Below are 900,324 nucleotides of genomic sequence, written 5' to 3' on the forward strand. Positions count from 1 at the left end.
TATTTTTTAAATCAAATTTCATAAAAATTCACAAAACTGTGCAAATGATATAAAATATGTACATATTATAAAAGCAGTTAAAAAACATACCTACCTACATATTTTTGAAGTAGTAAATTAGATAATGTTAATTTCAGAAAATAATTTTGGGATACATAATTATTATAATAATCAATACCTTAGGTTTATTGTTTATTAACTATGTTCGTAAAATTACATTATAGTGTTCAAATTTTCCAAAATACACATCAGAGCTCGAATTTTAATTGAATTGACCATTTAAATGACGTCATAGAGTAGGCCAAAGTATAACACGTGGTTTCATTATAAACTAAGACTCAGTATCGATTACAGAATTAAGAGAATCTCATCTCGGTTAAAATATGGCACAATGACAAATATAATAATATTTTTGGTATTTACGAAAGCCTGTCAGCCGTTCTTGAGATTCGGGTTCTTCTTTGGCCTGCAGTATTTATATTTTCACACAAGTTACATAAACCCCATATGTACATAAAAAGTTCAAAAAGAGAGCATATTGGCAAGACATCCATGCAGAGTCCAGAGAGCTAAGTTTAATTCTAAAATTTATTTTTATTGTACACAGTCTTCAAAAGGTCTCATATTTGAGAGGATTATACAATTTGTTACGTTAAACTACTATTTAATGTTACACAACTACTGAAATATGTTATACATATTTTATAACCTATCGAATATTATTAATAGTGAATACAAGATTTTCAAATGAAATTCGTTTATAAACTCGCCTCATGTTTTAATAAAGCGCTAATAATAGTTTTTTCAAGCATTATTGGCAATCAATTTAAAGGATAAAGTCGTCAATCATCATTCCACAGTTCACCGAGTCTGCCGGGCTGGTTATTTCAAATAATGATGTTATGCTTCATATTAAAACGTTTAGGCTCGGACTGCAAGCATCAGGTAAAGAAACTTTAAAATCTAACTCCAGTTTACCGTTTTATAGTTCGCGCAGCGAAAGTTGAGGCGAAAACGGTATTCACACTAACGAACACACACAACACGTTACACTTCAAGTTCAAATATCGAATATAGATGACCCACGCTGAACTGTCCCACCAAACTCAATGACAGGGGAGCGCAACCATAGTTCAACTACATGGTTTCCAACATGGCAAAAATCGGAACCAGCGATCCGGTATTGACGGTAGCGCCCCGCTGTCAATGTCATGGATAGGACAGTTCAGTATATTGGGACTATACACTAGTTTCCTCGCTCTCGAAGTATGCAAGCGAGAAATAAATCATTTGTTAGTCAGAATTCGCAAGACGTCAGCCCAGCAGCGAGCGTATACAGTAAAAGTCTTTGCTTGTGTTGAACGCCTCAACTCTCGATGCGCGAACTCTAATTCAGAATGCTAGCGTCGCGATTGGCCATACTTGCTGTTTTTTGTGTATTTTATTTCATTCCCACCTAGGGTTGCCAGGCGTCCGGCTTTAGCCGGACATGTTTGGACGGTCTTGTCCGGCCAAATTTTGTCTTGTCCGGCCTGTCTGGCTTTTTATTTGGCCTGCTGTGCCAGGCGAAAGTTGAGCCACAGAATAATATGAAGCGCACGCATCAGGATGTTATGTTGGGCAAACGATGATACGATGACAGTACTCACTCGTGAGTTATGACTAATTGCACCGTCACATGTCCGGCTTTTAGGGTAAATGTCCGGCCAAATGAAGCACAGAATCCGGCTTTTTTGATTTTGGACCTGGCAACCCTATTCCCACCATTCCCATCAGTTGTATAAGTATCCTACTAATATTATAAATGCGAAAGTTTGGATATCTGGATGTTTATTACTCTTTCACGCAAAAACTACTGAACAGATTTTATTATTGTTACCCAGATTGACATAATAGGCTATAATTTATGCCGATCTGTGACACTAAATTTCACGCGGGTGAAGCCGCGGGTAAAAGCTAGTTTATCAATAAAATGTCTTTTCTTTATGACCCTTGTTATTATTTATATTATGATGCATGCTACTTGTAGTCCGAGCCTTAGAAACAAAAGTAGTTTCTTTCAAATTGGTCCAAAAAGCGTGGATTGGACTGTGGTGACACAATTCACAACCTTAATATCTTAACAATACCAGCTATATGATAGCTTAACGTGATAACTCTTTAGCCAGCAGTTCACACCACTGCTGTGCTTTAGGGGATCAGACACTATTCACTTGTTCCTTGACTTACTAGTAATTCATATGAAAAGCTTTCTTATTATCGTTTATTTGTTACTAGCGACCGCCCGCGATTTCGTACGCGTGAACCTCGTTTTACCCCCGTTAGATATCATGTTAATAGATGGCGTTTCAACGGCTTCTCCCGCATGAATATTGATTGATGGCGCTTTTTAGACACGTCTTATTTATTTATTGAAATTTATTTGTCACATATCGTCATAAATTATGGCCTATATGTTAATTTTTTATAAACAACAATACTGTAAAGTTTCAACAAAATCCGTTCAGTAGTTTTTGCGTGAAAGAGTAACAAACATCCAGACATCATGACATCCAAACTTTCGTCTTTATAATATTAGTAGGATATTAGAATTTAATGGACTTGAAATGAACAATAATTTGCTGAGTTTTAAAATAATGTCCAAGTGACGCCAGACTGTTATTTCCATACAACAGTTCGTAAAAAGTATATCAAAGGTGTTTGATCCCCTATTACACTCCAAGCAAGCTATACTCATCCTACGGGCAGTGAGCCTGGCATAGTTAAATGTTTCAAATTGTGACCTTTATCACCTAATAAATTATTACTTTACTGCCCGATATACCACTCTACAACATCTTTATGGCCCCTTCAATAAGTTTTAATATCACTGGGCTACTTTAATCTATGTTTACACTACTATTATAGAACTATATTACATTAAACAGACTCAGTTTGTACCAGTAGAATTCATAATTTAGCATAATTTATAATTGTAGCATTAAGTTTTTGGCATAATTCCATCTTTGGTAAAGTAAATTCTAATTTCTGTGCAAGAAATGTAGTCATTGTACATGTACAGTCAGAGACAAAGACATCAGTATACATTGAGTAGTGCTCTAATTGACTGTACATAACTCTATAATCTTTTATTTTACATGATCTACGAAATTAAGGCCCCGTGAATGCATTTGCACTTAGTTATAAATTGATACATTATTAGTTATTAATTAAAATGCTTTCTGATAGCAATATTATAAGTTTATCCTAGGGCCCCAAATACCTACGTTCAGTTCGGCCAATTTAAGTAAATTAATAGATGTAAGTACACTTTATAAGTTATTTTCATGCACCAAACAAGTATAGTCTGCATCAAAAAGTACGGCTTAAAAATCCAAATCTAATCACTTTAAATAATTGCATTTTTTCCTTTGGAAATAATTATAATTTAATAGCCGACCATTCAATATAAATAAATAACTTTTGAAATATTTGTGCAATCCATTACCATTGATGCCGACTGTACAAACGAAATAAATAAATAAATAAATAACTATACTAATTAGAGATCTACATTATTGTAAAGTCTAAATTATGACTGAAATTATGTTGGGCAATACAGGTACACAGTATGGTACAGTATTCTATTTAAATACGAGAAAACTTGATAAAACACACAACACGATTCAAATTTTAACTCAAATAAAACAAGCTATATTAAATATTAATACTTATTCAGAGCATAGACTTTATAAATTTAAATTCGTAATTTTTAAAATTTCAAAAATAAAATAATAGTTATCACAACCAAATACAAGTAAAACTTCACAACAAGTTAAGATAAATTCAATAAAACTGATAAAAAGGAGTTAAAATTTAAAATTGTCAATGACTTGACGTTCTAAATAGGGTTAAGTTCCAAATTAAAATAGACCTTTCTGTGCTCATAATTTAGTCAATGGTCAACGCACATTAAATAAAACCATCGAAATATTAGCAATATATGAAATCGATATACCCCATAGAATAAACTCACTAGTTAACTACTAGAAATCGCAAAATAAACACGAAAAACAAACAGCGCCTACCTTTGAGGTAGATCACCGAAGCGTTGAAGTTTATACACAGTCGGTGTACCACTAAAATATACGAGCATCTATCCATATAATGGTAAATACTAATGCTGAGTAAATATATAAAAATGGTTATTTATTACAGTTTATTTACAGCGCGATACAAAAACTTACGCGCAGGGTTACTTATAAATTTCTAAGTAACTTAAAATAAAAACTTTAGTATAAATCCGAGAGTAAAAATCAATGTAACCCTGTCATTTTGGTAACTGAGTGAAACGGTACCCACCCGCAACGAAAACCATATGTAGGCGGAATGAGTACCAACTACCAAAGAATATTCAAGTTAAATCTACTCTTCCGCTAGTTGAAATAGCACATGTTAGATATAAATATACTGGTCATCACAAAAATCGGCCCACCTACGTTTTACAGGAAAACTCATTTCTACTGACACAATCATGGTGCCCCAACAATATTGGTGTTATTTGAAAGCCCAATAAATATCCATAAAGAAAACACATTTAACAATTAACATATTGAAACATACAATAAATGTGACTTGAAAAAAGACCTAACTTTGGGCTCACCTCTGGGATCAATTAGACCAATTTTTATGGTTATAAAACCAAATAATGATCTCGCGTGTCCTCTTTAACAGATGGATAGCGATTAATCCCAACTTAACAGTATTAAAACCATAAAAGTTGGCTCAAGCCTAACTACCCATTTTTTGAAGAAGTGACTCTGGATCCTTCTAAATACACATTTTTGGGGTAAAAACCTTTCTTTTAATGAAATGAACTTTAGAACTAGGCTTTCAAATGGTGCCACCATTTGTGAGAAGTGGAAATGCATACGTTTGAAAGTCCTTGTCGCGGGATGGTCGGTTTTTGTGATGACCAGATTGACCAGTGTACATCTACTGTAACTATTCATAAAAATAAAACGAAAAACCTTATAAACCGCAGATTCCTGTGAGATTCCTTTAGCAGTTTTCAGATCTTAATGATACGCTTTAGTCATCTTTTTCTTCGACCGCCGACAGGAACAATTTTTGGCATGTGTGTGTGAATTTTGCTGAAATGAAAAAAAGGTTGTATCAATAGGCAATCTATGATTGCAATAATATCAATTGTATGTCACAGAATATTCATAAAGAAGGTTGATTCGGGACTCCCTTGCTTTGCAATTCGGCGCCCATTCACATTCACTCTTTTACTCCTTTGATAGCCACTCATGCATTAGGCTCTCACTCACTAGCATGACATTCATTCCTTTTTGAGTGTTCATTCATTCGCGCGATTAGGATTTCACTCGCTGTTCAACATTCATTCTTTCCGCACTAAATCACTTGTACTTCACTCATTCAATCGGCTTCACTTTTCTATTCATAACTCACTTTTTCATTTGTTCATCATTCGCACGGGACATTCGGACGACACTCACTCAACTTTTAAACATTAATGATATCATTCACTCTCAAACGTGCGAGTTTACATTAAAAAACCGCATCAAAATCTGTTGCGTAGTTCTAAAGATCTACTTAGATCTTTAGAACTACGCAATATCCCTGTGTATACTTATACATAGGGACAGCGAAAAGCGACTATGTAGTGATACCATAGAGATATAGAGAGATGCCAACTAATGCGCTGAGTTCGAAACTCAGTGACGCTATTGAAATTCACACAAAGAAATCAAAATATGTGCTTATTATCCACTGCGGTATCAGTACTCAACGTTCGAATAATCTTTAGTACTACGCAAGCAATGTAAACTGTTTACATTATGACGTTGCTGCTGTCATCATTTTCTTTCTTTCTTTCTTTCTTTCTTTCTTCTTTCACGAGAAATGTGTTCTGTTTTTGGGCATATTGCTGCGACACCGGCCCCGCCCCCTTGGCACATCTCCCTTTAGTTTCTGTGATCTATGAGTGATACCAGGCCTGTTCATCTCCACGAGTTTACATCGAAAACAAAACACGCACGATGGCCCCCTATAGGATTACTATTCGACAAGGCCTCACATACGAGCGAACATTGACTCACGCACGCGTATTCTTGTGTATGATGGAAAAAAATAAAGAAAATTGTGTACTAAATACTGTGCAGTATTTAACTGCCTAAATAATAATAAAAACACAATGTACTTTTTTAAGTTGCCTCAAGACACTGAGAGGTAAATAAGTAGTTAATATTATTCATGATAATTCATGCTAAATCATGTATTTCCTCCGCCATTTTCCGCAGTTTGGCACCTCACGTCACATCATTTTACCGAAGTCAGCCCTTTGCTTCGGCGCAGTACCGATCACTGACGTTTGTCAACAAAACGGTGCTCTTGAGACAAGCTAAATTACACCATATTGTTAATGACATTGAGCATACATTTTTTTTAATACCTTCGCGAAGTAAAACTTCTGTACGTAGTACTGTGGTGATACTCACTGGACAAGTCGCGCACGACGCGCGGTTTGGCGCGCACAAACGCCCAGTAGACGGGCACGCCGGCGAAGGTGATGAGCGCGCCCGCCACCACCGCTACTGGCTCGCTCAGAATGGGCACCACCATCAGGATCGTCGACACCACCACGAACGTCACCGGGATCCACGTCTGGACCTGGAATTGGAGGATAATGAGGGCTATTGTACGGTACGCACATTCAAAGAAAGGAATGGTGGATGGAAAGTCACTGGTTACTATGACAAAAAGTTAATTGCAATAACTAACACTATTACAATGTCTAAACTACTTAAGTTAAAATGGTGCGAAATGGTGAAAAGGTATGAGTGATTACTATGCCGAGAGGTCCCGGGTTCGATTCCCGGCCGGGCAGAAATTGAAATGATGAATTTTAATTTCTGTGACGGGTCTGGGTGTGACTATGTATAATATGTATGTATTTAAAAAAAAAAAGTATATAAGTAGTATATCCGTTAAGCTAGCACCCATAACACAAGCATTGAGTTGCTTACTTTGGGGCTAGCTGGCGCTGTGTGAAATTGTCCAAAGATTTATTTATTATTTATTTATTATTTATTACGCGTGGTTGGTTTGGTGACCGAATAAACACTAAATGTAAAATCAATGAAATATCGAAATAAAGTTTGCTGTAAGTTGATGCCACCGCGCCGCGGTCGGCGCGTATTGCTGACATAAACAATCTAAATTAATTGTACGTTCAAAGATCGTACAGCTATCGTTTTTATACTTAACAGTTGGCACCCCTGGCGATTGACAGGACCTTACTCTACAGTGGCGCCATCTTGATGAGTGCAAATGCAATAGTCCTCCTACCACTTTAGCGCTCACCAGTTGGTGCCACTGTCTTCGCTACTAGCAAGTGACAGGACCTTACTCTACAGTGGCGCTAACTGGTAAGCGCTAAAACGATAGCCCTCATTAAAAAAAATGTTTTTCCTTTTCTATTCTGCTACTTGGCAAAGTTGGCAATCTGTTTTCGTGAAACAATAATCCAATCATTTGTCTGATTCCAATCCGGTTCTTGAGGCGTTCAGTAAGAGACTAGTCCAGTGAGTCAATTCTTTCACTGCGTATCTTTTCGCTAGGCTTTGAATGCTATGTCTCTTCAGTTTAGAAAAGTGGAGACTGCCAGTTCTTTGCAGTTGAGAGGCGAGTTCGTTTCTGTGACTATCCAGTCTCAGTTGGTAACTTTTACTGTACTTATCAATTTGCTGTTTCACTGTATACAGCTTGATATCCATGTACAGTCGCAGAATGAAAAGGTTCGTCACCTTAGTGTCGGTTTTCGCTTGCACTAGGTACTGTAAGAGTCAAACCTGCCAACATAACAGTGCAAGAAACAGTGCTGCTAACATTTAAATAAATATGATGTTTGCTGACGAATAACGTTTTGCATGTTTATTTTTCTATCCCATGCAATGTTACAAAATGTAGTTTTTTTTTATTTAATAGAAATAATAATGGCAGGCTGAACCAACAAGAAGGTTTTAGTTTATCAATCATAATAATCTTGACAAGATAAATCGTCAAACAACTTTGATCTGAATAATTTTGAACTTTACTGACGAACAGTTAAAGATTATTTTCTCTAACTCGAGATTATTCTGTAACATAGTTTCAAAAGGTAATATGTGCTCGCGATTCGTTGAAGGAATCAATTTGAAAACTGACGAACCTTTTCATTCCGTGACTGTACATAATGTTGTTAGTGTTACTGACATAGGGAGGTATCTTAAAAATGCCTCTAGTATAGTAAAAAATAAGAAGAAATGATTCAATAAGCAAAGGCTTCAAATCAAAATTGAATTTGAAATTGAATTAGTTCTTACAATCGTCAAATGCTCAAGGAGTCTTTACAAAGTGTATCTCTCTGTATAAAGTGTGTAGATACCTATATTGTATGTCATAATGTTTTTTTTTCTTTCTTCTTTTTTATTTCTGTTTTACCATACCATGTCATATTATCCTGAGGGTGCTATTTTATCCTACTTTTGGTACTTTCTGTTTGAAATGTGTGTTTCTGTTGTGCAAATAAACGTTATATCTATCTATCTATCTTTACATGTCTCAACCAGCGCTTCGAAACAAACATTTGGCAAGTGATGAGAAGAAGCGCCGCAACAGACTCAGTCACCACTGTCTGCCGGTTTAAAAGTAGGAAGTTACAATACATTTAGAAGCAAGTTCCTTACCACGCGTTCCCGTTGACTCCCGTTGGCCACTTTCTGGCCTTAAGACCTTCATCTAGCACGAGACCGCGTGGCAGTTTTAAGTTGTACTCGTATAATAAAAAGAAAAAAGGATATGGATGGATACAAAAAGAGATCTGATGAAATCCAAATGTCTGGGGAAATAGAGTTTTAACCACCTCTGTCGTCTAGTGCCTATGGCCGGTCTGTTCAAGTGGCAAAAACTGGCTCATTCAAAGTTACTGGTTTTAAGAGAATTTTATGGAAGTGGCACATTCAATGGTGGAAAATAGGCAGCTGCAGGTGAGCGTGGTAAAGGTTATGTATAGGCGTGGGCAATTGCTCGCGGTATTAAACTGGGGTATGTATGTCCATGAGTGTCAATGCCTGGACAAAATGCTGCCAATATCATGATAGGGATATGTGTCTGTGGGATATGCTGCTCAACCACAACAAGGAAGCTAGATGTTAGTGCTTCCTTCCGAGCGGGTGTTATGCTCGGGGACCAAGGTCCAATTTACACCATCTTGGTTTGTCTATATGTACTTGGCAGGGTAGAAAACTCCGTCACCGCGATGCAGGTTTGTATGAGCGGCGGAGTGTGCCATAGTGCAGTCGTAACAGCGCCATCTGTTGGTACACGTTTGTAGTGGCGTACCGTAGATGTCGCCACATGTCTGTCTGTGTATCTTTCTATGGGTCAGACAGTACCTTAATAGGGCGCGGCAGGTCGGGCTTCTTGTACCGCAGCCACAGCACGGCGCTGCAACTAAGCGTGGTGAAGAACGACTCCACTACGGTGCAGTACGTGATCAGCGTCGTCAAGTTGTCGGGGATCAGCATCACTAGCGAGACCAGCATCTGAAACCATACACTATTTGACACCATTCCCCAATAATTCGAAATCACAACTTTTCTAAAAAGACTTTAAACACCTCCTATGTTCTTCTGATTAGTTTCGTTGCGGGTTCAATGACAGTTTAACTTTCCCCCGGGACAAACTGGACCTTCACTGGTTGGGTTGTTATTGGCGGTCAAGCTGTAGATCCTGGCTACACAAGAGTTGCTGCGGTGGGAACGAGAGGTGGGAATAGTCCTGTATTAGCAACCCGCGAATCGGCAGTTGTAATTCGACGGCATTGGGCTGATGATGAAATTATTGGGATAAGATTTGAGGTTACATGAGTAGTATGCAGAACTGAGCTTGACGTTAGGATCCGTAAACCATGTCATACTATTTACCTAATAGTTTTAGACACATTATCATTTAGATTGTGGTTTAATTCTGTATCCGATTCACCCGATCCAATAATCGGATACTGCAAGTCAATCTGTCTACAAGTGAAAAAAGAAAACGGAGAAACCATAACAATATGAAGACCACACGGTAAAAACAATAAATGTCACCTTTTTTGTGAAACTTACTTTTTAATGCCATCTGTTAGCTTTTTAGGGAAACATTCTATTTCAAAAATCAGAATTGGGTAAAATCGTCGTGGTCAACTGTAATAGTTCAATTTGTGTTTGTTTGTCCATGGCAAGAAACGGTTATATTATGGACCATAACTTAAAACTTATTTAAACAAATCGAGTTTTAGAAGTACAGGCAAAGCATATGTTAACACAGTAATAAGTTTTATCAATCCCAACTAATATTATAAATGCGAAAGTAACTCTGTCTGTCTGTCTGTCTGTTACGCTTTCCCGCTTAAACCTCGCAACCGATTTTGATGAAATTTGGCATAGAGATAGTTTGAGTCCCGGGAAAGAACATAGGATAGTTTTTATCCCGGTTTTTGAAACAGGGACGTGCGCGATAAAGTTATTCTGTGACAGACAAAATTCCACGCGGGCGAAGCCGCGGGCGGAAAGCTAGTATCTCACATAAAAGAGTCTAAAATGAAAGAAATATAGACTTTCAAACTACCTTTAAAAACTGTTTTTCTCTTAATTGTAGTTTTTTGACATTCTTTGTTTTTCCCGTGTGGTCTTCATATGGTAAAAAAGCTCACCAGAAAGATAAGCGAGGGCACCGGCGTCATAGATTTCATGTTGATATGCGCCAGAAGCTCAGGCATGTGTCCATTCCTAGCGCCCGCGAAGCACATGCGCGATGACGTCATGATGTGCACCGTCAGCCCGCCCATGGTCGCCATGGAAACCAGTACGGGCATCACCCACCGCATGAAGCCGAGGATCGCGATCGCAAAGTCCTGGGAGATGGAGATATGGAATTTTAATTATAAGGTGTTATATCACAAATTTTTATATCATTAGGCCCGGTTTCCAACAAAGCGGAGCGGAGAAGTATCGGGCCGTCAAATCCTACTAATATTATAAATGCGAAAGTTTGTATGGATGTCTGGATGTTTGTTACTCTTTCACGCTAAAACTACTCAACGGATTTTGATGAAACTTTACAGTATTATTGTTTATAACCCGGAATAACATATAGGCTATAATTTATGGCAATCTGTGACAAACTAATTTTCACGCGGGTGAAGCCGCGGGCATTTTCATACAAAATAAATTTTATAAAATCCGATGTGTATGAAAATTAAAATAATTAAAATGAAGATATCAATTTTCTGACTTCACCATACCATTTATGTATATGCCCATGTTAACATGGGCTAGTGTCGGCTCATATACCCATTTACCTAACACCCTGTATAGAACTTGACAGCTGTGCTGTTCTGAGACGAGAAGTGGAAATAATGAAATCTGATTGGTTATTCAAAACACTTCTACGCTCCGTTCCGCCCTGCTCCGTCTTGGTGGAAACTGGGCCTTGCAGAGGGGAATTTTCAACGTTAAAACTTCTATTCTGTTGTTGAGCCTTCAAATAAAGTGCAATTCGCTAATGTAAATATCTAGCGAATGATGATACTGCTTTTGCCAAGAACTCGCCAAGCCATTTAAAATATCTTCGCTATAGCAAGTCAGAACACCACTATTGCATTCTTCATTGATTGCTTGATCAGATTCAAAACTCTTAGGCCCAGAACAGACGGTGAAACGCAACTGCAACGAAACTGCAACTGCTAGTTACTTTTGAATTGCGTCTAAGTTTCTGCCATAGCGTCCGTTGAGAGACCACACATGACGCGACCAGTTTGAAACATTCAAACTGGTCGCGTCATAACTAGCAGTTGCAGTTTCGTTGCAGTTGCGTTTCACCGTCTGTTCTGGGCCTTATTTGTAGAACAATTAGAGAATTCTCTCATTCATTTGTCTCCATACATAACCTTCAAGGAAATCTCGAGACTACTTAATTGTGATCTGCATCGAACAAATTCGTGGAATTTAAGTCATCAAGGTTATACTATAGCAACAAAGTATGTTGTGTGAGGTTTTTTCTGATTTGGTCCAAGTACATGAGTAGGGGTTGCAATTGTAGTTTTTTACACAAATATTAATGTACTTTCCATTTGATTTTAAACATAGTTTCAAAGATGCAGGACTGCAATCCCTACACACGGGCTTAGACACGGGTTTATCTATATTTGAACACCCTATAGTATATTTCCATGCAAAAGATTTCGAACTCTACAAGATAATGGTATGTACTTCAGTTCCATCAGGCGCATACATACCACAGCGATGGCTTCGGTGGCCCTCACTCCGTTAGGCCCAAGCACAGCCAGGTAGGACACGTTAGCTAGCAGGTAGATACTGGTCACCAGAGGCAGGGACACGTAGATGGCTCGGGGCAGGTTCTTGTACGGGTCTCTTAGCTCTTCCGTCATGAAGTTCAAGTAGTTCCTGGGAAATTGTTTAAAGATAACTTCTTCTGGTTTATAATAATAATAAATTCTTTATTGACATAAAATGTTACACCAAAACATACTACACAGTAATGAATGTAGATTACAACAATCTAGACAGGTACACAAACAGTATGTTGAGTGAATCCTGGTACCCAAGCTAAGATTTAACTTGTGTTATGGGTACCAAGGCTCTCTCTAATATGAAGATGACGCAGAAATATTACAAGTTAGCTGGGCAAGTGAGCGTTACATTTTGATGGACAAATGTTTTAACATATCAATCTTATTTATAGTTACATAATATTTTATTACCGATATCAGTAGACTTAGCCATAATTGTTAGTTTAAAAGTTTATGTGTGAGCTGTAACGATGGTGTCCAAGTTCATGGCCCATCATCATCATCATCTCAGCCATAGCACGTTCACTGCTGAACATAGACCTCCCCCAATGCTTTCCATGTTACCCGGTTGGTAGTGACCTGCGTCCAGCAACTCCTGCTACTTTTACGATGTCGTCGGTCAACCTTGTGGGTGGACGCCCCACAGGCCATAGTTCACTCATATTAGCATTGACGTGAGCTAAAAAGTATCTGTAGCAGACAGAGAGTACGGAGATCCAATCTGAAGCCACGGGCAATGCTAATGTAATTAATCTCGAAAGTTCCATCCGGTTAGGCTAAATTCTGAAAGGGGCCATCCAATAGAAAGGAAAAGGCTAAGCATGACCTAAGAAATGAACATGTGGACGATAACAATCACCAGTGATAAAAATATTGACTTACCATCCAGAGTAAGCAAATATTCCAGAGTATATGCCCACAGACCAATCTCCAGCCGATGTTGCAGTCCCTTCCCAACCATCTTCAAAGTGCTCAGTTCCTCCTACAAAAACAAAGTAAGGTTTTAAAGACTTGACTGGTTGAATTAAGCTTCCAAGTATTCTTACTCAATACTCAAGAAAAATTCAGGCTCATTCTGTTATGCTCATGTTTGAACACAGATGAGTAACAATACGTTTTTTATTTACCTTTACAAATGTAAATGATCCCCGCGCCTATTATGATGACGAGAGCCGTGATCTTGGTGAACATAAACACATTCTGTAGCCGAGTTGTGAACCTCACGTTGTAAGCGTTTATGAAAGTCAGGAAACCTGTAAGAGGGAATGTGTATGTGATATCTACATCTATACCTATCCTACTAATATTATAAATGCGAAAGTTTATGTGGATGTTTTTTACTCTTTCACACAAACCTACTGAACGGATTTAGATTAAACTTTACAGTATTATTGTTTACTAGCGGCCACCAGCGACTACGTACGCGTGGATCCTGTTTTACCCCCTTAGAGGTTGAATTTGGCGAAATCCCGTCTTAGTGAGCACCTACGTTCTAAAAGGAACCCCCATGCAAAATTTGAAAGTCCTAGCACTTGTAGTTGTACTTGTAGGTGAGATTACGTGATGATGTGAGTGAATCAGTCAGTCAGTCAATCAGTGACCTTTCGCTTTTATAAATATAGATAACTCAGAATAACATTATACCTATGTATGTATAGGTTATAATTTATAACGATCTGTGACAAACTAAATTTCATGCGGACGAAGCCGTGGGTTAAAGGTAGTTCTAAATTTTATTATGACATAAACATAGCTTTTTGTTTATTTGAATTTCCTCTACTTATCTAAAGCAAACACATAAATAGATGAGACTATTGCTGTTTCCTGTATTTACAGCCAATGTCTAATATTTAATCCAATTATCCCTTTCAAATAACAACTGTGGTTATTAGTACTCATTTACAAAGATAAGGCAATTACTCTTATAACTACTCACATATAGTGACGGCAGCTAACAGCTTCTTAGCCATTTGATTGATGGGACACGTTGGAAATATTGGGCTCAGGATGTTGTTCGCAAACGTCAGCGACATGATTGCATTCGTGCTTGGGCTGCAACAACAAGAACATAGATAAAACAAGTATCCATACCACTATCATTGTTGTAGGCCATAATGTTCTGTCATAATGGATGAGATTCAATGTTGCACAAAAATAAACCAATGTCAATATTGCACTTCTCTCAATCATTAAAAAAATATCAAAAATATAATTAAACAGATTTTACTCAGTACACTTCATCAAAATAAGAAAAACCCCAATATTTAATTATATTTTTAACAACTTCAAAGAATAGTACAAATCATTCATTGTCTGGCAATGGCTTATCTAATAAATATTTATCTCTAATCTTCTATCCACACAAACAAGTGTGATCCTAAAAAGCCATAGGCAAAGTGCCAAAAACCTGTCCTAGAAAAAGGTGATCATCCCATATTGCTCAAATAGACATTTCAATTCTTTATTACATTGAAGTAGACAGTAGCCATCTAGAAACTCCAACTATTGATTTTCAGTCAGTGCCATGGGATCAGGTATGGGAGTGGCACGGGAGTAGGGTTGCCAGGTCCAAAAACACAAGAGCCGGACTTGTGCTTCATTTGGCCGGACATTTTACCCTAAAAGCCGGACTGCACTCAGGACCGGGTGCAATCAGTGTCATAGCTCACCCTAGTGCTGTCATCGTATCATCATCGGTTGCCTCAACGTCCTGATGCGTGCGCTTCATATTATTCTATGGCTCGACTTTCGCCTGGCGCGGCAGGCCAAAATAAAAAGCCTAACAAAAGCCGGACAGGCCGGACAAGACAATATTTGGCCGGACAAGACCGTAAAAAGCCAAACATGTCCGGCTAAAGCCGGATGCCTGGCAACCCTACACGGGAGGGTGTTTTTGTAATGTCAGCGAGACTTCAGATCTCCTTCAGATTAATATGCTCTATCATATTATGAGACCCCTCCTGTGCGATTTTCATACCTCAGGCACTGACTTAAACACTATACTATAGTATGTAGGCCCTTTTCAGGGCACTTCACACCCCAACATAGCTAGCCCTACCACCACTACCTCACAACATATAGCTGGTGCAGTATTCATTAGTAAAACACCATTTTGCCGGTATTTACTTTTGCAACTATAATTCTTCAGTACTGCGCAAGAAAGACAAAGTGCTTGAAAATAATCATGAATTTTCTTTGGGAAAACGTTTAAATAAGGAATCTTTGTAATTGATTTAGAATTATGATAAAACTTTTTTCATATGGTTCAAAGTATTGAACATTATAACAGTACTGTCTCCCATAAATGTTAAAGCTACAAAATAATTGCTATAGTACACGACAACCCTGTCTTTCATTAGTAGGCATAAATCTGACAATAGATCATGATAGTTAGTAATTTACTCACACAAACACGAAGATAGCGTCCCAAAGGTACAGAAAAGCAGGCAAAGGTCCATAGGCTTCATTGATGTAGTGGTAGTCGCCACCACTCTGCAGCAGTGTAGTCCCTGCGTTAAATTACACTCATTGAGCTCTTCAATATTCAAATTTATGACTTAAAAAGAGAAGATAAGCATTTCTCATTCCTACCAATCCATCTAAAAAGTCTATAATTGCATTAAAAACACTGATTTCTTGTTTTAGCCAGAAAAATGTTGATTTTGCAACAACTTTAATTGAAAAATATTTCCAGATAGTAATCATAAATGCTAACAAAATTAATGGCTGAAAAATCTTTGTTCAGATAGCAAACATGTTTAGTAACCAATCATGTTCAGTCATCTATCCAAATTATAGTTATCTATTTCAAATCAATACTCAACTACAGCTTGCATCTTAATATTAGTTGAAGCACTTACCCAATTCTGCATAGGATAAAGCTCCTAGCGTCGCCATGCCTCCGCACAGGGTCCACACCGTCAGAGATCCCCATACCGAACCAGTTTTCTCCAAGACTTCTTTAGGAGTTATAAAAATACCACTGCCAAATATGATCCCCAATATTATTGCCACCCCCTCTAGGAGCCCTAACTGTTTCCGCATTTGCACTTTTTCATCTCCCATTTTGGAAGCCGTTTCAGTCTTCTTTCCTTTGGTATAGGTATACTACTACTTGGGTAACTATGGACCTACCAAGCCCGCTAACCTCTATTTAACGACGTCTGATCTGAATGGTAATTGACCCTTCACATTTCTAGTTAGCTATAAATTAAGCGGCCTTGCACAAATTAACCGCTGATTATAATCAAGCTAGATGGGCCCATTACAAAATAAATAAACGACAAAGTAAGATCCCCTTGGCACATGCACTGCCTGCAGCACCTTTCAGAACCGTATTTTTTTCTGGGATATTTTCGCGCTGCAGCGATTCAAAGACCGAGGGAAGTGCCAAACATGTAAAATTAACATAATCGAGTAGTATCGATTCTTATAATTATGACATTTTCCTAATTGACTTTTTAGATTATTATTTTATAGCCTGACCAGGAACATAAAAACCCTCGCCATGTTGCGGAAAACTAATGGTACTAATTTCTTTTAATGGCAACAGTAACTGAAAACTTCATTGACATGTCACCTTGCATGTCAGTCTATTGCTGTCAAAGTGTAAACAAACTTTATTTTAATGTGTGCAATTGATTTTCAACCGACTTCAAAAAAGGAGGAGGTTCTCAATTCGACCCGTATGTTTTTTTTTTTTTTCTTTCTATGTTTGTTACGCGATAACTCCGCCAATTATGAACCGATTTGAACAAATCTTTTTTCGGCGTATAGGTAATACCTCAAGGGTGGTCCCATTTAAATTTAATAATAGAAAAAACAACCCCCAAGGGTGGAAAATTGGGGATGAACTTTTTTATACGCAATATCTCCGCCGATTATAAATCAATTTGACTGATTATTTTTTTGTTGAATAGGTATTATCAAAAGGGTGGTTTCATGCGAATTTGAAGAAAATATTTCACCCCCAAGGGTGGAAAATTGGGGATGAACTTTTTTATACGCAATATTTTTAATTTTTAGTTTTTTTTTGTGTTCACGCATTTGAAGTCGGTTTTATTTTTTTTAAAAGTTAATTATGTGAATTAAAATGCTAAAATATTTTTATAGTCGTGAAAGAAAAGTGGTTCACAATGTGTTAATGTATTTGTCGAAGAGAAATACTAAGGGTTTGGACAATATTTTCATTGAATAATGTTTCCGACAAAGGTTGTCAAATTGACTGACATGTTTATCGTATAGTACAGTCCACTATGAAAATTAGCTGTAGTTTGTTTCAACTACCTATTTTAAAGTTTTTTGTCACTTTCTAAGTTTTGAATTTTATGGAATTGGGAAAGAAGTACCGAGTTTAAAGCGTTCATGAGCAGACATTGCAGTTGAATATTCAAGTTCTGAATTTGATTTTTGATGAATAATAAAATAAATCCTACTAGCTCGATTGATGGTTTCATTTAATTTATTTAAACCAGGTTACCTTTAATAATATTTTTTCGTTAATTTATGAAAATATCAAATTAGCCCGTAATCCTGAATCCTGATACATAAATTTATCCTATTAATTTAACACAGGTACGACTGTACTCAGTATTGCACTATCAAATGCAATTGAGGCGCCTCTATGCCAGGGTTTTTATGTTCCTGGTCGGGCTATAAATGGAATGATGAATAACTCATTGAAAAGAAAGATGGAAGAAAATAATATGATTTGAAAAATTAGCATCATAATAAATCGAACTACACGTAACAAACATGTACTTGCGCATTCGCGGGTTCCGTATCATTTTTAACTTTTGGTCATAGCTTCAAGAATATTTGAGTGAACTCAAAAAATTATAAGTACAACCCGATCGAGCTAACTGCTCACCTCGCTGGAATGCAACAAGCTGATTTTCAATTTGACTGTTGATGGAGGCTGAGAATGCGCCTTCAAAGTTTATTGAGAGAGGTTGAAAAAAAGTTGAGATGAGCACTTACCTACTCGCAATTGAAATATATTATGCAAGACGTCAACGCAAAAAGCGTATGTGCAAAATTAAATAAACTACAACCGGGTCAAGTTAACTGCGCACTGACAGTAATGACGTCACATCAACGCTCTGGTACGGACAAGGTGAATGCGGGCAGGTGTGCGTGTGCGGGTAAGTGGGATGGAGAATCGCATTCCAGCGAGGTGCGCAGTTAGCTCGATCGGGTTGTAATTAGTGCAAATCTTTGCATGTGTGATGACTGCAATCTCAAGTTCTTAACTCTCATTGCGCGCGACTTCAACTTTATAGATTAGTAGAGGGAATAGATAGGTAGGGTAGGAGTAGAACAGGTTAGGAAAAAATAATGTAAGATATCAAACGTTTATTTCAGCTCTTTATTTTAAAACATGTTTAAAACAGTTTGGGGCTTATTTCTGGATCGGGGTCAGGATAATATTGCAGCAGATCTGCTACGGGTGATTCTTGGTCCTCATAAAAGTCACACGCAAGCAGAAACTCTCGTTTAGAATAGTCGTCTCCCTTGCAAAACATTTCACCTGAAACCAAAAATGACTGTTTAAATGAAATCCTCTATTAAAACTAAGTGTATTATTTTGTTACATAATAGGTAGGTACGAACCTTCAATATCCATAATGTGAACTGCACTTTTAGACTCGAGTGCCCCGACGCAATAATGCTCTTCGGTAAGGTCAGGATGCCAATACATTATAGCATCTCTACAAGATGTTCCAGCAATGGGCAACAAAATTCTATCCTAACGTTGAGAACAAAGCTTTTAGTTAATTATTTTAAGAGTAAAATAAGTGTAGGTCCTACTTCTATTAAAGGTAATAATATCATTGTGCTCACCTTACATATTACTTTATTATTCACAATGGGTTCCTTGACTTCACTAGTGCAGAAGAATTTCCTTTTTTTCCTCATTATAACTGTACTTACTTCCAATACCGTTTTAATGCTGTTTCCTGAATAAAAGAGAAATAATGCTAATTAGGTATTATGAATAGCCCATAAAATTAATGCATAAATTCCTAGTCAATGACTTCATTATTTATTTCATTTTTTTTTTACTTAGAGAATGAGTCAATTTTGAATACTTAACTTCGAAAACTTTCGGAAATTTAAAATACAGATTGGATTTGGTTCGTTAATATTTGGCAAACTTAAAAAAATAGTAAGTTAGTAAGAACCTACCTTTTTCACCGTTAATTGCTTCCAGTTCTCGCATTCCTCTAGCTTGTGTCTCACGACTGTTTTGTTGTTTCATATAATTTGCTAACCTGTACATAGCATCTACAAACTCATCTATGGGACCTAGAATATCATAATTATTACTAAGAAAATGATAATAAAGGCTCACATGTTGTGAATTGCATTAAAAAATCACCAACCTGTTCCAAAACTACCACCATCTAAATAGTTTAGAAATTGGTAAAATCTTAATGCTTCATCTGATTCTATTTCATCCATAACAGGCCTCTAAAAATGTTTAATACATTTGAAATAGGCTTACACATAGATTATTTAATTTTAGTACTAATTGTAAATAACATTACAAATTTGCCGCTCCAAGCCCCAACATCGGAGTATAATGAATTAACTCGGCTGGGCATCCAATCTAGAGATGAACGAGCCACCAAAACAGGATGCTAAAAATAATAAAGATTTTAATTAAATACCTATGGGTGCCCACATACTCATAATTAAAGTTAAAAAAAATATATTTACTAGAGATGGTAATTTTGAGTATGCATTATGTGCTGAAAATATTAGAACCAAAATTAACTTGAATATTATATTATGAAACATTTCTACAGCAGTATTGAAAATATTGTAATGCGTATGTAGCGATAACAGCATTTTATACTGCAGTGTTTTTTCTGTATTTGATGGTTTTACTCGTAACTGCCAATTAATTATTTTTTATTACAGTAATAAAGTCAAGAATTGGTATAGTTTTCATTTCCTTAATGTATATATTTTTTTAACGCCAAAATAATTTTATTCAATTGTTATCAAAAATATTGTATTGTCTTGTTTTATGTGTGTTAATAAAGTTATTTATTATTATTATTATTTTCTATATTTTTATAGGCACGGTTTCCACTGGAATCCGGTTTTTAATGTCGTTCATGAGCCGAAACTTATTGGGTTTGTTCACTTTGAAGAAACCTGCGTACTATCCTACATAATTATTATCAAGTTTTATGATATATTGATAATAATTATTTTATAATATAAATAATCGATTCACTATATCGATTGTGACTGTACAGTTTGTGTGAGCAACACTATTTAGTAGGAGGTGGGGTTGCTATGCCAAATTATTGATTTATTCAATGGGAGTTTAGAAATTATAATCAATCTTGTTTATCTAGTATTGTTTTTAAATAATTCAGAAAAAAGTGAACAAATAAGAGTAAAATGGTTACAGTACCATTTAAAAAAAACTAAAGCCCTACGGATACAAAATTAAAGAAATCTACGATAGAAATGTTATCTGCGGCATAAATGTCTTAATTATCTGTGCCACTCACGTATTCGCGCCATTTTATTTGTCAAATTTGTCAATGTCATTTTCATTTACAACACACAGTGCCTATGTATTACTTTTCTCTATGCACAGTGCGATTTTCTGCGGAATTCTGTCAGGTTTCGCATTTTAATTCAATAAAAAATAAATGTTCACAACATGCACGTGAGAGTGAGAATATTTGGCAAACCGGACACTATTGTCGTGGTTGAATCGAAGCTGACGAAGATTGAACAGTTTCGTAAGATAATAAAAGATAAATTCGACGTGCAACCAAAGTTACAACGTTTGCTGTACGGCGGCAAGTTGGTAAGTCTCAATAAATGATCCCGAAGTAATTTGCTTGCTTAAAAACACGTGAGAATACACGTAAAGGTTATAACTTTCGTCAGTACCTTTTAAAATCTAGATTGAATTTTAAAATGGTTCGTTAGCTAGTAGTATTGTCACGTATGAATCATACGTACTGCTGAGACGTACTGTAATCATACGGTATGATCCTCATGTTTACGGGCTTGTGCGTCAATAAATTCAGCACTGGTTGAATAAATGTAACTCTAAAGCAATGGATTAACATTTCAAATTTATTTTAATTCAGTATTATTCTTGTATGGATCAGGATATTGAGGTTAACAACATGCAGACCTGTGGCATACGTAGATGCGTCAGTAACATTAATAGCAAACCTTATTTTTGGTCGGGCATTGTTAAGCTTTGGTACTATCAGCCTGAGTGTTAACTATCCATGTCTGTTTTTGCTCTCGCTCTCATCAAATGGTGATTCTTTGCAATAGAACGAGACAGGAATAAGTAGTTAACACTGTGGCCAATAGTACATTGGGTCCACTGAATAATTTATGATCTTATTTACACTTATAAGCTGAAATTATTATGGCTTTCACACCACATAGTAAGTAAGGTGGTTCTCTGGTTGAGTATTAGTGATTTTCATGCTCTGGTGCATCAGGCCTCATATCAATAGTGATTTAATAGAAAATATGTTTTAATATTTAGTCAATTGATTACTGTGAAATGTATTACATATTAAGGCAAACAGACAACCAACGTCTGGCTAAAAATTTCTAATTTAAAAGAGCATTTAGGCATAACATGTAGGCATTCCAGAGTTGCAGGCAGCGCAGGACCGTGCATTGTGGAAAACCTTGGAGGAGGCCTTTGTCCAGCAGTGGACGTCATTTGGCTGAAACGAACGAACGCTACCACAAGCCTCAACTGTTCTGTCTTACTGTCTGCTAAGCTTTTAAAATTATACACTAAAAATATATATTTATTTTCAGCTAGAAAATGGTTATACATTCCATGATTATAACATCAAGCTCAATGATGTTATCCAGCTTATGGTTAAAGTGCAGGCAGAGGACGTACCTAAAAAAGAGAAGACTGATAGTGAAAAAAGTGAGAAAAATGTAGATAGCGAAAAAGATAAGGATAAAATTGAGTACAAAGGTTAGTATATTGCTAAGTATACTATTAATTCAGTTACATTCCTCTTTCATTAAACATAGGTAATACTATATGAAAATCTTAATATTTTAGATGCTGAAAGCAGCTTGTATGCTGTTGGAGACTTAGTAGATATGAGGGATATGGAACAGGGTGCTTGGTTGGAAGGAAAGATAGTAAAAATAGTGTATGACCCCAAAACCCACCATATATCTGACACAGTTAATGATAAGCACTCTGAGACTAAAGATTCTAAATCAAGTTCAGACAAAGAAAGTGATTCAGAGAACAATCCACCAGAAGAAGCAAGTTCTGAGAGCAAAGCGAAAAAGAAAGGAATTGCTAAATATTTTACTAAAAGCCCGAAATCGGTGAAGAAAAAACCAATTGATAAAGACTTGAAGATTGAAAATTCAAACAATGTCACTGACGCTAACCTATTGTATAAAGTTCAACTGGATTCTGAGTAAGTTTCACAGTTATTTTTTAGCCTTAACTAATTAATTTTTGAAGTTCAAACTTATTTTTACACTACTTAATTTAATTTGAAATTATTTTCAGTGAAGAGGATTCAAATCTCTATTGCAAGTTAAAAGACATAAGACCTAGGGCACGGAAAGAAATTGACGTTGCTGACTTGAAAGCTGGGCAGAAAGTTATGATCAACCATAATACTGATGAACCTTTAGAAAAAGGTTACTGGTAAGTATTTTTCTGCAGTAAGCAAATGGAATAATTTTTCAGTTGACTATAACATGATGATAGGGATTTGATACATGTAATTTTGGCGCTGACCTGATATCTAGTTGATATTGTTGATAGAAGATGTCCTTTAGTCCACGTTCGTAACTGAAATTTGATAACCAGCTACGAAAATGGATTTCTTTTCAACCGACTTCAAAAAAGGAGGAGGTTCTCAATTCGACCCGTATGTTTTTTTTTTTCTATGTTTGTTACGCGATAACTCCGCCAATTATGAACCGATTTGAACAAATCTTTTTTCGGCGTATAGGTAATAATATACCTCAAGGGTGGTCCCATTTAAATTTAATAATAGAAAAAACAACCCCCAAGGGTGGAAAATTGGGGATGAACTTTTTTATACGCAATATCTCCGCCCAATATCTCCGCCGATTATAAATCAATTTGAACGATTATTTTTTTTGTTGAATAGGTATTATCAAAAGGGTGGTTTCATGCGAATTTGAAGAAAATATTTCACCCCCAAGGGTGGAAAATTGGGGATGAACTTTTATATACGCAATATTTTTAATTTTTAAATTTTTTTGGTGTGCACACATTTGAAGTCGGTTTTATTTTTTTAAAAAGCTAAATATCTTGCTTGATAACCAGTTATGAAAATGGAATTTACTTGTCGTTTTTGTAACCATGTTTCATAACCAGCTACTAAAATGGTTTATGTTTTCTCTGTTCATAACTGGTTATAAGATCCTTTGTGAGTACTCTGTTGTATCATAGATACAAGATAACTAAAGTGATTCTTACACAGGCCACAGTGAGATGCAATTTAATGTAAAGGGCAGTAAGCTTTGGTATGCAACAAGCTAATCCTTTATCATAATTATCAGGTATGACTTCAAAGTAGATGAAATAAAGAAGCTTAGGACAAGTTACGAGCTGATCGGGACACTCTACTTGGGTGCTGATGCTGTGCCTCAAAACGACACCAGGGTGAAAGTACACGACAAAATCTTCAGCGTCGAAGAGGTGGTGCCCCTTGACCAGAGAACTGAAGAGTACAAGAAAATGATGGTCACGCCACCAGAAAAAAGTAAGTGAAGTAATAATTTAGGATTATTTTTTTTTATCCACAACGAGGAAGCTTTTGGCCTGTATCTCACCTGATGCTAAGTGACGATCAGGCCGAAGGTGGAAGCGAGCTTCACCCGGAATCCTCAACCACGGAGGAAGACGGATTAAGATAAAAAACAAGTGTGTTCGTTATCTTCTCAGTGATTGCATGATAAACACAAAAAAAAATTGAAATTATGTTCTTTCTTATAAGCCAATCCAAATTTAATTTTGAGTCTACTTTATCTATACAAAAGTGAAAAGTCACTAACGGACTCACTCATCATGATAAATAACAAGGAGTCTCAAATCTTGCATGGGGGCTCCTTTTAGAATGTAGGTGCTCACTAAGAAAATAACGGATTTAAAACGGGGGGTAAAACGGGATCCACGCGTAAGAATTCGCGGGCGGCCGCTAGTCAATCATAAATTCGTAAATCTGTCGTAAAAACTGGTGTTCAACTGTCAGGATTGTTGAAAGAGTGAGCCAAATATTGTTTATTTTGTATATTTTGAGTTTCAGCACTCCCACACTTGCTGTTTACTCCAGGAAAGGGACCTCAATAAATATATCATCACAGGTACAAGCATAGGCATTATAGGCACAGGCAGTACTTGATATGTGCATATTATTGACTAGATTTTGTATACTGTCTACTGGTGAAATAATTTTTAAAATCGGTAGTAGCTCCAGATATTATTTTTTAGAAACTATAGCTCTTTATTTATTATTACACTAGCTTTTGCCCGCGGTTTCACCCGCGTGAAATTTAGTATGTCACAGATCGTCATAAATTATAGCCTATATGTTAATCTGGGTTATAAACAGTAATACCACAGAATAATAATAAGTACTACGTACAGAAGTTTTACTTCGCGAAGGTATTTAAAAAAATGTATGCTCAATGTCATTAACAATATGGTGTAATTTAGCCTGTCTCAAGAGTCAAGCACCATTTTGTTGACAAACGTCAGTGATCGGCACTGCGCCGAAGCTATAGGGCTGACTTCGGTAAAATGATGTGACGTGAGGTGCCAAACTGCGGTAAATGGCGGAGGAAATACATGATTTAGCATGAATTATCATGAATAATATTAACTACTTATTTACCTCTCAGTGTCTTGAGGCAACTTAAAAAAGTGCATTCTCTGTTTTTATTATTATTTAGGCAGTTAAATACTGCACAGTATTTAGTACACCATTTTCTTTATTTTCTTTCATCATACACAAGAATACGCGTTCGTGAGTCAATGTTCGCTCGTATGTGAGGCCTTGTCGAATAGTATCCTGTAGGTGGGCCATCGTGCGTGTTTTGTTTTCCATGTAAATTCGCGGAGATGAACAGGCCTGGTAATACTGTAAAGTTTCAACAAAATCCGTTCAGTAGTTTTTGCGTGAAAGAGTAACAAACATCCAGACATCATGACATCCAAACTTTCGCATTTATAATATTAGTAGGATAGGATTAGTAGGATATATTTAGCCGTTACATCTTTGATTTAAATAGTGTCTTAAATCCTCTTGAGGTTATACTATAGTGTTAGTATACACAGTCCTATGATTTAAGTTGGGAGCTCAGTAGGTATCATGAATAGGGTCCAAAACCGATGAAAGAACCTTTAAACCTTGACTTTTTTCAACAAAAATATCTCGTATTAAAGTCTACTGCGCGTACGCAACGCCCGTAGCGTTAGTTACCACAATAACCGACAATCGAATGAACGAAAAACACAAACGCGAGCAGGGTACACGAAAGTATGGGCGACCCACAACGAAACGACCTGAAACGCGTGTTTACATTTGATTCAATCAAGTTCGCGCATAGTGTAACTGCGCCATAAAAGCTGTATGAATGGATGAACTAGCAGCTTGCAAGAAGGAATTAAGGCGCTACCTCGTAAAAGTTTTCGGCCGACTGAATGCCTCGCACACAGAGGGATAGAAATATGATTTCTCAGTGCGAGGAAAGGGACAGCAATAGCGCGCGCGGCGCGGAATAAAATAACGTAAGCGACAAATCGGAAATCATGTATTTATTGAAAAACCAAACACTATTTAAAGAAAATAACTCGACCAGTACTTAGAATATGTTATTACCTTACCAATATACAAAATTTGGTATTGAAATATTAGCCTATCTGCTTATAAAACGAAAAACCGAGTAATAGAAGGGTCATCTTTGGATTTTTTTTCTATCGAGAAAATTGTTTCCATTCATGTTTCGGCTTCGACCAGACACTAGATTTATTAGTCAACTATGACATATTTCAAAATAAGAACATAAGTAATAAGAAAAGTACGATTAAAACTAATTCTGCGCTTCTTTAAAACGCCCAATATTCGCAAGGCATCACCTTAAATTGTTTACCTAATAACTTTCCAGGAGCTCTGCCATTGAATTGTCTGACGTGCCGAGACGACGAAGACGCGCCGTGCAAGGACTGCGGGTGTTATCTCTGCTCTGGGAAAGAATTTCCTGAGAAAGTAAGTGTAATCTAAGCAAGAAAGGGCGTTATGCCCGTTTTCACCATCAATCCCTAATTTTTATACACATAACAGGAATTTTGGTAACACATAACAGGAATTTTGTTTTCATAGGGGTCACTTAAAAATTAGGGATTGATTTGCATTAGTTGCCTATTTACACAAAACATTTTTATGCACGACGACGTTAAATCAAGCTAAACACGCCATAGGAGCTATTATATTGTGATGATACTACTCGAGTGTCGGGCAGTCGCGCGGAGGTGGGGTCCTCATTGCGATCCGCCGTGACCTTGTAGCGCACGCGCGCCCCGAATGGCATTCTACGGCGGAGGATATTTGGGTTTCTCTTGATATTGGTGCGAACAAAACAAATAATTATCCTTTTACATTACATATTGGCTGTATATATTTATGCGAACAAAATCAGGGTTTATCTCTCGCCACGCAATTATCTAATTTTTCTGACAAAGTCCTTTCTGCCTGTGCTAGTAGTCCTCATGACAAATTTTTTATAGCCGGTGACTTTAACCTGAGCGATATTTCTTGGTGCTCGCTAAGTCACACTACTCATCTTACTCCTGCATTTCGCGGTACTGATATCAATCATAGCGAAATACAAGACCTATTGAATATTTGCGACCTGAACCAATTTAATAACATTAGGAATCATAGGAGCGAGTTACTTGACCTAGTTTTATCAAATAGTGATGTGTCGGTTTTCCACTGCACTGAACCACTGGTGGAGGAAGATGCTTACCATCCAGCCCTAATTTGCCACTTAAACTCCATTGAGCTACCTGATTTAAAGCCTCAACCTAGACCCAAATATCTTTTCAACAAGGGAGATTTTACCGCCTTATGCACTGATCTTGACAACCAGGACTGGGATACCCTTCTGTCCTGTGGGACGGTGGACGATGCGGTCGAGTCATTTAACACTTTACTATGTACCTTAAGAGACAAGTATATACCGTCTAAATCTGTCCACCCGGGTCGATACCCAGTGTGGTACTCTCCTGCGTTGAAGAAAATCCTTAAAGAAAAAAATAAGGTTCATAAAAAACTTAGGATATATGGTAATAGGGCCGATTATGTCACATTCAAAGTTCTACGGGAGCGAGTAAAAAGGGTGGAACAGGAATGCTTTGATATTTATATAAAGAATACTGAACTTTCCATTCGTGATAATCCTAAAGCTTTCTGGTCCTACATACATGCTAGCTCGAAACATAGCTCGTATCCCTCCTCTATGACTATTGATAATAGTACCGTAACGTCAGGTGACGAGATCTGTAATGCCTTTGCCGAGTTCTTTAGCTCTAACTTTCTGAAACCGGGTTCTGAAACTAATGTTCCTCCCAGTGATACTTCGTTGTCTGATGTGACACTCTCGATCTCTCCCGATATTTGCTCTATCGAAATCGTTGAAGAAAAAGTGTACAATATTCTAAAATCACTCGATTGCAATAAATCGGCGGGACCAGACGGCTTGCACCCGGTCCTTATTTCAAGATGCGCGGAAAATCTGACTTTTCCTATTAGTTATTTGTTTAACCGTTCTATAAAAGAAGGTGTGGTACCTAGGATCTGGAAAACCGCGACCGTCACTCCTATTCATAAAAAAGGCCCTAAACGTGAGATTGCAAATTATAGACCAATATCCAAACTCTGTGTTTTAGCTAAAGTACTGGAAAAAATAATTCACGAACAAGTGTATGTTGCCCTCAAGCATGCTTTCATACCCCAGCAACATGGTTTCTTAAGAGGAAGATCTACAGCTAGCAATCTCGTGGATGACGTATCTCATGGTATGCAGTCCGGAGGCCAGATTGACACAATATATACAGATTATACCAAAGCATTTGACCGAATTGATCACGCGATCCTGCTCACTAAGCTACAGTCCGCTGGAATTCACGGGGATCTCTTTAGATGGTTTCGATCCTACATCGCGGATAGATGTCAGACTGTAGTTCTTAATGGTTTCTCTTCTAATTCACGTTTCTCCGCCATTCCATCAGGCGTTCCACAGGGTTCGATCCTGGGTCCACTGTTATTTATACTTTTTATAAATGACATTCATAAATGTTTCATTCATTCTCGGTATCTATTATTTGCTGATGACATGAAGGTATACAAAAAAGTTAGCACTTTGAGTGACTGTATTCACTTGCAGCAGGATCTGGATAGACTGCACCGTTATTGTATCTTAAATAAACTTGATCTTAACATTTCCAAATGTAGCTGTATGACATTCACTAGATCCCGAAATGCAATATTCTACAAGTACACATTAAACGGGCAAGCGCTTCAGAGAACCGAATATATACGAGATCTTGGCGTCATTCTGGACCCTAAGCTTCTTCTTGACAGGCATATTGACTCAATAACTTCTAAAGCCACAAAAACCCTTGGATTCGTAATTAGACTCACGAAAAACTTTAAAATGGCTAAGTCACTTAAAATATTATATTGTTCACTGGTTAGAAGCCAGCTTGAATATGCATGTCAAGCATGGAATCCCCAATATGATTATTACATACAAAGAATTGAAAAAATTCAGAAAAAGTTTCTTAGATTTTTAAACTTCAAACACCGGATAATGGGCACGACTTACGAGGCTGACTGTAAGCATCATCATCTACTTCCATTAAAACTGCGAAGAGAAGTCGCTGATCTTACCTTCCTCCATAACCTAATTAATGGTAAAATAGACTGCAGTGAGCTTCTTTCGCGAATCAAGTTACAGGTGCCAACTCGTGCCAATGTCAGGAGAAATTATCTTAGACTTCACGTTGATGCATGTACCACTAATTATGGACGCAATTCCTTCTTTAACAGAGTTTTCAAAACTTTTAACAGCAATTATTCTGAAAATGTTGACCTTTTTCATATTGTGAGACCAAACTACTTCAAAAATCAAAGTAATAAAGAATTCTTTGGCGACACTACTTAGCACTCTCCCGGTGAAAAGTTGAAGTATCTGTTTACTGCTTAATATTCTGCTATTTTGGTATGGCTTTAGTAGGTATTTTCTGTATTGTTTTAACTTTTTTCATATATTGTAGTTATACTGCATGCTAAATGGTTTTGTTTTGGATTGTATCTTGATATGCTATTTGTGAAAACTATGTAAGGCATTTTTGATCTTAACCGCCTCATCTATTAATAATGCATATATGCTGTTTGTTTTCCATAAAATAAATAAATAAATAAATAAATTATGCAACGAAAATGTATAAATAAACTGGTGTGCTGTCCTGTACAATGGTGTTTGTAGAAATATAAATCTCTATCTACTACAGACATAGAGCATAAATAAATCGGTTTCTGCAATAGTGGCGGGACATACGGTATACGTCACAAGCACATCTGAAGTCAGCTTAGCTCATGTTGTGACGTAACAAAATTATCAGCCTACACCGCTTTATTACCGCTGTACCGCAGGCGTTATACCTGTAACAGCAGTATCATACCACGTCCGATTCAAATCCGTCTAAAAACGGATAGTGGACATAAAAAATAGTTATAATTTTCCGGACCATATTTTCTCAGATTCGGATTGCATAGTCCGCTCTAAATAATCATGGATAGTTAGAGCCAATCTTTTCCAAATTACCTGGTAACCCAAACTTTTTTCCAGATTGTCCTATGTGACGAATGCAACAACGGTTACCACATGAACTGCCTCTCGCCGCCGCTCAAAGAGCTACCCGAGGAAGACTGGTACTGCCCGTCGTGCAAGCGGGACCCAACAGACGTCGTCGCTCCGGGCGCGGCCAAGCAAGCCAAGAAGACCAGCGCTTCCAAAACTAGCCGGGACTGGGGACGAGGGATGGCTTGTGTTGGTAAGTTCGTTCGTTCGTTCGTTTCAGCATAAAGACGTCCACTGCTGGACAAAGGAAAAGACAAAGATGTGTTGCCAGTGATGGTATATGGGTAGACGTGGTCGCTTACTATAGGCCTCATAAGAAGGTTCAAGGTCACCCAAAGGGCGATGGAGCGTGCTATGCTCAGAGTTTCCATGCATGATCGAATCAGAAATTAGGAGATCCGTAGGAGAACCAAAGAAGTGACTGACATAGCCCGCAGAATCGCTAAAATCAAGTGTTGGTAAGAATTATTTGTTTGTAATTATTAAGTTGAGCTTGGCGAATTTAAATATTGTAAGGATGGACTGCTAGAAGCGATTGACTGGATGAAAATTTGCCTTATAACATATGTGTGCCAAATGCGAATAAATTGCAAAAGCATATCGGTATTACTTTAATTGTAATTGCATACAGTACATTATTAAAGCAATCCTGTGTGGATCGTATCGTATTTGACGAAACTTTGCAGTAATATTGTTTATACTTAGAATAAGGCCTTAATTTATAACGATCTGTGACAAGCTATATTTCACGCGGCCGAAGCCGTGGGCAAAAGCTAGAACATGCCCTTCGTTGACACGTGCTCTAGTACCATGCAATATTTCCATGCCTTCCTTTATAAAACGTACAATCGCACCATACGACGAAGCGTGCCTGTGTCATCATCACCTACTATAGAGATAAACTAGATTCAAACTACAAAATGTCACAAATATGCAGTGACTGAAAAAAGTTAAGCATAACATGAATTGGACGAGGTGTATGTCCTGAAGTGCACTGGCGAAATAAAATGATGATCTTTGGCTATGATAGTGCAAAATGTAATTAAAGTACAGGCTTGGGCTACAGGGTTACTAACTATTGCAGCAACAGTAATAACAACACAAGAAACTCCAGAGTTATTTTAATAGTTTAAGTTTTTGGTAGAGGATTTGATTTCCATCGAGTATTGATAATATCAATATGAACACGTGGGCTTCAAGCCAGAATCTCGTAAAAGCAATACTAGGGGTTTTGCATAATATACGACACTGGCTTGACGCCCGAGGGTCGTTTGTTTATACGGCAGTCTGGCTTGAAGCCCGCGACATAGGTTTTTACACTTACACATACGAATAGATTGCTAATTGCAACTGTGGTTCATTTTATTTACAGGCAAGACGAAAACATGCGCCATGCCCCCAAACCACTTTGGTCCCATCCCAGGCATTGAAGTGGGCATGTGTTGGAGATTCAGAATACAGGTATGCTTGATCATTTGTTAATGGTACAAGGGACATCTTATAATAGGGATGTTTCCTGGGTCAAAAAGCAAGAGTTTTAATTAGTCCGTCAGTTGACTTATCAAAAAATACTCTACACGTATTTTTCACTTTTTCAAACTAATGAAAATTTAAAGAGATAAAGCGCGCCAAAGTTCATAAGAAGAGGCTCGTGACGTCAATGAGTGCATAAAAGTGCCGCACTTTGTGACGTCGTGCGGAACTTCAACGCACCATAACTATGTAATTATTTGTTAGATTGACAAATAAAAATATAGGTGTCCAGTATTTTTTGATATTAAACGTGACGAACTAAAAAAATTTTTTTAGGAAACTAGCCTATTCTGAAATGGGTAAGCTCTGTGGACGTGATAATCAGTGTCTTCTGCCTTGCTTGCCGTCTAATTTGTTAACTTTGTAGCAGTTTTTGTGTTGTAAAATTGTGGCATAGAGTAAAATCAAATATTAAGTGGTTGCGATACATAGGGGTATGCGATAGAATTGCCTGACGTTTTTGCTTTTAACCCTTTAACTGGTATAGAGAAAAATATTTTGAATTAGTTTTGTACCTTATGTTTTCTCAATAAGGTTCAAAATATGGTGGCAACAATTCTGTCACTACCAGGTAAAGGGTTCACTACTTACAATGTGCGCACACGTCTCTGTGTTTTGTAGAATTACATTGAGTGCGTTTTTAATTTGTGCCTTTAAAACATGTCATTGTATTAATCCTTTGCTTAGTTTGAGATTAAATGGCGCAGTTTCAAATTATAGCTCACTTTGAATTCATGGTCAACTGTGTCATCAAATACGGCGTTTGGTGTAGTGGTTCAGAACGGACTACTATGCCGAGAGGTCCCGGGTTCGATTCCCGGCCGGGCAGAAATTGAAATGATGAATTTTAATTTCTGTGACGGGTCTGGGTGTGACTATGTATAATATTTATGTATTTAAAAAAAAGTATATACATAATTAGTATATCCGTTAAGCTAGCACCCATAACACAAGCATTAAGTTGCTTACTTTGGGGCTAGCTGGCGCTGTGTGAAATTGTCCAAAGATTTATTTATTATTTATTTATTATTATACCCAATTAAATCTCCAACGACTCCCATTCCAGCTGTCCGAGTCGGGCGTCCACCGGCCCCCAGTGTCCGGCATCCACGGACGGGACGTGGAAGGCGCTTACAGCATCGTGCTGTCCGGCGGCTACGAGGACGACGTCGACCACGGCAACGAGTTCACCTACACGGGCAGCGGAGGCCGAGACCTGTCCGGGAACAAGCGGACGGCAGAACAGTCCTGTGACCAGACTTTGACGAGGGAAAACAAGTGAGTTATACCAGGCCTGTTCATCTCCGCGAGTTTACATCGAAAACAAAAGACGCACGATGGCCCACCTACATGATACTATTCGACAAGGCCTCACATACGAGCGAACATTGACTCACGCACGCGTATTCTTGTGTATGATGGAAGAAAATAAAGAAAATGGTGTACTAAATACTGTGCAGTATTTAACTGCCTAAATAATAATAAAAACACAGAATGTACTTTTTTAAGTTGCCTCAAGACATTGAGATGTAAATAAGTAGTTAATATTATTCATGATAATTCATGCTAAATCATGTATTTCCTCAGCCATTTTCCCGCAGTTTGGCACCTCACGTCACATCATTTTACCGAAGTCAGCCCTATAGCTTCGGCGCAGTGCCGATCACTGACGTATGTCAACAAAATGGTGCTTGACTCTTGAGACAGGCCAAATTACACCATATTGTTAATGACATTGAGCATACATTTTTTTAAATACCTTCGCGAAGTAAAACTTCTGTACGTAGTACTTATTATTATTCTGTGGTTATACCACAAATTAGTAACATAAGACAATCACCTATACAGTGTATAGATCGTTTCGTCCACGAAGACGAGCTCCACCATTCTTCCGCTGTTTGAGTTTTATCGGTACACGCTAAATTATCCATGAGTGCACACGCACACTACTGGGTTGTTCGTCATCTCGCACCTGTCAAACTCGCTAGCAGGCGCGAGTTGGGAAATTCCGATTTTACCTATTATTTTGTTCGTCAACTCGCACCTTTTCAAAAGTACAGTCAAATAAAAACGAATTGAAACTAAAAACTTTCAGTGTGTCGGGCATGTAGTGATCAAACTTGAATCAGTGCATTTTCGCATGTTAACCGCGCTATGGAACCACTGGGAAGGGGTATCCTTGTTCAACAATGACGTCGAAACTAAAAGACCTAGACTAATAAATGTACATTCGTTTTGTAGAATATCTGGTTTTTCTTACGTTGTAAAATAACTGAAAAGAAGTGAAAATGACATATTTTTTCTACTTAAATCCATTCTTACTCCTTTAAAATGAAATAAATAAATCAATATCCTTAAACATTTTACGCTACGCTTCTAGTCCCAAACTAAGCAAAGTGAAAAAAACAACGGATATTTAAACATATTTTTTTTGTATGAAATGTATGAAACTCGTGTCTCTTTTCTCTTCTACCAAGAGATAATTTTATTTACCTATTCAAATTCAAATTATTTGTTTGCAATAAATAGCCTTTTATTAGGAATTATTTATACTAGTTTCTTACTTATTAAATTAGCGTCTTGTAAGAAGAATTTTACGAAAATTGATAATTTCCATACTAACATTTTTTGTGAATTTTTAAGGAACCACAAATTCAAATTTTATTAAATTTTGTGGGTAGATTAAAACAACATTGTCCTAACCCTAACCCAAACTTGTCATCTAATAATAAATTATGGCAACTATTTCCTCATAGTTTGAAAATGTAAGGCAAAAATGTTTGTTTTACAAAACTTTGAAGAGCAGATATCTCGAAAACTATACAAGATATACAAGAACTTGTCTTACAAATTAAATTAATTTTAATTCTCTAGAAGTATTCATATCGCTAGGATGCTTGGTTTTTTATTTAGATAGTTTTTGACATGCGAAAAACCCAAAAATAGGACCTTCAAAGGCTGCGGTGGAGAACTTTTGATAATGTTCATCCCCTAACTAGCTAATCCAAACAAAGTTACAATGTTAAAAATTATGTTCCAAGCATTTCCCTCTGTACATTTTCATTGCCTGGCCATTTTTCATGTTAAAAGAATACGAATGTATTATTTCAGAAGCTAAATTTATAAGATTTGATGTTCTCTAGTTCAAGCTTGAACTATTTTTTTTAGGATTGTTTGTTAAAGCTGTACAATGTAAATTGTTAGTTAATTGTAAAATTGGTAATAATAATTGTTGTTCTTCATTTGACACTTTCTTTGGGATATTTAGGTGGCATTTAAAAGAACGCGAATTAATATATTTGAAGCCTTTTAATATCCCTTGGCTTAGTTATAAAATCTGAGGTTAGATGCCGTGGCAAAAAAAAATATCTGCGGCTTGACTTATTATAATTTGCCATTACTAAATAGCTAGAAATCTAGCTTTGTTTTTAAATATACCTACTTAAATATTAGTAGACAGTTAACATACTAGGTATTAGGTATCCTCAGGACATTGTGATATCCTACTTCCTATTAATATTATAAATGCGAAAGTTTGGATGATGTCATGATGTCTGAATGTTTGTTACTCTTTCATGCAAAAACTACTGAACGGATTTTGTTCAAAATTTACAGTATTATTGTTTATAACCCAGATTAACATATAGGCTATAATTTATGACGATATGTGACCAACTAAATTTCAATAAATAAATAAGACGTGGGTAAAAAGCGCCATCTATCGTCACTGGTTAAAATCTACAGCGCTGGACATAAAAATTGACGTTCGTAAATAAATTATTCATGCGGGGGAAGCCGTGAAACTCCATCTATCATCATCATTAGTAATTAAACGAGGTCCACGCGGCCGCTAGTTGTTGATAATTTGTTTCTTCCCGATTTATATTTATTAGCATGTTCTTCTTCTTCTTCTTCTTCTTCTACTCAACTCATTGCAAGTGGCTTACACATTCCTTTAAGTCATTTATTAAAACATTTTTGTAGATGACTATACATAAACACGTCAGATTTCAAAAAGGTGCGAGTTGATGACATAAAAAACAGAAGGTGCCAACTAGCATCTTTAGAGGTGCGAGATGACGAATAACTCCTTTTTTCAATTACAATGCGACCAAAAATCGTAATTTACAGGTAATTTAAAATTAATTAAGTTTTTAAGATCGGAATGAAGTGTCTTTTTAGAAAAGTTGTGATTTCGAATTATTTGGGAATGGTGTCAAATTGTCTATAATGTAAACGTCCCGCTAGTGCGCTCACTGGTGAGCGCGTTAAAAAATTTTAGTTCTCGAAAGTTTCCGCTTGGGATGCTGTGCAATCCGTCACACATTTAATGTCATTTTTTACGCGCTCAGTGACGACTTTTGATATAAACTCACACAGCCCTCTGTTGTTAATGTGATTAAGAGTAGGCGCACACCGTTGATTTTTAGTTGGCCGATAGTTGTGCCCGATTTAATTTGTATGAAGAATCGGCCAAATCGAATCGGCGTAGTGTGCGCACTCCCATACATGCCCGTACTGATCAACTGCCCGACTAAACTATCGGCCAACGAAAAATCAACGGTGTGCGCCTACTCTAAGGCTTGATTTCCTTTTAGGCTGACATCGGTGACCGACGTCAGCGGCGCGCACGATTACACACTAGTTCTATGTATTCATCTGCCGCCGACGACGGCGTTGCAGTGCGGTGCTTCATAGAACATTGTGTTTATTCGTACGCTCGACCGATGTACGCGACCGACGTCAGCGTAGGAGGAAATCAAGCCTAAGTCAGGCCTGTTCATCTCCGCGAGTTTACATCGAAAACAAAACACGCACGATGGCCCACCTAAAGGATACTATTCGACAAGGCCTCACATACGAGCGAACATTGACTCACGCACGCGTATTCTTGTGTATGATGGATGAAAATAAAGAAAATGGTGTACTAAATACTGTGCAGTATTTAACTGCCTAAATAATAATAAAAACACAGAATGTACTTACTTTTTTAAGTTGCCTCAAGACACTGAGAGGTAAATAAGTAGTTAATATTATTCATGGTAATTCATGCGAGGAATCATGTATTTCCTCCGGCATTTTCCGCAGTTTGGCACCTCACGTCACATCATTTTACCAAAGTCAGCCCTATAGCTTCGGCGCAGTGCCGATCACTGACGTTTGTCAACAAAATGGTGCTTGACTCTTGAGACAAGCTAAATTACACCATATTGTTAATGACATTGAGCATACATTTTTTTAAATACCTTCGCGAAGTAAAACTTCTGTACGTAGTACTTATTATTATTCTGTGCCTAAGTGTTGTTCATTCCGGCGTTTGTTGTCAGAGCACTAGCGCGGAACTGTGCCGTGAAACAGATCAGCGAGGAAGGCGGCGACGCGGGCGCAGACTGGCGAAGCGGCAAGCCGGTCCGCGTCGTGCGCTCCTACAAGATGCTCAAGCACTTCCCTAAGTACGCGCCCAAGGAGGGGATTCGGTAAGTCAATAGGAAATACGCAAGGTTTTTTACTTTTTCATTTCAGTAGCTTTGGCATTATTATATCAATCGGTGCTTTTCTTTAACAAAAATTTCAAAAGATTCCTAAGATATAGACGTTAGAGGTCATTGGTCATGTTAGAACGACACGCAGAGTCCCATACAAGCAATACAAGTTACTATGGGTGGGTGACATTTGACGTCACACTCAGCTGTTAAGCACTTGTAACTTTTTTGTTTCCAGTCCGATTTTAATACTAGTTTTTCTGAAATTCTATGATATAACTAAAAAACTCAGTAAAAACTTACTAAAACTTATTTATTTCTGTAAATAGGCTTAAGAAAACCACTTTTACACGTCCCAATATTAACCCTACCACTGCTTCGGGACAATAAATGGGCCAGTGCTGAGAAGAAGCTTTCTGAAGAAGAATTCTTTCTTACGTCCGTATTCACAAACGATGCTTGCTTATGTGAAGCAGCAAATCGAACGCACAGCGGCGAATAGAGCTCTGTGATTGGTTCATGTGACACCCTGTGCGTCCACGCGCACTGTGAGACCTCATAGTAATGTTTGTGAATACGGGCGTTAGACTAATAGCTAGTGAACGCCAGACCTACGTCATTATATAAAAGCTGAAAGTTTGTCAGCGTATGCTCCCAATATAGGTTAGAATGTTGGCTCATCAAGGAGGCTTGTGTATGGCCCCATACAAATCTAAGAGAGACACTAATCTCTCTCATATCTATAGATACGCCATCGCGATTTAGAGTCTCGCCCACGCCGCGGCGGTGTCTTGTGTATGGTCCCATACAAACCCATAGAAGACGCTTATCTCTCATATCTATATAATACGCTGCCGCGATGTAGAGACTCGCCTTAACCGCAACGGGGTCATGTGTATGGGACCATACAAATCTAAAGGAGACACTAGTCTCTCTCTCATATCTGTAGATATCGCCGCTGCGATGCATAGACTCGCCGTCGCTGCGCGTAGTCATGTGTATGGCCTCATACAAATCAGTGCAAGACGCTTATCTCTCTCTCATATCTTCTGTAGACACGCCACAGCGATGCAGACTCGCCACCGCCGCGTCGGTGTCGGTATGGCCCCATACAAATCCAAAGGAGACAATAACCTCTCTCAAATCTCATCTTCTCATCTTCGCAGCATTTTACATGAAAATGTCTTTGCTGGCAATTCACATTGTAATTTCATATTTTTTCATGACCAGGTACGACGGTATCTACAAAGTGGTGAAATACTACCCAGAGAAGGGACTGTCAGGGTACCGAGTGTGGAAGTACCTGCTGCGAAGGGACGACCCTAGTCCCGCGCCCTGGGAACCAGACGCCAAGCAATTCCCTATCGTCTACCCTGATGGCTACCTAGAGGCTGAAGCCGAAAAGAAAGCCCTAAAAGAAAAGTCCGGCAAGAACGGCAAAGCAAAGACGACTAAGACCTCTAAAAAGAGAGCGCTTAGGGAAAGCAATCAGACAACGGAATCGGAGGGCGAGGCTTCCCCACCTGTGAAGAAACGGAAAACCTCTCAGGAAGATAAGCAGAAGAAGAAAGACAAACGTAAGTGTAGCTGTTACTATGGTATTTCTTGCGCGTTTACCTGCAGGGTCTTTTGGGTAACTTATAAAGCTGAAGAGTGTGCTAATCTCAGGAACTACTGGTTCTTTTAGTGTTAGATAGCCCATATATCGAGGAAAGCTATAGACTATTATACCATCACGCTATGATAAGCTGACAAAGTCGCGGGCAGAAGCTAGTAAATGTATAAATGTTACAGAAGGAATTCTTGAACTGCAATCGAAATTGTATATTTTTTAAGCAAATAATGAATATTGATACTATTGATCTAACTAAACCGTGCCGTGGTTCCAATGAGGGTTTTCGCGTATGAAAAATCCGCTAGATGGCAGGACGTGGATGTGGGGTCTGACTGCTGCGTGATTGGTGGATTTTGACACATCTGTCAATGTCATGTCAAAAATAACCAATCATGCAGCATTTGGACATCGCGTCTACGTAAATTGCCATCTGGCGGAGTTTTTATACGCGAAAACCCTCATTGCGTAAAACCAAACCCTTGTTCGTTTTGCACAAAGCTAACAATTTTTTTATTTCCAGCTGCAAAGAACGCCAGCATAACAGAGAGTCCGAAAGCCAAGATACCAAGCATCTTCAACATCAAGAGTCCGAAGAGCGCGAAGAAAGCCAAGGATGCGGACAGCGGGCTGTCTGCTGAGGAGAGGGACGTCGTCAAGGAGGACTCGTTGAACGTCAAGCTGTGGGAGGAATGCATTGAAATCTGTGACGCCAAAGGAAAGAAGGTAATGGTTAATTACATAGTTTTTTTTATCCACAACGAGGAAGCTCTTGGCCTGTATCTCACCTGATGGTAAGTGATGATCTGGCCGAAGGTGGAAGCGAGCTTCACCCGGAATCCTCAACCACGGAGGAACTGGCTATCTTACCTCTAACTGCCGGAACACAACAATGCTGTTAACATTGTTGTTATGGCGACAGACTTAGGTAAGATGGTGGTAGCTAGCCAGGCGGACTTAGAACAAGCCCTACCACCAACCAAACCGAACAGAAAAATCTGCCCTCACTGGAAATCGAACCCGGGACCTCTGCGTCTGAATCAGGTGGTCTTACCACTAGACCACAGCCACAGAGTCGATTAGTAGAAGCGATTAGTATAGGTCGCCTACTGGAAAGCGCAGCGTAGGACGTCCACCCATAAGGTGGACCGACGACCTCATAAAGGTAGCGGGAAGGCGCTGGATGCAGGCCGCCACCAACCGGCCATTGTGGAAATCATTGGGGGAGGTCTATGTTCAGCAGTGGACGTCCTATGGCTGAAAATGATGATGATGATAGGTTGCGCAACGAAAGTTGAATCGATCACATATTCATACCGCTCTAAATTTAAATACAGATCACACGACACATTACACATGCAAGTTTATACGTATATCGAATAAAGCTGTCTCGCTTTTGCTAAATATATGCAAGCAAGACAGAAAGCACTTGTCACTCGGACTACACAAGACGTCAGCACGACATGCGTATACGTGTATAGACATCTTTGTTTGTGTTGATCGCCTCAACTCTTGCTGCGCGAGCTAGAAACGATTAATTTTCAACTGTAAGAAGTAGAAAGAACGCGAATGTAATTCTATATTTTATCCAAATTGTTTTTTTTTTCTAGGAATTCGTGGAACATGTGACACAGGTGTTCTTGTGCATCATTTGCCAAGAGGTTGCAGTCAGCCCGGTGACCACGCCATGTCTGCACAATTTCTGCATGGTAAGTAGTCAGTAGAACATGATATACGAGGGGCGGCTGAAAATTTCGCGGCCTAAGGTAGGTACTTAGCGATGAGTAATTAGCTTGTTACTCATATCACTAGTTGCGACACTCAGTAGTATTATAAAAAGCAATCACTAATTAAGTTTGCACTGATAGTTCAATTTCTATCGAACAAATGACATCACCATGTCCGCCGAATCTGGAGATTTGCGGAATTTCGACACCGCGCGCCGCGGACATAATTCCTCGTAAAGAAGGAAAATAGACCGAAAGACATTTTTGAAGAGATGTCATTGGTTCTTCAGGATTCTGGACCTTCATATACTATGGTTAAAAAATGGGCCCGACTATTTCAACACGGACGAGAGACCTGTGAAAACGACCCCCGCCCTGTCACGATACTGAGTGAAGGAAACGTTCAAAAGTCGAAAAAATCGTTCCGGCTGACCAAAGAATTAAATCGTGGCAGATAGCTGAAGAATATTTCTTTATGTTCGCGAGGCTATTGTACAGAAATGACGGGGGAAACTGACACGCGGATTGCTCTTTCCGCAAGACAACGCGCCCGTTCACGCCGCACGTGTTGCGAGGCCAAGCCCTGAAAGACACCGGGTTCTCAGAGATTGACCACCCACCATATAGCCAAGACCTATTACCTAGCGATATTTTCCTGTTTTTCGATTTGAAAAAGGACTTACGGGGCCGGAGATATGCAGATGACAACGAAATTAAAGCTGCGGTTGGTCGTCATTTTGAAAAAAAATTTTTTGGGTGGGTAAAAGGCATTGTATGCGAGATTTAAGAAATGTATTTCTTTTGAGGGAGATTATATTACAAAATAAAAAATAGAAACCATTTATTTTATTTCATTAAGTACCTTAGGCCGCGAAATTATCAGCCGGCCCTCGTACATGTCTTGATGCTATGCGAGGAAGGTGCAACAAGCGAAACTGAAACATCATTGTGCAAAATCGCTCTATAAAAGATCCACACTGGATGCGTTCTGAGGGCCGAGTGTAAGTTTACATCAAACGCGCGTTTGTTTAGAAAATATGAAAATTTAAGTTTTTGAACGTTTCCCGCTAGGGGCGCTGTACAATCCGTCATACATTAAATGTCAGGTCAAAGTGAACGCAGCCCGCATCATGTATGACCGCTGAACGCATTCAGTGTGGCAAATCCTACAGGGTTGTATTGCACGTAGAGTGATAATCTCAAATTGCCTTAGAGAGCTCCCACACTAGCGTCTTTCAAGCGTCGTCATCTTGCCAGTGTCTGCGCAGATATCATAAAAACTCATTTATTTATGCAAGTAGGCTTTTAAAAAGCACTTTTACATGTCCCAGTATTAACCCTACCAGGGGCAATGGGCCAGTGCTGAGAAGAAGCAGCGCAAGAAACTCAGTCACTATTGTCAGCCTCTTTTTCAAGGGTTTACGGACTTTAAAATATACATAGTTATAAATATTATTCGAACTAGGCAGTTAAGCATCCCAAACATTGCCGGATCTACGCAGCGCTGGCGTCGAGTCTTCCATTGTCACACTTATTGTACCCGAACACGCAGGCTCTAAAGTCTGGTCGCCGAGCACGTAGAATTTTGCCCAATGACCCCAAGCTACCCATCCTTATCGCTCGCGCGTAATTATATTGCTGTCGCGACTGTGCGACAGGTGGCAGCAGTGAGTGTGTCAGCGCGACTGCAATATAATTAGGCGCGAGCGATAAGGATGGATAGCTTGGGGTCATTGGACGAAATTCTACGTGCTCGGCGAGACTATAGCAAGACGAAGTTCGCAAGACGGTAATGTGGGGAGGGTCCTTTAATTTTACTCTCTAAAGGTCTTTGATTACTCTTCGTAATGACAATATTTTACTCGCTAAAGGTCTTTGATTACTCTTCGTAATAACAATTAACTTCTTTGCAGGCCTGCATAAAGCTAGCGTTCAAATCAACCGGTTCCCAGAGCTGTCCGTGCTGCCGCCAGAACCTGGCCAAGTACGAACCAGAGCCGAATGAGAAACTGATGGCTGCTCTCAGGAGTATCCTCCCAGGGTACGACTCGGGGAAGAAATGACGAAGGAAATTTATGTACAAGGCGACACAATATCGCGTACGTAGACAATTTACGTTACTCTGGTTATATTTTAAGCAGAGTAAATACAAATGAGTAGGTGATCTTCATAGAAACGCACCAAGCGCGGTTTGTATGTGAGCGCGCCAATACGTATGCGGCGTAAGATAACCTACTCATTTGTATTTATTCTGTTTTAAGGCTAAGGTTACATTTGCAAGTGTTTTTTGATGATTCCTGTATGGTATATTGTTAATATTCAACGTTATTGAAAACGATTTTAATATTTCAAATTACTTTTAGTGTGCAATGTTTCTTGATTAATAAGGTACGATTTTTTAAACAATTGTTAGCCTGTAGGTGGGTATGTGACCACAGTTGAATTAGCCACGGCTAGCGGAAGGTTTGATTAGACGAATTATAGATTCAAAAGCCTTAATTTTTTGTTACATTTACAATAAAACACCATTTCCGGGGATTTACTACTGCCTGAGTGCCTATTTGCAGGCGAGGCTCTATTTAGGTGGTCAAAAAACATTGAAGTAATGTGACTAGAGTGCAAAAATTTTTTGTCAAGATTGTGTTGTCCTGTTCAATTATGTGTGATACAAGTTCAGTTTTAATTTAGTTGTATGTCCCCATAAATAACTTGTAGCTAGTGATTCTTGATGAATATCAACAGTTGTTACGTTGCCACAGCTTGTATGTGATATTCATAACTGATGCATTATTTTAATTTAGGTGACGTTATATCACTTTATTTTGATTTCTTTGTTAATGTCTTGAATTAATATTATTATAATGTGATTATGTAATGTTTAAATGTTATTGAAGTATTTTTATAATTAAACTTTTAAGTATTAATGACTTATCTTGTGTTTGTAAGTCCAATCATGTAACGTTAAAACAAGTACAGTTTGTTGATGTATTCTCCAAAACTTATAATTTTGTAGAATTAAATTGTGCCTATCTTTTTAAAACTAATGACGCGTGTCGTTTTCCTGAATTTCCGAATTTTCTTGATTTCAATTACATTTTATCAATGCTCATCAGTTTACTTTGTAACGGTTGAATGACCAGGCTTCCTGGGATTGGAATTCACAGTTTCGAAACAATTGATTCAGTTAATACAACAAATAATGATGAAGTTTATTCGTGCATTAAATTCCATTGTTAATAGCTGTCGAAAATAAACATTGTAGTGAAGGCAGACTTATTTACCTGCCCATATGAACAATGCTTATCGTTTTAAATGGATTTATTTCATGACATGCGATGCGATTTTTTTGTACTTTGTATTTTTTATGAAGTAAATTAAAGCTGTTTTAGATGAAAATACTAATCTACCTCGATAATACCTAAGTTCCGATAAGTTTCAAGTTTTGATAACTTCATAATTTAATATTATTCAAACTCATCTCTTTAATAATGTTGATTGTTAATCCAAATTAAAAGACAGATACTTTCAAACTAAGTAAAATAGTTCATGATGCAAAGAACTTCACAGCCAAGTATGATCAGGGTAGTTATACAGGTAGGTATAGCTCGTTTCATCCACGAAGACGCGCCCCACCACATTTTGGTCTCGGTCGCGCGGGGTGCGGGGAGTTTTAACCGACCAATCCGAGCGGCATTATTGTAGTGTGCGTGTGCACTCATGGATAATTTAGCCTATACCGATAACTATAGTGGAAGAATGGTGGGGCGCGTCTTCGTGGATGAATTGATCTACGTATAAATAGTTTGAGTTATTGATTGTTGATGTCAGTAGATAGATCTAATTAGTATTATTAACGCTCATTACTGATGGTTTGTTTGGAAACAATGGCCTCAAGTTTTCCATATGCTCGGTATATTTGTAACTTAGTAAACAATGTTATCTGCATGAAATTTAAAAAAGTGAAAAGGGAAATACTTTTGTGGCTTAGATCTGCACATCTTTTTTACCGGTCTAAAGATGCATTCGAAACATATTTCATAGTGTTAATTTTAATGTATTTGATGTAGTACAAATGGTAGATTTAGATTATTAAGTATTTTTAATGCTAGTGCTGTGTAAAAGTAGCGCATATCGTATTCAAAATTTTTCTATGATAATAAAAATAAAAACAACGTGAACAAATTTTCTCACGTATACCGTACGTTAGTATTGTAGTGTAGTGTTGTACAATTGGCCGACTTCAAATATTCGATGGCGTTATTTTACACAAAATGTAGCCTTATAACATAAACGTTTTTACAACCACAGTAACTAAATGTAACTGTGTGCTAGTTGTATTAAATTTTATTTTGCAACAAAATATTATAGTCGGATGTGCTGTTGCTGTACTTGTTTTAAAACACAAAAATTGCGAGTAGTTTTAGTTATTTTGATATTCATTTAAGCATTCCTCATTTTAATTGTAAGTAAACAGTTCTATTTTGTATTTCCGAATCATGGTTGTATTTGTACATTCACTATTTAATGTAGGTTAATATTGAACAGTACTTAGTATAAACAGGCTTTTAGTAAGGCTTTGGTTCTCGGTTAATTTTATGTTAGTGACAAGTGATACGCGGAAAAGCGACGCCTGGTTAGCCGATTTTTCTTAGGGTTAATTATTGGTTAGTTGACTGACACCATACTATAATTACATAATTCCAAGGCACAATTTCCCCAACAACATAGACCTGAAAACCTAAAGCTTTGAAATAATAAATCGAGTTCATGTCATAAGTTCTCAATGATATACGAAATCTATAACAGAGAATCTCCTGTATAAAAAATAAGAGTTTGGTGTGTCAACTAACGAATTCTTAACGTGTGTCATAGTGTAAAGAACAATAACTGTGGGTTACATTTATAACTTTGAAAGAAATAACATGTAGAGTCACTCTTTACTCTATTCCTACGACAGCGTTGCCATTATTTTTGTTCTTTTCACTGTGATTGTAAATACTGTGGATGTTCACCAAATGTTATATTTGTTTTAGTTTTATTTTTGATCTGCGGACATTATTGTTATTTTAAGTAGGCATTATATTTGCAGTGTTAACCAAAACATTCGGGCCTAAGCATTAATTGATGTTGAGCGAAATAATTACATAATCTATGTTTTGTGGTGTGGAATAATTAAAATATTAATTATATCGAGGCGAAGTATTTCTGTGAAGCAATTATTATTATTTATGACATTTTAACAGTAATTCAGTTCCCTGATTCGGCTGGATCACCTTATCCCCTAAAATGTTGTAGGTTGTTTAATTTTTAGATGTGGCAACAAACTTTAATTAATGCACTTTTACGGGAACCTGAGAAGCGATTATGTTGATTTGATTAATATATTATTTTTTAAATTACTCAGCTGTTGTTTTATTGTGAAAGAGTTATGGAGGAGCTCCTGTTATTGTGTATCTCATCAATACTTAAACTTACAACTATAAAATGACAAAAAGATTACAATAAAGAGACATAAATACTGTGGAAAATAAAACAAAAAGTAAATTAATTTATAATTTATTTAATAATAATAATAATACGGGATTCGACCCCTTAATACATCTCTCTGAGCACAATATCACTGACGTGTGAAACACATCGCACATAGTAACACAGTTAACCAAAATTAGTCCTAAAAATAAAATAAAATAAAATATATTAACTATTAACATCACAGATTGTATTAAAAAGAATATTATAACGACCGGATATGTTTTTGTAAAATTTTATACACTGCATGGAAATTAGGAGCGAATCTAAATGATGGAACTTATATAATATTGTAATTAGGTGGCACATAAAATGTTATAAGTAAATGCTCCAGCTCAATCCGGTCTTCAATTGCCACTTCCTATGCCGTGCCGGCGCTCCAGTTCACGCTTGATATCCACGAGCAACTAACAACTGACATATTTTAATATCCAACTGTTAAAAATCTGTCTCCTACGTCCCGCACCGGCCACCATATCTCGCGAGGTCACACCTACAGTCCCTACTGTTATACATTATGGGAATTCACTAATAGTGACATATTTCATATCATTGTACTTAATTAATCTTACGCTATCAAATGCCATTCTTTATTCGACATAGAATCACTTCCTATTGGATAGTAAGCCAAATTCAAATTCAGCGAGAACTGGCCCTTTTAAATATGGCAACTTTTGAATAGGTGTACTGTTTTGTTTCGAGCTCATAGTTGTTCCTGCTCAGCAAAGACGCTTCGTTGCGCGTACGCGTTTGAAACTTGATAAACTATGTAATGTCTTTTTTAAGTAGTTCCGACCAGCTCCCTTAAGCTGTACGATACGTTCCTGACAAGACTACAACGACACCATAACTACTACTACACATACAAGTAACATATACTTAATACTTTTTAAAACATAGAGGTCACTTCTCTGCAAGTCGACTATTCTAAAATCACAACATCTAGATATTTAAAAACATTTAAAAGTCGATTTATTAATATTATAATGGTAAAATACGTAAGTCAATATTGATTAAAATTGATGATTCTACTAAACTACACATTCAGAACAGCTACGACGAGATATTAAAAGTCGCCTACGCATAGGCTTCGGGTAAGTATACTGTTTCGAGTGATGCATAAAATTATTAAAATAAATTCCCTTTAGGGTAGCTTGAACTTTAAAGTCAACATAAACCTACTCACTGATAACTGTACTATGGAAACCTTTCACTAAATTATGCTTAATTAAACTAAAATAACAATAGAAACAATCTTAAATGAGCCCCTAACGTTGATCATCGCCGCCCGATACGAGTACCTCACTCTGGCGTGGTGGTAGAATACCGAAAGCAGCGACGGACGGGTCTCCTCGATGGCACTGTCAAAACTAAATTTAAAGCGAGCCCAGCTCAAGGAATCTAGTGAAATTGGAAATCAATTCAATGGGATGCAATCGTGGCGTTGAAGAAATCGGCGGCTTCGGTGGCGTTGGCGCTCAGAGGGTGGTCGTGTCCGCCGGAGAACTTGACGATGATGCCCTGAAGAGAGGTCCAGGTGCCGACGACCAGTCCCAGGATGCCGAAGAGCACAACGATGGCGTTCTTGATGATCATGCGGATGCGCTCGGAGTCCGACACGTAGTACCAGTAGGTGCAGCTTTGGATGAACGCGGGGAAGGCCAGGCCGAGGGCGGAGAGGCAGAGGGCGCCGAACAGGGAGATGAACAGGTCCAGCTCTGGCACAGCAGCGGCGATTCCAACTGAAACAAAATAATCATTGTTTACTTGGGTCTTGGGTGTTTATTTGGGTCACAGGTTAACTACAAAAGGGACTATTTCCACCTCTCGTTCTTACCACTGCAACTCGTGTTGCCAGTATCTTCAGATTGACCGCCAATAAAACCCAACCAATCAAGGTCAAGCTAGTCTCGGTGAATAGTTGAACTGTAATTTTTTTAAGCTAGTTAGAGAAAAGTAAATTTCTAGATTCACTCACAGGTGATCAAAACAACAACAGTGCGGAGTAAGTATTCCCAGATGCCTCGGTGTTTGCTGTTGAGCAGCCGGCAGCCCAGGTATTCGTTCCACAGGATGTCAATGGCGACATAGCAGGCCAGGCCGTGGGTGATGTAGATGGCAAACGCCAGCAGGCATTGCACCACGCTAGCCAGGCTGTGAAGGAAGAACATTACTTAGATTAAAATATGTGTAAGTACCTATATTTTCACTCAAACTAAACCCCGTTACTTTTTATTCTGGCTGTTGATTAATCTGGCATATGCATCTGACGTGTCTTAATGGATATCATCGTCATCATCAGGTCATTTAGTCTCTATACTATATCATAGTAGTCTGGCCTATACTCTCCACGCTGCACGCTGGCCAGACGTGTAGGAGGTTAATTTGATGTGAATCAAATTAGACCAAGGTTGCAACTCCACTTCAGTTGCTACTTACATCTCCGTCTCAGACGGTAAATTGAGGGTGATGCTGCCTTTAGCGTTGTCACCGTACTGCAGGTAGCCGAACAGTCCCATGCCAACGTACAGGACGATGATGCTGATCATGGCCTGGTTGAGCACGCCACACTTGCCAACGAAATCCTTTGGGCTCTTCATCTCGTTCTCCAAAGGTAGAATCTGGATGAACAAATGGAAGATTTATTTTAAAGCGAACTCTGCGACGAATTATGAAAGGTCACACTTCTAACCTGAGTAAGGTTTATCCCAAAAAGTGGAAGCTGTGACAAGATAAATGCACACACTGAAACTACTGAATGATGTTCCTTTCGATGACCAAATTAAATTCGGGTCCCAGTCAAGGTCTACTTTGGTTTCTTAATTAAGTAGGCATAAAATGTCATGAAAATTATAAATAAGTACGTGGCCAATGTAGAAGCAGACACTTACAACACCAATAGCCTCCAAAGCGAACAGCACAGTTCCGAAAAATAGCGGGAAACGGGAGAGTTGTCCAGCCGGTGCCTTGCCCTCGAACGTCGGGGGCTCCCTGAAGACGTAGTACAGGATGATCGCGAAGCTGGCCACAGTCACAGCGTTGGCCACCGCCGAGAAGGGAGCCAGGTACTTCAGGTCTCGCACGTAGTTAATCATGATCAGGGGTAGCAGAATGATTCCCATGACTTGGATGACTTCAATCTCCAAGTTAAACTGCTTGGTCAACACATAATGGATGTTCTCAGCAACAAAAACGACGTATACGCAGCAGGTCCCGATTTGATATATCAGCAGAAAAGCGTTGACGACATGGCTGTAACAATAATGTACCTACATAATAATAATATAAAAAAAATAATAAAATCTGGGAAATATACGTAAACGGTATGGCTTTCTTAAAATTTTTACTAAACATTTGAAGCGGAACTTGTAATAATTAATATGTTAATGGGTATTAGATGTAGGGTAGGTACTCGTAATTTGCGATACTTTATTTTGATTGGAAACGACACGGGCACGAAGAAGATTATCTTCTAAATTGAGGCACCCTTCGTTCATATCTACGTCCGTTTCAGACGCCTATATCCATGGAGGAGCAATGGAACTAGATACATATAACAAATTGGACCAGTCACTGCAAATCTTCAATTGCCTAATGATTTCAGATCATTTGACTGTAAGTATATTAGATTATCTTCACTGGGAAAACAACAAAATGATAGGTAGGTAGGCACTTCTTGCGTCCGGCAAACAATCACAGTCGAGTGCGTCGACATTGTAAAAAGTGGTTAAACAAAAGGAATACTTGTACAGAAACAGAGCAAGTATTTAGTTCAAGACCACTGCTTTGTTTGTCGCAGATAGGAGAAACGTTTAGAACAATTAACCGCCTGACAAAGAAAAGAGGGTAATGGTTCAAAGTTTTTGTCACCAGAACAACTGTTTTCAAGTACTTAAGTACAAAATCATTAGTTTTAATAAAGTTTCGCAAGCTATAAAACAAATTACCTACTATAAACGAAGGCGTATCTCACATATGTCATATAAGTAGAACAGGTAAGGTAAGGTCAATCCTAAAATACTTAATTATTTTTGAGTAATTTACAGACAATTTTCAACGAGCTGCGATTATTTCTAGTTGCTATCGTACAACACTCTTACGAAATTCTCGTTTGAATCAACTTGATAAGGTGTAGGTAAAAAGTCAACAATTTTGATATGTGCCAGCAGGAACTTTTTGATTCGTGTCACACTCCTGTTAGTATAATATTGTCGCAAGTCTCTCAAGTCAACTGAAAACAAAAAAAATCCAAGAAGTAATCCGATAAATGACGTGGAATACTCACGCAGCATACGGGGCGCAGGCTTTGCACCAGGCAGGTCCTTCCAGCAGTGCCGCTTCAGCCGCAGCGGTGTAGGTCAGCGACGGCACCCGCCGCCGCTTGCACAGCGCGTAGCACGAATCCAGCAGGATGTGAATGCAATAAGTGCACAGCACTCCGATCACGATCGTGCCCACCACGCCCACCACGTAGCCAGAGTTGGAAAACGCGTGCGGCATGGCCAGGATGCCCGTGCCCAGACTGCCCTTCAGGAGGTGGAGGAGAGTCTCGATATTCCTAGAAAAAGATGGTAGTTATTTTTTTATTTATTTGCTAAAAATTCATGCAACGATACCAAATGCTGACATAGACAGGAATTTCAAAACATAGCCTCGTGACCTAACTACAGTGGTAAAATTACAAGCTTAACATTTTTAAACAGAAATTAACATTTCACTTAATGATACCTTACTGCAACAAAGTATGTGTGCGTGTGCTTATGTGTGAGTGTGTATGATTGATACAATAACCTTAAGTTTCGTTTGTTCCGCGCTTACCCGTAGTACCCCTTTTTTACCACGGATCCAAGTTTCACATCACGGACAAGTTATGTGGGACTTGAATCCACCAAAACCACGGCGCGGCGGAGCGTAGTGTCCAAGCATCATGGCTAGCCTAAAAGACACGAAGCCAGAACTTCCTTCGCAAACTTCTGTTCGTCAAACGTCAAATAGTTCGTGACACCCAAAGTGGCCAAAAGCCAACACAACCCTATTTCGATTAGGTATTTTAACAAGACGTGTTGCGTTAACTTTATGGCTAGTCACTAACTATATGACGCTGACTGTACCAGTAGAATTCCTAATAGTACCACGGGTAAGCAGCGCGAAGACCCAAGATTGCAGGACCCTGATTTAATTTTGAGCTATTTTAGATTTTGTGATCCAAAGTAGGTACTTATCCGAAGAAATTCACTTAAGGTGAAGTCCCGCAATCTTCGTTTACAACAACCTTAGATGAGACATAACTAATAAATAAGACATAAATAATAATAAATGTCAAATGAGAGCACTTAATTACAATAAACACTCAAATGTAGGCAAGTAGTTAAGTAGGTATAATAAGATGGTAAGGAGATAAAGAATAAGGATCATGATGATTGAGGGAATGTTAACAATACTTTAACTTAAGCCTGCAAGATATCTATCACCTATCAGTGTAATTTCAATATTTCCTATTCGGTTATGATGATAATTCCTCCTAAACTAACATTCCTCCTAAGTGATGTCAATATAATAAATTGGTAACCTGGAAAAATCCCGCTTTTCGTTCCCACCACTGTATCGTACTTATCTCTGGTTCCAGAAAAGTTCAGAAAACCCAACTAGTGACGGCTAAGTTTTACCCCATAAGAATATTAAAAAGCCATTGAACCCCCCATTGCATCAGAAATAAGTGTAAGTTCAGGAGACCGACTTCCTTCAACAAGTGACAAACAAAGGTAAGCTTATAGTAGTTTTTACCGCATGTTTGTTGGTGAGTCAGTTCGAAATTCTTATAATTTTAGTCTCGTACGTTTAAGGTAATAAACTACATTGCCCTAGTGTGTCCCATGAACGTGGCCGTGAAGAATATTTTGGCAAAACATGGAAACATTTTCCCTATACATATTTCAATTAAACGCGATGCAAAGTTAAGCTAGAGAATAATTTTCCTCCACACAAACTAGCACGACCTCATGTAGGAATAGAAATACTATAAGAAAAGATTGCAAATGTTTTCAATGTACTATAATTATAACAAATACTATAACCAATGGAAGTTAGCAGGTAGACGCTTTAACTTTGCCTTTTATAAGAATACTTTCCACAAGAAAATATCCTCATAGGCAAACGACTGTTGGCGCTCTTCGGTATGCGTATCAAATATCAAATAAAGCACGTCTTTCATGCTGCGTCTTGTTTCTGAGCTCTAGCCTAAACCTTGAAAATATATTTTTAAACTACTGTATTTCTACTCGATATTTTCTCTTAACCTCCTGAGACCCCCGGTGTCACTCGTGACACTTGAGTATATGTTACGGTTAATGTGATAAATTGAAAATTATTAATAATAACCGGTTATTATGAATAATTACCGACAGTCGCGGTAAAAGTGATAAATTAATCACATTTAACAGTGATTATTTGATAATTCAACATTAGTACTAACAAATTTCATAAAAGAGAACAAAATCTTGTGTACGTGCTCATGCACAGCCAAACTTTTGAACGTTTTGATATCATATATTAATATAATTTGGCATAATGACTTTAGAATGTTTCTTGCATAATATTACTTTTCCATGATGCCTATAACATAATGTTTTGATTTAAAGTGAAAAATAGGTTAAGGTGCGGCGGGGGTGGCCCTTGGGCCACCCCTAAGCCGCCTATTTAGTTTTATACACACATAAATGACCTCATATTAATCACATTTACCAAATCATGCGGTAATTATTCATAATAACCGGCGATTATTCATAATTTTCACATTTATCACTTTGACCGTAACATATATATTTTTTTTACAGCGCCATTTATTGGTATTTATGAAAATTAATAAAAGTGTGTGAAACGTTGGAATATGTCACATATCCAAAAAATTGCTATGCCTCGTACGAAAGGGTTTTTGATTTTGTAAACATTAATTGATATTTTGAATTCGCGCGACCTCCGACATGACACATTCCAGGAAAAGAAAATATTATTTAAAATAAGTTTTTTGGTATTGTTTTGTGTTTTCTGTGTGCTACGGTAATATATCTCTCAGATTGTGTGATAAAACTATTAAAATGTTTCTATTGTAATAAGTATTTTCGTCAATTAATTCGAGTGTCACTGGTGACACTTTGGGCACTCGTGACTTGAAATATGGTCCTTTTTAGGATTGTCTGATGGTAACGTAAAGTGAATGTTATGCAACTTTGATGAGACAGATGATGAAAAAATTGATGCTCCATCCTCAGATCAGACCGTGGATATCATCCAAGACCAGAGTACTTGTCAATACCAATCAAATGAGTCAAAACTCGACAGAGTTACATCGTTTAGTCACAGAGTTTCTATGGCTACCTTCCGTCTCCATCATCAGATCAGCTCCATGACCTCATTATATTGAAGTTTCATCTGAGTTACATGTCTATGCAAAATTTCAGCTCAATCGGTTGGCAAGAAGTAGCTCTAATTCAGCTTCCAAGATTTTACTCAAACACAAATCACACATTTATTGCAAGTTAAATTAAAGTTTGTAATAACAAGTTCAATAAAAGCTGTTAAAAAGTAAATCTTATATGATTCTAAACAATTGCAGATCAATTTGAAACTAAAAACACCTATTTTACCAGACCTGAAGTAATTGAAATATTAATTAATTCAAGCCCGTTTTAATGTCTTTGAAACCCGTAGTGTCACTGGTGACACCCCCCATTTTGACGTATGTAGGGGGGCTAGATTTTTTTTCGCATTTTTTGTTAGTTGTACATATGAAACTTAGCCTGCCTTCCAAAATTCAAGACAATCCGACAATTTTGAGGGGTCTGGGTCTCAGGAGGTTAAAAAGTATGTAGGTACAACCAATTAAATTTAAAAAAAATGCTGTGGTTTATACACAACAAAAAGATATCAGGCGAGCCGTTTTCAAGTGGTAGTTACCCAAATATTGTATCAATTGAATTATTTATAATTAGGTTCTAATTCAAGAGGCAAACAAGTTATATCGTCACACAAATATTACCCAAAGCTTGTAAATAAAGCTTTTAGAGATTTAAGCATAAAAGCCACATAAATGGTATTACGATGAATTCACTAACGCATTTACAAAATTCAAATTCTATCTCAAATGTGCGACGTTGTTGTGTTGTTGATACTCGTATAAGTCCTACAGATATCTCACACTATATTTAAGAGTCCTTCCACAATGTCGAATGGAAAAATATTAAAAGGATAATAATATATGTAATATTCAGTCTGGCTTTCATGAAAAGAGCCTTCAAATGTGTAATCTTTTATGAATGCTTCTGTAAATCTTCACAAAATGACTCATTTTAATCGCTTCATTAGGTACCTATTGGTAGTTAATAATTTGATGCAAAGAATACCTCTATAGTACCTACTTAGGTAGGTAACTAAGTTTCTTCTTACTATAATAAAATGAAATTTTAACAGTAGCTTTTGTGGCTGACGAAATATGGATATATGACTTCACCATACCATTTATATGCATAAATGTTAAAATGGGCTAGTGTCGGCTTATACAACGTGTCCCAAAATTCAAGGATAAGCCGACGCCACAGGACGGACATAGTCATGACTACTTTAGGAAAAATAAGGAAAAAAATCTATCTCAATTATTTTTTTACTTACACAATAAATTATGAAATTCGACGAAAATTGACACCCCTTATGATATTTTACATTACCACGACCACAATTTTTCAAATATTCCTGTTTTTCTGTTTATATCGACAACTTAAGTAGTGTTGCTGTTCACCCCAACTCTTAAAACCCCCAGAATCCTTGCAGTTTTTACACAAAAGTTAATCAAAATATGTTATTTCCTTAAAATTTTCAACGATTTTTACTTTCACTCCACTTTGACTCACCGTTTTGTAAAAAAAAAGTATGAACACTACTGCGGCAAGTTTTTTATAAAGTTGACGCAACTATCCAAGATTCCAAAATGGTATAATACTCTAAGAAACCTAGTTGCAAAAAAGATATGCGTTCCATTTTTACAAGCACTTCGCTTGTTAGTTAGTATGGGATAAATCTTGCAACTGAATTTAAAACCAGTTCTCCTTAACCAATCGAGCTAAAATTTGGTATACTTGTGTAAGTACGATGACAATGCAATATTATGGTACCATTGAGCTGGATGGAGTCTGGAGGTGGCCATAGGAACTCTTAACGAAACGTGTAATTGCATCTAGTTTGGGTTCGTTGGACTTGTCTTTTAGAGCACTTTAGTGCTAGATGATGTCCAGGGTCCTGATAATGAAGTCAAGAGGTGGCAGAAGCTGGCCATAGGAACTCCTAAACGAAACGTCGGAAGCTTATCGAGTTTGGGTTCGTTGGATTTGTCTTCCCGAGCACTTGGGCCATGAGATTGAGAAACAACTGAAAAGTTTAAAATAAAGTTGTAATAAAAAAAAACTTTTTTTAAAAACAAGCTTGACTTCGTTTGAAAATTATAACTGACTTCATCATCAGGACCCTGGACATCATCTAGCACTAAAGTGCTCGAAAAGACAAGTCCAACGAACCCAAACTAGATGCAATTCCGCCGTTTCGTTTAGAAGTTCCTATGGCCACCTCCAGTCTCCATTCAGCTCAATGGTACCATAATATTGCATTTTCATCGTACTTACATAAGTATACCAAATTTCAGCTCAATCGGTTGAGGAGAACTGGTTTTAAATTCAGTTGCAAGATTTAACCCATACTAACTAACAAGCGAAGTGCTTGTAAAAATGGTACGCATATCTTTTTTGCGACTAGGTTTCTTAGAGTATTATACCATTTTGGAATCTTGGATAGTTGCGTCAACTTTATAAAAAACTTGCCGCAGTAGTGTTCATACTTTTTTTTTACAAAACGATGAGTCAAAGTGTAGTGAAAGTAAAAATCGTTGAAAATTTTAAGGAAATAACATATTTTGATTAACTTTTGTGTAAAAACTGCAAAGATTCTGGGGGTTTTGAGAATTGGGGTGGACAGCAGCACTACTTAAGTTGCCGATACAAACAAAAAAACAGAAATATTTGAAAAATGGTAGTCGTGGTAATGTAAAATATCATAAGGGGTGTCAATTTTCGAAGAATTTCGTAATTTATTGTCTAACTTAAAAAATAATTGAGATATATTTTTTTCCTTATTTTTCCTAAAGTAGTCATGACTATGTCCATCCTGCGGCGCCGGCTTATCCTTGAATTTTGGGACACGTTGTATACCCATTTACCTAAAACTAGTGTCCGACCGAAATTTCGGTTTCGGTTTCGGTTTCGGCCAGTTTCGGCCAAAAAATCAAGTTTCGGTCCGAGTTTCGGTTTCGGCCAAAAACGGCCGAACCTTTCGGCCGCGCCGAAACTTACAACATCGTACCTACCTTAGGGTAGTTAAATTTTCAAACAGAACCTCTGTAACTGTGCTGAAATTTCATTGTGATAAATCTTTGAAAGTAGAAACCTGTAATTATAGGTCGGCGAGATGTTAATTTTAGAAAAAAATGGGCTTACTATAGGTCTACCAGAATCTCATGGCAAACAAAAATATTGGAAAAGTGTGTTTTTCATATTATGGCAATTGTCTATGGTTTAATTGTCACCTGTCAATGAAAATTATGAAATCTGTCAGCCGCTGCAAAAAAATTGTAATCTCTTCTTGACTATTTCTTATTTTTGTGAAAAAGTCGAAAAAGCTCAAGCAGGTCATATTGTTTTCAATGTGAATTGTAAAATAAGGCATAATTCAAAGTCAATCTTTGATTCTAAAGCGCGTCGTCGAGTTGACAATAAGTTGGACTGAAATGTTTTGATACATTTAGTTTATTACCCAACTGCGTTAGAAGGAGGGTTATGTTTTTTATTATTTATTCTTACTTAATAGCTGCTTTATCGGGGTTTTCAGGTATATCTCACTAATTAGTGCAGAGGAAAATGTTATGACCATGTAAAGAAAAATGAAAAAGATTTCATCAAGCAAGATTGAATAATGGAGAAGTTTTTAAATAAACTTGAAATAAATATAAGTAAAACTAATAATAATTGTGAAAGAATCATGAAAATATCTCTACAAATGAATAAGTTACAGGGCCCTAAAGTTGCGCATACAAACAGTACAATACAAATAGTACAAACAGTAAATCACCCCTAATCCGGTGCTGTTGACAGATCCATTTTTTTTAAATCTAGCAGTTTTTAATTTTTCAGCTAGGGTCACTCAAGATTCTTTCTTAGTAACATTTGGTAACCTTTTTAAATATCCCAGACCTGGCCATATACAAAAAGAACGGCACCGCCTGTTTCAGTTCCACGCGAAAATATGTAGGTAATTTAAATAATTAATTTCCCAGACATATCTTGATCGATTTAAAAAAAAATTCACCGTCTTTTTAGTTTTAGTATATATTTTAATCCCATTCAGAGAAATATAGTGTTTTTAACATCAGGAAACTTCTCCATTGAAATGCTGGAAGAGCAATTTATTTACAATACCTCTTTATCTTGATCATCTATTGAAGAACAAGAAATGCAATTGGAGTTCTTAGAATCGTTTTCTAGTTTTGAATGAAGTGATAAGTTAAAAGTATGATTCATAATAAAATTAGTTACCTACTTAAAGTAATATACGATTTATTTATTTTTCAAGACATTTTCCTATGTTAAAAACCCTATGTATAACAACATTCTTCATACACATTCCTACCTAAAATGTATACTCGTACTTCATGTTCATTAATATTAAAGTCATAAAAGTAAAAAATTAAACAATATCAAGATCGTACTTTATTCCAATTTCCCCAGTATTGCTCTCAACAAAGTTTATTTTCCCTATTTGCCATGAGATTCTGGTACACATAACTTTTTAAGGACTTTTTTTTTATTCTATAAAAGGTTCGGTTTCGGTTTCGGTTTCGGCCGAAATTACAATGAAACCGAACCTTCGGTTTCGGTTTCGGTTTCGGCAAAATAACATGTTTCGGTCGGTCACTACCTAAAACCCTGTATACATACAGCTCACGCTCAATCAATTTGTGTATGTAGTTTATAAGCATATTAAGTTTTGATAAGAGTTGTGATACACATCATTGTATGCTCATTCTGGGTATTTTTATCGATGGTTTTCCTCTTACTTCCACAAGGACAGTTTAAGGATGGTAAGCAACAGAGAACGTAAGTAGACAGATTTCTAGCAATCGAAATACATTCAGATGGCTCAGACTTGTCCAGTATCTTACACTTCAAACATTTTAAAAAACATGACAGACTCCCACGTCTAAAGACAAAATAAAGGTTGTTTATTGACTGAAAAAACATACGGGTCGAATTGAGAACCTCCTCCTTTTTTTGAAGTCGGTTGAAAATAACTTAAATCAAATAATGACGGTAGGTGTAGGAAAATTTCGACTGCCAAAGACTCCAATGTATACTTCTAGACAAGCTGTTCAGAATTTAAATTACTCGCCGGTTACCAAAATAATTTTTAACCCGAATATGGTGACAGTGACATTATTTTATGACACTAACATTTAAAGATATGAGTGTTGATTTGTTTACTATAACATGGCGGACGTAACGGTTTTCTGCTCCGCTTGCTCCAATGAATAGTAGACTTGTAAAGATTTGACCGTAACCTAGTGAGTAATTCTCTACTTAACCCGACCTGTCTAGTCGAATACATGTACTCTTCAGAACTCGAGGATGGCAAGTTTACAACAATCAATTATTAACAACAGTTCTACACACTTAATTTAGTTTGTTGAACTTTGATACTTTTACCTTCGATTCTCCATGCTAAGGTGGTCCCTACTGCAAGATATATACCGCTCCTGCCCATCGTCATGGCCCCTAGCCGTGGAACCCCGCGTATACCGTGAATGCATGCTTCATACTTCCACCCGACTGCAAAAGGGTGTAGTATTTTTCAAATCATTCATAACATATTTTTATTTCTATATACTTGGTATGTATTCTGCAGGGAATAGACCTCGAAATGCGGAGCTGTCAGGCTAATTTCCCATAACAATGACGTATATTTAAAAGTTAAGGGCGTCCAAAAGCCTTAAGTATGTGCGGTAAATTTTAAAAATTTCCGTCTACCACACGCACTTATATGAAGCAAACCCATTGAATCTTTTTCTATTAGTTGTACTTTTAAGGTGGTTCGTGATAGGTTTGCTAAATCACGCATCCTGATGCTAATAATATGTGCAGTTTCATTAATGCTCGCAAGACATGTGGGTGAGTGGGTTAATGAAGGAGTTAATTTAATACGATTTGAATATTTATTTTCCATGCTAACGAAGAGCAAAGCAAATGTAATCGTAGTAATTTCAATCGAACACGTGAACACAAAGCTTTCACTGATTTATTTGTGTTGTCTAACAATTTTACATTCGCCTATAATATAATTAGACACTTGAACAGTATTAGGATGTTGTTTTGTTTTCTTATAATGCTACGTGAATAATTCTCTCAACAATGTGATTGTGATGTGAGAATACTTATGTACTTTTTTGTTTTGAATGTTACGGAAAGTTAAAAATATTTTAGTAATAAGCTTCTTAAATATTTCAGACACGATTTAAGCCGTTCAGGTGGGTGGATGTTAAGGCAAAAGTAGAAAAATTGTTCTAAGTTTGTTTACCTAAAGTCTAATGCATGTTGTTGTTGCAAGCCCGGTACACACCATATAAAGCCAAGTAGATTATTGTAAGCTATTAGTGCCGCCGCACACTAAGCCACCTGTAGAGCAGCCGGCGATATTTTCTGGCTAGATCACTACAACCTGCTACCTGTGAAGTGTGTGAACAATGTTGCTCGAAGTTTGAGCTGATTAATGACTTGTGACCACATAATTTTTAAGTGACCCCTATGAAAACAAAATTCTTGTTATGTGTTACCATAGGGGGTCACTTAAAAATCAGGTATTGATGGTGAAAACGGGCAATAGTAACTCTACTTCTTTTCTGTAGGAAGTAATAAAGCATCCCACAGACGGACTGTCCAAGGAAGCCGGTCTATATGTGTCAGATAGGACGAGAGAGAGCCTTGACCATCGTGTGTAATCGACTGTTAATGTTCGAGGAATGTGCTTCCTAGTCCGACTGCGTGGCCAGAATACGGCGAATTTTATTAACGGATATCGGATTCGCTTGCGCTGTACAGGAAAGTGGCTAGGGCAATGTTACCACCTCTACGGTCAAGGTTAAACGATCCAATTTATAATTACAGTGATGAGAGATGTATAATACCAATTATAACAGACAATTAATATATGTTCAAATTATGTAATTACATGAAACGCGAGACTTATCACAGGTAACAATTTCATTTCAATACTTTTTAACAACGCTCGTTTGACCGGCATTCGATATTTGATGTCGAGATATTTACCTAATAACTGACCCAGATAACTAAAAATATCGCGACTCAATTTTAAACCATGTTTGTGGCAATTGTAAAAACAATTCACACAAAAGCCGCGAATAGCATATGGGGATAACAATAGGAGTAAATGTAGAATTGTTATTTTCAACAACAAACCCCAATCAAGCCGCAAACCAAAGTTCTCGATAGGATTATTGAGTTAACATGTCATTAAAAATCCAGTGTGACAATGCTATCCGTAACAATTCAATGTCAGGTCCCGTTTTCGTGCTGCGTTGCAGGACATGAGCCGGGCGCAGTGCGTGGCCAGCCTTCAACAGCCACTTAGCCTCCGGCTCCACTCGTCTTGTTACAACATTATTATATTCATGAGCGCAATCATCATAGTTCAAAATTCTTAATTGTATTTTCTTGCACATCTACAGGAAATCAATTAATACAATATGGCAGCTTCATTTTGGTCTGTCTCATCGGGACGGGGGGCAGTGGGCGAGCAGGTGGGACGGTTCCGGGACGGGTGGACGCGCGACATCCCTATTGTTTGTAACCTAGACCCTGACATTTGTAATTAGGTTCTCCGCAGCCCGGCTGTTTGTCTGTCTATCTCTCTCTGTTTGGATTCTAAGGCTGGGTTGCACCATCGTACTTTAACTTTGACAAACCTTAAAAATCCCTGAAACTCCATACAAAAACAACCAGGTATCGATAAATAGGGTTTTCCAAAGGAAAGAGAAGGTCTACGCCAACAGCCAAGCGTCGATTCAAGACGAAAAGATGTAATTCGTGAAGCTATCGACTATCAAGGACATAGGGCGGCCACTTTGCGATTTGGTTATGGAAAATTTCATGAAAAGGATATAGTCCTGTAAGCGTGGGCGTGGTGGTAAATTGCCTAATGTTATCTTCCACTATTAACGGCATATCTTCCTCTTTATAATGAAATAAACATCCGATCATTTATGTTAAATTCTTTGAATATCAAAATGATACCTCTTATTGGAAAACCCTATATTTACGGTTAAAGTTTAGTGGTGCAACTCAGCTTAACTGATGAAAATTATCGGGTGGGCGTCAAGATCATTACAATATTGATACGATGTACCTATGTCTTGCGATTGATTTGTTGGAGATGATAAATACGAGTGCTAGATGTGAATATATACTAAGTAATGAAAAACATTTCTGTATACGTACATATTTATGCGTATTACGTCTCACATTTAGTTTCCCAGTTTCAAAGCCTTGAGACAGTTCGGGAGCTTTTGTAATAATTCTCGGAACTGAGGTGCATCCTCCGTTACGTTGTAAATTCGTATTAATACTGAAGTATTTACTCAAAGGGAAATGTCCAAGTGATTTTAAACTCGATACTACTTTTAAATTGATTGCCGTTTTAATGGTAGAGCTTCAAGTAATAATATTAGAACACTATTTTTATTGTTTGTTCTGTACATTGAAAGGAAATATTCCTTAAAACTCCATCTTTTATTCAACATTAACTCGGAACAACTTTCTGGAAGCGTAGAATGTATATTTTTAAACAAAAGTTTATTAATACGTTCATTTTAATCAAATTGAATTTTCGCAGAAATCATTATTTTCAGTCGGCCATATACGGATGTCAAAAGCAGAAAATACGTGCACAAGTATTGTGGCGGACGGGTTTTCGGGAATCCGCTTGATATTCAAAACTTGATGGAGTTTTTATATTATTTTGAACTATCCGTTACTTCGATGTAGCTATTTCGGCTCAGACAGGGTTTTGATGTTTTTTTAGGAAAAGTTGTAATAGCCTAGTGTTCCATGCACCACTAGGCTACGCATCTGCTCCTCTTGCTTTTTACCAATATACAGGGTGTTAGGTAAATGGGTATATGAGCCCACACTAGCCCATGTTAACATGGTCATATAAATGGTATGGTAAAGTCAGAAAATTGATATCTTCATTTTAATTATTTTATTTTTCATACAAATCGGATTTTGTAAATTTAATTTTGTATGAAAATTAAAAAAAATTAAATGATGATATCAAATTTCTGACTTCACCATACCATTTATATGCCCATGTTAACATGGGCTAGTGTCGGCTTATATACCCATTTACCTAACACCCTGTATAAATAGAATAAACTTTCTTGACACTATAGGATTTGCACATTCCAATAGGCAAATACTTCAACATTTGTATTTTGTAATTACTTACACTGTTGCAACTAAGGTCTAGTGAGCGGAAAAACTAATGAAAATCCGAGGTTCCGTGATTGTATCGCTAGATAGTTTCACACTTGTAAATTAATCGAGCTTGTATCTACCATCACAAAAATCAGTAAGTACCTACATCATTTTTCCCATCAAATATTTAGAGAGACCGGCCGCACCTGTTGCCCGACCGCGTGCTTTGTGGAGTTCCAACAACTAGTTAAACTGTTTATTTCCAAATAAAAGGCGATAAAAAGTTCATTTCGTTTGTGACAGATTCAATTGCAAAAAGTAAAAAACTAACAATTTGTATCTCTCGGGGACTGCTCGCACAATCGTGGCACACCTTCTACGTAACTAAACAAAAGTATAGTTAAGTATAGTGATGACGCTCCTTCTTCTCAGCACTGGCCCATATACTGTCCCGAAGCAGTAGTAGGGTTAGGACGTGTAAAAGTGCCATTTGGGAGCCTACTTGCATAAATAAACGATTTGAATTTGATTTGATTTGAAAAGTAGTGTATTGTTTGATTTAGGTACTCACGTGGTAGGGTGCTCGACCACTCGGTTGTCGTACGGCTCATATTCCTCTTCCACCACCCCTTTGTCCTTCATGTTCACTAGGAATATCCCCTTATCCGGCCCCGGCTTTATTTTTTCGTCTTTCACTGGAGACAGGCTGAAAAGAAAAATAAATTCAGTCAATCATCCCTCTAAATCACAAGATCACACAAAAATACACAGAGTGATCCCAAATAAGTTTCCTAAGGCATACACGAGACTCTATTCTAAGAGCCGTTAAAACAACTTTAGAACGCACGAAGAAACCACAACATTACACGAAAACACCTAAAACCTGCTCCTGAATGTTCACATATACGATTGCCACATAAGGAAAACAATCGCTAACTGATCAGATTGCAACGCAAAGCCTCCAACCGAATCCCTAACACTCATGAAAGCTCTAAAGTTACACTTCCTCGCTGTGAAAACTGAAAAAAGCTCTAGCTATTCATCGATAACTGGGTAAATAAGGATTAAAAACCATTATTACTTGACTTTGAATCCTACTTATTTTGAAAATTGAAGTGCGACGCAGATGTAATTTTTCAGTTTGGCTGAAACTGCTGAAAACCGTCGAAAACGGCTTTAAAGTTCGCCATGTTACTTTTTTATTACAGAAATTAAGCTCTCAATCGTAATACTTAAAGATTTCATTACATTTTTCCTCGTTAGGAACTTCCGGAGAACATAAATGAAACTCTTTCAGCAGTTACAAAAATTTCGTCTGAACCCACCTTTCGGTGATTTGATCGTCCTTTATCTCCTCTTTGGCTTTGAAACTAAATTCGGCGAGCTCGTATGTTTCAAACTCGTCGTCCATGCCTAGGAGTTTGAGCTCCTGCTTGGTGAGTCTCTTAGCCCGGACCATTTCGATTGTGGCGCGAAAGTTCGTGTGCACGACCTATCCCGCGCGGAGTCCTGGCCGCCAGTGTCGCTCGTCAGCACGGAGCACCTGCCGCGACGCCCGCCATGTAGCCAGGTAGCGGTGGGATACGGCGTCTATCGATTGACGTATCTAGAATTTTCTTTTATTCTCTAGAATTTTCTTTCACATTACAACGACATAAATTCGTCTCTGAGAACTGAAGCTAAATCTACTTTGATGCAGCGGACAATTACCTACTTTGTTTATAACTTTTCCGCTTTTGTTTTTGAAACGGTTCTTGGTAAAGTTGAAAAGTTCATCTAATTTAAATGTATAAAAGCAGTTTTCTATAGCTCTCCGCGTTTTGTAATAAGATAAATTATTTCTTTCGGTTCGATTTAGGTAGGTACTATTAATTAATTTATTGCACAAAGTTTAGGCGGTGATGCGTGTTTGTAAGGAGCTTAATCATTACTAGTTACTGTATATTGTCAGGCGGTTACATTGCATAGGATATGTAACGATAGTCTTCAAGAAGTTTCTCATATGAGTTAGTTCTAGAAACTATCATCTTCAAATCAGTAGCCCAACATCCGGGGGCATTGTTTGTTGAATATTTTAACTTATACCTCAACGTGACTTTTAATTAAGCATTCAACTCATTAAATAATTGTTTCAATGTAGGTAAGTATCTAATGAAGTATTCTCTCATGATAAGTGTGGTATTTTGTTGAATTAGAGTATCATTTTGTACGGAAAACTACAGTGTCACATGTACCGTGCCAAGATGTTTCATATTGCAACCGTCCTTGTCTTTTTCAACCCCTCTGGCGAGACGGTTGCAATAGATAAATCAAAATTGCCTCATCCACGGACTGCGTACGTCGATGGGCGGAATGCAGCTTTGATTTCCATGTACTAAAGCTCCGGAATTAACACAAGAGAAATAACATTTCGCTATAAATTATTATTTTTAAGCTACGTATCGAGTATCATTGAATAAGAAATTAAATACAGTGATATATTTAATCAATATAACCGATACAAATTAATCAGTTGGTTTTCGGGGAAAGTATTATTGTACCTATTGATTCAATGGATAGACCTACCTATAGAAGAGACACTTTAAGGTTGTTGTTGTTGCTTTACAATTAATATCTTTTTATTATATTACCTACATATCGTTTTCTTTACCGAGGATGGTATAAAAAGGTGTTTGAAAACTTTTTTTTGTACCTACTTAAAATTCAAGTAGTGCTTATTACAATGGATGAGGTTTCACTACAAAACATTTTCCGGAACAAAAGCTCGTCACATTAGTTAATTATTAACATCAAAATGTTAACATTCAACTATCATGTTTCATTTCCAATGGGTGTATGAATACATTGTCACCTCGTTCCGATATTCAGACCGCGGACAGCGTGACGTAGTTCCCAGTTTGTAACAAATATTATTTACAGGTTGTAGTGAAGCCACAAAAAATATCTGCTCTTAAATTTTGTGGAACTTTGTTAGGGAATGTGAATAAATACCCGACAAAGTTTTACAGGAACAGGAACTTTTTGATGTTTCATTTCTGTGTATGAACTGAGCGTCGCAAAATGTTTACGAAACCAAGTAAATAAATAAGCATTTCGTAGATGCGTAAGTGCAATTTGGAATTTGTTGTAATGTTGACTGTCAGGTATTTACTAATTTTACGATTTGCTTTGCATTCATGACTTTAAGTTTTAAAAACAACAAATATGTCATAGGTAGTTTTTAATTATAGTTTGGCTTGAGACATTCTGTGCATAGCCTTTTGAACTCTGACGCCGGCTTACAGGACTATTAATTAGTAATAGCACAGAATAATATTATGTACCATCTCTTCTTCTTGGTGCCATCAAAACGGCCACCTGTTGTTCGGCAGTTGGTATTCCTTGTGCGTGTCCGTGTTATGGTCACCATCGGATGACTCACAATGGACCATTAAAAGTGACGCAAATGCCGTAACTAGTGGACGATGGGACTGGTTTAGCCGTAGTTCACAGTAGTCTTGTATAGTTAGTTTCTTCATAGATTTTGGGACACTTTCAGGTAAATGCGTCGCAAAAGCAAAAAATAAGAGGAAAATTTTGTAATACTGATAATAGACGAATCGTAATGATACACATGACTTAATCTTATACAATTGAAATCTTCAACGTAGGTGTCCAAGTTGTGTTGATTCTATTTTTATTTTTGTCTGGATTTCAATACAATGTAAATCGGTGTGGGCTTGCGATTAGGATTATATTTATTATCTAAAATCTCCCGATAAACAAGTATTGAGCTTCTTAAGAAAAGCCGGTGCAACCTATTTACGTAGGGATTAAGAAGACTAGGCAATTATGACAACAGCCCTTGAAACTAGTTAGTATAATACTCCCTACTTACCTACTTACCTCATCCTACTCTAGTAGTAGTGTGGGTTGGGACAGAAAAGTTCTAGAGTGGCGATGTCGGATCGGAAGACGTAGTGTGGACCGGCTCCCAATAGGTAAATGTAGCGTTAAGCACCTGGATGCGGGAGGCGCTGGACCAGCCGTTGTGGACATCCTTGGGGAAGGCCTTTGTCCAGCAGTGAACATCGTTTGACTAAAACGAACGAACGATGTTATATTTACCTCTGAGGCAAGAAGTCGTCGGGCTCGAACGAGGGGTTGACCATGGGCCCGCTCTGCCGTCGCGCCCATTCTTCAGCCTCCTGAAACAAACAAATGGAAAACATTTTACAATGTTATTGTGAAAAACACTCCAAAGAACACCGACTTGTAAGAAAGCCTCTCAACTATAAAACCTTACAGAGCGCAGATAGAGAAACACTTGAAAGCGCATTTGAACTCACGTGAATCATTCAACTTCTTAAGTATATTTCCACATAAATAAATACTTATAGTCAATCGAAACAAACGATATCAATAAGTAGTAAATAAATAATGTTAATAAATAAGTAGGCATATAAGTAAATTAATAATGGGATTGGAAAACAATACGAACGCGGGAGCCGATGCCATGGAGCCGGGATAATGCTTACAAAGAACTTTAATCTCATCTAGCAAATTAATCGGATATTATCTCATTTTGTTGACGCCATCCGAAAAACAGTGTTTTATTAATTTTATTACTTATGTCATGGTGAGTAAAAGTAGGTACATGAGTTTAAAATTCCTGTGGAATTTGGTCACCCACTGGTGAGATTGTAGTCTGGAGCTAATGCTTAATTATTTCAAAGGTTATGTTGGACCAACATAATTATGGCCACATATTTACACACCTGTAATCAGAGAAATTGCTGATATATGTATTGATTGTATTAGGGATGACCGTGGCTTAGTTTCGATAGAACAGTGCATTAGCTAACCGTCGTAATCATTTAGCGTTACCCCGGTTCCAGGGCCAGGTCAGGGTGAAGCCGGACCTCTAATCTGGTCGTGTCAATTCACTTTGTACTCATAACCCTGGTGGGAAGGACCAGAGGGACGCAGGGACCAAGTTTTCGAGGTCTATGAGACTCTGAGACTCGTGCCATCTACCTACATAGTAATTCACGCGTGATTCAGGAATCATCTTAATAAACATAAACTATTAACATTAACTTGTAAAAATAAGGTATAAGTTTAGAAGTCATCACGGGATTTCCTCCTCAGACGATTGCCAGGTCTTGACATAACTTTAATGTTTTCGCTGTCTCACTGAGAGCTTTGGGCCCAAAGATGGTGAAATAGTGGGTGTACATAATGTTGTGCATAATGCATACTGTATCTATGTAAACGTGCATGTAAATCGAAGCTATTGTATGCTTTTGAACTGTGATTTGAATTCACTAATGATATACACGTGGCTCACATGTGGGCGGTGCATCTGATTAACTGGATGCGATGAGTCCAGCCAGCAGCCAGCCCTGCCTACCGGAAATTTTAGTTTTACCTGTACGTGCCTGACATATTTCAACTCTGCATAATTTTCTGTGGAATCATCAGGCTCTAACAAACGGCATAGTCCTAAACAGTTGTTTTGTAAACAGTAGTCAGCTTTTCATTCTACGGACAGTTTTTAGATGAATCGAGAGTTCATATTATGTAGGTGGGCTTTGGTGGCTGGGATTTTTGACATATACTCGTATCCATACTTAATTATAACTCAAGGACTTCAAAACAAATGCATATTACTTTAAATAAACCAATGAATTAATGATTGGCCTTGCTAGGAGACGTAGGGGGCTTAAGTGTTAGCCCATTCGAGTTGAGTGAAGAGTTTGTATTTGAAATTGATAACGGACTCGCTTAAGTCTGTAATCAAGACAATAATGTTGCATAGCAACAAGTCCTTCTAACGCAAGAAACACGTCTACCCGCTTTATGCTTTTACAAAAAAGAGCTTTACGGGCTCGAAACCTTCGCCTTTGTGGTCCAGTGGTAAGACCACCTGTCTCAAACAGAGGTCTTAGATTTGATTCCCAATCTGGACAATGTTTTCTGCTCAATTTGGTTGATGGTAGAGCTTGTTTTAATCAATCATCTTATGAATACCTATATCTTGAATCACCTCTATGGTCTAGTGGTATACCACCTGACTCAGACACAAAGGTTCGATTGATTCCGGATTGGAGCATTTATTTTTAACTTGCCGAGGTTTTAACACGAAATAATGAACATTTTACTAATTATTTTATGTAATGGTTCAATGTACTCTACATTTTGCGGAATACATTCGCGGAAACCTTTCATGTGAATGCCAGTAATTATTTGAAATGAACTGAAGTATTAATTCATTGTTTTAAATCATATTATGCTTTATTAAGGCTTATTGGGTTCATTGGACGTCTGTCGTCCAGTAGGCAGGTTAATACCCTGATAAACCTCTTAGTTGGTAATACTCTTACCTCAAAATTGGTAAACTTATTTTGCAACCAAATTACACACTATGGCTGAGTTACACCACCTAACTTTAACGGTTACTATGACGATAACCGGTGCTTTTTGTATGGAGTTTGACAGATTTTTGACGTTTGTCAAAGTTAAAGTAAGATTGTGCAACCCAGCTTAATTAATACAAATACTTACGAGTATAAGTACTAACGACAGTATGTACATCAAGTACAACACGTATCTTTTACTGTTAAAATACGTGCTCTTTTGCAACAAGATTAGTCTCATGTGCTGTCAACTAAGTATGCATGTACTCGTAAGTACCATACACATTTCCGCAGACTTCGTAGCGTATGGTCACCCTAGTCATGACCTGCAGCAGCAGTGGCAGCAGTTCCAGTGTTTATTGACGACTAAGAAAAGTTACTTACACTCGTATTCACAAACGATACTTGCTTAAGTGAAGCAGCAAATCGAACGCACAACGTTGAATAGAGCTCTGTGATTGGTTCGTGTATAACCCTGTGCGTCCACGCGCACTGTGAGACCTCATAGTAATGTTTGTGAATACGGGCGTTAGGCTGGGTTGCACCTCTTACTTTTTTACTAACTTTGACAAACTTCAAAAATCTGTCAAACTCCATACAAAATACACCGGTTATCGTTATATTTACGGTCAAAGTTAGGTGGTGCAACTCAGCCTTAGTATGCAGAACTGACGGCCGATGGAACAGCAAGATTCTGGAGTGGAGACCACGTACCGGAAAACGCAGCGTGGGACGTCTAGGTTTACCTTATATATTTTGCATTCTTTAGAATGAAAAATATTTTGTTCCTGACCTTTTTCTGTAGCCAATTTTGTAGTGTTTTTGTTTATCGTTGCTCTAAGCAGTTTACGTTAAGAGTAAAGCATCAGGCTGTCCAAAGATGACAGCATTTCCATATATTATAGCCGTCGTTGGCCAAACAAGCGGTCGCAAATATAAGTTGGACTGATGCCATGATGATCATCAAAATAAATAAATAATCTACATCCATAATATAATACAACGCTAGCAAGTGTTATTCTGTACGTAGATTATAAAAAAAATGTTTTTTATTTGGGAAGCAATCCAAAATATTGAGTTTTCATTATGTTAAGTATGTTTTAATTTACTTCTATGTAGCATAATCAGTACACTTCGATACAGCCATGCCTCATAGGTGGGTACCACTCATCTGATTATATTCATTAAGTAGATCATTATGATAGCTTCTCGCTCTTAATAATTTTCCTTAAGATATTTTGAGACTGAGTCATTGCTTGCGTAAAAACGTTGTCAATTAATACAAATTCTGAAAAACTCTATGATGTTCCAAATGTTTAGCACTTGATATTTATTCAGTGTTGCGCAGCCCGAGTTTGTTTATATTTCCCGCTACATTTACATTGTATTTGTCGTATGTAATGACAGAGGTATTCCATGTTTGTCATCCAAGCCTGCGCTAGCGCAGTCGCTGACGCATTTTTGGCAATGCCGGGGAAACCTGCCCCATCAGATCAGCTGTTGGCAGTGCGACTGACAGAACACTCCTCACTTAGTTCACAAATGATGCAAACAAGAACTTAGATGTTGTTCAATGGATGACACATCCGACAATCTAAATTAGTCTCGTGATGGAACACCCTATTTTTATGCATTGAAGTATCGCAATGATTGAAGACCAATCAATAGTTTATTGATGATTGTAATGACTCTGTGGCTGCTTGGCCTGGTGGAAGTTTATGTGGTGGACTACAGCGATCGCGGGTTTGCATTTCGCAAGAGGCGAAGTTAGCATGAGTCATGATATTTTTGTGGTTATAGATTATCAATTTCAAAAAGTAAAATATTGAGTAAACCATTAATTTTACAAGAGTTGTTTTATGTGTGCTTATTGTGTTTATTGGTTATCTTATCGCTACAAGGGTAGGTACATAATATAAACTTAGTTGGTTTTAGGGCTAGGTATCCAATGTGATAAGGCAAATGATTTTGCGATTGGTCGCGTACTGCACACTTAAATAGACATGAAGGTAAAAGACAACAGCACTGCAAGCCGACGTCCTGATGATAGAGAAGCCCTACAATAACGAGCGATGATGCTTGAATGAACGTAATTTCGTTGCAAAGCCGTTTTGTAAGTCGCCAGACGCACGCTGAGACGTTTAAGGACGTCGCACATTTATCAACCCGGAAAGGGATCGTAACCGTATCAACTCGAGGCGGTCAGTATTTTTTGTATAAAACTCCGTAATGCAACGCACACTTATCCGCACACCGTAACGTAAACGCCTCGCCTCGCGATTGTCAGCGCGCGACAGGCGATGATAGCTCGCGAACGGCGATACGGTGTTTTTCCCTTTCCGAGTTAATAAGTCTGCTATGAGCTTTATACTGCACGCAAACCATTTCCAGATATAACGCATTAGTTTCTGGAATCAGTTTGTTTGTGGACGACTATTTGCACACGTCAGCTTTCACTTTGACGGGGCACTTGCAACTTCCGGTGGCCTTAACATTGGTTAGCTTTGATGTTCCTATTTATTCGGTAAGTCGTACTTAGTTGTGTGAACACACACAAACTTGACCTTTACTGGCTGGGTTTCTACAGCTTCAGATCCTGGTTACACAGAAGTTGCAGCGGTGGGAACGAGGGGAGGGAAAAGTACGTTGATGTCAAGATTAAAAACAAATTAAAGTTGCCAAAGAGACGTTTCGAAAGACACTGGTGTAGGCCGTGGTGTAGGTTTGCGTACCAGAGTAGGTATTAAGTTAAACGTAAGTGCCAGTTCGAATCTTATTAAGACTAAAATATTAGTGTGATGCCGGTAGTATTCATACCGGACGATCATTCAACAATCTATTGAAATCCTTTACTCCACCGCTACATTCATAGAGCGAACTCTACCAAACAAATCCAAAAGCGGATGCAACAGGTTTCGCGTTACAGGGGTGGCTACCAAACCGCCCGCCCGCCCTACAAGCACATCAAATACTTTTGTAAGAAATGTCACTATAGAGAATTAAACTGTTTACTCTCTGCATTCATGTTCTTCTGTGTACGTGTATCAAAAGAAATTTAAAAAACATGATTTCGGGCTAATAATGAAGCAGTTTTGCGTTCCAAATCCTGCTGACTGTTTACGAGCTTAATATCATTAACAAAACATGTACCGGTGTATAACGTTTGTATTGCTTAAGTGAGAATAACTGTAAATTATTCAACCGTTATTAAATAATGGTTCGTATATGTACGTATATTATCACAAATAAACAAGTTGCAAAATAATAAATAAGAAGATTAAACTCAATTTGAAATTGTGCTCAGCATTGCACTTGTCCTGAAGAGAACCAATTACGTGTTTACGTAATTGGTTCTCTTCAGGACAAGTACGAGTTGATAGTTTTGATAACGAAGGCAACAACAAATTACAGCATGATTATGTGCCCCACGGCAGCGTACTTATCTGTATTGGAACAACGAACGACTTTTGATTATACTAGATTTTGCTTGCGGCTTGTCTACTTCGATCAGTCTGTCACAGGAAGTTTTTTATAGCAGTAGTTTTTTTTATGGTCGTAAAATTTTATTATTATGAGCCACTTATATTTCTTACAAAAGCATACCTCATGCATGATCAATAATGATTTCAATCAACTTCAATATGTTTTGTTCTTACTCGTATTTTGAAAAAGTAAGATACCGAAAAATTTAACTTACATCGAGACCAAAAACGTAGTACAGTAGTTTATTGTACCTTTGCAAAGGCTATCCGCATTAGCTGAAAACTAACAATAGACAAGAATCCTAGATCTTGCATCCGAGCACTTTCTCTGAAATTACTAATTTCTAGAATTCCCGGAATTTGCAAAAAGTCGGACATTGATATTGTAAACAAACGTAATTAAGACTGCCTAATAAATGAAAATACATTTCGGGTTCTCAGATTTGCGATAATCTCGAAGCTTTTCTTCGATTCTGGAAAATAACATAGGTTTATCGTAGTGTCCGACCGAAATTTCGGTTTCGGTTTCGGTTTCGGCCAGTTTCGGCCAAAAAATCAAGTTTCGGTCCGAGTTTCGGTTTCGGCCAAAAACGGCCGAACCTTTCGGCCGCGCCGAAACTTACAACATCGTACCTTAGGGTAGTTAAATTTTCAAACAGAACCTCTGTAACTGTGCTGAAATTTCATTGTGATAAATCTTTGAAAGTAGAAACCTGTAATTATAGGTCGGCGAGATGTTAATTTTAGAAAAAAATGGGCTTACTATAGGTCTACCAGAATCTCATGGCAAACAAAAATATTGGAAAAGTGTGTTTTTCATATTATGGCAATTGTCTATGGTTTAATTGTCACCTGTCAATGAAAATTATGAAATCTGTCAGCCGCTGCAAAAAAATTGTAATCTCTTCTTGACTATTTCTTATTTTTGTGAAAAAGTCGAAAAAGCTCAAGCAGGTCATATTGTTTTCAATGTGAATTGTAAAATAAGGCATAATTCAAAGTCAATCTTTGATTCTAAAGCGCGTCGTCGAGTTGACAATAAGTTGGACTGAAATGTTTTGATACATTTAGTTTATTACCCAACTGCGTTAGAAGGAGGGTTATGTTTTTTATTATTTATTCTTACTTAATAGCTGCTTTATCGGGGTTTTCAGGTATATCTCACTAATTAGTGCAGAGGAAAATGTTATGACCATGTAAAGAAAAATGAAAAAGATTTCATCAAGCAAGATTGAATAATGGAGAAGTTTTTAAATAAACTTGAAATAAATATAAGTAAAACTAATAATAATTGTGAAAGAATCATGAAAATATCTCTACAAATGAATAAGTTACAGGGCCCTAAAGTTGCGCATACAAACAGTACAATACAAATAGTACAAACAGTAAATCACCCCTAATCCGGTGCTGTTGACAGATCCATTTTTTTTAAATCTAGCAGTTTTTAATTTTTCAGCTAGGGTCACTCAAGATTCTTTCTTAGTAACATTTGGTAACCTTTTTAAATATCCCAGACCTGGCCATATACAAAAAGAACGGCACCGCCTGTTTCAGTTCCACGCGAAAATATGTAGGTAATTTAAATAATTAATTTCCCAGACATATCTTGATCGATTTAAAAAAAAATTCACCGTCTTTTTAGTTTTAGTATATATTTTAATCCCATTCAGAGAAATATAGTGTTTTTAACATCAGGAAACTTCTCCATTGAAATGCTGGAAGAGCAATTTATTTACAATACCTCTTTATCTTGATCATCTATTGAAGAACAAGAAATGCAATTGGAGTTCTTAGAATCGTTTTCTAGTTTTGAATGAAGTGATAAGTTAAAAGTATGATTCATAATAAAATTAGTTACCTACTTAAAGTAATATACGATTTATTTATTTTTCAAGACATTTTCCTATGTTAAAAACCCTATGTATAACAACATTCTTCATACACATTCCTACCTAAAATGTATACTCGTACTTCATGTTCATTAATATTAAAGTCATAAAAGTAAAAAATTAAACAATATCAAGATCGTACTTTATTCCAATTTCCCCAGTATTGCTCTCAACAAAGTTTATTTTCCCTATTTGCCATGAGATTCTGGTACACATAACTTTTTAAGGACTTTTTTTTTATTCTATAAAAGGTTCGGTTTCGGTTTCGGTTTCGGCCGAAATTACAATGAAACCGAACCTTCGGTTTCGGTTTCGGTTTCGGCAAAATAACATGTTTCGGTCGGTCACTAGACTTTATCGTTATTTTTTTTTTCAGATAAAATCAGATGGTACGACTTATTGCTCATACTATTTCAACAATAACAATCACACAATAAAACTAAGAAATAATTATGTAGGTAGGTATTAGTAACTTGAACACACTCTGCCATCGCGATTCCCGTTGCTTGGGTCGATACAGGGTTTAACTTATACTTTAATATCAAATATTAAAAAATATCAAAAAAAAAAATATTAAGATGAAAGGACATAAATTAATTTATTTATTTGACTTGCCCTTGCCGTCTAGTCTATTCACGTCACGGCAAGGTTAATTCGAATGTTATTGAAATCGTCGTCAAATCATAAATTCCCGATTAAACATTTCTCTTCAAAGATATTAGAAGCTGCAAGCTGCAACCTTTCCTTGCAAAGCAATAAATTAAATTCACTAGAATCCCACTCAATGTTAGATCAAGTTACTTTTTCTTTGATATTTTAAGATTTAGTTTAAACAAGTTGTTGTTTACGATTACATCTGAGTAGAAAAATGACTCAAATGACTCCACCCAAGGCAATTAGAATCAATATCTTACTGAAAAGATAATGATTAAATTCAATATTGAGTGATTTTCACAAACACTGGAATAGTTTTTTCCGAATTTAAATGTTGATCACTTTGCATGTTTTTACAACAATGTTTTCGAGAAATCAAATAATCCAATATTTGATTTAACCATGAATAATCAGAAGCGTTGTAAATAGGAATTTATAAATGAATTCTTGTGTTATTGAATGTGACAAATGATTCTGTGTTTCGGCACCTAGGCTAGAGATAAAGGTTTGCCCCCACGATTTAAGATGAAGAATTTGTATCTAGAGACGACGTGCCTAACGGGCCAGTGTAACCGAACTTTCATATTACTATCAACCTTAAAGATGGTTAAGATATAGGTGACCATTATAATGACAATGGGAACAAAACCGCTATGGCATTTCGCCTACGCATTCACCAAACAACAATGATATTATTGGTACCGAGCGAAATGTATCACTCCCTATAACTTTTTTGATACATCACCTCAATCAATGAAGTGTGTCAATGTCCTGATCGTGATCTATGTAATGATAGTACACATAAGTAATATACCCTACCTACTTTCAAGTTTGGTTTGTGAATAAAATTGTGGCTTGTGGTAGTTCCTTGAGAAAGATTTTAGAAAATGTTTAATACTCATAGCTGAGATAATTTTAAAATCATAATCCAAAAATTTCATTTGTTTACAAAAGTTTACAGTCAAAAACACATCAGTCTTTACAATTTCGTTGTAAATTATCACTTATCACAAAAGTATAGGATCACCATTAATATCTACACAATTATCATTTGGAGAGGTAAATTTATTTAGGACTAGCTGTGCCCGCGACTTCGTACGCGTGAAAATAGTTTGAATAATATTTTCTGTTTGTGCAACATTTTTCTTTACTACTCCGCCCCTATTGGCTGTAGGGTGATGGCCTAAATAAAGCCTTCCTCGATAACCAGCTTCCACCTTCGGCCTGATCATCACTCTCCATCAAGTCAACTACTTCGAACTCCTCTTATGTTCTTCTGATCAATTTCGTTGCGGATAAAATGACAGTTTAACTTTCCCCGGGACAAACTTGACCTTCACTGGTTGGTTATTGGCGGTCTAGCTGTAGATCCTGGCTACACATTAGTTGCAGCGGTGGGAACGAGAGGTGGGAATAGTCCCGTCAGGTGAGTTGCAGGCCAAAAGCTTCTCGCGGGTAAAACCTTATCTTCTTCTCGTCGTGTCGACAACAAACCTACATACACAGTTTCAGCCCTAAACTCCGCCACGAGAGTGGCGTTGTCAGTAGCCTTCATTAAATCTTCCTGCGTGCAGTTGTTTGGGCACGCAGGGCATGACATCATGTGCTTCGTCGACTGGGGAACAAAACCACATTTGCACTCCAAGTTTAATCTGATTGAGTCTATTTTAAGACTTTCAGGTAAACATCATAATGTCATTTATTTTAATAGTACGGACCCCTAAAATCGAGTGAAACTCGTATAGTCACAACATTTCTGTTATTGATTTTTCTAAAAACATCGACTGTGCATTTTATTGGAAACAGATACGCAAAAACCGGAAATTACGCTTATAAAAATGGCTATTCCAGATAGCAACGGACGCTTCCGGTGCTCCGGGGTTCCGGTTTTATGCAATTGATCCTATGTTCCGTTGACACATATTAGGCAAATACAGTAAATTATGGCTAATAGAGGCTTTTAAAAAGCACTTTTACACGTCCCAGTATTAACCCTGCCACTGTTTCGGAACAATAAATGGGCCAGTGTTGAGAAGCAGCGCAAGAAACTCAGTCACTATTAAAGTATTTATTTAAGTCAAACGTATGGTCTATCGAGTGTCAAAAATGACTGATAGAAATTCCTTTTACTTTTTTATCACTTTCCACGCCCAGAAGGATTTTCTTTTGACTTTTTTTTCCATGATATACCTAATATCAAATCTATCTATTATCACGAAATCTCAGAAACTACAATTGCTAGGAGTTTAAAATTTTGCATGGGGGGTTCCTTTTACAACGCAGGTGCTCACTAAGACGGGATTTTGCAAAATTCAACCCCTAAGGGGGTTAAACGGGGTCCACGCCCACGAAGTCGCGGGCGGCCGCTAGTCTTACATAAATTCAAATAATAAATAGGTAGGACATAACCCACAAGGTCGACCAAGGACATTATAAAGGTAGCAGGAAGGCGCTGGACGCAGGCCGCTACCAACAGGGCAGCATGGAAAGCATTGGGGAGGCCTATGTTCAGCAGTGGACGTCCTATGGCTGAAATGATGATGATGATGATGATGTCGATAGACTGAATTCATTACGTTTCGGCAGTCGCATACAATACCCGGCGATAAATATTGCACATCGACCTTTAGAAAGAGACAATCGGCTAATTTCGGTTTCGTAGAGCGTTATCACTGTCGCACTTGAACAACGACTGACAATGACGTTTTGTCAGTGTAAACAAACTTTATTTAAACTAGCGGCCGCCCGCGACTTCGTACGCGTGGATCCCGTTTTGCCCCCTTCAACTATCTTACGCGGTTTAGATTTTTTCATACAAATGTTTTTTCCCGCTAACTCCGGTTCCTACATGCCAAATTTCAAGCGTCTAACTTAAGCGGTTTAGATTTTTCATACAAAAGGATTTTCCCGCTAATTTCTGTTCCCGTGGGAATTTCAGAAATTCCTTGTTGTAACTAAGCTTTAAGTTTACTAAGGTACCTACATGCCAAATTTCAAGCGTCTAACTTAAGCGGTTTAGATTTTTCATACAATAGGATTTTCCCGCTAATTCCTATTCTCGTGGGAATTTCTAAGTACATATACTATAACCTGCCCATGAGTATGAAGAATGATTGTACCAAGTTACGTTAAAATCCGTCTAGTAGTTTTTGTTTCTATAAGGAACATACAGACAGACAGACAGACAGACAGACAGACAAAAATTTTACTGATTGCATTTTTGGCATCAGTATCGATCACTAATCACCCCATGATAGTTATTTTGGAAATATATTTCATGTACAGAATTGACCTCTCTACAGATTTATAATAAGTATACAGGGTGTTAGTTAAATGGGTATATGAGCCGACACTAGCCCATGTTAACATGTGCATATAAATGGTATGGTGAAGTCAGAAAATTGATGACTTCATTTTAATTATTTTAATTTTCATACAAATCGGATTTTATAAAATTTATTTTGTATGAAAATTTAAAAAAATTAAACGATGATATCAATTTTCTGACTTCACCATACCATTTATATGCCCATGTTAACATGGGCTAGTGTCGGCTCATATACCCATTTACCTAACACCCTGTATAGATAGATTAATGATTCGATTTAGAAACTCGTATGTCCTAGAAGAATGTGCTAATGAGACAAAAATATCAACCAGGTATTAGAAGTAGGTATGCAAATTTTGGAAAACTGACTTATAGTCATAATAGTGCGGCCAAATACCTGCCTTGCTATGCATAAAAAAAGTCATTGCTTCTCTAAGATAGAAACATTCTATGGCTTTAAGCCACTTCTAGAAGTCGAAAATGTCAGGCTGCCAAAAATATTATAATCGTTAAACGGTCAGTGCTATTTAAAGATTGCTGCTTATATTTTCCTACCACTTATGGAAAATACCTCTGTTTATATTAACACGAGTATTTAGACTCGATATTTATATCTTTCACAGAATATGGTGCGTTAGTGTATTTGTTATTCGTGGCTGGTCCATTCACATTACTTCGCACATTTTGAGTATTACAATTCGCGAGTATGAGCCACATGCTTGGTGTTTTGGCGGGTGTTAAGTAGTGACTCAAGACTAGGATGTGTTTAACCATAAAGTAAAACGTGCAAAGATTTCATTCATGTAGGCAGGTGCTGCAAATGGCGTAGTCAGTTCAAAGAATCGACGAAGAAATTAAAAAAGGTTATCTTTCAGTTTGCCAAGGTTTTGTCATATAAGTATAGCTTCATTAAAGGATGTGAAGAAGATATGTAGTTCTCTGTAGTAAACAGACTGAAAACTTAAGAAAGCAAACTCCTTAAGAAATATGACGTGACCGGAATAAGTAATACGAACAAATTACTAATTATTCATCTTAGGTAGAGCTATAAAGAATTGCACCGTAGCACTTTGACAGACCTCACAAAAACAAAAGAAAGCGTTTTCGCAAGCCGTGTGCTGCAAGCGAGGATATCATCTGCATATCTTCACTGCATCCTATATTATTTAGTATGTAGGTACTTTAACATCCTCTTCACCAATCCGAGTGCCTGCTGACCTTTTGTGAGGTAATCCTCGCTTCCCACGGCTGATTGGCGAGCTATTTGCGACAATCGCAGCAGCCACTCTTCATATGATGCTCAATCGGGAGCGATGATAGTCCACTTACACAACTCATATCCTCTTATAGGGTTGCCGCGTGGATTGTTAGTTGTTGCAAATACGTTTGTAATTGTATGGATCACTAGCAGCCGCCCGCGACTTCGTACGCCTGGATCCCGTTTTACCCCCTTAGGGGTGGAGTTTCATAAAATCCTTTCTTAGCGGATGCCTACGTCATAACATCTACCTGCATGCCAATTTTCAGCCCGATCCGTCCAGTGGTTTGGGATGTACGTTGATAGATTACTATGTCAGTCAGTCAGTCAGTCAGTCAGTCAGTCAGTCAGTCAGTCACTCAGTCTACTTTGAGATATATATATTTAAATTTCGCGAAGGATTGAATGGAGATTTGGAGTCACGTTTGTCCATCAGCCGTGTGTGTTATAAAAAAACTCAAATAGGTAACAACATTGGTAAGCATCAAAATTAATTTAACTGGTTATAATTTAAAAAAAGTACACGTCAGGTTATTGTATGTAAACATTGCCTTCCAAACGCTGCGTGAGTTGGCAACAAGCCTTGTCAGCATTTTGCTCTGTTGCTTGCTACAGCCCCGTCTGACTGAGAAAGTTTAGAAGGGATGTTAAGGACAATTATGAAGTTTCTGTTATGGATACGGTTACGGATATTAGAATAATATTATATCGGATTCGGTTACGGTTACGGATATGAAATCATTTAGTATTATCCGAAAGTTTCGGATAGTTTCGGTTACGGATATTACAATTTAAAAAATGTTATATTTAAATAGCAAGATGCTGCCCACACAGCCACTTTATGTACTACTAGCGGCCGCCCGCGACTTCGTACGCGTGGATCTCGTTTTACCCCCCCTTCATCTATCTTACGCGGTTCAGATTTTTTCATACAAATGTTTTTTCCCGCTAACTCCCGTTGCCGTGGGAATTTTCCAATATCCTGTTGTAACTAAGCTTTAAGTTTACTAAGGTACCTGCATGCCAAATTTGAAGAGTCTATCTTACGAGGTTTAGATTTTTTCATACAAATGTTTTTTCCCACTAACTCCCGTTCCCGTGGGAATTTTGCAATATCCTGTTGTAACTAAGCTTTAAGTTTACTAAGGTACCTGCATGCCAAATTTCAAGCGTCTAACTTAAGCGGTTTAGATTTTTCATACAAAAGGATTTTCCCGCTAATTCCCGGTCCCGTGGGAATTCCTAAATATCCTATAACCTGCCCAGGAGTATGAAGAATAATTGTACCAAGTTTCGTTAAAATCCGTCTAGTAGTTTTTGTTTCTATAAGGAACATACAGACAGACAGACAGACAGACAGACAGACAGACAGACAAAAATTTTACTGATTGCATTTTTGGCATCAGTATCGATCACCAATCACCCCCTGATAGTTATTTTGAAAATATATTTCATGTACAGAATTGACCTCTCTACAGATTTATTATAAGTATAGATATAGATGACGACACCTATGATAAAGGTAAAACAGGCGGGGATATTAGATGGTGCCAGGGAATGCCAGACAAGTAACAAATATTTAAAAATATTAAGATTTAGACTCCGCCTTGATCTGAAACTATCCGAAACTTTTGAATCGGTTTTGGTTACGATTACGGATATTTTTTTATTTCGGATATCCCATAGTTTCGGTTACGGTTACGGATATCCTTAACATCTCTAAAGAACTGGAGCATGGTGTCTCGCCAGCCCTGCTGACCGTTGAGGTAGGTCATCGCCCCGCAGCATCAGCGCACGGCGATCTTGACACCGATCCGCAGACACTTCCCTCTTGAGGCAAATCAGACCAGCCTTGGTTTATTTCTTACTGACAATAATTATGTACTCAGACAAGCACTTATTTTATATTGACAAAGCTGTGCACGGCACGCACTTGTACAAGTACCTACTTATTCGTTTGATAAAGAATAGCAAATAGGTACCTTAGTTTTTAAAACTGGAGTTTTACACTCAAACAACTTTTCAGTGAAATAATTTTGTATTTCACTTAGTTCCGACAATCGATAAATACAAGGCCAGCGCATCAAATAAATGTTCTGCGAAATTGTTCAATGCAAATAAATTCATTTTCCAGAACGGCGATACCTTTTCGATGTTTGTAATTATATTTATTTTAGCTTCGGTGGGACCATACGATACATCGTTCGGTTATGAATTCTAGTCAGGTCAAAATATTAAATATTTGGCGTGCCTATAGGAGTAATGTAAACACCGCCCTTTGCCTTAGTTTAAAATTTAATTCTTTTCTATTTTAGCCGCTTGTGGCGCCACTGCATTCTCGGTTCTTTTGTCCTTGTGGAGTTGTGGTGACAATAAATCGCGTTCTAAAATTATCACGCCCGTATTTACAAACATTAGTATGAGGTCTCACAGTGCGCGTGGACGCACAGGGTGACACACGAACCAATTACAGAGCTTTATTCAACGCTCTGCGTTCGATTTGCTGCTTCACTTAAGCCAGTGTCGTTTGTGAATACGGCCGTTAATCTCTTTTAATAGTATTTTTCAATTAGAGCGGTGGAAATTCTCAACTTTTCCTTTGTAATAAATAAAAATTAAAATAACGAAGTCTGAAAATGTCCTAAAACGTTATCGTTAATCATGTGCCCACGTTTGTGAGCGAATACAGACACTTCCCGTACATCACAAACATTTTATCAGATTTTTTATTGTCCTATTTATATTGTAGAAACGTTAATGACCATCGCAGCGTCGTTATAGACACAATGTGGTTCTGAATAATGAATAGTGTAAAAAATAGAGCGGCATAATGAAGTAGGGAATCAAGTGGTCTTTATTTTTTATAATAATAACTTTTGAGCCGGCTACATAATCCGGTTTTTTGCGAGATAATTTATTTTCAGTTATTAATAGCTTTGTTTTCTATAAAAAAAACTATTAATTAAGTAGAGACAGACTCGCATAGCTACAATGTGTCTTTGAATGTTAGGTGTTTTCAATGCCCATTGTGCATATTTCAGATGTTTTTAAATCTAGACTATTTGCGTGTTTATGTACTGTACAATCATGTTAAACATTTTTATACTAGCAATGAAGGTGATCCATCTTCTTAGTAGCTTATTATTGGCTTATATTTTCTCATAATTATCTTTCTTTGATTCACATAGCTATCTGGAAACCAATAAAAATGCAGTGATAGTCAAGATAGTATGTTATTAAATCGTTAATTAATCAATGATTGTAGTCAATCGCGTTGCTTTGGTCAATGCTACCGTTCTTTTAGTTTCTGTATGTTTCCATGACTACTTCTAAGTACCTTAAGACTCATATACCTACATGTTAGCTAGTACCTAACCTACCACAATACATTTTTACAGGTTATTGCTACATCTAAATAGGTATATTAACTCAAAGCGAATGACTGACTGACTGACATAGTGATCTATCAACGCACAGCCAAAACCACTGGACGGATCGGGCTGAAATTTGGCATGCAGGTAGATGTTATGACGTAGGCATCCGGTAAGAAAGGATTTTACGAAACTCCACCCCTAAGGGAGTAAAACGGGATCCACGCGTACGAAGTAGCGGGCAGCCGCCAGTTTAGAATAAGAGGATAAAATGTGCTAGGGTCTTAGTAAGTGAAAAAATGTTTGTTTAAGTTATGATACTTACAACTAGCTTCGACCTAGATTGAGATGAGCTAATGTCAGATCTTTCATAAACGAATAAATCATAAAGAAATATCAGAATCTTTTTTAAACGATGACTTTGAATCGAGTTTTTGCGTCGTTTTATTAAACTTTAAAATTTAAATTTCATCTTAAGTGTACTCTACCATGAGATATAGAAGACTATATTACATCCTGATGAACGTACAAGTACCTTTTGTATTCTTAAGACTACTTTTTACACTATCAGTGCGGTAAAAAACTACATGTAAAAAGTGGCGATACACAACTTCAATACCAGCTTTAGATCGCCGACTGAGTTAAGTTATTCGTACAAGGTCTTAATTTTATTATCTTCTATTTCATACATTATTTATGTCATTCAAATAAATTATGAGGTTGTGTATAAAATTGTTTCATGGTTAACATAAACACATTACTGGATGGAATAGAATGGAAGCAATAGGTAGTACCTCACTGTAATTTACTTGGCAGTAGGTAGTAATCCTATGAAAATAGTTGTTTACTGTCCAAGATATAGGAAATGACAATAAAATAGCAGACGTACTAGACTAGTACTTAAGTGAATAGTCGTTCTCGTAAAATACTTTGATTAATAATAATTCTAGACTGCGTTTGGAAAATTCTTGATTCAATTCATGGGGTATAGTGGATTTGCCACAGTTTATACTATAAAATAGTAGGTACCTATTTGTTTTCAGTTTAATTATAACGTTTAGGGCTTGAAAGTACCTGAAAAAATATGATTATCAAAAATCTGAAATCAGTGTGGATCTGCAAAAGTTTCATTCAGGGCACTTAACACGTGCCAAATATAATAAAAGTTAATTTAGATTATACATATATGCATAATGAAGAAAGAGGATAAAATAAATATGTAATAACAAATCACAATTAGTGCCTTCGTAGTTTTAATTCCTTGTATAACGGTAATGCTACGTGGGTTTATTTCTGAAGAGGATTTGCAGAAGTATCGCCTTCTGAAATCTTCTTCCCACGTATTAACCTTTGTATACTAAGCTGAATATAATCGCCTCTTTATTTTGATGAAAACTAAATAGGTACCTAATAAAATGCCGAAGGAAAACAAATGATATGCAACCGACTAGGATTATGAAAACTTCATGACGGCTAAACTAAGTTTGTTTGTATTTCAGGAAAGGAAGAGTTACTCGTGCATTGAGGGCTCTTAGCTGGAGGTACCTATGTAGGGCCCTAAGAGTCTGAATTCCTACATAATACACAGAAACTAGGTGGACCGACGATCTGGTAAAGGTCGCGGGAAGAGCCTGGATGCGGGCAGCGCAGGACCGTTCATTGTGGAAAACCTTGGGGGAGGCCTTTGTCCAGCAGTGGACGTCATTTGGCTGAGACGACACAGAAACTGAGTAAGAACTTATGATTGTATCAGAAATGTCCTTAAGTGTCTGATAGAGTTTGCTCCAAAATGATTTAAAACAATCTCGTAAATAAGATAAAAATTTTAGATAATATCTTCGTAATCTCTTACTACTTGTAAATTTTAGTGCGCTTTATATTAGATGTTTCGAAGATTCCTAATTGAATAAGTTCGTTCTGGGCTTGAAGCAAATTGCGAGCAGGTTTTCGGATCTGAAATATGTCACCTGTTACTCGTTTATGCGCATTGTAACCCTGTGTTTTTGTCTCTCCGTGTGTTAAAAACGAGCCAGTGCAAAACTTGATTGGTTATGCCGAAGGCGCACGTTGACAGTGACTTGTGGAAAATCACCAATTACGCACAATATTGTTTACCGATCTTCGGTGGACTATTGACACAGCAATTTAGCTTTTATTTGTCTGAGTGGTTCGCTATCACTGATTAGTCAGGTTTAGAAGAATTTACATTTGCCTATCGACTGATTACTTTTAACATTCGTTATACTTGTTTTTTGCCCTAAGGTGTTGACTTCTGTCTCATATCTCTCACCAAGTTGATGATGGTGACATTCATAGGGATTTTTTTCACCATACACTGATTTTACATATTTACTGAGTCTTTGAGTTGGGACTATTTTTGTACTTGATTTCTACGTAACCGTACGGTACCTACGGTAAATCGCAACTGCCGAAAATGAGCTGCTATTTACCTTACCGAAAAGTGAACCAACATGAGCTCAAATAAAATAATTCCAGTATTTCCATGTTAATTTTACGTTCTGCATGAACCGGTTAAAGAACACCGATGCTTGCAGACCATCCTCAAACGGAAAAACATTTTAAAACCATAAAGTTAGCTAGTAAATTATACATTCGTGCAGATAGAGTGTTAACGGTGTAAGGAGGCAGCTAGGAGATTCCACGTGCGTATTCGTTTCGGGTTGACTCTACAAGAATTACCTTTACCAACTACCAATGGCTCTATTTTCCAAATTTAATTAAATTAAGGCTTTATGTTGGAACAGTTGGTTTTCGATGTGTTTATGAATGTACCTTGAAGTAAAAAGTGTCGCAGACTCGCGCATCCGCATTCTCTTAGAATAGCGGGATTTGATACAACAGTAGGTGTATAAACAGCCATTATAAAAATGAAAACGTTCACTCTGAACAGAATACAGTTACAAAATCTGAAGGTTCGTTTGATTCGTACGAGAGACGAGCAAATTCGTCAACTATGGCACGTGCGTTGCAGGTAGGTCGGTGTGCGTTCACCTTAGCGCGGCATGCGCAATAAATCGGCGCAGGAGTGTGCCGACAGGTGGCCGCGCAAGCTCCGAACCGGTTACGACCAGATCTGATGTCCCGTCACTCACACTCAGACATGAGGTTCGGAAATCTAGGTCCATCAATCATACTGGATTCAATAACCACTATACGTGTTATAGCAAAAAAATACAGTTATGTACATAATAAAAACGTGTTTACATACTGAATTTTAAATTTGTAGATAGCAATAATATTGGAAATGGTCCTGAATTTACCAAAAATATTTTCAGGATGTCGAAAAATAGCTACATATTTGTATTTTTATATACCGGACGTGCGTGCGGTAATTCAAGTTTACCTTTTTATGTTACACGTTTATTTTTGGGTAGGTACTGTATTACTATTCAACTTTTTATAGTTTCACTTTACAACGATTAACACTTTTCAGTAAACCACTAAAATCAACTCTATAATATTTACCTATGAGTTTTAACTATCTTCGTTTTGGACTGCTTTGTAACCAGTTCTTACTACACGTATGTATTTTAATTTCGAATGGGATCCCACAGGGGTCTCATCCGGGTCCACCGCTCTTCACTGTATCTATAATGACACTAATAAAAGTTAAATAAAATGTAGCATGTGCTAACAAGCATCGCCGATCAATTACGAGTAATATGGGAGAGCTATTTTTAAATAGTTGGAACACTTTATGCAAGTAGTGGTTAGGAGAGTGAAGTTCAGATGAATTACAATTTGTCGATTATGATTACGCATTGTCAACTAAAGCAAGGCTACAATTATACTGGCCTTTCTAATTCAGCAGGCCAGATTGCACGCCAGGTGACTCATCGGCTGCATGTGTCAGTTACTACATCTTAAGCATTGTGTGTAATCGCCAGGTACTACTTCTGTAATACCAGAATCAAATACTTTATTGAGGTGGTCACCGTCGTTTCGATTAAACATTTCTATTATTTTATGACTGGATTGTTAACCAGAAATTAACCGATTCTATATTTCCTGAAATGATTCATACTGCTCTGAAACTTCTTGTAACATTCGAAGTAAAGATTTACCAAAAAAGTAATGGTGCGTTTATTAATAATTAAAATGGTCACCCGTAGTTTAATGACAGCATGTGTTTCTTAATTTCGGTAATCATTACCAAAATGCTACCTCTGCTACATACAGCACCCAATAATTGTAGTTTCGAAAATTATACTTGTTAATTTTATTTTGATGTGGACGCACCTCAATTTGAGTGAACCAGTCGCAACCGGCTGGCGGCGGTTCAGCCGAGCTCGCGCTGCCAATCAGTCGGGCCGAGAGGGCAAATCATTGCTTGACGACTATTCTCAACTTTTATCGCAATTAACTGGCGATACTTTGTTCAGCGAATGATGAAGCGCATTGCATCGATCGATTGAACTTAATCGATAAAGAATAGGCTTCTACTAGAACATCTTAAATAGCTTTTGATAAGAATTTGAAGACCATGATGGCATGCCTAGTACCTACATCAAATTACTTTGCATACAACAAACAATGATTCAAGACTCAAGAAAGGGTTTGCCTTTCTATTTAAAATAACTTCTTTCTAATGTTCAAAACAATTAGATTTTCACGTTGAAAGATTGTTTGTCAACTTTTAGATAATATTGCCAACAAACTACGAGTATTGTCAGAACGCCAATTTGCGTCTTATTTTTTTTGGAAGTTCGTTAGTACAAAATACAATACGTAAGACTTTTTTCTTCCTGACACACCCACAGCACAAAATAGATATTTAGTGCTCACAGTCATGCGAAAGGCAGGCGCCATCTTCTTTAACCTTGCCAAACGTTTGTTTGCAGGCACTGAAAGGGGCTAAGGAACCAAAAAATGAAGACTTCGGCCAACTTTTTCTTTTCTATTTAAATCTTGCCTTGTCCCATATACATAATGTGTCACACGTTTTCGAAGTAGGTAATTACATGTGGGCCTTTTTTACTTTTTACATTTCAGGAAAGTACAAATTATATTTATTTACAGTTATTTACAATTAATTTACGATGAACTAAAAAGACTTAAGTAAAAAATATGGATAAAAAACCCAAACTGCGTAAAAGTAACTAAAAAAAAATAAAAACAAGCCTCACAGTGTTCACAAATGCAGTCGGAGTCATCAATGACAAATTTTTTTGTTGGTGATATGTATTTGATGCCTCCGACTGCATTTGTGAACACTGTGAGGCTTGTTTGGTTGGGTTTTTGTTTATTCAATAATAATTTTATTTTAATCTTTTTAGTTAAATAACATACATTTTTGTAAGCTATTTAAAAAGCTCTTTATTTTGATACCCCACTCGATAGGTTTTGAGAAAAAAAATTTTTTTTTGAAGACATGGCGCCTAAAATCCGCCATTTTGCTTTTTTAAATTTTAATATAGCAAGTGTCACTCTCACGATTAAGACGAATCTAACGACACCTCTCACGCTAAAATCGGTCAAGCCGTTTAGGCTGTAGGCCGTGTCAAAGAAATATACATACATACCCACATACATACTCGAAAAACATAACCCTCCTTCTGGCGCAGTCGGGTAAATAAAATAGTTGTATCGCCAAAAAACCCACTATCTCGAAAAATATTCTAAACGCAAACCGTTTTATTTACGATGGAAGCTCGTGAGACCCATTTGAATTGAAAGGAAAGATTTATTGAGGAAAATTTATTTTAATACGATCAATTAGATATATTGAGAAAGAATTAATTTCCTTATCGCCTTAAAATGCTGTGTACTTTTCCTTATGGCGGTGCCAACACAATCAAGTTATATTTTTTTCTTAATCAATCAAGAAGAAAAGCTAATAAAAAGTAGCCAGAAAAAAAGCTTAACACAGTGACTTTAATTTAGAGGTTTTTGTATTTTCTAAAAAAAAATCAGAATAAATCTGCCCCACCGAATAAGCCTTGCGATAATTTTCGGGTAACCATTATAATACCGGTGCCACAGCGCCCGCGCAGCTATCGCACGCAGCTCACAAGGGTGTCCAAGGGATGAAAACGAAATCAAGGATGTAGGTCTTCAAGTGTTCATTGCTTTTAAAATCTGCGACTTATGTGAGTTTTAGAAGGACTAGATAGACCTAGTCTTAACCGGGTTTAAAACCAAAATTAGGTGAGGTCTCAGACTTATAATGGTAAGACGAAACTACACCAAACCAATCCAAATGATAGGATTTAGTGGAAAAGTTTGAAAACAGTGATTTCAACAAGTTTCTATCATGATTTCTTATTGTTTTAATTAGATTTATGTTATTTTACATCATTTTGGTTTTTGGTGAAAGAGATTGCACATCATGTTTATGAGAGATAGACTTTCATAATCAAAATAGTAATGTCCCAGCAAACCCAGAGATTTTGCTCTTCATACATGCGCGACTCTCAAACGTTTAATACTGCGAAAAGTGCGCAGGCTGCCCAAAATGGTTTCCTTCAACTGGTTGCTCACCACGGCCATAAATCACAACAGGGGTTGTTATTCAGAAGGCACACGTCATCAAAATCACTCCTCGCTCCTGGTAGTAGGAACGAGGGTTAGGTGTTACTGACGCTAGGTTCTGTAGCCTACGGTGTAGCGTTTGGACTACTAACTGGCATCAAAATCAAAAATCAAAATCGAAATCAAAATTATCTTTATTTGTTTAGACTAATTAAATTACTCGTAGTACCTACTTGCAAATCGTCAAATGCTCTTAAGGAGCCTACATGTCTCATTCTCAAACTCAATCACCACTGTCTGAAGGTTTAAAAATATAAAAAAGTAGGAATTTACAATACATTTATAAGCAATTTACCAACTTACCACGCGCTCCCGTTGATAGAAAGAAGGTGGCCTTTAAGATCGCATTGTAGACTATAAGCAACATCACATGAGCTCACAAGTACTGCAAAGTTTGCGTAAATAAATAAACAGAAATTCAAAGCGTATTCTAGAAGTTTGATGGTTTCTTGTACCCTGAATCTGGTGGCTTTTCTCAGCAGATTCAGGTTTAGACGCGCATTGGTTGACGACAAAGTAACCACAGTGACAAGCTTTGTCAAACCAGCCACTGAAACCTTCTGAGTCCTTTTCCAGTATGCTGTGGCCGCCAGACTGCCTGGTATGGAAAGAAACAGGGAATTCTCGTTCGCCGGAGGCGTGGCGAGCGACGTCATCGAGGCTCCTTAGCGGGTAGCTTACGGTTCCCGTGTGGGTCAACGCCTCCGTGCTCATCATTTTAGGTTGAGCTATAATAACGCGATTTTTACACGCGAGCTCAGTAGGTATTACACGCCTTGTTTGTACAGTTATTAGTTCATTCAGCATTTTGTAAACATTAGAAGTATTTACTTAACTGAATTTTTTGTCTACTGTGCTAAATATACGTTGGAACTTGGAGGTAAGTTTACGAGCCGTTCTCCTACCTAGTTGTTGTAAAAGTTGCACCTATTAAACTAAATTCTGAAAAGCAAAAGTTGATTGAACCAGCTCCAGTCACCGTACAACTGTAAAAGCTCAGACGTTATCATAAAATTCTTTAAATTCTGTATCTAGGTAAGTGGGCAATGCGCTTTTATTGAAAACCAAATAATTTGTATTTGTATATGTAATTGGTGGAATATGCACAATACGGAGCAGGCATCAAGATCCGAGGAAATCTCCGTTTCTATTTCAAATGTGTGGGTGTTTATTTATTCGTAAGCACCTTGAGCAGCTTTTCGTGTTTCTATAAACAAATCACGAGCTTGTTTCCTATTGATATCTACTGATGTTTCAATCAAAGTGTTACAGATAATGATGAATTGGTTTTGGTCTATTTCATGTTTGACCAACATTAATTGGTATTGACAAGTACGATAATCGAACGACGCGCTGTTATCCTTTTTAGTGAATGTGAAATTCATTTCCATGTTCGAGTTCTCGGATATTCCCAATAGGGAACATACCTCAGTCCCGACATTCATCAGTAGACGACGCTATACCGCGATGAATTTCTTGGAATACAAAGTTCGATGACAGGGCGAACCAATCATGGGAAATAAGGATTAATTTTATGCAAACGTAATATCAGGGAAGTATCAAAACGTAGAGTTACTACTCTGATACTCTCGTAGTCGGTCGTAGTATCATATTATTTGTTTCTACAGTGATACAGGGTCATTGACTTATTATTTTATGACTAGGTACCTAGTAGTTTTTCCTTTTCAACTTTGCCTTTCCCTCTAATCTCTTCAAGCTTCACCATTTAACCTACCTAATATTCGTTTTTGATTTCTTATTATTCTCTGAAACTCTCGCCAATATAGTCTTGTCAATAGTCCCTATGTGGATTTGAAAAAAAAAACTACAGAAAGAGATTAAAATTTACTCGTCACGCTCTGGTGCAAAGTATTTCACTTAGCAATGAAACATGGGTTTATTCACATAAATAAAGACAGAAAATTTCCTAAGTCCCCAAGATCCAACCGAGAAAGAAAGGGACGTAGGTAAATAGTAAATACCCATTGATGAGTAGTGTAGTGAGTGACCATTGAGTGAAACTTCGCGGTGGACTGATTTATGTGTATGTGTCAATCAGGTGCTGACGTCATCGTAAGCGCAGCACAGTGATACAGACTGATTATTGAACAGTGCCTAGGGTGGACATACGAGGAAACTAGTCAATAAATTGTACACGTAAATAATGGGTGTAATTTACTGCACGTTTGCGAAACCTCTGCCAGCTCGCCGGCGATTGATATGCCGCGGCGCGAGCCGGTGCGGCGGTAGCTGAACTGCTAATTTATCGTGCATCGGTGATATAGGTTGCATTATAGATAAAATATTAATAAAGACAGATGCATCCTAATACAACATGTTATTATAATAGATTGAAGCATTATCAGCCAAGAATTGTCTGCGGTTCTGAAACGCGTGCGCAAGATTGGGCAATTAGCTTCACGTGCTTATGACACGAAGGAAATAAATAATGTTGTGATAATAAACTATCTATGAATTTATTTTGTGAAAAATATTCTAGTCGATTAATTTAGGGAGACTTGACATGCACGATGCGAATGTTAATAGCTTTTTAATAGTGGAATAAAATGGTGGCGTTATGGATAAATTTATTGCAGACTGTTCAAGGTTCGAGCTTCTGACAATGCGCACTTGGCACCCAATACCAGATCAAGGCGGAGATAATGATAAACTGCAATATGTCTGTAAGGGCGCGGTCATGTGCGCGTACGCCGCATGTAAGGTATGTGAGACCAAAGTAATTTAAATTAAAAATCAAAGCTGCTGCAGTGTCCCGTTGCGAAAATTATCATTGGGTGGTAAACTACGAGTAAGTACTGAAATTTAATTTAAACAAAACAATATAATACTTGTCTGAACAATTAGGTACTAAAATAGAAGGTATAAATTGTAAAACCGTTTCTTTTCCCCACTTTTATATTTTTCTTTATTAAAAGTATAGAATTAAGAGATTAAGAATAATACAAATAATTAACCTACATAGACTAAATATTTACAAATATTTACAAATAAAAAATATGTCCCAAATCGCTGTCCAAACAACGCGACATGGTGCCCAGAATGCTGGCTGCATTTCCACGCTGAATGGCCAAACTGATTCGTTGGCCAAGAAATGCGCCAGCTCTTCTATCACCTGTACAGTCAATCAGCCGCTTGGCTAATTCCCTGTACAGGCGATGAGCACTTGGTCCCCACGGACCTAGCGTCTCGACCCCAAATGGCTCAAACATGTAGGTACTACTAAGACCTACATATTTGCGTCGTTTGAGGGATTCCGCTGATGCAGCGGCAGTACCAGCCCCAGACGAGGTTTGCGGAAGATGAGACGGTGCCAGTGTGTCTACGCAGGTTGCATCCCACACTAGTGGCCGTCCCACCTTCCATGGAACCAAAGTCATACCATCAGGTCTCTTACCATCACTTCGAACCAGGCCATTTGGTTCAAGAATGGCCGGTACGGAAGCGCTAGAAAGAGACCTGCGTATGATGTCATTGAGGCTGGCGTGACGGGAAAATCTCCCGGCACTTCTGCTGCATGACAGTCCGTGATGACCAAGGGAGTCAACCATGTCACCGCAGGGACAGCGATGGGGGACAATGCATGGTGCCCCCAAACGGAGCGAGACTGCTAAATTAAAAGTGGTATTATCCAAAAGTGTGCCAATATGAGGAGAAGGTAGGGAGTGAAGCCAAAGACCTGATTCCCACTCGGCTACAGCCAGAAGACGAGCTCGATCTGCAGAACTGGAAGACGTGTTTAATAAGTTATTCCGTACAAGTCTGCAGAGCGGCTCGTCCCACTGCCTTTGTGAGATGAGAGACAACGGCAAATTTTCAGAGCTTAACTGCCTCCAAGCGCTAATGCCTTCGGCTAGGTGGATGGTAGTTGAGTCAGAACACTTACTCAGTATTTTTGAAACCAATCCACTGGTGCTATGAGCCGAAGACAAAAAAGCCGGTAGAGCAACACTGGAAATTTTGCGAATACCCAAACCTCCAAACCTAATAGGTAGAGAGGCTTGGGTCCATGATCGATCATCTAAAGGAATATTTAAAACGGAGGAAATAATTTGTTTTATAGAGTTATCTAATTTGGCAGTTAAGCTAGGGTATTTCCAAAACTGTGAAGAACGAATGCAATATGTGAATTTAGGAACAAAAAGACAAAACCGAATAATTGTGCACGCCATGTGTGTGTTAATTTTAAGTAAACGGTCCGAAACATTTTCAAAGCTCTGTAATTTTTCGTCTGTGAAAGAAGCAAACGCTTCCTCCAATATAGGAGACCCAAGGAGGCGAAGGGAATCTCTTTTGATAATTTTAATATTGGGAGCTATGGAATTAAAATTCGAAATGACCCTATCTGAATTAGGGCAGGAGTCGGGTACAAACAATTCACATTTTGAAAAATTTAAATCTAAACCGGCTTTTTCAAAGTTTTGTGTTAACATATTTAAATCGGCCAAAACTGTATTAGGGTCTCCTCCAAGGGTCCCGTCGTCTAAATACCACACATTTAATTTGGAATTTAGTAAGGTTATGAAAGGATGAATTGATAGGCCGAAAATAGCTGGACCAAGAGGGTCACCTTGCTGACACCCGACAGCCGACTCAATGATATTATCCTTATATAATAGTTTGCTTGGGGTGCTATAGCACTGCCAAAGGAAAGGATAAATCATCGGAGCCTGCTCTTTTATTTGTGTCAGCAAGACGCCCCTATCAACTGAATTAAAAGCATTTTTAACATCCACTTTCAGCAGGACGTCGCTGGGATTACTATACAAAAAAGAACGGACTGAATGGATGGCGGCTTCGCAACCGCCTTTTATGCCAAAGCCCAGCTGGACAGGTTCAAAATAAGCTGCAAGGCTATCGGAAACAGCCCTACAGCAAATTTTGGCGGCTAGTCGTCTCAGAGTTGAGCCAACAGCAATGGGTCGAATGCCACCATCCTTTTTTTTGAGAGCGCAGAGATTGGCTCCGTATAAAATATTTATAAATTGAGGGTTGACGCCACCAGATAGCATCAAATTTGTCAGGGCAACCAACTCCTTCAGGAGGAGGGTACCGGCTTCGCCACAGTTAGCACTTACTAAGTCTTTGAGATGCTGTGGAGTAAGGCCATCCAAGCCGCCCGCAGAACCACTCGCAAAGGAATTGATTGCACCTAATAATGCTTCTGGTGTTGTCTGGAGGCAGGACTGTGCAGGATCTGGTTGTTCAGGGTATACTGTGGTGGTTGCTGAAAGTGGATGTTTGCTTTTAAGGGCCGAGAGGGTATCAGGGGTATTAGGGGCTATAAGGTCGTCGGAGAACATAATGCGCGCAGCACCTTTAATGTCACCGTCACTGATTTTTGATTCTACATGTTTTATGAAATGTTCACAGTTAGAATAACGGGAGTTAGGTATGGAAATGTTATCAGAGGTTTGCCACGGTGTACTACAATTTTGCTTAATTCTGTTTGTTAATGATTGATGGTTATTTGGTTCCTCAGAATACAGAACAAACCAGAAGGAGTGTTCGATAACATTTCTACGCGGCAACTTGTGTCCAAAATACTTCCCCTCCCGCGCCCCTCTACCCCCTTTAGTGTTACTAGCGCCGTGTGACACCCCCATTTTTGGGGTAAAATTATGTAATTTTTTAAAGAGATGTTAAACAAGTAAAAAATAAGTAAGTGAAATAAGTACACACGGCCAGTGTTAACTATCCATTTCCGTTTTTGCTCTCGCTCTTATCAAATGGTGATTCTTTGCGATAGAACGAGACGACATGACTGGCCATAGGCATAGATAGTACCTACCTACCTATGAATTTAATTTTTACTCCGAAGTAACTAAGTGTAAGATGATTATTTATTTCTATTAAATAGTGTAATATATGTACTATATTTTATGTAGGTATAATATGTTATTTAAAAGTCAATTACAAAAGTCGAATATAAATTTTAGAATGCCAAGTAAAACAAAAAAGAAACTTAAGGTTCTTTATTATGTAAACATATCGACAACAAAACATTTGTTTACGGCGCAGTAGTGCTTTTAGTTTAACTTTTCTTGGAGTCAAAAACAGAATCCAAATCAAAAACATCACCAATACTTAAATTTGATTGCGAGGCAACTCTGGCTGTGTATCCTGAAAAAAAATCAGAGTAAGTATGTAAGCAATAATTAATTACTTAAAATTATTATTAAATATACAAATATTGCTGCTGCTGATCTGTTGATACCAATGCCTTACTTTTGAATAAATGGGAAAGTATGAAATTCACGATAGTAATTTATTATCTCCTCATTATTAGGGAGTAATATTATAAATTAATTCAATATATTGAAATCAAATCAAAATCAAAAATATTTATTCAGTTTAGACCACAAGTGGCACTTATAATTTAATTAATCAGGTTGTCATGTCATGGATGAAATTACACTAAAAACTAATTAAAACAAAAAGGATGGGGAAAATATTCCATTATTCTGTGGTAACGCTAACAAAATTAACGCGTGAATTTTTTATAAGTAGACAAATGTAATTCAATATAAAAAAGTAGGGTAAAATATTCCGTTGACCTGTGGCAACACTTACAAAATACAACCGTGATTTTTTTTGAAAATTATTATTTAATTAAAATGAATTGGAAATGTGCTACTTACGGATAAAACATGATCCCATGCACTTTCTTCGTAATTCCAGTAGCATTCTTACATGTTGGAACGGCACAAGACGGCATAATTTAATTATAAAGTGTCAATCTGACGGATATGTAAACAATGCGCGCGCCGGCCATTGACTGATTGCTCTAAAGTCAAAGTAGTGCGATTTGGAGTACTTTATATGAATACACATTTACGCCCGTTGACGGTTTCTGGTTTGTTCCGTATTCTGAGTTTGGTTCATATTTTATGTGTAAAACTCTATAAGAAAAAGTAAACAAATGCTCCCAGGCCTCAACAGAGTTGCTTCGAACTACATGGGATATGGATTGACTTAAGCACTGTGCAACTGAGGCACGAGCGCCACGAGGAATCCGTTTAATAAGAGGATGAGAATGTTTAAGGTGACATAATTTTTTCCAAAAAGGACAAGTGGACGGTGAGGGTTGAGATGGAGATGGATTTGGTTGGATGGCATCTGGCACTGTACTTGGGTGAATACGACTGAGATGAATTCTCAGGCCTCGTTGGCCTTTGAAAAATCGAGGCTGGGAGCATTTGGGGCAACGTATCAAGTTCTCCGACGAAACGTTATCTCCGTTTGAAGGCACTGCACTAATAGCGGAAGAAACACTCATATGATTTTACTTACAAAAGAACAAATCCTAAAATAGTAAAAAGGCATCCAAAAAAACATTGAAAATATAAAAACACAAATGTCACAAACATATTGTCATTATAACGATGACGACGAAAACGACACCAGGTTGCTAGGCAGCGGCGATAATACCGGCCTCCTATTGGTCACGGTTGCAGTGGGCGCCTAGCAACGGTAGCTGCTGATGAGGCGTCCTTAGAAAAGTCGAGTAGAAAGCTCAGGGCTGCAAGTTGATGGGGTACTTTCGTCCAGTCTTGCGATATTATTATTTTTAAAATTAAAAATTGAACTCGACTGACACTTTCTGTCAGAAAACGGATTTAAACAGCATTGTGTACGTTATTTGCCCAATTGTTGCGAGTGATTTATTCGGTCAGCATGCGTCAAAGCACCACTGCAAACAGGTTAACAAAGTGATAAGTGATAAATTGTGTGTACATAGGTGCAGCTGTAGGAATGCAATGGTGAACTCTTCCATTAGCAATACAGTATTACTAGCATTATTCACGAACCTTTACTCGAGGACCTCTAGTAAAGGTACAAAGATTACGCTTTTTGGCTCAGATTGTACCCCCCTGGACAAACTTGACCTTCACTAGTCGGGTTTTTATTGGCGGTATATGTATCCTGGCTACACAGGAGTTGCAACGGTGGGAACGAGAGGTGGGAATAATCCCGTTTATGTACGAGTATGTATCTATGAGTCATGATCTGTCATTAATGAATGTGTAGGTGGGTACTATCTGTACGTTTAGGGTAAAATATTGATTGTTTGTTTCTCAGAGCAAACGGAATTCCCTCTTATCTTCTTGACCGCGTTATTACCGTTTTCTTGCACTCCATCGTGTTTGTTGTCTTACGAACCCACCTATTATTCTTCTATCGTGTGACCCTGCTGCTTTTCTCTTTACTTCTTTTGACTGTGCCACAATATTTTTATAATTTTTTGCTTTTGCAAATCTAGTTCACGGATACTCAAAATTAGTGTATTAGCATAATCCACCTTTGTTATACACATTACGATGCAAGGCGTGTCTGCTCTCTGGTCGGGGTCAACGTCAGCAGGTTTTTATAGCAGTACTGTGACGTCATACTGAATGTGGTACTCGAACGTGTCTAGCAGCAATTGAACGATAATAAGATATAAAAAGATAAAATTACTTAGCTTAAGATTTTCAAGTACCCAACCACACTATGTAATAGTACAAGCAACATCATGCTTCTTGCATTTGCTTGTACTATAACATGTGCCGGCGTCACTAAGCGAAAATCTTAATTTTATCTTTTTAATATCTAATTATGTATAAGTAACGCCTGATACTATTATTGAACGATAATAATTTTTATGCTGATTTCTTTCTTATCGTAGAAGGAAGTCAACGCCACACCTGTGCCAACGCATCGTGTGGGCTCGCTCTAAGTTCTAAACATTTCCGAGTTCCGATATAACAACGAACATTGTTTATTCTGATTAGTTGTCTAGCGTTACAATCGTGCATGTAAACAGACCTCTTGACAAATCTATTCGAGCAAGGCCTGAGAGATTTTCAGAATATTCTAAGAAACGTATTTCAAAGAAACTAAAGAACTTTCCATCCACATCCATCTATCTTTATACTTGGAAAAGAGACCTTTGAAATAAGTAAGTAGTAAAAGAAACGAATACAGAGTTTCTACGAATTCAGAGCCCTTTAGGAACCTAGACGTAGTCGAAGAGCATTTCATATGCATTCACAGTCGTACATTAGTATGATTATTTAAATTACATTGATGCGAGGAAAATACCCGGCAATACGGAGTTTTCTTCGAATAGATCGATTGAGATCGAATGCTAATTATATCTCGGTCTAGGACTTGGAGTGCTATGCGCATACATTGTTGTTGACGAATAGGGCTATCATTGCGAATATTCAGTATGTATGTTAAAATTCACGGATAACGGAGGCCTTCAGAAAATGTAAAATTTGAGCGACATAACCTTTGAAAATTATCAGATTGACAGAACTCCATGTTTTGTACATATTTTATTACTATGCACATGGAGAACTGAAATCTGGTCTACTCTACCCACGTCACTAAAGTTGATCACTATACAAATTCAGAATGCTTAAGAAAATGAACCCGAAAAATTATTCTATCTGAAAATAAAAGTCAACGGAACACCGATAGAGAGGCTAATAGACCTTACTTGCTTTTTATTACCACATTGTAATATTTTTTCCAGTTATCGAGGAGTTTAGTACATGACCTAGAAAATTACCTATCTTACTAATATACTCGTAATATAGTAAAATAAAAACCTCGTGATGTTGTGAAAGATTTTGGTAACGCCTGGACCATATTTAGAACTTAACTTTGAATAAAAGCGTTTTATAATATTATTTAGGGTTTGTTAGTTGTTTGTAATTCTCTCAGCCCTATTCCCGCCCACACCCGGCGCAAGCGCATACTCACGGTCACGTGACTGCGGCACGTGCTCAAAGCTCGATTGTTTACAACTGCACGTTACATTTCAATTAACCGAACTATATGTCGGAAATTCAGTTTTACATACCGTAACATAAGGTTACTGTATACAGGGTGACTGGTAATTAGTGGCTAAGCCGTTTAGTGGGAGGTAGCCTAGAGTTATTCTGACAGATATCACTATGAGACCTACCGTCCTTCAAATAGTAATAAATCCAAAAAACGTATGTGGTTTTATCCTAGGTACTTTGTTTTGTTTTGCAACAAAGAAAAATAAGTAATATTAATTGTTAAATCTTCGTAACTGTCAATGTAATATGCAAAAACTGCTAAACAAAAACATAAATAAGAGCGGTAGGTCTCAAAGTGATATCTGTTAAAATAACCCTAGACTACCTCCCCTTGACGGCTCCGCCACTTATTACCAGTCACCCTGTATAAACTGTTTACTATACCTACTTCCTGAATTACATTATTGTGGGCAGTAAAGCACTAGGGCAGACTATGCAACGCCATAGCCATAGGGAAGGTTCAGTCAGGGCGGTATTTATGCCCTCTGAAGTATTAGTAGTTTAAGTAGTACTATTTATGTCTCAAAATAGGCATCAAACTTAGAATTTCCAGGTCCAGGTTTCAGTAGTTTTCCGCCTCTTTACTGCTTGATTATTGCATGCATTGTTGATCAGCACAAAAGTATAAGCTTGCATGCAGTGACTAAATAGAAAAGAAACTGCTAGAGTGCTGGTCATTTCTGCTTACAAATTACTTACTTGTTTGTCAAATTGTAGTAACTTGTATAATAATTTGCTCTAACAACCTCAAACCAGCACTTACTTGTAAATGCCATCTAATGACTATTACAACTATTTACTGAATGTCATAGGTACCTGCTACTAATACTACGAAATACGTCTAATAGGTACTATCAATATAATTTTCCCTGTGATCGGTATGTGTGGTAGGTACTACCTACTACGTTTACGTTCATGACTTATGTGTTATTATGGACACGCACGCGCAACGTAGGTAAATACTAAATACTTAGAACTATTATGAAATGAAACTCTAACATCAGTCCATATTCAAGAATCGATTCAAGCCTTTGATTTTAATATTATTAAACGGAATATAAAAAAGAAATTAGAACATTAAGAAGTATTAGAAAAGCCGTTTTCTTCTAAAGTAAGATAATACGAGTACCTACCTACATAAGTAAGGTAGGTAAATTAATCATTTATTTCAACGTTCGTTCGTTCGTTTCAGCCAAATGACGTCCACTGCTGAACAAAGGCCTCCCCCAAGGTTTTCCACAACGAACGGTCCTACGCTGCCCGCATCCAGGCTCTTCCGGCGACCTTTACCAGATCGTTCGTTCGAAACGAACGAAACTATTTAATTCTTTAAAAGCAATCTTTTTTATCCGTCTACATGCCACCACATGCGTCTGACATGGCTCAAACATTATTTGATCGTTGATAGCTACATCGATCAATTTATTTATAACCAGACATGACTAACTGTACTCATCTTATCGGGCATGTTATGTAGCTTTAGAATAAAAAATCAATTATGGATAATTCACGCGAAACATCTCGGTATAATCCTCGTAAATGTAAATAAATTTATTGGCTTGAACTAGAACTGCTTGACCTCCAGACTTAAAAACTATTACTGATTTTATTACGATTTTGTACTTGACCTACAAATTAAAATCATTCGTATAAGGGCTTGATAAATATGACGTTGAAATTACACCTAAATACTCTGTTATGTTAACTTCAATGAAATTTTCAGAAAAACCGAAGTTTTCAGTTTCAGTAACACTTCCTAACACATTAATTATTCTCAGTAGTCTCTACTTCGCGTAATTAACTAAATGTTTTCCCAAAAGCCAATAAGCCGGCGTGTGATGGACGATCCGCAAAGTATGAGGACGCGGAACACGACACTTGCGCCCGCGCATCGGAGCTTGGCACGCGCGGACGTCGCGCTAGTGGAGCGTACATGTAGTAGATACAAAAATCTTCATTGACTTTAATCGCAAGTTATGCTATGCTATTTATTATACCAAATATTTTAAAACTTGTGCACGCTGACATACTGCCAAAGACTTAATTTCGTCACATTCATTTTCCTTTCTCAAGTATCTTCACCTTATCGATGCAGTATCTTCACCTCATGTCTAGTCTTCTAGCATGTTACACATTCTAGATAATGTCCCTCTTAACTTGTAGTTTTGTGCCACCTCATTTTAGTAGTAACCTCCTCATTCCATCATCGTCATTTGACTTCAGCCACAGGACGTCTACTACTGCGGAACATAAGCTTTCCCAAATGATTTCCAAATAGGCCCATTGGTAGCGATCTTAATCAAGCGCCTTCCTACCATCTTTATAAGGTCATCTTTCTTCTTCTTTGCTGAGTTCGAACAAATCTACTGCTCTCGTCATCTCTTGTGCCACTGCGCCTGCGCCGCACACACATTCCGGCTGCCAACTGGTCTACGTCAGATGACATATTTTTGCATTTATTCCAAATTGCACAACGTGAGTAGCGCACTAATGTTGGCAAATGATAAACGTTAATCCAAATTACTTTTCAATGATGAAGACAGTAATTTAGTACTTTTAGGCGACGTAGGCTCTTTTGAAATTCCTTCGAGAAGAAAACTAGTCTCGAATACATGATTAGTCTAGTAGAATTAGCTTTTAAATCGGAAATAATTCCTACAAAAGATTTTATTGTTTTAATGGCTTCATTGGTTGCCCATTAAGACTCTCCTAAGTTTTCGACTTCAACGGAGTTGTGCTTAAGTGGTGGGGGCCCCCGAAAGGGGCATTTTTTCGGTTTTCCGGTTATACCGCGTAAAGGACTTACCCTATCAAAAAGTGGTCTTCATGACGGTTGAAGGGCACTTAATCCTGCATTGAATAAGACCAAATTCATATATTTTGGACAAACCGTTCTCGCGCTAAAGTTCGGCAAAGTAGAAAATATACGTATAATTAATGACCCTCTCCATGTCCAATGGTTTGTTACCCACAGGCTTCCAAGTCTTGAAAAGGGCCACCTCAACCAGTGTAACCCTATCAAGGCTTACGAGCTTGATGCGCCTATCCTTGTTCGTCCCAGCCGTTCCTTAACTGCGGTTGCTGCACCTCTTCCTGGCACTCACCTGAACGACTCTGTGTTACCTACTGTGGCTGCCCCTCTTCCTTGTATCCTCCTGCATGACTACGTTGCCTAGCCGTATGCCTGGTCTAAGGTTCGACGCCAAAAATCAACAACAACAAGTTCATATTAAAACGCTGAAGAGTTTTTTGTTTGTTTGTTTGAACGCGCTAATCTTAAGAATTACTAGTTTGATTGAAATCATTATTTTTGTGTTGAATAGCTCATACATTGAGGAAAGCTATAGGATATATACAATCACTCTACGACTAATAGAGGCGAAGCAGTAAAGAAAAATGTTGCAAGCACGGGAAATAGTATTTAAACTATTTTCACTCGTACGAAGTTGATTTTGTGGCGTCGAACCTTGGACCAGGCATATGGCTAAGCAATGAAATCGTACAGGAGGGTACAAGGAAGAGGGGCAGCCACATTAGGTAACACAGAGTCGTTCAGGAGAGTGCCAGGAAGAGGTGCAGCAACCGCAGTTAAGGAACGGCTGGGACGAACAAGGATAAGCGAATCAAACTCGTGAGCCTTGTTAGGGTTACACTGGTTAAGGCGACCCTTTACAAGGCTTGGAAGCATGTGGGTAACAAGCCATTGGACGTGGAGAGGGTCATTAATTATACGTATATTTTCTACTTTGCCGAACTTTAGCGCGAGAACGGTTTGTCCAAAACATATGAATTTGGTCTTATTCAATGCAGGATTAAGTGCCCTTTAACCGTCATGAAGACCACTTTTCGATAGGGTAAGTCCTTTACGCGGTATAACCGGAAAACCGAAAAAACGCCTCTTTCGGGGGCCCCCACCACTTAAGCACAACTCCGTCGAAGTCGAAAACTTAGGAGAGTCTTAATGGGCAACCAATGAAGCCATTAAAGCAAAAAAATCTTTTGTAGGAATTATTTCCGATTTAATCAATTTTTGTGTTTAATTCTACTGGCCTAGATCGGGACATGGAAGAATGAGAGATTCAAAATAATATAATCCAGAAATTTTTAGGCACATCTTGGTCGCCATTACTTCTAACAGAGCTGAAAACCTGATTGTGGTCGACATAAAAACTTGTTGATTACATATTAACATATCTTGAATGACGTAAACGTTAATTGCTTTTAAGAAATAGAAAATATTAGGTAGGTACCTAAGTATGTTTGTGTTCTTATGAACGCAAATTTTTTGATGCCATGGGAACTTGGCTTTTATTGTCTGCAAAACAACTTTTTAGGTATGTTGGCTAATTAACTCTTCACTTTGTGTCTTATTTCTAACGATCGACTGTATTAACAGTACCGAATGCAAACCCAGATATTGTCAGCACCAGATTTAGATCGGCTGGCAGCGAGAAGTTAGTGGAAAGTGGATTCGTTGGCAATACGTCCACTATAAATCAATCAACGACTTTTCCAAGCATATCCATGGGTCACATCTGAGAAAATAATAAAAAAATGTGATAAACTTGACTTTTATTTCTGAACTGAACATTATGTATTGTATTTTGAGTGGTAATCACCAAATTACTAGACTATTAATAGGTACTCAAAGAAGTGTAGGGTTTGACACTGTCAGAAGAAAATAACTGCACAAGAAATACGCAAAGAATGCAAAAGTAAACATACACCACAACAATAATAACAAAATAGCCGTTTTATGTTAAAAAAGAATGTGTTTTTTTGCTTATCAGATATGATTTAAGCAAAGTCTTCCATTTGCCTGAATTAGAGGGTCATGATGCTGTTGCAGTGGATACTATATGACCTAATGATGATGATATGATTAATTAGCGTCAAGGCCAAGACAAGTCTAGCCTATATCCACTGACACGGGCCCCAAGAGCAGTGGTCCTGAGCTGAGGAGCGGAGGAAAGCTGGGGATTTTCCACGGACCGGTCCGCAGCGCCAACCGGACTGACGCGTGCGCATTTTCTACGCACATTGACGCACTCGCAGGGCTGGCCACCAAGAAAATTTTTAATCGATGGAAAATCACGGGCTGTTTTAAAAATAAGCATTATTATTAAACTACACACACACACTAAGAGTGTGTTGACGGGAAAGAACATCGAAATCCACTACGTTTAAGTTCCAGCCTACCTACTCGTAGATAAATATTTATATTCAAGTAATTGGAAATTTTAAGTTACCTAAATGCTATGCTATCATACTATGTGATGTGATTATGTGTATGTGTGTGTGTGATATGGATGATTTAATCATTTTGTAAACGAAAGGAAACGAATTTCTTTCAAAGAAAAAAGAGAAGATCAAGGAAAGCGTAATAGCTGCTAGGCAAAGTAAGATAGGACCAGCCCTACGGAGCACTTAGGAGTGCTCAATCGCAGCCGACGGGCGTAATCGCAGTCCTTGGACGAAACGAAAGTTGATTTATCAGCCTCGCTGCGCCCGCGCAGACGGCGCTGCACCTGCGGAATGTAGAGATCGACGGGACCCGAGCTCATGGCGATTATCGGACTACTGATACACTACTCACTGTCACAATAATACCTAAATTTTAACTTTAGACGCGCATTATGCACACGCCAAACTTTTAAATACATAATAGGTAGGTACATAGAAAAAACCCAAATAGATAAAGTTCATGCAGGCAATAAATGTTAGACTGTGCAGGGATTGTACCCGCCACCTCTGGCACGGTAGTAATTCGCGAATCCCTTATCATTATAAAATAACATAAACAACACAATATCATGACACTTTGCAATAAATTAACGAAACAAGTGTTACAGCACTAATTTTGACTTCTGATAAGACAAACAAAGAGCTCGGAGGATAATATGAATCAAATATAGATATAAATCAGCCTTGATGAAAAAATATATGCCTTAATTCTCATGACATAGCGTATAATACAGTAAACAAAGTTATCCTGTATGCTAATCTATTGCATAGTCCGTATGCTAATTCAGTCATTATCACGTTAAGAATTGTCATAGTAGGAATTAAATTGCATACATAAAATAACAATCAAATTATCTTAACATCTTTTTATCTAAAACATTGTGACGTAAACGTATAAATCAACCTAGTCATTAAATCACACTCAAAAATGTGGGTCACAGAGCAATGCCTTGAGTAACGCCTCTGCAAAAAACGGAATCGCTATTATTAGAATGTTGCTTATTGCGTGCGCATGCTCCTAGTCATACATATACTCAAAGTACAACAATGGTACTCAAATATAGTGCAGTTAATAGACTACGTTAAACCGTTTCCCGTTGGAACACTGTGTCAGACGCCTTCGCTTAATCGACAAGGCCGCAAGGACCAGTCTGGTCACTAATAAAGAAATGTCAAGTAGGTACTTCATTGTGCACTAGCATCACATGTTTACGATGAGCTACATCGTAACGATAGGAAAACAACAATTGATAATAAACAGTAGTACTTATATAGTTTGCTCGAACGAATGATGCGTTTCAACAAGTCTATGAAGAAGGCTGTTAATCACGCAACTTAACCTTGAAGCATAATTTGGTTTTGCTTATACATTATCGCTATAGTTTATTGTTGAAACTAATATATTGGATTTCATAAAGATCGCCAAAAAAAGTGGTTACATTGCGTTGCATTACAAAAATGATGTCCCAAATAAATTCACCGAAATGGAAAGGTTAATATTACGATATTATCTGAAAAAGGATGTTGGTAACGTGTGAGCATTAGTCCACGCTACTAATTCAGACCAAGTAATTAGTAACCATTAGGCAATGAGCCCGTGTTAGCACTGGTCTAACTAGTTTTGCCACAAGCTCAAGGAACACGTGGTTTTTGTTGTTGAAAAGCCAAACTTTATGATTTGTTATTTTGCATCTCACGCATAGGGATTTTCAGAATGAAAAGATATTAACAAGTTTCAATACTCATCTAAAAGTAGTACCTACTATTAGAGGCCGGTCGATCTATTCTCATAAATAAAACACTGGATACTCATCTTTCACATTATATTGCCTTATTTTAGTTACAATTCATCAGTTAGCACAAAAGCGCGCGGAGTCGTCTCCGCGCGTCCCTCTATTCTGACGTTTGATGCTAGCGTTACATTGACGTACTGTCAATGTCACTATGACAGCATCTCATTGGCCACAACGATACCGTTATTTTAACGTTTTAGATTTTTCATAATTAACACTACCCATTTTATATTAACTAATAAGTTAATAATATAACACAAATTCGTTGTTTTGGACGCGAATCTCACTCAGGAGATTACTCTAATTCAAAATCAAACCAGTCAGTGATACTTAATTAGAATGAGCATGTATGAGTTTCCCAGCCTACAGAAGATTTATCATGGTAGGTCTTAAATTAGTTTATGAACTATCTGGACACTGGAGAGTTGGAACCAAGTTTGTAGAGAGTTTGTAGAGTTAATATGAAAATGATCCACTGTTCTGCCTGCAGATTTATGCGAATAGTCTAAATCCGCCGAGCAACCAATTACCTCCTTGACACAGATCATTGCAGAGGAAGCGCGCGCGCCGGTGCTGTCAGTCTTTATAACTAAGTATCCATTAGGATTCATGAACTTGTTGGTTATTATTAAATAACCAACAAGTTCATGAATGCCTAGGATGTACTCTGCTAAGAGTCAGATACTAGTATAATCCCGTAGAATTAAAGTCTCAAAATTACAAGTACGGAGACTACACTATACTTTCAGGTAGTCTATTGGTCAAATATCGAAAAATTTGCCAGTATCTCAGTTTACAAATGGACAATTTAGTTTAGAGACACAAACTGAACAGCTCACCTTACAACAAGTTGCAAATTTAACGCGGTCGATGACCCTGTACATACCTACTGACGTCCTGCGTTTAAATTTTAATAGTTGTGTGATAAATAAACACGACAATAAACGATTTAATGCCATGAACAATTACATGGTCGCTTGAGCTGAATAAATTATATGACAAAAGTTAAAAACTTTTAGGAGCAATTGCAAGCACTTAAATGTGAGATAATGATGACGCAAAAACGTAATCATAAACTTATTTAAATCAGGGTGTTTGAAGCCTAAGGTTTTAAAATAGTCATTTTATTTAATACGCATATTTTTTTCATAGTAATGATAGGTTTTATTTATTAAATCGTGGAAAAGGCCCAACTCGCAGCTTTAGATCATTATTGTAAATTATAAATTGACTAAGTACCTATTACCCACTAAACGTAATAGTAACTACGATCTGTGAATAATTTTGTGATGTTGGAAAATGTATTTGAAGCACTTTTTAAAATGCATAACCATAAAATTGTCGTCCTTCCGATTAGGCATATCGTTTCTGTTCCAAAAGGAAGGAGAATATACGAGTAAACCAGTTAATCCAGTTTTTCAAAATGCACTGCAGCCAATAATACTAAACTATTGAATGTTAAGATTTCCAATCCCACGCCAAACCATTGAAACCATGAATAATGATTCGATGTTTTCGATGTTTTTTTCCAATTAGTACCTACACTAATAAAAAGCAACAGTGCCACATTATTTGTCCTCATTCGGTGCGATTTTTTGCAAAATTATTCAGATTTATTATAAGCAACACTACTCGTTTTGACGCTTTTTAAGTCTGTTTCCGTTTTTTTATCAAAATTATTGATAGGCTACTTATACAGGGTGGAAACGATAAGTGATCGCACTCGATTATTTCTAAACTATACAAGATATCAAAAAACTGGTTACTGATCCTGAAAGTGCTTGACAAGCTCTTTCAAACGATATCGTGTGTAGTTTTTACTATTATGTAACTTTACCAAATGTATGGAAGCTGGAAACATTGAATTTTCGGATAGTTCCAGTTTATTCTGTAACCTATTATTGGTACCGTTTGAAAGAGCTCGTGAAGCACTTTCAGGATCAATAAACAGTTTTTCGATATCTTGTATAGTTTAGAAATAATCGAGTGAGATCACTTATCGTTTCCACCCTGTATAATTAAAATATTGATTTGAGACAAAGATTTCGCATTAATTAGCATGTCTACTTTTATACGGGTGCGTGACAGTTTATATAAGTTTATATGATATAAATTCATTTCAATAACGTTCATATTGTATAATAAACGTATGTTATAATAACACTTGATATAATTTTTTAACATATAATGTTTACTTCATATAATAAATCATTTCTAATAATATCATTTCAGATACCAATCATAACGCATAAAGACATTTGATATAAACCTTACTTAATCTAAGACTCATTTGATGTAATTTTGTTTAATATAAATATTATTTCACATAACCATTACTTGTTATAAATATTATTTGTTATACTCTTTAATTGATATAATTTCTGATAGATATAACTTTAAGTAGGTATGTTCTTCTTTAGCTTGACTTATAAATGACTTTAGTGACAAAAACGAATCGCCGTAAAACCGACTCCACGTAGTCTTGTCTGCCCTACCCCTAGAGTGTAATTTAGAAGCGCGTAGGCACGGAGGGGCGAGGCGGCCCGCGGGCTGAGGAGCAGGTGGCTGGAAGCGAGGCGCCGCGGCTGAGGCTGGCCGGCGAAGCCGGCCAGCAAGCCGAAGACGCGGTGTCGAGCGAAAGCCATCTGCGACGATTAGCACGCGAGGGACCGCCAGAGCCCCGCAGTGCCGGAGCCGTGACAGAAGTCTCAAGTTTTTAGTCAAATTTGCATGCTGCATGCCTGCATGCCTGCTTGCTTGCTTGGTTGCCTGCTTGCTTGCTTGCCTGCTTGCTTGCCTGCTTGCTAGCTTGCTAGCTTGCTTGCTTGCTTGCTTGCCTGCATGCTAGCTTGCTTGCTAGCTTGCTTGCTTGGTCGCTTGCTTGCTTGCTGCATGCAATGCTTATTATAACAAATGAACTTTATATAAAATTATTATTGTTATATGATTTAAGTTTTATAGGAAAAGAATTTTATCTCATTTGATTGTTCGACATTTTATTTTTATATGATTTGAATGTTATTTGTTTTAAATAGTATACATTGTAAGTTTTATAGAAAATATTCATTATATCAAACGATTTTATATCAGTTAATAGTTATTTGTCTTAAAATTATACGTTTTAAAATTATATTATTCGTTTATTATAGTAAATAATTATTATATTAAACGATTTTATATAATTTGATGTTATATCCTCTAAGTATTATATGATATGTATTTATATCATACATTACACACCCCTTTTATACTTCCAGTTCTTCTGGTATACGAGTATACGTTTTCTAACGAACTTGTTGTGTTACCCAAGTGTATTGCGCAATACGATAGGTAATGTGTTAACGTCGGAAGAAGGACTCCTACTAATACAAAGTTCATAGTCATTATGATTTATCTTATTAGAGATATTATGATACTTACACAAAGACAAATGTAGGTAATATCCCGGAAGATACTAAATTTCTGAGATTTTTCATTAAGATGAGGAAACCTCCAAGATGAGTGCAAAAAACATGTTTTAAAATTACCTACCTCATTTTGTTTAATTGACAACAACTTCAACAATACGACTTTGTGATGCACATTTTTAATATTTTTCCTTCTTAGATTATGTCTTCAAACTTTATTCCTATCTAAATTTTTCATGTTTTCATTCTTCTAATCTAAGCTCAATTAAAATTAACTATGTTTTTCTTTTGAAATGTAAAGTATTTTATTACTATGTTTTCCCACGGTCTGCTTGGGGCTCCTTTAGCAATATTCAACCAAAAACGCATGTCCATTCCAATTTCGTCACTGCTTTAATCCATCTGAAATAGACTATCAGATATGTTCAAGTTTAATGAAGTAGTTTCGCCAAAACGTGATCGAATCGATCCATAAGAGCGATTGAGTGCAAAAGCAAAGCAATGATTGTCAGCCCGGGGCACGCGGAACCGAAGCGGTTATCCTTCGGCGCCGGCGCAGGCACCGCGCTTAGCATACACGAGCTACTGGTGCAATGTTATAATCAATGATAAGTACAGAATCAATACTCGAACATATCACCATGAAATAGATTACAACTTATACCTACTACACGTTCACACTTTTTGTTGTTATTACACGTATAGTAACGAAAAGTACTTGCTTTAGAATAAGGTTAATAAAGATTGAACTTGTAAACTACTTCACACGAAGTGGTTCCTTTGTTACTAGTCATCTATCAATATTTTCAAACATGAAGACTTAGTTACTAATGCTGCTAGCTTTACTACAAAACTATGACAATATTTAGCCCTGATTTACATAACTGTGCTAGTTATGAGTTATGACAATTTAACGCAAAATTGTTAGCAAAGCGGAAACTATTATAAAACGAGTGTTTTGATTTGAAATCAGCTGATCGCCGCGCGTGCGCGACGTTACAATCGACACGCGCAGAGCCATCATGCCTTGGCCTGCACTTAGGCCTGAATGTAGAATAAAAGGTACCTAACATAACAAACGACGTAAAATTCCTAAAACTTGCGGTTGCTCATGAGTAATACGAGTATTTAGGTCATTCCTACGCGTACCTAATATGACGTAGGTACGCACAGAACTATTTTTTCGGGTTTCAACTTTTTATCTGTTGAACACTATACAATGTTTTGAAACCTCTAAAACTTTGATGCTCTGCGTTCAGCCCCTGTACTTGAGAGTGAGAGCCAGCCAACGTTTGCTACACCCATGTCGAAACCTGACCGAGAATGTTGCAAAAAAGTAGAGCTAAAATCCATTGTGTTAAAATGTATTTCTGTATGGAAAGCAAGAAAGAGGGGCATTAGGGTTTGCAAAGGCTTGTTTGGCTACCTACAGCCCGTCTTGAAATAAGATCCCCCTGCTGCTGAGAAAAATCCATTAATAAGATTTTAGAATGATGAAAAGGCATATTTTAAGAGGAACTTTATTGGATATTTCATTAATATTTTTACGTTGGTATCTTCTCTGTTGTTGTGATTTTCAATTTTCAATTCAACTTTTTTAAGGAAAACTTTGCGTATGAATCATCTCATCATAGTACCTAACGTTTATTATGAAAAAGAAACCCTAAATATAATGTATTTACTGTATGGAGAGCAAGAAAGAGGGGCATTAGGGTTTGCAAAGGCTTGTTTATGACTACCTTACTGCCTGTCTTGAAATATGATTCCCCTGGCTGCTGAGAAAAATCTATTAAGATTTTAATTTCCAGTAGAGTAGAAACAAATTCAATTTATACGGCGCGGTATCTTCTATCTACCGTTTATTTCGATGCATGCTGTATAACGAGCTGTTGAATCACGATGTGCACCAATAGTAGCATTCAAAGGTCAGTGTCGATTGCAATTTGCACGGCGTCCGACTAGACCGCCTGTGCGTGCGCACAATTGGAGCATAGGCTGCGTCTACACTGAGGCACATGACGGCTTCATTGCTGTATTTCAGCAGTTGGAGGTAAGATTGCTAGTGGTCAAGTATTTATTACAGATAAAGTTCGTTTCTACATTCGGTGATCATCAATTTCCATCAGGTGAAATGCAGTAGCTTTTCCGTTTTGACTACACTTTTCTTAAGTTACTCTCACCGTAAAGAGTCAAAGTCTTGAGTAAAGAGATTTAGTTTGGTAGGTTCTCTCTCAGTTTTAAATTTCCTACAACAGTGTGTGCGCGGTAGCAACGTGAGAGCGTGCGCGTGAGTCGGACTCAGCTTCAAGATCAAGGCCGGCGCGGCCAATGACAATCACTGCCCTGCCATTCACTATATTGATTGGACAAAAAGTATAGGCACTCTAATTACTTTAAAATGAACTTTAGAGCGTTGGTATTGGTTAAATTAATAGACGGTTAAAGTTGTAATAAACTAATTTAACTAGGAACGTGGTGTGATTAAAGTACATTACAAGACAGGATAAATTATAATATATTTAATTTTGGATTTAGAGCACTTATTTTAAATAATTCTTAGATATTCAACGATTTGCATTTAATTTTCTTTACATGTACCTACTTGAATAAAAAAAATACGAGTACAAAACACAATGCCCATTTTTTAATGATTTTGTTTGTAAATTAATAAAGGCAATAATAGGATAATATGAAACAATACCAAAGTTTTAACTTTACATAAAAATAATGTCTTATCAATGTTTCATAAGAAAAAAAAACAAAAGGCATCAACAACAACAACCTGCAAACAAAGAATTTCTATTTTTAGTTAAAACGATTGTCATCTGTCATCTAAGTTTAGAAAAGACATCAACGCGCACATTTTGGTTTTCCAAAAACTTAACAAGTGGTCAAAAATTTTGAATCTCTTGAAAGTTATGGTGGTTTTTACTTTAATATTGTTTCCTAAAGCCTATTCGTTGAATTCATTACATCTTTGGACATATTTTTGGAATTGTATTTCTAATAAAGTATGAGTATAATAGTTTTCTAAGGCTGAGTTGCACCATCTTATTTTGACTTTAACAAACGTCAAAAATCTGTCAAACTCCATATAAAAAGCACCAGTTAATATTAAAGTTAGTTGGTGTGGCTTTTTTGCTTTTTGCTCCTAATATTTTATTTAATCACACAAAAAAATCATCAGCTCTCGGTCGAGGTTGACTGCTACAATATTTTTTCGTGTTTTTGTCCGTTTCTATTATTTGTATTTGACAAATCGCAAAGCCAATTCGCACAGCAGGTAAACATTCGCGCAGCAACGTAGTAAGATGTTGGCAAATATTCACCAACTGTCTCATAGGATTTATGTAACATTTTACTTTATGTAACATGGTAAATCCTTTAAGTATTTTTTTAAGAAAAAATACAATCATTCTACATATTTTTATTACTAGTCATTAAACAAGTTAGATTTGCATCCATTTTTATTAACTTGAACATAATGTAAAACATGTTATTCACATAACATGATTAATTTTTCCTACAGATTAGATGGATTTTGTGTGTCAAAAACAAGTGTTAAGTAGCTACCTGCAAGTTTAGATTTTCATGTCTTCTTTATAAATAGATACTTATTAGAGTTTTTATAAATGCTTGCATACAGTATCTAACCCAATAATGTGGATGGGTAGTTGAGGATACTAAAACCGATCTTAAGTGTTACTATCCATTGTTCCCCTTCAGAATTGTAGCACATATATTTTCCTTAACAAGAATCTGACGTAGATCACAGGCCCCGCATGTGAAGCGATCGTTTATGTTTTCCCTGACGTAACTAGACGTGCAGTTATTCTAAATTGATTGTAGTTTTTAGGTTATTCTACTGTTACGAATTGTGAATTCTTCGATTTTTCTGCTACTTCTTGAAATTGAGGGAGTTTTAGTTTCTCAATTCAGATTAAAACGAAACTGCAAAAAGTTAGAACACTTAAATAGTCATGTTTTAAAATGTTAGTGGTTACGGCGGTAAGCCGTAGTATGGGCAGACTCCCCATTAGGTGGGGGCGATCTGGTGAAGGTCGCGGGAGGCGCCTGGATGCGGGCGGCCCAAGACTGTCGTTGTGGAATCCCTTAGGGGAGGCCTTTGTCCAGCTGTAGACGTCATTTGGCTGGAACGAGAATGTTAACTCTCACCATCGTATCCTTTAGAACCGAATCGCAAATTATCTTATTGTTGCACAACGACCGTTGCATTGTCGCGCGACATGATCCGTCTTTGTTGACACGTTGCCGCGAGACACGTGCGAGAAATTATAGATACAATCGAGCATTACATAAACCAAGTCCGGTAATATTGGCGAAGGAAAGGATCTAGGCGTGTGTCGGTGTAATAACTATAGACATTTGTAAACTTTAGCGTTCGCCTAAAGCGAATCGCCTAAAGTGGGAATCGAACCCATAATTCTTCGCTTGCCGGACGACTACTCAGACCTCTGACTGAGCTTCTTAGACTAAATCCCTTAATCTATTTATTCAAGTTATCAAAAATGGTAGTTCATGTTCAGTTTGCAACCAACACAATTGATGGGTACTGCATGATAAGCTACTGACACGAGCTACGAAAGTATTTTTAATTAATGATGTATTCAATATCAATATTCATCCGGTATTGTTCTCAGTAAAATGACACGCAGACGGCTGCCATGCAACGTGAATGGAAAATGCTGAAAAGGCATAATTTTAAGAGGAACTTTATTGGATATTTCATTAATATTTTTACGTTCGTATCTTGTCTGTTGTTGTGATTTTAAAATTTTTAATTATTACTCGAGTAAATAGGACTTTTTTAAACGGAAACCTTTGTGTAAATTTTCGCCAGAATGAATCATCTAATCATAGTAACGTTTGATATGAAAAAGAAACCCCAAATAATCAAATTGCTAATTCTAAAATAACATTAGGTATTTGGAAGTCATGACGCGATGAGAATGATCTGAACATGAACAAAACTTGACCGGTTTATAAAGGACACGGTATGTTTTTGAAGGTAATTTTAGCAAAAAGTTTATAATGCATTTAGGTATTAAACATGGTTTAACACTTAAAAATGGTTAAGTAACAAACACTGCACCGCTTACTGACTCGAGGTGCTAATTGAAGGCGCGGTCGATGTGCGCATGAGTGTTGGTATTATTTGAAATGGTGTCTAAGTAAATTATATTAAAGCCATAGATAGTATTTTATCATCATATCTTTTTGTGAATTGCTAACTTCAAATTCCATAAAGGGTTTCTATTATTGACCAAAGCAGTCTATACAAACAAGTGACATTTATTAAGAACAGATTTTCGCATAAATAATGACTGAACACCAAACCGACGCGCACCATTCGAGTTTGGCACGCCGTTTATTTACGAGTATATTTACATTCCGTCAGTCGGCAAACTAGTAGGTGTAACTGTGACAAAAATCACTGCCAGCGGCGAGCCAAAAGCTATTCTAATTATAGTAATTACTAAAGATGTCTGATACTAGGAAACATTCCCAATCACGTGGCGCCGTAAGCACGGGACGCCAAAAATAACGCCATACAATAAGCGATGTAGTATTTAATGTGATTTGGCAGTATGCGCGCGCGCCGCAGGTGAAAAGTCCACAATGCACATATGCAAGCACATGCACTATGTAAAGTTATGAATGTATTAAAAAACTATATTAATAGACTGAATCGGAGGGTAGTAGGTCAGTTTTGCGACCACCTAATGTCACGAATGTTTTTAATTCAATAGGTGCAATACCATTGTCAATATGTAGACAAAATATATTATATTGTTAAAACTGATTCGAAATTCTAACGGAAATAAGCGTAAAACATTGAAATGGCTAAACAGGTAAGTATTTAACCCAATCTGATACACACACGTTGTCATGAAAATAGCAATGCAGTATGCACTTTCCGGTATGGGTACAATTTTGCATTAAGATTATTATTATTGATTAGTAATTTTAAGATTATTTTGAAATCGGCGTGGTTAAAATCTAAAAGAATATTTACCCAAAGGTTTTAAAACAAGGTTTTCAGATCATAAATGTTTGTATTTTTCATAGACAAAGTGGGTTATTTTAAAAATTCACAGTGATTTTATCACGTTCCGCGGCCGTGAGGAGTGACAGCGGTGTCGCTGATGCAATTCTGCGCCGGTGATTAGCGCCGCCACTTCCAGCGCTCGCACTTAATGAATCATTATATCATTATCGAAACAACACTTTAAAAAATACTCAATCAGAATCATTTTTCCTTCATTTTTTAATGGGTAAAATTTTTTGTACCTACAAGCGGCGTATCTACATAGGTATTACTTGTATACTTATCTGTTACTGTGAAAGCCCATGCTATGGTGATTTTTTTTAAATCCACAACGAGGAAGCTCTTGGCCTGTATCTCACCTGATGGTAAGTGATGATCAGGCTTCACCCGGAATCCTCAACCACGGAGGAACTGGCTATCTTACCTCTAACTGTCAGATCATCGTAAATTTCTAAGTTTTACCATCTAAAACTCGGTAAAACTTAGATTTAGCTCAGCAACATGGTAATTGTTTCAATTAAGCAATGAGATCATGAAATATCAGACATTGCAGACGTATTTATAGTGCCTGCAGAGCTTCCACTCGGACGATTTTAAAAAAACTTTTTCGAGGCCAACACACATTAACTCCCTTACAAATAAAAAGTTAACCGCTTGTTGAACTGTACTTTCAAATGACATTTCCATACTAAAAACATCACTTTTTTTAACTAGGTTTCAACACACGTGTAAGGGATTAAAGCTTTAAGTATTCGCTGCCATTTCAACCAACAACTGGGTAAGTAGCAAAAACACTCAAAGAGGCTTTGATCGATAAGATAATTATGGGTGTTAATTATTTAATGCGGTAAATTGATAATATAATCAGGGTATTTATCCATTTCAAACCGCAATAAACTCATTTGCCTTAAACAGTCATTTGCATAACACACAATAATAAGTAATTTGTCTACTTCCTATAAAATTATAAATTTCTTTAAAAAAACACTTGCTAGTAACAGTTCTGCAGAATACACTTAAAAATCTTTTAACAGCAGAAACAAACATTTCATTTTATACAAAGAATGTTTTATCAATTGTAGCGTTTCCCCATAGTTTGCAAATTGGAATAAATATATCACATATTCTGAGACGGCTGAAAATATCCAGTTGTGTAATTTGAAATATTTCAGTGATTTTTGCATTTACGTTGAAAAAGAACAAAAGCAATGACCTGAAGTAACCTGTTACAGAAGAAATAGCTCGTTGTTACGAGGGAATATTTTCCCTGAATTTCATTAATAAATACTCGTAAACCATTTTTTTGCCTTTTTGATCAAATGTTTTCAATATGATATAAGCATAAAAAAGATAAAAATAGCACTTCTACTTAATAAAATGATGTCCTAGATGTTTATTAAATACTTATCTAAATGTATAACTCAAAGGTGACTGACTGACTGACTGACTCACTGACTGATTGACTGACTGATATAGTGATCTATCAACGCACAGCCCAAACCACTGGACGGATCGGACTGAAATTTGGCATGCAGGTAGATGTTATGACGTAGGCATCTGCTAAGAAAGCCACCCCTAAGGGGGGTAAAATGGGTTCCGCGCGTACACGAAGTCGCGGCGGCCTCAAGTTCAAAATAAAGTACCTACCATAGCATAGGTAGACTATTTTTCATTTACACATGAATAAAAGGCACTGTAGCACTTCTACAGAGTGTATAATATAAAAATTATAGGACGCAATAAAAAGCTTTTATAGACAAAACTAGATAAAAGTTGGGGCTGTGCGAATCCAAAACGGTGTCAGCGAGGTGCGCCCGCGCAAGCGGTCCGGGCGGCCGTGACCCACAGTATGCAGAATATAACTAGGTATTTGACTATTTTCCTCTATCTAGCTAGTTAATATACTCGTATTCCTCTAAGACTCGCGGACTATAGCTTGGTCGGCTTCTAATTTTTATGAGGAATTGACCAACAGGTTTAGGTACTAAATCGGTCTATCAAGTGTATATTTTCATACTACATCAGGGATGTTATGGATATCCGTAACCGTAACCGAAACTATCAGATATCCGAAATAAAAAATATCCTTAACCGTTACTGAAACCGATTCAAAAGTTTCGGATAGTTTCGTATAAAGACGGAATCTAAATTTTAATATTTGTTACTTGTCTGGGATTCCCTGGCTCAACCTAATACCTATCCCCGATTGTTTTACCTTTTATCACAAGTGTCGTCATAGTACATAAAGTGGCTATGCGGTACGCGTAGCATCTTTGAGCATCTTACTATTTGAATTTTACATTTTTAAAATTCTAATATCCGTAACCGAAATTTTCCGAAACTTTCGGATAATCCGAAATGATTTCATGTACGTAACCGTAACCAAAACCGGTATAATATTATTCTAATATCCGTAACCGTATCCACAACAGAAACTTCATATCCTGTACTACATGTTCATTGATCAGCTCGACCGACCGACCAGACTGAAGTCTGGGAGTCCAAAAGCACAAACCAATCATCTCTTATGTGCAGTCAAAATCACATTAGATTTATACATTTCTGTTGCAAAATAGCACCTGTTACAAGTACAACAAAGGTTAAAGCATCTTTTTAGCTTGATATGCCCTCGTTTGCACGGAGCGGAGATTCGAATCCACAACCATCGCTGGCATTATTGTAGACGTTGTAGTCTAGCAGGTAGGTACATACTACGCAATCAACTTTCAGTGTTCATTTGTGTAGCTGTGTAAACTTAAAGGTACTTGTGCATAACATCGACTTGCTTTTCATATTTCAATAAAATATAATAACATTTGAAAGATAAATCCTGCCATAAAGCCTTTTAAAGGTAAACTCATGTTTAAAATTAGGTATTTTAATTAAACGTTAGAAAACGTTACGTTTTTTTCTTGACAAATATTTTGGACGGGTTTTCCCTGTTAGGAAACGTACACAGTGACATAATGTTAGAACCGCAAGTACCTACTCGTAGGTATGTGACAAATCAATTAAAATTGTAGGTGTAAACAATAAGTTACTTAGTCGCTCGATATGTAATTATCGTTGTAAAATAATCTACTCATACGTTAAATGTAAGTTAAATTGCAGGATTTTCGTGATGATTTGTCTCGACAAATTCCAAATTTGATGATAATTTTTCCTAAACCCAAATGTTAACTGAGGCAAAATGCACTATGTTATTAAATTCACCTTTTGAACCTCGTTTTATATGCAATAAAGTTGTAATTCAATAAAAATTCAATAGGATATAGGCACGAGTAAATGTAAATCAAAAGTGCCGGCTGGAAAATCTGTAATGGCCTCCCTCTGTTAATTTTAAAATGAATCAACGTTCTGAAGGTTGTGTGGTGGATGCCATTGACATTAAGAAAGAACTTAACACAATCAATCAAGCTTTGCATAATTTGTCTTTTTATTGATATTCATGGATAGTCAATTTCCGAATAGTATGTATCAATCTTGTTTATTATAACTGTAAACAATAAAATATTTGCTATTGAAAAGAGGCGGTTACCACCAGTTTCAACAATGCATTGAATAGGTACCTACGTATTTTAAGGAAGTAAAATAAATAAGAACTGGTTTTGTGCATAATTTATGCATTGGATAAAGTGATTATCTTCTTGATTCATTAATTTATAACTTCCTACAAAAGTCACGATTAAAGTGCATACATTTCCTAAATATTTTAAAGTCTTGGCTTGCATAATTAATTATTTGTCAAAGTACTGTCATCGTTCTACAAGACAATTGATTGTCAATTGATTAAATTAAGATTATCAACTAAGTATTTTCAAGATTAGGTACTTAGTATGTAGCTACACAATAATAAGAAATCTCGTTTCTCTCAGAAACTAACGCCCGCTTCCCATCCTTGTCCAAATCCGGATTTCAACTGTCAAATTACTTAAGTATATTCAGTTTTAGATTAACTATCCACAATTTTCGTTGCGTTTACACTTTAATATTGTTTAAATAGTCTTATAAAAACATGAAAATTTAAAAACATCGAAAACCGCAGATATTTTGACCAAAACATATTGAAATTTGACAGTTGACGGATGGATTTTGGATTAGAATTGAAATAGAAAACCCGCTTAAATAATGGAAGATGCGTACGCGGAAGTGCTTTCATTATTTTACAAATTGTTTTCAGCTGTTTTGTTAGTGCCATTAAAATGCGTTCTGGTGTTAAATAACATCGTGAAAAAGTACAGTCAAATAGGAAATCGCTGGCTCGGGGCCAACACGCGGTCTCGCGCGGGCTCCATGGCGTTTTCTGACCCTGGGGTATTTCGGTAACTATCGCTGCTCCTCGCCAACACTTTTTACAAGTCTGCGCGAAAACGATTCCCGCAATCACCGCGTATCGGTGCGCTATTGACATTGTACTACCGTGACGTGTAGGGATATTTCGGGCCGACCGTGATCGCCGAGACCATTCATTTGGCTCATGGTTTATTTTGAACTATTTATACGCCAGCATTGATTCCATGTTATAAAACCATTTCTGGATTTTGGGGAAATTCGCGGTTGGCAAAAAAATAAACGAGAACTAACCTTTTTGTTTTGTCGTGCAGGGGTGAGCCCCACTTGGGAGCCCATCTCGGCGAGGATGTTCTTCGGCATGGTGCACTGGTCAGTTCACGTCACGTCAAGTCAAAGTTCGCGGCTCGCGAGTGAGTGCGGTGACGCGGGGCCGGCGAGTGCGCGGCGGAGCGAATGAGCGCGCGCGCCTGCGCAACCACTTTTATGCGCGCTGCGGCCGGCGCGCGCGCAGCCTCCCGTCGCGAGGGTGCAAGGCAGATCCACAGGTACCACAATCAGCGTACTTACCTAGTTATTGAATTTAGGGTGTTCTCATTAAAAAATATTACTTATCTAACTGCATGACTGTCTGCCATTTACAAACAAAGGACAATGTTCGTTCTCCATACATTGTTCGCCTAAGAACCAACAATTTTGACATATTACTACCCGAAAGCGAAATAATACGATTCTGTGTGTAAGAACAATGATTCCTGATGGACACTTGCCATAAAATTAATGATTAAGAATATTAAATCACTGCGATTTTATAATATGTCGTTTATGACAACATGGCGTCTAATGTATTGTGTGAATGTATGAACACCGATTCGCGAAAAATGTTTTGTATTGTCGTCACGCCGAGTCGCAGCCAAATAGTATAAAATAATAGAACAAGTTTTAGAAATACAACTCGGCATTCCACTTTTATAATATGCCCACATATTGCACGTAAATAAACAACATGAATCGTAGGTTGTTTCCACCCTTGTCATCTGACACATGAAATAAACTCCTATTGTATTATAGATATCGAAGCCGAATCGTATATAATAATAGAATGGGTTTTGGAGATCACTCGGGGTTCCACTTTTATAAAATACCTACATATTGCATAAAAATAACACGAATCATGAGTTTTCTTTTCACCATTTACATCTGACACGAGATAACAAACTCCTATCTCCATGACTACCGTCGTAGTCTATGCCAAAGACTACAATATTTTAAGCAAGAAGTTTCAAACCTTAGCGGCTACGGTAACCCCTGGGCCACATACATCATGATAACATTCGGTCGACACCGGAACGAAGTCTTGCGATTATGCAAAAAAGCATCGTATTCTAGTGCGGCTATATCACGTTCAACCGGGGTTTTAATTCCACTAAAGTCCTGACTAAAGACTGGAAGAAAATACGCCGCATTGTATGAGCACTTCGTGTTCGTTAAAGCGGCTTCAGATCTAGAGCCCACATAGTTTTCTTTCCAATAATATCCGCAAGTAGCGCTGCATGATCTTTACAACAAAAACGGCAATAGTTATTAAGGTGCCAAAATTATATGATTACTTTGGCACGGTATTATACACGTTCGAAGATTTGTCATTTTCATTCATTTCATCATCATCATCATTTCAGCCACAGGACGTCCACTACTGAACATAGGCCTCCCCCAATGACTTCCACATCGCACGGTTGGTAGCGGCCTGCATCCAGCGCCTTCCCGCTACCTTTATCAGGTCGTCGGTCCACTTTGTGGTGGGTTGACATTGCAGAATATGACTTTTGATAGGTTCATCATAGAATTCGGCGGGGATATCCTCACGGAGGAAGTTCGTAAAAGGGCTGAACAAGATCTTATAATAATGCAAGGCCGAAGCTGTAACGCGCGTGCTCCTACGTGTAATCCGGCGAGTATGCAATAAATAGTAATGTCTGGTAAATAGTGGTAATACGTATCGTTCGTTCGTTCGTTTCAGCCGAAAAGAGGTCCACTGCTGGACAAAGGCCTCCCCCAAGGATTTCCACGAAGACCGATCCTGCACCGCTCGCATACAGGCACCTCCCGCGACCTTCACCAGATCGTCGGTCCACCTAGTGGGAGGCCTGCCCACGCTACGTCTTTCGGCTCGTGGTCGCCACTCAAGAACTTTCCTGCCCCAGCGGCCATCAGCTCTACGAGCTATGTGCCCCGCCCCGTCTATGTCTATATGCGCTACGATTACAGGGTATCATTTTGCATAGTCGCAAGACTTCACTCCGCTGCTGTCAAATCAATGTCGCATAATGTTATCGCAATGTGTGTGGCCCTTGGCCAAATCACAGAAGCCTATGCGAAGAAAGAGCACTTGAATGACAATGAAAATCAGGGTTACCATTTTATAAGATCTCCTCACTATTGAGGGTAACAAAGTAACATTAATAATCTAGCCATTAATTACATTTATTACCTATACGAGAAAGTAAAGCAACATGCGGTTTTATTTTAATTTGTAAAATATTTGTAACAGTTTGTTCCAAGTTTAGTTTTACAACAGTATTGCTGTTTCAGCTGTCACTGTGAAGCTTTGGGAAAATAAATAAATAGAAAAAATATTAACATAAATATTTATTTAAGTTTTTATGTTCATTATCATAATATGCCAATTTAAGTTACACTGTGTGACAGTCTTTGACACTAAACAAACTCTTCAGCTTAATAATACCTACCTACAGGGCGTTTTTATAGTTACTCTTGCTGATGAAACAAGAAGGGTTGATTCTATTACTGAAATACAACTACTTTTCTTACAGGACCAATATCAAATTCTCAAAAAAATTCACATCCTCGTGATGGTGATAATTTCTATGGAGAGGTTTTTTTTTATATTCGGTCTCTTGGGATAAGTTATTCCATTTGAGCAGTAGAATTAATCCTTTTTATTTGATCACATATAAAAATAACACAAGTGTTTAGGAAAACTTCTTCTTTGGTATGGTATCACTACGGAGTTATAATGTCGGCAACTCTGTATCACTGACTTGTAACTTTCAAACAGTATGAATAATAAGGGCACCACATTGGTTTTCTTTCTGAAAAAAGGCTTTCACTTTTAGTACTAACCCTTTAGCACTATTTCATTGAAATAAAAATACAATAAACGCACAGAAGACTGAAATTGAGTCAACTGACGTGACATTTATAATTTGTTGACATTATGACAGTTTGACAAGACTAGGGATTGAAAAAGTTTTAATTGAAAAAGTAAAATGACAATTTATTAAAACGATTCACAAGGATATAATCGATTAAAAATATTTATAAAATGTTCTGATACTTGCCTATAGCGATTATCCAATCCTGGTTTCTACTGAAAAACTACCTCGTGGCAAGATTTTAATAAAATAATAAAATCTTTATCTTCTCTTTCACAATCTATAAAAGTTCATTTGGTCTATTATTATACATGTGCTATGAATGAGGGTTTTCGCGATTGAAAAATCCGCGAGATGGCAATACGTAGACGTGAGGTCCAAATGCTGCATGATTGGTGGATATCTGTCAATGTCATGTCAAAAATAACCAATCATGCAGCATTTGGACCTCACGTCTACGTATTGCCATCTGGCGGATTTTTCAATCGCGAAAACCCTCAGGTTGATATATGTTTCTCACACTTCAACTGGCATTGGATTCAACATCGGATTCTGACACTTTTACAGTTATGATACCATGAATATCAGTTTATGGTCCTAATTATTTTTATTTTATTTACGACCTTCTACCAGTTGGACACTTTAGATAGCTTCTTGTAATAGTGTCAATATCTTTTTAGCTTTTAACGCAAATCTAGTCTTCCAAGCAGTTTAATCGATTTATTTTATTTACAAAATCGATATTTTATTTTCTATGATGGCCGCAGGAACATCACTATACATGGACTCCCAGCAATAAAGTACGGTAATGCCTCGTACAGATTTTATCGGCAAAAATTATGGAACTTGATAGGTTTTAGACCATGCCACGCACCAAAACGTCCGGAAGTTGTAATAGTATTATAGAATAAACGTTAAAAGACTTATTTATTTAATTTTTCAATGCTTAAGTGTCCATTAGAATGAAAGGGTGCTTAATGTATTAAAAAAAATAGAAAATAATTATGATGGGTTAATGTTTTTGGGCGGTTTTTAGGCGGTTTCTGACAATGTCCTTTCTCAGAAACTAGTTATGTGGGTAGACTTACTCGATGGAAGGAACTTAAGGTGCCAAATATTGTGCTTAGTTTGTTCAAACAAAGAAGGAATAATTATTGCGTAAAAATTTTAAAGTTGTCTTTTCCTTTCAAATTAATAAGTACCTACCTACCTTTACTTCAAATCTAATAGCCTACTTATAAGTTTATTTTTTTCGTAAATTTTACCATGATTAGACAGTTATACGGCAAAAAACCGAAGTCAATTAAAGTAAACGAAGTCATCTACCTACTACTTACCTACCATAATTATATATCTGAAAAAAAAAGGAATCTAACGTATGCAGCTCATATAATCTTAGCTCTTCCTCATTTTTTATTCACTGCAATGTTTTCTGGTAGATAGTTGAAATATAGAGTTAGTCGTAGGGTCAGCTTGATTTGCGCCTACCCACCTGGGAGCTGATAACCAACGGACACTCCTGCCCCCCTAGACAAGTTGCACTTTTTGATCGAATCGAAAATTGAATCCGTCAAAACTCCATACAAAAAAAGGCCTTTCCACCATTCTTCGACTGGTTTACGATTATAATGTGCACTTTGTCTAGACCCACTCCTGTTTTCATATTGATATTGTCACATCAAACATTCCTGAAATTGACCAATTACAGAGTAATTTTCTAAATTTTTCTTTGTGTAAGAACCTTCTACAAAGTATTAGTAAAACATCTATTATGGGTTTTGTTTTAATATTATGGCCAAAGGAAACGTAGTCAATGTATTTTCCTTACGTACTATATCAAAATAGTGCCTGTCACAAATCGTAATTTGGACCGGGCATGATGCCTAAACTTTACTAACGCAATTTAGCTTATGTTGGTTCCTGCTGGCCTCATAAGAAGGCTCAAGGTCACCCAAAGGGCGATGGAGCCTGGCTATGCTCGGACTTTCCCTGCGTGATCGAATCAGAAATGACGAGATCCGCAGGAGAAACAAAGTGATCGACATTTTATATCGCAGAATTGCTAAAATCAAGTGGCAGTGGGCGGGACACATAGCTCGTAGAGGCGATGGCCGTTGGGACAGAAAAGTTCTCGACCACGGGCTAGAAGACGTAGCGTGGGCAGGCCTCCTACTAGGTGGACCGACGATCTGGTAAAGGTCGCGGGAAGAGCCTGGATGCGGGCAGCGAAAAACCTTTTTCCAGCAGTGGACGTCATTTGGACGAACGAAGGTACCTGCTGCATTAAAGTACCCCATTTCAAAAGCCGGGATAAAAACTATCCTATGTTCTTCTTCTGAAACTATGAAACCTTCCTCTCATCATCATGACTTTTATCATTATTAAAATAGTAAGAACGCGAAAGTTTAAAATCTTATTTTATCATTATTGTTTATGGTGCTAGTTACGGGCACGGCTAAGATTACGGCTGACTGGTAATTTTTAAGACACACTGCAGACTATAGGTTTTTTGTCGGCTGGTTGTTTGGTCGCGCTGAATCAGTATTAACATGTATGGAAGTGGCTCCGCATACCCCGAATTGGTAGCGGAAGTTCCTCATACAAATTAGAAGCCGACCAAGCTGTCGGCAATTATCGGCCAGTTGAAAGTGTAGTCCGCGGGGAGTCTACTTTTAACGTCGGCCGTTTGGTGTATTGGTTCAGAACGGACTACTATGCCGAGAGGTCCCGGCTTCGATTCCCGGCCGGGCAGAAATTGAAATGATGAATTTTAATTTCTGTGACGGGACTGGGTGTTACTATGTACAATATGTAAGTATTTAAGTAGGTATGTTATATCCGTTGTGTAGTTCCCATAGTACAAGCTTTGCTTAGTTTGGGACTAGAGGCGCAGTGTAAAATGTATAAGGATTAAATGATAAGAATTAAAAAAAGCTGTACCTACCTACTGCGAATGTTGCTTAGTTTCTTCGTGAATTCTACTCATAAAATTACTCATTAACAGCGATGGGTTTTACTGATTTGTGACATCACAGAAATAGCTAATACTCGTACGATTAGTTATACAATTTGACGTAAATTTATTGTCATATTTACACTGAATCATTGCGATCACTTACTACTTACAATTCGGCACAAAAACAATCGTCATAGATCGAATTTTCCTTAATTAGTTTAAATAATACACAGGATGTAATAGATAGCCAATTGTTTTGTTACTGCTTTTATCAGAGGTGTTGTTCATGCAGCGTGTGTGACGCTGCGCCTGCGACTTATGACGGTGCAACGCAACGCAACGCAGCGCGCTCGCAACTTTGACTCATTTTCCGCTCTAAAATGAAGATATAGAAGATAGCTTACGCTTGTTTCTAATTGGAAATAATGGAACCAACGAAGTAAAGTACAGGTGAGCAAGCGTGTTTTGGTTAGGTTAGGAACTAAAAAATTCAAAAACTACTGTTAGAAACATAAACCTTATACATGGGTACTTACTTTACTTATTTTATTTGTCACTCCTACTACGTTTAGATATATTATTAGAAGAAACTTGATCGGATTGCATTCTTTAGTGATTTATAATAGCTTAATGTGCAAATAATTAATAATCTTTTTTAATCTGCACATGTGGGTGGGAACTGCAATTACTTATTATTTATTCACCACATGATGTGGCCAGCAGGGCTCTGTAGGTATTACTTAGCCCAATACTGATTGACATGTGAACCATAAAGAGATTTTTATTTAGCTCTGGAATTATCTTCAAAATAAGTCTAGATAAAAGAACATTATTATTATAACCAATTCCAAGAAGGCACCAACTATTCTTACTTTTAAGTTTGATTTACGTATATACTACACCCAATTACTTTACATATTATTACTCGTACTTGCCATTGGACTTATGGGCATGGGACATAACAGGACGTCTACATAATTAAGTAATTGTTTAGTACTCGTATACATACGAGTATGTCCTACTTACATACGAGTAAGTGTTGATCTACTACGCGAAAAACATGATGTTTTTAAATAGCCCATTGGTGTCGCGGCGATCGGTGTGGGGTCAAAACAAAAGATCCGAGGAACGCGGGTTCAATACCTGCCGCGCCCGCGGACTATATTGTGGTGAACCTGCCACCACAACAAGCATACTTATTGTAGCTTACCACGAGGGGTTAAAAGGACTATTTGTATATTAAGCTTAATATTTTGTGTATTTGAATTTTACTAACATTCTTTTAAAAAAATCTGCATTAGGGAGTCTCCCTTTGTGGCCACTGTATCTTTTGGCCACTTTAGTAAAATTTAAATTACCTATTTCATACAATTTTGTAATTCTCTTTTGCTTTACATACTTCCCTATTAGGAAAAAAAAATATGACCATAACCGAAACTGCCCCTAATTAATATCAATTATATTATTCACATGACGGTCTTGCCGAAGAAGATTGGCAAGCCTTGGAGCGAGATCAAACGCGAAGCTCAAGACCGAGCGCGATGGAGGACTGTTGTGGACGCCCTCTGCCCCATCTAGGGACCTTAAGTCAAGTAAGTAATTCACATGACGGTAGTCCCGCCAGTAGTTCCCTTTGACATCATTCGTTCGTTTCAGCCAAATGACGTCTACTGCTGGACAAAGGCCTCTCCCAAGGTTTTCCACAATGAACGGTCCTGCCTGCATCCAGGCTCCTCCCGCGACCTTTACCAGATCGTCGGTCCTAGCAGGAGGCCCACGCTAAATCTTCCAGCCCGTGGTCGTCCTTTGACATCACAATGATAGAATGCCAGCTCAAAGCTGGTCAACGGTTTCGCCACCTGCGCGGGCGCCGAGAATAGCGACGCGAACCGGCGCGAGGCGGATCGCGCGCGCCCCAGGTCGGGGGCCAACTGGAAGCGCGCCCCACTGCCGGCGGGGCAGATCGACCTACGGTCATTTTTTTTATTAAAAACCTTTTTTTCGTCACCTGTCATCCGCTTTGCAATGGAGGGAAGTCGAACCTTAATTTTGAACTCCTCCTACTCGTATGTTCTTTTAATTAATTCCGTTGCGGGTCCAATGACAGTTTAACTTTCCCCCGGGATAAACTTTACCATCATTAGTTAGGTTTTTATGGCGGTCAAGCTGTAGATCCTGGCTACACAGGAGTTGCAGTGGTGGGAACGAGAGATGGGAATAGTCTCGACTCTCGATCATTGTTTTACTACAATTTCCTGCTGAAACATAAGGATAGAACCCTTATTGTTTGTTAAGAGCGTTGTCACATTTTTCATGCAGAAATCGAGAATTCGGCAGATTTCGAAATGATTTTAGTCATATAATTTATTGTTATAGCTTCTTTTAACTTATATCATCGTAATTATCATACGTTTTTACGGAATGTCTATTGACAAAATCTCGTTCAAATTGGATTTTTGCCTACGAAAACAGCGAATTTCGAAAGCTCGATTTCCAGGTAACTCGCGAAGGCACAACTTTGAACTAATATTACAAAAAATTTATTTCTAAGTAAGAAGATAGAATATATTCATTAGAATAAGCATACCCTGAAGAAGAAAGTGTATTGAGAAAATTTTGATGTTTAATTCATTAAAATGCATTTTTATCATATCTAAGATAGTCAAAATTCAAGAAAATTACTGCAAGAAAACAGGTCACATCTCATAATCTAAAAGTCATTTGGCAACATAAACTACTTTATACTTAAGAAGAAACATAGTACTATTATTGTGTGAAAAAGAAAAAATATCTATCTTCAATCTTCAAATGAAAAATTAATTTGAAAATACTATAAAATCGGGTGCATCAAATGGCATAAATCAGTCGTGCTTTGGCACTCGTAGACGCCGGGTCTATGTCAGTTGACTGCCCACTGACGTATATGCGTCACGCGTGATTTTTTTGTAAATTGTAGTATGATTGAGTACTTTTGATCCGCAAGTATTTTTAATTTATTTGTTTAGGTAAATCGGACTTGTAATTTCTTTCTTTTCAAACTTTTTATTATTTTACTTACAAAATATGGGTAGAATAGACAAAAGATATTATTATGGTATCTGTTTGGTCAGGAAAAAATAAATGACTAATAAAATTTTTAACAGGGTGTCAAAACATTAGTCTATGCTATTGTGTTTCTACCAACATAAAATATACTCTTCCTTACTAATAAAAGTTGAATAGCGTCTGTATGGTCACACAATGCTTCGTCATGTTTTTCCGAAAGTTCAATTACTGACGATTGAATGAAAGAAATTGGTGCGTAACTATTCATCTGATATTAAACGTTTAGTAATAAAGGGGTAGGTCAGGTAAATGGCAAATCCACCAGCGGTCGCTCGATGACACTTAGACAAATAGTTTTATAAAACGTCAACTAAGTTGGTTAGGTATTTGTATTGTAGATACTTATACAAATGAACGTATAAAATGAGTTTATTTTTAAAAGTATAGGTACAGGGTGGAAACGATAAGTGATTTCACTTGATTTTTAATTATACAAGATATCGAGAAACTGTTTACTGTTCCTGTAAGTGCTTCATGAGCTCTTTAAAACAATAACAATAAATAGGTCAAAGAATTAAACTGGATTTATGCGAAAATTCAATGTTTCCGAATTTCATACGAAATGTATGCCGCCAGCCATACCTACCATATTAGAAGTGTTAATTTTTTAAATTTAAATTTTTAATTGAGTAATATATAATAATCACACAACAAACTCGTTAATTGCATTCTTATTTAAATTATTTACGGAAAACATGATTTTAGGTTTAACTTGCTACAATATCATCAAAAGATACTAATTAATAAATACTAAATAAACAGATAAAGGGGACGGCATTAAGGCACTCAGAATTCTCAGAAACCATTGATTTCGTGTTTGTTTGTAACTGTATTAAATGTATGAAAGCTGGAAATATAGGTTTTTTGAATAGATTCAGTTCGTTCTTAAACATATTATTGATGCCGTTTGCTAGGTCTCATGAAGAACTTTTTCAGTAAGTAACCATTTGTTCGACATCTTGTATACCCACTATAAGAAATATTCGAGTGACATCACTTATCGATTATTTTCGTCATCCTTATTTGTATTAAATTTAATTAAAATACATTAAGGCTGAGATGCACCACCTAACTTTGACCCTAACTGACAATAACCGGTGTTTTATGTTAGACAGATTTTTGACATCCAAAATTTTGATGTCAATGTTAAAGTAAGACGGTGCAACACGGCCTAACAAATGTATCGTAGACAGTACTTTTTATTTTCTTCATAAATCTTTCTTTTCTTTGTAAAGCTATCTACAAGCTTTTATTTTCTTTGACATCTGGAGTTGTAAAATCTTGCAACTTAAAATTTACTTACTTCCCGTTTTCCCATTGAGCTGAAATTTTGCATGTCTACACAGGCATGCAAAATTTCGTTTCATTTCGCACTAAATAATTACACGTGTTTTCATGTGATGGCCAAGTCAATATATTTATGTAAATGATTTCCTGGACTGGACTTGGTATTACATGGATCTCACAACTTTTTACCGTAGAACAACTGAGTAGTGAGACTTGGTTTTTTGACAAGTATTGTTTTTGATGGGTTTGTATTACAGAACGCATATGTACCTAATGGGATAACTGTTTAAAAACACGATTAGATAAATTTTGCTCTATGGATAAGAATCTTAAAGTTACCTCTGATTTTTTAGCATTATACGACCGTGGTTTATAATAATAAATTCTATAAAATCACAATGATATCAGTATTTACCTCTTTGATTTCCTGACGGTTTACGGTTTAAGAACTTTATTTCTCATAAGAATTAACAATAATTCACTTCCTGAGAAACATTTCAATTTAAATTATTTAAACATAATGAGTGTTTAAACTTGTTCCTGACTTGTTTAGATTTACAAAAACAAACTTTTAGATAATAATGTGAATGGCACTTACGATGTTTAGTTACGAGCTCTTTGATGGACACAGATATTATAGAATATAACGTTTAAAAAATGGCACGCTCGTTTTCATACATTTCATTCTATTTATTTAACCTATCCATATTTATGTGCGGAAACGTCACAAAATCAGAATAAATTTTAATTTTTCCATCCCGCATCATAAAAACTAAAAAGTCAAAAGTAAAATTTAAATAGTAAATATTTTTCATAAACAAGCTTTTGATGCTGTAAAAAGAATAAAATAAAACATAAATTCTTTCAAACCCATCAACTTATTACTTTACTCAATTTAAAGATTAAAAACTTGTCTTGTGGATTTACTAGTTTAAAAAATACATTAATTACGTAACTTGATTTTGCTAAAAGTCTGATCTGAGAAAAAATCAAATAGGTAAATTATACATTATTTCTTTATTATTATGTATGATGTACTGTCTTAGGTACGATACAACTACGGATTAAGATCGTTTAGTCGACGCAGCGTTGAAATTGTACAGATAAATGCAGTTTGCGCACTCACTACGCGACGTCAAGCAATAAAAACCTAAAATTCGAACGCCAACTTTTTGCTACAACGCTCTTAAGAGCGTTGTCACATTTTTCATGCAGAAATCGAGAATTTGGCAGATTTCGAAATGATTTTAGTCATATAATTTATTGTTATAGCTTCTTTTGACTTATATCATCGTAATTATCATACGTTTTTACGGAATGTCTATTGACAAAATCTCGTTCAAATTGGATTTTTGCCTACGAAAACAGCGAATTTCGAAAGCCCGATTTCCAGGTAACTCGCGAAGGCACAACTTTGAACTAATATTACAACAAATTTATTTCTAAGTAAGAAGATATAATGTATTCATTAGAATAAGCATACCCTGAAGAAGAAAGTGTATTGAGAAAATTTTGATGTTTCATTCATTAAAATGCATTTTTATCATGTCTAAGATAGTCAAAATTCGAGAAAATTACTGCAAGAAAACAGGTCACATCTCATAATCTAAAAGTAATTTGGCAACATAAACTACTTTATACTTAAGAAGAAACATAGTACTATTATTGTGTGAAAAAGAAAAAATATCTATCTTCAATCTTCAAATGAAAAATTAATTTGAAAATACTATATAATCGGGTGCATCAAATGGCATAAATCAGTCGTGCTTTGGCACTCGTAGACGCCGGGTCTATGTCAGTTGACTGCCCACTGACGTATATGCGTCACGCGTGATTTTTTCGTAAATTGTAGTATGATTGAGTACTTTTGATCCGCAAGTATTTTTAATTTATTTGTTTAGGTAAATCGGACTTGTAATTTCTTTCTTTTCAAACTTTTTATTATTTTACTTACAGAATATGGGTAGAATAGACAAAAGATATTATTATGGTATCTGTTTGGTCAGGAAAAAATAAATGACTAATAAAAATTTTAACAGGGTGTCAAAACATTAGTCTATGCTATTGTGTTTCTACCAACATAAAAATACTCTTCCTTACTAATAAAAGTTGAATAGCGTCTGTATGGTCACACAATGCTTCGTCATGTTTTTCCGAAAGTTCAATTACTGACGACTGAATGAAAGAAATTGGTGCGTAACTATTCATCTGATATTAAACGTTTAGTAATAAAGGGGTAGGTCAGGTAAATGGCAAATCCACCAGCGGTCGCTCGATGACACTTAGACAAATAGATTTATAAAACGTCAACTAAGGCCCGGTTTTATGATTCGTGGTTAAAATAACCAATAGTCAAATTTGACAGATGTCAAATGACAAGTGGTTAAATATCAGAAAAAAATGTTTTTCGAACAATGGTTAGCTTGACTTTTAGTACATTTTTTAACTATTCGTTAACATTTTATTAGTATTTAACCATTAGTAGCAAAATTTAACAATTAGTTATTTTAACTATGAATCAAAAAACTGGGCCTAAGTTGGTTAGGTATTTGTATTGTAGATACTTATACAAATGAACGTATAAAATGAGTTTATTTTTAAAAGTATAGGTACAGGGTGGAAACGATAAGTGATTTCACTTGATTTTTAATTATACAAGATATCGAGAAACTGTTTACTGTTCCTGTAAGTGCTTTATGAGCTCTTTAAAACAATAACAATAAATACGTCAAAGAATAAACTGGATCTATGCGAAAATTCAATGTTTCCGAATTTCATACTAAATGTATGCCGCCAGCCATACCTGCCATATTAGAAGTGTTAATTTTTTAAATTTAAATTTTTAATTGAGTAATATAAAATATAATAATCAAACAACAAACTCGTAAATTGCATTCTTATTTAAATTATTTACGGAAAACATGATTTTAGGTTTAACTTGCTACAATATCATCAAGAGATACTAATTAATAAATACTAAATAAACAGATAAAGGGCATTAAGGCACTCAGAATTCTCAGAAACCATTGATTTCGTGTTTGTTTGTAACTGTATTAAATGTATGAAAGCTGGAAATATAGGTTTTTTGAATAGATTCAGTTCGTTCTTAAACATATTATTATTGATGCCGTTTGCTAGGTCTCATGAAGCACTTTTTCAGTAAGTAACCATTTGTTCGACATCTTGTATACCTACTATAAGAAATATTCGAGTGAGATCACTTATCGATTATTTTCGTCATCCTTATTTGTATTAAATTTAATTAAAATACACTAAGGCTGAGATGCACCACCTAACTTTGACCCTAACTGACAATAACCGGTGTTTTATGTTAGACAGATTTTTGACATCCAAAATTTTGATGTCAATGTTAAAGTAAGACGGTGCAACACGGCCTAACAAATGTATCGTAGACAGTACTTTTTATTTTCTTCATAAATCTTTCTTTTCTTTGTAAAGCTATCTACAAGCTTTTATTTTCTTTGACATCTGGAGTTGTAAAATCTTGCAACTTAAAATTTACTTACTTCCCGTTTTCCCATTGAGCTGAAATTTTGCACGTCTACACAGGCATGCAAAATTTCGTTTCATTTCGCACTAAATAATTTAATTTACACGTGTTTTCATGCGATGGCCAAGTCAATATATTTATGTAAAACGTTAATGATTTCCTGGACTGGACTTGGTATTACATGGATCTCACAACTTTTTACCGTAGAACAACTGAGTAGTGAGACTTGGTTTTTTGACAAGTATTGTTTTTTATGGGTTTGTATTACAGAACGCATGTGTACCTAATGGGATAACTGTTTAAAAACACGATTAGATAAATTTTGCTCTATGGATAAAAATCTGAAAGTTACCTCTGATTTTTTAGCATTATATGACCGTGGTTTATAATAATAAATTCTATAAAATCACAATGATATCAGTATTTACCTCTTTGATTTCCTGACTTGTATAGATTTACAAACACTAAATATTTATTATTAACTTTTAGATAATAATGTGAATGGCGCTTACGATGTTTAGTTACGAGCTCTTTGATAGACACAGATATTATAGATAACGTTTAAAAAATGGCACGCTCGTTTTCATACATTTCATTCTATTTATTTAACCTATCCATATTTATGTGCGGAAACGTCACAAAATCAGAATAAATTTTAATTTTTCCATCCCGCATCATAAAAACTAAAAAGTCAAAAGTAAAATTTAAATAGTAAATATTTTTCATAAACAAGCTTTTGATGCTGTAAAAAGAATAAAATAAAACATAAATTCTTTCGAACCCATCAACTTATTACTTTACTCAATTTAAAGATTAAAAACTTGTCGCGGGATTTACTAGTGTAAAAAATACATTAATTACGGAACTTGATTTTGCTAAAAGTCTAATCTGAGAAACAATCAAATAGGTAAATTATATATTATTTCTTTATTATTATGTATGATGTACTGTCTTAGGTACGATACAACTACGGATTAAGATCGTTTAGTCGACGCAGCGTTGAAATTGTACAGATAAATGCAGTTTGCGCACTCACTACGCGACGTCAAGCAATAAAAACCTAAAATTCGAACGCCAACTTTTTGCTACAACGCTCTTAACGCTAGAAACCCATACAAGAAGTATTTAATTACCTAAGTGATTATGCCTAATTTTATTAGTTCTCATTGAAGATATCTTTCCAGGCCTGAAAAAATACTTCTCCAAAGAACAGCATTTAAAATAGAAATGACCATCGCTTTACTAGGCATTTGGACATCTCGCTATTTTTCTGAAAAAATCGGAGAAGCTTCTCTGGTCCTGGATAAAGTTGACCAACCATGGCTGGTATTGTGAACGATTTAGAGAAAATTTATCGTAGAACCCAGCAACGTGCCTTGTAGTAAACTTAAATTTAGGCAATGGTATTTTTCCGTAACAAAACTTCCCAAACGGATATGAATTAAACTAGTTTGAGTCAAACACGACTACTGGATAAGTAATTTACTATTTATGTTAAATACCTACCTAAATAATGTCCCAAAAAATTGTGATTGCGCTGCAAACTGCCCTGAAGCAGTGCGAAGTCAGGCGTGGGGCAGAAGAACGTTTTACTATTCTTTTATTTCATGTAGGTAATTAACGCAAATTGCTTCATTTGTGACTGCATTGTGTGCAGCGGTTGGCACCTAAGTATTTATTTAATTACTTGTGAAAAAGACAAATTGTAGATAGGCACTTAGCTGACCTACTCCCGTTATAATACAAAGAAAACAATTAGTTGATTCACTTAAAAAGACAAAACACGTAAGTACTCGTACCTACGCGTGACCTTAGAAAGATAGATAATACCAATACGTACCAACAGTTTAGCTTGAGTGTTGACTAATTCAATCATAGCAAACATAATTACGGAATGTTTCATCAAGTAAAGAATCTTCCTCTTGATTTATAAAACTTCCAATCAAACAAGCAATTTAATTTGAATCAGAACATCTGTGCATTTACCTTACATTACAATAATTCGTGGACAGAATTGTGTCATGCTCTGGGGCGGGACCACCTTAACGTAGGTACATATAATATATACGAAAGAAATGTATAAAATATGTATATAATTGTAGACTTAGTTAAAAAAAATGTATATCTATAGTTTTGTTGTAAACATTAATTCAAAGTGGTCCCGCCGGAGAGCATACTCCCTAGCGGGACCACCTAGAAGATTTCGTTACTGAAGGTTTCTGAATTCGTTTATAAGACCATAAAAATGTATATTAAATGTATACAAATCTGCTATACTCAATTTTTTATTTGATTTAGTATAAACCGATTTACGGCAAATTTAAAATTTCCTTTCGGAACATTTAGGGGAGACTGGCCCAAAGCGGGCACCTTAAGGTAAAATAGGAAAAAAACATACAGATTATGCAAAACGAAATAAGTTTTTATGACATAAGCTCAAAGTGGCACAGCGTGCTATGGAGAGGGCTATGCTCGGTGTTTCTTTACGAGATCATCGTTACATTCCCTCTAATTATGGTCGCGTGAAGCGATGGCTGGTTCACTCGTCATGTCTGTGAACAGGCGCTGCTTTCGGGGACTGGTCAATCCAAGTTATTCAAATTTATTAATGCGAGTCATTTCTACTAGTATTTAAGTATCTTAATCTGTAAGTCTAGATATTAGCACGTTACTACCTTGTTTAATATACCACGCAATTTTGTATACCCATTCTTGTAAGATACACCATACAAGAATGCGTGGTAAATTCAGTGAACTGCTCCTGAATCAAATGTTCCTACTACTGCTTTTTCTATTTATTTATATTAACCGGCAGACAGTGGTGACTGACTGAGTTTGTTGCGGCGCTTCTTCTCAGCACTTGCCAAATGTTGGTCTCGAAGCGCTGGTATAAAAAGATTATGAGACATGTAGAGGCTCCTTAAGAACAAAATGACGATTTGTAAGAACTATTTATTAGTCTAAACAAATAAAGAAATTTTGACTTTGACTTTGAGATCGAATCAGAAATGAAGAGATCCGTAAACGAACTAAGTAAAGTCGCTGACATAGCCCGACGGATTAGCAAGCTGAAGTGGCAATGGGCAGGGCACATAGGACGCAGAGCTGACTTGCAACTTTGAGCTTGTTTATAAGGCCCATGTTGCGTCTTACCCAGTTTCGATTGGGAGCTAGATTCTCAAGATTGTTGACAATATATCTACCTCGCACAAAAGATTCAGCTACGTAGATTCAATTTCGAGAAAGAGGTCAATCGTCGCATCCAACTCGGCTGGGCAGCATTCAGTAAACTACGCAACATCTTTTCATTCAAAATATCTCAGTACCTAAAGACGAAAGTCTACAACCAGGTGTGCGTGTGCTATCAATGATGATAATAGGTACGGCTCAGAAACGTGTCCTCTCACTATGGGCTGTTGATTAGATACAAATATTGCCTTTAAAGTTGGTAAAAAAGGGAGTAAAATTAAAATAGGGGATGAAATTTTTTGTGGAAATTCCATTTCACATAGCATTCATGCTCATGAGATTCGCTTCACTCACTCACTTCTCATTTCACATGTGTTTTTTTCTTGGTGCCCGCTTTGGGCCAGTCTCCCCTAAATGTTCCGAAAGGAAATTTTAAATTTGCCGTAAATCGGTTTATACTAAATCAAATAAAAAATTGAGTATAGCAGATTTGTATACATTTAATATACATTTTTATGGTCTTATAAACGAATTCAGAAACCTTCAGTAACGAAATCTTCTAGGTGGTCCCGCTAGGGAGTATGCTCTCCGGCGGGACCACTTTGAATTAATGTTTACAACAAAACTATAGATATACATTTTTTTTAACTAAGTCTACAATTATATACATATTTTATACATTTCTTTCGTATATATTATATGTACCTACGTTAAGGTGGTCCCGCCCCAGAGCATGACACACAGAATTTACCATAATCATCAAACCCTGATTCTCCCGAAATTTTCCATGACCTCCTACGCTGCCCTCATCCAGGTGCTTCCCGCGACCTTCACCAGATCATCGATCGCGTACTTTTCCATTGCAATCGGTGTGGCTTATCGCTGTCATAACCAAGACACCGCGCGGTTGTTGGACAGTTCTCATACATTTGCTTCAAACCGTAACCGCACGGTTACAGCGCCTAGGTGAATGCAATAAGAACCGCTCAGAAACCGCGCAGTTATAGCACATATAGCGCTTGTGTGTCTGATACAGGCTTAGAAGTAAGTAGATTTGTAGGATTATCGTGTTCTTTCTGTGCTCGCACTCCGCGCGCAGTGAGGCCGCAGCCTTAGCGCATTGCTGATTGACGCGTTGTACCTACGTTTTAATAGTGGTTGGGAAATGTCGCCGATTTATTAACCTCGCGTGATGACTTTTATTGAAAAGTATTTCAGTTCAATTAACAATCTAATAATAATAATGTTTCAAATTTAAATTAATTTTAATATTTATTTCAAAGACCATACATAGACTAATTGCTAATACTATTATGATGAAGTTATTTTAGACTTCATACTCGAGATGAGAATCCATAGACCCATAGAAAATCTGTTGCTGGACAGCAGAATCATCCTTTCGGATTTTTTTGTTTCTAAATAAGTATTCTACTTATTATTTGCTTGGTATTTGTCGCAATGGAGGGCCTTTTGTGGCCATGTGGAAGGCTTTTTTACAAACAACCACGCATTATATGCTGCCTACTTAGTCACTTTAGGAATTAAAGCTAAAGCAGTTTCACATTTGGGCTAATATTGTCACCGTTTGATTCCCACCACTGCGAGGAGTAAGCGTTAAAGTGTCTATTTTTATAGATGTGTCAGTCAGTTCAGTACCCAACGTAGTCCCGAGTCGCCACAATCATTTAATATCGGCGCAATGCATGCACAATGGTGGCTCGCTAAGGGCCGGCGACCGGACGACAGCGATTTTTGATATCAGCTGAAGGTCAGCCCGATCTAAAGAAGTGGACAACCGAGGGGAAGCACTGAGGGGCGGCACGGAGGCCTATTACAGACGTGGACCGAAACGAGAGCTATTTAGAACAAGTGATTTATCAACACCGTCTATTGAAACATATCGTAATGCCTACAATAAGACCCAGTCTTACAGGAAATACTACACGATAAATAACACCTTCCCATTATTTTTAATACAAAGATTGGTCAACGTCAGGATGACACAAAGGCTCAAGGTCACCCAAAGGGCGATGGAGCGGGCTATGCTCGGAGTCTCCCTTCGTGATCGAATCAGAAATGAGGAGATCCGCAGGAGAACCAAAGTAACCGACATAGCTCGCAGAATTGCTAAAATCAAGTGGCAGTGGGCGGGGCACATAGCTCGTAGAGACGATGGCCGTTGGGGCAGGAAAGTTCTCGAGTGGCGACCACGGGCTGGAAGACGTAGCGTGGGCAGGCCTCCTACTAGGTGGACCGACGATCTGGTAAAGGTCGCGGAAAGAGCCTGGATGCGGGCAGCGCAGGACCGTTCATTGTGGAAAACCTTGGGGGAGGCCTTTGTCCAGCAGTGGAAGTCATTTGGCTGAAACGAACGAACGAACGAATAAAATAAATCCTATTAGCTCGATTGATGGTTTCATTTAGTTTATTTAAACCAGGTTACCTATGTTAAAATCTTTTTTCGTTAATTTATGAAAATATCAAATTATCCCGCAATCCTGAATACTGATACATAAAGTTAGCTTATTCATTTAACACAGGTACGACTGTACCTACTAAGTGTTGCACCCGTGGTTGCACTACTTATCAAATGCAATTGACGCGCCTCTATGCCAGGCTTTTTATGTTCCTGGTCGGGCTATTTAGGAAATCGGAAGTGGGTCATAATTTATTCAGCTTGCAAGATTCCACCCATTGGCGGTCGTCAGAGTAAATAATTATATTCTTTCGTTATCTTATCACACTGCGCTGCGCTGCTCCGCCGCGGAGCGCGTGATTTCATATAAAAAATCCCGCGCTCAGACGCGTTGTCAGTGTGTTGTGCCGCGCGTGTTTTTTGTACAAACTGAGGTACAGTTATCACACTGCGCCGCGCTCCGTCGCGGAGCGCGGGACGACAGATTTAATCATTGTATGCAAGTACCTCAGTTTGTATAGAAAGCCGCGCCGTGTGGTAACAATGGTGGTAACCGCCTGAATTTGTCGTCCCGCGTACCGCGGCGGGGCGCAGTGTGATGATAACCGCCGTACAAATTTGAGCCAGTCACTATATTATTACGTCACGCGCATAAAATGGCGGGCCGGCCGCCGCCCGCACCTTTAAAATTCAATATCTTGGAAACTAATTGACGTATCGAAAAAATTCTTTCACGTGTATTTTTTATTTTTAACCTTATTTTTAACAGAGAATACAGAAAGCTAAACATTTAGCAGAACATTCTTCATTCTAAGGCCTAGGCGCAGCAGACCCAGAGGAATTAATTCTCCAAGGCGCAGACCACCAAGACCACTGATTTTTCGTAAAGTAAAGGGTCACTTAGAAAATTTTATATAACTTCAAAATCACCTGACCCAGTTTTATGAAACGAAACATATTGCCAAAACTAGGTACGCATTTTTATTTATTTGTTAATTGTTAAAAATAAAAACTTGAATTAATTTTGTCTTTATTTTAAGAAACTATGTCAGCCACCTATAAAGACACCGAAGACTTTATCAAAGCAAGACATATCCCCCACTGCAGCACTGGTAGGGATACTTGGATTTTTTCCAATTATAGCTACCGATCGATAGGGAGGGTTATTAAATCTTTTGTTCCATATTATTATCTCCGCCGGTTGAACTGGTTGGGATAGTTGGATTTTTAGGATTCCGTAGCCAAATGGCAAAAACCGGCCAAGTGCGTGTCGGACTCACGCACAAAGGGTTCCGTACCATTGATTTATGAAATTAAAATTATTATTTTTTAATTTAAGTTATTTGTAAGAAAGATTACGCGGTAATAAGCGGTTTACGATTTACAAGGTTTAAAAAAAAAACTACTTACTAGATCTCGTTCAAAATTTTCGTTGGTAGTTTTTATAGTAATGTACATCACGTTTGTTTTACATTTTTCATTTTCTTATTTTAGAAGTTAGAGGGGGGACCAACTTTTTTCCACTTAGGAAGCGTCTGTCACGCAAACTATTCGGTTTAGAAAAAAAATATTATATTATAAAATATAATATTAATATTATAAAAAATTTGAAGACCTATCCATAGATACCCCACACGTAGTGTTTGATGAAAAAAAAAATTATGAGTTTCAGTTCTAAGCCTTGCGTTGAGCGTAAATAGTGCTAGCGACGCGTGTGTCCAAAAATTACCAATTTTGGGATGAAATTTTGAGTAGCTTTATTTAACTTTTTTTTTGCATAAATAGGATCAGTATCAATAACTCATTACCCAGAATTTTTTTTTTCGTTGATAAAAATGTAGTGGTGTATACAATGTAAAAACTTGGTATGTATAATGTATTCTGTGAATTTTTACACAAAATCAGAAAAAAAAGAAAAAAGTAAATTTTGGGGATCCCCACACTGAAACTCATTTTTTTCATTCAGTCATTCATTACCATGAAAACTACCAATGAATATTGGTTTGAACAAGATCTAGTACTGAAGTAGATTTTTTAGAATATTTTTATTTTATTTTTAAAGTTACCTCTCCTTTTCTCATTAACGCGTAGAGGTATTAAATTGAAATTCTTATCAAATACTCGAGGTCTATAGTACCTTTAAGCTGTAACAAAATCAAAGATATATGTATGTATTACAGGGTTTCCCTTTTTTTTTGCCAAGGAACCCTAATTGATTATACTTTTCCTAGCGGAACCCCCGTACTACTCCGCCCGCACGCCCTGCCCCTCCCTTGTGCGTAAACAAGTCGGTGCGAGCGAACAACGTCGGTCACGAAACGAGGGGTAATATTTTTTACGGAACCCTTGCGGCCTTTCCACGGAACCCCAGGGTTCCGCGAACCACCATTCGGGAATCGCTGATGTATTATACCTACAGGTTTGTACGGAACCCTCGGTGCGCGAGTCCGACTCACACTTGGACGGTTTTTATTTCCATTTATCACTACCAGCAGGGATAAGTACTATTCTAGGGTTTTTATAATATTAGGGCATATTAAGGCGGTTATCACACTGCGCCGCGCTCCGCCGCGGAGCGCGTGATTTCATATAAAAAATCCCGCGCACAGACGCGTTGTCAGTGTGAAGTGCCGCGCGTGTTTTCTATACAAACTGAGGTACTTGCATACAATGATTAAATCTATCGTCCGGCGTACCGCGGCGGAGCGCGGCGCAGTGTGGTAACCACCTAAGTGTTCATAAAAAAAACGTAAGTCACGAAAACAATTTTAATACAAAGAAACTAGTACACAGAGAAACCCTAGAACAGGGTTTCCCAATTTTTTTTCGCCAAGGAACCCTAATTGATTATACTTTTCTTAGCGGAACCCTACTTTGATAAATGGAAATTGAAATGAAAAACAATAAAGTTTTTATGCAATTATTTGTAAACAAGTCGGTGCGCGCGAACAACGTCGGTCACGAAACGTGGAATAATATTTTTTACGGAACCCTTGCGGCCTTTCCACGGAACCCCAGGGTTCCGCGGACCACCTTTCGGGAACCGCTGCCCTAGAAAACTCATCCCTAATACTGGTAGCGATAAATGGAAATAAAAATCCAATTATCCCAACCAGAGCAATCGGTGGAGATATAATAATATGGAGCATAAGATTCCATACCTATCCTACCGGTACCTACAATTGAAAAAAAATCCAAGTATCGTCCTTACCAGTAGGGATATGGTAGGGATGGTAGGGATATGTGGAATAGGTGGGCTTTCTGTGGAAAACGCACCGTGGAAAATGCTCAAAAACCCATCATATTCTCTAGATGTCCTTTTTAGGCCTTTTTGGAGAGTCAAGAAAATCATCCATCAGCAGTGACCAGTGGATGGTCGTGGTCAGGTGAAAGTGAACTTAAATGATTTTTTTACCAGTTTCTAATTAAGCTGCCTGCCCATTTTTTTTTCAGATTTTTGTCATACTAGAAATATCCCATTCTCATTAGGTACTTTCTGAACACCCCTCGTATAACTAACAAATGAGTAGAAATTCTTTTTTTTACGGCACGGGGGTCTATTGTAGAGACGGTAGAGACCTAGGCCGAAACGAGAGGTAATTAAGTAAGAACACAACTGATTTATCGACACCGTTTATTGAAACTAAATCATACTGCCTACAACAAGACCCAGTCTTACAGGAAATACTACATGATTATAACACCTCATTCCTATTATTACAAAGATTGAGTCTATAAAAAAAGAGCACTGCTTATAGGCGAGGCTGAATGAGCGTAATTATGTGAAATCGCGATTTTTTGTTTATTATTATTAAATGTGGTAAAATTTCTATTTGCAAACGCTTTACAGATTAAAAGGAATCAATACAATCTACAGATGCGCCGGAGTCACGCTCGTTTAGCCAGTGCTCCCTAATAATTATAATTTAAGCGAATTCAGACGAGTAGATAACATTTATCTAATATTAACAATATAAATAATATATACAATAATAACACGAAAGATTTTTTATTTTTCATATAAATCAATACTTTTGTGACAAGAATACTAATTTGGACACATAACTGAAAATATTTTTTTAAACATTAACAAGTCATAAGATTCAATACATTTTGGCCACGTTTAGTCAAGTACTATAAATGTATGTAATTAATTACTTATGTATAGATTGAAATGCGCGTTTAAATTGACTTATTTAATTTCAGTTCATTTAATTACTGAGACGAATTCAAATTATAAGTAAATGTATTTACCTATATTGTATAAGTAGTACGGCAGTTATGTGTGGACGCAATAATGTATTTCTTTCTATTTTACTTTGTGGGGTGTTGGTTATGGTGAAAATGAAGAGTCCATCTAGATAACGCACGACATATAACTTGAGCTCTTCACCAGCATAAATTAGGTAAAAATGGAATGTGTAAATGTTTATACAAAATGCATAGGTTAGATACTTACCTAGATTAGATAGACGTATCGAAATGTTTTAGGATATAGTTAATAATTAAAGTTGGTTTTGGAACACCAATACAATATACCAATAACTTTCTTACTCTTATTACTGAAGTTATGGTTAATGTTCGTTTCTAAAGCGAATGTTCCGGGCTCTACGTGACATAAATGAATCTACTTCAGTTCTCAAATCAGAGGTTCATTATCAGGTATATGATGGTACTATACGTCTACCTAAGAATAATTCTTGAAACTTACGAGTGTCACCAGTGATTTTGTATCCCGCACCAGTTCTAGCGCTTAGTACCTTTCTAGCGCTTAGGACACAGCGAAAACTACGTGATTCATTACAAAAAAATAAACAAAGCCCTATGGGTCTTACAGGTTATAACTTTTTGTAATAAGCCCCGTTTTTGAATGGACATAATCAGTGAATAATACAAATCCAAAATACATAATCGAATTTATCATAAATTACTTAAATAAAACGTAACTTTTATATTAGGTACTTTCAACCACGTAGATTTAAATAAATTTTACTATATGCAATAAATTGAAGTATGTTATAATTGAATAAATAAATTAAACAAGTATTTACTTATATTATTTACAGTATAGGTATACCACGAATTTAGTCTTAATTGTCTCTCACTTTAATACAGTTTTGAAAAAGCAAAATACTTTAAAAAAAATATGTAAGTATGTATTTACATTTATACAAATCACCCTTCTTCGTAATAATATTGTGCTTTACATTAGCGAGATAGATTAGCGTTTGACAAAGACTGGTGTTTCTAAAATTATTTTTTCATATAGTGAGCCAATCTTTGTCGGCTGTTGTTGCGTGTGCAGACGTTGAATTATTTATGTGATCAATCAACCCTTTTAAAATACATGCAATTATGAAGTAAATGACGGTTTTTATTTATTAATGTAATAATAACAAACACTTTAGACAATATAATTAATTTGTAACTTTGTAAGCTGCAGGGAAAAACCTAATGCAGTTTCTGTGCACCTATCGATCTCACTCGTGCATACCGGTTCGGATTTATTGACCGAGCTATGTAACATCAGTCCACACTACAAACCTTAACATGTTTAAAATAGTACAATGAGACTTCCACGAGGAGTGCGGACAGGTCTTAAATAATTGATTAACATTAAATGATCACGCATAACAACTTTATAAGTAAGTTTTGTTAATAATAATTTAACAATTTTCATAGGTAGTAAGATAACGATAAATTCGAAACTACTGTTGCATCCCCGCAGATTGCAATTTGCAGTAGTATCAAGCACATTTTAACAATCTATAAATATATTTCTTTATACCAGACCAATTCTATTTCAGTTTAAATCGATGTTAAATAGTGCACATTTATTTAATTAATTGACTACAAACAATAAAACCTTTGAAATTGAATCGCAGATAAGGAACAGATGAAGAGAAACAAATTGCCAAACCTTTCTATAAATATCAGGATCAGATGGCGCCACTAATGAGTAACTGTCACTCGATAGTGACTATGACAGTTGCGCCAACTAACGAGCGCAACTACGATAGCAAGACTATCACATACCTATAAAAGACAATGCCGGAAAATGGCGTCTTTTTTTTTCGCGCGGCCATCGACCAAACCTTGTTTTTTGATTACAAAATAGTGTAATAAACCAAACTTACTATGACATGTATACCTCTAAACTCAGTCTGAACTGAGTTACGAGCATTAGAAGTTTGATGATTTTACATACTATTTTGCTTTTTGCGCGTAAGTTTGGTAAGAAATTGCAACATATGAGAGTAATAAGCAAGTGACAAGAGAGAAAATTACGTAACTAACATTTTGTTTATTTTTTCTATACTAATTATTATAAAGAGGAACGATCTGATTATTTGTTTGTATTGAATAGGCTTTGAAACTGGTTGCTACGGTCCGGAAAAAAATTATCAAGAATAACAATACGAAGACAAGTTGTATGGTATGTACAATCACAGCCATTCAACAAATTCAATTTTACATAAAGGAATAATTATATTTTTTTTTTATGTCATGGTTAATATTTTTAATTAAGTTATTCAGACTCTTATGTCACACCGAATGGTAAATTGTCACTATCGCAGATAATATTTTTGTCATATCAATAATGTAGAAGTAACATTTTATGCCTTGGATGCTCAAGTGGATACAAGGCTTTACAAAGAACCACATCAAGCAAGAACTATGTTAGTTAAGATTACTTCTATCATTTATTAGATCACCTTTGGTTTCTTGCCATATTCTATTTCTAGTAAAGAATGTTTTACAAAATATCTTTACATAATATCTAGTCTTTCCGTGATCGACAAATATTTTAGTTTCTACTTTTCATAATTTTTGTTTTGTTTTCTAATTTTTAATCGATAATCTGATGACGGTCCGATGGAACATCAATTAATATTATCATGGAAGTTTACTTGAATGAAAGAAATGTTAATCTTGAAATTCTATGACAAATAATGTATTATGTTATGTTTTACTGACTGGACTTCGAATACTAAAGTTTTCGGACATGTTTTTACATGAATGATAAGTTAATTGAATACATTCCTTTTAAAATACATATCAAATTATTTTTTATATGTCCTTTATTCGGTTAAGGACAGATTCTGTTTAGGACAGATTAGGTTTACGACAGATTCTCTTTATGACAGATTCGTTTTATGACGGATTTTGTACAGTCAAGAATAAAATGTTTTTTTAACCAACGCAACATCTCATGAATAGAGTTAACCAATTCCCCCTACTATGTAATATAAAATTATGGAAAACTTCTTTCTATATATGTTACTCTGGTACCTATTGTGTATTTATTTTAGTCGTATGACTGCTTATGAGTTGCCAAATATTCCATTAATAGCGTCGTGTATACGACGAGAGCACAAACTGAATATTTTGAAAATGTTTTTTATTTTAATTTAAAACGTGTGACTGAAATATTATGATGTGATATTATGTAACTAGCGGCCGCCCGCGACTTCGTACGCGTGGACCTCGTTTTACCCATATCGTTTCATGTTGATAGATGGCGTTTCACGGCATGAATATTTACTAATTTCAAAAACAGTAGTTTGTCCAGCGCTTTTTTTTATTTACTACTTGCGCGTGTACTACATATTTTACGGAACCCTATTTTTTTCCAAAATAATATTTAGCCTATGTTACTCGTGAATAATGTAGCTTTCGAATGGTGAAAGAATTTTTAATAACGGTACACTAGTTTTTGAGCCTATTCATTACAACCAAACAAAGTTTTCCTCTTTATAATATTAGTGTAGATATTTTGACGTTCATAAGTGCCACCTGTGGTCTAAATTGAATTAAATATTTTTATTTTGATTTTGCTGTAGATTTTAACCAATGACGATAGATGGCGCTTTTTAGACGTCTTATTTATTTATTGAAATTCATTTGTCACAAAATCCGTTCAGTCGTTTTTGCGTGAAAGAGTAGCAAACATCCAGACAATCATGACATCCAGACATTCAAACTTTCGCCTTTATAATATTAGTAGGAAGTAGGATTATATTATAATCTACATCTACACTAATATTATAAAGAGGAAAGATTTATTTGTTTGCATAGAATAAGCTTCGAAGCTACTGGACCGATTTGAAAAAGATTTCAAACTATTGTGCAAAGTATAAGATGCAATTAATATTTTAATTTTTTTTTTGTTCAAAACTAGTTAGCTAAATAAACTTTTTTTTAAATAATCTGTCTTTTGAATTTATGTACTCAATTGTATTTCTGTCTTAAAACGAATCTGTCATAAAGAGAATCTGTCGTAAACCGAATCTGTCCTAAACAGAATCTGTCGTAAACCGAATAAGCCCCGTATGACACTTCAAGGTTATCCATATTACGCATACTACATATGCAGAATATTTTTGAAAAAATATTTGTATTTCATTAGCAATATATTAAAAAAAATAACTTACTTGTCTTGAAATATATAGTAAAATCTGAGTCTATTGATTATATTTTAATTAAATACGATGTAAAAATATTTTTTATTTAATGTACGCAATGTGTGAAACGGAATAGATTTAGTGCTGGGGTATTTGTTGTATAACAAAATCGATTATTTTTGCGGTTCACTAATAATAATAATAATAAATTTCTTTATTAATTGTAACATAATACAGAGACTTTAAAAGAACTCTGATTTCCGAACTAGGTATAGAATACCTGTATCTCAGAAGATCAGCGCCCTCTTCCACAGATCATAAACAAAGAAAAATTAAAAGTGTTAATAAAGATTGAATCTTAAACAATGTTCACAAACAAAAAACTGATAAAATAGTACATTGTGAGGTGTATCGGTGTGTGTGTGCGTGTGTGGTGTGTGCGCGCGCGCGCGTGTGTGTTTGTGTGTGTGTGTGTGTGTGTGTGTGTGTGTGTGTGTGTGTGTGTGTAAGAGCAAATTAATTCTGTGTGAGCTAAAAACGTACTTTTAAAAGTTCCTCAGTCTTCTGGTAGTCAAGCGTAAGCAGCCAGTTTGTTACTTTAATTTTGCATTCATATACAGTACCAGGATAAAAGTTCAGAAGTTTGTTGGCTTGATTATATAAATAAATGGATAGAAAGTAACTTTGTCGACTGGCCAATGCAGTTCGACACTTGGGCACTTCAATTACATTCTTGATTACACGCCTCCCACTAGTTCTCTCAGCGATGTATGGAGTGAAACGATGTTGTCTGGTAATAGTCCGCAAAAAGAATAGTTGCCTTACAGTTAGGACAGAACACTTTTGATACAAGGCAACAGTCGAAAATCTGAAGGGGCTAAAAGTCATTGTTTTTAGCAAGGATCTCTGTGCTCTTTCAATTTGGATCATGTGAGATTTGCAGGCGCCTCCCCAAACGACAATACAATAGCCAAGAACTGATTGTGCTAATGCAAAAAACTAATCGATTGCAGTGAATACTTAGTTATTAAAAACATCACAAAAATCAACTATATTTTTCGATTGTTGACTTTAATAAACGCATTGAAAATAAATTAATAGTTTTTAATTTAAATAAATAGAACCAGTATTTTTTAGGAATCGTTTTTTTGAACACGAAGTCCATGGAATTTGAATATTATCAATAAAAATTGTTACAAAAATATTTGTAATTAAAAAAAACATGTTTTTTGTTAAATGACACCTATACAAAATATTTCTCTAAAAGTAGGTTTACTAACTCTTAGAAAAAAATCGATAGATAAATCGCTATGGTTTAGTTATGTGACATCTCTATAACTTTCAAATTCGAAACGTCATACGGATCATCTTACGTGAAAAAGACTATAGAGGGGGTTACATCATTAGCACAATACATAAATCTATACAGTATTTACGGTAACCGTTTAGTGAAACATTTTATTGTTTTTTTTACTGAAAATAATTTAGATGGTTTTGTGCGCGTGTAAATTGGGTATTTGACACCATTCACAAATAAAAGCACATTAAAAACAAAACACACTTCATTTTGGTCTTAAAACTCAATAATTTTTTAATCAATTGTAAATTAATATTCTTAGGTGCTTTGTAATCGATATAATAGTCAATTGAGTTGGCAAAATAGTGACGTTATCAGTTTGTATTGTCGGCGTCGAATAGTTCGTGACACCCAAAGTGGTCAAAAAGTTGACAACACGACCTTATTCCAATTGTAACAAAGACGTGTTTCGAACTTATTGTTCACTTTGGGTGTCACGAAATATTTGACGCTGAATTTATTGTCCTACAAATCTATGGGAGTCTCGTTTTGACAGTTTTATAAAGTACGTCAATAAGCTAGTTTCCTAAAAAAATTTTTTTAGTCCGTCAATTTTAATAATAAAAAATATTGGACACGTATATTCTTAATTGTCAATCAAACAAATAATTACAAAGTTATAGTGCGTTGAAGTTCCGCGCGACGTCACAAAGTGCTGCACTTTTAAGCACTCATTGACGACACGGGCCTTTTCTTTAGAACTTTGGCACGCTTTATCTCTTTACATTTTCATTAGTTTGAAAAATACGTGTCGAGTATTTTATGATAAGCTAACTGACGGACTAATTAAAACTCTTGCTTTTTTACCCAGGAAACATCCCTATTGATGGGTGGTGTCAAATACTCTATTCGGGCGCTGTCAAGTCAGAGTATTGTATAGTGGCGCTAGTGTGATGTTGGGATATTGTGTGGCGCTAGTGTGAAGTTGTAGTATTGTGTTGGCGCTAGTGTGAAGTTGTAGTATTGTGTTGGCGCTAGTGTGAAGTTGTAGTATTGTGTTGGCGCTAGTGTGAAGTTGTAGTATTGTGTTGGCGCTAGTGTGAAGTTGGGATATTGTGTTGGCGCTAGTGTGAAGTTGTAGTATTGTGTTGGCGCTAGTGTGAAGTTGTAGTATTGTGTTGGCGCTAGTGTGAAGTTGTAGTATTGTGTTGGCGCTAGTGTGAAGTTGGGATATTGTGTGGCGCTAGTGTGAAGTTGTAGTATTGTGTTGGCGCTAGTGTGAAGTTGTAGTATTGTTGGCGCTAGTGTGAAGTTGTAGTATTGTGTTGGCGCTAGTTTGAAGTTGTAGTATTGTGTTGGCGCTAGTGTGAAGTTGTAGTATTGTGTTGGCGCTAGTGTGAAGTTGTAGTATTGTGTTGGCGCTAGTGTGAAGTTGTAGTATTGTGTTGGCGCTAGTGTGAAGTTGTAGTATTGTGTTGGCGCTAGTGTGAAGTTGTAGTATTGTGTGGCGCTAGTGTGAAGTTGGGATATTGTGTGGCGCTAGTGTGAAGTTGGGATATTGTGTGGCGCTAGTGTGAAGTTGGGATATTGTGTGGCGCTAGTGTGAAGTTGTAGTATTGTTGGCGCTAGTGTGAAGTTGGGATATTGTGTGGCGCTAGTGTGAAGTTGTAGTATTGTGTTGGCGCTAGTGTGAAGTTGTAGTATTGTTGGCGCTAGTGTGAAGTTGTAGTATTGTTGGCGCTAGTGTGAAGTTGTAGTATTGTGTTGGCGCTAGTGTGAAGTTGGGATATTGTGTGGCGCTAGTGTGAAGTTGTAGTATTGTGTTGGCGCTAGTGTGAAGTTGTAGTATTGTGTTGGCGCTAGTGTGAAGTTGGGATATTGTGTGGCGCTAGTGTGAAGTTGTAGTATTGTGTTGGCGCTAGTGTGAAGTTGTAGTATTGTGTTGGCGCTAGTGTGAAGTTGTAGTATTGTGTGGCGCTAGTGTGAAGTTGTAGTATTGTTGGCGCTAGTGTGAAGTTGTAGTATTGTTGGCGCTAGTGTGAAGTTGTAGTATTGTGGCGCTAGTGTGAAGTTGTAGTATTGTTGGCGCTAGTGTGAAGTTTTAGTATTGTGTTGGCGCTAGCAGGCCTGTTCATCTCCGCGAGTTTACATCGAAAACAAAACACGCACGATTGCCCCCTACAAGAGTACTATTCGACAAGGCCTCACATACGAGCGAACATTGACTCACGCACGCGTATTCTTGTGTATGATGGAAAAAAATAAAGAAAATGGTGTACTAAATACTGTGCAGTATTTAACTGCCTAAATAATAATAAAAACACAGAATGTACTTTTTTTAAGTTGCCTGAAGACACTGAGAGGTAAATAAGTAGTTAATATTATTCATGATAATTCATGCTAAGTCATGTATTTCCTCCGCCATTTTCTGCAGATTGGCACCTCACGTCACATCATTTTACCGAAGTCAGCCCTATAGCTTCGGCGCAGTACCGATCACTGACGATTGTCAACAAAACTTCTGACAAACTTGCTTGACTCTTGAGACAAGCTAAATTACACCATATTGTTAATGACATTGAGCATACATTTTTTTAAATACCTTCGCGAAGTAAAACTTCTGTACGTAGTACTTATTATTATTCTGTGGCGCTAGTGTGAAGTTGGGATATTGTGTGGCGCTAGTGTGAAGTTGGGATATTGTGTTGGCGCTAGTGTGAAGTTGTAGTATTGTGGCGCTAGTGTGCGGGCGCGTCCGTCTTGATCTTGAGCAGCGGACAGAGCTGTTCCCGCAGCGTGTGCGGCGCGTCGACGAGCTCGCAGGTGGGGCAGTAGCGGCGCGAGTGCACGTAGTAGCGCAGCTCGAGCCGCAGCGGGTCTCATAACAGCGGGAAGTGGTGGCCGCTGTTGTGGCGGCAGGCGGCCAGCAGCGCCGCGTGCAGCGCCAGCGAGCGGCCGGGCGGCGGTAGTAGCGATAGTACGCGAGCCTCGCCGGCGCCGGCGCCGCTTCCGCCGCCCGTGCCTGCCTCCGCGCCCGTGTAGCGAGCCACGCGCGCCATGGCCGCCGCGCTCAGCTGCGGATTTTACGATGTTAGACTTTGGTCTCATATAAATAATAATAATAAAATAATAAATAATAAATATCCTTAGACATTTTACACTGCGCTTCTAGTCCCAAACTAAGCAAAGCTTGTACTATGGGTACTAGACAACGGATATAAACATACTTAAATACTTTTTTTTTTGTAAATACATACCTACTTATTATACATAGAAAACACCCAGTCCAATACAAACAAATATTTTCATGCACACAAATGTTTGTACTGTGCGGGAATCGAACCCGCTACCTCCGGAATAGTAGTCCGTTTCGAACCACTACACCAAACGGCCGACCAAATGACCAATATAACCAAAAAATGTTGTGAACGAGATGACGTGGACTGTATTTGTGCGTGCGACATGCGAGATCAAACAGAAATATATTATCACGAACTTATGTTTACAGGATTTTGTAATGCCACCTGGAGGAAAAGTACTCTTAATACTGTAGATAGAAAATTTTACTCAAAGAAAACATTTGTTTATTTTTGAAAAGAAACGGAACTGCATTCAAAGATTTCCGAATTTATATCGATAATTCACCAACACACCATAAAATTTTCTATAAATAACACTGGTCAACACATGTTTTTTTTCCTTTGATTTTTTTTCTGTTATTGGGTATTTCTATGGCCCTCATTATGAAAAAAATACTGGGAGATCGCCAACAGCTTTACTTTTTAAAATATAGAGTTTTATTATTTTGACAAAAAATTACGAAAAATTATACATTGTGCTAATAAAATTTCTATTGAACACTAGCAAATGATCTTTTTTAAGATTTCCTTGAATAGGCAAGTTTAAGTAGATCTCGTTGCAAACTCCAGCAATGGTCTGCCATTCATATATGAGCACCACGCCCCTGATAACCTTCTCCCACTGTCAGAAAATTCCAATGAAAACTTTTATCCTGCTCCTCACTAAAATCACCCACATTTTGTGGAAATCGATGTTAATGCGAATACATGAAGTGTATTTTTATGCCCATGTTGCACCCTAGCTCTTGCAAGTTGGATAACATGCGCTCAACAATCTCTTTTTGCTTAGGAAATTACTTATAACAAAAAAAAAAACATTTTAAGCTTAGGACTGGACTTCACTCATTGATTTGCGAGATGCGAGATCAAACAGAAATATATTATCACGAACTTATGTTTACAGGATTTTGTAATGCCACCTGGAGGAAAAGTACTCTTAATACTGTAGATAGAAAATTTTACTCAAAGAAAACATTTGTTTATTTTTGAAAAGAAACGGAACTGCATTCAAAGATTTCCGAATTTATATCGATAATTCACCAACACACCATAAAATTTTCTATAAATAACACTGGTCAACACATGTTTTTTTTCCTTTGATTTTTTTTCTGTTATTGGGTATTTCTATGGCCCTCATTATGAAAAAAATACTGGGAGATCGCCAACAGCTTTACTTTTTAAAATATAGAGTTTTATTATTTTGACAAAAAATTACGAAAAATTATACATTGTGCTAATAAAATTTCTATTGAACACTAGCAAATGATCTTTTTTAAGATTTCCTTGAATAGGCAAGTTTAAGTAGATCTCGTTGCAAACTCCAGCAATGGTCTGCCATTCATATATGAGCACCACGCCCCTGATAACCTTCTCCCACTGTCAGAAAATTCCAATGAAAACTTTTATCCTGCTCCTCACTAAAATCACCCACATTTTGTGGAAATCGATGTTAATGCGAATACATGAAGTGTATTTTTATGCCCATGTTGCACCCTAGCTCTTGCAAGTTGGATAACATGCGCTCAACAATCTCTTTTTGCTTAGGAAATTACTTATAACAAAAAAAAAAACATTTTAAGCTTAGGACTGGACTTCACTCATTGATTTCTTAAAATTACGATCATTCACCAGTTGCCTAATGTGAGTCCCATCAAAAATTACCAGCTTTTAAGTTTTCTGTGCTTAATCCTGAAAAACTGCGTGAAAGAAACTTAAAACATTCGTCACTTTTGTCAAGCGCCTTCACAAAATGTTTCAAGATGCCGAGCTTAATATAAAGTGGTGGAAGTACGGTGATACGGTCTTGGCTAACTAAAGAAACGTTTATAAAATTGTTTGTATCAACTTTAGCTGAAGATCTAAAAGTTGTGTGTTCGGGAAGCCGCACTGGTCATTTTTTTTGTAACCGATGCTATTGTTTGTTACGACTATTCCAGAGACACATGGGACGGGAATTTTGTGTAGCCCCCTTGTTGGCCTAAAAGATGTTACCTATTCTCAGAACACAAATGATCCATTTGTGGTCTTGATTACTTAATTTCAAATATTTATATGAAAGTGTCGATGTTACGCAGTTTTCATCAAGTCCGATAGAGGTTTTCGATATTTTTTAAATATTATATTTACCACAAACACAGCAGAAGCCATCTGGATTAAGCACACAACATCTTCATAACGAAGCAATATCGAAAACACCAATAAAATATATTTTTTTGTCCAATTAAATCAAAAATTTAAGTAAAAATATTAAATAAGGGTAGAGAGCTATAACTTAAAAACAAAAGCTGTTAGAGAAAAACTGTTGCCATATTTAAAAAATATGCGTCAATTCGAGATAGAAACAGAAAAAAAATCACAGGAAACAAACAATTTTATTTTTTTTGTTGACCAGTGTAATGTAAGATTTCATGATTTTCCTTTCATTTGATTTATCAAGTTTGTTAGAGAGATTTCACCCTTATACTTAACCCTAACCGTGACCCTAACGATCGATACAAGGTGTATTTTTTTTTTACAAATTTTAACTGGTTGGATTCCCGGGTGCGGCAAGCAAATTTTTGAATATCTTTGAATGCAGTTCTATTTCTTTTAAAAAATAATAAAAAGTGTTTACCTTATAGGTTTTATCTGGAATTAATTATCTATTTCTAGATTCTACAACCGCATTTTCGAAATAAAGACTTTCTACACCAGACCATAATCCACATGGACAAGTCTACAGCTAGTTAATATTACATAGCTAAACATTTACCTGATATTCATCATCTTCGTCCACCCGTGACTCCGTCATTTTGGACACCCGTCTCTGTGTCACGCAAAGCTAAAACAACACGTCACCAAGTCAGAACTAAACAGTAAGAACGAAAAATTTTTAAAAAGAAAGGATTTGACATGTCATGAAAATTATTTGACAAAACAGCATGTTTTCTGTAAATTAAGTGGAAGTCTCGTGATGCAAGATTGCAAGCGCGCGGTCGAAGTTTACTGCTCAATGAAGTTGTTTTCCCTGACGCTGATTGACGCAGTCAGAGGTCAGAGGGCACAGTAAACCATTTATGTATGTAAGCATAATTATATTTGTTCAGTGCCTAAAAACAGTACATACCTATTTGGACCTGTGTGTTTTCGATCTCATAATAGGACTCCAAAAAGGTATGGAAAAGACATTATCGTCATATCATTATCTATACGGGTCCTTATCCAACATATACATTGGCAATTAAATATAAACACACACAATAAGAATCGCATGGCAGTAATGCTTATCATATATCATTCTTACTTCCGCACGTATATGTTACGGTCAAAGTGATAAATGTGAAAATTATGAATAATCGCCGGTTATTATGAATAATTACCGCATGATTTGGTAAATGTGATTAATATGAGATCATTTATGTGTGTATAAAACTAAATAGGCGGCTTAGGGGTGGCCCAAGGGCCACCCCCGCCGCACCTAAACCTATTTTTCACTTTAAATCAAAACATTATGTTATGGGCATCATGGAAAAGTAATATTATGCAAGAAACATTCCAAACTCATTATGCCAAATTATATTAATATATGATATTAAAACGTTCAAAAATTTTGGCTGTACAAGAGCACGTACATAAGATGTTGTTCTCTTTTATGATATTTGTTAGTACTAAGGTTGAATGATTAAATAATCACTGTTAAATGTTATTAATTTATCACTTTTACCGCGACTGTCGGTAATTATTCATAATAACCGGTTATTATTCATAATTTTCAATTTATCACATTAACCGTGACATATACATGCATTGACACTTGCCCTTAGGTCAATAGAAAATCATTAGTATCACGGGCTTACGTACGGCCGTCAATCTAAATACGTAATGCACTATATTTCTACATAAACATACATGAGTCATACATTTGCAGCCAATAATTTGTCATTCCGACTGGTTACTGCGTTCAAATCGTTTTGTTTGTCACTTACCTCAATAATAGGTCCCTGGTACGGGCCGACCGTGCAGAACCTAAAGTCAATCATTTCGACTATTTTCTCCGTTTCTGGATCAGCCACCACGAGGAACTGCAAATGATCGATAAGGGTTACATAAACATTCGTTTTATGGCAAAATAACGAGTTTTAAAATGACACTAAAATCACACATGTAACTAAAGACGATTGCGGGAAGAACTTTAAAGTAGACAGCGTAAGACGGTAATTGTGGAAATCCTTGGGTCCAGATTATGGACAAAGGCAAAATGGACATAAAGACGCTGACTTACGTTACGTTTATTAGTTACGGCTGGTTGAAGCTGGACGCATTGAGTTGAAAAGTAGAGAAAAAACTTTCACCTTGATGACATGCCGCTGTCCATACAGTGGTTAACCTATGAGTCATTGTTGTCGTATTCTTTTCACGTTCGCCTAATGGACTCTCTACTGCGATTTATTTTTGATGTAAAATAGCATCCATTGCAACTACAAAAGACGTATCGATGGCTCCTACGTATAAAGGCGAAACTGCCGCTTACGCCTTTTTCCAATTATTTAAGCAATGATTTCATTTTGCTCTAATCTATAACGTCAGTAAGAAAAAAAAATTTTTTTCCATTAGATACAAAATAAAATTTCAGGCAAATAGGCGTATGTGCAAAACTACGCCACGTATAAAGCCCAATCATACGATTCGTCAATCTATACGAGTAGTTGCTTACATAAATATATATTTTTTATAATCCAAATCTTAAATAAAGCCATGAAAATATTTAGCAAATTGTTTTATTTATAAATTATGACACATTATAAAGTTATTTAATTTTTAGCGTTAAGAGTCGCATCTCAAACTAATTTGAAAATTATAAATAACTTAAAAAAATGGAACTGCCTAAGGCATCGTGGGTTCAATTCCCGCCTTAGGCAGTTCGATTTTTTCAAATTATTTATAATTTTTAAAAATATGACACATTATGTTAAAAGGCCTAACTAAATCTCGAGCACAGAATATGGGCGTATTTGCGTTAAACGTAATAACGATACATTAAACAACTTTTTCTTACTGATTTATTATTGATATAGCACATGATAACAATTAAAGTAATTACATGCATAAATAATGAGAGTAATCGCTTAAAATATTATATTTACGTTGTCATTTAAGTCTCTTTACGTTGAAAAATATACATGAAATTATAGAAATATGACGACGTAAAAGGGCAAAGCGTAAAATCTCAAAATATATAAGAAAAATATAAAAATTGATAACAGCAGTAGCAAAAGCATTACATGTTAAGGCCAGGTAGCAGAGAAAATGGCGAAAATGAGGTTTTCATTTTTCATTTTTGAGGTACTAAACAGTAAAATTAAAGGCTAAGATTTTCATTGGGCATAGTTGAGGATATTTTCTAGGGCTATTAACGGATGGAAACACGATTTGATGAAGTTGACTCGATAGAATAAATTCCCAAAGTTACCTCTATTCGTTTTCTATTTATGGTTTTATTTTTAAAATAAGCGATTTGAGATTCTAAATCTTTTACTAAACTAAAGTTCAGAAATAACTTGAGGGCTTTTAACGGATGAAATTTTTATATTGCGTCTTATTTAGTTACTATGTTAAAAAATGTGGAAAAAATCGTCCATGACGGCTTGGACAATCTCAATCAGTCGCGCGGTGGCGCTTACGGAGGACGGACGCGTGTCAGTTTTTTGGCCGTGACAGTTCGCGATTTGTCAATATTTTTGACAATGATGACTTTGATGAGTCACAGTATAATAATATCAGTGTTACTGGATAAAGCTTAAATTTTTGATAATGAAAAATTATCAATTTTGTCTACCTATTGAAATTTAAATCGTTCGCATCCTTTTAAACGAAGACTCTACTCATGATACATAGTACATTCCTCAAATATGAGACAAAACCAATGAGTTAAAATTACATTTTAATAGTACCTACATACAATCGTCTTACACTCTTTAAAAGAGCACACTGACATAAATAAATAATAAAAAATACTGTCTAAGGTCTGTAGCTAAAGGTCTAAGCTGTAAGATAGAAGAATCTTCTAGCCAAAAAGATGGCAGATGCAGCAGATGTCAACGGATTTAAAACTGGAGTTCATATGACTCCTTGTAGACTTGAGTCTCTAGAGCGTCCCTTCCTCCACCATGCGTAAGAATGTTTCAAAAATACTGTCTAAGGTCTGTAGCTAAAGGTCTAAGCTGCAAGATAGAAGAATCTTCTAGCAAAAAACATGGCAGATGCAGCAGATGTCAACGGATTTAAAACTGGAGTTCATGTGACTCCTTGTAGACTTGAGTGTCTAGAGCGTCCCTTCCTCCACCATGCGTAAGAATTTTCACAAAAATACTGTCTAAGGTCTGTAGCTAAAGGTCTAAGCTGCAAGATAGAAGAATCTTCTAGCCAAAAACATGGCATATGCAGCATAGGTATATCAACGGATTTAAGACTGGACTGGCACCACCTTGCAATGTCATCCTCTCATTGTTATCTGTAATGTAAATTATTTTTAAAATGTATTTAAAAAATAAAATGTTCGTTTTATTATTTCAATAATCTGACCTCTCAACTCAACTACACTACACAAACACCTTTGTTCGCAACTGTACTGACGAAACCTCGATATCATTAATGATGGCAAGCCTTATGTATGGAACGGTCGCTTTTTTGTAACCTTTATAATTTAGTCGGCTTACAGAAAAATTCCTGATATTTTTTTGCAGTTCGATAACTTTCTTATAAGTCGTAATATAAAGCTGAAATTAACAGGATAGCTTATTCAAGGAACATTTTAATTTGTCCATTGTATGCCATGATCCCTTGTTATAAGGGAATCGCGTATTCGGCCACGAAAGTAAGACTGTTAAAATAAATTAGATTTCTTGAAATCTCTCTTTTGCGCAAAGCCACATCATTTATATTTAATGTGGTTATAAAGGTGTACCAAGGGTACATGCTACACCTTTTTATTCGATTGTAAGAGTACTGGTTTACTCACAAATCCGTTTTATCTGATTTTCGAAATCTTTTAATTACACTGGTGTTTATCATTCAAATCAATGACTAATGTTTGAACTAATTTGGACATTCAAGGTCTATCATTGGTATTTTTCTTTCAAACTTCTGCGTTGAGCCATTTACGAGATCTGGGACATCACAAAACATTACCCCAGCAAAATTCTAAATAACTTGAGAACCAGAACACAAACAAATTTGACAAATTACTACGCAACAAGAGCTATCTATCCATGTATTTGGTACCGGGATAGAACGACTTTCAAAAAAAAATTTTGCCAGGGTAATGTTTGAAACGTTACCCCAGCAAAATCTGTTTTTTCCTAATAACTTTAAAACTATAATTTGAACGAATTTTGCTATTAGTGGACAAATTTCTGCTCACGATGGACTAATTATCTGCTATACTCTCGACTCTCTAAAGCACAACATTTATAAAAATTTTGCTGCGGTAATGCACTCCAGGTAACCGTGTGTGATGCTTATTGCTCATAGTGATTTTCGATATATATATGCCCCGTACATAAGTTATACATAAATTATGGAAAGAAAACACCCAGACCAATACAAACAAATATGTATGCAATTTTAGTATGATATTTTTATCCCAACTATAATATTATAAATGCGAAAGTAACTCTGTTTGTCTGTCTGTCTGTTACGCTTTCCCGCTTAAACCTCGCAACCGATTTTGATGAAATTTGGCATAGAGATAGTTTGAGTCCCGGGAAAGAACATAGGATAGTTTTTATCCCGGTTTTTGAAACAGGGACGCGCGCGATAAAGTTTTTCTGTGACAGACAAAATTCCACGCGGGCGAAGCCGCGGGCGGAAAGCTAGTTAATAATAAACAAAAAGACTGAACAAAATTGATGCGTGTACTGATTAATGTAATTAACCACATGCAAAGCTTTGTGAATTGCAACAACTATAATTTATTATCCAAGCTCTAAATAATCGCTACTACGAGTAACTGATCATAAAATGTTTTTCCAATCGCTCAAGCTCCCGAGGATCTACCGATAGGTCGGGTGACGTAATCTTGAAATTCTTTTAGCCGGCGCGGAACTTCTGGAAGGACGGGTGACGCCACGCCTCTTTGAACCGTGTTTACTTTGGCAGTTATATTCTATATTTATTCGATTCTAAAATATTTTATATTCCCAAAAATTTTGAAAGTTGTTTTAATTTGTATCACTTGGATATGATTTGTATTAGAAAGTGCTGTGAGTGTGACGCTTGAACGGAAGGAAGTCAACCTAACCTAACCAACTGCGTATTTCTAAACTGCGTATTTCTATACTGTGTAGCCGCGAGAGCTCTTTGGCGCGCTGTCTTCGGCGAAGTATTGCGCGCGCAGATTTTGACAGCGCGAAATACCTACTTTAGCAGAAATACCAAGCCTTAAGGCTAAATGTGAAATTTCATTAAATTCGTTTTAGTAGGTCAGAAGATATGACCCAAAAATATGGTTCTGGCCACTAAAATGGCTCTCCTGTAAAATTTACTTTTTTCACTTACGCCAGTATACGTAGGAGCCATCGGTATGGGACTCTCCCCGTCAAAAGGGCGGGGCCTACCCACTAAAACTAATTACCTTGTGCGTGAACAGAAGCCTCGAAGCCGGCCAGCGCGGTGATGTCTGCTGTAGCTCCTGCTGCAACTGCACGAGGCGCTAGTTGTACCTTGTGCGTGAACAGCAGCTGCAGCGGCGCGCCGTCCAGCAGCACCTCGAAGCCGGCCAGCGCGGCGATGTCTGCTGTAGCTCCTGCTGCAACTGCACGAGGCGCTAGTTGTACCTTGTGCGTGAACAGCAGCTGCAGCGGCGCGCCGTCCAGCAGCACCTCGAAGCCGGCCAGCGCGGAGATGTCTGCTGTAGCTCCTGCTGCAACTGCACGAGGCGCTAGTTGTACCTTGTGCGTGAACAGCAGCTGCAGCGGCGCGCCGTCCAGCAGCACCTCGAAGCCGGCCAGCGCGGCGATGTCTGCTGTAGCTCCTGCTGCAACTGCACTAGACGCTAGTTGTACCTTGTGCGTGAACAGCAGCTGCAGCGGCGCGCCGTCCAGCAGCACCTCGAAGCCGGCCAGCGCGGAGATGTCTGCTGTAGCTCCTGCTGCAACTGCACGAGGCGCTAGTTGTACCTTGTGCGTGAACAGCAGCTGCAGCGGCGCGCCGTCCAGCAGCACCTCGAAGCCGGCCAGCGCGGCGATGTCTGCTGTAGCTCCTGCTGCAACTGCACTAGACGCTAGTTGTACCTTGTGCGTGAACAGCAGCTGCAGCGGCGCGCCGTCCAGCAGCACCTCGAAGCCGGCCAGCGCGGAGATGTCTGCTGTAGCTCCTGCTGCAACTGCACGAGGCGCTAGTTGTACCTTGTGCGTGAACAGCAGCTGCAGCGGCGCGCCGTCCAGCAGCACCTCGAAGCCGGCCAGCGCGGCGATGTCTGCTGTAGCTCCTGCTGCAACTGCACTAGACGCTAGTTGTACCTTGTGCGTGAACAGCAGCTGCAGCGGCGCGCCGTCCAGCAGCACCTCGAAGCCGGCCAGCGCGGAGATGTCAGCCAGACGGAAGGCCCAGCGCACGCAGTCGCGCCGCCAGCCCGCCGCCGCGCCCGCGCCCTCGCCCTCGCGCCACCAGCGCGACGCACGCGGCTGCGACCGTAACAACCATAGATATACAGGGCGGAAACGATAAGTGATCTCACCCGATTATTTCTAAACTATAAAATTATCACTTCACGGGATTTATTGCAACAATATCTATTTTAACGGTAAATAAAATATTTACCCTCCCGACGTTTCGGCTCGGTTGCACGATTATTATTTATTTACCGTTAAAATAGATATTGTTGCAATAAATCCCGTGAAGTGATAATTTTATAGTAAAAAATGCAACATAATAGTTTAAAATATTATATTTCTAAACTGTACAAGATATCGCACCTACGGTACAATAACGTCACTTATGCAATTTTTTTCAAAACTTAACTGATTATGAGAAATACTCCAAATCTACCTCTTTACTTGGTTTACTTTGATTCAGTTAAGTTTAAAAAAATTGCATAAGTGACGTTATTGCACCATAGGTGCGATATCTAAAATCTGGTTACTGATCCTGAAAGTGCTTTCCGAGCTCTATTCAACGGTACCAATAATAAGTTACAAAATAAACTGGATCTCATCGGCGCGCAAGTAGAGTTCACTTCTCAATTCTGTTATTAAGTTCTGGAAAGTTTCTAAACTAAATCTGTCCCTCAGGATTGGGTGCACCCAATATTTTCTTTCCTTGACTTTATTTCGTCTTCTTCTCAAATAATAATACATCACAACTAGAGCTTCGTCGACGTCCATCGTGTACAGTCGCCTCCCGTAGAGTGAAAATGGCACCAACCAGCTTAGGTCGTGCCGATATCCGATTTAAGTGTGAACAGAGGCGCTGACAACCGATTAAAATCCGGACCCGACACCCGATAAGTGAGAACTAGAGTTGCACTATTATAAATACTACCTGCGGAACAGGGTCCCATCCAGTCTGCGTGAGCAAGCCGTGGCCAGCATACGCCACCAGGTCGGCGGTGGCGCTAAGCGGCTTCGTTAAAGCGCCGAGGATGCCGCGCCGAAGCGCTGCGGCGCCACTAGACTCACCCACTGCCACGCCCACCAGTGGGTGGTGGGCCAAACCACCAACGGCACCTGGTACAAAATGACACAAAGAATGGAGATATATTCTAAAATGGTTGGTAAAGAAGAACGGTCACGCCCCATACAAAAAAAACCCAGACCCGACAGAAACGAGACATATCTCAGTTTCTTTGTCATGTCTTAATTATTTAAATTATATATTTTTTATGTATAACACCAAAATATTACCCTTTGTTTTTGTTCAGGCGTTAGACAAAAACTAATACAAAATGCCTATTTATCACCAAAATTAGTAAATGTATGTACCTAAATGTCTATTACAGCTGCTATGGAATGTATCTAGGTGACCTGGAGATACAGCCGGATTATACAGGGTATGGGTACTAGACAACGGATATAAACATACTTAAAGGTTCTTACCAAGGATATTGATGGCGAAGTTAGTCAGCCCAGCGCTCAAGCCAGCCATAAGACTAGGCGGAGGTTTCCTCCTGGCCGCGGCGGCTCTCCTAGCGTGCTCCTCGTCGCCAGCCAGCAGGTCCAGGTTCCTGGCAAGCGAGCCGGCCCAAGCGCTGAGCGACCGCACCAACGCCGCCGCCGCCGCTGAGGCCACGCCCCTAACGCCGCCTGAAGCCCCGCCCACGCGAGCCGCTAGGGCTCCCGGGGCGCCTAACAGCTCTAGACCGCCTACTACCCAACCTACACCCAAAAATCATCATCATCATCTCAGCCATAGGACGTCCATTGCTGAACATAGGCCTCCCCCAATGATACAACATCATCATCATAAAGGTAGCAGGAAAGCGCTGGACGCAGGCCGCTACCAACCGGGTAACATGGAAAGCATTTAAGGACAATGCTAATGCTAAAATATCCTCTCCCAATGATACATCATCATCATCATAAAGGTAGCAAGAAAGCGCTGGACGCAGGCCGCTACCAACCGGGTAACATGGAAAGCGTTTAAGGACAATGCTAATGCTAAAATATCCTCTCCCAATGATACATCATCATCATCATAAAGGTAGCAGGAAAGCGCTGGACGCAGGCCGCTACCAACCGGGTAACATGGAAAGCATTTAAGGACAATGCTAATGCTAAAATATCCTCTCCCAATGATACATCATCATCATCATAAAGGTAGCAAGAAAGCGCTGGACGCAGGCCGCTACCAACCGGGTAACATGGAAAGCGTTTAAGGACAATGCTAATGCTAAAATATCCTCTCCCAATGATACATCATCATCATCATAAAGGTAGCAAGAAAGCGCTGGACGCAGGCCGCTACCGACCGGATAACATAGAAAGCATTTAAGGACAATGCTTATGCTAAAATATATGCGGAATTTCTATATAATTTGTTACTTTATTAGTTGTAATTATTGTATTTTAAATAATCTTTTTGATACATTAAAGGCCTATTCAAACCTGAGCGATACTCGCTGCCGCTGTGGGTAGAGGTACATGCCACGCGGGTTTGGCTCAGGTATTTAGTATCAAGTACCGCGGCTAGAGCGTTTTCTCTGCCGCAGAAGGTAGCGAATACCGCTTAGGTCTGAACAGTATTATTACCGCATACCCACTGGGTTTTCTCTGCCGCAGACGGTAGCGAATACCGCTTAGGTCTGAATAGGTCTTTAAGTGAGTACACGTCTTTGTGGGTAATTCTTTGAGTTGTGTCAAAGAGGTCCTTTGAGGTTGAGGATTCTGGGAAAAGCTCGCTCCAACTACAGCATGATTATCACATTCCATCAGGCGAAAAGATAATCAGGCATGTGTTGAATAAGACTCGCGATGTTAAGAAACTCTGAAGTTTCTACAAAGGTCCTATCAAGTTCGTATCCCATCATTGGTTTAGGACAAGAAGCGTAAACTCACCGGCACCCAAAATGGCGGCAGACAAGTAGTGCACGGTCAGCGCATGCGTGAGCCGCTCCGCTGACGTCATCACGCGCTGCAGCCGGAATGCGCCCAGACGCAGCGGGCTTTGGTCTAGCGCAATGTACATGCGCACCTACAACATAATTCGCTGTTGAGCGTGACTATCAAAAAGCTGATGTTCTGAAAATGCATTTTTTTAAAGCACACACTAATATGTTGTACTCATGAATGAACACTCTGTTTATTCGTTAGTTCATATTGGTGTGTACAGGGCATATACGGAATTTCCAAGTCGGTCCGACTCGACTTGGAATCGCTAAACGCTTGTGCAGGACGAGTGTTTGCATTTTTAAGCAGTGCTTCGAGTACTACAGGAGTGGTGTGTGTGCAAAGACTTCTATGTTATTATCTTATCTATCTTCTGTGTTATTAGATAGACAATTTCGTCTGTATAGCTTGTGGAAATCGAAGATATGTGTGAGCGTGAGTCCCCAACCTATTTAACCTTTTATTTATTTGCTTCTGGTAAATTTGAGAGAATCGTACTCATGCAGTGGACATCAAATGACCTGAGGTGGAATTGTGTAAAGCAATCGTAATCATTTGACAGTTCATAACGTACGATAAAACCGTTAAACAAAGCGTTTGACAGAATAATCGTATTGCTTTACACAAATCCACCTCTGATGATGATAATAAAGATGACGTGCGTGACGTGTACTCACAGCGGTGTGGAGCGTAAGCGTGAGATCGAGCGGGCGCAGATGCAGCGCCTGCAGCCTTAGCGGCGCCTGCAGCGTGTGTAACTCAGCCAGCGCGGCGCCGGCGTCCCCCACCGGCGCCGGCGCCGCCGCCAGCCGCGCCAGCGCCACCAGCGCGCTCACGTACGCATCCTCCACGTACAGCGCCAGCGGGCCCAGAGATATCTCCACCTCGGTTAGCTCTGTTCACGTAATTTTTAGCTATTCAAATATCCGCCTCGGTTATCTCGATATACAATTTTGCTATTCGAATGCGGTAACTGGTAAGTAGTTATTTAGTAACTAGCTTTCCGCCCGCGGCTTCGCCCGCGTGGAATTTTGTCTGTCACAGAAAAACCTTATCGCGCGCGTCTCTGTTTCATAAACCGGGATAAAAACTATCCTATGTCCTTTCCCGGGGCTCAAACTATCTCTATATCAAATTTCATCAAAATCGGTTCAGTGGTTTAAGCGTGAAAGCAAGACAGACAGAATTACTTTCGCATTTATAATATTAGTATAGATTGCAAAGAGGACGCGAGTGAAACACAGGGCTGCTGTCAACGCATTGTTTTATTATCAAAGTATGAGCATGGTGCGTCCACGAATCCTGTATCTATAGCTACGTAACATTTTCGGTATGTAGAAGACGGCCTGATAAGTAACAAAATTAAAGCTAACACCAGATATACCGGCGATCACAATAGATAGATACCGAACGCATTGATACTGAAACTCCATTGAAGTCGAACAGACGTCCAACAAGTAAAACTTCCCCTTGAAAAAAAAAGACTGACTTTTTCAAAGGTATTTTTACTTGTTGAGCGGCTGAATTACAGGAGGGAGTTGCTACTTAATAATTAGCACCAATAATTCCAAGATACAACTTCTATAAGAAAAACTTCTAGTTTCTAGCCTTAAAGTTGGCTATAATTAAATATGTAACTTTGAAGTCATAAAAAGTTAACTTAAAATCTTAAATACTGGCTGAAATGTTACTCATTTTTAATTCTCACACGTTTTGTCAGATCATTAAAAGTATATCAATTGACTATGATGTCAAGACAGAGAGTTCTTTGTGATTCTTATAGTGTTCTATTTTATTTGTCTTTAGCCACTTATAATAGAGATTTATTGGCTACCATCGTCTGTAGATGATCGCTGCGTTTTCCATCCCTCACTCCCGGCTCTGCTAATTCGGTGTAGTTAACTAACACATAAAGTAGAAGAGATGGGAACGAGAAATGGGAGTAGATCCGGTCGTAGTCTTCTGGCTGAAATTGGACCGTAGAGATCTGGCCTACACTCAAAGTGACGCCGACAGCTTGGGTTCGGCGGCTTTATTTCAAAAGAATCATGTCGACGTCTTGTAGAGAAGAACTACACTGAACTGTCCTTTTTTTGACACCGACAGGTGGGCCACCGTCAATAGCGGATCGCTAGTTCCGACTTTTGCCACGGTGGAAAACATGTAGTTGAACGAAGATGGTGGCGCCCTTCTGTCAATGTCGTCGGTGGAACATTTCAATGTAGTTCATCTTTACTTTCAATTACTTCTGACAACATGTCAAAAGTCGACGACTCATGTCGGCGGGTTCGGTGTGTAGACTGCATTAAGAAGAAAGCAACGCTTTGGGCGAGGTTTATCTTTAACTTACCCGTGCACTGGGTGTCCATAACTGGCCACGTATAGTCCCAAAATACTGAACTGTCCTATCCATGACATTGACAGTGGGGCGCCACCGTCAATACCGGATCACTGGTTCCGATTTTTGCCATGTTGGAAACCATATAGTTGAACGATGGTAGCGCCCCCCTGTCATTGAGTTTGGTGGGACAGTTCAGCATGGGTCATCTATATCTTGCTTAACTTTCTATGACTTTTGACAAAATGTCAAGTCGACGACTCATGTCGGCGGGTTCGGTGTATAGACTGCATTAAGAAGAAAGCAATGCTTTGGGCGAGGTTTATCTTTAACTTACCCGTGCACTGGGTGTCCATAACGGGCCACGTATCTTGCTGAAGCCGGACCAGGACCCTCGCCGTGTCTTCCCTGACGTCGAAGGCGTTTCGTTCCACCAGCATGCTCCACAGCGGCGGCCAGCGTTCGTCGTCGTTCTCTTTGGTTTCTGCAGGCGTTGACGCTACCACGCCGAAGTCAAACTGTCCGCTCTCGTATTGGAGATTGTCGACTTGGAAGCCTGCTACGGATAGCGTCGTTTTTGTCCTCTGTGAAACAAGTTGAGTGTTTGTTGTGACTTTAGGTTATTTGTTCATAACAAGATAAGACAAACGAAGATGGTCTTATTGCAGTTTCTAAAAATGTTACACACCACGCCACGTAATTTATTTGTATTAGAACTATAAAAAAATATTGTCTTGTCGTCTCTATCTTAGTCGTCTATTTCTGCTCTAAGTAACCACAAAAATTGCTAGAATTTTCTGCGTCAGTTTCCGGGGAAAGGGAGGTCAGCTGCTCCCCCTGGAAATTATAAACCTCTACATACCTTTCCTATGTTTCTTTATTAAATGTGTAAGTCTGCGGGCACGAAACTGGTGACGGCCGAGCGATGGGCGGGACAACGCGACGCGAAGCGGCGGCGATGAGGAATAGTACTGCGATCGCCTCGCTTGTTTTGTGCGCGTCACCATAAAATACTGTCATGATGTTGTATGCATTGCCCCGCTGTCGCAAACGCAGTACCTGCAAGCTACCTCGGCATCCAGGAACCGCCCGCTCGCTTGTCGTTCACTGGGTCTCGACCAACGTCGACTCACCCGGTGGGCTAGTACCGCGCCGAGGGCGGGACAGTGGTGCCAGGTAGAAGCTACAGGTCAGACCGTCGCCAAGACTTCGTCCCAACCACCAATTGGCAGTAGCCAGTCGAGAAGACGCACAAGCCATGAGCACCAGCTCGACACCCGAACCGACTCAAGGAGTCAACGTACCAGGATAAAAAGTTTCGTGCCCGCAGATCAAGGCCTCAGCCTCAAATTTAGCGGGCAGCGGCGCGGGAGCGGGGCGGGCAACGCAGACCCGTTCTCGAAACAAGCGGGCAGCTCGCGCGGCGCTTTAGCGGCGAAGTGTTGTGTTCGGGGTTGTGTTATCGAGATATTTGTTTTTATTCGCAAACGAAATGTCTGAACAACAGCGACAATTTTATTTCGATTCAAATTTATTCCTAACGCTCGATTTATTGTGGGCAAAAAACTCAGTAAAACTCATTTATTTCTGTAAGTAGGCTTTAAAAAAGCACTTTTACACGTCCCAAAGAAGGAGTGCGCTGCCCGCTCGTTGCCCGCTCCCGCGCCGCAGCCCGCTCGTTGCCCGCTCCCGCGCCGCTGTTTTCGAAAACCGGTCTATTTGATTTTATGCATAAGATCCTGCCGCTCCCACGCCGCTACCGCCGCCGCCCCGCTGCCCGCTAAATTCAAGGCTGAGGTCTTAGAGCGGGGAGTCTTTCTAACAATCTGTTTCCCCCTGGCCCAAAAGCTGGGTACACCTATAGGTGCGTACCTATGTGAGATAAGCTAAGCTGTAACTATTTTAACATCTACCTTGTTGTATTAGGTACTTTGTTTCGGTGAATAAATGATCTTTTAATCTTAATCTTTTTCTCTCTTTCGCCTTGCTTATACTGTGCAAAGTTGTTCACCTCACCCGAATGTTTTTAATTCTACCGTTAGCAATATTTAACGCCAGCGTTAAACGCAAACGCACGCATTGCAAAATGTACCTTATGCCTAGGACGATTTTATCATTACCTTGCCGTAACACAGTCTTGTACTAGTACGGAAGGTAAAGGATTGTGTTTCTGTACCTACCTACATTTTCCTAATAAAACTGTATTGCTTTAAAATTGGTTTTAAGTTAAATAAGTGCTGATTTTTCAATCGTCAGATAATTTTTAACTGAAGAATAAGTTGACACATTGACAGTTTCAGTATGGGAAATATGTCAAAATGACAAGTTTATTCTTCAGATAAAAGATATATCACGATTGAAAAAGCAGCCCTAAGAGATACAGTTAGTTATTTAACTATTTTTCGGTTTGTACAAATTGTAACATTATGCACAATAAACTTATTTGTATTTTGTATTTGTATTTTTTTTAATCTTACCTTGAGCTCGCTGAGCACGAGCAGCGCCGCGCGGCACACGTGCAATGCCAGCAGCGGGCGAGCCTCGGCGCTGCTCGCCAGCTCCACGCCCAGCGACGACACCACGAGGCGCGCGCGCTCGCACGCCGCCCACGGCGCGTCCTCCGACCAGCCTGCACGGAACAATTGATAAGACACGCACGGCGTCAGATACGACCACATCATCATTTCAGCCACAGGACGTCCACTGCTGAACATAGGCCTCCCCCAATGACTTTCACATCGCACAGTTAATAGCGGCCTGCATCCAGCGCCTTCCTACTACCTTTATCAGGTCATCGGTCCACCTTGTGGGTGGACGTTCCACGCTGCGTTTTCCGGTACGTGGCCTCCACTCCAGAACCTTGCTGCCCCATCGGCCGTCAGCTCTGCGTACTATGTACCTTGCCCATTGCCACTTCAGCTTGCTAATCCGACATCACATACAACCACATCAAAATCATACCATACTAATATACGTTACGTTTACCAATATTTTATCGAAGTTTTTCATTCTTACTTGATTATTCGTGTAACATTACGTACTTAGGGACCCCTACACTAGCCTACGCAGCGCTGGCGTCGCGTCTGCGGTGTGAATACCTACAATAATTATTTACACTAAAATCTATCCACTATGTACCAATTATTCAGTATTCAATCTGCACTAGTTTATCGATGCCCAAGTAACCCTACAGCATTTTGATGCGTACGCGCAGACTGTTATTATTTAATTTTATACTTCATTGTGCTATATCTTCGTTTTCCTCGGTCATCTTCTTGGACGTCTTCAATATTATTGAGGTACTACTTTAACTTACTTATCGTTGATACATTAGTGTCTACTTATTTACTACTAACCACACGTTTACAAAACGTTTTACGGGTAAAAACTATCTAATTTCCTGTGTGTGCCAAAATACTTTTTTTAACTAAGATTAACTACTTTAAATTAAATCATACCCTACATAATGAGGTAAAGCCGGTCGTATACACATTACCCTGCATTTCAATATCGGGTAATGATACCCAGTCCACGAACCTGGCGCGCCCACTTCAGGAAATACGAAGGACATTTCCGAGGCAAGTAGCTCTCCCGAAGGAGCTATCAGGCGAACCGGCAGGCTGTCAGTATCTGAAGCGAATTGCAAGTTGAACAATTTGTCCTGAAAACTTTAAACTACCTATTTTCTCGTTCATTAATCATTTTAGATACCAATCAACCGTCAGTATCACATCCTATTTATTTAGGCAATATACATTTTAATTTCTTCAAACTACCTAACGTCTTTCACTCGTACAGTAACCATTTAAGCAATCATCAACCGTCAATCATTCCAGTTAGCACTAGTCTCATAGGCAGTTTCTTCTCAGCAGCTAGGCTGTTCCAAACACATACATATATTTAGCGCCATCTATAGAATGTTTGTAAAGCGCCATTATATGATTCTTTTCACGTTTACCGAACTAACAGGAGTACCGAACTAATTCACTTAATGAATCATAGATGGCGCTGAACTACGTCCGTTCCGTGCTGTTTGCACGACCATTTTTTTTTCTCGAACGTAACAATACAAACTACCAAAAACGTCTCATGAGTTTCTCTTCAACATAGGCTGAATAGATATTCCAATGTAGCGTTAGGAGTTAAAGTTCGTTGATTGGGCTTTTAATGTTTTGCCAGCTTCCAAACTACAATCATCGTCAAACTTCAAATTCGGTGAAACCGAATTATAGATGACCCACGCTGAACTGTCCCATCAAACTCAATGACAGAGGGGCGCTACTATCGTTCAACTTTAAGGTTTTCAACATGGCAAAAATCGGAACCAGCGATCCGGTATTGACAGTGGCGCCCCGCTGTCGATGTCATGGATAGGACAGTTCAGTATTTTGGAACTATACGTTACGTCTAACGCTTACGTTATGTCAAAAACCTTGTCATGTGCTTTCAGAGACACTGACATGTTAAACAGGCAGGCACATAAAAACAAACAAAAGCAATGATTACTTACCTATATCGCCTTTATCTTCCGACAGCTTCGCTTCCTTGACGACTTCCAGGTTGTCTGCCGACGTGCCCGCCACCGGCTCTTGGTCTAAAGGCAGTATCGGCACAGACACTTGCGTGCCGGACGCCTGTTTGGCCAGCTCTGTGGCTTCGACTAGCGTTACCGTGTCTGCTTCTATCACGTCCAGAGCTGACTCGGCCGTTTCGTCGGGGGCTATTGCGGTGTCCAGTACTGTAAATATGATAAGTAATTCGGTTTAAACGTGTTAGTCAGTGAAGAAGATTTAAATAATGATTAACGACAGTACTTACGCTTTTCATCTGCCCCTGTACGTGTCAATTTATGTGAACTTGTCTTTTCTATTTCTTTGGTTTCCTTTCTCTGAAAGTATTGCATTTTAATAATGAAAATATAAAATAAATACCCATAAATGTGTTTAAAAACATTATATTTTTCTCACCTGTATAGATACAGTTTCTGTCGATAAATATGGTTCAAGTAGTCGTTTTCTGATGTCACTCGCTGATATGTCATTCTGAAAGATATAATCACAAAATTGCAATGGAGGATAATTTTTATAATTTATTAAGGTTTAAAGTGAGATTGATTTGGAGTGTGACGATTACACTCAATAAAAAGCTGGTGTTGCCAGTCTTAACCAAACATCAGGCATTCTGAACTCATCTGGAAAGCGAAGGTAGTGTGTATCCTCCATTCTCTTGGTAAATAAAGACGGCGGTGCTTCTGCAGTGGAACCAAATGACCTGATGACAATGATGAGAGACGTGTGATATGACGTCACACCCTTCATTTACACACAGTCTTACAAGTACGTCAATGAGGACTATCACATTTGCGCTCATTGTTGGTGAAGGCATACTTTTTAATCCACCACTTATTATTGTATTCTTTCCCACTCCTGAAATTCCTAGAAGTACCTGGGTGCTGGCAGTGCAGGACCTATTATTGTGGAAATTCGAATCCTCCTCTAACGACGTCCAGCAGTGGACGTCGTTTGGCTGAAACCAACAAACGAACCAACTGACACTTCTGTAAACCAGGATCTACAGTTTGGCCTCCAACGAAGCACAACCAGTGAAGGTTGATTAGAAGACCAGTGGAATAGCTTACTGTTATGGAACTCAACGAAATTAATCAGAAGAACATGCGAGGAGTTCGAAATATAGTATCGACTTTTCTCCATTGTAATAAAGGATGCTACGTATGCCTTAGGCTGATTTAGGCCTGGTTCAGACACAGAGATCAGGCAGTTCTCGTAAATTATCATCAAACCTACCGCCACCGCCTTAGTGCCTCGCCAATGAGAACTAACCAGAATCCGCGCGGTTATCGCGCGTATCTGAACCAGGCCTTAAAACTTGAAACAGTTGTGGGTCCAAATTCAAAACTTATGGAGATCGATATAAAGTTGAAAATAGCTTGATCACCTGTTGCACGTCGTGAAGTTCGAGCAGAGTAGAGTGAGGATGCGATCGCACGCGCGCCTTGACCGTGAGTCCGGCGCTCAGCTGGACTAGTTGCTCGCCGTCTATCGGCGCAAGCGCTAGCGACGCACTCCAAGCGTGTACGCCTGACTCTGCACACGCGAAAATGAACTTTAAATACTTGGTCCACTGTCGACTTACTATTGGCTGTTTTTTCGCTCAATAAACGCAAAAAAGATGTAGAAATGTGCCAATTAAAAAGGGTAATAACAGTTCCAGCAGAGAACAATAAGACCATTGTCGGTATTTTCCTGGATAATCTAAGAGTAAACTAAAGGACAAGTTCAAAGCCTGTAGTCTCTCTCTTTTCTCATAAAGAATATAAAGTATACAGGGTGTGGTTTTGTAAAACAACGCCTATTTCAGGGGTGGTAGTGAACATGAAAGTAGTTACAATAAAAATATAAATAAATATTTAACTGTTACTTTATTTATTAGTAAAAAACTTTGTTCAAACGGATCCTAAAACTTTTCGAGGCGCTACACTACCGAGCGTTTGCGGCCCCCGCCCCGAAAGGCCGGGGGGACTGACCGAAAGTTCGCCGGCGTAATAATACCATAATTTCCTGATTTCATGGATTTTACCATGAACATTGAAGGTTTTTTTTTTAAATATTTTTTGGGTATCAGTGCCGTGTATAACTATCACCCCTGAGGTGATCATTGTTTTACAAAACCACACCTTGTATATCAAGTTTTTGCAACCCATCTATCTAGGGTGGTGAGCATAGATTACAGTGTGCCTACTTTGTACTCAGTTAATTATAAAATATGATGGCATCATTCTTTATGCACTCATCACACCATGTATGTACCAAATATTGAGGACAGATTAATCATGTTAATAACTTTTCTTTGTCTTTTGCACTCAGCACCAATCCCTAATTTGTAAATAAATAAATAAATATTGTCTGGTGTTTTATCTACGTATCTCCTACGAAGAAGCTCTACCTACAACAATCTAAGTTCCAACTCTTCACAAGACAGACTAACGAGTCCTAGTCTTGAAAATAGACTCTCAAGTCTCGGAATTTAGACTAAAAGACTCGAGTCTCCTACAACTCTGTTCTGTGCATTGCGAGTGTCCCACCTGTGTCCCGCGCCAGCACCAGCAGCGGCAGCGAGGCGGGCGGCTCGGCGCCGGGCGGCGGCGGGTAGCGCGCGCAGTGCGCCGGGCTGGAGTAGTGCGTCACGCCGCCCGCCGGCACAGTACAAGCGCCGTCATAGTAACGTTGGGTGCGAGTGTCCCACCTGTGTCCCGCGCCAGCACCAGCAGCGGCAGCGAGGCGGGCGGCTCGGCGCCGGGCGGCGGCGGGTAGCGCGCGCAGTGCGCCGGGCTGGAGTAGTGCGTCACGCCGCCCGCCGGCACAGTACACGCGCCGTCATAGTAACGTTGGGTGCGAGTGTCCCACCTGTGTCCCGCGCCAGCACCAGCAGCGGCAGCGAGGCGGGCGGCTCGGCGCCGGGCGGCGGCGGGTAGCGCGCGCAGTGCGCCGGGCTGGAGTAGTGCGTCACGCCGCCCGCCGGCACAGTACAAGCGCCGTCATAGTAACGTTGGGTGCGAGTGTCCCACCTGTGTCCCGCGCCAGCACCAGCAGCGGCAGCGAGGCGGGCGGCTCGGCGCCGGGCGGCGGCGGGTAGCGCGCGCAGTGCGCCGGGCTGGAGTAGTGCGTCACGCCGCCCGCCGGCACAGTACAGGCGCCGTCATAGTAACGTTGGGTGCGAGTGTCCCACCTGTGTCCCGCGCCAGCACCAGCAGCGGCAGCGAGGCGGGCGGCTCGGCGCCGGGCGGCGGCGGGTAGCGCGCGCAGTGCGCCGGGCTGGAGTAGTGCGTCACGCCGCCCGCCGGCACAGTACAAGCGCCGTCATAGTAACGTTGGGTGCGAGTGTCCCACCTGTGTCCCGCGCCAGCACCAGCAGCGGCAGCGAGGCGGGCGGCTCGGCGCCGGGCGGCGGCGGGTAGCGCGCGCAGTGCGCCGGGCTGGAGTAGTGCGTCACGCCGCCCGCCGGCACAGTACAAGCGCCGTCATAGTAACGTTGGGTGCGAGTGTCCCACCTGTGTCCCGCGCCAGCACCAGCAGCGGCAGCGAGGCGGGCGGCTCGGCGCCGGGCGGCGGCGGGTAGCGCGCGCAGTGCGCCGGGCTGGAGTAGTGCGTCACGCCGCCCGCCGGCACAGTACAAGCGCCGTCATAGTAACGTTGGGTGCGAGTGTCCCACCTGTGTCCCGCGCCAGCACCAGCAGCGGCAGCGAGGCGGGCGGCTCGGCGCCGGGCGGCGGCGGGTAGCGCGCGCAGTGCGCCGGGCTGGAGTAGTGCGTCACGCCGCCCGCCGGCACAGTACAAGCGCCGTCATAGTAACGTTGGGTGCGAGTGTCCCACCTGTGTCCCGCGCCAGCACCAGCAGCGGCAGCGAGGCGGGCGGCTCGGCGCCGGGCGGCGGCGGGTAGCGCGCGCAGTGCGCCGGGCTGGAGTAGTGCGTCACGCCGCCCGCCGGCACAGTACAAGCGCCGTCATAGTAACGTTGGGTGCGAGTGTCCCACCTGTGTCCCGCGCCAGCACCAGCAGCGGCAGCGAGGCGGGCGGCTCGGCGCCGGGCGGCGGCGGGTAGCGCGCGCAGTGCGCCGGGCTGGAGTAGTGCGTCACGCCGCCCGCCGGCACAGTACAAGCGCCGTCATAGTAACGTTGGGTGCGAGTGTCCCACCTGTGTCCCGCGCCAGCACCAGCAGCGGCAGCGAGGCGGGCGGCTCGGCGCCGGGCGGCGGCGGGTAGCGCGCGCAGTGCGCCGGGCTGGAGTAGTGCGTCACGCCGCCCGCCGGCACAGTACAAGCGCCGTCATAGTAACGTTGGGTGCGAGTGTCCCACCTGTGTCCCGCGCCAGCACCAGCAGCGGCAGCGAGGCGGGCGGCTCGGCGCCGGGCGGCGGCGGGTAGCGCGCGCAGTGCGCCGGGCTGGAGTAGTGCGTCACGCCGCCCGCCGGCACAGTACACGCGCCGTCATAGTAACGTTGGGTGCGAGTGTCCCACCTGTGTCCCGCGCCAGCACCAGCAGCGGCAGCGAGGCGGGCGGCTCGGCGCCGGGCGGCGGCGGGTAGCGCGCGCAGTGCGCCGGGCTGGAGTAGTGCGTCACGCCGCCCGCCGGCACAGTACAAGCGCCGTCATAGTAACGTTGGGTGCGAGTGTCCCACCTGTGTCCCGCGCCAGCACCAGCAGCGGCAGCGAGGCGGGCGGCTCGGCGCCGGGCGGCGGCGGGTAGCGCGCGCAGTGCGCCGGGCTGGAGTAGTGCGTCACGCCGCCCGCCGGCACAGTACAGGCGCCGTCATAGTAACGTTGGGTGCGAGTGTCCCACCTGTGTCCCGCGCCAGCACCAGCAGCGGCAGCGAGGCGGGCGGCTCGGCGCCGGGCGGCGGCGGGTAGCGCGCGCAGTGCGCCGGGCTGGAGTAGTGCGTCACGCCGCCCGCCGGCACAGTACAAGCGCCGTCATAGTAACGTTGGGTGCGAGTGTCCCACCTGTGTCCCGCGCCAGCACCAGCAGCGGCAGCGAGGCGGGCGGCTCGGCGCCGGGCGGCGGCGGGTAGCGCGCGCAGTGCGCCGGGCTGGAGTAGTGCGTCACGCCGCCCGCCGGCACAGTACAAGCGCCGTCATAGTAACGTTGGGTGCGAGTGTCCCACCTGTGTCCCGCGCCAGCACCAGCAGCGGCAGCGAGGCGGGCGGCTCGGCGCCGGGCGGCGGCGGGTAGCGCGCGCAGTGCGCCGGGCTGGAGTAGTGCGTCACGCCGCCCGCCGGCACAGTACAAGCGCCGTCATAGTAACGTTGGGTGCGAGTGTCCCACCTGTGTCCCGCGCCAGCACCAGCAGCGGCAGCGAGGCGGGCGGCTCGGCGCCGGGCGGCGGCGGGTAGCGCGCGCAGTGCGCCGGGCTGGAGTAGTGCGTCACGCCGCCCGCCGGCACAGTACAAGCGCCGTCATAGTAACGTTGGGTGCGAGTGTCCCACCTGTGTCCCGCGCCAGCACCAGCAGCGGCAGCGAGGCGGGCGGCTCGGCGCCGGGCGGCGGCGGGTAGCGCGCGCAGTGCGCCGGGCTGGAGTAGTGCGTCACGCCGCCCGCCGGCACAGTACAAGCGCCGTCATAGTAACGTTGGGTGCGAGTGTCCCACCTGTGTCCCGCGCCAGCACCAGCAGCGGCAGCGAGGCGGGCGGCTCGGCGCCGGGCGGCGGCGGGTAGCGCGCGCAGTGCGCCGGGCTGGAGTAGTGCGTCACGCCGCCCGCCGGCACAGTACAAGCGCCGTCATAGTAACGTTGGGTGCGAGTGTCCCACCTGTGTCCCGCGCCAGCACCAGCAGCGGCAGCGAGGCGGGCGGCTCGGCGCCGGGCGGCGGCGGGTAGCGCGCGCAGTGCGCCGGGCTGGAGTAGTGCGTCACGCCGCCCGCCGGCACAGTACAAGCGCCGTCATAGTAACGTTGGGTGCGAGTGTCCCACCTGTGTCCCGCGCCAGCACCAGCAGCGGCAGCGAGGCGGGCGGCTCGGCGCCGGGCGGCGGCGGGTAGCGCGCGCAGTGCGCCGGGCTGGAGTAGTGCGTCACGCCGCCCGCCGGCACAGTACAAGCGCCGTCATAGTAACGTTGGGTGCGAGTGTCCCACCTGTGTCCCGCGCCAGCACCAGCAGCGGCAGCGAGGCGGGCGGCTCGGCGCCGGGCGGCGGCGGGTAGCGCGCGCAGTGCGCCGGGCTGGAGTAGTGCGTCACGCCGCCCGCCGGCACAGTACAAGCGCCGTCATAGTAACGTTGGGTGCGAGTGTCCCACCTGTGTCCCGCGCCAGCACCAGCAGCGGCAGCGAGGCGGGCGGCTCGGCGCCGGGCGGCGGCGGGTAGCGCGCGCAGTGCGCCGGGCTGGAGTAGTGCGTCACGCCGCCCGCCGGCACAGTACAAGCGCCGTCATAGTAACGTTGGGTGCGAGTGTCCCACCTGTGTCCCGCGCCAGCACCAGCAGCGGCAGCGAGGCGGGCGGCTCGGCGCCGGGCGGCGGCGGGTAGCGCGCGCAGTGCGCCGGGCTGGAGTAGTGCGTCACGCCGCCCGCCGGCACAGTACAAGCGCCGTCATAGTAACGTTGGGTGCGAGTGTCCCACCTGTGTCCCGCGCCAGCACCAGCAGCGGCAGCGAGGCGGGCGGCTCGGCGCCGGGCGGCGGCGGGTAGCGCGCGCAGTGCGCCGGGCTGGAGTAGTGCGTCACGCCGCCCGCCGGCACAGTACAAGCGCCGTCATAGTAACGTTGGGTGCGAGTGTCCCACCTGTGTCCCGCGCCAGCACCAGCAGCGGCAGCGAGGCGGGCGGCTCGGCGCCGGGCGGCGGCGGGTAGCGCGCGCAGTGCGCCGGGCTGGAGTAGTGCGTCACGCCGCCCGCCGGCACAGTACAGGCGCCGTCATAGTAACGTTGGGTGCGAGTGTCCCACCTGTGTCCCGCGCCAGCACCAGCAGCGGCAGCGAGGCGGGCGGCTCGGCGCCGGGCGGCGGCGGGTAGCGCGCGCAGTGCGCCGGGCTGGAGTAGTGCGTCACGCCGCCCGCCGGCACAGTACAGGCGCCGTCATAGTAACGTTGGGTGCGAGTGTCCCACCTGTGTCCCGCGCCAGCACCAGCAGCGGCAGCGAGGCGGGCGGCTCGGCGCCGGGCGGCGGCGGGTAGCGCGCGCAGTGCGCCGGGCTGGAGTAGTGCGTCACGCCGCCCGCCGGCACAGTACAGGCGCCGTCATAGTAACGTTGGGTGCGAGTGTCCCACCTGTGTCCCGCGCCAGCACCAGCAGCGGCAGCGAGGCGGGCGGCTCGGCGCCGGGCGGCGGCGGGTAGCGCGCGCAGTGCGCCGGGCTGGAGTAGTGCGTCACGCCGCCCGCCGGCACAGTACAAGCGCCGTCATAGTAACGTTGGGTGCGAGTGTCCCACCTGTGTCCCGCGCCAGCACCAGCAGCGGCAGCGAGGCGGGCGGCTCGGCGCCGGGCGGCGGCGGGTAGCGCGCGCAGTGCGCCGGGCTGGAGTAGTGCGTCACGCCGCCCGCCGGCACAGTACAAGCGCCGTCATAGTAACGTTGGGTGCGAGTGTCCCACCTGTGTCCCGCGCCAGCACCAGCAGCGGCAGCGAGGCGGGCGGCTCGGCGCCGGGCGGCGGCGGGTAGCGCGCGCAGTGCGCCGGGCTGGAGTAGTGCGTCACGCCGCCCGCCGGCACAGTACAGGCGCCGTCATAGTAACGTTGGGTGCGAGTGTCCCACCTGTGTCCCGCGCCAGCACCAGCAGCGGCAGCGAGGCGGGCGGCTCGGCGCCGGGCGGCGGCGGGTAGCGCGCGCAGTGCGCCGGGCTGGAGTAGTGCGTCACGCCGCCCGCCGGCACAGTACAGGCGCCGTCATAGTAACGTTGGGTGCGAGTGTCCCACCTGTGTCCCGCGCCAGCACCAGCAGCGGCAGCGAGGCGGGCGGCTCGGCGCCGGGCGGCGGCGGGTAGCGCGCGCAGTGCGCCGGGCTGGAGTAGTGCGTCACGCCGCCCGCCGGCACAGTACAAGCGCCGTCATAGTAACGTTGGGTGCGAGTGTCCCACCTGTGTCCCGCGCCAGCACCAGCAGCGGCAGCGAGGCGGGCGGCTCGGCGCCGGGCGGCGGCGGGTAGCGCGCGCAGTGCGCCGGGCTGGAGTAGTGCGTCACGCCGCCCGCCGGCACAGTACAAGCGCCGTCATAGTAACGTTGGGTGCGAGTGTCCCACCTGTGTCCCGCGCCAGCACCAGCAGCGGCAGCGAGGCGGGCGGCTCGGCGCCGGGCGGCGGCGGGTAGCGCGCGCAGTGCGCCGGGCTGGAGTAGTGCGTCACGCCGCCCGCCGGCACAGTACAAGCGCCGTCATAGTAACGTTGGGTGCGAGTGTCCCACCTGTGTCCCGCGCCAGCACCAGCAGCGGCAGCGAGGCGGGCGGCTCGGCGCCGGGCGGCGGCGGGTAGCGCGCGCAGTGCGCCGGGCTGGAGTAGTGCGTCACGCCGCCCGCCGGCACAGTACAAGCGCCGTCATAGTAACGTTGGGTGCGAGTGTCCCACCTGTGTCCCGCGCCAGCACCAGCAGCGGCAGCGAGGCGGGCGGCTCGGCGCCGGGCGGCGGCGGGTAGCGCGCGCAGTGCGCCGGGCTGGAGTAGTGCGTCACGCCGCCCGCCGGCACAGTACAAGCGCCGTCATAGTAACGTTGGGTGCGAGTGTCCCACCTGTGTCCCGCGCCAGCACCAGCAGCGGCAGCGAGGCGGGCGGCTCGGCGCCGGGCGGCGGCGGGTAGCGCGCGCAGTGCGCCGGGCTGGAGTAGTGCGTCACGCCGCCCGCCGGCACAGTACAAGCGCCGTCATAGTAACGTTGGGTGCGAGTGTCCCACCTGTGTCCCGCGCCAGCACCAGCAGCGGCAGCGAGGCGGGCGGCTCGGCGCCGGGCGGCGGCGGGTAGCGCGCGCAGTGCGCCGGGCTGGAGTAGTGCGTCACGCCGCCCGCCGGCACAGTACAAGCGCCGTCATAGTAACGTTGGGTGCGAGTGTCCCACCTGTGTCCCGCGCCAGCACCAGCAGCGGCAGCGAGGCGGGCGGCTCGGCGCCGGGCGGCGGCGGGTAGCGCGCGCAGTGCGCCGGGCTGGAGTAGTGCGTCACGCCGCCCGCCGGCACAGTACAAGCGCCGTCATAGTAACGTTGGGTGCGAGTGTCCCACCTGTGTCCCGCGCCAGCACCAGCAGCGGCAGCGAGGCGGGCGGCTCGGCGCCGGGCGGCGGCGGGTAGCGCGCGCAGTGCGCCGGGCTGGAGTAGTGCGTCACGCCGCCCGCCGGCACGCTGCACCACCAGCGCGCGCCCGCGCACTCTGGGACCACCTGCGGACCGGGCTTATAAATAAATATCCTTAAATAAATATCCTTGGACATTTTACACTGCGCTTCTAGTCCCAAACTAAGCAAAGCTTGTACTATGGGTACTAGACAACGGATATAAACATACTTAAATACTTTTTTTTTTGTAAATACATACTTATTATACATAGAAAACACCCAGTCCAATACAAACATATATGTTCATGCACACAAATGTTTGTACTGTGCGGGAATCGAACCCGCTACCTCCGGAATAGTTGTCCGTTTCGAACCACTACACCAAACGGCCGACTAAATTATGTACTTGGGATAAAGGCTATTTTGAAAAAAAAAAATAATTAAGGAACACCTTATGACTGTACACACGTCCACACTTTTAACTATCCATTTCCGTTTTTGCTCTCGCTCTAATCAAATGGCGATTCTTTGCAATAGAACGAGATGACATGACTTTCAATGGGCAGTTAACACTGTTGGCGATAGTACTTGGAATATGCTATCTTGAAATCGCGCACTCTGGGACTAGTGGAGATCCGGATGATGACTGGGTAATGAAATCTAAATTCTATTTAGTCCGTCAGACAGATAATAAAAAAAATTTGGACACATATTTTTTTTTATAATCGAATTTTTTGCAGTATTATATTGAGTTGAAATGTCGCGTGACGTCACTTTTGAGTAAAAAAATCTACTCAAGCGTGACGTAATGCGCCATTTCATTTAATTATGAAAGAAAATAAAAAATATGAGTCTAATATTTTCTTATTATCTGTCTGACAGACAAATAATTGAAATTTTGTCATCTAGCCTATTGCAGACTGAGCTTATGTATTTGGAATAAAGATTATTTTGGAACTGCACACTACGTGCCTTTTCACACGTTCCGGTTGCTGGCTATCCGGCGCCGGGTACCCGGTGGTGAAGTGTATGGGCATAGTACGGAGCTTTCACATGTTCCGGCGTAATTAATCCGGCAGGCCCATACATTTGACGCCGGGTAGCCGGCGCCGGTTAGCCGGCAACCGGGACGTGTGAAAAGGGCCTACAGGAACAACTTATGATTGATTTTAGAATATACTATGTATTTTGAAATCGTGAAATCAAATCTTGAAAATCGAAATCGTACAGGCCAACCGGTACTTGAAACAAATGCCATTTTGAAACTGCAGTTGGCATATATTATGCTATTTTGATAAGGCGCACTCTGGAACCATCTACGGGATCGGCCCGCAGCAGAATCTTTACCCGTTAGCAGTTGGCACTAATCATCATAAAAAATATTATTTAGATAGCTACAATCAGAGCATTGGCAACAAACATACGAATAGAATACTAGATGCGTATGCGCCGCACTATATCCCAACCTCTCATGAAACTAGCTATAGTCTGGTCCGGAAGCAGGACCAGGACCAGGAGCGGGAAATTCTACGTGCTCCCGTACCAGACTTTAGAAACAAGATTTATTAACATTAGTTTTATAAGTGTAATTTAAAGCAAGTGTCGCCCTCTTTGTCTGTTTTAAGGTGCCCCTAAGGGGTGTCATGTGTGCCAGGTACTTAAATTTGTATTTTACCACCATAGGCAAGTAGAATTAAACACAAAAATGAATTAAATCGGAAATAATTCCTACTAAAGATTTGCACGAGAACGGTTTGTCCAAAACATATGAATTTGGTCTTATTTAATGCAGGATTAAAATGCCCTTCAACCGTCAGGAAGACCACTTTTCGATAGGGTAAGTCCTTTACGCAATATAACCGGAAAACCGAAAAAGCGCCCCTTTCGGGGGCCCCCACCACTTAAGCACAACTCCGTCGAAGTCGAAAACCTAGGAGAGTCTTTATGGGCAACTAATGAAGCCATTAAAGCAATAAAATCTTTTGAAGGAATTATTTCCGATTTAAAATCTAATTCTACTGGACTACCAGTATTTACCAATGATAAGCAAATAAATAAAATAGAAATGTGTGTATATTCTCTTCGTCTCTTCTGTCGTTATTGATGCGGCATCATTTATGTGCCGTTACATGTTATGGGACGTCCACCCACAAGGTGGACCGACGGCCTGATAAAGGTAGCAGGAAGGCGCTGGATGCAGGCCGCTACCATCCGTGCGATGTGGAAGTCATTGGGGAGGCCTATGTTCAGCAGTGGACGTCCTGTGCCTGAAATGATAATGATGATGATGACATGTTATGGATTAACCGCTTAGTTTCTTTTCGCCTCTCCTTTTGTCATTGCTGCAGCAAAACATCTTCAAGGTCCTAAAAGGTTATCTTTCGTACTGACCCCCGGGCCTCCCTCGACGGGCTGCGCGACGGCGAGCGGCGCGTGCGAGCGGTTGTGCACGAGCAGCTGCGGGCACGGGTCGCGCGCCACCGCCACCAGCCAGCGGCCCTCGTGCTGCATCTGCGTCACCACCACCGCCACCTGGGGATAGTCCAGTAGAATTAGCTTTTAAATCAGAAATAATTCCTACAAAAGATTTTATTGTTTTAATGGCTTCATTGGTTGCCCATTAAGACTCTCCTAAGTTTTCGACTTCGACGGAGTTGTGCTTAAGTGGTGGGGGCCCCCGAAAGGGGCATTTTTTCGGTTTTCCGGTTATACCGCGTAAAGGACTTACCCTATCAAAAAGTGGTCTTCATGACGGTTGAAGGGCACTTAATCCTGCATTGAATAAGACCAAATTCATATGTTTTGGACAAGCCGTTCTCGCGCTAAAGTTCGGCAAAGTAGAAAATATACGTATAATTAATGACCCTCTCCATGTCCAATGGTTTGTTACCCACAGGCTTCCAAGTCTTGAAAAGGGCCACCTCAACCAGTGTAACCCTATCAAGGCTTACGAGCTTGATGCGCCTATCCTTGTTCGTCCCAGCCGTTCCTTAACTGCGGTTGCTGCACCTCTTCCTGGCACTCACCTGAACGACTCTGTGTTACCTACTGTGGCTGCCCCTCTTCCTTGTATCCTCCTGCATGACTACGTTGCCTAGCCGTATGCCTGGTCTAAGGTTCGACGCCAAAAATCAACAACAACAAGTTCATATTAAAACGCTGAAGAGTTTTTTGTTTGTTTGTTTGAACGCGCTAAACTAAGAATTACTAGTTTGATTGAAATCATTATTTTTGTGTTGAATAGCTCATACATTGAGGAAGGCTATAGGATATATACAATCACTCTACGACTAATAGAGGCGAAGCAGTAAAGAAAAATGTTGCAAGCACGGGAAATAGTATTTAAACTATTTTCACTCGTACGAAGTTGATTTTGTGGCGTCACCTTGGACCAGGCATATGGCTAAGCAATGAAATCGTACAGGAGGGTACAAGGAAGAGGGGCAGCCACATTAGGTAACACAGAGTCGTTCAGGAGAGTGCCAGGAAGAGGTGCAGCAACCGCAGTTAAGGAACGGCTGGGACGAACAAGGATAAGCGAATCAAACTCGTGAGCCTTGTTAGGGTTACACTGGTTAAGGCGACCCTTTACAAGGCTTGGAAGCATGTGGGAACAAGCCATTGGACGTGGAGAGGGTCATTAATTATACGTATATTTTCTACTTTGCCGAACTTTAGCGCGAGAACGGTTTGTCCAAAACATATGAATTTGGTCTTATTCAATGCAGGATTAAGTGCCCTTTAACCGTCATGAAGACCACTTTTCGATAGGGTAAGTCCTTTACGGAAAACCGAAAAAACGCCCCTTTCGGGGGCCCCCACCACTTAAGCACAACTCCGTCGAAGTCGAAAACTTAGGAGAGTCTTAATGGGCAACCAATGAAGCCATTAAAGCAAAAAATCTTTTGTAGGAATTATTTCCGATTTAATCAATTTTTGTGTTTAATTCTACTGGCCTAGGAGACATACTGGTTGAACTCTGTTTGCTGTTGTTGTTGTTTCAGCCGAAAGACGTCCACTGCTTGACAAAGGCCTCCCCCAAGGATTTCCACAAAGACCGGTCCTGCGCCGCTCGCATCAAGGCACCTCCCGCGACCTTACTATGTGGTCGCTTACTATGGGCCTCATAAGAAGGCTCAAGGTCACCCAAAGGGCGATGGAGAGTGCTATGATCGGAGTCTCCCTGCGTGATCAAATCAGAAATGAGGAGATCCGTAGGAGAACCAGAGTGACTGACTTGCCCCGCAGAATCGCTATAATCAAGTGGCAGTGGGCGGGGCACATAGGTCGAAGAGCTGTTTGCTGCGGTGCATTCAAATTGAGTAAGGTATTATGATTGTTGCCACCTAGGTCATACGTCATAACTTCAACATTTCTCCACCGGGCGACCGCGCGCGGCCGCCGTTCGTGCCAGTCAATTCGGGCACGCGGTGCGTGGTATACTAAAGGATCATCGACCTCTCATTTCTACTTCTGCAACTCCAACTCCAAAATAGAACACGAAGCTCTTTTGAGAGTTCATTATTTGTTCGTATCCGTGGGTAGGCCTTTGTCCAACAGTGGACGACGGAATTTGGTTGAGAACTCTCATCATCATCATCATTTCAGCCACAGGACATCCACAGCTGAACATAGGCCTCCCCCAATGACTTCCACATCGCACGGTTGGTAGCGGCCTGCATCCAGCGCCTTCCTGCTACCTTTATCAGGTCGTCGGTCCACCTTGTGGGTGGATAAATAGCAATGTAGAACGCCGCCAGCGCAGACGTAACGAAACTTGTGTGTTCCACCCACTTACAATTCTTATCGTTGTTATTTGATACACACCGGCTCGTTTTCCACGTCTGTGAGCGACAGGACCCGTCTAAGCGGCGTCTCACCTAATCTGAAGAGCACAATCGCTGCCGCCATCCGGTAGCGCCACGCAAAGCAACGCCGCCAGTTCACGCGTCATGAAACTTGTATTGTCTCACTCACGTACCTTCTCTATGGTTTATATTTTAGAGTCCTGGTACATACCGGCTTGTTTTCCACGTCAGTGAGCGACAAGGCCCGCCTCAGCGGCGGCTCGCCGAGTCTCACAGGTAAGAGAGCAGCCACCAAGTAGCTGTTCATTAGCGCCTCGCGAAGGAACGCTGCCAGCTGGGATGTCATCCGAGATACAAAACTTGTGATCTATGATCCTGCTTACTTACAGCCCCCTGTCGACCTGAGCTATTGTTTTTCTGGTACATACCGGTTTATTTTCCACGTCGGTGAGCGACAGGGCCCGCCTCAGCGGCGGCTCGCCGAGTCTTACGGGAACGGGCACAGCCGCCGGGTAGCCGCCATCCGGTAGCGCCACGCAAAGGAACGCCGCCAGTTTGGTGTCATGAAACTTGTATTGTCTCACTCACGTACCTTCTGTATGATTTTTATTTTGTGAGTCCTGGTACATACCGGCTTGTTTTCCACGTCTGTGAGCGACAGGGCCCGCCTCAGCGGCGGCTCGCCGAGTCTCACGGGCACGGGAGCGGCCGCCGGATAGCCGCCATCCGGTAGCGCCACGCAAAGGAACGCTGCAAGCTCAGAGGGCGCGCCGCCGCCGTGCCAGCGTCCGCGCAGCCAGAAGCGACATAGCGGCATGCCGTGGATGCTGATAACAAATACATTTATTCAATTCACCGTATTTTTTAAAACTATCAAAACAAGACTCATATATTTTGTATGGCAATACAAGCAGGCGATGTCATTTGGTCAACTCAATGAAACTACTTTTTTCAATTACAAAGCAACCAAAAATCTTAATTTATAGGAAATTTCAAATTAATTAAGTTTTTAAGATCAGAATGAAGTGTCTTTTTAAAAAATATATTGGCAAATGGTGTCAAATAGTCCATTGTTTGATAAGTAGATTGACATTTCCAACAAAAAAAAAAAGAGTTTATATGAAGAGCCTATGGGAACCAAGAAATGGTATACTTAGAAGAAAGACATTACAAAAAGGGATAGGACAAAGGTCCTTACCTCCCCTCTTTGGTAGGTTCAACCACCTTGAACGTCTTCGGGCGCAGATCCACATTCATACCTGGTTCTATTGGCACCGCCACTGCTGACACCTAAAACAAAGCAGTCGTTCAGGAAAATTCATCATCACAGCAATCTAAATAACTCAAAGGTGACCGACTGACTGACATAGTGATCGATCAACGCACAGCCCAAACCACTGGACGGATCGGGCTGAAAGGCATGCAGGTAGATGTTATGACGTAGGCATCCGCTAAGAAAGGATTTTACGAAACTTCACCCCTAAGAGAGTAAAACGGGATCCACGCGTATGAAGTCGCGGGCGGCTGCTAGTATTAACATAATAGACTCAAACTCACCAGTATGTCAGTGTTTAGACTGTTGATAAGCACGTACGTAGGACTGATGCCGAGCACGTTAATTTCGTGTTTGATTTCGTAGTACATTGTTAGTAGCGCCACCTGTAAAGTAATAAGAGTGTAGAACATGGGTAGAATACATTTGTGTGCCGTGTGGTGACGGCAGAGTAGAATACATTTGTCACAAACCCCTACTCTTCCCGCGGGTGTCGTAAGAGGCGACTTAGGGACTACACATCAAACAGAGAACGGGTAGCAGCGCTCTTTGAAAAACATAAATCTTTTAAACTGCGATCTCCAACCCGCCTGCCAAGCGTGGGGATTATGGCAAAACCCTCCACTATATTGGAGGAGGCTCATAGTCCAGCAGTGGACTGTAAAGGGCTATTGATGATGATGATGATGAGAACATGGGTATATTTAAGACTTGAATTAATGATCTCATCATACACATTGTCCATGGCGCCGTTTTGACAGTTCATAAAGATTTCATAACTTGTACTGGTAAAATAAATGATGCATAATCGACTGTGATTCCACGTGTATCTTTCATGGTAACACCAGCATAAACGGGAGGTCTTCTCAACTAGTCTGACCAAAGTGATAGGTTTGGAAACGTCTTGGAGGTGGTGATCACTTTCGGTTGATCGCTAGCTGAAGGCTGTTTCATTGAGTTTTTTACAAATGTGACGTATTTGCAGAGGGGTGGAGTACGTTACTAGCAGAATGTTTGGGTTACTGTGAAAATAATCGCATCTGATTTATGTACTTTTCCTAAATTAAGTTAAGTTCAATTGTTTATAAGTACTTAAATGTTATTCTGAGCTTTGTTACGTCTTGTTTGAATAGTGTAATTGGTACTACCGTTCTATTCATGAATAAATAAATATTTTTAAATATTGAGGGTTTTCAGCTACCTTGTGGTTACAGTGGATGGCGAAGGGACAGGCGCGGTCGAGCGTCACGTGACCGGGAGGCGGCGAAGTGTAGCGGCCGGGCGGCGCGTCGCTGACTAGCAGCTGTCCGCTGACAAACGTCTCGCGGCCAATCTCCACTGACATGAAGAACGGTTTCTGTAAACAGAATGTCATGTGAACGAATGAACGCATTGTTCCAAACCCATATTTAACGCCATCTATAAAATGTTTGATAAGTGCCATCTATGGTTCTTCTTACTTTTTTACCGAACTAACACGTGTACCGAACTAATTCATATAAAGAATCATAGATGGCGCTACACATTACGTCCGTGCTGCTTGCACGGCCATTTTCACTTTCCGTTTCGAAACACTGTAAAATAAGGCGTGACAATACAAAAAATTTACCAAACGTTTCCTGATTTTATTTCGCAACACGCATAGAATACAGATATAGTTCCAAAATACTGGACTGTCCTGTCGATGACATTGACAGTGGGGCGCCACCGTCAATACCGGATCGCTGGTTCAGATTTTTGCCATGTTGGAAACCATATAGTTGAACGATGGTAGCGCCCCCCTGTCATTGAGTTTGGCGGGACAGTTCAGCGTGGGTCATCTATATTCACAAAAATATCTCATGACGTCATTGGTCATGTTAGAGCAATGGTTCTTAACCTTTAAGTCACGAGGGACCATTTTACTAATTTTTTTCTTGTCAGAGACCACCTATTTTTTTTTTAAATCCTAGGAAAGGGGAGGTCGATTTCTCGCCTACTGTGCACGCCGTTTGCGTGCTCATCACGTCACATCACTTGTTTATAACGATGTCTTCGCGGACCACTTGGAATGCCTCCAGGGACCACCAGTGGTCCGCCGGTTAAGAACCACTGTGTTAGAGCGACACGTAGAGTCCCAAACAAGTTACTATGGGCAGGTGACATTTGACGTCACTTTTTTGTTGCCAGTCCGATTTCAATACTAGTTTTTCAGAAATGCTATGTTTTAACTAAAGCGTTTATTTATACATAACTAGCGGCCGCCCGGGACTTCGTATGCGTGGACCTCAATTTACCTCCGTTATATACTTATCAAAAATAGTAGTTTGTCCAGCGCTGTAGATTTTAACCAATGACGATAGATGGCGCTTTTTAGACACACGTCTAATTAATTTATTGAAATTTATTTGTCACATATCGTCATTAATAAATTATAGTCTATATGTTAATCTGGGCTATAAACAATAATACTGTAAAGTTTCAACAAAATCCGTTCCGTAGTTTTTGCGTGAAAGAGTAACAAACATCCAGACATCCAAACTTTCGCCTTTATAATATTAGTAGGAAGTAGGATTTATTAACTTTAAAAATCGATGCGTATTCCTTCCACTTGCCTTGAGCACGGCCGAGGGCGGCGAGATGGCCGTCCCTGATTCGAGCTTGCACAGCGGCGCGGCGTCGTGCGCGCGCAACGTCAGCGCGATCGGCGCCGCGTTGCACAGCAGCACCAATGGACACAGTTGCAGTTCCAGGCAGCAGCCGCCGCCGGCGCGCACGGCTTGGTAACGAACCTAAAAAGTTACAAAAAAATAGGAATACGACAAAATAAAGGTGCTATTCGTAAGCGAGCTATTTCATGACTTTTATGGTCAGAAACGAGTATGTGAATGATGACGGAGATCCTGACGAAAGAAAGAGGGAAAGAAACATTTATTACGATGAACATCACTTAGTTAAGGACAGAGAACGTATACGGAAAAAAAAGACAGATATAGCACATAAATATTACAAGGAAATACAAAGTGAACTGAGCAGTGCTATCCTGTCGCAACAGCGATACCCATCGCAATGGGACCCCACTCAGCATATGCCGTGGCCCGCGGTGGGGAAGGCCACGACGCTGGTTTTCAGTGGGCCCCATGCCGAGTGGAAGTCACGTACAACTTTTATAATGTCGTTTACAATAAAGAGAGATGACAAAGATCGATGAATTAACAGTATGTATTCTCAGGTCGACGGATTATCTCAAGTCCCCGCCTCATCGCTGAACTTTGCGTCGTAGACTCTGTTTGTACTAGGTAGTCACTAGATGGCGCTATACCAATATTTTGTTGAAGGTCATGATTTCACTATCATTTTCGACAGATGCCGCTAGCGTACCGCCATCTTGTTGAAGGTCGTTATTTCACTACCATCTTCGATAGATGGCGCTAGCATTCTACTATCTTGTTGAAGGCCGTGATTTCACTACCATTTTCGACAGATGGCGTTGACATGCCTCCATCTTGTTGAAGGTGTTTCCGTGTGACATTTACCTTAAGCTTTTGAACTGCTCGGATATTCAGATCAAACATAATATTGTTTAATTATAATGAAATAGTCTTGACTGTATATCGTGGTGATTCAGCGGCAGTTGTGATTTTTAGTAAAAGGACAGTGGACTCACCGTGACGTCACAGCGCGGCTGCATAAGCGCCGGCTGCCAGGCGGCCGGCCAGTGCTTTGACACCAGCGAGTAAGGCCACTGGGACGTCGCATCTCGTCCCGAACGCTCCAGCCTAAAAACAACGAAATATCTATTATACTCGACGCATTCGCGGCAGATGGTGCCGTAAATCACTTTTGTGTGATGACTTGTGTGAGTGAAACAGAGATGCGCACGCACCCGCGATCATGTGCACGTATTTTTTATCTGCCGCGAATCTGTGTTGAGCACTGCAAGGCTGCGTTAAAAACGAGAGCAAAATATTGGTCAACATGCAAGGACGTGGAAGATTGATCATTCTTACCATTGCAGTATTTCATCCGTGACCTCGTCGATGGTGGTGACGGGCGCGCGTTTGTCGAACACCGACGCGTCTGTCACGCCGTAGTGCATCGGGACTGCTTCGCGAGTCACTGGGCAGTCGATGTTTCTAGAACAAAAGAATATAAAACAAATGAAGCAAATGAAATAATCCGGCTCGAAGGACCTGTACTGGAAGGACAGCTCGTGGCGTGCAGCCGTGGTGCCCGTGCGACGAGGTGCGTGCTAGTGCCGCGCCCCGGCGCCGTCTGCACCAGCGGCGCCGAGTTCGTCTCGTCGGCGATGTCTTGGTACGACACTGTTGCATCTGTTACCATCAGGTCGCTAGTGTACCGACCTGTACTGGAAGGACAGCTCGTGGCGCGCGGCCGTGGTGCCGGGCGCAACGAGGTGCGTGCTAGTGCCGCGCCCCGGCGCCGTCTGCACCAGCGGCGCCGAGTTCGTCTCGTCCGCTGTCTTGGTACGACACTGTGGTTCTGTCACTATCAGGTCGCTAGTGTACCGACCTGTACTGGAAGGACAGCTCGTGGCGCGCGGCCGTGGTGCCGGGCGCGACGAGGTGCGTGCTAGCGCCGCGCCCCGGCGCCGTCTGCACCAGCGGCGCCGAGTTCGTCTCGTCCGCTGTCTTGGTACGACACTGGCTTCTGTCACTATCAGGTCGCTAGTGTACCGACCTGTACTGGAAGGACAGCTCGTGGCGCGCGGCCGTGGTGCCGGGCGCGACGAGGTGCGTGCTAGCGCCGCGCCCCGGCGCCGTCTGCACCAGCGGCGCCGAGTTCGTCTCGTCCGCTGTCTTGGTACGACACTGTGGTTCTGTCACTATCAGGTCGCTAGTGTACCGACCTGTACTGGAAGGACAGCTCGTGGCGCGCGGCCGTGGTGCCGGGCGCGACGAGGTGCGTGCTAGCGCCGCGCCCCGGCGCCGTCTGCACCAGCGGCGCCGAGTTCGTCTCGTCCGCTGTCTTGGTACGACACTGGCTTCTGTCACTATCAGGTCGCTAGTGTACCGACCTGTACTGGAAGGACAGCTCATGGCGCGCGGCCGTGGTGCCGGGCGCGACGAGGTGCGTGCTAGCGCCGCGCCCCGGCGCCGTCTGCACCAGCGGCGCCGAGTTCGTCTCGTCCGCTGTCTTGGTACGACACTGGCTTCTGTCACTATCAGGTCGCTAGTGTACCGACCTGTACTGGAAGGACAGCTCGTGGCGCGCGGCCGTGGTGCCGGGCGCGACGAGGTGCGTGCTAGCGCCGCGCCCCGGCGCCGTCTGCACCAGCGGCGCCGAGTTCGTCTCGTCCGCTGTCTTGGTACGACACTGGCTTCTGTCACTATCAGGTCGCTAGTGTACCGACCTGTACTGGAAGGACAGCTCGTGGCGCGCGGCCGTGGTGCCGGGCGCGACGAGGTGCGTGCTAGCGCCGCGCCCCGGCGCCGTCTGCACCAGCGGCGCCGAGTTCGTCTCGTCCGCTGTCTTGGTACGACACTGGCTTCTGTCACTATCAGGTCGCTAGTGTACCGACCTGTACTGGAAGGACAGCTCGTGGCGCGCGGCCGTGGTGCCGGGCGCAACGAGGTGTGTGCTAGCGCCGCGCCCCGGCGCCGTCTGCACCAGCGGCGCCGAGTTCGTCTCGTCCGCTATGTCTTGGTACGATACTGTGGCTTCTGTCACTATCAGGACCTGGTGAATCAGATATTATAATAATAATAATAAGTCATTTATTTCAACACACTGTCATAGGTTTAAGGTTACAGTTAATAATTATAATAATAATAAAATATTTAAATTTCATTTCAATTCACAATATTAAAATGAACACGAGGCCCAGAATCGCGGATACACTTGATTTGGATTGAAAGAAGAACGGTCATCTGTGACCCAGGCCCGACAGAAACGAGACATACCTCAGTTTTTTTGTCATGTCTTAATTAGTTAAATTATATATTTTTTATTTTCGAAATCGATGTATAACACCAAAATATTACCCTTTGTTTTTGTTCAGGCGTTATACAAAAACTAATACAAAATGCCTATTTATCACCAAAATTGGTAAATGTATGTACCTAAATGTCTATTACAGCTGCTATGGAATGTATCTAGGTGACCTGGAGATACAGCCGGATTATACAGGGTGGAAACAATAATAAGTTACAAAATCCAAAAATTCAATGTTACCAGCTTCCATAATCTGTACCTTATTATTGCTCAGAATACGGAACAAACCAGAAACCGTCAACGGGCGTAAATGTGTATTCATATAAAGTACTCCAAATCGCACTACTTTGACTTTAGAGCAATCAGTCAATGGCCGGCGCGCGCATTGTTTACATATCCGTCAGATTGACACTTTATAATTAAATTATGCCGTCTTGTGCCGTTCCAACATGTAAGAATGCTACTGGAATTACGAAGAAAGTGCATGGGATCATGTTTTATCCGTAAGTAGCACATTTCCAATTCATTTTAATTAAATAATAATTTTCAAAAAAAATCACGGTTGTATTTTGTAAGTGTTGCCACAGGTCAACGGAATATTTTACCCTACTTTTTTATATTGAATTACATTTGTTTACTTATAAAAAATTCACGCGTTAATTTTGTTAGCGTTACCACAGAATAATGGAATATTTTCCCCATCCTTTTTGTTTTAATTAGTTTTTAGTGTAATTTCATCCATGACATGACAACCTGATTAATTAAATTATAAGTGCCACTTGTGGTCTAAACTGAATAAATATTTTTGATTTTGATTTGATTTCAATATATTGAATTAATTTATAATATTACTCCCTAATAATGAGGAGATAATAAATTACTATCGTGAATTTCATACTTTCCCATTTATTCAAAAGTAAGGCATTGGTATCAACAGATCAGCAGCAGCAATATTTGTATATTTAATAATAATTTTAAGTAATTAATTATTGCTTACATACTTACTCTGATTTTTTTTCAGGATACACAGCCAGAGTTGCCTCGCAATCAAATTTAAGTATTGGTGATGTTTTTGATTTGGATTCTGTTTTTGACTCCAAGAAAAGTTAAACTAAAAGCACTACTGCGCCGTAAACAAATGTTTTGTTGTCGATATGTTTACATAATAAAGAACCTTAAGTTTCTTTTTTGTTTTACTTGGCATTCTAAAATTTATATTCGACTTTTGTAATTGACTTTTAAATAACATATTATACCTACATAAAATATAGTACATATATTACACTATTTAATAGAAATAAATAATCATCTTACACTTAGTTACTTCGGAGTAAAAATTAAATTCATAGGTAGGTAGGTACTATCTATGCCTATGGCCAGTCATGTCGTCTCGTTCTATCGCAAAGAATCACCATTTGATAAGAGCGAGAGCAAAAACGGAAATGGATAGTTAACACTGGCCGTGTGTACTTATTTCACTTACTTATTTTTTACTTGTTTAACATCTCTTTAAAAAATTACATAATTTTACCCCAAAAATGGGGGTGTCACACGGCGCTAGTAACACTAAAGGGGGTAGAGGGGCGCGGGAGGGGAAGTATTTTGGACACAAGTTGCCGCGTAGAAATGTTATCGAACACTCCTTCTGGTTTGTTCTGTATTCTGAGTATTATTGGTACCATTTGAAAGAGCTCGTGAAGCACTTTCAGAATCAGTAACTAGTTTTTCGATATCTTGTATAGTTTAGAAATAATCGAATGAGATCACTTATCGTAGCTACTTACATCAGTGTCGAGCGTCAGATGCGAATGCAGCACGTACAGCGGCCAGATAGTGGCTAGGATACGGCCATCGCTGCGCGCGCGCACCACGCGGCACCATACCGACACGTACGGGACTTCGCCCTGGCTCGGCACTGGGAAACACCAGAGTTATTATACAGGGTGTCCCAGAATAGATGAATCAAACTGATAGGGGAGGTAGCTCTACTAATGTACTGTCCCTAAAAATATGAAAAAAAAAATAAAGCGCATAAGGAAACAAAAAAAAACATGTTTTTGAAAAAGTGAAAATAAATCAGCTTTGCCTAAGTATCTGGCTATAATTGCTGCGTTTGGAGTTTATTTGTACTTTTTTCTTACTAATATTAATTGTACATGATCGCTTCGTTTATCTGTAAACAAACTTTGGAAAATAATAACTAGATTTCGAGTTTAGGGCACTTTATTTAAAAAAAAAATCCGTGCTCAAAAGGACATTGTCAGAAACCGCCTTAGATTCCTGGGCACAGCAGTAAAGTATCAAAATTAATCTCTTACTTTTTGAAAACTTAAATATTAATTAGATTGTAACGGACACTTGAGGATTAAAAAATGAAATAATAAAAGTATTTTATATGTATTCCATAATACTATGACGACATCCGGACATTTTAGGGCGTGGCCTGCTCCATATCCTATGAAGTTCCATAATTTGTGTCGATAAAATCTATGTAAAATCGGCACAAGGCAATGCCGTACTTCATTGTTAGGAATCCATGTAATAGTGATGTTGACTGCGGTCATCATAGACAATAAGATACCGATCTTGTAAATAAAATAAATCATCCAAATTGCTACAGTATGACTAGATTTTAATTAAAAGTTAAAAATATATTGCACGATACTACAAGAAGCTATCTAATGTGTCCAACTGGTCGAAGGTCATGAATAAAATAAAAAGAATTGTGATCATAACACTGATATAGACAATGACAACAATATGGGATCATCTTTAATATATCTGCCCCCCTAGACAAAACGCACTTTTTGATCGAATCGAAAATCGAATCCGTCAAAACTCCATACAAAAAAGGGACTTTTCGACCACTTTTCGACTGGTTTGCGATTATAATTTGCACTTTGTCTAGACCCACTGTTACAGTTTCAAAATTCGATGAAAAATCCAATGCCGCTAAAAGTGAGAGAAATGTCTAAAGTTCTAATAGAATTGAAAGTTTTATTCGCTCAAAATGCTTATAACAATAATTGGTAATACATTTCAAATATTAAGTACCTTTATAATGTATCGATAGAACCAAAATGATATCCTCTCAGCTTGGAAAGGGAAAACCCAGGATTGGGGGAGCGCTCCAGGCAATTTTTAGAACATTTCATAGGTGGTAGTAAATAATATTTATTTTATTATTAAAATTGAATATTTTGATATTGATAAAATTGAATATATCTTTCGATTCAAATACCGAATATTTTTCAATCGATAATAATTATCGAGAATTGTTAATAATATTCAATTAAAAGTTGTTCAATCCCTAGTCATGCATAGACTAAGACGGTAACCATGGAGATAGTTAGTTTGGTAAGTCACGTGTTAAATGTCAAGAGTGGAAAGTAAACATAGGATTCATGTTATTTATTTACGTGCAAAATGTAAGTAAGTAAATCATAAAAGTGGAACGCCGAGCTATTTCCAAAACCCGTCCAATATTATAATACAATTTGGCTGCGACAACTACAATACAGGACATCTCCCAAATCGATGTGCATAAAATAATATAATACAATACTAGTAAGTAAGAGGTTATGATAACAATATTGCTATCAATAAGTTTATAGAATTGGTCCGCCAGGAATAATTGTTCTTACATAAAGATTTGTGTCATTTAGAACCTAGAAAGTATTATTTCGGCACTGTTGATCTAACGGCGAACAATGTATGGAGAACGAACATTGTCCTTTTTTTTCATATTTTTTTGGGATAGTACATTAGTAGAGCTACCTCCCCTATCAGTTTGATTCACCCATTCTGGGACACCCTGTACATCGTTTCATCCACGAAGACACGTCCTACCACATTTTGGTCGAGAGAAGCGCGCGAGTTTGAACCGAGCAATCCGAGCGTCATTATTGTACCTAGTGTGCGTGTGCACTCATGGATACTGTCACGTCTCCATAGAAACACATTGATTACTAATAAAAAATGATGGATTAGCGGAATGCTGTATTATTTCATAATTGGCGACGTTGGACATGGAAATAAATAAATTAAAACGAATAAGAGCAGCCCTGAAGGGCAGCCTTACATTAACACAGAATATTGTAAGTACAGTGACTGAAATCTCCGAAGAAGAGTTACATTACGAAACTCCCCGCACCCCATAAAACCCTTGCTAAGTATAACGACTGTTTTTTTTATTTCAAGATTTATTTTTGATTTTAAAAGACTACTCATTAAAATGTTACATTTACAAGAATCTACTCACCTTTGACTAACCAGGGAACATTTTCTTTAGGACACTCCTTCAGGGGTATGTCCCCTGACCATCCAATATCATGGGTAGTGAACTTGATCCTATGGTATAAAACATAACGGTAAACCACAGAGTAACGACCTACATATCAAAATACAATGTTGCAAATGTTCAGTAAAGGTTTTGCATCATAGAATATATTGGTGCAAGATGGATACATATTCAATTCAAATGTCATTCATCATGGTCGATTCAGAAGATTGAATGGAGGCCTGGATTGATAACTGCTCTGTCACATCACTAACTATATGTGATAATGATAATGATATACATTAACATTTCTTCCTCTTCACCGAATTCCCCACCCATTCCCCAGTAGCACGAGAAAAAATTATATGTGATAAATTAAATAATCATTATCATCTGGACTAGGGGGAAGACGATCTAATTTACCAATGGAAAAAGGGACGATTTGTCCAAAACTCCCCACGCTCGAGTGGTCCTATCCCACTTATTTTACTCACCTACTACACACTGTATCTACTTTGCCGAAACCACATGGCCAACTCTAATCAAAACTTTATGAAAAGCCAAACCTGTCATTATGTTTTGACAGAAAGTTAAAACTGATCATTATCTCACTATTTATGATGATGTTGAGGATATTCAGTTAAACAATAGACATCAATCAACACCAACCAGGCCTCCACCACCCACAAGTGTAAACCAGCAGGCGTCAGACTTACTTGAGCGCCATCTCGCAGTCGGCGCCGGCGATGACGCTGCGGCCGACGCTCTCGGGCTCTAGCTCGCCCGAGCACACCGTGCCCCAGTGCACTTCTTCGGGGCAGCGGGCTCTCACCTGTGTTACGAGACAAAGTTAATATTCAAAATCAAAATCAAAATTTTCTTTATTTGTTTAGACTAATTAAATTATCATAAGTGCCACTTGTGGTCTAAACTGAATAAATATTTTTTTGATTTTTTTGATTTTTTGATTTTGATTAGTTCTTGCAAATCGTCAAATGCTCTTAAGGAGCCTATACATGTCTCATTCTTTTTTTGCCCTACCAGCGCTTCGAGACAAACATTTGGCAAGTGCTGAGAAGAAGCGCCGCAACAAACTCAGTCACCACTGTCTACCGGTTTAAAAATATAAAAAAGTAGGAAGATACAATACATTCAGAAGCAAGTTACTTACCACGCGCTCCCGTTGATAGAAGGTGGCCTGTAAGACGCCCATCTAGCACGAGACCGCGTGGCAGTTTTGAATATATTTATTTAGTGCCGTGCTAATTTCTAGGTTAATTGTTGCGTTTTGATACATATATATTTTTTAATATTTTTTATATTAGCAGAATGTCCGGACTTCTCACAAAGATCGTCAATATTCCTCCTGTGATAATAAAGTGCTAAGTAGCTTTGAAGTTAAGCCATCTTACCTAAGTCTGTCGCCATAACAAAAATGTTAACAGCATTGTTGTGTTCCGGCAGTTAGAGGTAAGATAGCCAGTTCATCCGTGGTTGAGGATTCCGGGTGAAGCTCGCTTCCACCTTCGGCCTGATCATCACTTAACATCAGGTGAGATACAGACCAAGAGCTTCCTCGTTGTGGATAAAAAAGAAGTTCCAGAGATCTTCTGTTGATTGCGTCAAATTGCGTAGATAGATCTAGATTCAGAATTAGACCCCATTCATGCTTGTTGTTTTGACAAGGGCAGGCCCCGTCCTTCTCGGTCAGTCCAGGACTGAAGATTTAGTGAAGGTCGCGGGAAGAGGGAATGTCTAGGTGGAGGCAACGCAGGAGTAATGGTCGTGGAAATCCTTGGGGAAAGCTTTTTGTCCGGAAGTAGGCGTCCTTTGGTTGAAACGATGACTTTGTACAACTGACTGTATTGCAGCATATTCATCAGTCAGTGGTACACTTAACTCCAAGTTACTTCTCGACGATATTACGGAACCACATGCATACGCCGCTTCGCCAAGACTTGCTTTGAGACTAGGTGTACACAGCTATGTATACCTAAAAGTATAGTTAAGCACACACTATAAACCTTGTTTTCTTGTTAACTGTACCGCAGCGTTTATCATTGATTCCTCACCGCCCGCCCTACTATTCAAGAAAGAAAGAAAGAAAGAAAGAAAAAATGTTTATTCAGTATCATCGACAATACACTTACAATACTTAACATTATTTAATGAGTAGGTAATTACAATGATACTGAAAAGGTATCCACTCAGCACGGTGTCGTAGCATCTCAGTAGATAATGCCACGACGCTGGTCTTCCGTGGACACCCAATTCAGTAGCCACACCACTTGCCTTGTACAACAGGCTATACCGCAGCATATTGGCCAGGGTAAGCCGTCCAGCGAGCTGCATGTTCCTCCTCGCGCCGCATTCCTCCACTTTGACGTGAGCGTACACGCCACCACCAGGACTGGACTTGCCGCCGAGCGCTTCGGCGTCTTCCAAACGAACGCGGTACGTGCCTGCCGTGAATGGAACACCTGGGAAATATAGTTATGATGGTACCGTCAAAAAAAAAGTCAATTTATTTATACATTTGGTGAAAATATTTAGAGATGGCAAGGGCCAGAAAGCCACTGATCATCATAAATGAATTTATCTGAAAATAATAATGGTCTTGGTTGAGTCATGTCAGAATCCTGTGACGGTTAATTTTGTCTGACACCGCGGCGATGGAGGACAATGATGATTGAAAGATATGGAACAAAAAAATATACTCACTGCTAGACCAATGCCAATCAGCCGTCGGGCCAGCTAGCGCTAGGCGTATTCTTTTCGGTGCAGTCGGACTTCGCCATCTGCATCAAAATAATTTAATGATACTTAAAATTCTCTAACATTTAAAAAGTCTAATCAGTAATGTGCGGTATGAAGTGGCAGTGGTAGCCTTAATGGAGGAAGGGGATAGCCTTAACGTGGGGAGGGGGATAGCCTTAACGTGAGGAGGGGGATAGCCTTAGTGGGGGGAGGGGGATAGGCTTAATGTGGGGAGGGGATAGCCTTAACGTGGGGAGGGGGATAGCCTTAACGTGGGGAGGGGGATAGCCTTAGTGGGGGGGATAACCTTAAAGTGGGGAGGGGATAGCCTTAATGTAGGGAAGGGCTAGCCTTAGCGAGGGGAGGGGATAGCCTTAGCGGGGTGAGGGGATAACCTTAATGGGGGAGGGGGATAGCCTTAACGTGGGGAGGGGGATTGCCTTAGTGCGGGGAGAGGGTAGCTTTATTGGGGAAGGGGATAGCCTTAATGGGAGAGGGGACAACCTTGATCGGCACATACTTCTATAACTGCTACGAGCAGGGCCAGACAGAAAATGCTGGAGAGTCTGGACAATGATCTGTGGGGAAGACCGTTCAGGGTTGCAGGCAATAAGCTGCACCCCATCAGTCTTCTGCAGAGTGGGAAGTGGTTCTTCAGTCTATACGTTAATTCTATTAACACCGGCATAATTTTGCCTCGCACTCCTGCACTTCCTTGGGAAGAAAACGGCGCCGGGCTCGGATGGCGAGTCAATCAAAGCTGGCCATCGCGACCAGGCATTGCAAAAGTTTCAGGACCTTATAGAGCGCAGCTATGCTACAGGGACGTAGCAGTTATTAGCTGGTATGTGATGTGCGGGTTGCAGCGACTCGTCTGAGCCCTCCTGGCCCAAGCGCAACGCAGTCGCACAGCTGTTGTAAATCCATAGAGCCAAGCGGCCATCCAGGGCTGCTGTCGTCACCGCCGCCAGCTCACAATTTGTGTAAATGCTGCCAGGAGACTCATCTAGCGACTTCATCGACGCGGAAACGAGATTAACTCCCAGGTGATGTGCTATGTCGGTAATCACCTGTAGGCCAGTCGTGCGCCGGGTTGCAGCGGCACAATCTCGTCTGAGTCCTCCTGGCCCAAGCGCAGCGCGGCCGCGCAGCTGTTGTGGATCCATAGCGCCACGCGGCCATCCAGGGCTGTTGCCGTCACCGCCGCCAGCTCACAATTTGTGTAAATGCTGCCAGAAGACTCATCTAGCGTCTCCTAGGTGATGTGCTGTGTCAATACGCACCTGTAGGCCAGGCGTGCGCCGGGTTGCAGCGGCACAATCTCGTCGGAGCCCTCCTGGCCCAAGCGCAGCGCGGCCGCGCAGCTGTTGTGGATCCACAGCGCCACGCGGCCATCCAGGGCTGCTGCCGTCACCGCCGCCAACTCGCGATTTGTGTAAATGCTGCCAGAAGACTCATCTAGCGACACCATCGACGCGGAAACGCGGATGTAGCAGTGATCAGCTCCCAGGTGATGTGTTGTCAGTACGCACCTGTAGGCCAGTCGTGCGCCGGGTTGAAGCGGCACAATCTCGTCGGAGCCTTCCTGGTCCAATAGCCGCACAGCTTTTATGGATCCATAGCGCCACGCTTTTCAGGGCTGCTGCCGTCACCGCCGCCAGCTCGCGATTTGTGTAAATGCTGCCAGAAGACTGATCTAGCGACTTCATCGACGCGGAAACGCAGAGATTAACTCCCAGGTGATGTGCTATGTCAGTAATCACCTGTAGGCCAGTCGTGCGCCGGGTTGCAGCGGCACAATCTCGTCGGAGCCCTCCTGGCCCAAGCGCAGCGCGGCCGCGCAGCTGTTGTGGATCCACAGCGCCACGCGGCCATCCAGGGCTGCTGCCGTCACCGCCGCCAGCTCCCGATTGTTAACTACGCTGTCTGTCTCCTCGTCTGACATCTCCGTGGAAGCAGACTCGCAGACGTACTGCAAAAGAAAGAATAACATCGAAAAATTGTTTATAAATGACTAGATTTTGCTCGCGGCTTTTTCCACAGCCGTAACACACGCACCACTACGAGGCTAGCACCGCCGTTCATTTAGTTAACATTACATTTGGGTGGCTAGCTGTAACATAAGTCGTGCCAAGGCATCATAGTGATTGTAGTATCCATACCGCGCCAGCCGTCTGGAATACACGACAAATATCTGCACATAGGCCGATGGGGCAGCAAGGTTCTGAAATGGAGGCCGCGTACCGGAAAATGCAGCGTGAGACTTCCACCCACAAGGTGGACAGACGACATCATAAAGGTAGCAGGGAAGCGCTGGACGCAGGCCGCTACCAATCGATCAACATGGAAAGCGTTGGGTGAGGCCTATGTTCAGCAGCGGACGGCCTATGGCTGAAATGATGATGATGATCTGCAAGAGTATGGCAAGTAGCGTAAGAGTATTTTGTTTTGTTCAATAGTGACTGAGTTTTTTGCGCTGCTTCTTCTCAGCACTGGCCCATTTATTGTCCCGAAGCAGTGGTAGGGTTAATATTGGGACGTGCAAAAGCGCTTTTTAAAAGCCTATTTGCAAAAATAAATAGTACCTGATCCATGGCAGTGCGCCAATCAGTGGCCAGCGAGTGTAGAGTTCTCAGCCGGGGCACGTGTAGTGACACATGCACGGCAGTGGCACAGCTTCGGAACCGCGCGCGCTCGAGCTGTCCCAGCGGAACCGATACGGCCCCTTGGAAGCGGAACTCGTCTACGAGTTGTTCCATCGTCCCGGTCGCACAATCTAGAATGTCGGACCTGTTAAAAAGATAAGGACTTTCTTGAGAAATCACGGAGCTTGAATTGATGACAGCTGTCATAAATTGAGTGACGTCTTCCTTTCATATCATTCTGTAATCAAGCGATAAAATGTATTAGCATCATTCGATTGCAATATCATCTGCATACGTAATGTATTCCCAAAATTCATTCAAAGTGCCTGATTTTCTAGCGTCTTCTGTAGGTTTAAAAGTTGCTCATATTATGTTCTGGTGAAAGGGCTAACTCTATGGTTATGTACTCTTTACTGCCCGCACTAACATCCTTTATAAATTGCAATTCCAAGAACGAATGATTTCGTAGCCGACTGCACGCAGCAGCAGCAAACGGCGTGTCGCCGCGACATATCACTTTCTATGTATTTTTATGAAATACTTTCAGGCGACGTGTCGCTTGCAACGAATGCTATTTCATAGAAATACTAAGAACAATAGTGTTGCGACAACATGTCGTCTCTACTGCTGGATGCAGTCGGCTACGAAATCATACTTTAAGTACGATAAAAAAGAAATAAAATACTCACGAGATGCCGGCGGCCAATAGCGCGGTGTACCCGGCGGGCGAGCCGAAGTGCGCGTGCGCCGCCGCGTCGCGCGCCAGCAGCGTCAGCACGCGGTGGCCGCGCATCAGCGGCCGCGACACGTAGTAGCCCTCCAGCGACGTCACCTGGCTGCGGACACATCACGGTTCAGCCGTGGAACGGGTAGCAACAGCCCAGTAGCCTTATTCACGTATTATTATTATTATTGGTTTTGGGCCTTCATTTGCGCCAGCTCGACCAGGTTTGATCTATTGTGGCAGCCCTTGTCTTTAGAGTTCACTGCTTAGTCCCGTTGAGTCTATAAAGGACATTGTCAGAAACCGCCTAAAAAACCGCCCAAAAACATTAACCCATCATAATTATTTTCTATTTTTTTTAATACATTAAGCACCCTTTCATTCTAATGGACACTTAAGCATTGAAAAATTAAATAAATAAGTCTTTTAACGTTTATTCTATAATACTATTACAACTTCCGGACGTTTTGGTGCGTGGCATGGTCTAAAACCTATCAAGTTCCATAATTTTTGCCGATAAAATCTGTACGAGGCATTACCGTACTTTATTGCTGGGAGTCCATGTATAGTGATGTTCCTGCGGCCATCATAGACAATAAAATATCGATTTTGAAAATAAAATAAATCGATTAAACTGCTTTGAAGACTAGATTTGCGTTAAAAGCTAAAAAGATATTGACAGTTTGACACTATTACAAGAAGATATCTAAAGTGTCCAACTGGTCGAAGGTCGTAAATAAAATAAAAATAATTAGGACCATAAACTGATATTCATGGTATCATAACTGTAAAAGTGTCAGAATCCGATGTTGAATCCAATGCCAGTTGAAGTGTGAGAAACATATATATTTTTTTTTTATGTGACAGGAGGCAAATGAGCAGACGGATCACCTGATATCAACCTAGTATAGTTGCCAGTCTCTCATAATCTATGCCAATGAGGGTTTTCGCGATTGAAAAATCCGCCAGATGGCAATACGTAGACGTGAGGTCCAAATGCTGCATGATTGGTTATTTTTGACATGACATTGACAGATATCCACCAATCATGCAGCATTTGGACCTCGCGTCTACGTATTGCCATCTCGCGGATTTTTCAATCGCGAAAACCCTCATTCATAGCACATGTATAATAATAGACCAAATGAACTTTTATAGATTGTGAAAGAGAAGATAAAGATTTTATTATTTTATTAAAATCTTGCCACGAGGTAGTTTTTCAGTAGAAACCAGGATTGGATAATCGCTACAGGCAAGTATCAGAACATTTTATAAATATTTTTAATCGATTATATCCATGTGAATCGTTTTAATAAATTGTCATTTTACTTTTTCAATTAAAACTTTTTCAATCCCTAGTCTTGTCAAACTGTCATAATGTCAACAAATTATAAATGTCACGTCAGTTGACTCAATTTCAGTCTTCTGTGCGTTTATTGTATTTTTATTTCAATGAAATAGTGCTAAAGGGTTAGTACTAAAACTGAAAGCCTTTTTTCAGAAAGAAAACCAATGTGGTGCCCTTATTATTCATGCTGTTTGAAAGTTACAAGTCAGTGATACAGAGTTGCCGACATTATAACTCCGTAGTGATACCATACCAAAGAAGAAGTTTTCCTAAACACTTGTGTTGTTTTTATATGTGATCGAATAAAAAGGATTAATTCTACTGCTCAAATGGAATAACTTATCCCAAGAGACCGAATATAAAAAAAACCTCTCCATAGAAATTATCACCATCACGAGGATGTGAATTTTTTTGAGAATTTGATATTGGTCCTGTAAGAAAAGTAGTTGTATTTCAGTAGTAGAATCAACCCTTCTTGTTTCATCAGCAAGAGTAACTATAAAAACGCCCTGTAGGTAGGTATTATTAAGCTGAAGAGTTTGTTTAGTGTCAAAGACTGTCACACAGTGTAACTTAAATAAATATTTATGTTAATATTTTTTCTATTTATTTATTTTCCCAAAGCTTCACAGTGACAGCTGAAACAGCAATACTGTTAACAAAACAGTAAAACTAAACTTGGAACAAACTGTTACAAATATGAGGGGTTTAATATTTTACAAATTAAAATAAAACCGCATGTTGCTTTACTTTCTCGTATAGGTAATAAATGTAATTAATGGCTAGATTATTAATGTTACTTTGTTACCCTCAATAGTGAGGAAATCTTATAAAATGGTAACCCTGATTTTTATTGTCATTCAAGTGCTCTTTCTTCGCATAGGCTTCTGTGATTTGGCCAAGGGCCACACACATTGCGATAACATTATGCGACATTGATTTGACAGCAGCGGAGTGAAGTCTTGCGACTATGCAAAATGATACCCTGTAATCGTAGCGCATACAGACATAGACGGGGCGGGGCACATAGCTCGTAGAGCTGATGGCCGCTGGGGCAGGAAAGTTCTTGAGTGGCGACCACGAGCCGAAAGACTTAGCGTGGGCAGGCCTCCCACTAGGTGGACCGACGATCTGGTGAAGGTCGCGGGAGGTGCCTGTATGCGAGCGGTGCAGGATCGGTCTTCGTGGAAATCCTTGGGGGAGGCCTTTGTCCAGCAGTGGACGTCTTTTCGGCTGAAACGAACGAACGAACGATACGTATTACCACTATTTACCAGACATTACTATTTATTGCATACTCGCCGGATTACACGTAGGAGCACGCGCGTAACAGCTTCGGCCTTGCATTATTATAAGATCTTGTTCCGCCCTTTTACGAACTTCCTCCGTGAGGATATCCCCGCCGAATTCTATGATGAACCTATCAAAAGTCATATTCTGCAATGTCAACCCACCACAAGGTGGACCGACGACCTGATAAAGGTAGCGGGAAGGCGCTGGATGCAGGCCGCTACCAACCGTGCGATGTGGAAGTCATTGGGGGAGGCCTATGTTCAGTAGTGGACGTCCTGTGGCTGAAATGATGATGATGATGAAGAAATGAATGAAAATGACAAATCTTCGAACGTGTATAATACCGTGCCAAACTATTGCCGTTTTTGTTGTAAAGATCATGCAGCGCTACTTGCGGATATTATTGGAAAGAAAACTATGTGGGCTCTAGATCTGAAGCCGCTTTAACGAACACGAAGTGCTCATACAATGCGGCGTATTTTCTTCCAGTCTTTAGTCAGGACTTTAGTCGAATTAAAACCCCGGTTGAACGTGATATAGCCGCACTAGAATACGATGCTTTTTTGCATAATCGCAAGACTTCGTTCCGGTGTCGACCGAATGTTATCATGATGTATGTGGCCCAGGGGTTACCGTAGCCGCTAAGGTTTGAAACTTCTTGCTTAAAATATTGTAGTCTTTGGCATAGACTACGATGGTAGTCATGGAGATAGGAGTTTGTTATCTCGTGTCAGATGTAAATGGTGAAAAGAAAACTCATGATTCGTGGTATTTTTATGTAATATGTAGGTATTTTATAAAAGTGGAACCCCGAGTGATCTCCAAAACCCATTCTATTATTATATACGATTCGGCTTCGATATCTATAATACAATAGGAGTTTATTTCATGTGTCAGATGACAAGGGTGGAAACAACCTACGATTCATGTTGTTTATTTACGTGCAATATGTGGGCATATTGTAAAAGTGGAATGCCGAGTTGTATTTCTAAAACTTGTTCTATTATTTTATACTATTTGGCTGCGACTCGGCGTGACGACAATACAAAACATTTTTCGCGAATCGGTGTTCATACATTCACACAATACATTAGACGCCATGTTGTCATAAACGACATATTATAAAATCGCTGTGATTTAATATTCTTAATCATTAATTTTATGGCAAGTGTCCATCAGGAATCATTGTTCTTACACACAGAATCGTATTATTTCGCTTTCGGGTAGTAATATGTCAAAATTGTTGGTTCTTTAGGCGAACAATGTATGGAGAACGAACATTGTCCTTTCCAGATTCTTTGGAGCGTGATATCTGCTATCTCATCCGGGTGCATGATGTGTCGCCCGAGATGGATACTCTTATTCACGTAACAAAACTTCAACGACAAAATACGCTGAGTTGCGATTCTATCGAGTAATCGTTCTATCAAAATGACCCTTGTGAGTACGGATTTAGAACTGTTTTTCAATGGGATGACTTCTGAAAGTCAGCGAGATCTTGACCATCTTGACTGTCAAAATACGTGAATTAGGCCACTGTTCATCTCCCCGAGCAGGCAACGAAAACAAAACACGTACGGCGTACCCGCCCTCGGGATAATCCACAAGGGATTCAAGAGCTAGTAGCGAGTGACGTACGCGCACGTATTCTTCATCAATTGTAAAAACATTATTCGCTATGGAAAGAAGCAAAAATACGCGTGTGGTGTGCTAGATGGCGACACAGTAACTTCTTGTAGCAGTCAGCCTTATCGTATTGGTACAGTACCGTTGGTACCGTTCACTGACGCATGTAAACGAAATGGTCCTTGACTTACAGACAAGCTAGATCACATCATATTGTGGTATTATTTATTGTGTAAATCACACCACATAAATGTCGTCAACAATATGGTGTGAATGCCGCCGTTTCGTTGGAGTTCCTATGGCCACCTTCCAGTCCCATCATCAGACCAGCTCTATGGTATCATAATATTGTATTGTCATCTAATCTACACATAATTGCCAAGTTTCATGATGATACAAGAATGCGTGTAATTCAGATTCTAAGATTCCATTACATAGTTACATACACGACGACCCAATAAAAGCGTGTTAAAAACATACGATTCCAAATATCCGAAGACTGCACTTAATCTGGGTACATAAAATTATTTTAATTTTATAAAAACGGGAAATATTATTCAAAATTTTTTCATGCATACGAAATCGCGGGCACAGCTAGTCAAAGATGCAAAGTTTATTTGAATATAAATAAAATAAAATCAAACCTAAAATCACAATTACATTTTGAGTTAATGTTATGCTGATGGCTAAATTTACTATTTCCAATTATCTTTATCCAAATGACGTCTAAAATGTTAATTATTTCCCTACTTTGTATCTTTTCTATACGATTGTGGACAAAACTGGATAAACTGGACAAAGATATAATAAGTAATAATAACAAACAAGACAATTTCTTAGTCCTACTACAATCTGCGTATTGTAGGACTTTCAAAAATTCTATGATACAGAAATTCTAACTACGGTTCTCCAGAAACTCCAGATAGCCCGCTGGGTAACCTGAAAACCTGAAAAAGATTAATAGCTAAAGACGACAAAGCAATACTTAAGGAACTGAAAAAAAATTTTGATATCGCGGTCTACAAATCAACCTACAGAACAGACAGCGCCATCTATTGGCAAGGGTAGCTTGGTGGCACCAGTGAAACTTGTCGGAAACTACGTCACATCGGACGCCAGCGCTCCCTGTCGGCGCTCCACAGTTTTGACGTAGTAGTCGACGGAACGCGGAGCTAAGTTTTGTGGCAGCTCAAACAGTCAACACATGCACGGTAATACTATCTATACAGTATTCCAACTCGGCCATATTTTTGAAATAAATGTCAACAGCCCCGCGGTACGTCACGGTATGACAACATGCGATAGGGCTGCTCACCTACAGTACCCATTCTAATTACATCTGTCTACTTAGAATTTCTATCTAGTTTTGTGATTGTATTTTTTTTTATTTAGACGAACAAAATACTTGGTGAATGGAATAGGATAAAAATGCGTGTTGTTTTGTGATTAGTAGATTTAATTAAAAAAAAAATATACTAAAATAATTTTGAATCTACTAATCATAATGAGTACTTAATGACCCGTTACTTTAATTTCAGGCGGGCGAAATCGTTGGCAAAAGCTGGTTTTATACAATATATAATTTTCATTTCAAATCAAACTGACCGAAAATGACCATTTCTGACAGTTAATGACTAGTTTTTGACAAATTTGACCGTAAATGACGGTCAGTCAAATTCAATCACCTTAGTAATTTTCAACACTAGGCCATCGACGTCCGTTCGGCACATTCGCGACACCCCTAATTTTTTCATCTCGATCGCGTCCCGAGATTTGAAATTTGAAGGAAAGCTCGCGTTTCATCGGTTTATATGAAGTTACAATGATATTATTACCGTGACACATGTCTATAAAACTTGCGCGTCCTATAATAATTTGCGATTGGAATTACACTTTGCATAAATGTATGTAGACTTATATTTCAACGAAAACTACCTCACGTGCGTCCACTTGATAGTTAATTATAGCCGAAGATATAACGACCCTCAGTTACCCTCATCATCATATTTTTCATCAGCCCACAAGGGGGCGTTATCGCCCACTTTGGGAAAGACTGCTTTAGAAGATGTTTCCACGCGGAGATGAACAGGCCTGGCACAGCTAGTTACCTGGAGAGGAAGGGCAGCGAGTTGTGCGCGTGCAGCTCGAGCGTGGCCAGACGCGCGGCCACGCGCAGGCGCGGCAGAGCGCGCGGCGCGAAGTAAGAGTCCACGCGCACGGCGCACGACAGCTGCTCGGCGGACACCGGCACGCGACCCACTGGATACTCCATCTCTGGTTGGTAGTCTGACAGCTGAAACGAGAACATTTATTTATTTATTTTCGTTCGTTCGTTTCAGCCAAATGACGTCCACTGCTGGACAAAGGCCTCCTCCAAGGTTTTCCACAATGCACGGTCCTGCGCTGCCCGCATCCAGGCTCTTCCCGCGACCTTTACGAGATCGTCGGTCCACCTAGTAGGAGGCCTGCCCACGCTACGTCTTCCAGCCCGTGGTCGCCACTCGAGAACTTTTCTGCCCCAACGGCCATCGTCTCTACGAGCTATGTGCCCCGCCCACTGCCACTTGGTTTTAGCAATTCTGCGAGCTATGTCGGTCACTTTGGTTCTCCTGCGGATCTCCTCATTTCTGATTCGATCACGCAGGGAAACTCCAAGCATGGCCCGCTCCATATCCCGCTTATTTATTTTATGGAAAACAAATGTCATTTGTTCCCCAGTCGATGAACCTGATGTCGTGCCCTGAGTGCCCAAGCACCTGCACTCAGGAGGATTTGATGAGTGCTGCTAACAACGCCACTCTTGTGGCGGAGTTTTGGGCTGACACTGTGTAGGTTTATTGTCGACACGAAAAGAAGAAGATGGAAAACAAACAGCATATAATGTTATAATTTTATTAATAGATGAGGCGGTTAAGATCAAAAATGCCTTACATTTGGGCTGAATAACTTGCAAAGATAATAAATCCTACTAATATTATAAAAGCGAAAGTATGCGTGGATGTCTGGATGTTTTTTACTCTTTCACGCAAAAACTACTGAACGGATTTTGATTAACTTAACAGTATTATTGTTTATAATCCGGAATAACATATAGGATACAATTTGTGACAAACTAAATTTCACACGGGTGAAGCCGCGGGCAAAAGCTAGTAATTCATAAAATTAAATAATAAAGCTGTGGCCTTTTAATTTTGGCAGGAATGTACGTCTATGGAGCCACTACACTTATTATAAACCTTACAGATTCGAGACATAGGAAAGTTGGCTCCTATACCAGTTTTTTGAAAGGGGCGAGAAAGAGATTTGAGAAGTTTTTGTACAAGAAAACGAGAAGTTTGGTAATTCTTCAGGTTACATCGGTTACTACTTCTCTTATAGATTATCTCATTTCTGATTCCATCACTGGCGAGTACACTTGAAGGTAAAAACAAATGTAATTTTATATATTGTACTCACCAAAGGGTCTTTTTTGGGCATGTATTTGTATATGTTGAACTCAAAGGGCCGGTTCACGGGTTCGTTCTCGACGCAAGCTCGAAACCGCCACATTTGCGCGAACACAGTGTCTGTAAAAACAAATGAATAGTGATAAAGTTTTGCATTCAAAAGTGGTTTTGATTAATGCACTTTTGCCTGGAAAAATCAGTCAAAAGCGATATTGACCAAGGGCACTTTTGACTGATTTTTGCAGTCAAGTGGTTTTGACCGATTATGAGTTTTGACTGTAACATTTGATATTTACGTGTAAATGTTCATGTTCTTGTTGTAGCTAGTCAAAAAGTTTTTGTTTGTTGTCGTACCGACCTGGCGCGCTGGTGCACAGCTGGATCTCCCGCGGGCCCACCAGCGGCAGACGGAAGTACGTGTGCGCGTGCCAGCACTGCAGCATCGGACTGTACAGCTCCAGTACGCACTCCACCTCGCTCTCCTGTTGTTGTACCGACCTGGCGCGCTGATGCACAGCTGGATCTCCCGCGGGCCCACCAGCGGCAGACGGAAGTACGTGTGCGCGTGCCAGCACTGCAGCATCGGACTGTACAGCTCCAGTACGCACTCCACCTCGCTCTCCTGTTGTTGTACCGACCTGGCGCGCTGATGCACAGCTGGATCTCCCGCGGGCCCACCAGCGGCAGACGGAAGTACGTGTGCGCGTGCCAGCACTGCAGCATCGGACTGTACAGCTCCAGTACGCACTCCACCTCGCTCTCCTGTTGTTGTACCGACCTGGCGCGCTGATGCACAGCTGGATCTCCCGCGGGCCCACCAGCGGCAGACGGAAGTACGTGTGCGCGTGCCAGCACTGCAGCATCGGACTGTACAGCTCCAGTACGCACTCCACCTCGCTCTCCTGTTGTTGTACCGACCTGGCGCGCTGATGCACAGCTGGATCTCCCGCGGGCCCACCAGCGGCAGACGGAAGTACGTGTGCGCGTGCCAGCACTGCAGCATCGGACTGTACAGCTCCAGTACGCACTCCACCTCGCTCTCCTGTTGTTGTACCGACCTGGCGCGCTGATGCACAGCTGGATCTCCCGCGGGCCCACCAGCGGCAGACGGAAGTACGTGTGCGCGTGCCAGCACTGCAGCATCGGACTGTACAGCTCCAGTACGCACTCCACCTCGCTCTCCTGTTGTTGTACCGACCTGGCGCGCTGATGCACAGCTGGATCTCCCGCGGGCCCACCAGCGGCAGACGGAAGTACGTGTGCGCGTGCCAGCACTGCAGCATCGGACTGTACAGCTCCAGTACGCACTCCACCTCGCTCTCCTGTTGTTGTACCGACCTGGCGCGCTGATGCACAGCTGGATCTCCCGCGGGCCCACCAGCGGCAGACGGAAGTACGTGTGCGCGTGCCAGCACTGCAGCATCGGACTGTACAGCTCCAGTACGCACTCCACCTCGCTCTCCTGTTGTTGTACCGACCTGGCGCGCTGATGCACAGCTGGATCTCCCGCGGGCCCACCAGCGGCAGACGGAAGTACGTGTGCGCGTGCCAGCACTGCAGCATCGGACTGTACAGCTCCAGTACGCACTCCACCTCGCTCTCCTGTTGTTGTACCGACCTGGCGCGCTGATGCACAGCTGGATCTCCCGCGGGCCCACCAGCGGCAGACGGAAGTACGTGTGCGCGTGCCAGCACTGCAGCATCGGACTGTACAGCTCCAGTACGCACTCCACCTCGCTCTCCTGTTGTTGTACCGACCTGGCGCGCTGATGCACAGCTGGATCTCCCGCGGGCCCACCAGCGGCAGACGGAAGTACGTGTGCGCGTGCCAGCACTGCAGCATCGGACTGTACAGCTCCAGTACGCACTCCACCTCGCTGTCCTGTTGTCGTACCGACCTGGCGCGCTGATGCACAGCTGGATCTCCCGCGGGCCCACCAGCGGCAGACGGAAGTACGTGTGCGCGTGCCAGCACTGCAGCATCGGACTGTACAGCTCCAGTACGCACTCCACCTCGCTCTCCTGTTGTTGTACCGACCTGGCGCGCTGATGCACAGCTGGATCTCCCGCGGGCCCACCAGCGGCAGACGGAAGTACGTGTGCGCGTGCCAGCACTGCAGCATCGGACTGTACAGCTCCAGTACGCACTCCACCTCGCTCTCCTGTTGTTGTACCGACCTGGCGCGCTGATGCACAGCTGGATCTCCCGCGGGCCCACCAGCGGCAGACGGAAGTACGTGTGCGCGTGCCAGCACTGCAGCATCGGACTGTACAGCTCCAGTACGCACTCCACCTCGCTGTCCTGTTGTCGTACCGACCTGGCGCGCTGATGCACAGCTGGATCTCCCGCGGGCCCACCAGCGGCAGACGGAAGTACGTGTGCGCGTGCCAGCACTGCAGCATCGGACTGTACAGCTCCAGTACGCACTCCACCTCGCTCTCCTGTTGTTGTACCGACCTGGCGCGCTGATGCACAGCTGGATCTCCCGCGGGCCCACCAGCGGCAGACGGAAGTACGTGTGCGCGTGCCAGCACTGCAGCATCGGACTGTACAGCTCCAGTACGCACTCCACCTCGCTCTCCTGTTGTTGTACCGACCTGGCGCGCTGATGCACAGCTGGATCTCCCGCGGGCCCACCAGCGGCAGACGGAAGTACGTGTGCGCGTGCCAGCACTGCAGCATCGGACTGTACAGCTCCAGTACGCACTCCACCTCGCTCTCCTGTTGTTGTACCGACCTGGCGCGCTGATGCACAGCTGGATCTCCCGCGGGCCCACCAGCGGCAGACGGAAGTACGTGTGCGCGTGCCAGCACTGCAGCATCGGACTGTACAGCTCCAGTACGCACTCCACCTCGCTCTCCTGTTGTTGTACCGACCTGGCGCGCTGATGCACAGCTGGATCTCCCGCGGGCCCACCAGCGGCAGACGGAAGTACGTGTGCGCGTGCCAGCACTGCAGCATCGGACTGTACAGCTCCAGTACGCACTCCACCTCGCTGTCCTGTTGTCGTACCGACCTGGCGCGCTGATGCACAGCTGGATCTCCCGCGGGCCCACCAGCGGCAGACGGAAGTACGTGTGCGCGTGCCAGCACTGCAGCATCGGACTGTACAGCTCCAGTACGCACTCCACCTCGCTGTCCTGTTGTCGTACCGACCTGGCGCGCTGATGCACAGCTGGATCTCCCGCGGGCCCACCAGCGGCAGACGGAAGTACGTGTGCGCGTGCCAGCACTGCAGCATCGGACTGTACAGCTCCAGTACGCACTCCACCTCGCTCTCCTGTTGTTGTACCGACCTGGCGCGCTGATGCACAGCTGGATCTCCCGCGGGCCCACCAGCGGCAGACGGAAGTACGTGTGCGCGTGCCAGCACTGCAGCATCGGACTGTACAGCTCCAGTACGCACTCCACCTCGCTGTCCTGTTGTCGTACCGACCTGGCGCGCTGATGCACAGCTGGATCTCCCGCGGGCCCACCAGCGGCAGACGGAAGTACGTGTGCGCGTGCCAGCACTGCAGCATCGGACTGTACAGCTCCAGTACGCACTCCACCTCGCTCTCCTGTTGTTGTACCGACCTGGCGCGCTGATGCACAGCTGGATCTCCCGCGGGCCCACCAGCGGCAGACGGAAGTACGTGTGCGCGTGCCAGCACTGCAGCATCGGACTGTACAGCTCCAGTACGCACTCCACCTCGCTGTCCTGTTGTTGTACCGACCTGGCGCGCTGATGCACAGCTGGATCTCCCGCGGGCCCACCAGCGGCAGACGGAAGTACGTGTGCGCGTGCCAGCACTGCAGCATCGGACTGTACAGCTCCAGTACGCACTCCACCTCGCTCTCCTGTTGTTGTACCGACCTGGCGCGCTGATGCACAGCTGGATCTCCCGCGGGCCCACCAGCGGCAGACGGAAGTACGTGTGCGCGTGCCAGCACTGCAGCATCGGACTGTACAGCTCCAGTACGCACTCCACCTCGCTCTCCTGTTGTTGTACCGACCTGGCGCGCTGATGCACAGCTGGATCTCCCGCGGGCCCACCAGCGGCAGACGGAAGTACGTGTGCGCGTGCCAGCACTGCAGCATCGGACTGTACAGCTCCAGTACGCACTCCACCTCGCTCTCCTGTTGTTGTACCGACCTGGCGCGCTGATGCACAGCTGGATCTCCCGCGGGCCCACCAGCGGCAGACGGAAGTACGTGTGCGCGTGCCAGCACTGCAGCATCGGACTGTACAGCTCCAGTACGCACTCCACCTCGCTCTCCTGTTGTTGTACCGACCTGGCGCGCTGATGCACAGCTGGATCTCCCGCGGGCCCACCAGCGGCAGACGGAAGTACGTGTGCGCGTGCCAGCACTGCAGCATCGGACTGTACAGCTCCAGTACGCACTCCACCTCGCTCTCCTGTTGTTGTACCGACCTGGCGCGCTGATGCACAGCTGGATCTCCCGCGGGCCCACCAGCGGCAGACGGAAGTACGTGTGCGCGTGCCAGCACTGCAGCATCGGACTGTACAGCTCCAGTACGCACTCCACCTCGCTCTCCTGTTGTTGTACCGACCTGGCGCGCTGATGCACAGCTGGATCTCCCGCGGGCCCACCAGCGGCAGACGGAAGTACGTGTGCGCGTGCCAGCACTGCAGCATCGGACTGTACAGCTCCAGTACGCACTCCACCTCGCTCTCCTGTTGTTGTACCGACCTGGCGCGCTGATGCACAGCTGGATCTCCCGCGGGCCCACCAGCGGCAGACGGAAGTACGTGTGCGCGTGCCAGCACTGCAGCATCGGACTGTACAGCTCCAGTACGCACTCCACCTCGCTCTCCTGTTGTTGTACCGACCTGGCGCGCTGATGCACAGCTGGATCTCCCGCGGGCCCACCAGCGGCAGACGGAAGTACGTGTGCGCGTGCCAGCACTGCAGCATCGGACTGTACAGCTCCAGTACGCACTCCACCTCGCTCTCCTGTTGTTGTACCGACCTGGCGCGCTGATGCACAGCTGGATCTCCCGCGGGCCCACCAGCGGCAGACGGAAGTACGTGTGCGCGTGCCAGCACTGCAGCATCGGACTGTACAGCTCCAGTACGCACTCCACCTCGCTCTCCTGTTGTTGTACCGACCTGGCGCGCTGATGCACAGCTGGATCTCCCGCGGGCCCACCAGCGGCAGACGGAAGTACGTGTGCGCGTGCCAGCACTGCAGCATCGGACTGTACAGCTCCAGTACGCACTCCACCTCGCTCTCCTGTTGTTGTACCGACCTGGCGCGCTGATGCACAGCTGGATCTCCCGCGGGCCCACCAGCGGCAGACGGAAGTACGTGTGCGCGTGCCAGCACTGCAGCATCGGACTGTACAGCTCCAGTACGCACTCCACCTCGCTCTCCTGTTGTTGTACCGACCTGGCGCGCTGATGCACAGCTGGATCTCCCGCGGGCCCACCAGCGGCAGACGGAAGTACGTGTGCGCGTGCCAGCACTGCAGCATCGGACTGTACAGCTCCAGTACGCACTCCACCTCGCTGTCCTGTTGTCGTACCGACCTGGCGCGCTGATGCACAGCTGGATCTCCCGCGGGCCCACCAGCGGCAGACGGAAGTACGTGTGCGCGTGCCAGCACTGCAGCATCGGACTGTACAGCTCCAGTACGCACTCCACCTCGCTCTCCTGTTGTTGTACCGACCTGGCGCGCTGATGCACAGCTGGATCTCCCGCGGGCCCACCAGCGGCAGACGGAAGTACGTGTGCGCGTGCCAGCACTGCAGCATCGGACTGTACAGCTCCAGTACGCACTCCACCTCGCTCTCCTGTTGTTGTACCGACCTGGCGCGCTGATGCACAGCTGGATCTCCCGCGGGCCCACCAGCGGCAGACGGAAGTACGTGTGCGCGTGCCAGCACTGCAGCATCGGACTGTACAGCTCCAGTACGCACTCCACCTCGCTGTCCTGTTGTCGTACCGACCTGGCGCGCTGATGCACAGCTGGATCTCCCGCGGGCCCACCAGCGGCAGACGGAAGTACGTGTGCGCGTGCCAGCACTGCAGCATCGGACTGTACAGCTCCAGTACGCACTCCACCTCGCTCTCCTGTTGTTGTACCGACCTGGCGCGCTGATGCACAGCTGGATCTCCCGCGGGCCCACCAGCGGCAGACGGAAGTACGTGTGCGCGTGCCAGCACTGCAGCATCGGACTGTACAGCTCCAGTACGCACTCCACCTCGCTGTCCTGTTGTCGTACCGACCTGGCGCGCTGATGCACAGCTGGATCTCCCGCGGGCCCACCAGCGGCAGACGGAAGTACGTGTGCGCGTGCCAGCACTGCAGCATCGGACTGTACAGCTCCAGTACGCACTCCACCTCGCTCTCCTGTTGTTGTACCGACCTGGCGCGCTGATGCACAGCTGGATCTCCCGCGGGCCCACCAGCGGCAGACGGAAGTACGTGTGCGCGTGCCAGCACTGCAGCATCGGACTGTACAGCTCCAGTACGCACTCCACCTCGCTCTCCTGTTGTTGTACCGACCTGGCGCGCTGATGCACAGCTGGATCTCCCGCGGGCCCACCAGCGGCAGACGGAAGTACGTGTGCGCGTGCCAGCACTGCAGCATCGGACTGTACAGCTCCAGTACGCACTCCACCTCGCTCTCCTGTTGTTGTACCGACCTGGCGCGCTGGTGCACAGCTGGATCTCCCGCGGGCCCACCAGCGGCAGACGGAAGTACGTGTGCGCGTGCCAGCACTGCAGCATCGGACTGTACAGCTCCAGTACGCACTCCACCTCGCTCTCCTGTTGTTGTACCGACCTGGCGCGCTGATGCACAGCTGGATCTCCCGCGGGCCCACCAGCGGCAGACGGAAGTACGTGTGCGCGTGCCAGCACTGCAGCATCGGACTGTACAGCTCCAGTACGCACTCCACCTCGCTCTCCTGTTGTTGTACCGACCTGGCGCGCTGATGCACAGCTGGATCTCCCGCGGGCCCACCAGCGGCAGACGGAAGTACGTGTGCGCGTGCCAGCACTGCAGCATCGGACTGTACAGCTCCAGTACGCACTCCACCTCGCTCTCCTGTTGTTGTACCGACCTGGCGCGCTGATGCACAGCTGGATCTCCCGCGGGCCCACCAGCGGCAGACGGAAGTACGTGTGCGCGTGCCAGCACTGCAGCATCGGACTGTACAGCTCCAGTACGCACTCCACCTCGCTCTCCTGTTGTTGTACCGACCTGGCGCGCTGATGCACAGCTGGATCTCCCGCGGGCCCACCAGCGGCAGACGGAAGTACGTGTGCGCGTGCCAGCACTGCAGCATCGGACTGTACAGCTCCAGTACGCACTCCACCTCGCTGTCCTGTTGTCGTACCGACCTGGCGCGCTGATGCACAGCTGGATCTCCCGCGGGCCCACCAGCGGCAGACGGAAGTACGTGTGCGCGTGCCAGCACTGCAGCATCGGACTGTACAGCTCCAGTACGCACTCCACCTCGCTGTCCTGTTGTCGTACCGACCTGGCGCGCTGATGCACAGCTGGATCTCCCGCGGGCCCACCAGCGGCAGACGGAAGTACGTGTGCGCGTGCCAGCACTGCAGCATCGGACTGTACAGCTCCAGTACGCACTCCACCTCGCTCTCCTGTTGTTGTACCGACCTGGCGCGCTGATGCACAGCTGGATCTCCCGCGGGCCCACCAGCGGCAGACGGAAGTACGTGTGCGCGTGCCAGCACTGCAGCATCGGACTGTACAGCTCCAGTACGCACTCCACCTCGCTGTCCTGTTGTCGTACCGACCTGGCGCGCTGATGCACAGCTGGATCTCCCGCGGGCCCACCAGCGGCAGACGGAAGTACGTGTGCGCGTGCCAGCACTGCAGCATCGGACTGTACAGCTCCAGTACGCACTCCACCTCGCTCTCCTGTTGTTGTACCGACCTGGCGCGCTGATGCACAGCTGGATCTCCCGCGGGCCCACCAGCGGCAGACGGAAGTACGTGTGCGCGTGCCAGCACTGCAGCATCGGACTGTACAGCTCCAGTACGCACTCCACCTCGCTCTCCTGTTGTTGTACCGACCTGGCGCGCTGATGCACAGCTGGATCTCCCGCGGGCCCACCAGCGGCAGACGGAAGTACGTGTGCGCGTGCCAGCACTGCAGCATCGGACTGTACAGCTCCAGTACGCACTCCACCTCGCTCTCCTGTTGTTGTACCGACCTGGCGCGCTGATGCACAGCTGGATCTCCCGCGGGCCCACCAGCGGCAGACGGAAGTACGTGTGCGCGTGCCAGCACTGCAGCATCGGACTGTACAGCTCCAGTACGCACTCCACCTCGCTCTCCTGTTGTTGTACCGACCTGGCGCGCTGATGCACAGCTGGATCTCCCGCGGGCCCACCAGCGGCAGACGGAAGTACGTGTGCGCGTGCCAGCACTGCAGCATCGGACTGTACAGCTCCAGTACGCACTCCACCTCGCTCTCCTGTTGTTGTACCGACCTGGCGCGCTGATGCACAGCTGGATCTCCCGCGGGCCCACCAGCGGCAGACGGAAGTACGTGTGCGCGTGCCAGCACTGCAGCATCGGACTGTACAGCTCCAGTACGCACTCCACCTCGCTCTCCTGTTGTTGTACCGACCTGGCGCGCTGATGCACAGCTGGATCTCCCGCGGGCCCACCAGCGGCAGACGGAAGTACGTGTGCGCGTGCCAGCACTGCAGCATCGGACTGTACAGCTCCAGTACGCACTCCACCTCGCTCTCCTGTTGTTGTACCGACCTGGCGCGCTGATGCACAGCTGGATCTCCCGCGGGCCCACCAGCGGCAGACGGAAGTACGTGTGCGCGTGCCAGCACTGCAGCATCGGACTGTACAGCTCCAGTACGCACTCCACCTCGCTCTCCTGTTGTTGTACCGACCTGGCGCGCTGATGCACAGCTGGATCTCCCGCGGGCCCACCAGCGGCAGACGGAAGTACGTGTGCGCGTGCCAGCACTGCAGCATCGGACTGTACAGCTCCAGTACGCACTCCACCTCGCTCTCCTGTTGTTGTACCGACCTGGCGCGCTGATGCACAGCTGGATCTCCCGCGGGCCCACCAGCGGCAGACGGAAGTACGTGTGCGCGTGCCAGCACTGCAGCATCGGACTGTACAGCTCCAGTACGCACTCCACCTCGCTGTCCTGTTGTCGTACCGACCTGGCGCGCTGATGCACAGCTGGATCTCCCGCGGGCCCACCAGCGGCAGACGGAAGTACGTGTGCGCGTGCCAGCACTGCAGCATCGGACTGTACAGCTCCAGTACGCACTCCACCTCGCTCTCCTGTTGTTGTACCGACCTGGCGCGCTGATGCACAGCTGGATCTCCCGCGGGCCCACCAGCGGCAGACGGAAGTACGTGTGCGCGTGCCAGCACTGCAGCATCGGACTGTACAGCTCCAGTACGCACTCCACCTCGCTGTCCTGTTGTCGTACCGACCTGGCGCGCTGATGCACAGCTGGATCTCCCGCGGGCCCACCAGCGGCAGACGGAAGTACGTGTGCGCGTGCCAGCACTGCAGCATCGGACTGTACAGCTCCAGCACGCACTGCACCTCGTTCTCCTGGCGATGCACGCAATCAACTGAGCATTTCATTTCGCTAACAAGAGAGACTTAAGATAAGAGAGAAAGATACAATATTTGGAATGTTTAACTGCCCAGCTAACATCAATACTTATGACTATGTATATTTTAAAGACTGTAAACCCTTGAAAAGGAGGCTGAAAATAGTGAGTTTTTTGTGCTGCTTATTCTCAGCAGTTAATACTGGGACGTGTTTTTACAAGTGTGCCTATTTGCAAAAAAAATAAATGAGTTTTATGAGTTTTTAGTTTTTATCTATCCACTAAGCAGTTGATGAACCGTCCAACCAAGATTTAGCCAATGATGTGTCCCTAAAGAGATAGCACTCAAAGAACCACTGTTGCAAGAATGAGCCTTCTATACCAAAGGTCTTTGAAACCCCTCCAGGTCTCGCATACAAACCATTGGCCTAAAAGCTATAACATTTTTAGAATAGCGCGAATTTTATATTCGTACCATTTTGTTGACATACAAATTGACATTTTCATTTCATTACACGCCTTCAAACCAAACAAAAAAACATTAATTTTTTATTTAAAAAAAATCGTTGGCTTTTTTATTATTTATTTATTATTTAAAGTGCTCGAAAAGACAAATCCAATGAACCCAAACTCGATGCGATTCCGCCGTTTCGTTGGAGTTCCTATGGCCACCTTCCAGTCCCATCATCAGACCAGCTCTATGGTATCATAATATTGTATTGTCATCTAATCTACACATAATTGCCAAGTTTCATGATGATACAAGAATGCGTGTAATTCAGATTCTAAGATTCCATTACATAGTTACATACACGACGACCTAATAAAAGCGTATTAAAAACAAACGATTCCAAATATCCGAAGACTGCACTTAATCTCGGTACCGTTGGCTAAATAAGCTAATATGCTTTTTAAAACATATAACATTACCCTACGACCTATAGGGGCGGAGCAGTAATGAAAAATGTTATAAATTTAATTTTATAAAAACTGGAAATTTTATTCAAAATTTTTTCATGCATACGAAATCGCGGGCACAGCTAGTCAATGATGCAAAGTTTATTTGAATATAAATAAAATTAAATCAAACAAAACTACCTAAAATCACAATTACATTTTGAGCTAATGTTATGCTGATGGCAAAATTTACTATTTCCAATTATCTTTATCCAAATGACGTCTAAATTGTTAATTATTTCCCTACTTTGTATCTTTGCGTATAGCAATTACGCGATTGTGGACAAAACTGGATAAATACAAAGATATAATAAGTAATAATAACTAACAAGATAATTTCTTAGTCCTACTACAATCTGCGTATTGTAGGACTTTCAAAAATTCAATGAAATTATACATGAATTCCAACTACGGATCTCCAGAAACTCCAGATAGCCCGCTGGGTAACCTGAAAACCTGAAAAAGATTAATAGCTAAAGACAACAAAGCAATATTTAAGGAACTGAAAAAATTCTTTGATATCGCGGTCTACAAATCAATCTACAGAACAGACAGCGCCATCTATTGGCAAGGGTAGCTTGGTGGCGCCAGTGAAACTTGTCGGAAACTACGTCACATCGGACGCCAGCGCTCCCTGTCGGCGCTCCACAGTTTTGACGTCGTAGTCGACGGAACGCGGAGCTAAGTTTTGTAACAGCTCAAACAGTCAACACATGTCTATAAAACTTGCGCGTCCTATAATCATTATTGCTATTGGAATTATACTTTGCATTAATATATGTAGACTTACATTTCAACGAAAACTACCTCACGTGCGTCCACTTGATAGTTAATTATGGCCGAAGATAATAATATAACGACCCTCAGTTACCCTCAACATCATATATTTTATATTGTATTTCTGTCAAGACCCTTTTTTGAGGGAACACTTGGAGTAAAAACATTTTGTATGACTACATAATGGTAATCTTGGGAACATTATACCATTATGTGTCATACGTTGAATTTCTATATTCAATCCTAATCAAAATCCGTCCCTCAACTGTCAAATTTCAATATGTTTTTGGTCAAAATATGTGCGGTTTTTGATGTGTTTACATTTTCATATTGTTTATAACACTATTTATACAGGGTGTCCCGTAATGTAACGTCAAGCCGGAACTGGGTGTTGAGGCAAGTTGTGCTGGTTATCAGAAAAATATAAAAAAAAATCTATGTGGCATATTTTCAAAATAATAGGCATTTAAAAAAAATCTAAAAATTCTACTCCCGGTGACGGTCTTTTTACTCGTGTTGCCACAAATCTTCACTTTTTCCAAATTTTTTTTTTGTTATGTAACCCTGAATAATGCTTCTCTAAATTGTTATCAAAATTACAAAACCAGCTGCTCCAGCTTGGATGAAAAAAATATATTATTCCCAAAAAAAATTTCAAAATAAAAATTTTGCCTAATTTAAACTGACTGTACTGAAAAAAAAATGTACTACGCGAGTGTGGCAAGTGACGTCATAATTTGGCGCATTTAGTAAGGATTCCAAAATGGTATAACACTTGGTAAATTTTTGCTGTAATTGTCGACAATTTTTGGTTTTTTGGAAATAGTCCCGTTTTTAACTTTATCTACCTTGGTTAAAAATTATTATTCTAATATGGCCAAAATTCAAGTTTCTGTGACTGACTACCGTACAGTCAGTCACATAAACTTTTGTCACCATGACAGTAATTTATTAGTAGTTGACATACCGTGACAAAAGTCACCCGTGCGCGCGCGCCTTTACTACCTGCTCTGCCTGCACTTGTACTTGGTAACAGGGATAATAAGGATATGAAGTTTCGGTTATGGATACGGTTACGGATATTAGAATAATATTATACCGGTTTCGGTTACGGTCACGGATATGAAATCATTTCAGATTATCCGAAAGTTTCGGATAATTTCGGTTACGGAATTATTAGAATTTCAAAAATGTAGGTATAATTCAAATAGCAAGATGCTGCGTGACCCACATAGCTACTTTATGTACCAACTAAGACGACACCTACGTATGATATAGGTAAAACAGGCTGGCATATTAGATGGTGCCAGGGAATGCCAGACAAGTTGGTAACAAATATTAAGATTTAATGTACAATTCCAAAACTGCAAAACTCTATGAAATCGGCAGCGTGGCATTGCAGCTGCGGCGTGTACTGCAGATTTCATAGAGTTTTGCAGTTTGGAATTGTACCCTTAAGACTCCGCCTTTATCCGAAACTATCCATAACTTTTGAATCAGTTTCGGTTACGGTTATGGATATTTTTTTATTTCGGATATCCGATAGTTTCGGTTACGGTTACGGATATCCATAACATCCCTGCTTGGTAAGATGGCCCTCTTCGTTCCGCTCATACCTTTTAAAATGGCTTCTCCACCTCACTTAAGCCAGAAACTTGAATTTTGGGCACATTAGAATAATAATTTTTAACCAAGGTAGATAAAGTTAAAAACGGGTTTATTTCCAAAAAAACAAAAATTGTCGACAATTACAGCAAGAATTTACCAAGTGTTATACCATTTTGGAATCCTTACTAAATGCGCCAAATTATGACGTCACTTGCCACACTCGTGTAGTACAATTTTTTTTCAGTACAGTCAGTTTAAACTAGGCAAAATTTTTATTTTGATATTTTTGTTGGGAATAATGTATTTTTTTCATCCAAGTTGGAGCAGCTGGTTTTGTAATTTTGATAACAATTTAGAGAAGCATTATTCAGGGTTACATAACAAAAAAAAAATTTGGAAAAAGTGAAGATTTGTGGCAACACGAGTAAAAAGACCGTCACCGGGAGTAGAATTTTTAGATTTTTTTTAAATGCCTATTATTTTGAAAATATGCCACATAGATTTTTTTTTATATTTTTCTGATAACCAGCATAACTTGCCTCAACACCCGGTTCCGGCTTGACGTTACATTACGGGACACCCTGTATAAATGCATCGAAAATAGTGGATATTTAATCTAAAATGAAATCCGGATTTGGACAAGGATTGAATAATGGGAAACGGGCGATAGACATACGTTATCACTGCTACGGGATTTTGCAACATAACACTTTTATCCCGTAGCAGTGATAATTTATAGAAAATGCAACATAATAGATTATATTATAGTTAGAGGTTATAACATACTAGCTTTCCGCCCGCGGCTTCGCCCGCGTGGAATTTTGTCTGTCACAGAAAAACTTTATCGCGCGCGTCCCTGTTTCAAAAACCGGGATAAAAACTATCCTATGTTCTTTCCCGGGACTCAAACTATCTCTATGCCAAATTTCATCAAAATCGGTTGCGAGGTTTAAGCGGGAAAGCGTAACAGACAGACAGACAGAGTTACTTTCGCATTTATAATATTAGTTGGGATTATTCTATTTAAAGCAAATTTCCTATAATTTTTCAGTATTTACGCTAATTAATGAGATTAAATAAATTCTGTTTTGACAGCGAAATGTTCCGTTGCCATGATAAATGGCTTTAACAGTCCGTTAGAGATTTAACAACACATTCACTAGCTTGTCAAACTGCAGGACTACACCGAAACGCTGTTTATGTAGATTTGGGTCTATCTGTCACCGTCGCTCATGCTGGCATCTCGCTCATGCTTGAGCGATCGCAACTTTTGAAACTTTGGATAGCGTTTTCCGTAATGAGGGCTATCGTTTTAGCGCTCACCAGTTAGCGCCACTGTAGAGTAAGGTCCTGTCACTTGCTAGTAGCGAAGACAGTGGCACCAACTGGTGAGCGCTAAAGTGGTAGGAGGACTATCGCATTTGCACTCATCAAGATGGCGCCACTGTAGAGTAAGGTCTTGTCAATCGCCAGGGGTGCCAACTGTTAAGTATAAAAACGATAGCCCTCATTCCGCTGGGTCTTACCATCTCTGGCAGTGGGAAGGCGACGATGCGCGTGATGGCGCGCGGATGCGGGTAGCGCCACGCGACCGCCGGCCCGTGAAGAGTCACCTGGTACGCCATGGGCAGCTGCCCGCCGCTCACCATCTTGAAGGCGCCACTCCTGAACCAAAATTACACATTATTAGAGATGAGACGTATTTACTAGAACAGATCCACACACTAGGTATTTTACAGTACTAGGCGGCACCTATTCCAATTTTTTAAATATTTGATCCACCTAGTATTTTATAAATTACACGATTTCCGACCCTACCATCAAAGTAATAGAGGTTGTTATTGCGTAATCCGTAGTCGTCTATTACGCGCACCGAGTATTTCTCGCTAGGCTTATGTGCGAACGTAGAGATTCACTCCGTCTCTGTCTGACCAAACAAATTTGAGCGCGACAAAGCAAACGCACACAAACGTAGTCGAACCATATTCATGTAAATTCATGTAAAAAAGAAAAAAATATGTAAATATTTTTATGAAATTGATATCTTTTAAATACGCCAACTTTTAAGTTGACATGACAGTCCTAAACCTGTTGAAGTATGAAGGGAGGAATTATTATTCATACTACGGTTGTATCTTTTCAAAGAAAATTGTATTTTAAAGTCATATTACGTGGATTAGTCCGCACTAGTCGCGTCAAGTATGCTAAATTACTACGTACTAGGTGGAATAGGTAATTGGATCGAGTATGTAATAAATACTAGGAACAGATGCACCTAGTATCAAATTTACCTAGTATAACCCATCTCTACACATTATAGTGTTTTTGTTCAGGCACACATGCTTTCAATGAGCACGGTATTGCGCGGGACCTATTTAAATCTGCCGCCAACTCCGTCCCGCCAAAACTTACACGGCAAGCGCGCGCGACTACAGCAGCGCCGCGCTTCACGACGGCAAACGAACGCAACCTACGCAACGCGCTTTCTCGCGTTTGGGCCGGCATCGCGAGTGCCACGCTTATTGTGTGCTCCAACGGAAATGTGAAAGGTGACTTTTTGGAAATGTTTTGTGTGTGAGGCCTCTACCATACTGTGCTTGAAGTCAGTGACTCAAGTGAACCACCGAAGGCACCGGGCGAAGCCCTAACCACCGGCCGGCGGCGTCCTACAGAGTACCTACCAGCAGCGCGGCGGCAGACAAGGTACCTGTTCGGTTGTTTCTGTGTTTTATTGATTGTGTTGTGCCTGGACGACACTGGGGAACTTATATTCGGTTAAGCTATCGAAGTAGTTAACAGTTTTTAACACAGATATTTTTGCCAAGTACTTAACAGCTCACGTGATTAGGTCACCATAGTAAATGTGTTAGCGCTAAACATTATAAATAGCCGTAGCTTGGGTCTCCTTGAAGCTGAAGAGCTGAAACGGAGCTGCGGACGCATGTCCAAGAAGTTAGGACAATAACTCGTCGGGTTTTAGTGGGCAGGCCCCTCCTTTCAGGTGGGGAGACTTCCACTGATCGTTCATCATCGGCTGGTGGGTATGCGCAAAGCTAACGTAAAGCAGGGTACTCATCTAGCCGTGTAGCATGTGATGTATCAGATACTGTATGCGTGGTTCGCAGGGAGATCGCAGCGACCCGCCGACTGCCGGTATCACTGCGAGCACAAAGGAGGCTCGCAGTAGGATACAGGAGCTCGCAGCCAGATACGCGATGACCGGGGACGAGCCATACTCACTTGAAGGTTGGTTACGTAACATGCTACGTTACGTGCTTGGCAGGTGAGTACCCTGCCTAAGAAAAAGGACAAACGTACCTCAAGTCATCTTTATAGTAGTGGTCGCCGGGCTCCGACTCCAGAGCGACGCCCCGCAGGTGTTGCTGCGAGAAGTTGAGCGACGACGACTGGCGCAGGCGGCTGCTCCTCTGGCGGTAGAAAGTGTCCGCACTGTTCGCCGGGGCCGGCGGGATGACCTGAAGCAGTAGTAGCAGGCCTGTTCATCTCCGCGAGTTTACATCGAAAACAAAACACGCACGATGGCCCACCTACAGGATACTATTCGACAAGGCCTCACATACGAGCGAACATTGACTGACGCACGCGTATTCTTGTGTATGATGGAAGAAAATAAAGAAAATGGTGTACTAAATACTGTGCAGTATTTAACTGCCTAAATAATAATAAAAACACAGAATGTACTTTTTAGAGTTGCCTCAAGACACTGAGAGGTAAATAAGTAGTTAATATTATTCATGATAATTCATGCTAAATCATGTATTTCCTCCGCCATTTTCCGCAGCTTGGCACCTTATGTCACATCATTTTACCGAAGTCAGCCCTATAGCTTCGGCGCAGTGCCGATCACTGACGTTTGTCAACAAAATGGTGCTTGACTCTTGAGACAGGCTAAATTACACCATATTGTTAATGACATTGAGCATACATTTTTTTAAATACCTTCGCGAAGTAAAACTTCTGTACGTAGTACTTATTATTATTCTGTGGTAGTAGTTTTAATATTAGCCAGGTTGAAAGCTTGCGCAGGCCAGATCCAACCTGTACTGTAATTTTCTTGTTCCCTCGTCATCTGGAGCTGGTAGTGTCCGTTGTGGAATCACAGGCGTGCCAACGGACGGCCCCACAGGTTGGTTTGTGCTCTCAACTACGTGGTCGGAAAGCAGAGATGGTGTGTAGCGTAGAGCAGGGTTTCCCAATTTTTTTTTTGCCAAGGAACCCTAATTGATTATACTTTTCCTTGCGGAACCCCCGCACTACTCCGCCCGCACGCCCTGCCCCTCCCTTGTGCGTAAATAAAGTTTTTCTTATCTTATCTTATCTTAACAAGTCGGTGCGAGCGAACAACGTCGGTCACGAAACGTGGGATAATATTTTTTACGGAACCCTTGCGGCCTTTCCACGGACCACCATTCGGGAACCGCTGGCGTAGAGTATCAGAGGTCCCGCTGCGCCTCGCAGATGCGCCTGGTAGCAGCGAGCTCCGCGGGCCGCTACGCGATCCACATCTAGCCAGTCAGTCCAAGTGGTTTCTGGCTCTGCTTCCCGTATCAAGTAGTTGACCTGATCGGGAAGCAGAGCTGGTGTAGTGTGGATTCACGATTTGCTGATGGAAAGGTCTTGCACCGCTGCTGCAGCTGGTAGCGGTTAGCTACTCGGGCCGAAGGTTCACGGTCGCGAGGTCCAAATTCACCCCGCAGGCTTTGCCCATACGCAGTATGCTATCAACTACTAGTGCAGTGTTTGAGAGTGAGAGGTCCCGCATAGCCTGGTGGATGCGTTCAGCTGTAATCCAAGAGTTTTGTCAACTGTCAACTACGTCATCAATCATCGTAAGGAATCAATAGTAGACTCACATCCGTGCCGACGGCGAGGTCCCTTAGCGCCTGCCTGATGCGGCCCGCTGCAGCCAGCTCATCAGGCCGCAGGTCCACGGTGACGAGGTCCAGGTTCAACCCAAGAGCTTTGTCAACTGTCGACTACGTCATCAATCATCGTCAGAAATCAATAGTAGACTCACATCTGTGCCGACGGCGAGGTCCCTTAGCGCCTGCCTGATGCGGCCCGCTGCAGCCAGCTCATCGGGCCGCAAGTCCACGGTGACGAGGTCTAGGTTCAACCCAAGAGCTTTGTCAACTGTCGACTACGTCATCAATCATCGTAAGGAATGAATAGTAGACTCACATCTGTGCCGACGGCGAGGTCCCTTAGCGCCTGCCTGATGCGGCCCGCTGCAGCCAGCTCATCGGGCCGCAAGTCCACGGTGACGAGGTCTAGGTTCAACCCAAGAGCTTTGTCAACTGTCGACTACGTCATCAATCATCGTAAGGAATGAATAGTAGACTCACATCTGTGCCGACGGCGAGGTCCCTTAGCGCCTGCCTGATGCGGCCCGCTGCAGCCAGCTCATCGGGCCGCAAGTCCACGGTGACGAGGTCTAGGTTCAACCCAAGAGCTTTGTCAACTGTCGACTACGTCATCAATCATCGTAAGGAATGAATAGTAGACTCACATCTGTGCCGACGGCGAGGTCCCTTAGCGCCTGCCTGATGCGGCCCGCTGCAGCCAGCTCATCGGGCCGCAAGTCCACGGTGACGAGGTCTAGGTTCAACCCAAGAGCTTTGTCAACTGTCAACTACGTCATCAATCATCGTAAGGAATGAATAGTAGACTCACATCTGTGCCGACGGCGAGGTCCCTTAGCGCCTGCCTGATGCGGCCCGCTGCAGCCAGCTCATCGGGCCGCAGGTCCACGGTGACGCGGTCCAGGTCCAGTCCCACGCGGACCGTGGGCTCGCACGCCGCCGTGCCGCCTTCGGATCGCCGCCACGACTCCCACACCGCTTCCATCTCACAGCTGGAGACGTAAAGAAGACAATTCATTAGTAACAACGTTTTGATTCTAGCTGTTATAGCCCACTTTGCAACAGAAGTCATTAAATCCTGTTGAGTGAGGGACTCAACTGAAAAGTCATGGGCTGCAGCAATGTCAGTTGTTACACCACAGTTACAGAATAGAATTAGTAAGCCCGGTGACTCGCGACTTACTTCTAGTGTGACGGGCTGCAGCGCCACGTGATGCCAGTTGTTACATCCCACACTACAGAATAAATGAGTCTATCGGCTGGCAATTCACCCCAGCATCATCCAGCTGTACGCTCGGCCGGCGCGCTGTGTGCTGGACTCACCCCAGCGTCACGGGCTGCAGCAGCACGTGGCGCCGGTCCCCGGGCGGGCCGGCGGCCAGCAGCAGCGCGGACAGCAGCGCGCGCGCGCACACGCGCTCGGGCCGAGCGCCCGCCGCCAGCTGCACGCTCGGCCGGCGCGCTGTGTGCTGGACTCACCCCAGCGTCACGGGCTGCAGCAGCACGTGGCGCCGGTCCCCGGGCGGGCCGGCGGCCAGCAGCAGCGCGGACAGCAGCGCGCGCGCGCACACGCGCTCGGGCCGCGCGCCCGCCGCCAGCTGCACGCTCGGCCGGCGCGCTGTGTGCTGGACTCACCCCAGCGTCACGGGCTGCAGCAGCACGTGGCGCCGGTCCCCGGGCGGGCCGGCGGCCAGCAGCAGCGCGGACAGCAGCGCGCGCGCGCACACGCGCTCGGGCCGCGCGCCCGCCGCCAGCTGCACGCTCGGCCGGCGCGCTGTGTGCTGGACTCACCCCAGCGTCACGGGCTGCAGCAGCACGTGGCGCCGGTCCCCGGGCGGGCCGGCGGCCAGCAGCAGCGCGGACAGCAGCGCGCGCGCGCACACGCGCTCGGGCCGAGCGCCCGCCGCCAGCTGCACGCTCGGCCGGCGCGCTGTGTGCTGGACTCACCCCAGCGTCACGGGCTGCAGCAGCACGTGGCGCCGGTCCCCGGGCGGGCCGGCGGCCAGCAGCAGCGCGGACAGCAGCGCGCGCGCGCACACGCGCTCGGGCCGCGCGCCCGCCGCCAGCTGCACGCTCGGCCGGCGCGCTGTGTGCTGGACTCACCCCAGCGTCACGGGCTGCAGCAGCACGTGGCGCCGGTCCCCGGGCGGGCCGGCGGCCAGCAGCAGCGCGGACAGCAGCGCGCGCGCGCACACGCGCTCGGGCCGCGCGCCCGCCGCCAGCTGCACGCTCGGCCGGCGCGCTGTGTGCTGGACTCACCCCAGCGTCACGGGCTGCAGCAGCACGTGGCGCCGGTCCCCGGGCGGGCCGGCGGCCAGCAGCAGCGCGGACAGCAGCGCGCGCGCGCACACGCGCTCGGGCCGAGCGCCCGCCGCCAGCTGCACGCTCGGCCGGCGCGCTGTGTGCTGGACTCACCCCAGCGTCACGGGCTGCAGCAGCACGTGGCGCCGGTCCCCGGGCGGGCCGGCGGCCAGCAGCAGCGCGGACAGCAGCGCGCGCGCGCACACGCGCTCGGGCCGCGCGCCCGCCGCCAGCTGCACGCTCGGCCGGCGCGCTGTGTGCTGGACTCACCCCAGCGTCACGGGCTGCAGCAGCACGTGGCGCCGGTCCCCGGGCGGGCCGGCGGCCAGCAGCAGCGCGGACAGCAGCGCGCGCGCGCACACGCGCTCGGGCCGCGCGCCCGCCGCCAGCTGCACGCTCGGCCGGCGCGCTGTGTGCTGGACTCACCCCAGCGTCACGGGCTGCAGCAGCACGTGGCGCCGGTCCCCGGGCGGGCCGGCGGCCAGCAGCAGCGCGGACAGCAGCGCGCGCGCGCACACGCGCTCGGGCCGAGCGCCCGCCGCCAGCTGCACGCTCGCGCCGTCGCAGCCCGCCGCGCCCTCCGCGCCGCACACGCTCAGCTGGCTCGTCTGTATCGTGATGCTCTCGATCGCTTGATGGACTATACACAAATACAAGTTTGAAGTGAGAACGTAGCAGGACAAATTAAAGGTCTGCAAATCAGTGTACCCTCGGCTCTGACTCATCATTATCATCATTTCAGAGTAGCGGCCTGCGTCCAGCGCTTCCCTGCTACCTTTACGATGTCGTCGGTCCACCTACATCGTAAGCCGGTCGGCTCTGTCTGGCGAATGCTAATACTTGTCATCATCTCCGGACGTCTGACGCAGGTTTGCGCACGCTAGCAGCATGCGCTTACTCGCCACCCCGCGTGTACTGCACTACGCCTAGTTTTGACGCACACATAAACAAGCCCGCACGAAATTTAGCGTAGACGCTTACTCGTATTGCTCAACGGGATCCTCATAGTGGAATGGTAAAGTAGTTTGCCAACATTATTTTGCAATTTTATTTGTCTTCCATGACTTTTGTCTAATGTAAGAGTATTCAGGTCATGGAACTTATTTTTCTCAAAAATAATACTTTGTACTACGTGAGACAACGGCATTTCTTACTGCTGACAAACGAGAAATGAACTAATGAACTTTTCTCGCTAAATAAACTTCATGCCCGTCAAGTTGTCAAGTAAAACGTCCGATAGGTTTGTCGTAAGCCGAGCGAGTGCACGATTTGACTGTTGAGTCGAAAGTCAGATAGAATATCAGCACTGAAATACAAATCACGTATATTAGACTACAAAGAAGATACGTACTCATAAACCGACGCAGTCTATACAGGATCGGCAACTGCACTACTGGAGTTTCGATATCCTCAGCACGGGAAACTTTATCTTGAATCTGCAAAAAAATCAAACACATTTTTGTTACACGCGTTGAAAGAAATGTATCAATTCCGAAAGTTTTGTAAGCTATTGGGTTAGTTGTTGGGTTTTGTGGGCCAAAGTTATGTGATCTCTTGTAAATGTTATGACTTGAAATGATTGGATCATAGTGTCATAGCATACTATTAAAGTCCGGTCGCCGAGCAGATATAATTTCGTCCAATGACCACATGCTACTCATCCTTATCGCTTGCGTGTAATGATACTGCTATCACGCTCGCACACTTACTGCGGCCGCCCGTCGCACAGTCGCGACAGCAATATAATTACGCGCGAGTGATGGGCAGCTTGGGGTCGTTGGACGAAATTCTATCTGCTCGGCGACCGGACTTTAGCCATTGATACGAACCAGTGCCATGATGCCGCGAAGCCGCCGCAGCCGGTCGGTGCACACCTCGAGCTGCACCGGCCGCTCCACGTCCAGTCGGATGGTGCCTTTCGTGTTGCTGCCAGCTAACAAACATACACAGATCATTATCCATCATCGTGATCATGTTTTTTAGAATCCACAACATAACATAAACTAATTTACCAGGAGCATATAGAGGATTTGGCTTACACACCACCCTTGCGCAGACGAGATGGAGAAGCCTGTTTTCACATTTATCACGTGGTCGGCTTTTACGATACGCACAAAAGTAGGAATAGTTCTTTTCTACTTGGCCGAAACCACACTGCTCATTATTATTTATTTATTTATTTAATTGATTACCGTTGCGCAAAGACACCCGTAGCACGGTAATAATATCTATACAGTATTCCAACTCGGCCATATTTTTGAAATAAATGTCAACAGCCGCGCGGAACGTCACCGTATGACAAGATGCGATAGGGCTGCCCACTTGCAGGCCCTATTTTCATTACATCTGCCTACTTTGAATTTTTATCTAGTATTGTGAATGTATTTTGTGATTGTAATTTTTATTTTATTTTGACAAACAAAGTACTTTGTGAATGAAATAGGATAAAAATGCATGTTGTTTTGTGATTAGTAGATTAATTTAATTAAAAGAATAAATAAGAAAGTCGGCCGTTTGGTGTAGTGGTTCGGAACGGACTACTATTCCGGAGGTAGCGGGTTCGATTCCCGCACAGTACAAACATTTGTGTGCGTGAACATATTTGTTTGTATTGGACTGGGTGTTTTCTATGTATAATAAGTATGTATTTAAAAAAAAAGTATTTAAGTATGTTTAAATGTTTATATCCGTTGTCTAGTACCCATGGTACAAGCTTTGCTTAGTTGGGACTAGAAGCGCAGTGTAAAATGTCTAAGGATATTTATTATTTAATTTAAGGATATTAAAATATATTTGTGTTAAGATTTAGTAACAAATCTTATAAATTTACGATCGTAAAATTTATGCGTCTCGACTTAGGCGTATTATTGATTATTATACAGGGTGTTTAGGTAAATGGGTTTATAAGCCGACACTAGCCCATGGTATACATATAAATGGTATGATGAAGTCAGAAAATTGACATCATTATTTTAATAATTTTCATTTTCATACAAATCAGATTTTATAAATTTTATTTTGTATGAAAATTATAAAAAATTAAATTATGATATCACTGACTTCACCATACCATTTATATGCATAGGTATGTTAATATGGTCTATAGTCTATCCAATATAGCTTGATTAGAATGACAGCTGCCATCAAAAGTAACGACATAACTTTGTAGTAGCGATCAATGAGAGCTAAATATTGGCGGACAAGAAATAATTCACGTCTGACCTACAAACAATATTTTCGACGACAGTGCTTCCAATAAAAATGTTAATTTCGTGTAAATGCAGCGTTAAATTACACCAATAACTAGTAATTCGAAATTATAAAAATCAAGCTAGAGTATTAACGACGTCTCTACAAGGTTATCTCGAGTTACAAAAATGTTAGTGTTGGGACATATCGACAAATGTCATATTAAATTAAAACTAATTTTTTAACATATTTAACAATTTTTTTTTGTAACTAATTTTTTAACATAATATTTAAGTCAAGTTATACGTTTTTCTAAATGTTCACTATTAAAAACCAAAAAACATTTCATTCTTAAATAATCAAACATCGGAAATCAATCACCGGTAATTTTTTGGGTATTCATAGCACCGTTGCTCTAGAAGAGATGCCCACCGCCCTCTAGCGACAGGAAAAAACCACTGAAGAACACTGATGATAATGACTACGACTTAGGTTGTACCATGAAGCTAAAGATAAAAATGGAGGGCAAAGTTGGAACAAAAACTTGAGTCAAATACCTACTTATATCTATCTCGCTCTCTGCGGCCCTACCTCTCTTTTTAGTGTGAACTGTAGTATTGCTATCTTCTGATTTAAATCTCCTTGTAAATTCTTCGAAATAGCCAATTCATTCACTAACCAAATCAGAAGTTAAACAAATAAATAATTAATATTTGAAACTAAGATTACCTAGTTAAATAAAAAATCACAAAATTGTCGGCCATTTAGGCTTAATGTGTTGGCGAATCAGGGAATTACAATCCCAATTCCTGGGTAATCGGTACCATGTGGCAACATCGGCCCAATCCGGCCCATCATGGCGGTTGTTTACTATTTTGTTTATTAAGCAGTTAATTTCGTTTGAGATTGTTTACAGGAAATAATCATTGTTTTATCACAAGAATTGGTGCAAAATTTTGTAGTGCGTGGTGTCCTGGAAGTGACATAAGATTCCACGCGTAAGTGTTTATTTCGTGATTTCCGACATTGGATCATTGTAAACATTTTTCACATTTTATACAGTAATTTCTTCCTAAAACGTTTTACCAGTAATTACACTTATCATTTTTAATGATACCTATGTCAAGAAATAAAGATTTTACATTGGTTTCATTGAATTTGAGCAATTTTATATTTTTTGTTTATTTAGAAAGAGCGAGTCTGCCCACAGAGAGCGAGATTTCGGAGTGTGGCCTCCATTTTTATCTGTAGCTTCATGGGTTGTACACCCTTGACATGAATTTTAAATTTTACTGTCTTTAAATTTAAATCATAATTGTCATTTTTATGAATAAAGATATGAAGAAAAATTGGGTGCATATTTTTATATAATTTTTTCGAAAACTTATCGATACGTCTATGTGAACCGTACGAAACATACACAGCACTAGTCACATTCGTTTGACAGCCGTCATTCTAATCAAGCTATATTGGATAGACTATAGTGTTGGCTTATAAACCCATTTACCTGACATCCTGTATAAATAGGTACTTATAATTCTTTTATAAAAAAAGAGCGCTTACTGTTTAAAAAACAAAACATCGTCCGATTGGACATTCGCGACACCCCCGACTTTTGCATGTCGAGCGCATACCGAGATTTGAATTTCGAAGGAAAGCTCGCGTTTCGTCGTTTATATGAAGTAACAATACTGTATGATAATATTACCGTGCCCGTAGTCCCGGGGCCGTTACAAGTGCTTACATGTTTTCCTTTAAATTAAAGTAGGTGTCATGTAGATCATCATCGTAATCTGGTCATTTATTCTCCTTTGTAAGAATACGGCCTCTCTGTCTGAACGTGGCTTTATGGTACCACCGCCAGGTGAGTGAAATAATCTAAGCTCAGACAATCTGCACGCTGGATAAAGACATCTGACAGACTCTTCTGGCAATACATAGCTCTTATTTAGCAGCAGGAGGAGTTGTAGCCGTTATGGCTTCCGAATTTGACGTTTTGTCCGGTGAGCTCATCAGACCAGCGCTCAGTTCTTACCATATTCATAGAGAGAGAGAGAGAGAGAAAAGAAAGAGAGAGAGAAAGAGAGAGAGAAAGAGAGAGAGAAAGAGAGAGAGAAAAAGAGAGAGAGAGAGAGAGACAGACAGAGGGATTTAGAAAGAGTAGTACCACAGAATAATAATAAGTACTACGTACAGAAGTTTTACTTCGCGAAGGTATTTAAAAAAAATTATGCTCAATGTCATTAACAATATGGTGTAATTTAGCCTGTCTCAAGAGTCAAGCACCATTTTGTTGACAAACGTCAGTGATTGGCACTGCGCCGAGGCTATAGGGCTGACTTCGGTAAAATGATGTGACGTGAGGTGCCAAACTGCGGAAAATGGAGGAGGAAATACATGATTTAGCATGAATTATCATGAATAATATTAACTACTTATTTACCTCTCAGTGTCTTGAGGCAATTTAAAAAAGTACATTCTGTGTTTTTATTATTATTTAGGCAGTTAAATACTGCACAGTATTTAGTACACCATTTTCTTTATTTTCTTCCATCATACACAAGAATACGCGTGCGTGAGTCAATGTTCGCTCGTATGTGAGGCCTTGTCGAATAGTATCCTGTAGGTGGGCCATCGTGCGTGTTTTGTTTTCGATGTAAACTCGCGGAGATGAACAGGCCTGGTAGTACTTACTAGCTACAGGAGCCGTGGCCTTCATAGTGGCGAGAGCAGGAGGGATGTCGGTGACAGGGTCGGGCGCGCCCTGCGCCGTGCTAAACAGCGGCGCGTTCCACATCTTCTCGTTAAGGCCCGCGCCGAGCCCTACCCATGCGTTGAATAGGGACACCTGGAATACACTTAAGCATTGAAATGCCTAGCCCAGGTAGGTCATGTAGCAATCCATACAAATAAGAGCTAAAGTCCGATCGCCGAGCAGATAGAATTTCGTCCAATGACCCCAAGCTACCCATCCTTATAACTCACACGAAAATTACTGTCGCGTCTGTGAACGAAATTCTATCTGCTCGGCGAACGGACTTTATCATTGCCTGTTTAGAAAATGACAATTTAAACATAATATTGGACTCTAAGAAGTCGTTAAATAAATAAAAGGTCCCACAACTCCCACATTGTATGATAATCAACCATTTTTTGGATATGAGCACCAAATCAAATGGAAAAAAGTTGAAGGCAATGTGCGTGTAAAATCGCACATTGATTTTATTTTATGGACACGACGAGGGACCATTTATTTGTCATTTTAACAAACGTATGCGGTTAAATATGATGATGATGAATAGAATACAATATGTTTTACGCAAGCACTACAAATATACATATTATGTAGAAAGATAAATAAACAAAACAAAAAAACATGAGCATCAGGTGATGATGATTGTAGTGACATAATCGTCACCAGGTCCTTTAATCTCCTCAAGAGGACGATCCTCTTTGTACAACCTCCATATGGAGGATTTTGGTGAGTGATGGGTTGGTGAGGCTTGATGTTTACTGTTCACATATTCCTTCTTCGCTTGGTTGCTTCATGATATCTACGGGAAGAGTGGGGGTACTAAAAGCAGCTGATCGTATTACCTGCAGACTCTTCTGCGCCTTCCTTCGCCAGTAGTAGAGGTTGGGCTGGTGCAGTGTGACGTGCAGTAGCGGCAGGCAGCCATCGCCGCGACGCTCGCGTGCCAAGTTATGCTGTAGGGAACCAAGCATTAATTTAATGAAGTACAAGCAGAAATAAAGAAAATTTTTAAATACTAAGGGCTGATTTTTCAATCGTCGGAACTTTTAACTGAAGAATAAGTTTGACATACTGACAGTTTCAGTACGGGAAATATGTCACAATGACAAGTTCATTCTTCAGTTATGATTGGAAAATGTGCCCTTAATGAGACCTCTAACTATTGATTGAAAGTACATGAAGTAATAAAACGGTTTAAAAAATTTGGAACCATTTACTGTCTAGTGGTTCCTAACTGTTCCAATCTTTTTCTGATCTCACAATGTAGTTCAGGGTCAGTTGTCTCGATCATGTGCAAGGGCAATTTTGTCACAGGACCATTCGGCCGCTTACCACATCCACGATGGACTTGGCGGCCTCCGCGTGGCGAATGGTCTCCGTGAGGCTCCTGGTCTTGCTGTCGTCGGAGCTTAGGTCTTCCGGGTTCGGCACGCTTTGGTCGAAAATTACCTGCGACATATCATAATATTGCTGTAGGCCTATACTTTTAACAGGTAACAGGTAAGACACGTGTAGCGTGCGTGTCTTACTTTCGTATGGAGCTAATAGTTTCTAATCAAAACAATAGCGTGTAAGGGACTTGGTGGAATTCACTCAATTTAACAACAAGGAAAGGCGATACATCGTACGGCGAGCCAGATTCGCCTGCAAAAAATCATTGATGACCACGTCGAGCGTCAAGCGAATCGTCCACGCGTGTCGTCTCGTTTATTCTGTAAATCAGCGTGAGTACTACTTAGCGTCACTTAGCTCAGCGTGAGTTTTCACTATGACACAGTACAAGGCATACTTAGCTCGTGGCCCGCGCTGCATACCATCAGTGCCGGCGAATGCGTGACTGAGGCCCAGTTTACACCAGAGCGGAGAAGTCTTTCGAATAACCAATCAGATTTCATTATTTCCACTTCTCCGCTCTGCTTCGCCTTGGTGGAAAACTGGCCTGAAACTAGAATGAGAAGTACTCACATTGACTTGCACGGGCTCCGGCGGCGGCGGCGAGTCGCTCAATGGCGGCGGCCGCAGCGCGATGACCTCGGGACTGCTGTCGTCTTCCGTATACAGCGACACCTCGATGGTGCCCATCGTCACGAACACCTCCAGATAGTCCGAAGCTTCGGCCCTGCGATTACAAAGAATAGTTAGTGAGTTTGAAACGACATGTGTTGTGATTTTAATCGTTGTGGCTGATTTTGTTCCCATAGCCTGTACAAGGATAGATGACCCTTGTAGATTCTCAGATACTTATACGGTTCTGTAGACTTGTAGCCATGAATTACAAACTCATCAATATTATACAACAGATAAACGGGCATTATGGTGTATGGGCACCACTTTTCATTCTACTTCTTACTGTCATCCTATTTTACGTTCCATTTCCCCCTACTTTTGGTTTTCCTATACAAGTGTCTACCTAGGTTTTATACGTGGCCATTCTGAAGATCCTGAACGATACACTAAATTGCACTAGTAGGTATTTTGCAGGTAGGTACAAGAAGTAGGTATTTTGCATGACTATTTTATCAACAGACTGCAATCTGCATGAAGCTTTCCCCTAGAATCTCTAGTATAAATTAAACCATCCACTTCTTTATAACATTATTTTCAATGTAATACTTCCTGTGTTTTAAAATATTATCATGTAGAGAAATGATTCCTCGACCGAACTATTAGCAACGTTAGTGGTACTTACAAAGGCCAGATAAGCAAGCTGAAATCACAATCAAGATTTTATAATGGAGAAAATACAGATTTCACTGTGTACCCCATTTGGCATTTCATTTTTATGGCAAGATGGAGTAACCGTTTCTAGTAGGTGTATACAATAGTAAATTTGGCTCACAAACATGTAAGAAACTGAATTTCTAAACTCCCATGAAGTGGTGTTTTTACATGAGAACAGAGGCTGGTCTTGAACGACGCCACGGCGCGTTAACTTACACACCAGAACATCTCTTACTTACAATATACATCATACAATATAGGATTAACCATTGCAACCAACTCTATCTTTATCAAAGGTTACATTATTTATTTTATGTTATAGCCATAGCGGCAATCTTAATGGTTAAATATGTACTAATTAATCTACTCTATCGCATTGGGGTAACCTGTAATGTTAGAGCTAAGATTGTTATTAAATAAATAAATAAAATCTTGTGTGCTTATGTATTCATCATCATTACTTGTTACTGATTGGTTTGCGACCTAGGCGAAGAAACAGCAGGCACTCCATCTTAACTCCTATTACCACCCCCATCACACTTAAACAATGTTGTACTCAGTAAATGTAGATGCTGTCGAGCAGGGATGGCGAATCTTTATGTATAAACGTGCCACTTTTGTCAAAAAATGTTTGATGTAGTTCATAGATGTGCCATCAAATAACACTTCATGTTTCCAATGAGGGGTCTCGTACGAGTGCCGCTGGCGAGTGACGGACATTCCTCTACAGTGGCACCAACTGATAAGCGCAATACGATAGCCCTTATTCAAAACACATTTTTAAGTATTTTATTTCAAAAGGAATTTTCGCGTGTTCGCCATCCCTGCATAGACTGTAGCCTCAAGATATGGATGAAAGCAGGAAATGTATTATGTGGACACTTTGTGACATTGGCTGGATAGAGCTGCAACATCTACAACAGCGAGCAGCGCCATCACAGCTCAAGACAGAAGAAAATCACTTACATGTGGTCCGCAAGCGCGACGGGTTTCTTCGATCCCACGTCGCACGCGGTGGTACTTGATGTTATGGGGTCAATTTCACTGGGACTCCATGATAGCGAAAGTAGTCACGTCAGCAAACATATTTGTAAGCTCTTTGCTCCGTCATGGCGCCCCAGTAAAATTAGACCCAGTGCTGTACACACTTCGCTATTGCTGGTAGCTGCTGGTTTATAAAAACAACGTATAACCTGATGACAAGGCATGAGGAATAGGCAAGGAATCATAAAGCGTATCGGTGTCTAGCGTATGTCTGCTTCTGTTATAAAATTATCGTATACATTGCAAATTAGAATCCCCTTACCTCATAATCTGGCATTTTATTAAGTTATTGTTTGTATCTGCTAATGGCCAAATACCGACTACCTTGACGGTTATAATGAGCTGAACTGTGATTAGGTATGTACAAATGAACCAAACCCGTAAGCAAGCGCTAGCGCCTAAATAAATGTCATATACAGTGGTACTACATCGTGTTTGATAGTTTGCTGAAGAAAGAGGCTTAAAATAAGTAACTATCAGGTTGACACCTGGCCTGACTTGGTGTCTTTAGTGTTAAACGTTGCTCACAATCTCGCCCGAATGTCATTACTAGCTGCTTTCTCAATTCTAAATACTTTATTGCAACTCACAGTTTTTGATCTAACACTTTTTACAACTGAATATGTTAACTATTCTGCATTCATATGGTCAACATAAGCGTGTTGGAATAAACGAATATACCAAACAATACACGAATAGATTCCATTTCCAGACTTTTATACGTTCACAAACACCTTAGATTTTTCATTTATGTATTTTTATAATAACAGTTATATTTTTCGTTAAACTCTTAGGCTGGGTTGCACCATCTTATTTAAACTTTGACAAACGTAACGAAATAAAAATAACCGGTGTTGGTAAAACTTAGGTGATGCAACTCAGCCTTAGATAATGATTTGCGACTATTTTACACTTTGCCATTGCCCTCAAACTCAACAAACGTATATCCCTCATAATGCGAATAATACAAATCAGTAAAACAACTTTTCAATGTAGACGCAGGTGAAGTACTAATACCAAACAGTGATTTTCATTATTAAAGTGTCCTTAATAGGTAATCGAGGTAAGCTTCGAATGGCTTCTCCAAAGAACTGGTGACCATATTCGTCAGGGTTTCGTTTGAAAACATTGGAACTTTTATTTGGCCAATGTAATGGATACATTCTTTGCTAACCAAGTCTTGTGTACAAATATATCAACACAATCTACGTTTTACCGAATCATAAAATATAATAATACATAAATGTATACTTAAAAAAGAATATTAGTAATTTGTCTTGCACAATTTATTAAAATGACGTAAAATAGGCGTCCAGTAGGCCTAAGATGCGCGCCGTGATAATTTTTATCGACGTCAAAATGTATGGGCAAAATCGATAAAATGGCGTGATAACCGCTTATCGCGGCGCACATCTTAGGTCTACTGTAGGCCTAAGATGCGTGCCGCGATAACTTATATCGACCTCAAAATGTATGGGCAAAATCGATAAAATGGCGTGATAACCGCTTATCGCGCGCGCATCTTACGGCCGCGATAAGCGGGTTACTGGTTTGTATAGTACTTCATAACTTATTGAGTTGGCGCGCTTCCAACCAACTAACCGATGTTGAGTCTTCCTCATATCTGACACCAGCCCTCTTGCAGAAGAAGACTGCTAGGAGCGGTAAACTATGAATACGAATACTTACAAATGATCCACGAAACTGCTTATGGGTATATGCTACTGTTATTTTTGAGAGAGACCAACAGGCGTACGAACGCGTATGCTTGGGCTGGATTATAGTAGACCGCATAGTGAAGATTTGCAGCTCACATCCTAAATATTACTATGTATTATAAGTGATCCCAGACATCGTACTGATTGACAATCATTATTGTGGTGCCCCTCACTTGCAAGAGATCACCTCATGACTTACAGGTGGTAGCGTCTCACGTAGCGACGGAAACGGACTTCTTGATGTTAGTGGGCATGATCGTCGGCGCACGCGCACGTATAATCACTATTGACCGCGCACCCAGCGGAGACATTGTTGCAAGATTTGCAGATCGCATCCTGACTTCTGTTTTGTATCGTAGTGTTTCTAGATTTCGTAGTGTGGTCCCTTCCCCCTAATTTACTTACAAGTGATTCACAAAGACGAAGTAGACGGGCTTGTTGACGTCATTAGCGAGGTGACCTTCGGTGCGTGCGCATGGGCTGGATTATACATAAAAACATTTGACTAGATTCCAAGTGGAGTCTTACTTGCATGACTTGCAGAACGCACTATGACATTCTGCTATGTCAGACTTTATATTGACAGATGGAAATTATTGTGGTGCCTCTTCTCCTAAGTTGTCTTCCCGCTAAAGATCAATGACTTACATCTTTTTGTCGTCGGCGAGATGATCGTCAGCGCACTCGCATGGACTCGATCATACTGACATATCACCACCATGAGCAAGAGTCAGACCGCAATTTGTAGAACGTATTGTGATTTCTGCTATGATCCCGGGCATCCAGCGGAGTTATATTTGCGAGATTTGTTCCTTTTGTGTTGCCAGATTTTGGTAGTACTGTTCAATTCATCTCCAAGTTCTCGTTGCTGATAAATATTGATAACAGACGCCCCTGTCGTGAAATCTGAGAAAATTATTTACAGGTGGTCGACGAAGGCTAAGGAGAGGGACTTCTTGAGGTCGGTGGAGAGGTCGGAGCACGCGTATTAGTTGGATTATAGTCACAAATAAATGGGCTCCCAATGGTCTTGTTTGCAAGATATGCAGGCTACGGCCTCCGTTATGACATATTTTATATACACATACCGTTACATATGTAGAAGTTTCATATTCGCAGATCATAGACTTCGTACTGACAGATGGATAGTAGCATTGTGGTAGCTGTCGTCTCGCTAAATCGCTATTCCGAAGAATTCCGCAATTCTTGAGGCCGGCGAAATGATAACAGTCGCGTGCGCATGGTCAATGTGATTTCTGTTATGTAGGAGCATTGATCCCAGACATCGTATTGACAGATGACAAAGAATGACTGACATAGTAATTCATGGTATGGACTTACAGATGGTCGACGAAGGTGATGGGCTGTTTGCTGTCTGAGCTGAGAATATGGCTTACAGGCGGTCCACCATACCCACAAGGCGACGGGGAAGGATTTCTCGAGACCAGCGCTTGACTTGGTTGGCGTTGGACTTGGTATAATAACTATTGATCGGGCTCCTAGCAGTCTTTGCAAGATTTACGGGCATTCTAATATTGTTATTGACGAATGACTAGTATTGATGTGCCCCCCCCCCCCTCGTCCCTCTCCAGAAGCTGTCATATAAGGGTGTAGTCTGAGCTGAAAAGATGACTTACAGGTGATCCACGAAGGCGACAGACATGGACTTCTTGAGGCCGGCGGAGAGATCGGCGTGCGCGCGCGGACTCGACTTGAGCGTGGAGTGCGACGCCGCCGTGTCCACGCCGGAATCCGTCGCGCCGCTCGTGCCCGCGACGCCGCCGCCGGCTTCGCTCTCTTGGCCTTTTAAGGTTTCTGTTGACAACCAGTCCGTGGTGCATAACCTTTCCTTAAGGTTTTAAACCTTTGTTTGTCACCTGTCATCCGCTTTGCAATGGAGGGAAGTCGAACCTTAATTTCGAACTCCTCCTATGTTCTTCTGATTAATTTCGTTGCGGGTCCAATGACAGTTTAACTTTCCCCCGGGACAAACTTGACCTTCATTGGTTGGGTTTTTGTGGCGGTCAAGCTGTAGATCCTGGCTACACAGGAGTTGCAGTGGTGGGAACGAGAGGTGGGAATAGTCCCGTAACCAGTGAACATGTACAGTTAACAGCACATCAGACAACTTTTAAGGTGCGATTGGATAACAAAATCTATTTAATAGGCTGGAGTGAATTGATATAACTTACCATCATTAGATAGTGAATCGCTTTGTAACGAAGGAATGTCTTCGAAACCGATAGACTGCATCAGCAATGACGCGTATGGGCATTTTTCATCTTCTTCGTATATTACTAGTCCTGGACCTCTGAAATAAACAGAAATATTTTTCATCAGAAAGAGAAATTCTTATTAGGCTCAAAGTCGTGGATAACGTTACAGGATTACCTACTCACAACTTCGGCGGTCGTCTATTGTGTCAATTTGGAACACACGAGAACCAGTTTGCTGTGCACTACGATCCATACTCGATCTAAATGTGTATATTACCTAATTTCTTTTGAACATTACAGTCTGAAAGAAGGATCCCCTTATTATCTTTACAGGTGCTGTCGGTACTGGACTTTTAGCCGTTTGATCGACCTAGGTTAGTTGCTTAACAACAGAAGACTCAATTTATCAATAATGAGGGTTTTCGCGAATGAAAAATCCGCCAGATGGCATTACGTAGACGCGAGGTCCAAATGCTGCATGATTGGTTATTTTTAACATGACATTGACAGATATGTCAAAATCCACCAATCACGCAGCAGTCAGACCCCACATCCACGTCCCGCCATCTAGCGGATCTTTCATTCGCGAAAACCCTCATTAAATATGATTTCACGCTTCAGAGATCATGTTAAGTAGGCTGTCCATCAGGACACTCACTTGTGCGCGTGCAGCGCGTGCGTGACGTCACCCAGCACCCGCTGCAGCAGCGCCAATTGCTGCACGCTGACATCCAACGCGCAGTCCGACACAAGATTCAGTTCCACGGCCGGTCCGCTCGCCAGCGCGCCAGTCACGAACACCGCCGGCGCGAGCACGCAGCCTATGTCCACCCTGGGAAGGAAGATACGAGTTAGGGGACTCATTATCATCATGATTTCAGCCATAGGACGTCCACTGCAGAACATAGGCCTCCTACAATGATTGCCACAGTGGCCGGTTGGTGCCCTGCCCGTTCCTGTCACCTTTATGAGGTCGGCGGTGCACCTTTTGTTAGGGGACTATTCTGCAAGAACATCTACATGGCAGTTTCGACTAAAGTGTATATGAATTAATAGTAAAACTGGTTATGTCGTCTCTTGACTACGATGCACGCGCTGACGTTATGACGTAGCGGGGAGTGGAGATACAGCCCCTCCTTTGCGCACTCTACTTACGGCTACGGAACGAGATGGACATACGGTGCATCTAATAATTTAAATATTTTTAACTCCTGCCACTTGTTATATTTGCCTAACGACACAATATGAACATAATCTTGGGATAGCGCGTCAAAGCTCAAATATTTCGTAACGAATCATTGACAAAGTATGAATGATAGACTTACGGGTGTAACATAGACGTGATGGTCGGGGACACAATCGGCTGGGTCCACTTCAAAGCTGGATTTTCTCCCACGGTACCTTGCATCATCTCTTTTTCACTTGCCTGCAATAACAATACATAAGAAATAAATAAGCGAGATCACAAGAGTTCGAGCGGGTAATCGAGTAATCCCAATATGTAACTTTAATAAAGCGCCATCTATTGTAACGAAATAATTAATTGTAAAGCACTATCTATGGTTTCACGTGGTAACTACTTAATTCTTACTAAAATGTTTGTCCTGTGTATAGCACGAACATTTTGGTAAGAAATAAATAAGACAAGCGAGTTCACACAAAAAACCATAGATGGCGCTATTTTGAACCTGTCGATAAAGAGGTCGACCCTGTGCTGTTTCGTATTCATAGGTACAGTCAGCGTGTCATTATGTGACCCAATGTTATAGTTCGTTTCATCAACGAACACGCGCCCCACCACCTTTAGGTTGAAGGAAGCGCGGGGTGCGTATAGCCAATAAGTTTACAAAATGTATTTGTTACAATTGGAATAAGGTTCAATGCAGATTCTTTTTTTTCGCAGCCACACTTTTGTTAGAAGGTCATGGTCGTTACATCTGAAGTGCTGAATGAGGATATGTAAGTGTATCGTAATAGACATGTGCTACAGGCCTAGTGCTGCTATAGTTACCTCTTGGAAGACGAGCTGACTGAACTGGGCCGAGCGCACGCTAAAGTTGGTGATGAGCACCTCGTACTGACGGCCCTCGAAGGGCCCGCCGCTGCCGACCCAACCGCTGTCGTTCACCGCGCCCACGGCACGCCTGCCAGACATACATTTTGATTTACTGAACAGCTATTCCAAAGTCCGGTCGCCGAGCAGATAGAATTTCGTCCAAAGACCCCAAGCTACCCATCCTTATATTGCTGTTGCGACTGTGCGACGGGCGGCAGCAGTGAGTGTGCGAGCGCGGCAATAAAATTACACGCTTTTTACTTGCTAATTAGCTTGGGGTCATTGGACGAAATTCGATCTGCTCGGCGACCGGACTTTAGTTCAAGAGATTCATAGTATCACTGCGACCGGTATCCATGTACTGTGATCGCCAGTATTTTCAGTTCACCTCCGAGTCCTGCGTCTATTGGATATGCAGTATCTTTTGGGGGGCGATATATTTATCTATCAAGGATACTATCATTGATACCTGGCGTCCAGATCCTTTACGTGAGCCCTTCGCATGGGTGTTTATAAAATAGCATCTGGTACACATTGCTTATTTCTGATTTGATATGACATGGAGAATTAACACTGGTTTCACCTTTTGTATATTGAACAGAAAATATTATAGGACACTTACCTGCATATCGGGTTCTCTGGGTGCGGATTTACGGTCACTTTCCCAAGCTGAAAAGAAAAAGAAAGTTAATCGAAAGTCCAACCACATATATCTATGTACTCATTGGTGTAATTTACTAACGACAATCATGAAAGTGTCGTCTGCATTCGTATCTTCATCTTCACTGGTGATGAGTAGCCGCAGCCCGCCTGCACTCACGTAGAGGAACGGCCACTGCCAGTTGCTGGGTCTGTGTGAGGAAACAAAAACATTATTGTGCTATACAAGATACTTAGACACTCTTGAAACTTATCAACTTCCCCGGCAACTTAAGGAGTTTTTTGAATATTTTTCTGTGTCTACATTTGGGACTATTCCCTCTTCAGGTTTAAAATTAACTGCAGCTCCTATGTAGCCAATAGCTGTACAGCCAATTAAGATCAACCAAGGCCAAGATTGTCAGAGGAAAATAAGGCGGTCATTGGACCCGCAACAAAATTAATCAGAAGCTTTATAACAAGTTAGGTAATAGCTGATAGCAGCATAGCGTGGGCAGGCCTCTCACTAGGTGTACCGACGATCTGGTGAAGGTCACGGGAGGTGCCTGGATGCGAGCGGCGCAGGACCGGTCTTTGTAGAAATCCTTGGGGGAGGCCTTTGTCCAGCAGTGGACGTCTTTCGGCTGAAACGAATGAGGTAATATAGAATTCCCTTAACCTTTGTGCGACCTCCGCGCTGAGAGGGCAGAAGGACCGCGGTGCAAACTCTTGTATGAGAGAAACAACATTCTCCAGGATAGTCGGCTGGATTACCGCCTCGAGCGGCGCCACAGTCGCGTAAATCTCCCACATACTGTCGATTCCCTAGACAGAGGAATGATGTAAGCGTAGTGTAGATAAAAGAACAATAAAAGACTAGTCTGATTTATTGTTCAGTGAGTTGCTGTTGTCGAGCCAGCTCATTTCGTTGTTGCGTTCATCAGCTCCAAATCGGTGATGGATGTACATTTTTCATAATTGTGTGCAATTTTTCATAGTAGGCCTTTTTGGTAACATGGAAAACATTGGGGGAGGCCTATGTTCAGCAGTGGACGTCCTATGGCTGAGATGATGATGATGAGGCCTTTTTGGGTACCATATCGCACGATACCTAAAGCTCAGTGTAGCTGGAATAACTATCAAGACAGCTCATGGTTGCGATGGCTGGCTCTAAAGCGATGATTGGCTCTAAAGCGATGATTGACGTAATGTCAATTTCTTTATTACTATAGTTAGCCCTTTTCAGGGCACTTAGACTCGTCCCAAACACAGCTTGCCCTTTCAATGCTTCAGGACAACATTTCGTTTATATTACAATACCTGAATGAAGCCCAGTGCAGGATGAAGAATAAATAGTTTTCTAGTGTGATTGACTAGGTATTTCGAAGTGATTTGCTGCTATCTGGACTGCACATGGTTGAGGTCGCTGGCTCTAAATCGATGATGCACGTAGTATAGAATCCATAAGAGTAATAGGCCCTTTTCAAGATACTTATTATACATGTCCCTATAGTTGCTTGCCGTCTCGCTATTTGGAGACAACATATCGCGTATGTATAGTATACGCTACTTGACGGCCAGTGCAGATGAAATTAAGTTCTGTTTCTATTTTATTGTCTATTTTGTAGTTACCTGATGCTATGGTTGCGGTCGCCAACATTAAATCGGTGATAGAAGCGTCACGGTAATACTATCATACAGTATTGTAACTTCATATAAATGGACGAAACGCGAGCTTTCCTTCGAAATTCAAATCTCGGTATGCGCTCGACATGCAAAAGTCGGGGGTGTCGCGAATGTGCCACAGTAATAAACGGACGATGTGTTGTTTTTTACACAGTAAGCGCTCTTTTTTTATAAAAATAATTACAAGTACCTATTTATACAGGGTGTTAGGTAAATGGGTTTATAAGAGATTTGTATAAAAATTAAAATTATTATAATGATGATATCAATTTTCTGACTTCACCATACCATTTATATGCACATGTTAACATGGGCTAGTGTCGGCTTATAAACCCATTTACCTAACACCCTGTTTAAAAATCAAGCATTTTGTACGCCTCAGTCGAGGCGCATACATTTTACGGTCGCAAATTTATAAGATTTGTTACCAAATCTTAACACAAATATATTTTTTTAATTAAATCTACTAATCACAAAATAACATGAATTTTCATTCACAAAGTTTTGTTTGTCAAAATAAAATAAAAAATTACAATCACAAAATATACATTTACAAAACTAGATAGAAATTCTATGTAGGCAGATGTAATAAAATAGGGTCTGCAGGTGGGCAGCCCTATCGCATGTTGTCATACCGTGACGTTCCGCGCGGCTGTTGACATTTATTTCAAAAATATGGTCGAGTTGGAATACTGTATAGATAGTATTACCGTGGAAGCGTCGTCAAATCCCAACTAATATTATAAATGCGAAAGTAACTCTGTCTGTCTGTCTGTCTGTCTGTCTGTCTGTTACGCTTTCCCGCTTAAACCTCGCAACCGATTTTGATGAAATTTGGCATAGAGATAGTTTGAGTCCCGGGAAAGAACATAGGATAGTTTTTATCCCGGTTTTTGAAACAGGGACGCGCGCGATAAAGTTTTTCTGTGACAGACAAAATTCCACGCGGGCGAAGCCGCGGGCGGAAAGCTAGTTTTTAATGAATGTAAGCGCTCTTCAGGGCAGGGGTGGGCAGGGCACATAGCTCGTAGAGCTGACGGCCGCTGGGGCAGGAAAGTTCTTGAGTGGCGACCACGAGCCGGAAGACGTAGCGTAGGCAGGCCTCCCACTAGGTGGACCGACGATCTGGTGAAGGTCGCGGGAGGCGCCTGGATGCGAGCGGCGCAGGACCGGTCTTTGTGGAAATCCTTGGGGGAGGCCTTTGTCCAGCAGTGGCCGTCTTTCGGCTGAAACGAACGAACGAAGCCCTCTTCAGAGCAAGCAGAGCAGAGCCCGTCCCAAATATAGCTGGCCCTCTCACCATTTAGAGACAATAACATAAATCGTTTATATGCTAAAGCTCACTGTAGATAGAATAATATATTATAAGCCCGTGCACGTGCGTTGCTGGCAGCGCTCAGCGCTGGACCGGTCTTTGTGGAAACCTTGAAACCTTTGCTCGCCAATGATAAAATCTTTTGGTTAGAATGAAGGAATACATTCCAAATACAGATTGTCCTTCCTCTTCATTTTCAGACATAATATGACTATTAAATCATATTCAATATGTGTCTCGGGGTTAATATGCAAACTATTAACTAATACATTAATTTTCCCTTCTGTTTATGTATCATCTGATTTCAGAAATAATAATTAGCAACCATCACCAAAATATTTATAATCATAATGTAATATTTTGAATATCCCTTACCGTTTTCTGCTCCAATAACTTCGGATGTAACTCTTCTTTCCAGTTTGAAGGCAGATTGGATATTCTAGGCCAAAAGTTGTACATTAATATTAATTCATTAAGATTCGTGGGGGATGATACCTGACGATGTTAAAGTTACACGGTTTTGGATACTTACTGTGCCTGGGTTATAGTTACGGACATGAAGTAGTTTTCCTCTTTCGCGTTGGTTGGTTCTCTCGCTTCTAGCACTCTTCCGCCCAACACGCCCGCTGTCCATTCGGTACTACCCGTTCTACAATATAAGAAACAACACTAAGTCATGACGTCACACAAAAAATATCGGAAAGAATTTCTATTGGGCGTGATATGATATGACACTGGCTGATCCAGAAGAAAATGCTAAGATTGTAATTTGGCAAGTATCGTGGTTCGAGGAAGTTCTCAAGTAAAACGGTCAAATTAAATAGTCCATGTACTACGCAAAAGAGTTCACATCCTTTCGTTTTTACAAGCTTTATATTCAACTAGCTTTCCGCCCGCGGCTTCGCCCGCATGGAATTTTGTCTGTCACAGAAAAAAAAATATCACGCGCGTCCCTAAACCGGGATAAAAAGTATCCTATGTCCTTTCTCGGGACTTATATTATCTCTATGCCAAATTTAATCAAAATCGGTTCAGTGGTTTAGGCGTGAAAGTAAGACAGACAGACAGAGTAACTTTCGCATTTATTATATTAGTATAGAATTATAGTCTATCCAATATAGCTTGATTAGAATGACAGCTGCCATCAAAAGTAACGACATAACTTTGTAGTAGCGATCAATGAGAGCTAAATATTGGCGGACAAGAAATAATTCACGTCTGACCTACAAACAATATTTTCGACGACAGTGCTTCCAATAAAAATGTGAATTTCGTGTAAATGCAGCGTTAAATTACACCAATAAGTAGTAATTCGAAATTATAAAAATCAAGCTAGAGTATTAACGACGTCTCTACAAGGTTATCTCGAGTTACAAAAATGTTAGAGATGGGACATATCGACAAATGTCATTGTGGGGGGTCAGGTTCGCTCCGATGTAAAAATAACGCCTTTTTAAATGTTCACAAAACAGTTTATTGCGAGTATTTGCAAGTTTAGTACACTTTTGGGCAAACACGTGTTTCTTGCGCGCGGTAGGCTAACGCGGTGTCGCTCCGAGGGCGTTTGGCAGCAGACTGGGAGACGCGAGAAATTGTGTACGAATAAAACTGCCGCGTCGCGTACCAACGACACCGAGTTACCCTCCAATAGAAAATAAAAATTGTTCTTAAACTACCGTTACATAATACAATAATATTCCGTCGCTAACACTCCCCACCCCAGTGCTGGCACAGCACTAATCAATTAAAGGGATCCTTGCGACGCGCGCTGCAGACCTCTTCAGCGTACCTGACTTGGTTCTTAGTTCAACCACCCTTACTCGACCGTCTGCCCCTGGAAACACCTGCTGAACTACTGCCTTGGGCCACACGTTGCGTGGCGCTCCTGGATCCACAATTAGAACCAAATCACCTACCTTCAACGACTGTTGTTCCTGGTTCCACTTGCGTCTCGGTACGAGGTCTGGGAGAATTTCGTTGATCCAGCGTTTCCAGAACATATCTGCAAGTAGTTGAGACTTACGCCACTGTTTGCGCAGGTACAGGTCATCGCTGCTGAACCTTCCGGGAGTTGGAAGATTCGAAGAAGTTCCAAGCAAGAAATGGTTGGGTGTTAGTGTCTCGTCGCTGCCAGGTTCCACAGAGACATGAGAGAGAGGACGACTATTGACGATGTTCTCGACTTCTGTAAGAAGAGTACTCAAAACCTCGTCCCTAGGTGCACGTTCCTTCAAGATGATTTTAAGTGAAGTTTTGATGCTTCGTATAAGTCGCTCCCATGCCCCACCCCAGTGTGGACTCGCAGGTGGTATGAAAGTCCATTCAGTTGCGTTGTTTGCAGCTTCAGTGCGGAGCACTCCTTCGTCCAGTTCCTTGATCGATCGTTTGAGTTCTGTGTCAGCTCCTCGCAAGTTAGTCCCGTTGTCTGACATCAGATGTCGCGGCCAGCCGCGGCGCGCTGCCATGCGCCTGAGTGCCATAATCAACGAATCTGTGCTGACTGAATGGACTATTTCTAAGTGGACAGCGCGCACCGTAAGACATGTGAAAATTACACCATACCTTTTCTCATGTCGACGGCCAACTGTCACGGTCATTGGGCCAAACAGATCAATCCCACAATGAGTGAATGGACGTTGGTGGTGAGCTACGCGGGCGGCAGGTAAGTTACCCATCCTTGGTATTTCGGGCTTAGCCTTCCTTATTCTGCATACCATACATCGCGATGAGACATATTTAACAGTTGGTCTCAATTTTATAATCCAAAATCTTTGTTTCAGATGGTTGACTACCGACTCTTGGTTGCCGTGAGCAGCCTTCTCGTGGTAGTGTTTCACTATCAGACGAGCGACGTGATGTTTTCCATCTAAAATTACAGGCCTTTTAGTTTCAGGTGAGACTCCGGTGGCGGCGTCAATGCGGCCTCCGCAACGCAGCACGTCGTGTTCATCGAGCATCGGTGACAAGGTAAGTAGTCGACTGTTATTTTCTATGCGTTTTCCTTTCTTTATTGCAGATATTTCCGAGGCGAAACTATCCAACTGCGCTTGTTTAATCAGAAACCGCTCAGCTAGGTCCATGTCTGATAACAGGCTCGACGATGCAACCTTCCTGCATTTATTAATAAAGCGCAACACGGTAGCCATCACTCTCACCAGTCTCAACCATGATGAAAATCTACTAACGTCGAGTATAGGTAAGTTGTTACTTTCCTGTTTAATTAAATTTATTCTCTCCAGGTCACTGTCACATAAAGCAGTGAAATCACGGCGCGGCCAAGTAGTCTCATCTCCGTATAAAAATGAAGGTCCCGTGAACCATTCATTTCTAAACACCGTGACGTCATAAGTTTCCCTAGTACCAACGTCAGCGATATTCAACTTCGTAGGCACATACCTCCACTCAGTAGCTCGCGTTAAGTCATCTATTTCGCCGAGCCGGTTTGCTACGAATGTTTTATATTGCCGCGTGTCATTGTTAATCCACTGTAGCACTGTGGTCGAGTCGCACCAAAAATACCTTTGCTTGACTTTCATGCGTCCGTGCTCCTCAGCGATTGTCTTTGCGAGTCTAGCCGCTAACAAGGCGGCCTGCAGCTCCATTTTAGGTATCGTAGTTGGCTTTAACGGAGCAACGCGGCCCCGGCTGGTTATAAGCGCGATGTGTATGTTTCCATTGTGTTCCCATCTCCAGTAGGCTACGGCACACATCGCCTTCGATGAAGCATCGCTAAAAACATGCAATTGCAAATTATTATAATTATTACCAGTCGTAGACCCGTTCGTAGCATGGCCCGTAGCACACTCGTTATCCGTAATGCGTTCACTGACTCGATGCCGCGTAGAATCTCGTAGCAGCGGCGTAGGCGATGCACTATCGGTCTCCCTCTCACTCGTAGTAAACGCAGACTCCGTCTCGCTCGCACCGGCCCTTACGTAATAACGTGGAATGCGTATACTTGGTATTTCTTTTAATAGATCAATCCAGCTGCACCATTTTTGATAAACATCGTCTGAGATTATTTCGTCCCAGCCAATGTTATGCCTCCAGGTATCCTGAAGCATTATTTTGCCCTGTATGGTGAATGGAGTAAGAAAACCAAATATATCAAAAATAGACATAACTACCGCAAGCATCAGACGTTTAGTCGGTCTTTGTTTACCTTTTACAATGCCGTCGGGAATACGTTTCAATGAAACGTCAAAACCTAGTTCATCTTGGGCCGGGTACCAAATCATTCCCAGCGTTCGCTCGCCTTGGTATTGTTCGTTAGATTTAAACTTAACGGCCGCGTCACCTAAAGTCTTCTTTGGTAAGCTATCTAACACCTGTAGGCTATTACTAGTCCAGTTGCGGATCTCAAAACCACCCTTCTTGTGAATATCCGTTATATTCCGTGCCATACTTATGGCTGTGGTTTCATCCGGTAGACTATCTATATAGTCGTCCATGTAGTGCTGCGTGTAGATAGCGGCTGCGGCGGCGGGCTGTGATGACTCATGCAGCTGCGCATTTTTGTTTTTAATAAACTGCGCGACGAACGGCGAACAGTTTGCTCCAAATATCAGTGACGTCATTGAATACGTCTTTATCTCACCTGAAGATTCATCCCTCCATAAGAACCTTAAAGCCGATTGGTCTTCAGGTTTTATTTTAATGCGTAGGAACATGTCTTTAATGTCCCCGGTGACTCCAACTTTATTTATTCTAAAACGTAACATTATGCCAAATAAAGAATTTAGTAGGTCAGGCCCTGTGAGTAGGAAATCATTCAATGACTCACCATAGACTTTAGCGGCCGCATCGAACACGAGTCGCAACTTTTTTTTATTAGGATTATTTACCCCAAAATGGGGTAAATACCAAGTTCTTGGCGACCGTTCGGAATTTTGCGTTTCTTGGGCAAAATTATTTTCTAACAAGTGTTTTACACGCTCCCTGTACCTACTCGCGTACTCCTGGTCAGCTGACATTTTCCTCTCAACGCTGTGCAGTCGGGAAAGTGCATTAGGGTAACTGTCAGGTAACTTACAGTTTGGGTCCTTCCACGGCAAGTTGACGTGCCACCTGCCGTCAATGAGCTGCGCACCCTCGTCCAGCATGGCCACCGCGCGCACCTCGTCTTTGTTCTGTCGTGGTTTACCTGTCACTCCCAAAGCATCTATAGAAAAGGAGCGCCGCACCTCATCACTGAGGTCCCGAAGAGCGCGTTCATCATCAGACGCTGATGCTGAAATGAGTAAGGTGGTGTAGGGAGAAGAAGAACCAGCGCACGGCAAGTGCATTACTCCGTGCACGCACCAGCCCAGGGGGGTTAGTGTAGCTGACGGCTCATTGTTTTTACCAACATAAATCTCTAAAGGCATTAACAAATGATAATTGTCTTGACCTAATAATATTTCTGGCTTACACAAATCATTACAGTTTATAGTTACATTTTTCAAATGATCATACTCTTTACATTTAGCTAGTGAAAACTCTTGAACAGGCAAATCTAAGTTATCAACACTTCGCAAATTAATTGTAAACAATCTGTTATCACTTCCCTTACTAGACAAGTCCAGAGTGAGCGCTGTCGACGCACACACAAGCGCATCGTCGCCCCACGCGCCGCGCACGCGCATGGGCTCGCTGCGGCCGCCGCGCAGCCCTGCGCGCGCAGCCAGCTGCGAGCTTATCACTGATATTGTAGACCCGTCGTCTAATAACGCACACGCACTTATTTTACCGTTAGGACCGTGAATTTCGACCGGCACTACTTTTAACAGCACTTTTTTGTCCGTAACACTCATATGGGCCACAGTCTCGGTAGTTGACGTACTCGATGAGGTCTTCTTGCTCTCGGCGGTCGCCTCGGCCCCGTGCCGCTGCGGAGGGTTGTGTAACAGCCGGTGATGCGCCCCGCCGCAGTTGTCTTGATCACAAGCGGGCGCAGTACAGTTATCTCTGCCGTGCCGCGATAGTAGGCATTTAAAACATAAGCCGTATCGCTTGACGTGGCGCCATCGATCTCTGCGTAATGCTTTCTTGAATGATTTGCAACTTGTCAGCTGGTGTTCATCTTGTTTACAATAGTTGCATTTTTCACTATGCTCGCTCTTAGCGTCGGAGTGTTGAAGTAGTATACTTTGTGAGTATCTAGCGTTACTTTCGTGCTGCCTGTATTTGTTTTGATTGTAACGTTGAGCTGATATAGTAACGTTGGCCGTGGTTGACATTTTTAGTGCCTCCTCGTGAAGGAAATCGGAAATCATGTCAATTCTTGACTTATCAATTTCTCCTTTCAATCTAGGGTAACAATAATCCGCCCATTTGGAAACTAGTACAGTGGGCAGCTTGGCCAAAATAATATTCGCTAGGTGAACACCGCGTAGGTATTCGTCACGCCCCACTGCACGTACTGCTGTTACGTAATTCTGGATTTTAACAGCAAAAGGCACTATTTCACTTTGATAATCCAATGGCAACGGTGGTAACTTCTGTACATCTTGCGTGATTTTAGTCAATATAAAATCTGGGTTACCAAATCTGAGCTCCAATGTAGACATCAGCTGATCGGGTGACGTTGCACAAATCAATAATGCAGATACAGCTTCTTTTGCAGGTCCTCGAAGACATTTTCGAAGCCTCCAGACGTTTTCCTTGTCGGTAAAGCCGCATATTTGTGTTGACTCCTCGTAGGACTGTTTAAAGTGAAGCCACTCCAGGGGGTCTCCAGCGAACTCAGGTAAGTCCTTTGGGATGCTCATACGGCTCAGTAGTTGCGGGTTGGGTCCATGAACGGGAGTAGTGGCTAGCTGCTTCAGTGCGCTCGTCAGCATCTCGATGGCACCATTTTGTGGATTCAGCTCGCCCGGGGTTTTACCATTGTGGGGGGCTCGCTGCTCCTTCTCCATCTCATGCTGGCTGTGGTCCAGCCACTTCTCGACGTCGGTGCGAGTATGAATGCTCTCGCGGTCTCCATTTGGTGGACTGTATTCATCTTCCAGGTCAGCTAGGTCTGCTTCTAGCTTTTTATCGATCAACTCCATCTGTATCCTGGCCTTTTCCTTCGCTGCCTCAAGTTCCAACCGTTTTCGCCTTGCTTTAGCTGAGGATGACGTCGATATTCGTGACGTGAGGTCTCGTGGTGCTTCCTCAGGAGACAGGTCCAGTTTGTGAACTATAATGTGCGACGGTCCTGCCTCTGCGGTCGGTTGACGTGTCGGGTGTGGCCACTGACACGACGTTGCATGCTGCGGTGGCACTTGTGACGTTTTCACGGGCTCGGATTTTACACTGCCTTTGAGATGAGTATCGTTCATTGTCTCGGTATGCACACTTGCGGACACCAGTTTTTTACGATCACTACGCGTGAGAACCATTTTACTCGTACAACGTGGCGAATGATACATCGGACTGATCCGGCTCGAAGGACCAGCTGTGGGGGGTCAGGTTCGCTCCGATGTAAAAATAACGCCTTTTTAAATGTTCACAAAACAGTTTATTGCGAGTATTTGCAAGTTTAGTACACTTTTGGGCAAACACGTGTTTCTTGCGCGCGGTAGGCTAACGCGGTGTCGCTCCGAGGGCGTTTGGCAGCAGACTGGGAGACGCGAGAAATTGTGTACGAATAAAACTGCCGCGTCGCGTACCAACGACACCGAGTTACCCTCCAATAGAAAATAAAAATTGTTCTTAAACTACCGTTACATAATACAATAATATTCCGTCGCTAACAGTCATATTAAATTAAAACTAATTTTTTAACATATTTAACAAATTTTTTTTCTAACTAATTTTTTAACATATTTAAGTCAAGTTATACGTTTTTCTAAATGTTCACTATTAAAAACCAAAAAACATTTCATTCTTAAATAATCAAACATTGGAAATCAATCACCGGTATTTTTTTGGGTATTCATAGCACCGTTGCTCTAGAAGAGATGCCCACCGCCCTCTAGTGAGAGGAAAAAACCACTGAAGAACACTGATGATAATGACTACGACTTAGGTTGTACACCCTTGACATGAATTTTAAATTTTACTGTCTTTAAATTTAAATTATAATTGTCATTTTTATGAATAAAGATATGAAGAAAAATTGGGTGCATTTTTTTATATCATTTTTTCGAAAACTTATCGATACATCTATGTGAACCGCACGAAACATACCCAGCACTAGTCACATTCGTTTGATAGCTGTCATTCTAATCAAGCTATATTGGATAGACTATAGTATAGATTAGTCTCATTTGCGAATATCGAATGGGTTATAAATTAATTTACAGATTCATATACTCCCAAGGGATACTAACATGATATGTAACAAGTTTTACATTAATTACTCACCTTTCATAGTGTCTCACAGAGGCAGAAGCAATCTTGATTTTGAGCTGGTTATAATGTGATTGGAGATCCACAGTGGACATGATGTCGTCGGCGTCAAACACAAACTTAACGTTCTGTGTCGCCACCACTAAGGTCGCCCTGCTCACCACCCATTGGAACCAGAAGAATGTCTTCATTTTGAAGGTGTCTGTAAAATGAACAAAAAGTTGATTAACAAACTCAAAAAAAAAATTACAACTTTCTCGGCAACTACACTCGACATCAAATAAATCGCATCTCCCGCGACAAGCACTTTCAAACGTATGCATCCGTATGTATTAAGTATTGTGCATACCGGCACACATCCCCTTTTCCCACCAATATTGGCACCATTTAAAAGCCTAGTTCTAAACTTCATTTCATTAAAGGAAAGGTTTTTACCCCAAAAATATGTTTTAGAAGGATCCAGAGTCAATTCTTCAAAAAATAGGTAGTTACGCTTGAGTCAACTTTTATGACTATAAAACTGTTAAATTGGATTAATCGCTATCCATGTGTTAACGAGGACGCGTGAGATCATTATTTGGTTTTCAACCGACTTCAAAAAAAAAGGAGGAGGTTCTCAATTCGACCCGTATGTTTTTTTTTTTTCTATGTTTGTTACGCGATAACTCCGCCAATTATGAACCGATTTGAACAAATCTTTTTTCGGCGTATAGGTAATACCTCAAGGGTGGTCCCATTTAAATTTAATAATAGAAAAAACAACCCCCAAGGGTGGAAAATTGGGGATGAACTTTTTTATACGCAATATCTCCGCCGAATATAAATCAATTTAAACGATTATTTTTTTGTTGAATAGGTATTATCAAAAGGGTGGTTTCATGCGAATTTGAAGAAAATATTTCACCCCCAAGGATGGAAAATTGGGGATGAACTTTTTTATACGCAATATTTTTAATTTTTAGTTTTTTTTTGTGTTCACGTATTTGAAGTCGGTTTTATTTTTTTTAAAAGTTAATTATATAACCAAAAAATTGATATAATTGGTCCCAGAGGTGAGCTCCAAGTGAGGTCTTTTTTTAAGTCACATTTATGGTATGTGTTAATCGTTTATTATGAAATTAAATGTATTTTTCTTTAAGTTCATTTATTGGGCTTTCAAATAACCACCAATAGACAATCATGGTGCCCCATCAAGGCACCATGATTGTGTCAGAAGAATATCTTTAAAGTTCGCGTCGCGGAAGGTGCGATTTATTTGATGTTGAGTGTATTAATTATTGTTTCTTCTTGTGTACTCACTGTCTGATCGCGATTGTGATTCATATATCGAAATCAGTCCAGATTTTTCTTCGCTTGGCGTGTCCGATTCACTCTCCACTTCTTCTAACTCCGACACAGACCTTTACAACAACAGAACAATAGTTAAATATAATTAAAATATAGACAAAACCCAACTCGAGAGCAGATTGTGACCACAGACTGAGTTCATAAACTGGACCGCTATGACGCAACTCTAGGCATATTTATTAGACATTGTCTAACGTCTGACATGCGCAGTGGTAGTGTGGCGGCCATTACATTATGGTGGGTCTCTATGATTATGCCATGGTGGGTCTCTATTATTATGCCATGGTCGCCAAACGGTCATTTAGAGGCAGAACTTTAGAAACAACATGTTGTGGCTGTATGATAATTATAATGGATACTAACTTAAAGACAACTAACGAATCTAGAAGGAACTTTGAAAATACGAAATATGATAGCACGATATTTTTTGCTTTTAAATATTCAACCACTGTGACTTTAAGAATGGTCCAAAGTCTTTACAGCCTTCAAGGTCTAAAAAGGAATATAAGCTGGGTTCGAATGTTCAAAAGACACAAAATGTTTAAGTTAGTACCTGATGAGTGATCGATGCGAGCCCCCGAGGGATGAGTAGGAGTACTTAGACGGGACTATAGGTGGCCGCTGCAACAGCGTCACGATGTGCTGCAGCCCGTGAAGAGCTGACGCGACCAAGTGTACCTGTAAACGAAACAAATATAAAGATAAACTATTGCAAGTGTATGTAGTGCTCGTAGGTAGACCTCGGGATTTTGTATGCACATTTTTATATTAAAACCTCTCATAAAAAACAAAAAACCTAACTGCGTAAAAATGAACTAAAAAGATAAAAACAAGCCTTAGCCCAACAATGACTAATTCTTTTGTTGGTGATATGTATTTGATGCCTCCGACTGCATTTGTGAACACCAAGGCACAAAATATAACAGAAGACAAACTCCATACTGAACGCGCTCGAGCCACGCACACATAGACACCGCTCTAGCAAGACTGTCTTGGACGAGATGCGAGCGCGACGTGGCGCGACAGACGTTCGCCACACGTTCGCTGTGGTTCGCTTGAGTCACGCGCCGGTCAACCGCCTGTGATATTATTTTGTTTTGCGAAATTGACGAAAATGAGTGAACAGAAAAAGTCGTATAGTCGTCGTCGTCATATTATAATTGTTCGATATTTGGTTGCTTAAACTCATCATTAAATACCGAATTTTCATTTTTTAAATTACCAGTTGATTCGGGGAGGTAAGTACCTAAGTTATTTATTTGAATTTCAATTGAAATTGAAAGCCAACTCAATTATTAGGAATATCGAATTGTTTTAGAGAGGTTTTAGGAATTATTGGATGACTAGCTTTTGCCCGCGGCTTCACCCGCGTGAAATTTAGTTTGTCACAGATCGTCATAAATTATAGCTTATATGTTATTCAGGGTTATAAACAATAATACTGTAAAGTTACATCAAAATCCGTTCAGTAGTTTTTGCGTGAAAGAGCAACAAACATCCAGACATCCAAACTTTCGCATTTATAATATTAGTTGGATAATAGTGTCAACCACTCAACTAAATACTACTTCCTTCTCGTGTATTTGTTTGCGAACTATTACTATAATAACGTACTAAATATAAGTAAGTATACGTGGATATCTGTTATTGTCTCTCTTGCATAGTATTAAGAGTAACATTTTTCTATCGTAACGAAATAAACGCAACACATGACAAGACAACCCTAGCGCGACGGCCGAGCGTGCGAGCGAGAGAGGTATGCAAAGCGAGGTACATACATGAGTTTACCTTCTGTTATATTTTGTGACCAAGGCTTGTTACATATTTGCTGTCGAGGCGCAGCTACCACGGGTGGTGTGTCAGCTTGTAGGTGCACTCTTTGGGTGCACAGGAGTTGCAAAGATGCGAATACGAATGGTACTGGTCAGTACATAACCAGTTGAAGCTGTCGAGTCGAGCACGGCCGTACCATCCTTTTCTCGAAGCAATTCAGGCCATTTTCGACCGCCTGTAACTTCGTTCTGGATAAAACTAGAAGGCTGAATTTTCATTAGCTATGCAGGCATTGTAAAGACACGGTATATTTCAAATTTCATTCAATTTGAACCAGTAGTTTAAGAATTATAACGGGTCAAAGTTACTTAATTTTGTCACTCACTGACTCACTGACTGACTCACCGATCATCAAAACTCTAAGGCACTTCTAGCAGACCTAGAAGCTTCAAATTTGGAATATAAGTAGTGTTTGGTGTATGAATCAAGGAAAAACTAAAATATTTGGGGGCACGGTAGTGCAACCGCCAAGTCGAGTAAAATTTTTCATTTTCGGTCCAGTTTTCTAGATACATAACTGCTGTCTACAAAATACAAAAAGAAATGAGATTTGGGGGCACGGTAGTGCAACCGCCAAATCGAGTAAAATTTTTCAATTTCGGTCCAGTTTTCTAGATACATAACTGCTGTCTACAAAATACAAAAAGAAATGAGATCCCATCAAAAACAATACTTGTCAAAAAAACCAAGTCTCGCAACTCAGTTGTTCTACGGTAAAAAGTTGTGAGATCCATGTAATACCAAGTCCAGGCCAGGAAATCTTTAACGTTTTACATAAATATATTGACTTGGCCATCGCATGAAAACACGTGTAAATTAAATTATTTAGTGCGATGGCCAAGTCAATAATTTATGTAAAACGTTAAAGATTTCCTGGCCTGGACTTGGTATTACATGGATCTCACAACTTTTTACCGTAGAACAACTGAGTTGCGAGACTTGGTTTTTTTGACAAGTATTGTTTTTGATGGGATACATATATTAGATCGTTTCATCCACGAAGACACGCCCCACCAATTTTTGGTCGAGGGAAGCGCGGCGTGCGGAAAGTTTGATCCGAGCAATCCGAGCGTCATTATTGTAGTGTGCGTGTGAACTTATAGATAATTTAGCGGGTACCGATAACACTCAGACATTAGCGGATAAATCTACTATATAAAAATAAGTCGGGTTTTCCTCCCTGACGCTATAACTCCAGAACGCACGAACCGATTTCCACGGTTTTGCATTCGTTGGAAAGGTCTCGGGCTCCGTGAGGTTTATAGCAAAGAAAATTCAGGAAAAATTTAAAGGGGATAAAACGGGATCCACGCGTACGAAGTCGCGGGCGGCCGCTAGTGATCTATACAATGTTACCTGTTCGTGGTCGAGGCGCAGCACCACAGGCGGCGTGTCAGCGTGCAAGTGCACCCCCAGCGACACCACCGGCCCGCTCACCGTCGTCGGCGCCGCCGGCTCCTCCGGCTGGGTCTCCTTCGGCTGAAAACATTAACCTTTAAGGCCTATTCACACCTAAGTGGTATTCGCTACCGTCTGCGGCAGAGACAACCCAGTAGGTATGCGGTAATAATACTGTTCAGACCTAAGCGGTATTCGCTACCGTCTGCGGCAGAGAAAATGCTCTAGCCGCGGTACTTGATACTAAATACCTGAGCGAAACCCGCGTGGTATGTACCTCTACCCACAGCGGCAGCGAATATCGCTCAGGTCGCTCTAGCCGCGATACTTGATACTAAATACCTGAGCGAAACCCGCGCGGTATGTACCTCTACCCACAGCGGCAGAGAATATCGCTCAGGTTTGAATAGGCCTTTACACTGGGTTGCCAAGTTACAATGTGGTGTGGTGGTGTGTGGAGATGTCTTAAAGTGCACCTCGCAGACTGCAGACTTTTTGGTCTGGCTATTGATCAGTATGGTCATGTCTGGAAGCGCGTATATTACATTGTTATTGATTTGTTATTGGACGGTTATCTCATACAAATACAAAACCGACCAAACTATCAGCCGTTAAAAAGTTCGTAGGGTGCGCTGCGGGGTAAATATGATGAAGTCTATAATCCAAAAGAACTATAAAAGGTACAGGCAGATAGAGATTTGGGATTCATACAGGGTCAAACAGGAATATTACTAAATGAAAAAATAGGATTCTTACCATTTCTTGTCTGGACTTTTTTCTTCTGTAACAAATAAAATAAATCTTGAAATAGTACTTAAATTCAAAAACATAATAAAATACTTATATGTGATAACAAAAATTCTTACTTAGCCGGTCCACGGAAGAACTCCTTGAGAGTTGACGGTTTGAAGTCGATGCCAGAAGTGAAGTATTTCAGTTTCTAGACAAAAAAAAACAGTATTTTAGTTGCATTAAAATTCTATTAAAATCTAAATAATTTATATCATCCTTACATCTTCCTCAGTGCTGGTTTCCATGTGATGTTTCTTCGGCTCCTTCTTCAACGAGGTCCTGATCTGCATACTTCGGGTCACCACGGATATTGTGACGGTTGTGGTTATCAGTTCCAGCATAGTCTTGGGCATGGCGTGCGTCATCTTGAGCTGGCTCCTCAAACCGCCCATGCGGTCTCGACTCGACACCTCGGGCCGGAAGCGGACCTCGAGCGTGTAGCACGACACGTCAGCGAGACGCAACCGCCACGGGAACGAGTCGTCTTCGGGGCGGGCTGTTGGATAACGAGTGATTAAAAAAGTGAAGAAACTTGCTTAGTTGGCGTTTGAGACCACAATGGCCTGTCGTAAGGTGAAATTTCGCAGACGAAAATGTAAAAATTACTTAAACTTCTAAACTATTTATTTGAGTGGCGGACAAGATACAGCGTGTATCTGACGACGTGTAAAAAAAATAACTGAAGTTCTGGCTAGAAGTCTAGATTACAAAAAAAAAATGTTTTTTTTGAATAAATTCATATGTGAATGAAATTAGCATACCACAAACCAGTCCGCGAAAGGACCGAAAACCATTGTTACCCCAGCCGATTATGATTATGACTTACAGGTTACAACACTGATGTGTCAGAGACAAGATGGAGATAACCCATAATTTTAAACGTCAAGTCTGACAAATGGCAATGCCAGATTTTGTATGGAAAGTGGCGTCTTTTTTTTTTCGCGCGGCCATCGACCAAACTTTGTTTTTTGATTACAAAATAGTGTAATAAACCAAACTTACTACTGCATATATACCTCTAAACTCAGTCTGAACTGAGTTACGAGCATTAGAAGTTTGATGATTTTCATACTAGATTTGCTTTTTGTGCGCAAGTTTTGTAAGAAATTGCAACAAAATATTGCGCTATTTTTTATTGCGCTGATTCTGCTCCATACTGATGTTTGGAGCCTTTAATGGATGGTATTGTTTGTTTACACATACAATCTCACTATTTTGTTGCAATTTCTTACAAAACTTTGCGCGCAAAAAGCAAATCTAGTATGAAAATCATCAAACTTCTAATGCTCGTAACTCAGTTCAGACTGAGTTTAGAGGTATACATGTCATAGTAAGTTTGGTTTATTACACTATTTTGTAATAAAAAAACAAAGTTTGGTCGATGGCCGCGCGAAAAAAAAAAGACGCCAATTTCCGGCATTGTCTTTTTCATCGTCCACGTATTTTGCTAAAATAATTTGTTTCAAAGATTGATTTCTAATCGCTAGCGGTAGCGCCCCCCTGTCATTGAGTTTGGTGGGACAGTTCAGCGTGGGTCATCTATAACCACTAGAACTTGTCAAATAACCCTTTACAGAGTAAAAACATTTGTCATTAATACACTTGCGAGCAAAAGTATGGAATCACTTACGTGAAGTTGTTTCCACGCGATCTTGTGAACTAACGAATTTGTTAGTAACAAAAAAAGTGGCACCATTTTAAAGATTAAACTTTTAACTTTAAATTGATACCAAATTTATTTAAATCACATCAGTATTTAAAAAGATATCCCGGCTGATGTAAAGAAGTAAGGAAAAAGACAAGTATCAACTGTTTGATACGTCGCGAGTTGCGGCCTATTTACCCCCTATAAAAGCACGTGTTTTCGGATTTTTGCTTTCACACGTTGATCCTTACACATCTCCGCTTCTTTTGACACTTTACCTGGGATTCTACACCTTCAGAAGCAGCACAAATCGTTGCACTATTGCAAGAAGGGCTCAGCCGGCGGGCTGTCGCACGTCAGCTCCACATAAGCCAGTCCTGGGTTTCTAAAGTTTTAAGACGCTTTCAGGAGACTGGTGGCTTTATCCCGAGACCAAGTTCTGAACAGCGCCGGTGCACATCGCAGAGGGATGACCGTTTTTTCATGTCAAACTCTCTATGAAATCGTTATTTGACTGATATCGACGTCCAGCAAGAGCCCAGAAATGTTTGTAGGATAGCTGTTAGCGAGTGGACAGTTCGTCTAAGATATGAGCAAAAGAATTTGACTCCAAAAAGGTCTGCCACAGGCTCGAAACTGACGGCAAGTCACCGACTAGCACGCTTTCAATTAGCTCGCACTTATTTTGATGGGAAGGCGAGTAATGGAGGCGAGTTTTGTTCTCCGATGAATGCAGACTGTGTTTGCAGTGCAGCAGTCGAAGAGGTCGGGTCTATAGGCGGCCTGGGGAGAGATTTGTGCAGTGCTGGTTCACTGAAACAGTGGCTTATAGGGGTGGCTTGCTCGACTTCCCATCTAGATGTGTACGAGCAAATTGAAAGCGTGCTTATCGGTGACCTGCCGTCAGTTTCGAGCCCGTGGCAGGCCTTTTTGGAGTCAAATTCTATTGCTTATATCTTAGACGAACTGTCCACTTACTAACAGCTATCCTACGAACATTTCTGAGCTCTTGCTGGACGTCGATACCAGTCAAATGACGATTTCATAGAGAGGTTGACATGAAAAAACGGTCATCCCTCTGCGATGTGCACCGGTGCTGTTCAGAACGTGGTCTCGGGATAAAGCCACTAGTCTCCCGAAAGCGTCTTAAAACTTTCGAAACCCAGGACCGGCTTATGTGGAGCTGACGTGCGACAGCCCGCTGGCTGAGCTCTTTTTGCAATAGTGCAACGATTTGTGCTGCTTCTGAAGGTGTAGAATCCCAGGTAAAGTGTCAAAAGAAGCGGAGATGTGTGAGGATCAACGTGTAAAAGCAAAATCCGAAAACACGTGCTTTTATAGGGGGTAAATAGGCCGCAACTCGCGACGTATCAAACAGTTGATACATGTCTTTTTCCTTACTTCTTCACATTAACCGGGATATCTTTTTAAATACTGATGTGATTTAAATAAATTTGGTATCAATTTAAAGTTAAAAGTTTAATCTTTAAAATGGTGCCACTTTTTTTGTTACTAACCAATTCGTTAGTACACAAGATCGCGCGGAAACAACTTCATGTAAGTGATTCCATAGTTTTGCTCGCGAGTGTAAATTAATTATTGTTCCATTTAGCTCTCTCAGTGGAGCTGGTATTTTATTATACGATTATGGACGTAACGAAACAGTTGCGACTTTATTTTTTTAATTAATTTATTTATTTTCAAACATTTTACTACTATAATTCAAAACAACATAATATTTCCAACAATCCGTATACACCGTATCCTTAGAGTGGTTCCATCTTTCGTCGCATTGTATCAAGGCTCGGTAGCTCAGCGGTGAGAGCACCCATTTGTATTCCAATAGAGGAGGTCGGAGGTTCAAGTCCTTCCCGAGCTGGATTTTTGTTTTTTTTCTTTGTGAATTATTTAAGTATACTTTATATTTTCCACAAAATTCACTTTATTTTTGAATTTTATGGTAGCATTACTATAATTTATTTTCCAAATTTTAACTTATAGCTTCAGTTTCATCAACTATTTTATGTATTGTTAAATCGCTTACGAATGAAAGCACATAACCATAAGCTGTGAACTGTATCTAATTCATAAAGTGCTCAATAACAACATTATTTAAAAATTAGAAATAGCGCCATCTATGGTGGTTTGGTTGGTATTGTGGTTTTCGTCAAGAGCCAACATGACTTGTTTTAGCGCAACGCAAATAGATGTCGCTGTCACCGTTTTTAGATCGCGGTGTCTAAATTTTTTTTCCTTTATAGACTTAGGGCTGTGAAATAATTTCGAGTAGGAATATTATGCTTCTTACGTCTTTTTGACTATACAATTTTTGAATGTTCTCCCCATTAACTTAGAGTTAATAATGGGTAGAACTGAAATATACACTAATCCTTGTTACAATTATAGGCAAGGGATGGTTAATTTTAGGTAGGACTTCAATTTCTACGTGTAGGTTTAACAATACTGTGTATTAGGCAGATTCTATACATCTAGAAGGGTATGCGTGCGTGTTAGGTAAGCACCTCGGTATTTCTTTATCAAAAAGGTAAACTCCACAATATGTACATTGTTTTTGATATGACGGAGATGATAAAAGCAGAGTAAATACAAATGAGTAGGTCATCTTCATAGAAACGCACGGGCGCGGTTTGTATGTGAGCGCGCCAACACGTATGCGGCGCGCACGCACACACTGACAAAATTTAGCGGGGATTAGCGGGGAGCCAGTCGTGGTTGCGCCGAATTTTGTCTGTGTGTGCGTGCGCGCCGCATACATATATTGGCGCGCTCACATGCAAACCGCGCTCGGTGCGTTTCTATGAAGATGACCTATTCATATTTTGTATTTACTCTGATGAAAGTTTCCAGGCAACTTACGCTGGTCAGCGGGACCGCCGGCGACGCTGACGTTGGTCAGGAACGTAGGCCCGTCGTGGCGGATCTCTTGCCACAGGTGCTTCTTCGACGAGTTTGAATGCATCGACAGCCGGCCCAGGCTAATGAAACAAATAAACCGTTAATTTATATTTAATTATGCTACATTATGTTCGTTTTCAGGATCCATTTTTTGTAATTGGTGATGATGTTCTCCAATATAGTGCGAGTCGCTTGGCAAGTTATATCTCGTAGTTTCCGAGAGTTCATCTGGGTGCAAAAGTCCTTTGTCTTCTGCTGATAGTGGCTGTGGTTTAAAGGAGCTCATGTGCGTTTAGTAGGGCAGTAGTTAGCCGTCACATGTTCCCTTTATAACCTATTTCTACCTAAATTTTTGTTATTGTCTGTGCGACTGGCACCCGCAGTGAGTGTGCGAGCGCGATAGCAACATAATTACGCGCGAGCGATAAGGATGGGTAGCTAGGGGTCATTGGACAAAATTCTACGTGCTCACAGACCGGATTTTAGTTACTTAAAAAGCACCAGCACCGGTTGCACCTTAGCAGCATTACTCTCCATGGCATCTCGCAAAATAGTGTAGTCTACTGCAGACGTACTGGCTTCATACAGTAGCTCCAGCCTAAGCTTCACGCTCATTAACGCCGAGCCGTCCCACCGCTACCAATGAGGGTTTTCGCGTATGAAAAATCCGCCAGATGGCAATACGTAGACGCGAGGTCCAAATGCTGGATGACTGGTTATTTTTGACATGACGTTCACAGCAGTCAGACCCCACATCTACGTCCCGCCATCTAGCGGATGTTTCATACGCGAAAACCCTCATTAAGCTCATCTTTCGTCTGCACTGGCGGACGTATTGGCCACATACAGCAACGTAAATTCTAACTCTACGCTATGGTAAGCAGTTCTTTCACCTATGAAAGGTGTTATTCAAATTACCTGAGCACTAGTACGGGTTGCACTTCAGCCGCGTGTCTCTCCATGGCGTCCCGCACAGTGGCGCAATCTACTGCACTGGCGGACGTATTAGCCACATACAGCAACGTAAATTCTAACTCTATGCTATGGTTCTTTCACCTATGAAAGGTGTTATTCAAATGGCTATCGTATATTTTATACTTAACACTTGGCACCCCTGGCGATTGACAGGACCTTACTCTACAGTGGCGCCATCTTGATGAGTGCAAATGCGATAGTCCTCCTACTACTTTAGCGCTCACAAGTTAGAGCCACGGTCTTCGCTACTAGCAAGTGACAAGACCTTACTCTACAGTGGCGCTAACTGGTGCGCGCTAAAACGATAGCCCTCATTACCTGAGCACTAGTACGGGTTGCACTTCAGCCGCGTGTCTCTCCATGGCGTCCTGAACAGTGGCACAGTCAACCGCACTTGCAGACGTACTGGCTACATACAGCAACGTAAATTCTAACTCTACGCTATGGTAAGCAGTTCTTTCACCTATGAAAGGTGTTATTCAAATGGCTATCGTTTTTATACTTAACAGTTGGCACCCCTGGCGATTGACAGGACCTTACTCTACAGTGGCGCCATCTTGATGAGTGCAAATGCGATAGTCCTCCTACTACTTTAGCGCTCACAAGTTAGTGCCACTGTCTTCGCTACTAGCAAGTGACAGGACCTTACTCTACAGTGGCGCTAACTGGTGCGCGCTAAAACGATAGCCCTCATTACCTGAGTACTAGTACGGGTTGCACTTCAGCAGCGTGTCTCTCCATGGCGTCCCGCGCAGTGGCACAATCTACCGCGCTCGTAGACGTACTGGCCACATACAGCAACGTAAATTCTAACTCTAAGCTATGGTAAGCAATTCTTTCACCTATGAAAGGTGTTATTCAAATTACCTGAGCACTAGTACGGGTTGCACTTCAGCCGCGTGTCTCTCCATGGCGTCCCGCACAGTGGCGCAGTCCACCGCACTTGCCGACGTACTGGCCACATACAGCAACGTAAATTCTAACTCTAAGCTATGGTAAGCAATTCTTTCACCTATGAAAGGTGTTATTCAAATTACCTGAGCACTAGTACGGGTTGCACTTCAGCCGCGTGTCTCTCCATGGCGTCCCGCACAGTGGCGCAGTCCACCGCACTTGCCGACGTACTGGCCACATACAGCAACGTAAATTCTAACTACGCTATGGTAAGCAATTCTTTCACCTATGAAAGGTGTTATTCAAATTACCTGAGCACTAGTACGGGTTGCACTTCAGCCGCGTGTCTCTCCATAGCGTCCCGCACAGTGGCGCAGTCCACCGCACTTGCCGACGTACTGGCCACATACAGTAACGCCAGGCCGAGTTCCACACTCACTAGCGCTGCTCGAAGGCGGGCGTGCAGACGCACCAGCGCCGAGCCGTCCCACCAGATCGACTGGGCTGGGGTTTGCTGCAAACGCGTTAGAAATTCATATATTAACCAACTAGCTTTCCGCCCGCGGCTTCGCCCACGTGGATATTTGTCTGTTACAGAAAAACATTATCGCGCTCTCCTATGTCCTTTCCCGGGAGTCAAACTATCTCTATGCCAAATTTCATCAAAATCGGTTCAGTGGTTTAGGCGTGAAAGTGAGACAGACAGACAGACAGAGTTACTTTCGCATTTATAATATTAGTATAGATATAACAGGACTATTCCCACCTCTCGTTCTCGCTGCAACTCCTGTGTAGCCCGGATCTACAGCTAGACCGCAAGTAAAAAACTCAACCAATGTAGGCCAAGTTTGTGACCGGGAAAGTGAAACTGTCATTGGACTCGCAACGAAACTAGAGGACATAAGATTTTAAACTTTCGCGTTCCATTTCAATTAAAATAGTAAGACACGGAACCGCGAATTTTGCCGTCAAGTACGAATACTGTGAGTCTTGTGTGTCGTGGTAACATCACTAGCGGTAGTATAACAAATGACAATATGAGGGTAGTTGAAAATCTTCAAGCCCGCCCGAACGGACGACGCCGCGAGCCGCCAGTCTGCTTGTGACCACGGCTGCAGCATCGCAGCCGCAACGTCAAGCCGTGAGTACATAATGTAACTCATTAATAAACGTCGCATTAAGACCGTGTCTTACTACACTCGACAGCAAATAAATCGCACCACCCGCGACAAGCATTTTCAAACGTATGCATCCCTACTTCCCACCAATATTGGCACCATTTAAAAGCCTAGTTCTAAACTTCATTTTATTAAAGGAAAGGTTTTTACAAGGATCCAGAGTCACTTCTTCAAAAAATATGTAGGTAGTTACGCTATAGCCATTTTTTATGACTATAAAACTGTTAAGTTGGGATTAATCGCTATCCATCTGTTAAAGAGGACACGTGTGATCATTATTTGGTTTTATAACCATAAAATTTGGTCTAATTAATCCCAGAGGTGAGCCCAAAGTGAGGTCTTTTTTCAAGTCACATTTATGGTATATGTTAATATTTATTAAGAAATGAAATGTGTTTTTCTTTAAGGATATTTATTGGGCTTTCAAATAACACCAATATTGTTGGGGCACCATTATTGTGTCAAAAGAAAATCTTTAAAGTTCGCGTCGCGGGTGGTGCGATTTATTTGCTGTCGAGTGTATTTTATTCCTAGAAGAGCTTACCGTCTGCTGGCTCTGCTTGTTGTCGCGGCGCTCGCTGGGCTCGCTGCCGGAGCCGGCGCTGCGAGCGCGCCCGTGCACCAGCTCCGCGCCCGACCCGCTGCGGCTGGCCGTCACCTTGCCGCTGGACGACTGCTGGCAACGCAAGGGACACAATACAACGTGCTCTTTTCAACCAACTTCAAAAAAGGAGGAGGTTCTCAATTCGACCCGTATGTTTTTTATTTCTATGTTTGTTACGCGATAACTCCGTCAATTATGAACCGATTTGAACAAATCTTTTTTCGGCGTATAGGTAATACCTCAAGGGTGGTCCCATTTAAATTTAATAATAAAAAAAACAACCCCCAAGGGTGGAAAATTGGGGATGAACTTTTTTATACGCAATATATCCGCCGATTATAAACCAATTTGAACGATAATTTTTTTGTTGAATAGATATTATCAAAAGGGTGGTTTCATGCGAATTTGAAGAAAATATTTCACCCCCAAGGGTGGAAAATTGGGGATGAACTTTTTTATACGCAATATCTCCGCCGATTATGAACCAATTTGAACGATTACACCGGTCAACAAAAAAAAATTTTTTTTTTGCGCATGGATTTTACTTATTAGATTCTGATTATATAAGCAAATGTATATAAAAAAAAGCGATTACAAATCGAAAATATTTGCTTTTTAAAAAGTTATAGCGATTTGAATTTTCCATCTTCATAGTAGAATGTCTCTAAAGATGCACGTCACATTCTCATTGGGATATATTTATAAATAATAATGGGGGTTTATTCGCAAGAACAAGGGGCACGCTTTCATCAAAATATAGTGGGATTTAAGAAACGACGTTACCAAGACCAGTATACTGAAAGCATGATAGGGTTGAAAAAATCTTCTATGGAACATGACAGGAAATTAGAACTTTTCATTTTTAATAAATATTTGGACTCTATTTTAATTTTTCTCTTGTGAGAATGAATCTTAAATGGATGTTTGTTATGTTTTAATAATTAGAAAGAATGAAAGAAAGAAATAAAAAAAAATATTTGGCAACAAATTAAATCATCTCTATGTTCATGTTTCATACATTCATTGATATTAATTTTTCTATTTTTTACACATAAAAGCAAATTCAGAACAATTTTTTGTTGTTATTTTTGTTTCTAGGTTATAAAGCAATAAAAATAAGCTATGCATAACCCGTGCGCAAAAATACTGTAGATAGTTGTTATTTTTTTGTTGAATAGGTATTATCAAAATTTTTTAATTTTTAGTTTTTTTTGTGTTCACGCATTTGAAGTCGGTTATATTTTTTTTAAAAGTTAATTATTTATTTCCTGGAACTCTAGGGCAGCGGTTCCCGAAAGGTGGTCCGCGGAACCCTGGGGTTCCGTGGAAAGGCCGCAAGGGTTCCGTAAAAAATATTATCCCACGTTTCGTGACCTACGTTGTTCTCTCGCACCGACTTGTTTACGCACAAGGGAGGGGCAGGGCGTGCGGGCGGAGTAGTACGGGGGTTCCGCTAGGAAAAGTATAATCAATTAGGGTTCCTCGGCAAAAAAAAATTGGGAAACCCTGCTCTAGGGTATTAATAAGACTACTTCAAAGAATGGAATGGCATTAATTTTTTTGTTAAATTCAACAATTTTTTTCGCCTTATTTTTTCATACGAAATTATTTAAAAAAATAATTTTTCACTGAAATAATTTATAATTTACATACACTTATCAAGAAAAAGTCTGCACAAAAAGACTAAGTGACAATTTTGAAAAAAAAAAAGAAAACTAGATTAATGATACTATAATCTAAATCTGGAATCCACAATATCTTCAAAAATATGCTTTTAGAAACACATATTCCTAACTCTTTAACTTGTTTTTATTTATAGAATATACCCCTAAAATTTCCGGAAAACAAAAGGAGCACGTTGTAAAAGGACGAGCTACGAGGTCTTCTTCCTCGGTCTCTCACTGATGAGGATCGCGACCACATATGGTGTTCCTCCGAGCTACGAGGTAAATGAACGTTATTACGTGTTACGTGTATATTCTCATCGATTCTGTCTATTTATTTCAACCGGCAGACACTGGTGAAGAGCTAGTAGGTAGGTAAAAAGATTATAAGACATGAAAAGGCTCCTTAGTAGCAAAACTTTTTTTATTACTCTTTTATTTTTCTTTTTTGTAGTACTAGTAGTAGTAGTTCTGTAGTACTTAAATAATCTATGTAAATAAATAAATTTTGCCATTGACATTGATTTTGGAACTATGTATAATGCGCAAGCGCAAGGCAGATGAACGTTACTACGTGTATATTCTCAACGATTATGGAACTACGATGTGCAAGCGCAGCGTAAATAACGATAAGACTACAGTTCTATAAAGTTCAAGCTTACCGGTGGAGTAGGGCGTCGTCGCAAAAAGTACTGTGTGGAAGGCACCGTCTTTGATGACGGTATGTAAGTCGTGGATTCTGTTAAAAACACAAAATATAAAATTCAAATTAAATGCCAGAAAAAACACAACACCAATTGACGAATACATTTTCTAATCTTTATCACGCAGTTAAGTATGATATACCCATAGAGATCTAGAAAGATGCCAACTAATGCACTGAGTTTAAAACCCAGTGTCGCATTAGAAATTCAAACACACAAAACAATCAAAATAAAAACAATACGTCGCGAAGAGTGTGTCATGCACACATTGCATTGAGTGCGACTATTCGTTCGCATACTAGGTTGCAAGTAATGTACGTACAGTACTACTACATACCCAGTAACGTGCGATTGAATGTATTTTGTTAGATGAATGTGCTCATTATTCATTGCGGTATGAGTACTCAACGTTCGAATAACCTTTAGTACTACGAAATGTAAACTGTTTACACATGCTGTTGTCATCATTGCTGTCGCGAGCACTGTTTTTGGGCATATTTCTGCGACACTAGTGCCGCCCCTTTTCATATTTCTCTTTTCTGTGATATGTGGATATACCTGTGTATGGTTTGACGGTAGGCTTGTACGCTAGCCACGCAATCAGCAGCGGGTCCGCGCAGAAAGACGTGGGCTCCGTCCACATGCCGACGTAGTCAAACGAGTTGGGGATCGGCGTCGTGCACCATTGGATCGCGGTTCTTAGGTACGGCCTGGAAAAGTAACAATAACAACGTAAGTTCGCCAATCTTTAGCTGTTCCGCTGAGTTTATTGTATCATCTTTGTAAAAGCGCATTAATTTTACTACAGTGATTCTAATATCTATGCGTGCGCACTGAACCACGGGCGTGGCTACTAAGGGGCTAGGAGGGGCAGTGCCCCGGGGCCCCCAAATCCTTACCAGTAAATCTGTTGAAAATTTAACTGAACTTAGAAAATTTAGAAAGCCAAACCAGTTTAGATTGCAGTAGGGCCCCATTTTTTTATTTGACCCAGTTGGTTACCTAGCTACGCCACTGACTGCAACGCCGCAAGTTATCATGTACCAGTTATCCAAGCAGGTAAATGTGGTCTCATCAACATGGATTACATAGAATTAATATAAAAATAGCTGTTACTAAAAACTTCATAAAAGTAAAAGCTTACGTAGTAGTTGGTGTGTCAGGTGCAGAGAACAGCCAAGCTTGTTTGAGATCAGCGCCTTCTAAAAGCACAAACACAAATGTTCCTTAGTTATTTCTTATCAACATAATAAAACTACTTGCAGTGTATTCTAGGCAAATTGCAATTGCTTTTGTGATAATCAGTTTAATTCAACAGTCAATCAAATTGATTCCAGCTTGCTATGTCCTCACAAAACTAGAAACAAAATAATGAGTACTTCTTGTTAACTTACTGGGTGCATGGTAAGCAGTAGCCCGCGCCGACTGCAGAGACAGTATGTGCGTGTTGACGTGCCTCGTGAGGTATCCTCGCAGCGCCAGCTCTTCCAGCGTCACGTCGATGGCCACCGACTCTGTGCTCACACAAGACAGATGCTCAAATATCGCACCGATGAAATTTTAAGGCATTATCATATTACAAATTAAACACTACGCATTTCCCCAAGGAACCCAGTGCAATATCTTTCAGGTCTTTGTCACTAGTAGACAATAGGACAGTGAATATGTCTAAAAGATTTCACCTTGAGCTTCAAAGGAAAATATGTTTAATTTGGTTAGTACAATCATGCCCTAAAATTTCGTTAATCATTAAAATAATAACATTACTATAAGACAGAATCAGACAAACAGTTTTGATTAAATAAACGGTAGCAATATTACGACTTGTGTGTATTTGAAATGACTTATTTATTTTACTGAAACCTTAAACTAAGATAAATAAATAAACATAAAGTAACCTATCAACTATACTTAATTTATAACTTATTCGAATCTTCACAAATAAGTATACAAATGATACAGATTGGAAAACTTCATAAGTAAGCTATTCTTCCTGGCTGTATGTACCAGTCTACCTACAATGCAGGAAATGTTATGAGCATGAGCACCTACGTAGGTTTGCCCTGAGTTTTGACCGTAAGTATCATCATCATCATCAGGACGTTTAGTGTCCACTGAAAGAGTCTCTAATTTACCAGAGGCAGATGAAAGATTTGGCCTACATTCCCCGGGTTGGGGAAGTACATTCACATTTTATCAGACCCTACAAATGTACTCGTACATTTTTAGCAAGTAAATAAGTTAACATTTACTTTTATCAATAAACTATAAAATATAAACTATATGATAAAAAAAAAACTTTAATTAGTTTCTTATAACTATTCAAAGTAGCATGTAGATTTCAGCCAATGGCAGTCCATTTGTAAACGTAAGAAACTGCCAATGAGGGCCTCAAGACGCAATCTTCCACTTTTCATTCAGCCAGTGCGACCTTTTTTCCTAAGGTCGATATCTATGAAGTATTATCATTCAACACTACGTTCCGCCGTAACGTAGTCTTTTCATTCAAGAACTTTCTTTCTCAGCTTTTCATCAGTTCTGCAAAGTTCGCTGGCGTAATTTTAAAAGTAGGAAACTTAAAATTAAACTATAATTAATTTAAAATGTGATTTAACAACTACCGAGACTGGGGTCTGGAAACCCTATTTACTTATAGGTTTTCAATGGCTGTCCACAGCGGGACCTAAGCCTCTTCTAAAGAGAGCCACAAGCCATAATCTCCCACTTTTTTCATCAGCCAGTGCCATCTACTTCTTAAGGTTATAAGAATATGAATAAGTTTCAATATTTCTGCAGTTCTGCGACCAATATTAAAGACTTGTTGCCACTTTAGGTGATTACACTATTATACTACATCCAGTCAACTTGTTATGCGTATTGTAATTAACTAAAACTAGATTAAATTATAGTAAACTACACATAACTTAAAATATTTTATAATGCAGGTGACAATAATTTGGAATCTAACAAAATTATTTTGAACAACAGATACTTATCTTATATATTTTTAAACATTTGAAGGGGTAAGTGGACAAAGGTGTTATCTGACAAAACTGACGAATCGACTTTTTTATTTTTACATGAACATATAGTATAAGATCCCGCTACACAACGACCTTCACCGAGATGCTTATTTGATGAAACATATTTTATATTCAATTTAACATGTCAATAATTATATTGCTTAAGGGTTGCCTAATAAATTTCAGTCCAGGATATGATTAATTAATCATTAAAAAAAGTTTTATTTTTAAATATTTCATCGGTTTGATTATTAAACAAACTCCATACCAATCGAAAGTATGAAGCCCATAGAATATGCAAACGTTAGGTTGCCTATTCTTTTCCAGTCATAACTCTCGGGTTGCCAGGTATAAACAGGTAAATTGATAGAGCATTTTGCATCGGTCTGATAATTTAATCAAATATAAATGAAAATAAAGATTATTTCATTATGAACACGGTGGTATAGGGTTGCCTGCGAAAAATCAGTCCTGAATGACGGTTGTCGAATTTTGTAAAGTGAAATTAAAACTGAAAGGTGACATTTTTCGAGTAGTTGGCAACATTTGGGAAAGACGAGTTGTATGAGGCGTTTGTGTGTCTTGTCAAGAGGTGTCGCTTGGGTGAAGAAATTTCTCCAGTGTTGCCATGCTTTCGGAGATTTGGTCCAAATTTCAGTCCAGGATATGATTAATTAATCATTAAAAAAAGTTTTATTTTTAAATATTTCATCGGTTTGATTATTAAACAAACTCCATACCAATCGAAAGTATGAAGCCCATAGAATATGCAAACGTCAGGTTGCCTATTCTTTTCCAGTCATAACTCTCGGGTTGCCAGGTATAAACAGGTAAATTGATAGAGCATTTTGCATCGGTCTGATAATTTAATCAAATATAAATGAAAATAAAGATTATTTCATTATGAACACGGTGGTATAGGGTTGCCTGCGAAAAATCAGTCCTGAATGACGGTTGTCGAATTTTGTAAAGTGAAATTAAAACTGAAAGGTGACATTTTTCGAGTAGTTGGCAACATTTGGGAAAGACGAGTTGTATGAGGCGTTTGTGTGTCTTGTCAAGAGGTGTCGCTTGGGTGAAGAAATTTCTCCAGTGTTGCCATGCTTTCGGAGATTTGGTCCAAAAATGTCGAAAGTGGAAATAACGACTTCCGGTCAAAAATTTGGATGACGCCTCCTGCAAAAGGGTCGTACAAATGACATTTGACCATTTTCATCTCGATCACCTGGCAACACTTGCAGCTATGGGGAAAAGTATTTTTTTTCGACATGGGTGTCTTTAAAGTTAAGGACGGACAGAAGGAGATATGGCAGAAAAAATCCAAAAATGGGGTTTGGTCGGTTATACGACCCAAATTATGGGAAAAATCCGAAAATTCAGAAAATCAAGATGGCGACCGAGTGAGCGGCCATTTTGTAAAAAGTTTCAGATTTCTGATTTTTCAAATGCATTTTTTGGGCAGTTGGCAACATTTGGGAAACTCGAGTTGTATAGAGCGATTACGTAGTTTGCTAAGGAGTATCGTTTGGAAAAACATCATTTTCCAGTGTTGCCATACTTATTGCATTTTTCGCTTAATCTAGACCATTTTCCGCGCCGAAACCCATTTTTACTTTTTTTCTAACTTAAACCAATCCCGTGAAACAATTCCTTAAAACCACCCAAGTCCCAAAATTTTGTGGCCCCGTAACTGCCAGTGTTGCCAGGTAATCGAGATAAAAATAGTCAAATGTCATTAGTTTGACCTATTTGCAGGAGGCGTCATCCAAATTTTGGACCAAAAGTCGTTATTTCCATTTTTTACATGTTTTGACCAAATCTTTCAAAGTATGGCAACACTGGAAAATGTTGTTTTTCCAAACGATACTCCTTAGCAAACTACGTAATCGCTCTATACAACTCGAGTTTCCCAAATGTTGCCAATTGCCCAAAAAATGCATTTGAAAAATCAGAAATCTGAAACTTTTTACAAAATGACCGCTCACTCGGTCGCCATCTTGATTTTCTGAATTTTCGGATTTTTCCCATAATCTGGGTTGTATAACCGACCAAACCCCATTTTTGGTTTTTTTCTGCCATATCTCCTTCTGTCCGTCCTTAACTTTAAAGACACCCATGTCGAAAAACAAAATACTTTTCCCCGTAGCTGCCAGTGTTGCCAGGTGATCGAGATGAAAATGATCAAATGTCATTTGTACGACTCTTTTGCAGGAGGCGTCATCCAAATTTTTGACCGGAAGTCGTTATTTCCACTTTCGACATTTTTGGACCAAATCTCCGAAAGCATGGCAACACTGGAGAAATTTCTTCACCCAAGCGACACCTCTTGACAAGACACACAAACGCCTCATACAACTCGTCTTTCCCAAATGTTGCCAACTACTCGAAAAATGTCACCTTTCAGTTTTAATTTCACTTTACAAAATTCGACAACCGTCATTCAGGACTGATTTTTCGCAGGCAACCCTATACCACCGTGTTCATAATGAAATAATCTTTATTTTCATTTATATTTGATTAAATTATCAGACCGATGCAAAATGCTCTATCAATTTACCTGTTTATACCTGGCAACCCGAGAGTTATGACTGGAAAAGAATAGGCAACCTGACGTTTGCATATTCTATGGGCTTCATACTTTCGATTGGTATGGAGTTTGTTTAATAATCAAACCGATGAAATATTTAAAAATAAAACTTTTTTTAATGATTAATTAATCATATCCTGGACTGAAATTTATTAGGCAACCCTTAAGCAATATAATTATTGACATGTTAAATTGAATATAAAATATGTTTCATCAAATAAGCATCTCGGTGAAGGTCCTTGTATAGCGGGATCTTAGACTAATAGGTTTTAAGTGATGATAAAATCGACTAATGAGCTCAAAACACGCAATTTTGTTACGTGTCAAATCTTAACAAAGGTGTTATCTGACAAGCATTCATACATTTCAGGATTCAAATGTGGTATGAGCAGATTAACATTTTCAAACACTCATAACTCATTTTGTTAGTTAAGACCTTTGTCCACTCAACCCTTCATTTTTCTAGAAATACTCAGTACTTACTGCGTAATCCTGGGCAGCAGCATCCTTGATAGCTAATTACTTTTAATAGGAACTTACTTTTTGTAGTTTCAGTGTAATTATTATCTAATGTCCCATTCAGAACTCAGATAAATCAGATATTAATATACTACTTACACTACCGTTCATCTTCGTTGAGTTTTCAGCTCTGGACCAGAGACACGAACTGTGCATGAAACGTTCGAGCTCTATGATATTGTAGTTTGGACAAGGCATTTAGAGGGACATTGCACCCCCAACAACTCTCCTTGGCAAGGAGATCATGATAAGTGGCCACAAATCATGACGATGTATGTCACAAAACTAGAATTCCAAATTTTTTCATCCAGCCGTTGCTGTCTTCTTGATAGCAAAAACATTTACCAATCGACGCGTGTGGAACTCAGCCATTATAATCTGCCACGCTAAACGTGGCAGTAAGCCATTTGACAGAATAATAATAATAAATAGCTCTATTTCCAATGCCCGTCTGTTACACTTACAGTAGATTCTTTATAACTTAATACGTGGCACATAACTCGTAGAGACGATGGCCGTTGGGGTAGAAAAGTTCTCGAGTGGCGACCACGGGCTGGAAGACATAGCGTGGGCAGGCTTCCTACTAGGTGGACCGACGATCTGGTAAAGGTCGCGGGAAGAACCTGGATGCGGGTAGCGCAGGACCGTTCATTGTGGAAAACCTTGAGGGAGGCCTTTGTCCAGCAGTGGACGTCATTTGGCTGAAACGAACGAACGAACGATGCACTCTACTCCGTTCGATTCAGCTCTATATCACGCAGCAAACCTACATCAAGGTTGAAAATGCTGTATTCGTAACAATGATGACTGATTTCTCTTAAGACTGATGAATGATGAACCAGCCCCACAGTTGGTTTTTGCCAGTGAACATAGCAAATGGGCCCCTCTTGTTGTTTTTTCGCCAATGATTAATATAATAAAGTCACCTTTACCTTGCTCGTCCAATTTGCACCCCTTCGTTCATAAGGTATTAAGGCTCAAAAATTTGTGGTGACCCTACCACGAAGAGACGTTGGTGTCAACTACTTCTCAGGTGTCTTATAAAAATATGACTGTATGTATACTTACGACAGTTACTTATGTCATGAGATGTACTTTAGCGGAATCAGTCCATGAGACTGGCCCTTGTAGCTAAAAAAATCGCATATCTACCAAAATGTTTCCATTATTGTGTGCTGCACGCAGCTTCATAAAGTCCGCCGGTTACTGACCCTTTGTTTTGTTGCTGAACGTCAGGCCGAAGTGTTGTGTGTAACACTACAGCGATGAGAGGGATTGTCATTGGCTAGCGCTCGCCGTCTGGCCAGTGACACTCTCTCTCGTCGCCAAGCCTAGATTGGTGTCTGTAACTCTGAAGAACGCGTCCGAAGCTAAGTGGTCTGAGTAACGTTGTGGCGACAGGAGGCAGTGTCTGATCACCGACACTGCTTGATGTCGCCAAGCGCAACCCAGCCTAGATTGGTGTCTGTAACGCTTCCAACCGCGTCCCTGGCTAAAGTGGTAGCTGTAATGCTGTAGTAACTACATAGGCTAGTGCCCTCTATCTGATTTTCGATATTGATTCTCGTCGCCAAGCATGTCACGCGTCTTGGTATGTTTGAGCTGCGGCGAAACCCGCTAGCGCTAATGTGGTCTAGATTGGTATGTCTGTAATGCTGCCAAACGTATCCTGGCTAAAGTGATTTGTGTAACGCTGCAGCGACAATAAGAACGGCTTTCCTCTCAATGAAGTCATTGACAAGCGCTTCCCGCATGGACACTCGCTCTCCTCGCCAGACGCATCCAAACCTATTGTGTCTGTAATTCTGCAAATGCTTCGCTGACTAAACACTGCTGCGACTGGACCCTCTACCTGGTCATCGACACTCACCCTCGTCACCAAGCGAGTCACGCGCCAGCGTGGTGTGTTTGAGCTGCAGCTAGGTGCGTTTGCGCTAGCGTAGTGTCTGTAACGCTGCCAAACTCATCCTTGGCTATAGTCGTGTGTTACGCTGCAGCGCCAGGAAGGAAAATCATAGTGTAAGCCAGCGTCCTTCGTCTCGAATTCACTCTCGTCTTCGGGCCAGTCTAAATTGGTGTCTGTAAGGCGTATCTAGCTATGTAACCCTGTCTCAACGAAAGGGACTATTGTCCTCTGTCTGACTACCGACACTCACCCTCGTCGCCAAGCGAGTCACGCGCCAGCATGGTGTTTGAGCTGCAGCTAGGTGCGTTTGTGCTAGCGTAGTGTCTGTAACGCTGCCAAACTCATCCTTGGCTATAGTCGTATGTTCACTGCAGCGCCAGGAAGGAAAATCATAGTGTAAGCCAGCGCCTGTCGTCTCGAATTCACTCTCGTCTTCGGGCCAGTCTAAATTGGTGTCTGTAAGGCGTATCTAGCTATGTAACCCTGTCTCAACGAAAGGGACTATTGTCCTCTGTCTGACTACCGACACTCACCCCGTCGCCAAGCGAGTCACGTGCCGGCGTGGTGTGTTTGAGCTGCAGCTAGGTGCGTTTGCGCTAGCGTAGTGTCTGTAACGCTGCCAAACTCATCCTTGGCTATAGTCGTGTGTTCACTGCAGCGCCAGGAAGGAAAATCATAGTGTAAGCCAGCGCCTGTCGTCTCGCATTCACTCTCGTCTTCGGGCCAGTCTAAATTGGTATCTATAAGGCGTATCTAGCTATGTAACCCTGTCTCAACGAAAGGGACTATTGTCCTCTGTCTGACTACCGACACTCACCCTCGTCTGCAAGCGCGTCGCGCGCTAGTGTGGTGTGTTTGAGCTGCAGCTAGGTGCGTTTGCGCTAGCGCAGTGTCTGTAACGCAGCCAAACTCATCCTTGGCTATAGTCGTGTGTTCACTGCAGCGCCAGGAAGGAAAATCATAGTGTCAGCCAGCGCCTGTCGTCTCGAATTCACTCTCGTCTTCAGGCCAGTCTAAATTGGTGTCTATAACGCGTATCTAGCTATAGATATGTGTGTAACCCTGTCTCAACGGAAGGGACTATTGTCCTCTGTCTGGCTACCGACACTCACCCTCGTCGCCAAGCGAGTCACGTGCCGGCGTGGTGTGTTTGAGCTGCAGCTAGGTGCGTTTGCGCTAGCGCAGTGTCTGTAACGCTGCCAAACTCATCCTTGGCTATAGTCGTGTGTTCACTGCAGCGCCAGGAAGGAAAATCATAGTGTAAGCCAGCGCCTGTCGTCTCGAATTCACTCTCGTCTTCGGGCCAGTCTAAATTGGTATCTATAAGGCATATCTATAGATATGAGTGTAACCCTGTCTCAACGAAAGGGACTATTGTCCTCTGTCTGGCTACCGACACTCACCCTCGTCGCCAAGCGAGTCACGCGCCAGCATGGTGTTTGAGCTGCAGCTAGGTGCGTTTGCGCTAGCGTAGTGTCTGTAACGCTGCCAAACTCATCCTTGGCTATAGTCGTGTGTTCACTGCAGCGCCAGGAAGGAAAATCATAGTGTAAGCCAGCGCCTGTCGTCTCGCATTCACTCTCGTCTTCGGGCCAGTCTAAATTGGTGTCTGTAAGGCGTATCTAGCTATGTAACCCTGTCTCAACGAAAGGGACTATTGTCCTCTGTCTGGCTACCGACACTCACCCTCGTCGCCAAGCGAGTCACGCGCCAGCGTGGTGTGTTTGAGCCGCAGCTAGGTGCGTTTGCGCTAGCGTGTCTGTAACGCTGCCAAACTCATCCTTGGCTATAGTCGTGTGTTCACTGCAGCGCCAGGAAGGAAAATCATAGTGTAAGCCAGCGCCCGTCGTCTCGCATTCACTCTCGTCTTCAGATCAGTCTAAATTGGTATCTATAAGGCGTATCTAGCTATGTAACCCTGTCTCAACGAAAGGGACTATTGTCCTCTGTCTGACTATCGACACTCACCCTCGTCGCCAAGCGAGTCACGCGCCAGCGTGGTGTGTTTGAGCTGCAGCTAGGTGCGTTTGCGCTAGCGTAGTGTCTGTAACGCTGCCAAACTCATCCTTGGCTATAGTTGTGTGTGTTACGCTGCAGCGCCAGGAAGGAAAATCATAGTGTAAGCCAGCGTCCTTCGTCTCGAATTCACTCTCGTCTTCGGGCCAGTCTAAATTGGTGTCTGTAAGGCGTATCTAGCTATGTAACCCTGTCTCAACGAAAGGGACTATTGTCCTCTGTCTGGCTACCGACACTCACCCTCGTCTGCAAGTGCGTCGCGCGCTAATGTGGTGTGTTTGAGCTGCGGCGAGGCGCGCTCTCGTAGAAGCGAGAGAGGCACGTGACACGCCGCCTGCAGCCGCGCTGCCGAGCCACACATATTCGCTTCACCTGCAAATAAAAGTTATTTATGCATCAAAAGTTGTAATAGTGAGTATATCAGTCTTTTAATGACCGTATCCAATGAGGGCTATCGTTTTTATACTCAACAGTTGGCACCCCTGGCGATTGACAGGACCTTACTCTACAGTGGCGCCATCTTGATGAGTGCAAATGCGATAGTCCTCCTACCACTTTCGCGCTCACCAGTTGGCGCCACTGTCTTCGCTACTAGCAAGTGACAGGACCTTACTCTACAGAGGCGCCAACTGGTGAGCCCTAAAACGATAGCCCTCATTATGTGATTTGAGACTTGATTCGTGTTTATGTTGTGAAGGTGTAATTCGGAATTGAACAGTGATAACGTACAGAACGGGAGTCGTGGCCTCTTGACTATGAGCCTCATAGAAGGTAGCTGTAGAAATCTTGCGGTGACCTTTGTCCAACAGTGGACGTCTTATGGTTGGTATTATCAAGTTAGCGACTTACGTATCTTCACCGAGTAGCTGACCACGACGCTTTCTCTCGAGCTGAAGAACGCCTTGTGCAGTAGGACGTGCAGCACGAACTTAATATCGGCGCGTGCGCAGGGTCGCGGCTGCGCGTCACCGGGCGCGGTCAGCTGTGCTTGCAGTGACGTCACCGATCCCGACACGTGGAGACGAGCGCCGTTCCACAATGGACCCGAGTCTTTGGGCAGCTGGCATGCTGCAGAACACACTCTGTGGAAGATGAAAATGGTGTTAATACAAAAAACTTAAACAGACGTTAAATAAATAAATAAATATCCTAAGACATTTTACACTGCGCTTCTAGTCCCAAACTAAGCAAAGCTTGTACTATGGGTACTAGACAACGGATATAAACATACTTATATACTTCTTTTTTTGTAAATACATACTTATTATACAAAGAAAACACCCAGTCCAATACAAACAAATATGTTCATGCACACAAATGTTTGTACTGTGCGGGAATCGAACCCGCTACCTCCGGAATAGTAGTCCGTTTCGAACCACTACACCAAACGGCCGACAAACAGTTAAACTCGTGTTTAAAATTTAAACAAATGTTCAACGCCCCTTTTACATTTTGTAATAACCCCTACAGATTAATTTAATATACGGATCATAAACACATTCGGAAGTAGTTTTGTGGCAGTACAATTTCTGGTAAGATACATAAGAGATCATTTACGAAGCACGCATTTCGTTTTACGACGAACGTAAATGGTTATTTGACTTCAAATTAACATTAGCTACAAAGTAATTAAATTAATTACATACAATAACATTTGTAACATTTCATCGTTCCATAACAAAGTAATCATAAACTGCAAGTACAATTTTGGTCATCTTAGTAACAAAAAATCTCTATCTTAACACAACAATAACAATAGATTTTGTAACAATTTTTGACTGTATTTAAGTAAAAAGTTTGTTCCTTCAATATATAAAAATACAAAATGCATGCTCAGGTAAACAAAGTGAGATGTCAGTGAATGAATGTTGTTTAAAGATATAAATGAACAATAAGCATACTTAGCGCGACAAACCACAAAATACATGTAAATCAACAATCATTTTCTTAACTATATAGTTATTCTTCTTTCTTGCTAATTAGGAGAATGTGCCAGCAGCGGCGCATTGGCGCTGGTACGGATAATAAGCTGTGCCGACCCTTACGGGCGGGGCACTTATTTCCACACCAGCCCCAAAGCGACAACACTGGCAGTATCGACGATTCCAGGAAACAGACTCCTTCAGCTCCTGCATCCATCATTCTTGGTGTTCAAGAGTAGCAGTCGATATTTTGACGCTAATATTGATAAAAAGTAGCTTTACTCTTACGGTCTGTTGACTCTATCAATGCCAGCGACATGACATCAACGCTAAAAATCAAGCAATCTTGCTTTTTAGGAGCAAATGGCCTGATGATAGTATCCTGAAGATGTTCTTTCCCCTTTAAGTAGCTATTTCCTGTACTTAGCTTGTAAGTTTCACAGGCGCAACGTTATCGCGGCGTGATAGTTTCATACATTTGGCCAAACAATAATGACTTTCAACAAAACGTATGAAAATATCTCGCCGAAATCACGTGGTGGACGACCTCCCGATATTCCCTCTTCTTTTCCTTATGAGTGACAAGAACGGTGGGTTTGGAAACCTCAATTCTATCATGCATTAACATGCTTATTATCACTAAAATTCGGTGACAGGCTTAATCATCATCTACCCAAGAAAACAAACAATAACAGCATCAATATAATACAGAAGAATAAACACAATAACACCGGTATTCACAAACGATGCTTGCTTAAGTGAAGCAGCAAATCGTCCGCACAGTCTGTTATTGTTTCTTGTGTCACCTTGTGTGCTTAAGCGCACTGTGAGGCCTCACAGTAATGTTTGTGAATACGGGCGTAATAAGGTACAATAGAAAATCAGATTATGAGCTAATACTATCATTACAGGTTTATCATAGTAAGTAGGAAAAATATGACAAATGTATTGAGAAGATGTTTTAAAATCTTAAATAATCAACAGAAATGAAACATTTGTGATAATCATAACATAGAGGCTAACCTGAAAATCTTGGACAAATTTGTTTAATATCAACATTACAGCATAATCTATTTTATAATACCCTAAAATCATAATCTGTTAAAAAGAACATGGTATATTGTACTGCCACATTCTCCTGGAGGGTGTACCTAAAAAAGATACTGTCCAACTGCCCATGAATGTGCACGTGCAAAATTCATGCAAGACATTCTTTGCTTATCATCAGGTAATGCCCATTAACCACCGTTCTATTAAAACCCAGATGTTAGTAATTAATTAAAAACCAACATGTTTCATACACTCATAGTATGGTCATTGTTAGCTACAGAAATGAAAATATGCTTTAAAACACAAAACTGTATTTCAGATCACAAAGCTAGGTAACCGAATTATATCAGAAACAAGATGGCTAACACCGTTGCTAGGCTGCAGTCCATAGACCATAGCCTAGCACCGGTGTTACCAGATCTGTCGCCAACAGTCATGGTATGACCCATATGTTTAGAGACGCCGCAGACTGCAGACTTTTTGTCAGCCGATAGGTTGGGTCCGCTTCCAAATTGTATGAGAAATCGACCGATACCAAATCGGTGCAGTGTGCGTACTTCCACACACGTCATACTGATTAAAAACCCGACAAATAGTGTGTAGTCTGTGCGGGGACTCTTAAAGAAAATAGTCCACTTACCTATGCGGGTACAACGGTCCAGTAACCACGAAGAGAGCCTTGGGGACTTCTAGGTCCAAGGTAAGAGGGATTTCGCTCGGCCGCTCGTGCATAGAGTGGTCCCAAGGCACGAGCCGCGTGCGCAGCCCGTGCACGTCGATAGTGATGCGCCGCTGCGGTAAGTTGTCGAGAAGGGAGTCGCATTCTTCTACGGTCAGCGTGCGCAATGGCAGTTCTGGAAATACGTTGATTGATGTGAGTACATCGGCAGAGAAATAGCACGCAACATATTGTTGTGTTCCGGCAGTATAAGGTAAGATAGCCAGTTCCTCCGTGTTTGAGGATTCCGGGTGAAGCTCGCTTCCACTTTCGGACTGATCATCACTTACCATCAGGTGAGATACAGGCCAAGAGCTTCCTCGTTGTGGATAAAAAAAAACTTTCCCCCTTTTAGGCGTCATCATCATCATCAGCAGATCATAGTCTGCACTGTAGCATACTCCTACTGTGGAGATCTTGTGGTTAGTCTTTATGGCAGGATAAAGTGGCAGCGAATGGAACTGATGATATCCGTCACAGGACCGATTTATATGTGAAGTAAATAAGTGGTACTTTATCCGGTGGAGACAACGTTTAGATAAAAGTAAGTAGTACACTCTCCTCCCCTCCTCTTTTACCCTTTCAAATTTTCTTCGAATGTGTCTGGATGTGGCTGAATGAAAAATTGGGAGGGAGTATACCTGGCTCCTGCAGCGGCGGCAGCTCGGCCAGCAGCGCCTGCAGCGCGGCCAGCCGGTGCAGCAGCTCCGTGCACACTCGCAGCTCCAGCGGCCGCAGCTGACGTCACGCGCCCGCCTCGGGCCGGGCGCGTCGCTGGTGACGTCATACCTGGCTCCTGCAGCGGCGGCAGCTCGGCCAGCAGCGCCTGCAGCGCGGCCAGCCGGTGCAGCAGCTCCGTGCACACTCGCAGCTCCAGCGGCCGCAGCTGACGTCACGCGCCCGCCTCGGGCCGGGCGCGTCGCTGGTGACGTCATACCTGGCTCCTGCAGCGGCGGCAGCTCGGCCAGCAGCGCCTGCAGCGCGGCCAGCCGGTGCAGCAGCTCCGTGCACACTCGCAGCTCCAGCGGCCGCAGCTGACGTCACGCGCCCGCCTCGGGCCGGGCGCGTCGCTGGTGACGTCATACCTGGCTCCTGCAGCGGCGGCAGCTCGGCCAGCAGCGCCTGCAGCGCGGCCAGCCGGTGCAGCAGCTCCGTGCACACTCGCAGCTCCAGCGGCCGCAGCTGACGTCACGCGCCCGCCTCGGGCCGGGCGCGTCGCTGGTGACGTCATACCTGGCTCCTGCAGCGGCGGCAGCTCGGCCAGCAGCGCCTGCAGCGCGGCCAGCCGGTGCAGCAGCTCCGTGCACACTCGCAGCTCCAGCGGCCGCAGCTGACGTCACGCGCCCGCCTCGGGCCGGGCGCGTCGCTGGTGACGTCATACCTGGCTCCTGCAGCGGCGGCAGCTCGGCCAGCAGCGCCTGCAGCGCGGCCAGCCGGTGCAGCAGCTCCGTGCACACTCGCAGCTCCAGCGGCCGCAGCTGACGTCACGCGCCCGCCTCGGGCCGGGCGCGTCGCTGGTGACGTCATACCTGGCTCCTGCAGCGGCGGCAGCTCGGCCAGCAGCGCCTGCAGCGCGGCCAGCCGGTGCAGCAGCTCCGTGCACACTCGCAGCTCCAGCGGCCGCAGCTGACGTCACGCGCCCGCCTCGGGCCGGGCGCGTCGCTGGTGACGTCATACCTGGCTCCTGCAGCGGCGGCAGCTCGGCCAGCAGCGCCTGCAGCGCGGCCAGCCGGTGCAGCAGCTCCGTGCACACTCGCAGCTCCAGCGGCCGCAGCTGACGTCACGCGCCCGCCTCGGGCCGGGCGCGTCGCTGGTGACGTCATACCTGGCTCCTGCAGCGGCGGCAGCTCGGCCAGCAGCGCCTGCAGCGCGGCCAGCCGGTGCAGCAGCTCCGTGCACACTCGCAGCTCCAGCGGCCGCAGCTGACGTCACGCGCCCGCCTCGGGCCGGGCGCGTCGCTGGTGACGTCATACCTGGCTCCTGCAGCGGCGGCAGCTCGGCCAGCAGCGCCTGCAGCGCGGCCAGCCGGTGCAGCAGCTCCGTGCACACTCGCAGCTCCAGCGGCCGCAGCTGACGTCACGCGCCCGCCTCGGGCCGGGCGCGTCGCTGGTGACGTCATACCTGGCTCCTGCAGCGGCGGCAGCTCGGCCAGCAGCGCCTGCAGCGCGGCCAGCCGGTGCAGCAGCTCAGTGCACACTCGCAGCTCCAGCGGCCGCAGCTGACGTCACGCGGCCGCCTCACTGGTGACGTCATACCTGGCTCCTGCAGCGGCGGCAGCTCGGCCAGCAGCGCCTGCAGCGCGGCCAGCCGGTGCAGCAGCTCCGTGCACACTCGCAGCTCCAGCGGCCGCAGCTGACGTCACGCGGCCGGGTGCGTCACTGGTGACGTCATACCTGGCTCCTGCAGCGGCGGCAGCTCGGCAAGCAGCGCCTGCAGCGCGGCCAGCCGGTGCAGCAGCTCAGTGCACACTCGCAGCTCCAGCGGCCGCAGCTGACGTCACGCGGCCGCCTCGGGCCGGGCGCGTCGCTGGTGACGTCATACCTGGCTCCTGCAGCGGCGGCAGCTCGGCCAGCAGCGCCTGCAGCGCGGCCAGCCGGTGCAGCAGCTCCGTGCACACTCGCAGCTCCAGTGGTCGCAGCTGCACCTTTATGTTGCATGCCTCGGCCCAATCACTGTGGGCGATTAAGTATTTTTAATGAACACCTTTAATTTGAAAGAAAACAGACTTCTCCAATCAAATTTTTGTGAGCTTTATTACTTATCAGAAGCAAAAAAAAAAAACTTCATCCAATTCTTCCACCGTCACAATAAAAAAAAGTTGAAAGTCGTACCTGAATTGAAAGTCAAGCGGGGGATTATCATAGGGATTCGTATACTGGTCGGGCGGCGCGCGCTCGTGAGTGTATTCCGCGTACAAAACCGGCGCCATTTTGAGCCACAGCTCGTCCATTTCCTCCGTCATCTCTGGGGAAGGGGTTGTGCTTTCCTCTGATTGGCCCATGTCTGGCTGGGAGGGCTGGCCGGTCATAGAGCGAAAGTCGGTCTACAAACAAAGAAAAAATCATTCAATGGATTTTGACATTTCTGTCAATGTCATGTCAAAAATAACCAATCATGCAGCATTAAGACCTCGCGTCTACGTATTGCCATCTGGCGGATTTTTCAATCGCGAAAACCCTCATTGGATAAAAAGAATAGTATTCTGGTGCAACCAAGTTGTCGCTAAATGTGATGGAGTGGCTTGAAAAGCTGAACTCGTTCTTAGTGCAATCTCAATCTTTATATTTTGATGACGTGACAGGCTATCATTTAACTTAGTTAACATTAACCATTTTTGACCCAGTTCAGGACCGGTAGACTCACCGGGACATACGGCGACGACCGCAACTCTTCGTCAGCTGCGCGCGCTAGCTCCACTTTGATGTCACTCAGATCTTCTTCTGGCCACACCCACGGCTCCTCTTCTTCTTCAGTTTGGCACTTGTGGAGGTATGAGGTAGGCTCGTCTTTCAACTAAAGAAAAACATACTTTCTGAACTCTTTATTCTTCAACCCATTACATTTACAAATTCATCAATATTATTCTTTAGACAAACATTCTTTTGACCAAGCTATTTATAAATTGAATCAAGTACTCGTATACTCACGGCGTCTAAGCTAAGGTGACCGCAGACGCATTTGCCGCGTGAGAACAGAGAAATGGACCTGAATCCGATACGCAATTTTATCAGGGTCGGCGAGCGGATGGAACTCTTGATGGCCGCATGAGTTGCAGACAGTTCTAGAACGGCGCGAGCTCGCTTGCGCACTCCGCTTTCTAGCTCCATCACCTATGTTAAAGAATCAAAAGTATTATTGAGTTGTGCTATGACACAGAATAAGTAATAGTACAGGTACAGAAGGATTACTCCGCAAGACGATTTAAATAAATGCGAGTCTTGCTACGACGCGATACAGTGGAATTCAGCTCGCACAGCACTACGTACCTACAATTTTATTCACCTACAAGTTTTGTCTCTTTCTATCGCGTGCCTCTGAACTCTTCTTACGCTGTTAGGGTTGCTGTCTAGTGAAAAAATAATTAATCTAGGTACTTATTTGTAATGAGGTACGTATGTAGGTAAGTATGCATTCATTATGGAAAACCTTGGGAGAGGCCTTTGTCCAGCAGTGGACGTCATTTGGCTGAAACGAACGAACGAATTCTGAGCAGTAGTCATGGTAGGTTAGGTTCCTATACTATCCTAAGAATTATTGATTACCTACATGGCCAACATACCTTTCAGCATCTTTGGGAAGCGAAAAAAAAGATAAATCCGGTAGATTTCTTTTCGAATTTTAACACCCGAACGCCGCACAATATTTCTTTCTCTTTATGTCCATTTTTAAATAATACTTCGATCATAGAATTATAATCATACTACAACGCACGCCAGCGTCCTGAGGGGCGCGCGCGTGACACTCGACTGATATAATACCCGCCGGCGGGGTGCTTCGCTGTAGGTAATTATCGGATGTACCGCGCGGAGTGAGCCAGGCCTGGCTATGAGTGAGTGCATCTTCTTTGTAGCCAGGATCTCGTCAATAAAAACCCAACAAGTGAAGGTCAAGTTTGCCCCAGTGTAAAGTTAAACTGTCATTGGACCCGCAACGAAATTAATCAGAAGAACATAGAAGTTCGAAGTTAGGGATCGACTCGATCATCTAGCATCTGATACAAGAGGTGTAAGCTTACCTTGAAAACCAGCGACACATCATCCAAGTAGGCTACAAAGTGGACTGGTATCGGCATGGCCGGGCTAGGCGTCTCCTCCGCGGTGCCCTCGCGGTCCATCCACGTGGGAAGCCACGACCACGCCCAGTCGGACCAGCTACCCTGGCGCGCGGGCTCTGCAGAGTTCGATGACGTGGCATCTGGAGAAAATAGTCATTAAATTTCTACTGCAGGAGAAGGAGCATCAGGATTTGGCCTACAATCTACATGCTGGACAGACGGTTTGGGGAGGCATGATGTTTGCATATTTCTCCTTTCTAATAAGAGAGTGAGCGTGGACTTCTACTTCATATTCTTGATCAGATTGTGCTAAAAAAATGGTTCGCTTCAGAAACTAAGTTCGGTCGGTTGATGGAACTTTGTCAGTCGCCTAGGATTTTACATCCACTCGATGACAGCAGATGGCAAATTTTATTTAGCTGCCAAAACCATTTTCCGCTTTGTCTTATTCCACCAGCAACGGGAATCAAACGCAGGCCAGCTTGTGATCGTAATTAGTCGATATTTGAACTACCTGAAGATTTCGCTTTCTCTGAAATCTTTTAATAATAAATAGACATATCTGAGTAGAATACACGATGTATACTTACGTAGAGGTTGCATTTGGGACATAGAAGATTTAGGGATAGGTGGGGGCGGCTTGTCTTCCATCAATGGCCTCTCCCTCAGGAGTCGCAGAAGGAGTATCAGTTGGTCGCTGGTGACGCCCCACGCGAGTTTGGAAGACCGAAGGTGCACGCTGAGACTGCTCGCGCGGCGAGTCTTTGCCGACACCAATCGGGTGAGAACCCTAAGAAGAAATACGATGTTAAAATAGGTACTCCTACGAAAAATGTACTAGTGCGCAATAGCTTTTTCGTTGGAATCCTGGATTGGATTCCCTGGCTCCACCTCAGAATACGGAACAAACCAGAAACCGTCAACGGGCGTAAATGTGTATTCATATAAATTACTCCAAATCGCACTAATTTGACTTTAGAGCAATTAGTCAATGGCCGGCGCGCGCATTGTTTACATATCCGTCAGATTGACACTTTATAATTAAATTATGCCGTCTTGTGCCGTTCCAACATGTAAGAATGCTACTGGAATTACGAAGAAAGTGCATGGGATCATGTTTTATCCGTAAGTAGCACATTTCCAATTCATTTTAATTAAATAATAATTTTCAAAAAAAATCACGGTTGTATTTTGTAAGTGTTGCCACAGGTCAACGGAATATTTTACCCTACTTTTTTATATTGAATTACATTTGTCTATAAAAAATTCACGCGTTAATTTTGTTAGCGTTACCACAGAATAATGGAATATTTTCCCCATCCTTTTTGTTTTAATTAGTTTTTAGTGTAATTTCATCCATGACATGACAACCTGATTAATTAAATTATAAGTGCCACTTGTGGTCTAAACTGAATAAATATTTTTGATTTTGATTTGATTTCAATATATTGAATTAATTTATAATATTACTCCCTAATAATGAGGAGATAATAAATTACTATCGTGAATTTCATACTTTCCCATTTATTCAAAAGTAAGGCATTGGTATCAACAGATCAGCAGCAGCAATATTTGTATATTTAATAATAATTTTAAGTAATTAATTATTGCTTACATACTTACTCTGATTTTCTTTCAGGATACACAGCCAGAGTTGCCTCGCAATCAAATTCAAGTATTGGTGATGTTTTTGATTTGGATTCTGTTTTTGACTCCAAGAAAAGTTAAACTAAAAGCACTACTGCGCCGTAAACAAATGTTTTGTTGTCGATATGTTTACATAATAAAGAACCTTAAGTTTCTTTTTTGTTTTACTTGGCATTCTAAAATTTATATTCGACTTTTGTAATTGACTTTTAAATAACATATTATACCTACATATACACTCGCGAGCAAAACGAGTTCGTTTTGGGCAGCCTTCGGGAGTGGACGTGCGCAACACGTGCGCTCCAGACGGTCCGACCCTAAAAGGCACTTACAAATGGCGTTTGACGCCGACGCGACGGTGAAACCCAAATGTTCTAACAGTGAATTACCCGAAATCATAGTCGCGATTAACTATTAACATAGTTAGATGTGCAAAAAATAGTGGTTATAGATAATTTTTTTGTGTGAGAAAAACTGTAGGTGAGAAAAAAGCATCGAGTAGGTGACAGTGACCAGCACAGCGCCTAAGCTTAAAGCCTAGAAAACTAATCCGACGAAACCCGGTGAGATCTTTCCTTATCTTTCTTTGTTTATAAATATTTTGTGTCAATTACCTTGCCAAAAAGCACCAAAGCGAACGCATAATTATGATCTAGTATTTTCACTTAAAAATATGTAACATAGATCGTATAGTTTGTCAAATGAAAAGCTCTAACTTTTGGTCCATAAACTTTACTTTTTTATTAATAATTTTGATACATACAGATTCTACATGTACTCTACATATTATTATCTACATGTATTCTGCTTCCTGCATGTCATTATAGTAGGTATAAATAATAATCGATAACAAAGAAAGATCCCTACAAAACTTTCACCAAACACATTCTATAAAAGACATCTATTGCACAAAATTTCAAAGCGAATACCAAGAAAGGTCAACATCTGGTCGCCATAAAAAGTTTCCAAAAGCAATAAAATTTAACTTCACTATTGCACTAACATTAGTAGATGGATACTTTAAACACATTTGCCAAAATACACAAAAAAAAATTGAAACAACAGAGATCCTTTGCTTTGCAAAAACAACTAATAGTCACATGTGCATGTCGTAAACCATTCAAAAGTACAACCCATACAAAAAAGAGGTGGCCCGACTAACATTTTGTTGAAAGCATGTTAAAAACAAAAGACCTGACGCTTTGACAATGCAAAATACAATAACACCGTAGTCATAATTCACTAACCCTCTAGTTATAAGCCCCTTTCTACAGCTAAAAACGAAGGCATACACTTTCAAACTACCTGGCGATGGAAAATATCTACTTTGAGAAAGATCTTACCACATCAACGAACCTATGTATCCCAGACTTGATCAAAAAGCGACCAGACAAGATCTTGTACATCTTAACGAGAGATATAAACCTAGCGGTGAAACAAGTGAATCAGCAATCAAATAGCAGACTAGGTACCTGGAAAATCATCAAAGAAATCTTGAGCCTAAAAGAATCAGGATTACTGCCATATTTACACATGCGTAGACAAATACTATCAACAGAACATCAGCTTACCGGAATCGGAAAATTGAAAGAGTAACCGAACATAGTACAGTTTTAAGAGACTTAAATGCACAGGGAAGGTCAAGGAATTTTGGAAAAGGTCTTCATCATAGACAGAAGAAAGATACTCCGCCTAAAAAACTTATTTGATAGCAAGAAAACTCAAAAACTGGAACCAAAACCTTGCCATTGACTATTTAATGAAGAAATCCTATAGGAACCACAAAATATTCAAATCGATTGCAGAAACTACGTATTCCAATAAGAAACTACAGATTGCAAACAATTTAAGGTGAACCTACAGTGTACACATACAGCTCAACAAGCTCTGCTCTATAACCTCGTCGGAAAACGGATTTCAACCAGAAATTTTTAATCTAATAAGATCTTTTCAATGAGAATACATTCTTTCACCAAGAGCATAAAAACCTAATCCAACGAGACAGTTAGCACTGTCTTTTACCTCAAGAAGACAATTCATGGATATCTTGAAGACATCGGAAAATAACTTATTAGTGAAAGAAATTAAAAATACCCACGGAAAAAAAAAATATCCACGAAACAGTGAAGAAATAAAAACCTGATGGAAAGGAAGGAAGAAACTCAATGCAACAATCACCCTGCATAAAGATCATTGAACTAAAAAGAAATCATACTAGATTACACCAAGGCGAATCGTTTAATGTTAGGAAAATATGAACGCGCTCCTAAAATGCCGTTTCTAGTGGCCCGCCGTCCGCTTACCGCATCAAGCACTATTCAAGAAACGAAAGAGAGAAGACTAAATTAACCCACCATAAAAAGAAATAAGAAAAGCAGCACAAGAAACATTAGATATTGAAAAATAATATCAAAAGACAGCGAAAAAGACGACTAAAAGCCAGAACCACATATATCGTCGGAATAGTCAAAAGTGCAAACAAATCAAATAATCGAAGAGAGAAGATTTATTTAGCCCAAGACAAAAAAAAAATAGATTTAAGAAATATTTGACCAAGGGAAAACAGACAACAAAGAAGACGACAAAATCCCAAAACCACAGTTATCGCCGTAGTAATTAGTTAAAAAAAACCAAAAGAGTCAAGTTTTTAAGAGGTTGTGGATAAATGGAACTAAAATTTAAACATCTACTATCCAAGAAATAGAAAAGAGTGAACAAACTCAATTATGACACAAAGAAATAAGAAATGAAGCATAACAAATATCTGACCCGGAACATGTAAACGAAGAAGAAGACTTCAAAAACTCAGTACCTACCTAACACAGACCTCAGGAGAAAAATGAAGATATTCTAGCAGCAGTACAAGAACCAAGACATCTCACCAAAGGCCAGACCGCCCGTCTCATCACAGCAACGCTCAGTCCTACCAACTATATCAAGAAAAGTAGCATAAAATTGAAAAAAAAAAAAGAAGCCAGTCTTGTAGCAGTAGAAATAAGGAAAACCAAGCCGCCTCACCAAAAGCCAGACCGCCCATCTCATTGCATCAACGCTCAGTCCGAACAAAACGATATGAAGAAAAGAAGCATAAAATCGGAAGAACAATGAAGCTAGTCTTGTAGCAGTACAAGAACTAAGAATAACCAAGCCATCTCACGAAAAGGCCGGATTAAACTAAAGAAAAGAAATACAAGAAACCAGACCTGGAGGAATATATAGGCAGAAAACCTATAAGACGATACAATTGGGAGAACAATGAAGCTAGTCAAACAGTAGTACGAGAACCAAGAATAAACAAGCCACCTCCCTCACCAAAGGCTAGACCGCCCATCTCATCGCACTACGCGTTTAGTCCTTCCAACGACATTAAGAAAAGAAGTAGAAGAAATATTTAATCTGGAAGATACAGAGACGACAAAAACGTAGTACCGCAGATATCAAGAGAACAACGAGGCTAGTCTAGCAGCAGTACATGAACCAAGAACAAACCAAAGCCATCTCATCAAAGGCCAGACCGCCCATCTCATCGCATCAACGCTCAGTCCTATCAACGATAACCCGTCTTTACCTATTTTCCTAGACCAGGCTCAGGATGCATATCTACTTGGTTGTGGTCGACCGGTTGCGGTTTAAAGACGCAGCGGCTAGTCGGCCGTCCTCTCCCATCCCAGAGCGTGTCTTTCCTTAAAATCGTGCCTCCTGGTATGCCGGTTTGACCGGAGCAGGCCTCGTCCTGGCTGGGTGAGCACTATCGTATCGTATCGTATCGTACATATACACTCGCGAGCAAAACTATGGAATCACTTACATGAAGTTGTTTCCACGCGAACTTGTGTACTAACGAATTTGTAAGTAACAAAAAAGTGGCACCATTTTAAAGATTAAACTTTTATCTTTAAATTGATACCAAATTCATTTAAATCACACCAGTATTTAAAAAGATATCCCGGCTGATGTAAAGAAGTAACGAAAAAGACATGTATGAACTGTTTGATACGTCGTGAGTTGCGGCCTATTTAGCCCCTACAAAAGCACGCGTTTTTAGATTTTTGCTTTCACACGTTGATTCATACACATCTCCGCTTCTTTTGACACTTTACCTGGGATTCTACACCTTCAGAAGCAGCACAAATCGTTGCACTATTGCAAGAAAGGCTCAGCCAGCGGGCTGTCGCACGTCAGCGCCACATAAGCCAGTCCTGGGTTTCGAAAGTTTCAAGACGCTTTCGGGAGACTAGTGGCTTTATCCCGAGACCAAGTTCTGAACAGCGCCGGTGCACATCGCAGAGGGAAGACCGTTTTTTCATGTCAACCTCTCTATGAAATCGTCATTTGACTGGAATCGATGTCCATCAAGAGCTCAGAAATGTTCGTAAGATAGCTGTTAGCGAGTGGACAGTTCGTCTAAGATATAAGCAATAGAATTTGACTCCAAAAAGGCCTGCCACAGGCTCGAAACTGACGGCAGGTCACCGATAAGTACCCTTTCAATTTGCTCGTACACATCTCGATTGGAAGGCGAGTAATGGAGGCGAGTTCTGTTCTCCGATGAATGCAAACTGTGTTTGCAGGGCAGCAGTCGAAGAGGTTGGGTTTATAGGCGGCCTGAGGAGCGATTTGTGCAGTGCTGGTTCGCTGAAACAGTGGCTTATGGGGGTGGCTTGCTCGACTTAACATCGAGATGTGTACGAGCAAATTGAAAACGTGCTTATCGGTGACCTGCCGTCAGTTTCGAGCCTGTGGCAGGCCTTTTTGGAGTTAAATTCTATTGCTTATGTCTTAGACAAACTGTCTACTCGCTAACAGCTATCCAACGAACATTTCTGAGCTCTTACTGGACGTCGATTCCAGTCAAATGACGATTTCATAGAGAGGTTGACATGAAAAAACGGTCTTCCCTCTGCGATGTGCGCCGGCGCTGTTCAGAACTTAGTCTCGGGATAAAGCCACCAGTCTCCCGAAAGCGTCTTAAAACTTTCGAAACCCAGGACTGGCTTATGTGGCGCTGACGTGCGACAGCCCGCTGGCTGAGCCTTTCTTGCAATAGTGCAACGATTTGGGCTGCTTTTGAAGGTGTAGAATCCCAGGTAAAGTGTCAAAAGAAGCGGAGATGTGTATGAATCAAAGTGTGAAAGCAAAAATCCGAAAACGCGTGCTTTTATAGGGGGTAAATAGGCCGCAAATCGCGACGTATCAAACAGTTCATACATGTCTTTTTCGTTACTTCTCCACATCAGCCGGGATATCTTTTTAAATACTAGTGTGATTTAAATGAATTTGGTATCAATTTAAAGATAAAAGTTTAATCTTTAAAATGGTGCCACTTTTTTTGTTACTTACAAATTCGTTAGTACACAAGTTCGCGTGGAAACAACTTCATGTAAGTGATTCCATAGTTTTGCTCGCGAGTGTAGTATATTACACTATTTAATTAATAGAAATAAATAATCATCTACACTTAGTTACTTCGGAGTAAAAATTAAATTCATAGGTAGGTAGGTACTATCTATGCCTATGGCCAGTCATGTCGTCTCGTTCTATCGCAAAGAATCACCATTTGATAAGAGCGAGAGCAAAAACGGAAATGGATAGTTAACACTGTGGCCGTGTGTACTTATTTCACTTACTTATTTTTTACTTGTTTAACATCTCTGTAAAAAATTACATAATTTTACCCCAAAAATGGGGGTGTCACACGGCGCTAGTAACACTAAAGGGGGTAGAGGGGCGCGGGAGGGGAAGTATTTTGGACACAAGTTGCCGCGTAGAAATGTTATCGAACACTCCTTCTGGTTTGTTCTGTATTCTGAGGGCTCCACTTATATAAAAAAACAATGGATTGTACATTGTACAAGTCTGTTACCTCCAACTACGCTTTACTATCTTCTACCGATAGGAGCATGAAATAATTCTGTCCTGGTGCTCACACTTTATTAAAAAAGAGAGAGGCTTCCCTGGAGCACAACAAAGGCATAGAATGACCGTTTTTCATGCTTCAGATGAAGGGTAGGCTAACAAAGAATATTGTGTCCTCGTGTTCCTACCAATAGGAGGGCCTAGTAAGAGCTGGAGCAGCGTGGGACGTTCACCCACATGGTGGACCGACGACATCGTAAAGGTAGCAGGAAGGCGCAGGACACAGGCCGGTACCAACCGGGCAACATGGAAAGCATTGGGGGAGGCCTATGTTCAGCAGTGGACGTCTTATGGCTGAGATGATAATGATGAGTAAGAGCTGGAAGAAAAAGGGGTAACACAAAATTTCAATATCCAGGTGAAACACTTTACCAATGTCTGATGAAATGTCGATGAAAACAAGTTATTGTTGATAATGTTGTACACAGCTTGCGAATGATTCACGGCGGTGATAGTATTGCTCTTGCTACGCCAAAGTCCATCCCTATATGTGAAGACGAACTCAATTATAGAAGGTAGGCTTTGGAGTAGCTAAGAACAAAAAAAGAGTCCCCATCCTGCGTCTGGTCGATGAGCTGCATTGCTAACTTTCATTTCAATTTCTTTCCATCTTCGTCTAAATCCTCTAAAAAGTCTCATCTTTTGATGTTGATTTGCGTTATTCAGGACTTCCCGGAAACTGCTGTTTTCTTCGTCTTCGACAGGTGATTATTACAAATACAAATAATTTGTTTGTAAAACACAGGTAAGTATTATTTTTGCTTATTTGTAAAGAGGTTCGTAAAACTCCAATGTCGTTTGAATATGTATTTATTTATTTATAAAACTGGCATACATATATCGTATAAAATATGATACAATAGTGAGTTTTCTAGTCTAGTCCAACAGCGTTGCATAGTATCATCTTAAGTATTAGAGGTGCTGTCGACTGTACATATCGCTTACAGTCGTCGCTCGCCTCAAATAATCACGATCTCTGAGCTAAATAATAAACAACTACACTACAACTAACCTGAGATGAAGTTGGCAGCGGTAGAGCAGAGGCTCCTGGTAGAAGCGAATCTTGCCGTCCGAGTCGGCCCGGTCCAGGCACAGAGTCAGGTCGTCCAGGCGCACCAGACGCCTGATCACCGGCTGGTATTGGTCGATGTCTGCAACAGAATGGATATGAAGACCCATTGGCACTGGTTTGGTGGTCTGCATTTGGAACTGGCATTGTCAAAGTTCAAGGTTGGACTATAATTGGAGGAAAGATTAATATCTCTCCCTCTCCCCAATAGACAAGGTCGGGGAAAGGACGACGCCCCAGGGTGTCCCGACGTACAATAAGGGAGGAACTGTCGTGGATCACGTCTGATATTATACTCTTGTAATCGATGAACGTTATACAGACTCATGAGGAAGAAGTCATGGTTTCTTTGCAACATCAGACTAGTCGTAGAACTGAAGTGAATCAGCTCCAACATTTTGCTATTTTGGTGACTCAAGAGACAGATAACCTAGCAATAGGAACTTGGCAGTTCATAATATGACCAACAAGTCGAAGCCGCGATGTTGAGTGTAAGTCATCTGCGACGAATAGCATGCGAAGGGATCGCCGGAGCCCCGCAGCGCCAGAGCCGTGTCAGAAGTCTCCCATTGTCAAATTCTGATGTTGCATTGCTTGCTTGTTTGCATGCATATGACCTGTTAAAGTTAGTAAAGAGTGACATCGCAGTTCCAGGGTTCCTCAGCTATAATGTCAATGTCTAATACTGACCAGCGAAAGGAGCGACGTCATATCACCGTGGTGAGGGTTCCTCAGCTGAAATATCAATGTCCACTCACCAGCGAAAGCCGGCTCCCAGTTCATGCCCGCGCTGTCCACGGCTAGATGCTTGACGTTGAGCGACAGCACGATGTCGTCCTGCACGTACTTCACGATGAGGTGGTGCACGCGCAGCGCGATATTGCTGACGATGCGCCGCACCAGCGCCTGCATGTAGCCCGGCGGAGCTTCCACGACTTGCGCCCTTCTGTTCGAAACAATAAGTGCCCCTTTACATTTTAGATCGCAAGTGGGGCGGCAGCAGCGCGGCAGCCGCGCGAATTCTGCGGTTTCACATAAAATGCCGCTCTGTCGATGTATGAAATTACAAGTCGCGCGATAGTCGCGCTGCTATAGATCGTTTCATACACGAAGAAGCGCCCCACCATTCTTCCGCTAATGTTTGAGTGTTATCGATACACGCTAAATTATCCATGAATGCACGCACACTACAATAATGACGCTCGGATTGCTTCGGCTTTCCTCGACCAAAAATTGGTGGGGCGCGTCTTCGTGGTCGAAACGATCTATAGTCACCTAAATGTGAAGATCCTCTAAGGCTCTAAGGTATTTGGGACGACACAGTTGACGTAATCTTTATGAGGTACCGTGACGTAATTTTCCAATGAATTTTGTATGGCCGAAAGACCGACCACTGAAGAGGCCTCGACTGACTAACTTTGAATAGATTTGATTGCAACCAATTTAAAACGTTTAGCGGCTTCACACGAGTGAATTTCAGTCTGTCACAGAAAGTCTTATGCTTCAACCACATCAACGCGTGCAGATCGCCATCGCTGGTGCGATCATGGCGCGATGACTAGGCCAATGACAGGTCATGCGGACTGTCGATAAAAACTACTGTGTTTTCATTTCACCTAGGTCTCAAATTATATCTACACCGTATCTAAGGGCTACAATTTAGACGTTTTGTTTCGTTTGTCGTGCGTTTGCAGAACCACACACGGTAAATTGTATGTATGACAACTGAGTCGGAATATAATTGACATTTTACCAATAGTTAGTGTGTTGCCAAAGTCTAAATTGAAAGCGCCGTTAATCGTTTCAGTGGTTTACAGTGTGAGCTTCGGTTTGTCCAAAGTAGAATGCTTTTAGTCATTAGGTAAAATATATTTATGCCTCCATCCAACCCTCACTCAAGCTCCTCCTACCAACCCCCCTCTTCTCATTCCATACCTACCCCCACTCCCTTTCCTCTCCCCCTACCTCCCCTTCTCTCTCCTTATATGCCCCACTACCCTTCTTCTCCCCTTACCTCCCCTCCTCTCTCCCCCTAACCCTCCATTCTCCCCCTAACCCTCCATTCTCCCCCTACCCCTCCCTCCTCTCTCCCTATATCTCCCACTTCCTTTCTCTCCCCCTATATCCCCTCCTCCCTGCCCCTACCCCCCTTCTCTCAAACCCTCTCCTATATTTTCCTACCTCCCCACTTTTCCCTTCCTCTCATCCCCTACCTCCTATCCTAGTTCCAGTCTCACAGTGTAATTTTGTTGGTTTACGTTTCCTTGAGAAATTATTGTTTCCTCATACAAACATCAAACATGCACATCTCTTCACCATAATCCAAGAAATCAAAGTCAGAATTCCTTTATTTGCATTTACTATTAAAAAATGTTCTTACAAATTTTAATCATCAAATATTATTATTTTTATTATAAATAAGAATTAATATAATTTCCAAGATAAAACTATTTTATGTCGTTGCCATTTGCAGGGTCTCAAACTATTTCTTTCCTACCTTACATCAAAATCGGTTTATTGATATCCCAAGCAAACTTCCATTTCTATTATCACTCCATTAACACTTTCCGTGACAGTGAACTGCTTGCTATAGCAGTAAACAATTAAACTTCTATTGTGTCTGGTCTGGGTTACTAACTGTCCGAGAAAGTGTTAACGAATATTTCTAAGATAAAAAAAACTATCCCATGTTTTAAAAATTGACTCTCTATACCAAGATATGTAATAATTTAGATAAAGGTTCAGGTGTAAAAAGGTAACAGACAGACAGAGAAATAAATTGATCAAAATACTAGGCTCCACTTGAATGATCAATAAAAATGACGACATAAAAGTCATTTATTTATTGCAAATAGGTTTTTAAAAAGCACATAGTCATAGACTGTAACAGACGGATGAAAACTGAAAAGCTAGCCCTAAATTAAGTTTAAAGTGGGGATTCCCCCTGCACGAGTCGATACTACCAAAAGTATCGGCTGTAACAAAGTGCAAAGTTCACCGCGCACGCGTGACTCGCAGTAACCAAAATGGCGGAATAGAAGGAGACACTAACGTGAATTTTATTAGCAGAAAATGGATGCACTATCAGTAGCAGTTCAGGACTTCTATGGATGTTTATCTTCTATCAATTCTTCAATCAAATAACTTATAATCAATTCAAAGGTTGGGTTCCGTACTCCGTACTATAAAAAGCGCAGAAAATAATGTCCTCTCACTTATTTTTAAACTACTTCACAAAAGAAGTAGGTTTTTTTTTGTCATACATTATTCGGAGCTATAGCAGCTATTTCAAGTACAAAATACATAAAAGTTATTTATTTACTGCGGCTTTTAAAAAGCGCATAGTACTGTAACAGACGCATGAAAAACTAACCCTCAAATAAGTTTAAAGTAAGAATTCTCCGTGCACGATCGTGAGGGATATCGATACAACCAAAAGTATCGGCTTGCAACATTTGTGGTAACAAAAATAGCAGAAAGAGACATTCGTGAATTTTGGTACCAGGAACTAGCTGCACTATCAGAGGCATTTCAAGATTGCTATGGACTCTTATCTTATTCTTCAATGAAATACCTCATCGCATATCGGTAATCAATTCGTATCGATTATAATTAGTACTATCGATAGTTTTATTGCAGATTTAATTTGAATTCGAGGTTCGTAATGATAACATAGCGCGCATGCGCTAATCTCAGCTACACAAAATGGCGGAAAGATACGAACGAACGAACGATCTACGAAGAGTAAGTAAGTCTAAGAGTGCGTAGAAAACAAGTTGTGCTATTTCGGTCTAGTCGTATGAGATACTTCTTTTGAACCAGAGATTTTCTGTTCAACTACTAAGTGATAAATTGCTTTGCCGCGCCATTGTATTACCAACTTTGTCCCAAATAGGATGGTAATTATGACAGACCACGCCTATGAAGTTTTTCCGGTAAAATGTTCTACCATTGCAGTGGTACGGTTGATACAGGAACGTGTGAGTGCTTCTTAAAAGCTCACTTGCAATAATAAAAAGAGTTTTACTGTAATAAATAATTAATTTCCATCTTTAAAAATCGGTTCGACAATAAAATTAATCGAACAAGAAGTTTGAGAATGATAATTACGTTAAGGTAATTGGAAAATTATGTCAGTCTTACGAACAAAGTTATTTATAAAAAGTAGTTGCATAAAAATTTTACTGCTTCAATTATTCCCTAATATTTTTTTAAAATGTTGCCTTAGTATTTTTTTAAAGGAATTTCAATAATTTGTTTAGCACGAATGGCTAAAATAGGCCTCATTAAATTTATGTATGTCTAAGTTACGAATGGGTTCACCACATAGTCCAGAGAACGACGGGGTTAGACGAACCCGCGTTCCTCGGATCTCTATCAGCCAGTCCACCGCACAGCCAATGTGTATATGTATTTCTCATTCTTAAATGAGCAGTCATTAGCCAATGTAATCAAGTAATGGCGCCAGGAAGATGTCAGTGCTCAGAAAGTAATTTTTGGCTGCCTAGACTAAGGAAAATATGATCCTAAAGATAAATAAATAATAATTTGTCTTACCTTTGCGGCTCGGGCGACGAAGACTCGTCGGCTGGTGGCGGGTTCAAACTCAGGACGCATTCTGGAAAATAAAAAAATATGAATGTTGTGTCCAAGGACAATAAAATTGATCAAGTCTCCTCTTGAAGTAATAGGCAAGTACCCCGAAAATAAATTAATAATTTATGCATTTCATTCATTCAAGTTCATTTCATTAGTTCAAAATATTATAAAAGGTCAATTTAATAAGTCGAAACATTTTAAATAGAAATTCAAATAATTATTCTTACTCGCAGCGCGCGTGTTATAAATGTCTTAATAATTTTCTGCGTTATTGTAAAGTCCGGATACGATCGAAACGGATGGTCACCCTACAAAATTTCATATCGCTTTACTTGCATAAACTCTCACTCGCTCAGCGGAACGACCATTAGCATAAAGAGTGGGACGAGATACACCCTAACCCATAATAGGACCCAATAATTAAAGTCTGAAGGGTTAAGGTCGCAGCCAAGCCTATTAAGTAGGTATGATGATGCACTCTCGCATTTTAGCATGTGGTGTTGAACAAAGGTCAGCGGTTGCAGGCGATGCAGGTTTATTCCTACTTACGTGACGAGCATGAGCATTTAATTTTACTTGTATAAAAATCAAATATTCTCAAAGAAAATTTCCAAGAACAGCCCAAACTTAAACTAAATCAAAAACACAAAATCGATCTAATATTAAAAATAATGTGCTCACCTTTTCTGCAGTATCTTCGTGCGACGATTTAGATTTACAAAAGTACTACAACAAAAGTTGCTACTACTCATACTGCCTTTAAAATTCTGAATTGAATTTCAATAATTGCTAGAAAATTTAATGAAATGATGAGACCCGACTGTTTCTCCCGGCGTGCAAGGCTGCAATGATCAGTAATGGAAAGGCTCCCTCCGTGCGTCTGAATCAAACTTCATACTAACAGATACTATAGCGTCTGGACAAGGGTGAGAGAGAAGCACTTTGCCAATTTCAATATTTGTGCTAAATCATTCCTATACAAAATCACTCATACCGTGCTGTAACACAGGTGAAATCACCTTGGCAGAATTGTGATTTATTACGTTTCATGTCTGCGCATGTCTAGGTACCCTCGGAGCACCTGAATATAAATAAACACTATAGCGTCTGGGACGGGGGGTGAGATTTATCCATTTCCAATATTTCAGGAAAATCGGTGCAATGCATTATGATTTACGTTAGTACGAAACAAGGATGAAAATCCATTCTAGACATCCTCCACATACACCTAAATCGAAGTGAATCTATAGCCGCTGGTCAGGGGAAATGTACATCATTGACTATTTTGAATATTTGTGCTAAATGGATGCAATACGAAACTACTTCTACTACCCTGCAATAAGAGTGAAATATGCTTGACAGTCAAATGAATTATTACGTTTTGGACACTCCAGACACCCAATTCTGCATACAAATAAACACTATAGCATCTAGATAGGGCGAGAGCATTATTGATTGGACTGGTGCAGTATCGGTTCGACGAAAAGCAATTTATTCGCTTGTATTAAGGTTTAAACTTGCTAGGCAGTTGTTAGTGATGGTTTTCAATTAATTAGTGCGGGGGTACGCATCCCCCGCGAAGGGAACTAATAAGGCTAGGGCTCCGCTTTCACCTGAGGGCGAGGGAGCTGCCATGGTTGCAGACGGTCGCGTAGCAATGACCGTGACCTCTCTGTGAAGGGTAAGGAAAAGAGTGGGAAAGATTTATTACGTTTTGAATTGCTGGTTTTTATATTCCAAGTTTGACACCTCAGATTGACATACGCATAATAACGACGAAATAAATAACATGTTAAAATAAAAGAATAATAAAACAATTATAACACTTTCTTTCATATTTCGTGTAAGTATTTTATAAGTAGGTAAAACATATTATTCAATGTTATTATTGATTTCTGAAATATTCTCTAAGATTGAATTTCTAGAACAATATGGTCTAGACTCTAGACAAAACAAATGTGTATGAATAACAATTTATACAATATAAATACACAATGTCACTCAGTTCGACATCGATCGATCTCTTGAAAAGGACAAATGCTCGTTGTATGGGAATCAGACACATGTATGAGAAAAAACACAAACTATGCAGAGTTTATTCATCACTGTCTTGGAGACTTTCCATATGGGTTGGAGATTTTCCTGTTATTTTCCGCTCGTTTGTTTTCCTCAGACTCGACTGTCGACTGACTGGGATTCCTAGTCAACAAAACGTACCTAACTAGCGTATCACTATCATCTTTTAACGAGGTATAGTATTAGTTACTTTGTCTTTTTATTCATAAAAATATTCAGTTACGAACACAGGATAATTACGCGCGGTGTACATAAACAAACCAACCCTTATGACGTCATTTTGTAAGACTAGTACCTAAATTCACCGGGTGGAACATTGAAGGGAGATCTCTGCGAGCGCTCTATCAAGTGAGCTACGCCTCTATCTAAGCATCTGCTTACTTGGCAATAAACCAGCTTTCATAATCGCCTCTATTAACAAGGTCCTTATTACAATAAAAGACGACCTGTAAATAGATACCAAATAGTTCAAAAGTCTCTAAATAAATGCTCATGCCAATCACACAAACTTTTTCCTAGCGACTCTACCCTACTACTGACCGACCTGACCTACTACTAGGCTAGTGGTATTACCTAGTCCAGTAATACCGTCAACTAGGGCTGCCATCCGTCCGGGTTTCCCCGGATTAGTCCTAGTTTAGAGGGTGTCTGGGGTGCGTCCGGGCGGAGTTTCTTGTATAGTACGGGTTCAAAAATTTCATTCTAAGGCCGATGCCGGGCAAGGGAAAACACCTCGTATAGGACAGCTAATGAAAATTGAGTCACTTGATTGGTGGTATCAAATACCCTATTGTTATGTAACAGCAAACTTGAACTTCACTGGTTGGGTTTTTATTGGCGGTCAAGTTGGCAGGCTACACAGGAGTTGCAGAAGCGGGGACGAGAGGAGGGAATAGTCCCGTGTTGTCACAGCACAGCCTATAAGTCGCATTGTAAAGAATATTTTCAACAGGTTAGGTGGTTAGGTTTTCTACAGGCTACGCTTTGGAGAATGTGCGAAGGAATTATACGACCTAATTCCACCAGCATCTTTTCATCACCGGGGAACCAGACGCAGGTTAGCGTACCATCCCTACATTGTCGACATTTCACCAGCTCGCACTAAGCGTTTAACAGCTAGGGACTGGAATTCGCTACCTGCTGCTGTTTTTCCTGAACACTATAATCCGGGTTTTCAAGGCGAGAGTGAATAGGCACTTACATGACAGATATTATACCATCCTAGTTAGACTGCATCTCACTTAACACCAGGTGCGATTGCGGTCAAATATCTGCTTTGTATAAAAAAAAAATCACACTCACCAATGGTGTCGATGGTGACGACGATGGGCTCGGACATGATCTTGGTCCACGGCACCTGGATGAGCAGCTCGTGGATGCGGCCGGAGACCAGCGTGAAGGGCAGCGCCACTTCTTGCTGGAGCACGTCCGCCTTGAGCACAAGGTTGTGGAGCGCCACACCCCCGCCCCATAGCGACACCTAGTAGACAAGAAACAACAATAAAATTAGTACTCGGACTTCTTGGCGGGAATCTGAAGCGTCATGTTAGTGGTTTTGTTTTATTTCCTCAAATTCGTGTTTGGGCGACTATTAATGTGTAATAATGGTGGATTATTAACCATTGAGTGTTCGTGAACGTGCATGAGTGTGGGCAAGTGAAGCAAAACAGTGCATCGTGATTCTTCTGGTTCTCTCAAGTTGTATGTCCATAGGAGGTCTCAGTCGTCGTTTCAGCCAAATGACTCAAAGGGTGGGAAGGGTATAGCGCTCATACTACTTTCCAGTGCAGAGAAGAAGCAGCGCAAGAAACTCATTCACTATTAATTGTCAGCTTCCTTTTCAAGGGTTTACAGTCTTTAAAATAATAAATAGCTCACCTGAGCATCCGCCGGTTTGAAGTCTCGTACATATTTGTCCACATAGCTAAGCAGGATCGGTGTGATGTACGACTCGATTTTGAACATTTTACGTAACAATCAAAATACACTTCTGATCATCCACATAATGGGCTCAGCGTATGAGAACAATCTGAAATAGAAAAACATCTATAGACTGCATGCAATGTTAAAAATATCAATGTAATGAATATAACTAAAGTAAGAGGTCTCTACAGGAAAAGTGTGCCAGAAAACTTTAAATAGATATGCAATTTTATGCAAAAATATATGTAAAAACGTTTTAAAAGAACTACAAGATTTGTCTTGATCTTCCTTTTGTCATAATCACAACTTTGTACCTGGATAGGTCATCTTACAATAAATCCATATAAATAATGGACCTTCAAATTGGGGTGGCAACAAATAAGACTGGCTATACTAAACCTTGACAGGACTCATTTTAGATAGCTCTACGTTACTTTGTCAAGCCCATCACACATACTAAGGAAACATCCGAGGTCAAATAAATCTGTTTACAAGCTTAGCTATTCATTTGTATACTTAGGTATAACATTATTATACTATAATGGGGATTGGCGATGCTAAAGTGAATCAATAGAGGGGGGCCTGCCCTTGCTACATCTTTTGGCCTCTTTTCGCCACTCGGTAACTTTTTTGCCATCATCTGTACAAGCTATGTGTATGCCCCGCCCAGTGTCAATTTATTTTATTTAATTATTCTTGATTACGATAAAGGGCTTATCAATGCATTTTAGTGATGCTATTTCATTATGTAGAGGGTATTAGGCTCATACTTGAAATAATTTAATAGTCTAATTGGGTAGAGTGCTGAAGTTCAAGGAAGTATACTAAAGACAAAACTAGACTAGACTAAAACTAGTTTGAGAGAGGACACAGTAGATGTGAATGAACTTGGGAACAAACAGTGTTAGAGGAAAGTCTTTGTGCGAGAGGCACATAAAATAAATATTTAAGAATATTTATTACCGAAAAGTTATTCAATCTGAAGGTTCACTAGAAATAAATTAAAATGTTAATCATCATCATCATCATCATCATGTCAGCCATAGGACGTCCACTGCTGAACATAGGCCTCCCCTAATGCTTTCCACGTTGATCGATTGGTAGCGGCCTGCATCCAGCGCTTCCCTGCTACCTTTACGATGTCGTCGGTCCACCTTGCTTTGCCAAAATGTTAATAACGTTGATAGATAATCACAACCTAATCTTATAAATAATACACCTATAACAGATTTCATGAAACATATGGAACAATTGCTCGCTGAATTGTTTGCAGCTTGAGGTTTTTTCTACCAAGTGGCTATAATTATAAATAGCCCTGATGATATGAGAGAGTTTTTGAAACTAAAATCAAGTATAGAAATCAATAACTACATATGTAGATGACTTTCCAGTATTGACTCGGTGACCTAATGTGGGTAGTCATTGTTAGCTGCAATGGTAAGCTACTGACCTACCATATCAAAGTAAAATAAATGGTCAGAGGGTATAAACAAACTTTAAAGTGGTTAAAATTCAAATATAGTGATAAGAAAATATAATAATCAATTAAATATTTAAATCACAGGAAATGGCCGCCTCCTATCCTACCCTAGATTTTAAAACTATATTCAGTTTTATTTAACAAATGTTTTCAATATATTAAAAAGTACCTACCTCATCTGAACTCTGGAAACAACACCCTGAACTGTTGCACTATTCATTTTACAGATTATTTGATATTAAACTTTACAGACACCTGAACCCCAGCATCACAGGACCCAGAAGGACTTTAGTGGAGGGAGAAATCAATAACTGTTCATCTAAAAAATAGATATATAGTATCTATATACCAACGACTCTATGTAAATTCCATGTAAATACATAGAGTGCACTGTATAGTCACTTTTAGTGCACTGAAGTTATATCCAGTCCTAAAGCGTGCAAAGTTCACTAAAGTTATGATTTATATGTTTGATTATGTAGGCAGTTCAAAATCAACTATTCTGAATTTCGTAAATGCATTAATTTTAACTATTTTATGAGATAGAGTCGTTTTTTGAAATCAAAACAAAAAGATTAAATTTCGTTTAGTGTACTTACAGCTTACGAGACATTTGATGAAGAAGTATCACACAATACGGAAATTTGTTTTAATATCATGGAATTTATCATTAAATCACATTCACTAGAAAAATTAAATAAATAAACACCGGTGACGAGACGACACGACTGGGCGAATTTTTATTTATGATTTTTTATCTGTGCCAAGTAGTGCCAACTGCAAATTCATTTCCTTTTGCCAACAGGGCTTGGCCACAGAAAATACGCATTGAAACTTGGCATAAATAGTTTCCAACTGTTTCTTGTATTATGATCATAGAGGAATTATTATGATTGATTTTATAGCATTTGATTAGTTTATCGTAAGGTTTCTTGCTATAGTGCTATAACCCTACGATAAACTAATCAATTAAGTACAGCCTTGTTATAGTCGAGTAATTTAGTCGAGTAGCGAGTAATTTAGTTACAATACTCGGCACCTCGCTGGTGGGTGGCGGGTGCTAGAATACGATTCTCCTTCCCACTTATTCGTATCGTACCGCAATCTCCTCGCGTTCGCGCCGTCCGTATGTATTGTACCATCCCCCACCATGCGTCCCTGGCTTATGGGGTTTTTTGTGTCTGTCAGCCAGTCCTAATTTTTTTTAGCGGACTATTATCACTTTTCCGCTAAGCTTGGTTCGATGTGATTGGTACGATTAGTAATTCAAAACACAATAACTCGTCTTTGCTCTCCTCTGTTTTAGTGGAGACCGGGCTTATGCCCGCTGCAATATTAGCACTTATATTGTAGTAGTGAGATGGACAGTGTGATCTATGCTAAGTGCTTAGCTAAGTGCAATGCTTTTTTTGTTATAATATTATTATTATTTCACAGCTCAATTTAAAAGCCACTTTGGTTGTACAACTATTTCAAAATAATTTATCTTCTTTACAGCCCTACGTTCGTTGTGGAAAACCTTGGGGGAGGCCTTTGTCCAGCAGTGGACGTCATTTGGCTGAAAAGAACGAACGAACAGCCCTACGCTGTACAATGTACATCCCTAAGCAGGTAGAAAAAAAAGATTGTCAAACGCTGTCAGCCGTGAGTGACAGTTGACATAAATGACAATTTTGAATGACATATCATCATCAGAGATACGAAACGATACGAGAGGTCGGTGGGTCAATAAAAATGTATTTTTACAGTAGATTTTAGAAGCTCGTCATGGTTTTTGCTCTTTGCCTTTTCAAGTTAATAAGTTATGGCTTCGATTGAACGCATGTAAGTTACTTAATTTATCATGTAATAATTACATTTTTGTTTATTGTTATAGGTTACAGTAATTTGTTGTCATATTGTTTGATATTTTGTAGTTCCCCTTGAATGTTTAAGACTGACGGTAGGGGAAATAACGTTATATAATAGGTAAAGAGTGTTATTTATTCTTCAGAGTGTTGTTTACTGTTTTGCGGGAATTTGGGTTAACTGGGAGGGTATAAGAAAATTTATGTTTATAGTGACTTGTTGGCATGTGGTTCTCCTTGTTGTTTACATTGTGTAAGTGACCATCTGTCTGTTTATGTACAGTTTTGCTCACGCTTTGAGGATTTTATTTGCTTAATTAGATGTGTGAGTAAGGGGCTTGGGTAAATAAATTGTAAAAACCACGAGTCCAGTTGTTCAGATAAACTACCTACTTAATTTTGTAAATGGGGGAATATTTCAAAACAAATATTTAGCCTAAGTGTTTAGCTTTATTCCATAAATGTGACAGCACTGGATATGTCTGACTTGTACTGTTTATTTTTCTTGGTTGATCAGCTTCATGACACTAAAATTATTTACATTTTCTCTTTCAGATTACCAAGTTGAATGTCACAGAGCAAATTCCATGTCAAATACCAAACTAACCAGGGATAGAAGTAATGCATGTCTAAAGAGGCTGTGGTTTATAGATAGTCATGATTATAATACATTTATAATTTCTTATACTCATTTATAAAGCTATGCTGAAATTGCCCAACAGTTTTTGCAGATATTTGAGGGTCACATGTGACAGCATAAGTACCCGTTCACATGTGAGGAGGTATTCCCACTTGAACTGTGTAGGAAAGACATGCCAAGTTGAGGATTCTCTGGACACATTGCTCTTGCCGCAGCCCTCACCAGCTGAGCAGTTGAGACTCTTTGCCAGCTTTAAGAAAAGATCGCGGATTAAGATTCCATCCTTGAATTCAAATGAACCAAAAAAAACAAAACAAATGAGTGAATCACTGCAACCCAACCTGAACCATATCAGCTATGGAGGGCAATTTGAAGTGTAAGTAGAATAGCATTCATGACTAACAGGTAGTTCTTATGACTACATTCTGTACTTTAAATTATTATTATTTCATATGGCTTAGAAGTTAGCTGTTCATGTCAAAATTATTTTATGATAGTACTTGTACTTTCTAGTTTCTTTCTAAATAGTTATTTTACTTTTGATTATTTTTGTTGATTTCAAAGTGCTTCTAAAATAGGTATAATAATATCCATAAAGTACGACTTTTTTATGATTAAGTAAATAATAGTTCCTGGTGTGATGCCACTGGCTGAGACTTGCAGCTAGTAACAAGATAACAGTAGCCACAATCACTATGAACTTAATAGGAAGATAATACTTTTTATTGTGTCCCATTTGCATATCATCAACTCATTAAAATAATAATTTTACATAATCATGGTGTAACCATTTTAAGATTCCATTCTAGATTTTATTGTTTTATATAGTTTTTTGGGTATTTTTAATATCGTGCGGATTTCAGCACGGACGCGGGATTTCCCCGTATGCGTGACACCCCAAGTGTCCTTTTCATGTATTTATCGTAATGCGCAGGCAGGACGTGCGGTACGTGATAATAATTGTATAAAAAGGAAACACAAAGGGTGTCACGCATGCAGAACAATCCCGCGACCATGATGAAATCCGCACCATATTAAAACACCCTTAATCTTAACAACGCTCAAAGGCAATCTAATTTGATTTATTCCGTTTTTGTAGTTCTTCAACTGAAGATGATATCGACTGGAGATCGCAATGCGGCGGGTCTGGTTCCACTACCAACGTAAAGGCTGGCAAGGTGCCTCCTAACTTCCGAGTTTGGGAACCAGTTGTAAAAAAAACTGACTCAGGTGAAGGTATGTCTAATTTTTTTTCTTCCGAGCTTTGAACGTGGCCTTACTCGCGTGAAATTCGGTCTATCACAGAAAGCTATGTCTCACTTTAAAAACCATGACAAAACCTATTGTATACCTATCTAGGTATACAATAGGGTTTGTCATGGTTTCATGGTGTCAGGGATAGTCATATGGTCCCTGGTTCTAAAACTATATCTCTATCAAATTTTATCTGTATGAAATGATTCTTCACTCTTACAAACTTTGTCATCAACTAATATTATGAAGCCGAAAGTTTGTGAGTGTGTATGTTTCTTACTTCTTCACGTGCTTAGATGTGGAGCGATTTTAATAAAATTTGGTATGCAGTTAGCTGACACCCTGGATTAACACATAGGCTACGTTTTAACCGCGGGTTACACGCGGGGCACAGCTAGTATGTTAATATACGAGAAATTGTTTCAGGCAACAATGTGTTCAGGTTCCGAGTGGTTTCGTATAATGTGCTGGCTCAGTACTTGCTGGAATGCCACCCGTACTTGTACACGGACTGCTCGCCACGCAACCTGAAGTGGAACGTCAGGGCAGCGCGTCTCTACGACGAAATCACCAACTTGGCTCCAGATGTAAGTCATGATATTCATCATCATCATCATCTCAGCCATAAGACGTCCACTGCTGAACATAGGCCTCCCCCAATGCTTTCCATGTTGCTTGGTTGGTAGCGGTCTGCGTCCAGCGCCTTCCTGCTTCTTTTATTATGTCGTTGATGTAGTCATGATATTAATCACAATGATTCATACAGCAAATATGCTCACTGTAGCATCTTTTGCTGTTGTAATAAATTCAATTTTGCAACAAAAAATTATCAGCAGTACTTAGTATGCTGCTGGCTGAACTACTTCAATGCTATTTTTCTTTCATCTTATATTGCTATGGGTTTACATTGTTCCTCCTACTCCTAACAATATACAGTATTCTAGTTTAGGTTGCTTGCTTAAAGGCACCATTAACAATCCCATTGGCTTAGGATAATAAAATATTTAAAAATAGATTTTCAAATATGCTTCTTTTTATAGAAACTGCAATCAACACAGTCACATGTATGTTTCAAACGACGCGTGTCTTATCTCGCACGTTTTAAGTCAGCAGATAAATGTACAATCGCAAGACTTTATTCTTATTTCTAATTATGGACGTCGGCAAACACCGTAGTATCTATTTGGTTATACATAGGTGCGGTTTTTCTGTAAAACTTGTGCTGCTTGTCTGTACATTCTGGTATAAACACAGCGTGTCGCGTGTTGGTTTGTTTATCACAATAATACTGTAATTCATAACATAATACATTATTGTGCGATGTCCACTGATACGGATATCATTGGCTAATCCATGATAATAGCCGCCAGCGCAACCCTCTTCAGTCTAGAACATATTTATTTTGTTGATTATATTTTTTGTATACGTCCATTAGTTTAAGCTATTGTTATTAGCTAATTTCATAATCTTTATTACTATCAGCACTATCTCTTTGTATCGCCAATGTGTTTTAAAAGGCCGAAACGAAGAATGTGCTAAAATTAGATATATAGGCATTTAGTACGATATTAGTACCTAACTAAATGGATTTCCTGACTTGGACAAGCCTACTTTTTCTAAGAAAACAATACACAGTGTGACGTAATGCCGTGTCCTTCTGTGTTTACTACGCTAGATACGAGCTATGACAGCTATTATAATATTGTTTGCGCGCGAGTCGGCATCTGGGTTGTATATTTGCGTACACGCTCCCATTACATTCTATTGCTATGAGAAGGTTATATTATAATTTTCCATGTATTTCGTCTCTTGTTTTATTTTAAAATAAGTTTCATGGTCTATACTAAAATCATATTTCTCAAGTGTTCGAACATCTCTCACTATTTAAATTAAAATTTAAATCGATTTCCTTTCTTATCGTAGAACTTATATTCTTTATTTTTTCACCAAAAGATATCAATCTTCGTATTCGATTACATTCACGATATTATACTCGTATTGTGTGACTTATCTCTTTGTCTGATTATAAGTCTGATTGTCCTATAAGACAAATGTTATTACGAAAAATGACTTTCGTCATAATTTTGATTGTAAAATCTAGTTTTTAGTTGACTAGAAAAGCTATATGATTCTGTATGTATCATGGAGTTAGGACAAGAGAAAAATACAGATGAATAAATAATACACATTTGTTAGCTTGTGAGTCATAATAATAAGTCCTTATCCTGAGATGGAAACCAGCGGGATTTCGTTTTTTATTAATGATTCGATTGCACAAATGCTTTTCATATTGAATCTAGAGCAAAAAGCGTAATAGCACATTACACATCAATATGCAACGAAACACAAGATCTACAGTTTGTACTATCTACTTACAAATTATGTTTTCTAGATACTATGCCTCCAAGAAGTCCAGGCCTCTCACCTGGACAGTTTCTACTCCAAGTTCGAGGATATGGGATACTTCGGGATCTTCAAGCAAAAAACTGGACATAGACAGGATGGATGCGCTATTTATTTCAAAACATCGGTTTTTGAATTGGAAGATCATATCAGCGTAAGTACAAATACTACAAAATGCGATCTGCTTTAACTGACATCTGTTTGTTACTGTTCTTTATGTTCCTTCAATGTTGCTTTTTCTCTTAGTAGCGTAGCGGCATGCCTTTCTTTTTATGTCACTATTCTAATTCATGCAAGTGCACTTGTCATTTCGATGTGAATGTTTAAATTATCATTGATATTTTATCTACTTAATGAGTTGGGCTTAATGGCAACATTGTATATCGATTGCCACTTTAAAGCGAGCAGCGTGAAGTGGATTCTTCCACTAGATCACACTTGTGATAATTACGATATGCTCAGTAAGATAAAATATTGCGTTGTATGCGATTACATTGCAAAAACTGCGTATGCGAATTCTTTTGCAGTGAGAATGAGATTTTGGTAACCATTTGGTCCATTATCAACCGGTCAATCTGCAAATTAGGGGAGTCCTATGTTCAGCAGTGGAAGTCCAGTAGCTGATGATGATGATGATACCATTCCACTACCTTTTTCAAGATTACAACGTGCATGCTATGAAAAGCATATCGCTCTGTCGTCGGTCCAACTGCGAGACGAAAGACCAACTGAAAAAAATAAGGAAATAAATAAATAGACTGGCAGGATTGTGACCTCAGCTGACACGATCCTATGATATAAAAGAGGATGCACACTACTGATATAAATATATTAAGAGATTTTAATGTTGTCCATTAAATTAATCAAGTCATCTATAAATTCTTAGAGTGATCTCTAAAGCATGATTGCTTTAGCAGAATGAAACGTATCGTGAGACAATAGATTTTATTTGATAATGTAGAAATGTTTACAGATTGTTTAAATATCACTATGCATTAGTATGCATGTCATTTTTTTGGACTATTCCGCTGAAGCGCGTAGAGCAATGTATGCCAAACTTTACTTTTGTTAACGCGTACCACAAAGCCAAGTAGTTTTAGACCTATACGTTTTCCCTGTACGCTATTAACTATAAGTTGTCAAGATTCATGAGGTTCATATTTTATTTAGACTCCATATCCCGCCAGACGATTTAGTAATTGTTTCCATACAATTGTATGTCCTTGTGCTTATTGATGCTTCTCGTTGATAAATTACTGTTATTGTAGCAGTATACATGCATTATTAACTGTTTTTTTGCGGACTTTTAAGTTTCTCACATCACTATATTCCAGATATATTATGTAATTTTGTAATTATTACTTATGCCATTTATGTTTTGTGCTGTGTGCTGCGAATGCTTAGCGAGCTTTTATTTTATATAGTTCATTCATATTTAGATAATAGCATAGATTCCTATGTGTTGCACTGTTATTCCGTTCCACCTTGACTAAGGCTGGATTGCACCATCTTACTTTAACTTTGACAAACGTCAAAAGTCTCTGAAAATCCATACAAATAACGCCGGTTATCGTTAAAGTTACGGTCAAAGTTAGGTGGTGTAACTTAGCCTTAGAATACCTTTAGTTATTATTTACATAAAAATTAGCAAACAAATGAAACATCTAAAAAAGCTGACATTCTTATGACCTATGTTCTTTAGTTGATTACATGGTCGATCAATGAAATCCGCCGGTCAGCCTAAATATAGGGAATGTCTCGCGTTCATTCCCTATCGCCCAGTAAAAACTACTCCCTGCTTGCTTGCCCTATGCCCATGGCATGCATTACAATCTCCTGCGCCTTGAATACGGGCCAGAACAACCGCTTATGCTATGTAGCCAAAATGTGTTGCGAATGTGTATGTACAGAAGTATCAAATCATGTAGGTAGAGTGGGCGCCCTTTCGACACTTTACTTTGTAGCATTTTTGTTTCATTTGTTTATGTACAACTTGTGTCATTAAAGTTTTTATATATTCACCTTTTCGTCATCATGATCGTCATCATGTCATTTAGTCTCCACTCCAGAAGCATGACCCCCTCTAATTTACTAGAGGCAAATGGAGAATTTGGCCTACATTCTCCACAGTGGCCAGACGGGTTGGAGAGGCCATCTTTTACTATAATTTCATAAATTCGTATCTTTATAATTCATATCTTTTCATAAAGGTTACTAAACCTTTGTTTGTCACCGGTCATCCGCTTTGCAATGAAGGGAAGTCGAACCTTAACTTCGAACTCCTCCTTTGTTCTTCTGATTAGTTTCGTTGCGGGTCCAATGACATTTAACTTTCCCCCGGGACAAACTTGACCTTCATTGGTTGGGTTTTGATTGGAAAGCTGTAGATCCTGACTACACAGGAGTTATTGCAGCGGTGGGAATGGGAGGTGGGAATAGTCCCGTTATACGCGAATTCCTATTACACTGTACTCTCTAGTATTTGACTTGGTTCTACGCGGTGCGTTTTAGGTGGAGTTCTACCAGCCGGAGCTTCCGATCCTGAACCGCGATAACATCGGGATCATGGTGAAGCTGGTGCCTCGCGCGCAGCCGCGGTCACCCATCGTGGTGGCGACCACGCATCTGTTGTACAACCCCAAGAGGACTGACGTCAGACTCGCGCAGATACAAGTACTGCTAGCTGAGATTGACAGATTCGCGTATTATACGACCGCTAGAGAGTAAGTAGATATATCTTCAGGACCTTTTTCTATTTCATTTTTGGTCAGCCGACTTCGTTCTAAGGCCGCGTTTCCACCAGAGATGTGCGAGGATGCGTAGCGAGGGATGTCTTTGCAAAGAACCCATAAATTCGCTTCATTTACCTCGCCTCGGTAAATGAAGCGATTCTTTTGGTTCTTAAACGAAAAACTAGAACTAGAAACGTAGCCTAAGGCGCCAAAATAAGTCTGTCTTAGGTTGTTAGTTGTTTATCTAAGTGTAAAAGTTCTTTGCTCAATACATTTACCTAGTTACATTTGCATCCAGTGGGATACAAACTCAAGTCCAAATTTTTCGTTTTTGTGTCTAGATTATCCTTATTCTGCATGACTCATGACGGTGACAATGACGTCATTTAAACATTTTGACGTATCTCAATAGAACCACTTGATTAGAAATACGCGTATTTCATCGAGCTTACACAAGGTTGAATAACGTGAGCGCTGACGTCATTACAAACTACTCTGTCAATGACGCATTAGTTTTCTAAGCGTAAATGTTTGATTTGGATTCATCTATCTGCTGATTTAGTAGATGGTTTACTCAATAAAAATTTACTTGATGAAAGAAGGAGAAAGGTATGCGCTAGATTGACTTAGGTCTACATACAAGGTGGTTAGGTGGAACGTCCACCTACAAAATGGACCGACAACATCGTAAAGGTAGCAGGGAAGCGCTGGACGCAGGCCGCTACCAATCGATCAACGTGGAAAGCATTGGGGGAGGCCTATGTTCAGCAGTCGTCGACTTCCTATGGCTGAAATGATGATGATGACTTAGGTCTTGATGAATTATGCGTTAGTTATACTTTTTTCGATGTAAGTACATAATACAGACTATGTTTTCCAGGTCGGGGCACTTGCCTATTATTCTGACGGGGGACTTGAATTCAACTCCTGACAGCGCGGTGATAAAGCTACTTGACAGAGGGCATGTAAGGTGAGCGCGCTTTCTGTACTATGTTTTAAGAACATGGCGTATTTGCATTACGAGAGAAGCTTGTAAACACTGGCATTTTGATGGTAGCAAACCAAGCGTACGTAACGACAATTACAAATATTACAATCACAATACGGTAATCAAAAAGTAAGATCAGAAACACATCAATATTACGTACACAAAAGATTGTAGTTGTAGCTGCATTTTCATAGATTTCACATACCTACGTTCATGTTGTAGTTTTGATGAGGCCTCTCGTGTTGTAAATATACCTCTGGGTGGGTTTGAAAAAAAGAAAAAGAAATGTGTTCCTGAGGAAAATCTAAGTATAAAGAAGATAATACGTCTGAAGGAAAGCTACTTGTCGGCTGACTGAACTGTACGAAGTGGCGATAGAATTAAAAAGGTTCAAATACACCTGGAAGATAGAAAATCACTTTTCTGTAAATGACCACAATTCAGCAACCACTGGGATTGATTATTGGCTTGGTACCCAAACCATTACAACCATTCTCCATGCAACGTTGAGACACAGTTCGTGTAGCCTTATTCACGTAACAAAACTTCGACGACAACAAATCGCTGAGTTGCGATTCTATCGAAATGACCCTTGTGAATACGGATTTAGAACTGTTTTTTAATGGGACGACTTCTGATCGTCAGCGAGATCTTGACTGTCAAACTACGTGAATTAGACCACTATTATAAATTAATCGTCGTCGGGCTTCGTGGGAGCCTTAGGGCAACTTGGTAACATAATGGTAGTAAGTTTTGATGGGAGTTCACTCATGCATCTTAATCCCACATTTCAACTGTAAATTCGAATCCATTTTTACATTTCACATAATTTATTAGACTGCTCAAGTGGATCTAAGATGGCCTTGACATCGAGCTGCCAACGGATGACTGCACAGCGAGTACCGTGAGTATTAGGTATATTCATACCTGTATGAGTGTTGTGAAATCGCTTCTTTCTCAAAGTGGAAGGGAAGGAAATCAACAAGTTTTGCACACGGAGATCAAAGCATTATTTTGTACTTACAAAAAGAGAGAGAATCGGAGAATTGGCGCAGACTGACTTGTATAAAAGGTTAATTTAAACAAAATACTAGAAAGCCCTGAAGTAAACAATGTATTTTGAATGAATTAGATGCTGTTGCATTTGACGTCATGTTCATCATCATCATTTCAACTACAAAACGTGGTCTATAGCTCCCTCTGATCTTATGTTCTTCAATCTGATCCTACCTAACTAATTATGTTGCTGTCGCGCTCGCACACTCACTGCGGGCGCGCGTCGCACAGTCGCGACAGCAATACAATTACGCGCGAGCGATAAGGATGGGTAGCTTGGGGTCATTGGACGGGATTCTACGTGCTCACGGACCAGGCTTTACCTAGATCAGGGGTTCCCAAAGTGGGGGGCGCGCCCCCCAGGCGAGGCGCTAAGACTTTTGATCGGGGGCGCGGGCCATTTAAAAAGCGGTGTTAAAAACCTGCGACCGCTGATATAATAACTTCCAGACTGGTCGATACGACCAATAAATAATCTGGACTGGAGGGTGGGGAGCGCGGATACTTTTTATGATCGAAAGGGTGCGCGTCTCAAATAAGTTACGGAACCCCTGACCTAGATGATGCCTGATCTGATAATTTTTCATTGGCCTGCTGAAAGCAGGGCCGGATTGACAATGTTCGGCCCAGGCATTGCAATACTTGGGGCCCCTTTGAAGCTCAGCTCTTTGTAAGTCCATGCAGGGTTGTGGATAATAAAATCAGCAGCATTCCTAGACTGATGCGTAACTCTAAAGAATTTACCTCAAGACTGGTTGGAAGAGTGTTGATTTGGCACCATGCTTTGATAGTTTTCCTCGCCATTTTCAGTGCCAGCCCATTCCGGGATAGCTCTGACTGGAAGAGGATAGGGGTCACCGACAACTGCCAGCATCTATCAGTCTACTTGGACCGGCTGGAGGGACGGAACTCGCTCTACAGTACTATTAAGGTACCATTTACAAGGTTTTTTTTTAGAATAGACAGTGATTACAGCGCTGGTAGGGTAAAAAGATTATGAGACATGTAGAGGCTCCTTAAGAGCAAAATGACGATTTGTAAGAACTATTTATTAGTCTAAACAAATAAATAAATTTTGACTTTCACTTTGACTTTGACTTCATGAGGAAGCCCGACACCTTAACCGAGTATAGTTCGTTTCATCCTCGAAGACGCGCCACACCATTTTTGGTCTCAGTCGCGCGGGATGCGGAGAGTTTGATTCGAGCAATCCGAGCGTCCTAATTGTAGTGTGCGTGTGCACTCATGGATGATTTAGCGTGTACCGATAACACTCAAACATTAGCGGAAGAATTGTGGGGCGCGTCTTCGTGGATGATACGATCTGTAATAGATTATAGTGGGCTCCAAAAAATTTTAATACAAGTGTCTTATCTGTGGAATCGTGAGCCTGTTTTGTTTACTGAGTTTAGAATTTAAGAAAAAAAAAACAATAGATATCTTTTCTAAGACGCGGCCATTGTGCGGAAACACACAGAAATTATTATTATTTATGCATGAAATGAAGATGAACCATTTGAGAATATGAAAGCAGGTCTGAAGACCAAGTATATGTTTTGGCTACGGTGTGTTTATCGTTGGCTACTAAATCTAATAGCGTCATACAAAGCTTGGTATGTTTGTTGATTGCGTTGGATTGCAAAGGTCAGCGTCGCGCGGTTATCGTCAACATAGTAAAGTTATCGGCCATAGTGTAGCCATTATCGCCGTACCCGAAATGTCTTGATTACTACGGGCCTATACCCATAGCTGGGCACCGTTAATCAAATAGTTAACTTCGTTAATCGTTAAACCGTTAATAAAAAAATTAACTTCGTTAAACGTTAAAACGTTACATTTCGCAAGATTTAACGCAAGTTAACGTTAATCGTTAATCCGTTAACACATGATAATAAAACGAAAAAAATAATTGCATGCAAGGTTCAAATAATTTGGAAAGCTTGTATCGCGCATGGAATTTATTCCTCTTTTATGTTTGCGCTTCGAAATTATTTGAACCTTGCTTAAGTACAATTATTTTTTTCGTTTTAGTACAACTACATTTCAGAATAAAAGTTTGTTTTTAAAAAAGTTTGTTATTATAATTTTATTTTACACTCTTTAGGGTTCCGTAGCCAAATGGCAAAAAACGGAACCCTTATAGATTCGTCATGTCTGTCTGTCTGTCTGTCCGTCCGTCCGTCTGTCCAACCGTATGTGACAGCCATTTTTTTCCGAAACTACAAGAGCTATAACTGTTGAAACTTGGTAACTAGATGTATTCTGTGAACCGCATTAAGATTTTGATGCAAAAATAAAAAAAAATAATAATAAATATTGGGGGCTCCCCATACTTAGAACTGAAACTCAAAAATTTTTTTTTCATCAAACACATACGTGTGGGGAGTTCCTCAGAGAGAATGAACTCAGGGCGTGCAAAACGGTCTTCTAGTGCCCGTAAAAGTTCCTGAGGATCAGTAGCTGTTAAGGCCAATGCTGAAACAGAAAGAGCAGCCTCTCCTCTTAAGGCTGATCTGATTCGAGCTAGGTTTTCCGATGACGTAAATGCTCTAAAAGTCTGCGTGTACGTGTGCCTAAATGGTAACCAATCTGTAGCCTTACCCGTGAAGATTGGCAAGTCACAAACCCTGGGCTTATGAGCGAGTGACATAATAGCTCGTGCCAAATCTTCAACGTCGCTGGTATGGTTCTTCTCCGCACGATGTGGAGTTTGAGAGTCGTGCGGGCGAGGAAGGGGTGCTGGTTGCGGGATGACAGGACCCACGGCTTCCGGGATTGGAGGTTGAGTGGAAGGTGGGAACTCGGCCGGCAAACTGTGAAGCCAAGATTGGTCAGAATTAGCATGCGAAGAATTCGAAGCCACCTTGGAAGATGCTGCTTCCAAGGTTGCTAACTCGGCAGCAAGAGCTCTATTTTGGGCTTCTATCCTTAATTGACTTAACCGAGCTTCTTTTCCTTCCTCGATCTTGAGGATTGCAGCAGCATGTCGGGCCTCTGCCGACAGGCGTTGCGCCACGACTGAGCGTGCGCTTCTCGACGAATGTCTAATTTGAGATGATCGATGGGATGATTGTGAATGGCGATCTGACGCCTCCCCAATGACATGATGGGCAGAATGAGGGTCAGTGGAAGTCGCCTCAATTGAATGGACAGTGGACTTACCTTGAATCCGTTTCATATTTACCAAAATGTGGATCCGGCTAAATGGATCCGGCTCGAACTATGTTGCGGACAGCCGCTCGGGCGTGCGGAAATAAGAAAAACCTTCGGTTAAAATGAAGATGTATTCCAGCAAATATTGCCCACAACGGCTATCAAAAATCCATCTTTTTTTTTTTTTTTTTTTTTCTTTTTTTTATCTATGGATAGGTCTTCAAAAATTATATCGAGGTTTCTAAAACACTTTTTTTCTCAACCGAATAGTTTGCGTGACAGACGCTTCCAAAGTGGAAAAAAGTTGGTCCCGCCCCCTCTAACTTCTAAAATAAGAAAATGAAAAATCTAAAAAAACCATATGATGTACATTACTATAAAAACTACCAACGAAAATTGTTTTGAACGAGATCTAGTAAGTATTTTTTTTTAATACCTCGTAAATCGTAAACCGCTTATTACCGCGTAATCTTTCATACTAATAACTTAAATTTTCATAAATCAATAGTACGGAACCCTCGGTGCGCGAGTCCGACTCGCACTAGGCCGGTTTTTTTAGTAGTATTTCAATCTCAGAGCCTTGGTTCAATTACAATACAATTTAGCACCAAAGTGCTCGAAAAGACAAATCCAGCAAACCCAAACTCGATAAGTTTCCACCGTTTCGTTTAGGAATTCCTATGGCCACCTCCTGACTCCATCATCAGGACCCTGGACATCATCTAATACTAAAGTGCTCGAAAAGACAAATCCAACGAACCCAATTTCGATGCGATTCCGCCGTTTCATTTAGGAGTTCCTTTGGCCACTTCCTGACTCCATTATCAGACCAGCTCAATGGTACCATAACATTGCATTGTCATCGTACTTACATAAGTATACCAAATTTCAGCTCAATCGGTTGAGGAGAACTGGCCTTAAATTCAGTTGCAAGATTTGTCCCACACATACTAACAAGTGTCGTTAGTGATCTGGTTACAAAAACTGTTGTTTTGGGTTCTGGAAGTTCTGGAAGCCCGAACGTACTTGTCAGAACGCGTTTTTCTAGCGTTTTTCAGCGTCTCTGCTGTATCTTTTTGGTAAATAGTAGGTACTGGATTAACGATTAACGGACTTAGGATAATTTAACGGAAGTTAATGAGTCCGTTAACATTTTTTAAAGTTAACTTAAAAGTTAATCCGTTAATAGAAATGTTAACTTCGTTAATTAACGATTAACGGATTAACGAGTTAATGCCCAGCTATGCCTATACCACTAAACAATAATATTACTGCTTTGTTTATTTTATTTTTCTTTATTCAGAAAACCACAGCTCTTTATAATAATAATACAAACAGGTATTTTTGTTCTTACAGCCAATAATGGATTCTATATTATTACAATCTCGTAAAAAACAGTCAAAGGGGCAAAAAAGAACATAGGATTGCATGCGGGTTGTGTGTGTGTGTGTGTGTGTGTGTGTGTGCGCGCGTGTGTTTTCATTTACCTACTAAGTCGCAAATCTCCCTCTTATCAAGATCTATGGATTTTTGAGAGACTGTAATAGCTAATATAATGTTTCAGCATTATTAATGTTGTGTAATATTGGTTCGTTTCAGCCAAATGACGTCCACTGCTGGACGGAGGCCTCGCACAAGGATTTCCACAAGCAGCGGTACTGCTCTGCCCGCCTCAAGGTACTTCCCGCGACCTTCACCAGATTGTTGGTCCACCAAGTGGGAGGCATGCTCAATGAGGGCTATCGTTTTCATACTTAACAGTTGGCACCCCTGGCGATTGACAGGACCTTACTCTACAGTGGCGCCATCTTGATGAGTGCAAATGCGATAGTCCTCCTACCACTTTAGCGCTCACAAGTTGGCGCCACTGTCTTCGCTACTAACGTCTGGTCCGTGAGCACGTAGAATTTTGTCCAATGACCCCAAGCTACCCATCCTTATCGCTCGCGCGTAATTATGTTGCTGTCGCGCTCGCACCCTCACTGCGGGCGCCCGTCGCACAGTCGCGACAGCAATATAATTACGAGCGAGCGATAAGGATGGGTAGCTTGGGGTCATTGGACAAAATTCTACGTGCTCACGGACCAGGCTTTAGCAAGTGACAGGACCTTACTCTACAGTGGCGCAAACTGGTGAGCGCTAAAACGATAGCCCTCATTGCTCACACTTGCTGCGTCTTCCGATGTACAACTTTATTAGAGGACCTACCTATTCTGCATAAAGATTTCTTCTGACATCAACGGTCAAAGAAGCTGCCTTTAGTGCCCCATTTCAAAATCCACATTGTGCATATCACAGCAGTTTTACGGAATAGTGTCGTTATAATAATAATTAGCCATTATTCAATTTAAATAAATGATGAATAATTAAATAGCTGCACTATTTGATTGCATCATTCAGCGATAATGACAACTTTGCTTACAATAACCTTATGGACGAATATCGTTTGGTTCAAAACGTAATATTTGAAAGCCGTATGTGACTAATACGGTGAATCTTCTATGCATAAGTCTGACCAGCATATAACGATTATCTATTTTTGGCTTTAAAAAGGAGGCTTTTAAAAAGCGCTTTTACCCATCCCTATATTACTTCAACCCTATCGCTGCTTGGGGCAAAAATGGGCCTGTGAAGACACATTTAATTTGAACTCGTCCCGTTTCAGATATACAACTCGGACTACTGCGCCGACTTGTCCCAATGTTCCACGCCCGACCCTCCCGGCATGGAGTATAGCGAGCTATTCAACAGCGGGGACATCGGGCACTCGCTGCGGCTGATGTCTACGTACGACAAGATTAAACCTGATGGCAGCACTGAGGCGTCTACGCTGCAGGACTACTGGGTCACTGTGGACTACATTTACTTCAGGTGGGTTAGGAGAATGTACAGGACATTAGGTCACCCAAAGGGCGATGGAGCGGGCCGTGCTTGGAGTTTCCCTGCGTGATCGAATCAGAAATGAGGAGATCCGCAAGAGAACCAAAGTGACCGACATAGTTCGCAGAATTGCTAAAATCAAGTGGCAGTGGGCGGGACACATAGCTCGTAGAGACGATGGCCGTTGGGGCAGAAAAGTTCTCGAGTGGCGACCACGGGCTGGAAGACATAGCGTGGGCAGGCCTCCTACTAGGTGGACCGACGATCTGGTAAAGGTCGCGGGAAGAGCCTGGATGCGGGCAGCGCAGGACCGTGCATTGTGGAAGACCTTGGAGGAGGCCTTTGTCCAGCAGTAGACGTCATTTGGCTGAAACGAACGTTAATGCTATGCGAATATTCTTCTGTAGAGATATCGTCAAGGTTTTGGCGTCCGTCCGTACCTCACTAACAATTATCCCGCTATGTTTCTCAGCTATTAAACAGTTGGACCCGACCAATTAATCTCATCTCGTCCTCAAAGAAATGGATTTCCTTATAATATGTATTATATGCAAATTAGCGATTTAATTTGTAAGGGATTGAAATTTTGCCTTTAAACTTTCCACTCACGCATTGCACTCCAACATCGTATATTCTGCTATTACGAGTATATCGTAGATCGCGCAGTCTGGATTTTTATTAATTTGTTCTCTGTTGCCTTTTAAATGTTTCATCTACCTAGGTATCACCTGTAGATGTATAGTTATGGTAAAGTTATTTGTATCTCCAGTTCAATAGATTCCTCAGTAAACCGATGACATTTGATAAGTTCTACAAAGAGAAAATCAGGTCATGGGTAGACTTAAGTCAGCTTTGCATATGAATGCTGTTGTTGTCTTGTATAAGACTGTTCTTATGGATGCACATAGATAATACACGCGATAGTAAACTGTGCCTATTCACAAAGCGTCGCAAGAGCTATTGTCAGGAATCCACATTCAAATGTAAATAGCAGCCTGTTCCACTTATTAACATTCAGCAGATGGTTTAAAATGTGTTGTCATGGAGGGTAGCGACACTAGCTTCAGGTAATTATTCCTGCCTAAAGTTTCTGGCTGATGCGAATCCGACGCGATAAGAGCGCGACGTGATGTTTTCACAAAATTTGTATGAAAGTATCATTGAATTGACCAATAGGAGGGCATCAATGAGATTTGCAGCAAAAAACGGGAAAAGTCATTCAAACGATTTTATCACGCGTACGAAGTCAGCTATTTAGAGATATGTGTATCAAAGATAGTAGTGTGGATTGCGTTTTACATTTTGCTGATGACCTAGGTCAAGATCAAGTACTTGTATACTATCGAACACACCTCTTATCATATGAATATTGCAACATTGTGTGGTGAAATGCACTTTGTACTTCCTTAATGTTTTGATGAGTACCTTAGTAGGTAAGGCAACTATTTTAGATAGATTTATAGAAAAGAAACAAAATCTTTAAAATGTTCAAGATGAGGCAGCGAAATGACAAATCGATTGCGCGAATGATGGAAGGCATCAGATAGCTTCAAAAATAAGGAGTCGAGTAGGCCTTTCAAGTACTGCAAGTCTATATACAAATTTATTCATGTGCATTCCTGTTGTAACTATTAACGTTTGTCGGCCGTTTGGTGTAGTGGTTCAGAACGGACTACTATGCCGAGAGATCCCGGGTTCAATTCCCGGCCGGGCAGAAATTGAAAATGATGTATTTTAATATCTGTGACGGGTCTGGGTATTACTATGTATAATATGTATTATTTATTTTGTTTTATTCAGAAAACAAACAGCTTACAAATACATAAATTGCATAGATACAGTGTAATTGGTCAAAGCCAAAGTTTTCGCCTGTATATAACCAAGGGGTATAAAATTTAACAAATTTTAATTATACATAGAAACAAAGAAAAAAATGGAAAGAAAGAAGTTCGAAGAAATTTGACTATAGGTCAGGTCGACGAGTCTGACGCGTGAAATCATCTGCTTTGCAATCAGTTTTCTTACAGCAGTAGGGTTAGTACAAAATAGGTCTACATGCGGGTGAGCGCTAACTAGCTCGTTGAACCTATTTGCCACCCTACAGAAGAACGAGTATTATAAAAAAATATTTATATATGTTTTTATCCGTTGTCTAGTACCCATAGTCCAAGCTTTGCTTAGTTTGGGACTAGAAGCGTAGTAAAAATAAATGCTCTTACTCTTTAAAACTCTTCTTTGACGTACCATTTTATGTTTCCAGTTTATGCAGTCGCTTGAAGCTAGTGGACCGTCTGCGCCTGCCTACTGCAGCGGAGTGCGCCGCGCTAGGCTGCCTGCCAAACGACGTGTTCGGATCCGACCACCTGGCGCTCGCCGCCGCCTTCGAGCTGCGCCCCTACAAGTCTTCCTTATGATGGCGGTGCAGGTGTCCTGATCCGAGCTAGGCCTCATGTGAGTTGCAAGGCGACTGACGCACACACCTGTGCAAGACATACAAGTGCAAATGCACTCTAACGACAGTACTTTAACTAGTCGGAGACTTAGACAGTCTGATATTCTCTCTCTATTTCTGTGTGCCTACCATGAGTTTACGTCAGGTGTGCTCGCTAGCGACTGCGTAAAAAAATGACATTTAAATGTATGACATATTGTGCAGCGCCCCTAGCGGCTAATTTCAAGACATAAAATCTTCATAGAATTTTTTGACGTATTCGCTAGCGAACTCACCTAACGTAAACTCATGGTAGGCACACAGATAGAACAAACGCCACTCGGCTTGATCTATATTCGAACTGAACTAGAATAGTGACATGCACCATCAAAGTAAACCGTTAATTCAGCACTTACCAATTCGTTATTTCACACTTTTAAAAACGTAATGATTCGTTTATTATTCATTACATTTCAAAAGAAAATATGTTTGTGTAATTGACACAGACCAAAATCAAATCACTCAAAATGTTCTGTTACATTGGAAGTACCGCTTAACCTGTACAGCACCACGTCTCCGAACCAGCACGTTCCTAAAATCAAGTATTATTTACACAATAATAAATAATTACACTGCTGCGGTGGATTTTCCCAGTCACCTGTGGATGCTGTCTGTCGTCTTCCAACTCGCACTCATAGGAATCCAGTGGTTAAATCCGTAACTACTCGTTTAAAACACGAAAGTGAAAGCTCCGTGTCTAAACATCCCTCTAACATCCTCGCATTACTAATAGGCGTGAGGTTACAAAATATTAACTAATGACCTTTTTATTTAGATTGGAAATGTGTTAAATTTGATTTATCGTCAATCACATTGATGGTACTAAGTCCGCGAATCTTCTATTAGCGCTGTCGCTTACTATGCCACATGTAATTGACTAATTCTAGTGACTCGTGTCACTCACTAGAGGCGCCACTAGTGCAAAAGCCATTATCGGTGTCATTAGATAATGAGTGATCTCCTCCCATAGACCAGTGTTGCTGATCCTCTAACTAAATGATTCAAAGTTTAAATTCAAACCTTTAAAAGTATTATTATTAAAGTTTGTAAGAACGGGAAAGTTTTAGTATAAAATAATGTAGAAATAAAATATTCAAATAACTCTATTAAGTCTGACGCGCTGTCTGCAGTGTAAATATAATTATCCTTATTAACATTTTACCAATTGAATAAATTGTGGCAAACTGAGTGACAGCGCTTATGTCTTCTGTTTTTCAGGCAAAGCAAACCCTCTGTTAGGACAGTATATTTATTGGTATAGTGAATTTTAATTAAAATGTAGATATCTTAGAAGCTTGTCACAACGTGAATGACTTGAGTTAGATTGTATGTGTAGTTCACTAACACAAGGTTTCAAAATTAAGCTCATAGCAGACTTATCAAATCAGAAAGGGACAAAACCGTATCGCCTTTAGCGAGCTGTCATCGCATTTCGAGCGCTGTCAATTGTGAGGCGAGGCGATTATGTTACGGTGCGGATAAGTGTGCGTTGCAGTGCAGTATGAAGTTTCATAGAAAAGAATACTGACCGCCTCGCGTTGATACGGTTACGATTGATTGATCGCTTTCCGGGTTGATAAATGTGCGACGACCTTTACTCTTTCCAATTTGGTTGATTGCACTTCGCAGAAGATAATAATTGTTGACGTCAAAACGTTCTGATTGTGTTGGTTTTGATTTTTAGGCCCGGTTTTTTGATTCTTAGTTAAAATAACCAATGGTCAAATTTGACAGATGTCAAATGACAAGTGGTTAAATATCAGAAAAAAATGTTTTTCGAACAGTGGTTAGCTTGACTTTTAGTACATTTTTTAACTATAAGATAACATTTTGTTAATATTTAACCATTAGTAGCAAAATTTAACAATTTGTTATTTTAACTATGAATCAAAAAACTGGGCCTTAGTATGAAAGAAGCTGCTAGAATTCAGATGCAAGTGATAATTGTGATTCAATATAGTTTAGGACCGTGATCAATATTTTTTGTTTTATGTCGTCTTTATTTATTTTGCTGCCACACTATTGGCAGAATTTAAGAATTGTTTATTATGTCGTCTGTAAAACGTTTTAATTCTTAAATTGCCTAATATATTGATTTTATTGGGAATTTAAAGTAATCAATAAGTTTCTAACATTCAATGGTTTGGCAGAAAGTTTTGTAGTTTGGTTTTCGGAAATTTTTAAACGTAGACCTTTATTTTTACAGAAAGTAAATTAATTTTTATTAATTGCAGTTTTTATTTTTATATTTCTTTTTAGAATCACTTCAATGTTTAAATAATAATATAACAAGTAATGTTTGAAGTCTATAATGACCGTGAATCTGAATAGTTTAAAGTGCATCAAATATTTTCCATAAGTATAAAATATCTATAAATAATATTGACATGAGAATATATTTTTGAATAAAAGATTTCAATATTTTTTAAAACCTATATTCCCAGTAGTGCTAAGGTAGTTTCATTAAACTTGAAGTGATTCTTTAAAGAAGCTTTATCGTCTCGTATTCTTATGTAATAAAGTCTGTATATTTTGTACATAACGTGGGTTTAGTTGTGCGATTGTTTTGTTATTCGTCAAACTTTAGTTTCGTCCACACCGAGAGTAGGTTACGTGTTTGTGGTATTATTTTAATAAATGGCGATCTTTTATATGCGACGTTTTATTTTAGTACACCTTAAAGAGATCAAAGTAATGAAGAATGTTCACTAATTTTGTTTTTTAGCTTTTTGTATTCTCTGTTAAAAATAAAAAATACATGTGAAAGAATTATTTCGATACGTCAATTAGTTTCCAAGATATTGAATTTTAAAGGTGCGGGCGGCGGCCGGCCCGCCATTTTATGCGCGTGACGTCATATTACAGTGACTGGCTCAAATTTGTATGGGTGGAATCTTGCAAGCTGAATTAAGACCCACTTACGGACCACCGATTAAGCTGAAATTTCGCATACACATGTAATTTGGATGACCATGCAATATTATGATGACATGGAGCTGATCTGATGATGGAGCTGGAAGGTGGCCATAGGAACTCCATAATAAAACGACTTATCTCCATCGAGTTTGGGCTCGTTCGTTTTGTATTGACGAGTACTTCAATTCTATATAGTAATCAGGGTCTGATGATGGAGCTGGAAGGTACTTCGCAATAAAACGACACAATCGCATCAAGTTTGGGTTTGGTCAATTTTAATTTCTGTGATGGGTCTGGGTGTTAATATGTATAATATGTATGTATTTACAAAAAAAATGTATTTAAGTATGTTTATATACGTTTTCTAGTGAGTGGACACTGTGAATGTACGTCACGCGGGGTCACGTGACCGTCGGCGGGACTCAATATCTAAGCGAACTTTGAATGCCTATAAAATCATAACTACTGGGTATTTTTGAATGAAATAAAAACAAATGTATTTGTATATGTAAAAGCTTAACTGTAAAAAAGGTTTCAAGTGATTTTGCATACCTAGTAACATTCTCAATTGAGTTTGTCCAAAATATTATAAAGCTAAGGCCTCGTTCACATCAACGTATTGTCCGCCGCCGACTCTGACCGCGCGTTACGCAGTTTATTGCTTCTTGATATTTAACTTCATATGTTCATACTAAATCGACAAACTAACTGTAGGTATGACCGTGAGCATGCTATGCTTTGAACATATTGACTGTGGAAAATACTTGGCGTGGACGACGCCTAAGTATAACGGCGCAAGTACACTATGCGGTAAATTGACCGAGATGAAGCGCGAGCCCGCACAGCGAAGTATGGGTGACCCACGGGTTTGAAAAGGACAAAGTAACCGAGATGGTGTTTACACTATTACGTCTCGATCCATTTTCCGCAGTGTACTTGCGCCATAAGAGAAGTAAAGAGGTTCTTGGAGACCATGTCTAGGCTAACGTAGGACGTCCACCTGATGGATTGGAGACCTCTAGAACATAACTGAAATGATGAAGAAGTGAGATAATAATATAGTGCTTCTCCTTGGCTTCGTCCACTACTGGACTGCGTTTGACTGACATGTCAGTTGTGTTATGCGTTATTAGTAATATCAATGGTTGAGGTTGAATGTCAGTCCTTTGTCAGATGTTTTTTTGTAGTTCTAACGGTAGGCAAGCTTTGATTTACGCCGATAGGTGGCGGAGCTTCAGTTGCGTATGTTTAAGGATTCCTTCGACTTCCTAAATAGGGTTTCGTAGTCCTGACAAGGAACCCTTTTTTCAGCAAGTAGTACGAGCCTCCAATTTTATTTATCAAAATACCATAACATTTTTTTAATGGGATGGTGGTGAGATTGTTGGTTAGTGTTTATAACAAGGAGTCCGTAAGGGAATACATGCAAAACTATAGTAAGTTATATTGGCAACAACATGATTATTGTAAAAGTGTGTTGTATTGAAAATTGAACTCGGTACATCTGTCTGGAGCGGTCTAAATATTGAACCGTGTGGTCGTCTTTCGTCCCTACTATAGTTATTGTGTGTCAAATAGAGGCTCACAATTTTATCAGCGTTGCTACCAATGTCACTTGTGAAGATGTTCCGACTGTTTTTTACTGATACAGAAAATATAACATGGCAGATTTAAACACAATGAAGTGCTTTTTACACTGAAGCCACCGCCCAGAGTCCAGAGTTATTAATTTATATCCTAATTGAGTAGCCGACATTTGGAGGTGATATCACCGTGTACATACTTTTTAAACATGGCGAGGCCTTAAAAATAACCTAAAAATAAATAAGAGGGTGATATCAACATCTACAAATAAAACATCAATGTCACTTTATTGAATCATTTATACAATTCTCAATTTTACAACTGATAATAAAAAGAAAAATCATTCTTACAGCATAGCACTGTTAACTCAAGTATAAATGTGGAAAAGCTCCAGTCATACCATTATGGATAGAAATGCACATTGAAGCCTGGTACTGCGGTCGCATGGTTTGGACGCATAGACAGAACAACACAAGAGTGCGCTTTAAAAATTTACTTTAAAATCAACACAGTACAGTACAAATTAAACTAATCATCCAAGACAATACAGAGTAAAGCTTTTCAAAATACAATAACACATTTTCACAAAACAATCGTTAAACACATGTACGGTGCAGTCTGTGAAACAGTGAGACAGACTACACTACCTGCTATTGTAGATGCCGCGAAAAGAAGTGCGTAACTGTCTTACCAACTTACTGTTGAATTAAACCGTGAATATTGCACGCTAATGTCATTACAGTTACAGACGTGCGCGAGCGGAGTCGCGGGAGAGTGCCTAGTACACGTACGACTACACAAACCAAATGAGGGTCTAACGTCCAAACTATCTATGCCCAATGTTATTCGGAAAGTTAAAATACTACTGCGTTGTCCTTCGCCTCAACAGCAGAGCGAGACCCGCCGTTGAGACCTTGAGTAACATTGTTAACGTTTTGGCTCCTCTTAAGCGTGATTCAAACATTAGACTGTTACGGTTCATGAGAACGTAGAGCCACCGTCTCATTCACAATCTGACGTAGATCCTACGTAACAATCACAATTATAAATGAAAAACAGATCGCCGGCGGCGTTTTTGACTTTATTTACACGGCGCGGCTTGTGCCGACATTTACAGTGAGCCCGCCGGCGGCGCGCGCGCAGCGTCTGTCCTGACGCACGCGACACTACACTCCTTCCCAATCGAACTCGTAACAAACGTATTGTCTCAGTGATATGTACGACAATTGATGCTGTGCACTCCGCTCTCTTTCTATTCATTCCTTAACCATCGCATAGGTTATACATAAAGCAATATTTGGCATTAACTAATTAAATATCTTCCGAAGGCAATAATCAATCAATCTTCAAAGTCAATCTTCCTTCGGCTTTTAATATGCCTTGTAAGGGACTAATTATTTTGATTTTATAGTTATTGGCCCAAAACATCATAAAGTTAATTAGATTCACATTAAAACTATTAACATTATTATATTCGATTGGGTTTGAATCATCAACAAGGGACGACACGCCCCGATTAGTTTCTAAACAATTAAATAGTTCCGACAGACGCTGCGCACGCGCCGGCACTCATTATTCTTACTAAATCTATAATTATAAAATAAAAATATCAGTGATTTAAAATGAATAATTCCGACTTACACAGGACTACGAATGGAATCTCTTACTAAAATGTACACAAGGTAAGTATACGTATTGAAGGTTCGATTTGATGAATTCCGAAACCGTTGCTTCTCGTGAATTATGAAATATCTTAATTGGAATTTAGTAAAAAGTCGCCAATTGTAGTCAAAGTCTTTGCCTCTGTAACGCGGCAACTTGCGTTGGTCCTTCGTCGAGCAACTTGTCAGGCTCACACTCTTCTAAATTTAGCTTGGTCTTTATTTTCATACCAATATGGTGTCATACCGCACGCAATTGGGACGATCCTCGCCGAGAGCATTATTTTAATTCTTCAACGAATTTCGTTGCAAGCACATTCTAACGTAAACTCAGCAATTTCAATAAGCAGCCTAATCAGTCCCCAGCCAGTTGGCCATGTTCCGATTTGTACTCCCACTGAAACTGTTAGGTTAGGTCAGAATGTGCTAGTGAAAAACGCAGGCCCGCTGGATGCTCGCGGGCATTCTAAAGGCAAATGTTCACGTCAAATACCATCCCCTAAAACAGCAAACTGCGAGCGTCCTACCTAACATTTTAGTTGCCTATCTACTCCAGCGATCACTGGATACAAAGTTGCCTCGTCACACTGTCTCTCGCAGTTAACAAGACCTGCGTCGCGAAATGGAGCGTCCTCAACAAAATCCTTGACAATTGACAATCTGGTAACATTATATGGAATTAGTTCTTGCTGAAGACCCTCCATCCTTTCTGAGACAATTTAGAATTTTAAGCATTACCTCTACGTTTCCCAAAGCGAATCATCCTAGAAACAATTAGAGCTTGTAAACAATGTTGAATTGTGAACTAGTGCAAATTCAAAAGGAATCGTGGGTCTATTGCGTTTTCTTATTACAAATCATGTTTCGTTGTTCCAATAATTTATACCGAGACATTTCTCGGTAGGTCCACTTGCTATTTTTGGTGAAATTTCAATGTTATTGATTCTAGGATCATTTGCGATTGGAAATCCTAAGCGTCAGTCCTACCACGTACCAGAACAACCGAGCTCAGGCTCAGAGGTGTTCTCTCTGAATTTTGCAAGTTAGCAAATTGACCCCCCTTACAAAGCGTACCGAAGGGTGAATTTGGGGCTCTCCTACAAAACGCCAGAGAGTGTCTGGCCGAGCGCGGGCATCCTGGCCGCTCCTCTGCCTCATTCCATAGAACTCCAAATTACAATTCATGAGTTATGGGACCCAGTTTTTGAATAAGAACAAATTCGTAAATTTTGTACTTAATTTAAGAATTGTTGGCCAATCATTGAACCTATGTTACATTAAACACTATAGGAGCTAGAATGGCTTCTCACCATTACACCTATTTATCTAATAATACTGGATGGATATTAAATATAATAAATTATCGCGAAAAATTCAGATTATTTCATAAGATCTCATCTTTTTGTAAGTATACTAGTCGAAAAGCTCTTAATATTATAAATCCTTATTTAATGTTATGTATTTGTAAGAGGATAATGTAATTATGTACCTAGAGAACTCGCTTCTTATATTACGTGATCGAATTTAATACGAATAGTGACAATATTTAATTTCAAACAATTATAAGCTCGTAGCGAATTTTAGCATAATCTGATTTATTGTAAGTTACCGTAATGACTGTGTGACGTAACAAAACATAGAGCACACGTACGGAGAACTCGGCTGGTGTCCGTTCAATACAAAAATACGTGAAGTTATTAAATAAATCAATATTTTATGGCGTTGTCATAATATTGAGAAACCCGAAACGTAGGTACGAAATGCAACGTATCACGATACATAGAAATTATCGTCGCTAAGTTAATTATGACGTTGATTTTGTGATTTATATTCAATATATGAACACGCTTCAACCTGGACGGAGAGGGGGCAAGTGAATAAGGGAAATTATAACTACAGTTTTATAAGATTTTAGTACTTGTTACAATGTCATAAGGCTGTGAAACCTTCACCCACTACGTAAGCGTAAAATGTAAAAGAGCCTGGACGCACCTACGGAAGCGGGCGCGGCGGGCGCGGGCGGCGCGGGCGCAGGCGACTCGTAACAAGTGCGCAGCGGCACGGACAAGCGGCGCAAGCCGAGGCAGGTCCCACGTCCAGCAGGTTTCAGAATTCATACAATCGCAACCGCAGCCTGACAGCTGACCGATCCAAGCAACATATATCTAAAACAAATTTAGATATACCACACACTGCTAAAAGTTTTGCGGATTATACCTAACTATAAATCTTAAACCAAATTGAATTTAATTTACAGATAAAATTACCGATTACAGTTGTTTCCTATACCGTATTTGAAATACGGTAGATATTCAAGTTTTTTAATAGTTAATATTTTTTCTGAAACGGACATTTTCAGACTTCTTAATAAATTTAAAATTTGCCAACTCGATCCTAACTACGAGATTGATATTACTCAAGTAAATAGAAAAACGTGATTTCCTCAGCGAAATCTATGTGGGTTTATCTATCTACAATAATAATTTTCATTATAATAAATTTAATCAAGTAACAGAGTCCGACCTGGTTTTGTTGGAGCTACCTGAAAGGAGTCGAGCGAAGTGTCGAAACGGAATCGAACTGCGGACAACGGGCCCCTGGCATCCCGCCTGACTGCCCTGCGGTGTAACAACTAATAATACTGAGCGAAAATTATAATACGCCCTTAACGAACGCGGCGTAACTACAATTTTGGCCAACATGAGTAATTCAATAACTTCTAATTTGGATCTCATGTCTATGGTGTCAAGAGTCGACGGTCGACAGGGCATAGACAATCTATCAGCGATGGAAACACTCGCCAGTCGCGCGGGTCGCGGGCGGGCGGAGGCCGGCCGCTGCAAACCATAACAGGGAACCGATAATACCAGTGAGTGAGATAGACTGTAAAGACCAGTGCAACACAACACGACAAGATGTAATACGACATCGTAATGTAACATTCACCACAAAGTTATATACTTTAAAACTACGTGTAATATAGACACAAAATTCTATTGCCAGTTGATGACTTAGATGCTGTTGATGTTGCACTGTTGCTACAGCGCTCCGACGACATTCAACTGGATAACCATACAGAGAATATTATATCATCCACATACTGAGTACTACTATAACATATGTATTGATTAAAAGTTGTTACGTGTAACACCTAAATCGCTGCAACAGCACCGGGTTCCATTGTTACGTATGTTTGTGATTCTTTCCGCTGTAAACCTGATGTGGTGCTCTCCGTGAGTTGGCTCGGAGGACGCGGTCGCCCGCCGCGCGCCCGCCAGCCGGACCCGTCGGGCAATAAGTATATCGACAGATTTAAGTCACTTCAAAATCCGACGTCATTGTATGCCGAGGTTGGTCCGATCAGAACGGGTGACACAGCGCTCTCTCGGAGGCGGTCAAGTCCCGCCCGGGCGGGCGCGCCGCGGGCGACCGCGCGAGAGCCAGCCATCACTACCGACCACTTAGCACATGCCACGTCTCATCTCCATGATAAGACCAAATGCGGCTAAGCTGAAGCTAGTGACAGATCTGGCATTTCATATACCACCACTTATTTTATCAATTCCGAGTATAAATTCATTAGAATACCTCATTCACCGCTTCTATCTTGATAATGGCCTCGTGAGCCGTGTAATACAGACTCAAGCAGACGCGGTGAGTGGGGCATCTTCAGAACCGTTTTGAAAATGAATGTCGAGATGGGTGATTCAGTCTAAGAATAAAAATTTTAATGCGAAAATAGGACACAGCAGTTTCGTAGGCCTCATTGAAGTTTTCGTTTTGTTTGACACAAGAAAAAAGTTTAAATATCATCTCATTACCCGCACCACATACAAATAAACATACGTAACGTATTAATACATAATTATTTTTAACATTTACTGACATCGATCAATTTTTGAATTGTTAACACCTACTAATAATATTGTATATGATTTTTAAATGTGAAACGCCATTAAAAAGGAATGCTAGAAACGCTAGGCCGGGGGTAATTGACGCAGTTTGGCACGAGCACGAGTCTGCTTCGAGCGGCCGCGGCTGCGGGGCGGGGCTGCGGCCAGCTCCCTCCCGGCCCTAACTCCCCATGGAATTGACGAGCGTGAATACCATAGCTCCAAAAGAACATCGCCCAGTAAAGGGGCAGCACTTACACACTATCAGTATCTCTACACTACTCTAATCTATCATATAGGGCGTAAATATCATGTCTTTTCATCTAGATGTTTAATCGCTATGAAATGTGTAATAATGATATGATGAAAATTATTTGAATGTATCATCTACTACATCTATTACGTAATTATCATTAGAAATCAATTTCTACATGGTTATTTTTGGGTTGAGCTACATGTTGACATGGCGGAATTAAATAGCAATTCGATTATTTTTTACTGCCACGAAGGCTCGCGGCTGCCCTCGTTGCATCTATTGAATGTGTGAATTATACTAATGACAATGTGTGAGCTATTGCAGTGATGCTTCTACTTGGTCAATGTATAGATCGATGCCGACAGTTGTAGTTCAACCCTCGAATAGCAACGGCGTACTCCAATCCCGTGCCGTGAAAACCTCTCTGGGCTGGAAATGCGGTGTTGTGTGCGAGTCAATACGCTTGAATAATTTCATACTTTTATGCAAAACTTGGGTGCAAAAATCTACTGTTTTTGAAGCCAAGAAGTTCCATGAATATCTGAAACTACATCTTGAAAAAGAGGTTTCCACGACAAAGCCTACTCAACCCTTCTTCCGTGATTCGCAAATGAACCCTGCTGCTACATACTTGATGCGTCCGTCGCTCAGCCGCTGGTCTAACTTATACATAACGTATATCAATTTATTTCTTACTGGATATGTTCAAAGGTAATATATTATAAGCTAACAATCGTAAACCTTGCAATAGCATGAATCTTTCACATCTGTAGCCTATCTCAGTACTGCCGCATGGCGGCCGACTCCTCACAACCTTCCTTTGTATCGTACTATTGAAATAACACCGATAAAACATTAGTAAATTAGACGATAAATATCCCCTTGGGGTGAACACTGAATCGTTACATCATCTACGTACACTAGAACATTTAAAACACAGATTATTGTGGAGTGGAACCCGAGGCTGTTGCGCGAAACACGACGGGGGTACGAGGGGAGGGGGCATCGGGACGTGTCCCTTCTGCACGAACATCGGATCATCACAACATATAACATAAACAACTTATGGCTACGTTACGAGCGAGTCGCGGGCGACTCCCCGTGAGTGCGTGCCACCGAGACTGCATCGGGCGTAAACGAATTCTAAACGGATCACGTTCGAAACTAACTCCTGCGCAGCTGGTAAGAAGCTATACTCAAACTGTAACCTAGTGCAGGCGTACTACGCTCTGGATGGCAGCTCGGATGAGTGGGTGTCGGGGCCTGCTTAGGCCATCGGGCGACGCCGGGCGTCGAGTCAATTCGGGTGAGTCATGTCTGGGTACTGTATGTCCGTGAGGCGCGGGCGCGCTCGCTCCGCGGCCAGGCTGGCGATGCGGCGCGAGCGCGCCCGCGCGGTGTGAAGCCGGCGTGCGGCGCGTGCGCCTTCCACCCGACTAACTATCTATTTACAAACTACTAAGTGGCAAGCATCAAGCGACACTCGATTACGTCCCCCACGAACGGAACGAGAACTATAGGCCTATTTTGATTGTCTTGAAGAATCATCCCTAATATTACACGTGTGTCGAAATGTAGAAAGTGTATGAAGCGGTAGGTAAGCTGGTTATTTCTATTTACAATGGTGCGCCGCGGGTGCGGCGTTCGCGCTCAGTACAAGCTTATTAAAAAGAAGTTTTATAGTTATCGTAAACACTTCGTCTCTAATTACTAACTAACGGGTCGCTGGTTTCGCTCGAGGTGAGCACCTATTAACAGTTCAGAGGTGGTCACTCATGGTGGTGCGTTGAGCGCTGCAGCGGGGTCGGGGGTGCAGGCGGCGGGGTGGCGGGGGCGGGGGAGGCGGCGCGTCACACGTGGCAGGGGGGCGGGGAGCGCGCGGGCAGCCGGCCGCGCCACACTGCGTGCGCGCCCTCGCACCGCCTCGCCTTGTCTGGAACACACCGCACGCGCAAGTCACACACTGCCCTCAACGCTGCGCCAACATTGAACACACGTTAACATTCAACACAATATCAACATTCAGTTTCACTATAAAACTACCAATACAATACATTTCAGAAACTCGAGGTCACACAAAAAGCCGCTGCGTCTGCGTTCAGCACTGCGCTTGTTCATAAATGTAGCTGTTCTAATAGCGTTGTTTTAGAGTGCAAACTTCACGACTCTAACCGACTCTTTGTGTGACTTTCAAATTAAATAAGAGTATATTTTGAAGCCTAATCCCATAGAGGAAACAGGAAATTCGTTAGAATTACTGGAAGAGTTTCTTCAGATTTCACATGTAGCTTCGATGGTGTTTCGACTAAGATTCCACATAAACATAGGCCATCTAATTGTATTGTACCTACAGTGCAGACAAAGGTAAGAGCGCAGGGTTGAGAAGCCATGCTGACATATAACATATATTACGCGGACAAACAACCCGGCTCGCGGCACGTCGTTAGGTACACGGTTCTTACTCTTGTCTACTAACACAAACGGTACACATTTAATGATAGGTAGAGCTTCTTACCTAGATCCTATCAAAGTCTTCACTTGTTTTTAAAGTCTACATTCAAAAGTGAATTTGATATTACTAATGAATCTCGAAACACAAACGGTTTCATGAATAATACATTTCAGATGGTGAAGATGACCATGGGTAAGTAGCTCTTAAAAGTGAACATCATGTCAAATGCTGCAGATGGGACTACAAAAGTTGGACTTGATTATTTTCGTGTGAAAGCATTTTGCTGATATTGAACACCATACTTTATTAACAAACTTATTTAATAGTTCACTTGAAATGATGATCAAATAGGAAAGGCCCTTTATTTCTGCGGCATTTTATAGTCGTGTCGTAAAATTTTGAAGGTGCGTTAGCTGAGATGCAAGCTACGCAGTGCAGACAATCAAACAGGTAGGTGTAATTCGAACGCCATGGGTATATAGTGCAAATCATTGATGATGGACTTAAAGTTAGACCATGAACCCATGGCAACAGACCTTTACACTTGAATGTAGGAATGATACTTGAATCATATCATATACGGGCTCTAGTTTTTTTCCTGCACTGCGACCCTGCGTCTCAGCTGCGCAATCTGACAGTGCGACAGGTTTTTAATGGTGATTACATTTTTTGTGTGATTTTTCTCTGGATGAGAACAGTATTATGGGGTATGTATTTGAAAGTATCATGTAAACAATTTTTCTTGTCACTTTATGGCCAATTTAACCACAAACTGTCGCACGTACTTATATTTTCTGCCAATTCTTCATGTTAAGTCAAGTCAGTGCTGTTGATAAAGAGTACCAACCTCACAGGAATGGAACTATTACCTACATATTCTCTTTAGCTTTGTATTTGAGTTACATACTATCAATAACCGTTCAGTCATATTATTGTTATTTGGAAAAAAATAGAATTACAAAAATCTTGTTTAGGAATAGTTCCATTCTTTAATAATGGTTACATTTTTGTGTAATTTTAACAAAATACTAACTAAATAGTGTTAATAATACACAGTTACAATTTTAATACACATAGATAGTATACATAGAACATTTCAGGTTGACAGCGACGTCACAAAGTTGGCATGCCACAAGTAGTTGGAAGTAGCGCCATTGCTGGACCTCGCGGCCGACGCAACTAAAGCGGCACTAGGGAAGAGGAAGAACGGAGGACAGTGGAGAATTCCGAAAGCCCTTGTTTCAATCGAGAAATTTTGACGGTCCGCCAGGACCGACGGCCTCTGGCGGCACCGGTAGCCAATCGGGTGAGGTTTCAGAATTTTGTTTTAGGCATTTTGGATTCTTGCATGCAGATTGTCATTAAATTCGACTTACGATTTAATACTGATGGAGCTCAAAGGAGCCTGAAGAACGAAAAAATGTATTAATACGGGGCCAATAACGCGTGGCAGTGTGTGCGGTGTTTTGGTCGGGCGTAGGGCGGGCGGCGGGGCGGGCGGGGCTGCGGCCACGAGGCGGCCGGTTCCCGCGCATCGATTCCGCGGGCGCGCGGCCGCGTGCTGCGAGCACGTGGGGCGGCGTGACGTCACGGGCGCGCGCTGCCGCAGCGGGTATCGATCCCGGGCCCGCATTCATTCAAGCTGCCGTCGAAGGGCGGCCGCTGCACCGATGCGCCATGTGTGCCGTGAATGGTGCCCATTCACTGCAGCCGCAAGTTTGCATGTCGAACGCTTTCACGTTATGTACACACGCGGGATGAAAAAGCGGAAATTATTTAGCGCTCAAAGCGAGACGATTTAGTTGGCAACCCTGTTTTCTTGTGTGTCTGATGTTTCAGCCGACTTCAATAATGGGGGAGGTTCAAAATTAGGCTGTTACTATTGTAATTTTACGTGATAATTCTGACTCTACCTACATAGGCAAAAACTTTTTATAGGGCAGGTAATTCACTTTATTTTGTCTTTTACTTATTAAACTTAATTTGACAGATCCTAAAATTCCCCTTATATAAAAACTATAATTGTCGTTGTCTTCGTTCATCCTTTCCAGATTCCGTAACTGTATGGCTTCAGTAAACAAGAACGGCAATAATTTTCGTAAGAACAATCCCATCCGTAATTTCCGCGCACACACGCGTTAAACCGAACGGCAGCAATAAAGCGCGGTGGAGTCAATTAATTCTGAATAATTTTCAACTCGTCGCTTCCGTGAATAAATCTGATGGGTTTTCGCTCAAGCTCAACTCAGCTTTAACTTCATGGAACTTTTTTGTCATAGAGCATCGTCAACAACCAGATGATCTTTCAGTATGTTTTCCTTCATAAGCAATTGATGCAAATATACTGTTGACTTCATCTGTTCCATTTCTAGTTACGAGTTTCTTTATAGCAGTTTTCTATTATGTCTATAACCTACTCCAAGATCTCCGAGCAGCAAATTTTCGCACAAAGGACAAACGGTTCCGTCGCGATAGAGTGTGTTATGTTTGTGACAATGAAAGCGAGCCCCGGGTCGGCGCTGCGGTCCTGTTTGGTTAGGTCAATCCATTATTTTATGTGGGTCAAACGCCCCGCGATCCTTTCTTCCCATCGGGAAACAATTATAGATTTTGCTCGCGTCGTGTTATTACGGTCTTTACAATCATAAAAGCCTTTATGTGATGATATAATTTATAAGGTAACAGTTCAGCTTTTAGGGCGATGTTACTAATTACATATTCAGAAGTTATTGCTTTTGTTTCATCTAATTACGATATAAACCAAAACTTTTTCAGTTAGGTTTGAAGCGTTGATTCAGTATTAAAATTCTAAGCCATATTGGTTTCTGATTGAGCAGCCCTTGTGTGTGACGAGGTGTTTTGTAAAGATCTAGATGAATTCGATACACTTCCTTCTTTCCTCCCGATCACATGCAGGCTATAAAACCTCAGTTATCGTCTGTTTCCACCATGCGAATCATCCCGTTCTTAGAAAAACAAAATCTGGTCCATTCCATTTTATTTGTTTGCTTGTTAGTTTAAACATTTAATGTCTTCATTATTTTCGGTCTGTAGGATGATGCGTGCCAACAAAACCAATCACACAGATGATTAATGGTCACTCTTTTACATTCCATTGTAATACAGCTAGTTTTATTGTTATTTACAATGTGATGGAAAAGAGAATATTTCAGAATCTCTAGCATGCCATATCAGCTCTGTGTCATGTCAAGGTTTTTCCTCGTGTAGCGACGGGTCTCCACCTTATAATCTTTGTTAATGTTCGCATTGTGGTTTCAATAGTAATATACGAATGTTAATTCACAATCTTCGCTGCCTTTGGCTCTCAGCAGCCACCGTGTACAGAGCGTACAGCGGAAGTGGTTATTGTTCTATAGCGGCTGTAATGGAAAACTGGTGCTATCTGCAATCTCGCAATGGTTTTCCCCCACGCACGTCACTTCCGCAGACGTGGGCTTAATATCCGCTGCGTCTCTATTATGGGCAGGGTTCCGTACGATGTCTCATTTGATTTCTGTATTAATGTTCCTCTTTTGGATTACAGTTATGTTTCAGCTGGTATTTTTGTCCGTAATTTGATTCTATATAGGATTGTCGGTTGACATACTTTTTACAAACTGTTATAGTGCGATTCCTTTGTAACTAAAAATTTAATTTTACGCTTAGGTGAATAATTGGACTCAAATAGAAGATTTACGCGGCTGTTAGGTATATCTTTGGGTTGCCAATAAAAGTTTAAGCTATTTTGTGTTTAAGCTATATTTTCCGATAAATAAAAGAAAAAAATCGTTACTTTTTCAGTTTTGGCAGTTTCTTTCACGCGAACTTTAACATCCTGATTAAAGTCAGTATGTTAACTTTTTGATAGTGCAATTTTGGGGACAGGAGAATGTTATTTCTGCTCATGCGGCCCGCTTATGAGCAAAAGAAGTATCCATCTCGGGCGACACATCATGCACCCGGATGAGATAGCAGATATCACGCTCCAAAGAATCTGGAAATTTATAGACTCAACGGGACTAAGCAGTGAACTCTAAAGACAAGGGCTGCCACAATAGATCAAACCTGGTCGAGCTGGCGCAAATGAAGGCCCAAAACCAATAATAATATTTCTGTTAATCCGCTGCCGCCCATGACAGCAGTCCGCCCGCCCGGACCCGGCGTTCCTGGAACGTCGCGAGGTCACCAGCCGGCCTATTTACAACTCGCTCCGCGTGTGACCCGCTATTCCAGGAACATTCAAATTAGCTCCATTACCTTTCAAGGCAGCTATTGAATCTCAGCATCCGAACCCGGTCAAGTTCAGTAACGGAGCTAATTTCGGTGGAATGTTCGTTGACGTTTATAGGGCACTGCATTCGCGGCGGAAACGCGCAGTAAACGCTCCAGCCACATCCTTTCTACGGGTTTATGGTTTATATTTTTTGTTTTCAGGTCGTTCGATTACTTAATTAATTGGCAAATTGACAAAGCGACCATTACAGTTGCCCGTTTAATTATAGGGACTGGCAATATGTTTCCGCCGCGAATGTTGTAAGAATTACAAATTACAGACTTGAAGGATGGCGTAACTATTTCAGATTTGTGTTGATATCGTCTAGATAGAACAAATCGTTTTCAAAAATATTTGTAAGTCTGTAAAGGGTAATTCCATGATATTTAGAACTGATAATCAATGCATTCGGAATGGTTTGATTATGGTTCATGAACACTGATATATTTAGGTATGGTTGACAATTTGTCTGTCTATGGAACTGCTACTTATGCTAAATTTAGGTATTTTTTTCTATGCCAATTATAGTAAGTCGGTGTCGGTTTGTCGAGTCTTCCAACGTCCTTGAGGGTTGTAGCAGCTCCTTTTTCCTTTGGAAGTGTACCTACATATTATATTTAACTGACCATCGGGTATGGTTGCCATCATCTAACTTCGAATAACTTTATCACAAAACTTCAATAGTTACGAGTGTCCCTCTGGCAGGTAGCATAAATCCAAGGAACGATTTTGGATGGCAGCCATACCTAACCTGTAGTCCGAGTGTAAGTTATTGAAACTGAAATGGTAATCGTTATAATGACACAGTTATGGTTATTGTGCATGATATAAAGTAGTAGTAAAATAGTGAAATAACCTACACTCGGGACACTTCGGCTTCTAATGGTCATATTTCATTATAGTAGAGACTTTTTAGGGGTCATTTCGCTCATAATATTATCATATTATCAGCAGTCGGTTGTTTCAGTGTAGGTAGATGTATAGCACTGTATAATTTTACAATTTTAATACTAGAGTCCGTCTGAATGGAGATCATTCGACAAGTACAAGTATTATGTGACCAAGTGGAGATTTAAAATTGATATCTTAAGGAAACAAACGCGTATCCCTTAAAAGGATCTCTGCTACAATCCTATCTTTTTAATAAGTCGGCGCCTGAGGTAAGAGGAGCTTGAGGAGTGGCGCGATAACGTGCCGCGTGTCCTATCACTCTGGACGGAATCTGAATTTTAAAATCCCCTCCTTTATTTTACCTCAGACACCTACTCTATCAGATCCACTTGTTTCTTTCATCTAGGATTAGCATCATCGTGGATAAAATTATTAATTCTTGCAAGAAAGGAGATTCTATCAAGGTTTTGATAAGACTTTTAAAATTTAAACAATTTTTTACTTTGAATTTAATTTTACGGATTTGAAAGGTAAATAATAGTAACTTTGAAAGGCTAAATGGAATTTGAAAGGTGAAATTCTAGATCAATAAACAAGCGAACATAAGGCTAGAGACTCACAGACGAGATGGTACGGCAACGGATTTATAAGTGAAGAATAGCAACTGACCTCACCGCACATTTTTATACGTTTATCATTTTAGCAAAATTTCTTTACAAAACTTGTCAATATGTCAAACATAGCAAGCTTTGGTTTTGCAAGCCATAAAAATGTAACTAAAAAGTCAAGTTACTGTAAGTAAAGTCCGTTGCAGTGCCGTCGTATCAATGAGCGCCCGGCCTATGAGCTTACACACCTAGACCTATAAACTATTCCATATCCCACTTACCTATTGGTCAGACATCTGTCTCGATGGCTTCTGCGGCATGCAGGTTGTTGACGCGCACGGTGCAGGCGGCGCGGCGGCGCGGCCCGTCGCGGCGTCCGGCGTAGTGGCCGTGGCCGTGGCTGTGGCCGTGGCCGTGGCCGTGGCCGTGCGACGCGCCCTCCTGCGTCAGCTGCTGCTGGTAGCGGGCGATGCGCTGCGCCTGCAGGTTCTGCTGGCGGTGCAGCTCTTGTTGCTGCAGCTAGGGGGAGAACGGGTTTTGAGTGGCTGGGCTTTTAAGTTATGGTTGGTATATGCAGAGTAAATACAAATGAGTAGGTCATCTTCATAGAAACGCCCGAGCGCGGTTTGTATGTGAGCGCGCCAATACGTATGCGGCGCGCACGCACACACTGACAAAATTTAGCGGGGATTAGCGGTGAGGTGCGCTGAATTTTGTCAGTGTGTGGTGGTGTGTGCGTGCGCGCCTCATACGTATTGGCGCGCGCTTACATACAAACCGCGCTCGGTGCGTTTCTATGAAGATGACCTACTTATTTGTATTTACTCTGGTATATGCTCTCGAAGGATATATAAAGGTACTTTCACCTTTTAACGGTGTCTTGTTCATGGTACTTGATTGTGTTGTGACTAGGTTTAAGGGAAACTTAGGATCTTATCGGAGTTATTTTTTTTAACGTAATTAATCAAATATTTACCTAACATACTCAGTATCAAGGTATCAGACATACATGTTTGTCTTATTATACTAATGTAACTTTTGAGATACTCGTATATGATACAGTAAGTGAACTGAGAGGCCGGTGAAACAAGATTGAACCTTGAGAAACTGATCAAGAGAGAATCTCTTCAAGGGTGAGAGTCTAGCGAGGAATCGTAGAGAGTGTACTTACTTGACATATACAATGTTCCGCATGATCAGTAGATCATCATCGATTCTTGTAAATGCGGCCTCTACAATCGAGGGCAGTCTTGCATTCGTTGTCTCTGATCTTCTTGTATAGCATTCCATAGATATCAAGCAAAAAACATAACCCTCCTTCTGGCGCAGTCAGGTATCACAAGTTGATCAGTTGCGTTCGCATACATACCTGGTTGAGGCGCAGAGCATCCTGGGTTTCCAGAGCGGCGATGTCATCAGAGTTGCCGGCTTCCATGGTGGCCTGTTGTTCCAGGAGAAGGCGCTCCTCCTCCTGCAGCCGCCTCAGGTTGGACTCCAGATGCGGATCAGTCACCAGAGCGCTCTCGTCCAGCTCCATCATGTCAGATGACGAATCCTCACTCATCGAAGACGACTTCTTCACGATCGGCCCTGAAACTATACGCAAACGCTGTTTTCTGTCTTGCCTTATGTGTTGATGTACAAGTTACATGTTAGCCACACGTATTGTTAGTTTTAACTATTGTTTGCTACTTAGTCGGTTTAAGATTTAGCTACTGTACAGGTTAGTTTCTAGGTGTAACCTGCCTAGCTATTAAGCAAAGATGATGATTTTTAGTAGTTAATTAGTATTAGTAATAGCTACGTCTTTTTAAGAAAATGTAGAATTTTCAATGTATTGCTTTGCTAATCATGAATGTAAATAACCTGGATGGTCCGAATCACAACGATTGCCTTGGTTGCGGCATCAAATATAACGAGAATCAAATTTCAATGAACATGAACACAAATGCTATTCATTGTTCAGTCTCTAAAGTGTTGGGTGTACTTTACTTTATTCACAGTTTGAGAGTAGGTAAGCAATTGTCCTTTTTAAAGTATGAATAACCTTACGTAACACCATGTGATCAAACCATGCGTTATAAACATTCCACCCTTCACGAGTTAGAGCTCGCGCCAGTCACGACACATTTATGCCCATGTTTTCACGAGAGCATAAGCTCGTTTTGACGGTAGAGCGTGATTATTTGTGAACATTGTTGTATAGAGTGGTTTACGTAAACCACTGCGGAGCGAGCCAAAACTGGGGGTCTATTCCGTACAACGATGCCTGTAATTTCAGATCCATCTCTTTCACTCATACCGCGAAGTCGTCATGAGCGAAAGTGACGAATAGAGTAGAAAGTACTGGAATCGGTTGCGGAGTAGGCCCGAAGGGTTGGCTCGGGCCCGAGTGACGTCGCCCTGTCTGCGAGTGTGACGACACACCAGACGTTGACGTCACGAGAAAGCCGGGGATTAGCGGGAGTCAGACAACTGTGACGTGTTGATATTCAGGCAAGGCATAATACCGAAAGTTTGGGAAGGAAATATGAATAACATTCAATATTCGCGTCTACACATGAATAGCTGAAAGTTATCATTAGTCAAACTCGTATTTCATTGATCTAAACAGAAAAACCAAAGCAAAAGAGCACTGCACTGACGTCACGCGCGAAAGTACGAAGTTTGCCGCAGCGCGCAGCAGGCAGGCAGATCTACACGGGTTGACTATAATCGTCCGCCACAATGCGCTATCTAGACGTTTATTTAGCTCGTAAAGGACGTCAGAAACTAGGCCAGGGGACTGCACTACATTCGGCTATGCATACCTAATATTCAAGCGGTTGCTTAAAATAAGAAAGACCACATAACAATAAGATTTAAAAAAACGAATACCAGATTCTTTAATTCAAGTTAATTAAAATTATATTAAAATAAAAGTTGATCTTATTTAATGCAATTAATGTGCATGATTAATAGTAAGTATATTGTTTCGAAGGCGGTTCTCTCAATCTCTACGAAGCACCTAAGCTTTTAAGTTCCGACTATCAGATCTACGAGTATGTTTTACCATCTATGCTATTCGGTTGCTTATCGCAAATCTTTGCCGAATCTAACCCAGCTTATTTGAATAATACATTAGCCGGCTAAAATGGGGAGAGCATTAAGAATACATAAGCGGCTGTCCCTGTCAACTGTTTGTGTCCAATTCGGCGGAACATTTTCACGGATAAAAGGCAAAATTTCCAAGAATAATAAACGGAATTAGCGGGATGAGTCTGTCTGTGGATTTAGGACGTCTAAGGTCTAAAATAGAAGGCACGAGTACCTTGGATCGTGTATTTGTAGACTGGATAAATTAAGAAACTGGTAATGAATGATCTCTGAATACGTACAGTCAGCGTCAAATAGTTTGTGACACCCAAAGTGGTGAAAAAGTTGACCTCGCAACCTTATTCCAAATATAACAAATACCTACGTGTTGCGATCTTTTTCGCTATTTTGGATGTCATGAACTATTTGATGCTGACTTAGATAATGTAATAGTTTGAGAATTCTAGATAGTTTAATGCCCATTTTCACCATCAATCCCTAATTTTTAAGTGGCCCCTATGAAAACAATTCATGTTATGTGTTACCATCGACTTAAAAATTAGGGATTGATGGTGAAAACGGGCATGAGACCAAAGAAGTTATGGATTGTATGGTAAACTACAATTTCCTACAGGATCGCATCCAAGGGGAAATATCGGAATCGGTTTGGAATAAACGCTGTAACATGTTTCCTCTGAAAGCTTTGGCAAACAGCCGGTGTGGCTGCAACGTAAAGTTTCCATTTTCCGGTTAGAGCCGGAAGCCTAGGCTTTACTCTCATACCCTCAATTCTCAATCAATTGCCGACGTGATCTCGGCCGTTAGGTTGACTCTCAAGTCACGTCAATTTCTAGACTTTACGTTAACTTTCATTAAAAATCTTGGAATTAATTATGCCTTTTATGCATATTAAAGCAACGAAATAATTATTAGTCACTAAAGAATAACTTGCAATTTAGCTTGCGTTGTAGAGTTTTGATTTCTATAGCCCAATTATTATAATTTCTTCCTTGAAAAGTTAATAAGTAGCTTACGAATCGAATTGATATCAAGGCGATATGTACGAGTCGTCAAAGCTAATATCGTTGTCAATTCTTATCGTAGTTATTAAACGCTTTTCCTGCATTCGACAGGAGGCGCACGAGTGGGCAGGATTACGTTTTATCGAAAGATGAAATGAGGCGAGCTTTCCTCCCCCTCCCTTCTGCACGTGTAAGGATCGCATTGTTATTTCCCCCCCTCCCAGGGAAAGCGTTTAAAGTATAACGAGAGGGAACAAACATAACAACAATTTCTTGGAAACGTTTCTGTTATCGGTCGACGATTGGAGAGCGGACGTGTAACGTGTTTACTGCTGACATCTGTAAAACTGCAAGACTCAAGATTTTTTATTCATTATATTTATCTATCACGAAAGTATCATCTTTAAATATAAAAAAGAAAGGCCTGACTCACTCATCACGAAATCTTAGAAACTACAAGTGCTAGGAGTCTCAAATTTTGCATGGGGTTTCTTTTAGAACACAGGTGTTCACTAAGCCGGGATTTTGCAAAATTCAACCCCTAAGCGGGTAAGACGGGGTCCACGCGTAGGTACGAAGTCGCGGGCGGCCGCTAGTCTATATTACCTATATTTACGTTTATATTTCACACATGTTACAACAGTTTCTTTAAGTTAGTATGTTCTATATTTTCGTTTAATATCCCAAAAACAGAAACTGATACAACGAAAAAGTAACTAAGTTTGTTTTATTTCAATGCTTGCCGTTTAACGTTTTGGTTAAGAACAAACTAAGTAGTAACAAGAAACTAAGTAGGTAGCAAGAACTTTAATATTTCACATTACAATGCTTCGAACAATAAAGTTTTATGAAGCAGCTCGGTTATCAACTTTGAAACATTCGTTTCATTGTTTTCAAAGTTTGTGTTGTAGTTACATAATGCGAACTGAAAGAGTGGAAAATCTTCATGACGTTATTGCAACATTTTATTGTGATTTATTTTATCTTTATCCTGGCTAACTTATGTTTCGTACCTACTGGAATTTCGGTAGTTAATTCCAACACACAAACATCCACTAATGGGAATTAGCATTCCTTTAATGGGTTGCGAATTAATTTTAAGTTTCGTCTAGTATCAGTTTAATTTGAGATCATACTATCATCTACAAACAAACCTTACTACAATAAATCTTTCAATACCTACTTTGTCTGAGTATTTAAAGTGTGTCCCCTTAAACTTGAATAAGTACCTATTCGATTTATTTATACCGACTAAAATATTGTTGAATTTTAATAGAATGCCGATGCAAAATTTTCCCCGACAACGTCACAAACTGGATCCAGCGAATTAATCCAAATTTTGAAATACTCCGATACTGAGCAGCTGGCTGGGTGCCACAGTTACTTGTGATTTATCAGTTAATTGTAGCGTAAACTGCCGAGATTTATGGCTGCTGGGGACACATTCCGATCACGAACTGGATAATCTTATAGAGCTACTAGCGGGCGCCCGCGACTTCGTACGCGTGGATCCTGTTTTACCGCCGTAGGGGTTGAATTTTGCAAAATCCCGTCTTAGTGAGCTCCTACGTTCTAAAAGGAACCCCCATGCAAAATTTGAGAGTACTTGTACATTTCTGAGATTTCGTGATGAGTGAGTCAGTCAATCAGTGACCTTTCGCTTTTAATATATGTAGATTGAAGTGTGTTTATACGGAAGATTAAACTTCTACCTAATTGGTCTACCAGGCGTCACGGGTATGAAACAATGCAGATCTCTATTGGAATATGAATGAAGATGAATTGTTTTCGCTTGCTATAAAAATTTCCCTAGAATACATTTGACTAGACTAGTATATTAGATGTCGGTACATATTGCTTCGAAAGCTTTTCTTAATGTTAAAACATAAGAAACTTTTAACTTTGAGTAGTGCATTAATTGTTTCCTAAAACATCTCTACAATCCAATATTTTAACTCAGCAAATATTATAACCCTGCTTCTGCAGTATCAATGCTAACATTTGAACATTTCAAGCAACACGGAGAGGCTCTCATTTGCCATTCAAAGTTTAACCGTGCCCTGCAACATTGCCGTATTAATAAGTTTGACTTTCAGATTGGCCGGTTTAGTTTCGAGGACTCAAGACAAACCGCACTGTTAAATTAGTATAGTTCGTGCTGGTTCAGCAAGTACACTTGGAACAAGAAATTGGGTCACAGGCTCGAACTTTACACTAGTATTTATATTTACCATAGAAAGTGTACGTTTACGTTTCTTGGCGTCTACATTTTTACACGCTTATGTGTTACGTAACTTGAAGTAACTGAGTAGAAGTTTGGGTACATGGAAAGGAACCGATGGAGTAGAAACTACTTAAGTAAAACTTTTAAGAATCAATATCGTTGACGGAGATAAGCTTAGAGCATAAACGGGTTGCAAGTTTGCAAAATGCAGTCAGACTAGTTGGCTGACGGCTATCGCTGAATAAATTGAGCAGGTATGATAGAATTGTTCTGTTTTACGCGTAGGCAGAAGACTTCAGTTCTGTCACTAAACCAAGATAGCGAAACGAAGAAACACTAATCATCTCGCACTTTTCTACATAGAAACGCGTGGCAATCAGGTTATTTTCTGTATGAATCTGTTGGTATAGGCAGCTGTTCCAGCTTCACGAATGCTAAGTCGACGCAAAGAAATGTATAAAAGGGTGGTCATAATATGCTACGGGTGAAAAAAATAAGTAAAGTTAATGCTTTACTTACAATTTTGAGCTAACCGATAACTAAAATTGCTAGCCCGTTCATCACCAATTTACTCGATCGTCGTCGATGCAGGTCAGGTTTATATAATTTCCAATTACCTACCTCGGAGGTAACAAGATATCCAATCAACGTGGGAGGTTTAGCCTGGATAGCCTATTGATTTGCTCCGTCTAAGCTAGATTGAGTTTCCATTTTACAGGGCCGGTTTATGATGGGAAATGGGGCTAAATTGATATTTTATTGTGCTTTGTTCAGGCTGAAATATTTTACAAGTGGTTATGTTTGTGGTTAAGTGTTGGAATAAAATTAAATACCTACTTATTTATATTAGACCCGAGGAAAGTGACAATGTGCATAGACTTTTTTTAAATATTTAACTAAATTACAATCGCGATAAGTAAACTCATCTTGATAAAATGCCTGAATCTTATAGGTATAGCTGACAAAATCCATTAAGTTATAAATATTATAAGATATAGGACTCAGGTCCACTTTTTTTAAATCCTCAATTGGGAAGCTCTTGGCCTGTATCTCACTTGATGGTAAATGACGATCAGGCCGAAGGTGGAAGCGAGCTTCACCCGGAATCCTCAACTACAGAGGAACTGGCTATCTTACCTCTAACTGCCGGAACACAACAATGCTGTTAACATTATTGTTATGGCGACAACCTTAGGTAAGATGGTGGTAGCTAGCCAGGTGGACTTAGAACAAGCCCTACCACCAACCTGCATCATTTTAAAACGATCTATGGGAAAAAGACTATTTTTATTTATGCGCGTAGAAGATTAGGTAGCCTTAATTACGTTCGTCCGCAATGATCATATTTTTTTAAAATGGACTGTTAACTGGCTGCCGATTTTAACCGGATGTGGTTATAGTGGGAACGAGCTTTTGGTCTCACGGTCTCCGCTGTCGTTGCCGCTAAGCCTCAGTGAATTCAGAAACTATACCAACTTGTAGAGAAACTAGAGATGGAATCATGATACAGTTCTAATTTATCGACGCGCAATGCAGATATTTTGTAATGTAAGTATAATGTAAACTTAAGAATATAGCCTACATTTCTATTGCAAAATGGCACTCATCAGTTACAACTACAGAATGTTTGATATGCAGGTTAATTACATTATTTAAGAATTAGATTGTAGTTATAATTATCCTTGCCTTCAACGCCAGTCAAACAACTCAAATATATTCTATTGAACACGTTCGTAGTCTAATTCTAGCAACAAATTAGTGTAGATTATGCGACAGAGGCGATGGTTAATTAATTTTTCATTAATAGGCAGCATGTGCAATCAATGGGCGTCATCCGACGTTTAATTAATATGCAATCAATCAGCGGCGCACGTCTAATTATAACGAGAAGGGATGGCAGAGTTAAGCGCGTGTGGCCTGAAGTAGACAGATTTCAGAATGTTGTTTATTTCAGAACCGTCGTAATGTAGACATTTTGCAGCAAATATATAATTCAGATTATCTGATTAGACTTCTTGATTTCTAAAGTTATTTACTTTGGTACGTACTAAATGATGTACATAATTAAAAGATGTTTAGTTCTAATATGAATTTCAATCTCAGTTTAATAAGCAATTACGTAACTAAAAAAAAAGTAGCCACACAAAATATCTTACCAACCTACTATGAACGTACTGTAATAAAACCAATGCACGTACAGAAAGAAACTTTTACCGATACATAGGAAATAACTAATACCGAGAACTCGTACGAATACAATACGTACCGAGCATTCCAATAGTGCGGCCGGCGAAGGTTAAAACAAAGGACGGTATGCAATAGCTGCATCCGGCGCGCGAAAGCTCCTGCCGCCGCGCCCCGCATTCCCGGAGCTTTCAGAGCTTATCGAGCTTTCAATTTCCGGTCGAACTGTTCCCGGTAATTTTACTTCTACAGTTGAGAGTTATGCGCGGAATTTGTATCCCAGTTTATATTATGAGCTAGTTCCGCTACCAGTTTCGAACTAAATTAACTACTGTCACTTTATTAACTGATATGTGTACTGTGTGTTTTTGATAACATAAATAGGTTAATTAAACAAAACAGTTTGTGCAAAACTAAAGTTGAAATAAAATGTGAAACAAGCAAACATGTCAAAAAATAATGTAATAAAAACTAAAACTTACTTCCAACATCCACGTGACACAACGGTGCATAATATTGCTAAAAATAAAACGTATAATTATCAATGCAACTCAACAAACAGTCCAGTGAAGAGGTGTTCGCCATTATTGGAACGCGAATTCAGGTTAATTAACCGCAATTTAACGGACCATCGCAAATTGGACTTTCAGTGTCATTCAGACACTGTGATTTGTCACTGAATAATTTAACTGAGCCAAAATTAGTGTTGAAACTAATGGAAATTGCATCACTAGTTAGCCACTAACTTAGAATGATTGAATTTGTGACTAACTCAAACTGAAAAGGATGTTTTCAACATTTTATGTATCATGAAATGTGTCCGTAAATCTAACAATTACGGAAACGAGTGAAACTGCGACTTTCTGTCTGGATGTGTCTAATATTTACTAATTTCAAAACCGTCTCCACCCACCGAGACTATAAAACACTGCCACTCAAACATATCTAAAAGTAATAGATAACAATTTATTTTATCTTTACATCACTTAAACTAATATTTACATAAGCACGTTGCACTTTGTCTCTTACTCTTAATATCACAAACATCGTCTCTGCCGACTAGTAGTCCTTACTACAAACAAAACAACACTATGTATAGTCATTGGTCACTGTAGACGTCGTCCTTCTCATCGTCCTTTCCACCTGAAAGTACCGAAAATCAACATAAAGGAACAAAATAAAAGGAAAACTCAAAGCGTGCAATTAAAAAGTGTTCGAAGCATAAACGCATGCGACACCGATTCGAAAAATATCAAATAAAAAGACGATACAATTAAAAAAGGAATGAATACGACTACATTTTCGTTTGCATTGGTTGACGATGATGGAAAGTGTGATGATGTCAGATTATAAGTAGCACTTACTCAGGTAGGGCTCGCCCATCGTGCCAGGAAGGTAAGGGCAGCTGGTGACGTGGTTGAAGTTCTGTGACTGCATTTCCTCTTGGTCGGTCTCGCGGTGGTAGAAGTAATTGAAGTTGGATACGATGACGGGCACGGGGAGCGCGATGGTGAGCACGCCGGCGATGGCGCACAGCGAACCCACAATCTTGCCCCACACTCCCACCGGTCTACACAGAAAACATACTGTCAGTAACCCACACAAAGGTCCCAAACAGAACGACAAAACTAATTGTTGTTAACAAACAAATGATGGTGATATGAACATGCGTTAAAAGTACCCAAAACGAGATAACTACTAACAAAATGGACGTGTTTGGATGTAAAGAACACAACTAAACGGAACGAAAGTAACGACAAACAAAAATCCTACCCGGGAATCCTGTAATGTGCAATAAGGCAAGGTTTTATATCTTTCAGACCATTCGCTTTGCAGTAGAGAAGAACGCGAGCAATACAATTTCATTCATCACCATTCACACCCGCCAGCTGTTACACAGTGTGTAACGTATACTTATCGCTTTGCATTGGTTACCGCCAGCGTTGGTGCTCAACTGAACACGCAGACTTCAGTCTTAGTTGTGCTGGTGAAGCCATTACAGTTACGATGAAGGGTCACAATAAAAGCTTTGCAGTCACATCGCAACTTTAATAGCTTCCAGAACAGTTAAGACAACAGTTCTGATCTCCTTTTGAGCACTCGAGAAAAAGAGTTGGTAGGGGGTTCGAAACAAAAAGAAAAATACGAGTTTGATGCCGTAACTACCACATGAACAACTAAGAATTACTTCTGTGCCTACACAAAGACTTTCCGTCATGCATATTAAAATTATATTACGTCTAAAACATTCACTTCATGTACCTCTATCGAAAATGGTGTGTAAGCTAACGATGGAAAGCTGATGTAAAAAATCAAGCGGTGAAAAATATTCTGAACGCCAATTTTACATAGCAGCTAAATGTAAAATTTACCACATGTCCTAGGGGTTCAATATGAAGCGATTTTTGTTAACTAGATTGAGAGATTCAGACGGTACGTATTCTAACTGGTGATGCAGTGAAGCGAAATGGGATGCCACCGTCTATTGGACGGCAAACGGCACGTGTACGATGGTGCGAGCGGTTGTAGTTGATCACCATTTTCGACAAGCTAAGGTAAACGTCATTTGAACGATCACAACACCAACACAGGATAGGACACATTTAATTTAGCAGAAGCATACAGAGGAGCGTACAGGTGACGAGTGCTTGGAACACTGACGCGCCACTCCAACTCCTCAGAATCGGATCTAAGCTGACTCAGGTCACGCAAAAGCTGTTCTCTCATAATAAATACGCTTTGGGAGGGGCGATTGTCACACCGACGACGGAATGTGGTAGGTATAAAATATGCTGGATCGTTTTCGTGCTATGGAAAATTTTACATTAATGCTTCCGTGTAAAATTGCAAAGGGTTCAGGAAGATAATAAAAACAGTTAAATTACCAAGACATCAATGAACGTTCATAAACGTGCAGTATTCTGTAAAGAGTGAATGTAGTAGGTAGAGTGTGAAGTGATCAGTTAAGCTCTAGGCGAACTGACGACAAATCAAATTAAAGCAGAATATGTATAGTTATGATGTGGCGAAAGATATCGCATCAGTGTTAAAATGCCAATGTAGGATTGAAGGAAAAAATGAAATGACGAGAATGCAAATACAAATTTTAGGGTGAAGTCGCTGTATCATACGTCATATCTCCATAGCCTACGGTCGTCATTGTCACGACCGCCCACCAAAACGCATCTGGTATGGATTTGAAGAAGCTGTTCTCACTTCCGGCCTCAGCGAAGTACACCGCGGAGGAAAACAGGACGACACCTTTAAGAACAAGCACACACCAACGGAGAATAGAGTGCGACATACAGTGCGGGGAGGCTGCGAGCGGTCGCGGGCGGGCCGCGCGGTTACCTCATGTCGCCGTAACCGACGGTGGTCATCGTTATGACGGCCCACCAAAAGGCGTCAGGTATGGAAGAAAAATTTGAATCAGGGCGATCTTTTTCGGCAAAGTATACGGCACTGGAGAACACGATCACCCCTGCGAACACAAGACACGTTGTGCACGCAAGCCGGCGACCACGCCGCGTCACCGCGCGGCGCCGGCAGCGCGACTGCCGCTGCTCTCCGTGGCACTCACAAAACGCTGCCATCTCATATTTTAACTGAACCACTTCTTCAAGTCTAATATTAAATAAGTTTTCTTTACTTTCCCCCATCAAAAAGAGTTTAACATTTGGGCATATTAATTTAAATCGTAATTTAAAGAAATTCACTAGCGTAATCAACTTACCGATGAACAAGAAGAATATCAGCAGTCCCAGTTCACGCATGGATGCCTTGAGGGTGCGACCGAGGATCTGTAAGCCCTTGGAGTGACGTGACAGTTTGAAGATTCGGAACACGCGCACCAGACGGATGACACGCAGGATGGCGAGGCTCATGGCTTGGTTGGTGGACTTGTCTTGAGGGGAGACCGGGGCTCGGGGCAGGTTCAGCGTGTCCTCTTCTTCCGCAACGACGGTAGCCAACGTGATGAAGTAGGGAATAATCGCGATAATATCGATAATGTTCATCACGTCGCGGAAAAAGTTAAATTTATTCGGACATGCCAAGAACCGCACTATCAACTCGAAGGTGAACCAGATGATGCAGAGGGTCTCGATCAGGAAGAACGGGTCGGTGATGTCGGGGACCTCATCCTCCTCGATCTTGGTGCCGTTGGTGGTGGTGTTGAACACCTTGTAGTGCTTGAACTCCGGCAGGGTCTCGAGGCAGAAGATGACGATGGACAGCAGGATGACGAAGACGGAGATGATGGCCACGACGCGAGCGGCTTGGGAGCTCTCGGGGTACTCGAAGAGCAGCCAGATTTTGCGCTGGCGCTCGTTGGAGGGCAGGGGCTTCTCTTCTTCCTTTATGAATCCTTCATCCTCACTGCAAAAGAGGTTGTGTATTAGTTTTTTATTATATAAGTTGAATCTTCTCTGCGACATGATCCTACCTTGATGAAAGCGTGATCATGTAATTATTTTCTTTGCTATAGTGAAATCCTCTAGTTGTGTTGTAGCGGTGATGTTGGTGAAGTCATAGTTTTGTGGAAAAATACATAGCAAAGAGTTGAAAGGTTGAGGTCTAAGAGTTCGCATAGCTTTAACAAAGCCGAGTAATCAGGGGTGATATGGAACTTACCGGAACTTGTTGGTAGCCTGCTCCCCCAGCTCGTAGAACTTAATCTCTTCGGAGAACACGTCGAGGGGCACGTTAACGGGCCGCCGGAGGCGCCCGCCGCTCTGGTAGTAATACAGGATGGCGTCGAAAGATGGGCGGTTCCGATCGAAGAAGTACTCGTTCCTGTGGAAAGGGAGATGAAGATTATAGAACGTTCGACTATCACAAATTATTCTTATCTGAATAATATTTTTAACTGAAAACTGATCACCGTGGAATTTAAATCGTGGAGATGTCCAAAGTATTTTGCGTCTATTTCAGACATTTGCACACATTTATGTAAAGAAACGATGAATTAATATGAACAACTTGGCCATGTAGCCATGTTGGTACAAGTACCTACTTAAACTACAATAAACTGCCACTCTCTCTCCCATCCACTTACTTTGAACGAATAAGATCATTTTCATTCTATTCTAAAATAGAAATGGCAGCTTTGTTGGTGGCACTTTACTACTAGAAAAAATAATCGATTTTCATTTGCGCTGTCTTTCCTATACTTGAACAGTAGGATACTTAATTAGAACTTTCAGATTCTCCATTACCTAAGTCGCCGCACCCATAAGATAAATGCATCAACTCACCTCAACGGGTCGAAATAACGTATTCTCCGGGCGGGGTCGCCCAGAAGCGTTTCTGGGAATTGGTTCAGTGTACGCAGTTGAGTCTCGAACTTCAGGCCGCTGACCTGTGGACAAAACAAAACATTAACGCACTCAGTCTGATTAATACACCTAATGAATTAGCCGCGTGTCTATAGGGACGCCTGGCACAACGGCTGCCAGGTTGACAGCCATTGTGCGGCTCAAGCAACGTTGGGCGCGGTCAGGTTGTGATGGGTGATCAATTTTTCAGTGACTTACTATTTGTATCTTTAGCTATTAACAGAGAGAAGTCATAATGTCTATTTCGTCGACATGTCTGAAAAATGAATTAAGGGATCTTCAAAACATTATGGTGATCCAAATACAGACTCATCTTTATGCAATCGAGTAATAAAGCGAGAATGCCAAGTGCGACTAGTTAATTTACTGTCCAATTTCACGAATGATTTGTCACTGAAAGGTCAACCAGTATATGAACCGGGTTTTATTACCATAATAACGGCAAGTTATAAATATTGTAGCCAAAAGTTATATAAATCGTGTAAATATTTGTAACATTCGGCTGATGTTTACCGTGCTCTATTGTTTACACTTAATCCCTTCGAGAACAATATGTAAATACAACAGTATTAGTTAAAGCCCGTTGAGCGCAAACAGACACGGCCTCGGTGTCTGGACTGGATACATAAATTGTGCTGTAACAGTGCTGCAGAACTAGTCAAATGGTCTGACGGCACGGTAGGCTTTAACGATTTGTTCGCGATCCTTAAAAGGCAGTTTAAATGCTTTAAAGTCAAAGAAAGTATAGCTTGTGACTCGGACGGGACATTAAACGATGCGGCGAGTAAGCAGCAGTCTTATTCAGTGATGGGTAGGCGCACTTTAGCGTCCTTATTGACTATCCTTGTTTCTAATGACACATAAGTGTGGCTCTATCTCTTACTTGTATAGTAATTCTTGCAACTCACGAAGGCGAGTGAGCTTTACTTGTGTGTATAGTGTAATGTCTATCAAAACTTTTGAAAAACGAACACTAGCGAGCCACCACACATGTAAAGCTCACTCGTCTTCGTGAAGTGCAACAACTAGGTATGCACTGTATATGTTACAGGAAATGTATGAATTCTAGGAATTGTATACTATTCCTAGGAAATGTATACAATTCCGAAGCTATTTAGGAAATGTATAAAATATTGCTTCAGAGATTTTTTAATACGCACATATCCTAGGAAATGCATACTTTTCCTAGGAATTTTATAGAATTCCAATATTGTATTAGGAAATGTATAAAACTAAGCGGCACAAGCGCGGTCGCGTGATCGGGTGTCCCTCGGTACGCCTAAAATTTCATTTAGCCAAACCACATTGGCCGATAGGTACTTTTAACTCACAATTATTATTGTTTAGCCTGACAGTTGTTTTCGCACTATTATACCTTTCTTTCGGCATCACGCATATTACGCTGAAGTATTGGAAATCCCTAATTTTAACATCTCTTTTATAAAACTATTATTGACATGAAGGTTTTAGTACTCCTGTAGCTGGATAACAAAGTCTCGGTTAGGTTAGGTTAGACTTGCGACCTTACACATACACAGCTGCCGCGGCGCGGTAGCGCCATTTCAGTTTCGGAGAACAAAAAGTGGCGTAATAAAAATAATTTTGTGTAAAAAAAAATATCTTAATTACATTTCCGATTGCTGTTTAGGAAATGTGTAATTTTCCTAGGAAATGTGTCTAATATAATTTACATCACACATTTCCGGGTGATTTTAGGACTTATACACAATTCCTAGGAATTGTATACAATGACGGATTTCATACATTTCCTGTAACATATACACGTTGTTATAAAATAAGTAGGTTGGTTTGTTCGTTACAGTCAAATGACGTCTACTGCTGGACAATGGTGTCCCCCAAGGATATCCACATAGACATAATAGTAGGTATTGAGCTATATTTAAATTCAAATATAGTTATTTGATTGTGATTTTATTTTTCCACAATATCTAACGACACTGCGGTGGAAAAATATTTTATTATACCTCTAGTACCTACATTTTACAATTTAACTTTACTTTGGATTCAAGAAATCAAAATGTCATTAGGTTTGTCCAGACTGGTGACCGTATGCGCCATTCTTGAACGTAGTTAAAGCGATATTGGGTATCTTCAAAATCTATTTTTGCTAGAAAGTATAGGCATTCTAATGAATTCGAGAGTCAGTTTCAAACATGTTTAGTTAAGTTGACTCCGTAAAATGTAAAATATTTTGAGCATTGCTATCTCTGTCTTTACAAATGTGACTGCGCACCTGTGCACAAATAAAGAGGTAAGCGATTCCATATTTTATGATTTTTGTCTTATAATGAAGTCGTTTGGTCGCCGTGTAGAATAGACCACATCGACATATTAATGAAATTCTTTCGGCGAAGACTGGTGTGCGTTCACCTTTAGTTCGTATTGATGTAAAAGACAAAAGAATCGCGGGGTTCTGTAGTGAGCGGACGTGGCATAAAGTTTACAGCACACATCACTCCACGTCAGCGGAGATCCGAAAGCCGTTTGCGGCTGCGTTTACGGCGCGAATATTAATTAAAATCACTTCATAACGCTGCGCTGCAGCCGCCCTTGAGAACGCACAATAAAAGTATTTTCGGAGGCGGCCATTGCCAACCGGAGTAACATCCGCGAAAGAAATAACATACTTTACGCGGGTACAGTAGCTTTGTGATGTTCAGTCTGTATAACGAGTACAAGAACAATATGTGTGTGTAATTCTTTGAAGTTTCCTCTGATAGTCACAAAAACTTGATGTTCGAAGAGGCACAATTAATCTTAGCTGGTCCTCCAAGCAAAGTGCCGCTAAAATAACGCTAACTACTAACATACGAGTCTACTGACGCATCTCTAGCTGTGACGATGCCTAGGAAACGGTGGCTGGGTCGTAAACAGACGACTACTGACTGCAGCGCTTGTAAATATTGGGATCGATCCGACGCTTGTTTACGCGTGGTGTCATTGATGCGTGCGCGCGTGGATTAGCGGTACAAAGGCCGCGGTCGCAGGTTTACTTCCCGCGAGGACAATGGTATTATGACTATTATAATGATGTTAACGCTAGTCAAGGACGGTCACAGTACATTTTGTAGGTCTAATAAAGTATTCGATGAAGGCTGTTGATTTTCGCAGACTTCAGAAGAATCATTCTGTCGCGATCGAAGATGAGTAAAGTATTTTGAATTTCGACACCAAAGGAAATATTTAGCGAACATAATACTCGTACAACATGAAGTTGACAGGATGTTTCTGTACTTCTGATGATTATTTGTACGTAATTACACTTCATTTCATACATGAATCGATCATGAATTTGCATCTATCATACGAGTAAGTTACTTTGTCTATAGTCCTAGACGTTTAAATGAAGTTTGAAGTTAAATAGTGGCATACATTCGTCACCAAAATGGAGGTAACGAACAACTTCTAAATGTGAGGTATTTTAGTTCCTAGTAAACGAACACAAAGGCTTTCTGAAGTCAAAGTTTGCAGTTGCAAATTGCCACCTGTAGCGGCAGTTCAAGTTAGAGACCGGGGCATTAATCATAAACTGTTAGGAAGTTGGTAAATACCCAACAATCCCAATAACTGCACCGGTTGAGCTCGAACTTCGGCAAACTTGTAAACTGGCTATAAATACAGGCACACTTATGTACCGCAGCGTGCATCGGTTAATTTTAGAAAGTCTTACATTAAAAGCTTTTTAGCAACACTTCGTCGGTATTCAACTGAGTGCCTTTTTATTGGGCACTCAAACGAGTTTACTTTATGATCGATCTCATTTCTGGTTATACGACAATTTTTGATTTCCTAGAGACAGCTCCATCAGATAGGTAAGTTATTGATGTTTACTGGTCAGACTATATATCCTGACTAGCCGTTACTTAGCAAAGGTTTAGTTTCTATCCGGTATGTTGAATTGACTCTAGTGCTATTAATAGCGCGCGCGTGGATTACATTATCTACATATTACGGAACCCTATTTGTTTCCAAAATAAAATTTAGCCTATGTTACTCGTGGATAATGTAGCTTTCGAATGGTAAAAGAATTTTTCAAAACGGTCCAGTAGTTTTTGAGCCTATTCATTACAACCAAACAAACAAACAAAGTTTTCCTCTTTATAATATTAGTGTAGATGAAGAGGAAAATAATTTTCTCCTAGTCGTTCTTTTTCTATAGTGGAGGTAGCAACTAGAAATTAGGTCATAATACTGATAACAGACTATATGAATAGGACGCTTTGGTCAGCTGACTGGTCTTAAAAGAATGGCGACTTGACGTCCCCTCCTAAGTTCAGAATTATTTTTGTTTTGTCGTGTTGCCTATTCAAAGACTATAAACTAATGTAGTCCTCTTACTGTTGGATAATCAGGCAGCTCCCCGGGCTAACATAAACTTCACTGGCTGGGATTTATTGGCGGTCAAGCTGTAGTTAATGGCCAACATCTAATGCAGAGACGGGGATTGGTTTATCGATTGTACCAACGTTATCGTTGAGCACACCAATAATGTAAGTAGTTACTGTCATTGTAAAAACCTCCAAAGATTTAGGCTGAGTTGCTCTACCTACCTTTGACTGTAACTATAACGATAACCGGTGTTTTTTATGACAGATTTTTGACATTTGTTTTAAAGTTAAAGTAAGATGATGCAACCCAGCCTTAGTGTTAAGTTTAAATCAGCCTGAGCAAAGCGGCGAGGAAGAGCTAGTTTTATAACGTCAAAGGTTTCTATCTCCGATATCCTACGAAATATCCAGAAAGGTAATAAATAATACAGCCGGGCCCATCTCCGTGCCAGTCCTCAAAGTCCTTTGACTCGGGACTTATCTACGATCGCGAATGCTCGAACCTCTCGAATAAAATCGATACAGGGCGATAGAGAATCGAGATAGGGCTGTCACGACTTGTATTTTAATTTCCTGATAAAAGTCTATTTGAAAAAGTTTCTTGGAAAATATGAACGGTTAAAGACGAAGTATGTATTTTCATTTAATCTTTAATCTCTGACGTTTTGATGGTGCAATTACGTTTTGAACGTAATGGCTACTGGGCCTGGTTCTTGGGCGGTTTAATTCAGAAAATGGTAGTTTCGAAATTGCTTGCAAGCCTTCGAGAAAATGCATTTTTCGGTACCTCGCAACAGCGTAATTGGTATGTTGTTTTTGAAACATTTTCATTGCAAATTACGAGTAGATTCAAAAGCTACAATAGTACGTACGAGTAGACTATACTTATTTATACAGCAATCTTTATTACCTAGTGCAACGTGTCGTGGGCGTGGTCTAAATTTAGTTTATTAAGATTACGACTGCTGCTGACAAAAGGTTATATTGTTCCTAAATGTCAAATTTTATAGCAATATTAATGTAGTGCACATTACCCTATAAAATGATGCCCCCAGAATATCAGAATTAAAAAACGCATCTGAGAGCACACGTTTGTAAAAATATTACATTTTGCTCACATCCACTTTGGAATGATATTCTCGATGCAGCGTCGTGGAAGGGAGATACATAAAATGCAATTACCCGCACCTCCCACTCGGAATAAGCCCGTGTGAAATGAAGTGCAAGAATATTTATCCATTTCCCTGTGTCGAGGACGCGAGGCGCGGAAAAATCTTATTTCCAGATAAAATTTCCTGCAATGATTGCCTAGAGCGAGTTACAGAATACGTTTTGAACGGACGATTTTTCATATTTCTAGTTCTATATTTGGAAAGGAAAAAAGATTTATGAGAGAAAAATTTTGTTGCAAGGTTGTGTTTCTGTGGGCACATTAAATAAACTAAAAAATAACGGCTAATGATGACGATCATTACGTGACCTCACATGATTAAATTGACCTTTCTTTAACAGACTGAAAAACCTGTTGTTTAGTGAAACTAAAACTCGAGCTATAAATAATGATACTAGTTTCACAATTAGCAAGGCAAACGGAGGTTTGTTTGAGATTGTAAAACTAGTGTTTAGAAAAACTGCTGTAAATCATATTAATTATACAATGTACAGTTTCCTTCGCCTGCAGTGCACAAATAAACTTGATAACTGATTCTGGCAACAGCTGTCTCTAATTGTTTGGAGTTTTACACAAATCTATCTGCTATAAATAGGTAGAGAATGTGTATTCACCTGTTATTGTAATATGGCCCGGTTTTATGGACAAGGCCAGAGCTTTTACTATTTCAGCGAAACGCTAGAAAGGACTGAATGCGTTTGGATTTTTTCTTAAAGTTTTATCTTTAAATACATTGGTTTGCCCAAAAACATTTTCATCCATTGCTCGATAATCATAAATTTTATATTATTATGTTATACTTATCTATTTTCTCCTTATTCTCTATGCCTACGTGGTCACATTGAAATTAAACATAAAAAGTTCATGCAATGCAACATGCAATTTAGACTGAACATAGAATAAAATTATTGACATTATAACAGCAATTACAAAAGATTTGTAAAATATCAGGTCATTAAACCAAAATAAAATACGATTGATTAACTACGCACTAAAATTCGTTCCATTGATTTAGATGCTGAAACCGATGTAGCGAATAAAACAGCGAAGTGTGGTATAATTTATTGGGGCCTCGCGCATGCGCCGTAAAATTCTACGAGGAGTGCCACTTTGTAGTTTGTACACATGCGAGCGCAGAAAAAGTTTAGTTTACTACAACAAACGGTAATTATGACCTGCCAAAGATGTTGGACTTGGACAATGGTTCAAAAAATCAAAGCCAATTTTTTGTACCAGGTGTGTTCAGGGCACTTATACACGTCACCACCATGGAATAGCCTTGTTCTAACGGAACTGCTGCTGTCGTTGCCAGACAGGAGATGAAGTAATGGAAAAAGTCATCCATGAAGATAGTGAAAATCATTGGAAAAACCGAGGCTCACCCAAAGCCATATTGGTATGGTATCGTTCGTTTCAGCCAAATGACGTCCACTGCTGGACAAATAGTTCGTGACACCCAAAGTAGCCAAAAACCAACACGTTTGTTACAGTTACATAGGAATAAACTTGTGGAAAACTTTCGGTTGAAACTAAGATGTTTTTATATGTCATTGGGTTGAAACGAACGAACGAACGAACGAAAGTAGTGTTATCAACTTTTTGGCCACTTAGGGTTCGTTCGTTCGTTCGTTTCAGCCAAATGACGTCCACTGCTGGACAAAGGCCTTAGGGTGTCACGATTTATTTGACGCTGACTGTACAGACACTAGAATGAATCTATAAAATACAAATAAATAATTATTTTGCTAAACAATAGTGTAGAGCCGACAGCAAATGCTATGAAACTTGGGAGAATTTCAGGTCTAAAGCCAACCGCAGGCTTTAACCACAAGGTGACAAACGCAATTTGAAGTTTAACGAAGCATACCTGTATGGTACGTATCTCATGAAAAGCGAAACAAACAGTGGTCTGCATACCTAATTATGTATTTATAAAAGTAATTCTCTAAATATCACATAGAAACAACGTGTCAGTGCGGTCAGTGACATTTTGCTTCAAAAATGCATTGCGACTTAGCCAATTCAATCAGAATCGTCATTCAATCGTAGAGTACCTAATGCATCATTAGGTCACGTTGACATTGATGAGTGGCCTCCTAGTTTATTAAACAACTTGACGAAGGCCTCAATTATACGTCCCCGCCTATGTTATCAATAGCTGGAAAATGCAACTAATAAATGCATACCCAGTAATAAACGATGGATATGGCATTTTGATCCATTCTTTGGTTAGATTATTCGGATTTTAAGAATTTAAGTTTGTTTTTGGAGAAAATACCGATAAGTACATTTTAGTTACAATTATTACAAAACTAATACCTACCTACTCCAAGGTAGGAGGAGAAGAAGAAGTTGGGGGAGGCCTTTGTCCAACAGTGGACGTCATTTGGCTGAAACGAACGAACGAACCTACCTACCACGAGCGAATGTGGCCATGACATGGCCATGGCTTGATTTTATCATTCCTAAGGTTTTTATCATTCCTAACTCTCCTACAACCGCATGTCAATAACTACTGCACCATTTATTTGTCTGTTAGTATGACATAGTCAGATATTATTATTTATCACTGATCTCCACTGCATAAGCACGACTTTCTCTAATTTACCAGAGATAAACAGCATTGTATAATCAGCAAAAACTCCATTCATACGTATCTTTAAAAACTCTACAACAAAACAACGTCGCGTCCACCCGTGGGTGGTTCTTTGGCAGCCATTAACTGTAACTGCCGTGTTGGTGCGTAAACACCACCGCTGGAAATACTCCCATTTCACGCATTACTGCTTTTAATATCTGCAGTGGGTAAACGCGGGTAAGTGCCCGTTATTAGCCTGGAATATACGAGCCTAGTTTTTTAAAGGAGAGTAAGGTATGTTGACGGGTTTAGGTTTTAAAGAATTAGTTATTTTAGGCCAGCTATTGATAACATAGTATACAAGGGCCTCTAATTAGGACAATTTAAAAGGTAAGTAATTCTAGATTTTATGAGTTTTGAATCCCTTCTCCAACTTAAGCTATCGACGGTTAAGGCCGGGTAGCAGAGAAAATGGCGAAAATGAGGTTTTCATTTTTCATTTTTGAGGTACTAAACAGTAAAATTAAAGGCTAAGATTTTTATTGGGCATAGTTGAGGATATTTTCTAGGGCTATTAACGGATGGAAACACGATTTGATGAAGTTGACTCGATAGAATAAATTCCCAAAGTTACCTCTATTCGTTTTCTAATTATGGTTTTATTTTTAAAATAAGCGATTTGAGATTCTAAATCTTTTACTAAACTAAAGTTCAGAAATAACTTGAGGGCTTTTAACGGATGGAATTTTTATATTGCGTCTTATTTAGTTACTATGTTAAAAAATGTGGAAAAAATCGTCCATGACGGCTTGGACAATCTCAATCAGTCGCGCGGTGGCGCTTACGGAGGACGGACGCGTGTCAGTTTTTTGGACGTGACAGTTCGCGATTTGTCAATATTTTTGACAATGATGACTTTGATGAGTCACAGTATAATAATATCAGTGTTACTGGAGAAAGCTAAAATATTTGATAATTAAGAATTATCAATTTTGTCTACCTATTGAAATTTAAATCGTTCGCATCCTTTTAAACGAAGACTCTACTCATGATACATAGTAAATTCCTTAAATATGAGACAAAACCAATGAGTTAAAATTACATATTAATAGTACCTACATACAATCGTCTTGTTACACTTATTAGAAGAGCACACTGATACAAATAAATAATAAAAAATTAGGTCAGTGGGTCAAATATAGGGGCAGCTGCACGTCACTGAAAGACGATTCTGTTTACTCGGCATCTGGGCTGGAGAACATGAACCCTTGTTTACAGATGCAGATGTAAATGGAGTTATAACTGGACAAATTTTACATGAAATTTTTAACAGAAATCAGTTAAAATACCAATAAGGTTGCGGAGGGAAAGCTACCTATTATAAACTAGCGGCCGCCCGCGACTTCGTTCGCGTGGACCTTGTTTTACCCCCGTTAGATATCATGTTGATAGATGGCGTTTCACGGCTTCCCCTGAATGAATATTTACGAACGTCATACAGTAGTTTGTCCAGCACTGTAGATTTTAACCAATGACGATAGGTAGATGGCGCTTTTTAGACACGTCTTATTTATTTATTGAAATTTGTTTGTCACATATCGTCATAAGTTAGCCTATATGTTAATCTGGGTTATAAACAATAATACTATAAAGTTTCAACAAAATCCGTACAGTAATTTTTGCGTGAAAGAATAACAAACATCCAGACATCATGACATCCAGACATCCGAACTTTCGCCTTTATAATATTATAGTAGGATAGGATATTCACAATCCAAACTAATATTTACTATTTAGCATTTACTTACAGTAAATATATTAGTTTGGTTTTCACAATCGAACGGGTGCGAATCGACCCGTTTGAGAACTAGTAATCGCATACTACTAGTTCAAAAAAGAGTCGATTCGCACGCGATTTTAATACTTCTAATACATCCGGGCGAAACGCCTACTAAAAAAAATTATTATTGAAAGGGGACGTTTCGCATATTCGTGCGAAGGAAAATCGTGCGAAACTACTACTAACCCAATAGGGGGTAATAGGATGTGTTGGTAAAATATGATCAGTTAAAAAAATAACACCTTATATAAAAACCGAAAAATTCTTATTCTTATATTATTCTTATTATGTAAGAGCATAATTATTAAAGTCGAAGTCAAACATTCTTTATTTGTGTGGACCTATCGTCGGCTGATTGCAAGAAGTCATTAACTAGCAGAAACATGATTTCGAGAAATAGCTTAATGAAGTTTGGAGAGAAAAAAGCCATTTAAAAAAAATATATAATAGGTAGCGCCGCAATGAAAATGCCGATACATAAAAATAAGTCTTAGTAAAAATTTTTAGTTACTGGCATTTCAAAATAACGTACACAGTATTTTAAAAAAATCTAAATATGAAGTTAATGTCTTTTGACTGACGGCCAACTATAACAAACCAAGAAATAATTACTTTTTACTTTATCGGATTACCGTGATACATGTTAAATCAAGTTAAATTACGTTTAAAATAATATAATAAACAATCATAATAACGAAATATGTATTATGACCTGTCATCTTCTGGGTCACATTCTAAACAAAAAATTCAGAAACAGTGCAGTGTGGATGACATAGAAAAGATAGCACACGAGATGTTTTCTTCATGAAAATTTTCGCAACTACAGATGATATAATTTTGTAAATCTGTAGCTACGAATTCTTACATAACCGATGCTAATTGCTAGATAAAAATAGGGTATACACGAGCACAAAATAATCCTCCCTCAGACACTACCGTGTAGAAAATTTTCATGAAGAAAACATCTCGTGTGCTGTCGCAAAATTTTCGCAACTACAGATGATATAATTTTGTAAATCAGTAGCTACGAATTCTTACATAACCGATGCTAATTGCTAGATAAAAATACGGTATACACGAGCACAAAATAATCCTCCCTCAGACACTACCGTGTAGAAAATGTTCATGAAGAAAACATCTCATGTGTTGTCTTTTCTATGTCATCCACACTGCACTGTCTCTGTTGGCAATATTAAGAAGAGGTGCAGCAAACGCAGTTAAGGAACGGCTGGGATGAACAGGGATAGGCGCATTATAAATCTTTATTAAGTTCTGGCAGTTAGTCAAAACAGTGTGTGTATCGACTATGTTACGACACAAAATCATTAATGGACAATAATTACTTTAATGCTATAAAAATTGACGAAACTGTATTTATCAAGTTTTACAAAAATAAATCTTCCAAAGTACGGCAGATATCCATTTACTGATTCTTGCATAATATAGTATAAGTCGCGGCCAATATCGCCATGCTAGTATGGACACTTAATGACTTTTTGTAGTTAATGACTTCTTGCAATCAGCCGACGCTATATTAACGAGAGATTACAAGGCGTCAAATATGTCAAGAAAAAAATTAAAAACTATTATAAAGCTAAATTTTGCTCTCATGGAGCCTTTACCTACTCTGACAAATCAAGACTTAAAGAAGAAACTAATAATAAAACTATTTAACTGTCCTGCAATGAAAAGCTTGATCGGGTACAACACCTCAAGTTATTTTAGAACTTGATTTCATTAAGGGACTCTGAATATCAAATCGCTTAGGTATCTAAAGTCAAACGATTCTGAAATGTCAAGTGGCATAAAGTTGGGACTAATAAATAACCCATTAAGATAGTAGCGCCCTCCTGTCAATGACATACCTGGAACGATAGAGTATCGGACAACTAATAAAAATGCTTTGTCCTAAATGACTGACGGATATCGTAGAGACCTGAAAGTTGGAAGGTGTGTTCTTTGTATGACGTAGGCATCCGATTTTCCGAAATGGGGTCAAGAAATGAAGGGGGTGAAATAAGGGGGCAAAGTTTGTATGGGACAGTGATTCTTTGGTTCAATCTACTTGAAATTTTGCTTAACAATTCCTTAATATTACAATTTATGACAAACGTGTAAAAGGGGTAGAAAGTTATTTTGGGAGTCTTACTGCTTTTGATTTAATTACTTTTTATTTTTACAAGTGTTTGAAAACTCCATGTCAGATTGCAATCAATGTCAAGTGAAATCTCAAATTGAAATGTCTCAATTTCAATGAGGAGGCACTGCATTTATTCCTAGAATTCCCCTAACACCGTCAAATTACCCTTTCGAATTCAAGACAGTGCAGTTTCCCATCAAAATCTGCTTCGTAATGACTATAAACAAAGCTCAAAGTCAAACTCTAGCGACCTCTGCATAAACTCCCATGAGTGCTCAGAGCGGGTGCCTGCGGCAGGTAACCGCGTGTGATGCTCATAGTGATTTTCAATACAGAGCCCCGTACATACGTTATACATAAATTATGGAAAGAAAACACCCAGACCAATACAAAAAAATATGTATGAAATTTTAGTATGATATTTTTATTTATTAATAAACAAAAAGACTGAACAAAATTGATGCGTGTACTGATTAATGTAATTAACCACATGCAAAGTTTCGTGAATTGCAACAACTATAATTTATTATCCAAGCTCTAAATAATCGCTACTAAGAGTAACTGATCATAAAATGTTTTTCCAATCGCTCAAGCTCCCGAGGACCTAACGATAGGTCGGGTGACGTAATCTTGAAAATTCCGGAAGGTCGGGTGACGCCACGCCTCTTTGAACCGTGTTTACTTTAGCAGTTATATTTTATATTTATTCGATTCTAAAATATATTCCCAAAAATTCTGAAAGTTGTTTTAATTTGTATTACTTGGATATGATTTGTATTAGAAAGTGCTGTGAGTGTGACGCTTGAACGAAAGGAAGTCAACCTAACCTAACCAACTGGTATTTCTATACTGTGTAGCCGCGAGAGCTCTTTGGCGCGCTGTCTTCGGCGAAGTATTGCGCGCGCAGATTTTGACAGCGCGAAATACCTACTTTAGCAGAAATACCAAGCCTTAATGTCTTTATTTCATTCATTGCTCTATGAGGAAACATTAAATCTGTATTGTCTCATAGAGAGCCAAAGCTGTGTAAACAGATTGAGTATTTAGCAGCAGCCTACACAGATCCGCGTCCATGAACTGGTTGTATAGCAATCGAGTCGTTCAGGTCGAAACAACAACTATCCTGCAACCAAATTAAATTACTATGGAATCGTTAAACGCCCAAACTAGCAGTGTGCAGCCGCCCTACTGAAAACTAAGTTAGCAACAACAAAACACAACTGAAAACAGAACTGCCACTAATAGAAGTTGAATGGGCGGCTGAAACTTTCATCTGACTTGTTAACGAGAACGTGGAACGAATTTAGACATGTCTATAAATAATTTGTCCGGCCGTAACCGACAATCGATTCGGTAAAAAAAGATCGTCGTTGGGCGGAATCGGTCAAAACATGGAATCGGTCGATGACTATTGCAATTTGAATTCGCAGGGGCATTATGCAATTTAATTCTAATTTTAAGTAGGGCTCGTAGTTGTAAGTTTTATTTGCGAAATTATTAATCTTACTTGTACCTTTGTGGCCACACTAGTTTTGTATTTATAGAGATCATTTCATTGGTGGGACTGGTTGATGAATTACTCGGTACAAAGTGTAAATTGACCCGCATAATAATTAATTATGCGGGTCAATTTACACTTTCTACCGATCCAATATCCTGTGTAATTACACAGGATATTGCAGTCGTGATTCATCTTATTGTTGGATAATGAAAAGAAACTATTCTAATGTTTAAGAGTGATAAAGAGTCACACGTCGCGTCGTTCTGTTTTATTATATGAGAACTTTATGGCGGTTCATAGGTTAATTTTCATCTTCTTCAACTACGTCCTGTAATTACTTTACGGTACTATGTCCAGCAGTAGAGGTTTTTTTTGGCTGAAACGATAGAACGAACAAACTGTTATGTGCTATTGAAAAAGAACATTAATGAGGCAGCTTTGTTGAACTACGGTGTATCTGTCACCAGTGATTCTTTCATATAATAAACCAAGTGAGATAAACACGATACAATTCACAAAGAAACTAAACAATGCTTTCTTTGCGGGTCGTACAATAGGCTCAGCTGTCGGACAGATCTAAACCTGCCCCGGTTTAGACTGCAAGTGGGGCACGTTATCTTGAGTCTCAACTCAGTCTCAAGGTAATAATCTGATATTAAATCCTCCACAATCACTGTCTGTTTCCTTCTAGCTCGCCCTGGATAATATGCTCGTTTTAATATAGCGTCGAATGAAAAGAGATATTGCTTCTTGATTTTATATTCAAATAATCGTGAACAGCTATTCTGAAAATATAGGTAGGTATTTAATACGATTTATGTCGCTAGAATAAAATACCTACTCTACTTTTGATTGCAAAACTTTTGAGCCATATTCTAATAATTTAATCTACTCTAAATTGGAAAACTCAAACACTCAACTAAAGCTAATCCAATATTTTCGTTCCCGTCTCACTTTAATTTCATATTTCCCGGGAAGGAAATCTCTCGGTCGCCAAATAATTTAAATCGTCCAAAGCAATCCTAGCTCTTGACCGTTTTTTAGTAATTAATGTCGTCAGCAGCTCGCAAGACGAGTTCTGTAAGATACTCGAGTCCGCGCGAGAGTACTAAAGCGGACTCGAGTACGCCGCGGCGTTGGGTACAGTGGAAATGAAAGGGCGTACTTTTTGCTTGCGTTAATAGAAAATGGTGTGATTTGCATTTTGAGACCAACGTTGAGGGTTATTACAGAGATAGTTTTGTGAAAGATTTCCAGGACGTGTAGAGAATTTTAGTGGGAGCTTACTAATGTGAATGGAACGTGTTGAATGCTAACATGAATTTAGAGTGAGGAATTTATGCATTCATTGTATGCAATGTCGTTGAGTTCTTAGCTAATGTGTGAATTTACGTTGTAAAGATAATTTGTTCCATTTAGCCTAGGCGCAGACCACCGACTTTTAGTTGGCCCATAGTTGAATCGGGCTGTTGACCAGTATCAAGCATGGAAGTACGCACACTACACCGATTTGGTATCGGCCGATTCTTCATACAAATTAGTTTCGGGCCCAACTATCGGCCAACTAAAAATCGCTGGTCTGCGCCTAAGCACAATTTTTACAAGGCGTCGCGTTACATTGTGTCGTTATGTGCATTTGCTATTCTGAAATAGACAGTTAGTTTGTAAGTTGATTTAAAAATATCGAAACAACACTGAATGCAAATGGTAACGGGGCACGAGTTCGCGATTTTGTCCGTGATTTAGTATGGGTTACACAGAAGTTTAAAGTAGAGTTTGCATGGTAAAGGAAGAGTTTGTCTTTTATAATTCATTTACAGGGAAGTAGGCAACTGTAACTTAACAAAGTAAAAGTTTAAAGTTTAAAAGGTCTAAAGGAGCCTTAATAACAATTTATGAATACGAGTGATTTAACAAGATTTCAGACCCTAAACTCGGTAAAAGAAAACTAAAGATATACGACTTTTTGTGACAATATTGTTATAATAAAGTTATGCGGTAAAACTTCGTTCAGTTTCGGCGCTGTCACGGAGCAAATTGAATTAATAAATTGTATAGTGCGAAAGCTCTGAATTTTTTCACACAAAATTGCGCAAAATCTGCATTGCGGTCAGCCAAAACGAGCACGAGCCTGTGTGGAACAGTGGCCTTATAGAGATACATTTTGGAACAAAAGTAACGTTCTTTAATGTACTTTTTTGCTACGACACACTGGTAAGGCAAAAAGATTATTAGACATGCACTAGTAAAGGCTGTTTTTAGGATTTTATTAGTCTTTTATTTTTATTTTTTTTCTTTAAATCAAAATGTCATCAAAATGACTTCTTATCACTATCTAATAGTCTATACAAATAAAGAAATCTTGACTTTGACTCTTAATTCACTACATAATTCTGGAAATATGTGCATTTTCACCAAACTTTTACTTTTACTGAGACAAATCGCCATCCACGCGTCTATATGCTATCCATAGTCGACAGTACATAAAACTATAATTGTTCCAAAAATTAGTACAGCTACAGATTACTAATAAGTTACTGTACATTTAACTGAATAAGATATCACAGTGCTTAGCTCAATTCCTAACGTCTGTACACAAGCGGGTATCGATAAAATAGGTCCGACATGTCACAAAACTACCCATTGCCCCTAATGGGTATATCAGCAACGAGGCAATAATCCTATGCCACATTACCCCCGACCATTTGCCACGGTAATTATCCCCCGCGACTATTATGAGAGCCATGCGAATATTAATGGATGTACAAACGATTGGACTGTTTTACCTAACTGGAACAATCCTCTTAACTAATGTCTAGTATGTACCTAGACTCGTAGTCGATAGCACATTAGACTATACATGATTTTTTGCAAAATAGCCTAGGATATTACAACGTCAAAAGATGGCAGTCTGTGTATAGCTTGACGTGCTTCGGTGACATATCTATACATACACTAACTTCTTATTAAATTGTTATAAGCACCAATTATGCAACAAAGCCGTTGGTAGTATCATAATGATGATCACTGTAACCTAAATAGGGATCTTTTGATAACAAGAGCAAATATCACGTAGAGACTAATTAGTATGTAGATTTACAAAAAAGAAAATGGTTCCATCTTTTATAATACAAACCATATTCCTTCTCTATCAAAGCTCTTAGCGTTAAATAGAGTCCTTCCAGATATTATAATTCGTTTGATCTGGAGTCCTCAGCGTCTGCCGAGGAATATTTTATCTCGAGCACTCATCGGAGGCCCACGTCGGCACTCTCGGATGGTCAAGCGCGAGCAGGACAAAGGATCTAGCGCCGAGTAAAGCTGAAAGCGCTCGATGGCGTTCACGAGTGCCTCCTCTTTTCACTTTGTGTGCACATCTTGGGATCGTCGTACTTGGTATTGACGTAGCGTCGTCTTGTGCTTATACGAGTATGTATTCGTTTGTTTGTGCTCGTATTTAGTAGATTTGTTAGTAAATAAGTAACTTTAAAAGAATTGACGTCAATTTTAGTTCGACGAATGTGTTGAAGTTGAGTACTATACATTTTTAATGTAAACCCTTTTAGCGCATGTTTTAGAACTATGTAGTTGGTGATTTTTTAAAGACGACTATGCATAAAGAGGATGATATGCGTCAGTCGGCATCGTAGCTCTGAAATGATTTGACCGATTTTGATGGGGATTTTTTGTTTTAAAGATGACGTAATTGTGATGTTTCTAATGTTAGCTAATTGAGGTAAGATGTATTCAAAATCTATTTCGAATGTTTGTTCTAAGTTTAAGACACTCGGCAGAACACAGACTTTAGTCGGTCGGTTTTTTAGTCGGTCGATAGTTGGCCCGATTCTAATATGTATGAAGAATCAGCCGATACTAATGTGCGCACTTTCGTACATGTCCATACTAATTAACAGCCTGACCCAACTAATGGTCGATTAAAAGTCCGTAATCTGCGGCTAGGCTAAGGTTGAGTTGCACCACCTAACTTTGACCGTAACTTTAACGATAACTGGTGTTTTTTGTATGGAGTTTTGACGTTTGTCAAAGTTAAGTAAATTTTTTTTTGTCACGGAGGAAATGCTTTGCGCACCGTCACAACAGCCGGGGTGGTGTGTGGGACTCCCGGCGCCCTAAAAAGGGCGCTGCTCCGTCCTGAAAAGGACGGGGTATACCCACTAAAACCTCTACGGCGTTCTGTCATCGCCCGAGTGGGGGTGTGGCGAGTATCCGGCCGTAGCCTTAGACTTCCGCGACGAAAGTTAATGTAAGATGGTGCAACTCACCAAGCATTAACGAATGAACGCAAGTACTCACGTTGATGACGACGCGTTCGCAGAAGTCGTGGTCGTGCTGTATGGGCTCGAAGGTGACGACTCCTCCCTGGGGTGGCTTCCCCGGCTCCTCTTCCTGACTGCACAGTTTTGGCAGTGACCTGCGGAGAAAGAGAACATTCGTTAATACCACGAAAGATCATAATTTTTGTACCATTCATAAAAGTACAATTAGAACTGCGAAAAAGATGGTATCGTCAAAAATCTGCATTTACATGGTGTCTGGTGTGGTGAAAGGCACTCAGTGATTTCCTGATAACTTTTTTAATTGATATTTGACACACTACACAAAAGGTGTAGTTCATAATATGGCAGATAAGTTACTAATAGATAATTATCAGGAACATAATAACATGAAACAACTTACAAACTATCTGTTTGGAAAAAATATTTAATTATGTGATATTTTATTTCGAAATGTCCACGAAACTTCAAACAACACAACGAGAGTTATGGTGCAGAGTGGCACCTGGCACAGGCGTCCCATGCTAATACAACAACTAAAAACTCAAATTATACGAAAATGTAACAATGCACGTGCTATAAATCCGAACATATTTTAAGTTGATCAAAAACCTCGCGGACTATTAACACTCGACCTGAAATACCTACAGCGTCGGTGTTGCTGATTTACATACGAATGGGGTTCATATTTCAAGTTATTTTCGCTAGAGCTTACCCAATCAAAACGGCGAAGTTGAATTTTTGCCGCATTACAACCGCAAACTTATCTACGAAACCGTTCACAAATTTGGTCATGTTGTTCTTTATTTGCGGCAAACATAAAAATTTCTATTCCATTCTACACTTCTTTAAAATCTGTCCTTTTGTTCACTGCACAACTAGACTGCACCAAGTTTTAAAAACGTTTGAGCTTTAATTCCACAAGCTGCATTCGAGACCGACATCGATAACCGTTCTGAATGTAAAAAATTGCAAATCCATTTGCACAAATATTGCTGGGCAATGCAGTTTGTTCAGCATTTCATTCGACCCATTGTTGCTTTAAGCACCGACTAAAATCATAGTACCAACGTTCTCATGCAGTTTCGTCCCGTGAAAATATAGTCTATGCTTTCATTGTGAAATATCTGCACTGTTTTTTTTAAGTTTGAACTACATTTTTCACTGGATACAACTTTTAAAAACACTGTTGAACCGCAGGCACTTTAGTATTCACAATTTTATTCTTTTGGAAAGAAGTACTTATTCTTTTTAGTTCACTTTGTTGTTCTATTTGAATAAAATAGTTGAGAGGTAAAAGACGCATGCAGCTTGCAGGTTAAGCAAGCTACTCTCAATCGATGGTTGAGAAAACTATCTCGGGCACAAAAGTCACATGCTTCTGTCTGTATCTTATCTCACACTAGCTAGTATCTCACTAATGTGCACTAGTCTCTTCTCAGCACTTTGCGCGGCGTAAGAGCGAAAGCACACGTTCCGTTGCGGAGCCGCATCGCAAACATTACGCCGTATCTCCCAACACGGCGCCGCATAGCCGCGGTGGGCATTCATCGTCAAAGTTCAGGCGCTGCGAGTTACTAGTTACATTATTCATAATAAAACAACGAAGGGTAGAATCTGGGGTCCGTATTGTCGCAATCCAAAACCGGAGGCCTCAGAGGCCGCAGAGAGCGCAGCGCGCCGCTCAATAATGCATAGACTAAAGAGGCAGAGTTTATGCAGAGGCGTCCGATATTATCTGCAACTAGTGTAGCCGTGTCCCTGTTTTTGGGATGTCCCGGTTTTCACGGATACGTGGTGTCCCGATTTTCGTTCGATTAATTTGGTCCTACTCACTCACATCTTGAAAGTAAAGAAAAGAGACAAAGCTTCATACAGTTGAGCTGTGATGGCTATAAGAACCGTTTCCATTTAAGTTATCTACCTAATTTTAAAAAATAAGTCAAGTGGACGAGTCGCGAAAAAGGGTATAAAGACACGTAGGTAGGTACATTTGCGTTATTTTTTTAGTGTTATGATGAAAGTTTTCAGATATTTATTGGATGCACGCTCCTATCTGTAGGCAAAGTCAATATTGTCCCGATTTTCATCTCAAAAGGCCGGCAATTCCTGAACCTTGACTGCAACAACGCTCATCTATGATGCATGCTCTCTGATCGTGGACGGTGCAAGTTTATTCGTAATTTTATTTTGCGTCTCCGCTATGAATATTAGATTTCAATGCCTTCCACTGCACCTCGCAAGGTTAAGGATCCAAGGTGAAGGTCGCGCGAAGGTGAGATAGCAGAGCCTTATTACTGTTTCACGGGAAGCCTTGTAAACTTACACTATAGTACCTCATCTTTCATTTTCTTTGATGTAGGTAGTTGAATTATTACGCTGCACTTTGTTATATTAACTGAAGAGGAAATATGAAACGTTTTATGAAGCTGGAGAAAAATTGCATTTGAGATGCGGTAAACAGCGAGAACAAAAAGTGACGTTGAAAGACACGTATCGCGTACGAATTAAAGATCTCGTCGGTATAAAAAGAAGTCGTCTTAAATGGTGATAATGCACTTCGCACCAGCTGTGAAATGCACTTGAATGTTTACAAAGTCGCGATGCACTCAGAAATAAACAGGACAGTGTAAGGAATGCGCGAGGAATTACTCATACGTGCGGATATTGCATTAAAGGCTTGATTGCAATAACAACATACTCGTGTTTCTGTTGTAACTAATATTAAAAGTGCTATACGTATAGAGGCTTTTCTTCTTCTTCTTCCTCGGTCCCTCACTGATGAGGATCGCGACCACAGATAGTGTTCCTCCACAGACTGCGGTCATAATTTAAGCTGTATGGACCGCACGATGCAAACTCCCGCCCACCGTCTTCCTCACCGCGTCCGACCATCTCGTCGGTGCCCTGCCCCGAGAGGCTACGTATAGAGGCTTTAGGATGCCTGAAATTGATCTTTTTATTCGTATTTTTCGATAGCCAGTTTTCTTATTTACAGTCAAAACTCCATGTAATTTCACGATATGCAACTCAAAATGTTATTCGTGGTCTAATTCCAATATCTGGTTCTCAACAAAACCAGGATGCATCCGTTAGTTAGGGATGTAGTCTGACAAATATTTATATTATATCAGTCTTCGCCCAATTTAATGCACTTTATTGATATAATTTAAGGTCTTACGTAATACACAGTAAACCTACTCCCGAAGTAAAGCAGTGCCGTTAGTCAAACGCTCATATCCCTGGTTGTCAAAATATAGGTAATTCGGATAAAAGCGGTTATTTCAGTGAAACCGACGGTCGATCGCTGCGCGTGCGCGGGTAAACACGCGTAAACTAAGCGTATGATTGCGCACGTCTTCGGCTCCCTAATAAGCTTGCAGGGTTCAACAAATTTTAATCTTGCATGTATTTTTTATTTATATTTCGCAGTTTAAAACTAATAAACAGGAATTCGTGGCACATTTTTACTTACTTTTAAAAATAAAAAAAGTTTGGAGACTCACTTTGACAATTTCGGATTATTAATTTTGTTTTTATAATTCCAAACAAAAGACATGATTGATTTCCTCAAACTGATGAGTGAAATTGCAAACTTTCAGAATATAAAGACTTGAACAAGAGTTAATCCTAACATCAGGCTTGTTTTTGTAACATTAAGAAAAGCTATGTGTATTTTAAAATAATGAGAATAAATTTTCAGCATAATTTTGGTTTTTAGCCTCATTCTAAATAACATTATGTCTGCGTAAAATAGACAATAATATTCTTACGTTCACGAAGCCCTAGTCTATTGCACTATGGTGAATAGCGTGTGATGATGCGCACGCGCCGCTAGCGGCATCTATCAATATGTTTGTTTTGCCTCGGCGCAATTAGTTTACATCCCCGTGGACTAGTGTATACAATCTGATGGGAAGGCTTTAGGTTCGATTGTTAAGTTTGAATTAAAACGTTCAACTATAGTTCCCAGTTCAATTTCTTAGCAGAAGAATCGATACAAAGTAAAAGAAAAGCCTGTAAAGTAAAAGATTTATCAATAATGAGTTACCAACATAGACCGTATTTTTCAGCACAATTTCAGTTTTGAACACACATAACTACCTATAACGATTTAAAAATAATATCACCGCAGAATACTGTATAAAAGAAACCAAATATGTCTTTGTCGTTAATATGACTGTTATGTACCTATTTATGTCACCAGACAACAGCGTAAAAGTTGCCACCGTGTCGCGTAAAACATTTTCTTTGTAAGCAAAACTCTGATTACCAATATTCAACAGCGAAAGACGTTAACGGCCCCAATCAAGTGACGTATCAAAACAAATACGTCATCTATTGTGCTGGGTATACACGGGCACGTACAGGCGGCTGAGGGCCCGGACGTGATCAAAACAGCTCCGAGCTTCCACTCAGCCACAACCTCTTTCAGTTGCTGGGATACTTTACAGCCCTATCTGGGGGCACGGCAGTGCCCCCGCCAAGTCGAGCGCGAAGCAAACACTGCCGTACCATCCTTTACTGGAACCATTTCGCCGCATTTTCAGGCCCCTATTTGAGAACCTCTGGATAAGACCACAACGCAGAAATTTTCGTCATCTAGTAAGCTATAATCACATACTTCAAATCCAAAATTTCAAGCCTGTAGGTCATTTAGTTCCAAAGTTAAGCGAAAGCAAAGTTTCGTATTTACGACACTCACTCACTGATAATCATCAAAATAGAACTAGTACTTCCCGTAAACTCAGAGAGCTGAAATTTGGTACAGAGTTAGGGTTTAATGGCCACATAAAGGGAAAACTATAAAAACTAGGAAAATCGAAGATCTGGAGTAACACCACATTCATAATCAATACTACTCCGGCACCGTGGTGTTCGCATGTATCGCTCGCCACTAGATGGCGCTAGCACTAGCAAGCGGTGTCCAGATTTTTTTCCTTTCTAGAGTCCCCCGTCGATTAAGTTGAATGTTATGTAATTTGCATTTCGTTAATTTCGTTTATTATATTATAAGGTTCGCTAAGGTTATGTTATTTAAATAATTGTTCATTCGTTGTCCATTTTAAGGGTCGTTGAGTTTATTTGTGTTTAATATCGTAAAAAAATGTCGATAAAACGACGACGTTAAATAATTTTGCCACTTTCTACAAAAAGAAGTGAAATCCCACCAAAAACATTCTGTAAAAAACTAGCCAAGTCTCGGTGGAGCTGCTTGTTTATCTCTAAAAAGTAATGAAATCTAGACAAAGTCGTGCCAAGTCTATGGTTCCTTACTGCGATTTCTTTATTATTATAGTTAATGTTGTGTGACTTGGCCGTTGAACAATCTTTATTAAGATAATAATTACATAAGTATTATTGAAATACGCAGCTTTATTAAACCTACAATTGACTGGTTATTGTTGAATCAACGTTTTCCAAGTGGCGCGGTAGGTAGCGGTTCTAGCGACCGATTGGTGCAATTGTGTCATGGAGCACCTTGTTTTGTACCCTTCAACGGCCAAGTCACACAACATTAACTATAATAATAAAGAAATCGCAGTAAGGAACCATAGACTTGGCACGACTTTGTCTAGATTTCATTACTTTTTAGAGATAAACAAGCAGCTCCACCGAGACTTGGCTAGTTTTTTACAGAATGTTTTTGGTGGGATTAACCTTTACGCGCAGGGCTGTCGAAGTTTCCTTTAAGTTAAAATTATTTGTGTTGGTAAATGACGGCTCTGTCCAAATTTTTGGGGATGAAACGCTTTAATGCCTGATTTGAAGCACATCCTTATGCATTTTACTTCAAAAATGTCACCGAATTTTTAACATGTGATTAATTAATTTAATCAATAGGTAGCAAAATTTTTTGAAAAATAATTTCTAATGACAAAATTAATCTAAACTTTAAAAGGTGTTGTATCTCGATGTATTTAATTTTAAGCTAAGGATATCATTAAAAACTAGGATTAACTCTTTATATTATGTGCTTACGTAATTACGTTACATTATGTAACAACCCTTAAAAATCGTGTTTTTGGGCAAATTGAGAGTATCGAGAAAAATATACAGATATTAATTGTGCAGCATGTCGAGAAAGTGAGGCTTGACACCTGAATTTCAGTGTAGATTAATTTTAATTTTTTTTAGTGATTACATAATTTATTACGTAATATTCCGACACTTTCGTCACTATATGAAATATAATATAATATTTCGTCACTATATGAAATAGAATTGGCATTACGCTTGTCCGTTCAATATAGTGTAAATGTATTTATTTAGTGCTTAATTATAAGTTTTTTAATTACCTGACAGATACTATATCATGACAGTAGTCAGACATGGTACAAACGTCTGGTAGTGCTGCGGCTACGGAAAGGAGTGACGCAAAACCGTCATATTCTGTTCGGCCTAGACCTCGTCCAATCATGAACTGCACCCTATGACATACATGGTGATGTTTTTGTGGTATTTGCATTTGACTGCTTTTTAATAAGAACACTTTTCAGGAACAAGAAAAAATACAAACAATGCTTCGCAGCGGTCTTTTAGAAAGCAATTTTACGCAATGAAAGACTATTTCTCTCCAAGAGAGTGCCTCTACTCGAACACAATATGAGAAAAAAAAACATAGAGGGAATTTTTCCAAGAAAATTGTATTCTGAACTAATTTAAAAAAGCATTCCTCAGTAGTACTTGGTTATTGCTCCTACGTACCTACTGTTAAATTGAAAAACATTTGAATTAGTTTCTTGAACCTTTAGGTACTTAATAGTAAAAATATTATAAACTAGCGGCCGCCTGAAACTACGTACGCGTGGGACTCGTTTTATATTCTTAGGGGTGGAGTTTCGTAAAATGTTGCAGATGTCTACACTCTACACCTTATAGGAACCTACTTGCCAAATTTCAAGTTTGTAGGTGTATCTGAGATTTAGTGATTAAGGCGATTAGTGTCCTCAATCCGCGTGAAATGGTCATTTTGTAAAGCCTACTCCTCTTTTACTGCTGGACAGAAATAGTTGAAAAAAATATATGTTATACAACAGTTCAAGGACTACATTTGACACGTTTGAATTTTTCCTACGTCTCTTTGTTGTGGATTAAAAAAATAAATACGGGACATCGATTTTTTACTTCAATTCCCTACTCCTCCCAAACGGCTATGTTAATTTTAAAGATTTTTGCACGAATAGGCTAAGAATTCTTTAATCTTTAAATGACACGTTGCGTTTTTCAATCGAACATTACTTTCATTCATAAATTTTACTTTTGATAAATTCCGAACGTTTTGCTGTTGAGGGGGCCTTCGCGGGGTGCGGGCGGCAGTCGGCCGCTGGCCTTCAGACGGGGAGGCTGTGTTACTCGCTGCAAACTGACATTAGCGATCAAAATGAATTTTTTCTTTGGCTGAGTTGCACCACCTGACGTGACCTAACTTTGACCGTAGCTTTGGCGATAACCGGTGTTTTTTTGTATGGAGTTTGACAGATATTTGACTTTTGTCAAATTTAAAATAAGATGGTGCAACCCAGCCTTTGTTTGACAATATATTTTATGTCAGAGTTGTTCATAGAGTACGTGCAGTCAGACGATACGATTGAATTAAGGCATGCTTGGACGCTATTATCTACCTAAATAGAATCTATTAGTGTAAAAAAATCGACTCCAAAACAAACTGCACTAGATAAGTAAAAGTAGAAAATATATTCCGTTATTTATTTACTAGGTCAAAGGACATCATCCACGTTTCATATATTTTTGGTCCAAAATCAAAAGTGCCGGCCAACAAAAAAAAGTGCTGTATTCTGACAGAATACGTCTGCCTTAGCATTTGTTACTATGGCACCAAAGCCGTAGCTCCACTGTGCGTAGAGTATTTGAGATCTAAAAGTCATCGACTATTCATACATTTTTTGTTCAAAATCAAAAGTGTCGGCCAATTAAAAAAAAAGTGCTGTATTCTGACAGAATACGTCCGCTTTAGCATTTGTTACTATGGCACCAAAGCTGTAGCACCACTGTGCGTCGTAGTATTTGAGATCAAAGTCAGTCGTTTCATATATTTTTAGAACTCAAATACTACGATGCACAGTGGTGCTACAGCTTTGGTGCCATAGTAATAAATGCTAAGGCGGACGTATTCTATCCGAATACAGCACTTTTATTTTTTGGCCGGCACTTTTGATTTTGGACCAAAATGGATGATGTCCTTTATACCATGATTGATATTTTCGGAGTCGGTGGCAGCACTGGCAGCCTACGGTTTGGTAATTTGTTTTGGAGTTGGTTTTAATTTTTAGTGAAAATTAATTTATTTCATGCTTTTGTTGTTGTTGACCCTGTTGTTGCTACTGAAAGACGACATTGAGACCATATTTTTTATGTTAAGTGCTGTTATCTATACATATGAAAAAAAGGGTCTTGACAGACAGACGGACGAATAACAGAGTATAAGGGTTAAATAATTAGTTGATTCCTTTTGAGGTTCGGAACCCAAAAAATATATGCGCGTTGACTTAGGAACCTGATCTGTTTTTTCGTTGGTTACTATGAACCTTATTTTTATAGTTATTTTATGATTATGATTTTTGAATGCATCGAAACTTTTAAATGGAGAATAAAATTGGCCTATTGACAGTCTCCGTATGGGAAATATTTTGTCAAAATGACAATTTTATTCTTGAGATAAAAGCTCAGATAAAAGATGATAAGTATGCAATAATACGTAATTCAAAGTCTTTATTTCGCGCATATACCGACATAAATAACGACATCTGATTGAGTTTATGAAAATGCCTCGAAAAAATGGTTCGATGAAATATGCGGCCATGAGAGCTTTGAAAATGAATGCAGTGATGTAAGTATCTATCTAACATTCCTTCACTAATTTGGAACGTGTCTTTTTCTATTATATACCTGGATTCTGTCCTTACGCAATTTATCTGACTAAAAGCTTGTTACGAGATTTAGGTAAGTTCTTGTAGATGTACCTATTATTTACCTATCCGTGTTTTTTTTAGATTTACTTTAAAATTAAGTTACGTTATGAATGTATTTTTGTTTACACAAGTAAATCTCGCGACGAGCTTTTAGTCATATAAATTGAGTAATGATAGAATCTTTATTTTTTATTCTATTCTTTTTAGAGCATACAAAACCTTGTTTTTTAAAGAATGTTTTTCTTTTAATTTTAATTTAAGCATTTTAGTATTTATGATGCGGAATTTACTACGGCGTAGTAGCATCGTTTTTCTCTAATGTAGCTCGTAATAATTCGAAGAATTCTTATGGCCACATTCCAGCTCCATCATCAGACCCTGTTTACATATAGAATTGAAATAGGTACTCGTGATTTGTAAAGTAGTTTACCGTAACTATGTAAACCTTTAATGTAAATAAATAAATACAAATCAAACGAGCCTCAACTCGATGGAGTCGTTTTATTCCGGAGTTCCTATGGGGTCACTGACTTTCCAGCTCTATCATCAGATCAGCTCCATGTCATCATAATATTGCATTGTCATCCGAATTGCATGTGTATCCGAAATTTTAACTCAATCGGTTGTCGTCAGGAAATGGGTCTAACCTAACTAATTCAGCTTGCAAAATTCCACCCGAACAAACATAGTTTACACACAACATACATTGTAAGCTAAATAAAATAAAATAAAAAATATTATCCCATACAAAATGTTCATGGATTTGTAATTTTTGTTAAATATAAATACCTTACTATACGGTGCGCTAGTTTAGAACATTTCGGGCGATCACTTGCGCCTGGGTTGAATGACATCGACATCAAGGTTCATCAATTCAAGTTTAAAATAATAGGCAGTAATGTATGAAGATAGAGCTTCTATTCTGTACCTACCTATGCCCGTGTATTTTTGATCGGTGTCAAATCGGAGTTTTCGTGCGGGGTGCGCGGGTGTTGTGCGAAGCCTGAAGGTCAAACGCTCAAGGTCATTGAGGACTCTAATCGCCTTAATCAGTGAGCGGTATTTAGTTTTCGCTGTTTATACAAATACTAGCGGCCGCCCGCGACTTCGTACGCGTGGATCCCGTTTTACCCTTTCATCTATCTTACGCGGTTTAGATTTTTTCATACAAAAGGATTTTCCCGCTATTTCCCGTTCCCGTGGGAATTTCGGGAATTCCTTTCTTAGTGCACCTCTACGGTACCTAAGTTACGTCCCTTCCAAATTTCAAGTGCCTACGTTTAGCCGTTTAGGCTGTGCGTTGGTCTGTCAGTCAGTCAGTTTCTCCTTTTATTATTTAGATAGAAAATATCCTTAGCAAATAAGCTCTAAAGAAGAAATACACGGAAAGGAAAACAAAATGGAACGAAACAACACATGCTGTGTATACCGAGCGATTTATTAATCAAACGTAACGTGTCACGGTTACGGCAGGGGAGTGGCAAAACTTGACACTGAAGACCCGCCTGTGTGATTAGAAAAAGGAATACAAACTCGAAAGCAGATCCGTAACACCTTGTTATCCACTTTGTCGCTTAATGTATACTCGTCTATGTCAAAGTCAAAGTGAGGCCATTATAACGTTTGAAGACACAAGTGGCGTCATGAATTTTACAGTAGGCCACGTAAACCGTCGCTTAAGGCAGAATAAGACAGCTCATTTTATGTTTCAATCAGCATTATTCACTCAAAGTAAAGTGATCTGACTGAAAATGAAATTTCTGAACACAAACGCTCATGTACTTTTTGTCGTGTACACGTGGAATGGAAAATAAATAGCGTTTACGAGTGAGCTTTCACCCCAGTGAACTGTGTGATACGACCTTTTGATATGCCATGAATTTGTGAAGAGTATGGAAAATTATCAGTTTATTTGAATAATGCTTTGATCACAGGATTTCACAATTTACACGGTCCAGTACAAGTTGTTTTTATTTTGTTGTGACTACGAGTACTTATAGCGTAGATTTGTTGCTGATTATTCTATTGTCATTATTAATCTAAAATACGCTAATTAAAGTAAATTTAAACTTCTATGTATTTTTTAATATTTTTGCTTCTTTTTATGGAAAACAAAAAAATATTGAAGCAAAATATGAATTTCTGTGTAAAGTATGATATTTTTGCTTCATTAAAAGAACAAAGAAAATAGTTATATTTTCAGATTAGATTATCAGCCAGCCCTAGCCTCTGAGGGCTGCTGTGCTGGCCTCAGCACTCGAGTCGAGAGCCAGCAGCTGTAGCCCAACCAATCGGTCACCACTTCGCAGCGACAACGCTTTTCTGGATCGACGGAATTCGACCTCAAGAGACCCTTGAGGCACTCCACACGAGAGCTTGCTTACCCGGTTATACTGCTAAAGACTTTAAAGTTGACTCGAACGCAAGTATATGAACAGTCTGGATGCTTTGAAGTTTCTATTCTTATCGACAACAAAAAGATAAATAAACAATGCCCTTAGAGCTTAGACAAGACACTGCAAATCTTGTATAATTATGAATGAGGGTATAAAAGTGAACGACACTAAGAATTCTTACCATTGAGTTCACATTTAGCTCGGTTTGTATTTATCTCTGAGCATGTTTTTCATTTTATCTCAAAGTGTCAGTATGGAAGATTTTCATAAACATTTCAATGTTAAGAGCATCACAGCAGCCGTCATATTTAAAAATACATGTTATTTTCAATGTAAATCTATCACCCGATACCTTAATCGAATGTTAAGATGTGTGCCACTGGTGCACACGTTTGCAAAGTTATAATAACACATGCATTGATTACGTGTGCGTCGTTCACGCTATCAATGTAGTTAGAGCAGAGCTTACATGTGTATGTACCACACACTGACACAAGCGGAGTTTGCGTGTGCCTGGTGTCAGATTCTTTTGACTGGTATTCAAACTCGACCGTCTAATTCAGTCAATCAAGAATTCGCAAATCCCAAATGAAAAAAGATTTTTCTCAAACTTATTTCCTAGACTATATTTAAACCCATCAGTTTGAAAAATGTTTTCAGCGAAAAGCTACACCGTTCGCGAAACAGGATCCTGTTTATTATTCAGGATTACATATGTCATACTATAACCCATTAAAGGAGCTACCTGAAATTTTAAATATGGCCGCAGCCCAGCAGGAACTCCGCAATGAACTGCAATTTATACATTAATTAGGTCAAACAGCAACAAGTTTGCTAGAATATTAAAATGAGTTTAGTCACACTTGCATAGAGCAACCTATTTCCATGAATTAAAAAAATCAAGAAAACATAAAAAGGCTCTGAAAAATTTCAGCAGCTTTACCAACCAAAAGCTACGAACGAACAAAATTAATCTTCAACATTTGTCTAGTTATTTAGAAAAGGGATATCCTGCACCGACTATAAACTGAAGAACAACGGGAAAGTTTGCCAGAATATCGAGACCTGAGCCAAATTAGAAAAGTTCGTTTACACTACACAGCAGCATTGACCTTGAAGTAGAAAGATTCGGCGATTCTATTATCTATTTCGACATCTCGAACGCTTCCAATGGGATTACTTTGTGATTTAAAACAATGTCCTTCAGACTAACCGATGTATGAGTTAATTTGACCTACTCAATAACACTGAAATGACTGTTTTCTCAGCTGTGTATAGCTTAGTTTATCATCTTACTCATTGGAAAAACAAGTTGATTCTAATCGAAACAAAATTGAGGCCAGAGAGATTTCTTTATTATTTATCTCATACAAGCCAAAGCTCGGATTTAGAGCTTACCATACTACTTAATCACGTCGAAGGACTTTCTAGCTAGGTCATTGCTCTTACCGTAGAGAAAATTAAAAGTTTTCGCGACAATTTTTGTGTTGTCTGGCGCTTATATTTGTAAAAAATCTACGACAGCGAACTCATTATTCGAGCCAAGTCCATTGTTAAAGATGCAACCAGATACTCTTAAAATAAACACAAAGTAAGCAAGTCGCTTTTAACGAAGGTATTAGGCCAGTCTCCGTCTGGACCTGCAAGCTTGTTAAGGGGGAGGAGATTTAAGGAATAAAGAAGACCCACGAGTATAATTCAGAAGAATGTAAAAGAAAAAGAGGTAGGTTACTTTGAGATTGTGGCATACACTAGCCTCTAGATGATTATACGAGTAGTAACCGAATAGCAGACAGCAATATTACATCCAACAGTAAACTTTATGGTAATAGTGTAATATTACAGTGGTATGAAATAATAACAGATCGAAGTGGCAGTTTCCGCGAGTGCAAAGTCAATGGGAATCACGCCCCCGCAAGAAATGGCCCATTCATGCGCTTTGGCAATGATTAATGCGATGCTATGCTCTGATGGTTTCCGTCAGCGAAGGTCTCGGTATTGTTATTGGATCAGTCATGTCGAAAATATTTTTCAAACAAACAAATAACTGTGCGTCCGCTCGTATCAATAGAATTTCGCGAATGGCGATCCCACACGATGACGTGGCGACCAAACAGCGATAAGACATAATTAGAAAACACGAAAATAGGATGCACGCTTGCTTTCAGTCGGTGTTTTGGTTTTTGACCGATTTTGAACCGGAAAAGTAGCGATTTCTCACAGCCGAAAATTTATTACGTTAGAGTTTCGCCGCAGTAATTTTGGTATCAGACTCTTAAGAATACCAAAAGCAGCTGAATTGACGTCATTGGAAGTCATATCCCAAAAACATTTGATCCTTAGAAAAATCTTCTTAGCAACCAAGAACGAATGAATCTAACAGTAGGTACTTTATTATCTTTTTCAGCACGTCCATAGTCTAGGTACAAAAAGGAGGAAGACATTCAGTTCTATTGCATTGTAGTTGCAGCAAAATAAATAAAGCAACGTCAGCGGCAGGAACAGACATCAAAGGACTTGCATTAACATAAATTATTTAAATTTCCATTTAATAAAGTAAAAGCGAATGAATTATTTTATCGCGAAAGTTCCGTTTATGCTATGTCTTCATAAAATTTTGCCTTACACTTTCTGTTATGCAAATTTGGCTGCGGCAAGGTTATGTACCAAAAAGGCTACTATTTTCATAGTCGCTTGCAGAACTAAACGTGGTGGAACTATGATTGATACGAGTGGATTCGTTTTCAAGAAACCGTTGTAGTAAGTTCTATAGCGTTTAAACGACTCTTCCAACCTTGTAACCAGATAAACAGCATTGATAAGAGACAAGGTTTTGTGTTTTATATTTAACCAAGACATTTGTAACAGTTACTGAATAGTCATCTAGAACACCCTTTATACATCCAAATAAATTAAATTGTTCATTGTTGTTGCTGCCAATACATACATACATGTATCTTGGGATTTCTTTAATTTTAGGGCAAGCCAATCCTTACAGGTTGTCTTTTATGAGCTTTTGTACTTAAATTTTGATAAATTACTTTTACTCCTATTCAACCTTGGCTAATATAAAAAGCATTTCTGTACCAAGAAACAAGGCAGACTGTGTTTGTGCATACTTGAGCAAAATAATTTGCATTTCCTGACCCCCGCTAGCGTTTAAACAAATGCGCCATCCAAAGTCGAATTCATCCAGCCTCTAAAATAAGGTTATTCTATTATTAGCTGAGTACGCTAAAACATACCGGTCTGTTTGGAAAATCACAATAAATAGACGCGGGCGTGCGTGCGTAGGCGCAGCTCCGAGCGAAATGCGACCGCGACAGGAGTGACACGTCTGCGGGGTTACTCCGAAAAACGTTATCCAAAGTTTCGAATGTTGCCATCTTTCTCAGGCAAAGCGGGATGCTAGCATGAGCGACGGTGACAGCTAGACCCGAAACTATGTAGAAGCGTTTCGGAGTAGGCTTCCTGGAGCGGCGCACGAGTGCAGTCAAGTTCAACAAACGGTCGGGATGGCCGATGGGATAGTGCTTTGAACTACGGGGAGTTATTGCGGCTGTAAATCAAGCACCAAATGGTGCAGCGTCTTTGGAGCGAGCCCCGTTGGTTTACGTAACTGCCGCAGTGCTGGCCGCAAATTAAAGCAATTTATGTTGACGATTTGCTTTAATTGCCCGTGAACGTGAAAGACAACGCTCCAGACGTAATTTTACAGTAAAATATTGAATGAAAATACATAGTCCAAAGTTCATCAAAATGGTTCGGAGAATGGAATTTACTTGTAAACAAAAATCGTTTGAATTTATTTAGTTCTACAACATTAATGTGATATTAAGAATAGTCATAAAATATTCTTTCAAACATAATTTTATTATCGTTCCAAAATAAATAACACTAACATCTGTTCGGTGTGAAACATCTTGATTAGGTTTAGCCTGAAGGTCAGGTTCGGTCATCCGAAGTAATTAAAGAATCGTAACTGAGTTATTACTTTACAATCCAAATAAATTATTTTAATGCTAAATATAATAGCAATCAACCTCGCTTTTTGTTGGGGTTATCAGCAAACTGCATAAGTACTACTGATAATGACAAAAAAATACACAAGTTGTGATATTAAGTTGAAAAATGCGTTGTAATAACATTATTTAAGTGGCGTATTATTGCATGTTGAAGCAATTCCAATTAAAAAGGCGAAGGAAGGAATCTGTAGTTACCAAGAATTCGGTTAAAATTTCGTTGCAATGGAACTTCCTGGCTATTTTATCCAAAGATGTATGGAAAATTTAGTTAGTAAAGAAGTTTAGGTAGAAAACGTTGTTTCTATCACAAAATGGAGTAGGTAAACACCGCATATGCGTCCGTCAAGTTCGCGTCAACCCTGAGACCTGCTCAGCGCATTAGAAGGTGGGCGGTGCTCGCTAATTGCGGCGAAACCCGATAGTTCCTCAATATTATAGTGGCCAAATGTTGTTTATCTGGAAACATTCTGACCAGCATGAACACTTTTGATGAATTGCTTTTTCTTTTACTGACATATTTTTTGACAATTTTAAAAGTTAGGATACAGTCACTAGGGGATTAGTAGCCAAAATCTTAAAGAACAAAGTTATTGGAACTTTGACAGATAACACCTTGTCATTGGCAAGCTGATTGATAAGATAACTAACTGCCATTTCATGGAAGTCATCATAAAACCATTTTGGATATCGATGCACTGCCACTCAGCACAGGACGGATATACGAGTATGATTGATGACGTCAGTGAGGACTTCCGAATAATTAACGAATACTTCCAGTGAATTTTCTATAGCAGAGGTCAAAATGTTCGTTATTAACATTTGTATTTCCAGATCCCGATCAAAATATTTACACGTTCACCGCCAAGCCAGTCAATTACAATCGCTAACCAAACTGGAGAGGAAAGAACAAAGGGAACGAACTAATTAACCCTCGACGCTTCGAATTGGCTTCGATTTGCTCCGAGCACGTGTAACTACAGGGCCATTGAAAGTGAGCTGTGTTTGTCCAATCCAGACAATGGAAATCAACAGAAAATTCACAAAACACTAAATTCAGTTCAATAAACATGATGCTGTCATGGACTGAAAGAAATGAAGTCAATTCATCAAAATTACTTAATCAACTTTAATACCAGAGGAAGAAATTAAATGACTTCGGTAAAACAAAACCGAAGAGCTAATAAAACGAAAGCTCATTTCTCGGATTGAAAGAGCCAAAGGAGAGGGAAGTATCGACTTCGCCGTGGTCTGGCGAAGAGGTCTGCGCTCTCCTCTAAAATAGAAAATGCTTTGCACAAAAAGAATCTCTTAGCTTTTTTCAACATCCGCATAAAGCACAGGCTGAAATAAAGCCCGATATCTGCGCTCTACAACTCATTCCGCCGGATTAACGCCTAGAGTTCCCTTTGATAAACTTTCCAAGAGAATTGATGAATTCTTATACAAAAGCATACTTTATAGCAAGTACACACGTCGCAACGTAGATCCAGACGGTCGAAATGTGATTTCAGAACGTAAACAAGCGCCCGGACGGAAAGCTTTGTTTTCTTTATGTCGTTGCGGTTCAACAAATCTGCTAACAGATAAAATGTCCAACAACATCGGACAGCGAATACGGAAATTAATCAGTTGTAGCGTGATCGATGAGATTCTTATTTGACCTGACCTTTGTGTAAAGGATTCACTTGTTTCTGAAAATAAGAGATGTGACAATTTTCCGCTCGGAGGCATTATCAGCGACCTTTTGCTAATCACCAACCAACAACGCTTTGGTGACGCCGGTACGCTAGGGATGTACAGTGAGCCGAGTTAAGCGCAGGACACACAAATAGTTGACCTAACTTAGTTTAGCTCACCTTCACCTTGCATGTGTTGATCTTTGTAACTCGAGTTAAATGTCAAACCACTCAATGCCTTGGCTTAACTAAGTTAGCTTTGCTCGTGAGGATATTGGTTGGCTTGGGTGAATAGTTAGTTTAACGTTGTGGCTTGAAAATTGATGCAAAGTGAAGTGAAATATCAGTTTGCAAAACGAGTGAGAAAAGGGTAAAAAATGTGAAGTTTTAGCATCATTAGAGGTACCTAGTGTTGCGAAATATATATGGCATTACGTTTCTTACTAATTGAATGCTAATAAATCATTCATAATCCCTAGATCGTCCACGAATTTCTACATAGAAAAGCATCACGGAAATCAGTGATTCTTGTAAGGTACATTTACGTAACTATATTTATTCCAGTTGTTTAATATTTTATTTAGATTTCTTTCACACATCGACTTAAATTTCTTCATTCATTCATACATTCAAATCAAAGGCATATATTTATCAATCCTAGCGTTAGCTGCGAATGGCAATAACTATTGCTGCCATCTGCCATCGTTTCAATCGTTCTATTACCGGTGATGCTCAGCGCCGAAAGAAACGCAACAGAAATACGAATACGCGCTTTGATGAATCTGCAGCGAACGTCGAATTTATGGACAAGTATTATTTTGGCTGTGCAATAAATTTTCATATAACACATGCCACGAGATCTTCGGATATCTGCGGAGATGGGGAGAATGTTTTTTTTATTGCTCAATATCCTTTTGTCGACAAGCTATCGAGATATTAATCTCGTGTGCCTTTTTATTCCAGCCTTTCGCTACACCTATGGCAATAAAGAGCGACATTATCGGACGCGCGACGTCAGCGATGATGGAAAGCGATGGAATACACCGAGCTATTTCCAGAGCGGAGGTTGGGGATTGGTGTAAACTGTTGACACTTCAAATTGGATCATATTGGCCACTATTCCAGCTTTCTGTGTGAATATTCCCGCTAACACTTAAAAACGCATAGATTAAGAACGTCGCTAATGATTAATTTGTTCTTGTCTTTTTCATTGTCATGAATAGAGGCTTAAGGTGCAAAAGTACGTACAACTAGTAAAATATGTTAAAATTATTTGTGTCAAAATACTGTGACTGTTTTCGACTTTAGACTTATGCATTTTTTTGTTCAGAATTTTGGAAAAGATAATTCTTGTCACAATACTGAAAACGTTTTATAAAAACTTATCTACTTCATGAAGCTAAGTGGAAAACTTAGATAAATCAAAACTGCAGTAGAACAAAAATGGTACGGCACATGTTGTTTTAAAATTGACCCAATTTTTATTATTTACTGTCACTAAGTCAGCTCATTCATGCCACAGAAACCTTGATTCAACCCAAATACCGATGTAATGGTTATGTACGAAATAACAAATGGTATAACTTACATAGCTCCGCAAAACAAACGTTCGTTAACAAAGGCCCGACAAGTTAAATAAAAAGCACAGACCGAAGCCTTTGTGCTTTAATTTAAAACAAATGTACTCATTACCAGAATTCGATAAAATATGAGTGAGAACCAATTAAAATTTAACTACCACAGCGAGATAAGTCCTGAAATGTTCATTATGATTTCGTGGAGTACGGAACAGTAAGTTTAATGAATCACTAATGAATGGGTGTAGTGGCGATTGTTGTACCCTATACAAATGTATCACGTGGTGTAGCAATGTAGCGTCGCATTGAAAAGTATAGAAAATGTAAAAGGAATCCCACTGAGGTGCGCTTATATTGAGCTTTTAGTAATCTTTAACTAAAGAAACTTAATTTTATATTTTCAGTAATTTTTAAATTAGAATATACCTAGTCATTATTAGTAGCACACTTTTCATAATAACCGGTTGTGTATGCCATTAAAGTCGGTAATACGTGTGAAATTATAACCTATTACTATTTAAACAAACATATCATTGCAACTATTTAACTGTTCCCACTCTTCAATTATAGACAGTAATAATGGGTTAAAGTGTGTTAAAGGGCGTGTATTGAGTGTAAGTTAACAAGGGTAGAATTTATTGTATGTGATAGTATTCGATAACATGACAGACTCTACATTTATATTGGAAAATCGCTCATATACTAATGAAGATAAACGCCACTTATGCCTAACATGATTTTGATCATACCACTAATAATTGCTCCAAAAAGGATTCAAACCTGCAGCTGCAAGCACTGGCAAGGAAAACACCAGCATAAACGACCGTCATGTGAGAATAATCAATCGCGTAATATTTTTACTGTTTCCATACACGTAAACAAATACACGCTACAGCCCATACCATTAACCATTATGGGATTATTATGGGGGTATCGATTAATTTTAACCTGATGAACGACGTCATCAGAATATGACTTGGGTATTTTTATAACTCACGCTTTTCCCGAATCGGTTGCCATATTATACGTAGTAAGGGCCGTTTCGTTGCAGATTCAATAATGCGGAGATTCAAATGCGAACGGATCAGTCTTTTGCGGGACACTGCAACGGGATGTTTTTGTGAATGTTAATATTAAAACACGTCGTATTACTACTAAAGGGGATCCTGCAAAAAACGGGATGACTCCGAGGGAAAGAGCTCTAACGCCCGCAAAATTACAGCGAGCCTCCCACCGATGACGCTGTGGTGACTATTCTAAATCTCACTCGAATTCTTTCGTCCGGAAGCGTCTCCATCTCTCCGAAAATCGTTATGAATCTTCGATTTTACGCTAATGCAGTGCTCGGATCTCATTAAGGTTTTCCGCATTGTTATGTAAGATACTTTTTATCAGTCTCAGATTTGAATTGTAAACTACCTGCATGGAATTATGTGGCGGTATTCTTGGCTTCACGGGGAGTAATAAAACTTAATCCTGTAGCCGTTGAATATAATCCGCTTTGCAAACGAAATGAGATTAAACGCCGATCGATCGTGGATCAGGCCGAAATTGTATTCAATATTCCGTCCGAATTGGGAATTGTGTTGATTTATTGCGACAATTGTATTAACGAGAGAATTGAGTTTCATACAAAATGTGAACGTATTGCCAAAAAGCTTTCGGTGCACCATTTTTGCTGCCGTACTATTACTTATTCTGAGCTGCCGTGAAGTGGGAAGGAAACGTAAGATTTACTGTATTGTTATCACTTTAAATATCAAGTAACAATATAATTACTAATTTCAAAAATCAGTCTGCCCTGTAAAATTTTCTTGTCTCTAGCTATCAGGTTTACATTCTAATGTTTGGCCCAAAGTCTATTAAGTATGAAACAAGACGTTCCAATTTCCTGCATTTGCAAAGTTAATGGACAAATATTATAGGCGAGCCGCGTTTTGCATTCGCTGTTTCTTCAATTCCGCCAATTTCCGGTAGTTGCGGCAAATTCGCCAAATAGCACTTTGTTCCGGGCACGAACGTTCTTCTATACCTCGATTTCTCGCGATTGAGCTGAAAAATTGTTCTTTTCCCATTCTTTATGAGTTAGCTTCTTATTCTAGTTTTATAGTCAAATGTTATTGCGGTCATTAAATTGAGTACTCTATTTACGTATTACTAGTAATGGTCTGTTGATGTTGGTATTCTCGCATCAACATGACGTCCATTACTCTGACGTTCCGGAAAACTCGTCTTGGAACAGATTCTTCAGGCTCATTTATTGCCATCCGCGCACTCTACGCAGTCCCTAATGTCGTGATTCATCTCACCACGGCTCCGTAAGAAATCGTTCGATCCAGATCGAGAAATTATCGGCAGCGTGATTTTCTAAGCGCTACGACGCTGTTGGCACATTGCGCGAATATTTTGGTATTCAGAAACAACAAAAAGCGACGAGTAAATCTCGATTCGATCGTTATCTTTATCTGCAACACGGTTCACGAGAAGCGCATTGTTCAGCCGAGCTCACAGGGCGTGTGGGGCGACGTCAATCTTTGTTATTGGTGCAGGTTAGATTAGGACGACCTCGCAGGCCCGACCTGCCTCCTATCTGGGAAAATGTCAGCCTACACACCATCGCAAGTATAACAACATGATATACGACTCAATAGCGATCGAAACAGAGATGCCGCAAACAAAAGCTGTTAGGAAATTAGAACTGCGGCGCGAGCGGACTCAATACCCTCTCTGATAGCGCGGCGTCGCCGTCGCTTGGACGTTAGGCCTAACACCAAGTAATGCTGCTTATTTAGTTCGTAGAGTATCCCGTTGGAAGGATAATACTCTTGACGACTCACCAAGTGACACTGCGGCCGATTGTTAGTTGGAGCAGCAAGTGACGAGCGTGTTAGTAGCAGCGCCCGCACTCACCAGCACATGTCGAAATATTCAGATTCAGATATACGAGTACATGGGGCTGGCGCGCGTGCAACGGCCGGCCGCCGTGTGGGCTGCACGCGCCGCCCCAAGCACCGACCGACCGCACCGGCGAGCCGCTGCGTGACGCATCCTGCCCGCAGACCGCTTTACGAGCACCGACTACGCTAATACGTACCTGTCGTCCCCGCTTTGCTCCTGGGCCCGGGGGCATTCCTGCCTCGGCCTGAGGACAGGCGTCAGCCCCCATTTCTCGACCAACTCTATGCGAGCAATGGTGGCTGCTCAATGTCAATGTGTCATCGGCTCGGAGCGGGTGCGGTTCCTCGGGGACGCGGCGGAGAGGCCGGCTGGCCCGCTGCGCCCCCCGGCCGGCTCGTGGCGCGCGCCGCGCCCGCCACCTTACTCGCAGGCCATGCCGGCGGCCGCTGCTCGCGCGCGCGACTCGCCTACGCGGGCGCCGCGCTCATAGCCCGCGCCGGGCCCGCGGCCCGCATCCCGCGCCCACTGCGGCACGCCCGAGACCGGCGGCGGCGGCAGCGCACCGCGCACTCGCCGCGGCCTGCGCAACCGAGCCGCTAACCGCCCGCCCGAGCGCGCGATCACGCCGATTACTGCGCTCTCATCGACTGAATTTCGGCAAAAGCGCGATATAATTTCCGATATGTATCGTTACGCTTCCGACGGACGACCGGAGTCCTTACGTAATGCGTATTCGGGCGCGTGCGACGGCGCCTCACCGGGCGCGGCGAGTCATGATCTCGTCAGAGCCGCGTGGCGATCGCGAGGCGCGAGCGGACGCGTGTGTCGCCTTGTCGCGGCGGCGGCGTACTGTGGAGCGGGCGCGCGTGCGTCCCCCCCCCCGCGGCACGCGTATCGACACCGCGCGCCAACCACTGCATCGCACCGGGCCGCCCGCACGCGCGCCCGCCCTCCGCGCCGCACGCCGCGCCGCCCTCGCCTGCCGCCCCGGCCCCGGCCCCGGGTCCGCACGCAACCCCATACACCTTACGCGGTTCCTAGGAAAACATTCGCTTTCGATGCCCTTATTAGTACTTCCGGAATTTAATTCACTTTCTGTCGAACGGCGATCGTTGCGCGGGGATTGATTGACGTGGTCCCGGGCCGGTGGAGATGAAACATGTATCGATTCACTGGAGGTTGATTGTTGGTCGAATCTCTGCGGAGGCGACTGCATTGTGGCGACTGCGGTGTCGTGAGGGCGGCCGTTTGCGCTGCGGTGGTTTCAAGGTCTCGGCTGAGGCTGCTGACAGTAAAGTAGAGTTACATGGGCAGCTGGTCGTGTTGCTGGGAGGAGCACGCGTCGCGCGCTCGCCCGGCGTCCACTATGGGTGCAGTGCAGATCTGTGCAGCGCCGAGCTCACTGCCACTGCACTCACTAATATCCAGGGGGGGCGACCTAAAAACGTTGCTTGAGCCAAATTTCCCGCTGCCTTAAATCAGCTTATCGGCCTTCACACAAAAATCTATATCGCACATGTTACGACATCACTGCATTCACATTTTGCGGGTTATTGTATTCACTTTGAAATAATAACGATTTTGTAATTTACCGCCTTTTTCCCTTTTTGGGACTTGGCAGATGGAGAAATGAGATTTTTTGCATTTTTTCGCGAACCCAACGTATTTAACTCTAGTGACTTACAAATAATATTAAACCAAACACCCTAAGATTTAAAACTGGATGGTATGACTCTACTTTACCTTAAAAACAAATCCTCATCCGTTTCATATGTAGCAGAAAATATTTTTTTCTTTTCACGATTCCGTGTTCCCTAACCAGTTTGACGGATTTGTGGTGTCTAGTCCATATCTTTCGCGTGTCATATATTAATGATATGTGCTGATATTTCATTGGTTTTCTTTACAAATTCGCGATAATCGCAATCCTTATGTTACTCAGCTCACGCACTGTCGTAACGCCGTGATCGCAAACGGAGACGTTAAAAAGCAGTTACATTTTGATTTAACTGACACGATCATCGCTCTTCGTACAATCTATATTGTCTCCCGTTAACGGCTGGATCCACATTAACAGCTGACGGTACAATTTGGGGAATGATTGTGCGTTTCTAGTCTAAAGCCTATTTTATTGAGCGCAATCAATTTGCTCGAATTACTTCGAACGGAGTTTTGTGACGTATTTGAATGACAATGTGCGTGTCCCGTTGCGATAAAAGGGCATGATTTGACGCGCTTTTCACTTGTTTTGGTGAACGTGTTAAATATATTATGTGATGTTATAGAGCTTCGAACGTTTAACGTGTTAATCGTTACATATTTAGATTGGTATAGGGCAATTTTAGGAACGGTTTTAGTATTTTAGTACGGCTACCATACTGATGGACGGTTGTGTGTTTGACCTAAAAGGGGTAATTCACTGCAATGTTGTAGGTAGAGTTTGGCAAAGATTCTTAAAAAAATATTTGCAATAATCACACGTGTTATAGTGTTTAATTCTTAGGAAATCTTTGGTGCATAACGCGTAACACGTTGGGCGCCAACATAACTTTTTTCTTCAATCGGTAGGTATTCTATCCGTACGATTCCATATATATAACCGTACGTAGCTTAACACACATTGAAAAGACTTTCAAAAAGGGATGTAGGGTATTTTTAGAAGAGCTAAAATTAGGCATTCAAAGGAATTTACACAGCTTTTAACTTTATCCAGCCATTTGATAAGAGCCGACGGACCTCGGATGCGGAGGATGCGGGCATCTGAACCGGTTAAATTGAACCAGCTAGGTACATTTGAGGTGAATTTATACTACAGTACGAGGGGCGGCTGAAAAGTTTTGAGCCTAAGTATCTTTAAGTGTTATTATTGACACGCGCTAAATTTAATTAATTTGCCAATAACCTCCTTAGTATATGTACAAAGTTTCATTTCGTTAGCGTCATCACGCTTTTAGTAATTAATCCGTAAACATCATCATGTCTCAGTCATCCGCGCAATGTACGAAATTGAAGTACGCAGTTGTCATAAAATACCTCAAAAAGAGGAACAAAACGCTGACGGTAACATTTGAAGAGATGTCTACAGTTTATGGAGAGTCTGGGCCTTCATTTGCCACCATGAAAGATTGGATCCGATAATTCAAGCATGGCAGGGAGTCGCTAAAAGATGACCGCAAGTCAGGGCGGCCAGATTTCGCCATTAACGAATAAAACAATGAAAATTTAAAGAATCTTGCTTTAGAGATCAGCGAATTAAGCTGTGACATATAGCTGAAGACATAGGCATTAGCAAGGAACATATCGGCGATATTTTTCATACTCATTTGCACATGAAATAGGGGTGCGTGCGATGGGTGCCAAAAATGCTCACGCCGTTCGACAACCAGTGTCGAGTCACAACTTCGCAGGAGTTTTAGGACATCTTTGGCCATAATCCTAACAATTTTTTTTCTCACATTGTCACTATTGATAAATAATAGATCCGACAGTACGATCTAGAGTCAAAATAAGAGTCAATGTAATGGATTCAAAAGGGAAAACGCCGCCACGGAAATTCAAAGTGGAGCGATCGACACCCAAGCTCATAGCCACTATTTTTGGGATTGTGGAGGAACTTTAATCATTGACTACCTACTTAAAAAAAAACTACAATAAACGGGGATTATTATGCTGTACTGTTAATAAAAATGCGTCAAGTGGTTGTTGAAATATTAAGAGGCAAACTGGCGAAAGGAAATCTGTTATTGCAAGACAATTCGCCCGCGCACACCGCGCATTTTGCATGGCTTGCCCCGGGTAAAACTGGATTTCAAGAAATTAATCACCCACCACACAGTTTAGTCCGAATCCCTAGCTATTTTGTCTAATTCTCAAATTGGAAAAAAGACCTCCAGGAACGAAGATTTTAGAGTGACAAAGAAATGAAGGCGGCGTTAAAGGCTCATTTCGAAGGCAAAGATTGCGAATTTTTTTTCAGTGGGTTAAAAGCTCTTTTACACAAATGTAAGAAGTCCGTTGTAGTAGAGGGAGATTAAATAGAAAAATTTATTTTTTATACTTTTCTATCGGCATTTTTAATACCCTAGGCTCAAAACTTTTCAGCCGCCCCTCGTATATGAGTATGATATTCAAATATATTTCAATCGCAAAAGGATAGACAAATACGAGTGTAAGTTACGCACTACCTTTTTTTTTTTTTTTTTTTTTTTTTTTTTTCGACTGGAAAATGCATTGAGTTGCATACCCAATGGCTCGGGGGGGCCAATGGGTTATGTGGGGCTCTCCCTGCTAGAAGAGCAGGGCCTACCCACTAAAAACCAGTCGGGTCCCTCTGGTCGCGCTTAGTGGGGCACACCGCGAGTCAAACAAATTGTTCGGGTGCGTGCCCCCACGCTACAGCCGCAGCCTCTCCCATAAGGCGTCTGAATAGGACGCCCTCTCTCCAAAGCGCGCGGGGACTCCGCGCGCACTTCGGGCCTCATCGTTAGGAGGCAGACACCCCCGTGTCCACCTCCATAAGGTTAGCCGCCGTGCCATTCTGTGGCACTGACTTAGGCTTTTGCGGCGGCTGGGGGCAGTTTTTTGCCCCCAGAATGTGCTCCGGCGCCTTCCCAGCCGCTACGCATAAAAGGCAGCGGGGGTTCTTGGCTGAGCACACCTTGGCCTTATGGCCCTCTTCTCCGCAGCGGAAGCAGAATCCACTGCGGTCAATTCCAGCCGTGCACTTGAAGGCCGTATGGCCAGTGCCCCAGCAGGCGACACACCTAGACGGCCTCGGTTTAAGCAGGGTTATCTGCACCGAAGCCCACCCTATCAGTACCCGGCTCTTAGCCAGCTCCTTCGCTGCTTGAGCGGGTACCCGCACTATGACACTGCGGGTGTCTCTGGCTTGACTGATTTTACCCACTGATATAGCCTCCAGTGGGCAGTTCGCCTTACTCGCGATAGCTGCCGAGACCTCCATTGCCCCGGTGGAGTCATCAAGACCCGTGAGACGGAGGTCCTCGGACTTAATCGGTCGCCTAATGGTTACCGTGTCCTCTCCGAAAACTGGCACTGCTCGCAGAGCGGCTGCCAGTTTGTCTGCCTTTTCCTCTGCATCTGAGCTGGATAAAACCAAGAGTTTTGTGGCTGACTGACTCGGTTTAAACCGAAGGCCGTCCATTATGCCTAATTCGGCTAGATCCACCTGCTGTCTGGCCATGTGCATGAACCAGACAAAGTCGCGAGGTGGATCACATCGGGCGGCCTCCGGACTCATAGTGATGGCTATGGCCGCTGTCCGTGGGACGCGCACCCTCCGCGCATTACCCTTGGTGCGGCCAGGGCCGGTTCTCTGATTTTTGGCCGGTTGCGGCTTAGCTGGGAGGGCCTTAGTTTTGCCCTTCTTCTTCTTCTTGCCCCGCTTCACCACCTCAGACCAGCCGGCATCCATGGACGCTGGCGGCGGTGGCAAGGGGCGGGGAGCCACTGGGTAAGGCGCGGGGGCAGATGAAACATTGCCCCGTTTTCTTCGAGCGCGGCCCCCAGATGCAGATGACGCAGGAGCCACGGCTGCCGAGGAGGGCTCAGCAGCAGGGGACAGTGTAGGCGCCGTCTTGGGGTCGGAACACACCTTATTGGAACGAGTAGTTCTCGCACAGGGAGCCGCCACTGCCTCCGCTAGAGTGGCAGGCGCAACTCTTTTAGTCCGTGTGGCAGGGCCAATGGATGTTGTCGCAGCAGGGGGTGAGGATACTTCGGCTGGTGCCGGTCCCTTTACTTTGTCGGACGCGAGAGAGGGGCGGAGGCGTTTCTCCGGAAGGAGACGATCCTCTATGCCCTTCAATTTGGCATCCATCATGGTCCCCATCCGGACCATGAGATCTCTCTCCATTTCCTCTACCTGGGTAGTACAGGCGCGAGGGGGAGCAATGCTGTTGGCGGAGGTAGCTTTGCTGCGTTCATTCTTCAGGTTGTTAACCTCCTGACGAAGCTCCTCAATCTCCTTTTTAAGGAGCGAGTTTGCCACATTCAACCTGTGAATTTCTTCGTCAGGAGGTCGGTCGGCGAGCACATTAATTGCCGCTTCTATTGTGAGAGCGGCTTCTTTAAACGCGCCCTGCTCCATACCTCTCAAGTTTTTGCACTTGCCCGCACAGTTAAATACCGCCTGAGCACTAGTGCGCACTGTTTGCACAAGTTCGTCTGTGGTAAGTACGTTGGCATGATCCTGCGCGCGAAGGCGCGCTGTTTTCATTTTATTAGTGAGCCGCAAGGTCAGCTCCTCAGTTTCCTCCTTTTGCTCTTTAGCAAGCAGTCTGGCTTCGGCCATTCTTTCTTTAAGGCCTATAAACTCCCCTGTTGCTGGGGGTCTCCCGCGTCCTCGCGGCTTTTTACTGCCCCGTGATGACAGGCGGCTTCTCTCGCTCATAAACGATGGGGCCGACTCGGTCGACATGCATGAGTCGTCCGTGTCGGCTTCGAAGCATCTCTGTATGTAACGATCCACCCTTGCAGAGTGATCAGTTTCTATGTCCGAGTATTGCGACTCCTCCGGTTCTTCGAGCCGCCGCTTGGCTCCTGCTCGAGTGACGGAGTTGTCTCTGTCAAGCCGTGATCGGCTACGGGTAATGGGAGTCAGATCATCGGACAGAGCCGACGCAGTCTCAACCACTACTTTTGCGGTTTTAATCGAGTCCGGGTTGACGTCAATCCGGGTTGGTGTCAAGCCTACTGGGACAGGAGTCACACTGCAGGATGGTCCCGCGGCGGCCTCAACCGTCCTTTTGGCGACAGGTTCTTGTTTGGGTTTGGCTGCATACATGTTTCGCAGCCGACTATCGAACTCGGTCAGTGTGACCTTACAAGGCGTAATCGCCGATGTCGACACAGAACACTTTTCGGCCCCCCCAGATACGTGGGCCGTGACCGCCGTAGCGGCAGAGGATTCTCCAGCTTTGCCGGTACCTCCCTGGGGTAGTTTAGTTTTATTTGTGTCCATGTCATATACTCTGCTTACGGGCGCAGCTGCCCCACCCTCGCTCCACGACGGGGTAGCAACTAGATACCCTCTAGCCATTCGTCCCCTCGGCCCCCGCCAGACCTTGGGATTAGGGGTTTTATAGACTTTTCCTTGTCTTGACCCCGACTTCCGTAGCCGGGGCCCCCGGCCCCCCTCCGTTGGGGGGTTACGGGTTGCCCGACAGGCCCGCCGAGTTGACGCGACCTGCCGCGCCGGTGAGGAGTCAGCCGCCCGCGTGACAGAGCACGCGGACGTTGCCCGGGATGCACCACGGGGAGGTCCCTTCACCATCGCACCCCAAGTTACGCACTACCTACATTATGCCAACGTGTTAACTTTTCACACTCGTATGAAAGAAAGAAAGAAAGAAAGAAAGAAAGAAAGAAAGAAAGAAAGAAAGAAAAAGTATTTATTCGATGCAAGTACAAAATAAAATAACAATTAGATATAATAAAACCAAACAGTAAGGTACATGCACCAAAATGGCATATAGATCACTCTATAATTCTATATGGTCCAAAGTACTAGAGAATTCAAGCCAATTTTGTAGTTGTAATATTTGTTACTATCATTATGGATTCCGGTCCGAAATAAATGATTTTTATAGTTTTCTTTTGCTACATTGACCTGGCCAGAAATTAAGCCTGGTACGTCTGTTCCCTGCTCTATTTTAATCCATAACAGAATAGTTTCAAAAGCGTCTTTGTTCCAGAAGCCTGTTCCGCTTGGTCCGCTTTCTATGCAGCGTGGGCATCGGGCAAGAATGATTGCTGATAAGGTACTCGTGGGTGAGCTGTTACATAAATTGGTTTAAGTGTAGATAGTACCAGCTTACTATTAAGAGTACATAGTACCAGTTTGCTATGTATGCGGTGTTGGCAAAAAGTACTATACTCGGCGCAAAGACTCGTGGCAGGCCAGGCCATAAGTATTTTTTTAAACAGAGATGCACACTCGCCAATATATTATTATTATTACGTATTGTAAACAACGCTAGGCCTGCCTCTGTGTGACGTCATCCATAACTTTTGGTCAAATATCTGCCTTGTTATGCATAAAAAAAAAACCATAACCAGTGTGAGTGCGAGAGAAAACGTGATATGCAGTGTCTTATTATTACACCGCTTGACACGAGTCTTTGCGCCGAGTATAGTACGAGTACTTATGTGTAGATTAAGCTGATAGGTACATACCCATATTTCAATGACTCTATTACTAGCAAGACTTTTGGGTTGTTTTGAAATCCAGGCAGGACACGCCGCGTGCTGCGGACTTAGTCGCCCGATAGTCTGGTCGGCTTCCAATTTGTATCAGAAATCGCCGAATACCAAATCGGTGTAAGGGACGATACCCATTGACAGGCGCGCGTCGGAGCGTAAAGAAAATAGTATTTTATTAACAGTTCTTAGAGTCGTAATTGCTTACAATTGATTAACTGACATTTCAATCCGTACGGATGCGCGAGCATGTTGCCAATTGCGAGCCGGTCGGCTCCGAGCGTATTCCAGCGGATACGCGCGCAGACGCCACCGCATTTTTGGCCGAACTCTCGCGCCGACTCGCGCTGGTCAATGTGACTCCTGCCTAATGTGCGTCATGTTCATACTGATTAACAACCCGATCAAACTATCGGCTAAAAAAGTCTGTAGCCTGCGAGGTGTCTTTACTTCAGTCCACTGTCAACTCTCTATGCTTAAAGATGTAGTGTTGTGAATGAATAAAATAAAATAGTAAAACATGTATTCATGCAACTACACGGAACACGGGCAAAGTTGAAAGTGATCTCGTTTTCAATTTCAACATGAGTAGCGAGTGTTATGCGCTTGTTGACACCAGCCGACTTTGTAACAAGTTGACACCGACTTCAGTTCTGCGAATATGTTGTGACGGAGAACTCCAACTAAGGCAAAAGCTTTTGGTGCAAATAGTTCTAGCAAGTGCAGTATGCACAGACAGCGGGGAATTTCAACCTAAGTGTACGCGCCAGCATTAAAACCACAATTCAAACTCATGTCACACTATTCTCTATCACTCACTCTGACAGTCCTTTCCCTATCCTCTCCCTTCCACCTTCAGTCTCGCTCTCGCATTGCAACGCGCCGCATCGCCTACCTATCTGGGCGTTAATACGAAATAAGTATCCAAAGTAAACCTAACTCAAATAACTCCTCTCGCGCACTAAAACCAGAAACAATACTACTACTACTACTACCACTAAAAACAAAGTGAAAGAAGAAAGAAACGACCAAGCTTGGACCGTCTTGCGGAGTCTGCTATATCGAAGATATCCCATCCCATTCCTATCCTAAATCTCCTACACTAAGATTACACTGATTTCAAAAATATTTTACTTTTTATGACTACTATAAATAATTAAGCAGCTCTACCTTTTTGTTTATTTCGATTTCACGGTTAAGTTCTAAAAAAATGATTCATTTTGGTAGAGTCAAATATTGAACATAGATCTAAGAAATTTTGAGGAAATACGGGCAATTTATATTTCTCGTATAGGATAAACCAAAATTAAATGCTTTTGGTTAGATTAGACCTATTGAATTAGTGGACGCAGTTTCCACACCAAAAGTTTCATATTTGTATAAGTTCATACCTGGTTTATGTTTCTATGATGAAAACAGTTTCAGGGATGCCCGACAACTTTGCTGTAAACAAACTAACACAACACAAAAGGCTTGTATTATACGATTAAACACGATCAAAGGCTTTTAATAGTTTAAAAGGTTTCGTTATATAACTAAAGTGCAAAACAAGAACTCTGCAAAAGCCCGGCTAGTTCCAGTTCCAGTCAAATTAGAAACTCCTGTAGACTTTACGTAACTAAATTTTAAGTCACGAGGGCCAAAGTAAGGTGCAGTCGATTTTGAACCCTCCTACAATGGCTAAAGGGGCAGTGGACGCATACATTGTATACCTACAGGTACAGCTGCCCCAAGATTGATGGGTACAATAAGTGCTCGGTTTGAAATCGGTTTTATTTTTAAAGTTTTGTTTCGACTCACTCGTTTTAAATGTCTGTTGGTAAGTTATGTTTAAGTTAAAATGAACCACTCTTTGGTCTTTCAGTTAAATTGTACAGTCAATAGTATATGAAGATGCAAGGTTATTACAACGTCACAAAGTTTGTCACTCAACTGGCTGTGTTGGACGCTACATGAGTGTCAGCTAATAGCAATGCAAGCCTACACAAACAAGATTCAATAGCTCTAGCTGGTTACGATTAAGGTTTATAATCCTGCATTTTTTCACAGATCTTAGTCAAAGTACCCAACCTCAAGGATGGGAGAATTTCATGCTTAATAGAGTCCTATACTCGTATTATATCACACAAAGCCTGCTACAAATTTATGCGCCCGCAGAAATAAACACCAGCCGTGTATTGGGTGTAGGCGGATAATGCCAATCGTATAATGAAACAGCGATCGGGGCACGATTTCCAGGCGAACTATGTCAGGATAAGGATGATATCAGGAAGATCTCTATGCACATGATGTTAGAGTTCAGACAGAGTGGCTAGTGCTAATAATTTGTCACTCTTATTATTTTATTACAGGGAAATAACTGATGAAATGAGATGTAAAGTGTGAGCTAGGTCGGTAAGTACATGCAGTCATCCCATTTACTTTATTATTCGATTACACATAATTTGATACTCAGAACTTTCAGTGGGCTCGCATGGAAAGGGCCAAAACTAATTTCATGTCCTGGTTTAACTCTACATGCATGGACGAAAATTTCGTAACGAAATCAATTTTATATCAACTCTAATCCACTTAGCGCCTAGTTATGTCTCTCAAACTAGTTTTTGAGTTGAAAATGGGGAATAAGCACTAAAGGCTACAGTGTAATGCAGTTGATGCAACTAGCGAGACCCGGGCAAACGCAATTTGTCCGCCTGATTGACTTACCGTCGGCCGACGCGACTGAGGGGCGAATAAGAGGGCTAAAAGGAACATCGATTGATTTAAGCTTATTAAACTTCCGCGTTTTCTAAATATACTTATTTTTCATATTTTGCAAGGTTTTTAAACAAACAACTTGAAAAACTCGAACTGCCTAAGGCGGGACTCAAACCCAACGACCTTCTTCTTGCTGGGCTGCTCTTCCAACTGAGCTACTTAGACACTGGATGAACCTGTCGAAATTTTCTAGTGTTATACGCTGTTATGGTCGCGTTTTATTTCATCAATGTTGGGTAGTACATTCTACTCTTTAACATCCAACAGAAATATTGTTACAAATATTTGACGGTCAACAGTACCTCATTCAATCGTTATCAGTTTTGCAAGGTAAATCCTATTGGAGTCTTAGGCTGAGTTGCACCACCTAACTTTAACCATAACCGATTACCGGTGCTTTTTGTATGGCATTTGACAGATTTTTGACGCTTGTTAAAGTTAAAGTAAGTGGCCGTTGTACTGAAATTAAACTTGTACTGTTTCATATTGAACAATCTTCGTACTTGGTTACTAAAAATGCTGCGATTCGATATTTTAATATCATCTATCCTTCGCGCAGAATGAGCACCGTTCAAACAAATACAGGAATACAGATAGATACTAGTGTCTTTTGTGAAGGGTCCCGTGCTCGCGATGGGCACAGGGAAACGCCCCAAGCTCCCAATAGTTGTCACTGTTCGCATTTGGATCGCGATTTTTTCGATAGCTCCTGATAAGCTAACATGCTTATGTTACGAGTGGGTTTACTACAATAGTCCAGCGGACGACGGCTCGTGAATGGACAGTCTGATACTGACACCGTTGGTTGCCGTCAGATTTTTTACAAAAAAGAGTAAACAAAAAGTAATGTAACAATTCCCGACAATTCGATAAGATCGTGGATATAATTGTTTTTACGTAGCGAAGCAAACTCGAATCGAAAACGAATGTTACCTAACGCAGGTGTTCGTCAACAAACTCGACAACTTGTTGTTTTATCTGTGATCGGCTGGCTATCACGAATTTTGAGAATGTTGACTATTATAAACAGACAATAAGTATGGGTTCCAGTTTCTACATATTATTATGAAAATGGTTATGGATTAACATTAAAAGGCAATCTTTACTACATCACAATTTCACAATATTGTTTGACGATGGTGATGATGGGGTTCTTCAGTTGCGGGTTCGATTCCCGTAAGAGGCACACGTTTCTATTTTGTTTCATTTCTGTGAATAAACAGAAGTGCAAGTGTGCACTATATTTTTACCCCCTTACTAATAAAAAGTTACACAGTTGTTGATCATTGTTTTAAAATAACATTTCCATACTAAACGTCACTTTAAAACACTGATCAACGAGCGTGTACGTTTTATTAGTAAGGGGGTTAAAGTCGATCTTACAAAGACTTGTCATTTATCTGCACACTTTGTAGGCAGATATTATTGCAGCACACGAAGGAATTTCTACAGGCGGGGTGGGTGAAGTGGTGTGAGTGAGCGGCCCCGGCCGCGCTGTGTAGCCACCCCCGATGAAACGGCAAGCCCGATAGATGTCGCTGTACGAACTTAAATCGCGATATGGTTTGATTTTTCCTGATTCATAAGTACGGCGAGGTAGTTTGCTTTAGTCACAATCGGAAAAGCATCCTGAGTTGAAACAATGTATCACACAAATTTTTGGAGGCTCTACTTTTTAGTAGGGCAAAAAAGCAACTAGATTGATGTCCAAGGACAGCAACACAGGGTGAAATCTTTGTCACTCCTGCAGTTGTCTAAGGGCTAAGATATTCTGTAGTACGAGTATGTAACGTCATTGGTGATAAAATTATCACAACGGTGTCTGGGTATAGTTATTACTTTAGCTAGAGGTCATAAGACTTTATTTTATGTTTTATGATCAATCTATTTAAATATCGTTAAAAATTGTCTATTTCATTTTTTGTATAGGATATAGGTACGTTATTCTTTATATTTTTCACTTCAGAACATATAAACTTCAGAAAGCTCGGATACAAGATGGCTGCCTTTGTGCAAGATGCAATGAGCTAGAATAAATTAATATTTAAGAGGCTTTGAACTAAACCCCTTGAAGGTTACACAAGACGCAGTACTTCAGACAAGGTTTTTTACTTTTATTATAAGAACTACAGCTTTTATGATAGAATGTTTCAAGCACCTAAGGATTCCATAAGACCATGATGATACTTTGATCTTTTTTTAGGGTTCCGTACCTCAAAAGGAAAAAACGGAACCCTTATAGGATCACTTTGTTGTCCGTCCGTCCGTCTGTCAAGACCCTTTATCTCAAGAACGCGTGAACGTATCAAGCTGAAATTCACATGAAATACTCAGGTCTATTGTCCCTTTAAGCTGTGAAAATATCAAACTTCTAAGCCAAGCCAATCAAAAGATACAGCCGATTATGTCGATATTTTCAACAAATTTTCGACACTCGCAAAGGAATCAAAACCTACAGGATACTTCCCGTAAACTCAGAATCTTGAAATTTGGCATAAAGCATTGTCATATAATGCAAATATAGGAAAAATTGCGAAAATTACATTTTTTTAGTTATATAATATAATAAATTTTTTTTAATAAAATTAAACTTACTACCTTATTTCTCACGAACGAATAAAGGTATCAAATTGAAATTTATACCAAATACCTAGATCTATTGTCCCTTTAAGAAGTAAAAAAATCAAACTTCTAAGTTAACGCGATCAAAAGATACAGCAGTTTATACCGACACCTTAGACGAATTTCCGTCACACGCTAGGGAATCAAAACCTACAAGGTACTTCCTGTGAACTCAGAATCTTGAAATTCGGCATGAAGCAACGTTATATAGTACAGATAAAGGAAAAATTGCGAAAATGATAAATTTGAAGTTATATAAAATTTAAAATATTATTTTTGCTTACATGACATAAAATATTTTTTTAATAATTATAAACTTACTACCTACCCTTTTTCACATGAACGCGTAGAGATATTAAAGTTGAAATTCATATCAAACACTTCTTAAATCTAATTGCCTCTAAACTGTGAGAAATTCTAAATCAACGCAAAAATTCAAAACGCTGAGGTAGGTACCTACCTATAATGCAAATATAGGAAAAATAAATAAATAAAAAATAATCATACCGCATATTTTGAAATTCGCCACTACTCGCAACGGAATCAAGTAAGTAATTTGATTTAATACGTCATAAATTATAAACCGCTACGTTTGTACGGCGGAACCCTCGGTGTGCGAGCCCGACTCGCACTTGGCCGGTTTTTTCAATAAATCTTTCGATAAATGCTACAAACACAGCACAGAACAAAGGTGTACAAATAAAATACACTCGTTACATGAAATGAAAGAGAGAGCCCGTCGAGAGCCCAGCTGTTAAGCGATTATGGAGGTGTATAAATAAAATAGTAACGTAAAGCCCAGGATTGGCAGAAATAATTTGGGAAACTTTTAACAGAAGCTTTATGATTCTAAAATCATATTGAAATTCCTCAAAATTGTTAGCTTTTAGTAGCACTTTAGGTGACGGAACTCGTCTGTTTTGCCTGCCTTTACAGCTATTGTATAACCGATGCACTTAAAACAATAGTCAACAACATAGCGTGGGTGAATGTTTACAGTTTGCCGTTTCGTGAATACAATACATCAGTGCAGGCTTTCGTACAAGCGCTATTACAAAGTTTCGGAACAGCTTTATATACAACCTTTTGTCCGCGGCTTCACTCGCTTGTTTATTTGGGATTATTGCGTTTTCCCGAAATAAAAGTTGCTGTGTAAAGTTTGTATTGTACAGTGTAGAATTTTATCGTATCGGCCATTCTCAGATGAGCTAGTTTTTGCGTGTCCGGGCTGTTAAATCGTTAAAAATGACAAATTAGAGACATGCAAGTATTTTTATATGTTACTTAATAACCCTATCCAGTTGTGCATTAAATCATAGGCCACTATTTCAAGTATTTGTGACTAAATTAATTTCATGAACCTCTGTTCTCTAATTACCGTGACGCGTCCGCACACCGACTTAATGTTAAAAGTTGGCTGTAATTTTTATGTCGTATAGATTTGGTTGACTCCATTCAACATTTTAAAGAGTAGAAAAGATTGTCTTATGCATAGCAAAATATCTATTCAATAGAACCATTCTGTAAATAATTAGAATTAAAAAACTGCTTGTCCGAGCGAAAGTCCTAATTCCCGTGACGTTTTCTGTTTTTGGGCACACAAGCCTAAATAATAATATTTGACACATCATTTACGCGCGCGGCGCGAGCCCTTAGTTAGTTCTAAGACATGTTAGCAAGTAGACGTCTATTGCGTTGGCGTACCGTCGATGAATTGCGTAAGAGTATAATTACCATATCTTTGGTTTTCAATTTTTCTATTTACCATGTCCTTATTTTTATAGTAGATTTTTAAAGGTAGATCCACGTTGTTAATTTAAATAGAATCAGTACTCTGGCCTCCATACGTTGTAGTAAGACAGTATTTGCTTACCCTGCAGATTTCGGAAATTTTGAAGAAAAACTATCGTTTTATAATTTCCATGTACTAATTACCATATATTTATAATCACCGTTGTATGAAATTATTACCTACAAATTGCACTCACGATTGAATCAGGATGATGATAAAATATGAAATATACCTAGACTTTCGTATAACAACTTTCGTATTTGTATTCAGTTGCTGTACCTAAATAAATAAATAAACTTTACGGACTTTTCTTCCAATCTGACATCATAATTTTGAAAAGCGTTCGAGTAACCTCAAAATAGATTCGATTTCATGACGAATGTTCAGCTTCAGTTGCTGCATGGTTGTTGGATTTTAGAGTATAGTTTAACCCATAAGGTAAACCCACAAAAAGAAGTTAGCTGGAGTGAAATCGGGGCTTCCTGATGGCCAGGAGATGTCACCCCTGAGTGAAACATGTCTTTAACCAGATATTTATTTTCACTATTAATATCATTGAAATTAACATGTTAAATCATTAATTAATTCTAATATAATACCATTGAAATCTAGCCATATTACCTTTGCCCTAAGAAGATGAATTGTCCAACAGTAACACCTACCTGGCGTGATCACATTAGGAACAAAAGGGAACAAATGAACAGACAATGGGCATTTTCAAGACGAGAGTGTATAGGCACTTTGTACCATCCTAGACTTACTTATTGTAAAATAATCGAGGTGACAAATCATGGGATATGCAGAGCTGAAACTGTCATTATTACAAATTCAATTTAATCTGATAATGGGTGATGGCTGATCGCAGATAGATTAAAAAGAGGAAAAAACACTAATATCATTAATTAATTTTTCGATATATGCATATCCGAAAAGTCAAATTTGTGAGACCTCCTGATCCATTATCTGTATCCATCGTTTGTACCACATTTAAAGCAAATAAACGATGATTCAGATTCTGATTCAGCTAAATGCTCTCATTTAAAATGTGACACGTAGCCCCTTCTTGCTGAAACTACGTGTTCCTGTTATAGCCTCGATACTTGCAGTTGCAGTATACTGAAAATATCCTGAACAATAAATAATAGAAATTAGTGTTTTTCTTTTTGCAAAGGGCTATTAAGAGTACCTACAGCGTTTTTTATGACGCTATATATTTGTGTACAGCAATCAATGCAAGATGTTGTTTTTTGCTATTTTACGTATCTTTTCTAATTACCGTTAGATTAAGTACTAGCCTTATCTAATTACCGTGACCAGAAAATTTTTGGGTCTCATTTACGCGAAAACCACTTTGAATAATTTGACGCCTATACGATACTTAAATTCGTACTTTTCATGTGTTTGATATTTAAATGAGTTTAAGTCAATTAAGCCAAATTTCAAAAATGATATGGTAATTAGGCTGAGAACGCCTAATCGTGAGAATGACCGGTATACGAGTATGTACAGTGTGAGTCACGATAAAGTGCTCATATGAAAATAGGTGAAAAAAACTAAAAAATGTTTGACCTCTTTTTTGTCGATAAAGGTCTAGTTTCACCTATTTTCATATGTGCACTTTATTGTGACTCACACTGTATAGTACTTTTTACACAGTTAAAACTTCATTAGGTTTTCTTTAAATTTTTTCTTTTTGGTTTGCAATAACTCGCTGAACTGAACGCACTCGTAGAAAATAAGCATAATCATGCAGTACGTAAATAAGAGTTTTCATAAACATATTTAGCTAGATTATTAGTGTTATTTAATGTTTTTCATTCAAAGACCTCTGATCTAAGCCACCGATAGACTTAATCTTGTTGTCTATGAAACCCAAAAGATTATGCTTCTAAACCTACTTCAATCACTTGTGGTTTCTACAACATACATCGCCCGGGCCTCCGCTGAAGGACTGTGTTCAATACTCGAAGTGCCGCCGAGACCTTTTCCATTCTCATGTTACGACCATTCATTTGTCCGCCGGTGCAGGAAAAGTACTCTCACTGTAAAGTGTTCTTCAGATCCGTTATAGGGTTGATGTCACATTTTCATGGATAAAAAATGTGTAACAGAATCATTGTTGAAAAACTATGGACTATAAAAAGCTTGAATATTTTATAAGTATGTCCATAATCAGTGATTTATAGGCTTAGGTTAGTAGCCACCCCCGATGAAACGGCAAGCCCGATAGATGTCGCTGTGCGAACTTACATCGCGATATGGTTTGATTTTTCAAGATTCTTAAGTACGGCGAGGTAGTTTGCTTTAGTTACAATCGGAAAAGCATCTTGAGTTGAAACAATGTATCACAAGAATTTTTGGAGGCTCTACTTTTTAGTAGGGCAAAAAAGCAACTAGATTGATGTCCAAGGACAGCAACACTGGGTGAAATCTTTATCACTCCTGCAGCAAAATGTGTAACAGATTCATTGTTGAAAAACTATGGATTGCAAAAAGCTTGAATATTTTACAAGTACCTACTTATGTCCACAATCAGCGATGACATTTATAGAGCTAAAAGGCTTAGGCGATGCAAAGATGTGGGCAGGGTGTTTCACAAAGAGTCATGTAATAAACTATGTCACGTACATAAATAAGTGAAGTATTCATACTACAAAAATTTATGATACCTTAGAAATATGGAAGTGGAAAGTGGATTGACTGAGCGTAGAGACATTATAGTTGATGGCAGGTCTTAGAGTGAATGGTACATGTTCTCAATTCTAGAACCCTTTTGCTCTACCTTTTATCGATCATTTTATCTTCTGAGGCTGGATAATGCTCTAAAATATAATGTGATACAAAAGTGCCATCCCTAGAGAAGCGAGAGGCGGTATTTCCCAAACCTTCGATCGGCATTAGTTTAATTTGCTCTCTATTTACATGCAGCGGGTATAAATAAATAATAAATAAATATCCTTGGACATTTTACACTGCGCTTCTAGTCCCAAACTAAGCAAAGCTTGTACTATGGGTAGACAACGGAAAAACATACTTAAATACTTATTTTTGTAAATACATACTTATTATACATAGAAAACGCCCATTCCAATACAAACAAACATGTTCATGCACACAAATGTTTGTACTGTGCGGGAATCGAACCCGCTACCTCCGGAATAGTAGTCTGTTTCGAACAATTACACCAAACGGCCGACAAAATGATGAATGTATGAGAGCACCAAAAGGTTCGGCCAAACCAACGCGATCAACCGGCGTGCAGCGATGGCGATCAATGCATTTAGTTCTGGTCGCCATCGCTGCACGCCGGCTGATCGCGGTGTGATCGCGTTGGTTTGTCCGAACCCTAACGGGAACATAACGAGGATTACTCAGTGTTGTGTAAAAGTATAACGAGACGTTATTTTGATGTAAAGCCAAAGCGAATACGAGAATAATCATCTCAGAAGATATAGAAATCGCAGAGCTGTGACTAATTTTAGACTTTTGCAAAGGGTTTTGCAAAATTTTTCACTCTATCTTACTTTATGGTTAAAACATTGATGGATGTAATGTGATTTCTAAGATATTTCGTTTGCCTTATTTTCTCATTTGGGGATAAAGAGATCTATTGTATTTTGTTGTGAATATCGATAATGTAACATACATTTTATATTGGAACTATTTATTTACCTACACGATCAATAACTTATTACAGCTTTTGGCAGATGAGCATGTACGTTTTCTTGTTTCATTGCATTATTACCGACACCGAAAACTACTATTGGTAGTCATAGCCATGTGGCTAGACGTTATTGGAATCTCTCAAAAAGTGTACAGGTTTTATTCACGGTAGGTACATGTATGTTCTCGTATTTCTACTAAGAAATTTGGGGATGGCATTTGGTGATCCGATCAGTAACGCGATCCCATGCTTTGATGGGAAGCTTAATCCATCACTCGATTGAGTTCTGACATATCATGGCGTCATACAGTCTGTCACCAGGGATGTTATTTCATTTGTTTGAAGAACTTACACTGCCTTTATTATGTTTTTAGGGTAAACATTTAAAAAATCAAGCAAAGCTAAAAATACTGTCATTTTTGATGTTTTCAAATACTCTAAATTCCAAAAATGATTATTAAGCGTATGTTCATAGTCTTGATCTAGTTCCCTCCCCTAAAAAGGGGTAAGATTCGGACTGACTGGTACGCGTCTGAAGCGCGTGACGTCACCACTCGCCACTGCATTGAGCCGCAGCTGTTTGCGGCAAATTTTATTGTAAACAAGTTCTTTAGTTAATGCAGCCGAATATTATCTACTACGAGTAATAGGTATGAAAGAGAGTAGGCAATCCACTAGGTAATACCTCTAAACAATATCTGTCGATGAGCAATTTAATATCTGACGTCAGTCATGTTGGTCAGATGATATCATGGCGGCTGAACAAATCTTTTTGTAATACTTCAATACTACCTAGTGGTGACAGGCTGTTGCAAGACTAAGATGTATAAAAAATTAACGCTTTACCAATATTGAATTAAAAGGATGATGTGGTTCGTTTTTTGAACAAACCTAACTATTTGTTTCAAAAGTTCATGAAACCTGTTTAATGACAATTTTTCATTTGCTGATTAGGTAACTTATAATAATTTATTATATGAATTGCTTGGACAAAAATTTACTACAGACGGGACGTCACAAATGTGCTCGATTTACGACCGTATCCACAAACATTACCATGAGGTTTCGCAGTGCGCGCGGATGCACAAGCTGACACACGAACCAATCACAGAGCTCTATCCAACGCTATGCGTTCGATTCACTTAAGCAGGTATCTACGCTTATAAATCTACGCTTACGCATAGTAAATTAGGTACTTGTATAGAAAATGAGCTTTTTCTTTTTACCCAACTAATATTTCCTACAGTCCTACACTCTCTACCAAAGATGAGCGAATATTGGTAGTATAATGCAAGTTCGTCTATTTTCTTCAGACTACGCCTACGACTTGATGGCTTTTCACGTGGGCTGTAAGCTTGCCTTCATCCACGGGCCAGGGACGACATTTACATTTTAAAATTGCATGCGGCGGCGTAGTGTGAAGCGACTAGGGAATTTGCTTTCAACAAGCTCGTTTAAGAAAACGATAAAATGTATCAATAAAGTATGTTTTGGGGTATTGTTATGTAGAGAAAAATAGATAGAAAATACGGACAGCAAACGGTCGCTTTTTAAGCTAAGTAGTTAGGTACTATTTCTACCCATCCTACTAATATTACGAGTATAAATGCGAAATTTGTATGAACGTTAACATGTTTGTTACTCTTTCACGCAAAAACTACTGAACGGATTTTGATGAAACTTTACAGTACTATTGTTTATAACTACATCAGAATAACATAGGCTATAATTTATAATGATCTGGGTTAAATTTAATTTCACGCGGGTGAAGCCGTGGGCAAAAGCTAGTACAGAATAAAGTAAAGTACTTATTGTTTTCTTAATTTCTCTTAAATATTTTCGCCACAGTTCAAGTTACTGATTTACTCGTATCAATTTATTTAAAAAAATGTTAGGTTCGATTGACAGTAATAATAATCATGGACAAAAGGAAGTAAACCAACACGTTAGCCTCAAGTGATTCAAGCCTGACCTTTCTTTAAATATCTCATTATTTTAGATGGCTCAAAAGATACGGAACTTAAATATTCGTTTTGAGGTAACGTTTCCTTTGACAAGCATTTCCCTGCAAGCGTTCCATTTCCACCTCAAGTGGAGACAATAGAAGCTCTACAGTGTTTATTCATCCGTGCAAGCGTGTATTCTCTCCTGAAGCTCAGGGAGCACTGAGCAGGCGGTCCCGAAAATAAGGGTGGCGGTGGTGGGGGGTACCCCCTTTCTACGGCGCCGCGCTGGCTGGACGTTCCAGGAAGCTTGCTTTAGCGAGACGATACGCACGCGGTGACATATGGGTTTAATTTGAACCGTAATGCAGGTAGCGTAACATAAAGTCTTAAGGTAATAATTGAGAGTACAATAATGCTAATTAGAAATTAGTATACCTTTAAATATGTAACAGAAGGATGCTTATATCTATTGCTAGGTTTATACTGATTTGATACAGTATTTACGGTATTTTTAAGCGACCGTGCCAGAAGGAGAGTTATGTATAAGATTAGTCAAAAAGGTTTCGTAAGAAGACTATTAACATAAAAATATTGAATCATTATGACCGTGAGATGGTTTTATAATAATATAATGGTTGCTCTTTTGGATAGAGAAAACCATAAATTTTATTTCTTTAATCTACATATTGTTATATTGCTAGAAGGAAGCCTAAGCCTAGACGCAGACCACCGACTTTTAGTTGGACGATAGTTGGGCTCGATTCATTGTATGAAGAATCGACCGATACCAAATCGGTGTAATGTGCGCAAGTATAATATAAGTAGTATAGTGTAGTAATTAGCAGGAAACACAATAAATGCTCGGGCTAGGTGGCGCCATCTTGCTGTAACTCTAATAATCTTCAAAAATCTATTAAATTCCATACAAAAAACACCCAGTTACTGCTATGGTAACGGTTGAAGTAGGCTGGTGCAACTGAGCCCGAAAACAAAAAACTAAGGACGAGAACTATTGCCGACAAACTGTAATGCAGTTTGGCAAGTGTATCTTTATATTTGACTAGCTGACCCGGCGAACTTCGTACCGCCTTAGCGTAGAGATTTTCTTAATATTTTTTTCCGTAAGAACCATCCTTGGACTTCCACAAACATTTAAAAAAAAGAATTATCGAAATCGGTTCAGCCGTTCACACGTGATGCCGTGACAACGCGAAACGGGTTTCATTTTTATATATATAGATGTGTATCCTTTTGTGAACAATAAATAAAAAAAAACAAAAAAAAAAAAAAACAACTTAACAGGCCGATCCAACTATCGGCCAACTAAAAATCGGTGGTCTGCGCCTAGGCTGAGCTGTACAAAGGTGACGTTAACAATTCTTAGACAAACAAGCTAACCGATTAAAGCTCTTATCCAATCCATTGCATGCTGTTCGAGCTGCACATCACACAATATGACGTGGCCAATTTCATATCGTTCGCCTGTATTCTTGGCAGTAACTTTGATAGATTTAATCACACTTAATTGAGGGAAATTGGCCGCAGCCAGAAGATTTTAAAACCATTTTTAATCATACGTTTGGATTCATGTAAGAAACCTTGGTTTGTTTGACAAGTTCAAGGTGATGGTTTAATCCAACTGCAAAAAGAAAATATGGTTTTACTTCTGTTTTATTTCAACTTATAAAACTCGATGGTTTGGTGAGTTTAGACGTTACAAAGTTGTTGGTTAATATGACAGAAATATGTGCCATATCCTATTTTAAAGCTTGAAATTGAGGCTTCTGGATTAATCTTTTGGATTAATCCAGAAGCCTCAATTTAAGCTCTCCCATTTTAAAAATAAAGTTTTAAAAGGTTTCAAGCAACTGATAGAGTATAAGTACCAGCAAAGTTCTAACAAAAACTAATAGCACGGATGTGGGCGCAAAACTGCTAAGTTAAACTGGCAGTGAGCAGGGCACGTGAGCGGAATGCACGGACTAGTGGCCCGCGCCACAATGGATGCCTTCAGACAACTATCGTAGAAGAGGATAGACTTATCTTATGTTTCTTTTTGGTTCAAAAATCTTTAAGACAGATTTGTACTCTTAAGTCCCTTCGTAGTATTAGTACTTCAAAAATAGCAATTTTCACATAATCGGAAGTTATTCCAAGCATTTCTGTGCTACGAACCCCGTAGCAGCTACGAAACTACCTCCGTAGTCGGCCGTGATAGTGACAGATGGCTTCGACCGCACAATTTATAAGTCGCTCTATCTCAACGAGTTAAGGTCGAAGTTTAAAATGCAGTGACGCGAGCGAATTCACAATAGCACATTGATCGTATTTCTAAGACAATAAGATTGAGAATCGTGCGGTTATAAACGATATCTAACGACGTGTATTGCAGGCAGCTTTCGACATTGAGAAATCGAAAACATTAGTTTTAGTGAGTCTCGTGTTGCCTTTGCTATGGATAAATGTAACCTACCTGTTATATCAGAATCTGAGGGAGTTGTAACTAAATTAACAATTTTTCCATTCTTTGACTTCAATCGAATGCAAGTCAGTCTATTCTGGTTTTAGATAATTTGACTAATACTACGCTTCTATGCTTACGCCCGTATTCACAAACATTACTATGAGATCTCACATTGCACGTGGATGCACAGGGTGACACAAGAACTATTCAACGCTGTACTGCTTCACATAAGCAAGCATCGTTTGTGAATCCGGGCGTTAAATAATAATGATGGTAACTCGAAGTCTATTCTGGTTTTAGATAATTTGACAAATACTACGCTTTTGTGCTTATTCTCATATTACGGGTAAAGAAACTTTATTCTCATAAGAATTACTTCACTTACATGAGAACTTAGAACTAAAAAAATATATATTTATTAAAATAAACGTTTTACAAATACGCGAGCGTGCTAAACTAAGTTAGTGTGGATGGGTAGTTTGGTATCATTAAACAAGACGACACACGGCACTGTCAATACGAGCGATATTACGGGAAGTAATCTAATTTACCTACCTAATATAAAATTTTCGTGTCACAGTGTAACAAAACTCTTCCGAACTTGACTGATTCTTCTGACATTTTGTGTATTCAGTAGGTCTGAGAATACGACGTAACATTTTATATCGTTATGTAATACTACAGTAATACTAAGGGGTGCAACGAAGTCGCGGGCACAGCCAGTATTACTATCTAATTTGACAAAGCACATTCTGCGCAAATGATGCCCCGAAAGCTAGCGAGTAATGCCACTGCAGTGCGGTGTCTAGTAGCTATCACCTGACTGTCTTAAGCGTAAGCAGCGTTTTTACATAAATTATCTAAATCTAAATATATAACTCAAAGGTGACTGACTGACTGACTGACATAGTGATCTATCAACGCACAGCCCAAACCACTGGACGGATAGGGCTGAAATTTGGCATGCAGGTAGATGTTATGACGTAGGCATCCGCTAAGAAATTATTTTACGAAACTCCACCCCTAAAGGGGGTAAAACGGGATCCACGCGTACGAAGTCGCGGGCGGCGGCCGCTAGTTTTTACTAAAATTAGTAACGTAGCGTTTGTCATTTTGTATGGAAGCGTAACGCCGCTAGCATGGTTAATGTTTTTAAATACCTACATTACACATAGAAGTGACCACTAAAAAGAATTAAAAATAACGTTGCATGTTATTGCAAGGAAGACAATAATATCACCTTCTTGCGTTATTTTTTTATAATGATACACTTATAGACGCTTTAAAAGTTATTGGTTTTACATTATTTATATAATTTTATACACGTGTATTATTTCAAGAGCGATGATATTTTTATTATGAGTTGTAATTATTTTTTCAATGAAATGGCTTGGATGGTTCAAGAGCAACACTACTTATTAAAAATTGTAATTATTTTTTTCAATTATATCTATTGGACCTTGATCCTATCTTACTCGAAGGTCGCAGATGCGATCGTCTTAATTTATTATTATGTGCATCATTGTGACCATAAACTTGGTTGGTACTTATCCATTCAAGGTTGATTTTATTATACTTTTGTGGTCAGTGGATTACTTATAAATATTTTTGTAGATGATTAAAAATATTGTTCTGTTGATTAAACTTAAAAATAGATATTATCATTTACCTATGGTGTACCTACGCCTAACTAACATATTACATTTAGTAAGGAAATGTCTTAAAATTTTAAACTCGTGTTTAACGGAGATTTGCTGCGGGTCACAGTATACTTTCTTTAACAAAATATTAATGGCCAGTATTATCTTATTTTAGAATCTGTACAAATGTGATACAGAAGCTGTATGAATGGCAGTAAGTCAGAACTGTTACAAACGTAGACACACGCATAAAAGTGTTAATTGAAACAGTTTAAAAACAACTGTCCGTGTGAAGGGCGCATCAAAAATAGCTTACAATCGCTTCGTTGACAAAATCCCCGGTTGCGTCACAGTGGGTTGAGAAAGCCATCAGTTTCCTTCATTATGGCGTAAAATAAATGGAAACTTGCAACACACAGCGCCATCTATGTTACACTGCTTTAAACAGCCAGCTCCATCTAGCGGATGGTAGCAACAATGTTCAACATCGCTCGGAAAAGCGCACTGAAAAGTGAAACCAGTTCACAGTAGCTGAAAAACATTTAGTTCCGGAAAAGTACGCTCTTGCTGGTGGCGCTAGCGTCGCTTGTTGGTTCCACCACTCTCCACTAGATGGCGGGAGCTTGGGAATGCGTGTTTCAAGGACACCGCGTTTGTGAATTATTCAAACAATTCGTTTAATGACCATCTTTTAATGAACAGTTTAACGCTAAGGCTTCAATTTTGGTGTTGTTTCAAATTGAATAAGTAGAAGGCACTTGCGTAAATGAGGAATTGTTTGTTTAGGTTTAGGACCATTCATAAAAATGTTATTCACATTCGCAAAAGCATTTTTAAATTAAAGCACATTGCTGGCATGAAGCAAAAACCATACAATATAAACAAGGCATATGAAAAATGGTTACCAAATCTACAGCCAGCTAAGTATGAATTACAATTCGTTAGTTGGGAAACGAAGCGACCTACTGTGCCAGTTATCGAAACTTTTTCCTTTAATTAAAAAACTAAAATGATGTTCATGAAAAATGTTGTCATTTTCCAACGTAAGTGTGCTTTGGCTTTGAACAACACTTGAGAAATAGAGCACTTTCATATTTTGTGAGATAATAACCCTGCGGTGCCGATCTGTTTCATAATAAAGGACAAAATACAACAACTCCCTCCCCTCCCCCTCGGAGGACATTTTCGCTGAGAGGGCGGCAGTAATGAGTCCTGCCTTACGTAAAGTTGTCGCCGGGACACACTCGAGTGATAAAACTACCCACATTCTAATCTGACAGAGCGACTAATTTTGACATTTCCATTGTCGTAGCAATTTTATTTTATCCTCAACTGGATATTAAAATCCAGTAAAAAAGTACGGTAAAATAGAAGTTCGTGTTGCCAAATATGAATAGACTAGATAATAGGAGCGTTAGAATTATAATATTATACTTTCTTAATTTCAGATAATTGTAGTACTCATGCGCTTTTTTAATGTTGCCAACAAAAATAAATGATTTTCTAAGTATAAACTCTATACTTTTTAGCTTTTGAATAAGTATATCCAATGCCCATACATAGAGAGGTATTTTTTTCCTACTTAAAAGATTACGAAGTATGAAATGTAACAAATCAAGCCATAAATATTATCAGGACACTATTTTTTATATATTTATATATTTTATTTTATATATTATATTTTTTTATTTTGGCCAACATTTTCTTAATTTTTTACTAACAAATAAAAGATGAACATTGTTTGTGACTTCGGTGCGGATTATGTGGATTATTTGGGACCTTCCCGTCTCTGGATTGCCGTGAATCTGTGCTTCAAATAAAACAAAGATTGAAATGTTTGTGATGTGTAAGCTTCTTAACATCTTCTTTTATTTGTTAAAAATTTAGTTAACTCTATCTATTTATCTATAAAAGCGAAAACTCAGAAACTACAAGTGCTATAGCAAGATGTCTCATAGGTGCTCACTAAGACGAGATTTTGCAAAATTCAACCCCTAAGGGGGTAAAACGAGATCCACGCGTACGACGTCGCGTGCGGCCGCTAGTATAGGAATAAATTGTGTACCACAAAAGATCTCACACATACCAGATACCAAATCGAAACAACACCATTTATCGCGTTATGGTTCTAGCGCTGGGAAGCGATTTTAGTTATAATTATTATGTGCTCGGCGATGATTCAAAAATAGCTTGAACTAATGGACCATTACGGCTATCCTTTTGACCTCGGTCCCATTCAGTACCTTTAAAGTAAAGTCTTTATAAAAATGTGGGGCGCGTCCACCACAACAGAGCCAACCTTTTGAACCGAGGTGCTTGGTATAGCGCTCGAAATAAGGAGCGAGTATAAAATTTATGGGAAACGGCTAAGAAAGAAATCTTTTAAAACAAAGAGTCATCAAGCCACAATCACAGTTTCGAGGATGTGTCAATCACTATTTGTTGAATAACTATTTTTTAAATGCCCAGTATTACAAGTATGTATGGCAATGACATTAGGACAATATAAAAGTTAGTAGTTAGTAAAATAAAAAATAGTGACAATAACTTTGTAGCTTCAGTGCTTGGTGCACGTTTAGCAATTGCCGATTGAGCCATGTCAGACACTAAAAAGCTCATAAAATTATCAAACAAGGATCATGGCGTACTACAATGCTCATGAATAGCGATTGATGATTATCAAAAACTCCTTAGAACTATTTTGTTAAATCACAATATGTCTTGTTATCCAATACGTCCGTATCTATTACTAAAAAATAAAATCTCGATGCTTCAACGTTCAAAGTTTTTTAACAGAACAATTCCCTAACAACTGTCCAATTATTTACAAAGATTTTCAAGTTCTCTTTTTATTTCCAACTGAAGCGGTGACAGTCCATTCTGATTATTTGTTTGCTTAACAATTTCTTTGATGGCGGAACGTTCCAAGTCTACAGGCTTTATATCTTTTGACAATATAATTAAACCTATTTTAAAGTTAGCGGAGTTAGTCCCGCGATGCGGCAGGCTGTTTAAATTGTAAATGCTTTGTTTCTTCTTTATGCACGATATTATTTCGATAAATGTGATTATTTTAGTGTGCAATGACTAGAGAATTTAACTTGGGCGTTCTGATATCTTTGCCGGTTAGCTAATTACAAAAGTTATACAAAGAAGTCGAGAAGTGTTTAGTCAAGTCACCTAGCAAGACATTGCCTTGGTATGCGACGCAAATCTGAGTAGGTCACTGACTGACTCACTCTCAGATACTACAAGTGCTAGAAGTCTCAAATTTTGCATGGGAGTTCCTTTTAGAACGTAGGTGCTCGTTAAGACGGAATTTTCCAAAATTAAAAAACGGGGTTAAACGGGGTCCACGCGTACGAAATCACGGGCGGCCACTAGTATGGAAATATAACCTTATCAGTTGAAAAAGAAGCCATTATACAATCTAAGACATCTCTTATTGCACTCGAGACGCAGATCCCCACTCAGTATAAGAAAATTCGATATGAAATCGAACCCGCAACCCCTGGGACTTGTTAAGTGTAATTGGGACTTAGTAGCGCCATCTCTGTTCGTTACGTTATTAATGTTAACGCATTAATGAACTGAGCTCTGTTACACTTAAATAAATAGTAAAGGGATCAGTTAATTCCACACACTACTTACTTGTTACTACTCCGCGCTTAGTTTATTTTGTACCCAAAGTTATTTTAGGGCTTGATATATTCGCGTGGAGAGGGTTCTATACGAGTATTGCTTTATTATTATTGTTATTATTTCGAGATACCACAGTAAGACTAATTTAATGAAGGATCAAATTATAATCATAGTTGAAACAGTAGTTTCTTATACGTTAGTCAAAACCAATTGAATGTTTTTCAAGAAAACTGTAGCTTTAGACAATCTAATTTTACATTAGCTAAATTCTGCTGCTGGCTTTTTATAATCTTCAAAAAATGAGTTGAAATAATTAAATTGTAGAGTTGAAAACACATAATACTATTATTTTATTGTTTCAAACAGGCTCATATAATGTGCCATCCTATTTGACTAAATACCCCAACTGTTGATATACGCTAATGTCAGCGAGCACATGCCCGCAGCATGCGCCTTAAGTACCACAAGTTGGTAGTTCGGCCAAAGTGGCTTCTAGACGAATTCTGCTCACAGTTTGGGAAGTCAAGGAGCGATTATACGGGCGCTGCTGAGTGAGGCACTGAAAAGACGATGGATGCAACCATTTGTAAGAGCTACAGTAAATAATAACACTTCAAAACACGCTTGTAACAGTCTCGAGAATTTGGGTAAATATTATTTTAAAATAACAACGATAAAAGTGTTGTTCGAAGTCATCGAAGTAATATTAAAATACATAATTAGTAGCTTAAAGTTGAGGATTGATACCTATTTTGATTGTTACTTAAAAAGTAATTCGATCAAACAATAGGTAGTATGAAGGTGTTTATTTTATAAGTTGGTGGACTCTACATCACTATATTGCTCAATTTAGTTCAGTAAGTATACCTACTAATGTATGTAAATGTATACTTTATGAACATTACAACCTTCTTCTTTCTCTCCAATACAAAGTTTCCGAGACAGATACTATTTTCTTTGACAAATCAGGCAGCTGGATAAAGTTCAGTGCGAACTAAAGTCTACATCTTATTGCATACAAACAACAGAAAAACTTATTGCCCAGCTGTCCCAGACATGGGCTTGAACTTTAAAGTTGTTTGTCAAAGTTTCAACCCACTATTTATGCTTCACTGGACATTCCATTTCTTTTATTCAGATATCGAATCCAAAACTTATTTGCCGGCGATATTCAAACCAGCGGCTCCGATATAATGTTTCCAATATCGTCGTGGAATCCGGGCAATAAACGTTGTAAGAAAAATGGTTCTTTATTATGTTCCACGAGGACCACGGTTTGAGGGGGAGTATTTTGGAAGCACCAGAATCACAATTCGCATGCGAAATTGCACACATTTGCATACTACGAGTGGTCAAACCGGAACCGAACAGATTCGGTTTTCGAACGTTTATTCCAATTCCGACTGACCGGTTCACGTGTGTTGTTGGGTAGGACTTTTTACTACACCTTTCAACTTCAGGAGGAGGTCAATATAATTGTATTCCCAATTGACTACTTGGGTTGGTGGTATAAAATATTCAACAGACGGTGGACATCGGAAGTTGATTCTACGAAGATGTTGAGGATGAATAACACGGGCTTATTACTCGTTCTGTAATGATTTCAAGCTTTTGGTAATTTTGTTATCCATCTTTTTGGCTGAATGAACAGTTAAGACATGAAAATTTCATAGAAGAACTGATTTCCACTGTTTTACCGATGTGTGACTGTGACATATCGATGTGTGACATCGAGAGTATTATACATTCATATCGCACACGATACACTGCGAATGTCTCAAAAATACGTTCCCAGGCTTAATAGATCACACCTATCCGAATGGGTTTCGGCGCGAACGTCGCGAACGTTCAAAATGATTCTTCGCGGAGTCGTTTTGAGAATGAATAAGTAGATCATTTTGCTCACTGAGCACTCATAACATCACACAGCTACGTAAAAAGGATGATTTGTGAGCAGTTACATCTAATCTGATGTCGGATCAAAGTATGAGTTATGTTGAAATAAGATTAAGATACACGATGTGATAGGTGTAAAAAATATTCACGACTGCCTGGCATATCGGAAGTATGACGTCAAATGGCGACATTGATTCTACGCAGTCATTTTACATAAATCGGCCTTTTATTATGTAAAAGTCTGGTTTGTTTTTACAGCAAGAGTTTCCAACTCGCTTGAGATACAAGAAGATTTTGAGATAATGTGTTATCTCACAACGTTTTCGTTGTATTGCGATAATTTATGACTGTGTAGTTCTGATGGGTCGGCTGAACCCTAACACGATGTAAACATACAAAATTAATAAAAAAACTCATAAAATATTAAAATTTACACCAGATTTTATCTTTTACAATAAAATGTTTGGTATTTCACGCCAGGTGGCAACCCTGTAATTTTTCACGCGAGCCAGTATTTGGTTTCCCGAACTGAGATTCCGATAGCGCCATCTGTTATTTTGTACTGACACCCATAACTTACAACGCGATAATACATTTTTCCATGTGGATTTCATTTTGAGCGGTGATATGGGGTGATATTTCGCTATATTGAGCATGTAGCATCGTGGAAAATTCATATTCAAATTGTGTATATTGTGAAATCACAGGTACAGTCACGGAATGAAAAGGTTCGTCAGTTTTCAAATTGATTCCTTCAACGAATCGCGAGCACATAATTATTACCTTTTGAAACTATGTTACAGAATAATCTCGAGTTAGTGAAAATAATCTTTAACTGTTCGTCAGTAAAGTTCAAAATTATTCAGATCAAAGTTGTTTGACGATTTAACTTGTCAAGAAGATTATTATGATTGACAAACTAAAACCTTCTTGTTGGTTCAACCTGCCATTATCTATTAAATAAAAAAAAACTACATTTTGTAACATTGCACTGATGGGATAGAAAAATAAACAAGCAAAACCTTATTCGTTGGCAAACGTCATATTTATTTAAATGTTAGCAGTAAATGTTTCTTGCACGGTTATGTTGGCAGGTTTGACTCTTACAGTACCTAGTGCAAGCGAAAACCGACACTAAGGTGACGAACCTTTTCATTCCGCGACTGTACATAATATGTCAGGTCATACAGTTTTGTAATAGATCAACTGTGTTCCGCCGCATGGGCATACAATATGGAAAGATTAAGGAAAAAAAATGAATTGCTTAACACTATTGTGATAATAGAGTAAATAGTTAACAAACAAGAAACAAATTCAAACAATTATTTTACACTACCTATATGTCATACCATTCGGGAAGAGTACTAAAGACAGGGTGTACTAAAATTGACAATGTATTTAAAACATGAACTTTGAAAATTTTAAAAATCATTTTCCTTATTTGCATTAGTTAATAACTAGCCTAAACAATCTTCAGGCAACATTATAAATATCTTAATAAAATGCAGCTCAATATTACACAAAACAAAGTATTTTTCATACAATTAATTTCGGGAACCGACAATCTGAGCTTGAATAAAACTGGATTCATAGCGTAGCAAGCGCGGAACGTATGAATATAACATAGCGTTTTTAATATCGCTCATGGTAGCAGTTGAAGACAATATCGAGCATTGGTATTCATCAGACTTGTTACTTCCCGTATTTTGCATCCCATGCCTTTGACCTCGACCCCTGAAGGCTACGTACGAGCTGGGAAGGATGGGAAGGATGAAATTGGACGGCAAAATGGCACAACACCGCAAAATGTCTGAGAGAATATTTCGGAGTTCTCTTCTGTTTCGAGTCATACATACATACGTACCTAATAATTTTGTTTTTTGAGCATACCGAATTAAAATATGAAACTCTGAGCCATCATCTATGAAAAACGTGGAAACCATTAGCTTTATTGAGCCATAATATTGTATCTCCATGTTCTAGACATCTTTTGTTATCAATATGAATACATTCATACATATTATTTCTAAGGCAATACATTTTTAAACTAAACATTAATTTTAACTTGTCCAAGCGGTTTGCATAAGCAACCCAACTTTTCGTAGTATAAGAATTAGCGTAGTGCTACGAATTGCTACGAATTTGCTACGAAGTTCGTAGCTCGTAGACTGTAGCTCACTGACGGGAGAGAGGCTTGCTACGAGAGGTTCCTCTAACCCTAAAATGAATGAGAGAAGGTTGATATTACTAAAACATTAAAAATATATTTATTGAGGTATTAATTTAATAATGTATTTAATGCTAAATCATTAGCGTATTAATTTAGAACGAACTAAAAGTAAAAATGATACTTCCTGTATTTACAAAAGCAAGTAATTTAGAATAAAAATGTATCGTATTTTTTGGTTTCTTTGTAACATTAATCTGACAATGCTAATTATGTTTAAAGATCAAAGGTTTTTGAGGAAAAGATTAATACGGAAAGAAGCTTATCTGAAACGAAGAACAAAGTGAGAACGTTATTACGAGTATGTTTTATTTATCTTTTGTTCTACTGACGGTTTCACAAAGGCAATTATTGTTAAGTCGTACGTGACATCCCTAGCGGAGTGAAACGGAAAGGACGAGAGTGTGCCCACAAATAGTTTACTGGGTGTGAGAGAGATAAAGCAGTCTTTACTTTTATTTATAGGCTTCATCTGAATTGAATTGAATTTGCCAGATCTTCAAGGAATGTTTTTCAAAGAAACTTTAGTGAAACTTATGGGATTGAAAGATAATGATAAACAGAGAAAAGTTGGTAATTTGATATATTTAAATAAATATTAGTATTATATAGGTAGACCCTTTTACATGAGTATACCAAACTAGGTAGGTATGGATAATTTTGAACTTACATAGATATTTCATTTTTTGCAAAGATTCAATATACATTTCATAGGCTGAGTTACACCACATTATTAAAATCGTAGCTATAACGATAACCGGTGTTTTTTGTATGGAGTTTGACAGACTTTTGACGTTTGTTAAATTTAAAGTAAGATGGTGCAACCCAGCCTTAAACTAGTTCATATCCTTGTAATTACAGTTAGTGTAAAAGGTGTCAGAATATTGTTCTAAAACTCTAAGTTAATATAAAAAAGACAATAATTATATTGATATTAACACTTTGGACGGGGCACATAGCTCGTAGAGCTGATGGCCGCTGTGGCAGGAAAGTTCTTGATTGGCGACCACGAACCGGAAGACGTGGCGTGGGCAGGCCTCCCACTAGGTGGACCGACGATCTGGTGAAGGTCGTGGAAGGTGCCTGGATGCGTGCGGCACAGGACCGGTCTTTGTGGAAATCCTTGGGGGAGGCCTTAGTCCAGCAGCGGACGTCTTTCGGCTGAAACGAACGAACGATTAAAACTTTTCCATACCCAGCGCCACTCGTAAGCCGCGGTCACTCCGTTGTGCTCGTAAGTGTAATAAATACAGCGTGGAGTGGCGTGAGAAGTTGCAGCGTTACACTCTCATACATAATTAACGCCACAATCCGTCACCGGAACGCAACACGACATTAAAGTTCTCTACACCCATTTTTGTAATAAAAATACGTTCAGAATACTCTTGTTCATAATATTTATGTCGCTTTGCCCGCGGTTTTTCCTCACGTGTATTGCAGTCTGTCACAGAAATGCCACAGCGTTGAATAGAGCTGTGTGATAGGTTCGTGTGTAACCCTTTGCGTTCACACGCACTGTGAGACCTCATAGTAATGTTTGTGAATACGGGTGTTAATCTATATGGATAAAAGTATCCAGTTTTAGTTTGGGATTTTTGGATTAATTTCATTAAATAGATTAGCAGTTTTGCGGCAACGTAGCCTGGTAGGCCGTCATAGACTTCAACGGTATGGTTACCGAATGGTTATAATTGTTATAGTACAGACCATAGTACACTAAACTCAACTCTATGGTACTTTAATAGGTGACCTAATATGCTGTTGACTTTACAAGCTAGAAGCAAAACTTCGAACTCTGTTCTTCTAATTAATTTCGTTGCGGGTTCAATGACAGTTTAACTTTCCCCCGGGACAAACTTGACCTTCACTGGTTGGGTTTTTATGGCGGTCAAGCTGTAGGTCCTGGCTACACAGGAGTTGCAGCGGTGGGAACGAGAGGTGGGAATAGTCCCGCAAGCTAGAAGCAAGCTAGTTAGAGACTGAACGAGACTAATCCCCGCTAGTTCTCATCACTGCAACTTCTGTATAACTAGGAAATACCTACAGCTTAGGCGTCTATAATACCCCGTTAGTGAAGTTTGTGTAGTCCCGGGGGGGTTAGCTAATTACAAATCCGCAACGAATTAATCAGAATAATATAATATTTATTTTGTTAAGCATTTTGTAGTTAGTATGATAGTTGGAACATTAATCTGAGTTTCTTCCGTTTCTACTTCTCAGCACCAGTTGATATGTCCCGAAGTGGTTAAAAGACTAACTTTAATTGGGGCGTGTATAAGTACCTTAGAAAGAGCCTGCATACTCATAATAAAAAATTGCTATAAATTTTTTATCGGATATTTATTTACTGAAACCAATTGAATCGAATTATAAACAACTATTAGCGGCCGCCCGCGACTTCGTACGCGTGGATCCCGTTTTACCCCCTTAGGGGTGGAGTTTCGTAAAATCCTTTCTTAGTGTCTGCCTACGTCATAACATCTACCTGCATGCTAAATTTCAGCCCGATCCATCCAGTGGTTTGGGCTGTGCGTTGATAGATCACTATGTCAGTCAGTCAGTCAGTTAGTCACCTTGAGTTATATATATTTAGATTTCCAGCACATCATTATACCCGCCCACTCAGCTAATAACACGCTGAGCCAGTGCATTACTGGCTCAAAGATGCACTAGAGCCGTCTTTGTCGTTCCGAAGCTGTATACGGCTCAGCCGGAGTAAGCCTTTGACGGCTGAATGGCGGATATTTGCAGTATCCGATCCGCGGCAGTATTCTATTACGGCTCCACATTGCTGACTCGAGGCAGGTGGGAGTTTCAAAAAGTGTTGTTAAGGCCAGTACAGAATGGTGCTATGTGACTTGCATAAGAGTGGTGCAACTTGCAAGACTACCCACGTTAAAATAACGTATTTGTTGCTTTTTAAAACGTAATATGAGGGCATAAAACTATTTTTTTGCTCGACACATTAATGACTCCTGAAAAATCTAATATTAAGTGTATTATAACAAGGTATAGCATTCTGTCCATTCTATCTGTCTATTCATTGTCTATTCTGTCCCGATTTAACAATCTGACAATTAATTAGAAATACTCGTCCTTTAAAGTATAGCTGCAACTTGCATTCATCAATCGATTGCAGTTACAGATGTTGTTAATGATATTATCAACATCATTCAAATTAAATGATAACATAGCTTTTCCACAGGACTAGCTTTACCTTTTACTAATTACTTTTTAAAGACAAATCTACAGGCAGATCTATAATAATCATAATATCATATGGGATATTATTTGAAAAGTGAGAACTAAAGGTGGAAATAAGTCCCGTGCATCAGTCTGCACTCGTCTCAAATTACAGGAACTGACGTTTACATTTCGTTAGTCACTGAACCTCTCTGAGCAAAGCTTGTAACTGCAACTCAAACCTGGTGAACACACGTTTGCAGTTCACATTCAGTTACTTACGTTTGGCTTCTACACGTTACAAACTAAGATTCGCAGTCGCTAACTATCGCTCCTCATTAACATCATTAGTTGAAATCTTCTTAATGTCTTCTAACGTCTTCGTGCTACCAAAGGGTTGTTAATTTTAACATCGTCTTTGATAGTGTGTCTACACTCGAGTTTTGAAAGGTAAGGTTAGTAGGTTTTTATGGACCTCTACAAATCTATATATATAAAACTCAAAGGTAACTGACTGACTGACTGACATAGTGATCTATGAACGCACAGCCCAAAGCACTAGGCGGATCGGGCTGAAAGGCATGCAGGTAGATGTTATGACGTAGGCATCCGCTAAGAAAGGATTTTACGAAACTCCACCCACGAAGGATCCACGCGTACGAAGTCGCGGGCGGCCGCTAGTCTTTCTATAAATCTTGTTAACCTCTCCAGGTAAGCCAAAGTAGCTTTAGGTCATGCGGCTATAAACATCGTTATAAGACAAACATATATACAACTTTAGCATTAAGTACCAGGTACTCGTAAGTAATATGCAACCTTTTATATGTGGTGCTTATAGTTGTTAAATAATTTATTTCATAGAGTCATCACTCTTCTTCAAGCAATACAAGTAAAAGTGTATTCTGTGCCCATACTTCATTTGTAATACAAAACATCCATCAATGACCGACAGCACAAATCGTGAAGTTTAGTTTTTTACCCAATTAACTTACAAATAATAAGTACAGCGGTAATATTACAAACTTTCACAAAGGCCGTAATGCCGCAGCCAATAACAAAGGCCGGCATTTTCCCGAAACAACTAGAAGGACGAAACTAAACTCGTTAATATCGATCTGATTTTAAGTTTGTGACGTGAACAGATGGCACGTTTAGTATTTTCTAATAATAATATAGCCTATTCTATATTCTAATATTCTGCCATAATTATTGGTTGTCATCATACAAACAGTCATGTAATACTTATTTACGAAAATATTAATATGAAAGCAACTTAACTGGTAGTTTACAGATTGTTCAAATCATTTACCAATATATTAATTACTTTCTATGCCAACTTTTGTTACTACGAGTAAAGTTGAGAACGAATGCACCACCAAAAACCTACAACTGACAATTCATGATTGTCTTTTGTTTTGCATAACACAAAACAAACGATAGTGTTAATGTTTCAAGCGTTCCATTTTTTTAAACTTGGTTATTTGGTTCTATAATATAATTTTGCATTGAAAAATTATTCGACGGTTTTGTACTTATGGCATTGAAAATGATTCTCTTAAAAAGAAGATAATAAAAATAAGTTATCAAGAATAACCTTTGTCCAGCAGTGGACGTCTTTCGGCTGAAACGAACGAACGAAGAATAACATTTTGTATTTTAATTAGAATGAAAATCACAGGTTTAAAATAACAATTACTTTAGATATATAGGGTGAAGCAAAGTTAATGTTACCCAACTAAAGAACAAGTGAGTATACCTCGAGCCCGGAGTGATTTGACTATAGACCACCACACCACTCTTAGGCGAGCCGCACTCTATCAAGATAAGCCCCGGGTCACTATGAGCACCACAATACACACATGTCATAAGACATATAGGTACACGTCTTAGTCACTGCTGAGGAACTTATTTTCGGAGGCAGCATTGCTTTTCTAAATCTCTTTTATTCGTTATACGTGTTAGTACTACCTAACCTCACGGGTGCATTATGTTTTTGAATTGTGCAACGTAATTTATAATGCCACTAAATGTCATCACGGTTTAATTAAAGACCATATAAATCAGCTAAATAACTAACGTGATATAGTGGTGGTAAAGTTAATAGGTAATAGAAAATGTCAATTTACGAGCTGTAAAGAGAGGATTGCTATGTATTCACTCAACATCCGATTCGAATTCGATTTAGATACGGTCTGGTTTGCTAGGTAGGTACTTTACGTTCTAGATCCGATATACGTCATCTGATTTCTTATACAGGGTGTCCCAGAATGGGTGAATCAAACTGCTAGGGGAGGTAGCTCTACTAATGTACTATCCCTAAAAATATGATTTTTTTTAAAATAATGTGCTCTAAACTCGAAATCTTGTCATAATTTTCAAAAGTTTGTTTACTAATAAACGAAGCGATTATGTACAATTAATATTAGTAAGAAAAAAGTACAAATAAACTCCAAACGCAGCAATTATAGCCAGATACCTACTTAGGCAAAGCTGATTTATTCTCACTTTAAAAAAAAAATGTTTTGTGTACTTATGCGCTTTATTTTTTTTCATCTTGTTTAGGGATAGTACATTAGTAGAGCTACCTCCCCTAGCAGTTTGATTCACCCATTCTGGGACACTCTGTAGATCTGTATTTTGGCTGATTTGGATCGGACATAGTACGTAACTGTTCCTAGGCAATCAACGTGTTTTGCAAGGAACACCATGCGAGATTTAATAGATTTAATGGAAGGAAAGCAGCGACACAACAATAATTAGGAGCTGAGTTGTTGTGACGGGTTTCCCGCGCTGTGACAAATTACAGTTGTGTAGGAACGACTTGGATCATTTATCCATGGCGCAGTCACGTGGCAAGGGAGGTGAAAACATCAGAATTCAAACATTTTCGTGAAAGACTCACTTAAGTAATAGTTGTTTATAGGAAATACAATAAAGCACGTTACACGTTCTAAAAATACAGTTGCATTGTGACGCATCAGAAGACGAAATTATGTCCATGATAAAAAAAATACAATACTGTCACCAGGAACCAGAGGTGGAATTGTATAAAGCAATCGTTATCATTTGACAGTTCATATCGTACGATTATTCTGTCAAACGCTTTGTTTATCTGACTTTATCATACGTTATAAACTGTCAAATGACTACGATTGCTTTACACAATTCCACCACAGGTGCATTTTAGTCTAATTATCTCTAATCTCTGGCTCATGACATTTTTTTTTGGTCCATGCCAATGTGGCCTAATGACTGATAGCCAAGAGATGAACCGAGAAAGATCTTATGGTAGTTTTAAGGTCATTGGCTTCTGATGGGTCACATAGCAATTAGAACTAGTATGATGTATAAGGCTATGGCCGATGGGGGAGCAAGGTTCTGGAAAACGCAGCGTGGGACGTCCACCCATAAGGTGGACCGACGACATCATAAAGGTAGCAGGAAGGCGTTGGACGCAGGCCGCTACCAACCGGGCAACATGGAAAGCATTGGGGGAGGCCTATGTTCAGCAGTGGACGTCCTGTGGCTGAGATGATGATGATGATGACTAAAGTCTAGGACTTACGCTTCGGTGTTGTCGTCCCTGGACTCGGAGCGCTCGGCGTTGGCCTGACCGCGGCGGTGGCGAGCGCGCTGCTCGTCGCCCAGTCCGTACAAGCCGGCCACGGCCGCCATCGCTCTCGCTCACACACCCATCCCCCTCCGGACACCATTCACTCCGTCCGGCACACACTCATCCGGACGGCCCACATGTTTTTAATCCCTAACATCACAACCTGACTATACTAACGCATCACTACCTAAAGCTAATTTCAAAAATTTGGACGCATCATTTGGTACAGTGTGTAGCTAAATCACAATTTTATTATTGTATCTTGTCATAAGTATGGTGAGCGGGAACTAGGTTGTGTGGTCCCGCTTGAACTCTGTTTGTGTGGTAGCCAGCATCTGTGGGGAGTGGGAGTTAGAAGTTTCGGCGGTCGGACGGGGAGCACGGTCACAGTGGTTTCATTTCAACGCGGGTTAACGAGTCTGGTTAAATATTTGGCCGCGAAAAAGTTTTGTGGGACGTCAGCACGGGGGAACGTTTTGGCGAATGCTCAAGAAGCAGAGGAAAGTAAGTTAATTTTTTTGGATTTTAAAATACGTGGATGACTGGCGTTTTAGTTGGATTTTTCATTACAGTTTCGTATAGGATAAAGGCCGTTTATTGGTGACGCGGACGTTTGCGAAGATCATAGCAGTCGCAATTCACAAAGAAGGATCGAAAAACGTGTTAAGTGGTTGCGTCTCGGTCCGATCAAACCATGTCACACTTTTGGTGGTTCCAATATTTCCAAAAATGGTTTCGACAAGATAAACAACAGAATCATATAAATCATTACAGCTTTGAGCTAACCCCCTACCAATTTACAAGGCATCTAGCATTCCTTTCACATAGCTCACGACTCCGCGCTGCGATCTTTAGCCACTTACTAAATAATGTAGTAGCACCATAAATATCGTCGAAAATAAACCAAGTTAAGCACTCGCCTTTAAACGGGCGAAATCTGCGGCACACTAGCGCCAGCGGTGCGGAACAAAAACTAATTAAAAGCCAGGTGCTCCGAGCGCAGACTTGTCGACGTTGCGTTGTCAAAGCGGTAAGTGCCTGCGTTTGGAGAGAAGAAGCGCTCATAAATTACAATAATTAACGCTAAAACACGCCAATTTATATGTATATGTCGGAGAACGGTCAGAAGGGGCAGGACATTATGTTTCACCAGGAAGTTAAATAAAACGATGTATAGTTTTAACACTATAGATTGTTGTATTTCGGTAAGAATACAATAATAACAATAATAATATTCGAGCAGTCTCACACACAGGACCGAGAAAACAATACCGAGCGGCGGGTGAGGCCAGAATGCCACGACTACGGTCGTGCTCGTTCTTTTATACAGCCATCCCCACCCAAACCGGCTAGCAGGTAGCGCCCGACCTGTCTCGGTACGGTCAATACAACTCCTTTTACTTATTGCAAACTATTTTATAACATAACTAGACATTTACAATAAATCAAATTATAATTTATTACATTTAAAATTAATGTTGTTATTATTATTTGGTTTTATTAAAATGATTACTAAGTAATTACATGACAATCAATATTCTACGACACGGCCTTCCTGACGTTTCACACGTCCTCGGGTGATGAGTACTCTTGAGAATCATCTGCAAATGAGATAAAATTTATGGATTATATTGCTCGGCCAAACCTGACTTCAAAAATGAGGGTACTTTCTACTTAGAGTTTTTATACTACTTACTCAAAGGGTTCATACTACTCAAAGGGTACATACTACTCAAAGGGTTCATACTACTCAAAGGGTTCATACTAAAATGGTTCATACTAATCAAATGGTTCATACTACTCAAAGATTTTATACTACTCGAAGATTTTATAAATGATCAACACAAAGGAAATTCTTCAATAAAACTAAAATTGTATTTTATATCTTCTATACACAAAATTGACACAAGTTACCGAATACCTAGCGCAGGTTGCCCAACCCGGTGTTACCCGAGGCAGCCACCGCCACCCAAGGCAGCCTCCGCTCCACACAGGAGCCCCCGCTCCACACAGGAGCTCCGCTCCACACGGGAGCCCGTCATAGTTATAAGTCATCTCCACACAGGAGCCAGTTGTAGTCATAAGTCACCTCCACACAGGAGCCAGTCACAGTCATAAGTCACCTCCACACAGGAGCGCCCCACACAGGAGCCCCGCCCCACACAGGAGCCCCGCTCCACACAGGAGCGCTCCACACAGGAGCCTAATCATAGTCATAAGTCACCTCCACACAGGAGCGCTCCACACAGGAGCCAGTCATAGTCATAAGTCGTGCAGGATCATTATCCACGATGGTAGATAAGACCCCCACAGCCCTCCCAGTCATAGTCGCAAGTCATGAGTCTTGTATAAGTCATAAGTCACTTATTCCACTAACAAAATACATTGTGCGGGATCATTATCCACAATGGTAGATAAGACCCTCACAGCTCTCCCATGCTAGCCCAGATCGTCACCCAATAGAGCAGGTGAGACTTCAGCAATAATCAACATCAGTTTGACGTGATAAGGTATTTTCAGACTAGGTTTTAAAGGTATTGCCCGGGAAGCTCTATAACTGTGCTTTATTACATTTGAATTAAATTACCAACGTATGAGACTATTACATTGTATACAAATTTTAAAAGTACAGTTTTTTACTTTTTGTTAATTAAAATGTATTATACAGTGAATGACTTTTTAAGTAATAGAATGATGTGACATCGGTAATGAAACTTAATTTGACATTTACAATTAATTTGAGTCTAAAACTAAATGTAGCAATAATAATTAACATAACTTTTGTATTATTATTATGCTGCTGTTATGTATAAGAGCTGTGGTTTTCTGAATAAAGAAAAATTAAATAAAAAAATAAAACTATAAGAACAAGAACTTTTGCACGTCGCATGCGACAGAATATGCTGGAATTAACTAAATTAACACCAATCTGTAAGCATGTTCCTGCAAATAAATGATTTTATTTATTATTTTATTATGTGATACTCGGTATTTACTACTCGGTCGGTACTAAATTCATTTATTTTTGCAAATTAACCCTACCACTGCTTCGGGACAATAAATGGGCCAGTGCTGAGAAGAAGCAGCGCAAGAAACTCAGTCACTATTGTCAGCCTCCTTTTCAAGGTTTTACAGTCTTTAAAATATACAAATTATAGTTATAAGTATTGATGCGAGCTAGGTAGTTAAACATTCCAAACATTTTTATCTTTTATATAATCATCAACTTTATAGTAGCCCTATTTCATTAAGGTGCTTTTGATATGTGCTTTAAATTTATGAATGGGCAATTCTACAACAGTTTGTGGTAATTTATTGAAAAGTTTAATACATTTCCCCATAAATGAATTACCAATCTTGTGCAGTCTGAAATTTGGAACGGCGAGTTTATTTTTGTTTCTTGTATTGAACTTGTGTAAATCACTCTTTCTAGTAAATTGCTCTATATTTTTGCGAACATATAAAAGGTTTTCATAAATGAACTGTGAAGCTACTGTCAGTATATTAATCTCCTTAAAGAATTCTATCAAGGACAATCGGGGTCCAAGGTTATAAATGGCCCGCACTGCTCTCTTCTGCAGAACAAACACAGTTTCAATGTCCGCAGCTGAGCCCCACAACAATATGCCGTATGACAAATAAACTAGCCTTGCCTTTTCAATGTCACTTAATTGCCTTATCTTTCTCACTGCAAAAGCAGCTGAACTGAGCCTTGCTGACAAGGTTTCAATATGAGGACCCCACTGAAGTTTAGAGTCTAAAGTGATTCCCAAGACTACATTTTGTAATTTGGTGTCACGAAGCAAATCGAAAGTAGCTGGTAAATGCTATGCCATCATAGAATGTGCGGTAGCCAAGTTGAAAAAAAAAAAGAAAAAAGACAAATGACACGGTCCTCTATTTCAAGCAACTTATGTGCTTTCAGAAATGAGGAAACTTAACTTTTAGTACTACTAGATATTCTTTCTACAACTAGTTTCCTATACTCTATCCACTCTTTAAAATAAAAGCCATCCAAGTAGATGTCTAGTGATACTAACTAGTAACCATAGCTATCTATTAGAAACTACCTAGCTTTTAGAAATCCAATCATTACTATTCACAATTCCTAATAATTGCTACATTGAAGTCACTAAGGCCATGTGGTACATCATCATTACCAAAAATTACTAAAAATCGAATGAGTCCCAGGTATCACAATTGCGGTCCACATTTTGATACCCTACCTCGGGAGCCTAAGTCAACCAATGACTTCATACTCTTAGCTACACACGGCCAGATCCTACTGCACCACCCAGAACTATCGCACTACCTAATTCCCAGGGACTACTCAGAACAGATACCGGTTTCTAATAGGATACGGCTACGATATTCCGGATCCGACCTAACAATTGAGAAAACTGCTTGCAGTTAACGAGATGGGATATTAAATAATGTAGTATTTTCTAAAATCGACACAACATTTAAGAACATAGAAGGAGCCAGGGCTATGTAACACTTCAATAATATTAGTCACTAATAAATTCGTAGGACACTCGAGTATCTCCATTTCCCACACTAATTACCATTACTGAAACTGTACCATTAAGTACTAGATATCACAACGCTGTGTGCATCACCCATCGACTACACACTACGATTTACGGCTCAAAAGCAAATTCGAGTTCCCATTACAGAAAAATCATCATCACCGCTACTGTGAACAGCATGTACCTCGACTTCAACTTTAGACTGGTACAAAACCCTATGGCATTCTTCTCAATTGATCATGAATAGGTAAGCAAGTGCAAAGTGGCAAAGCTGCTACTTTCCCGAGATAAAATCTTATTTTAAGCCTACCGCCCGTATTCTATTACACGAGTACCTACTACAAGGTAAACCGATAATGAATTCAGGAAGTCTATTTAAGCGATTCTAATAGTTTCAGTCTATTTACATCCGTCACGATAATATTCAGATCAGTGGTGAACCGTGATAGGTTCAAATAGTTTACAATAACATTTTTCACTCAATGCACGTGACGTAATTTATTGCATGTTCATAATGGCGCACTTTTTTTTTTATACTATTTGTACCACTGAGCCATACTAAAAATTGTTTTGAGTTAAGATTAAATTATCACTTATGATTGGATGTAATACTAATTTGCAAACTACTACCTTTAACCATAATTATGGTAAAACATGAATATTCATCAACTGAAAACTACCTTGTCTTATAAAACCTACTATAACGAAAATAAAAGATAAAAGTCAAAAAGTACAAGTGCATTTTAGTCAAATATAAAGAAAGCATCATGAATAGTAGGTATGCAAGTGCCACAACTCTGAAAGCCATCCCTGTGACTATAGATTTCAAAATAATGTAATCATCCCTGTGATTTCGAACATGGTGATAGTCAATTGAAAAAAAAATAATAACACGGGCCTTCTATTTCCGCATTTCGGTGCTTGAAGGGCTCCAGAACAGCCGATAAATGACTTAGCGGAGTAACATTGACGTGAGGGTTGTTAGAAATATTTTAAAAACATGGCCATAATGTTCCTTGAGTTTTTGCCTGTACGGCAGAAAGGAGAAAAAAAAAAAAATTTGAAGTGGGCTGGCCTTCTTTATCCCGCTTCTGATGTCGGAGAACGGTCAGAAGGGGCAGGACATTATGTTTCACCAGGAAGTTAAATAAAACGATGTATAGTTTTAACACTATAGATTGTTGTATTTCGGTAAGAATACAATAATAACAATAATAATATTCGAGCAGTCTCACACACAGGACCGAGACAACAATACCGAGCGGCGGGTGAGGCCAGAATGCCACGACTACGGTCGTGCTCGTTCTTTTATACAGCCATCCCCACCCAAACCGGCTAGCAGGTAGCGCCCGACCTGTCTCGGTACGGTCAATACAACTCCTTTTACTTATTGCAAACTATTTTATAACATAACTAGACATTTACAATAAATCAAATTATAATTTATTACATTTAAAATTAATGTTGTTATTATTATTTGGTTTTATTAAAATGATTACTAAGTAATTACATGACAATCAATATTCTACGACATATAGATTAGTTACTAATTGAATAACAGAAATTTGCAGTTTATGAAGTCTGAAATAGGGTTGTGAACGCCCTTGTTTTGGATAAACGATACAAAAATATAAAAAGAAGAATCTAGTTTTTCCTTTTCTCCTCCTTAACTCTACTTGGCACTTGGAATATTAAGAAAAAATCATGATGAAGTACTTCACATTGAGACAAGAGACAGATTTTAAAGGGTTTAAGGTTTAAAATTTTATGGAAGCCTGTTTAAATTCGGACGGTAAGGAATCCTAAAAATATAGTGAGTACAGTATCGGTAACCTTTCACCTCCAAGTCACGAAAACCAAACACAAATTAAAAGTTTGTAGTTTTATATCACACTTGACATGAACGCTTGAAGTTTCATCGATCAAGGTTCAGGGATCTACAGTACTGCTGCCGAAGCTTTACACGAACAATGACACTGCTGCTGCAATTTCGCTTTGCCACCAGAGCGGGCACTGTTTAGATTGGTGACACAGACTGGCCAGAAGAGGCACACCACTCCGCCGATAAACAAATCAAAATTCAAAGCGACGATAGCCGAACGGTGAAGGGGTCGGACTGGCCGACTTGTGATCCGAGGGAGGTTTCCGGCTACTGGGACCGCAATTAAACTGGGACCGCGGTCCCAGTCGCTGGATTCATAAAAGTTTAATATTTTTCTTCCAGCGACTAGGACCTCTCGAAAATAACTTAAAAAATTATACTATTCAAGCCAAAATCGGTACAGTACTAAAATTTATGAGTGGTCCCAGTCGCCGGAAGAAGATTATTTCATTTTTGCGGATCCGGCGATTGGGACCGCGATCCTACACTCGCGAGCAAAAGTATGGAATCACTTACATGAAGTTGTTTCCACGCGATCTTGTGTACTAACGAATTTATAAGTAACAAAAAAAGTGGCACCATTTTAAAGATTAAACTTTCATCTTTAAATTGATACCAAATTCATTTAAATCACACCAGTATTTAAAAAGATATCCCGGCTGATGTGAAGAAGTAACGAAAAAGACATGTATCAACTGTTTGATACGTCGCGAGTTGTGGCCTATTTACCCCCTATAAAAGCACGCGTTTTCGGATTTTTGCTTTCACACGTTGATTCATACACATCTCCGCTTCTTTTGACACTTTAACTGGGATACTACACCTTCAGAAGCAGCACAAATCGTTGCACTATTGCAAGAAGGACTCAGCCAGCAGGCTGTCGCACGTCAGCTCCAAATAAGCCAGTCCTGGGTTTCGAAAGTTTTAAGACGCTTTCGGGGGACTGGTGGCTTTATCTCGAGACCAAGTTCTGAACAGCGCCGATGCACATCGCAGAGGGAAGACCGTATTTTCATGTCAACCACTCTATGAAATCGTCATTTGACTGGAATCGACGTCCAGCAAGAGCTCAGAAATGTTCGTAGGATAGCTGTTAGCGAGTGGACAGTTTGTCTAAGATATAAGCAATAGAATTTGACTCCAAAAAGGCCTGCCACAGGCTCGAAACTGACGGCAGGTCACCGATAAGCACGCTTTCAATTTGCTCGTACACATCTCGATGGGAAGTCGAGCAAGCCACCCCCATAAGCCACTGTTTCAGCGAACCAGCACTGCACAAACCACTCCCCAGGCCGCCTATAGACCCGACCTCTTCGACTGCTGCATTGCAAACACAGTCTGCATTCATCGGAAAACAAAACTCGCCTCCATTACTCGCCTTCCCATCAAAATAAGTGCGAGCTAATTGAAAGCGTGCTTGTCGGTGACTTGCCGTCAGTTTCGAGCCTGTGGCAGGCCTTTTTGGAGTCAAATTCTATTGCTTATATCTTAGACAAACTGTCCACTCGCTAACAGCTATCCTACGAACATTTCTGAGCTCTAGCTGGACGTCGATACCAGGCAAATGACGATTTTATAGAGAGGTTCACATGAAAAAACGGTCATCCCTCTGCGATGTGCACCGGCAATGTTCAGAACTTGGTCTCGGGATACAGCCACCAGTCTCCCGAATGCGTCTTAAAACTTTCGAAACCCAGGACTGGCTTATGTGGAGCTGACGTGCGACAGCCTGCTGGCTGAGCCCTTCTTGCAATAGTGCAACGATTTGTGCTGCTTCTGTAGGCGTAGAATCCCAGGTAAAGTGTCAAAAGAAGCGGAGATGTGTATAAATCAACGTGTGAAAGCAAAAATCCGAAAACACGTGCTTTTATAGGGGGTAAATAGGCCGCAACTCGCGACGTATCAAACAGTTGATACATGTCTTTTTCCTTACTTCTTCACTTCAACCGAGATATCTTTTTAAATACTGGTGTGATTTAAATGAATTTGGTATCAATTTAAAGCTAAAAATTTAATCTTTAAAATGGTGCTATTTTTTTTGTTACTAACAAATTCGTTAGTACACAAGATCGCGTGGAAACAACTTCATGTAAGTGATTCCATACTTTTGCTCGCGAGTGTAGTTAATTCCCAGTCGCCGAAAACCTCATCCGAGGAACGCGGGCTCAATCCCTGCCGCTGCTCGACTAAAGCATAAGTATTTAGCTTAATACGAGGAATTCATGGAATCTTAAAAAAAATTATAATCGCAGTATCGATACCTTGTCACTAATACGACAACGATTCTTAAAACTTAGTTTTAAAGAACTCTATAAACTGTTGCCGTAAGATTATTACTACTTCTACCAGTCCGTTATTGATTAATTTCTACAGTGATAGAAAATTTCATGAAAGAGATCGAGACGCTCAGCGGCAGGAAGTATTTTCTACTTTTCGAGTCGACAGCAATTCAATTAGACACGAGTAGTTTATTACTAAAATTGCCTTCTGTAAGATCTATTATTAATAAAGATATTTTCATTATTTCACAATATATTTTTTTTACAAAAACCCAAAAAAATATACTTTGATTTCAGACATTTATCGTAGACCATTTATTGTGAACCTATAATGGAATAAAAAATGATAGCCAGACACATTGACCCACTTTGCATGCAGAAAATCATGAGAATAATATTTGCAATTTTTATCTATGTATATCAAAATAAAATAATTCTAAGGGCTGATTTTTCAATCGTCAGATAACTTTTAACTGAAGAATAAGTTTGGTACATTGACAGTTTCAGTGTGGGAAATAATAATATGTCAAAATGACGAACTATAGTAACAGATTAAAATATAATTGATTTTGATTTGATTTGAATGAGCTGGCTGTTCCAAAAAGGATGTGGTGCCACTCCAAGGCAAGTATTTAGTAATGCTTCAGCGAAATGATTGCGGTCAGCCACCACAAAGCTGGGGCGACGTGGACTGACAGATGTGATCATTACAATTGGACACCCTGAAACTACTTTATCTTTGGCGTTTATGATTTTAATTAGTAATTAAATATACAGGGTGTTCAAGAGAGAATTCCTTGAAATCAGTCGACCGCCTTGGGCAAATAACTTTTGATATGAGAGTGACACTAATTGTTCGTGGAAAATAATTCAGATAATACAAATTACATTTGAATGAGGAAGGAGAAATTCTGTCTTTAATAAAATTGTATGTGCAGTCAGCGTCACATAGTTTGTGACACACTAAGGCTGAGTTGCACCACCTAACTTTGACCGTAACTATAGCGATAACCGGTTTATTTTGTATGAAGTTTGACAGATTTTTGACGTTTGTCAAAGTTAAAGTAAGATGGTGCAACTCAGCCTAAGTAACCAATAGGTTCGCAACACATCTTTGTTAAAATTGGAATAAGGTTGTCTTGTCAACTTTTTGACCACTTTCAGTGTCACGATCTATTTGACGCTGACTGCACATAAAAGGTCAATTTAAAAAGTCAGTTTCTTTAACATCCTGTAGACAGCCGTTTGTTTACGTAGTTACGGTTGACATTTCTAACCATAGCTGTTGAGTTCTCACGCAAGTATCTTGGGATTTTTAATGGAATTAAAGCTACGAGTATGTCCCCATTAAAAAAGGCGGACAATAATCACAATTGAAAAGTGAAGTAAAGAATGGATTAGGAAAAACTTTTCACAATACATGTTTACGTAGATTAGCCGTACATACATTTGGACGAACTTTGCACTCGCAGATCAGACTATTTTTATTGAAAAATAGCATCTATTACTATTACAATAGATCCATGTTTAGCTTGATGAACCGTCTGTACTATTACAGCAGTTGGCAAGTTGAAAAGTTTGTACGTTGATAGCGAGATCGAGTAACATACCGTTAATTGTATTACGAAGTTGCTAGAGCTTTTGTAGCTGTACTGACTGACTAAAGGCGAAGCATGCCTTGTTTATTAAATGTTATTTATCTTCAAGATGCTAAGTATCTTACTGCCATGGATAAGATGATTTTTTCTTTTATTTATTACTTGAAACACGATTCAAACTGGAAAAATTGAACTGTTTCAAGAGTCGTAAGAATCGACTTGAATGGGAGGACTAGCCGCCATACTAGCGTCTTTAAATGTAAGCTAATTACTATCATGTAAGAGTGGTAAGTATACTGGATTATTGTTTAGCAATAATGACACCTTTTCCTAAAAAGGAATTATTCATACCTCCGAATCACATATCTGCCACACCGTACTGAAAACGTACACTTTTAAAATAGTATCATCCAACTAATATGGTTCGTATTTTTCTAAAAAAAATACGCTATCCAATGATACTTTTTGGTCTACACGGTTCTAACAGCCAGTGACGTACCGAAGCGTTGGGACCGAATGAAACAAAACAAACAATTTGTTCCGACCGTGCCCAGCAATGTTAACTTGGGTGGAAAGTTGTCGATAATGTAAATGTGTCGATAGACTTCCCTGGGAATGGATCCCTATTGAAACAAGTTTTCGCAAGTTATTCTCGCTTTGTTACCTCTGAAATGTTGTTGGTGAGTTTAATGGTTAATATTACGGTCTCGGTTATGGGCTATTAGGACGTAGATCTTTTAAAGTAAGATTACATTGAACTAAATCTAATTTTAATACCTAAATAGATGTAAGCATAAGCTTTCTTTGTACATTCACTGGAACAACGATCTGGTCTAGGTCACGGGTAGCAGCTGGGTAGGGGCAGCATAGGCCTTTCATTATAGAAATCCTTGGGGGACAGTCCAGAAGTGGACGTCCTTTCAGTTAAAACGGTTTTGGTCTTTCTTCTCATATTTGCTTGGATATTGCATTCGACAGAATGTAGTATAAAGAAAACTGGAGGATACAATGAAGAATAGTATCTACAATCAGTGTCTCCTCCCTAACACTTGACCCATTGGGATTAGAATCCAAACATCGACAATCGACTCAAGAGCAAGCACTACTTAAGGCTTGAAATGTAGCTTGAATTTTACGTACCGCACGATACAAATGCTATTTGTAACAATTAGAGAAAACAGTTTAAATCAGCCAGTGGCTATGCCCTGGCCCGGGATAAATAAACTAATTCTAAAACACGGTGTGATTAAAATATAGTGGCTACGTGCTGGTCAAACTTGGGTTTAGGGCGGAATCTAACCGCCCAGTTTACTGGTGGAGTTGTGAATCAAGACAAATTAGTAATAGTATTGTAGTTATTCGTATTTTGGCATTGCGCTGGTTAGAAGTCACCTGGCAAGCGATAGGTAGGTTCAATTTCCTCCAGAAGTAATTGTTTTTTTTTTACATTATTATAAAAGAAATACAAAATGTGAATGACACAAGTTAGACTGCTTAATAACTTTCCAAATCACGAAAAAAACTTCCTCTTCACGGCTCATTTGTCAGTAGGATGATTTAATTTTCATATTATTTTTTAACATTTTTTATGATTTTGTAAAATTAATGAACATTTTTTATTATATTAGGCAATATCCTTTTGATTTGAAGGGCTAAATGAAAAGCCGGTGCAATTCGCTTTTTTACTCCACCGACTGTTATGGCCCATTGCCACTTCAACTTCTTTATTTTACGAGCTGTATTGGCAACTCGAGTTCTTTTGCCAATAAAAACATGGCCGGTTTTCCATTTCAAGCTGCTGAACCCTAAAGGTTCAGTCCAAAATATAATCGATTGGATAAATTGCAAATCTGGTAGAGACGATAACGCTCCTCTGCAAATGATTTTTATTGACCTATATTAAATAACATTTGCACTGGGAATATTGCCGTTTCTTCTAATGTTTCTTAGGAATTATCCTTTAAGGCTTTACATAATCAGGTTTGTCTTATATCTTTACGTATATCTTCAGGAACTATAGGTAACCTGAGATGGGTAATCAGTTTATGAAGCATTTGCTTGCTTCGCCTTTTTTCTTGTCATCGAGTTAGCAAAACAATTGAAATACCCAATATACATTTGAGTAGGTATATCCTTTCATTCTCATTTTTTCATTTTAGTCAAGTAGATATGATACCAGTAACACGATTCGGGTTTCATGAGTAGTAACTTTAGTTAGTAAAAAAAGTTAATTATTAAGCAGAAGCTTTTAGACCTTGTAGTGATGAGTATCACTCGTATTTCGAGGAAGACATTAAGTATTTACATAATTCCAACCCCACATTATGTACTGCCAGCCTAATAGCGCTGCACGAGCCTCACTACATAAAAAATAGCTCGTGCATCAGATCACCCTGTACATTGCGAATGCAATAAGGTCGAAAGTTGTACAACGTGATTTAACTATCACTGCAATGCGTAGAAACAGTTTCAGTGGTGAAATGTTGAAATTAATTGTTTTCAGGTTTCTGAGGCTGCCCAACTGTAATCCTTAATGATGCATTTACCGAATACCTGTGGTCTGTGTGGTTACCCCACATTAAAACATGTTAAGAGTGTTTTTGCCAAAAATGAGTATATTGAATTATGCATCATGACCGCTTGGGTACTTTGAGTAACGGGCTATGATAGCGGTTGAGGTTGCGGGTCGAATCTCGGTTGGGGCACATTTTAATGCTAGAGTGATGAGTACGAGGATATAGTCCAGAAGTCGTGGATGTTTAAAGTGTAATCATTTAAGTATGTATGTGTCTTAAATCTTTGTAATAAGTACCTCAATAGGTGTAGTAATGTTTGTGTCTAAAATCATTGTAATAAGTATAGGAACGTCATACAGATTAAGGTAAGGTATAAGTTTCACAATAGAACAGTACCTATTCCTTGAAGCTTGCGGCAAATATTTACTGAACTTCAGTTTCTTGTACAATATCAAGATCAATGTTACACTAAAATAGATACTGTGAGGAAGCAAAACAGCACTTAAAAGTTACAAAAAACTACAGGTTTTGCCTCTCTCTTTCTTTTTTTACTTGGTAAAGTGCTCTCGTAAGCAGGACAAAAAATGGTAAGTCGCTTCCACCATTAACGAGAAAGTACTTTTAAATTTCAGTCTTCAGAATACTTTATTTCAAAGAAAATGCTGAAAATAATAATGTTCAATAGCTACCACCTATTATAGACTATTTATAATAAAGACTTAGGGTGAAGACACTTTAGTTAAGTTTTTATACTACAGTAAAATAATGAAACGCATAACTTGCAACACTAAAATAAAAAAATAAGTATGTAGAGAGTATTTATTTCAAGGAAAGCTACTCACTACTATCACATAGCAAGTCACTACTATCTTATACTAACTTTTTTTTTGTAAAATTGCTGGCTGAGTTCTTGCGCTACTACTTTTCACAAAATCTCAAGCAATAACAAGTTTAAAATTATATTGTGACGTGTAAAATAAGAATATTTTGAAGCCAATTTATATTACCAACAAAGCTTTTACGACTCCAAGTAGGAAAAATAGTTAATGCAATATAATTTACAGGAATTAAAATGCCTGCCTGCAGCAGCGTTAATTTAAAATAATATGTTTTTTATTTATCATAATATGTACTTTTATGTGCTGGATTAATTAACCTACATTGCAGTAAAATAATATTTGAAGCAGTTACTTGCATTGGACACGATGCAGCCCCGGGCCCATTCATTAAACTGGTCCACAATGTCTAGAAACATTAAGTTCATTTTAGCGTGAATTTTAGCTGTTCCATTAAGTCAAATGTAATTTTAGTTAAGACCTACTAAAGTTTTACAATTGGCAGTATGTGCGATGCGTCGGCGACAATTATTCAGTATGAATATTTGCCGTCAGCGATTATTTCCGAATTAAGTCGCAAGTAGTCGCCGATATACTCTCAAGCCTTGATCACACGTACCGAGCAAACGGGCGAGACAGTAAAATGTTTATTCGGTCGAGACGGTTGGGAGAGCGAGTCACATACTCGAGCGCTCGGCCGAGCACTCGGCGTAATGTTCATACACACCGAGTACTCGGCCGAGAGCACTGTCTCGCCCGTTTGCTCGGTACGTGTGATCAAGGCATCACACGTCTGTGAACTCTCTACCTCTCATTGAGATTCACAATTGTCTTTTTTTAGACCCCTGAAATCACTTTAGTGATGCTGGAGCCTCCAAAAATTGTTTAAGATTAACTGGCAGATGTTTTACTTAAGCATGTGTCAAGTGCCCTTCTAATCCAGAGGCTGGGTATACCTTGATTCGGAAAAAATCAAATGCAATCGCGAGTCAAGTTACGATAGCGGCATCTACCGGGCCCTCTCTCTCTCTTAATAACTGGTAACAGACGGGGAGGCTGAATGAAGCGTGCTTTTAATAGCAACAACCAACTTTGTAATGTAGAGTCAAGTAAAAAGCCAGGTATTGGTTTGCAGATGTTTTGTAGTTGTGATTGTGATTCGGTAGTTATAATACTACAAGAGTACAATTTGATAAATGGCTAATTGTGAAAGTGACATAAAGAAGACACAACAAAAAGCTTTAAAGTCTACGTATCATACATTGTTAGCAGTCTAAAAGATTTTAACAAAACTTAAACAATCATACAGTTATAAAATCAATCACTGCCTTGAAATTGGAGTACTCCACTAGCTCCAATTGCAAGTGCATTCCAATAGCAAATAGCAAAGTCTCTCAATAAATTAATAAACTAGCGGCCGCCCGCGACTTCGTACGTGTGGATTCCGTTTTACCCCCTACGTTTAGCCGTTTTGGCTTAAGGCTGCACACGCGACGGAAGCTTAAAAAATGGAGTAACTTCTCCCGTTTTCCCAAAATTTCCCTTCACTACTCTGCTCCTAAGTATACTATAACCTGCTCAGGAGTATGAAGAATAATTGTACCAAGTTTTAAATCCGTCGAGTAGTTTTTGTTTCTATAAGGAACATACAGACAGCCAGACAGACAAAAATTTTACTGATTGCATTTTTGGCATCGGTATCGATCACTAATCACCCCCATAAAGTTATTTTGAAAATATATTTCATGTACAGAATTGACCTCTCTGCAGATTTATTATAAGTATAGATTAAACCTAAGTATTTTTATTTTATTTTATTCGGAATACCAACGGCAACCAAAATACAAATAATTAATAGTACTACGACCTATGCATTTAAATTAAAGCAACATTAAAAATGTCTTATCAGTTTGTATGTACCTTGTAACAACAAAAACTAAAATCCACACTACATCCTGGTTCTAACAGTTTTTAAATCAAAATTAGTTGCTAGGAAAGTGATTTACCTGGGCAACTATAGGTACGCACTTTCAAAAAAAGCTTATTATTAACAAAAATGTCACTGATAATGACTTCATTGACTAAATCGATGGCGTTCTATTCTTTAGATCAAGACTTAGGCTGAGTTGCACCACCTCACTTTGACCGTAACTTTAACGAAAACCGGTGTTTTTTGTATGGAATTTGACAGACGTTTGTAAAAGTTAAAGTAAGATGGTGCAACCCAGCCTTAGCATCTCAAAACTGCTACAGATTCCGTTAGAACTTTAGCGAATATTCTATCCTACTAATATCCTGCTCCTACTAATATTATAAATGCGAAAGTTTGTGTGGATGACTGGATGTTTGTTACTCTTTCACGCAAAAACTACTGAACGGATTTACAGTATTATTGTTTAGAACCCAGAATAACATATAGGCTATAATTTATGACGATTTGTTACAAACTAAAAATCTCGCGGGCGAATCCGTAGGCAATAGCTAGTTATTTAATATTATGCATGTGTGCTGGTCACGAAATTACCCCATAGTTTATTAGACTTTGACATCATTGCTGATGTCAGGAAGTCCCAAAAAAATAAAAGATGCGGTGTTAGCGCACCTACCTACTATTAAGTAGTGCATGTTGTATCGTACAGAGAGGCCGGCCCGGCCGGGTATTCAAGATTGGGAAAAAATCAAATGCAATCGCGAGTCAACTTCGCACATCGCCATCTAGTTCACCCTTTAGTTAATAGGTCTTTTAGCGAATGGGGAGATAAAGGTGAGGGTTCATGCCCATTGTAAGCCGACCTATCAAGCAAGTACCGGTCAACGAAATGGTGTATTTCACATACACCATTTCGTCACACACACGTCCATCAAAAATATTTGATTAATGAACTTTGAAACTTTTGCACTTGGAATGGCACATGAAGCACATTGTGTCTTATTTATTAACACATTAGCATTAACTTGTATTGTCGTTGTTTTATTCTAACAAAATTTAATGAGCAACTCTAAACGATAGAGAAAAAGTTCTTAGAGTAGGCGCACACCGTTGATTTTTCGTCGGCCGATAGTTTAGTCGGGCAGTTGATCAGTATGGGCATGTATGGGAGTGCGCACACTACGCCGATTCGATTTGGCCGATTCTTCATACAATTTAAAATCGGGCACAACTATCGGCCAACTAAAAATCAACGGTGTGCGCCTACTCTTAATGTAACTGATTAATTTATATTTTGGGAGTTGATTTGTAGTGGACGGTTTTTTGTTCATTATTGGCCCAATAGATGCGACTGTCGATTCTCTAACAATGTCTCAAAATGGTTGAAAAAAAAACTTTACGCATTATTAGAGCACTACGATAAAACTGCTTATTTATCAACTGGATAGTGTTTCACAATTATTGTTGACATTGTTAGCATACATTATACAATATGCATACTTATGTCAAGCCAGGTCAGTGAGAGACATTTTCATGTTTGTTTTAGACTTTGACATCATTGCTGATGTCAGGAAGTCCCCAAAAAATGTCAGAGATATATGTTGCTTTATTATTACTACTGTTGCAAAGAGGCTGGCACGGCCGGGTATTTAAGATTCGGAAAAAAGCAAACGCAATCGCGAGTCAACTCCGGATACCGCCATCTAGTGGACCCCTTAGTTTGATCGGTCTTTTATTGGACAAGCAGACAGAAAGTGAAGGCCCTTGACTGTGGCCTTGACCATTGCTTACCGTCATATTTTTTATGTCCTTATTGGAAATGAAATTGTGTATAAAATGGTTTGTCTTTTACATTAATATTCACTTATTATCTTACTGTAATTCTAAAAATCCGTAAGTCAAAATTATCGAGTAAGGAGAGCAAAACTTTACTATTTTTATTTGTAATTTGTGTCTTGAACGCTATTGGCCTAATCGATGCAACTTTCGATAACATAAAAATGGCATCATCAAATCGGAAAAACTACTCACGCGATTTTATGTAGTGCGACCATGCTCACATACTTATCCATTAATTAGAGTGGATGTGTAACTGTTTCATTTTTTCATCCTACTTCCTACTAATATTACAAAATTCGAAAGTTTGGATGTCTGGATGCATGTTTGTTACTCTTTCACGAAAAAACTACTGAACGGATTTAAATGAAACTTTACAGTATTATTCTTTATAACCCAGATTAACATAAATAGGTCATAATTTATGACGATCTGTGACAAATTAAATTTCACGCGGGTGAAGCCGCGGGCAAAAGCTAGTTTAGAATATTATACTAGTACGCATAAGTCAGTGTCAGTTTGAGACATTTAATTTCATGTGTTTTTAGACTTTGAACATCATTACTGATGTCAGGGAGTCCCAAAAAAATATACGGCGGTCTTGACCGCTTTAGTATTGCATGTTATGTATTAAAGAGAGACTGGGCCGGCCGGGTATTTAAGATTGGGAAAAAATCAAACGCAATCGCGAGTCAACTCCGGACACCGCCATCTAGTTCACCCCTTAGTGAAATCAGTCTTTCAGCAAAATATGGGGAGGTAAAACGTCCACCGTGACCTATTACGTATTGGTTCTTACAATCCGTGAAGCCAAATTAGCAACTGTAAAGGAGAGCAAAATGTAACTATGTGATTGTGTTTTTCATATAAACGATCCATGTTTAGTAATGGCCGAATCGATGAGTTTAGATTCTATAACACGATGTTAAGACTGATTTACACGTATTAAGTAGTTAAGTAGGTAACTATGAGATTATAACTTAAAGAATAAGATTGTAACTTAATTTGAAGTGATTAATTGCATGTAAACACAGAATTTAGTAGCAGGTTGGAAGTTAAAATTTAGTTGTAGGCTAAATTTTAAATTGGAACTTTACATGCAACTTAGTCACTTAAAATTAAGTTAAAATTTAGTTACCCACTTAACTACTTAATACGTGTAAAATCAGCCTGTAGATTTGATTGATTGAGCATCTTATAAGTCAGTGTCAACGCGAAGCTGTTTATAAAATGCATGTCGGCGTGAGACATTTTCAGGGTTTTTTTGACTTTGACATCATTTGATGATGTCAGGAAGTCTCCAAAAAATAAACGGTGCGGTCGTAACCGCACCTATATTGCGTCAATAAGATTATTGTATGTGTGACGTATCACGTGTGTGTTGTGTCTCGTACAGAAAGATCGAGCCGGCCGGGTATTAAGGATTCGGAAAAAATCAAATGATATCGCGAGTCAACTTCGCATAGCGCCATCTAGTTGACCTTTTAGTTTCATTGGTCTTGTCTTTTAGGCTTTTAGCGATTGGGAACGGTTATGGCCACTGTCCACCGTCACCTTTGTCCACCGTCACCTAGGTATTGGTCAATGAAAAGGTGTATGGTAATTTGCAAGATAAGTAACAGAATCCAAAAAATATTTTATAGGTATTTGAATGTGACATCGAACTACTGAATTTAAAAAGCTTAGAAATTATGAGATGAGACAATGTGTATAATTTGTGTCATCTCATTAACATTAATTAACTTAAAATGGTGTTGGCAACTGTAAAGGAGAGTATAAAAATCAGGAATTAATATCTTCAACATAAACCTTGTGACTTTCATTTGAAGATTTTCAAATGAATATTTTCATATTTTACAAATAAAAAAGTATGTTTATAACCGTTGTCTAGTACCCATAGCTTTGCTTAGTTTGGGACTAGAGGCGCAGTGTAAAATTTTCCTTCCGTTATTATTATTTATTTCTTGTTTATTATTTGTCCCAATCGACGCGACTTTCTACTCTCAAACACCATGTTATCATCATCTCAAAACCGCTGTAATACTTTACGCGGTGTTAGAGCGCTACTACGAGTATACTGCATATGAGTACTCATAAATCAGTACCAACTCAATACTGTCTCATGGTTTGTTGGCATACATAAAATATGCATACGCAAGGGTATGTACCTACCAGTCAGACACTTAAAGGGTTTCTTGACTTTGACATAATTTCTGATGTCAGGGAGCCTCAAAAAAATAAGGTGGATACCACCGCATGAACTTGTTGTAGAGAGAGCCCGGGCTGGGTAGTCAAGATTCGGAAAAAATGAAATGCAATCGCGAGCTAACTCCGGACACCACCATCTACGAGTAGATGACCTCTCAGTCGATCAAACTTTAGCTTGTAGAGAGATTAACTGTTCTTGACCATTGATTGAATGCGTAATGCGAATTCTAAAGGTTAAAGTATCAATGAGAGGCTTACCGTACACAATTTTAAAAGACAGGGTTTGACCCTTTTGATAGGATGTAGAACCAGTTTCATCTTAGTTTAACGTAAGCATTAAAACGTTTAATATAATTTTAAGTATTTTAAAAATAACTAACCTAGCTCGTAGTCTGGTTAATAACTAAGTTATATTGCTGTGTATACTAAGTTTACAGACAGTTTGATAGCTGCAGCAGCTGATCGCAAAAGTATGTCAGTGCATTAGTGGGGTGGCCAACATGCCCGATTTAATATAAAGAAGAGGAACAAAGTAAAGATGACGTAAGAACGATTTAACAAGATTGAAAAGCATATAATAAGGAGTTCACAACAAGCTTACCGCGTTGAGACGATTTCAATCCAATAAGGTCTAATCCATAAAGTGGCCTTAATCTTTAATGGAACGTTTTTCAAACAGAAAGGTGAACGATCAAATCACAAATGAACTCGCAAATTATGAAAATTTCATAGAACTTCTTTACTTTATAATGTAGTTTTTACGGTTTATAATGAGCACGATTAATTTTATAAAATAAGGATCTATATTTTGCCACATTATGTTAACAAAAAAAATATACAGGTCTATGTCATATTTTATTTAAGTAATTGAGAAGTTGCAGACTATTTAGTAAAGCCACATATTATGGATTCTTTACAGTCAAGGGCATGAGTACTCTACATTTTTGTTGCTCTTACATAAATATTTATAGTACTACCTGTATGTAACCATATTTTAACCTATGTGTAGGTACATACGTACAGAATAGTCATGTAACGAGGAACATTACTCGTACGTTGTAGCAGTTGTGAGATTAACATTCTACGTTGTTGTTGTTCACCAAACGGACGTCAGTTTACGAAGATCAACTTTTCCTTTGATGAAACGAGATAATACATTTTGGTGGTATTTGTGCCATTATGAAATTTAGCTTCGGTAGCTTTTTATTTAAAGTAGGTAAGTGATAAACGAATCAGGCTTAATTTTAATATTATGTGAAAATAATAAAAGTAGCAGAACCTGTAAGCATAACCGACTCTTGACTGACTGACTGACATGGTGATCTATCAACGCACAGCCCAAATCACTGGACGGATCGGGCTGAAATTTGGCATACAGGTAGATGTTATGACGTAGGCAGCCGCTAAGAGAGGATTTTACGAAACTCCACCCCTAAGGGGGTAAAACGGGATCCACGCGTAGTCGCGGGCGGCCACTAGTCCATGATAAGGTTCTAACCTATTAAATAAAGTACTACACCTAAGAGTGGAAGGGAGATGGAACTACTTCTAAGTACACGCGCTGTGATAAGCCTGCCTGGCTACTGCCAGTAGATTTATGGCCAGACTCATAAGCCATACAATCCAGGGTTACCTATTAGCCTAGGCGCAGTCCATCGATTTTTCGTCGGCCGATAGTTTAGTCGGGCAGTTGATCAGTATGGGCATGTATGGAAGTGCGCACATTACACCGATCGGATATGGCCGATTCGATCGGGCACAACTATCGGCCAACTAAAAATCGGTGGTCTGCGCCCAGTCAAGGAAAATTTAAAAATGACTTATTGACCTGTCAATCTACATTGACAGTCTATTTTGTACATCATGCGCGATGTTTCTGCGAAGTCATTGATAACTGATCATTATATTTACACACACCTTATAACCTTCTTATCTGCACTTTGGTAAAGAGTAGGTAATGGAGCTAGAAATCTTAAGTAACTAATTTTGTTCTATAGTGCTTATGCTATAAAACAAAATTAGTTAATTAAGATTTATAGATATAAAGGGCTATATGTATAGTTAGCAGCATGATATTGGTAACAATGAATTTGTAGTTATCAATGACACTTTTTGTACCATACAATTACAGAAAGCATTTAACCATACAACACGCATTTATGTAAGATAAGAGGTTAAGATATTTTTTGTATTGACTCTACATATTTTGTTACTCTCACGGCTATACAAAACCATTGCCTATGCCGAGGTATCATCGATTTATATTGCTTGTATAATCATATAACTATAATCTCAAGTTACGCGGGCAACAGGTGACAACCCTGCGTCGATGGGCACTATATCTTCATGGGAATGCCGATATTGAAAGCGAGATTGAATGGATAATAACACCACTAGAGAAAAAATGACATTTTACATAATAGGGATCGTTATTTATTTCTAGGGTATTTTCTAACTTGTTACAGGACCTTGTTTAAGTTTTTAGTAATATTTTAAAGAACATTCATTGTAACTATGGACTTTACTTCATAGTAACATTAAGCTTAACTTTCAGTGTAATTGTTATTATAAATGTTATGTAGGAACGAACGAATTCAAACTCGAATAAAGTAAACAAATAATAGAGACTTCTGTGTAAATTGTATACTTTCTTACAGTCCAATAAGTGTCTTTTTTTCAGTGTGTTATAAAAATGAAAACATCGTAATTATTTCAAGAAGCAAGGAAAAGGGGTCCATATTGGCTCACCTAAAGTTATTTACCCGAAATTGTTCTTCCTAACGATTTTAAATCCGAATGATCACTCTTCCTAAAATTTTTCATCCTAAAGTTTTCATTCATACTATTTGTAGTGCTACCGGCGATGTTCATAACACTCATGTTTCCGAAAATTGTAATTAATAATATAATTCATGTAAATATATTTAAACTCCTACTGTTTTTTATCATAACACTTTGATCCCTAAACATTACCATAATATTTTCACTCATACCATAGAATATTAATAAATACTACGTACAGAAGTACGTTCTTCGCGAATGAAACGTAAGGCCACAGTTCTAACCTAACCTAAACCAATAATAATGAATAGGACCGATTCGTTTCTGGAACTTGACTGAATGACTGGAGCGGGCATCTGGCTTCGCTCGCTCGACTCGTGCGTTGTGGTCACAGTTCTAACCTAACCTAAACCAATAATTATGAATAGGACCGATTCGTTTCTGGAAATTGACTGAATGACTGGAGCGGGACTCTGGCTTCGCTCGCTCGGCTCGTGCGTTGTGGTCACAGTTCTAACCTAACCTAAACCAATAATTATGAATAGGACCGATTCGATTCTGGAACTTGACTGAATGACTGGAGCGGGACTCTGGCTTCGCTTGCTCGGCTCGTGCGTTGTGGTCTCAGTTTTAACCTAACCTAAACCAATAATTATGAATAGGACCGATTCGTTTCTGGAACTTTAATATATCGTCAAAGAAAGAAATCTAAACAAAAAAGATATGACTTTGAATAATAGTGTAAAATATGGTTATGTTGAGAAAATCTAGGAGAACAAATAAAAGTATAATAGATGTTTATTGCTAATGACATTATGAAGTTGAATGATTCGGAATTATGAACATTAGAGACAGAGTAGTTAGGAATTGTGATTGTTAGGATGAAAAATTTTAGGAAGAACATTTTCGGACTTCCAATTTTCGGAGTTGAAAATTTAGGTGAACTTTGGCGCACCCAAGGAAAAGTCTACCTCCTGAAAATTGTTTCCTGTAGCTGCATTTATTAAGGTCAAGTACCTCCTACCTACCAACTTCCTTCCTCATCCCCAAAATGCTCTTTGCAAAACAATTTTACTTTATTTTATAAACCACCATCAGCCTCTAAAATATCTTATTTGCAATGGCCTTGAAAAACGCTATTAAAAGGCTAGTGTTGCAATAAATCAAATAAACCAAATCTGGAAGTGAGATTCTAACGCGGAATTCCGTAGCGCATTTTCCGATAATTCCTTCTATCCGGATGTCAGGCATTGTTTATTTTCAACCTTATTTTCAACACAATAAGGATGCACGCAGCAGGGGTTTAACGGGAGACATTTCTACAAAGACCTTGCCTCTAAATACACAATAAAGGTTCAACTCGACTCTAGCGAGCCGAGAAGGCACAATAATCGCACTTGAAAAATGTCAGCCATTCGTTAGACATCCGCTACACGTTCTATAACTGTTACAGTGATAGCCGAATAGTCTTTTTATAGTGGAATAATCCACTTAAGCCTAGAGAAAACGTAAAAAGGGTTATTCTAGATCAAGACGAATGTCTCCATTTTAGGAATCTATCGCACCCACGCATTTAATCGTAACGTTGATTTTAGTTAGTCACTTAAAGCTGGTTATACTGCACCTATTTAATAATGAAAACAGAAAAAAGTCGATAGCTTGAAAGCGTTGCGTCGATAACGTTATATTATACAGGCGTATCCCCTAAGTGAGATACGTCCATAGATATCGTAAGGGACGCTTATTCGACGTCATCATTAGGATCTGAACGCACAAAGTACCTTTTAAGGGGTACTAGTGCGTTTGCAAAAATTATAGCTGCAAGCAAATTTATATAAATATACTCGTAGTAAAGTACGAGTTTAATTTACTTGTACGGAAAAAATCAAAACGAACCGCGTGCCAGCGGGTGGTCCGCGCCATCTATGGACCCCTCTCGGGATCACTTACTACTTGCGTCTGGAGTCTGGACCGAGCCCTCGTAAGTCCATTCATCATCGTCGCCGCGCCGCGTTTTAATATTGAAACGACGTTCAAATTCAGCTTACAGCGAAACATTATAGTCTTTTTATGTTACTGATTTTGATATTATAGATATAATTGTATAATGTATTAGGGTTTTTGTATAAAAATGCTAACCTTATGTGGGGAACCACTATAAAAAACTTGAAAAATTGACTGCCTCATTTGGAAATTCGCTACTAAAGTAAACATTTCTACCCTGAAGTTATTTTTTTTTCATAACGTTTAGAGAGCGGATGATGGATACTTATTATCTCGCGCCGTCCACAGACTAGTTAGTAGTTATATTACTACTATTACTTAGTTATACAATCTGCAAATATGTATTAGAACCTAAATCCCGTTTTTATTCGCTATCAATCTATAATCCGGGCCGGCTTCGGCATTATTCAAATTTAAACTATGCCGGGGCTTTGTCGCCTAATTGATAACCCGAGTGATGGCAACACTGAGGGAATTTGCGGCAACTATTGCGGATTGTGGGGACACAATAGGCCCCAGGAATTTTGGTTTGGGTCGATTCGGACCCAGCGCTAATGGAAGCCAAGATGGTTGCAGCAAAATCAACCCTTTTCCATATTAATCCCGTTTTAATGGGATGAAAATGGTATCAACGGTCGTCTAATCAACATATTGCTTGATAAAATAATCAATTTTAAGTTGTAGTACGAGTAGGTATTTCTTAAGGTAATCATTGTGAAATTATGTAGGTACATTGGAATTATTGTTCCACATTTTGTTATTTTGTGTTTCTTTTTTTCAAATATTTGACATGCCTCATCATTACATGATCTCCTTGATATAAAGAAATGTGAAATGAAATTAGAGACTAAACATAAGTACCGTCAAAGTATAACTATAGCAATCAGACGACGAATAAACTCCATTAAGAACAGAAAGGCTTCCCACAATTCCCACATTTGAAAAGTTTCGCTTTAACGATAGAAATCAAAACCAGCGCTGCAGCGACGAGCAGACTATTGTCGCGGTAACCGCTTAGCGCGGGCATTGTTCAATCCGAACGACTTGCTCCTGACACTTTAATGAGATGCTGACACAGGGAAAAGCTCTGGAACCATGTGCACACGGAGCTTAAAGCGTTGCATTGCTTTGTGTTCTTGCACACAAGTCGCTGTGTGACTCATCATCATCATAATTTCAGCCTCAGGACGTCCACTGCTGAATATAAGCCTCCTCCAATGACTCCCACATCGCACGGTTGTTAGCGGCCTGCATCCAGCGCCTTTCTGCTACCTTTACCAGGTTGTCGGTCCCCCTCGTGGATGGACGTCGCACGTTGCGTTTACCGGTACGCGGCCTTCACTCCAGAACCTTGCTGCCCCATCGGCCGCCAGTGCTGGGTATTATGTGCCCTGCCCATGCGTACTATAATGTGACCTGCCCATTGCCACTTCAGCTTGCTAATCCGTCGGGCTATGTCAGCCACTTTAGTTCGTTTACGGACTGTAAGACTGCGCGTGACGAGAAACGTTATATGGTGGACATTTAGTCGAGGTTTGCACTTTTTGTATAGCAATGTGCCAATTGAATTTTATTGAGAAACTAGCTTTCCGCCCGCGGCTTCGCCCGCGTGGAATTTTGTCTGTCACAGAAAAACTTTATCGCGCGCGTCCCTGTTTCAAAAACCGGGATAAAAACTATCCTATGTTCTTTCCCGGGACTCAAACTATCTCTATGCCAAATTTCATCAAAATCGGTTGCGAGGTTTAAGCGGGAAAGCGTAACAGACAGACAGACAGACAGAGTTACTTTCGCATTTATAATATTAGTTGGGATTGGGATGTAATTTGTAATTAAAAGTTGACCAATTTGATGTCGGAGATTTCTTTGACATAATTTGCAAAATCTAACTGAGAAATAAGTTACTGGTATAAAAGCAGGCCAAATCGACTTTAAACAAATGTTATTATGTGATTGATTCAAAATCATAATTTACGTGTGCTAAAAAACTTTGAAACAGGAAAAAGTTCTTATTAGGCCCTTACTCTTAAACGGACCATGTTATTGATAGAATTTCAATATCAAGTCGCATGAAAGTGGATCTAATCTTGAGAGTCAATTCATTATTCGGGGCTACACGAAACTGATCTCAAACCATGCACAGATCCGCTCGTAATATTATGCCAAACGTTCCCAACTCCGCTTGACGCCTTTTACTCAGAAGTTGCTCCGGAATCTTGGAAATTTTAAATGAGCTAATAATAACATTGTCTCTGTCTTCCTGAAGTGGTGGAATGAGACAAATGAATATGTGAATGTTAAGTGTAAGGGTTCAGTAAGGTATTATTTAATTAAGGGTACAAAATAGTTGGGTAAATACAATTGTTTTGTCGAAGTCTTATACATTGAATCGAGTGCGTGAAATAAAATTGGGAGTTACGTTAAATGGTATAATAAAATTATTTAATAGCGAAATCATTTTTTAACCTACGCCATTAAGTCCAATGTGTAAATTGCAACCTATAAATGCATTATTTATTTTTTATCTGCAATAAAATAAACGGTTAGAAAATTGACGTAGGTTAGTGAAATAATTTTTAAATATACATACGGCATGCGTTTATTGTGCAATTACATAATAATGGCTTTCTTTTATTTCTATTATGAAATAAAATAAAACACTTCAAAACACTACGACTTGCCTACAGACGGTAAAACAAGGACTTCAACCGCGGCGTGAAATTAATTTCACCGCAGAAATGTACGAGACGAAACAGGACAATGTAACTAAAATATATTAAAAGAGACAAGAGTTCCGCAAGATCGAATTACAAATGCTGGGGTGTGCCAACGATAGAAAACGATATTAATAATCTGTTTACGGGGTTTTTCCTCCTCAGGCGGAACCCTGAAGATGTTAGCATACATTTAACGTCCGCTAGCGAATCTTTTCAGTAGCTTTAAGTCTTTGCTCGGATTGTCCTCTAAATAATGTGCCACTTATTGTGCCATGCGAGATGAATTTTAATGGCTGCCATTATTCTTGTTCGTTCAGTGCATTGAATTGTGAAATTCACTAACCACTTTCTGTATTGTTTTGTCTTTAAGCTGGGAACTCGTGAAAATCTACCTACATGAAAAATGTATTATGATGAAGTATGTAGTAGTAACTGCCTTTGTTAATCGTAAGTTTTAATTTATAATTGTCCCCACTTTCGAAAAGACTGATGCTGTCACTGAAATGAACCTGCAATTTTTCCATCACCTAAAAGTACCTATAAGGTGATGAAAAAATTGCAGGTTCAGGTTTCGGTACATACTCGTAGGTACATACTCGTACCATCTCATCGCCTCTTTTTCATCACAACCACTTAATCAGTGTCAATTAAAGTCCCCGTTTCGGCTAAGTAATTACCTAACAACATATTAATACTAGTATCGTACCATGGCCTTCATAGCAGCATAGATTACACTGGGTCTTTTGGCAGACTTGAATTTAAACGTTGAGAGCTTTCGCATCGCGTCAACTATTGTCTTAGTTATAGAAGGCTGAAACTGGAGGAAAAAAGTGGAAGTTCGTGCACTTTGTCGTCTCTTGGGGGCTTTGGAGCAGCGAACTGCAATTTTTAAAACGATAATGGGAAAGATTTGTCCCAGATTTATTCTACGCGAAGTTTCCGTCTAAGTTTGGCTATTACAATAGATTAACAATCAAAGTAACTATGTTGGTTAAATTGGTTTCAGTAGATTATGTAAAAACGTATTTTTCAGTGATATAATTAGCTAGTATAGATTTCGTAAGGGTTCTTTCAGGTCTCCAAAACAGGCTTGTGTGTTTCTGATAAAACTTTGCAATTATTATTTTGAATATTGTGTTGCTTAAATATTATTTATCTTCATACATAGACTAAAATTATTTTGGCTTATATGTTGTTTTGTATGATTTTCGCGGACCCGATGTAACAAAACCATTATTTGCAAGTCATTTTTATAATTATGAATAACTGGCAGCCGCCCGCGACTTCGTACGTGTGGATCCCGTTTTACCCCCTTAGGGGTGGAGTTTCGTAAAATCCTTTCTTAGCAGATGCCTACGTCATAACATCTACCTGCATGCCAAATTTCAGCCCGATCCGTCCAGTGGTATGGGCTGTGCGTTGATAGATCACTATGTCAGTCAGTCAGTCAGTCACCTTTGAGTTATATATACAGGGTGGAAACGATAAGTGATCTCACTCGATAATTTCTAAACCGTACAAGATATCGAAAAACTGGTTACTGACCCTGAAAGTGCTTTACGAACTCTTTCAAACGGTACCAATAACAGGTTACAGAATAAACTGGAAGTATCTGAAAATTCAATGTTTCCAGCTTCCATACTAAATGTATGCCAACCACACAATATTAAGTGTAATTTAAAAAAATTAAATAATGAACCTAAAAAAAACTCGTAAATTGCATTTTTATTTAAAATTATTCAAGGAAAAAAATAGTTTTAGGCTTTACTTGCTATAAAGTGTTGTATCAAGTATCAAGAGATGAGTGCCATGACTGTGGTAGTACTAAATGTATGGGGGATGGAAACATTGGATTTTTGGATAGATCCAGTTTATTCTGTAACTTAATATTGATACCGTTGGATAGAGCTCGTGAAGCACTTTTAGGATCAGTAACCAGTTTTACGATACCTTCTGTAGTTTTTAATATTATGAGGCTGTACCAAATGTATGAAAGCCGGAAACATTGAATTTTCGGATAGATTCAGTTTATTCTGTAACCTGTTATTGGTGCCGTTTGAAAGAGCTCGTAAAGCACTTTAAGGATCAGGAACCAGTTTTTCGATATCTTGTATGGTTTAGAAATAATCGAGTGAGATCACTTATCGTTTCCACCCTGTATTTAGATGTTTGGCTTTTTCCAGAGTTCTAAACTACTATCTTCAAATGTAGATCTCATGAACTTTGGTATTCGACCCAGTTTTAAAGTAAACGTTGTAGTGAGATGAAGTTTTGAAGTGAATTTTAATTATCATTTCATTTTATTTCGACTCCGACTTCGGAGTTCATTGCTAATTCAACGTTTGATATAAGCGGCGTTTGATGGAGTTTCTCGTTGTTTTTTAAAAGTCTGCTGTGAATATGATTATTACCTTCATAATATTTAAACTAAATGTATAGAAGGAGCTAATTTAAAAACATATTTTCATAGAGAGGTGCATAACGAAAAAAGTTGCCTTCATCGTTCATAGATTGGGCATATTAAGCATCAAAGAGGATTATTGTGACAAATTATTAACTGATCACAATAAAATGCTTTTAAGTACAAGAATTTAAAACAGTCTAAAAATATTCTAGCTTTTATTGCATAAGGATGTAGGATCAGAAAAATGAAGGTAGGTATATTAAATTTTCTATTTGAGCTTCAAGCTTTGAGACAATCTAATTTAAAACAAGAGTTCAATAACGTACAGCCGTTTCGTTGTCTTAGACTATCCATCTCAGTACTGCATACCCAATTTTAATTAAAGCTTAGAAAGCTTAAAGCTCTTTGGCATTCTAATAGATCAGGTGTGCCTGTTCATCGTATTCTGAAACGGATCCTCTCAGCCAAACTTCAACGAGTGCGCAAACTTAATATAGAACGTATTTTGCTTCAAAATACGATTTCATTAACCATTTTCAGCGAGCGATATATCTTGAGAATTGACGCCATCGATTCACGCCGCATGAGCTGGATATTACGAGCATGTTTATTCTGGAAGCGCTCGACTTGGGAGATCGCTATTAATTTGTCGATTAGGGAATTAAGACCAATGCGATATTGGATTTGAAATACCTTCCTATTATTTATATTTTTTTATTTTAATTTTGTATAGCGCTTAACTCAGTGCCTGAGGTATGGACGCGGCACGGGAGGGTGTTTTTGTAACGTCAAACGTCAGTGAGTCTTTAGATCTCCTTTGGGTCTAGACAAAGTGCAAATTATAATCGCAAACCAGTCGAAAAGTGGTCGAAAAGCCCCTTTTTTGTATGGAGTTTTGACGGATTCGATTTTCGATTCGATCAAAAAGTGCGTTTTGTCTAAGGGGGCAGATTAATTTGCTCTGTCACGTCACAATGTCAATGTCAACCCTCGCGTGCCGCTCTCATACCTCAGGCACTGAGTGAGATAACCGCTAGATCTATAGTTTCTGACTTTTAAAGTCAAATAAGTAGACGCTGGCCACGCTCATATACTAAGTATTGCCTAAAGCCGCATACAAAAAGAAAGCTGGAAACATATAAGCGTTTACTAGCGCTTGTCAGCGCTGGTCCGTTCGTTCACAAAGGAAGCAAGTTTATTAGTTAAATGGCATTTTATATGGCAGCGTCCAGCGCTGACCAGCGCGTGTTGAAATTTGGCGGCGCTGTTCAGTGCTTATCGGCGCGCATTCATATATTTTCCTGCGCGGGTTACCAGCGCTATCAAGCGCCGGTAAGCGCTTATAAGTTTCCAGCTTTCTTTCTGTATACGGCCTAAAGCAGCAATCGGGGTTTTCCGATGAAAAAAACCGACACCAAACGAGACCTTTATTGCCACTTTGAGTTACGTTGACGGTTCAAAGTCATGCGGTCCCTTTCATGTGCTACGAGGAAGGGGATCGCATTTCCCGGATTACAAAAACGAGAAAATCTTCACACGTAAATAGAATAATGTGAATGTGGCTTGAAGGATTTGATTGTATCAGACTTGTGATATTTTTGGTCCATTTCATATCGATATCGCGATAGTTTTAATTTGATTCAATTAGTCACAATGTAAAAGTAATTTGAAAGTTATTTTATTGAAAATTACCATATTTTTTAAGATAATGTGTAATTAAAAATTTTCAATAATAATTTCAGTTTCATTTTCAAAAGAATTAATAAAGTGAGTATACTACCAGGCGAATAACAAGCATTTTAATCTTTAATGCAAGGAAGATTTAGAATACACGAAAGATTAGATTCACGTCAAGTGTAAACTGGAAAATACAATACATTCCAAATAGCGTATGTATATATCCTTCTATTCGCGAAGTAAGTGACATAAAATATTTCGAATGCTCTTAGCATAGACACCCGGATGCAAGCGTGGCGCATTGCACAACAACGTGACTGCCTAATTCACCCCTTCCAAAAATGTAGGCTAACCCCCATTTCAAGCACAATTTTAACTCTAAACTCTCCCACTAGGACAGCCTTTTGCATAACACATGACCACATGGGTGGTGTTAGTCATTAGTGACCAATGAAAAAAAGGGTTAAAAAAACGTTCGAATGACCAGTCAATAGGAAATAGAGCTAAAGACTTTCTGAAGAAGTTGTAATTTTCGTTTTCTTTTATTACATTTTTAAAAGCATATAATAACACACTTTACAAACACGAGAGTACGTGCTAATTATTGCTTTTGTTTTTTTGTCGCCGTCTTAACGCTATTTATATCCTTAAAATATGACTTTCATTCAGTTTTAAAGAATAATGTGACGGGATAAAAATATATGGAATCCACTTTACGCCAGCTTGCACTTGGTTGGTTTTTATCTCAATTACAAATCCATAACAATTTATCTTACTGAGTAATTAGAGACAACATTATCTATATTAATAGCATATTTCAGGTCATTATAAGCATTCAAATTCTGAAGAGATTATCTGTATAAGCTAAGACCGTTGAAAGCTTTCTTAAAGCTTGCTTTTAGCGAGAAAACGACTTAATTACTGTAGTTCAAAGAACTTTACAGACTGAGCGTTTTAACGCGCGTGTTTTGTATGGGTTCTTTTCATAGAGTTTGTTAAAACAAATGTAATTTTGTAGTACAATTTATAGAGAAACTAGCGGCCGCCCGCGAATTCGTACGCGTGGATCCCGTTTTACCCCCTCAGCCGATGCCTACGTCATAACATCTACCTGCATGCCAAATTTCAGCCCGATTCGTCCAGTGGTTTGGGCTGTGCGTTGATAGATCACTATGTCAGTCAGTCACCTTTGAGTTACATAATATTTAGATAAATAGTGATTACTTTCGCGTGCGAGGATTTGATTAGCAATTGAATTGCGGTAAAATAATCTAAACTAGGTAACATAGTTGGACATCGGGTTCAATACTAATAGACCGTATATACCCTATGTACATAACAACATAATTACCACGTTAATGAGCACACACATTCTGACCAGAAAATGTTTGAATGATTGCAATTTAAATAATGCTCATACTCAGTTCTGAAATAAGGCGGCCTTAAGACTCTCATCCAGCACGAGACCGAGACGTGGCAGTGTTTAATATATTTCTTTAACGCCGTGTTATAGGTTTATTGTTACGTTTTGATACATATAATATTTTATGGTAGGTATATCTTTCCTTGACCAGTCCCCGAAGGCAGCGCCTGTTCACAGACATGACGTGTGAACCAGCCATCGCTTCACTCAACTCGGCGGTTTAAAAAACGCAAGTCTGTTCCAAGATAGACACCCCTGGGCTTCATAAGCAAACCGTAATATCCTTATCGGCAAATGTTTATTCAAGCCTTTCAATTTCTTCGCAGTCGAATTTGAATCATAGCAACCGTAATCTTTTGCCTCCAGACATTTTTATTGAGAGAAGTAGGACACCGGCAATTTAAAATTGTTTATTTTTATTTCCAAGAGCTGGATATTGGTATCGTTGCAGGGCTTATTGCGGTTTTTTAATCTGTGGTTGATACAAACGTAGGCTTATTAGGCAGGCTAGGTCTTTTTGATGGATTATAATATCTGTACTTCAGTTCAATTGTATGCCTTATGATTAAGACGTCGCAATTTGTAACGAAGTTATTATTTATAAGAGATTTGTATTAGTCTAGCGCATTAAGTTTCAAACTGACTGACTGACATAGTGACCTATCAACGCACAGCCCAAACCACTGGACGGATCGGGCTAAGAAAGGATTTTACGAAACTCCACCCCTAAGGAGGTAAAACGGGATCCACGCGTAGGTACGAACTCGCGGGCGGCCGCTAGTAACACATTAGTTTTTAGATTCTCCTAAAACTCAAAATCATTACATTAATAATTGATGAGCTGTTTATTTTGACCCCCAAAATTAGATTGCTAATAGTTTGAAGGCGGCCACTAACGCAATAATAGTCCGAAGTTACAGCCTGCAATTAAGGTTTTGTATCAGCCCGCTGTTTAAACAGCGTATTAGTTTTAAGCGTTTGCGGGCACGTTGTTTGTTAAGGCCACATCTTTGAGTACATAAGTTTAATGAGCTAATAATAAACATGCCAGCGGGTATGTGGTAAGAAAGTTGGAGCTAAAAGCTTTTCAGGCAAGAATTAAATTTAGTACGCGTATAAGTGCCTTAAAAACGGTTTATGCAACTTTTAAGAATTTAGATGTTCAATTTTACTAAATCTAAGTTTGAGTCTATTTTCGAACCGAAGAGACACAAAAAGGTCTTAATGGAAAGTACATAATTTGTACGAAAAATAATTCACTACTGGACAAGACCGTCCTTAGATGATAAATGGGAAATGGGTCATTGAATAATTTGGTTTACCGCCTATTTTTAGGCGAGAGTTTTTCGGGGCAGTAATTACAAAAACTGTAATTGGATTACATGAAAATATACGGTTATAGTTCAGCACATAATTCTTATCTTTTTATTTTCTGCTTCTAGATCGCAGTGCAAAGGTGCGTGAATGACTTTTATTGATAAAAAATAGGTTTTTGTCAAGATTTTTTAAGATGACTTCTAAAAAAATATATTTTCGTTTCGTTAAAAGCTTATACCAGACACCAGTGGATAATATAATCAAATGGGAGAAAGTTAAGTATGAGTAGGAAATTGGTAGGTAATTGCGCGTCTTTTGATTTTTTTTACCAAAATTTTCTGAACTTCTGTTTATCACCTATCACCCTTTATCTGGGATAGAGAAAAATATTTTTCATTAGTTTTGTACCTTATGTTTTCTCAATAAGGTTCAAAATATGGTGGCAACAATTCTGCCACTACCAGGTAAAGGTTTAATGTCAATTATAATGATTATTAAATGATTAAATACAAGTAGCAAGAAGTGCTATTCTTTATTTCATCACGTACTCGGACGTAGATCTGAGATTAGTCTCCACGTCTGATCAATTGAGAAAACAATGTTGTTTAAATTGGTTTGCGTCTGAGGGCGCCGTCTATGGGCAAAAAAGAAACGATTTCTTGTACAGGCGAACATATCGAGTTGTGGCATCGTATGTAGCTGTGATAGAGGCGAGTTTAAAATAAAAATGTATAGTAGGTATGATGTACTGTCAGCTGTATACAAAGACTAGATGCCGCCCGCGACTTCGTATGATCCCGTTTTACCAGCTTATGGGTTGAATTTAGCAAAATCCCGTCTTAGTGAGCACATACGTTCTAAAAGGAACCATTGAGAAAACCAAGGAAAATTTGAGACTACTAGCACTTGTAGTTTCTGAGATTTCTTAATGGGTCAGGGATACGATTCTCATGCAATCGAAAAAAGTTCACATTCGAAAAATAATTCGAAGGGTATTGTTCGGTTTTTTCGTCTATTTACACCGTTTGTGAAATCTTAGAAGTTCACAATCGAAAAAGTTCGATCGAAAACCACTAGAACGCTACGAGTGCTAAGTACCAGTCGAACTTGAAATTCGTACACGAATTTACCTGTCAAAGTACTCCAATTCATAATCCTATGAACTGTGAAATAAAACCAAGAAATTTTGTACATTGTAAGGATATTTTTTTATAAAATAGATTGTAGAATATGAAATAGCCTCTAATAAAACTCGTATGAAGAAAAATAAATTATTTGTTAAATTTTTTTCAACGATGTCATTGGCATTAATGACATAACCATTTTATCGTGTTCCGAAACATTCAGTACACGTAATGAAATATTTAAAATTGAACCTTTAAAACTTTATGTTTTGTGATACTGTGTATTAATTTTACAACATTATTATTAAATTATAAAAATAAATGGGTTTTGTAATCAAATTTCAATAGTAAAGATAAAATTAATCATACGGAAGTTACAGCGTTTTTAAAAACGTCGCAACGGACCGTAACAGGAGTTCGTATACGGAAAAAATTCGATTGCATGAGAATCGTATCCCAGAGTCAGTCAGTCAGTGACCTTTCGCTTTTATAGATGAAGATGTAGAGTTTCCCTGCTTCGATACTGTGACAATTAGTGATTTGTCTGGAGCAAAATATTTGTATTAGTCATAGAGATATAGAGAGATGCCAACTAATGCGCTGAATTCGAAACTCAGTGTCGCATTAGAAATTCACACACAAAGTAATCAAAATATGTGCTCATTATCCACTGCGGTATCGGTACTCAGCGTTCGAATAATCTTTAGTACTACGCAAGCAATGTAAATTGTTTACATTATGACGTCGCTGCTGTCATCATTGCTGTAACGAGTAATTGTTCTGTTTTTGGGCATATTGCTGCGACACCGGCCCCGCCCCCTTGTCACATCTCCCTTTAGTTTCTGTGATCTGTGGTATTAGTAGTATAAGCACCCGGTGTTTATTGCGGACAAAACAATACGCCACGGATTAATTGTTGACGTATCAACGTAAATGTGTATTGGCAGCATTGATGAATACTAAAGTGGGGTTTTATTCTAAATCGTTTAGATCAAACTGGCTAATGATTTTTATAGGCGCATTTACGAGTGCAAGCTTTATTGCTGACCATTTATACTCGTAATGTGATCAGAATTTACCAGTTTTAAATAAGTATTAACTGAATTAAAGTGCTTAGGTATTTGCGATGGGATGTTAAAGATAGTGAGGTTTGGCACATTAGTATTTTTCTTTTTAAAATTTAATTTAAAACCTACAATTTGAACACCATAACACCCAGAATTGAAATAAAATTTGCAAATTCCTATAAACACGACATAAGTCTTATTTAAGTGTCGTATTAACCAAGGCTATAAAAATATCCCTTATTCGACTTCAATATGGAGGTTTCACCGTTCCAATCCCGGATTAAAGCTAGGCGGCCATTTTGGACTGAATAAAATTAAATCCTGTACTTTCAACTTGATGATTCTCAATGTTAACACAGGCCGCACTCAGCTTATGTAAGTAATAGGTAATTCGCTTAAAAAACGCAAGTTTAACGGCGCTGAAACACTAGTGATGGGAAGTATTTAAACTTTATACACATACGAGAAACTAAATATATGGCAGAAACCTTTATAGAGTTTGTACCTTAATAACAACGAACTCTAATTATACTTGTCTTAAGAACAATGCAATTTGTGATACCAATCTAGTAAAAATAATGTCTAAAACTTACGTACCTCCTATCCTTATTTTCAGTTTCAGCAATAAAAAAACCATCAATGTAACACTGGTCATTCGTATACGATTTTTATAAAGAATTTTTTAATTCTAAACCAATCAACAAACAATAATCGAATGATATTGGGCATCAGAAATCCGTTCACAAGTGAGAATAATTAATTATGATGAATAGTAATATGAAATCCCATACTGGTATCACTGATACCGAGTTGTAATGTTTCCCAACACTACAAAACAAAGCTCAAGGGCCGCAATTAGATGGTGTAATAGGCAGTTACGTTCTTTTTCAGAATACTGTTTGTTAGCCGGAGTTGGAAGATAATGTTTTGGATATTTTGGTTATGTTAAAAGGGCTATAAGGCAAAAAAAATACAATTTATTATTAAATCCTTCTAGCCTTCTTTGGAATATTTTTTCCTTTTATACATTATATCTAATAATCCATCTAAAATCTATTTTAAAAAGCTTTATTAACTTTTTTACCTACTTAGGCATTCAAATGATAATTTGAGAATAAGTTTATTTTAAAACGATTTATTTGTACTTATTGTCATCAATTGCAAATGGTATGATAAGTTATTGATTCATATCTTTTAGATCTTCGTCGACTGTATCTATAAATTCGTTCATTCAGAACTGGGTATAGAATCTTCATAGGATTTTTCCTGGAATTGTTTAAGTAAGATAATTGAGAGAACGGCTCTAAACAGAGCGTAAGCACGTCTGCTCCCACCAGATGGGGTAAGTGGCTATCGCCTTTGAACTTGGGGGGTTGCCAATGCTTCGACAGACTCTACAAACTTGTGCTCTTGACTCCTGTAGAGCACGTCTTGAAACGCAGAATGAAAACTTTGAGAGATCATTCCAATACTTGCACGCGGCCAAGGATTAGCTGACTTCGTGATACTTGTCACAACTGAGGTTAAAACACTGGTATAATTGTTGTCATTATACATCTGTAAACGTGCCATCGAAAGCACCAATCACATTGAACTTTCAGCTTCATCTACCCCCGCTTTAGCACAAAAAAGATATAGATATAGGTCCTTTCCAGGGCACTTATACACGTCCCAAATAAAGCTTGCTCTACCACCATTTCAGGACAACTGGGCTGGTGCTAAGAAGAAGTGGTCGAAGAAACTCAGTCACCTTTATAATATCAAAACAGGCCGTTAATACTTTGGTTGTGTTATCTTAGCATATTCATTTGTAGTTTTTGTAATATATATTTTTATCTACTCATATACAAATATAGTGCATTAAAATGTTGGTTTTCCGTTTTGTTTGTATTTCTCACACGATTGAACTGTAAAGAAATCTAATTTCGACTTGGGAATAGACCACTCTTACATTATTTAGGCGCCCTTGAAGTAGTCGCACTTTATCCCCGACATGTCCAATTCACTTCCGATTAAATTCGCAAAAGGCAACATAAGGTAAAGATGCACAGTAGCACCGGTTTCTATCTCAATCATACAGTACATGTAAAGATTAAGCAACCTCATGGCTACGCGGTAAAACTCAGACGCCAAGTGTACCAGTGAAATTTAATAATTAATAGTTTAAAAAACTAAAAACACACTCTTAGTTTGGAGTTCCTATGGCCATCTCCCGACTGCATCATCAGGACCCTGGACATCATCTAGCACTAAAGTGCTCGAAAAGACAAATCCAACGAACCCAAACTCGATGCGATTCCGCCGTTTCGCTTAGGAGTTCCTATGGTCACCTTTCAATCCCATCATCAAACCAGCTTAATGGTACCATAATATTGTATTGTCATCTAATCTACATATAAATGCCACGTTTCATGATGATACAAGAATTAGAAGTGCGTGTAATTCAGATGCTTAGATTTCATTACATAGTTACATACACGACGACCTAATAAAAGCGTGTTAAAAATAAAACTTGCTAAGATATCGGTTTTGGCACTAAACAGCGTTATAAACTTGAAAAGGTTCTAGAAGTTCAACTGTTCTGCTTCATCTATTATCTAATATCACATAACCTTATTGGCAGACTTTTTTACACTCCGGTGGTTCTGATACACAGAATTAATATAGTTTTAAACTGAGAACAATTTCAGAATCTTTTAATCGAGAGCGTCCGACTCCACTCCAACGATCAAGTCATGCAAGAATTTACCAACCATTGAAGGTTGAGTAAATTGTTGTTAAGGTATATTATATACATATTATACATAGAAATCACCCAGTCCAATACAAACAAATATGTTCATGCACACAAATGTTTGTACTGTGCGGGAATCGAACTTACTACTTTATTACTTATTTATTTACTTAGTTACTTTCTTTAAGAGCCTGGATACGGGCAGCACAGGACCGTGCATTGTGGAAAACTTTGGGGGAGGCCTTTGTCCAGCAGTGGAAGTCATTTGGCTGAAACGAATGAACTTTCTCGTACTAGAGCGGTCCTTCTGAGACTTTTTAGGGTGTAACCTTGGCATGTGCCCTCGGGAACATATCTGTTTAGCCCGGCTTAGTTTAGAGTCTCTGTTGATCCTGAATATAGGACGTTTAATGGCATACCTAGTGCTCATATAACTTTACAGGCACAGTACGTGGTGTGAGGGACTGGGTGACAGGTAACAGTGAATTTAGATCACCTCTTTGGATTTCGTATTGTAAGCTTTTGTGAACAGGTTCACATATGTTTTCGTTCTTTAGCTCTGATTTATTATTTGGTATTGAATTTTGCATTTTTATTACGAATTTCCACCTTATATTTTTTATTTAAAGAAACAACAAAAATAATGTAGGTATTTCCTATTAAAGATTCAATTCACTGTTATTACTACGCACACGTGTATTTAATAGTAAATCATAACTTTCAACATAATTCACGTAATTAGACATCACTACAACGTAATTAGGGCGGGAAACGGGAGGGGGGGGGGGGAAAGGGGGAACAAATGTACCTACACCTATTTTTTATTGATGACTGAAGTGGAGTTGAGCAACCTTAGCCCATCAAAACGTAAGTAATATTTGTTATTATAGAAAACATCACAGCAAGTAAGTTACTTAAACAAAAAGTAATGACCTTTACAGTAGTTATTTATTACATAAGCGTTAAAGTCTTTTTAAAGTAATACATTTAGAGCTATTTGATCTTGCAACCAAAAGAATTCAACGCGCAGATGCTGCAATAAGCGATTAACTTGCATCGGGCTACCTAAATAAAATCAGACAACCGACAAACGTACGACACTACACTACTCACACAAAGGATATTACTCCTTTGTCTGAGTAGTGTAGTGTCGAAGTACAGTCATGTCGATATTTTGCGGGCTGAGTGTGAGTTTACATCAAAAGTCCTCACTAGTGAGCGCGTTAAAAAAAATATGAAAATTTTAGTTCTTGAACGTTTCCGCTAGGGGCGCTGTACAATCCGTCATACATTTCGTTCGTTTCAGCCAAATGACGTCCACTGCTGGACAAAGGCATACATTTAATGTCACTTTTTTACGCAGTCGACAACGAATGCGTTTGAAGTCAAATACCTGCCTTGTTTTGCAAAAAAAAAGGCCCCCAGTAGTGTCGGAGTAACGTAATGTCGAAGTAACGTTCGTCAGAGTTTATTTAGGTAGCCCTTGCATCGTGCAAAGTTGGCTTCATAGGAAGTCACCGTGCCTATCTATTGGGAAATCAACTTTTATCAGTTCATAAAGTATCCGCGGGTGTTATATACATGGGTATAATTGTCGATTTGTCACTTGTTGCCTCTAGCCACTCAGTTCGAGTGTCACTCACAAGAAAGTGGGCCACTTTGGGGCGCCCCATTGTGCCCTAGGGGGCCAAGCTTAATTCGGTCACGTCACGATACGATAGCCACTTCAAGGAACACCGTGAAATTTTACAACAATTTATCGACACGTTAAACATCTTCATTTGGTGAATTTACTGTAAATAATAATAAAATACACAATAAATTTCCAATACATTATTAAGCACCCACACAGATCCCCGGAAAGAACAAATTGCTATAAGTAGTGGTATATTAGGCGCTCGTCCCATTTGATTATACGGGGTTACCCAACGCATGGCAAAAGTTCCCATAATTATCAATTCAATACTTTTAAAAGTTACGGAGTTCGAAATAAATATTTGAAGTAATACAGAAGTCCCCATAATTGCCCATTGAAAATGTAAAATTGCTGAACAATGGCCCGATATTTTCGCAGAGCATTTCATTAAAACATTAACGTTGCAGCTGCAATCTACATTGTAGCCAATTTGATATTAAAGGACGCATTTCGTTCGGTAAACAATTTTATTTTGCATCACCACTGGGCAATTTGGTTAATAAATTAGTCCAGAAATTATGGTAGCGAAAACAATATACCGCCCTGTTTCAATCTAGAGTTTTTTAATTGATAAAAGTGAAAATGTTTAAACAATATTTTTACACTTGGATCTACACCAGGTCTAACTTTTGGCAGAGAATCGCAGACTCTCGCAGGCAAAATCATCAATTACTTAGTCGTTCATTACCCACTGATATATTTGCTATATTAATTGCTAAATAGGAACACATAGGTACCATTTTTGTAAATAAATAATTTAAATACTACTAAGTTTATTTTGTCTTCGGTTGACCACATTATAACGTTCACAACACATTACCAATCCTTTGCATTGGTCAGTCGGGTAGTTAAAAAATAATTATCAATTGAGTTGCAGCCCAAAAGCATCGTTGTGCGAGTGTATCATCCAACTTAATACTCAACATTTTATTGTATCCATTATGTACTTAAAATTAGAACATTATGGGCCCTGTAGGGCACGGCGATTAGGAGAGAGGAGGACCAACTTCAGTGGCAGTATCAATTTTCTTCTCGTTGAAAACCTAATAACATGTTCCGATGTGTGACCGGTCATAATTATTGTTATCGGGTGCCACTCTTAACATGTTAGCTTGAGAGTAACAGCTCGTTTATACATATAGCAGTTCAGCCGTTTGGTGTAGTTGTTCGTAAATGACTACTATAATACCGAGGTCGCGGGTTCGATTCCCGCACAGCACAAATATTTGTGTGCATGAACATTACCAATATAATTAATTTAATACTCAAGTGTAGCAAGACGTAAAGGCAAACATTATTTTAATTTTTAGCCATTGGATGTGTCAGTGTTATTTTTTATGTTAGATTTATAAAAACAATATTTACATTCATTTAACAAGTTCTATATAAATTAGGATCTGATAACATACAGGGTGTCCCAAAAACAATGGATAACCCTGTAACCATCTATAGGCCTCGCCATGGTCTCCCTAACGTCCAATTTTGACCCCAATAAAAATATCACCGTTTCCAAGATTTTTAAGTTTTTGTGCATTTTTAGAAAATTGTCACCTGCGATTACTTTTTCTCGTGCCATTTCAACAAATGAGGATACTTTTCAATCTAGTTTTTTTCCTTATCACAAGGGATAGTTGGGCTATCAAAAGAAAACATTAAAGTTCAACAAACTAGTTTAAAAGTATGAAAATTTTAAGAAATTGTAGAGAAGAAGGAAAAATTATTTCATTGTCTTGCACTTTTGATCAGCCGTCGTGTAAAAAAAATCTAGGAAGATCATCGTGCCCATTACCTTAAAAACTTCCTTGGTTAATTGAGATTCTAAAAAGGTATCACAAGCCTATGTATTCTGTATTATTTTTATCTTATGGCTACTTGAATAGCAACTAGTATGAAAACTGCAAAAATGAGTTTTTCTCGTAATAGTTAAACTAGGACTGCATAGTGGCATTAAATACAAATGGATAATTTTTAGCGTAGGAATTTTAATAAAGCAACATTTTATCATCATCATCATCATCATTTCAGCCATAGGACGTCCACTGCTGAACATAGGTCTGTACCTCAATGATTTTCATAATGACCGCGTAGTAGCAGCGGCCTGCACCCAGCACCTTCCTGCTTACCTTTATGAGGTCGTCGGTCCACTTTGTAAGTGGACGTCCTACGATGCGCTTTCCGGTAAGTAGCCTCCACTTGAACCCTGTTGCCCCATTGGTCGTCGGTTCTGCGTTTTTGTGATTACTTAATTTTTGTTTTAAACCTTATAAATGTGCCTATAGACAGATACCCGTGATAATACACGGCTCGGAAACGTGGATTTTTTGGACAGCGTGCTATGGAAGGGGCTATGCTCGGGTTTCTTCACGAAACCGTATCAGAAATTAGGAGATCCGTAAACGAACTAAAGTCACTGACATAGCTCGACGGATCAGCAAGCTGAAGTGGCAATGTGCAGGGCACAGTAGTTTGCAGAACTGAGGCAGCAGGGTTAAAGTGGAGGCTACGTACCGGAAAGCGCATCGTAGGACGTCCACCTACAAAGTGGACCGACGACCTCATAAAGGTAAGCAGGAAGGTGCTGGATGCAGGCCGCTACCAAGCGGTCATCATGAAATCATTGGGGTACAGGCCTATGTTCAGCAGTGGACATCCTATGGCTGAAATGATGATGATGATGATAATAATAAAATGTTGCTTTATTAAAATTCCTACGCTAAAAATTATCCATTTGTATTTAATGCCACTATGCAGTCCTAGTTTAACTATTACGAGAAAAACTCATTTTTGCCGTTTTCATACTAGTTGCTATTCAAGTAGCCATAAGATAAAAATAATACAGAATACATAGGTTTGTGATACCTTTTTAGAATCTCAATTAACCAAGGAAGTTTTTAAAGTAATGGGCACGATGGTCTTCCTACATTTTTTTTACACGACGGCTGATCAAAAGTGCAAGACAATGAATTAATTTTTCCTTCTTCTCTGCAATTTCTTAAAATTTTCATACTTTTAAACTAGTTTGTTGAACTTTAATGTTTTCTTTTGATAGCCCAACTATCCCTTGTGATAAGGAAAAAAACTAGATTGAAAAGTATCCTCATTTGTAGAAATGGCATGAGAAAAAGTAATCGCAGGTGGCAATTTTCTAAAAATGCACAAAAACTTAAAAATCTTGAAAACGGTGATATTTTTACTGGGGTCAAAATTGGACGTTAAGGAGACCATGGCGAGGCCTATCGATGGTTACAGGGTTATCCATTGTTTTTGGGACACCCTGTATTGTCGCATATTTTTTGCCATCGTTGTCCGACGAAAAGAGTTTGTTTACACCCAAAGATGTAGACAGAAGGCTTACGGGGAGTGTATAGTTACTGTACAGCGGCATCTTTCCTAAATTACTAAGGCCCAGAACAGACGGTGAAACGCATCTAAGTTTCTGCCATAGCGTCCGTTGAGAGACCACACATGACGCGACCAGTTTGAAAGTTTCAGTTTCATTCATCAGAATCATCACAAAGTTGCAGTTTCGTTGCAGTTGCGTTTCACCGTCTGTTCTGTACCTCTAGTAGGAAAAACTTTCGAGTTCGTTTCGTTGCGTATTCAAAGTGTCATCGAAAAATTTTGTATGAAAAATTAAACAGCGCCCCCTATATTATAGCCGCCCTAGGGGGCGCTGTTTAATTTTTCATACAAAATTTTTCGATGACACTTTGAATACGCAACGAAACGAACTCGAAAGTTTTTCCTACTAGAGGTACAGGGCCTAACTGAACACGATCCTCAAGTTTTAATTTCTTGTTTTACAGTTAAATTATGCTCAACAAAAATAAACTGATGAGGGTTCAATGAAGGTACTACTGGGTCAAATTCTACTATGGAAACATTTCAGCCTGTTTTAATTTACGAATTTTCGTATTGCGACCACCTCGCGTAATAGTACGAGAGCCCACGACCAAAATTTTTGTCTCATAGCAATACGGCCAAAACCGCATCAAATCGATAGATACGATTATCCTGAACTCGAAAATACCAATATCAGACATTTTCCGCGTAGAGTTTGATCTGACCGAATTTTCAAAATTGTCAAAGAATTTTACCGAACTGCATCATAGCAATATGTCTGATTTGCAGACTGTAGTTGAATGATAGTTCTGAGATACCGGAAACATTATTTTCAGACGTTAGTGGTGTAGCGCAAACCCGTAAAATCACTTAAAAAAATTAAAAATGAGACAAAAAAAATGTCTCATAGCAATACGTCTGAAAATCTTTTTTATTAGTAAATTTTGGTTATTTGATGCGAACAAAACAATTTTCAGACGGAAATGTGAACGCATTAAATTTTGAGACCGTTTTGAAAATGTCAACAAATTTTACCGATCGGTATCATAGCAATATGTCTGAAAATTGTTGGACATGATAAAATAAGTTGTCCACATGTGCAAAAAATTTATATCAGACAAATTAAGTGTAGCACCTTCTCTATCATACAACTTTTTGATACACCTAAAGTGTCTGAAAACAGGTTTTTGGTAATCATGGCAGCAATACGAAAAGTTAAAAAAAATAATTATCCGTATTGCTATGATACAGGTCGGCTAAATTTGTTGACATTTTCAAAAATGCGCACAGGCTATATGCTACGCGCAAAATGTCTGAAAACAAACTTTTTCGTAATACAATTATAAAATCTATGTACATTTTCACTATCAGACGTATTGCTATAATACCGACTGTCTTTTTTTTTTGACACAGCAGAAATGGCCTCCCACTCAGTTGCTACACTTTCGAACGTTACTACACACCTAGTCGGGTTCAGAATCATACAATCTAACGATTTTATAGGGTTTTTGCCGTATTGCTATGACACATGGTTTTGGTCGTGGGCTCTCGTACTATAATCTGTATTCCGGCACCGTACGACAATTTTCGACGCACCCGAACGCTCGTTAATAAGCAGGGTTGCAATTGTGTTGTCAGATTTTTTATTTATTCTGGCACAGCCCTTGATTATTCGGTTCGTGTACTTCAGACAATGATTTGCGTGGGTTTCCCAAATTGGAGGGTTTGAATACGAATTCTAATTTGGAATCGTTTTAGGGCGGCTCGTAGGGGAATGAGCTATCACAATAAACTACGTAATCGATATGAAGTATGGTCCAGAATAAATACGTTATGTATTAAGTAGACGAAGTAACAGCAGCAGTGTTCTAAATTGACCTCACCGGGAGCTGATATCGGTACATTCAACAAATATTGATTGCGACAGACTCCAATCAAGGTGCTCGTGTGTACAGGCAATATCGTGTGGACCATCGATCCTCGTCACTTCGATCGCACGGGTCAAACCGGGTCGAGAAACGAAAATCAATGGTGTTTTTACCTACTACCTGACCTTCGTGACGTAGTGCGTCGGAATCTGAAACATTTTGAACCTTAATCCTACCAGCATAGGGTGAAGGGCACAATAATTGTGGCTTTGTTTGAACAGCGAAGTTACACATTCGTTATGAGACAATGGTCGGGCTACAAAAAGTACAGCCTTTTTGGAAGCCATTTAAAAGTCACAGAATGGTTAAAAGGCTCAGTTATTTCAGGCTGTTACGGTTATTCGCGAACTCAGTTCTTACATAAATTGGAAAAATAAACTTTTTGTAGTCACGGTTGAGAAAATTTAACTTGAATATTCTCTAATATCTATACGACTGTTAAATTGACTTCATTTCGTTGATTTGATTGCAAAGAATTGGTGAAAACCATTTAACACTAAATGTTATTTGCCACACATTGGCAAATCTCGCTCTGAATTTAATTGAAACATTATAATATGAGAAAGCAATCATTTTCGAATTTTGCTGCCCTAGATAAAGCCATTGCGATCATGAACCCAGACAATTTGATTTTCGGCTGTGTACATACGCTGTTGAACAATAAAACCTAAGTTTCATTGGCATGTTCAAATTACCTTTTTACTAGCATTGCGTAATATTAGCATACATTGTAGCCTTGACCCATGTGTGTGCATACTGTGGCCGCCTACCTTCGATCTTCAGCCTAATCCCACTGAGGGGCTTCGCGCCGACTCCAATAAAGAAATTCAATTAGTAAACACTTTCATGTAAGGTGATTATGACCAAAGACGGCTTTGGATTTGTCGTTGAAATAATATGTATCTTTTTGCACGTATGTTAAAGATGATTATCGGTAAAGCATGAATTGACACAAATAAAGATCTTCGTTTATGTCTCAGCCTTCGTGGCTACGGGGGCTCATACAGTTAATACCTATCTTCTGACCTAAGTTTAACATCACCTGTAGAAGAGATTAGTGACGTCATCAAGATTAAAAATATACCTAACTCTCTACTCCAACTGTATAAGCCATTTTAAAAATCCAACTTGATTGCTTAAATAATTGGGACGAGACGAAGAATGTCCTAAAATAAATTTCATTTAAATACAAGCGGGTGTTTTCTTTTTCTGAACTGTATTTCGATTGGCTAGCTGTTAACTAAATACCTACGTTTCAAACGGCACAAACAAAGCGTTTTTGTTACTTATTCAGCTTGGTTATAGTCAGATCCAGATTTGGATCTGTGTGCGCGTTTATTTTTAACAACTTTCAGCCAGCTTTTAGTTTGGATAAAGTTACCCCAATTTGCCTGGATTCGCCAAAAAACGAGACCTAAAAAGAGGGATGTTTGTACAAAAGTTTTTCACGAATGTTCATTTAGGAATACCCAGTCGATCACGGCGATTGGTTACGTGATGCGAGTTGTATAGTATGGATGTTTCCCGTGACATCATTTGAGTCTTTATTTTTTTGTAGCAAGGCATCCTCTCTTTCAGGCTACTATTTGTGAGGATGGATAAAAAGTGTACCTAAAAAGGGAACAGACAATTTAATTTTTAAGTATCCGTGTTTAGGAAGATGGCGGAACGTCAATTACGTTTTGGCTCTCGCAACGCGGAAACCGGCGCTTGGAAGACTAGATTAACTAAGCACTCGAATCTCTGATGGGCTGAACATGGTTATAATATCAATTAATTTCTGTGATTAGTTATTTATTGTTCCATAAGATCGAGAGGTAGAAATCCTTGTAATGCTTCAAGTCGTCAGTTCTGTGTACTAAGATGAATGAAGACAGATTACTGGCGGCACAGCCTATTTAATCTATTACTGGACTTATAGTATTGCTTAATTTGACGTTAATTCATCATAAAGATTTCTTTTAATATTGAAAATTCAAGGCACTTTTAAACTTAACAGAGTACGTAACTGTCCAGAGTTAAATTAAGAAGTAAACAGACTAATCTTATGAAATATTCAGTTGTACAGGACCATTACCACCTCTAGTTCCCACCCCTGTGTAGCCAGGATCTACAGCTTGACTGCCAAAAAACCCAACCAGTGAACGTCAAGTTTGTCCCGGGGAAAGTTAAACTGTCGGACCCGCAACGAAATTAATCAGATGAACATTAGGATTTAGGAGGAGTTTGAAGTTAAGGTACGACTTCCCTCACCCTTCCTTGATAGGAGACAAAACAAAGGTTAGGTAACCTATAAGAAAATATATACACCACGGACAGTAAGTATCAATGAAAGTCAATAAATATTCAGTTTAAAATCCTTATATTAGATTTGTCAAACCGTTCATAACTCATGCGGTCGTTACACCGCGATGACGTCAGAGTTAAGAATAGATCTACCCCACTGACTGTGTCGTTATTACGCTGTCATTGGCATTCTCGTCTACTGATGAAGTCACCGGCATTGCCACCTTAAATATTAATTATATTCTTCTCGAGGTTCCAGTAACTTTTCAGATTCACTTTCTCAAAATAAATCAGTCATTGACACGTTATACGCTGCCTACAGTATACCATAAAAGTATACCATGATCAAGTATACCATAAAAGTATACCATCATCAATCATCAGCTCAGCCATAGCACTGCTGAACTTCCTCACCTAATGCTTTCCATGTTGCCCGGTTGGTAGCGGCCTGCAAAGTATACCATATTTTTACTGAAATAAATTGGAGTGACACGATATCACTTTTCATTCGAGTGTACAAAAAAGGCTGCGTAACTGTATTTCAGTAGCCTTCCAGCACTAATTAAAAAAGACATCTAGAGCCTGGAAGAGACTGAAATGAGTAACCTTATTCGACATAATTTTATTGGAATTTCAGCTAACATTAATATTTTTAACACTCCCTTAGTGATCGCTGTTACGCACACGTTGAAATTGGTGTAAGTTTTATTTTCAACAGGTTTCAGGTATTAGTTTTTCAGTAAGTTATGGCAAACAATTTAGGTCATTTATAACCACCTACAGGTTCTCACAGTTTGCAAATTACAAGAGGAACTTCCACGATGAATGATAAAACAAAAGTTAATAGCCAGGGAAGCTAATAACAGACAAGAAAAGAAGGCATGTTTGTTCGCCACGGCTACTAAGCTGTCGCCCTACCGTGGCAGTGACGTGTCCAATCAATATTAATTTATGCATCGGCTCAATGAGGCATTGAACGGACTAAACCGCTTAGAACCACCGTGAATAATTCAAAAATGGCCGCCAAATATACACCATGTGAGTGATAGATCGGTTTTAAAATATGCAGTTATTGCACTTCGTTTAAGCGCTCCAAACACGAACTTGCATATTCGATGATCGTACGCCACTCAGTGAAAGGTCAGTGTAACAGCTATTGACTTAATAAAATGACGTATTGCATAGTAAATTACCTTTCTCGTAAATTACGATCGTAAACGTTTGTAGTTAAAAAAAGTTTAACACGCAATAAAATAAGAAAATCTACGTTGAGCCCGACAAGATTTTGGGATTGGAAATCTAATACACTTTTCCTCTTCAATTTGAGGAAATTCACACGACTAATGTACGTATATGTTGGATACGTTGAAAATCGATGCCTAAAGCGCTTCTATACAAAATGACATATGAATAACCCGCTTGGCCACGGAATTGCTGTCAATAGAAACTTAGCGCGGGGTGTATAGATATTTATGAGGCACGCCACGCGGTCAATTCGCCGAAGCTGAATATCGTATCTAACAGATGTTACGCACTATAACGAGTACGTGAGTCTACATTATCACAAAATAAACATGATCATGCTAAAATCAATTGGCAGTGGGTGGGGCACATAGCTCGTAGAGAGGATGGCCGTTGGGGCAGAAAAGTTCTCGAGTGGCGACCACGGGCTGGAAAACGTAGCGTGGGCAGGCCTCCTACTAGGTGGGCCGACGATCTGGTAAAGGTCGCGGGAAGAGAATGAATAAATGAATGCGGGCAGCGCAGGACTGTTCAGTGTGGAAAACCTTGGGGAAACCTTGTCCAGTAGTGGACGTCATTTGGCTGAAACGAACGAACGAACGAAACATGATGCTTTTCCAATTCAGGCCATAGAGACAGTACTTCGAAAAGTAAATGCTTTCTGCAATTTTATGGTGCGTCATTAGATGCCATCGAAAAAGGGTATCATTGTAAAGTTTTTACTCGTACTTCAGCGTGTTTGCGTATCTATCTAAAGAAAATAATGTTAAGTTCCTACTCTAACTACCGATGACAGATTGCAGTTAGTATACGAATACTTAGCAGTTCTACGAATCAGATGATAGTCTTTGTAATGCCATCGATTTGCATTTCTTATTGACTCTTCGACAAACATTGATTACCTTTGACTAGACTTGAGTGTAGACTGTAGACACACACCAATCATTGATTCAGGTAATGCAGAAATAGATTGGTTTACTCAATCGCTGAAGTATTCGATAAGCTATGATAATGGTTAAAATTGCTTAATCAACTGTTGTAGACCAACTGATTTCTAGGTAGACCAGAAAGTATTTTAGGTACCTAAGGTTTGTAGTAATGGATGCAAAATAAAGTAATCACCACCATGAAGTAGGTAATTTAGTATGATCACTACAGGAGTACACTTCATTCGCCAGAGACATAAGAGGATTTGGCCAACTTTCCTTTAGTTTATACAGTATGCAGCTGAATAACATTATAGGCTATAATTTATAACGAACAAACTGAATTTCAAGCGGGCAAAGCCATGGGCAAAAGCTATGTTCAAAGTATGGCTTTTAGTACTTCTAACCTTATTTTTAGATTATTCCAAATTAACAGCTGAATTATTCTAGCCTGGCACGTAGTATGACAGTGGACGGCTACAATCTGCTACTTTTCCATTCGTGGCAATGGCGAGGGCTGAAAAGGTCATGATGGTATTTAAAACCTTATTCCTTTTCCTAGCTAATGTTACTGGTGCAATGGTGACGTCACCCGATTGTGAATCTTTATCTTTAAAATCGGAAGGTCACTGACTGACTCACTCACTCATAACGAAATCTCAGAAACTAAAAGTTCTAGGAGTCTCAAATTTTGCATGGGGGTTTCCTTTTCAAACGTAGGTGCTCACTAAGACTGAAGTCGCGGGCCTCAAGTTGTTTATCAAATATTTTTAGACATGATAATGCCTATTTCTATTTAAAGTTGTAACAAGATTACTAGATCTACTGTCATTGTTTTGAGGAATTGTGGAAACTTAGTCTACAGTAATTATAGTGGCCAGCGCATAAAACTATACACTTTTGAACCAAACAACTTATTAAACCTATCTGATCTGGCGAATGTTGTCGGCCGTTTGGTGTAGTGGTTCAGAACGGACTATTATGCCGAGAGGTCCCGGGTTCGATTCCCGGCCGGGCAGAAATTGAAATGATGAATTTTAATTTCTGTGACGGGTCTGGGTGTGACTATGTATAATATTTATGTATTTATATAAAAAAAGTATATAAGTAGTATATCCGTTAAGCTAGCACCCATAACACAAGCATTAAGTTGCTTACTTTGGGGCTAGCTGGCGCTGTGTGAAATTGTCCAAAGATTTATTTATTTATTTATTTATTTATTTATTTAAACCTACTTATGATGCTACAGTATTCATATTGATGTGGTTTTATCCGTACCTTTTGAATAAAACTTTAGGTATTTAAGCTAAACATAGCACAAAAGGGTTTTGTGGAATGAATTGTTGAAGCTTTGGGTTTTAGAATAGATTATAAAGTTTACCAATACAGTCTAATTCTGAGTTTTAGGTATTCAACAAAATGGATTAAAGTGGTTTAGTTTAAGTTTCATTCAATTAATTAATCAGTAATTATTGTTTTTATTGGGTGCCAAAATCTATCTTTCCAGGCATATCTAGTGCTGGCATGTCACGTTTTGTTACACACATCAAACACGTGATTAATTACAAAAGTCCATAGATAGATTGGCTCATATAGAGCTTAAATTTTTGAGGTCAATAATACCATGACACACTTAATGTTAGCTTATCATGTTTCCGTAAATAATACATCACTAAAATAAACCCTCAAGCAACGTTCACGAAGCTAATTTGATGTTTATATGAATGAACTGAAGTTGAACGCTTAAACGCCTCTCAGGTCTGACCCAAAGGGCAATCTCACGCAATATGAACAAATATGATGTTGGATGCACAATATAATTGGCAATTACCCTAAACGGGGCGTCGGAATGTAAACTCCAACTAGATAAAGGCCATCACACGGCTGTATGAACGACAAAAGAATCTCGAATCGTATCTTAAGCGCCGTCATCTCCAAAACAACCAGTCACTTATGTTTGTACAAAACATTTCTAGTTTCTATGCAAATAATATTACGTAATATACATATTTTGAGGAGAGCGCTCATAAAAGCTGTTGCTAAGTTTAAGCACTTAAGGCCGTTGACAGCAATAGTATGAGACTACTAAGAGAAATAGCAAACACTGTAAAAGTGCATGTTTACATTATTTTGATAAGAGATGGCGTTGTTCGCTTTTAGTTCGCGGTGATGAAGTAGCTCCAATATAATTATTTTGCTAAATATTCTAATGCTTATGTGAAACTACTCTGGAACAATTCCAGCTCTAAATTTAATTACGTCTCTGCTACAAAGCCATTTTCGAGTAACATAGGCTAAGGTTTCAACCGGAAATGTACTCAGTTCTCGGGGGTATATCCGTACATACACAGTAGTGGTTGAATGAAGTCAGTTTTTTGGTTGTCTAGTCTTATTCAGTTCGCTGAACACTTAAAACTAACGAATAAAAAAGTTTATTTTGATAGTTTAGTAATGCGGCAAACTTTTATAGACTTAACAAATCTTCTTAAAAGGCACAAATCAATAAAAAGTCAGGTATCAACGTCCGCTCTATGATAGTCTATTATTAGGTTAAAAAGCAGAAATTAGTCATTCAACATAATAATCCAAGTGCTTATCGACTGTCCTATTTAAAGTTCTAAGTGCCTGCCAATAAATTATGGTGCTCGACTGGTGCCGCTGAAATAACTGTATCTAGATCAGAATTGTGATTTATTTCAGAACTACAACCAAGCTTGCTTTTGGATTGCTGTTGTCGCTGTATTTGCAGACGTAAATTAAATATTTTTATACACAGAATACTAGGTAATACAAAGGTAATACAAAGCTAATAAAGCAATTGTTTGGATGCTTTTAGATCTGCCATCTTCAGTAGTTGCTCCTAAATGTCATTTTAATATACCTAGGTTGTTGCTTTTTTAATAAGGTGTCCTGTCAACTTCGAAATATGACAGTTACAGGCGTTGGAAGACAATACAATCGTAAATAGGTATCTACTTATGAAGATGGAATGAAAATTACATTTGAGTTTATATGTTTTTAAGTGGCAGGTAATCAACGGAACCACTGTAGGTAGGTATTTCAATAAGCTATTCGTAATTTGCAAATGGATTTATATTATAAAAATGTCTGTACCTACTAGACTAAGAGCTAGTGAACGCCAGACCTACGTTATTTTATAAAAGTCTGTTAGCGGATGCTCCACTGAAAAACTTTCAGTTTTTATAAAATGAAGTTGATCTGGCGTTCACTAGCTCTTAGTCTATACTGTAGACAGGTAAATTTAACTTGTCTCGACAAAAACTAGCAACAAACCATAAGCACTGCAGTATTCAAACGAAAGCCAGGTGGAACAAGCATAACAAGTTTCCATTGCTTTCCAAGAAAATGGATTAGCGAAGTTATATCCCAACTGCTTCTGCAGAGTTCGTAGCAACCTATTAGCCTGTTTCATTACATCACCATATTTATGGGAACGTGCCAGAAGTGCTACATTCTGTTGTTCCTGTAACCTAAAAAGGATTGCCTTTAACGGGATAATAAGTTCAAATTTTTCGTTGTTCTTGTTCAAAATACGGTATATTCCCAATACCGTTCAAAATGGAGTAAAATAAAAATACAGATGAACTTATCTAACTAATAATAATGAAAAGTTTCATCCACTTGAATGAGGTGGATTCAATTAATTAATTGTCAATTCAGACTTATCTATGAATTTTCTGACATCAATCTCATGTACGGGAATATTCCCACCTCACGTTCCCATCGCTGCAACTCCTGTTACCAGGATGTACAGCTTGACCGCTAATAAAAACCTAAGTGAAGGTCGAGTTTGTCCCGGGGGAAAGTTAAACTGTCGTTGGATTGGACCCGCAACAAAATTATTCGCAGGCTGCGGAACGACCTTTGAGGAGATTAAGAGGGTGTTTTTAAAATTACTTACTTAAAACATTGAATACTTCATCATTATGTCATTAGTTAACACAGGTATTCGATACCTAGCATAGGCATCAGACTTACACTGATATTAAACATTATAATCATAATTATCTCATGTATGTTTTCAATGTCTGTGTGAGTAAATAAAGATTTTGATTTTGATTTTTTGAGTGTGTCAGTTGGTCTCTAATGCAGGATCACATCCCTCTTTTATTCATCAGAGCAAATGGAGGACGAATTGTAAGCTAGTAACGAACATTTCTATGAGTATCGGCTTCTGTCCCTAATACACTGTATAAAAATAGTTTTGCGTAGTAGTCTCCGGGAAAAGATTAAGTTGCGTTTAATGGAACTAGCAAGACAGTATGGTTCAGTACTATAGTGCAACAGAAATGGGCCGTTAACAAAATTATTTAAAGATATAAAATGTATTGAAAGATACAATAGCTAAGATTAAGAAAAAGCACTTGCATTTAATGGGTCAAAGTTGACGGCAAGCCACAGCACATTCGCAAAGCAGTAGGTCTACTTTGCTAAAAGAACTATTATTTATCTATTACTTTGATTTGGAAGCGTAAAAAAACAATAAAACGTTTTAACACTCGCGGGCGCAAACATAATAATAATAACATCGACCTGCTTCAAGTTTATTGAGAAATGTCACATCCGTCAAAAGATTTGAGCTAAGCTCTAATAAATTTTATTTTATGGACCAGCTAGCTGCACATCCCACTGCTAAAATTGACAACTGATTTTGAAGCCTATCTTAACGGCACAAATCTTTGCAGTTTGCGACCGTATAGCAAAATTCAAATTCATCATGACTGTAGTGTTACCAACTTAAAAAAAAAAACATTGCAAAGTATCGTTTGGCTATATTATTATGGTAGTTTCATTTTTAAGACAATGTAGGTTTTTGACATTCTCTGGTTACTTATTATGGTTAAAAATTAAAATGAGAACGGTCATGCAACGTATTCTTTATTCACGTTCTCTAAAAGCTTTGGAAGTTATAGATATAGGTAGTGGATAGCTACTACCAATGGTAGGTTACTACATAACCATTACAGCTATTTCAATTTTCTATTCAAAAATAAGACTTAACATTTTTCTATTTTATTGAAAACTCTACCGGTTTTGTCTTGTTATCGTTCAGAAATGCAAGACATCTGTAAACGGTTTGTTGAATAAATTTAACCGTTTCAATGCGCACAAACAAGACAACATCAAAACGATTTCCGTGACCTACTTTGTGCTGCTGTGTCAACGTGTTAAATTAGAATTCTGCTAAGTTCACAGAATCAATCACAAATATCACCGCGACCTAAACCAATCATGGGACTTAAAAGCGACCCCAGTTTAGTGATACTTGTACTACATCATTTCTTAGACAGGGCCGCGGTCCTAAGGCAACGGAACGGCTGGCTCGCGGCCAAATCTACACAGAAAAATACGACTCCATCGGCAACGAACTACATACTAGTACTTTTAATATACCGATACCTTCCTCCCTCGACGTAAGAACCATTATTGCACGAGAGCCACACTTAAAAAACCTTTAGATTCCGCATACGTATAATTATTGCACTTAGTTACTGTTTGCACTTGATTTGTGGCTAGTATTTTGTAAGTTCCTTTAGTTAATATATTTCTGTACGAAACTAAATTGCCTAACCCATTTGGGTGGTAGAATACGTTGGTATGAAATGTAAAATGGTTCTTTTTTAGTCAGACGTTGTTAGTTTGTTGTACCAGTCTCTTGGCTGAACTAACTTGAACTTATTCTGGATGTACTTAATTAATGGATGGAAGCGGACTATCTTTAAAACAGTCAAAGTAAAATTAGTGGCGTGCTTTATCTTCTCGCCATATTTCGGTCCCAATTGACTTGTAAGTACGATTTCATGGTTTTAGTACGCTCGCGAGCAAACATATGGGATCACCCTATTTATTCCGAACGATCAAACGGACTGAATGACTAATATAAGATAAATAAAAATGGTATCATTTTATAGGTAATATTATATATACCTTAAATTGATACCATAGATACATTGTCGTAAGTCATTCAGTTCTTAAAATCACTCGGAAATATGATTTCATACTTTTGCTCGTAAGTAGTTTCAATGCTTGATAGCTCTTTAACATAAGCTGAATAACCCTTTTCATTCTTTGTAAAGAGGACATTTTAATGTTTGTCAGACATGCTTCAGAGCGTTGAAACTGAGATAGCGACAAGAATGGAGTTGATGTAAACTTCAGTTGCATAACTTGTACCGAAGTAAATTAAGTTGGAGCATTTAGTGTGGAATGGCTCAGCAGAGCTACTACGAAACGCTGTTTACGTAGTTTCGGGTCTGTCCGTCACGGTCGCTCGTGCTAGTATATGAGAGGGATGGCAACATTCGAATCTTCGGATAACGTTTTTCGGAGTAACCCCTCAGATATTTCAGGAGTATCAGCGAAGCATTCGTCTCCGTCCGCTGCAAATGCCTGGAGAGATAAGAGTCAGACCAAAAGACGTATTTTAGCGATCGGTTTCGAAATAAATCATGTGTGTTTAAATGAAATTTTAAAGCACCTGAAAACTATTTTGCTGTTAAAACTGTTTTGCTTTATGCAGGATAGAGACACTTACTTTTAACCCTTCATCGATTTTTAGACAAAGTTAGTTTTATAAAGGCAGTATAATTATAACTTGTTTTCTTATCCATAATTTCTACAGGTAGAAATGGAAATATTTATGTGGGTTCCAGTTTCCGATGCAAAAACCACAGCAAAGTGAAAAGTAGGCTTACAAAATGGTAGGTTTTTATATTTTAAAAACTTCTTAGCAGATTAATCTGACCTTGCTATCAACTTACTAGTGTGTTACAGTGTGTCATAATAAATACTACGAGTAATAAGTACCTACCCAGTAAAAGTAACATTACGTAAACGGGTAAACATTGTTATCGAGAACTTTCGTAATAAGAGGATAAATGCTAGCAATAACCGATTTGGGCATTATATCAAAGAAAACGAACTGGAAGACACCAATTTATCAATATTTGACAGCCCGTGACACGGCCCTTAGTGGGGGCTTATCCGTCAATCACTCGGCAACTATCGATCGGAAAATATTTATGAATTACATCAAGCTTACGCGTTTTGATGTGTTTTTACCTGGTAATTTGTGTTTTCTTTTGTTTTTGATTAAGGTGAAGGATTTATTTACCTATAAAATAAACATCTTGCTAACATGTTAACACATGTTACGTTTTTTTATTAATTAGTGAGTATGAATGAAATATAATAATACGATGGACGCAGGCGGCGCAGGCCCGGTCTTTGGGGAAATCCTTTGGGGAGGCCTTTGTCCAGCAGTGGACGTCATTCGGCTGAAACGAACGAACGACTAATAATATGAGTATTGCATAAGGCGTTCATCTCGTGATAGTTTTAAAAACTCTTTTATTTTACTAAATTAAACTATTCGATTTATTTTTTTCAGGGTATTCATCCTACTAATATCCTACTAATATTATAAAGGCGAAAGTTTAGATGTCTGGATGTCATGATGTCTGGATGTCTGGATGTTTGTTACTCTTTCACGCAAAAACTACTGAACGGATTTTGTTGAAACTTTACAGTATTATTGTTTATAACCCAGATTAACATATAGGCTAACTTATGACGATATGTGACAAACAAATTTCAATAAATAAATAAGACGTGTCTAAAAAGCGCCATCTATCAACATGATATCTAACGGGCGTAAAACGAGGTCCTCGTCGAAGTCGCGGCCTGCCGCTAGTTGAATATAAAGAAACACATCAGAGTCTTAAAACAATGCTTTTTAAATCCAATTCTTAAATCAGCCACAAAAGAATGATAAATTATACATTTATAACACTAGCAAAATTAAGTGACCTACTAAATCTGAGCTAGCTAGTTTCGCCCGATGTCCAATAGGGTCTGAAGCGACCTTCACCTGACTATTCCCGCCACTTTCCCGTGGGGGCTGTTGGGAACTTCCCCTAATATCTGCTTCCATTGCCCGACTGAGACGGTTACCTAATGTCAGAGATTTTTATCAGCAGATTTCCAAAATAGACTAGGAATAATAATTGTAAGTATTATTTTAGGGCATTTGTCGGCCTATATTGTCGGCCGATTGGTGTAGTGGTTCGAAACCGACTACTATTCCGGAGGTTGCGGGTTCGATTGCCGCACAGTACAAACATTTGTTTGTATTGGACTGGGTGTTTTCTATGTACAATATGTATGTATTTACAAAAAAAAAAGTATTTAAGTAGGTATGTTTATATCCGTTGTCTAGTACCCATAGTACAAGCTTTGCTTAGTTTGGGACTAGAAACGCAGTGTAAAATGTTCAAGGATATTTATTTATTTATTTGCTCGTTTGCCTCCTATCACATAAAAAAAAAAAAAAAATATTTTTGGTTAAAGAATAACGAATTAACGAAAAACTCCCTGTTGATAGACTTTAGTTGGTTTACTATTAAAGTCGAAAGATGATCAGTCCCTTAAGTAACGTTTAATAGACTTTACTCTGTAATTAATTACCATTATAATAGACGTATATTGGCCTAGTCAGTTTTGCCAAATACAATATTGTTAGGGCATTTTAGTTTAAAATGAAGATTCATTGATGAAAAGACGCTTCAAGCTAGAGAGAGCCGAAAAGAAAATGTCTTCCAAATAAACTATACAGTGTGTTATAGGGCGTGTGTGAATAGGGCTAGCGATAATTTAAGGTGATGTTATTATGTCAATTTTATCGACAAAAATGCCCCCAAAAACTAAATTTTTTGACAAAAACTAAAATACATTAATTTTTTTGTGTTTTTTGGTCATTATTTTTCATTTTTGTTTGTTTTTAATGTCATAGTATTGCCTTACAAATGCAATTTTTTATTTATCTGTAAGACGGGCACATAAGAAATACAAACAGTTTTTATGTAGAGTCACATAAAAATTTAACCCCCCCCCCATTCCAGAGGAGGGGGGTGGACCCACATGGGGGCATTTTTGTCGATAAAATTGACATCACAACATCGTCTTAAATTATCGCTAGCCCTATCCCAAACACCCTGTATAACCAGCGGCACTCAAAGTGAAATTGAGCTTTGACGCAATTTTAATTCAACAGCTTATCTACATAGTACAGTATACTAACAACAGGTGGTGGTCGATAACCCACATACTACAGTTTAAACCTTTTTATGGTGGTGGTAATATAGTTACCATATTTTGAACTCTATTGACTTTTCTTAAGGTCGGAAAAATGTGTGTCAACTGCCTATGTTTATGTTAACCATGAACTGTGTCACGTTATAATAAGAACTAGCTGTGCCCGCGACTTCGTCCGCGTGGAATAATGACTTTGGGTAGGCACTTTTAATAATTTAGTCTAATTATTTTACAAATAGCTTTTGCCCGCGACTTCGTCCGCGGAGAAGTCGAAAACGTTCTCATACGATTTTTAACGTTATTATCTAAATGTTTGAATACTTATAAAATATAAAAATAAAAATCTTAAAGGTTAAATAAACATGAAAATAAAATTTTCTTATATTTTATGAATATGCAGCTCGGCCTTTGATCGGTGGTATTATCTTTTTACAACGAAATCGAAAACTACACCTACCGCAGTATTATTGGTAAACTTTTTTTATTATTTTCCTACGGGTGCTAGAATCACCAAGTTTCTAGCATGCCACTGGCCGTGGGAGAAGGAGCTTTTCCTCAAGACTACTCCCACTACCTCAAGGGCCTCCGCAAAAACTCTCGCGCGAAAACGAGTTTATGTATACAGCGCAAGCAGGTGCCCGCGGCATGAATTGACCGTCATGCATTACTATGCATTGTTAGGCGAGCGCACGCAGCGGGCACCCACTCCGAGGTTAAGTGGAGGCCCCTAGAGTATGATAGTCTTTAACATGACATGATTGTAAAAAAAATGCACTAATGAGTAATTAATATCAACTTTGAAGCAAATCACCACTAAAATAACTTTCTACCCCTTTTTAACATAGTTAGGGGATGCATTTCACTAAAATACGAAACATGTCTTCCATTAATTCTGTTATAGAATGCTTATGCGAAATTTGAAGTAGATTGAACGAAGGAATCTGGTTATCCCATACAAACTTTGCCCTCCCCTTTTTACCTCCTTAGGGGTAGAATTGTGGAAAATCCTTTCTTATCAGATGCTTACGTCTTACAAAGAACACACCGTCCAAGTTTCAGGTCTCTATGATCAGCGGTTTAGGCTGTGCATTGATCCATCAGTGGCGCGCGCAGTACTTGATCATTATTTTGCTGCGATGATATTTTAAAACTGCGATATCTCCTAAGATATTTATTGAAATTGAATGGTGTAAAGGCCAAGTATGTTTAAAATTAAATACTTGTGATGAATAACTTATTTATTTGGATAAGGATTAATATCATGTTTATGAAAAAACCTCCGCAAATAATGCATTAATATAAAACAGATTTCTTTTTGCATAAAAAGGGTTACTATGAGCCAACCTTAAAAGATAGACATATACTATCGCGGACTTTTTTTTAGAACTTTTAAAGGGGAACAATCCTGTGATACATGATTTTTGCGAAACTTTAACCGTTTACGCAGCGTCAGCTCTCAAAAGGAAAAAAATCACTGATTTGAAACATTCTTCATTGGTGCTCCGCTCCTATTGGTCTTAGCGTGATGATATATAGCCTAAAGCCTTCAGGAGCTAACGGGCTATCCAACACAAAAAGAATTTTTCAAATCGGTCCAGTAGTTCCTGAGATTAGCGCGTTCAACCAAACAAACAAACAAACAAACAAACTCTTCAGCTTTATAATATTAGTATAGATAACACATTTATTCAATGGCGTTCTGTAATTTATACTTTAACTACACGTGACTAAGGTTTATTTAGTTATTTACTAGCGGCCGCCCGCGACTTCGACTTCGAGGTGGAATTTCGTAAAATCCGTTCTTAGTGAGCACCTAAGTTCTAAAACCCCATGCAAAATTTGAGACTCCTAGCACTTGTAGTTTCTGAGATTTCGTGATGAGTGAGTGAGGTAGTCAGTCAAATGACCTTTCGCTTTTATAAATATAGTAGATTCACTACAACTTTGTCCAACAGTGGATTTCATTTGGCTGAAACTAACAAACGAACAAACTACAACTGGAGGTCTTATTGGTATTGGTCAGCTATTTATAGACGATTTGAAAGACGTGATGAGAAAACTCGAAAATAAATAAAATAAACAATAACTTGAAAAAATATTTCATACCGTTTGTAATATCAAAAATGGTGCCTAAGAATCCATTAACTATAGAAACATTGTAATATTATTTAAATGAATCCTTAATGCCTATTTATTATACATAGAAACTGAATTATTTAACATAAGATTTATCTTGTTTCTGTAGAACGTTTTTTCAATATAATACCGCTTTGTGGTCGATGGGAAAATATGTGTATACTCTGCTACGTAAATTGTAAGATCGAAAAGTGGAAAAGAGGGAAAAATGCCATTAATTTGCCCCTCTAGAGGCGAGTTCAAATCAATTATGTGCCCATTATCCAACCGAGATATAAATTATTCAGTAGTATATTTTTATGTGATTGCGTATACAGGATCGGTTGAATACCGGTCGCAATGCCACTGAGCGTTTGCTCGTGAATATTATTAACTCGTAACTATGAAAGAAAACAATATTATGACCAAAAACGACGTTATTTACTTCGAATTCTGACCATTTTGTCTTATTGCATTACCCGTCGGTAAAATGTAGGTACCTAATTGATGCCAAAAATAGGTCAAAATGGCTATTTTTTATACTTGTTTTGATATTGTTTTTGTGTTGTATCACAAAGAAAAAATATCCTTTTAACCAAATTTTAGACGGGAACATGAAAAATCATTTGAAAGTAATAGAAATCAGAGATCAAAATAAATCCCGTATTCAGAAATTGAGCCTCAAAAAGCAAGTTGTACTGTCAAAAAGATCCAAGATAGAGACCGTATTACGGTTACGGGTCCAACTACAATCAACTAAAAGGCTTGTTGTCTCCAAACTAAAACCGAACTCGGAATATTGATTCTTAATCTGTCGATCTAATCTCACCAACCGCTGTCGACACGCGAGTCGGAGCGCGGGCGAATCTCCGAAAAACGTCCGTAGTTTCGAATATTGCTATCCCTTTCACGCAAAGCGGGATGTCAGCTTGAGCGACGGTGACAGATAGACCCGAAATACGTAAACAGTCTTTCAGAGTAGCCCTGCCGTCCCTTTACTCAACGCGGTAAGGATATGTTACGTAACATGTTGAATGGCTCAACATTAATGCCGTAGCCCAAGATAAGTGGTCTTAGTTTTTTGATACCAACTGATGATGTCCTAAGGATGTGTTTGATACCTACTGATGTCTTATGGACATGAGTGTAGGTTGGTCGGCACTTGTTATATTATTGTTTCATATTTGATATTAATATTTGCACGACTCTTATTAATTAGTCAAAATTGTAATAATATTTATTACACTTTGATAGTGAATATGAAGTGCCATTTAAAGCACTTTTACTGTGCTTTTTACATATTAAAGGATGATGGGCACTTTTCTATGGAATCTGGGCGTAAAACCAACAGAAATGTAACTACTATTATTTGTTAGGATTTAATATCAGAAATATATTTTCATATAAATAACTACCAAAAACTCCCGGGTTTGCTTGGAAATTGACATAACGTGTAATAGTAATAGGTGCTTTATTGCGCAAACAAAAAATATTATTAATGAATATACTTATCTACTTACATTTAAATACATTAAGTTATTTATCCATTATTATGTCCAACAGTTCAGGAGTGGGGCCAACAAATGGTATATTTAAACCATGTTCTACATTATAAGCGTAGGACCATACCTAGGTACCATTTAGAGAAATGACATTAAAACAGTCATGTTTCAATGGGATTTCTACCAGTTAAGTTGTAGTGTTGTCGCATAATCGATTACGGATCGATTATTAATCGATATTGCCAAATAACGATTTATCGATTAACAATTCGATTAATCGATTTTATTGATTACCATCATTACTATCATTTGATTGTTAATTCAATTCCTTATTATCAGCAATATAATCGATTATTGCAATCGAATAATCGATTATGATTTATTCGGTATACATACTTACTAAATTGATAGGATCGATAGTAAGATATGATACAATACTCTCAATATGATCGATAAAAGCAATCTAATTGACCTAATACTATTTTATTACCCTAATGTGTTGTGAAATACTATGGAAACTTTGCATATTCAACGACCTCTATCTCCGTATCCCCGCGTATTTCAGGATTGTTGTCATACTATGAAATGAAGTACTAGTATTAAGCTTTAATTTAGTATACTTTTTGTTTCTGTTGGTTTAACGCCCAATATGCCCATCATCCTTTATTCAATAATATAAACCAATTTAAAACTGGTAACTCCCATAAAATATGTTTGTCTCGAAGCGCTGGTAGGGCCAAAAAGATAAGGAGACATGTAAAGTGCCCCTTGATGGCTACCTTTTTTATTATTATTATTTTTGACGTTCATAAGTGTCCTAAATATTTTTGATTATGATTTTTTAAGCCTTTTTATTTCAGTAGTGTCAATGCTTTCAAATCGTAACCTTATCAGGCTTAAGATAAACATGAAATTGCACGGACGACAAGTCTTGGCGACGCTGGCACAGTGATTTCTTTATTTTTAGAACCAATCTTCAATCTGACCATACTAAGTCCTATCCTGGATTCTTGTACACGCCCCGATTGCTTCCTTCACCGATTTAAATACAGACAAACAACTTCTGATTGCGTAGCTCCTGATCGGGGTCGAAATAATCCTTAATATTGATAGGAGAGGATAAGACCTTCAATTATTCCTTGACTAAACAGTTTCGGATACGTTAGAAAGAAAGAAAGAAAGGAAGAAAATGTTTATTCAGTATCATCGACAATACACTTACAATACTTATTATTATTTAATGAGAAGGTAATTACAATGACACTGAAAAGGTATCCACTCAGCATGGTGTCGTAGCATCTCAGTAGATAATGCCACGACTCTGGTCTTCCGTGGACACCCAAACGTTAGAGTTCCATTCGTCCATTTTGCATCGGAATATGCTGAAATAGAGAGCACTTAGGGCTAGAATTATCTAGAATAGCCTAGCTCATTAGTTTTCAATTGTTTTAGCTTTCAATCATCAATATCTGAGCTATGCTTAATCCAAAAAAGTATCATAGCTTTGCTTTTGCAAAAAACATTCAGATCTTAATTATGTTTAATATTTTTATACAGATCACCAAGTGTAACCCTACTAAGCATTTATAATTTACTCGTTAATCCTCATTAAGGTATTACAAGTTAATTTGTTGCCATCGTTTGTATTCATGAGCATGAGCATTCTTAGCTCCTAAAATGAAAATTTTACAGACAATTACACAACTGTGTAAATATCTGATACCTTTTAAGCTCATTAAAGAGTAAAATACAGATTTAATCTCTCATCATTTAATTAATCAAAGCATTTTTAATTGACTTGATTTTAATCTAATCACAACTTGATAGTTCGATTCAACATTAAACTCTCAACGCGGTTACAGAAATGTCTCTCATTTCACAGCAAAGACCGAAAATGGGTATTTCAGATCATATCCACAGCGCTGTTACTTTTAATTAGCCACTTAAAAACTCGCCATTGAAACCTTAAAATGGCCTCCGCTTAGAGAAATTGCAAGTTTTTCTATCCAAACAGTTCAGCAACCATTCACGGTTATGCCTTCGTTAGCTCGATTTTTTCCCCGGCCATCAGGCTAGGATAATGCTAGTCCCCCACCTTGTTCCACAACACGAATGAAACTAGTCAGTGCCTTAAACTTTTTAAATTATAGTCCCGACATTTGCATAAATATTTCCAGCCTCATGTACCGTTTCGTGTTAATTTTGGGAGAACAAGGAACATTCTTTGGATCTAAAAATAACCAGTTTGATACTTCTATTGTTATAACAACTAAGGACGCGATCGGTGCTGAGATTAAATTAACAAATATTGAGCTCAATGCTAATAACTTTTCTATTTTATGCAAAACAGCTGTGCCCGCGACTTCGTACGCGTGAAAATAGTTTGAACAATATTTAAATTTTCCCGTTTTTGCAACATTTTTCTTTACTGCTCCACCCCTATTGACTGTAAGGTGATGTTATACATAAAGCCTTCCTCGATAAATGGGCTATACAACACAAAATTTTTGTTTGTTATCGTACTAGTAAGTTCTTGAGATTAGCGCGTTCAAACAAACTCTTCAGCTTTATTATATTCGTAAACATTTGTGTTAAGTTACGTTCCCTTAGAAAACAAACGCACTTGAGCTATGTTTTCAAAGCACACATAGGAAGTGTGACTGTTATATGTCCACTGTAACTTTATATAAGTATCAAACATCGAAAGAACTCTAATCCCCTGTGTATGGCCGCAATCGCGATGTCAAACATTAATACAGCGATGAGGGACATTTGGGGGTAGCCCTGGGGGGGTGACGGGAGAAAAGAAATGGTATATTGCAGGGATAAATAGGCTACTAATACAGTATATTTACTTTCACAAAGGTTCAAAATGCTTACACACACACCCACATACAAACGCTTCAAAGTTTATAATTGATAAAAGATTTGACTGTTATCTATCTGGACCCAGTTTATTTTTTACCCAGCAACATGTGACGATTGGTCAGGTAACTAAGACTAGGCGCAGAGCACCGATTTTTCATCGGCCGATACTTTAGTTGGGCAGTTAATCAGTATGGGCATGTATGGAAGTGCGCACATTACGCCAATTCAATATGACCGATTCTTCATACAAATTAAAATCGAGCCCAACTATCGGCCAACTAAAAATCGGTGGTCTGCGCCTAGTCTAATACTATTAACAATAAATGGTTCTTCTGATCCATGATAATAATGATCGAGTTCTACTATGAGTAAATTACACTTTGACAACTTATAAAAAGTATTACTCGTATGTCAATAACACGATGCTGTTGTCAGTTACATAATTAATTAATGCAGACCAGGTCCAGTCGTGGAGAAGTTATTCCAAAATATAACTTCATACTTTGATGCTTTTTACGGCGAAACTTTTACCTAATATCACCTTACACATACTTGTATAATGTAATAGCACTCGCATGCCTTGGCAAGCGTAGCGTACGGTGTCATCTAGAAACATGAACCACTACGAGTGTACTATGCTCATAGCTAGCATATACACTACATACGTACATGGTTCTCAGCACAGATGAAAATGTATTGCCAAAATAAGGTTTATTACTTAGGTATATAAACTTTCTTTCCTAAGTCTTATTTAAAGTCCAACTGTCTAAAAGAGATCAAATAACAGTATTAAATCAATGTAATATTGATTGATTTCCAGTGATTGAAAATAGTCCATTCTGCTAGAAGTCAAGCTGTTTGCAGATATCAAATTATATCAAAGATTTCACGCTCCATTTCATCTCTCCTCGAACCAAGTTCGATAAAACAATACCCTTAAAATCTTACATGTCATGGCATGGCGATACTGATATTCGAAGATGTTAAATTATATCAAAGTTTTAGCGCTCCATAGGTATGAGTCAGTTCATCTCTCCTCGAACCACGTTCGATAAAACCTTATCCATTATAAAAGACACGTCAATTTACACATCAAGTGATATACTGTGGAATTTTGTGTGGTAGAAATAAGTGCTATTTCGCTATAAAACTATACATTAAGTACTAGCGTCTGCCCGCGACTTCGTACGCGTGGATCCCGTTTTATCCCCTTAGGGTGGGATTTTTCTAAGATCCCGTCTTAGTGAGCACCCACATTCTAAAAGGAACCCTCATGCAAAATTTGAGACTCCTAGTACTTGTAGATTCTGTGATTTCTCGATCAATCAAAATCAAAAATATTTATTCAGTTTAGACGACAAGTGGCACTTATGAACGTAGGTACATTGGCTTGAACAGGTTTCTATATTTCCACAGCGAATTTGCCTCCCCGGTTGATCCCCTGATATGGATGGAAGTTTCGGAAACTTAGCTCCGAAGTAAGTTTTGTTGCCGGGAACTACGTTATAAATGAAAACCATTTTAAACTTAAGTTACCCCAATTTAGTATTGTGTAGAGTTTCAGGCTTAAATATGTACGAGTATATGTGAGTAAATAGGGAAGATAGTCAGATGATATTTGTATAGTGGTTCACGCATGAGATATATCCTTAAGACGTATTATACGGTTCCCAAAATTGATGAATATCAAGTAGATAAATAGATGCTTAGTAAACTACAAACTATTTAGTTGGGGCCCACTGAAAACCAGCGTCGTGGCCTTCCTCACCGTGGGCCACGGCATATTATGCTGAGTGGAGTCCCATTGCGATGGGCATCGCTGTTGCGACAGGATAGCACTGCTCAGTTCACTTTTTATTTCCTCGTAATTATTCTGTCCTTTTTTCTGTATACGTTCTCTGTCATGTGTAAGTGATGTTCTTCGTTATAAATGTTTCTTTCTTTCTTTCCTTTCTTTCTTTCTGTTGTAGAAATTAAAAAAAAAACCTTTATTCTATTAATATTTTTTTTCTATCAATAATTTACAGGTAAACAACGCTGAATAAATTGCTTCTACTGTTAATTTAATCGAATAAAGGCATACCTACTTAAGTCATTAATTAAACATCTAACAAAACTGAACTCGTGGACAATGGACATGCACCTTATTAAGTGTTCTTTGTTCAATATTAATTTCTAGTGAACTGTAATTTAAACGCTTTGTAATTGCGGTGGTCGTAAAGTGATAATCGTGGGAATTCTTGGAACAAAATGACAGAAAGAAATTATTATTTTAATAATTTAATATCTTGAAATGTTTCGCAAACAGGTATCAATACTCACTATGAATTGATCACAATGTTTTTTCTTAATTGCTTAGAAAAACTTGAAATATTACCTGCCCGATGGAAAAAGCTTGATTGTAATTTTTGACGTTCACAAGTGCCACTTGTGGTCTAAACGGAATAAATATTTTTGATTTTTTTTGATTTTGTAATAGGAACTAAAAAAGTTAAGCAAAACAATCGGCCATTCCGTTAAAAAGTCATATGAAAAGCTTTACATAAGCACATATTTTTGCTGCAACGCTACAGTTCTCGTAGCTCGTAGCGGTTCGTAGCAAGCAGCTGTGACTACGGCGTAGCTTAATTTACTGCTTAGTTTATATTGCTTTGTACTGAAACCAGGCTTAAATTGAAATGAATTTAAATTGCATGTGTCAGGCTGTCAAGTGTGGAACCAGTCCCTACTATTAATATTACATTATACATTACATTAAACTATTATTATTACTGTAAAACTCATAGAATTTTATGAATTTTATGAATTTTACAGAGATTCATATTTAAAAAAAATATCAGCACCGAAACGTTTCGGAATAAAGACATCTCTTTTGTTAGCGGTGTGAATATGTTACCATTTATTACTCTGAAACGCGGATCCGAGTTTAACATTACTCGTATTTTTCAAGAAACTGTATTCACACAAAAACATTTAAACTGTCCGCGTAATGTATCGCGGTCAACTTTTTCCATAAAGTCTAGCTTTCAGCTCGAATAAAGCGTTCGTGTTTCCATTGAAGGCTCTCAATGGAAATTATTTCCCGGGCAGCATAGCGCTTCGTCAACAAGCGTGGCCAAGCGATCCGATAACTTTCGAGTGGGTTCTATTACCAGGCTCATTAGTGTCATAGCTCCGTGACACGCGGAGTGTGCCCTGTATATTTTATGTACGACTTTCGGAGAACGCTCAGAGTTTCGGGCTTCTGTTGAAGTCGTAAGTTGATTAAAACAACTGAGTTTATTGATCTGTGTAGCAATGTTCTACTTAGATGTAACATTGTAATTACAATAATAAGTACTGAACAGTCATAATGAATTCATCTTTTAAACATGATAATAGGGCGAATTTTGGAAGTACTTATTTCATTTTAGCTCCTACAAAATAAAAAAGAGATCAATTCGACACGTCGCACCTTTAAATTTAAACCGTTACTAAACGAAATTATGAAATTTTGCAGGAGAGCCAAAATAAGAAAAAAGTCAATGTTTTTTTTCAATACAGTCAAAGGAAATAGTATTTTAAGGCTTCTTAATGAGTTATATGATAGATATGTGCTAACGCTATGTTATGTGATTTACAAAAATATAATATTTTATGTATAGTATTATTTATTTTGATTTATATAATTATAGTAACACTTTACCATTTACTATTTTTTCATTTTTAAATAAATTACTATTCAAATTGCAGTCCAAATAATGTTACTATATTGAAAACTATTTAAATTTCAATGATAATGGTGATATTATTATACATTAAAATTTTATATCATAGAGTAGGTATTTGTGATGATGTTACAATATTAAAAAAATAACAAACATTCGAAATCAACAATATTTTATTACAAATTAAAGATATCCATACAAGCATTTAGCCTAGTTATTTATTAATCAGTCTTAAGACTTTTTGTACCTTTAAATCATAGGAAGTATAACTGATAACGAATAAGAAAAAAACACACCTAGCAATTACAAAAAATACATAAAAAATATATTAAACTCAAGTAACAATCTCAGCATTATTTCCCTACCCTCGAAAGGTTGTTCACATACCTACCTTAAATCACTTAATAATAAAAATAATGCACAATATTTTGTGGCCACTGCTCAGAATGGATGTAAGATTGAGTCTCGTGGTACTAAAGAGCTCCTCCTCATAGACATAACCATTAGCCAACAAGTTCGGCGGAGCAGGAAAGCTCTCTCTGCTGCCTGGATTGACTATAAGAAGGCCTATGATTCGGTGCCTCAATCATGGCGGGAGAGGATCTTAGAGTTGTATAAGGTAGATGCAATGAGATCCTTTTTACGCTCATGCTCATGCATGGGGCAGTGGACTACAGTCCTTCGGCAGCCAGGTGGTGGTGAGAAGTCTCCTGATCCATTGAACTTCATAAGGATTGAGCGAGGCATTTCCAGGGTGACAGTTTGAGTCCCTTGTGGTTCTGCCTAGCACTGAATCCTCTTCGCACTCTGTTAAAGGATTCAGGGCTTAGTTATCAGCTACGAAGAGGGGGTGAGGTCATTAGTCACCTGCTCTACATGGATGATCTCAAGTTGTTCGCAACAAAACGACAAGACCTGGTGAAGTTGCTAAAAACCACACAGGTATTTAGCAACGCCATCAGGATGGAGTTTGGTGTAGACAAGTGTGCGGTCTTACATTTAGACAGGGAAAAGTTGTGAATTCTCCGAATTTACAACTTTCTGAGACAATGACACTCAAATCTCTGTCCGAAACTGAGACCTATAAGTATCTTGGTATGTCAGAATCGTTAAGTATATCGGTAGAAGACATAAAAAAATCGGTGAAAGAACGCTTTTGTAGCCGACTGACAAAAGTTCTTAATAGCCTTTTGTCTGGCGGCAACAAAGCAAGAGCTTTCAACGGTTGGGTGATGCCTCTACTAATATACTCCTTCGGCATACTAAGATGGACTCTGACTGAGCTTAACGCCCTGGATAGGAAGGTACGTCAGCAGCTCACACAACATCGCATGTTACATCCGCGCTCATCTGTAATGAGACTGTATATTCCACGGAAGTGGGGAGGTCGAGGCTTTTTAAATGCCAAGAACCTCCACAACCGTGAAGTGTGCAGTCTCAGGGATTATTTCTTTACCAATGAGTGCGGAATGCATCGTGATGTTGCGGCAGTTAACAAAAGCCTTACGCCGCTCTCCTTCGCGAACGAGAACTGGCGCAAGCCGCGGATCGGAATGACGTATCGGATTTGCATCTTGTGTAAAATTATAGTTAAAATTATATTAAGTTCGTCCATAGATGTTTGCTTGGGTTCTTCGAAACATGAGGAATCTTTTTCAGCGTTCACAGCTTCCATAATGCGAGCCAAACGTGGGTTCCGGAAATACGACATCACCTGGAGCAAATAAATGCTTTTAATCTATATTTTATTATAGACTAAAAAAAATGTTTCACTATTGTAACTAGGCATACCTATCATAAAATTTACTCATTGCTTATTGAAAAACTGTAATTAACGAAATAGGCACCCTTTAGTGATAAATATTATTAGATAAGTACCTAAAAAAATTAAGGCAAACTGTGACTATACCAACTGTTACCGTTTACCAAAGAAATTTTATAATGAATTGTGTATTTTTTTTAAACGAAAACTGTGTTTAAACATATAGTCACACTTTACTCATTAAAAAAACTAAACAACTTACCTTTTTTGTGACGAACGGCCGTTACCATCCAAATAATCACACTATGAATTTAAACTTTCGTCATCACTCCGCAACAAACACGTTCTTACTTGCATAGACCCGTTATTGTATTTAGCGAGCCGTTCAAAGTTTGGCTTAGTAACGTTATGCTTTAACGCTAGATGGCGTTAGAAGGCAATATTGAAGAAGTGGTCTATTTTATCTTGTAGTTTACGTGTCCTTTAGTAAGATGGCGTTGATAACTCATTTTTGCGAAAAATTCGTTTAGTAACGGTTTAACTTTAAAGGTGCGACGTATATTCAAATATTATTTGATAAGCATGCAAGTCGCGCAGACTTCCCTCAAATAGCATTTTACTCGTAGTAAGTTTAAATTCAATACTATACTTAGGTATTTAGGTAGTTAATGTAGCAACTTACATAGTTGTTATTGATCCTTTTTTGTATTTAAAAATGTAACTATAGTCCTGTATATGCTTTCAACTAACTACAGTCACTACGCACTGCATCTTCGCGAGATCTTAAAGTGAGAAGAACAATTTAACTTTTCGTTGTGTAAACAAGTAACACGAATACAGAATTCTGTGACTATACAACAAGTTAGCGAGTTAACCAGGATCTAGGGACTCCCAAACTTTAGGCTTTGAAGAATTATACGAAATTCTTGGAAATGGTTCTCACAATCTGAGAATTGGGGCTTTACAGGTATCGTATGTAATATGCTTGGAGTTAAATAACATAAGACGGATTTCGAACATTAATGATACACATTTTCATCTAACTCCTTTTATTTATTTCGGATTCGTTTGCGTTTCGTTGCGGTTCCAATGATATTTAACTATCCCTTAGGACAAACTTGACCTTCACTGGTTGGGTTTTTACTGGCGGTCAAGCTATAGATTCTGGCTATACAGAAGTTGCAGAAGTGGAAAGAGAGATGTAACCCAAAAATTAAACCCCCTTACTAATAAAACTTACACGCTCTTTGAACAGTGTTTTAAAGTGACGTTTAGTATGGAAATGTCATTTTAAAACAGTGTTCAATAACTGTGTAACTTTTTATTAGTAAGAGGGAAAGTAAGTAAGTAAAGTAAAGTAAAAGTATTTTATTTGCCAACAAAAAATTTACAGTCTGTTTATCTAGCGGCTGCTACTTACTTATGTATTTCAAACGATGGCTTCTATCGGAACCTTACGCCTTTGTAAATGTTTTTTTGTCCATCCAAAAGATGGTTTGTTTAAACCTACAGCATTATTCCTGAACGCAACTTATACGCATCAAAATTGCATTTACTAAAGTGCATCAAGTAAACAATATCCAGCGTATCATTTTCAACAGTTCTGAAATTTACGAGTTAAAATAATTCATGGAACATTGTCAACTGAGACTGTAATAGATTTACTTGAGCCAATGCAGGATAAGCCCGCCTAAATGAGAGGATGAAAAATGGCTACCATCGCGAATGCAGCGGGCAAATATGAACCTTACACCATTGAGTTAGGGATGCAAGTGTAGACTATAGGTACACGGACGATGTTAAGCGGGATTTTGAACCGTATGTGATTGACTTATGAACAAAAGTTAGCTGTCTTTTTGAGCACGATTGTAGGACGAGCAGAGAAAGTACTGTAAGCTTTTGCTTTGAATGATGTATCCAAGAGATTGACGAAATGACTCATTTTTACCTCTGAAATGTAAACGAGTACCTACAGATATTAAAAGAGTCTTCATCGCGCAAAAAAAATATACCTAGAGCTATAGCTGGGATACCATCTGACAAATCGTGTAGATAGACCCTTATTTGGAGAGTTTGGTTTGTTACCATTACCGTCTTTATATTATTAGAAATAATGTACTTTTGTCAAAAACATTTTACGTTGTTTAAGAGTCTGCGATATTTTGCGAACCCGCAGGGACCCTGACAGACTTGTCCTGGGAGTCATACCTAGATCTAAAAAAAAAAACCGAAATTGTGTATCAATGTGTGTTAGAATATATTATAAGGTACAACTGAGGTCGTAGACTTATTAGTGTCAGACTTTGAGGAGCTGTAGACGTCTGATGTAGCTCGTTTGAACTTTTCTCTCTTGGGTCCTGTCAAGAACGGAGTCATACTATACCTACGTACTTTACAATTCTTATTAACGGCCGGTTCACACATGTCTCCGTTTTACTGTTCCGTTTTATCGTGTACGTTTTTTTCGTCGATGCTAGACATAATTACATGTAATTTTTCCTATTAATTTGTGTTTAACAAACCTAGAAAATGACAAGAGAATCTCAGAAATTAGAACGTAAACGACATGTTAAGTTGCAAATATTGGCCAAATCAAATGCAAATACGTCTGACTTCAGAATTTGCTCACCAATGTAAGTGGAACACCTATCCTGTCCAACTTCATGCCGTGTGTTTACACTAATAGTTCAGGTAAACACGGGCCGAAGAAGAAACTTTAAGCTAGTGCTAGCTCGCTTGTAACTCCTTATAGACTAAGAGCTGGTGAACGCCAAACCTACGTCATTTTATAAAAGCTGAAAGTTTGTCAGCGTATTCTCCCAATACATAAAAATCAGACTTTTATATGAAATATTTGAGCAATAACTAGAAGTTGTTTTCTCATCAGCCAAACAGTTTTGAGCGTTCCAACTCCTTGCCAGACAATCATAACCCAAACTTCATGATGCACCAACATTCTTACCTAAGCATACGCTGACAAACTTTCAGCTTTTATAAAATGACGTAGGGCTGGCGTTCACCAGCTCTTAGTCTACAAGGAACACTGAGCACTAGTTTGGGCAGCTCCGGTGAGCTCAGGCGTAAAACACTGAAACTTCAGCTGCATGTATGAGTGAGCTATCAATATTGGAAATCGCACCACCTTGGCGGGAATCGCTAACTATTTTGTGTTAGTTTGATGGTTTAATATGTGTGTGAAATGCTGTATGATGTAAAATGTTTTATGTATGCTTGTATATGCACAACTATGTATTATGTACCTGACTAGAGGTAGGACTTCAGTTGGGTGTCTTTTTAAAACACCTTAGTTGACCTTTTACGTAAGTACGAGTACAGTAGTAATACAGTTTATTATTGAAATATTTCTTAAATTTTAAATATCAACAAATATTAATATCTGCACTGACAAAATGCCATGAAAGTAAAAAAGTATTCCAATATAAATTCAGACCTTCAAAAGAGTACCAATAAAGAAAATTCTTTCAAATCTCTTTTGGCATTATAAAAAGCAGACGTTACTCATAATTTGTCTGATACGGAATTATCCGGGCTTAGGACGGGTCAACTTTTAAACCAGTTCCAGTTCATACGAAACGGACTTTTGTTTATTTTTATTAAATCGCCGCGAGAAAATTCTTGGAAAGTAATTGAGAAAATGTTGAAATTATTCTATCTATTGTTATATTATAAGCTTTAAAGTGAACATCATTGATAGTTTAGGGCAGCTCAGGACCGATCGTTGTGTCTACTCGGTTAACCGACGATCTAGTGAAGTCAGCGGGAAGCACTTGGGTGAGTACAGCTAGGTGAACCGACGATCTAGTGAAGTCAGCGGGAAGCACTTGGGTGAGTACAGCTAGGTTAACCGACGATCTAGTGAAGTCAAAACAAAAAAAAGGATAGCTGCAGATAAAATTGAATCCGGTGAAAAAACACGTCGACATATTTTAACAAGACCCTGCCCTGTGGTTAAAATAGTTTTTAAGCGAGAACAATCACAGGCTACCAGCTTTACAATCATAATATTTAATTTGCTTAAAAAGGTTCGCGCTTCGAATCCATTTGAGGTCATGGAATCTGACTAAAGTAGTCAGTAGAAATAACGTAGTAACGTGAGACGTAACCAAATGTGATTTTTTATACTACAAGCATACCTAAATAAAAAATAAATGTAGCATTTAGTTGCATTAGTGAGCATGTATGTAATATACATTATAGCAATAGTTTTGTATGAATTACGCTAACTTTCATTATAATTGCAATTGAAGTGTGAATCTGATTATAAACCAATTGAGCGTGACGTCAAATACTGAATTTAATATCCTGGATTTGATCGCGTTCGCACTAATAATTAGTTGCGGGACATTAATTTGATTAGCCTTATGTTCTTGCATGATGATATTAAATACCGTCCAATTTAGTACGAACGATCTACAATTTAAATGAAAACCTCTATATTGCCTTACAATCGTAACAGTTCCATAATTATCTATGAATCTGGATGTAATATTGCTGAAATAATAAATGATCAAGTTATTTGAAAGGAACATGAAGCCAATTGAGCCATTTCAGACGCTTTTGGTAGCACACAAAGTCTGACACCAACGTGGTTATAACTCAAACGACAAGACTGTATCTGCCTATAAAAAACGCCATTAAAAAAATGTTACGCAAGATCAAAGGACCGGTAATGTCCGGGTTTTTATCGAGAACCCTCCACCGGGTGACCAAGTGTCTGACCCGGACTGTCCCGCACCCGGGAAAGCTTTGTACACCCGGTTCAAAAGTTCCGAGAGCTTTCAACTGTGGCGCGGTGGTTTCTCGATGGCGTACTTTTAATAAAATAAAGACATTGTTTATTTCTAAGAAGTCTTAAGTAAAAAGTAAACCGTGAAATGAACAAGCACTTATTTGGATTAAAAATTATACGGATTTTGAGGGAATATTCTTCTTAGAGACTTGCTTGGTTTTCAATTTAATTAAATTTTGACATATTTAGGCCCTTTTTTTAGGGAATTTCGAAATACTTATAGCTTTGTTAGTCGGTGATGAAATTAAGTAGGTAGGTATTGTAAAAACTTCAACAGCCATTGTTTCACTCAGGAAATAAAATTAACGTAACATTATGTCAAAGTTGCAATAAAAACAGGTAAAGTGCCACCATTTTTATCATTTCCCGATGAAAATGTTTATGTTTCTAGAGTTGAAACTACTGCAGGTTACAATGTAATTTTGCTGGTACTCTTTAAAATATTAGTGTCCTAAGTCAAAGTTAAGGATGCTCTTTAACCCAAGTCTCTTTTTAGTTCCCTGGGGTAGTGTTACAGTATCGCCTAAGCAAAATGTACTAGCTCGGCTAAATTCCAGACGGTTACATAAGCGCCTTATATTTTTATCTTTATTTATACTGCACGAGAGAAGGGATGCAGGCAAATCTTGAATTTATTTAGTGTAAGCAGTAAGCACTTCTTCTTGTCAATTTAATAACAAGAATAGCCGCGTTTAAAAACCAGTCATTTAAATATAGTTTCTACAGTACCTACCATGAGTAGGTAAGTAATGTAATAACATGATAATTGCAGATATCTTTTAAATACTATACTAGTTTTCGCATTGCACTCTCGAGTAGCGCATTGCATGCACTTTGGTGATTCATTTGGGTAGCAAGTTTCGGCAATTCATTTATGTCAGTAAAATACTGTACAGAACATTTCATATTCTGACGACAGACATGCGGTGAAGTCGCTAGAGGTATTAGTTTCAATTCCCGCTTGGTTAATTAAAAGACGAACGTTTGTAGACATCTCTACATTTGAAGAAAATCATGCTTGATTTTTTAAGTTTTGTTTTTACATCACAGTACTTTGCTGATAACATTTCAGCATCTTAGAATAAGAATAAGAAAGTCTTTATTCAGCACAATATGGTAGACAAAGCAAGAGTAGACATGATTAGCTTAAAATAAAAATATGCCGCTCAGCAAAAATCGCGACATGACACAAACGTCATGCCGAGAAGCTGGTTTTCAGCGGGAACCAACGCGTGACGAGGATTGCGCGCCCTTCTGGTCGAGACGGTTTGATCAGACAGTGTCAGACAGGTTATCTTTAGGTAAACCTTTAATATTTATCTGAAAGGTTTAATTCAAATCGGTACCAATGGGCCATTGGGCGCCCAATCAACAACATAGTGGCGACCACCGACACCTACCTATCTGTTTACCCTTGCATAATAGCCGGCCTATTACAGTCGACCTCAACTTAATCGTCTTAGCCATTTCATGTGTCACACACACGTGTTGTTGCTATGCAAGCGAACGCTTGGCTTCGAGCCATTAGGGACCGCGTCCAGCCATTCCTGACCGCACGGCGAGCCATCCGTTACCGCCTGGCCAGCCATCGGCGGCTGCATGGATGGCTGTTTGTAATTGGGTACCGTCATCGTTTAGGTGTGTTGAGTGAGAGGTAAAGGTGCGTCCAGACTGACTTGAGTAACTCTAGTTCGAGAGCATAATTCGTGAAAATGTGTTATGTTTACTTTCCTGACGAGACAAGAAGACTTATGAGAGCATTAGGCCAGGCCCAGCGTAGAGAGTGTAAGCCAAATCCTCTATTTCCCTCTAGCAAATTGAGGAGGGTCGTGCTCCTGCAGCAGCGTTGCCAGACGTCCCGATTTTGGCGGGACGTCCCGATTTTTAGATCAAATTTAAATGTCCCGCGCGGGACAGGCTCGGTCCCGCTTTTCGGAGAGAGACACTCACTTCACCAGACTATTGTTTGAAACGCCATATTATTCTAAAGAATGAAACTTTTTTATTTTTTTATTCTAAAGACGAATTTAACGATACAGTAAATCTGATTTTAAATATTATTTTTTTGTTAAAATACATTTTCTGTGGCTACTTTTGCTATCCATTGTCACGTAAACGTAATTTTAAGTCAAATAAAAAGAGAAATATTTGAAAACCTTTGATTATATACGTTTTTTTACTATGTCCCGCTTCTGACGGAAGAATCCCGCTATTTTCACTCAAAAAGTACCAAAGTCCCGACTTGGCGAAAAAAAAAACTGGCAACGCTGTCCTGCAGTAACGGTACTGATGACACTTTTACTGGCTTTCTGTAGACTTAGACCACAGCTAATATATGGATGCAATAGTAACCAGCAACACCAAGTAGCTTTCAATAATGTATTCGGTATCCAAATCCTGGATCGTATCTTATTTGTAAACTTATCATGGACGAAAAATATTTACTGACGATAATTCTTACGTGATAAGGTGCGAATGAGGACCGACGGATTAGCAAGCTGAAGTGGCAATGGCCAGGGCACATAGTACTCAGAACTGACTGCCGATGGGGCAGCAAAGTTCTGGAGTGGAGGCCACGTACCGAAAACGCTCAAAGTAGCAGGAAGGCGCTGGATGCAGGCCGCTACCAATCAGGCGATATGGAAATCATCAGAGAAGACCTATGTTCTGCAGTGGAAAATGATCGGTGCTGAGGAGTCGATGTGTACGAACCTTTACCTGGAGGTAAGATGAATCGGTAGGGTTATTAAGCTGTGGTTACATATTGGATGTAAGTGTCTCCGGTCATGTTCAAGGTAATGTTGTTGATCAATACTAGTTTATGTGACTTTCATTACGCACTTTACCCATAAAGAGAATGAACGTGAACTTGAACTTTTGGTACAGTTGTGGAATTTTATTGCCGAATGCCGATACCATTGCACAGCTCCAAAATTATTAGGTTTACTCAGAAGGGGAGGCCTTGCTCAGTAGTGGACGGTATTAGAGTATTAGGTTGAAACGATAATTCGAGTAAGTGAAATAAGAAAAATTAGAAGGTTTTAAATATAAAACTAAGCCTCTAACTTTTGCTTTAACCTTTTGAACTGAACTTTAAAAGTAGTTCTGCAAGTTTTAAACAAAAATCCACGAAACTTATTCAGTCTGTACACTAGGTTAGTGTAAAGCGCACACTGCACATGTTATAGCCTACTCAACTTGGAAAACAAATCTAATTCTAATTATTAACCTATGTAGTTAATATTATTGTTAATCAGCTCCCTGAAATTTTAAGTACATTCTACCTTGTCTGCCACTATTAGAGTTAGCTAATCCCGGATCAAAGAAAGTTAGTTTAGCATAAACCTTGTTTAATCACAACGGCGCACCGCAGAGCACAAGTAAAAAAACCGCCAAGTTGGGCTGAGCCTTGCTCTGCCTAGAAAACTTTCTAATTAACTAGAGGTAGCCAGCTCGGTGACAACGGATGTTAATAGAGCCTTGTTTAATGTTGTTTAGGATGATATCAGAAAATAAAGGAGTAAAATGTCACATTATCACTTGGAGCTTTAATCCTTTTAGCATTATCAACATTGGCTAGACAGGAATTTAAAGTAAGTATCTTTCTTTGCAGGAAAAATTAAAAAAAATCGTTGTGAATTCCGGTATATTCCGGAAATATGCCCATTTCATACGAAATCGACTGTCTGATGAAAGTCCCAAATATAGCTGTGTAAGGGTAGGGCACCCCTACCACAACTTCGGGACAATAATATACAATTATTATATGCATTAAAAAACTCATCAGCTCTGTTGGTTAGTGTAGCAGAAAATAGCGTAGTAAGCTAAAAGTCTACTTCATGCTAAATTGATAAAACTCGGTTCGCAATTAAAAAGCTAAAGCTGCGCCGACGATTGCTACGCTCCTCTTTTTTCGCAAAATCAATGGTTACTGGAGTTTTGATTGGAACCGCTCGAGTTTGCGGCGGAGTTGAACTCTGTTCAGTGTTCAGCAAAAACTGCCTGACTGGCCTTTGGAATTAGTAGCCCGAGTTTTTGACTGGTCGGTTGGCAACACTTTTCAACCATTTATCTTTGAGTTTTATGGTTTTATCGTATGGGATTCAAAACAAAAGAGTTCGATGAATTTAGGCTATGAGCCACCGTTGGATTTTAACATGGTTCCATTGGACCCTGACGCATAATCATATTTAATCTTTGTCGGATAATAATTAATCAGGTTGAGTCGATCCAGAAATGTCTATCCAAAACATTTAATTGTATGTTTTGGACTGACGGACTAAAATCTCTATCGACCAAACTACGAAGGCGTCACTATTAATAAAACTGTAACAGCAAAAAAGTCATGTGAGCCGAAACCTTGTTACATATTTATGCCACCTTAGCCGACTGACATAAATCGGTCGACTTAGGTAACGGCTTAACGGCCCTCTGAAATCATGTGGATCCAAGACTGCAATGTGCTACCAAAATTGGAAGCCACACAATATAGTACATTAGCTACCGCCTGCGACTTCGTACGCGTGGACCCCGTTTTACCCCCTTAGGGGTGGAATTTCGTAAAATCCGTTCTTAGTGAATGTCTTCGCCCTATAAGTAACCTACCTCTAATTGCGATTTTAGTTTGACGGCAAAACAAGCTAAACATTGTAGCCGTATGTAGCTGTGATAAGTTCTGTTTTGACAAAAATGGTAGTCCGATGGTACTCGACTACGGACGACTTCTTGCATCCTATTCAATTCTAATAAAGCCGATATTGGAACTAAAATGTGTAGTCCGATGTGCTTGATTGTACATTATGATACTAGTGTGCTAAGTTGATTGTAGCAGTCCAGGCGGGATTGCAGCGAGCTGGAGGCTAATGCAGCTGAGAGTGTAATAACCCATGCTCACGGCTAGATTATACTTTAAACACAATAAAATACAGCACTCGTTTTTAAAGTACTTTTTTGTTTTGCTTTTGTACTTCAGACCCAGCCACAGATTATTCAAATTATCCTGGCCGTGCATGAACAGTCTTAGTACACAGTATTATACTAAATCACTGTGTACGTACTCGGATTTAGGTTGATTTGTATATAAAATTACCATTTTTATAAATTGCAAAGGTAGCTTATTTACTCGTATGATATTCTGTATAACAGTTTGCCTATTCTTCCAAAAAATGTTTTTTTTTCAGTTGTTTTCCTCACTTCGCAAAAATAGTCCAAAAACTCATTTTCTATCAACTGTTTGACCAACCCTCAAGTAAAATACTAGACACGTTAAATATAATCTCAATGGATTCAAAGTACTTTAACTTTATTTGAATCAGATACAAAAACTCTGCACCAAGGAGATTACTAGCGATTTCCCACCTGTCGTTTCAATTTGTACCACTCCTGTGTGGCGGATCTACGGCTCAGCCGCAAATAAAAAGGCATCGAAACTTGACCTATCGCATGGGGATAGATACTTCGTTTTTGTGCATCACGAACAGATTGCATCCGAATTTCTTAACGGTTAAAACTAGTGTGGACGGTCAGGGAAATTATTTTATATCTTTAAAGGCAGGAAGTATTTATATTGTAGACTAGCTTTTGCCCCCGGCTTCGCCCTAGTTAATTTCGGTCTGCCATAGAATGTCTTTGTCCATCCATGTTCTTGTAGCCTATCTTCATATGGAATTCTAATGTTGAAAGATTTTTTCCAATCAGCCCTGCAGTTTCGGATCCTTCTCAATACAAACAAAATATTTTCTTTCAATAACATCAGTGTAGACATGGAAGGGTTTCGCCGGCCTCTTTAAATTTTTTTTAAGAATGTTAATCCCTTTAACTGAGCTTAATATTAAGGCTAGTGTTAACTGTGGGTTTACCACAATATTAGTTGGTGTGGCGTGTAAATAGCCACACCAGGCGGGATCTTAATCGGAAGTCCAAATTACGTTTCCCAAATAATTTTGACTGCAGAGGAGAAATAGTTGGTCCCACTAACCTCTGAGCCAATCTCGGGTCCCCTTCCGTCAGCTCGACCACTGCTGGGCACCGGGACACTCCGGGATGAAGATGGATCGGCTTCACTTCCCCTGCAGGGGGTTCAGGTCACGAGCAATTTGGGCTTTGATTGCGTAGGTGGTTTGATGCGAATGCGTTGTGCGTTATGATGCGATTTGCGGGAGATAAAAGTGCGGTTTTTTCACTCGCGAGACTGCGAATATGTGCGTTGCGATAAAGTTTTTACGGTGAAGTGTGTCAAAGCTTGACGTTCAGAAACGCCAAGAATGACCACAGAGATGTGGAAACCAAACAGTTTTCTACCTGCAGACAAAACTATTTGGGAATTAAAAATAAAAATAAAACTGCGTACATCTGCGTAACCATACTCCCCGCCTTGGAAGTTCGCAGAAACTTTCAAAAAACTTACTAATGTGAACTTAATACGTTGCAATCCTTGCAATGCAACGGGTAAATTCAAAGAAAAAGAAAAATAAATCAAAAGAACTCAGACCTCGAGTCTAATAACTTAACAATAAACAATTAAATGCGTTAAAATAAAATATATTATTGCGTAGGTACTGGGTACAACTTCACGACAGGACGTTTAAAGTTACCATATTTGGTCCTAACCATCGCTACGCGAGTGACACCATCTGTACCAGGGTACACTTCAGAAATGTTAAATGCTAATTAAATGCGCTAGCCTTATGTTCAGGTAAATCCGTAGATTCAGTAGGAGAAAAAGATGCGAGAGGCCACTCCGATGGTGGTGATTGCATCCATGTGGGTCCTTGCCACCATAAATCGTTATTAACGAGGTGAGAAGGCAATAAGCCTCTAGAGAGACAGTCACTCGGATTCTCGTCTCCTCTGACATGATGAAAATTATCTGGAGATATATTCTCCTGTATTTGCGCGACTCTATTGCTCACGAACACCGACCATCGATGCGGTGACGAGCGTATCCACGACAATGCGATCGTAGAATCAGAAAATGCGTATATATTTGCGATAGGAATGCGTTTGCGGTAAGTATCAGCCACAAGTTTTACTAACTTGGACATTAAAAGCGCTGCGCACAACTCGAGACGCGCGAGCGTTTGAATTTTTGTAGGCGAGACCTTTGATTTGGCACATAATAATCTGACCGTTATATTTGTCTGATCTATCGTCTGCAAGTAAACAACACAACCGTAACCGTTCATACTTGCGTCGCAGAAAGCAACGATATTCACAACAGAACTATCAGAAACCCCAATATGACGTGGAATTTTTACAGTGGAAACCAAGGGTAGCTCTTGTATTAATGCAGAAAAACGTTGTACTATTGTTTCGGACGGTGTATCGTCCCAGCCTGCGTTACTAAGCCAAAGCTCTTTAATAAGTAACTTGGCGTATAATATAACCGGCGCTATCAAACCGAGCACATCGAACAGGCGGGCCACAACCGAAAGAATACTCCGTTTCGTGCATTTCTCAATACTCTGAGATGCCTTGAAATGGAAGGAATCATTTACTGGATCCCATGAAAGACCAAGGATCTTAGAGGAGACATTGTTTCCTTCTGAAAAGTTTATAGGACTCCGGTGTGACTCCGGGAGATTCTCCAATAACGTACGAGAGTTGCTACACCATTTGACTAAGTCAAATGCACCGGACTTGAATAGCGAGATCAATTCTTGAGCCAAACAAGCGGCAGTCTTCTCATCAGGAACAGAATGAACGAGATCGTCCATATAAAATTTAGTCTCAGCAATACTAGCTGCAACAGGATATTCTGCGCTCAAGTCAGACGCTAGCTGTCGCACAGTGCGCATAGCTAGGAACGGACTTGATTTAAGTCCAAATGGGACGCGGTTGAATTGAAATGTGCGGATAGGCTCATTGCCATGAAAACGATACAATATCTTTGAATATTTACGATGGTCATCAATAACACCAATCTGCAAATACATTTGTTTAATATCAGCCGTAATGGCTATCGGAAAAAGTCTAAAATCAAGTAATAAAAGAAACAGATCGGCCTGTAAATTAGGACCGACGTGAAGAACGTCATTCAAGGACACACCAGTGTGCGTCTTCGCGCTCGCATCTAATACTATGCGCGGCATGGGTTTGTCAGGTCGCACGACGGCGTGGTGTGGAATATAGTATCCCTCATCAGCGTTATCAGAAGTAACCTCAGACAGGTAATCGTTATCAATATAATCCTGGATCACCTTATTATATTGCTCTTGCAACGAAGGATCCTGTTTAAACTTCCTTTCCAGGGCCATAAATCGTCGCTGGGCGGGAGTGCGAGAATTGCCTAAGTTACTAGGATCTTTGGAGAAAGGTAAAGATACGCAATATCTACCGGTGTCATCTCGCGAGACAGACGATGCGAATAAATTCTCGCAGATCGTATCTTCCTGGCTCAAATAACCTTTGACCGGTAACTCCTCTAATTGCCAAAACTTATGTACCATTTCATCTAGCGCCAATGCTGAGAATGAAGTTGCCATATTATTAACACCTTGACTACCTCCCATGAGCACGTAACCAAAAGCAGTAGATAAAGCTGGCGGAGCTTGTGAGCCAGAATCTACTCGATTTCCCAGATAAATATACGGAAATAGTTGCGCTCCTAGAACTAGGTCTATATTACCAGGCACATTCCAGGTAAGATCTGCTAACGGCAAATCATTCAAATACTCCATGTTACAATTCTCAATAAAGTGCGAAGGCAGTTGATCAGTTATAGAATCTACCACTAATGCCTGAATTCGGTATTTATTGTTTAAATCAATACGCGACTGAATCACCATGTCCACGTATCCACGTATTGGCCTCGATGATGAACCAACACCCTTTACGTATGAATTCGTAAGTGGAATGACAACTAAATTCAGAGATTTGCAACAATCGATTGTAATTAAATTATTCTGAGAGCCATTATCTATCAAACATCGAATAATGCGTTTATAATTGTTAGCATTAGGCTGCATGGCATATACTTGCGCGGTTGAAAGTAAAATTGTAGAATTAGGCTTTAATTTAACACTAAAAGACAGCGAAGAACCGTCTTGCGGTGGCTTCTCATTCGAAGCTGCGCTCCCCGCAGTATGGGTAAGCTGCACGGGTTCGCGACTCACTGCGCTCAATTCCGGGTTCGAGCCCATTGCGGCGGAATGAACCGGTGCGGACGTGCTCATGTGCACAGCATGCGTATGCGTATTTTTGCGAACATCATCATTCCTAGTCTCGAAATGCAAAAGTGTATTATGCTTCCTGCCGCACTGCTTACAAACTGACGTTGATTTGCAATTAGTTAACGTATGCAACGCGCTAAGACAGTTAACACAACTATTTCTGGATTTAATAAAATCAAACCTATCTTGCGGAGAACTTAAACCTTTGAATTGGTTGCAGTTGTAAATTTTATGGTTGCCATCGTTACAGTATAAACAAGAGCTGTCACTATTATTTGCGTTTGATATAAAAGATTTATAAGAAGTCGCAGCTGGTTTATTCGAGCCGCGAGTGTTCGACTGCGAATTCGAACTATTGAAATTATTAGAAAGCGTCATAATCTTAGTTTGATCTTGCATGAACTTTATAAAATCATCTGAGGTGGGCAACTCTTTATCTCTTACTGAAAATTCAAAGGCGTGAGCTGTTTGCCCATCAACCTTGCGTAGGGCACAATGGAGCAATATAAAATCAGTCAAATCCTCTATACCTAACTGTTTTAGAGCTGCGACCGAAGAGGCATACCGTTGTATGAAATTATCCAAACTTCCCGCAGATGATGTGCAAGTTTTGGAATCTAAGATGTTGCTTAAGTAATGGATGCCTAATCGACGTTTGTCCTGATATTTCTTTTCCAAACTGTCCCAAAGTACGCGATAGGTATCACCAGTCGGAATTATGCCTGCTGTAATTTTCAGGGCATTATGCGTAAGTTTCCCTACCAGATACTGCACACGCTGCGAGTCAGTCAGCTGGGGATTATGATGTATATTAGCCTTGAAGGATTCATAGAAAACCGGCCATTTTTCCATGCTACCATCAAATGACGGAATGTCAATCGGTGGTAATTTGATATGATGCGTTTCAACCGGCCTCGATGACGTGGCTGAAGAGGCACTCATCTTGTTCCTCATCCGTTTGATGCGCGTGTATAAATCCTCAAAAGCTATCATTGGGCTATAATCAGGCACAGCCTCTGCGTTTTCTAACATACTAAATTCGTTTATACTGTCTATAATAGCCTCAAATTTGGAATGTAATGCGTCAATAGATTCCGACTCGATCATGAAGTGTTCGTTTGACCGAGTATCCACAAATGATGTCACTTTTAAAGAAAGCTCGTAAATGCTATTCACTTTCTGAAATATCGCGTCTTTTTTTGCGTGAAGAATCTTCAATTTACGTTGAAAATCCTCCATTTTGCGTATTTATGAATTATAAAAGTGCGTAACAAAAAATAAAAATATTAAAATTAATTGCGAATAATATGCGAAATTGCGAATATGCGAAGTTGCGAACGTTCGGTCCAAAATTGTACCCAGAATAACCTCAGGTTCCTTAACCGTACCTATTGAAATTATAATGCGTAGGTAACAATAATGCAATAACCCCGAAAATTATTTGCGATAAAATTAAATTTTAAAATCCTAATTTGAAAATTTTCCAAAGATGTCAGACAGATGTCAAAATTTGGAATTTTCTAAAAGTTCACCAAAATTACGTGAATTTCATGAAAATTATGCTGCGAAAATTGTTGATGCAATATCCAAGCTGAAGGACCACAAAACTATGGTGTGGCGTGTAAATAGCCACACCAGGCGGGATCTTAATCGGAAGTCCAAATTACGTTTCCCAAATAATTTTGACTGCAGAGGAGAAATAGTTGGTCCCACTAACCTCTGAGCCAATCTCGGGTCCCCTTCCGTCAGCTCGACCACTGCTGGGCACCGGGACACTCCGGGATGAAGATGGATCGGCTTCACTTCCCCTGCAGGGGGTTCAGGTCACGAGCAATTTGGGCTTTGATTGCGTAGGTGGTTTGATGCGAATGCGTTGTGCGTTATGATGCGATTTGCGGGAGATAAAAGTGCGGTTTTTTCACTCGCGAGACTGCGAATATGTGCGTTGCGATAAAGTTTTTACGGTGAAGTGTGTCAAAGCTTGACGTTCAGAAACGCCAAGAATGACCACAGAGATGTGGAAACCAAACAGTTTTCTACCTGCAGACAAAACTATTTGGGAATTAAAAATAAAAATAAAACTGCGTACATCTGCGTAACCATTAGTGGTTAAAAGGGTGATTTGATTGACCTCTACGCATTGTTTCAATTAGTCTAATAAAAAATTGGAAGAATAAAAGAATAACAATGAAATTGCGACTGACATCAGATGTTGACCTTTCTGAATAACTTAGGAGCATGCAAAGTATATAAATGGTGTAAAAGGCAGGTTGTGTCCGCAATTCACAACTTATCGGCAGTAGGTCAGGTCCTCAGGGAGTCTCGGGAGCACACGACTATTGCGGGATAGTTTTGGCTTGCGTTTGGATGCGTCATTAAAAGTAACATTTGATATTATAGCATGATGCGCCTCAAGGGTATTTATTAGATATTATTATCATAATCATCTTTTTCTGGACTACATATTATATGTATCACAAAGTTTTTGACTTGGTTTTCTAAAAGAAAAAAAAAAGATCATCAAATAAATGAATATTTTTGACGTAATCGCTAGCTGGTCTTCATGAAGTACAACTTTTCCTTGTGTGTATTTGAGATGTAAATCAGCAAATCACGAACAATTTAACTGCATCAATAGCACAAGCGGAAGCCCACGTAAAATGAAAATGTTTCTGAAACACCGTGCTCCTTGCCGCAGCTCAACCACTCAGAAGCCGCGGTAATTGATTAAATTCAATATACATTACACCGTTGAAAACAGCCTTATTAATTTGGAAACAAATCAATCTACAGCAACAAACCACGATCAAAATACAACCCTATAACAACGGGATGCGACTTATTTTAGCGGAGGACAGGTTGATATTTATAAAGGAAACGCTGTGTTAGCGCCGGATTAGATTTGTCGCTACAACACATTAATTTATGGATCTCAGTCGACGGAAGTATTCGAGATTAGCAGTAAACTGAGTTTCATTAAATGTCAAGGTGTCGCTTTGATCATATTTAATTCCCACTCCAGAATAATGTTACTACAGGATCTATATTAATATACCGGCTTCGCACCGCTCGTAGATGTAAGAGCCAAAGCACACGATGCGTTGCGGCGCCGCACTGCAAAGATTTCGCCGCACCGCTCGTGTGCCCGCCACCGATATTATTTCTATGTAAAGGTGAGGCCCCATTAGTCCGTTGCGCTGTGTTGCGTCATAAAAAATATATGGAAAACGTCGCTCGCAGTGTCGACGCTGCGACGCTAAAACGACGCAGCGACACCGCTCCGGCGTTGTGCCGCCGTTGCAACGCATCGTGTGTTTTGGCTCTTAGTCTGACGTAGAAAATCTTGCACGATCAAACACACTCCTATTCGTTAGTAAAGGCATAAATGTGAAACGATGGGTTTCCCCACACATCTCCGTTCAAGATTTTTTGCCGACTAAGATACGTAGCCTACTTTATTTTTGTAGGTCCAAGTGATATCTTACTTTTGCATCTGTTTTATTTATTGTAGGTAGGTATAATATGTTTTTACGTAGGTAACTTTGCTTAAATGTCCAAGGATATTTATTTATTTATTTTCTTATGACAATGGTATGATGCCAAACAATATTAGTATGAAGAGATACATTAAAAATGATAGTATTAAAATTTACGAAACACGCTATATGAGGTCTTACTAAAGGAACTACTCGTATTGTGAATGTTAAACATAAGTGAGCCCAATTTTCGGTACCTAGGTTACCTTTGGGCAAAGCAAAATATGAAGTAGGCAGTCAAGGAGAAAACAGTAACTGTACACTGAAAAAAATGTTTGGTTACTGCTTATACAACAAAAGTGACCACCGAATACTTTATGTTATGAGAACAAAATGTTGTGTAAATTTAACAAATAATTCTGTAGTGAGCTAGACTTAGTTTGGTTATAGTTAGCACTTAGTTCGGTGATCACTTTTGTTGTGTAAACAGTAACCAAACATTTTTTTCAGTGTAGCTTAGTAACCACTAAGCCCAAAGTCGCTTGGCCAAGCCTAATCTGCTCAACTGTCCGCCCCGTATCGAACCATTGACGGAAGTCAAAGTTGCAGCTGTAAGCTTTCAATCGGACTCAAACTTCCCGATCCGGGATTATACTACCAACACTGTCAGTCACCGTTTAGTGCCTTCACAGTGGCCTACTTATTAAGTAGGACCAATGGCGTTCGATTGAGGCCAATCGCAAACTGATTATTTCGTTATCAAAAAAAATTCGAAGTGGACTTTTTCGTGTAAAGGTAGCCTTTCGAACTAAGCGTCACAGACGCAGCGTCTTTAGCTTTGGTCTTGTGCCACCAACGCCGCGTCACTAACTCGCTTCGAAAGGCTACCTTTAAAACCAAAGCTAAGGACGCTGCGTCTGTGACGATCAGTTCGAAAGGCTACCTTAAGTGCGATGTCACCGTGCCAGATCGAGTCACTGTCCCTTAACAAGATAAAACATTTAAACTAAGTTTATGGTTTTTTTTACACATTTAACCACTTTAAAAATTATCATCACAATTTTAAAAAATCCATAGGATGTTGAACTAGGTACTGCTGAACCTATGTTCTAGGCCTAATGCCTCCCCCTATATTTCCCATAATGCCCAGCTGGTAGCACTTTAAGAATATTTTGACATAAATCTTTACACTAACCACAAATTAGGCTCAGTTTTTTTATTCATAGTTAAAATAACTAATTGTTAAATTTTGCTACTAATGGTTAAATATTAACAAAATGTAAACAAATAGTTAAAAAATGTACTAAAAGTTAAGATAACCATTGTTCGAAAACATTTTTTTCTGATATTTAACCACTTGTCATTTGACATCTGTAAAATTTGACTAGTGGTTATTTTAACCACGAATCAAAAAACTGGGGGCCAGTAAGGGAAGTTCACAAGAGACAAAGACATTGTGGCAATAGCCATTGATGTCGTTTTCTTCCTATCATAATTTTTTTTAATATCCATCGTCTCGTTTGCTTCTCTACAATACGTCACGATGCTCTACAAAGTGCATTTCTCATTCTCCGTTTCCCAAAGAAATAGCTATCCACTTCTGAAATGTTTTCGGCATAACATGCAACGCACGTTCATATTTTCCATTGCACATGAAATAAACAGGAATTTAGTTCCTACCCGCAGCCGAGTGCATTCAAAAAGAGTACGCTGTAAAATGTCCGAATTGAATCCTGAAATCCCACACTTCTAAAGAGCCATTTACAGGATGAATCCTGATTATCTCTTGGTGCTTTAGACAGCTTGTTCCCAACGAGTAACTCTATTACTCAAAAAAAATCCAATCCAGTCACAACCTTGCTCGTTAACCTGTATTTCTTACTGTAGGCTTTAGATTACTTAATAATATATATTTTAAACTAGCGGCCGCCCGCGACTTTGTACGCGTGGATCCCGTTTTACCCCCTTAGGGGTGGATTTTCGTAATATCCTTTCTTAGCGGATGCCTACGTCATAACATCTACCTGCATGCCAAATTTTAGCCCGATCCGTTCAGTGGTTGGGGCTGTGCGTTGATAGATCACTATGTCAGTCAGTCAGTCAGTCAGTCAGTCAGTCACCTTAGAGTTATATGTATTTAGATGTATTTTGTGCATTGTTTTATAATGAAATCTCTTATAAATCTCGATATTAAATGTACTTAATATGTGTGACAAGTACCAGTGTGACTGGATTGGAATTTTTTTACCAACGAGTAAAACTTTTACTCTAAAACGCTCTAGTGTTGGCTTCAATCTAGTTTGATGGTGGGTGACTATGACGTCTAATCGCACACTTGCTTAGCGCTTCTGTTGTCTTTAGAACAAGGATTATCTACATGTTTGGCTTTCTGAGGAAGAAAGTGCTAACGTTATACCAAAATATACTGTATAAACGTGAAATTCCAATAAAATGAAATGAAAATTGAATGGAAATAACCCCTTTTTTTTGAGATAGACAAAAGTGAGCTAGAATAAATGCAATAAAGATTAGCTAATTGTTTTTTAATATTAAATAACTTAGCTTACAAAAAAACACTAAGCGCATACATTATAATTTTAATTTCAGATTTGCAAACTACACATACGTTTTTAACTTCAAAATTACTTAATATCTAATAATCTTTCGACGAGAAGAACGTGGCTACCGCAAATATCTCACTATATTCCACATGTTTCACTTTCATGAAAGTTTTCAAAATCTTATTAGTTAGTTTTTCTTTCAAATATTAAACGAAACGAGAGACTGCTTAGATAGAACGAAAAGTTTGAGCCCGATCTTTAAAAAGTCGCTAATTAGATATAGAGCAGTGATTTGAAGGCCTTTGAAGAATAAAATCATGATTGGAAAAGTTTCGTAGAGTTTTATTCCAGTTGTGGAAAACTGTGACAAAAAAAAAACTTTCAAATATTGGCCAATATTTTAAGGTCATAGCAACTACTTTAAGGCGATAGCCACTAGGTACCCAAAGGCGATAGCCACCGCTTAAGGGCGTGCCGACATCAGGGCTGAATCTCGTCATAAAATTCCCAAAGAAACTTCCTTCAATATCCCTTAAAACTCGAACTTAGGCCATAAAACCCGATCCTGTTCCTTTTACGATTATACTTAGCAAATTCAGACAGATTATCGGAGGAGCAGATTAATAAGGGTGACATTCGTGAGAAATATGGTAAACGATAGGGACGTACTCGTGGTAATAACGTTAGTTGTGATTGCAATCAGAAGTCCAAACTCGGGCCTTGAAGGCTATGTATATTCATAATGTATCTATTTAACCTCGTCGGTTATGTTATCTTCCTTCATAGTATATAGGTACTAGACTAGCTTATTCTCACGGCTTCGCCCGCGTGCAATTTTGTCTGTCACACTGAAGAACTATACAGGGTGGAAACGATAAGTGATCTCACTCGATTATTTCTAAACTATACAAGATATTGAAAAACTGGTTACTGATCCTGAAAGTGCTTGACAAGCTCTTTCAAACGGTATCAGTAATAGGTTACAGAATGAACTGGATCTATCCGAAAATTTAATGTTTTCAGCCTCCATACTAAATGTATGCCAGCCGCACAATATTAGAAGTGTTATTTTTTTTAAATTAAATAATAAACTCTTAAAATGAACTTGTGCATTATTATTAAAAAAACTTCATGGAAAACATTGGTTTTAGTCTTTACTTGCTATAATATTATCAAAACATGAGTGCCATGACTGTGGCAGTACTAAATGTATGGAAACTGGAAACATTGAATTTTCGGATAGATTCAGTTTATTTTGTAAATTATTATTGGTACCGTTGGATAGAACTCGTTAAGCACTTTCAGTATTAGTAATCAGTTTTTGATTATCTTGTATACTTTTTAATATTAAGTGGTTTTACTAAATGTATGGAAGCTGGAAACCTTCAATTTTCGGATAGATCCCGTTTATTTTGTAACTTATTTTTGGTACCGTTGGATAGAGCTCGTTAAGCACTTTCAGGATCAGTAACCAATTTTTGGATATCTTGTATAGTTTAGAAATAATCGTTTCCACCCTGTATAGCGCGTATCCCTATTTCAAGAACCAGGATATAATCTACCCTATGACCTTTCCTCTCAAACTATCTCTAATTCAGTTTAGTGGTTTACACGTGAAAGCGTGACAGACATACAGAGTTACTTTCACATTTAAAATAGTAGTAAGGACGTTCTAGACTAGGCAATACGTTAGATTTTTGAACTAAGTACGTAACGAATAGGAAATATCAAAAGATTCTATCCAGAAGCAAATCTTCGCATTACCCCAATTTCCTACCACTTCTCTGCAGCTTCCAAAGCACAAAAAAACTTTAAAACACCTGAAGTTAAACTGATTAATTTATTCATTGAAGTTTTTGCCGTTTTATTGAAACTCCAATGAAGTTGCACCGAGCGAAAGAAATGAAATCGATTTCAACTTTCCGTTGAAACTTATTATTTCTTCTGACGTAATTATTGTTATTGACCATTCAAGCTAGTGTTTATGTCTAACTGTATTTTATTATGACTGCCATTCACAAGGTTTTAAACTTGAAAGGCGGCGCGTGTAGGTTACGTTTATAAGTTGTATTTAAATAAGTTTTCGCTGAATAAATTACAACAAAACATACTCTAATAATTAAGTATTGTCACGGAAGATATGTCTTGGTATTCTGTCTCATTCATTATAATAAATACGAGTAAATTAATACAAAAACAAAGGTGTCAAGGTTAATTTACTGGCCGTAATACCAACTCCTAAATAAATACTTATTATAAGAATGTCCTTTTAATTTTCCTTTAAAAAATGTCCAAAGTGTAGCATTTTTAAATTTACGAGTATATTAAAATTCTAGGAGAGTAATCCTTTGAAAAAAATTTGAAGTATTTCAAAGAACTTCGCATGCATAATGCAGGCCATATAAAGAAAAATATAATAAAACCTCACGTCTTTCCCCGTTTCTTACATCTTTAGTAGCTTTGTTCGAGTTTGGGTGCATTCCAGGTCAAGGTCGAACCATAGCCATAGCCAAAAATACCTTATACGAGTATACAATGCAATATACGAGTATATGCAATGCAATATACGACTATCATCGCTTGCATTTCCTCGTCTAAATAATATTGCAACATGAATATTTAAATCATTTTGAACATGTTTTTTGTGGATATTTTACACTGCGCATCCAGTCCCGAACTAAGCAAACATGTTTGCAAAATGATTATGAAATCAAATCAAATAGTGTATTTATGCAAGTAGGGTCATAAAGAGCACTTCAAGTCCCAACTGTGTCCCAACCCTACCACTGCTTCGGGACAGTAATGCTGGGAAGAAGCAAGGAACTCACGCCCGTATTCACAAACATTACTATGAGGTCTCACAGTGCGCGTGGACGCACAGGGTGACACACAAAAGAATCACAGAGCTCTATTCAATGCCGTGCGTCCGATTTACTGCTTCACTTAAGCAAGCATCGTTTGTGAATACGGGTGTCAGCCACTATTTATGTAAAGAAATTGTCATAAATGTTTCAGAATAAAAATTTCGTCCCGAGATTCGTCCTTGCTGGTCCACATTGTCGACGTTTCTACTGAGTTACAGTTATGATAGCAGTCACACGGAAAATGTAATTTCATAGTTTGTTAGTCCGAATAGTAACATCTTAGCCAAGTTTGCGACTGCGTTCTAAATTGGACTTTATGGGTATTAAGTAGAATAAGAACTGGCGTAAATGGAACTACTATGATCGCAATAGCTTGAATTTAGGATCAAAATCAGTCTATTGTTTTAAACTTTCATGGTCACCAACATAATTATTATTACTGACGGGACATCAGTCACTTATAAAATGTCTTTTCTGTCGACCACTTTAAGGTACAATATCATCGATATGTTGGCACCATCGCAAGTTATTATGAGGGTATACTTGGTAATGGATAAGTAGGGTGAAACTCATCTCCATTACTGTTGGTAATATAGACATTATTATTAGCAAATGATAAGAACGCCTATAAGAAGCTACTTGTTTAGCAATTGTACTTAATTGACTAGTATCTGATGTATAAAATAATATTACCTTTCACTCTCATCGTAATTTACTCCTTTGTTTAATATGTGGAAGACGTGTTTGGTTTCACAATTATAATCCTAGTAAGTAATATTATCTATAATAAATACATATTGTACCTATTTGTGAAGCTATTTGTCTTCCCAAATAAATGAAAAAAAAATCCAATTTAACCTATTCAAATGTTATGTTATGGTTCCAGTTCTTTTTCACTCACCACACTGAGCCCGTACCGTCAAATGTTGGAATCCATAAAAAGCTAACTCTTCGCGCTAATTGGTAGAGGGGTCAATGAAAACACAGCTCTATAAACTAACCAACAAGACCCAATTCCAAGCTGCACTCAAGGGAAAGAAATGAAAATTTTAATTAACGCCCCAGATCTCAACTGTATGAAATTTGCTGTTAATAAATTGTTTCCTTGTAATTTAATGAATAGAACGATGAAGACTGTTGGGGGATACAAAATATTGGGTTCATTTATATCCGGAAGCTTAGGCACTCGTAACAAATCCATAGCGGACCTTAATATTTTACAACCAAGAGGCGAAAGGTAAACCAGACAAAGAAATCCGAAGGCGAAGAAAATTCGGCCTTTGAGTATGACCAGTGAGATAACAAAGTCAAGTAATCTTCAAAAACTTTGAAACGTATTCGTAAATTTCTGAAATTCCACTCAAAGCCTCTTTCGACGAATGGGGAAAAGTAATGATGCCATTCGTTTTCGTATTTTTCACTTAATGTTGAGAAAATCTTGGATTCACTTTCACAGTATTACCACGATTGGCTTTAAACTTGAAACTTCTAGCTGTCATTCCGTCTGTATTTGATGTCTCAATTGGAGTCAAGTAAGATTGAACCTTAGGTACACCTGCAGGTCTAGGATTGGATTTAGCTCTAGATTAAAATTAAAGATATTTAATATCTCTAAGCTATCGTGAGCCAGTGAAATAACGTTCTCATCCATTTATTGGCTGTTTTCAATTGAATGTCTCTCTTTCAGTAACTTAATCTTATAATCGTTAAGTCAATTGAAATCTCATTTTACTTTTGGTTATACGAGTATACTGAAAGTTCATTTACTTCTGTGGAATGTCCATTGATCCTTTTGTGTTGTTTAAATTAAAAATGTTTGAACAATTTTTGAGATTCTAATCACAAAAATAGAGTCAACCGGTATAATCAAACATCTACAATATTATCTTGATCAAGTCCTTGAAGACTTCAATAACCAACAGTATTGCATTCGCAAACAAAACGGTAAGATTTCGAAATAGATACAACGCTTTCGTTGGAAATATTGAAAACGGACAAAGGAAATCTGGTAATAGATTCTGTTGACTCTCTTTTACATTTTTCTTTCATTTACGTCATCTTAATCGCCTCGCTTTGTAGGCAAGCTTTCACAACGCTGCTATTAGTTCAGAACTATCAACTCCACTATCAACAAAATGAAATAAGTTTCCAACGTTATTTAATAAGAGCTCTTCATCATCAAATCGTAGGTGTCTGTTATCGAAGATATCACACGGAACATTTTTAAACGTCGCTTTTTTATAAATCCAATATAGTTTATCGTGAAGTTTATGACCGCGTCAGCGACGACGTGTGAAGGTAAATACGATTTTTTTTCACCACTTCCAAATCTTTGGACACAACTCCACGGGTTTGACAGCCACCAATAAATAGCCTTTATCAAGTCCACGGCTTTTGCCTACGTCATCCACGTTTTCACGCCACAATATGAAACTAATTTCAATTCCAGCTAGAAATATATTTTAAAGGTAATTCCCGCAGCGAAAATAAACGACGTGTCATCGAGTGCGATAGTTATAATAAATTACAACAAACGAACAAACATTATGTTTATTTTAATAAAAAGGACAAATCTAAAATATAGGTTAAATTATGACGTAGGTGCTATATTTAATTTAATGGGCATTTTGGTGACATTTATCTCGGTGTATGATGTCCGCCCCGCGCTTTTGGCGGCATTTCAAATATCACCGCACACTAAATTTAATTAAAACAAATTGGTTTGATCACTTAAAGGTGTAAATATTGCGCTGCAGTTAATATCGCGTGGAGACATTGCGTCAAACCGTTTGTCACTCAGGGCGCTTCGGAGCGGCCTCGGCCTTCCTGGGCCAACTTCCTCACAACTTACAACCGCACGTACCTACCTCCAACTCAGACATTCAGTTTTTATCTGTAGACATAAACCAAACGGCAGCGGAACATGGTATTCTTATACGATTACCATTTATATAACTTTGGCGCGGTGTATCCGGCATAATAACATTGGGGCGGTTGACATTCGAAAACGCGGTTAAAAAAAATTTTTGCAATCAAAGCGGGACGTTACCCCGTGCTGGTGCGGCCGTGCTCCGTCCCACTGGGTATAGCACAGGTGTAGTCTTGTTGTGGTGTGTGACTAGCCTTCGTGCGCGGTGGTGGCGGCTCGCGCGGGCTTGGTTGCCGGGTAGCGGCCGCGGCGGCTGCACGCTACTGCGGTACGGCCGCGCGCTTGCCCGCGCCACGACGCATCCCCCGCTCCCCCCTCCCTGCCGCAGGCCGCACGCACGCCGCATTCTTACGATCCGCCCTGAGCCCGCCGCACAAAGACCTTCCCGCCGCAACTTGTCGCAAGCGTGCCCTATCGCCGATCGCGCCGATATGCACCCACGTCATTAGAGCGTACTTTTGAGACACGTGACTTTAAAAGCCTTGCTTCAACTTCAAAACTTTTAATCCGCAAGTTTTCATTATCCCAAAAAAGTACCAACACAACTCTACCTGACTGAATAAGAAAGTAAAATAAACGCGAATCGAAAGCTGACGAAAGCTCATCAACCTATAAGTGAACTTTCCAGCGTCATGGAAAAGTAAACACGCCGTTGCCAAATGCGAAATCCAATCGATTGACACACTTCGAGTTCCATTTTCGTTAACGATACCGATGAAAAAAATCTTTGGATCTCATCTGGAAAAGTCCTTGACCTTCCCAAGTTTCAAGTGCAGTTTCACTGCAGTGAACGCAATTAATGCACAGTGAATGCGACTAGCTGTATACGAATAGAAGTATATGAAAGCCAAAACTTATTCTGGGTCACGTTTGAATTTATGGCCGTTTTACATTTGGGGTCGATTCTGGTGTAGTACGGATTGCTTTAGGCAGGCGTCACCAGCTATGGAATACAGAATGGAACTGTTAACGTAAGATTTCCCTGATTTAGCCGAGTACAAGTTTATTCAAATATCACAGTTGTAAAAGTTTGAGTTTCATTAAAGCCGCTCCGAAATTGCGAAACTCTTTTAGCCTTCGCTATTTTATACTACAATTAATGTGCATATAAACACGTTGTAAAGTTTAAAGGTTTTTAAACGTTTCCGGACTTCAAGTTAGGCTGATTAGGTAAACATCTGACTGGCTTATAAGGCCTGGAAATTCAGTAAATACCTACAGCCTACAAGACAGAACACCTGAACGTTTGGCTTCTTTCTTGTAGGACTTTGGCCTTGGGACTTCAGTTAATACAGCCTACAAGAAATAAACCTTTTGCTAGTTTAATATCTGACTGACCAAAGAACTTCAGTTATTACACGCCACAAGAAAGAAGCAAAAGTTATTTTAAACACCCTGTATATGTAAGTCCCTGCGGCTGTCATCTCGTGCTCGATTTGTGTGGGTCACTGTCGGTCACTCACATTAGGCTAGGTATAGTCTGGTCCGTGAGCACGTAGAATTTTTTCCAATGACCCCAAGCTACCCATCCTTATCGCTCGCGCGTAATTATGTTGCTATCGCGCTCGCACACTCACTGCGGGTGCCAGTCGCACAGTCGCGACAGCAATACAGGGTGTCCCAAAAACAATGGATAACCCTGTAACCATCGATAGGCCTTGCCATGATCTCCCTAACGTCAATTTTTGACCCCAGTAAAAATATCACCGATTTCAAGATTTTTAAGTTTTTGTGCATTTTTAGAAAATTGTCACCTGCGATTACTTTTTCTCATGCCATTCTTACAAATGAGGATACTTTTCAATCTAGTTTTTTTCCTTATCACAAGGGATAGTTGGGCTATCAAAAGAAAAGATCAAAGTTCAACAAACTAGTTTGAAAGTATGAAAATTTTAACAAATTGCAGAAGAGAAGGAAAAATTAATTCATTGTCTTGCACTTTTGATCAGCCATCGTGTAAAAAAAATGTAGGAAGACCATCGTGCCCATTACCTTAAAAATATCCTTGGTTAATTGAGATTCTAAAAAGGTATCACAAGCGTATGTATCCTGTATTATTTTTATCTTATGGCTACTTGAATAGCAACTAGTATAAAAACTGCAAAAATGAGTTTTTCTCGTAATAGTTAAACTAGGACTGCATAGTGGAATTAAATACAAATGGATAACTTTTAGCGTAGGAATTTTGATAAAGCAACATTTTATCATCATCATAATCATCATTTCAGCCGTAGAACGTCCACTGCTGAACATAGGCCTGTACCCTAATGCTTTTCATAATGACCGCTTGGTAGCGGCCTGTATACAGCACCTTTCTGCTTATCTTTATGAGGTCGTCGGTCCACTTTGTAGGTGGACGTCCTACGATGCGCTCTCCGGTACGTAGCCTCCACTTGAACCCTGCTGCCTCAGTTCTGCGAACTACTGTGCCTTGCCCTTTGCCACTTCAGCTTGCTGATCCGTCGGGCTATGTCAGCGACTTTAGTTCGTTTACAGGTCTCCTAATTTCTGATACGGTTTCGTAAAGAAACCCGAGCAAAGCCCCTTCCATAGCACGCTGTGCAAAAAAATCCACGTTTCCGAGCCGTGTATCATCACGGGCATCTATCTATAGGCACATTTATAAGGTGTAAAACAAAAAATAAGTAATCACAAAAACGCAGAACGGACGGCCAATGGGGCAACAGGGTTCAAGTGGAGGCTACGTACCGGAAAGCGCATCGTAGGACGTCCACCTACAAAGTGGACCGACGACCTCATAAAGGTAAGCAGGAAGGTGCTGGATGCAGGCCGCTACCAAGCGTTCATTATGAAAATCATTGGCGTACAGGCCTATGTTCAGCAGTGGACGTCCTATGGCTGAAATGATGATGATGATGATGATAAAATGTTGCTTTATCAAAATTCCTACTCTAAAAATTATCCATTTGTATTTAATGCCACTATGCAGTCCTAGTTAAACTATTACGAGAAAAACTTATTTTTGCAGTTTTCATACTAGTTGCTATTCAAGTAGCCATAAGATAAAAATAATACAGGGTACATACGCTTGTGATACCTTTTTAGAATCTCAATTAACCAAGGAAGTTTTTAAGGTAATGGGCACGATGGTCTTCCTACATTTTTTTTACACGATGGCTGATCAAAGGTGCAAGACAATGAATTAATTTTTCCTTCTTCTCTGCAATTTCTTAAAATTTTCATACTTTTAAACTAGTTTCTTGAACTTTAATCTTTTGTTTTGATAGCCCAACTATCCCTTGTGATAAGGAAAAAAACTAGATTAAAAAGTATCCTCATTTGTAGAAATGGCACGAGAAAAAGTAATCGCAGGTGGCAATTTTCTAAAAATGCACTAAAACTTAAAAATCTTGAAAACGGTGATATTTTTACTGGGGTCAAAATTGGACGTTAGGGAGACCATGGCGAGGCCTATCGATGGTTACATGGTTATCCATTGTTTTTGGGACACCCTGTATAATTACACGCGAGCGATAAGGATGGGTAGCTAGGGGTCATTGGACAAAATTCTACGTGCTCACGGACCAGGCTTTAGGTAGATCCAACTTGGGAACTTAGTCGGAAATAATAATAATCTGATCTACCTTGTTCGTACGTTCGTTCGAAAAGGCGTAGCGTGGGCAGCCCACTTGGTGGACCGACGATCTGGTGAAGGTTGCGGGAAGATCTTGGTTTCTCATACAGTATAACCGTATTATTTTACAATTTTACTTACGTATTACACACAGTGGCCAGAATATTATTAGGTATAATAGGTTAAATTTTGTCCTACAGAAATATTATCCAAACTAAGTAATATTGTACGAGTAAATGCGATAGTTAAGTACGTATATTTTAAGTGTCTTCCGATTAATTTCAGGACACCGAGTGTAAAAAGAATTATTAAATATTAAGAAAAAGCGACGCTTGTGTCGAATCACGGTCTTCTGAACAAACTTTTTTATTAAAACTAATATTAAAAAGACAATGCCGGAAATTGGCGTCTTTATTTTTTCGCGAGGCCATCGACCAAACTTTGTTTTTTGATTACAAAATAGTGTAATAAACCAAACGTACTATGACATGTATACCTCTAAACTCAGTCTGAACTGAGTTACGAGCATTAGAAGTTTGATGATTTTCATACTAGATTTGCTTTTTGCGCGCACAGTTTTGTAAGAAATTGCAACAAAATAGTGAGATTGTATGTGTAAACAAACAATATCATCCATTAAAGGCTCCAGACATCAGTATGGAGCAGAATCAGCGCAATAAAAAAATAGCGCAATATTTTGTTGCAATTTCTTACAAAACTTGCGCACAAAAAGCAAATCTAGTATGAAAATCATCAAACTTCTAATGCTCGTAACTCAGTTCAGACTGAGTTTAGAGGTATACATGCCATAGTAAGTTTGGTTTATTACACTATTTTGTAATCAAAAATCAAAGTTTGGTCGATGGCCGCGCGAAAAAAAAAAAGACGCCACTTTCCATACAAAATCTGGCATTGCCATTTATCTTTAGCTAGATTATGTGGAGGTTGTATCGAGGTAATAATTATGTACAATATCCAGGTAATATCTAACCACCTGAATACTAGCAAGGATTACATAGATAATTTATTATACACGAGATAATCTTAATTACATAATAATAGTTGATCTGAGATGCTTATTAATACTACAAGGTAATTACATGGATAATCCTGAAGCTCTGATTTCACCAAAGTTAATTATCCAAAACAGTAACCTGCGAGTTCATGAAAAATAAGCTGTTTTAGTAAAACATAGTATTTAAAGGTCCAATGCTACAATTTGTCAATTTTCCGGTTCTTTTTAAAAACGCGTCTTTTGCTAAATACTTGGTTATCTTTTGAATGCTTGAAAATTATATTTTTAGGCGGGCATTGTTCAATTAGCAGTATGAAATGATTTTTTTTGTAATTTTTCGACACATTCATATACCATATTTTTGCATTATTATCTGACTTACGAGCTTCAAGAATTTCATATTTAGCTTTAAACATTTTTTACACAACCAAATCGTTGTTTTATTTTTAATTAAGCTGCAATCATGTATTAGCAATTTTCTTTGACGAAAATTGGCGTTCATTATAATGTTAACACTCATATTAAGACGCAAAGTGAATGTATAGCGTCTCGCGGTGTTCCTAAATTCCCGCGCATGCACTGGTGCCCACGGGAACGCTTTGACACATCCCTGTGAAGAGCATGCAGGATTTTAACGAGATTCCTTTAGGATCCTAGAAAATTTCGAACATATTAAATTTTCATGCTACTCGTGCATTTTAAGAAATAGGACTTTGAAGTGCCAAATTATCGTACTTTAAATATTGGACTTTCATTATAAGATGACAATTTTAACCATCTCTATTGATAAACGACATTTATAAACTTTACAAATAAGTAAGCAATCTATATGTAGGATTATCGTAAAGTAATCAAAGGAACGGAATTCTGTCAATTTATTATAGCAGCAAAATTTTATTTTATACACTTTTTGAACTGTTTCTTCCCAATTTACACTTAACACTTTGGTGGACAGTACAGGTTAAGAATTACTTCCCAATACGACTCTACTTATTCACATACATTGCCTATGTGAGTAGTGTCAATGTAAAATGAGTAAAAACTATGAGATCTATTGGCGTTCTGTCATATCATCCCTTACTACCTGAACGACTGTGGACATTACTGTCCATCAATGTGTCAATTATTAAAATAACCGCAAAGCAATGATTTCTAAATAATCTGATAAAAATATGTCTAAATAATCCCAGAGGCGTCGATTTCAAACTATATCAAGTTCTACTCCCAGAAACATTCGATGCCTACCTCTAACGAAACCTTTCATAAATTTTCCAACCCAATAGACAGAGTCGCGGCGATTGCCAGTTCATAAAGCGGCGCCTATTCCCGTGTCCCTACACGGTCCCGGACACCGCATCCCGCGGCCACGGGATTCCTGCATTCCCTCGCATGCACTGGCACGTGGCTGGAATGCTTTGGCACATGCCGATGGCGTGTTGTGGTCCCGGCGGTCCTCGATGGAATCCCTTCTGCATTATTACAACAACGTAATTGTATAGTAGTTACCTACACGTATTTAAGGTTGGAAATACTCTAGAACAGTGGTTCCCAAAGTTGTCTGGGCTACGGCTCATCTAATACATGTTCCCAAACTCGGGACCCACCTATAGGAAATTTTGCCCGCTGCCCAGCGGTTGGATAGGTAGGGTGGTGTGTCGTTCTACAGGCAGAGCCCACTCTATGTTTGCTCGCGACCCACCACTGGGTCGCGACCCATAGTTTGGGAAACCCTGCTCTAGAACATAATTTTTTCTTGCCAATGGTGTGTTGTCCTAATCCTAAACAATGTAGTAAGGTAGGTAGTCATAATATCACCATGGTGACTGAGCAATCTTAAATGGCAGTATGATGTATGACCCAGGGCGGTGGTCAATCTATGCGTATTTTTAATAAGAGTTTTACAATAAAAACAAATATTTCTTGTTGTTGGCCCCCAAAACATCGTCAGTCAAATTTGCCCAATGTCTTTTATAAGAAATATTGATAGACATTAAAGTCTCCAAAGTTTCCGCAATTTAAATGAAACCAGACCGTCTGTGATTGACATCGTCGGGCCAACAACAACACTTCAAAACCTATATTTTTGTCCTGAAAGTAATGAATGCTAGAGTAAATAATTAATTTTTATTGGGGACTTGAGGCAATATCAAAAAAGTTATGACGTTCAAACTCACTTCAAGAGTAAGGCACTTTTGACGTTAATAAAAATGTTTCGAAATTTTCGGTACCAAAATAGAATGTGCTTAATTAAGCGATCAAAATTTTAAGTCCTTATTCACTTTATCACGTGAACTTTGGATGAAAAAGCCATAATAAAGGGTATTTTCATCCCGGAAAAAATGGCCTTGTATTTTTAGAAACACGAGGCCTGCTTCGAAATAGCAAACAAGTTATAGAAAAGTTTGTAAGTAGAATAATCCGAAGAAATGGTAACCAACTTCCAATTTTAAACAAAATTGTACATTTGTATTGTTTCCAATTATTTCGGGGCAAACAAACTTTTACATCAGGAATTTTCGAACCTATTGTTGAACATGGGCCAGTTTGTGACGATTTAGGGCTTCGTCGGGGCAAAATGTTGTTTTCGGAATTATTTTGGGAACATGAAATTGTGAAACGGTTTACTTTACAGGTTTCAGGCTGACCTGGTACCTAATATTTAATAGGTCGGTCACGTGGTTGGTGCGCGTAGTACTTTTGACGGGAGTAAACGTAACAAAAAAGAGCATTATAGCTCGTTACCCTTTATAAAGCCTTTTCACTGTGTACAGAAGAATGGAATTTTTGTCCTGTGTCTGTATTTCCATATTATATTAAATATTAACATAAAATTCACGAAACTAGTGACTTCAGTCCTTTTGGGCAAGCTAACTCTATCAGATACTAACACCCGCATTCACAAACATTACTATGAGCACAGTGTGCGTGGACGCACAGGGTCCCAAAACCCTATTCAAAGACAATACTTGAGTGGCGGAGTGACACATGCTTCGCTTAAGCAAGCATCGTTTGTGAATATGGGTGCAATAAAATCACAGCAAGATTAAAAAAATTTCAGAAAAATATTTATTTGCATTAAATGATGTTACGTGTCTGAGATCTAGATCTATGTAGGCCAGCAAAAGCAGACACAGACAGACAGACGCGATTCGTGCTATATGCAGCAAATGTGACTGTACGTGCGTAGGAACCGACGACAACACGTCGTTATAAACGATTCCATAAAACCGTAGTCTGGGTTAGGGCCTGTCCACAATAGACAGACGCTAGAACACCTATCTTTTAAAAAATAAATATTTTTATTTAAAGCGAAAACCTTTTGTATTGTTTAATCTATTTGAAAATCATGTGAAACTTGTAGTTAAACACAACCAAAGATTATGCGTCCACAGAAACGCCAATTACAGAAACAGTTTGTGCCTACACATCTGGCCGTAACTGAATGGAAATTCTCAACGGGGGTGGGGCAGACTCCATCTGGAAGATGAAGGGGATCCAACAAAATGCTTATTCACGTAGATAACCGCGCATGCACGCCTCATATGATGGATTTATAGGACGTGTCTTCGCGAAATTCTCGAGCATATTTTGTTATGCAGCTTTGATCGACGGAGGACTGAATTAATGGTGGCATAAGTGTCGTTAAGCGATTTGGATTTTTTGTGGATTGTAACCGCTTAGTAGGTAAAGGTTTCTTATAATCTAGCAAGATAAATTATCTCGCCAGTTACTTATCAACGTTTGCAGTTATATAAGTAAACATGTTCTTAATCATAATGCACACAACACAAAACTAGAGTTGCATTTTGTAAACAAGTTTCATAAGCCTTAATTATTATTCTATTAGAAGAGTCGGCTTTAAAATGGTTATTTCTGCCAACTTTTAGTCTACAATTCAGTCACTACTTGATTCTGAAAAATAGGTTACAAAAAATCTGCCAAAACGGTATCTTACGATTGACACTTTTGCAATTATTATAATCTTTGATTCAAAACAACCGGCCTCAAAATATTCAAGAATTGTCATTCAAACTTGCAGTAGAACCAACTTAAGTTCTACTCGGCCAAGTCGGATAAGCCTGTCATCCAGCCGATCTGGATCTAGTTATTAATAACAACGCTTATAATAATCTTCTTCAAAATCGCCTTAGTTACAGTAGGAAAGTTTCAAACCTAACCACTTTTCAGAACGTTTGGGAATTAAGTGAAAACTTCTGGATACAGCGTTCAGAAAAAGGGTTTTGGTAAATAATACAAATATAGAGTACCTCTGAACATAAAAAAGTAATAGCAAATTAAAGTTTTCATTAAAATTGAGTAAAATGGTCCTTTAATTTCACATGGGTCATTGATTAGAAGTATAGAGCGAACTAGGGAGTAAAGGTTACCTTTCTTTCAAAACATTTTAACCTCCTGGGGCCTGGCGTCATATATTTATTACATAAAACAAAAAAATATAAATCAACGCTATCTGTTGATATTTACCAGAACTTTTACGTTAGTTAGTTAGATTAGGTATCTGTCAATCATTTTAAGGTGTGATTGGCTAGTGAAGTGACATTTATAATTTTTTATCTTTGATTGAACTAGCGATGGCGCCGCGACCTGGAACAAGTAGTTAGTAATGATGAGATTTTTACTAAAATATGAACGATTTCTATTATGTCTTTGTTATTATTCATTTTGGGATTTGAACTGTTTTATTGATGAGTATCACTGATTGTGGAAATACGAATGATAACTGCGAAAATCATGGTGAAATCTAAATGTCATACAGGTATTACATGAGGTCCCAATTACTAGTGTAAACTGATAGAGCCCAGTGTAATACCTGTATGACATTATACATTTTCTAATTAATAGCATACAATCTGATATTGTTTTCTTATTTGTTTAGGTAGATTCATGTGAATGTAACATATTAGAACATTCAAAACTCGATTTTACTGGTAAAGTTGGCCCAGAAGTATTATCAACACCTCAAGTCACTTAGATTTTTTTTATGAAATTAAAATAATTTCATTAGGCACTTAATCAAATTGTTTTTTAATTTTTTTTATTGCTATTGACCTTATCTACATCACTTAATGTTAATTACACTTTGGTGTGATGCATTTTTTTATCAAGAGGATATTTTAATTTGAGTCATCCAAATGAAATGCAATAAAATTTTGGAATACTATTTAAAAAAAAATAGAGACGCAATGTTATTGCCCAAAAATGACATAAAACTTGATTAACCTTTAACCGACGACGTGATTTTTTTGTCACGCCGTCTGCGACGTGCGGTCTGTGGGACCGCTATACTGTTTACTCAAAAAGTAATATTTTTTTTGTATAAAAGTATATTGGTTTTATATTTTTTGAGAACATTATAGTATTACAAATAAACATAAGTATAATTTGCGAGGAATCAATGTATATTTTTTATTTAAATATGGCTAAAACTTTTTTGACCCTTAATTTCATTGAAATTACACTAGAGCTCAATAATACCTATATAACTTGTAAATTTTAATCAAAGCAAGAAAAACTATACTCCTTCCTAAATATAGTGAACATAATGAATAAAATAAAAATAAATGACACGTAAATTACATGCACAAAAAAAATTGATGTAGGGTAAACATCAGGCAAAATCAGGACATTTTTTTTACCGCATGCCAAGCATTTTCGGAATGCATAGGTAACACCTGTAAAATTATTTCGTTTTCAATTTAGGTGGACTAAAATGTACGTCTTTTTTGCAGCTGGTGCAATGACATCAGGCTGATTTGGCATGTCAGAGCCTAGAATACATGTCACTGTTTGCTTTACCACCCGTTTCGCGGTATTTTTTTACAGACTACCATCTTTTACATAATATTTTGTTCAAATATCAATATATCATTAGGAAATGTCTTTTCCTAGGTTGTGGTGGCCCAGGATCCATCATTTTTACGAAAAATTAGCCGTCTAAAACAAAAACGCCAGTTTCAGTATGGTACAAAAATGTCACGTAGTCTGCGACGTGCGGTCCCACAGACCGCTGTTGAACTTTAAATCGAATTATCTTATTAAAACTGCCCTCGTCGATGTAACCACTACCTGTAATGGCGTTTGGGCAACTAAACTCGAAGGTACTGAGACGCTCGGGACACGGGAGTAAGTAGAACATTGCAATCCAGAAATTTCAAAAACCGGAGCGGTCTGTGAGACCGCACCTCGTCGGTTAAAGGTTAAGAATCTATCTAGCTACATTGTAACGTAAAAATACTTAAAAAATATCAATATTTGCATCCACTGCATAGAAAAAACTAATTACAGGCAGAAAAAAAAATTAAAAATATAGCAAAAAAATTTTGGAAACTCAATATATTTCAAAAATCGATTCAAATTCGTTATAGGTAGTCAAGAAACTTAACTAGGAATTACTTTTGTGCAATTTATTACGGGACATCCTGTACACGAAACAAAAAAATCGTTGACATTGGGAACCGATGTCGTAAATATATAACATTGAGAAAATTGCCGTTTTCCAGATAATGTTTTTTATTTTATTTTTTAAGATAATAATATTAATTATTAATACGATTTGGATAGTTTTCATATGAATTCACGATTAAAAAAATTCCCGGGCCCCAGGAGGTTAACTAAATTTTCTGAGGGAATCTTATGGTAATGTTTTTCTTTTCTTGCATGCTTCTCGGAAACAGCCGTGTGCACACAGCCTAAGCCGTCACTTCCCCATTATATTGACATTGAAAACGAAAATAAGTCGAAGACAATGTAAAAATAAAGTATAATTTAAATAAAGCTGAGTGGGACACGGTGGCCAGACGTACCTACTCTGCAATATTAATATAAATTCTACGAGATGCGGAGTTATAAAAATATTGGATACTAGCCTCTATCTCCGGCTTTGTTTGCGTTAATTTTGCGTATTTCAATTTATATCATAAAAATATTCTACTAGCTGTGCCCGCGACTTTACATAAGGCTTTCAAACAAACTTCCAACCCCCGTTTTACCCTCTTAGGGGTAGAGTTTCGTAAAATCTGTTCTTACCATTATATGTCTACACCATTTAAGGAACCTATTTGTCAAGTTTTAAGTTTGTAGTTGTTACAGTTTCTGAGATTTCGGATTAATCAGTGAGTGGTATTTCGCTTTTATATGTATAGGATAGAAGATAAAAATCTCTGAGTTAAGTTTCTTCTTTTAGATTTTATCTCTTATAAAATCATTGTTTTCTGTCAGGCTCCATTTCAGCATCAACGTTGACTTTAAAAGCTGTTTTACATTTATCCGTTATGCATTTACAGCCATACAAAATCGGATAACACAAAAATGCCCCAATCAAAATACCTTTTGACATACAAACAAACATTATACAGTATAATGGCAGCATTAAGAGTCGAAGCGCGAACATTCGGAGCGACGTGTTTAATGGTTTACACTGCGTTCGTATTAACACATTCGTTTTTAAATATCTTTTACATTTGATCCGCGGACACGCGTTAGATTTCTCCAATAAATACAGCTTATTGCTTCCAAATAATGTTATGTTTTTTTAAGTCTATCATACTTATCCCACAGCTGGGAAAATCTCCTCAGAATACTATAATTGATCAGGACCAACGACAACTATTTCCTTGGGGGTTCCAATCCAGAGCCGGCTTTGGGATGTGATCGGGATCCCTTCAGAGAGTGTGACCGATCCCCCAAGCAAACTTGGCGGCCCACTGTGGTAGACGAGGCGAAGAAAATCGGCAAGACCTGGAGCGAGATCAAACGTGAAGCTCAAGACAGAACGCGATGGAGGATTGTTGTGGACCTCTGACTCATCTAGGGGACATAGGACCCAAGTAAGTCAACGACATAAAGTTTCTATATCAACATTTTTCAGGCATCTCGGGTTACTGAAATAATAAATCCTTTGGCAGCTTATATTGCACTTAAAAGACCCTCTAAGCTCACTCACTATTTGCTATTGATAGTATTCAAATAGTAGATAGTGTCAATATCGATTTGAAAGAAAAAGTGACACAGTATCTATGAAATCTAATAATAAAAATGGAATATCCGAATTACTTTCATAATACGGGGTGATATTGCATTCCGATGGTTTCAACGACCCCTCTCAACAATATGAAATAATTTTGCTTTCGTTTTCATTGATGCTATTATTTCTTTAATCTTGAGAGATTTGATAATGATAAAATTTAATAAATGAAAGCTCACCTTATTTTGATTATACATAATTATTTTCTGGTGTAATTTTCTCGAAGAAATCTAAAAGCCGACAAACGAATTAACCATTCAACTTAAATCGATAATTGCCCTCAATTTTATTTGGCTGAAAGGAACTCGACATGCTAAACTGATTAAAAATGCACTAAATTAAACCCTATCTAATTTAAAGCCTAACTTGTCAAACTTCCTGCCATTAATACCATACTGTACAGTGTATTTAAAAAAATACGTTAAACAAATAAAGGAAATATATTTTTCCTCAAACTGCTGTTCATTTCCTTCATTTAAAATAAAATTTCAATCTCATTTGAAATCAATTCAATCACACATTCAATCACAAACACGAAACAAAAGCAAATGAGCCCGTATGTAGGTCTTGTAATAAAGAAACCGTCCAAGTAGCCCGGGTGATGAATGCTCGGAGGCTGGCAACACCGAGCGAGCTCCCTGCCAAATAATGGCCCAAAGGTTGCTGGCGGCGTGTTAACACTGGCTAGTTAAATCGATGCATTTGTCACGGACCATTTTTTGGGGTTTTTTTATGTAGAGCTAGCAACCCCGTTCAGTCTTATGAAACAACTTACTTGAACTTTATCCCAATATTGTGGAAAAAAATACACGGAGATATCTTATTCATCTTAATTATGAATTCTTAATAGCTCTATTCAACGCTGTGCGCTGTAGCTATACCCATTTTAAATATATTTAGAAACATATTTAACTATATGTTTCTCTATCATTCTAGTTTCGAAATATTTTTTACGAGTATCTCTATTATAATAGTTTAAACCTTTCATTCACGCCCTGTATCAATCAGTCCCTACGCAATGCATATCAACTGCGAACCTTATGTAACGGTGTTAGTGACGTAAATCCTGAAAATTTTGGCTACATATACTGTCATAACTATGTTTATAGCACTCACAACAGAAACAACAAGTGACCGTATCACAAAGCAGCAAGGCCCACAGTTGTTTGTGGCTTTTTTAATGATAAGAGATTTTGATTATAAATCTGTCAGTGGACCCGTTGTCTGGGCTGACAATCGTTATGATAAAGAACATTTTATATACATTTATGTGGCTCAAGGGCTTATAGCCGTTTAAATGTTTTTTGTGTTTTACATTGATAGAACATTTCCAAGCATTGCAATAGGAAAGTTTGACTTATTTAATTGGAATTTCATTGGTCTTATTATAACTCATCATCATCATCATCATCATTTCAGCCACAGGACGTCCACTGCTGAACATAGGCCCAATGACTTCCACATCGCACGGCTGGTAGCGGCCTGCATCCAGCGCCTTCCTGCTACCTTTATCAGGTCGTCGGTCCACCTTGTGGGTGGACGTCCCACGCTGCGTTTTCCGGTACGTGGCCTCCATTCCAGAACCTTACTGCCCCATCGGCCGTCAGTTCTGCGTGCTATGTGCCCTGCCCACTGCCACTTCAGCTTGCTAATCCGTCGGGCTATGTATTATAACTCAGACTGTGTAAAATGCCCAATTCAGGGCTTGTTCCCAGGGAGACATACCGTTTTTTGTTGGATCCCGTTTAGAAGTATAAGTGTTTTAGTATTATCATTCACACAAACATCCCATTTGCAGTGTCCCGCTACCCATCCGTTCGAATGCGTAATTCGTATTCCAACACACGTCATGTGTTCACGCGACATTCCAGTTTTGCGAATCCTGCATCAAATTCAAATTCAAATTCAAACGTTTATTTGCTAAAAACCATTACATCAATAAAGGTTTCAAAAACACATTATCAATTGGTGAGATTGTATGAATTGTAGGCAGGTCAAAGTAAAAACAAAATTTAAATCCGTAATTCTTTTAAGATGCAAAAGTAAAAAGCATATTGGCGGAGTGTTCCTTTATGCGTTAAAACATTTAATTTTTTTCCTATCCAGCCGAGCAGAGGGTAATTTCCCTTTAATATTTTTATGTACTCTTCTTCTAACGAGGCCTTTGAAAAATATCTGCCGTCAGCTTTGTAATTAACTAGTGCACCACAGTGCAAAAGAGCGCCGGTAGTACAGATAAGTTTATAAATCTTACAAAATCGTACATATTTCAATGTCATAAAACCTCGAGTGTTAAGTGTGATGTGCCGTCTGTACTCCGTACATTTGAAATTTAATCGAGCATTAATTACGAGGGACCTCTAATTAATCCATTTGTCTACAAAATTCAATGAATACTTATCTTGCCTTAGGAATGATAAGTTTTTGTTTTATTCAAGTCTTTTTTTATATAAAACTAGCGGCCGCCCGCGACTTCGTACGCATGGATCCCGTTTTACCCCTTTAGGGGTTGAATTTTGCACAATTCCATTTTAGTGAGCACCATTGTTGTAAAAGGAACCCCCATGCAAAATTTGAGACTCCTAGCACTTGTAGTTTCTGAGATTTCTTGATGAGTGAGTGAGGAAGTCAGTCAGTGACCTTTCGCTTTTAATTATAGATGTCTAACTTAAAGAACAGTCTGATTTGCACAGGTTTTATAATAATCAAATCAAATCAAATCATTTATATTTTTATTTTTATATATTATAATTACCTAACGAGACGCCTTACTTCATCACTTTTGTTATGTGTTCGCATATTTTTCCGCTTGCTAACTTGTTTTTAAAAGACTTGTAACGCTTTCCTGGTAGAGTTCGAATACATTTTAATTTTACACTCGTGTGTGTAAGTGACTAGACAGACATATAAAATAAATTCAAAACGTACCTACTTTTTTTTCTAACAAATTCGGACATTTAATAAATTCATATGCTTAGATTATAGTTATTGTTTTGATTTAATAAGTTACACTTATTATTCATTTAATTTCCAAGTAATCCATGATGTCCGATTGTTTAATTGGTGCTCAATCGTTATTTGTAGAATCGCGATTCATCGAGTTTCGATTATTATTAAACCAATCATAAAATGGCTGTTCATCGGGGACGCGTATTCGCGAGCCGTGTTAATAGTTTTTGATGGGCCCGTCATGTTTTCAAGCTGATTGGCTCTATAAGGGAGACACATGTGCTGCATATTTTAATCGAACAGCAAATTTGATAAAATTTTGCAGGCCTAGTTTGCCTGAGTATCGTTAAATCATACTGGTATTCAATAGACATCAGATGAATGTAACATCGATTTTAAAAACAAAAGAATGTCATTAAGTAATTTGTAGCCACCATAGAACAACGGCGTCAAACTAGCCGACAAAAAATTAAAGGAACGTTGCGTTCTTAACACAGCATTAAATTTAGCTTACCACGAGGGGTTAAAAGGATTATTAGTAATTCGTGCTTAACAAAATAACTACTTACTAATATTCTTTAAAAAATGTTCGAACACAGCCTTCTATAATGAAGCCACCTTCATAATTTGCGACTGAAGCTTTTCTTTATAAATCCCTCGGAATACTTTCATTAAACTAGAGGTAGGTTTTCTACCTCTATCAATTTAAGATTCGACTAATGAAGCAAAAAGGACTCGAACGTGGGACTTTAAGCTGACAAGCGACGACTAAACTGCGACTCTAGACAGATCCAATTGCTTTGTAATTAGAGCTTTGTAACTATTAGAAATAAGGGAAATTTTTAATTGATGCTCATTCTGAGTTATTATGTGTATAAATCAACCAATAAATTGATTGTTTCCAGGGCAATTATGATCTGACCAAGATGAAATACCTTTCATAGATTGTAAGTAACGTGACCAGCTTTTTTATGACTCATTAAGAATAAAGAAGAGAAAATACATTATTGTGTTAGCGCGTACAAAACGTTTACCAGTTATTCGTTCGATTAACTCTTATGTGTAAAGAAGTCAATCTTTATTAAATCAACATAAAAACAAAATTATCACTAGATTATTATTCAGTAGGTTTTTAAGTCCAAAATTAAAAAATATTTCATATTTATATAAGTATTACTGGTTCTAAATAGTTTTGTAATATTTCCTTTTTCTAGATCAGTTTCAGTTTAGACATTTCAGGTTGATCAGCAAGTATGGCAAGCGACATAGTTGTACCTACTTGTATTTTATTGCACGTTTTGTGCATTTTTTGATGCGGATATCAGCACGCATGCGAATCTGGCCCGCATGTGGGCTCCCCGCATTTTATTTCATACATGTGGCTACACGCACGCGTGCCGACCAGATCCGCACGCGTGCTGAAATCCACATCTCAAAAAAAGGCCCTAGATGTCTTCCTAATACACTCGTATGACAGACTTCACCGCCAAGACAAAGCAATAAATACTAAATATAAATCGATACTAACAAGATAGGTGAACAGTCCACGCATTCGACTAGCAGATATGTCCCAATTGGCCTTGATTCCCAATAAAATCTAGGACGTAACTTCCTCAGTGTTGTTATGGCCTACTCCAGGCTATCGCGGCCAGTGGCGCCCCCGGTTGGCGCCAAGCAGTCCAGCTTAGGCGTTCGACACTTCCACAGTGTGTTAGGGCTCAGTAGGTTTAAAAACAAACGACATTCATTGATAATTTATTTTAGAAATAAATCAATTTTTATTTTTTTTTATCTCATGTGGATAAGCAAGGCGCGGTTGCCAACTTGCCACGATTTACAAACAAACATATTATTATTTTATGGTCAATGGTCATTGGTCATGCTTGATTATGTAGATCAGAGATTTTTTTAAAATTCAAGATAATTTTTTTTCATGGTTTACATTCTCACATGAGGCAATTTTATTTTTAAACTCAGTTTGAGGTGCAACTCTTATAAATGCCAAAAATTTTATTGACAAAATCTATGAAAACCAGAATGTGCCTTTTCCTTTCAAAGTATTATGCATTGTTTCTTTGTGCTTATTTTTGTTGTTGTTGTTGCTGTCGCGCTCGCACACTCACTGCGGGCGCCCGTCGCACAGTCGCGACAGCAACATAATTACGCGCGAGCGATAGGGATGGGTAGCTTGAGGTCATTGGACGGGATTCTACGTGCTCACGGACCAGGCTTTAGTTGGTTTAAGTTTAAGAAATATTCAACTAACTCTCAGATAAATTACAATTTTTAGGTAAAATTGCGACATTATTCGGGGGTTAACTTTCTGTGCCTAGCTGAACTGTGTTTTTCAGACTGATCGCCAAAACAGTGGGATCAATAGTCGTAAGTGGGTTGGAGTATAAAACTAAATGGGGTCTGAACTTGATGTTAATGTGGCTGCCCTGTAACTGTTACAAAGTTACGCAAAAACTTCTCGGGAAACCGAATCTGAATGTTATTGCTTGATCTCAGTAAGTACTCGTATTGTCTGAAAATTTTGGTTGAAATAAGCAAATAACTTTTAGGCTCCCCTCTTCAAGAAAATCATATTTAAATAGTAAATTAACTAGGAGATTCATCTATTTATGTTTTTTGTTCACAATGTAATAACTCATTTCAAATACTTAAATACAAATAAGTTATTTTATTATTTTAATCAATCAATCACGTTATCTAAAAAAAACTTCATAGTCTCATTTAGGACTTAAAGAATGATTTTTGTAGATGCACATTTTTTCATTTTTTTTTTCACCCTGTATAACCTTCATACTTCGTCCGACCCACACGATGTGACGATATTATTTGCAAAAAGACCGCGAAATGAAACTTGTGAAACGAACAAGATCCAAAAGTTCTTGATTTAAATAACATTTTCAAATATTTAGCCAAGTAGTGTGAGGTGACGGTCGATTATCGATGTCCAACGATAAATTTTATTACTAATTATAACAGCGTCACTTTATCATTGTTGTTAAAATATATCAACAGATGTCAATTTTTTTTCCAAAATTGTGTGCGCCAAAAGCTTCACAAAAATCAAATCATATTAATGCTATTATTTGCATTCCGCTTCCTTATCATTATGTTTTAAGTGTAGGTATATATTTTTCCATTGTGATTTATAATACTGCATTTTCAACCGTTTTCATAGTTATGGTTGAATTTTTCTCCATCGATAGCTAAAATGTAAGCAGTACTATTTTTCAGTATCCCGATGAATATTTTTAGCTCGTCCTCTCAAGAAGTGGAGGAGATTAAAGTTTGTTTGAATGGTTAGTCATAACTAGATCCGTTAAAGGATCAAGTTAGTGTTCGATTTTACTATCATTTCTCACATGTCCCGACTTCTTACTAAGGATTTTTTTTTGCTTCTTTGAATAACTTGAATTAAAATCCTCCACGCGGGAACAAATAGTCAACAAATAACTTAGGTCGCTAACTAAGTACGTTACAATCAAATGAAACATAATGGACATAATGAATGGTGTGGCGATTCAACCGCATACGACCGTGTGGGTTGTTCCTCTTCAGTAATCTCTACCAAAGAACCACCACAGAGCTCCAAGCATCTCACATAAACCCATTTAATCCTGCAACCATTTCCTGGACTTGAGCAGCGGCTACATGCAATATATTCCCATGTACGATGCGGCAAGGCGCGGCATAACACCAGCACTGCTATTGAAAATTAACATCTAAACGACGCGCCTCACCACACTAGTGCCGTCACAAAGTATTGTGTATACCCAGCTTTAAAAATTTAGACTGTGTTTAGTTTATAACTTTAGTTTATCAAATGGCATTTTGTTCGTAAACGGTGAACCATAATTACTCCACAGAGAGCACATTATAGCCGAACTTGAAAGACAAACAATGTTCCCTCCAAAGATATTTCAGCGTCAAGTTTCGGAAACATAATTACCATAAATAAACCGAAGTTGTGATATTCATTGGCTTTTCAATTTTTCAATTTGCATTTCAGCAAGTTGACTGTTATTCAGTTTGTGATTGACGCCATTTTTGTTTGACTGACGATGCTGGATGCTGTAGTGATTAGTATGTCAGTTTCATTTAATAAACATTATAAATCATAGAAGAAATTGTAACCAAACTTTAACTTATATTCCCCCTTCGGATCTCAAATGTTTTCTTAGCAGCTGAGAACAGAAGACTGAGACAAATCTGACTATTCCATTAGTGGAATTTGAGTCTAGTTATTAACAGCATAAATCATGTTTTACCACGGACATCTCTCGCAACGCTATTTCAGAGTCGAGTCTGAAACTTCCTGAATACGATTTTCCAAGCAGATGGCTATTTTGATCATTTTAGTTCGCCTGGGAGCAGATTTCCCAGCGCTAGCCATTTTTGGATGATCTAAGTTTGGACTAGCATTTACCAAATTGACAGGAGTGGGTATTAGCCTTATTTCGAGATACACTACGATTTTCCATCCACTGAAAATACCGTTAGCTACCGCTGCCTAGGTTACCTAATTGTCTAAAATGAACTGCATGTTTAAATATGGATTTAGGCTTTTCAAAAGATTACGTTTTTCATTTTTGCAACGAATTCGTCAGGCTTCAGGCATGCAGATTGAAGAACCGTGATTTTGATATACTTGAAAATGAGTTTCATTACTGGAAAATCTACTTCGTGTAGGGTTCCCGTTTATCTCAGTGCTACGGTCCTGAAAACTTGCCTTAAGCACCGTGTTTAAGCCAAAAATACAGGAATATTTCCAATCGAACTAAAGGCCCGTGTAGACGACACAGTCTTCGTACCAAACCCACTCGAGTTTACATCCATATCGCTATCGCTCCAACGTGCACTTTTATAATTAAGTAGTTTCTTAATTTATCAGTCATATTATTAAGTCTACACTCAATCAATGCTGTGGCGGTGCAGTAGCGTTGTCGTGTCCACAGGCCTTAAGGTCGTATTTCCAGGACCGTTGACACGGCCTGGATCTACGAATGGATACTGAATAATAAATGCCTGGAAAGAAACTTCCTTTTAGTGCATATTAGTATGTTACCGTCTAAATTGTTCTTGTCAAAATTATCGCTTCCACTCGTTCGTTTGCTATTTAAATACCGGAACTTTTATCCGGGTAAAAGCTCCGTTTTTAGACCGGTCGGACAGGAGCGGAGCCGGGGCCTGCCACATGTCAGTGACATACAACTTAATAAACAAAGAAAAAAGCGTAAAAGCTTTTAACTACCGTCTAAAATTGCGGGAACATCTGAGTGCTCGGCTGACTGATCACGTATACAGTATAAACCTCGCAACAATGGCCGCATTGTTCAATTTTCCAAGACGTTTTCGATTTGTTACTCGTACTACGTAGTCGGGCTCAGATTTTATGGTAGGTTGCTTCTATTATTTATTCGTAGTGGATAGATGGTGGCCGTCAGCGTATGCTACTGTAGGCGAGTTTACATTCTGGGGAATGGAGCGGACGTTTTAAAAGGAAGGGTAGTCAAGTAAAATAAGTTTGCAATCTCTTTGCATGTACCTGGCATCCAGACTGGTCTATCTAGAAATTTTAGTAATATCTGAAACTGGAGCTAAAGTAAGTATATCACTGTCATTCTAAATTTGATAGGAGTATATGCCACTAGTCTTAGTTAACATATTTATTTGGACGCGATTTGTATTTCTTTCTTATTGATACTGTAATTGACTATTATTAATAAGAAAATGTATTGAAAATTTGACATAATGTAATGAATATTATAAATTTTCTTATTCTTAACATTCGTACCATTAAAACTTACTATTTTTACGCCAATGGTGTATCGGCCATTGAAAAGTGGAATAGTCCGAGGGGAAAATGTGTTATAGTCGTATCCCCTGGCATTGGCAACGTCATCTCCATTATATCAACCACGCTCCATAGGCGTAACTATCTATAATTTACCTTTAGCATCGAGTAGATATCATACAGAAGAACGCCAATCTTTAAATTACAATACTATGTATATACTTTTGAACCTACGTATCTTTATTTGGTCATAAGAAGGAAGAAGTACTAATTTTTTTCCTATTTAATAGGGCAAAAAAACAGTCGAGGTTGTATTTTTTTTTCGGCCTCGAGATCATTGGTTGCCGTTACGTATAATATTGTTCTATATGAGACTTTGTACTAAGGTGCAAGTTAAAATCTGACCGCACAGCTACAATCACAGACCTTGACGTTACTGGTTTAGCTCACAGCGATGGCTTTGTTTGTCAGCGATATTGACAGGCTTTAAAATTTCAAATCTGTTGGCATCTATTAGTGGTCTGTTTCAAACGTTTCAAAAGGTTCATCTGTACCTTGAGCACTCTTTGTCAGGCCATTAGTAGTAGTGTAGCCATCGATCGGAGACCACGTGCGGTTGAATCCACCCCACCACATTAATTAGTAGTGGTTTAGTTCGTCACATGCGTGGGTTCAATGGCTACCGTATTCGGTCAGGTCTTTTTTAATATCACTGAAGTAATGCTCGTAAAAACATGATATTTATATCACTGACGTAGTAACGTTAACCGAAAACTGATTAAACAGATATTTAATTCTTGTATGTTAGATAAGCTGAGGTAAATATAGAAGGTCCTATCTTCAATTAAAGAATTATAAATGAAAGCTTCGTTCACCATCTCTCATTCGTTCAAGTTACTCGTTGCTTAAAGTCACTAAGTAGCAACGAAACCAAGACATTGATTAGACTATGACGCTTAATTGCTTCTTATTTTTAATTACCAATAGTGTGCCACAATTGCAGGGCACCTAGACAATGGATTTCACAGGCATTACCCGGCACATGCTGACGTGAGCCAATTTGGTAGAATCGATCCTGTTAAGAATCGAATCGCTATTTCAATGCCAGTCATCAAGCGATTTCTGGAATCTATATATTTATTTTTTATTTAGTCAAGTATCTGGATTACTCGTATGTTCATATAAAATAAGATAACAATTAAGAAAGTAACTGAAGTTTTAGAATGGAATCTGATTTCTATCTAAAAATGTAATTTATCTACGAGTAGGTATATTGTATAAAATTTCAAATATTAATCGGGAGACATCTAAAGTTTGAACTGATTCGACTTCAAAAACTGCTTAACCGGATATGCTTCTTGTATATTTCACTTTTGTTCTGCCTTCTAAGGTCCCGAATTCTTTTTTATGTAAGTACTTTTGCCTATCGATGTGATGCTTCATAGTGCCTACTTTATCACTAAATAAAACGCAAACAAGGGTAAAATCACAGTAAAAGCAAAAACAATGTGCCATAATAAATCATGAACTTTTGACACTTTTTCAGATGAGAAACAAAAATGCTGTACAAAATGGCCAAAAATTCAACTAACAGTATGCTAACACAGTCCCGATGCTGATTAATAAATCACATTTGACGAACTGTTGACGATAAGTCACAGCCCGGAGCGATACGATAACCGTTAATTTATCGTCACGCTGCGTCCGAGTGACGCGGAGGAAATATCAAGTGACAACTGTGACTGATTGTGGATACAAGACGCCGTGATTTGCTGACGTAGGCACGACGTTAGAGATATTATGAGCTTGTCCTTCATAAATAGAAAAGAGAATAATCATAAATTACGTGACCATCATAAATTATATTGCCTAAACTATGACGTGCTAAAAATCAGAAGTTAAAATCCATCGCCTAATCTCATAATATTATTTCCTCCTAATCATGTTTTGAACATGAAAATCATTTTTGTGTTTTATCAGATTGTTCTTTTTTTGTCATATTTATTTATTTCGATAGATTTTGCAACGTTGACTTCTATATTTTAGCGGGGAACACCACTAGTTACGTAATATTTCGCCGACATGTCATCAAGTAGTTAGCAATACCGTAGGGCCTGTGCGAGAAGATAACACCCAATTTGTCGTCGCTGCGCGTACAAGTGACAGTGTATAAATATCGAGTGACAGCGACTGATAATTTATTGTGAAACATTGAAACCGTTATGACAACGTCCAGTGGTAACCGCACGATATTTCGTACTGTTCGTAACTTCCTAAAGCAATATTTTTGATTGTTGCCGACCTCATATTGCTGCAACGGCTGATAACTAATAAAGCGATATTCATCATTGTAATTTTTAGTTACTTGGCAATCAAATAAAATTTTATGCAGACTTGGAGAAATTAGAGAAAAATAACTAGGCTAGAGATACGAGTAGATAGATAGATTGTTGATTGAAAATAAAAAAAAATCTAAATTATCTTTATTTGTTTAGACTAATTGATGCAATAATCCCTGTAGGGACTTTATGAGATCGAGCAGGGTTGTGAAAGTGTGAGTAAAATTAGTTTTTCGCTAGTTAAAGAGAGCCTAAATTTGCTAATGCCATTCAACTAAAAGTGATCAAATTGAGCGTCTGAATAATACTAAACAATGCAATAATGTCAACCTGTCAACGACGAGATGTGAATGTAAAGCCATGTATTCATTAGGCAACATTTGTTGATAAATAAACTGTTTATGACTTGTGTGAAACAAGTTTACCATAAACACAGGTTTCTGAAACTTGGCCGTCCACACTTGCTCTCCACTCATAGCGGGGAGCACGGCAACATGTATCATAAACAATGTTTCATCACCTATGTTTATGGACTGTTTATAAATAGTGTTTATCAACAAATGTTGCCTAATGAATACATGGCCTCTAAAGTAAGAGAATTGACATTAAACAGATTTACATGCACGTTATATAAATGGTTAATGCAAGAGTGCTTTTACTCAATTAGAGAATATCTTGACATAAAAATAAAAGAATCAATGTTTGACTGCTAACTGACGACTCAAGAGGGATATGTGACATTGTTGTATAGTAATTAAGAATGCGTAATAATAATGATTTATATAAGTATGTAGACATCGATTGTAATTACCTATGATTTATAATATTTCTACGCCAACAAAATACGGCAGAATATGTAGAACTTTGTCATTTTAAGAACTGTTGTAACCATATTCTTTGAAATAAACTATTCTATTCTATTCTATCTAACTGTTTATAGAGATGATGAAACATTATGATACATTGTTTATGAACAGTTTATAAATAGTGTTTATCAACAAATGTTGCCTAATGAATACATGGCTTTGGATTAACAAAATACCATGGCAAAATTGTGCGTCAAATTGCATTCAACTGGAAGTGAGTTGAAATGCGGTAGAGGGTTGATATTTAAAGGTAAATTGAAAGGTAGTCGACTAGCATTTAATCTGTGGCGGAGGCTGAGACCTAATGAGCAACAGTGCTGCCATCTAGGCCTTCCAGCGTAACAATGGCAACAATAACCATCTACTAACGACTCGAGGTAAATGCAGCAATTAATTGAAATGGAGGGAAAAAATCATAGAAAAGTTAAGTCCCATTGCATTTTATGCTTACAATCCTGCAATACTGCATACATGGAACGTGTTATTGATAGAATAAAGGTGCAATTTTAATTTAATAAAGGTGCAGCACAGAGAGAAAACTAGTGTTTTTCATTAAAACCATCTGAATAAAATTCAAGTAGGTAGGTATATTATTGAGATTATAATGTTTCATTTACTTAGGATAAGAATTATATTAATTGCTTACAAGAAAGTAATGTTGTCATAGTTTTCACTTTTGCGATACATTTGGCAATTGAAAGTAAAAAAAACTTAAATTCATGAGTCCCCAAGAACAGTAAAATTCTTGTAAATCTTTTTAAATAAACCAGTCTCAACGAAACGTGTTTATTAAAACCTCACTCTTACAAAAGCGGTAAAAGCCTGTTTGCTGATGCGTTCTACGGCCGCATGGCTACGGCCAGCTGCCGCAGTGGCTGCGGTCGCGATATTCGCTACGCCGTAGCATCACTTCGTAGCGGGATAAACTTTCGTTGCTTCTCGTAGCAGTTGGTGCGGATTTCGCAAAGTGGTTATGGTGACAGGTTTTTCTAATGTCTAAATACGTACGACTTTACGTATGTGTTTGTGTCGACTTATTTTAGTACATACCATTCTGCAACTCGGAACCGTAGAATAATGATGCTTAGATGTTAGATGTATGAAAAATGACTTACCTGAAAAAGAAAACACACAATTAGTGCACACACGAAAATGTTTAAAAATCATAGTCACTTATAATCGTACATAAAGATAGAACAACGCTTTTCTTGAACTACCTTCACTGACAAAGTTGAGAGGGCTTACAGTAAAAATTGTACCTACTTGTTAAAAATCCGACGATTCTACCTGTAGGTAAATTATTTTATTGAATAAACAAATGTAGAGCTTGAAGATCGTTATTACGTTACATTTGGAATATACATAAGGAACCAACGAGCGAATTTGTGTAACATTCGCCGAGTAAGATCCGACCTCTCAACGCAAATCAGTAGGGAATGTAATATAGCAACTCACTCCCTACATTATACTACGTGCAAAAGCTTTTACGTATGTTATTTTGCTCTTAATGTTAAGAAATGAAATAACGAAAAGTCCCAAATCCTGACCATCTACCGTTTTAGAATAAGATAGCAAGTTATCGGCCGTTTGGTGTAGTGGTTCGAAACGGACTACTATTCCGGAGGTAGCGGGTTCGATTCCCGCACAGTACAAACATTTGTGTGCATGAACATATTTGTTTGTATTGGACTAGGTGTTTTCTATGTATAATAAGTATGTATTTACAAAAAAAAGTATTTAAGTATGTTTTATCCGTTGTCTAGTACCCATAGTACAAGCTTTGCTTAGTTTGGGACTAGAAGTGTATAATGTCCAAGGATATTTATTTATTTATGCTAAGAAACATTCGCTATAATTCGGCAAACAACTCGTCAGACGCACAAATCCAATTAGTCAAAGCCTATTTATCTAAAACCATACATAATTGGATCTTTAGTCTTCAGACCAATTGAGTAAGTTGCATACGTCATTGTAATGTTATAGATAAGTAATTAAGTTAGAATAACTTCGCCAATCTATTCGCAATTCGACTTAAACTATGTCAAAAATAAACCGGGGAGAGCGGGCCTTTTCAAGGCGAGAGTGAATAGGCACTTACAGGGCAGATATGTACCATCCTAGACTGCATCCCAATTAACATCAGGCGCGATGGTGGTCAAATAACTGCCTTTAATGCTTAAAAAAAAATCTGCAAAAAGGTACAGCATTGCGTAATACTCATTAGTAAGGCTTTCACTCTCTTTCCCTGGTTCCTCTACATAAATAGGGTGGCAAGTCAAGGGCATGCTATACTTCTATATCTAAGGAAGCCCAATTCACTGCTAAGGTTCTTAAAAATACTTTTTGAGACTTCGGGATCTTCGGGACTTTCCGTCAACTGTTTTATTTATGGTAAAGATTCATTGCTATATTGATGGCTCTTCAGCGCTAAACAATAAGGATAAACAATAGGTATTTATATCAAATTCCTAAATATAAATAGGATCTAGGAGAGGTTTTTAAATATGTAAATACACACAAATAAACTTTATTAAGCACACATTTTCAAGAAAATTTTATCTTCTCAAGAAACTGATGTTGCCTTTCATATTACAAGAGATTCTTTATCTTTATCTGGGTTAAAACTCAGTGACAAAAAAAGGCTAACAAGTGCCTTATCAAACTCTTTTATATACCTGTTAATAGCTACCTGGTCCTACACTTTTATTTACATTTCCATATTATTTTTACTCACATGCGATTACTACTCTTCCTTCTTAAGCTTAGCTGATCGAGATGTTCAACCTTCATGTATTTAGATAAGATAATAAGAAAGATAAGAAAAACTTTATTTCGATAGCATGCTTGAAAACTTATAAATCTTCTTTTTTAATCAAGAGTTTTTGTGAACCTGTCGTACTTACATGGATGGATAAAACGCAATGAGCCCTGCCAGTGATTTCCTACTATCATTTTGATACAATTATCCAATTATTGCAAACGACAATTTTCCATAGCAGTCAATTTGAACGTGAAATGATGCAGATGTCGTAATTGTATCTGATTTCTGCTACACATCTGTGATTATGCGTAAATTATCGATAATTTCCAGTCTCATTAAACCCCGCCTTCGTAAGTGACTTTCTAGAACGACTTTGAAGAATACAACCCTAGATTTGAAGATGAAAATCGCGAAATGAGGACAGCACTAAACAAAGAAGCATGAAGGAGGGTTCATCCCATTACCAAAGATTACAAAATTGAAGCCAAAATAACCCATCTAAATATCCGGGCCAGGCTTTTCTAGTAGCAATTCTACCCCTTTGTGCACGAATGACGTCATGAAAGTTCTTACGTATGTAGTACTTGGTATGAGCTAGCTTGGTGATTCGCACTGAAAGCAAGTCGATACAAATACTGCATACTTGGTGCGACATCTAGAGGCGAGTAGCAAGACTAGAGTTTGGTAGGAGGCGCCGCTTACAGCGCTAGATGTTGCTGAATGGAAAAGCTTCAGTTAAAGGTGCTGCTATGAAAAGCAGCTCGGAAAATTGTTCAGTACGTGAAAATGCCACTAGATGGCGTTGACTGGCGCTGTACAGATGGTTCTGGAAAAGTTTTATAGATGGCGCCTCACAGCGCTTTTGGTTCGCTGGCATGATAGAAAAAGAAGAAAAACTACACTAGATGGCGCTGTAGGGAGAAGAAAATATAAATCGTTCAGTAAAACTTCGACAGAGGGCGCTTTTCAGGTTTACTATGAAATGGGACTGAAAATAGCTGCACATTACGCAAATAATACTGAAATTAGTAAACTCGCATAAGAAAATTCGCTAATGCCACAAAACAATAAGAATTAGCTTGACTATTATTAAGATTAATTATAAGGCTAATTTAATGTTTTACTTTCTTTCTTTCTAATTTTTTTAAACCGATTTGAAATAATTTGCCTGTTACGCTACTTACTATAAGTTTTGAAATAATTGTGAGTGAAAAACGTCGTATAATTTATACTCCAACTCAATCATTATATTATACATATTATCAAAATTGAATTTAATCTGTCATTTATTTTTTTCACCCGACATAAAGCAATTCAAACCAGTGACAAAATATTTATGAAATACGTTGTGATAGCTTTCTAAAAACAATTTTTACAATACTAAAATATACTTACGAGCAAAAGTATGGAATCATCCCTTTGTGTTCCGAGCGGTCTTAAGAACTGAATGACTATGTATTGTATGTATCTATGGTATCAATTTTAAATTTATAATATCTCCTTTAAAATGGTACCATTTTTATCGATCTTCTATTAGTCATTTAGTTCTTATGATCGCTCGGAATAAATAGGGTGATTCCATATTTATGCTCGCGAGTGTAGTAGTTGAATTTGATTTGGACATAAAAGTTTGCGTCGTAGTTGCAATCGGTACGCACCAAACTTTTCCATCTAATCAGAGTAACACTCAGAAATTCCGCAATCCATTAACTCTTGGAACCTCAAAAAATATCTTTAAGTTTTTTTTTACTGAGAATAGTGATTGGACGTAAATTGACATTGTCGATCGCTTTTCAGTTTCATGAATTCCAAGGCCATGGGGCCAAGGAAATTATTAACTTTCCTATACGTTTGAAGAAAAATTGATGTCCTAAATCATGTTTAGGTGACCAATGATTTTAACAATTTTCTGTTTATTTGTAAAAAAGTTTTGTGCCGGAAAAAAAAGTCTATAGTCATCAAAAAAGTTGTTTACAACCGCCATTCAGCCGTCAGCGAGCTTACTGACTTGGCGTTTTGATCCTTCATAACTTGGCATTGGACTCGCTTGGCAACGAGTGTGACGGGCTAACCATAAACCGAATACGTTTTTCATTGCTCGTTTTGCTTCTGTTACGTAACGCCAGCTCTGTGGTTAGGGCGCATTGAATAAAAACCGAAATGTATACGGTAAATAATCGTAAAACAGTTACGATCGGATGTTTTGAATTGTTTGGCCAACCGTTTGGCTGGTATCTTTGAGAAAAGTTAATAGCGAGGACTAAATTGTTTCATAGTTTTTTATTGGAATCAGAGCTTTAAAGTCTTTTTAATGTAAGCGTGAACAGTAATTTTGCTTCATCGCCTTATCGTAAGAATTCACCACTCTGTTTTCTAGTTAGTGAAGTAAAGCAACTTCAAGCAGGTCAGACATTCTTCCAGTCCAGTGTTTCTTAACCTGTGGGAGCTTAGGTATGAGGGTCAGCAGCCTATGTCTCGTAATCGATATTTCTTGCTGCATTTTTAATTAAAGGTTCTTAAAGGTTTACTAAGGGGTCCGTGGACAAAAAAGGTTAAGAAACGCTGTCTAGTGTATATAATAGTGCAGGTCACATAGGGTAGTTAGGTCAATAAAGTGCCCTCCACCAATCCGCACTGGGACTATGTGATGGAGTGATGACCCAAATTACTGTAAAGATAGCTTTGGGTGTGCCATACAATGGAACTGACAAATAACTATTAGTCTGCGACCTGCGTCGATAGATAGTTTACTTTTAGCATTTTTATCAATAACTTATTGCTTTTTTTATGCAGAACAAGGCAGGTATTTGACCGAAATCGTACTTTTTATGCACAACAAGGCAGATATTTGACCGCAATCACGCCTGATGTTAAGTGACATGCAGCCTAAGTAGGATGTGCGGTTTGCATTAATTGTTTTTATCCCTCTGTCTTTCTTGTGTATCTCTCTGTCAAATAAGTTAACGGTTTAAATAATGTTTAAAAACGGGTTAAAAACTCTCGTTAAGATAGCAAGTCACCAATATAAGAAAAAAAAAGGGATTGGCGAGCGTGTGTTCACATATTGACTTAATTAAGGTACACATTTATCAAAAATTTTGGAGGTACAATAAAATATACTTATTCTATTCTATTCTACCATCGTATACTCTATTCACGCACTGAAAAGCGCAGCGTAGGACGTCCACCCACAAGGTGGACCAACGACCTCATAAAGGTCGCAGGAAGACGCTGGATGCAGGTCGCTACCAACTGGCCTTTGTGGAAATCATTGGGGGAGGCCTTTGTTCAGCAGTGGACGTCCTATGACTGAAATGATGATGATGATTATATTCTATAAACAACTCACCCGCCACCAGCCACCAGGATCATCTGCATCGTGGCTGTTAGATGCGCCCGCGCAGAGGACCGCACTCATCTCACCAGGCATGTGTCGCACCGCATCGTCACAGCTTCGGACTACATCACTGAGTCCAGTCTACGTCCCACTTAACCATTTCACTGTTTATTTGTCCATTGTAAGATCAGCCATACATAGTTTCTAGTTCTTGAAGGTAGTGAACTAATTGGTGTTCTTATGTCTCATCTGAATATGAAGCCACGATAGCCGAACGGTGAAAGGGTCGAACTGGCCGACTCGTGATCCGAGGAACGCTAGTTCGAATCCCGCCACGGATCCACTATTATGGTGAATCCACTCGTAACACAAGCATATTTAACTTACCACGAGGGGCTAACGGGATTATTAGTAAATTTGTATTTACAAGTTGCTGCTAATATTAAAAAAAAATCAATCCAATAACAGTCAGGTTTTTAAGTCAAGTAGGAAAAAATAGTTTTTATTCGTGAATTTGGGCTGTCTGCGACTTTTAAGGTCAAGTTTACTAAAATTGACTGTGCGTCTTCTGTTACTGCGTCGAAACACGCAACTGACTGTAAAAAGTACGCAGTAATATGCAGGAATATATTTAGATTTTTGTAAATCGATTAATTGTCTAAATAAGTCATTTAATTGGATTGTGGTTGTCTAGTCAATATTTCTCTCTCTGTCTGAACCCAAGCGGTCGATGCAAAACCGAAAGAATTACTGGCTATTTAAAACCATAGATGAGAAGATTTATTGAGATTTATTGAAAATTATTCACTAACCAGGAAGCTTACCGCTTTGCAATGGAGGGAAGTCGAACCTTAACTTCAAGTTCTTCTGATTAATTTCGTTGAGGGTCCAATGACAGTTTAACTTTCCCCCGGGACAAACTTGACCTTCACGTTGGGTTTTTATTGGCGGTCAAGCTGTAGATCCTGGCTACACAGGAGTTGCAGCGGTGGGAACGAGAGATCGGAATAGTCCCGTGTAAACAGAAAGCTGCTTTTCTGTCTGTTACTTAAGACAGGCATATCGCGAAGTTCATGCCAGCGAACATTAATTGATATACATCCATTTGCAACGTCTGATACACACGCGCTTTCTTCTACGAGCTCTCTGTCCCTGTAGGATAAGCAAGTAGGTTGGTAACGCAGCGTGTTGAAACGTTTGTAAAATACAGGAGAAAGCGATATGCAATGATTTCTTTTTTTATCGCATCACACAATTATACTATTCAGTTAGTATCATAATATTAAATATTTGCTGTTCTAAAAACAAATCATTATTTGTCTTTTTAATAAAAACTAGCTGACCCGGCGAACTTTGTTCCGCCTTAATGGCAATAAATAAGCAGACTTTTTTTTTTAATTTTGAACGGGATAAAAAGTATCCTATGTCCTTCTCCTGGCTCTAAACTACCTCCCTGACAATTTTCAGCTAAATCGGTTCAGCCGTTCTTGAGTTATAAGTGGAGTAACTAACACGACTTTCTTTTATATAGATGTAAAATTTGTATACCTACTATCACATCCTGTACCGTGATCATGATCTGCATTGTTCCTTTAGGTTACTTTTGATTTGATTGGATATTGTTTGTACAATATGCTCGACTAACATACGAGTAAATAGTATTATCTTCTAGTTCCTAAAACTAATCCTATGACCGGAGCTTTAACATGATATCACTTTTCGGGCACTTATGCTATTTTATAGCAATGAGTAAAGGCAACAGTATAATTATTATTAAAAATAAATATGTATTACAAAATCCGCCCCCGCGCCATCTTGTGCTCAGCCCGAGAATTAATCGCGAGAGCGTCGCACGACCAATAAGTTGTTTATTACACCTCATCCTTCCCCACTCTGGGAACTAGCGATCCTAAAAACTTTTTACGACAACCACGCGTAAAATGTAAGAAATACAACCTGCCCTTTTTATCCAACAAAGACGGTATAAGGCCCGGTTTCACCAAGGAGTAGCGGAGCGGAGACGAGAGATGTGCGCTGAAGCTGGCAGGCTATTTCCATCGGAGCGGAGAAGAGCGGAGACGAGAAATGTGTGAGCTGAGCGTAGCTGTCAGCTGTCAGTCTATTGTTATCTATGAAAGAAAGGAAAACACATTCCGCACCGAGCTCCGCACTGCGGCGCTCTGCTTAGCTCCACACCGTTGGCTATGCTCGGAGTTTCCCTGCGTGATAGAATCAGAAATGAGGACGCAGGAGAACCAAAGTGATCGGCATAGTTCGCAGAATTGCTAAAATCAAGTGGCAGTGGGCGGGGCACATAGCTCGTAGAGACGATGGCCGTTGGGGCAGAAAAGTTCTCGAGTGGCGACCACGGGCTGGAAGACGTAGCGTGGGCAGGCCTCCTACTAAGTGGACCGACGATCTGGTTAAGGTCGCGGGAAGAACCTGGATTCGGGCAGCGTAGAACCGTTATGGAAAACCTTGGGGGAGACCTTTTGACCAGCAGAGGACGTCATTTGGCTGAAACGAACGAATGATTCCAAACTCTTCTTTGCTCCGCTCCTCCTTGGTGAAAACCGGGCTTAAAGAAATGCGATAAGACATTGTTTCCTGCAAGTCACCTGATTGATTTGGTCAAATAAACGTTTGGCGTTCAATTTCGTGGCTCACTTCACACTGTGAAACTGAAATTACCCGAAATACCGCAATGGGTTAAATAATATGCACCAGTGAGGTAGACCTTTTTTCTCAAATCTTATGGGCTTTATTACAAAAAAGTTAAACCCGGGACGAACACGGGTTTGAAATGGTATTTCCATACTAGAGGTTCAATCAGAGTCTAACTTAGGGTGGATTCAACCAAAAAAGAGTAAATATTAATCTCAGAATAAATCGTCAGTTTTGACAAATTATTTCCCATACTGAAACTGTCAATGTGCCAGTTAGTTATACCAGGAGTTATTCTCGGATAAAAGTTTGGTCGAATCTGGCCTAAGGGGGTTTAGTTGTACCCCGGGTTTACTCAACCTTCACTGGTTGGGTTTAATTGAAGGCCAAGCTATAGATGCTAGCCATACAGGAGTTGCAGTGGTGGGAAAGAGTGGTGACAATAGCCCCGAATACCTACCTTGTAGGTTCTAACATGTACTACGATACGGCATTATGTAACAGGTATGTAATTGTACAAACAATAACATCTGATGCAGTTGTCATTGTGCGATATTGCAGAACAGAAGTACAGTCTATTGTACTGTTCTGTTGTACCAGATACCTACTAAACCGTCCGATTCGCACAGCCATTGGTAAAGCAGACATGCAAGTTGCGAGACTATACTGGCTCGAAGGCTAAAAGTGCCACGGAGAATACTCTCAATTGAAATCGACCATCACCAAAGGCGTCCAAGAGCTACGGCCGAAAGCATCTTACATTTCGTTTTTGTTTCGAAACTAGCGGCCGCCCGCGACTTCGTACGCGTGGATCCCGTTTTACCCCCTTAGGGGTGGAGTTTCGTAAAATCCTTTCTTATCGGATGCCTACGTCATAACATCTACCTGCATGGCAAATTACAGCCCGATCCGTCCAGTGGTTTGGGCTGTGCGTTGATAGATCACTATGTCAGTCAGTCAGTCAGTCAGTCACCTTTGAGTTATTGTATATTTAGATAGAACTCTAACCACAGCTTTTTAGGTTAGATTTGTCTACCGCAATCAGATTTAGTCCAACCAAAGAGCTTGAAGATTTTTTTTACTACGCCTTTTTAAGACAAACAACGGAGAATTAAGTCCACTATCCACATCTGTCTGCTTGCGATGTGCATGAAAAACGAAAAAAAAAACATACTGAAGCTCTCATTGCATTCTCCATACTTACAAAGCAGTAATTTTATAGTAAAAACAGGCTGCCATATTCTACAACCAGTCTAATACTATGTATCTACATCTCTTCTTTAAAGGATATTGCGCGCGCGTCCCGCATTGTCCTGCCTTTATTGTTAGCCGCGGGCGAGATTGGCCGTGACACATGCAGCGTGGCGTATACTGCTTTCACTATCTCGCCTGCTCTGTTTCTCCACTCTTTCTTCATTTAGTTCGAAGTTTTATATCAAAACGTGTACAAATTTTATTATTTTAAAATTATGATGATTTTATCGTCGTGTATTAGAAAAACGAAAAAAAAAACATACTGAAGCTCTCATTGCATTCTCCATACTTACAAAGCAGTAATTTTATAGTAAAAACAGGCTGCCATATTCTACAACCAGTCTATATACTAAAGTCAAAGTCAAAGTCAAAATTTCTTTATTTGTTTAGACTAATAAATAGTTCTTACAAATCGTCATTTTGCTCTTAAGGAGCCTCTACATGTCTCATAATCTTTTTACCCTACCAGCGCTTCGAGACCAACATTTGGCAAGTGCTGAGAAGAAGCGCCGCAACAAACTCAGTCACCACTGTCTGCCGGTTAATATAAATAAATAGAAATAGTAGTAGTAGGTACATTCGATTCAGGAGCAGTTCACTGAATTTACCATGCATTCTTGTATGGTGTATCTTATAAGAATGGGTATATAAGATTGCGTGGTATATTAAATAAGGTAGTGACGTGCTTCTGTCTAGACTATCTATCTACATCTCTTCTTTACTCGATATTGCGCGCGCGTCCCGCATTATCCTGCCTTTATTGGTAGCCGCGGGCGAGATTGGCCGTGACACATGCAGCATGGCGTATAATGCTTTTTGTACTGCGCTACCTCTGGCCAGCTCTATTTTTGTGGTAGATATCGCTATTCAAAGGTTTGAGAACAATGCTTAATTCTAAGCTAAATAATATGTTGGTCGTTAAGAGAAATTGAGGAGATTTTCTTTAATACCTATTAGAGTAATTCAAAAGTTAAAAATAAAATAGTCTCTTGATTGATGTTGAAATGATTATTTTAAATTGTCATACTAAAAACATAATTTCAAAAGAAGCACGTCCTAACATTAAAAGAAAACTTATTGTCGCTGTTCCTAGGAAAACACAAAATTGTTACATGTTCCAGAAAAAATACTTTGTGTTAAATTATCCCTACAAACAGCAATTTCAGTGGTAAAACTGATATTATATCATTTTCTAACTGTAATACTATAAACAATAATAATTGAAGTGATGCCCTATCATTTGTATCGAACTTTCGTAATCAAATATGCAGCTTGCCGTCGCCCGTTGTGGCACTAATCAAAGTAATCATGCATTCTGTCATGAAGGTGTTAGGAGCGATTAGTTCCGTTACAAACCAGTAATTGTGGCCGGAGTTAAATACAGACCACGCCGTTATAGATGGGAAATGTGGCATTTGTCACTCCATATTTTAATGAGAGGTGAAAATTTTCGAAAGGACAGCTGCTAGGGCATTACGAAACCACGCGTCAGTGATATGAAATGATAGGTAATTATTTAGTGACACCATTAATTTATTTGTTATTTATTCTTGATAGAAATGGTTACGTTATCATGTTGTCCAATGTTCTACTTAGTTTATTGTTTAGCTATTAATATTGTGAAATAATGGAGATTTAAAAATCCAATTATTTCAATCCAAAGAATTGTCTATGCTATGTCAAAATAGAAAACCCTGTCAGTATTATCAGACATTAAGATAAATGTCCATACCTGCGAAAGGTCACTGACTGACTCATCATGAAAACTAAAATTAAAAAAAAAAAAACTGCAAATGTTAGGTGTCTCGTGCCTGGTGGTTCCTTTTAGAACGTAGGTGCTCACTAAGATGGGATTTTACGAAACTCCACCCCTAAGGGGGTACAACGGGATCCACGCGCACGAAGTCGCGGGCGCCCGCTAGTAGATGTATACCAGTGTAATGCCAATCACTATTTTTTTTAAATTGTTTACTATTATTATATTAGATGAGCATTGAGCATAGCCACTTATCGATGATGTTGAGACTACCTTCAAAATTACCTTAACCTGTCTTTCAGTGAAGTCAAATGCGCTGTAAAAAATTCAGGGCTCTTCATTTATTAATAGAGATGGAAGTTTGGTTGATTCGTGGAAAAATGTCGACTCAGTCGGCTGCTCCAATTCTGGTTCGGAGTCACCTACTTAATTTGTATTTACGAATTATTGATGGCTCAGAAATACAAGATACTCGTAGTAATAGCTATGTTATACTATAGTAACAATACTTACCTACTACTTCCTGTTTTGGTGTGAACTATTACTAATACAGGGTGGAAACTATAAGTGATTTCACTCGATTATTTATAAACTGTACAAGATATCGAAAAACTTGTTACTGATCCTGAAAGTGCTTCACGAGCTCTTTCAAACGGTATCAACAATTAATTTTCCTATACAGTGTATTTTGTTTTTGGAATAAAAAAATGAAATGAAATGAAATAATAGGTCACAGAATAAACTGTAACAATCCCAAAATGCAATATTTCCATTGAAAATTTAAGTTCATGAAGCACTTTCAGGATCAGTAATAATCGATTGAGATCACCTATCGTTTCCACCCTGTATAGTGTAGTATTGTAATATATCGTAATACATTTTAAGGCTCCTAGACTATAATCAAAATGCAAGAACGAGGACTTAAGTGGACATACAAGTATATTTTGTTAGTTAACGAGTAATTTACTTATTTTACGACAACCACGGGAGGAGCACGTAAACGAACCAAAGTCGCTGACATAGCCCGACGGATTAGCAAGCTGAAGTGGCAATGGGCAGGGCAGAACTGACGGCCGATGGGGCAGAAAGGTTCTGGAATGGAGGCCGCGTACCGGAAAACGCAGCGTGGGACGTCCACCTACAAGGTGGACCGACGACATCGTAAAGGTAGCAGGGAAGCGCTGGACGCAGACCGCTGCCAATCGATCAACATGGAAAGCATTGGGGGAGGCCTATGTTCAGCAGTGGACGTCCTATGGCTGAAATGATGATGATGATGATGATGACGGGAGGAGCAGGGGTAACATTATTCGACTCTACCGAAATGACTTGCATATTCGTGGTTAACATCGAAAGTAAAGTCGTCAAAGATCCAATCGATAACGAAAAAAATATCTACAGGCGAAGATTTCAATCCTTTACAAGACTTTTACATAACACTAGCTTTCATTTGAAAAGACGCACTGCGCAACATACTTTATAGTTTCTACTATTTATCTGTTCCTTTGCAAAACGAGGTAAATATTGATTAAAGGAAATGAGCTTGGATCGCTTTATTCTATCCAGCATGTTGTATTGTGGATGGCAATCATCAAAACAAATAAACAAAGTTAAAAACGATCGTGACGATGCGACCGCGATGGGCGCGTTTACCTTCCACTTGAGATGTAGCTCAAGGAGAACAGCTAGCCTATAATACGAATATCTACAGTGATAGCATGGTGAGGATCATATTCAATCAAATGGCCTTGTCCGATCAGAAAACTGTCATAATAAAAACAATAGGAAAGCATGAAATACCGCAAAATAGTCAACCTCCATGTTTTCATTTTCAGGTAGACAAGGCCCGTTTTCACCATCAATTCCTAATTTTTGTGACCCCCTATGAAAACCAAATTCTTGTTATGTGTTACCATAGAGGTCTTTTAAAAATTAGGGATTGATGCTGAAAACGGGCTTACGTTTAATATTATAAAGAGGTTTGTGCGGTTGTAGGGGGTAATCCTTGGATCTATTGAACCAATTTAGGATTTTTTTACCAATAGAATACCACATTTTTTGTGAGTTTCATAGGCATTATCGATCGGAGAATTATATGACTTTTTGGTGTATTTAATAAACCTAGTACAAGGAAGGTTTAAGCGGTGACACAGTTTTCGCTAGCTAGTAAAAAATTAAAGAATTTTAACTAGTCTAGTACATGATCTTGCTGTTTTCTTTCAGCTATGTGCAGGATAATGGTCGTATTTACGTAATTAGGGCGCCGCCACTCAGAAGGGACAGTGAGCCAAATTGAATTATTCATAATAATATGTCGATTGGACCACTGAATCTTTATGGTTTAATTTTCATTATGGTTTTTATTCTCTTTTCTTTTACCCTTTTACTAATAAAAAGCCTTTGGATAGGCCCATGCACCAATTTTGCAAAATTGCTGTTATTACCATTTCATAAGATTTAACCTTTAACTACTGACGTGGGGGCCTCTCAGGCCTTGAAAAAGTAAAATTGTTGAATTTCTCCTCTCCCACGTGCACGACACACGCGAATCTTTTAGTACCTTCGAGTTTCATTGCGCCGAGGCTGTCAACAACTGTGCACGTGATTGCACGCGCAATTTCAGTAGGTAAATTAATTTTAAAGTTTCTTGTGGGCCTCTCAGGCCCCCACCTCAGTATTGGCGTAACTTTTTTTGTCTATAGTTTTCATTTAGTTGTCGTCTTTTCTTGAAATAATTTGAAAAAATCTATAATATGGAGCCTACAGTACGTCGTCCGAGAGAAAGCGGTATCTCGGAAGTAAAAATAACCAGCATTCAACGAAACATAGAACAGTAGTTTTTGGCACGTATGTTAGGAAATGATAAGCCTGTACCTATCTATCAAGATTTAAACGATGAAACCGAGAGCCATACATGTTTTTTGAAGATTCAAATGAAATCTACATTTTAAAAACATGTATGGCTTCCTTCACTGAGCAAAGCAAGTTTATCCAGACTGTGTATAATTCGCACTTTTTGATGTGTGTAATTTTTTTCCCCCTTTTTCATATTAGGATTACTGATATATCATTAGCTAAAAAGACTATTGAAAATTATGATTCTAAGTTGATTTGTTGAATTAATGAATATTTTTCATGATAACTTTGTGAATCATGATTTCATGAGATTTTTGCCAAAAAATGCTACATGTTTTCTAAATATTGAAATAATACGTACTTATTTACAAATAATTTACATAAAAATCGTTTTATTGTATTTAAATATAACCACTATTCATAATTATTAAACATAAAACCCTAAAAAGATTATATATTTTTAAATATAAGCACACATATGTACGGGCCTCTCAGGCCCCCACGTCAGTATTTACGTGAAATTAAATCCACCTCAGTAGCTAAAGGTTAACAGTGTTTAGCTTGACACGCCGTTGTATGTACAGTCAGCGTCAAATCGTTCATGACACCCAAAGTGGCCCAAACATTTAACAACACAACCTTATTCCAATTGTAACAAAGACGCGTGGCGAACTTTTTGGCTACTTTGGGTGTCACGAACTAGTTGACTCTGACTGTACATCGTTACGACTTACAAAACATTACAATTTTAACCAACGTTAGACTTGAACCTAAGCTCAAGTTTGAAACCCATTTTGAGCGTGGTTTCATCATACGGCGCTTGTGCAACAAAATTATTATTTAGCTTATAGAATTCAATTGGAAGTCCCTTGTAAACTCTTGCCTAAATAAGGATTAGGTCTCTCTGTCAATTAGTGCAGCGATGATAGAGACAGAGCTAGAGCTAGGTTAATCCTAGCCGACCTAAGTTAATTTTGAACCGAACCAAACGTTTATTACTGCAGCGCGTCTCCTGGGAGCTTTATTTTGAAGGCTTTGTCAGAGATGGTTCATCCTTTTGACCTCTTTGTATGATCTGCATAGAGGCTGCTGTTTGCAAAATATACTAAAACTAGCGGCCACCCGTGACTTCGTACGCGTGGACCTCGTTTTACCCCCTTTAGATATCATGTCGATAGCCATCTATTGTTTCACTGCTTCCCCCGTATGAATATTTACGAACGTCAGTCAGTAGTTTGTCCTGCGCTGTAGATTTTAACCAATGACGATAGTTGGCGCTTTTTAGACACGTCTTATTTTTTTGTTGAAATTTATTTGTCACATATCATTATAAATTAATCTGGGTTATAAAAAATAATACTGTAAAGTTTCAACAAAATCCGTTCAGTAGTTTTTGCGTGAAAGAGTAACAAACATCCAGACATCCAAACTTATACTAGTAGGATAACACTGTACGTATGTGAAGGTAAGTATTAACCTTTAACTATAGTCGTGAAAAAATAATCACACTCCCATGGACGTCGGGTCTCACAGACCCCTATCTAAAATTCTTCATAATTTCATATCTGAACCAATTTGAATTTATCAAAGAGTTGATATATATCTAATAACTATTAATAAAGGATCTAGTAGTAAATGTAATCAATTTTTAATCATTATTTAATTATTTTTTGGAAAATTTAAAAAACATAGACATTTTTCAGTGTTAATTGACTTAGCATCACATATAGGCTCCTTAATTACAGTCGATTAATAATAAACCAAACTAATATTTTTTTCCTAGCTAATTAATAACTGTGTAACATAAAAACATAAACAGAATTTCTGAAAGACATAAAATAAAAATTTTGACAAGGGTTATACTTACAAAAATTATAAACAGTGGCCTAGAACACTAAAGACAAATTATCTCTACAGGCATGTGTCATCTTTCTTTGAGAGCTTTGATAGACAAAATATACACCATTCAGAATCGGAATCTGCAGCAATGGTACCTTCTAAGACATCTAAACTCAAAAGAAGGATCGTCTACAAGTAAAACCTTACTTCTGGAATGTTACTTAGATAGTTGGGCTAATAATATAGCTGATGTACTCAGATACTTTCTAACATTATGTATTCTTAAACTAAAACAATTTACAACTTATTATAATGATATACTATAAAAAAATTATAGTTGACAAGTCACATCCATACAAGTATGTTTGTATGGAAATTATAGTCATCGGGTCTCCCAGACCCCGATAAAATTTTGGATGGTTATTACTCACGTAATAAGTGCCGGAAGACGCGATTTTATGCCTCCTCAGTCCAAACACAGTTAAAACTGAAGCTACTGAGATGGTCGAGAGCAGCACGTGGCGGGAAGGTATTTAAACCGAGATATTGTAAAGGGGGGTGGGCCTCTGAGACCCGATGTCCATAGTTAAAGGTTAACTTAAAATAAAAAGTGAATGCCTAATTTAGGTAGGTCATAACTGCCACTAAAAGATAAATTGTGGAGTCTAAAGATAAGATACATCTTTCTGATATAGATAGAATATCTATAACTTTAAGCCTGTTTTTGTCTTTGTATGATAGTTTAGTTTCCTGGTTGACTAGTTTAATAATAACAAGGTAGGTAATAGGTACGATAGTAGCCAAAAAGTCTTCGAGTTTTGGGAATTGCACTAAAACATTGCTAGCAATCGCTAAAATCAAGTGGCGGTGGGCGGCGCACATAGCTCGAAGAGCTGATGGCCGCTGGGGCAGGAAAGTTCTTGAGTGGCGACCACGAGCCGGAAGACGTAGCGTGAGCAGGCCTCCCACTAGGTGGACCGACGATCTGGTAAAGGTTGCGGAAGGTGCCTGGATGCGAGCGGCGCAGGACCGGTCTTTGTGGAAATCCTTGGGGGAGGCCTTTGTCCAGCAGTGGACGATTTTCGGCTGAAACGAACGAACTAACGATTGCTAGCAATGCCAAAGAGAGGCAGTCAAAACCAATGCGATCGAAAACCAATTTACTCACAAAAAATAGGGATCCCATCCTTTTAAATAATCCATTACAGTCATTGCAATTAATTAAAGTAATTCTTCACCGCATTCACCGCAATCATGATAGTAAATTACTGTTAAATATACCTATAGCAATTTAAGTTTCATTAACTCATGTCAAGGCTGCTAGAAAAAGTAGAAAGAAAATGAGTTACGAGTATGCTATGCTAGCTATGACTACATTCAAAACCTCTTCGGAGGTAAAATACATAATGGGAAATGAATAATATTTTATTATGAGTAGCTAAAAATAAAACTTCATATTTTATGGTAATTTTTTTATACTATTTTTAACCAGTTTTCTAAGGTACATGCAAATCCCAATAATAATAATATTATTAGAGTGAACGTTTGTGAAGAGAATTATACCCGCTGAACGGATTTTGATGAAACTTTTCAGTAATATTTATTAAAGGCAAAAACTAGTAAATAAATACTTTGACTGTAACATTGCATGGAATTCAACTGTACTGTAAGTTATGTAATAAAGACAATACATATTGCACTTGACAACATTCAGAAATCTAATTGCAATGTATGAGGCATTCCAAGTCTTCCACAAAATTATATTACCTACTAGCTGACCCCGCGAACTCTGTTCCGCCTTAAAGAAAAAAAAAAATAATAATAATAAAAACGTTTATTTGAACCAAAAGTTACATTATGCATGTATTACTATGCAAAAGTTACAAAAAGTGGCATGATAATCGGGGGTCCCATGACTACTAAACTAGGTTACAACCTGTATCTTAGTAGCCAGTGATTCCTCAACTAAGATTTAAATACAATGACTTGGTCCGATTGGTTAGTCTTTTAAAACAAAAACAGGCAATAAATAAGCCATCGCAATTTTTCCTTATTTGCTCACCGTTAAGACCTACCCTGGACTACGACAAACATTTTAAAACCAATATCAGCTCAATCGGCCCAGCCGTTCTCGAGTTATAATCAGACTAACGAACATCAATTCATTTTTATTTATATAGAAGATATGTCTTTGTTGACGACTAAGGCTGAGTTGCACCACCTAACTTTGACCGTAACTATAACGATAACCGGTGTTTTTGTATGGAATTTGACAGATTTTCGACGTTTGTCAAGGTTAAAGTAAGTTGGTGCAACCCAGCCTAAATTAGTGTTGCATTCCGCCGCCGCTGTGTTTAAACCGCAACTCGATTTAAGCCGGATCAATAGTGTACATGCATTAGTTGATCATTATAAATAGGTAATTAGTAATTAATGTTAACGTGGTTTCAACAAACCACTGAAATATTCACAGTCATGTGGTTAGTTTGGAGCTACGAGTATAATAGAGTACATTGCAATTTTAAGTACATCGTTTGCTATTTGGGAAATTGAGAACTCATTTCAATTGATTACATTTATTTTTATCGTGGGCAGGCCTCCTACTAGGTGGACCGACGATCTGGTGAAGATCGCGGGAAGAGTCTGGATGCGGGCAGCGCAGGACCGTTCATTATGGATAACCTTGGGGGAGGCCTTTGTCCAGCAATGGACGTCATTTGATTTGGCTGAAACGACGATTTTTATCGTCCCCTGCCTGCCAAGAGGTGATGCCACTTTAAGGTAAAGAATCCCATCTATTACGGCGCCATCAAAACTAGTTCAGCTGTATAGAAATGAAAAATAACAAACAGAAAGACTGGTCTTGCATTAAAAATAAATTATGGATATTATTATTCCTTTTCAATAATTCCCAAATTATCACTATCCATTACACTTTTTCATTATTATCAGTAATCTAATCGTCAGCCTATGAAACTGTGTCCTTACCATGAGTTCACGTTACGTGTGCTCGCTAGCGACTGCGTAAAAAATGTCACAGATTGTACAGCGCCCCTAGCGGCTACTTTCAAGAACTAATATATTCATATTTCTTTTTTGACGTACCTACTTGCTAGCGAGCATACCTAACGTAAACTCATGGTAAGCACACTGTTTACTATGTAATTTAGCTCCTTTGAACAAAGAATAGCGTATCAATCCAGGTGGAGCCAGCCCGGAGATATTTTAAAGTTTATTTTTCGAATTGAAAAGAATCAGCCATTTTCAAAGCGATCCTTTGTTTTGAACAGTCACTATAACAAAGGAATCACTGCAGACAGAAGAAACCCGCAGTAGTATTTTGTCCATTTGATATCATGCCAAAAATGAACGCAATGAGTAAGTGAAATAATACGGGTCGGATTCTAGCACTAGTTTAATCAATGTCGATAAAATTTTCAGTATAAAACTATCGATATTACGGGCTTGCACTATGACGGTCGAAACAGTAAAAAGACTATAAATTCTTTAACATCAAAACCGTTCTGAAAATTAATTTACTAATAGCGAGTGGTGAGTTAAAGCTGATGCGGTTATGAGTTAACAGGTCAGCCATGTATGCTGATTTTATATTTTTTAGTGAAATCAAATCGTTATCAAATGGTTTTTAATTAGTTTTAATTAAGTACCGAGCACTATGAACCGGGACTTTTTAATGCGAGAGTGGATAAGACTTACAGGGCAGGTATGTAATATCTTAAACTGCATTTCACTTAACATCAGGTGTGATTACAGTCAAATGAACCTGGCTTGTTCTTGTATAAAATACTCACTACTTAGTCCTTAGTCTGTTGAAGATCATTTAGGGTAATTGCGCCGGTTTTCCGTCCAGCTCCTGTTTTCGTCCATTTGACCGACTTGCCACAAACAAATACGGAAAATTAGAATAAAAACCTAACTTTCCGTGCAAGTTTGGACTTGTTACAATCTATAATATCCAAGTAACAGTTCTGCCTGCATGAAAATGTAATTTGACAAGTAATAACTCCAAAAAGATCTACGGAAGTTGCTGCTGCACACAGGTGAATGGAAAACGTCGTCAAGTTAGAAAAAAAACGTGCCGGTAGGGAACTTTCATTGTATGTTTAATTACTGTTTTAGCTACTTTACGTAATGTTTTTGGCACGTATGTCTAATTATTAGCATAATAAACACTATTTTAAGGGTTTATTAAAGGTTTTGTATAGAAATCTTAGATAATTAAGTGGACTAATACTAGCATAACAATTTTGCAAGATTTTGGTTTTCGTCCACGTGGACGGAAACCCTGACACCTAGTTAATATTTTTAATAATCATTTTACTTCAATGGACCTACAAAATACAATGTTTTTGTTCCAATATGATCTTTATTGCTATTACATTAAACATTTTAGTTTACGTCCACTTTTTAACAGTGATAAACCCATAAAAACCGTTAAAAAGATGTGGACGAAAACAAAAAACAGCTTTAAACGTTGTTGTGTTTTCGTCCATGACGCCATGAGCAAGCACTGGGGTGGACGAAAACCAAAATTAGCTATTCCTGTAGATTAGTTTTCGTCCATTTGTCCTTCGACCTATTGCAATATTTTCCTAAATTTAGGTAAGAAACTTATTTAAATCTTTTTGATATCATTTGAAAGCTAACAAAATTACCTTTCAAATGATATACCACAATCCATAGTTACTGTATTGTAGAATTGGTTTTAAGTTAATAATTCAACTGCACCCTTTTTTCTACACCGTGGTCGAAAACTAGCGTACACTAGGACGAAAACTGATTTTTTTGGACGAAAACTAGTGAAATCGCCTCTTTTGCACAAAATATTTTTTATAAAAAAACCCGTGGTATTTACTTATTGTCATATAATATTAACGTAAAGTAGACTATATAAGGACTAAAATGACATATGATACATATGAGTAAGGGTATTTTAAGATATTCATTTCGCATCACAAAGTTGGCAACTCCGATAATTGGACGAAAACTAGCGCACTTACCCTACTAACTAGTTGTAAGTTTTCATTAGTCCTATACTCACAGAGTTGTAAGTACTCGTAAGTCCATACTTTTAGCTACTCACAATTTCTTCAAACCACAAGAAACCACCAGAATCCGCAAGAAATAACATTCAGAAACAATAAAATTTGGGAATTACTTAACATTCAAAAGTCGACCTTGCGGCATCGACTTAAAATCGTTACATATCTCATGTCTACCCCCGTAAGTAAGGGAACGCACGAAACTTTGGCCTGTAAAAAGAGTCGAACATTTCGAACAATACCCCAACTTAACATACGGTATACAAATACAAATATAGTAGTCATTCAATAAGTAGCAAAAACTCATCGGTTCGGGCTCAGTGCAAGCGAGAATACAATACAAACGACTTGTGTAATACGTATTTTTTTCTATAAATAACATTAAAAAAAAAATCAAGAGATGGCGCTGTATGTGATCTGTAGTAGTAGAGTATACGGGCTTATTGTTGGAACTTCTGTAACATTGCGAAGTGAATAAATGAATATGAATAAGCGACCGCATATTAAGGCGATTAGAGTCCTCAATGACCTTGGGCGTTTGACCTTCACGCCGCGAGCAACACCCGCGTACCCCGCACCAAAAACTCCGATTTGACACCGATCAAAAATACCCGGGCATAGGTAGATACAGAATAGAAGCTCTTTCTTCATACATTACTGCCTATTATTTTAAACTTAAATTGATGAACCTTGATGTCGGTGTCATTTAACTCAGGCGTAAAGGTATTTAATAATAATAACAAAATCCATGAACATTTTGTACGGGATAAAATTTTATTTTATTTTTCGTAAATTTTCTAATGCTTTTGTTGGTTCAGTCGTTCTCGAAATTTGAACAAACCCGACTTTATTACAAGCTTTTATTTAGCTTGCAATTTATGATGTATGTAGGTAGGTAATTACATAAATGTTTGTTCGGGTGGAATCTTGCAAGCTAGACCAACTTCCTGACGACAACTAGGCTAGATGACAAAATTTCAATTATTTGTCCGTTAGACAGATAATTAGAAAATATTAGACTCATATTTTTTATTTTCTTTCATAATTAAATAATAACAGTGCTACATCGAGTTGAAATGGCGCGATACGCCACGCTTGAGTAGAATTTTTACTCAAATGTGACGTCACGCGACATTTCAACTCAATATAATACTGTTATTATTCGATTATGGAAAAAATAAAAAATATGAGTCTAATGTTTTCTAATTATCTGTCTGATGGACTAAATAGAATTTCGATTTCATTACCCAGTCATCATCCCTATTGGAACGCATTAGTACCTAGTATTGTCTATGGCCTAAAAAAGCAAATAAATGTTTCTGCTTTTGTTTATTGTCATTCTCTCTGTGTCACTTATGAAGAATAAACTGAAAATGTATTTGTCTTTTTATTAGAAATCCTTCATCAATTGATTGAGTTAAAATTTCGGATATACATGTGATTCGGGTGACAATGCAATATTGTGATGACATGGAGCTGATCTGATGGTAGAGTTGGAATGCCAGTGGCCCCATAGCAACTCCGGGATTAAACGATTCCATCGAGTTTAGGCTCGTTTGATTTGTATTTATTTATTATTATACCTAAATAATTTCATTACAATTTTCTAAAAATGCACAAAAACTTAAAAATCTTGAAAACGGTTATATTTTTACTGGGGTCATAATTGGACGTTAGGGAGACCATGGCGAGGCCTATCGATGGTTGAAGGGTTATCATTGTTTTTGGGACACTCTGTATAAGCAAGTACCTAAAATGTTATGTAAGTACGCTACTTTGAAAATCACGAGTCTTCAATTCTCTAAGGTAAACTGCAGGGTCTGATGATGGAGCTGGAATGTAGCCATAGGAATAGGCTAGTTTCTTAAAAAAAGACTTTTGGTCCGTCAATTTTACATTATCAAAAAATATTGGACACATGATATTTTTATTTGTTAATTAAAGTTTGAAGTTGCCGTAATCGGGGCTCAGAAGGGCGCGCAACCCTCATCACGAATTGGTTCCCGCTGAAAACCAGCTTCTCGGCATGACGTTTGTGTCATGTCGCGATTTTTGCTGAGCGGGCGCCTATTCAGCATATGTTTTTATTTATTGTCTGTTATGTTTTTATGTTTTTTTTATGTACTTACTCTTGCTTTGTATACCTTAAATGATAATTATGCTGAATAAAGACATTCTTATTCTTATTCTTATTCTTAATTAAACAAGAGGAGGCCTTTGTCCAGCAGTGGACGTCATTTGGCTGAAACGAACGAACGAACGAAACAAGTAATTACGAAGATATGATGCGATGAAATTCCGCGTGACGACACAAATCGCCACATTTTTAAGCATGCCTTGATGTCATGTGCCTCATCTTCTGAACTTTGGTGCGCTTCATCTTTTTAAATTTTCATAAGTTTAAAAAAGTGAAAAATACATTTAGAGTTTTTTTTTGGTAAGTTCACCGACGGACTAATTCAAACTCTTGCTACTTTCTTGCTTTATCCACGAAACATCCCTATTCTTCGAAATTATTACGATCTACAAACGGAAAATCTCTGCTACTACGTCGCAGTAAATACCCCATCATAAATAAAAAAATAAATAAAAAGATTTTTTTTAAAACAAGCTCTTGTATGCTAATAATTTTGGTTTCATGACATGCTCCTAAAATTCATCACCTTATAAGAGGATTTCAGTTTTTATCTGCGAAACTTTTTAATAATATAGGTACGTTTCATGGTTTGGTAATTTAGGGAAGTTTATTTGCACTTAACATGAAAAATATGGTATCAATGTACTGTGTACCTATGCACCTTCAGTGGGAACAACAAGGTCTACTGAGTACCTATAGTCTACTAAAGAAACATATTGAAAATCTAATTCTAATAAGTATGAAAAATATAAATTGTTTTCTTCACGTAAATCGATTAAGTTACAGATTCTGACTAGCTCCTAATTTGGATACTGATTGCAAAGGCCTAGTAAATAAATAACGTAATAATTTTTCTACTTGTATTTATCTAGTGCAGTTGTTTTGGAGTCAATTATAGTTTTTTTACACTAATAGATTCTATTCAGGTAGAAAATACCGTCTGAGCGCGTCATAATTCAATTGTATCGTCTGACTGCACGTACTCTATGAACAATTCTGACATAAAATCTATTGTCGAACAAAAGCTGGGTTGCACCATCTTACTTCAACTTTGACAAGCGTCAAAAGTCTGTCTAACTCCATACAAAAAACACCGGTTATCGCCAAAGCTACGGTCAAAGTTAGGTCACGTCAGGTGGTGCAACTCAGCCAAAGTAAAAATTCATTTTGATCGCTAATGTCAGTTTGCAGCGAGTGACACAACCTCCCCGTCTGAAGGCCAGCGGCCGACTGCCGCCCGCACCCCGCGAAGGCCCCCTCAACAGCAAAACGTTCGGAATTTATCAAAAGTAAAATTTATGAATGAAAGTAATGTTCGATTGAAAAACGCAACGTGTCATTTAAAGATTAAAGAATTCCTAATCTATTCGTGCAAAAATCTTTTAAAATAACATAGCCGTTTTGGAGGAGTAGGGAATTTAAGTAAAAAATCGATGTCCCGTATTTATTTTTTTAATCCAAAACAAAGAGACGTAGCGAAAATTCAAACGTCACAAATGTAGTCCTTGAACTGTTGTATAACATATATTTTTTTCAACTATTTCTGTCCAGCAGTAAAAGAGGAGTAGGCTTTACAAAATGCCCATTTGGCGCGGATTGAGGACTCTAATCGCCTTAATCTATTCAATGCTGATTGCTGAATAATTATGTTGTATTTGTAAGGTGCGATTTTGTAACAACATTTCTAATCTGAGCTACTGTACCATCGCAAATAACACTTCTGTATCTTATGCAATCGTAATATACAGGGTGGAAACGATAAGTGATCTCACTCGATTATTTCTAAACTATACAAGATATCGAAAAACTGGTTACTGATCCTGAAAGTGCTTGATGAGCTCTTTCAAACGGTACTAATAATAGGTTACAGAATAAACTGGAACTATCCGAAAATTCAATGTTTCCAGCTTCCATACATTTGGTAAAGCTACAAAATATTAAAAACTACACAAGATATCGCAAAATTGGTTACTGATCCTAAAAGTGCTTCACGAGCTCTATCCAACGGTATCAACAATAGCTTACAGAATAAATTGGATCCATCCAAAAATTCAATGTTTCCATCTTCCATACATTTAGTACTATCACAGTCATGGCACTCTATGAGATCACTTATCGTTTCCACCCTGTATGCACTACAACAAAAGTATTTAGTCTGATAGGGACACTATCCAATTATGTAATTAATCTGTACCTACTTGCAATTTTTATTTATTACAATTCTAGTAACAAATCGTGGGTCGAATCACGAAATGGCGTAACTGATTTTTATTAATTTTACAGGAGCGACGTTTAAAGATAATTTGAAGAATGGAAAAATGCATTTCGGGCCCTTTTTACCGTCAATACTGGCTTCTTGAAAAAGAATTCAGTTACAATCTTTTGTGAGGTTATAAAATGCATGTTTAAAAACATGGTGTGTTTAACTTAATATGGCCATTTTGTTAGATACGCCTTTTCGTGATTCCGCCCATGAAATCGCTATCACAGAGGCCCCAATCCGAGAGTGGCGTGTCGTCACCCAGTCTGGCCCCGCTGGCGTCTGTTCTTGTTTTTGTGCTGCTGTATAAGAAACCATTTACTAGCTCTGCGATACATGGAACTTGCATTTAACTAGTTAAGAAAGTCAACTAGTTATTTTTTGTGGACATTTCGACTGCCGTGGTTTCTTTTGTTGTGAGGTAAACAACGTATGAGCATGTGTGTGTGTTGTGTTTACACACGTAAGATAACATTGTGGTAACAGTGACCATAGATGTAGTTCTACTATGCCATAGATTTTCACAGGCATGTAACATTATGTTTAAAAAAAAACTTAAATTTCGAAAAAAATCCACGTTTTTCGCCTCAAAAATTAATGCAAACTACATAAGCACTCGATACGAACAGCACTCATTCTACAAACGCAAACTAGAAGTAAAAATAAATCTTTACTAATCTTAAAAGTAAATACAGCCACGAAATGTACGTAGATTTATTGCTCCAACAAAATAACGTTTAATTTCCACAGTAATTCCTTCCAGCTTTAATTTTCAATACAAAAAGGACACACAAAGCTTATCGTATCATTTTGCAGAATAAAGTCTTCCTCAAAAGTATTTCTGCATCAAAGGCAACATTCAAACATTTGTGTGGGAAAGCTTAAGCTCAAAGCGTCCTCGAAAATAGCTTTACTGTTAATTTCAGATTTCGGCGAAGCTGTTTTCAGCCGTCAGCGCTTTCTCTTTATTTCAAACTGAAGTAAATATTACAAAATCATTTAGATACGTCATTTTTGATATCAATCTAAGATACTTAATTATGTTCTATTTACGTGAAATATTAAAAAGTCAGGGAACTACATGTAATTTACATTAATTTATCATTAGCATCTCCTTGATAAGATAGACTTGTTCCAATCGTATTCCGGCTGGTATCACTAGTTTTTAAGTTCATTTACTCGTAAAGGTTGTAGAGGAATGAACCATTCATTTGAATAAAATCAAAATTAAAAATCCACGAATTAACGTATAATCTCGAAAGAACCCTAGACGGCTTTATTTAAAACAAAAAGGTCTTTAACCATTTGTTACACATGAAAAAACGTGATAAAAAAACGCGCTGAAAAATGTGATGAAAAAAGTGAGAAGAAAAACATCATCGGATCTAGGTATTTCAGTGTTCAGGAAAATTGTACTTTGCTTGAAGTCCCTATTTATTTACTTAAATCTACCAGGTCTTAGTTGACTGGGAAGAGTCTTCTCGCGCCCAAGCCGCGGGTACAGTCCCCTAAGCGTTCATTTCAGATAACTCCAATTGGTTTCCAAGAGATCATCTTCATTGGACAGCTCTCAATTTAATGTTGATTGAGTGGAGCACTGACGAGCTCAGAGAATTTACTCGAAAGAAAAACTTTGTGTAATTGAAGCGAGATTTGTGAGGAAAAATATCGTTAATTTGATACATTTTTAAATCGCGGGTCAAATGACAGTTTAACTTTCCCCCGGGACAAACTTGAACTTCACTGGTTGGGTTTTTATTGGTGTTCAAACTGTAGATCTTGGTTACACAGGAGTTGCAGCGGTGGGAACAAGAGGTGGGAATAGTCCCGGTATATTTTGAAAAGCACGGAATAGCTGCATTAGCGAAAAAAATGTATTTGATTTTATATCTTCACTTAATGTTTATAACCGCTTTCCTCATTCCTTTTAAACAACTGTCCTCTTCCTAGGTTGTCTGGAAGCGATCGCTTCGTAGTGAAGAACGCCTAAATTGTGATGCACAAAGTTTTTACCCGACACCACATTATTGTTGTTGACGTTTGACTGTAGCTGACAAAATGATAAAGCTAACTTTCACAAAAACTTCAACAAGATATGGAGGCAATTAAATTATTTGTGATAACAGCATTACTGTTAGAGTAGGCGCACACCGTTGATTTTTCATCGGCCGATAGTTTAGTCGGGCAGTTGATCAGTATGGGCATGTATTTTTTAGGGTTTCTAGGTTCAGTATTTCAGTTCCAGTCAATTCAGTGAAAAAGTGTTAGTGACGTCGAAAAGTTGTTATTTTGTTCCTGTTATTTGCAGGGACTAGTTTGTAGGGGTCGGGATTTGGAAGCATAAATGCACTACCTAAGTTTTGAGCTTAGTTTTGATAATACTGTAAAAAAACCCACAAATGTTCAGCAAATAGTAGGTTCTCCTCGTAGGTAAGAGCTTCCTCGTTGTGAATTAAAAAAGCAGAAGTGCAATTAAAGCATTTTATAAATCCTGCACCATCAATAGGTACTTCAATAATAAAATTGCTATGAGATGAGAACTAACGGCATTTATGGAGCTTAAAAAATGAATGAATAAGCGAATTGTTAGCACTAGAGAGGAAGCACACGCACTCTTCATTTTAATCATGGATTTTATAAATAAAGTACTAAAAGTGTTCAACTAATTACGAATATTTTCCTCCATTCATACTGACTGCTTTGTCACATTGATGACGTGTTTAGGATTTTGCATTCTTTTTTAATTTTAATCTTAATGATTTTATACATTTTTTCAAATAATTTTTCCCTTTTATCTCTTGCATAGCATGTGCGCAGTTCCATTTATTTTACAAGCTAATTAAAATCGTCCAAAGGACGCAAAAAATATGGAAAACGTTAAGTACTGGGACTTTGTGACGTATTTTAATGATTCTCTGAAACAGGAATTTTTTGCGTAAGTACTTTTTACTATTTTTGCAGTACCTTTTTTCAACTGGCTGTTTTATAAAATTCATTTTGCATTGTTTTTATATTTATTATCATTACAGTATAAAACAAAGTTAACTCATTTGGTGTAGGTTTACCTGAGAGAAAATAAGACTGAGTTGCACCATCTAACTTTGACCGTAACTATAACGAAAACCGCTATTTTTTGCATGGAGTTTGACAGATATTTCATGTTTGTTACAGTTAAATTATGTAGCTTAATTAGAACCTTACCTTTGACAAACGTCAAAAATATGTCAAACCCCATACAAAAAACGCCCGTTATCTTTGTAGTTACTCAACTCAGTCTGAGTATTACAATAGTAAAGCGCTTTTGTCAATGTTACTGTCAAAGTAATCCTTCATGGCTTCTAATACTCAAATCATTAAGAGTAAGTATAAGAAAATTATTTAAAACATATTTTTTTAAATATTTATTTACCTTCAAGAACGAAAAGGGTAAACCTATGTAGGTAGGTATCTGTCATGTATATGAAATAATGAAATATGAATATGCTATACCTATCTATCATGAAGTTATAAATTCAGAAACGTCGAAATTAAAAATAAAGACGTTAAAATACTACGTACGTACATCACAGAAAAAGTAGTTCTGCAAACAGACCCACACCATCGCAGACTGAGTAATCAATCCACTATGCTCAATTTATTTCAAAACAAAATAGCTACGTATGAACAAAAGGAAAATCCTCCAGATCTTTTTATAAATCCAAGCTGTAAAATCTAGAGTCTAAGGCCCAGAATACACGGTGAAACGCAGTTTGAAATGGTCGCGTCACGTGTGGTTTCTCAACGGAATCTATGGCAGAAACTTAGATGCAATTCAAAAGTAACTAGAAGTTGCAGTTTCGTTGCAGTTGCGTTTCACCGTGTGTTCTGGGCCTTAGTTTCAATTTAGCCGGAGTCATACAGTGTGTCGTACCTACAGATTATGATCAACTAGTTTCCTTTAGCTAGGAAACCCCTTTGTTTTAAAGTATATTGTTGTATTGGCAAACAGACTTTATTGTTTACTTATAAGGAAGCTGTACAAGCTTTGACAAATCCTCTGGCGAGTATTATTATTTTGTTTGTTAACTTTGTTCTGGGGTTTTCTATTGCAAAGTAGATAAAGTTCTTGAATAGATGACGTTATGAAAATTTACTATAAGTTTGGCACAATGATCCTGAGATTAAGTGACAAATATTATAATCCTACTGATATTATAAATGCGAAAGTTTGTGTGAATGGCTGGATGTTATTTTTACTCTTTCACGCAAAAAGTGCTGAACGGATTTTGATGAAACTTTACAGTAATTGTTTATAATTCATAATATAGACTATAGTTTATGACGATCTGTGGCAAAAGCTATAGTCTAATATAAATATTAATCATCAAATAAATTCCTTTTTAAGTATAGTTATACAATTAATTTAGATGAGTATTTGATTCTACAGTCCATTTCCAATCAGTTCCAATTGAACCATTATTCTGAACAGACGCTTTCAGAGTTAGGTATTGTGAACATCTAATTAGCAAACTCATCTGGTTTATGGTGAATTACCTCCATATCAGATCATTCAGCATTATGGACTTATTCATTGCAATACCTAAATGTAATGAATGCCAGTAATAAGCCCTGAATCTCTCACATAATGAGTTATAAGTCACCTGAAACTTCAGTGTGAATCCAGAGTGTGTATTTCAAGGTATTAGAAGTCAAATTAGCATGTAAATTTGCACAAATTATATGGGAATTCGTATTTTTCCTTAACGTCATAGAGTAGGTATATTTTGTGACAAGACTAAGAGGGCCCGAATAACAATAATGTAAAACTCATTCTGGGAGTGGGTAGTCAATGCGAAAAATCGCTCAACGGTTGGAATGTGCAGGTGTCAAAATGTCCATACGGACCGGCTGTTAGTGTGGCATAAAGTATAAACGTCGAAATGAGCAATGGTTATAATGATCTGAAGTTAAAATGTCTTCGGGTTTATTCAAACAAGCTTCTTATTGTATAATAGCTAACGTGAACACGTGTTTAAATGCATCAAGGTAAAAATATCCAAAAAACTCTTTATTGACTGGACTACAAGAACATTGAACATTTGGACATTTAATTTTATTAATTTAATCATGAGCACCATATATCAGTTGATCATTTTATCTATCACACCTTTTGTTGTACTTGTATTTTGTGATGTGTACCATTTGTCACTAAACCATCGTAACCATGGTGATAATGTACATTTTGACACTGGGACTTTTGACGTTCATACTTTTTGCCACACTAACAGCCGGTCCCTATGGACATTTTGACACCTGCACATTCCAACCGTTGAGTGATTTTTCGCATTGACTACCCACTCCCATAATGATAAAACTTTCGTGGCGCGTCTTTATGAGAGAAGATGGCTGGCAGTAGCCGGATGAAAACAACGCTTTGTGGTTCTCATAGGAAGCTTACCATAAGTTGATACGATACTTGGTAATATTCAACTTTTATTTGTATCAATAACTAGCGGCCACTCGCGACTTCGTACGCGTTGATCCCATTTTACCTCCTTAGGGGTTGAACTTTGCAAAAAGGAGAAAAAGAGCTACGTTCAAAAAGGAACCCCCATGCAAAATTTGAGACTCTTAACACTTGTAGTTGCTGAGATTTCGTGATGAGTAAGTCAGTGACCTTATCGCTTTTTATAGATTAACTGTCATAACTCAATATCTGTTCGAAAACCTCGTTCAAGCCGGATTTCCCAACTACGAGCATGTTATTTTTATATTGTTAGCGCAGTTGGCTTTCTGCACTGGACGTCAAAGAAATCAATCTAGTTGGTTTTACGCAACGTATGTTCGATATTGGGAGTTGAATTCTAAACTAAAAGCAACAGGATTTAAAGTTGAATAGAGCTGCTCTTTGACTGGCATTTGCTCAAGTTTTACCTTCTAACGGCTGAAACAACGTTCAACTCTAGGCAAAGGGGAATTCACTATTGAACTCAATTCATGTATTTGAATGTTCTTGATGGTATGCTATTGAAAATGTAAACAAGTTGTTCCTATAACTCAGCCAGTGCCTATTAGTTGTATGCGGGGAACGAGTATTTCTTTATACTGGCTAATTTGGTATTGTTCCCCTAACCTTAAAATTTAGTAACACTACAAATCAGTACTGCCGCTCGCCCAATTAGCGCACATTTTGTGGGCTTAGTGCGAGTTTGCATTGAACGTCGAGTGCGTCAAAAAATCTATTAAGATTTTAGTTCTTGAGAGTATCCGCTACGGACGCTGTACAGTGTACAATATACAATTCATTTAATGTAATTTCGACGATCCGGCGTCCGGTGAAAACAGACGTCTAGAAACGGCCTGAGGCTGCGTAGGTAACGTAAAACGAGAGAGTGCTACTAACAGATGAGAGGTAAAATAATAAAAACAAATCTCTGTTCGTAGTTTTAGAGAATGCTTAGATTTTTGCGTGTGAGACAAACGCGAAACGTAATTGGTAAAGTTTATTGAGATTTTTCATATTAATAACAACTTGAAGAATAAGCTGTGACGGAATTTTAACCTAATTAAGTCAAATGATTAAACAATGACGAACACATTTTGAACATTTGTATAGTTTAAAAACCTATGTCGCTCTTACTTCTCACATTTTATAACATGTCCGAGTAGTCTTCATCGACTTTGATTAAAAGATTCAATCAAACTTACCTAAGTCCAGTCGTCCAAATTTGGTTACTCCTTATCGAACTGTTATTACTGCCGATGACAAAATTGATTACTTTAAAACTTGAACGATGCATTACTACTACCAGTCACCAGGTAATATTGCAAGGACTTTGTCTAGACTCTACCGGGCTACACCGGTCGTGGTCTCAGGCTGACTGGACGACACCGATTTATTGTACCGATAAATAAGAAAGTTTTCCGGATTCATTTTTATCCTGGCAAGTATTTACTGTTGGTGGCTGCACAATATTCGTACATTCCAGAACATTGAACCTTTTTCGCTTCTTTTAAAGTTCAATTTCTGTTAAAACTCAACTGAACTGTAGCGCAACTTTAGTATCGTAAACAAAGATGTTTACAAACGCACAGGAAAGCCGATTGAGATATTCAAAAGTTTAGCCACTAACACGCAAATTATTGTTTGTTTCACTTGGACAGTAAAACAAAGACATATAAAATTTGGATTGCTAAGGCAATAGCTGTGTGTGTGTCATGGTAATTTCAGACGCCATTGGATGAGTCACAGATGAATAATACAAACTCCTCCCTTAGAAGCACTGACATGCATGAGCATTTTCCTTCTGTAAGACAGTCACTCATGATAAAGGTAATAAATTATTTAAATTGATAGGTAGAAATAAGGCTATTTTTGTTGAAAACATTTTCAAAAATATGAAAATAATCCTTTACAGAACATATAATTTGAGAGGGTCGGTGAACTGACGATCTATTGAAGGTCTCGTGAAGCCTGGATGCGGTACCAGTAGCTTTATACACGTAACAAAACTTCAACGACAATAAAACACTGAGTTGCGGTCCTATCGAGTAATCGTTCTAACAAAATGACCCTTGTGAATACGGATTTAGAACTGTTTTTCAATGGGACGACGTAACAAAACTTCAATGACAACAAATCGCTGAGTTGCGATCCTATCGAGTAATCGTTCTATCGAAAATGACCCCTGTGAATACGGATTTAGAACTGTTTTTCAATGGGACGACTTCTGAACGTCAGCGAGATCTTGTCAAAATACGTGAATTAAGCCACAGGACTGGTTGTTGTGTCCTAAATCTTTGGGAGGCTTTTGTCTAGCAGGACTACCTTTCGTCAAAACGAACAAAAAACTTATTCAATGGAGATCCCGTTGTTTTGGAGTACTTAAGCCATACTTTGAAAAATATTATACGATGAAACATTTTGTTTTAAAATTGTATTAAGAGAGCTCCTTTCTGATGTAATGCCTTTGCTTCACACTAAAGACTTTCATAAATTCATTCCTTGGCACACTAAAAGAAATATAGCTCGTGTAGTATTTTTAAAAAGTATTGTTTCTTTCATATATTAAAATTCTTGTGAACGAACGTTGCAGCGGAACGCATCCTTTGTTTCTGCATATTATCTAACTTGAAATATAGCTAAGATAGGCGCGGTAGGCACGCTCATAAAGAACTATACACCGGGATAAACTTGGCCTTCACTGGTTGGATTTTTTTATTGGCGGTCAGCTGTAGATCCTGACGACACGGAGTTGCAGCGGTGGGAACGAGGGTGGGAATAGTCCCGTAAAAAATAAGTTTTCCTTGAGTGAGACAAGGTTTAGTATACTTTAAAAATTTAACTTTAAATTACGGTTTCGTTACATTTGTAAAAGCCTAAAATAATCTTATTTTGAAAAGTCAGTTTTGGACATTATAATTTTATTCTTCTTAACCACGCGTTCCAAATACTCGTAGTACGTATAGCTAAATATTATTTTCCAATGCAAGTGCTAAAGCCTAGCTTTGTGTGTTCCAAATTGAATCAAAACATTATTCTTGATACACAAGTTTTGGAGGAGTAGTTAAAGAGACTAGTAAGTAATGTCTTATCATCATCATAGGACAGACGCACGTCCACTGCTGAACATAGGCCTCCCCCAATGACTTCCAAATCGCCCGGTTGATAGCGGCCTGCAACCAACGTCTTCCTGCTACCTTTATCAGGTCGTCGGTCTACCTTGTGGGTGGACGTCGCACGCTTCGTTTTCCGGAATTAATGTCTATTTATGATCAAATGAGGTTTATCATCAAAATATGTAAACAATAAATTGCACACCGCACGCATGAGTTTACTTTACCTAAATTATTTGTGTCGTTAATACAAGAAAAATACCTGAAGGAGAGCCGGAGAACAGACTGTGCTCCACACAAATCTTATTTCTGAACTGTACTGGCTCGAACGTTATGCATATTCTCGGTACTCGTTATTGCACGATTCTATTTTAGTAGAAGAGGCCATTTTACTTAAATTTCTGCTTCAGAAAATTTCCTTACAGTTAGGATTGAGGATACTATTTATAAATGAATGGAAGAAAATTATTCTGTTAATCCAAACGAGAAGAATCTGTGTTGAACGCACATCCTTTTTTTCCTATTATTTTTACAATTTTATATTTTTGTCTTTGATTATATTTCTGACATCAATAGCCGCTGTATTTTATTTCCAAAAAGTAAATAGATAATCCTTTAAACACATAAGAGGTCTCCTGGACCTCAAAGACGTCCTGCGTGAGGCACATATTTGACGAAACATGTTTTTGGTTGGAGATTTCGTAAGCGATAACCAGGAAGATAAAAATAAAGGCTGGACAGGTTGCAGTGGAATATTGAGTGAAATTATAGAAAAAGTTTCAAGCTATATAAGTACAAAATATCGTTAAAATATCCATTAAAACAATCCTTTGCGAACAAACTATCTCCGCAGTATAAAACTGGATTCACATAAAACGAAATGCGCCAGATAAAGTACAGTCACGGAATGAAAAGGTTCGTCAGTTTTCAAATTGATTCCTTCAACGAATCGCGAGCACATATTACCTTTTGAAACTATGTTACAGAATAATCTCGAGTTAGAGAAAATAATCTTTAACTGTTCGTCAGTAAAGTTCAAAATTATTCAGATCAAAGTTGTTTGACGATTTATCTTGTCAAGATTATTATGATTGATAAACTAAAACCTTCTTGTTGGTTCAACCTGCCATTATTATTTCTATTAAATAAAAAGAACTACATTTTGTAACATTGCATGGGATAGAAAATTAAACAAGAAAAACCTTATTCGTTAGCAAACGTCATATTTATTTAAATGTTAGCAGCACTGTTTCTTGCACTGTTATGTTGGCAGATTTGACTCTTACAGTACCTAGTGCAAGCGAAAACCGACACTAAGGTGACGAACCTTTTCATTCCGCGACTGTACATAAAGATTTGAACGGTGGGAAGAGGAAACTGTCTATGTGAGAGATACGCCGCACTAAATCATAACACTTGCAATCTATCCACATAAAACTGATGGAAGATCCGAAATGTAGATTTTTACGGACACGTGATAATGTTAAATGGAATACCAAACGCCTTTCAAAATTTAATTGGTCAGGAACACCCTGTACTCCAAGCGCCTCTGAAAACAAAATTGGTGAGGACTTTAAGTTGCTAAAGATTCTGACAGACAGCGTGTAGGAGTTATGCAACGTGGCATGACGTTTCCAAATTATTTGACAGCTTTCTAAATGTGTAAATAACGGCGATGTTTGTCAACAGATATCGAGACTGTGTCTCACCCATGACACAATCGCTAACTTGTGGTTATTATGTTTTAAGTACCTAACTTCATGCTCTAAAAATATAATCTCTTTTTAATACAATACAAACATGAGTACGTCATATAGCAAAGTCCGAATATAAGTGCATAATGGTAAGTCGCTGTCTTATCGCTGAGATACTACCACTAGATATGGAGTGGAGACCACGTTCCAGAAAACACAGCGTGTGACGTCATATCGACGACATACCGACGACTCACAAAGGTAGCAGGAAGGTGCTGGATGCAGGCCGCTACCAACCGGGCGATGTGGAAATGAGATACTACACACTCTTAGAATTGCTGAAAGCATCAGATACTCTATGTTCTACCTCGATACGTTCAGGCATTTGACACAAACTGACACTTTTTAATCAAACTCCAAAAATATCTCGGCGCTTAAAATTCACCTATTTCTTCCAATACGTTTTTGGTAGAATAAAACACTGAATATTTTTATGGCATCGGCATACTTTGCGCAAGCGAGCTTTACGCTAAGTGCCAGTCAGGATAAAAAAGAGGAGAAACTAAGTGCTATCGTAGAAAATGTTATTTTTAATGATTTCCAGCACCAGGCCATAAGTACTTGTCCCAATAAGCAATTATGACTACCCATTACCGCATTTTTAAAAGAAATTTATTTTCTAAGAGAGCTTACTCGAACGCAATATTTCTCAGATTTCCTGAAGTTATTCTTAGAGAACAGTTGAATATTTTTTCAGTGACAGAGAAATCATCTTATAATTTTGGGATGAAAATGTTTATTTTCAGCAAAGGTTTGCTTGCTATATCGGAAATGCTGTAAGCTTCTAGCTAGAGAATCATATTATAAGTTTTGAATTCGAAACTTAAATATTTTATTAATGGTAATAATTATTTTATATTCCATGTACCTACAAAACTGAATGAATTGAGAGTCAGAACATAAAAGCAATTTTCATTAGTTTTAACAAGTCATAAAGCCGTGTATGTCGGCTTTTATAGGAAAAATGGCGCCCGTTTTTAAATCTAGTGTCCGACACATAAAAAGTGATCCAAACGACTGGGGACTGACAAAATCGGGAATATTCAATCTCACCTATAATCCGGCAACATGCAGACTTTTCACGGCGCAGGTATTTGCTCGTATACAGGGTGTAAGCATAACTTTCATAATCCACACCATGGATTTTCAAATAAAGAATGGATGGCTTGTTACCAATAATGTATAACCACACATGCCTTTTCATAGAAGTGTTTCTTGTACATTATAAGTTTGACAATTACTTATTAGAATTTATAAGCTGATCAACAATTCAAAGGCTTGTTCTTTGAAGTGACATTTAGAAGATGAATCACGCCCGTATTCACAAACATTAAGTCTCAAAGTCTCAAATCACAGAGCTCTATTCAACGCTGTGTGTTCTATTTGCTGCTTCACTTAAGCAAGTATCGTTTGTGAATACGGGCGTCAAACTCGATCACAAATCATACAAAACGGGTTCCATTTTGAGACTTGGTTTTTTTATATTTAGTATGCATAGTTTGCCACTCTGGCAATATGAAACGATTTTGATAGAGTTTCGAATAAGTACAATAATAAAATATTTTTAGTTCCAGGTAGTTTAAAAATATTTCCCAAAAATAGAAATTGGAATACTTAGTTAGTATATACCTAATATAAATTCATAACAAGTTTTTGCCACTTTCCCTTTGCCACCCTGTATATGAGCACGAACGAACGTATCCAGTGGACGGATGATTGTACAAAGAGAGCGGCCCAAGCGCGGAAAGATCTCCAATGGACGGACCAGTAGGCGATAATCTGGAATCCCATGACACTAGCTTTGCCCGCGATTCTGTTCCACTTTACCCATTCCATGTCAGGTGAAATGTTGTAATGTTGAGTTGCACTATCTTATTAACTTTAATCAACGTCAAAAATCTGTGTAATCTATATATATAAAAGAAAGTCGTGTTAGTTACTCCACTTATAACTCAAGAACGGCTGAACCGATTTAGCTGAAAATTGTCAGGGAGGTAGTTTAGAGCCAGGAGAAGGACATAGAATACTTTTTATCCCGTTCGAAATTAAAAAAAAGTCTGCTTATTTATTGCCATTAAGGCGGAACAAAGTTCGCCGGGTCAGCTAGTTCCATATAAAAACATCGGTTATTATGTTTAAAGTAAGTTGGTGCAACCGCCATTGTGGAAATCATTGGGGGAGGCCTGTGTTCAGCAGTGGCCTATGGCTGAAATGATGATGATGATTAAGTTGGTGCAACTCAGTCTTCATGTTAAGTTCCATAATTATTTTGATGTCGTACTAAAAGTTGATCTGATAAGAATCAGTGATACACGTTTATCTTGACTTCATATCAAAAGATTAACCAGTTTGTTTATTATAGGTAGCTTATGTTACAATGTATAGTTATGTATGCCTGCACGAGTACATCAACTATTTATAAGCCTTTACACTAGGCTGGGTTGCAACCATCTCACTTTAATTTTAACAAACGTCAAAAATATGTCAAACTCCATACAAAAAGCACCGGTTATCGTTATAGTTACGGTTAAAGTTAGGTGGTGCAACTCAGCCTAAGATTAGTAATAAGTAGTTAATGCAAAGCAAATGTATTTCGATTTAATTCATTTGTTTATCTAATCTTCCATCATATCTATTTAAACTTATTCAGAAGGCTAAACTAAATCAAAGCTTGTACCTACTGTGGTAACGGATGAATTTTGAAGTGACATGATGTACATGACAAACTAACGACTTAGGCGGTGTTGTGAGGCCATCCGACTTGGGCGATGTCACTACTTTTCGAATTTAGGCTGCTTTTTGGCTGAAATCTATATCATGTGACCAATAAACCCTTGTAAACCCTTGAAAAGGAGGCTTACAATAGTGACTGAGTTTCTTGCGCTGCTTCTTCTCAACACTGGCCCATTTATTGACCTGAAGCAGTGGTAGGGTTAATATTGGGACGTGTAAAAGTGGTTTTTTAAAGACTATTTGCAAAAATAAATGAATTTTATGAATTTTAATGGTTAGACGCGCAATGAGCAGCTCTATCCATTGGCATTAAAATCTCAAAACCGCCATTTTTCGACTTTCGCGGTGTTTTTAGCTGGGACGATGTATTGTAAATATCAGGTAGGTAAATAATGATCCCGACTCCAGCTGTAAAGGTAGTGCTCATCACACTACTGCATTAGCTGGCGTTGTAGTCTCAGTACGTGACCCACCAGGCCAGATAAGCATTCGAATACATTGTTACCTTAACACGTTAGCTGCCACCCCAGTCAAAGGTCACTACCTACATTACCTACATCTGACCGGGGTGAGAGCTAACGTGTTAAGTTACAAGCTACTTTTATTCTGTACTAGCGCGTCCATAGGGGTAGAATTTTGAGCACCTACGTTTTAAAATGAACTTCCATGCAAAATTTGAGACTGCTAACACTTGTAGTTTCTGAGATTTCGTGATGAGTGAGTCAGTGACCTTTCGCTTTTATAATTATGTACATCCATTTTAATTCATCGCTCTAGATCGTTAGCCCTCTGTCATTTATTTTACCGGTCGGTTGTCATTACGGTGGATTGTGAAAAATAAAACTATTGTGCAGCACCATTGCAGCAAGATTTTGAAATTAAGTAATCATGATTTTATGGTTACGTTTAGTGTCCTGTCAAGCTGACATGACAACGCTATTAATGTTGTTAAACGTGTCATTTATTTCCAGCAAATAGGCTTTTAAAAAGCGCTTTTACACTTCCCAGAAGTCGAACATACCACGATCCAGGTACTTTCCGGGACCTTCACCAGATCGCCGGTCCACCTAGTGGGAGGCCTGCTCAGACTACGTCTTCGAGCTCGTGGTCGCCACACATGGATTAGTTACACCTAGGCCAATCTATAATTCAGTTCCTAAGCGAATGGAGCTCAATCTGCCGTTGATTTGTTTTAAAACTAATTATAGAGTCGATCCACAACAATTCGGTTATGAGATAGTATGGCACAAGATGAAAACTCAGACTGGTCGAGTAAGCTGAACACGGTCGGTTAATTGGGCTGTCAGCCGCCGCGGCGACCGACGTAAGGCGCGCCGTACACAGGCCACTCAATTTATCCGACGATCGTGGTCTCGCGACTGGAGCGATACAGATTCATAGAGGAAAAAACGTAGGATAGTTGGTCTGAGGCTAGCCGGCGCGGAAATAAAACTTTTGCTGAAAATCCTGACGGTAAAAACGAACCTTTTATCCCCGCGAATCGACACACAATTAATCAATGCGTTAAGCGGTTATAAGCGACGCTATGGGGTTGATGTGCTGGACAACAGCTATCAAAACTAAAATAATAACTAAAATGTTATCAAAAATTATAAAACATAAACAATATTAAAAAAAACCAACTGTCCACCTATCGGTCCCATCAGACACGTATCGCCGACATTTGGTCGCAGTCGTTGGTAGTCTCATAGACACCAAAGTTGTCGGGTATCGACGATTTGAGTGGCCTCATGTACGAACGGCCTAACGCGCTATTTAGTATACCGCGAGGGATTTGTAAGGTAATTTACTAAGAAAATAGTTGGTGATAACGTTGTGTAAGTTTAGAAATTATAGTCAGAGAACCAAACCAGTCTTTGTAGTGGTAGCACTTTTTTTCACACTAAGGCTGAGTTGCACCACCTAACTTTTACTGTGAATATAACGATAACCGGTGCTTTTTGTATGGAGTTTGACAGATTTTTGACGTTTGTCAAAGTTAAAGTAAGATGGTGCAACTCAGCCTAACTGTTGAATACTGAAATGGGATTCACGAAAATAAGATTTCAAAATTTTTCATCAGCATCATCATCATTAAAATTCATCATTTCCATTTCTGCCCGGCCGAGAATCAAACCCGGGACCTCTAGGCATAGTAGTCCGTTCTGAACCACTACACCAAACGGCCGAACTAATCTGCCAAAACGAAATTTTACAGTTTGTAAAAATAAATAAAAGAAAAAACAGAAAGCTTGAATATTTATCTATCTTCAACGGTCGGTGAATATTACCAGAGTAAATACAAAGTATTTACTCTGATATTACTTCACTTTAGCTCCTTCATTCACACTTAGGCCGAGTTGCACCATCTTATGTACTTTAACTTTGACAAACGTCACAAATCTGTCAAATACCATACAAAAAGCACCGGTTATTGCTAATGTCACGGTAAAAATAAGGTGGTGCAACTCAGCCTTAGTGTTCTGTAGGTATTTGGAACACTTCCGTCACCTAGCTATTAGTGCTCGTAGTATCTCTCAAACTTAGTGTTGGAAGCCATTACAGTACAAGTGTCCTCACTAACTGCTTCGTTATTGGGAAAATATACAATCGGTATGATAATGTGCCTGAAACTCTAAAGTAAGTACCTACGAGTATCTTTTTAAAATAATTAAAATTGAAGCAAACATTAATATTAAGGAACACACTTCATCATCATCATCATTTCAGCCACAGGACGTCCACTGCTGAACATAGGTAGGCATTCCGAAACGATTTCCACATCCAGCGCCTTCCTGCTACCACCATGAGGTCGTCGGTCCACCTTGTGGGTGCGGAGGAGGAAGACAATTAAATAAAAATCCGAAAAGACAAAAGGCCGACGTGAGCAAACTAACCTACTATATTGAGTAAGTAAATCATTACACTAGCAAAAGATTCAATCACCTTCTTTCACATGCTCGTAAATATCAGACTTTTTAAATCTTGCATCCAAGTTGAAGCAAACACTTCATCTACCTGCTCAAACTTCTTCAGAAGCGACACGGTTTCAAAGTGCATAAATCGCAAAACACGGAGATCTCCCTTTGAGTTACCTATGCAAACGATCTGAAGCGCTTACAGATTACGCTACTTGGATTAGACTCATTCAATATGTGCTGTTTTATTTGTGTTGAGGTACAGACGATGGCACATACACTTTTATTCAGATCTAGTAGGAATAGGCGGCACTTTGCCGCACAAAAATGTATAAGAATACTGTACAAACACACGATGCGTTGCGGCGCCGAACCGCAAAGATTTCGCGGATTAGCCCGCCACATATCTATACTTCTATACTTAATATTATAAATGCGAAAGTAAGTCTGTCTGTCTGTCTCTTGTTCACGCCAAAACCACTGAACCGATTTTGATGAAATTTGGCATAGAGATAGTTTAAATCCCGGGAAAGGACATAGGATAGTTTTTATCCCGGTTTTTGAAACAGGGACGCGCGCGATGAATTTTTTCTGTAACAGACCAAATTCCACGCGGGCGAGGCCGCGGGCGGAAAGCTAGTTTCTATATAAGACTACGCAGCGACATAACGTTTATCGTGTACTTTGGCTCTTATATCGTCCCTATAGAAATAAATAGCCAGGCCTATCAGCTGTAGATGTCTGAGACTTACATTCTTGGCTCAAGACAAGTACTTACAAATAAATAAGTATAAAATATAAGAGTAGGCGCACACCGTTGATTTTTCGTCGGCCGATAGTTTAGTCGGGCAGTTGATCAGTATGGGTATGTTTGGGAGTGCGCACACTACGCCGAATTGATTTGGCGGATTCTTCATACAAATTAAAATCGGGTACAACTATCGGCCAACTAAAAATCAACGGTGTGCGTCTACTCTAAGGCTATGGGGACAGTTAGGCTGATTGTTTATTTTATTTATGGTTAGAAAGAGAAAAGAAACTAGCTGAAACAAGCAAGCTTGTGTGGCAAATGTATTAGTCATACATACACGGTGGAAGTAAGCTTTTGTAAGCTTCTTCAGCTGAAACTTGAAAACTTTGAAAGCAGACCTCCATAAACCAAACTTACTCATTCGTATAGTTAAGAATGGCATGTTTTCGACCACTAAGCTGAATATTATTTAATGTATAGTCATGTGCAATACAATGTAGATGAATATAATAAGTAGTTCTTCAAATTGTGATACATACATATTTCTTGTGCTTCAATTGAACTGAGTCAAAACCTTGCTGAATGAATTATTTGCTTGAATGAATAATTCATCTAACCATAGCAGTTTTCGCGATCCGTTGGCAAATCTTTAAACCCACACACTTAATGACGTAGTGATTACTTCAAGCACCATATTAGAAAACATACGCTCGGTGCTCATAACTCGCTAAAAAGTTTCTTTATAGCCGCATTTTATGGGCTAACTTTAAACTAGGTACTTACTATAGAAAGTAATAACCTTTGGAAATAACTTTGTTTTGACCTACGCTTATGCAATAAATGATTAACTGTGTTAGTACTAGACTACAAATGTCCATTTACCTTGTTTTTAACTACTGAAACTACAATGTGACCTTGTGAGGTAGGTACCTACCTACATGGTTCATGTGACTACTGCAATTTTTTTTTGGTTTGCTGATCAGTTTCATGCACCAACTTGATTTTAATGGAAATTCTATGATTCATCAAGAAATTTTTTACTATAAATGAAATCTTTTGACAGCTAAATAACTTAGGCTGGTAAGAAGCTTAATAGCTACCTACTGGTAAGAAATCATGTGATCTAAAGCTTTCCGACGCAATCATGTCATGACAAGACTGTACAAATAAGAATAAGAACAAGTCTGGACATTATTATCTTTTTTTCTTATGTCGTAGCTTTCGAATAAGCCTTGAGGTGTCCAACAAAAAAGGAAAACTGTCAGGACAACAGCGGCGTTTACCATAAAAATCGACTGGATTACTTGGCCGCGCGCCAAGGGTTAATAGCTGACAGAAGATACCTACGCCGCAACGTTCGGCATTCGATACCGCGAATATCAAGCACCAAGTTAAATTGACAACCATCATAGTATTAAATAACTTGTAAATTGACTATCATAATTTCTTCTGATTAATTTCGTTGCGGGTCCAATGACAGTTTAACTTTCCCCCGGGACAAACTTGACCTTCATTGGTTGGGTTTTTATGGCGGTCAAGCTGTAGATCCTGGCTACACATGAGTTGCATTGGTGGGAACGAGAGGTGGGAATAGTCCCGTACCATCATGGAATAAATAAAAATTCAACAAAGATGTTTATTTACAAAAAAGAGAGGTGGTACATATTCTTGAGAACATTACTAATTTAAGCCAAGTACTTGATGCTAAATATTTAAACTTTGTACTCTTTTAAGTTCCAAGTACCTACTTACATGAAGCATAAAATTGCGCATTTATTGCTCTTAAATATTATGTATAAAAAAATGTGCACCGTTGTAGAGCTGACCAAAAGCTTTTTCTTTTCAAAATGTTGAAACCCTTTCTATTAGACTTGGTTGGCACTTGGCTCTCACTAGATAACGATACGAATTCGTTCTAGAATTCATTTATGTATTTCAAAGACAAGACAAGCTATTGTAATCCAAAAAACAATATAAAAATACTCAGGAACTATTTAAAAAAGTCAATATCAGTCAAGGCTACTTATTTTTGTAAAACAAGCCGTATGTTCATATCAAAAGCGCAAACATAAAGTTCAAAGATATTTAAACTTCTAACAACAAACCCTTTCATCTTCACTGATCAATTGATGAATTCGGTTGAATCCAACTATGGAATCGTTTGATCGGATATTTATTTTGTTATGACGTCACACCATACGCATGATGGCGATGGCGCGTCACGTGATACGCCGAATTCTGTGAGAAAATATTTATTTGTGACTTTCTTGAGAGAAGTCTAGGAAAAACTTACAGGTGTTATTAATTTTAAAGAGCTAGACTTTGAAATGTAGTCCTAGCGTTGTGGTGTAAGCATAGAAAATAATATACCAAGAGTAGTGTTACAGTAGAATATTATAGTCTTAAGGATCAGAGGTGAGAGTGCTTTTTTAAAAGTAATGTACGGCACAAGCAGATATCGATTTATTACATAACCGAAACCAATAATTCCACAAATCAAATTAACGTAATAAAGAAATATGCCTATGGCAGAAATAATGATCTAGGTTACAAATATCACAGTCCCTGAACCGAGAGAACGTCCGTCACAGCCAAGCGCTCGAGCAAAGTGTCGCGGTGCGCGGGGCGGCCGCTTTCTCGTGCCTTCCCTCTCTAAGACAGAGACAACAGGATCGAACGATATGACGTCACGCTGACGTAGCGGGTGTTATTTCTAAGACGGCCGTTCCTGATCGTGCGGCGTCCTCGACCGCTGCCTGCTCCCCATCAGCCACGGCTTCTTCCGCGCGCAGCATAACCTCCCAGACGTTTGAAAACTGATCTGCGCAGCTCGGACCCGCCAAAGGCTGGTCATCGCAGCCCTGGTCCGCAGGAAGCTGATGCTCGGAGCCCTGAGGTGCAGCTTGAGGCTGACCCTCACCAGGTTGGTTCATCCATGTTCGGTTCCATGGTTATCATCTGGAATGTCAGTGGTATATGTTCAATGTATGACAGTTACAAGGAACCAAAGTGAAACCGTCGTTTCTTGAAGTTAAAATTCACAAATGTTAGTCGGTTCCATGGTAATCATCTGGAATGTCAGTGGTATATGTTCAATGTATGACAGTTACAAGGAACCAAAGTGAAACCGTCGTTTCTTGAAGTTAAAATTCACAAATGTTAGTCGGTTCCATGGTAATCATCTGGATTGCGATAAGAGACCCAAACTGACGTTCATTCAAATTAACTAAACTCAGATAGTGAATAATAAAATAAAAACAATTAGTGAAAGAAAATTACTAGTCCTACGAATAATAGCTCCGGAATGCTATTATCCGTAGATTAGTTAGAACAGTAAGCACAAAAGAGGCCCAAAGTTTGCATAATGTGCTTACTAACCCGTCGCCGTCAGCAGAGGCCATATTTGCATGCCAACACTACACCTTGGGTATTAAAAACCCGCGGCGTCTGCCTGGACAGAGCCAGAAACTGACAGAGGCCGTCTTTGCATGTCAAAATCAAAACTACGCATCTGGTATTAAAAACCATCAACGTCTGCCTGGACAGAGCCAGAAACTGACAGAGGCCGTATTTGCATGTCAAAATCAACACTAGGCATCAGGTATTAAAAACCATCAACGTCTGCCTGGACAGAGCCAGAAACTGACAGAGGCCGTATTTGCATGTCAAAATCAACACTACGCATCAGGTATTAAAAACCATTAACGTCTGCCTGGACAGAGCCAGAAACTGACAGAGGCCGTATTTGCATGTCAAAATCAACACTATGCATCAGGTATTAAAAACCATTCAGCGTCTGCCTGGACAAAGCCAGAAACTGACAGAGGCCGTATTTGCATGTCAAAGTCAACACTACGCTTCAGGTATCAAAAACCAGTCAGCGTCTGCCTGGACAAAGCCAGAAACTGACAGAGGCCGTATTTGCATGTCAAGTGAAGATTCGCCATCCTCCAAGAATGCTCCGCAAGCCCCTGGAGTCCACTCGCCGCGCCACGAGCCCATGTGCTCGGCGGCCTCCTGGGTTTTTCGATGCAGGACCCAGCCAGCAACTCCAAGTCATAGTGGTGATGCGCCAGCGCCCGTTCAAACTTGTATGGGTAGCACGTTCACTTCAAAACACACGCTCGGCCTTCCTCTGCACATCAAATATCAAAAATTATGCACATATTCGTCAGGATCGTCTTCTTCGATGTCCGCTCGCGAACCGAACATTGCTCGTTCGTCCGCCGAACACTCGCCGCTCCCTCCGGTCACGCCACCCGCGGGCAATGTCCGTGAGTATACAAGGGTAGATAAGAAAAGAAAGACAAAAGTTACAGGACCTTGTTTGTAGCAAACTAGACAAAGCACCAATATTCCTGTTCACTACGTCCTCCCTGGTAGTTGCTGCTCCTGCTCCACGCCCCCGGGGCCACCGCATCCACAGGAATGCGCCGCTCGGAATCCAGCAAAGGCAGCGCACGACACTCAGAGTCGGGGCGCAATATTGTCAAACCACACATGTAATGAAATAAATGATTTGATTTGATTTGAAGTCGACGGTAGTACTACTGACGAAGACGTGGGAAGGTTACCCACTACATAATTATTTTGTTTGGTCAAAACAAAATTTTCACCAAGACATGGTCTTGTGATCCATCACGAAAACCACAAAAACCATCGCGTTACTTACAAGATTTTGAAAAGTCGTCAAGTACGAAGTTGATCCGACTTCCGATTCCTCGCATCAAACGATAAGCCGGGATTCTATTCTAATAAAATTAAAACGCTTCAAAACTGATTCTGAAATTAACGAAATGTCCGACCCGCTGTCTATAGAAATATCATGGGGTACATTTTGCACTAATGTGAGTAATTGTTATTGAGCTGGGATTCGACTCTAAGCAAAAATCCACACTTGAAGACCGCCTCCCACTCGAATCCCCCAACGCTACTTTTGAAAGCAAGAATCGACAATATGAGCAATACAAAACGTGCAATATTTATTACTAGGCTTATTCTTACTCGGACACTGAACGGATCGCTCCGAACTAGTACAATCAGTCAAATGTAGTTAGTTCATTTTAGTAAACCGATTTTTTTTAATCAGATCGGAAGAAAAACGTCTTTATTACTATCACTTTTAAGTACAATGTCGCAAAATACTCGCAACACACTCACAGAGCCGAATCCATCTCGCACGCGCGCGCTTGTCACCAATTTAACGTCTCGTTCACACCTATTTATTCGTGATCAGCTGTACTAAAGTGAACTAAAGGAATTGCTTCCCATTAGTACATAGTACATGTACTACACAAGCCTATTTATTACTCCTCCCATCATCCGGTGTCGACGGTGACGGTTTTGCAGTCGCGTCGCGCTGTAGGACCGCACTCTCCGTATTTAGTTTCCTTTGGGCAGCGCCACCCTTTTTATGGCCCATCCTGCCGCAAATGAGACACGTAACAATTCCATCACAAACAAGCTCCAGAAAAATATTGGACGGTGTTACTTACAGTTGCAATCCACCCTCAAACGAGTCAATTCGCGACGAAATTTTCCCAAACACATCGTCGCGCGCGCTATGGCGGCGGCTGTACGAACTGTCACAGCGCCTACAAAAATCACTATGAGGGCTACGTGAATATTCACGATTCCCAATAGGACTAAGACGCGGAGTGCTTACACATCGCCTAGGTGACCTACCTCGATACTCAATACTCAATCGATGCACACGTTCATTTAACGGCGGCATTCGATATTCGAACAAACCCGACGTTTAACCACGGGTTTAACTAACTTTTATCACGACACTGTCTACGAGAATAATCACGTTCTTTTTTTTAATCTAGACGAACGCCTGGTCATCTTAACTTTTAACACTGCACTGATAATCACAAACTAAGGCAAAAATAGATGGCAAAAACGGTTAGAACGCGTGGTCAATCCCACTTCTGATCTTAAGGATCAGAGGTGAGAGTGCTTTTTTAAAAGTAATGTACGGCACAAGCAGATATCGATTTATTACATAACCGAAACCAATAATTCCACAAATCAAATTAACGTAATAAAGAAATATGCCTATGGCAGAAATAATGATCTAGGTTACTAATATCACAGTCCCTGAACCGAGAGAACGTCCGTCACAGCCAAGCGCTCGAGCAAAGTGTCGCGGTGCGCGGGGCGCACAGTGGTCCCGATTTAATAAAACATGGACATTGATGCTAGAGGCACGAAAATTTTTTTGATGGTTACTGCTATGATAACTAATAAGGCAAAAAAATATTACAATCCTACGACGTCTATTTCGTAGTAAAAAAAAATATATGCATATTTTTTGTATGGAAGAAATTACGTTTCTGTCAATTTTTCGAAATTCTTTAACGATGTCAAGATGCCGATCACACATGTTATAAAACAAGTGATTCTGTGTATTTCATGCGAAGATACTTGTCACTTATCTCTGCGTACTTTTGAGTTATCGAGGGTTGAAAAATCGATATTTTTATATTAAATATTTCCACGAAAAATTGCCAGAATTACACTATGGTGTATAAGGGACACTTTTGATGACACATAACAACGACTGGCACTCGCGCGCGCTCGTATGCATCAACTTTTACTAAAATAAAAAAATTAATTAGGGGAATACTTAATACAACGTTGTATGTATAGGTCCGCTGGCCGTCAAAAAGTAGCTTAAATACGAGATGTTGCCCAATTTACAATATGTCCATCATTGATAACTCACACAAATATCGTCTCTCTCTGAAGGATAACAAGTTTTTTTTGTTTCCAGAAGCTCTTGATAGAATGGAAGCCCATAAATACTCTCTGAAGCGAGAATGAATCTCAAATTGCGATATTGCCATTTTGACAAATTACATGATGTAACTAGAGCGCTAACGTTTATCTTCAGGTAGACACAGTTTTAAGTTAAAAGATTGTCTACTATTTCACACTGTTTTTCGTTTTGGAACAGTTCTTTGATTATAGGTAGTCGCTAATTTGGTTTTGTTAGACTCTTTCAGTTTAGCACATAAATCGTAAACTAATTCCTCCTCAGAATGATCTAAAAGTGTTAGAGAGCGCCTCTTCTTCTGCAGAAGAAGAATTTTGCATAAATCTTCAAAAGGTTTTTTATTTATACTAAAAGTCGATGGTTGCACATCTACTTCCGCAGTCTCATCAACTGGAGCGTCTTCCTCAGTATTAACGTTGTCTATGCGTTGTGTTAACTCGGTAAAAAACATTGTTTAAATCTATATTTTTACAATTCGGCCAGACAATTTCAGAGTCTAGCCAATGCGAATTCTGGTGCAAAAATGTCTTTTGGGCTTTGCTGGAAGCAGACCGTATCTTCTTTGATATATTTCTTGTAAAATTACGACTTAATGATTTGATAATTACTCAAATCTTCGGAAGACAATTCAATGCCAATACGTTCGTCATTTTAGTCTGAATTGGTCTGGCCGAAATGTAAAAATATAGATTTAAAAATTGTTTTTTACCGAGTTAACACAACGCATAGACAACGTTAACACCGAGGAAGACGCTCCAGTTGATGAGACTGCGGAAGTAGATGTGCAACCATCGACTTCTGGTATAAATAAAAAACCTTTTGAAAATTTATGCAAAATTCTTCTTCTGCAGAAGAAGAGGCGCTCTCTAACACTTTTAGATCATTCTGAGGAGGAATTAGTTTACGATTTATGTGCTAAACTGAAAGAGTCTAACAAAACCAAATTAGCGACTACCTATAATCAAAGAACTGTTCCAAAACGAAGAACAGTGTGAAATAGTAGACAATCTTTTAACTTAAAACTGTGTCTACCTGAAGATAAACGTTAGCGCTAGTTACATCATGTAATTTGTCAAAATGGCAATATCGCAATTTGAGATTCATTCTCACTTCAGAGAGTATTTATGGGCTTCCATCCTATCAAAAGCTTCTGGAAACAAAAAAAACTTGTTATCCTTCAGAGAGAGATGATATTTGTGTGAGTTATCAATGATGGACATATTGTAAATTGGGCAACCTCTCGTATAAGCTACTTTTTGACGGCCAGCGGACCTATACATACAACGTTGTATTAAGTATTTCCCTTAATTTTTTATTTTATTTTATTAAAAGCTGATGCATACGAGCGCGCGCGAGTGCCAGTCGTTGTTATGTGTCATCAAAGGTGTCCCTTATACACCATATTGTAATTTTGGCAATTTTTCGTGGAAATATTTAATATAAAAAAATCGATTTTTCAACCCTCGATAACTCAAAAGTACGCAGAGATAAGTGACAAGTATCTTCGCATGAAATACTCAGAATCACTTGTTTTATAACATGTGTGATCGGCATCTTGACATCGTTCAAGAAATTCGAAAAATTTACAGAAACGTAATTTCTTCCATACAAAAAATATCTATATATTTTTTTTTACTACGAAATAGACGTCGTAGGATTGTAATATTTTTTTGCCTTATTAGTTATCATAGCAGTAACCATCAAAAAAAATTTCGTGCTTCTAGCACCAATGTCCATGTTTTATTAAATCGGGACCACCGTGGGGCGGCCGCTTTCTCGTGCCTTCCCTCTCTAAGACAGAGACAACAGGATCGAACGATATGACGTCACGCTGACGTAGCGGGTGTTATTTCTAAGAATAGTTTAATTTTATTAATTAACTATTGTATGCCTTCAAGGCGGAACGCAGCCGATCTACACCCATATAAAATTTGACAATCTATGTACCCTGTTCACAATAAACGTATTTTGAATTTGAATTTTATCTGATATTTGATTAATAAGTTGTGTGTTAGATTAGGATAGGTGCGTTCAACGCTATAAAATTCATAATAATTTATAATTAAATGGAAAATGACCTTTAATCAAATATTCCAACTGCACCGCTTCCAATTTCCAACTATCTTCATTGAAAATTAAGATTCGAAGGCGATCGCGACTGTTTTAAGATATTAAACGCATAATTTCGCTGCTATAGCATACAAATGGAGCTGGAAAAATATATTTCAAGTTAGTGCAGTTATTGAGAAGTGTTAAAATGAAAAGTATTTATGAATTTTATTGGATAAAATACTGGTGCACGAATTCCTTTTTTCGTATTTGTCCTTCAAGAGAATCGAACTCGCAATTGCCATTAAACCGTTATGCAATGTAGTCTTTAAATACGCAACTGAAGGGCATAAGTTCAATGACATAATTATCAAAATTTCATTTGTGTTTGTACGAACATTTGATTCATATCTGATGGTAAGTGACATTAAATTCATATTCAATAGAGATGTAATTTTTCTTTTTAACCGTTTAAAGTTTTCATAATGAGAACAGAACCTTAATTAACTGGTAGATTATAGGTAGCGCAGTTATTGTCATGAAGCTTTTAACTCTGTCAATTTTTTTTTTTATACTACCTAAGGTTATTATGTCTATTATTTTTTACTGTTATTTTTATAGTTTAGTAATTATTGTTACTATTGAAAACCAATGCATTTTTCATGGAAACTGTATATTTCTTTAGTTCTTTATAGTCGTGCTTTTTTTAAAGTCATCATGGTTTAGTCTATTTGTATTTGTATTTTCATGAAGTTGTAACCACATGTTTTGATTTATTCGAAATCGCGAGTGCGCAGTACTTTTGCTGTATCCATACATTTGTTCCAGAACTGGAATTGCATGCATATTTGCAATATTCTTCATGAACGTATTCTGTATCTTTTGCTTTTTGTGTCTGAACTTGTGATTGAAGGATGCAAGGCACTTCATCGATCCACAGTCGTGTTTTGCGAGTGTTTACTGTGTATTCTAAACACAAATGCATGTTTTGTTCTGTTTATACTAATATTATTTGAAATAATTTTCTTTACCTTTTTTCTGTGATGCGGATTTTGGTACGCGGTCCCTTCTAAGCAGCACCATTAAGCTCATAGCAGATTTATCAACTCGGAAAGGGACCAACACCGTATCGACTTTCGCGAGCTGTCATCGCCTTTCGCGCGCTGTCAACCGCGAGAAGATGCGTTTACGTACGTTACGGTGCGGATAAGTGTGCGTTTGAAGTATGGAGTTTCATACAAAGAATACTGACCGCCTCAAGTTGATACGGTCACAAAATTGTGCGACGTCCTTTACGCGGGCTGCACGCACGCGGAACAGAAAATCATGTACTCGTCTGTACTCGTATGATAATAATGGAATGCAAGCGGACCAGTGTGCTTACCATGAGTTTACGTTAGGTGTGCTCGCTAGCGACTACGTAAAAAAATGACATTAATTGTATGACATTTGTGCAGCGCCCCTAGCGGCTACTTTCAAGAAACAAAATCTTCATAGAGATTTTTGACGTACTCGCTAGCGAGCACACCTAACGTAAACTCATGGTAGGTGCACAGATCCGCACGCGTGCTGAAATCCGCGTCACTAAAGAGGCACTTACGTCACTAAGTGATTTCATTCGTTTGAATATAAGGCGACTAGGAATAAGACCAATCTGAAATTGAAAAGGTTAAAGGTAGGAAAGAATTCTTGCAAGTTAAATCCATTGACGACTGAAATAACTTCTCGAGAAAATTCTGCAGGAAATATCAGTTCCATCGTGGGCAAATTAGACTAGATTTTTATTTAAATTATACCCCGCCTATTAAAATACTAAGTGTTATTTTTGTTTACTTTATAGTCGTATTTGGATGTAGGTATTGACTTTGACAACGAGAAATAACGTGCAAAATAAACCTTTTCAAGTAATATACATACGTAAATTCGATCCTGTATTCGAGTCCCAGTTGAGACACATTTTTTAAAAGATACGAGTATAATCTTCATTGCACGTTAGCCTCTTCCAAAGTGTGTCCCAGAACAAGTTACTCTGTTAGTAAACGTTTCATGTTCTATAAAAAGCAATATGTCCGCCTAAATTGCACCTAAATTGTATGTAATATGTGACAGTCTATTGCATAGCAAACACGATTATGTCACCATAATAACACCATTTTTGTACACATCAAACATAGATGCCCGCTTTAGATTAGTTCCATACTATCCCAAAGTTTTGAATTCCCAAGATATAAATCGCGACTGTTCCACACGACTCGCCCTCAAGTAAAGTGCAGCTCCCAACCAATTTCGTACGAGAGCCGAACTACGCAAAACTGGACCCATTTTTTCTGAAGTTTCAACAGATTTACAAACGGCCCGCTTGAGCCGAACCAATAAGGCCGAAACATTGGCCTATTATGCCGGCGATATTTCACGCCGGCTTATAATTGGAACGGAATGCGTTTTGGATTGATGCCGTTAATTATTTTAATGTGGACACGGCAAATGCTCTTTGGTACTGTACCCTCATTTTGTATGTCGAGAAAGGTAGCAGAATAATACAATTATTATTTTTACTGGTTGCTTTGCAATGTTTTCCTATTTTGTTTATTACTGTTTACTGTTGTTTTGTTTCTTTTACCACTCGAATAGAATATTTCCTATGTTTTTCTTATTTACACTATTTTATTTTTTGAAGTCATGTAAATTTCACGGGCGTGACAAAATACATCCAGATAACTCCAGACGCTACGAGTGTAGCATATAAAAAACGATCGAAAAAATTGTGTTACGTGTTGTATTATATTCGAAACCAAAGTGTTTGTTTTCTCTCACGTGGCAATAAGTCGCAAATCGGTGTGATTTTTACGGATACAAGTGACAAAGGCCGGGATAGACCCCGGGAACTCGAAACCCCGAGGGATGCACTCATGTAGGGTTGCCAGGCGTCCGGATAAAGCCGGACATAGTTATGCTTTTTGATTGCGTGTCCGGCCAAAATAACCGATGTCCGGCCTGTCCGGCTTTTGTTAGGCTTTTTATTTGGCTGCCGCGCCAGGCGAAAGTCGAGCCACAGAATAAGGCACGCACGCATCAGGACGTTAGGCAACCGATGATGATAGTACTCACTCGTGAGCTCACTAATTGTCGCATGTCCGGCTTTTAGGGTAAAATGTCCGGCGAAATGAAGCACATAGTCCGGCTTTTGTGTTTTTGGACCTGGCAACCCTACACTCATGGCCTTTTGTGACAGACAAAATCAACAGACACTGAAGACGGGAACACGGGAAGAAAACAATATTGAGATCTTAGTCACTGAACAGAAAAGAAAATATATGCTAAGCCGGTGCGAGTTTCTCCGTAGATGTGCATCATCATAGCTATCGATTGAACCCCCATTTACAGTCGACAGCACAGGTTATACATTTTCGATGCAAAATAGCCTGTATTACGACGAGATAAGACCCCACTGTGTTTAGCTTGATTTGCTGTTGTCTGTACAATGTTCGGCGATTTGGTTTAGGATTTGGTCAGGAAATTATGATCTTTTTGTATGTTTATCATTGCATCAATCTATTCGCATCGGCTTGACACCTTAGAGGAAATAATCTATACAAAAAATGTCTGTGTACACGTCGGTCGTCGGTCCACCTCGTAGGAGGTCTGCCCACGCTACGTCTTCCAGCCCGTGGTCGCGGGAAGAGCCGCGATGCGAGCAGAGTAGGACCGTTTATTGTGGAAAATATTGGGGGAGGCCTTTGACCAGCTGTGGACGTCATTTGGCTGAAACAACCGAACGTACGAACGAACATAATTACGTACAAGATTCGCTATGGGCAGTGTACCTAAAATATTCAAAGATATTTATTGAAATGCCTGTTATTCAAATAGCCACGAGGCATTTATATGAAACCCTGGCTGGTGCAATACCAGGCCTTCCGTAGCTTCATACATAGCCGCACGGACCGAGCTCTACGTAGTCATGTAATTGTAGTTCTAATATGCTATACAACCGCTGTGGTATTTACACAGAATTGTGTGCACTGGGGACTTATACCCTTCAGTTATGTTTGTTTACTAACGAGTATTTCGTTTTGATCGGTCATTGGAAAAATACTCGTATTTTCTCATTTTCTTTTTATTATAAAAATTTTAATAAAGGAAATTTAGGACAAATTCTTCATTTGCCTCTAGCAAATTACAGAGGGTCATGCTCCTGCAGTGTTGACAAAATGACCAGACAATGAAGGAACCAACATTGTTTTGTAAAACATAGCTGTCATTAATAACTATAAATTATGTTTGACAGGTTACGTCATTTATTTACGTTGAAGACACAGCCTTAAATTTTAGCTATTTCATTTCCATATTGATAATGGTAGTGCTTAAATATTTTACGGGTAGCTCATCATCCCGTAAATTCCCATTGCACAAAAAGGGGTAGGAGAATTTGAGGGGTGGGGGGCCAGATGCATTAACCTAATTTATTTAAATGACTCGGTAGTGCCGAAGCTAAGTTATTGGGTTCTGAAGCAACGTGGCTTATAAAGAAGGTAAAGTTTTTGCTTAAGTAAGCTTCATACTCATCTTCAAACAAACAAAAACAGCATTTAGAAAAAGGTTGTCGTTAAATGATTATTTCTGGTAAAACAACTTTATACAAACCGCTTTTACGACAAAGAAATTGTCATGACCATCCAACCCGACATAAACAACGTCCTGCGAATTTTTCAATTAACCTAACTATGACACCGAGTTTAATTACTTAAAGTCAAGAGCCACAGTGAACACCAATTTGTACATCAATTACATGGGAACACGCACTTAGTTATTATTTAAATTAACAAATACTCATACATATAGGTTATGTTTTTTCGCGGTAAAAGCGCGCGCGTCTGCACACAGAGGCGACGGGTACCTTTGGCGACGTTCAATTGTTTACTGGCCAAATCCTAACTTCTTGGTGGCCAATACGCATGCGTGTATGGGTTCCATAGAATATTCTATGTGAAGATGAATCGAAAAATTAATATTACTTATCGGTCGATTGTTTGCCCCCAATGTAATCTGTCAAAAGTTGAACAAAGTTTTGTGGAGCTCTACTCGTATTTCTTGAGAAATACTCGTACCAAATTAACTTGCTGAATTTTTTGTTTATTTCGATTTAAAATTAATAAAGGGAAATACAAAATACACAGTAATAAAAATAAAAATTTTGAGGTCATGTTTTAGTCTTTCAAAAATAAGTTTAACTCTTTTGAATAAAAAGGGGAACTTGCAGAAAAGCTTCACGATATTCATGCACCATACAAAAATACAACATCATATCCAAACTTTTTATGGATGTATTCAACCTTTTTACGTAGGTAATTATTATGCTTTATTTGTGCATTTTAAAGTTGCTTTACATTAAATGCGGAAAATTAATGTAAAAAGTAAAGTTTGGAAATGATGACATTTTTTTTATTTAATATCATTTTTATTCAATATCATTAATATCATATTTTATATCATCATTAACTAATGATGATATAAAAATAAACACAGGTACCTAATTAATTACTTAATAGCATAATAATTTAACTGGTAAATATAGCTGAATAGTACGAGTATACTGTAATGTTAATGACACATTGATTGTCACATCATTAGATATCCAATAGAAATAAAGAGGAAGGCATCCTTTGACCTTGATCCAATTCGTAACCTTGACCCCGAGCCCTTGGAAGTTCTGAGGGCAGGAGAAAACTTTGTGAGAATTTTGTACCTATTTAAGGAAACGAAACCCCGAGTGCCCGTTGGATAAAATTAATATAAAATTATTGTGTTACAGTCCGTAGCAATATTTACCAACTCTTTGAAAATGCAAATGTTAAAATATAACCTATTTTATGAATGAGAAAGTTTGTGAGGATATGGTACAAGCTTTGCTTAGTTTGCTTGGGACTAGGGGCACAGTGAAAAATGTCCAAGGAATTTTATTATTTATTATTATGGATGGATATTTTTTAGGCTTTTCTGTGTTATCACGAGAGTGAAGTCGCGAGCCTAAACTAATTAATAATTCTGTGACATTTCTTTAGAACGTTTAAAGTTCAGTGTTTTTTTACATAAATTTTGCGAAAAGTCTAAAAAAAAAACCTTTTTGCATAATTTATTAAAATAACAAATAAACAAAGTCTAGATGTCATTAACATTTTGCTGAGAATGCCGAGTTACTTCTACGAAACAAAATAAAACTTCACTTAATTTTTAACCGGCAACGGTTATGACGTTGTATGAAACAATCGAAACGTCTTATCATCATCATTTCAGCCATAGGACGTCCACTACTAAACATAGTCCCCAATGATTTCCACAATGGCCGGTTGGTGGCGGCCTGCATCCAGCGCCTTCCTGCTTTATTGACCTTTATGAGGTCGTCGAAATGTCTGCCACGAAATAATTTACCCGAATTCTTGCCAAATTCAAAAGCTGTCGTAACTCCATTACTTTCCGTTGATTTGTTAGCGACAGCACAAAAACTAACTGTCACTGTGGACGTTTGCGACTCGAGATGGCACCCCAGTTAAGACAGGCTGTCGGCCTGCATACAAACGAGCCGTGTAATTTGTGTTTAGTTAGTCTCATTTCATTGGAACGCTTTGTTTAGTCTTCACTTGTTTTTCAAGAACAGCTCGGGGCTACGAGTAAATGACTATCAGTTAAAGAGTAATTTATTGCATACTGAGTTGTACGAATGGGAGAGCAGTTGGGGGCGTCCATTAATTACGTGAGACTTTTAGGGGGGGAGGGGGTCCAGAAAAACCTCACTTAATCTCACGTGGGGGAGAGGGGGGGTGTCGAGAAATTATCACGTATTTTTTTCCCACAACAATCAGAGTAAATCCTCCGTCTGCATTTGTGAACACAGGCCCAGTTTTTAGATCCGCAGTTTGCTACCAATGCTTATATATTAACAAAATGTAAACTAATAATTAAAAATTGTACTAAAAGTAAAAAACTGGGCCTAAGTTGTTTTGTTTTATGATTTCACTTATTTTTTTTAAGCAGGTCGGGATTTTTTATAAAATCTATTATTTTCGAAGCATGGATTATCTTATTTGCATTGCAAATAAGCATTTTGGAAAATCTCACATGAGATTGGGGGGTGGGGGAGGGGGTCTGGCAAAATCTAATGAAATCTCACCAAGGGGGGCGGGGGGGTTAAAAATAGCCAGAATTGTCTCACGTAATTAATGGACGCCCCCTTTCATAAGAAAGGGGATATGAAATGTGAATTAATATAACAAAACGCGTACACATCCAAATGGTTTGTTATCTATTTATTCCTAACTAGCTGACCCGGCGAACTTTGTTCCGCCTTAATGGCAATAAATAAGCAGACTTTTTTTATAATTTCGAACGGTTTATCCCGTATCCTATGTCCTTCTGGCTCTAAACTACCTCCCTGACAATTTTCAGCTAAATCGGTTCAGCCGTTCTTGAGTTATAAGTGGTGTAACTAACACGACTTTCTTTTATACAGGGTGGAAACGATAAGTGATCTCATTCGATCATTTCTAAACTACACAAGATATCGACAAACTGATTACTGATCCTGAAAGTGCTACACGAGCTCTTTCAAACGATATCAGTAATAGGTTACAGAATTAACTGGATCTATCCAAAAATTCAATGTTTTCAGCCTCCATACTAAATGTATGCCACACAATATTAGAAGTGTTATTTTGTTCATTTTAAATAATAAACACTTAAAATTAACTCGTAAATTGCATTCTTATTTAAAATTATCCATGGAAAACATTGGCTTTAGGCTTTACTTGCTATAATATTATCAAGACATGAGTGCCATGACTGTGGCAGTAGTAATTGTATGGAAGTTGGAAACATTGAATTTTCGGATAGATTCAATTTATTTTATAACTTATTATTGGTACCGTTGAACAGAGCTTGTGAAGCACTTTCAGGATCAGTAACCAGTTTTTCGATATCTTGTACAGTTTTTAATATCATGTGGTTTTACTAAATGTATGGAGGCTGGAAACATTGAATTTTCAGATAGATCCAGTTTATTTTGTAACCTATTATTGGTACCGTTGGATAGAGCTCGTGAAGCACTTTCAAGATCAGTAACTAGTTTTTGGATATCTTATATAGTTTAGAAATAATCGAGTGAGATCACTTATCGTTTCCACCCTGTATATATAGACTTATTCACTAATTATTCAATCCCTAAATAATGCTACTGTGAGTACCAGCTTAGTGGTGGTTTGATATTTGGCGACTGGTATGATTGTTACAATTTTTTTTCTAAATTCTAAATATTCGAAAACATAACCCTCCTTCTAGTGCAGTCGGGTAAAAACTAAGGCTACTAACTAGGTACTTCTATTAACTATGCATTCAAATTGCGCCAATTTGACCAATTACCTCCTAAAGCTTTCATATCGAGTGGGACCCATGTAGCTTGACACTTGTAATTCAGTTTCTGTCTAGCGTGAGCCCGATTAGTCGTGCAGTACTGAGTCCTTGAAATTTGCAGTACTGTATAATACAGGGTGTAATTTACATACTCAATGAACCAAAAAGGATCTCTTCTACTGCGTGCAAGAACTTTCTTTAAGAGACGGAAATTCAAATATTTAAAAAAGCTTTCATTACGCTAACCAGTTATTTAGTATGGGGACCTAAATTATTTTTTGGAATTTGATATTGGTCTCGTAGGAAAAGTAATTGAGTAATAGGATCGACCCTTTTTGTTTGATCGAGTATAAAACTTACACCCTGTATTTAGTTCTGAGTCACAGAGCATAGTAACACCCATCAGAGAAGATTATATTCCAGAAATTGCAGCTCAAGTCTCAACATTAGTTAAACGAAGTCTATGGACAGTTGGAACTGCTTTGATACTGGTAGGTACCTAAGGTCCGTCTTTACGTTTATTATACAAAATAAAAAGTCGGTTATATAATATCCACCTGTAGCTAATTAGTACCTGTAGTTAATTATATGATATTGAAGTATGTAAAATTATGTAACAGAATAAAATATTGAAAATGGGACGAAGAGAAACAATTTGACAGTAGGCCATGTAAATGTGTGTTTGTATTGGGCTCATTGTTTCAATAACACAATTATTTAATGAATATATTTTTAATAAAAAATAAAATCTGTGATTTAGAAAATGAAAATACATCATACGCCTTGAGTTTAAGGTACAAAATCTCAATGTCGTCATTAGTGGTAAGTTAGTCCTGTGCACTGCACTAGTTCAGTCGAGTACACCATCTATTTAATTAAAAGCGAAAGGTCACTGACTCACTCACTCATCACGAAATCTAAGTACAAGTGCTAGGAGTCTCAAATTTTGCATGGGGCTTCCATTCAGAACGTAGGTGCTCACTAAGACGGGATTTTGCAAAATTCAACCCCTAAGGGGTAAAACGGGATCCACACTCGAAATTCTATATTACAACTCATAGTTTACAACTGTCTAAGACGCTACAGTGTTTTTTGGACGACTTGAACTTCCTTTTCTTAGAAAAAGTGTTCACCCTGAGTAGTAAAGTGAAACCCTGTATATTTATTGTCATATCTACAAAAGTTCTCTGCCTACATGCCAGGGTATACTCTGCCTATACATACTATGTCTCCTTGGCGTCGTTACCACAGATGGAACTGGCGTAACGGCTGCTCTGATGACATTACACCCGATCCCGAATGCTCGAGATTGGATGAGGTTGATACCTTCAGATTTATACAACAAATGAGCTTATAGACGGACCTTTTCTGAAAACACGTCGCTATTTCGCGGCGAATTGCAATAAAAGCTCGTTGTACGGTCGAATTGGTATCTTATTTAATTGTAATAAGCGTTATTTTAAGCACAATACTAGTCTGTTATGCTATTTGTACTCGATTCTTAGCTTGTAAGTGATCTCAAGGTCGTCATCATCATTTCAGCCATAGGAAGTCCACTCCTGAACATAGGCCTCCCCCAATGATTTCCACAATGGCCGGATCTAAAGGTGCAGTTTTATAAAAAATGGCGAAACTTTTCAGAAAATTTTGCAAGTAGACTAGCGTCTGCCCGCGACTTCGTATGCGTGGACCCCGTTTTACCCCCATAAGGGTAGAGTGTCATAATATCCGTTCTTAGTGGATGTCTACACCCTATAAGAAACCTACATACTAATTTCAAATTTTTTAGGTGTTAATAAGCTTCTGAGAATTCGCGATGAGTAAAAGTCAGTCAGTGACTTTTCGCTTTAATTATAATAGAAGATTGATAGATTTTCTTTTGCATCATGTAGGTCTAAAGGTTGTGCATAAAGATTGAAACCCAGGCACTGGTTAGCTTAAATTTGTAAGTTACTCGTAAATGCAGAGTGATAGGTTTTGGTCGACAGGATCTAGACTAGAATCTAAATAATTTAATAAAAATAATAAAAAACATAAGTAACAATAAATCTACCTGAAGAATTTATGAATCATAAATGATACAACGTAATAATGAGCTTAATCTCAGATATAAAAACGATGCACTTTTCTTCATCGGACCACTTTAATTATTTTCAAATATTACGGGGAAGCCGGGGGCTTCCCCGTCGTAGTGCAAGAGCGAAAATTATTACTTCCGACGAAGCCCTCTCTCCCTCGGGAGCTGTCGGTTGGCAGCCTCCGTAATCACATAATGAGGGACATGGCTTCCCTTCCCTGGAGGACCAGGGTATTCTAGTAATAAAAATATTTTATGCTGCAAATCCAGTCTTAAGCTGGGTTGCACCGTCTTACTTTAACTTTCAGAAACGTCAAAATTCTGATAAATTACATACAAAAACTACCAGTTATCGTTAAAGTTATCCTTAATCTTTCCTTGATAAACTTAACCTACAAAATATACTCGACTCGTAATATGAAATATTCTATTTTCAGATATATTAAATGGCAAACAAGGGGCACAAAGGCAATCATTGCTTTGATTTTCTGGTTTCAGCTGGACAGACAAAAGCAAGAAAATAATATGATTCGATCTAAATATTCGTTTTGTAATCGGAATATCATTTTAAAAATATTTTTTTTTTTTTTTTGGTCTTTAATAGTATTTCTGAAGCCCTGTTGACTAATGAGTCAACTAATGAGTGAGTGGTTAATAAACCAACGAATAATGAAAGTAAAAGTTTGTAGTTTATGTCCAGTTTAGTGACATGTGCGATTGTGCAAGGTTTTCATTTATTCTAAAGCAGTCGGTTGTAAAGTTGTGATTCAAAGAGCCAGCATATTCTACTACAATACACTTGACTGTCTACATACAGCATTCTACTACAATATACACTATCTACATAGTTACGTAGCTTGCATTGTCGGTGTGCCTTTCATGTCGCGTCGTAGGAACCATTCAAGAGCGAAATATGAATGGTTTGCTTTGAAAATTATCTGTGATGTGATCATTATGATCGTTTGTATGGATAATCAGATTAAGACGAGCGCCTTTGACAGTTTTCGTGTAAGTTACTCATTTTGTAAGGCCTGAAAAAGTGTGTAAAATGTTTTAAACTTTCATGGTCACTAACAAAATAATCATTACCCTATATATGCCCAGAACTATTTAGGTCCCAGATTTTTATGTTATTTGGTATATTTACTCTATACAGGGTGTTAGGTAAATGGGTATATGAGCCGACACTAGCCCATGTTAACATGGTCATATAAATGGTATGGTGGAGTCAGAAAATTGATATCTTCATTTTAATTATTTTAATTTTCATACAAATCGGATTTTATAAAATTTATTTTGTATGAAAATTAAAAAAATTAAAATTATGATATCAAATTTCTGACTTCACCATACCATTTATATGACCATGTTAACATGGGCTAGTGTCGGCTCATATACCCATTTACCTAACACCCTGTATAGGCCCCTAATCATGAACCACGATGAGTTTTTGGATTTCAGTACTTGGAACTATTTTTTTTTCAGTTGGTCGAAAACGACCGCCTGGGCATATATGAGACTAGAATATAAATGTTCGTGGTATAATGTATTTTAAAATAATAGTCGTATTCATCATAGAATTAGTTCACAAATTTGAACAGATTATAGCAAATAGTGTATAATAATCATATTTGGTTTATTTAGGAACTTGAATAATAATACAGTTAGTACAATTTAGGCTGAAAAACATTTTTCATGGAGATTTATACCTCACTTATTGCACTTCTTTACAGTAATGTTTTTGCATACTGCATAATTTCTACGAATCTCACCGGTGAGGATCAAATGCTCAGCACCATACCGCCTTACACTTAGTGGTATATTAGACGGCACTGGGCGTGTTGAAGGTCCAGGCTGAGTTCAAGGAGCTCCATATTTTGGAAGCAAATTTCTAGCAATTTACCTTCGAAACTCCAGAGTTAGTTTTGACGGTGACATCAATCAACCATGTGAAAATACCATAAACCGTTTTTTTCTTTCTCATCAATAACTCTGCCATAATAGCGAGATCACTTGGAGCATCTGTAGACACTTTAGAGATTCGAAGGTAAATTGCTAGAAATTTGCTAATGGATCTCCTCGAACTCAGCCTGGACTTTCAACACGCACAATGCCCTCTAATATACCACTAAAAGGCGGTATGTGTGCTGAGTATTTGATCCTCGCTGGTCAGATTCGTAGAAATTGTGCAGTATGCAAAAACAAACAAGTGTTTTGCAGCATTTCATGGCTAAATTGTATTAACTGTGTAATTATACAAGTTCCTAAATTAACCAAATATCATTTTTTTACACTATTTGCTATAATTTGATGAAATTATAAACTAATCATATGAAAAACACGACTTTTATTTGAAATACTTTATACTATGAAAACCTACATTCTGGTCTCATATATGCCCATGCGGTCGTTTTCGACCAACAGAACTTTTGTAACAAATAACAAAGCACATATTTATATTTTCACAACACTTCTTACTTATTTACCTTGGAAATATATTCATTTCATTATTTCAATCGCAATAATCGTTCAAAACAGAATCCATAAAATAATACTTACAGTATTGTGAGACTGGGTGCACTAATTTCAACAACAAAAAAATCTGTGAAGTTCAATGTCAAATTCGAAAAAAACGGAAGGCGAACGAACTTATTAACTGTTACATTTGACTAGGAAGTTCTTTCAAGATTATATTTCAGGCATTAAAACAGAAAACAAACGTACAGTTTTTTTTTAATTAGCATCGCAAGAGAACATGTACCATTGGGTCGTTTTCGTGCCTCTGGGCATATATCGATGGCTCCTACGTATACTGGCGTAAGTGAAAAAAATAGATTTTACAGGAGAGCCATTTAAGTGGCCAGAACCATATTTTTGGGTCATATCTTCTGACCTACTGAAACGAATTTAATGAAATTTCACATTTAGCCTTAACATGTAATGCTTTTGCTACTGCTGTTATCAATTTTTATATTTTTCTTATATATTTTGAGATTTTACGCATTGCCCTTTTACGTCGTCATATTTCTATAATTTCATGTATATTGTTCAACGTAAAGAGACTTAAATGACAACGTAAATATAATATTTTAAGCGATTACTCTCTTTATTTATGCATGTAATTATTTTAATTGTTATCATGTGCTATATCAATAATAAATCAGTTAGAAAAAGTTGTTTAATGTATCGTTATTACGTTTAACGCAAATACGCCCATATACTGTGCTCGAGATTTAGTTAGGCCTTTTAACATAATGTGTCATATTTTTAAAAAATATAAATAACTTGAAAAAATCGAACTGCCTAAGGCGGGAATTGAACCCACGATGCCTTAGGCAGTTCGATTTTTTCAAGTTATTTATAATTTTCAAATTAGTTTGAGATGCGACTCTTCACGCTAAAAATTAAATAACTATATGATGTGTCATAATTTATAAATAAAACAATTTGCTAAATATTTTCATGGCTTTATTTAAGATTTGGATTATAAAAAATATATATTTATGTAAGCAACTACTCGTATAGATTGACGAATCGTATCATTGGGCTTTATACGTGGCGTAGTTTTGCACATACGCCTATTTGCCTAAAATTTTATTTTGTATCTAATGGAAAAACATTTTTTTTTTCTTACTGACGTTATAGATTAGAGCAAAATGAAATCATTGCTTTAATAATTGGAAAACGGCGTAAGCGGCAGTTTCGCCTTTATACGTAGGAGCCATCGATATGGGTTACGGTATTGTTACCATGTACTTTAATTAAGAGCCTCCAAGTAGGTAATAGTTGCAATCCTGGCAATACTAATTATTCTGTGTAAAAATATGTGTCTATTAGCCTAGGCGCAGACCATTGATTTTTCGTCGGCCGATAGTTTAGTCGGGCAGTTGCTCAGTATGGGCATGACAGTGTATGGAAGTGCGCACATTACACCGATTTGATTTGACCGATTCTTCATACAATTTAAAATCGGGCACAACTATCGGCCAACTAAAAATCCGTGGTATGCGCCTAGTCTAAGAGTAGGCGCACACCTAAATACCTGTACTTATTACTTAAAAAAATGCTAATTGCGGATCTGGTCCGCATGCGGGCTGCCTAAACATTATTTCAATGTTCATACATATTATACCAATTTCTTACTTACTTCTTATTTTCTTATTACTATCACAGAAAAAAGACTATTAACCAGAGTATCTCCTGTAATCATAACATTGTTACTCAAAGTGAACTGAGTAGACAAGAGTAAAATTGAAATCCTATTATGTCTTAACCACAAAGGGACCCGATGACAGAACAATACTCGTACATCGGAGCCTATGCGGGCTACCTTCACCATTAGCTCGGTACGACAACGACAGACAGAAAGCGAAATTGCCATCGCATCTGACAAGCCGAGTGCCTGTAACTGAAACGTATCCAGATTCATAGAGTGGCATCTAATTTGAAGATCCGATGCCGGGCATATGCATGCACAAAAGGGATTGGCAAGAGGGTGAACGACTGTTTTTATTTTCGTTCGTACCATTTCAATCTTTTTAATTGAGCAACAGAAAACGATTGGTCATAATAGTTTTATTTCAAGAAAGGGCAAACAAAAGTTTCACTTTTTGGCTGAGTTGCACCACCTAATTTCAACGGTAACTATGACGATAACTGGTGCTTTGTGTAAGGATTTTGACAGGTTTTTGACGTTTTAAAAGTTAAAATATGATGGTGCAACTCTACCTTAGTTTTCTTTATAAAGATGTCATGTGTAATGTTAAAAATCCACTTTGCTAGACATAGACGGATTAGCATGGAACTGACTAATATAAGATTGTTTGTAATAAACATTGACAATGAATTCGCCATTTTTTAGCCTTAAGTTACGGTCTCCAATAATAATTACACTCTGCAAATTTTTACTTTAATCTGCCCTGAAGCGTAATTGAAGACTAGCAAGACAAACGACATATTTAAAAAAACATAAAGTCTTTTAACCCTTTTGCGGTAGAAAGACTCTGCTTCAACAAAGCGGGAAACATATTCCCACTGCATTTACAAACCGCTGCCGATAGCAAAACAATTGTTATGTGTATTCACTTTGCAAAAGCAATTCAGTTGCCGGTGATAGGCTTTGTCGGCGGACGACAGTTTAATATCGGAAGCTTTGTACAAACATTATACGAAACGTCAGGCATCTGATTCACGGAGCTGATGGCCTAATCGAAAAGCTATTGGGATACCTACGAGATCAAAAATATTATAATCAGTGTTTAGATGTTTAATAGTTATTTATTTATTTATTTAAAACTTTAATGCCAAAATTTTGAACATAAGGCGACTATCGTATACTCATGGGAGTTTTTGCTTAATTTGCTTAATGATGAAGCTATTAAATTATCCAGGCAATTAGACTCAATTGAATATAATCAACGTGCTTTAAATTAATCAGGGATTACGGATGGGGAAAATAAATCGAGTGTTTTGCTAAGATGATGGCACTTGATGTGTTAATAAGTATAGTAGGATGGCGTAATAATTGAGATTGATGAAGGTAGCTGTAAAATAAAGCCGAAAAAGATTTTGGAAGCCTACGTTTTAGGCTGCGCTAGCTGCTAGACTAGAGATCATAGTTATTATTTACCTACTTGTAAACTAGATAAACATCTTTAATTAGGTAAATGAAGGCATTGTATTGAAGTGGCAATGGGCAAGGTGGACCGACGAGATCGCAAAAGTAGCAGGGAAGCGCTGGACGCAGGCCGCTACCAATCGATCAACGTGGAAAGCATTGGGGGAGGCCTATGTTCAGTAGTGGACGTCCTATGGCTGAAATGATGATGACGATGATGATGATGATGAGGCATTGTATCATTGCGCAACAGATATTTCAAAAATCTTGAAAACATTACTGGTGCTAAGAGAAGAAGCCTTATGCTCTAGGATATAACATGGCGGTAAATCAAAACCATTTTCAGACTGGAATGAATGTTTTTTGTGCGAAACACTTTGGACTATCGCCAGAATTGATGCTAGACTAAATAAATGTTCGTCTGACCATAATTCAGGATTGTAATTAAGCGTGAGTAGATTTTAGTGGAATAATAGAAATAAACGATTATCTTGTCTTCAATATAACTAACAAGATAACTTATTAAAATATAATGTGTAATGCAGATAAATGAGTTGTCGACTTTTGGCATGTGACATGTTGACATTGTCAAAATTCATAGAAATTTGCAAGTTGGTGTGTCCATAAAGAAAACAGGGAAGATATTTTTATTATTGCTATAATAAGCTTACTATCGTTTGGAGAAACCTCGAATCAGAGCCTTCTATTACATCGAATCTGGGTCCCAATTTAGAATTAAGGCTTGAAGTACCAATAACTGGATGGTGTCCACAATGTTCAAGTAATTGCCAAGAAGTTGCTCACAATCTAATATAGGTACCTTATTTTGCATACTGTCACTTTGGCAGCGTTATTGTTATCCAACCTTCTGTGCATGTCGTGGCAACCTTTAATTAAGGCAGCACCTTAGCTTAATTTATTTATAAGGAAACTGTGAATGTATGGCGTATGTTTTGTTGGTTGTCCTTAAATAAATAAATACCTATGCAGGATTATAATGATCTGACTTGACGTCCAATAGGTTAAATAAAACTAAATATTTTTGGACAAAAATATCCAAAGGGATGACGAAATAATTTACACAAGCAGGTTGATACGTCAGAAAGCTCGTGCTTATTGAAGCTATAGTCGTAAGTTTTACTGCCCGACTTTCTAAATTTTTCGTTCCCGGCATAAGGTGGATCGGATATCGACGAGCCAGTCACGAAAAGGAAATTTTATTGAGCCATTTATTGTACGAAAGGTGATATACAGGGTGTAGCATATAGACGACTTTTGGTGATCTTTTTTTTTACTTTTAAAAAATCTTTAAAAACCTTTAAACCTAGGTACTTAGTTTTAAGGATTGTGATTGGTGAATATTTAATTTAGAGGCAAAGTAGACGTTCATGCAGCTTCTTAAAAAAACTGCATCTTTTGTCATAAAAAAAACTCATAAAGAACTCATAAAACTCATTTATTTATGCAAATAGGTTTTTAAAAAACACTTTTACATGTCCCAGTATCAACCCTACCACTGCTTCGGGACAATAAATGGGCCAGTGCTCATGACAATCTTTTAATCTTCTTCAATCGAATTACCATCAGGCGATAATATTGAGATCAGAAATTGATTGAAAACTTTTTTTTCCTCTGTTTGTGTCAGTTAAAATTTATCATTTATGGGTTAGTAAAAATGTACATCATGTAGGTAGGGGTCATAACTTGGAAATAAATATTTTATGACAAGTTATCTCGGTTTCTGGTAGCAGTCAACTCCTAGCATCAAGCCAAACGATTAAAATATGTTCTAGTTTAAAGCTGGAGAATTGTCTAACTAAATGGGGTTTTACTATTGCTACTGGGCAATTCTTTGGTGGCTTTAGAGTTCGAAAAATAGTAAAAATAGTTTCATGGACCATTGTGTTCAGTTCGTCAGAACTTCGTTTACCTTAATATTTGGTATTTGGTTTTAAGGTTCGACCAAACCAACGCGTGCATCCCGCGTGCAAGATGACGATGGCGGTCAGTAGAAATCAGTAGAATCGCCATCACCATCGCCATCGCGCACGCGGGCTACACGCGTTGGTTTGGCTGAACCTTTAAACTCAAGTATCTATTGTATTTTTAGATGGACGGTAGTTATAGCCTTTCATTGTGTTGCCTGTACAAGACTGTGGTAAGACTACCTGCTTCAGACGCAGAGGTCCCGGGTTCGATTTCCAGTGGGTGCAGATTTTTCTGTTCGGTTTGGTTGGTGGTAGGGCTTGTTCTAAGTCCGCCTGGCTAGCTACCACCATCTTACCTAAGTCTGTCGCCATAACAACAATGTTAACAGCATTGTTGAGTTTTGGCAGTTAGAGGTAAGATAGCCAGTTCCTCCGTGGTTGAGGATTCCGGGTGAAGCTCGCTTCCACCTTCGGCCTGATCGTCACTTACCATCAGGTGAGATACAGGCCAAGAGCTTCCTCGTTGTGTATAAAAAAATGTTAAGTAAGGAGTGCATGGAATTTAAAAACCGCAGTTAGTAAAAATATACAAGTGCCTAAAACAGCCTGAAAATTTGATCGGCTGATTCGTGTCAACTGACGTCATTTTACCCAGAAAATGGGGTAAATATGCCGGCAGCCTGTCGCTCCAGGACTTTATTAGTTGCTCCCGCATTGCGGAGCCGGCCTTGGGTTCACGGTCAAGAGTAAGTACGTTGCTAAGCGGGACGTGCCGTGTGTTGCTGCTCTAAGTTATTGGTATGATATTATCCTTCTGGGGTTCCGTACAAATAAAAGTTGACCCGATACATTTAGGATAACAAATCTGTTGGTAGCTATAGGCTTGTATAGTTTTTAAGATTTAGGCTGAGTTGCACCACCTAATTTTAACGGAAACTATGATGATAACCGGTGCTTTTCGTATGGAATTTGACATATTTTTGATGTTTATCAAAGTTAACGTAAGATGGTGCAATCCAGCCTTAGATAAATAGCTAAATGCTTCCAGTTGTTAACTGTTCTTAAAGCCAGTTGTCTGTAAGTATTTCAATTAAAACAAGTAACAATTATGTAAGTATTGGCTCAAAATACTCATGACAATAATTCAACAACAATCTACTTAGTCAATCGTCATGACGTTCATTCCATTACTTTAACATATTTATTGATATTATATCTAATAATGTTTTGATATTTAGTTTTCGTTGAACACGGGCATCTAAAGTAAAAAATGCATGAGTTTTTTTCTTGTCCTACTCAAATCATCTTAATTCTGTTTATTTGTGTCTATCAAGGTTAATTCGTGTCTAAGTAAATAGGCACAGCTGACGGTAACGAAGAAACAAGAGCATACGAATTAATGACTAACTGGTAACAAATGAGATCTATGTTTGATGGACAACAGAATCGATTTGGAGATGGAGTGTATCTGTATTTGATTATGTAATACGTAGTACGTGTAGAATGAATAACTTAAATAGTAGGTATGACTAATACAACTCAACAGTGTAAAGTAACAGCTTTATGGCAGCGTAGCGACTAGTTAGCCCTTTACTTAGAAACGTTAAACTTGCACGTCTTCTTTGCAGTCCAATCAGGAGTTTGACAGTTCCCGTAAGTAACTGTCACCACTGCGACCGACAAAGTGAACTAGGCCGGCGTCGGACACATCTTGGCAGAGGCTGCCAAAACTTTCGCTGCTGAGAGCCAAATCGGCTGCTGCTAGTGTTGCTAAGCAAGAGCTGTAATCTAACTGGCTGATGTGCGAAGTTTGAGTTCGGTAATGTACATTTTTAACGCAGTCAGCAATCGCAGTTGTTAGCAGACTTGTTATGACATTAGACCAAAATATTTGGGGTATGGATATTTAGAATTGAAATGAAAGTCTTCATTGCTATGATGAAATAGTCAAGTCTATAAACTTAAAAAGATTCATCTTATGCATAATCGACAATTTTTATTCAACAATAAGTTGAGAAAAAGTTAAACTATACTGTACAAACCATACAATTTTTCATAAAAATGTTTTTTAAAGTATATTCACTCACATTCTACAAAAGGTAAATTTGGCAAGAGTAAATATAACTGTTTGAACGAAACAATTGTTAATTATTATTTACTTGTGCCTATTTTTGAATGCTTATTGTTAAAATTTAATATTGGTGAATGTACAAATGGTCGTAAAACAACAAAGTCTAAAATAAAAGCTCATCCAACTATTTAATCAATCTGAATTATTAATACATACAAAACCGCGTAATTATTTATTTTCAGTAGGTGAACCACTACCATTTTATCATTATGTTAAATTGTAGAATAACGCATGAACCTGATACACACTATACATAACCGTTTTTTATTTCTAAGGTGACCAAGCTTTTTTGAAGGTACGACGATGATGAAAATTGATACTAAATATCTCTAAACATCTGAAACGTCTATTAGCTATCTATAGGATTATAATTACAATAAACACTAGCGACACACTTGCTTTGACCGTAACTCGAGAACACTTCGATGTATTAGCAGCTAGTTAGTTCCTACAGATTCTAATAGATGGCGTTGTGTGTCACTTACAATGCGATGTAAGTGTTTTCTTCCCCTTGTAATGAAATGAAGGTGATGAGAATGACAAACCATTGTAAGTTAAGTTTTGGAGTTATTTATTTATTTATTTATACTTCAATGCCAAAAATATTAACATTAGGCGAACTTAATGCCATAAAATTTAACTTAATTTGTGATAACTCATACACGTCTAAGTTCAATGTGAATAGAAACTCAAGCTCAATTGCTATCAAGTTTGTTACGTAAACAAAGATCATAATTAATAAAATTGAAAACTGTATTAAGAACATAAGGATTGATTATAAAATAAAAATATTAACATTTTGCTTTAGTCCTTTTTACAATTTGTCAAATAATGGATTTTTTTGATTTCAAAATAGATTAAAAGTTATTCTTTAATTAGTGAACAGTAAAGTTATAATAACCAATCTCCACAACGTTTGGTTACTCTCACAATTTTACCTGTTGTAGCTTTTAATACCGAGATCCGGAACTCGTTACTGGACAGAAACAATTAACGGCCGGTCCGAAGTTGGCCTACCTAGTTTAAATTGTTAACCGGAAATGCATTTTGCATTAGCTCTAGCCAGTAGTTAAAAGTGGTGACGTTGTTGCAGTTTTTAACGAAAGTTTCAGATTGAAAATGAAACTTTGAATTGGTTTAGTGAATTGTGAATAGCCGGCGTTAATAGACTATTGTAATACTCAAAGTAAAAAAGTAAGTAGTACGAGTATGTATGTAATTAAAATATAATTAATTCTTACCTTTACAGGAGCTTGCAGGCAGGCGATGGCGATGTAAGGATAATAAAGTTGAAAATTGCTTACCTGAAAAACAACATTATTTATATTATTTACAAAGTTAAAAAGGTAATTCAATCAAATCAATTTCATTAATCTCAATTATTTAATTTTAGTAGTGACCCGGAAGGGTCCTAAACAAACTGTATTATCTGCGCTACTATTTAAATAATGAAAATTCATATTATAAAACATTTTATTGAAAAAAGTTCCCTTTATTAAAACAATAACACAATCATTAAACGAGTACAACAAATACCTACGTTACATCAAAAATACGATAGGAAGAAAGAAGAAGATTTCATGCAACAGAGTACAAAAAATATTCCCTACAATAATATTTCAGCTTCCCTGAAAAACTAGCGATTCACTGTCAATTTAATCCCAAATGTAAACCTTACGACGTTGGAATAAGACATTCAGAATCCTTATTTTGTCTGAACAATAGTGCATAGAGTGCCATCTATTAATAATAGACCTGATTATCGGCGACGCAGTGCTAGTATTGATTCTACCCGCAAACATAGATGGCGTTGATTTCATAAAACCAGTAATGTATAGTGAATGAAGGCTAATAGTTACGAAAGTGAATAGTGGTGATAACGAATGATTTCCTTTGACAAACACTAACTTTTATACCCTTTTTCTTTAAACAAAACATTTTGCTTCAATAAAATATGCATTGAAAACAGTGAATATACAGGTCCTGTCCGTTTTTATTAATATAGGTACCCACACTACAGTTCAATTCAATTCACATTTACATACAGTTCGTGGTTTAAATTTTGACATCTCTATACACGAAAAACAAAACACGAATGAACGCAAATCCAGCAGTTTAATTTTTGATTTGTTTTTCATACAAAAACGAATCAACATGGAAATACAACCAACTTATTTTTGGGTCCCAGTTAAGCCCATGCAAATCCTAGTTGCACAAAGCTCGTTTGAACTAGCAAACTCACAAGCTTAACTCCATTACAAAACCATTTGGAAAGTAGAAACGAAGCGTACAGTCGGCCGCAACTAAAATACCACAACCACTTAAAAAATGTTAAAGCTTAAACAACGGGCAGGCGACCTCAAAAGTGAGCTTTGAGGCCTTGTGATAAGGTCGCCCCAAAACTAGGCCACTCATAAGTAGTACGGGCACCACGCAACAGATGGCGCAACAAGTAATGCAAGGGACCTAAATTGCGAATAGCTGTCACTTTTACTTTTCACTCTAAAGAGGTTTAAATGCATTTCACCTTTGCTGGTTTTTAAGCTGCTTAAGCGCTATAGAAGTGGAATTATTCAGAAAGAAAATGTTGGCAACTTCAAAGTTCACAGCAATTTGTAAGAATTTAAGTCAGGTAAGATGGGAATTACTTTTGATAAATAATAAATTAATTTGCATAGTGATTATTACAATATTATTTCTCAATTACACATGTTATTACTCATAATTTAACATCATTGATAGTATTTTTAAAGTCGTATCATGCTGCTGATTTTATTATTAGTGAATTTAATTTACAACATTCATTCAGGCACCAATGAAAAAAGGGATATAGAATAACATTGGCGTTAAATTTTATTTCCTTGAGTCCTTTTTAATATTACAGTTCATAGTGCAGTAATTATGCGCTAGATGGCGTTGATTGACGCCTCACATGCACCATAAGCCAGTCTGCAATGCTGGCTTGCAACGATTCACGTATTTTCTGCTCGTACCCCTCTGTCGTAATTAATTACGCAAACCATTTTCAAAACAAAGCCTAAGGAGCACATTACTCGTATGAGCTTACTTAAGTATTTGACAAAGAGAATGCAGCACTCAATTGAGACTTCTGGCTATTTTGGTCCATATTTACCAGCATGTGTAGGCGTCGAAATAAATCTAGCAACCACTAAGGGTTGATTTTCCAATCACCAAACTTGTTCTGAAAAATACCTTCGCTTGAGTATGTTGGAAACGGTACGATACCGTATTCTGGCAAATAAATGATTTATTATTATTTATTATTATTGAGGTTTCGCAATAGTTTTCATACTAAAACTATCGAAACCAATGTAGGTAGGTACTTTTCCGGGAGAAGTTAACCAATAGATAAATCGGTGTCACATTCAATGAAGGAAACGAGGAACAATAGTTCTTTTAACTCTACTATTATAACTACTGAAGATATCAATTTCTTTAACATTGATGGAACCGCTCGAAATTTCCCTAATCAATGAGAAAAGCAACTATAAAATTCCGGAAAATAATTATTTTCCGGAATTTTATAGTTGCTGAATGTTATAATTGCTGATATCCTCAGTAGTTATAATAGTAGAGTTAAAAGAACGTCATCAACAAACGACATTTCCTTCTAGGTGACATAAGCACATTTTAGAATTTTCCTGATTCCAAACACATACTTAATTTGAGCCAATATTCTCTTAAATATTGCCTCCAATGCTAAGCCAACTACTTAAGCCGACTTAGCAACGCGGTTACTGTGTGCTCGCTTTACCACCACTGCCAAGCCCTTGGCAGTCTTGGCGTGCACCGCTGCCTTATCTTGCTGGAAGGCTGCACGTGCCAAGATGCTTCCCTCCGATTGCACAATCGGGGCTATTGACATCGCGTGGACAATCCTATCACGTCAATACTACCAAGTATTGTCAATACTTCTTACTCTGGTATAGAGTAATATTGAAATATGTTTTGATAACATGTCGGGGGGATGAGCTCGAGCGTTACCGTCACGCGTACTGACAGCACGCTAGCTTACGTAGATGAAAGAAAGCAAAAGGTTAATAATTGTGAATGGTATTCTTTTTACAGATTTGAATAAAGCGAGCTTTGTTTTGAATTTTCTCAAATTGAAATTCAACATGAATGCAAACATAACAATAATGTATTTACGAGTAGGTATGCATACGATTACAGATGCGTAATTTACGTTACTTTTTCGATGAAGGGATTTGGGAATCACCTGTGACTGGTCAGTAGGTACTAAATTAACTATTTGACTGTACCTAGCATCTAACATAAAAAATGACACGAAAAAGTGTGGTTGAATCGAGATTAACAACATTAGTAGTGCCCGATTCACATTCATATGGTAATGCTAACTGCAATCTAGGATGCACCTGTTTGCAACGGTATCTTTATCTCGAAACAACAAATAGAAATGCTTTTTGAGATCTGCGAACGGGCGTTATTCGCCTGCTGAACCCCGTTTTCAGCGCTGAAAAGTATTTTCACGGTTGTCGTATCAGCTTCGTTTCAGTGTCGTGTAAATATGACGATAACGGTTACTGTTTTGATAAGCACTGTTGTCTTGAGAGAGTTAGTTGACATGACATTAACTTATGGAGTTGCAATCTCAGTTCACTACCTTCACGTAGATATTTTAGCTACTTACCTAGATAATTTTATTACATAGATTTTAAGATACGAGAGGACTTCGCTGTGGGCTTTTTTCCCTTTTGAAGAGAACAATATAGGTACCCACCAAAATGTGTCAGGTACTATTAATATAACAATAGGATTTATTTAAGCACTAATTTTATCACAAAATACCCATTAATTAATTTTTCATGACAAATTCCGCGTATTGTTTAATTTACTCTGTGAAAACTGTATATTCCTGAAAAAAATACACAAAGAACGCACACATATTGTACACAAATACTGGTCGAGCAGTAACTACATCATGCATGTTTTTAGGTAGAAGAGAAATGAAATAAACTACAAATATAGAGGGGATGATAGGGGGGCATTCAGGAAAGTAAATAAGTACATTCATTCGAGGAGTAGAAGAGAAGTTCACTCGACGATTGGATAAACATGTAATTGCAAAAGAAAAATCACTCCTTTGTTTCTTTGTAATGTCAATACCGGTAAGACTGTTTAGCACCTATTATCTTATTCTATGATCTGAGGTTTAGCACTTATTGGTGATCAGATCAGATTTTACTCAGAAACGAGTCCTTCGAATTTCAATTATACTAATATGCGAGTGAAGCTCGCTTCCACCTTCTCGGCCTGATCATCGCTTACCATCAGGTGAGATACAGGTCAAGAGCTTCCTCGTTGTGGATAAAAAAAAATCGTCTGATTAAATTCTTTCGCGACTTCCAATGATACCACGAGCTGAGCCATTCTTATGGACCACTGACGTCATTGGTAGCTAAACTGAAGATCCTGGCTTAAGGATTTGTGGTACATAGCATTTATTTGAATACGCATAGACCGCAATCGCACCTGGTGTTAAGTATGTGCAGATTTCAAAGACGAAATTTCTTTTCTTTTTAAATTTTTACAATGCCTTTTTCAAAACAAAGATTATAAAGAGTCTTGTAAATAAATTCTTCGGAGAGGCGTAATTAAGACTTGTCATTGTAATGCACTCCGAGAAAAGTACAACAAAGTTTAAATCGGACTTGAATTTTCACGTGAATGCCTTTCCGAGCATCTCTGCTAGAAACTACGTACCTAGTTGAATTTCACTTTTGCAATTACGTCATCCTTTATTTTGTCGAGTGGTACACAACGTTATAGTGGATCTAGTTTTAAAACTGTTTGAAATGAACTTGTTAAGTTGGTTCTTGTCTCGGTAAACAAGATGAGTTTTTGTGACGAGAGTGTATATTCTACGTGATTCTTCTACAGCTGCTCATGAAAACTGCTCTAAAATCTGTTGTTAAAGTTAACTTCTCTTTTGTGCTTTTTAGCTTGGATTTGATAAATGATGAAGGATTTTCAGTTCTTTATTCATCGAAGTTCAATATTCAAGATTAAAATATTTGAGGTGAAAATGAATGGACGGATTAAGAAGTTTTAAATCTAGATCCAAGAAAAGAAACAACATTGTAATAGGTATACAAAACATCAATACATGTACTTATTTCTGATACCTGTGGTACGGTAGGAATTTCTGAATGCTGGGTTTGATTGATGAGAATCGCACTTTCCTAGGGGGCCTAGGGGGTGACTTAGTGAGGACTGGCGGTGCAGTCATCGAGTTTAGTAGAGATAGGCTAGCTATTATCGGCAAGGCCTTTGCCTTGGTATCATTTTCCGACGAGGATGAGACGTAGCATCTGAAAATGACACCACATGATGTAGGTATTTACAATGTCATCGCTATATTCTAAGTACAAACTGCGCGCGAGTTGAATGCAGCCGTTTTGGAACAGTCTGTAGCCTTTCACATAAAAAAACTTCAACGACAACAAGCGAGATCTTGACTGTCAAAACACGTGAATTAGGCCACTGATCTTTGCACTCGACTAGCGCATAGTTATGAGGTAATTATGTCAAAGCAACAACTTGAAAATTTTTGATTTATTGTGAAAATATTATGTGATATCTAAAAGATTCTCTCAAAAAATTTGTCGCTTTGAGTATAAACACCCTTTATAAGTTGCGTTAATTTAAAACGCCATTTTACTGATCAAATGGACTGTAAGTGGTTCTTTAATTTATGTACACTTTAACTGAAAGTTGTTTTTGCTTAATAAATTAATGTATGGTCGATTTTCGCTTAAAAAACTCGTGCCCGGGGCATGTTTTCTGGACATAAATGTTTCCTCTAAGGATTGACAAAGTATGCCCGGGGGCACGTTAAAACTGCGAGTACAATATACAGGGTGAATGGGAAATCGATTAATGCTTGGAAGCTTATCAATCACCGAAAAAGTGACCACTTACATTCTCAAATTGATCAGTATACAAATAAATTTATTGGCAAAACAATTTTAATTTTACTTACGTAACATTCTATTCTTTGTATTGTATCACCAACACAGACGCAATCACCAAATTACTTTCATTTACTTTGTTTGTGTATTATTATATCTTACCATTTTATTTGAATATTAAGAAATTCAACACAACACGCTTTGGTTATACTGAGCCTAGCTCACTATAGGTGAGCTGCAGTTTATTAATACGAGTAGGTATAGTTTTAACAGGATGTCTTCTGTTTTACGTTATTTAAAAGTACACACGCCCACACTGTTAACTATCCATTTCCGTTTTTGCTCTCGCTCTAATCAAATGGCGATTTTTTGCGATAGAACGAGATGACATGACTTTCAATGGGCAGTTAACACTGTTGGCGATAGTACAGTGACTTTGGTGAATAAAACTTGTTAATCAAATAGTTTATGTAATGTTTACAAGCATTGACAGTATTCACAATAGTTCAGGAAGTATCTCCTTATTAAGAAAGGTATAGCTATGGAGCAAAAGTTTCTTCAAGGTTTACACTATACTAAGGAGCCGAGCTTAATAAAACATAGAACACTAGTGGTCACCACTAGCTCTAACTGATCCAAGCGTTCTAGGCCGTAAGTACCTCTTTACAAAAAGGTAAGTGGGCACATAAAGCATGGAGTAAAGATTTCCTCAAGGATTACGACTGAAATAAAGTGCCGAGCGTTTTTTAATAAAAAACAGAAACATAGTCACCACTAATTCTAAGTGTTCCACCAAGCGTTCTAGGCCGTAAGTAGGTACCCCTTTATAAAAAAGGTACACTTACACATAGATCATGGAGTAAAGGATTACACTGCACTTAGGAATAAAACATAGAATACTGTTAATCACAATGGAACACTTAGGATTAGTGGTCGCCACTAAACCTGAGTGTTCCGATGTGGTTCCGAGCTCAGTCCGTGATCGATTCGAGGTAGAAACGGGACGACAGCACTTATGTTGTGCAAACCAATTTATTTTATCTCAACAGTATCGGGAACGCAACTATCAATTTAGGAATCAATTCGTAACCTTTGGGGGTTAATCTGTTGCCTGTCCAAAAATAAATAAATCTATACTAATATTACAAAAGCGAAAGTAACTCTGTCTGTCTGTCTGTCTTGCTTTCACGCCTAAACCACTTACTAACACTCACAAAATTTGGCATATAAATAGTTTGAGTCCCGGGAAAGGACATAGGATAGTTTTTATCCCGGTTTTTGAAACAGGGATGCGCGCGGTAAAGTTTTTCAGTGACAGACAAAATTCCACGCGGGCGAAACCGCGGGCGGAAAGCTAGTCAATGAATAAATACTCAAGTTGTATCATAAATTATGAAACTTTCGGAAAAACTATGAATATACTTCTTTCAGTTCAATTAATCACATTAGCTATGTAAGTATAGTTATGTAAGTATAGTTTTATCATGCTTACATTTTGATTTGACCTGTAATTCCGATTTAAGATTTTATAATACACATCTCACATTTTTAAAAATAGTTTTGAAAGATAGCCAGACAAAATTGAATCAAAAGTCAAAACTCCTTAATTCTTCCGTTATTCCTTGTAAAAGTGTTTCCCAATGCATGACTACTTTAGCATATAAGTTAGATAACATCCAAGTAATAAGGTACAAGGTACGATAGTCATGTTGTTGTGCATTTTCCTTGCAAGAGGTGCTTCTCAGAATATAATCTACCTCATCTGTAGCCCCTCTAGGGCGCTATTCATAAACCTATTAATATGACTGGAGAAACATCTTGAGCATGCCTGCGCTGCTTGACATAATACAGGGTGACTTTGCAATCAGTATCCAAATTTTTAGGAGCGACTCAGAATCAGTAATTTAGTCGATTTACGTAAAGAAAACATTTTTTTTTTTTCACATTTTTAATTATTTTTATCCGTTGCGCGCGGTTTTAAAATTGGCTCACGTGGATAATTTGCTTCGTTCATAGAAAAATACGTACACACAGTTAACTACCGAGCTTAATAGACATAATGGTACGCGAAAATAAGCCAATTAAAGATTGAGAGAGAATTATATTTTTAATATTTTTTTTCGCGAAAATATACCTACCGCGATTAAAAATAATTATGATTAAATTGTATTGTTAAATTTTTCTATAGAGCTTATTAAAAAAACGTTTATAATATGCCGTGACGTAATAGCATACCGTTTCAGCGGTGAGGATGTTCCATAATATGATTTCCTCACACGAACTTAGTAGAATGTAGCTGTAATTTGTGACGTATGCCGCAAACTAATTCTATTACAATTGAATTAACTGGACATCAATTGATGTGGAATAGTTATAATAGTTTTGGTGAAGCAGCGGTTGGCGGTTTGAGCCTGTACACGAGCACAGGCATGTAGGATAATTTGATTAGTACATTGTATCACAATTATATTGGGCAGCGCATGTTTGTTGGAAAATAGCATCTATTGTAACATTCTAAGAAGTATTTAGCACTAATATGCGTTGTGTTTTGCCCTTCTGTGTAGGAAACTGCACACATTTTTAATTTCAGATTACTAATCTTAGACTCTATCTTAGATGAAACCTCTAAAGCCTGGTCTGCGAGCATGTAGAATTTTGTCCAATGACCCCAAGCTACCCATCCTTATCGCTCACGCGTAATTATACTGCTGTCACGACTGTGAGACGGGTCATTGGACAAAATTCCACGTGCTCGCAGACCAGACTATAGAGCCGACAGTTCTAGAAAAAGAATATGATTTATGATACTCTAACACAAAAGAGTGTTAATATAACCAACATATTACGCCCACTATTTAACACATATTTCCCGAAGGAATCAAAGTCGTAAAAAAGGTTATCGATTAAAACAAAAAGAACACAGGCTAAAGCTCATAGCAGACCTATCAACTCGGAAAGGGATCAACACCGTATCGTACCGTATCTTTCACGAGCTGTCATCACCTTTCACGCGCTGTCAATTGCGAGGCGAGGCGTTTAGGTTAAGGTGCGGATAAGTGTGCGTTGCAGTATGGAGTTTCATGCAAAGAATACTGACCGCCTCGAGTACCGAGCAAACCAACTGTCTCGACCGAGTAAACATTTTACTGTCTCGAGCGTTTACTCGGTACGTGTGTGATCAAGGCTTTACGATCCCTTTCCGGGTTGATAAATGTGCTACGTCCTTTACCATCCTCGCCCGGCCGGTTGTACTAAAAGCCAGTCCTAAATTGCACCCTGAGCCCCCGTTAATAAGACATTCAAAGGGAACTTGCACAAGATTTGTTTGCGGACACGACCCAATTGCAGTAGTTTGTGAAACGGAGAAAAAGACCCGTATTTTTATAGCCACCGTAATTGAAAAGATTCGGTCGAAGAAGCACCTTTTTATTTGTTACGAAAGAATCGAAATGAAGACTTTTTAATTAGAGCGTGGTTGAGAGTTGATTTGATTTGATTGATCAATTTACGTAATCTATGCTCATGGAGATTGATAGTGTTAATGAAATACTTATAAGAGACGGAGTTTAACTCGTAACACAAACATTATTTATCTTAGCACCGCGGGACAAATTGATCTTCACTAGTTGGGTTTTTATTAGCGGTCAAGCTGTACCTAGATCCTGGCTATGCAGGAGTTGCAGCGAACCACGAAGAGTTAACGTGACTATTTAATTTAGTAATTAAGTAAGGAAATAAATAAAAATATTTAAAAAAATGTAGACCTACCTACCACCTAGTTACTTTAGGATAATGACGCAACAAGATAACCGCAAAGAACTAAAAGATAATCGTCGTTAGCCCAATCCACTGTTAGCCGATCGGTGCAGCCGGGTCCGAGTCAATCTGAGGCAAGACAAGTGCAGTAATAAGATTATTGCAGCAAATTGCATTAACTCGCTCTCCGCAGACGTTTTTGCATAATATACCGAAAAACAGTAGACTCTTACACACATTCAGTGTCATAGTACCTGCCACAGATCTCAGAAACTAAAGGGAGATGTGACAAGGGGGCGGGGCCGCACGGTGGATCGAGCCCATACAAGGTGTTGGACATGGTGCTTTAAATGCAACTACTTAAAACAAGATTGATTTGCATATAAATTGAAAGATGAGACTTCATTCTATCAAATATCACTAATATCAAGTCATGATCTACTATCATAGTTATGTGGTGCGACCGTAAAGTGAACAAAGTCAAAATCATGGATTTTCTGACTTCTGTTTGTATTGTCAATTTATCCAATTTCGTTCACTGGTTTTATGTTATTACTTATTAATGTATTATCTTATACCTTTATCTTAATCTGTGTGTTAAAATGAGTGCCTAAAAAACTTCTAGCTTGGCTATTTTGACGTATTTTTAAAAGGTATTTTTTTTAATGAAAACTGCGTGTTTTAGTTGACATCTTGGGCGATCTTTAACAAACCATGAATGAGAGATGATAGATGACAACGTGGGCGATATTATTACTCAGTTTTTAGACCCTTATTCATCCCTATTTTCGAGAAAATCACAAAAAACTAAATAAAAGCGCCTCATTTTTCCGCATAGCAAAATTAACTTAGGTAAAATTCGTTACACTAAAATAATGTCAGGTAAACCAAAGATGTTTATTTTGGTTTATGAGTTGTTTATCGTGTGCAATTCAGTAAAAATACTCATTAAAATGAAAAACCTCAAGTCAAATAGAGATTTGTATGCATTATTAAAAACCACGATGAAAGATCGCGCTAGTTCTTTAGCTAGGATACTAGAGCTGTTTTCGCATACACTCTCTTCAGATAAACAGAGGTAAGTACTAACGTAGTTAATACTTTATGAACATAAAGAAATACTATAAAACAGATATAGTAAAAAAATCATATTGTCATCATCTCAAAAGATTGTCGTTGAATTTAGTACATACCATACATACATTTTGTATGTATTTTTTTCTTCATTTATGATTGTGTTAGGTAGGTACTGAGTTACACATTTTATTTATCAGATAACTATAAAAAAAACAATAATTTCATTGACATTGTTTGTCGCAAGAAGAAGTAGTGTCATTATAATGAGCACCAGTTTTTAGCTACAAACGTAGATTGGCTTAGGCAATCTGTTGATTGGAGTCAGTTTTGTAGTCCGCTAAGTCCCTATAAAATTGCATTAGTATGTATCTAACAGCTAACAGAATATAAAATCAAGCTCGACAAAATCGAACAAAGTGATTGTGTGCAATGAAAAATCAGGCGTTTGCAAAAACATTTCTTTCATAAGTTTAACACTTAATGAGAATAAATTTAGAGTATTGTTAGATTATGTATCTAACAGTTAACAGAATATGAAAACAAGCTCGACAAAATCGAACAAAGTGATTGTGTGCAATGAAAAATCAGGCGTTTACAAAAATATTTCTTTAATAATTTTAACACTTAATGAGAATAAATTTAGAGTATTGTTAGACTATGTTACTCTTTAAATATGGAAACAGACCAAAATGAGTGAGTATTTGCTTTTAATTGAACAATAAATACAAGTTTTTCATCACTATATTTTAAGATTTTTTTTCACTTATATTAATTGCCATCTAATAAGTAAAATCTATCACATTAGAAAGATAAACTTGTCAACCTTACACTGTAAAAATTTGAAGTTACTACGTTGACGCAATCTCATTTTATTTTAAAAACACTGAGTAAGGAAGCGATGTCCAACGCTTTGTATGGGCTCGATCCAGTGTGGGCCGGTGTCGCAGCAATATGCCCAAAAACAGAACACATTGCTCGTGAAAGCAATGATGACAGCAGCGACGTCATGATACCGCAGTGGATAATGAGCACATATTTTGATTACTACTTATTTGTGTGTGAATTTCTAATGATACACTGAGTTTCGAACTCAGCGTATTAGTTGGCATCTCTCTATATCTCTATGGTACCCACATATTACCGTATGACGGTGTTTTATTGAGTATACCTACTTATCTCACACTACAGATGCAAGGTTATAGTAGAGGAATAGGGTAGTGGACACTACTCATTTTATGAGCTGTCGAAATGCGACTCTCCTACATTTTGGTTTGGGAACTCAGACTATGATGTTATCAGATTGCAAACTCTGAAATTTAATTTAATTTTATTTAATTTACTCATAGATGTAAGATCTCTATTACCGATTTCTAATAGGTACCGATGGTATCACTGTTTACCAACTCATTGCTTGCTAGTCTTGTTGTCAGTAAACAAAACTTAGGCTGAGTTGCATCTTATTTTAACTTTAACAAACGTCAAAAGTCTGTCAAACTCCATACAAAATACACCAGTCATTGTTACAGTCACGGTTAAAATAAAGCAAACCTTACTTGGATAGAATTTGTTATTACTTTCACCTTTCCTGCTTTTTTATAAGTAATCAAATATTACTTTAATTGAATTTGACTGACTTTCAAGAACTATGGTAATTGGAAAATAATAATTATGGAGACGGAACGCAAATAATCAATATGGAAAATTATATCTATTTACCAGATGCTTCAAGCTATGGAATATTACAAATGGCTGGAAGTTCTACAAAAGTAGCATCTTACATCTTCAGTAAGAACAAACACAAAGGAAGCTCCAGAAATATCCGACTTATGTTTTATGCCAAACATTCGGCCCAGTCAAAACATAGGAAGTTTGGGATCATTTGCCTCACATGTTCTCTGAAAGGGGAAAAATGGGGGAATGTAAGAAAAACACCGCGACTCCGCAGAGCCATATCGTCCATATTAGTGTGGGTACCATTTGGCATGTATTCAAATGGAAATCACTTATTTGGCTGGGCCTGGTGCAGATGTGCAACACTTTGTTTTCATTGTTTAGATAATGTTTTGGTGGTAAATAGAGCAGTTTGAAGCAATGGCGGATAAATTAATGTTGTAGATAGACGAGCGAGCGCGAGGCGCTAGTATGGAGTCTACTGATAATGTTTTGTTAATTTCCTGGTGGTGTGATTTTGTGTATTTGAAAGTAATTTTATTTTCCAAAAGGGCAATTTTTTGTTCAAGAAATTGGGCAATAATTAGGTATAAGTTCATACGACTAATTACAATGTAAAGTTTAAACTTACAAAAAAATTCCGCAACAAAACAGCATAAATAATCAATATTCAACGTCAACGTTCGGCTCGCCGTTAACCATTTACATTCTTTTACGTTGGCTTTTTATGTTGCGTAACTGTTCGTATCTCACACATTTCCCTGGTTCAATTTAACATTCATGTTGAGTGGGACTAATCAGGCCCCGTTCACGCGTTTGATAAAGTCGGGTTGGCGCGGTGCCAGCAGGGTAGCATGCTCGGACCAGTAAACATGATATGATGGGCTTTTGCAAAAATTAAGATCGTAGGTCAACCTGGAAGCTCTGCGATCGGGAGGGATAATGTAAAAACGACTAATGCCATTCACAAACATTACTATGTGGTCTCACAGTGCGCGTGGACGCACAGGGTGACACACGAACCATTCACAGAGCTCTATTAGACGCTGTGCATTCGATTTGCTGCTTCACTTAAGCAAGCATGGTTTGTGATTACTAGCGTAAGCTTATGTGAATCATAAACGCACAAAAATTGCATAATGTGATGTCACATTAGATATTTAAAACAAATAAAATAAACTAAGTACCTTTCAGCACTTAATCTTTCAGCACTTAATCTTTCAGCACTTTCACTTCATATGATAAGACTATACCGTGACTATCCTTACATACGTATTACATTCACATAACATAATACCAAATAACGTCACCACAAGAAACCCAAAATAAAACTTTAAAAGACGATAAAAATGCATCGAGAATAAGTTTGCACCGCGCAAACTATTCCCACTTCGCACCGTTTGACAACTACTTACATACATTAAAGATGAAACGGAACTACCCACAAGTTTTATTGAATGTTAAACAAACTAGAATACTTTTCTAAAGTAGGTAGGTACCCGACGTTTACTTTTTAAATCACGAATACCAAAATATTTCAAAGAAAAGTCAATAGAACATCTGAATGACCATTAGGGACTATTCTCATTGACCGGCGCGCGTCGGAGCGCACTTCAACGGCTGTAAAGAAAATAGTATTTTATGAACAGTTCTTAGAGTCGTAAGCCCTTTAGACTCACTAGGTTGTATATTTGCACGTTAATACGAGGACCGATTGATAAGTATCCGAAACGACAAAGAAACACTATAATAATAACATTTCTATTTACAATATTATTATTTTCTCAACGTAGTTTCCCTTTATCTCGATGCATTTACTCCAGCGCTTCTCCAAAGCCGTTCATCCAGTTTGAATAATTTTTTTTCCGTGACCCTCAAATACTCTCTACGGTAACAAAAATATGTCCAAGTATTTAGAAGAAATTGCCGTCGTCTGCAGAAGAATTCACGAACGAAGTAGACTTTAGACTTATGGTATCTGACTTCCCCCAACTCGATTTCAAACAATGACTTGCCTTAAACTTTTTTCTCATTACCTTCAAGCCATTCCTCATCCAAAGTTTCGATTTAGATATTACACGTATATCGGGTGTAAAGCTAAATATTTGAGCTGATAAAATAAAGCATGCTTGACAAAAGTTACAAAGTTGGTGAAGCTCAAAATTACTATCAAATTATTATTTCGTCATCTGGAAACATCATCAGGTCATTTAGTATCCACTGCAGGATAACGATCCACTCTAATTTACCAGCAAATGGAGGATTTCATCTGGACACAGGATTATATAAGTCACTTTTTCAGTCAATTTTCTGTTAAATTATTGGCATGATCAGTGGGCTGAGTGTGAGTTTACATCAAACGCGCTCACTAGTGAGCGCGTTTAAAAAATGTATGAAAAATTTAGTTTTTGAACGTTTCCCGCTGGGGCGCTGTACAATAGGGTGTCCCGAAATATCTTTTTTTATATTTTCGCTACACAATACCCCTCAAAAGTTGCGAAGATGTAGATTACCGTAAAAATAATTAAAAAAATATAAAATAATATCTCAAGGGCTCTACCGGCATTTTTATGTCACATTCCCTCTAATATGGTCGAGTGAAGCGATGGCTGGTTCACTCGTCATGTCTGTGAACAGGCGCTGCTTTCGGGGACTGGTCAATCCAAGTTATTCAAATTTATGTATGCGAGTCATTTCTACTAGTATATTAATATGTAAGTCTAGATATTAGCACGTCACTACCTTGTTTAATATACCACGCAATCTTGTATACCCATTCTTATAAGATACACCATACAAGAATGCATGGTAAATTCAGTGAACTGCTCCTGAATCGAATGTACCTACTACTACTATTTCTATTTATTTATATTAACGGGCAGACAGTGGTGACTGAGTTTGTTGCGGCGCTTCTTCTCAGCACTTGCCAAATGTTGGTCTCGAAGCGCTGGTAGGGTAAAAAGATTATGAGACATGTAGAGGCTCCTTAAGAGCAAAATGACGATTTGTAAGAACTATTTATTAGTCCAAACAAATAAAGAAATTTTGACTTTTTGACTTTTTTTTTTGACACAAAAAATCACTTAATCAGCCCTTCACTGTTTGTCATCTATTACATTTTTTTCACAATTATTTCATTTTATTTTGTAGTTACGGTGGTGGGGGAACACTAAGATATGATTTGCAGGCAATGACAGACTGTTTCCAGTGAGGAATAGGTTTGGTTCAAACTCGCAGAATTCATATTTTGACTTGTTTTTCTCAAATTTTCTACTTCTTCGGCGAGGCTGTTGGTATTATTTCTTTTGAGGTTTTATTGCTGTAAAGTATCGCATCGTACTTTTTTGTTATAATATTAGATAGTATTATCATAAATTTACTATTTAGGAGTAGTATACTTTTTGATTTTTTTCAGGTAAAAAATACCTAGCCAAAAATCACTACATACACTTTCTAGCTGAAGTTTTTGTTCTGAACGCAGTTTTTTATCAATGGTGAACTTCAACGGAAGTAAACATATATTTTTAGTTATGAGACGCATACGTGTTATATATCAAATTAAAGGCAATTTAATACACTTCTTTGGCTCGTGTAAAATTTTTAGTAGAGTATAAGACATTTTGTAAAAAAATGATTTAAAAAGTAGTATCACAACAATGTAAAAATTTTCCATTTTCCTTTAATTACTAACTAAAGGTTGATTATATCGATACAATTTATACCACAAAATATCAAGCGCACACGTAGAGCTTTCATTTAAGTAAAAAAATAATGAAATCGGACCAATGGTTTTCAAGTTATGGTTGATTTTCTAAAATTGGCTGCCATTTCTGTTAGCTACCACTTAGAGATGCCAATCATTGTTTTATAATAGCGCAATAAAATTATTAACCTGCTGTGAGAAGGGAATTGAGTATTCCCAAATTATATCGATATCTTGGCTGACCCATGGATTAATTAGGAATACATTAAAATCATGCGCGTAAATGCCTAATTCTGGTCAAAAAGCCAATTCTGTTTTTAAAGTATTTATGGATTTATTGGTTTTTCAACTATTTTAAACCTTGCTGTGACTCATTGTGTACCCTCAAATTTCATAAAAACGCTATTTTTGTATTATTTATAGTTTATGTTAGGAACCACTAAAATAGCAATTTAAATTTTTTTCAAGGACAGGTAGAGGCCTCAAGATGACAGATATCTAATTAAATTTAATGTTAATCGTAATCTATATGTCAAAACGCAACTTTTGATACCTCTTGCGAAACCGTAGCTCAAAAAATTTTTTTTCCATACAACGACGGGACACCCTACTGTACAATCCGTCATACATTTAATGTCATTTTTTGACGCGTTCACTAGTGAGAGCGTTTGATGTAAACTCACACTAGGCCCTCAGATGACAAAATAAAAGTGATACGTTTGTACTTATTATTATTCTGTGGTGATACTCATTTTGAGTTTCACCAAATGGACACACTTGTGTCCAGTCTCTTGTGTCGAGTTGGTGAATTTCCCACGAAGGGTTTAGGGGGAGGTTTAACAAATCTACAAAGTGTATTTCAGCACCAGCCAATATGTCCTGAAGTGATGTATGTAAGTGCCCTAAAAAGGGAGTTCTATTCTCGTAATAAAATATAATTCGAATTGGTATTGTGTGGGTTTGGCGGCCTGACATCAGAGCAGTGAGTTACAGGTTCGAGTAAAGTAAAGAGCAGAAGAAGAAAAATATTTGGAGTAATAGGATATTTCGGTAACCTATTTTCATCAGTTTCAATTCAAGTCCTTGTAAGGGGTTAGGTAAAAGGTTTTTTTTTGTGACAGGAGGCAAACGTACAGACGGATCTCCTGATGGTAAGTGATTACCGTCGCCCATAGATACCCGCAGTCACAAGGGCGTTACAGGTGTAAATTAAGATTTAAATCTATTACTTGAATAAGTAAAGAGGTATTTTAAAGGTCAAAGCTTCTAAGCACTTTTCAGGGTATCCAAGTTATCATTATAAGATACTAGCTATCTTAGAAGGATAACTTGAAACTCTCTAACTTAGTCAAGTATTGTAATCAGAAGTCCGTATTGTGCACAACCCTTTTCAGGCGGCTAACAAAGCCTATAACTGAAGCTAATATAACATCCGATTAAAGCACTTAAACTTACCGTGATAATGAACGTTAAGATGTATTGGTACCAAAACCATAGATTCATAGATCTTCGGGAATAAGGAAAAACCGCCAATAAACGTAAAGTCGTAAAGACAAATATAGTGTAGCAAGATGCAGTAGACTTTGTGTTATCATGATATAGCAGAATTCAGATAAGTATTTGATTTTTTATGTGACATGTTAGCTACTTTTTGTCGCAAATGAAACGTATAATGGGTAGAAAACATTGAACGAATGAAGTGTTGAACGATATGAAATCAGATTTTTATGGGTGGACCAATAGCAGTTTTCATCGTGTTAAAAAGAAGTTCACTGGATGTCAACACACGAGTAGATGTTAAAAAATTCTACTATTATAGTGCCTTAACATGAACAACAGTAAATGAGCCAACTGTAAAAATACACGAATATTTAATTTTCTTTCCATTCTCCGAAAAAATGGAAGGGCAAAAGACGCTTGTACGACAAATGTCAAAATAATGAATTTAAGAGTCCAAAATTATCTTGGCGTCTCAGAACAAGGACGGTAGACCCCAAATGAAATGGGAGAAGGCACAGAATTAGAAGAAGACCGAAAGCTGTTAAAGTGATTTTCACATAAGCTTGGCATTTCTGCGGGGAATGCCAATTACTTTTTTTTCCTGTGGTTCTCCAAATGTGTCAGAGCGATGTTACTGTATTCCGTTCCAGTTGTGCAGCAAACGCGAGCGGCAGGCGAACAACTGAATTTATAGCGAAACTTCCATTGTTTCCACTGGCTTGGCACGCGACGCAAGTTCAATGTTACGTAACAGTTATTAAATACACTTTTTAATATCTTCCCCAAACTTTAGCTCAGTGGAAGGCTTAGGTTCAATTACGAAGTTGGTCTGCTGAAGACTGCGAAAGTTTTCATATGGTTTGACCGGTGTAGATAAGAAACTAAGAAAGTCGACACGAGCCTTGAACCTATTGGTATACTTATTCTCATCTAAAAGATGTTACAGATTGTACTCAAACAAAATGTATAATCTTTTTGTATTTTGTAGACAGCAGTTATGTATCTAGAAAACTGGACCGAAATTGAAAAATTTTACTCGACTTGGCGGTTGCACTACCGTGCCCCCAAATATTTTAGTTTTTCCTTGATTCATACACCAAACACTACTTATATTCCAAATTTGAAGCTTCTAGGTCTGCTAGAAGTGCCTTAGAATTTTGATGATCGGTGAGTCAGTCAGTCAGTCAGTGAGTGACAAAATTAAGAAACTTTGACCCGTTATAATTCTTAAACTACTGGTTCAAATTGAATGAAATTTTAAATATACCGTATCTTTACAATGCCTGCATAGCTAATGAAAATTCAGCCTTCTAGTTTTATCCACAACGAAGTTACAGGCGGTCGAAAATGGCCTGAATTGCTTCGAGAAAAGGATGGTACGGCCGTGCCGCTTTTTTGCTCGACTTGGTATCACAGCAGATATGAAACTGTTCTCAAGAAAGAGACAGTAGTTTAGTTTAGTTAGACATAAAGCCGTCAGGTGTTTTGCAATATTTGTCTTTCATTCTACATTTAGACTTCATCGATTCCAAATGATACTAAACTATGTTGTTTATTAGGCGTCTCAAAATATTTTTTACTAATCCTCAAGTCCAACCTTCAACCAACTTGTTGGCTATATCGGACAAGCAACTGTGCAAAAATCCTATTTTATAATAATCTCTATAAAAATAAATGCACATTTCAGAAGACTCGGTTTACGATCGTGTTCCTGTAGGACGTTATCGCTCATCTCTCGGGAGATATGCAATATGCATGTTCTTTAAATAAGTATCGAGCTTAGATTCACGATTTCAAAGAAACGCAAGCGTAGCTGTAGGTAGGAACGTGAGAGAGCGCATACGTTTTTGCTGGATCTTTAGGGATCCGTGCCTAGTGGGTAAATGACTCCACTGTCCGTCTAAGCAGTCTTTCATCAAGCTATATCCAGGCTATCAAATGAACCGAACTAACTTGCAATTTTTACAGAATGATGTACTTCTATTGGTTGTCGGAATGGTTTCAGGAACAAACGGTTTACATAACTACAGGTATGCATGGAACCCACGGTACGCGAGTCCGATTTTCCTTTATTTTTTATTGGATCTGGTACTAGATACCTACTCGAATGTTGTTAACATTTGTCGAATCGCATTCAAATGCCATGCATTGTTAACATTGTCGAATCCCAGATTCGCCGATTTCGGTTGGCTGCCGATTGACAAGGGCTGTAGGCTGACAACACAAATAGTAGATCGTGCACTCTCAACCTCGTGCACGGATCTATTGTAACTGTTCCTGTCATCTTTTTTTGGTGGCACTGGATTTGTAAACCATAACAAGTTTTGTCCGTTTTAAAACTAGGATGGGTATTTTTTTTTGAGAATCCTACTAATTTTATAAATGCGAAAGTTTGTATGGATGTCTGGATGTGAACATGTTTGTTACTCTTTCCCGCAAAAACTACTGAACGGATTTTGATGAAACTTTACAGTATTATTGTTTATAACCCAGAATACCATAAATAGGCTAGTCTGATCTGTAATAAAGCAGTTACACGCAGTCGATAAATAATCCCAATTCACTATTTCCATAGATAAGTCCCACGGCGTTACTACAATTATTACTGTCGTAAAAGAGTCAGTGTCTTCAGCAGGGCGACCTAAAATACGTAGCTTGGGCTTGAAAACTCAATTTTGGCCGCCTTGTGGAACGTTGTAGCATAACTAGTTACGTCCAATTTACAAATTCAATTACATAAACTGTGTACAGATTGAACATCACGCTTTCCCCAGAAACTAAAAATAGTGTAAACAAAGAATGTTCAATCACGAGCGCGTAAAAGTAAAACTCCCCGCAAATCTATCAATTAGTTGAAACAATACCGAATGCGTTCGTGACGGGGCATGCATTTTTGCGTTTCATCGAGACGCTGCATCGAATATGATTAATGGAGATGTAGTGATGTGACACGTACCAGTATCATTCGATTCCATCGAGATGTAAAAGCCCGTTGATTGAAATGCATCTGTCATCCTGCAATGAGGATAGATTTAGAAAATATTTTCGTTGAATATTCTTATTATGACTCTACCAAAAACTTACAAAGAAGGGGTGACATTTATTGTGTTTCAAACCTATAGGGGAGATAATAATAAATATTTTGTATGCTTATCAAGGCAGGTATTTGACCACAATCGCACCTGGTGTTAAGTGGGATGCAGTTTAGGATGGTAGGTACATTATCTGCCCTATAAGAATTTAGATCTTACACAAGCCTATAATGCTCATAACATGGGAACTGTATACATTCACACTCGTGTCTATTTTTATAGCGTGTACTTAGTATAATTTGATTTACCCATGGATATTAATAAATGGTATGTAAATTCTTACTCTGCTAACATATCAATAGCCATAAATACACAACTCTGAAAACTTCCAAAGTATTTAATTTATGTTTGTTGCCATACAACCTGAGATTAGTCAGCACTTAATTTAATGATTGCGTATAAACCATCTAAAACTCTTCTAAAACATAGTACCCGGCAAGGTCTTCCGAATGGCCACGCCTACATAAATTACTGCCCTTAACCGTTTTCCTCTGAAACACTCTAGAAGTGACATTTATCGTTTTAATGTCTGTTAGTAGCGAACCCGACTCTGGATTAATCCCATTTACTTTGAAAAGAAGTAAGCTGACCGCATAATATAATGATTACCATATTTACCAACAGTATTTACGACTTCGGTCGTTCGATGATTTTTCATGTCTGTTTTTGTTGGATTGTATTAAGGAAATAAGTCTGAGATTCTATATTTGTGTCTAACGCCGTATTCACAAACATTACTATGAGGCCTGCCTCACAGTGCGCGTGGACGCACCGACTGACACACGAACCAATCACAGAGCTCTATTTAACGCTCTTCGTTCGATTCGCTGCTTCACTTAAGCAAGCATCGTTTGTGAATACGGGCGTAAGACAGTGGAAAAGTGAATAATACACAAGCAGCATTCTATACTTCAACTAGTAGATAAGTACATAGATGTTCTAGTTCTTGAACAAGTTCTTTGAATCCAATAAAATGACAACTATGATTGTACTCTCAGGAATATAATAAATCACGTCTTTAAATTTCTCAGATCTCTTAAAATGGCTTCCGTATAACCACAACCTTAATTAGTTAGAATTTTACGTTATCGATAAATCTTAAACCTTATTACGAATCAATAAAACAAAAGCCAACATACTGTTCAAAATATTATGTATTACAACGACACAAAAAATGGGCAGAATGTGAGAAAATGGTTGTAATAAAAAAGTTATGGTAGATGTACCATAAAAAGTCACAGAACTGCCTCCAGAGAACAATAGAGCATCGAAAAAATTCCACATTTTGATTCAATCCTCTCTGATCGTTATATCAACAGAACTTCTCAAAATAAACACATTCCCGAATGGTTATTATTTTCGCAGCTGCCGTGTCAATGATTGCTCGGAAGTGCGTCGTTTTAATAAAACTGTGGGCTCCAGGTGTAGGAACTGAAAAGTTATGACATACAGCAGTGATGGCCAAGAGGTCGACCGCAAAGACTATTTTGGAAACTGAACAGACTGAGGACTGACAGACAGAACTGATTGAAAATGAAAAATGTTTTATTTCACTCTTTTAAACTGCACCTTGCAGTCGACCGCAAGAAACATTTTCGAGCAATAGTAGACCTCACAGGTCAAAAGTTTGGTCACCCCTGACATACAGGATGATTTTTCAATCAGCCTCCAAATATTTAGAAGCGACTCAGAATCAGTAACCTAATCGATTTACGTAAAGAAAAGAAAATATTTATTTTTCATATTTAATTTTGTCCGCTGCGCGGTTTCTAAATTGGCTTACGTGGATAATTTTCTTCGTTCGTTCATAGAAAAATACGTACACTCAGTTAACTACAAAACTTAATAGATAAATGTGAGTGAAAATAAGCCTTAACCTTTAAAACTTAAGATATTATGGGCACCCGCGAATTAGATTTTGAATATTATGTTTTGCAAAAAATATGAAGATTAAAAATAATTAAGATACAATTGTACCTATTGTTAAATTTTATTGTTTTAAAGAGCTTATTAAAAAATTTAGATTCTGTTTGCAAAGTCACCCTGTATTAAAAACATGGTATCATGCAGTGCACTGATCACACATGCACATTCAACGTTGCATGTTTGTTTGAATTGCCACGTAGAACACCGGTTTTACTGTTTGTAAGTTCAACGAGCATATACGTAGCTATTATTACTTATTAGATTAATAAGTTATTACTTATTAGAATCAAATCAACAGAACATCTATCTTAAAACTATAAGAGTTAAGCTTCTTCTATCGGATGAGTAAATAACTGAGGACTGATTCTATAAGACCTTAGGTCTGACAAGTCTTAAATGTATGGTATTTTAATAAGCCTATTTCATAAAAATAAGCTTTAATAAAGTGAAACAAGTATGCACAAATATGCAAAAAATAACGAAAAGAACATGTTTGGCAATTAGCTCAGATAAAAGCTTACACTTTTCTGATCAAATTCTTCACAAAAATTTAAAGGTAGTGCAGAGCTTGAAACTCAAATCGTTTTTCATCAAGAGTCAAAGGCACGAGAATCAAAGGCACATAAAACAAAAACTACAAAAAACCCGCGGAACTGCATGACAAACCAATTAACAGTATGCATCCGCGTGGAGCGTGCACGTGACAATGCAATATGCATTCTCCCTCGTGGCAGCAAGTTTCATTTCGCATTACCCACATATACATAAGTGCTCCAGAAAAACGAAAAGGAATCTGTTGGCTTACACGAAGCGGTGGAAACGTGACGACTTTGATGACGTCACTGCTTTCGTTGGCTGCTCGTCAACAGGGCAGTATGTAGTAAAATAGCTTAGAAGGCCTGCCATGCGAGCAGCACTCATATTTTTTCTTACTCGGAAAAATATATTTCGCTTGAAAAATGCTATAAAACTTTTCGTAGATACGTTTGAAATCTTTTTCGAAATCGAATCGGGACCGAACGCTAAATGTGTGGTTAAAGCGCTTTCACGTCAAAAATGTTATTTGGAACATGATTTTTCGCTGGCAAATATCGACTGCCTCAAGTGGAACGAAAGGAAATGATATTTTCAAATATAAATAAATGGAAAAATCCCAGCAACTATGCACTAGAATCGAATTACCTGCTTTCAAAAGTATGTTCAGATTAATACATAGGTAATCTCCTTTGTACTTCAGAAGGAACTTCGAGGAACTATGTCAGCATTGTTATTCCTCCATAATATTCCTCGAAATCGTATCAGACTACTTATTATATTTTTTTACAAAAATAGTACAAAATAATAAATAAATCTGTATTTTTACTTCGCTCGGTGCCCGATCGGTACTGTCGACATGGTATCACTGTGCCAATCGTTAGGATTGGCGCAAGTTATAAACGCATCTTGCTTTTCAATGTAATCTTTACTTAATATTAGACAGCTCATGAACCTGCGATAAAAAACATGTTTTATTTTTATATTTTGAATCCCATTATGTTTAAAGGAACTCATCTGTTATGAACCAAAACTTCGTCTCACAAGCCTCTGATAGAGAAAGCTGTCAGAAAAAGTCACAAGCAATCTTTGTTAGTTATAATAATTTTGACTGATAATTCTTTGAAATTTTATCAGATACTGGTGAGTTTTTAAGTAATATAAGTGTCCAGTTAAAGTTACATTTTAGAGGTTTGTCATGACATGGCCTACAAAATAGGCACTATTCTACAATAAAGAATAAGAATATATGAAGTCACTTTTTCACCAACTACACTCAGCGGCACGGAATTTGGCCCAAGCCTAAACAACCAGATATGAGGCCAAATAGGTGTTGTATACCTAAGTTTCGTGTGACATGTTAACAGAACATTTGTTTTTGTTAATTTAAGAGGCTAGATTAATAAAAAAAATGCGTCTGTTTAACTTTTTTGACTCTAGAAACGCATTTCGTTGTTGGAGCGTAAAGAGTACGGGTAAGTTTAAATTCGATATTAAATGTTGTAAGGGTTTGGCGTTTTGTTTTTTGTTTCTAAATTAATCTTAGGGTTATTCTCGTTTCCATAATTTGAGAATAATGTCCATTACTTCAGCTCAAGTTGCTCAAATAGTGTTGCTTAGAAGTCAAGGGTGTATGCAGCGGGAGATGGCTGAAACTTTGAATTTATAGCGTACAAACTTAAGATACACGTTAAAAAGGCATGACCAGATCGCCTTTTACACAAGAAGACCAAGAAGTGGGGAATTAAGGAGTAAATCAGCTCGCGATGACCCGATAATCGTGCTTGCAATATCAAGAAATCGGGTTCTCACTACGTTTGAGATACGCCAGCGTTTACAAACAGCAAGCCCAGTGAATGTTAGTGAGCACACAATAAGAAGAATGATGGAGGATCATAACCTGCATACTCGAAGACCAGCTCGAGGACCAGAACTTCTCCGATACCTCCGCGAAGTGCGACTTACGTTTTCTAGAGAACATGCAAATTGGGCGAAAGGCTAATGGAGTAAAGTTCTATGGATCGATGATTGCAGAGTCACCTTAAGAGCTCCAGACGGCCGTGGAAGTGTATAGAGAAGGTGCGGAGAAGAGTTTCTACGCAAACAGACAGTTTTCATAAAGAGTTTACTCCATTAGTCTAACGTACAATTTGCATGTTCTCTAGAAAACGTAAGTCGCACTTCGCGAAGGTATCGGAGAAGTTCTGGTCCTCGAGCTGGTCTTCGAGTATGCAGGTTATGATCCTCCATCCTTCTTCTTATTGTGTACTCACTGACATTAACTAGGCTTGTTGTTTGTAAACGCTGGCGTATCTCAAACGTAGTGAGAACCCGATTTCTTGATATTGCAAGTACGATAATCGGGTCATCGCGCGCTGATTTACACCTTAATTCCCCACTTCTTGGTCTTCTTGTGTAAAAGGCGGTATGGTCATGCCTTTTTAACGTGTATCTTAAGTTTGTACGCCATAAATTGAAAGTTTCAGCCATCTCCCGCTGTATACGCCCTTGACTTCTAAGCAGCACTATTTGAGCAACTTGAGCTGAAGTAATGGACATTATTCTCAAATTATGGAAACGGGAATAACCCTAAGATTAATTTAAAAACAAAAAACAAAACGCCAAACCCTTACAACATTTAATATCGAATTTAAACTTACCCGTACTCTTTACGCTCCAACAACGAAATGAGTTTCTAGAGTCAAAAAAGTTAAACAGACGCATTTTTTTATTAATCTAGCCTCTTAAATTAACAAAAACAAATGTTCTGTTAACATATCACACGAAACTTAGGTATACAACACCTATTTGGCCTCATATCTGGTTGTTTAGGCTTGGGCCAAATTCCGTGCCGCTGAGTGTATATCAAAACATTGATTTTCATTTCAGGTTTTAAAAACTCATTGCTTTTTCAGGGCTTCAATTAGTATTTTTAGGAAAGCTCTGTTACTTAATCTTCTTTTATTTATGAATCGCAAAGTTGGTAAGCACATAACTCAACAACACCTCGACCAATTTTACCAATTCTTTTTTTAAATGTTCGTTGAAGTCCAAGGATGGTTTTTACGGTGAAAAAAGATCGAATAATTTCCGAGAAAACCCTATAATAACTCGAATCGGAACGGGGTCCACGACGCGTACGAAGTCGCGGGCGGCCGCTAGTTGTTGAACAAAACCATGCACCCGACGTTGCTATCGCTCTCCGCTCTTGGAATGGAGTCGGAAAATTGTGCTGTCCGCATGAATAGCTCTCCGCTTGGTTGCGATACAATGAGCGCTGAAGTGACGGTATTTAATACAGTGCGCCGCAAAAACGATGGAGCTGTAAAAATTTTCGAACACACAACATTTCTATTCCACAAAGCATTTAAATTCTTTCAAGTTAATGTAAGGAATATTCAAAGCGTTCTGCCAACAATAACGACTTAAGTTCGAGTTGCTTGACGATCGAAGGATAATGTAAAGCACCCTTTTGAAACCTTTGAAGTTCTTAGTGTGAACTGCTTACAGTATAGGTACTCGTGGTTGGTATCAATAACTTTGAAATAAATATTGTAGGTACACTAGCTTTTGCCCGTGGCTTAACTCGCGTGTAATTTAGTTTGTCACAGATCGTCATAAATTATAGCCTATATGTTATTTTGGGTTATAAAAAATAATACTGTAAAGTTTCATCAAAATTCGTTCAGTAGTTTTTACGTGAAAGAGTAACAAACATCCATCCAGACATCCAAACTTTTGCATCTATAATATTTTGCAAAATCCCGTCTTAATGAGCACCTACGTTCTAAAAGGAACCCCCAAGCAAAATTTGACACTCCTAGCACTTGTAGTTTCTGAGATTTCGTGATGGGTGAGTCAGTTCAGTCAGTGATCTTTCCCTTTTTTGACAGACAGACAACTGCCTCAATGAACACAAATTATTTTAATTTGCAATCTTACCAGAATGATACAGACATACTTTTTATTTAATCTTTCCGGTAAGTACATGTAAAATAGTCTGTTTCATTTCAACGGCTATTATGTAAAACAGTCTATGATTTTTCCCCTATTCCTGTGGTGAGTTTCAGATTTATTCAAAGGTAGGCAGTAAGTATGTACTTACAACACAGACAATCACAGATAATTAAAAATACCTAATTATTTAATCTACTATTCACAGCAGTCCCATAACCTACAAAGTTTATTTATGCCAAAATCTGTTCAGAACTCCTCAACCTTTTTTATAATTTTGATTAGCGCACCGCCTTAAATATTCATAAGTTTAAAACCGAGAAGTTGTCTTATTTAAAACGAAAGTACAAGTGTTGTACAAACTTTGAAGCAAAGTTTGACAAATTCTGTGTGAGTTCAACTTTGTTGATAATAACTTAAAGTTAAGACTTCGAATGTATTCTTGTAAGGTTTATAGTAAAGGTGAAATTGTTTGCTTGGTTAAGAGCTATTTACAGATCACAGAAACTTAAGCGAGATGTGAAAAGGGGGCGGGGCCGGTGTCGCAGCAATATGCCCAAAAACAGAACACATTGCTGCAGACGTCATAATGTAAACAGTTCACATTGCTTGCGTAGTACAAGATTATTCAAACGTTGAGTACTCATACCGCAGTGGATAATGAGCACATTTTGATTACTTTGTTTGTGTCAATTTCTAATGGAACACTGAGTTTCGAACTCAGCGCATTAGTTCTATATCTCTATGGGGCTATTCCTAGGCCATCCAGTAGGATCCCGTAAAACCGAACTGACGGGTGAAAACACGTGTTTGAAATATCCGAAAGGATCGATTTTTTACAGGACACTGCAAGCGGGATGTTCATGTGAACGTTAATAATAAAACACGTATACTACTAAACGGGATCCTGCAAAAAACGGGATGCCTTCATGGGAACAAGTCCTAATACTAGCTCATGTTCTTAAGCAGTTCCTTCCTGAGGATCGTGACCTAGTGTATTAAGACGTCTGCTAATGAGTCGGCTCTAACATTGTGCTTGTCTGTGCGTCTAGTGAAATGGAATTTTTATTTTTAGCTAAAATATCAATACAGTCCTTCATTTTTAATTAGAAGTGACAATAGACGAACGGTGAAAAGTGTCAGACTCGAGACCCGGGAATGCGGATTCGAATCTCGCCGCAACTCTACTATTGTTATTTGCATATAAACTTACAACGACGGGTTAACGGGACCAATCAAATCTATAATAATATCTATAAAAGCGAAAGATCACTGATTGACTGACCCACTCATCATGAAATCTCAGTAACTACAAGTGCTAGGAGTCTCATATTTTGCTTGGGGGTTCCTTTTAGAACGTAGGTGCTCACTAAGAAGGGATTTTACGAAACTCCACCTCTAAGGGGGTAAAACGGGATCCACGCCACGGTAATAATATTATATAGTATTACCGTGTCCACGCGTACGAAGTCGCGGGTGGCCGCTAGTTACCTACTAATATTATTTTAAAAAACCCAATAATTTTCTTAAATAACTTCAGAATGGTAAGAAGTCTAAGAAGCTGTCTCAATGGAAATAGCTTGAAACTTAAAGGTGTACCCTGAAAATAGTTTGTATTACGTTTCCTGATAGCATCATTAAGACCTCCGATGTTAACAAGAACAACAAATACTCAAAGCATAGTATTTGAATTCCAATACCAACGGAATATTCCTTTCATTAAATCGAAACTGGAATGTAAATTCATTCTTAACTGCTAAATAACTTTAATTGAAAGGATAGACAGTTTTTCATTGCACTAGTGGAGAGGGCATTTTATTAAATTCCTTAAAGCTACAATAACAGTCTACAGTGTCAGTCAAGAAATGTAAGTATTTCGAATTAAACTGCTTAAAATGAAACTAGCTTGTTTGCTTTGTTTAAAGTGTTTGAATTTCTCTTTTGAAAATGATAATGGTTGGAAATAAACATTGGAAAATTAACTTTTAAAGGACACCCTGTATTAAGGCTACATTGAATTACTGAGTGAGACTAATTAAATAGTGTTCTGAAAACATCACTTTAAGGCTGAGTTTCACTACCAACCTTTGACCGTAACTATAACGATAACTGGCGTTTTTTGTATGGAATTTGACAGATTTTTGACGTTTGTCAAAGTTAAAGTAAGATGGTGCAACCCAGCCTAAGACTAATTTAATTATTTGAATGCTCTTATTATACCTTTGTGCTAATATGTTTCAAGAACTTACTGGTACGTAATTTGAATTTAGGCTGTTATGTGTTAGAATTGATTTACTTCTGTTTTTGCGACGAGGCCGCGCGGGTGGAAACTAGAAGGCGATCTTTGTGTTAATAAGGATCCTTAGGCTGACTTGCACCTTCTTACTTTAACTTTGACAAACGTCAAAAATCTGTCAAACCCCATAAAAAATAACACCATTTATCGTTAAAGTTACTGTAAAAGTTAGATGGTGTAACTCAGCCTTAGTTTAGAAAGTTGACAAGAGTCAGTATCGATGATATTATGAAAAGAAAGTGTAACACAGTATTAAATAATGTTTGACTACTTGAAACTACTAAAACCATCCATAAACTTAGTTTCGTTTAAAAAATCAAACGTGTAACTAATATTGCTTCAAAAGTTAAATATCGCTTGATTTCCATTCAAAAGATATTCACAGCGATAGAGAAACTGAGAAATTATACCATTATATCGTTTAAACGTTAAAATTCTGCTCTATGGGATGAATATAAAATCGAGTAATTTTAGAGAGTGCGTAATCGGCCTTCGATTTGCAACAATCGGATTTAATATAGGTAGATGTTTCATAAAGGTACATTTGATTGAAACTCCCAATATTGTTTCCAGTACATTGTTATAAAAACGATTTAGTAATGAAAACAAATTTTTTTGTGATAGTGAATTATTTAAGTGAGCATAATGTGTAAATCTACATAGTTCCGTTTATTATGATATAGTAACAATCAAGAAAAATCACTATTAGTGCCTTTTTCGGGATGCGGATTTTGACACGCGTGCGGATCTGGTACGTGACTGACATAGTGATCTATCAATGCACAGCCCAAACCAGTGGACGGATCGGGCTGAAATTTGGCATGCTACCTGCTTATGACGTAGGCATCCGCTAAGAAAGGATTTTACGAAACTCCACCCATAAGGGGGTATAACGGGATCCACGCGTACGAAGTCGCGGGCGGCCGCTAGTTAGCCGTATAAAAGCAACAATCAAGAAAAATCACTATTAGTGCCTTTTTCCTGGGATACGGATTTAGGCCGTATACAAAAAGACAGCTGGAAACTTATAAGCGCTTACCAGCGCTTGTCAGCGCCGGTGACCCGCGCAGGAAAATTTAGAAAGGCGCGCCGATAAGCACTGCGCGGCGCCGACAAGTTTCAATACGCGCTGGTCAGCGCTGGACACTGCCATATATAAAATGCCATTCAACTTGCTTCCTTTGTGAACGAAAGGACCAGCGCTGACAAGCGCTGGTAAGCGCTTATAAGTTTCCAGCTTTCTTTCTGTATACGGCCTTAGACATGCGTGTGGATCTGGTGATCTGATACGGGCTGCCTGCATTTCATAAACGTTTTTCCTATGGTACGCGGGCAATCAGCAGCGTGATTTATAAATATGCGCGCCATAGATAAGAGTGAGGGACCAGATCCGCATGCATGCCGAGATCCGCATCCCAAGAAAAGGCACTTAAAATCCAAAAACAAATTGGAAACTACGGTTTAGGCCTAATATTTTCTTTGTAACAAGGCAGAAATAGTTTACGTGGACAGCTGACCTCGATGGTTGAGTTTATTAGAAGTAATATCGCTTCTTTTTTGGACAAAATTGTATTAGAACAAACCAGGTTGGCCGTCACATTTTCGTTATTTCCCGGGGTTTTCCGATTTTCTCTGCAACAAATTACTTTTCCTCAATTATCCGATGTCTCTATGACCCCCGTTTTATAATAATGAACAGAATGAATTTGGAGCACACACGAGTTCGTTTATAAAACAGTCTCCTTTGTTAATTATTATACAAGGATGCCTAATTTTTATGAGCACACTTTTTTGTTTGTTTTACGTCAATTTGAGTTCGTTATATTTTATATTGCAATATGTTTTGCAAGCAAGCAATATAACGTTAGTACGAGTAAAAGTTTTTGCACAATTAAAGTGTGCTATGAAAAATGATATTAATGTTAAGTAAAAGTTGTGTAAAAGCTCCTGCTTTTTAGGGTTCCGTAGTCTTGACAAGGAACCCTTATAGTTTCGTTATGTCCGTCTGTCTGTCTGTCCGTTCAAGGTTTTGCTTGAAAACTATTGGCACTAGAGAGCTGTAATTTTGTGGGGGTATGTACTCGTATATTCATCACGCCGATGCTGGGACAAGCAGGATAATTTAAGCATGTGTAATGTATAAAACATTACATAAAATAACCAACTGTATTAGTTTAAAGCATGTATTTACTTTAATACTTAAGTTAAATAATATCTAAAGTGAAGGCGTCTATTCACACATGGAGGCTTATAAAGTGTAATAAGTCACAAGAAATCCTTATCTTTGTGCAGCAGTGGGAGTCATTGGGCTGAAACGAACGAAGTTACTTTGCAAATTGTTTGCAGATTAGCTTGGACATTTGAATCAGTCTGATTGCTCAATAGAGATGATAATTCAATGATTTGGAGCGCACGATAAGCCGTCGATGCAATCAGCATGGAGATAAACATGCAAACTCATTAGCCTGTCATTAAGGCAATAATTAACAACCATTTAATGAAAGAAGAACTTCCCATTGCAAATGAAAATCAACTTGAACATTTTATTTTAACTTATTAGGTACTGAAAATTGGAAAAACGACACCTTGATAAATACATATTATAATTATGTATGTTAGTTACTTTAGTAGAACAATCATGTTACACTTAGGCTGAGTTGCACCACCAAACTTTGACAGTAACTATAACGATAACCGGTGTATTTAGTTTGGGTTGCACCATCTTACTTTAACTTTAACAAACGTCAAAATCTATCAAACTCCGGACAAAAATACCGGTCATCGTTTAGTTACGGTTAAAGTTAAGTGATGCAACTCATTTGTGCTTTTTGGGTTATAGCGAACACCGGTCTCTAGGCAGTAGACTGCAGGGTCAACTCATTACTGGTGATGGAAAATTTGATTCCGTCGATCTACAATAAATAGGGGACATTAACATCAAGTAAAACTTTCATAATATTTCTACTGATTTTGGATATTTATCATAAAGCTACATTCTCATCATTAACTTGAAATTTTCTTCAAAATCGTCAGCACTTGCGTCCTCCGTAGTCTAGATAGTGTTCGTGGTGTGCAAACTGAATTGGTTCCTATACTGTCGATATAGAGCCGATATTGGCACAGTCGGTAAGACGTTACGCAACGCTCCTTGCGTAACGCCTGGCCCTTAATATTGACTTTGGGGACGCGTTTTGACAGTGGAAAGTGGACACAGTAATGCCCACTTTATATGACCAGATGAAAACATTAAAGTTCAATGCATAAATTAATGTTACTAAAGGACGTCCCACATTTCGTTCGTTCGTTCGTTCGTTCGTTTCAGCCGAAAGACGTCCACTGCTGGACAAAGGCCTCCCCCAAGGATTTCCACAAAGACCGGTCCTGCGCCGCTTGCATCCAGGTACTTCCCGCGACCTTCACCAGATCGTCGGTCCACCTAGTGGGAGGCCTGCCCACGCTACGTCTTCCAGCTCGTGGTCGCCACTCAAGAACACACCTACATTTATCAACCTGGTAAAGGATCGTAACCGTATCAACGCGAGGCGGTCAGTGTTCTTTGTATGAAACTCCATACCGCAACGCACACTTATCTGCAACGCGTAAACGCCTCGCCTCGCGATTGACTGCGCGCGAAAGGCGATGACAGCTCGCAAAAGGCGATACGGTGTTGTTCCCTTTTCGGGTTGATAAGTCTGCTATGAGCATTAGGCAATCAAACAAGTTAGGTATAATTAAATACGGGCCTATTCCTACCTCTCGTTCCCACCACTGCAACTCTTGCGTAGCCAGGATCTATAGTTTGTCTAAAAACCCAACCAGTGAAGGTCAAGTTAGGTATAATTAGTATACTTTCATCATCATCATTTCAATCACAGGACGTCCATTGCTGAACATAATATGCCTCCCCCAATAATGTCCATGTTGACCGGTTGATAACGGCCTGCATCCAGAGCCTTCCTGCTACCTTTATGAAGTCGTCTACTAATTACTTCTTACTATTACTCAAATTCTAGCAAATATTCGTATCAGTACCTACTTATGAAATTGATTTGTAAATATTATTTTAGTGGATTAATTTAAGTTTTTATACTTTGCCGACTCACCTAGAGCTTTTGTCAAGAAGTTTTTATCTACTTCCAAAGGAGTGGTATTTCTGTATCCATGTCCATTATGGTTCTGAAGGAGACAGCAATAGGATGTACTCTAAGGCCACGTGTGAACGGAATTGTTTACATATCAATGGTATTGTTAGGTACAGCGTTTGATGACGCTGCTTCCATTAAGTTTGTAGTGCTGAAGATTTGTACGTTGTTTGCTTACTGGAAATCACTTTGAGGTATTATTTAATAATATTGTCCTTGTGGATCTTATTCGGAAATATCTATAGCTCTTTAAGAGGGTAATAGCAAACTTGACGTTTTATATTTCTAAACCTGGGTTGCACCATCTTACATTAACACGCGTTAAAAGTCTGTCAAACATTATGGTTATAGTTACGGTTAAAGTAGAGTGCTGTAACTCACACTAAGCCTATTTTCTTTTCTGAACAAAAATATGAGAAGTACACCTAATATTATTGTAGCTTGCGTTACAGATATATTTAAACTAGCTGTGCTGTGCCCCGTGGTAAAACGTAGCATATTTGTTAATCCAGGGTGTCAGCTAACGCCATACCTTTTATTAAAATCACTCCAACCGTTTAGACGTGAAGAAGTAACAAACACACTCTCACACGCACAAACTTTCGCCTTATAATTTTAAATGTAATGAAGAAAATCCATAGAGAATCCATATATCCATAATCCATATTAACCAAATTGTACATACCTATAAGGAGATAGGGCCCCATCCATTCTCCAATCACTAAACAACTGGGACACAATCACAGTAACAAATCACTGTAAAACACTTCCATTACAACTATTGAGCCGCTTTGCAACTAAATTCAAGTGCTTAACATCAGTGGTTTCAACTAAAATAAGGCTTTTCGCAGACTTATTCCCGTTTTTACCATCAGTCCCTAATTTTTATTGACCTCGGTGGTAACATAACAGGAATTTTGTTTTCATAGGGGTCACTTAAAAATTAGGGATTGATGGTGAAAACGGGCATAAGTAGCCTATTTTTGCTTTTAGTGGCCAATGAGGACATAGTTGCCAAATAGAAACACGTTTTCGGAGTGCGCGATGAATTATTGCTCTGGGATGAATTAAATGTATCTCTTTTGTATTGAAATACCTACTGATAAAAATAAAATATACTTTTTCGCACATAAATCTATTATCATTTCATTAGATGGTGATTGGATTTTCCAGACACGATTTTTTACTAGTTAGGCATAAACCACTCTAGACTGTCTCTATACTAAGTCATAATAACATCAAATGAGACTATAAAAATCTGCTTACCTTTTAATGTTAACGATCGAACGCCGAGATTCCAGACACAATTTGAAAGTAATTGTGCCTCGTCCTGATCAGTGCTACTTTAAGGCATACGAAAGGTTAGTAACAATTTGCTAGCTTGAATCAGAAATCCTTTTTTTATCTCTATGGGTAATCAGTAACGCATTTGCCTGCCACAAATCAATTGAGTATTGACAAAAAAAATGTGCCAAATTGTCACCGTCTGCGCATGCCCTTACCTGATTTAAATACTAAGTTTGACGCAAACTCATTTGCATCCCAAAGCTTACTGTTTACTTATGTTAATTTGTACCCAATTCAGCTAGTAGTGATTACCGTGGATAATCTGGGTATAAATGGTTAAACTGGTGGATATTGTAAAAATAGAATAATGGACGTCCAGAAAACATACAAGATAAATGGATGTCGCTATTTCATACATTAGCTTGAGGGATTATCGTGAACCGGGTATGTTCCCAGGATATAAGATCTAGGTCATCCGCAAAAGAGATTTTTATCAGGAGGAATTTTTAAAATTGCCCCAGTTGCTTTGGAGATTATGAAACGTGTTATTAAACAAATTTCTTTGCATGCGATACGTGTGCAGTATAGTTCTTTAATTTTTCATAATTTTGTGGATCTTTTTTGTTCGTACTTAAACCTGTAGATAAAAATGTTTCGATGTGTTAGATAGACAATATCATAAAATTTCTGCCCAGTGCTGCAGTGTGGACTTGAGTAATTGGTACTTAAAACCTTAATTTTAACATTAACCTTAGTCTCAATAACTAAAAGATTGGTGTTGTTACTCCACAGACAAACTTGAACCTACTCTGACCGCGTGTCAAAAGTTTTGACAGATCAATTTCATTTGTAGCTTTACCTTGCGGTTCTAAAGTTGAGTTGCACTATCTAACTTATGGTGTTTTACACATTTTTGACGTTTGTTAAAGTTAAATTAAGATGGTGCAACCCAGCCTAAGCCTGAGTTGTGCTATGTAACTTTAACCGTGAATATAACGATAACAGGTATTTTTTGTATTTAGTTTGACAGATTTTGATCTATAAACTTTAATATTCAAACAAACGCTCAACAATAAATACCTGCTACATTAATGAATGAGTAAAGGGACAATTTTAGTAGCAAGTATAAAGATTGAACTTTCTTCAAAAATTATGAGTGATTAATCACTTTGTGTTCGGGTCCTTAATGAATTAAGTTCAGTTTATGTTTTGGCCGACCCGGTCCTTACACCCTGTATAAACAACATATTTATAGGCCAACCACCTGTAGGTTAATGTTCCCAGGGGATCATTTACTCGAGATTTTGTCTAAAAGTAAGTAACATTTTTTAAATTAGTTAGGTTTCAGATTAGACTTGCTACGACAAACTATCTACACCACTTTAGTGTAAACTATCTTCACCAAGCTCAAGGCTTAAAGACTTTGAATATGCAGGTTGGAAACGATAAGTGATCTGAATCGAATGGACATTGAATTTGCGTATAGTTCCAGTTTATTCTGTAACCTATTATTATTGGTACCGTTTTAAAGAACTCATAAACCACTTTCAGGATCCTGAAACGGTACCAATAATTATCTTATATTAGTTTAGAAATAATCCAGTGAGATCACTTATCGTTTCCACCCTGCATATTATTATATTTCTATGATAAAGCCGCTACCAACCGGTCAACATGGAAATCATTGGGGGAGGCCATGTCTAACGGTAGCGTCCTATGGCTGAAATGGTGATGATGATAAGATTCCAACAGCTCCATAGTAATTAGATTTAGGCGAGATTTTAATTCGATTAATTGAATAAAAAGGATATAAAAGTACCATAAAAATCTAAACCACGGTTCAAATTAACACACATCACAGTGAATCTCTATCTTAATGTCATTGTATGTCTGCCTTAGTTGCTGTCTTATTGCAGACTTATTCAGGTTACAAAATAAACGGGAAAATTATACACTAAATCATACTATTCCATTTCATTTTACTAATGCAAAATTACTCTTGGCATTGGCCCGGACTTCAACACTTGTAAACCCATAAGTTAGACCAACTTGGCTAACATCTACATTTAGCTAGACTTGGCACAGTAAAAGTAAACTCAGTAAAGAATATTTTGGAGCAAGATATGCTTGTATCTTCTATATTTATACATACATACAGGGCAGATAATGTACCATCCTAGACTTCATCTCACTTAAAGCCAAGTGCGATTGCGGTTAAATACGTGCCTTGTTAAACATGAAAAAAAAAACATAACATCAGTTGCGATTGCGGTCAAATACCTGCCTTTTTCTGAATATAAAAATACCGTTCAATTAAATCTGAGTTCACTTCTACTATCTATCCCCATGCATGTATTTACGTAGCAAATCAGCCAGACTTATACCAGAGTAAATACAAATGAGTAGGTCATCATCATAGAAACGCACCGAGCGCGGTTTGTATGTGAGCGCGCCAATACGCATGCGGCGCGCACGCACACACAAAATTTGGCGCAACATCCCGCTAATCCAGGTTAAATTTTGTCAGTATGTGCATGCGCGCCGCATACGTATTGGCGCGCTCGGTGCGTTTCTATGAAGATGACCTACTCATTTGTATTTACTCTGCTTATACTATCCAACTTGTAAGAAAGAATTACGACTGGCTGGCCGGACGCCAAGACATGGGTTTGAACTTTGTGCCGCGGCAACAAGGGTCATGTTGTGACGAGCGCGTCTGCCCGTCTGGTCAAATTGGCCGCGTCACGGTAGTCGGCTGTAGTGCTGAATGCAAGTGCCTGTTATATGTTTGAGAGTGATGAAAATTGGTTTGGGTACACGATGACTTTCATATCGGCATGTGAACTATAATGTAAAATGGTAAAAAACATCGGAGTTTTTAATAAATGCTTGTCAGGGTAGCGCATGAAAGTTTACATAATAACGTAAAAGAATGAAGAGTTTTGTTTCATCACAGAAACAATAAATGTCAAAATTATATTTCTTGTAAGTTTCCCTTTGTTCTTAATATTCTTGTTATTGTTGTTTGATTGGCATTTAGCAAGCGAAAACTCAACTGTGCATCTACAGTTTATGACTCATCTACAGAAAAATATATCTGATGCATAATAATAATAAATCCCGTTGGTACTATTTGGATAAAGAGCCCAAATAAAATGGTAAATAAAATACACTAGTTATACCAAACCAAATCCAACCAAAGTAATGTTAACCATGTCTGTTAGATAACATGTTTTCAGCGAACACGCGTACGGTTCGGGAACTGTAGGATTTCGCCGCTCCAGCATTCGCGAACCGCTGTAAGCCGGCAGCCGGAACGGCGTCATATATTTTGTCATTTTGACTACCCGTGCGACGAGTCAGAAAACAATCCAGGAGTTGGAAATGCATCGTTTTCAAGTTGACGCTCGGATTTTTGGACTCTGAAATGCATCGCTGTATATTGACGTTCGGAAATTTAGGGCTGGACACCGTCTCATCAAAAAATTATGTGACAGTTGGCGTTCAAAGCATGGTGTTATTACTGAAAATTTACTGTGTACGTTCCCTTATAAAAAAAACCGGGATGAACCATGTTTTTCCTTGCATCTCAAAATATTTATTATTTAGTCTATCTATATTTTTTCATCAATTTAGTAAATCTATACTATTGTTTACCAGTGTAAGAGACGTTGTTTCAAGATATTCAAATGTAAATGCCTACTCTGTACTTGTTATTCCGCACACTAAAAAGTATTTTTAAATGGCAAATAATGACGAATGTTATTTTTTGCAAAATATTAAAGGTGAAATAATAATTTACTCGTACTTTCGTGTTAACATTAGTTGTGCTTGCAACTTTTATTATTTACGACGTGCCTACATCGACAGTGGATACAGTAGGTTTTTCTCTAATCTACTTTTATCCGACTTCGTAATTAGCCATTTTAGTAAGGACATTATAATAACCTAATTGATCGAAAAACATTCGTATATTTGCGGCTATCTGAGCAAGTCTTGAAATTGGTTTCGGCGTTACATTTTCCATTCAATTCATGAACGAAAAATCTCTGGTCATTGAGTTCGTTCTTTTCAGCAAAATGACGTCCACTGCTGGACAAAGGTTTACAACAAATTACTAATAATCTTAAAAAAAAAGCCCTCCCACAAGGATTTCCCATCCCAAACAACAGGTCCTGCGCCGCCCGCATCCAGGCACCTCTCTTGACCTTCAACAGATCGTTGGTTCACCTAGAGGGGTCATCGTGTTTTATTGCTTTACCACATTACCGTATTCATATTAGGTCTTAGAATCAGACAGTTATTTAATATGGACCTAGTTAAGGCACAGCAAGTTTGGAAGGAGGTAGGCATACAACGAATTACTACGTTCTTTTTTTAGTTCTTTTCTTTATAAAACGGTAAACTTGGCATAAGTAAGAACCGAACCCACTGCATCCAATTTCTCTGTAGTCAAGTGTCGTGGTCGCCGGTAATTAGAGACGGACGCCATCGACTTTAGGTAATTTTTGACGCGTTTAAATCAAACCCAAAGTGGGTCAAAAAAATTACCTTAAAACGTGGGATTTTCACTTAAATTTTTACACCAGTGTTAAAGGCAGTCATGAACAAATTGTAATATTAGATCGTACAAACAATACAATTTCCTTTTATTGTTTTGCTTACTATGCTATCGGGTCTAAAGACCGCCCTGCAACTAGAAAGAAGAAAAGTACTTTTTCTACTGAAAGTTCCGGGTTCCCAAGTGGCATATTCAAAGTAAATAGCATAGGATGTTAGAGGTTGCTTCGTTCAAGTTCATTAGGATAATTATCTGCTTTATTTACCTACTCAGTAAATTGCTTTTTTACTAAAACTTCCCTTTCTATGTTCCTAACGAGATTACGAAATGTAATTTCAATTGTTAATTTAATTTTTCAGATATTCAGACGAATATTCTTTCCACGCATGAATTCGTCATTCTCGAAGAATATAAATACATTCTTCAACTCCTCAATTAGTCCCAAAGTAAGCTCGTCACACATTAGCCGCCTGCTAAATTGAGCTTAGTATTCGGGAGCGCTAACTGACAGCTGGCGATCAAGTGTCCAATCAAGGCGATTTCATTACTTAGAGCTAGGGCGAGCTATATTTGGTGTATAAGTGCCCTGGAAAGGACCTAATTAATTACTGAATAATAAAGATTTGAATTAGATCGAATTAACGTAGCCTAACTAGATCCCATCGCCAGAAGAGCTACCCTCAGAAATTACATCGAACACCCTAACCTGATAAACTGACCGACGACCTGATAAAGGTAGCAGGAAGGCGCTGGATGCAGGCCGCTGTGGAAGTCATTGGAGGGAGGGAGGCCTATGTTGAGCAGTGGACGTGAAATGATGATGACCCTAACCTGCGTGATCGAACCAGAAATCTGGAGATCCGCAGGAGAACCAAAGTGACATAGCCCGCAGAATCTCTAAAACCAAGTGGCAGGGGGCACATAGCTCGCAGAGTGATGGCCGCTGGGGCAGAAAAAATCAGGAAAAGAGCCGGCCCTTCATCTCACTATGTATCAAATACGAAACGTCTGATTTCAAAATTCAATGTCAGCAGAAAATTTCGCGTCTTCCGGTTCGACACGTAACGTTACAGAATCACGTTTAAAAATAGAACGTTGCAGCAGTGATGCGCGATCCTATATCGATGAACATTTTCCACGCTCTTATTTTTCAAGCTTCGTCTTGGAGGCAGCGTGTGTCTTCATTATTGAGTTTTCTTTGGAAAGAGCTCAGGCTCTGGCTCACATTACTTATTATGTTATGCAAGAAAATACGGGATCTTTCAAATTTTCTTAGTAGAACAACGTCATATTGTGTTAACTTGGTAAAATTGACGTAGGTTTAATGATGCCTGCTTTTGTAAATATGATATTGCCCTTAGTAGGTATTAATATGATATTTTAACAAAGAATAAAAAACTTCTGCCTGGGGTGGGATGGGAACATTTGAGTCGTGATTCCGTGCATTTTATCCAATGCGTTTTTGTGTTATCTCCGAATTTTTAAAGGGGCTAAGTTAACACCCTCTGATGTAATTTTACTCGATACGATGACACGCTGTCATACCATATCTCCCGTTGTATTTTAGGTTGACAATAACATCCTACCTTCACATCTAACAAGATTACCGACCGACCGGTCTGCATTGTACACCAAATTCAAACGCCAACGTTCGCACTGACCGTAGAGCTGGGACAGTTCTATCGCAGCCTATCGATACTGCTGACGAGGATAGGGCATTACTTCCGGTCACGACAACTTCTAATTGGCATGCCCTGACAGGATGCAACACTTAACGAAGTCCTGCTTTGTACACTATCCTTTAAATTGCAGACTGTACTCGAAATTGTTACAAATAACTACTGTTACAGCAGTTCCAAAGGATTTACGCTGAGTTGCATTTGCTTATCTATATGAAATTAATCAGTTCAATTTTCATATCTTTAGTCGCATTTTTTGGGCACGATATTGCGAATTGTTCATGATTGCTGATTATTTTTTTCTAGGGCTATATCAGACTGCATCGTATACAAACTCGTGGTAGTCTATGCCTTCAGGAGAGACCAGAGAAGAATTGCCGTTTTTAATAAATCATCCTAACTATTCCTCATTGTTATGCAACTGGTTCTGCTTCCAATAATAAGTTGACGAACTATCCTTAGTTTATTATGTAACTACACTCGACAGCAAATAAATCGCACCACCCGCGACAAGCACTTTCAAACGTATGCATCCCCACTTCACACCAATATTGGTACCATTCAAAAGCCTAGTTCTAAACTTCATTTCATTATAGGAAAGGTTTTTACCCCAAAAATGTTTCTTTAGAAGGATCCAGAGTCACTTCTTCAAAAAATAGATAGTTACGCTTGAGCCAACTTTTATGGCTATAAAACTGTTAAGTTGGGATTAATCGCTATCCATCTGTTAAAGAGGACACGTGTGATCATTATTTGGTTTTATAACCATAAAATTTGGTCTAATTGATCCCAGAGGTGAGCCCAAAGTGAGGTCTTTTTTCAAGTCACATTTATGGTATATGTTAATCATTTATTAAGAAACTAGCGGCCGCCTGCGACTTCGTACGCGTGGATCCCGTTTTACCCCCTTCATCTATCTTACGCGGTTTAGATTTTTTCATACAAATGTTTTTTCCCGCTAACTCCCGTTCCCGTTGGAATTTCGCAATATCCTGTTGTAACTAAGCTTAAAGTTTACTAAGGTACCTGCATGCCAAATTTTAAGCGTCTAACTTACCCGGTTTAGATTTTTTCATACAAATGTTTTTTCCCGCTAACTCCCGTTCCCGTGATAATTTTGCAATATCCTGTTGTAACTAAGCTTTAAGTTTACTAAGGTACCTGCATGCCAAATTTCAAGCGTCTATCTTACGTGGCTTAGATTTTTTCATACAAATGTTTTTTCTCGCTAATTCCCGTTCCCGTAGGAATTTTGCAATATCCTGTTATAACTAAGCTTTAAGTTTACTAAGGTACCTGCTTGCCAAATTTCAAGCGTCTAACTTAAGCGGTTTAGATTTTTCATACAAAAGGATTTTCCCGCTAATGCCCGTTCCCGTGGGAATTCCTAAGTATCCTATAACCTGCCCAGGAGTATGAAGAATAATTGTACCAAGTTTCGTTAAAATCCGTCAAGTAGTTTTTGTTTCTATAAGGAACATACAGACAGACAGACAGACAGACAGACAGACAGACAGACAGACAAAAATTTTACTGATTGCATTTTTGGCATCAGTATCGATCACTAATCACCCCCTGATAGTTATTTTGAAAATATATTTCATGTACAGAATTGACCTCTCTACAGATTTATTATAAGTATAGATTAAATGTGTTTTTCTTTAAGGATAATTATTGGGCTTTCAAATAACACCAATATTGTTGGGGCACCATTATTGTGTCAAAAGAAAATCTTTAAAGTTCGCGTCGCGGGTGGTGCGATTTATTTGCTGTCGAGTGTAGCTTTCCGCCCGCGGCTTCGCCCGCGTGGAATTTTGTCTGTCACAGAAAAACATTATCGCGCGCGTCCCTGTTTCAAGAACCGGGATAAAAACTATCCTATATCCTTTCCCGGGACTCAAACTATCTCTATGACAAGTTTCTTCAAAATCGGTTCAGTGGTTTAGGTGTGAAAGCAAGATAGACAGAGTTACTTTCGCATTTATAATATTAGTATAGATTAGATAGTGATGACTTATGGTTCGGAAACGTGGCCTCTCACTATAGGCCATACAGAAGCTCAAAGTTGCACAGCGTGCTATGGAGAGGGCTATACTCGGTGTTTCTTTACGAGATCGAATCAGAAATGAGGAGATCCGTAAACGAACTAAAGTCGCTGACATAGCCCGACGGATTAGCAAGCTGAAATGGCAATGGGCAGGGCACATAGTACGCAGAACTGACGGCCGATGGGGCAGCAAGGTTCTGGAGTGGAGGCCGCGTACCGGAAAATGCAGCGTGGGACGTCCATCCACAAGGTGGACCGACGACATCATAAAGGTCGCAGGAAAGCGCTGGACCCAACCGGGTAACATGGAAAGCATTGGGGGAGGCCTATGTTCAGTAGGACGTCCTATGGCTGAGATGATGATGATAGATTAGATAAACGCAACATTTTTCCTCGAGATGTCGAATATCCAATAAACCGCCATATGTTGTCTTTACCGCTAGATTGATGAGTCCGACTACAAGGACGGACGTAGCGGAGAGCACATTACTCTCGATTCCAATCAAAACAAGAACACGTCTGATAATGAACTTACTGTGTGTGTAAATAGAGCAGCTATTAAGTATCCTGGTCAGAAGAAATAACAAGATGTAGTTCAGTCACCTACACCTTAACAAATTGTTTTACTCAATCGAGAAGCTCTTGGCCTGCATTTTAACTGATATAAATTGATGTGCAGGCCTACATCATTTTGTAACTTATTCTTTTTCCTTAATAATCCAAAACAAAAAGCTTTGCAAGTTTAAAAATAAGGACTAAAAATTATCTAACAGTCATTGTATTGTACCTAACGCCTGTATTCACAAATATTACTATGAGGTCTCACAGTGCGCGTGAACGCACAGGGTCACACACGAACCAATCACAGAGCTCTATTCAATGATGTGCGTTCGATTTGCTGCTTCACTTAAGCAAGCATCGTTTGTGAATACGGGTGTAAGAGGCGTTAAATAGAGCTCTAGAATGTTTGCTAACATTTTAATAACAGCTGCTTCATATGTTTTTAAAATAATTCATCATATCACTACGTTTGTAGCTTGTCAAAACATTTTCTTTTGCCAAATCAACAGCTGGTATGTTACTGTCTGTACGGACAACTCGCCGACAAATACTTAAAATATTATTATTTGAATACAATACTATACTTTTTTAAATGTAAGTTTTTATGAAAACATTAATAGAATTATACAAATTAAACATAGCTCAATTCTCTGAACGAAATAGAAAAGAAGTGAGCACCTAGTTTTTGAAAATTGCATAAAAATATAATATCCCGGGTCTTTCCGACCCAGGTGCGACTATCCGCTTGTTAATAGGTAAGATAGTAGGTATATTTTGTTTAAAATAATGTTTTTAATTGAAATAAAATTTTACTATGTTTTCATGCATATTTTTAGCGATCTTTAAAATGGTTGTAGGTACTTTAAAAAGTCAAAACTAAAGGAATTTCATAACTCAATAAGATTAAAATATGCTCTAGCCTCCGTGTAACATTTCAGAGAACTAGTCGCTTGCAAAGGCTTTCAAATGGCATTGGCATCCGAGTACCAATACAAAGGGTTCGATTCTGAGATATTTAATCCAGAACTAACAGAAGGCTCTTTGTGCTCTCGGTAAAGTTAAAAAAACCAAGGAAGCATCAGAAATATGGAATGTTTTGATAAATATGATTTTCCTGGAATGACGTTCGATTAGATATCAGTAAGTACCTCGTACCTTGAATTTAATTAAATTAGCCTCAACTTCTTAGTAAATTAGTTACAGTTTAAATGTAGGTAGTTGTATGCTGCAGAAACCTATTATCGTAAAAAATGTTTATGCCTTATAATGAAGAAAAGGCTAAGATATTCGTAAATAACTAAAATAAGTGTAATTTTTCTGCTTTGGTTATTGTGTGGTTTTCCTGCAATTGATAGTGCAATATAAATAAAAATTACCAAAATACGAAATCACAATTCTAAGTAGTCCAGTCTTTAATGCATAAAAATAAGAAAGAAAAGAGTAAATGAACTCAAAATGAACTGACTAGTGACTGTTCAGAATCGGGCTCTGACCCATCTACCCTCAGCCATTGTGTCGGATTATGGCCTAAGGAACTCCCTCGAATCAACCCTTCGAAAGGGTGCACGTTATCTCTAAAAAGCCATGATGACACAACACTTACTCATCATGACCTAGTGAGGGTTGAAGATTTCTTTTGGAGAAAGTTCTGTTTTCCTTTTCGATAATTATGAGGCCGGCACACAAAGGCAAATTTTATTCCTGCTGTACTACTAAGCGTTACATTGATTGACAAGGTGACATTAAAAGTGCTTCTTCTCAGCACTAGTCCATTTAATTTAAAGCCTATTTGCAGAAAACTACGAGCACTACTCTTTGTTGAAAAATCACACCAATTACAACTGCCAAAGTACCTATTTAACTTAATTTTCCGATGCCTGATCCTGCCTCTGTCTTTTACAAAATGTTACCCATATTGGACATGACGTGGAAACAGAATGCATTGATCTCTGCGCCGAACATTGCAATTTTACTACACGAAAAATTGGATAAGTATGTTAACACATACTCATCCAATTTTGATTTTTTTGGGTGGTGGTTTCCAGCTTGTGGAACAGATAGGTTAAACATTTAGGGATGACCACTTTAGAAAAAGACGTGTTCAATATTTTAGGATGCTTGGTGAGCAAGAACTGAAAATCAGTATTCTGCTCTTCTAGAAGTACTTAGTCAATACTTGCACTTGGCTTTTGCATAGCTGCGGCAAACATGAAACGTAATAGAAGCCAGATGAAGACAGTAATGCTGTTGTTTGTTGTTATTTTATTTCTTATTATTATTATCCTTATTTTATTTTTGTTTTTGCTTTGTTATTCCTTCTTTTCATTTATATTTGTTTATTCACGTGTGTCATATTTCTTATCTACGTTATATTTCTTAAAAATTCTCGATTACAAGGACTACGAGTAAAGCTCATGGTGCACGTATAGTACATGAATGATTTTTTTAGCATCAATCTAGACTTTTTTTAAACTTTTACGCGGTTAGTAAAAATATAGTCGCAATTCAATAATAGTATTTGAAGCTTCAAATATTAAAGCGTTTATTTTTAATGTACCCTAGCTACTGAAATAATTTTAATCAAAACCCCGTGAAAACGTGTATTGACAGAAAAATATAGAATCAGCGATTTATATCAAAATATTTTACTCGCGATCGCGGATAACCGCTGTCGAACCGAAAAATCGGAAATGTTGGTTGAATTCAAAATACATTATGCTGATGCATCAATGTAGCCGTGGGGTAATCAGATTCAGCACGAAGGTGGAGTTTTGCAGGATGCATGTGTCATTTTTGAGTCCATGGATGTCCGGATAAATTTTAAAGTGTCAAGCAATAAAGGCCTTTCCGTCCGGAGTACTTTGATGGACGACGATGGACCTTTGATTTCGTTAACTGTGCAGCTTTTACCTGAATGCATCTTTTTACTTTTAATTTGTTTATTGGCTTCGTTCCTATTAACCTACCTGCCGACTAAAAGTCTTAAAAAGTTACTTTCTGCAAATAGGTTTTTAAAAGCGCTTTTACTACTGACATGCTTTCAACGAGGCAAATGATTTCATTTCGATAATCTCGTTATTTTTTGGTGCAATATATACAGGGTGTTACTTTGCATTCTTGCCATATTTACAGAGGTTACTATATTACTGATACTGAACACAAATCCGTAAAAAAATAATGCCCGAAAAAATTTTTTTTAATCTTGAGTATTTTATTTTATCGACAATCTGTTAAACACATCACTAATTATCGTAACGCATGCACATCACTTGTTGGCGATGGCGATGAAGACTTTTTTACTTTTTATTGTATTTTTAAATATCTATTGCAATCTATTGTCTTTAAAATGTCTTTTTGACACTTGTAAAAAACTGAAAAATCCATCAATCACAAATCACGTTATTAAATAATACAAAAATGTCTGAAGTGTGTTCAAACAACGAATAATTTAATCAAAATGGTGCTTGGAGTGTCTGCAAGACGTCTTAGACGAAATGCTTGATGACGTACCCTTATCGTTACACCAAATGCTCTACTACCAGCAGGATGGTGCTCCCCCACAATAAGGACGTCAAGTGCGCGAATAATACGTTTGGTGAACAGTGGATTGGACGAGTAGTCCAGTAGCTTGGCCACCACGATCCTCGGACCTGACACAAATGGATTTTTGGAGTGACTTGAAACGACTGGTATGCGCAGAAGAGATAAACAGTGTAAACGAGTTACATGAAAGGATTGTTTTAGTGAAACTGTGAGACAAAACGTTTATGTGTCGCGAAAACTAAAGCGAAAAACCTACGCTTCGCCGTGCTAGACAGTGCCTTCATCAGAAAGGAGGACACTTTGAACACTTGCTTCGCAGTACGTAAACTTTGTAAGTAGGAACTTATAAATAAATGATTAATTGTGAATAAGGTGATTTCATTTCATACTTAATTTATTAATTTGTAAAAATAGGGTACAATGTTAAAATTAATTAAAACCCTAATAATTATTACGTATTTTTGACGGTCCTAAGCCCGTAAAGTAGAAAGGAAAATCTGAAATCAACTGAAGAGTATTTTAAAATAATTATTATGACTGGATAAAAAGGCTGGTACCCAGAGCCATAAAACAACAGATTATTAAGAACTAGGCCACGCCCACTAGGTTTATTCCACTTGCACCTGTAGAACGTGCGAGACAAAATGGGTTTATTCCAATTTGTACTGAAAAACCAAATTTACTAAAATCTTAGTGTACTTTCTTTATGGGAGTCTCTTGTTTATCTTAAATAATAGGTATTGTTCCCTACTTTTATGTCTGTGAATATGGCAAGAATGCAAAGTAACACGGTGTATAATAACTGTTACTTTTTGAACAAACTTGTAAGCAACAGTGTGCATCACTGCACCAGAGTCACTTGCATTGTGAATACAGGGTGTTTGGTAAATGGCTATATGAGCCGACACTAGCCCATGTTAACATGGTTATATAAATGGTATGGTGAAGTCAGAAAATTGATATCTTCATTTTAATTATTTTATTTTTCATACAAATCGGATTTTATAAAATTTATTTTGTATGAAAATTTAAAAAAATAAAATGATATCAAATTTCTGACTTCGCCATACCATTTATATGCCCATGTTAACATGGGCTAGTGTCGGCTCATATACCCATTTACCTAACACCCTGTATACTCGTATATAATACGATTGGTTGCATACGCTACAGCAGCGATAAACGGTGTAAGGCGAAGATTATGAGTGGCGTCCGTGACGCGATAAACGTGGTATAAGGCTTCAATAAGTGGAAAAATATAAATTCACTGGCATTTCAAAGTGCCTAGGATAGAATGGGATTATTTAGTACAATATAATAAAATCGTATCTTTATCTTAAGTATCATCTATCTATATCTGTTAAAGCGAAAGGTCACTGACTGACTGACTTATCACGAAATCTCAGAAACTACAAGTGCTAGGAGTCTCAAATTTTGCATTAGAATCCTTTTAGAACGTAGGTGCTCACTAAAATGGGATTTTATGAAACTCCACCTTTAAAGGGGTAAAACAGAATCCACGCGTACGAACTTTTAACTTAGAACTCAAGTATACTTACAACTTGATAAGAATAATCACAAACGTGTGTATCGTGTGTACCAACGCGCACTCACTTTAACAGTCAATATCAAGTTTTTCATTGTTTTTGGACCTCAAGCAAATAAGGTTAAAAAATGGTGGGAACTACATACCCGCTGCCGTAGAACTAGGATCTGTGAACACTCGCCTAAAAACAAACGGCAATCACGGAAAAAATTGTGGTGAACGCTTTCACATTGTCATAGATCACCCAGTTTCACGCCCAGTTCTAAGCTCCGAACATGCGTTAGTCCTGTATAATTATGACCGACTGCGCCAGAAGGAGGGTTATGTTTTTGAGTTTACATCCAAGTAGAAGATTTAGTTATTGCGAACACCGAAATTTAAATATTTATTATTGCGAACACTCAAATTTAAATATTTACAGGCTCTTTCTTATATTAACCTAAGCTGTTTTGTATCTGTTTGATATATTTAACTATATTACGATGGGAACATAACAGTACACCCCTAGAAGTGTTAATGTTTGAAAAAAAAACATAATTATTATATTATTATGGTTGTAAATTAATTAAAATACCAAATGAGACGCAGGTAAAGGGCGTACATTTAAAAACCCATTAATAATAATTGGAAAACAAGTCGTCTTTTACCAATACGATTTTAAGAATAGATTTTAAACAAATCAATATTACCTAAAATATGACCTACTTACCTGTATTTCATTGAATAAAAAATTACAGCCTAACTACAAGGAAGTGAGTGAACCAACTGTACCTCTCCCTGTTGTCCCAGTCCTTGTACTTGACGTAACAGCCGTGACCTTGGCTCTGCGCGGCTTACGTCAAACGATCTTGGCCTTAGATTAGCTCTTACATTTAGAACGCGGATTGTTCATATTTAACGCGTTGACGTATTAACCGTGTTTACTCGACGTTATAAAACATGGCGTAATAACCCTCATTTCCCGCTTGTGTGACCTTCAATAACTCAAAATTTAAAGGTAGAGTAGGTAATTCTTTACGAGATTTTCTTATTTTCTCAGCGTTTGTAATGAGGAGATCCGTAAACGAACTAAAGTCGCAGACACAGCCCGACGGATTAGCGAGCTGAAGTGGCAATAGGCAGATCACCAACGCGTGCAAATCGCCCTCGCCGGCGCGATCATAGGCCAATGACAGGTCGCGCGAAATGTCATGGGTCGCGCGAACTGTCATGGGTCGTGCGACCTGTCGTTGGCCTACCATCGCCAGCTGGCGATCTGCACGCATTGACCTGTGGTTAAAGCATAATATGGTGCAACTTGCCTTCGTTTAAACGTTATGTTTAACGTGTTCAAGGACTGGCCGTATTTGCTCAGCGCCTTATGTAACTGGCCTGACTCATAGTGGAGATATCGAGCTGAAGTCTGTGTATATTGTAGAGACGTAGTAACATAATAAATTGTATTTATTAGAAATAGTTGCTTAACAGAATGAAGTACCGCTGTTCGACTTCTTGTGGACACAGTACCTTTATAGTACTTACTAAACAGTAGCTATTATTATAGTTAATTGATAATTTATTTTGGTTTAACAAATCAAGCAGAGAGCTCTTCAAACTACAATGGAATAGTAAAGCAATCATTTTTCCAACAAATAATGTAAGTCTAAATGTTTGTCTGTTACCTTCTTTGTACTTTATAGCCCAATAAGTATTGGTGTAAATAAAAAATATATTTTGCAAATTGCTGTTCATCTTAAAGAGTCACCAAAGATACTTAAAAAACCTATCAAAAGAAAAATCCAGATGATAATAAATTGCATTTTAATTTCCAAAAATCCACTGCACTGAAAACTTCTCGTAAAGCCTTTCTCTCGCAACAATTACTGTGAGTAACAAAATAATTATTTATCCCGCATGTAAAATAACGTTACGTAAAAATAAGGACCGTTCATTGTGGAAAACCTTGGAGGCCTGGGAGGCCTTTGTCCAGCAGTGGACGTCATTTGGCTGTAACGAACGAAAATAACGTAGCTTCATTTAAACGGCTGAGTTAAAACAAAAAAGCATTAATCTCCTCTTAATTGTTTTTCAAGATCTATTTCCTCTTGCACTACACAGAAAAACTTCTATCCGAGCAAGCAAGGGTAGTGCCTGTTCTAAATCCTTTTAGTTGTGACAGCGCGCACTTAACTAAGTATTTGTTACTAAGTTTGTCTTTACTCTTAAATTAACGTCAATATTTTGGCCTCTAGTTATAAATTAGGTAACTATGTTAAAACAATTAACTAATGTTGTAATGAACTGAACAAATAATTGATTGAGAACTGAGCAATAATTTGAGCTGGGATTCATACAAAATATTAAAACGCTTAAAATACCGACAACCTTTATTTTCTACATTTTATAATGAGGAAAGATTCGATGGTTTATAATGAATAAGCTCCGATTGTGGTACTTCAGTGTACAGTGTATCGACCCCTTTACTTTGGACCACTATTTACGCCACACCATGTATATTTGATTTGTGTAAATAAGCCTTATACGAGTACTATTTCAGTACTTGTAAATCCTGCATTATTAGAATAAACTTTTGCAGTCGAGTATCAATGTAATTTTGCCTGATGAATCGCAGGTTGTCCTTATTCCGTAAACAGTGCCTACTGTGTAAAGCCACATGTAGTGACACCTTTAATCTCCCCACAATTCTCAAGCTTTGGGGTTCAAATAACATTTCATATATTTCCCGTTTCTGCAACATTTTTTTTACTGATCTGCCCCTATTGGCTGTAGGGTGATGTTATATGGCCTAAAGCCTTCCTCGATAAATGGGCTATCTAACACAAACATATTTTTTTCAAATCGGACCAGTAGTTCTTAAACAAATTAGTAAAGATTTTCGTTTGAGTTTAGAAGATAGATAGGTAATTTAAATCTAGCATTTCTATTGCAAAAACTATTGCATCACAGTTTGAATGCTTCCCCCGTATCACAAAAAGACTAAAAGAAAGAAGGAAATATTTAGTACACCGTACATATTTGTGTAATGATTTTAGAATTTATATTGTATTTTATACGATTATTGGTTACTTTTAAATAGTTATTGCAACAATTTTAGTATTTGTATTGTATTTTAGAAGAACCCAAAAACCCATTATTAAATTAAAATACTTTATTTAATTACTTCCTAGGCATTTTGCAGACATTAGAATGATTTTAGAATCTATTTTGTATTAAATCCAATTATTTCATATTTATTATTTAATTTAATTATTTTAGATTTTTATTGTATACAATTTAGTATTTTAAAAATTAAGAAAACGGCTAATTATGAAATAAGTATTGCATTTGACTAGTTCCGGAGCATGCCGTCGATAAGTCGTTTTGAACCGGTCGACTTTCACTGATGGAAGGGGAAGTTACCTTATCGCTGGCATGCCGCTGGACAGTCAGTTCGATTTGAGCGTTCAAAGCAAGAGGTACTATTAAGATGACGTCGGAATTGTGTAAATCAGTGGTGCTGAAATACAAGTTAGAACAACCTACAAGAGTGTTTCATTTCATTTGTAGTATGATTTTCATACTCAGTCACGAATCCCTTCACAGTTAACTTTTCTCGTATAGCCACTTTAAGGTTCAATATCCAGTTAAACCGCTGCACAGGCTAGAACTCATGCTTGAGTTTGGATCGAGTTTCAAACGTAGTTAGGTACACAACGATAGGTTCACAGGTACAGTCAGGGCTATCTAACTTATTTAGTTTTCGTGTAGTAGTTATGTGTAGCTTTATTTAGGGTTGATAATAGGATGCGTATAAGGTCTTTTCAAAAGCCTAATGGCTAACAAAAAAATTACTATAAGCGTCATGATATTTAAGCGACTTTAGCAGCGCGACAAACGCGCGACGGAAGCGCTGTGGATAATTTCATTATGACAGCAGATGCCTGCCTCCACATTATAAAAACACCGCTGCCACGCTGCTGTCGCGCTTCTGACGTCCTAATGTGAAAGCGATCTTACTTTTTACCCAGACCCCGCGGCCCCTAAGGGGGTTAAAAAGTGAAACTTTGGGAACCAGCGGCAAGGTCTAATCTTTGTAGGAGGCGTCGAAATAACTGTCGCTTTGTTCAGTGGCGGGGCGTCTGTCATTGTCATATTCCTGTCACGAGACTTGGTGACTTGTCACTCGACGTCTCAGTGCTGTTACTCGATTTACAACCTACAGCCGTGGACATAAGACTTTGGAATGGTTTTGGTACCGAATCTCGTCGTCACGCAGGAGAAAATTGCAACTTTCTATCAATGTACGCCATAGACACAGTATAATAAAGATATACCTATTTTTATGTCGTGCGGTCCACACAGCCAACACAAGCTTATGACCGCAGTCTTTGGAGGAACACTATGTGGTCCCGATCTTCCATCATCAATGAGGGACCGAGGAAGAAGAATGATTTGTAGGAACTAAATATCTGTACTTTTTACCCATCTCCTGCCACTTAATATTTTTGGAGATGTTCGTACTTACTCGTCCTCGTTCGTTTCAACCGAAAGACGTCCACTGCTGGACAAAGGCCTACCCCAAGGTTTTCCACAATACCACACAAAAAAGGATGTTTTACCTACCTATTTAGTCTTAAATATTTAACAACGACACCAAATGCTTTTGGTGGCAGTCTAAATTCTCACTACATTGATTTTTATTTCACCACAGTAAGCTCGGGTAAAAACAGTTCATTTTTCACCTTGTCATAGGCGGTTTTGGTTTGACGACAATATTGACACATTGGTTTATATGGCTGAATTTTAAAAGGACAAGTTTTACGGTTAGCTAGTTATAACAAAAAGGAGAATGTAGCAAAACGTATTGTGAATATAATGTGGGTAAGTAAATAGTAAGATTTAATGTTAAAATATTTAAGGCTGAATTTTTTTAACAAAAGAATAAACTTGTCATTTTGACATAATTTCCCATACTGTAACTGTCAATGTGCCAAACTTATTCTCCAGTTAAAGTTATCCGACAGTTGAAAAATCAGTCCTTATTATACACGTACCATTAACCTGTGGTTAACTAAATTAAAAACAACTGAACAAGCCGTTATTACTAGTACCATCAGTAAAAAGTTTACGCATTAACACAAGTTTAATTTTTATGGAGATCAAGGCACCTGACTTGTACCTTGCCTGCAAATAAGTAAGTACCTATTTGACAATGTCAAGTGAGAGGCAGTCTACGATGCAGTTTAAATAACATGTTTCCTTTTAGCCTAGACGCAGACCATCGATTTTTCGCCGGCCGATAGTTTAGTCGGGCAGTTGATCAGTATGTGCATGTATGGAAGTGCGCACATTACGCCGATTCGATTTGGCCGATTCTTCATAAAATTTAAAATCGGGCACAACTATCGGCCACCTAAAAATCGATGGTCTGCGCCTAGTCTTAGGAAATAAACAGAATCACACTAAAGTTGTAGGAGCCTAGACCTATCTATAGACAGATTGCAATCACTATCCCAGGCAGCCAGGTTGTGGTTTACAGAGTATCGTATTTATCAAACTGTTGCTCGTTCCCCCGCCAGTCACAATGACTGTGCGAAATCCAGCCTCAACTCACCTTGTCCGGATAAAGGATTGAGGCTTTCATTCCCGGGTTCGGTTCCGAGATGGGACACTCAAAGCATTGAATTTGTGTTCCGGGTAAAGTTGGGATATTGCTAGCTTTGGGAAACTGACGAGTAGTGGCAATTTTAATCTTCGGGATGAGGATGAAAGAGGCAATTGGACGGTATAGATATAAATTTTGATTTACAGAGTAAAACCACAGAAGCAAACCTGAGAATTGTGACAGTTTAGCCGTCCAAAGATTGCGTTGCTAAACTATGGAAATAATTAAGGCAAATGTGTTAGTCCGCCTTGTTTGGATAAAATAATGTTGCTGTTCATTTTCTTTGAGAGTAAAGTGATGGATGACTGATTACAGTTAAAATGGTTTTAAACCGACTCCTATGTGTTGGTGTGTCACAAAGATTTGTGATAAAAAGAATTCGAAAATTTCATTCACATTAATAATCCGAAAAAATCTCGCGCTAAATGAAGTGTAAAATTGAAACTACCACCTTCACGTATTTAAATGGACGGAGTAATTATCTGATATGAAACCACATTAATATTTAAAACTTTTTAATATTTGAAGAATGGAAATACTATATCATTTTCATATTTATGATGATACTTCTTTGTTAATGTTTGTTCTATTTTAGTTGATAATGTAGGTATTCATGTTAAATGCTATAATGTTTACCTATTTAATTTTCTTGTAACTTACTGTGTTGGTAGGTACCTATAATGTGGATCAGAAATAATTCTGAAAGAATGTTTAAGAAAACAAGGAACAACTTCTTTCCGAATGTATTTTACTAATATAAAAACGTAGGTAGGGTAAACCAGAGAGTGATTGCCCACTGGTAGTGATTGCCCATTTTAAGAATAATATTGTCAGGTGCTGACTTTGAATCACTCTAGTTAGATTTGAATTTACTAAGTAGATGGCTCCGAGATCAATGTACAGTAGATTTAAAATTTACAATAGGAAACACTATAAAAAAAACAGTTATGGCGGATTTTGTCAAGACGGGTGAAAATGTTACTCAAACAGGTAAAGACTTTAACAATTTTACTAAGGAATTACTTGCTTAGAGGTTAAATTTTTTTGCAAGTTATTTAATATTCAACTAATGGTGTATAGTCATGATGAAATTATAAGTGTTTTCTCCATTATCAATGAAAATAACTGATAAAATTTGATTTCTAACGGTCATTTTAACGGTGGGTAATCACTGCACGTAAATCTGTATATTTTTAGTTATTGCCCACCATCGTTTCAGTTATTGCCATATTATGTTAATGTATAGTTATTGCCCAGGGCAATTATTATTAGAGTGTAGCCACCATGCAGTAGCAGTGTTTAAGTTGCTCATTGCTAGACTTGTTTTGCAATTTACAGGCATAAATATTGAAATGGCTTTTAATGTTTCATTTTCAGTATGTCAAAGACTCCAAAAGTTCAATATAGCATAGAAAATTTGCAAAAAGCGATCGAAGCTGTACAAGATGTATCCATCAATTTATCTACAAGATAAATTGCTGAAAAATATGGTTGGCTTGAAAAAAATTGATAAAAATTCAAACGCAAATACTAAAAATGAAAATCCTACGTTAAATCTACTAGTGAAAATATTAATTTTAATTTTAAGGAAATAGATACAACTTTAGGGAAGAATAACCAACAGCTGATTGAACATTTTGAGCAACCACTTGAGCTGATATCAAAGAAGATAAAAAAATAAATACATATAAATTTCAAATTTTTGCGTCATCCATGTTTTGAAGTAGATGATTCTGTCTCTACCGATTCTGACTCATAAACATCAGCTCAAGAAATATTTGATAATATAGTTAATAAGGCCAAACGCAATTTATTTTGAAATTTTGAAGACTGTACTACTAGAATTTAAGTTTAATGTTTTGTTTTGTTTATTTAAAACCTATTTTGTCATTTTAAAATTGATTATTTTGTTTTAAGATACTGGGCAATTACTGTGCTTTGATGTGGGCAATTAGTGTAAGTAATGGGCAATGACTGTACTTTTTGGAGGATTTTAAATTTATTTCAATATTTTCTAAGTTACGTAAGTTTTAACTAAAAACTGTTAATATTCTGTTCAACAGTTTATGGAGTTATAAGAAAAAAGTCATAAATGGTCGATAATTAAAATACTTTCTTTAATTTTTCATCTCAATGTGTTTGAAATCCTTAAGTGGGCAATAGCTATACGGTTTACCCTACGTCATTTTAAAACGGTCTCTGAATTTTATTTTGATCGTGGTCTATTTATGGTAGACTCTCTGATAGTCAAATAGGTCAATTTTCTTTCTATAGCCATGCATCAGTGAACGTGGTGGACTTTTTTGCTAACACAAAACACAAACTTGACCTTCACTGGTTGGGTTTTTATTGGCGGTCAAGCTGTAGATCCTGGCTACACAGGAGTTGCAGCGGTGGTAACGAGAGGTGGGAACAGTCCCGTTACACAAAACACTTTTAGGCTGAGTTGCACCACCTAACTTTAAGGGTAACTATGGCAATAACCGGTGCTTTTTGTATGGAGTTTGACAGCTTTTTGACGTTTGTCAAAGTCAAAGTAAGATCGTGCAACCCACCCATAATGTCGTCATCGACCCCTGGGGATCAATTCAAAATTGCACATAGGATCATCGGTATAAAATCGTTCATAAAAGGTGCAGGTTTATACGATTATATTTTATAAGTACATTAGTAATTAAGGAGTGTCATTTGGGATTATGGCGGTCACTTAACGGCGAGATAAACTCCGTCTAATTATGTGCCGTCCCCAGACAGTTTTTAGGGTTCCGTAGTCCTGACAAGGAACTTTTATTAGGGCTATATATCTAAGCGTTCCGGAGTTGGCGTTTGGAGTTGCAAAGTTTTAATTATGATCTTTGGTTACAGTCGGTAGAGCACGTCAGGCTATACATATTTGATACAAACTAGATTATTCTACCACTACATAACTTGCTACAGTGTTTAGGTTGATTTGCTGTCGTATGTACACAATATGGCCATGGAATATGAAGGGAGTTCAGATTATTAATGTGTATGCTACATGCCCTGGGCTGGGCCTAATCACAGTAGATAAATCAAACAGTACGGAAGCTTCATACAAACGCTCGAAATCAGACTCACGCACACAGACGCACGCTTTACACGAGCTCTAAGCGAACCTCGCAGTCCATCCGTCGCGAGTGTCGCGCGCGTTGTGTTTTTAATACTTAATAATTTTATTGCATGCGCTGTCCGCTGTATTTTTAAAAACATTCCACGAGTGTATTGCGTAGTATACGGCTGCTTGAACTCGGCATCTTCAAAACCAGAACTTTCATTTTTTAAACTTCGTAATAATTCTGAATTGTAAAAATGATTAAATATTACTTTTTAAATAAAGTGCTTACATCTGATTTAGTAATAGTTCTTTTTAAATTACGTAATTACGCTTTTTATCAATTTATGTGTTCTATTTGATAAAGTAATTTGCTCCGCGCGCTTTTGTACTAAGTGATGAACTGTATTTAAAATGAGGCAATAGCTATGTGAAAGTAAGTATCCGGTATTTTATTTATGAGAATAGAATATCTTCTACCGGCCTCTAATAGTACTTAATCAATTTATTCGATTATGTATTCGATCATTATAGAACCTAATTAACGTTTTATTTTTTTGTTAACTACTTAGTCAATTAATTTATTCCATTAGGTATTTGATAATTAAAAAACCTAAATAAACGTTTTAATAAAGTCAGAACCTTATTAATTTTATAAAGATTAAGAGTGCCAACCCTAACACTCAGTTGAAGTGTAGGTATTTAACTCGCCGAAAGGGCTAAGTTTCCGTACTGCTTTAGCTCATATATCTACTGTGGCCTAATGCACTCTATACAGTTACTAAGGGGTTAAAAACTAAGATTGAGGGTATTGTTTCATCCAGTTACTATTGTTTAATCACGCCAGTATTCCTCGTATAAATTCATAGCATATTGAAATAGTAATATTTTGTAAGTATGGTGTTTCCAACCCGTCAGGGTAGGGAGTGTAGGCCAAACCCTCCATAATTGTCTAAAGGTAATTAGGTAAAGACTAAAATATAATGATGATGATGATGTGCGTTAAGTAAGTATGTAAGGAGATATTTCGAATTTTTTTTCATTTTAGTTTATTAGCCATTTTTTTTCGTCCTGAAACAACAAAAAGTTAAGCTTCAGCCAAACCAACGCGTTCAGATTACGTCGGCGATGGCGATCACTGCGCGTGCACACGCCAATGACAGGACGCGCGACCAATGACATCGCCGACGCGATCTGCACGCGTTGGTTTGGCTAAAGCTTTACTTAGCAACGAGTTGTAAAGCCCGGTCGCCGAGCACGTAGAATTTCGTTCAATGACCCCAAGCTACCCATCCTTTACGCGCGTAATTACGTTGCTGTCGCGCTTGCACACTCACTGCGGCCGCACGTCACACAGTCGCGACAGCAATATAATTACGCGCAAACGATAAGGATGTGTAGCTTGGGGTCATTGGATGAAATCCTACGTGCTCGGCGACCGGACTATAGAACTTTTACACATACTTGAGCAAACAAACATACAGATCAAAGTTAACACATTAAACTTTATGTCCACCTACAAACTGACTAGTTGAAAATGTGCATTCGTTCTCCCAACCAATTACACGGGAGCAAGAACGCAATTCTTAAATATCGTATTGTTCCTCTAATTTCGAGAAAAAACACGTGTTGGAAATGCAATCTTCTAAAATAGGTCGTATACGTGTGGGCTTAAAGTTTCAGTTGGAACACCCAGTTTGGGACGCCGGTACATTTGGTATTCATCTCATGGCCGGTTCCACCCAATGATATTAAGGCGCAGCCCTTTTTATTTAAAGCCTTCGAGATAACATGGCGGTGTGATATATTTTGTTAACAACACTTTTAGTGGCTGGTTTAAGCTTGGCACATCTATTTGACTTCACCCTGCTTTGTGTTATTTAACAGTCTGAGGTTTATTGCGAATCTTGAAGACAAGATTCTATTAGGTACATAGTGTAGTGAAATGAAATGAAATTACATACTAACGAATCGTTAGTAACGATCATCATTTTCGGATGATAGTGAAAGAAAATTAAAGAAGTGTAATTAATTTGACATCGTCTATGTGACCTGATATGAGATTGGACAATTTGTATTATCAAAAATAGGCACAAAAAATATTTACAAAATTAATCATGTATTCTTGACTTATTGGTTGCTCGACGAAACCAGCTGTGGTCTCGGGTTTGATTTCGTTGGACAGATTTTTAGAGTAATAAGAATAATAAACAAATTGGCAAGATAATTATTACATAACAAAATGACCGATCGCAATGAATTCCCTAATTAAAAAAGTGTCAATATTTATTTTCAATGCTTCATAGTGAAAATTTAACCCTTTAACGGTCATAACATAATCAAATTTTGTTTGTTTTTCGACCTTAAGACAAGCGAATAGGGTTAAAAATTTGGTGGGAAATATATTCCCACTGCGTTTAGGATTAAGATGTAAAGGCCCAAGAGCACTGGCTCTTAATGGTTCAATAGCTGAAACTGAATAATTGGGTTAGCCAAAACATGATTAGAATGGCTGAACACTAATCCCAAGACACGCTGGCCTACTCAGGGAAGTCGATGAGTTCACTCTGGATTGACAGTCAGGATCACCAGGGTGATTACAAAATTAATTACGTAACTACACTCGCGAGCAAAAGTATGGAATCACATACATGAAGTTGTTTCCACGCGATCTTGTGTACTAACGAATTTGTTAGTAACAAAAAAAGTGGCACCATTTTAAAGATTAAACTTTTAACTTTAAATTGATACCACATTTATTTAAATCACACCAGTATTTAAAAAGATATCCCGCCTAATGTGAAGAAGTAAGGAAAAAGACATGTATCAACTGTTTGATACGTCGCGAGTTGCGGCCTATTTACCTCCTATAAAAGCACGTGTTTTCGGATTTTAGCTTTCACACGTTGATCCATACACATCTCCGCTTCTTTTGACACTTTACCTGGGATTCTACACCTTCAGAAGCAGCACAAATTGTTGCACTATTGCAAGAAGGGCTCAGCCACCGGGCTGTCGCACGTCAGCTCCACATAAGCCAGTCCTGGGTTTCGAAAGTTTTAAGACGCTTTCGGGAGACTGGTACCTTTATCCCGAGACCAAGTTCTGAACAGCGCCGGTGCATATCGCAGAGGGATGACCGTTTTTTCATGTCAAACTCTCTATGAAATCGTCATTTGACTGCTATCGACGTCCAGAAAGAGCTCAGAAATGTTCGTAGGATAGCTGTTAGCAAGTGGACAGTTCGTCTAAGATATGAGCAATAGAATTTAACTCCAAAAAGGCCTGCCACAGGCTCGAAACTGACGGCAGGTCACCGATAAGCACGCTTTCAATTTGCTCGTACACATCTCGATGGGAAGTCGAGCAAGCCACCCCCATAAGCCACTGTTTCAGCGAACCAGCACTGCACAAATGGCTCTCCAGGCCGCCTATAGACTCGCTCTCTTAGACTGCTGCACTGCAAACACATTCTGCATTCATCGGATAACAGAATTTGCCTCCATTACTCACCTTCCCATCAAAATGGGTGCGAGCAAATTGAAATTGGGTGCTTGTCGGTGACCTGCCGTCAGTTTCGAGTCTGTGGCCGGCCTTTTTGGAGTCAAATTCTATTGCTCATATCTTAGACGAACTGTCCACTTGCTAACAGCTATCCTACGAACATTTCTGAGCTCTTTCTGGACGTCGATAGCAGTCAAATGACGATTTCATAGAGAGTTTGACATGAAAAAACGGTCATCCCTCTGCGATATGCACCGGCGCTGTTCAGAACTTGGTCTCGGGATAAAGCTACCAGTCTCCCGAAAGTGTCTTAAAACTTTCGAAACCCAGGACTGGCTTATGTGGAGCTGACGTGCGACAGCCCGGTGGCTGAGCCCTTCTTGCAATAGTGCAACGATTTGTGCTGCTTCTGAAGGTGTAGAATCCCAGGTAAAGTGTCAAAAGAAGCGGAGATGTGTATGGATCAACGTGTGAAAGCTAAAATCCGAAAACACGTGCTTTTATAGGGGGTAAATAGGCCGCAACTCGCGACGTATCAAACAGTTGATACATGTCTTTTTCCTTACTTCTTCACATTAGCGAGATATCTTTTTAAATACTGGTGTGATATAAATGAATTTGGTATCATTTTAAAGTTAAAAGTTTGATCTTTAAAATGGTGCCACTTTTTTTGTTACTAACAAATTCGTTAGTACACAAGATCGCGTGGAAACAACTTCATGTGAGTGATTCCATACTTTTGCTCGCGAGTGTAGATTTTTATAGAAAGTGGTGCACAAATTACTAATAGTCCCGTTAACCGCTTCAGCTAAGATAAATATAGTAATGTGCTTGTATACAGGGTGTTGATTTCAATCCTCGCCATATTTAGGGAGTTGATTAAGTAGCTTTTTCTGATCACGAATCAGTAAAAAAATTGACTTAGAAAAAACTTTAAAACGCACTTTAACTTTAGTCAGTCAAATAAAAATACCTATTTACACTACCTACCTACTTTACTTTGCTTCCTTCAGTAGGCTATCCGACATAATAAGCGAGCAATCCGCGTAGCTCGATGGTGCCGCAGTGTAAACATATTGCAGTATTGCGAGCCACAATACAGTTGATGTCACACGGAAAATATTCGCTAAAAATTCCACTTTCGTTTGTAATTTTTTTTTTATGGATAATGCGTTTATATAAGTCATAATAGATCACCTAAATAAATATGGCGAAGATTGAAATCAACACCCTGTATAATAGGGTCCAACAAGGCAAAAGTAAAGGAAGCAGGAAAGGCACTGAATGCAGGCCGCTACCAACCGGGCAATATGGAAATCATTGGGGGAGGCCTATGTTCAGCAGTGGACATCCAGTGGCCTGGACGACGTTCCTCGGATCTCGAATCGGCCACTCCGATAAAAACACCGCGTTGAGCTATTGTCGCCTCTTCATTTGCAATATTGCGCAATTGTTTGTTATCCCAAATAAAATAAAATAAATAAATTCTTCGTATAATTAGTTAGCAAGATGAAACAAGACCTAGTTATTATTTATGAATGTATGGTTATTTATTATGCTTTCTCTTCTTTCCTGTCACTGGGTTTTCTGCGAAATAACGCTTTCTCAGAATACAATTCATTGAGTAGGTCAATTTCTCAGAGAACAATTCGACGGTCCCTACGTACAATTCAGTATCTACCAGTTCCGTGATTTGCCGTTTTTGTTTGCAAAACCTTCAGAGCACCCAACAGTTACGGCTCAGTTAAAAAAACATACAGTTTTTATTCAAATTGAACCTTAAAACGCCAAAAAACAAATCCCGCAACTACAAAATTAGAACGATTTCCGCAGTAAAATTGCATTAGTGGGAGTTAAGAAATTTTACGTTGGACCGCACGCCTTACTCCGCGCGCCCAGCCCCGCAACTGCCATTTTCATTCGCGCAGATCGAGTAAATTTATACGTAATTTATGAAGGAAATAGGTATTATTATGGTTTCTGACTTAATTTATTTCACTCAACATTATACCAACGACAAATTAATCAATTAACTGTAGGCATAAGATAGTTGCGTTGTTTTACTAGGGAAAATTAAAGTTACTATTATAAGTAGGTGGCACTTACCTATTTTTACGTCGGAAAATTAAAGTATCTTCTAGCCGTAACTGCCACTACAAATGTTTTACTTTGGAAAAGTTTGTTTTGTGTCTATAAGTTAGTGCCAGTAACGGTGTTTTACGCTGAGAAATTGTATTTTAGCAATATTTGGTGGAGATAAAAGTGAAGTCAGAACAATATAAAATATGATACAACACGACTGAAGTATCTAGGATCATTTATTAGACTCAACGCAACCAAGTTCTTCTCCTATGCTACTTTATAATACAAGATACAAGTAAAAAATCATAAAATGTATTTTATTTATTTATTAAGCATAATAAGGCAATAAGAAATAAATATAAGCAGGTAACACTTTCAAACAAAAGCTTCAATTAACTGCATTTAGAAGCTACTATTACATGATAATGCTTACATGATATTGCATACATACATACATACCCGCCAGAAGGATGAGGTATACCCACTAAAAATACCCTAACTATGATATTCCGGACAAAGACCTCTCCCGCCTACACGGCGACAGTTGGGACGAGAGCAACTGGAAGTACACAGCTTTCCCATACACAAACTCACCGTCAGCAGATGGTGGTGGTGGCCTATCTATACAATGCCTCCCGTGCAGCCTCACGCCCCTATTACGCTGGCCATTACCGAGGAAGGAAGATAGGAGGCAATTATACTGTCACCTTCCCTGGAGCGAATTCAAATGCACCCGCACTTGGTTCGTAGTCGCGCTATCGTACCGCAGTTTCTTGCGGCACCTTGTCATCTCAGATAGAGGTGATTCATAACCACCCAGGTTTTGCTACCGTCCAAATAGCTATAGACTATGCTATCCCGTAAGAATATGGTGTGTCGTATGTTCCTAGCCACCGCAATACAGGTAGGGCTCGAAGGATAAGTGCCCAGTCATGGTGCGATCGCTCGAGCAACCTTAAACTTCAGCACAAGTGCGAATAAAGTTCGGTGGCCCAACTTAGCCACGGCGAGGTGGTTTATCAACTACTAGACTACAGCACAGTCTAGCGAGTCTCACGTCAAATGGCCTCTCTGTCCTCCTAAGGCGGAGCTTTCACCTCGTTCTTCACGCTGCGTTAAAGCCGACGATGTAGCCCTGTAGACTTTCTGGACCTTTTAAGGTCTTAGAAGATGGGCAGCGTTACCCTTCCCTACGAGGGTGATGCCTTAGATGGGATAGAATCATGCTTTTGAGGGTGCCAGCTGCCAGTATAGAGCTCCCGGCCTTTCTCCATAGCCTTCCGACATAGAGTTTTCGGACCTCCAAATTAGGGAAGCAGCCACGAAAAAGCAAGCTGTCTTCCATACGCACGGCGACGGATTGGAAAAAGTACGAGCTGCCACTGGTTATATACAATTAAGGTCACCGTATTTGCGCTCAGTACTTGGCGCCACTGGTGATTAACAGGACCTTATTCTTAGATATTTGATCTGGGCCTTAGCTTTGACAGTGATGCGGGCGTCGGGTGATGGTGTCAGGGATGCCTTTAAATATATGTGGTCCCTGGCCTGGGGCGACCATAATGCCGTCTGTGGCGCCCAGGCAAGCCGCCTCGCTGTTGGAGGGGAGGCTCTGAAAGTTATGAAGATATTCTTGTAATTATGAAACTATCTGCATGAAAGATGATACCTTGAAATGTCCATGCCCTTGAAAAGGGTTCCATTTAGTACCCAGTCGTATTTAATGTTCCACAAGATCGAACTCAAAAAAGACCCATGTGGATCTTCGGACTCGATGCCATGCTGTCAAACCTGGCCGGCATTTGACAAAGAAAATTTACCGGTTCTACAGGTATTATTCAGTCAAAAGACCCCTTAGATAAGGAAGAATCTTAAGGTATTGAAGTGCCTCCAATATGCAACTATGTGGGAAACGAGGCGGGACGCTGTTAAGCCTCGTCAAGCAGGACTATGGGCCTAGCGTGAGAGCTACGGTCAGTAGTAGCTGAACTTTGTTCCCGTGTACAATTACTTATGTGGCAGTTAATAATTTAAACAAACATATTAATCCAACGTAAAAGCCAGTAAGTACCACTTACGTCATTTGTAATTAGAAACTTTCCGTTGTATAAGTGAGTAAATGACAAATAATATACTTATTGTGATTATATTTTGATAATTCTTCATGTTTTATAAAATATACCTCATATAAAACTATTATACCAAATTTCATCAATGTATGATAAATAGAACGCGAGCTACACATGTTTAAACCTTCAAACCGCTCTCCTGTAAAATTGGCCGTTTTCAGATACGTTACTATACGTAGGGACCGTCGAATTTATATTGATATTATATTAATATAGTCATCAAAAATAACTCAACTTCGGTTAACAGAAGATTATTTGTAAAAAGCTGAATTCTATGTATTTCTTACGGCTTTTGTTATGTAATTCGGAATTTACTTTAAATTTATTTATTTCAGAGTTACTGTATTACATTTAAAGGATGAGCAATAAAGAGTATTATGTCTATTTATCTATAGACAAGTCAATCTTTTCAAGGACTATTATAACTTAGTTTGAGAACAACAGTGTGCACTCCAACGTTAATAATGGAGATATTATTAAAGGCGTTCAAAAGTTACTACTTCTTGAATATTTGACCGGGAGAGAGGAAACGGGTCTCCAGGGGAAACCTTCTTGAGCCCAGGGGAAATCTGCTACATCGGCCGATTAGAATACCCTGGCTAGTTTCGGTTTATGAAGAATATTTCGGCGGGAGATAAAACTAAACACTGTACCTTAAGTCGACGTAATAGGATCGATTTTGCAACCAATATTTGGCTCTGGACTGTACCTACGTTTGCGGTTGCGGTCAGGGTAAGGGTTAAATCATCGTTTTAGGGAGTTGTGTACTGATTTAAGGCCCTTATTAAACGTAGCTCAAATTCAAGCTTTGACTCCAGACTGATTGGTTCTAGTTAAATATAATTGATGCAATCGCAGATTTCAATCTATTGATTAGATTCATACTCGAGTGTATGTTCAAAAGTAAGAGTATATAATATGGTTGTGCTTTTTCAGTAGTTAAAAGCCGGAGGTAGGTACATGTTGTTCAATAATACTTTATTAGCTTACCTATAATAAAATATGTTATACGAGTAGATACTTAGGCTGAGTTGCACCACCTAACTTTGACGGTAACTATGAAGATAATCGGTGCTTTTTGTATGGAGTTTGACAGATTTTTGACGTTTTTCCAAGTTAAAGTAGGTGCAACCCAGCCTAAGTGTTGTAGACAAAAAGTTCAAATAAAAACATGACAACATTCATTTTAAAAGTTGGCTTTATAATTCCCGTTTGAAGCAAATTAATTTTTTTTTTGTTTTCATTTTAAAAAAGTCTAAAAATTATTAAAAATCATTGCTCAAGGAAAAAAGACAAATAAGATTCCACTGAACCCGCAAAGAATACGGATGGGATCCATACTTTTTGAGATTATGTAAATCCTGTATGGGATGTTGAATAATAGGAGCAGCATTAGAAACTAGCCTCCAAGATCTGGGTCATTTGATATAAGACTGACCCATCTTTTCTTGAGAAACCAAAACATAGTATAATTTTTGTGTTTTAAATTTAGATTTTTCTATTCCGTTTGGTTGGTGGTAAGGCTTGTTCTAAGTCCGCCTGGCTAGCTACCACCATCTTATCTAAAGTCTGTCGCCATAACAACAATGTTAATAGCATTGTTGTGTTCGGGCAGTTAGAGGTAAGATAGCCAGTTCCTCAGTGGTTGAGGATTCCGGGTGAAGCTCGCTTCCACCTTCGACCTGATCATCACTTACCATCAGGTGAGATACAGGCCAAGAGCTTTCTCGTTGTGGATAAAAAAAATCAATGATTGTTATGCAAGTTTATTTTTTTATGGTTACGAAGTCAACTGAAATTAATACCTGAAAATGATTTTTGCACACAGGTTTTTGAATTATGTTTGTCGATTATTCTTATTGTACCAAAGCGTGTTGTATAACTTTCTTAAAAAAAGATATTCGTTTTCAGTTAATACGTCATTGTTGGTGATAAAATACTTTTCTGAAATCACTAATTCTAAGGCTATAAACTAGGTTTCTATACACTATTTGCCACACATAGCGATGATTTAAAATTTTGATTTTGTTAATTTAAAAATGAAGCAAATAAGCCAATTGGGTGTCCTATCGAATGCATGGCACAACTTAAGCTATTTTACGCCAATTGCATCGGTTTCGTTCACATGTACTACATGAAGTACAATTTGAATTCCATTCAGTTTCAATTCTACCCAAAACAAATTGTAAAGTAAATCAACATTATTCATGTAATTTACTTTAGAAATTAACCAATTTTCAACACAAACAGTTCTTATTGACGTGCCGTATTTATACACTCGGCATCAAATAAATCGCACCTCCCGCAACAAGCACTTTTCAAAAGTATGCATCCTCACTTCCCACCAACATTAGTACCATTTGAAAGCCTAGTTCTAAGCTTAATTTCATTCAAGGAAAGGTTTTTCCCCAAAAATGTGTCTTTAGAAGGATCCAGAGTCACTTTTTCAAAAAATAGGTAGTTACGCTTGAGACAACTTTTATGGCTATAAAACTGTTAAGTTGGGATTAATCGCTATCCATCTGTTAAAGAAGACACGTGAGGTCATTATTTGGTTTTATAATTCCATAAAAATTGGTCTAATTGATCCCACAGGTGAGCCCAAAGTGAGGTCATTTTTCAAGTCACATTTATGGTATATGTTAATCATTTATTAAGAAATTAAATGTGTTTTTCTTTAAGGATATTTATTGGGCTTTCAAATAACACCAATATTGTTGGGGCACCATGATTGTGTCAGAAGAAAATCTTTAAAGTTCGCGTCGCGGAAGGTGCGATTTATTTGACGTTGAGTATATTTCTATTGCAACGGTAAACAACCTTGTCGAATTCATTTGATATCTCGCAAATATGACGGTTGGACTGTATGCACTAGGAACAAAGGTTCGATTTTGATTGTCATGTAGATACCAAATAAATCCGACCCGGTTGCATGTGAGAACTCGATGCAATTGTGCAGTGATCAGCCAATGAATATCTTTGCTTCATCCCGTGGTATTAAATATACAGGGTGTTCTTGTAATAGTGCTGAGTAAAAAATATAAAAAGAGCGACTCTATCTCTCATACTCGATGGACTAATGTAACTAGTAGTGTTTATCTAAAATCACATTTCAAGGTTCACTATTATAAGTAGTGCACTAAGAAGGTACTATCGGCAACAGTGTTAACTACCCATTGCCGGTCATATCGTCTCGTTCTATCGCAAAGAATCACCATTTGATGAGAGCGAGAGCAAAAACGGAAATAGATTGTTAACACTGTGGCCGATAGTACTCATCTTCTTTTATGAGAGGTATGTCTAGTTTTAAAACTACTCTAATATAAAAACTATACATCCTGATTCAGGTAGAGTAGTTCAGTTTAAAAGTTTTTCTCAACACCATTTGAGCCACCCTGTATAAATGTGAGTTGTAAAGTAACTTCGTAACTTGATGAGCTGGTGGCACTGTGCGTCGGCATCATAGCTGAGTAATGTCTCGAATAAAGCAAGAGTATTCAAGTCTGAGTGTTGTTCCCTCTAGAATAATTTGCGTACTATCTTCTAGTTTAGTTACTTTTACTTTTACAAATTAATTATGTGAAATATTTAACAAATTCTTAGAATACGAACTATAAACAGTGAAGTCATCAAGCTCAAGTCAGTCAAGCTATAGCCATCAATTTGGTGATATTGAAAAAATAAAGATTTTGCGTTGTTACTAATTATTTACTGGCTATCGTATTTGTATACAGTGACGTTCAACAGAAGACAGTCGCAAGTTATCCCAGAGAGCAAACGTGAAAAATTTTCAGTGTTTGTGCAAGTGTCACTGAAAGTTTTCAAATACAGGGTGAATATTCAGCAGTATCTTGTGAATTCGTCATCAAACTTGCATAATGTGATTTCAGTGTAATTAAAAATCTTAATTTTTAAAATAAAACCCACTAAATACTCACCTTGTATGCACCAGTGATCATCTCTCTCGATATCGTAGAGACAGAGAGGGATGACCATATTTTATCTGAAAAAAACTTAAGGCATGGTGGTGAAAGCTAAAACATGCTTATGTAAATTCATTGCCAATCATGATTTATGCCGTTTAGTTCGCTTTTGCATAAATAATGTACTAAAATATATAATGGCTGCGTGACTGTTAGTTCTAAACAAAACTGCTAGCTTCTATATGAGTTGAATTTTTTTGCCGCAAGCCGTTAATTTCGCTTCAAAGCGTGGATTAAGCAACGCAAAGTATGAAAACTAATGAATTAATTATTACTTCGATAAAAATTCGCAATGCAAGGCTATTATTTTAATATTTTACTCCACCTGTCATTTATCTCGAATGACCGTCGAATTTACTTATGTTGAATTTGCAAATACTATTCCAAAATGTCACTTCTTTTCTTCCAGAATCTATTTGAATCGAGTTAAATAAATACACTTTCTCCTAATTTAAAGGGTACTTTGACAAATATATCTATTTAAGTTAATCCTTTAAGATATTTTTACATTATGTACGTAATCGACTACCTACTGCTTTTCGTATCGTTTTGATATTATAATTATCGCCATTTACAAAATTATTATCTCCTCAAAATTATTAAATCATTATCTCCTCTGTAGCAGACACTAAAATAAGTAAAACGTCACTTTTCCCTATCTAAAAATAATTTTCTAAATACAAACCACTAGGTATTATATTTATTTGTAAGTACTGTATAATAACCACACCATAAAAATGAAAATGCGGCCTCATAATAAAGTCCTATGTTATGTACATACGAGTATGTTATCACTCAACTAAGCTGACTGGAAATACAAACAAAGAACATTAGGTTTTATCTAATTCTCACAACGCTACCTCGAAAAGTATTTAGCAACTTTGCCTCTGTACATTAGAGCTTAAATTATTTCACGTATAACTTATTTTACTTATATAATATTGTATTATTAACTTAGGTTGTTTATTTAGTTGGCTAAAGTAAGTTTTCGGGATCAAAACCTAATCAAAACCGTGATTAAATAAAAAGGAAAACTAAATAAGCTCCTTTGTCTACAATCTCGAAGTTCAGAAAAAACTTTTTCTTTTTTAGGGTTCCGTAGCCAAATGGCAAAAAACGGAACCCTTATAGATTCGTCATGTCTGTCTGTCTGTCCGTCCGTATGTCACAGCCATTTTTTTCCGAAACTATAAGAGCTATACTGTTGAAACTTGGTAAGTAGATGTATTCTGTGAACCGCATTAAGATTTTGATGCAAAAATAAAAAAATAATAATAAATATTGGGGGCTCCCCATACTTAGAACTGAAACTCAAAAATTTTTTTTTCGTCAAACACATACGTGTGGGGTATTATGGATAGGTCTTCAAAAATGATATCGAGGTTTCTAAAATACTTTTTTTCTAAACCGAATAGTTTGCGTGACAGACGCTTCCAAAGTGGAAAAAAGTTGGTCCCCCCCCCCCTCTAACTTCTAAAATAAGAAAATGAAAAATCTAAAAAAAAACATATGATGTACATAACTATAAAAACTACCAACGAAAATTGTTTTGAACGAGATCTAGTAAGTCGTTTTTTTTAATACCTCGTAAATCGTAAACCGCATCGCATTACCGCGTAATCTTTCATACTAATAACTTAAATAAAAAATAATAATTTTAATTTCATAAATCAATGGTACGGAACCCTCGGTGCGCGAGTCCGACTCGCACTTGGCCGGTTTTTTTTTTTGTATGGAGAAAACTTTATAGTTAAGTTCTTAATAAGTATTGACAGATGACCGGCCATCAAATTCATTTACAAAAATAAAGTTTTATACATTATAAGGTTTATTTAAAGACTAGCTTTCCGCCCGCGGCATCGCCCGCGTGGAATTTTGTCTGTAACAAAAAAACTTTATCGCACGCGTCCCTGTTTCCAAAATCGGGATAAAAACTATCCTATGTCCTTTCCCAGGACTCAAACTATCTCTATGCCAAATTTCATCAAAATTGATTCAGCGGTTGAGGCGTGAAAGCAAGACAGACAGACAGACAGAGTTACTTTCGCATTTATAATATTAGTATAGATTGCTGTGCTGTTGTTTTTAAAGTTTAAATACCGTTTATTGCCACTACTAATTAGGCAATAACTAGTGGATAAAAGCTATGCTGAGTGTTAATACTTTATGAATACGATCTGATTGCTGGACACGCGATTAGGAATTTTAGTAGGTAGTTGACCAAATTAGACCCAATTGATGTCGTAGAGAAGCAATTACCGATTGAAGCAATCGTTGAAAATACAATATTCTGTCTATACTCTATACTAATATTATAAATGCGTTAGTAACTCTATCTGTCTGTCTGTCTCGCTTTCACGCTTAAACCACTGAACCAATTTTCATGAAATTTGGTATAGAGATAGTTTGAGTCCCGGGAAAGGACATAGGATAGTTTTTATCGGTTATATCGGACATAGGATATCCCGGTTTTTGAAACAGGGACGCGCGCGACAAAGTTTTTCCGTGACAGACAAAATTCCACGCGGGCGGAAAGCTAGTAATTTATAAATAAGCAAATTTAGTTTTTAAGGGCACTTCTACAGTAGGGTGTCCCGTCGTTGTATGGGAAAAATTTTTTTTTGAGCTACGGTTACGCAAGAGGTGTCAAAAGTTGCGTTTTGACATATAGATTACGATTAGCATTAAATTTAATGAGATATCAGTCATCTTGAGGCCTCTACCTGTCCTTAAAAAAAATTAAATTGCTATTTTAGGGGTTCCTAACATAAACTATTAATATTACAAAAATAGCGTTTTTATGAAATTTGAGGGTACACAATGAGTCACGGCAAGTTTTAAAATAGTTTAAAAACCAATAAATCCATAAATACTTTCAAAACAGAATTGGCTTTTTGACCAGAATTAGGCATTTACGCGCGCGATTTTAATGTATTCCTAATTAATCCATGGGTCAGCCAAGATATCGATTTAATTTGAGGATACTCAATTCCCTTCTCACAGCAGGTTAATAATTTTATTACGCTATTATGAAACAATGATTGGCATCTCTAAGTGGAAGCTAACAAAAATAGCAGTCAATTTTAGAAAATCAACCATAACTTAAAAACCATTTGTCCGATTTCATTACTTTTTTATTTAAATGATAGCTCTACGTGTGCGCTTAACATTTTGTGGTATGAATTGTATCGATAAAATCAACCTTTAGTTAGTAATTAAAGGAAAATTGAATTTTTTTACATTGTTGTGATACTACTTTTTAAATCATTTTTTTTACAAAATGTCTTATACTCTACTAAAAGTTTTAAACGAGCCAAAAAGTGTATTAAATTGTCTTTAATTTGATATATAACATGTATGCGTTTCATAACTAAAAATATATTTTTACTTCCGTTGAAGTTCACCATTGATAAAAAACTGCGTAGACAACAAAAACTTTAGCTAGAAAGTGTATGTAACGTAGATAAATGTTATTTATATTTAATAGTATGCTAAAACTATTTAACATGTCAATTAGTATTCTGTTTAAATATAATATTATAAAGATTTTTGGCTAGGTAGTTTTTACCTGAAAAAAATCAAAAAGTATATTACTACCATATATTGCTAAATTTTTGTTAAATTTATGCTAAAAGTATGTAATATTACCTATAACAAAAAAGTGCGGTGCGATACCTTACAGCAATAAAACCTCAACAGAAATAATACCAACAGCCTTGCCGAAGGAGTAGAAAATTTGAGAAAAACAAGTCAAAATATGAATTCTGCTAGTTCGAACCAAACCTATTCCTCACTGGAAACAGTCTGTCATTGCCTGCAAATCATATCTTAGGGTTCAACTGCCACTGTTATTACAAAATAAAATGAAACAATTGTGAAAAAAATATAATAGATGACAAACAGTGAAGGGCTGATTAAGTGATTTTTTGAGACATAAAAATGCCGGTAGAGCCCTTGAGACATTATTTTATATTTTTTTAATTATTTTTACGGTAATCTACATCTTATGACGCAACTTTTGAGGGGTCTTTTGTAGCGAAAATATAAAAAAAGATATTTCGGGACACCCTATTCTACAGTGCTTGGCTTACTGGTGATAGATTAAGAAAAACTAATATAATTGCTGAAAGCTTGTTTCAAGTTTAGATGGTCAGAAAAATGACAATCTATGAAATATCATTGTATGAAATTTTTTGTCTGCAACTTTTAGTGCCGTGTGACCTGGTGTGTGGGGGCTCTTAGAGCTAATCGCTGCACTAGTCGTACGTCTATTTCCTTTCGCTGCTTAGTGCAGCAATTTGAACCAGCACTTTCCAATAGTGCCACAAGTCGGAAATCAAATGTCCGCCCTCACAAATGAACAAGGCTTTGTATTACGCTTAAATGACTTTCCTTTACGTTATTAAGCGTATGTTCATCTATAGTAATATTGTAAAGCTGAAAAGTTTATTTGTTAAGTTGCTTGAACGCGCTAATCTCAGGAACTACTGGTCCGATTTGAAAAAATATTTTTGTGTTGGATAACCCATTTATCAAGGAATGTTCAAGGCTATATAACATCACCTTACAGCCAATAGGGGCGGAGCAGTAAATAAAAATGTTGTAAAAAACGGGAAACATTATTCAAAATATTTTCAAGAGTACGAAGTCGCGGGCACAGCTAGTTATGTTATAAAATAGAGAATGAATGTTTGTATTGTAATTTGAAAGAGATGTTTGTATAGAAAATGTATTAAAACTTCGAGCTGCCAGCGCCACCTACGCGAGCTTGTTACAAACAAAGTTGCAGATAACACGAAACTACCTTCAACAGACGGAGACCACCAGACTGATAAACAATACAGGGCTGCTATACAGGGTGTTCAAAACACAATGTGGAGGAACTTTGACTTAGGGCTGATTTTACCATCGTCGGATAACTTTTAGCTGAAAAATAAGTTTGGCACATTGACAGTTTCAGTATGGGAAATATGTCAAAATTACAAGTTTGATGGTAAGACTTTCTTACTTAGTCAGTAGTCTATCAAAATAACTTTTAAACAATGACATGACTGATTTTTGTCTTACAAATAGATGAAAAAAAATTGCTTGATAGATGGTACCCAATCAAAAACAGGTAAGTATTTAATACTCGTATTATGTTAAAGACAACCCTTATCAATTTTTGACGGAAACTGTATTTTCGACCTAATAACTAGTAGATTACTATGTAAGTGTGTATTAGCCTCACACAAAGGGAGAGGCGCTTTTGAATTAACTACTACGACATAGCCATTTCCACTAGTTATTACCGACACATCCTGTATATTCAGCAGTAGAGCACGAGACCAAAACAATGCATAATTTACCACACCTGTACACACAGCGTGCTTGTCATACATATCAAATAGATTTGTTGTTACACAAAGTAGTGAAGCCATAGACTAAGATCTGGTCAAGCGTGAGCTGCGCTTAGTAGCAGAGTCCATCTAAATATAATATACTAGCTTTCCGCCCGCGGCTTCGCCCGCGTGGAATTTTGTCTGTCACAGAAAAACTTTATCGCGCGCGTCCCTGTTTCAAAAACCGGGATAAAAACTATCCTATATTCTTTCCCGGGACTCAAACTATCTCTATGCCAAATTTCATCAAAATCGGTTGCGAGGTTTAAGCGGGAAAGCGTAACAGACAGACAGACAGACAGAGTTACTTTCGCATTTATAATATTAGTTGGGAAGTTGGGATAACTCAAAGGTGACTGACTGACTGACATAGTGATCTATCAACGCACAGCCCAAACCACTGGACGGATCGGGCTGAAATTTGGCATGCAGGTATCTACCTGCTACCTGCCTACGTCATATCATATGATATGACGTAGGCATCCGCTAACAAAGAATTTTACGAAACTCCACCCATAAAGGGGTAAAACGGGATACACGCGTACGAAGTCGCGGGCGGCCGCTAGTTTATAATAAGAAGGCTTCATCTACTGCAGTAATAATTTATACCAAAACTTTGACGAGAAATTCTAAATTCAATGTTCCTTGTTTTTTATTTTTACAAAAGTAACTGTATGGTTTGTAGTTTACAGAGTAAGTAGTTGATGAGTACGTCGAATAGAAAAGATCTCTAAGGTATACCTACCTAATTTTATTATCGTGAAGAAGTGCTAAAGTTACTGTGGCAAATCTTTCCTTGAGTAGGTAGTGTTTGGTAGAACGGTTGTTGACATACTTAATTCTTATAGTGAAAATACTTCAAATTGTTACTATACTCGCGCCCAGAAAGAAGGACGTAAACGTAAGCATAAAACCAAGTGCAATGTAAAAAAATAAGTGACAGATGACCGAAGACCAACATACATTAATCTTTAATACACCACGTATCCAGATGCGATTAAAGTGATTGCTAAAAAATATACACTAGCTAGCTAGTATTAAAATGCTTTTATCCGAACACTCTTCATTTTGTCCATTAAAACCTTGTTCCTAAATAAACGCGAATACCGATCGAGTCAGTAACAAATTAATAAAGTTGCTCAGCAATTTTCATTACGCTGTCCTCGATCAACACTAACGTGTTACAAAATTGTACAGTGTTACAAAATAAGGTTACGAATATGCACTTGATCCAACTTTCCACGGGCGCCCGATGAGTTTCTAATTCCTGGTCGAATCCTATTAGAACCTGGAGTTAGTGTAACAAGTTCGTTAATAACATATTGACAGACTGGACAACGTGCTTTTGGTTGAATTTTGTGTAAGTGTTGGGAACAAAGCAATTAAGTGGACTTAGGCTAAGAACTCATGGCGCGATTTTCACCCGCACCCGCGGCGGTTGCGCGCCCGCAGCTTCTGTAGAATGCAGATGCTTATGTAAAAACTAATGCACAACTCACGACGCGGTTTTCGCCCGCAGCTGGCGCGGTTTTAATAGGGTCCCGCTCGGCGGTTCAGCCGGTCCGATCAGCCCGATCAGCCCGATCGGCCCGATCAGCGGGCGACCATTTTATACCAGAGACTTAGCATGCGGCGCGATTTAAAATCGCGCTGTGAGTTCTTAGAATAACCGCGCAAATAACCGCTCCCGTGAGTTTTGAAATAAAACCGCAATTCCACAACCGCCGCGGGCGCGGGTGAAAATCGCGCCGTGAGATCTTACTTCTTAGCCTTAAATTGTTTCTGTGCACTCACGGGCGTGTACGGGGTGTAAAGCCAAAGTGTATTAGCCAAAATTGTAACAGTAATTAAAGTGATTTTCCGTTGAACGGAAGTGGAATTTGAGACATTGTAACACACTGCGTGCGTATGTACATTACGCACTGCAATAAAATATTAAGTATTGAGTACTCCACTGCTCATACTCATAAGAAGGCTCAAGGACTCCCAAAGGGCGATGGAGCGTGCTATGCTCGGAGTTTCCCTGCGCGATCTAATCAGAAATGAGAAGATCCGTAGGAGAACCAGAGTGACCGACATAGCCCGCAGAATCGCTAAAATCAATTGACAGTGGGCGGGGCACATAGCTCGTAGAGCTGATGGCCACTGGGGCAGGAAAGTTCTTGAGTGGCGACCACGAGCCGGAAGACGTAGCGTTGGCAGGCCTCCCACTAGGTGGACCGACGATCTGGTGAAGGTCGCGGGAGGTGCCTGGATGCGAGCGGCGCAGGACCGGTCTTTGTGGAAATCCTTGGGGGAGGCCTTTGTACAGCTGCAGCAGTGGACTTCTTTCGGCTGAAACGAACGAACGAACTCCACTGCATGAGCTCTGATTCTCATATTTATCAAAGACAAAATAGAATTTGGCCTACACTCAGCGCTGGTGCTGTCCAGACAGGAGAAGCATTGAGTAATTTGTATCAGTGAAAATAATTCTCTGCATTTTTGTATCTAATTTTTCATAAAAATTGGGGTTGTAAAAGAGCCTTTCACAAAATATCCCATAACCATACTATACCTACTAGTATGTTGCACTGTGAGAAGTAAAAAATGATAAAAAAATATCGGGCTTTCATCTCTGTGAAAAAAAGACCAACGTTACGTATCGAATTCGGAGTGGCGGTCAGAATTCATACGAATGGATTTTCCAACCTGTCTTTTACAGCCTGTATGATACAGGGAGTAAACGAGGAAAAATCAAACCTATGACAATATGGGTCAGAACACTCGGACGCAGTTCGCGCGTACTTTTTGTTTTGTGCGGGTCTCTACTATGCAAGTTTGGGCTCCGTGTTGCATCAGTGTTTGCTAAAATGTGGTTTCCTGAATGCTTTTGGCATTTTGTCAATTTTGTGCGTGCGTTTGCGAGATACATGGAAGAACGTAGCAGTTATTCGCCAGCTTACACAACTTTATTTTATGCATAACAAGGCGGGTAGGTATTTGACCACAATCGAACCTGATACATACACATACTCGCATATAATAATCGCACATACTCGTACATTAGCATAAGACTTGTCATTTTTACTTCTTATATCTATTAGTGGATCTTACTTACAGCTATCTTTTGAAACTAAACAAACTGGCAACTTGACATGAAATAATAATACCAACTTTGAAGTCTGTATTTGCAGTTACAAGGATTCATTTTACAATTCCTTTAGTAAGTCAACTTCAAAGCAACAATACAGTTAAGAAAATAGCGCATCTTTTCAAGTAACAAAAATATTACTGTGCATTTCCTCAGTCGGAATTGTAGGGTATTTGAAGAGAAGTGACAAAGCCTCTCACGACGTCACAATGTGTCGGCTCTTAAGCGCTGTGCACACGACTGGCGCCAGTTATGCAAGGGCCTTTACACACGGTACAAAAAGAAACTGGTTAAAAAGAGAACTCAAAAGGCTGTAACAAAATGATTTAGAACTTAGAAAATTTGAAATATTTATTACTCGTAGTGTTATGGTATAAAACTAGTTACGAACTTCTTACTGAAGTAACACTTACCTATTGAATGTCGTGTTGTGTTGTGAGACTACTATTTATAAGGACGTGAACTCTCCATTTCAGACACCAAATGAGAGATCAAAATCAGTCCAGTCACACTTAAAGTCATTTTTATGAATGTAGAATTCATTATAGATAAGACAGTCATTTGAGTCGAATAACTTTAAAATTGAAATGCACAATTTAAATGAGTATTTGAGTTAATCAAAATGTAACGGATAAAAAATATTTAGATTTTATGTTTTTTCAGGTTTCAGTTTCTATCATGCGTCAAATAATATTAAATTATAATGTTTGTTTTCCTAGTAAAATAAAATAAATAAATAAATTACCGGTAGTTGTTTTGATGTTCCCAAGGGTAATGGGAATCGCCCAGCTTTCTCAATCAACGATTACTGTATCAACGCTTTGTGTACTCAGCCTTATAATCAGGTCTTTGTGTACGCCTATTGTGTTGCCACAAAGAAAACAAATTACCGCAAATGAGTTACATTTCAAGTGATAATTGGATAAAAACCGGCCAAGTGCGAGTCGGGCTCGCACACCGAGGGTTCCGCCGTACAAACGTAGCGGTTTACAATTTATGACGTATTAAATCAAATTACTTACTTGATTCCGTTGCGAGTAGTGGCGAATTTCAAAATATGCGGTATGATTATTTTTTATTTATTTATTTTTCCTATATTTGCATTATAGGTAGGTACCTACCTCAGCGTTTTGAATTTTTGCGTTGATTTAGAATTTCTCACAGTTTAGAGGCAATTAGATTTAAGAAGTGTTTGATATGAATTTCAACTTTAATATCTCTACGCGTTCATGTGAAAAAGGGTAGGTAGTAAGTTTATAATTATTAAAAAAATATTTTATGTCATGTAAGCAAAAATAATATTTAAAATTTTATATAACTTCAAATTTATCATTTTCGCAATTTCTCCTTTATCTGTACTATATAACGTTGCTTCGTGCCGAATTTCAAGATTCTGAGTTCACAGGAAGTACCTTGTAGGTTTTGATTCCCTAGCGTGTGACGGAAATTCGTCTAAGGTGTCGGTATAAACTGCTGTATCTTTTGATCGCGTTAACTTAGAAGTTTGATTTTTTTACTTCTTAAAGGGACAATAGATCTAGGTATTTGGTATAAATTTCAATTTGATACCTTTATTCGTTCGTGAGAAATAAGGTAGTAAGTTTCATTTTATTAAAATATTTTTATTATATTATATAACTAAAAAAATGAAATTTTCGCATTTTTTCCTATATTTGCATTATATGACAATGCTTTATGCCAAATTTCAAGATTCTGAGTTTACGGGAAGTATCCTGTAGGTTTTGATTCCTTTGCGAGTGTCGAAAATTTGTTGAAAATATCGACATAATCGGCTGTATCTTTTGATTGGCTTGGCTTAGAAGTTTGATATTTTCACAGCTTAAAGGGACAATAGACCTGAGTATTTCATGTGAATTTCAGCTTGATACGTTCACGCGTTCTTGAGATAAAGGGTCTTGACAGACGGACGGACGGACAACAAAGTGATCCTATAAGGGTTCCGTTTTTTCCTTATGAGGTACGGAACCCTAAAAACATAACCCTCTTTTTTATACTTTGGATGAAATTCTTATTTTATTTTATGAGAGATGAAACACTGATTTGAAATTGGTTTCTATTGCGTATTACAAGGAAGTTAAAATTTAATAAAGCAAAAACCCGTGATTTTCTAATTAAAGTTGTAATATTCATTTAATTTTAACATAAAGGAGGGTAAGAAAAAGGTAAGTTAATGGCTTCTAAATGCTGCAGGCGTCATGGCGAGCAAAACGTTAATTCTATTAAAAGTTTAGAGTTAAGAGTTTTTTGAGAAACAGCCATAACCATCCATAATGCCGATAATGTTGGTTCTGGTTTTGTGAAATAAAAAAACGATATTCGTTTTGCGAAAGTTATTTATCTTTTAACTTCGTCATCAGATCACTTCTTAGGTCAAATAAGATTGTTACTATTCACAAAGTGTTAAATCATTTTAAAGAAAAGTTATATAATTTCCCACATAATAGTTTTTCAAAACTACATTCAATTACAATAACGCCCATATTCATAAACGATGCTTGCTTAGGTGAAGCAGCAAATCGAACGCACAGCGAGCGAGCGATGGAGCTCTGTGATTGGTACTTGTGGCACCCTGTGCGTCCACGCGCACTGTGAGACCTCATACTATTTTTTACAAGCCCACACATATCTAGAAGCCTATAGTTGTCATAATTATCATCAATTGTCTTTGATCAATTTACGATATCATTAGTATGAATAACACAACTAACTCACAGACATAATTATAATCCAGGTAACCTGCAGTTGCGGGTCCAATGACACTGATGACAGTTTAACTTTCCCCCGGGACAAACTTGACCTTCACTGGTTGGGATTCAAAGGCGTTCAAGCTGTAGATCCTGGCTACACAGGCGTTGCAGCGGTAGGAACGAGAGGTGGGAATAGTCCCGTATTAACGTCCGTTACTGACCTACCTCTAAGGAACTTTTTTAAGCATTTGTAAGAATCAGCTGCTGGTTTGCGACTGGCTTCTAATCCGCTAACTTACCACGTCCGTTATCGTTGTGATTTCAACCGTATTATTATAACATTAAAGCATATAATAATCCCTTGCCATGTCCCGTTAGTAGCACTCTCTCTCTCATAAGTGAGTTGCTCTTACATAAAATACTTGAAACAAATAATTTTATTAAAGTCAGTAATGTAAAACTAAAGTAACTTGTCATGTTTCTACTTATGTTTTGGATCTTCATCGCAAGTCAAATAATTCAGTGTCGTCACTGAATACTTTATTACCTTCCTACGTTACCTTGATAAATTGATATTTACTGGTGTGAAAGTCATTTATATTTATTTCATGTCTAAAGTATTCAAGGTTGTTCTTTAGGACTTGTAGAGACTCTGTTATTTTCTAAACGTCTACCACTTAACTAATTTTCTTTCTAATTTTGCAGTCATTATTTTCTTTTAGTCAAAAAAAACTTGTCAGTGCGTACAGAAAGAGTGCATTTTGCAATAAACGTACTTAAAAACAAATAAGCAAGAGTTTATGTTCTAGAAAATGTTTTTAGTTGGTGAAGGCTGGGGTGAGCATGTTTTTATCGTGCCATCAAGTTGCTATAAACTTGGAATCATGAGAGCTGCGCCTAAGATATTACCTCTATACTGCGGCCTTCATGCCAGAGGCTCTTTAGTGGTACGGTGGTGGCACAACGGTCATGCAGTGGTGATAAAAAGGCGGCAGTGACGACAACTGCGAAGAATTTTCAGTAGCAAGGCAATGCTACTGAAAATGACATATTAATGGTTATTTTACATAATACCTATATGTTTTAAACGACAAAAAACAATAAGTCGGCCGTTTGGTGTAGTGGTTCGAAACGGACTACTATTCCGGAGGTAGCGGGTTCGATTCCCGCACAGTACAAACATTTGTGTGCATGAACATATTTGTTTGTATTGGACTGGGTGTTTTCTATGTATAATAAGTATGTATTTACAAAAAAAAAAGTATTTAAGTATGTTTATATCCGTTGTCTAGTACCTATAGTACAAGCTTTGCTTAGTTTGGGACTAGAAGCGCAGTGTAGAATGTCTAAGGATATTTATTTTATTTATTTAAATGTTTTTTGTTGGCGCCGTGTTTTGTAAATGGTGCCAATAAGTCGATGCTACGTTGACATCACTCGACAAAATATCAATCTGTCTTCGACTGCCCTCAGCTTATTTATTTACTACTAACTTCTTTTTAAGAAGTGTAGAGTTTTTAGAACTACTCACTGAATTTTATTACTTGTTTTTTGAACACTTATTTTTATAACTTTTTAGAAATATAACAAGCAGACCAGCCGATAAGAAAAAGAATACATGCTGCAGAGAAGTGGTTAAGACCACTGCAGTGGTATCTGACCATGTCAGACGCAAGATGCGGGTTATAAATTCTTAAACTAAAGCCTAAAGCTGTTTTATAGCCCACAAAGTGAAAGAATAGTCAGAAACAGAAAAAATGCTGCTTTTCATCTTGTGTTTTTTCGTAGATTATATTATTATAATATGAAAAATTTTGTTCGTAAGCGCATCACCATTAATATGATAGAATTTTACTACATTTTAAAAAATCTTTTACTTATATTTTCGGATAGGTAGATTCAGTTTATTTTGTAACCTCTCCTTTGATAGAGCTTGTAAAGCACTTTCAAGATCATTAAACAGTGTTCCGATATATTTTATAGATTAGAAATAATCGTTTCCACCCTATAGAAAGCATTTAAGCAGATAACCTCAATTGCCTACTTGTATTTGAATTTCGTTAGTTAATCTAAGGAATTTGAAATAAATGAAAATACGATTGCTCTATTAATTAAAAATTCCCGTCTATTTTACCTTCAGTCTGCAAACTCAGCCAAGCGTGGAAGACAAATAGTTCAATACATTCCTTCAGCATATTCCTGTAGATTCAGATCTCAGCATTTCCAGCGGGAATAGTGTTTAAAAAGGAACTCAGAGATAATGCATCCCTAATGGCTTCGACAATCGAAGTAAAAGATATCCATGTAAACATTTGCATATTCAGTGAAGATCGGTGGTTTTAGTGATTTTGAAGCAAGTAATGTCTTAGTAGCTATGTAGAGGGCTACGCTTAGTGTTTCTGTACGAGACTGAAGTAAATTATTTATGTTTTTTAGTCTAAAGTGCGACATTCGGTTGCCAGATGGCCGGGATATCCGGGACTGTCCCGGAATTTTGCGTCTTTTCCCGTAATTAGACCTTAATGTCCCGGATTTCCGAAAACTACAATAAACTAACAACAAACGACACGGCATTGGGGAGGCCCATGTTCAGCAGTGGACGTCCTATGGCTGGGATGATGATGATGATGAAGATAATGAAACGACACAGCTGGCCTGCCTGTTAGTCCTACTAAGCCTATGCACATCTAATAAAAGTGTGTATTTGAAAATATGTCATTTGTCCTTTAAATATATTTACATTTTTCAAATACATTTGTATCTATCATTTGAAAATAAAAGAAAACAAGATATTTTTACGCCACGACCCGACACAGTTGTTCTAGTAGAATAGTCCCGGATTTGTAAAGTTTCTATCTGGCAACCCTTACTGTGAAATTTTCGACACGTTTCGTGACTAAACACCCTCTCCCGAACTTCGTTCCAGGCTTGTTACTTATGTGTCACCGAAATAGCTAATAAGTTATGTCTCCCGTAATGTTTTCCTTAAAACTTCCTCCGACTTATTTAAGTACCCTCAAGACGTATTCTAGGGCCTGTGCGATATGCAAACTACGAGCCTTATTTATAAGAACCTTAAAATCCTACTGAACAATTTACGAGGTAGTATACATAGTGGTCTTATAAACACCCTAATTAATTACCAAACCGCAAACTAATTATTAGTGTAGTTAACGGGTGCTACATACTTGAATATAATGCACTTACGAATTTACGTACTTAAACACATAGCCGTGTTACAACTACGAATATAAAGGTAATCTCACAAAGGCCCTTGCGGGAATAGAATCTGTAACCGCAGTTGGCGTTAGCCGTTGTTGCTAGGTAATATCAAGTTCTAATTAGGTACTAGAATTTGAGTACGACTTAATTGATTCGATATAGTCCGAGGATTAGCAAGCTGTGAGCTTACCATGAGTTTACGCTAGGTGTGCTCGTTAGCGAGTATGTAAAAAAATCTATTAATTACTTCTTGAAAGTAGCCGCTAGGGGCGCTATACAATATGTCATACATTTAATGCATTTTTTTTACGCAGTCGCTAGCGAGCACACCTAACGTAAACTCATGGTAAGCAAACTGAAGTGGCATGGGGCAGGGCACATAGTACGCAGAATTGACGGCCGATGGGGCAGCAAGGTTCTGGAGTGGAGACCACACTGGAAAACTCAGCGTGTGAAGTCCACCCACAAGGTGGACCGACGACCTGATAAAGGTAGCAGGAAGGCGCTGGATGCAGGCCGCTACCAACCGTGGGATGTGGAAGTCATTGGGGGAGGCCTATGTTCAGCAGTGGACGTTATGTGACTGAAATGATGAATCCGAGGAAAGAGATGTAAACAATTATAATTCGGAAATCGTTCTGATTCATTATCGATTAGTTCCATTAATCGTAATGGATACAATTATTTGTTTTCACTTAGATCTTGTTTTTCAAAAGTTTAGAATTCATTTTGTTACCATAATGCGTATTACCTTGTACCTACTTCTTTTTTCTAAAATAGAGATTTTTGATTGATTTACTTTAATATTATAACATCTCAACTCATATCATCTTAGGGATATAAAGGGTTAATTGGATGTTTACGTTTTATAATAATAAAAGGTGTTGTTGTTAGTCAGTATCCCTATTCAACCATAAGCTATGACAAAGAAGAATCTAGAAGTAAATTGCTGTCAAACTCAAAGACCACCCCACTATATTATGAGTTTGATGAATTACCAATAGAACTCAATAGATCAATAAAAGCTCAAATAGCTTTCATCATTTATTCTAACACTATCCCATATTAAGCTCCGAGTAGGGTTGCTAGGCTTTAGCATGTTTGGCTTTTTACGGACTTGTCCACACAAATATTGCCTTGTCCGGCTTTTGTCAGGCTTTTTATGTGGCTACCGCGCTATTTAGCTATTAACCTGTAGCTAGTCGCGCCTGTATAATTACACTATTAGTCGCGTGGGGTCCGACGGACCCCAGTATTTTTTTTATGTGACAGGAGGCAAACGAGTAGACGGATCACCTGATGGTAAGTGATTACCGTCGCCCATAGACACCCGCAGACCCAGGGGCGTTACAGGTGCGTTGCCGGCCTTTAAGGTGAAGATACGCTCTCCTCTTGAAAGCTTGCAGGTCGTATACTATAATTTTGAAAAGAAACATATAGGATAAGTGACAGTGATTACTTTTTTCATATGAAAATTGCTTCTAATTTAACAAAAAATTATAAGATTTCAAGAAAACAACCTATTTGCCGAAATATGACACAAACCAACTCGCTTGGGGTCCAATGGACCCCTTGACTAATTAAAGGTAAAAAAGGTATGTACGGCCAAATTAAGCGGCAAATTAACGGCTTTTGTATCTTCGGACCTGGCAACCCTAGCTCCGAGCCTGTATCAGAGCATCGATACAAGTCTACATGCCTCTTAAGTTTGTAGATACGGAAAGGCCGTACTTAAACCCTTAAGGCCGTTATACACTTACTTTGGAGTTAATGAGCGTTTATAAACACCGCTTGAACGAAAAGTGATGCTAGTGAAATTTTTTTAAAGTTTTTTTTCTATTGTGTGACTTGGAAAAACTGAAGTCACAACGTGTCAGAATTGTCCTTATTATGATGGGTGAGAAGTGTTTTGCAGTCATTTCTCAAACATATCATCCTACAATGTACATAATATCAAATTGCTCTTCTATTTGTGAATGTTGATTTGCTTTTTCCTAAGCGCATAAACTGTTTCAATGAGCTGACGTTAAATTATTCCTAAACCCGAAATCGGTAAATTCCATGTCAGTACGTAAAGCTAAACACTATGGTATCTTAGGTAGTTTTAATAGGTACAAAAATAGTTGCAAAATAATCTGTATGACAACGAAATAAAACGCCACTGTGTTAATTCCGATGTTCTATCTGTAGTACAAAAGTGTAAACGGCGCGCTCACCATTGTGTACTAAGCCCAACGTCTATATCCGCGCCCTTGACACCGCGCTCTGTCTCAAGGACAAGACTCCAATGTTTTACGGCCTAGGACGAATGATAATATTATAACATAACATCGGGCCCGATTCCAGCGCTTTTGACTATCGCTAAAGCTAAGGGCGGTCTTTTTTATATCTAGACTGCTTAGGTCTTGTTCTTGATCTAGGCCAGTGCTTCTTGTAAAGTAAAAAAATCGACTGAAAATTTGTTACGTAAAACAAAGTGTCTTGTTACCAAAATTCTTTATTTGTATGTAGGTCGTTATCAGTGCACTTATACACGTCCCAATATAGCTTGCCCTACTACCCTCAGGATAACATATTATAGGCAGGTGCTGAGAAGAAGTGGGCGAAGAAACTTAGGCTGGGTTGCACCATCTTACTTTAACTTTAACAAACGTCAAAAATATGTCAAACTCCATACAAAAACATCAGTTATCGTTATAGTTACGGTCAAAGTTGGGTGGTGCAACTTAACCTACGTCTTACTTTTATTACTTCAGCTGGAGGATATAAAATTACTCCTTCTACTCAGATGGTTGGGTTCGATTCCCAGAAGAGACAGACACATTACAATCTGCTTTTTATTAACCAGTTTAATTGAAATTACAGGTTTAAATCAACCAGATTGTCCAAGAAGAATTATGATTTCGTGCTTGGGAGAGCATGTTAAGCGCTCAGACTGATTGGTGGCAGACGCATACGGCTCATTAAGTTTGATACCAAGGTCGTGACCTCTTTTGACCTTGAACAATAAGAATCGGAAAAAGTTCCTCTAAATAAGTATACATCCAGTGTCTGTCGGTAATAATCAATTTATTAGAAGCTACATTTAGTCGTTCCTGATCCTTCTAGACCTTGTTATTTATAAGTTAGATGACAGTGAAATATTGTGGTATCTTGCAGCTTTATCAGCATGATGTAGCTTAATTTTATATTATAAATACTCTTATAATACATTTCCTAATATATAAAAAATACTTAAAAAATAACTTTATCCGCCTAGCGATAAAGTCGGCAATTCAGTGAACTCGGTGGACAGTTCTAATTTAGTCTTCTTTTCCTTTTCCATTTACTCAAGAAAGATAAGATTGAATATCTTTTAGTTACCAAGAAGTACAGTCGCCAAAACATCGAATCATACGTTATTTTAAATAGGACTTGTTACAAAATAATTGTAATTAAAAACTGCGGTTTTCATATCCAAAATTTTCTAACAAACATAAATTAGGTACAAAAAGACTTCGGATGTGGACATTTTTTGTCTTTTTCCAATAAGAACCTAATTCATACTCCATAAAAAGTAATCGTCCTAATGTCACTCTGAAAATGATAAGGAGTAAGAAAGAATTAGCCATTAGACACTAAAGATACTTCTTGAAGGTCAGTCTTTTCCATGTTACAGCTGAGGTCGCAACCCTGTGTCAGGCTCAAGGTCAACGATAGTCCTTTGTTCGACGATGGAGCTAAATCTAGGCCATAACGTTTTACTGAACTAAAACGCCAAGTTATCACCAAACCTCATCGTAGGCCTCAAAGCACATAACCATTGTTGTTATATGAGGCAGAAATTATACTGGAATTATATAATAATAGCGTATAGCCTACATCATTTAAAATATTTTGCTATTTTCTATTTAAAGCCTCAAGCTGGTGGTTAAGTATTGTATTAACATAATTAAAGCTCAAAGAAAAATACTGTTATTATTGTAGTCTTTTTAAGTCACCAATGTTTATCATATTGCGGCCTCACTGTAAACTATAATTATCTACAACCATAGACCGCAGACTGACAGCAACGCCTACAACCGCGGACCGCAACCACGGTTCGAAACCGCAGACCGCAACCGCGGTCCTTAACCATGAACTGCTACCACAGACGGCAAACGCGGAAATCCCGTGGGGCACAGACGAAAACCGCAACCAGGCTCAGCAACTGCCACAACGGACCACATGAAGACCGCAACGCGTACCGCCATTGTGGACAACTATCACTGACAGCTACCGCTGGCCGAAAGTACTAAACTACTTCATTCCAAACCTATTCCTATTTCGATTGACACAAAAAGCTTGAATAAACCTAAATAGAATAATCACGTTCAGCAATCAGCTTGATAATAAAACTATGGTCGAAGAAAATCGTGCCTCATCAAGCCTCACACAAGAGTCATTATCGCTCACACAATAGAAAAAGGAAGGCCCTAAGAACGATTTTTTTAATTGAGCATACCTATTTTTTGTAATGCCTTTGCAATAAAAAAAATCTAAACTGCAGCTGGCGCCCTAACAAGTTTCTTTGACATTCTTTGTAATCGCCTGTCGCGGTAGGAAATGAATGTGTACGCGCCTGACTCGTTTTATGTGCTGAATTCTGAAGTAAATTAAGTTTACAGAGATGTTGAAAAAACGCGGAACTTGAAGTAGGTCGGAAGGAGATCAAATGGACAATGTATTAAAGTGTTTTAAAGTAACACCTCACTTCTGTCAGCAGCTTTTAAAGCTCCCGATCTGTGACTGAAATTGTTGTATCACGTGTCTTAATAAATGTACTTTATAAACCAGTTTTAAAACTCGCTACCAAAGTAGGTTAAAACTTTTGTATTAATCATAAAATCATCAGGTTAGGTATCCAAAAGAACCTAAAGAACTTAAAAGGTTTTACGAAATCGACTCCGAGCGGAACAATGAAAATAAATCTTCTTCAACAGTAGGTAACTTAATTTAGTTGAGGTAATTTGATTTGCTTATTCAAATCGAAATCAAAGTTTCTTAGGGACTCTATAAATAAACTTTTCAAGTTACCCGTGCCTGTATCTAAGATTAGATTCTTCTAACTCTTGCTCCGCTCTGTCTTGAAATTTTATGGCTTTTAATCTCGCATCGAGAATGCTTTTTGTATTTACGGGGTTTCTTACAAGAAGCTTCGCGAAATTCATTATCTACGAGCGCAAATAAGTGTACAAGACATGTTACTGGATCTTATTCTTACTTTTAAGGCCGCCTTAGCTCTTTCTAAGACTTTGAAATATTATGTACGCTATTAAAAAGGGGAAAGTTTTTTATTGCTTGTTTATTTGTATTGAATAGACTCCAAAACTACAGGATCTATTTAAAAAAATTAGTATTTTTTCATAAATATTGAAAACGATTTATACTCCATTATTTAAAGATAAAAAATAAATTAACTTTGATCATTAAGATGTTACAGATGTTATTTTTGGAAATGACTTAACGGGTATCAAGATTATTAAAAGTCATTCATTATCTTTAGAGCATTTTTATAAGTCCTTTTATCATTCTTCACTAATCTTTCAATTATCACCAACCTCTTTGTTCGTGTACTACATTTGTCGAAATCACTCTCAATATTGAGTTTAAGCTTTTTTTTTTCATTTGATACTAAAAAATCAAAGGCTTTTAGAGCTTTTAAGTGTCTTCCCGATTTTATTTTATTTGAAATTGAAACTTCGGTTTAAACTTGAAAACAATACAATGTTGTGCAGCCCGAGACTGAAATACAGTTTTTCAGTAGATCAATGAATGGAAATCCTGGGTGCACTGGAGTAAATATCTTTTGTCTTATGTCTGAACATTACGACTGGGACTGAATTTGCTTTTGCATTTCGTGCAACAGTTTATTTTTAATATTGCTTATAGTAATTACTTTTACTGACAGATTTATTTTAATTTTAATGAGAATTTACCACAGATATTAATATCTATTTGTTGCTATGAATAAATTCAATACGCATTTCATTTCGAATTTTATTATGCCTATACCGTACTAACGAAATGAATAAGAATATAAGCCTCACACGGCATATCGTGAAAAATTCCAGCGAAAGATACAGAAGTCATAAATTTACATGATAAATAAAATGATCCGTGTGATCCCTCATACATTTTTTGTTGAAATGACGTCATCTGAATAAGTATTAGAATAAATATTATTTTGTTTTCATTTAAATTAAAGGTTTTTATTACAATCATTATAATTTATACATAAAAAAATTCTTCCTATTTCAATACTCAAAACCTTGAACCTATGACATAGTTCGAAAAGCGATAGCGAGAACCAGGTGGTTGCTCTCCAAATCGTTACGTATGAGGGAAAGTTCAACAGTTTAGTCTTGACCTAAAAATCTAGCATTATCCCCGATAACAAAGACCTAATAAAAATCCTTGCGGTACAAAACTAACAATAAATTCCAACGTACGGCGAAAATCGTGAACACGCCGCAGCGGTCAAATAACTACGATAATAGCCCAACTAAATAGGCTCGCGTTGCGTGTCTACCACTGAGGAGACAAAGATTGTTGTGGCGATAATTCGGGTGCCTAATAAAAAACTTGCGAACTACCTAGGTGTGGGTATAATGAGACCTCTGTAAGATCGATCGTGTGCCCGATGCGGCAACCGACTGTTTCGCAAACTGTTTCTTTTCAAGGTGAAGCTTTACGTACTACGTTTTTACGTTAAAACGTTCAATGTCACAATACCCGCAGAACTAAATTGGTCATAGAGCTAAAGCTTTTCACACGCAGCCGTAATGAGGACTTGAGTTAGCTAACTTCACGTTTTCTAGTGTAATCACGTACGCAAAAGCGAACACGGTTCCGATAAGAATTTTGTCATGTCCGCGTTCACCAGGGTGTTTGCTCGGAAGTTCGAGTTGCGATCGAACTTTTCCTCCCTTCTTAAAGATATTACTAGCATCTAATTCGGTGAGGTGGCACAGAAAGGAACAGCTGACGGTCTTATTACGAGTTATAAGAAAAAAGTTTAACATTGACTTGAGAAACAAAACACGCGTCAATTTTAATGAAAACAAGTGACGTTCGAGTCCATTAGCGAAAACACGTGGCCGTGTCTCGGGGGGACAACAAATGACTGTCGGGCGACTTGGGAAGTTGTCAAAACAAATGTCGTCCGCGGTCCGGCTCCGTGCCACCTGGCCGAGGGTCATCCTCATCACTCACCGCTTCCGAGGCTTGCGCCTCGGCCTTCTGCGCTCGCCCTCCAGCTCGGTGTCGAGCCCGCGTCGCCGCGGTCCCGTGCCTGCCCGGCGCCGCTCCAGCTTGCGGTCCTGCTCTCGCACCTCCTCCACTACGGCCAGCCGTGGCACGCAGTCATCTTCTTCAATTGTTTTTGGGGTCTGCGGTGCGCCCATCCGAAGATGGCGTTGACGCCACCACAAGACCCACCAATTTATGTTATCACGAATGTTGGCAAAAAACGACGCGACCTCTGATCGCAAATCTTTCTCAGCTCCTCCTTCCGATTCCTCGATCTACCGGATCGAAATCGTCAACTCCGGTTTCGTAACTTATCTTACACTAGTGGAGGGAGATTGGCAGTGGTATATTTATCGCAAAGCGAGGCAGTGATTAAGCTAAGGCAAAAGTCCTTACATTGTCCTTACACTAAGTCCATTCAGTCTTCGCGTCGCGCGAAGCAAAAGCGATCACACTACTTAATTTTTAGCTTAACCGACTTGGAAGGAGTTTCAGCAGTCATTTTGGCAGTTTCTAATGTTTTAAATGTTTTGATGATGATGATGGCGCCGGGGCTACATGATGACGTGCCCGAATGCGTGTTCTTTTCCATGGTGACAGCATTTTTATTTTTCTCCGCGGATGTTGATGAGTGCGCGATGGGAGCGGTGGAAGCGTGCTCACTCAACAGATGCCGGTGTAAATAGTTACGTAACGAGTTGACCGGTCGCGGCGCGGACGAGTGAGCGCGGCTGCTCCCGCCGCGCGAATGTCGCGGAGGCTCTGCTCGCCGAGAATGAACCCCCCGCCCCACCTGCCAGTAAGGACGCCTGTTCGCTATTGTCCTTTACATTATTTGGTCAAACTACACCAATAATTTCCAAATGCGGGTGTTTTTAACCGCCTTCAAGGTCACGATCACGTCTACAGAGCCAGACGGGTAGGACGCATTGCGTAACGGTGTTGCTAAATAAAGTATACTCAGTAACAAGTTGGGTGGATTTTCACGACGGCGAGAATCTGAAGGAACACGCAGGCATTACGCATAGATACGTCTGCGTCGGAAAACACAAAGGTTTTTTACTCGTGCATTTCGTAGTAATGTTTGTGGCCGTAGCTCGTAGCGGGTCGTAGCATTGGTCGTAGTCTCGTAGTCGTTGCATTACATCCACCGATCGCTTGCGGGCTGTGCAATCTGTATTATCACTCATTTTAATTGTTTAAAATAAATAATAAATTAATCGTTCTACGTTAGCGCGCTCAAATAATAATTTATTTATGGATAATTTGGAGGTAATGGTAGTGTAAGTGCCGATATTAATGTTTTACCGAGTGATCATTTATTACTTTATGAAAATGAATTGGAAACTTTGTCTAACTTTTAAATGCTAATAATTTGAAAGTTGACGTTTCTTTCAAAGACGGCTAATATTAAAAATACAAGTTTAGGGAAATGAAAAATGGATGAATATTGTTACTTAATCGCACTAAATAATTTAATTTACACGTGTTTTCATGCGATGGCCAAGTCAATATATTTATGTAAAACGTTAAAGATTTCCTGGCCTGGACTTGGTATTACATGGATCTCACAACTTTTTACCGTAGAACAACTGAGTTGCGAGACTTGGTTTTTTTGACAAGTATTGTTTTTGATGGGATCTCATTTCTTTTTGTATTTTGTAGACAGCAGTTGTGTATCTAGAAAACTGGACCGAAATTAAAAAATTTTACTCGACTTGGCGGTTGCACTACCGTGCCCCCAAATCTCATTTCTTTTTGTATTTTGTAGACAGCAGTTATGTATCTAGAAAACTGGACCGAAATTGAAAAATTTTACTCGACTTGGCGGTTGCACTACCGTGCCCCCAAATATTTTAGTTTTTCCTTGATTCATACACCAAACACTACTTATATTCCAAATTTGAAGCTTCTAGGTCTGCTAGAAGTGCCTTAGAATTTTGATGATCGGTGAGTCAGTCAGTCAGTGAGTCAGTGAGTGACAAAATTAAGTAACTTTGACCCGTTATAATTCTTAAACTACTGGTTCAAATTGAATGAAATTTTAAATATACCGTGTCTTTACAATGCCTGCATAGCTAATGAAAATTCAGCCTTCTAGTTTTATCCACAACGAAGTTACAGGCGGTCGAAAATGGCCTGAATTGCTTCGAGAAAAGGATGGTACGGCCGTGCCGCTTTTTTGCTCGACTTGGTGGGGGCACTGCCGTGCCCCCAGATAATACAAAAATGAATTGCTGATGAAAGTTGGTAAGTGCATAATAACTCAACAACGCCTGGCCTAATTTTACCAATTCTTTTTTTTTAAATGTTCTTTGAAGTCCAAGGATGGTTTTTACGGCGAGAAAAGTTCGAATAATTTCCGGGAAAACCCTAAAAAAAATCGAAACTTCACAACTAAGGGGGTAAAACGGGGTCCACGCGTGCGAAGTCGCGGGGGGCCGCTAGTAAACTTATAAAAGTGTTACGCCACGGGCAGTAAGCGTTTTTACTGTCGCGTAAAACTTTCAGTGTGCTTACCATGAGTTTACGTTAGGTGTGCTCGCTAGCGACTGCGTAAAAAAAATGACATTAATTTTATGACATATTGTGCAACGCCTCTAGCGGCTACTTTCAAGAAACAAAATCTTCATAGAGATTTTTGACGTATTCGCTAGAGCACACCTAACGTAAACTCATGGTAGGTACACAGATACTGCGTCTTATGCCTTAAGAAGTTTCCGTATTCGGTAAATAGTAATATCGCGCAACCGGAAGGCTATCCAATTTACAAATTGTGAGAGCCTACTTCCGGGACCTGTTGAGCAACAATTTGATAGAGATTCTGAGGAGTTTTGGCATGCGTTGGCCGGATGTGATTTTATTAAGAGCTTTATCGCCCACAAAGCTGTTTGAATAGCAGTTTAAAAAAGTCAACGTTTTTTAAATTAAATTTTTACTCTCTAAGGCTGTGAAATGACCCTTGTGAATACGGATTTAGAACTGTTTTGTTTAATCAATAAATACAATAAAATTGCTATTGAAATACACAGGCTTCTCTGCAAACCTTTGCAATTTGTGCAATCAAGTCTCTAAAGCGAAAACCTTTTATTCACTTTCAATCTAGACTGAAATCGAGATAAGTAAACCACGCCGCGATCGCTAAGCCGTTCCTTACACAGTCTCAAATTCTCAATCCTGGAGTTAAACTTGGCATCATTGTATGTAAATAATAGACCGAGAGTAAATTAAATCATGGTTGCCGGTTGAACATCCTTATTTTCGGGTTTGTGAACACTGTATAATGGAGGAAGGTGCACAAGGATCTCTTTATAATCGCATAAAGTGAGATCTCTATGCAAACCACTGGGCAAATTGGCACTTGGCCTCTGTCATCAGTAGCCTTATTCACGTAACAAAACTTCAACGACAACAAATCGCCGAGTTGCGATCCTATCGAGTAATCGTTCTATCAAAATGACCCTTGTGAATACGGATTTAGAACTGTTTTTCAATGGACGACTTCTGAACGTCAGCGAGATCTTGACTGTCAAAATACGTGAATTAGGCCGCAGGGCGTTGACGAAGTCGCAGCGGCACGACTTCAGATTTTTTAGTAGCGAGCGGCACCGCTTCGTCACCGCTACGGTACCGCTGCGGCACCGCAACGTTAACACCCATGTCGCATCTCTTATGCTGGTCCCGGGTTCCATTCCTAGTAGACCACGATAGAGGTTCACCACAATAGTCCAGTGGCCGTGTAGTTTGAACAAGCGTTCCTCGAATTACGGCCAGTCCGACACATTCACCGTGACAATTTTTAGGGTTCCGTAGCCAAATGGCAAAAAACGGAACCCTTGTAGATTCGTCATGTCTGTCTGTCCGTCCGTATGTCACAGCCATTTTTTTCCGAAACTATAAGAGCTATACTATTGAAACTTGGTAAGTAGATGTATTCTGTGAACCGCATTAAGATTTTGATGCAAAAATAAAAAAATAATAATAAATATTGGGGGCTCCCCATACATAGAACTGAAACTCAAAAATTTTTTTTCATCAAACATACGTGTGGGGGTATCTATGGATAGGTCTTCAAAAATGATAACGAGGTTTCTAAAATATTTTTTTTTTCTAAACCGAATAGTTTGCGTGACAGACGCTTCCAAAGTGGAAAAAAGTTGGTCCCCCCCCCCCCCCCAAATTCTAAAATAAGAAAATGAAAAATCTAAAAAATACACGTACATCATGTGTTTAAAATTTTATAAAAACTACCAACGAAAATTGTTTTGAACGAGATCTAGTAAGTAGTTTTTTTTTAATACCTCGTAAATCGTAAACCGCTTATTACCGCGTAATCTTTCTTACAAATAACTTAAATTAAAAAAAAAAAATCATAAATCAATGGTACGGAACCCTTTGTGCGTAAGTCCGACACGCACTTGGCCGGTTTTTTTTTTTTCAAATATTAAAGTTTGCCCTTCGTGTTAAGCTAAATACGCTTGTGTTACGAGTGGGATCACCACAATAGTCGAGCGGCGGTGGGATTCGAACCAGCGTTCCTCTGATCTCAAGTCGGCCAGTGACACTGACTTTCTACCTTCACATCTGCTGTGATTGCACACTAGGGTGTCCCATAATTTTCAAAGTTTTAAATTTGTAACGCATAGGTCTTAGTTTTGTTTGTTTGCCTCTAAAACACTCGGAAATAAATTTTTACTTTATTTGGAGTACGATAACCCGTGCCGACTTGCATCGAAACATGTTGCACGGCAGTAGCGGTGCGTATTCGCGGTATTGTCATTTGTTCTCAATTAATCATCACGACCAACTTACCAGCTCTGATGAAAGCCTTAAGGAACTCTTGACATCCACTTTCCAAAAGGTATATGAGAGTGTTGACAAATTGATTTCCAAAGCAGCCTTGAGCAAGTTTAGTCAACATCTTTGTTACTTCATGTCAGAAGAAATTGCCGTTTTATCACTCTTTGATGATGAAGGTAATGAACAAACACCGTCAATACTGTAGTAAAAGTACAAAGAGAGAGTATGTATGATTCTGGGAAGATATACATTCCATCTGAAGAAGGTATGATTATTTATATGGTAAATAGGACTAGTACTAATTTTTTTTATCATTTTTTTAATGAATTGATAATAATACTGCCTTATTTATTGTTGCTGGAAACCCATTGAGTAATTTAGTGTCTGTCAAGACTATACATTTATTTTTTCCATTGAAAATTTATAAGAATTTTCCCCTGGGACCCATTTCTAAATGAGATGAAGATGTTGCCTATTTAAAAGCAAAAAAGTGCTTTCTTTAAGGGTAGTTAATGATACAGCTGAGAGAGCTATAAAGCTTATGCAAGATTTTGATTGTTTGATCACTGCAAAGGAAGAGAAAAAGCTATTTTTGCTACGCACAGTGTAGCAAAAATCAGGCCAATATTCAGGAGCATGGAAATCTGTATCCAGAATGTAAAAAAGGGACCCTCAAAAGTAAAATATATTGTCTGATATCTTCTTTATATAAATATTTTATAAAATTTAAATATTTTAATTGATTAAGGTACATAACCAAAGGGATAAAACCAGCATTTTTCAAAATCTTCAGAGCTCAGTCGGCACGGGTTAATGTTGACGTAGGAAGATGAAATTTTGTATTTAGCTATGTCTGAGTAGTACTTAGGCCTCAGCCTCGAGTTTAGCGGGCAGCGGGGTGGGAGCGGCGGCGGCGCGGGAGCGGCAGGATCTTATGCGTAAAATCAAATAGACCAGTTCTCGAAAACAGCGGCGCGGCAGCGGGGCGGGAGCGGGCAACGAGCGGGCAGCGGCGCTTGAGCGGGCAGCGCACTCTTTCTTTTGCCCACAATAAATCGAGCGTTAGGAATAAATTTGAATCGAAATAAAATTGTCGCCGTTGTTCAAACATTTCGTTTGCGAACAAAAACAAATATCTCGACAACACAACCCCGAACACAACACTTCGCCGCTAAAGCGCCGCGTGAGCTGCCCGCTTGTTTCGAGAACGGGTCTGCGTTGCCCGCCCCGCCGCCGCTCCCGCCCCGCTGCCCGCTAAACTCGAGGCTGAGGCCTAAAAGAAATAGAGGGTATGCATTTCAATATATAAAAAAAATTTTTCAGCCATTTATGGGACACCCTACTGCACACACGTCCAGCGAAGATCGAAAAGTAGATCTAGGTCCGTCCAGAGTTTGCAAATGGCCTGGTATTGTGTTTGCTCTATTGTGTGATATCGTATATCAAATCAGGAAGTCTGCTTGCTCGAGAGGATATTTAAAGCTGGCAGGAGGTGAGGCTTTGAAAATGTTATTGTGCAACTGACTTTAGAATATAGGGTTTAATATTTTTACGATTGATATTTGTAACGAAAGGTTTCGTATTCGCGCCTCTGAGCTTTTTACTGGAAAGTAGTTTTATTCATTTTTCGTTTCGATCATTTATTTTTAGGTTTTCTATATATTTGTTTGTTCCACGGAACTAGGTATTAGGATCTGAACCAAGTCGGGTTATTTTACTGATTGACTGCGTCGTTAAATTCTTAAAGATAATCCAAAAACCACCTATGATCCTGTTTAATAACATACAAACAGTACTTAACATAAATCAAAAGCATAACGTGAGTAAAAGTAATACGTCATCTTCTTTATAATATCATTATGCAACAACAAAATATGTAAGCATTCATGTCACTACGCATAGGTACTGAACTTTCCTGGAATTGGTCTCAATTTGGGAACCCGTTTCCTCCACCTAAGTGACGTGCATTCAGCTTATGACGTGTTCCATTCCATCTATGGAGAGTTTCAACTTAACTGTTCTGATAGTGTGTCCATACCGCCCATAATTGCGTGTCACTGTAATCTCAATGTAAAGCAATCTGACTAGTACTTACCATCTAAATGCAACCCAAAAGCGGTTCTAATGAAAATGGGAATCCATTCAAACATTGGTATTACCGATACTTAGAAAATAGATAATATTCAGAGCTTTTGGCTAAAAGCGTTCCGGTAAAAGCTAAGCTCTGGTAAAGCACAGGTCGAGCGGATTATGTACTGATTCACAAAGTACTTTATTAAGTACTTTGTGAATCAGTAACGGCAAAGGTTATTACCTTTGCCGATTGATAAATTGGAATGTTAAACTGTAAGTTCCTACTTACAGTTTAAAGCGTCAATTTGTGATGTAAAATTAATTAGGTATTAATTACAAATATAATAATATTAATGTTTGCTGTTTGTAAGTTGAGATTCGCAGTAATAGCACTTACTGTAGGTATTTATTTTAATGGTTATTATTTTAATATCTTTTTTTCATACAACCTATAGTAGAACATTAATTACTGTAAGTACCATTTACGAGTAGTAACATTATAAAATATTTATTTATGGTATTTTTTTACGGAATTTTTAAATTAAGTAATAATAATATGTTTGTGTAATATGTAGTATTGAAACTAACTTTCTTGATTTTCATCCATTTAATTGGATTTATAACAAATTGTACAGAAGAACGTTGGGTTTTGTAAATTGAAGTCGTTTCATAGACAATAATAGAGTAGTGAATAGACAATAGTGATGTTCCTTTTTCTGCGCGAAGTTTCGGCACTGAGACTTTAGTGATTGGCCTCAACATCTTCCCCCCCTTCGAAATCTCCAGGGTTTCGAAGTACTGCTGCTGGTTGAGGTTATGATGCGTGCAAAGGGCAGAGGTTGCGAACAGCTCTGCGGACGATGCCCTTGGAGGTAGTGACGTCTGCGACTCTTGTTGTTCCGTCGGAGCCAGGGTATAGGTTGCTGACGCGTGCCATGCGCCACTTCAATGGAGGCAGATTAGGTTCCTTGATGGCCACCAGGTCGCCTACTTGTAGTCCTTGTTGATGCGTTTGCCATTTGGTTTTTTGTTGCAACTCGTTCAGGTATTCGTTTCTCCAGCGATCCCAGAAGTGTTGCCGCATTTTTTCCAGAAGTTTATATCGATCCAGTCGGCCAGGGTTAACATCCAGCAGGTTCTCTGACGGCAGCGATGTCAGTGGTTTGCTGATCAGGAAGTGCGAAGGAGTCAAGGGATTTAAATCGGTAGGATCTGATGATAGAGGAGATAGGGGTCTGGAGTTGAGGATTGCTTCAATTTGGGTGAACAAAGTCGCTAATTCCTCAAACGTAAGATGTTTATCGCCTAATATTCGCGTTATATGGTATTTCGCAGATTTAACGCCTGCCTCCCAGAGCCGACCAAAGTGGGGAGAATAAGCTGGTGAGAATTTAAACTCAATTCCCTCATCCGATGCGAAACCAGTTATGTCATCATTACTTGATTTGAGAAAACGTGTGATTTCGTTGTTAGCGCCGACGAAATTAGTGCCGTTATCGCAATATAATTGCAATGGTTTCCCTCGTCGGGAAATAAATCGGCTAAGACACATAATGAAAACATCAGTAGTCAGGTCGCTGGCTACTTCGAGGTGCAAAGCCTTTGTACTGAAACAGACAAATAGGCACAAGTAACACTTTGTTATTTTACAACCGCGACCCTTGCGATCAGTGATGTAGAATGGCCCGGCGAAGTCGACGCCGCTGATGTGAAATGGATGATTGGGAGTTATTCTACTTGAAGGTAAGTTTCCCATTATGGGATTATAAGATTTAGCTTTCATTAATCGACAAAGTTTACAATTATTTACAATACCTCTTGCTAGTATTCTGCCTCTTAAAGGCCAATAAGTATTTCGTATACTACTTAGTAGAAGTTGAGGCCCACAATGAAGAAGTTTAATGTGATGATGAGCAAATAATAATTTAGAAAAATTGTGTTTAGAGTCCAGTAAAATTGGATGTTTTCTCTCATAGGGCTCATTGGAATTTTGTAGTCGGCCTCCAACACAAAGTATGCCTTCTTCATTTATAAATGGACTGAGAGACAAGATGCGGGATTTACAAGGTAAGTTTTGTTTACTATTAAGAGTATTTAATTCAGTGGAGAAGCATTCTATTTGATGTTGTTTTACCAAAACCTTTAGAGCTGTATTTAATTCATTTGTGGTCAAAGGACCCGTTAGTTTTGAATTTTTATTTTTCAAATTGTGTAAGTATCTAAGTACATAAGCAATAGATCTGTGTAATTTTGTAAAGTTTGAATATCTAACAAATTCTATCACCCTTTGAGCATTTGCAGTAGTTGATTTTAGTGTAGTAATTTGCTTTGTAGTTTTAGGTTTAATATTATTAGATTTTCTTTCAGGTAGATCCAGAACAGCGTGAGATCCTATGTTTTGCGGCCAATAGCACGAGTCTTCAGTTAGAAAAGAAGGTCCTTCCCACCACAAGTTAGCGGATTGAAGTGATCTGGGGTTCACTCCCCGTGATGCTAAATCCGCTGGATTTTTCTCTCCAGGGACATGTCTCCAAGTGCCAGAAGTCGTCAGCTCCTGGATTTCGCTAACACGATTCGAAACGAAGGGTTTCAAGTCAGATGAATGAGAAGATAGCCAACCTAACACCACCGTTGAGTCTGTCCAGTAGAAAATAGACGCAAGCTCACATCGAAGTGCCTTCAGCACCTTAGCACTGAGGCGTGCTGACAGAAGAGCGCCACACAGCTCAAGCCGAGGAATGGTTGCTGCCTTGAGCGGAGCCACCTTAGTTTTAGCGCATAACAGCCTTACCAAGACGTGACCAGATGCATCGATTGACCTCAGATAAATTGAAGATGCATAGGCTAATTGTGAAGCATCTGAGAAAGCATGCAGCTCAATTTTGATTGGATTGCAGATGATTGTGCATCTGGGAATTGCAAGTTCTGTCAAAGACTTCAAATTTTCTGCGAAGGTGTTCCATTCCTTGAGCAATGAATCATCTACAGGATCGTCCCAATCCAGTTTTGACTGCCACAGCTTCTGGAGAATGATTTTGGGAATTATTGTGCATGGACTGAGTAGGCCCAAAGGGTCAAAAAGTTTAGCTGACTTAGATAAGATGGTTCGTTTAGTGACTGGCTGATTTAATTCCATGTCAACAGAAAACTGAAGAATGTCATCAGAAGGATTCCATTTGAGGCCCAAAACACTGGCCTGAGAAGAAGACATGTCAAAGGTTTTAGGTTGGGATGTGTTCGACTCAGTTTGAAAGATGCTAGGTGCGTTTGTTCGCCATTTACGCAATGGAAGACATGCTGAGTCAAGAATAGAAGTAACTGAGTGAACTATTTTCAGCAATTCGTCTTCTGAGTCGGTTCCCGAAAGGAAATCATCCACGTAGAAGTCCTCCCTGATCAACTGAGCCACACCAAGGTCCTGACACTCCTCGGACAGTTGTAGTAAACATCGAGTACTAAGAAACGGTGCTGATGCCGTTCCATACGTAACAGTGTTTAACTGGAATATTTTGATAGTACTCGACGGATCGTCTCGCCACAAAATGAGTTGCAGATGCCGTTGTTCAGGGTCTACTAGTATTTGACGGTACATTTTTTCCACGTCTGCCGACACTACAAACCTGTGCTGTCTGTACCGCAATAGAATTGAAAACAAGTCGTCCTGAACAACCGGTCCGACATGTTGTATGTCGTTGAACGACACGCCAGATGCAGTTTTTGAGGATGCGTCGAATACAACACGCAACTTTGTGGTTTCGCTAGCCTCTCGAATTACCCCGTGATGTGGGAGGTAACAGCCGAATGCTGGCCGAGGAATCTCAGTCATGTGACCCATGTTCTCATATTCGTGGATGAACTCTTGATATTTGGTTTTAAGTGATGGATTGTTTTTGAGTTTACGCTCTAAATGAAACAATCGTTTCTCTGCAATGTGGTATGATTCACCTAAACAATCTGAAGATTCCTTGAGAGGAACCTGAACACAAAATCGACCGTCAGGTTCGCGACGTGTGGTGGTGGTGAATAAATTTTCACAATAATCATTTTTGTTGTATTCAATGCTAGGAGGTACCTCCTCAAGTTCCCAAAAATTTGTAAGTTGTTGACTAATGTCTTTTGAAAAATGACAATGTAATTTTGTATTATTTGTTTCATAATAATTTGTTGCTGTGGGGCCAGCCACTACCCATCCTAACATTGTTTCTTGTAAAATGGGCCTTTGTGGTCCCAAAGTTACCCTGCCGGGTCCTAGAAGGTCCCAAAATATGTCAGCGCCCAGTAGAAGATCAATGTCTGAGGAATGATAAAACATTGGGTCGGCAAGCTGAATATGATGTGGAATGCCTAAATCTTGTATACGAACTGTGGCATGGGGCAACTTGTCTGTAATGTGAGGTAAAACAAAGCACTTGGCAATTATGTTGAATGAGTTGTGACAGGAATGAAGATGTAAATTGCAATGTTCTGTAACATTTAGTACTGCATTTCCTATACCTGAAACACTGTGAAAACAATCATGACGTTTTTGATGGCCAATTTTCCTTTGAGCCCTGTCACTAATGAATGAAGACTGGCTCCCACAATCCAACAAGGCTCTAAGTGTGTACACTTTGTTGTTGTTTCTCACCTTGACTAATGCCGTAGAGAGGAGTGCTTGACCAGAGGAGGTAGCAGACATAGTCACGGAGGAAGCAGAACCAGATGGAGTGGAGCCAGTGACAGGACTAGGTGAGTTGCTAGTAGTTTGAGGTAAGTTATTTACTTTATTGTCATCACTATTAATTTGTTTAGTTTGTGAATATTGCAACGAATTTTGTCTATGTATCAGTGTATTGTGTTTTTTATGACAAATACGACAGCCACCCAACCTGCATTGATGGGTTTGATGACCTTCACGAAGGCAATTGTTGCACAGTTTTAATGAGGTAAGTTTAGAAATTCGCTCACTAACGGGCATTGATTTGAACACAGAACACTCATACAACCTATGACAATCTTGCTTACAGATGAGGCACTGCTTAGCAGGTGATGTATTGACCGATGAACTGTGAAATGATTGGAAGCTATGACGTTTCTCATGCTTATTGTAAACAAATTTACTTGCATTTACAGTCTCTAGTAAGTTAGCTCTCTGACGAAGGAATGATAAGAACTCATCCAGTGAAGGAGAATCATTGCTGTTTCTACACTCTTCCCACCGACGGGCAGTAGCGCTGTCCAACTTCGCCGAGGCCATATAGATGATAAGTGTGTCCCATTTGTCTGTTGGTTCACCTAAATTATTTAGTGCGTTCAAATTCTTTGATAAACTGTCTATTAGATTTCTAATTCCGCTGTGAGACTCTTTGGTTAATGATTCAATTGAAAATAAACACTTAACATGTTCATTGATTAAGAGACGCTTATTATCATATCGCTCACAAAGTAGGCTCCATGCTATTTCATAATTATCTGAAGAAACTGTAACAGAATTAATGACTGAACTAGCCGGACCCTCCAAGTAAGATTTAAGGTAATGGAATTTATTGATATTATCAATGCTATCATTTTGGTGGATAAGTGATAAATAAGTGTCTCGAAAGGCCAGCCAATCATTTGCATTTCCATTGAATGGAGGAATTTTTAAAGGTGGCAGTTTAATATTGATGTGATTTGAAGTTGTGTTGGATGAAGACTCCTGTTTATGTTGTGTTTCAAAATAATCTAATAGTGATTGTGATTTTGCTATTAAATAAAAGAACTTATTTTCAGTTATTTCCCGTTCATTCATTTGAGCAGTGGTATCTTTATCCAACATTTCTATTTGGGATTGTATTTCCTCGAAATTGCATGATAAATCACGCATTTTGTTGCATCGCAAACGGAGTTCATTTACTATAACGGCACTAGTTTCTTTACAGTCCAACAAAGGCAATAAATACTTCTCAAATAATGTCAATCGAGATCTAATGCTACCTCGTTGTTTAATAAGATCTTTTAAATCTGCCATTTTGCTAACGCAACAACGAATCACACGGTAATTATGTTTACGTTTACGATAAGAAATAATAAAGATACGTTACGGTTCGATGCTGTGAGATAACAAACCGGTTTCGCAGGCGGCCGATCGCTGCACAGGCGCACACACACGGCACTGTGTTGATTGTTGGAAGACCGGACCCGCCACACTCGGCAGAGGTTTTGATTATTTCCGTGTTCAGAATGCAGGAATACACCTGGAATGTTCGGCAGTACGTATAAGTATGGAGTAATAACAAGATTTATGATGATAAGTATAAAATATGAACTGACAGTTAACACTCGTGAATTGAATTTGTAATTCGAAACTGAACTATTTGTATGAAATATAGCTAATTGGACTAGTATTTTACGATTTAATTTGTGAAAAAGTATTGCGAAATACCATATAAATGAAGATAATTCGTGAAAAGATGTAAATAAGTGGAATTTAGACTTATTTTTGCGTGAATAGTTGTGTAGGTAGTTTGTACCTACCTGTTGAATTGAATTGGATTTTAACAACTGTATTCACACAAATAGAAGCTGGAAGGAATGGGTAGCAAGGATAGGAATCGCACTTCCCTCGGAATAGTTGCTGCAGCTGGATACTGGCGGTTTCCTGAAGGATGAGCTGGATTTTTCCAATGTTCAACGGTTTGACTTGTTGAATTGGTTTCGTTGACTTTCTCGTTGCAATCACGTCGGGGTCACCATTTGTTTGTGTAATATGTAGTATTGAAACTAACTTTCTTGATTTTCATCCATTTAATTGGATTTATAACAAATTGTACAGAAGAACGTTGGGTTTTGTAAATTGAAGTCGTTTCATAGACAATAATAGAGTAGTGAATAGACAATAGTGATGTTCCTTTTTCTGCGCGAAGTTTCGGCACTGAGACTTTAGTGATTGGCCTCAACAAATATACTAGGCAAATGTTCACTGTACTCGTAGTAGACTTAACTATTTATTTTGACCACTTTATCAACATAATTATTATGTAAAATGTGAGTTTGTTTAAAATGAGCTCGACAGAAAAATTGCTTTTCATTAGTTCATAATGAACACTGTGCGCCAAACCCAACGGCCGACTCGATAATTATTATTTCCAGTCAAAAATAACTCGCTGGACACGCAAAATGCTTTTTAGATGTTATAACGGAACTTGTAACAACATAAATCAACATGAAGGCCGTTCTTTGAGGAGTTCTCGTGGAGTAGAGCGTTGGAAATTACTTGATTTGCTCCAAATATGATATTAATAGATGTGATCCGGCCTGAAGTCGTTAGTCAACACGTAAACTGATTGGAATTTTCATTCAGCAATAAGGTTAGTTGATAAGCATGGGAGTAGAGAAGGGGCAGGTAAGGGCAGCTGCCCCCCTGCAAACGTTAAGGCTATACATAAAATATACTTTTTTTTTTTTATGTGACAGGAGGCAAACGAGCAGACGGATCACCTGATGGTAAGTGATTACCGTCGCCCATAGACACCCGCAGACCCAGGGGCGTTACAGGTGCGTTGCCGGCCTTTAAGTATACTTGTCTTAGAGCCAAAACACACGATGCGTTGCGGCGCCGCTCCGCAAAGATTTCGCCGTATCGCACGGTGCGGCGCCGCACCGCTCGTGTGCCCACCACAGCTATTACGATGACACCGCTGCCGTGTCGCACCGCTGTCGTAACGCACCGTATGCTTTGGCTCTTATGCCCGTATTCACAAACATTACTATGAGGTCTCACAGTGCGCGTGGACGTAGAGGGTCACACACGAACCAATCACTGAGCTCTATTCAACGCTGTGCGTTCGATTTGCTGCTTCGTTGCGGCGTTAGTTCAATTCTTAAGTGTCCCGGGGACACTGCCAATAAATATCTTATTTACCTTGGGCCAGACAGATTGACCTGAGTAAAGCTGAGTAAGACTATGCTGATAAGAAAATTGTAATAATCAAATCGTGATTAGCGATTGTGTTGGAGCACATTAATTTAGTTAATGGGATTAACGTATTCACACGAATTGATTTAGTTAATGATAGATTGTTAATCTAAGATCATATTCATCAGCAAATAACTAATACGTTCTGCTGAACTATTTAATTAAACATTTTGAAAATGAATAATTATTCAAATGTGAATGTAAAATAATATCAAATTATAAATCTTATCAAAATTTTAAATTCACGAATACTCCAACTTGTCACAACACGTATGATAGCAGCCAGCTCACAGCAAGATAAAGAAGTTTAGAAATGTGCTAGCTGTTGTCTTTTTACGAGTAAATTTTAAAATTCCTGTATTAGTGTTAAAGCGGGAAACTCGAAGAAACCTTTTGATTGAGACGAGATTTATTTCGCATGTGAAAAATAACTTAAAAGCTGATAGATTTTTCGCCATTACAGCTGATGATTGGAAAACATTTACAAGTCAAAATATTAATAATTTTTTTTTAGAACGACCGTCGGTTCACCTTGCACAACTCACATAGCTGTCAATTTAAAATTATTTTCATAGACTACCTAATTTAAATTTAGGCTTAATTTATTTTAGCTCTATCCCCGTTTAGTTGATTCTAGTAGTTAATCTTTGTTTGTGTGAGAAAGAAAGTTGGTACTTTTCCTCAAAAAATTAGACGAATGCTCTCCTGAAAAATTTTAAGGAAATCTGGGATCTTTCGCCGGCAGAGAGCACTTTATTATTCATCGCCCGCAGTGCTGACCTTGCTATCGGACCTGACGCGACTCTACCCGACGTATTCCACTTTGAGCACCCGCACAAATAGCACCCGCACGAATAGCACCTGGCCTATTCCACTTAGAGCACCTATCGATATAAGAGCTGGTGATTGTCGTGGATGTTTATATCGCTAGGTGCTCTAAGTGGAATAGGCCAGGTGCTATTCGTACGGGTGCTATTTGGGCAGGTGCTCAAAGTGGAATACGTCCTCTACCCCACTAAATAAATAAATAATCAACAAAAAATACTCTAGAATCTCAGAGTGGGCCCAGTTGCCGGAAGAAAAAATATTGAAAAAAATAAATCCAGTGACTTGGCCCGTGGACCAAGCTAAAAGTGGGCCAAGTTGCTGGAAGACTCATAGAGGGATACATGCCTAGTTTTTTGTAGGACCCTATAGTAAGATACTTTTATGGCTTCTAACGTTTGATTGACAATCGCAGCATTGTTTTGTTGTAATTACAAAAAGTACAGTAATAAGTAGGTATATCCTCCTACAGGCCTCCTACTAGGTGGACCAACGACCTGGTAAAGGTCGCGGGAAGAGCCTGGATGCGGGAAGAGCCTGGATGCGGGCAGCGCAGGACCGTGAATTGTGGAAAACCTTGGGGGAGGCCTTTGTCCAGCAGTGGACGTCATTTGGCTGAAGCGAACGAACGAACGAAATAGTGTCGTTGGTGGTCTAGTGACGTCCTTCTGTCATGTTTGTTCGAATCTTTAGACGTACGTACTACTTACTAGTACGACCAGTTCTTTTGATACTTAAGAAAGCAAGCAAACAAAGTACTTATCCGCATTCCGCACCAGTATAGCCTTGTAAGCATAAAGAGTTTTAGTCTTAACGTCATTTTTTTTGTCTACTCAATATTCGTGTAGCCTAATTGTATAATGTAGTCATAATGTGTTTGAATTCTCCACATCATTCGGCATTTACTTGTGTTAACGGTTGGTTAACGATTCTATTGTTCTTGATTTACCGTCTTTAGATATTTAAATAAATTCGTTAAACTATCGGGAAAATCACCGTAACTTGAACTGATTGACGTCATTAGGTTTTATTTTAACCAATTTTAAAGTGTTAACATAAGGTTGATATTTGCTTACAAAGTCTATTTAGACATAAGTAGTACATAGGTACATTAAGCTGTATTATTTAATATATTTCATCCAATAAACTCTTGGCTTACGTTTCATCTGATGTAAAGTGATGATCAAAACGTGAAAGTGAGCTTCACACGGAATCATCAACCACAATGAAACTATGTCAATTTTAACACTATGATCTCTCATCAGCTAAAATCACAGCCTTTTGTACCAGTTTAATCATCATCATTTCAGCCATAGGACGTACACTGCTGAATATATTCCTCCCCCCATGAATTCCATAATGACCCGTTGGTAGCGGCCTGCATCCAGCGCCTTCCCATAACCTTTGGTCATAAATATCTTTGGACATTTTACACTGCGCTTCTAATCCCAAACTAAGCAAAGCTGTACTATGGGTGCTAGACAACGGATATCTGTCCGGTCATGAGTCCACCTTACGGGTGGACGTCCTACGCTGCGCTTTCCGGCATAATATATGCAGTGCAGTAGCTGCTGTACAGTTCAATCATTTTGTAGGCTAAAGCAATTTTATTACAGTTGTCAGAATATACAGCTTAAAGTAAAAGCTAATGCTATTGTTTATTCCGAGTCAGTGCTGTAAATCAGCTTGAAAAGAGCAAAGTTGCAGCTTCTTCGAGTATCGTCTTGATTTGATTTGCAGCGATCCAGCGAGTTTCGCAAACTTCCTGAAGAGCAAACGCATTAGTGCCAGCCCAAAAAAACGATAAAATAAGTAATAGGTACTCTTCTTGGTTATCATGTCATCATCATCATCATCATTTCAGCCACAGGACGTCCACTGCTGAACATAGGCCTCCCCCAATGATTTCCACGATGGCCGGTTGGTGGCGGCCTGCATCCAGCGCCTTCCCACTACCTTTAGAGGTCGTCGGTCCACCTTATCATGTAATTCACAATTTTAGGGCCCTTTCTCAAGGCAACCATTTTTGCAGGGTCCCGCTAAACTGGACTGTCGTGTGAAAACACAAATGTGTGAACGGATCGGTTTTTTGCAGGACGAAGACGGGATGTTCGTGCTAATGTTAAAACAAGTACCTACATTACTCAACGGGATCCTGCAAAAAACGGGATGTCTCCGAGGGAAAAAGCCCTTAAATACCATACCACTTACGGCTTACTTCGAAATAAGACTTATACCTACTAGCTCTAATAACGATGTCTGCTTTGCTTGCATTTAAACATTTAAGTATTTTTTCGAAGAAGAAGAAGAGTCTTAAATTGCGAATATCAAATGGAAATTCAATTTTAACTCATATTAAAATATTTTTATTGCAAATTGTAGGCACAAGTTTAACAAAAGTTTATTTTTTTTATACAGGGTGTTAGGTAAATGGGTATATGAGCCGACACTAGCCCATGTTAACATGGTCATATAAATGGTATGGTGAAGTCAGAAAATTGACATCATCATTTTAATTATTTTAATTTTCATACAAATCGGATTTTATAAAATTAATTTTGTATGAAAATTGAAATTTTTTTAATGATGACATTTTAATTATTTTAATTTTCATACAAATCGGATTTTATAAAATTAATTTTGTATGAAAATTGAATTTTTTTTAATGATGACATCAAATTTCTGACTTCACCATACCATTTATATGACCATGTTAACATGGGCTAGTGCCAGCTCATATACCCATTTACCTAACACCCTGTATAAAAAAAATAGTTGATACGTGGATCATCGCAAAATGTATTCGATCGACTTTATTCAACTGTTTACTATTTTATTGGATTTTGCCGTAACATCTGTCAATCACGGTTACAAAATGTTATAGGCGTAAGGTTCTTCAATTAAATAATTCAATTTTCTTTGATGCTGATGGGATGTATAAAGCATAATAGTTTGCGTAGCTCATCGCAAAATGATTTCGACTTTTTCGAACTCTTTGCTATCAGATTTATTTTTACTGTAACACCTGTCAGCCATAGTTATGTCTCTACAATGTTAATAAATAGGCGTGAGTAAATAATACACTTTTCTTTGATAGTGATTGAATGGACAGTGGGCTTATTTGTATATTCCATTTCACAGTGTCAGGATTGATTTCAATTCCATTAGTTTCGTTGTGATTTTGTACTTAACTCTTTTCTGATGCAAAAGTGCCCTAGATGCAGGACCTTTTTAAATCTTTTCACAAACTAAATTCAGCAAACAGAAAACCACAATCTGGGATCAGTCGTGGAAATCCTTGGGGAGGCTTTTGTCCAGCAGTGGACGTCATTCGGCTGAAACGAATCAACAAAACAAAAAAGTACTTAAGTCTCGGAATCATTCATTAGATCGTCCATAATATAAACCTTCGGTAGTTGTATTAGAATACAATTTTCTTCGTCATTATCGCATTACAAGCAAACGTACTTAGCGGCCATTAGAACAGCGTTTATCGGAAAACTTTCGGTCGAGAGACCTAATACGTTGACCTTGACCGACCAGCGCTGAATCTGTGCCACTTGGTGCTTTTATAAAGCTCCTGTGTTTCCTTATCTCTCTTACTACTTCTTCTAAATACTTTTGTCCTTTTCTCTCTCTAAACGCAAACGTTATTTGGTGAGGCCATAAAACTCGGGCCTCTTCGTGCATTCAAAGTGCAAGTGTTGCTTTTAGTTTCCGTCTTTCTGTTTCAAGGTGCTTTGAAACTCATTTTATTTGTTTGAATTACTGCAGATGGAACATTGCTTTTGTACGCAGCTGTGAGTGCGGTGTGGTGTGAGCTCGGCCTTAGAATAATAGAGAATAGAACAAAAACTGCTTGGTTGAAAATTAGTTTTCTGATTATACTGTTTTCTTGGTAGTCGTGAGTTGACAAATTTATTGTTCTCCTGTTGATTCTACTATTGATCTAGCACAATACTGTTCATAGTAAAGTTTAGTCGACAATTTAGGGAAAAGAAAATAAAAAATAGGGAAGTGGCTTATACCATGTTTTAGATTAAGCCAAATGACCAAAATGAACACAGTCGGACAAACCTTGAATGCATTAAGCAACTTAGTGTTAAGACAACGTACTTCTACAGTTTAGGTAGGTACTTGGCAAGGCTTACGTAGGCTGTTCCGGCGACCAAACTGTTGAATCGCACCGAGAACTGTGACCCACTTCCACAATGCTGAAGGCTTTCCATTTCTAAGCCTGTTGTGTAGCGTATGTGAATAAAATGAAAATGGAGTTTATTCTAGTAGCCATGGCCTTTGATATAACACAATTTTAAAGAATAGAGGGTTTAGACTTTAGAAGGAAGGTTAGGTAGTTCCACTACATCGACCACTACCTATTTTCCCTGACATACCTATTTTCTAAATTAAACTACCATAAAAAGGAATTCCAACTATGAAAAGCCTGAAAAATATTCCGTAAAACACATAAACGTCCGTATTGTAAAAGAGTCTCGGGAATTGGATTTCAACTCAATAATAGATTTAAATACCTTATTGGTTAAGATTTAACTTCAAGGTAAATCACATTATTGATTCGAGTGTCGTTTTGTACTTAATACTGCTTCAAACTAATTAAGGTATTTTACAAAGATTCACAAAATTTTAACACATTTTCTTAAAGAATGTCGTAAGCAATGTTCAATTTCGCGTCGTGAATACTGTGAATACAAAGAGCTTTTCGAAGATTTTAAAACATGTTGGAAAACTTTTTAAACTTACATTATCTTGGACTAGTTAATGTAACAAAAGCGTACAACATTTCAGGATGTAGAAACAGTCGACCGAACTTCAAACTAAGATTTTTGTTGCGATACAGCTTGAAGTTGTTATTGTTATTATACTGATTCTCTAGTTGTACTGTAATATAAATATTTTAATACGTGACAACATACCACTAGCTCCAATTACATAAGACGCCTGGGTTTAGCTTTATATTCTGACAGAACTTTCCCCCGGGACTAACTTGACCTTCACTGGTTGGGTTTTTATTGGCGGTCTAGCTGTTGATCCTGGCTACACAGAAGTTGCAGCGGTGGGAACGAGAGGTGGGAATAGTCCCGTTTGATATTCTGTCGTTGATACAATAGTGTTGTGGAACTGTTTGTATTAGCGTTTCAATTTTGCACCGTCACAAGAGCGCAATTACGGAATACATCTCTACCATCACCTCTCTATGGCATTTCGCTGCATGTTGATGCATCTGAATTTCAATTCGCATACAAAATCACACGAATCGTATACGAAAACATATTCTAAGAATGTGTAATATCTTAGGTGACTGGTATTTCAAATCTAAGCACTTCCAGAAAGTCAAAAGGTGTTGATGGAATCAAAAATTCAAGTTTCGAAAAAAATTCATCTAGCCTCAAATTGAGTAGATGTTACCTTTAACGGTTTTATTACTCTCTAAGCCTATGCCTTCTGAGATTCTATTGTACCTTAACAAAAAAACCTAAAGCCCAGAAAGGGCCTCAGATTATTTTAAATCATTTATTTTCGGTAAATCTAGACACGCGGTAGCGTGTCATGCCAAGTTCAAGTAATAGAACTAGCGAGCGTGTGTAATATTACACGAACCATTTGGAGCCACTTTTGTCATATTTTCAGGTGGCAAATATTATCAAGGACAGTGACATAATTCTGCTTTGCTTCTTTGAAGTTGAGCAACTCTTTTTTGGAAGTCTAAAATAAAAGCTGCAAGGAATCGCGTCGTGTAAACCCACGTCCATTATACATTAGGGATATTATGGATAATATACATATTATGTAGTTTCGGTTATGGATACGGTTACGGATATAGGAATAATATTATACCGGTTTCGGTTACGGTTATTTACGGATATCTGTGCTTATTCATGGCCGCACACTTTGATTCTAGATGGCATTATAAAGGTAAATCAGGCTGTTATGCCTTTACATAATGCTATACAAAAAACAATTTAAACTGCCTACATCCGAAACTATCCGAAACCTTTGAATCGGTTACGGTTTCGGATATTTTTTTATTTCTGATATCCCAAAGTTTCGGTTACAGATATACATAACATCCCTGCATTACATCACTGCAACTGCGCCCGCCCACTTCAAGGCCACACACGTTTCTGTGCCGAGCGAGTCAAGGTCGCGGCGTACAATCGGCCTAATACAGCGCTTTAACAGCTTCATTTTGGCGCTTAATTGCTGTAGGTCAAGGACACGATAAGGATACTACGTGTAAAGCGAAGGATACATTTCAGAACGGATGGAAAAGTAATTGAAGATGGCGCTGGTTTTCTTTTGGCGGATAACATGAAACTTAAGAGTAGATAAAATTATTATTATTATAAAGTACGTCCTCAATTTAAAGGGTCAGGATTTTCACTGCTTTTTGAAACTTTTGATGTCTTTTTTCAGTTTTTACATATACATAATATTGCCTAACAAACAGCTCTTTTGGTCATAAGAACAATGACAAGCAGAAGTACAAGGATACAATTTAAGAAATACTATTGTCAAAGACATTACTCTTGTTGAGTGTACTGAGTGTCTTCCGGCACTTCTCAACACAGCCAATATGTTGCCCTAAACCGGTTGTAACACAAGCTATATTGTAAAGTGTACGAGTATTTTGTGTCCTGAAAAAGGCCTACATACATACTAATAAAGAATTCTAATTTGAAAGAATTACCTCGGTTGTATAATAGAGCTTTTAACTTATTGCCAAAAGCGGCCTTCAAAAGAATATAACCTAGACTTATTATTACCATTTAATAACTAGTAATTACTCTAGTTTCAGTCTCAATAGTGTGTCCCTCACCTCACTTCTAATCACTGCGGCACAATAAATACACCGCTTTATAGCGATCGTATCGTAGATCGACCATACATTTATCTTCATCACAACGGTTTACAAATCAAATGATATCTAATAATAAATTGAAGTGTATATCTACTAATAAAATCCAAATAGCTACTTCACTGGCTTGTTGGACATTCATGCGTTATTAGATAACGTTAAAATTGTGTAAACGTGTAAACATAATGGAATAAATGGTATGAAACTAAATATGGATAATCGTAATGTAAATGATTCTGTTTTAGTAATCATGTTTCTGATCGCATTGTTGGCAAATAAATAATAATTGTTGTTTAAAAAATTTTGTACGAGTAATATCAATCATGGAAATTCCGTTCGTCATTTCAAAACCTGGACTGATTGATTTTCATTTCAATACGTTTGACCGAATTCCACATACTCCAAGTAAGTATTAGTAATTGGATTAATTAAAACAAATGATGTGTTTTAAATTTGAAACGTTTACAATAAAATTTTATTTATTTTTGCATACAATTGGAACTGGCCATAATTTCAAAATATTCGTTCGTTTCAGCCAAATGACGTCCACTGCTGGACAAAGGCCTATCCCTAAAGGTCCTGCGCTACCCGCATCCCGGTTCTTCCCGCGACCTTTACCAGATCGTCGGTCCACGTAGTAGGAGGCCTGCCCACACTACGTCTTTCGGCCCGTGGTTGCCACTCGAGAACTTTTCTGCCCAAACGGCCTTCGTCTCTACGAACTATGTGCCCTGCCTACTGCCACTTGATTTTAGTAATTCTGCGAGCGATGTCGGTCACTTTGGTTCTCCTGCGGATCTCCTCATTTCTGATTCTTAAATGAAAAAAAAAAGCAATACGAATGCTTAGCAATAGAATCATTCATAGCCACGATAGCCGAACGGTGAAGGGGTCGGAGTGGCCGACTCGAGATCTAAGGAACTCGGGTTCGAATCCCACTGCCGCTCGACTATTGTGGTGAGCCCACTCGTAAATCAAGCATATTTAGCTTAACACGAGGGGCTCTGGGACTATGAGTAATTTGAATAATACAGATTGCTAATAATCTTGTGTTCATTTCAGGGCAGATTTTTCAATAGTTATTCCGCAAACTTTTATTAAACCTGACGTATTGACATTTTCTCTGCAAAAACTGTTACGTTCGTTATATTCGAGGGTTAATCCTGGCATCCTTTGTTGCTCTCCGTAAAAGGCTTACGTGAATCCCTTGTTGCATAATCTGTTTTTATTTTATTTTAAGGCTTTGTCGTACGTTGTGCAAATGAGGCCACTCGTAATCAGAAGTAGACTTAGCGAATAATGGATTGGCATACGAGTGGTCGAGAAAATGCCATTAAAAATGCACTGAATAACCTCTATTTTTACTCGTAGCAGCTTATTTTGGTGACTGCGAGTGGCTTACTGTGTAGCTATTGGTTTAAAAAGTTTTAAAGTTCCTTAATGATAGTGATGGGCATTGAAAGACATTAAGGAGCTTTTATTTGCTCTAAAATTTCCTTAACTTTTATCAAGGGCTGACTTTATTAATCATCGGATAAATTTTGGCACATTCATAGTTTCAGAATGGGAAACATGTCAAAGTGACAAGTTTATTCTCCAGATAAAAGATATCTGACGATTGAAAAATCAGCTCTTAGTTTAAAAAATTAAAGTAAGCAGACCTACTATTTTTAAACAAACAGGTTTAATATTCGAGCTCATAATAAAAAATAGTCCGTAGAGAGATTGAAAGTCGCAACCGCAATTATCATTGCAATCCAGTCGGTATCCTAACGGCCAGGCCATGCACAGTTAGCTTTCAATGACAATAACAATGTTTAAGCTAACAGTAACTATAAATCTCTGAATGCCACCCGTCTTATCAGCTTTGTTAATTTTAGCATAATAATGATACAGATTGATTGGCCACACTCTCCGAAGGGACCCCGATCACATCCCTAAGCAGGCTCTGGATTGGAATCCCCAAGGAAAACGCAAACGTGGTCGACCCAGGCAAACTTGGCGGCGCACTGTAGCGGACGAGGCGAAGAAGATCGGCAAGAGCTGGAGCGAGATCAAGCGAGAAGCTCAAGACCGAACGAGATGGAGGACTGTTGTGGACGCCCTCTGCCCCATCTAGGGGACATAGGACCATAATTCAAGTAAGTCAATGATACAGATTAAAGAATAAATCTCAAAAATGCTACCTAGTTCAAAGCATTTCCCAGGATTCCCGCCCAGTGGTCAGGGCGGGTGGCTGCACCTACAATACTCGTATAATATTCATAAACACGGCTCATTCGAATTACTGGCCGGCAACACGAGCTGCACGCTCATGTCAAGGTATTTAAATCAACGGTGCGAGGCCACGAAATGCGCGGGAATTAGTGGATTTTTATGAAAAAGACAACCCTTTAGGCGGGTTTTAGAATCGCGCTGACCGCTTGCTGATCGTCGGCGCTGACAGATCAATATGTATGTAATTGAAGGGAACGTTCCTGAGTGACGCTGATCGCTCGGCACCGACGCTTCATACATTTCGGCTGTCAGCGCTGATGGTCAGCGTGACTCTAAAACCAGCCTTAGACGCGTAACATGAAAATTTTTTTCGCAATCACTAGAGGCTACTCTTTTATTGGAGTGGCTTCTATTTGTAATCAAAGTCAAGTCGAAGTCAAAATTCCTTTATTTGCAAGAACTATTAAAAATAATAGTGAAATATTAAAATAAAAATAAAAGACTAATAAAAAAACTTGATATCGAAAATCGCCATATTTTGTACCGTGACGGCATACCTGTATGCCTGTGTAATAATAATTAAATCAGGACGTGCTGTATTAGTATCAATCTTGTAGTAGATGCTTATTTTACATTCTGTATTCTTTTGAGGTATAAACAAGCTTAAATTCATTTTGCTTACAGTTCTCAAAAATTGTCTACAAGCTATTATTTAAAAAGCCTTGAGCTCGAATCAAATAAGCCTAATTACCGAGGTAAAATTTTCCGTAAGGCAAGGTTTAAGGTAAGGTTCGCTAAACGACCTACTCGTTAAAACAAGTTCGATTCCCGCCGGTGTCATGGCCCGCTCGACACCGACCCTGGCCCACATAGCGCGGCTGTTGCTTGCGCCTGTCAATACGCAAAACTGCAGCTTTCACCTTCGCTTTATGTTTCAGTTTCAGTTGTATTTCGGTTATTTATGGACAGTCAATACCACAGGCGACTTTGGAAAGTTACAAAATATGACTTAATATTGATGCCACAGCGTTTAGGTTATTGTAGTATGTGCCTCAGAATACGGAACAAACCAGAAACCGTCAACGGGCGTAAATGTGTATTCATATAAATTACTCCGAATCGCACTAATTTGACTTTAGAGCAATTAGTCAATGGCCGGCGCGCACATTGTTTACATATCCGTCAGATTGACACTTTATAATTAAATTATGCCGTCTTGTGCCGTTCCAACATGTAAGAATGCTACTGGAATTACGAAGAAAGTGCATGGGATCATGTTTTATCCGTAAGTAGCACATTTCCAATTCATTTTAATTAAATAATAATTTTCAAAAAAAATCACGGTTGTATTTTGTAAGTGTTGCCACAGGTCAACGGAATATTTTACCCTACTTTTTTATATTGAATTACATTTGTCTATAAAAAATTCAAGCGTTAATTTTGTTAGCGTTACCACAGAATAATGGAATATTTTCCCCATCCTTTTTGTTTTAATTAGTTTTTAGTGTAATTTCATCCATGACATGACAACCTGAATAATTAAATTATAAGTGCCACTTGTGGTCTAAACTGAATAAATATTTTTGATTTTGATTTGATTTTAATATTTGAATTAATTTATAATATTACTCCCTAATTAATGAGGTGATAATAAATTACTATCGTGAATTTCATACTTTCCCATTTATTCAAAAGTAAGGCATTGGTATCAACAGATCAGCAGCAGCAATATTTGTACTATATTTAATAATAATTTTAAGTAATTAATTATTGCTTACATACTTACTCTGATTTTCTTTCAGGATACACAGCCAGAGTTGCTTCGCAATCAAATTCAAGTATTGGTGATGTTTTTGATTTGGATTCTGTTTTTGACTCCAAGAAAAGTTAAGCTAAAAGCACTACTGCGCCGTAAACAAATATTTTGTTGTCGATATGTTTACATAATAAAGAACCTTAAGTTTCTTTTTTGTTTTACTTGGCATTCTAAAATTTATATTCGACTTTTGTAATTGACTTTTAAATAACATATTATACCTACATGTAGTATATTACACTATTTAATAGAAATAAATAATCATCTACACTTAGTTACTTCGGAGTAAAAATTAAATTCATAGGTAGGTAGGTACTATCTATGCCTATGGCCAGTCATGTCGTCTCGTTCTATCGCAAAGAATCACCATTTGATGAGAGCGAGAGCAAAAACGGAAATGGATAGTTAACACTGTGGCCGTGTGTACTTATTTCACTTACTTATTTTTTACTTGTTTAACATCTCTTTAAAAAATTACATAATTTTACCCCAAAAATGGGGGTGTCACACGGCGCTAGTAACACTAAAGGGGGTAGAGGGGCGCGGGAGGGGAAGTATTTTGGACACAAGTTGCCGCGTAGAAATGTTATCGAACACTCCTTCTGGTTTGTTCTGTATTCTGAGGTATGTGCGTACTTTATGTAGTTACCGTTTTTTCAACAATTTTCTTTATGCTTCGCCGTTATTGACTGTAGGGTTGGATGTAACAAAATGGGCTATCCAACACAAAAAAAATTTCATATCTGACCAGTAGTTCGAGATTAGCGAGTTCAAGAAAACAAACAAAATATTCAGCAAAATCTATACCTTCTATACTAATATTATAAATGCGAAAGTAACTCTGTCTGTCTGTCTTGCTTTCACGCCTAAAACACTGAACCGATATCGATGAAATTTGGCATAGAGATAGTTTGAGTCCTGGGAAAGGACATAGGATAGTTTTTATCCGATTTTTGAAACAGGGACGCGCCCGATGAAGTTTTTCTGTGACAGACAAAATTCCACGCAGGCGAGGCGCGGGCGGAAAGCTAGTATTAGTATAAATAAAATTAATTTTATAAACAGACAACAGACATTATAACGCCATTAACGGTAAGTTTCAAAAGTTATTTTTTGTATCTGTTTTAATTTTTTTTATTTTTTATTTCTTGCTAGGTAATTCATGATTTTTGTAGGTAATCGGTAATCCTTAATTTTGTTCATTGTTCTACTATTCTAGACACACTGTCACATTTGGTTCGACTGTCCTTTATGATTTTCTGCCAATTAATTTCGTTGCGAGCCCAATAATAGTTTATCTTTCCCTCGAGACAAACTTGGCCTTAACTGGACAGGTTTTAATTGGCGGCCAAGATAGAGATCTTGCAGCATTGGAAACGAAAGGTCAGAATAGTCAAGTGTTTATTATAACTGAAAATATTGGTGATAGTGATACATATTTTATTATATTTTGGGCCAATTAATGCCGCCTAACCAAATCTGTACCGATCTTTGATAAAGACTTGAAATAATATACCGCAATAAACTGCATTACAAACTCTAAGAATTAATACATTCACATTATATTCAAAATTATGAACATTTATTATTACACGTAATCACCGAGCAAAAAACTACTGAAAAATGTAATCCGAACAATTACTGAAAAATTGCAGCAAATAAGTAATATTTCAAAGCGGTGTTTTGAGAACCTTTTAGTGAGTCCATAAGGCTTTGCCTTTGAACGACACTTCAACGACCACTTCGTGTTCACTTATAAAATTAATTAGTTGCCAGCAAAAGCGTAAAGCAAAAACTTGGACCATAAGGCCCGGTTTCCACCAACGCAGGGCGGAGCGGATAAGTATTTTGAATAATCAGATTTCATTATTTCCAAATCTCCTCTCCACTCCGCTTCAGTGGGAATGGATCAAGCGAAGAAAAAAGGAGAAGACGTGTCAGGCGGACTCAATTTTCTATAGAGCTAGCGGCTGCCTGCGACTTCGTACGCGTGGATCCATGCGTGGATCCCGTTTTTCCCACCTTAGGGGTTGAATTTTGCAAAATATCGTCTCACCTACGTTCTAAAAGGAACCTCCATGAAAAATTTGAGACTCCTAGGACTTGTGCTTTCTAGGTTTCGTGATGAGTGAGTCAGTCAGTCAGTCAGTGACCTTTTGCTTTTACTTTATATACACGGAGCGGAGCTGGGCGGAGCGAGGCTATGCGGAGTGTGTTTCCCTTTCAGACACCAATAGACTAACAACCAAAAGCCAGCCAGCTACGCCGCACATCTCCTCTCATCTCTGCTCCGCTCCGCCATGGTGGAAACCAGCCTTAAAGAGAACTGGGAAACCATTTTACTTGTGAAGTGGAACTAATAACCAAAGGCAAAAAGTTAAACCGTATTCGTAGAAAACAAATTGAAATATCATGTTGGGAACTTGACTTCCTCGGAAATTGAAATCAGTTTACGCAGAATGTTGTTTGACTCCTGTAATGCTATGATTAACTCACGTTATGTAGGTAAATCCTCTTCACGTTAGTATTTTATGAAACACTAGCGGCCGCCCGCGACTACTTACGCGTGGATCCCGTTTTACCCCCTTCATCTATCTATCTTACGCGGTTTAGATTTTTTCATACAAATGTTTTTTCCTGCTAACTCCCGTTCCCGTGGGAATTTTGCAATATCCTGTTGCAACTAAGCTTTAAGTTTACTAAGGTACCTGCATGCCAAATTTCAGGCGTCTAACTTAAGCGGTTTAGATTTTTCATACAATAGGATTTTCCCGCTAATTCCAGTTCCCGTGGGAATTCCTAAGTATACTATAACCTGCCCAGGAGTATGAAGAATAATTGTACCAAGTTTCGTTAAAATCCGTTGAGTAGTTTTTGTTTCTATAAGGAACATACACACAGACAGACAGACAGACAAAAATTTTACTGATTGCATTTTTGGCATCAGTATCGATCACTAATCACCCCCTGATAGTTATTTTGAAAATATATTTCATGTACAGAATTGACCTCTCTACAGATTTATTATAAGTATAGGCTAGCCTTTGCCCGTGGCATCACTCTCCTGGTCACACAGTCAACGTCAAATTCGTAACACCCAAAAGCCTAAAAGTTGACAACACAACCTTATTCCAATTTTATTGTTATAAAGACGTGTAGCGCTGACTGAAAAACGCGCGCTTGTTCGTCTTTCAAAAACTAAGATAAAAAATATCCTACGTTTTTCCTGGGTTTCAAAGTGTCTCCAACGTTCGTTTCAGCCGAAAGACGTCCACTGCTGAACAAAAGCCTCCCCCAAGGTTTTCCACAAAGACCGGTCCTGCGCCGCTCGCATCCAGGCACCTCCCGTGACCTTTACCAGATCGTCGGTCCACCTAGTGGGGGGCCTGCCCACGCTACGTCTTCCGGCTCGTGGTCGCCACTCAAGAACTTTCCTGCCCCAGCGGCCATCAGTCTCCACACCAAATTTAAACTAAATCGTTTCAGTAGGTTTAGCGTAAAAGGGTAACAGACCGACAGAGTTACTTCAGCACATAATATGAGTTTAAACTGCATTTCCCCTTAATGGAATACCTCAAAGTTATTACTTTGCTTGTCTCCAGGAAACCGAGGTGACTACCGAGGCTTAGAGCGTAATGTGATCGCACACATTTTTCTCATAAGCAATGTAAACTCTCAGGTTAGTCAAGACTTACTTTGCTTCAATGCATCAAACCTTCAATTTATGTGAATGGGAAATGCATAGAAAGTGTTACGAATTTGTTTTTATTAATTTTCACTTTATAGTACTTAATAATTGAAACATGACCCAAGGGTTATCTTATAGGTGTTCCATTTAAAAAACCTTAATAGCATCCAATTACCCAGGCCCTTAGGCTAGTAAATGTACCCGAAGTATTTTCATTCCTCCTCTCCTCTGTTCCTTTTTCTCTCTCTATGAGCATGTAACTATTAGTACAAGATCAAAAACGCTTTACCGAAAGTAGATTCGACATCGGATTAGTCTATACATTTTCCGTTCATCTAATGTTGTGTAACATCGTCTGCTTTATATTCAATGCAATAACCTGGTCGCAAGCAAAACATACAGGGTGTTAAGGATCTGTTGCTTATAAGTTTTTGTTGTTAGTAATAATAATATTATTATTAGGTGAAGTTAGTCATTCGATTAATACAATGCAATGTGAAAAATAAAACATAAAATGTTCGACTTTCGATTCCGAAAAAAAAATCTCTTTGGCTTAGGAAAAATATTCAGTTTGCACCAGCCACTCAATTACATTAGCAACGTGGCACCGGCAAAGTGAACGTAGAAATGTGTATTGAAATATTTTTTTTTGTGCAGAACTAGCCAGGTAGTATTTGACTGCAATCACACCTGATGCTAAGTGAGATGAAATCTAGGGTAGTACATACTCGTATCTGCTCATTAAAAACTTATTCACTGTCACCTAGACGAGGCCCGGTTTAAACTCATAGCTGACTTATCAACTCGGAAAGGGATCAACACCGTATCGCCTTTCGCGAGCTGTCATTGCCTTTCGCGAGCTGTCATCGCCTTTTACGCGCTGTGAATCGCTAGGCTAGGCGATTACGTTAGGGCGCGGATAAGACGTGTGCGTTGCAGTATGGAATTTCATACAAAATATACTGTTTTTTTAATGAGTGCTATCGAAATTCACCTGCAGTTGGAGCTAGTGGAGTACTCCAATTGCAGTGCGGTGATTCAGTTTGTGATTTTTAATGGTTGTAATATTGTGTTGGCTGTTTGTTTATGTTTTTTTTAATTCTTTTTAATTGTCGACTATATTGGTAATGTAGGCTTTAAAACTATTTGTATATTCTTTTCCGATTATTTCTGATAGATTATATGGATTGATGTTTAACAAACGGGATGTCATTTCATGATTATATCGGACTGAAGCAAATCTAGGGCACTGTGTTAAAAGGTGTTTCCAAGTCTGTGGAGTCTGATCATCGCAGGGACAGCGGTCATCTGCGACGATATGGAAACGATAAAGGTATTCCTTATGATAGCCGTGGTTGGTTAAGCCCTGGGTGGTGGCAAAGTCCGGCCGAATGATCTTTATGAACTCCTGCAAGGTGTTGTACGTTGGCAGGAGAGATCTTGTATGGACGCAGGTGACCGCCTCGAGTTTATACGGTTACGATCCCTTTCCGGGTTGATTAGTGTGCTGCGTCCTTTATAGTGTGCAGGAAAGATATCAGCAGGCAGTGAATCCCAGTCTCCAGCTGTTTGCATTATAAAACAGTTTCGCGGTGGAGCTGTTACGACGTCATACTTGAAATTTTTGCCACCTGTCCCTAACACCATGTATCTATGGAATCTTCAGGTAGTTGGTCCGTAATATTAGATTATTGGAAGATCACTTACAATCCTTGCTATAGCCAGTGACGTAATAATATACTACAAAATTTGCTACAACTTTTGTACGATTAAAGTAACAATGTGATTCTATAAAGTTTAAGGGTGGGTTGCACAACCCAACTTGGACCGTAACTTTGACGATAACCAGTGCTTTTTGTATGGATTTTGACAGATATTTGACGTTTGTCAAAGTTAAAATAAGATGGTGCAACCCAACCTAAGTTTATCTCTGTTAAAATAGATAGACACTTACATAGTGACATTGGAATAGAAATAAATACATTACTTGCTACGGTACATAGATTTACTGAAAATAGGTTAAAAGCTTTTTATTATTTCGTAGAATCAGAGGTTTTCATAAAAAATGCTTTCATGATATTTTGCTTTTAATATCACCCTAACCTTTATTACTGCCCTAATTATAGTTACTAAAGTTTCATCAATTTTAATCTCCAGGTATACGCTTTCTAATTTACTAGAGGTAAATGGAGGATTTCTCATATATTGGAGCCAAATTTAATGATAGCAAAGCGCATGTCACGAGCATATTTTAAGGAATCTACTCCATCAAATATGCTGCAAAATATCACATGCATTTTGGTTATTTTGGATACTAAAGGTAGCCTTTCGAACTAAGCGTCACAGACGCAGCGTCTTTAGCTTTGGTCTTAAAGGTAGCCTTTCGAAGCGAGTTAGTGACGCGGCGCTGGTGGCACAAGACCAAAGCTAAAGTCGCTGCGTCTGTGACGCTTAGTTCGAAAGGCTACCTTAAAGTAGCTTTAACATTGTTTGAGGGGAAATGTTCGAGAGCTATTTTGAAGCTTATACTTGAACCTTTGTGCAGCTTTTAGTTAATCCTTAGCTATTCGGATGTAGAACTTTAATTACAAAGCCAAACTAACATGTTCAATTTTAATTAATGGTCATTGGTCATTGGTAAATCAAAATAACGGAAGCAGAAACTACAAGCTCTCCAATTAGATGATTTCAGAATTTTGAATGATATGATTTAAGGAAAATGATAGAATACTAAATAATACAGTGTAAAATTATTCGTGTATTACCGTTTGGCTAGAAGTTTCAATCAATCTCATTGTCCAAAAAATAAAAAAGTAGGTAAGCATAGTTCCGTGCCTTGGAAAAAGCCTTAAGCGACACAGATTTTTTTTTATTTAAATTGACAGTAGGGTTGCGCAATTTGTTTTTACAGTACTATACGAAGAACAATACATAATTTGCTGGTGATTCTTAAAGGTGCGTACGAGTAAAGTGAACTCAAATGGAAATTAGTCTTCAAATAATAATAGATTTTAATAGTGAAGCATTACACTCCTAACTGAGCGACTCATCTCCTATTTAACCTCCTTTAACACGTTGAGTGCGAAACCAGGTCTATAGACCTTGTGTACGTCTCGCTTACCGTGCGGCTAAGAAAATTATAGTCTTCCTTGTCGTGCGAAAGGCATAACTTCAATTGGGTCCGGTGTAGGAAAGTGATGAATATATATCTATGATGTATTCTTAAAATAGAATCCAATGATGTACCTACCTTAATACCAGGTTTTTAGACCTGGTACCGCACGGAAGTAATAAAATGTCTTCACAATGCGAAACCAGGTCGAAGCACCTTGTACCCTGCGCACCTGGTACCGCACCCCACGCTAGCTTCGTGCAGCCAGTGTTGCCTCGCATTCGTAAGAAACGCACATGTCGACATGGCGTCAAGAGAAACAAACAAAATCAAAACTGCAAATTGATTATAATTTATTTTGCTACACGATTTATTGCTAATTTAAATAATGTTTTTCGTGACAAACATTTGAAGTTGTAACTAAATGTTATTAAATAATATGTTTTCTTTAAATATAGCTTATTTAAGTATTTATGCACGTATGTCTTATTTGTAAAATATTTAGACTAAATTATTAAAACATCTTTGTTTGTTACTTTTTAAAATTTTTATTAAAACTTAATTAAAACTATCGATATTTGTATTTCACATCCCTAGAATACCCACCAGACTTCCCTACTTCAGTGCGGCACAGGGTGCATAAGCCTTGTATTTTGAAAATAGCTATAATTTTTAAACTAAACAAGTTATTCACGAACGCCTTCAGGTGTATGTCAATAAATACATTATTATTAATATTCAAAGAAAAAAAACACAATATCTATTAACATGAAGCCAAAAATAAAATTAATATATCTTAAATATTACAAGGTCTTTAAGCCTTGTGCCGCCACAATGTAAGTTTTAATACCAGGTTTACTGACCTTGTACCGAAGGAATGGAAAGTATTAGAAAGTTACTGCCGCAGCAAAGGTGTTAATGACAACCATTACCAACTCTCTCTGGACCCAATCAAACGAACGTTTGAGACACTAAAGCATCGCGGGAAGCTTATTTATGAGCTTTTCTTATTTTACGAGCAATAATATTTACAGCAGACAGCTGTACGGGGGACTAAAAGTCGGCGTTGTAAATTTTTCTAGTTTTCATCCATATTAAATGACCGATAGTACAGAAATAACCCTGGTAATACCGTCCGTTCAAAATAATACGTAAATGGTCCATTTTGAAAGCTTTAGAGCTTTACGTACTAGCCATTAAAATGCTTAATCCGATTATTTTAGTAAAAAGCTTTTACAGAGCGTTTATCACTTATTCATCCTATAAAAATAACAAAAACTAAAAATAAATAATAACAACTCAGTTTTTACAGAATCTGACGTTTTTGAGCCTATAAAGGCTCCAACAGAAACCAAAATTAATTTCAATATTTCGAAGCTTAAATTTTAAAACATGGATGGATGGACTGGCCATAGGATAAGTAGGTACTTACAACAATTTATTAATAAAGCAGGTGCTTTATTAATAAATTGTTGAAAGGAAACGCATTACCTTTATTAAATATTTCGTTAAAAGCTACTTAACGCACTCACTGATTACCAAAATGTTTTTGCCTGATGGGTGTGTACTCACCGCACTTGGAAAAATACATTAAGAGCGTTGTCACATTTTTCATGCAGAAATCGAGAATTTGGCAGATTTCGAAATGATTTTAGTCATATAATTTATTGTTATAGCTTCTTTTGACTTATATCATCGTAATTATCATACGTTTTTACGGAATGTCTATTGACAAAATCTCGTTCAAATTGAATTTTTGCCTACGAAAACAGCGAATTTCGAAAGCCCGATTTCCAGGTAACTCGCGAAGGCACAACTTTGAACTAATATTACAACAAATTTATTTCTAAGTAAGAAGATAGAATGTATTCATTAGAATAAGCATACCCTGAAGAAGAAAGTGTATTGAGAAAATTTTGATGTTTAATTCATTAAAATGCATTTTTATCATGTCTAAGATAGTCAAAATTCGAGAAAATTACTGCAAGAAAACAGGTCACATCTCATAATCTAAAAGTCATTTGGCAACATAAACTACTTTATACTTAAGAAGAAACATAGTACTATTATTGTGTGAAAAAGAAAAAATATCTATCTTCAATCTTCAAATGAAAAATTAATTTGAAAATACTATAAAATCGGGTGCATCAAATGGCATAAATCAGTCGTGCTTTGGCACTCGTAGACGCCGGGTCTATGTCAGTTGACTGCCCACTGACGTATATGCGTCACGCGTGATTTTTTCGTAAATTGTAGTATGATTGAGTACTTTTGATCCGCAAGTATTTTTAATTTATTTGTTTAGGTAAATCGGACTTGTAATTTATTTCTTTTCAAACTTTTTATTATTTTACTTACAGAATATGAGTAGAATAGATGAGTTTATTTTTAAAAGTATAGGTACAGGGTGGAAACGATAAGTGATTTCACTTGATGTTTAATTATACAAGATATCGAGAAACTGTTTACTGTTCCTGTAAGTGCTTCATGAGCTCTTTAAAACAATAACAATAAATAGGTCAAAGAATAAACTGGATCTATGCGAAAATTCAATGTTTCCGAATTTCATACTAAATGTATGCCGCCAGCCATACCTATCATATTATTAGAAGTGTTAATTTTTTAAATTAAAATTTTTAATTGAGTAATATATAATAATCAAACAACAAACTCGTAAATTGCATTCTTATTTAAATTATTTACGGAAAACATGATTTTAGGTTTAACTTGCTACAATATCATCAAGAGATACTAATTAATAAATACTAAATAAACAGATAAAGGGGACGGCATTAAGACACTCAGAATTCTCAGAAACCATTGATTTCGTGTTTGTTTGTAACTGTATTAAATGTATGAAAGCTGGAAATATAGGTTTTTTGAATAGATTCAGTTCGTTCTTAAACATATTATTGATGCCGTTTGCTAGGTCTCATGAAGCACTTTTTCAGTAAGTAACCATTTGTTCGACATCTTGTATACCTACTATAAGAAATATTCGAGTGAGATCACTTATCGATTATTTTCGTCATCCTTATTTGTATTAAATTTAATTAAAATACACTAAGGCTGAGATGCACCACCTAACTTTGACCCTAACTGACAATAACCGATGTTTTATGTTAGACAGATTTTTGACATCCAAAATTTTGAAGTCAATGTTAAAGTAAGACGGTGCAACACGGCCTAACAAATGTATCGTAGACAGTACTTTTTATTTTCTTTATAAATCTTTCTTTTCTTTGTAAAGCTATCTACAAGCTTTTATTTTCTTTGACATCTGGAGTTGTAAAATCTTGCAACTTAAAATTTACTTACTTCCCGTTTTCCCATTGAGCTGAAATTTTGCATGTCTACACATGCATGCAAAATTTCGTTTCATTTCACACTAAATAATTTAATTTACACGTGTTTTAATGCGATGGCCAAGTCAATATATTTATGTAAAACGTTAATGATTTCCTGGACTGGACTTGGTATTACATGGATCTCACAACTTTTTACCGTAGAACAACTGAGTAGTGAGACTTGGTTTTTTGACAAGTATTGTTTTTGATGGGTTTGTATTACAGAACGCATGTGTACCTAATGGGATAACTGTTTAAAAACACGATTAGATAAATTTTGCTCTATGGATAAAAATCTTAAAGTTGCCTCTGATTTTTTAGCATTATACGACCGTGGTTTATAATAATAAATTCTATAAAATCACAATGATATCAGTATTTACCTCTTTGATTTCCTGACTTGTTTAGATTTACAAAAACTAAATATTTATTATTAACTTTTATATAATAATTTGAATGGCGCTTACGATGTTTAGTTACGAGCTCTTTGATGGACACAGATATTATAGATAACGTTTAAAAAATGTCACGCTCGTTTTCATACATTTCATTCTATTTATTTAACCTATCCATATTTATGTGCGGAAACGTCACAAAATCAGAATAAATTTTAATTTTTCCAACCCGCATCATAAAAACTAAAAAGTCAAAAGTAAAATTTAAATAGTAAATATTTTTCATAAACAAGCTTTTGATGCTGTAAAAAGAATAAAATAAAACAAATTCTTTCAAACCCATCAACTTATTACTTTACCTACTCAATTTAAAGATTTAAAACTTGTCGCGGGATTTACTAGTGTAAATAATACATTAATTACGTAACTTGATTTTGCTAAAAGTCTGATCTGAGAAAAAATCAAATAGGTAAATTATACATTATTTCTTTATTATTATGTATGATGTACTGTCTTAGGTACGATACAACTACGGATTAAGATCGTTTAGTCGACGCAGCGTTGAAATTGTACAGATAAATGTAGTTTGCGCACTCACTACGCGACGTCAAGCAATAAAAACCTAAAATTCGAACGCCAACTTTTTGCTACAACGCTCTTAAAAACCAAAGATGTGAATTACATTTTTTGCAGAAGCTTTATATAATTATCGTGAAACATTATATTCCCAGAAAACTGTGCTTTAAAAATAAATAATTAATTGTACTAACGACTTCAAGCTAGCTTCCTTTTTATTAAATCTTCTACATCTCACACTTCATTAATTAATTTAAGAAAGTAGCTTTGCTACAAATAATAAAAATATTGTTGGGATTATACAGTGTGAGTCACGTTAAAGTGTACATGTGAAAATAGATGAAACTAGACCTATTTTTATCGACAAAAAAGAGGTCAAAATTTTTTTTAGACTTTTTTTATTCTCTATAGATTTTTTTTCTTCCGATTACTTATTGCAAAGAAAACGTAAGAACTTTTAAACCAAGAAGTATATCCTGATAAAATAAAAACAGTAATAATGCTAAATAACAGACGATACTAAAAAAATACATAAAGTACTCAGAAAATGCCAAAAAATAATAAAAAATTATACTTTTTGAAAAAAAATCTACTTTTAAATTCGTGTTTTTTTGATTATTTGATCAATTTCTCCAAAAACTGCCCTTATAACAGGTGGTTTTTATTACTTTGTATTATTTTCTATCGTATTAGCTTCGTAAAACCAAAAATCGCATGTCTCTATCCCTATCACAACGTTTGCAATGATCGTTTGAACAAAGGCCTGCCACAACATTATTCTCCGCTACAGGTAGAGACAATTTTAATTTTAACTAAAATGCTTATTTTACGGTCACGGGCCTGTTCTTCTGCCCAGGAAACATCCCTATTGTACAATGTAAGTACATCTTTGAATTTTTATGAATGGGGTACGATAGTGTGTGTGACACAACAAGATTGGAAACCTTGGGAACTGACGCAAACTTTCACATAGTATTAAAAAAGTGACTTTGTGTATCTTGTCTTGACATCTTTGTTTTGGAAAATATTCAACACAAAACAACCAATCACACATAATAAAATCTAAATGTTACACGAGTGAAGCCAAGAGTAAAGGCTGACAAGCCTTAAACATACAACACCGAGACGTTCTGCTTCACAGGACAGGTTATTTAATAAACCTGACCTGGTTACAGGTGCCCTAGTACAGCCCATGGGTCATATTATATGCCCAGTAAAGCCTTGAGGCTTGATTGATAATTGCTATACACCCTATGGCTATGTTAGTCAGTTTAAATTCCAAATCTATTTTTAGGCGAGCCCGCTGGGTAGTCAGATGGCAACAAATCCTAAAAGAGAATATTTTTTATGGATGTATGTATGTAGGTACCTACAATTAATTGAAGTAGGTACACGAGTAAGCATAATAATTCATATAAAGGTAATTTTATATAATAATTCGGTATCTATTTATTAGTCACTGTACCTACCTACTATAGGACCGCTTAGTTTGGTGAAAATTATATTTCATTCTTTTTCTCTATTCGTCACTATTATACTACAGGTTGTTTAAAGCCACCTAAATACATTTGCGACATTATATTTGCGAATACAAGAGCTTAAACCGCTGAAAAAACAGATTTTTTAAATGTCACTTTTCCATCACATGAAATTAAAAACTAACAATAGTTTGTTTAGTTAGATTTACCGGACGCAATAACGTGCAATCTGACCAGATCGCTACCCAGTTTGACAGGCGTAACCTGACTCCCCGTGCTAATCAAAATGTACCAAATTGGAGGTCAACTGAAACTGGACTAAATCCGCTGTAACAAGTTTATAATATCGCCCTCGGACAGTTAACAAACCAATCACGTGAGTAAATAGCATAACCGTTTTCAGCCTATTTCCTAAATTTAACTAACTAGTTTATTGTTTTAGAATTTTGTGTTTTTGGACCTATGAAGTACAGTCAATTTAAACTGGTGATTATGACCATGGCAATTTGGATCTTAAGCCCTAGAAATACGAGTACTTACCCCAGTCGTATCGGTTGTTGACGATATAGCGCCAGACATCACTATTATGGTGCTAGATTAACTCCCTCCGCTAGCCAATTATTGCTATGCTATTCGTATTATTTTGTCACTTAGTCACTTCTTACGATCAATTCATTTTCTATCGCAACCACAAAACTAAAATATTATGTGTAATAAATATTGTGACTACCTAAATAACAACCACTTGTCATGTTAAATGAAAACTCGATTACATTCACGTAAACGTATCGATTGTAGCTTAACCAGTTGGGTTAAATTAAACCGTACAGTGAACGAGCGTAATCGCCGCAGCTCGCTGAAATCCGAACGTTCGCGATGGACAGCTGATAACGAGCTTCAGTTGTAATGATGGCTTAATTACATCTCAATCCCATCCCAAAGCTTAATGAAAGATATAACACATTCTGAAGTAATATCATTCACAATGCTATGTTAGATGACAGTAGTGACAGTAGATCTACTCACAGAAATAGGTTATCAGGTAGGCATAATTAAAAAGTGGTGGAGCTTAGAAAAATACGAGAAAAAAGCAATTAGGCGTCCGTATTATCAAGTTCAGATGACAGCTCGTTGATGGAGCGTATTTAAAAAATGTCGTCACTAACAAAAAAGTTAAACTAAAGTCGCTGACATAGCTCGACGGATTAGCAAGTTGAAGTGGCAATGGGCAGGGCACATAGTACGCAGAACTGACGGCCGATGGGGCAGCAAGATTCTGTCTGGAGTGGAGGCCGCGTACCGGAAAACGTAGCGTGAGACGTCCACCCACAAGGTGGACCGACGACATCATAAAGGTATCAGGAAGGCGCTGGACGCAGGCTGCTACCAACCGGGCAACATGGAATTCATTGGGGGAGGCCTATGTTCAGCAGTGGACGTCCTATGGCTGAGATAATGATGATGAACAAAAAAGCACACCGATCAATGTTGAACCATGACCAACTACCTACAGTAAGTGCCAAAGAGAAAGTTTAAATTAGTTCTCTCTGTTTGCCCTATCAAAATTACGTAATTGATTGCAACACACGACATTCATTAGCCAATCGTTGACTATTCTAAGTTTAGAACTTTATTTCGACCGTATCTGTCCCACCTTTTAACCATAATTGACGGTTCAGCCACTCTATAAAATATGCACCAGTTCTGAAATACAGCCGGCACAGACTATGCGGCGACAGAGGACAATGCTTGCTATTCAGGTGAAGGATTTTTAAATCAATGATAAACGATGCAACATGGATACACTCGATATATCGGCCGAGTTCCGAACTAAGGCCATCGCTGTGGCACATGAATATTTCATTTTAAATACATGGAATGGAAATGTACCATAGTCGTCATAGCGTCGGTTGTGGTTGCCGAAACTGAGCAAACGGCCATAAGGGCTCAATACCAATGATTAGCAGAAATGAGAACAGAAATAGTAACTTAAAACTCTCTAACATTCATAAACCAGGAATGGGATAAGTTACCAACAAACAGATACGTATTTTGAATTCTTGACCCTCGAAGATTCATCCAAGATGACCTAGGAAGAACATACCGTACTCCCAAACTGCTCGCACCAGACGAATAAAAGTAGAATTACCTGAAACAAATAAAAAATACATTATTAATAATACAAACTGTTGATAAATAAGTGCTTGCCACACACGATAGCAGAACATCGCAAATTGGAATAGGAATCAACCTGTAAGGTTCGGAACCGCTACGATTGGCTTGTCTTGAACAGAAGCTTTTGTCTCGAACAAGGGTAGATGCTCTACTAAGGCCCAGAACAGACGGTGAAACGCAACTGCAACGAAACTGCAACTTTGTGATGATTCTGATGAATGAAACTGAAACTTTCAAACTGGTCGCGTCATGTGTCTCTCAACGGACGCTATGGCAGAAACTTAGATGCAACACAAAAGTAACCAGCAGTTGCAGTTTCGTTGCAGTTGCGTTTCACCGTCTGTTCTGGGCCTAACAGATGCGCTTTACAGTCGGGAAACTTGCGCACCTGCAACTTCTGCAAGTAATTGTACGTTCTGTATATTATCGGAGCGTGAAATGTAGTGAGCATAATAATATTGTTGCTGCTATCCTAGAGCAATGTTCCGCAAAGGGTGTAACGAGGCACAATATTATCTTAATTTAAAAACTTAATTTTAATAAATAATGGTACGACTAATAAAGGTCCAAGTCAAAGTCAAAATTATCTTTATTTGTCCTAGTTAAATTAGTAGTTACAAATCGTCAAAATAATGCTCTTAAAAGCCTTAAGACTTAAGGACATGTATAGGCATACATGTCTCATTCTTTTCTATGCCCTACCAGTGTTTCGAGACAAACATTTGGCAAGTGCAGAGAAGAAGCGCTGCAACAAACTTAGTTACCACTGTGGTTACTTAAAAACTGATTTCTAATTTGTGGTGTACCTCCAAAACAAATTAGTTTTTCTAGATGTAACCTAAAGTTTGCGGAACACTACCCTAGAGTCCCTAAGACTAGGTTACAGGGAAACATCTTTAAAAATACAGCAGAAATGGAACTGTACATTCAAATTCAAAATCTTTTTATTCACAGTTTTCAGGCCATTTTCGGTGAATTTAAATTTTAAATACAACCTCGTCGGGACTACATATCAGCTGGTATTGAGCAAAAGTGGCGGCAGAACCATTCACCTACAGTTTAAGAAGAAGTCATTGTATTCGTTCTGCATTTATGATCTTTGTCAAATAATAAATTAGGCAGACGTCAATCGAGCTAAAGCGACCAGACTGTGGAGCGACGTACGCTATTTTACAACCACTAAATATAAACATGTTGTTAGTTAAGTTGTCCATTTGCAAATCAGGTAGCACGTAAGCAGACCCATTAAAACTGTCTACTCACTGTCTCTGTATCTATCTACTCAAGTGTCACGAAACTGCGTTTGCCTGTAACTGTCACATTAATACCCAAGTGTAGGATAGTTGGCCCGAAATTCTGTAAATTAATTATGGCATACATTACAGACAGCCATTCAAATAATGGCAATGCAAAAAATTTACACCACAAATTCATTAAAATCGAATACTTTCAACACTCGTATTTGGGACGTCCGCTGGACCGACGACATCGTAAAGGTAATCGATCAACATGGAAAGCATGGGAGGCCTATGTTCAGCAGTGGACGTCCTATGGCTGAAATGATGATGATGATGATGAAACACTCGTATTTTACACATTACAGCAGTTATGACTACATTAATCGGGACTCTATTCCTAATTAACTATTCAATTAACACCTAGTTTACCTAAGATGCTATCTAAACCTGGATGGGGATCCATAAGCCTAATACGAGTATTCACGTCTCCCAGTAATACGCCCGTATTAAGAAACGAAGCTTGCTTGTGAAGCATTAAATCGAAGGCACAGCTTTAAATAGAGCTCTGTTGTGATTGGTTCGTGTGGCACCCTGTGCGTCCACGCGCACTGTGAGACCTCATAGTAATGTTTGTGAATATGGGCGTTAGTTAATTGTTGATGTATCATGCAACTAGATAATACTTGTATTGATTTCCATGAATAACTTCCGATAGCACCAATTAAATCGGACTGAAGGCATTTGTCTGGCTGTCTATTTAATTAATGATGATCTTGTTTAACACATAAACCTTATTTAATTTTAATTTTTCTTTTTATTTAGAAAACCACAGCTCTATTACTCGTATAGTATTACTAGCGGCAGCCCGCGACTTCGTATGCATGGATCCCGTTTTACCCCCTTAGGGAGTTTCGTTCGTAAAATCCGTTCTTAGTGAGCACCTACGTTCCAAAAGGAACCCCAATGCAAAATTTGAGACTCCTAGCACTCGCAGTTTCTGAGATTTCGTGATGAGTGAGTGAGTCAGTCAGTCAGTCAGTGACCTTTCGCTTTTATAAATATACCAGAATATTTATGAGGCAACACCTTATATTAAACAGCTTGAAATTTTGTGGTGACGTTGTCAAAGAATATGTTGTCACTTTACGCTACGCCAAACCACACACGCACATTTATAATTAGGGACCACATAATTTGTAAAATATCAAGTCACACCACTCGCTAATTATCTAAAAAGTGTTAATACTGTCTACCACCGTAAAATGTGAGTCACCTTTTTAAAATTATAGTTGCATCAATTGTTTGTCATTTCTAAGAACGCTGTTTAAACACAGTTTAACTTTTTCATAATAAACCTGAGCTTTGTCACGACAACTTGATAAAAAAGAAAACTGGTTGTTTTTATAAATTTTTCTTCGCATAACGTTTCATTTAGCGAGTTCTCTGAAATATACATACAAATGTTGCTCTTTAAATAAAAACAGAGATAAACCATGATGTTAGCGAAAGTTTAGGACGAACTAATTATACCTAATGGTCCATAGAGAGAGAGAGAGAGAGTCAATAGAGTGTCAAAAGAGATTAGGACCATTCCCTGCAACAAAGGTCAAATTGGTCCCTAGCAAAATAGAGAACTGGACCAGGAAGTTTTTAAATCGCATTCCGTAACCCCAAAATCGGAGCATGTGAAATCTTTTTACCGTATCAATTATGTAACCAAAGCACAAGAATAGTAGCTAAGCTATTTAAAACACTGACACAGTTACTATAGCTATTAATAAGTGGCATTGAATTAAGTTCTTCATTGACCCACTTGCAGTCCTACATACCTCAATTAATTATGACCGTATGAACTAGGCGTAGCGTAGGCGCGGTTTTGCTTGCTGAAAGCTTTACAGCCCATAAATTTTCAGTTAAAACTTTCATAGTTTTCTTACAAACGCTGTCTAACAAATAAAGGTTGTAAGGATACCCTTAACCATGTCTGGAATTTCTATCTGAGACATATTGAAAGAGTGGTAAAGCCTGGTCCGTGAGCACGTAGAATTTCGTCCAATGACCCCTAGCTACCCATCCTTATCGCTCGCGCGTAATTATATTGCTGTTGCGACTGTGCGACTGGCACCCGCAGCACCCGCAGTGAGTGTGCGAGCGCGATAGCAACATAATTACGCGCGAGCGATAAGGATGGGTAGCTACGGGTCATTAGACATCAATTCTACGTGCTCACGGACCAGACTTTAAGTATGTATATTGAAAGAGAGAAAACCTACTCTATCTGTCAGATCAGTTCTTTGACCATCAGGGACTTTTAAGGTTGTCGCACACTTATCAACCCGTAAAGGGATCGTAAACATATCAAATCGAGGCGGTCAGTTTTTTTGTATGAAACTTCATAGATACTGCAACGTACCGCAACGTAAACAGTGTTAGAAATGTATGTTAAGGTGGAATAAGATGTCCTCTAATGTCCAGTCCAGCAGTAAGCTGATGATGTTGTAATTTATTTGTTACAACCCACACTAGAGCAGAAAAAAAAGAATTTTCTAATAATTTTATTCAAGCGGTTATACGCTGCGCTTACCTATCAAAGAATAACCTCAAAACTTAGGCTGAGTTGCACCACCTAACTTTGACCGTAACTATAACGATAACCGGTGTTTTTGTATGGAATTTGACAGATTTTTGACGTTTGTCAAAGTTAAAGTAAGATGGTGCAACCCAGCCATAAACTCTTTGTTTAAATTCATTTTCATAACTCACACACAGATAAGTGCAATGTTTTTGTATGTATACCAGGGGTTAGACAACACAATTTTTCCCCTAACGATCGATGGAGGCATAATTTCACTTTTCGATTCCTGGAATCAAACCTTGAATTTGTACTGACACGAACTGTCTATGACCTTTCGCTAAATTGCTGATTAGTGGCGTTACTGTTTGTAGTTAGTTGAAAGTTAAGAATTTTAAAATAATTCTATTTTTTTGTAGTAGATAAGGGGGCGTCCATAAATTACGTGAGACTTTGAGGGGGGGGGAGGGGGTCAACGAAAACCTCACTAAATCTCACGTGGGGGAGAGGGGGGGTCTCGGAAAATATCACGTAATTTTTCCCGCAAGAAATAGAGTAAAATTGCCAGTAAAAATGGGTTATTGAAGTAAAAAAAAAAGATTTTTTTTATGATGATAATGACAATTTATTCTAAACCGTCTAATCAAATTAAACTAAAATTGCCTCCATCTGCATTTGTGAACACTAAAGAAGCAGAATAAATGTCGAAATTAAGAAAATTGGAAATTAAAAAAAAACATCATCGGCATCGCTATTGCTTAAAAAATTGGCCAAGTGCGTGTCGCGCCACACGCAGTGTAGGATTCCGTAGTTGTCTGTCGTTACCACAATATATTTCAGAAGCAAGCAATTACTTCATCTAAAGTCACTTTTCATAATTTCTTCTAAGGTATTTTTACTGGAAGACGTAGCGTGGGCAGGCCTCCTACTAGGTGGACCGACGATCTGGTAAAGGTCGCGGGAAGAGCCTGGATGCGGGCAGCGCAGGACCATTCATTATGGAAAATCTTGGGGCCTTTGTCCAGCAGTGGACGTCATTTGGCTGAAACGAAACGAAACGAGATTGTGATAGCTTTGGACATTGATTGAGCAAATTATCGTCATTTCTCTCCTTCATACTACATAATAACTAAGGCGGAAATGCACTAACTTTACTTCAACCATAACCATAACCAGTTTGTTACAGTCAAAGTAAGATGGTGCAACCCAGCCTTAGTAGGCAGAACATTGCACCTGCAAATATGAACGTACATTAGCAATTTAACAGTATTAATATGTGAACGAGACAGTCACAAGGAGCTTATGTCGTGAAAGCTAAAAGCTCGTACTATCAAAGTGGTATCCTAGGATGGCCAGAGCATCACTTAAGCTGCTTACCTCAATATTACGTGAGGTTGTGAATCTGAATTTCTGCTTGCACTGCCTTGAGCATGACGTTGGAATTTGCCAGTCTTTAGGAACATGTACCGGCACGCTGCGCTCGTGTGTTCGAGGCACAAAGCAGGGTTTGAGCACATTTCTTGAATTTTCAGAAGTATTTTTTCTGTTGTTCTAAATGATATTAAAATTTTCAGTTCAAAAGAGTGGTTCTGAGTGGTGAACGCACACCTCTTTAGAACAGAAAAACCAGAGAAGATTTTATAGTTTTATTTTAAAAGAGCTTTGCTTTCCAACATTTTTTTGTGGAGTGATTGTAAAACTATAATATAGTACAACGTAATGAAACTTTGCTTAACATACCATGTACCTAATTGAGTTGAATTTTAAGAAAAGTCTGATCTTAGGAAAATCAGGAATGTATGTGGGAAGTAGGAGTTCTGGTTCTTGAATAAATACCACTGGGTGAATGTTGTCGTTAAACAAGTATTAATAATTATAGAACTCGTCCGTCTTCCGTCTTTCACAATACACTCACAGAATACAACAGACTCCTCTTTTAAACTACTATTCTCACTCTCAATCCTCGTTCCTCATTTATCCCTTCCATATCCTCCATAGACCAATCATTCCTCATCATTCATCGTTCAAATCATAGCTGTCTTTCATCCGTCATCATACTATTCCGTTACACACAAAACTCATTAATACTACATGTATTTACACTGCTATCATCATCATCATTTTCAGCCATATGACATCCACTGCTGGACAAAGGCCTCCTCCAAAGTTTTGCACAATGCACGGTCCTGCGCTCCCCGCATCCAGGCTCTTCCCCAGATCGTCAGTCCACCTAGTAGGAGGCCTGCCCTACGTCTATGGACTTAATTAAATCAAAAGCATTGATGACGCATGAGCGCGTTCTCAGTAACCTAATTACCTAGATGTTGACGTTTTGTGTTGAGATCTAAAACATGCAATAATTTCACGTGCATTATGCCCGTAACCGAGTTAGTGGGACAACCATATTGATTATGAATCCGCTATTTTTGTGGCAGCACAATTTTCGCTTTTTATTTCTAGTTGCGGCTGCATTAAAGCAATTACGACGATAGTGAAAGTGGGCAAAAAGTGTCAGCATTTAATTTTCCCTTTGTTTGAAACCAATGTAGTTTAACTGGTTTTTATAAAGTTAACTTCATTCTACTTACTAGTAAATGTACCTTTCAGAAGGTGAAAGGTACATTAACTAGGGAATAAAATAACTTGGCGTTATTCGCCAGTTATTAATAAGTTTTTCCTTGATATAATGGCATCAGTACCTATATTCACGCCCGTATTCACAAACATTACTATGAGTACTCGTAGTGAGCGTGGACGCACAGGAACACACACGAACCAATCACATAGGTAGCTCTATCCAACGCTGTGCGTTAGATTTGCTGCTTCACTTAAGCAAGCATCGTTTGTAAATACGGGCGTAAATGATACAGGCAAAAAGAACCGCATAGAAACAATTTTGACTGAGACTCTTAGGTGACTAAATTAAAATGATCTTAGGCGAATTTGAAGAAGTTTCTAGACTTTAGTACGCAATAAATAAAGTAGGTACCTACTTACACATTAAATTTAACAAAACACTAACTATAAAAATGTGGAGCGAACATACTTTCAGCTGGGTAGGAAATTTCTAGTAATGTTCTGTTGAAAACTAAAGATCTTTCCAGATTTTACTGGAAAAAACTTTTAAACTTGCTACTGAAGTTTCCAAGTACATATTTAACGATTTAATATGCTATTGGACTCTCCTTGGTTTTGTTTATATTTTAGTTTCACAGTCTTTCTTAAGTTTTAAGGGTCAAATATACTCTTAACTGAGTAAAGAACTTCTTACTTAAGTAAAACAGATTAAGTTACAAAACGGGATGGGTTTTCAGAAATTTCTCGCTCTCTTCTATCTCTCTCTCACTCTATTTCCTTGCATCATGCAAGCTGCTGTAAGTTGTACCGACGTTTTTCATTAACCGACTTTAACAAAAGGAGGAGGTTCTCAATTCGGCTGGTATGTTTTTTACATAAACTTTCACCATAAACAATTTTAGAGCCATTTTACAAAGCATGCAAGTGCGGCCAATGCACGCCACTGGCCGATAAAAGTTAGCCTTTGTACTAATAACACCGAAACCTATGTTTATGCGCTATAAAACATGTAGTATTATTTAACATTGTGAAATCTAATGATTTCCTCAAAACTTTTGACGGAGAATTAAGTGTTTTGTTTGCGATAAAACTTGGGAGTAAAAAATGAAATGGGACAGTTTTTAACATAGTCATAGTGACGTGCCTTATTGTGTATATTTTCAACGACATATCGACCTTCTAACTGCACAATTTCATCGACACTCAACCCCCTTACTGCTCAAATACTTACATAGTAAATTCAAAAATGTTTTTATAATTTAAGTTACACAAAAAATATACATTTTGTAAAAGCGTAATCCTATATTTCCCCATTATGTTCCAGTAATAAAATATATTTTTTCGTAGAGTGTAATGTTCGCAATTAATTTTAATGTAAGGTTTGCTTGATAAAATTATTCATTGTTAAAATTAACGCAGTTTGAGTAAAATCATTATGTAATTGCATGTTTTTCTGGATGATGTATTAAATTAAAATATCGCATTATTTTAATAAAATTGACCGCGATGAGTATAATTATATTAAGGTGTGTATCTACTGAAATTTCATCTATAAATTGGTCTCGATTTATTTGGTGAAAAATATTCGATTAATATGCGAGTTTATCATAAATCGAATCTCGAATGAGCGAGGGAGGGCAGCGTTTAGACATTTACAAATTTTCAGGTAAATACAGATAAGTATTAATGATTTCAGCGAAGCTTGGAAAACAATGCCATAGCTGTTCTCTACGTTATATTTTATGCTATTATGTTTTTGGGACTTGCATCTACAACTAGGCATTGTTTCATCTGTTTAAAGTCCTTCCTCCTCTTTTAGCTAATACCACAGAATAATAATAAGTACTATACTTAGTTTGGAAATGAGATGCGATCACAACTCTGAGTAATGCACTGAAAAAATGTTTACGTTACTACTTACTCAAACAAGTTACTTGCGAACTGATTGTTAACTTATAGCCAAACCAGGTTTAGCTCACTACAAAATAGTTTGTTTCATTTAGGAACATTTTATTCCTCATAACCAATGTAGTAAACGCAGCGTGGGACGTCCACCCACAAGGTGGACCGACAACCTGATAAAGGTAGCAGGAAGGTGCTGGATGCAGGCCGCTACTAACCGTGCGATGTGGAAGTCATTGGGGGAGGCATATTGTTTAGCAGTGGACGTCCTGTGGCTGAAATGATGATGATGATGATGATGATATATACGATAGTGCCCATGCTGAGATAACGATGACGTCATCCAACAAAGGTCTAAAGGACTCCCACCATAATTATTAGCCCAGCAGTCAATCAGGGGTAGCAACACTCAGTACGACTAGCACGAAAAAGTTTCGAGTTCGAATCGTATTCGAATCGCCATCAAAAGATTTAGTACGAAAACTACAACAGCGCCCTTCTGAACGTGTCGTAAAGTGAACTTAGTATAAGAAATGGTTGCACGAAACTTATTTTGAGAGTCAAAATTGTCACGTTATCGTTTAATTCGAAGGTTGAGTATCGAATTTTGTCGAATACGCAAACGATTCGAAGACGAAAGTTGTTCATGCTAGAGGTACAGATAATCCCCGTGAGCGCGTTCAATTATTTTACCGCAGTGTACGGCGATCGGCGTCCTTCGGTCACGTTAGCGAACATGCATAGTTTGAAGGCCCTCCATATAACAACCACCATAACTTGTTAGGCGTAGTGCACATTGTCGTGTACTACAGGCCTATCGGGACAAATTCCATCTTTCCCACAGCCTTTGGCTATACAGCCAGGACCTACAGTTTGGCGAAAATTATAAGTAACTACAGAAGGACACGTGCCACAAGGTGGACCGACGACTGAAAGGTAGCAGGAAGGCGCTGGATGCAGGCCGCTACCAAAACCGGGCGATGTGGAAATCATTAGGGGAGGCCTATAATTCAGCAGTGGACGTCCTGTGGCTGAAATGATGATGATGGTGATTGAATTAGTAATTTGTATTGAAAGGCAATACACGGTGAATTGTATGACAATTGCGTTGAAATAATATTTCCAATTAACTAAAATAGTAGTGTGCGGTCTTGCAACCCACGGCAAGCGCGCAGCAAACGTCCGGCACGAAACGTCTAAATTGAAAGCGCCCTGAGGCTACTGTCAACTTCAGATGTGCTACAGAAGTGACAGGTTTGTCATGTTTCAGTAGAACTGTCTGGTCTCGCTGACGTTTCGATGCAACAGGATACACCCTCCGGCACCGCTCTATTACCGCAGGAAATACTCAGTTACGCGCTACCTTGCGGTGATAGGAAAGTTTAGGAATTCAGTTTAGTTTACCTAGATCAAACTAACTTTAAACTATATTCAGCAGTGGACGTCCTATGGCTCAGATGATGATAATGAAACTAATAGGCTAGTGTTTGAGAAACTCTGTTTAATATGTCTGATTATACCCTACGTGTCACGGTGGATCGAAATGGCATTAAAGTGGACATAGGGATTTTTTCCGGAAAATCGAATTTTAAAAATTGCCAATCGATAGTCCTTTGCTCACTCATCACGACATGTCATATCACATTTTTCTCTAAACCTAATACTTTAGCTTAAAAAAAATAATTTGTGTTTTTTTTGTATGAAACGAGACATAAAGTGCTAATTTTCTCCGAAGACCTGCTAGATCGTGACTTGAAACAACCTAGGTCGGTATAACTGCATTATTTATTAGTATTCTAAGCTATTTCCAGCTGCTCCAAACCGCAACTTAGCCTGTTAAACGATTCCGAAAAAAATTAAGAATTGACTCTTCTTGTAATTGTATTTTAGTTCTTTTTTTTTAGAAAAATCTTCGATTACGGTACTAGAAAATGATTTTATCGTTAGATGACATTGTTATCTATTCTCAGAATCTGTTAAACCCTTTCTTTCCTATCAGCACATGACTTTAAAACAACAATGAAGTTACTCATACCTCGTAAATAACGTGTTTTGCGAATAAGCAGATAATGGTCAGGGGTGGGGGTAAAAAACAGATAAGGATTGTTTATTTGTTTTAAATTTAGTTTGGGCTGTGTAACGTCACCAATAACATTCAACTTTAAATGCGGTTTTTAACATGTAATTACAATGGAAGCTATTGTGAATAATATAGATTTGTTCGTAGTCTTAAGAAATACCTTAAAACCTTTCATGGACAGTGAGGAACTTTATAATCACCTTTAGCAGAAAATGGTACATTTGTCAGAAGAAAACAGTGTTAATAATAATAATAATAATAATAAATACACTTTATTGCACACCAAACAAATAACATAACAGAAGAAAAGGAACACACAAGGTACAATTAGGCGGTCTTATCGCTATGAAGCGATCTCTTCCAGACAACCTATGGTGAGGACAGTTACTTGAAACAAATATGAAGGGGAAGGCGGTGTCGACACTAAAGAAATAAATTATAATAAAAGGCATACAATTGGTGTTAAGGTGTTAAGTTAAAAAAAGTTTGCCGGAATTTTTGTACTAATCTTAATGGACGATGGACAAACTGTCTTCTATCTCTTCCCCAATTTTTAAGAAGAAACAGTGATTGCCTTGAATCTCCAATTAACTGGGTCTGGCAACTAGTTTTTGATGAAGACAAAATTGAGGAAAATGTTGGTTCAATTACTGAACCTAGTGAAAAAACAACGTCAAATATAGATGCTATTACAGAAAACATGCCAACTTCTACACTACATGCTTCGACTACTTCCTTTATCCCGAGGAAACCGTTACATAAATTAACTCAGAAACAGAAAAAAAGATGAATTACACGTTACATAAATTAACTCAGAAACAGAACATTTTCCTCAATTTTGTCTTCATCAAAAACTAGTTGCCAGACCCAGTTAATTGGAGATTCAAGCCAATCACTGTTTCTTCTTAAAAATTGGGGAAGAGATAGATGACAGTTTGTCCATCATCAAGAAGAATAATGGTGTAAAAATCACTTTTAATTTTTGGGTATTTCACGTTCTTTGAATTTGTGATTTCTTATTGTAAAATGCTTAAATCTAAGAATTTTCTCAACTATTTGCCTAAGGACCTATGATATAGGATATAAATGTTTGATATATCGTTTTCACAGAATTTTTATAAAAAAAATCAGCTTGTAAACTGACGCTAAAGTGGAAATTTGAAAACCTGTGAGGACTGATCTTGATACAATTCTTAAATACTATACTAATCGAAATATTATCTCAACTAACTATTTAGACGGCGAAATTGCCTAATTATTTATGCCTATAACATATTTGTAATGTAACTGGTTAATGATTGTAACGGGTTGAAAAAGTACTGTTTTTGCGCCAAACGGCGTAAACGCTCTTAACACTGTTTTCTTCTGACAAATGTACCATTTTCTGCTAAAGGTGATTATAAAGTTCCTCACTGTCCATCAAAGGTTTTAAGGTATTTCTAAGACTACGAACAAATCTATATTAGTTATTTAATTTTTAGCGTTAAGAGTCGCATCTCAAACTAATTTGAAAATTATAAATAACTTGAAAAAATCGAACTGAACGAATCGAACCTAAGGCGGGAATTGAACCCACGATTATTATTATTGATTAGATTATTGATTAGGCAGTTCGATTTTTTCAAGTTATTTATAATTTTCAAATCTATATTATTCACAATAGCTTCCATTGTAATTACATGTTAAAAACCGCATTTAAAGTTGAATGTTATTGGTGACGTTACACAGCCCAAACTAAATTTAAAACAAATAAACAATCCTTATCTGTTTTTTACCCCCACCCCTGACCATTATCTGCTTATTCGCAAAACACGTTATTTACGAGGTATGAGTAACTTCATTGTTGTTTTAAAGTCATGTGCTGATAGGAAAGAAAGGGTTTAACAGATTCTGAGAATAGATAACAATGTCACCTAACGATAAAATCACTTTCTAGTACCGTAATCAAAGCTTTTTCTAAAAAAAAGAACTAAAATACAATTACAAGAAGAGTCAATTTTAATTTTTTTCAGAATCGTTTAACAGGCTAAGTTGCGGTTTGGAGCAGCTGGAAATAGCTTAGAATATTAATAAATAATGCAGTTATACCGACCTAGGTTGTTTCAAGTCACGATCTAGCAGGTCTTCGGAGAAAATTAGCACTTTATGTCTCGTTTCATACAAAAAAAAACACAAATTATTTTTTTTAAGCTAAAGTATCAAGTTTAGTGAAAAATGTGATATGACATGTCGTGATGAGTGAGCAAAGGACTATCGATTGGCAATTTTTAAAATTCGATTTTCCGGAAAAAATCCCTATGTCCACTTTAATGCCATTTCGATCCACCGTGCGTGTATTAGAACTTTTCATATTACCTAGTTAGTTTTTATAAAAAAAAAATCATTATTAAGATATCTAATTACTTCCTTTTTAAATCAAGGCTTTTATAGAATCACATTTTTTTGGGATCTTCATATCTGTTTCGTTAATAAAGCTGTGGAAATCAGATTAATCAAATAATTAATTTTCTGTGAAACTTAGGCTGAGTTGCACCACCTAACTTTAACGGTAACTATGACGATAACCGGTGCTTTTTATATGGAGTTTGACAGATTTTTGAAGTTTGTCAAAGTTAAATTATGATGGTGCAACCCAGCCTTAATCTTCATTAAATTCGTTGTTTATCTAGAATGATAGAAGTTAATTTAAATATGAAACTTTCAGTGCTAGCTGCTCATAAACTTACGCAAGTGAAGCTTTCGCTTCTAAGAATTTCCTTAAAATTCATCACTTCAAAGTTGTGTAACATGACGTCAGCAAAAGCGTGATAAGTCAGAGTTTCAAGCTTAAAGTTTCCATTTTGAACCAGTAATAATTAATTAGTGTTTCCTAGAATAATTAATGAGTAAATGTGAACTCAGCCTTACGTTACTATTAAAAAGTAACGACAAACTTTAATGCGAACCAGGTGAACCTAGACACGTCGTGATAATCTAAAAGGCTAGAATCGATCGTTAAAAGAAGTCGGAGGTTAGTAAAGAGCGAACTTAATTCATTTTCTGTGAAATGTGAACACAAAAGATTTGCATTTGACGTCATAGTGACACGTAAGTAACTAATTGTTAAGGCTGAGTTGCACCACCTAACTTTGACCGTAACTTTAATGATAACCGGTGTTTTTGTATGGATTTTGACAGATTTTTGACGTTTGTCAAAGTTAAAGTAAGATGGTGCAACCCAGCCTAAGTATTTATATTGCTATAGTAATGTACAGTGGTCGGGATATTAGACTTAGGGCTGATTTTTCTTTGGAATCTATCTCTACTTTTGCTCAAATAAATCTCAATATAAATGTCAATCAATCTCAGTCAGTCAGCAGTTAAAAGTTATACATGGTGATTTAGTTATCAGTATCCAATTTGTTAGGTGCGAATCAGAATCAGTAACTTAATCGATTTACGTAAAGAAAACACTTTTTTTTTCATATTCATTATTTTTATCCGCTGCGCGCGGTTTCAAAATTTTATTGGCTCACGTGGATAATTTTCTTCGTTCAAATAAACAATTCCAAACAATAATTCCGTTCCGTTTAGGTTTTTCCAGGTGGATGTTGTACAGCGCCATCTTTATTTACATTTTAAAAGAATCAAGTTTACGAAGGGTAAAGTAACTCGTGTACCCCACGTAAGATGGCGCTTGGTCGCTTCAATTTAGCGCCACCTAGTAGTGAATTCAGAAATAATTTATGTACGAACAAAACTAGAACCTCTATTCAATAGTAACTGCACCCTTCAATAGATGGCGCTACAGTAAAACCATTTAGTGCCATCTAACGAATAAGTTCCAAACGAACTTCAAAGTCAGGAACATCGCAGCGAACTGAACCCATAGCCAGTAGTTTTAGGCACCCTTCTATAGATGACGCAGAATGACAAAAACATATCGCCCTCTAGCGCTAAAATCGAAAATCGCGCCAAAATGAAAGCATGGAAAAATTAAAACCCAAAAGTGGGGTGCTTAATCCACCCTACGATAGATGGCGCTACGGGTAGTACTCGTGTAACGACTATTCCGCAAATTTTTTGTGTCACATCTATTATTAAAAAAGAAATTTTTTAAACTTACACCACAAAAAATAAAAATAAAAGATATGAAATTTTGGTTTCCTTGGAACTATTTGACGCTGACTGTACGTGCTCAACGTTTAGGAAAATTATGGGCCAATAATATTTTTTATTCAGAGCCTATATGCCATCTTAGTTATTAAAATATTTTCCAATCCCACGCGAGAAACATAAAAATAATTCTAAAAATATAATCTGCTTAGAGGCCTTTTGGATGAAAAGTGCTTCTTGAGTTCGTTCGTTCGTTCGTTTCAGCCAAATGACATCCACTGCTGGACAAAGGCCTCCTCCAAGGTTTTCCACAATGCACGGTCCTGCGCTGCCCGCATCCAGGCTCTTCCCGCGACCTTTACGAGATCGTCGGTCCACCTAGTAGGAGGCCTGCCCACGCTACGTCTTCCAGCCCGTGGTCGCCACTCGAGAACTTTTCTGCCCCAACGGCCATCGTCTCTACGAGCTATGTGCCCCGCCCACTGCCACTTTGTTTTAGCAATTCTGCGAGCTATGTCGGTCACTTTGGTTCTCCTGCGGATCTCCTCATTTCTGATTCGTCTGAGTGTCTTCTTGAGTATTATGTAGGTAATGGCACATTAATAGTTAACTAAAAAGCACATTATAGGTACAGTGTGTTTCGGTTTCGACCGATAGCAATAATTTGTAAGGGCCCTTAAAGTATCTTTAAAAGATTCACTATACACTGCTTTGTATTTATTGTGTCAATCAATGATTTTATTGGAAATTAGAAGTTCCTGTCTGGCAAACGGAGCTGTGTTAAATTAAATGATATTTGAAGTGATAAAACAATAACTCTTACAGCTTTGAAATGTTTCTGGTGCATCCTGTATCAGAGGATGTAGAAAAAAGTCTCAAAACAATGCAATTTCTTGTATGGTTTTGTAGAAAAATTATATTCTGTTAGCTTTATTCAATGTTTTTTTATTAAAGTAGGTATTTGGGTACGCTGTTTGGTTTTAAGTAGAATTGCATCCGATTGAACTGTCAAGTTTAGTGTATTTACCTCCATAGTATATTTTTTTCACGAATACATCCACCTAGCTAGTTAGTGTCCAGGTTGTGGTAATCTGCTGCGAAATAAAATACCCTTGTCGTGTCATTTTATTTATTTTGTGTTCACAAGTGTATTATCCCATATAGCAGAGTAAAACGATGAAGTAAAAAGGACCGTAAAGTTTCTTCTTTGAAATAAGAGATGCCTGATGGCGTCGTGAGTTGACATTTGAATTGTCTTATTTTTTTCTACAAATTTTTGCCTAGGTTTGTGTGGAGCCTGCTTTTGGTGTTGAATTATAAACCGCTCCACCTTGGTGGAGCGGTTGAGAGGTTGTCATTTAAATCGTCCTAAAGGCACCGTTACTTCCGTTCGAAACACTTATGACTCAAAACGGCATCAATCACAAACCACTCATAGTTATGTCACTACGAATAAACCTAAAGAAAAACGCATACGTCACTGTTTAATGTGTAAAGATAATCACGCACTTTATGCCTGCACAGTTCTTCGGTACTCCGATAGATGGCGCTGTCCTCCATGTATAAAACGCGATGACATAAATTTACATCACTTCACTTCATTACTTCACTTATTAACTTTCATTCGATTACCATTGTAAACGTCAAATAAACGTTTAGTCTAAATTCAAATCAAAATTATTCATTTGAGTACGAGTACTACCTATCCCAGCTGAACCTGATCTGCTAGTCTGAGGCGCAAACATTGGTTGAGAAGCGCCTTGGCGCTTTTCAACAGCTCCAGACCGTGTAACTTGATAGTTAAATATGTATTTAATGCCAAATTATCTTGGTATAACCACCTTAGCTTTGTCCCAGTGGACTTATTTGCAGAACCAAAGCTAAACTGCATTGACTCAGCTGGTATTTGCTTAGAACTGGATCTCAAAGCGGTGTAAATTATGCTCTTGAGTGGACTCTAAAATTTCGCAGGCAATGCTTGAGTTAATCCACCGACGTGGTTCGGAGATATAAAGGCATTTTCGCTGTACCTTGTTTGTATAGGGTGTTTTTTTAAAGGTATACAACTTTAAAATGAAATAAAATTTGTAAAAATATGTTTGATTCACATGGTATTGGTCTTGTTTAAAATATGTTCTTATGCCATTTATGCTTCAAAATGATTTCGGGCCTAAGGGCGACACGGTTGGCTCAAATGTAGCGTGATCGGGATGTCCAATTTTCAATTTCTTTTTCGAGCAACTGGGGCCATACATCGGCAATAACGCGACGAATGTTGGCATTGAATTCCATAGTTTATCTGCGCAGTATTGGACTTCACATATCCCCAGGGAAAATAATCCATAGGTGTGAGATCACCCGATTGTGGAGGCAAATTCAAAGATCCATCACGTAAAATTATGCGCTCATCGAATGTTTCCCGCAATAAATTGAATGTGTCGCGTGCTGGTTGGATGGTAACACTATCTTGTTGAAACCATAGCTCTGCCACATTAATATCATTCATCTGAGGAATGAAAAGTTACGAAAATTACGTCGACCGTAATATGGACGTTTGTATGGAAAATCTATATCTTCTATCTATATATATAAAAGAAAGTCGTGTTAGTTACACCACTTATAACTCAAGAACGGCTGAACCGATTTAGCTGAAAATTGTCAGGGAGGTAGTTTAGAGCCAGGAGAAGGACATAGGATACTTTTTATCCCGTTCGAAATTAAAAAAAAGTCTGCTTATTTATTGCCATTAACCCTTTTCTTGGCAACGTAACACGGGTGATACATCATAATTTAAAAAATCCTGAGGGCAGCGAAATCATTAGAAATAATTTATTTTATAAATAACACGTTCCTGATATATCATAGAATGAGATAAAAAAAACTGTTCTCATAAAAATGCATTTGGCTGTCAGTTATTTTCGAAATTGGATAACCTAAGCATGTTGGCTTCAAACACGTGGTAAGTTTATTTGTTTATTGGCGATATCACAAAATATTTGTGTTATTTTCTGTATGTAATTTACAGAAGAAGGATTACTCTGTGTTTTTCGTTTGGTTTGGATGGTGTGTATTGCTACTTGCCGATTTTATAACCGTCCATTTGCCTGTGTATCATATATGTTACATTGCCAAGTGCTTCGTGATGCATTTTCAAATCCTAATTTAAGAAAAAATGCGTGTTTTTAAAAGATATTAGTGTTACATTAGTAGGAAATACAGTAATTAGAGTGAACAAGCTTGTGGAGTGCAATTAGTTCATAAAAATCAATTAATACCTTCTGATGCCGTCAAGTATGACAATGTTGGCCTGTTTTCGCTTCTTATGAAAAATATAAAACTAGAAAATTGGGCAGATAAATATAAATTGCACAAAATATAATCAACTTTTATGTGGTAAAAAGTTATTCGATTTTATGACTTTTATCATTATTAATAGGTATAAAAAGCAAGAGTCTGAGTAATTATTTATTTGCTGTAATTTGATTTGGCATATTATTTTCACTCTGAGTTTCTGTTTTGATAAGGAAGTTTAAAAATTACCTTTTTAAATTATTTATGTATGTTTTTGTTCATTCAAAATTATTTTTTGAATATTTTAGCTTTTTAATTTTCTATACCCTAATCTTGGCAGTGTATCATATATGATACACCTGGTTTCTGAAAAACTGAAAACAATATATTTTTTTAAACATTTTTATTGGCCTATTAGGATCATACTTAACTCATAAATATCAAAAAAAATTAAAATCGTAGTGAATTTTTGGTCATGCCAAGATAAGGGTTAAGGCGGAACAAAGTTCGCCGGGTCAGCTAGTGATTTTTAAAATACATTTTTGCACAATTTGCAAACGTTGTTCTGAAGTAATTCTATTTAATTATGAAATGCCAAAACATACTGTCCACAAATGTACCACCAACTATCAAATTAAATATCACTAGAAACAATGTAACCAATTTAAAGTTATATACCTCTAAAAAACACCCGTTATAAACATTTCGAATCAAGATTAAAGTAACTAGGTACAGTCAGCGTCAAATAGTTCATGACACCCAACGTACCCAAAAAGTTCGCAACACCACTTTGTTACAATTGAAATGGTTGTGTTGTCGACCTTTTGGCCACTTTGAGTGTCATGAACTGTTCGACGCTGACTGTACTTAGTATGTGCTGTTGCTGATTGGTAAAATAGTCTTTAATACCTCCTTTTATTCTCACTTAAAGAATATGGAGGCGCAATCAAAACATCTGGAGATTCAGAATGGTTAAAGAGATTATCGAAGTGACCCTGAAAACTTTGAGAGCTGTTTTTAACTAACTAAGAATCTTTTCGTAACCGTTACAAAACAGAACTACCACAAAGCTTCGAGTTTGTGTTGAATAACGACACTTAATAAACACCGTCGAAGATGTGCCATATGGTATAAAGTTTTGCTATGAACCCAACGAATTTATATCGAATGCAGTGCGCAATAGCACTATAATTGAGCAACGTATAATAAGGGTTCCGTTTTTTGCCATTTGGCTACGGAACCTCTAAAAAGCAACAATTTACTCATTCTTTAAGGTAAATTCCTTTAATCTGTCCTTTGCTTAACTAGCACTCACAAACGACGCCCACACAAAATAACTTCAGTTTCGTTAAATTTAAAATGAACATACTATGTAGTAGAGTTACAGACTACCGTATCAAACAAAATGCAAAAGCTTTAGGGAGTGACTTTACGGAAGCATATTTACTTGATGCTAGTTTGTGGCGTACTTAGGTGTACAGAAATATCAAAGTATGTTCCACTGGACGTGAACTGTGGGGGATTCAATTTGACTGAAATCCAACTAGCAGTTTAAAATAAACATTGTTTTACGTTAGTTAAGGTTTGACCATAAAGTTAATACCTAGCGGAATAGAGCCACAAAGAACTGAGCGAGATGTCACTAGCTGTGTGATAAAAAGAGATGCGTGAAGCTGTCACCGTCATGTCCAATAGAACGATTTTTTTTTCGTCTATTTTACAGTTTGCTAGCACCTAATGGCACGCTGAAATTATTATGATCTCTGAGATTTCGAGTAAAATCGTGGATTCGTAGATGTTTATGAGGATTAGTGCTTCAGAAAAGTGGTTAGGTACCTACAGCTTCAGTGATTTATTTATTCTACAAAACAGTGAAATAATCCTGACACTGACATACAAATAACATCCAGTGTCATGGAAAAACGGTTTCATTTGACAGCTCGTGGTTGTTGCTCTATCTTACTTTAAGGGTTTAAGATAATGATGATGCTTTTCGTTACGTAACGAGTCAGAATAGAACAGTAATCGGTTTATGATATCGAACATTAAATAGAAAACCAATCGCCTCGAGACCTCATCTCACCAAGCTAAAGGTTAGACTTAATTATTTAACAACCCTAAATATTTCAGACATTTTAAACGTCGTATCAAAATTTCCAATTAAAATTTGAACTTTGGTGCGTGCCTTTTAGTGAAAAATACTGCAACGCGATTGTGTTCAATTAAAAATGTTTGGTCCGTACCAAAACAAAACTTTGATGTTCCAAAATACATCGAATAATTTCGTGCCATTTGCAGTTACGTAGCCATAATATCAAATTTCATATTTTGCCCAACTACCGCCATCCGGAGCCCCGTGTGTGTTGGCTTTGTAAACTGCGACTTGTTAGCGAAATTGATTTTCAAATGTTGTTATAAACTGAGTAATCACTGCATAAATTGAAAGCACGAAATATAATCAGGTGAATAATAATTGTTCTGTAGAGTAACCTTCAGTATTGTGCGGATACCTGACATTCAGTATGCCCTTGTGCTGAATAATACGACGCTTAGTGGAACAGAACGCTGTGAATAATGTTCGATGCTCTAGTTAATTTATTAATGTAAACTTTTTTCTGAAACATACATTTTTTCGTTGGTAAAATTGAAGCAAAAAAATATTTTGTGTGCAAGCATATCTATATACTTATAATAAATCTGTAGAGAGGTCAATTCTGTACATGAAATATATTTTCCAAATAACTATCAGGGGGTGATTAGTGATCGATACTGATGCCAAAAATGCAATCAGTAAAATTTTTGTCTGTCTGTCTGTCTGTCTGTCTGTATGTTCCTTATAGAAACAAAAACTACTCGACGGATTTTAACGAAACTTGGTACAATTATTCTTCATACTCCTGGGCAGGTTATAGGATACTTAGGAATTCCCACGGGAACGGGCATTAGCGGGAAAATCCTTTTGTATGAAAAATCTAAACCGCTTAAGTTAGACGCTTGAAATTTGGCAAGCAGGTACCTTAGTAAATTTAAAGCTTAGTTACAACAGGATATTGCAAAATTCTCACGGGAACGGTAGTTAGCGGGAAAAAACATTTGTATGAAAAAATCTAAACCGCGTAAGTTAGACGCTTAAAATTTGGCATGCAGATACCTTAGTAAACTTAAAGCTTAGTTACAACAGGATATTGCAAAATTCCCACGGGAACTGGAATTAGCGGGAAATTCCTTTTGTATGACTGACTCACTGACATACCCACGCACAGCCTAAACGGTTACACGTAGGCACTTGAAATTTATAAGGGACGTAGCTTAGGTACCGTAGAGGTGCACTAAGAAAAGAATTCCCGAAATTCCCGCAGCAACAGGAATTACCGGGAAAATCCTTTTGTATGAAAAATCTAAACCGCTTAAGTTAGACGCTTGAAATTTGGCATGAAGGTCTCTTAGTAAACTTAAAGCTTAGTTACAACAGGATATTGCGAAATTCCAACGGGAATGGGAGTTAGCGGAAAAAAACATTTGTATTAAAAAATCTAAACCGCGTAAGATAGATGAAGGGGGTAAAATGGGATCCACGCGTACGAAGTCGCGGGCGGCCGCTAGTTATGTTTAATTTTCAGTAGCACTCATATCTTAGCTATAACTTCTAGCTAGTTACCATTTATTTCCCTTTTCCCTGATGCTCCAAACTTCATCTATCAATTGGCTAAACTGCCCACGGGCAGGACCTCTGAGGTCTTTTTTTACTCCATCAATTTTTAGTGGATAGGCGACAGTGGATATACCCAGTAGAGGGCTCTTTGCTTTGCTTTACGTTCTGCTATTAAAGCATACACTTGTTTAAGTAACTACCAATATTTTAGAGAGGAAAGATTTGATTGTTTGTTTGTATTTAATAAGCTACGAAACTACTGGACCGATTTATTTATTTAATAAAAATGCAAGTGAGCTTACAGATAGATAGATTTGAAAAAATATTTTCTTTTGAACATAGACTTCTTACCTACTTAACACCAGGTGGGATTGTGGTCAAATATCTGCCTTGTTATGCATACAAGTTTTATAATAAGTTAACACAACTTTTGATTGGCGTTATGAAGTTCGAAGGTCCAGCTAGTAATAATAGTAATTGGATACGGATTTTTATGAACTTATTTTGATACGTTAGATCCAAAAATTAATAAACGTTGCAATCCCTGCTACCTTTATGATGTCGTCGGTCCACCTTGTGGGTGGACGTCCCACGCTGCGTTTTCCGGTACGCGGCCTCCACTCCAGAACCTTGCTGCCCCGAATGCGAGGTTGAAGTCATAATAAAAATACATGTAGGTACTTTATAATTGTTGGATGTTATAAAACGTCTTTAATAGATTCTAACTATTAATGAAGTAGCTATAAAAATGCACTTGAAACTAACCTTTTCTTTTTAAAATACTTAGGCTATTTTTGACCCTGAGTGACACATCTTAGAAACTTCGCAGTATCTCTCACTACAGCTTATCTCGTTCAAACAAAATTCAAATTTAACTTTGAATATTTTTTTTGTCCCGCGGTGTAAGTGTTATAATCCTCTGTTTTATCAAACCATCTCGTTTGACACAATTTTAATGAGAAGTAAATTATGATCGCTGCGTTTATCATGCTATTTTGAAATTCTCATTTAGTGCAGATTGTAAATAGAAAGTGTGTTAACTTAAAACCCTGATAATAAGGGTAAGGATAATAAGTCCTACTTATCTTTGAAGCTCAAAATCTTACCTGATATTTTTATCTGTCGGCCGTTTGGTGTAGTGGTTCAGAACGGACTACTATGCCGAGAGGTCCCGGGTTCGATTCCCGGCCGGGCAGAAATTGAAATGATAAAACTATTGTAGACTTTACGCCCATTACATGTTACAAGATGTAACTTTCTTAGCGCTAGCCCAGCATAGATGTTTTACAGTAAAAATATGAAACATGTTTCCATCGGGCTCTAGATAACTATCATCATTATCATCGTCATCATTTGAGCCACAGGACTCAATCATCATGATCATGATAACTATGTTCTTACAGTCAAAACTCATAATCGGTCAAAACCACCTTTGACTGCAAAAATGCAAAAATCAGTTAAAATCAAATTTGACAGATTTTGTAGTCAAAAGTGGTTTTGACCGATTACGAGTTTTGACTGTAACCAACATGTTGCTCTGACCGACCAGTTCTTAAATAAAGAGCCACTTACATTTAAAAGTAATACCTACTTTATATGTAAGTCCATTACGTTTTCATACTGCAATTTTTTTTCGAAACTTGGTCAATGATATTAAATCAATAACATGGGCATATAAAAGGTATGGTGAAGTCAGAAAATTGATATCTTCATTTTAATTATTTAAATTTTTATTCAAATCAGATTTTATAAAATTTATTTTCACAAGCATTTATTTACTTAAAAGAAATCCTCGATTGCAATATTATATAGGAATGTAAAAATGCCTGGTTGAATTTTGTGCTATAACAAGTTATACAAACAAATTGCCGTAGTTTTTATACGCGCGCGAGCGTCCGTGCAAAATCAAGCAATCGTTAATTGATACCTAATGAAAAACCAGTCAAGTGTGACTCGGATGCGCGCACTGGTTCCGTTAGCTGATTTATCTCACTACTTACCTACTTCTATTACTCACGCCTTCCCTGCTACACCAGGAAAAACCGTTTTAATATTAAAAGATCTTTAACTACAGGTGAACTATTCATAAAAAGGTGTAACTTTATAACTATTTTACAAATTCAGCTGTTTCTAACAAAATTTCGGCAAAAGGACGACGACCGACGAGTTAACCAAATAAAAATATAAATAACTTTCGATTGGCTTGATTTAGTAATTTGATTCTTTCACAGTTCATAGGACTTTCCCTCTTGAGTATTTCGTGTTATTTTGATTACGCGTTTGACAACGGAGAGGTTATAAGTTTATGTTTTTGTTTTTGAGGCACGGAACCCTAAACCAGATAGCAAATCCTTTATGAATACCAGTCATGCTTTAGTACCGGAATTCCGATCCTCGCAGATTTTTTTATTATTTTAGAGTGGGCAGTAGCGCGTAGGGTTGATTCCATTTGTACCTATATTTCGGCATGTTCTTACAGTTTTAAACTTTGCTGAACTTCAAGCGCGAAATTTCTCGCAACTGCTATGTTGAGTGAGTGAATAAGTGTTGAATGACAATAGACAAAATACGATTTTAATATTTGAGATTTCTACTTAGTGCAAGCGACATTAACCCTTAATTTGGCAGACTCATTATTTATCAAGAAATAAAAATACATCGTCGGATTTATGTTCTTAGGGTTATTTATAGGTCAGAAAAAATATATAAAAAATCGGAACTTCACCAAATAGAAAAAAATCTATGTTCATCCCAATGAACACTGCCAAATATATGGAGAATTTTAACTGTTCATTGGGGTGAACATTGCCAATTTAAGGTAGAGGCATTAAATTAAAACAATTATTCATATAAAAAGTAAAATGTATAGTATTAAACGCTTTTTGGTGCACAAAATGGTAAGAAATTAACTATTACCACACAATTTTGTGTGATCGTTGAGGTAAAACAATGTTTAAAGTTTTTAGAGATAAAAAAAATTTTTTTGTTCATGTAACTTAAAAGTGGACAAGTCGCACAAAATAATAAAAAAACCAGCTCCCACATTTATAAAATATATTCTTCAGGGTTTAAATAAAAAAGTAAAAATGATTTTAATCAAAAATATTCTTTGGAACTACAAACTTTGAATCTACAAACAACCGCTAAATTAAAATATGTAATTATTTTGCATGAAAATTTAGAAAACAATTATGTCCACTTTTACAAGCAACAAAACATTATTCTGATATTATATTTCATGCAATATACAGTATCAAGCTGCCAACAACTCAAACAAAATAAAAATTAACTCTAAATAAAGAAATTGGTCCACTGAAATAAAATTAAGCAAATATAAACGTTTGATAGCCTATTTGACAACGTTCACTGGGATGAACAATCAAACATTGCTGGTAATTTGGCAATGTTCACTGGGATGAACACTCGACTTTGACCTGGTATAGCATGGCTTATTTATTAAATGAGCATTGTAAATCAATCAAGTTATTGAGCATGAGCACTATGCAATACGTTAAAACCACTGTCATTACTCAATTATAATAAAAAACATGTAAAGCTTGAATAAACACCTTGACACTAAAACCTGGTCTTCGCTATGTCGGCATTTTGGCTAAAATTAACGCTTTCAGACTGTAGCTAGCACATAAAAATATTTTTCTACCAAAATTTAAGTATATTTTCTAGTGAAAAAAAAAACTTACCAGTAATTAAGACGTATGCACTCGGCATATTATTTTTTTCAATTTAATGTTCATCCCAGTGAACAAAATCAAATGAAGGGTTAAACCTACTTTAAAAGGTTCTGCAGTCAGAAAAAAATGGATGGGTTTTTCTACTTTTTATAGAAACTAAAAAATAATTGTGATATAACTACCCATTATGACTTGTTCATAAATCTATGTAGTAAGTAAAAAATGTTACGCTGCTTTTCCAACTCACACTTTAATGAAAACGATTGCACAGCCTGGTAAATAGGCCAGTAGAATTAGATTTTAAATCAGAAATAATTCCAAAAGATTTTATTGCTTTAATGGCTTCATTGGTTGCCCATTAAGACTCTCCTAGGTTTTCGACTTCGACGGAGTTGTGCTTAAGTGGTGGGGGCCCCCAAAAGGGGCGTTTTTTGGTTTATTTATTTATTTATTTATTGTTTAAGATTTACCAACAACATATCAATTTACATGCATCGTTACATTATTAGAAAGCTAGAATCTAAAAGATATATGGTTTTCCGGTTATATCGCATAAAGGACTTACCCTATCGAAAAGTGGTCTCGATGACGGTTGCAGAGCACTTAATTCTTCATTAAATAAGACCAAATTCATGTTTTGGACAAACCGTTCTCGTGATTATCTTCGACAAAGTAGAAAATGTACGTATAATTAATAACCCTTTCTAACTCCAATAGCTCGTCATCCGCAGGCTACCAAGGCTTGTAAAGAGCCGCCTTAACCAGGGTATCCCTGTCAAGGCTCGCGAGTTGGATTCGCCTATCCTTGTTAGTCCCAGCCGATCCTTAACTACGGTTGCTGCACCTCTTACTTGCACTCCCCTGAACGACTCTGTGTTGTGTGTGTGTGACAAGCTATTGGATGTAGAGAGGGTTATTAATTTATACGTACATTATCTACTTTGTCGAAGATAAGCACGAAAACGGTTTGTCCAAAACATATGAATTCGGTTTTATTTAATGCTGGATTAAGTGCTCTGCAACCGTCATGCAGACCACTTTTCGATAGGGTAAGTCTTTTACACGATATAACCGGAAAACCGAAAAAACGCCCCTTTCGGGGGCCCCAGCACTTAAGCATAACTCCGTCGAAGTCGAAAACCTAGGAGAGTCTTTATGGGCAACCAATGAAGCCATTAAAGCAATAAAATCTTTTGTAGGAATTATTTCCGATTTAATCCATTTTTGTGTTTAATTCTACTGGCCTAAAAGGCTGCAATGGCTTGCCTAAAACGATTGACTGCCTTTGTGCCGCGGCAATTTTTTTACTACTCCAATTTGGATAGTCCCTTTCATACCAATGGCTATCTCACTGAGGGATATTAATCTGGAAATAAATGAACATGAAAACCGACTATGGATATTCCGTTTCAAACTGCAATTTTTTTAATCTGTCCTGCTCGGTCAAATTTGGCTAAGCTTTGCCTCCCACATTTTTTTCATTTGAATAATACCAGTGGCCTCATTCACGTATCAAAACTTTAACGACATGCAAGCGATTATTCATTTTTCATATTCACGTATTAATCGCCCGATTTTGTTTCGATTTCGTTTTTATCCGTATTCGACCGTGCCTTCGCGGTATTCACCTATTACATTATTTTGAAGTTTGGTGCCAGTGAATGAAGTCCAGTGACAAATCGCTGAGTTGCGAACCTATTGAGTATTTGAGTAATCGTTCTATAGAAATGACACGTGAATACGGAAGGACTGTTTTTCAATAGGACGACTTCTAAACGTCAACGACATTTTGACTGTTTCAAAATACGTGAATTAGGCCACTGAGATTGCTTTTTAAAGGCGCATTCGAAAACAAATGAACATCATTATTGTGAAAATAAATGCAAACAATAATTTATTTTGGCAGCCTGCAAATAAGGTGCTTAAAGCTAGTTTAATAAAATAAATAAATAAAAAATCATTTCAAATGAATTGGAACGATGTTTATTTTATCAGACATTAAGTCCCACAAAGGTATTGACGCAAACAACTATAGTCCAGTCAATGAATGCTTTAACGACGGTGTAGAGAGAAATCCGTGGAACACAATTTCTGACCTCGGGACTTTATTTAGACTAGTTAGGAGGTGAACATAGCAAAAGTCCCCGCCCTTAGCCCTTAAGCCGGCGGGGAGAGGGGGGTTTAAAGGTACCACTTTTCGGTTTTTCGCTTAATCCTCGGAAACTATGCGTCCTAGTGACATGACTACTATGAACCAAAAAAAGCTTATTCAATTTGCTACAGGTGAGATAGTCAAGTTTTTATACACTCTATTGCTTATGTCTATATCAAATTCTATTGCTTATGTCTTAGACAAACTGTCTACTCGCTAACAGCTATCCTACGAACATTTCTGAGCTCTTACTGGACGTCGATTCCAGTCAAATGACGATTTCATAGAGAGGTTGACATGAAAAAACGGTCTTCCCTCTGCGATGTGCGCCGGCGCTGTTCAGAACTTGGTCTCGGGATAAAGCCACCAGTCTCCCGAAAGCGTCTTAAAACTTTCGAAACCCAGGACTGGCTTAAGTGGCGCTGACGTGCGACAGCCCGCTGGCTGAGCCCTTCTTGCAATAGTGCAACGATTTGTGCTGCTTCTGAAGGTGTAGAATCCCAGGTAAAGTGTCAAAAGAAGCGGAGATGTGTATGAATCAACGTGTGAAAGCAAAAATCCGAAAACGCGTGCTTTTATAGGGGGTAAATAGGCCGCAACTCGCGACGTATCAAACAGTTCATACATGTCTTTTTCGTTACTTCTTCACATCAGCCGAGATATCTTTTTAAATACTGGTGTGATTTAAATGAGTTTGGTATCAATTCAAAGATAAAAGTTTAATCTTTTAAATGGTGCCACTTTTTTGTTCCTAACAAATTCGTTAGTACACAAGTTCGCGTGGAAACAACTTCATGTAAGTGATTCCATACTTTTGCTCGCGAGTGTATATTTTGTATAGTTTTCGCGGCATCTGCTTTAGAAGGTCTGTAATATTGGAAATTTTATTTTTGTCTTACATGTTCCCATCAGGAGAAAATCGACTAAATCAACATTGAGCTAATATTCTAGACATGCGGGAGCATGTTAAGCCTAGTTCCAGGGAGGGGACTGCACCGTGCGTATATTTAGACGAACCACTTGGAGCCACTTTTGACTCCTCATCACTCAAAAAGTACTGTGCATTAACACTTCAAATTTGGCTCATGTGTTGAGACTTGCAAGATAAACATCAGCTTCAAAAAATATACCTCAAACGGTTATTTAGGTATTGACGTTCGTAAAATCCTTTCTTAGCGGATGCCTACGTCATAACATCTACCTGCATGCCAAATTTCAGCTCGATCCATCCAGTGGTTTGGGCTGTGCGTCAGTCAGTTAGTCAGTCAGTCAGTCAGTCAGTCAATCAGTCAGCCAGTCTGTCAGTTAGTCAGTTAGTCAGTCAGTCAGTCAGTCAGTCAATCAGTCAGTCAGTCTGTCAGTTAGTCAGTCAGTCTGTCAGTCTGTCAGTCAGTTAGTCAGTCAGTCAGTCAATCACCTTTGAGTTATATTAAGATCGTTTTTTAATGTACCTACGGAACCTACAAAAGTGTGACATAATCACTTTGGCCGACAATAACTCAAATAAGCATTCATCAGTTTAATCAGGATGGAAACAAATTATGGAATGGTTCATTATTTGTGATAAAATATCAAGCATCAAATTCGAATCATCATCGCTTGACCTTTAAGTAAACATTTTGTTATTTAATTTAAAAAATGCAGCAAGTTTTATAGTAAAATTTTAACGTAGGTTTCTCATTTTACCCGAACTTCAAAGAGTGAAATAATATTATTATTTGTATAGCTCGTTTATCTTTTAATGCAAATACTCCCACTGATATTGGAAAAAAACAATCATCATTTCGACCGGTAGACTTCATTAAAATTTGCTTTGCATCGTTTTGCAGTTCCACCCTCGATACTTTTGATTATTTTGAAATTGTTGGCCCTGGCTTATTTGCTCATATTCTTGTACTCATTCCCCGGCAGTTGTCTGTTACAGTGAATTATGCGCCGAGTCGATACATTTAAATACAAATAAAAGGTACAGTCAGCGTCATAAGACTTTACATACTCGTGTGTCTATTCATAGTTTTTTTCATGTCAGTAGCTAAAAAGACTACGGCGTAGTCTTACTAACACCAAAATCGTGCTACGATTCTCTTGGTACTTTTTCTACACTAGCAACGTTAGCTCGTGATACCCAAAGTCAAAATTCGTAATATAACGTTTGTTGCAATAATTAGAATAACGTTTTGTCAACTTCTTGGTCGCTTTAGGTGTCACGAACTATTTGACGCTGACTGTACGGATGACTATGACGGATTATTGTGGCAATACTTATTATTATAATACTATGATTGTGGTGAAGCCACTCGTAACACAAGCATAATATTGGCTTACCACGAGGGGTTAATACTCGTAGGACCAAATTACTATAATCTTTAAAACAAAATAGTTTTACGAGTAATACCAGGCCTGTTCATCTCCGCGAGTTTACATCGAAAACAAAACAAGCACGATGGCCCCTACAGGATTACTATTCGACAAGGCCTCACATACGAGCGAGCATTAACTCACGCACGCGTATTCTTGTGTATGATGGAATGTCAAAACTGTATTTCATGGACGTAACCAAAGGATAGAGCGTTTCATAGAGCGGCTTGTTGTTTTGTTACATGTATAATGCTCTAGTCTATACTCACCTTAAAAATGTAGCCTATTGACCGGAAGTACATTGGTACTAGCGCTAGCGGCCGCACGCGACTTCGTACGCGTGGATCCCGTTTTACCCCCTTCATCTATCTTACGCGGTTTAGATTTTTTCATACAAATAGTTTTTCCCGCTAACTCCCGTTCCCGTGGGAATTTTGGAATATTCTGTTGTAACTAAGCTTTAAGTTGACTAAGGTACCAGCATGCCAAATTTCAAGCGTCTAACTTAAGCGGTTTAGATTTTTCTAGAAAGGATTTTCCCGCTAATTCCCGTTCCCGTGGGAATTTCGGGAATTCCTTTCTTAATGCACCTCTACGGCATCTAAGCTACGACCTTTCCAAATTTCAAGTGCCTACGTTTAGCCGTTTAGGCTGTGCGTTGATATGTCAGTCAGTCAGTCAGTCAGTTTCTCTTTTTATATATTTAGATAAATAAAACGTCAGAATCGAGGCCAAACTATTGTATAAGGTACAAGAATAGAGGAATCCTTAATGAGCCCTTATTTCCGTCGGTCTGTTAGTCCATCCCTTTCCCGAGCACCCGTACAGATATCAAGTTCAAATTAAACAAGTAACTAATGCATTTCATTGGAGTCTAAAGGCTAGATTTTATCAAGCTTCACTTCACTGAGTAACTCAATCAAGGAACTATTAATATTATAGGAAACCTATTTTCTCGGTTCCAATGAAATGTAATTTATAAGGAGTTTTGATACGAGATTTCTATGCTAATTCCTTAGAGTAGGCGCAGACCATTGATTTTTCGACGGTACAACAGGATATTGCAAAATTCCCACGGGAACTGGAATTAGCGGGAAATTCCTTTTGTATGACTGACTCACTGACATACCCACGCACTGCCTAAACGGCTAAACGTAGGCACTTGAAATTTATAAGGGACGTAGCTTAGGTACCGTAGAGGTGCACTAAGAAAGGAATTCCCGAAATTCTCACAGAAACAGGAATTACCGGGAAAATCCTTTTGTATGAAAAATCTAAACCGCTTAAGTTAGACGCTTGAAATTTGGCATGCAGGTTCCTTAGTAAACTTAAAGCTTAGTTACAACAGGATATTGCGAAATTCCAACGGAAACGGGAGTTAGCGGGAAAAAACATTTGTATGAAAAAATCTAAACCGCGTAAAATAGATGAAGGGGGTAAAACGGGATCCACGCGTACGAAGTCGCGGGCGGCCGCTAGTGTCCAAATAAATTAATAATACAAATAGAATTAATGTCAATTAAATGTCAAAATAAATAGCGTCAATAACAATTAAATTCCAAACAGTTCGTCAATTTTATAGAACGCCTGCTCGATCAACCACTTTTTTAATTGAGATTGGAAAGAATGGAGTGATACCGCTTCTTTCACTATTTTAGGCAATCGGTTGTATACTTTAGGCCCCAATACGTGCGTCAAAGAGTCAGACTTTCGTAGTCTACCTGCAGTCGATACTAGTGCTTCGGCGAAGCGAGTGTTATACACTCGCGAGCAAAACTATGGAATCACTTACATGAAGTTGTTTCCACGCGATCTTGTGTACTAACGAATTTGTTAGTAACAAAAAAAGTGGCACCATTTTAAAGATTAAACTTTTACCTTTAAATTGAAACCAAACTCATTTAAATCACACCAGTATTTAAAAAGATATCGCGGCTGATGTGAAGAAGTAAGGAAAAAGACATGTATCAACTGTTTGATACGTCGCGAGTTGCGGCCCATTTACCCCCTATAAAAGCACGTGTTTTCGGATTTTTGCTTTCACACGTTGATCCAGGTTGATCCATACACATCTCAGCTTCTTTTGACACTTTACCTGGGATTCTACACCTTCAGAAGCAGCACAAATCCTTGCACTATTGCAAGAAGGGCTCAGCCAGCGGGCTGTCGCATGTCAGCTCCACATAAGCCAGTCCTGGGTTTCGAAAGTTTTAAGATGCTTTCGGGAGACTAGTGGCTTTATCCCGAGACTAAGTTCTGAACAGCGCCAGTGCACATCGCAGAAGGATGACCGTTTTTTCATGTCAACCTCTCTATGAAATCGTCATTTGACTGGTATCGACGTCTAGCAAGTGCTCAGAAATGTTCGTAGGATAGCTGTTAGCGTGTGGACAGTTTGTCTAAGATATAAGCAATAGAATTTGACTCCAAAAAGGCCTGCCACAGGCTCGAAACTGACGGCAGGTCACCGATAAGCACGCTTTCAATTTGCTCGTACACATCTCGATGGGAAGTCGAGCAAGCCACCCCCATAAGCCACTGTTTCAGCGAACCAGCACTGCACAAATCGCTCCCCAGGCTGCCTATAGACCCGACCTCTTTAACTGCTGCACTGCAAACACAGTCTGCATTCATCGGAGAACAAAACTCGCCTCCATTACTCGCCTACCCATAAAAATAAGTGCGAGTTAATTGAAAGCGTGCTTGTCGGTGACCTGCCGTCAGTTTCGAGCCTGTGGCAGGCCTTTTTGGAGTCAAATTCTATTGCTTATATCTTAGACGATCTGTCCACACGCTAACAGCTATCCTACGAACATTTCTGAGCTCTTGCTGGACCTCGATACCACTCAAATGACGATTTCATAGAGAGGTTGACATGAAAAAACGGTCATCCTTCTGCGATGTGCACTGGCGCTGTTCAGAACTTAGTCTCGGGATAAAGCCACTAGTCTCCCGAAAGCATCTTAAAACTTTCGAAACCCAGGACTGGCTTATGTGGAGCTGACATGCGACAGCCCGCTGGCTGAGCCCTTCTTGCAATAGTGCAAGGATTTGTGCTGCTTCTGAAGGTGTAGAATCCCAGGTAAAGTGTTAAAAGAAGCTGAGATGTGTATGGATCAACGTGTGAAAGCAAAAATCCGAAAACACGTGTTTTTATAGGGGGTAAGTAGGCCGCAACTCGCGACGTATAAAACAGTTGATACATGTCTTTTTCCTTACTTCTTCACATCAGCCGGGATATCTTTTTAAATACCGGTGTGATTTAAATGAATTTGAATCAATTTAAAGGTAAAAGTTTAATCTTTAAAATGGTGCCACTTTTTTTGTTACTAACAAATTCGTTAGTACACAAGATCGCGTGGAAACAACTTCATGTAAGTGATTCCATAGTTTTGCTCGCGAGTGTAGTTGTGACGATTCCTATGTCTCACAAATGAGTCCAGGTTCTCGCGCGTGTAGTATATAGCTACTTGGTAAATTACTATGGACGGCAGGGTGAGTATACCTAGGTTAGTCGGGCAGTTGATCAGTATGGGCATGTATGGAAGTGCGCACACTACGCCGATTTGATTTGGCTGATTCTTCATACAAATTAAAATCGGGCCCAACTATCGGCTAACTAAAAATCGGTGGTCTGCGCCTAGTCTTAGTAAAAGTATTTGTAAGTAGAAGTATATAGCACTGGGATCACATCTTTTAATAAATCAGTTTTTTTATATTCATCATCATCATCAATATTTCAGCCATAGGACGTCCACTGCTGAACATAGGCCTCCCCCAATGCTTTTCACGTTGATCGATTGGTAGTGGCCTGCGTCCAGCGCTTCCCTGCAACCTTTACGATGTCGTCGGTCCACCTTGTAGGTAGGTGGACGTCTCACACTGCGTTTTCCGGTACGCGGCCTCCATTCCAGAACCTTGCTGCCCCATCGGCCGTCAGTTCTGCGTACTATGTAATAAAATTAATAATAATAAATAATAAAATTCTTTATTGTATAACTTATTTGACAGTTTAAACTCTAGGCTAATCTTATGCTACAAAAGGTAAAATTATACGTGTGCCTGAACTAGGAAATTTTTATTCCTGTATCTCAGGCGAAATAAAAGCTTAACTATACTTTAATTAACTATCATTAGCAAAATACATAATTATTAATATTATACATAAATAATCCACTTACATACAAATTATATTTATACTAAAAAATTAAATCTATACACATTAAGCAAAATCTAAGAATTAAAATCATTTATTATGGTTACAGTGTGCTACTTAATATTGCTTACTTAGCGTTTTCTATTACATACGGCATGCAGGTGTCTGTGTCAACAAAAATAATAATTTACGAGTACAATGATTTCGGTTTTAAGGTTAGTAGAACAGTCTGTGATCGGCAATTTTGCGGTTATTTACTAATATTATAAATGGAACTAAATTGAATACATTATCTAAGTCAGAAATTAACCTACCTATCTAATAATAAATAATAACTATAACACAAATAACTCGCAGGTAGCCCTTAAGCGCCTTCATAATCTATGGAGTTAATGTATCTTGTTTCTGCAAGTTTTTTAGCAGGGCATTCAGCGTCACCTGTCTTGTGATTGTTGGGCTTTTTGAAGTGTAAGCAGGTCGCACATTTTGATGGCTCGTCCTTTGTCGTGCAGTCCTTCAGCGCGTGACCCACTTCTCCGCAGTGGCCGCAGGTCATGGTGGCCTCCCGACACGTCTTAGCAGCATGTCCATACTGCTGACACTTGAAGCACCTTGTCACCAGAGTGAAATCTCTTACAGGGCACGAGGACCAATTCACAAAAACTCGGTCATTTGTTATTATGGTCTTTCGTATTTGAGCTGAGACTTCTAGAATATAATTGCAGGTGCAATTGCAATGTGCCCTGCCCATTGCCACTTCTGCTTGCTAATCCGTCGGGCTATGTCAGCGACTTTAGTTCGTTTACGGATTTCCTCATTTCTGATTCGATCTCGCTATCTTTTTTATATTACCTTCATTTAACTGTATCAGTAAAGTAATGACGCCTACTCCCGTCTACCTACGTACTAATTCGCAATCTCAATGACGAATACAGCACAAACAAGTAATTCAATACATCTCTTAATCTGTAAGTCTAGATATTAGCACGTTACTACCTTCATACCTTGTTTAATATACCTCGCATTTTGTATACCCATTCTTATAAGATACACCATACAAGAATGCGTGGTAAATTCAGTGAAATGCTGCTGAATCAAATGTACCTACTACTGCTTTTTCTATTTATTTATATAAACCGGCAGACAGTGGTGACTGAGTTTGTTGCGGCGCTTCTTCTCAGCACTTGCCAAATGTTGGTCTCGAAGCGCTGGTAGGGTAAAAAGTTTATGAGACATGTAGAGGCTCCTTAAGAGCAAAATATTTGACTTTGACTTTGACATCCAGACATTCGTAGAGAGCGTCTGATTTTGTTACAGTTTTGGAATAGTTAATTTACTGTATTCAGTGTATTCACGTCCACCCACGCCTTTGCATCCATACGATGGATCATTTCAACAAATAAGTGAAAACACACAATACTTAAAGTGTCACCTGATATTTACTTACATCCAAGCATTCATTGAAAGCTTGCGATATTTTATTACCTCTGTCGAAATAGTTATTTTCCAATGTTTCCATTGTATTTATTCGCGTCTGCCCACGCATTTGCGCCTACCTACGCACATAAATAAATAGTTTATTTATTAAAAAAAAATAAGATCATTACAATTTGTGTCCAAACGGCAGATGACATTACAAAAAAGTAAATAATATTTTGGCGCATATTAAGGCTTGGTATTTCTGCTAAAGTAGGTATTTCGCGCTGTCAAAATCTGCGCGCGCAATACTTCGCCGAAGACAGCGCGTCAAAGAGCTCTCGCGGCTACACAGTATAGAAATACGCAGTTTGGAAATACGCAGTTGGTTAGGTTAGGTTGACTTCCTTCCGTTCAGGCGTCACACTCACAGCACTTTCTAATACAAATCATATCCAAGTGATACAAATTAAAACAACTATCAAAATTTTTGGGAATATATTTTAGAATCGAATAAACATAGAATATAACTGCCAAAAGAACACGGTTCAAAGAGGCGTGGCGTCACCCGACCTTCCGGAAGTTCCGCGCCGGCTTAAAGAATTTCAAGATTACGTCACCCGACCTATCGGTAGATCCTCGGGAGCTTGAGCGATTGGAAAAACATTTTATGATCAGTTACTCGTAGTAGCGATTATTTAGAGCTTGGATAATAAATTATAGTTGTTGCAATTCACAAAGCTTTGCATGTGGTTAATTACATTAATCAGTACACGCATCAATTTTGTTCAGTCTTTTTGTTTATTAATAAATAAAAATATCATACTAAAATTGCATACATATTTGTTTGTATTGGTCTGGGTGTTTTCTTTCCATAATTTATGTATAACGTATGTACGGTGCTCTGTATCGAAAATCACTATGAGCAATAAGCATCACATACGGTTACCTGTAGGCCTAGGATGCGCGCCGCGATAAGCGGTTATCACGCCATTTTATCGATTTTCCCCATACATTTTGACGTCGATAAAAGTTATCACGGCGCGCATCTTAGGCCTACTGGAGTGCATTACCACAGCAAAAAGCTTGCCATCTTAAATGAACGGTATAATATCGAGGTTTCGTCAGTACAGTTGCGAACAAAGGTGTTTGTGTAGTGTAGTTGAGTTGAGAGGTCAGATTATTGAAATAATAAAACGAACATTTTATTTTTTAAATACATTTTAAAAATAATTTACATTACAGATAACAATGAGAGGATGACATTGCAAGGTGGTGCCAGTCCAGTCTTAAATCCGTTGATAATTATGCTGCATCTGCCATGTTTTTGGCTAAAAGATTCTTCTATCTTGCAGTTTAGACTTTTATTACAGACCTCAGACAGTATTTTTGGAAAACTTTTACGCATGGTGGAGGAAGGGACGCTCTAGAGACTCAAGTCTACAAGGAGTCATATGAACTCCAGTTTTAAATCCGTGGACATCTGCTGCATCTGCCATCTTTTTGGCTAGAAGATTCTTCTATCTTACAGCTTAGACCTTTAGCTACAGACCTTAGACAGTATTTTTAACCGACTTCAAAAAAGGAGGAGGTTATATGTTCGACTGTATGTATTTTTTTTTTTCTATGTATGTTCACCGATTACTCCGTCAATTGTGGACCGATTTTCAAAATTCTTTTTTTGTTCGATAGGGTACACTTCTGAGGTGGTCCCATTGTCACCAAGTTAGGATCTGATGATGGGATCCTAGGGAAATCGAGGGCAACCCTCAAATTTTATAGGCACGTATATCGTTTTTCAAACTTTTTCTTAAGTTATTGAAGTAGGTATTTGCTCCTGGAAATCATCATTTCATATTGATGAGCTGATGATAGAAGGTAAAACTCCTTAATGCTTAGGAGTTGGAAGATAATTCTTTTAAATAGATAAGTATAGTTTCTAAAGTTATTCAAGTGTTTACATCAGAATTCATCATCTCATCATGATGAACTGGTCATGGTAGGTACAACTCCTTAATGCTTAGGAGTTGGAGGATAATTCTTTAAATATTATAGTTACAAATAGACCAACAGTTGTATTCTTTCATGTTTTTAAGGTGGGCTGACGGTTTAAGGTCTTTTTAGGTTTCCTATATGGTAACCTGTATTTTGTAGGGAATATTATTTTACAGTAGACATGAAGAATATGGTCTCAATGTACTGCCTACCTTCAGTGGTAACATCAAGGTAATAATTAGTTAACTAAAAAGCAAGAAATAAGTAAAATTTTATATAAAAAAATATAACCGACTCCAAAAAACCTACACTGAAAAGTAGAAAAATAATTACTAATTACCTACTTATTTATTAGGACGAATTAATATTTATGTAGGTATACCATGATTGATACTTTTGGAGTCGGTGCAGGCAAACTTTACATGTTTCATAATCTTGGCACCGACTCCAGAAGTATCACTCATGGTATACCTACATAAATATTAATTCGTCCTAATAAATAAGTAGGTAATTAGTAATTATTTTTCTACTTTTCAGTGTAGGTTTTTTGTTTATTATTTATTTGTGTCAGTGTGCTCTTCTAAAGAGTGTAAGTATTATTAAAATGTAATTTTAACTCATTGATTTTGTCTCATATTTGAGGAATGTACTATGTATCATGAGTAGAGCCTTCGTTTAAAAGGATGCGAACGATTTAAATTTCAATAGGTAGACAAAATTGAATTGAATTTAAGCTTTCTCCAGTAACACTGATATTATTATACTGTGACTCATCAAAGTCATCATTGTCAAAAATATTGACAAATCGCGAACTGTCACGGCCAAAAAACTGACACGCGTCCGTCCTCCGTAAGCGCCACCGCGCGACTGATTGAGATTGTCCAAGCCGTCATGGACGATTTTTTCCACATTTTTTAACATAGTAACTAAATAAGACGCAATATAAAAATTTCATCCGTTAAAAGCCCTCAAGTTATTTCTGAACTTTAGTTTAGTAAAAGATTTAGAATCTCAAATCGCTTATTTTAAAAATAAAACCATAAATAGAAAACGAATAGAGGTAACTTTGGGAATTTATTCTATCGAGTCAACTTCATCAAATCGTGTTTCCATCCGTTAATAGCCCTAGAAAATATCCTCAACTATGCCCAATAAAAATCTTAGCCTTTAATTTTACTGTTTAGTACCTCAAAAATGAAAAATGAAAACCTCATTTTCGCCATTTTCTCTGCTACCCGGCCTTAATGGTGGTGGACGTAATCAGGCGAGATGGTCTTAGTTCAATCTATAGAACTGTTGTCCATCATTATACATGATATACAATATACATGTATTGTATTGCTGCTAATTAGCCCACGTGACCGCTGCCCAGTGGAGCTGGTTGAGTAGCCAAGCTGCAACAATGCCGAGCACACACTACCTAAGAGCCATAGCACACTAGCTACTTTTACCATCGGCGATCGGCGGTTGCCGATGACGATGATGGCCGATGTGGGGCAGCAAGGTTCTGGAGTGGAGGCCACTGGAAAACGCAGCGTGAGACGCCCACCCACAAGGTGGACTGACGACCTCATAAAGGTAGGAAGGCGCTGGATGCAGGCCGCTACCAACCGGGCGATATGGAAATAATTGGGGGAGGCCCATGTGGAGCAGTAGACGTCGTGTGGCTAAAATGACGATGATGATGATTGGCGCTTTAGCCGCTTTTTTAGCTAAATGTAGCGACCGCTTCCACACCACACACATAAAATAGGCAAACGTGACATTTGAGTCACTTTTCAAACTGCATGTGCGATGGCGATGGCTATCAATGCGTTAAAGTCTGATCGCTATCGCCATCGCGCGCCGGCTGTACGCGTTGGTTTGGCCGAACCTCAGATCATAGTCTATGATCTGAGGGCCGAACTTTTATTCCGCTACCGCAATCGAGCGCATGAAGTCGCGAAATCGCGATGCTGCATCGATACAGTCTCAAAATCGATCGCCAAAGCTAAAAGTAGCGTGTATGTATGCTGCGGCCTTAAATACGTCGGTATAATGTGACCGCAAACTATGCGTGTATAGTACGCTTCCTTGAGCCCGTGCGGGAGGATGCCTTACGCCTCCTAGTGCTAATTGGCACGACCGAATTGTTTAGGTATGTAACTATGTGTGGTGGACACAAGTAGCAAATCCATTAAAGTTCTTGCAACTCACGAAGACGAGTGAGCTTTACTTGTGTGTATGCACATAACGATAGTGTAATGTCTATCAAAACTTTTGAAAACGAACAGCGACAAGCCGCCCCTCATAGAAAGCTCATTTATACACCCCAAAAAGACATACAGTTATAATTATATGGGTATAGATACAAGATCATGTTACATTGTAATGTCGCACTTGAAAAAATATTTTCTATACAAAATCTAAGATGTCAATTGTATCCCATCAAAAACAATACTTGTCAAAAAAACCAAGTCTCGCAACTCATCTTAAACTACTGGTTCAAATTGAATGAAATTTGAAATATACCGTGTCTTTACAATGCCTGCATGGATACTGAAAATTCAGTCTTCTAGTTTTATCCACAACGATGATACAGGGGGTCGAAAATGGCCTGAATTGCTTCGAGAAAAGGATGTTACGGCCGTGCCGCTTTTTTGCTCGACTTGGTGGGGGCACTGCCGTGCCCCCAGAAAAGCTCATTTATACACCCCACATGTAAAGACATACAGTTATAATTATATGGGTATAGATACAAGATCATGTTACATTGTAATGTCGCACTTGAAAAAATATTTTCTATACAAAATCTAAGATGTCAATTGTATTCCGAGACATTTACATTAACATTAGACGCTTGTGGTGATTCATTGAGTCTGTGACTAAGATTTTAGTTCAATAATCCGAACAATGAAAGAACAAGCATTTGATACAGAATTTTATTAACACTATGGTATAGCTATACCCGTCAACGAAAACTAATACTCCAAATTACTAATTTATAAAACTAACAGAATCAAGACACGCAGGCACCAACCATTAAGCAAATGTATTTATGTGCCCTGAAAAGAGTGTACATATCTACTAATAAATAAAGTTAATTCACCTTAATACATTGCAACTACAAATCAATGAAGAACCTCAAGTTCCTATCTAGTATTTAGTCCACCAACAATATAGACTAACGCCCGTATTCACAAACATTCAACACAGAGACAGACACCGCTCTATTCACCGCTGTGCGGTCGATTTGCTGCTTTACTTAAGCAAGCATCGTTTGTGAATACGGGCAAAACAATCCTAAAACCCAATACGTTAATTTGCCCAATTCACCCGTCAAAGGTACCCTCTGGTAACGTTCCCGTCGCCCACGGTATCTTAGGTAAGCAGAAAATATTGAGTACCTCACAAAAGTCTATTTTATACTCTTCAAGTTGCATCAATCAAAACTGCTTGCATGCGAAGAGGTGTCAAAAGTAAAACACTAAGGACGAGTTGCACCTCCTAACTTTAACCGTAACTATAACGATAACCATGCTTTTTGTATGGAGTTTGACAGATTTTTGACGTTTGTTAAAGTTAAAGTAAGATGGAGCAACCCAGCCTATGTTTTACCTTGACCTAGTTTAAAACTCTATTTGACGAAAAAATGTCCCGATCGTTGCACATATTATTATTGATTCCTATAATAATTATGTGGAACGATTGGGCGATTTTTTCGTCAAATAGAGTTTTATAAAGCTTACAAATAAATGTATTTATTTTATAAGATAACTAGCGGCCGCCCGCGACTTCGTACGCGTGGATCCCGTTTTACCCACTTAGAGGTGGAGTTTTGTAAAATCCTTTCTTAGCGGATGCCTACGTCATAACATCTACCTGCATGCCAAATTTCAGCCCGATCCGTCCAGTGGTTTGGGCTGTGCGTTGCATTGATAGATCACGATGTCAGTCAGTCAGTCAGTCAGTCACCTTTGAGTTTTATATATTTAGATATACATTACAATGCATACCTACAAGTAAGTTCATTTCACCCAACCATGGCTTATTGTACTAATTACGAGGCAGCATATTGACTAATTAACTACCTGACATTGCACGAGACAGGCTTAGCATAATGTGGGATGTAGGAGCAACAGGCAATTACAGTCTGTCAAATCGATAACCATGTTCTGAACCTCTAGCATGAACAACTTTCGTCTTCGAATCGTTTGCGTATTCGACAAAATTCGAAACTCAACCTTCGAATTAAACGATAACGTGACGATTTTGATTCTCAAAATAAGTTTCGTGCAACCATTTCTCATACTAAGTTCACTTTACGACACGTTCACAAGGGTGTTATAGTTTTCGTACTAAATCTTTTAATGGCGATTCGAATTTTTTCGTGCTAGCCGTACTGAAGGTCAAGATATTGCCAAAACGTAATTTACATACTAGGTGCCCCGGCGAACTACTTACCATGTCCATCAAAAATTCAAAATCGGTCCAGTACATTCGCAGCCTATTCATTACAAACAAAAATCTAATCATACCTCTTAAATAATTAAGTGTTATACCCTAAGACTTACTGTACACAAAAATAATTTTCTAAAACCTGTTTCAATATTTTAAGTTAGAGAAGAAAAATTACCATAAGGAACGAATGTTAAAAGGGCACTGTTTAACATAAATCTCAAGAGGCAAGAAGGGTTCAATAATCATATAAGACTGAGGCCATTCATAAGGCCTCCAGACTGAAAAAAAAAACCAACGGTTAGACGACCGGAGGTCCCGGGTTCGATTCCCACTAAGGGCAAAATATTCTACTCGATTTATGTGATACTCGTATTACAACTTGATGCGTGACAATAAAAATCCCGTCTAACAATCATAAAGTGGATAGGTACGGCCGAAATATGTTTTCAAAATGTGGAGAAATAAAACCTATTTTTTTCTATAAGCAATAATAAATTATTAAAATACGTTAAACTCCAGTGCATTAATATTAAAGACTAGCTTTCCGCCCGCGGCTTCGCCCGCGTGGAATTTTGTCTGTCACAGAAAAACAATATCGCGCGGCGTATTTGCTCACCGTTTAGACCTACCCTGGACTACGACAAACATTTTAAAACCAAAATCAGCTCAATCGGTCCAGCCGTTCTCGATTTTTAATTAGACTAACGAACATCAATTCATTTTTATTTATATAGGAGATAATTATATGAAATAACATTAGCATTACGTTACTTAACAATCAAATTATCAGCGCCACTAACAACAATGCAACAATCTATCAGATTTGCTCGAAACTCCAAAGCATTTAGGTAGTTAATTAACAACTAAGCTGCAAAACAGCTACAATAACCAATTACCACTATTCGCTACCCTAAAATTGTTTGTGAAAGGTCTATAACCAATTGCACTGTGCTCTTGGACACAGATTAGATATGAACAGAAGGCCATCCCATGCATGTACTTCAGTTTGCGTACCTTCACTCGGCGGTCGCGCTAGGGCGGACGGTCGGCTCGCCGAACAGTTCCTATCTTAACTATTTTTAATTATGAAGATGAGCGTATTTTTTATTATCATCTATAAAAACAAACATGACAGCTAAAACCATTTTGAACATGAAAATGCGATTAATTTAAAACATCTTCCTCGTTCGATTTATTGAACACAAGGCTTGCACAGCTTATAAGTACTGTAATACATATTGCTATTATAATTGTTAAACTTTTTGTTACAAGGCATGTTCGCTTTCACAGACGCGTGCCTCAAGCGGACGGCACTCGCGCTCGCACTGGTCCGATCCGGTCCGATCCGGTCCGAGATAATGCGTACGTGAGCGGCTACCATGTGTGCGTTAGTCGAGCGCAAATTGTATGTAGAATGTCTTCTGTTCGTTCCTATTTTGTGTCTTGGACGTCTAATGGCTTAGTGCAGCGCCACTACGCTACGGATCCAATCACTGTCTGAAATCATTCTAATACATATCTCTATTTAGATGTCACGTACGCTAATTCAGACCCCAAACAAACCCCGAGAGCTGGACGTCAACGCTTTGGTGTGGGCTATACTTAACATTATTAATCACGGTAACAAATTCCGATGAAGTTCGACGCAAAATACCCGTAACGTTGAGCTAGTGATGTGCTGGACGGATAATATATCCGTACCAGTGTGTAAGTACCTAATTATTAAATTAAAATTCATTTTGAGTAAATCTAAATTTTACGTTGAGTTTTTACGAATGATGTTTTTTTTATTTATTCCATGGTAAGCCTTGTTTCATATTATTTAAAAGTAATGATAAAAGCGCATCAACTGTAAGTCAACACTTCAGATTTCTGTGTTGATAAAGTTGATAGTATCTAAGTACTTTAAAAAACAATTTGAATTTGAGTAATAAATAATCTTCTTAAACTACCTAAGTTACTTATTGTTAGAAACAAGCTAGCAGAATGACTTTCTTACTTTTTACCGGTGTAACATACTGTTACCATAAAACTGTTACTGTGATATACTTGTACTAGCGCTCCTAGTTTCCATCAGCGCCAATATCCTCATAATTCCACAATTATTAATTAGTCCATTCCGTAGCACGACACACAACGGTGTCCGTGTAACGCCTGCGCTACGTAATACCTACTTAACAGTGCCCGCAACAGTCGGGCACATCCCTATTAGAGTACTGATTATTGGGAATGGGATTTGTCCGAACTAAATGTACGAATTGAGTTTAACAAAGCCTCTCTATGTGCCTGTTTATTAATTATTACGATATAACTCAAATTAATAAGGTGTACATTTTGTATTAAGTGATTTAAATGTATAATTGTGCAATGTCACAACAATCATTTTTATGTTTAGTGACATAAGAAATGTATAGAATAGACTATAAGCTTATCTTTGATGCGTTAATATTCGCTGATGGACATTACTCAAAATATGATACGAGTGTACTCGTATTTTACCGCACAGTTATTTCTAATTTACATTTTTTTAGCCCAGTCTACTGAGGTTATAAATATTTTTCGTATTAAAATTGATTGACAGACATTATTAGTGAAAATAATTTGAAAGTGATGACAGGTGAATATTTTTTCTTATTTTAAAATAAACTATTTAACTAATGAATAGATTATGATTATGTTATAAATAGAAATTGACGTCGTAAAATTTTGTAACCTAAATAAAACATTATAATATGATAATAATAACGACGAAGCACAATCGACACCGATTTTGAATTGTTAGAAATTCACTGGTTTTAATGCAACTTCAATTTAAAAAAAGGGTTATTATTACACACAACAAAAAACATTAAATTTAAAAGAAGCCGTGTTCATACACAGTTGACTATAATTAAACTTTACCATTGTAATAATTTACCTATTCGATGTTCATTTCTAAAATCTCCAAAGTTCAATTCAAAAGTTTAATTCTTATTTACTCCATTATAATATTTAAAAAAGTAATTTAAATATGTATTGACAGAACCTTTAATCAATTGAAATTAATCATAGTTAAAGTTACACACGTCTGCAGCGAGGTGAGTCGCAGTTTCCCCTTTAAGGTGGCTTGGCCCCCAACCGGTAACCAGAGGTGGGGGCAAAGTGTCCAATAATATCAACTAAAGCCTGTCTAGATTTCCGACTAATTTGGAGATAGCACAACACAACTCTCGGATCGCAGAGGCAGAGGAATGTTCTGAGAAGTTAGAACTTTTGCACGTATGTGAACGCAGACCGAACATGTAAACTTAGGATCTGGATGATTCCATTAGTAGATCTAGATCAGATAAGTAACTTCTGAGTGCAGTCAGCAGTAGTTATTAATGAGGGTTTTCGCGAATGAAAATCCGCCAGATGGCAATACGTAGACGCGAGGTCCAAATGCTGCATGATTGGTTATTTTTGACATGAAATTGACAGATATGTCAAAATCCACCAATCACGCAGCAGTCAGACCCCACATCCACGTCCCGCCATCTAGCGGTACTTTCATTCGCGAAAACCCTCATTAGGCACTAATCAAATTATCAAAACTGAACGATTTCCACTCGCAAATTTGCGGCCACAACTATGTATTAAGTAGGTACTCGTATAAATTGAACCAATTAAAATTTTAGAGCACAAAATAATATGATTTCAGCTCTTCCTAAAATTACCACAAATAATTTAATTATCTCTGGTAAGTGCAATTTCCATCAAGCGTACTTCAGCCTTCATTGTATCGAATATAGGTAGTTTTGAATGTTTGAAATGTTTGTTTACCCTGTAGGCGGCTGATGCCAGGAGCGTCGCGAATTGCATTAAATTAATTGGAAATGATGGATCTCTGTGCGGTGGTTTATGATGTAAGCTAATGGTTAAGCCCAACAAAATAAACAAAATCATTTTCTCATTTGTAATATTTCCAACCAACCAAGACCTCTCATTTCGTAGTGAATCGTTGCAAAAAGGGGTCTAGCGAAATCACAAGATCTGTATATTATAATAGCCGTTGGTGGTTGGATCTTATACAAAAAACTACTTATTGCATCCTTCAGGAAGATCATTATGGATCCAAAAGACTGTATTTTTGACTGTACTTCATTGATATTTAACAACTTCCTTGCTATACATATATGTGATGTTCAATGGAAAATGAAAATGAAAATGAAATTTATTCGTCATTATCATAGGTACAAAGTTGTTAGGGGTTAGTAGGTTCCACTATGATCTGCCGTATAGGCATACGAATTCTTAATAAATTTGAATAATGGGTATACACTGTGTTTCATTATCATCATCATCTCCGCCATAGGACGTCCCCCAATGCTTTCCATTTTGCCCGGTTGGTAGCGGCCTGCGTCCAGCGCCTTCCTGCTATTTTTACGATGTCGTCGGTCTACCTTGTGGGTGGACGTCCAACGCTGCGTTTTCCGGTAGGTACGCGGCCTCCACTCCAGAACCTTGCTAAAGGCTGATTTACACGTGTTAAAGATAAGCAGGTAACTAAATTATTAACTTAATTTTAAGTGATAAGGTAATTGTCACGCAATTATACACTTTTAATAATTTAGTTACCTACATATCTACTTAACACGAGTATACAGGGTGGAAACGATAAGTGATCTCACTCGATTATTTCTAAACTACCTATACGAGATTTAAAAAACTAGTTACTGATCCTGAAAGTGCTTCATAAGCTCTATCAAATGGTACCAATAAGAGGTTAAAGATTAAACTGGATCTATCCGAAAATTCAATGTTTCCGGCTTCCATACATTTGGTATAGCCTCATAATATTAAAAACAACAAAAGATATCGTAAAACTGGTTATTGATTCTAAAAGTGTTTCACGAGCTCTATCCAAAGTTAACAACATTATGTTACAGAATAAACTGGATCTATCTAAAAATTAAATGTTTCCATCTTCCATACATTTAGTACTATCACTGATATGGTACTCATCTCTTGATAATATTATAGCAAATTTTATAGCAAGAAAAGCCTAAAACTAATGTTTTCCATAAATAATTTAAATAAGAATGCAATTTACGAGTTTATTTAAAGTTTAAAAAAAAATACACTTCTAAAAGTGGTTGGCATACATTTAGTATGGAAGCTGGAAACATTGAATTTTCGGATAGATCCCGTTTATTCTGTAATCTGTTATTGGTACCGTTTGAAAGAGCTCGTGAAGCACATTCAGGATCAGTAACCGGTTTTTCGATATCTTGTATAGTTTAGAAATAATCGAGTGAGATCACTTATCGTTTCCACCCTGTATACCGCGTACTTATATTAAAGTTAAAAAGTCGATCGAAGATTATAGCGTCTCTTTCTCAGACTAAACATTACTCCGCTCCGTATCAATGCGTCTTTATACCTCTGTTGGAAAACTTTTTAGTTTAATATAATGATACAATCGTAGCAGCCCTGTGTAATCCGAACGTGTCGCGCTGTATTTTCTGTTCTGGTGAAATGTTTTCAAAGGATTTTTTCATATTGCTCTCATGGTGGGTGTCCATTCAATTTTTTTAGTTTTCGATATGTATCCATAGGGAATGGATAAATACTATACCATGTTAATATTAACCTGTAACATTTGATTCTACCCGAGTGAAACGAAGTTTTGCAACGCGGTTATTGTTTTGCAGAACACGTTTCATATTTTTGTTGGCATAGATTTAAAGGTTGCTGTGAACTTTAAAGCTCATAGAGTAAAATGAATTTCATACTAAAAGAGACTTAAGAGTTATGTAAGTGCTTATGTAAGGCTATTATAACGGTGTTTAGGCCGATAATTCTTATGTAAGTGCTTGGATTAAAATATTTGCCGTAGGTACTATTAATAATTTTAATCCTGCAGAAAGCTGGAAGCGGTCGGTCCCACTAACCTGCAGAGCAAATCCAGGGTCCATCAGACCTGATGATCAGCACCAAACTCCGGAGTGTCGACTTGCGATTATCACTTCACTTCCCCTTAGGGGTTACACTGGGATTTGGATTATTTTACTAAACATGCGGAGAATGTGTGAGCAAAATTCGGTGAATGCGAGAGAGGGTTGATTTCTAAACATTATGGAGGGCAAGAGTGTTGAGAAAATTTTACTCAATCGTTTTCCAAACGCACTGTTGTCACATGGCGAGCGGTGACATGACAGAACGTGGTATCCAGAGACACAGAAAAAACACAGAGGCGTATCAAACAGGTTTCAATCTACATTAAAAACTATCTGGGATTTATTTGCTTGGATAAGCGAATATGAAATGCATCTGTCGGCGCTGGACACAGATGCTGCAATTATTATTGATGATTAATAGTACCAATCTTAATATTATGTTATCTGTATAAATCTGTAGAGCGGAAGGTTTGTGATTCCTAAACGTAACACCCGACTGATGCGCAGAAAAAGATAACTGTCAATTAGTTGTGTCATGTCAAGTGTGAGCAGGCGGCTGCGAGGTTATCTTTGAAAAGCGTATTGAGTTTGGTGGAACGTTAAATTGTAGGAAAAGTGATTGTCAACCATCCAAGATATTATCTCCTTGCCCGTTAACCCACGCCAATGGAGATTCCACCCCTAGAGTTCCTTCTGATAGAGACCCAGTGCCTTTATCAGAAGTGGGATTCGAAGGGCACTATTCAAAGGAGATAAATCTTTCAGCATGCACACCTACGCTACGCAACTCATCAAGTTTTACATGGAGGATGCTGGCTCAGACATTGAGAGTTGGTGCAGGTTGACGGAAATTATTGTGATTGACGTAAACTGGAAGGGCTTTTGTGAGTGAGTGAGTTGAGGGGGCCGGGCCAAGGGCGCCCGGGCCACCCTGTTGCCGTGGTTGAAGGGGCTGTTTACGCCCGGGCCACGCTGGTGTAATGTTGGTTTCCTGGTCGCATGGCTGCATGCCTGGATCAGCAGTAGTAGTGGTGCGGTTTGAGGTAAATGGTTGAAGGAGCCTTGGCGTAAGCCTTGCGCGTCGGGCCATGTTACCTAAACCCCGGTTTCCTGGTCGAAGGGGCTTCGCGCCCGGGCCAGCTGTAATGTTTTGGTTTCCTGGTCGAAGGGGCCTCACGCCCGGGCCAGCTGTAATGTGTTGGTTTCCTGGTCGGGCCTGACGGACGCCCGGGCCAGCTGTAATGTTTTGGTTTCCTGATCGAGGGTCATCACGCCCTGATCAGCTGTATTTATTGTGATTCTACGATATGATATTCGCACGCTCTGTAGTCAGGAATGGACGAGCTGTGATAATGAGAAATTGAATGTTTACAGATGGACAAACCCTGGACTAAGCGCACGAGGCCGTGCGATAGTCAGGCTGGCCGTGTCGGCGCTGGACACAGATGCTGCAATTATTATTGATGATTAATAGTACCAATCTTAATATTATGTTATCTGTATAAATCTGTAGAGCGGAAGGTTTGTGATTCCTAAACGTAACACCCGACTGATGCGCAGAAAAAGATAACTGTCAATTAGTTGTGTCATGTCAAGTGTGAGCAGGCGGCTGCGAGGTTATCTTTGAGAGCTTGTTGAGTTTGGTGGAACGTTAAATTGTAGGAAAAGTGATTGTCAACCATCCAAGATATTATCTCCTTGCCCGTTAACCCACGCCAATGGAGATTCCACCCCTAGAGTTCCTTCTGATAGAGACCCAGTGCCTTTACATCTGTATCTGCTTTTAACTCACCACTATTGAAGAAAAATCTGAACGCTCATCATCTGAACGTGGCCTCATGGAAATCGAAATATTATAGCCAATAAGTAGGTATGTCCACAAGTATGTCTGTCTGTCAGTCTTTCGTCTACCAACCACTGAACTTATAATGTCTGGACTACATTTTATCGCGAATATGAAAATTTAAGACGAACAATAGAAAATGCAAACTTGTTTAGTCATTTCTCAAGAAAAGCACATAACACTTAATACTTTCCTTGGCAGCGAGCAAAGCCGTGGACTGAGGCTAGTGGAACCAAGTCATTTGTTCCCTGTTTAATCTAATGTTTAATCAGCAATGTCCGTTGTTAATGCAACGAAAGCTGAACATAATTTTCCTGCCAGACGCTTTAATAACGTGGTATTGAAATTTGTCATTAATTAAAGCCCCAAAGTCTAAATTGGATCACATTCATGGAAACTTTGAATTTGATAGAGATTTCTGCGAGCTATAAAGGGCATTATTTACGCTTGCATTGAAGTAATTTCAATTAAAATCAACACGGAAAAGTGATTAGTATTGATGAAAATGATCATTAAAGTACAAATAGAATAGAATATAGAATAGAAATTATTTATTTGTCTCAAAACAGGTTTCATAATAAATAATGAACACTAATATTTTGCGCATTACTTGTATTTAAAGGCACTGGGTCTCTATCAGAAGGAACTCTAGGGGTGGAATCTCCATAGGCGTGGGTTAACGGGCAAGGAGATAATATCTTGGATGGTTGACAACCACTTTTCCTACAATTATTTAACGTTCCACCAAACTCAACACGCTTTCAAAGATAACCTCGCAGCCGCCTGCTCACACTTGACATGACACAACTGATTGACAGTTTTCTTTTTCTGCGCATTAGTCGGGTGTTACGTTTAGGAATCACAAACCTTCCGCTCTACAGATTTATACAGATAACATAATATTAAGATTGGTACTATTAATCATCAATAATAATTGCAGCATCTGTGTCCGGCGCCGACATATTTATGAAGGTATTTAATTTCTAAGTGTGGATTTCTGGGTGTCTTAGAAAGTATTTTACGGTTTATCATGTGATCAAGACACTTTAATTCTTATCGAAATAAACATACATTTTCATACCTCTTGCTTAAGAAATATTATGTGAGAAGATAGCTGGATTAGTAATAATTGACTGCCCAAATCAAATCGTAGCGCAAAATCTTTAGAGCAAATAGATAAGCTTACCGACTAGACTACGAGATGATATGTCACGAAAACTATGGCCGACAAACTGTAATGCAGTTTGGCAAGTGTATCTCTATGTATTGATGTGTATCCTTTTGTGAACAATTAAAAAAAAATTATCTTAATAAGAGGACTGTCTCACATTTTTGCCCTATCGAGGCTTCGAGACAAACATTTGGTAAGTGCCAAGATGAAGGGCCGCAAGTTCCTCAGTCACTACCGAAGTACCGACTGCCGGTTATTATAAAGTTTTAAGTTATTACACAGGGTGGAATATTGTAATGCCACCTGGAGAGAAAGTACTACCCTTAATACTGTAGATAGAAATTTTTACTCAAAGAAAACATTCCTTTATTTCTGAAAAGGAAGAGAACTGCATTCAAAGATTTTCGAAAATTTTTCGAAAATTTTACCCCCATACCATACAATTTTCTGTAAATAATTATATAATTTAAGATTCATGGTTTTCCTTTCATTTGATTTATCAAGTTTGTTTTAGAGATTTTATCCTTATACATAACCCTAACGATCGCTGCAATAAAAATACAGGGTGTAATTTTTGACAATACCTATTTTAGTTGGTTCGATTCCAGGGTGTTACAAGCTTTTTGGAAATATTTGAATGCAATTTTATTTCTTTTCAAAAATAAAGGAATGTTTTCTTTGAGTAAAAAATTATATCTACAGTATTAAGAGTACTTTCCCTTCAGGTGGCATTACAAAATTCCACCCTGTATATTATAGATCGTATAATACCAACGAGTTAAGCGTTGAATTACCCTGCCCGACAGATAGCTGATCGGATTAAGCAAAATGGAGGCAGCCCTCTAGCGTTTGCGCTGAAAATTCAGCCTTTGTTTGGTGGAGAGGTCCAGAAGCTGAAATGATGTGATTATTATAACCAGCTTAGGAACAGTATGTGACGTTACGGCGAACCGTCTTATTATTATTAGTCAGCCCTTTGGTGTAGTGGTTCGGAACGGATTCCCGGCCGGGCAGAAATTGAAATGATGAATTTTAATTTCTGTGAATAATTATGTATGCATTTACAAAAAAAATATTTATTTTCAGAAGCTTCGCTTAGTTTGGGGCTAACGACGCAGTGTAAATTGTCCAAGGATATTTATTATTTATTTTATTATTTTGTATGGAGTTTGACAGTATTTGACGATTGTCAAAGTTAAATTAAGATCGTATTATACAGGGTGGAATCGATAAGTGAGCTCACTCGATTACTTCTTAACTATACGAGATATCCAAAAATTGGTTACTGATCCTGAATGTGCTTCACGAGCTCTATCCAATGGTACTAATAATATGTTACAAAATAAACTGGATCTATCTGAAAATTCAATGTTACCAGCCTCCATACATTTAGTAAAACCACATTATATGAAAAACTATACAAGATATTAAAAAACTGGTTACTGATCCTGAAAGTGCTCCTCGAGTTCTATCCAACGGTACTAATAATAAGTTATAAAATAAACTGGATCTATCCGAAAATTCAATGTTACCAGCTTCCATACATTTAGTACTGCCACAGTCATGGCACTCATGTCTTGATAAAATTTTAGCAAGTAAAGCCTAAAACCAATGTTTTCCATGAATAATTTTAAATAAGAATGCAATTTACGAGTTATTTTAAGTGTTTATTATTTAAAATAAAAAAATAGAAAGAAAGAAAGAAAGAAAGAAAGAAAAAATTTTTATTCAGTATCATCGACAATACACTTACAATACTTATTATTATTTAATAAGAAGGTAATTACAATGACACTGAAAAGGTATCCACTCAGCATGGTGTCGTAGCATCTCAGTAGATAATGCCACGACGCTGGTCTTCCGTGGACACCCAAACAGGGAGAGCACTACTGAGCACAACAATTGCTTATGAATCACGAATGCATTTATATTAAAGAATACATAATAATATAAATGCCTCATAAATACGTTACATATTGTACACCTTATATTTAACTCTTTACATAATTATAAGAAAATTAGCACACAGTTACCATAACAACCATAGCAATACATGTTACTGATGAAACGTGGAACTTGAAGTGAGTGCATTTTAATTAACATTAATTTCAGTTTGCTGTCCTATGAGTCTTTTTGCAAATTTAAAAGGAACCCTTTGTATTTATATTTAAAAGAAAACAATGAGAAACATTTTTTAAGGGGTGGAGGGATGTTGTTCCAACATTTCGTGGCTGAGTATCGAAAACTTCCACGAAATGCAGCTGTACTGTGGCTAGGACAACATAGAAGAGAAGCAGTTCTGATACGATTAGAAAATAACAATTTGTCATATAAATATGAGGGCGATTTATTTTGAATTACACCAAATAAAAGACATGCATAATGCAGTGAACGTCGAGATTGCATATTAATTAAATTATTTTGATTTAGAAACGGAGTAATATGAGATCTGGGAGGAATGGTAAAACAAAATCGTGCACACGAATTTTGAACTCGCTGTATTAACTTTTTGGTATAACCAAAGAGGCACCCGCCCATAACAGTATCAGCATAATTCAGTTTTGATAATATAAGCGCTTCGCAAAGCTTAATTCTTATATTAACATCCAAGAACATTCTAATCTTATATAGCACGCTAAGCCTGTAGTAACAATTTCTTACTATTTCCAAGACATGGTTATGAAACCGTAGCCTATTATCCATGAGAACTCCTAAGTTGCGGGCTTCAGTTACTTTCTCGACATCTGTGTCTCCTATCTTAATTGCAGGATTTAACTTTTCTATGCTGCTAATCTGAGTCGCAGAACCCAGCACGAGATACTTAGATTTAAGCGGGTTCAGAACTAAACCATTTTTATTTGCCCATTTGTCAATCCGCTCTAAATCTTCATTGATTTTATTGACGGCAGTTAAGGTTTCACTAGGCTTGAATTGGAGATAAATTTGCAAATCATCTGCATACAAATGATAATTACAGTCTTTGATAGAACCAATCAAATCAGTGCTATATAAAATAAATAAAATTGGGCCCAATATGGATAGCCCCTGCGGTACTCCACGACTTATTGGGGATGGCTTCGAACAAGATCTAGTACCATCCACACCAACCACCTCCACCCTCTGCGATCGTCCCTCAAGATAGCTGGCAAACCATCTAAGTGACCCACTGTCAAACCCATAAAATGACAATTTAGACAGTAAAAGATTGTGGTTTATAGTGTCAAACGCCCGCGAAAAATCAAGAAGGGTTAGTATAGATCCGTGTCCTATATCCTGTCCTGCTAAAATATCGTCTACTACATCCAATAAGGCCGTGGCTGTGCTTCGACCGGCACGAAATCCAGACTGTTTAGAGGGTAAGATGTTGTTTGCATTCAATAATCAGTTAACTGCTGACAGACTACTTTCTCAATTATTTTGGACAAAAAAGGGAGGATACTGATCGGTCTAAGGTCTTTTAGTTCGCTTGGGGTGGTGGTTTTTGGTATAGGCTTGACAAGAGCCTCCTTCCAGATATCAGGAAAAATGCCAGTTCGAATAGACATATTGATCATTGTAGTGATTACTTTAAGTGTCCTTGGCATCGTTAAGATGATCATATCGCGGGAGATCCCGTCGACACCCATTGCATTAGTTGATATACTAGTGACTATTTTTAATATGTATGATTCATCAACTGTGTGAAGGCTGAATGAAGAGGAACCAAACCGATGGTATTCAAAATATGTAAGATCCGAAATGGTGGCGTTATCATTACCAGGTACCAGGAGAAAATGGCTATTGATAATATCTGGGTCGCTAATGTGAGAAGGTATTACAGATTGTTTACTTTTAAAATGGAGGGTAGTATTCTACTTTCCCCACGGTGACTAGCCGGCTTGGGGTGTTGTTTATTGGAGTTTTTCTAAATTCATAGTTTTTATTTTCTATATGGCGGTTCCGGATGGTGGAGGCGGTTAATTGTTTTTTGGGATGTCTGATAGAGAAGCAGATCTCTCGCGTGCAACATAGTTCAATATATTTGGTCTAATTACTTGTTTTGATGGGGCTGTTGTTGCTGTATTTGCAGAATCTTCTGTGTTCCTAGTATTTTGCTTCTTTTGTGGTGCTAATTTTGGTGACTTGCTATCTCTTTTCCTTTTTTCTTTACTTGAGTTGTATGGATGCTTTACTACTAATTTGTCGTATTTGATGTATGCTACGTTTCCTTTTTTCTTTTCTTCATCTACTTTTGACTGTAATTCTTTGCGTGTTATTAGAACGTCTTTCGGGTAATCTTCTTTGACATATATCCCTGAAGGAAGGTTAGCTTTGTTCTTCAAGATCAGGTGTTTCTTCCATGTTGCAGTGAGTGTAACGACGACGGGGCGACATTTGGATGATGGTTTACCAATTCGATAGATATTGCTTATCTCTTGACTGTCCAAATGGGTTCCTGAATCCTGAATGGTTTCTTTAATGTAGTCTATCAGTTCAGTCTCGTTCTTGTCTTTTTCGTTGGAGCCAAAAAAGATAATGTTGTTTTTGCGTTTCTCTTTTTCGATTGAATTGAGTTTCACTTCTAAGTTTGCAACTTTTTGTTTAAGGTTATTATTTTCTTCTATGATTGGTGCTAGCCTATTTTCTAGGACCTCCATTACGTTTGCTGTTACCGCTGTAGTGATAGCTAGTGTTTGTTTAATTAGTTTTTCGTCAAGTTTTGATAGCAAAACTTCCATGTTGATATCCATTTTTCGGAGAAATTTAGTTTCTTGTGAAGGGAACACCGATTATTTTTTGTTGTTGCAACACTGACACTGTCACACTGACAGCAGTTGTCTATGGCGATTCGTTCGTTAGGTTGGCACTACTTCCTGCTTGGGTGTACGTTATTTGACAGATGAGTTTGTTTTGATGAATTGCACTTCTAACTTGCAGAGTTTATTCACTTTTTTAATAAGAATAGCGCAATGTTTTCACTGTCCCACTGTTCGCTGCAATGTTCGTGTACTCGATGCTCACAGTTGTTGACAAATTGAGTATTTTTGTGACGATTATACACAGTTCCGTAGCTATATTTGCGGAGATCACTTTCGTGCGTGCTACGTCTACGACCACCGGAACCGGAACCAAACATGGACATATACAAACAGTATAAGAAATAAAATTACAACATGTCAACATGCTATGGAAAGAAGCATACTAAAGCTGAGAAGAATCCAGAAAATCAGGAATGAAGAGATAAGAAAAAAAACCAAACTTACAGATGCCCTTCAACATGCCCTACGTCTCAAATGGAAGTGGGCTGGACATATTTCCAGATACCGTGAAAGAAGGTGGACACAAGAAACAACAAAATGGCTGGGACCAGCTGGTAAAAGAAAATCAGGTAGACCACGAAAACGATGGTCAGATGACATCGTCGAAATTGCCGGCACCAACTGGATGAAAGTCGCGCAGGATAGAGAAAAATGGCAAAAGATGGAGGAGGCTTTTACCCAAAAGGGATCCGTATAAATATAATATAAAAATCATATTGTATGTGTAATAACTTGAAATATGGATAAATAAAAAAGCTTTATTATTATTATTTTTCTAAATTTTCATATCTCAGCTCGGGGCTGGTATTTTTTAAAAATCATTTACGGGCGTTGCCAAGTGAATGATTTTATTAATTTGTTGTTTCTGCTAAATCTGGTGTAATTGTAGAGTCATCCTGAAGGAAGCGGCGTACTATTCGGCATGTATTTAAGATAGCTGCTTTTTGCATGGTAATATAAGTGTGTTCTGGGAGTTCTAGTAGTTGTATGCTGTGATTATTATTACTTTTAAAATCCACTATATTTCTTTTAATATTATTCCAAAGCAACTTGCCTTTCCGCTGTACATGGCCTTATTTACAATTGATTTCAACTCTTTATAATATTTGATATCAGCATCTTTACCAGTACGACGGCACTTGACGTGAGCTTTATCCCTCAAACTCATCATTTGCTTTATGGTTGGCGTTATCCAAGGGAAGCTTGGCCTCTTAATATAAGCTCGGCCTTCGGGAGCATATACATCAAATACGTGCAGTATATAGGCATTAAAACACAGTATGGATTCATTAATATCCTCGCCAATCAATTTTTCCCATTGAATACAATTCACAAACGCATCAAACTCGTCTAAATTGATATCCTTGAGAGGCCTGTAACATATAAATTTCGAAGGTGTTTTAGGTTTGTTAAGGCGTATTCTAAACGAGATAAAGGCATGACTGCTTAAATCAGGGATATAATCAACGTTAATTTTCGGTATTTTGATGGTACTACAGACAATATCTATAAGTGTCTCGGAATGATCCGTGAAATGAGTTGGTAGAGTTACATATTGTTCCAAATTTAAGGACCGAAAGAAATCCGTGAGCTTTTTTGTGTTAGTATCATTGATAGCAAGCATATTAATATTGAAATCCCCTACAAGAATAATGTGATCGAACATTGAGAGAGCGCCAACTGACTGAGTAAGAGCGTCAATAAAAATGTCCACACCAAGCCACGGAGGGCGATAAGCTGTTCCTATAGCCAGTTTGAGTCCCCCCAATGTGATGCTTAGCCACATTTGCTCAACCGAGTCTGAGTGTGGAAGTTTTATTTGTCGCGTACTAATACCATCCCTAATATAAAAAAATTAGCACTTCTAATATTGTGTGGCTGGCATTGTGGCATACATTTAGTATGGAGGCTAAAAATATTGAATTTTCGGATGGATCCAGTTAATTCTCTGTAACCTATTATTGATAGTTTGAAAGAGCTCGTGAAGCACTTTCAGGATCAGTAATTAGTTTTTCGATATCTTTTATAGTTTAGAAATAATCGAATGAGATCACTTATCGTTTCCACCCTGTAGATTGAATAAATATCAATAACAAAATACCCGTAGTTCGGAGTCCTGAAACTGATCTCGGTCTTAAAAGTAGGTACTTACTAAAAAGTCATTTATTTTTCCACATCCCAGAAGTAATCATTAACCTTATCACAGCTTCGGAACAAAAAACCTACTTGATACACCTAAATAACTTAGTAATGTTTTTAGATTGTTGGAGTGGGTATCATCCGCCCATACTGTAGGGACTCAATAAGAGGCGGTAGCGTTTAGAATCAAGGTCAAATTCAGTTTAATACTTATTTATTTAAACTTTTATGCCAAAATAATTTTGTACATAAGGCGAACCTAATGCACTAAAGCATTCTCGACCAGTTTACCTTTGGGTTGAGCAGAAAAGAAATATTAACCCTTAAAAGACTTTATACTTTCCGCGTTCCATTTCAACTAAAATTAATAAACGTCGCATCAAGACCCGTGTCTTACTATTTTAACATTAAATAATATTAATACACTTGGGCCATCTTATTTTAACTTTAACAAACATCAAAAGTCTGTAAAACTCCATACAAAAAATACCGGTTATGGTTATATTCACGACTAAAATAAGATGGTGGAAATCAGCGCTAGCTATTATGGCTGGTTCACTTTGAGCAATGTTTGAAGATAAATTTGTAAGCAATTTGCGACTTCGTCGCTATTCGGGGTGGAATTTTGTAATGCCACCTGGAGCGAAAGAATTCTAAATATATGTATACTTACTGTAGATAGAAAATTTTACTCAAAACAACATTCCTCCTCTATATTTAAAAAAAATGAGAATCAGAAAGTTTTCGATAATTTTCTGAAAATAATAAAAATAATTAAAGATTTCGTGATTTTCTTCCATATTTTGATTTATTAAGTTTGTTAGAGAAATTTCATCCTTATACTTAACCTTAACGATCGATACAATAAAATACAGGGAGTATTTTTAACATATTTTAGTTGTTTCGATTCACGGGTGTGGCACGCAAATTTTTTAAAAACTTTGAATGCAGTTCTATTTCTTTTCTAAAATAAGGACAATATTTTCTTGGAGTAAAATTTTCTATCTACAGTTAAAAGTACTTTCCCTCCAGATGGCATCACAAAATTCCACCCTTTATAAAAAAACGTTTCAAGGTGTGTATTGAAAGCTGTTCTGTTGCAACAAAAATCGCTATTCGAAGTCCTTAGGTGAAATTAGAGATAGTTTGATATATTAAAATAGAAAGAGAGAAGAGGGGAAGAGAGAGATTGGAATACAAGCACGTAAATTTTGTTCTCTCAAAACGAAAGTTTCAGTTACAGACTGCGCGTAACTTGTGAATAAGTAAATATGAGTTGAATTCGAGAAATCCACTTGCAACATCATAATAATTAATGATATACAAACATTCGATGCAGTCAATTTCCGATTAATAAGTAAACATTTCTTTGAGCCGGTGTTTACTCCATGATTTCCAAATCGTGTCGGCTTTTATTGATGATAACTGAAAACTGTATAATATTGTACAGATATCAAAATTACAAGTTTCAATTGCAGGAGCGCGACCCTCCCCAACCTTGAAATTGAAGATTTGGCTAACACTCCCCACAGACGGGTTTTATTTAAAAAGAAGGTAGGTAAGTATGACGCGAATGCATCCAGGAATAGGAATTCAGTTTGGGAGGAGAAGGGGGTAGGCAAACAAACCTTCTAAACTCGGTTTTCAGCTCCTAAACTTAGTGAGTAATATAAATAATTATATTTCACCATTTACGAGACCTATCTATTCGTATGCAATTCACAAAGTGACCGCATTTAGTAGCTTCGTCGGCGTCGTCGAACAACGACGTATCTGCAAAATGTTAAGATTCCAGGAGAGCGTTTTGAAGTTTTGGAACCGGTTTTTTGTGTCTACAAAAAAAAACTACTTGGCTGATCGATTTCAAATTTGGGGATGTTATAAACATAGAGATGTTATTTTATATAAACTATGAACCCATCTCCAGAAATACTTAGTTTTTTGTAAAAATCACATGCGTCATTGTTCTATGGACAATTTGAGGATGTACCTATGTGATAATCCGTCGTTGTTCTGCGAATTTTTTTTATCAAATATATGACGTATGTCACTTTTAGTCAGTATTCTACGGAACTTCTGCCATGAGTACCCGTCGGATGTTGAAGAAAGTTGGAGGAAATAAATAAAAAACATTGTTTATTGGGTTTCATTATTAATTAATTTATAAATAAAGACAATAGGTATCAAAGAAAATTAGCAAAAATCAAGAATAGATAGACCACACATCCATATACTGCGGCAGATTACGCAGAAGATCGAAGAGTATAACTTGCCACTATGCTTCGAGTTCGTGGACTATGAGAATCCCTTCTATTCTATCGAGATTTGGGCAGTGCTGCAATCTCTCCCTGCACCACGGCCGTATTAACTCTCGTTACATCGACGTACTGAAGTACTTCTAAATAAACGCACCAATTCGGCCCGAATACAGGAGCAGAGCACGAGCGCGATTCCACTACAGCGAGGCGTAAGGCTGGGAGATGTTATAGCTATCTCCAAAACTGTTCACCTGTCCAACTCCTGGAATGAAAGGATTCGGCATAAATATCAACGACGAGTACAACACTCACCTTAGGTATGACCTCAACACAATACTTAAGACCTTAATCGAGTATCCCAACAGGGCCTTTGGATGTTCATGGACAAAATGAGCTAATGTCGAATGTCCATGTTGCACCCTTGCACCCTACCCAACTTCGGTTGGGATCTCGATTCTTGAGATTGTTGACAAGTAGGATACCTTGGACAAACGATTTAGCTAGGTAGGTCCAATTTCGAGGAAGAGGTCAATCAACGAATCTATCTCGACTGGATAGTATCCGGAAAACTACACACATCTTTTCGTCCAAAATCCTAAAGTGCCTAAAGACGAGAGTCTACCATCAGTGTGTGCTGGTAACACACTGCTGATATTATAGGTCCAAAACGTTGGATCTCAAAGAAGCTCAAAGTTGCACGGCGTGCTATAGCAAGGGTTATGCTCAGTGTTTCTTTACGAGATCAAATTATAAATGAGGGAGGTCCGTAAACAAACTAAAGTCGATGACATATCCCGACAGATTAGCATGCTGAGTGACAATAGGCAGGACACATAGTACGCAAAACTTACGGCCAATGGGGCACCAAGGAGTAGGCTGCATACCGAAATTTCTCAGTTTAAATCGGAATATCCTAACATGGTGTCCCAATTAAAACTGAGCGGGTGCCCTTTTATCACACTTTTTTCTTTTATTTTATTACTTTTATGTTTTTGCTGTGTGTTTAATAATGTCTTTTATTATTTTTATTATTTATAGTTTGTGCTTTTTCTATCTTAGCTTAAAAGCTGGAAAATTTAAGATCAGCTACGGGATATTAATTGTTATTATTTTGATTTTTTGTATGGAAAAATTACATAGTGTTTTGTGTAGGCAAATACTTATCTAATTTGATTGCAAATGACATGTACTACAATACTTTACAAGGATGTTCACTCATTACAAGATGTCATCCTGTATACGCAAAAATAACTTTATTTTTAACACTATGTTTATTTTGAGTAACAAATCGTCAAAAAGAAACACATTACAATCAAATTATTGCAGTCTCAATTTTTTATTTTATTTTTTAAGCAAATTAAAAATCGAACAAAGACGCAATTTGAATACCCGTCCCTAGTACAAAGTCGGTTGTGTATATCCGACGTCAAAATTACCAAATTTTACCGAAGTACAACGATGGTTCTGATCAAATTAACGTCAAACAAAAGTCCTTAGAACAATGTAAGTTCAGTACATTCGCCACCAAAAACAATTATTTTGTACCAAACATTCTTAATGTTTAAACTCATCAAACAACCTACAAATACCATAAAATAAAAACAAAAGGACACTGTTTCTTTTATTTTCGAACTTCCTAGTACAACGACGGGTGTGTACGTACGTCACAGATTTTTTTCTCTGACTTCCCTAGTAAAGTGTTGTTGTGACTTTCAGTCATCAAAATGATAAAGTGTCGAAACTTATAGATATAAAGACGAAATTCTAGATAAAAAAAAATAATGTTATAGTCAATGCTTACCTGAAGTGGTACTCTAGTATTTTGATCAGTTATTATTGTAACATCACTTTGAGTGAGGTCCTCGTTAGGAATAATATTCCCATTATTTTTATTTTTTACTAAATTCAGTATTTGTTTTAACTTTTTTGAAAAGTATTTAACTTAACACTTATACGGAAAATGAAATTCTACATCACATTCAATATTAATACGAATACAAATGTATAAGCTATTCCAACAAACGATGTGCAGTTTTCCGAAGTACAATAACGCTTGCACAAACACGTCTTTGTACTGCGTTAGAATAATCACATCCGTCGGTGTTCGGCCAAACCAACGCGTGTAGATCGCGTCCGCGTAGACTATAGAAATTCTGTGGCCGCGACTAATGTAAGGACGAGTTGGTGTGAACTCATCGCTACAAATTCATACACGTCATCCGCCATCGCCATCGCGCACGCAGGCTGCACGCTTTGGTTTGACTTGAGGTTTGACTGAACCTAGTCTCTCTGCCCAGCGGCAAGTGTAAATTAAATAATATCTGGGACTCGACAACGCGACGGTAAGCCTAAGTACTTTTCAGAAAATAGAATTGAAAAAACTAAGCGATGCACTGAAGAAAATATTGTATACCTACGTTTTCCCCTCGTCGTACAATTTTAAAATTGCATCTACAATAATCTACATATTACCCACATTTTCTGATGTATTTTTCAGCTGCTGTCACAATCACAGAAACCTACCAGAGATGTGTCTGTAGAGCTTTAATCAGATACTAATGCCCGTTCACAAACGATACTTACATAAGTGAAGCAGCAAATTAATAATAATAAATTAAACGTCAATCACTACGAGTATACTCGTGTGTGGCTACACACACACACGAGCATATCATGGTCATTACACTAACATACCTAACACCAACGTGGGGTTCGAACCAGCGATCCGTACTGATGATCTCGTCCGTTCACGAACTACGACTAGTTTGAGTAGCTAATGTAGTACATACACAAATGATAAATAACTTCTTTCTCTCGGTGTTACAAAAAGCATAATAACTCAAACAAATATACTGTAAGTAATATTGGTAATATATACAATACTGTACTGCACTGAGAAGTGCACTGACAAGTGAGAAGCACTGAGGAGCTACCAAAAGCTTTGTACAGTCAGCGTCAATTAGTTCGTGACACCCAAAGTGGCCAATAAGTTCGCAACACGTCTTTTGTTACAACTGGATTAAGTAGGTCTAGACAACGTGCACAGTCGAAAAATGGTCGAAGGGCCTTTTTTTTTGTATGGAGTTTTGACGGATTCGATTTTCGATTCGATAAAAAGTGCAACTTGTCTAGGGGGGAAGTTGTGTTGTCAACTTTTTGGCCACTTTGTGTGTCACGAACTATTTGAAGCTGACTGTACCAAACTAGGGGAGAGGGGGGCAGCTTTGAACAATTTTCATACTTTATTAAATATCTTCCAAATTTGAACGATTTCATTAATTTTTTCTTCCTAGATAGAGGTCATGGTTATCACACAACAAAATAATGATGTTCTTCTTAATTATTCATGAACGCTTATTAAGATATTTAGATTTTTGCACAGACCTGTAAACGTTCAAAACTGCCCCGTAGTCGGGGCAGCCTTGAACACGCCTGGGGCAGTTTTGAATTAGTATTTGTTTCAATGAAATAAAACTGAATATTTATGAATGTGTATTTTTAAAATAATTAATAAACAAAATTTTAAATGATCAGTGTCATTTGGTATCAATTTAACATGTTTATTTTATTTTACATCACTCTGTACAAAGTAACACAAAACTTAGGGATATTATTAAAAAAAAGTAAATATAAGATATCAATTAACTAAATACTAATAAACTTTCTGTTTAATGACACATCAAAGACAAAACTGCATAATTTAAAAAATATCAATCAACTAATAAAACTAGCTTTTGCCCGGACTTCACCCAGCTTGAAATTTTATCTGTCACAGTAAAGTAATCTGCTTATTTTTTATGTAAAAACCTTCTACGAAGTATTAGAAAACTTAAGGTTTCATAATATCACTTAAAAAAGAAAATTTATAAAGTTCAAAGGTGCCCCAACCATTTCGTTCAAAGCTGCCCCATGGGTATATTTCCAGAAAAAAACATAAATTTAATAACGGAACATACTTTTATATCGCAATTTCTTATCAAATCTTCATAGAAACTATTTAAACTTCCATATAGTAAACAAACCACTCACTATTTTATAAAACTACGTCCACAAAATCCTTAGAACCAAAATAAAAAAGTGCGAAATTGGCAGTCAAAAACAAAAAACCACTTTTGCCGGTTAACCTACAGTTAGATATTAAAAATGAGATGTGACGGCTATGCGCATCAGTGCTGGCAATATAAATTATGATTTATACCATTGTAGCCTAAACCAGTGATTTTTAAATTTATTTGTTCTAAGCTGCCCCTGTCCAAAGCTGCCCCCCTCTCCCCTATATCAAATTATCAACGTGTAAAATTACCAAATTAGTAATCACTAATTAGCGTTAAGCTCCACCGCTATAACTATTGTTCTTTAGGTTTCAGTATTCGTGCAAAATTATGTACGTAGTACTTATTATTATTCTGTGGTACTACGTACAGAAGTTTTACTTCGCGAAGGTATTTAAAAAAATGTATGCTCAATGTCATTAACATATGGTGTAATTTAGCCTGTCTCAAGAGTCAAGCACCATTTTGTTGACAAACGTCAGTGATCGGCACTGCGCCACGGTAATAATATCATACAGTATTGTAACTTCATATAAACAGACGAAACGAGAACTTTCTTTCGAAATTCAAATCTCGGTATGCGCTCGGTATGCAAAAGTCGGGGGTGTCGCGAATGTGCCGAATGGACGTCGGTAGCCAAGTGTTAAAAATGACAAAACTAATTGAATTTGACTGACCGTCATTTACGGTCAAATTGGTCAAAAACTGGTCAAATTGACATTTTCAGTCAGTTTGATTTGAAATGAAAATTATATTGTATCAAACCAGCTTTTGCCCACGACTTCGCCCGCCCGAAATTAAAGTAACAGATCATTATGATTATTAAAGTTTCGAAATTATTTAAGTAGTTTTTACTAAATTAAAACTACTAATCACAAAACGACACACATTTTTAACCTACTCCATTCATAAAGTATTTTGTTTGTCTAACTAAATAAAAAAATACAATCACAAAACTAGATAGAAATTCTAAGTAGGCAGATGTAATGAAGAATGTTCACTAATTTTGTTTTTTAGCTTTCTGTATTCTCTGTTAAAAATAAAAAATACACGTGAAAGAATTATTTCGATACGTCAATTAGTTTCCAAGATATTGAATTTTAAAAGTGCGGGCGGCGGCCGGCCCGCCATTTTATGCGCGTGACGTCATATTACAACGACTGGCTCATATTTGTATGGGTGGAATCTTGCAAACTGAATTAAGACCCACTTCCAGGCAACCGATTAAGCTGAAATTTCGCAAACACATGTGATTTGGATGACCATGCAATATTATGATGACATGGAGCTGATCTGATGATGGAGCTGGAAGGTGGCCATAGGAACTCTATAATAAAACGACTTAAATGCATCGAGTTTGGGCTCGTTCGTTTTGTATTGATGAGTATTTTAATTCTATATAGTAATCGGGGTCTAATGATGGAGCTGGAAGGTAATTCGCAATAAAACGACACAATCGCATCAAGTTTGGGTTTGGTTCAATTTTAATTTCTGTGATGGGTCTGGGTGTTAATATGTATAATAAGTTTGTATTTACAAAAAAAAAATATTTAAGTATGTTTATATTATCCGTTTTCTAGTGAGCGGACGCTGTGAATGTACGTCACACGGGGTCACGTGACCGTCGGCGGGACTCAATATTTAAGCGAACTTTGAATGCCTATAAAATCATAACTACTGGGTATTTTTGAATGAAATAAAAACTAATGTATTTGTAAATGTAAAAGCTTAACTGTAACATAGGTTTCAAGTGATTTTGCATACCTAGTAACATTCTCAATTAAACTGGGTACTGTAGGTGGGCAGCCCTACAGCATGTTGTCATACTGTGACGTACCGCGTGACTGTTGACATTTATTTAAAAAATATGGCCGAGTTGGAATACTGTATAGATAGTATTACCGTGACTGCGCCGAAGCTATAGGGCTGACTTCGGTAAAATGATGTGACGTGAGGTGCCAAACTGCGGAAAATGGCGGAGGAAATACATGATTTAGCATGAATTATCATGAATAATATTAATTACTTATTTACCTCTCAGTGTCTTGAGGCAACTTAAAAAGGTACATTCTGTGTTTTTATTATTATTTAGGCAGTTAAATACAGCACAGTATTTAGTACACCATTTTCTTTATTTTCTTCCATCATACACAAGAATACGCGTGCGTGAGTCAATGTTCGGTCGTATGTGAGGCCTTGTCGAATAGTATCCTGTAGGTGGGCCATCGTGCGTGTTTTGTTTTCGATGTAAACTCGCGGAGATGAACAGGCCTGGTATCAGTATCCAAATTTTTAGGAGCGACTCAGAATCAGTAACTTAATTCATTTACGTTAAGAAATATTATTTCTTTTTCATATTTAATACATATTGTTATTCGCTGCGTGCGGTGTCAACATTGGCTCACGTGGATAAATTTGCTTCGTTCATAGAAAAATACGTACACACAATAACTGCAAAGCTTAATACAGGGTGTCCCAAAAACAATGGATAACCCTGTAACCATCGATAGGCCTCGCCATGGTCTCCCTAACGTCCAATTTTGACCCCAGTAAAAATATCACCGTTTTCAAGATTTTTAAGTTTTTGTTAATTTTTAGAAAATTGCCACCTGCGATTACTTTTTGTCATGCCATTTCTACAAATGAGGATACTTTTCAATCTAGTTTTTTTCCTTATCACAAGGGATAGTTGGGCTATCAAAAGAAATGATTAAAGTTCAACAAACTAGTTTAAAAGTATGAAAACTTTAAGAAATTGCAGAGAAGAAGGAAAAATTAATTCATTGTCTTGCACTTTTGATCAGCCGTCGTGTAAAAAAATGTAGGAAGACCATCGTGCCCATTACCTTAAAAACTTCCTTGGTTAATTAAGATTCTAAAAAGGTATCACAAGCCTATGTATTCTGTATTATTTTTATCTTATGGCTACTTGAATAGCAACAAGTATGAAAACTGCAAAAATGAGTTTTTCTCGTAATAGTGAAACTAGGACTGCATAGTGGCATTAAATACAAATGGATAATTTTTAGCGTAGGAATTTTAATAAAGCAACATTTTATCATCATTTCAGCCATAGGACGTCCACTGCTGAACATAGGCCTGTACCCCAATGATTTTCATAATGACCGCTTGGTAGCGGCCTGCACCCAGAACCTTCCTGCTTACCTTTATGAGGTCGTCGGTCCACTTTGTAGGTGGACGTCCTACAATGCGCTTTCCGGTACGTAGTCTCTACTTGAACCCTGTTGCCCCACTGGCGGTCAGTTCTGCGTTTTTGTGATTACTTAATTTTTGTTTTAAACCTTATAAATGTGCCTATAGACAGATACCCGTGATAATACACGGCTCGGAAACGTGGATTTTTTGGACAGCGTGCTATGGAAGGGGCTATGCTCGGGTTTCTTCACGAAACCGTATCAGAAATTAGGAGATCCGTAAACGAACTAAAGTCGCTGACATAGCTCGACGGATCAGCAAGCTGAAGTGGCAATGGGCAGGGCACAGTAGTTTGCAGAACTGAGGCAGCAGGGTTAAAGTGGAGGCTACGTACCGGAAAGCGCATCGTAGGACGTCCACCTACAAAGTGGACCGACGACCTCATAAAGGTAAGCAGGAAGGTGCTGGATGCAGGCCGCTACCAAGCGGTCATTATGAAAATCATTGGGGTACAGGCCTATGTTCAGCAGTGGACGTCCTATGGCTGAAATGATGATGATGATGATGATAAAATGTTGCTTTATTAAAATTCCTACGCTAAAAATTATCCATTTGTATTTAATGCCACTATGCAGTCCTAGTTTCACTATTACGAGAAAAACTCATTTTTGCAGTTTTCATACTTGTTGCTATTCAAGTAGCCATAAGATAAAAATAATACAGAATACATAGGCTTGTGATACCTTTTTAGAATCTCAATTAACCAAGGAAGTTTTTAAGGTAATGGGCACGATGGTCTTCCTACATTTTTTTTACACGACGGCTGATCAAAAGTGCAAGACAATGAATTAATTTTTCCTTCTTCTCTGCAATTTCTTAAAATTTTCATACTTTTAAACTAGTCTGTTGAACTTTAATCATTTCTTTTGATAGCCCAACTATCCCTTTTGATAAGGAAAAAAACTAGATTGAAAAGTATCCTCATTCGTAGAAATGGCATGAGAAAAAGTAATCGCAGGTGGCAATTTTCTAAAAATGCACAAAATCTCAAAAATCTTGAAAACGGTGATATTTTTACTGGGGTCAAAACTGGACGTTAGGGAGACCATGGCGAGGCCTATTGATGGTTACAGGGTTATCCATTGTTTTTGGGACACCCTGTATACATAATGGTGAGCGAAAATAAGTAATAACATTTAAAACTTAAGATATGAGCACCCATAAATGTTGCGTTAAGAGAAAGACCCGTGTCTTTCTATTTTAGTCGAAATAGAACGCGAAAGTTTAAAATCTTTTGTTGATATTAACAGCCCGACCCAACTATCGGCCTAACAAAAGTCGGTGGTCTGCGCCTAGGCTAAGCCTACAGCCATTTTGGTGCCGGGGATTTAAGACCTGATTTTAAGTATGTCTTGCATGGCGATATCAAAAATGTAATCAGTTTTTCTCTATCAGCTCTAGTTCCCGAGAAAACTAAAAAGCAATTTTCACAATAAATATATATTTTTATTAGCATTAAACATCAAGAAATTGTCTTTTGAGTGATTATTTCGAATGAAACTTACTTGGGCAATCTCGCATGATTCTCCAACAGTAGTCGGTCGTCATATGAGCGTCCCATCTTCCTTGGTAACTATTCTCCATTGTTTTCATGTCTTGGTGAAAACGTTTTCCTTGTTCTTCGGTTAGTTCTCCTAAATTTTGTTCGAATTGATCTAGTTTACTGTTAAGAGCCATTTTACATTTTCGTGCGAATTTCTAAGATTTTGGAAGCATGAATTACTATCTTAAGCAACACCCAGAGATTATTTAATAACTGCGAAAGATAGGTCAATCCTTGTTGTTGACCATTAATGAAACGGATTTACTAAAACTCTTTTGCTTAATTCACAGTGCCCCATCTCCCACAAACATTTTACGAAAAAATTGCCGCAGACTCATTTTCAAAGTCCTGTATCTATTATTTATGCTCATAAATAAGCTTAAAAATATATAGTAATCATCGGACATTTATTCTTGTAGTCCATTAATGAAATAGATTCTTGAATTTCATTACCATTATTGAGTAAAATCTAAAAATAATTTGGCAAATTTGAAGATTAACGTCACATTTTGATCGTGGTTTTTGGTTTAAAAACACAGCATAAACTGGAATAAAAGTATCCCAAAATAAAGAATATTCATTGTAGAATTAATTTCTACAGTTATTGTTTAAATATTAGTAACCACTTTGTCAAAATATTGATGTGAATATCAGTATAAATTACAATGCGCAAGCCGACATCGATTAGTATGGCGCGAGCGCCCGTCAAGGCAGGACCTGTGTCATTTTTCCCGCCGTGACGTTTACGTGCGTTCGTGTCGTAAAGCGGTGATTTGTACGGCGACCAAATACATTTGATACTATGCCGAGAATCTGTTTCGAGTCGGCCGGCCGAGCAGAAATTGAAATGATGAATTTTAATTTCTTTGACGGATCTGGGTGTAACTATGTATAATTTGTAGGTACCATGTATTTAATTTAATAAATAAATTATAAAAAAGTATATCCATTATGATAGCACCCTTAACACAAGCATATTGGTTGCCTACTTTTGGACTAGATGGCGCTGTGAAATTGTCCAAAGATTTGTTTATTTATTTATCCGCTTTGAGTTTTGTTTCGTGAAGAAGAAAAAGAAGCGTTTTGTTTTGTTGTTAAATCTATACTAATAAAAGAGGAAAGATTTAATTGTTTGTTTGTTTGTTTGTTTGGAGGCAATAGGCTCCGAAAAAAATTTCTTTCACGATTTAGAATCCTATTTTTTTTCTATGTAGGCTATAAAATATTTTCAAAAACTTTAGTCCAAAATCTTTGATAAAATTCGACGTTTAATAAATAAATTAGATAACATGTTAATACTTTTTTTTTCAGTACGATTTTAGTACTTGTTTTTCAGAAATTCTACGATTTAACTAAACTTCTAAAGTGTTTATATTTTATGCATAATTTATTAACTTCTAAAATATACGTATATCCTATTGATAGATGACGTGCTTCGTATTTTATTAAAATTATTACCTGACTAGGTTAAAAAGGTGTGGAATGTTATTTTGGAGATAACTTGGTTCCATAGAAATATAGAGAGATGCTAAGTAATGCGCTGAATTCGAAACTCAGTGTCGTATTAGAAATTCACACACACAAAGAAATCAAATTATGTGCTCATTATCCATTGCGGTATCAGTATTCAACGTTCGAATAATCTTTAGTACTATGCAAGCAATATAAACTGTTTACATAATGACGTCGCTACTGTCATCATTGCTTTCACAAGCAATATGTTCCAATTTGTCCCTTGTCACATTTCCCTTTAGTTTCTGTGATCTGTGCTTGTTTCTAAGTTGATATCAATGAAATATTCCTTAGTACTTTTGATTTAAATTATTTTTTTTTATTTTGACACGTGTTTGAAAAATCAAGGTCAGATTACAATAAAATAACAAGTGAAAACGTAATATTGCATTGCAACTCGCAATTTCGCAATATTGATGAGGAGATTCCATTGGAAAGTCTGTATTCATTCCTAGGATTCCCCTAACACCATCAAATTCAAGAGAATTCAAGAGAGTGCAGTTTCCCATCTCATGCTTAGGGACCACGGTTTAAAATAGTGTGGTTGCATAGAGCCTGCAACGGGCAACCGCGTGCGCAGCTGCTCATACTAATTTTCGATACAAAAGCAAGTGTTGGCGCCCTCACGAGTTTTAGCGGAGTTCCATATGGTAGCGGGAGTAGACTTAATGGAAATCTATGCTTCTCCGACGACCAGTTGTATGTGGAATACTCCAGAGTATGCGCACACAATAGCCTGGTGATTTTAGCACCTGAAGGAAAAACAAAAAAACATTGTTTACAAAGAAATCTGCGGCAGGTGTAGTGTTTTAATTTTGTTTTAGAAAGATCTCATAATTTTGTAAGTATTCAAATATTTAAACATAATGATGTGTAGATTTTATATCAAAAAATATAATCATTTAACAAAATTAATTTTCTTAGAATATTTTAATTCTATTAGAACCATTTTCCACTTCATCGCAGAAGAAGTCGCGAGCAAAAAGCTAGTATGAAATATGTAGTATTGCCCGCGGCTTCACCCGCTTGAAATTTAGTTTGTCACAGATCGTCATAAATTATAGCCTACTAGCTTTCCGCCCGCGGCTTCGCCCGCGTGGAATTTTGTCTGTCACAGAAAAACTTTATCGCGCGCGTCCCTGTTTCAAAAACCGGGATAAAAAACTATCCTATGTTCTTTCCCGGGACTCAAACTATCTCTATGCCAAATTTCATCAAAATCGGTTGCGAGGTTTAAGCGGGAAAGCGTAACAGACAGACAGACAGACAGAGTTACTTTCGCATTTATAATATTAGTTGGGAAGTTGGGATTAGTTGGGATACATTCTGGTCGACGCCAGGGATGGATGAGCGTCGCTGTCGCTGGCGACAGGGTCTTCTGGTTCAGGGTTCATGGCGTAGGTCTCAAGCAAAATGAAATCCACTCGTAGAAATTAATAAACTCAGTGTATTAACGAAAATAATTACACACAGCACTAGAGTCGTATCGGAACTGAGTGAACCAAAGGTCTTGCGATAGGAACGTCCGACCCGAGTGATAGTTGAACACAGACTGCCTAGTACTGCTGTACTGTACTGTAAAGTTTCATCAAAATCTGTTCAGTAGTTTTTGCGTGAAAGTGTAACAAACATCCAGACATCCACACAAACTTTCGTATTTATAATATTAGTAAGACTAGTAAAAAGTAAGATAGTAAGATGAATTATTTTAGTTATTTGTTTACTTATAATAATATTTATTTATTTATTTCTTAGCTCTGTCTGATAATGGATCTGGAGGAGATGCAATGGCCACCTCCGTAACAAAACAATAGAACCATTTATGGAGTTTGGGCTTGTGTGATTCGCCTTGACGAATATTTCGTATCCAGGGTCCGATGATGGAGCTGTAAGGGGGCAGATTTTTTTTTTCACTATGTGACTGTCTTTATTTTGTACTTAATATATTTTACATATTATACCTATTCGTGTTTCATTATTCGTATCCAGGGTCCGATGATGGAGCTGTAAGGGGGCAGATTTATTTTTCACTATATGACTGTCTTTATTTTGTACTTAATATATATTTTACGTATTATACCTATTCGTGTTTCATTATGAATCGAAATATAAAAGACTTAATAAACTCTATTAAAAATTTAAATTAATTAATCAAGTTTGAATACCTCATTCTACCTTAAAATTAATAACTTAAATCAAGTCTTAATACGGTCACGGCTCAAGATTTTTTTGTCCATTTCAGCGTTCTTTTTACTCTTTTGACGTTGCGTTGACAGCTTTTACCTAAATTCGCGCGGAATATTTTTGTGAAATGGCTCTTAAAATAGTGTAATTTTATACCTATATAATAGCCTAAATCTCTGAATTGAACCAGCACATCCTTTACTAATTCTACATAGTTGTCAGTATTATGCTTTCCCAGGAAATTTTGTACAACTGCTACATCGTATACAAGATTTCCACGCAAACATCGTTCATAGAAATCTTAAATTTAGTGGAGTCTTTTATTAATACAGTTATTTGAAGTCCATCAAATATACCTGCTTTTAGTTTTTCAGTACTTAAACTTGGAAATTTCAGTTAAATTAACTGGAAATATTGGCCATTTTCGCCATATCATAGGCACTCCAAGCCTTAAAAACTTACGTGTGCCTTTCTAGTATCTTCGCAGATGTTCAACGCACATTATACATACAATTTGAGGCACCTACACCTTACCTTTGTATTGAATTTCAATACCGAAGTAAGCAAAATACAAAAAATTCGCCGTGTTTTTAATGGTTTCACGCTGATATTTCAGTAGTATTCACCACAAACTTATCAAAATGAATCAGGATCGTTAACACAACATCTGGACGTACTATCCATAGCTAAATAGTAACATAAAGTTTATCGATGTTATTGTAATAATGACTATTTGCGAACAAGACGGGAAAAAAACTAAAATGAGGGTAGTCGACAAACTAGAGCTGATGAGTTGAAATGAAGTATGTCAATATATTGTAGATTACCCATATTATCGATCGTATATACAAAAAGAGCTGCACCAAAAAAAAAAATTTTTTTTGCAGGCCTGTGATCTGTAGTCTACAGGGTTAAAGTGACAGTTGAAGTGCTCTGCAAAATAGTTCGCAATACTTCATTAATTATTTACTTTCAAATATAAACTTTGACCTTCACATTAACAACCAATGATTGGAATGAAGCTATTAGCTAAGTAATAAACAGCTTCGTTCGTCAGTTCAACTTATAGTTTAACTAGCCGTGTGTACCTGTCCAGCTTTAGTTTGGCAACTTTCTAAATTATTAATAAGTAGGTAGGTACAATTTTTTAACAGACTTCAAAAAAGGAGGATGTTCTATGTTCGGCTGTATGTATTTTTTCTCTATAGTTTTGTCACTCATAAACTTATTGGTGTTGTATTTCAAAAAGGAAAAATTAAAGAAAGAGAGAAAAATGAGTATTTATTACCATGAAAAAAACAGATTATTTTATATTTCACCAATCGACAAGCAAAAACCAACTAAATAAATATTATTTGTCGCATGCAAAAGTAACCAAATAAACAGCCATAAAGTTTCCTGAATAATAAATGCCGACGCCCGCACACCGTGCCCGTACCATGAAACCTCGTGCACGAATTCTATTGAAACTCGAACTGATTGGTCTAAAAGTGGGAAACTTAAATATAATTCTTAGATCTTAGACTTCATTCATAAGCTTGAGATGACCTACCTTATTATTTTTAGTGACAATTTGTGATTATACGAGTCTCAGAATTCATTAATTGATAGATATTGTCTCTTAGTCTTTATAGTTTTAAGACTCATCTTGATCAAATCCAAAGGAAAAACGATACTGAAGACACCGCACCAAGCGGTTTAGGAGGCGTGGGTTTCCCATCGATGTCTTTAAAATTAATCATTCACATGCACACACACACATTACATTGTTCTTACATCGACTGATAATGATGAAAAAACTAATGCACAATAACTCACGACGCGGTTTTCGCCAGGAGCCGGCGCGGTTGTACGCGGGTCCCGCGGCACCGGCGAGCGACTAGTAGAATCGCGCGGGCCGCGGTAACCGCAACCTCGGCGGTTTTCGCCCGCGCAAAAACCGCGCGAAAACAGCCCGATCGGCGGGCGACCATTTTGTACCAGTGACTTAGTGCGCGTGAGTTCTTAGAATAACCGCGCAATAACCGTTCCGGTGAGTTTTGAAATAAAACAGCAATTCCACAACCGCCGCGGGCGCAAGTGAAAATCGCGCCGTAAGATCTTAGCGTTAGTCTCAATTGCTGTTGACAGTACAGTACAGTACACTGGCACTCTATCTACATTCCGAATTTCCGACGTCATGTAACACAAATTAGTTGAGTTATTTATTCTGACTGCGGCGACCACCGAGACAGCCGTGTCAAAACAATGGTGCAATCTGCAGTGTGTCAACCAAACAAGTGACCAATTACAAGGCAAATTCAATCGCAAGGCGTGGAAGGACGTCGTGCTGAATGAGTGATGCCGAGATTGTAATGCAAAAATCGTGCCTGGCCACGCATACGTAAGGGCGGGCTTTGGGAGAGGACAGTAGGCTCTCTCTTTCATCCTTGTCTTGGACACACAGAAAACCAGCGTCGTGGCTTTCCCCACCGTGGGCCGCGGCATATGCTGATTGGAGTCCCATTGCGATGGGCATCGCTGTTGCGACAGGGTAGCACTGCTCAGTAGTGCTCAGTTCACTTTTTATTTCCTTGTCTTTTTTTCCGTATACCATCTTTGTCCTTAACTAAGTGATGTTCATCGTAATAAATATTTCTTTATGTTGTCCCGAAGTGGTGGTAGGGCAAGCTATGTATATTTGGGACGTGTATAAGTGCCCTGGAAAGGGCCTATGTACCTACCGAATAATATAGTTGAATTGTAATTTTAATTTTAATTATTTCTTTCATTCTTTCTCTCTAAAGCCTTGTTCGTACTAGTCGACTAATTTAGTAGAGAAACTAGGTTTTAGTAACTAAAATAATAGCTACTGAACAAAATACCGTTCGCCCTTTGGTCGAGTAAATTGCTTTATATGAACTCAACTAAACAGTCCGGTTCGGACTCGTTTAGCGGGTGAGCTAGTGGGGACGAGTGACGAATAATAAAACCTGGTCCGTGAGCACGTAGAATCCCGTTCAATGACCCCAAGCTATCCATCCCTATCGCTCGCGCGTAATTATATTGCATGTCGCGACTGTGCGACGGGCGCCCGCAGTGAGTGTGCGAGCGCGACAGCAACATAATTACGCGCGAGCGATAGGGATGGGTAGCTTGGGGTCATTGGACGGGATTCTACGTGCTCACGGACCAGGCTTTAGCTAAACGTGTCCGAGCACCAAAAATTTAGTCCAGTAGATTACTAAATCTTTTAATCGAGCCAATCCATTTTGTTCAGACAGGCGAGTAGTAGGTACCCCCCACCACGCGTCCCTGTTTCAAAAACCGGGTAAAAACTATCCTATGCCAAACGTCAAAATCGAGTCGGTGTGAATGTGAATTCGGTGGCTTAGGCGTGAATAGTCCAGTCATTTAAGCTTAAATTAGGTAAGAATCTCGGAATTAGAGATACCCAGCTGTAAGTCTGTAAATACTTGTATATTGACACCCTAAAAGTTGTCTCAAAACGGGTTAGTCCCAACGGCCCCGGTGGATCTGCCCCGTCAACGGGGCGGATGGGAAAATGTGTTTCAACGACCCCGGTAGTCATAGTCTTAGCGTTCAACGGGGTGGATGGAACACATAGGACCTACATATGGTAGGGTGTAAGCAACTATTAAATTTTAAGGTCAAAGGTCACAAAAATCGGTTTTTTGCGCTTTTTTTGGAAATATCTCATTTCCTATGGGTTTTTTGCTATTTGTATTTATTATCAATATTGTAGAATACTAAATTCTCTACAAATTTTGTTTAAAAATTTTTTTTATACGGTGAACCGTTTTCGAGATAGAGGGCGGAGAGCGCGCGGTCACTGCATCACTTCAGGTCAACTTAAGCGGTTTAGGTTTTTCATACAAAAGGATTTTCCCGCTAATTCCCGTGGGAATTTCGGTAATTACTTGTTGTAAATAAGCTTTAAGTTTACTAAGGTACCTACATGCCAAATTTCAAGCGTCTAACTTCCGTTAAGCGTTTAGATTTTTCATACAAAAGGATTTTCCCGCTAATTCCTGTTCCCGTGGGAATTCCTAAGTAAACTATAACCTGCCCAGGTGTATGAAGAATAATTGTACCAAGTTTCGTTAAAATCCGTCGAGTAGTTTTTGTTTCTATAAGGAACATACAGACGGACAGACAGACAGACAAAAATTTTACTGATTGCATTTTTGGCATCAGTATCGATCACTAATCACCCCCTGATAGTTATTTTGAAAATATATTTCATGTATAGAATTCTGTCCGTCTGTATGTTCCTTATAGAAACAAAAACTACTCGACGGATTTTAACGAAACTTGGTACAATTATTCTTCATACACCTGGGCAGGTTATAGTTTACTTAGGAATTCCCACGGGAACAGGAATTAGCGGGAAAATCCTTTTGTATGAAAAATCTAAACGCTTAACGGAAGTTAGACGCTTGAAATTTGGCATGTAGGTACCTTAGTAAACTCAAAGCTTAGTTACAACAAGGAATTCCCGAAATTCCCACAGGAATTAGCGGGAAAATCCTTTTGTATGAAAAATCTAAACCGCTTAAGTAGACCTGAAGTGATGCAGTGACCGCGCGCTCTCCGCCCTCTATCTCGAAAACGGTTCACCGTATAAAAAAAGTTTTTAAACAAAATTTGTAGAGAATTTAGTATTCTAAAATATTGATAATAAATACAAATAGCAAAAAACCCACAGGAAATGAGATATTTCTAAAAAAAGCGCAAAAAACCGATTTTTGTGACCGTTGACCTTGAAATTTAATAGTTGCTTATTACACCCTACCATATGTAGGTTTTGAGACAACTTTTAGGGTGTCAATATACACGTATTTACAGACTTACAGCTGGGTATCTCGAATTCCGAGGTGAACTTACTATAATGACTGGACTATGAAAGCGTGACAGACAGGCAAAGTTACTTTCGCATTTGTGTATTTAAATTTACAAATTGCTAAAATTCCTTTAAAAAAGATTACAAGCAGTTCGATATAGCCTAAAATAATCTATGACAACGTTGTAGCTAAAAAAGATTTTATTCTTGCGACTCATTCTCGATCTCAGGGGATCTCAGGTTGAAAATCGTAATCATGTGGAAAATATTGCCCGCTGATTTAAAAATCCTGAGCGTGAATCAATTGTCCATTCGGCTGTCAATTTCTAAGCCCACTGAAATATTTTCCATTGCCACATGAGCGCTCGTGTCCAAAGAGATAATTATATTACAATTTGATTACACTCTCAATGCTCGCCCACGCTTGTTGACTGAAGCAAATTGGTTGTACATTTGTCTATGATATAATTTCCAATGACAAACATTAGATAGATAGCCTGAAGGTTTCATTTAAACTGAAAAATAATACAATACTGTAAGCCTAGGCGCAGACCATCGATTTTTCGTAGGCCGTCAGGCAGTTGATCAGTATGTGAAGTGCGCACATTACACCGATTTGATTTGGACGATTCTTCATACAATTTAAAATCGGGCACAAGGTCAACAAAAAATCGGTGGTCTGCGCCTAGTCTAATAAGTACCAGACTTCAACTTTCAGGGACAAAGTATCTTATAAAGATTTTTTTAAATATGTAGGTATAAAGTTTATTTACAATATAAAATTTTCCTACCAATATTAGCTAGATAGCCTAATTAAAAAGCTTTTATAGCTCAAACAACTAATTTGCTCAGTTGCTCATTTGACAAACATAAAAGTTTCTTTGAACATATTGAAAATATTAGGTACCTAGATCAAATATGACTTTGCTCATTGATTGAATTTCTAGATGCTTTGTACCGTAGCACTACTACGGCTCGTAGCTTTTCGTAGCACGAAAGTGCAAAGTGCACTTTTACCCAGTTTGCTACGAAATATTGAGAGGGTCTGAAAATGGATATGTAAAATCAATTTTGAGAACTTGACAATAATATCCTTCCTTCTGGTGACGAATAGAGACGCGATTATGTGGCAGCCACAGTGAAAGAAAGAAAGAAAGATACATTTATTACAATGGACATCACACAAATACAAGTAATTACATAGACATGACAGTGGCACATAATAATGGAAGAAGAAAAAATAAAAACAAGAGTAAACTGAGCAGTGCCACCCATTCACCAACAAGATGCCCACTGCAACGGGACCCCACTCAGCATATGCCGTGGCCCACGGTGACGAAGGCCACGGTGCTGGTTTTTAGTGTGCCCCATGTCGAGTGAGGGTCACGGACCATTGGTAAAATAAATGAAATAGTAAGCTGCATAAAATTGTCTAGATAAACATACATAAATAGTAATATTAGTGCACAGATAAATACAAAATGCGGGAAATTGTGCAGTGCAACATTAACGTAAAAATGCTCCGTAAAGTGCACAGGTATACCTAGATTATTCATAGAGCTAATTTTTGCATTTCTTCAGCATTAGCAGAAGTAAATTCACTCTGCTCTTGCAGTTTCGCGCGGTTCTATTTTCTGTTAGCATGTGAATAAGTTACAACGAAAGCTAATTCTTGAGTCTAACCCACACCTGTCTGATGATCGGAAGACCTAATAAATGATGCACATGCTGCTATTCTGTATTGTTTATTTGTGATGGTCTCCGCTGTAAATAAATCGAAACATGCACGTAGAGTTGTTAAGCTGGGTTCGTCTTGTGCCTCGGTAATGTGTATAAATAGATCAGTCGAATTGCAGCATGTGGGATTCAAAGCAAACAGAGCTGACCTCGAAATCAGGTACATGAAATCGGCTAACTAAGCTAGGCGACCGCGTAATTTACAGTGCTTAGGTTAAATATTAGACGCAACTACGCATTGGCATGAAATATCCTAAATCTGTTCATCTATAAGCACACTTCACAAGTCTGCTCCATAATTCTTCTTTAAATAACTCAAAAGTACTTGTTTACTCGTTATTAAAAGCTAAGCATAGAATACACAAATCAAAAGCTCCACGTTTCACAGTGCAGTCAACGTGAAATAGTTCATCGTGACATCAACGTGACATCCAAAGTGACCTAAAAGTTGACAACACAACCTTATTCCAATGAGGGTTTTCCCGAATGAAAAATCCGCCAGATGGCAATACGTAGACGCGAGGTCCAAATGCTGCATGATTGGTTAATTTTGACATGACATTGACAGATATGTCAAAATCCACCAGCCACCATCCGCAGCAGTCAGACCCCACATTCACGTCCCGCCATCTAGCGGATCTTTCATTAGCGAAAACCCTCATTGTAAAAAGACGTGTTGCGAACTTTTTGGCTACTTTGGGTGTCACAAACTATCACTAAAGTTAATCCAGGCATATGTTACAAGCCGCGGAGCGAGAGCGCGAGGATGATCCAAACGCGCCCTCGCTCCGGCGACGGCGGAGGGGTCAGAGGAGGCGACAATATGATCGCCTCCAGTTTCCCCTACTCGGTGATGGCCAGCGGGCCGGGGGCGTGGGGGCGCCCCCGCCTGCATTGCACAGGCCACCACCACCGTCGGACGGGAACAACTGTGTGCTTCCAGTTGCTCCTGTCGCCCCCCGTCCTGGGGGGCTTGTAGGGCCCGCCGTGTAGGCGGGCAATCGCCGGGAGGGGCTGTGGTAGAGAAGGCTTTGTCCGGAAACCCACAGTTTCCTCCCGCTTATGGCGAGTGACGGAGCACCGGGGTCTTTTTAGTGGGTATGCCTCGTCCTTCTGACTTGGTGAGCCCCACATAACCTACCCTGTCCCCGCAGGGTAGGTATGCGATTCAACGCATTTTTTCCCCGCAAAAAAAAAAAAAAAAAAAAGGCATATGTTACAAATCTATGCTACCGAGTCAATATCATAATAATATGATACCCCAATTATTTCCTCAAAACCACCCAACTATTCATCGGATATTTGATATTTGAGCGACCGTGCTATTCTGTAAAGAGACTGAATTATGAATGTTCACGTAATCCTGATAATGCAGTGGCTTCACAAATACCAATCAAATTCTCGAATTCAAATACATATTAATAAGCAGTGAAGCCTCGTTCGTTCGTTCGTTAGTTTCGGCCGAAAGACGTCCACTGCTGGACAAAGGCCTCCCCCAAGGATTTCCACAAAGACCGGTCCTGCGCCGCTTGCATCCAGGTACCTCCCGCGACCTTCACCAGATCGTCGGTCCACCTAGTGGGAGGCCTGCCCACGCTACGTCTTCAAGCTCGTGGTCGCCACTCAAGAACTTTCCTGCCCCAGCGGCCATCAGCTCTTCGAGCTATGTGCCCCGCCCACTGCCACTTGATTTTAGCGATTCTGCGGGCTATGTCAGTCACTCTGGTTCTCCTACGGATCTCCTCATTTCTGATTCGATCACGCAGGGAAACTCCGAGCATAGAACGCTCCATCGCTCTTTGGGTGACCTCAAACAATGCATAAAATAGACGGACAGACAAAGGTATTTTGGCTAGTTTCCGATGATATGCTGTGACAGAATTGACGTTGTATTTCCTTGCTTTGTGGCCGAGTATTATTGTTTCGGATTGCCGAAATATGTCCCTGTTTATTAACATCAATAGGCTGCTTGTTGTCGCGTAAAGAAATCCCTATAGCAATTTCAATGTTACAACATATTTTGTGGTGGAAAATAGATGTAAGTAAGTTGGGTTTGAAATAAGTAGGTAGACTTGAAGTAAGAGTAAATAAAGTGGATGTAGGTAAAGGAATGTAAGCTTGCAAGAGCATTCTTATACCTCGTATTGAAGAAGCCTAAGCTAGGCTAGCCTATTTGTGAATGGCACGCAAATTTTTATAATTATTTTTGTTGCTTTGCTTTTGGCATAGCTTAACAATAGCTACCGCTTTGATGGCTCTATAGCCTTACTTGATGGGACTCCCCGCTGCATTTTCCAATACGCTGTATTCGCTCACGAACTCATCTAGGCTCTGTTTAATATTTACTCTATGTTAGGCTTCGCAAACGAATAACAATTGCTGCTTAGATTCTATAAATATCTTTGCGAAGATCGATCAGCAAGTTGGTTTAGTCTTAAATATAAATTGATTACTACTAGCCTAGAAGTTTTTTGAAGTGCCGTTTGAAAATGTATGGACTTTCAAAAGCTCAGTTATCTGCGTAGTTCGAGAGAAGTTATTGAAATATTGTTTTAAATACATTAATAAACTGAAGTTTCAATGGAAATCTGCACCGTGGGTTAGTTCTCGAAAACTTATAAAATCTTGGGCAATTCCAGCTTTAAAGCTCCGAGAAATACAATCTCAAGAAATCGTTTTGTAAGCTGACAATACGGATTAGTTCTAAAACGGTAGACGCTTTTAGTTAGGGAGGCGAATAGGGGAATTTTCGGCAATACTCGAGCGTGGCAGTTTAAGATATGAGAGATACCTTAGACCTAATAGAACAACCTTGTAAAGTATTTAGCTCTATAATAATATGTAGTGACGCGCGCCTAGGATAGACGATCAGATTAGTAAAAAAAAATGGATAGTCTGAAATACTCGAGCGCGTCAGATTAAGATATTGGGGGTTGATTTTAGTGTTTAAAGACTAAATTTAACTAATCTGACGATAAGTCCTTGACGCCGCCGAGTTATAGGCGGTTATCACACTGCGCCGCGTTTTAATCATTGTATGCAAGTACCTCAGTTTGTATAGAAAACACGCGCGGCACTTCACACTGACAACGCGTCCGCGCGCGTGATTTTTTATATGAAAATCACGCGCTCCGCGGCGGAGCGCGGCGCAGTGTGATAACCGCCATAGGGTCGCGAACTTGTAAAAAAAAACGTTAATCCGGCATTCTCGAGCGTGATTTTTTTTTTGTTTTGAAGAATATAATCTAAAACTTACTAAAAATACAAAATCTGCCGGTTTCCGCATGACCGGAAGTGTGGAGAAGCCATTTCGTCTTCCTAAGAACGCGTTGCATATAAGTCGCGAACGATACATTTTACAAAAAAAAAAGTTTAAATAAACATTTACGTTGGTTGTATCTATCGCTTTATTGACATTCTTAAATTCCCCATTTTATCAAGGAGAAAGAAAGGAAAAAAAAGAAACCAAAAAACATTTTTCGGTCAGATTAAGAGAACCCACCAACATTTTTGTCAGATTAAAAAAATATGCTTTCAGGATACCGAGATAAACCTCCCCTATGAAAATCTGACGCGCTCGAGTATTTCAAAAAAACTTATTTTTTTTGCATTTTCAAAAATTTATCGTAACTTATCGTCACGCCGAAATCGTCAGTTTTTTTAAAGGGAGCTTCCTTGGGGCCTACTTAACACCCCTTCCGAAAATCTGACGCGCTCGAGTAAATTTTTTTTTCATTTTTGACTACTTTATACCCCCACCACGCAAACCGGCAGATTAGTACCTATACCGTTGTTATCAGAGGCACTCGGGGCATACGTAGTATGAATATCTGACGCGCTCGAGAATGCCCAAGTAACTGTTTTTTTTAACATTTTTGAAAAACCGTACACGCCAAACCCACCGCTAAAATGGTTTTTGCCATACGAGCTTTTCTTTTCGAAATTATTTTATCTTTCGATTTTGATAGGTCTCGACGGCGCCGTTGAATTACGCCATTTAGCTACCTCGCCTCCCTAACTATTTGTAATGTGTGAGATATACGATATGTGAGAGATACTGTCAACAGTGTCAATTCAATTGGGTCAATTAAGCCGATTCTGAAAACTCGTTCAAAGATGTTGTGTCGCCTATTCCCAGGAATTTTCTCTCGTAATAAAATGTGGGTGTGCCAGATATTATATTATGTTTAATGTCATCTCAGATAGATAAAACGTCCAATTAAACAGTTCGACTTCAAATATTAGATTTCCTGCTAAAATTTCTACAAACCAACTGATATCGAATAACTAACGAATCAGTTTGGCCATTCAACGCTGAAATGCAGCCAACATTGAGAGCACCATCGCGTTGTTTGGACAGCGATTTAGGACCCATTTTTATTTGTAAATAGTTTATGTAGTTCATGAGATGTTAAATTGAAATTAAGGTCTCTACCCACTACACCGTATCATACCATGACCGTGCTAGGAACGTGTCAGGCAAATAAATATTATTTGTATTGGAAAGTATGACACTATGTTCCCAGTTGACCGTTTCGTCACCGACCAACACCGTCGCGTGTCATGCACGGAGCGTCAACAAAAGTTGCGTAGAACGTTGTCGATCCGTTCAGTGGGCATAGTAGAGCATATCGTGTTGCTTTTCGTGCCTGACACGTTCCTAGCACGGTCATGGTATGATACGGTGTAGTGGGTAGAGACCTTTATACTGAAATCTGCCTAATTCACATTTTTATAGACGGAACACAAAATGGCAGGCGATCAGTGTCATGTATTTGAATGATATTAAATACAGACATTTTATTAAGGATTTTGTTCAATTCACGTTCATTTGATTTTTACAGCTCCGTACAAATGACTTAGATTCAGGTTGTATTTGCAATATACGATACGCTTCGTTGTTTGCTGAAAATATCTGAAACCCAAAGACAACGAAAATAATGATACGCCGAGCACAAAGCATTGTGTCGGTTGTTACGAAGAGTGCAATACTGATAATAACTTTTCAGCTGTATGTCTGTTCAGCTCAAAGAGCTCTATCCATTAAAATTTACCTTGTGAAATCCGTATTTCAGGAATAAGGAAAATCTTAGGTATCACAACACTACCTTTTGCCCATGACTTCGCCCGCGTGGAATTTAGTGTCACAGAACGTTATAAATTATAAGAACGTTATAAATTATAGCCTGTATGTTATTCTGATGTATAAAAAATAATACTATAAAGTTTCATCAAAATAGTTGGTTTACGTGAAAGAGTAACGAACATCCACACACACTTTCGCATTTTGATATTAGTATAGATTCTGTGTGGGAAGTCTGTTCAGGTGAAACATAAACCTTCTTTTTCGTAGCGTCCATAACTGGATAAGGCTGGACGTACCGATAATTATATTTCAACCCACTGCAGCGTTTAACCGATTAAAAACGTAAACCGATTTTTGAGTTTTCCTAGGAAGGGAGAGAAATCCTTCAGTTTATTGGCCAGTTTATTAACGGCCCACGCAGCCATTAAACACGATCGGTCGATGTAGATTGCTTTATCCGTTTTCTAGTTTTAATTATTTTGCAATGATATCATAGTAATAAATATTGAATCTTGTAAATTTGAATTGATAAAGTTTTTGAGTAGGTACATTTAACTACATAGATACCTACTCTTTGATAATGAAAAGAAGCTACATAGACAAAGATTTTTTAGGGTTCCGTACCTCAAAAGGAAGTAACGGAATCACTTTGTTGTCCGTCCGTCTGTGACCACCCTTTTGCTCAGGAACGGGTGGAGGTTTCAAGCTAAAATTTATACCAAATACTCAGGTCTGCTGTCCCTTGGAGCTGTGCAAAAATACTAATATTTTTTTAGTTACATCATATTTTATAATAAAAATATTTTTAATAATTTTAAACTTACTACCCCTTTCCTCATGAACAGGGATGCTCAATTGAAATTCATATAAAAAACTCAGGTGTATAATACCTTTATATTTTATCAATGTTATTTACCGACAGGTTTGTACGGAACCCTCGGTGCGGGAGTCCGACTCCCACTTGGCCGGTTTTTGTACCAACCTTATTGAAAACAACTTAAGAGATTATTTATCTAATAACCCTGTATCGGTGTTTTCTTTGAGGCTTATTTTCTTTAGCGCTTATGGTATTACTACGTTAAAAATTAAATTTTCGTAGAGCTATCACAAGACTTGTATAGACAGCTTATCAGACTAGGTATGTGTGATCTATTGTGACTGTTTTACAAATTCAAATTCAAAAGATGCCACTGTGTTTAGTTTGAAGTGCGTTTATACAGGGTGTAACAGGGGGGGTGGATCATCGTAAGTCAAACGATGGGCGACTTCAATACCTATCGATATAACCCCTATGTATGTTCTGCGATTTTCAATGGTTCCAAAGTTATTGAGATTTTTGTGAAATTTAAGTAAAAAGCCCATCGTTTGACTTACGATGATCCACCCCCCCCCTGTTACACCCTGTATACAAGGTGTCCTAAAAAGTAGTGTCAAGCCGAAACCCAGAGGTAGAACATCACTAGAGCTTCCCGAATCACCCCCATGTATGTTCCGCGATATTTTATAGTTTTCGAGTTATGATTATTTTAAACTATTCTTAGGTACTTTATTGGCTACTGTGAGGCGAATAGTATAGGTAAGGTACACGCCTGATTTTTTTTTATTATTAGATGAATAGGTACTAGGCCTAGCTGATTCAGAAGTATTTACATCCATAACACTAAAAACAAAAAATTTTGAATGTAGTATAAAAATATAACTCGAAGACAATGAAAAGTCGCGGTGATTAGGGTAGCTCTAGTGATGCTCTACCACTGGACTTCGGCTTGACACTATTTTTGGGACACCCTGTATGTATAGGCCCAATTAATCATCGGTCGACCATTCACTGGTGCAACTGATGCGTGAAAAATACTTTTTATTTTAAATCCAATGGGTGGTTACTGGTTACTTAATACGAGACACATAATTAGTATTACTAACGGGATTGCTACCATGTACCTTGAGTTTCCGATATTTCGGCACTGTTGGAAGTGCCAATATTGTCAATACAATTCCGTCAGTAATAGTAATTTAGTGACCATGAAAGTTTATAACAATATAATACGAAACACTTCCATTTCAATCACGATGATTTGAAATATTTTTACACGTGACTCTTTTTAATAATCAAAACTGCCGTAAGCCTAAAGGTTCCGCCAAACCAACGCGATCAGCCGGCGTGCAGCGATGGCGACCAGACCTAAATGCATTGATCGCCATCGCTGCACGCCGGCTGATCGCGTGTACTGTGATCTCGTTGGTTTGGCCGAACCTTTAATCCCGCTGTCCACTAGCGAAATGTTTACACCTGATAAATAAGCTCCCTCTGAAATCCATATAGACTGCATATAGCAAGGTTGTATATTTAGTGCCTGGGGCATTATTGGAATGACTGAGGCTTAAAATATGTGGTCGACATTAAACTATGTGCTGTGAAAATGTAGGATGTTTAAACTAAACTTGGGACTTACCCATCTGGTGTAAAATAGGAATAGGAATCTTGTAATGTCTGAGGATTATAGTTAAAATAGTACTCAAAACTGCTAAATGTCACTGGCATTATTTTAAAAAAATCTACTTAAAGGCGCAGCTGTAAGATTATAATAAACCTTATTATGTATAAATCACGTTTTAATTTGTTTTTTATCACGCTCTGTCCGGTCGGCAACACCATTCCATCGTAGTTTTTACGATTGCAGACCTAAGGATGAGAACTCACGGATTGATTTTTACCTGTCACACATAATCGAGAGAACATTTGACTAACGGGATCTTTTGGAGTCTACTTCAGGGATGGTGCACCTAAACTTAAAGAATAGAACATACGATCACTCTTTTTTTCCTATCTCTGACATGTTTTTGAAACATTGTTAAACAAATAAAATAAAATAAAATAAAATAAAATGTGTTCTGTGTACGCCAATATTATTATGACGTTTGTTTCTATGTTTATGTCCATTATATTAATATGTATTCTTATTTTATTTATTTTATCTAATCCTATGTATAAACTAAACCGTCATATTTTTGCACCACCTTAGTCTCTCTAATTTTATTGACCTATGGTTGACTGGCAGAGAATGCCACCTGGCATGAAGTCTGCCACTGTACAGTTGTATTTGCAAAAAGTATAAATAAATAAATAAACATACGATCACTCCTTATCTCTCTCTCTCTCTCTTGTCTAGACAGACTAAAATAGACATTTTAGTGCAAATTTCTCTAGATTTTTGAGCAATATTTATTGGAAAAATAATAAACCTTACAATGAGTATTTATACATTTTCAGATTCTCTAGACATTTTTACTAAAAAGTTTATACTGAAAATGTATTAAGTCGTGTTGAAAAATAACCGCCATCAATTTCTCAGAAACTTTCACGGCAGACACATGTGAAAAGCGCTCATGTGTTACCAGCCTAGCCACTTGTCCCTCTGGTACAATAACGTAATCATAATATCTCCTACTTATAATAGATACGTCTTGAACGCTTGCCAACTCTAATAGACACGTCTAGTGTTCGGGGCTATTGCCGTACACAATAATAGTCGCAGTGGCGGATTTACCAATAGGCCAAGTAGGCCAGTGCCTAGGGCGGCAGATTTAGAGGGGCGGCAAATTTAGCAAATTTTTTTTTACAGGAAAAAAATTACAATTATACGTATACACAATCCATATATAAATAAACGATTAATAAACGCACTGTAATATATTACTTAGGTACTTATGTGATCATGAATTTTAAAATATTTCAATTGAAACGCTCAATAAAAATAAAATAAAAAACTCGTAACACAGGATCTTCGGAGCCTAGCACGAGCACCATCTCTCCACAACTTCACGTATATTGTCTTACAGGGTGGCCCAGAAGAAAATTCACTTTTTAAAATTCAAGGAAACGAAAACTGTACATTTTTGTAGAACTTTAGCTATTGCAATTTAAAGGAAATTTAGTGCAATTTATTTTAAAATTTACTATCTTTTATAAATTTTATCGTACATGTGATTCCCTTGACGTTTACAACATTCGGTCAACATACATCAAAATTTTGGAAAACTTTCGTAAGCGCTCCTGCACACGACGCCGCTACCACGCCGGCGCCGCGCCGTCGCCGCGCCTTTGCATTGTTTATACGCGCCGCGTGAACACGCGCTGCCGCGCCGCGCGCGAAAATATGCTTTGACGGCGCGGTGGCGGCGCGGCGGCGGTTTTATTCGGTGCGTATGAACAATGTAGCGGCGCGGCGCGGCCACGTTGTCATCTATCATCTCTCATTCATGGTTTGTTAAAGATCGCCCAAGATGTCAACTCTGCTCATAAGGTAACCCCACAAAAAGAAGTCTGCTGGAATGAGATTAGCGCTTCTTAGAGGCAGTGAGATTTCACCCCTGCTTAATTGGTTTATTGCATTGAAAGGATGATTAATTTTTGAGAGCGCTATACTGGTAGGCTGAAAAGTTTTTTGTTTTCAAAGCTGCAAGATTCGCAAGGTTATGACCGGAGCTCTTGGTTTCATCAAGATGGGGCTGCGTGTCACACTTCAACTGAGAGCATTTAGATGGTAAGAGACATGTTCCCACAAAAAAATAATTTCAGGCAGGGGTGACATCTCCTGGCTACCAGAAAGCCCTGATCTCACTCCAGAAAAATCTTTTTTGTGGTGTTACATTAAGAATAGAGTATACTTTTATAATCCAACAACCATGCAGCAACAGAAGCTGAGCATTCGGCAAAAAATTGAAAATAGGTTTCGAGGTTTCTGACGAACGCATTCCAAGATTTTGATGTATGTTGATCGAATGTTGTAAACGTTCTTCTCTCTTTCTCATTGTTTTTGATGGGATCTCATTTCTTTTTGTATTTTGAAGACAGCAGTTATGTATCTATAAAACTGGACCGAAATTGAAAAATTTTACTCGACTTGGCGGTGGCACTACCGTGCCCCCAAATATTTAAGTTTTTCCTTGATTCATACACCAACTCGCTTCTGAGTCATGTCTACAAACTGTTTTCGAGAGTCATCACGAACCGTCTCGCGCGTAGGTTCGATGACTTCCAGCCTCCCGAACAAGCCGGATTCCGAAAAGGTTATAGTACCATAGACCACATCCATACGCTGCGGCAGGTTATACAGAAGACTGAGGAGTATAACTTGCCACTATGCTTGGCGTTCGTGGACTGTGAGAAGGCCTTCGATTCGATTGAGACTTGGGCAGTGTTACAATCTCTCCAGCGGTGCCGTATTGACTATCGGTATATCGAGGTGCTGAAGTGCTTGTACAAAAACGCCACCATGTCGGTCCGAGTACAGGAGCAGAGTACGAGGGCGATTCCACTGCAGCGAGGCGTTAGGCAGGGAGATGTTATATCTCCGAAACTGTTCACCGCTGCATTGGAAGACGCTTTCAAACTCCTGGAATGGAAAGGATTCGGCATAAACATTAATGGCGAGTACATCACTCACCTTCGGTTTGCCGACGATATTGTGGTCATGGCAGAATCGTTGGAAGATCTTGGCACAATGCTCGAAGACCTTAATCGAGTTTCCCAACAGGTAGGCCTGAGGATGAACATGGACAAAACGAAGCTTATGTCGAATGTCCATGTTACGCCCTACCCAGTTTCAGTTGGGAGCTCAATTCTCGAGATTGTCGACAAGTATGTCTACCTCGGACAAACGATTCAGCTAGGTAGGTCCAATTTCGAGAAGGAGGTCAATCGTCGAATCCAACTCGGCTGGGCAGCGTTCGGGAAACTACGCAACATCTTTTCGTCCAAATTACCTCAATGCCTGAAGACTAGAGTGTATAACCAATGTGTGTTACCAGTGATAACTTATGGCTCGGAAACGTGGCCTCTCACTATAGGCCTTATACAGAAGCTCAAAGTTGCACAGCGTGCTATGGAGAGGGCTATGCTTGGTGTTTCTTTGCGAGATCGAATCAGAAATGAGGAGATCCGTAAACGAACCAAAGTCGCTGACATAGCCCGACGTATTAGCAAGCTGAAGTGGCAATGGGCAGGGCACATAGTACGCAGAACTGACGGCCGATGGGGCAGAAAGGTTCTGGAATGGAGGCCGCGTACCGGAAAACGCAGCGTGGGACGTCCACCTACAAGGTGGACCGACGACATCGTAAAGGTAGCAGGGAAGCGCTGGACGCAGGCCGCTACCAATCGATCAACATGGAAAGCATTGGGGGAGGCCTATGTTCAGCAATGGACGTCCTGTGGCTGAAATGACATACACCAAACACTACTTATATTCCAAATTTGAAGCTTCTAGGTCTGCTAGAAGTGCCTTAGAGTTTTGATGATCGGTGAGTCAGTGAGTGACAAAATTAAGTAACTTTGACCCGTTATAATTCTTAAACTACTGGTTCAAATTGAATGAAATTTTAAATATACCGTGTCTTTACAATGCCTGCATAGCTAATGAAAATTCAGCCTTCTAGTTTTATCCACAACGAAGTTACAGGCGGTCGAAAATGGCCTGAATTGCTTCGAGAAAAGGATGGTACGGCCGTGCCGCTTTTTTGCTCGACTTGGTGGGGGCACTGCCGTGCCCCCAGATAAAAATGTACAGTTTTCGTTTCCTTGAATTTTCAAAAGTGAATTTTCTTCTGGGTCACCCTGTATTACCAAGCCTTGGTCTTTCTGTTTACCTTTAAGTAGTTCTTAGCTAATTATACTGGATATAGCACTTCGCATGGCTCTGTGCACACCGGTGACAAATTGTTCAGGTGAGAGAAGCTTTTCTTGCTTAAAACGGGTTAAAAACTATCTACGATCTACTTTAAGTCAAGAAAAGCTTAATATCATTAAGTTCACAATCATACTAATAACGGGATTAAACTAACGTATTGAATTTCAAAAGTCAGTAGGGGCGGCAAAAATTGAATGGCCTACTAGCGGCAAATTTGTAAATCCGCCACTGAATAGTCGGCCGTTTAGTGTAGTGGTTAAACGGACTACTATGCCGAGAGGTCCCGGGTTCGATTCCCGGAAGAAATTGAAATGATGAAGTTTAATTTCTGTGACGGGTCTGGGTGTTATTATCAATAATATGTACCACCGTATTTTTAAAAATATATAAAAGTACTAGGTACTTTCCGTTAAGCTTAGCACCCATAACATAAGCATATTAGTTGCTTACTTTGGGGCTAAATTGCGTGTGTGGAATTGTCCAGAGTTTTATTTACTACTAGCGGCCGCCCGCGACTTCGTACGCGTGGATCCCGTTTTACCCACTCAGGGGTTAAATTTTGCAAATTCCCGTCTTATTGGGCACCTACGTTCTAAAAGGAACCCTCATGCAATATTTGACTTCTAGCAACTTCTTAGTTTCTGAGATTTTTTGATGAGTCAGTCAATCTGTGACCTTTCGCTTTTATAGATATTTTGTAGTGAGCTCACTGTAACTTCATGACACGGTTACTGATGGTTCCAAGTCGTGAGTTCCAATCCTGAAAGGACAAGCTGACAGACAACTGACACAAGCATTTTTTTCTAAACATTATTATAGTAGTACAGTACTTATTATTATTCTGTGGTAGTACGTACAATTTGTTTTTTGCTCAAATTACTACAGTCCCGTTAGCCTCTCGTAGGGAAGACCGGGGCTGAAAGTGCCGGGGGTAAATTGTTCCGATGCAAAATATCTCGACAACAGAAAGAATTAGATATGTGATCGTATTATGTCGCATGTGGCCAACTGTTAGGCATTATGCGAAATAATACGATCACATATATTATCTAATTCTTTCTGTTGTCGAGATATTTTGCATCGGAACAATTTACCCCCGGCACTTTCAGCCCCGGTCTCCCCTACTAAGCTAAATAATAATATGCTTGTGTCACAAGTGGGCTCACAATAATAGTCGAGCTACGCGGCGCGGCGGTGGCATTCGAACCCGCGTTGAAAAAAAAAATATTTAATTTAATTTTGACACTTACGAACTTAACCGTTCGGCTATGGCTTTATTTTATAGTTACCTAAAAACCTTAAACCTACTGTTTTACTTTGTATCTATTTCAGTATTTTTGTTCATTTAAAAACAATCGATTAGGAATACAATCAACAGCACATAAAGTCCTTACAACTTTGTAAAAATAGCTACATAAGATATTAAGGCTTAGCCTAATGCGCTATGTCTGCCTAAACTTGCTTATTTTTAAGCATTTCATCAGATTTCCTACTTGATAAAAAATAAGTCAACTATAGCCTGACCAGGAACATAAAAACCCTGGCATAGAGGCGCGTTAATTGCATTTGATAGTGCAACACTGAGTACAGTCGTACCTGTGTTAAATTAATAGGCTAACTTTATGTATCAGGATTCTGGATTACGGGCTAATTTGATATTTTCATAAATTAACGAAAAATATTATTATAGGTAACCTGGTTTAAATAAATTAAATGAAACCATCAATCGAGTTAGTATGATTTATTTTATTATTCGTCAATAATCAAATTCAGAACTTGAATATTCAACTGCAATGTCTGCTCATGAACGCTTCAAACTCGGTACTTCTTTCCCAATTCCATAAAATTCAACACTTAGAAAGTGACAAAAAACTTTAAAATAGGTAGTTGAAACAAACCACAGCTAATTTTCATAGTGGACTGTACTATACGATAAACATGTCAGTCAATTTGACCACCTTTGTCGGAAACATTATTCAATGAAAATATTGTCCGAACCCTTAGTATTTCTCTTCGACAAATACTTTAACACATTGTGAACCACTTTTCTTTCACGACTATAAAAATATTTTAGCAATTTAATTCACAAAATCAATTGCGCACATTTAAAATAAAGTTTGTTTACACTTTGACAGCAATAGACTGACATGCAAGGTGACATGTCAATGAAGTTTTCAGTTACTGTTGCCATTAAAAGAAATTAGTACCATTAGTTTTCCGCAACATGGCGAGGGTTTTTATGTTCCTGGTCGGGCTATAACAATAAAAACAACTAGAAAAGCCATAGACATACAATAATAAGTCAGTCATAATCTATATAAATAAAAATGAAATGATGTTCGTTAGTCTGATTAAAACTCGAGAACGGCTGGGCCGATTGAGCTGATTTTGGTGTTAAAATGTTTGTCGTAGTCCAGGGTAGGTCTAAACGGTGAGCAAATACGCGCGCGATATTGTTTTTCTGTGACAGACAAAATTCTTAATAAAATACGTTTCAATAGTATCACTGAAAAAACAGCTCATTCAATATAAAAATAACGACCTAATACCCGAGATATTCAATCAAAAGATTCAATCAGACCACTTGAAACCAACAACCAACGCAACAAACAAGTAATCAAATTAGTCCTCATTTAAAATTAAAATACCTGACTCTTCGTTCACTTTATTAGGCAGGTACTATTATTAAGCTGAAAGACGTCATTTGATTTTTGTATTGATATTATTCTCTTTGAATAAGGATTCCTGTCTGGCAATACCAATTACTTGGTTCCGACTTTAAAGAGAAATCATAGTAATGATAGGTAATACATTTTAAATTTTATACGAATTACTTATTTATTAACATCTACAACCTAGAAGTGCTCGAGTTCATCATGCGAATATTTGTCACCAGTGGGATCCAAACCCCTAACCTAGTAGAGGTTTGTAGTCAGGCATGTCATATTTCCAAGTCACCATCAGTCAGATAGTCCTACAATCATAAAAGCAAATGCAGGTAATATTTTTGCCCGTTCTCGTATTTCAAATTCAATAACTGGACTGACGCAATCAAATTGAAAACCGATTTAAAAGTGAAGAAAATATTTGTCTTATTCAATCATGACTAGATCTGATACTTCGGAGAAATCTAAAATTTGTTTTAGAGAGCTCGTACAATCCAATTTAGTTTATACGTTAAGGTGGGTCTACAGCAGTCTTTCCCAAAGTGGGCGATAACGCCCCCTTGTGGGTGCTGCAGGCTTAAAGGGGGGCGGTAAGAGACCCAGTAAAAAATCAGGACGTTGTGTAGAGGCTTGGGAGGCGTCATCTACTAGGAGGACTCTTAGACATCGACTGAGCTCGACTCTTGACTACAAAAATGGGGGGCGCTAAAAAATAATTTATTCTCAAAGTGGGCAGTAGACTAAATAAGTTTGGGAACCACTAACGCACCGAGCGCAAGCTGAGCGCTCTACTCGCGGTGTCAAGTGTGGACTTAGCCTTGGCGCAGACCACCGATTTTTTATGGAGATGTATGAAAGTGCGCACATTACACCGATTTGCTATCGGCCGATTCTTCATACATATTAGAATCGGCCTAGGTTTACAACGAGCCTACAACAATCATAGACAATTAGACATAGTAGAGCGCGATGCAATTCATAAAACCGATAAAGCGATTCACGTCGAACACGGACCAAACTTTCGTAGCGCGCTCGTTCGAGCCTCGTAGTTCACTCTATACCAGGGGTGGCCAACCGGTCGATCGCGAATATTAGTCCAGTCGATCGTGGCAAGACAAAAATACTATATGATTGTCTACTAAACTATGCTGTTTCATTAAAGATTTCAAGAAGTATGTAAGTGTTAGATTGCCCAGGGTTTCGTTAGTAAACAGTAGATCTTATAATTATGTCTAATTAAGTTGGCCACTCCTGCCACGGTAATACTTATGATAGTATTACCGTGTCCCAGCTCTATACGAATTTTGGCTCGGCACGTGCTCCGTTCGTCCCCGCTCGTGCTCGTAGGAATATAATGTGTGTAAGTACTTATCACGATCTTGCTTGTTAATGAGAGCTTTGCATCATATTTCGTAAGCCAATTAGTGCAAATACCCGTGTACCGTGTAGTGTGGAACATATACAACTCGACGCATTCACGCTGAGAGTTCACGTGAGTCCTCTGCATCGTACAATGCATTGAGATTACGTTTGAGAAACACCTCATACTGGAATATCTGTATCCCTAATTCTCTTTTGAGAGACTGAATTGAGCGTCAAATAGTTTGTGACAATAAGAGTGGCCAAAAAGTTGACAACACAATTAAACAGTAATTTTTAATCTTACTCCAATGGAGAAGTTTCCAATTTTCACTCACGTCACTCAAGATTCTTTCTTAGTAAAATTGTGTAACCTTTTTGGACATATCCAAGACCTGGCCATAATTTATAAAAGGAGGCTTTGACATTATAGTGTCATTTTTGACAATGCGTTAGGGGTGGTAAGCATTGTGATTGATACTTGAACAGGTTAGCCTGACGTCACGGCACCGCCTATGTTTAAGTTCCACGCGTAAATATTATGAAGGTAATTTAAATAATTAATTTCTCAGCCATATATTCATGGATTTCAAAAATAACTTCACTGGCTTTTTAGTTTTGGTCTATACTTTAATCCCATTCAGTGAAATACAATGTTTTCAACATCTCGAAACTTCTCCATTGTAACAAATATTGTGTCGCCAACGTTTTGGCAACTTTGGGTATCACGACCTATTGACTGTATCGATTGATGGAAACTACCTACACATTCGGATCTTACTCCAATACTGATCGTTTTGGAGCTGTAACTACTTTTATGATGTTTGGTGACTGAATATTATAATAAACACAACACATTTGTGTCTCAAATAAAAATGAGAAGATTTTTTTAAACACTCAAAGAATCTTCTTATTAACTTTTAAAGTAGGTATGTTCGCCAATCCCATGGGATTCAACCCAATCAACCTATGGACATTACTTAGGTAAGTAGCACCATATTATTACCATATTCACGGGTTCATAATGTCGCAGTAAAATCGTTCGCAGTAAAATTTTTCGATGTAACGTAACATCGCAGTAACAAGGCATCGATATAACAAGGTTTAAAGAACATTTATTTCTCATTAAAAACATTACAGTCACTTACATGAGAAATTAACAAATTTTATGTAGGTAGATAATTTACAAGTTGTCCAATAGCCAGAACAAGCAGATGTACTTCTATGTACTTCTAGCTATAGACGAGCTTGAGCATTTATTTGCTTGTAACAAAACAACAAGCCGCTCTATAAAGGAATGTTCTTTCCTTATTTATTACATAGAAATTCTCCATAAAATGCTCAAGTTCAAAATAATTACGGAACCATAATGAAGCCATATTATACGCTCGCTTACGTGAATATGGAAAACATTATAACATGAAATCAACAATGAAGGCAATTCGACGAGTGGTTTACAAATAAGAGTTTAATCCTGTGCAATTTCGAATTCTAGGAAAATAAAAACAACAAACTTTTGTAAGCGAGCCGTGGAAATTCTTCGTATCCCAAATGCAAAACTCCAATAACTTTTTGTTATTGTTATCATTAAATCTGAAATGCAGAGTTCTAGTTTTTAATAAAACTGTTAGAAAAACTAAAATTACAAACCGGGATTTTTCCCGGTAACCGGTTTTACCGGTGATGTTTTGTTTATTTGTTCCAGGGTTTTCATCAAACATCAAATTTATGTGTATTTTGTGCCACAAATCCAATCACAACTTGATATTCGTGTTGGCCTGACATGAATATAATTTTGACTCAACCTATTAAAAACACAACGCTCCTTCTGGCGCAATCGGATAAAAAATCTATGCAAATCTTGCCGACGCACATTCAAAATTTGCCGGTCTTTGTGATGCAATGAAACAGCTTGCCCATTTTTTAAACTTTCAAAGCACTTTCTGTTTGCAAGAAGTAAAAAGTTAAACTTTGTGTCTTCAAGATATCCCCTTCATTATGCCCAGACCTAACCTATTAATGGCGAAATTCTGTGTGCAAATACCATGAAAAAAAAGCTTAACTACTATTTCAAGCACTTACTTTATTGCTGTCTACTCGAAGTGCCATAACCTCCTTCAAAATCGAACGAGGTTCCATATTTCACTGTACATAATGTTTTTATTTTCAGAAATCAGACAAAATCAATTTTGGACGCTCAGTTCCAGTTACAAAAGCTGTCGCCCGAGGCTCGTGCCCAACGCCGCGTTTCAGGTGCCCTTTATAAATATTCATTGACGCAATATTGCGCTGCGCTTGTTGTGATTCGTTGCAAGTAAATTTACACAACTTTTAGTGAACTGAAACGTAGCTGTTGTGACTAACACATACGTCTACATTAATGTTAAAAAGAGGAATTTGTTTTTTTTTTTGTTTTGAATAGCCTCTGAAACTACTGGACCCATTGAGATATAGAGAGATGCCAACTAATTCGCTGAGTTTGAAACTCAGTGTCGCATTAGAAATTCACACATACAAAGAAATCAAAATTTATGTGCTCATTATCCTCTGCGGAGTGCGGTATCAGTACTCAACGTTGAATAATCTTTAGTACTACGCAAGCAATGTAAGCTGTTTACAATATGACGTCGCTGCTGTCATCATTGCTTTCACGAGCAATGTTTTCTGTTTTTGGGCATATTGCTGCGACACCAGCCCCGCCCCCTTGTCACATCTCCCTTTAGTTTCTGTGATCTGTGACTGGACCTATTTAAAAATTCTTTCACCATGAATCCTAAACTATTTCTGATGAACATCAAACTACACTATTCTGGCGGTACGAAATGCGCGGGGTCAGCTATGAAACATTACATCCTACTAATTACTAATAAAGCAACTGTAAAATAATAAAATGTCATGATTAAAACATCATGCGTATACACAAGTTGTGCATCTGCTACTTGTCCGAGAACATTGTCATTGTCTTTTATTGCATACAAGACTTTGATGCATTTACTGAACTAATATGTACTCGTAAATTCCATCGCGAATGCAGTTTTAAAACTTATCCGGATGGCACAAATTAATTCCGCTTGTGTTGAAGGTTTTTTTTGTTTGCGCAGGCTCTGGGCGTGAGGTGATACGTTCGGTAGTGTGTAGTGTGGACTCGACCGGAAGTGTGTGCCGGAGTATTGGTGCATAAAGTGAGGAGCGAAAATGTACCTTTGTAGATAAAAAAAAACCTTTAAAATACTTGTGAATGTTGATATTAAAGGCATTACCCAATCACTACATACGAGTAGTATAAAAATTAAATGAAGTAGCTTTCCGTTGTCTGTCCTGCTTAAATCTTAGTCCAGTCATTTGGTAGTTTAACTTGGAAAGTTTTCCGGGAGTTTTGAAAATTGATATTTATATAGATTTTGATTATGCTCTTTCCGAATTTAATTTTTGCGACCTCGTATGATTGCCGCTCGCGCCCTCTTATTGGAAAAATGCTGCCTAGTAGCAGTTATTAAATTTAGTTTCGAATCAAGTTGAAAAGAAATTAAACCCATTAACGCCCATAGTGAAACCACGATATATTTTCATAATATTTTTTATTATTGCTACTGAATGGATTACAAGTAATCTATAAACACAAAAAAAATATTGAAAAAAAATTAATAACCTTGAAAAGAACCCTGTACACAGGTGTGTACAATGGGCGGATCAGGTGAGAAATTTCCCGAAGCAAGGTCGCTCTACGCAAAGCGTTTTCAGGCATTTAGAGCAACACCAACGCCCCTACTATGGCAAATAACACACCTAAGAGGGTTTACAATACGGTTATGCCCTCCATTGCTTGACTGTAAATATGATGTTGACGATGATGGCCGCGTCTTCGTTTTATTATTGGGTAAATACGATCTGGCAATAGATCGCCTAAAAGCCAATTGATCCAAGTACGTTGTGTTTTTGGTTTACACGGTAAGTACATATAAGCGCCATGCATTTGAGACCGCCATATCCACTAGTTTGGGTGATTTCATGAGCAGTAGAAAAAATGGGTGATATTTTTCTCCAAGTAGGATTTTCAGCAACTTCGTTACGAGCACGTTTTTGAGCCGGACCAAGGCTTGAAAGAGTTTCTTCATCGCTATTGACCCACTCCGGCTCTTCATCTGAAGGTTGGTCGCGTAATAGCTCGATAGTACCTGGTATATCTCAAAGTACCGAGGAAGTCAAATCATCTTATGCTCCTTCTTCTTCATCACTAACAACAGCAGGATCAGGTGGTACGATGATAAATTTTAGCTCCGTATCGTCATCTTCAGCTGCCATAATGGATTCGATGGCTTCCTCTAGTTTTGAAACTCGTTTTGAGATGATAAACGTTATCTATGTGACATCTTCAATCATCAACCTGGTCTTGAAAAAAATGTTTTTCTTAGTATACATTCACCCACTGTACACAAGCGTGTACACCAACATTCTTGAATAATTTTTGGTATGTTATATGTGTATATTTATTATTTTTTTAGCTTATAATAATAATTTACAATGTAAACTTACCTTGAAACGTAGAATTGAATCAAAATAAAGCTAAAATATATTATATCAGTATTATTTCACAACCGGCGCCAGTCACTTTGAGAAAAGGTCGGAAAAAAATGTTAATTAGACATTTATTTTTACACCACCCTCCAACTTTTTTATATTTCTTACCTTGTATCGACATCTAGTTTAGGTTTTATCAAGTAAAGCCTGACCAGGAACATAAAAACCCTCGCCATGTTGCGGAAAACTAATGGTACTAATTTCTTTTAATGGCAACAGTAACTGAAAACTTCATTGACATGTCACCTTGCATGTCAGTCTATTGCTGTCAAAGTGTAAACAAACTTTATTTTAAATGTGCGCAATTGGTTTTATGAATTAAATTGCTAAAATATTTTTATAGTCGTGAAAGAAAAGTGGTTCACAATGTGTTAAAGTATTTGTTGAAGAGAAATATTAAGGGTTCGGACAATATTTTCATTGAATAATGTTTCCGACAAAGGTTGTCAAATTGACTGACATGTTTATCGTATAGTACAGTCCACTATGAAAATTAGCTGTGGTTTGTTTCAACTACCTATTTTAAAAATTTTGTCACTTTCTAAGTGTTGAATTTTATGGGATTGGGAAAGAAGTACCGAGTTTGAAGCGTTCATGAGCAGACATTGCAGACAATATTCAAGTTCTGAATTTGATTATTGATGAATAATAAAATAAATCTACTAGCTCGATTGATGGTTTCATTTAATTTATTTAAATTAGGTTACCTATAATAATATTTTTTCGTTAATTTATGAAAATATCAAATTAGCCCGTAATCCTGAATCCTGATACATAAAATTAGCCTATTAATTTAATACAGGTACGACTGTACTCAGTGTTGCACTATCAAATGCAATTGACGCGCCTCTATGCCAGGGTTTTTATGTTCCTGGTCAGGCTATAATTTGACTTAACATTAGAAGTTGCGTTCAGAAATAAAGTTTAAAGAAGTGTACACACGTGTGTACAGAGGGCGTTAATGGGTTAAAGCCCAACATAGAATTTTAAAATGTTTATAAAGTTGTAATAATATGGGGTGACCAGCAGCAAGGTGAAGGAGTAAAATGTTGCATGTTTATTTTTAAGTTTAAAGTTATTTTAATTTAAAATTTATATAAGTCCCGCGAGTTTTTAACTTGCTCGTCTATTGTGTCAAGTTTTTGATAATAAAGTTGTTTATCGGATATTTTATTCTGAAAAAATCTTCAACTAGAACGTAAAATCCCACACAATTGTAGAATAAGTTATCTAACAAGCTAAACAACCTGAACAAAACATGCGTTTCACTTTATGCTTGCGGTTAATTTCGCAAAATCAAGAACTAAAATCGCGGTTTTTAATTAAATGGCCTATTCTGTCTGTACCAGAACAAATGAACGGTTTCTTGGTTCCCGTTGTTTTAAAAGCTGAAAAATACGTAGATTTTGGTACGCATTCACAGTAGGAAAATCATTCCAATATCTAATCCAAACCGGTGTGGTGTTTCACCGCAGAGAATAGTCATTATGAGGACGTCAAAGTGGACACTGTGCTTTGACTTATTGTTGGAACATCGAACTAAACAATATTGTTGTTGCGAAATAGCATTTTCAACAACTATGCTTAGTTTGTTGTTCCACTATACAGTTGAGTATTATACTTTATGAACAATGGTGCATTTTTTACAATGATAGTCTATGACTCCTAATGGAACTAACTACTCGTAGTGTATGAGAAACATGTTCAAAGATTGTCTATCGTAAAATATGTTGTAGGTAAGTTTGTACCACCATTTTTAACCGGCTTCAAAAAAGGAGTGAAGTTGAGAAGTGTCCTTTTGTAGACGATTTCTTAAGAAACTTGATGTTCACGTACATTTTATTATATCTGTAAAATTTATATTGTACGAGATAGCATTTAATAATTCACGTTTCGGTAAAGCCAAGTCCGTTTAGAAATAGGTGTAATTTTTGTAAAAGGAAAAGTGATTTTTCACACTAGCAAGATTTTACACAAAGCCTAGTAGACGCGAGGGGGTGCAGCCATGCGTGAAGTAGGTATGGAATATTACGAGTATACTAGCTGTAAATTCACGTGGGTAGAGAAAATTTTCCAGTTAATTCCATTTTTATGAGATTACGTCCAGTAAAATGGTGGTACTTATAGATACACAAAAAGAAGTCTGCCTCTTTATAATATTTTATTCGTTTATAAAATCTTTATTTGCTTCAAGAATATTATATTAAATGGAATTTTCCTTCGCACGTCCTTCAATGGACAACCAGGGTTGTCATTATTGGAAATATTTAATATGAAATAGGGCTGCCTCTGCCAATTCAAGAGATGAAAATTATTACCTATATGCCTACATAATATTTTAATTTGCGCCTGTTTTGTACAACGAAATGAAAAACTTGAATCGAATTCGACCGTAAAATGTTCGAAAATTTTGTAAAATTGAGTTTATATACGGAACAAAACTAGTTGCTAAATAATAACTTGGACTAAATAATATCTTGAACCCTGATCTAGTTTCGGGGTGTTCTATCATTTGTAAATTGTAATACTGCAGACCTCAGAATTAAATAGATATTAGATACTTAGGCATGTGTTTTAATACAACATGAGGGAAATATATTAAATCACAGTTTAAATACTTACTTTACTCTATTTTGCCAAGTATTACTGGAAAAATAACTCTAGGAATGAAATTCTAGAAACGAGCCGGACGTTAGGATGGATAAAGCAAAAGCAAAGGCTACAAATCAAAATTGACTACTCATATTTTTTAAAATTACATTTTGATTTCTCTTACTTCAATATCGAAGCTCTTCTCAATTATAGGAAAGAACTTGAAACTGGATAGGTAGGTAGATTTGTCGAGAAATTGATGAGTTTGGAACTGAAGTGAAGTGGGTAAAATCGGGGATGAATACTTTTAAAGGGAATTGTTAATTGGCGATCTGAAATCTCATTTTTTCATTTGGTAATAAACAAACTATTTTACTGATATTGAGGCGGGCGTATTAGTAGGTAGGTACTCGTAGGTACTCGTATCAAGTATACTTAAGTTTTGTGTCCCTTTTGATCAAATAAAGACATTAGGTACTTTTCTGAGCCTTAAAACGTCTTTCCTCTATATTCTTAAGGTTATACATTTCCGTTTGAACTACACACATGAAGTAAACATTATGATACCTTATCTAGTTGTAATAGATGCGATATTTCTACAAAAATGTGTAATCTGATGTCTGATGAAGCGCTGGAGATAGAGGTCAACGAGTAGAGCGAGCTACGTCCTTGCAGCGGTTCGCGTGGCCTTTGTTCAACGGTTTCGACGATTATTTTTACGAGTTATTTGGCGTAATAGCTTTGAAGCACACTTGTTCGTGAAATTGGAGTGTGGAGTAGGTTCCAGAGGGATTGAACACCTGTTGAACGTGTCGGGCGGTTCCCGGGACCCCGAGAGGTCATAAAAGTTGGCGTTAAGACAACGAGAACGCTTAACGTTCTCAAGAATGCTTAGCGCTGCTGAAGGCTCGCGTGCACAAGCAGTGTAGATTAATCTACGTGTTACCTACGAGTTTCAACTGAGTTAAATGTGCTACTTAGATGCAAGTTGTGGAGCCAACCAAAGAACAATACTGACGTGTGTATCGCTCGTTTTAGCCAAATGACGTCCACTGCTGGACAAAGGCCTCCCACGGCTTTCCGGTCCTGCGCTGCTCGCATTCAGGTTCTTCCCGCGACCTTCACCAGATCGTAGGTCCATCTAGTGGGAGGCCTGCCCACGCTACGTCTTCCAGCCCGTGAGCACCACTCGAGAACTTTTCTGCTCCAACGGCCATCGTCTCTACGAGCTATGTGCCCCGCCCACTCCCACTTGATTTTAGCAATTCTGCGAGCTATGTGTGTGTGTATAAATACCTACTTAATATTTCGAACGAATCAGTCACTGAAAATAGCCAAATATCACCGAAATAAAAGCTATCCCCATTGACCCTAAAATACTCGTTTTATCAGAACGAGCGAACAAAGGGCTGTGTGAGTTTACATCAAAATGTAGTAACTACGTACGTTACTAGCAGAATGTCTGAGTTACTGTGAAAATAATCGCATCTGATTTATGTACTTTTCCTAAGTTAAATTATTTACCTATAAGTACTTAAATGTTATTCTGAACTTTGTTACGTCTTGTTTGAATAGTGTTATTGGTACTACCGTTCTATTCATGAATAAATAAATAAATAGTAATAATAATAATCTGCCTAGAGGACGAACTGTTCCTTTCATTCATAACTAGCTGACCCGGCGAACTTTGTTCCGCCTTAATGGCAATAAATAAGCAGACTTTTTTTTTAATTTCGAACGGGATAAAAAGTATCCTATGTCCTTCTCCTGGCTCTAAACTACCTCCCTGACAATTTTCAGCTAAATCGGTTCAGCCGTTCTTGAGTTATAAGTGGAGTAACTAACACGACTTTCTTTTATATATATATATATAGATTTTAACGTAGGTAGTCGATGTCGAATGCGTTTGATGTAAACTCACACTACGCCCACTGTACTTATAGCATTTGTGTCACTAAATGTTAGAAATTGAAACGTTTATTCAAGTCGTAAGTCGTTTAAAACTTAAGTGCCTTTTTCAAGTCTTAAGTCTAATAAAAAATCTTACTCTCGTTTTTTAGAAGATTATGTTTTATATACCTACTTTTACTTAAGTCTCTTCATGTCTCAACTATGTGAAAGATGGCAAGAAAGAAAAAAATGTTGAACACTAGTTGAATGTTTGGCTAAACCTTTTCATGTATCATTTTTCAAATGGGGAAAAATAAAAATAAATTGCTGAACACGGCATAATTCTCGCCCACTAGCTCGTCTATTTATATTATCCAGGTAAAATGTATTATAAATACTTAAGGAGATTTACAAGCTTAAAGGATTAATCTGGAAACACTTTGAGCGTAGGACTGTTAAGACCCGATTATTTTTATTCAGGCCAATTAGCATCATAAGAACAAAAATAACCACTCGAACAAACAAAATATTATTTGAGTTTTTTCAATATTTTCTATCATAATACCCTCCAATTAGTAATGAGAAAAACAAAAAGATGAGCTAAAATCAATAGGTACTTCTTTTCTTTTCGTGAAAAACACTCTTGTATGTTCTACGAGTATACCTTATTATTCTAAAGAGGAAAGATTTGATTGTTATTTGTTTCAAATAGGCTCGAAAACTACTGGACCGATTTGAAAAATTATTTTACCCTTAGAATCCAAATGATTTTCTGAGTAACATAGCCTATTTACTATTTTCAAGAGTTAGTTAAAAAATCTTCGATATTTTGACATTTAATAAAAAACTAGACACCTCACTTAACCAAGTTCGCCGAGCCAGTTATTGACAAAAATATTTATAGGTTTCAAACCGGATCAGTTCAGAAATTAATATAAAAATTTGTAAAATTCTTTCACCGTTATCACAAGGAGGGACCCTGGGCAAAAAGTTTAACATTGGCATTTATCTTATTTATCACATTCTTTTGCCAGCGGCTTCTCAGTTTCAGTTTGTCACATATCGTTAAAATTATAGCCTTTATGTTATTCTGATTATTAAACAACTAGCGTTGAGAGGTCTTGGCATCTTACTTGATGGAAAGTGATGATTAGGCTGATGTTGATAATAAATAATTTATAATTCGTGACACTCAAAGTGGTCAAAACAACCTTATTCCAATAAAATTGTAACAAAGACGTTTGTGAACTTTTTCTACTTTGGATGTCACGAACTATTAATGACGATGACTGTACTACAATATTTCTAACATTAATCATCACGCACTTGTGTGAATGGAAAACGATCGAACGAACTTGTAACTCTCCGTTTTTTACTTTACTATGTCAATAGTGCGCGCTAAATTGGTGACATAGTCTGCATATCTCAAAGGCCGCTGCACGCGTTTGTGAAATCGTATTATTATATCAGTCGAGATCCAGACGAATCTTAGAAGCTATTTTGATAACGATCGTGCAGTATTTTAATGATAAATGGAAATGTTATATTAAAAATTTTCATTTAATATTTTCATTGAATAACGTGGTCTTGTTAACTTCTTAACCACTTTGGGTGTCACTAACTATTTGACGCTGACTGTACCTAAAACGGTCTGAGTGAAACGAAATATGTTTTTTTAGTTATATAACTATCTTCCCAAAGAAATGCAACATATCGGTAACTATACTTTAGTCTTACAAAACTGTATACCTAAACAGTTTGTCTGCAGGATCTGTCAGTCTTGTAAATATTTAAATTAATATTTTAGTGTTGATACTTATTAAAATATTTTTTAAGTTTCGCTATAAATCAATTTCTGTCTGGTCAAAAATTATGGTATGTTGTGTTTGATGTAATTTCGTATTTACCATTTGTACCACAATACCCAGTCTCACTTTTAGGTATATCGTTTGGTCTTTGCTATTACTATTGACAATTAATATCAATTATTGTGTTGTGACTGGTATTTATGTTTAAAATTGACTTCAGACTATCGAAATCATATAAAAAAGTTTACTGCCGTGACATGCCTTTTAGTTCGAAATAAAGCAACAGGACTCATTGCGTAGAAAATCTTGCAAATTAATTAATAGTAATTTTTGCGACGATGTCGCGTTGCAACAACTTTAATCGATTTTAACTGATAAAATTTATTAACCTTCAAATGCGTGGTGAGAGCGAACCATTTTCGAACAGTCGATGTTCGAACTAAAATTTTAATTTAAGCAAAACATATCGTAAAATATGTATGCAATGTAAAAAATATATTTCCGAAGTTGAAAATTATTTCACTTGTTTGAAAAGGCCTTCGCATACTTACATAGTATGATTATTTATTAAAGCTACCAGTAAGAATACCATTTTTAATGAGCATGAATAATATCAGATTATCTATTAGGTACTTATTTCGAATACTTGATATAACTATAGGTTAACAACCGATGGGAACAACATACATGTCATTCAATAAAATAGTGTTCAGCTACATCACACCATATTATCGATATGGATTCCAATAAAATTGAAATTTTGCTAAATATTCCCATTCATTTAGAATTTTATAACAGAAACATAGTTTCGTAGTCACCTCCGCTTCGTATTTTCGACGGGAACCCACCATCAGTCTGAGAATCGTCAATGGCATTCAGCTGTTATTTTAGGACAGACAAATACTTACCAGCTAGGGGACACCTCAGCGGCATTTGAGTTCGAGACAGCGTTCTCCCACGGAGGTTTCGACTGCTTCTGAAAACCTGCGCCGCCCCCCGCGAACATAAAGAACACTGGCACAACACTAAACACAACACAACCAAACCTATTGTTTACATTTCACACAATCCAAACTCCACAGTATTTTAGAATACGTTTGTATTCTTGGAGATGCTCAATCGCTACTCCGGAGTGAGCGCTGAACCGCTAGGTTTATTTTTAATCCGCACCGCTTTTTTCACATTTGCGTAATTACAGACAAATCCTATGATTTTTACGAGCGGTCAATAAACGGTCGGGGGAATTCGTTCGTTTGTGATGTCACTCATTGGGTCAATACTAGATTTCTCTTTACCTACCCTCAGTTAAAGCGATACGTATTTATTACATGACATAATCACAAACGCCAAAGATCAGAGAAATGTAAGTGTTATTTATTCTAATTCCGTTGTTAATTATTTTTTCATAATATCGATTTTTGTAAATGTAGAGTATACGATTATGCTGTGCTAGTTAATTACAGTAATTATCGAGAATTAGAACGAGTATATTTAGATGTCCCAGTAACCATTGGATGGCAAGAATCAGTCTAAATATATTATAACGTCTTGACATTTACTATATTGTCTGATCCATTTCCGTCCAAGTGACGAAAATAAACCGTGCTCCTGAACACAGTACAGTAACTACTTACTTAGACACATCATACGTTAAGGATATTATTTTGTTGTATCAAATAAAGAATTACTTTTTAAACGATCAAAAATGACCACTTCTGATACAAATGTGCCCAGTCTCTTTTATTCATTACTTTATAGCTTTTCCCGCGGCTTCACCCGCGTGAAATTTAGTTTGTCACAGATCGTCATAAATTATAGCCTATATTATGTTATTCTGGGTTATAAACAATTTTGTTCAAAATCCGTTCAGTAGTTTTTGCGTGAATAAGTAACAAACATCCAGACATCTATACAAACTTTTCACTCAAAATATACTCAAAATATACTAAATAATAAAAAAGAAAAGGTAGCCCTTATGGTGAAGTGCCCCTTATCTTTTGGGCCCTACCAGCTCTTCGAGACAAACATATGGCAAGTGTTGAGAAGAAACGCCGGAACAAACTCAGTTCACTCTAGTACAGTATTCACTCTCGCCTTGAAATAAATAGAAATAACGGTAGAAGGTAGCTTACATTATTGATTCAGAAGCAGTTCTCTGTATTAACTGATTTTTTTTCTATACAAAATGTTTATTAATTTCCACCAATTACAACTGCAGTCCTCGACCAGCTTCACGGTAATAAAACCAATCAGCAAATATTGCGTAACTTCCACGGAAAGCTACCCTCGGCACGTAATAGAGACCGTTTGTGAAAAAGCAATATTAATCACTCTATCACAAAATCAGACTTGGGCAGAAAGCTCGCTTCGCGAGTGAGTACCTATCAGTGTGTCCAGTATAAAATCTTATTGACCATCTTTGACGACAAAATGAGCTTCGATAAAAGTTTATCGTATACGCTTTACTCTTAGTTAGTACTTAATTAACCCAATATACTCGTGTGTACTCAGCCGATACACGCTGCTAGAACCCGCTTCACACAGTTGATCCAACCACAGTAAGGCGGTTATCACACTGCGCCGCGCTCCGCCGCGGAGCGCGTGATTTTCATATAAAAAATCACGCGCGCGAACGCGTTGTCAGTGTGAAGTGCCGCGCGTGTTTTCTATACAAACTGAGGTACTTGCATACAATAAATAAATAAATAAATAGTTTATTCATTAAAAATAAGAGCATTACAAGAACTTGTTATGCTAGAGTTTACATATACGGTTCATAGTCTTTTGTAGCCTGAGCTAGGTTAAAAACCTGTGTTTCAGGCGAAAAAAGCTCACACGTTAAATAGAAATTAAATAAATTAACAATTAGCTTTATTAAATACAATTATTAAGAATAGGTACTTAGGTTACATAGGTACTACAAGTAGCTCCTCAGTTGAATCATATGTCAAACATTGAAGGTACTTAAATATGACTATTTTACAGTTATATAAATTTAGAGTATAATGTTAAGAGTCTTATTTAATTTATTGTACAGAAACGGGCCTAGGAAAGTAAAAAATCTATTTGTAAAAATAAATTTAGAGATGGATTGCGAAGTGCAGACTATGTCTTTCCGTCTTTTATTTGTGGTGTCAGCAACATAAAAGTGCGAGGTATGTTGTTTAAGTAATGTGTGCATTATGTATAATTGGCGGACAGTTAATACATTGCAGGAACTATATAATAGGTGGGTAGGGTAGAAAAAGGGAAGAGAATTCGCGACTTTCAAGATGGCTCTCTGAGCTCGTTCGTCTTATGTGTTCCACCCCAAGAAAGAAAGAAAGAAAGAAACATTTATTGCCATGGACATCACAAAAGACAAAGGATGTAAAATTAAAAAAAAGCAAATAAGACAGGTGACATAAAACATACAATGAAAGAGCAAGTAAACTAAGCAGTGCCACCCTGTCGCACATCGATTCCCATCGCAATGGGACCCCACTCAGCATATGCCGTGGCCCCCGGTGAGGGAGGCCACGACGCTGGTTTTCAGTGTGCCCCATGCCGAGTGAGAGTCACGGACACTAACCTATACTGCATAAAATATACATACATAAATAATAATTTTAAGTGTAAATACAGACGTAGTAGAAAATAATAATATACGATATAGACGAAGTAGAAAAGATGTGATAAGATATTTATAAATGAAAAGATAATATTTAAAAAACAAAACTGTGTGTGTGTACAGTCACGGAATGAAAAGGTTCGTCAGTTTTCAAATTGATTCCTTCAACGAATCGCGAACACATATTACCTTTTGAAACTATGTTACAGAATAATCTCGTGTTAGAGAAAATAATCTTTATCCGTTCGTCGGTAAAGTTCAAAATTATTCAGATCAAAGTTGTTTGACGATTTATATTGTCAAGAAGATTATTATGATTGATAAACTAAAACCTTCTTGTTGGTTCAACCTGCCATTATTATTTCTATTAAATAAAAAAAACTATTGTCAATTGGTCAATGTCATCATTGCATTGCACTGACGGGTTAGAAAAATAAACAAGCAAAACCTTATTCGTTAGGAAACGTCATATTTATTTAAATGTTAGCAGCACTGTTTCTTGCACTGTTATGTTGGCAGGTTTGACTCTTACAGTACCTAGTGCAAGCGAAAACCGACACTAAGGTGACGAACCTTTTCATTCCGCGACTGTACATAATAATAATAATAAATTGTAATGTATTAAAGTGTGTTTGTGTATACTGTGATTGTGTGTGTCTCGACGTCCGCAAAACAGTCTCGATCGATCGAATCACTCTGCGTGGTTGTGGCTATTCATAGCATCAGTTAAATCAGTTTGGCCCATAATCTTGAGCGCTTTAGTCGCATCGCATACCCACAATACAAAAATAATAAATAAACAAAATAAAATACATCAGTGTCAGATCAAATTAATTATATAAAATTCATTTACGCATATTTAAAAATAATCATGTCAGATAGTTGTTATTACGATGTCAATTAATTGTATACAATCATAGTGGTGCTTAAATGCTATGTCGAGAGGAGAGAGTCAGTTCCATGAGAAGTCAAATCAAGTCAAGCTACTACAGTCCCAAATACGATGATCGGTGACCTACCTACCCCCGTGCTCGTTTGTCTGGAAACTTGAGGTATGGATACAAGTTACCTACGTTAATAATTGTGTACTAAAAACGTGTTCCCTGTACTTTTTTTTAAAAGTGCTTATTGTTTTTAGACTACGCAATGGCGGTGGCAAGTCATTCCAGCACTTGGAAGCGGCAAACCTGAAACTACCCCTGAAGGCAACGGTTCGGTGCGGGGGAAGGATGAGAGCGCTGCCGGAGCGACGGGTCTGGTGCGAGTGGACTTCCCGAGTCCAAACCAGTTTCTCCAGTAGATAAGTCGGAACATTGTGTTTTATTGTACCAAAAAGCAATGTAGCAAAGTGCAACGCCCTCCGTGAGTTCATTTTTAATATTTTAGAATTGTTTAAATATGGCGTAACGTGTGCTCTTGGCGGGATCGAGAAACAAAAACGAGCACATGAATTTTGCACACGTTGGATAGCTTGTTTGGTGCGCGACAGCAGCCGAGGTCCATAAACCACGTCCATGTAATTAAATTTAGAAAGAACTAATGAGTCGCACAACCTAATACGATTTTCAATGGTCAGATATTTACGTATTTGGTATAACACTTTAAGTCTATAATAACAGTTCCCTATTGTATTATTGATATGTTTCTCAAAGCGCATTTCCTCATCCATAAGGAGTCCCAAGTTTTTCGCCTCTGTAACCCTTTCTATTGATTCCCCCTTAATCAAAACTCTAACTCCCCTGTTTGTGATCTTTCTTATCTGATCTTTAGAACCCAATATCATATATTTGGACTCACTCCCATTTAATACCAGGGAATTGCACTTAGCCCAACTAGCTATCCGATCAAGATCCTCATTTAGATTGACAACAGCTTCACAAATATCTTTTGGTTTACTTGATATATACAGTTGAATGTCATCAGCGTAAATGTGATATTTACAATTCTTAATATGGTTAGTTACGTCCGCACTATAGATGATGAACAGAAGTGGGCCAAAATTGAACCATGTGGGACTCCTCGACCAACAGCCACTTGGTCCGATACTCGTGTAGTCCCCCCATCATCTGAAATCTCGACACACTGTGTTCAGTAAGAAGTGATACAGTACTGGATAATAGATTGGCAGAGCGATAAATATACTTTTGTGATCAGTTTTTTGTCTGCTATTGTTCGAAGTTTTTTGAAGACATATATTAATTTGCGTACCCTTTGAACTAAATTTTCTATGTGAGGTCTAAAGGAGAGTGTCTCGTCAATTATGATCAGCGTTGCCAGACCTCCCGATTTTGGCGGGACGTCCCGATTTTTAAATCAAATTTAAATGTCCCGCGCGGGACAGGCTCGGTCCCGCTTTTCGGAGAGAGACACTCAATTCACCAAACTATTGTTTGAAATGCCATATTATTCTAAAGAATAAAACATTTTTAATTTTGTTCTTTTTTTTTCTAAAGACGAATTTAACGATAGAGTAAATCTGATTTAAAATATTATTTTTTTGTTAAAATCCATTTTCTATGGCTACTTTTGCTATAATATATTGTCACGTAAACGTAATTTTAAGTCAAATAAAAAGATAAATATTTGAAAACCTTTGATTATATACGTTTTTTTACTATGTCCCGCTTCTGACGGAAGAGTCCCGCTATTTTCACTCAAAAAGTATCAAAGTCCCGACTTGGCGAAAAAAAAAACTGGCAACGCTGATTATGATCCCGAGATATTTTAGGTTGTTAGTTTCATGGATGGTGGGGCACATACATGTGGTGGTAGGCGGGGTTTGACATTGGTGTGCATAAAGGTAAGCATTTTTTGAATTTTCGTGTCGGCTGCGCATGGAAAAGTATATGAATTTAGTCTTGTCAGCGTTTAGTGTTAGTAAATTGCAGTGAAGCCAGTTTGTTACAATGTTAAAACCTAGCTGTGCAGTCTCATAAAGCTCCGCGCTAGTTTTGGCTGTGAATAATAGCGCTGTGTCGTCGGCGTATGATATAAGTTTACCATGACCTATGTTGAGGTTGCACAAGTCATTAATGTAGATCAGGAACAGGGTAGGGCCTAGGATACTTCCCTGGGGCACACCAAAACCAGCGCATCTCTGTTCATGACTTGTTATGTTTCCTATTCTAACGCACTGGTATCTATCGTTTAAATAGTCGTCGAAGAGCTTTAGTTGTGTGCCTCTTATGCCCATTGCCTCCATTTTGGTTAAGAGTATGGGAACAGATACAGTATCGAATGCTTTGGCTAGGTCAAGGAAGACTCCCAGGGTTTTGTTGCCTTTACCAAGTTCCTCAGTTACATATTCAGTCAGACTGTGAACCGCATCGGAAGTGGAGCGCTTGGCTCTGAAGCCAAATTGCTGGGTTGAGAGTAACTTGTGAGTTTCTAGATAGTTTACCAATCTATTGTTGATAAGTTTTTCCAGGATTTTGGATATTCACGGTAGTAACGATATTGGTCTATAGTTGTTCACCAAAACTTTACTGCCATTTTTATGTATGGGGATTACTACAGCTTTTTTCAGACATTTAGGGAAAACTCCCTCCGTTAGACAAATGCGAAAAATATGAGTAAGGGGAGGTACCAAAATATGCCTGAAACGTTTTAAAATTTTATTGTTAATATTATCCCATCCAGCCGCACAGTTGTTTTTCAGCCCTATGACTATGCGATCTATTTCTTCTTCGTCAGTGTCCAACAGGGCAAAAGTTTCAGCATTGTAACTCTGCTGGTGAAAAACTGACTGGTTGTAAGTGCGTTTTGGTACTTTTTTAGCCAGGTTTTTTCCTACGTTAGCAAAATAGTTATTTACATTATTAGCTGAGAGAAGCAATGATTAAATCTGTCGCCCCGCGCTCCGGCGGCCGGCGGAGCGCGGCGCAGTGTGATAACCGCCTAACATCACAACAACACACAGACAATAGTGACTAAGGCTGGGTTGCACCATCTTACTTTAACTTTGACAAACGTCAAAAATCTGTCATACTCGATTCAAAAAGCTCCGGTTATTGTTACTGTTGCTGCTTCTTCTCAGCACTGACTTTATTGATACCGTTTGAAAGAGCCCGTGAAGCGCTTCCAGGATCAGTAACCAGTTTTTTGATATCTTGTATAGTATAGAAATAATCGAGTGAGACCACTTATCGTTCCCACTCTGTATAGCTTAGTAGAGCCTTCCTCGATAAATGAACTATCCAAACAAAAAGAATTCTTCAAATCAGACCAGTAGTTCCTGAGATTAGCGCATTCAAATACATTTTTCAGCTTTATATTATTAGTATAAGTATAAGTACTACGTACCTACAGATTTTTCAAATAAGACCTGTGGTTCTAGACAAGTAGGACTGTTTGATCAAATCGAAAATCGAATCTGTTGAAACTCCATACAAAAAAGGCTTTTCGACCATCTTTAGAACTAAAAACTGTCACATTTGGCATTTTGTCTAAGTGGCAGTAGTTCCAGAGATTAGCGCGTTGAAACAAATAAACTTTTCAGCTTTACATTATTATTTCACTGACATGTATACTCGTTAATGTAGGTAGTTTCAGGTTCTTTGAAGATGTTGTCTATGTAATATATATTATTATAGTTATTGCTTTGATATGCACCTAATATCTGTATCACAGAAGTATGAAGTTACGGTACTGCTTTGAGGCCAGCGTCTGTGTAGGTACATCGTCGCTTCAGCCTTGGCTCGTTGAGATGCTATGTTTGTGTATACAGCAAGCTGGATAGTAGGTATTGCATGTGTTTAGTGCTCTACACTGATAATACAGGGTGTCCCAAAAAGTAGTGTCAAGCCGAAGCCCAGAGGTAGAGCATCACTAGGGCTATCCAAATCACCCCCATGTATGTTCCGCCATTATTGATAGTCTTCGAGTTATGATTGTTTTAAATTTCTGTGCTTAGGTACTTTTTTGGTCACTGTGGCGCGATTAGTCAAGTTACATGCCTGAGTATTTGATTATTATTAGATGAATACTAGAACTAGCTGATTCAGAAGCATTTAGATCCATAACACGAATTTTAACTAAAATCCAGTATATTGTAAAAAATATCATAACTCGAAAACTATCTAAAGTCGCGGTAATTTGGATAGCCCTAGTGATGCTCTACCTCTGGGTTTCGGCTTGACACTACTTTTTGGGACACCCTGTATAGAGGAAGTATTTCGTCAATTGTTAGTATTGTATAGGCTGCGAAACTACAAGACCGATTCTTTTCATCATGAAAAAAAATCTTTCACGATTAGAATCAACTAGTGTTTACTCTCATTTCAAAATCGAAATAACATTAAATAAATCATATCGTTTTAAATTGTTCTGGGAAGAATTCTCAACTCGATAACAGGACTGAAAATTTCTATACTGGCAGCGCAGGACCGATCGTTATGGAAATCCATGGGGGAGGCCTTTGTCCAGCAGTGGACGTCATTTGACTGAAACGAACGAATGAACGAAACTTCTTTAGACAACCTTACTAAAGCCTGGTCCGTGAGCACGTAGAATCCCGTCCAATGACCCCAAGATACCCATCCTTATCGCTCGCGCGTAATTATATTGCTGTCGCGACTGTGCGACGCGCGCCCGCAGTGAGTGTGCGAGCGCGACAGCAACATAATTACGTGCGAGCGACAAGGATGAGCAGCTTGGGGTCATTGGACGGGATTCTACGTGCTCACGGACCAGGCTTTAGTTAAAGAAACTTGGTCTTAAGTTAAAATTTGTAGCATTAAAGTAAATATTGAGCAATTGAGAACTGAGGGCCAATCATCTGATTGGATTTTCTTTATTTGCAGTAACTATGCAGAGCTCTTATTTTCGTAGCCCTACAATTTACCTTCTAAATATTACCACTCATCAAAATCATCTTATTTGGTCAGATTCAGTAATTTCCCAAGTAACATTTTACTCCATTTAAGAGTTCACATTTAGTTCCAATGTGTACTTAAAGCATTAGTACAGTTCACTCGTGATGTATAAGCTGTATTATTGCAATTAATTACACCTATACCTGTCTAAGGGACTTATAGGAGTGTAGACTAGTGTAGAGTTATACTTTTATACGATTGTTGGTGTTATAATACTCTAACAACTATCCTTTAGTCAGCCATCTGACTAAGAGCATTATAGGAGGGTAGAGATACGGCAACCGCTGTTTAACGGCCTACTTGTACGATGTTATAGAGCTAGCATTTTAATAGAACACACGTGGTCATTTATAAAGCCAAAGGCTGTTATGTTTACTTGTTTTAGACTGTTATACAGCTAGTAGCTGTAGTAGGACTTGTTTGTGATAATTAAAATAACCTTTTTTTACTATCTGTACAAAAGTGTTTCAATGGTTCGCATGTACACTGTAGGCTGTTAAAAGGACTATATGTGTTGTCCATTAACATCAATAGCAGTTTATTTGTCCACAAGTACTACTCTTATTTGCTTTAAGCTGAACACGAATGTGAATGTGATATTCTATTACACATTTCCCCAAGCCTGTTTTTAGTTGTTCATGGTGGTTCTGTACATGATGCAGAGGAAAATATTATGCCTGAACCTGAAATTTCCCTTCAAAATATACCAGATATCAGAGTGTGATGATTGCAGTTCTTGTGATAGTGAATACCATTTTGATTTGGACAATTATTTAACCTTTCGCAAAAAAAAAATAAGAACATGGGCTATTGAAAATCGTATTCCTCATTCCGCTTTGAATAAATTGTCAAGCATAATAAACGAATTTAAACCGGGAACACTACCGTCTGATGCTTTAGGTATTCATACTTGACTATTAGTACCTGGGCTAGGCGATTTAACGGACATTAATAATTTTTATTGCGGATCTCTAAAATTTCAGTAGGTATTTGAAAGAATTAAAGATACACAATTGACCTGAACTAGGTACATCTTAAAGCTGTACATAAGTTCACATTAGAATAAATTTATAGACATTAGCGCTGTAGTGGTACAAATGTGAAACTTCATATAGATAACAGCATTCTAACAGAACACATGTGAACCTAATATACGCTCACCGCATTAAATTGGAGTTATAACAGTTCACATAGCCGTATTTCATTTCCACCATTTTGTTCTACATAACCTAAAATATTTACCAAATAAATCTCCAAAATTAATGCAGATTTATCACAAAATTCGCAGATAGAGCGATTGAGTTTTAGTTTCATGTTATAATTAATTACCGTAATATAATTATAATGCCAATCCAATATCAAAAACTGAAAATTGTAGATTTCCTCTCAGCTAGTTTTAAATATTTTAAAATGAATATCGCGTTTTTACAGAGGCGCGTAAATATTTTAGCTGTAAATATGTATACATTTCACGATAAAGTTGCATTCCCAATGGCATTAACATTATTAAGTATTTAAAACCCGTGTTATTATTTGCATAAATGATTATCCGCCCGAGTTGTTTCCCTCTTGGCACTCACGTACAAATACCAAACTAATATTAAAATGTGGAAATAATTTAGGACACAAGTGAACTTTATGTAGCATTGGAGTACTTTTGTCGGACTTTATAACTTTGAAAGCTGTGCATTTAGCCACTTGTTACTCTTTATTGTCCTCACGTTCGTTGTATGGTTCACACTGCGTCCCATATAGTGCCGTAAGTCAGCCTTAAGTACGATGTTACTACTTAAACTGCTATTATAATGCTATTATACTGCTAATGTACAGTATTGTACAGCCATAGTGAACTTAAAGCTGTCTAATTTGTGCCCAAACTGGTTCTATAAAAGCATTATAGCAAGCTATACAGCTCGTATACAGCTGACATACACAGCTTGTGGAGTACATGTGAACGACTATTGAACTCTTAAATGGAGTAAAATGTTACTTGGGTTGGTATTTGACACAGTTCATCTGAGGGACCGCATTCGGCGAGTTGTAGCGTCCAACTTACAACATCTACAAAATCATTCTGGCTGCAAATGTTTTAGAGGTTCTGCTAAATCTTTATGTACCTACCTATACGAAACCTTCGTTTTCCACAGTGGCCTTTCGAAGGGAACGCACATAGTGTATTGACTGTAAATAAGTTATTGCGATTTCCTAGAATCAGCAGTTACCTGCAATATCAAAGTATCAATCAACATTTCTAAGAATTCTGAATTCTAGTTAATTTATGTCGTACAAGGTCTTGAGCATCGACAAGTAACTACGAGTATTTTAAGATTTGCTCTCTCTCAGAGATGTAATTATTGTATTAGCTGTTGATATTCCTATCTATTTATTTATAAATTCAATTTTTTTATTGCATATTAAGTAGGTGTTTAAAATTGTGTCTCAATCTAAACAATGAGCTTATAACTTAATAACACGTTAATGGGTATTGCAATATTAGTGGTGAGAAACTTAGGTTTGCTAGCAACTTACATAATAATTTTAGAGATACATAATATCTTAAAAGTGTTTGTACCTACTTATTTACTAATAACGAATTCGTCAAGTGTATAAAAGCAGTTGGTAAGTAATTAAATATTGTTTTAATTGGTTTTTGAAAATTTTAAATTTAGTCTGGTTTTCGATATCTATGGGTATCTGACATAAATAGGGCTGTTTTTAATTCTAGATTGTTGCAGAAAGAGTTTATCTTTATTCATCCTACAGATGTGTAGACCTCCGAGGTAAATTCTAAAATTTTGTGCTCAAACAAAGTTTTTTTAATACAGAATCTTGTTATTCAAATTGCTTATTGATAAAGCTAACAAAGTAAGTATACCTCAATTTAAAATCTCAACATTATTCATTTTTGTTGTTTAAAGCAAAATATTTTGTTGGTTATTATTCTGGCGTAGGTACAGCAAAATGGACTCAGACAAAACGGACTGGGTTTTCGTTCTGTGATAATCAGAAAAGTTATAGTTCCTTTACTAATGCACAGTATTTGTATTGTTTTAATTTATCCTCAGAATAAATTTTATTTTATTTATTTAAATTAAGCGGAGGTTTGTGTAGCGTGTTGATTTCAATCCTCGCCATATTTAGGGAGTTGATTAAGTAGCTTATTCTGATCACGAATTAGTTCTTTAACTTTAGTTAGTCAAAGAAAAATACATATTTACATTACCTACTTTACGTGGCTTCCTTCGGTAGGCTATCCGACATGATAAGCGAGCGATCCGCGTAGCTCGATGGTACCGCAGTGTAAACGTATTGCAGTGCCACGGTACAGTTAATGTCGCACGGAAAATATTCGCTAAAAATTCCACTTTCGTTTTGTATTTTTTTTTTTTTGTGGATAATTTGTTTATGTAAGTTATAATAGATCACTTAAGGGTATTTCTTCGGAGGCAAAATTTTCGATGTCTTTGAATATAGTTCCGTAACTAACTAACAAAATGGCATGCAATATTTTTTGCATTTTTTTCTCGTTATATTTAGATAACTGTTATTGTTTTCATAAAAACAGGTTTTGTTGTAATATGATTATTTACTTAATATAGAGCCAATTGTACATTAAGATTTTAAATTTTATTTCTATTTTTGATTAATCTCTAAACAATTCTGATTCATCATTCATCAAAATATTTGAACGTCGATATCTTGAAAACTACTTTATAAAACGAGTCCCTTATCCAAATATAAGTATGTTATTGGGTGTACCTATTTTCATATGAGTCTATGTTACAGACCTAAAATTGATTTTGAATTTGGTCCAAATGAATCAGCCGAAGAATGCAATTTCGAAGAAGTGCCCCTAAATAAATATAGTGAGGATTGAAATCAACACCTTGTGTACACCATGCGGGATCAAATAAAATTTATTCAGCACTTAGGCCCTTTCTAGGGGGCTTATGCCCGTTTTCACCATCAATCCCTATAATTTAAGTAACCCCTATTGTAACATATAACAGGAATTTTGATTTTCATAGGAAACACTTCAAAATTAGGGATTGATGGTGAAAACGGGCATTAAAGACGTCCCAAAAGCTTGCCCTACCTCCACTTCGGGACAAAATATAGGCTGATGCTAACAAAACAATATCGGAAGAAACTCAGTCACCTTTGTCAGCCTCTTTTTCAATTAGATACAGTAAATATAGATCTTATTTAGTTCTTAGGTTTTCCTATATCGGTGCAATTCCGAAATATACTCAACATCAAATAAACCGCACCTTCCGCGACGCGTACTTTAAAGATTTTCTTCTGACACAATCATTGTGCCCCAACAATATTGGTGTTATTTGAAAGCCCAATAAATATCTTTAAAGAAAAACCAGTTTTGCCAGTCGGGTCTACTCAGAAATTACCAGAAATATAAAAAAAAAGTAACCTTTTTGAATAAAAAGTAACCTTCATGCGGAGCGATGATTGTGTAAGGTTGTTCATGGATGGAAAATGAATACAATTGATCATCTAAATTCGAAAAGTGACCAGTCGTATAAAAACGTTTCGTGGATTTGAGTTTTATTATCGAAAAACATTTGCTAAAACTCATTTTTTTTTAACAAATAATAAATCAAATTCAAGTTTAAATGCACTTTATGACATAATTTTTAAATTGTCACTATTAATATTTTTTACTGAATAACCTGTAAAAGTTAATTCTACAATTTCTGAAAAATCACCTAAAAGTAACCTTTTCATTAGTGTAACCTAAAAGTAACCACTGCAGTTCAAAAGTAACCTAAAAGGTTACAAAAGTAACCTTCTGGCAACACTGAGAAAAACACATTTAATTTCTTAATAAGTGATTAACATAATTATACCATAAATGTGACTTGAAAAAAGACTTTGGGCTCACCTCTGGGATCAATTAGACCTATGGTTATAAAACCAAATTTTAATAATGATCACACGTGTCCTCTTTAACAGATGGATAGCGATTAATCCTAACTTAACAGTTTTATAGCCATAAAAGTTGGCTCAAGCGTAACTACCTATTTTTTGAAGAAGTGGCTCTGGATCCTTCTAAAGACACATTTTTGGGGAAAAAACCTTTTCTTTAATGAAATAAAGTTTAGAACTAGGCTTTTAAATGGTGCCAATATTGGTGGGAAGTGGGGATGCATACGTTTGAAAGTGCTTGTCGCGGGAGGTGCGATTTATTTGATGTCGAGTGTAGTCTTCACCTTGCAGAAAGGGAACAGTCGGTCCTGCTAATACTAACCTTTGGAGCCAATCCAGGGTTCCCTTCAGCCTGGTTGACCAGCAACAGCAGCGGACTCCGGAGTATAGCGAACTGCTGGTAATTACTTCCCCTGCAGGGCTTACACTAGAATTTGAAATTTTGTCCTAAAGTGGAGATTGCGTGATGCGAGAGCGTTGCGAAAAGAAAAACGGTCATCTGTGACCCAGACACGACAGAAACGAGACATACCTCAGTTTTTTTGTGAGTTCTTAAACAGCTAAATTATATATTTCTTATTTTCGAAAGATGTGGCTAACACCATATTATAATTTGATATTTCTATTTCTACGATTTCTTATGCTTAAACTTTTAGATCTGTTTCACGACTTGGTGATAACCCTTTAATTATGTTTTACTTATAATACAAAATTTAGGGTTAGTTGCATTGGTATGATTCTAAGTAGGTAGTAGGTAGGGCTAGGGTTATTAAAGGGTTATCACCAAGTCGTGAAACAGATCTAAAAGTATGCATGTTTTTCAGGATTTTCAATTCAAAAATCACCGACTATTATAATGCCACCGCACTATATTAATTTAACGATCGATAGCTGCACATCAGACTATTCTTTTCGCAAAAATATCACCAACAAACTATAAGTAACAGTTATTTTTTTTGTACCGTCCATTTTCCTACTCATATTATAAATGCAAAAGTTTGGATGTCTGGATGTTTGTTACTCTTTCACGAAAACACTACTGAACAGATTTTGATGAAACTTTACAGTATTATTGTTTATAACCCAGATTAACTTATAGGCTATAATTTATGACGACCTGTGACAAACTAAACACGCCGTTGAAGCCGCGGGCAAAAGCTAGTATTGTGTATTTTTTATATGATAAAGATAATAATCATATTACTAGGTAGTTGACCCCCCACTAAGTATTCAATCCCAAGTGTCCTACTACCTGAATTGGATAGCTGTAAAGGTGTGAATATACGAGTGGTGGGGAAATATTATACAGGCTGTGGTTATCTCAACGACACTGATTCAAAAAAAAATACAAAAATACCTTAAATTTTCATGGAAAAACCATGAAATCAGGAAATTATGGTATAGTATAAATAAGTCGTGCGGCCGTCGCCGTCATGTACCTACTGTGTAACCCACTGGTGTAGCGGGGTATGCGGGGGTGGTGCGGGCGGTAACAAGCGCCGTCTCGAAAGTTTTAGGATACGTTTGAATACGGTTTTTACTATTAAAATAATAGTTAAATATTTATTTATATTTTTCTTGTAATTACTTTCATGTGTACTATCAGCCCTGAGTCGGGCGTTGCTGTTCTACAATGTTCTGTATAAAATGCAGCAGCAGTCACTATTAAAACAAAAAGGGAAGATAGTGCATTTAGCATTTCGCAAGTGGACTGCCTAAATTAAGGTACATGCACACAATTATTTCGCTTTAGCGTGGCAATTATCATTAGTATATCACTTGCACTAAACTAGAGCTCTTTGCTCTCTCTCTCACTCAGGGCCTAGTTTGGTTGATTGCAATGTACGAGTAAGAACTTAAACAATGTATTACCTTTTTGTTTGAATCTAAGAGCATTCGTAAATAAAACCAGAATATAAATTTACAACAACAATCATTTTTATTGAGAAGTGTCTACGAAAGAAACTAGAAGGTGATTCTACCACCACCACTTCGGACATAGGCTGGTGCTGAGAAGAAGTGGTGGTGGAAGAAACTCAGCACCTTCAGCCAAACATTTATTTTTACTTTGAGTCTGATATAAGAAATAACTGTTGTGATATTTAAATTTTAAACATTTGAAATGGAGATAACAATACATCAATTATATTGATTAAATTACTTTATGAAAATATCATTCCTTGAACTTACACACTAATAAAAATTCGTCTTACTTACATAATAATATAGACAGTTTATATACAAGAGCACTACCAGATCAGATACAATTTAGAACAATATTCTCAACATACACATTAATTAATAACATAACATCATTATATTATTATTATAACAAGAATAACATCAATTATTCACAATGTTTTGTGTATCCCCATAATTATACAGGGTGTCCCAAAAAGTAGTGTCAAGCCGAAGCCCAGAGGTAGAGCATCACAAGAGCTACCCGAATCAACATTAACGTTTTTAGTTTACATTTGTGTTCTTTCATTCACTTCTGAATCAGCTATGCCTAGTATTCATCTAATAATGATAAAAAAATCAGGCATGTAACTTGACTATTCGCGCAACAATGACCAAAAAAGTGCCAATAAGCACAGAAATTTAAAACAATCACAACTCGAAAACTATTTTTTGGCATTGAAGTAGGTATAAATAAATAAATAAAACTATCAAAAATCGCGGACACCCCGTATACTTATATATTAAACATCAATAATAAAATATATTTACATTGTATGCAAGTATTATCACAATGATAATAATTCCCTGCTTAAATTATTTTCCCTGTTCACTATCCAATTTACCACCACCACCTTTTTAAGAAACACTATGGTGTTTAAGGTTAGGTAAGGTTAATGCTAGGGTATGCCCTAGCATTCTTTTCAGTCTATCAATTATCTGTGTACAGATCACAGCACTTCATAAGCACCTCACCCATAATAAAAAAATATAATATCCTGATTTCACATCCTCCAAATCCATTCTGAAAATAAGGAAAGTGATTAATAAAAAAATATATAGAAATGTGTTTAGGCCCGTTTTCTACCACATGTTATTTCCACATCACCGCGAAAGAGAGCCGGTTTGGAAAACTGATTGGTTAATTTGGTTATACAAAACATATGTCATCTCCACTCCTCTCCTTTGATGATTTGATGGAATCCGGGTCTAATTTTTCTTGTTGTATAATGTATACTATAGATGGGCAGGATAAAAACTACACAGCGGATTTAAACTCTACCACCTTTTACCCGCGTCTGTACTAATTCTATACCGATCTTTGTTAGTCTGCATTTTTGTAATTATCTTATCTCAAAAATTAATGAGATCATTAATTTGTGCAAAATTCCTGGGGACACACGTAAAAAATTTAGCAGCTCAGCATACGCATACAAGTTACACTATTGAATGTTGGTTCTCTGCTCTTGGCGTACTTACCAAATGCTTAGTGTCGTCGAAATTGCTCGTCCTACCATGCGGCGTTTACCTAAAATTAATTGTGCATTTATTTATTATGTTAAGGCTGTATATGTACACTCGTACAATATTATACTATACTGTGTAAGCATCAATGTAATAACTTCTGGTAAACCAAATAAAAAAAATACTTTACTTTCTGGGGAAATTCAACTGACAAATAAATAAATTTTAAAATGCGGAACCATTTTCAAATAACATAAAAAATTTAATATTTCCGTCCTTAAATTCTAGAAATGGACAAACCTCAAGAGGATTTAAGACACCATTTAAAATATGAAATATATAAAAATGAAAATATTGGTCGCATATCGTTATTATTAGCTTTATTGATATATTTTTTTATATTTGTACACCGCAAAGGTACCACATGTTAGAACAATTTTATTATAAACTTGACATATACTTAACAATGTACAAATGTTTTGAACGAATAAATTAATGTTTATACTTTTATCTTTATTTATCTTTCAGATACTCACGGCTTTTGACTGCAGTCTTTTTTGCCGCAGAATTTCGCCATGGGGTGACGAGGGCCGAATTGTACTGGTGGCGGTGTTGTGGGGGCGGTAGTCGTGACTTTTTTAGGTATGTGCGAACAATCACATTGTAGGGTATAGTTCCCGTAAGAAAATCCATCCTGCAACAAAACATTTACGTTCGGCTCGTTGTCACGGCAATTTTGCGGGATTGCATAATACAAGAGCCCGCATCAACAAATTCCAATAGATAGGTAGGTAAATAAAAATAGAATAAAAGTAAAATGGGTCCCCGTCGCCATCGCCAACAAGTGATGTGCATGTCATTGTGTTACGATAAATTGGTGTGTTAATAATAAAATAAAATACATAGTTACTTAAGATTAAAAATCAAATTTTAGTGCATTTTTACTGATTTTGTGTTCAATCTGTAAATATGGCAAGTATGCAAAGTAACACCAGTATTAGAGTAGAAGCTGTGGTAGAAGTCAGTATAGAAGTCAGTAGTGGAGGCTAAATGACTGGGTGATAATGAATTAACTGTATTCAATCTATATCGAGGTACTCACGGATGACTCCGATGGGTCTAACTGATAGGTGGGGTTACGAATGTAGGCAAGTGCGTCGTAGTGGAAGAAATAAAGCCCGTCAACGTATTCTCCATTTAAAGTGACGTTACAAGGGCACGCTCCTGCTATTATTTGCACTTCTTCATCCTTTTTTGAGTCATCCTTGCTTGAGTAAAAAGGAAAAACGTATACATCCAGCAGGATTATTAATATGACGATTGCCGCAAACCTGCAATCATAATACACTGCATATAACTATCTATATTTAAAAGCGAAAGGTCTCTAACTGATTCACTCATCTTGAAATCTCAGAAACTTTTAGAAAGAGGTGCTCACTTAGACAGGATTTTGCAAAATTCAACCTATATGAGCGTAAAACGACCAAGCGGGCAGCCGTTAGTGTAACATTAAAGTGGCACCAGTTCAGTCGGCCCATAATACTCAAGTATGATCAAGGAGACACTTCCAAAGTCCTAAAAATAAAAATAAAAATAAAATAAAATGTGCCCCCCCCCCCCCCTCTAACTTCTAAAATAAGAGAATGGTAAAACTAAAAAAAAATAATCATGTACAATCAAAGTTATATAGGTACCTACAAGTTTGTACGGAACCCTCAATGCGCGAGTTCGACTCGCACTTGGCCGGTTTTTTCCTCTTTATAATATGCTGTGCCCGCGACTTCATCCGCGTAAAAGTCGAAAAGGTTCTGAGAGGATTTTTAATGATTATAATATGTTTAAAATATGTTTGCATACTTACAAAATAAAGTATTTAGCTAATTTTCTTTGCCCCTTCAAAAGCCCCTTCTTTTTTCCTTTTGGCTTCCTTGACTTTTTGCTGAAAAGTGTAGGGATTAAAATTTTCTTAATTAGCTCGGCCTTTGGTCTGGTGAAAGTTATACTTAGGCTGGGTTGCATCATCTTATTTTAACTTTAACAAAAGTCAATAATTTAAAAAAAAACCCGACTCCAAAAAAAATGCACTAAAAAGTTAAAAATAATTACCTACTTGTCGGCCGTTTGGTGTAGTGGTTCGAAACGGACTACTATTCGATCCCCGCACAGTACAAACATTTGTGTGCATGAACATATTTGTTTGTATTGGACTGGGTGTTTTCTATGTATAATGTGAATCCTCCTTTTTTGAATTCGATTAAAAATCTGTCAAACTCCATACAAACATACTGGTTATCGTTAAAGTTACGGTCAAAGTTAGGTGGTGCAACTCGGCCTTAATATTTTTACGTTATTATCTTTTTACAAGGATATCGAAAACTACTCATTAAAATATTTTTTGTTTTTCTACGGGTGCTAGAATTACCAGGCTTCTCTGTGCTCTGGAATATGCCACATACAACTGCTGGGGAGATACATCTTTCCCTCAATTCAACTAAAATTGCTAAAACTGCCGCTGAGCGCCCGCGCTTATTTCCTCTTTATAATATTAATATGGATAGAATAATGGTCCTGTTAATAATACCCTAGAGTTTAGAGGATATTGTCAGTTTGACAGTATGACGTTAGTTCGTTGACGGATCTCTTCCCCCAACAGGTAGGCCTTCGGATGAACATGGACAAAGCGAAGCTTATATCGAGCGTCCATGTTGCACCCTACCCGGTTTCGGTTGAGAGCTCGATTCTCGAACTGTTGACAAGTATGTCTACGACTACGGGCTATATTTCACCGGTACACCATGGCGGCGCAACCAGTCGCCGCTACCAACAAAATGTATACAGCTTTGCGCAACCAAACGGACACCAGGTGAGTAACTCTCTATAGAGCTATAGGTATACGTTTTGTTGGTAGCGGGCGACTGGTTGCGCCGCCATGGTGTCCCGGTGAAAATAGCCCCACGATTCAACTAGGTAGGTCCAATTTCGAGAAAGAGGTCAATCGTCGAATCCAACTCGGCTGGGCAGCGTTCTTTCCTCAATGCCTCAAGACGAAAGTGTTATAATCGGGTGTCCTTCGGTAAGCCTAAAATTGTTAGTCCTAATTTCATTTGGCCGAACCGCACTGGCCGAAACTTTTAACGCACAATTATTATTGTTTGGCTTAACAGTTGTTTTCGCACTATTATAATAATATACCTACTTTCGCTGAAACAAATATGTGCCTACTTTCTTTTGGCAGTGAGCAAATTACGCTTTATTGAAATCCCTAATTTTAGGATCTCTAATAATGAAAAGTTATTGGCATAATGGTTTTAGTACTGTAGTTGGATAACAAAGTCTCGGTTAGGTTAGGTTAGACTAGCGACCTTAAGGTGAGTATAGACTAGCTAGAGCATTTACTTGTAACAGATCAACGAGCCGCTCTATGAAATGTTATAGCCTGACCAGGAACATAAAAACCCTGGCATAGAGGCGCGTCAATTGCATTTGATAGTGCAACACTGAGTACAGTCGTACCTGTGTAAAATTAATAGGCTAACTTTATGTATCAGGATTCAGGATTACGGGCTAATTTGATATTTTCATAAATTAACGAAAAAATATTATTATAGGTAATTTGGTTTAAATAAATTAAATAAAACCATCAATCGAGCTAGTAGGATTTATTTTATTATTCATCAATAATCAAATTCAGAACTTGAATATTCAACTGCAATGTCTGCTCATGAACGCTTCAAACTCGGTACTTCTTTCCCAATTCCATAAAACAAAAAACTTTAAAATAGGTAGTTAAAACAAACCACAGCGAATTTTCATAGTGGACTGTACTATACGATAAACATGTCAGTCAATTTGACAACCTTTGTCGGAAACATTATTCAATGAAAATATTGTCCGAACCCTTAGTATTTCTCTTCGACAAATACTTTAACACATTGTGAACCACTTTTCTTTCACGAATATAAAAAGATTTTAGCAATTTAATTCACAAAATCAATTGCGCACATTTAAAATAAAGTTTGTTTACACTTTGACAGCAATAGACTGACATGCAAGGTGACATGTCAATGAAGTTTTCAGTTACTGTTGCCATTAAAAGAAATTAGTACCATTAGTTTTCCGCAACATGGCGAGGGTTTTTATGTTCCTATGGGTCTAGACAAAGTGCAAATTATAATCGCAAACCAGTCGAAAAGTGGTCGAAAAGCCCCTATTTTGTATGGAGTTTTGACGGATTCGATTTTCGATTCGATCAAAAAGTGCGTTTTGTCTAGGGGGGCTGGTCGGGCTATACAGTGTATCATCTGTCACGAACCAAATGTCATACATTTTACTTGTACCATTCGTAAGAACGTTACATTACATAGAAATGCTCTACTAGTCTATACCCACCTTTACACAGCGCGCGCCGAGCGCTCTTAGGCCTCGTTTACACTTACAAGTTTTACTCACGTTCTTTCGGCACCACGAATTAAAGTAATGAAAGGCCTAATTTTAGGATCTATGATAATAAACATTTATTGGTATAAGGGCTGATTTTTCAATCGTCAGATATCTTTTAACTGAAGATTATCCTTGTCATTTTGACATATTTCCCATACTAAAACTGTCAATGTGCCAAACTTACTCTTCAATGTTATCCAACGATTGAAAAATCAGCCCTAAAGTGTTTTAGTACTCCTGTAGCTGGATCAGTTCAGATAAGCTCCTGTAGCTGAACAGTCTCAGGTTAGATTAGACTTGCGACCTTACACTATAGCCTTGATCACACCCTACCGAGTAAACGGGCGAGACAGTGCTCTCGGCTCGGCCGAGTACTCAGTGCGTACGAACATACGTGTGATCAAGGCTTTAGGTATAAGTTTTACTCATGTAAGTTACGAAAATTTATTTAATACTCATAATTTTGTGCATTATAAACGTTCGAATTAATGTCGCATTTGAGAAATTAAAAAAAGTTAGGCGTAATACAAAGTTGCTAAACACATTTCGGCCAAAAAATGTTGTGCATAAAAATTTTAGTCTGTGTGCCATAAACAATAAAGGCGTACAAAAAATTAGGCGATTCGATAGAGACCCCTTATAATCAGTGTGTGTTACCAGTGATGACATACGGCTCCGAAACGTGGCTTCTCATTATAGGCCTCATAAAGAAGCTCAAAGTTGCACAGCGTGCTATGGAAAGGACTGTGCTAGGGATAGAGACATGCAATTTTTGGTTTTAAAAAGGTAATAGATAGGTACGACGATAGAGAATCATACAAAGTAATAAAAACCACCTGTTATACAGGCATTTTTTGGAGAAATAAATCAATTAACCAAAAAACACGAATTTAAAAGCATCATTTTTATCTGTTGGCATTTTCTGAGTAAAATATTTTTTTTAGTATCGCCTGTTATTTAGAATTATTACTGTTTTTATTTTATCAGGATATACTTCTTAGTTTAAAGAAAAGGAAGAAAAAAAATTCTATAATTTTTTTAAAGAAATCTCAAAAAAAATTTGACCTCTTTTTTGTCGATAAAAATAGGTCTGGTTTCACCTTTTTCCATATGTGCACTTTATCAAGACTCGCACTGTATATTAAAGAGCTTGTGATGTTAGGGTGATGCAAGTAGAGTTAGAAGCTTGGCTCTACATGAGATCTGAAACCTTTACGGTGCGAACCATAATGGTCTCATCTTACCTTGTAACGCCCATTTCCTTTATTCAATCCTTGTCCAAAACCGGATTTCAACTGTCAAAGGATGATGGGCACAAATGTATGGAAAGTGGTACCCGCTCCAATAGCCATAACTAATATATATTTTAAAAGGCCTTTAGATGTAGGAAAATGTTTGCTATGGGGCCAGTTCTAATTCACGTTTTGAAAGCAGTAATTCCATTAAGTATTATAATGAAAGTATAACACAATCATTCATGTATACGAGTATGTATTATGACTACAATCTATTAATATAACTAAAAGAAGCATTGAAAAGGAAAGGATTATACCTACGATGAACTACCCAAGCTATTAGCCCTTTATTCGCTTTCATCATAATCATCATGATCATTTTAGCCATAGGACGTCCAGTTGAACATAGGCCTCCCCCAATGATTACCACAATGGCCGGTTGGTGGCGGCCTGCATCCAGCGCCTTCCCGCTACCTTTATGAGGTCGTCGGTCCATCTTGTAGGTGGACTTATTGGGTCTTGTGGGTTTATTCGCTTTAGCAACTCATAATAAAACCCTTAAGAAGTAATAAAACTTTAACCCCTTTATTAATAAAAGTTACACCCTAGTTGAACTCTAGCTTAAATTGTCATTTGGTATGGAAATGTCATTTTAATCCAAGGTTCTTCCTAGGTGTAACTTTTTATTAATAAGGGGGTAGTACTTCTTTAAATAAAAATATTTTTTTCACAATTATCCCCATCAATAATTTTAGAGTTAAGGAAGGATGCTGGAGCAGTAAACCCTTCCTGCCTCGCATAGGTAACCTAAGTACCATACGATGGACACGTATGATACTTCTTCTTCTTCTTCCTCGGTCCCTCACTGATGAGGATCGC

General features: G+C 38.8%; 8 protein-coding genes and 5 long non-coding RNA genes across 24 annotated transcripts; 4 read left to right on the top strand and 9 right to left on the bottom strand.

The window, feature by feature from the left end:
• Positions 1–4,584: 4,584 nt before the first annotated feature.
• On the bottom strand, positions 4,585–16,849 carry LOC135086993 (Y+L amino acid transporter 2). Its single transcript, XM_063981845.1, has 10 exons — positions 16,261–16,849; positions 15,807–15,909; positions 14,337–14,452; positions 13,528–13,653; positions 13,283–13,382; positions 12,326–12,494; positions 10,742–10,942; positions 9,441–9,590; positions 6,504–6,675; positions 4,585–5,132 (listed from the first exon to the last, which is right to left on the bottom strand). The coding sequence occupies exons 1-10, from the start codon at positions 16,463–16,465 to the stop codon at positions 5,071–5,073; spliced, it is 1,404 nt and encodes a 467-aa protein (XP_063837915.1). The 5' UTR covers positions 16,466–16,849; the 3' UTR covers positions 4,585–5,070.
• A 1,922-nt stretch (positions 16,850–18,771) lies between these two features.
• On the bottom strand, positions 18,772–32,939 carry LOC135086738 (uncharacterized). Its single transcript, XM_063981525.1, has 7 exons — positions 32,915–32,939; positions 19,951–20,043; positions 19,786–19,873; positions 19,589–19,708; positions 19,244–19,359; positions 19,013–19,148; positions 18,772–18,929 (listed from the first exon to the last, which is right to left on the bottom strand). The coding sequence occupies exons 2-7, from the start codon at positions 20,005–20,007 to the stop codon at positions 18,784–18,786; spliced, it is 663 nt and encodes a 220-aa protein (XP_063837595.1). The 5' UTR covers positions 20,008–20,043; positions 32,915–32,939; the 3' UTR covers positions 18,772–18,783.
• On the top strand, positions 21,027–46,100 carry LOC135086740 (E3 ubiquitin-protein ligase UHRF1-like). The gene is made up of 14 exons (XM_063981530.1): positions 21,027–21,236; positions 22,226–22,394; positions 22,485–22,857; positions 22,953–23,093; positions 23,981–24,183; positions 26,588–26,688; positions 30,335–30,539; positions 31,719–31,807; positions 32,946–33,157; positions 37,207–37,356; positions 38,593–38,939; positions 39,498–39,700; positions 40,585–40,683; positions 42,615–46,100. Exons 1-14 carry the CDS (start codon positions 21,087–21,089, stop codon positions 42,762–42,764), a joined length of 2,592 nt encoding a protein of 863 aa, XP_063837600.1. The 5' UTR covers positions 21,027–21,086; the 3' UTR covers positions 42,765–46,100.
• A 141-nt stretch (positions 46,101–46,241) lies between these two features.
• On the bottom strand, positions 46,242–120,849 carry LOC135086732 (proton-coupled amino acid transporter-like protein CG1139). Its single transcript, XM_063981512.1, has 8 exons — positions 120,695–120,849; positions 66,918–66,997; positions 63,382–63,516; positions 50,516–50,788; positions 49,122–49,482; positions 48,670–48,851; positions 48,209–48,384; positions 46,242–47,972 (listed from the first exon to the last, which is right to left on the bottom strand). The coding sequence occupies exons 1-8, from the start codon at positions 120,761–120,763 to the stop codon at positions 47,653–47,655; spliced, it is 1,596 nt and encodes a 531-aa protein (XP_063837582.1). The 5' UTR covers positions 120,764–120,849; the 3' UTR covers positions 46,242–47,652.
• Positions 95,721–96,634, bottom strand: LOC135086683 (uncharacterized). The gene is made up of 2 exons (XR_010260566.1): positions 96,402–96,634; positions 95,721–95,883 (listed from the first exon to the last, which is right to left on the bottom strand). It is a non-coding gene; the product is annotated as an uncharacterized LOC135086683 (long non-coding RNA).
• A 31,538-nt stretch (positions 120,850–152,387) lies between the features above and the next one.
• On the bottom strand, positions 152,388–161,869 carry LOC135087115 (uncharacterized). Its single transcript, XM_063981953.1, has 4 exons — positions 161,801–161,869; positions 157,067–157,162; positions 155,854–155,922; positions 152,388–152,816 (listed from the first exon to the last, which is right to left on the bottom strand). The coding sequence occupies exons 2-4, from the start codon at positions 157,118–157,120 to the stop codon at positions 152,622–152,624; spliced, it is 318 nt and encodes a 105-aa protein (XP_063838023.1). The 5' UTR covers positions 157,121–157,162; positions 161,801–161,869; the 3' UTR covers positions 152,388–152,621.
• A 32,190-nt stretch (positions 161,870–194,059) lies between these two features.
• On the top strand, positions 194,060–194,974 carry LOC135086681 (uncharacterized). The gene is made up of 2 exons (XR_010260565.1): positions 194,060–194,293; positions 194,812–194,974. It is a non-coding gene; the product is annotated as an uncharacterized LOC135086681 (long non-coding RNA).
• Positions 194,975–195,589: 615 nt separating this feature from the next.
• LOC135086745 (uncharacterized) lies at positions 195,590–198,895 on the bottom strand. The gene is made up of 3 exons (XR_010260586.1): positions 198,786–198,895; positions 198,052–198,140; positions 195,590–195,705 (listed from the first exon to the last, which is right to left on the bottom strand). It is a non-coding gene; the product is annotated as an uncharacterized LOC135086745 (long non-coding RNA).
• Positions 198,896–295,032: 96,137 nt separating this feature from the next.
• Positions 295,033–295,940, top strand: LOC135087022 (uncharacterized). The gene is made up of 2 exons (XR_010260660.1): positions 295,033–295,263; positions 295,778–295,940. It is a non-coding gene; the product is annotated as an uncharacterized LOC135087022 (long non-coding RNA).
• Positions 295,941–314,496: 18,556 nt separating this feature from the next.
• Positions 314,497–334,943, top strand: LOC135086913 (protein angel homolog 1). 6 transcript variants are annotated; one of them, XM_063981734.1, is made up of 13 exons: positions 314,541–314,672; positions 314,765–314,816; positions 315,251–315,711; positions 316,435–316,571; positions 317,016–317,176; positions 318,982–319,146; positions 321,504–321,715; positions 322,605–322,694; positions 324,579–324,699; positions 328,521–328,598; positions 329,587–329,792; positions 332,062–333,976; positions 334,199–334,943. In XM_063981734.1, the coding sequence occupies exons 3-12, from the start codon at positions 315,398–315,400 to the stop codon at positions 332,213–332,215; spliced, it is 1,638 nt and encodes a 545-aa protein (XP_063837804.1). In that variant the 5' UTR covers positions 314,541–314,672; positions 314,765–314,816; positions 315,251–315,397; the 3' UTR covers positions 332,216–333,976; positions 334,199–334,943. The 6 variants fall into 6 exon arrangements, with proteins under 6 accessions (XP_063837806.1, XP_063837804.1, XP_063837805.1 ...); XM_063981735.1 differs by having other exon boundaries at positions 314,765–314,790; XM_063981736.1 differs by lacking the exon at positions 314,765–314,816 and having other exon boundaries at positions 314,497–314,564.
• Positions 334,944–351,114: 16,171 nt separating this feature from the next.
• Positions 351,115–352,438, bottom strand: LOC135086916 (uncharacterized). The gene is made up of 2 exons (XM_063981740.1): positions 352,196–352,438; positions 351,115–351,345 (listed from the first exon to the last, which is right to left on the bottom strand). Exons 1-2 carry the CDS (start codon positions 352,388–352,390, stop codon positions 351,115–351,117), a joined length of 426 nt encoding a protein of 141 aa, XP_063837810.1. The 5' UTR covers positions 352,391–352,438.
• A 7,753-nt stretch (positions 352,439–360,191) lies between these two features.
• Positions 360,192–877,030, bottom strand: LOC135086733 (potassium voltage-gated channel protein Shaker). 7 transcript variants are annotated; one of them, XM_063981514.1, is made up of 9 exons: positions 541,067–541,131; positions 443,665–444,047; positions 382,561–382,678; positions 364,587–364,690; positions 363,964–364,125; positions 363,065–363,708; positions 362,463–362,592; positions 360,696–360,901; positions 360,192–360,474 (listed from the first exon to the last, which is right to left on the bottom strand). In XM_063981514.1, exons 2-9 carry the CDS (start codon positions 443,772–443,774, stop codon positions 360,431–360,433), a joined length of 1,518 nt encoding a protein of 505 aa, XP_063837584.1. In that variant the 5' UTR covers positions 443,775–444,047; positions 541,067–541,131; the 3' UTR covers positions 360,192–360,430. The 7 variants fall into 7 exon arrangements, with proteins under 7 accessions (XP_063837584.1, XP_063837583.1, XP_063837585.1 ...); XM_063981513.1 differs by having other exon boundaries at positions 540,993–541,120; XM_063981515.1 differs by lacking the exon at positions 362,463–362,592 and adding an exon at positions 362,683–362,812 and having other exon boundaries at positions 540,993–541,120.
• A 16,090-nt stretch (positions 877,031–893,120) lies between these two features.
• On the bottom strand, positions 893,121–894,929 carry LOC135086802 (uncharacterized). Its single transcript, XR_010260604.1, has 4 exons — positions 894,873–894,929; positions 894,307–894,464; positions 893,786–893,834; positions 893,121–893,330 (listed from the first exon to the last, which is right to left on the bottom strand). It is a non-coding gene; the product is annotated as an uncharacterized LOC135086802 (long non-coding RNA).
• Positions 894,930–900,324: the final 5,395 nt, after the last annotated feature.

Source organism: Ostrinia nubilalis, chromosome Z (genome assembly GCF_963855985.1).
Source record: "Ostrinia nubilalis chromosome Z, ilOstNubi1.1, whole genome shotgun sequence".
In the NCBI taxonomy this organism is placed as follows: Eukaryota; Metazoa; Arthropoda; class Insecta; order Lepidoptera; family Crambidae; genus Ostrinia; species Ostrinia nubilalis.

What these genes read in the sequence shown, in the direction of transcription:
- LOC135086993 (XM_063981845.1), bottom strand. Translation starts at nt 16,465, where the DNA reads ATGGGAGATGAAAAAGTGCAAATGCGGAAACAGTTAGGGCTCCTAGAG. An exon ending in CCACCGAAGCCATCGCTGTG is followed by an intron (nt 10,943 to 12,325) that starts GTATGTATGCGC and finishes TCCATCTCCCAG; the next exon opens with GACTTTGCGATCGCGATCCT. An exon ending in CGTCGTGCGCGACTTGTCCA is followed by an intron (nt 5,133 to 6,503) that starts GTGAGTATCACC and finishes TTTTCATTTCAG; the next exon opens with CAAAATTCACACACACATGC.
- LOC135086738 (XM_063981525.1), bottom strand. Translation starts at nt 20,007, where the DNA reads ATGCCCAGCCGAGTTAATTCATTATACTCCGATGTTGGGGCTTGGAGC. An exon ending in AGCAATTAACGGTGAAAAAG is followed by an intron (nt 19,360 to 19,588) that starts GTAGGTTCTTAC and finishes TCTTTTATTCAG; the next exon opens with GAAACAGCATTAAAACGGTA. An exon ending in TCACATTATGGATATTGAAG is followed by an intron (nt 18,930 to 19,012) that starts GTTCGTACCTAC and finishes TTTTGGTTTCAG; the next exon opens with GTGAAATGTTTTGCAAGGGA.
- LOC135086740 (XM_063981530.1), top strand. Translation starts at nt 21,087, where the DNA reads ATGCACGTGAGAGTGAGAATATTTGGCAAACCGGACACTATTGTCGTG. An exon ending in ACGAGGGATGGCTTGTGTTG is followed by an intron (nt 30,540 to 31,718) that starts GTAAGTTCGTTC and finishes TTTTATTTACAG; the next exon opens with GCAAGACGAAAACATGCGCC. An exon ending in GTGACGCCAAAGGAAAGAAG is followed by an intron (nt 39,701 to 40,584) that starts GTAATGGTTAAT and finishes TTTTTTTTCTAG; the next exon opens with GAATTCGTGGAACATGTGAC.
- LOC135086732 (XM_063981512.1), bottom strand. Translation starts at nt 120,763, where the DNA reads ATGCCGAAGAACATCCTCGCCGAGATGGGCTCCCAAGTGGGGCTCACC. An exon ending in CTGCACGACAAAACAAAAAG is followed by an intron (nt 66,998 to 120,694) that starts GTTAGTTCTCGT and finishes TGTTTGTTTCAG; the next exon opens with GAGGCTGAAGAATGGGCGCG. An exon ending in TGTTGTTGTTTTGATCACCT is followed by an intron (nt 47,973 to 48,208) that starts GTGAGTGAATCT and finishes ATTTTGTTTCAG; the next exon opens with TTGGAATCGCCGCTGCTGTG.
- LOC135087115 (XM_063981953.1), bottom strand. Translation starts at nt 157,120, where the DNA reads ATGATTGACTTTAGGTTCTGCACGGTCGGCCCGTACCAGGGACCTATT. An exon ending in ACCAGGGACCTATTATTGAG is followed by an intron (nt 155,923 to 157,066) that starts GTAAGTGACAAA and finishes GTGTTGTTTTAG; the next exon opens with CTTTGCGTGACACAGAGACG. An exon ending in ACGAAGATGATGAATATCAG is followed by an intron (nt 152,817 to 155,853) that starts GTAAATGTTTAG and finishes TAAAATCCGCAG; the next exon opens with CTGAGCGCGGCGGCCATGGC.
- LOC135086913 (XM_063981736.1), top strand. Translation starts at nt 315,398, where the DNA reads ATGCTGAAATTGCCCAACAGTTTTTGCAGATATTTGAGGGTCACATGT. An exon ending in AAAAACTGACTCAGGTGAAG is followed by an intron (nt 316,572 to 317,015) that starts GTATGTCTAATT and finishes AAATTGTTTCAG; the next exon opens with GCAACAATGTGTTCAGGTTC. An exon ending in CGCTCTACAGTACTATTAAG is followed by an intron (nt 324,700 to 328,520) that starts GTACCATTTACA and finishes GGTTCGTTTCAG; the next exon opens with CCAAATGACGTCCACTGCTG.
- LOC135086916 (XM_063981740.1), bottom strand. Translation starts at nt 352,390, where the DNA reads ATGAGTGAGGATTCGTCATCTGACATGATGGAGCTGGACGAGAGCGCT. An exon ending in ATGCTCTGCGCCTCAACCAG is followed by an intron (nt 351,346 to 352,195) that starts GTATGTATGCGA and finishes TTCTCCCCCTAG; the next exon opens with CTGCAGCAACAAGAGCTGCA.
- LOC135086733 (XM_063981514.1), bottom strand. Translation starts at nt 443,774, where the DNA reads ATGGCGGCCGTGGCCGGCTTGTACGGACTGGGCGACGAGCAGCGCGCT. An exon ending in GCGAACGCGTCGTCATCAAC is followed by an intron (nt 364,691 to 382,560) that starts GTGAGTACTTGC and finishes TTTTGTCCACAG; the next exon opens with GTCAGCGGCCTGAAGTTCGA. An exon ending in CGTTATTTCGACCCGTTGAG is followed by an intron (nt 364,126 to 364,586) that starts GTGAGTTGATGC and finishes CCCTTTCCACAG; the next exon opens with GAACGAGTACTTCTTCGATC.